Raw genomic sequence first — 1,153,433 nt, forward strand, 5'->3', positions numbered from 1 at the left:
ACCACTGTGCATAACCAATAATATAATTCTACTATACTTTGTACATAGAATACTACAATCCCCAACATGACTCGCTCTGGATATAATATACCCTATACCTGGCACACTACAATTCCCAGGATGACCTACTGTGAAGGCCACAGTAGACTAATGTCAGCTGAACCAGCTTATATAGATGGGTTCAGACGACTTTCCGATGTGTATGGGGGTGCTGGCTGACTGATTGTCGGGTAGAGGTAGGTTGGGTATGTCCAATTTTGGATTGTTGTCCTGAAGATAAGCTGCCGACTGAAATGTCAGTTGGTGCCTTTCTCATAGAGAACACAGGAGTCCTCAGCAGAACGAGTGCTCCTGCATACGGGACAGATGGCTGTTGGAAGCATCGTTCAGCCAACAGCTATCTAATGTGTCTGGCCGGCTTTAGTATAACCCTAATATGAGAAGTATGACTAAGACCATATCTAAATGCAAAAGTAAACAACTTTATTGAAAAATAGATAAAAACATGTAAAAAGTACAGTACAAGAATTCCATACAAGGTTAAATGGCAAACAAAAGGTAAAATGGGCAGGGCAGTTAGAGCCCCCAAGGGGTGGCACAATGCAGGTGGGCCTACTTGAAGGAATGATGAGTAAGTAAATGATAGAAGCACTCCTCTCATCAAAGTTTTTATTCTCTTAATATATTGCAATCATCATATTATATGGCACTATGGACTTACAATTGCTCATTTTGCCTTTCTACCCAGTTAATTCTTCTTTTCTGTTCTCTATGTAGAAACATGAAGTCTATATTCCCTGAAAAATCATTCCTTTCTAACTCCTGACCCAGCTACTCCGCTCCTTCCCCCTGCCAGGGACTATTGCAGTGACTTATGACTCTTACAGGGAAAATTTACCTTCTGTTTCTACATAGAGCTTAGAAGGATTCAGCTGGTCAGTTTTTAATCACATCATATCATAGACCTAATGGAAAAGCGAAGAATTAACTGGGTAGAAAGGCAAAATGAGCAACTCCAATTAGACAGTGCCATGTAAGTGGCTAACATTAACCCCCAGTCCCTATTTATTTGCCTTATCCCCATCCATATTTATTTGCCTTATCCCCATCCATATTTAATTAACCCCCTGTCCATAATTGATTGATTCCCCAGTCCACAATTAATTATTTCCCCAGTCCATATTTATTGATCCCCAGTCCATAGTTAATTGACACACCGTCCATACTTAATTAATCCACCTGACCTACTTAGCTGATTCCCCCGTCCATACTTGATACTTAATTGATCCCCCGTCCATACTTAACTGATCCCCCGCCGATATCTAATTGATACACTTGCACATCCCTAATTGATCCCCATCCATACACCTATATATAAATAATTGTGTTTTGTACTTGTATATATATATACTGACTGTATCCCCATATTTAGAATGACGTCCATGTTGGCCGGAGCCGTGCAGTGTACATCTTGCGCAATGTATGCATTCCGTGAGCAACCGCTCGAGGATCCATACTGCTGCGAGAGATGTGAGCATATCGTGCACTTGGAAGCCCAAATTCTGGATCTAAGTGCTCAGATAGCGATACTGAGGAGCATCGACAACATGGAACGGAGTTTGCTGCTCACCGAGCAGACACTCAATGGGTCAATACTGGGGGTGGAGTATAGAGGGGAAGTGCAGGCTGAACAGGCAGGGAGCTGGATAACAGTTAGGAGGGATAGAGGGAAGAAGTATAGGAAGGCTGGTTCAGAACCGGCATTATTGGAGCACGACAGATCCTCTGACCGCCGGGGGAGTGTATGCTCCAGTAATGAGGGGGAGGGGGGGAAGTGTAGGGCAGGCAAGACAGGTCCTGGTAGTGGGTGACTATTATTAGGGGGACAGACAGGGCAATCTGTCACAAAGACCGGGATCGCCGAACGGTGTGCTGCCTCCCTGGCGCTCGAGTCCGGCACATCGCGGATCGGGTTGACAGGTTACTGGGTGGGGCTGGCGAAGACCCAGCGGTCATGGTCCACATCGGCACCAATGACAAAGTGAGTGGTAGATGGAGGGTCATTAAAAATTATTTCAGGGACCTAGGTAGGAAGCTTAGGGCAAGGACCTCCAAGGTAGTTTTCTCAGAAATACTACCAATCCCGCGAGCCACACAGGAGCGCCAACGGGAAGTTAGGGAGGTGAATAAGTGGCTAAAGAGTTGGTGCAAGGCAGAAAGGTTTGGGTTCATGGAGAACTGGGCCGACTTCGCGGTCGGCTACAGTCTCTACCGTAGGGACGGGCTGCACCTCAATGGGGAGGGTGCAGCGGTGCTGGGGAAGAAGATGGCTAATAGGTTGGAGGAGTTTTTAAACTAGAGACGGGGGGGGGGAACCAAGGAAATAGGTGGGATGTGAGGCAAGTAAGGGGGAAGGGGAGAAGTGAATATAATGAGGGTGGAGAGGGGGGTGGGGATAGTACAGTTAGATCGTTAGAGAAGAATAGGATGCTAAATAACCCCAAAGTTTTATCTTGCATGCTGACCAACGCAAGAAGCCTGACCAATAAGGCGGATGAGCTGCGGGCGCTTATATCGGAGGAGAGGTATGACATCGTAGGTATAACAGAGACTTGGCTAGACGATAGCTACGACTGGGCGGTAAATTTATTAGATTATAGTTTATTTAGAAGGGACCGGAAACAGGGGAAAGGCGGAGGAGTCTGCTTATATGTAAAGTCATGTCTAAAGCCCAGACTAAGGGAAGATATAGGAGAGGGAGAAGAGGGGGTCGAGTCCATGTGGGTAGAGATATAGGGGGCAAAAAATAATAATAAAATATTACTGGGGGTCTGCTATAAGCCACCAAATATAACAGAGGAGAATGAGATTCTGCTATTAGGACAAATAGACAAAGTAGCAAAACATAATGAAGTGATTGTAATCAGGGATTTCAACTACCCGGATACTGACTGGGAAACAGAAACCTGTAGATCTCAGAAAGGAAAAAGGTTCTTGACAAATATTAAGGATAATTATCTCTCCCAACTAGTGCAGGAACCAACGAGAGGGAAGGCCGTGTTGGACTTAATATTGACTAATAGGCCTGATAGAATAACTGAGGTACAGATAGGGGGGCACCTAGGTAATAGCGATCATAATATTATCGACTTCAAAATGCCCTTCAGTAGGGTTATCAATAAGGGAACAACAAAAACATTAAACTTTAGGAGGGCGAAGTTTGATCAGCTGATAGAAAACCTTCAACTTATTGACTGGGACTAAGTTCTTAATCAAAGGAATACGAATAGTAAATGGGAAACTTTCAAAAGAATTCTGAATACTCAGTGCGAGAGGTATATACCGTATGGGAATAAAAGGGCCAGAAATAAGAGGAAACCAATATGGTTGAACAAGAACGTAAAAGGGGCGTTAAATAGCAAAAAAGAGGCATTCAAGAGATTAAAACAGGAAAACAGTAAGGAGGCACTAATGTGTTACAAGGAAAAAACGAGAACCTGTAAAAAACAAATAAAAATAGCGAAGGAGGAAATAGAGAAACGTATTGCTAGGGAACGTAGATCAAATCCCAAACTGTTCTTTACGTATATAAATAGTAAAAGAATTAAATCGGATAATATTGGACCGATAAAAAGTGAGGAAGGCAAAATCATAGAGAAAGATGAGGATAAAGCTAATCTATTAAATAATTTTTTTTCGACAACTTTCACAAAGGAAATAGAACTAACAGGAGAAATGAGAAGTGACAAGCTTAATCCTCCACTAAGTATGACTAATCTAACCCAAGCTGGGGTACAGAAACGCCTCAGTAACATTAAAATAAACAAATCACCAGGACCTGATGGCATACACCCACGGGTACTAAGGGAACTAAGTAATGTGATAGACAGACCGTTATATCTTGTATTTAAGGACTCTGTTGAGACTGGGTCTGTACCACTTGATTGGCGACAGGCGAATGTAGTGCCAATATTCAAAAAGGGAGCGAAAAGTGACGCCGGAAACTATCGGCCGGTGAGTCTGACGTCCGTTGTGGGCAAAATTTTTGAAAGCTTCATTAAAGAGGCAATTACGGAGCATCTTGATGCTAATAATCTTTTAATCCCAAACCAACATGGATTCATGAGGAATCGCTCCTGCCAAACAAACCTGATTGACTTCTACGAGGAGGTTAGCTCTCGAGTAGATCAGGGGGAACCAGTGGATGTCGTGTATCTCAACTTCTCAAAAGCGTTCGATAGCGTGCCACATAATAGGTTGGTATACAAAATGAGAATGATGGGGCTGGGGGAAAATGTTTGCAAGTGGGTAGCAAACTGGCTAAGGGATAGAAGGCAGAGGGTGGTTATAAATGGAATATACTCAGATTGGGTAAGCGTCACTAGTGGGGTACCACAGGGGTCTGTACTAGAGATGAGCGTTGTTCTACTCGAACTGTTCGCCAATCTCAAATTCGAGCTGTTTTGGGCGGTGTTCGAGCCGGTCGGCGAACACGAACAATTTGAGAAAAATTCGGCTGTTCGAGGTTATGTTCGATAACTGTTCGTGCACCAAAATCATAACTGGATTTTTTCTCAGTAATGATGAAAATTAATGTTAATACGCAGTTTGAGTGTACAGCGGGGCGGGGGGAGGGGCAGGGGATGGATCTCTGCAGGAACAATGAAGATCTCCATTTTTTTTTCTCTTTCCCGCATTTGCAGTGGGGAGGTGCAATCTGTCAGCCTATCAGCAGCGCACACACGGAGCGAAGTGCTTTTTTTCACACAAGCAAGGGCATGTGTGATTGGCAGTGTATGTCACATGTCCTTGCCCTATAAGACCAAGCCATTTTCCCCGTCGCCACCATTTTCTCACTGCTGCAGCTGCGTGTTAGACGGCACCGCTGTTGCTGTGTGCGCTATACCTTGTTAATTTCAAGCCAATTTTCGCACAAATATACAGATAGCTTGGGAGTAGGGAATAGTTGTGATTGCAGTCCTTTTAAGGACTAGGTTACAGCATTTCCTACGACTTTTATCAGGCAGGTCTGTGCTCTTAAATAGATAGATTGTGGGAGTAAAGACTAATTGTAATTGGAGTCCTTTTCAGGACTAGGTTACATGAGTTCCTATCAGTTTTTGCCAGGCAGGTCTGTGCCAGTGCTGTGCAAGTTTTTTTCACAGCATTTGGCTGAATCTAGCAAAGCTAATCCTTTTTGGCCTATTGCAGAGTGTGTTAGTCAGTGGAGTAGCCTATCTGTGTTGCAAGATATACCACCTGTGTATAGAATACCAATTTTTTTACTGCACCTAGTGAAGTAAAATCTTTTGGGCATAGCATCATTCTATTAGTCCATCTATACTGACCTCCATCAGGTTGCAAACTGAATATAATTTTTTTCTGCATCTAGCTCTGAAAAAATATTTGGGCTTCTAGCAGTGTGTGGGACTTGGTCTATTAGTCCATCTATACTGACCTCCATCAGGTTGCAAATTAAAAATATTTTTTTTCTTCATTTAGCTCTGAAAAAATATTTGGGCTTCTAGCAGTGTGTGGGACTTGTTCTATTAGTCCTTCTATACTGACCTCCAGCAGGTTGCAAATTGAATATAATTTTTTTCTGCATCTAGCTCTGAAAAAATATTTGGGCTTCTAGCGGTGTGTGGGACTTGGTCTATTAGTCCATCTATACTGACCTCCATCAGGTTGCAAATTAAAAATATTTTTTTTCTGCATCTAGCTCTGAAAAAATATTTGGGCTTCTAGCAGTGTGTGGGACTTGGTCTATTAGTCCATCTATACTGACCTCCATCAGGTTGCAAATTAAAAATATTTTTTTTCTTCATTTATCTCTGAAAAAATATTTGGGCTTCTAGCAGCGTGTGGGACTTGTTCTATTAGTCCATCTATACTGACCTCCATCAGGTTGCAAATTAAAAATAATTTTTTTCTGCATCTAGCTCTGAAAAAATATTTGGGCTTCTAGCAGTGTGTGGGACTTGGTCTATTAGTCCATCTATACTGACCTCCATCAGGTTGCAAATTAAAAATAATTTTTTTCTGCATCTAGCTCTGAAAAAATATTTGGGCTTCTAGCAGTGTGTGGGACTTGGTCTATTAGTCCATCTATACTGACCTCCATCAGGTTGCAAATTGAATAAAAAAATTTTCTGCATCTAGCTCTGAAAAAATATTTGGGCTTCTAGCGGTGTGTGGGACTTGGTCTATTAGTCCATCTATACTGACCTCCATCAGGTTGCAAATTAAAAATAATTTTTTTCTGCATCTAACCCAGCCAATAGTTTTGGCCTAATACCACAGTTTGGCCACTCAGCTCTGCTCGGTTACCATCCATTGTTTTTTTGTGCAAACAACTCCAGAGTTGTGAATTAGTTAACCACCAAAATGAGTGGAAAAAGGCCTGCTGCTGGTGGAAAGGGGAATAGGCGTGTTGGGAAGGGGAAAAAAGGTTGTGTCCGTGGGGTAGGTGCAGAAGAAAGACCATCTTCCAGCCAAACTAAAATGTCTACTTCTTTTAGCGGACAATGTGATAAGATCCCTTTCTTACGGCCACGCCAATCGCTACAAATTCCAGATGAGGCACAAAAACAGCAGGTGCTTCAACGGATATCAAGTGCTCCTTTAAGTGGGCTCTCCTCCACATCAACTTCAACATCACAAATACTCCAGTCCTCAAAGGTGTCACCCAAATCGCACTTGCTTCCTCACAGCTCCCAAATCTCCAGCTGCCCGTCTGAGTATGAGGTAGAACAGATGGTTGAGTCTGCAGAGCTGTTTACTCATACTATAGCCTGGGAATCAGAGGTCGACTCCAGCGCTTCTGTGAATCCAGACGAGGAAATGATCTGCACTGATGCCCAGAATCTTTATGAGTCGGATCCAGGACCAGACGCAGAAGGTTCTGACCATAATGTAGACCCTCATTCCCAAACTGTAACTCCTGTTGGTGGAGACAATGAGGAAGACGATGATAAGACTCAAATACCTGATTGGAGCGACAACTTTAGTTTTTTGTCAGGGCAGGAACAGGTTGGCTCTGAGGACGACGGGTGTGATAACGCACAGGGTGATGATGATGAGGTCGGAGATCCCACTTACTGTCAACCCACAGTCAGCCAAGAGATGAGGTCAGCAGAGGAGGTGGAGGAAGATGCTAGTGACGACGAGGTCAGGTTGCGCCTTCCTGGACAGAGACGTAGTACTGGAAGCACGTCAACAACTGCATCCTCAAACACAACTCTGCCTCTCACCACAAGTCGTGGTGGCTCTTCAGGTCGCATGGGTGCTAAGCCTTGCATAGCCTGGGCATTTTTTCAGATCGATAAAGATGACCCAACTCGTGTTATCTGTAACATTTGTCAGCAAAAGCTAAGTAGAGGCCAAAAAATACATAGTTTGAGTACTTCATGCATGAACCGGCACATGGACATGAAGCATAAGTTGCAGTGGGAAGCTCAGTGTGCTACAATGCGGTCTAGCCGGCCGGGCCAACCACCGTCTGCCATATCTTGTGCATCCGCGGCCTCTTCATCCTCTGTGACTGGGGGGACAGCAGTCACACCTGTTTTGGGGCGCAGACCTGCCACCTCTTTACCCGCAACAGCCAGCGTGATTGGCAGGTCATCATTTTCTTTGGAGGTGGTAACACCAGCTGGTCTTGAGCGCTGTCCGACATCGATAGCACCACCTTTGGATCAAGGCAACCTAACATGTCCGCCTGCATCTTCCTCACAGACCGGCAGTTTGCCGGGGACACCCTTATCAACCCCGTCTAAGCACAATAGCCAGCCCTCGGTCCCTCAGATGTGGACAAGTAAAAGACCATTTCCTCCTAGCCATGAGAAAGCTAAGAGGTTGAATTTCACCATCTGCAAGCTCTTGGCTACAGAAATGCTGCCTTTCCGCCTGGTGGACACAGAGGATTTTCGAGACCTTATGTCCGTCGCAGTGCCCCAGTACCAGATGCCCAGTCGGCACTACTTCTCAAAGAAAGGTGTGCCTGCGCTCCACCAGCATGTCGCACACAACATCACCGCTTCTTTGAGAAACTCTGTGTGTGACAGGGTGCATTTCACCACAGACACTTGGACGAGTAGGCATGGACAGGGGCGTTACATGTCGCTGACTGGGCACTGGGTAACTATGGTGACAGCAGGACAAGGGGCTGCTGTCCAAGTCTTGCCGTCACTACGAGTTGTACGTCAATCCTCTTTATGTCATTTTTCCTCCACTGCTTCTGCCTCCTCAACCTCCTCTCGGTCTTCCACCTGCACCCAAAGCCTGTCTGGTCATGCCACAAGCTTTCTAACTGCGCAGAAGGGATCCTGCACACCTCCTTACTATGCTGGCAGTAGGGCTCAACGTCATCAGGCGGTTTTTACATTGAAATGTCTGGGAAATGTGAGTCACACAGCTGAGGAGTTGTGGTCAGCTCTGGAGAACCAATTTCATGAATGGTTGTCTCCACTGGACCTGAAACCAGGGAAGGCCGTGTGCGACAATGCTGCAAACCTGGGTGCGGCCCTTCGCCGGGGCAATGTCACACACGTGCCTTGTATGGCTCACGTGTTGAACCTGGTTGTCCAGCAATTTTTAGCCCACTATCCCAGACTAGATGGCCTTCTGCAGAGGGCACGGTCGCTGTGTGCTCACTTCCGCCGTTCGCATCCCGCAGCTCAGCGACTTACATCTCTACAGAAGTCGTTGGGCCTGCCACTTCACCGGCTAAAATGCGATGTGCCTACCCGGTGGAATTCAACTCTGCACATGTTGCAGCGACTGTGGCAGCACCGACAAGCCCTGGTGCAATACGTTCTGACGTATAGCCTGGGCCAACGAGATTCAGAGGTGGGGCAAATCACGCTGGAGGAGTGGTCTCAGATCAGGGACCTATGCACCCTTCTGCACAGTTTTGAAATGGCGACGAAGATGTTTAGTGCTGACGATGCCATTATCAGCATGACTATTCCGGTGATTTACATGCTGGAGCACATGTTAAACAGAATTCGGAGTCAGGTGGTGGCACAAGAGGAGGTGGAGGAAGTAGAGGAGGAGGAGTTGTATGCGGAAGGGCTAACATCTGCAAGGTCCAGACGGTCGGCAGCACCAGGGCGGCAGGCATGTGAGGGTGGGGGAGATGATTTTACCAGGGCGCATGGTAGCAGCCAAACTAGTGAGGAAGGTGCAGGAGCCCAGGAAGAAGTGGAGGACGAACTGATGGAAGACTCATCAGATGAGGGAGACCTTGATCACATTTCTGTTGTGCGAGGTTGGGGGGAGAGGACAGAGGAAGGAAGCATGATTGTTACCTCGCCACCAACACAACAGGGACTTGGTGCTCCTGGATGCGCAACACACATGAGTGCCTTCTTGCTGCACTACCTGCAACATGACCCTCGAATTGTGAGAATTAGAAATAATCCTGACTACTGGGTTGCCACACTGTTAGATCCCCGGTACAAAAGTAAATTTGCAGAAATTATTCCTGCCATAGAAAGGGATGCACGCATGCAGGAGTATCAGCAGAGACTGTTGCAGAATCTTACATGTGCTTTTCCACAAAATACCAGTGGTGCACGTAGTGAATCTCACAGTTCCAACTTGCCAACCGTGGTCTGTATGGAATTGTTCAATAAAGGGCCCAAAATTAAGATAACATAGATGGGAGAGGTCTCTATGAATAGGAATTCCTAAGTATTTGATACCCTGTGAGGGCCAGGCAAAGGGAAAGTTGGACTGGATGGAATCCTATATGGATTTAGGGAGGGAGACATCGAGGGCCTCAGACTTCGCTGCATTGATTTTAAAATTTTACCATGTAACAAAGTGATCTATTTCAGCCATAACAGCAGGGATGGATATATGTGATTGAGTGATATATACTAGGACATCATCAGCAAATAGAGAGCACTTGTACTCGGTGCCTCCCACCTCAATCCACCTAATATTGGGGTTATGGCGAATTGATGAGAGCAGGTGCTCCGTCACTAGGATGTATAAGAGAGGGGACAGAGGACATCCCTGCCTTGTCCCATTGGTGATTGTGAAAGGTGATGAAAATGTTCTGACGCACCCCCTGGGCCTTGGGACACCCGGAGCCGGACCCTTTTTGGTGGATGCTGGTGGTTGTAGTCTTCGTGGCGGCGATCCGGTTCCGTGGCTCAGGGCGGTCAAACCAGTGGCGGAACTATTTATGTGGTTTTGATGTTTAAATGTCCGACTACGCCACCCGTGGATTGCGGTCAGAGTGAACCGCCGCTACAGGGCAGACCGCTAAGGCTGGTGTTGTGGGTGCAGCAGAGCGTAGCATAACTCCCCACGGGAGGAGTATAGCCTCAGGGCAGTGTATGCGGAGGATGGGGGTGATGGTGCAGGGCAGCAGCAGTAACGACACGGAGTCAGTGATGCAGTTCAGGGCCTTTACTCACAGTTCTTATTATCCAGACCACGTCTGCAGGTAACGGCTGCCCACGTCGTACTGTGCTCACCAGGTGAGGGGCTCAGACAACTCCCAGATAACTTTGGAGCGCTTCACAGGACCCCCTTTGTGTGTCCTTTGTCTGGCCTTTCTTACCAACACTTCTGTCCGGCTGCCTCGGGCCTCCTCTTGGTAAACTTGGCGCCAGTTTCCCTGACCCTATGTGGTGCCTTCCTAGCGGGTGGAGCAAGGGGCTGCGCCACATAAAATGTCAGAGCCTCCGGTGTCTAGCTGAGGGTCGTTTCCTGCCTCCACTAGTTCGGGGACCGGTCTCCCCCTTTGGCCTGACCCCTCCACGCAGGTGGATTCGGGCGTGCGGTGGCGACTCGCCCGTCCGCACCCCTGGGATCCCTTCATTCCTCGTTCCTGGAGCCTTCTCCGCTCCTCTTCCTTCCTTCTCCCTCTTGCAGGCCTGGGCCTCTGTTACTAGGCCCGCCTCCGGAGCAGAGCTCATGCAGAGCCCCTGCTCCCTGCCACTTCTGCTCAGACTTCTCTGCACTGAACTAAGATGGTGCCCACCTTTTATACTCCCTTCTCAATGCACCCAGGAACTGCTTCCTCCCTGCTCCTGCACTGCAGGGTTCCCCTTCCTCAGTGTTCCCTCCCCCCACTCCAGCCAGGGACAGGGACTGTCGTGCCCATCTCAGGGGCATATTGGTCGCCCTGCCCCACGGCAATGTGGTGTAATGCATGCAGGTTTCGGGTCCTGATCCACACTCCATCCTTATCTGAGAGTGAGATATCACACCTCTGGGTGAGGTGCAATACGTCTGTAGCAACCGAGCCCTCGGTGCTACAGTTCCATTTATCTTCAGCCTAGGTGACGTATTGTGATACAGGGCCGTGATTTTGGCTATAAAAGGGTCCCCTAGACCCCTACCCCAAGCTTTTTAAGAGAATCATATATGGCGTGCCAGGAGACTCTATGGAATGCTTTCTCAGCATCCAACGAGAGTATCTACTTACAAATTTTTAACTGCATCTAGCCCAGGAAATACTTTGTGCCTAGTAGCAGTGTCTGCTAGTCAGCGGATTATCCCGGCTGTTAAGCAAGCTACACCACCTGTAGTTTGGACACTTAATTTTTTCAAAGGAAATGCTTCGGGACCACGGGATACTTAGTGAAGAGCATCAGGAGGCACCCCAAGGCATAGGGGCTGGGACTGGCACTAGGATGCCTTGCGGTGGACAGCCGAGCTCGATCCTTATAAAAGCTTTTTAACTGCAGCAGCTTTAGTGGACGCTACTGGAGCTGGAATTACCGCGGCTGCTGGCATGAGACTTGCCCTCCAATAGATCCTTGTAAATGGATTTAAAGTGTATTCATTCAAATTAGAGGGACAATTTAAATTAAAAAGCTTAGAGCTGCCTCCACCACAGGGGGGCTCTCTCGACCCACCAGCGGACAGGCACCAGTATTGGGAGAGGGGGGCTGGCCGTCAGGGTTCACCGCGGCTCTGGCACAAACCCGGCGACACGGAGGTGGCACGGGCAGGAGCGGACTGGCCGTCTCGGCTTCTCACTTTTTGGATTTTAGAAGGGCATGACATGCCTATATCTGTGTCTCCCCCTCCTTTTACTCCTCCACCTCTTTTCTTTTCGCATGACTATATGTACTTGTCACTTTTCCATGTGTTAGTTGTGTCTTCTGAGCAGTTTTTCAGCTTTTGGACACCTTTGAAGGTGTTTTCTATGTGTTTCTATGTGTTTTTGTTTGCCTGCCATTGGTTTTAACGGTGTTCGAAGGTGTTCGACGAACAGTTCGACGAACAGTTCGGCGAACACACGGGTGTTCGACGAACCGAACCGAACTCGAACACTACGGGGGTGGCTCAACACTAGTCTGTACTAGGCCCAATGTTATTTAATATCTTTATTAACAACATAGTCAACGGGATAAATAGTAAAATATCAATATTTGCAGATGACACAAAGTTATGTAAAACAATTAATACAAAAGAGGACAGTGCAGACCTACAGAGGGATTTGGATAAGCTGGGTAGGTGGAGCATTAAATGGCAAATGAGGTTTAACGAGGAGAAATGTAAGGTCATACATATGGGAAGGAAAAATGGAAGTCACCAGTACTCACTGAATGGGAAATCATTGGGGAATTCAGAGATGGAGAAGGACTTGGGCATCTTGATTGATAGCAAACTAAATTGGAGTGCCCAAAGTCAGGCCGCTGCTGTAAGGGCAAACAGGGTAATGGGATGTATCAGAAGAGGTATAGCTGCAAAGGATGAGAACATTGTTCTTCCACTGTACAAAGCACTGGTCAGACTACACTTGGAATACTGTGCTCAGTTATGGGCCCCAATATATAGAAAGGATATAAATGAGCTTGAAAAGGTACAAAGGAGGGCAACAAAATTAATAAAGGGAATGGAGGGACTGCAATACCCAGAGAGGTTGGCAAAACTAGGACTATTCAGCCTGGAAAAGAGAAGGTTGAGGGGGGACATAATAAATGTGTACAAATATGTTAGGGGACAGTATAGAGATCTTGCCTGGGATTTGTTCAAAAGGAGGGATATTACGGTAACAAGAGGGCATTCACTAAGACTGGAAGAGAAAAGGTTTCAGCACCAGCATAGGAAGGGGTTCTTTACGGTAAGAGCAGTGAGAATATGGAATTCACTGAGTGAGGAGACGGTAATGTCGGATTCACTAAACCAGTTCAAGCGGGGACTGGATGCATTTCTAGATACCAGGCAGATTTCAGCGTATACTTAAAAATAAAATAAAATAGTAGGTTGATACAGGGATTTATTCTGACTGCTGGTTTCAGAGTCGGGAGGGAATTTTTCCTCAGGTAAAGATTGGCTAAATCATTTGGGGTTTTTGCCCTCCTCTGGATCAACTTTAGCAATTACAGAACTAACAGGTCGAACTTGATGGACGCAAGTCTTTATTCGGCTTTACAAACTATGTTACTATGTTACCCCCAAGGGTGGTTTGCACATTAATGACCAGGCCAATTTTTACAATTCTGACCACTGTCACTTTATGAGGTAATTACTCTGGAACGCTTCAATGGATCCCCCTGATTCTGAGATTTTTTCGGACATATTGTACTTCATGATTGTGGTAAAATTTCTTCGATATCACTTGCGTTTATTTGTGAAAAAAGCGGAAATTTGGAGAAAATTTAGAAAATTTTGCAATTTTCAAAATTTTAATTTTTATGCCCTTAAATCAGAGAGATATGTCACCCAAAATAGTTAATAAATATCATTTCCCACATGTCTACTTTACATCAGCACAATTTTGGAGCCAAATTTTTTTATTTTTATTGGGGAGCTATAAGGGTTAAAAGTTGACCAGCGATTTCTCATTTTTCCAACGAAACTTACAAAACCATTTTTTTAGGGACCACATCACATTTGAAGTCACTTTGAGGGGTCTTTATGACAGAAAATACCCAAAAGTGACACCATTCTAAAAACTGCACCCCTCAAGGTGCTCAAAACCACATTCAAGAACTTTATTAACCCTTCAGGTGCTTCACAGGAATTTTTGAAATATGGAAGAAAAAAATTAACATTTAACGTTTTTAACAAAAATGTTACTTTAGACCCAATTTTTTTTTTTTTTTCGCAGGGGTAACAGGAAAAAATGGACCCCAAAATTTGTTGTGCAATTTCCTCTGAGCACGCAGATACCCCATATGTGGGGTAAAAGCACTGTTTGGGTGCACGGTAGAGATGAGCGTTGTTCTACTCGAACTGTTCGCCAATCTCAAATTCGAGCTGTTTTGGGCGGTGTTCGAGCCGGTCGGCGAACACGAACAATTTGAGAAAACTTCGGCTGTTCGAGGTTATGTTCGATAACTGTTCGTGCACCAAAATCATAACTGGATTTTTTCTCAGTAATGATGAAAATTAATGTTAATACGCAGTTTGAGTGTACAGCGGGGCGGGGGGAGGGGCAGGGGATGGATCTCTGCAGGAACAATGAAGATCTCCATTTTTTTTTCTCTTTCCCGCATTTGCAGTGGGGAGGTGCAATCTGTCAGCCTATCAGCAGCGCACACACGGAGCGAAGTGCTTTTTTTCACACAAGCAAGGGCATGTGTGATTGGCAGTGTATGTTACATGTCCTTGCCCTATAAGACCAAGCCATTTTCCCCGTCGCCACCATTTTCTCACTGCTGCAGCTGCGTGTTAGACGGCACCGCTGTTGCTGTGTGTGCTATACCTTGTTAATTTCAAGCCAATTTTCGCACAAATATACAGATAGCTTGGGAGTAGGGAATAGTTGTGATTGCAGTCCTTTTAAGGACTAGGTTACAGCATTTCCTACGACTTTTATCAGGGAGGTCTGTGCTCTTAAATAGATAGGTTGTGGGAGTAAAGACTAATTGTAATTGGAGTCCTTTTCAGGACTAGGTTACATCAGTTCCTATCAGTTTTTGCCAGGCAGGTCTGTGCCAGTGCTGTGCAAGTTTTTTTCACAGCATTTGGCTGAATCTAGCAAAGCTAATCCTTTTTGGCCTATTGCAGAGTGTGTTAGTCAGTGGAGTAGCCTATCTGTGTTGCAAGATATAACACCTGTGTATAGAATACCAATTTTTTTACTGCACCTAGTGAAGTAAAATCTTTTGGGCATAGCATCATTCTATTAGTCCATCTATACTGACCTCCATCAGGTTGCAAACTGAATATAATTTTTTTCTGCATCTAGCTCTGAAAAAATATTTGGGCTTCTAGCGGTGTGTGGGACTTGGTCTATTAGTCCATCTATACTGACCTCCATCAGGTTGCAAATTAAAATAATTTTTTTCTGCATCTAGCTCTGAAAAAATATTTGGGCTTCTAGCAGTGTGTGGGACTTGGTCTATTAGTCCATCTATACTGACCTCCATCAGGTTGCAAATTAAAAATAATTTTTTTCTGCATCTAGCTCTGAAAAAATATTTGGGCTTCTAGCGGTGTGTGGGACTTGGTCTATTAGTCCATCTATACTGACCTCCATCAGGTTGCAAATTAAAAATAATTTTTTTCTGCATCTAGCTCTGAAAAAATATTTGGGCTTCTAGCAGTGTGTGGGACTTGGTCTATTAGTCCATCTATACTGACCTACATCAGGTTGCAAATTAAAAATAATTTTTTTCTGCATCTAGCTCTGAAAAAATATTTGGGCTTCTAGCGGTGTGTGGGACTTGGTCTATTAGTCCATCTATACTGACCTCCATCAGGTTGCAAATTAAAAATAATTTTTTCTGCATCTAGCTCTGAAAAAATATTTGGGCTTCTAGCAGTGTGTGGGACTTGGTCTATTAGTCCATCTATACTGACCTACATCAGGTTGCAAATTAAAAATAATTTTTTTCTGCATCTAGCTCTGAAAAAATATTTGGGCTTCTAGCGGTGTGTGGGACTTGGTCTATTAGTCCATCTATACTGACCTCCATCAGGTTGCAAATTAAAAATAATTTTTTCTGCATCTAGCTCTGAAAAAATATTTGGGCTTCTAGCGGTGTGTGGGACTTGGTCTATTAGTCCATCTATACTGACCTCCATCAGGTTGCAAATTAAAAATAATTTTTTCTGCATCTAGCTCTGAAAAAATATTTGGGCTTCTAGCAGTGTGTGGGACTTGGTCTATTAGTCCATCTATACTGACCTCCATCAGGTTGCAAATTAAAAATAATTTTTTTCTGCATCTAGCTCTGAAAAAATATTTGGGCTTCTAGCGGTGTGTGGGACTTGGTCTATTAGTCCATCTATACTGACCTCCATCAGGTTGCAAATTAAAAATAATTTTTTTCTGCATCTAGCTCTGAAAAAATATTTGGGCTTCTAGCAGTGTGTGGGACTTGGTCTATTAGTCCATCTATACTGACCTCCATCAGGTTGCAAATTAAAAATAATTTTTTTCTGCATCTAGCTCTGAAAAAATATTTGGGCTTCTAGCAGTGTGTGGGACTTGGTCTATTAGTCCATCTATACTGACCTCCATCAGGTTGCAAATTAAAAATAATTTTTTTCTGCATCTAGCTCTGAAAAAATATTTGGGCTTCTAGCAGTGTGTGGGACTTGGTCTATTAGTCCATCTATACTGACCTCCATCAGGTTGCAAATTGAATAAAAAAAATTTCTGCATCTAGCTCTGAAAAAATATTTGGGCTTCTAGCGGTGTGTGGGACTTGGTCTATTAGTCCATCTATACTGACCTCCATCAGGTTGCAAATTAAAACTAATTTTTTTCTGCATCTAGCTCTAAAAAAATATTTGGGCTTCTAGCAGTGTGTGGGACTTGGTCTATTAGTCCATCTATACTGACCTCCATCAGGTTGCAAATTAAAAATAATTTTTTTCTTCATTTATCTCTGAAAAAATATTTGGGCTTCTAGCAGCGTGTGGGACTTGTTCTATTAGTCCATCTATACTGACCTCCATCAGGTTGCAAATTAAAAATAATTTTTTTCTGCATCTAGCTCTGAAAAAATATTTGGGCTTCTAGCAGTGTGTGGGACTTGGTCTATTAGTCCATCTATACTGACCTCCATCAGGTTGCAAATTAAAAATAATTTTTTTCTGCATCTAGCTCTGAAAAAATATTTGGGCTTCTAGCAGTGTGTGGGACTTGGTCTATTAGTCCATCTATACTGACCTCCATCAGGTTGCAAATTGAATAAAAAAATTTTCTGCATCTAGCTCTGAAAAAATATTTGGGCTTCTAGCGGTGTGTGGGACTTGGTCTATTAGTCCATCTATACTGACCTCCATCAGGTTGCAAATTAAAAATAATTTTTTTCTGCATCTAACCCAGCCAATAGTTTTGGCCTAATACCACAGTTTGGCCACTCAGCTCTGCTCGGTTACCATCCATTGTTTTTTTGTGCAAACAACTCCAGAGTTGTGAATTAGTTAACCACCAAAATGAGTGGAAAAAGGCCTGCTGCTGGTGGAAAGGGGAATAGGCGTGTTGGGAAGGGGAAAAAAGGTTGTGTCCGTGGGGTAGGTGCAGAAGAAAGACCATCTTCCAGCCAAACTAAAATGTCTACTTCTTTTAGCGGACAATGTGATAAGATCCCTTTCTTACGGCCACGCCAATCGCTACAAATTCCAGATGAGGCACAAAAACAGCAGGTGCTTCAACGGATATCAAGTGCTCCTTTAAGTGGGCTCTCCTCCACATCAACTTCAACATCACAAATACTCCAGTCCTCAAAGGTGTCACCCAAATCGCACTTGCTTCCTCACAGCTCCCAAATCTCCAGCTGCCCGTCTGAGTGTGAGGTAGAACAGATGGTTGAGTCTGCAGAGCTGTTTACTCATACTATAGCCTGGGAATCAGAGGTCGACTCCAGCGCTTCTGTGAATCCAGACGAGGAAATGATCTGCACTGATGCCCAGAATCTTTATGAGTCGGATCCAGGACCAGACGCAGAAGGTTCTGACCATAATGTAGACCCTCATTCCCAAACTGTAACTCCTGTTGGTGGAGACAATGAGGAAGACGATGATAAGACTCAAATACCTGATTGGAGCGACAACTTTAGTTTTTTGTCAGGGCAGGAACAGGTTGGCTCTGAGGACGACGGGTGTGATAACGCACAGGGTGATGATGATGAGGTCGGAGATCCCACTTACTGTCAACCCACAGTCAGCCAAGAGATGAGGTCAGCAGAGGAGGTGGAGGAAGATGCTAGTGACGACGAGGTCAGGTTGCGCCTTCCTGGACAGAGACGTAGTACTGGAAGCACGTCAACAACTGCATCCTCAAACACAACTCTGCCTCTCACCACAAGTCGTGGTGGCTCTTCAGGTCGCATGGGTGCTAAGCCTTGCATAGCCTGGGCATTTTTTCAGATCGATAAAGATGACCCAACTCGTGTTATCTGTAACATTTGTCAGCAAAAGCTAAGTAGAGGCCAAAAAATATATAGTTTGAGTACTTCATGCATGAACCGGCACATGGACATGAAGCATAAGTTGCAGTGGGAAGCTCAGTGTGCTACAATGCGGCCTAGCCGGCCGGGCCAATCACCGTCTGCCATATCTTGTGCATCCGCGGCCTCTTCATCCTCTGTGACTGGGGGGACAGCAGTCACACCTGTTTTGGGGCGCAGACCTGCCACCTCTTTACCCGCAACAGCCAGCGTGATTGGCAGGTCATCATTTTCTTTGGAGGTGGTAACACCAGCTGGTGTTGAGCGCTGTCCGACATCGATAGCACCACCTTTGGATCAAGGCAACCTAACATGTCCGCCTGCATCTTCCTCACAGACCGGCAGTTTGCCGGGGACACCCTTATCAACCCCGTCTAAGCACAATAGCCAGCCCTCGGTCCCTCAGATGTGGACAAGTAAAAGACCATTTCCTCCTAGCCATGAGAAAGCTAAGAGGTTGAATTTCACCATCTGCAAGCTCTTGGCTACAGAAATGCTGCCTTTCCGCCTGGTGGACACAGAGGATTTTCGAGACCTTATGTCCGTCGCAGTGCCCCAGTACCAGATGCCCAGTCGGCACTACTTCTCAAAGAAAGGTGTGCCTGCGCTCCACCAGCATGTCGCACACAACATCACCGCTTCTTTGAGAAACTCTGTGTGTGACAGGGTGCATTTCACCACAGACACTTGGACGAGTAGGCATGGACAGGGGCGTTACATGTCGCTGACTGGGCACTGGGTAACTATGGTGACAGCAGGACAAGGGGCTGCTGTCCAAGTCTTGCCGTCCCCACGAGTTGTGCGTCAATCCTCTTTATGTCAAAGTTCCTCCACTGCTTCTGCCTCCTCAACCTCCTCTCGGTCTTCCACCTGCACCCAAAGCCTGTCTGGTCATGCCACAAGCTTTCTAACTGCGCAGAAGGGATCCTGCACACCTCCTTACTATGCTGGCAGTAGGGCTCAACGTCATCAGGCGGTTTTTACATTGAAATGTCTGGGAAATGTGAGTCACACAGCTGAGGAGTTGTGGTCAGCTCTGGAGAACCAATTTCATGAATGGTTGTCTCCACTGGACCTGAAACCAGGGAAGGCCGTGTGCGACAATGCTGCAAACCTGGGTGCGGCCCTTCGCCGGGGCAATGTCACACACGTGCCTTGTATGGCTCACGTGTTGAACCTGGTTGTCCAGCAATTTTTAGCCCACTATCCCAGACTAGATGGCCTTCTGCAGAGGGCACGGTCGCTGTGTGCTCACTTCCGCCGTTCGCATCCCGCAGCTCAGCGACTTACATCTCTACAGAAGTCGTTGGGCCTGCCACTTCACCGGCTAAAATGCGATGTGCCTACCCGGTGGAATTCAACTCTGCACATGTTGCAGCGACTGTGGCAGCACCGACAAGCCCTGGTGCAATACGTTCTGACGTATAGCCTGGGCCAACGAGATTCAGAGGTGGGGCAAATCACGCTGGAGGAGTGGTCTCAGATCAGGGACCTATGCACCCTTCTGCACAGTTTTGAAATGGCGACGAAGATGTTTAGTGCTGACGATGCCATTATCAGCATGACTATTCCGGTGATTTACATGCTGGAGCACATGTTAAACAGAATTCGGAGTCAGGTGGTGGCACAAGAGGAGGTGGAGGAAGTAGAGGAGGAGGAGTTGTATGCGGAAGGGCTAACATCTGCAAGGTCCAGACGGTCGGCAGCACCAAGGCGGCAGGCATGTGAGGGTGGGGGAGATGGTTTTACCAGGGCGCATGGTAGCAGCCAAACTAGTGAGGAAGGTGCAGGAGCCCAGGAAGAAGTGGAGGACGAACTGATGGAAGACTCATCAGATGAGGGAGACCTTGATCACATTTCTGTTGTGCGAGGTTGGGGGGAGAGGACAGAGGAAGGAAGCATGATTGTTACCTCGCCACCAACACAACAGGGACTTGGTGCTCCTGGATGCGCAACACACATGAGTGCCTTCTTGCTGCACTACCTGCAACATGACCCTCGAATTGTGAGAATTAGAAATAATCCTGACTACTGGGTTGCCACACTGTTAGATCCCCGGTACAAAAGTAAATTTGCAGAAATTATTCCTGCCATAGAAAGGGATGCACGCATGCAGGAGTATCAGCAGAGACTGTTGCAGAATCTTACATGTGCTTTTCCACAAAATACCAGTGGTGCACGTAGTGAATCTCACAGTTCCAACTTGCCAACCGTGGGACCGTCAAGTGTTCAGCACTCAAACCGTAACAGAACCACAGTATCTGCTGGTAACATCAATTTTGCGGAATCATTTCACCACTTTTTTAGCCCATCCTTTGCAAGGCCACAGGAGACAAGAAGTCTGACACATAGTCAACGCCTAGAGACGATGGTACAGGAGTATCTCCAAGTAAACATTGAAGCCACGACTGTGTCACTGGACCCTTGCTCTTTTTGGGCTTCCAATCTGGATAAATGGCCGGAGCTAGCCACTTACGCCTTGGAAATCTTGTCATGCCCCGCAGCCAGCGTTCTGTCTGAACGTGTGTTCAGCGCTGCTGGTGGTGTGCTGACAGATAAGCGCACGCGGCTCTCCACTGATAATGTAGACAGACTCACGTTCATAAAGATGAACAAATCATGGATCCGAAACGACTTTTCTACCCCTGTGTCATCCTGGGGAGAGTAAAAGCTTGATGATTGGTTAAAATCACCCTACCAACCGTTTTAAGCTTTCAAATTACTAATCATGTTTATCTGTATCTTGACTGGAAAATAATTTGGGCTTTGTAGCAGTGTGCAGCACTGATCCTATTAGGCCATCTATACTAAAGCTTCACCAGATTTAAAAATTAAAAATAATTTTTAGCTGCATCTAGCCCGGAAAATAATTTTGGGGCTCCGAGATGCGCAAGGCACATAAGTGCCTTCTTGCTGCACTACCTGCAGCATGACCCTCATATTGTCAGAATTCGAAGTAATCATGACTACTGGGTTGCCACACTCTTAGATCCCCCAAACTTTTCGATCAACCTTTTCATTTTAATAAAGACCAAAAAAATGGTCATTTTTGAAATTATAAGCATTAGCAGGTTGTTAGAAACTGAAATCAAACAGTTTTCAACTCAAAACTTTATTCTAGGTGATGTTACATTTTCACATAGGACCCCTTGTTCGAAAGGAGCTTCTGAACTCTCTCGTCCATTGAATTTGTCAGGTTTTGGATGGTTTCTGCTTCAATTGTTTTGCATGAGGACAGAATACCCTCCCAGAGCTGTTGCTTAGATGTGAACTGCCTCCCGCCATCATAGACACTCCTTTTAATGATGCTCCAAAGGTTCTGAATGGGGTAGAGGTCAGGGGAGCATGGGGGTCACACCATAAGTTTGTCCCCTTTTATGCCCATATCAGCCAGAGATGCAGATGTTTTATGTGCAGCATGAGATGGTGCATTATCATGCAGAAAAATGATCTTGCTGTGAAATACACGGTTCTTCTTCTTGAACCATGGCAGGAAGTGCTGTTTGAGAAAATCCACATACATTATGGAGTTCATCTTTAGCGCCTTCAGGGATCCTAAAGGGGCCGACAATCTCTCTCCCCCATGATTCCAGCCCAAAACATTACTCCACCTCCTCCTTGTTGGCGCTGTAGCCGTGTTTGCGTGGGGTGTCCATCAACCAGCCATCCTCCACTCCATCCATCTGGACCATCGAGCGCTGCACGGCACTCATCCGTGAACAAAACAGTTTTGAAATCAGTCTTCATGTAATGTTTGGCCCACTGGAGCCATTTCTGCTTGTGTGAAGTGGATAGAGGAGGTCGACAGGATGGCGCATGCACAGCTGCAAACCTCTGAAGGACCCTGCATCTTGTTGTTCGGGGGACGTTGGAGGCACAAGCAGCTTCAAAAACTTGTCTGCTGCTATGACAAGGCTTTTTTTCCGCTGCTCTTTCAACCTGACGTAATTGCCTGTAGGAAAGAGTCCTCAATTTGCCCTTATCAGCACGCACACGTGTGTACTGTGAATCAGCTACATACTTCTTGATTGCCAGGACACTTCATCCTGATCATCGCACAATGTTGATTGTAGTCATGCCTTGACCTAAACACTCCACAATTTGTTGCTTCTCAGCAGCCGACACATCCTTTTTCTTTCCCATTTTGGCAGAAAATGTAGGCTGCTTAATAATGTGAGAGAGCCTTCTTAAGTAGTCTTGCCTTTCATTGGACACACCTGCCAAACTAATTAGCACAGGTGTCTGCAATTGCTTACAGTGATATAAAGAGCCCTGACACACATCACCATCAATGAGTTTAACTGACAAACAAACAAATTCTTCCCTTATCACTCCTAAACACTTTTTGTATAATAATTTGGAACACAGTGTACATGTGCTTTTCCACAAAACACCAGTGGTTCACGTAGTGAATCTTACAGTTCTAACTTGCCAACCGTGGTCTGTATGGAGTTGTTCAATAAAGGGCCCAAAATTAAGATAACATAGATGGGAGAGGTCTCTATGAATAGGAATTCCTAAGTATTTGATACCCTGTGAGGGCCAGGCAAAGGGAAAGTTGGACTGGATGGAATCCTATATGGATTTGGGGAGGGAGACATCGAGGGCCTGAGACTTCGCTGCATTGATTTTAAAATTTTACCATGTAACAAAGTGATCTATTTCAGCCATAACAGCATGGATGGATATATGTGATTGAGTGATATATACTAGGACATCATCAGCAAATAGAGAGCACTTGTACTCGGTGCCTCCCACCTCAATCCACCTAATATTGGGGTTATGGCGAATTGATGAGAGCAGGTGCTCCGTCACTAGGATGTATAAGAGAGGGGACAGAGGACATCACTGCCTTGTCCCATTGGTGATTGTGAAAGGTGATGAAAATGTTCTGACGCACCCCCTGGGCCTTGGGACACCCGGAGCCGGACCCTTTTTGGTGGATGCTGGTGGTTGTAGTCTTCGTGGCGGCGACCCAGTTCCGTGGCTCAGGGCGGTCAAACCAGTGGCGGAACTATTTATGTGGTTTTCATGTTTAAATGTCCGACTACGCCACCCGTGGATTGCGGTCAGAGTGAACCGCCGCTACAGGGCAGACCACTGAGGCTGGTGTTGTGGGTGCAGCAGAGCGTAGCATAACTCCCCACGGGAGGAGTATAGCCTCAGGGCAGTGTATGCGGAGGATGGGGGTGATGGTGCAGGGCAGCAGCAGTAACGACACGGAGTCAGTGATGCAGTTCAGGGCCTTTACTCACAGTTCTTATTATCCAGACCACGTCTGCAGGTAACGGCTGCCCACGTCGTACTGTGCTCACCAGGTGAGGGGCTCAGACAACTCCCAGATAACTTTGGAGCACTTCACAGGACCCCCTTTGTGTGTCCTTTGTCTGGCCTTTCTTACCAACACTTCTGTCCGGCTGCCTCGGGCCTCCTCTTGGTAAACTTGGCGCCAGTTTCCCTGACCCTATGTGGTGCCTTCCTAGCGGGTGTAGCGAGGGGCTGCGCCACATAAAATGTCAGAGCCTCCGGTTTCTAGCTGAGGGTCGTTTCCTGCCTCCACTAGTTCGGGGACCGGTCTCCCCCTTTGGCCTGACCCCTCCACGCAGGTGGATTCGGGCGTGCGGTGGCGACTCGCCCGTCCGCACCCCTGGGATCCCTTCATTCCTCGTTCCTGGAGCCTTCTCCGCTCCTCTTCCTTCCTTCTCCCTCTTCCAGGCCTGGGCCTCTGTTACTAGGCCCGCCTCCGGAGCAGAGCTCATGCAGAGCCCCTGCTCCCTGCCACTTCTGCTCAGACTTCTCTGCACTGAACTAAGATGGTGCCCACCTTTTATACTCCCTTCTCAATGCACCCAGGAACTGCTTCCTCCCTGCTCCTGCACTACAGGGTTCCCCTTCCTCAGTGTTCCCTCCCCCCACTCCAGCCAGGGACAGGGACTGTCGTGCCCATCTCAGGGGCATATTGGTCGCCCTGCCCCACGGCAATGTGGTGTAATGCATGCAGGTGTCGGGTCCTGATCCACACTCCATCCTTACCTGAGAGTGAGATATCACACCTCTGGGTGAGGTGCAATACGTCTTTAGCAACCGAGCCCTCAGGGTGCTACAGTTCCATTTATCTTCAGCCTAGGTGACGTATTGCGATACAGGGTCGTGATTTTGGCTATAAAAGGGTCCCCTAGACCCCTACCCCAAGCTTTTTAAGAGAATCATATATGGCGTGCCAGGAGACTCTATGGAATGCTTTCTCAGCATCCAACGAGAGTATCTAATTACAAATTTTTAACTGCATCTAGCCCAGGAAATACTTTGTGCCTAGTAGCAGTGTCTGCTAGTAAGCGGATTATCCCGGCTGTTAAGCAAGCTGCACCACCTGTAGTTTAGACACTTAATTTTTTCAAAGGAAATGCTTCGGGACCATGGGATACTTAGTGAAGAGCATCAGGAGGCACCCCAAGGCATAGGGGCTGGGACTGGCAGTAGGATGCCTTGCGGTGGACAGCCGAGCTCGATCCTTATAAAAGCTTTTTAACTGCAGCAGCTTTAGTGGACGCTACTGGAGCTGGAATTACCGCGGCTGCTGGCATGAGACTTGCCCACCAATAGATCCTTGTAAATGGATTTAAAGTGTATTCATTCAAATTAGAGAGACAATTTAAATTAAAAAGCTTAGAGCTGCCTCCACCACAGGGGGGCTCGCTCGACCCACCAGCGGACAGGCACCAGTATTGGGAGAGGGGGGCTGGCCGTCAGGGTTCACCGCGGCTCTGGCACAAACCCGGCGACACGGAGGTGGCACGGGCAGGAGCGGACTGGCCGTGTCGGCTTCTCACTTTTTGGATTTTAGAAGGGCATGACATGCCTATATCTGTGTCTCCCCCTCCTTTTACTCCTCCACCTCTTTTATTTTCGCATGACTATATGTACTTGTCACTTTTCCATGTGTTAGTTATGTCTTCTGAGCAGTTTGTCAGCTTTTGGACACCTTTGAAGGTGTTTTCTATGTGTTTCTATGTGTTTTTGTTTGCCTGCCATTGGTTTTAACGGTGTTCGAAGGTGTTCGACGAACAGTTCGACGAACAGTTCGGCGAACACACGGGTGTTCGACGAACCGAACCGAACTCGAACACTACGGGGGTGGCTCAACACTAGTGCACGGCAGGGTTCGGAAGGGAAGGAGCGCCATTTGACTTTTTGAATGTAAAATTTGCTTGAATAATTAGCAGACGCCATGTTGCGTTTGGAGAGCCCCTGATATGCCTAAACAGTGGAAACCCCCCACAAGTGACCCCATTTTGGAAACTACACCCCTCAGGAACTTATCTAGCACTTTACAGAAGTTTATAACATGGAGCCGTGAAAATAAAAACATAAAACTTTTTCCACAAAAATTATGCTTTAGCCCCAATTTTTTTTATTTTCACAAGGGTAAGAGGAGAAAATGGACCCCAAAAACTGTTGTGCAATTTCTCCTAGTACGCCAATACCCCATATGTGGGGAAAATACACTGTTTGGGCACACAGCAGAGTTCAGAAGGGAAGGAGCACTGTGTGACTTTTTGAACGCAAAATTGGCTGGAATTGAGAGCGGACACCATGTCGTGTTTGGAGAGCCCCTGATGTGCCTAAATAGTGGAAACCCCCCACAAGTGACCCCATTTTGGAAACTACACACCTCAAGGATTTTATCAAGGGGTATAGTGAACATTTTGAACCCAGAGGTACAACACAGAATTTGAAAACATTAGGTCATCATATTGAATAAGTTGTCATTAGTCTTGAGCGCAAGTGCTTGCTACATCGGGTACTCGGGTATGCACCATGTATCGCACGTGCTCGAGTGACATGCTTGAGTCCCCTCTCGCATGTTTCACAGTTATTAGACACCCCAAAAAAACATGCGGGGATCGCTCGTGCATGGCAGACAATCCCCGCGAGTTTTTTTTGGGCATGAAGCATAAGGGGTGGAGACTCGAGCATGTCACTCGAACACCCGCGATACTCAGTGCATACCCGAGCACCCGATGCAAACTCAAGTAGCAAGCGCTTGCGCTCAACACTACACTCAACATATCGTCATCTTTTTTTTTTTTTTTTACTTTTGAAAAAAATCCCAACCCTAATATAACCCCAACCCTATGTTAGGCAGGTACGCAGTAGAAGGGCTTTCTCGCAGCGTCCGGCCAGGCCCTTTCCTGCTGGTCAGTAATTGTCAGCATTTAGGTTCGTTCTAGGGATTCTAAGTGTGGTTTCTGCTCATGTGCCGCCCCGGTGCCTAGTCTATCTCTTTCTAACCTGGGGTGAGGTCTCTGGCAGTAAATGCAGTGTGTGCAAGTCGTTGTCAAGGGTTCCTGCTGTGTGCTCCCTAGTCATCCTAGCCATCAATTAGGGCTAGGGGAATGCTGTGAGCAGCACGCTCTACCGTGTCGGTTCACCGGTTGGTGCCCACGCCACGGAGGCGTCCTCGCTACCGATCCAGCATTCCAAGTCTCCGCCATTGTATGTGTGGTCACACTGCCGCTTTTATACCCATGTGTTGGGTGCTGCAGAGATCCTCCTCTTTAGGAACTTAGGTTCCAGGCCTTTCCTGGCCTGCAGCTATCTGCAGCTCTATACGCTGCCATCTATTGCTCGGGCGTTTCATGCTGCCAAATCCTTCCTGTTCTGCACAGCGGTGTCTTGCAGTGCAGAAGTTTATTAGTTTTGTTTCTGGAGTGCTGCTAACTCCCAGCATTGTACCTTGTTTAGTTACTACTTGTGTTTGCACTTAACACACTAGTTCATTTCTTTCTCTGTGCTTAGCTGAACTTTCCTCTGGGACTCAGCTGCTGCAGCTCTTCTGCAGTCCGGTGGACCCCGACGTGTCCTTTAAGTTTTATTTTATTTTATTAAAGGACACGCCAGCATAACACCCTAACCCCAACCCCAACCCTAGCCCAACCCTGAACCTAACTCCAACCCCAACCGTAGCCCAACCCTAACCCTAGAGATTATTTTTTACGCCGTTCCTCGTGCGGTATAAGTGATTAGACGACTTTATTCTTCGGGTCGGTGCGATTACAGCGATACCAGAATCATATTGGGTTTTTATGATTGACAGTTGTCACACACTAAAAGACGCATTTTTTTGTAAAATCTAGTTTTTGCATAGCCATATTTTGAGAGCTATAATTTTTCCATATTTTGGCCAACAGAGTCGTGTGATGGTTTGTTTTTTTGCGGGATGAGTTGACGTTTTTATTGGTACTATTTTCAGGCACTTGACATTTTTTGATGGCTTTCTATTCCGATTTTTAGGAGGCAGACTAACCAAAACCAACAATTCCGGAATTGTTTTTATGTTTGTTTTTTTATGCTGTTCCGCGTGTGGTAAAATTGATAAGGCAGCTTTATTCTTCGGGTCAGTACATTTACAGCGGTACCACATTTATATCGTTTTTCTATATTTTGGGGCTTTTACACAATAAAAGCTATTTTATAGAAAAAAATACCAAATATGTGTACTTTTATTGTTTTTTTTTTTTCATAATATTTATTGATGGGTACATTATATTTTTATTTTTGGTGGATTATTTTTACACTTATTTATTTTTTCATTTTTTAACACTTTTTGGACTTTAAATCTGTGTCCCACTATGGGACTGTCACTTTTTATATTCTGATCGCCTGTATAGCATAGGGATGGAGCACCATCCCTGTGCTATACAGGCTGTCATCGCTGCAGATGCAGAAGATACTTTGGTCATGCACTGCGCATGACCAAAATATCTTCCTGCTGTCTGGTGACCAGGATGTTGTCATGACGACATCGGGTCGTCATGGCAACATCCAGGAAGCCGCAGCAGACAGCGTATAGGCCGGGAGAGGAGGTGAGTATTGCAATCACCTCCCCTTGCCCCCGCAGTGCTGAGATTGACTTCGATCGCAGCATTGAGGAGGTTAATGTGCCGGGAGCAGTGCGGGACCGCTCCCTGCACATAGCACTGGGTGTCAGCTGTGACAATCAGCTGACACCCGGCGGTGATCGCCCTGCACCGCTTGTGTGCGGACGCGATCGCCATATGACCTAATAGTACGTCATTGGTCCAATCGGCCCAGTTCACCATGACGTACTATTAGGTCACACGTCAGAAAGGGGTTAAACAGCTGAGCCCATCAAAACTGGAAAGCTCCAGAAGCTCACAACTGAACAGCTTAACCCCTGTACTGCTAACAGAAAACTGTACCGCTTAATATGATAGTGAAGTGCTTCTAATCAGTACAGGAGTATGTGAAATCAGATGCTGCTGTCTTCTGGCCCCTCTCTGTAAACCCGTGACACCGAGATCTCAGCAGACGGGATCTCAATCTGCGCATACGCCGCCTCCGGCGGCCATTTTCCCAGAGTCTGCTGCGTTGCAAAGCATAGAAAGTGAGGGGGCTCTGGGCTTTCACAAAATATTGACGGAGCACCTGAACCGCTGGACATCCCCTTCTACCAGCCTAGGACCCCCAGCATCGCCCCACTCCTGCCACCGGCAGAAGCTTCCTGCAACATGACCCTGGGACCCCGGTCCACCGCAGCCGGTAAGCTACATTCGGATTATAAGATGCACTCTCATTTTCCCTCAAATTGGGGGGGGGGGGAGCATCTTATATTCTGAAAAATACGGTACTTTATGCATGGTGGAGCCAACAAATCCAAGGCCGTGACAAAGTTTCTCAACGACCACAACATTAACATTTTAGAGTGGCCAAGTAATTCTCCTGACCTTAACCCCATAGAAAATGCCTGGAATTGAATAAAAAACAAGGTTGAAGAGACACGACCCGGCAACATCAACGATCTAAAGGAGGCACTGAACACACTGTGGGTTACCATGGACTCCACGTGCTTCACCAGCCTTGCTGAATTCATGCTTAAACGATTGCAGATGGTGATAAAATGTAAGGGTGACATGACGAAATGCAAATTGTAACAAAATATCTACAATAAAACACTTAAATGTTAAGATTTTGTGGTTTCGTTGAACTTATAAACATTTTTTTTTTACAGGCACTGTAGTGATGCCAGCTATAATCAATAAGCATAAATGAAGATAGTAATGCTTGACACCCAACATATAAAGTATAAATCAGTGACTTGAATCACACACAGCAGAGAAAAGCATCCAAAATATAATTTAATTTAAAGGGGTTTTCCCATGAACAAAGTTAATTTTAATCAACATTTTACGCAATACAGATTTGAATAATAATAAGTTCCACAATTGGATGTGTTTAAAAAAAACGTTCCTGTGCTGAGATAATCTTATAAATGTGCCCCTGCGACGTGTTGTGTAATAGCTGTGTCTGACCGTACAGGAACATGGTCTGATCATACCACAGCTCCTGGGCATGGGGGTAAGCAAAAGAGTATACAAATAGCACAGAATGGGATCACAGCTGATTCTTTGTTTGAGGTAAAACATTGCTTAAAAACAGGCAGGGAAATGTTTTACCTCACAATCAGAATCAGCTGTGATCCCCCTGCTGTAATGTCTGTATACTCTTTTGCATCTCCCCCTGCCCAGGAGATGTGCAATGATCAGACCGTTCTCTTGTGCGGTCAGACATGGACAGTACACAGCAGGGGCACATTTATAAGATTATCTCAGCACAGGAACATTTTATTTTACCCATCCAATTGTGGAAATTATTTTTATTCCAAGATCTATTGATTAAAATTTACTTTGTTCGTGGGAAAACCCCTTTAAACAATGTTAGAGCATGGTCAAATGCAGGGTACCAACCAAAATAAAGAGGAAGTCCTAGTGCCCGGCAAACCCATATTCTTGATGAGATGGTGGGGAAGGAATGACTTAACATGCAAAAGTGTAGTGGCAGATGTCACTTTTTGGTATAAGTCTGTTTTTTCGAAAACCCTGTGGGTCAACAGAAATCTTGAGATCTAGGAAATCAATATCAATTCAACTCACATGGTATGTGAGTATGATGTTGCAATGGGTTAACATTTAGTTATCACATGAAGAAATCCAGTTCATGTCTGATGTCCTGCCAAAAGAAGATGATGGTCGTCGATATAGCGTCCCCAATGGAGGACTTGATTGATACATTGAATAGGGTCAATGGGAAAGATTCCCCTTTTCCAGTGTTGTAAGAACAAGTTGGCATTTGAAGGCGAGTAGTCTGCCCCCATAGCCGTGCCCTGGAGCTGTAACTAAAAGGTCTCTCTAAAGAAAAAAAAATTAAGAGACAGAGCAAACATAAGAGCTTTGAGATAAAAGTCACAAAGACCAGAATCATAGTTGCTCATAGATAGAAATTAATGCACTGCTGTAAGTCTATCGTGATGTTGAATGGAGGTGTAAAGTGACTCAACATCACAAGTGATAACAGCCATATTCTCATCCAGTGGATTCCAACCAGTTTACGTCACAAGGTATCTTTAAGGTAAGATTGCATAACCTCAACCACTGGTTTCAAAATATGGTCAATCCATTTACATAGGGGTTAACAAAGACTGTTGGGCCCAGACACAATCAGTCACCCAGTGAGATTTAATATGTTTTATGCAGTTTAGGTGGTAAGTATATGGTGGCTACCATTGGATCATACACTAGGAGACTGTCCATTTCATTCTTGGAAAAAATCCCATTCTCAAAAGCTCCACACACAATAACCTGTAGTTCGCTCTTAAATTTAGAGATGGGGTTAAAGGTCAGTCTTTTATAACACACCTCATTGTGTAGTTGTCATATGAATCTCTTCCATACATTTTAGCCGGCCATAGTACAACATTAACCCCTTTTTCAGACGGCTTAATCAAATATCTTTCAAATTTTGAAGTTAATAGAAGGCTCGTCATTGGTGTGGAGTGAGGTTGTACCTCCTTACATGTTCAGAGATGTTTTTAAGTTCAGCTGATACTATATGAACAAACATATAAATTTCTCTGAATTGTGTCATGGTAGGGCATTTGGTTGATTTATATAGCAGAAAGCTAGAGGACCTCACTGTTGTAGGCATCCACCATCGCATAAGTTTCGGAGATCCAGCAAGCCCCTTGGCATAGGCAAATAAATCAAATATAACAAAAAAGGCCAGCATCTCCGATAAAATCTTGGCATCTTTACATTTTCATTAAAATCAGGTCAGAAACAGGACAGTGTTCTGGTGTTGACGCATTTTGACTTGAACAGTCTTAATCGTAACACCTTTTTAAAGGCCAATCTTCTTACAAAGATGAGCAGGTCCTATACTCCAAGAAAATAGTCAAATTTAATTGTAGGTGAAAAAGAAAGGATGAGGCTGAGTGCCTCAAGTTGGTCAGTAAAAAGTATGTGTTGAGATACAGTAGATTAATCATCTTGTGCGATGATTCCACATTGTCCCTGTGTTTGGAAGGCCGTTGTGGTTTCTTATTATTTGATCTTCTCCCAGTGTCATCGATACTTACATGAAGCCCCCTTCAGACTGTTTGAGACACCTGAAACCATGACTGTCAAGAGAAGAAAAGGTGAGAGCAACTAGGAGTCCTGGGTCATGCCAGCAGTAAAGCATCCTGAGACTATTCATGTGTGGGGGCTTTTCATCCATGGAGGGGGCTCACTCACAATTATACCTAAGAACACTGTCATGAATAAAGAATGGGATCTAAACATCCTCCAAGAGCAACTTCTCCCAACGATCCAGGAGCAATTTGGTGAAGAACAATGCTTTCTCCAGCATGAAGGCGAAAGTAATAATTAAGTGGCTCGGTGAATAAAACATTAAAATTTTGGCTCCATGGCAGGGAAACTCTCCAGATCCCATCCCCATTGGGAACCTGTGGTCAATCATGAAAAAGCAGATGGACGAACAAAATCACAGAAATTGTGATGAACTCCAAGCACTGATTAGACATGAATGGGTGGTGTGAGGCAGTGAGAGGTAGCATATGCGAGGGATGGTATGTATCCCCCAGGATGCGTATAGAAGCATTTTGAACCAGCTGGAGTGCATTGCTATCACAGACACAGGTGTGATTTCAGTAGTAGAGTAAAAGTAAAGTTTGAACTTAGTCAAGCTATTTGTCTAAGTTGGATTCAAGAAAACCCAGCATGGGCTTTTATTCTTGGAGTGGACTACAGGACGGCAGTGGGCCAGTCCACTCCCTCCAGCCCGGGTCTTACAAGTGGCTCATGGCCATAGATTCCTTTTAAAAATCTGAAGTAAAGATTTGGGTGTGTCAGTGGTGGGACTGCTAGGAGCATAGCAGGAAGCTCTGCAAGTTTCTGTGAAGCTGAACACAGGCCTGTGAAGGCAACATATCTGATGCACCCTAAGTGACACGGCGCGGAAGTCTCCCATGGCAACAGGTTTACATGGACTGTGTGGATATCCTGGCTGCGATTCGGAGGACAGCCTTTGCTTTTGAGTTGTGAGTTTTGCCAAATAAAGCCGTTTAACTTGGACTTTCCTTGGGTCACTGCCTCATTACTGCACAGTGTGAACACCGCTGCACTACAGCGGTCATCAGTCAGGATTTGGCTCAGAAGCCGATGTCCATCGGCCAGGGCAAAGGGCAGAAGTATTGAAAAATATAAATCAACTGGGTCTCAAAGCTTTTGGCCATGACTATACACAGCGTAGTCGTGTGCAAAGCAGCAAAACCACATACTGTTTACAGAGATTTTTCACAGATCAATAGCAAGTACACATCATTTCCCTGTGATTTACCTATACTTGGCACAGAACCGTGGTAAATCATGTGCGTTTTGCCACGCTGTTCTACGTCGCTGTCGCTATATGTGTTAGATCAGTTATCTGTGAACTGGGATTTTAGTGGGCTTAGGCCGAGTTACAGGAGGAAATTTGTAGGTGAACTGGGCATGAGGAGTGCTTATAGCGCCTTAATACATGGGGTGTAGCACTTCATTTGTGTGGGCTTGCATGGAGATAGGGTGTAGGGTGGGCTGAATACTGATAGTACTAGATAAACATGGAGCTGGGACTAAATCTAATCATCTCAAAGAGGTCATGCAGCAGTTGCGGCTGAAGTCTGTATTTTAAAACTTTGAGATGCTGCAGAACCTCTTTGAGAAGGATGAAGCTTTATGCAATCAGAGAGAAGTTCTGCAGCAGCTGAGCTATGTAGGATACAGGATATTTCCCCATCAGTAAATACAGCTGTGTAGTTACAAATCAGCCTCTCACTGGGGAACTTGTGGGGGTTATTGCATATGTATTGGTACCATAGTTAGCATGTGCTGGAAGAACCAGTTTTGTTTTCGGGAGGAACTTCACCTGTGACTCCAGTGCGGCCCCACGTTTAGTCTCTGGGATAGTGCATCTTCACTGTCCTCTGTATGTCACCTTGTTTGAACTGGGTCTTATAGAAAACGTGTTTAGTGAGTTCTACCTGCATCCTGTAGCTGCAGGCGGGGGCGCACAGACCGTGTCCACAGAAGCCAGGGTATTACTTTTTAGAGAAACTGCATTAATACAATAGAGAAATGCATAAATACAATTTCCATAATATATTTGTATTATTGAAACTGTTTATAGCTGGGAGTGACATGTTGATGGCACCATAAGCTCTACGGACTGGAGAAAGTTGGGGTGGCGGTGGTTGAATAGCAATATATTTTTGTGCAAATTGAACAGAAAAGCATCCTATATGTGTGTACCTCAGTGATGACCAACTGGTGGTTCTAATGTGATTCAGGGGACAGCTGCCATATCCATGAGAATGATCAGGTATTAGTGAATAGGCCATGTATGGGAAATAATGAAGAACCCCATTAAGCTTGGCCACAAAATTCTTTATTGTTTGTAATGTGTGGCATCAGATTAAAGCCAAAGATGGCAAACTGTGAGACTCTGAAATGTGCCAATTTCTCCGCTTTTCCTAAAAATCTGGTTTCGCAGTGTACAGTGATTGCGAGGTTGTTCATGATGTCCATTGGTCTTTTTCCTGGGTTCAGTGATTTTGTGCCTTACTCACTTGAGTACAGTGTGTATATACCTGATGTTCAGTGGCATGGTCCATCAGTCCTTGATGTTTAGCGGCATGGTGCACCAGTCCCCTGTACAAGCGGTTTGGCATCTCCGTTCCTCAGGTATAGTGATATGTTACATAGGTCTCTAGTGTGCAGCACTTTGGTGTCCCAGTCCCTGGTGTGCGGTGGTATATTGCATAGGTCTCTAGCTGACAGCAATTTGGTGTCCCAGTCCCTGGTGTGTGGTGGTATGTTGCATAGGTCCCTAGCTGGCAGCGATTTGGTGTCGCAGTCCATGGTGTGCGGTGGTATGGTATATTGCATAGGTCTCTAGCTTGCAGCGGTTTGGTGCCGCAGTCCCTGGTGTGCGGTGGTATGGTGAATAGGTCTCTAGCTGGCAGAGGTTTGGTGTTCCAGTCCCTGGTGTGCGGTGGTATGGTGCATAGGTCTCTAGCTGGAAGAGGTTAGGTGTCCCAGTCCCTGGTGTGCGGTGGTATATTGCATAGGTCTCTAGCTGGCAGCAATTTGGTGTCACAGTCCCTGGTGTGCGGTGGTATGTTGCATAGATCTCTAGCTGGCAGCGGTTTGGTGTCGCAGTCCCTGGTGTATGGTGGTATGTTGCATAAGTCTCTATATGGCAGCGGCTTGGTGTTGCAGTCTCTGGTGTATGGTGGTATGTTGCATAGGTCTCTAGCTGGCAACGGTTTGGTGTTGCAGTCTCTGGTGTGCAGTGTCATGGTGTATACAGTACAGACCAAAAGTTTGGACACACCTTCTCATTTAAAGATTTTTTCTGTATTTTCATGACTTTGAAAATTGTACATTCACACTGAAGGCATCAAAACTATGAATTAACACATGTGGAATTATATACTTACCAAAAAAGTGTGACAACAGAAAATATGTCTTATATTCTAGGTTCTTCAAAGTAGCTACCTTTTGCTTTGATGACTGCTTTGCACACTCTTGGCATTCTCTTGATGCGCTTCAAGAGGTAGTCACTGGAAATGGTTTTCACTTCACAGGTGTGCCCTGTCAGGTTTAATAAGTGGGATTTCTTGCCTTATAAATGGGGTTGGGACCATCAGTTGTGTTGTGCAGAATTCTGGTGGATACACAGCTGATAGTCCTACTGAATAGACTGTTAGAATTTGTATTATGGCAAGAAAAAAGCAGCTAAGTAAAGAAAAACGAGTGGCCATCATTACTTTAAGAAATGAAGGTCAGTCAGTCCGAAAAATTGGGCAAACTTTGAAAGTGTCCCCAAGTGCAGTTGCAAAAACCATCAAGCACTACAAAGAAACTGGCTCACATGAGGACCGCCCCAGAGTCACCTCTGCTTCTGAGGATAAGTTTATCCGAGTCACCAGCCTCAGAAATCACAGGTTAACAGCAGCTCAGATTAGAGACCAGGTCAATGTCACACAGAGTTCTAGCAGCAGACACATCTCTTCAACAACTGTTAAGAGGAGACTTTGTGCAGCAGGCCTTCATGGTAAAATAGCTGCTAGGAAACCACTGCTAAGGACAGGCAACAAGCAGAAGAGAATTGTTTGGGCTAAAGAACACAAGGAATGGACATTAGACCAGTGGAAATCTGTGTTTTGGTCTGGAGTCCAAATTTGAGATCTTTGGTTCCAACCACCGTGTCTTTGTGTGACGCAGAAAAGGTGAACGGATGGACTCTACATGCCTGGTTCCCACCGTGAAGCATGGAGGAGGAGGTGTGATGGTGTGGGGGTGCTTTGCTAGTGACACTGTTGGGGATTTATTCAAAATTGAAGGCATACTGAACCAGCATGGCTACCACAGCATCTTGCAGCGGCATGCTATTCCATCCGGTTTGCGTTTAGTTGGACCATCATTTATTTATCAACAGGACAATGACCCCAAAAACACCTCCAGGCTGTGTAAGGGCTATTTGACCAAGAGGGAGAGTGATGGGGGGCTACGCCAGATGACCTGGCCTCCACAGTCACCAGACCTGAACCCAATCGAGATGGTTTGGGGTGAGCTGGACCGCAGAGTGAAGGCAAAAGGGCCAACAAGTGCTAAGCATCTCTGGGAACTCCTTCAAGATTTTTGGAAGACCATTTCCGGTGACTACCTCTTGAAGCTCATCAAGAGAAGGCAAAGAGAGTGCAAAGCAGTCATCAAAGCAAAAGGTGGCTACTTTGAAGAACCTAGAATATAAGACATATTTTCAGTTGTTTCACACTTTTTTGTTAAGTATATAATTCCACATGTGTTAATTCATAGTTTTGATGCCTTCAGTGTGAATGTACAATTTTCATAGTCATGAAAATACATAAAAATCTTTAAATGAGGTGTGTCCAAACATTTGGTCTGTACTGTAGGTCTCTAGCTGGCAGAGGTTTGGTGTTGCAGTCTCTGGTGTGTGGTGGTATGTTGTATAGGTCTCTATCTGGTAGCAGTTTGATGTTCCAGTCCCTGGTGTGCGATGGTATGTTGCATAGGTCTCTAGCTGGCAGCGGTTTGGTGTTGCAGTCCCTGGTGTGCAGTGGTATGGTGCATAGGTCTCTAGCTGGCAGCGGTTTGCTGTCGCAGTCCCTGGTGTATGGTGGTATGTTGCATAGGTCTCTAGATGGCAATGGTTTGTTGTTGCAGTTTCTGGTGTATGGTGGTATATTGCATAGGTCTCTAGATGGCAACGGTTTGGTGTTGCAGTCTTTGGTGTGCAGTGTTATTGTGTATAGGTCTCTAGATGGCAACGGTTTGGTGTTGCAGTCTCTGGTGTGCAGTGTCATGGTGTATAGGTCTCTAGCTGGCAGAGGTTTGGTGTTGCAGTCCCTGGTGTGTGGTGCTATGTTGTATAGGTGTCTATCTGGTAGCAGTTTGATGTTCCAGTCCCTGGTGTGCGGTGGTTACATAGTTACATAGTTTATAAGGCCGAAAAAAGACAAGCGTCCATCCAGTTCAGCCTATTTCTTGTGCACTGCAGCTATTCCGCAGCGTTGATCCAGGGGAAGGCAAAAAAAAAAACCATGCGGTATAGGCCAATTTACATCATTGAGGAAAAATTCACTTCCCGACACCAATCTGGCAGTCAGATTAAATCCCTGGATTAATTAACTAAGCATAAGATGTAATTTTATTGTTCTCAAGAAAGGCGTCCAGGCCTCTCTTGAACTCATTAAGTGAGTTGGACATCACCACTTCCTCTCCCAGAGAGTTCCAGAGTCTCACGGCTCTGACCGTAAAGAATCCCCTTCTATGCTGGTGCAGGACCCTCCTTTCCTCCAGACGCATAGTGTGGCCCCTCGTCTTTGTCACCATCCTTGGTATAAAACAGGTCATGGGAGAGATCTCTGTACTGCCCCCTGATGTATTTATACATGTTTATGAGGTCTCCCCTAAGCCTTCTCTTTTCCAACGTAAATAGGCCTAATTTTGACAACCTCTCTGGGTATTCTAGTCCCTCCATTCCCTTTATTACCTTAGTCGCCCTCCTTTGTACCCACTCTAGCTCCAATATGTCTTTCCTGAGCACCGGAGCCCAGAACTGTGCACAATATTCTAAGTGCGGCCTTACCAGCGCTTTATACAGGGGAAGAACAATGTTCTCATCATATGCCCCTATTCCTCTTCTGATGCATGCCATGACTCTATTTGCCTTCGCAGCTGCGGCCTGACACTGGGCACTCCAATTTAATTTGCTATTAACCAAGACGCCCAGGTCCTTCTCCATGTCAGATTTCCCCAACGGTTTCCCATTTAATATGTATGGGTGACTGCTGTTTTTCTTTCCCATGTGCATGACCTTACATTTATCGGCATTGAACCCCATTTGCCATTTTTTGGCCCAACTCCCCAATTTATCTAAATCCTCCTGTAGCTGTGCCCTATCCTCATCTGTATTAACTACTTTACAAAGTTTAGTATCATCTGCAAATATTGCTATTTTACTATGCAACCCTTCCACTAGATCATTAATAAATATATTAAATAATATAGGGCCCAAGACAGACCCTTGAGGCCCCCCGCTAGTAACCCTGACACCCCCTGAGCTTACTCCATTGATAACCACCCTCTGCTTTCTATCACTCAGCCAGCTATTTACCCACTTGCACACATTATCCCCCAGACCAAGCATTCTCATTTTATATACCAACCTTTTGTGTGGCACGGTATCAAACGCTTTGGAGAAGTCAAGGTATACAACATCCACTGACTCTCCCCGGTCCAGCTGTGAGCTCACCTCCTCGTAGAAGGCGATCAGGTTTGTTTGGCAGGAGCGATCCCTCATGAATCCATGTTGATATGGAGTTAGACAGTTATTATCATTAAGATATTCTACAATAGCATCTCTAAGAAATCCTTCAAACAATTTACCCACAACAGACGTTAAGCTGACTGGTCTATAGTTCCCAGGGTCACTTTTAGACCCCTTCTTGAATATTGGTACCACATTTGCTTGGCGCCAGTCTAGTGGGACAGTCCCTGTCCATAAAGAGTGCTTGAATATAAGATACAGCGGCCTGTCTATCACATTACTTAATTCTTTTAGTACCCGGGGGTGTATGCCATCTGGGCCTGGTGACTTGTCTATTTTGATATTATTTAGGCGTTTCTGAACTTCCTCCTGGGTTAGGTGGGTGATATTTAGCGGAGGGTTTACTTTATCACTCTGCATTTCCTCCGATAAATTGTTTTCTTTTGTGAAAACAGTGGAGAAGAAGCTATTGAGTAGGTTTGCTTTACCCTCATCGTCCTCTATGATTTTACCCAGGTTATTTTTCAATGGGCCAACTCCATCAGTTTTAATCCTTTTACTGTTTATATAGTTAAAGAACAGTTTGGGATTCGTTTTACTTTCCTTGGCAATTAGTCTCTCTGTCTCCTCTTTTGCTATTCTTATTTGTTTCTTACAGATTTTGTTTTTTTCCCTATAAGATATTAGCGCTTCCTCGCTGCCTTCTTGTTTAAGTTTACCGAAAGCCCTTTTTTTGTTTTTCATTGCCCTCTTGACTTCCTTATTTAGCCACATTGGCTTCCTCCTATTCCTAGCCCTTTTATTCCCATAAGGTATGTACCTTCTACAGTGACTATGTAGGACTGTTGTGAAAATTTCCCATTTTCTATCCGTGCTCCTATTACTAAAGATACTATCCCAGTCTATAAGGTGAAGGGCATCTCTTAGCTGATCAAACTTTGCCCTCCTGAAGTTCAGTGTTTTTGTGACTCCCTTGCTGGGCACCTACTGAAGCACATGTGGAATTGTATAATGTTGTGGTCACTATTTCCCAGGTGCCCCCCGACCTGCACCTCAGTTATTCTGTCTGGCCTGTTAGTTAATATTAAGTCTAAAAGGGCCGTCCCTCTAGTTGGTTCCTGCACAAGTTGTGACAAATAATTGTCTTTGATAATTGACAGAAACCTGTTTCCTTTCTGAGATCTACAGCTTTCGGTTTCCCAGTCTATATCGGGGTAGTTGAAGTCCCCCATAATAATCACCTCGTTATTTTTTGCTACTTCGTCTATTTGTCTCATTAATAGACTTTCCGTGGCTTCTGCTATATTTGGTGGTTTATAACAGACTCCTATGATAATTTTATTATTGTTTTTTGCCCCATGTATCTCCACCCATAAGGACTCGACCTCCTCATTTCCCTCCCATACATCCTCCCGTATTGTAGGCTTTAGACACGTCTTTACATATAGACAGACTCCACCCCCTTTCCGACTTATTCGATCCCTTCTAAACAGACTGTAACCCTGTAAGTTAACTGCACAGTCATAGCTTTCATCTAACCAAGTCTCGGTTATTCCCACTATGTCATAGTTACCTGTAGATATTTCTGCTTCCAGTTCATCCATCTTGTTTGTCAGGCTCCTGGCATTTGCTAGCACGCAGTTTACACAATTTTGTTTTGTTCCAATCTTCTCCCTGTTGATTGTATTAGAAATTTTCTTACCTCCCTTCCAAGTATCTTGTCTTGGACCTTCTTTGTGGCACTTCATATCTTTCATTAGTATGTTCTCTGGTTTCATGTTCGTGTCCGGCGTTTTTCTTCCCATCCCCTCTTCTTCTAGTTTAACGCCCTCCTGATGAGTGTTGCGAGTCTCCTGGCGAATGTGTGTTTCCCGGGTTTGTTGAGGTGTAGTCCGTCTCTGACAAGGAGTCCGTCATAGAGGTAATTCACACCGTGGTCCAGGAATCCAAATCCTTGTTGTCTGCACCATCGTCTCAGCCAGTTGTTCACATCAAGGATCCTGTTCCATCTCCTGACGCCATGCCCGTCTACTGGAAGGATAGAAGAAAAAACTACCTGGTATGTTGCATAGGTCTCGAGTGTGCAGTAATCTGGTGTTCCCGTCCCTGGGGTCCAGTGGTCTATTGCACCATTCTCTAGTGTGCAGAGGTTTGGTGTTCCAGTCCATGGTGTTTAGTGATATGCTGCTTCTGTCCCTGGTGCCTAATGGTTTTGTGTAACTTTCACTCAGGTTCAGAGATTTGCTGCCAAACTTCGTGGTGTCCTTTGTTATGTTGCTTTAATCCATGCTGTCCCCTAATTTAGTGCCCAGTGTCCTGGTATCCAGTGGTCTGGTGGTACTGGTTGTTTCAAGGCACTTTAACCAGAAAAATTTAGGCCTTCTGCACTCATATCATTTCAAACGAACGACAAATTTAATAATTGAGAGAAATATATTTGTGTACATTTCCGACTTCTCGTTTCCACCCCAGGTGCTTTGCAGATTAGGCACAGGTAAAACAGTCTACAGGTAGATAGTAATCTATATACCAGAGAATTTACTCACCAGGTTCCACAAAAGCTGAATCCACGAGGAGACATGAATGGCTGGCAATAAAACTGTTTTTCTGTTGTATGGCCTCTGGTAAAAGGTCTTTGGTTACTTTCATATGTAATGTAATATTGCGTCCACATGTTGGCTTATCATATACAGATAGGCGTAAATCCTCCCTTAAAGTATTTTTTCTACAATAATAATTGCTATTGCTGTACTTTAATAGCCAGATCATATTGAGGACATGACTGGAACCTGATTTCATTATGCCACCCCCTAGAACCTATATGCTGAATTTTCAGACTATTTCCAAGGATATGTAAACTTTTACAATCATTTTTAATTACACCAATGCATCTAAAATAACAACAATTTTGCAAATTCTCCGAAAAAACAACAATCTTAATGGAGTTTTCTATAATTAGATACATTTACTATAGAGAAGTAAAGCGCAGAGCGTGTAGCTTGTGACCCATCTGAAAATCGACACTGCTCATTTTCTTATTTTTTGAGCAAATATCCACTCCAGATTTATAGTGACAGAGACCAGTTTTGACAGCTGGTGTGAAGGACAGGAAGGTCACAGCCGGGTGAAGTGCTATGTTTTTCAAAGGAACAGATACAAAATTCCCACTGCTCAGCTAATCCCGCACTGCTTCATGTGGAGTCTTTCCGTGTTCCCGTATTGTGGCAGAGGCTGCAAGACAGGTAGTGTGGTATGATGGGTGTGTGTCTGTGGAGGTGTACCCTGTCCTTATTCCACCTCTGTGTATGAGAGAACGTGGGTGTAATGGGCCCTGTACAACACACAGCTCCTGTGAATCATCGCCAGAATGAAATGTTTCATCACACTGCACAACTATTACACAAATTATAGTAGTTATATTCTTGTACATAGGAGCAGTATTATAGTATAGTCTTATACATAGAGGGCAGTACTGTATTATAGTAGTTATATTTTTGTAGATAGGGGGCAGTATTATAGTAGTTATATTCTTGTATATAGGGACAGTATTATAGTATTATAGTAGCTCAATGAGGTTACAAAACCAAAAAAAGTGCTTTAGTAAGTCAGTAAAAAGTAGGTAGGAGTATTTAAAAACAAGAAAATGATAAGGGTGCCCATACTTATGCACCTGTCAAATTTTGTTTGAATGCAGATTGCACATTTTCTGTTAGTACAATAAACCTCATTTCAAGGCAGAAACATTACTGTGTCCAACAGTTATTACATATATCAAACTGAAATAGCTGTTGCAAAAACACCAATTTTTTATAAAACATTAAGCTTAAGATTAATAGGGGTGCCCAAACTTTTTCATATAACTGTATTCTTGTGCATAGGGGCAGTATTATAGTAGTTATATTCTTGTACATAGGAGCAGTATTATAGTAGTTATATTCTTGTACATAGGGGCAGTATTATAGTAGTTATAGTCTTGTACATATGGGGCAGTATTATAGTAATTATATTCTTGTACATAGGGGGTAGTATTATAGTAGTTATATTCTTGTACATAGGAGCAGTATTATAGTAGTTATATTCTTGTACATGGGGGCAGTATTATAGTAGTTATATACTTGTACATGGGGGCAGTATTATAGTAGTTATATACTTGTACATAGGAGCAGTATTATAGTCGCTATATTCTTGTACATAGGGGGCAGTATTATAGTAGTTATATTTTTGTATATAGGGCCAGTATTATAGTAGTTATATTCTTGTACATAGGGGGTAGTATTATAGTAGTTATATTCTTGTATATAGAGGCAGTATTATAGTAGTTATATTCTTGTACATAGGAGCAATATTATAGTAGTTATATTCTTGTACATAGGGAGCAGTATTATAGTAGTTATATTCTTGTACATAAGGGGCAGTATTATAGTAGTTATATTCTTGTACATAGGGAGCAGTATTATAGTAGTTATATTCTTGTACATAGGGGGCAGTATTATAGTAGTTATATTCTTGTACATAGGGGCAGTATTATAGTAGTTATATTCTTGTACATAGGAGCAGTATTATAGCAGTTATATTACTGTTCACAGAGGGCAGTATTATAGTAGTTATATTCCTGGGCATAGGGACCAGTATTATAATAGTTTCATTCTTGTACATAGGGGACAATATTATAATAGCAACTGCTAACCAGCCTGTTAAGTGTATAAAATACAATAATTATTCTTATTATATAGGTACCCGATTTCCGCTTTTGAATACCAGCAGGTAAACTATATAGATCACCTACATCTCTCTGTTTATTCTGACTTCAGCTATTTTGTCAGAATGGTTCTTTAATATAGTTGATACTCTGAGGATAAAAACATGAAGCTGTAAGTAGGAAGAGCAAGAACATTATTACTGTCAGGAGACTTTACAGATCTGAGTTCACACAGGAAATTTGTGTAAGTCAACAAACCACAATTTACACCATGCTCTTAGCGCTTGAAAGTTGTGCTTACACAAAAGATGAAGAGCAACAGGTTGGAGACAATTGGTAAGACTAATACACTGTGTTATGTCTAGTCCAAGCCCTAAAGAGGAAAGAGCATGACACAAGGATTTTAATTTTTGGCCTTTCTGAATCAGTGTCGTGCTCCACCTCACGGGCCTGGAATAACAAAAACTGTTTTACCTGGAGTGCTCCTTTAAATTCAGTATACCAGAAAGTCAGGTACATTAGCCAGATTTTCCCTGCAAGAGGATAGTAAAGCTGGCTGTCATCCCATATGGGAGTGGAGATGCACTGCAATGCCCCAGATAACCAGTAGAAACATGTGGTGCGGATTTTGGTGGAAAGTAGCCATGGTTTTCGAATCTTGGACAACCTCATTAAATGTACAGGGAAAAAATAAATAAAAACACCAGGCCGGGTTAACAGGTAACATTTATTAACACGCCATACAAAACAGCTTGAGTCTCTTCTATAAGAAGAAAATAACGAGACACTTAATTACACAGACTGTGCGCTCATGACAGCAATATCATTTAACAACAGAAATATCCAGTCTCAAGGATACAGCAGGTTACAGTGTTAGATAAGTCCGACACGGCAAAGTCATGACCTTTTAATACAAGAGTTGTAATGTCACGGGCTCGAAAATAGAAATTTTCTGTGAAGTGCAACTCGGCAAAGGATGCTCTGTGCAAGAAAAATACTATGAATTGACAGAAATAATGCTGGGCTGTCACAAAACCCAGACTCCACCACTGTAGACTCTAAGTAGCTATGACTAAGGGGCAAAAAGACCTAGAAAACTGAACCCGTGATTTGTCCTTTTTTATATGTATTTTGGGGAAAGCTGGACGACAGTTAATAGAAGTACTATGACTCTCACTGGGACGATAACCAGCATCTCCAACCTCCTAAACAGAACATCTGCAAAGTAATGCACAAATAAATCCGCAGCTCATGTGTAACTGGGCAGGTTAGGGGGCAATCACACCACATTTTCAGTCTATTTGTGTGATATACCCACAGATTATTTGCTTTTTCTTTTCTTTGACGGGTACCTTATACAATGTGCCACTTTAGAAGTATAGGTTCCAATTAAAAAAACAAATCACATAGACTCAAACATTGTTTTTTTTTTTTTAGAATATTATATATGTATGTATAAATAATTATTCCACACATACATATGAAAAAAAAACATGGGGGCTGCACTCCGAAAATAAAGTGCAAAGTTATAGGACTTTATTGGCCCATTTGGTGATGTTTCGTTTCATAGTCTGAGCTGAAACATTACATGGGCCAGTAAAGTCCTATAACTTTGCACTCTATTTTGCGGTGCAGCTTCCATTATTTTCTTGTAACAAAAACATTTGGTAACTGCCTAGAAGGCTTGGCACCCAAATATAGATTTAGCTAGTGCAGCTTATTATATATATATATATATATATATATATATATATATATATATACATATACACATCTTTTCTACTAGATGCCTCTCTATAGAATAGATGATACTATTGTATAAAGCAAAGTTTAAAAAAAAAATATGCAAAGATATGCCATCCAAACGGAAGCTGAAAAGACATGCTTTTAAGCCTCCGTTGTGTGAATGGGGAGTTTGTCTGGCACATACTATTTTTCAGACTATAAGACACACTTTTTCCCCTCAAATTTGGGGGGAAAACAGGGGTGCGTCTTATAGACCAAATATAGCTTACTGGGGAGTGGCGGCGGCAGGAGTCGGGCTGGGAGGAGGGCGTGTTCGCAGGTGCGGAGCTGTGGGGCTATGCTGCGATTCCCATCCCAGGCTGGTAGAATGGGGTATTCAGCGGTGCGGGGACTTCGCCAACATTTTCTGAAAGCCCGGAACCCCCGCACTCACATGGTTTCAATGCGGCGGTCTCCGGGAAAATGGCACCGAGATCTCAATCTGCACATGCGCTGCATCCAGCGGCCATTTTCCCAGAGACCGCCGCATTGAAACCATGTAAGTGCGCGCAGAATCGAGCACCAGCCTGGGATGGGACTCGCAGCATAGCTCCGCATTATCGCACCTCCTGTGACACTGCTTCACCATGGCCGCTGCCCCCCCCTGCCAGTAAACTGAATTCAGACTGTAAGACGGACCCCTCATTTGACACATTAAATGTTTTTCCCTATTTTCCTCCTGAAAATTTGGGGTGCGTCTTATGGTCCAAAAAATACGGTATACACTGCAAAGATTTCTAGGAAACCCAGCTTTTCCCATATAAATAAAAAAAAAAACTAAATTTTAACGACTTGCAATATATATAGTTTTTCTGTTTTTTCTCTTGCTCCTTCAGATGCCACTCACTAGTTATCTCAAGGTCTGTCAACATAAAGGAACATTAGGTAAAGCATTAATGTGTTTAACAGCTGTAATCCACCAGGTAACTTGTGTTTCAGGCTTAGTTGTTGACGTGCGTTCAATAAATAGCAAGAAATGTCCGAACATTACCAGTCGTGTTATATAACACTGAGTCACTGGGCGGCTTGGCCTCATCAGTCATGGCTGCTCTGCTATGAACCAATACCATAAAGATGGCTACAGACATTATTCTACTGATGGCAGAGATGCATCACTAATGAAAGGCTGCTGTCTCCTTCCTACCAGAAATGTTTGGTCAGTGCCTATCCTTCACTGAATTTTTTTTTTTAATCTAAATCTAAGCTCTATAATCGTCTAAAAGGGGTTCTTCACCTTTGGAGACTTTTTTTCCCCCATTACTTAAATGCACATATTTTTGTGCTAAAATCATTTTTGTAATTGGGCTTCATTAAAAATTTTGCATAGTTTATCTTCTATAGCCTCTGTGTTGCACTGTCTACTGCTGGCTGCAGAAGGGGTTAACTGAGAATCTGTCAGTGAGCTTATTCCGACAGTCCAATAGGAGAGATTCTAACTCTAATCTGTCTTTTTCTTAGCTCCTCTCAGCTGATGTATGACCACATAAAAGTTCACCGTGTGGGGAAAGTAAGAGCCTGTAAAAGCAAAACAATGCAAGATTTTTAATGAAGCTGAATAGCAAAAATTATTTTTTTTGCACCAAATACATGCAAGTAAAAAAAAAAAAGTCCTCAGGGGTGGATGGCACCTTTAAGACTTAGACCACATATGTAACACCTATAGTGGCCCATAGATTGTTAGGTAGCAAAATTTTATTAATTACTGACCTCACCTTTAAAGGGGTACTCTAGGATTCCATGAAAAATATCAAGAGTCAGAACTGTAAGGGAATAGAAAATAAAAGTCACACACCAACGGCACAGTGAAATTGTGAATGGCTCATTCGCCCCGCAGCGTGTCAACATGGCAGCCTCGGGTCATGTAACAGCCTTCTCCATTAGCTGCATATGTGCACAGGCGCAGGTTGTACAGTTTGTACACCCCTATACAATTTTTATGCTATTTTTTATGATGAGGCCGGATCTGGCAGGTGGAGGCTTAGGAATATTATCAAGGACAGTGTCGCATTGTTCAAGAGCTGAAGGAGTTTGCTTCTATTAGAGAAGGAAAAATGCAAAAACTATGAAGTAGTAAACAATATGCTTATTAACACAAAACTAATGCTTCCATATAGGCTACATACAATGATGACGCTACCAGATATGTCAGGCCTGCAAAACATAAGTACATATGAACTTAATATTATTAATATTAAAAGACTTTCTTGTCGTTATGTAAACAGGTTAGAGCTAAGCCGAAAAAGGGCTCAGCCAGCTGTGCAAATATCAATTATAGTAATATTGGTGGAAATTCTAGAACAGATCAGGCTCTAAAGAATTCTTACTTTCTGTAATTACATCTTTGCCCACTAGAGAGCCAACAGGTCTGTATCTGAGGGCAGCGCAGGATAGAGGAGGAGGCACTGGGCTCGGGGATGGAGCGTTTTCTAGGATTTGAATTGGTATTCTAATGTAAGGATTTGGCAGGATCAATAGAGAACGCCTACAAGTTCTGCTCCTTCCCTCCACAACTCATAAAGGAAGCCTGTGAGTCCTGCTTCCCCACACTACCGCTCATAGAGGAAGCCTGTGAGTCCTTCTTCCCCACACTACCGCTCATAGAGGAAGCCTGTGAGTCCTGCTTCCCCACACTACCGCTCATAGAGGAAGCCTGTGAGTCCTTCTTCCCCACACTACCGCTCATAAAGGAAGCCTGTGAGTCCTGCTTCCCCACACTACCGCTCAGAGGAAGCCTGTGAGTCCTGCTTCCCCACACTACCGCTCATAGAGGAAGCCTGTGAGTCCTGCTTCCCCACACTAAAGCTCATAGAGGAAGCCTGTGAGTCCTGCTTCCCCACACTACCGCTCATAGACGAAGCCTGTGAGTCCTGCTTCCCCACACTACCGCTCATAGAGGAAGCCTGTGAGTCCTGCTTCCCCACACTACCGCTCATAGAGGAAGCCTGTGAGTCCTGCTTCCCCACACTACCGCTCATAGAGGAAGCCTGTGAGTCCTGCTTCCCCACACTACCGCTCATAGAGGAAGCCTGTGAGTCCTGCTTCCCCACACTACCGCTCATAGAGGAAGCCTGTGAGTCCTGCTTCCCCACACTACCGCTCATAGAGGAAGCCTGTGAGTCCTGCTTCCCCACACCACCACTCAGAGGAAGCCTGTGAGTCCTGCTTCCCCAAACCACCACTCAGAGGAAGACTGTGAGTCCTGCTTACCGTCCCACTCACAATGAAAATTCTATGAGTCCTGCTTCCCCCACCACGCAAAAAAAGCCTGTGAATCCTGCTTGTGATTTCTCTGTGTGGTATGTAAAGTCATAAAAGAAACGCTGTCAATCACTAGTGTCTAGGTAGGATAAGCAGCACTTGCAGGCTTTCTCTCGGTGTAGCCAGGAAGGTGCAGGACTCACATGCTTTTTCTATTAGTGGGCGGGGTAAGCAGGTCTCACAAGCTCTCTTTATTAGTGGTCGGGACACGCAGGACTCACATGCTCTATATAGTGAGTGGGGTATCCAGGACTCCCAAGCTCTATTATTGGGTGGGGTATCCAGGACTCACAAGCTCTATTAGTGGGTGGGGTATGCAGGACTGACCAGCTCTTTCTTAGTGGGCAGGGTCAGCAGGACTCACAAGCTCTATTAGTGGGTGGGGTACCCAGGACTCACAAGCTCGATCTATTAATGGATGGAGTATGCAGGAGTCACAGGCTCTCTTTTAATGGGCAGGGTATGTATGACTCCTAGATTCTGTATTATTGGGCTAGGAATGCAGGACTCACGATTAGTGGGAGGGGGCTGCAGGAATCACAAGCTCTCTGTATTAGTGAGCGGGGATTCAGGACTCACAGATTTCCTCTAGAAGTAGCCAGAGATACAAGACTCACAGGCTCTCTATTAGTGGGCAGGGATGCAGGACTCACAGGATCTCTATTAGTGGGCAGGGATGAAGGACTCACAGGCTCTCTATTAATGGGCAGGGATGAAGGACTCACAGGCTCTCTATTAGTGGTCAGGGATGCAGGTCTCTGAAAAGCCAGATATACAAGACTCACAGGCTTTCTCCAGAGACCTAACAACTTACATGATATTAACTACAAGAAATCTATTTAAAAACGTTATCATGAGCTCAGTGCACCCAGTATACTGTGCTGCCCTTTTATACAATCCTGACAGATTAGCTTTAACTACACTTCTGAAACAAAAAAAACCCATTGCATTGTGGACCAACAAGACTACAACCAAGTCAAGACGAGATTATAATCTGATATTTAGATACTGATCTAGCACTACACCATTTCTTATCCTCGTTAAATCCAACGCTAAATTTCCAATTCTGCAATCTCCTTCTAGCCCAGAAATGACAGCGCACGTTCTTCTGAGAGCTACAATTTAAACCAAGCGCCAAACAGTTGTTTCAAGTAATAAGTGGTGTCTGACAAGACTCTATAGGTGAATTACATGTGATAGAAATCAGCAGAATTCAGGATGCAGCTTTAGAAGTGATTGGAGTAGACTTAGAAGTAAAGCAGTATATAATGTATACATATGTATATCTAGATAATAGCTGCAAAATAATTTTTAAAAGCGACACCCCTCTTTACAGTGTGCTAGCTTACACCACACGTGACTACATCATCATGGCACCAGTTAAAACAGAGTTACGCTACATTATTTTTTATCTTCGAGACCTGCTCCAATAGCAAAAAATTTGGAAACAATTCTTAAGTTTGACAATGTTTCAAACACCTTTAATCAACCATCATAACGAACATATATATATGTATACTATTCAAGTAAGTGCTATCGATTTCAGCTTATGTCCAGAAAAATAGGAGACAATAAGAAGTCATCTGTCACATAAGAACTAATGTACAATTGTCAGATTGCAGATCACTCATCCATAGGGACCACTAAGGAGACAATTTGCACGATAGCGAATCTGTGGACTACTAAACAGCTATAACCAGTGATGGAAGGGGCTTACATAGACTGGGAAAGCACCAAACCAGTTTAGAAAGGGTGGTCCTATAACATTAGGGCCTGTAGGGATACAAGGGGTATACACCTTGGTGTAGGAACAAGCAAGATGCTACTTGCCTACTAACTGGTATGACGATTGGCAAATACCAGCTCTGGGTCTTTAAAAAGTGTTAAAAAAAGAGCTGTGACACCCCAAAACTTACACCATCAAACTTAACCCTAAATTTTCTCACCTACACAGTCCTTCCCCTAAATTCTCACCTTAGTAACCCCAGTCAATCAAATGGGTGTCTTCTAGCAGGCCACCATTCTGCAGCTGCCATGACCTGCCCGGGAAGCGGCATTGTATGCATATGTGCAGTGAGTCATTTCTTATACATGTTCCCAGACAGGTCATGACAACCACTAACTGGATCCAGTATGTGCAGGAACAAACCACAAATTGATCATTGGGAAGTACATAACTGGGAAATTTTTATCTCCCAGACAAAAGCTGGATTTTTTTTTTCTTTTTGCTGTTGCCCAATGCTTTAATTTTACATGGTCACACAATCTTGTAATGCATTTGGAAAGTGCTAAAATGAAATTCTTTGTGAAAGAACTAAGAAAAAAAAACTAGAGTCCGACCTGGATCCGGATCCAGTAATATTATTACATACACGTCGTCCGAGTATTGCGATTAAAAAAAGGTTCATATGGTGCATTGTAGATTACAGTGCCCACAAATTAAAGGTGCAACTAGTTCTCTTATAAATAAAAATAATAATAAAAACCTAAAAGTCACAGATGTTCTGTGTTAGAAACTGGGAATTATTACCAGTTAAGTAGCAAAGTGATACACGTCTCTGTGGTCAAGTATAGGTTACGTTTTTCATCGTTTCAGACAGGATTGAACAAATGGGACCCAATGGTCGAACCAGGTTAGAACATGAGAGGAAGCTCCGGCTCTGAATTTGGTACTTGCTATTGTGACTTTTTGATTATTTTAAAAAATTATCCAAAAAACTAAAGCTTTTTTTTCTTTGTCGTTCTCATGGCATATAAAAGCAGAAAATTCTTGTACCAATAATATAATGCAAAGGCAGGGAATCTTAAAACAATACCACTAATTCAATATTCAGGAAAAAAAAATTTGAATAAATATTTTGGATTTGTTTCGGATTTTTCTGGAATTCAACATTAAAAAATAATAATAATTTAACATTTTTGGCCCGATTCATCATTTGCAATTTTTCTAAGTCACTTTTCATATTTTGTTTTATGGTATTCGCTGATGTTTTTTTTTTTGCACCAAATTCATCTAAATGGTGCTGAAATCAAAAATGCTTTTTATTTCTGCATTTAACCTGTTTAGAGACTTTTTAGAGCAAAAGAGGTGCATGCCCCACTAAAATGTCTCAAAATTGCCCCCAAAGGGAAATGAAATGGTGGGGTGAGAGGTTGGTATCCTACAGAACATTTGTGCCAAATTTTGCACCTTTTCAAAAAGTCGCAAATGATGAATCAGGCGAAAACATCTGAAAACTGTAAACTTTGCCCATAGTGGCGAACTTAAAAAAGGCAAACACATTAAAGAGTGACTTTCAAAAAAAGGCACAATAGAAAGATGAATGGGGCGCAATAAAAAAAAAAAAAAAAAGGGAGCAAGACACTAAAAACTTGAGAAAAAGCAGGTGCAAACGCAATACTGAATTGGGCCCTTCATATGTATTGTAGCATTTAATACTAGATTTAAGCAACGGCTACATGATGACTAAGAGGGTGTCAGTAATTTTCAAACAAGTCGTGTGACCGAAAACATCCGTACGCAACTTACATTCAAGTCAGTCGGATCAAAGTTGTGTACAGTACCCCAAAATAGTTTTATTTGTGTTGTCGAAATGTGACACTACAGTCTGCATAACACATGATCGGGGTCACTTTGTGACCCCTTTTCCATATACCTTATTATCACATCATTATCATGACTTCTATGAACCATACAAGAGGGGCGCTAACAGAGCTTGGTCTGGCTGACCCTAATTGTGTATATGTATTTGGCTAGCATGTAATACTACATTTTTCCAGCTGTGGCCGCTGCAGGAAAACTACATAGCTGGGTGCCATGTCCCCCAATCAGCTGATTTCAGAAATGGTTTCTTTAAAAAAAAAAAAAAAAAAAAAAGGTGTTGTCTGCATGAAACCACCCCTTTAATTGGATTTTTGCTACAGCAGTGTTCTGAATTTTTTTTTTTATAGAATATGTAACATATTCCTATAATTTTTCTCCTAGTAATATGCCATCGGTTTTGGATATGAAATCTTGTTCCAATAGCAGGCACCAAATTGAAATTACTATTGCAGACTCTAATTTGCTTATTGCTTGAACATATTTTTATAGTGTTTGCCGAGCCAAGTGCGTATGGAGAGCTGCTTCTCAACGTACAGGAGTATAAAAAAAAAAACATAGGAAGATTCAGCTTTCGGCCTGGGGCTGTTCTCCTTTCGAAGCATGGTAGGACTTGGTACAAGAAGTTACATGTCGGTGAAAACTGTCCCGCCACATAAAACGCTTGCCACATATATTACACTCATAAGGCTTTATCCCAGTGTGTATCTTCATGTGGCCTACCAAGTGATGCTTCATTTTGAACTTCTTACCGCAGACCCCACATCCATAAGGTCGCAGGCCGAGGTGCATGCTCATGTGTCTATCCCGCTGGCTCTTGTGTGTAAAGCTTTTACCGCACTGGCAAGGATACAGTTTATAGACTACTGCAGTAAAGCCAGAGGATGAAGTTTCTTCTTTAATACCTGTAGAAACGTCTAAGCCTTCCCCAAAACCTCCTGAGGTGTTTTCTGTGCCATGTCCCTCAAGATGTTCCTCACGTTCTCCTGAAAACTCTTCCATAGAAGCCCCGTAAAAATCAACATGGTCGTCATAACGGTTGTTGTTGCTGCCACCACCATGTCCTTCCGGCTCTGCTACCTTCTTATTACAGAAGTCAAAATTGTCTACAACTCCTGAAGACTGGATTGGAGCTTCAACCTGAGCTAGGCTGACAGACTCAGAAACATGGTCTTCAAAGGGTGTGTGGACTTCAACACCTTCACATTCCTGCTCAAACCTTTCGGGTTTTATTTGAACCCATCGTTTGTGAGACATGATGCTTGGCTTGATGTACAGAGGACGAGAGTAGTGATAGTCAGCGCTGTCGCTGGCACCTTCTTCACCATCTTGACTGGTCATCTCCGTACTCAGCTGATCGTGTTCTGTGGAGGAGTTACTGGGCAGGTACTCGTGTTCAGTGAGTTGAGAAGACAGCTCATCATCCTTTGGACTCTCTTCTTCATTCTCACCATCTCGTATGTCTTCACCCTTCCTGAATTCTGGCTGGGCACACAATCCAAGCTCAAAGTTTTCACTGAGACCATTGTAGTTGCTGCTGCTGGGGGACTGGTGGTCATTGCTGAGATTGGACTTCTGACACAGAAGCGTTGGGTTACTTTCCAGGAGCTCTGTGCACTTGTCTACGACGTGCCACATCTGAAGGAAACTTGCTGCTGTTAGATAACTCACAATCTCCTGAGGGGGTAAAGCCAGCCTTCCAGTGTATGAGGACAAGAGGATGTTCTCAAAGACCCTTGGATTCATGACGTCAGGAAGTACCACTCTCCTGCTGTTCTTAAGCAAAACCTGGTCGCAGAAGTATGGGGAGCTGGCTGCCAAGACGGCTTTGTGGGCTCGGAAGAGGTGGCCTTGTACCACAATGGATATGTCACATAACTGACCCAACTGACGCTGCTGATTCAGTTTCTGAAGGATGGTATTTGAGAAATCGGGAAACTCGACGCGGAAAGAGTTCATTCCAGGCTCCATTTCATCACAAGTGCTTTGAAATTCTGCAAGGAAAATAACACAGAGCTAGTGAACACACTTAACAGGTACAGAGTTAAAGGGGATATCCAACAGACATTATTTATCCCCCTCTGCACTAAATAAATAACTGTATAAATCGCTGGGGGTCTTGCCACCAATCATGAGGAAATTCAATGAGCATATGCAACCACCAGTCAATTTGTTGTCTTTGGGCGTGAGAAGAGATATCCAAGCGATGCACCCCATTCACATTGGGGACTAGAAATTAGCACTAGATATTGGATGTTTAGGATTTGTTCATACAGTGGTGGCCAAAAGTATTGGCACCCCTGCAATTCTGTCAGATAATACTCAGTTTCTTCCTGAAAATGATTGCAATTACAAATTCTTTGGCAAACTGCTCCAGGTCCCTGATATTTGAAGGGTGCCTTCTCCAAACTGCCATTTTGAGATCTCTCCACAGGTGTTCTATGGGATTCAGGTCTGGACTCATTGCTGGCCACCTTAGAAGTCTCCAGTGCTTTCTCTCAAACCATTTTATAGTGCTTTTGGAAGTGTGTTTTGGGTCATTGTCCTTCTGGAAGACCCATGACCTCTGAGGGAGACCCAGCTTTCTCACACTGGGCCCTACATTATGCTGCAAAATTTGTTGGTAGTCTTCAGACTTCATAATGCCATGCACACGGTCAAGCAGTCCAGTGCCAGAGACAGCAAAGCAACCCCAAAACATCAGGGAACCTCCGCCATGTTTGACTGTAGGGACCGTGTTCTTTTCTTTGAATGCCTCTTTTTTTTCCTGTACACTCTATGTTGATGCTTTTTCCCAAAAAGCTCTACTTTTGTCTCATCTGACCAGAGAACATTCTTCCAAAACGTTTTAGGCTTTCTCAGGTAAGTTTTGGCAAACTCCAGCCTGGCTTTTTTATGTCGCGGGGTAAGAAGTGGGGTCTTCCTGGGTATCCTACCATACAGTCCCTTTTCATTCAGACGCCAACGGATAGTACGGGTTGACACTGTTGTACCCTCGGACTGCAGGGCAGCTTGAACTTGTTTGGATGTTAGTCGCGGTTCTTTTCCGTCCACATCTAGGGAGGTTAGCCACAGTGCCATGGGCTTTAAACTTCTTGATGACACTGCGCACGGAAGACACAGGAACATTCAGGTTTTTGGAGATGGACTTGTAGCCTTGAGATTGCTCATGCTTCCTCACAATTTGGTTTCTCAAGTCCTCAGACAGTTCTTTGGTCTTCTTTCTTTTCTCCATGCTCAATGTGGTACACACAAGGACACAGGACAGAGATTGAGTCAACTTTAATCCATGTTAACTGGCTGCAAGTGTGATTTAGTTATTGCCAACACCTGTTAGGTGCCACAGGTAAGTTACAGGTGCTGTTAATTACACGAATTAGAGAAGCATCACATTATTTTTCATACAGTGCCAATACTTTTGTCCACCCCCTTTTTTAGGTTTGGTGTGGAATTATATCCAATTTGGCTTTAGGACAATTCTTTCTGTGTTTTTTTCTTTGAAGACAAATTAAATGAAGATAATAATACCAAAGAATTTGTGATTGCAATCATTTTCAGGAAGAAACTGAGTATTATCTTACAGAATTGCAGGGGTGCCAATACTTTTGGCCACCACTGTACATAGGCGATAGCTGCAATCCATATGTTCTATTTGTACAGATGGCTCGAAGAGCCAAGAACGAACAGTCTTAGGATGACCCGATTTAGCCCAATGAGTTAATAGTGACTTACTTTAGGGTCCCCTGATAATCCCACTTGTGAGGGGTCACTATTCCAAAGAAGTGACTGGGGCACAAACCAGTTGTACACTATATTCATTCCTTAGCTAATCAGTAAAAATCCCCATCATGCAGTTCTGGTGACACGCCGTCCCTGTTTTGGGAGATGGCACAAAAGCTATTGTCCTATAGCAGTGGAACAATGTGACCACGGTATTACTGGCAATGACTGACCTACTTTGCAGACATGAATTAGCCGTGTACTTCCTGCGGGCCAACTTGCACTCACATTTTCCAACCCAATCCACCTCCACAAGTGCAATTTCTGCAAAACTAGAAGTGGAAAATAATAACAAAGAAAAAACAGTTAGTAATCAAGCAAATGTATAATTCGATTAAAAGGTTATTCTCCCCCTCCAACCCCCCCCCCCCCAAAAAAAAAACAATTTATCCCCTCTTCACATGATAGAGGTAACCAGCTGATGGCTGGTGGTCCAATCACTGGGATCCACAGCCCTGTCCTGAATGGTGCGCATGCTCGACCTCCACTCCAATCATTGTTTATGTTACTGTGGGAAATAGCTGAGTTTTGTACTCAGCAGTCCTATAGACAATGAATGGAGCGGATGTGGAGTATCTGCACCTCTCTTCCATTCAAGAAGGGGATGGGATCCCAGAGACCAGCAAATTAGCGCTTAATCCTGTGGGAAGGGCATAACTTGATTTGTTGGGAATAACATGTTTGAAACGTCTGGAGATTTTTCTTTTTGACTGTGTATACAGCTCCTATGCAGTCTTATGTATTTCCACGGTTACAGAGTACAAATACACCCTAAGTAATCTACTCCTGCAGGCATGTATAACTCCCTCCTGCCTCTTCTCTACTTATTGCCAACATACATTCAGTAGATTAGTAGGGATTGCAGAAAGTGACCACACTGGATTGGTTTGTAGTCTGTAACCATAGAAACACATAGGACAACATAAGAACTGTATACACAAAACAAGAGATTTTTATTTAGGATTACTTGCACAGTTGCTTCATTTCTAATAAAGAAATAAAATGCTTGTCAAAGTAGATATAAGGTTTTATTAATACTTTACTGCTAGGAATAGCCTCCTCTAACAAAAACCTATAATATAAAGTGTGCTGCAAAGTCGCACTCACATCATTTCCTCCACCTATGAAAATAATCATGATAGCGGTGGCTTCTGGGCCTCATTCACACATTAGGCTTATGGGTGCACGCACCAACTTTACCCATTGACAAGGGAATTCTGGATAGAAACATATGAACTTTATAAACTTTTACACAAGAGATTAAAGGGAACAAGTCATGTTGAAAATGGTCTCTGATCTGCAGGCGGGATGTTATAGAGCCGGAGGAGCAGAGCCGATTGATAGACATTCCTGTGAGAAAAGTTCTGGTAAACTTGTATTATAGTCATTGAAGCAGGGCTGTGGAGTCGGAGTCGTGGAGTCGGAGTTAGTTTTGGTTGGAGTCGGTAGAAATGTACCGACTCCGACTCCAGCTTTAAAAAAAATGTATTAATATTTCATAATTGAACTTTCATATGAATTTTATAAATGTTACTCAAATATATATGTTCTATCAAACTATGAACAACAGTGATAAGCAGTTCTGCTGGAGATAGAGACATTTCTTACTTCTTGTGTGTCACTGTTCTCCACTGCCCTTATCTAATCTTATACTTGGTTAAGCTTATGTTGCCCCAACCCCCCTACTTACAATGTATGAAACTGAAAGTGAAAATGTGTTGCAAATTCTTAGTAGTAAAGCTCCTCCTCTAGACTAGATGTTTACTAGGTGTGCGTCTTCCAAGCATCTCAGCTGCTACTCAGAAGAGGAAGACTGTAAGAAGTATTATCCTTTCAACAAACTTTGCATCAGTTAACTGTGAGTACATGAGGAATAACAGTATTACTGACCACTATATCAGTTGTACGACCTGGCAATAATTTTGTACAATTGTTTTTAGGAATTGTTATTTGGATTGTGAATGCAGAATTAAAAATCTGAGAATGTCAAAGAAGCGTCACATTAAATCAGCTGTATTTGAACATTTCACCATCACTCAAGATAGAAAACATTATGTCTGTCAGTGTATGACAAATGATCCAGACGAAAACAAATGCTGTGAAGCCAAGATCAGTGCATATTCAGGCAAAGATAAAAATGCTCCTACCAGAGCTTCTAATCTAAAGAGACATTTACAGCGCTTTCATCCAGAAGTACTGAAAGCAGTGGATGAGAAAGACTGCATCCAAACCAATGAACCAGTGCCCAGCTCTTCCACCCAAACAAAGGAGCAGAGAACTTTGCAGCCATCAGTTGCAAGATATTTTGTCAGTGACAAAGTTACTGTGACAATGACAGTAGAAACATTTAAAAAACAGATCATAGAGCTTGTTGTAAAGGATAGTGTGCCTATTTCATTATTTTCACAACCAGCTTTTATGTGTCTGAATGGGGAAATGGCCCGCAAGCTTGGTGTTTCTCTGGAGAGAGAGAGTATTAGAAAATTAGTAATCGAAGAAGCTTTTAAACAAAAGGAAGAACTTAAAAAAACTCTCAAGGGACGCTTTCTGTTTCTTAAAATGGATGCCTGCACACGTCACAGAGTGAACTATTTTGCCATGAATGTCCGATTTGTTTGTGACAAAAATGAAATAGTTACCAAGACATTGGCAGTAAAAGACACCAAAGCTCATCACACCAGTGAGTTTCTCCAGGTCTTGGTGGAAAGGGTTCTGCAAGACTATGAACTTAAAAAAGAGCAAGTTCTTTCTGTCGTAACGGACAATGCTTCAAATATGATAAGTACTATTAAGCTAATGAATGAGAGTAATGATGGTGACCAGCAGCTAGAAGAACATTCTGGGTCCACAGACACAGAAATGTTTGAAATAGAGGAACACAGTATTGTAATTGAGGACCAAACTGAAGTTGCTTCAGATGAACAGCAACATGATAGTTTAGATGATCTTGTTGAAACTGTGTCAATACGTTCTTTCATTCATCACATGCGCTGTGTTGTGCATACGCTACAGCTGGCTATAAGAGACAGTCTGCAAGAAGGACATGCTGCTGCACTGATTGGCAAGGTGAGAAAATTGGCTACTGTTGCGAGAACCCCTAAAGTTGACTCAATATTGAAGAGACGTGCTGGAAAAGGGGCAATTATTGATCAAGCCACACGATGGGGCAGTACTTACTTAATGATTCAGCGCTTGGTTGAACTGAAAACCTTTCTTGTAGACATGGCTAACCCTCAACTGACGCTAAATGAAAGTCAGTGGAATCAGGTGACTGAGCTGGAAAAATTGCTAGAGCACCCATTTACAGTGACTAAAACATTACAAGCAGAGGACTTAACTCCAGGTATTTTCTTAAAGGAGTGGAAGAACCTGATGTTTCGCCTGTCCCAAAGAGGAGGGTTAATTGCAAGTGGCATTGCTACATCAATGAAACGGAGAGAGGAGCTACTATTACAAAATAACATTCTTTTGGCAGCTGTTTATGTAGACCCAATGCATCGGATTCTTCTAGATGATCAACAGCTAACTAAAGTAATAGAAGCTCTGTTTGAAATAGCAGTAAGGATGAAAGGGAGAACAGTCAGGAGGAACAAGAAAAATTTGGTCGTCCTGCCACATCTTCACCCTCATCATCAACTGATGAAGAATTTAATTTAGAAAAATATTTGGATCACAAGGACCGCGCAAAGCGTTCCCGCATAGAAGAAGAGTCATCCCCATCAAAGAACACAGCCAGTACATTTCAGCAGAATTTTTCATGTGCACTAAAAGAAATTGAGAAATTTGACCGTTCATCAAAAATAACAGTGCAACAAGCGATTCCTCTGTATCATGACATTGTCAGAGATGTTACCCGAGTGGTTACTGCTTTGCCACCAACCCAAGTTAGTGTAGAGAGGTTGTTCTCTGCTCTCAAAATAATTAGATCAGATTTGAGGACATCCATGAAGGAGGATCTGACAGAGGCAATACTTTTTCTGAGGACAAATTTATAGATTTCTTTTTATTAACTGCATAACAGTGTTTATTGCATATTTACTTACAAGAGTTTATAAAAGTTTATAAAAGGTATTAGCTATATTCTAATTGTATTCTAATAAATATAATTTTTGCTCTAAGTGGTCTGATTACTTATATGATGGTGAGAAACTGAATAAGCATGATGTTAATATTTTACAACAGTAAATTTATTGTTACGAATTGGCCATTTATGAAGGAGTCGGAGTCGGAGTCAGAACCTGATAAAATCCAGGAGTCGGAGTCGGGAGTCGAAACTGTGGCTTACCGACTCCACAGCCCTGCATTGAAGTCCCTGGTGCTTGTGCGGATGAGTCCAGTGGGCGGTCCTATCAGTGATTGGCAGTCTTCGTTGTATGACTGTGCATAGAGATAGCAGTCAATCACTGATAGGACCACCCAGTGGACTCATCTGCACAAACACCAGGGACTTCAATGAATAAAATACACGTTATACTGGAATCTTTATCATTCTGCTCAGCTTTTCCTTTTTTGCGCCATGCTGTCCACAGATCAGACACATATCCAAGGCAACAGGTTCCCTTTAAGTATGACGTATGCTCCTATAGGACACACAATGTAAACCAACAGCATGATGTGAACATATCCCAAGGTTATGCTCATGTTATGTGTTCGGAGCCTCCATGGGCAGTCCTGTAACGCTGTAACACCAAGCAGCTCTATTCATCCCGTGAAAACAATGGAAAGTGTTGTCAGTTGGGTACTACTTGGATGTGTCCTCCGCTGGCTTGGGCTCAGTACTTACGTAAACAGATCTATGTTTGATACACATGGCATTAAATACCGATGGTTCATATGCCAAAAGTATCCATTCACCCAACAGTGAATAAAAGTGCACTCACGGCCTCTTTTCGGACCTCCATACCTTTTTTGTTGTTTCTGTATAAGAAGGTGTCGCTGGTGTTTTTCCCAGGTGTTATATGTCTTATCAGCATAGGAGTGAATGGGTGATGTGCGCAGGTCCTGAAGCTATACACTGGGTAATACTCCCAATATATACATCTGACGGACAGCTCTAATATGATGTGAACAGATTGAATGTGTTGGTGCAGCCACGGCAACCCCAGAGCGAGCACAATATTGACGATGCACATTAACTAATTTACACATCTGTACCCTCCAATAAGTGTGTACAGACGACCACCGTGGTCAATATCACACAGAACAGGACAGATCCACTGACGTACGTAACATATGTGTATGAGCAGGTATGTAATACATTCAGCCATGCAGTACAGTTATACCACAGGTATGAGATTGTCTGACATATAATGTACATTCTATTACAAGTGTAACCCCGGCCTAATATCCCTATGCTTGAGCATTATCTATATTTCGATGCGTATCAGGCGCCATAATGACACTACCTGTCCCGGCAGCGGCCCCTCCTCACATCTCAGCCCGGGGTACGGACACCTCCAGCCGCCGGAAGTGCTCACATCGCTCTCAGGCCGCGACTGACTGGAGCACTTCCGCATCTGCCGCGCAGAGCTCCGCCCCTTCCGGCACACGTGTAACCCCTTCACGGCTGGCAGTAGGAGAGGCTGGTTCTATGAACAGAGGATGGACAGGGCTCCACCTGATGGGAAACTGCAACTCTGGGGCGTCAACACAAGCGGGAGCTGTAGTTATAGGATTGGAGGGTAGAAGGAGATGGAAAGTATTGCACTGAGGGCCGAGTGATACATTAGGAACTATCAGGACTGAATAACAAGGTTTGTTTTGTGCTACAACTGATTAATGGGGCTGTATAGGAACAGAGAAATGCGACCAAGAGAAATGTTACATTGAAATTGCATGATTTCCCCAGTCTATAGTGTCCAGACCAGAACTTACAGTAGCCCCAGTCTATGGTGTGTGTATCTCATCGTACCCCCAGCTTGGGTGTCCCCAGACTATAGTGTCCAGTCCTCATGATACCCTCCAGTCTATAGTCTTCAGACCTCATGGTGCCCCCAGTCTATATGGTATCATGAGGTCTGGACACTACAGACTGAGGGCTCCATGAGGTCTGGACACTACAGACTGGGGGCTCCATGAGGTCTGGACGCTACAGACTGGGGGCTCCATGAGGTCTGGACGCTACAGACTGGGGGCACCATGTGGTCTGGACGCTACAGACTGGGGGCTCCATGAGGTCTGGACGCTACAGACTGAGGGCTCCATGAGGTCTGGACGCTACAGACTGAGGGCTCCATGAGGTCTGGACGCTACAGACTGAGGGCTCCATGAGGTCTGGACGCTACAGACTGAGGGCTCCATGAGGTCTGGACGCTACAGACTGAGGGCTCCATGAGGTCTGGACGCTACAGACTGAAGGCTCCATGAGGTCTGGACGCTACAGACTGAGGGCTCCATGAGGTCTGGACGCTACAGACTGAGGGCTCCATGAGGTCTGGACGCTACAGACTGAGGGCTCCATGAGGTCTGGACGCTACAGACTGAGGGCTCCATGAGGTCTGGACGCTACAGACTGAGGGCTCCATGAGGTCTGGACGCTACAGACTGAGGGCTCCATGAGGTCTGGACGCTACAGACTGAGGGCTCCATGAGGTCTGGACGCTACAGACTGAGGGCTCCATGAGGTCTGGACGCTACAGACTGAGGGCTCCATGAGGTCTGGACGCTACAGACTGAGGGCTCCATGAGGTCTGGACGCTACAGACTGAGGGCTCCATGAGGTCTGGACGCTACAGACTGAGGGCTCCATGAGGTCTGGACGCTACAGACTGAGGGCTCCATGAGGTCTGGACGCTACAGACTGGGGGCTCCATGAGGTCTGGACGCTACAGACTGGGGGCTCCATGAGGTCTGGACGCTACAGACTGGGGGCTCCATGAGGTCTGGACGCTACAGACTGGGGGCTCCATGAGGTCTGGACGCTACAGACTGGGGGCTCCATGAGGTCTGGACGCTACAGACTGGGGGCTCCATGAGGTCTGGACGCTACAGACTGGGGGCTCCATGAGGTCTGGACGCTACAGACTGGGGGCTCCATGAGGTCTGGACGCTACAGACTGGGGGCTCCATGAGGTCTGGACGCTACAGACTGGGGGCTCCATGAGGTCTGGACGCTACAGACTGGGGGCTCCATGAGGTCTGGACGCTACAGACTGGGGGCTCCATGAGGTCTGGACGCTACAGACTGGGGGCTCCATGAGGTCTGGACGCTACAGACTGGGGGCTCCATGAGGTCTGGACGCTACAGACTGGGGGCTCCATGAGGTCTGGACGCTACAGACTGGGGGCTCCATGAGGTCTGGACGCTACAGACTGGGGGCTCCATGAGGTCTGGACGCTACAGACTGGGGGCTCCATGAGGTCTGGACGCTACAGACTGGGGGCTCCATGAGGTCTGGACGCTACAGACTGGGGGCACCATAGGTTGGGGTTACGATAAGATATAGACATCATAGACTGGGGCTATTGTAATATGTCGTCTGGACACTACAGACTGGGGGCACCATGAGGTCTGGACACTACAGACTGGGGGCACCATGAGGTCTGGACACTACAGACTGGGGGTACCATGAGGTCTGGACACTACAGACTGGGGGTACCATGAGGTCTGGACACTACAGACTGGGGGCACCATAGGTTGGGGTTACGATAAGATATAGACATCATAGACTGGGGCTATTGTAAGATGTCGTCTGGACACTACAGACTGGGGGGCACCATGAGCTCTGGACACTATCTAATGGAGGGTGTCATGAGGTCTGGACACTACAGATACAGAGTGTTCAGACCTCATGATACCCCCCTATCTATAGTGTCCAGACCTCATGATACCCTTCAGTGTATAGTGTTCAGACCTCATAATACTGTCCAGACCTCATGGTACCCCTTGTCTATAATGTCCAGATATCCTGAAACCCGTTTACTCCCAGTCTATGATCTCCAGATCTCATGATACCCCCAGTTTATGGTCTCCAGATCTCATGATACCCCCAGTTTATGGTCTCCAGATCTCATGATACCCCCAGTTTATGGTCTCCAGTTCTCATGATACCCCCAGTTTATGGTCTCCAGTTCTCATGATACCCCCAGTTTATGGTCTCCAGTTCTCATGATACCCCCAGTTTATGGTCTCCAGTTGTCATGATACCCCCAGTTTATGGTCTCCAGATCTCATGATACCCCCAGTTTATGGTCTCCAGATCTCATGATACCCCCAGTTTATGGTCTCCAGATCTCATGATACCCCCAGTTTATGGTCTCCAGATCTCATGATACCCCCAGTTTATGGTCTCCAGATCTCATGATACCCCCAGTTTATGGTCTCCAGATCTCATGATACCCCCAGTTTATGGTCTCCAGATCTCATGATACCCCCAGTTTATGGTCTCCAGATCTCATGATACCCCCAGTTTATGGTCTCCAGATCTCATGATACCCCCAGTTTATGGTCTCCAGATCTCATGATACCCCCAGTTTATGGTCTCCAGATCTCATGATACCCCCAGTTTATGGTCTCCAGTTCTCATGATACCCCCAGTTTATGGTCTCTAGATCTCATGATACCCCCAGTCTATAGTGTACAGACCTTATGGTACTCCCAGTCTATAAGATCTAGCCATTATGAAAACCCTACTCTTTATGTTGGTACCTTCTGCCAGTGGTGGCTGATTTTCTTCATCAGACAATATTGACAGTATGCCTGCCTTATTGTCTTTGAAAATATCCAATTGAAAGCAGGGCTGTGGAGTCAGTAAGCCAAATCTGCGACTCCGACTCCTCAATTTCCCTTACACCGACTCAGACTCCCACATATATTGCTTATATTTAAGTGAAAAATTTATTGAAGTACAATGTGAACATCAGACATTTAATCATTTTTGATACAATAATCAAGATATTTAGATAGCTGTCATCTGTCTATCCCTCCATCCATCCAGCTACAGACAGCAAATAGTACATCGCACATATACACACACATTGTACAGAGAGCACATAATAATCACCTACAATATTAGCATTAGTTACCTTCCTGTGACAGAGATGAGCAGTAGTACTTTCACTTTCTCCAGCTCGGGGCCCAGGAATCAGATCCTGTGCAGGGCAGGCACCCCTCCCCCTCCTCTCTCTGGTGAAGACGGCAGAAGACAGGACAGAGGAGGGTAGATTGCCCCTGCAGTCTGGAGCCAGTGCAGGACGGGAGCACTGTAGCATACAAGTGAGTTTTGATAGGTGCGTGCCCCTGCTTCTGGGGGGGGGCAGCTGCCCCCCCTCGCTGGCTACGGCCATGATTCACACACAGCGTTTTTGCGGATCCGTTTTTTGCAGTAAAATGCAGTGTCTCTGGGCATCCCAGCAAAGTCAATGTGTTTCAAGATATGACATTCAGACACATCGTTTTGTGAGGATCCGTTTTTGGGCTCAAAAATGGATCCTCACAAAGAATGAGCATGTCAGTTTGTTCGGCGTTTTTCTAATCTGCTTTTGCTATTGAAAACATTATCTATGAGCTCAAAAACCTTTCAGGTGATGCGGTTTTTTAAAAAGTTGATCTGCTTTTGCAGCTGAAAAACGTATCCTCAAAAAACGCAGCGAAAACGCTGTGTGTGAATATAGCCTTAGATCAGGAATAGAACAGCCATTTATAGGACATTTCATAACATTCCCAAATTCCTATGAAAAAATATTCCCCACAAACTGCATGGATCTACTGCACCCAATTTATTATATATTTTAGGAGTCGGAGTCGGTCGATTTTATACCGACTCCACCAAAATGAGCTCCGACTCCACAGCCCTGATTGAAAGTACCTCATAGTGTATGCTGCCTATCTCAAAAAATACGCACCAGCCTGTGCCACACAGCTGCAGCAGCATCCAGTAACCCCAAGGGCAGGCGCCTTAGCTAACCCGCGTTACCTTATGTAACTTGTCAGCAAACATTGCTTTTACGGTTCAGCTGGCACAGGACACAACTTTCGTAACCTTTCTTCGGGCACTAACTTATCTGTATTTGTTCCTTGTCTGCAGATGTGTCTGCCGCGCTCTGCACTTACTCTGCTTTGTCAGGTCTAGAGTCTAACCGGTTATTTGGCAAGTCTGACTGGGCCTTAGGGTATTTCCATGTTTCTTCGCTTGGATATTTCTATATTTTTGCCAAGATTCCTTTTTCAGGTTTTCTTGGACACTTGCCTCGCTTCCTGCCACTCTACAAGAAGGTTTTGGAGAATGTCGAGACTTTGCATCTGGCACCTGTAGTGGAATGTATGTTATTTTTCGCAGGTGAATACCCATACGGGTTGATCCTCTTGTACTAGAGTGTATCATACAGATACTATTTTTGTACATTTCACAAATTTCAGCCAACTTCACATACCCCGACCATAGACATTGTATTATAAATATACACTCGTTAGGCTTTTGTTCAAACATTTGGTTTCATAAACTTCAGTTTACAGAAGCTTAGAAATCAAACGTGAAAGATTGGTGCCAGACCTTAGTATGGAACCTAATGGACATGACCACTGACCAAGAATTAACTAATGTACTGTACATGGCTCCACATAGGTCTTGGAAATACTTGGACATTTTTTCTGTTTTTACGCCACAGGATATAGTATTAGAAAACAACTTTGAAAAGTTTTGAAAACACCCATTAAAGTTTGCCACAGTGAAGAAATTCTTCTAAAATAAGGAAAGAAATGTTACTTACCTGCTGCTATAGTGGACTCCACCAGGGCCGGAAATTATGATTTCCACATTTTACACACCTGACTGCTGAGGCCAGTATTGGCTGCAGTGGTCCAGTGACATTCGAATAGACCAGAAGTGATGATGTCACATCCATCAGAGACCTGACATGCAACCAGTTACTAGCCTCAGCGATCAGTTGTCTAATGGATGGACATCACTTTCAGTCCAAACAAAAAACACTTTAAAAAATAAAATAAAACTGTGCTTTACTCACCCTCCTCAGGTTCGGCGCAGAGTCACTGCTTCCTTTAGTAGTCGGTAAAAGCCGCTCAGAGAGGCTAAGCCCAGTGATTGGCTGCACCGCTGTCTACGTGACGTTAGCGCTGTAGACAGTAACAGACACCAGGAGCGACGACTGAGACTCCGTGCTGGACTCGGGGAGGATGAGTAAAACACAGTGTTTTTTTTTTTTTTTATAAAACAAACTGATGCTGGGGAATAAGTGTTTTTTGTTTGTTTTTTTTTAACTTGGAAAGCCCCTTTAAAAGCAGGGCTTTTATTTTAGAACAATCCCTTCAAGATATCACATTTTGAAAAATTCTAGAAAATCCCTTTAAGGGGTATGTGCCCATGATGTATTTTTCAGGTTGATAATGCTCAAACGGTAGAAAGAATGAACATGTGCATTTCTATGTAAAAACTACTTACTGTTAATACAGTATGTTCAGTCTTTAAGCGCTGCAGGTTTCCAAAGACACCAGGCGTTTAAAAGAAATGTCCCGACCATTCTTCAGGCATTTTGTTCTCTGAAGACGCTCTGTACCAATATAAGTCATTGGGAAGGCTTAAAAGAATCCTGGGCATCGCATATTAGCTTGATAAAATGCTAGCGGTTTCTTAATTATTGAACAAAGAAAAGAAAACAAACAGAAAATGGCAGTAAAAAAAAAATCCTGGAAAACCCTAAAAAAACCTGCTGGTAGTCAAAATGTCAAAACAGTAAAAAAATCTGCTAAATAGACGCTTCAGGGGAAAAAAAGTTTATTGAATAAAGCTTCTTCCTCTTTAAAAACTTGCCCAAAAAAATGTTGTGTGCACATATCTAAGGCTTTTCCAATGAAAAAAAATACCATTGAGATCCTGATTACATAGGGTCACTTGTCTTAATCAGTTCCATTCACGTGAATTGGGTTGCTTTGAAGGCAAACACATAAAATTGTTGTAGAAATTTCTGCTATTTAATCTTTCTAGTTTTCCTACCTGCCAGACTGCTTCTAATCCCTGAACTCTCTCTCAACAAAATATTCACATATTCCTGGCGATCCGATACTGTAAAACAAACATGGTACAGCTTCTGGGTTAGACCATAGGCAACTGGTATATTTTATACAAATCTTACAATTGCTTATAGATCATAAAAACTATATTTCGTGTAAACGTTGTGCATATTATCTAAATATACAGCTATATGGTCACATTGGTATTTAAAGAAAAGAACGATACCTACAAACACACTTCCAGGATTCATCAGATGTATATGGGCCGTACATGAAGTTCTTTCTCTATACACTTTTTTTTTGCAGGAGCTAATGTTTTAAAACAATTTGGTAGAAAAGGCAGAGCCATGCATTGAAGAGCCCCCATATAGAAATGCAGGAACCAGTCAGCTTTCTAAATCATTTTCGGTCCTGAAGTTGGTGGGTTAAGATTTAAAGACCCTTGGGCTGGTTCCCCCTTTTCTTTTATAACCATACAGTGCTGTGCTGGTTCATATCACCCATGGGACGAGGAGGGACCAAACAGATCTGGGCTACTGTCCCTGGTCCAGTGACCACGCCAGTAGTCCGTGGCCGCCGCAGGAGAGCCCTGCGATCCAGCTCCTACCTGCTGGGATCCCCAGTGCTTCTGATTTTTAGGCTAAGAGGAGCTGGGAATTCCTGCAGATAGAACTCCCCTCCAGCAGCCGCTGTCTGCTCATGTAGTTCCTGCAGATTTATTTGCTTATCTCTAGCATTCACCAATAATGAATATACTGTATATGAGGACTGTCTGAGTGTAGATCGTACCAGGCACGAATTGAAGTAATTCGGCCACTTAATGTTTCCGTATAGATCATCAGTTATTACAAAGAATATCGCAACATGCACCACTTTAGTCCAATTCTTAGATGAGCCTCCTCCATTCAAAGGGTCTGTACTCGCTCACGGAAACAAAACTGATTCAGTTCAGATGGAAAATCTTCTGTTTTTTTCATCAAGTTTTAGATCATTTCTTTGAATGCAAGTTTTGCATCAGTCATTGTTCACATTGCACCCTTTTACGGCCCCGCTCATAAAAATGCCAGAAAAAAACACTCACAAGAAGCTTCTTATTTAGTTCTATGGAAAAAACAACTTGCTTTTTTAGTGTCTTCTAAGCTTTCAAAAATGCTTGGTTGGAGAAAAGAAAATGGAAAACACACCAAACTAAGTACTATCCAATCGAACAGCTGCAAAAAAAACACTTCAGGACAAAACTCCCCTGAAGTAGGTCCCACTAAACTAAAAAACCTGTGGTTTTTGACTGCTGGAAAAAAAACTCAGTGTGAACGTACCCTTAGAAATATTTTTATTCATCTCATTTGTAGACATTTAGGTACATGATCCTACACAGGCCATCAATGTCCTATAATGTGCATTGTAATGTAGAAATATATGACCCTGAATACTTGATTTACCCAACTGCTTCATTGCAGGAATTACCTAGGGCAGTAATGGAAGACCATGAGTTGTCAAGACTTGATTTGTTAATGACAGCAGGTGAACCGGAACAATTCAATCACTAGTCTATATACATGTCCTTCTACAAATTAGAATTCTGTAAAAAATAAAAAAAGACACATGTAAAGCACCAATTCTCCTTGTGGTGGTCCACAGGGCACCAAATAAAGTTGATAAAATAGTGCATTAAAAAGTAGATCTTTGCCCCTGAGAACATTAGTCTTGGTCTGTTCGGTGAGGGGGAAGCCTTGAGGTGTGTGTGTGGTTCTCGCCAGGAGATTCGGGTGAAGCATTAAGCTTCAGAGCACCAAGAGTCCCATTGTAAACAAGTTTCAGTCTCCCTTCCTGAGAGAGGGGTTAGAGGCCCATCTAATATCGTCCTGTATAAATAACGTGGGGCTTCCACCCTCAACCTGGGGGTGGGTTGTCAAAGTTCATAAAGGAGAAAAACTTATCCTCATCTGAAGCACACAGGGCCAACAATGAAGCCATAAATGTGGTCTGCCTCCCCATCATGAAAGAGGGCTAAGTCCCGAACAGGAAGCAGAGAAAGGTCCATGGGCTCAAAATGGAGGAGAGTCTCTGTTCTGTTAAATGATTCTCCACCCTGGAAAGTGACACAGAAAAAAAAAGCTTTAAGTTACATAAAAGTGATTCTTCAGCCCTTCAAAAAACATAAAAAAAAGGTTTAAATAGCAATTTGTATAGCTTAAAAACATACATAGAGTTCGACAGTTGCCCTTATCCTCTGGTAGCCATTAGGGTTCTGTCTGTCCTTCTGTTTTTGCATTGTCTGTGACCGGAAGACTTTTAAAGACCCCCATACACTTTGGATAAAAGTAGTCTAAACCCTCCGATTTCTGTGGGTTTGGCAGACCGCCTAATCTGTATATGGGGGCCTCCTGACTCTCCTCTGACAGATGATGTCAGGGGTGTGAAGGATCCGGCCTGTTGGGATTTACAGCTTCCAATCTTTTTTTTTTTTGGGTGGTGAAAAAGGTGTCTGGCAGCAGCTCCCTCATAGAGAACAGAGGAGTGCTGGGTCATTAGTGTTTTTTGTGTGTGGAGGAGTTGGGAAATATAGTTATTGACCAAACGATGGTTCGGCTGACGGCGATCTAACGTGCATGGCCAGCTTAACTGCTTTGGTCATGCGCTGTCCAATATCGGACTGCCAGGACTACAGCGACTACCATTGGGTCGGGTCACCTGGAGGAATTGATCTATATTAGTAAGTTATATAACTTACTTTTAAGCTCATTTATGTAGTGGTGTTTTTTTTTTTTTTTTGGGGGGGGGGGATGCGGGGGGTGACTGCAGAAACCCATTAGTTTTTGCATACTATTATTATTACTACTGGATCAGATTCCAATCAGTAGCCTGTAGTTGTTAAATTCTTACAGGATTCATATTTAGATGTTAGATACTGAGGTATGATGCCACAATGTAACATTTGTAACAGGATCCCACCTATAATTTGCTGTTTTTAATACTGGTGTCTTCCTATTTAGCAATGGATCCCTAGGGCCCCCCTCAGGCACCTGGGAATGGCTGCTATCTTCCTATCCCCTGGCTATTCCCTTGTTCTGGGATGAATCACTGGTTGCCTAAACCTATATTTATAAAAGTGGTATAGTTTCTACAGTGACATGTACAAAGTATGGTATCCCTTTTTACCACTATACATATATATCATCAGTAGTTGTCACCTGTATCTGCTGTCCCTTACCTCACATCCTTGTAATGTCACCAAGAAGCTCTGGTCCCTTGTGTCAGCCAGAAATTTGACATCCTTGTCTGTGGCCGCCCGTCCCGGCTGCGCTACACATACGTATCTCAATTGCTGACGTACTTGCAGACTCTGCAGCCTGAGGAAGCGCAGCTGAACCACACTGAGCTCGCTGTATGTAAACTAGGATGACAAATACAGCATTGCATGGCTGACAATAATCAGGCGCAGAAAAACTTTTTATCCCACAATGAACAAATGCACAATAAAATACTTGTACTTACAGAAACACCCCCGGGAAGGGTGCTAAACCACTGGAATCCGTGCTGTACCTGGTAGCTTTGGAGCCACGATTTCACCGGGATCTACAAACGGTAATTACAGCATCACAATGACTAAGACTCAACTCAGCTCCGGTGTCCCTCTATTGGAGACAGAGTCCCTACTTTTTGATCTAGAAATGGACAAATTTAGTCCACATTGCATATTTAAACAGATCCTATGCATTATCTCCATAATGTACTGCTGTTTTAACAGTTTAGCAAGAAGATGTAAAATGTTGTCTGCCAAAAAACGGCAGCTTTTCATCTGCTAAAGAATGTGCTGGAAATCTAAATATATCAAATTCCTATGATAATCTGTGTTATGATGAATCTGTTTTACGCATTGTTCTGATAATGACACATGTGCCTCATGGCAAAAGTTAAATAGCCCCATAGACGCCTTTTATAGTTGCAGGGTTATGCCACCTGGAATAGAAGGACCTAGTTTTTTATTCCCCCTCTATGACCCTAACGCCCAAAACACATTAGGTAAAAGTTGGCCAAACCCATCGATTTCTGCAAATCGTCCAACAGTATAATGTGTATGAGGGCATCCCGACTCTTCGCCGACAGGTGATGTCAAAAAAGAAAAGGATCTGGCCTATTGAATTTCAATGGCTGACCCTTTCATTCGTCAGAGTAATCCACTGGCAGGGGAGAACACAGGAGCTCTCGGCCCATCTGAGTGTTCCTATGTATTGAGGAGTCAGGAGAAATAGCCATCAGCCAAGCAATCATCCTGCTGATAATGATATATAAGACCTTGAGACCACAGTCACACTATCAGTATTTTACATCAGTATTTGTAAGCCAAAATCAGGAGTGGAACAATCAGAGGAAATGTATAATAGTAACACGTCAACACTTCTGCATTTATCACCCACTCCTGGTTTTGGCTTCCAAATACTGATGTAAAATACTGATGAAATACTGAACGTGTGAACGTGGCCTTAGCCCGATTCTCCACTCTGTTGCTGCCAAATCAGTTCCTCAGCTACTCAGTCCTGTATAGATTCTCACTAATGTATGAGCTGCTACTTGATATTGCCTTGTATTACATTACTCTCCTAGCTGAAGGCAGCATTTACAGGGGTATTTTTGTATATATTCCAATCTAAGTTTTTACATCAGGCCAATAAGAGAATATTTAACCATTGTATGTTATTTGCTTACCTGGCTCTGCTGGGCGGGCACACAGGTTTCTCCTTCTGCTGTAAAGTTGCAGAATACAAGAAAAGAGTCCTGTGCACTTCCTTGATTTGGGTCAATGTAGTAATAACCTAAAAAGATATAACAGAATATTAATTGTTTACAAAATAAAGCTATTAATATTGTAACAGCACATCACGAGGGCGGATTTACATGCCTTGCACCACATTTATTACATGTTTTATGTGGGGTGGGAAAAAGCCTTTTTGGGAAAACCGGTGGGACCTAAAAGCAACACATTGCACCAAAATTTGGAGCAAATTATTGTGTAGAAATACGGCAATAGGTGGTGAAAACTTTACACTATACAGTGAAACACTTGACTTGTGATGCACTTTAAAAGGAGTTATCCACTACATGCAGCTTTATATGAAAATCCCTATTTATTATAATTGCTAGATCTGAAATAACAAGCACTTTTCACCTATTGTGTCCCCCCATTGCCTTCTAGATTGTAAGCTTGCGAGCAGGGACCTCACTCCTAATGTAACTGTTTAAACTGTCTCACCTTGTATTGAATTTGTCTGTTTATGTCACCGCTTAATTGTAAAGCGCTGCGGAATATGTTGGCGCTATATAAATAAAAATGATTATAATTCTTATTATTAACCCCTTTAAATCTGAATGCGGCTCACTACCTCTTGATTACTAAAACGTCTGAAGGCGGGGACAGTGACGCCAGCGCTGATTGGGCACAGGGCTCATGTGTCATAACAACCGCGCATGAGCCCCGGGAACGCGATTGCTGACACCACAGGAAGGAAGCCAGCATGGGAGGCAAGTAGAAGTGTTTTTATTTTCGCAGGGAAAACATTCAGATCGAGAAGGGGTTGTCCTACTAACCCCTTTAAGAGTCTCTATTCTAACTTTGCACTGTCTAAAAATTAATAGATTTCCCTTGATACATTTTGCAGATTGTAAGATAAATGGCTGGTTTTCTATGAGCCACTAAAAATAAGAGGAACCTCTTACAATTTGGACCTTGGTTTTGTATTTTGCAGCTGTAGCCAATTGTTACATAGTCATTAATGGAACTCCCAAAAATTCTACTCCCACCAGGGTTTTTAAAGGCGTGCACAATTTTTGTTAAATCCAAAACTTGACCGATCCCTTACTTCTGATGTTTATTCCCTACTGGCCACAATTATGTTTTTTATACTCTGTATTATTATGCCATTTTCTATTAAAGCAATTCTAGGAATTTTGCTTCTGTCAATGTATTTGTCTTTTGCAGGGTTATAGGGATGTGCCCAAAAATCCACCCACCGTCTGGCAGTTGAGGATGGACGAGCTGCAGCTCTTTACATGTGCTTGCAGGATTTTCCCTGGTCCCATTTGGTGGAGCAGACAAGAGCTTCAAGTCTTCTTCCAAACGATGAATAAGATCCCATGGGACTAAGTCGTTCGATATCCTAGTGTTGGGAAGCAGACGCTAGGGAAAATTAGAAACAAAGCAAGGCTTTATTATAGTGTATGACAAACTTCATACATATAGAAATGCAAAATAGAGACTTAGTCGTGAATGACCATTTGCATGTCTGTGAAAATCTGCAGAACTTTGGTGCTCCTGTATGCAAACGGGATTACCAGTCAAACAAGTACATTTTACGGTGAGCACGTCACCATGTTTGGACACATGTGACATGTTCAATGGAGCGTCACAGTTCATAGAAAACTCTGTAGTGATACAAATTACTACAAATGCACAAGACAAATCGTGCTCAGATCAAGATAAAACCCGCCATATGTTACTTACTTTTAGACTCTGAGCACTTATGCTAAGAGAAGGTCCTGGAGGTCCTGACGCACCGGGAGGACCCTATTGAATATAACCATAGCGCATTTTTACGTTTAATCAAAAATTACAATTTCTGTTTCTTAAGTGGATCAAATTTTCAATACTTACTGGTGGTCCTGGAGGGCCTGGTGGTCCTTCTGCTCCTTGGAAGCCTTTTGGACCCTATAATTATATATAGATATGTTAAATAAATATTATTACAAATAAGAACAAATTGTAAAATAGTGAATTTAATTGTTACTTTTACCTGCATCCCCTCAGATCCCTAGAAATACAACACGAAAAAAATGTTAGCATAAACAATAGGATATGCACTGTAAAGTTTCCAAAACTGATGATTTGTGCACTTACCGGAGGACCTTGAGGCCCAGAAACACCTTGAGGCCCAGGTGGCCCAGTGACTCCCTAGTGGAAAACATAAATACGAACTTTGATCAAATTGCCAAAAGTTCATCACTGCTGATTTCTGAACTTCAGTTTGACTGAAATAAAGTGAGGTCACTCATGCACATTAGACCAATGTTGGGGGAATCAATTACCTAAAGGGGTTGTCTCATCTTGTTAAGTGGTTAAAATTGCAAAGTGCTTGTAAAAACGATCAGCAATGAAATGTATCTTCTATTACAAATTCTCTCTGTTCCTTAGAACAGAGAGAGTCTCTGTTAATCTCTTCTGTTTTAACCACAGAGAGGTAATGACTTGAGAATATTCAATAAAGAGATAATATATACGTGATAAATCTTCATGCACCAAACTGTTAGAGCAACCCTAACTCCAACTTTGAAGTTTCTGGGATTCAGCTTTCAGTAGATGAGAACAGAGGAAATACACATACAGTACATGTGATTCCCAACAATCTCCAAGGCTTGTTGGAGTGTTTGTTTATTTTATACCCTTCAAGAATATAGGCGTTCCATGCATAAATTTAGGCGGTTCATACATAATAGCAAATAGCAGAATTCATACCTGCATAATAAGTAAAAAAGATACTTGTTGTGTCTACCCAGCTTGGTGACACAACAGTTCTTTGTTTCAGTGTGTTCTCATGAGAGCCATGAAGCCTGAAGACATTTACCCCTTCCTTATTCTAGCAATACTAAAAAATCTCTTTCTTGGAGCCTTCATTGGGGGACACAGGACCATGCGTGTATGCTGCTGTCGCTAGGAGGTTGACACTAGGCAAAAAAAGAAATAGCTCCTCCTCCGCAGTATGCACCCGCCTACAGGCACCAAGCTCACCAGTTAGTGGCTAAAGCAGTAGGAGAAACATAAAATAACCAACTATGCAATGCCCAACGGGGCACAACCGTGAAAACTAAATGAGATGCCCAAAAGCAGGGAGGGTGCTGTGTCCCCCAATGAAGGCTCCAAGAAAGAGATTTTACGGTGAGTACCAAAAATCCCTCTTTCTTTATCGCTTCATTGGGGGACAAAGGACCGTGGGACGTCCTAAAGCAGTCCCTTGGGTGGGAGAACACAAGATATTCACAGACTAGGTCAGACTGCGGGCAACCGTCCAAGACTGGCATCAGCCAAGGAATAAGTGTGAACCTTGTAAAACCTTGAAAAGGTGTGGAGTGATGACCACGTTGCGGCTTTACAGATTTGAGAAGCCGAAGCCTGATGGCGAACCGCCCAAGAGGCCCCCACCGCCAGGGTGGAGTGAGCCCTTACCCCCGGAGGGGGAGATTTGTCTGAGACACGATATGCCTCCAAAATGGTCGAACGTATCCAACGGGCGATGGTTGACTTGGAAGCAGGAAGATCCTTGCGACACCCCTCAGGGATGACAAACAGGGTATCCGAACGCCGAAGGGAAGCCGTTCTAGAAAGGTACACACGTAGGGCTCTGACCAGATCCAGTTTATGCAGGGATTTCTCCTGTGGATGCACTGGAGCCGGGCAGAAAGAAGGCAAAACAATGTCCTCATTGATGTGGAAAGAGGAGACTACTTTCGGCAAAAAGGAAGGCACTGGCCTGAGCACTACCTTGTCTTCATGGAAGACCAGAAAGGGCGACCGACATGAGAGGGCTGCGAGCTCTGCAACCCACCTAATTGAGATAACAGCCACCAAAAAAGCCACCTTCCAGGAGAGAAGAGAGGCTGAGATGTCCTGAATGTGTTCAAACGGGGGCTGTTGGAGAACACTTAGGACCATATTAAGGTCCCATGGGTCCACTGGAGGGCGATAAGGCTGCGCCAGGTGAGCCACCCCTTGTAGAAACGTCTTGACCTGAGGACGGCCGGCCAAGTTACGTTGGAATAGAATGGACAAGGCCGAAACTTGGCCTTTGAGAGTGCTTAGAGTCCCTCCTCCAGGCCAGACTGAAGAAAGGCCTAAATGACCGGTAACGAAAAAGACATGGGAGCTAGCTGATCTTGCTCGCAGTGACGAAAAAAGTCTCTCCAGGTTCTGTGGTATATGTGCGAGGTAGCGGGTTTTCTGGTGTTAATTAGGGTCTGAACGACGTTCGTTGTCAGCAAAACCCGCCTTCCTCAACACTGCGGCCTCAACAGCCATGCCATTAAATTCAGAGAACGAGAACTCTGATGAAGAATAGGTCCTAGAGAGAGGAGATCCGGACGGTCTGGTAGTCTCCAGGGAGAGTCGACGAGCAGGTTTACTAGATCTGCGTGCCAAACACGTCTGGGCCAATCCCCGGGGCTACTAGAATTACCGGTACTCCTTCTGTCTTGATCTTTTTGACGACTAGAGGGATCAAAGGTAGAGGGGGAAAGAGATAGGGCAGCTGGAACTGAGACCATGATATGACTAGCGCGTCTTGAGCGATCGCTAGCGGATCGCGGGACCGAGCTACAAAGGATGGGACCTTGTGGTTTAACAGAGACGCCATGAGGTCGACGTCCGGCGCGCCCCACTGTAAGCAAATCTGACGAAACACCTCGGGATGGAGAGACCATTCTCCTGAGGCAAGGCCCTGCCGACTGAGGAAGTCGGCCGCCCAATTGTCGACCCCCGGAATGTGGACTGCTGAGATTGCCGGAACTGTCTTCTCAGCCAAAACTAGCACTCTTGCCACCTCTTTCAAGATGGGCTTGCTGCGCATTCCTCCCTGATGGTTTATGTATGCCACGGCATTGTCCGATTGTACGCGGACTGGGAACCCTGCTAGAATCTCCTGCCAGTGACGCAACGCCAGGTAAATTGCCCTTATCTCCAAGATGTTGATCGGTAGGGAGACTTCGTGGGGACTTCACCGGCCCTGCACCGTGTGGTGAAGGAAGACAGCCCCCCAACCGATGAGGCTGGCATCTGTGGTGACCACCTGCCAGCGAAGTGGTAGGAATGACCTCCCGGGTTTGAAGGAAGAGGGGCGGGTCCACGAGGTTAGTGACCTTCTCACTTGAAGAGGTAACCTGATGCATCGATCTAGAGACGACGGGTTCTTGTCCCAAGCCGACAAAGGCCAGTTGAAGAGGCCGGGTATGGAACTGGGCAAACGGCACTGCTTCCATGGCTGCCACCATTTTTACCAGGACACTCATGCATAGGCTAAGGGAGTGTGGACTTGGGTCGGAGAGAAGGTGGATCCCCCGACGGAGAGAGTTTCTTTTCCTTCGGAAGAAGGACCCGGGCACGGGTCGTGTCGAACTGCATCCCTAGAAAGGTTACACGTTGAGATGGGACCAGGGAGGATTTGTGTGTGTTGATCAGCCAGCCTAACCGAGAGAGTGTGTTCAAGGTGATATGGAGGCTGTGGAGACAGTCCCTGAACGTGGGGCCTTTGATTAACAGGCCGTTGAGGTAGGGGATAATTACAATCCTCCTGGCTCGTAGAATGGCCATGACCGTCGCCATTACCTTCGTGAAAACCCTCGGGGCGGAGGCGAGGCCGAAGGGGAGTGAAGTGAACTGGTAATGTGCGTTCTGGAAGGAAAAGCGAAGGAACTTCTGATGTGATGCGCAGATTGGGATGTGAAGATACGCGTCCTAAATGTCCACTGAACATAGATATTCCTCGGCTTCCATCAAGGCAATTACCGACCTGAGGGACTCCATTCTGAAGTGCCGGGTGCGTACTTGTCGGTTTAGCTGTTTGTGATCCAGGATCGGACGTAGTGAGCCGTCCTTTTTTGGAACAACGAAAAGATTGGAGTAAAAAACAGAAAACCTTTCCTGAAAGGGGACGCGAACTGTGACTCCTGAGCGCAGAAGGGAGGCAATGGCCTGAAAGAAGCTGGGAAGCAGAGACTGTTGTGGGGGGCGGGACCTGCGAAATCGTGTTCCTGGCCTGGCGTTGAATTAGATTTTGTAGCCGGAGGTCACAATCTCCTTGACCCAGGCATCTTCTATTGCCGAGACCCAAGAGTCTCGGAACAGAAGCAGACGGCCGCCCACCCTGGGTTAAGTCCCAGGTGGGAGTGACCCGTCATGCTGAGGAAAATCTGTTGGATCGGGATCCAGAGGACTTGGAAGAGCGACCCTTTGCGCGCAAGTTGGGAGTGGGCCTAAAGGAAGGCTTACGTCTCTCTCGCTGTGCTGGGGTACGGTCCTGTTGAGAGGAGGGGCCCGGTTGAGCGAACTGACGAAAGGACCGGAACTGAAGGGAATGTCTCCTAGGAAAGGGGCATTTAGGTCTGGGCTGGGGAAGGGAGGTGCTCTTGCCCCCAGTGGCATCAGAAATGATTTGGTCTAACTTAGACCCAAAAAGCCTGGAGCCTTAAAAAGGAAGATTTGTTAGAGATTTTTTTGAAGATTGCTAGAGACACGGGCTGAGCAGGCAGCGGCGTCGAGGGACGCCGTGAGCCGATATTTCCCTGCGTGGGCTATCTGATCCGCTAGGTCAGCCAGATCGTCCCGGGAAGCCCCCATTAAAATGCCCTGCCTAAGCTGTTTGGCCCATGCGGACACTGCTTTTGATACCCAAGTTGAGGCAAAGGAAGGAAAAATGGAGGCGCCAGCAGCCTCGAAGGCTGACTTAGCCAAGGCCTCAACTTGTCTATCCGTAGTGTCCTTAAGGGAGGAACCGTCTGGAAGAGACAGCACCGTTTTGGCCGAGAGACGAGAGACAGGATGATCCACTGATGGGGACTCCGTCCATTTGCTGACAAGGTCATGGTTAAACGGGTATAGCATGTTTAACTGTTTCTTTCCTGTGAAGCGCTTTTCTGGATGCTCCCACTGTTTCTGAAAGACATCATCAAATTCTGTATGGTTAGAAAATGTGCGTGCCGGGCGCTTAATTCTCTTGAAGTAAATGGAGTAGTCCTGAGAAGGGCTCTCGTCCTCTTTAACGTGCAGAGTCTGATTGACGGCCGATATAAGGCTGTCAACCATGTCCTGGATCTTGGAATATTGGTCCGTGTCGGATCCAGAGTCTGAATCTGATGCCGAGTTAGATCCCAGGGCGACCTCCGGGGAAGAGGTGTGAGATGCAGGGAGCATCTTGGAGTCTGGAGAGCTGGAGGATGAGCTTGTGTGAGTCTGTTTCTGAGAACATGCTCTCAGTCTGCCCTTGGAAGGAGGGGGCAGGAGTGCCTGCGAAGCGTCCGTGGGAACGTTCGGAGCACTGGTGGCCGTGGATAACAAAGGCAAGCGTTCTAGAACCTGCTCCAGAGATTGAGATACCTTGATGAGGTCAGAGACAGACTGGGACATAGCAACAGCCCACTCCGGAGGAGAGGGAGTTCCTTCGTCCTGGGTAGCAGCTGGATCTTGGGGTGCCAGCATGGCGGGAGGTTTGCAGGTCAAGCAGAAAGCTGTTGTGAGACCCGCGAGCCACTTAGTACCACAGAGAGCACAGGCGTAGTATGAGACTATGTGAGAGGGACGGACAGAGAGCTCCCTGGGTTTGGGCATATGTGCCTGACCAGGGATACTGTAGGAGGAGGGAGCCTGTGGGCAGGAAAGGGTGTGGGTCGGCGCCAGGGCAGAGGCTACCCGGTCCTGAAGTAACCACGTTCCCGTGTCCCCCCTCGGAACTCCGGAGCTGAGGCTGCAGCGGGAGTCAGGAGCAGAGCTGCGGTGATGAAGCAGCCAGGCAGAGTGATGGCGTCGGCCTAGAGGGGCGGGGCAGGAGCAGAGCGCGCTGCCCTGATGACAAGGGGCGCCAAGACTCTGATAGGCGGAAGGAAAGGGGGCGGGCCTAAAGGACCCGGCCGCTGATAGATCCGCGGGAGGGCTTGTGGGCGTGGCGGAAGCGTCACAATGCTCCTCGGCCCTGATTGGTCGATTGCCGGAGGGGGCGTATACCCGTCGGTAAGAGGAACGGCCCACCAGAGACGCCCCCCGACGGAGAAAACACGGGCAGTTTTGCCGCGCATAATGAGGAAGAAGGAGGTGGGAGGGACGCTGAAGATGCGAGGAGAGGGGATGTGGCCCGGGAAGCGCTGCTGAAGTAAGCGCCATGTTTGATGAGAGTGGGGAGGGGGAGAGGAGGGGGCATGGCAGGCAGCGCAGGGGGCCTGGACCTGCGGTTGTGAGACAGCAGGAGATGTACCTTTCTGTCCTTTTTTAGGGTCCCGATACCTCTTCTTTTTCTTCCCTTCTGAGGATGTTAACAGGAGGTCCTCCGTGGATAGGGGGGGATCCTGGCTCTTCCTCCTTCCCGCACTTACCTTACTGGACAGTGCAGGAGACTGTGTCGACCCCAGGTCTGGAGGAAGGTCACCGCAGGGACCACAGTCTCCCTCCCAGGCCGCTCCGAGGAGGGGGTTGGGGTGGGGAATAGGCAAGGACTGGCCACCGAGAATCACCCTGAGACACCGTAAGGTGACAGGGGATAGGTCCAGCCCAGCGGGTCCGAGAGTGGGCGATGTGGGGGTTGCCACACTGCTCTCTCGGTCGCTTGTGAAATGGGTTAACAGGAGACGCAGTGTTACCTGTTAACCCTGAAGAGCTGTATCTGAAAAATAAAGAAAAAGTATTAATAAAACACAACAAGGTTGGATCTGTTAGGATCCAGTCTACCTCCTACAGACACTAAGCTTAAATGGTGAGCTTGGTGCCTGTAGGCGGGTGCATACTGCGGAGGAGGAGCTATTTCTTTTTTTTGCCTAGTGTCAACCTCCTAGCGACAGCAGCATACACGCATGGTCCTGTGTCCCCCAATGAAGCGATAAAGAAAAAACCTAATTACATGACCAGATGGAGTTAGGAAATGCAGCACATGATTATTAATATATATAAGGGTAAGTGATAGGTCTGTACCTCATCTCCTTTCTCCCCCGGAGGTCCATCATTCCCAATAGGACCTTGTTTTCCCTGATAAAGAAAGACTGATAATATGAGGTTTTGGAGAAGGAGATTGACCGAGATTTGCAGTCTGTTTTGGTGAACAATTTCCTAACCTTCAGTCCATCTTCTCCTTTTGGTCCAAATGGTCCATCCATGCCCTCTTCACCCTGTAAGAGAAAAAAAAAACACGTCCCTAGCACATTTGGATGATGTACGTGTGGCAAATATACAATCCCTACGCCATTGATTTTACAGTTTTCCCATATAAAATGTTCCTAAACAGCCTAATGCTTAGGACTGGAAATCAGATGGAGCAGTGGAAAGTGTATGGTGAACGGTTTAATGCTCCTTGCAACTTGTTGCAAAATTGCCTATAATTTTGCAATATTTCTTTGCTAGTAGTAATACTGCTCGGTTTGGTGTATGTAAGATTACATTATTGTTATTTTTTTATTTTTTTTTTACCTTCAGTCCTTTGGAACCTGGAGCTCCTTTTTGCCCCCTGAGTCCGGGAATACCCTGGTTATAAGCACAGATATAACTAAGAATTAGGAACTTTCTACACTATGATAGTGATGATCATCTTTTCATTACTTACATATGGTCCTCTTGGCCCTTGGGGGCCCATGGATCCTTGTGGTCCCTTTGCCCCCTGCAATATTTATGCAAATGTGTTACAATGGAAAACAAATGGGGGGGGGAATAATAGCAGTACGCAGCAAAGGTCAATTAACTCAAGACAAAACTTTCTGGTGTTGGAATAATGCACAGACTATTAGCCAACTGTTCTGTAGAATATAGGACATGATGCAGATGGTAAGTTGATGCCGGCATAAAAGTTGGAATTTTAATTGTTATTGGAATCGCATTGATTTGTGTAAATGGCGTATGTACTGCTGACAAGATATGGAGAGAGAACAATTGTTCTGTTCCCATCGGTTTTCATTGATCCAGGTAGATGGGCCACTAAACGAGCACCGATTGGATTATATATGATTGACTGCCGCTAAGATCGGCCCTTTTAAGTGTGCCTTTACTCAAACTGTAACGTAAACTTTATGTATCTTTCATAACTAGACTGTATACATTCTCTGAATTTAATCATGTAGGTATTAGGCAATTCATTGCTGGATACCAGGGAATGCTATGAATTTGGAAGCCACTTTCAATTCCTTTTCCTTACCTTGACACCATGGGGACCTCGTTGTGGTCTTTGACCTGCTTTTCCCCTTTTACCCTAGAAGTATTAGGATAAAATCAAAATATTACTAATGATTATTTTTTATTAGATACACATTTTAATATTTGCTCAGGCGTTAAGGCAAAAATCTGATTCTGCATGTATTGAAGATGTTGCTTAGCTGCATATTGCATGGCCTTATACAGACCATGCGATAAATGCAGCAGAATTCTGGTGCAATATGTGCCAAATAAAGGCTTTCATGCCTTGCACCACATTTGATATGCGTTTAAAGACACTTTTAGCCTTGGTCGACAAAGAGGCTTTTTTTATGGAAAGGGGGGTGGGTTCAGGTTCGACATCATGTACCGAGGTTGCACCAAAAATGTTGGCTCAAATTTCTCTCACAAAGTGAGACTCCTCGGTATAAAGATGCAACAAATTTATCATCCAGCATGAGATACTATGATAAACTTGGCACATTTAAGATTCAATTTACATTGTTTTACTAACTTTGCCCTTTTGTGTTTCCTTCTAGACAAGTAGGAATGAATTACAAGAGTTAAAGGTTTTAGACAAACATGGATACTTTCTTTTAAAATCAGCACCATCTCTGTCCTTTGGTTCTCTCTGATATTGCAGGTCATTTCCAATGAAGTGAATGGAGTAGAGCTGCAATACAATACAAAACCTGTGGACAGAGGTGGTGCCATGTTTTTATAATCTTGGACAAAACCCTTTCACTAGGAAATCTCATACTAGAAGAAGGTATCTTCCTGCTAAGCATAGGCACTTATTTTGCTTTTTCTTAAGAGACCTTTCTGCCAGGACTTCCAGGAGTTCCAGAACGACCATCTTTTCCATTGTCACCCTGCAAAAAATGACAACAGTTAACCAGTACTTCATGATCAATAAAATGAGCAGAAAATTATCATGTGATTTCACTGTGTGTTTGCAAAGGCAAAAAAAAAAAAAAAACAGCAACAGAAAAATAGGGCTGATACACAAAAAGAGAAAATGAATTTGGTAAAATGGCTTTCATGCACAGGAAGACGTGAACTGGTCTAATCTCTCACAAGAGTATCAATGTCTGTTCTTAATATTTGTAGGGAAGACAAATTTAGGGAGAAGACAAAAATGTTATTATAGTTCTAGAAGAATTTGGGACAAAGACCCTCACATGGCGCCATATTTGGCCGGGAAGCCTACCATGCACAAGTGCTGAGGTCAGAATTTGTATGGAATATAAAAACACGGTGCACTGTAGACGGGAGAAGATTTGGTGCTGATGAAGAAAGACCTTGGAACAAGCTAGCGGTGCAGAAGAACAAGAGACAGAATCATTTGAAATATGGAACCACCCTATGTTTATTTCTTAAAGTTTATAGACACAATGTGTTTTTTGCTTTTCAGGGGGTCCAGTGTTGTTAACAGCAAGAACAGCTACTGTAACCCTAATGAGAAGCTGACGGACAGCTATCAGTTGCTATTAGTAATGCTGTCATGGCTTCATTATGAATAGAATCCAGGATGGTAGCATTAACAAAGCTTAAAAAGATGGGAAGTAGTTTAACCATTAGGAGTGTATGGATTCTGCTCAGTGTACATAAAGCCACATAGTCAATACCTTCTCTCCCTTCTGTCCAGGTCTTCCCTCTTGGCCAGGATTCCCAGGGGGTCCCTAAGATAAGATAAAAATACAGAGAAAAACAATTATAAATTTCCTTTGAGATTATTTTTCATTAAATGATAAACATTATAGATTCATCATGTAAAATTATCATATTTCTCCTTTTAAAATCAGCGCTGATGGGTGTTGGATTCCTAATTTAGTGATGATAGTGACGTCCGATTCACACAGACTAAACTGACTTGTCTGCTGCTTACATACTCAAGATTGCTCAGGTACGGGTCTTGTAATATGCACCTGGACTCTCATGTAAATGGAAACATTACGGCACCATCCAAACCTCTAATAGAGGCACCATAGTTCCCAATTGGATCTCTATATACCTCTGCTTTAATAAAAATAAAATTGCAGCATACTCCAACTAAACTTAAAGTAAATAACTCAGACACCAGTTACTTACTGACAATTTTTATACCTACCATTTGTCCAAGTTCCCCTGATTTCCCAGGTTTGCCTTTATTGCCTGGTATACCCTGAAAAAGTACATAAGGTGTCTGTCATACGTTTTTCATAGTATCTGTATGTTTTTGCAAGATTTCTTCATAAAGCTTCAATAGCAAAGGGTAATACTGCTTCCTTGTAGTGTATACATACCTCTCTGCCAGGGACCCCTGCTGCTCCAGTCTCACCACTGGCTCCTGGTGGTCCCTTTAAAAGTATAAAACATTTTAATTGACATTAATATCAGGTAATGACATGATTAAACCCACTTATAATAAGCATTAGCTATCTCTTACCTGAACTCCTGGAATGCCCTCCGTTCCTGAGTCCCCTTTTTGTCCTTCAGGTCCTATGATCCCTCCCGGACCTTGTGCACCTATATTTCCAGGTGGACCTGCAGGACCCTATGGGACATAACAAATAGTTAGAAAAATGACCTACAATTTCGTGTCAAATCACTGGTTTGATCCCTTAGACTTACACCTACTCACCAGGTTTCCATTGTGGCCCTGCTCACCCTTTTCTCCCTGTGCTCCACGGGGCCCCTATTACACAGAATATCATTAAAAAGCAGCAATTTTTATTTGTAGGAGAGAATGTATGACGACGCTTCAATAGAGGATAAATTAGTGACTGAAACAAACAGTCATTTTTAGTAAATTGTTACTTATTAAGTCATGATCGCATAAGATGATTGTTTTACAATATTTGTAAAAGCAATGTAAGCAAAGTGAAATTAAAGGGAACTTGTCAGCCGTTTCATGCAGCCAGAACCACAGACAAGATGAAATTCAGACAGGCTCCTTCATTAAGGAAAACTATATTTTACTCTAAAATGCTGCAGTATTTCAGAGAGAACATAACTTGGGGAAAAGAGTCCACTGGGTGGTTCCCTCCGTCTTCTCTGCCCAACTCTTTCCTTGCCCAGATAATTTTTCAAGCAATGTTTTCTCTAAAACACCATAGCATTGAAGAGTAACATGTAGCTTTTGTAATTACCGATGCAGCTATTGGGTGTTAGATATAAACCCATGTATTCTGCCACATGAAAAGATATGCAAAACCATAATATTACACCAATAACCTTCGCGCTCTCTATACATCTACCGAAACAAATAAACAGGCCTCGAAATTTGAAGGATACACCAGAACCAGGATAACAATCGCACCTTAAACCACTGCGTCACTAAACTTGGCCGCTAATCCACCATAACAAGTCCCCCTAGGCCTAGATGGTGTTAAGGCCCCCATACACAATAGACAATACTGATGGGTTTGGACGACTGTCTAATGGGGGCGCTGGCCGACTGATGATCGGGGGAGATGTCGATCACACATGTCCATTTTCAAACTGCTGATCACATTGTTCTCCTGGAGATAAGCCGCCAACTGACGAGTTAGTCAGTGGCTTTCTCATAGAGCACACAGGAGTGCTCGGCTGAGAGAGCGTTCCCGTGTATAGGAGTGTCGGCCATATGTACAGCCGAAGCATCGTTTGGCTAACATCCATCTAATGTGTATGCTTACCTTAAGACTGACCTATTGTATATAACTAATATGTTAGCAAATGGCTCAAAAAGGAGGTAAGATGCTGCAATAAATAGATAAATGTGGTATATGTATGTAATGATCCCACGCGTGGAACTGTGCCGATAAGAGATCCTTTTGCGAGGTTATACTGCCATGGCTGGTACTGCAGATCGTGTGCACTGATAGCTGGTAATCATTTGAGCATAGGCTGTATTATTCATATACATCTGGACTATACTCTTATGATTTCCTGATATTGGTAGACAGGATTCGCAGCACCAGCTGTGGCAGTATAAAATCGCAAAATTAGCTATTGTTGGCACAATTTGGCAGGCGGGATCATTATATACAATGCATACACTGCATTATATTCATACACCACATTTATCTATTTATTGCAGCATCTAGCCTCCTTATTGAGACATTTTTTAGTTTATAGTTGATATACAGTAGGTTAGTCTAACACCATCTAGTAGGACTAGTGTTCCAGGTTAGTGGGTTAATTTAGTATGGTGCGATTGTTAGCCTGGTGGATGCATAGCAAGTGCGGAGGTTATCGGAGTATTATTATTGGTTTGATTAATGAAATGGAAACATATCAGAAGTGCAATAGCTTTAGCATATGAACTCTACATACCAGTCCTCCTTGTGGTCCAGAATGACCAGACACGCCTGGATAACCTAAATCGCCCTGCAGAGAAGACCAGAAGCAGATAATTTATTGAGTGGCATTTCGACACCACCTATTTGGAAACTACAACTTCCAGTATAAGGCTGTTACGACATGCTGAGGGTTGGATTTTTCCCATAGCTTGAGAAACACAGATTGGAGACCAGTAATTCACACGTTGGCACCAGAAGTTATGTACGAGAACATTACCTTCATCCCTGGTGGCCCATCTTGTCCCAGACGTCCCATTTTTCCAGGGGGGCCCTGCAATGGATAATTTAATATACTGTATATTAATATGAAAATTACTTTTTATATCGTTTTTTTTTTTATTATTTTGCACATGCCATATCTCCAATAGGCCCATGCGGTCCCGGTACACCCATCAATCCTGGTTGACCCTGAAAAACAACATCAACCACATTAATCTACGGCATATAACAAGAACATAATGATGATACCGCTAACAGTTTGAGTGAAGCAAATATTATTGGATTCATTGGTGGAGTCTCCCATAAAATAAGGGCTGAAACTCTTTAAACTGAAATCACCAGAATAATATATATTTTTTTCTTCTTATAGGGTCTGCTGAAAAATTAGCTAAAAAGCTTGTCATTGATGTACATGATCATTCTCACCTGATGTCCATTCAGTCCCTTCTCGCCCTTTGGGCCTCTAGTGCCTCTGTCTCCCATAATGCCACTCGGCCCAGGATTTCCACTACTACCAAATGGTCCCAATTCTCCCTGACATAACATACATCATTTTAAAGGTAATAACCAAGCGAAATGCGAATATGTTTCTCTATAGAATAAATTGAATTTGGACAAACCTTGTCTCCAGGAACGCCTGCATCTCCGATATCTCCAATTTCCCCCACATCTCCCTAAAAAGAGAAAATAACGTAGTCTTCAGAGATAAGAGACAAGACAAGTGCTGTGTTTATATTTGTTTTCTGATGCTGTGAGCCATACCTCCTTCCCTGACCTTCCTGGAGGACCTGCCAGACCTGGATGACCTCTTTCTCCTGGTTCGCCAATAGATCCGACTGGTCCTAGGCTTCCTGGAAGACCAGTGTCACCCTAGAGAACAGGAATAAATAAATAAAAGCATACTTATTAAAGTTTTTAAATATCAGATCCCATATCTTATTCTTTTTCTTAGGCCATTAGTCTACATGGTAAATAATCAATGACGATCAGGTTTGCTACTTGCTTTTCTATATACCCTGAAGTTAAGGTTAGATGCCAGAGGTGACTAGAAGCTCCTAGGCCTATATTAAGATCTATTCCAAGGCCCCACCTGCTATGTGCCATTGATAATGCTGGTTCCTTCTTCTTTGACAGGGTGGTCGTGGGGGCCTCTCAATCACCAGGGTATGAATGTGAATGTTACCTCTGGATCTGCTATAGCTCTGCCCCCATGCCATATACACAGAAAATGACCCAACTGCGTATCCATATTATATACATCACTGTCAACATATTTATTCATTGTGCTCACTTATATAGTGTCATTAATTCCACAGTGCTTTACATACATCATCATCACTGTTCCCATTTGGGCTAAATTCCCTATCAGTATGTCTTTAGCGTATGGGAAGAAACCAGAGAACCCGGAGGAAACTCACACAAAGACGGTGAGAACATACAAACTCCTTGCAAATGTTGTCCTTGGTGGGATCTGAACCCATGACTCCAGGGCTGCAAAGCAACAGTGCTAACCACTGAGCCACCAATTATGTATTATACCTTATGTATTAGACTTACAATCAACCCTTCCATATTGATTTTACATACTGACCTGATCGCCTTTTTTTCCAACAGGGCCTTCAGTTCCAGAAGAACCTGGTGCACCCTTGAGCCCATAAGGGTAAAAAATAGACATAAGAGATCACAATGTAAGAAACTTTGTCAAAGCGGCAGGCGCTGCTGCATTGCTTTTCTCCATGCCCTCAATATTGAAATTGCAGGAACATTGCAAACCAAGCTCTATTTGCAGTTAAAGTGAACCTGTGACTTAAGTTCCGTGGTCCGTAACAAATTCAGGCATCTTTGAGATCCTCCTAGTTTCTTATTTTCAGAGCCCATGGGCTGCGCTCCCCTGTTGCAAATTAGTGATAAAGTCAATTGGCTTTTGTAACAATTTCCCAAAGATGATGCAGATTTCACGCAATTTTTCAATGTGTGATTACAGCTTTACACAATATTGCTTGTACATCTCTAATCAGGTGAGAGCTGAAAGGGCCTAGAGACCACAAGGTAGAATTATTGTTTGCATGGTTTTGCAGAAACTGCATAGCTATTAAAGGTTCATTTACACTGAAAGGTTATTGTGTCTGCTCGTTTCCGATAATTTTGCAGTGTAAACAGGCTGCTGATCACCTGATAAACTAGCACAATGATCGTTCGTTGTGTGAAATGATCTTTTGTGCTGCACAAAACATCGTCATTCTCGCCAGCGCATCATCCTGTGTAAACAGGACAAGTGCTGCCGAGAACAATGGCAACCTATGCGCCCTGAACGATCTATTGCATTAAGTGCGTTTGCCTGTCTAAATAGGCTAGTAAATGACCGTTGATCAGCAGTTCATGTAAACCCACCTTGACAATCAGCAAGACATTTGTAATGATCTTATAATGATATGCTGCGACTTTTGTAAAGAATTGCTTGACAGCCGGAACACTGAATTGTTCTCTGTTTAATCTGGAAACATTTTCCATAGTTATCTGAAATGCACGTATACCCAGGGTAGCTGCTCTTAACTAATCATATTACCATACTTTTGAAATCGGCACTAGGCCCTATAAGGTGGCTAATGGTCATGTAGTCGATGGGAGGTATGTATCACAGAGATGGCTGGTCTCTGATGTAGTCCGGAGTGTTTCTCTAGTGCACATAAGCACTAAGAGGATCGTTTGGTGCACCTGGGAGCCGGGGTACGGGTTGCTAGGAGAGAATGGGCGGGTCCAGCAACCCACATACCTCACCTCTGGGTGTGGTTAACAGCCTATAAAATGGAGGCTGTTGTTTGGCACATGGTCTGTGTGTCTGGAGGGAGAAGGCCTCCCGTGTATGTTTTGTTTCCAGACCAAGCCAGGACACTGGACGCTACACCAGCCTGTGTGACCACAGTGCTGGCTAACCAGAGACTTTGTTAAAAGGACCGTTTTCTTTGGGTTTTTGCCTGAACTAAAGGCTGTTTGTTTGCATTTTGCTTTTGACCGGTTTATGAAGGCAATAAACCGTGATGGACATTTAAAGGAACATGCCTCCTATTTTGCCTCTCATCGCAGCTGAGTGAGTACAAACCCTATAATTGGTGCTAGAAGTGTGGGCAGGATTCCAGGAAAATGTGTACCTGCCACAGACATCAGTGGATGTCCTGGGTAAAGGCCGCCAGCCAGCGATGTCCAGCAGCATGGAGGAGCTCCTCAAACACCTGCTGCAAAGCCAACAGCAGCAACATCAACAGCACTTTCAGAGCCAGCAGAGCCTGCAACAGCAGCACTGGGAGCAGCAACAGATGCATCAAGAGACTAATAAACTCCTCATGCAGCAGATTCAGCAGCAACAACGGCAGATGAAACTTCTAGCGGGGGAAGTTTGCAGCAGAGAGGCAGTCCCAACCCCAAGTCCAGGTGATGATTCACGCTTCAGGAAGACCGTAAGGAGAGCATTACAGAAAATGACCTTGGGGGGTGACATAGAGGCCTTCCTGACTGTGTTTGAAAGGGTCCCCGAGAGGGAGAAACTTCCGCCAGAGGAGTGGGCCGAGGTGCTGGCATCATTCTTGACGGGGGAGCCCCAGAAGGCTTACTATGACTTGGCTCTGCAGGACGCCAAGGAGTATGGTAAACTCAAGACTGAGATTCTGGCGCGCTTGGGGGTGACGATGACTGTCAGGGCACCGTGGATCCATCACTCGGCGTATTACCGGGACAAACCCCCTCATTCCCAAATGTTTGACCTTTTGCACCTGGTCCAAAAAATGGCTACAACCGGAGTACGATACAGCTGCGCTGATGGTAGTGCACGTAGTAATGGACCAGTTTGTGCATTCCCTGCCAAGGCCAATACTGACCTGGGTTGCCCAGGGTGATTCCCGGGATGCCGATGAACTGATTGAACTGGTCGAGAGATACCAGGGCGTCGAGGGTTCTTCCTTGGGAAGGCAGCCCACTCCATACTGGGGGTCTCAACAGGGGGTGGAGGCCCAAAAGGGGGTGGGGCGTCCAAGGTCCAAAGGGGTAGGGGAGGTGGTGCCCAAGGTCCCTACGGGAGATGTCATTTGCTGGAGGTGCCACGGCGAAGGCTACATAACTGCCCTTTGCCCCCTAACCCCCAAGCAGATGGACTGCAGCATAGGACGCTGCTGTTCATATTACGGGTATCCGGCCTGCAGTGTGAACTGTCCACCCAGCGAGGAGCCACAAGCGTGTCCCGTAAAAGTGAATGGGCGGCAGGTAACGGCACTGCTAGACTCCGGTAGTCTGGTGACCCTTGTGAGGGCCACTCTTCCTTTCCAATTGATCCCGGGGAAAAAAGTTGGCGTACGGTGCATTCATGTCGATGCTAAGGACTATCCAATAGCCAGAGTGGACATTGAAACGGCCCACGGTACTGAGTCCCACGAGGTTGGCGTCGTCCAGGACTTATTGCACCCCATTATTATAGGCCGGGACTTTTGTTTATTTTGGGATCTGTGGGGCAAGGGCTCCAGGTTCGCTGGCTTGGATAAGAAACCAGCTAACCCTGAAAAGGTATCACCACACCCAGAGCCAGATGGGTTTCCCTTTTGTGTTTTTGTGGGGGATGAGGAGGTAGTGTCCCCTGAGTCTGACATTCCTGAGTTAGGGGTGACCAGCGAGAATTTTGGGTCTGCCCAACATAGGGACCTAACTCTGAAGGAAGCCTTTAATAATGATACTGTCATAAATGGGGTTGCACAGGAGCCGGGGGCTGACACAAGGTTTCCCCATTTTATGATGAGTGCGGACTTGTTGTACCGGGTCACGAAAGTGAGGGGGGAGTGTGTGTAGCAGTTAATAGTGCCGGGGCCCTATAGATGGAAGGTGTTGGACATGGCCCATTCATATGTCTTGAGGAAACATCTGGGAGTGGAAAAAACACAAGAACGGATCGTGCAAAGGTTCTATTGGCCCGGATGTCACTGGTAAATATTGAAGTATTGCAGGTCTTGGTCTTGCTCTACGTACCAGTTAATCGCCCCCATCTCTCACTTTCGAAGTCCCCTCGTGCCATTGCCCATTATTGAAGTGCCGTTTGAGAGAATAGCTATGGAATTGGTTGGTCCCCTGGTTAAATCTGCTTGTGGACATCATTATATATTGGTTATCCTGGACTATGCCACACGCTATCCTGAAGCGATTCCACTGAGAAACTCCTCCGCAAAGAGTATAGCCCGTAAGTTGGTCCACGTTTTTTCACGAACAGGCTTACCAAAGGAGATCCTGACTGACCAGGGAACTCCCTTTATGCGTAAGGTGATGAGGGAGTTATGCAAAGTCCTGCAAATCTCCCAACTGAGGACTTCAGTATACCATCCTCAGACAGATGGCCTGGTGGAAAGGTTTAATAAGACTGAAGAGTATTCTGAGGAAAGCCATAGAAAAGGACGGTAGAGACTGGGACTGTCTCTTACCGTATCTCTTGTTCTCCATCCGAGAGGTTCCTCAGGCCTCTACGGGATTCTCGCCATTTGAACTCCTGTATGGCTGGCATCCGCGGGTCTCTTGGATGTCGCAAAGGAAACCTGGGAAGCCGAGGTCACACCCCACAGGAGCGTCATTGAGCATGTTGCTCTGATGCAAAAGAGGATTGCGAAGGTGATGCCCATCGTAAAAGAACATCTCCTCCAGGCACAAGAAGCTCAGGCCAGAGTCTACAACCGGCCAGCCAGAGTGAGGCAATCCAATCCGGGAGACCGAGTCCTCATGCTAATTCCTATGGTGGAGAGTAAGTTCTTGGCCAAATGGCAAGGGCCGTATGAGATGGTGGAAAAAATTGGTGAAGTGAACTACAAGGTTCATCAACCGGGGCGAAGTAAGCCGTACCAGATATACCACGTCAACCTTATCAAGCCGTGGCAAGACAGAGGGGCTGTGGAAGCTCCATGCTTTCTGGGCAAGCCAGAAGGTGACGTTGGAGGAGTCGCAATAGCAGAGACGCTAACAAAGGGCGAGAAACAGCAGTGTTGGGAGTTGCTGCAGAAAAACCGGGATCTGTTCTCTGATTTGCCAGGCTGCACAAGGGTCATAGAACACAAGGTTCTGACGGAGCCACATGTGTGGGTGAACTTGAAGCCCTATCGGATACCTGAGGCCCGACGAGAGTTGATCTCCAAAGAGGTGGCTCGTATGCTGAAACTCAGTGTCATTGAAGAATCCAAGAACAGTTGGTAGAGCCCCATTGTCTTGGGCTCAAAGCCCGATGGGGAGTGGAGATTCTGCAACAACTATCAGAAATTGAATGATGTCTCCAAGTTCGACGCATATCCCATGCCACGCGTCGATGAGCTGATCGAGAGGCTTGGGCCAGCAAGGTACATAACCACCTTGACCGAGACCTATGTCAAAAAAGCAAGTTAGAGCCTTCCTGGGAATAGTGGGATACTACAGGAGGTTCATCCCAAACTTTGCCATGGTGGCCACACCCCTGACTGACCTCCTTAAGGGGATGTAATCAGCCATGGCCAAGTGGACTGCAGAGGCAGAGACGGCCTTTCAAGAGATGAAAGTGGCAGATGACTCAGATGTCGGTTTAGGAGCAGTCCTTTCCCAGGAGATACACGGGGAGGAGCACCCTATCCTCTACCTGAGTAGGAAGCTGTCCTCCTGAGAGAAAAATTATTCGGTCATAGAGAAGGAGTGCTTGGCCATAAAGTGGGCGGTGGACACCTTATGGTACTATCTGTTAGGTCGAAAATTTAGATTCGTATCCGACCATGCCCCACTCAGGTGGATGAGGGAAACAAAGGGAAAAAATGCCAGGGTCACCCGCTGGTTTTTAGCCCTACAGGACTTTAACTTCCATGTAGAACATAGAGCAGGAAAGCTATATGGTAATGCCAATGCCCTCTCGAAAATCCCCTGTCTGGTACTAGAAGGGGCCAAGCCTCAAGGCTTTAGGCAGAGGGGGGAGGTATGTAAGGTGGCTAATGGTCGTGTAGTCGATGGGAGGTATGTATCACAGAGATGGCTGGTCTCTGTGATGCAGTGTAAACAGGACAAGTGCTGCCGAGAACAGTGGCAACCTATGCGTCCTGAATGATCTATTGCATTAAGTGCGGTCTGCCTGTCTAAAGAGGCTAGTAAATGACCGTTGATCAGCAGTTCATGTAAACCCAGGTCTGTGTGTCTGGAGAGAGAATACCTCTCTTGTATGTTTAGTCTCCAGACCAAGCCAGGACAATGTACGCTACACCAGCCTGTGTGACCACAGTGCTGGCTAACCAGAGACTTTGCTAAAAGGACCGTTTTCTTTGTGTTTTTGCCTGAACTAAAGGCTGTTTGTTTGCATTTTGCTTTTGACCTGTTTATGAAGCAAATAAACCGTGATGGACATATAAAGGAACATGCCTCCTATTTTGCCTCTCATCGCAGCTGAGTGAGTACAAACCCTACAGCCCCTATATGTGGAGGCCTGTATTGTCGTGCAATGTACCGCAGCTAAGCAAAGCAGGAGAATTTATTTTTAGGAGCCTAAAATATTAACAGGGAAAAATAAATAAATGGAGAAGCTGTATTAACGCACTAACCCATACAAAAAACAGCAATGGCAACAACTTCCTGATGGTTTCCATGTAGCACAACAATGAATGAAAGGAGTAAAAAAATGCAGTAAATAAAAACTGAAGATCAATAATTTGTTAATGATTTATTAAGTGTTATGTAGTCAAGTCACAAAATACAGGGTAATGACTAGTTTAATTAACTCTGTGACTACACCTTAATAAAACCATACATACACCTAGCAACCATACATACATCAACACACACATGCAAATTAAAAGCTCTGTGTGCCATGACTGAGAATGACCTAACTCCATGCAGGGAGCAGTTACTTCTCTGCTGTGGGTTTTTCTCTGTATATCATAAGTCAATGCTTTTCTATACTGTCTCCATGTACGCTTTCCTGTCAGGCCCTCCAACCAGACTGCAAGCCACGTTGAGACTGTTCCCCCTATATCAGGGGTCTCAAACACGCGGCCAGCGGGCCGCATGCGGCCCCTGAGGCTGCTTTATGCGGCCCGCAGGCACAGACCACTTGACGATCCCGACCTGGTCCAGGAGGAGCCGCCGACAGCAGCGCTGAATTGCCACACAGAGACTGTTTCCCAGCACTGCATTTCCAATGCCAGCTGCTGGCCAATCAGAGGCCAGCAGCTGATATCTGCGTGTCGGCGCAGCGAGTATGACGTCATTGCCATATGCAGATGTCAGCTGCTGGCCTCTGATTGGCTGGCGGCTGACATTGAAAATGCTGTGCTGGGAGACGGTCTCTGTGCGGCAATGCAGCGCTGCTGTCGGCGGCTCCTCCTGGACCAGGTCGGGATCGTCAAGGGGTCGGACTCTGTGGTGCCTGCGGGCCACATCTGCAGGAAGGCCGCCGAGGGAACGGAGGACAGGCGAGAATCATCTTTTTTTTTTTCTATTTTATGTGTGTGAAGAACAGCACAGGGGGCACATAGCCACAAGACGGGACCTGGATGGGGCACATAGCCACAAGAGGGGACCTGGATGGGGCACATAGCCACAAGAGGGGACCTGGATGGGGCACATAGCCACAAGAGGGGACCTGGATGGGGCACATAGCCACAAGAGGGGACCTGGATGGGGCACATAGCCACAAGAGGGGACCTGGATGGGGCACATAGCCTCAAGATGTGGACCTGGATGGGGCACATAGCCACAAGAGGGGACCTGGATGGGGCACATAGCCACAAGAGGGGACCTGGATGGGGCACATAGCCACAGGATGGGGACCTGGATGGGGCACAGAGCCTCAAGATGTGGACCTGGATGGGGCACATAGCCTCAAGATGTGGACCTGGATGGGGCACATAGCCACAAGATGGGGACCTGGATGGGGCACAGAGCCACAAGATGGGGACCAGAGCCACAACATGGGGACCTGGATGGGGCACATAGCCACAAGATGGGGACCTGGATGGGGCACATAGCCACAAGATGGGGACCTGGATGGGGCACATAGCCACAAGATGGGGACCTGGATGGGGCACATAGCCACAAGATGGGGACCTGGATGGGGAACATTGCCACAGGATGGGGACCTGGATGGGGCACATAGCCCCAAGATGGGGACCTGGATGAGGCACATTAGTACAAGATGGGCGCCAGGATGGGGAACGTTGCCACAGGATGGGGACCTGGATGGGGCACATAGCCACAAGATGGGGACCTGGATGGGGCACAGAGCCACAAGATGGGGACCTGGATGGGGCACAGAGCCGCAAGATGGGGACCAGAGCCACAAGATGGGGACCTGGATGGGGAACATTGCCACAGGATGGGGACCTGGATGGGGCACATAGCCCCAAGATGGGGACCTGGATGAGGCACATTAGTACAAGATGGGCGCCAGGATGGGGAACGTTGCCACAGGATGGGGACCTGGATGGGGCACATAGCCACAAGATGGGGACCTGGATGGGGCACAGAGCCACAAGATGGGGACCTGGATGGGGCACAGAGCCACAAGATGGGGACCAGAGCCACAAGATGGGGACCTGGATGGGGAACATTGCCACAGGATGGGGACCTGGATGGGGCACATAGCCCCAAGATGGGGACCTGGATGAGGCACATTAGTACAAGATGGGCGCCAGGATGGGGAACGTTGCCACAGGATGGGGACCTGGATGGGGCACATAGCCACAGGATGGGGACCTGGATGGGGCACATTAGTACAAGATGGGGACTTGGATGGGGAACATTACTACAAGATGTTTTCCATTATTACTATATGATGCTAATTGTAAGACAATATTACTGTATGTGGCCAATTGGGGGAAATAAAATTGTAAAAAAAATAAAATAAAGCATGAAAAAATATTGGGCACTAAAAATGCTGTTTTATATGTAAACTAAAGTAAACACAAAAAAGTGCACGTTTATTATCGCCACATCCATAACGACCCAAGCCATAAAAAAATAAACACGGCAAAAATGTTCAAAAGGTGTATACAAAAAAAATGGTATCACTAAAAATGTCACATTGAACAAAGAATGCGGCCCCCCAAATTCAAATTTTTTCCATGTGCGGCCCATATACCCAGCCGAGTTTGAGACCCCTGCCCTATATCCTCCCTAGCTACACCACTAACACTTGTACTCATTTTCTATTGAAATGATAAACTTACCTGCTCCCCATCCAGCCCGCTGACCCCCTGGTCTCCAATTGCTCCAAACATGCCCTAAATTATAAAGAAGATTCTGTAAGTAAATATATTTATTTTCATATCAAAAATGTTTGTTGCAATTGCGCCCCTGGGCAGTGGAGGCCAAGTTGTGGTTGACCCCATTACCTGCTGTCCAAGAACCTATGAAGGACTCCATTCCTAATAGGCACAGCAATGTCAGCAAACGAGGGAGAGGTCATTGGCACCAAAGGTAAGGCAAACATTCTGGGGTTAAGAATTGCTTCTTTTATTGTTTTCTCAGTATGGCTTTCTACCGGTACATTTTGGAAAAAGTCTTTAAGTAATCCATCAGTGAGATTTTTCCAAAAGGCAGTATGTAATTCTTTTATCTATCTTTTTCTGAAGTCCTGATTTATGAAACCACATCAAGGTTGAGCTGAGATTTGATGTAGTCATAAATTAGCCGAGAGGAGCTCAGAGAGTTATTAACTCTCCTGTTAGAGCAAGCTCACCGATGGATCTCAATTAATTCATTCTACAGCCAGAGAGGTGGAAGGAAACAGAGACAAAGAGCCTTTAAAAAAAACAATAGTTGCAAAATTTTGAATGAAATCCAATTGCAAAAATTACTAATAGCCCCAAATACATGCATTTAAGTAAACAAATATTGCCCCAATAGGTGTCGATATCTTTTAAGACTGGTCATACACATTAGACTAATGTCCGCCGAACCCTCCAATATTGATGGGTTTGACTGACAGTCTAATGTGTATGGGGACCATTGACTCTTCCCCAACAGATGACAAGAGATAAGGATCCAGCATGTTTGATTTCAGACTGCCAATTCTTTTGTTCTTTAAAAGATAAGCCACTAGAAGAGATGTCTGGCAGCGGCTCTTTCAGGGAGAACTCAGGATCACTCGGCAGAGTGAGTTCTCCTGTATATGGTAGAGTCGAGCAAGGCAGCTGCCAGATGAATTAGCGGCTGAACCATTGTGGGGCTAACAGCTATCTAAAGTCTATGAGAGTCTTTAATAAGTTTGGCTAATAGTGAAGTTCAGATGCCCATCCTATCCTCCCCTGACAATTGCCATCAGGAGGCCTCATTACACATTAAATAGCAGTCAGTTCTGTTGAAATCAGCAGATTTGGTCAATATACATCCAGTGTGTATAGCCAGTATTAGACTCTTCCACAGACTCACCTTCTCTCCTTTCTCACCAGGAGGCCCCTCAATCCCAGCAGGTCCTTCCCGACCCTAACACAAATGCAAACAGCAGCTGAGTAATTATAGTAAGGCTATGTGCCCACGTAGCAGATTTGATGCAGAGCGTTTTTGCCTCTCTCTGGCAGAAAAAAACGCATGCAGATTTACATGCGTTTTTTCTGCCAGAGAGAAGCGTTTTTTCAGCTTTTTTACATGCGTTTTTTCAAGCAGTTTTCCAAGCGATTTTGAGCATCACTTGGAAAAGTGCTTGACAAGTTGGTCACACAATATAAATCCATGCAACCGGCATGGATTTATAATGTGTGAACAACTGATGCTTTAAATGCAGCATCTATAGTAAAAAAAAAGAGAATTAAAACGTTAAAAATAAAAAAAAACCTGTATACTCACCTCTCCGGTTTCCTCCAGTCTCCTCCCGGCCACGTCCTCTCTCCTTGGCGTCCCGCAGTGTACTGTCAGGACCTGCGGTGACGTTATTTAGTCAGCTGATGGTCACGCGACCATCACCTGACCTCCGACGTCAGTGGTCGCGTGACCATCAGGTGACTAAATGACATCACCGCAGGTCCTGACAGTACACCGCGGGACGCCAAGGAGAGAGGACGTGGCCGGGAGCAGACCGGGGGCCGCCGGAGAGGTGAATATACAGGTTTTGTTTATTTTTAACTTTTTTATTTTTTTTTTCACCACGTGGTAGCCGGGATGAAGAGGAGTTGTAGCCTCCTCTTCATCCCTGGTACCACACGCACCGCAATTACGCTGCAAATTCGCGGCCATTGAATTGAATTGAAACGCAGCAAATCCACATATACCTGCGGGTTTGCTGCGTTTCAATGTTCCTCAATGGCCGCGAATTTGCAGCGTAATCGCAGTAGAAATGGTCATGCTGCGTTTTGCAACGCAATGCGAATTCGGCGCGCAAATTAGCGCATCATGTGCACAGCACATCCGAATTCACATTGCTTTGCATGGCAGAATGATTTACAAGCGTTTTCGCGGCGTTTTCGCAGCTGTAAAAACGCTACAAAAACACTACGTGGGCCCGTAACCTAACAGTAAACAGGTGATTTCCAAACTACACAAAACTTAGATCTGCAAGTTCTTTGTAGTTCTGACTGACTCACATATTCAGCACCGGCATATTCTCCTAAATATATTGATATATTGAACCTAAATTATTGCTGTGAACAACAGATGCTAATCAAATTGTACCATACAAATTTCTAGTGGAACAAAATTTACTCACTGTATATCCTATAGGTCCGATAGAGCCTTCAGTTCCAGGGGGGCCAGGATCTCCTGGAGGTCCAGTTTTTCCAGGTTCCCCATCAGATCCAGGATTACCAGGAGAACCCTAGAAAAGAAGGTTTATTACTTCTAATTACAACCTAAAAAATGCTACATTTTAAAGAGGCCATGGCTTTCGTTTCTTCTTTACCAAGCATAAGCCTAAGCTTCATACCAGTAAGTCATTGAATGTCATGTATTTGTGTTTTAATCGTTTTCATTGAGTTTGTTTGGATAAAGAAACAAGAAAAATAAGGAAAAACGATTACTAGAACTTGTCAAAAAGGAAACTGAGAATCCTAGCAATAATATCCTACTTTTATGAGAAGGAATAGCAAAAATAAAGTTCAGGCTGAAGCAATATAATGAATATAATGGTGTAATGTGAAACGAAAGACAGAGCTATGATAATAAAATAATTACAGTAATGAGATAAAAGAAAAAACATGAATCATCAAGGAAAAGGGGTAAAATAGAAAGAAAGATCCACCAGTGTCCCCAGCCCTGGCACCAGCGACACTTTCTACATTATGATATTTTACACACAGATTATCAAGACTTTGTGGACTTACTGGAGATCCAGGCAGGCCTTTGTCACCCGCCTCACCCATACGACCCTGAAAACCATAAAGGGAGCCGATAAGGAAATTAGGTATCACAGCTATATCTACAAAAAATGATACGTAAAGGGTTGTCCACTGCGATAGGAATTAAACTTAATGGGCCAAGAGCATTGTAAGTAAAAAATATACACTTACTTACTTATCAGACACATGCCACTCCTTACCACTCTGTATTGTGTCCCCTGCTGGTCTCTGGCATAGACATATGGTGGGAAGCCTTAGTTGACTACTGTAGCTAATCAGTGGCTAATGATCGGCTGCAGCCTTCACATCTCATCGTAACAGTGTCTTCTTGTTTAGACAGAATACGATGTCTGCAGCCAATCAGCGACCACTGACTGATTGCAGTGGTCACATGACACCATCTATTGAATGTTGATTCTAGGAGACCAGTGGGGAACACAGTATGGAGTGTAGAAAAGATGCGTGGGTCTGGTAGCTGAGAATGAGGTTTTTTTTTCCTGCTCTGGGCCTTTTATGTTTAACATATATACTAGTGGAGAAGCCCTATAAGTAGTTGTGATGGCATTTATCTGTATAAAACTTTATATCATTATCATGTTGTTATTACCGGTGGTCCAGGGGGTCCTCTTTCTCCTTGAGAACCAGCTGGCCCCTAAATAAGAGTAACCAGATTAAATGAAAATAAACTTTTCCAAAGTACAGAAACTAAGACGTACCATACTGCATTAAAAAGAAACAGGTGGTTAATATACTACAGAGACTCCAGGCAGCCTGGTTTATCATTTTACCTAACATTGGACAATACAATGCAAACAGTGTATAATGTGGACTGTAATAATAATATATTGTATTAGGCATATACCTTAGAACCAACTTTTCCTGGAGGTCCTGGCATTCCAGGAGGACCAATCTCCCCCTGAAAAAGTAAAAATAATCAGTGATATACAGTACAGACCAAAAGTTTGGACACACCTTCTCATTTAAAGATTTTCCTGTATTTTCATGACTATGAAAATTGTACATTCACACTGAAGGCATCAAAACTATGAATTAACACATGTGGAATTATATACTTAACAAAAAAGTGTGAAACAACTGAAAATAGGTCTTATATTCTAGGTTCTTCAAAGTAGCCACCTTTTGCTTTGATGACTGCTTTGCACACTCTTGGCATTCTCTTGATGAGCTTCAAGAGGTAGTCACCGGAAATGGTTTTCACTTCACAGGTGTGCCCTGTCAGGTTTAATAAATGGGATTTCTTGCCTTATAAATGGGGTTGGGACCATCAGTTGTGTTGTGCAGAAGTCTGGTGGATACACAGCTGATAGTCCTACTGAATAGACTGTTAGAATTTGTATTATGGCAAGAAAAAAGCAGCTAAGTAAAGAAAAACGAGTGGCCATCATTACTTTAAGAAATGAAGGTCAGTCAGTCCGAAAAATTGGGCAAACTTTGAAAGTGTCCCCAAGTGCAGTTGCAAAAACCATCAAGCGCTACAAAGAAACTGGCTCACATGAGGACCGCCCCAGGAAAGGAAGACCAAGAGTCACCTCTACTTCTGAGGATAAGTTTATCCGAGTTACCAGCCTCAGAAATCGCAGGTTAACAGCAGCTGAGTGTAACGGGTCTGGGAGGTGGAACCTCTGAGCAACTATACAAGGGGGCAGTCCTTGTAAGGAAGCGGGTGGCTCCCAGGGAAGGCGGGCAGGTAGTCACGGCTAGTGACAGGGACAGTCTCTGGGTAGAAGGGCAGGAGGACACGGCAGGTGACGGGGACAGTCTCTGGGTAGAAGGGCAGGAGGTCACGGCAAGTGACAGGGACAGTCTCTGGGTAGAAGGGCAGGAGGTCACGGCAAGTGACAGGGACAGTCTCTTGACAGGCGGGTGGTCACGGCAAGTGATGGCAGAGCCTCCAGGTAGGCTAGCAGGCAGGTAGCAGGTGGACGCTCCCAGGTGAGCGGGCAAGAGTCTCTGGACAAGCCGGTGGTCACAGCAAGTGACGGCTCCAGATAGGCTAGCAGGCAGGTAGCAGAGGAGAGCTCCCAGGTGAGCGGGCAAGAGTCTCTGAACAGGCAGGTGCTCACAGCAGGTGACAGCAGAGCCTCCAGGTAGGCTAACAGGCAGGTAGCAGGTGAGCGGGCAAGAGTCTCTGGACGGGCAGATGGTCACAGCACGTGACGGCGGAGCCTCCAGGTAGGCTAACAGGCTGGTAGCAGGTGAGCGCTCCCAGGTGAGCTGGCAAGAGTCTCTGGACAAGCAGGTGGTCACAGCACGTGATGGCGGAGCCTCCAGGTAGGCTAGCAGACAGGTAGTAGGTGAGCGCTCCCAGGTGAGCGGGCAGACTGATCCATAGACAGACTGGCAGGGCTGGTAGGCAGACTGTCGGACCGCAGATAGATAAGTAACAGGCAGGAATCTAGCAGGTGAATGGCAGGTGACTGGCAGGTAACTGGTAACGGGACCTGAGGGCTGAAGCAGAGTTGAAAGGCTTTGCAACAACATTGCTCGGGCACCTCCATTTTGGAGGAGGTGCCTTATATATGGTGAGGTCCTCCGGCCATTGGCCGGGGACTCCTTAGGACGGCTGCGCGCGGCCCCTTTAAGAGAGGGGGAGAGCGCGCGCGCCCTAAGCACAGAGGCCGGGAAGCAGCGCGCGCTGCCAGCAGAGCGGGAGGAAGCCGCCGGGCACGGAGCGGAGAGGTGAGGGGAACGGCGTCCCTGCCTAGCAGGAGGCAGGGACGCCGACGCTACACTCAGATTAGAGACCAGGTCAATGCCACACAGAGTTCTAGCAGCAGACACATCTCTTCAACAACTGTTAAGAGGAGACTTTGTGCAGCAGGCCTTCATGGTAAAATAGCTGCTAGGAAACCACTGCTAAGGACAGGCTACAAGCAGAAGAGACTTGTTTGGGCTAAAGAACACAAGGAATGGACATTAGACCAGTGGAAATCTGTGCTTTGGTCTGATGAGTCCAAATTTGAGATCTTTGGTTCCAACCACCGTGTCTTTGTGCAACGCAGAAAAGGTGAACGGATGGACTCTACATGCCAGATTCCCACCGTGAAGCATGGAGGAGGAGGTGTGCTGGTGTGGGGGTGCTTTGCTGGTGACACTGTTGGGGATTTATTCAAAATTGAAGGCATACTGAACCAGCATGGCTACCACAGCATCTTGCAGCGGCATGCTATTCCATCCGGTTTGCGTTTAGTTGGACCATCATTTATTTTTCAACAGGACAATGACCCCAAAACACACCTCCAGGCTGTGTAAGGGCTATTTGACCAAGAAGGAGAGTGATGGGGTGCTACGCCAGATGACCTGTCCTCCACAGTCACCAGACCTGAACCCAATCGAGATGGTTTGGGGTGAGCTGGACCGCAGAGTGAAGACAAAAGGGCCAACAAGTGCTAAGCATCTCTGGGAACTCCTTCAAGATTGTTGGAAGACCATTTCTGGTGACTAAAGGCCCCGTCACACATAACGAGATCGCTAGCGAGATCGCTGATGAGTCACGGTTTGGTGACGCAATAGCGATCTCGCTAGCAATCTCGTTATGTCTGACAGGTAGCAACGATCAGGCCCCTGCTGTGAGATCGCTGATCGTTACATAGCTTCCTGGACCATTCCTGGGTCGTTGCGCTCCCGCTGGGCAGTGTGCATTGCTGTATTTGACACCTTGTCAACGACCTCGCTAGCGATTCAGAACTGAGACACGTAGAGGTGCATAAATTGGACTTTTCTGCGTTCATCGTCCCCGATTGGTGGTCGCTACTGCGTCCTTGTTTTTTCAGATCCCACCAGCGTTCTCCGGCTGTGACTCCACTTTGAACAAATCAGACATCTTTGGCGAAGTAGGTATTGTTTGGGGTCTCAAATGAGTTTCCATTTTTAATTCATTTATAGGACATCTACCAATTATCTGCTATCATTGCTCTTCAGGGAGTGAGGGCTTGGCTTCAATAGCGATCTCGTTAGCGATCTCGTTATGTGTGACGGGGCACCAGGACCGTTAAAATACTGGCAGCAGTTGTCGCGGCAGGTCTTCGCATCATGGGTGTTTCTGCCATGTCCCACTGGTTGAAGGCCTGCAATTGCAGGATTGTTTGCACGCTATTCACCGAGCTCCACTTCCCCATTGGCTCGGTCCACAGAGTCCACAAAGCCAGGCGGACAGTGCGTAATTGCATCACGTCGACGAAGAAAGTTTTGAAGCGTGCAACAGGCCAAACGAACAGAGTCTATTGATTTAAGCTTCATGTTAATTGGCGTATGAAAAACTCTGAAGCGGTTGGCCACGACAGCGTGTCAGAAAACGTGCTGTGTGGGTGTGTGTGCACGAGACCCCTAAAATATCTGCCCATGCAAAAGCATATATATACAGATAGAAGCCAAGCCCTCCCTCCCTGAAGAGCAATGATAGCAGATAATTGGTAGATGTCCTATAAATGAATTAAAAATGGAAACTCATTTGAGACCCCAAACAATACCTACTTCGCTAAAGATGTCTGATTTGTGCAAAGTGGAGTCACAGCCGGAGAACGCTGGTGGGATCTGAAAAACAAGGATGCAGTAGCGACCACCAATCGGGGACGATGAACGCAGAAAAGTCCAATTTATGCACCTCTACGTGTCTCAGCTCTGAATCGCTAGCGAGGTCGTTGACAAGGTGTCAAATACAGCGATGCACACTGCCCAGCGGGAGCGCAACGACCCAGGAATGGTCCAGGAAGCTTTGTAACGATCAGCGATCTCACAGCAGGGGCCTGATCGTTGCTACCTGTCAGACATAACAAGATCGCTAGCGAGATCGCTATTGCGTCACCAAAACTTGACTCATCAGCGATCTCGCTAGCGATCTCGTTATGTGTGACGGGGCCTTTACACATGAGATTTATAGGAGACAGTCATCTTCCCTATACACTGCAATACCACATAAAAATTATCACAAGTTCAAGTTCCCTATGGGGAATAAAAAATAAATGAAAAATAGCCTAAAAAAGGTTTAAAATATTTAAAAAGCAAAACAAAAGTAATAATTCAAATCCCTCCCTTTTCTTAAAATTAAAGTATAAAGCGTCTGTAAAAGTCCAATCTATCAATATATAAAATTATTAAACCCATACAGTAACAGTAAAAAAAAAAAAAAATCAATGCTCCAGAATGGCGGATTTTCAGCGGCTGCACCTCCCCTAAAGAATACAATAAAAAGCGATAAAAACATTATATGTACTCTGAGATGATACTAATAAACACTACAGCTCACCATGCAAAAATAAAAATAAAAAAAGCCCTCGCTCAGCTCCAGCGAAAAAATAAACGTTACGTATCTCAGAAAATGGCGACACAAAGAGCGTTTTTGTTTTATTTTACAAATTACAATTTTTGGAAAAATAAAAAAAAAGTGATTGTTCTTGGAAGAAAAAAATGACAGCGCAAAAAAGAAAATTGGGGTTAAAACTAGAGTTGGTGTAAATCAGTTTGCATGACTCGGTTTATCGGCCAAATTAGTAATCTCTGACCGCCGGATGGAAGCCATTTTGATTAGCCAGCCTGGAGTAACGCCATCTTTGCAGTCTGAGGCCGGCTAATCAAAAGAAGAGCCGCGAATGTTGACAGGCAAGAGGCGGTTCTCATTACTATTATGGCTGATAGACAGGTCATGTGAATCGATTTGCACCAACTCCATTTAAGACACTTTGGTTTTCATTCACTAATAGGAAGTAGAGATCTTAAAGATGGTGGTGAATTGCAACAAGTATAATAGAGAGGATGCTGAAATGTTATGTATGACTGTGGTTACGGCAACAACTACATGGCAGTGTACATGACTGTCCGCCATGACATGCTGTTAATAAAGTTTGGTGTAAAAAAAAAATTACCTCAGAAAATTACTGACAGAAGGTTCACAGGGCAGAGATGCTCCTGTACACTGACTGACAGACACGTTGTGATAAAATACTGAGAGAAATACTATTCTGCACCAGCATGAGCAGCCATAGATGCGGCCGCACTATGTCCGGACTAATCCGCTGCCGACAGGACATGGTTACCAGAGGAACACTGATTTTAGAAGAAGCAAAGATGGCTGCCAGCACTAATCCTGTCAGACTGCAGCGATAACTTTTTTTATTTTTTCTTGCAACATATCCGTATGACGGCGGGTTTTTTTGCTGGATGACTTGTAGTTTTAAATGACACCATTCATTTTACCGTATAATATAAGAACAGGAAAAAATAAAATCACAATTCTTCCATTATTTTTGGGGAGCTTTGTTTTTACGGCTTCATGTGGATGTTGTATACGTTGACTTCTCCAAAGCGTTTGATACCGTGCCACACAAAAGGTTGGTATATAAAATGAGAATGCTTGGTCTGGGGGATAATGTGTGCAAGTGGGTAAATAGCTGGCTGAGTGATAGAAAGCAGAGGGTGGTTATCAATGGAGTAAGCTCAGGGTGTGTCAGGGTTACTAGCGAGGTGCCTCAAGGGTCTGTCTTGGGCCCTATATTATTTAATATATTTATTAATGATCTAGTGGAAGGGTTGCATAGTAAAATAGCAATATTTGCAGATGATACTAAACTTTGTAAAGTAGTTAATACAGATGAGGATAGAGCACAGCTACAGGAGGATTTAGATAAATTGGGGAGTTGGGCCAAAAAATGGCAGATGGGGTTCAATGCCGATAAATGTAAGGTCATGCACATGGGAAAGAAAAACAGCAGTCACCCATACATATTAAATGGGAAACCGTTGGGGAAATCGGACATGGAGAAGGACCTGGGCGTCTTGGTTAATAGCAAATTAAATTGGAGTGCCCAGTGTCAGGCAGCAGCTGCGAAGGCAAATAGAGTCATGGCATGCATCAGAAGAGGAATAGGGGCATATGATGAGAACATTGTTCTTCCTCTGTATAAAGCGCTGGTAAGGCCGCACTTAGAATATTGTGCACAGTTCTGGGCTCCGGTGCTCAGGAAAGACATATTGGAGCTAGAGAGGGTACAAAGGAGGGCGACTAAGGTAATAAAGGGAATGGAGGGACTAGAATACCCAGAGAGGTTGTCAAAATTAGGCCTATTTACATTGGAAAAGAGAAGGCTTAGGGGAGACCTCATAAACATGTATAAATACATCAGGGGGCAGTACAGAGATCTCTCCCATGACCTGTTTATACCAAGGATGGTGACAAAGACGAGGGGGCACACTATGCGTCTGGAGGAAAGGAGGTTCCTGCACCAGCATAGAAGGGGATTCTTTACGGTCAGAGCCGTGAGACTCTGGAACTCTCTGGGAGAGGAAGTGGTGATGTCCAACTCACTTAATGAGTTCAAGAGAGGCCTGGACGCCTTTCTTGAGAACAATAAAATTACATCTTATGCTTAGTTAATTAATCCAGGGATTTAATCTGACTGCCAGATTGGTGTCGGGAAGTGAATTTTTCCTCAATGATGTAAATTGGCCTATACCGCATGTTTGTTTTTTTTGCCTTCCCCTGGATCAACGCTGCGGAATAGCTGCAGTGCACAAGAAATAGGCTGAACTGGATGGACGCTTGTCTTTTTTCGGCCTTATAAACTATGTAACTATGTGCAATAAGAAATTACCTGGAAACATGGTTCTTCAGCTCAGTACGATTACGGCTACACAAAACTTGTATAGCTTTTTCATTTATTATTATTTTAGTGTATAAAGAAAATTCTGAACTTTATAAGAAATAAAACTGATTTGTGTTGCCATTTTCTGAGACCCGTCATATTATTATTATTAGTATTATTTATTATTATTTTTTCATTTAATAGTGCTGTGTGAAAGCTTTTGTTTTTAATGTTTTTTTTGCGTTTTTACAGCTTGTTTTTTTAAGGAAGTCCAAAACCAAAAAAAGCATATTTGGCTCTGTCATATCTGTTAAAATCTGATCTATGAAATAAAATTATTTAACCCATATGTCATAAAGCAACAAAAATCGAAATGACAAAATTTGCTGTGTTTTTTTTGTTTTTTTTTTGTCTCCAGATCTCTTCTCAAAAATATCCAATAAAGAGTGATAAAAATGTCGTATGGACCCCCAAAAACATGTTTAACCCCTTAAGTGCCTGGCGATTTTTCATTTTTGCGCTTTCGTTTTTTTTCCTCTCCTTAAGGCCCCGTCACACATAACGAGATCGCTAGCGAGATCGCTGATGAGTCAAGTTTTGGTGACGCAATAGCGATCTTGCTAGCGATCTCGTTATGTCTGACAGGTAGCAACGATCAGGCCCCTGCTGTGAGATCGCTGATCGTTACAAAGCTTCCTGGACCATTCCTGGGTCGTTGCGCTCCCGCTGGGCAGTGTGCATCGCTGTATTTGACACCTTGTCAACGACCTCGCTAGCGATTCAGAGCTGAGACACGTAGAGGTGCATAAATTGGACTTTTCTGCGTTCATCGTCCCTGATTGGTGGTCGCTACTGCATCCTTGTTTTTCAGATCCCACCAGCGTTCTCCGGCTGTGACTCCACTTTGCACAAATCAGACATCTTTAGCGAAGTAGGTATTGTTTGGGGTCTCAAATGAGTTTCCATTTTTAATTCATTTATAGGACATCTACCAATTATCTGCTATCATTGCTCTTCAGGGAGGGAGGGCTTGGCTTCTATCTGTATATATATGCTTTTGCATGGGCAGATATTTTAGGGGTCTCGTGCACACACACCCACACAGCACGTTTTCTGACACGCTGTCGTGGCCAACCGCTTCAGAGTTTTTCATACGCCAATTAACATGAAGCTTAAATCAATAGACTCTGTTCTTTTGGCCTGTTGCACGCTTCAAAACTTTCTTCGTCGACGTGATGCAATTACGCACTGTCCGCCTGGCTTTGTGGACTCTGTGGACCGAGCCAATGGGGAAGTGGAGCTCGGTGAATAGCGTGCAAACAATCCTGCAATTGCAGGCCTTCAACCAGTGGGACATGGCAGAAACACCCATGATGCGAAGACCTGCCGCGACAACTGCTGCCAGTATTTTAACGGTCCTGGTGCCCCGTCACACATAACGAGATCGCTAACGAGATCGCTATTGAAGCCAAGCCCTCACTCCCTGAAGAGCAATGATAGCAGATAATTGGTAGATGTCCTATAAATGAATTAAAAATGGAAACTCATTTGAGACCCCAAACAATACCTACTTCGCCAAAGATGTCTGATTTGTTCAAAGTGGAGTCACAGCCGGAGAACGCTGGTGGGATCTGAAAAAACAAGGACGCAGTAGCGACCACCAATCGGGGACGATGAACGCAGAAAAGTCCAATTTATGCACCTCTACGTGTCTCAGTTCTGAATCGCTAGCGAGGTCGTTGACAAGGTGTCAAATACAGCAATGCACACTGCCCAGCGGGAGCGCAACGACCCAGGAATGGTCCAGGAAGCTATGTAACGATCAGCGATCTCACAGCAGGGGCCTGATCGTTGCTACCTGTCAGACATAACGAGATCGCTAGCGAGATCGCTATTGCGTCACCAAACCGTGACTCATCAGCGATCTCGCTAGCGATCTCGTTATGTGTGACGGGGCCTTAACTCTTGAAGCTCATCAAGAGAATGCCAAGAGTGTGCAAAGCAGTCATCAAAGCAAAAGGTGGCTACTTTGAAGAACCTACAATACAAGACATATTTTCAGTTGTTTCACACTTTTTTGTTAAGTATATAATTACGCATGTGTTAATTCATAGTTTTGATGCCTTCAGTGTGAATGTACAATTTTCATAGTCAAGAAAATACAGAAACATCTTTAAATGAGAAGGTGTGTCCAAACTTTTGGTCTGTACTGTATAAATTCACAATCCCATGTACATACACGAGATCTCAGTGTGTCAATCATTCCTTATAATTTCATTATTAGATTGAGAGTTTTTATAGATAAAGGTTAGTTTAATGAATACGGACAGGACTGATGCATTAAGGTAGCGACCGACCAAACCATTTCTGACCCCGCAGTTAAAAAGAAAGGGGCCAAGTGGAATGAATGTGCATCGGATTAAAACATTGGAGTTCCCGTGGCCATATCAACTAAGTCTAATTTAGTGTACTCCCTTGTATGACCTAAATGTGCTCTAATGGGAAATATAAGTGGGCATTTAAATCAGTTGAGCTGTTTTGTATCTTTCACAGCTAGTGACCTATTCGATGTGTATGTTTTTTAAGAAACATGAGATTTGCATGTACTTAACTCCTTGCAGACTGTAACATGCCTTTTGGGGATTTATTAGGTCACACTAAAAAGTAAAATATTTTTTTTGTGCTGCAAAAAAAGTATATGGATTGAACAGTCATTTATATCTACGTACAATACAAAATAATTTTTTTTACAACATCTATTAAGGCCTCAAAAAACATAGTTAATGAAAAAAAGTTATAGGCTGATAAAATGTAGAAGCAATAAGTAAAAATTAAGCAGTTTGTTAAGGCCCAAAGAGACCCCACCACTAAGGGATCAATGGTGCATTCACACAGTGGAATGACAGTGCGGCAAATGCCGGTTTGGTACAGTATTATCAATTGTGAGGAAAACTTAACAAAAACACGCATATTTATGGCCCATGTAAAGGTACATTAAATTATATCAAATATGCTAAACCTAAGTCAGATATCTTTTTTAGAAGTTGGAGCACCCAAAGCATTGCTACTGTCAAATGTGTCACTGCGGATGGGAGATTTAAAGGTAACCTGTCACATTGTACATGTCTGATTTAAAGGTAACCTGTCACACTGTAAATGTCTGATCTGTGGAGAGCATGGTATGGAGAAGGGGGAGCAGAGCACAATGATATATATGTTTGATGTGGAAAATAAGGCATTCGAGAAAAGAAAATGAAAGAGCCAGTGTTAAAGAGAGTGGAAAAGGGATAAGTCTAAATTGATAAAAAATCACTAGAGTAAGCGTTTGGGATCCAAGGAGTGGGAAGCAGCCATGTTACCCCAATGTCAGATGACAATCGCCTGATGTGCCTGGGGAGTTGATTCCCTACAGGGGAATGTTAGGGCTAAATAGCCGCTGGAACCACTATTAGGAAAGGAAGATTTAATGGATAGAATTGCCTATAAACAAAATAATATTAAAAACTAATGGCAGCACAATAATAATGTTATAAACTCTTGGCAGCAATGCATTTCAGGGACGCAGGGCCCCCTTTATCGAGGAAGCTGGAAAAGGGGACTTGCTTCCCAGGAACACGTTGCTACCTAGTGTTTCTACTGTTGCTTTTGAGCTGCCTTTAGTTTTTAACATTATTTTACTTACATGTAATTTCAACCATTATTTCTTACTATCCTAATAGTGGTTCCAGTGCCTGTTAAGCCCTAACATTCTCTGTAAGGAATTTTCTAGCTCCATATATATTTGATGGCAAAGATTTGGTATAACTTGTTTTTTAATCATTGAAATTCATGTTTTTTGTATGTATATGAGTATGTAGGTGGGCCTACTAAGTGACTGACAGCTATCTCAGCATGTAGTCATACAGAGAAGAGTGTCAGTCACTGATAGGACTGCCCTCTGGACTCGTATGCAAACAAACACCAAGTTTTATGGAAACTATTCCCACAAAAATGTATAGCAATCTGATCAGCTCCAATGGCTCGATAACATCCTGCCTGCAGATCAGATACCGTCTTCAACATGACAGGTTCCCTTTAATGCATACCTTCTCACCGGAGTAGCCTGTTCGACCTCTTTGACCAGAAGGGCCTGGGAAACCCTGCAAAATAAAAAAAAAATCCAAATAATATTCCAACTCTCCACAGTTTAAAGCGGTATATATTATAGAGTCCTGACGTCTGAACTATAGGTGCATATCATATTTGCTTATGTTATTATATTTTTTCCCTTTTGCTGTAACTTTTGAGGTGTCAGGTCAACAAAGACCATCCCCGCACATTGTAAAATCCTCTGCGAGTCAAACAGCCTGGACTGATACATTATTGCATATCCTAGAATAGGATAAATTTGTGTTTCTGATGTATTTAGCTCATAGAGCATTCCTTTGATACTGTACAGTGATAATTTTCTTGATACAGTGCAGTAAACTCTCAGCCTTGAGAAGCGTTGGGTCTGATGAAATATAGATATCTGCAAATTGGTGAGGTATTGAAATTCAAAGGTAGCTAATATTTCAGGATTTTTCTTTACACAATAATTAAGCTTTATTTCCGTAAGACTGGAGGACCCTTTAGTCACATCTCTTCGTCCCTAATAAAAAATATATGCACTGAACGGTAACACCCTATACACTTACATACATGCCCACAGGTCCTTGGGGTCCTTCAATGCCATGCTTTCCTGTGAAGCCCTATAAGATAGTGAATAGCAGATCAGATATTAATAGTTTTCACTAGTTATGCACTTTCCCAAAGAGCATAAACAACATGAGCATTAAAGAGGAATACCAACTTCAAAGGATGGGTCGAAAATGTGTTGGAGATGCAGGTCCCACCACTGGGACCTATTTAGCGAATGTGGGTCTCCTGATACGCCTGGAGAGTTGACTTTTAGCTGCTACATCCAGGCGAAGAATACATGGAGAAGTCGTGTGTGGTTCTCTACATTGACAGGCAACAGTTGAGTGCACTTGCACATATGCGGCCATCTCTCCGTTCATTGTCACTGGCGGATGCCTTATTAGACATGTTCTCCACACATGTTGGTCTTAGAGGTGGGACCTACATCTATTATGCATTTATGGGAAAGGTTACAAGGGATATAGGGTTGGGGGGAAAAAAAGTCTCTTTTTGCACTTTTACAAATATCCTGTATTTGTATCTGCTCACCCTTTCTCCCAAGGGCCCAGGCTCCCCATCTGGACCCAGTCTACCAAGAAGACCCTAGAATAAAAAAGAAAAAATATCCATGTGTTAATTGACAGAAAACTGTATGTAAAGCCTGAAAGTTAAAGGGATATTGTCAAGATAAGGATAGGTGATAACTTACAGATTGTTGGGGGTCTCAGCGGTCCTTAGAATAGGGCATTGGAACCCGTGATCTGTGCTCTGCAGCCCTGGCTTGAATGAAGAGGACATGCGTCAACTTCAGCTCTATTCATTGTTTATGGGACTGGCAAAAGAAGCAGAGGAAAGTGGTTGGCTTTTCTAGCAGTCCCATAGACTATGAATAGAGGAGAGGTCATGTACAGTATGTGCACATCTGATCCATTCAACATGGGGCTGCAAATCCTGGTTACTGGGTTCCAGTGTCCTGTTTTTGACATCGGTGATGGTGTTAGTCATCAGACCCTCAGCGATTAGTAAGTTACCACCTATACTGGAAATACTTCTCATTTGAGAATAAAGTCTTTTTTTTCCCACCTAAAAATAGCACCACTCCTGTTCATAAGTTGTTTATGGCATTGCAGGTCAGTCATGCTCAAAAGAATGAGGCTGAGCTGCAATACAGTCTATAGACAAAGGGGTGTTTTTTATGGAAAAAGAAGACATTTTTTCTCTAACCTAAACAACCCCTTTTAGGCATTAACTCACTGGTGGGCCTGAAGGTCCATCTCTGCCTGTCTCCCCACGAGGTCCAGCCACACCCTGCAGATAAAGAGGAAACATAGTGCTTTATAAATGCTATAAAAGCCATTCTGTAGTGTAATAACCATATCAACTCTAGACATAAGTCTACTCCTTTTTACCAAAAATGATTTCCTATAACCATGTGGTAGACAAGTCATTAGGAGATGAAGGGGACATATATATACTTGCCATCACATTGGCAACCCAATTCTCAATACTTACTGGAGGCCCTCGACTCCCGGGAGACCCTGCTGCACCAGTTGATCCCTGGAATAGTTAAACACAGTTTTTTTATATATACAGATCATTCCGGTCACTGTATTATATACTAAGCTATGATGCCATGCTGCTGATGAAAATGGCCAAAGCAAGTGAATCTGCAACAAAGAGCAAAGACGATCATAAAAGTGAAGATGCTATGTACCAGCTAATCTAGACATCCAACGTCAGCCTTATGTATTAACTCTCTCCTATATGAACCTCTGTCGCCCCTGACTGAATATATATATGTGTGTGTGCGCGTGCTTATTATATACAGTACAGACCAAAAGTTTGGACACACCTTCTCATTTAAAGATTTTTCTGTATTTTCATGACTTTGAAAATTGTACATTCACACTGAAGGCATCAAAGCTATGAATTAACACATGTGGAATTATATACTTAACAAAAAAGTGTGAAACATATTTTCAGTTGTTTCACACTTTTTTGTTAAGTATATAATTCCACATGTGTTAATTCATAGCTTTGATGCCTTCAGTGTGAATGTACAATTTTCAAAGTCATGAAAATACAGAAAAATCTTTAAATGAGAAGGTGTGTCTAAACTTTTGGTCTGTACTGTATATACACACACACACACACACACACACACACACACACACACACACACACACACACTGGTGTGAAAAAGTGTTTGCCCTCTTCCTGATTTCTTATTCTTTTGCATGTTTGTCACACTTAAATATTTCAGATCACAAAACAAATTTAAATACTAGACAAAGATAACACAAATAAACACATAATGCAGTTTTTAAATGAAGGTCTTTATTATTAAGGGAAAAAGAAATCCAAACCTACAGGGCCCTGTGTGAAAAAGTGATTGCCCCCCCCCCCAACTTGAAACATAAATTAACTGTGGTTTATCACATCTTTGCTGAGTTCAATTTCCCTAGCCACACACAGGTCTGATTACTGCCACATCTGTTCTCAATCAAGAAATCACTTAAATAGGACTTGCCTGACAAAGTGAAGTAGACCAAAAGATCCTCAAAAGCTAGACATCATGCTGCAATTAAAGAAATTCAGGAACAAATGAGAAACAAAGTAATTGAGTTCAATCAGTCTGGAAAACGTTATAAAGCCATTTCGAAAGCTTTGGGACTCCAATGAACCACAGTGAGAGCCATTATCCACACATGGCGAAAACATGAAACAGTGGTGAACCTTCCCAGGAGTGGCCGGCAGACCAAAATTACCCCAAGACAGCAGCGACTCATCCGAGAGGTCACAAAAGACCCCACAACAACATCCAAAGAACTGCAGGCCTCACTTGCCTCAGTTAAAGTCAGTGTTCATGACTCCACCATAAGAAAGAAACTGAGCAAAAATGGCCTGCATGGTGTAACATACCTGGTGGCGGGCTTGCATAGTGCACCATCTCTCACTGTGCAAGATCGCAAACTTGTTCTTCAGTCCAGTCTGCTAGCCTGGCTTCTTTCCATGCTGTCTGTTTGTTTCTGTTCTGACTGCTTAGGGCGGCGGCCCAGTTACTTCCTGATTCTTGTAGCTGCTGTGGGCACACCCCTAATGCGTCCTCAGCCTATTGCTGTCTGTCACTGGATATTTAAACCAGCTTCACCTGGAAACTGATGCCTGAGCAACTTTATCATTCAGTGTGCTCCTTGACTCTGAATGTGCCAGGTCCTGTTTCTCTTGCCTGTCTGTTGGCCTTCCTGGAGGCTGTATTTCCAGGCCAGTCTGAACACGCTCCTAGCCTGTTCATTTCTGCCTCTGGGGGCCGTATACCCAGGCTCATTCCTGTATTTCGCTGCAGTAACAGTTCCTGTCTGAACTGTCTCCTAACCTGTTACTTGTTTTGTTTCTATGTCCGTTTCCTCCCTTTTGCTGCAGCGTCTGAACCAGCACTTGGCTATACCCAGGCTCGTTCCTGTATTTCGTTGCAGTACAGTTCCTGTCTGAACTGTCTCCTAACCTGTTACTTGTTTTGTTTCTATGTAATTTTCCTTCCTTTTGCTGCAGTGTCTGAACCAGCTCTTGGCTATACCCAGGCTCGTTCCTGTATTTCGTTGCAGTACAGTTTCTGTCTGAACTGTCTCCTAACCTGTTACCTGTTTTGTCCCTATGTCCGTTTCCTTCCTTTTGCTGCAGTGTCTGAACCAGCACTTGGCTATACCTAGGCTCGTTCCTGTATTTCGTTGCAGTACAGTTCCTGTCTGAACTGTCTCCTAACCTGTTACCTCATTTGTCTCTTTGACCGTTTCCTCTCTTTTTCTGCAGAGTCTGTACCTGCACCTAACTCCTACTCGTTGTCGCTGTACTTCTGTTTGTGAGTTTTGAGTCCACTCGCTACTTCTTTGCAAGTACCTTGTGTGTATCTGGTTCTGCCTCTCCCTTCCAGTCTGTTCCGTGTGAACAGAGCCCTGTCCCTTCTGCTCTGTCTTCGCTCACTGCCTTGGCGGTTTATCTCTGTTCTGCCTTACTTACCGCTCTGGCGGTTTCTGCCCGCTCTGCTCTGCCTTGTCCACCGCACTTGCGGTCTCGCTCTGCTCTGCCTTGTCCACTGCGCCTGCGGTTTCGCTCTGCTCTGCCTTGTCCACCGCATCTGCGGTTTCGCTCTGCTCAGCCTTGTCCACCGCACCTGCGGTTTCACTCTGCTCAGCCCTGTCCACCGCATCTGCGGTTTCGCTCTGCTCTGCCTTGTCCACCGCATCTGCGGTTTCGCTTTACTCTGCTTGATTACCGTATCGGCGGCTCTGAACCAGTCTCCTAGTCTGTACTGGACCCTACCCAGCCTGTGCTCTAACCTGCCTGTTCCTGTATTCCCCGGTGTGGGTCAACAGCCGTGTCCGGGGTCTGACCTGGAGTCGCACCTGGTCCCTCTGCTCGGTTCCTCCCTGGTGCACTGGCGTCGTTAGCCATCGTGCGACCTTGGTCGGATCGGGTAGATACTTAGTTATGCCCCTCCAGGCACTCTCCGGTTCATGGTCCAGTGGGATCACTAAACACGCACACGCCAGTCAGTCCGGGCGTGTGCATAACACATGGCAGAGTTCCAAGACTAAAACCACTGCTGAGCAAAAACAAAAAGGCTCATCTCAGTTTTGCCAAAAAACATCTAGATGATCACCAAGACTTTGGTAGAATACTTTGTGGACTGACAAGACAAAAGTTAAACTTTTTGGAAGGTGTATGTCCTATTATATCTGGCGTAGAAGTAACACAGCATTTCAGAAAAGGAACATCATACCAACAGTAAAATATGGTGGTGGTAGTGTGATGGTCTGGAGCGGTTTTGTCGCTTCAGGACCTGAAAGATTTTCTGTGGTAAATGGAACCATGAATTCTGTTATCTACCAAAAAATCCTGAAGGAGAATATCCAGCCATCTGTTCGTGACCTCAAGCTGTAGCGCACTTGGGTTATGCAGTAGGACAATGACTCAAAACACACCAGCAAGTCCACCTCTGAATGGCTTAAGAAAAACAAAATTAAGACTTTGGAGTTGCCTAGTCAAAGTCCTGACCTTAATCCGATTGCGATGCAGTGGCATGACCTTAAAAAGGCAGTTCATGCTCGGAAACCCTCCAATGTGGCTGAATTACAACAATTTTGCAAAGATGAGTGGGCCAAAATTCCTCCAGAGCATTGTAAAAGACTCATTGCCAGTTATCGCAAACGCTTGATTGCAGTTGTTGCTGCTAAGGGAGGCCCAACCAGTTATTAGGTTTAGGGGTAATCACTTTCACACAGGGCCCTGTAGGTTTAGATTTCTTTTTCCTTTTATAATAAAGAACTTAATTGAAAAACTGTATTTTGTGTTAACTTTGTCTAATATTTAAATTTGTTTTTTGATCTGAAACATTTAAGTGTGACAAACATGCAAAAGAATAAGAAATCAGGAAGGGGGCAAACACTTTTTCACAACATTGTATATATGTAATACCCAACTTCTGAAATGGCAATGTAAGCTCAGCTAAAGAATATATTATAGAAGAGGAGAAATAGTAGAATATAAAATACCATCAAGCATCAGAGATGACTAAGAATAAGGAGACTAGATAAGAGCGGGCCTGTGAAGCGCCTGGTGCAAGGCCAAGCACCATGCCGTATAATGGGTATATATATAGTGCATAGTGGGAACCTGTATACCAGGCAGTCCTCCTGCGCCGTCTGGACCTGGAACACCCCGATGACCCTGAAAGGGAAATAAAAGAAAAAGGCATTTAATTTTTTTAAACATACATAAAAATCTAATATACATATCTATCGATCTATCTATCTATCTATCTATCTATCTATCTATCTATCTATCGTGAGGCAGTGACTGGGATCGTATACGAGGGACGTTATATATCCCCAGAATGTGTACAGAGACCTATTAAACCCGTTGGAGTGCATTGCAGTCATAGACACACCTGCGGCTACAATGCAGGAATGAAGGTGAGCATTGACCTGGTCAGGCTATCTGGCTAAGGCAGAATAGTAAAACCCGGCAGGGCCTTCATTTCTTGGAGGAGGCTACAGGAAGGCAGTGGGGCGGCCTCCTCCCTCCAACCCGGGTTTTCCAGTGGCTCTTGCCACAGGTCCTTTAAAAACCCTGCATTAAGGAGTAGTGTGGTTCAGTGTTGGGACCTGCTAGGAGGATAGCAGGAAAGCTCAGCAGGATTGAGTGTGGCTGAACCACCGCCTGGGAAGGCTCTGCACCCGTCAGGCTCTGAGCGGCCCGGCGCGGCCATTGCCCACGGCAACCGTTGTTTATGGACTCATGTTAACCCGGCTGCGAACCCGGAGGACTTTCTGTTTACCCGTGAGTTGCTGAATAAAAGCTGTTTATGTTGGACTTGCTTGGGTCACTGCCTCAGTTACTGTACAGTGTGAACACCGCCGCCTTACACTATATATCTATCTCTATAAGACTATAATATTTTCTGAAACTACAGCAAGGCTTTTTATTCCATACTTGGCAACAATATTGTTCAAAGGTTATGACAGGTACTATATGTACTATTCACATGAATAATCCAGAACTCTTTCTGTTAGCAGTTTCTCCCAGCAAAGGAAATATCAGAGACAATGTGGGTGGAAGAGTCATATTTGTCAGCTCAGGGGGTACTGAGAATGAGCTGGTGCAACAAGTCTTACAAGCAAATGGAAAAATGCAAATGATCTCTCCACCAGAAGAAAAATGTCAATCCAGAGCCATTGATAGATATCTACCCTGTGGCTTAGTGCCCACGATGCAGAAATGAAGCAGAAATTTTCCTGAGCATTTCTGCATCTCCTTGGCAGAAAAATGCATGCGGTTTTTACATGCGTATTTGATGCGCATTTGCATGTGTATTTGCCATGCGTTTTTCCAATGCATTGTATAGGCAAATACGCATGCAGAAACGCACAAGAATTGGTCATGTCCGTATTTTTTCTGCGAGTAAAATCTGCGCAGAAAAAATACGGACCATGTGCATAGAACTTGCAGAATGTCATAGGAAGTCATGGGATAAGGTATGCAATGCGTTTCTGGAGCGTTTACGCGCTGCAAATATGCACCAAATACGCATCGTGGGCACACAGCCTGTAAGTCAATGTCTGGCCCACAAAAATTCTGCACAAACTGCTGATGCTAGAGCCGAAGTTTGGACCACAACCTACGCATACTTCGAGGTCACTGTCAAAGTACTGAGATTACATGTTAGGTGTCTTCTTGCAGTGTACGAATGGCTGATAATTTACTGCCAAAATCACGTAGCCAGTGGCTACTATGGCCGGGCATTAATTTGGCTGAGTTCATTCAGCTGCATCAATAGTTTCACCCTTAGGCCTTTTTCTGAGGACTGAATTTCAGGTTTAAAAAGGAAATGACCAAGTGTCAACTTACCGAAGGTCCTGGTGATCCGACAAGACCTCTCTGCCCCATACGTCCCTGGAATTAACAAGAAATGTAAATTACATGGAATAAGGCTGGCACAAATGTGAGGCACACGACACATCAACACTAATGGTTACAGTGATACTTTCTGTCCTTAATATAACATCACAAGCCGAAGGTTTTCATGGATCCACCTGTAACAGATCCAGGAGGTCTATGAAGTTCCTGATAGCTTCAGCTGTCCAGGTAGCCCACCACAAATAGGCTCAGTGTTAATCACCTTACAAAATTTGTGATAGGTGAAAGGCGTAAACTTGATAACAGAATCTTGAAGAATGGACTTGTTTTTATTGTGTTTGAGGCTTCCATGGAAATTAGCGGAGCCTTGTGAGCCAAGTGCTTTGGGGTGCATGTGTATGATTTGAGCACTTTTGTTACCCTGTTTCCTCTTGGTCCAGTCATTCCCTTTGGTCCATCTGGTCCACGACTTCCCTAAATTACAAGGGGCAAAGAAGAGAAACTTATAATAATAGAAATACTTGTTCATTAATATCAACAGTAAAAAGTTATGAATGGAAGGAAGTTCTAAATTCACCCTGTCACACATCCTGCCTGGTTACATCTCAGGAACTATTTAATCAGAGCCCGAAATCTATTTGATTGCTTTACTTTACATTTTTATTTCATAAATCAATAGTTCACGTGAAAATCACTAACTTTGTCATATATCTTATCAGAGAAATCTGCTTCTCTGCCAGAATTGATCAAAATTCTCAATTCTGAGGTAAAATCTGTATTCAGTGAAGAAAGACTTTACCATTACTGAGGTAGAATATAATCAACAGCAGCTGCCATCTCCTATGTAGATAATAATAATCTTATAATAAACCTTTATTTTTATATAGCGCTAACATATTCTGCAGCGCTTTACAAACATTATCGTTGCTGTCCCCATCGGGGCTCACAATCTAGATTCCCTATCAGTATGTCTTTGGAGTGTGGGAGGAAACTGGAGAACCTGGAGGAAACCCACGCAAACACGGGGAGAACATACAAACTCCTTGCAGATGTTGTCCTTGGTGGGATTTGAACCCAGGACCCCAGCGCTGCAAGGCTGCAGTGCTGACCACTGAGCCACCGTGTCGCCCCATAGGAGGGGGAGGAGGAAGGAGCTGTGCCTATAGCTCCTCCCTTCTTCCATCTACATAGAATCTCATCAGTAGCAGCTGCCATCTTCTATCTCAGTAACGGGAAAATAGGAATTATTCCTACTATTAATTACGTTTCCAGGAGTCCATCATGACAGCACGACAGGAGGTAGTTCTTCTGATCCTCTAGGGGCAGGAAACACATGAGAGGTTAAAAGCTCCCCCTCCCCCCCCCCCCTCACCTCACCCTCAGTGTTTGTACTGATCACCACCCCAGGATGGATGCAACTCTATTTTATTACACCTACACCAATGTTACATTCACATTAGTATCAAGAGTAGGGTAGGGAATATAACGGTGCTGTCATGATGGACTGGAAACGTAATTAACGGTAGGAATAATTCCTATTTTACCAGTTAGTCCATCATGACAGCACGACAGGAGAAATACCAAATCAACCAGCTATTAGGGCGGGACTACTGCTTGAAGGATTTTACTATCATAAGCTAGCCTTTGGCTGGTCAGTACATCCAACTTATAGTGTTTACTAAAAGTAGATATATTAGACCAAGTTGCTGCTTGGGAGATTTGGTCCACCGATGCTCCTGCCTTCTCCGCCCAGTATGCAGAAATTGCGCTAGTGGAATGAGCCCTTATGGTAATTACCATATCTTTTCCCTCTGACTCGTATGCGAGGGCGATAGTCATAGTTATCTATTTTGTCAAAGTCGGTTTAGAGGCTTTTTTGCCTTTGTTTGCTCCTGAGTACTGTAGAAACAAATTTGAGTCCTGCCTCCAGGGAGCTGTTACTTCCACGTAGCGAACAACCGACCTCTTAGCGTCCAGGGTATGAAATAACTTTTCCTTGTCGTTTTTTGGAGACTGGCAAAAAGATGGTAGAATTATCTCCTGATTTAAGTTCGTATCTGATACCACTTTGGGGAGAAAGGAGGGATCTAGTTTGAAAATTAACCTGTCGTCTAAGATCTTTAGATAAGGGTCCAGTACTGAGAGCGCTTGGATCTCACCCACTCGTTTTGCTGTGGTGACCGCTACCAAAAAAGCAGATTTAATAGAGAATAGATCCACCACTATCTGTTCCAAGGGCTCAGATGGAGGTTTACATAAGGCCGTTAACACTAGGTTCATATCCCATGGCGGTACCAGATTTCTAACTGTAGGTCTCAGGCGAGAAATAGCTCTAGTAAACCTCGATATCCATGGGTGTGTCACTAGTGTGTCAGAGGTGACAGACAGTCGCCCTGCAGTTGGTTGCAGGAGATCTCTAAGTTTGGCATTACAGACATCTTCTTAGAGGCTGTCTGTCTGTAGGACCCAGCGGCTACCTCCCTCTGGCTAATTAGCTCCCTGGCCTGGGTGTATAAATACCTGGTGTGTCTGAGAGGGAGGTGCCGGCGATATTCTTTACTACTTGTGAGGCATTAGCAAGAACAGTACTTTGTCCTCTCTGGAGCTTGAGGCCGTGTTGCGCATTTGTCTGGAGTCATCTAAAGCTAAGCAATCCCCCCCTGTCTACCATTGTTGTCTATAGAGTTTAGTGGAGATTGACTAGTGCTCATCTCCTCCCTTTCCTAGCCTTAGCCATTATCCAGGGAAAGTCAGGGTGAGGCACGCATGTGGCGATTGGTGAAGAGCCAATATACGGATGGTAGTTGAGACAGGATGACACTAGAACATACTAGGAGATCTCCACTCCCCACTTTCCCTAGTGTCTGGGCTCCTTTTCCCTCTTCCCTCTGTGTTGCACTAAGTCTTTCCCACACCCTGCATGACAGGTGGTCTACCAAGGGGTAGTCCAGAAATGCACTTAGGGCAGAGATGTGTACTTTTAAAGTATTTGGCCTAAAGCCTTTATCAAATCCCTTTTGTATGAATTCTAGGATTTTAGGGATGTCTGGATGAAAGGAATCTGTGACTGATTCTCCTGCAAAAGACAAAACTGTTTCCATATTCTGGAATATATGGTTGATGTTACCGGTATCCTACTAGACTGCAGAGTTGTAATTACTCGGTCTGAGAGGCCTTTAGAGGCTAGGATCCGCCTTTCAGGATCCAAGCTGTTAACTGGAGAAGGTGGATATTCTGATGAAACAAGGGCCCTTGAGACATAAGGTCCTCTCTGTACGGGAGTCTGAATGGATAATCCACCGATATTCGGTGCAACAGCGGGAGCCAGTTCTTTTTGGGCCAGTAAGGTGCTATCAGTATTAGAGTCGCCTGTTCCTGCCGGACTTTCCTCAATACTCTTGATATGAGTGGAATTGGTGGAAAAGCGTACAGAAGACCTACTCCCCATGGCTCAGAGAGCGGGTCCACGCCTTCCGGATCGTCGTTCGGGTCCATGGAGAAAAACCGCTGAAGTTTCCCATTTCTCCTGGTTGCAAACAAGTCTATGGAGGGAGTACCCCATCTTTGGACTATTTGATGGAAGATGTCTGGGTTCAATTCCCATTTGGAAGACCAGATTTTCTCTCTGCTGAGTGTTACGGGTCCGGGTGGTGGAACCTCTGTGCCGCGGTGCAAGGAGGGACCCAGAGGGGCGTAACTAAGTATCAACCCGAACCGACCCTGGTCGTACGGCGGCTAACGACTCCATGACCAGGGAGGATCCGGGCAGAGGGACCAGGTGCTACTCTGGGAACAACCTTGTAAGAGAGCAGGTGGCTCCCATGGGTCAGATGGCTGGGACTGACCGGTATGGCGGATGGACACAGCAAGCAGGCAGAAGTCTCTGGTTAGCTGACAGGTGGTCATGGTACGTGACAGCAGAGCAAGTAGTAGTCTCTAGGTTTACCAGGCAGGTGGTCACAACAAGTGACAGCAGGAGCCTCCAGGTAGGCTATCAGGTGGTCACGGCAAGTGACGGCCAAGCAGGCTGAAGTCTCTAGGCTAGCAGGCAGGTGGTCACAGCAAGTGACGGCAGAGCCTCCAGGTAGGCTAGCAGGTAACAGACGGGTAGCAGGCGAGCGCTCCAAGGTGAGCGGGTTAGCAGGCACGGCAGGTAGCAGGCAGGTAACTGGCAGGTGCTTCCTGGTAAGCAGGTGGACTTACCCATAGACAGACTGGTGGATGACCGGAGACAGACTGTCGGGCTGCAGAGTAGACAAGCTGGCAGACAGGACTGGTAGTCAGGCTGGCAACGGGACCTGAGGGCTGAAGCAGAGGTAAGTATACTTGTGCAACAACTTTTGCTCGGGCACCTCCATTTTGGAGAAGGTGCCTTAAATATGGGAGGTCCTCCGGCTATTGGCCGGGGACTCCTTAGGACTGCGCGCGCGGCCCCTTTAAGAGAGAGGGAGTCCGCGCCCTAAGCACGGTGCCCGGGAAAGAGCGCGCGCCGGCCGCTGCAGGAAGAGGAGCGCTGGATGACGCCGCGCGGGGAACGGGGAGGTGAGAGGGACGGCGTCTCTCCCTGGCAGGAGGCAGAGACGCCGATGCTACACTGAGGAAGTCTGCTACCGTGTTTTCGGATCCTCTGAGATAGACTGCCGATACTGAAAGGACGTTCGCCTCTGCCCATCGGAAGATCTGTGCTGCTAGAAGTATTAACCTTAACAACTTTTGGCCCTCCCTGCCGGCGAAGGATGGAGACGGTGGTATTGTTGTCCGAGGAAATTTTTATGTGATTTCCCCTGACCAGATCCTGGCATTGTTGGAAGGTTTCGCAGACTGCCCTTAGCTCTTTAAAGTTTGAAGATTTTCCTTGTACTTCTAAAGACTATAAGCCTTTAAAGTATCTGCCTTCTACGTTCGCACCCCAGCCTCTTTGACTGGCATCTGTAGAGATCTGAATTGAGGGAAGGAGGATTAAATCTACTGCCTTTCTTAGGTTTGAAGGATCTGTCCACCAGGAAAGGTAAAGTTTTAGCTCTATTGGCAATTTCATGCTTTTGTCTAGTCCTGATGACCGTGTGTTCTACGTAGACAGGATTGATCTTTGTAGGGGCCTCGAGTGAGCTTTGGCCCATTTTACGCTGGAAATACATGACGTCCTTTTGTATTAATGGAATGCTGGATCTGATCGTCTTCATTTTGAATCTTTTGTATTCTACCCACTGATTTAAGGGTTTGAGATATATAACCGTACGGCGTTTGCCCAACAGTTTCAGTATCGAGAAGAGGGAGGAATAGTGTCCCGATCCTAATTCTGAGGAAGGTACTTGTTTGACCGTGCCTAGAGCTTTTAGGGTTATGTCCTGCCAGAGGCTTTTTGAGGCCGAGAAAAAGTGCGGATGAGTAATTTGAAAGCGATGTGGGGGAGGATGGGAGAAGTCTATTTTGTATCCCTCTATAATGATCCATAAGAGCCAATGTTTTTTTGTTATGGACTGCCATTTTTCTAGAAAAAAAACGGAGCCTCCCCCCACCCCCCTGGCGTCAGGGTCTACTCGACGGACCAGATAAAAACTGGTTTGCTCTATCCTTACCTCCTTTTTTGCAGGACCATCTACCCGATTTACCCTTGCCCCTATAGTCTCGTCTAGGGGACCAACGGGATTTACGAAAAGGCTTGAATTTTTTTATTTTCTCCTCAGGGAAACATTTTTTCTTATCCGATGCCCTTTCAAGGATTTCATCGAGAACCAGGCCAAAGAGCTGGGAACCGGAGAATGGGAGGGAGCAAAGTTTGTTTTTGGAATTGCTGTTTCCTGACCAAGTTTTAAGCCAAATTGCACATCTTGCTGAGTTAGAGAGCACACTACCCCTAGACGCGAACCTGACTGACTCTTTTGATGCGTCAGCTAAAAATTGTGTTGTCAGTTTTAACATAGGCAGGGAGCCTGACAATATTTCTCAGGGGGTCTTGGATGTAATTTGATCTGAAAGGTCATCTATCCATAGAGACATGGATCTAGCCACCGAGATAGCCTCAATATTAGTTTTTATGACTGCTGCAGATGTTTCCCAGCATCTTTCTAGCATATTCCCTGCTTTGCTGTCCATTGCATCTTTTAGACAAGAGGTGTCCTCAAAGGGGATGGAAATCTTCCTAGCGACTTTTGCAGTAGGGATATCTACTTTGGGAATTTGTTCCCATAGCTTAATGTCCTCCGGGTTAAACTGAAGCCGGGCTTTGAAGTCTCTTGGTATAATGAGTTTTTTCTCCGTGTCTTCCCATTCTTCAAGAATCATAGTGTAGCATCGGCGTCTCTGCCCCGTACTAGGCAGAGACGCCATCCCTCTCACCTCCCCGCTCCAGGCGTGGCGTCCTCCAGCGCTTCTCTCCCCGCTGCTTCCGGCACGCGCTCCTTCCCCGGCAGTGTTCTTAGGGCGCGCGCGCGCGTGCTCCCCCTCTCTTAAAGGGACCGCGCGCGCCGTCCTAAGGAGTCCCCGGCCAATTGCCGGAGGACCTCCCATATATAAGGCACCTCCTCCAAAATGGAGGTGCCCGAGCAATGTTGTTGCAAAGCCTTCACTCTGCTTCAGCCCTCAGGTCCCGTTACCAGTTACCTGCCAGTCACCTGCCAGATTCCTGCTTGTTACCTGCCAGTCACCTGCCAGATTCCTGCTTGTTACCTGCCAGATTCCTGCTTGATACCTGCCTGATATCCGCTTACCTGCTTGCAAGTGTAGTGCCGGCGTCCCTGCCCTCTGCTAGGCAGGGACGCTGTTCCCCTCACCTCTCTGCTCCGTGCCCAGCGTCCTCCTCCCGCTCTGCTGGCAGCGCGCGCTCCTTCCCGGCCACTGTGCTTAGGGCGCGCGCGCTCTCCCTCCCTCTTAAAGGGGCCGCGCGCGCCGTCCTAAGGAGTCCCCGGCCAATGGCCGGAGGACTTCACCATATATAAGGCACCTCCTCCAAAATGGAGGTGCCCGAGCAATGTTGTTGCACTGTTCACTACTCTGCTTCAGCCCTCAGGTCCCGTTGCCAGTTACCTGCCAGATACCTGCCAGATTCCTGCCAGCTTGCTGTCTTATTCCTGCCTGATATTCTGCTACCTGCCTGCTAGCCTGAGGTTCGACGGTCTGCCTTACAACTCCTGTCAGTCTGTCTAAGGACCAGCTTGCCCGCTCACCTGGGAGCGCACATCAGCTACCTGCCTGCTTGCCTGAGGTCCGACGGTCTGCCTTCCAACTCCTGACAGTCTGTCTATGGACCAGCTTGCCCGCTCACCTGGGAGCGCACATCTGCTACCTGCCTGCTAGCCTACCTGGAGGCTCCGCCGTCACGTGCAGTGACCACCTGCCTGTCCAGTGACTCCTGCCCGCTCACCTGGGAGCGCTCATCTGCTGCCTGTCTGCTAGCCTACCTGGAGGCTCTGCCGTCACGTGCTGTGACCACCCGCCTGTCCAGTGACTTCTGCCCGCTCACCTGGGAGCGCTCATCTGCCGCCTGTCTGTTGGTCTTCCTGGAGGCTCCGCCGTCACATGCTGTGACCACCCGTTTATCCAGAGACTCTCGCCTGCTCACCTGGGAGCTCACGTCTACCATCAGCCGCCACGGGTTGTACCAACCCTTTACCCAGAGACTGCCCCGGTCACTTGCCGTGACCTCCTGCCCGTTCATCCAGAGAATGCCCCGGTCACTTGCCGTGACCTCCTGCCCGTTCATCCAGAGACTGCCCCGGTCACTTGCCGTGACCTCCAGCCCGTTCACTCAGAGACTGTCCCGGTCACCTGCTGTGACTGCCTGCCCGTCTTCCCTGGTCGCCACCCGCTCCCTTACAAGGACCGCCCCCTTGTATAGTAGCTCAGAGGTTCCGCCTCCCAGACCCGTTACAGTTTGCTCGGGCCATGGAACCCGGTGGCACCCAAGCTCCCTCGCTCTCGGACCTGTGTCATGAACTGTCCCGTCAGAGGTCCCAACAGGAGTCCATCCTGGGTCACCTGCGGAATGTCAATTCTCGCCTGGACACTCTGACTGCTCCGCCAGCAACCTCCGCCAGTGCCATGACTCGCAATCCGGCAGCTCCGCTGCCCACTAATACCATGGTATCCTACCCCGGACCCCGGCTTTCTGCACCTCCTCGCTTCGGAGGCGACTCCGCCCAGGCTCGGGGCTTCATAAATCAGTGCACCCTGCACTTTGAACTCCTGTCCCACCAGTTTAACTCCGACCGGGCCAAAATTGCCTTCATCATGTCCCATCTCACCGGGGAGGCCCTGGCCTGGCTAAATCCTCTATGGGAGAGAGGAGACCCCCTGGTGTCCGACTTGCCTGCCTTTCTCACGGCTTTCCGGAAAGTCTTCGATGAACCCGGACGGAAGACCTCTTCCGCATCATCACTGCTACGCCTCCGTCAGGGAAGTCTCACCGTGGGCCAATATGCCATACGGTTCCGTACCCTTGCCTCGGAGCTGGCCTGGGATAACGACGCTCTGGTATCCGTCTTCTGGGAGGGTCTGTCCGGCCGTATTAAAGATGAACTTGCCGGTCGGGACATTCCTACCACTCTCGATGACCTAATAACTCTTGCCACCCGGATTGACCTACGGTTCGAGGAGCGTGCCAAAGAGGTCACCCGTGAGAGGAGGTTTCCACGTCTAGCTCCTACTTTTCAGAAACCCGTCACTCCCTCCGTCTCTCCCCAGGTACACTCTCCTGAGCCTATGCAGGTCGACCAGACCAAGATGGTCAAAACCCGTCAGGACTTACGCCGTGCTGAGGGGAGCTGCTTCTACTGTGGCAGTAAGGAGCACCGGATCCGTGCCTGCCCGGAGAGGTCGGGAAACGCCTGTGTCTAGGTTCGCTCAGAGAGGTCGACCTAGACAAGAATAAATCCTCTCCATCTCTGCTGCTGTCAGTCTCAATCGTCTGCGGGGAGAACCGTTATTTCGAACTAGCCCAACTTGACTCTGGAGCAGCCGGGAATCTTATTTCACAGTCCCTGGTAGAGAAATACCGCATCCCCACCAAACCTCTGGCTGTACCCTTGTCTGTTGCTGCCGTGGATGGGGGCCTCTTACCACGCCCCATCCAACTCATCACCGAATCCATTACTCTGCAGGTGGGAATGCTGCATTCTGAGAGTATCTCCTTTCATGTTCTGCCTGGACTTTCTCACGCCCTCTTGCTAGGTCTACCTTGGCTCCAGAGACATGCACCCGTCCTTGACTGGCAGACCGGAGAAGTCCTTCGCTGGGGACAGGACTGCCATAAGACCTGTCTGGTTCCCGTCCATCCCGTCCATCCTTCTCCTACCCCAGCTAATCTACCTGGACTTCCGATTCCTTATTGGTCTTATGCTGATGTCTTTAATAAAAAGGAGGCAGAGACACTACCCCCTCATAGACCATACGACTGCCCTATCAACCTGTTACCTGGTACTACTCCTCCCCGTGGGCGTATTTATCCATTATCCGCTGCTGAGACCCGGTCGATGTCCGAATATATTGAGGAGAATCTGGCCAGGGGATTCATCCGGAAATCTACCTCCCCGGCGGGAGCAGGCTTCTTTTTCGTCAAAAAGAAGGACGGCTCTCTCCGTCCCTGTATAGACTATAGAGGCCTTAACCAGATCACGGTGAAGAATAAGTACCCCCTTCCGCTCATTCCGGAGTTATTTGATCGTCTGGGGGGGGCTAGAATCTTCACCAAACTGGACCTCCGTGGGGCGTACAACCTGGTTCGTATCCGTCAGGGGGATGAATGGAAGATGGCATTCAACACCCGGGACGGCCACTATGAATATCTGGTAATGCCCTTTGGTCTCTGTAACGCTCCTGCCGTCTTTCAAGAGTTGGTCAATGACATCTTCCGGGACCTTCTCTACTCCTGCGTAGTGGTGTACCTGGACGACATCTTGGTCTTCTCTCCGGATCTCCAGACGCACCGGAGGGACGTTCGTCAGGTCCTGCTCAGGCTCAGGCAGAATCACCTCTTCGCTAAATATGAGAAGTGCCTCTTTGAGCAGACCTCGCTTCCGTTTTTGGGCTACATTATTTCTCAGACCGGCCTACGAATGGATCCGGAGAAACTGTCTGCCATCGAGAAATGGCCTCGACCGGAGGGGTTGAAGGCCATTCAGCGGTTCCTGGGCTTCGCCAACTACTACCGCCTCTTCATACCACACTTCTCTTCCCGGACTGCCCCAATTTCCGCGCTCACCCGTAAGGGTACTAATCCCAAAGAGTGGCCGCCCGAAGCAGAGGAGGCCTTTCTTTCCTTAAAACAGGCCTTCTCTTCCGCCCCGGTGCTGCATCGCCCGGACGGCAACAAGCAGTTCTTCCTGGAAGTTGACGCCTCCTCCTCTGGAGCCGGAGCGGTACTTACTCAAAAATCATCTTCCGGGAGGATGGTAACTTGCGGCTTCTTCTCTAAACTCTTCTCCTCCTCTGAGCGCAATTATTCCATAGGAGACCGAGAGTTATTGGCCATCAAACTGGCATTGGAGGAGTGGCGTTACCTGCTCGAGGGGGCTCTTCACCCGGTAATAATTTACACTGACCACAAGAACTTGGCTTACCTCCAGCATGCCCAGAGACTTAACCCGCGCCAAGCCCGGTGGTCCTTGTTTTTTGCTCGCTTTGATTTTGTTCTTCATTTTCGCCCGGCTGACAAAAACGTCAAGGCGGACGCCTTGTCTCGATCCTTTCTGGTATCTGATCTCGAGGAAGATCCGAAACACATCATCGATCCCGCCAGAGTAATGCAGGTGGCTCCCGTGAGTCTAAATCGTCTCCCTCCCGGAAAGACGTTCGTATCAGTACCTGATCGGGAGAAGATCCTTCACTGGGGTCACTCGTCTAAACTGGCTGGCCACGCCGGTCAGAAAAAGACCCTCCAGCTTATTACCCGGCACTCCTGGTGGCCTACCCTGCACAAGGACGTAATAGACTTTGTTTCTGCCTGTGTGTCCTGCGCCCGCAACAAGGTTCCGAGACATCTGCCAGCCGGTCGCCTCCTTCCGCTTTCTGTACCTGCTGCCCCCTGGCAGCATATAGCAATGGACTTTATAACTGACCTCCCAGTCTCTGCCGGTTGTACGGTCATTTGGGTGGTCGCTGACCGCTTCTCCAAGATGGCTCATTTCGTTCCCCTGCCAGGCCTCCCGTCTGCACCCGAGCTAGCTAAAGACTTTATTCGTCACATCTTTCGTCTTCATGGCCTGCCCCTCCACATCGTGTCGGATCGTGGGGTACAGTTCACCTCACGCTTCTGGAGAGCCACTTGTAAACTGCTAGACGTCACCCTGGACTTCTCTTCCGCTTACCACCCACAGTCCAATGGTCAAGTGGAGCGGATTAATCAGAACCTGACCAGTTACCTCCGGCACTTCGTTAATGCCCATCATTCAGACTGGGTGGATCTCCTACCATGGGCCGAGTTCTCTTATAACAATCACGAGAGCGAATCCTCCTCCAAATCCCCGTTTTTTGTAGTCTTCGGTCAGCATCCTCGGATTCCTTTTCCTGTCTCCACCTCTGTGGACAACCCGGCTGCGGAATCTCTCGTTAGCAAATTTTCCTCCATTTGGGAGAGTACCCGATCCGCACTCCTTCAGTCGTCCGAACGGATGAAAAGACACGCTGACAAAAAACGCCTGGATCCTCCACAATTTCGTCCTGGAGATAAAGTCTGGCTCTCATCTAAATATGTCCGACTCAAGATACCTTCTTACAAGTTAGGGCCTCGGTTCATCGGTCCTCTGGAGGTCATCAGTCAGATCAACCCGGTGGCCTATAAATTGAAACTCCCGGCCAACTTACGGATCCCTAACTCCTTCCATGTATCTCTCCTCAAACCTGTGGTACTTAACTCTTTTTCCAAGTCTACAGGTACGCCTCCTGCTCCGGTTTCTGCTGAGGACGAGTTTGAGGTAGAGAACATTCTTGCCACCAAAAGGGTAAGAGGAAAGACCTTTTTTCTAGTAGATTGGAAGGGGTTTGGTCCTGAGGAGAGAACGTGGGAGCCCCGGGAGAACATCCATGCCCCTCTTATCCTAGCTAAATTTCTGTCTGGCCTAAAAAAGGGGGGGCCTAAAGGGGGGGGTACTGTAGCGCCGGCGTCCCTGCCCTCTGCTAGGCAGGGACGCTGTTCCCCTCACCTCTCTGCTACGTCCCCGGCGTCCTCCTCCCGCTCTGCTGGCAGCACGCGCTCCTTCCCGGCCACTGTGCTTAGGGCGCGCGCGCGCGCTCTCCCTCCCTCTTAAAGGGGCCGCGCGCGCCGTCCTAAGGAGTCCCCGGCCAATGGCCGGAGGACTTCACCATATATAAGGCACCTCCTCCAAAATGGAGGTGCCCGAGCAATGTTGTTGCACTGTTCACTACTCTGCTTCAGCCCTCAGGTCCCGTTGCCAGTTACCTGCCAGATACCTGCCAGATTCCTGCCAGCTTGCTGTCTTATTCCTGCCTGATATTCTGCTACCTGCCTGCTAGCCTGAGGTCCGACGGTCTGCCTTACAACTCCTGTCAGTCTGTCTAAGGACCAGCTTGCCCGCTCACCTGGGAGCGCACATCAGCTACCTGCTTGCTTGCCTGAGGTCCGACGGTCTGCCTTCCAACTCCTGACAGTCTGTCTATGGACCAGCTTGCCCGCTCACCTGGGAGCGCACATCTGCTACCTGCCTGCTAGCCTACCTGGAGGCTCCGCCGTCACATGCAGTGACCACCTGCCTGTCCAGTGACTCCTGCCCGCTCACCTGGGAGCGCTCATCTGCTGCCTGTCTGCTAGCCTACCTGGAGGCTCTGCCGTCACGTGCTGTGACCACCCGCCTGTCCAGTGACTTCTGCCCGCTCACCTGGGAGCGCTCATCTGCCGCCTGTCTGTTGGTCTTCCTGGAGGCTCCGCCGTCACATGCTGTGACCACCCGTTTATCCAGAGACTCTCGCCTGCTCACCTGGGAGCTCACGTCTACCATCAGCCGCCACAGGTCGTACCAACCCTTTACCCAGAGACTGCCCCGGTCACTTGCCGTGACCTCCTGCCCGTTCATCCAGAGACTGCCCCGGTCACTTGCCGTGACCTCCTGCCCGTTCATCCAGAGACTGCCCCGGTCACTTGCCGTGACCTCCAGCCCGTTCACTCAGAGACTGTCCCGGTCACCTGCTGTGACTGCCTGCCCGTCTTCCCTGGTCGCCACCCGCTCCCTTACAAGGACCGCCCCCTTGTATAGTAGCTCAGAGGTTCCGCCTCCCAGACCCGTTACAGCAAGCCTGCGGTCCGACGGTCTGCCTTCCGACACCTGTCAGTCTGTCTATGGACCAGCCTGCCCGCTCACCTGGGAGCGCTCACCTACTACCTGTCTGCTAGCCTACCTGGAGGCTCCGCAGTCACGTGCTGTGACCACCTGCCTGCCCAGAGACTCTTGCCCGCTCACCTGGGAGCGCTCACCTGCTACCTGCCTGCTATCCTACCTGGAGGCTCCGCCGTCACGTGCTGTGACCACCTGCCTGTCCAGAGACTCTTGCCCGCTCACCTGGGAGCGCTCACCTGCTACCTGCCTGCTAGCCTACCTGGAGGCTCTGCCGTCACTTGCCGTGACCACCCGCCTGTCTAGAGACTGTCCCCGTCACTTGCCGTGACCTCCTGCCCTTCTACCCAGAGACTGTCCCCGTCACTAGCCGTGACTACCTGCCCGCCTTCCCTGGGAGCCACCCGCTTCCTTACAAAGACTGCCCTCTTGTATAGTTGCTCAGAGGTTCCACCTCCCAGACCCGTTACAGTTTGCTCGGGCCATGGAACCCGGTGGTCCCCAGATCTCCGATCTGCACCAGGAAGTCTTACGTCAGAAAACTCAGCAGGAGGTGGTACTGTCCTATCTACGGTCCGTTAACTCTCGTCTAGGCGCATTGTGTGACTCGTCTTTGTCTACCTCTGGTCCAGCCGTGCCTATTCCTGCGGTACCGCAATCCAGTCCCTTCATGGTACCCGACTATGGACCTCGGCTTCTGGCACCTCCACGCTTTGCCGGCGAACCTACTTTAGCTCGGGGTTTCATAAACCAGTGCACCCTGCACTTTGAGCTATTGGCATACCAGTTCATCTCCGACCGGGCCAAGGTGGCCTTCATCATGTCCCATCTCACTGGGGAGGCACTGGCATGGCTAAATCCCCTGTGGGAGAGAGGGGATCCCCTGGTGTCCGACCTGCCGTCTTTCCTCGCTGCTTTCCGGAAAGTCTTCGATGAACCTGGACGGAAAACCTCTTCTGCCTCTTCTCTGCTACGTCTCCGCCAAGGGAGTCTCACCGTGGGCCAATATGCCATACGGTTCCGCACCCTCGCTTCTGAGCTTACCTGGGAAAATGAGGCTCTGGTGTCCGTCTTCTGGGAGGGTCTTTCCAGTTGGATTAAGGACGAGTTAGCTGGTCGGGACATTCCTACCACTCTGGATGACCTGGTGTCACTAGCTACCCGGATTGGCATCCGGTTCCAAGAACGTGCCAAAGAGACTGCCTGGGAGAAAGACTTTTCTTGCTCTGCTCCTACTTCCCTGAGACCTGCCTCTCAACTAGTCACTCCGCGGGCGCCCTCGCCTGAACCTATGCAGATCGACCAGACCAAGATGGTCAGATCTTGCCAAGAATCTCGCCGAGCCGAGGGAAGCTGTTTCTATTGTGGCAGTATGGAGCACTTCATCCGTTCCTGCCCGGAAAAGCCGGGAAACGCCAGTGTCTAGGACCGCTCGGAGAGGTCGTCCTAGACAAAAGTAAGCCCTCTCCGTCTCTGACTTTACCGGTCTCTATTGCTTGGGGAGAAAACCGTCACTTTGAACTCGCCCACCTGGATTCTGGAGCTGCTGGAAACCTCATTTCCCAGTCTCTGGTAGAGAGATACCGTATTCCCACCAAGCCCCTGGCTGAACCATTGTCAGTCGCCTCCGTGGATAGAAGACTTCTCTCGGAGACCATCCTGCTCATCACTGAACCCATAACCCTGCAGGTGGGAATGCTGCACTCTGAGGAAATCTCATTCCATGTGCTGTCCGGACTTTCTCACTCCCTGTTGCTAGGTTTACCTTGGCTCCAGACACACGAACCCGTATTGAACTGGCGATCCGGTGAAGTACTCCGATGGGGTCCAGACTGCCATAGGACCTGCCTGGTTCCGGTCCGCCCAGCTCGCCCTCCGCCTACTCCAGCTAATTTACCAGGTCTTCCGGCTCCTTACTGGCCCTATGCGGACGTCTTCGGTAAGAAGGAAACAGAGACGTTGCCACCCCATAGGCCATATGACTGCCCGATCGACCTGGTACCTGGCACCACTCCTCCCCGTGGGCGTCTCTACCCATTGTCTGCAGCCGAGACCCGGTCCATGTCTGAGTACATTGAAGAGAATCTGGCTAGGGGATTTATCCGAAAATCTACCTCCCCGGCTGGAGCCGGATTCTTCTTTGTCAAAAAGAAAGACGGCTCGCTACGTCCCTGTATTGACTACAGAGGACTCAATCTCATCACAGTAAAAAACAAATACCCCCTGCCGCTCATCTCCGAATTGTTTGACCGTCTCAAGGGCGCCAGGATCTTCTCCAAGCTGGATCTACGAGGAGCATATAACCTGGTCCGTATTCGTCAAGGAGACGAGTGGAAGACGGCATTCAATACCCGGGACGGTCACTATGAGTACCTTGTGATGCCCTTCGGTCTCTGTAATGCTCCCGCTGTCTTTCAAGAACTAGTCAACGACATCTTCCGTGACCTCCTGTACTCCTGCGTAGTGGTATACCTGGACGATATCTTGGTCTTCTCTCCGGATCTCCCCACACACCGAAGGGATGTTCATCAGGTCCTGCTTAGGCTTCGGCAGAACCACCTCTATGCCAAATACGAGAAGTGCCTCTTCGACCAGACCTCCCTACCGTTCTTGGGCTATGTCATCTCCCAGACAGGTCTGCAAATGGATCCCGAGAAGCTCTCTTCCGTTCTAAAATGGCCTCGTCCTGAAGGTTTGAAGGCGATACAGCGATTCCTGGGCTTCGCTAATTACTATCGTCTTTTCATCCCACACTTCTCGTCTCGGACTGCTCCCATATCTGCACTCACCCGTAAGGGGGCTAATCCCAGGACATGGTCGCCTGAAGCCGAGGAGGCCTTCCTTTCCTTAAAGAAAGCCTTCGCCTCTGCTCCCGTCCTGCACCGTCTGGACTGTAATAAACAATTCTACCTGGAGGTTGATGCCTCCTCCTCCGGAGCCGGAGCGGTACTCACCCAAAAATCTTCTACCGGGAGAATGGTAACCTGCGGCTTCTTCTCCAAAATCTTCTCCTCGTCTGAGCGCAACTACTCCATAGGAGACCGTGAATTGCTAGCCATCAAATTGGCACTGGGGGAGTGGCGCTATCTGCTTGAAGGGGCTCTCTACCCGGTAATTATCTACACGGATCACAAAAACCTGGCATATCTCCAAAATGCCCAGAGACTCAATCCTCGCCAGGCCCGGTGGTCGTTGTTTTTTGCCCGCTTCGACTTCATTCTTCATTTCCGTCCGGCGGACAAGAACGTCAAAGCTGATGCCTTGTCCCGGTCCTTCCTGTCCTCCGTTCAAGAGGAGGAGCCTACGCACATCATCGACTCCTCCAAGGTGATGAATGTGGCCCCCTTGGATCTGAGTCGTCTCCCACCCGGTAAGACGTTTGTAGCTGTACCAGATCGGGAGAGGGTTCTTCGCTGGGGACATTCTTCTAAACTAGCTGGCCATGCTAGCCAAAAGAAGACCTTCCAACTCATTACCCGGCATTACTGGTGGCCTACCCTGCGTAAGGACGTGGTAGACTTCGTCGCGGCCTGCTCATCCTGTGCCCATAACAAAGTTCCCAGACATCTTCCAGCCGGCCATCTCCTGCCCCTTCCCGTACCTGCTGCTCCTTGGCAGCACATTGCTATGGACTTTATCACCGATCTTCCTATTTCTGCCGGTTGTACAGTCATTTGGGTTGTCGCTGACCGCTTTTCTAAGATGGCCCACTTCATTTCCCTGCCTGGTCTCCCATCTGCACCTGAGCTGGCTAAAGACTTTATCCGCCACATCTTCCGTCTCCATGGCCTGCCCCTCCACATCGTGTTGGATCGTGGGGTTCAGTTCACCTCACGCTTCTGGAGAGCCACATGTAAGCTGCTTGACATCACTCTGGACTTCTCCGCTTACCACCCACAGTCCAATGGTCAAGTGGAGCGGATCAATCAGATCTTGACCAGTTACCTCCGGCACTTCGTTAATGCACACCATTCGGACTGGGTGGATCTCCTACCATGGGCCGAGTTCTCTTACAATAACCATGAGAGCGAATCCTCTTCCAAATCCCCGTTCTTTATAGTCGGTGGCCAACATCCCCGGATTCCACTTCCTGTCTCCGTTTCTGTGGACAAACCTGCTGCGGAGTCTCTTGTCAGCGAATTTTCTACTATTTGGGAGAGTACCAGGTCCGCTCTTCTTCTGTCCTGTGAGCGGATGAAGAGATATGCTGATAAGAGACGTCTGGATCCGCCTCAATTCCGTCCGGGAGACAAGGTTTGGCTCTCGTCCAAACATGTGCGGCTCAAAGTACCCTCCTTCAAGTTGGGCCCTCGATTCATCGGTCCCTTCGAAGTCCTCAGGCAAATTAACCCTGTGGCCTACAAATTAAAACTCCCGGCCACCCTACGGATTCCCAACTCCTTCCACGTATCTCTCCTCAAACCCGTTGTCTTTAACTCTTTTTCCAATAATCCAGGTGCCCCTCCTGCTCCGGTTTCCGCTGATGACGTCTTTGAGGTAGAGAGTATTCTGGCCTCCAAGAGGGTAAGAGGAAAAACCTTTTTTCTGGTGGATTGGAGGGGGTTTGGTCCTGAGGAGAGAACTTGGGAACCCAGGGAAAACATCAACGCCCCGCTTCTCCTTGAAAAATTTCTTTCTGGCCAAAAAAAAGAGGGGGCCTAAAGGGGAGGGTACTGTAGCATCGGCGTCTCTGCCCCATACTAGGCAGAGACGCCGTCCCTCTCACCTCCCCGCTCCAGGCGCGGCGTCCTCCAGCGCTTCTCTCCCCGCTGCTTCCGGCACGCGCTCCTTCCCCGGCAGTGTGCTTAGGGCGCGCGCGCGTGCGCTCCCCCTCTCTTAAAGGGACCGCGCGCGCCGTCCTAAGGAGTCCCCGGCCAATTGCCGGAGGACCTCCCATATGTAAGGCACCTCCTCCAAAATGGAGGTGCCCGAGCAATGTTGTTGCAAAGCCTTCACTCTGCTTCAGCCCTCAGGTCCCATTACCAGTTACCTGCCAGTCACCTGCCAGATTCCTGCTTGTTACCTGCCAGTCACCTGCCAGATTCCTGCTTGTTACCTGCCAGTCACCTGCCAGATTCCTGCTTGATACCTGCCTGATATCCGCTTACCTGCTTGCAAGCCTGCGGTCCGACGGTCTGCCTTCCGACACCTGTCAGTCTGTCTATGGACCAGCCTGCCCGCTCACCTGGGAGCGCTCACCTACTACCTGTCTGCTAGCCTACCTGGAGGCTCCGCAGTCACGTGCTGTGACCACCTGCCTGCCCAGAGACTCTTGCCCGCTCACCTGGGAGCGCTCACCTGCTACCTGCCTGCTATCCTACCTGGAGGCTCCGCCGTCACGTGCTGTGACCACCTGCCTGTCCAGAGACTCTTGCCCGCTCACCTGGGAGCGCTCACCTGCTACCTGCCTGCTAGCCTACCTGGAGGCTCCGCCGTCACGTGCTGTGACCACCTGCCTGTCCAGAGACTCTTGCCCGCTCACCTGGGAGCGCTCACCTGCTACCTGCCTGCTAGCCTACCTGGAGGCTCTGCCGTAACTTGCCGTGACCACCCGCCTGTCTAGAGACTGTCCCCGTCACTTGCCGTGACCTCCTGCCCTTCTACTCAGAGACTGTCCCCGTCACTAGCCGTGACTACCTGCCCGCCTTCCCTGGGAGCCACCCGCTTCCTTACAAAGACTGCCCCCTTGTATAGTTGCTCAGAGGTTCCACCTCCCAGACCCGTTACACATAGCTTTTACGTGCTCATTTACGGGAAACATCCTGTTCCTTTGCATTCTTAGACCTGAGAACATTTCATCCTGTCTAGAATAGAATACTTGTGTGTCCTCTAGATTCATGGTGTTTAAGCAAATCATCTGTATGTTCTGCCGAGAACATATATTTTTTCCTTTCTTCTGAAGGTATGTGGGAGAAAGTTTCCACCTCCCCTTCCAGACTCTGTTCCGAAGCTGAATCCAGATACTCTCCTTCCTCAGATGACTCCTCCATTTCCCACCTAGGTGTCTTGGGAGAGTATGAGTTCGGAAACTGTATTCCTAACTTCCTCTTGGATCATGGACCGCATGTCTGTTAGGAATGATGCTTTTTCTTTCCTGAGAACCTTGGCAATGCATTCCTTGCATAATTGTTTTTTATATGAATCCTGCAGTTTAGAGTTACAGGATATACATCTCCAGGATTTCTTAGTGGAGGATCCGGATGTTTGGGTTCCTCTAGTCTATCCTATTTTAAAGGAGACATGGGAATTTTTTATTTAGTACCCATTCTTACTAAAATTTAGGGGACTGATGGCTATCAGTATACTCACACTACCCAGGGACTCTGCTGGAGCTTCTGACCTTACAGGATTAGAATCCATTGTGTCAGGAAATGTGTCTGTAAGGGTACCCCTTTAAGGGGTCTTGCCTGGTTCAAGTGGTGTGAGGCACATCCTCATTAACAACCACTGCCATTTCCTTGCAGGGATGTATCTTCTGCTGCCCTGTATGATGCCATGCAGAATCCGGCGTGTGCTCCACCTTGGAATGCACGTGTCCTCATAGAGTGTCCTGCTTGCTTCCTTTTTGCCAGCAGCGGGCCCTGCACGTTTCACCCCAGAGCGTACACCTCCGACATTGCATGCGTTCCACCCTGGAACGCATGCGTCATTATGGTGTGCCCCGGAAGAAGACACCACCCCAGGGCACCTGCGAAGGCCCGGTTTCCGGCATTCTGTTACCTCGCGCACTCCCTGCAGCGCGTGTACCGTAAGTTTGGCCGGCTGACCTCGCGCTTTCCAGCTCCAGAGCGCACCCCTCATCCGGAAGCACGGCCTGGAGGCATGGCGTGCGCTCCACCCTGGAACACACGCTCCTAAACAGGAAGTCCACCGGCGGGCAGTAGCATGCAGCCGTGAGCCCTCTGTACGAGGGATGCGGCGCAGTCTGGAGTCCCCTCCACCGACCTGGCTGAGGGAACCCGCCCAGTGGGGTGTCAGCATGGAGCCTCTTGACCGGGGGAAGGGGAGAGATAGATTTCCCCCGATCCACCCTGGCTCACAAGTACCTTCTCTTCTTTATTCTCTGCTACACCTCTTCTAACGGTGTCCTGTCCTGCTAGTGACAGGAAAAACACTGAGGGTGAGGTGAGGGGGGGGGGGCTTTTAACCTCTCATGTGTTTCCTGTCCCTAGAGGATCAGAGGAACTACCTCCTGTCGTTCTGTCATGATGGACGAACTGGTAAAGTGTCTTCACTGAATACAGATTTTACCTCAGAATTGAGAATTTTGATAATGACTGATCAATTCTGTCAAAGAAAGAAGCAGATTTCCCTGATAAGATATATGACAAAGTTGCACACGAAAGGGTTAATGACACTTCAACTGTCCCGATAGAAGATACATATTAATTAGCAGTTCATTAGAATTAAGCCAATTATCCAAACATATCCCCTAGAAATATTCTACCAAAGTGAGGGTGAGACATTTTTTTATCTTCTTAAGCCGGATAGTTGTTGACTCGTATATGGAACTCTATCCCTCTACATGACTCCAGCCCTCTACACCGGAGTTTCTCCTGTCCCTGAGGCTGTGTCCCTGACTACAGTGGCCGTATACTCAGAGTTTTCTCGGTCCTTCAGCCACTACGATGTCATCAAGTTGGCAGTACACTAGGAGTTCACTCAGTCCCTCAGCCACTACTACATCACCTGTGACGCCTGGATCCAGTCTTGTTAAAGCTCGTGTCAGGGGAGCAGCATCGCATCACTCCATGGTTCCACTGAGGTGAACCAAGATGGCTGCTGCAGATGGTTTCTTTTTAGTCAGCTATCTGACACCTCCCAGAAATGTAAAGGCTCCTGGTCTACTAGAAAAAGAAAGAGCCTCGTCCCCACAGTCCTCCCAGTCTTTCTCTGATGTAATGCTGATGTCAGATGGTGAAATGAGTTTTGATAGCTCAGATGATGATACTCCAGAGGATTATTATTTATTTAATAAGGACAAAGTTCCTAAGTTAATTAAAGCAGTTAAAAGCACTGTGGAGACAGGGGAAGACATAAGTCATAAACCCATCAAGGAGCTATTGTACTATTTCCCTATTCTTAAAGAAAAAGTGTTTCCTTCTCATCCATTAATGAAGGACTGGTTTCAAAAAGACTGGAATAAGCCTGAGAGGGAAATGGATCAGGATGAAAAAATGAAACATACTTAGAAATTAGACCCTGATTGCTCTTCTGCCTGGGAGTCCCCTCCCAAAGTTAATCTGATTGTAACAAAATTGGCGAAGGCTTCAATTTTTTCCATCTGAAGAAACGTCCCTGTTAAGGGATCCTTATGGATCGCAGGTCTGATAGTCCGCTATTCCTGTAGCCACAGCCTTATGAGTCTGGCTTAGCCAGCTTACACATGCTGGAAAATGGGGTCTCCAGGGACGAAATTCTAAAGATCATGCCGCCCATAAAACCTGCAGCAAGGTATTTATGTGACGAGCCTCTGGACAGTGCTGAAATTTTCCTCAAGGTCACTAGCATTGTCCACTGTGGCACTCAGAGCCTAGTGTATCAAACAATGGTCAGGTGACATACAATCCAAAAATCATTTTTGTTCCCTGCTGTTTCATCTGTCATCACTGTTTGGTCCTCAACTTGTAAGTATCCTAAAGTCAATTAATGATGACAAAAGTGCTACTTTCCTGCATTCCCTGAGAAAGTCTACTTTTAAATTTTCTCACATTCGTTTTAAAGGGTCTCCTAGATTCCAGGGCAAAATCTGCACAGGGAAACGGAGGAGGTTCAGGCCTAAACAAGGTCCAAATTCTGCTTAGAAGAAGATGTCTTAGTCTCAGAAAGATCCGAATCTTTGACACCAACCTCAGTAAAACCCCAGTAGGAGGAAGGCTAAGGGGTTTCGCCTCTCAATAGCGGAAGACTGCCTCCTACGAGTGGGTAACCTCCACCATCCTTCACGGCTAAACCCTACAATTGAGCTCCATTCCAAAAGACCGTTTTATGATAAATAGTCTAAAAAATTAAGCAACTCTTCATTTAGCCCAAGAAGCCCCCCCCCCCTTTCAAGGGAAAGGGGTACTGACATATTTTTCCTGTTTCCAAACCAGGAGGGAAATGGCGCTTAGTCATAAATCTTACTTAACCAAATCAATTTCTTGTGAAGAAAATATCTTTGCATAGCCTTACGCCTCCAGCATCATGTAATCCATCTTCATTTCACCTGCCTTTCGTTCTGAATCTCATCAGCATCTGGAGTTTTTACTAAGGTAGCAGTAGTTCTAGTGGCAGCCTTGAGGATGAAGGAAATTTTTGTCTGGCCCTACCTGGACGACCGTTCGAGGAAATCCTTCTGAGTCACCTAGAGTTAGCCCTGAAATTTCTCCACAACCATGGCTTCCTGCTCAATCATGAGAAATCACAATGGATTCCTGTCCCCAGGATAAAATATCTAGGTTTTCACCTGGATTTGGTTCAAATGATGCCAACACTGATAAAAGAACAGAAGTAGAATCTCTACCACAATGTGTTGCTTCCGTTATCCGTAAAGGAAACTTCAATTCACCAAGCGATGACAATACCAAAGCACATACCAGAATTCTTCAGAACAATATTCTGAAGTATTGGAACAGAGATTATACTCACCTGGACACCACTATGCCAGTAACGTCATTTCTCAAGCAAGATCTGCAATGGTAGTTGAACCATTTTCATCTGACTCAGGCCAAAAGTTCTCACTATGGATGCATCAGGATCAGGCTGGGGTGCACACGCAGAAGCCATGTGAGTTCAGAAGGTATGAGAGAACTCAGGGCCATAAAGTTAGCCCCACTCCATTTCCAACCTCTCCTGCGTGGTCATCATGTTAAGATTTAGTCAGACAACCTTGTTTCGGTTTTCTACATCAACAAGTGGGGGGGCACCAAAAGTTTTCCAGTGGAGAGGGAATGCCATCAGATCATGTCGTGGGCCGAAAACAACCTTCCATCTATGTCGGTGATACACATCAGGGGTACTCTCAACCAGAAAGTAGATTGAGCAGACAGTTAGTCCATCCAGGGAATGGGGCGTGAACCCAGAAATCTATTGGCAGATCACCAGTCATTTCGGGAATCCGATACTGGATGTGATGGTAACAACCCAGAATACCAAGGTCAAATACTTTTGCTCTCTGAAGAGGACAGATTGTCCGTTTGCAATCAGCCATTCAGTCAGTTGGTGAAAAATTTTCATCTACATATTTCCCCAAATTCTCATAATTCCTCTGGTATTAAAGAAGATAAAAGAAGACCAGGCAGAAGCCATTACAATACTCCCCTTCTGGCCTCAAAGGGCATGGTTTCCGCTCACGCTGATTGTATCGTATGGAAGATACTGGAAACTTCCCTGCCGAAGGACCTTCTTTGTTAGAAAGGAATCTACCACCCCAACCTAGAGTATTTACATCTCATGGCATGGAAACTGAGTGGCAAGTTCTGATGAGTAAAAGTCTCTTTGAGGAAGTAATAGAAACACTCCTGGCCTCTAGAAGACCTTGCCCTCTCAAAGTCTATTCTTAAGTATGGCATAATTTTAGAGAGTGGTGCTCCCCAAATTATCGAGATAAAGTTGATGTCACCACAGTTCTACAATTTTTTCAGGAAGGATATCACGAAGGTTCTTTAGAGCTATAAGGAAGTTGAGGCATTCGTTCCATAATCCTCTGCCTTCCTGGGATTTGTTGGTTGTACTTTCTCACATCTGTCTGTCTCTGTTTGAACCGCTGGAAGATGCCACTCTTAAGCTTTTATCCTATAAAACCCAGTTTCTACTAGGTATCGCATCTACAAAGAGAGTTGGAGAACTACAAGCTCTTTCTTGCAAAGAAGCATATCTAAGTTTCTTACCCGATTGTATAGTTCTACACACAATGCTGGGGTTTCTACCAAAAGTGCCTTCCTACACAATTTTGAATTAGGAATTCTCCCTACCAGTTCTTCCTTCAGACTTAGATCCAGAAAATAACTTGTGTCTCTTGGGCATTAATAGATGTCTCCTAGAATATCTTAATAGAACAAGTGCATTTAGAAAAACAGAAGCTCATTTTCTACACTTTCAAGGTCATGTTAATGGAAAAAGAGCCAGTAAGGCCTCTTTGGCCAGCTGGTTAAAAGAGATTGTTAAAGACTTTTATAGTGATGAGCGAGCATGTTCTGTTTACACTTTAGCGTAAATCTCGAGTAACGAGCATGCTGGCTCATCACTTACTTTTACCTTTTGCAAGATTTGGACCTTCCATTAAAACTTTCGCGCTCACTCTACTCCATTCCACAACTACCTCTTGATAAAATACAAAGAGAGAGAGAGCGCAAAGCCCAATAGGGATACACCTGTAGACATAGGGAATATAGTAAAAAGGTGGTTCTCACCTGGTTAGGTTGTGTGAGGACAACTACCATAACATATAAAAGGCAGCTGCAGCGGATCTCCAACAAGTGTCCCACAGGACCAGAATAAATCCAAAGGCGGTGAAGGTAGAGATATACGTCCGCGCCGCTGAAAAATCCTCAAATCAGGAACATATAATAAAATCCTTGTTTATTGATAAATGCCTACACGTTTCTGGGTGTTCCACACCCCTTCATCAGGGCACCAACAGATATATCAATGCATGCACTGAAACACTCCATTTATATACAGACAAAGTGAAAAAAATAAAATAAAATTGTGTTCAAAAAGGAAGAGCAGAAAAAAAACAAGACAAAACAAAACAACATAACCTTTGCACCTGAGGCCATGTGCAAAAACCTTCAACAAAACTTTATCAATGAGTGTCACCAATATAAAAAGTGAGAATAAAAAACATGTATTAAGACACGTATTACAAATAATGTAGTGTAGAGATGTATAAATAATCAATATACAGAATAGTCAAATGTATCAGTCAAATGGAGTAAATACATGAAAGGAATATTACTTACTAATAAGTAAGCATTCACATTAGGTAAGAACAATATAAATATATAACATTAAAATCTCTAATGAGAATACACCCATCAGCTGTCGTTCCATAAAGGGAGATGGAAAACGAAGGAACAAAATAAAAATAAAAAGTACCCCCATGTAGAAAATAGCCCGTAATGACCTCTATCAACGGAGGAATGGTACAAGGAACAGGTTATCTGACATATATCATGTAGTGACATAGAGACTTAATGTGTAGTAATAGAACTCAAAGAAAACGCTGCAGTGTAGTGCAAAGGCTGTGGCACAGATAAATATTTATTGATCTCAAAGATCTCCATATTAGTCTTTGATTGAAAGTGAGTAAGACCATGAGTAATACTTTTACAACATAGACAATTTTTGTTGCCACATTTAAAGACCCCTTTACAGGATGTTATAGGAGTCATACAGTTGTTCTTTGTAGTATTCCTTATCCTACTCGGAGCTATGATATTTCTTAGTGTGGGGGCACTAAGAAATATCTCACCTGCAATTCTACTTTTGTTATCTATCTAATAGAATGCAGTTGTAATAAACAATATGTGGGGAGAACGATACAGCCTCTCCACCTACGCCTCAACTCCCATAGGCATAATGTTCTTAAAGGGTTTCTTAAACAAGGTCTTTCTAGACATTGCACAATGGTGCATAAATAAAGATTTTTTAAGTCTAAAAATCAGCCCTATTGATCAAATTCCCGAGAATTATCCTAATAGACTTCAAGAACTAAACAGAGAGGAAATTTATTGGATTTACAGACTGAGTACTCTTAAGCCCTTTGGTCTGAATGATGTCTCTGAAGGTTTTTTATATATACACACATAAAGCTGTGTTTTTACATTCATCATAGTTTTTACTGACACACATATTGTGTTCCTCTAAAATCCTGCACGCTATTATAAATATTCCCTCTTTTATAGTTTCCTTTTTGGACCAGTACAACTCAAACCCACATCGTAGCGCTCTGCTGGTTGCTACAATCACACACCTCTCTCCTTCTACGCCACCGCACGTCAGGTGATTCACTACCTGTTTGTGTATCTCCTTTATCTGTGCCACAGCCTTTGCACTACATCGCGGCGTTTTCTTTGAGTTCTATTACTACACATTAAGTCTCTATGTCACTACATGATATATGTCAGATAACCTGTTCCTTGTACTATTCCTCCATTGATAGAGGTTATTATGGGCTATTTTCTACATGGGGGTACTTTTTATTTTTATTTTGTTCCTTCGTTTTCCATCTCCCTTTATGGAACGACAGCTGATGGGTGTATTCTCATTAGAGATTTTAATGTTATATATTTATATTGTTCTTACCTAATGTGAATGCTTACTTATTAGTAAGTAATATTCCTTTCATGTATTTACTCCATTTGACTGATACATTTGACTATTCTGTATATTGATTATTTATACATCTCTACACTACATTATTTGTAATACGTGTCTTAATACATGTTTTTTATACTCACTTTTTATATTGGTGACACTCATTGATAAAGTTTTGTTGAAGGTTTTTGCACATGGCCTCAGGTGCAAAGGTTAAGTTGTTGTTTTTGTTTTTTTCTGCTCTTCCTTTTTGAACACCATTTTGTTTTTGTTTTTTCACTTTATGTCTGTATATAAATGGAGTGTTTCAGTGCATGCATTGATATATCTGTTGGTGCCCTGATGAAGGGGTGTGGAACACCCATAAACGCGTAGGCATTTACCAACAAAAAAATATTTTATTATATGTTCCTGATTTGAGGATTTTTCAGCGGCGCGGACGTATATCTCTACCTTCACCGCCTTTGGATTTACAACTACCTCTTGGGCAGAGAAATGTTATGCTCCTTTACTTCAAATATGCAAAGCATCTACTTGGTCATCTGCGTCCACCTTTGAGACACTACAGGCTCGATGTCTTAGCCTCTGAGGATTCACCCTTTGGCAAAAGAGTGTTAATGGGGGCTAATAACCACTAGTCCTGACCTTTTTTCTTTCTACTGCTTTCTAAGTCCCTTTGTGTGCTGTCTGAGGACAATGAGGAAGTGGAAAATTTACCTCAATTTTCATTTCCTTGAGTGCTCAGACAGCACAACATCCCTCTCATGATTTACTTACTGCTACACATCATACGTCTCACCCTCGCTTTGGTGGTATATTTGTAAGGGGGTATGATTGATTAATTGGCTTAATTCTAATGAACTGCTAAGTAATATGTCTCTTCTATCTGGGCAGATGAAGTGTTATTAACCGTTTCGTGTACTGCCTGAGGACTCAAGGAAACGAAAATTTCAGATAAATTTTCCACATACATTAGACTGAATGTGCCATATTGGTTGGATAGTCTGATAGTCTAATGTATATGGGGGCCAACTGACTCTTCGCTGACAGGTAATGTCTTGGATGAGAAGGATCCGTCCTGTTCACTTTCAACAGTCCATGCCTTTAATCTGTGTGAATATAAGGCTGTGCCCTGCCAGCAGCTCTATCATACAAAACACAGGAGTGCTTGGCTGGGCTGAGGGTTCCTATGTATGGGGGACTTGTGAGCGATAACTGACAGCTGAAAGATTGTTTGACTGACAGCTATATAATTGGCATATATACGACCAGCTTGAAGGGGTATTCCTATCTCAAGGAAACAGCGTAGCACAGGAGTCTTGGCTGTTTTTGTACGTCTATCTACCACTGGCGGCTACATATAGACAAGTATACCTATATTACAAGGATGTTGTTAATATATTGGGTAAACGCTCTCAGGTGATAACTAGCCCCTTTTTACAATGGATAATTTGCATTAAACATAGATTTTGATAAAATGTAAACCTTTTGAGCAAATAACAAGAATTAACCTTTGGTCCATCGCTACCATTTGCACCAAGAGGTCCTACTTGTCCTTCATCACCCTAAAATAAAGAGAAATAGAATATTAAGTGTTTACATGTAATGAGTATGTATGGGAAGAAAGGTTCCATGTCATGTACTTTCCTTCTTGGAAATGTATGAATAATTACATGACTTGTTTAGTGAATGCTTGAGTATTCCCCATGAAAATATTAATTCTGGAGCAACACTCTGCAATGTGCAGCTCCTCTGTTACTCTTCTTGGAAACGTGTGAATAAGATGGCATCTGGGCAGTACTATTCCTCTTCTCAACGGGGAGTGTCGATAGATATCTCTGACAGTGTCAGGCTGATAAGACAGTACCAGTGTGTACGCTACATTATCAAGTTGTCAAATCATCATACATTTCCAGAAGGAATAACTGAGGAATGGCAAAACACAAAGTGATATTTCTAAGGTGTTATTTAATGGAGAATACCAAAATGTTCACTAAATCCGTCATGTCAGAAAAGGTGACAGGTCTGCAATTATAGAAGTATTGTTATTTAATTCGTCCCCTATACCTGTAGTCTACTGTCACTGGGGGAAATATTAAAACTTACCAAAGCTCCTGTTGTGCCCATGAGTCCCTTTGGTCCTGGGAACCCTGTAAATCCAGGTTGACCTTGTTCTCCGGGAGGACCTTTTGGGCCGGGGATTCCACAAGATCCCTAAATTAAACACAATTGTTGTTAATGAAGCCGATTTTAGGAATGAATTACTTGGAACCGTGCAATGGACAGTAATGGAGGATAATCCAAAGGTGAGATGGTAGAAATATCCCTATAAATGTTGAGGGCAAAGGTGATTTTCTGTACCTTGTCTCCTTTGACTCCTAGATCTCCTTTTTCTCCTTCAGCAGCAGGCCGACCCTATGATAAAGATGTGGTGTAAGTGACTTATATCTAACTTTCACTACAATATCATAACCTTATTAATTTAGAGTTAAAAATTTGAATCATTATGTTCCCAGAGGAGATAGTGGGGACACTATCTGGCAGCAGCTTATCTCCCCTCTTCATGGAGTAGAGTACACATGACTAATCCCAACATACTTGTATATGTTGAGGGGGTCACAGACAGCTGCCAGTTATTGTTGAGTAAAACTATTCACAGGCCCCTGGTGCAGCAGTCATAGCGAGGCTCTGCAATTTACAGACCAAACAAAGCCCTGAGAACTTCTTTCAACTTGCGGGCATCCTGCGCGCCTCTCCTGAATTGTAGGCCCCCACGACGTCTTCACTACGTCTAGACAGTAAACCTACTATTCAAAAGAGGGATGTGCAGGATGCCGGCGAGTAGCAGGAAGTTTGCAAGGCTCTGGACTGGCTGCCCCAGAGCACTGACATGACGGCTGGAGCATATGGCCGACAGCAATATAGTGCGTATATCCAGATTAAGCTATAAAATTCTTATGTTGTATTAGAGCTTTCTCATTTTTCATATTTTATCAGCAATAATTTCTTTTTACATTTTTTTTAAAGTTTGGAAAAGTCAGAAGCCTCAGAAATAAATATAGGGGATGAAGTAACTCTTGAACATATTTTTATTGGGCTGATAAAATGACTTTGTTCTTTTATTTCCAGCTCTACTCTCAATAATGACTTGCACATTTTTTCTTACTTAATAACCATCAATATCAAGACAGCTGCACAGTACCTTGTCTCCCGGCAGCCCAGTCATTCCAGACCATCCAATTAATCCCTGAGTAAGAAAATATATATATTCCAACATATAAAAGTCTTACAGAGAAGCACATTGCTGAGAACACTAATGACTATGCGGCTTTCATCCCTGTTATATGCCGCTAGTGATTTTGACTACTTATACCACCTAGTGGCCAAAAATCACAATTACACTTAGACTCAGGATCTTGAGGGACTGCATATTGCTAGTAACCCTACCAATCCTCACAATGAACGCAGCAGTGCCACTTTTACAATTTTACATGCACTGCGGGCATCTGGAAGCGTTATTGTGCAGGGAATAAACCAAAGGGAGTCTGTTTTGACACAGATGCCAGACACCCACTGACCGGTGTATCTAACAAAAAAAGAGAGAATCAACATGCTATGCACAGCCCCCTAAAACATAACCCAGTGTATCTGTTTTGTTTGGAGTGTTACTAAATTATATTCCTGGTTCTGATGTTAGATGAACCTTTGAATTTACCATTGGTCCTTCTGATCCTCGTTCCCCTCGCAAACCTGGAGGACCAGCTTCTCCCTGTCAAAAAGCAATCATTACTTGACTACTGAAGGATCAGAAAAAAAAAAAGTTCTACTGACATTATAAGCTCAAAAAAACAAGAAATAATAATAAAAAAAGGGTACAAATTCATACCGGGTGTCCTTTATGACCCAACGGCCCCTCAGCTCCTCTTGTGCCCTGGAACAAGTAATAATATAATCACATGTACATGGCCAGGTGCATTGGGTCTTGGCATCTGCTGAAGTTTGCCTGCAGCTGGTGCCAATGCAGATTTTGTTGATGGTATTCAATGCTGAAATGACAATGGTACCTGTGGTCCTCTTCGGCCTGGCGGTCCGCACAGTCCTTCTATCCCGGGAGCGCCCTGTGTACAGATGTTAGAATAGTAAGGACACTTAGTGAAGTCATATATTTATCAAAATCTGTAAGATATATATTCTTGACTTTTCAGTTGGTATACTGGATTTTTAGCAAAGATTTAGCTTATATTAAAATCTAGTTACTTCTGTGTACCTGTGGTCCTGGGCGGCCACCGACTCCTGCAGGTCCTTGATCTCCCTAATATTGGGAAGACAAGAAGACATTTATAAAATAATAAAATATTCACAATGTAGAATACTGTAATTAAAAATGCTGAATTTTCTGTGTTTTCATGTGAGTCTTAACCTGGGCATGAAATGTTGGCTTAGCCAAGCGAATATATTACTCCAGTAGCAAGAGGGAGATAAGCGTCTGCTTATCTTCAGACAAAAAAAAGGCTCTGAATGTAAAAAAGAAATCACGTTTCTGCACATTATTTACTTCACCTAATCCTGGGCATGCTGTGTCCACTGAAATGTGATCATAATTAGAATTTATAGAAAACTAATCCATCTAATATTTTACAATTATTACAGTAAGGAGATTAACTACTTACCTGTGACCCATTTACCCCTTGGGCACCTGGGCATCCTGGCTGACCCTCTTCACCCTACAAAAAGCAGAGAGGTATTGAAATTAAATTATTAGTATTACCAAAAAGGATTTCAAGACTGAAACTGAGAATAGCCAGAAAATTAATAAAATGTGCCTCCTATTTCAGAAAACTTTTTTGATAGATGAGGATCAGGGTGCTGAGACCCGGGTGGAAGTGTTGTGCCCCTTCAGCTGCGTTCATTACTCCTGAGAGATGTGAGCAACCTAGTTTATGACCTTATACGTTCTATAAGCCCTTACACTGCTAACCTTACCTATCCAAGCTTAGGCAATATTCACACTGAGTTTTTTCAGGAGTTTTTGGAGCAAAAACTCTCCAAAATCCTCCTCTAAAACTGCTTCAAAAACTCTTGGAAAACTCTTCCAATTAATTTTTATGGGAAATTGCATGTCACTTCTTTGAAGTGGATCCTGAAGAAAATCTCTCCATACTAGGTGCTATCCAATCAAAATGTTGCAAAGAATGTTTTGGGAAAAAAAAATTCTACCAAAACTCTTCAACACCGCTTCAGGAAACAGATCAGGAAACCTCCCACCCCCAACAAAAAATTCCTCAAATCTGTGTGCACATGGAGTCTTTGTTGAGTTTTAGGATCAGAAACTGAATACATATGTACACACAGAGTTTTGAGTTTTTGAAGAGTATTCTCAGAGTTTCCGCTCCAAAAAGACTTCATATGCACATAGCCGCTGAGCGGAAACTCAAAAAGTTTGAGGAGTTTTTATATTCAGTAGATATACAATAACCTGCTGGAAGAAAGAGCCTCTGCAATCTGATTTTTTTCTGGTTAATCAATAAAGATATCATTCCTATAATACTTTTGTCTTTTTTGGGTATAAAAGTATTACATTAATATTTGGAGGAAGATTTAGAGAGTTTTGGTTCTAATAACTCCTAAAAAAACCTCAGTGTGCACATACCCATAAAAATAAGAGTTTATGTAAGCAGTTTCTGCTTGAAAAATCATGGTTTTTGAACTCCTGAAAAAAACTCAGTATGATCAAATCCTTAGCTTGATGTTTCCAGTCAATTATGACATTAGGCTGGCTCCACCACTAAAAGTCATAGCTTTTCCATCCTGTGTGAACCTATCTACATTGCCTGACTCTGTTTTTGGATAGTTCGTAAGACTTCATTGGTTTATCGATTAGTAATCAGTCTATGAAAATAATCAGGGGTCACATACCTCTGGACCAGGGGGACCCCGGGTTCCAGGAGCACCACTTTCTCCCTACCAAAATAAAACTGTAGTTAAATAGGATAATAAAAAAAATTGCAAAAGCATTTCAAAAAAGGTTAAAAAGTCCAAATATGACTTCCATCTATGAAAGATAAAACAATAAATATATATATATTTTTTTTAAAAAAGTAATTTAAGAGTCAATATTTGCTAATCAAACAACTAGGAACCTTGCAATTTTACTAGGTGCAGTTCCCCTAACCCGGCTATGGGAATGATGGTATTATAAAAATGCAGTAATCAACATCATCTAGAGTCCTGGTTGAACCGAACGAAAACATGTTTGTATATTTCATGCATGTGCTAATATCCAATGCATATCAGCCTGTAGCCAATGTCTCACCATTATTCCTGGAATTCCTTGAAGACCTTGGGGTCCTTTTTGTCCCATGGGGCCCTGAAAAAAAAATGATCCAATTAAGATTCACAATGTAAGAACTTTAATTATTTTTAATTATGAACTTGTTGGTTTTTCATTGTAGCTTTTAGTCCCTTTAAAAAATGTAAAGAATAATGAAGGAAGATCAGCACTTACCTGCACTCCTATCAGCCCAAAGGGTCCGGGTTCTCCTTTAGTTCCCTATGATAAAATAAATTGTAGTGTTTATGAGATAAACTACCCTTATGAAACAAATAAAAGTCCAGCTCACCGTTGAAGACATTGTATGGTGTTCGGAGCATGGGAAACGCTGTGTAAGAGCATAGGGCAATCACATAAACAGGAGAAAATCCAGGCGATTAAGAGTGCGCAGTCACCTGAAACGCGTCGATGTCGCATATCATGAAACTCGCATTGCTGATTCTGTTTTATCCTCTACTGAGCACTTTGGTGAATAAAGAAAAGTGTGTTCACAAGTCCGTTGAGCTGGATGTTCTCCTGTTTATGTGAAACCACCCTTATCCCTATACTATTATGCTACTTTCTTTATAAGATATTTATGGACACACACATGTCTTCTGATTGGAATGTTGAATTGAATAATAGTTTTTTAGCAAATCTTTGGAAATCATTTGCCCTGGTCAAAACACTTGCAATGTAATTAAACTCTTAAAGGAGATCTGTCATATTACCACCAAAACTGTCACCATACCTTAATAGCAACCTGATAATCATTCCAAACATGTCCCCGTTTTTCATTTTTGTTTTCCCCACACACTACATGATAATGATCTGTGAAGAGTCAAGTGGGTGTTCACACAGAATGGAGGAGTCATATGTGTGTGGTCCGGTGTCTAACCCCACTTCTTCAGTCTTGATTGACACAGAGCATGAGCTGTTCCCTTACACTACACTGACATACCCAGCACATGAGATTTTCAGGAATCTTGGGGTGATCAACACAGCAGAGACAGGGATGGACATCAGACAGTATAAATCTCCTGTATAATGTGAACACCAACTTACAACATTTAAAAAAAAAAGTTATGTTCTCGTCTTTGCTGCATCATAAAATATAAACAGGGATATTTGGAAAGATCGATAGATAATTTATTCTGGTATAGTGTCCATGGTTTGTCTGACAGTCTTATCTTTACTTTATAACACTTTTTGTAAGATGTGTAGAATAGCGCTACTGTAGGCCAAACTATGACATTGCACTGCAAGCTAAGGAAAGACAATACCCTGCACCGTACCACTTAAACATTGGGGCACAACATACCCGTCTATGATGCCTATATACAATGCACATTGTATTTGTGCAATTAATGGAAATGACATGAATTTCTCTTGTATAAATACAAAGTGATGATGGAAAGGTGAACGATATTATGTGTTTTGTTACCTTTATTCCTTCAATACCCTTTTCCCCACAGGATCCAGAAGCTCCAAGAAAACCCTATGAGTAGATAAGACCAGAGGCTGCTTTCAACACAACACTGACAAACACTTAGAGGCGGCATTCATCTTCACAACCAAATCTGTATTTTATTGCTCAAATGCATCTAAAAATAAAAGAGAAGCAACTTTGCAAATAGTCTTCATTAAATGCTCTTTGCATTTTCAGACAACTTGACCTCTTTGGATGATATAATGTGATAAATGGGCAATCTGCAAATTACTTTATATACAAATATATGTTGTCTTACCACTGAAAAATTCTTCCAAAGTGCCAGACACTAAGCATTTTCCTTCTACTTAACTTGCTGTCCACTGCCTGTTGTCAAGTGTAATCAATCTTCAGCAGCTTTATCTCTCCACAGGAAGTGGTGTCGGTCTTTGTCTCTCTACAGGAAGTGGGCTCGGTCTTTGTCACTATAGCAAGTTGGGTCAGTCTTTGTCTTTTCATGAAGTGGATGTTTGTCTGTCCCTCTACAGGAAGTACAGGCAGATCTTTGTCTCTCTGCTCCTGCTCTCCTGTCTGTCAAACTGCATGCATACAGTTGTGCTCAAAAGTTTACATACCCCAGCAGAATTTTTCCTCTCTTGGCCTTGTTTCAGAGAATATGAATGATAACAAAAAACTTTTCTCCACTCATGGTTATTGGTTGGGTGAAGCCATTTATTGTCAAACTACTGTGTTTTCTCTTTTTACATCTTAATGACAACCAAAAATATCCAAATGACCCTGATCAAAAGTTCACATACCCCAGTTCTTAATACTGTGTATTACCCCCTCTAACATCAATAACAGCTTGAAGTATTTTGTGGTAGTTGTGGATGAGGTTCTTTATTTTCTCAGATGGTAAAGCGGCCCATTCTTCTTGGCAAAAAGCCTCCAGTTCCTGTAAATTCCTGGGCTGTCTGGCATGAACTGCGCGCTTGAGATCTCCCCAGAGTGGCTCAATGATATTGAGGTCAGGAGACTGAGATGGCCACTCCAGAACCTTCACTTTGTTCTGCTGTAGCCAATGACAGGTCGACTTGGCCTTGTGTTTTGGGTCATTGTCATGTTGGAACGTCCAAGTACGTCCCATGCGCAGCTTCCGGGCTGATGAGTGCAAATTTGCCTCCACATCTTTCCTTCATCTTTTACCAAGTTTCCTGTGCCTTTGTAGCTCACACATCCCCAAAACATCAGCGATCCACCTCCGTGCTTTAGTATAGGAATGGTGTTCCTTTCATCATAAGCCTTGTTGACCTCTGTCCAAATGTAACGTTTATGGTTGTGGCCAAAAAGTTAACTTTTGGCCTCATCACTCCAAATTACCTTGTTCCAGAAGTTTTGAGGCTTGTCTCTGTGCTGTTTGGCGTATTGTAGGCGAGATACTTTGTGCCATTTGCGCAGTAATGTCTTTCTTCTGGCGACTCAACCATGCAGCCAGTTTTCTTCAAGTTCCTCCTTATTGTGCATCTTGAAACAGATACACCGCTAGTTTTCAGAGAGTCCTGAAGTTCAGCTGATATTATTTGTGGGTTTTTCTTTGCATCCTGAACAATTTTCCTGGCAGTTGTGGTCAAAATTTTTGTTGGTCTACCTAACCGTGGTTTGGTTTTTACAGAACCCCTGATTTTCCATTTGTTAATCAGAGTTTGAATGCTGCTGACTAGCATTATCAATTCCTTGGATATTTTTTTTGTATCCCTTTCCTGTGTTATACAGTTCAACTACCTTTTCCCGTAGATCTGTTGACAATTCTTTTGCTTTTCCCATGACTCAAAATCCAAAAAAGTCAGTGGCTGGATGAAAGATGCAAGAGTCTGTCTGGATCCCAGAAACTCACTCAGCTTTTATGCAAACACACTGATTACAAGCAAACAGGTCACAGGTGAGGATGTTACCTTTAGTAGCCATTCAAACCCATTTGTGTCAATTTCTGTGCATGTTATCAGGCCAGGGTATGTGAACTTTTGATCAGGGTCATTTGGATGTTTTTGGTTGTCATTAAGATTTAAAAAGAGAAAACGCAGTAGTTTGACAATAAATGTCTTCACTCATCCAATAATCATGAGTGGAGAAAAAGTTTTTTGTTATCATTCATATTCTTTGAAACAAGGCCAAGAAAGAAAAAATTCTGCCGGGGTATGTAAACTTTTGAGCACAACTGTAGATAACAAATAAGGACCATGGCCGGAGAAATACATGATGTGAAGTGAGGGACTGGGAGTTCCACCACTTATAATACTGACAGAATGCTCAACAAGAAAGGTTGAGAAGTTACAGCAGATGAGACATATCAGACTAGTATGTACGCCAAAAGCAGTTTTATCTTGTTTAGGATGAAGGGAGCAAGACAATACTTTTCTACAGGTTTTGTAACCTGATCGTCTAATCATACTCCCTTCCATCTGTCCCCTACTCCCTAAAGACCCTGATACATATTAGACTAAAGTCATCCAAACTGGTGGGATCGGGCGACAGTTTAATGCATATAAGACCCCCTGACTGACCTACGTCAGACGATGTTAGGGAAGAGAAGGATCTGGCAGTTGGAATTTCAACGGTCGATTCGCTCATATATATGGGGAAGGTGAGAGAAAGCCGTCAGCCAAGTGATTGTTCATTGTAGATGCATTTAAGAAATGTGGTTGCAAAAAAGAACGTAGTTTTACAATTTTAATAAAACTAAATTGATACCAAAACATTTAACATATTTTTACAAGGCCCTGAATAATAGAGGCCCATTAATTACGAGGGGATTAACAATCAATCTAGTGTGCTAAGTTATATTAGAAGCTCCGCCATGAGTATCACATGAATGATCCACCTTGAGAACTTTTCATGAAAGAACTTCTGGGTACTGGGATTATACATGGGACCCATCCTTCTAAGAGGCTCATGAAAGGGACAGATATAGCAGTGATACCCATCTTACAGGCCAGGACGTTAATGCCAAGAAACCTAAAGAAGTACACCTGGGCAAAGTCTTCACCTGGTCTCACAGGAGTCCTGTCCTTTGTCCTTGTCTTCTCATGGCATAGTACACCTTCTCCTACTCAGGGATCATACAGCTCCATCCTTTCTATGACCACAGAGAACCTACTTTGGTACAACAACAACCCCTGTCTTAATGTGCTACTAGAGCAGATAGGAGGGTCCTTCTAGGAGCCAGAACAGGGTGTAGCTGTGTATTAGTTTCTATAGTGCTTGCAGTTTCTAGCCGTCCTTGTATTACATGGTCTGATATTCACCTGAATGTCTGCCAGGTAATAATACATTACCCCTGCAGCCACTGCTTTTTGGAAAATTTCTTTCTAGTTGCAACCTGACCTGGCAAAATCAGCTATTTACGGGTGATGCCACAAACAAAATCCGGGGTGATAAACTATTGGCTCAGGTGCTGCATCTGGAAAGTCATTGTCTCTAAAATTATGTCCTATATATAATTCAGGACTTACTTCTTCGCCTCTGTCTCCTGGAAGACCCTGATCTCCTTTAAAGCCTTGAGGCCCCTTTGAAGAAAAAAAATACACATTTCAGAGTACAGTGTTACTATGATACAATGAAAACAGCAGCACAGTCATTTTCCATACTATATACATCTACTATATGTCATTATTTACCCTGGTAACATTTCTAGGACCTTTTACAGATGAAGACAAAAATCCTCAGGATAATTTGGCCGGCATAAAATGTACCTTTAAAGTCTAGTATCCTATATATATTAAATACAAAAGTAAGGCCACATTCTCTCGGTCAGTATTTGGTCAGTATTTTACATCAGTATCTGTAAGCCAAAACCAGGAGTGGGTGATAAATACAGAAGTGGTGACATGTTTCTATTATACTTTTCTCTGATTGTTCCACTCCTGATTTTGGCTTATAAATACTGATGTAAAATACTGACGAAATACTGAACGCGTGAACATGGCCTCAATCTCCTTCTCCACTAAAAAATAGGAAGGTGCGTAATAAAATGGACCAGCTAATAATACATTCAGTGGCCACACATCTTAAATAGCTATTGGCCAAGTGTTCATTCAGCCCTCAGCTTTCCTCTTTATGGCCCATGTCTGCTTGCCTTGGCTCAGCAAATGAATTTGTAAAAGAAAATATTCATCAATAATGAAAAGAAAAGCCCTCCTGGTCTGGAAAGTAGGGACACTTATTAATTTGTACTATATAGTTCATGTTAATATCAAGTCAATGGAAATGCAATTTAAACCTTAACCCTGTAAAGAAGGCCTTTCAACGTCTACTTGTTTTCATTGTAGAAGTGGTGAAGTTCACCTTTGGTCCTGGTATTCCTGGAGATCCTGGTTTCCCATCTAGTCCAAAATCCCCATCCCTTCCAGAAGTGCCAGATATGCCTTGTATTCCCAGAGGGCCTGGCAACCCCTGTAATATAGAAAAACATAGTGAATGAGGTATAACAGCAGCCAATACAGAAAGCATTACTGGATGTGAACGGCTAAGCCACCTAAGCTGCACTTACGCAGGTAGATTTCCTGCATGAATGAGCTCCGATCACTGATATAAGAAGGCCCAAAGCAAAGTGTATAGGGATGGACAAGGGTTAAGACGATCGTTCAGCCCCCCTGTACCATTTGCATATTGTTGGCAGCACATCCCACTTACATAGTGAGACAAGGAAGATTTTTAAATCCGCATATAAGATGCGTTTAGCTCGTGACAGATTCATAGCATTCAGGGAAACACACCCAACTGGAAACGCCCAGTTGTCAATTTATTTAAGAGGAGGAACAGCAAAACGTAGAGGTAGGATTGTTATATTACGTGGAACAGTAATGTCAAACTCAAAACACACAGAGGGCCAAAATGAAAAACTTGGACAAAGCCGCGGGCCAACCAGTATACAGTATAATGGGCCCCACATAGTCCTCCATACAGAATAATGGGGCCGCACATAGTCCTTCAAACAGTATCATGGACCCACATAGCTTTCCATACAGTATAATGGGCCCCACGTAGTCCTCCATACAGACTAATGGGCCCCGAAAAGTCCTCCATACAGAATAATGGCCCCATATAGGTGTGGTTGTTCTGGTGTTGTGGGCCAAATATAATCACCCTGCAGACCAGATTTGACCCACGGGCCAGAGTTTGACACGTGTGATGTAGAACATCATTATTTAATACATCATTTTAGAAGAACTGGCAGGAACACTCTATAAGGGATGTCCCTTCTAGACAACTTCTTTTCTAAATTAACCCCTTCACGACATGGCCATTTACCGTTTTCATTTTTTCCTTCCCTTCTTCCAAGAGCCATATCTTTTTATTTTAACTTCAATATAGACGTATGAGAGCTTGTTTTTTTGCGGTACAAGTTGTACTTCAGGAAAAGAAATCCAAGTGCGGTGAAATTGAAAAAAAAGTGCAATTCCACAACTGTTTTTTTTATATTTTTTATTTACCATGTTCACTATATGGTAAAACTGATATGACAATATGATTTCCCAGGTCAGTACGAGTACACAGATAACAAATATGTATAATTAATTTTTTATTTAAGTGGTGAAAAAAAATCCGAAATTTGTATGAAAAAAAGTTTTTGCGTTTGTCACCATTTTCCAAGACTCGTAGCGTTTTCATTTTTTGGGATCTGGGGCTGGGTGAGGGCTTATCTTTGTGCTCTGAGCTGATGATTTTACGGATACCATTTTGGGGTAGATACAATGTTTTGATCACCTCTTATTGCATTTTATTGCAGTGTTGCGGTGACCAAAAAACACATAATTCTGGTGTTTTTTTTCTCGTTACGCTGTTCTGATTAATTTACTTTTTGTTTTGATAGATCGGATATTTCTGAATGCAATGATACCAAATATGTGGGTTTTTTTTAATTGTTTTATTTTTAATGGGGCAAAAGGGGGGAGATTTGAACTTTTGTGTTTCTTTATTTTTTTCAGATTTTATAAAACTTTGTTTTTTACTTTATTTAATAGTCTCCTTAGGAGACCTGAAGCTGCGATCATCCAATCGCCTGTGCTACACATAGCAGGGCTTCAGCACTACTATGTATAGCAGAAATCACAATCTCCTATGAACGTCAGCCACGAGCCAGCGTTCATAGGAGATTCACAATGACAGGCAAGGGGGTCTTCTGCAGATCCCTGGTTGTCATGATAATCCATCGGGGCCCCCAATCACATGACAGGGGTTCCAATGGGCGGGATGTGGCGTGTGTTAAATCCTGCTGTCAGAGGTTAACAGTGGGATTTAACTGGTTAACGGCCGTGGGTGGGCCTCCAATCCATCTGCGGCTGTTAAAGGCAAATGACAGCTGATTTAATCAGCTGTCATGTGCGGGGAAGGATGCGGGCACAGTGCCGGGGCCCGCATCAAAGTCAGGGACACGACATATGACGTTAATAAGGTTATACACTTATTCGATTGGAACTAAATGAACAATCTGATTTCAGTAGACAATATTCTTGTCCATATGGTGTATCTGTAGCCAACATTAAGTGACAACAGGTGGCAGACTGATCACAGAAAAATACGTACCACGTGACCACAATGTCCCTTCACTCCTGATCGACCTGCGGGTCCAGTCATACCCTGCATAAAATATATATAAAAAAATAACATTAACTCCATAAAATCCACTATCGGGTAACATCCCAGGGTGCGGCTGATGTGTGCAGCCAGCAGACATGCCCATCTGTAGGGGTGAATGAGCCCACAAGTATATGGTAACACTGAGGAGTTAAACGTGTGCTTATTATAATTTTATTAATATTATTTATTTTATTATTACTAGTGATAATTGAGCGTGCAAACCCTGCATGTGTCACAGCTGTCAAACAGCTGTGACACTTACAGGCACGGTGGCATTAAAAAAAATGCCGAGCCCGCCAAAATACTCGGCGAGCACCCGAGCGTGCTCGCCGAAGGGGTTAATAGAACACGCTCGATCATCAGTAATTATTAGTATTATTATTATTACATGCATCATTTATTGATAAATTAATAGATACACACGTAGTCAAAATTGTTGGTACCCCTTGTTTAATGAAAGGAAAGCCCACAGTGGTCACAGAAATAACTTGAATCTGACAAAAGTAATTATAAATTGAAAATCTATGAAAATGAGCAAATGAAAGTCAGACATTGCTTTTCAACCCTGCTTACACAGAATTTAAAAAAAAAATTAAACTCATGAAATAGGTCTGGACAGAAATGATGGTACCCCTGAAAATAATGTGACAAAAGGGACATGTTTAATGAAGTTGTGACATGGTGTGTACCACACTCAACATGGACCAGAGAAAGCAAAGGAAAGAGTTGTCTTAGGAGATTAGAAAGAAAATTATAGACAAGCATGTTAAAGGTAAAAGTTATAAGACCATCTCCTAGCAGCTTGATGTTACTGTGACTACAGTTGCACATATTATTCAGAAATTTAAGATCCATGGGACTGTAGCCAACCTCCCTGGACGTGGCCGCAGGAGGAAAATTGATGACAAATCAAAGAGACGGATAATACGAATGGTAACAAAAGAGCCCAGGATAACTTCTAAAGAGATTAAAGGTGAACTTCAAGCTCAAGGAACATCAGTGTCAGATCGCACCATCCGTCGTTGTTTGATCCAAAGTGGACTTCATGGGAGACGACCAAGGAGAACATCATTGTTGAAAAAAATCATAAAAAAGCCAGACTGGAATTTACCAAACTACATGTTGACAAGCCACAAAGCTTCTGAGAGAATGTCCTATGGACAGATGAGACAAAAATAGAAGTTTTTGGCAAGGCACATCAGCTCTATGTTCACAGACGGAAAAATGAAGCATATCAAGAAAAGAACACTGTCCCTACTGTGAAACATGGAGGAGGCTCTGTTATGTTCTGGGGCTGGTCTGCTGCATCTGGCACAGGGTGTCTTGAATCTGTGCAGGGTACAATGAAATCTCAAGACTATCAAGGGATTCTAGAGAGAAATGTGCTGCCCAGTGTCAGAAAGCTTGGTCTCAGTCGCAGGTCATGGATCTTGCAACAGGATAATGACCCAAAACACACAGCTAAAAACACCCAAGAATGGCTAAGAGGAAAACATTGGACTATTATGAAGTGGCCTTCTATGAGCCCTGACCTAAATCATATTGAGCATCTTTGGAAAGAGCTGAAACATGCCGTCTGGAAAAGACCACCTTCAAACACGAGACAACTGGAGCAGTTTGCTCATGAGGAGTGGGCCAAAATACCTGTTGAGAGGTGCAGAAGTCTCATTGACAGTTACAGAAATCGTTTGATTGCAGTGATTGCCTCAAAAGGTTGTTCAACAAAATATTAAGTTAAGAAGAACCATCATTTCTGTCCAGGCCTATTTCATGAGTTTAATTTTTTTTTAAACTCTGTGGAAGCAGGGTTGAAAAGCAATGTCTGACTTTCATTTGTTCATTTTCATAGATTTTTAATTTATTATTACTTTTGTCATATTCAAGTTATTTCTGTGACCATTGTGGGTTTTTCTTTCATTAAACGAGAGGTACCAACAATTTTGACCACGTGTGTATGTGGATTACCATTCTGAATAACAGTATGGTAATCATCTCACCGAACGTATGGTAATTGCTTCATCAATCAAGACCAATTATTGTAATTACTGAATTTGCTACAAGTCAAGTGCTTGGAATAAACAGCAACAGTGACACCTGCAGGATGGAAGGTAGTATTGCGTTTTTTTTAAAAAAAAACAATTTAGGCTGTGTTCACACACTCAATACCGCAGCACGCAGATATTTTTTGTCTGGTAACATGACAATGATGGAAACCCGATGGACCCTATTATAGTAAGGAGGGTCCGGCGGTCCATCACTGCGGCTATGACTGAGAATGACAATGGAAATTAACAACGACCGCACGAACAGAACTTTTCAAATTATATGATTTAATGATAAAGAGTCATCAACGATTGTGTGCTTAATTACAGGGGTTCTCTGGTGCCTGTCACTTCTGCATCTGAAGGTGAGAGGTGCTGAGACATGGCATCAATAGATGCCTGCTAAGATCAGCTCAGGATTAATGCCTCCAATGCAGAAGTGTGACCGGAGACCCCTTTAAGGTTATAAATAAATTAATAAATAATAAATGAATATAAACAATAATCCAAAGGAGAGAAGTGTATTGGATTTCTCACCAGATTTCCTGTCCTCCCATGTAGACCAGGAAGACCTGTTGGTCCACGGCTTCTCTATAAGAAAGGCAAAAAGGTCAATATCAATACAGAATAGTCCAAATAAAACAATAAACGAGACAACATGAAATAAATATTAATATATAGTTTGTTATATGGTATAATTGTTTGACTGGTGGCTTGTGCCTAAACAGGTTGGAATTCGCTAATGATATATCATCACTATATGAATACAATGTATACAAGAAGGTATGTAAATGTAGAATTTCTAAGGAAAATTAAAGTGACCACAAGAATTTTCCGTCCTGCACAAGCCCTGCGGTGTTAGCTTGTATGGACACGTGAGGCTTAGTAAATAGCTATACACAGGTATATAGTAGTTGTATATGAGTAACTCTACTATTCGTGCTGACTAAGACTGGTTTTACAGAAGTGAAATAGGACAGGTGGCATGTGGGTGTCTGGAGGGCAATCTACAGCTCCTTTGGGGTTCCTTTAAGGGCAATAAGGCAATAAATATATATATAGTTGGTACGGAAAGTATTCAGATCCCTTTAAATTTTTCACTCTTTGTTTAATTGCAGTCATTTGGTAAATTCTAAAAAGTTCACTTTTTCTCATTAACCCCTTTACCCCCGAGGGTGGTTTGCACGTTAATGACCAGGCCAATTTTTACAATTCTGACCACTGTCACTTTATGAGGTAATTACTCTGGAACGCTTCAACGGATCCCACTGATTCTGAGATTGTTTTTTCGTGACATATTGTACTTCATGATTGTGGTAAACTTTCTTCGATATCACTTGCGTTTATTTGTGAAAAAATTGGAAATTTGGCGAAAATTTTGGAAATTTCACAATTTTCAAAATTTGAATTTTTATTCCGTTAAATCAGAGAGTTATGTCACACAAAATAGTTAATAAATAACATTTCCCACATGTCTACTTTACATCAGCACAATTTTGGAACCAATTTTTTTTTATTAGTGTGCTATAAGGGTTAAAAGTTGATCAGCGATTTCTCATTTTTCCAACAAAATACACAAAACCATTTTTTTAGGGACCACATCACATTTGAAGTGACTTTGAGAGGCCTTTATGACAGAAAATACCCCAAAGTGACACCATTCTAAAAACTGCACCCCTCAAGGTGCTCAAAACCACATTCAAGTAGTTTATTAACCCTTCCGTGCTTCACAGGAATTTTTGGAATGGGGAAGAAAAAAATGAATATTTAACTTTTTTCACAAAAATGTTACTTTAGACCCCAATTTTTTTTATTTTTGCAGGGGTAACAGGAAAAAATGGACCCCAAAATTTGTTGTGCAATTTCCCCTGAGTATGCAGATACCCCATACGTTGGGAAAAAACACTGTTTGGGTGCACAGCAGGGCTCAGAAGGGAAGGAGCGCCATTTGACTTTTTGAATGTAAAATTTGCTTGAATAATTAGCGGATGTGCCTAAACAGTGGAAAACCCCCACAAGTGACACGATTTTGGAAACTAGACCCCTGAGGGAACTTATCTAGATGTGTGGTGAGCACCCTTAACCCTCAGGTGCTTCACAGAAGTTTAGAACATGAAGCCGTGAAAATAAAAAAATCTAACTTTTTCCACAAAAATGATCTTTTTGCCCCAATTTTTTTAGTTTCACAAGGGTAAGAGGAGAAAATGGAACCTAAAAACTGTTGTGCAATTTCTCCTGAGTACGCCAATACCCCATATGTGGGGAAAATACACTGTTTGGGTGCACACAGCAGGGTTCAGAAGGGAAGGAGCACTGTGTGACTTTTTTAATGCAAAATTGCCTGGAATCAAGAGCGGACGCCATGTCACATTTCAGGAGCCCCTGATGTGCCGAAATAGTGGAAACCCCCCACAAGTGACTCCATTTTGGAAACTAGACCCCTCAAGAATTTTATGAAGGAGTATAGTGTACATTTTGAACCCAAAGGTACGACAGAATTTGATAACATTAGGTCATCATATTGAATAAGTTGTCATTAGTCTTGAGCGCAAGTGCTCGCTACTTGAGTTTGCATCGGGTACTAGGGTTTGCACCAAGTATCGCGGGTGCTCGAATGACATGCTCGAGTCCCCGCCCCGCATGTTTCACGGTTGTTAGACACCCCCGAAAAAACATGCGGGGATCGCTCGTGCATGGCAGGCGATCCCAGCAACGTTTTTTTTTGGCCGCGAAGCATATGGGGCAGAGACTCGAGCACCCACAATACTCAGTGCATACCCGAGTACCCGATGCAAACTCAAGTAGCTCAACACTGGTCGCCATATTGTCATAATTTTTTTTTTCTGTACTTTTGAAAAAAAAAACAACCCTAGCCCCAACCCTAACCCTAGCCCAACCCTAACCCTAGCCCAACCCTAACCCTAGAGTTTATTTTTTATGCCGTTCCTTGTGCGGTATAAGTGATTAGACTACTTTATTCTTCGGGTCGGTGCGATTACAGCGATACCAGATTCATATCGGGTTTTTATGACTGACAGCTGTCACACACTAAAAGAAGCTTTTTTTTGCAAAGACTAGTGTTTGCATCACCATATTTTGAGAGCTATAATTTTTCCATATTTTGGCCGACAGAGTCATGTAATGGCTTGTTTTTTGCGGGACAAGTTGACGTTTTTATTGGTACCATTTTCGGGCACGTGACATTTTATGATCGCTTTCTATTCTGATTTTTGGGAGGCAGAATAAACAAAAACCAACAATTCAGGAATTGTTTTTTTGAGTTTTTTTTATGCCGTTCCGCGTGTGGTAAAATTGATAATGCAGCGTTATTCTTCGGGTCAGTGCATTTACAGCAGTACCGCATTTATATAGTTTTTTTATGTTTTGCCACTTTTACACAATAAAAACGATTTTCTAGAAAAAATATTTTTTTTATATCGCTTTATTCTGAGAGCTATAACTTTTTTTTTTTTCGGACAATGGAGCATTGTGGTGGCTTGTTTTTTGCGGGACAAGATGACGTTTTTAGCGGTACCATTTTTATTTACATTCATCTTTTTGATCGCGTGTTATTCCATTTGTTTGGCGGTATGATGATAAAGCATTGTTTTTTGCTTCGTTTTTTATTTAATTTTTTTTACCGTGTTCACTAAAGGGGTTAACTAGTGGGACAGTTTTATAGGTCAGGTCGTTCCGGACGCGGCGATACCAAATATGTGTACTTTTATTGGTTTATTTTTTATTTTTTCATAATAAATAAATATTATGGGTTCAATATAGTTTTAATTTTTGGAGATTATTTTTTTCTTTTTTTTTTTAGATTTTTACAATTTTTTTTTTTTTTTTTTTTCACTTTTCTACTTTTTTTTTTTTAACTTTTACACATTGTCCCACTATGGGACTTTCACTTTTTGCATCCTGATTGGCTGCATGGCATAGAGAGCAGGTGCTCCCTTTGTCATGCAGCCTGTCAGCCTGCACACCGGGGAGACATTACTTTGGTCGCGCACTGCGCATGACCAAACTAACGTCCTGCCTCCTGGTGACCCGGATGTTGTCATGACGACATTGGGTCGTCATGGCAACATCCGGAAGCCGCCGTAGACATCGCTGGACGCCGTACGCCAGTAGGAGAGGTGAGTATACCGATCACCTCCCCCCTTGCCACCGCAATGCTGCTTCCGGCGACTACCTCTTGAACCTCATCAAGAAAATGCCAAGAGTGTGCAAAGCAGTCATCAAAGCAAAAGGTGGCTACTTTGAAGAACCTAGATTATAAGACATATTTTCAGTTGTTTCACACTTTTTTGTTAAGTATATAATTCCACATGTGTTAATTCATAGTTTTGATGCCTTCAGTGTGAATGTACAATTTTCACAGTCATGAAAATACAGAAAAAATCTTTAGATGAGAAGGTGTGTCCAAACTTTTGGTCTGTACTGTATATACATACATACATACATACACATATCTACAGTTGTGCTCAAAAGTTTACATACCGCGGCAGAATTTCTTAGCCTTGTTTCAGAGAATATGAATGATAGCAAAAAAACTTTTTCTCCACTCATGGTTATTGGTTGGGTGAAGCCATTTATTGTCAAATTACTGTGTTTTCTCTTTTTAAATCTTAATGACAACCAAAAACATCCAAATGACCCTGATCAAAAGTTCACATACCCCAGTTCTTAATACCGTGTATTGCCCCCTCTAACATCAATAACAGCTTGAAGTCTTTTGTGGTAGTTGTGGATGAGGTTCTTTTATTTCTCAGATGGTAAAGCTGCTCATTCTTCTTGGCAAAAAGCCTCCAGTTCCTGTAAAATCCTGGGCTGTCTAGCATGAACTGCGCGCTTTAGATTTCCCCAGAGTGGCTCAATGATATTGAGGTCAGGAGACTGAGATGGCCACTCCAGAACCTTCACTTTGTTCTGCTGTAGCCAATGACAGGTCGACTTGGCCTTGTGTTTTGGATCGTTGTTATGTTGGAATGCCCAAGTACGTCTCATGCGCAGCTTCCGGGCTGATGAGTGCATATTTGCCTCCAGTATTTGCTGATAACGTGCTGCATTCATCTTTCCTTCAACTTTTACCAAGTTTCCTCTGCCTTTGTAGCTCACACATCCCCAAAACATCAGCCATCCACCTCCATGCTTTACTGTAGGAATGGTGTTCCTTTCATCATAGGCCTCGTTGACCTCTCTCCAAATGTAACGTTTATGGTTGTGGCCAAAAAGTTAAATTTTGGTCTCATCACTCCAAATTACCTTGTTCCAGAAGTTTTGAGGCTTCTCTCTATGCTGTTTGGCGTATATTGTAGGCGAGATACTTTGTGCCATTTGCGCGGTAACGGCTTTCTTCTGGCGACTCGACCATGCAGCCCATTTTTCTTCAAGTGCCTCCTTATTGTGCATCTTGAAACAGATACACCGCTAGTTTTCAGAGAGTCCTGAATTTCAGCTGATGTTATTTGTGGGTTTTTCTTTGCATCCCGAACAATTTTCCTGGCAGTTGTGGTCGAAATCTTTGTTGGTCTACCTGACCGTGGTTTGGTTTTTACAGAGCCTCTGATTTTCCATTTGTTAAGCACAGTTTAACGCTGCTGACTGATATTATCAATTCCTTGGATATTTTTTTGTATCCCTTTCTTGTGTTATATAGTTCAACTACCTTTTCCCGTAGATCCGTTGACAATTCTTTTGCTTTCCCCATGACTCACAATCCAGAAACGTCAGTGGCTGGATGAAAGATGCAAGAGTCTGTCTGTATCCCAGAAAATTACTCAGCTTTTATGCACACACACTGATTACAAGCAAACAGGTCACAGTTGAGGATGTTACCTTTAGTAGCCATTCAAACCCATTTGTGTCAAATTCTGTGCATGTTATCAGGCCCAAATCACCAGGGTATGTGAACCTTTGATAAGGGTCATTTGGATGTTTTTGGTTGTCATTAACCCTTTTGGGCCAGAGCCGGTTTTCGCCTTCGTGACCAGGTCAATTTGTTCAATTCTGACCACTGTCACTTTATGAGGTAATAGCTCTGGAACGCTTCAACGGATACCACTGATTCTGAGATTGTTTTTTCGTGACATTTTGTACTTCATGACAGTGGTAAAATTTCCTCGATATGACTTGCATTTATTTGTGAAAAAACCAAAAATTTGGCAAAAATTTTGCAATTTTTTTCAAATTTTGAATTTTCATGCCCTTAAATCAGAGAGATATGTCACACAAAATAGGTAATAAATAACAACATTTCCCACATGTCTACTTTACATCAGCACAATTTTGGAACCAAAATTTTTTTTGTTAAGAAGTTATAGGGGTTAAAAGTTGGCCAACAATTTCTTATTTTTCCAACAAAATTTACAAAACCATTTTTTTAGGGACCACATCTTATTTGAAGTGACTTTGAGGGGCCTTTATGACAGAAAATACCCAAAAGTGACACCATTCTAAAAACTTCACCCCTCAAGGTGCTCAAAGAAGTTTATTAACTCTTTAGGTGCTTCACGAGAATTTTTAGAATGTGGAAGAAAACAATGAACATTTAACTTTTTTTCACAAAAGTGTTACTTTAGACCCCAATTTTTTATTTTCACAAGGGTAACAGGAAAAATTGGACTACACAATTTGTAGTGCAATTTTTCTTGAGCACGCTGATACCCCATATGTAAGGGAAAACCACTGTTTGGGCGCACGGCAGGATTCGGAAGGAAATTAGCGCCATTTGACTTTTTGAATGTAAAATTTGTTTGAATAATTAGCGGATTCCATGTCGCATTTGGGGAGCCCCTGATGTGCCTAAAGAGTGGAAACCCCCCACAAGTGACACCATTTTGGAAACTAGACCCTTTAAGGAACTTATCTAGATGTGTGGTGAGCACCTTGAACCTACAGGTGCTTCACAGAAGTTTATAATATTGAGCCATAAAAATAAAATTTTCACATTTTTCCCACAAAAATGTTTTTCATCCCCTAATTTTGCATTATCATCAGGGTAACAGGAGAAATTGCACCATGAAATTTGCAATTTCTCTTGAGTATGCCGATACCCCATATGTGGGGGACAACCACCGTTTGGGCGCACGGCAGGGTCCGGAAAGTAAGGAGCGCCATTTGACTTTTTGATTGTAAAATTTTTGTGGTGGAAAACTACTGCTTTGGCACACAGCAGGGCTTGGAAGAGAAAGGAGCACTATGTTGGCTGGGATAGGTTGCAGACACCATGTCATATTTGGAGAGTCGCTGACATGCTGAAACAGCAGAAACCCCCACAAGTGACCCCATTTTGTAAACTGCACCTCTCAAGGACATCTAGGGAAGTAGTGAATATTTTTACATTTTTAAATTTATACCATTGGGCAGTGAAGAAAAAATAATTATATTTTTACCACAAAAAAATGTTTTAGCCTCAGATTTTACATTTTTACACAGGGCAATGGGTAAAAATGGTGCCGAAATGTGTCACACAATTTCTTCTAAACGTGGCAATACCCCATATGTGGCAGTATAGTACCACTTAGCCATACGGCGAGACCTGGGAGGGACGGAGCGCTATTTCACTCTTGGAGAACAAATTATTGTAGAAATATACACAGCCCCTAAGTGCTAGAAGAGCAGAATCCCCCCTCAAGTGACCCCATTTTAGAAATGATACCCCTTTGGGAATTTACCTACAGGTGTAGTGATGATTTTGACTCCATGGGTCTTTTCCAGAAACAAGCAGCAGTGGATGTTGCTGAGTGAAAATTTCAAACTGCCGTTGAAGTGACCAGTGCGCTGAAGTGACCAGTACGTTGTGCCCAGCTCATGCTTCTGGAGACATGCACCTGTAAATTAGGCAAGCTCTCATCGCTACAGGAATGCCAAACATGTGAACCCTATTTGCGGGACAAGATGACGTTTTCAGCGGTACCATTTTTATTTCCATTTGGCTTTTTGATTGCATTTTATTCCACTTTTTGTTTGGCGATATGATGAAAAAGCATAGTTTTTTGATCCGTTTTTTATTTTATTTTTTTACGGTGTGCACAGAAGGGGTTAATTAGTGTGACAGTTTTATAGATCGGGTTGTTCCAGACGTGGCGATACCAAATATGTGTATTTTTTTTATTTTTGCATAAATATATGGATTTATTGGTTTAATATTTTTTTTATTTTATTTTTTTTTTGTGATTTTTTTTTACAGTTTGAAAACATTTTTAGAATTTTTTTTTACATTTTTACTTAGTCCCTGTCTGGGACTTCAATTTTTATTTTTCTAATCACTGTTCTCATGCAATGCAATAGACATGTATTGAATTGCATGAGAGCTTTGCTGACAGTTTCACAGTCAGTGTCTCCTGCTAGACTTCAGCTGCAGGCTGAGCCTAGCAGGACACCTGGCAGACCCGGAGGGGGTCATGTGACCTCCAGCTGCCATGACAACGGCAGGTCCTCTCAGGCATCACGGGGACCGTCGGAAATGTAAGTGGATGACACCCTCTCCTCTCACTATCTCCTAAATGCCGCGATCGCTAAGGATCGCGGCATCTAGAAGATAGCAAAGGGTTAACATCATTGGGACCTGTTCCAATCAGGTCCCGATGATGTCCCCTGTCAGAGCTATCGTTCTGCATCGCACCTGCAGCGATTGCAGGACCCTCGGGGTCCTGAGCGCTGCGGGACCACCGACCGTTTATAAACGCCGGCGCTGCACAGAGACCAGGCAGCACTGACGTTTATATACAGTGGGCAGTCGGGAAGCAGTTAAGATTTAAAAAGAGAAAACACAGTAGTTTAACAATAAATGGCTTCACCCAACCAATAACTGTGAGTGGAGAAAAAGTTTTATTGTTATCATTCATACTCTCTGAAACAAGGCCAAGAAAGGAAAAATTCTGCCGGGGTATGTAAACTTTTGAGCACAACTATGTGTATATATATATATATATGGAAAAATTCAGCATGCTAATAAATCTATTATTTATAAAATATACATTAATCAGTTACAGTTTATATCATATGCCGGTTGGCAAATTTTCTTCTGTTCTACCTTGGGTTTCATCATTTATTGAAAGCCCAATGACAATACTATAAAGAAGGGAGGTGACAACTTACTACAGAAAGAGTTGTCAGAGGGAGAAGTGAGAAGTACATTGAACCTAGCGTAGCCTTATACTAGTGGGTTTAGTAATTTCCCCATAAAGAAAACTAGAGGACAGAAGAGGGTCCATTGTACCAAGAGGTCAGGTCACTTGTCATAACGAAGGGCACACTCACAGGCCAGCCGGCATGCAGCAGCTGATAAAATGATGTTTGCTGCAAGAGAAGAAAGAATAATCATTAGTCAGACAGAAGAGCTTCATAATACTAGATTATATTCACTTATATGATCTGAGACAAGACGGCCCTTGGTCTGCTTCTGTTTCCCTCCCAGAGTTATCATAGGCACATTGCATGGATCCAGATCCAATACACATCATTGGCCACACATAAATGCTTTTATTGCAGCCAGTTAGTTGTTAACATTGACGTGGGTGATGATTTGGATCCATATGCTGCACAGATAATAACAGTGAACCATCACAACACAGAACAGGAAGAATTGTCATAAGGACAAATTATGCCTGACAACTCAAGCAGTGATAACACAGATAAGTGGTGACTTGTCCTTAGAAGCCTATAGGCATTGATCCACAGACAGTAGATCTATTAGACTAAATTTGGCTGAACCCAACAATATCGTCTGACAGTCTAAAATATAATGGAGTCTCCCAACTCTCCCCCGCAGATGATTTTGGCTGAACAGCTATCTAATGTGTATGGGGGTCCTAAAGATGGCCATACACATGTGAAGAATGTTGTGTGATGCTGTTGATTTCGGATGAATCATCGGACAATCTAATGTGTATGGTGGTGTCTGGCGAGAACACATGCATTTTGAGCCGAATCGAGCTTGAAAAATCAGGAGTTACAACTGTTGGCTGAAGCAATGTCCAGCTGACAGATATCTATGGTTTATGGCCATCTTATAGGATAACCAGGGACTTTTTCCCTATAGATTTTAGTATATTCTTGGTGTAATGTTTTGGCAATGTCTAAAAATGAACTGATGCACAGACTTACATAGAAAGCTTCCCAGTCCTCGTGGGAGTTGCTCCATATCATTACAGTGGGTAGTCCTGGTGGTCCTCTGGGCCCTGGATTCCCTGTCATCCCCATACGCCCCATAAAGCCAGGATCACCCTGTAATAAAATCAGAGAGTTTTAGTGATTCTAAATCAGACAATAGCATTTAGTAAAACTAATGCAAAATTCATTCATTCATAGACCACAAATCCTGGCATGTCTTCCCATGTTGCATAAGATGATCTGCATGCTGATTTTCACTTACCTTATCTCCCTTAGGACCAGAAAACCCAGGCCGACCAGGACAGCCCTGGAAAATACACAACATATATTACATATTTAGATTCACTATATATTGAAAATGACAGTGTATTTCTATAGTATCTGTTCCTCTAATACTATGAAACTAGGGTAAATGAACAGGTGGGGTAGGTAGGAGATAGAAAGTCACCTACCAGTTATTACATTGACTGCATTCTCTACTCTGTCCTCTAGAGGTCAGTGTTTACACTGTATCATCCAATACTGCAGATGCTTTTTATTGGGAATTGCATTGGATAATGAATGAGTGAAATGAGGTCACATCCACAAGACACTGATTCTCCTGGACTTCCACTGATCTGATAATAATGACCTATCCTTAGGGAGAAATCAATATTATATGATTGGAAAACCCCTTTAATTCGAGACCTCCATTAATAATGTGTGTCCCCTTTTCTGGAGGACTCATGTCTATGCGTTACACGGGCAGCCTATGCTAATGCTGCAGGAGGATTGAACATTTGCTGCTGGGTTACCTTGCATATTTCAGAACATTACAGGTACACCCTGGTATTCGTATACTTAGGCCACAGCCCCACTATCAGTATTTGGTCAGTATTCGGTCAGTATTTTTTCTCAGGAGTGGGAGACAAAACCAGGAGTGGGTGATAAATGCAGAATTGGTGACTTGTTTCTATTATACCTTTACTCTGATTGCTCCTCACCTGGTTTTGGCTCCCACTCCTGAGAAAAAATACTGACCGAATACTGACCAAATACTGATAGTGGGGCCGTGACCTTACAGAGAAAATTTCTAACAAAAATGGAACATCCAAAGTACAATTCCTTTAATGGAAGTGAACACCTTCTAGGGTATTTTTTTTACTTCTATACATGTATTTCAAGCCAAAAATATTGCATTGTTTGCTTTCTGTACCCTCTGTGTTGCACAGTTTATTGCCCAGTGCAGAATGAGTTAACTGAGAATCTGTTAGTGAGTTTTGCTTGAGTTTTTAAGTGGACCCAATTTAAAAAAAATGATTTTTTTAAGTAAAAAAAAATGTCATGGAAGGTGTTCATGTCCTTTAAAAAAGTGAAACTTGTGAGCCCATTTCAACCAAACAGCAACTTGGAGTACACATTGGGGAGCAATAATAAACATGTACCATATACAAACAGGACACTGCCGAGGTGAGTCCACATGAGTCAGATTTGCTGTAGATAATTTTAGCATTAAATCCGCAAACAATTTTTAGGGAAGTCTGACAAATTTACTCAACAAATATCATGCCGATTGTGGTGCAGATTTTCTACTGCAAAATTTCCTTTTGATTATACAAAAAGGATGGTGTTGATTTCTGCCATTGTGGATATTGCTGACGATCTCTGGGTAATCCTTGGCAGTATCCACAATGTATTCTATCTCTTAAAGTGTCCCACCTGAAGACGAAGCACCATGTACACGGCATTACTTACAGGAGGACCACGTGGTCCTGGATACCCCCGGACAGGTGTCTTCTTTGTCTTTCCACTTGTAGAAGTTACCAGTATAACTCCAGAGTCTCCTGATCCCCCTATTGGATAGTCATCTTTGGATGAGGTAGGTTGCATTGTGGGACTTGTCTCTAATCTTTGTATTTCCGGTGCTGCAGTACGTGTTAGTGGGTTGAGGGTCACGTTCATCATGGGCACTGAGCTTGGTTTGGCAATGGTGAGGTTTTTGGTAAGGTCTACAATGTGGCCATTGAATTTGTCATCGGGAAGCTGCCCCGTCTCTACAGAACTTTTCTCCTTTTTCTCAGTTGTGATGTTTTCCTCAGTAGGGTCCCCTTTCTTGTACAGTACGTCTTTCTTTATTACTTTCCCGATAGAACCAGGGACAAGAAGTGAATTCTGACCAGAAGCCGGTATGAACCCTTCTTCTTTCAGAGCTGCCAAGTCCAGCTCATTCAGGTATTTGTGGGATGTGGCATCCATGGTCTGCTCTGCTGCGGCCCCATTTCCCCTCAAGTCCTTCTGTGATGTGTTAGACTGAAGACCCTGGAAAAAAATGTCACAATTAGGTGAAACAATCGTAAAATGACATATAGAGACACTGTAACCGCAGCCTACAGGTATATGCCTGATGTCTTTTTTTCTCAGTGAAAAGCCAATATATATTCTAGATAGTCTATATGTTATGCAGGAAGTCATCCTAAATGACCAATCTAGATGATTTATGGTTGATTATCATTTTAGAATGTTTTCACTAATGATTGTAATTACCAGCAACCACTGGATGACTGCAAATAAAAAAAAAAGATTTTGGTCATGTCAGATTTTTTGGCATGTTGTTTGCTGGAATTATGTATATACATGGCGCCACAACAGCTGTCCATGAGCAAAAATGTTTAGGATCTGTTAGTTATGTCTGCCATATTGATCGTTTTTACAAAGGACCCACTGTAATATTAATCAAACACATGGTGGCCGATTGTAACCTAATATGTGTGAGTACCTAACGATATAACATAAGCTTTATATATACAGTATAATAGTCAAATCCACTGGGTCATTTGTGGATTGTAAGGCAGCTAAAGCTGCTCATATACTTACAAAAGCCAATTCTGAACCAATGTGCAACACAGTCACAAATGAAACAGAAATGGCATCTCACTCTTATCAGCAGAGGCACAAAACGGAAAGTCTCTCATAGGTGAGACATTTGACAGTTCTAACATGCAGGGTAATAATCAATAATTTGAGGAGCCCTATCTCACTTTTCATCATCAAAAGTGCCTCCCTGATACAAGGGCATTATTAGGCTGTATGCCAGGCGGCAGCTCAGTTATTCAACAATTACAAACTTGGGCTGTTAGCTCAATTACAGAACATAGCTTTTTAGTGCCAGGAGATTGTATCTAGGACTGTCTAAAGCGAGAGTGTGCCACCTTTCAGAACATCCCATATGTCCATGAGAGTGGTGGAACCACACCACTCTTGATGGCTGTAGTCGAGGAAAAGAGACAGCCCTCCATTTATGAAGCTTGGGGCAATTATTGGACTAGACATGGGAATACGCCACCACCAGGTAAACTTGGCCTGTGCCTTACCTCTTGTGAGTACAAGGGGATTGGTTATCATGAAAACCAAAATTCCCAACTCTTCTTTCCTTCAAAATCTGCCATCAAGTTAACCACTCCATACACATTAAATAATTGGCCCACTTAATACCCATTGATGAATTTCTCTAAATCTACTACCTAAAATTGGACTTCATGTGGACTTCACTTGAAGTGCCTGATATCCCCCATTATCTTGGGACAATTATATTATTGTCAGGTTTACAGATTTGGTCCCATGTTAGTCTTTACAAGGGAACATAAGAGCAAAGGAAGTAACACATCAGAGCAAAGGACCAGATAAACAATATAATGTCTACTCTCTATGTGGGAAAAGTGTGTCCACACCAGGTTCCTGGGAAGAAAATGACAACATTTCTGGCACTCATCAAAGGGGTTTCCCTGTGTAAACTAATCAATACTGTTTCAATTATACTGCGGCATTGTATCAGTCTGTATTATTGGGGTTCGCGGAGCAGTCTCACTCTTACGTCTCTTGGTGAATTTTTGAGGTTTTGTAAAGTCGCTTGTAATTTTTCAGATTACTTTGATGAGGTGTGTTTTACTACCGGTGGCTTATGGGTTGCATCTGGTCCTACTGTGTTCACACTGTTGTGATGGAGCTAGAGGATGATGAGCAGACACAATGGTAAACCTGTGTGTTGATGATTACTATAAGAGTTAGAATCTTCACTCATGCGTAGTTTATGGTTTTACGATTCCGATGACTGATGAAATTGCAAAAAATTTGTATCCCCTACTTTAGTCTGTGATCCCTGTGCTACCTGTCCATCACTCAGAAACTCCAAGATGCCAAGGTGACATGCCACTGATAATACTCCAACTGATAAATTACTAACAATCTACTCAATGGCTACCTTTGTACACGGTGGATATCTTGCAGATATTTTTGCTCAGATCTGTAGACAATTTAGCAGTTTATTACTGTAGCAGCAAAGTGGAAAATTTAATCCACCAGCTGCTGGAAAAATCTGCAGCGGAATTTGACCTGTGGCTCAAAAAGTTTGTGTGAAACCATCCTGATAAATGTATTATCACGAAGTGTATATTAGTCTTCAATCATCACTTCTGGCTGTGACAATATAAAGCTATCATTTTAAGGGCTTATTCAGACAAGCGTAGTTTACGTCAGTGTGCATAATGGATGCCACACAGACAGCACTCTGACCATTCACAAGTCAATGTTCACAGAAGCGTTTTTACACACAGACCAGTTGTTAATGGTTAAAAAATATTGCAGCATGCAATACTCTGATCTGTTTTTTTGGATTAGACTTGCGTATTAAACTAAAAGGATGCATAAAAAAACAAGTCCTATATTACACCGCTTATATGGCATCAATTTTTTACAGCTACAATGCATTTATTAACATAGGAAACTGGATTTCGCTTTTTATTTTAATTGTTGATGCATAAAAAGGATACATTACAGATGTAAAAAATGAACATATGGAATTACATGGATGGATGGAAAATGGCCAAGTTTACATACACTTATTACCTGAACCCAGCTTTATTATGTCTGGTGGTGGCCATGATCGAGCTAGCATGGGCAGCACGGTGGCTCAGTGGTTAGTGCTGTTGCTTTACAGCACTGGGGTCCTGGGTTCAGATCCCACCAGGAACAACATCTGCAGAGAGTTTTTGCTTGTGTGGATTTCCTCTGTGTTCTCCAGTTTCCTCCCACACTCCAAAGACATACTGATAGGGAATTTAGATTGTGAGACCCAATGGGGACAGTGATGATAATATCTGTAAAGTGCTTTGGAATATGATGCCACTATATAAGCGAGTATAACAAATAATACGTCTGGTCATCAGTTTCGATCCACTTAGTGATAAAAAGTTATCATCATGGTCATCTATCACTTATGACTATGCCCCTGAGTATATCACCATCTCATATGCCAACAATCCAGCCAAAATAATCACCATGAGAAGATTATTACCACCTCACTGGGAAATATACCAGCACATAATTCTCCTGACCTGATAAACTTTCCAATTTGTTTTCATTTTTGGATTGTTTCTAATTACAAAACTGTTCAACCAGCAGAGAAACATATCGACCCACGTGACAATGACAAAGGTCGTAGGTTACGTCAGAAATCTGACATTTGGTTGTATACTTTTTAATACAGGGGCAAAAGTGGTGATAACTTTATTTTTTAATACTAGGTCACTAGGCAGTTTACACGGACATACACTTGTATATGCCAAACATAATGCTTAGTCTGAACGTAGTCTGAACAGAGACTAAATGTCCGTATCATGTCCTACTCTCACTCTTATCTAAATACTTTGCCCAGGGAAAGTGGTTTGTCGGTGCCCCCACTGACATGCAGCACAAATGCCCTAGTTATGCCCCCGATCTACACTTCTTACACTTCTGTGACAATGACAATATATAGTAAGAGGTTCTTACCTGTGTAGACGAGGGTTCCCAGTAAGCAATGACTAGGAGAATGTGGATAACACCCAGTATAGAAGCACCCACCATTGCCCTGAGCAGAATGGTCACTAGCAGTTCTACCAGTCACCCCTTGCTGGTACTTTTCCCATTTGCTTTCAATAAAGATGGTCACAGCCCAAAAAGCAGGTGTGACCTGGCTCACCAAACAAACCGCTGTTTATTGCCTCCCTGCCCCTCACACACAGATGCCCAGTAAAATGAAAAGAGCATTTGAGGGGAGGGTTTATTTTGTTAGGATACCTTTACACTGTGTCTGAATGATGTCAGACGTAAAGTGTTGGGGTTACATTTTTTTTTTTTAAATGACAACGGGGTTCAATCCGGGACCCCTGGCAAAACGGCGAGTTAAACAAAACAGACCTTCGCAGCCTTGGGCTATTGTCATCTTTCCATTTTGACGTTTTGCTATTTTTCATCACAGCAAAACTTCAAAGAAAGTCTGGTTAGCTTACTTGAATTTATAGCACCCCCCCCTCTTCTCTCCTGTCAGCGCAGAAAATGAATCGGACCTGATCTGCTTCATTGAGGGACATAATGCCGAGGGCTGGGTACTTAAGAGGAGATTTATGGTAATCAACAGATTCTCAGGGAGTTGATGGGTTGGATGGGTTGGAGTATCAGCTCTGCGGTTCATAATCTGAGTGTTGTGCATTCCTTGCATTTCTGTATTTGTAATGTATCCTCTACTGAAAAAAGACGGCACCCATATTTTATGGTAACAATACCTGGTATTTGTATAGAATAAGGCAATATAACTATATTGTTTTTATATTATACCTGGGATTAGCTTTTATAGTAAAAATTTTAGTTTTTTTTTTATAAAGCCATTTTAAGGTCCAGCATTGCTTTCTGAGTAATTTCTTCACAGGGATGGAGCTCTGTTACCTGATACAAAGCTCCAAATCCCCTGTATAGATTTAAAGGATTATTCCCATCTTCATAGATGGTTATTATTGGATAGCACTTGTAAAACAAGCACTTTCTGTATTTTAATGCTTAATAAAGTTTGCAGTCGTTTTTGATTTATCAACACTTTTCTTTTGTTTACAGCTTGTTTCCTAGGAGACCGACCACCTCTGCTATCTAGCTTGTAAGCACTGCGAGATTAGTTGGTAACAACACGCTTTGGCGATCCTGGCCATCTTCAAAACGGTGCTTACAAGTTCAAAAGAGAAGAGCTTGTAAGCACAATGCATGTTCTGAGGTCTAGCAGTGGTGCTCGGTCTCCAAGGCAACAAGCTGTAAACTAAAAGAAAATTGTTAATATTTCAAGAACCGCTGAAAAATTTTAATAAGCAGTAAATTGCAAAACTACTTACTACTGCCTACTTACCCATTTACACTGACAAGCAAAAGGGTAACAATGTTTTGAACTTTTGACTTTCAGGCTTCATATCTCACCATCCACTACTGCTTCGAACGTGAGACTACGATCATTTTATAGACAATTATCTTGGTTATCTCATGCCTAAATTTGACTTGCAGCTATTTAGCATATGATTAGTTATGCAGATTACTGTCATGTCCCTGCATTGTTACTGTTTTCCTTCTAAAAATCAAAATTAAATTTTTTATTATTTTGTTAGTATTTTGTAAAGCCATCTTTGGCTTTCAACACTGCCTGAATCCTTCTGGGCATGCTCTCGATCAGATTCAAGCATGTCTTGACCGAAATCTGATCCCATGTCTCTTCTACACTTTCCCAAAGTTGGTGCATAGTGGTCGACTCACTAGTGTCTGTATACAGCTTTTTCTTCAACTCTCTACCCCCAAGTGTTCGATTGGGTTGAGGTCTAGGGATGGTAAGTGCCAGTCCAGCACCTCTACTTCATTGTCATTGAACCAGTTCTTCGTCAATCTTGACATATGCCTCGGGACGTTGTCCTGCTGAAACACTTTGTAGTAATTTTTATACCCATAGTACTCAAGTGTGTGAAGTAACTCATCTTGTAGGATACTAACATATAGCTCATAATTGAGACTACCATCGATCCTGGACAAGTATCCAATGCCTCTGGTTGTGAAATAACCCCATATCATCAGGCTTCCTCCATCGGACTTGACAATTCCTTAAATTTCTCGATCCATTAGCCCCTTTTTCCCTTGTTTCTTCCAGACCTATTTGCACCCATCAGAGTCTAGACTATTGACTTTGGTCTCATCGCACCAAATCAACCGTTTCCAATTTTCAACTGTCCACTTTTCGTCCTTTTTTGCAAACTCGAGCTGACGCTTCTTATTATGATATTGAAGTCGACGATTCTTCGCCTTTTTTCGGGCCACCATTCCAGACTTTTGTAACATGCGTCGCACTGTGCTTGCATGGACGTCTGTGATTTCACTATAAAGAAGCATACGAGCAATCTCCACTGCCGTGTTTGTCGTGCCAGAACTGACAGACCTTGTGATGAGCTGACTTGTTGAATCCAATATTTTTCCTGGACGTCCCCCGCTTGGCTTTTGAATGGATAGACGGATTTTATTTTGTATTCTTCCAACTGTCATGGCTCTCACATGATGCATTTTGGCAATTTTCATGGCCGAGAGACCGCTATTGCTGAGTTGGATAATGCTGTTTCTCTTTTCTTTTTCATGGCTGCTCCTCAAATCAAACCAGTAACCTCTCGCTTGGGGATCAACCCGATAACACACTCAGCTATTTGGGAATGTGAGAACAGGTTGTATTTTGTATCATACAGGAAGAAATAGATTTTTCTACCACCAGCAGAAAAACAGTAACAATGCAGTGACATGACAAGAATCTGCATAACTAATCATATGCTAAATAGTTGCAAGTCACATTTGAGTATGAGATAGCCAAGAAGATTGTCTATAAAGTGATGGTAGTCTCACGTTCGAAGCAGTAGTGGATGGTGAGATATGGAGCCTGAAAGTTAAGAGCTCAAAACATTGTTACCCTTTTGCTCATCAGTGTATAATGTATAAACCTTTGAAATGGGGGAGCTCATTATTATTACTATACTTAATATTATGGTGCATTGGAAGAAAGTGGTCAATCAGAGGTGGGAGGCTGAGGAAGCCTGCATATCATAAATACACATATGGTCAAAATTGTTGGCACCCCCAATTTAATGAAAGAAAAACCCACAATGGTCACAGAAATAACTTGAATCTGACAAAAGTAATAATAAATTAAAAATCTATGAAAATGAACAAATGAAAGTCAGACATTGCTTTTCAACCCTGCTTCCACAGAATTTAAAAAAAAAATAAACTCATGAAATAGGCCTGGACAGAAATGATGGTACTCTTCTTAACTTAATATTTTGTTGAACAACCTTTTGAGGCAATCACTGCAATCAAACGATTCCTGTAACTGTCAATGAGACTTCTGCACCTCTCGACAAATATTTTGGCCCACTCCTCATGAGCAAACTGCTCCAGTTGTCTCGTGTTTGAAGGTTGCCTTTTCCAGACGGCATGTTTCCGCTCTTTCCAAAGATGCTCAATAGGATTTAGGTCAGGGCTCATAGAAGGCCACTTCAGAATAGTCCAATGTTTTCCTCTTAGCCATTCTTGGGTGTTTTTAGCTGTGTTTTTGAGTCATTATCCTGTTGCAAGACCCATGACCTGCAACTGAGACCAAGCGTTCTGACAATGGGCAGCACATTTCTCTCTAGAATCCCTTGATCGTCTTGAGATTTCATTGGACCCTGAACAGATTCAAGACACCCTGTGCCAGATGCAGCAAAGCAGCCCCAGAACATAACAGAGCCTCCTCCATGTTTCACAGTAGGGACAGTGTTCTTTTCTTGATTGGTGCTTTATTTTTCCATCTGTGAACATAGAGCTGACGTGCCTTGCCAAAAACTTCCATTTTTGTCTCATCTATCCATAGGACATTCTCCCAGAAGCTTTGTGGCTTGTCAACATGTAGTTTGGCAAATTCCAGTCTGGCTTTTATATGATTTTTTTTCAACAATGGTGTTCTCCTTGGTTGTCTCCCATGAAGTCCACTTTGGATCAAACAATGACGGATGGCTCGATATGACACTGATGTTCCTTGAGCTTGAAGTTCACCTTTAATCTCTTTAGAAGTTATCCTAGGCTCTTTTGTCACCATTCGTATTATCCATCTCTTTGATTTGTCATCAATTTTCCTCCTGCGGCCACTACAGTCCCATGGATCTTAAATTTCTGAATAATATGTACAACTGTAGTCACAGGAACATCAAGCTTCTTGGAGATGGTCTTATAACCTTTACCTTTAACATGCTTGTCTATAATTTTCTTTCTGATCTCCTGAGACAACTCTTTCCTTTGCTTCCTTTGGTCCATGTTGAGTGTGGTACACACCATGTCACCAAACAGCATAGTGAGTATCTGTAGCCCCATATACAGGCCCACTGACTGATTACAAGATTGTAGACACCTGTGATGCTAATTAGCGGACACAACTTGATTTAACGTGTCCCTTTTGTCACATTATTTTCAGGGGTAGCATCATTTCAGTCCAGGCCTATTTCATGAGTTTAATTTTTTTTTAAATTCTGTGGAAGCAGGGTTGAAAAGCAATGTCTGTCTTTCATTTGTTCATTTTCATAGATTTTTAATTTATAATTACTTTTGTCAGATTCAAGTTATTTCTGTGACCATTGTGGGTTTTTCTTTAATTAAATGAGGGGTACCAACAATTTTGACCACGTGTGTACATGAGATAATTCCTTTACAGTTCTGACCGTGCTCTGCAAAAAATAAAATGTGAGTTTGACCAATTGACACCATAAACACTGTCACTACTTCTGTAGCAGCTTAAGACAGCTGACACACTCCCTTTAAAGGGAATCTGTCACCACTTTGGAGCTATGAGACCTCTACTACGGGCATACAGGTTATAGAAAAGTAAATCTATACATACCTGTATGGCCCATAGTAGAGATTTTATTGCAGAGAAAAGCGCTTTAATCAATTCTATTTTGTACAGGCTTGGCGTCTGTGGGACACCAAGCAATCCCCGCCTATATGCTTATTATTCCCCAAATCCCTGACTACACTGTGTTCCAAATTATTATGCAAATAATATTTTCTCAGATTTTCCCAAATTACCTATATGAATTGCAGTCATTGTAATTTTCCAGTCAAATAACTATTAGAGTACAATTGAAAGGTTTTTGTACAAACTGCCTATGATAACAGTATATTTTTAAAAAAATAAAAAACTCAAACTGCACTCAAAATCTCAAAATACATGTTCCAAATTATTATGCACAGCAGAGTTTTCAACCTTTTCATTTTAATAAAGAACAAAAAAATGGTCATTTTTGAAATTATAAGCATTAGCAGGTTATTACAAACTGAAATCAAACAGTTTTCAACTCAAAACTTTATTCTAGGTGATGTTACATTTGCACATAGGACCCCTTGTTCGAAAGGAGCTTCTGAACTCTCCCGTCCATTGAATTTGTCAGGTTTTGGATGGTTTCTGCTTCAATTGTTTTGCATGAGGACAGAATACCCTCCCAGAGCTGTTGCTTAGATGTGAACTGCCTCCCGCCATCATAGACACTCCTTTTGATGATGCTCCAGAGGTTCTCAATGGGGTTGAGGTCAGGGGAGCATGGGTGCCACACCATAAGTTTGTCCCCTTTTATGCCCATAGCAGCCAGAGATGCAGATGTGTTATGTGCAGCATGAGACGGAGCATTATCATGCATGAAAATGATCTTGCTGCGGAATACATGGTTCTTCTTCTTGAACCATGGAAGGAAGTGCTGTTTGAAAAACTCAACATACATTATGGAGTTCATCTTTACCCCTTCAGGGATCCTAAAAGGGCCGACAATCTCTCTCCCCATGATTCCAGCCCAAAACATTACTCCACCTCCTCCTTGTTAACGCCGTAGCCGTGTTTGCATGGGGTGTCCATCAACCAGCCATCCTCCACTCCATCCATCTGGACCATCGAGATCATTTCATGCATGATAATGCCCCGTCTCATGCTGCACATAACACATCTGCATCTCTGGCTGCTATGGGCATAAAAGGGGACAAACTTATGGTGTGGCACCCATGCTCCCCTGACCTCAACCCCATTGAGAACCTCTGGAGCATCATCAAAAGGAGTGTCTATGATGGCGGGAGGCAGTTCACATCTAAGCAACAGCTGTGGGAGGGTATTCTGTCCTCATGCAAAACAATTAAAGCAGAAACCATCCAAAACCTGACAAATTCAATGGACGAGAGAGTTCAGAAGCTCCTTTGGAACAAGGGGTCCTATGTGCAAATGTAACATCACCTAGAATAAAGTTTTGAGTTAAAAACTGTTTGATTTCAGTTTGTAATAACCTGCTAATGCTTATAATTTCAAAAATGACCATTTTTTTGTTCTTTATTAAAATGAAAAGGTTGAAAACTCTGCTGTGCATAATAATTTGAAACATGCATTTTGAGTGCAGTTTGAGTTTTTTATTTTTTTAAAAGTATACAGTTATAGGTAGTTTGTACAAAAACCTTTCAATTGTACTCTAATAGTTATTTGACTGGAAAATTACAATGACTGCAATTCATATAGGCAATTTGGGAAAATCTGAGAAAATATTATTTGCATAATAATTTGGAACACAGTGTATATGCTTAATTATAATATCCCCCCCCTCCCCTGCACGTCACAGGGCCCTTTGACAAGCCCTGTGACGTGCCCTGTGCTCCCTGACTTCCCAGGCATGCGCAAAGCGCCGCTCACATAGAGCGCGCTTGGCTTCATCCCGGCCCCGTCTGCCTGTGTTCTGCGTCGCAGGGTTCTATTGCGCAGGCGCCGGGAAGTGACAATGACTCCCCAGCTCCTGCACAATAGAAACCTATGGCGCATAGCACGGAGAGACGGGGCCGGGATGAAGCAAAGTGCGCTCCATGTGAGCGGCGCTTTGCGCATGCCCGGCAAGTCAGGGAGCACAGTGCACGTTACAGGGCCCTGTGACATGCAGGGGAGGGGAGAAATATTGTAACTAAGCATATAGGCGGGGATTTGGGGGAATAATAAGCACATAGGCGGGGATTGCTTGGCGTCCCCCGGACGCCAAGCCTGTACAAAATAGAACTGATTAAAGCGCTTTTCTCAGCAATCAAACCTCTACTGTGGGCCATACAGGTATGTATAAATTTACTTTTCTATACCCTGTATGGCCATAGTAGAGGTCTGATAGCTCCAAAGTGGTGACAGATTCCCTTTAACACTAGCGCTGTATAAATCATATTGTTACGGATCCGGGTGGTGGAACCTCTGTGCTGAGATGCAAGGAGGGACCAGAGTGGCGTAACTAAGTGGCTACCCAGACCGACCCTGGCCACACGGCGGCTTAGTCGACTCCGTGAGCCAAGGAGGGACCGGGAAGGTGAACCAGGTGCCACTCTGGGACAGACCTTGTGTGAGAGCTGGTGACTCCCACGGGACTGATGGCCGAAGCCGACAGGCACAGCAGATGATCACGGCTGGTAGACAGGCAGGTGATGTGGGAAGACAAGCAGGCGGGCACGGCAGATAGACAGGCAGGCACGGCTGATAGAAAGGCAGGCGGGCACGGCTGATAGACCGGCAGGCGGGCACGGCTGATAGACAGGCTGGCGGGCACTGTCACCTGAGGGCTGAGGAGAGTGTTAGCACACAAACAACAACCTTGCACAGGCACCTCCATTTTGGAGGAGGTGCCTTATATAGGAGCAGTCCCCCGGCCATTGGTTGGGAACTCTTTAGGACGGCGCACGCGGCCCCTTTAAGAGGGAGGGAGCGATTGCGCGCGCCCTAAGTACAGAGCCCGGGGAACTGCGCGTGGTGCGCGCACCCCGGTCAGATGCAGCCGGGGAGCCCGAGGACACCGGACCGGGACCGCGGCGGTGAGGGGATCGGCGTCTCTTCCCGGCAGGAGGCAGAGACGCCGATGCTACAGTACCCCCCCTTTACGCCCCCTCTTCTTTAGGCCCCCAAGAAATTTTTCTAGAAGACGAGGAGCATGAATGTTCTCCCTGGGCTCCCAAGACCGCTCCTCAGGACCAAACCCCTTCTAATCCACAAGAAAGAAAGTCTTTCCTCTTACCTTCTTGATGGCCAAAATATTCTCTACCTCAAAGACGTCCTCAGCGGAGACTGGAGCTGGAGTGGTACCTGGATCGTCAGAGAAAGGATTAAGGACAACAGGCTTGAGGAGAGACACATGAAAGGAACTGGGAATTTGCAAAGAGGCAGGGAGTTTCAGCTTGTACGCCACTGGATTTGTTTGGTTCAGAATCTCGAAAGGACCGATGAACCGCGGGCCCAACTTGTATGATGGTATCTTGAGACGGACATATTTGGAGGAAAGCGAGTGTTAGAACCCTCCTGTTAGTTTTTGCTATCTTGTGTTTTGCGGTCACGTGACCAGCTGCCTATATATTCCAGCTCCGCCCTTCTGGCTTTGCTGGACTTCAGTGTTGTTTTGACTGTCTCTCTAGCCTGGTGCTTTTGTGCCTATCTCTCTCTAGTTTGCTTGGTCCTCTGGGACCTCTAGTACCTTTTGTCAGTTTATCTTTTGCTCTGCAACAACTTCTGTTAGGAGGTGTTCCATTTTTGTCCCAGTCCTTAGTTCCTTTAGGGACCCCTCTCTTTCTCTATAGGTCTCCGTTCAAACTAGCCGAGGACGAAGGCGGGTCTGTTCCCAAGGAACAGGTAGCCCGCTACAACGTAGGGGCTCAGCTTAGTCTTACTGTAGGGACAGCTCTCCCCATCTTTCCTTAGCCTATGTGGCAGATCATAACAGTAAGTCCAGCCCAAACGAAAACTTTAAGGAAAGAAATCCTGGGATCAGTATGGTTTCTGTTCAAGATTTGGCTCAACGCCTGCAGAGATTGTCTCTGGAGGTGTCCGAGCTCCGGCAACACGTGAGTAGCTGCTCTGGAGCGCATTTTGTGGAACCAAAGGTAGGACTGCCTGATATTTTTTATGGTAAACAACAAGATTTTTTTTCCTTTAAAAATGCTTGTTTATTATATTTTGTTTGAGACCAAGGTCCTCTGGGAATGAATCACAGCGCATTGGGTTTATCATGTCACTTTTGCGCAAGGAACCACAGGGGTGGGCCTTTTCTCTCCAACCTAATGATCCGTGTTTTAGGTCAGTGGAGGATTTTTTTTCTGCTATGAGGCTAATGTATGACGATCCTGATCGAGTCTCATCTGCTGAGACAGAACTGAGACGTTTGAAGCAGGGGTCAGGTGATGTTGAAAATTATTGTACACGCTTCAGAAGGTGGTCCAGAGAAGTGAAATGGAATGATTCGGCGTTAAAATGTTTTTTTTCTTGCTGGTCTAAGTGAAAGGGTTAAGGATCTGCTGATTGCATTTCCAGCACCTGAGACTTTGCAGGAAGCCATGCAATTAGCTATACGTGTGGACAGGAGACTGCGTGCCAGGGTTAATGATGAAAAAATTCCTGCAATGGCAGCTCCTAGTCCCCAGAGGGTCTGCTCGGACGGCGGAGAACTGATGGAGGTTGGGGCGATGTCACTCCACTCTCAGGAAAGAGACCGCAGGTTTTCCAAGGGATTGTGTTTTTATTGTGGTAAAACTGACCATTTGATTAAGAACTGTGAGCTTCGTTTAAGTAAAGAAAAAAAAAAGGTCAGTTACGCCCGTATTGCTTGTTTGAGCTCTAAGGGAGTATTTCTTTCAGGGAGTACCTCATTGCAGGAAGATTTGATTGAATTTCAGGTATTTGTGGATTGTGGTTCAACACTTAATGTGATTGATAAGGGGTTTTTGGAAAAACTTAAATTGGAATCCAAACCTTTGTCATCACCTATTTCTGTGATTGCAATTGATAACACTCCTTTGAAATGTATTACTCACAAGGTTGCGGCATTTCCCCTCACTATCAATGGTATTCACCAAGAAATTTTGGACTTGATGGTATTAAATAATTTACCCTCTCCAGTCGTTTTAGGTTTGCCTTGGTTAAAACTGCACAATCCTTTACTGGACTGGTCTACTAATGAGATTAAGTCTTGGAGTCCTAAGTGCTATGATAAGTGTTGTAATGGTCGCATTACGGCTGTGGAAAAAGGGGAATTACCTGTTCCTATTCAGGATTTTTGGAAGGTTTTTTCAGAGGAGGAATCAAAGTTTTACCTCCTCATAGGGATTATGATTGCACCATTGAGTTTCTTCCTGGAGCTACTCTTCCCAAGAGTCGCTTATTTAATCTGACTATCCCTGAGAGAAAGGCCTTGGAGGAATACATACAGACGAGCTTGGCTGCTGGTCACATTAGACCTTCTAAGTCGCCTGTGGCCGTTGGATTTTTCTTTGTTAAAAAAAAAAGGGCGGGGGTTTACGTCCATGTCTGGACTTTCGTGAAATGAATAAGATTACCGTACGCAATTCTTACCCATTGCCATTAATTCCTGACTTGTTTAACCAGTTAGTGGGGGCCAAGTGGTTCTCTAAAATTGATCTCCGGGGGGCATACAATTTGTTACGTATGAAGGAGGGTGATGAATGGAAAACTGCTTTTAACACTCCGGTAGGTCATTTTGAGAATCTGGTGATGCCTTTTGGTCTTACCAATGCACCCGCGTTTTTTCAGAACCTTATTAATGACATCTTGAGACCTTTGATTGGTAAGAATGTGGTTGTGTATTTGGATGACATTCTGATTTATTCACCAGATCTGGAGTCCCATTGGCAGAGTGTACGTGAAGTGTTGCAGTTATTGAGTGATAATTCACTTTTTGCTAAGCTGGAGAAATGTGAGTTCGCTGTGCAGAGAATTAGTTTTTTGGGCTACATTATCTCCAGTGAGGGCTTTGAGATGGACCCGGTGAAGGTTCAGGCTGTGCAGGAATGGCCTAGGCCTATTGGTTTGAAATCGATACAGAGATTTTTGGGTTTCGCCAATTATTACGGGAAATTCATTAAGAGTTTTTCTATAATTGTTAAGCCGCTGACCGATCTCACCAGGAAAGGTGCGAATACGGTCCAGTGGACTACTGAGGCCATTGAAGCTTTTGTGTATCTCAAGGAGAGGTTCAGTTCTGCCCCTATCCTTATGCAGCCTGATGAGACAAAGCCTTTTTAAGTCGAGGTTGATGCTTCTTCGGTGGGGGTCGGTGCAGTTTTGTCTCAGGAGAACAAGGATGGATTACATCCCTGTGCCTTTTTTTTAAAAAAAATTTTCAGAAACCGAACTTAATTACGATGTTGGTAATCGGGAATTGCTGGCTATTAAACTCGCGTTTGAACATTGGCGTCATTTCTTGGAAGGTGCTAAATTTCCTATTCAGGTTTTCACAGATCATAAGAATTTGATCTATCTGGATGCTGCCAAGCGCTTGAATGCCCGTCAAGCTAGGTGGGCACTTTTTTTTTCTCGGTTTAATTTTTCTGTTACTTACATCCCTGGTACTAAGAATGTTAAAGCCGATGCTTTATCTTGCAGCTTTTCTCCCATGGTTGGTACCGAGGAGGAGGAGAGCATTTTAAAGGAAGGAGTTGTGGTAGCAGCATTGGACTCCGTTTTGGAAGATGGGATTCTGAAAGCCCAAGAGGATGCCCCATCTAACACTCCCCATGGGAGGTTGTTTGTGCCTAGAACCTTTAGGAGAGATTTGTTTGTGGAGTATCATGAGTCTAGGTTGGCAGGTCATCCAGGAATTTCTGAGACTAAGAGACTTATCAGTCGCAGTTTTTGGTGGCCTGGGTGGTAGAAGGAAGTCATCAAGTGGGTGCATCAATGTACGGTGTGTGCTAGGTCAAAGGCTTCACATACCCCTGCTGCGGGGTTGCTTTGCCCTCTGGAGGTTCCTAGTGCGCCATGGACGCATCTGGCAATGGATTTTATTACTGACCTTCCTGTGTCCGAGGGTTTCACTGTCATCTGGGTGGTTGTGGACCGTTTTAGCAAGATGTGTCATTTGGTTCCATTCATTAAGCTACCCTGCGCTAAGACACTCGCTAAGGCGTTTGTTAAGGAAATTGTCAGGCTCCATGGCGTTCCCACCGACATTGTTTCTGATAGGGGACCTCAGTTTGTGGCTCGCTTTTGGCGTGCTTTTTGTGACAGGTTGGGAGTCCATTTGTCATTTTCGTCTGGGTATCATCTTGAGTCTAATGGACAGACAGAAAGAAAGAACCAGGATGTTGAACAGTTTTTGCGTTGTTTTGTGGCAGACAATCAAGAGGGGTGGTCTGAGTTTCTGCCACTCGCAGAATTTTCTCTTAACAACCATACATCCTCCTCTGCTGAGTGTTCTCCTTTTTTTTGTTGTACTGGGAGACATCCGTCTTTTGGTCCGTTCTCCAAATTGGGGTCGGTGGTGCCGGAGGAGAATTTTTCCGGTGATTTGGAGAGAGCTTGGACTAATGTACGTTGTAACCTTCAAGAGGCTAACAAAAAGTCCAAGAAGTATTTTAACAGGAAACGTAAAGAGGTTTTGTTTACTGTGGGTGACATGGTTTGGTTGTCCTCAAAGAATCTGCGGTTGAGGATTCCCTCTAAAAAATTGGGTCCGAAGTTTGTGGGGCCATTTAAGGTGCTTCAGGTGGTTAACCCGTCTGCTGTTAGGTTGGAGGTCCCCACCTCCTGGAAGATTAATCCTGTGTTTCATGTTTTCTTGTTGAAAAAGGCTGATGTATCGGATAGGGATGCCACTGTCACAGTTCCTCCGGTGGTGGAAGACGGCGAATATGAAATTTCTCGTATCCTGAATTCCAGAGGGCATAGAGGGAGATTGCAGTATCTCGTCGCTTGGAAAGGTTTCGGTCCCGAGGATAACTCCTGGGTAAGGGTGGATGATGTCTCTGCCCCTAGACTTGTCAGAGCTTTCCACAGGAGGTTTCCTGATAGGCCTGGGCCTGGAGGATCCTCATAGAAGAGGGGGTACTGTTAGAACCCTCCTGTTAGTTTTTGCTATCTTGTGTTTTGCGGTCACGTGACCAGCTGCCTATATATTCCAGCTCCGCCCTTCTGGCTTTGCTGGACTTCAGTGTTGTTTTGACTGTCTCTCTAGCCTGGTGCTTTTGTGCCTATCTCTCTCTAGTTTGCTTGGTCCTCTGGGACCTCTAGTACCTTTTGTCAGTTTATCTTTTGCTCTTCAACAACTTCTGTTAGGAGGTGTCCCATTTTTGTCCCAGTCCTTAGTTCCTTTAGGGACCCCTCCCTTTCTCTATAGGTCTCCGTTCAGACTAGCCGAGGACGAAGGCGGGTCTGTTCACAAGGAACAGGTAGCCCGCTACAACTTAGGGGCTCAGCTTAGTCTTACTGTAGGGACAGCTCTCCCCATCTTTCCTTAGCCTATGTTGCAGATCATAACAGTGAGACCTTGTCTCCAGGACGAAATAGAGGCGGATCCAGACGTCTCTTATCAGCATGCTTCTTCATCTGCTCGGAGGACTGAAGAAGCGCAGATCTAGTGTCTTCCCAAATCACTGAAAAGTCACTGACGAGAGACTCCGCGGCAGGATTGTCCACTGAAGAAGAGACGGGAAACGGAATTCGGGGGTGTCGACCATAAACCACAAAAAACGGAGACTTAGCAGAGGAGTCATTCACATGGTTGTTATAAGAAAACTCGGCCCAAGGCAGAAGTTCTATCCAATCGCTATGGTGAGCATTGACAAAGTGCCGAAGAAAACAGGTAAGGATCTGATTAATACGTTCCACTTGACCATTGGACTGAGGATGATAGGCCGAAGAAGAGTCCAAAGAGACATCCAACAGCTTGTACGTGGCTCTCCAGAAGCGAGAAGTGAACTGAACTCCTCTGTCCGAGACAATGTGGAGGGGTAAGCTGTGGAGACGAAAGATGTGACGGATGAAGTCCTTAGCCAGCACAGGTCCGGACGGAATACTAGGCAAAGGAATGAAGTGAGCCATCTTGGAGAAGCGGTCAGCGACCACCCATATGACGGTAGAACCGGCAGATACCGGAAGATCAGTGATAAAGTCCATAGCAATGTGTTGCCAAGGAGCAGAAGGCACGGGGAGAGGAAGAAGACGACCAGCTGGGAGGTGCCTAGGTATCTTGTTATGGGCACAGGAGGAACAAGCCGCGACAAAATCTGCAACATCCTTGCGCAGGGTGGGTCACCAATAATGTCGGGCAATGAGCAGAAGCGTCTTCCTCTGGCCGGCATGACCAGCCAGTTTGGATGAATGACCCCAGAGTAAGACCCTCTTCCGATCCTGAGCCACTACAAAGGTCTTACCAGGAGGTAGATGAGACAGGTCAAACGGAGCAACAGTCATTATTCTGGAGGGGTCATTGATGTATAGAGGCTCCTCCTCTTGGTCGGTAGACAGAAAAGAGCGGGATAGAGCATTAGCTTTAATATTCTTGTCTGCCGGGCGGTAATGGAGAGTGAAGCTGAAACGAGCAAAGAACCAAGACCATCTGGCCTGACGCGGATTTAGTCTTTGGGCGGTCTGCAAGTAAGCAAGGTTTTTATGGTCAGTGTAGATGTCCACCGAATGCAGAGCCCCCTCAAGCAAGTAGCGCCACTCCTCCAGCGCTAATTTGATGGCCAGCAGTTCTTGATCTCCTATGAAGTAATTGCGCTCGGACGAAGAAAAGAGTTTGGAGAAGAAGCCGCAGGTCACCATTCGCCCGGACGAGGAAGAGGCATCAACCTCCAGGAAGAACTGTTTATTGCAATCTGGACGATGTAGCACTGGAGCGGAGGAGAAGGCTTGCTTAAGAGAGACAAAGGCACTTTCCGCCTCAGAAGTCCATTCCCTGGGATTTGCTCCTTTATGCGTGAGATCATATATGGGAGCAGTCCGGGAGGAGAAATGAGGAATGAAGAGGCGGTAATAGTTAGCGAATCCCAGAAACTGCTGAATAGCCTTCAACCCCTCAGGTCGGGGCCACTTTAAGACGGCAGACACCTTCTCGGGATCCATCCGCAGTCCGGTCTCAGAGATAATACACCCCAAAAATGGTAGGGAAGTCTGCTCAAAGAGGCATTTCTCGTACTTAGCATACAGGCGATTCTTCCGGAGCCTCAGCAGTACCTGACGAACATCCCTCCGATGAGAGGGCAGATCAGGGGAGAACACCAAGATATCGTCCAGGTACACCACCACGCAGGAATACAGGAGATCTCGGAAGATGTCGCTCACTAACTCCTGGAAGACAGCTGGAGCATTACAGAGACCGAAGGGCATCACGCGGTACTTGTAGTGACCATCCCGAGTGTTGAATGCCGTCTTCCACTCGTGTCCCTGGCGAATCCGGACCAGATTGTACGCCCCACGAAGATCGAGCCTAATTAAGATCTTCGCGCCTTTTAGGCGGTCAAACAGCTCCAAGATGAGAGGCAGGGGGTACTTATTTTTAATGGTAATCTGGTTTAGTCCCCTATAGTAGATACATGGACGAAGAGAGCCATGTTTCTATTTGACGAAGAAGAATCCTCCTCCAGCCAGAAAGGTGGATTTCTGGATAAATCCCCTAGCAAGATTCTTTTCTATGTACTCAGACATAGCACGGGTCTCGGCCAGCGACAAGGGGTAGATTCGCCAGCGAGGAGGTGAAGCACCAGGTATTAGGTCGATGGGGCAATCATACGGCCTATGAGGTGGTAGTGTCTCTGCCTCCTTTTTATCAAAGACGTTCGCATATGACCAGTAGGGTGCCGGCAGGCCAGGTAGGTTAGCTGGAGTAGACGGAGGTCGAGCAGGATGAACCGGAACCAGACAGGACTTATGACATTCCTGACCCCAACGGAGCACCTCACCCGAGCTCCAATTCAGGACGGGCTCATGTCTCTGTAACCAAGGCAAGCCAAGCAAGAGGGGATGAGAGAGACCGGACAGCACGTAAAAGGAGATCCTCTCTGAATGTAGCATTCCCACCTGAAGAGTTACAGGCTCGGTGACAAACAAGATGGTCTCAGAGAGAAGCTTTCCATCCACAGAGGAAACCGCTAAAGGATCAGCCAGACGTATGGTAGGAATCTGATATCGCTCCACGGCCTGTTGAATGAGGTTCCCAGCGGCTCCGGAATCCAGATAGGCAGAATCGAAGAAGCGGGAATCATCCGGGGTAACTGAAACAGACAGAGTCAAGGGCGGAGAGGAAGAACTTTTGCCTAGGACGACCTCTCCGAGCGGTCCTAGACACTGGAGTTTCCCGGTCTCACCGGACAGGAGCGGATTAGATGCTCTATACTGCCACAGTAGAAGCAACTCCCCTCGGCGCGGCGGATCTCCTGACGAGACTTGACCATGTTAACTGGGTCTATTTGCATAGACTCTGGAGAAGACACTGGAGGGGATACTGGTTGCGAGACTGGCCTTTGGAAGGTTGGTGCTAGGCGCAGGGGCCTTCTCTCACGGCTCGCCTCCTTAGAACGCTCCTGAAAACGGATGTCGATCAGTGTAGCTAATGACACCAGGTCGTCCAGAGAGGGAGGTATGTTACGACTGGCTAGCTCATCCTTGATCCGTCGGCAAAGGCCCTCCCAAAAGGTGGACACCAGAGCCTCATTGTTCCAGGCAAGTTCAGATTCGAGGGTGCGGAAACACACGGCATTCTGTCCCACAGAGAGACTCCCTTGGCGGAGTCAGAGAAGAGAGGATGCAGTCGAAGATTTTCATCCGGGCTCATCGAACACCTTTCGGAAAGCAGCGAGAAAAGCTTGGAGGTCGGACACCAGAGGCTTAAGCTTGGCCAACGGAGGCGAACTGGTGTGCCATGAGCTCAAAGTGCAGCGTGCACTGATTAATGAAGCCCCGACATAGGTCAGGGTCACCACCGAAACGTGGAGGAGCAGAAAGTCGAGGTCCTAAGCTGGATGCCACATCGCCACTGGGTTGAGGTGCCGCCGGAGCGGGTGCCGCTTGGATAGAGGCGGACACAGTCGGGGTGGACAGCGAGTCCAAGTGGGAGTTGACTGTCCACAGATAGGACAGGATAGTATCCTGTTGGGATCTCTGGCGAGAGACCTCTTTGTACAAGTCTGAGAGCAAAGGAGCCTGGGAGCCACCGGATTCCATGGCCTGTGCAAACTTTTACGGATCCGGGTGGTGGAACCTCTGGGCTGAGATGCAAGGAGGGACCAGAGGGGCGTAACTAAGTGCCTACAAGGACCAACCCTGGCCACAAGGCGGCTTAGTCGACTCTGTGAGCCAAGGAGGGACCGGGAAGGTGAACCAGGTGCCACTCTGGGACCGACCTTGTGTGAGAGCAGGCGACTCCCACGGGACTGATGGCCGAAGCCGACAGGCACAGCAGATGAGCATGACTGGTAGACAGGCAGGTGATGCGGGTAGACAGGCAGACGGGCACTAGAACCAGAGGGCTGAGGAGAGTGTTAGCACACAAACAACAACCTTGCACAGGCACCTCCATTTTGGAGGTGGTGCCTTATATAGGAGCAGTCCTCCGGCCATTGGCTGGGGACGCTTTAGGACAGTGCACGCTGCCCCTTTAAGAGGGAGGGAGCGTGCGCGCCCTAAGTACAGTGCCCGGGAAACTGCGCGTGGTGTGCGCACCCCGGGCAGATGCAGCAGGGGAGCCGGAGGACGCCGGCAAGGGACCGCAGCGGCGAGGGGATCGGCGTCTCTACGCCGACGCTACTCATATATAGTTAGTTCCCCCTAGTGGTGGCAGGAGCTGCTCTTGCTCCACACACAAGGCATGTGTCGGCTGTGTTATACAGCCAGCACCTGCCTCTAACATCACTGACAGGAGCTAGCTCCATTCGCTGATGTTTAGCCACTCATAAGTCACTGTCAGTCTTTGATAACAGTATTTGCGATCAAATGCAGTTTCAATTTCCCTAGGGGGACTAAAAAATAAAGTGAAAATAAGAAAGAAAAGGAAATGTAAAAAAAAATACATGAAAGTTTCAGTCACACCACTTTTCTCAATTAAAAAAATAAAAATAAAGTCCAAAAATACAAAATTATTTAACCCATGAAGTAAATGCCATAATGAAAAAAAGGGCAGAATCATGTTTTTTTTATTGTCACGTCGTCCGCAAAAATGCAATATACAGCGATCAAAACATTGTATCCATAGGCGGATTATAATGAGGGCAATCTGGGCTACCGCCCGGGGGCCCCGACGCTCCAGGGGGCCCGGGGCTCCGGGGTGTCTATGGCCAGATTGCCCTCATTATATGTGCGGCGCCGCGGCACATACCGGCAGACAGTGGCGGGGGCCCCCGGACCGCTCCCCCAGCAGCGGCGCACGGCCGCTACTTCTTCTTCGGCCGGGCCAGCACTGCAGCAGTTAACTTCCCTGTGCTGGACCGGCCGCGTCACAGCTAGGAGACACGGCCCTGTGCGCGGCCGTGTGTAACATACCTGGCGGTGTCCTTGCATAGTGGTCCGTCTCCCACTGTGCAAGAGCGCGCACTTGATCTCCAGTCCAGTCTGTTAGCTTGGCTTCCCTCCATGCTGTCTGCTTGCCTCTGTGTCTGCTGCTTAAGGGCGGTGCCCGATCACTTCCTGCTTTTTGTACCTGCTGCAGGCACACCCCTTGTGCGTCCTCAGCCTATTGCTGTCTGTCATCTGGTATTTAACCCAGCTGCTCCAATGAATCCCTGCCTGAGCATTGTGTTTCATTCAGTGTGGTCTTTCACTCTGAATGTGCCAGGTCCCCTTCTGTGTTCTCTTGTCTGCCTATCCTGGAGGCTGTATTTCCAGGCCTGTCTGAACACGCTCCTTGTCTGTTCGTCTCGCCTTCCAGGGGCGGCATACCTAGACCCGCTCCTGTATCTTGTCTGTCCTGTCTGAACACGCTCCTAGCCTGTTCCTCCCGCCTTCTAGGGGCTGCATTCCTAGACCTGCTCCTGTATCTAGTCTGTCCTGTCTGAACACGCTCCTGGCCTGTTCCTCCCGCCTTCTAGGAGCTGCATTCCTAGACCCGCTCCTGTATCTTGCTACTGTGTCTGTTCTTGTCTGTATACTCTTCTAGCCTGTTTTCCCGTGTTTCTCTATGTCAGTACCTTTCCTTTTTCTGCAGAGTCTGAACTCGTACCTTACTCCTGCTCGTTGTCACTGTACTACCGTTTGTGAGTTTGTGGTCCACTCGCTACTTCACTGCAAGTACCCTGTGGGTATCTGGTTCTGCCTTTCCCTTCCTGTCTGTTCCGTGTGAACAGAGCCCTGTTCCCCCCTGCTCTGCCTTGCTCACCGCTCCGGCGGTTCTAGCCTGCTCTGCCTTTGCTCACCGCTCCGGCGGTTCTAGCCTGCTCTGCCTTTGCTCACCGCTCCGGCGGTTCTAGCCTGCTCTGCCTTTGCTCACCGCTCCGGCGGTTCTATCCTGCTCTGCCTTTGCTCACCGCTCCGGCGGTTCTAGCCTGCTCTGCCTTTGCTCACCGCTCCGGCGGTTCTAGCCTGCTCTGCCTTTGCTCACCGCTCCGGCGGTTCTAGCCTGCTCTGCCTTTGCTCACCGCTCCGGCGGTTCTAGCCTGCTCTGCCTTTGCTCACCGCTCCGGCGGTTCTAGCCTGCTCTGCCTTTGCTCACCGCTCCGGCGGTTCTAGCCTGCTCTGCCTTTGCTCACCGCACCGGCGGTTCTAGCCTGCTCTGCCTTTGCTCACCGCACCGGCGGTTCTAGCCTGCTCTCCTCTTGCTCACCGCTCCAGGCGGCCTCGTCCTGCTCTCCTCTTGCTCACCGCTCCAGGCGGCCTCGTCCTGCTCTCCTCTTGCTCACCGCTCCAGGCGGCCTCGTCCTGCTCTCCTCTTGCTCACCGCTCCAGCCGGCCTCGTCCTGCTCTACTCTTGCTCACCGCTCCAGCCGGCCTCGTCCTGCTCTACTCTTGCTCACCGCTCCAGCCGGCCTCGTCCTGCTCTACTCTTGCTCACCGCTCCAGCCGGCCTCGTCCTGCTCTACTCTTGCTCACCGCTCCAGCCGGCCTCGTCCTGCTCTACTCTTGCTCACCGCTCCAGGCGGCCTCGCCCTGCTCTACTCTTGCTCACCGCTCCAGGCGGCCTCGTCCTGCTCTACTCTTGCTCACCGCTCCAGGCGGCCTCGTCCTGCTCTACTCTTGCTCACCGCTCCAGGCGGCCTCGTCCTGCTCTACTCTTGCTCACCGCTCCAGGCGGCCTCGTCCTGCTCTACTCTTGCTCACCGCTCCAGGCGGCCTCGTCCTGCTCTACTCTTGCTCACCGCTCCAGACGGCCTCGTCCTGCTCTACTCTTGCTCACCGCTCCAGGCGGCCTCGTCCTGCTCTACTCTTGCTCACCGCTCCAGGCGGCCTCGTCCTGCTCTACTCTTGCTCACCGCTCCAGGCGGCCTCGTCCTGCTCTACTCTTGCTCACCGCTCCAGGCGGCCTCGTCCTGCTCTACTCTTGCTCACCGCTCCAGGCGGCCTCGTCCTGCTCTACTCTTGCTCACCGCTCCAGGCGGCCTCGTCCTGCTCTACCCTTGCTCACCGCTCCAGGCGGCCTCGTCCTGCTCTACTCTCGCTCACCGCCCCTGGCGGCCTCGTCTTGCCCTGCTCTCGCTCACCTCTCTGGGTGGCCTCACTCTGCTGTGTTTGTCCGCCACATCTGTGGTTCTGTTCCTGAGTCCCAGTGTGTACTGGGTCCTATCCCGCTTGTGTTCCAACCTGCTAGTGCCTCCCTGTCTGCACTCTAGCCGTGCTTGCCTGTAACCCCCTGCCTGCATACCCGCCTGCCTGCATACCAGTCGTGCCTGCCTACACCCACCAGTCTGTGTGCCAGCCTAACCTGTCTGTTCCTGTATTCCCCTGTGTGGGTCAACAGCCGTGTTCGGGGTCTGTCCTGGAGTAGCACCTGGTCCCTCTGCTCGGTTCCTCCTTGGTGCACTGGCGTCGCATGCCGTCGTGCGACCCTGGTCGGATCGGGTGAATACCTAGTTACGCCCCTCCAGGCATTCACTCTCCGGCACGGTCCAGTGGAATCACACGCACACGCCGCTCAGCCCGGGCGTGTGCATTACACCGTGTCTCCTAGCTGTGACGTCACGCAGTGCGCGCCCGGCCTGCAGTGCTGCACCGAAGAGCAGGAGGACTGGAGCCGGGGGATGGTGAGTCTGTGTGTGAGTGAGTGAGTGAGTGAGTGAGTGTGTGTGAGAGTGAGTGTGTGAGAGTGTGAGTATGTGTGTGTGTGTGTGTGTGTGTGTGTGTGCAGGCAGATATCATTGTGTGATGTCTGTTTACATGTATTTTTGTTTTTCAAATGTGTTTATGCATGTATGTATATGTTTGTGTGTGTGCGTGATTGCGTGCGGCCCCGTGCTGTGTATAGATGGCGCCGTGCGGCCCCCTGCTGTGTATAAATGGCGCCGTGCGGCCCCCTGCTGTGTATAGATGGCTACGTGCGGCCCCCTGCTGTGTATAGATGGCTACGTGCGGCCTCCCGCTGTGTATAGATGGCTACATGCGGCCTCCCGCTGTGTATAGATGGCTACATGCGGCCTCCCACTGTGTATAGATGGCTACGTGCGGCCTCCAGCTGTGTATAGATGGCTACGTGCGGCCTCCCGCTGTGTATAGATGGCTACGTGCGGCCCTCTGCTGTGTATAGATGGCTACGTGCGGCCCTCTGCTGTGTATAGATGGCGCCGTGCGGCCTCCCGCTGTGTATAGATGGCTACGTGCGGCCTCCCGCTGTGTATAGATGGCTACGTGCGGCCTCCTGCTGTGTATAGATGGCACCGTGCGGCCTCCAGCTGTGTATAGATCGCTACGTGCAGCCTCCTGCTGTGTATAGATGGCACCGTGCGGCCTCCCGCTGTGTATAGATGGCTACGTGTGCTCAATATTGAGTCATACAATTAATTTAAGGCTATGTGCCCACGATGCAGAAATGCTCCGGATTTTTTTTGAGCGTTTCTGCATCTCCCTGGTAGAAAAAACGCATGCGGATTGTACATGCAGATTTTACATGCGTTTTTCCTGCCAGGGACAAGCGGAAGTGAAGCGTTCTTCACATGCATTTCCACATGCGGGTTGACAAGCGCTTTCCAAGCGATTTTAGCATCACTTGGAAAGTGCTTGACAACTTGGTCACACTATATAAATCCATGCAACCAGCATGGATTTATATAGTGTGACCGTAAAAAAATGGTAAAAAATAAAAAATAAATATATAATTACCTTCTGATGGCCTGCCGACGTCAGCGGTTGCGTGACCCGTCACATGATTAAATGACGTCACGGCAGGTCCTTTTCAGACCATCGCGAGCTGCCTGCAAGCCAGGATGCATCGGATACAGACACCGGGGGCCATCAGAAGGTAAGTATAATATTTATTTTATTCTTTTTTTTACAGGTTCTATGGTACCCGGGTCCGGAGGAGAGTTTCCTCTTCTCCAAACCCGGGTACCATCCGCACATTGAAACGCATGGATTCCGCATCTACAGATGCAGTGATGCGGATTCCATGTGTTCCAATGCAAGTCAATGGTGGCGAAAACGCCGCGCTTCCGCAAAGTAATTGGTAGTGCTGCGGATTTTTCCGCAATGATAATCCGCAGCGGAAATTTCCGCAGCATGTGCAAAGCACATGCGGATTATCATTGGGGAACATGGCAGGCCTTCTACCATGCGTTTTTTAAGCGTTTCTGCAGCGGAATTGCCGCTGCGGAGACGCTTAAAAACGCATAGTGGCCACACAGCCTAAAAAAAAATATTATAATTAATATTGTGCCAAATTAATTTCACGTGAACTATCACATGATCTATCACAGGGGATCATGTGACATGTCACGTGATACATCAGGTGTTTGTGTGTGTGGGAGGGGGGGGCGCGCCTTCTAAACTGCCCGGGGCTCTTGCTACTCTTAATCCACCCCTGATTGTATCTACCGCAAAATAATATCAATAAGAACGTCAGCTCGGCCCTCACACAGCTCCATCGACAAAAAAATATAAAAATATACATGCGGTCACGTGCCGACTAGATCCTCCTGTGCTTTACTCAGTACTCTAAAAATTGCACACTGTCACAACTTTTCATTTCAGTGTAGACTTTTCATTTTAGCTCGTAAAACTACTTAATTAATTAATATTTCCTACCCCCTAGACTACTTTCTCTAGCATACTTCTCCAAAATATTCAAAATTTACAAAGTAAAATGAAATTACAAGGAATGATCTATTTATACAATACTAAAAAAGAACAACCAAAAGGGCAAGTTAAAATGTAATTATATCCTGCTATGAAATTAGAAGTCGGGGCACTGTTGCATTGATGTCTATGGAAAATATATGCTCTTGGCAGTGGTGGAAAAAAGTACTGCAAATTACAATAAAATGTAATCTGTTCCAAAATGTTTTTATATCTAGGGGTAATATTTCTCCTTGCGGAGAGTGACGTGTTAATCACGTCAGGTGAGGAGACTTTTAAAGCCGCAATGCTCCTCTGGGAAATATGCAAATTGTCTCTTCAGAGAGGAAGAGGACTAGAACTCTAGTGCCACCCACAGTGCGGCTTTAAAAGTCTCCTCACCTGACGTGTGTAGCGCCGGCGTCCCTGCCCTCTGCTAGGCAGGGACGCTGTTCCCCTCACCCCTCTGCTCCGAGCCCGGCGTCCTCCTCCCGCTCTGCTGGCAGCGCGCGCTCCTTCCCGGCCACTGTGCTTAGGGCGCGCGCGCTCCCTCCCTCTTAAAGGGGCCGCGCGCGCCGTCCTAAGGAGTCCCCGGCCAATGGCCGGAGGACTTCACCATATATAAGGCACCTCCTCCAAAATGGAGGTGCCCGAGCAATGTTGTTGCACTGTTCACTACTCTGCTTCAGCCCTCAGGTCCCGTTGCCAGTTACCTGCCAGATTCCTGCCAGTTTGCTGTCTAATTCCTGCCTGATATTCCGCTTACCTGCCTGCTAGCCTGAGGTCCGACGGTCTGCCTACCGACTTCTGTCAGTCTGTCTAAGGACCAGCTTGCCCACTCACCTGGGAGCGCTCTTCTGCTACCTGCCTGCTAGCCTGAGGTCCGACGGTCTGCCTTCCAACTCCTGTCAGTCTGTCTATGGACCAGCTTGCCCGCTCACCTGGGAGCGCACATCTGCTACCTGCCAGCTAGCCTACCTGGAGGCTCCGCCGTCACGTGCTGTGACCACCTGCCATTCCAGAGACTCCTGCCCGCTCACCTGGGAGCGCACACCTGCTACCTGCCTGCTAGCCTACCTGGAGGCTCCACCGTCACGTGCTGTGACCACCTGCCATTCCAGAGACTCTCGCTTGCTCACCTGGGAGCACACATCTACCATCTGCCTGCTAGCCTACCTGGAGGCTCTGCCATCACAGGTCGTACCTACCCTTTACCCAGAGACTGCCCCGGTCACTTGCCGTGACCTCCTGCCCGTTCATCCAGAGACTGCCCCGGTCACTTGCCGTGACCTCCTGCCCGTTCATCCAGAGACTGCCCCGGTCACTTGCCGTGACCTCCTGCCCGTTCATCCAGAGACTGCCCCGGTCACTTGCCGTGACCTCCAGCCCGTTCACTCAGAGACTGTCCCGGTCACCTGCTGTGACTGCCTGCCCGTCTTCCCTGGTCGCCACCCGCTCCCTTACAAGGACCGCCCCCTTGTATAGTAGCTCAGAGGTTCCGCCTCCCAGACCCGTTACAGTTTGCTCGGGCCATGGAACCCGGTGGCACCCAAGCTCCCTCACTCTCGGACCTGTGTCATGAACTGTCCCGTCAGAGGTCCCAACAGGAGTCCATCCTGGGTCACCTGCGGAATGTCAATTCTCGCCTGGACACTCTGACTGCTCCACCAGCAACCACCGCCAGTGCCATGACTCGCAATCCGGCAGCTCCGCTGCCCACCAATACTATGGCATCCTACCCCGGACCCCGGCTTTCTGCACCTCCTCGCTTCGGAGGCGACTCCGCTCAGGCTCAGGGCTTTATAAATCAGTGCACCCTGCACTTTGAACTCCTGTCCCACCAGTTTAACTCCGACCGTGCCAAAATTGCCTTCATCATGTCCCATCTCACCGGGGAGGCCCTGGCCTGGCTAAATCCTCTATGGGAGAGAGGAGACCCCCTGGTGTCCGACTTGCCTGCCTTTCTCACGGCTTTCCGGAAAGTCTTCGACGAACCTGGACGGAAGACCTCATCCGCATCATCTCTGCTACGCCTCCATCAGGGAAGTCTCACCGTGGGCCAATATGCCATACGGTTCCGTACCCTTGCCTCGGAGCTGGCCTGGGATAACGACGCTCTGGTATCTGTCTTCTGGGAGGGTCTGTCCGGCCGTATTAAAGATGAACTTGCCGGTCGAGACATTCCTACCACTCTCTATGACCTAATAACTCTTGCCACCCGGATTGACCTACGGTTCCAAGAGCATGCCAAAGAAGTCACCCGTGAGAGGAGGTTTCCACGTCTAGCTTCTACTTTTCAGAAATCCGTCACTCCCTCCGTCTCTCCCCAGGTACACTCTCCTGAGCCTATGCAGGTCGACCAGACCAAGATGGTCAAAACCCGTCAGGACTTACGCCGTGCCGAGGGGAGCTGCTTCTACTGTGGCAGTAAGGAGCACCGGATCCGTACCTGCCCGGAGAGGTCGGGAAACGCCTGTGTCTAGGTTCGCTCAGAGAGGTCGACCTAGACAAGAATAAATCCTCTCCATCTCTGCTGCTGTCAGTCTCAATTATCTGCGGGGAGAATCGTTTTTTCGAACTAGCCCAACTTGACTCTGGAGCGGCCGGGAATCTTATTTCACAGGCCCTGGTAGAAAAATACCGCATTCCCACCAAACCTCTGGCTATACCATTATCTGTCGCTGCTGTGGATGGGGGCCTCTTACCACGTCCCATCCAACTCATCACCGAATCCGTAACTCTGCAGATGGGAATGCTGCATTCTGAGAGCATCTCTTTTCATGTTCTGCCTGGACTCTCTCACGCCCTCTTACTAGGTCTACCTTGGCTCCAGAGACATGCACCCATGCTTGACTGGCAGACCGGAGAAGTCCTTCGCTGGGGACAGGACTGTCATAAGACTTGTTTGGTTCCTGTTCATCCCGCCCGTCCTTCTCCTACCCCAACTAATCTACCTGGACTTCCGATTCCTTATTGGTCATTTGCTGATGTCTTTAATAAAAAGGAGGCAGAGACATTACCCCCTCATAGACCATACGACTGTCCTATCGACCTGTTACCCGGTGCTACGCCTCCCCGTGAGCGTATTTACCCATTGTCCGCTGCTGAGACCCGGTCGATGTCCGAATATATTGAGGAGAATTTGGCCAGGGGATTCATCCGGAAATCTACCTCCCCGGCGGGAGCAGGCTTCTTTTTCGTAAAAAAGAAGGACGGCTCTCTCCGTCCCTGTATAGACTATAGAGGCCTTAACCAGATCACGGTGAAGAATAAGTACCCCCTTCCGCTCATTCCAGAATTATTTGATCGTCTGAGGGGGGCTAGAATCTTCACCAAACTGGACCTCCGTGGGGCGTACAACCTGGTCCGTATCCGTCAAGGGGATGAATGGAAGACTGCATTCAACACCCGGGACGGCCACTATGAATATCTGGTAATGCCCTTTGGTCTCTGTAACGCTCCTGCCGTCTTTCAAGAGTTGGTCAATGACATCTTCCGGGACCTTCTCTACTCCTGCGTAGTGGTGTACCTGGACGACATCTTGGTCTTCTCTCCGGATCTCCAGACTCACCGGAGAGACGTTCGTCAGGTCCTGCTCAGGCTCAGGCAGAATCACCTCTTCGCTAAATATGAGAAGTGCCTCTTTGAGCAGACCTCGCTTCCGTTTTTGGGCTACATTATTTCTCAGACCGGCCTACGAATGGATCCAGAGAAACTGTCTGCCATCGAGAAATGGCCCCGACCGGAGGGGTTGAAGGCCATTCAGCGGTTCCTGGGCTTCGCCAACTACTACCGCCTCTTCATACCGCACTTCTCTTCCCGGACTGCCCCAATTTCCGCGCTCACCCGTAAGGGCACTAATCCCAGAGAGTGGCCGCCCGAAGCAGAGGAGGCCTTTCTTTCCTTAAAACAGGCCTTCTCTTCCGCCCCGGTGCTGCATCGCCCAGATGGCAACAAGCAGTTCTTCCTGGAGGTTGACGCCTCCTCCTCTGGAGCCGGAGCGGTACTTACCCAAAAATCATCTTCCGGGAGAATGGTAACTTGTGGCTTCTTCTCCAAACTCTTCTCCTCTTCTGAGCGCAACTATTCCATTGGAGATCGAGAGTTATTGGCCATCAAGCTGGCATTGGAGGAGTGGCGTTACCTGCTCGAAGGGGCTCTTCACCCGGTAATAATTTACACTGACCACAAGAACTTGGCTTACCTCCAGCATGCCCAGAGACTTAACCCGCGCCAAGCTCGGTGGTCCTTGTTTTTTGCTCGCTTTGATTTTATTCTTCATTTTCGCCCGGCTGACAAAAACATCAAGGCGGACGCCTTGTCCCGATCCTTTCTGGTGTCTGATCTCGAGGAAGAACCGAAACACATCATCGATCACGCCAGAGTAATGCAGGTGGCTCCCGTGAGTCTAAATCGTCTCCCTCCCGGTAAGACGTTCGTATCAGTACCTGATCGGGAGAAGATCCTACACTGGGGTCACTCGTCTAAACTAGCTGGCCACGCCGGTCAGAAAAAGACCCTCCAGCTTATTACCCGGCACTACTGGTGGCCTACCCTGCACAAGGACGTAATAGACTTTGTTTCTGCCTGTGTGTCCTGCGCCCGCAACAAGGTTCCGAGACATCTGCCAGCCGGTCGCCTCCTTCCGCTCCCAGTACCTGCTGCCCCCTGGCAGCATATAGCAATGGACTTTATAACTGATCTCCCCGTCTCTGCCGGTTGTACGGTCATTTGGGTGGTCGCTGACCGCTTTTCCAAGATGGCTCATTTCGTTCCCCTGCCAGGCCTCCCGTCTGCACCCGAGCTGGCTAAAGACTTTATCCGCCACATCTTCCGTCTTCATGGCCTGCCCCTCCACATCGTGTCGGATCGTGGGGTACAGTTCACCTCACGCTTCTGGAGATCCACTTGTAAACTGCTAGACGTCACCCTGGACTTCTCCGCTTACCACCCACAGTCTAATGGTCAAGTGGAGCGGATCAATCAGAACCTGACCAGTTACCTCCGGCACTTCGTTAATGCCCACCATTCAGACTGGGTGGATCTCCTGCCATGGGCCGAATTTTCTTACAACAATCACGAGAGCGAATCTTCCTCCAAATCCCCGTTTTTTGTTGTCTTCGGTCAGCATCCTCGGATCCCATTTCCCGTCTCCACCTCGGTGGACAATCCGGCTGCGGAATCTCTTGTTAACAAATTTTCCTCCATATGGGAGAGTACCCGATCCGCACTCCTTCTGTCATCCGAGCGTATGAAAAGACATGCTGACAAAAAACGTCTGGATCCTCCTCAATTCCGTCCAGGGGATAAGGTCTGGCTCTCGTCCAAGTATGTCCGGCTCAAGATTCCTTCCTATAAGTTAGGGCCTCAGTTCATCGGTCCTCTGGAGGTCATCAGTCAGATCAACCCGGTGGCCTATAAATTGAAACTCCCGGCCAACTTGCGGATCCCTAACTCCTTCCATGTATCTCTCCTCAAACCTGTGGTACTTAACTCTTTTTCCAAGTCTACAGGTACGCCTCCTGCTCCGGTTTCCGCTGAAAACGAATTTGAGGTAGAGAACATTCTGGCCACCAAAAGGGTAAGAGGGAAGACCTTTTTTCTAGTAGATTGGAAGGGGTTTGGTCCTGAAGAGAGAACGTGGGAGCCCCGGGAGAACATCCATGCCCCTCTCATCCTAGCTAAATTTCTCTCTGGCCTAAAAAAGGGGGGGCCTAAAGGGGGGGGTACTGTAGTGCCGGCGTCCCTGCCCTCTGCTAGGCAGGGACGCTGTTCCCCTCACCCCTCTGCTCCGAGCCCGGCGTCCTCCTCCCGCTCTGCTGGCAGCGCGCGCTCCTTCCCGGCCACTGTGCTTAGGGCGCGCGCGCGCTCCCTCCCTCTTAAAGGGGCCGCGCGCGCCGTCCTAAGGAGTCCCCGGCCAATGGCCGGAGGACTTCACCATATATAAGGCACCTCCTCCAAAATGGAGGTGCCCGAGCAATGTTGTTGCACTGTTCACTACTCTGCTTCAGCCCTCAGGTCCCGTTGCCAGTTACCTGCCAGATTCCTGCCAGTTTGATGTCTGATTCCTGCCTGATATTCCGCTTACCTGCCTGCTAGCCTGAGGTCCGACGGTCTGCCTACCGACTTCTGTCAGTCTGTCTAAGGACCAGCTTGCCCGCTCACCTGGGAGCGCTCTTCTGCTACCTGCCTGCTAGCCTGAGGTCCGACGGTCTGCCCTCCAACTCCTGTTAGTCTGTCTATGGACCAGCTTGCCCGCTCACCTGGGAGCGCACATCTGCTACCTGCCTGCTAGCCTACCTGGAGGCTCCGCCGTCACGTGCTGTGACCACCTGCCATTCCAGAGACTCCTGCCCGCTCACCTGGGAGCGCACACCTGCTACCTGCCTGCTAGCCTACCTGGAGGCTCCGCCGTCACGTGCTGTGACCACCTGCCATTCCAGAGACTCCTGCCCGCTCACCTGGGAGCGCACACCTGTTACCAGCCTGCTAGCCTACCTGGAGGCTCCGCCGTCACGTGCTGTGACCACCTGCCATTCCAGAGACTCTAGCTTGCTCACCTGGGAGCACACATCTACCATCTGCCTGCTAGCCTACCTGGAGGCTCTGCCATCACAGGTCGTACCTACCCTTTACCCAGAGACTGCCCCGGTCACTTGCCGTGACCTCCTGCCCGTTCATCCAGAGACTGCCCCGGTCACTTGCCGTGACCTCCTGCCCGTTCATCCAGAGACTGCCCCGGTCACTTGCCGTCACCTCCAGCCCGTTCACTCAGAGACTGTCCCGGTCACCTGCTGTGACTGCCTGCCCGTCTTCCCTGGTCGCCACCCGCTCCCTTACAAGGACCGCCCCCTTGTATAGTAGCTCAGAGGTTACGCCTCCCAGACCCGTTACAACGTGATTAGCACGACACTCTCCGCAAGGAGAAATATTACCCCTAGATACCAGTCTGACGCCTCTCATCTAGCCAAACCAGAACTCACACTTTGCACTGCGCTGACGAGGGGCGGTACCCCAAAACACAGTGTCTGCAAATTGAGTTTCTGGTCTTGGCTTTTAGCCTAAGTCATTTGATAAGGCTCATTTAAAGGGTCACTATTGACTTTTAGGATTGCTACTTCCTGTAGGTGGCACTAGAGTTCTAGTCCTCTTCCTCTCTGAAGAGACAATTTTTAAAATGTTTTTAGTCACCTTCTTTTTTGCAAATTTTCACAGTAAACCAATCTGCCCTTCGTCTAACCTTTTTGTTGAATTTCGTTGCTGTTGGACCTATGCAGAGGACTGGGGGACATTCCATCCGTCCTGTTATTACACCAATATGTCAAGCCAGGTGACATTTTTATATCCTGTAAGTGTACAGTACTTGTTTGTCTTCTTATTGTATACCTTGTGGCAAAATACTTTCCATGTTAAGAGGTCTTTACCCAAGGCATCTTAAATTACCATTCCTGTCACCACTGATAATAACACCAATGATGCACAGACCTCCCTACATCAATTAGACAGAACATTATGAAAACATATACATCTACATGGAGCACACATTACATATTCAGTGACTGTGTGCAAGGCTTTATTCTGCCCCACATTAATCAGATAATAATGGCATATCTCGTGGAGTAGTATTGCCCATTGCAAGTAATAAGTAATAATAATCTGTTGGTGGCTCTTGAGGACCGGAGTTGGGGAACACTGCTCTAGATTGTCATGAAAAGCAAAATAATTGTTTTTGTGTCGTATGATGTTATTTCAAGGCAAGGAAACAATTCCTTCTGGCTGAGTCATGTACTTCATATACTGCTAATAGAGACTAATTAAATGTTTAGATTGCTTATCGTGTGCCCTCCGGGGTGGTAGGCAGAGACCTGCACAGTCAATCCACTTTGCTGACAACACAATAAAGACTGGAAATGCATTTTACTCTATAGTGGTGCCAAATGCCAATACAGATGCCAGGAGACTAGAATAATATCACAGCATGCATGCCCCAAAATACCACAGACGCCTAAAAGATCATTGTCAACAATGATGATAAAGGCGGTTAGCTGATGACTGAGGTTCACCATTTTCCTCTGTGCATTAATTACGTGTGATATTATAGGGCAACTCCAAGTAAGTGGAGGGTGCACTACAAATGCCAGACACAGTCCACGGACAACCCTTTTGAATGTACTATGCGTACAATAAAAAATTATATTGTGGTACCGTGTTAGCCAGAAAAATCTATGTAAATACTTTTTATGCACAAAGATGACAAAAGTATTCTCGGAGTGATACCTTTATTGGCTAACCAGAACAAAATATATATTTGCAATCTTTCAGAGAACAGAGACAGAGGATCCTTCTTCAGGTGTGATTACATTAATTAATTTGTAATACTGCCTGAAGAAGGAGCCTCTGTGCTCTGAAAGCAAGCAAATATATATTTTATTCTGGTTGGCCAATAAGTGTATCACTCAGAGAATACTTTTGTCATCTTTGGGCATAGGATCTATTTACATCGAATGTACTATATGTAATTTATTGGTGCTTAAAATGAATGTGTAAGGGAGAGGGAGACGTGGGTAACTGAATGTACAGTGAAGTTGAAGTAAGTGAACACTGCCATCTAGTGGCCAGAAATTATAAGCAGAGGAATGAAAGAAAGCAATCAGGAACTGGGAAGTGAATGTGTGTTGCAGGTAGGATGAAGAAGCAAGGGGGACAAGGTAATGTGACAAGCTGTGTAATATAAAAGCCACTGAGGCCAGGGCAGAGGATCATGGATGAGTCATGATCCCTTGTCAGGTCAGATGTGCAGTGCTAGCTGAACTGGCTTACAGCCATATCCAAGCAGAACTGTAGCATCGGCGTCTCTGCCCCCTGACAGGCAAAGACGCCATCCCCCTTACCGCTGTGCTTCCGGCCCGGCGTCTTCCGGCTCTCCTGCTGCTGCTGCCGGCGCGCGCAGCTTCCCGGGCACTGTGCTTAGGGCGCGCACGCTCCCTCCCTCTTAAAGGGGCCGCGTGCGCCATCCTAAAGAGTCCTGGCCAATGGCCGGAGGACTTCTCATATAAAAGGCACCTCCTCCAAAATGGAGGTGCCCGTGCAAGGTTGTAGCTTTGTGTTCTAAACTCTGCTTCAGCCCTCAGGTCCCGCTGCTAGTCTGACTATCAGTCCAGTCTGCCAGCCTGACGTCCAGTCCAGTCCGCCAGCCTGACGTCCAGTCCAGTCCGCCAGCCTGACTACCAGTCCAGTCCGCCAGCCTGACTACCTGTCTCCGCCAGCTAAGTGCACTCTCCAGCCCGACGGTCTGCATACGGTCCAAACCCACCAGTCTGTCTATGGGCCAGGCTTGCCTGCCTACCCGGAGAACGTACCAGTTACCTGCCGTGCCTACTAGCCCGCCTACCTGGAGGCTCCTACCAGTTACCTGCCGTGCCTACTAGCCAGCCTACCTGTAGGCTCCTGCCAGTTACCCGTGGGAGTCATCTGCTCTCATACAAGGACTGGCCCAAAGCACCTGGTCCCTCTGCTCGGTCCTTCCCTGGTTCACGGAGTCGATTGAGCCGCCATGCGACCTTGGTCAGTCCGAGTTGATACCTAGTTACGCCCCTCTGGTCCCTCCTTGCACCGCAGCACAGAGGTTCCACCCCCCGGATCCGTAACAAGAACGAGATCTTTGGCCTAGATTAAGAAGAAGCCCAATTAAAGGCAGGAAGCCTACTTAAAGGAACAGACGATCTTGTGACCGTTTAAAGGCAGAAAGCCTTTTTAAAGGTACAGACGGTCGTGTGAGCGGGAAATGAAGGAAGTCTTCTTAAAAGAATGGTTGTGTGAGCGAGAAGTATAGGAAGCCTTCTTAAAGGGACGGTCGTACGAGTAGAAAAATACAGGAAGCCTTCTTAAAGGGAAACGGATAATCCAGTGAGCGCCTAAAGGGATACAGACAATTGAGGAAGCGGTTGAAGATTTGGATGACTCGGTGAGATGAAACCTGGAGACCTAGGTTATGATACAGAGAGGACCAACGCTGCTCTCTAGGAGACGGAGGATACCGGAACGACACGTGGTGAAGAGACTCATCAGTATACTAAGACAATAGACTTGTGGCCCAGCGGATTAATAGAGCTGACTCCCATTGAGGCCTGTTACAGTAACTACCACGACAGACTTGGTGTTTAGGTGACGACAACCACACGGACGTTGACATACCACGGACTAAGGTACCAGTAGAAATATAGTTTGCTATATTAGTTAGTTAACTTTGTGATTCAAAACTGTGTTGTGAAATAAAGATACTGTTTATATACCTAGAATAATAACCCCCAGTATTGTGAACTAGTTTAACGTTTCTGGTAAATCGCTAAAACTATAGAAACTTAATTTCTGTTAATTTAAATTGTTTATTTTAAATAAATAATCATTTGGTTCAAGTTACCACTGAGTCTTCATCTTCTGTGCCATTGCATTTGCGTACCTGTTAACACATGCTGCACAAACCACCGGCGGCATGAAACAGAGTATGGATGTGTAATACTCCAAAGCTGTGCAGTATGTGCCTTTAAGATGTAGCAGAGCTGGCAGCTACCTTATTATGTTTGCACTCTGTTAACATTTTCCTTTGCAGAAAATGTAAAGGAGAAGTCAGTACATAAAAGTGGTTTATATATGCACAAAATTATGTACTTACTATGTGCTGCCCTTAGGAGGTTGTTAAGGGTTAATTAAGCAGCCTTGCTTTCCATACATGGCCATAGGGTCACATGGTGAAACCACATGACCTAGTTTTGGACCTAGCAGTGAAGGGATGGAGACATTTTAGTGAGTGTGAGTCATCCTGGAGAAGCTGAGGGAGCGGGTAGGGGAGCGGCCATAGCTCCCGTACATGAGGGAGCAGATAGGAGAGCAGCCATAGCTCCGGTACATGAGGGAGCGGGTAGGAGAGCAGCCATAGCTCCCGTACATGAGGGAGCGGGTAGGAGAGCGGCTATAGCTCCCGTACATGAGGGAGCAGATAGGAGAGCAGCCATAGCTCCCGTACATGAGGGAGCGGGTAGGAGAGCGGCTATAGCTCCCGTACATGAGGGAGCGGGTAGGGGAGCGGCCATAGCTCCCGTACATGATGGAGCAGATAGGAGAGCAGCCATAGCTCCGGTACATGAGGGAGCGGGTAGGAGAGCAGTCATAGCTCCCGTACATGAGGGAGCGGGTAGGAGAGCGGCTATAGCTCCCGTACATGAGGGAGCAGATAGGAGAGCAGCCATAGCTCCGGTACATGAGGGAGCGGGTAGGAGAGCAGTCATAGCTCCCGTACATGAGGGAGCGGGTAGGAGAGCGGCTATAGCTCCCGTACATGAGGGAGCAGATAGGAGAGCAGTCATAGCTCCCGTACATGAGGGAGCGGGTAGGAGAGCGGCTATAGCTCCCGTACATGAGGGAGCGGGTAGGAGAGCGGCTATAGCTCCCGTACATGAGGGAGCAGATAGGAGAGCAGCCATAGCTCCCGTACATGAGGGAGCGGGTAGGAGAGCGGCTATAGCTCCCGTACATACAGGGAGCGGGTAGGAGAGCGGCCATAGCTCCAGTACATGAGGGAGCGGGTAGAAGAGCGGCCATAGCTCCCGTACATGAGGGAGCGGGTAGGAGAGAGCCCATAGCTCCCGTACATGAGGGAGCGAATAGGAGAGCAGATATAGCTCCCGTACATGAGGGAGCGAATAGGAGAGAAGCCATAGCTCCCTACATGAGGGAGCGGGTAGGGGAGCTGCCATAGCTCCCGTACATGAGGGAGCGTGTAGGAGAGCGGCTATAGCTCCCGTACATACAGGGAGCGGGTAGGAGAGCGGCCATAGCTCCAGTACATGAGGGAGCGGGTAGAAGAGCGGCCATAGCTCCCGTACATGAGGGAGCGGGTAGGAGAGAGCCCATAGCTCCCGTACATGAGGGAGCGAATAGGAGAGCAGATATAGCTCCCGTACATGAGGGAGCGAATAGGAGAGAAGCCATAGCTCCCTACATGAGGGAGCGGGTAGGGGAGCTGCCATAGCTCCCGTACATGAGGGAGCGTGTAGGAGAGAAGCCATAGCTCCCTACATGAGGGAGCGGGTAGGGGAGCTGCCATAGCTCCCGTACATGAGGGAGCGTGTAGGGGAGCGGCCATAGCTCCCGTACATGAGGGCGCATGTAGGAGAGCAGCCATAGCTCCGGTACATGAGGGAGCGGGTAGGAAAGCAGCCATAGCTCCCGTACATGAGGGAGCGGGTAGGAGAGCGGCTATAGCTCCCGTACATGAGGGAGCGTGTAGGATAGAGGCCATAGCTCCAGTACATGAGGGAGCGAATAGGAGAGCAGCCATAGCTCCCGTACATGAGGGAGCGAATAGGAGAAAAGCCATAGCTCCCATACATGAGGGAGCGAATAGGAGAGAAGCCATAGTTCCCGTACATGAGGGAGCGAATAGGAGAGAAGCCATAGCTCCCGTACATGAGGGAGCGGGTAGGGGAGCGGCCATAGCTCCCGTACATGAAGGAGCGTGTAGGAGAGCGGCCATAGCTCCCATACATGAGTGACCACAGCCTCAGCTGCAGGCAGTGGTGTGATAAGGACTGTGCAGACAAGCAGAAAGTGAAGATCAGGAATCACTGCACCTGAGCTATAACTGCATTACCACACTCGAAAGTGACTGTTGCATAAGAATTGAATCTTTGTTCAAGAATCATTTAGGCTATGTTCACATGTCCAGTGACCATCCATTAGAATGGATCCAGCTGCAATCTGTTGATTATAAAAAAGCTTTGCACACACAACTTTTTTGTTTGCCTGAAAAAAACCCTGATTTCTACTGGATCCGTGTTTTTGTTTTTATTACCTTAAAGTCTATGGAAAACAGATCCGTTAATTTGTAATCTGTATTTTTCCCATTTGAAAAGGATATGTTTTTTTGCTCACTGGATCCGTTTCAAATAAAAGTTCACATCTCCAGTAGTAGATGTTAAATATTTATTTATCCACTTCCAGTAAGCAAAACGGATCCGAATCAAATGGGAGAAAAATGGAAGTGGCTATTTAATGGATCCATTTTCCATAGACTTCAATGTTAAAAAAACAGATCCAGTTGAAATCACTTTTTTTTTCAGGAGGACAACAAAGTTGTGCCTGAACAACAGTTTTGTCAATGGATTGCTGCTGAATTCATTGTAATGGATGATTACTGGACATGTGAATTTAGCCTATTCTGGATGTACCTGTGTAATCTTGCAACAAGTAGATGTTATCAACTGCCCCTCTGACCTCTCTGTTTTCTGGACTATTTGTAATATACCACATTACATCACACTACCAAGAAGCAGAGGATAATTAAGTGCACCCTGGCATCACAAGCTTTCTTTTTTTTTTTTGACAGTCGGCCCTAATGCCGTAAGTCAGTGACGTGGGGTGCAGTTACAGCCACCGCTCTCTATACACTGAGTGGTGGACTGAAGCCATGCCGGTGCCACCCCCAGTGACTGAATGCTGAACACTGCTGTGAGGAATAATGTTAATTTCTTCCCCTGGAAGTGGAGCTCTAAGTGTGGGCGTCGCATGGTGTAAGAATGCCATTATTCTGCAGATGAACCCCATATCTGCAGGCTAATAGCGTTTTTTCACATTAGAGGTTACTTTTAAGCTATATTTTCTCTGTACCACCAGAGCCTTTCAGACACATTGCTGCAATTGTGCACCCAGGCTTCCATCTATGTTGCCTGGGGTTTTGACAGCATGAATGGGCTAACAGGTTCCTTTTAATTTATTACTGCAAAACAATACACTTGGAAAAGTTTTCTTATTCGTGATTGCCTCTAAATACCAGATCAAGCTATATTGGGCCACAATGCAAAATCTAAGTCAGTGTTTCCCTAATACCATGTTCTACATATAAACCTGGTGTCCTGTTATGTGATGCAGGGGGCATCAATATACATCAGTGTCCAGATACAAACGCTAATTGATTATTGACACTGGTGTCAATAAGGAGATAAAGAAAAGTGGATTACAGTGCATTGGTGGACTCTGACATCCATGGAGAGTCTGTTCGTAAAATATGTGAGAGTAAACTAATCTCTGGCTTTTACACATCCACCTTGTATAACAATAGAATTTACTGATCTATTATATACTGTATATCCAAGATTAAAGACTACATAAAGAAGATATCCACACAAAGACAAAAAGAAAAAAAAAACAAGAAATATAATAAAATGATCAAAATGTAAAATACTAAATTGATTCAAGTGTAGGACTTGCTGTTAATATGCATCACTAGGTTATTATTGTAAGTAACATATGGTGAGAACTCTTTACATCCAAACAGGAGTTTGTGCAAACACAATAGTCCCTTATAGCTTAGATTGAGGATAATATTAAGACAGAGACCAGGGAGATTTCGAAACATGTCTAGTGAAGTGTTGGACGTCGTATGTCTCGAAGATACTATATGGATGTTACACTTTTAATGAATATACAGTACAGACCAAAACCATTTCCGGTGACTACCTCTTGAAGCTCATCAAGAGAATGCCAAGAGTGTGCAAAGCAGTCAAAGCAAAAGGTGGCTACTTTGAAGAACCTAGAATATAAGACATATTTTCAGTTGTTTCACACTTTTTTTGTTAAGTATATAATTCCACATGTGTTAATTCATAGTTTTGATGCCTTCAGTGTGAATGTACAATTTTCATAGTCATGAAAATACAGAAAAATCTTTAAAGGAGAAGGTGTGTCCAAACTTTTTGTGTACTGTATGCTGCTGATTTTCATGATCCAAAGTCCAATAGAGTATAATTTTTCTTGCTTCAAAACATTTCCATATGTGGTTTTCTAATCTTGGATATATGATATATCAATAAATTCTATTGTCATACAAGGTGGATGTATAGGTGCTGGTGGTTAGCTTATTCTCAGGTACAAATGCTTCCTCCGCACCCCTTATATTTATGCTTTTGCTGCACTTATATTCTCAGTCATTCACATTAATGGTGCTTTGTGCTCATTCTACAGCATAGGGCAGTAATCTCTTTTGAGAGGCTACTAGCTGGCACAGGTTGTTTTATAAACTAGGTAATGTATCCAGGGAAAAAGGGTAATTCAAATTAGCTTTCCTTAAATGATATGGACATCTAAAGGGACATTGTTTTATACTTAAATGCATACATTTTGTGTTGGGCATCATTAAAAAATTTACATTATTCGATTTTGATTTTTTAAAGGCTCCTTGTCTCCCTGCACATTACTGGCTGCAGAATGAGTTAACTAACAATCCATTCATGAGCTCTTTCTGATGGAGTTTATAACTATTTTATGTTTTTCCTGAGCTCATCTGTGCTGCTTTATAACTACAAAGTTGAGCCGAGCTTTGATGTGTGAATGTATCAGCTCAGAGGAGCTCAGTAAAAGACAGATAAAAGAGTTACAAATAGAATTAGCTCACTAATAGAATCTTAGTTAATTCATTCTGCAGCCAGCAAAGTGCAAGGAAACAAACTAAAAGGTGCAAAATTTTTAATGAAACTCAATTACAAAAATTATTTATAGCCCAATATACATGCATTAACTGTAAGTAGCAAAGGTATCCACATCCTTTAAGAAGAAGGAAAGCTGTCTCTAATGCTAGAGGCAGCACTGCTGATGGGCAAGAAACCTGAAACAGCTGTCTGTGGATGGGTGTTTTGGAAGAGACTCTAGCTTGATTTATAGCCTTTGTCATGTTTTAAAACTCGTTAAAGGGTCAGACAGTGACTCATAGTATTGCTGCTTCTATCAGGGGACATGAAGGAGACAGCTTTCTTTCTTCTAGATGAGAGCTAATTTGCATCCTAGGGTACACCCCACCTTAAAGAGGTTATCCGGTCTAAGGCCGGGTTCCCACTAGCATATGGCATCCGATGCGAGAGCATCGGATGCGATATGCTAATGACATTCGTCTCCTGCTCTGCTGCGAGCGGGAGCCGAATGTCAGTGCTCCGTGCTCCGATCCTCTCCCACAGAGAGGATTGCGGCACAGCAGCGGAGGGGACAGAGAAATCAATTTCTCCATCTCCACTGTTGCTGGCATCGGTGGGAATCGCACTGCAGTTGGGTGATATCCCACCAATTCTGACAATATATTTGCAGCATATAATCAGCAGCCATGATTTGTGATCCTCTGGCGTAATTGCAAAGCTCTTTGATAAATTGGAATGACCTCATACTGTCTGCCTATCCCATAAACATAGGGGCAGACAGTCCATATGTGCGACTCGTGTTGCTCCACAGTGGCCCAGTAGGTAAGGAGGCCGACAACCCCCCCTACTAGGAGTCAACGGCTTCTTACTTAGTTTTAGATTGTAAAGAATAGAGTTAAAAGTGTATTCCCATGTCTGTAAGTGATCACCTATCACTAGAATATGCCATCACATAACGATTTCTGGTGATTTGACCTATGGGACACCCACCAATTCTGATAATGATAGGTTTTCATCTGCCCGGTCACATTTCCGGCTACTCGCTGCTGCGTGGCTCCATTCAAATACATGGGTCCGATTGTAGTTTTCTGCACAGCGGCAATCTGGAGACACAGGAAAACCGAAGGGAATGCATTGCGGAAGCAGCACTGAGGTCCTTCATTCACAGAATTGCTGGGGGCCCAAGAAATCAAACCCTCAGCGATCATTGAGTGATGACATATACTAGAAATATGCTATCCCTTACTAAGACTGGAATACTACTGCAATGAATTGGTGGTGGATTGTTAGCTCTATGATGCTTCTTGATGTCTTTCTAGCAGAGAACAAGGGGTCCATATACTGTTTTTTTTTTATTTTTCTAGGGGTGCATAATATAAACAGAGAATATGGGGATTTAGAAATCAGTACATGGAGTCGGAGATTCTGATCTGCTACAGGAAAGGTAGCAGCAATATATGGGGATTTAATAGACCGAAAGAGTCCATAGATTGTTAGTCTCCAGTAGCAGATGGGATACATTTCTTCCCCCTGAAACTAGAGAACGACATGGGATTTGCATACAGAACCTTACCTGTGGCCTTTGTGTATAGCAAAAAAGCCTCCTACACGTTAGATAAATGTTGTCTGAACCTGACTATTTTGTGTGGGATCTAATGTATATGGGGGATGCAGGTGATGTCGGGGGAGTCAAAAGTTGGGCAGTCTAACTTTGAACACCTGACTCTTTTGTTCTCTGCTTTCCCTATTGAAAACACAAGAATACCTGGCCCAATGTTCATATGTATGGGGGGTGACAGGAAAGAAAGCTGTGTGGGAGCCTTATTTAGGCCTCCGGCAGCGCCATAGTGCTATCATCTGCCATTACAGTGATAATGAGATGACTCTGCTGACCCTGTCCAAGTCTACACAGCAAAGATAAAAAATGAGCTGCAGGAAATTGTCTCCCAGAGCATGCCATGTTATTTCAGAACTTTTTTTCATATGGATAGTGCCATAAAATAACAACTACACAAAAAAATATTATTATAATCTGATAAAAATATTATAATTTAATTTTCTGATGAAACATTCACTATAACATATTTTCACCTTGTTTTTTTTTACATTTTATCAGGTTATAGTTGTATAAAGATCATATCCTTATAACCTGCAATGAACCTTAGTTAAAGCCAAATGTTCCCTGAAAAGCAAAGACGGGCTGAAATATTTTACTGTCTGGTCCTATAGACAATAAATATTGCTAACTGGCCTTGCAGATAAAAGAGAGATAGTGTACATTAACCATACAGGCACCGTGGCATTCATGTTGCACAGAAGTCATGTAGGCTCTTCCCCGGGGAGATCCCTAATGGTGAACAGGCTCGGAGAATTAAGAGATTAAAGAAGGCCGCTGCAGGCTTTTAAAACTGTAGAGTAGTGAACGTCGACTGAATTCCAGAACCACATGATCACAGCCCAGCCACCCCAGGAAGATAAGATTATAGAGCGCTTAATAATGTGCCTTTGATTATTATCTATGGTAATGCTGAGATTTATGGAACGTACAGTTCTCTATTAATGAAGACAGCTAGGTGATATATTGGTAAAGTGGAAATTTAGTATCATTGTCCTCTATGCAACTGTAGATATTGCAAATGATAACTGGTGCATTTGTGAAACAAAAATGACCAAACTAGAGGATAGCGCCACTCCTGTCTATAGGCATTGCCTGGTATTGCAACTCAACCTCATTGTATGAAAATAATGTATATGCTATCTTTCAAAATGAATCTGTCAATAATGAAATATTTCTGTGACCAGAATTAGATGCATTGGGTACCTGCCTGCTATACAATCAATCGCCATACAGTCATTTGTAGGAAAACAAATTATTTTAGGCACTATTTTAGCACGGTGGCTCAGTGGTTAGCACTTGCAATGCTGGGGCTCTGGGTACAAATCCCACCAAGGACAACATCTGCAAGGAGTTTGTATGTTCTCCCAGTGTTTGTGTGGGTTTCATACCGGGTTCCCAGGTTTCCTCCTACACTCCAAAGACATACTGATAGGGAATGTAGATTGTGAGCCCCAATGGGGACAGTGCCCATAATGTCTGTAAAATTGTCTGAAATGTAAAGCGCTGTGGAATATGTTGGCGCTATATAAATAAAAAGATTATTATTAAGTAGGTGGATGATTTAGATTGTAAGTGGATGCTGTATTCAGAGTAGTGTCTGGCAGTCTGGTTTGTAAACATAAAATCTAAGAGCCACTGACTAAAAGGGGTGTATCTCTCTAAACCAAGTGCCCTTACACGTTATAGGAATGTAGGCCAAAATCATTGATTTATTGGAATCAGTCGACTAATGTGTATGAGAGGTACTGACTCTTTCATGGAGGCACATATCAGAGGAAGAAGGACTGGGCATGTTGAATTTTTATCTGCATAATCCTTTGTTCCTGCGGGAGATAGAGGTGTCTAGCGATATGGTGCCAACAAATAATGATTTTAATACCCACATAAATGATGATAAAATAATTGAATGGTGTTCAAGGGTAGACAGTTTTTTTATGTACGTTACTTTTTCCTTTCTTTCAATTCTACCCCATCTGATAATCCAGATTGATTGTCACTTGTAGGTTTCCATGGGACCTTGAATAAAGAAATTTCTCTCGTTTTTTTTGTGTTTTGCTACATTTTATCTTTTGGCATACAGTTCCCAATTATACCCTGCAAGAGATACCTCGGCTTACTAATTTGATGTTTACTTTGGGTATCATGAAGTAGCTCTGTCACCAAGGCGTCAATATTTTTCACCTTCCCTGGGTTTAGAAATAAACGGTGATGACATAGCAGTGCAGACAGATGCAAAGAGAGAGAAATGTGTTTTTGCTGTCCAGGTTCCATTCCTGGCCAGGGAACAAGTTTTATTCTTTGGATCAAAGCCCGTCTGAAAGATTCTTAATGAGGTATCATGCTGAAACTACTGCACGAAACAGCAATTCTGAATTGTGTTATTATTCACTCCCAATGTGTCTCTTTGTCTTCCTCTTCACATCATAACTTTCTTGGGGCTAAGAAAATATTTTTTACATAGGTTCTTACATATATTCCGTTATCTGAAAATCCTTCTGTGCTATTTTTAGAGCGGTATGTACAGTAGGAGCTGACCTAAGTGCTCGTCTGTAATGCACAGTAATTAAAGGGTTATTTCCAAAATAGGAAATAACTTATTGATCACTGGGAGTCCCCCTAAAGATCCCAAGAAATCGGGCTCTGGAACCCAGTAAAGGGCTCTGCAGAACTCTGTCTTGACAGGATGGGAGGTTGGTATGCTTGATTTTCGCTGCATTATTTCTCTATGGGACTGCTGGAAATCGCTGAGCTTTGTACTTGGCTTTCTCCCGCAGTCCTACAGACCATGAATGGAGCGGTGATTGCCGATGCACAACTCCCCTTCATTCAAGATGGTGGGCTTTGCAGAGTCCTTTTTTGACTTCCAGAGCCCCCTTCTTGAGAATGATGGGGACCCTTAGAGATAAAGAACTTATCACCTATAATAACGATATGGGATACCTTATCTTGGCCATAACCCTTTAAGATAATGTCCCATCAAACCCTTTAAGATAATGTCCCCTCATATGAAAGGCGCACTATCCAAATTGCCTTTTTTTAATCTAGAAATTTAAGGTTTCTTCCGCACAACAAAATAACTATTAAATAGGAAATAAGTGAGTAAATGTAACAAAAACTTTTTTTTCCTACTAAATATACATTTCTATTTGATATTAAGTGTCTCCAATATTTTTGTCCATAAATGGGCAAATAGATATATTTGTGGGCAGCAGGTGGGGAAAATAAGCAAGTATAAAATGTATTAATAAATAAATACTAATGAATATCAATACAATTAAAGTAACATTGGCATTTAGTGAAACATTTTGACTCTCTTTTACAGCATTTGCTGTACATTTTAATATCATCATTGACTGGAACTTGTGTGTGACCTTGAAGTCGGGAATGGAAGGTCGTTTTCGGAGCTCTATAAGAATGCATTATGTGTCTTTCTATCTGTCTTTTCTATCACATACCTCTTGTACAGTTGAGTGAGAACTTGAGTTGTCTACCATCAAGGTTGGATTCTCTCCCACATTGAACTCCTCAAAAGAAAGTAAAAAAAAAAATTGCAATGTGAAGAAAGTATGCCATCTCCAGACAGGCAGAGACTGTAAAAGACTAAGACTTTTTAGAGGCATCCATATGTGAAGACAACATGATGTTAGCAGGTATGCAGGTGTGTGGCGGAATTTGAGTGGTGAGGAATGTAGGATGAGTGAAAGTTTCACGGTCATTGATACTCAGTCATTCCTAGTAATTCTGAAAAGTAATATTCCCATTGAAATACAAAACAGAAGACAGTAAATTGTCACAAATTGTTATTTTAGGAAATGTAAATGGTTTCATTTGTAATAGAAGCATCATATATAAATATACATACAGTACATTAATAATTCCATAATGTGCATGTCCACTACTCAACACCATTTTTTAATCTAAAATAGTCCACAAAGCTTCAAATATCCAGCAAGGCCATTGAGTTAAATAATAAAAATCAGTTTGGTTGAATTTGGCACTAATGGGAGCCTAAAGGGGTATTTCAATGTTATAAATTGATGGCGTCCTGAGGATGATAGGAAGAATGGTGATATAGCGATGCCTCCTTTTTTAAGTTTTCTCTGCACATAAGTGCACTCTGCTGTGTAGGGCATTGTAGTCAGCCTCACTCGCTTCAAGTTCCCTGCACAGCAAGTAGCCAGAAAAAAGTGAAGAGGATACAGCACTACTCCAGCATTGTGATCCCTACATTCTCAGGGGGTGTTGAAGATGTGAGATGTTGAACTCATTGATTATAAAATCATGGCAGAATTTTACTGTATACCCGCTGCCAAGGCAAATAGAATAATGGGATGAATTAAAAGAGGCATAGATGCTCATGAAGAGAACATAATTTTGCTTCTAAATAAGTCACTAGTGTGGCCACACTCTCCGGTGTTTAAGAAGGACATAGCTGAACTAGAGCGGGTGCAGAGAAGAGCGACCGAGGTTGTTAAGGGAATGGGTGGACTGCAATACCAAGACAGGTTATTAAACTTGGGGTTATTCAGTTTGGAAAAACGAAGGCTTAGGGGCGATCTTATTACAATGTACAAATATATGAGGCGACAGTACAGAGATCTTTCTAATGAACTTTGTACCCCTAGGCCTGCAACTGTTAGAATTCCATTTGTCCTTCTACAGTTTGACCACTAGTGGCTGCTATTCCTCAACTTAATAATTGTGCTGCAATCCCACTCCTTACCACTAGAGGCTGCTGTTGTGTTCTGCAATTGACCTTTATTAAGATGGCAGATTCTAAACCCGTGGGATCCATCTTGTTTCCTGTTTGGGCCTATTTAAAGCCGCATGGATCTCTCACTCATTGCTTGAGTATTGTGTCTAGCTCTCCAAGCTTCTGAACATTCTTATCTAGATTGTTCTCACCTATCTACGGATTGTTTCCTACAACTCATTTTGCTAACTAAAAGAACTTCTACTACCGCTTGCTGCTCCTGCTCGTGCTCCTTCGGCCACTGGTTTCCAGCAGTACTACGCCAGTATCATAACAGTGACAAGGACAAGGGGGCATTCTCTACGTCTAGAGGAAAGAAGTTTTAATCATTATCACAGATGCAGATTCTATACTGTAAGAGCAGTGAGACTATGGAACGCTCTGCCACATGATGTTGTAATGTTTGATACACTACAAAAGTACAAGAAGGGCCTGGATGCCTTTCTTGAAAAATATAATATTATAGGTTATGGGCACTAGATTCTGTGATGGGGCGTTGATCCAGGGAACTAGTCTGATTGCCATATGTGGAGTCAGGAAGGAATTTTTCCTCTAATATGGAACTGTTAGTGTCTGCCCCATGAGGTTTTTTCCTTACTCTGGATCAACATGTTAGGCTATAAGGTTGAACTCGATGGACTTAAGTCTAACTTCAACCTTAACAACTATGAAACTATTACAAAAATACATCTTTATTAGCTTAATGCAAAAATTTACCTACTGAATATTACAGTAAAAAGTCAGCTCAACCTTCTTCGTGGCTAGCACATGATTACAGAAGGATTCTAAAAATATCCTTTATTTTATATTTCTCTTCAATAAAAAATAAGCCACATCTAAGGTGTGAGTGAAGTATTGCATTTATATAATGACCTCAATGATAAAACAATATACAGTGAGTTCCTCCAGGTTGCGATTGCAGGTAGGTAAGAATTTGGATACTTTAAAAAAAAGCTCTAGGTCACTTCACCATCAGTCCCACAGCAGGCTTTTAAACCATAACCATTAGGAATAGCCCTAATTGGAAGTAGAATAGTACAAATACTTAGCGTCATCTTGCTACCTTAGAAACTGGAGTATGGTGGGTACCGAGTCCCCTTCGGGATGCACTGAAAGGCTGTTCTGTTGGGAAACTGCTTAGACAGGTCTGGTTGTAATTCCTGCAGTAGAACTGGGCAGCCCCTGGTTCCCCCATCACAAAGACCAGCTGCTGTAAGGATCCCTGTAACGGCAATAATCACAAAACAATATCACATCTCCACATTCCAATTTTTCTTTCACATAAGGCAAGCCAGTGAAAAGTATCATAAGCCTATGGATAACCCTAAAAATAATGGTGCTATTCTTAGCTAACCTTAAATTTTGGGTTGAATGCAAGCTTTTGTTAATTTTCGTGGACAAGTCCATCTGTTCTTAGGGCTTATGCATATCGCAAAGTCATGTGCATAAGCCATGCATGCCATATACAGTGGGTGAAATAAGTATTGAACACGTCACCAATTTTCTAAGTAAATATATTTCTAAAGGTGCTATTGACATGAAATTCTCACCAGCTGTTGGTAACAACCCATCCAATCCACATAGGCAAAGAAATCAAGCAATAGATGTCCATAAATTAAGTTATGTGTAATAATGAGAAATGACACAGGGAAAAAGTATTGAACACATGAAGAAAGAGGTGCAAAAAGTCATGGAAAGTCATGATACCAGCTGAAATCTACCAGTAATTAGAAAGAAATCCTGCCACTTAGTGAAAAATAATATCAGCTGGTTCATCTTTTGGCCTATCAAAAGGTGTCTCATTACCAAGGTGCCACACAAGAAACATCTCATGATGTATAACCAGTGAGCTGTCTCAAGACCTACACAACCTTATTGTTGCAAAACATACTGATGGCAATGGTTACAGAAGAATTTCTAAACTACTGAAGGTTCCAGTAAGAATTGTTGGGGCCATAATCCAGAAGAACATCATTTCACCATAAACTGGCCACGACCAAGTGCTCCTTGCAAGATTTCAGGCAAATTTGTGAAAGGATTTATCAGAAGAGTTGTCCAAGAGCACAGGACCACCTGTGGAGAGCTACAGAAAGACCTGAAATCAGCAGATACAATTGTTTCAGAGAAAACAATAAGTAATGCACTCACCCTCCATGGCCTGTGTGCACGCTCACCACGCAGGATTCCATTGCTGAACAAAACGCATGTTCATGCACGTTTAAAGTTTGCTTAACAACATTTAGACAAGCCTGTGAAATACTGGGAGAATATAGTCTGGTCAGATGAGACCTAAATTGAACACTTTGAATGCCATAATACACACTATGTTTGGAGACCAAAAGGCACTGAATATCACCCCAAAAACACCTTACCAACACTGAAGATTAGAGGTGAGAACATCATGGTTTGGGGCTGATTTTCAGCATACATCACTGGAAAACTTCATATAATTGAAGGAAGGATGAATGAACAAATGTACCAAAACATTCTTGATAAAAAATCTGTTGCCATCTACCAGGATGATGAAAATGAAAGGATGGTGGAGATTTCAGCAAGACAATGATCTCAAACACACAGCCAAGGAAACTCTCAATTGGTTTCCGAGAAAGAAAATAAAGCTGCTAGATTGGCCAATACAATCACCTGACCTGAATCCAAAAGAAAATTTATGGAAGGAACTAAAACTCAGTTCAGAGAAAGAGCCCAGGATATGAAGAGAGTTTGTGTGGAAGAATGAGCCAAAATCACACCTAAGCAATGCCTGCGACTAGTTTCTCCATGAAGCTATCATCACCAACAAAGGCTTTTGTTCAAAATATTAAATACATTTCAGTAAGTATGTTCAATACTTTTTCCCTGTGCCATTTCTCATTATTACACATAAGTTAATTCATGGACATCTATGGTTTGATTTCTTTGCTTGTGTGGATTGGATGGGTTGTTACCGACATCTGGTGAGAATGTAATGTCAATAGTACCTTTAGAAATAAATGTACTTAGAAAACTGGTGTCATGTTCAATACTTATTTCACCCCCTGAATAGCATTAATACTTGTATTATGGACCAGTAGGCCCTTTCTGTGTCACTGAGAAGAAATGGCACTAATTCAAGACTAATTCCTGGATGCTACAATACTTGCAGCCATGGAGTCTCTTGGCTGCATCTGCAAAGTATCTACTGGTGCAGTGAGCTGGGGGATCAAATCTAACAAGCTTCATTGGAACCAGTGAGACATGGACAAGGACTAAATTGGATCTAAATGCATGCTAAGAGTGTTTAATCAAAATGAATAGTCAGAGGTTCAGCAATGCAAAAAAAAAATTATTGGGCTGGATGAGCGCTACCAATGAGGGAGGTTCCAAGTAGATGAAAGAAAAAATCTTTATTGGGACTATGAGTTTTGGAGCCGATCCAGCTCCTTCCTCAGGGGGTGACATCGGCTTTGAAATACGTAGTCCCAATAAAAAAAATTTATTTCATCTACTTGGAACCTACCTAATTGGCAACGTTCATCCAGCCCAGGAAATTTTTTTTGCATTGCTGTTACACCAGTTGCGGAGCTCACCAGTCCGAGATCCAGCGGGCATAGCTGCAGCCGATAGAGAGATCCTAGGATGCGTGTTGCTTTTTCAATCAAATTAGTTTTTATCTGCACAGGACTAGTTGTGTTGTGCCTCCTAGTCAACTGCTCTATGTAACCATGCCCCCCATCACTGGTTAGCAGCTTTCGGTCAATGCTGATAGATTCCCTTTAAGTCGAAGACTGGATCTGTTGCCATGTGTATATGTGAAGAGACATGCAACATTTCTATCAATGGGCCATTGTTATAAATAGATACATTTATGAGTATATACATATATACATTTTGAATAAAGCGACCGTCCCCAGCATTCCTCAGACATGCTTGCACTCTTAAGGACTGTGGGGAATGTAAATATGACTATTTTGATAGGAAGTCGTAATGTGTGAGGATGGCGTCTACCGGTGTTGTGTTGTTTCTAAGAATGTGTGTAACTTTTAGGATTGCCCTCACAAGACATGACAAGACCATCCGAAGACTGAACAATGAATAGGTATTTGTGCAATGTTCCTCTGTATTGTCACCCTGTACACCACAATGTGACACCCTGTCATGTCTTTTCTCATCACAAGACCCATTGAAATATAGACTTTTTTCCTCAGTTAATAGGGAACGTGAGGAGACACTAACTTGAATGTAAGACTTGGTATTTTTACTTGTGTTATGGAGCTGTTTTGGTGTCATGGATGCAGTAATCACTACATATGCTGCAAGTGAGCAGATTTTTTTGATTAAGTTATTATATGAGGTTTTTTTAAATGACAAAAGCATATTCGGTGGAGTTGGGGGATTTCTTTTCATGAGAAAATCATAGAATAGGAAATTTTGAAGGGGTATTCTAAATCTTTGAAAAGTTAAATGATGAACTATTAGCTGGACAATGACCAATCAATTAAAGAGATTTAGAAAATCCAATTTAATATGTAGCCAAAATAAATTGACCAGAGAACATAATTAGAGGGTACATGTCTTAGACAGCTAGGGGAACTGTACTCAAAATTGGAGTTTTTGCAATGTTTTTCATTTTAAGGAAGTCTATTATAGTACTTAAAGGGGTTGTGCGGACTTAGGCTACAAGTCTGCTCTATGAGACTGCAGACTTGTGAATCATCACATTGCACGCACAGTGCATGCTGTCAGGATTCTCCGGGGTAGGGAGCAGCAGGCACGTGACTCCAAGTATGTGATTTGCATAATGCACTCACGAGCTGACTAACTACTTGCATTGAAGCGAGGCTGGATATGTCTAGTCGAATGTGGGCGGAGGTATGCAAATTGCATACTTGTCACATGACTGGCCGCTCCCGGCATCGGACAATCCTGACAGCATGCGCTCAATGTGAGGATTCACAAGTCTGCAGTCACATAGAGTGACTGCAGACATGTAGCCTATGGCCAGTCAACCCTGCTGTTTGCTAATCAAAGGCCTCAATATGACCAGACTTTTGCTTAGCCTTTAAGACAGCCTCATGTGGGGGGATGTCAAAACTTTTTTTTTTTTTTAATTATTCTTACCTTAAAAGGCACATCATATGTCTCAATAAGTCCTCCAAGCATTAATATTCCATCAGTTTTGATCCCTAGTCCAAAAAAGTTAGTCCAGGGGAGCTTCTCCACAAGTTTGCAGTCCACATATAGCAGCACGCCTTTGGAGGAGATAGCAAGAGCCACCCGATGCCAGTTTCCATCAGTCAGAGAAGAGAACGGGAATCTATTGAGGTTCAGACAATGTGAAGAAAAAGATATTCATATACCACAGAGGAAATCCGAAAGCCACAGAAGCAGAAAATGTGGCTCTAGTACAGTGATCTTCAAGCTGCGGCTTTCCATAATGGAGGTTGTAGTTTTGCACCACTGGGAAAGCCATAGGTTGGAGATCACTGCTGATGTTTTACATTTGATTAGCCTCATTCATCCTATAAATTATTGATCACTTCCATTGAAACAATGACAAGATCCATTCTTTTTCTCAAAGACATTACAAGGATTTGTTTCCTTCTACAACACTGTAGCTGTCTTAGTAGTTTATCCCTTTGACATGAATGACTTTGACAAATTATCTATAACATGGGGATGAGGGCACTCACTCATAATGTCCACGTCGGCTGGAGATAAATATAAGTGCGTTGGGGTTAATGCGGATCTGAAATAGCACCTGACCGAGGAGACTTAATATAGTGACGAGACCTGTGTCCTCCCGAAGGGTTGAACGTAACTTGATCAGTACAGCCAGCTCATCTGCAAAACTAAAGACATGCAATAAGTACAAGGGCAAAACTGCTGTATACCTACTGTAGGAAATTTTGCCATTAAACGAGTGGAACAAATATTCAATATACCGAAGCAATCTACGGATAATATCGATGGCATTTACCTGTCTCCGAACGTGGCCCTGGTGGAGATACTGAGAGTAGAGTATTGTCCCATATCTAATGAGAGACAGGAGTGTTCAGAGCTGAGAGAGATGTTCACGAGCTCCGCCGAGTGTAGGGTCAGGTGTTCCAGGACGTTCACCTCTTCTGGAAGGAAAGAAGAGATGAACATGAGTCCTTTGTAAAGAAAAGTAATAGTTACGTGAAACTGGGGGGTAAAATCACAATATTGTATACCAAAAATAGTAATACTACCCACGATAAACTCCAATACTATAGCAAATACTAAATATTTCAGAATATTACAATTTCAGCATTTATAAGGGTCATGTACTGTAAGTAATTCTTTATAATGATTATTTATATTAATAAAGGAGACTAGACACATTAAGAGGTTGTCCACCACTGAGATATTAAAGGGGGTCTGGTCCCAAGATCCGGATAGCCTATCCCCAATATAGGTAATTAATATCAGTATCAGATCACGGCACCCCCACGGATCAGCAGTTAGCAGCTTCAGCAGTGGCTTGAGGTAAATAGCAGGGTTTTGCAGCACAGCTCCTATTCACGAGGTTACCAATATCAGATGAGTGAAAGAATATTTAAAAAATAAATAAATACTAACCTCCATTAGAATGCTAAAAATGCATGCTGATTTGTGAAGGATTCTGTGTGAAGATGCCCATGAATATACAGTGAGGAAAAAAAAGTATTTAGTCAGCCACCAATTGTGCTAGTTTTCCCACTTAAAAAAGATGACAGAGGCCTGTAATTGACATCATAGGTAGACCTCAACTTTGAGAGACAAAATGAGAAAACAAATCCTGAAAATCACATTGACTGATTTGGAAAGACATTTTTTTTACATTTTGGTGGAAACAAGTATTTGGTCAATTACAAACAAGCAAGATTTCTGGCTCTCACAGACCTGTAACAACTTCTTTAAGAGGCTCCTCTGTCCTCCACTCATTACCTGTAGTACTGGCACCTGATTGAGCTTGTTATCAATATAAAAGACATCTGTACGCAACCTCAAACAGTCACACTCCAAACTCCACTATGGTGAAGACCAAAGAGCTGTCGAAGGACACCAGAAACAAAATTGTACCCCTGCAACAAGTTGGGAAGACTTAATCTGCAATAGGCAAGCAGCTTGGTGTGAAGAAATCAACTATGGGAGCAAAAATCCCAGAACCACACGAAGGGGACCTAGTGAATGACCTGCAGAGAGCTGGGACCAACGTTACACAGGCTACCATCAGTAACACACTACGCCCACAGGGACTCAGATCCTGCAGTGGCAGACGTGTCCCCCTGCTTAAGCCATTACATGTCCGCCCATCTGAAGTTTGCTAGAGAGCATTTGGATGAACCAGAAGAGTATTAGGAGAATGTCATATGGTCAGATGAAACCAAAGTAGAACTGTTTGGTAGAAACACAACTTGTCGTGTTTGGAGGAGAAAGAATGCTGAGTTGCATCCAAAGAACACCATACCTACTGTGAAGCATGAGGGTGGCAACATCATGCTTTGGGGCTGTATCTCTGCCAAGGGACCAGGACGACTGATCCGTGTACATGAAAGAATGAATGGGGTCAAACCTCCTTCCATCAGCAAGGGCATTCAAGATGAAACGTGGCTGGGTCTTTCAGCATGACAATAATCCCAAGCACACCACCAGGGCAACGAAGGAGTGGCTTCGTAAGAAGCATTTCAAGGTCGTGGAGTGGCCTAGCCAGTCTCCAGATCTAAACCCTATAGAAAATCTTTGGAGGGAGTTGAAAGTCCATGTTGCTCAGCGACAGCCCCAAAACATCACTGCTCTAGAGGAGATCTGTGTTACGCTCACACCCGGAATGTTTGGCGTGAGCGTGGTTAGTGGTCCCACTGGGCCACGAACCGAGGAGTGCCTGGAGGGGAGTGACAAGGGGCCTCACCAGATCCGACCACGGATGCACGGCGGCTTAATCGACTCCGTGGTCCGAGGAGGGACGTGGGAGGTGGCCCAGGTGCTGCTCCAGGTCAGACCCCGGTCACACAGCTGTTGACCCACACCGGGGAATGCAGAAATGGGCAGGTTTGGCTGGTATGCAGACAGGCGGGTACTGGCAGGCATGGCTGGTATACAGACAGACGGGTACTGGCAGGCACGGCTGGCATGCAGACAGGCGGGTTCTGGCAGGCAAGGCTGGTATGCAGACAGGCGGGTACTGACAGGCAGGTAAACAGGCTGGATAGGGACCAGTACAGACTGGGATACAGGAACAGAGCCGCAGGTGCGGAGGGGAAGCGGAACAGGGCAGAGCAGAGCCGCAGGAGAGGAGGGAAAGCGGAGCAGGGCAGAGCAGAGCCGCAGGTGCGGAGGGGAAGCGGAGCAGGGCAGAGCAGAGCCGCAGGTGTGGAGGGGAAGCAGAGCAGGGCAGAGCAGAGCTGCAGGTGTGGAGGGGAAGCGGAGCAGGGCAGAGCAGAGCCGCAGGTGCGGACGGGAAGCGGAGCAGGGCAGAGCAGAGCCGCAGGTGCGGACGGGAAGCGGAGCAGGGCAGAGCAGAGCAGAGCCGCAGGTGCGGACGGGAAGCGGAGCAGGGCAGAGCAGAGCAGAGCCGCAGGTGCGGACGGGAAGCAGAGCAGAGCAGTGCGGCAGAAGCGGACAGACAGGACAGGGCTCTGTACACATGGAACAGACAGGGACAGGGAAACAGGAAGATAACTAGAACACAGGAGGTAGATACAGAGGCAGGGAAACGGGACAAGCAGAACCAGATACACACAAGGTACTGGCTATGAAGTAGTGGACACAAAACTCACAAACAGAAGTACAGAGACAAAGAGTAGGAGTTAGGTAATGGTTCAGACACTGCAGGAAAAGGGAAGGATCGGACATAGAGACAAACAGGTAGTGGGCTCGGACACAGTTCAGACAGGAACTGACACAGGAACATGATACAGGAGCGAGCCTGGGCATTCAGCCCCCAGGGTGGCGGAATAGACTAGAAGTCACAGATACAGGTAACGGGCCTGGGTACTCAGCCTCCAGGGTGGCGGAAACAGGCAAGATTCAGGACAGGACCTGGCAACTCACAGTTGCACAGAACACACTGTAAGAAAGTGTTGCTCAGGCACCTCCTACTGGGTGGAGCAGGTTTAAGTATCCAGTGACTCATAGCAATAGGCTGGGGATGCATTAGGACTGCGCGCACTGTAACTTTAAGAATCAGGAAGTTCCAGCGCCGCCGCCCTAAGCCAGCACACAAGAGACATGCACACAGCAAGTAGAGGAGCATAGTGCACAGCCCGGACTGGTAGGTAAGTTGTCGGTCTTGCATGGTGGGATATGGTAAGCCATGCCAGCACGCCGCCAGGGATGTTACAATCTGCATGGAGGAATGGACCAACATACCAGAAACAGTGTGTGCCAACTTTGTGAAGACTTACAGAAAACATTTGACCCCTGTCATTGCCAACAAAGGATATATAACAAAGTATTGAGATGAACTTTTGTAATTGACCAAATACTTATTTTCCACCAAAATTTGAAAAAAATTTCTTTCCAAATCAGACAATGGGATTTTCAGGATTTGTTTTCTCATTTTGTCTCTCATAGTTGAGGTCTACCTATGATGTCAATTACATGCCTCTCTCATCTTTTTAAGTGGGAGAACTTGCACAATTGGTGGCTGACTAAATACTTTTTTTCCCCACTGGAAATGGTAAGAGGGATGGTGGTAAAAATTGCCTTACCAGTATACAGAATAATGGGCCCCACATAGTCCTCCATACAGAATAATGGGCCCCACATTGTCCTTCATACAAAATAATGGGTCCCACATAGTCCTCCATACAGAATAATACAGATAGAAATGGTAAGAGGGATGTTGGTAAAAATTGCCTTACCACCATCCCTCTTACCATTTCTATCTGCAGTGCTCCAGGACCCTCCATTTCTTTGGCCTGACTTGGGTAACACTTCAGGGGCATATGGTTTGACTATTTATTCCACTTGGATGCATTCTTATACTTCGGTGTCTAACATGTGACCCGTGTTTACATTCCATATGCACTGATTGCCATCATGGCGTACAAAATTTCAGGCCAATGTGTCCTGTTGCATTGCAGACCCTGGTCTTTTCACTTCCTTTGTCTGTATTTATGATGTTATTTAAAGATTTGTGAATGTTATTCCAATTATTAATAAAATTGTTTTCATACGCCAGTTATACTCTTGTTCTCCCTTGTTCTCATAGCTTCCTTATGAGAAGGGGTTGTATGTTGGAGTACAACCCCTTTAACCCAAATCAAATTTATCATGGTGGACATATGACCTTTAATGTTGGAGGTAGTTGCAGAGTTTATTCCTGTGAGCACGTATGCATAGCTATATATAGTTTTGATACAAATATAATTGATATTGTAAAAGACATTGTACATTGGAAACAGAGGTTGCCTGTGAAGCCTAATTCTGCCCTTGGGATTTCCATCTGTCAAGGCAAAAATTAAGGATTACCCTCCATAGCGATGTACCATCAGCAGGGATAATTTGTGTGTAGCTGGCATTTCCAATCTGTGCCTGTGATGCTGACAGCCTAAAAATCTACAATTATTTTCTGTCCTACACTCATATTCGTCCTGACAATATAGAGGCCAGAGGCGTGATGTTCCCAACAAGTCAAGGAATGCCTGAAGTAGCCGTCAATCACCCTGAAAGATGTTTAGTCTCAGCCCAGCTGTGTAGTGCAGACACCTGTGTGGATGCAATACAGGGGGACACGGGAAGGTCAGTGGCAGCAAAGACCAGCCACAAAAATCCACAACAAGTAGTAAAGTAGTAAATATCATAGTGGATTGGGGCTATATTGCAGAATGTTACTACTACATTCCTGAAATATGACATGATATTTGTAAAAGTTTTCTAGACAGTTAATTTTGACCAAAGATGGACACTCAATTTAATGGGACTGGGCTGCAACACCAGACAGCCCAAGGACAAGAGTGGTGCTGTTTCTAGAGGCAAAGTCAATTCTTTTTATTTCTAATGACAAAATAAGCATATGTTCAGGTAGGACTGATGTGCAGAAGATTTTGCTCTGTGGATCTTGTGCTCAATTAAATCTGCAGCGTTTTTTGCATCTGGATATAGATATAACAGAAAAGCCAAACCCGTTGCAATCAGCGAATTGCTGTTCTGACTAATTTTTAAGAAAGGGGTTCTTCGCTTTGGACAAATGTCTAGGAAAATGACCCTATTGTGTATGAGTGTAAAATACCAAAATTAGAGAATTACTAGGAAAAATATAAAAATTTGTGAGTCCTCATTGATAACCTCTTTTCAGTTAGCCATTAAAAGGTAACAAATTGCAAGCTTTCCAGACTACTCAGGTCTCTTCATCAGGCATAGAATAAACACAAAATCTGAAAAGACACATATTTATACACAACAGGACACAGGAATAATGCAATAGATAAAACAAGTGACGTGAAGCTGAACTATTATTATGGGAGAGGGAGAAACAGTTGTGGCCGTAAATATTGGAGCACTTCATAGATAATGAGTGTGAAAGTTTTATTGTCCTTTGATTGAGATCTGATCCAGGGTTGTGATGCCTCCACGTGGTCTGAGGAGCACATTCCTTAGTTGATTTAGAAAGACATAAATCCATGCAACACATTCATTCCTGCTATGAGTGTGTCATAAGTAGTCATAAGTTTGTACTCCCAAATTTTTCTTGCTCTCTGAGATTTGAAGTTACTTTGTAATACCAGTAAATTCATGTCCAACCATGTCACAACCCTGGACCAGACCTCAATCACAGGACAATAAAACCTTCACAGTCCTTATCTATGAATTGTTCCAATATTTACAGCCAAAACAGTTTATCTCCCTCCCATAATGATAGTTCTGCTTCACGTCACTTGTCTCATCTATTACATTATTTTTGTGCCCTGTTGTGTATAAATATGTGTCTATTCAGATTTTGTGTTAGGCCGCTATCAGTATTTGGTCAGTATTCGTTCAGTATTTTTCTCAGGAGTGGGAGTCAAAACCAGGAGTGGGTGATAAATGCAGAATTGGTGACTTGTTCCTATTATACCTTTTCTCTGATTGTTCCTCACCTGATTTTGGCTCCCACTCCTGTGAAAAAATACTGACCGAATACTGACAAAATACTCATAGTGGGGCCGTGGCCTTATACTGAGCCTGATAAAGAAACTGCAGGAGTCTGGAAAGCTTGCAATTTGTTACCATCTTTTCAGTTAGCCATTAAAAGGTTATCAACCTCTGAGGAATCTCAAATTTTAATATTTTTCTATCTACTAGCTAACACGATACAAAGATATATATTTTTCTGTATCATAATTACTAGGGACATTATGGTCTGTGCAGCATCGGGCAATATGTTAGCATTATAGGAATAATGAGTGATGAATACCACTAGAGCAGGGATGTCAAACTCAAAACACAGAGGGCCAAAATGAAAAACTTGGACAAAGTCGCAGGCCAACCAGTATACAGTATAATGGGCCCCACATAGTCCTCCATACAGAATAATGGGCCCCACATAGTCCTCCATACAGAATAATGGGCCCCACATAGTTCTTCATACAAAATAATGGGCCCCACATAGTCCTCCATACAGAATAATGGGCCCCACATAGTCCTCCATACAGAATAATGGGCTCCATATAGTCCTCCATACAGAATAATGGGCCCCACATAGGGGTGGTGGTTCTGGGGTCGTGGGCCAAATATAATCACCCTGTGGGCCAGAGTTTGACATCTGTGCACTAGAGCTATGGTGTCGGATTGCGGCATTCGACCTACTGAGACAAAGAGTCCAGTAGAACTCCAGTAGTAGGTAATATGTTTCCAAATGTGTTGGATTTCCTGGTGCTGGTCTAAAATAGCCACATGATAGAAAGATGCAGACAAATCACTCAGATGTTTTTTGGTCATGCAACTTGTCTGAAAATTGCTGTTGCACTACACCATGTCTCTGTGTAGCCCCAGCCTAAAGATAAGGGTATGTGCTCATACAGATTTTTGAGAAGCTAAAATTATCAAAAACTGCTTCAGAAACTTTTAGAAAACTCTTCCATTTAATTCATATGGGAAATTCATTTTGTTGTTCATATAAGGGTATGTACACATGACATATTGAAGATGTCAGCGCACCCACCGTGGTTTTCCTAGGCAAAGCCGCTTCAGGAAAAGGCTGGAGGTCTGGCGGTTTTACCATCGTTTAAAAAACTGAATATGTGCACATCAATGTAAAAAAAAAAAATTAAAAAAAAAATTAAATAACATTTTTACATTGCTGTGCACTATAGTCATTTTTTTGTGGCAGTTTTGTGGCGCTTTCTTTTGTGGCGCTTTTCTGGCAGAATCCGCCAGAAAAAAAAGTCATGTTCACATATGCAGAGGAGTTTTTTTTTAGCTTTTTTTATCCTGAATAGGTTTTGAAAAGTTTATGGTGGATAAAGAAAGTGATGTCACTTCTTTGAAGCGGATCCTGAATAATCTGCAAAAGGATGCAAATAACACTTCAGGAAAAAAAAAACGCTAACAAAACCTATTCAGTAAACCATAAACTCCTCTCTTCTTGAAAAACTTCAAGGTTTTTGAATGCCACAACTCTGTGTGAACATGGCCTAAAAGTTACCATACATAGACATGGTATTTTCACAAGTGTCCAACAGATGGCGATGCATCACCCAGACATTGGAATATTGAGGTGTTAGCCCGATGTAACCTGTGACTTACAGATGTGGTACTTATAGATATACACTGCTCAAAAAAATAAAGGGAACACTCAAATAACACATCCTAGATCTGAATGAATGAAATATTCTCATTGTTCAGTACAAAGTTGAATGTGCTGACAACAAAATCACACAAAAATCATCAATGGAAATCAAATTTATTAACCAATGGAGGCCTGGATTTGGAGTCACCCCCAAAATTAAAATGAAAAAACACACTACAGGCTGATCCAACTTTGATGTAATGTCCTTAAAACAAGTCAAAATGCTGCTCAGTATTGTGTGTGGCCTCCACGTGCCTGTATGACCTCCCTACAACGCCTGGGCATGCTCCTGATGAGATTGCGGATGGTCTCCTGTGGGATCTCCTCCCAGACCTGGACTAAAGCATCCGCCAACTCCTGGACAGTCTGTGGTGCAACGTGACGTTTGTGGATGGAGCGAGACATGATGTCCCAGATGTGCTCAATCGGATTCAGGTCTGGGGAACGGGCGGGCCAGTCCATAGCTTCAATGCCTTCATCTTACAGGCACTGCTGACACACTCCAGCCACATGAGGTCTGGCATTGTCCTGCATTAGGAGGAACCCAGGGCCAACCGCACCAGCATATGGTCTCACAAGGGGTCTGAGGATCTCATCTCGGTACCTAATGGCAGTCAGGCTACCTCTGGCGAGCACATGGAGGGCTGTGCGACCCTCCAAACAAATGCCACCCCACACCATTACTGACCCACTGCCAAACCGGTCATGCTGAAGGATGTTGCAGGCAGCAGATCGCTATCCACGGCGTATCCAGACTCTGTCACGTCTGTCACATGTGCTTAGTGTGAACCTGCTTTGATCTGTGAAGAGCACAGGGCACCAGTGGCGACTTTGCCAATCCTGGTGTTCTGTGGCAAATGCCAAGCGTCCTGCATGGTGTTGGGCTGTGAGCACAACCCCCATCTGTGGACGTCGGGCCCTCATACCACCCTCATGGAGTCGGTTCCTAATCGTTTGTGCAGACACATGCACATTTGTGGCGTGCTGGAGGTAATTTTGCAGGGCTCTGGCAGTGCTCCTCCTGTTCCTCCTTGCACAAAGGCGGAGGTAGCGGTCCTGCTGCTGGGTTGTTGCCCTCCTACGGCCCCCTCCACGTCTCCTGGTGTAATGGCCTGTCTCCTGGTAGCACCTCCAGCCTCTGGACACTACACTGACAGACACAGCAAACCTTCTTGCCACAGCTCGCATTGATGTGCCATCCTGGATGAGCTGCACTACCTGAACAACTTCTGTGGGTTGTAGAGTCCGTCTCATGCTACCACGAGTGTGAAAGCACAACCAACATTCAAAAGTGACCAAAACATCAGCCAGAAAGCATTGGTACTGAGATGTGGTCTGTGGTCCCCATCTGCAGAAGCACTCCTTTATTGAGGGTGTCTTGATAATTGCCAATAATTTCCATCTATTGTCTATTCCATTTGCACAACAGCATGTGAAATTGATTGTCAATCAGTGTTGCTTCCTAAGTGGACAGTTTGATTTCACAGAAGTCTGATTTACTTGGAGTTATATTCTGTTGTTTAAGTGTTCCTTTTATTTTTTTGAGCAGTGTATTTCATCAATCAGTTTTTTATTTCCTGATTCCTTACTACATTTGCCTGAGGGAATGAAAACAAAGACGTCAGATGAGGAGAGCGGAAGAACATTACTGGTGATTTACACTAGCAATGTGCATTGGAGTGATTTGCTCCACAAAGTAATTCAGGATGTATCTATATTAAATTTTTAATTTGTTTCCTAAAAGATATTAATTTAAACACTACTTTAAAATATCCTGATGTTTTTATGGAAGAGCAGAGTGAGGAGTGGTATATGGTATACGGAACCCTTGCATTGAGCGAGACCGCGCATGTCTAGTCGGCACGTGACCGCATGCATGCATGCAAATCACATATTTGTGGTCACGCGCCTTCCCCTCCTGGCGCCGGCACCAGAGAATCCTCACAGCAGACTTGTAGCCTAAGGCTAAGTGCCCACGATGCAGAAATGCTGCAGATTTTTTCCGCATCTCCCTGCAGGAAAAACGCATGCAGATTTTACATGCGATTTTCAGGCCAGGTAGAAGCGTTTGTCAAGCGTTCTTCACATGCATTTCTGCATGAGGGTTATCAAGCGCTTTTCCAAGCGATTTTATCATCACTTGGAAAGTGCTTGACAACTTGGTCACACTATATAAATCCATGCAACTGGCATGGATTTTATATAGTGTGACCAAGTTAGTTAAAAGAAAGAATAAAAATGGTAAAAAATAAAAAAAAACCATTATACTTACCTACTGATGGCCCCCGGTCTCCTTCTCCGGTCTCCCCGGCGGCTCGCGATGGTCTAAAAGGACCTTCCACGACGTCAGCGGTCGTGTGACCCGTCACATGACTAAATGACGTCATGGAAGGTCCTTTTAGACCATCGCGAGCCGCCGGGTAGCCAGGACGCATCACTAAGGAGACCGGGGGCTATCAGAAGGTGAGTATAATGTTTTTTTTTTTATTTTAAATTCTTTTTTTTACAGGTACTATGGTACCAGGGTGTGGAGGAGAGTCTCCTCTTCTCCAGACCCGGGTACCATCCGCACATTGAATCGCTTAATATCCGCATGTGAACATGTGCTCATGCGGATATTAAGCGATTCAATGCAAGTCAATGGCAGCAATTACGCTGCGTATCTGCAAAATTAATGGACATGCTGAGTATTTTTCCGCAATGATAATCCGCAGCGGAAATTTCTGCAGCATGTGCACAGCACATGTGGATTATCATTGAGGAACATGGGGCACGTATTACCAAGCGTTTTTTAAGTGTTTTCGCTGCAGAAATTCCGCGGCAAAAACGCTTGAAAAACGCTTAGTGGGCACGCAGCCTAAGGTCGGACAACCCCTTTAACATATATGCCAGAAGCTTTGATGGTGCATACAACAAAAAAGCTGCAAAGACAATGTAGCTTTATTTACTATATAGAGCATGTCCATCTCCATTTTTGGGAGGTTAAAATTATTTTAGTTAATGGTCAAAGGAAGTAGTAATTAAGGGATTGTCCAGGACTGACTTAGTAATGACATCCATAGCATAGATCACCAATATTAGATTGGTGGGATCCGACACCTGGCAGCCATATTGATTGGCTATTATTAGCTCTGGTGGTGATTGGATGTAAACAGTATTTGGAGGAACAACACAACCACTCCGTAACACTGTTTAGTGGCTGCAGCTAAGCCCCATATACTTGAATAGGAGCTGAGCTGCAGTGCCAGAGAACGGCCACTACACAGTGTATGGAGCTGTGGTGTCCCGCCTCAGTCACTATTCACATCCAGTCAGGGCCAGTCACAGAGTTATGATTTATAACCTATCCACCGGAGAGCTGATCAATGTAGCATTCCTGGGATCCCCACTGTTCCCACAAAATGGTGGTCCCAAAGTCTCTTGTGTGAACTGAGTGACCATGACCTTGCTTGATTACCTATAAACATGTCACAGAATGTTAGAGTTGGAGGGGACCTCCAGGGTCGTCGTGTCCAACCCCCTGTTCAATGCAGGATTCACTAAATCATCTCAGACAGATGTCTGTCCAGCCTCTGTTTGAAGACTTCTATTGAAGCAGAACTCACCACCTCTCGGGGCAGCCTGTTCCACTCACTGATCACCCTATCAAAATTTTTTTTCTAATATCTAATCTGTCGTAAGTATGTAAGAGTGGTGGACTGCACTGTCGCGTTCCTACCCCTGAGGACACTAATCGCGTAATGTAGATAATGTCATGCTTTATGAGTTTTATACATATATTGTTATGTGAAATGTGAACTAGGTATTGCGGTTTTAGTGTATATTGTGAATAGACTCTGATGTGACAGTGTACAGTATAGGGTAGAGATATTAATAAGATAAGGGCAATAGGCTTAGTACATACTGTTATAGGATAGTAACTGTAGTTAGCTAGGGCATTGGATAAAATACAGTTAAAGTTTGGGATTAGCCCATAGGGGAAGGGGTGAGTCCTAGTAAAAGAGGATTACTTCTTGATAATGAGTCAGATAGGGAAGTACCGTAACCAAGGGCAAGTTCACGTTGCAGTGGGCAGTCAGCTATTGTTCATGTCAGTGGGAGGCCTTACTAGAATCCCTCACGGACACTCCTGCAATGTCTGGAGCTCAGGACTTGGTATAGGTACTATGGAGAGTGCCTTATCCTCTGGCATACAGGTGACTATGAACGTGGAACCGCTAGAAGGGAAGCTAAAGGATCCCAGGTGGACTGTGGGACTGGTCAGGAAGTCCTTGGGGCGGAGCCAGTGAATGTAGAAATAGTCCAGGAGGGACGGATAGCGATGCTGAGAGTGTACTGTATTAAGGAAACAAGGAACGGGAAGTGTGGTGCTCAATGCTGCGTGGTTCAATCTGATGATCTTGAACTGTCCAGTAAACTTTATGTTGTTGAAATGAACCAGGTGTCACTTAATCTATATCCGGCAGTTAATGAAGATGGAGGCCTGGAGACGACAAAGGTTTGCTTCCTACAAGTGAGTGTGATTCACCCCACACCTGACAGCACATTGGGACACGATTTTCCTGTAAAGTGCCGGAGCGATATAGAGCAGTAGCTCAGTTACGGCTACTCCTTTCGGTCACTTTACAAGTACATCACAAATGTCACTTGTGATTTGCAATAAAAATCCATCAGGTTTGGACTTTTCACTACGTCACGTGTAATAGCGACACTACAGTCAAAATCATTACTTGTGATGTCGCAGTGCAACCTTGCAATTTTAATGTCACTCAACCAAAGTTGCCATGTAAGCCTAGCCAAATTAGCCCAATATCATACAAAGCTATTTAACTTTGCAGTATATTTTTGGCAAATAGAAGGAAGTCGCCACAAGCTCCATGAAGATGTTTCCCCTGGTTAAGTCTAAACCAGATACCGTACGCTTGCAAGCAAGTCAAGAGTCCTAACCTGAGAGCCACCATGCTGCCCGCTGGCTGCAGTGCCTGCTCTATACCACTCCAGAATTCGCAAAAACCCTAGATAAACAGCAAAACAACACTGTCATCCAAGCCATGTACCGGTGATAAAAATCAAATAAAAAGTGATCCGTGCATGAGCCAAACCTCCCTTGTATTTTATTGCGGTCGGCGTCCCCATTTTCTTTCTTAGCTTATATTGATATGCTCATGTTCCAGCCTTAATAAAGAGACTTTCTTTGTCTTACAAATGTGCTGATATTTTTACGAAAAGGAACGTAACAAAAATCCTGGGACTGGATTCCTCAGATACCAGGCCAGAGCATGCGAATAATTCAAGGCAAAAAAAAAAAAAGAAGTCAAATAAATATAGTATTTGGCTGGGAATCTATGTGAGAGAAGAGTAAATCACACTCCCACGTTCATGTAGTTACATGCTTCTGTAACGGCATAGAGTAGCAAAAGACATGCCCAATATTCTCATCTCCTGACTTACTATTCCTTAGAACATTACTATTGTGATCCTCTGGTCAAAATCCAGGTCTTTAGTGGAGAAGAGCAGTAGGGGGTATCATCTGAGTGGCAGGGGAAGTGACTAGGGATAAGGTTGTCATGCCTAAAAGTTCCCAACCACATTCCCACCACTTTTGGCAGGACTAATATTGGTGTATGGAGTCTTCTGACTCTCCCCTTGACAGATGATGTCAGGAAAGAGGAGGATTGGGCATGTTGAATTTTCAGCGATTTACTCCACTCTCCCTACCAAGCGTGCATGTGATCTGGAGAGAAATAGCAGTCAGCCAAATGAGCGCTCAGCTAACCACTATCTTAGGTGCACAGCCACCTTGACTTGCTCCATTTCTAAACCTGACCTGCAGAATGTTACACTGTGTGGATCCAGCATCTACAGCTGCTATAGCTGAGGCTATTACACATCCCCTGGGTCTTTTGCCTGGTAACCCTGTGTTCTTCATGCTACCATTTGCCACATTCAATTGCCTGTGTTATGCCCTGTACCATGTTGCTCCAAGTATCTATTAACATCCCTGATAGCTGCCTTACTGTCTGAGAAGAGGGGTGGCCTAACGTACTATGGCCCCATCCAGGGTTGAATTGGAACACCAGATCATCAGGCTCCAGAAAAAGACAACAATATTTAGAGCAAACCATTTGTCACTAGAATCACTCAATTTTGGGATGCCATCTCCTCTTGCATGGTGTGTGCTGAACTAGTAATGGGTTACCATCCCACCAAAAAGCAAACCACAGCTAGAAAACAAGGGGACGAAAGGACTCACTAACCCCAGCAACTTTTACTCTTTCGAGGGATGGGAGTGTGTGGCCGCTTGCCCCGGCTTTACTAACTACACTCCAGGCAAATATGGCTACCAAAGAGAACTGACAGGAACACCCTCTGAGCGAGGCCTCACGTTGATAATATTTAGGGGTAGAACAGTAAAAAATTAAACATTAAAAACAATATTAGGTTTCTGCCATAAAGTTTTTTTTTGTAATTAGACATATTAAATAACACTTAAAGAGTCCCATGCATTAGATTTATTGGGAGAAACACAAAAGTTCCAAAAACTGAAACAATAAGATAGAGGCAATGATGAATGTATCATACCAACACACATGGATAATCACATATCTAACTCTCCTCTGCTGCACTTTTGTCAGCGACCATTCATCCTAACTCCTGTGGTCTGGTCAGCCTTGACCATGAAATTCCTAGAGCCTGGAATAAGACACAGCTGGCGGGGAGACAGACAGACAGACAGACAAGACCTGAGAAACAGCTGTCTGCCATGAAATACGACTTTAGACCCACTGGTCGCAGAGCTGATGAACAATAGACATACAATGTAAAGTGTGTGCCTGAGAAATATTATTTTGCATGAATGTCTCTATTAACCCCGGTCACTTAGGACCAGTGGCGTCACTTTCAGTGGAAGCACAGAGGTGGTTGCAAAATTTCAAAAGAAAAGAGTAGCAGTGCCGTCGTTAGCATTTAAGATCTACTTCATAGGGCAGCACGGTGGCTCAGTGGTTAGCACTGCAGCCTTGCAGCACTGGGGTCCTGGGTTCAAATCCCACCAAGGTATTTAGATTGCGAGCTCCAATGGGGATAGTGCTGATAATATCTGCAAAGCGTTATGGAATTAATGATGCTATATAACTGAGTAAAATAAATAAATATAGAGAAATCCAGTAAAAATATAAACCACATGGTATATTTATATCACTTTTTAACATGGGAGTTTGTGGGCGACATGAAAACTATGGGTCAATCCATCAAGACTGGCATTTTGTATACTAGTTTTTATGAAGAGTGCTCTGGAACAAGATTCACAAAATTCATACATGATTTAAAATAGGAAGCAGGAGCGTAACGATCGTGGTTGCAGAGGGTGCGACCGTGACCGGGCCTGTGTGGGAGGTGGGCCTGCCAGCGCCAATTTCACCTGGATGTGACGTATATTCAGCTGAAATATATTGCAGTGCATAGACCCGCTGGATCCCTTCTCTGCAGTACATGCTACCGGCCAATCAGAGGCCAGCAGCAGACGTCAACTTGCTCGTGATGGGCAACACGTGGCAGTGACATCATGCGCTGTCTGTGCCAGCACACCGGAGTCAGCTGCCTGCTTCTGCTCTGGCTATAGAAGAGGATGCTGCTCGTCGTGGTATGGAGAAAGGTAACAATAATTGTTTATTCCTTTTTAAAATGTGCTGGAGAAGAAGGGAAGGGGCAAAGGATGGAAAATATTGTTATAGGATGGGGTCCAGGATGGGGTCCAGGATGGGGTGTATTATTACTGGAAGAGGCCAGAATTGGGATATTATTCCTGTAAGGGGCCTAGGATGGGGGACATTATTAAAGAAAGAGGCCAGGAAGGAGCCAGAACAGGGGACATTATTACATGGGGGCGAACGCGCATGTCATTATTGGATCTAGAATGCTACAAGGATTCATGCATGTAACTAACATGCAGGTGGGGCCCAGGTCCAAATTTTGCACCAGGGCCCATCGGATTCTACAGGGTGGGCCATTTATATGGATACACCTAAAATAAATGGGAATGGTTGGTGATATCAACTTCCTGTTTGTGGCACATTAGTATATGGGAGGGGAAAAACTTTTCCTGATGGGTGGTGACCATGGCGGCCATTTTGAAGTCAGCCATTTTGGATACAACTTTATTTTTTTTCAATGGGAAGAGGGTCATGTGACACATCAAAGTTATTGAGAATTTCATAAGAAGAAACTATGGTGTGCTTGGTTTTAATGTAACTTTATTCTTTCATGAGTTTTTACAAGTTTATGACCACTTATAAAATGTGCTCAAAGTTCTGCTCATTGTGTTGGATTATCAATGCAACCCTCTACTCCCACTCTTGACACACTGATAGCAACACCGCAGAAGAAATAAGTCTAAGGGGGTCAGATCAGGAGACCTTGGTGGCCATTCAACTGGCCCACGATGACCTATCCATTTTCCAGGAAACTGTTCATGTAGGAATGCTCAGACCTGACACCCATAATGTAGTGGTGCACCATCTTGTTGGAAAAACTCAGGGAACGTGCCATCTTCAGTGCATAAAGAGGGCAACACATCATCATGTAGCAATTTCAGATATCCAGTGGCATTGAGGTTTCCACTGATGAAGAATGGCCCCACTATCTTTGTACCCCATATACCATACCATACCATCAAGATATGAGATGTGCAGCAGATCTGCAGATGTGGTCATAAACTTGTAAAAAAAATCATGAAAGAATAAAGTTACGTTAAAACCAAGCACACCATTGTTTTTTTTATAAAATTCTCAATAAGTTTGATGTGTCACATGACCCTCTTCCCATTGAAAAAAATAAAGTTGGATCCAAAATGGCCAACTTCAAAATGGCCGCCATCATCACCACCCATCTGGAAAAGTTTTCCCCCTCCCATATACTAATGTGCCACAAACAGGAAGTTGATATCACCAACCATTCCCATTTAATTTAGGCGTATCCATATAGATGGCCCACCCAGTAATTACCCCACTGATAGGGAGAGTGGTGTTCACAATTCACTTATAGTTGTTGATGTGACCTCCTCCAGTTGCATATGGCAGCTACCAATAATTTTAAGGTAGGCAGTTGCCAGCGAGACATCTGTCCACATGTGGCCTGTCTAATCCAAATACAAAAGGTCCCTTATTTCATGTTTCTGCCTTTGCCGTTCTCTGTCAGAGTTCCCAAGAATGTCATGCACCATTATAATCCCATACGCTATTGTTATCAATAAACCTGGTGCCAACATGTTCCATTCAAACAAAAGGTGATGCCAGAAAAAAAAGCAAGAAAACAAAGTATTCATGATTTTCCACCATTTGGTGCTGACCCATAGAGCTGTGTTGACGTGGGGCTCGGTGACCCCCATCCCTGCAGGACTTTCTGAGCAGTTTGTTCACGTCATGTTCCATTTCAAACACCTTGTAAGCAAATTCTTGCTCCACTCTGACTAATTTCTCCCATGAAGGAGCCAAAAATGATCTGTTAACCAAAACACAAGTACAGACATATGGAGCAGCTTTACACATAAGAAGGACCAGGGTGGGGTGAGAGCAGAGTGTTGGTCAAACGTTCCGGGATACAATTAGCAGATATCTTAGAACTGCTGTGTTTGCACGTGGCATTCACAAACACTCCTCTTTGTAAATCGTTTCAACCAAATGCTGGAGATTTGACGTAAGGCACAGAGTATTGGAGTATTGCCAATCATGGACCGAAGCCTTAATACACAAAAAATGGATGCCCTTTGATGCAGAAAGTCAGACTTTTGCATCACAGCTTCTCTGTAGTGGCTATAAAACTTTATTGCATTATTAATAAGGCATTAAATTGCTCTATTATTTGGACAATACATGGCGGTAATATTTATATATTGTCTAACAAACATAATATAGTTTATGTACAGTACTATATAGTACTATTATTTGGGCACTGTATAGTGTTATTATCTCTGTACTGTCATATGGTAATAATATTGCTTATGTACTACATAGCATTATTATTTGTGCACTGTATGTGGTATTATCTATGTACTATCAAATATAGTAATAATATACTGAAGCTTAGGTACTATAAAAGCACTGTTAGTAAACTACATGGTGGTATTATTTATGTAGTGTCTTATATAGTTCGATATAATGTATGTACTATATAGCACTCTTATTTGTACACTGTGTGGTGGTAATATCTATGTATTGTCATATATAGTTACACTATAGCTTATGCATTATAGAAAACTATCATTTGTGTCCTGTATGGTGGTTATAATGTACATTATAGCACTGTTATTTTCAGAACGTATGGTGGTATTATTCATGTACTAAATGACACTGTGTTATAGTATTGTTAGATAACACATGTTATAGTGTAGCACTGTAAATGGCACATTAGTACTGTTTATGTATTATATAAAACACATTGTAAGGTGGTATTATTAATTTACTGGTTCAGAAAACATACAGTATATTGGTTCCTCCAACATCTAAAAAGGGTTAAACACATTTATTTATTATTTGAAGCTTCTTAAAAACAACTATGGGTGTGCACATCCAAATGTACAGGTTTCAAACCTAAAAGATGGTTCTTTTTGTTCACACTATTAATGTATTATTACCATACTACATAGTACTGAATAACACACTGTAGTGTGTGATGATTTTATTAATGTAGTACTTAGCACCATAAACTGCATCCACATTGTTTATGTATTATACAGCACACTGTATTGAGGCATTATTTATTAATGTACAATTTAGCACTGTAAATGACGTAATATGTTGGTATATAAGTTAGTCCGTTGTATGGTGGGTTTATTAATTTACGAGTACGGTCAATTACATATTAGCATTTTTTTATATATAGTATATTGTATGGTGCTGTTTTTAGGCTGTGTATAATGTTATGTTAAGTAAAAACTGTGACATGGTGCCAGAAAAGTTACACATTGGGCACCTGGAGTATTTGATGAACACTAATAACTTATTATGGGGTCCATTGGATTTCTCTGATTATTCGTCTGTAATTTTGATGTAAAAAATAGTACTGGATGCAGAAATGACTGAATCTGTAATGGAGGATTATAATTGACCTAGCCTTAGGGTCTTTGCAGACGAGCGCGTGAGAAATTGTCTGAGTTTCATCCAGAAAACTGAACTGAATTTATTTCTAATTTGCATTCGATTTTCATCCGCGTGTTTGTGTTTTACATGCGTAGGCGATCCATTTTCATACATCTACACTAAAATATGTACATGATCTAATACAGTTTCCTAGGTTTATAATAGAAATGGATCTATAAAAATCAGATGCCACTCGGATGTTTTGTGCGGGATCTAATTTTTTTTTTACGGATTGTAGTAGTGCCAGTAAGGCTAGGGTTAAATCCTAGCTCTGCAGGGTTTGATTAGATGCACCTGCCTAGGTTTTTAGTAGAGCCAGGGGCTGTGCTCACTAGGTGTGTCAGTCTACTGGATAAAGCAGATTTGAGTGTGCTGCTGGTGAGTGACCAGACAAAAATAGTGAGCTGTACCTGGGAGACAGACGAGCCAGGGTTTCTCTGTGAATCGGGACTGCACAGGTCAACTAAGAGAGCTGTTTGGCGTTGGAAGCTGCTGGAGCTCAGGCTGAAGGGGACACCGATACATGGTAGAACTGAACCTCTTCTGTGTATAAAGATTGCTCCGGGAGAAAGGACTGTAATCTGTTTTGGGCCAGTCCATGCTGACATATACTGTATGTGCCCTACTAAATGAACTTTTTATTTGCTGTGATACCTTTGTGCCTAGAAGAGGCTGTATTGGGTTTTGAATCCCTTGGAGTTTTGTGAAAGCAATAAAACTGCACCTGTTTGGAGCAAACGACATTGCCGGTGTGAACGCTACCTAATGCCTACCTGAGAGCGTGAATCCTTATAGAACGCATAGACTTGAATGAGTGAGTTTCATCCAAGACTTGGAAGTAAGTAGTGCATGCTGCAATTTATTTCTCCCAGACAGTCAGACAGAGAGTATTGAATAACATAGGTCAGTGTGCTGTCTGTGTGCTATCTGATTAAAAACTGGGCGGCACACGTCCGATTTACATGCTCGTCTGCATGAGCCTTATATGGACAATCCATGTTGCTTCAAAGTTATTTATGCACTACCTGTTGATTTTTTTAAGGCCCTTTTTTTTTTTTACAGAGCTTCTTTCTCTTTTCCATCCATAAAATGCTTTGTTCAGATGGAATTACCTGTTGTCTGATATACACAACCTGTCAAGCACAAGGTAAATGTCAGAGCTGCGTTACCTCAAGTTTCATGTTACTTATTTCTTCCTGCTATAATAACTTTCCAACGAGAAGTTAATGCTTGTTCTCGCTGGTCTGGCCTGCTGTAGAAATATCACATGAAGATCAAAATGACTCCATGAAGAGGAGGACAGTTCTCAAATGTCAAAATGAGCTCGGCTCAGAAGTTCCGTCAAGACCGTCATTGTTGTGCTGGAGGATAAGGTGTGCGTATGACTCTTCATGAATCAGGAGCATTGGATGATTGTTCTGCACCTCTGCGTGCACTTGGCCACAAATCCTACTCCAGTCCCTGCTAGCGAACGCCACAGATCGTCATGAATTTGATGAGAGGCGATCACAGTGCCGCACCAGCTCTGCCCACTTTGTCAGAGCTAGGTGAAAAAGCCTTGAGAGTGCCATATGTCAGCTTTGAGGTGTGCCAAAATTTTGTGATATTTCTAAGCTTTTACATCAGAATAGTGGCTTAAAAGCTTTGATGAACCGGGCCCATTGTGTTTGAGCCCTAAATTTAGGGTATATGCCAGGAACAGTTCCCAAACATATCCATAGGGCTCTATTCACCTGATAAAGGCCGAAAGAGTGTCAATGGACCAGTTGGATAGTTAGAAACATGTGGAAACCAATGTGCAATCCACAACGGGGTCCCAACTATAATGGGTCTTTTATAGTATTGGTCTTCTCATACGGTCCAAAGGGATGTTTTAGAGCCTCAGAACCTTGATTTACTGCAACGTGTGCACCCACTATGCACTGTAATGCAGCGGCTTGCTGCATTGCTAAAATGTCCAGGGGGTGTGTTCTGGCTGACCACGTACCTCCCATTCAGGTGACTGATCACATGACTGTGACATCATCACAGGTCCTGTGCACACAGAGGTATACATATATCCGGGTGGTTTTAAAACACAGGGGGAGGCAAGAGGCCTGATCCCTGTGTCTGGGACACCATTAGCCCTGGAAGGCAAGAGGCCTGATCCCTGTGTCTGGGACACCATTAGCCCTGGAAGGCACGTGGCCCGGAGACCACGTCTGGTGAGCCTTAAACCACAGCTTTGGCAGAACAGAGCTTATCGAAGCAGCTAAGACCCGGCAAAGGTAAAAATGGTGCTGATATGGACATTGATGTTGTTACTTTCAGGAGGACAGTATCTGAAGCCAAGCAGGCGTAGCTGCCACTGAAAGGCTCTAGGATATTATGTGTGTAACATTCCTGCGAGCCACTGAAATGGACTATGTTATAAGCAGTTTATGATGTGTAATAAACTGTTGGACTTCAGCATGTGTGCTTTAATTGACCCGGTGAAGTGAGTGCCCCTCCACATGATCAATAGCGCTACCGTACAGCACCCATCCCTGCCAAGGTGCTATACATTGACATTCCTTTTTTTGTTACCTGTATAGGAAAGCACAGCAGACACCATTATCTATAGCATAGAGTCCAAATGCTCACAGATGATTTCCTTAACTGATGCATTGTAACAGATGCATGGATGCAGATAGGAGAGGGCTTCTGTGTTAATTTTAGTATAGTGACTTCCTCCACTGGAAGTAATGTGTTTGTGGTCATGGGCATACAGGTGCTTCTCACAAAATTAGAATATCATCAAAAAGGTAATTTATTTCAGTTCTTCAATACAAAAAGTGAAATTCATATATTATGTAGAGTCATTACAAACAGAGCGATCTATTTCAATTGTTTATTTCTGTTAATGTTGATGATTATGGCTTACAGCCAATGAAAACACAAAAGTCATTATCTCAGTAAATTACAATACTTTATAACAGCTTGAAAAATGTATTTAAAATCCGCAATGTTGTCCTGCTGAAATGTCTGTTCAGTAAATGCACTCAATACTTGGTCGGGCTCCTTTTGCATCAATTACTGCATCAATGCGGCAATGTGGCATGGAGGCGATCAGACTGTGGCACTGCTGAGGTGCTATGGAAGCCCAGGTGGCTTTGATAGCAGCCTTCAGCTCGTCTGCATTGTTGGGTCTGGGGTCTCTCATCTTCCTCTTGACAATACCCCATAGATTCTCTATAATAGATTCTCTATGGGGTTAAGGTCAGGCGAGTTTGCTGCCAATCAAGCACAGTGATACTGTTGTGTGTAATCCAGGTATTGTTACTTTTGGCAGTGTGGACAGGTGCCAAGTCCTGCTGGAGAATGAAATTTCCATCTCCAAAAAGCTTGTTGGCAGAGGGAAGCATGAAGTGCTCTAAAATGTCCTGGTAGACGGCTGGGCTGACTTTGGTCTTGATAAAACACAGTGGACCTCCACCAGCAGATGACATGGCTCCCCAAACCATCACTGATTGTGGAAACTTCACACTAGACCTCCAGCAGCTTGGATTGTGGCCTCTCCACTCTTCCTCCAGACTCTGGGACCTTGATTTCTAAATGAAATGCAAAATTTACTTTCATCTGAAAACAACACCTTGGACCACTGAGCAACAGTCCAGGTCTTTTTCTCCTTGGCCCAGGTAAGATGCTTCTGGCGTTGTCTATTGGTCATGAGTGGCTTGACACAAGGAATGCAACACTTGTAGCCCATGTCCTGGATACGTCTGTGTGTGGTGGCTCTTGAAGCAATGACTCCAGCAGCAGTCCTCTCCTTGTGAATCTCCTCCAAATGTTTGAATGGCCTTTTCTTGACAATCCTTTCAAGGCTGCGGTTATCCCGGTTGCTTGTGTACCTTTTTCTACCACACTTTTTCCTTCCACTCAACTTTCCATTAATATGCTTGGATACAGCACTCTGTGAACAGCCAGCTTCTTTAGGAATGGCCTTTTGTGGCTTACCCTCCTTGTGGTGTGTGTTAATGACTGCCTTCTGGACATCTGTCAAGTCAGCAGTCTTCCCCATGATTGTGGAGCCTACTGAAGCAAACTAAGGGACCTTTTTCAATGCATAGGAAGCCTTTGTGTAACGGGTCCGGGAGGCGGACTGTAACGGGTCCGGGAGGCGGAACCTCTGAGCTACTATACAAGGGGGCGGCCCTTGTAAGGGAGCGGGTGGCAGTCTCTGGGTGAACGGACAGGGAGTTACGGCAAGTGATCAGGGCAGTCTCTGGGTAAGGGGTAGGTACGACCTGTGATGGCAGAGCCTCCGGGTAGGCTAGCAGGCAGGTGGTAGATGTGTGCTCCCAGGTGAGCAAGCGAGAGTCTCTGGAATAGCAGGTGGTCACGGCACGTGACGGCGGAACTTCCGGGCTGGCAGGCAGGTAGGTAACGGAGAAGCGCTCCCAGGTGAGCGGGCAAGAGTCTCTGGAATAGCTGATGGTCACCGCACGTGACAACGGGACCTCCGGGCTGGCAAGCAGGCAGGTAACGGAGATGCGCTCCCAGGTGAGCGGGCAAGAGTCTCTGAGATAGCTGGTGGTCACAGCACGTGACAACGGAGCCTCCGGGCTGGCAAGCAGGCAGATAACGGAGAAGCGCTCCCAGGTGAGCGGGCAAGCTGGTCCATAGACAGACTGACCGGAGTAGTAAGGCAGACCGTCGGACCTCAGGCAAGCAGGCAGGTAGCTGATATGCGCTCCCAGGTGAGCGGGCAGGCTGGTCCTTTAGACAGACTGACAGGAGTAGTAAGGCAGACCGTCGGACCTCAGACTGGCAGACAGGTAACAAGTATTCAGGCAGGAATCAGGCAGGTAACTGGCAGGTACTGGCAGGTAACTAGCAGGAAACTGGCAGGAAACTGGCAGGTAACTGGCAACGGGACCTGAGGGCTGAAGCACAGGTGAGACACAGGTGCAAACAACATTGCTCGGGCACCTCCATTTTGGAGGAGGTGCCTTATATATGATGAAGTCCTCCGGCCATTGGCCGGGGACTCTTTAGGGCGGCGCGCGCGGCCCCTTTAAGAGGAGGGGAGCGCGCGCGCGCGCGCCCTAAGCACAGGGGCCGGGAAGGAGCGCGCGCTGAGAGCAGAGCAGGAGGAGGACGCCGGGACGGAGCGCGCGCTGACAGCAGAGCGGGGGGAGGAAGCCGGGCACGGAGCAGAGCGGTGAGAGGAGCAGCGTCCCTGCCTAGCAGAGGGCAGGGACGCCGGCACTACAGTACCCCCCCCTTTAGGCCCCCCCTTTTTTAGGCCAGACAGAAATTTAGCTAGGATGAGAGGGGCATGGATGTTCTCCCGGGGCTCCCACGTTCTCTCCTCAGGACCAAACCCCTTCCAATCTACCAGGAAAAAGGTCTTTCCTCTTACCCTTTTGGTGGCAAGAATGTTCTCTACCTCAAACTCGTCCTCAGCAGAAACCGGAGCAGGAGGCGTACCTGTAGACTTGGAAAAAGAGTTAAGTACCACAGGTTTGAGGAGAGACACATGGAAGGAGTTAGGGATCCGTAAGTTGGCCGGGAGTTTCAATTTATAGGCCACCGGGTTGATCTGACTGATGACCTCCAGTGGGCCGATGAACCGAGGCCCTAACTTATAGGAAGGGATCTTGAGCCGGACATATTTGGACGAGAGCCAGACTTTATCCCCAGGGCGGAATTGAGGAGGGTCCAGACGTTTTTTGTCAGCGTGTCTTTTCATACGCTCGGATGACAGAAGGAGTGCGGACCGGGTACTCTCCCATATGGAGGAAAATTTGTTAACAAGAGATTCCGCAGCCGGATTGTCCGCCGAGGTGGAGACGGGAAACGGGATCCGAGGATGCTGACCGTAGACTACAAAAAACGGGGATTTGGAGGAAGACTCGCTCTCGTGATTGTTGTACGAGAATTCGGCCCATGGCAGAAGATCCACCCAGTCAGAATGGTGGGCATTAACGAAGTGCCGAAGGTAACTGGTCAGGTTCTGATTGATCCGCTCCACTTGACCATTAGACTGTGGGTGGTAAGCGGAGGAGAAGTCCAGGGTGACGTCCAGCAATTTACAAGTGGCTCTCCAGAAACGGGAAGTGAACTGTACCCCACGATCCGACACGATGTGACGGGGCAGGCCATGAAGACGGAAGATGTGGCGGATAAAGTCTTTAGCCAGCTCGGGTGCAGACGGAAGACCTGGCAGTGGAATGAAGTGAGCCATCTTGGAGAAGCGGTCAGCGACCACCCAAATGACCGTACAACCGGCAGAGACGGGCAGATCAGTAATGAAGTCCATCGCTATATGCTGCCAGGGGGCAGCAGGTACTGGCAGAGGTAGGAGGCGGCCGGCCGGCAGGTGTCTCGGAACTTTGTTGCGGGCGCAGGACACACAGGCAGAAACAAAGTCTATTACATCCTTGTGCAGGTTAGGCCACCAGTAGTGCCGGGTAATAAGCTGGAGGGTCTTTTTCTGACCGGCGTGGCCAGCTAGTTTAGACGAATGACCCCAGTGTAGAATCTTCTCCCGATCAGGTACTGGTACGAACGTCTTACCAGGAGGAAGACGATTTAGACTCACGGGAGCCACCTGCATTACTCTGGCGGGATCGATGATATGTTTCGGATCCTCCTCGAGATCAGACACCAGAAAGGATCGAGACAAGGCATCCGCCTTGACGTTTTTGTCAGCCGGGCGAAAATGAAGGACAAAATCAAAACGAGCAAAAAACAAGGACCACCGGGCTTGGCGCGGGTTAAGTCTCTGGGCATGCTGGAGGTAAGCCAAGTTCTTGTGGTCAGTGTAAATTATTACCGGGTGAAGAGCCCCCTCGAGCAGGTAACGCCACTCCTCCAATGCCAGTTTGATGGCCAATAACTCTCGGTCTCCTATGGAATAGTTGCACTCAGAGGAGGAGAAGAGTTTAGAGAAGAAGCCACAAGTTACCATCCTCCCGGAAGATGATTTTTGAGTAAGTACCGCTCCGGCTCCAGAGGAGGAGGCGTCAACTTCCAGGAAGAACTGCTTGTTGCCATCTGGGCGATGCAGCACCGGGGCGGAAGAGAAGGCCTGTTTAAGGGAAAGAAAGGCCTCCTCTGCTTCGGGTGGCCACTCTTTGGGATTAGTACCTTTACGGGTGAGCGCAGAAATTGGGGCCGTCCGGGAAGAGAAGTGTGGTATGAAGAGGCGGTAGTAGTTGGCGAAGCCCAGGAAACGCTGAATGGCCTTCAACCCCTCCGGTCGGGGCCATTTCTCGATGGCAGACAGTTTCTCAGGATCCATTTGAAGGCCGGTCTGAGAGATAATGTAGCCCAGAAACGGAAGCGAGGTCTGCTCAAAGAGGCACTTCTCAAATTTAGCGTAGAGATGGTTCTGCCTTAGCCTGAGCAGGACCTGACGAACGTCCCTCCGGTGAGTCTGGAGATCCGGAGAGAAGACCAAGATGTCGTCCAGGTACACCACTACGCAGGAGTAGAGAAGGTCCCGGAAGATGTCATTGACCAACTCTTGAAAGACGGCAGGAGCGTTACAGAGACCAAAGGGCATTACCAGGTATTCATAGTGGCCGTCCCGGGTGTTGAATGCCGTCTTCCATTCATCCCCCTGACGAATACGAACCAGGTTGTACGCCCCACGAAGGTCCAGTTTGGTGAAGATCCTAGCCCCCCTCAGACGATCAAATAATTCTGGAATGAGCGGAAGGGGGTACTTATTCTTCACCGTGATCAGGTTTAGGCCTCTATAGTCTATACAGGGACGGAGAGAGCCGTCCTTCTTTTTGACGAAAAAGAAGCCTGCTCCCGCCGGGGAGGTAGATTTCCGGATGAATCCTCTGGCCAGATTCTCCTCAATATATTCGGACATTGACCGGGTCTCAGCAGCGGATAAAGGATAGATACGCCCATGGGGAGGAGTAGTACCGGGTAGCAGATCGATGGGACAGTCGTATGGTCTATGTGGTGGTAATGTCTCTGCCTCCTTTTTATTAAAGACATCTGCATAAGACCAATAAGGAATCGGAAGTCCAGGTAGATTAGCTGGGGTAGGAGAGGGACGGACGGGATGGACGGGAACCAGGCAGGTTTTATGACAGTCTTGTCCCCAGCGAAGGACCTCTCCGGTTTGCCAGTCTAGCACGGGTGCATGTCTCTGGAGCCAGGGCAGACCTAGCAAGAGGGCGTGAGAGAGTCCAGGCAGAACATGAAAGGAGATACTTTCAGAATGCAGCATTCCCACCTGCAGGGTAATGGATTCGGTGATGAGTTGAATGGGGTGAGGTAAGAGGCCCCCATCCACGGCAGCGACAGACAAGGGTACAGCCAGAGGTTTGGTGGGGATGCGGTATTTCTCAACCAGGGACTGTGAAATAAGGTTCCCGGCTGCTCCAGAGTCAAGTTGGGCTAGTTCGAAATAACGGTTCTCCCCGTAGATGATCGAAACAGACAACAGCAGGGATGGAGAGGATTTATTCTTGTCTAGGTGGACCTCTCTGAGCGAACCTAGACACAGGCGTTTCCCGACCTCTCCGGGCAGGCACGGATCCGGTGCTCCTTACTGCCACAGTAGAAGCAGCTCCCCTCGGCACGGCGTGAGTCCTGACGGGTTTTGACCATCTTGGTCTGGTCGACCTGCATAGGCTCAGGAGAGTGTACCTGGGGAGAGATGGAGGGAATGACGGGTTTCTGGAAAGTAGGAGCTAAACGTGGAATCCTTCTCTCACGGGTGACCTCTTTGGCACGCTCCTGAAACCGTAGGTCAATTCGGGTGGCAAGAGTTATTAAGTCATCGAGAGTGGTAGGAATGTCCCGACCGGCAAGTTCATCTTTAATACGGCCGGACAGACCCTCCCAGAAGACGGAAACCAGAGCGTCGTTATCCCAGGCCAGCTCCGAGGCAAGGGTACGGAACCGTATGGCATATTGGCCCACGGTGAGACTCCCCTGACGGAGGCGTAGCAACGATGATGCAGATGAGGTCTTCCGTCCGGGTTCGTCGAAGACTTTCCGGAAAGCCGTGAGAAAAGCAGGCAAGTTGGACACCAGGGGGTCTCCTCTCTCCCATAGAGGATTCAGCCAGGCCAGGGCCTCCCCGGTGAGATGGGACATGATGAAGGCAATTTTGGCCCGGTCGGAGTTAAACTGGTAGGACAAAAGTTCAAAATGCAGGGTGCACTGATTCAAGAAGCCCCGAGCCTGGACGGGGTCGCCTCCGAAGCGAGGAGGTGCAGAAAGCCGGGGTCCGGGGTAGGATACCATAGTATTAGTGAGCAGCGGAGCCGCCGGATTGCAAGATATGGCACTGGCGGAGGTTGTTGGTGGATCAGACAGAGTGTTCAGGCGAGTATTAACATTCCGCAGGTGACCCAGGATGGCCTCCTGTTGGGACCTCTGACGGGACAGTTCAAGACCGAGGTCCGAGAGCGAGGGAGCTTGGGTGCCACCGGGTTCCATGGCCCGAGCAAACTGTAACGGGTCCGGGAGGCGGACTGTAACGGGTCCGGGAGGCGGAACCTCTGAGCTACTATACAAGGGGGCGGCCCTTGTAAGGGAGCGGGTGGCAGTCTCTGGGTGAACGGACAGGGAGTTACGGCAAGTGATCAGGGCAGTCTCTGGGTAAGGGGTAGGTACGACCTGTGATGGCAGAGCCTCCGGGTAGGCTAGCAGGCAGGTGGTAGATGTGTGCTCCCAGGTGAGCAAGCGAGAGTCTCTGGAATAGCAGGTGGTCACGGCACGTGACAGCGGAACCTCCGGGCTGGCAGGCAGGTAGGTAACGGAGAAGCGCTCCCAGGTGAGCGGGCAAGAGTCTCTGGAATAGCTGATGGTCACCGCACGTGACAACGGGACCTCCGGGCTGGCAAGCAGGCAGGTAACGGAGATGCGCTCCCAGGTAAGCGGGCAAGAGTCTCTGAGATAGCTGGTGGTCACAGCACGTGACAACGGAGCCTCCGGGCTGGCAAGCAGGCAGATAACGGAGAAGCGCTCCCAGGTGAGCGGGCAAGCTGGTCCATAGACAGACTGACCGGAGTAGTAAGGCAGACCGTCGGACCTCAGGCAAGCAGGCAGGTAGCTGATATGCGCTCCCAGGTGAGCGGGCAGGCTGGTCCTTTAGACAGACTGACAGGAGTAGTAAGGCAGACCGTCGGACCTCAGACTGGCAGACAGGTAACAAGTATTCAGGCAGGAATCAGGCAGGTAACTGGCAGGTACTGGCAGGTAACTAGCAGGAAACTGGCAGGAAACTGGCAGGTAACTGGCAACGGGACCTGAGGGCTGAAGCACAGGTGAGACACAGGTGCAAACAACATTGCTCGGGCACCTCCATTTTGGAGGAGGTGCCTTATATATGATGAAGTCCTCCGGCCATTGGCCGGGGACTCTTTAGGGCGGCGCGCGCGGCCCCTTTAAGAGGAGGGGAGCGCGCGCGCGCGCGCCCTAAGCACAGGGGCCGGGAAGGAGCGCGCGCTGAGAGCAGAGCAGGAGGAGGACGCCGGGACGGAGCGCGCGCTGACAGCAGAGCGGGGGGAGGAAGCCGGGCACGGAGCAGAGCGGTGAGAGGAGCAGCGTCCCTGCCTAGCAGAGGGCAGGGACGCCGGCACTACACTTTGTAGGTGTTTTGTGTTAATTATTCTAATTTACTGAGATAATGACTTTTGTGTTTTCATTGGCTGTAAGCCATAATCATCAACATTAGCAGAAATAAACGCTTGAAATAGATCACTCTGTTTGTAATGACTCTATATGAGTTTCACTTTTTGGATTGAAGAACTGAAATAAATTAACTTTTTGATGATATTCTAATTTTGTGAGAAGCACCTGTAGGTGAAGTTACTTTATATTTGTGTTTGTGCTAGAATCAGCTGTGGATAAAGGTGAAAATGCAGCATATTATTGTCTTATCTTTGGAAAGGGTTTTATTATGGGAAAGCCCTGCGTTCATGGTCTGCTGACTGCAGTCTGATTAGAATTGTGTCTCTGCTTCCTCATAAATAGGCTCTTTAGGGAAATTATCTCCATCTTGCCAAGTTACACTTAGACCATAAGAGCCCCCCCCAATGAAGCAACAGAGCCCTCATATATAGGGACTGATTGGCAAATGAGTAATTTCTGTAGTTCTCTGGGTAAATGGACTTATCTTATCCAATATAGTTCCTGATTAACATATCTATACAGCTATGCATTGAATGAGAAAATCTATTCACACGTTCAATTGTAGATTTGCTCCTTTGACTTATTTTTGGCCACCATCAGGTTTCACACCTTTTTTTCTGTACTTTCATTAATTGAGAAGCCATTGCAAAAAACATTACACTGTGTGGCATATATTATTTTATAATATAACTCTATGGGCGACATATACCATTGTATACTTTGAAGTCTCCTATCTGAAGTACACGTCAGGAGCCTATACCTCCAGTGCAAGGCTATAAACTGTGTGCACAAAGCCTTCTGGCACTGCCTATGTTGAGGAACAACATACCCGAGAGAGACTGAGGAACAGTTGGGCTGTCGCCATATGCATTAGTTGGATATGATAACGGAAACATCATCTTTACCTAAAGGGAAACTCTAGTATAGCTTTGGTAGTGATCAATAAGTGGCAACCACCCTCACGAGGACAGTGCCACGAATCGACAGATGGCAACCAGAAACCAGCACTGGATTACTAAGCCTCATTCAGACGTCAATTGTTTTTTTTTCACGTACGAGAAAACCGGACTGAGTTTCATCAATGATTTTAATCAGAGTTAGGTCAGTTTCATCAGTGGATTTTCACTTATGAGAAGAAACATAAAGTTTCTCCACCTTCTCTTATCTTACAGTTAGTGAAAAACGGATAACACCTGGATGGGATCTGAATGCTGTCAGATTTTTCATTGACCCATAGACTTGAATTGCTGATTTTTATCCAACAATTGGCTCCGTATCGGACATGTGTCAGCGATTTTGCACGGACCACTCAGTCCGAGGAAAAAATCTGACATGTGAACAGCCCAATAGACCGTCATAGATATGAATGCTATCCGTGTGAAAATAATGGATAACGCTCATACATCAAGAACTGATGTATGAATGAGGCCTTAGTTGTGGTTTTGGAGGGGCCTGGATGCAGCACGGCCTGTGTGCATTCAATACTGTAAATGGTGGCAGGTAAGTCTGAAGCAACTCTAGATCATGCAGATCTCTGTATAATTTTTGCATGACTTGAGACCGTTTTGTATGACCATGGACTATTAATGTCTGACTGACATTCTGACTATAGTAAACTTTGGCATTTCAGCTGTTCACCATTGACATTTTCCCTAACGGCCAATTCCCCAAAAATGTTGCTTGGCTTCCAAAATCTTTCTCCATTTCTGTGGAATGTGATCTGCATTTTGTTTTGTGTTTTTCCTGAGAAAATGTACAAGGATGGGGTGGACATCAGGGGAATGAAGGATTTGGCAGAGTGCAAGTTGATGACAAATATGAAGATGCTGTTATGCTACAGTTTAAAATAGATAAATCAGAGATAAAACACAAGAAAGCTACTCTGCAGCAAAGTAAAAAATCAGCCATAAAAAGAAAACTATGCTAACATGACTTCAGTTCAGGACAGTGGGGCTGTCCCCATACACATTAGACAGAGGTGTATCTAGGTTTTCCGGCACCCGGGGCAAGAATTCAGTTTGGCTCCCCCCCCACCCCAAGCACATATGCAATTTGCACACTTACAGTCAGGTGCCGACGAGCTGCTCTTCCTAATTCTCTCAATGTTCTGTGAAAAACTCAGATAAGCAGAAGAGAAGCTCGTTGTCACGTGACCATAAGTATGAAAATCGCATATGAGTGAAGTGGCCATGTGATGACTGCTGGAACCAGCAATCAGAGCTGAATCCTGACAGTGAGTATATTACACGCTGTTAGAATTGCCATGCTACAGGGCTTCATTTTATAATTAAAGAGCTTGTCCAGGTTTGAGATGAAAGTCTGCAGTCACTCTACGTGACTGCAGGCCTCTGAATTCTCAAAGCGAATGTACTGCGCATTTTTAGGATGCTCCCTTGCCTGTGGCAAGAGTGAATGATCATGTGAGCACAAGTATACGATTTGTATACTTCTGGCCACATTTCGACTAGACGTTTCATTTTCATTGAGTGAGGCGATGCATGTCTAATCGGTACGTGACCACATGTATGCAAATCACATACTTAAGGCTTCGTGACCTCCCACTATCACTGCTGGCACCAGAGAATCCTGATAGCGTGCGGTGTGGTGCGCTGTGAGAATTCAGAAGTCTGCAGTCACATAGAATGACTGCAGATTCTTCACAAACTTGGGCAACCACTTTAATGCTCCTAACATAAATAAAAAAAAAAGTAACCCTAATTTTTCAGACGGCACAACACTTTATGAACATAGCCATATATCACGTAATCTTACAAGTTATGGATTGTTACATGTGTACAGGGTCAGAACCAAAAACAGCACAAGAATCCATCACCAGAACCATCAGCAGTAAAGAAATACATCACTAGAACCCCCCATCAGTACACAAAATCAGCATCACAACCCTCATCAGTACAAAAATACATCACCAGAACCACCAACACTACAGAAGTTCATCATCAGAACCACTAGCAGTACAGAAATTCATCATCGAAACCACCAGCAGTACAGAAATACATCTGTATATTTCCCATTAGTACCGAAACACCGCATCAAAACCCTCATCAGTACAGGAATACATCACTAGGACCACCATAAGTACATGAATATATCACTAGGGCCACCATGAGTACATGAATACATCACTAGGACCACCATCAGTACATGAATTTAGCATCAGAACCACCATCAGTACATGGTACATCAATTGTATTGTCAGGTCAGATCTACATACATTTGTATTGAACCTACAACTTCCAGTACGTCCTTAACAATTGTAAGGAGATACTGGGAGTTGTTGCTATCAGTCCTCATCAGACTGCGGACCATACAGAAACCACAGTACTGTTGAGAATTAGTCAGTATCACAAAATGTTTTTTACATTCAGATATCTTATAGATGCCGTTGTCTCTGATTGGAGTCATTCTCTTTCTTTTCTTCATGTTGTACAGATGCCATGATGACTTTTCACAGCCACAACTCATCTCTGCACACTTCCATCTTCTCCGGTCTTGTGAAGGACATCCCCACACTATACCCTTAAAAATAGCAATGTCATCATAATGCTCCTGAATAAAAATATCTGTCCTATGCTGTGCCCCTGAATGAATGATTGCCCCTCACTATATTCCCTGCAAAAAATATGACCCACACACTGTCTCTCTTATGGTACATGCCCTCCACATTGCCCTCTCCTTTTCATACTGGACCCCCTCTTCACACTCCCCCCTCCTTGGCTTACTGTCCCCTCCTGGCTGTGCCCTTAAACTGTCCCCTCATGCTACCCCCCACACTACTTAGTCTCTATACTGTGCCCACTCACACTTTTCTCACCCCATACTGTCTCCTCACACTATTCCCCTCAATAGTCTCCTCACACATTTTCCCCTCCCTCACACTGTCTCCTCTCACATTTCCCCTGCTAGCCATACTGTCTCCTCACATATTTACTTCCTTGTTCTCCATACTGCCTCCTCACACATCCCCCATCTCCCCATACTGTGCCTGCACCCTTCCAATCACCCTCACTCCCCATACTGTGTCCGCATACATTCTTCCCTTTGCTCCTCATACTGTGTCCGCACCCATCCCCCACTCACCATAATGTGTCTGCACCCATCCCCTCCCTCGCTCCCTATACTGTCTTCACCCATCCCATCCCTTGCTCCCCATACTGTGTCTTCACCCATCCCCTCCCTTGCTCCCCATACTGTGTCCGTACCCATCCCCCTCATATGTTTCCTCATACATGCCCCCCATCTCCCCACTTGCTCCTCCTACTGTGTCCTCAAATTTTTACTGCTCCCCATATTGTGTCTGCACCCGTCCCTTCCTCGCTCCCCAAACTGTGTCCTCAAATCTTCCCCACACCCGTTATAATAAATCTTTGGTGTATTCAGCTGCACTGGAACACTTACCACCAGTGTTGTTTGTGCCTCTGCAGTGCCGGCGAGAGACATCAGCAACGTGATCACATGACCTGATCACGCTCCCGGCGGTCAGGGCTTCAATTGCGGCACTTTGCACTTTCTCTGAGCCAACTGTCACCTTGGGGGGGGGGGGGGGAATGCAGCAGCCAGGTAGACACCTCGGATCGCAGCATCAGGTGGCCAAATGGCGCCCAACTGCAGCCTGCGCCAGGGGAAATGCCCTGCCTGCGCCTTCTCCCCCTGGATACACCTCTGCATTGTATTATATTAAGTCCTGCTGACATCAGTGGGATCTGCCAACAGTTATATACTTGAGCAAGTGAAAAATCCACACATTGTATGACACTGCTACTGATGGTTGGACCCCAGCGCAGGGGTTTCCACCACTTTTATCTGCCCCTGCCTACAAATTATAGTGAATACACGAGATTATTGATGCTGCTGTTACTCCGATCATTACCTTTGGAAAATAAAACTGAAAGCAACCATTGCAAAGATTCCATCCAAGACATTAATCTGTGCATGCGAGCACATGAATTAAGCCATAGCATGTAAAAACATTAGCACTTGGTCAAGTTCACATGAGCAGGTTTTCTGTCCGAGTGCTGTCCACATGCAAAACAGACCACACAGGAACCAGTATTAACCAGGAGGCCAGTGAGGACAGTCAGTCTGTGTTGAAAAAAATTGCAGCATGTGCTAGTCTTATCCGTTTTTCAGATGAGACTCGCACATAAAAGTCAATGGCTGTGGAAAAAAAATGGATTTTAGGCCCCATGCACACATCCATGTTTAAACACGTAAGGCCACGTTTACACATTCATTATTTGGTCAGTATTTCACTTCAGTATTTGTAAGCCAAAACCAGGAGTGGGTGATAAATGCAGAAGTGGTGACGTGTTTCTATTATACTTTTTCTCTGATTGTTTCACTCCTTATTTTGGCTTACAAATACGGATATAAAATACTGACGAAATACTGAATGGCCCCTAAGGATTTTTGTAATTAGCTTACGTTGCAGATACTGCCTGTGAGCGTCGCTATCACTGGCCGCTCACAGGCATCATGTGACCCCCGGCTGCAGCCGGCTCCGACATCCGCTGACGTCACGACAAGTGCTGGCAGCAGCCGGGGGTCTCTGTCTTCTGCATTCCACGGTGGAGGCCAGGCTGTAGGCAGGGTTATTCCCCTGCGTCACACCCGGCATCCACCGCGCGCTCTGCCTCTCCCCATTCATTGGAAAAGCGCGCGGTGGATGCTGAGTGTTGCACGGGGGGTAACCCCGCCCACAACCCAGCAGCCACCGCGGGGATCCCAGCGCTGAGTCACGCTTCACTTATCTTGACATCAGCGCGGGATCACGTGATACCTGTGAGCGACTAAGGATAGCGCCGATCACAGGCAGTATCTGCAGCGTAAGCTAATTCCAAAAATCCTTAGGGGCCCCAGGGGGATACATTGGGGGGGTAATATAAAGTACTGGACAACTTCTTTAACTATAACATACAATGTTATGTGTATTGCGGAAATCATCCAGCCCTTTTTTAAAAGTTGTTATAGTGTCTGCCATTACTACCTCTTATGGTCGGCATTCCACAGTCTTACTGTTCTGACTGTAAAGAATCCTTTCTTGTTTAGCTGCCAGAATTGCCTTTCTTAAACCCGTAATGAGAGCCCCCTAGTCCTTAGTATAGTCTTTCGCAGGAATAAGTCATGTGCCAGTCCTTTGTACTGACCACACATATATTTGTACATGTAAATGAGATCTTGTCAGGCAAAATGTATTTTTGGTCCTAGCTTTAAAAAAATGAGAGCTGTCTCAAATTTCCACCCCCCCCTGTCCATTTGTAAGACATAGAACTGCAGTGCTTGCCCCCACCCTAAGAATTTTTATTACCGTCGTAAACCCTCAGCACAGAGCAGCTTCTAGTTCAAAATAGTTATTCCCTCCAAAATTCCCATTGTTTAAAAGCTTGTACAGTTAATGTAGAATTTAAAAACGCACATGACGGTCACAAACACAGGGACCACATTTTTTGAATGCTCACCTTTTCCCCATTATAATAGTATATCTTGCATAACTGAGAAACGACCGGGAACTGGGATAATGGATTCTGAGCGTCACAGCGATTTCATATTTGATATCAATCTTCATGAATAGTGGTGACGGCCAACATGATGTCTCCATCTTGGATGTGGGACCCCCCCACACCAAGATATGAAATCTGAAGGTTTTTATGTTCTATGCAGCTGGGTGGTTTCACAAAACCGAGCCCCCGTGTGAGGTAAACAATATGGGTGGTTCCTAATCGTTTGGCCCCTTTAGTAAAAACCGGAACGGCCATTTTCCAAGTCATTCCAACCAGGGACGTCAGACGCATGCCCTACACGCTGCGTGAAGGAATCACATCTACTTTCCGGGGAGCCGTCCCCCCCACAGAATCTGAGACCATCACCACGTGGCGCAGGTTTTGCTATCACTTATCCCTTTTATTTTAATAACTGTTTATGCATATATGTAAATTGTCTCTTTTGTAATATCTTGTATATCTTTTGTAAACACTGCCCACTTTCGGGAGTAAATCATTATTATTTACCAGTTTCGTTCTTGTCCTATGTCGAGTAAACACGTTCCTCACCCGCTAATTCACGTTACCTAACGGGTACCCGATCCACCTGTTAAGCGATCGGTGGTGGCAGTATACCAGTATTTATGTGATATTGTGGTTTGAGGGTGGCTGGTCGGAGGTATATATACGTTCCTGGAAGGAACTGGGGGTATATATACGTCCTGTCACATCACGTGCCACAATAGTCGACATAAAATAGAGCAGCTGCGCCTGTGCTTATCCTCGGTCAATACCGTGTTTGACCAGCAGGATGAGGGGGCGCCAGAGGGCTGCAAAGTCTGACCCAAAAGTGGGTGTTGTTTCGTGACAGATCTCCTCTGAGGCATCTTTTTTCTAAGCTAAACAAGTCCAACTTTTCCAACCTCTCATAATATGAGAGGCCTCCATCCCTTGTAATAATCTAGTTGCCCACCTTGAACTAGCTCTAACTTCTGAATATTGTTTTTAATATGTGGAGCCCAAAACTGCGTCCCATATTCTAGATGTGGCCCCATCAGTGATTTATAAACAGGTAACAATACACTGGGATCGCGGGATTTTATCTCTCTTTTTATACATCCTAAAATCTTGTTTGCTTGTGCGGTCGCTGCTTGACATTGAGTGTCAAGTTGAGTGACTGACATTGGCTCCCACTCCTGAGAAAAAATACTGACAGAATACTAACCAAATACTGATAGTTTGGCCGTGGCCTTAAAGTAGTTATATTAGATGGTGAACTTTGATTTTTGCTTTGTTGAAAGATCCCTGGAACTCAGTTCATTGGTGAATATGGATGAAAAGTGCCTGTTTAATATCTCAGCCTTTTCTTTGTCCTCCATAATTATCTTGGTACTGGCGCCATCAGTGCGTCATCCTTGTGTCCCTTGTGTACCACCAGTGTTTTTCCGGTAAGAATAAAGAAATAAATAAATTACAAAGCTTCTACTATACTTTGCAATGTTAGACATAAACTGCATATGGATTATACACAGATGCCATCCATGAGCTGTACGTGTTTTTCATGGACCCACAGACTTGTATTTTTATCTTTGTTGATGGAAAAAAACGGACATGTCTCAATGTGTTTTGCACAGACACACGATGTAAAAACACGGACATGTGTATTGCACCATAGATTATAAAGGGTACGTGTGGTATCCGTGAAAAAAACGGATACCACACATATGTGTGAATGAGGCCTAATATGGACCCCATCGGATTGATTGCGAAGATTGCATTAGAAAATAAATTAGGCCTTGCACATTGTAATGAATCAGCATGGCACCTGTCCACGATAGGGACTCAATGCAAAAAGAAAAAGTGTTTTTTTTTTGCTGTGGCCCTCAGTTTAGGATAGCAAAGAATAGTCTACAGAGCTCTTTCTTATGGAGAAATAAAATCGGCGTGTAGACGCTTAACGAACTGACAGAGGCCAGAAAAACACTCCTTGGATCTTTGTCTTGTAAATGGGGGCCTATGGTAACATTAAAGTACATGCTGGTGTTAAAAGGCTCGGATGCCGCACACAGCACTATGGCACTATAGCACAGTATGGCAGAGGTTTAATTCAAGATTTGGTTTCTCCACGCATTGAGTGTAAATTTAAGTAACGCAACAATAAAACAGTAAAATAGGACAATAAACGATTGTGGTTTAACTATAACACGGAAAGGATGAACAATACGGCGCAGTCCCAAAAGGCTGAATAAGAGAAGGTAGATTACTGGAGGCTTGCACTTATCTGTCCTTTAGCGATAACTACGTCCGTCTTCAGACACTCACTCCGGAGGTTGTCCGTCTTCTGGCGGCAGTGGGCGGTCTTGGGTCTCATCCACTGGGCCCCCAGTCTTTTTGACCACACGACAGCGGTCACGACTCCTTTAAGAGCCGTAGCAAGCTCATCCGGCGTACAACAAACTGCGTTAGGATCACTAATCCCGGGTGCGTCCTCACCTGTAGGTAACCGTCAGATGTCTGGAAAACTGTGGTGATGCAGGTAACTAAACTATCACTTTCTGTAGGCCCGGTACAGACCGCACGCCCCTTGTTTTGCGGTCATGGTGTTCATCCGTCACCGCAGACAGGTCAGCTTGTCTCATTTTCAACGAGGACAGGGCAGCACATCTCTCTCTCTCTCGTTGTCGGCAGGTCAGACTGTTTCTCCCCAACTGCCGGTCTGCTCTCCACAACCAACTGTCTCTTTCGCGCGAGCCCAGACACGTGACTTCCTCTCTTCCGTCTCTCTCCTCTGTCCCCCAGCACTGTCCAGGAAGTCCCCCGTGCACTTTTAATCCCATCCCCTGGTAACACTGGGCAGGACCCTGACAGTTCCGGCGCCGGAGCTCCGCACCTGTCCCTAGGCAAGTCTTCCTTCTTACACTGGAAACGTTTAGAGCTTGAACACAGTGTGCACTTTTCACAGATCGATAGTGTGCAACACAGTGGAAATCTGTAAGGCAAAGTGTGGTTGGTTTCAAAAACATAATTTTTAGTAATAACACCACTTTTTTTATTTTTTTTCTGCTGAAATTTTTCCACATATTGCAGCAAAAAAAGAAAAAAGAAAAGTTGCAGCCAGATGCTAGATTTGAGTCAATAGGAATATATGAAAAGCTGCAAAAAAAAAAACCCGTGAAGTAGTGCAGCAGATTTCCTCCCCAATCACATGCACCTGGAGTCTCACCTAGCAGGAGATCCCATCATACTCATCCAGCTCTGTTCCCATCGAGCATAGACTCCCGAGAACACTAATGTTACACCACCCTCCTTACAAGCTGAGATTTCACAGAGGTAATAACCACTTAAACCTTCTTCCGTTACTAGCTGCAATCGCCAGAATGTAAACTGGGCAGAATAACACCTCGCAGAATGATTTATGATATTATTCTATAGGGTGAGTCATAACTCAGTCATCACCAGGACCCTGCATATAATAGTTTTAACTTCCCAAACTATCCTTAATCTGTTTTGTGGCTGGGAGAGGGGAACAAGGCTGAATCCATTGCAGAAATATTCTGGATAAACCTTGGCAAAAACAATAATGGGGTGTCTGGGAATTAAATAAACTCCGGAGCTGTGTGTAATACAGTGCAAATGGCTGCAGTCCAAGATTTCTGTCATTAGTTATATCCCAGGACCCTCACTGTAACTTTTTCTAGAGTCGATATGGAGGTTGTACAATTCTTATATTTGTATACAGTCACCTGAAGCACAAAAACCAATGCCCCAGACTGCATTATATACCCAGAAATTGTATATAAAATATAAGGGTTTATTAGCATGTCATGGTCATGTCTGTGCTGGTTTAACTGCAGTTTCCAAAAACTAAGCAAACTGCTGTGGTTTTGGTGCAATTTCTGAAAAATCATGGCAAGAGCTGCAATTGATCAATGTAAATAAGCCCTATTATTTTATTTTTCCATGCTATTAACTGCTATTATCCATAGTTAAATTAAAAGACTTTCCATACCCTGGACCTGTAGCCACCAGACCAGAACTTTGCGAACCTCTTACCACCCGCGGCATCCCCGTCGACTCTTCTCCTTGCAAAGTCATGCATGCCTACCAATAAGAAGATCATTCGGGGGCGCTGCAGGCAGAAGTAGGTTTGCAATGTATTAGCTGTTAGTCCAAGGTCCTGCTAAAAAAAAAAATTCTCATCTCTACAGTCATGGCCAAAAGTTTTGAGAATGACACCAAAATTATATTTTCACATGAACTGCTGGCCTCTGGTTTTTATTAGTGTTTGTCTGATGTTTATATCACATACAGAAATATAATTGCAATCATATTATGAGTACCAATAGGTTATATTGACAGTTAGAATGAGTTAATGCAGCAAGTCAATATTTGCAATGTTGCCCCTTCTTCTTCAAGACCTCTGTAATTCTCCCTGGCATGCTCTCAATCAACTTTTGGACCAAATCCTGACTGATAGCAGTCCATTCTTGCATAATCAATGCTTGCATTTTGCCAGAATTTGTTGGTTTTTGTTTGTCCACCCGTCTCTTGATGATTGACCACAAGTTCTCAATGGGATTAAGATCTGGGGAGTTTCCAGGCCATGGACCCAAAATCTCTGTTTTGTTCCATGAGCCATTTTGCTATCACCTTTGCTTTATGGCAAGGTGCTCCATCATGCTGGAAAAGGCATTTTTGGGCGCCAAACTGCTCTTGGACGGTTGGGAAAAGTTGCTCTTGGAGGACATTCTGGTACTATTCTTTATTCATGGCTGTGTTTTAGGCAAGACTGTGAGTGAGCCGATTCCCTTGGCTGAGAAGCAACCCCACACATGAATGGTTTCAGGATGCTTTACAGTTGGCATGAGACAAGACTGGTGGTAGCGCTCACCTCTTCTTCTCCGAATAAGCTGTTTTCCAGATGTCTCAAACAATCGAAAAGGGGATTCATCAGAGAAAATGACTTTGCCCCAGTCCTCAGCAGTCCACTCCCTGTACCTTTTGCAGAATATCAGTCGGTCCCTGATGTTTTTTCTGGAGAGAAGTGGCTTCTTTGCTGCCCTCCTTGAAACCAGCCCTTGCTCAAAGAGTCTCCGCCTCACAGTGCGTGCAGAAGCACTCACACCAGCCTGCTGCCATTCCTGAGCAAGCTCGGCACTGCTGGTAGTCCGATCCCGCAGCTGAAACAGTTTTAAGATACGGTCTTGGTGCTTGCTGGTCTTTCTTGGGCGCCCTGGAGCCTTTTTGACAACAATGGAAGCTCTCTCCTTGAAGTTCTTGATGATGCGATAGATTGTTGACTGAGGTGCAATCTTTGTAGCTGCGATACTCTTCCCTGTTAGGCCATTTTTGTGCAGTGCAATGATGGCTGCACGTGTTTCTTTAGAGATAACCATGGTTTACTGAAGAGAAACAATGATACCTAAAACCAGCCTCCTTTTAAAGTGTCCAGTGATGTCATTCTTACTTAATCATGACTGATTGATCGCCAGCCCTGTCCTCATCAACACCCACACCTGTGTTAATGGATCACTCACTAAAACGATGTTAGCTGCTCCTTTTAAGGCAGGACTGCAATGATGTTGAAATGTGTTTTGGGGGTTAAAGTTCATTTTCTGGGCAAATATTGACTTTGCAAGTACAGTAATTGCTGTTAAGCTGATCACTCTTTGACATTCAGGAGTATATGCAAATTGCCATTGCAAAAAATGAAGCAGTAAACTTTGGAAAAATTACTATTTGTCTCATTCTCAATACTTTTGGCCATGACTGTAGTACCTACAATATTTTACTAACAGGTGACAGGCAGGTCTAAAATTCCCTGCAAAGTTGTGGGGTCCGAGCCCTTAGACTTTCTATTGGGCTTAGACCACTCTGTGTGTGTGCTCATGCAGGAGCTGAGCATTTCAGGCCTTGTCACATACTAGAACAATAAAAAGTGTAGGTATGCTTTAAGGTCAAGTAGTCTGATTTATTTTTCCTACATGTCACAATGACTTTCTAGTGGATTTTTCCTTTAATTAAAAAGATCTGCATGTCTAATAATCCCATCTGTCCTGAGTCAGCTGCAGATCTGCAGACACGTAACAGTTTACATTGTACATTGGAGAAGAGAAAATACAATTTATCTGGTGGATGCAGTCCAACATCAAACATGTAAACCTACAAATCTATGTATACAAATGCCTCATCGTTTTAATAGAAAGTTATATACAAATAAAATATGTTTTTCTTTTGCAAACATGTGAGGATGGAAATGTATCAGGAGTGACTCATCGCACTGCTGGAGCCGGTGAACAATTCCCACAGGGACCACCAGCAAAATCACACACTAATGGATTTACCTGACTCACTGACTTGGCTGAACAACACTGCGAGTACAGAAATAAAACTCCATCTAAACTCAAAACATAAACATCTTACATTTTTATCCTAAAATCAGGTCTCCAAACTTCCCGAAAGGGAACCTGACACATTATACAAGCATTGAGATTATATACTGTAGGTTTCTATAAAAATTTTCAGTACAATTTGTAATTTACTGATCATGGTTTATTCTGAGCTTAGAAGTCCAGTGAGTGATCCAATTCAGTGGTTGACTGCCTTTAAGGGGTTGTCCAGAACTAAGATATTGATGACCTATCCATGTTAGATCAGTGGGATTCTGACACCTGACACCCTCCCCAATTGTCTCTTTGGTGAGGCCAGTTGCTCAGTCTATGGAGTCAGGACACCACAGCTCCGTACATCGCATAATGGCTTTTCTTAGGTGCTGCCACTTGGTCCCTATTGAAGCGACTGGGATCTGAGTGGCAGTGCATGAGAATGGCCACTACACGGTAAAGAGCGCTGTTGTGTTCTGGCTCTGTACACTTTGTACTTCCGGGGGCCACGGGACCTGGTAACTACTTATTGTTGGGAGTCAGAACCTGATCTGATATCAATGACCTAGCCTACTGAAAGGTCATCAATATCCCTGGACAAACTCATTAATTTTACGAGTGTACCTACAAAGACTACTGTCCATCACTGGTTAGGACCACACACTGGACTCAGTTACTACTCCTCACTTTACTGCTTGCAGATTGACCTGCATTTTCAATGTGGTAGGTACCCTTAAAGAGGACCGGTTACTTGCTCAAAAAATGTAGTTAAATACACTGTGGACAGTCTTTTTGTTAAGTGTCCCCCTAAAATAAGCCACATTACACAAGATACCTCTGCTGGGAAAGCCATTGTATCTTGGAGTGTCATTTAGAGATCACTCATACGAGCATATACATCGGACGAATGCTATCCAATATTTTATCAGATAGCACTCAGACCAATGTTATTCTATGGGGCAATAATGATCAGCGCTTTTTTTTCTCATACCGATTCGGCAACAGAAAAAAAAAATCACAGCATTCTGCGATTTGCAGCGCAAATCGAATCACACTCGGCTATTCAAGTCCGTGTGAGTGGAAAACATTGGACTGCACTCGGATGACATCGGAGTGTCATTAACATAATCAATCAAATTCTCTCATATGAGAGAATTTACGCTCGCGTGACTGTAACCTAATAGGAAGATTAAACATGGAGAGCTCACAAAAAAATAGAATTAATCTTAATTAATTAATTCGATTTGTAGGAACCCTCCACGACAGCACCATAGGAGGATACTCCCCATACCCTAATAGGGACAGGAAACACATGAAGAGGTTAAATGCCCCCCCCCCCCTTCCTGTCTCCAGTGTTTTTAAAAAGGACCACACCGGTAGGACTGCTTCAACTTTTCATTTACAGGAAAGAACAAATAAAAAAGTAGGGTGGGATTACCCATGTTGTCGTGGATGGTTCCTAGAAACAGAATTAACGGTAAGACTAATTCTATTTTCTCTAGTCACCCTCCACAACAGCACCATAGGAGGAATGCCAAAGAACCATTCCTAGGGGAGGGGGGACAATGGCCTGGAGCACCTTCCTTCCAAAGGCCAAATCAGTATTGGACATTAAATCAAGTCTGTAATGTTTTTGAAACGCATGAGCTGAGGACCACGTGGCAGCTTTGCAGATCTGCTCTATTGACGCGCTAGCTCTTTTAGGCCATGAAACCGACACTGCTCTAGTGGAATGTGCCTTAAGTTAATCTGGAGGAACCATATTTTGTTTTTCATAAGTTCCAACAATCGTCTTTTTGATCCAGTTTGTAATTGTGTTTTTTGTCGCCTTTTTCCCCTTGTTCTGACTATAGTATTGTATAAACAAGTTCTGTTTTTTTTCTCCAAGGACTTGTTCTTTAAAGATACTTAAGTACTGATCTATGTAAATCCAGAATATGGAATTCTTTTCTTTATTATTGGATGGATTTTGACAGAAGGTAATATTATGTCCTCTGACATGTGAAACTTAGAGGTTACTTTGGGTATAAAGGTTGGATCAAGGCAAAATACAAGCCTGTCATCTAAAGTTCTCGTGTAGGGTTCTCTAATTGAGATGACTTGAAGATCACTCACTCTCCTAGCTGTTGTAATGGCCACTAGGAAGGCCGTTTTCTAAGATAGCTTATCAATGTCTATATTTTCTATAGGCTCAAAGGGAGGCAACGTGAGACCTTTGAGAACTATATTGAGATCTCAAGCTGGGACCAAGTTAAGGACCCTGGGCTGAAGGCAAGAAGCTGCGACCATAAACCTTTTCGCCCAGCGGTGGCCTGCTAGGTTTTCATCGAAGTATGAACTAGGTGCCGCTACCTGGACTTTCAAAGTACTAGTTTTCAGGCCTTTCTCTAGTCCACTCTGTAAGAAATTGAGAATTTGTGCTATATTTGGATGCCAAGGATCTGGCGGGATAGAGCCTCACCATGACGTGAAGACTTTCCATATTTTGCTATAGATGGAGTTGGTCACTGGTTTTCTGCCCCTTTGAAGTGTTTTTATCACTTCATCCGAAAGGCCTTTTGATTTTAGGATACTGGATTCAGAAGCCAGGCCGCCAGCTGTAAAGACTGAGGATGTGGGTGAAAAATTGTCCCTTGATGTAGAAGGTTGCTGGTCAGTAGAAGAGTTAGAGGACCATCTACTTTTAGATTGTTTACGGTCCCGAACCAGCTCCTTCTGGGCCAATGTGGAGCTATTAGTATTGTTTTTGTTTTGTCTCTTCTGACTTTCGGCAAGGTTTTTGGTAAGAGAGGAATCGGGGGAAAGGTGTACGCCAATTTTAAGTCCCACCGGCATGAAAATGCATTCACCGCCAAGCCAAGCTCGTTTGGGTTGAGAGAAAAAAAGTTTTTTACTTTCGTGTTCTGACGAGTGGCGAATACCCCATCCTTTTTGTTAGCCGGAGGAACGTTTCATTGTGTAAGCTCCATTCCCCTGGATGTAATGTCTTACTGCTGAGAAAGTCTGCTTGGATATTGCCGGGCCCCTTCAGATGGAATGCTGACAGGGAAAGAACACGTCGTTCCGCCCATGCAAAGATCCTGCTTTAGACCGTTTTTAGACTCTCGTGCTCCCTTGGTGTCGTAGATGAGCCATTGTGGTTATGTTGTCTGAGTATACCTTTATGTGGGTACTAGTGATGAGCGAGTATGTTCGAGCGAGTGCCGAGTATCTTCAGCGTACTCGGTGATATGTTTGAATCACTCCCGTGTGCATGATTTGCGACTGTTTGACAGCTTTAATGCATGTGAGGAATGCGTAAGCATTCTTAAGCATTCCTCACAGTCACAAATCATGCACACAGGAGTGATTTAAACATATCACTGAGTACGCTGAAGATACTCGGTACTCGCCTGAGCATACGCTCCGAAAGGGTTAACCGAACATACTCGCTCATCACTAGTGGGTACCTTTTATTAGGTCTACTGCTGCTTTCAGTGCCTCTTCCACCGCCTTTAGCGCTCTGAAGTTGGAAGAGTGACCGCCGATGTTTTGGGCCCATGTATCCTGAAATGTGGTGTGGGAGATTACGGGTCCCCACCCTATTTTGCTGTCGTCTGTTGTGACTGACGATAGGAGAGTCTGATTCCAGGCTACCCCCCTGCGCAGATTTTTGGGGTGAGCCACCAGGAGAGTGAGTCTTTTACTTGTTCTGGCAAGTGAATAGTTTTGTTTAGGGATCCCGGAGCCCCCTCTCAGCACTTTAGAATGTGGGATTGCAGAGTTCTTGTGTGGGCCTGAGGCAAGGCTACTGCCTGGAGACAAGACGTCATCGACCCCAACACCGACATGGCAAATCGTAAAAGATATTTTCCTCTGATCTTCCAGGGTTGTTACTTTGGACCTTATGAGCTTCTGTTCGTCTTTTGGCAATAGGGACATTTGTTGCTGTGAGTCCAATAGTATTAGGAAAGGGTCAGATTGGATTTTTTGTAATTTATTAGCCACCCCAAGGATGTAAGAAGATCCAGGACTTCCTGTATTTGTCTTTTGAGGATTAACTCTGATTGGCCGATCAGTAACAGGTCGTCGAGGTAAGGCATTATACAAATGTTTTTGTGTCTGATGGATGCTATTACCTCTGCCATTATTTTGGTAAAAATCCGAGGAGCGGGAGAGATGCCGAAAGGTAGGGCGTTGAATTGATAATGCAAAACTCGACTTTCCTGGGTTACTGCAAACCTTAGATACCTTCAATTTGTTGGATGGATAAGAATATGATAGTAGGCATCCTGAAGGTCTATAGATGCCATCATGAAGGTCTTGCCTATCAATGGAATGGTCGTCTTTATTGACTCCATTTTGAATATTTTGTATTATATGTGTATATTGAGGGGTTTTAGATTTATTATCATCTGGTGTGTTTCGTTGTTTTTTTTTTATAAGGAACACACAGGAATAGTGTCCCGTTCACCGCTCTGTTTTTGGAACTGGGGACACTACCCATGCAGCGAGAAGGTTCTGGAGATTTGATGATAAGACGTTTCTTAACTCTTGAGATGGTAGAGTAGTAACCCTCAGGATATGTGGCGGTCTGAAGGAGAATTCTATCTTCACCCCATTCTGGACAGATTGCAGCACCCATTGATTTGTTGTAATATTCTGCCACTGGGAGAGAAAGCTGGAAATTCGACCTCCTACTGACCTGACGTCATTGTTTTCCTTGCCGTTGCCCCTGGGAGAGGAAGATGTTCCTGCCTCAGCCTCCTTTAGGGTAGCTCCAGCATCCAGTTTTCCCTCTTCCCCTATATGAAGGGGCTTGATCTTGAGGGGGGATGAAAGGACCGCTTTTGGTTGTCTTTGGTGGTTCTGGCAATGATTTTTTCTTATCTGTTGCCTTTTCTAACAACTCGTCCAGAGCTGGTCCGAACATATATTCCCCTTTGAAGGGGATAGAGCAGAGCTTGATCTTGGAAGCAATATCTCCACTCCACAATTTCAGCCATAGTGCACTCCTTGCTGAGTTCGACAGTACGGAAGATCTGGCTGCCATTCTCACCGATTCCGCGGAAGAATCTCCTAGGAATCCAGTAGCACTTTGTAAAAGAGGTATGGATTCCAGGATCCGTTCTTTTGAGGTACCTGCACTAATATGTTCCTCCAGCTGTTGAAGCCACTTGAACATTGATCTTGCTACGTAGGTAGACACCACATTTGCGTGGAAGTTTCTTAGGATTTTTTTAGCAGACTTTCCGTTTTGCGATCCATTGGATCTCGTAACTGGGGAAGAGTCCTCGAAAGGTAGGGTAGTCTTTTTAGCTACCTTTGCTACCTGGATATCCACTTTGGGAACCTCTGTCCAACATTTGGATATTTTCTCCTGCAGAGGGAATCTATCCTTCAACTCCACCCGTGTTGATAGGCGTTTTTCCGGAAGCTCCCACTCGTCGAGTATTAGCTTATGTATGTTTTCATGGACTGGAAAAACTAATTTCCTTTGTGATTTAAGACCACCGAAAAGTTAATTTTGAACAGTGGACTGAGCAGCCTCTTCATCTTAAACATCCATGGTGGTTCTTACCGCTGCAAGAAGTTATTCCATGTTTTCTGATGAGAACAGATATTTTTACTGCCTTGGGACTGGTCAGCCTCCAAGACTGATCCGCCTTCTTCTCCCCTCTCATTGGGTAAGGATTCCCGATCCTCCTGGGAGTCCGACAGACTTTTCCTCCAACTGCAACTTCCTCTATTTTGCTCCCGAAGAAGTTTTAGCAAGAGATTTGGAGAAAGCGGCCATAGAAAATTGGACCTTCTACTAGACTAATCCCTTCAACTCTTCTATCAGGGAGGGTTGTTCCTGTCTGACAACTTTATCCGTTCATTTTTGGCATAGATGTTTTTTTATATGAATAAGACAGTTTCTTAAGACAAATGGCTCATTTATGGGACCCTTTGTCTTTAGTTTTTGGAGCAGGTACCTTGTCTCCTTAAAATAAATGGAGAGAAGGCTAATAAATATGGATTCAATAGTAAACCTTGCTCCAAAGATAAAGAGACTCCCCCCAAAGCCAGGTACTTACTGGGTCTGGGACAGCGTCGGATTCTGCAGTAGCAGAGAACAAAGTACGATCACCCTCCATCATGGCAAGGTCCTACCTTGTAATGTCTTCCATCTGGCTCCTATATAGGAAGCGAGATCCCAGCTCTGCATCCTGATAGGATGCCCTTCCCCCTCCTGGTCTCAGGACTGCCTCATAGACGGCGTCCTCAGGTGCTTTTGATTACCGGTGCGCTGATTCCCTAAGCGCCACCGGAAACTGGGCCTCGGCAATGCGCATGCAGAGCTCGCCAGTGCAATGAGAATCTTCTTTACAACGCACTCCGGCGGTGCGTTCCACTGTGGAACGCAAACGGAAGTGACGTCATAACTTTGCGCCTCGCGTCCGACGTCACTTCCGGTTACCACCCCTGGCCCAGCGCGTGGAGGAGAGGGAAGGAAGATGCCGGGGAGCTGCGGGAGGCCCCCGGCCCATGCCGCCCTGCTTTGCCTGGAGGCGCAGGGAGGGCGGACCGTCCTGAGTCCATTGGAGACAAGAGCAGCAACATGGAGGGGAAGGCCGCAGCAATCGTCCTCAGCTGCCTGGTTATAAGGTGGGTGAAGCACAGTGTCTGTCACCGGCCACAGAGCACCACAAGAGGACCTCCTCAGGCCCCCAACCTCCTGTCTCCTGTGTTTTTTTCCTGTCCCCACAGGGCATATTTAACCTCTTCATGTGTTTCCTGTCTCTATTGTTAGAATCTGTTTCTTTGGGACCATCCACCATTTTGTTGTGGTTTTCTGGCTGTTGGTCTTTTTCCCCTGGTGTTGGTTTTGACTAAGGTCAGGTGATTGTATCACCCTTTATTACCCAGCACCTGCCTTCTAGTCCTTGCCGGACAACAGTGTAAATCCGTGAGAGTTCTGGCTAAGAGGTTTGGTAGTAGTACTTTCTGTGTTTAGTTTTGTGCAGTTTTTGGATCCTCTAGTTCTGCCTGCTGAAGATTCCTTTACTCCCTTTTTCGTTTCTGCAGCCTCCTCTAGTTTCCTGTTAGGAGGTCACCTGTTTGTTTTTTTCCCAGTCCTTAGTTCTTTCAGGGTCCCCTTCCCCTCTTCCTTTAGGTCTTCTTTTGAGTTTAGTCTAGGAAACGTCGGTGGGTCTATTCGCTAGGAATAGGTTGCCCACCCCACCGTAGGGCTTCAGTCTAGACCTAGTGCAGGGACAGCTTTTCCCTCTTCTGCCCTAGTGTGGAGTTGCAGTTTTGTAATCTATTAGGGTATAGGGAGTATCCTCCTATGGTGCTGTCGTGGAGGGTGACTAGAGAAAAATAAAAAAAAACATGTACTTCCTTCCTATAAGGAAACCTGTCACGTTGTATATACAGTCAGATCTGTGGGCAACATGATATAGGGAAGGACAAGCTGAACAGAATGATATATAGTTTTGTTGTAAAAGATTTAATATAATTTGTATATTCATTGAAATTCCTGGTGTTTTGTATGCATAGGAGTCCAGTGGGTGGACAGTTATCTCTGTATGGACAGTTATACAGACTGTCAATCACTAAATAGGACCACCCACTGGACTCGTGCATACAAACACCAGGGATTTCAATGAATAAATTACAAGTTTTACTAAAACTTTTCCGACCAAAAATGTATATCAATCTGATCAATTCCTCCGACCTTATAAATCCTGCCTGCAGATTAGAGACCATTATCAACATGATAGATTCCCTTTAATCTCCTCTCATTTGATATTATTTTGTTTGATGTAGCAATTAGTACTGAGAAATATATCAAATAAATCTGTGTCCCAGGAGCTCAGCCATGTCCCTGCTTCTCCTCCTTACTGTCTTGTGTCTGGCCGTAACATAACTTACTGCAGCAGGATCCTCCCTTCTTGCCTTGCCAGCAATAGGACCATAAAACTGTTTGTGTGTCACCCTGGCCTGGATGCCACAAATATAATAAAGCTGTGTCTGAGAGCAAGGGGGAGGTTCTCTGGTCAGTGGAACATTAGCATGCAATACCTCCTGTCTCAGGCTAGTAGGGGGAGCAGGCTGCCCCTATAAAAGCTGGAACTGGGGGCAGGGTTAGGGAGAACTGGACGACCTGTCTCTGGATTGAGAAGTGTCCCGGAGCAGTGAGGGACAGTTGTATTGCACCCTAAGAGGACGTGTGGCAGTAGGAGAGCCACAAGCCAGGGACAAGAGGTGAAGTGCGCCTGTCCTGGCAGACAAAGAACCCAATTTACCAGACTTTGGCATCTGAGGCTGTGAGGATTCCACGTCCTACAGCAGATAACCAGTCCGCAGGGGACTGTATGTTCCTTGGCCTAAGAAGCCCGGAGGCTCTGCCATACCAGAAGGGACCAGCAAAGCCGTACCAGGCCGGGAATAGAAAGGGACCCAAGTTGCAGGCCATACGGGCGAGAAGACACGGTAAGCTCGGGAACGTGGGCTGTTACCCTATAAGGAGGAAATAGCCAGAAGGAGCGCAGAGAGCAAGGTAGGCCTACACCCTCACCCTGACCAGGGCCAATTTCCCGTTTGCTCTCAGACGTCCAGGGACCCCCCCCTCCTAGCTGGGCCTGTTTACTAGAACAGGTGAACTGACCCACAAAGACCCTGGACTGCAACCTGTTGTCTGTGTGCTCCTTGCTCCTCCAGCACTAACGGCGCTGGGACGCCCTACACCATCACCCCCATCTTCTACTATTCTTCCCTGGGGCCGCACTCTTCCCGTGGGGAGTCCCACTACCCCAGCTGCATACACCATCAGCCCCAGCGGTCTGCCTTGCAGCGGCGGTTCGCACTGACCGCAATCCACGGGTGGCGTAGTCGGACATTACCAACAGCGCATGGCAGACTACCAATGGTCTGACCACCCTGAGCCACGGAACCGGGTTGCCACTACTACCCCCATCGTTTCCCGATTGCCCGGCTCCGAGTGCCCCACGGCCCAGGGGGCGAGTCATAAGTATAGCAATGTTTTTGGAAGCAAGAAATCTAATTTTTTTTCAATCCTGAAAAACCCAATTGAAGAACCATGCAGTTAATACATTTATTTTTTTATGGTACACCGTACATTGGGGGCATTTGAAAGTAATGGAGTGGACAAATCCTTTGTTACTGGTGGTATAAATAAGTTTTATGAAATAAATTCTCCACAATCTCAAGTAAACATGTGGCCTGCAAACTGCCCTATTATCTAGGAGTCTTTCTTTTCCTGTGCCTCCCCTTCATCTGGGAAGGTTTCCTGTGTCTCTGTGCCAACAACACCATTTCTTTCATCTAATTTTATTACAAGAACTAAAACCAGTATATTAACAATGTAAAACTAATGGTCCCAATATGCTGCAAAGTCAAGAAGCGTAAACAAAACAATTCAGATCAAGCTCAGTGCAGCACACCATCAAAGAGAAAGCAAGGCTAACATTATATTAATTTAGCTTTTGTACTTAACATTACATAGTATGTATCCATTTGTACGTTGGAAAGAAAGTATAAAATATTCCCTTCATCACTGATACACATGGAAATTTATGTCAGCAATAGGAAATAAAGGTGGCACCAAAAAGGTACCTGAAAACTCAGGTATAGCTAAATCTTTTTTCCATCTCCTTGTAACAGGTCGTCAGAAGCTTTTGGCTGGTGTGGAAAAGATGGTGCAAAGTAAGAATACTTTTAAAATAGAAGTGATCATAGTTTATTTTTATAAATTAACAAAATGCAAAGTGAAAGAACAAAGGGGAAACCTAAATTTAACCAATATTTGGCTCGACCGCCCTTTGCCTTCAAGACCGCATCAATTCTTCTAGGTACACCTGGCCATAGTTTTTGAAGGCACTCAGCAGGAAGGTTGCTCCAAACATCTCTGAGAGCTAACCACAGATCTTCCGAGGATGTCGGCTGGTGCAGATCCTTCCGTGTCTTCATATGACCTCAGATAGACTGGATGATGTGAGATCAGGTCATTGTGGGACCAGATCATCACTTCCAGGACTCCTTGTTCTCCTTTATACTGAAGATATTTCTTAATGACATTGATTGTTTGTTTGGGTTCGATCTCCTGCTGCAGATTACATTTTGAGCTAATCAGACGCTTCCCTGATAATACAGTATTTCATGATGGGTAAGGATCTGCCTGTATTTCGCAGCATTGAAGACACCAAAAAATGGGTAATGTTGAGAAATTAAACATCATGCTTACTTCCTTTCAAAATCATTGGCGGTTCCTTGCAAGTTTGGGACTGTGTTTCAACAAATGAAGTTGGGCATCTGGTCAAGATTAATGGTGTCCTGAGAAATAGTGCACACATCTTGAGTATTTTCAGCAGTTTAGGTTCATTTTGAATGGAAAACAAGTTTAAAAAAAATAAGCAAATTACTGGATGTCTAACTGTATGGACCCAAAGAGATCATCTGTGATCTGCAAAAACCCCAGCAGTAAGTGCCATGCTGTTTCAGAGCAATAAAGCATTACATCCATAAGGCCACGTGCACACATTGAGTATTTGGTCAGTTTTTTTTACCTCCGTATTTGTAAGCCAAAATCAGGAGAGGAGAAAAAATGCAGAAGTGGTGACGTGTTTCTATTATACTTTTCCTCTGACTGTTCCTCTCATGATTTTGGCTTACAAATACTGAGGTAAAAAGCTCTCCAAATACTCAACGTGTGCATGTGACCTTAAACTCCTTCAGGCTTCCCCTCACTGTTTTTGCTAATGTGCGCAAGAACCTTGCTTGATGACTGTGCTGATCGACCCGGTATTGCTAAGTAAGGCCTTTTTTTCTGTGATGTTGTTTTTTAGGAATTCAGAAGACTACATTAACAATACATCAGGGAATGAATTTCTAACATATAGACTTAAAGTGAACTCAAAGCCAATCTTAACATATTAATTCCTGAAAGAAGTTATTTTCTTGCCGTTATATAATATACTAAGTGCTGACTGAAGTCGCTGCAGTGCTGATATGTGACTTGCAATAATAATCAGCTGTACATACAAGCCGTATGCAGACCACACACATCCTCCTACACACTCAGCACAATACATTGGACCTTCACTCCAAATTATATTTCATATTTCTGTCAGTAAAGTGGAAAACTCCAAAGGTCGACCCGATCCTCCCACTCTCTCACAAACATGGAATTCACACGCTCTGTCTTTCCAGAAGATGATAAATATAACAGTAACATCTCGTTTGTGGTACAATAGCAACCAAAGACTTTCTGTAAATTCTGCAGATAGCTTAAGGAAAGTCTCCTCTAGTCCCCCCTCCCCCTCCAAACCCAACTCTGGTCTAGGTAATGGCTTCTATCTTTCTTTACTTGCCAGCTCAGACTTGAAGCAGAGCATATTTTTAATGTCGCCATTTCTATTACTGAGATACAGTTTAGATCCACAGTGGACAACGAGGATCATGTTATCCATCTGTAAGACTGTGATCCATTGTGCGTGTGCATATTTAAACCCTAAGGGGGCACATTTGCACTTTTTGGAATTGTAAATGGCAGACACGTATATTACTACAACTGTGGTAGAGAATTAAGGCTTACACTTCGATTTTCTGCTGCGGGTGTGGTGTAGGTGTGGAGCAGATCAACAAAATGGATAGCCCCATTGTCATCCATTTTCCACACAAAATAAGGAGCAGGCTACTTATTTTTTTTAATTGATTTTTTTTCCTTTAGCACAAAAAATCCACCCAGAAATTTTAGATTTTTACATGCTTAAGATGCAGACTATCATCGGATTTGACACAGATTCCGTGTCCATTGTATGATGTGTCACCAGATACTTAAGGGAAGGCCTCACATGGAGATTTGTAGCAAAGTTGGTGTCAGATCTGTAGCAAAATCCGAAGTATGAATTGTACTTCAGCTTTGCTACGGATTTCCCCCTTTCTACATTGAACGTGGTGAAATCTGCTATGACACCATGAGGCATTTCCCCTTCAGATAAGTGCAAAATGTGCACAACAGATTTGTAAAATTTTTCCCACATGCCTTGTACTCCAATCCCCTGCAAATTTTACCTGTGCAGGTAAAATCTGCAGTGAATCTTCCATATGCGAATGCACCCTAAATAAACTGACACTCAGTTGACAGACTTTTGAAAGATCATACATGAAGTTTCAGCGCTCATTCAGACGTCAGTTTTACAGATATGAATTCTATCCGTGTTTTTTACGGATAGAACTTGTACCTATTATAGTCTATGGGGCTGTTCACATGTCTATGTAATTTTGCAGATCGAGTAGTCTGCACCAAAACATGGAAACTTGTCTGATTTTTAATCCGAGTCACAGGTCAAACTCACCAATTAGAGTCTGCGTCTATTGTGCCAGATTTGATTTTTTTTACAATGTCTCATCTCCTTTACACTGTGTTCCAAATTATTATGCAAATAATATTTTCTCAGATTTTCCCAAATTACCTATATGAATTGCAGTCATTGTAATTTTCCAGTCAAATAACTATTAGAGTACAATTGAAAGGTTTTTGTACAAACTGCCTATGATAACAGTATATTTTTAAAAAAATTAAAAACTCAAACTGCACTCAAAATGCATGTTCCAAATTATTATGCACAGCAGAGTTTTCAACCTTTTCATTTTAATAAAGAACAAAAAAATGGTCATTTTTGAAATTATAAGCATTAGCAGGTTATTACAAACTGAAATCAAACAGTTTTCAACTCAAAACTTTATTCTAGGTGATGTAACATTTGCACTTAGGACCCCTTGTTCGAAAGGAGCTTCTGAACTCTCTCGTCCATTGAATTTGTCAGGTTTTGGATGGTTTCTGCTTCAATTGTTTTGCATGAGGACAGAATACCCTCCCAGAGCTGTTGCTTAGTTGTGAACTGCCTCCCGCCATCATAGACACTCCTTTTGATGATGCTCCAGAGGTTCTCAATGGGGTTGAGGTCAGGGGAGCATGGGTGCCACACCATAAGTTTGTCCCCTTTTATGCCCATAGCAGCCAGAGATGCAGATGTGTTATGTGCAGCATGAGACGGGGCATTATCATGCATGAAAATGATCTTGCTGCGGAATGCACGGTTCTTCTTCTTGAACCATGGAAGGAAGTGCTGTTTGAGAAACTCAACATACATTATGGAGTTCATCTTTACCCCTTCAGGGATCCTAAAAGGGCCGACAATCTCTCTCCCCATGATTCCAGCCCAAAACATTACTCCACCTCCTCCTTGTTAGCGCCGTAGCCATGTTTGCATGGGGTGTCCATCAACCAGCCATCCTCCACTCCATCCATCTGGACCATCGAGATCATTTCATGCATGATAATGCCCCGTCTCATGCTGCACATAACACATCTGCATCTCTGGCTGCTATGGGCATAAAAGTTGACAAACTTATGCTGTGGCCCCCATGCTCCCCTGACCTCAACCCCATTGAGAACCTCTGGAGCATCATCAAAAGGAGTGTCTATGATGGCGGGAGGCAGTTCACATCTAAGGAACAGCTCTGGGAGGGTATTATGTCCTTATGCAAAACAATTGAAGCAGAAACCATCCAAAACCTGACAAATTCAATGAATGAGAGAGTTCAGAAGCTCCTTTCGAACAAGGGGTCCTATGTGCAAATGTTACATCACCTAGAATAAAGTTTTGAGTTGAAAACTGTTTGATTTCAGTTTGTAATAACCTGCTAATGCTTATAATTTCAAAAATGACCATTTTTTTGTTCTTTATTAAAATGAAAAGGTTGAAAACTCTGCTGTGCATAATAATTTGGAACATGCATTTTGAGTGCAGTTTGAGTTTTTTATTTTTTTAAAAATATACTGTTATCATAGGCAGTTTGTACAAAAACCTTTCAATTGTACTCTAATAGTTATTTGACTGGAAAATTACAATGACTGCAATTCATATAGGTAATTTGGGAAAATCTGAGAAAATATTATTTGCATAATAATTTGGAACACAGTGTAGTTGTGTAAAGTAAGTAATATATTTGACATGAGAAAAGCCCCTGTGTGTGGCGTACCCTCTCCTGGCTGCACATGAATATTGGAGCTCCATCTGTGTTCTGATATATAGCTGTAGTATTTAATTAGCCGTCCTCATCCCCAGCTGGTAGTGTATCTGATACTTTACAATGTGAATCTATTACATCACGGCCCAGCTATGTTGGGGAAATATGCTGCCCTCTGCCAGCTCCGAGCTGTTTTATACATTAGATTATATAAGTGAATTAAACGGACTGTTCACTATTATTAGGTTTGCTATAATGGAGTGCAGACATGGCGTGCACTGATCCTTATATAGTCTCTCCAAAGTTTTACTCCATCCAATATAAATAATTCCACTGTTGATTTATTAACTTATTCTTAGATTTTTATTTTGTTCATTCCTACTTTGGATTATGATTGCGGTAAAATTGTGGGTTACTGCAACCATGGATAAGAAAATATGACCCATATGGCAATACTCCAACCACTGTATGGCCAAAACTTGCCATAAAGCCCTTTGCCTTACAGTATGATCTTCTAGCAGTCTCAAAAAATGAGGGAAGATATGGCCATAGACTAAGGTAATGTATTATAGACATCCTTAAAAGTATAAGGTTTTGAGTCACACTTGAGGTTAAGGCTACATGGTGACTTTTGGGCAAGCTACTTAAGATTGCGTTGTCCTGCTGCCACAATGACACATGACTATAGTAAATGAGGTCATTGGATGTAACATGTGGGCTGGTAGATGGTGATCTGACCCCAGATAGGATGGTGCTAGAAGATTTTTTTTCCATTTAAAACAAAAAAACTAGCAGTGTGTCTCGGCCAATCAGGCTTATAGGACACTTAACTTGCATACACCATGTGTTTTTCAGAGGGTGCAAAAGAATCTAATAGGTACTAGCTGAAGTAGACCTATGGAAAAAGAAATCTTTATTGTGGTTCCCCTGAGAAAGAGGTCCGTTCGACCTAGAAACGCGTTGGAAAGAAACTACAATCTAGATCCGTTCATCTGAATCCTGTGAATTCCTTACCCGCAGCACAGCACACCTGCATCGCTCCCTTTGGTGCATAGCAATGTTGGTCTATCCATCCAGTGGAGCAGCAGCAGCTGGGGTGCTGCCATCTAAGGCTATTCAATTGCTCTGGTTCCACATCATCACAGGTGAGTGCAAAAAAACGTAAAAAAAATCATGCTATTTGGTTAATGTCCGATGTGTGCTTTTTGTCAATCACTAGTCTAATGGAAAAATAAATGGTATTACTGGATAAAACCAATAAGTTATTAAGACATATGATCATAAGGATCACTGATCTTTTTATCAGCTTTAGTTTGTCATTGCACAATGAAAGGAAAAAGCACAAAGTACAACAACCCTGGACCACATGGCGCACACATTGTATTTTTACAGATGGCTGGAGGCACTGACACTTTTGCAGTATACCTTGCAGGAGCCAGCATAGCCTTTGTAGTTAGGCTATATTATAAATCATGTCTTATCTCGGGTTGTCTTAGGTAGATGTTGTCAAGTGTAAGTCCTCTAGGGGGCCAAATACAGTATCTATTACAGTACGAGACACCATCTGACATGTGCGAGCAACTCAGAATCAGGTTACTGACAGGTGAGCGTAAGACACGTGAGAAAATGGTCAGAAAGGGAAAGTAACATGAAAGTCCTCTGCACAGAGAGTAACTTTGATCCAAGGCCTACCACGGGGCACCTAACCTCTGAAACAGGAGACCCCCTCCAGGAGGCCTAGGTCTTCTGGACAGCAATATATCCACACAGCATTACAGATGAGACCCTCCAGTGCTTTCTATTAGTGGGACTGATATGTAGGCATCTCCAAAGTCAGGGTGAAGGTTGCTCATCATTCTTTAGAGACAACCAAACAGTCTTTTATTAGATTGGAAATGGTTTCCAAACAAAACTTTAGTAACCTGTCCAACGTGATGTATAGGACATTTCACCCTTCAATATGGAAATTAGATCACTCTCAACTGAGGTTTTAATCACGTAAAACTATGCTGGGAATGCAGACAATGCTCACAGCATCCTAAAGGTGGCTATACATTTGAAAACTGTCAGCTAACACTAGTTTCATAGATGGCTATTTGTCCCACCTTCACTGGCCAAGTATGTTTATTTCAACGGAAAGTAGGAGATAATTTACTGAAAACCCCTGTCAGTGTCTTATATCCATCAGGATTGGCCATGTTAAAACTCAGAATGTGCAATTCTTCTTTCCCCATCATCTGCTTGCCAAGGAGAATCAAGAGGCCTCCCGAACCATCCACATTAGATCATCAGCATTCCCATAGAAAGGTCTAATGTCTTGATGATACAGATAAACCATTGTATGTGTCATTTTCTATAACATCCAACCTTTACATGCATGGTGGCTTCTGTGGTTAGTGTTGAAGCCTGGCAGCCCTGTGGTTTTGGGTTTAAACCCAACTAAGCCAACATTGGTACCTTCTTCACATGGCACTCCAGCTTCTTCAAACATAGGGTGCGACTGGTCCACCAGTGGATCCACATGCTGACTTGGTAATTGAAAAGCTCACCAGGTGAGGTGGATCCTCTAAGCCTTAGATCAGGGTGGGCACATGGACCCCGGGTATTGATGCAGCAAGCAGGAAGGAATGTGAAAGGCGAGGAGTTGGAATATACTAGGAATCCAAGGAGCAGCAGGACTGAAGAAATGGAACCCAGCAGGGATGAATGCAAGCATAAACATAAAAAGCACAGATAGTGGAGCAAACCAAACCTAGGACTAGAGTCTCAATCCCAAGACACAGGTGTGTATCTAAATGGGCCTTAAAATGTCTGGGAAAATGATGTCATTGTTCCACTCTAGCAAATTTCCAAAACCTGATCTGGAGCACAGCAGAAGGCAGCTGACCCAGGGGATGGAAAGAGAGCCTGGGATTCCTGGGACAAGTATGTAACAGTAATCAGCCAAATAGCATGAACAGACCATCATACTTGCAATAATTACTGATACAGATCTAATTAAAAGGGCACTTTTTAGGAATATGAAATTGACGGTGGGTTCTCAAAATCTATACCAAGCCCACTCTCTAAATATTGACTACCAATGAAACTGAACCCAATATGGGTGTAAGCTTTAGATGCAATTATAATGGATAACCCACCTTGGCACTGTGACTGGTATATCGGCATTATTGTTACACAATTCCATGGAGATCCTTTACCTATGAAGATTACTTGAATACATACAATGCCTAATTCTCATTCTTTAGTCTTCGTGGTGTGGACATCACCTCCAAACTAGACAGATTTGGGGGTAGATAAGCAGATGGTCCACCTCTTAATCCTCATGTCTATAACATTTCAGCCTGTTTTAATCCTTTATCTACCCTGGTCTTTGTCATCCCTTATGTAATGTTTAACTTATGTGTCTTGTCAGCTACCAAAACATGGCTGTAAATTTTCTGTGTAATCAGTCTACATGTGTGTTTACAGTACATGGAAGCCCCTTGTATACACCAGCTTTATACATCATGCTTCTGTATGTTTTCCATGGCAAACTGGGAGGAAGCTGCCTGGAACATCAAACCAATATGTCATCAGCGCTGATTCCATAGAGAGACTGCTTAACGAAAACAGTCTCCTCCGCTCAGATCAATTAGGCAGGGATTACACAGCAAAAAGAAAATCAAGATGTCACATTGAGTCTAATCATAGTCAGTGGTCTTTTGCAAGACATAACATAACGAGACCATGACGTGGCTGTCACAAAAACTGAACAACTTTAATAGCGCAACCAAATTCCCCATGTATCCCTAGCTCATTCTTGACAGCTCATAGGGGACATTTTATGCTTTTGGGTGATTGTGGCATAAGCCCTTCAGCTATTGCGGTGATCTCCAACTTTCTCTGATACTCAGGGAGTTGCAGTTTTACAAGAGCGAGCCACATCACTGATTTTTGGTAGCAAAAAAAAAATCCTAATATCTAAAACTTGATGTGAAAATGGTTTTCACTACAGGCGATTCTTATCATGACCTTGAGTTAAATGGTCATAGAAAGGGAGACTGCATGCGAGGAAAATTAGGAACATATGTAAAATGGGGCAATAAAATAGCATTAATGACCATAGAGGCTATGGCTCTTACATAGGACTGCATGAAGGCTGTATGGTATATCCTTAGACCTGAATATCCATCCAGATGTAGAGTGGCTCTTGGTGACGTATTACAGTTACTACATTACAAAGGTTTTATGGAGTCAAAAGACACCTATGGGTAAGAGCCCCAAGAGCCTTCACTTTGGTTATCTACTTTTGATTGGGAATTTCTGAAAAGACAATTGCTACTTATAATGTGACATGTTGATAAGTGTCTACATCTGTTCTTTGTAATGTTCATCTAGGAGAAATCCAAAACGAATTCCAATATCTTTAGAATCCATTTACACATTAGGGTGAGTGTTTGTGGTGTGATTTGATTTCATGATTCATTTCTTCTTTGATTCTTCTGGGAATGAGTCAGAAATAGTCTCAGAGCAGCAGATATATAAGAGGACGGGTTTGCACACATCCAGAATATTTTATCTACGGGCCAGATGGACATGGTAATCATTTCAGTTTCTTAGTGCCTCAAATCTACTGATACTGTTTAAAATAATGTCTAGTGATTAGATAGAGAAGATGCCCATTACAAAAAAATAGCTGGCACTAAACCTCCATATCAAAACCATCAAACTGGTGGCTTTTCTGCTCAAATAAAGTAGCACCTTTCCACCGGAAAGATGATTGAGATTGGTCCGACTGCTTGGTCCCTGCCTGATCTGCAGAACTGGGGTTTTGTATCCCAGTTGCAAGAATTTGACCCAGAAAAGTTGTTAGGTTATCAACGCTTGGGCATCTTTGTCTGTGCCTTGAGCTCTGAAGGTAGCACAGGGCGCATGTGCAGCCAGTCCTACATTCAACTCCTCCTGGCAGCAGTTTGCAGCTTGGAGATGAAGTGACCAGAGGACAATCAGTCAGGGTCCAAGTGGTCAGACCCATGCAGATTAAAGCTGGCCACCCACATAAGATGGCTGTTGGACGAACAATGCTTTGGCCTCTCATTTGGCCAAGATGACTCTTCATTCTCCCATACACATGAGAGCTTGTTTGGCCAAATGCCCCAGTGTTCTCTATGAGAGAGTCGCCCCCAGACTTGTCTAGCGGTGGCTTATCTCAGAGAACAAAAGGATCAACAGTCTAAAAATTGGACATGCCAGTGACTTAACTCCCCTTACAGTTGGCCTGGGAACTCATCGATTTTTGGCGGCTTCAGCTGACATTAATCTAATTTGTATGAGGGGGCTTTAGTTTTACCTACAGTATGGGGTTTATCTTATGGTCATTCCCAATGTGTTATGGTAGTTTCCAGGTTGCAGACAGATACATATCATATATTGTGTAGGCATCTTTACTTGATCTAATGTAATGGTCCTCAACTTTTCTTAACTTGAGAGCCACATTAAGCTCTAAGAAGTGGTTGTGAGCCAAATTCAGTGTCACCCACAGACCCCCATTACCAGTATAACAGCCAAAACTTCCCCCACAGAAGGTACACAGAGATCGTGTCCCCTCTCCCATATAGGCAGTGTACTTACATTCAAGGGTTCTCACTTTACCCCTATTTAGTATTCTGGCATCTAGCACTCCAAGTTATCACATGCAGCTTCAAGCATCCCTTTAACTGGAAGAATCATCCTATGACCAGCTTACCAAATTTATGGGCTACTTACAAAAGTGCCCATATGGATACCTGCTCTTCAAAGCTGTTTGCTAGACATGGTGATTATACACGAAGCTAGCAGAGAGCAGTGAGCCACACGTGATAGGTCTACGAGCCGCAGGTTCGGGACACCTGGTCTAATGGATTGCTATCAGAGAGATGTGTTTTCTATGAGAAAATCATAGCCTGACAATGGCTTATCTCCGGGAGAGTTGAGTGACTCGCCCTCCCTGAGCAGTGGGGTACTCGGAGCCGGGTCAGTGTAGGTGTTGCGGTGGATGCAGTTGTGGCCCCGACCCGTTGCGTGCCCAGGGCTGTCACATAAAAAAGATGGGCTTTTGAGGATGAGTGGTTATTCGACTACGCCACCTGTGGTTCCCGGTGATGGCCACCAGCGCTGCGGCAGTCCTCTGAGGCCGGTGTTCTGGCAGCACAGTTGGTACTACTCCCCACAGGCGGAGTAGGCCTCAGGGCAGTGGGTGGGAGGACTATGTGGAAGTATGGTGGGTGCAGTGCCGCGCAGGAATAAACAAGCGGAGGCGGTGTATGAAGTCATCCAAGTCTTTACTCACTTTAGATGAACTTTCAGCCGCAAAGCTTCTCTCTGCTACTCATGACGTACTGCGGCCACCGGGCAGGGGGTTCAGCACGTTCCAGGTAGATCAGGAGCACCTGTCGAGACCCTGCTGGTGTGTTCCTCTCCTTAGTAAGTTCTCCCACTGAGTCTCCTCCTGACTGTGTGTGGTATGAACGTGGTGTAAGGCCGGGTTCCACTGGATAAACGCAGTGTGAGAGATACAGGTGGCGACTCCGCTCCGTCCGTATCCCCCTGGGATCCACTAAGCCTCCGGGCTTTTCTGACTGAGACTTGAAGCGACAAAGTCAGATATCGGGGGCCGGTCACCCCTCTTGCAGCAGGAATCCCTCTGGCTAGGCCAAAATGAAGAATACAGGTGGCGACTCCGCTCCGTCCGTATCCCCCTGGGATCCTTTTGCCTGTGGAGCCTATCTCCTCTGCTCCCCTCCAAGGCCTTCTTAGAACAGGACCCTGACTGGGCAGAGACACGGGTCAACTCTGACCAGCTCCTCATCTCAAGGCCAGAGAACGAGGAGCGTGTATCTTCATCCAGCTGCAGACTCTTGCTGGACCCTGACAGAAGACCACAATCAAAAGACCTTGAACTTAAGATGGCCGTGAATTATATAGATTCTATTTGTGCTTCCTGTAAGTGTGTCCTCACCCACTACCAGGTTCCCCCTATCTTTGGTTCCCCCCCATCTCCTCTAACCCGAGACGGGGCAGCACACTGGTGCATTTAGGCCCCCTACAGGACAGGAGTGGTGTAGGGTTGGGTGGTGAAGTGGGGTCCTGTGAGATGCTCCATCCTTACCTGAAAGAGGAGATACCACACCTCTCTCTGAGGTTTAGTACACCCGTGGCTACTGAACCCTCAGGGGCGCCACAGAGACATGCCTCATTGACATCTACTCCGACGATCAGTTGTCCAAGGACCCAATACACATTAGGCTGTTGTCAAACATCATCGATTATCAGCGGGTTCATTCTACATTAGTCTAATGCGTATTGCGTCTTATCACCTATTCAATAGATTACTGGTAATTGGATAGACTGGGAGCACTTTGTTTACACTGTTCGTGTAACATAGCGTGGAGCTGATTCTTCATTCTCCTCAGCTATAAGGGGTTGCTCCTGAGATGAATATGTATTTCGATGGAACCATCACAGTACCTAGGAGGAGGGCAGGGAAGCAATTTCCCTCCGACCAAACCTGTAATTTCAAATTAGGAGGTTGTCATGGACACCTTCAGGGCCATAGGCACTTTTGGACTGGAGTTACCTGGACCCACGAGAGAGAAGCTATTCTAAGTCCAACTTCTATCTAGACCGAACATATACATGTTCACGTTTAAAGCACCACTCCAGCGTTTGTTTTTTATTTTCACTGCTGGAGTGGCGCTTAAAATCCAAGTCCCCTGTCCCCTGTCTGATACTCCCCTTCTGGTGTTTTCATCTGTTTTCTCAGAACTAAGTTACTAAGAACCCTTTTATTTAAATGCACTTGCTTTTTATTTATTTATAGCAGGGTTTCTGTTCATTTTGCTTCTTGTAGGTTTTTCTGATTCATGGCCATTGTGAAACATGCATTTATGAGCTGCATGTATACCAACTTAAACCAAGCTCAAATTTTGTGTTTTTTCATTGTATATTTTGCATGCTGTGCAAACCTGGGTATGGCCTCCCTTCCTAGAGCTGGATAATAAAATTTGAAAAGCTCCCTTGGCTGGTGTCCATAGTTCGGGACTCTGTCCTTTGTCTGCCCTTATTCACACAGAGGTCAACTTTGACACATGGTGAGGTTTTTAATATTAGACAGAGTAGGACTATCCCGAACGGGTTCACCTTGTCGATGGTGGGATAGCTTATATACTATTTTTGATCAAAAACAGTGTTACTAAAACCCCTATTTTATTTAAATGCACTTGCTTTGTATTTATTTATTGCAGGGTTTCTGTTCATTTTGCTTCTTGTATGTTTTTTTTTACCTAGGAGGAGGGCAGGGAAGCAATTTCCCTCTGACCAAACCTGTAATTTCAAATTAGAAGGCTGTCATGGACACCTTCAGGGCCATAGGCACTTTTGGACTTGAGTTACCTGGACCTACTAGAGAGAAGCTGTTTTAAGTCCAACTTCTATCTAGACCGAACATATACATGTTCATGTTTAAAGCACTACTCCAGTGTTTGTTTTTTTATTTCACTGCTGGAGTGGCGCTTAAAATCCAAGTCCCCTGCCCCCTGTCTGATACTCCCTTTCTGGCATTTTTAATCTGTTTTCTCCACCGCTCCAGTCCTTCTCCTGCAGTTTGTGACCTGCCGGCTGCTCAAGTGTTTCATGGAGCGAGCCGGAAGTCACTAATCAATGTAAGTCTATGGGAGCCTCGTTTTGGCCTCGTTCTGGTCTCATAGGCTTGCATTGAGAGCTTATGATGTAGCTTTTGAGTTCTGGCCAGTCAGAAGCTGCGCTTACAAGATGGCGCCGCGGGACCGGACAAGGTATGAGTATAGGATTGGGGGCAGGGGACTTAAAGAACCACTGCAGTGGTGAAAAGACCCACCTGGAGTGGTTCTTTAATTTAATACTAAAGTTTGCTCTAATTGTATATGCCAATTATTAGTAAATCAAGAAACACACCCTAGTGCACAGTGACTTGCTTCAAAATCATTTCTAAATGGACTGCAAGTTGTGTGCCCCAGCCTTAGAGAGTGTAATTAATAGGACATGGTGGGGAGAAAATACTACCAGCCCGTCTGTCATGGGTGACTTTATCTGCATCTATAATGTTAGGACTCATTTTAATCAATGCTGTGAGTTTTCATTTACAGTATATGTTAACCTTGGTCCACCATCTCTTCTCCTGGTAATAATTTATGGCACATTGACGCTGCTGTAGATTCAACTGTACTGTTACGAAGAAACCTCAAATACAATCCAGCTGGAAGGGCCCATCACTGGTCAGTCCTAAAATTCATTGCAGCAATATATATATATATATATATATCTTTGAGCTGAATTTATCAAAATTACTATCCATGATCAGCAGTGGAATACAGCTGCAGGGACATAGGATTATTATTTTGACAGCTTGGCCATACTTTACACATCTGGCTAAACATTTGGTCTAGAACGGGAACACTGTAAACACAGAAAATAGGCACAAAGACCAATGTTATCCTACTCCCTAGTGTGCAGAACGCACAAAAGTGACTATTTTTCTTTTGCAATATAAGACAAGATGAAACAACCACCAATAAAATGTATTTAAAATAATTGTAATAAGGTGCTTAATAAAATCAAAGAACAAAAAAAAATTAAAAGTAAATAAATAGATATATTCAGTTTCTCTGCTTTCCTCTAAACTATACGACTTACATAACATTTGACTTTCTGCCAACACTCATCTGCAGCCATCAACATTTGACTTTCTGCCAACACTCATCTGCAGCCATCACTGCATACAAACTTAGAATTCAATGCCAGGTATATACATCCAAATGCAATCAGTTCCTCCCAGTGGTGGCGACCAGCCACCAAAATTGTATAATTTATTACATCACAAAACAGAGCTCCCCTCCAGATATATTAGGAAAATCAGCACAAAATTTTTAACGTAAACAAAATGATTATATTTTGAATTTTAAGGTGAATTTCTCACTTTGCTAGGCCAGAGGCAAGATCTGTGAGTGAATTGGCATGTGGGATTGTAATAGATTCTTTACTGATATGCCATGGATGGTCTGTGTCTGGACTCAGCCTTATAAATTAGATTATAAGCAATTCCTGTTAAAATAATTAGCTTAAAGGGGTTGTCCAATACTTAGATACTTATCGTCAAGATAATCATCAATAGCGACCAGATGTTTGCAGCTCCATTGAGTCAGATATAAACAGTGTATCGAGACGAAACAGTACAGCTCCATACACAGTGTAGTGACCATTCTCAAATACTACAGCTCAGCTCCTATTGAAGTGAATATGGGCTGAGATGCAGTACCTGAGAAAGACCAATACATAGTGTACAGACCTGTGGCGTCCCAGGCAAGAGACCTACAGTTGATTGATTGGGGCCCAACACCAACAACTTTACCAATCTGATATTGATGATCTATCCAAAGGAAATGCCATTAATATATAAGTCCTGGGCAACCTCTTTTAATAAGGCATTAGAGTTTCTTAATTTCTGGGCCCTTGTGCAGCTGCATAGGTTTTACATATGGTATGTGCTGTACATACACATATACTGTTCGTCCATGTACATACACATTTACTGTACTATATATACTGTATAGTCTCACCTTTTTAGTTCTGGCCAACGTGTCGCCACCTGCCCTATACATACAATAATGTGAGATAGTGTTACTTAGGGTATGGAGAGGGAATCCCTCTAGCATAAGACAAAGGATTTATTGCTCGCCATCTCTCACTGTAAATCAATGCTGAGAGCTCGAAGCTGCAGGCGCCCATTTTCCAAACATCCATCCCACCCCTCTCCCTGATTACCTCTCGCATAACCTCTCACTGAAAAGCTGCAGGGCTCATGGCTTGTCTTCCTGAAAACATGAAATGACCTTAAAAAAATGCATTCTTCTCGTCAGGGTTTTCTTTGTAAATTCTTTAAAACGTCATAAGAAAATAATTCCAGCAGGTAATGCAGAGCCGTGGACAGCACATGGCGCCCAAAGCGGCAACAGGCGATGTTTAAGAGTCATGTTGAAAGGCGTTCCATAAAATGAGGGCCCGGAGCATTAACATAACAGGATTATATTCTGGGTAATAGTACAAGTTGGTATGAGAAAGTGATGTAATAAGGCGCCAGATATATCTATGTGGAGAAATAGATGAAATACTTCATTCACCAAGTCAGCCAGGTATTATAAATATATACTGTGTTTTCCTGAAAATAAGCTCTAGGATGACTTTACAGGATTTTTGGATTATGCTTGAAATGCCCTACTCCAAAAATAAGCCTTAGTTACAGTCAGGGCCAGCGTTGGGGGGCAGGGAGGCAAATTGGGCAATTGCTCAGAGCCCCCACTCTCTTAAGGGTCCCCAGGATTTCTGTTCAGAGGATAAGACTGTTTAAGGACATTTGGAGACATCACAGTCATGTGAACATGTCACTAAAGGTCCTTTAACTGCTGGAGTTTAGAGGAACTGAAGAAGATGCTGGCTGATATGTGCAGTATGTTTATGTATGTGCAGTGTATGTATATTCTGGTATATTGGCTCACTTGGCTGCATATAGAGGTAGACACAGAAACACTGTCTCTTTAAGTCTTCTGATGGTTTATTAAGAGTACTGCATAAACCACGGAAATGTTAGCAAAATAAACTCTGCCTTCCCGGCCTAACAGGAAAAACAAAACATACTGTATGACACAGTCCTTGTTGCTATGGAAAACCGCCCGCTTCAGGAACAAACAACACAAGGTTTAGCTGTCACGCAAGACAGCTCCAAAATAGTACGAAGATGGGGGCCTTCGGTGGTAGACCTCTTTGCCACGAGACTAAATCGAAAGACAGAGCTCTTTTGTTCCCTAAATCCCAGAGAAAATCCCCTCGCAGTAGACGCCCTCCAAGTAACTTGGGATTTCAGCCTGGCCTATGCCTTTCCCCCATTGAATCTTCTTCCCATGGTCCTAAGAAAGATCAGAGAGGACAAGGCGAGGGTCCTTCTGGTTGCACCCGTTTGTCCCAGGAGGCCCTGGTTCTTATACCTGAGGAACATGTCCATCTCCGATCCTTGGGTCCAGTCCAAGATTCTGGATCTCCTCGTCCAGGGTCCAATAGTCCATCCTCAAGCTCCTGGCCTCCACTTGACAGTGTGGAACTTGAGAGGTCACTGTTAGAACTTAAAGGGTTCTCTCGGGACCTAGTAGCTACACTAATGTGTCTCATCCAGGGGGAATATAGGGGACTCGGTACCCGGGCCTTTTGCCTTGTTTAGGAGGTCACGGCAGTCGGCTCCCAGGCCCGTACTCTGGGTCTCTCTTTAAAAAAGGGTTTTAGTGTACAGTTTGTCTCATGACGCCACCTGTGGTTTCCGGTAATGGTTACTGGCGCTGCTGCAGACCTCCGGGGGTGATGGGATGGCAGCTGGGATGTTCCTGCTCCTCACAGGCGGAGTGGGCCCTCGAGGCAGTGTAGGTGCAGATGGTGGTGATGCTGGGGCTTGTAGTGCAGGAGAGATGGTGCAGCAGGAGTAACTGACAGAGACAGGGGATTCACCTCAGTACCTTTACTGGTGCGGATGTCAGGTACGGTCCAGGGTACTCGGTAGGAAGGGTGCACTTCAGGACTTCTCCCCAGTGAGCGGGTATAAGGCCTCCTGGTCCATGTCTCCCTCTCTCTAAGCTCCTGGCCAGCCTGCAACTGGGCCTAGTTTCTGTGTCGTGCTGTTCCTTCACCTGTCGCTTGGTAGTAGGACCTTTTTCTGGCAACCACTATCCCTGGACACCGGGGCCTTCGTGGTTCCTAGTCCTGTCAAGGGTTTAGCTTCAGGTCGACCAGGGACTTGTAGTCCTCCTGGTATGCCGGTGATCCCTACTGTGTATAAAGGACCCTGTAGGCGCTGACCCGGTGTCCGGTTTGTGTCTTGGGGTGAGCCTATGATGCTCCTCTGCCCCCTCAACTCCTCTCTCATCTCCTCTTTGCCTCCGGCCACACTCGGGGCCCTCAACTCAGCAGCAGACGTGCTGCGTCTTCACTGCTCTCAGTGGCAGTACACTCTCTCTCAGACTGAGACTGACTGAACTGCCTGGCACCACCCTCTATATATATATATATATATATATATATATATATATATATAATATATATATATATATACGGGCTCCCTCTGGTGGTATGAGGTGGAAGGGTGGAGGTGTTTGTTTGTAATGAGAGCCTCTTGTGGAGAAGTCCATCCATGCACCCTTTTGGGTCCTGTGGTACCTGTGAACAGCAGGGTGCCACAAATGCGTAGTAGAAAACCTATCACTACTAAAATTTACGCTAGAACATGGAAGAAATTTTTGTATTTTTCCAGTTCTACAGTTGGTGAGGGGGCACCAATAGGTAAAATTTTAGAGTTTTTACAAAAGGGCCTTGAGTTGGGGTTGGCGACAAGTACCCTAAAAGCCCAAGTCTCTGCCTTAGGTTCCCTATATAACTGTGACTTAGCAGCAATTACTGGGTTTCTCGCTTTATCAAAGCCGTGTTTACATCCAGGCCTGTCATCAAAAGCACATTAGTACCCTGGCATTTAAATTTAGCTCTAAAGGCACTAACTAGCTCACCCTTTGAACCAATAGATTTAGCAACCCTTAAGTCCATCTCCCTTAAAACAGCACTTCTAATAGCTCTAACATAAGCTAGGAGGATCAGTGATATCCAGGCTCTATCTTTGGCTTCACCTTTCACTCAGATCTTGGATGATAGAATAATTCTTAGACCTGACCCAGCGTATCTCCCTAAAGTAGCTTCCCGTTTCCATAGACTCAAAGAAATAATCCTACCCTCTTTCTGCCCTAATCCAAGTAACCAAAAAGAATCAGAATTTCATAAAATGAGATGAGATGTGTGATTAGGTACCTCTCGGTCACCCAGGCTTTCAGGAGAGCTAGTTCTTTGTTTATCTCCTACCAAAGGGTTAGAAAGGGGTTTAAGGTTGCTAAGTCCACCATAGCTAGGTGGATCAGGGAGGCTATTACTCTAGCTTATGCTTCCAGCGGTGAGGAAGTGCCACAGGGGTTGAAGGCTCACTCTACCGGGCAGTGGCGACCTCGTGGGCGGAGAAGATGGTTGTCTCGATGGAAGACATATGTAAGGCTGCTACCTGGTCTTCTCCGTCGACTTTCTATAGACACTATAGACTGGATTTCACCAGACCTCACATTTGGGAGAAGGGTGCTCCAGGCTGTGGTCCCTCCCTAGACTTCTTCATCTCTGCAATTCTCTCGTGGTGCTGTCATGGTCGACCGATAAAGTCATAAGTTACTTACTGGTAACTGGATTTTTCGAAGACCATGACAGCACCCTTATATTCCCTCCCTTCACATTGTGGGAGCACTCCTTGTTTATTAATTAGAGATTTCACACTTAGTTGGTGCTGTATAAAAATATTGTTTTATGGTTGTTTGCTATGTCTACTAACCTGGTGGTCCTCTCAATGCTCTGTATTCCAAACTGAGGCGAGAGAGAGGGCCGCCCCTTTTAAGCCTGTAGGTTTCCTGTCCTTGGTGGGCGGATCCCCTCTCTCGTGGTGCTGTCATGGTCGACTGATAATACAGGGCTTATGTTTGTGTGCGGCGATTGGTGAGGAACCAATTTAGGGACGTTAGTGGAGACAGGGTGATATCAAATCAGCCTAGAAGGTCTCCACTCCCCCCTTTCCCTAAAGTCTGGGCTCCCTTTCCCCCCTCCCTTTGTGTTGCACTTAGTCTTTCATACACCTGCGTGACAGCTAAACCTTGTGTTGTTTGTTCCTGAAGCGGGCGGTTTTCCATAGCAACAAGGACTGTGTCATACAGTATGTTTTGTTTTTCCTGTTAGGCCGGGAAGGCAGAGTTTAATTTGCTAACATTTCCGTGGTTTATGCAGTACTCTTAATAAACCATCAGAAGACTTAAAGAGACAGTGTTTCTGTGCCTACCTCTATATGCAGCCGAGTGAGCCGATATACCAGAATATACAGTACAGACCAAAAGTTTGGACACACCTTCTCATTTAAAGATTTTTCTGTATTTTCATGACTATGAAAAATGTACATTCGCACCGAAGGCATCAAAACTATGAATTAACACATGTGGAATTATATACTTAACAAAAAAGTGTGAAACAACTGAAAATATGTCTTATATTCTAGGTTCTAGCCACCTTTTGCTTTGATGACTGCTTTGCACACTCTTGGCATTCTCTTGATGAGCTTCACATAGTACCGGGTGTCAGCTGTGACAATCAGCTGACACCCGGCGGCGATCGCGCCCGCACAGCCTGTGTGCGCGCGCGATCGCGATGACGTACTAATACGGGTCTGGCTCTTAAGTCCCAGGGCACAGACGCGTATTAGTACGTCAGATGTTATTAAGGGGTTAAGAAACACTAAAAGAAATCAAAATAAAAAATGTGGTACTCAGTAAGGGTAATTTTTTTCAGACCAAGCAGAGGGAAAAAATATGGAATCACTCAATTCTGAGGGAAAAATTATGGAATCATGAAACACAAACACACAAAAGAACACTCCAATACATCACTAGTATTTTGCTGCTCCACCTCTGGCTTTAATAACAATTTGCAGTCTCTGAGGCATGGACTTAATGAGTGACAAACAGTACTCTTCATCTATCTGGCTCCAACTTTCTCTGATTGCTGTTGCCAGATCAGCTTTGCAGGTTGGAGCCTTGTCATGGACCATTTTCTTCAACTTCCACCAAAGATTTTCAATTCGATTGAGATCCGGACTATTTGCAGGCCATGACATTCACCTTATGTGTCTTCTTTCAAGGAATGTTTTCACAGTTTTTGCTCTATGGCAGGATGCATTATCATCTTGAAAAATGGTGTCATCATCCCCAAACATCCTTTCAATTGATGGGATAAGAAAACTGTCCAAAATATCAATGTAAACTTGGGCATTTATTGAAGATGTAATAACAGCCATCTCCCCAGTGCCTTTACCTGGCATGCAGCCCCATATCATCAATGACTGTGGAAATTTGCATGTTCTCTTCATGCAGTCATCTTTATAAATCTGATTGGAACAGCCCCAAACAAAATTTCCAGCAACATCATCTTGCCCAATGCAGATTCGCGATTCATCACTGAATATGACTTTCATCCAGTCATCCACAGTCCACGATTGCTTTTCCTTAGGCCATTGTAACCTTGTTTTTTTCTGTTTAGGTGTTAATGATAACTTTTGTTTAGCTTTTCTGTATGTATATCCCATTTCCTTTAGGCGGTTTCTTACAGTTCAGTCACAGACATTGACTCCAGTTTCCTCCCATTCGTTCCTCATTTGTTTTGTTGTGCATTTCCTGTTTTGGTGACATATTGCTTTAAGTTTCCGGTCTTGACGCTTTGATGTCTTCCTTAGTCTACCAGTATGTTTGCCTTTAACAACCTTCCCATGTTGTTTGTATTTGGTCCAGATTTTAGACACAGCTGACTGTGAACAACCAACATCTTTTGCAACATTGCGTGATGATTTACCTTCTTTTAAGAGTTTGATAATCCTTTCCTTTGTTTCAATTGACATCTCTCGTGTTGTAGCCATGATTCATGTCAGTCCACTTGGTGCAATAGCTCTCCAAGGTGTGATCACTCCTTTTTAGATGCAGACTAATGAGCAGATCTAATTTGATGCAGGTGTTAGTTTTGGAAATGAAAATTTACAAGATGATTCCATAATTTTTTCCTCAGAATTGAGTGATTCCATAATTTTTTCCATCTGCTTGGTCTGAAAAAAATTACCCTTACTGAGTACCACATTTTTTATTTTGATTTCTTTCAGTGTTTCTTAAAGCCCTAAAGTTGCCATTTGAAATTACTTTAGTTTTGTGCCATGTCTGTGATCTGCTTTTTTCAACAACATTAAACAACTGAATGAACATCCTCCGAGCCCGTTTATTCCATCATTTTTGCCAGGGGTAGTATATAATAATAATAATAATCATTATTTATATAGCGCCAACATATTCCGCAGCGCTTAACAATTCACAGGTTCATGTACAACAGTCATAAGTAACATAGCTAAAGATAATACAATAATTACAGCAAAAATAATGACGACCCTGCTCCTAAGAGCTTACAATCTACAATGAGGTGGGGGTGACACAAAGTACAATGGCTTATTTACAAGGATGGTCCAGTCATCTTGAGGGGATGAGGGATAGATAGAGGCTGCATGAGCTTATCACCAGCCAGTATCTGTAGTGCTTTTTGGTTAGGTGGAGACTTATGTTTGGAGAAATAAGGAATGGGCTATAAGAATATAAAAGGACTTTGATTAGGGAACGTGATAGGCCACCCTAAACAGATGTGTTTTTAGGGAGCACCTAAAACTGTGTAAATTGTGGTTCATCCTAATTTCTTGGGGTAGAGCATTCCAAAGAATAGGTGCAGCTCGGGAGAAGTCTTGAAGCCGCGAGTGGGAGGTACGGATTAGTGCGGATGTTAGTCGAAAGTCGCTTGCAGAGCGTAGAAAACGGGTAGGCCGATAAACAGAGATGAGGGAAGAGATGTAGGGGGGTGCCACACTGTGGAGAGCTTTGTGGGTGAGAACAAGCAATTTAAATCGGATCCTATAATTCATGGGCAGCCAGTGCAATGACTGGCACAGAGCGGAAGCGTCTGAGTAACGATTAGCCAAATAGATGACCCTGGCTGCAGCATTAAGGATGGACTGGAGGGGGGAAAGTCGAGTGAGGGGGAGGCCAATTAAGAGAGAGTTACAGTAGTCAAGGCGGGAGTGGTTCAGGGCAACAGTGAGGGTTTTTGTTGTTTCCAAGGTGAGAAAGGGGCGGATTCTAGAGATGTTCTTCAGGTGCAAGCGACAAGAGCAGGCAAGAGATTGTATGTGGAGGGTGAAGGAGAGATTGGTGTCAAACACAACGCCCAAGCAACGCGCCTGCTTGCTCGGCATTATTGTGGTGCCACACACTGAGAGAGAGATGTCAGATTTAGAGAGGTGAGTAGACGGCGGGAACAGAAGAAGTTCAGTTTTTGAGAGGTTGAGTTTCAGATAGAGAGCGGACATGATTTTAGAAACAGCGGCCAGACAGTCACTGGTGTTCTGTAGTACAGCGGGGGTAAGGTCAGGGGATGAGGTGTATAGTTGTGTGTCATCAGAATAAAGATGATACTGCAAACCAAATTTGCTGATTGTCTGTCCAATTGGGGCTGTGTAGAGAGAGAAGAGAAGAGGGCCAAGGACTGAACCCTGAGGAACCCCAATAGTGAGAGGAAGAGGGGAAGAAGTGGAGACAGCGAACGATACACTGAAAGAGCGGTCAGATAGGTAGGAGGAGAACCAGGAGAGAGCAGTGTCCTTTATGCCGATTGAGTGAAGCATAAAGAGTAGGAGGTGGTGGTCAACGGTGTCAAAGGCTGCAGAGAGGTCAAGAAGAATGAGCAAAGCGTGGTCACCATTACGTTTTGCTGTCAGAAGGTCATTGGTTACTTTGATGTGTGCAGTTTCTGTAGAATGTAGAGGGTGGAAGCCGGACTGTGATGGGTCTAGAAGAGAGTGAGTGGAGAGGTAGCTGGTAAGGCGGGAGTAGACCAGGCGCTCCAAGAGTTTAGAGATGAAGGGAAGATTGGAGACTGGTCTGTAGTTGTTTGTGCAGGAAGGGTCAAGAGAGGGCTTTTTTAATAATGGAGTGATGATGGAGTGTTTGAAGGAGGAGGGGAAGATACCAGAAGAGAGGGAGAGGTTGAAGATTTTAGTTAGGTGAGTAGTGACGACTGAAGAAAGAGACTGGAGTAGATGTGAGGGGATGGGGTCAGTGGTGCATGTGGTGGGATGAGAAGAAGCGAGGAGCCTGGAGACTTCGTCTTCTGTGACTGGGTCAAATGTGGAGAGGGATCCAGAGGGGATGTGGGGGGGGGGTGGGAGTCACGGCACTTTGTGGCTGGGAGCTGATTTCCTGACGGATGGTGTCTATTTTCTCTGTGAAGTAGGAGGCCAGGTCCTCAGCACAAATGTCCGTGGTGGGGGCCTGCGCTTTAGGACTGAGGAGGGAGTGAAAGGTATCGAAGAGTTTTTTGGGGTTGTTGGATAGTGAGGAGATCAGGGTGGTGAAGTAGGTCTGTTTGGCGAGGTGAAGGGCAGAGTTATTTGTTTTTAACATAAATTTGTAGCGGATAAAGTTTTCTGGTGTCCGAGTTTTCCTCCATAGCCGTTCGGCACTTCTAGAGCATCGCTGGAGAAATCGGGTTTGCGGTGTGAGCCAGGGCTGTTTTACTCTGTGTTTAGAGGTTCTGAGGGTGAGGGGCGCCAATTGGTCCAGCATGCTTCTGAGAGTGTCATTGTAGTGGTTTACAGCCAGATTAGGACAGGAAGAAGAGGAGATTGGGGACAGTGATGAGTGAAGGGAGTCTGTAAGTGTATGAGGGTTAATGGCTTGTAGATTTCTGAATGTGTGATAGGTAGGAGTGTGCTGGGGCAGGCGAGGATTTGTGAGCGTGAAGGAGAGAATGTTATGATCAGAGAGGGGAAGAGCGGAGTTATTTACGTGGGGGATTGAACTAAGCCGGACAAAGACCAGATCAAGGGTGTTTCCATCTTTGTATGTCTCAGAGGTTGAAAGCTGTGAGAGGCCGAGAGAAGTGGTTAAAGATAGAAGCTGGGATGCGGATGAGGAGGTGGGGCTGTTTATGGGGATGTTGAAGTCTCCCAGGATAAGGGTTGGTAAATCTGAGGACATGAAGTGTGGCAGCCAGGCAGAAAAATGGTCAAGGAACTGGGTGGGTGAGCCTGGGGGACGGTATACGACCGCTACTCTGAGGGAGAGGGGATGGAAGAGCCTGATGGTGTGTACCTCAAAAGAAGGGAATGAGAGTGATGGTACTGGCGGGATGACCTGGAAGGTGCATTGTGGGGACAGGAGTAAGCCGACTCCACCACCAAGTCTGTTCGCAGGTCTCGGGGAATGGGAAAAATGCAAGCCGCCATGAGAAATAGCAGCAGGGGAAACAGTGTCAGAGTCCTGGATCCAGGTTTCAGTGAGGGCCAGCAGATTGAGAGAGTTGGACAGAAAGTAATTGTGCAGGAAAGGAAGCTTGTTGTATACAGACCGTGGATTCCACAGTGCGCAGTTGAAGGAGGGAGATGAAGGAGTACAGCTGATGTTAATTAGGTTAGTAGGGTTTCGATGTGAGGTGGGGGAGAGGTTGAGGTTGGTGGAGGGTGGTCCGGGGTTAGGAGAGATGTCCCCTGAAATGAGTAGTAGCAGTAAAAAGAGAAAGAGCAGATAGTTTTTGGATTTGTGACATGGTTTCTTGTGCAGTACCTTTGGATGGGACAGAGTGAGATTTTTCAGGAAGTTCAAAAGAGCATGGGAGCGGTACATGGGAGAGGGAAGGAGTGAGGGGCAGATATGGATGTGTGGTGCTGGAGGGGGGATGGGGCGGTGAGTGTGGATGAAAAAAGCGCATAGAAATAAGGACACAGGAATAAAATACATAGATAGCAAAGAGTACAAAGTGTGGGTTACCTGACTCCTGCCCTGAATGACTGCCATTGAAATGACTGTCAGAGACACTTGTCGAATAGGACACTTTGCAGAAGAGGACACGTGCATGCATATATATATATATATATATATATATATATATTATAATATAATTTCTCTGCGGAATCTGTGCATCGTGAATTGTGGTATGTGTTAAAGGGGCCCACTGAGACTTTTTCGCCCTGGGCCCAGAAAAGCCTGGAGCCGGCCCTGACCCAAACAGTTTTCTGTTGTCAGCTTCAAGGTCTGTCAACAGGCTTAACGTCTTTAATACTATCAGAGAATTAACATTGGAAAGTCAGGCCCGGCCATGAAATAATGTTTTGTAGCACAACATACTTAACAGTTTGTTTTTCATTGGGTTGAGAATTTATGAGTATCTTGTAAAGTAAGTAACTCAATATTGTAAGTCCAGCAATTTTACAGATCAGTGGCATGTAGCCTGCTGAGAGACAACCCATCATGTGCTATAAGCCATTCATTGGGAACTGAAACCATCAAGCTCTACAGGTCATCTTGGTCTGAAAATAGATGGATATTCCGATTATCCATGAAGGACAGGAAAGGGAAATTAATGTCTTCCTTAAACACTTATTACCCTTCATTTCCTAAATTTCTCCAGTATATGAATGACTGTCCTCTTGAAGTCAGCCATCCTTCAAGGTCTTGTTCAACTGAGTGGACATCTTTTATCCGTAGCCCAACTCTCCAGACACTGCTTACTTGTGAGGTCTTGTGCACAGAAGACTTTGCTAATATGTTCATGCATTCAACTATATGGTTCAGTACAGTCCCCAAGAGTCCATATCACTCTGCAGCTTCATGTCTCACAGGGGAAATACTAGTAGCACAGTCAGGCTTATAATGGATAATACCCTGAGCTTTACCCCCATATAGTGTACAGTCCTATCGTACACAAATGTAGTGTAGGACACTACATTATATGGGTGTACTAGTAAATACAATTCATGGAAAAAAATGGTAGTATATGTACCCAATGGGGAACATATATTAAACTATATTATAACCTGTCTATGTATATATAATTAATTCTCAACTACCATAGTATGGACCAAGTCAGGGCCAAATCGTCAGTAACACAGAAAAGCAAACAAAAGATACGAAAAATAGGCCACTAAATTTATGCAAGAGAGTCAAAGTTTATTAAGAGGTAATAACAAGCACAAGAGGAGGGTAAAGTGCAAAGTGCAGACGGTAAAAAACATAAAGATAGCACCACGCGGCCGCTGCAATAAATAATATATATAATTATACCCAATTTGCAAGCATGCTCAATGGGTGGTACAAATAGCAGATTTATAATCAAGAGTGTGTACCAATTAATACATATTGTCCAACTCGATGTACCAGATAGTATTACCTATGAAGCCCTGTACAAGTGCCTAAATGGTTGAAGACATGATATATTGTAAAACTAGCCCTAAATACTTGATTTTATATAATACCATCCACACACATGTATCAAATAGTAGAGGGGTCACCATAGCCCTGTATATACATACCAGGGGATAAAGCATGGAAAGGCAAGGCAGGTACAAGGACATATGATGTATGCTGCACACGTGGAGCTATCGCCCCGACGCGCGTTTCGTTTTCCCTTCGTCAGGACTCGTCAGGCCCCTGTGTTATCTGCTATATATAGAGGTGTTAGCAATCATTGTACAGGAGGGGGAGAGCTGGGAAATCACCACCTATTGTGTATGGTGGATCCTGTGTTCTTGACTGTAAATGATAAGGAGGTGACTCCTGAGAAGTAAGAAGTGACCTCTACAGAACGGACAGTATTAGCCTATTATAAGGCTCAGTGGCCGGAGTGAAAACTGCAAGGTTTCATGATTATTTTTATTTTTTTAAGATAGTTGTGACTATTTCATTTCCCAATGACCCATTCCATTTAAAGAACAGTGCCATACATTAGCCAAATAACACTTGCAGACAGCTGCATAAATAACAATGCTATGCAATGCCACCAGTATTGCACATTTCAAAAATAATTTTCTGTACAATATTTAAATAGTCATGCAACACAATATAATACCCCCATAAAAAGACTAAATATCATATTCATGAAGTAATCTTGTAGCAGTGCTAGAAAAGGCATGGTCGCTGCAAACCTTACAAGCCAGGCTATCTGCAGCACCTTCTACAGAAGATCCTAACCAGATAACGTCCATTACTTTTTTTTAATTAATTCAGAGTACATATTGTTTTCATAACTTCTTCCCAGATGACAATAAATAATTCCAACCATAATAATAAAAGAAGCCTTCAGGTAATGAAGAGACAATCCCTTGAATCAGATTGCCACATTCCAGATCTAACAATGTAAAAGTTTTGCAAAAGGAAGATGGGGTAAGCAGCTGCCAAGCAAATCTGCCTCCAAAGATTTAGCATATTCATCCTCATTCACCTCAACAGCAGACATCGGGGGTCCACTAGAATATCATTCAATTTTCTAATTTTGCTTGGAACAAGGGCATACATATCATTGGTGCAACCTGTGCAGCCACCCAGGGGCCCAATAGGTAAGGGGCCCTTTTCCACCTCCAAAGCATGAAAAATTGTGCATTATAATGAGCTGTTGAACTGCAAAGGGCCTATATACTGTTCTTGCACAGTGGCCCTTTTCAGCCTGTGTTCGCCAGTGGCTTGGAATATCTCTTAATATACTAAGAATATTCAGTATTTGAAATTGGAAAGGATATCTCACTCCTTTACATGTCATATTGTGAAATGACATGGTAGACTGAATGATCCATGGCAGATTTCTCCCCTCCCAAAATATTCATTTTCTTAAAAATACTGAAGTTAACTAGAAAAACAGCCGTTTGCCAGATGGCAGAAGTGACCTGAAATACCCCCTCCCCCTACGCTAAAGTTAACATTCCCCTATAGGACCCTAGCACATGCACAGGAAACATCATTAAACACACGAGTCCCCCCTGTGCCGTGGAGGTGAGCTGGACACTTAGGATTCACTCATCTGTTTCTGTCTCTAGAATTGTCAAATTTTAGAAAACCTTGAAAAGTGGGTCACTTGTAGTAAACTGTATCAAATGACAAACCCAAAAAAATGATACAGTGGCATGTAAAAGCTTGGGCACCCCTGATCAAAATTACTGTTATTGTGAACCATTAAGCAAGTTGAAGATGAAATGATCTCTACAAGGCATAAAGTTGAAGATAACACATTTTGTTATATATATACAGTACAGACCAAAAGTTTGGACACACCTTCTCATTTAAAGATTTTTCTGTATTTTCATGACTATGAAAATTGTACATTCACACTGAAGGCATTAAAACTATGAATTAACACATGTGGAATTATATACTTAACAAAAAAGTGTGAAACAACTGAAAATATGTCTTATATTGTAGGTTCTTCAAAGTAGCCACCTTTTGCTTTGATAACTGCTTTGCACACTCTTGGCATTCTCTTGATGAGCTTCAAGAGGTAGTCACCGGAAATGGTCTTCCAACAATCTTGAAGGAGTTCCCAGAGATGCTTATCACTTGTTGGCCCTTTTGCCTTCACTCTGGGGTCCAGCTCACCCCAAACCACCTCGATTAGGTTCAGGTCTGGTGACTGTGGAGGCCAGGTCATCTGGCGTAGCACCCCATCACTCTCCTTCTTGGTCAAATAGCCCTTACACAGCCTGGAGGTGTGTTTGGGGTCATTGTCCTGTTGAAAAATAAATTATGGTCCAACTAAAAGCAAACCGGATGGAATAGCATGCCGCTGCAAGATGCTGTGGTAGCCATGCTGGTTCAGTATGCCTTCAATTTTGAATAAATCCACAACAGTGTCACCAGCAAAGCACCCCCACACCATCACACCTCCTCCTCCATGCTTCACGGTGGGAACCAGGCATGTAGAGTCCATACGTTCACCTATTCTGCGTCGCACAAAGACGCGGTGGTTGGAACCAAAGATCTCAAATTTGGACTCATCAGACCAAAGCACAGATTTCCACTGGTCTAATGTCCATTCCTTGTGTTCTTTAGCCCAAACAAGTCTCTTCTGCTTGTTGCCTGTCCCTAGCAGTGGTTTCCTAGCAGCTATTTTACTATGAAGGCCTGCTGCACAAAGTCTCCTCTTAACAGTTGTTGTAGAGATGTGTCTGCTGCTAGAACTCTGTGTGGCATTGACCTGGTCTCTAATCTGAGCTGCTGTTAACCTGCGATTTCTGAGGCTGGTGACTCGGATAAACTTATCCTCAGAAGCAGAGGTGACTCTTGGTCTTCCTTTCCTGGGGTTGTCCTCATGTGAGCCAGTTTCTTTGTAGCGCTTGATGGTTTTTGCAACTGCACTTGGGGACACTTTCAAAGTTTTCCCAATTTTTTCAGACAGACTGACCTTCATTTCTTAAAGTAATGATGGCCACTCATTTTTCTTTACTTAGCTGCTTTTTTCTTGCCATAATACAAATTCTAACAGTCTATTCAGTAGGACTATCAGCTGTGTATCCACCAGACTTCTGCACAACACAACTGATGGTCCCAACCCCATTTATAAGGCAAGAAATCCCACTTATTAAACCTGACAGGGCACACCTGTGAAGTGAAAACCATTTCCGGTGACTACCTCTTGAAGCTCATCAAGAGAATGCCAAGAGTGTGCAAAGCAGTCTTCAAAGGAAAAGGTGGCTACTTTGAAGAACCTAGAATATAAGACATATTTTCAGTTGTTTCACACTTTTTTGTTAAGTATATAATTCCACATGTGTTAATTCATAGTTTTGATGCCTTCAGTGTGAATGTACAATTTTCATATTCATGAAAATACAGAAAAATCTTTAAATGAGAAGGTGTGTCCAAACTTTTGGTCTGTACTGTATATGTATATATATATATATATATATATATATATATATATATATATATATATATATATATATATAGCACCCCGAGGGCTCGGCTGCTACAGGGGTATTGCACCTCAAACCAGAGGTGTGATATTCCACTCCCGGGTAAGGATGGAGTGTGGACCAGGACTCGTTTAACTGCATGCACCACACACACCCCATTTCCGTGGGACAGGTCAACGGTGCTCCCACAGAAGTGCAGGCACGACAGCATCTGTCCGTGGCTGGAGTGGGGAGGGGCAGGAAAACCCAGTGGTGTAGGAGCAGATAGGGGTGGGTCTCTGGGCATAGGTAGGAGCCCATTGGTTGCTAGTCACCTGGGCTCACACATAGAGGGAGGTATTTAAGGTGGGCACCATCTTAGGACAGTGTTCAGTTCAGTCAGGAGTTCAGCCAGAGAGGGCTGACAGGGAGCTGTGGCTCAGTCTGGGCCCAGCTCCAGAAGCAGGCCTGGAGTGGAGGCCAGAAACAGCAGAAAGAGAGAGGAGAAGTAACGGAAAGGAAAGTAAGAAAGGAACTGGAACAGAGGAGAAAGGAAGCAAGGAACACAGAGAAAGGCCCAGAGACGCGAGTAAAGAAGGAACCCCATATGCCCAGGAGATACAGGGTGAAGGGTTGGCAGAGCAGGGTACCGGAACCCAAATTGGTGGAGGCAACAGATTCCTCAGCCAAAGACCGGAGGTCGTCACCACATCTTGGTGCGACCCCCCCCCCACTACATCCACCAGGAAAGCATACCGCATAGGGTCAGGGAAACCGGAGATAGGTTTCGCCAACAGAAGGCCCGAGGAAGCTGGACAAAGGTGGGTCACTGGTGGGGACGGCCAGAGAAAGGTAGATAAGGGAGCCCTGAGCCACACTCTGGAATTGCCTGGGAGTTGACCGAGTCCCTCACCTGGTGGACGCAGCACGGCTTGGGCCGTCATCGCCTGCAGGATTGACCGAATAACAACTGTGAGTAAAGCATTGGAAACTGCAATTACAAGTCTCTGTGTTTCATCGCCACACCAGCACCATTAGGACTGGGACGCTCACACCATTACTCCCATCATCCACTCTAGCTGCCCTGAGGCAATACTTCTCCCGTGGGGAGTTATTCCATACTCGGCTGCACAAATTACATCAGCCTCAGCGGTCTGCAGCGCAGCGGCGGTCCCCACTGACCGCAATCCACGGGTGGCGTAGTCGGACATTGTTATTACCTAAGACTGCCACTGGTTTGACCACCCTGGGCACGGACCGGGTCAGCGCCACGGAGACTACAACCCCCAGCGATCCGGCTCCGGGTATCCCCTGCACAGCACAGGCCCAGGGGGCGCTTCAACTTTTGGCGTAGTCGGCAGGATCTTTACCAACCCGCCACAAGCGGGTATTGCGTGCCTGAAGAAGATTGTACATGTACCTTGAAAAGAAGTTTCCCGCCATTTCCAAAAGTTTCCCGCCGTCCGGAGTCGTTTCCCGCCATCCGGAGCTGATTCCCGCCATTAGACGCCATCTTGGACCGTTTCCCGCCATCTTCATCAGTTTTTCCCGCCCTGGCAGAGCGGACGCCATTATGTGCGCACCAAAAGACAGCAGGAAGTCGCCTCCCATCGTGGGCCAAGTCCCAGAATGGCGCCAAAGAAGGAGCCCGCCCCCACCAGCCATGAATGCAGCAGTGGAGATGGACATCAGCGTGGGGGGGCTGCCCCTAAGGGTGATTGTCAGCAGATGCCCCCAAGACCACCCCCCATGGGGGCGGATAGGAAAGAAAACTGTGGGGCCGGGCGCGGCCTGGATCAGTCTGGACCTGCTGCACCCGGAGATGGAGGGAGCAGCGAACCCCACCAGCACCCTGGCCCGCAGCCTGCTGCAAGCTGAGCCACCCTGCAGCCTGACAGAGTTGCTAGCCCAGCAGGCCAGGGACCCGGACTGTGCGTGCGCAGCGCTGGAAGATTTGAACAGACGGATGGTCCGGGCGCAGCGGGATGTGTTTGCCGGGTGGAGAGAGGAGATGGCCCGGCAGCACGAAGGCAGCCAGCGGAGGACCCCGCCGGGACCGGGCAGCGCGCTTACCGCTGGGCACGGAGAAGAGGGACCGGCAGCTGCAGACGACGCCGCGGAGGAGGCCACGGAGACCGAGGCAGGTAATGGGGACACCATCACCCCAAGCCCTGGGATCACCAGCCTGCCTCCACCCTCCGTTGCGGGACCCGAAGCCCCGGGGACCGTACCTGACACCACGCCTCCACCGCCGCCAGCTAGGCCTCAGGCTGCAGGCGTCGCTGACACGCCCCGCCCCGCGCTGTGCCCTCTGAACCCGGGCGCCGTAAAGCAGGAGACGTCACAGGCCGGGACGCAGGGCCTAGTATACCCGGGCGCCGCTGCCCCACCAGCGCCCCCTACCGTGACTGTGCCATCCCCGGGCGCGACCATCAGACGACCACCGGCCTGGTCACAAGGCCGAGTGCCCCCGGGCGCTGCTCCCCAAAGGGGGTCCCGTGCCATACCACCCCTGGGCGGGGATCTCTTCGCCCAGCACACGGGCCCAGATGGGATGCCCCTGGAGTGGCCGGCCGAACTGACCAGCGGTCAGCCCTGGAGAGTTCCACCTCCGCGTGAGCCTCTGATACCGGCTCCGGAGCCCGCGGAAGTCGCCCAGCCCGCACTACAAGAAACACAGGCGGACGCAGATCGTCACCTGGATTGCTGCCGTCAACAGCTGGCCACCTATGAAAGGGAGCGGCGGCAGAGGCGCATCAGGGAGGAGCGACTCCAAGCCCGGAGCGCAGAGCAGAAGAGGAGAGCCCGTCAGGACTCCCAAGCCATCCGCGGTCCCCGAGCCACCGGGACCGTAGTAAAGTTCCAGCTGGAGCACGGCTGGGGCTTCATCAGAGACCCGGAGGCTGACACCGACGTCTTCGTCACCAGGAGAGACGTGGAAAGCCACCTGCCGGAGGGACATCACTGACGTGACCTGTACCCCGGTGACGTGGTCACCTACACCCGGCACAAGGGCGCAAAGGGACTGTATGCCCTCCATGTCCACCGTCTAACAGAGGAGGAGCTGCGGTACCGCCCAGACAAGGACTACCCTGAGGGCCCGGACGGACCTGAAGACTACCCAGAAGAGCGAGGAGGACACCGTTACCAGTAAACGGTAAAATGGAACTGTTCCCGTTTGTGAAAGTGTGGTCCCCGTTGGGACAAATAGTGAACTGTTGACTGTTTAAAAATTGCCCCTTCCTAAGTTACCAGGCTGAGGACTGTGAGCAGCCATTCCCCTATCCCCACTGGCCGAGGACTGAGAGCGGCCAACCCCTTGTAAATAGTTGCGCTTCTTAAAGCGCCCCCTACTGGTTTTATACAAAAACCGCAACGTCTACCTTAAGATTAATTGGACTGTTGCACCTTTACCTGGTCGCAAGTTGCACAGCGGCCAGAACTCAAGAATCTGTTTGAAAATGTTTCACTTGAAAAAGTTTTATATGTGAAGAAGTTTAAAATGCTGCTAAAATAGTAATGCAAAAGTTTTATATAGTATTTTATAAAAGAGTTCCAGTGGCCTTAGCAAGATGTTTGAAAATGTAATCAGTAACGTTAAAAGGAAAAAGAGTACCTCAAATAAAGGGATGAGTTTTTGGTTAAATGTCTTATATGCGAATGCATTCTAAAAATTTTGTATGTTGAAAATTGTTTTATTCTATTCCAGCCCGAGGACGTGCTGTGATTTACCAGGGGGGGAATGTAGCACCCCGAGGGCTCGGCTGCTACAGGGGTATTGCACCTCAAACCAGAGGTGTGATATTCCACTCCCAGGTAAGGATGGAGTGTGGACCAGGACTCGTTTAGCTGCATGCACCACACACATCCCATTTCTGAGGGACAGGTCAACGGTGCTCCCACAGAAGTGCAGGCACGACAGCATCTGTCCGTGGCTGGAGTGGGGAGGGGCAGGAAAACCCAGTGGTGTAGGAGCAGATAGGGGTGGGTCTCTGGGCATAGGTAGGAGCCCATTGGTTGCTAGTCACCTGGGCTCACACATAGAGGGAGGTATTTAAGGTGGGTCACTGGTGGGGACGGCCAGAGAAAGGTAGAGAAGGGAGCCCTGAGCCACGCTCTGGAATTGCCTGGGAGTTGACCGAGTCCCTCACCTGGTGGACGCAGCACGGCTTGGGCCGTCATCGCCTGCAGGATTGACCGAATAACAACTGTGAGTAAAGCATTGGAAACTGCAATTACAAGTCTCTGTGTTTCATCGCCACACCAGCACCATTAGGACTGGGACGCTCACACCATTACTCCCATCATCCACTCTAGCTGCCCTGAGGCAATACTTCTCCCGTGGGGAGTTATTCCATACTCGGCTGCGCAAATTACATCAGCCTCAGCGGTCTGCAGCGCAGCGGCGGTCCCCACTGACCGCAATCCACGGGTGGCGTAGTCGGACATTGTTATTACCTAAGACTGCCACTGGTTTGACCACCCTGGGCACGGACCGGGTCAGCGCCACGGAGACTACAACCCCCAGCGATCCGGCTCCGGGTATCCCCTGCACAGCACAGGCCCAGGGGGGGCGTCATATATATATATATATATATATATATATATAGTGTGTGTATGTATGTATGTGTATATGTATATGTATATGTATATATATATATATATATATATATATATATATATATATATATATATATATATATATATATATAGTGTGTGTGTATGTATGCATGTGTATATATATATATATATATATATATATATATATATATATATATATATACTTTTTTTTCTTTTCATGTTATACATTTAAAAAATTACAAAAAGGAAAATGGCCCGTTGCAAAAGTTTTGCCACTCTGCATGGTTAGTACCTAATAGCACCCCTTTTCAAAGTATCACAGCTTCTAAACACTTTTTGTAGCCGGACAAGAGTCTTTCAATTCTTGTTTGAGGGATTTTCATCCATTCTTCCTTGGAAATTCTTCCAGTTCTGTGAGATTACTGGGTCGTCTTGCATGCACTGCTATTTTGAGGTATAGCCACAGATTTTCAATGATGTTAAGATCAGGAGACTGTGAGGGCCATTGTAAAACCTTCAGCTTGCACCTTTTGAGGTAGTCTATTGTGGATTTTGACGTGTGTTTAGGATCATTATCCACCTGTAAAAGCCATCCTCTTTTCAACTTCAGCTTTTTTACAGATCGTGTTTTATGATTGCATCAAGAATTTGTTGAAATTTCATTGAATCCATTCTTCCCTCTACCCGTGAAATATTCTCCGTGCCATTGGCTGCAACACAACCCCAAAACATGATTGATCCACTCCCATGCTTAATAGTTGGCGAGATGTTCTTTACCTGAAATTCTGTGCCCTTTTTTTTCCACACATACCTTTGATCATTGTGGCCAAAGAGGTCTATTTTAACCTCACTGGTCCACAGGACTCATTTCCGAAATGCATCAGGTTTGTTTAGAAGTTCTTTTCCATACTTCTGACGCTGAAATTTATGGTGAGGACGTAGGATAGGTTTTCTTCTGATGACTCTTCCATGAAGGCCATATTTGTGTAGCTGTCTATGAACAGGAGAACAATGTACGACAACTCTAGAGTATGTTCAAATCTTTCTGAAGGTCTTTTGCAGTCAAGCGTGTCTGATTTGCCTCTCTAGCAATCCTACGACTAGCTCTCACTAAAATTTAGCTTTGTCTTTCAGACCTTATCTTGACCTCCACTGTTCCATGTTAACTGCCATTTCTTAACATTTCATTTACATTTTGAACTGAGGAAAGGGCAAATTGAAGACGCTTTGCTATTTTATTTAAAGTTGTCTCCTGCTTTGTGGGCCTCCATCATTTTAATTTTTAGAGTGCTAGGAAGCTGCTTAGAAGAACCCATGGCTGCTGTTTTTTGGCACAAGGTTAGAGAAGGCTGGGTTTTTATAAAGCTGTGAAATTTGCATCACCTGGCCTTTAACAACGATAATGGTTAACAAGCCCAAACTTTTGCATTAGCCGGTTTTCCTTTTTGCAATTTTTTAAAATTTTAAAGATGAAAACATATATATTTTTTGCCTAAATTGCAAAGGAAATGTGTAATCTTTAACTTTAGGCCATTTAGAGATCATCTCATCTTCAACTTGCTTAACTGTTCACAGTAACAGTAATTTTGACCAGGGGTGCCCAAACTTTTATATGCCATTGTACTGTATACTACATCACAATAAAATAGTAGTTTTATTAGATATACCCTCAAAAAATATATATAAAACAAACCCGTATAAGGGGGGAAAACCTCACAAACAGAAAACAGAGGATCGGGAGTCAGACTGTATGGAATACAGATATGTCACAGAAATGGCTCTACATTGATTATATTTAATGCCTCGCCAGAAGTTTTATTCCAGTCGGGAACTGTTGTACTTCTGTCATAAGTTGTTCCACTAAAATGGCTTAACCTTTGAACAATTTGTTAGCCAGGCTTTGCCATGCCCCGTCCCATCCATGCCCTGCTCAATTTAGTGGATCCTGCCCGGACTTGTGTGGAGACATCAAAAGTCTGGCAAAAACACTATGATGAATCGTGGCCACAGAATAGAGAACCAACAAAGTACTAAACAACAAAGTGACAAGAGCATTTACCAATAAATATGCAGAATCCACCAAGCAGGCTCTCTGCTCCCTGATGCAAGTTTTACTTGCACGTCTTCCATGGGGATTAAATTCTCAATTTTTAGTGGCAGTCAAAAATCTGTATTACATACGCGAGGATTGCGTTGCAATCCTCGGACTGGCCAGCATCTCTCCTGACCTGTCCGTGTCAGCAGCACAGAAATACATGCCATCACACCCAGGTCAGGAGAGCCGACGTCCAGTCCAAGGATTGCGATGCGATCCTTGTGCGAGTAATACGGCTGCCTGACTACAACCTTAGGCTTAACTTGAGGCAAATAACTAGATCCTTCGTATATTCATACATGGATGCCAACACAACCTATGTAATAATAAACCATTGGTGCAAATGCCCTTGATTACAAATTAAACCAACTCTTCTAGAAAGTTGACTCTTAAGTAAAACCAGTGATTCACCCAGCATTAACTGAACCACCTTATCTATGAAAATTTAAAATTTGTTCTTAAAAACATAAATAGCTCAAAATCAAATGTTACAAAATTGCAAATACACATATCTTGTGCTCAGGGGCTTACATTAGTGTCCACTGTTCTCCCTTTCAATCTTTTATGGGGGTGTTTACCTATCTGACACCCAAAAATTGTCCAGTAGGGCCTTAATTGTATATTGTAAAATGCAATTCTTGTTGGAATTGGTCTTCTATTTTAAATTGGCTATAAAATATGAAAAGTCTGATGGTCTAAGGTGAAAAAAATTGTATCTTTCTAATTAAATAAATGTTTCACCTATCCTGTATAAAGGTGAATGATCACTGCAAGCTAATCATAAGAAGGGGGTCCCAAAATCCCATATGTGAATATAGCTATAGTGAGCATGCGTTACTGCTCCATTCACTTCTATGAGGCTAGTTGATCTGTCAGTCCCATAGAAGTGAATAGGGCAGTGGTCACGCTTGCTCACTACTGCTTCATTCACACAGAGAGCTTTAAGATTCCCTTCTCATGACTGATTTGGTTCCAGCATTCCTGCCTGCTTTGATCATACATTTATCAGTTATCCTGTGAAAAGATAAGTGTATTTAGCAAGTTCTTGGAAATCCTGGATACACTGGTGGTCAAATAGCAGTTTTTTTTACTCAGTTTGCACACAAAAAATACAATAAAACTACATAGTATTTCTGGGATTTAAACAAAGGTGCTGCACAAAAATAACCATTAAAGTGATAATGAGGGTTTGCACCAGTCAAATGATTTGGAAACCTAAACCAGCAGTTGCCAATGCCTGTAGATTTTACTGTACTAGCTTTCTAGAGATGGAGGAGCCAATACAAACGTATAAAAACATGGCGGCCAAATAAAGAAGTTGTCTTGGTCAGATTCCAGCCCATGGCCACAGCAATGCAAAGTTTTTCACTGAGGTATCTTTTTTTTAAATTTTCTTTGAAAACCTGATATTTAATATCTATTCAGTGAAACAATGAAAATTAGAGTGGAGCATGTGAAAGTTGTACAGGCATAGTAAGGGTTAACCACCACAGGTCCCCACATTCCAACCATGGAAAGCCCTCTAGTCAATGACATCTTCCTAATCTGATCTGAAGACTGGAGGTTTTACTAAATTGCTGAGAGACAACACGCAGTTACACATACAAAGAAAACGCCACAGGAGTTGTGTAACCATCTGATAATCCTACATGTCAAAGCTACATGAGGGAAATTTTCTCCTTGTTTCCTGCGAATTAGTTAGGTGTAAGTAAATCAATTGCTGAAAGGACGTGTAGATACTAATTGTGAGAATACGGTGGGGTTTAGTGGTGAGGTAATAGAAGTTGCAGAGGATGCAATTGGAACCAGACCATTTTGCCCGGGGGGGTACCCACCAGCATGGGTGCAATGGTGTCATTACTGGGGAGGAGTGAGGGTGCCATAACAAAGCTTTCTCATCCGGCTATAACAAGCCTTTAATGGGGTTTTCCAAGTATATACCTTTATGGCATATCATTAGGATACGCTATAAATTTTTAGTCTGTGGGAGTCTGACTTCCTGGTCCCCAACTGTACGAGCCAGCACATAGAGCTTCCAGTTTTGATAAGCGCACACTTGGCTTAACCTAAGGGCTATTTCACACGCCAGTGTGTCCGGTACGTGTGGTGACAGTTTCCACACGTACTGGAGACACTGACACACGCAGACCCATTCAAATCTATGGGTCTGCGCACATGTCAGTGTGTTTTCCACGGACCATGTGTCTGTGGGCAAAACACACTGATATGTCAGTTTTTTACACGCTACACGGTCCGCAAAATGTCTCACGCTGAACACACACAGATCACATTCGTGTGACACGTACCGGCGCCTGAGAATCAGAGTTACAACTAGCTCTGTTCCCAAGCGCCGGGTGCTGAATGCTGTCCTCATCATTGTCCCTTGCTCACTTTGTGATCAGCACGAGCAAAGGACAATGTTGGGAGTAGTAGTCTGCTCCCGCAGTGTCCGTGTGTAAAAGTAAGAATAAAATAATAAAGTCCTTGTACTCACCTGTCTGGAGATGTCTCCCGCTGTAATCCTCTGACTGCTGACGCCGAGGAGCCGGAGAGATTGAGCTGGAGCGGGGCCCTGCACTGAGCGGATCATTCTCCCCGGCTCCTCGGCTTCAGCGGTCGCATGGATTACAGCGGGGGACACTTAGGACAGGTGAGTATAAGGATTTTATTTCAAATGGGAGACTTTAGAATTATACTGGCAACAATCCCACAAGCTCAAGTGATATTCTCAATATCAGCAGTTACTTACAATCTTTTACGGTGGTGCATGAGCTATAGTTCAAGACAGACATCGATATGAAGAAATGTGGAAAGCAGCACTTACCAGATCTTTCTTGGCTTAAAAGTCCTTTATTCCATCATGTGTGGACAATCTAGGAAAACATGCGGCAAGCAGGTAAAAACAGCGAGTGGATGCAGGGGAGGGAGAGAGGACGACGGCCATTTAGCGTCCGGCTGACGCTTCTACGGGTCCTATACCCGTAGAAGCATCTGCCGGACGTGAAACGGCCGTCGTCCTCTCTCCCTCCCCTGCATGCTTGCCACATGTTTTCCTAGATTGTGCACACATGATGGAATAAAGGACTTTTAAGCCAAGAAAGATCTGGTGAGTGCTGCTTTCCACATTTTTTCATATTGATAAGGATTTTATTATTTTATTCTTAATTTTACACATGGACGCTGCGGGAGCAGACTACTACTCCCAACATTGTCCCTTGCTCGCGCTGATCACAGCATGAGCAAGGGGCAATGATGAGGGCAGCGTTCAGCACCCGGCGCTTGGGAACAGCACTAACTGTACCGCTGATTCCTAAACACAGGTACGTGTGCTCCTAAGCGGCACATGGGAGGCACACGGACAAGGATATCTCCGGTACGGGTTTTTCCGGTACCGGAAATATCCGGACATGTGAAACCGCCCTAAGAGATATGCGGTTGTCCGATGGTAGTCAATGTGACTTTGGTGTTTTGGGTCAATGTTTTTTTTTTGTCTGATGTAACAATTTTAGTGTAAGATAAATAGGTATGGTAATACATGATGCTATTGGTGACTGGGTGATAGGCTACGGGATATATTTTTTACTCTAGAAAGTCATACTCCTTAGATACTGTAACTATCAGCCAAGCTCTCATTCGGCTGACAGCTATTCATACCGTGTCCTCCATACATCGGAACACTAAGCTTGGCCAAGAGATCTTTTGTTCTCTGAGGGAGCGGCTTCTCTCTGCCCTGAAAGAAAAAAATTGGGCGATTGAATTCTGAACACCCAATCCTTATGTCCCCCCAACATAACCTGTCTGGGGGACAGTTGGCAGGCCCTGATGCACATTAGGAGGGTTGCCGAATTTAGTGGGTTTAGACGACTTTTATCTAACGTTTATGGGGATCCTTTTGAAGCTTTAAAAAAAAATGATGCAAGCAAGGCCAGGTGTCGCCTACATTGGCAGGATGGAGTGGATAATAAGAATTCATGTTCCCACTATAGCAGTCCTGATGTAGTCTTAGGTGTGAACTGCTGAGCAGGGGCGGACATACCATTGGTGCAACCTGTGCAGCCACACTGGGACCCAAGAGATAAGGGGGCCACTACCACCTCCAAAGCAGGTGGAATTGTGCATTATGATAAGACATTAGACTGCAAAGGGCCCATATGTTGTTCTTGAACAGGGGTCCTCTCCTGTCTGTCCTCCCCTGCTGTTGAGGACACTTGTTAGAAGCTGATACTTTTGCGGACACTTGTTAGAATCTGATACCTATTGTACTGAAAGGAAACTACGTGACGTGCTGACTTAGAGTGTACCCATTACAGAAGGGCACAATTTATGTTGTCTGTAAACAGTGAAACTGAGCTGGCTGAGTTGCTTCAAACCTTACTGAAGTGCCAAAAACTGTATCCATGTGAACGGTTACATGATTGCACCTCCCTGCACTCTATTACTTCACAAGAAACCATTAATATTACTAAAAGATCAGGAAAATTTAGAAACCAGTGACATCACTGAAGTTGTTACTGTGATGTCACTGCTTCTTAGTTACCTGATTGGATGCTGCTGTTTGTTAAATATTTTAAAAAAAGGTTATTTGAAGCATCTCTGTGTAAAAACTTTGGTAGCAGAGGGAAATAATTCCAGTCAAAAAGTGAATGTAGAGGTTTTTCTGTACATAGATATTTTAAAATTGCTTGGGAAATATATTGTATAAGTTTTTATAATAAATTCTTTGTTTGAATTAGCTTATTATTCTTCTACTGTATTTTTTTTTCTATAGTGCTGTCAAGGTCCAATAATGAAAGACAATGGCCGGGTTCTTGGCCCCCATCTGTGGAATCCCTAGATTTCAGGTAGTAATCAGCTGGGCTTATCTGGCTCATACAGGTGTAAATCTGTCATCGTTGTCGGTGTGAAGAGCGAGGAGAGAATGTGACATATCAGGCACAATTACAGCACTGCAGATGACAGAGCTGGTATGTGATGACTGAGGGGATCTGACAGCAGATGGTCGGTGGAGAGGGAGAAGCCATTTTGAGGCATGTTACAGCAAAGACTGCTACCTGGAGAAACATGTCTAAAAACTGAGATCAAGATCTGTCAATTGCGCGTAACACTTGCAAGCCATTGATCATAAACTGCGCTCTCTATTTACCACCATTTATTTTGCTTTATCTTAACCTATTCAACCTCTTCTTATATAGAAGGATGTTTTTTATACAGTAAGACATAAGTCATGAACTCTTATGAGACCTTCTTGTGCTATTTGGGCATATTCTGCTTCAAAATCTATGAGATATTTGTGAAATGCACTGTCCATTGATTTCAATGGAAAATCTGTGTCACTGTTGTGACAGAGTTACTGGTGAAGTATGTGAGGGGAGGTATGTTTCTCTACGGCTGTTAGCCCTAGTGAACTGAACTACAACTTGTCTCCAGTAGGTTATATGTTGGAGGGTTTAATCACCATTTTGATGGGAGTGGTTTTGTGTGAATGACATTGAGATGGGAGAGAAGTCATTCACTCTACCTCCCCTCAGGGTGTGGCTGGGCAAGGTTAAATGCTCAGTCACTATTATTTTTTTCTCTGGTGTGGTCTGGAGAGTGAAGTATCCAGGCTGTGTGTGGTGAAGCAAGAGAGCTCCACCGAAGGACTTGTGTTTGGTGGGACTTCACTGTGTTACCCGAAGCGGGCGAAACCCCACTTACTTATGGGCTGTGCTATACTTTAGCTTTTGTTTTCCCGTTATCCCAGAGAGGACTTGTTTATTTTTGTGGAACCTTGCTGGAGTTTATGCCATATAATAAACCAGCAGGAAGTTAACCTGAGGCGTGTGTCCTGTGTCTGCCTCTGTGAGAGCCGAGCAAGTCGCTTTACCACAGTTGGTGTGAGAGCGCTGGCAAGATTCCAGGAACACGTGTACCTGCCACAGAGAAGGGTGGATGTCCTGGGTGAAAGCTGTCAGCCAGCCAGAGATGTCCGGCAGCATGGAGGAGCTTATCGAGCATTTAGTCCAGAGCCAGCAGCAGCAACATCAGCAGCACCTGCAGAAATTACAGCAGCACCGGGAGCTACAGCAGCAGCAGCAAGCTCAGCAGGAAACAACCAAACTGTTGTTACAACAGTTCCAGTTACAGCAGAAAGTGCAGCAGCAGATACAGCTTCTGGCGGACGGCATCCAGGGCAGAGCGACCACCCCACCCCCAGGGCTGACTGATGACTCCCACGTCAGGAAGGCGGTAAGACGGGCCATGCAGATGACCCCAGGGGATGATATAGAAGCCTTTCTGACAGTCTTTGAGAGGGTGGCTGATCGGGAGAGACTTCCACCAGAACAGTGGGCAGAGGTTCTGGAGCCATATTTGTCGGGTGAACCCCAAAAGGCATATTATGACTTAGCACTGCAGGATGCCAAGGATTATGCCAAACTAAAGACAGAGATCTTGGCGCGCCTGGGAGTGCATATGACGGTGAGAGCCCAACGAGTCTGTAGCGCCCCGAGGGTTCGGCCGCTACAGGGGTATTGCACCTCAGACCGGAGGTGTGATATTCCACTCCCAGGTAAGGATGGAGTGTGGACCAGGGCTCAGTTAGCTGCATGCAGCACACACACCCCATTTCCGAGGGACAGCTCAACGGTGCTCCCACTAGACATAAGTGCAGGCACGACCGACCATGTCCCTGCTGGAGTGGGGAGGGAGGGGTGGAACACCCAGTGCTGTAGGGGCAGATAGGGGGCGGTTCCTGAGTGTAGGAAGGAGCCCATTGGTTGCTGGTCACCTGGGCTCATGGCTAGAGGGAGGTATAAAAGGTGGGCACCATCTTAGATCTAGGTTCGTTCGTTCTGTGGAGAGGAGAAGACAGGGAGCAGCAGCTCAGGCTGAGTGCTGCTCCAGAGGCAGGCCTAGGGAAGAGGCCGGGGCCTGAGAGGAGAAGGAGAAGTGGGCCTGGAGAAGAGGCCGAGGAGGAGGTGAAGGGGAGCTGAGATTCTGGCTCATCTCAGCTCCAAGAGAAAGGAACAGAAACAGAAAGGAACTGCAAAGAAGGAGAGACAGAGAAACAGAAGGGCTCAGGAACAAGAAGGTGGAAGGGACCTAAGAACCCACGAGAATCCAGGGTGCAGGGTCAGGCAGATTAAGGGTACCGGATCCCAAGTTGGTGGAGGAGAAACAGCCCTCAGCCAAAGACCGGTCGTCGTGATCATATATTGGTGCGACACCTCATCAAACCTGCTAGGAAGGCACCATATAGGACAGCGGAGGACGGGTCCCACGTTTAACCGCACAGGTCCGCGGCAGCTGGACAAAAGTGGGTCACTGGTGAGGCAGGCCAGAGAAAGGATAAAAGGGGGTCCTGTGCCATGCTCCTGAACTGCCTGGGAGTTGACCGAGCCCCTCACCTGGTGGACGCAGCACGGCTCGGGCGGTCACTGCTGGCCGAAGTGACCTGGAACAAACGAACTGTGAGTAAAGACCCTGGACTGTAACTTGTTGTCTGTGTGCTCCTTCGCGCCTCCAGCACTATCAGCACCGGGACTCGCACTACCATCACTCCCAACATCCACTACACTGCCCTGGGGCTGCACTCTTCCCGTGGGGAGTCACATCACCTCAGCTGCACCCATCATCAGCCCCAGCGGACTGCCTTGCAGCGGCGGTTCCTAATAACCGCAATCCACGGGTGGCGTAGTCGGACATTATTTGGAGCGCATAGCAGACTACCATTGGCCTGACCACCCTGAGCCGCGGGACCGGGCCGCCACTACTACTACCCCCATCGTTCCCCTATCGCCCGGATCCGCGTGCCCCACGACCCAGGGGGCGAGTCAAGTCCACCACTGGGCGTATGCCGGTGACAAACCGCCTCACTGACAGATGTTTGACCTACTTCATCTCGTTCAGAAGTGGTTGCAGCCAGAGTCCTCTACTCCTGCCCAGAGGGTCGAGCGTGTGGTGATTAATAGATTCATACACACTCTTCCCAGGTCGGTACAGACTCGGGTTGCCCAGGGCAACCCCCAGAATGCGGACGACCTCGTCGGCCTATTAGAGAGGTACCAGGTGGCCGAGAAATGCCTGGGCAAACCAGATATAGTCACTTCCCAGTACTGGAATACCAAAAAGGGGGCGAGTTCACCACAGAAGAGGTTTAGAGACACAACTGAGGTGCGTCCCACTTCCACTGAAGGTGCGGCAAAGACTGTCGTTGAGGATGTGGTTTGTTGGCGGTGTCACCACCCTGGACACATAGCCGCCTGGTGTCATATGTCCCCTGAGCCAATGAACTGCAGCCTAGGTAGACGGTGTTCCTATTATGCTTATCCAGCCTGCAGTATGGACTGTCAACCCAGCGAGGGTCCACAGGCGTGTGCAGTGTCCATTAATGGAGTAAAGGTGCTTGGACTGTTAGATTCTGGGAGTCTGGTGACCCTAATCAGAGCCACCCTTCCCTACCAGTTGGTCCCTACCAAAACCGTGGGCGTTCGTTGCATCCATGGGGATGCCAAGGACAACCCCGTGGCTACAGTGACAGTGGGAACAGACTGTGGTGCCCAGTCTCACAAGGTCGGGGTGGGTAAGGACCTGATACATCCCGTCATATTGGGCCGCGATTTTTCATTGTTTTGGGACTTGTGGGGGTAGGGAACCAGGCTAAGTAGCGTGGACAAAAACCAGATCCCTAAGGAAGAACCCCCATCCAAATCTCAAGCAGATGAGTTCCCACTGTGTGTCCTTGCCGGCGATGAGGGTGAGACGGTGACCAAGGAGGCCGACCTTACTGAGTTAGATGTGTCCGGAGTGAACTTTGGGACTGCTCAAGTTCGGGACCTGACCTTAAAAGGGGTGTTTGATCAGGTTACTGTATGTAATGGGGTTGCTCAAGAGCCGGGGGCCGACACCAGATTCCCCCACTTTGCAGTTCAGGGGGAGTTGTAATATCAGGTGACTAAACTAAGGGGCGGTGAGATAGTGGAACAGCTGTTAGTTCCGGGGCCATACCAACGGAGGGTATTAGATATGGCCCATTCACATGTTCTGGGGGGACACCTAGGGGTCGAGAAAACTCAGGAAAGGATATTGAGGTTTTATTGGCCAGGATGTTGCCAGGAGATCCTAAACTATTGCAGGTCCTGCCCCACCTGCCAGATAACGGCTCCCTCTTCCGTAGTCCTCTAATCCCCCTAACGGTGATAGAAATCCCCTTTGAGAGGATTGCCATGGACCTAGTTTAACTTAGTTAAATCAGCACAGGGCCACCAATACATTTTGGTGGTCATGGACTATGCGACCCCGTACCCAGAAGTGGTACCACTTAGGAACTCTTCAAGTAGGAGCATAGCCCGGGAACTTGCCCATATATTTGCCAGGACCCGTCTGCCGAAGGAGATACTAACCGATCAAGGAACCCCATTCATGAGCAAGGTAATGAAGGAGTTGTGTAAGGTTCTCCAGATTGCCCAGCTGCAAACCTCCGTTTACCATTCGCAAACAGATGGCCTAGTGGAGCGCTTTAATAAAACCTTAAAAGCGATGCTCAAGAAAGTCGTAGAGAAGGATGGTCGTGACTGGGACTACCTGCTACCATTCCTGCTCTTCTCGGTAAGGGAGGTTCCACAAGCCTCTACTGGTTTCTCCCCATTTGAGCTACTGTATGGACGACATCCGCTAGGGCTCCTGGATATTGCCAAGGAAACCTGGGAAGCCGTGGTTACGCTACACCAGAGCATAATTGAACATGTTGCCAGATACAAGAGAGAATGGCAAAAGTGATGCCTATTGTGAAGTTGCATCTCCTCCAGGCACAGGAGTCCCAGGCAAGGGTCTATAACCAATCAGCGAGGCTGAGGCAGTTCCAGCCTGGGGACTGTGTTCTGGTTCTAATCCGCATAGTCGAGAGCAAGTTTCTGGCCAAGTGGCAAGGCCCATATGAGGTGGTGGAGAAACTCAGCGAAGTTAATCATAAAGTCCACCAGCCAGCCCGAAGAAAGCGGCATCAGATATATCATGTAAACCTGCTCAAGCCGTGGCGAGATCAGGAACCCTTGGGAGCTCCTTGCCTGGGAGCCGCTCCCGAAGGCAAGGTGGAAGATGTCACAATATCAGAGACTCTTATCGCCGGCCCAGAAGCACCAGTGTCAAGAACTGCTACAGCGGAATCGTGATCTGTTCTCAGAGTTCCCGGCATACACAGGTGGTAGAGCATGACGTGTTAACAGAGCATATAACGGTGAACCTGAAGCCCTACAGAATTTCTGAAGCACGCCGGGAGGTGATCTCAATCAAGGTGAAAAGGATGTGATAGAGGAGTCAAAGAGTGGATGGTCGAGTCACCATTGTCCTCATGCCAAAACCCAATGGGGAGTGGAGGTTTTGTAACGACTACCGTCGGCTGAATGAGGTGTCCAAGTGTGACACACACCCGATGCCCCGCATTGACGAACTCATCGAGAGACTTGGACCGGCGAGGTATATTACCACCCTCGACCTGACGAAGGGCTGCTGGCAGATACCCATGTCCCAGACGGCCAAGAAGACGGCTTTTTCGACACCTGATGGGTGTTTACAATACACTCGGATGCCGTTCGGACTGCAGGGGGTCCCAGCTACCTTCCAGAGGGCTATGGATCGGATCCTAGCCCCACATAAGAAGTATGCTGCAGCCTACCTTGACGACATTGTGGTCTTTAGCCCAGACTGGGCTAGTCATCTACCTAAGGTACAGGCGATTCTGGATGCTCTGAGGAAGGCGGGATTTACTATAAATCCAAAAAAAGGTGCCGTTGGAAAGTTGGAGGCCAAGTACTTGGGCTATGTTGTTGGGAGAGGAAATAAAGTCACAAGTCAATAAAGTGGAGGCAATCCAGAACTGGCTGCAACTGCTCTCCAAGAAGCAAGTGAGAGCGTTCCTGGAAATTGTGGGATATTACCAGTGCTTTATCCCAAATTTTGCCATGATGGCCACACCACTTACGGATCTCCTAAAAAGCACCAGATCAACGATGGTGAAATGGACGGAGGAAACAGAAGCGGCGTTCCAACAGTTGAAGTTAGCACTGTGTAAGCTGCCAGTCCTGGTCGCACCAGATTTTAAGAAAAAAATTGTGGTCCAGACAGACACTTCAGAATTTGGCCTAGGAGTTGTACTCTCTCAAGAGATAAATGGGGAAGAACATCCCATTCTCTATGTGACATGCAGAAGTAGTGCTGTGCTTCAGAAGCATCCAGCAACTAGAGTGGTTAACACAGTCACAGGAGACAGGGAGTGTTTAGCAGAGCCCCAGGGGGATTGTGGGGAACTTGTTTATTAGTCTGGCTGGAGCCTAAGAGAAAGGTGGTGTGTGATCTGTATCTCACAGAAGGCAAGTGAACAAAATTCAGGTCAGAAGGGAAGCTAAACACAGGTCAGATAGACTCCCTTAACTAACAGTGCAGAGTATTATCAGGCAGAGAGATGAGGACTGGAAGGAATTGTGTCACAGGGATCATCTCCCTCATCAAACCCTACCCCCCCCTTCATCTCCATGCAGGATAAAGAATGCTGTGCATTATTCTGTCCTTGTGAAGGAAAAACATGTGGTTGTGTATGCATAGAAGTGTGCTGCAAAGAGATCTAATCTGTGCTGAAGAGACTGACATTACTGTGCCTGCTTTAATAGACTGTACTGTGGTAAAGCCTGTTGCTTCAAAGAGTTAAATGGTACTGGCCGTACTTGATTAAACTCCACTGTTCAACTGTTTATGAAGACTACAAAGCAAGGTAACAATGAAGAATAGAACCTCATAAGTAACAAGAGGCATACCACTTAACATCAATTGAGCAAAAGAGACCATAGTGTTTAAAAAAAAAAACACATAAGCGTAATTAAACACCATGTGTTGACTAAAAAAGATATATACTTTATTTGAATATTTAAAAAGAGATATGGGTATAAGTTACATGTATAAACATAACATGGGCATATGAGGCAACAGAGGGTAGATAGAGACACAGCTGGTATCACATTTCCATTGGACCTATAATAGGTCACATAGTCCAACCCATACAATCCATTGATCACAAGAAATATGTATGCAGAAAAGGTTATAGTAACATAGGTTATATGATCTATATCGAATCAAAATATATAAACAATCATCAAAAAAGATCCTGCAACACATAGAAAATACAAGTTTCACATGGATAAGGTTAAATAAGACATACTTAATGGAGAAAGAAAGATAACCAGCAGTGCCAGGGGAAGCCCTGACACGTGTTTCCGTACTTCCTCAGGGGGCAGTGGTCACCACTACAATGGAGTATCTTTCTATCTCCATTAAGTATGTCTTATTTAACCTTATCCATGTGATACCTGTATTTTCTATGTGTTGCAGGATCTTTTTTGATGATTGTCTATATTTTGATTCGATATAGATAATATAACCTATGTTACTATAACCTTTTCTGCATACACATTTCTTGTGATCAATGGATTGTATCGGTTGGACTATGTGACCTATTATAGGTCCAATGGAAATGTGATACCAGCTGTGTCTCTATCTACCCTCTGTTGCCTCATATGCCCATGTTATGTTTATACATGTAACTTATACCCATATGTCTTTTTAAATATTCAAATAAAGTATATATCTTTTTTAGTCAACATATGGTGTTTAATTACGCTTATGTGGGGTTTTTTGAAACACTATGGTCTGTTTATGAAGACTCTTGTCAGATGTGTCTGGTCAGCAATTGAATCGATCGTGTGCCTGAGAGAAGCTGCAGCCTATGGTCGCCCTGAGTAATGGCTCCCCCAGGATTCCAAAGAATTCATGAAACCCGTCTTGCCCTATCTGAACCTAGCGGCATTTGCGTAACATCTATCTGAGCCAGAAGCTCTTTCCTGTGAGAAGAACTAAGCTAAAGTAGAAAAGAGTGCTTAGCCTAAAATGGGCCATAGATACACTGAGATATTACCTACTAGGCTGGAAGTTTAAACTGGTGTCAGACCATGCCCCTTTGAGATGGTTGAGGGAAAAGAGGGGTAAAAATGCCCGGGTAACTAGATGGTTCTTAGGTCTCCAGCACTTTAATTTCCACGTAGAGCATAGGCCGGGAAGTTACACGGGAATGCTGATGCCCTCTCTAGAATTCCCTGTCTGGTGTCTGAAGGTGTCCAAACCCCTGGCTTTGGTGTGGTTTTGTGTGAATGACATAGAGAAGGGAGGGAAGTTATTCACCCTATCTCCCCTCAGGGTGTAGCTGAGCAAGGATACATGCTCAGTCACTATTTTTTTTTACACTGATGTGGTCTGGAGAGTGAAGTCCGTTATCCCAGAGAGGACTTGTTTATTTTTGTGGAACCCTGCTGGAGTTTATGCCGTATAATAAACCAGCAGGAAGTTTACCCGAGGCGTGTGTCCTGTGTCTGCCTCTGTGAGAGCCGAGAAAGTCGCTTTACCACACTTTAAAAAGTTTGAAATCCAATTTGCTTAAAAAAAAAAAAGAAGCAAATCCCATGCAGAAACCACCACCAGGCACAGTGGCCCATTATGTGGGACTAAGCATTGTGCGGTTACTATGCAAAAGTCAGCTTTTCTTGCAAATCTGCATCAATTGTTTCCACATCTGTCATGTGATCAGAGCCTTAGGCTGTTTTTGTCTCTCTGTTTGCACTTCTGGCTTTCTGTTCCATTATAGGAGCAAAAAAAATAATGGACAACAAGATCTGTCACATGCAGCCAATAAACTCTGATTAATAAAAGGCCATGATGGTGTTCACCATTTTTTTTCAATATATATAATAGCACTACATGACAGAATCTGCTACGGCGTTTTCTAACGCAGATATGCACAGAGAGAATATGAACAAATCAGCAACACATGAGGGGGATAGTTATCATACCTAGGGACCATTAGATACCCTGCACAAACAAGACCGACTCCCTTTTTTTGTTGAAACCTAGAGGGAAGTTGAGAGGAGTCCAAAGTTCAGTCAAACTAAGAAGCTTCCACAATTCTTTGCTGTATAATACAAGTGAATGGGATGCCATTGTGGTACCATGACATGCAAGGTGCAAAAAAGCCAGAACCAATTGGACTTTTTACAACTTTCTTGTTGCAATTGCACTAATTTATGTAATCCAACAGGACCACATTAATTGTGTGCAATGTAGCGGCAGCTTACAGTGTACTCTCGTGTAGCCCCAACCTAAAGAGATATTTCCATTTTGGACATTCAAGACATATCCACTGCATATACCATAAATATCTGATTGTTATGGGTCTCACCTATTTTAGAACAGATGCACATTTAACGCTGTGAAGAATAAGAATGTGGCCATGCATGTGCATCTCTCTTATGTAGAAGTTAATTGGAGATATCCATGCATGCACAACTTCCTCTCTCCTCCAAGTTGTGCAAGATGGAGCCCAGTTCTAGAGATAAATGGGACCCTCATCTGTCAGAAATTTATGGCATATTTTATAGATATGCTATAAACATCGGAGAAAGGAATGCCTCTTTAAGATGTGAATGGGCAACAAATGTAACTAAAAACTTTCTGTTAAAAATCCAAATGCGAATCCAGGTCGGCACCTGCAGAGACGATGATATCTTGGAGTCATTACACAGGCAGCCAGAGAGCCTTGGTTGCTACAGAGACGCAGTATGATATACTCAAACATTAACTATATGACAATTTATGGAAAGTTTTACATCTGTGCTCAGGAGCATTGTGAAGTGCTTTTACATATTGCGTTTTAGGAATCCATTTCTCTGGTTGAGTTATTGAAGAACCAGATGCGGGGATACTGTAACGGGATTTAATCATACAACGTAAAGTCGTGTTCCCTTTTTCCGAAGACACTAAATTAGAAAGAACTATTTCTATATTGTCACAAATTGTATTTTGTCTGTTTCCACCGGAGTAGGAGACCAGTGGCCTGGATCATACGCGCTGTAATAATTACAGCATTCCAGGCAGCACAAATGTCCCTTGTTGGTTTCCCATTTTGATAAAACTGTTTGGCTTAACGTCAAGATGAAAATTATCCAAGTGATAAAGTGAGGCCGCAGGGTTCATTTTCAAAGAGCAAGAGATGATGATGGTTTCTGGGTAGGATTTCAGAGATGACATTGAGGATTTAGACAGAGATTGTTGTGACAGTGACAATAACATCTGGAAAGGTAATGAAACCTTTTTTTTTCTGTAGTGCGAATTCAGAAAATGAATAAAAGTGAAAGTCTGCAGCATTGGGGTTCATGCGCACAGCTGTATAACAGGCCATATAAGATCTCAGTTCTACCAAATCCTAGGGATTGGGGACTTGTAAGTGACACACCGACCTCTGCCCATTCCTCCTGGTAATGAACTTGGTCCACCCTGGAATGCCCAATTTTGGGTGGGGTTGACATAAACCATGCCCTTTTTTGGTTACGGTGTCACTGGAAATCTGGGACAGTTGGCAACAACGTATATGGTGGCGTACAGTTGCATGTTCCCTTGCATGGCATATTATGCAGATCATTTTTCCTACAAGTACTTCCATTATACAGTTAAATGTAAAGGTGCTCTCCTGGAATTAAAGGATACCCTTTCACTAACGCCACCTAGGAGCTAGCTACCCTGTAAGTCAATGTCAGTAGAGATGAGCAAATCGTTTCATAGGACCCTGGTTCAGCGGTCACATTAGTAGTTCATCGCTGCCGAACCCTATTCCTACCTGCCAGTATCACCAACTCCTCTTTTGGTTAGCCGGCCAGACACAGTGCCGTGTTTGAACACAATGATGACATCGCACCAGGTCACATAAAAGAGGAGCCGGGGATGCTGACAGTTTGCAGTGCTCCGGTTTGTGGCCAGGGAAAACCAATGTGGCCGTTGCCCAATAACCCACTAATTTATATGCTTATCTCTAAATATCAGACCATTTAACAAGCCTTGCAACATGACTAGGAATGTTAACCAAGCCATACAGCAATTTTGGGGTGCTTGCCCCCTCCCAGAGAGAGTTTTATTTCCTAATTTTCATATTTTCCCATAATGCATTGCCAGTGAGACTCCAAGCTAAAAAGGTATCCTTAAGAAGAGGAAGAAACCGTAAATGTAAAAATTTAGAAATAAAGTTTGAAAGACATTTCTTTGTTCTCACAAGAGATAAGCCACTGCTTTGCCAACTGCTTACATTTCTGCCCTGATCCCCTCTATGCATGTATGTTGTATTTCAGTACTATAGTTACACCTACAGGATAGACTCGGACACAGTATGTCTGATTTGTATAGGGCGAGAGGCTAGGCTGATCCTGTGAACATAGGCCAGATTAGCTAACATTACTTACCACAAGGGATCAATTCTGACATCACTGACTGAAATATTGGCCTCTGTTCGTTCTAACTATGCCTCATTTACCATTATGGCCAATATCACTCATGCTGGCAAATACAGTTAAGTGATAACACATCTGTAGTGTGACCAATTACTTGTTTACCTAAATTATATATGTCACTTAAAGGGTTATTAATTTATTTCATGGTTAAATTAGAAAAATGTTTGTAAACATATGGAACTTTGTAATTTACTTGTTTTTAAACATCCTCACTGTACTCAATGGCAGAACATTTAATTTTATTTACTGCTTGTTGCCTAGGTTACTGAACACCCCTGCAGTGTATCAACGGTGGCCAAAAATGTGCAGTTCATAAACACTCCAAGCTCGGTCCGAGGAAAAATTTGCAGCATGCCCGCGTTGGATCATATTATCTGATCGTATTCGGCCGTGCAAGTCAATGAGTCCATGGAAAACAATGGACTGCACCCGGATGTCATCTGAATGCAGTCCAATTTTCACAGACTGACAGCATGGAGCATATGGAGACATTTTTTTTCCATCTTCTCCTCATGCATGAAAATCGGATCACGCTCAGAGCACACTTGAGTGTGATTAGCATAATCAGCCCGATTCTCTTGAATCAGAGAAAATATAGTCATCTTACCCTAGTATTATGGAGTGAAATAGATGCATAGATGTGCAATGAATATGAGATACGGTAGTTGTGAGATTAATATATTCCTTTGGTCCAGTTATACTTTCCACCATATTCTTTCCATCATGTGTTCCATAAAAGAGCATGATCAGGTAGAGAAAGTGCACTCTTAGATTACGAGCTACAGGTCACTAACCATGCGAGCTCCACACATGTTAATACTCTGTGTCTCAGAAAAACAGCAAATTAATATTCTTTATAAGAAATGTGCATCTAATTACCCAGCAGAAGAAAAGTGGATGTATCTTGTGTTTATAAGAAGAGCACCCCTCCCATCAGATAACGGAGAATCCAGCCAAAGCTCCTAAGAAAAATTAAAACCATCTTCAAAGTGAAGATTATTGTCATGTCCATAAGCACTGATAGAGTATAATAACTAGATTGATCAATTTATTGTAGAAATGTGTTGTAGTTGCAAAATTGGCCTTTGCTGTATGTTTGTTAGTAATCCATCAAACTGTGCATACGACTTATTCAATTGATTTACATTACTACTGAAATGTCCTGTGTATCAGTAGCACTTTAATTGATCAAGCATTATAGTTCCAATCATGAAAAGAAAAGTTAGCCCCAACCCTAGAAAAAAGTTACACGTAGGATTTGTTTAGTCTGTAACCATGGAAACACAGTTTGGCGTAGGAGCTGTAGACACAAAATATTAGAATATTTTTTCTTAAAGCGACTTGTGCTGTAGATATTTTGTTGTTAGTTCTTAATGATACTTACATACTATATGATATGGCTTCCTGCAGTATGCAGGCATGGAGAGGGGCAGCAAAGTACATATTTGGACAGGGTGCGATTCAAGGACACCTGGATATGGCTCGACAATATGTATTGCTGTGGTTTACAGACAGTATATGATATTACTTACATGAGGTCATATCATTCCTTGTCATTTTCCCACAAAGAGTAAAATCCTATTCCTCGCCCTTCTTATATCCTCCCAGGAGAATGTAATCCCTCTAGTAATATAATCACTACACTAGTGGTTATATCATGACAAAAGGCATGCTGGGGATTTCCCATTGCAATTTCTCAAAGCGATTAGCAATGGACATCTGTGAATGACGAAACATAAATGTTGTAAGCTTTTATTATTTTATTCTTTTATGTTTCTTATTATTTTCATATATTATTGTAACATGTTTTCTATTTTTATTTTTTTTATATTCAGCCTGTGGCATTCCATATAACCTCAAGGTTCTGAGGTCTGGGATCTCTGCAGTAGCTCATGACTAATCCGCAGATTAAGGGCTCCGGTACGAGTGGTGACAGTTTCCACACGTACTGGAGACACTGACACACGCAGACCCATTCAAATCAATGGATCTGAGCACATGTCAGCGTGTTTCCACGGACCGTGTGTCCATGGGCAAAAAACGCTGACATGTCCATTTTTACCCGCTACATGGGCCGCAAAACCTCCCACACTCATCTATCATCTGTGTGTCATCCGTGTGACACGTATTGGCGCCTGGGAATCAGTGGTACAGTTAGCGCTGTTCCCAATCACCTGGTGCTGAACGCTGCCCTCATCATTGTCCCCTGCCGGCACTGTCATCAGTACCAGCAGAGGACCATGATGAGAGTAGTAGTCTGGTCCCGCTGTGTCCAACTGTAAAAATAAGAATAAAGTAAAAAAATCCTTACACTCACCTGTCCGAAGATGTCCCCCGCTGTAATCCACCTGACTGCTCACGACGAGGAGTTGGGGAGAATGACTCACTCCAGCAAGCGGGCCCCTGACCTGCGCTGAGCTCAGTGAGTGACAGGACACCGCTCGCTGAGCGCAGCTCCGGGGCCCACTCACTGGAGCAAGTCATTCTCCCCGGCTCCTCGGCGTCAGACTACTACTACTCTCATCATGGTCCCCTGCTGGTGCTGATCGCAGCACTGGCAGGGGACAATGATGGGGGCAGCGTTCAGCACCCGGCGCTTGGGAACAGCGCTAACTGTAGCGTTGATTCCCAAGCCCCGGTACGTGTGATCCTGATGCGGCACACGGTTGCCACATGTGTGCCACGCAGGTGCACACGGATACATATCTCCGGTACTGTTTTTTCCAGTACCAGAAATATCCGGACGTGTCAAAGAGGCCTAAGGCTGCGTGCCCACTATGCGTTTTTAAAGCATTTTTTCTGCGGAATTTCCGCAGCGAAAACGCTTAAAAAACGCTTGGTAATACGTGCCCCATGGTCCCCAATGATAATCCACTTGTGCTGTGCACATGCTGCAGAAATTTCCGCTGCGGATTATCATTGCGGAAAAATACGCAGCATGTCCATTAAGGCTATGTGCCCACGATGCAGAAATGCTGCATATTTTTTCCGCTTCTCCCTGGCAGGAAAAACGCATGCTGTTTTTACATGTGTTTTTCCCGCCAGGTAGAAGCGTTTGTCATGCGTTTTTGCATGCACTTCTGCATGCGGGTTATCAAGCACTTTTCCAAGCGATTTTAGCATCACTTGGAAAGTGCTTGACAACTTGTTCACACTATATAAATCCATGCAACCGGCATGGATTTATAGTAGTGTGACCAAGTTAGTTAAAAAAAAAGAATAAGAATGGTAAAAAATAGAAAAAAAAGATTATACTTACCTTCCGATGTCCTCCCGGTGTTTTCTCTGCTGCGTCCGGTGTCTTGGGCGGCTCGCGGTGGTGTGAAGGACCTGCGGTGACGTCATTGAGTCATGTGACCTGACACATGACTCAATGACGTCATGGCAGGTCCTTCACAACACCGCGACCCATACAGCAGACCAGACAGAGGGGAGAAAACACCGGGAGGACATCGGAAGGTAGGTATAATCATTTTTTTTTATTTTAAATTCTTTTTTTAACAGGTTCTATGGTACCCAGGTCTGGATGAGGATCTCCTCTCCTCCAGACCTGGGTACCATCCGCACATTGAACCGTGTGATATCCGCATGTGCAGATGCAGTGATGCGGATGTCACGCGGTCCAATGCAAGTCAATGGCGGCGATTACGCTGCGTGTCTGCAAAATTAATGGACATGCTGCGTATTTTTCCGCAATGATAATCCGCAGCGTAAATTTCCGCAGCATGTGCACAGCACATGCGGACTATCATTGGGGACCATGGGGCACGTATTACAAGCGTTTTTTAAGAATTTTCGCTGCGGAAATTCCACGGCAAAAACGCTTGAAAAACGCATAGTGGGTATGCAGCCTAATTTTGTGGACACGCAGCGTAATCGTCGCCATTGACTTGCATTGGACCGTGTGACATCCGCATGACTACATCTATACATGCGGATATCACACGGTTCAATGTGCGGATGGTACCCAGGTCTGGAGGAGAGGAGACTCTCCTCCGGACCCGGGTACCATAGAAACTGTTAAAAAAAGAATTTAAAATAAAAAAAAAGTTTATACTTACCTTCCGATCTCCTCCCGGTGTTTACTCCACTCCGTCTGGTCTGCTGTATGGGTCGCGTTGTTGTGAAGGACCTGCCATGACGTCATTGAGTCGTGACCTGCCACGTGACTCAATGACGTCACCGCAGGTCCTTCACACCACAGCAAGCCGCCCAAGACACTGGACACAGCAGAGAAAAGAGCGGGAGGACATCGGAAGGTAAGTATAATCTTTTTTTTTTTTTACCATTCTTATTCTTTTTTTTTAACTAACTTGGTCACACTACTATAAATCCATGCCGGTTGCATGGATTTATATAGTGTGAACAAGTTGTCAAGCACTTTTCCAAGTGATGCTAAAATCGCTTGGAAAAGTGCTTGATAACCCGCATGCAGAAATGCATGCAAAAACGCTTGACAAACGCTTCTACCTGGCGGGAAAAACGCATGTAAAAACCGCATGTGTTTTTCCTGCTAGGGAGAAGCGGAAAAAATATGCAGCATTTCTGCATCGTGGGCACTTAGCCACACACAATTCTATGTAATTCTTATTGGCTATTATAACTGATACTGCTGCTAACCTATAGAAAAACAAAAGGAGGAACCTACTGAACCAGAGGTCCAAAAAATTAAATAACACGTGTAATAGAATACGTAAAAAACCTTTATTACATGATTGATTTGGTGGCGATACAAGCAGAAGAGTGCTCGCACTACAAAAATGACATAAAACATATATACAAATAGGACCATAAAAAACATGATTGACTATACCCTATAATGAAACATGATTAGAGACTACAGAGTGTATGGAGAAACAAAAATATATCCCATCTAATATATATAATTGTCTTATCCCATCTGTCTGTCTGTGTGTCTGTCTGTCCAGGAAATCCCACGTCGCTGATTGGTCAGGCCGCGGCCAATCAGCGATGCGGGATTTGAGAACAAGATGTCGGCCGTTAGCGGCTTACCCTCACCCGCTCAACCTCACACCCTCAGACGCTCACCCTCAGACGCTCACGCTCTGACGCTCACGCTCGGGCGCTCACGCTCGGACGCTCACGCTCGGACGCTCAAGCTCTGACGCTCTCATGCTCTGACGCTCACGCTATGATGCTCACGCTCCGACGCTTACGCTCACGCTCTGACGCTCACGCTCGGACGCTCACGCTCTGATGCTCACGCTCACACACTGACGCTCACGCTCTGACGCTCACGTTCACGCTCTGACGCTCACGCTCTGAAGCTCACGCTCTAACGCTCACGCTCTGACGCTCACGCTCTGACGCTCACACTCACGCTCTGACGCTCACACTCACGCTCGGACGCTCACACTCACGCTCTGACGCTCACGCTCTGACGCTCACACTCACGCTCTGACGCTCACGCTCGGACGCTCATGCTCACGCTCTGACGCTCACGCTCTGACGCTCACACTCACGCTCTGACGCTCACGCTCTGACGCTCCCGCTCGGACGCTCACGCTCTCACGCTCGGACGCTCACGTTCACGCTCTCACACTCACGATCTAACGCTCACGCTCTGACGCTCACGCTCTGAAGCTCACGCTCTGACGCTCACGCTCTGACGCTCACACTCACGCTCTGACGCTCACACTCACGCTCGGACGCTCACACTCACGCTCTGACGCTCACGCTCTGACGCTCACACTCACGCTCTGACGCTCACGCTCTGACGCTCGGACGCTCATGCTCACGCTCTGACGCTCACGCTCTGACGCTCACACTCACGCTCTGACGCTCACGCTCTGACGCTCCCGCTCGGACGCTCACGCTCTCACGCTCGGACGCTCACGTTCACGCTCTCACACTCACGATCTAACGCTCACGCTCTGACACTCACACTCACGCTCTGACGCTCACGCTCTGACGCTCGGACGCTCATGCTCACGCTCTGACGCTCACGCTCTGACGCTCACACTCACGCTCTGACGCTCACGCTCTGACGCTCCCGCTCGGACGCTCACGCTCTCACGCTCGGACGCTCACGTTCACGCTCTCACACTCACGATCTAACGCTCACGCTCTGACGCTCACGCTCTGACGCTCCCGCTCGGACGCTCACGCTCGGACGCTCACGTTCACGCTCTCACACTCACGATCTAACGCTCACGCTCTGACGCTTACGCTCTGACGCTCACGCTCTGACGCTCACGCTCTGACTCTCACGCTCTGACGCTCACACTCACGCTCTGACGCTCACGCTCTGACGCTCCCGCTCGGACGCTCACGCTCTCACGCTCGGACGCTCACGTTCACGCTCTCACACTCACGATCTAACGCTCACGCTCTGACGCTCACGCTCTGACGCTCCCGCTCGGACGCTCACGCTCGGACGCTCACGTTCACGCTCTCACACTCACGATCTAACGCTCACGCTCTGACGCTCACGCTCTGACGCTTACGCTCTGACGCTCACGCTCTGAAGCTCACGCTCTGACGCTCACACTCTGACGCTCACGCTCTGACACTCACGCTCTGACGCTCACACTCACGCTCTGACGCTCACACTCTGACGCTCACGCTCTGACGCTCTGACTCTCATGCTCACGCTAGGATGCTCACGCTCTGACGCTCACGCTCAGACTCTGACGCTCACTCTGACGCTCACTCTGACGCTCACACGCTCACGCTCACGCTAGAATGCTCACGCTCGGACGCTCACTCTGACGCTCACGCTCTGACGCTCACACTCGGACGCTCACACTCGGACGCTCACGCTCTGACGCTCACGCTCTGGCGCTCACGCTCACGCTCTGACGCTTACACTCTGACGCTCACGCTCTGACACTCACGCTCTGACGCTCACGCTCTGACACTCACGCTCTGACACTCACGCTCTGACACTCACGCTCAGACTCTGACGCTCACACTCTGACGCTCACGCTCGGATGCTCATGCTCTGACGCTCACGCTCGGACGCTCACGCTGACGCTCACACGCTCACGTTCAAGCTCTGACGCTCACACGCTCACGCTCTGACGCTCTGACGCTCACGCTCTGACGCTCACGCTATGACGCTCACGCTCGGACACTCACGCTCGGACGCTCACGTTCACGCTCTGACGCTCACGCTCTGACGCTCACGCTCTGTCGCTCACATGCTCACGCTCTGACGCTCACGCTCTGTCGCTCACATGCTCACGCTCTGATGCTCACACGCTCATGCTCGGACGCTCACGCTCACACACTGACGCTCACGCTCTGACGCTCACGTTCACGCTCTGACACTCACGCTCTGACGCTCACGCTCTGACGCTCACGCTCGGACGCTCACGCTCTGACGCTCACACTCACGCTTGGACGCTCACGCTCTGACGCTCACACTCACGCTCGGACGCTCACGCTCTGACGCTCACGCTCGGACGCTCACACTCACGCTCTGACGCTCACGCTGACGCTCACACTCACGCTCTGACGCTCACGCTCTGACGCTCCCGCTCGGACGCTCACGCTCTCACGCTCGGACGCTCACGTTCACGCTCTCACGCTCACGATCTAACGCTCACGCTCTGACGCTCACGCTCTGAAGCTCACGCTCTGACACTCACGCTCTGACACACACGCTCACGCTCTGGCGCTCACGCTCTGACTCTCACACTCTGACGCTCACGCTCTGACACTCACGCTCTGACGCTCACGCTCTGACGCTCACGCTCTGACGCTCTGACTCTCATGCTCACGCTAGGATGCTCACGCTCTGACGCTCACGCTCAGACTCTGACGCTCACTCTGACGCTCACTCTGACGCTCACTCTGACGCTCACACGCTCACGCTCTGACGCTCACGCTAGAATGCTCACGCTCGGACGCTCACTCTGACGCTCACACGCTCACGCTCGGACGCTCACGCTGACGCTCACACGCTCACGTTCAAGCTCTGACGCTCACGCTCACACGCTCACGCTCGGACACTCACGCTCGGACGCTCACGTTCACGCTCTGACGCTCACGCTCTGACGCTCACGCTCTGTCGCTCACATGCTCACGCTCTGACGCTCACGCTCTGTCGCTCACATGCTCACGCTCTGATGCTCACACGCTCATGCTCGGACGCTCACGCTCACACACTGACGCTCACGTTCACGCTCTGACACTCACGCTCTGACGCTCACGCTCTGACGCTCACGCTCGGACGCTCACGCTCTGACGCTCACACTCACGCTCGGACGCTCACGCTCTGACGCTCACACTCACGCTCGGACGCTCACGCTCGGACGCTCACACTCACGCTCTGACGCTCACGCTGACGCTCACACTCACGCTCTGACGCTCACGCTCTGACGCTCACGCTCTGACGCTCCCGCTCGGACGCTCACGCTCTCACGCTCGGACGCTCACGTTCACGCTCTCACGCTCACGATCTAACGCTCACGCTCTGACGCTCACGCTCTGACACTCACGCTCTGACACACACGCTCACGCTCTGACTCTCACACTCTGACGCTCACGCTCTGACGCTCACGCTCTGACGCTCTGACTCTCATGCTCACGCTAGGATGCTCACGCTCTGACGCTCACGCTCAGACTCTGACGCTCACTCTGACGCTCACTCTGACGCTCACACGCTCACGCTCTGACGCTCACGCTAGAATGCTCACGCTCGGACGCTCACTCTGACGCTCACACGCTCACGCTCTGACGCTCACGCTCTGACGCTCACGCTCGGACGCTCACTCTGACGCTCACACGCTCACGCTCTGACGCTCACGCTCTGACGCTCACGCTCTGGCGCTCACGCTCACGCTCTGACGCTCACGCTCTGACGCTCACACTCACACTCTGACGCTCACGCTCTGGCGCTCACGCTCTGACGCTCACGCTCTGACGCTCACACTCACACTCTGACGCTCACGCTCTGACACTCACACTCTGACGCTCACGCTCTGACACTCACGCTCTGACGCTCGGACGCTCTGACACTCACGCTCAGACTCTGACGCTCACACTCTGACGCTCACGCTCGGATGCTCATGCTCTGACGCTCACACGCTCACGTTCAAGCTCTGACGCTCACGCTCACACGCTCACGCTCTGACGCTCACGCTATGACACTCACGCTCGGATGCTCACGCTATGACGCTCACGTTCACGCTCTGACGCTCACGCTATGACGCTCACGCTCACGCTCTGACGCTCACGCTCTGTCGCTCACATGCTCACGCTCTGACGCTCACGCTCTGACGCTCACGCTCTGACGCTCACGCTCGGACGCTCACGCTCTGATGCTCACGCTCTGACGCTCACGCTCGGACGCTCACGCTCTGATGCTCACGCTCTGATGCTCACGCTCACACACTGACGCTCACGCTCTGACGCTCACGTTCACGCTCTGACACTCACGCTCTGACGCTCACGCTCTGACGCTCACGCTCTGAAGCTCACGCTCTGACGCTCACACTCACGCTCTGACGCTCACACTCACGCTCGGACGCTCACGCTCTGACGCTCACGCTCGGACGCTCACACTCACGCTCTGACGCTCACGCTCTGACGCTCACACTCACGCTCTGACGCTCACGCTCTGACGCTCATGCTCACGCTCTGACGCTCACGCTCTGATGCTCACACTCACGCTCTGACGCTCACGCTCTGACGCTCCCGCTCGGACGCTCACGCTCTCACGCTCTCACGCTCACGTTCACGCTCTCACGCTCACGCTCTGACGCTCACGCTCTGAAGCTCACGCTCTGACACTCACGCTCTGACGCTCACGCTCACGCTCTGGCGCTCACGCTCTGACGCTCACGCTCTGAAGCTCACGCTCTGACGCTCACGCTCTGACGCTCACACTCGCGCTCTGACGCTCACACTCTGACGCTCACGCTCTGACGCTCACGCTCTGACACTCACACTCACGCTCTGACGCTCACGCTAGAATGCTCACGCTCGGACGCTCACGCTGACGCTCACACGCTCACGCTCTGACGCTCATACTCGGACGCTCATGCTCTGGCGCTCACGCTCTGATGCTCACGCTCTGAAGCTCACGCTCTGACGCTCACGCTCTGACGCTCACACTCACGCTCTGACGCTCACACTCTGACGCTCACGCTCTGACGCTCACGCTCTGACGCTCATGCTCTGACGCTCACGTTCACGCTCTGACGCTCACGCTCTGACGCTCACGCTCTGACGCTCGCTCTCTGACGCTCACACGCTCTGACGCTCTGACGCTCGCTCTCTGACGCTCACACACTGACGCTCACGCTCTGACGCTCACGTTCACGCTCTGACGCTCACGCTCTGACGCTCACGCTCTGAAGCTCACGCTCTAACGCTCACGCTCTGACGCTCACGCTCTGACGCTCACACTCACGCTCTGACGCTCACACTCACGCTCGGACGCTCACACTCACGCTCTGACGCTCACGCTCTGACGCTCACACTCACGCTCTGACGCTCACGCTCGGACGCTCATGCTCACGCTCTGACGCTCACGCTCTGACGCTCACACTCACGCTCTGACGCTCACGCTCTGACGCTCCCGCTCGGACGCTCACGCTCTCACGCTCGGACGCTCACGTTCACGCTCTCACACTCACGATCTAACGCTCACGCTCTGACGCTCACGCTCTGAAGCTCACGCTCTGACGCTCACGCTCTGACGCTCACACTCACGCTCTGACGCTCACACTCACGCTCGGACGCTCACACTCACGCTCTGACGCTCACGCTCTGACGCTCACACTCACGCTCTGACGCTCACGCTCTGACGCTCGGACGCTCATGCTCACGCTCTGACGCTCACGCTCTGACGCTCACACTCACGCTCTGACGCTCACGCTCTGACGCTCCCGCTCGGACGCTCACGCTCTCACGCTCGGACGCTCACGTTCACGCTCTCACACTCACGATCTAACGCTCACGCTCTGACACTCACACTCACGCTCTGACGCTCACGCTCTGACGCTCGGACGCTCATGCTCACGCTCTGACGCTCACGCTCTGACGCTCACACTCACGCTCTGACGCTCACGCTCTGACGCTCCCGCTCGGACGCTCACGCTCTCACGCTCGGACGCTCACGTTCACGCTCTCACACTCACGATCTAACGCTCACGCTCTGACGCTCACGCTCTGACGCTCCCGCTCGGACGCTCACGCTCGGACGCTCACGTTCACGCTCTCACACTCACGATCTAACGCTCACGCTCTGACGCTCACGCTCTGACGCTTACGCTCTGACGCTCACGCTCTGAAGCTCACGCTCTGACGCTCACGCTCTGACTCTCACACTCTGACGCTCACGCTCTGACACTCACGCTCTGACGCTCACACTCACGCTCTGACGCTCACACTCTGACGCTCACGCTCTGACGCTCTGACTCTCATGCTCACGCTAGGATGCTCACGCTCTGACGCTCACGCTCAGACTCTGACGCTCACTCTGACGCTCACTCTGACGCTCACACGCTCACGCTCACGCTAGAATGCTCACGCTCGGACGCTCACTCTGACGCTCACGCTCTGACGCTCACACTCGGACGCTCACACTCGGACGCTCACGCTCTGACGCTCACGCTCTGGCGCTCACGCTCACGCTCTGACGCTTACACTCTGACGCTCACGCTCTGACACTCACGCTCTGACGCTCACGCTCTGACACTCACGCTCTGACACTCACGCTCTGACACTCACGCTCAGACTCTGACGCTCACACTCTGACGCTCACGCTCGGATGCTCATGCTCTGACGCTCACGCTCGGACGCTCACGCTGACGCTCACACGCTCACGTTCAAGCTCTGACGCTCACACGCTCACGCTCTGACGCTCTGACGCTCACGCTCTGACGCTCACGCTATGACGCTCACGCTCGGACACTCACGCTCGGACGCTCACGTTCACGCTCTGACGCTCACGCTCTGACGCTCACGCTCTGTCGCTCACATGCTCACGCTCTGACGCTCACGCTCTGTCGCTCACATGCTCACGCTCTGATGCTCACACGCTCATGCTCGGACGCTCACGCTCACACACTGACGCTCACGCTCTGACGCTCACGTTCACGCTCTGACACTCACGCTCTGACGCTCACGCTCTGACGCTCACGCTCGGACGCTCACGCTCTGACGCTCACACTCACGCTTGGACGCTCACGCTCTGACGCTCACACTCACGCTTGGACGCTCACGCTCTGACGCTCACACTCACGCTCGGACGCTCACGCTCTGACGCTCACGCTCGGACGCTCACACTCACGCTCTGACGCTCACGCTGACGCTCACACTCACGCTCTGACGCTCACGCTCTGACGCTCCCGCTCGGACGCTCACGCTCTCACGCTCGGACGCTCACGTTCACGCTCTCACGCTCACGATCTAACGCTCACGCTCTGACGCTCACGCTCTGAAGCTCACGCTCTGACACTCACGCTCTGACACACACGCTCACGCTCTGGCGCTCACGCTCTGACTCTCACACTCTGACGCTCACGCTCTGACACTCACGCTCTGACGCTCACGCTCTGACGCTCACGCTCTGACGCTCTGACTCTCATGCTCACGCTAGGATGCTCACGCTCTGACGCTCACGCTCAGACTCTGACGCTCACTCTGACGCTCACTCTGACGCTCACACGCTCACGCTCTGACGCTCACGCTAGAATGCTCACGCTCGGACGCTCACTCTGACGCTCACACGCTCACGCTCGGACGCTCACGCTGACGCTCACACGCTCACGTTCAAGCTCTGACGCTCACGCTCACACGCTCACGCTCGGACACTCACGCTCGGACGCTCACGTTCACGCTCTGACGCTCACGCTCTGACGCTCACGCTCTGTCGCTCACATGCTCACGCTCTGACGCTCACGCTCTGTCGCTCACATGCTCACGCTCTGATGCTCACACGCTCATGCTCGGACGCTCACGCTCACACACTGACGCTCACGTTCACGCTCTGACACTCACGCTCTGACGCTCACGCTCTGACGCTCACGCTCGGACGCTCACGCTCTGACGCTCACACTCACGCTCGGACGCTCACGCTCTGACGCTCACACTCACGCTCGGACGCTCACGCTCGGACGCTCACGCTCGGACGCTCACACTCACGCTCTGACGCTCACGCTGACGCTCACACTCACGCTCTGACGCTCACGCTCTGACGCTCACGCTCTGACGCTCCCGCTCGGACGCTCACGCTCTCACGCTCGGACGCTCACGTTCACGCTCTCACGCTCACGATCTAACGCTCACGCTCTGACGCTCACGCTCTGACACTCACGCTCTGACTCTCACACTCTGACGCTCACGCTCTGACGCTCACGCTCTGACGCTCTGACTCTCATGCTCACGCTAGGATGCTCACGCTCTGACGCTCACGCTCAGACTCTGACGCTCACTCTGACGCTCACTCTGACGCTCACACGCTCACGCTCTGACGCTCACGCTAGAATGCTCACGCTCGGACGCTCACTCTGACGCTCACACGCTCACGCTCTGACGCTCACGCTCTGACGCTCACGCTCGGACGCTCACTCTGACGCTCACACGCTCACGCTCTGACGCTCACGCTCTGACGCTCACGCTCTGGCGCTCACGCTCACGCTCTGACGCTCACGCTCTGACGCTCACACTCACACTCTGACGCTCACGCTCTGGCGCTCACGCTCTGACGCTCACGCTCTGACGCTCACACTCACACTCTGACGCTCACGCTCTGACACTCACACTCTGACGCTCACGCTCTGACACTCACGCTCTGACGCTCGGACGCTCTGACACTCACGCTCAGACTCTGACGCTCACACTCTGACGCTCACGCTCGGATGCTCATGCTCTGACGCTCACACGCTCACGTTCAAGCTCTGACGCTCACGCTCACACGCTCACGCTCTGACGCTCACGCTATGACACTCACGCTCGGATGCTCACGCTATGACGCTCACGCTCACGCTCTGACGCTCACGCTATGACGCTCACGCTCACGCTCTGACGCTCACGCTCTGTCGCTCACATGCTCACGCTCTGACGCTCACGCTCTGTCGCTCACATGCTCACGCTCTGACGCTCACGCTCGGACGCTCACGCTCTGATGCTCACGCTCTGACGCTCACGCTCGGACGCTCACGCTCTGATGCTCACGCTCTGATGCTCACGCTCACACACTGACGCTCACGCTCTGACGCTCACGTTCACGCTCTGACACTCACGCTCTGACGCTCACGCTCTGACGCTCACGCTCTGAAGCTCACGCTCTGACGCTCACACTCACGCTCTGACGCTCACACTCACGCTCGGACGCTCACGCTCTGACGCTCACGCTCGGACGCTCACACTCACGCTCTGACGCTCACGCTCTGACGCTCACACTCACGCTCTGACGCTCACGCTCTGACGCTCATGCTCACGCTCTGACGCTCACGCTCTGATGCTCACACTCACGCTCTGACGCTCACGCTCTGACGCTCCCGCTCGGACGCTCACGCTCTCACGCTCTCACGCTCACGTTCACGCTCTCACGCTCACGCTCTGACGCTCACGCTCTGAAGCTCACGCTCTGACACTCACGCTCTGACGCTCACGCTCACGCTCTGGCGCTCACGCTCTGACGCTCACGCTCTGAAGCTCACGCTCTGACGCTCACGCTCTGACGCTCACACTCGCGCTCTGACGCTCACACTCTGACGCTCACGCTCTGACGCTCACGCTCTGACACTCACACTCACGCTCTGACGCTCACGCTAGAATGCTCACGCTCGGACGCTCACGCTGACGCTCACACGCTCACGCTCTGACGCTCATACTCGGACGCTCATGCTCTGGCGCTCACGCTCTGATGCTCACGCTCTGAAGCTCACGCTCTGACGCTCACGCTCTGACGCTCACACTCACGCTCTGACGCTCACACTCTGACGCTCACGCTCTGACGCTCACGCTCTGACGCTCATGCTCTGACGCTCACGTTCACGCTCTGACGCTCACGCTCTGACGCTCACGCTCTGACGCTCGCTCTCTGACGCTCACACGCTCTGACGCTCTGACGCTCGCTCTCTGACGCTCACACACTGACGCTCACGCTCGGACGCTCACGCTCGGACGCTCACGCTCGGACGCTCACACGCTCTGACGCTCACGCTCACGCTCTGACGCTCATGCTCTGACGCTCACGCTATGACGCTCACGCTCGGACGCTCACGTTCACGCTCTGACGCTCACGCTCACACGCTCACGCTCTGTCGCTCACATACTCACGCTCTGACGCTCACGCTCTGACGCTCACACGCTCGCGCTCGGACGCTCACGCTCTGACGCTCACGCTCTGACGCTCACGCTCGGACGCTCACGCTCGGACGCTCACACTCACGTTCTGACGCTCACGCTCTGACGCTCACACGCTCACGCTCTGACGCTCACGTTCACGCTCTGACGCTCACGTTCACGCTCTGACGCTCACGCTTTGACGCTCACGCTTTGACGCTCACGCTCTAACGCTCACGCTCTGACGCTCACGCTCTGACGCTCACGCTCTGACGCTCGCTCTCTGAAGCTCACGCTCTGACGCTCGCTCTCTGACGCTCGCTCTCTGACGCTCACACGCTCTGACGCTCGCGCTCTGACGCTCGCTCTCTGACGCTCACACACTGACGCTCACGCTCAGACGCTCACGCTCGGACGCTCACACGCTCGGACGCTCACACGCTCTGAAGCTCACGCTCTGACGCTCTGATGCTCTGACGCTCACGCTCGGACGCTCAAGCTCACGCTCGGACGCTCACACGCTCACGCTCGGACGCTCACGTTCACGCTCTGACGCTCACGCTTTGACACTCACACTCTGACGCTCACGCTCTGACGCTCATGCTCACGCTTTTACGCTCACGTTCGGACGCTCACACTCTGACGCTCACGCTCGGATGCTCACGTTCACGCTCTGACGCTCATGCTCACACGCTCTCGCTCTGACGCTCACGCTCTGACTCTCATGCTCTGACGCTCATGCTCTGACGCTCAAGCTCTGACGCTCACGCTCTGATGCTCACGCTCTGATGCTCGCACTCTGACGCTCGCGCTCGGATGCTCACGCTCTGACGCTCGCGCTCTGACGCTCACACGCTCACGCTCTGACGCTCACGCTGACGCTCACACTCACGCTCTGACGCTCACGCTCTGACGCTCCCGCTCGGACGCTCACGTTCACGCTCTCACGCTCACGATCTAACGCTCACGCTCTGACGCTCACGCTCTGAAGCTCACGCTCTGACACTCACGCTCTGACACACACGCTCACGCTCTGGCGCTCACGCTCTGACTCTCACACTCTGACGCTCACGCTCTGACACTCACGCTCTGACGCTCACGCTCTGACGCTCACGCTCTGACGCTCTGACTCTCATGCTCACGCTAGGATGCTCACGCTCTGACGCTCACGCTCAGACTCTGACGCTCACTCTGACGCTCACTCTGACGCTCACACGCTCACGCTCTGACGCTCACGCTAGAATGCTCATGCTCGGACGCTCACACGCTCACGCTCACACGCTCACGCTCTGACGCTCACGCTCTGACGCTCACGCTCTGGCGCTCACGCTCACGCTCTGACGCTCACGCTCTGACGCTCACACTCACGCTCTGACGCTCACACTCTTGACGCTCACGCTCTGACACTCACACTCTGACGCTCACGCTCTGACACTCACGCTCTGACGCTCGGACGCTCTGACACTCACGCTCAGACTCTGACGCTCACACTCTGACGCTCACGCTCGGATGCTCATGCTCTGACGCTCACGCTCGGACGCTCACGCTGACGCTCACACGCTCACGTTCAAGCTCTGACGCTCACGCTCACACGCTCACGCTCTGACGCTCACGCTATGACGCTCACGCTCGGACGCTCACGCTATGACGCTCACGCTCGGACGCTCACGCTATGACGCTCACGTTCACGCTCTGACGCTCACGCTATGACGCTCACGCTCACGCTCTGACGCTCACGCTCTGAAGCTCACGCTCTGAAGCTCACGCTCTGACGCTCACGCTCTGACGCTCACACTCACGCTCTGACGCTCACACTCTGACGCTCACACTCTGACGCTCACGCTCTGACGCTCACGCTCTGACGCTCACACTCACGCTCTGACGCTCACACTCTGACGCTCACGCTCTGACGCTCACGCTCACGCTCTGACGCTCACGCTAGAATGCTCACGCTCGGACGCTCACGCTGACGCTCACACGCTCACGCTCTGACGCTCATACTCGGACGCTCATGCTCTGGCGCTCACGCTCTGATGCTCACGCTCTGAAGCTCACGCTCTGACGCTCACACTCACGCTCTGACGCTCACACTCTGACGCTCACACTCTGACGCTCACGCTCTGACACTCACGCTCAGACTCTGACGCTCACACTCTGACGCTCACGCTCGGATGCTCATGCTCTGACGCTCACGCTCGGACGCTCACGCTGACGCTCACACGCTCACGTTCAAGCTCTGACGCTCACGCTCACACGCTCACGCTCTGACGCTCACGCTATGACGCTCACGCTCGGACGCTCACGCTATGACGCTCACGCTCGGACGCTCACGCTATGACGCTCACGCTCGGACGCTCACGCTATGACGCTCACGTTCACGCTCTGACGCTCACGCTATGACGCTCACGCTCACGCTCTGACGCTCACGCTCTGAAGCTCACGCTCTGAAGCTCACGCTCTGAAGCTCACGCTCTGACGCTCACGCTCTGACGCTCACACTCACGCTCTGACGCTCACACTCTGACGCTCACACTCTGACGCTCACGCTCTGACGCTCACGCTCTGACACTCACACTCACGCTCTGACGCTCACACTCTGACGCTCACGCTCTGACACTCACGCTCACGCTCTGACGCTCACGCTAGAATGCTCACGCTGACGCTCACACGCTCACGCTCTGACGCTCATACTCGGACGCTCATGCTCTGGCGCTCACGCTCTGATGCTCACGCTCTGAAGCTCACGCTCTGACGCTCACACTCACGCTCTGACGCTCACACTCTGACGCTCACGCTCTGACACTCACGCTCTGACGCTCACGCTCTGACGCTCATGCTCTGACGCTCACGTTCACGCTCTGACGCTCACGCTCACGCTCTGACGCTCGCTCTCTGACGCTCACACGCTCTGACGCTCACGCTCTGACGCTCGCTCTCTGACGCTCACACACTGACGCTCACGCTCGGACGCTCACGCTCGGACGCTCACACGCTCTGACGCTCACGCTCTGACGCTCACGCTATGACGCTCACGCTCGGACGCTCACGCTCTGACGCTCACGCTCACACGCTCACGCTCTGTCGCTCACATGCTCACGCTCTGACGCTCACGCTCTGACGCTCATACGCTCGCGCTCGGACGCTCACGCTCGGACGCTCACACTCACGTTCTGACGCTCACGCTCTGACGCTCACACGCTCACGCTCTGACGCTCACGTTCACGCTCTGACGCTCACGCTTTGACGCTCACGCTTTGACGCTCACGCTCTGACGCTCACGCTCTGAAGCTCACGCTCTGACGCTCGCTCTCTGACGCTCACGCTCTGACGCTCGCTCTCTGACGCTCACGCTCTGACGCTCGCTCTCTGACGCTCACACGCTCTGACGCTCACGCTCTGACGCTCACGCTCTGACGCTCGCTCTCTGACGCTCACACGCTCTGACGCTCGCGCTCTGACGCTCGCTCTCTGACGCTCACACACTGACGCTCACGCTCAGACGCTCACGCTCGGACGCTCACACGCTCGGACGCTCACACGCTCTGAAGCTCACGCTCTGACGCTCTGATGCTCTGACGCTCACGCTCGGACGCTCAAGCTCACGCTCGGACGCTCACACGCTCACGCTCGGACGCTCACGTTCACGCTCTGACGCTCACGCTTTGACACTCACACTCTGACGCTCACGCTCTGACGCTCATGCTCACGCTTTTACGCTCACGTTCGGACGCTCACACTCTGACGCTCACGCTCGGATGCTCACGTTCACGCTCTGACGCTCATGCTCACACGCTCTCGCTCTGACGCTCACGCTCTGACTCTCATGCTCTGACGCTCAAGCTCTGACGCTCACGCTCTGATGCTCTGACGCTCACGCTCTGATGCTCGCACTCTGACGCTCGCGCTCGGATGCTCACGCTCTGACGCTCGCGCTCTGACGCTCACACGCTCACGCTCTGACGCTCACGCTCTGATGCTCTGACGCTCACGCTCTGATGCTCTGACGCTCACGCTCTGACGCTCACGCTCTGATGCTCTGACGCTCACGCTCTGACTCTCTGACGCTCACGCTCTGACGCTCACGCTCAGAAGCTCACGCTCTGATGCTCTGACGCTCACGTTCTGATGCTCTGACGCTCACGCTCTGAAGCTCACGCTCTGACGCTCACGCTCTGACTCTCTGACGCTCACGCTCTGACGCTCACGCTCAGACGCTCTTGCTCTGACGCTCACGCTCTGACTCTGACGCTCACACTCTGACGCTCACGCTCGGACGCTCACGTTCACGCTCGGACGCTTACACTCACGCTCTGACGCTCACGCTCTGACGCCCACGCTCATGCTCTGACGCTCTGATGCTCTGACGCTCATGCTCTGACGCTCTGATGCTCTGACGCTCACGCTCTGACGCTCACGCTCGGACGCTCATGCTCGGACGCTCACACTCACGCTCTGACGCTCACGCTCTGATGCTCACGCTCGGACGTTCACACTCTGACGCTCCCACGCTCACCCTCACACGCTTCCACGCTCACCCTCACACGCTCACACCCTCACATTCTCACCCTCCCATGCTCACCCGCTCCCACGCTCACCCTCCCACGCTCACCCGCTCCCACGCTCACCCACTCCCATGCTCACCCTGTGCTAGCCGGTCATCTCCCGGCTGCTCGCAGCAGAAGTACCCAGACCGGCGGCCTCGCTCCCCGGTCCTCCAAAATTCATTAGGGGCCCCAGGAGGATACATTGGGAGGTTAATTTAAAGTAGTGCGCAACCCATTTAAACACTGCTTTGCTGATTAGTTGCGCCCGGTCGGCCGCATACATATTCTAGAATACCCGATGCGTTAGAATCGGGCCACCATCTAGTATGTCATAATGGGCCAATGGCATAACACAGAGAAATGTGTATAATGTGTATAAGCACCTGCATGTAGTGATCGCAGAGCGACAAAGATGGAAATTAACTCTCATCAAAAATGATGCACACATATGATAAAAAATGAAGGTGGTATGGAATAAATAAATAATTAATCAGACAGATATCCACAATCAAATAGATATCTGTAATGGTATAAAATAATTGAATGCATACATGCGTCCACAAAAGGTATTATGTGTCAGAGGAAAATGCATATACTCATGTATGGACAATGTGCAATATGCTATAAAGAACAGTAAAGAGTTTGCAGTGTTTAGGGATATATCCAAAATTGTATATACCTCAGGTGTCACACAGTTATATCATGCATGTAGTATCTCACTGGAAGAACCATGTGCATAATATATCCAAAACATTGCTTACAGTATGCAATGTATGTGAAAAGGTGAATCCTGCATATAGTGAAGGTTATTGTTCCACATGATGTACCAAGTATAGCTCCTGTATGCCTCACATAAGGTTACATGTCAATATACTGAACAACAATGCTAAAGTCCAGAAGTTGCTCTGTTTACCTGGGTGGTCCACAAAAGAGTGTGATGCCCACCCCTACTATATCCCTATAGGGATGGTTCCTTGATCTCATAAAGTCATGCAGAAAAAAGGTATAATAAATTATAGCTAGCAAGGTGTTTCTGCAGATAAATCATAGTTATATCATTGCAAATGTCTATCAATGTTATACCTTTTCAGGCTTGGCTCTACAACATAGATGAAGGCAAAGCAAATCTTTATAGGCTATTGTGTAGTGCCCAAAAGGTAAAATATTTTTTTTCTTTTTTGCTGACCCTCTTAACACCTGACATACTTCTGCCAATCAGAATTAAGACGACAAAAGATCCTATAAAAGATAACAATACAAATGTTAAGAAAAAGGAAGAAATAAACCCCCAAAAATGCGATGACCAATAAATGCACAAACAAATACCGATGACATAAACCAGAAGGTAAATATGACACAACATGATGTTACATATAATGGTATGTGAGGTTATGCTTCACATTCATGCCCTGAGGGGTGCTCGTTTTGAGGAGATAAATCCACTAGGATTTCATATTAAGCAATTTCCTATGGTGGTATCCTCCCCTATGAGTTTTCTGAACTTTTTCTATTACATTACAACTAGAAGTAACCCCATTATGTAACAATGAAAAATGTTTTGAAGCCGCTGAACATTTAAAAATTAATTTATTTGCGGTATCAGATAAGTGCCTCTTTATCCTAATCTTCAAAGCTCCTGTCGTGCCTCCAACATACTGTAGCCTGCATATTGTGCAGGTTGGGCTAGAGCGGAGTTCAGATACAAACTTGGGGATAAATTGTTCCCAAGAGAAGGTGCTCTTGTGGCTTTAAAACAAATAGGTTCAGAAAGAATAGTTTTTAATTTATTGTTCTGCTCCAACATACTGTAGGTAAATGTCTGTTAATGATCTTCTTTACCTCATTAAAGTGAGGACTATATTGAGATGTGAATGTAATGGGCTGTTTAGCAGGATATACCTTCGCTTTGTCCCCAATGATATCTAATCTATCCATCGAGTCTACTCTTGCTCTAGCCCTATTAATAGTCCAATTGGGATACCGCCGACCTCTGAGTCTACCCTGCACCTTTTGGGCCTCCACCACATAGTCAGAGGGAGAAGTGGTGTTTCTTTTAGTGAGAACAAGTTCCCCCAAAGGTATATTTTTAATGTCATTTTTTGAATGGCATGAAGTAGCCAATAAAGTAGAATTGGTCCCTGTACTCTTTCTGTATGGTGTAACAAGTACTCCCTCTGTTGTGAAAGTGAGTGAAATATCCAAAAAAATAAATTTTATGATTTTGTAAGGTAGAGATAAATGTAAGATTCATGTCGTTATTATTAAGATGATAAATGAATTTATCGGCCATCTTTGTCCCACCCACCACTCTCCATATCAGGAGGAGGTCGTCAATATAATGACCATACCACCCGATACGGGTGATTGATTGCTTTTCTTGTGGCTCAGCTGGCTTTCCATGCTCGGGGACTTCCAAAGGTGAGCTGACTTCTTATCTGCTTATTTTTATTTGAGTTAATTTTTAAGGGACTTTTTTAATAAAAGGGAATACTGACAACCCTTATACATTTTATGCACTGAGCATGTCAATTAAGTGGACTCAGGATTACACAAATTTCAATATAGCTGTGCAAAAAGCTTGTAAGTGTATGACAGCATCACTGTTTTCACAATTTAATTTCCATCACTACATTTCCTTCTGCAGCCAAATATATTATTATTATGGTATAAAGCTTTGACAATGCGTGTCTTCAGTGGCTGCCTCAAGGCAAAGTAGAAATACAAGTTTCCTTGTCTGCTATAAACATTCAGAAAAGACATTTATCTAAATCTTCCCTAACATTCCTATAAAACCTATGACCAGTTGAAGGGCTTTATAGATGTACGAGATGTAATTAGCTGACAGATATTAACAGTCACTTTATCATAGTGGCACAGCAGTAACAATGAAACTCATCCCTGTGATCGTAGCATGTGAAGTCCACATGTGTACATGAAATTCATGGCATGCAATGGTACACAAACCACAATGCACATTGGTGAGGGGAAAGAAAGGCGGAGGTGAGGACTGAACACGGGACTGCTGGAAAAGGTTCTGACCCCAATAAAGTGAACTGTAGGTCATGGGGGCGAAGTAAGAGTTTCACTTAAACAAAATAAATCAAGAAGCTGCTCCTGCGAGGAATACACACAGACTGGTTTGTCTGTTTTGGGAGAGGAAATTGGAAAATGTGAAGTTACAAATGTTCTAATTTAATCAGCTAATAGCGTATAATATATGATACTTTTACTGGGGAGGAAAATAAAATTATGACTCCTAAGCAGATCAATGATGACTTATGTGCGCCTACAAGCAAAGGTTTAAGGAAACCCTTAAAAATGAGAAAAGAGTTTGTCAAAGATGATGAAAAAAAGATTCTGCTTTGTTTCCTTAAACAGTGCCATTCTCATTAATAGGCTGAACCTGGTATTGCATCTAGATCCCTACTTTGAAATATAGTAGTAAATTGATAGCAGTGAGATTGTTTTAAAAAAAATCAAAATAAAATCTCAGACAATCCTTTTAAGGAGGGCCTATTTCCTCTCGTAACAAGTTTGTTTGAGTAAATAATTGTATTCCTCAATTGTGTAGCATCTCTTCTTGCAGCTCTGGGTTGTACCATTCCTCAGTTAATCACCCTAAAAACATTGTTAGACACCTGTCCCGGTATTCCGGGCTCTGCTTCCTTCCTTTGGGTCCGCTGTTCTGTCGTGCTCCACGTCAGATTTTGCAAGTTGCCTGGCATGGCTCATTGACATCATCTCTCTAGACCTTTTTAAGGCCCATTAAGACACACACCTCTGTCTTGAGATTGTGACTCTAGACTTTTCTGTTTGGCGTGCTCCACCTTTTGTGAATACTGCACTTTAACTTGCTTTCATCCCTTTTGAGTTTCACTTCATCTGTCCTGCTGCTCCAGGGATTCCTGAGTGTGCCAAGTCCTCGCTTCCCACTTGCCTTCCAGCTTGCTGCATCAACGCCGTGATCCATGTGCCCACCTGGACCTGAGGCTTAGAGGATCCACCTCAACAGGTGAGCCTAACAAACATGAATAAATTGACAACTGATTGTTACCAATAGCAACTTGTCCGTATACACTCAGACATTGTCATAGAATCATAGAATGGTAGAGTTGGAAGGGACCTCCTGGGTCATCTGGTCCAACCCCCTGCTCAAAGCAGGATTCACTAAATCATCTCAGACAGATGTCTGTCCAGCCTCTGTTTGAAGATGTCCATTGAAGGGGAACTCACCACCTCTCGTGGCAGCCTGTTCCACTCATTAATCACGCTAACTGTCAAAAAGTTTTTTCTAATATCTAATCTGTGTCTCCTCCCATTTAGTTTTATCCCATTGCTTCTAGTCTTTCCTTGTGAAAATGAGAATAAAGATGATCCTTCTACAATGTGACAGCCCTTGACATATTTGTAGACAGCTATTAAGTCTCCTCTCAGTCTTCTTTTTTGCAAGCTAAACATTCCCAAATCCTGCAACCGTTCCTCATAGGACATGGTTTGCAGACCAGTCACCATTCTGGTCGCTCTTCTCTGAACTTGCTCCAGTTTGTCGATGTCTTTTTTAAAATGTGGTGCCCAAAACTGTACACAGTATTCCAGATGAGGTCTGACCAAAGAGGAGTAAAGACCGATAATGACTTCACGTGATCTAGACTGTATGCTTCTGTTAATACATCCCAGAATTGTATTTGCCTTTTTTGCTGCTGCATCACACTGTTGACTCATGTTCAGTCTATGATCTATTAGTATACCTAAGTCTTTTTCACATGTACTGTTGCTTAGCTCTATTCCTCCCATTCTGTATATGCTTTTTTCATTTTTATTGCCCAGATGTAGTACTTTGCATTTTTCCCTGTTAAAAAACATTCTGTTGGTTGCTGCCCACTGCTCCAGTTTATTTAGGTCTTTTTGAATCCTCTGTCTCTCTTCTCTAGTATTAGCTATCCCTCCTAGCTTTGTGTCATCAGCAAATTTAATCAGTTTACCCTCAATTCCTTCATCTAAATCATTGATGAAGATGTTGAACAATACAGGTCCCAGGACAGAGCCCTGTGGTACCCCACTTGAGACATTCATCCAGCTGGATGTGAAGCCATTTACAACCACCCTTTGAGTCCAATCACTAAGCCAGTTATGAATCCACCTAACAGTTGCCTGGTCCATTGCATACTTGGTCATTTTTTCAATAAGGATGGTGTGAGATACTTTGTCAAATGCTTTGCTGAAGTCAAGATATACTATATCTACAGCATTTCCCTGATCCACCCAGTCAGTGATTCTGTCATAGAAGGAAATTAAGTTAGTCTGACATGACTTGTTAGTTACAAACCCATGCTGACTCTGGTTAATCACTTCATTCTTATCCAGGTACTTACATACATGTTGTTTAATAATTTGTTCAAAGATCTTTCCTGGTATAGAAGTCAGACTCACCGGCCTATAGTTCCCTGGGTCCACCTTCTTCCCCTTTCTGAAGATAGGAACAACATTTGCTCTTCTCCAGTCTTCTGGGACTTCTCCTGTTCTCCAAGAATTTTCAAAGATTATGGAGAGTGGTTCTAAAATTTCTTCTACGATCTCCTTCAGTACTCTGGGGTGTAATTCATCTGGACCTGGAGACTTGAACTCATTTATTTTAGCTAAATATTCCGTCACAATCTTTCTGTTTACAGATAACTTGGATTCTTCTATTCCTTTAAAAGGACAGTGAAGATCAGTTGATGTTACATTTTCTTTCTGAGAGAAAACAGATGCAAAATAGGAATTAAAAAGTTCGGCCTTCTCAACATCCTCTCTTACCATTTCTCCATTTTCATCCTGTAAAAATCCTATAGCATCTTTGACTTTTCTTTTACTTTTGACATACCCCCAAAATCCTTTTTTATTGCTTTTGACATCTCTTGCAAGCCTTAATTCATTGTCAGCTTTAGCTAACCTGATACGTGCCCTACAGGATCTGCAGACTGCATTATAATCTTCTTTAGATATGCCTCCCTCTTTCCATTTAATAAACATTTCTTTCTTTCTTTTTAGCATGTGTTTAAGTTCTGTGTTCATCCATCCTGGTTTCCTTAAATACTTCCCATTCTTCCTACTTTTCGGGATTGTTAACGATTGTGCTTTGAGAATCTCATTTTTAAAAATTTCCCATCCTTCCTGGACATTTTTGTCCTTAAGGACATCCAGCCATTGGATCCCTCCTATTCTCTTTCTGAGTCTCTTAAAATCTGCCTTTCTAAAATCTAACCTTGAAGTTTGAGTCTTCACATGTCTTCCTCCTCTAGTTATCCAAAATTCTATAATAGCATGATCGCTGCCTCCTAGGGTCCCAGCCACCTTTACCTCCTCAACCATTTCCTCCCTGTTTATAAGGATTAGATCCAAAGTAGCAGATCCCCTTGTTTTCTCCCCTACCTTTTGGAAGATAAAGTTGTCAGCAAGAGAGGATAAGAATTTGCTTGACCTGTTAGTTTTACTTGAGAGAGATTCCCAACAAATGTCTGGATAGTTGAAATCTCCCATGACCACTACGTCATATTTTTTGGAGAACTTGGTCATTTGATACATAAAGAGTTCATCCATATCTTCAGCTTGCCCAGGTGGCCTGTAGTAAATGCCTACAATGGTGTCCTTTCCGTTGTTCTCTCCTTGTATTCTTACCCAAACAGTTTCCACAGAACTCCCAGTCTCTGAAGCTTCAATCTCTGTGCAGATATACGCTTTTCTAACATACAATGCGACACCTCCTCCTCGTTTATCAATTCTGTTTCTTGCAAATAAGTTGTATCCTTTTAGCCTTTTATTCCAATCATGTGTATCGTCCCACCAAGTTTCAGTGATTCCAATGACATCATATTTCTTTTCCTGCATTAGTAGTTCCAATTCTCCTTGTTTGTTGCCCATGCTTTGTGCATTTGTATAAAAACATTTTAGTTTGTGATTGGTTTCTCCTTCTCCCATATTTTTATTATTTAAATTGTTTTGTCTTTGTTCTTCCTTTCCACTTCCAGTAGCAGAGATCTCAATAGTATTTGTCAGCTGTATGGCTTTTTCTGGCCTTTTGCTTCCCTTCCCACATTGTTCTAGTTTAAAGCTCTCCTGATGAGTGTAGCAAGGCGACTTCCAAATACATGTTTTCCAGTCTTCGTAAGGTGCACCCCATCTCTAGCAAGTAGTCCATCGTATAGGTAATTCATTCCGTGATCCAGAAATCCAAATCCTTGTTGACGGCACCATCGACGTAGCCAGTTGTTCACCTGTAGAATCTTATTCCACCTCATTGTTCCATGGCCATCCACTGGGAGGATGGATGAGAAGACCACCTGCGCTCCCAATTCTTTCACTTTCTTGCCTAAGTCTTCAAAGTCACTGCAGAAGGTTTCCAGGTCCTTTCTTGCGGTGTCATTTGTCCCCACATGTATTAGCAGGAATGGGTAGTGATCTGTAGGTCTGAAGAGTCTTGATATCCTGTCAGACACATCTTTAATTTTTGCTCCAGGAAGACAGCACATTTCTCTTGAGGTTATGTCTGGTCTGCAGATAGCGGCCTCTGTTCCTCTTAACAGGGAATCCCCCATGACCACCACTCTCCGTTTTTTCTTCACAACATTCTTCTTTCTCCATCCAGGAGGATTCTGAGGGCTTACAAGGTTATTCATTGCTGGCAAAGTCTTATCTTGCTGTATTTCTTCATGGTTCTCCTGCGAGAGAGCCTGGTACTGGTTCAATCAGTGCTGACTGTTACGCACACGCCCGGACTGACTGGCGTGAGCATGATTAGTGATACCACTGGACCATGAACCGAGGAGTGCCTGGAGGGGCGTAACTAAGTATCAACTTGGTCCGACCAAGGTCACATGGCGGCTCAGTCGACTCCGTGAACCAGGGAGAAACCGAGCAGAGGGACCAGGTGCTACTCCAGGTCAGATCCCGGTCACAGCTGTTGACCCACACCGGGGAATGCAGGAACAGGCAGGTTAGGCTGGCATACCGACAGGTGGATACTGGCAGGCACGGCTGGTATGCAGACAGGTGGATATTGGCAGGCACGGCTGGTATGCAGACAGGTGGGCACTGGCAGGCACGGCTGGCATGCAGACAGGTGGACACTGGCAGGTATGGCTGGCATGCAGACAGGCGGGTACAGGCAGGTAGGAACGCAGGCAGGATATGGACCAGTACAGACTGGGACACAGGAATGGAGCTGCAGGTGCGTAGACAAGCAGAGCAGAGCAAAACCCGCAGATGCGGTAGACAAGCAGAACAGAGCAAAACCCGCAGATGCGGTAGACGAGCAGAGCAGAGCAAAACCCGCAGATGCGGTATACGAGCAGAGCAGAGCAAAACCCGCAGATGCGGTAGACAAGCAGAGCGAGCAAAACCCGAAGATGCGGTAGACAAGCGGAGCAGAGCAAAACCCGCAGATGCAGTGAACAAGCTGAGCAGAGCAGAGCAAAACCACCGGTGCGGTGGACAAGGAGAGCGGAAAGAAACCGCAGGTGCGGTGGACAAGCAGAGCAGAGCAAAACCGCAGGTGCGGTGAACAAGCAGAGCAGTGCGAAACCGCAGGTGCGGTGGACAAGCAGAGCAGAACGAAACCGCAGGTGCGGTGAACAAACAGGGCAGAGCGAAACCGCAGGTGTGGTGAACAAGCAGAACCAGATACACACAAGGTACTTACAATGAAGTAGCGAGTGTACACAAAACTCACAAACAGAAGTTCAGAGACAACGAGTCGGAGTTAGGTGCAGGTTCAGACACTGCAGGAAAAGGGAAGGTTCAGACATAGAGAGAAACAGGTAACGGGCTAGGACACAGTTCAGACAAGAACTGAACCAGGAATAAGATACAGGAACGAGCCTGGGAACTCAGCCCCCAGGGTGGCGGAGACAGACTAGAAGTCACAGATACAGGTAGCAGGCCTGGGTATACAGCCCCCAGGGGCGGAAACAGACCAGATACAGGACAGGACCTGGCAACTCAGTTGCACAGAATAAACTGAATGAAAGTGATGCTCAGGAACCTCATACTGGGTGGAGGGGGTTTAAGTATCCAGTGACTCACAGCAATAGGCTGGGGACGCATTAGGACTGCGCACACTGTAGCTTTAAGAATCAGGAAGTAACAGCGCCGCTGCCCTAAGCCAGCAGACAAGAGACATACAAACAGCAGGTACTGGAGCATAGTGTGCAGCCTGGCCTGATAGGTAAGATTGCGGTCTTGCATGGTGGGAGGTGGTAAGCCATGCAAGCACGCCCCCAGGGATGTTACACTGACAGGGTAAGGACACACCCTTTCAACAAGTAAATGGTAATACCCAGTTGTGAGTTTATTTATACATTTCTAGGAAGAATAAGAAAAGAACAGTGCAAATGTAGAATTGTAATAATCATAATCTAGAATTGTGTTTTCATATGGAATGCAAGTAATTTCTGAAACAGTCAAGTCAGGAGGGGAGATACATCCTCTTTTAAAATGTATAACTTTCATTGAAAATAATAAAACATTCACTGAAATTGGTAAAATAACTGGACTGTACTATACTACTATTGGAGGATAAAGAGAGCCCTTCATGGCTTCTTGCCTGACTCTCTATTCTTGCTGTCATCCCCTAAGCCAGGTACGTGGAACCTCAGTCCCGTGAGCCGTTTACGTCCCACAGTGACCTTTTCTCTGGCCCCTGGACAGATTCTTCTTGCTCTGTGAGCATGCACACACAGCATTGACGACTACATGCGGAGGCGCATGCTATGAAAGATTATATCCTGACATCAGTGCCATCGTCAGGACGCACTTTATGGATGGAGTTAGTCACGATTTGTATGGCCCCTGAAGGATCGTATAAATATCCAAAAAGTCCTTGGCAGAAAAAAGGTTCCCCACCCCTGCCCTAAGCTATGCTGAGTGACTAAGAGGGGGACATAAAAAAAGAGTCATCTTCTATGCTAATTAGTATTTAATTGCCTTTCATTCTCTTAGTGGATGCCATTGCACTTGCTGACTTGACAGGGATCTGGGCCTATCCTGGTTCAACTGTACCAATGGATTACTCACTAAATACTTCTAAAGGAGAATTTCACAAAGGTGTTGGTGGTGATTGCTAATGCATATGAACTCCTTTTGATTGTGTTGAAACTCAGATTGTGTAATGGAAAGCGACTTATTTGTTAGATGTGCTTTAGGGGCAACCTTGTCCTGCATGATTCTGGTCGAGCAGCAGTGATATCTGATTTTATTAATGATTTTTTTTAACAGCCTTCAGGTCAGTCTTGAGTCATGGCGACTTGATGGATGAATGCTCTGTAGGAATATCGATCTTGTGAAAGCATAGATAACTGCAGAGAAGACCCTGGTGGAGCTATCTCGATAGTATCAAGCCATCAGGTTGCTGGTCTTCTTCTTCGCCTTGTTCCTTCTATTCTTCCAACCATGATGTCCTTCTCCAGTGATTGCTGTCTTCGTATGATGTGTCCAAAGTAGTCAAGTTGTAGCTTGGGGATCCTAGCTTCGAGTGACATATCTGGCTTGATTTGTTCAAAAGTTGATTTATTTGTTGCTCTTGCCATTCATGGTATTGATTTAATTTATTAATGATATGCTACAAAATCAAATCCTCTGTAATACCACCATGATAATAGCTGTATAAAGAAAAATAAGATACATTTTTGCATTCATTCAATAATTTGGTAGACAAAATATTAAAAGCTGAAAAATATGTAATTGATTACTTATTTTAGGACAAGTTTTTTTTTGTTAGAATGAATATTTAAATACTAGCAGCCCGAGTTCTGAAACAAATAAGTTTCGGAAGCTAGAAAAGTGTGCTCTACATAATGAAAACTAACTCAAATTACCCATGTCTATTTACTTTCAGCCTTTTTACAGAATAAACAACAAAGTTGTCATAATTAATAGATTAGTAAATGGCATTACGCAAAACAAAAATAAAATTTACATTACAGAGACGTTCGTCAATTCAAAAAGTGAATTGCCCATGGCAGATCACGTGGAAATCTCTGTGTGCTGCTCCTCTGGCACCCCTCATCCCCACACTTGGTATGCATGGCCCCCTCATCCCCAATCCTGTTATGTATGGCACCCCTCATCCCCAATCCTGGTATGCATGGCCCCCTCATCCCCAATCCTGGTATGCATGCTCCCCATCCTAGTAAGAATGGCCCCCATTCTTGTATACATGGCCGCACATCCTCAATCCTTGTATGCATGGCCCTCATCCTCAATCCTGGTATGCATGGCCCCTCATCCCCAATCCTGGTATGCATGCTCCCCATGCAGGTAAGAATGGCCCCCATCCTTCTATGCGTGGCCCCCTCATCCTGGTATGCATGGCTCCTCATCCCCAATCCTGGTATGCATGCTCCCCATCCAGGTAAGAATGGCCCCCATCCTTCTATGCGTGGCCCCCTCATCCTGGTATGCATGGCTCCTCATCCCCAATCCTGGTATGTATGGCACCCTTCATCCCCAATCCTGGTATGTATGCCCCCCCCCACCCCCATCACTGCACACATGAAAAAAAATATACACTAGTGTGGCGCCCCTGAGGGTTCAGTCACCACAGAGGTACTGCACCATACCCAGAGGTGTGGTATCTCCTTCTCTCAGGTAAGGAGGGAGTGCTGCCCGGAACCCCAACACCCACATTCAACACTACACTACTCCAGGCTGGCTGGAAGGGCAATATGCACTGTGTCTCCAGCTGAGCCCTGTCCCTGGCTGGAGTAAGGTAGGGGGAACCAGTAGTGGGTGTGTGTGGAGGATGTAGAGTAGGGGAGCACCATAGTAGGAGGTATATAAAGGGGAGCCATCTTAGGGTGGCAAGAGAGAGTTCAGTAAGTGAGTGAGCAGTAAGGAGGGGAGCAGAGTCTCATTAGGAGCTCTGCTCCACAAGTGGGGCCTAGTGATAGAGGCCCAGGAGGAGAGCAGAGGAGAAAGGCTCCGTTCTACAGAAGGGATCCCAGGGGGTACGGTGAGTGCAGGACGGCATCCGTACACCCCGAATCTGCTAGGTGTCAGAGGGATCAGGCCGCAAGAAGGGGACCGGCCCCTGGACCAGCCGTGTTACTCCAGGTCTCGGCTTTAAAAACCGGAGGCTTCTGCACTTCCATGGTGCAGTCGCCACAGTCTCATCCTAGTCACCGTGAGGGTCAAGTAGGTCCGGGAACTCCAGGTTGCCCAGAGGGAGTTCAGAGCACCCGATCGGGACTGTGTGTGGGAAGCGCAGGGCAGGGGGGAGAAGACCCAGCGCGGGAAGTCGGTCTAGTTAGGAACATAAAGAAAGCGGGGTTCCGTCAAGCGCTCCTGACATATCTGAGGAAGAGCTGAACCCCTGTTCTGGTGGAAGCAGTGCGACGCGGGAGGCTGACACCCGTACAGTGTACCTGAGAACCTTGAGCAAGAACTGTGAGTAAAACTCGGATGACTGCACTGCACTGCCTATGTCCGTTATTTCCTGCTGCGCCATCTCTCCGCACTACAAGCCCCAGCATCACCACCCACCATCAAATTCTACACTGCCTTGAGGCCCACTCCACCTGTGGGGAGCCGTTCCATCCCAGCTGCCCTATCAACTGCATCAGAGGTCTGCAGCAGCGCTGGTACAAATTACCAGAAAACACAGGTGGCGTCACGATCAAACAACAAAACCCATATAAACTAAGCCCCTTTTTGGTTGACCGCCCTGGGCCATGGACCGGGCAAGCCACTGTGACATATCCCCCACCAGCATCCATAGGCCCGGCTGCCGAGTACCCCATTGCCCTGGGGGCGCGTCACTTATACTCACTTTCCTTCCTCAGCTCCTCCTTCTTCCTCATCTTCCTTCTTCTCACAGCGCTGCGTCCTTACTGCCAGCAGCACATGTCAGCATCTGAGCAGCGCATGACATCACTGCCATGTGCCTTCAGACGCCGAGGTGAGCTGTGGGGATATTGACTCCTCTCCACGCCGGGACTATGTGCGTGGGGAGGAGTGAATATGCATTTTCTTTAATAGCGGGCACTGTCAATCACAGCCGCAACTCAGCGCTCCTGTGTCCACTATTGGCCTATGTACCCATGATGCAGAAATGCTCTGGATTTTCCTGAGCGTTTCTGCATCTCCCCTGGCAGAAAAAACGCATGCGGATTGTACATGCGTTCTTCCTGCCAGGGACATGCGGATGTGAAGCGTTCTTCACATGCATTTCCGCATGTGGGTTGACAAGCACTTTCCAAGCGATTTTAGCATCACTTGGAAAGTGCTTGTCAACTTGATCACACTATATAAATCCATGCAAACGGCATGGATTTATATTGTGTGACCTTAAAGAATGTTTAAAAATAAAAAATAAATCTATACTTACCTTCCGATGGTCCCCGGAGTCTTGCTTCACTCCGTCCTGGCTGCCGGCAGATCGCGGTACACTGAAGGACCTGCCGACGTCAGCATCGCGTGACCCGTCACACGACTATGATGTCAGCGCAGGTCCTTCAGTCAACCGCGATCTGCCGGCATGGAAGGATGAGCGCAGCGGGGGTCGTCAGAAGGTAAATATAACATTTATTTTTTATTTTATTCTTTTTTTCACAGGTTCTATGGTACCCGGGTCCGGAGGAGAGTACCATCCGCACATTGGAACGCATGGAATGCGCATCTACATATACAGTGATGCGGAATCCATGCCGTCCAATGAAAGTCAATGGCGGCGAAAACGCAGCGCTTCCGCAAAATAATTGGTAGTGCTGCATTTTTTTCCGCAATGATAATCCACAGCGGAAATTTCCGCAGCATGTGCACAGCACATGTGGATTATCATTGGGGAACATGTCAGGCCTTCTACCATGCGTTTTTTAAGCGTTTCTGCAGCGTTTTTGCCGCTGCGGAAATGCTTAAAAAACACATCGTGGGCACACAGCCTTAAACGAGATGCATATTCACCACGCCGGGACTATAGGCGTGGAGAAGAGTGAATATTTATTCACCTTTAGCAGCGGGCACACGTGGTAGCTGCAGCAGCGGATACTGCCTGTGCCCCGTTCCTCCGCCGCCACAATCCCCTCACCACTATCCACCACCGGGTATATATCTGAGTATAAGCTAAGGGGGACTTTTTCAGCACAAAAATTGTTTGCTTTTCGGACTCACCTCAACATTAAGCTCTTTATATAGTAAGATTTGCAATTGCAGATGGGGAACCTAGCAGAACAAAATGATCTGCAGTCTGAAATCAGGCATATTAGATCTTTATCCCTCCCGACATCATCTGTCAGAGTCCCCCCCCCCATACACATTAGACTGTTGGCCGAAGCCTTCAATATCGGTAGGTTCAGTCGATGTTACTTTAAAGTGTAAGGGGGCTTTAAGTGCAGACAACTCCTTGAATGCACAACAGTGAAAATCTGTTTTAATTGATCTCAGTCTATTCTCTATGAATGCTTTACTGCAAGGTAACAAAATAAAATCTAGTACGTGAAAATTGGCTCCATGTTATTAAATACATTTGTAAAAATTCAGGCTACATCTGATTTATTCCCAGAATTCCCATTAGTCTGCAACTGGTAACGTGCCCAGTGCGGTTGGACCGTCATTCTAACTAGGGGAATATATACTAGCAAATATCCATTTCACTTGCCAAATATGATTTCTAGTGTCTCATAATAATAAATTAATGTATCTGACCAGAGAAACCATGGTTCAGTCTGGTCGAGGGATCTTAAAAAAACATAAGGGGGGCTTTGAACATTTTTTATGAGCGTGATGAGACGGTTTTCATGAATATTCCAGATGCAGTGAATGGTATTAGATGGCGCAAGGCTCAGAAAGACGGCATTAATAACTTAGTGCCAGTGGTTGTATGCCAGGAACGTCTGCCCTGTGCATGTGGTATGGTACAGAAAGGTGCAGGTGGCTGTGCTGCTCCTAGACAAACGGTTATGGCTCGGTGGTTAAGAGTTATTTTTCCTACAGATAAAATCAGACGTCTGGTGATATTCCCTGGTAAAGTGATCTCTTGTTATTTTGCTGGAGCAGGACAAACCACCTGCTTCCAGCTCGCGCTGATTTACCCTGTTATACGCTCAGCACAAACTTATTAAAATGGCATTTCGCCTACTGTTACAGCATAATTGCCTTATAATTGCCTACTCAAAGGTATAGGGCAAGTCCCCATAATGCTAAATAAAGCACCAACATTAACTGCGCCAGCCAGTTTATTGAGGGTCTCATACCGGCATCTTTGCTTCCAGCCTGAAACATTTATGACTTTTCCATGAGATGGGTAATAAAATGCTAGATTTGTAGGGTACAATTAAGGCGGCAAAGACCCCAACTGACCACCTGAACAGGGTACCTGTGTCCCTCCACCTACAAGATCAAGGCTAGGAATTGTGTGGATTCACTGTGGCCCTCCATTTTGTCAAGGGAACTGACAAAAACAGCAAAGCATGCTCAGCCACCACCCCATCAAAACTACTCCTTGCTGTTGTCATGTGGTTGGCGAACACAATGGACTAAGGTTTCCCCAATAAAGTGATGGGTCGGGGTCCCTGTGTTTAAACTGCCACCTATCTAGCACTACAAAGCTATGGATGTGTGATAAATATTTCTGTTACAGGTCAGTAATAGTCAACACACAAAAAGAAAATAATATTCACATGCTATGTGTCTGCCCAGTTACCATATATACCTACAAATGTGACACATAGTCAAAATACTTAAAATGTAATATTTATTTCATCATCTAAAATATACAACAGGTTAAAATGGAAAAGGAATTCTCAAAAGAACGAGCGTTAAGGAGTCAGCATGTGCTATGTCATAATTGAATGGTTACAAAATACTATAGTATGGAAATGGTGTATCAAAAACACATACAAGAAATATAAATGTATATCTAGATATTGGTACCACTCATGTTACATGCCATATATATTACTATATATAAAGTGCCTAGTCCGCGCGTGCGCAATAGCTAGGCGCCGCAGCGCTTGGCTACTGCGCACTTGTAGACGCTTAGCTACTGCGCATGCACGGACACCCTTTTGCTACAAGAAAAAGAAATCTGCCTGCAGGAATATGACCCCCGCGCTTGCGCAGTAACATTTCTCAGCTGCCGAGAGATGCTACCTCGCATGCGCGGCGCCGTATTGCTACACCCAAATTCTTTTTTCAAAAGCAAAATGGCGCCCGCACGTGCGCAGTGGCATCTCTCAGAAAATGAGAGATACTACTGCGCATGCGCTGACCGCAGCCATTTTGGGGGGAATGTAAATTTCAGTTTGTGACTCAAATTACCCAGTCAGTATGTAAAATAGTAGGCAGGTCACTGAAATCACAGTGACCTGTCACAAGGCAGAGATAGGCATACATGAATACATAATAAGAGCACCAGAGCACATGCATATCATTATGTCAGAACTGAAAGTAAAGATTGTAAAAGAACCACTGGACTGATTTCATCATCACTGTTATCATAGTACTCACTATAACGGCACCCACCTGACAGTGTATGTAGTTTACTAAGCACAATCCTGCTGACAGGTGCGCTTTAAAGAAGCACTACCACTAACTTTTTTATTCATTAAATGGGTATGTATATGCATGTAATGTAGTGTGAGTGTATTAATATACTGACCTTCCTTCCGCTGCTCTTTCCGGTGTCCGGAGGATTCTCCTGTGGGCCAGTCCAAGCCTGAATGCAGCACTTGAAGAAATGACTTCTAGGCTAACCACTGATAATTTAGGGATGACTGTTGATTTCAGCCCCTTAGCCCAATTTATTGGTCCGAGCTTATCCAATAATTGATATGGTAATTTAGAGCTTTGAATGAGATGACTGCTGTGAATAGGAAGGGGTAACATTTTGGAGGAAAGGGGTACTTGCATGATATTCCATCCTATGTCCCTACCAATGGAGGTGGAACATCACCAGTGGAGAACAATTTTTTTTCTATGGTATTATATAATATTACAGTATTTATAAAGGTAACCTATATTTTTGCTTTTTATGGCAGCTTTTCTTTAGTACTGTGCCAATAGGTTTCTTTCTCCAAGTCTTTGAACCTGTTAAACCATATGATAAATGCTTTTATGTCTCTGTGCTTATTTTATTACGCCCATATGTCAAATTTAGGGTGTTGGCCTGTGTTATATTACAGGTTTTATTTTTTCCAGCTCTTCTCATAACCAGATCCACATACTGCAGGGCTACAATAAGGTCAAAGTAAGTTTGCACTTGATAATATAAGTGTCCTGAATTTACAATGCTGCAAAAGCTCACAAATGTTTAGCTCTACTTCTATGTTCTGTTTTAATTTAATGACCTTGGACTGTACTAATATTGATTAATATTTACTAATAATAACACTTCACTAAATCTTTAGTGCAGTTAAATACTTTAAAAGACCACCCTGATTTGGAAACTTGTCTCAATACTTTTAAAACCATGTTGCTTTTAGCTCCAAAATTATGTTTTAGGTTCTGATATATCTATGGTAGTGACTCGCCCCCTGGGCCGTGGGGTACTCAGGGCCGGGCCTCTGGATGCGAATAGGGAGTAGTAGTGGCGACCCGGTCCCGTGCTCAGGGTGTCAGGCTTAAAGGGGAACCGTCTTTTGATATATGTATGGGAAGTTCCGACTACGCCACCCGTGGATTGCGGTCAGGGATAACCGCCGTTGCAGTGCAGACCGCTGGGGCAGATGTAAGTGTGCAGCACTGAGTAGTATAACTCCCCACGGGAGGAGTGTAGCCCCAGGGCAGTGTAAGTGGATGATGGAGGGGATGATTCCGATCGCAATAGCCAGGAAGCGGAGGCCTCTTGAACAGTTCAGGGTCTTTATTGGAACAGGTGAGACGACCCAAAAACAGTCCCGGCTAGGAGGGGGCCTGGATGTCTGAGAACAAGTGGGAAGCCCTCTTGGTCAGGGTGAGGGTGTAGGCCTACCGTGCTCTCTGCGCTTTTTCTGGCTATTTCCCTCCTCGTGGTGTAACAGCCCACGTTCCTGAGCTCGCCGTGTCTTCTCGCCCGTATGGCTTGCAACTTGGGTCCCTTTCTACTCTTGGCCTGGTGCAGCTTTGCTGGTCCCTTCTGCTGTGGCGGAACCTCCGGGCTTCTTAGGCCAAGGGACATACAATCCCCTTCGGGCTGGTTATTTGCTGTAGGACTTGGAATCCTAACAGCCTCGGACACCAAGGTCCGGTAGATCAGTTTCTCTCTCAGCCAGGACAGGCTCACCTTGCCTTCCGTCCCTGGCTCGTGGCTCCTCTACTGCCGCACGACCTCCTCAGCTACATCTGAACTGACTCTCCCTTCTCTGGGACGCCTCTCACTTCAGAGACAGGTCGTCCAGTTCTCTCTAACCCTGCCCCCAGTTCCAGCTTTTATAGGGGCAGCCTGCTCCCCCTACTGGCCTGGGACAGGAGGTGCTGCATGCTAATGGTCCTTAACCAGGGAACCTCCCCCTTGCTCTCAGACACAGCTTTACTAAACATTTGTGGCATCCAGGCCAGGGTGACACAGTAGCTCAGTTGTCTGACACAAAGTTCCAAATCCACTGCTTTGACAAAAATGAATAAATCCTGTCTTCTGCTACCAGCAGGGGGAGCTCATTGTATACAGTTTTATAAATGACATCAACAGTATGCCACCTAGTGGCAGCTGCATACACAACAATTATATAATTTAACGCTACATCTATAATCTAAAGGCTTAGTCTCTGATTCATTAAGACTGGCGATTTGTGTGGTGCGTGCAAGAATAAGATGTGACAAATTCATTAAGAAGTGCGCCTCGCCAAAAATGTTACTCCAGTAAAAGACTCTGTACTGTGACACTTTTGATGAATTTGTCTGGCGGTATTGCGTACAGCTTCTCTCCCGATCCGCCCACTTTGGTGGAGCTGGATGAAAATGGAGTGATAACTGCAAAAGTCGCAAATTGTTTGCACAACTTCGCATTACCCACCAATGTTGTGACTTTTCAAAGTTATTTTTATGACTTCTGGCGTAAAAACTTTGATGAATCGGGGCCTACGAGCTCTATAGTACAAAAATAGTAAATATAAAGATATATTGCCAAAGCTGCTGAATAAGAAAAATGAATATTAGGGGTTCACATACACTTAAAACTAGCCATAGAATATTCCTGATATGTTGGGTATCCTGAACTGACATCGTTTAGATCAGGGGTCCTCAAACTTTTTAAACAGGGGGCCAGTTCACGGTCCCTCAGACCATTGGAAGGCCGGAATATAGTTTTTAAAAAAAACTATGAACAAATTCCTATGCACACTGCACATATCTTATTTTGTAGTAAAAAAAACAATACAGGAACAAATACAAAATTTAAAATGAAGAACAAGTAAAGTTAAATCAACCGGTATTTCAATAGGTAGGTAACTGTACCCAATAGGCAGCATAGGTCCTCAATAGGCAGGTAAATGTCCCCAATAGGCAGTATAGGTCCTCAATAGACAGGTAAATATCCCCAATAGGCAGGTAAATATCCCCAATAGGCAGCATAGGTACCCAATAGGCAGCATAGGTCCCCAATAGGCAGGTAAATGTCCCCAACAGGCAGGTAAATGTCCCCAATAGGCAGGTAAATATCCCCAATAGGCAGGTAAATATCCCCAATAGGCAGCATAGGTCCTCAATGGGCAGGTAAATGTTCCCAATAGGCAGGTTGTTTCCCCCTTATAATGCCATATGCAGGCTGTTCCACCCCTTATAATGCCCCATGCTGGCTGTTCCCCCCTAATAATGCCCCATGCTGGATGCCACCCCCCATATAATGCCCCATGCAGCATGTCACCCCCCCATATAATGCCACATGCAGCATGTCACCCCCCCATATAATGCCACATGCAGCATGTCACCCCCCCATATAATGCCCCATGCAGGATGTCACCCCCCATATCATGCCCCATGCAGGCTGTCACCCCCCCATATTATACGCCTTGCAGGATGTCACCCCCCCATATAATGACCTATGCCTCCATACATTAAACAAAAAAAAAATCCAATACTCACCTCACTTCCTGCCGCTGCTCTACTCTGGTCTGGACTCCAGCGTCGCGTCGTCGTCGTCCCGCTCTGCGCTGCCTGTGACGGCACTCGGGAGGGCGCGGTGTAAAGACGTCACCGCACCCTCTGACCTGAGACGTCACAGGAAGCGCAGAGCAGGAAGACAGCGGATCTGCAGAGGCACGAGGAGAGGTAAGTATCCGCCTGCCGGGGCCCTGAGCAAGCGGGGGGAAGGGCGGGCAATGGCACCGCTCTCCTCTGCTCCGCCCATAGCCCGGCGGGCCGGATAAAAGTCCTCCGCGGGCCGCATGTGGCCCGCGGGCCGTAGTTTGAGGACTCCTGGTTTAGATGATTGCCTACTACAATGCTGTATTTTAGCAATGGGCCAATAGAAGTCTAAAAAGAAAAATATATATATCTGTACTGCTATCATACCTTCACACACTCCTCTTGTCTTCCGCCGGTCTCCATGGTGCTTCTTCTGGCAGGAAACATCACGTGACCTCTACAGCCAATCAGCCATATCTTTGAGGTTCTGGCCGATCTGGAAGAAAAGACTAGGAAACTGTTCTTCTGGATCAGACAGAAATTCACAGCGCAGCAAGTCAGTGACCGATACTTCAGAAACGTGATATACCCTGCTGAAATGGGAAGACAGGAGCAGACTGGGGACATGGCCAGCAGTACAGAAGAATGGCAGAGGTCCGGGAAGTTCAGGATATGATTGCAGAAAAACGCGTGTTTTGCTGCCATTTTGGCGCATTTTTTACACGTTTTTAATGCGTTTTTTGATGCGTTTTTGGAGCTAAATAAAGATATTTGAAAATAGAAAGGTGTGACATTGCTTTAACCCTTGGATTACTGTCAGACCTGGGGTGAGTATATTGGTTAATTTAAATGATTAAAGAATGAGTCTGTTGTATTTCAAATAAAGCGTTTTACTCTGTGTGTGTTTAACTTTTTACTTTAATTAGGTTTAGTAATGAAAGGGTCTGATTGACACCTTGTCATTACTAAACAAAAGGGCTAGGTGTCAGCTAATGTAACACAGGTACTTTAGATGAAGTGACACAGAAACACAGAGCAGCCAGTACAGGGTTAATAAACAAGGGGGATTTACTGTAACAGGGTCAATCTCCACTCAGGGAGTAACAGGGAAAATATGGGGACAACAAGGGAAGTAGCAGGTAATATGCTATAACTGACAATCCACAGTTGGGCAAGATGTAGCAGAGTCGACACGGTTGTAATCGGCAGTTTTTACACTTAGCTGACTCTTGCTCCTCACAAGGCAGTTGTCGGCTGGTGCCGGTGTTGCTTTCTTCCGGCTTCCCCGCCTAAACAATGCTCTGTCTTCTGGCGGCAGCGGGCGGTCTCCGGTTTGACCCGCTGAGCCCCTAGTCCATAACAGTGCACCTCACTTGCTCGGCTCCAGGGATCCTGCGTCTCTTCTCCCTCTAGTCGGGCTTGACTCCCACTGTCCATTGCCGCTTTTCCCGTGCAAAAACTCCTTTTCCACCCTCTTCCTAGACACCACCTCAGCTCCCCGGTCACCTGACTCCTCAGCTCTCTCCCTGGACACACCCCCAGCTTCCCGGTCACCTGACTACTGTCTTGCAGTCTGTCTTCCCTCTGCAACAAGAGGCACGGCCCCGGCAGTTTCGGATCCCTTGTTCTGAAAGTACTTACACTCCGGTCTTCCCCCTTACACTAAACCCATGCTCATTAGCATTCCCATTCATGTAATTTCTGGGGCAGCTGAGAGCTGCTATTTTTAGCCTAGGAAGGTGCCATTAGGCAAACATGTTCCCAGGCTATTAATAACAGCTCACAGCTGTTTGTTTAGCCGCTACTTCCCCACGATCAGCAGCCAGCAGCGCTTTGGACGCAGCATATTTTAGCTGCGTCCAAAACGCTGTGTTCTAATGCCGCACTTTTGTTATCAATACATGCGGATCCACTGCATGTAATGATACTTCAATTGGTAAAAATCTGCAGCAGGAGACTGGCGTCTCCACTACAGAAATGGATATGCTGCGGGTGAGTTTGGGTACGTTGCAATGATCAGGAGCTGCTGCAGGTTTGAAGCTGCGTGTTTATGCAGCGTCAAACCTGCAGCATCCATGTTACAGCATAGTGAATAGTATTTCTAGAAATACCATGTCCACTATGCGGACATCTGAGGCTGGGGATCACCCGTAGACACTGACATGTGGCGCATATTTCAGGACCAAAGCATTTCAATTTCTCTTGCAGAGTCGCTAGTCTCCGCAACAGAAATTTGACCACTAGAATGTATTGAATGCGGTAAATTCACATGGTTCAGTGAACACATGTGGATTTACCTGCTTTCAATAGAATGCAGAGTTTTGGAAGTAGCAAAAATATGCTGCGCCCAAAGGGCTGCTACGTCTGGATCGTGGGCACATAGCCTAAAGTAAAATAAAAATGGCGTGGGCTCCCACGTCATTTTCATAACCAGCTGAGGGAAAGTCAACCGCTGAGAGCTGCTATTTTTAGCCTAGGAAGGTGCCATTAGGCAAACATGTTCCCTGGCTATTAATATCAGCGGAAGCGGCGGTTGGATGATGGGAGTAGTAGTCTTTTTCCCCGGCCCGTGTGCCATTCTTTGTGCGCTTTTACGCTGTAAAAACGCTACAAAGAATGGACATGCTGCGGATTTAAACGCAATGGTAATCCTGAGCGGAAAATTCTGGATCATGTGCACAGCGCATCAGGATTGTCATTGCATTAGCTGGCAGACGGATTACCTAGCATTTCTGGTGCATTTCCATGCGGAAAAAACGCAGCGAAAACGCATCAAAAACGCACAGTATGCACATAGCCTAAGGTTGTTTTTTTTTATTATTTCTTTTAAGATTGCCTTGAGCCTAATTGTAAAATACAATATTGCAGTGGACAACCCTTTTAGAGAATAAACTTTTGAATATTTTCTTATATGTTGGAGGCGCCCTTTAATTTTTTGCAGATTAATGGGGGTCCGGGTTGGGAAACCCCCCACTGATCACTTAAAATGTGCATGCACAGAGCAGAGAAAGCTTAACTCTCTATTGAATGCGTACACTCTTCTCAGAGGTATTTTGCGCGATCATTGTGGGTCTCAGGGCTTGAACCATTGATGATCTATACTGAATTAAAGGGCCTACAAAATATAATGCAAAAGTTTAGTTTCTATTTAATTATAATTAATGGCCAGCAGATTTCGTTCGGATATCAGCCATGTTAATAATTGAACAATGAGGTTATTAAAGTGTGGAGATTTTGTTAATGTCCTGTTTCCCTTACTGTATACTGTATTCTTATTGAGTTCCTTGTATCAGAAGTCTGCATAAAGCTCTGGAGCACCCCCTAGTGATGGTATCAGGCAGTCTGAGCTATATTATTAAGCTCTGTATGATATCTATGTATCAGATTTGAAGCTTTGGCTAAGATAAAGACATTAAAGGGGTATTCCCATCTCCAAGATCCTATCCCAATATGTAGTAGGTGTAATAATAATAATAATATTAGCAAATATCTACAATTAGAAATGTAGTATAGTATTTTTGATTCGCTATGCCACTTCCCTCAAGTGAAGGCAATACAGGACCTTAGGTATCCACGGTTACGACCACTAGCAGCTAGCTAACTAACTGTCACTTTATCAGTGGACGTAACCATGGATACCTAAGGTCCTGTATTGCCTGCACATGAGGTAAGTGGCATAGTGAATCAAAAATACTATACTACATTTTTAATTGGACGTATTTGCTAATATTATTATTATTACACCTGCTACATATTGGAATAGGATCTTGGAGATGGGAATACCCCTTTAATGTTAAATAATGATGGACCTAAAAACAACTTGGTGCTAAAATAGATAAAAAAAATCACATTGAAGTCTTGTAAATAAAATGGAAAAAGAAGCAAGAGCTGTATACTTAGTAAATGTGGAAGAAAGATATTTAGAAAAAATATTTAAAAGGGAAGATGTACATTTGTTGTCACTTTCTGCTTGAAACAGTTTAAATTGACCTGAAAATTTGGTTTCATTCCTATTCAGGGCTGGCTCCAGGTTTTTCTGGGCCCCGGGCGAAAGAGTCTCAGTGGGCCCCTTTAACACATACCACGATTCATGATGCAGAGATACGGCGGAGAAATATATATATAGTACAATGCAAAGATTTCACTTCTTACATTACATGAGTGATATCTATTGTAAATTCTACAATAGCTCAGAAACCGGTGAATCGCTCCATACAGAATACTGGCCGCCATATAAGGCTCCATACGGAATACTGGCCCCCATATAACGCTTCATACGGAATACTGGCCCCCATATAAGGCTCCATACGGAATACTGGCCCCCATATAAGGCTCCATACGGAATACTGGCCCCCATATAAGGCCCCATACGGAATACTGGCCCCCATATAAGGCCCCATACGGAATACTGGCCCCCATATAAGGCCCCATACGGAATACTGGCCCCTATATAAGGCTCCATACGGAATACTGGCCCCCATATAAGGCTCCATACAGAATACTGGCCCCCATATAAGGATCCATACGGAATACTGGCCCCCATATAAGGCTCCATACGGAACACTGGCCCCCATATAAGGCTCCATATGGAATACTGGCCTCCATAAAAGGCTCCATACGGAAAACTGGCCCCCATATAAGGCTCCATACAGAATACTGGCCCCCATATAACACTCCATACAGGATACTGGTCCCCTTATAAAGCTCCATACAGGATACTGGCCCCCATATAACGCTCCATACAGGATACTGGTCCCCTTATAAAACTCCATACAGGATACTGGCCCCCATATAACGCTCCATACAGGATACCGGTCCCCTTATAACGCTCCATACAGGATACCGGTCCCCTTATAATGCTCCATACAGGATACTGGCCCCCATATAATGCTGCATGCAGGCTGTTACCCCCCACATAATGCCCCATACAGGCTGTCCCCCCCCTTATAATGCTCCATGCAGGCTGTTACCCCCCACATAATGCCCCATACAGCCCCCCCCCTTTTAATGCTCCATGCAGGCTGTCCCCCCCCACATAATGCACTATGCAGGCTGCCCCCCCCCCCTTTAAGCTGTTCCCCACCTTAAAATGCCCCATGCAGGATGTCACCCCCCCCTCTTTATAATGCCCCATGCAGGATGTCCCCCCCTCTCTTTATAATGCCCCATGCAGGATGCCCCCCCCTCTTTATAATGCCCCATGCAGGATGTCCCCCCCTCTCTTTATAATGCCCCATGCAGGATGTCCCCCCTCAGTTTATAATGCCCCATGCAGGATGTCCCCACCTCTCTTTATAATGCCCCATGCAGGATGTCACCATCCCCCTCTTTATAATGCCCCATGCAGGATGCCCCCCCCCTCTTTATAATGCCCCATGCAGGATGCCCCCCCCCTCTCTTTATAATGCCCCATGCAGGATGTCCCCCCCTCTCTTTATAATGCCCCATGCAGGATGTCACCCCCCCTCTTTATAATGCCCCATGCAGGACGTCACCCCCCCCTCTTTATAATACCCCATGGAGGATGTCCCCCCCTCTCTTTATAATGCCCCATGCAGGATGTCACCCCCCCTCTTTATAATGCTCCATGGAGGATGCCCCCCCCCTCTTTATGCTGCCCTATGCCTCCATACATTAAAAAAAAAAAATCAAATACTCACCTCCCTTCTCCTCACCTGCTGCCCGCTGCTCGGGTCCGAACTCCAGCGTTGTCGGCGTTGTCCCGCTCAGCGCTCCCTGTGACGGCTCAGGGGAGGGCGCGGTGTAAAGACGTCACCGCGCCCTCTGACCTGAGACGTCACAGGGAGCGCAGAGCAGGAAGACAGCGGATCTGCGGAGGCACGGGGAGAGGTAAGTATCCGGCTGCCGGGGCCCTGAGCAAGCGGCGGAGAAGGGCGGGCGCTGACACCACTCTCCTCCGCCCATAGCCCAGCGGGGTGCGCGACCGCTAGTGGGCCCCTCTACCTGCTCAGGGCCCCGGCATTTGCCCGGGTGCGCCGGGTGCTGACGCCGGCCCTGTTCCTATTCAATGCTGGATTAATTTTGGATAGCGATATTGAGGTACGGAAGGTAACCTGCTGAGCTGTGCATAACTATGTTATGTTAAACTTCTGTTTTCTGTTCATACAAAAAAAAACAGTAACCCATTGGGCTTTGCAAACAGGTTTAACATATGTTAGATGTATATATATACATATATGTTATGGCAGGATTGTGTCTCTGTATGGAAAACATATGATGGGGAGGAAGGGATAGCCATAACCTTTATTACATCTATGCATTTGGGACATCTCCGTACATTCACTAATCTGGTTCTGGAGCAGAGATCTGCTGGCATTGATCTGCATCCTGCATATGTAGTAGTCATGATGCAGAAGGGTTCATAAAACAGTAAATGAAAAGATATCTTAATTTCAATTCAAGAGACAGGAATATAGTTGCCTGGAATTGTACTGGAACACAAATTTACCGCTAAAGCTGGCTATGTAATGGGTTACCCTCTGAGATTTCTGGTGCCAGATGTTTTTGGCAGCCATGTCCACCTTTGCACATGAAACATTTCCACTATAAACTAGGGGTATATATGTTGGTTTGTTTTTGTATATATGTATATGTGTGTGTATATAATACACTCATGTCAGAAAGTGTTGGCACCCTTGAAATTGTTCCAGAAAATAAGTATTTCTCTCAGAAAATGATTGCAATTAAGCATGTTTTGTTATACATATGTTTATTTCCTTTGTGTGTATTGGAACAACACAAAAAAACAGAGAAAAAAAGGCAAAGGTAAATTGGACATAATTTCACACAAAACCCCAAAAATGGGCCTGACAAAATCGTTTATTATTTCCATAAACTTCCAGATAAAGTCCAAACAAAACAGACTCTTCTGGGCACGAAAGGTATAACAGAACCAAAACAGAAAATAAACAGTGCATATATCACCTGTTTAGATGCCAGTCCTTCACTCAGTCTCTGGCAGAGTCTGAGCCACATAGACAAGGTCTTTCACCCTCCACACACACACACATCTGAAACAGCTTAGCTGCTTTTTAAATAGGTGTCAAACCTTAATATGGAGATATGGGAGCAGCCAGTCCCATCCAACTCTTCCATATGCTCCTAAAACCAGGACCCAAAATCCAGGCCCATTAAAAAAAAAACTCTCAGTACAAATGGTGCCAAAGCCTGCTTTTCTGGGCTTCACATCACCTAAGCTAACCACCTAGATGATGCATACATATATACAGGGTGGGCCATTTATATGGATACACCTAAATTAAATGGGAATGGTTCGTGATATCAACTTCCTGTTTGTGGCACATTAGTATATGGGAGGGGAAAAACTTTTCCAGATGGGTGGTGACCATGGCGGCCATTTTGAAGTTGGCCATTTTGGATCCAACTTTATTTTTTTCAATGGGATGAGGATCATGTGACACATCAAACTCATTGAGAATTTCATAAGAAAAACAATGGTGTGCTTGGTTTTAACAGAACTGTATTCTTTCATGAGTTTTTTTTACAAGTTTATGACCACTTATAAAATGTGTTCAAAGTGCTGCCCATTTTGTTGGATTGTCAATGCAACCCTCTTCTCCCACTCTTGACACACTGATAGCAACACCGCAGAAGAAATTCTAGCGCAGGCTTCCAGTATCCGTTGTTTCAGATGCTGCAAATCTCATATCTTCACAGCATAGACAATTGCCTTCAGATGACCCCAAAGATAAAAGTCTAAGGGGGTCAGATTGGGAGACCGTTGTGGCCATTCAACTGGCCCATGACGACCAATCCACTTTCCAGGAAACTGTTCATGTAGGAATGCTCGGACCTGACAACCATAATGTGGTGGTACACCATCTTGTTGGAAAAACTCAGGGAACGTGCCATCTTCAGTGCATAAAGAGGGCAACACATCATCATGTAGCAATTTCAGATATCCAGTGGCATTGAGGTTTCCATTGATGAAGAATGGCCCCACTATCTTTGTACCCCATATACCACACCATACCATCAAGATACGAGATGTACAGTGTAGCATCGGCGTCTCTGCCCCGTACTAGGCAGAGACGCCGTCCCTCTCACCTCCCCGCTCCTGGCGCGGCGTCCTCCAGCGCTTCTCTCCCCGCTGCTTCCGGCACGCGCTCCTTCCCCGGCAGTGTGCTTAGGGCGCGCGCGCTCCCCCTCTCTTAAAGGGACCGCGCGCGCCGTCCTAAGGAGTCCCCGGCCAATTGCCGGAGGACCTCCCATATATAAGGCACCTCCTCCAAAATGGAGGTGCCCGAGCAATGTTGTTGCAAAGCCTTCACTCTGCTTCAGCCCTCAGGTCCCGTTGCCAGTGACCTGCCAGTCACCTGCCTGATTCCTGCCTGTTACCTGCCAGTCATCTGCCAGATTCCTGCTTGATACCTGCCTGATATCCGCTTACCAGCTTGCAAGCCTGCGGTCCGACGGTCTGCTCTCCGACACCTGTCAGTCTGTCTATGGACCAGCCTGCACGCCCACCTGGGAGCGCTCACCTGTTACTTGCCTGCTAGCCTACCTGGAGGCTCTGCCGTCACTTGCCGTGACCACCTGCCTGTCCAGAGACTCTTGCCCGCTCACCTGGGAGCGCTCACCTGCTACCTGCCTGCTAGCCTACCTGGAGGCTCTGCCGTCACTTGCCGTGACCACCTGCCTGTCCAGAGACTCTTGCCCGCTCACCTGGGAGCGCTCACCTGCTACCTGCCTGCTAGTCTACCTGGAGGTTCTGCCGTCCCTTGCCGTGACCACCTGCCTGTCCAGAGACTCTCGCCCGCTCACCTGGGAGCGCTCACCAGCCACCAGCCCGCTGCCCTTCTACCCAGAGACTGTCCCTGTCACTTGCCGTGACTACCTGCCCTTCTACCCAGAGACTGTCCCTGTCACTTGCCGTGACTACCTGCCCGTCTTCCCTGGGAGCCACCCGCTTCCTTACAAGGACTGCCCCCTTGTAGAGTTGCACAGAGGTTACACCTCCCAGACCCGTAGCAGTTTGCTCGGGCCATGGAACCCGGTGGCCCCCAGATCTCCGATCTGCACCAGGAAGTCTTACGTCAGAAAACTCAGCAGGAGGTGGTACTGTCCTATCTACGGTCCGTTAACTCTCGTCTAGGCGCATTGTGTGACTTGTCTATGTCTACCTCTGGTCCAGCCGTGCCCATTCCTGCGGTACCGCAATCCAGTCCCTTCATGGTACCCGACTATGGACCTCGGCTTCTGGCAACTCCACGCTTTGCCGGCGAACCTACTTTAGCTCGGGGTTTCATAAACCAGTGCACCCTGCACTTTGAGCTATTGGCATACCAGTTCATCTCCGACCGGGCCAAGGTGGCCTTCATCATGTCCCATCTCACTGGGGAGGCACTGGCATGGCTAAATCCCCTGTGGGAGAGAGGGGATCCCCTGGTGTCCGACCTGCTGTCTTTCCTCGCTGCTTTCCGGAAAGTCTTCGATGAACCTGGACGGAAAACCTCTTCTGCCTCCTCTCTGCTACGTCTCCGCCAAGGGAGTCTCACCGTGGGCCAATATGCCATACGGTTCCGCACCCTCGCTTCTGAGCTTGCCTGGGAAAATCAGGCTCTGGTGTCCGTCTTCTGGGAGGGTCTTTCCGGTCGGATTAAGGACGAGTTAGCTGGTCGGGACATTCCTACCACTCTGGATGACCTGGTGTCACTAGCTACCCGGATTGGCATTCGGTTCCAAGAACGTGCCAAAGAGACAACCTGGGAGAAAGACTTTTCTTGCTCTGCTCCTACTTCCCTGAGACCTGCCTCTCAATCAGTCACTCCGCGGGCGCTCTTGCCTGAACCTATGCAGATCGACCAGACCAAGATGGTCAGATCTCGCCAAGAATCTCGCCGAGCCGAGGGAAGCTGTTTCTATTGTGGCAGTATGGAGCACTTCATCCGTTCCTGCCCGGAGAAGCCGGGAAACGCCAGTGTCTAGGACCGCTCGGAGAGGTCGTCCTAGACAAAAGTAAGCCCTCTCCGTCTCTGACTTTACCGGTCTCTATTGCTTGGGGAGAAAACCGTCACTTTGAACTCGCCCACCTGGATTCTGGAGCTGCTGGAAACCTCATCTCCCAGTCTCTGGTAGAGAGATACCGTATTCCCACCAAGTCCCTGGCTGAACCATTATCAGTCGCCTCTGTGGATAGAAGACTTCTCTCGGAGACCATCCTGCTCGTCACTGAACCCATAACCCTGCAGGTGGGAATGCTGCACTCTGAGGAAATCTCATTCCATGTGTTGTCCGGACTTTCTCACTCCCTGTTGCTAGGTCTACCTTGGCTCCAGACACACGAACCCGTATTGAACTGGCGATCCGGTGAAGTACTCCGATGAGGTCCAGACTGCCATAGGACCTGCCTGGTTCCGGTCCGCCCAGCTCGCCCTCCGCCAACTCCAGCTAATTTACCAGGTCTCCCGGCTCCTTACTGGCCCTATGCGGACGTCTTCGGTAAGAAGGAAGCAAAGACGTTGCCACCCCATAGGCCATATGACTGCCCGATCGACCTGGTACCTGGCACCACTCCTCCCCGTGGGCGTATCTACCTGTTGTCTGCAGCCGAGACCCCGGCCATGTCTGAGTACATTGAAGAGAATCTGGCTAGGGGATTTATCCGGAAATCTACCTCCCCGGCTGGAGCCGGAATCTTCTTTGTCAAAAAGAAAGACGGCTCGCTACGCCCCTGTATTGACTATAGAGGACTCAATCAGATCACGGTTAAAAATAAATACCCCCTTCCGCTCATCTCTGAGTTATTTGATCGTCTTAAAGGCGCCAGGATCTTCTCCAAGCTGGATCTACGTGGAGCGTATAACCTGGTCCGTATCCGTCAGGGAGACGAGTGGAAAACAGCATTTAATACCCGGGACGGACACTATGAGTACCGTGTGATGCCCTTCGGTCTCTGCAATGCTCCCGCTGTCTTCCAAGAACTGGTCAACGACATGTTCCGTGACCTTCTTTACTCCTGCGTGGTGGTATACCTGGACGACATCTTGGTCTTCTCTCCGGATCTTCCCACACATCGGAGGGATGTTCGTCAGGTCCTGCTTAGGCTCAGGCAGAACCACCTCTATGCTAAATACGAGAAGTGCCTTTTTGAGCAGACCTCTCTTCCTTTCCTGGGCTATGTTATCTCCCAGACAGGCTTGCGAATGGATCCCGAGAAGCTCTCTGCTGTCCTAAAGTGGCCCCGTCCGGAGGGCTTGAAGGCGATACAGCGATTCCTGGGCTTCGCTAATTACTATAGTCTCTTCATTCCTCACTTCTCGTCACGGACTGCGCCCATATCTGCGCTCACCCGTAAGGGAGCAAATCCCAAGGTATGGTCATCCGAAGCTGAGGAGGCCTTCCTTTCCCTGAAACAAGCCTTCTCCTCTGCCCCTGTGCTGCACCGTCCGGACTGCAACAAACAGTTCTACGTGGAGGTTGATGCCTCCTCCTCTGGAGCCGGAGCGGTGCTCACCCAGAAGTCTTCCTCCGGGAGAATGGTAACCTGCGGCTTTTTCTCTAAAATCTTCTCCTCCTCTGAGCGCAATTACTCCATAGGAGACCGAGAACTGCTTGCCGTTAAATTGGCGCTGGAGGAGTGGCGTTACCTGCTTGAAGGGGCTCTATACCCAGTGATCATCTATACGGATCACAAGAACCTGGCATATCTCCAAAATGCCCAGAGACTTAATCCACGTCAGGCCCGGTGGTCTTTGTTCTTTGCCCGCTTCGATTTCATCCTTCATTTCCGCCCGGCGGACAAAAATGTCAAAGCTGATGCCTTGTCCCGATCCTTCCTGTTCTCCGACCAAGAGGAGGAGCCTATGCACATTATCGACCCCTCCAAGGTGATGAATGTGGCCCCCTTGGATTTGACTCGTCTTCCACCCGGCAAGACGTTCGTGGCGCCTCCAGACCGTGAGAGGGTTCTTCGCTAGGGTCATTCTTCTAAACTAGCTGGCCATGCCGGCCAAAAGAAGACCTTTCTACTCATTTCCCGGCATTACTGGTGGTCTACCCTGCGTAAGGATGTGGTAGACTTCGTCTCTGCCTGTTCATCTTGTGGCCGCAACAAAATTCCCAGACACTTACCAGCTGGTCATCTCCTGCCGCTTCCCATACCTGTTGCCCCGTGGCAACACATCGCTATGGACTTCATTACCGATCTTCCTGTCTCTGCCGGGTGTACTGTCATTTGGGTGGTCGCGGACCGCTTCTCTAAAATGGCCCACTTCATTCCCCTGCCTGGTCTTCATTCTGCACCTGAGCTGGCTAAGGACTTTATTCGCCATATCTTCCGTCTCCATGGCCTACCCCTCCACATCGTGTCGGATCGAGGGGTTCAGTTTACCTCACGCTTCTGGAGAGCCACATGTAAACTGCTGGACGTCACCCTGGACTTCTCCTCCGCTTACCACCCTCAGTCCAATGGTCAAGTGGAGCGGATCAATCAGATCCTTACCAGCTATCTCCGGCACTTTGATAATGCCCACCATTCTGATTGGGTGGACCTCCTTCCTTGGGCCGAGTTCTCTTATAATAACCATGAGAGCGAATCCTCTTCCAAGTCCCCGTTCTTTATTGTCTATGGCCAGCACCCCCGGATTCTGCTTCCTGTCTCCGTTTCTGTGGACAACCCTGCTGCGGAGTCTCTTGTCAGCGAATTTTCTACTATTTGGGAGAGTACCAGGTCCGCTCTTCTTCTGTCCTCTGAGCGGATGAAGAGATATGCTGATAAGAGACGTCTGGATCCGCCTCAATTCCGTCCGGGAGACAAGGTTTGGCTCTCGTCCAAACATGTGCGGCTCAAAGTACCCTCCTTCAAGTTGGGCCCTCGATTCATCGATCCCTTCGAAGTCCTCAGGCAAATTAACCCTGTGGCCTACAAATTAAAACTCCCGGCCACCCTACGGATTCCCAACTCCTTCCACGTATCTCTCCTCAAACCCGTTGTCTTTAACTCTTTTTCCAATAATCCAGGTGCCCCTCCTGCTCCGGTTTCCGCTGATGACGTCTTTGAGGTAGAGAGTATTCTGGCCTCCAAGACGGTAAGAGGAAAGACCTTTTTTCTGGTAGATTGGAGGGGGTTTGGTCCTGAAGAGAGAACTTGGGAACCCAGGGAGAACATCAACGCCCCGCTTCTCCTTGAAAAATTTCTTTCTGGTCAAAAAAAGAGGGGGCCTAAAGGGGGGGGGGTACTGTAGCATCGGCGTCTCTGCCCCGTACTAGGCAGAGACGCCGTCCCTCTCACCTCCCCGCTCCTGGCGCGGCGTACTCCAGCGCTTCTCTCCCCGCTGCTTCCGGCACGCGCTCCTTCCCCGGCAGTGTGCTTAGGGCGCGCGCGCGCGCTCCCCCTCTCTTAAAGGTACCGCGCGCGCCGTCCTAAGGAGTCCCCGGCCAATTGCCGGAGGACCTCCCATATATAAGGCACCTCCTCCAAAATGGAGGTGCCCGAGCAATGTTGTTGCAAAGCCTTCACTCTACTTCAGCCCTCAGGTCCCGTTGCCAGTGACCTGTCAGTCACCTGCCTGATTCCTGCCTGTTACCTGCCAGTCATCTGCCAGATTCCTGCTTGATACCTGCCTGATATCCGCTTACCAGCTTGCAAGCCTGCGGTCCGACGGTCTGCTCTCCGACACCTGTCAGTCTGTCTATGGACCAGCCTGCACGCTCACCTGGGAGCGCTCACCTGTTACTTGCCTACTAGCCTACCTGGAGGCTCTGCCGTCACTTGCCATGACCACCTGCCTGTCCAGAGACTCTTGCCCGCTCACCTGGGAGCGCTCACCTGCTACCTGCCTGCTAGCCTACCTGGAGGCTCTGCCGTCACTTGCCGTGACCACCTGCCTGTCCAGAGACTCTTGCCCGCTCACCTGGGAGCGCTCACCTGCTACCTGCCTGCTAGTCTACCTGGAGGTTCTGCCGTCCCTTGCCGTGACCACCTGCCTGTCCAGAGACTCTCGCCCGCTCACCTGGGAGCGCTCACCAGCCACCAGCCCTTCTACCCAGAGACTGTCACTGTCACTTGCCGTGACTACCTGCCCTTCTACCCAGAGACTGTCCCTGTCACTTGCCGTGACTACCTGCCCGTCTTCCCTGGGAGCCACCCGCCTCCTTACAAGGACTGCCCCCTTGTATAGTTGCACAGAGGTTCCACCTCCCAGACCCGTTACATACAGCATCTGAAACAACGGATACTGGAAGCTTGTGCTAGCATTTCTTCTGCGGTGTTGCTATCAGTGTGTCAAGAGTGGGAGAAGAGGGTTGCATTGACAATCCAACACAATGGGCAGCACTTTGAACACATTTAATAAGTGGTCATAAACTTGTAAAAAAAACTCATGAAAGAATACAGTTCTGTTAAAACCAAGCACACCATTGTTTTCTTATGAAATTCTCAATAAGTTTGATGTGTCACATGACCCTCTTCCCATTGAAAAAAATAAAGTTGGATCCAAAATGGCCGACTTCAAAATGGCCACCATGGTCACCACCCATCTGGAAAAGTTTTCCCCCTCCCATATACTAATGTGCCAACCATTCCCATTTAATTTAGGTGTATCCATATAAATGGCCCACCCTGTAGATATAGCCATCTTTATCTCTTTGCTTGTGTGTATATATAGAGAATTGTTTGCCTTTTTAGTAGTAGTAGCACTATGGGATGCATTATGGCATTACAATAAGTTCCAGTCTCTGAAAACTCCAGTCACCCTGCTTTAGTTTTTTAACCCCTTAGCAACCCTGGGATTTTCCGTTTTTGCATTTTCATTTTTTGCTCCCCTTGTTCCCAGAGACATAGTGTTTTTATTTTTTGGTCAATATGGCCGTGTGAGGGCTTATTTTTTGCGGAACGAGTTGTACTTTTGAACTACATTACTGGTTTTACCATATCTTGTACGGGAAAACAGGAAAAAAATTCCAAGTGCGGTGAAATTGCAAAAAAAGTGCAATACCACAGATATGGGGGTTTTTTTTGTTTTTTTTTACCACGTTCACTGAATGCTAAAACTGACCTGCCTTTATTATTCTCCAGGTCATTACAAGTTCGTAGATACCAAACATGTATAGGTTCTTTTTTATTTAAGTGGTGAAAAAAAATTCCAAAGTTTGCTAAAGTTTGGGTGAGGGCTTATTTTTTGTGCGCCGAGCTGAAGTTTTTATTAATACCATTATGGGGTAGATCCGATGTTTTGATCGCCCGTTATTGCATTTTATTGCAATGTTGCGGCAACCAAAAAACTTAATTCTGGCGTTTAGAATTTTTTTATCGTTACGCCGTTTACCGATTGGATTAATTCTTTTTTTATATTGATAGATCGGGCGATTCTAAACGCGGCGAATCCAAATATGTGTATGTGTTTTTTTTTTATTATTTTATTTTGAATGGGGCGAAAGGGGGGTGATTTAAACTTTTTATATTTTTTTAAAAACATTTTTTTTCACTTTTTGCATGCTTCTATAGTCTCCATAGGACACTAGAAGCAGCACTTGTCTGATCGCCTCTGCTACATAGAGGTGATGAGCAGATCACCTCTATGTAGCAGAAATGCTCCTGTGCTATGAGCGCCGACCACTAGGTGGCGCTCATAGCGATCAGCACATGACAACCACTGGGGTCTGCTGCAGAACCAGGGTTGTCATGCCCACCCATCAGTGACCCGCGATCACGGGTCACCGATGGGCAGGGTAAGTGACACGCTTCAGGCGCGGCGATGTTAAATGCCGCTGTCAGAGACTGACAGCGGCATTTAACATGTTAACAGCCTCGGGTGGATCGCGATTCCACCCGCGGCTGTTGCGGGCACATGTCAGCTGTAATAATCAGCTGACATGTGCCCGGTTCAGTGTGGGCTCAGCGCCGGAGCCAGCGCTGAACAGGGGGTGACAGCCTGGTGCGTACTAATACGCCACAGGCTGTAAAGGGGTTAAAAAACAAACTCTGCTTTACTTACACTATTGAGTCCAGCACTGAGTCATTACTAGTTCTCTCAGTATCCCAGTATCTGTTATTGTTTGCAGTTTTGACATCACATCAACTGCACTGCAGCCAGTCAGTGGACTTAGCGACTTTGAGAAGCTTATGCCGTGAACAACCTCTGAGCTCAGTTATTGCCATGATGTCAACATTGCAGACAATAACAGACACCAGGAGCAGAAATGGAGACTCAGTGCGGGACTCAGGGAGAGTGAGTAAATCACAGGTTTGTTTGTTTTTTTTAAGACAAACTGCAGCGAGGGACAGGGGTTTTCCAAAACTGGAAAACTCCTTTTAAAAGGGTTGTCCATCATCTCTCACTTCCAATGCATACTGTAAATGTGTTGGGTCCTCCAGAGTTTTGGCTGCTTATTCTACTATCAGTATCTAGAATAAGAGACCAAACTCCGTAATGGGCTATCTGAAAATTATTTTTCTCCTTCTCCTTTAGTGATCGTTATTCTTAATTTTTAATGCATGTTTGCTGTTTAATAACTTCTTGAACGAGTTTCCTTAAAGTAGTATTCCCATCTCCAAGATCCTATCACAATATGTAGTAGGTGGAATAATAATAATATTAGCAAATACCTCCAATTAGATATCTCATACAGTTTTTTTGATTCGCTATGCCACTTACCTCATGTGCAGGCAATACAGGACCTTAGGTATCCATGGTTACGTCCACTGATAAAGTGACAGTATATAGCTGCTTGTGGTCGTAACCATGGATACCTAAGGTCCTGCAATACCTGCTCATGAGGTAACTGGCATAGCGAATCAAAAATACTATATTACATTTCTAATTGGAGGTATTTGCTAATATTATTATTATTACACCTACTACATATTGGGATAGGATCTTGGAAATGGGAATACCCCTTTAAGTTTTTGCAGGTTTGTTAAGTCCATATATGCTTCAGAGAAACTAGCCGAAGTTGCCACCATAGCTGCAAGTAGAAACACGCGGACCGTTATATATAACTACCTGACTAAACAGGGAGATTCAAGCAATTATGGAGCTTTAAAAAACATAGAATCAGCACCTGCAATTATAAGAAGTAAAGACTGACAGTAATTGAAAAGACTGCATCAAACTGGGGGAACGTTTAACATCTGGAATTTGCTGTGCGATCACAGCTGGATGAAGTCTGACACAGGAGGCTTCTCATGTCAAATACACAGGCTGTAGTGAGGTCATCTCTCTGTGCCGAGGACATGAGGCTCCACCGTCACCTTCAGTCAATGATCCAGGTTGCCCTTAATGAAGCATCAAGGCCAGAGCGACAGTTAATAGATTAATCCGTTCAGGCCGTGATTGCATTGTACCTGCAACTGGCTGGGGAACAACAGGAAATTGGAAAAGTAGACGAAGGAAACTTCAAGCACTTAAGAGTTATTAAAAGTTCTCTATTTCCATATGTCAAGAAATATTATCTTCAAGTGGGTTATTTAAACCATCACTCCTGATTTTCCCAAGTGGAGGGTTGGTACTGAAAAGAAAGCATCTTCTATGAGTAGCTATCAGGGTGGTCTCATCATACATCACACCACCCAATTCAATTAACTATATCCACAAGCATCCCAAAGCCAAACATGAGAATAAGAACTTGACCATAGAGCAAAGAAAGAGGGCAGCCTGGTCTGATGAATCACATTTTCCATCACATGGACAGCCGTATTTGTTTCGCCTACGTGGGGAAGAGAGAGCAACAGGATACACTAAGGAATGAAGATAAGCTGGCAGAGGCAGTGTGATGGGCAGTATTCTGCTGCAAAACCTTGGGTCCTGGCATAATGTGGATGTGACTCATACTACCCACTTCATTAAACATTGTACAAACTTCTTCCCCTCTTCATGGCAATGGGATTCCCTAATGGCATTGCATATCTCAGCAGGTTGATGGTCAGTAAGGAATGGTATGAAGAACATAACATAGAGACCAAGGTTATGACTTGTCTCCAGATTCTGCAGATCTCAATCCAATTTATCATATGTGGCATGTGGAAGAAAACACATCCAATCCGTGGAGCCAACACCGAGCAACCTACAAGACTTTGTGTCCCTGTAGCTTCAGGTCACTTTCCAGAATATGCTGTCATATTTGTAGATGAGGAATAACACTACTTCTGGTCATTATGTGACTTGTATCCTATCCTGCATTGTTCACCAATGCAGGCATTATCTGTAAATACTAGTTGTCTCTAAGCTAGTGTGTGGAGAATAGCGCTTATGATGGCTGCTGTACGGAGCACACACAGACATGATGGATTCCTGCTATCCTATCTCTTTGTAGCACATGTTCAAAAGCAGCAGCAGCATAGAGGACATTAGACACCAATACTGAGCAGTATACATGTGAATCCATCCTGGAAGTGAGATAAATCACTTGCTAGAGAGCAGCAGGGGTCTATGTGTCTACCTGTGCTTCTTTCTCTAACTCTGTTCTTCCCTCCTCTCTTACTCCCCACTCCATAGATGTCAACATGCAGCAGGAATCTGATCCCTCAGTATGAAGTCTATCTTATTTTGACCCAGTCAGTTTACATTTTTACTATTTATGTTTTTTTTCAGAGTGTTGAGCTCAGAAGGCAGGGGATTAGAAAAGGGTCTTAAACACAATATGCATGGATGGCAATGAAGGGCACTGCACAAGTTATTGAGAGTGCCCTAGACTTGGGAGCTGTTCCTCCTCCTGTTCTGTTCATGTTCATTGCACCTACCCCTCCCCTCAACTTGTAATTACTTATCAGCCCACTTTAGGGCATTATGTGGGCACTAGTGCTCTTCATTTTCCTTTTCCACCAGCGTTATGGGTCATGGTAGCTTGTCCCTCCCCATTTCCCCTTTTTGATTTAACCCCTAAGTAACTCAGCCAATTTTGACCTAAATGACCAAGCCAAATTTTACAATTCTGACCAGTGTCACTTTATGTGGTAATAACTCTGGAACGCTTCAACGGATCCCACTGATTCTGAGATTGTATTTTCGTGACATATTGTACTTCATGAAAGTGGTAAAATTTTATTTGTGAAAATTTTGCAATTTTCAAACTTTTAATTTTTCTGCCCTTAAATCAGAGAGTTATGTCACACAAAATAGTTCATAAATAACATTTCCCACATGTCTACTTTACATCAGCACAATTTTTTTTTTTTCCAAAAATTTTGTGTTAGGAAGTTAAGGGTTAAAAGTTGACCAGCAATTTCTCATCTTTCCAACAAAATTTACAAAACCATTTTTTTTAGGGACATCACATTTGAAGTGACTTTGAGGGGTCTATGTGACAGAAAATGCCCAAAAGTAACACCATTCTAAAAACTGCACCCTCAAGCTGCTCAAAACCACATTGAAGAAGTTTATTAACCCTTCAAATGCTTCAGAGGAACTGAAGCAACGTGGAAGGAAAAAATGAACATTTAGCTTTTTTCACAAAAATTTTACATCAGACCCAATTTTTTTCCCAAGGGTAACAAGAGAAAATGGACCACAAAATTTGTTGTGCAATTTCTCCTGAGTACGCCGATACCCCATATGTGGGGGAAAACCACTGTTTGGGTGCATGGCAGGGCTCGGAAGGGAAGGAGCGCCGTTTCACTTGTTGAACGCAACATTGGCTGGAATCTCGAGCGGACGCCATGTTGCGTTTGGAGAGCCCCTGATGCGCCTAAAAAGTGGAAACCCCCACAAGTGACCCCATTTTGGAAACTGCACCCCTCAAGGATTTTATCAAGGAGTATGGTGAGCATTTTGAGCCCAGAGGTACAACACAGAATTTGATAACATAAGGTAGTCATATTGAGTATGTTGTCATTAGAGTTGAGCACAAGTACTCGCTACTCAAGTTTGCATCAGGTACTCTGGTATGCACCAAGTATTGCGGGTGCTCGAGTGACATGCTTGAGTCTCCGCCTGCATGTTTCGCAGCTGTTAGAAACCCAAAAAAAACACATGCGGGGATCGCCCATTTATGGCAGGCAATTCCCGCATGTTTTTTTTTTTTTATAAGAGCCGCAAAACATGTGGGGCAGGGACTCGAGCATGTCACTCGAGCACCCGCTCAACGCTAGTCGTCATATCGTCATCAATTTTTTTTCTTTTCTTTTGAAAAAAAATGCCAATCCTAACTCCAACCTTAACCCTAACACAACCCTAACCCAAACCCTAACACAACCCCAACCTTAACTGCAAAAAATGGGGAAAAAAAAGAAAACATTTTTTTTTATAATTTTTATCTAACTAAGGAGGTAACAAAGGTGGATTTAAATCCCTTTTTTTTTGCTTTTGATCACTGTGATAGGATCTATCACAGTGATCAAAAGGAACCAATAGGAAAAATTCCTTATTGTTGCCGGGTACCGGCCGGCAGATCTCGGCGTACGCACTCTGCATGCACTCGGCATTTTTGTTTACAGGAGATGATGCCGGGGGATGGATCAGAAGGTCCCGGGAACGGCGAAGGTATCGGGGGGGGGGGGTGTCAGGAAGCATCATCTCTCACTCCTCTGACATGTATATCATATCAGAGGACAGAGAAATCATTATAACCACGGACACCCTTTTTTTTGTGTGTGTTTTCGTGTTCGCAGTTATTCACTGAATAACAGCGAACCCGTCATCGGAGACCGGAAATTCCGGCCCTGATCATGTTCTCCAGGGTCTCAGCTACCCCCGGTAGCTGAGACCCCAGAGAAATTCTGACTCTGGAGGGCGCTACAGCCTTCTTCCCTATCACCGTTTTAAAGCGGCAATGAGGGAATAATTTCCCTTAATGGCCGCCATTTTAATGCGCATTGGCGGTCATTAAGGGGTTAAGATTTAATCTGCAGTTGTTTTATACTCTCTCTATTTTACAATTTACACTTGTATGCGCATTATAGTCACAGTGGTGAATTTTGGAGAAGTTTAGTTTCAACAACGGACTTGCAATGTGAGCAGTGATGGCATAATGTTTCGGACTGTGTCTACTTTTTTGCTATGGTTTAATGGAAGTTAATATTTTATAAGTAAAGCTGTGTCCAATTCCTACTCAACAAGGTCTCTGTGTTTTTTATTGTTCAAAAATTGAAAAGGGTGGGTCATTTATGTTTACTTGTCTTGGCAATCTAAGGCTGCGTGCCCACTATGCATTTTTCAAGCGGTTCTGCCGCGGAATTTCCGCAGCGAAAACGCTTAAAAAACGCTTGGTAATACGTGCCCCATGGTCCCCAATGATAATCCGCATGGGCTGCGCACATGCTGCGGTACTTTTCGCTGCGGATTATCATTGCAGAACAATCCGCAGCATGTCCATTAATTTTGCGGACACGCAGTGTAATCGCCACCAGTGACTTGCATTGGACCGCGTGACATCTGCATCACTGCATCTGCACATGCGGATATCACACGGTTCAATATGCAGATGGTACCCAGGTCTGGAGGAGAGGAGACTCTCCTCCGGGCCCGGGTACCATAGTACCTGTAAAAAAAAAGAATTTAAAATAAAAAATAAAAGATTATACTTACCTTCCGATGTCCCCCATCCTCCACAGCGATGCGTGCGGTGTGTTGGGCGGCTCTTGGTGGTGTGAGGACCTGACATGACGTCATTGAGTCATGTGACAGGTCACGCGACCGCTGACGTTGGCGGTCACGTGACCTGTCACACGACTCAATGACGTCATCGCAGGTCCTTCATACCACCGCGAGACACCGGGGAGACCGAACGGAGCGAAGAAGGAGACCAGGGACCATCGGAAGGTAAGTATAATCTTTATTTTTTACCATTCTTATTCTTTTTTTTAAACTATTACTTGGTCACACTATATAAATCCATGCCGGTTGCATGGATTTATATAGTGTGACCAAGTTGTCAAGCACTTTTCCAAGTGATGCTAAAAGCGCTTGGAAAAGCGCTTGATGACCCGCATGCAAAAACGCTTGACAAATGCTTCTACCTGGCGGGAAAAACACAAGTAAAATCTGCATGCGTTTTTCCTGCCAGGGAGAAGCATAAAAAATATGCAGCATTTCTGCATCGTGGGCACATAGCCTAAAGAGTGTTTAGGACCACTGTTTCCATGCTGTAGCTTTGTGTGTCATGACTGCATATCCTTTATTAGACCACTTATCTTGATCCATTAAATACTGTCTCGGCTCTTTTAACTGTGCACACAGATGGTAAATACATTCAGGGCTAACAGAATTCTCAGCCATTGTCCTATTTTTATATACTCTGGTTGCAGGTGTCTGATTTACACAGTACAGCGGCCAACGGCCTTCTCTCCAAATGTTTACATCATATCTTCCCAAAAACCCTCTGGTATTTGGCCCACATCAACTCTCTTGCCCATTCACTTTTGTGGTCAGCTGTCTGATCTTGGGTCCTGGAAAATGCTAATGGTTCCTGGCACAGATGCTGCCAATAGGCATTTACTCATCACCAATCCAGATGAAGTAAAATCCAATTTCTGTCAGTTTATATCCCTTCCATTATCGGCATTATTGCATTGTAAGGCGGTGCAGTTAGCATGGTATAGTGACTGCTCACTATATAGTGACACTGGCAACAATCTGTGCATAGCTAGGCAGGAAAGTTAATATGTGCCCGATGTACATAGGAGCATTGGAAACTAGTTTAGATGAGTAGCAGTCAATGAAGATTATGGTACACTTTGCACAGTGAGGTGGCTCATATCATGGTACCTAATGGTCTGGAGCTAACAATACAGTGTAAGTCTTCTGATGTGCCCACCAATAAGTCGGGGGCCCAAATGTGTTGAGGCTAATGATGCAAAAGAATACATTCATAAAGGAATATTATGCTAGTTTAATCTACAATTATGAGCTATATATCAAGACAATCTATTAGTCATCACTGATACAAGGTAGGTAAAATGGAGCAGTAAAAATGTGGATTAACTGTGCTGATGTGTGATTTGTCCTGATGAAGAAGTCGGATGGTTTTGAAATGCATTGACAAACTAATTTGAGCAGCAGCTGACATTTCGCGCTTTTACAGTGGTTGTGTCTCACACAACCCCATCAGGTGATCACATTAATTGTTCTTATCTATCCTCGGATAAGACCCTATAGCGCTTTTCGTTGTATCTCCAGCTTTTTTCAACTTAAGCTTATGCTAGCAGAAGCTTAAAATCAAACTGGAGACAATCAAGTTAGCTGAAGTGAGGTTATATACCAGTGATGGCGAACCTTTAACAGACCGAGTGCCCAAACTGCAACCCAAAACCCCCTCATTTATCGCCAAGTGCCAGCACGGCAAATTAACCTGAATACTGAGGTTTTAGTTTAGAAAAAACAACTCCTACAAAGAGCGGGCGGGCGCAGCATAGAGCAGCCACAGACAGGAGCAGGGGTATGAGACTGCAGAAATAAAGAATGTCATATGAAAGATTATAGCGTGCACTCCCCGGTAAATAAAAATTAGTTCTTTATTTCATCACTTTAAAACAGCAAGGCAGGGAGTCAGTGGAATACTTAACAGACGATGGCCGTTTCGTGCAGTGACCTGTTGAAGCACTTATACGCGCGAAACGGCCGTTGTCTATTAAGTGTTCCACTGACTCCCAGCCTTGCTGTTTTAAAGTGATGAAATAAAGAAGAAATTTTTATTTACCGGTGAGTGCACGTGTAGCACCCTGAGGATTCGGCTGCTACAGGGGTATTACACCTCAAGCCAGAGGTGTGGTATTCCACTCCCGGGTAAGGATGGAGTGTGGAACTGAGCTCAGTTAGCTGCATGCACTACACACATCCCATTTCCGAGGAACAGACCGACGGTACTCCCACTAGAGAAATGTGCAGGTACGACAGTGTCTGTTCCTGGCTGGAGTGGGAGGGGGGTGGAACATCCCAGTAGTGTAGGGGCAGATAGGGGGAGCAGTCTGGGTAAAGCTAGGAGCTCATTGGGTGCTGGTCACCTGAGCTCACACATAGAGGGAGTATATAAGGTGGGCACCATCTTAGATCAGGGTCAGTCTGTCAGTCTTTTGTCAGAGCAGAGCAGAGGAAGAGAGCAGAGGAGAAGAGCAGCTCCAAGGCCAAGAGAGAGAGAGAGGAGAAAGAAAGACCCAGAGGGGGAGAAAGAAGGAACTCCAAGAGCCCAAATTAGACCAGAGGGTGAAGAGTTGGCAACAGGGTACCGGATCCCAAGCTGGCAGAGGCTACAGCACACCTTAGCCAGGAACCGGAGGTCGTGGGCAGGACTGATCTGCCACGATCACCCACTAAATCCACCCGGAAGGCAGACCAAGAATAGGGTCAGGGAACCCAGAGACAAGGGTTTACCACCAAGAGGCCCGAGGGAGCCGGACATAGGTGGATCCCTGGTGGGGAAGGCCAGAGAAGAGGACAGGACAGAAAGGGAGCTCAGGACCACGCTCCAGAATCACCTGGGGGTTGGCCGAGTCCAGGACCTGGTGGACGCAGCACGGCTCGGGTGGTCACTTAAGGCCGGAGTGACCAGAACAACTGCAGTAAGTAAACAAACCCTGAACTGCACAGCCCGACTCTGAGTCTCATTTCCATCCCCGCTGCACCACCACAACCCCCATCCTCTGCAACTGACCCCCTGAGGCTATACCCCTCCCGTTGGGGGTTATACTACCTGAGCTGCACATACAACACCAGCCTCAGCGGACCCTGCTGCAGCGGCGGCCGTACTGACCGCAATTCAACGGGTGGCGTAGTCGACACAAAAGAACATCTAGTAACATCATAAGGACTGCCACACACTGAGCTTGACACCCTGGGCACGGACCGGGTCACAGCCACTCGGAGACTACAACCCCCATCTGATCCGGCTCCGGGTATCCCTAACAACACTGGCCCAGGGGGCGCGTCAACTTTGGCGTAGTCGGCAGGATAACGTGCCCGCAACAACCGGGTACTGCGTGCCTGAAGAAAAGTTCATCGTTACCTTAAAAAGAAGTCTCCTGCCGGTTCCGGAGGGTCCCCGCCATCGGGCCCCATCACAGGTCGTTTCCCGCCGGTTGTCCGCCATTTGCAGCTTTTTCCCGCCATCCATGGAGTTTCCCGCCACTGGGAGACGATTCCCGCCATTTCCGAAGATTTCCCGCCTTGGAAGAGCGGACGCCATTATGGGCGTGCCAGAGGGTGGCAAAAGGCCACCTCCCATCGTGGGCCAGGTCGAAGAATGGCGCCAAAAGCGGAAACCGCGCCCACCAACAGAGACTGTGATGCTGGAAGTGTCCATCAGCGTAAGAGAACTGCCCCTGGAACTGAAGTTGCCCCGGGACCACCCTCGATGTGGGCGGAGACAGAACAAGAGAACAAAGATGGGTGTCGCCTGGAGGAGTCTGGAGAGAGCGCACCCGGAGACAAGACGTCTGGAAGAGAGTCCAGAGAGAGCCTACCCGGAGATGGAGGGAGAGCCAGGCAGCACCGACCCAGCGGTCAGGAGCCTGATGCGGGCCGCCACTCCAGGCAGCACCGACCCAGTGGTCAGGAGCCTGTTGCAGGTCGCCACTCCAGAAGGCCTGCTGGAGATCCTAACACAGCTCCCCCGAGACCGGGAGTGTGCACAGACCGCGCTGGAGGGCCTTGCACAGAGGTTGGCCCGGGTGCAACCAGAGACGTTGGCGGAGTGGAGCCGAGAGATGGCCCAGCAGACCGAGACTCGTCAGCGGAGCACGCCACCCGAGACGAGGAGACAGACCGCCTCTGAGGATGGCGCAGGAGGACTGAAGGCCGGAGACGGCGCCGAGAAGGGAGCCGAACGAATGGAGGCAGGTAAAGGGGACGTCACTACCCCGAGCCGGGAAACCGCGTGCCTGCCCCAGCTCCTCGTCGCAGAGCCCGAAGTACCCCCTGCCGTGCCCGTCGCTGCAACGTCACCGCCGCAGACTAGGCCTCAAACGGAAGCCGCGACCCCTGTGACGTCACACGCCTCGACCCCGAGCGTGGCCAAGCAGGAAGTACCATCGGCCTGGTCGCAAGGCCTAGTACCCCCGGGCGCCGCAATACCAACAGCGCCCCCTACCTCCGCGGAGCCCCCGGCCTGGTCGCAGGGCCAAGTAACACAGGGCGCCGCCGTTCTTACGGTGCCCTTTACTTTCAAGGTGCCCCAGGCCTGGTCGCAAGGCCTGGTTAACCCGGGCGCCGCTACCACCACGGCGCCCATAACACCTAAAGTACTGCACCTGGGTGAGGACCTGTTCGCCCAGCATACGTGCCCGGATGGGCAGCCCTTCGTATGGCCCCAGGAATACATCCAGCTGGAGCTGCAAAAAGCAAGGGCCATGTGCGAACCCCTGATCCCGGCTCCAAAGCCCATGAGGAGGATCTCGCCCCCGCTAGAAGAGACCCAGTTTGAGTGGGATCCCACCGGAGAAGACCTCATGGGGTTCACTCAGGAGACTCGGGCAGCCGCAGCGGAGCGTGCAGAGTGCTGCCGCCAGCAGCTCGAGGTCTTTGAGAGGGAGCGGAGAGAGAGGCGGGTCCGGGAACAACAAGCCCAAATAAGGAGCGCGGAGCAGAAGAGCCGGACCAGGAGAAACCCCCGTGCAGCGCATGGTCCCCGTACCATCGGGACTGTGATAAAGTTCAATCTGCAGCATGGGTGGGGTTTCATCAGGGATCACCGCACCCCAGGCGACGTCTTCGTGACCAGGAGAGACGTTGAGTCCCACCTACCGGAGGGACACAGAGGTCGTGACCTGTACGTAGGGGACGAGGTCACCTTCACCCGGCACAAGTGTGCCAAAGGACCCTACGCCCTCCATGTGCATCGCCTGACGGAGGAGGAGCTGCGGTGTGAGGAGGAGCAAGAGGATCCGGACGGGTCTGAAACTGAAACCAACCAACAAGAAAGAGCAGGAGGACGCCATCGTTGAAGTACGGTAGAGGGAGACTGTATAAAGTTACCCGTCAGGGTATAAGAACTGTTCTAGTTAAAATATAGTCCCCGTTGGGACCAGCCAAGAGTGAACTGTTAATCCCGTGTGTCCCTATTCCCACTGACCGAGGACTGAGAGCGGTCATTCCTTTCCTAATACCTGGCCGAGGACTGAGAGCGGCCATATCCCCTTGTATATAGTTGCGCTTCCTAAAGCGCCCCCTACCGGTTTTATAGGAAACCGTGTTTCTTCAGGAGACTGTCGCACTTTACCCGGTCACAAGTTGCACCGTGACCGGAGGAACCAGAAACAAGAATGTTATATATGAAAAGTTTATTGCTGCTGATCATGTTTTATATGTTTTATATGTTTATGTTTATGAAAAAAATGTATGTTTGTGGATGTTTATATCTTACAGCCCGAGGACGTGCTGTGATTTACCAGGGGGGAATGTAGCACCCTGAGGATTCGGCTGCTACAGGGGTATTACACCTCAAGCCAGAGGTGTGGTATTCCACTCCCGGGTAAGGATGGAGTGTGGAACTGAGCTCAGTTAGCTGCATGCACTACACACATCCCATTTCCGAGGAACAGACCGACGGTACTCCCACTAGAGAAATGTGCAGGTACGACAGTGTCTGTTCCTGGCTGGAGTGGGAGGGGGGTGGAACATCCCAGTAGTGTAGGGGCAGATAGGGGGAGCAGTCTGGGTAAAGCTAGGAGCTCATTGGGTGCTGGTCACCTGAGCTCACACATAGAGGGAGTATATAAGGTGGGCACCATCTTAGATCAGGGTCAGTCTGTCAGTCTTTTGTCAGAGCAGAGCAGAGGAAGAGAGCAGAGGAGAAGAGCAGCTCCAAGGCCAAGAGAGAGAGAGAGGAGAAAGAAAGACCCAGAGGGGGAGAAAGAAGGAACTCCAAGAGCCCAAATTAGACCAGAGGGTGAAGAGTTGGCAACAGGGTACCGGATCCCAAGCTGGCAGAGGCTACAGCACACCTTAGCCAGGAACCGGAGGTCGTGGGCAGGACTGATCTGCCACGATCACCCACTAAATCCACCCGGAAGGCAGACCAGGAATAGGGTCAGGGAACCCAGAGACAAGGGTTTACCACCAAGAGGCCCGAGGGAGCCGGACATAGGTGGATCCCTGGTGGGGAAGGCCAGAGAAGAGGACAGGACAGAAAGGGAGCTCAGGACCACGCTCCAGAATCACCTGGGGGTTGGCCGAGTCCAGGACCTGGTGGACGCAGCACGGCTCGGGTGGTCACTTAAGGCCGGAGTGACCAGAACAACTGCAGTAAGTAAACAAACCCTGAACTGCACAGCCCGACTCTGAGTTTCATTTCCATCCCCGCTGCACCACCACAACCCCCATCCTCTGCAACTGACCCCCTGAGGCTATACCCCTCCCGTTGGGGGTTATACTACCTGAGCTGCACATACAACACCAGCCTCAGCGGACCCTGCTGCAGCGGCGGCCGTACTGACCGCAATTCAACGGGTGGCGTAGTCGACACAAAAGAACATCTAGTAACATCATAAGGACTGCCACACACTGAGCTTGACACCCTGGGCACGGACCGGGTCACAGCCACTCGGAGACTACAACCCCCATCTGATCCGGCTCCGGGTATCCCTAACAACACTGGCCCAGGGGGCGCGTCACACGCTGTATTCTTTCATATGATGTGCCTGGACTCTGTTTTCAAGCAAAGCACCCGGTTCACAAGGGAGAGGTGTTTGTGTTGCTGAATCAGAGATTGTGTAGGTGCAACGGTGCCAGTGTTTGTTTTTTCTATGAACAGAAATAAAGAATGTGCTCACCCCCATCCTTGTATATATGCAGCCCCCAATCCTTGTATGTATGCTACCCTCCCTCAATCCATGTATATATGTGCTGCCCTCCCCTAATCCTTGTATATATGCTGCCCCCAATCCATGTATGTATGGTGCCCTCAATTCTTGTATGTATGCTGCCCCCAATCCTTGTATGTATGCTGCCCCCAATCCATGTATATGCTCCCCCCACCTCCCCTCCAGGCACCGCTGTTCATCACATATAGAAAAAAAAAATACTCATCTTCCTTCCTCTCCCACGCTGCGTCCTCTCCTGTAGCCAGCAGCTGATTACAGCATCCTAGCAACGGGGGCGCATGATGTCACTGCCATGCGCCCAGTCGCGTGTACGCTGACATTGGCTGCTGGCCTCTGATTGGCCAGCAGCGTGTATTGCGGCGAACGGGCCTGGCCAATTTGTGCACTGCAGTACACTTCAGCTAGATGTGTGTCAGAAAACGCACATCTTGCTGAAGTAGGAGTTGGCGTCGGCACTCGGTGGGCTCAGAGTCCTCACCCGCTGGGCTGATCCAGGCGGCGATGGCGCGTGTGCCCTTAGGGAGGGCTCTGCGTGCACCCTGTGGCACGCGTGCCATAAGTTCGCCAGCACTGTTATATACGATCCCTCCTACATGCAGCCTGTACTTTATCATTGCAACATTGTTTACTTAGAGCCAGGGGCATACACAGAAATCATGGAGCACAATAGCACAGTTCTAATTGGGCTCCCACCCGCCCCTCCCAAAAACGAAAACATATTCGGCAGTGTCACAGAATAACATATCTCACATAATTGCAACCTTTACAAAGTAACTTTCCTCCTACTGAAGGCCTAGATTCCCATTTCCCTCCATATGCACAGTATGATGACCCTACTGTACCCCACCTTAACTCCCATTGCAAAGTATGGTGACCCCAACTGTGACCCACACACAGCCTTCCATGCACTCCTCATAGTCCTCCATACAGTATACTGCCCTCCCCATAGTCCTCCATACAGTATACTGCACTCCCCATAGTCCTCCATACAGTATAATGTACCCCCCATAGTCCTCCATGCAGTATACTGCACCCCCATAGTCCTCCATACAGTATACTGCACACCCCATGGTCTTCCATACAGTATACAGCACTCCCCATGTTCTTCATACAGTACACTGCACTCCCCATGGTCCTCTATAAAGTACACTGCACTCCCCATGGTCCTCCCTACAGTACACTGCACTCCCCATGGTCTTCCACAGTATGCTGTACTCCCCATGGTCCTCCATACAGTATAATGCACTGCCCATAGTCCTCCACACAGTATACTGCACTCCCCATAGTCACCCATACAGTATAATGCACTCCCCATTGTCCTCCATATAGTATAATGCACCCACCATAGTCCTCCATACAGTATAATGCACTACCCATAGTCCTCCATACAGTATAATACACCTCTATAGTCCTCCATACAGTATACTGCACCCCCCATAGTCCTCCATATAGTATAATGCACCCCCCATAGTCCTCCATACAGTATACTGCACTCCCCATAGTCCTCCATATAGTATTATGCACTCCTAATAGTCCTCCATACAGTATTATAGTCACCACAATTTAAAAAACGAAATACAATACTCACCTCTCCTCCTCATTTCCCCGCTGCTAAGGTTGCTAAGGTCTCTGCAGCAAGCGTTCTGAAGTGCCGCATATCTCAGTGCAGCGGGCGCCATGTACTGACGTCATCGCACGCTGCACTGAGAGGTCAGAAGCCGAGGAAGAATGATGGAGGAGGGAGTGTCAGCTGAGACACCCTCTTCCATCATTACTTTCTACTGTATCAGCATCCATGATGCTGATACAGTTGAACGTATGATGATGGTGGGGGGGACCCGTTGCTTGACTCACAGGCCCCATAGTGGCGGCGTGGCCTGCCGCCATTGGCAGTACGCCACTTCTTAGAGCAGAGTAAAAGGATAGTAAAAACACTCTGACAATTGTTGCAAAATCTTGATGTAGGGATTTTTGAAGTTACTATTGCTGCTAATAATATGTCAAATAATGAAAAGATTTCTTTTAGAGAATATTTTTGAGAGATTGATCACTTATCTCTCAGGCCAGTGGGTAGTGGTTATGGATTAATGGTGGGTAATGGTTATTGCAGATATTGGAAATTGTTTCTCTTAAACTATTCTAGTGACAGTGCTGCCATCTGTCAATTAGAAATTTAGCTGGGTATTGGTGAAAGTATTAATTAAAATCACTAATTCAAATATTAACCATCCCCACGGTATCAGCTTAGGTTTTGTATTAATATTCAATAGGCAATACTGTGCCTTCTGAAGTCAGATTAGCTGTTGAATAGACTTGCTCACAGCACAATGGAATTGAATATATCTTATTTTAATATTGTAAATAAAGGTTACTTTTTATCTCAATAGGGCAGGGATGTCAAACTCAAAACACAGAGGGCCAAAATGAAAAACTTGGACAAAGTCGCAGGCCAACCAGTATACAGTATAATGGGTCCCACATAGACCTCCATACAGTATAATGGGCCCCACATAGTCCTCCATACAGGATGATGGGCCTCACATAGTCCTCCATACAGAATAATGGGCCCCACATAGTTCTCCATACAGTATTAATGGCCCCACATAGTGCTCCATACAGAATAATGGCCTCACATAGTCCTCCATACAGAATAATGGCACCAAATAGTTCTCCATACAGTATAATGGGCCCCACATAGTCTTCCATACAGGATAATGGCCCCATATAGGTGTGGCGGTTCTGGTGTCAGGGGCCAAATATAACCACTCTGCGGGCCAGATTTGGCCCACAGGCTGGCGTCTGACATGTGTGGCATAAGGGCTGAGGAGCTTTCAGTTATGCCTCTCATCCAAAAATGCACTTTTACTAAACGAACGAATGAAAACTGATACGTTAGAGTCCAATCACATATTTGATATAAATAAGAATCCATGCGTAGATCCTGAACAGCAACACAGGGAGCCATTATGGATCTTCACTACAGACCCATAGGCAATGTAAGATACTGTATTCTCCCTTAGAAGAGATTCCACCAAGGAGGTAGACTGCAAGTGAATGACAGGCTACAGGCATTGGAAAATGCATTCATCCAACACATCCGTAATATTTGAGTGCATGTGCATTCAATTTCAATAGATTGGCAGCATGGATGTTCGACCACTGACTCATTTACAAGGGGTACCCCTGTTCTTGTTATTGGCCCCCCAGTGATTAGACACTTATCACTTATACTATGCATAGATGATGAGTTGCCATCTTTTGAAATGAACAGATGTATGGGATAGTACAGAGGATGGATAATTGCACAGATAATTGACTACTATATGATAGGGGTTGTATTGCCTTCCTCTGGATCCACACTGCCGCAGGCTCTCGGGGCATGCTGGGAGGTGTATTTTGCAACAGCTGGAGAGGCACAAGTTGGAAACCACTTGAAAAGATAGACGTATGACTACATACAACCTAGCATATATATATTTTCACACTGGTGAAAAGTCTGGCTTCAAAGCTACCTCATCAGCCAGGAATGCGGTCGCCGTAAGCGGCGTCTGGTCTATGCTCAATCCAAAAGGAGACATAATAGCCTTATGTATTAAAAAAAAAGATCAAATCAGTTTAGTTTAGTTTCCTATTACAACCAATATGATTTAATCTTATGTTTCGCACCTGTATGTGAAACCTTATAAGGAAGTGTCTGGTTGTTTGGCATCGATGGTACCATTGTTTCCATTTTCTTCCAGATTTACACAGTACATGATAGAAATATCGATCAAGTGAAGTTCAAAATGTTTATGTAACTGGTGAATATTTGTAGTTGGTAAACTATCCTTCCCATGTACGCTGCACCCGAATAAATATAATATATCAGTCCATATAGCTATAGGTAAAAATAAATACGAGGAATGGGGCTAATTTTAAGGAAAGAATACATGCACTTCTGCCAGGTTTTATAGGTCATGGCCTGAGGTGTTTTCCACATTAGATACTATTCTAGTCCCTCAATCCAAGTAAAACACTGGTAATTGCAGGCAAGAAGCAGAATACATGTCTATGGGGTCTTATTTAAGATATACACAACATAATAAACCTTATTGTTTAAAACGTATGGGCTTTATCGGTGTAGGGCGCAATAGTATAGAAAGTGCGGGATATTCCAGTTGTCGTATTTGGCGTATTGCCCCCCTCCAGCCCCCACACTATAGATTATAAGAATTTTAGCAGTCACTGAGTTCGGTCAACATAAAAAGCATCAGACCCAGGGCAACTTCTAATACTCTTATAATGCTCTGTAATTAGAACATTTCCTTATAACACATATCTCGGCTGCTGCAGAATCTCTGTGTACAGAGTACGTCAACCATTAATTGTCATAAAATGCTATCATACTTTATAAAAAGCAGGTCAGCAGCAACTAAAATGTGTATTATGATGTTCTGCAGCAGCTGAAGTGGGTATTATGTTCTGCAGCAGCTGAGGTGTATTATGATGTGCCACAGCAGATGTCATGTGCGTTATGATGTTTTGCAGCAGCTGAGGTGTGTATGATAACGTTCTACAACTGCTAAGATGTGCATTATGATGTTCTGCAGCAGCTTATGTGTGTATTATAAGGTTCCACTGCAGCTGAGATGAGCATAATAATGTTCTGCAGCAGCTGAGGTATATATTATGAGGTTCTACTGCAGCAGATGAATATGTTACAATGTAATGCAGCAGCTGGGGTGTGTATTTGCATTTACTGCAGCAGGCAAGGTGACTTGTTATGATGTACTGTAGTAGCTAGGGTATGTATTTTGAGGTTCTGCAGCAGATGATGTGTCCATTATGACATAATACTGTATAATACAGCCACACTACAGAGAGGCCACACTTCATGGCAGTCAATGGTTGGCACAGGAGAAGTAACTTGTTCTGCTGTATGGCAGGTTTCAGGCACCCTGATCTTGCCTTAGGACGCCTACACATTATGGTTTGACAGGTATACAGCCTGCTTCTGCAGAAAGAGATGAGCAGCGTTCATGTATCACAGCTAATCCCTTAATAACAATCAGATTCTGACATCAGCATGTGAGAAATATAAATAATACAAAGAAAGCAGGATGAGGACTACATGTGCTGAAATGTGAGCTGCTCTGTATCTGCAGGTTACAAAGGTGATTGCATGTGTGATCATAAAAGCGGAGGGCCTTTTTACATGTGTCGATGATCAGGCAAACCCATAAGAATACTTGTTTTGATCATTAGCCTTTGTTAACATCATCTGCCAACGAAAGTGCAAAACAATAATTTGTTTGATCAGATCATTTATTCAGACTTAAAAATTATATTTGTAGTATCAACCCTAAAACGAGCACACTAACTTTTATTTCCTAATTACAGAATGACGATTGAAATCTGGTTGATCTCCATAAGTATCAATACTCATCTTATTTTCACTATTGGAGCAGTTGCTTATTGGACACATCATAGTATACGTATAAACTCAGGTATGCATATTATAAATGGAATGGTGGCACAGTTCAATCTCATCAGTCATGTCTTCTCTTCAACTCCTGGTGAATCTTCTTCCATACATGATTCCACTGTAGCGATCTTCAAACTGAGACTCTCTAGCTACTGTAAAACTACAACTCTCAGCATGTCCTGAAAACAATTTTGGTTTTTGGCTGTCAAGCCATGCTGGGCTTTTCAGTTTTGCAACTGTTAGAGGGCTGCAGGTTGAAGATCACTTCTCTATTGCAAATACCTAAAGTGTTTAGAGTCATAAACATGGTCTGGATTTCAGCCTAGTGTCTGAAAGTATTCTATGCCGAAGACTTAGTGCCACATTGCACTGTCAGTAGGATGTCAATGCCTCTGTGGCTTAAAGTGAGTTCTAGTGCACATGATCTCCAGTCCTCCAAGAAGCGGATTCATGTCCAATAACTGAACATAGTCTATGGGTATGCCTACACAAGTAGGATGCGAGGATTGGAAATCACATTAGAATAATCCAATGTTTATTTGTACCAGTATACTTGCCAGTACCTCAAATTTGCAGTTTGAAGTTGCCCCATTTAATGGGGCTGAGCAGCATGGTGCTACCCGCTAATGTTTTCAGGCGGAAGGTGCCCAGAAACAGATTCAGTGTGAAGACACAGGGTCTTCCATGGGTGTAACACTACTCCGACAAAACAGTGTGACAATATTTTATTGAATCACAAAACAGGCAGTAAACACATAGTATAGTCCCAGCAAATTCCCAAGATGGTACAACATTACACAGTCTCACCCTTCCGCTGACATGTCTGGGATAGAACACCTGCGACTTTGGGACTTCCAGGGCCAACTACCTCAACAAGTGGCCCCCCGCTTCTGGCGGGTCTCCACAGAGAGATGGTGGTGGCAAGTTTAGGAAGCTAGCAGTCCATCAAGGTACAAGGCCAGGATACCCAAGGGTGCCACCCTGGCCTCCCCGAGAGTTTCCATGGGGCCATATGACTGGCTGGTCCCAATCTGGCTTCTCCGAATGTCTCCATGGGTTCCAGGCAACCGGAGGGTCCCACCTGGCAACCCCAAACAACATATTCATGGGGCCAGGTGACTTGATTGTCCCAACATGGTCTCCCCAAATGTATCCATGGGCTCTCTGATGGTCAATGGAGCAGATCCGTATCTTTCCAGTTAGGGCCATATACCCTTAGGCTGGAATCATGTAGAATCCTCATAGATTGTAAGCTTTCAAGTTGGGTCCTCACTCCTGGTATCTGTTGATTTATGTGATTATTGTTATTCTGTAATGTATTTTATTGTCTGTACAAGTCCCCTCTAAAATGTAAAGTGCTGTGGAATATGTTGGCGCTATAGAAATAAAAATTATTATTATTAATCCGAATCTGTGTCTCTTTGGTTAAAGCCATGCTTCCAAGCTGATGGTCTAAGAGATTCTGATCTTTGATTCTCTGTTTCAAATCTCTTTGCAGCAAGATAGAAAACCCTTTCTTTATATTTACATATGTGGCTAAGGTCATCAGTCACAGGTAAGAGGTAAAGGTGCAGGGCTCATTCGGGTTTCATTGTTTGAGCTAATCAATTTACATAGTTGGTATAGCAGGGGGCTCTTTAAATCAACATTCAGCTGGCTTTAGTATAACATGCAATTAGCATAGTAACAAACATCATTGTTTCACAACCTAGAGAAGACAACAATCAGGGTTATACAAATACTGGTCTGTCCTTCTTGACCAGCCATAGAAATACACATACATTTACAAGTCAACATAAAGTTAATAGTGTATTTCTCATGGCTTAACAAATCTAATCATCTGGCTGATTAAGATCAGAAGCTGTTCCGTCACAATAAGTGCTTTCGGAAAATGAATCAGATTAAAAAGAGCCATATGAAAAAAAGGTTTTCCCGTTGGGATGTAATTTTATAGGCGTTTTCAAGTGGATTTCTGTGTAGAATATGCACCATGTAGTGCATGAAATCTTTGCTGATTCCATTCTTGAAAATTGCACAGTTTGATGGACATTTTATTACTGTAGAGTTTCTGCTGTTGACTAGTCTTGTGTAGAATACCCTACAGAGCAAAAGAAAGCAGATGGCGCCTTATAAAAAAAAGTAGTAGTTGGGAGCTATACATGTAATACAAATGTGGTATACCAATATTTATTTTATTCAGCCTAAAAAGCATATCATAGATTTTATGTACAAACCCCCTTTTCTTATTTCTGTAAGAAAACAGTCCTTATGTAACTTTCATAAACACCCTTACTGATATTCTAAAACAAAATTAACATCATTATTGCTCCTTCCCAATCTCACGCTCACAAAGTTTAAAGAAGCTGTGATTTGAGGAGCTGTTTGCTGTGCACCTCATAATACAGGCAGGTCTATGGGTTAACTGCAGCAGTATCTGAATTAGTGGTGCAACTTGAAGCTTGTGGGCCCCAGTGTAAAATCGTCATCATTGCCTTCAACTACCATTGATAAAAAAGTTTTTGGTCTTTTCATATGTGCCATGAGATATCTGGGGCCCCCATGCTCTAGGGCCCAGGGGCAATTGTAATCCTTATACCCACTTAAGTTACCCCCCTGACCTGAATGTTAACAATTGTAATCCTTATATCCACTCAAGTTACCCCCCTGACCTGAATGTTTAGGCTTTAAGTAGTAGGCCTAGGAGTTATAATTTTGCACTATTCAAGAAACAGCGTTTTTGCTCTTTAAGAATGTTACAAGTTGTTGAGAAATTGTATCTGTGGTGCAGGAAACAAGATAGTGAGACCCATCTGGTCCGACTGTGAACCACGCTCTAATTTCACCTCGCACGTGTCTACTTTCCATATCCGATAAAACGCTTAAGAGTTTCCACTAGGAAATGAGGCTTCCTGGTGCAGAACATTCCCGTCTGACATTGAACAGATGGATTTTAAAACGCTGATGTTTCTAAGAGACTTCATAAACTGTATCAAAACGACTCCAAAAATGTGACATTAAATCCAAGACTGCTCTAAAAATACAGCAGGATTCTACTCAACGGCGCTGGTCATAATCATGTCATCATTTCCTACCAGTTTTGGCCTCATTGATTCCTATAAAATATAACCCTTATAAAAGTGTTAAGTGCTGTGTGAAAATATGATTTATGCTAAACTGTAAGACACTTCATGATATGTCTCAGGCAGAACCTGACATTGCAGCTGAGAGCTGTGGGAGGGTGTCGTGGGCACAGATTATATCCTGGGTTAAAGCCTATGACATAGAATATGTGATCATAATGGTCAAACCCAATCACATATCTCTAAATATTAAAGTGGCTTTTTGATATAGAAAACTCCTCATCTATTAGAGAAGACGGCAACTACAAAGAGCATTTCTCATTCTGGAGGACCCCGCTATAGACAGCCCAATAATTATTATTCATCAGAAACTATATAATGCTAAATTTTCCCTTTCGTGGCACTGCAGGTAAATAGATTGCAACTTATCACTTGGGGTTTCTGCAGTGGGACAACCTTAACATTAAATGGGTTGTCCAGGATTATAAAAACTTGGCAACTTTATTTTGAAAACAGTACCATCATTGATCATGTGTTGTGGGTGATATTGGAACTTTGCTTCATAGACTTTAATGAGGCAGAGTTGCAATTCTAAGCACATCTCATGGTCAGTGGTGGCACTGTTTCTGAAAGATAGCAGCCATGTTTTTGTAATCCTGGACAACACCTTTAATTAGCTTCCTTTGAATATAACAAATGTATGATTAATGAGGTTGTCTCACGACCGACATTAATGGGATGTCCACAAGATATACCATAGGAGTCTAATAGATGTGGATTCAAAATCTACATTCAGAACAGTGGGTCGCCTCATCTCCCATTCCTGCCTGGCCACAGTGACATTAGAGCTGCCATACATGCTCGGCTCCCTCCATTCATTGCTGTGAGAGTTCTGATTTGAGACTGACAGCAATTATAGTTTTCACAAAGTTTGCTGCTTCAGTGGTTTTTGATCTTTCAGTCAGATGTTTCTATGGTAACTGGAATACAATTATCAGCATTTAATAGGTTTTTTTTTTTAACTTTTATTACCAAATACATTAGGTTTATGCAAAGACTCAACATTTACAGTGTTGGCTCTTAAGTTTCAAGACTTCTGCAATTTGCCCTGGTTACTGGGTATCACCTTCTTGTCAGTGCTTGGAGTTTATCACAATTTCTGTGTTTTTGATTGATTGTCCAACCGTTTATTGAGGATTGATCACAGGTTCTCAACAGGATTTAGATCTGGAGACTTTCCCGTAGACCCAAAATGTCAATGTTTGTTCACCAAGCCACTTAGTTATTACTTTGGCCTTGTGACACGGTCTTCATTATGCTGGGAAAAGCACTGTTCACCGAATTGAGAAGTTGCTCTTGGAGGATGTTAAGATCCCATTTTTTATTAATGGCAGTGCTCTTAGACAAAATTGTAAGTGAACTCTTAGGCAAAATTGTAAGTGAACCCCCTTCCCCTAGATGAAAAGCCCACACACATGATCGGTCTCAGGATGCTTTACTGTTGGCATGACATAGGAAACATGGTAGCGCTCACCTTTTCATCTCCAGAAGTTTATTCTTCCAGATGTCACAAATAATTTGAAGGGGGTTTCATCAGGGAAAATAACTCTAAAAGCCCCTTGTCCTTGTTAACACTTCCTCCTGAACTAATATGAAGATCACTAAAATTATGTAAGCAGATTATTTTGTGACAGGGTTGAAATTCAGTATAATGTTATTTTTCATGGCAATGAATGACTTTTAAAATTAATCTGATCCCTCTTCATAATAATCTAGAGATAAAGGGAACCTGTCACGTCCTAGTTGCTATGTACACTGCCCCTATTGCTTTGTTAGTGATGCAGTGTGCAGCAGTTGTTTTCATGAAAATTGGTGGTACTATAATGATTTTCTAACGTTGTATATACTTTGTCCTACCCGCTCGTATTCAGTCATAGGGATGTGATTCTCATGTGCATTTGCACACGTCGGGCCGCTGGTCCGGCGCGTGTGCACTGAGGCTGTGTGATTACCAGCTTCAGTATGCACGCGCTGTGACCTGTGGCTCCTGGTGCGTGCGCGGTCAATGTATCTTGCGGTCACCGCATGCGCAGTGACACTGCAGCGGTGACCGCAAGATACATTGACTGCGCACACGCCGGGAGCCACAGGTCACAGCGCGTGCGCACTGAAGCTGGTAATCACACAGCCTCAGTGCACACGCGCCAGACCAGCGGCCCGACATGTGCAAATGCGCATGCGCCCCACAAACATAGCGCTTGCCAGGAGCAGTATTCAAATGTCATGGGCGGTGCCAGCACTAACTGAACGCGGCGACCGCCCATGACTGAATGTGAGAATCACACCCCTATGACTGAATACGAGCAGGTATGATAAAGTATATAAAATGTTATAAAATCATTATACTACCACCAATTTTCATGAAAACAGCTTGTTAGTGATGCACATTGCATCATTAACAAACCAGTGGGGGCAGTAATGATAGTAACTAGGACGTGACAGCTTCCCTTTAATGCAAATTGCCACTATAAAAACTGAAGCTGCAAACTTTATGAAAATCAAAATTTGTGTCGGTCTCAAAACTTTTGACCATGACTGTATATATAGGTGTTACCTGTCATTGTAATCCTGCCTTGTGATGATGAGATGACTGAGGAGAAGTAATCTCTACAAAACAGGAAAGGTGTTTGTCTAGTATGAGTGAAAACGGCAAGACTTTAAGATATTTTAAATGTGAAATCGCCAAAATTCTCCCCCAAAAATATGCTTGACATAAAGAAGAGTTGTCTTAAACAATTATTTTCTGTTGACACATTTTCTGTCGGATGACCTCAGACACACAAAATCTGTACACAGACCAGTTGTCTCTCCTTGGAACACAAATTCATATTAATTCTTCTTTCTGTTCTCAAAACCACAGAAAGCAACAGCGTACAGCTGCATGCCAGAGGCCTTGTCTGCGTGGACATGTCTATATTGTTTGGGGTTTCCCCTCTGGCCGTCTTTGTTTCTTCTGGCTGAAGAGCATTCGGCAATGGTGAGATACTCCCTGCCATGACGTGCCAAGATATTGCCTCAAACTAAAATCTGGCAGCTGTGGCAACGAGCCACACAAATGTCAACTTCTAATGTAAAACAAGGGGTATAGAAATATGGTTACAGTATGGAAATATAGAATTATGATGTGGCTGTGATATGCTAAACAATCATGTGTCATCAAGAAACCCCCATCAACCTACATACACAAAACTAGATATTTTCACCTCATGACTAGCTCCATATGACCATATTAAGGAAAAATATATCAATATTCTAGTTTCACACAACTAGAACACAGGTGTGTTTCAGGCTGGGGCTATATGGCGCAATTTGCAAACTGTAGTTAAAAATACAACAGAGTTAGATTTTTTTGCAATGGGTGCATCACAATAGATCACAACATGACTTCATTTAACAACCATTAAATGCAATGTTGCAATGCCATAACACAATTTTGATGCTGAATGACCACATTCGCTTTGCAGCTTTATCCTAAGGGTTTGTATTATGTTCTCAACTCCAAGACCCGCTGCATTTCATTTGTACCAAACTTTTGTGGCTACATAACCCTATAATGATCTAATATCTGTTATGAGGGCCGAATGTAGCTGCCATAATGTGGAGGTTAACATGCAGCAATATTGTGGCTTTAACAGGATTTTTAACCATTTTAATATAGATGAGATTTAATCTTGTCTGCCTTCCTGATCATTATATACTGCATATTCATTAAGTGGCACCACTTTCTTGCCGGCACCACAATGGTTAATGACGGTGCCAGGGACTGCGAGGGCTAATAAAGTGGTGTTGAGGATTATATGTTTTGAAATTTGGTAGCCTGGGAAGTTAATTGGTTTATGGGGAAAGAGGGAGGGTCATGAAGGGGTATATAGGATGAGGGTGGGAAGAGACTCCCCCTCTTTCCTATCTCTGTCCTAAAGGAAACAGTCGACATTAGGAGCTGAGTTGGTACCATGATGAGTGACGCCAAACAAGAAAAGACTGCAAAGACAGCCGTCAGGAGTCACATGATACGCAAGACAACATTCGACCAAGAGCAATTCCAGGACCCACTGGGATAATCCAGGAAGGACCCATGTTACCACCTCAGCCCGGGGCAGGAGCTGGACCATCTGAGACGCCCGCTGGGGATGAGTCGATCTACAGTGGGACATGGCTCACGGCAGTTGATTATAGTCAATTAAATAAAGGCGATAATTTTGTCGATATGTTAAAATATTTTTTAGCAAAATTGGAACAAAGGGATGGCTATCCATTGAGTATGGGTCCAACAGGGGAGTACTTGATTCCGCCTGGGCAGCCAGATGTTAGCGCCAATTTTGCATTTAGGGTTACAATGTTTTGCGGGATTGCTCTTTTAGGGATTCACATGTCCGCGGAGGTGACAAAAACTTTTGGTAATTGGATCCAGAGGTTTTCCAATATGGCCTATATTCTTGCTCAGCGCTTTCCTATGAAAGGGGCCTGGATTGCAGTTTGGATGATCGTTACTTCGTGGATATATGTTTGCCCATATCTCATGCTACTACTTTGAAGTGTTCTCGTCATTTCTGGAATGGATGGTACGGTTTGAGTCGGGCATCCCATCAGTCATACACTATTTGGACGATTTCCTCTTCATAGGCCTGGCAAACGATAATACATGTGCTTACATGTTGCACGTTTTCCGCCGTTTAATGGATAGGATAGGGGTACCGATTGGTGAAGAAAAGACAGAAGGTCCGGTTACAAAGCTTTTCTTTTTAGGTATTGAGCTAGATAGAGAATCAATGGTTTTTCGTTTGCCAGAAGAAAAGTTAGTGAAGTTGACATCTCTCATTGATCAGTTTGTAGTGGCTAGGAAAGTCAAGCTAAAACAGGTTCAATCCCTTTTAGGTCTGCTGTTTTTTGCCTGTAGGATAATTCCTATTGGGCGCGTTTTTTTCAGACGTCTGTCATTGGCAACGAGAGGCATAGAGAGACCCAATCATTTTTTGTGAGAATTTCTTGAGCGATCAAGGAAGATCTGTTAGCATGGCAACATTTTTTACACACGTTTGATGGGAAACTAATGTGTGTAAGAAGCTGAAGTTACGAATGTTGACTTGCAATTATTCACAGACACGTCAGGTCATTTCAGTTTTGGTGCAGTTCTCGGTTCGCAGTGGTGTAGGTCGGACTGGACACTTGCGTGGCATGATTTACCTTTCATAAATAATTTGACTTTGCAAGAGTTGTTTTTCATTATCGTGGCAATTGAGATTTGGGGTAACACCTTAGTGAATAGACAAATTTGTTTTTGGTCTGATAATTTATCAGTTGTCAATGCAGGTAATTCATTATCATCTTCTTCACTGCCGGTGTTAGCTCTGCTTCAGCATTTAGTGCTTTGGTGCCTCCAGCTGAATGTCTAGTTTATAGCTCAACATGTGCTGGGAGTAGACAAATAAAGTTGCGGATGCTTTGTCTCGTTCGCAGATGGATCGTTTCAGGGAACTACATCCATGGGCGGAGGAACAGGTCTTATCTGCCCGGACCACTTGTGGATCATTGTAGAGTAGAGCTGGCGCAATTAGTTGAGACATCGGTAGCTAGATCTACTTGGCCGAGTCACATGACAGCATGGAACTATTAGTTGATGTCGGCTTGGGACAGCTTTCCTGCAAGTGATCTGGTTCATTTAGAAGTTACACTATCATTGATGGATGTTTGGAGAAAAAGAGGACTGTCGGGAGCTAGTGTACATAAAAGATTGACGGGCATAGCTTTTATGTTAAAAATGCGGGGTTTCAGAGATGTAACAAAGGAATTTATTGTTAGGCAGATTTTGAAAGGTTGGAAGAAAGAGAAGCAATCGCAAGACAAGAGGCATCCGGTGTCTTTTGTTTTATTGACATGGCTCATTAGTAGTCTAGGAGTTGTTCGCTTGAGTCGTGCCTTTTTTCAGCGGCCTTTTTTGCGGCTTTGCGCTTTGGCGAGCTGGTAACCCCGAGTGCAAGGGGTATTGTTGTTTTGACAATAGCCAATGTTATTAGTGATGATTGAGTATGCTTCATTAACCCTATCGGCGAGCACGCTCGGGTGCTCGCCGGGTATTTTGGCGTGCTCGGCGTTCCATTCATTGTCGCTGCGCCTGCAAGTGTCACAGCTGTTAAACTGCTGTGACACATGCAAAGATAGCCTGGTGAAACGCTGAGCACGCCAAAATACTCAGCGAGCACCCGAGTGTGCTCGCCGAAAGGGTTAATAAGGCATACTCGATCATCACTAGATGTTATCATACGACAAGGGTGTTTGAACATCTGCGTATGCAGGTAAAAGATAGATCAAGAAAGAAAAGGGTTCTGGCTCACAATAAAAGCTTTAGGCGGCTCATTTTGCCCGGTACAAGTCGTTATCAGTCATATCAGTTTAAAGCCATTTTCAAGTCATGCTTGAGACAGGTGGGCATGGATGCATCACAGTTTGGGACACACTCCTTTCAGATTGGTGCAGCCATGGAAGCTAATGCTTTAGGGATAGGCGAGCAGGTGATAAAGAAGTTGGGCAGGTGGAAGTCCTCATGCTTCCTTACATATGTGAGACCAGATTTGTTGTAAATCGGATGTTTTTTAAAAATAGTTATGTGATTGTTCTGGTTTTATCATATCAGACACAACAACTCCTCTTATCTGGATCATTGGACACTCCTATATATATATTGGGCAGAGAGACGAGCGAGCATGTGTCTTTCAGGACAAAATAGATATTGTTTTTCATTGGGAAGGTCATAGAGGTTTGCGGTGGTCTCAAATGCCACACGCCAATGGTAATAATTTGGAAAAAATAAAATTGGCAGAATTTATCAGTTTGATAAAATCAGATTGTACCAGGTTTAGAAAGCTGTTTATGCAGAAATGCATTTTAGTGTGGTTCAAGGTAGGCAGTTCCTCGGCGGGTTTGGAGAGGAGCCCAGGATCTAGCAGGCCTGGAGAGGGCTCGGACATAACTTAACATGAGGGTGTCCCGTGTTGTGTGTTCGACAGGAGGTGTGCAGATTCAATGTTGCATGCTAGAAGGCGACAATAAAGACCTTTTGCTGGCCGACTGCGTTAAATTGAATGCTATCGGAAATGACATTTTGTTATCCGGCTTAAAAGAGGGAGTTGAAAAATCTTTGTCCTTGTTGGGCGGCGGTGGTCGGAGGGTCTAAGAGGTTTTTCGACCTCCTCCCTTGGCCGAAAATTTTGGCCCTTGAGATCACATGCTCACTGTAGTACAGTGACTGGCATGTTGGATTTTCGAATAAAAGTTGGGTCAAATAATTGTGGTATGGTTTAAAATAAATAAATAATAAAGCTGTGGCCATCTTTCCACCCAACAAGAAGTTGTTCTGTGTTTTATTGTTCAGGTTGTACTAGATCATCCAGGTTAAGAAATATAGAAGCAGTCTATAAAATTTCCTGCAAACAGTATCAGTGCTGCAGTGCATAAAAATGTGCAATAACACTGGTAGTTTACACATTGGCCATAATATGGCCGCATCTTAGCTACGGTATTACGACTACAAGTCCCAGCCCAACTTTGGATCTGACCTAGAGTAACTAAAAATAATTTTGCAATGAGTAGTATAGTCCTCCCTTCTCTTTACTTCCTATAGACACAAATATAGTGCGTTCCCCTGAGTGATGAGGAGTATTACAATACATCATAAGTGAAAGTGTAAAAAAAAAAATAAGAAAAATGTTTTTCCACAAAAATTGCAGGATAATTTAAGGGAATCAAATCCTTTTTTTTAATATAGAGAACATTCTGTAAAAAAATTCCAATTTTAAATTGATCCAACACACAGGCTGTTTCCAGCTCTGACATGCTGGTTTTTGTGCCCCCCATTGGAGCCATATAACGTGCAGTAATAATAAATGGTGCAGACCTTCCTTTCTCAGGAGAACTTAACATTTGAGAAAATTTCCATAGCATTTTCAGTACAATATTAGCCGAACTTAATATTAGCTGAAGTGTGTGCTCATACTCCACCCGACTATCCAGTGCTGCACTGATGAATGTTGTGCTATGTCCCAAGTGTGGTGCTGAGTAGGTGGAGCAGGGGAACAGCTATAAAAGGTGCTGTCACACCCAGCCCTCGGAGACTTTTGGGCACCTCAGCTATAAAATAAAACACTAGTTTTATAAAGTTATGTTAAGGTATTAGTATTGGTAATTGGAGTTCCCAATTACAGCGTTTTATACTCCAGTATTACAACGCAGTGGAGAAAGATGTGCCAAATATATTACTAGGAGCATGTTTTGTACAAAATTTGATGCATCTTTGGCATTCCATTAACCATAAAATTATGGTACATATATGCCGATTTTGAGTAGGCATACAGTAGCACTCAAATTTATTTTGATTTTTGTGGAGTAACCATAGCGCCACCCTCTTCTACCTAATCCTAACCAGACCACTTTTTTTCATGACTAACAACTAAAAAGAGCAAATGTTACTACAAATACGGTTTGTGCTAAAATTTGTGACCTTTTATGCCAGAAAACTAGAATGAATAGTTTTAAAAAAAATACCCACCCCAAAGTTCAACTGCCTGCAGCCACCACTAGGGGGAGCTATCTGCATACTATTCATACACTGAGCAGAATAATAACACAATATGCAGTAAGCTCATGGGCTCCCTCTAGTGGTGGTTGTAGGCAAATAGAAATTTACCTTCTAACTTGTGGGATTTAGACCCTCTGTATCCAGTAAGTAGAGCTCTGATCGCCATAAAGATGTGTTAGATTGGTTAGAGTTCTGTTAAGTAGCGTTAAAAGATGGGTGTTCACTTAACTTTTATCAGTCGAAAATAAGTTCCTAAATTTATCTGCCATCGGACAGTTATTAGACTGGAGGAGACTGAGACATATGGAACGAGACTGACGTCAATCTGTGGAGAAATGATGATGGTAAGTCATTGTTAACAATTCCACCCAGAGTAGCCCCAGAAATGGAATAAACGTAAGTCTTGGACTTGGTGCCAATGCAAAGGAATTAGGTTGGAAGTATAAACGGTATGCTTTGCTTCATTCACAAATGTTCTGTGACTCAAATATATATTTAGGAGCTTTGGACTCTAGGCGTGCAATGTTTAAAATAACATCTGCATTTTGGACAGGCTTTCATTCTTTAATGAGACACCCACTAATATTTTATACATTCAGATTATAATAGTTAATGCATTCAGATTACACTGCTAAGTATTTATTTGTTTTAATTTTGTTTCTTATACTTTTCATCTTTTAATAAACACATGCTTTTCAATAGGTCTACATAATTGGTCCCTAGGTTAAAGCTCTCCACTATTGAAAAACTAGAGCTCTCAGCAAAACCTACCCTGTAAGGCTCCCAACACTTAATCAAATCTACCAACTTTTATCTATCAGTCATCAGGCTGGTCATTTTTTACTTTGAGTGAAAGGTAAAGCTTAATCTGGTTCACTAATATACAGTACCAAGAAGACTGACTGATACGAGACTTGCCCATACACATGGTTAACTATTCAAGTATGATTGCAATAGGTTTTTTTTGTTGTTGTTGCAATCATTAATTTCATGTAGATTTACTGAATCTAAAGCAAAAATGAAGCAACTTTAATCTGTATACAGCTCCTGTGTAGGCTTTCTGTATCTCCATGGTTACAGACTACAAACATACCTGTGTCGTCTGATCATTTATGTGTTACTCCCATCAAGAACTTGCTTCTTGTTGATGTATGGCAAAAAGTAGGAGCCATGTGAAAGAAAGGGAAGGGAGTATAACTACAGGGTCAGACTATACTAAAGGGTATCATTATAGTCTGTAACTATGGTGACATTTAAGTCTGCACAGGAGCTGCAGGCATGAAATGGTAGATTTTTTTCATGACTGTTTGCAAAGTTACATTTAATTTTATTTCAGATACATTGTAGCAAACTATCAAAAAATTACACACTCCAATAAGGCCAAATAATGATACTAAACTATCATCTTATGTGAAATATCTAACTCTCCTCCAGATAAATTAGACTATTCCATTACACATTGCCACCAGTACCTCTGAACACAGGATGAAGTCATCTCATGCCTATTCCAGCCCTTCCTGTAGATTTATTACACCCATATATTAGGAGATAATATAGAAGTTTGTTGGGTTGTTGGATAGTTTCCCCCCTCAGCTGTCATAACACCAGCCCCTCCCTGCTAGGCATTAGCACAGTCTTTTCCATATCTGCCGCTTCCAATCTACTCCATTGCTGAATAAGGGCTCATTAAGGTGGGAGGGGGCTCTGGTGTTTAATGATGGCAGCTGGCAGCTCGCCGTCTCTTCCCCTGTCCTCTGACACAACCAGGGCACAGTTTCCATCACCTATCTCATCCACTAAGCGCTGCACATGCTGAATGAATCAGCTTTAACACAATATTGGTTTTGGTCTGGTTCAACCTGCATTTAGTTAGTGTTTTATATCTAAGTCACCCTAAAATGAGGTGTATGCAATCCCCAAGGATCTCAGCAACACAGCATACGGCTATGTAAAATGATAATATCTCCAATTACAAGATTCATCACAGAGGATGTTGGTCATTTCTGAATGAAAACTTAGGTCTTATGCAAACATGAGTTTGGTGGCACGGGTAATGAGCACTACGTTTGCATTGGTTTCCATTGGTGCATAATATATCCAGGGAAACAACCCCATATAACATTGGAGGAACATCTAAGTAAAGTTCACGGATCTTTGAGTGCAATATGACTGTAAAAAAAGAAAAAAGTATACTGATTTATGCTGGCCCAATGTCAGGTATCTGGGAAGCCGATAGATGCATCGCATGTGTGTGCTGGGTGCATCTGCAGTGGACAAGGTAATCAGACCAGGGGCGCATATACCAGTGGTGCAGCCGCACAAGGGCCCAAGAGGTAAGGGGGCCCATTTCCACCTCCAAAACAGGTGGAATTGTGCATTATGATGAGCTACAAAGTGCCCATATATTGTTCTTGCACAGGGGCCCTTTTCTATCTGTCGGCCAGTGAATCAGACACTGCAAAAAGCATTGTGAATGTAGACTAACTGGAAAATCCTATACAAAATCTTCTTTAAAGAAGCACTCAATATATTGCAGTCATTGTATTATATAGCACTGTGCACTTACAGTTGCTCATTTTGCCTTTCTACTCAGATAATTCTTTTGTTTTCCATTAGGTCTATGATATCAAGTGATTAAAAACTGACAGCTGAATCCGTCTAAGCTCTATGTAGAAAGAGAAAGTCAATTTTCCTTGTATGAGGCAGTGTTGAAACTACAATTCTACATCAGGGCAAAAGAGAGCAGCTGGGCCATGAGTTGAGGAGGGGAATGATTTTTTGCAGGGAAAAGAGACTTCCTGTTTCTACATACAGCAGAGAAAAGAGAAGAATTAGCTGAGTAGAAAGGCAAAATGAGCAACTGTAAGTGCACAGTGCTATATAATGTGATGACTGCAATATATTAAGAAGAAAACAACTTTTATGGGAGGAGGAGTGCTTCTTTAAGCTAAAATGATGTTTTCCAGCACGAATACATTGTGTTACGAATGTATCAGGAAAGGAAAGAAATTGTAGTAAACTATGTAACTTGAAAAGTATTGACTTGTACAGTTTCCTTTATCTATATTCAAGCAAGAAACATTACTAGTCGCTGACTGAAAACAGAAATAAGAAAAAAAATTAGACTGCGGCATAACTATCTACAAGGAGTGCTAAGAAGTCACTACACGAGATTTGAGATATTCAGATGTAACAGTGTGCTGTAGGGGTTAGCACTAATTCAGCATTTTTGCAATTTGCAGTGAAAATGTGATCTTCTTTTGGCTATAGACGTAGATTCAGGCAGAAGGTTGAATATACGTGTCAGGAGAATGAACACCAGATCCGCCTGGTAGCAGTCGTGGTCTATGGGCCCCAGCTGCTTTCCACTGCTGAGCATGTTGATTTTACATACTACCAATCAGGCTTTTTTACCATTTTCATTTTTTTCATACATAATGAAATATTAAACGGAGACTATGGGGGGTCTACATGGATGCAAGGGAGCCTCCAATTCCCAGTTTAGTTAAAATTAACTAATGCAAAGAAGCGAATTACAGTTTAATTTATTGCCGTGAAAGTCAATACACACAATGGGCCTTGCGTCAATACGAATCTATTAATCTCTGTTTCACTTGGCTCTTTTACAGTATTTTGCCACTTGCTAATTGCTTTAAATAGATCCCATTAAATTCTAAATGTGAAATGTCTGCACTGAGCTGGCGATGATGAGGATTACACCGATCTCCGACATGCTCCACTTTTACACCACGTCAATTATAAGCTCTCTTCCAAAAAAATTTTCTGTTGCCTCATAAACTCATTTCCTGTCAAACCTGTTGACATAAGCGGGGGAGGAAATTATCATGACTGGGGCTTATTAAGAAAGACACGCTCTTCATTATGTGAAAGCGGACTTTTTGGCACACGACAGGGTAGTTTAAGATGGATAAAGGAAATTGCGTTGTCAAAGAAGGAAATTCCAAGATGTTTCTAATGAGAAATCACTAATTGGTAATAGTGATAGAGCTATATGGCAGGAGAGGAATAAAGTGTATTTATAATTTCACTTTATTCAAAATAAGCCCAAATTTATGTGTATGATATATCAATATAGTAGCCATAAAAATAAATTAGAAACTATTTCCGCCTGCTGTCACCACTAGGAGGCGCCCTTTATATCACAAATTCATACAAGTCCCACTGAACTCAATCCTAGTTGTCTAAATCCTTATGTAAGAAGCTCCGTCTAACTGGAGACTTTTCCAAAGAGGTGCCGAGGTAGCTATTAAATGATTCAATGCAACTCTTTCACTGGACGTTACAAACCTTATTTAGTGTATTATCAACTGTTCTCTTTTATCAGACAGTTCTTGTTGGATAAAGTGATAGGAGGAGATTGGAAGAAATTATCATCAGCCAAAGGATCGGATAGTTAATTTCTAGACTGCAGGGAGCCCTACCTATTGCCAAAACGAGGCACTTTAAGAAGGAGCGCAGACTTTCCCGCAACTCCATGTATTCTCTACCGTAAAGAATAGAGTGGAGGTGAATTGTGCACACTGCAGCTCCATTATTAGCAGGGTGCCATATTCTGGGGATCGCGGGAGGTCTCAGCATTTAGAACCCACCAATCTAGAAGTTATCATCTATCCTATGGATAGGTGATAAATTTTTCCAACAGGAATACTTCTCTAAAGTAGAAAGTAATTTCATTTTATGTGTTTATTACATTTTTTAATACAGTTATCACAATTCTTGCCAAACCCAAGTAACACTATATCTTTAGTAACTGTCTTATTTCTGTCCAGTCGCTTTACCGATGCCGCCACCTTGTGCCAGTCATTGCCTATCCGCTACATAGTCCAATATAAAGTTATCTCTCTCACCCACAAAGCGCTCCACAGTTCTGCACCACCCTACATCTCTTTCCTCGCCTCTATCACCCTACCTGTTCTCTTCGGTCTGCAGCTAATCTAAGACTAACATCCTTCATAATCTGAACCTCCCACTTCCATTTCCAAGACTTCTTTCGTGCTGCGCCAGTTTTCTGGAATGCACTACCCTGGATGATCCGACTAATACCGAGCTCCCACATTTTTAAGCATGCTTTAAAAACACATCTCTGTAGACAGGCCGATCACCTCACTAATCTAACTCTTACCTGTTCTCTCTTTCTACATTTTCCTCAGACTCTGCTCCTCCTACTCACCTGTCTCCACGTCCTCCATGCCCCCCAATAGCACATGGTAACTGCACTTGGTGTAGCTGTAGCTGGTGACCGGATCATGCAGCTTTATATGAATTGCCCTATTTATTATACTGCTGGCCGGACCGCACATGACGAGCGCATTCTACCTATTGCGTCCCCCCTATTTCCTTATAGATTGTGAGCAGGACCCTCACTCCTCCTGTAACTGCTGAGCTGCGTGTTACTCTGTAATGTCCTCGCTTATTGTACAGTGCTGCCGAATATGTTGGCGCTAAAGAAATAAAATGATTATTATTGTTAGTAACATAATGACAAAGGCCCCATAACAAGCCCCTGGTGCGCAGTAGCCCCCTACAAAGTCCTCTCATAGTGCCCTATAGTAATCATAGTAGCTAATTCATCAAGACTGGGTCCGCAGGAGTAAGGACCCCCATACACATTAGATAAAAGCCACAGTGGCCCGATTTTATTTTGACTAATGTAGTAACAGGAAATGACTAATGTAATGTTACATAACTGACTATAGTAGAATACAGCATATTCAGCATATAGCTATTTATACATATATTATTATATATTTGTGGATATAGGGGCCCTGTTTTGTGGTTCCTTATCTCCTCTCATTTTCGGACATTTTTTACCTCAGAATTGCTCCAGTTTTGTGTCACTTCTTCTCATGTCATGGCCGCGCTCCTGTTTTACCTCAGGACGTCGTCTCCTCACCGCTTACTGAAGCCCCGCCCCCTCCACTGATGTCACCCAATCATATACTCTTATTGCTTCACAACAGCCAATCAGAGCCCACTTTTCTGTTTCTCACCGCTGTCTTGTATTTCTGGTTGCTAGGGGAAAGGGAAACAAGGGCAGATTTGATAGTTTTGCTTATTTTGACCAGGTCGGCGTTGTCCCATGAAATGTAAGAAAAGGAAATCACAACATTGAAAATTTGGTTCTGTTCACTTCTGTGTTGTGGCTTATCTTTGCTGTGCCACAGATCCAAATGGCGAACTATGTGCTCCATCGCCTTATAACTGAGATTTTGGGGGTATTGCTAATGCCATCATTACAAGAATAGGTCTGCACACTCCGCTAATCTGGGAATCCCCCAAAGTCAATGGTAAGATATCATTAGATCTGTTAGGTGGGGGTCCCACCTCTTCCTCGCCTGTTTATATAACTTCCATGCACTTTGATCATAGTTGTGAGCGGTGCCAGATTTCCCAGGACTCCTAGGCCAAAAGGTGGTCCAAAAAAGGGGATGTTTTGGGACGTTACTATGCTAAATTGTTAATATTGTGTCGTTATAGTTGAGTCTGTGTCATAACTCTCCTATTTGGAGATTTTTTACAAAGTTGGCTGCGACTTGGTTATCTGTGAGTCAAGGGAATGCACCAATTTTACCAACGACTCCTTGTTACTTTGGGGTCTTAGCCTCATGGCCACCTCTCCATTCAGCATCCACCTGGATGCAGCCGGCACCGGCCACCTCAGCCTACAGAATAGTGGTCAGGGGACCCCAGATCTCCAACAAGGTTCCCAACTATTGTGGGTCTTCTCTTATGGGCCCCTCTAGGCTTCAGTAATCTTCAGGGCTCATGTGTGTTTGAGACCCCTGCACCCACTATAGTTACCCCCTGGGTATCATTATCTATAACATACTGTATGTGAATACATGTCAAATGCTGGACTCTTTGGGAGATAACCAATTTTTTTTCGATTGACCACCCTCCTTTTAAAGCCATGCGCTATTGAAAGTACAATTGGACACCGTGGCTCTGTTTAACGATGGAGCATTCCAGCGACAGAAAAACCTTGCAGAGATGCTCATTTCTGTGAGGTTTTACTGGAGGCTAAGTTAGCATGTGGGATATTTGCCAATTCCTCTTCAAGGTCTTCCCTTTTACTGTGAGCCTCCCATATGATATGGGAGTTTTGGCAAGTATGAGTGCATCAGTGGCGTAGTGTGGATTGCCAGTGCCCAAAGGTGAGGCAAGTATTTTTCCCCCCAAAACAGTAATAATGACCCCTGAATGCTCCTTTAAAACAAATAATGACCTCCAAATGCCCCCTTAAAGCAAATGCCCTCAGCGACACCTTAAAATAAGAATGCCCCCCTGAGGGACACCTTAAAACAAATAATGCCCTCTGAGCGCCACCTTAAAACAAACAATGCCCAGTGGGCCCCCTCAAAACAATCAATGCCTTGACTGCTCCTTCAAAAGTAATAGTGCCACTCCTCACAAAAAAATGTTTATACTTGCCTGATTTGAGTGTTTTCCCAAGTGCAAAGAGCAGACCGGCCACTGCATTGACATAATTTCCCTGTCTATGCCAGGACTTGGATGTCTTGTGGGCTGTAGGCCTACAGCAGCCTGCAGACCAAGCTGTGCTGGAGACTTGTTGGACAGGAGGGTCACAGTGCCTTCTCCATGCATGTGGCCCTTGTGTGACTGGTCTATCCCTATACACACACATAGGCAGAGACCTATCCATCTAGGGCAGCAAGCAAGGAGAAGACACCTGTCACAGTTATACAGCGACAGAGAGGAGCCTGAAGACCACAGCCTCTGATTCATCCCACTCCTGCACGCATTAGAAGCGGTAAACGGTACATGTTTCTTTTAGTAGTGCAGGGGTTAATCTGCTCAGTTGTGAGCTCCTGAAAGCTTACCTTCTTTTAGGATCTCAGCTGTCCAGTATTAGCCACTCCCCACTCCAATATATAATGGGCTTTGGCAGGCTATCATTGCCAGAGCTAGTTTATGCTCCATGGTTCTAGGAGTGTGGTAGAGAGTGGTTATTTGAGAAGGCGTTTGGTGGATTTCAGCTTAGACTGTTGTGTGGTTTAGGTTGCGTGTTAATCCTATTCTCCTATTTTGGTTTGTTTCCCATCCTCCACTTCCCGGTGTTAACCTCTGTTGTTTGTGTGCAAAAATTTGTATGATTGGTATTTTCCTTTAGCCCGGTTTGTATTACCTTGCTAGTCTGGTTTGTGTACTGCTATACACTACTACTTCCCTGAGTGAGGGCGGGGAAGTGAACAGACTGAGGGAGGATTGAGGAGCTCATACAAGGTACGTGGCCCAGGCGTTTTCACCTTCAGAAGTAATCCGGGGAACAGGGCCAGCTAGGGCGCCCCTAGCATTTGGGACAGGTTAGGAGCCTCTGGCTCCGGGATACCCGACAATAGAGTTGTGACAACACCTGGGACCCAGCTGACTAGTCTCAAGCATGGCTTGGTTTACGGCGGCTTCTAAAGTATTCTCTTGTCTGAAATGTCTCAGTGTTTCAGAATCAAATGCCCGATACATGCTGCCCATGGATCGGCAGCATGTATCACCTGTCAGGTTCACGTTATTAAAAAATGTGTCCACTTTCTGAGTAAAGATTTTTAAAATTGCATCCAGGACCTGTGTTCCGCCTATTGTCCTCGGTGCGATGTCTCATTATTAATGTGCATAGACCTCTACAAGAACATGTGCATTAATGTAAATAGACCTTGTTGACCGGGGATGGTGGGGGAAGAGGGAGTCTTTTTCATCTATCTTCTTTGGAAACCAAACAAGCCAATGAAAGCCAACAGGGAATGAAATATCACACATGGTCTGAATAAATAAACCTCAGACAGAACGTTACAAAATTCAGCTTTATCCCAACACGGGTAATTGTTAAAGTGAAGACAAGTCCTGGCAGGAGGGACCCAAAAATAAACATACTGAATCAATCCGCAATGTCCTCTAGTGGGTCTTGTATTCGCCTTATTTCACATTTAGGATAGAGACGATCAATGATGACATTTTATCTAAACTTTCATAGATGCCCTTAAAGGGAGAGTTAACCTTTGACATTAAATCTATTGGAGAGAACCTCCCAAAATAGATCTTCCTTTACCCTTTTAAGAATTAATCCAGGAAAATTGCGATCGTTGGTACTATTAAACAGCCCATCAACTATCTCGAGTAGTATCAAAGGTTTAACAGGCTGTTTTAGTTACTATGGTCTGTATTTTTTACATGCAGGGAAGGAGGAGTCAAATCTCTGGAATGGAGAGGCTCAGAAAAAAAAAAAAAATATTGCCAGATTCCGGAGAACAGCGGCATTTACACCAGGTAAAAAGAGTACATATTTATGTTGTGACAATTCTTCTTTAATGAGATTGCGTTGGACTAATTATATTTCTTAGAAGGGTCTTCTAATTGTACTCTGATGACAGGGAGTGTCAATGCTTGAAGCCATCCCATGAAAATCTTAATATATTGCAGCCATCACATTATATAGCACTGTCTACTTACAATTGCTCGTTTTGCCTTTCTACCCAGATAATTCTTCTGTTTTCCATTAGGTCTATGACTTCACGTGATTAAAAACTGACTATCTGAATCCTCCTATGTAGAAACAGGAGGTCAATTTTCCCTGTATGAGTCATCAGTCACTGCAGAAGTCAGTGGCAGGGGTGGGGGAGCGGCTGGGTCAGGAGTTGAAGAGGGGAATGATAAATGCAGGGACAAGACTTCCTGTTTCTACAAAGAGCAGAGAAAAGAGAAGAATTTACTGGGTAGAAAGGCAAAATGAGCAATTGTAAGTACACAGTGCTATATAATCAGATTTTTGTAATATACTAAGAGGATACAAATTTTCATGGGAGGAGGAGTGCTTCTTTAACAGTGATCTGAGATACTGACAGCAAATGTTCAATTTCCATGCAGTGTCCCCATCAGGAGAAATGAGGCATTGCAAAGTTAATATTAAAATAATATGACTGTTGATGTAATGTACAGACATTCTGGGTCCCCCAGAGTAGGCAATCTTCATTGTAGATTGGTACATTAGTATCACAAATACATTTGGTACCACATAATAGAAAATATTTGGTGTATGCATTTCATCATGTGTGTGTCTATAGAGCATATAATTGGTCTGTGTGCTGCCCATTTGTGACCGCACAGGGACCCATTATAGCCAGTATTCCAGTGCACACGGCTGATTTTCTATGCAAACCGATGGTCATGCGTGAAAAAAAATTGCAGTATGCACTACTTTGGTTCGTTTTCTGTCTATAAAATATGCATGCAATGAACGGCTGCTGTGGTACTTGTCTGTGATGCAGACGAGCACGCAGAGCCAATCAAGTGCACAAGCTGCGGCCGTCTGAACCTGGTCTTATGGGAGGAAGGTACCGGAGACTGCACATCTCTCCTGTAGCGGCCACTAGAGGGGAAGTTTGGTATTACAGTGTCCGTTTACAGTGTATGTCATTAGTTTTTGTAGTTGCTCTACCCTGGCTAATAGATGGGCGACACTATCCATGAATTCCTTATAGTCTAATAGTACATATAATCCATAGTAATTACTCATTAGGGAATTTTCAATAGTCGGGTTCTTGTATAACATACTTCTTAGGTTTGCTGTCCACAGCAGCGTCCCAGCAACTAGCTGAGCAGGGCACCTGTCCATTTAAGTGTATAGGGCCTAGTTGCAGGTCCCTGCACAGCTAGCCCCATTCCTAGAAGTCAATCCTCTACTAATCAGAAATTAGCGGCATACCCTAGAAATACGCATTCCCTTTTCTAGAAGTGAACACCGCTCTTAAAGTGTTGTCCTTTTTAGAAAACCAATTTCATTCACATTAGGAATTTAATATAGAAGGATCATCATCTTTTATTCTGAGTGCAGAGCAGCCGCAAAGAGTGCCTCTTGCTCTGGAGGACCTGTCCTGCAGTGCACTGATTTCAATGTGTAATGCTTATTTTCCCCTATGGGGGTGCTGTAGCTAAAAGAGTAAAAATGAATGGCAAGTTTTTCTACAGATAATAGCTGATCACTGGGGATCCCAGAGGAGGGACACTTCTTGCGATCTGCTTTTTGGCAAAAGACCCTAAATTTTCTAAAGCGGAGAACCTCCACTGTTTAGCTAAACATGGCATTAAATTCTCATTAGTGTCTTCCAGCTCCCCATATTTCATTGTGTATAGTCTTTTGTCTTCCTGCTGAGTTCACAAGCTCTTCCATAACGACGAGAGATAAAACAGACACCCCCATCGCCAGATATTTATGTTTTGGAAGGTGTTCGTATGAAATCAGTCAAACATTATCCATGAATCCAGGTTTTGTTACAGCCTGACAGATATTTTTGGTTGGTTCCCAAGATCGCAGCTTGACGGCCTTTACCTGTTGACTCAATCTTGGAAATCGGCACCCAGTTGTGAGACTGTTGCGACGTTTCCAAGCAACCTGGCGGGCCCAGTCTCATAATTCAGTCCTCCCGATGCAGCGCAGGGATCCCCTGGGCCTATGGATTTACATGTCATTTGTTTTACTTTGATTGCAAACCAAAACACTTCATGCTTACCCAAGCAAGCAGCGCTGGGCACCGGCCCAAATCAGTGCAAGCCTGTAGCTAAAAATATATGTCTGGAGGGGAATGTGCACATTTAACCCCATAAAATAAGAACTGTCCATTTTTTTTTTTTTAATAACGAAGTGCTACATTATATTATTATATCAGCTGACCAGATGTAAAAGAGGATTTTCAGAATTGCATTGTCCTGATCTTATGCTTTTAACCAAGCTTCTGTAAAACTAGTCATAGTAGTTTATGTAGGTTGCTCTGTATTTCTGCAATACTTAAAGGAAATCTGTCAGCAGGTTTTTGCTATTTATTCTGAGAGCAGCATAATATAGGGGCAGAGATCCTGATTCCAGCAATGTCACTTGCTAGCCTGTGTTATTGTGTCAATACAATCAATGTTTTAGCCTCAGGAGATTATCACTACAGGACTAGGTGTCTCATGCCTCCTAGTCAACTACTGTGTGTAACCCCGCCTACACCACTGACAGAAAGCTACCAATCAGTGGTATGGGCGGGGTTATACAGGGCTCAACATTCCGAGCTCTGCTAGATCTGCGGCAGAGAAAACTATGACTGTATCAAAATGACAGCAAGGAGCCCAGTTTGTTACACATCGCTGGAATCAGGGTTTCTGCCCCTACATTATGCTGCTCTCAGATAACAGCAAAAACCTGCTGACATTCCTTTTAAGATGCAGAGAATTGTTGAGGGTGGTAACAATGTAACCAAATAAAAAGCTTTGCCTTTTCATAGTAATGGCTGAAAAGCTCAGAAAAGTGCATTTAATCAAGAACGTACACAGGAATCATATGAGTCCCACTACGGTTAATGTCCACCGTGCTTTATAGAGGTTGCAACTGCATCTTTCATACATAGCTGTTTCCCTTCAAACTTGGGACCCCCACCAATCACAAAAAAAGGGGGACCCAAAGTCTCCTGTTTGAATAGAGTCAATCATGCACACTAATTCTCCATTGAAAGTCTACTGGACTGACAGTCGTAGCATGCATGTTTGTACAGGAGCAACTGGATGCCCATTCTCAAGATCAATGGGGGTCCAGCAGTGAGACCCCAATGATCAGATACTTATCTATTCTGTGGATAAGGGGTAAGTGATATGAAAACCCATTTTAATGCTAAAATTCAGACTGCCTGCAGCCACCACTAGGGGGAGCTCACTAGATTTACCAGATACAACTATGTAAAAAATATGTTTTAAGTTGGCTCCCCCTAGTGGTATTTGCCAGCAAGCACCATTACTGTGTTAAGGGAAGGATTTTAGCTTAGGAGCCCCTCCATTCAAAAGCGACAGAAATAAATTCCCCAATCACGTTGTGTCCTTATTCCCACAATTTGAACAGAGATGAGTTGCAATATTAGACACAGCCTATACTCAAGAGTGGCGCTATTTCTGAAAGTAAGCAGTTATGTTTTTCTGTCCTTTTACAATGAACACATTCTCTTCTTTGTGCTGTAAGGACCGCGCAGTCTGCTCTGCATCCATCTGACCAAACCAAAAACTCTGCGAGAAAAAGAATGAAGTCACCACTTGGCCTAATCTTACCTTAAATCTATAAATAAGGAAATTAAATCCGTAGATTGCGTATCTGAGCCCAGGGACATGTTATGGTTTATTTTATAGACTAAAGAAATAAGAAATCCTTAAACTGGTTCCAGGGTCCCCTGACACTAGGCTGCTAATCACAGTAGAAGGCACCACCCTTGCATTGTGTACATGTGAAGTAGCGCACAATTTATATAAGACATATCTCTTAATTTTTTAGACATAAACTAGAACACAGTGTTGATTTTTTAATGTAAAACATGTGTATTTTTCACCCAGGTTACAACCGGCATTGTCCTGAAATGTTGTGGATCTGGCTTTGCCTTCAAAGAGATAACGCCATCTGCAGGTCTTAATTAAGTACTACATTGTTTTGTATTGAAAAGGGATCTTTGCGAAAACATGAAAAAAAATTGGAAATTTGCCATCCAACCCACTGAATGGTGAATTTGGGAAAACGGTTAACAATGCCTCTTCTATTACTAAGAGGTCTACTATGTTGCTGCATGGCCTAAATGTTTAATTTGCCGTTACTAATTTATAGGCATCAGGACAGGACTAGGCAGAATAGGGTAGATATGGGTACGCTGGAGTGGGGTGATAAATGTTGCACCTCAGTCCAATTCTGAGTGTTAAAGCCAAGTATATTAATATTCTGATTGTCTTCAGTTCAGTGAATGGCACCTTTGGGTGGCTGTGGTCACTTGGGCAATGACAAGTGTAGCAAATATTTACCCATACTGCCATTGGTGCCCTAGCCTAGTAAACCTAGCATCTGCCGAGGTTTTCCTTGGTGACCCTATCTGTTTCACCAAAGTACTTGCTAGAATTGTTTTACAACTTTTGTATGGATAGAAGAACTGTTCCCTCCCCCCCTTAATGACCAATCTGGACAAATTCCCCTTTGAACTTTTTAGCTCTAAAGCGGTATCGTGCCCATCATATGTTACTTGCTGTAGTTTAAACTGCAGCACATTAAACTATTGCTCTGTAAATATTATTATTATCCTTGAGGAAATGTTTGCAAGAAATGATCAAATGGGAACTGATTTATAAATCCATCAGTTTTTCTTCGGATGTGTCGCTAAAGTTCTTATTAGGAACTGTCCTATATTTGATGCTCAAGTCCCTTTAAACAAATGCTCTGTTCATTATGTCGTAGATGGTATCTGGAACCCTCATGTACAGGGAGAAGAAATGTGATATGATGCTGAGCAGAACATGTCATGACATTAGCATGGGGGAGTAGAAATTGAGGACACAATTCACTGATCACAACACAGAAAATTGTATCATTAGATATTGTAAGGCAAAAAAACTAACAATATTTTTAGGATGTTTATATTTTGAGATTATAAAACAATGACACATGTATACGTGGGGTGGAGGATAATGATGCTGACACTTGGGGTACAGGATAATGACGCTGACACTTGGGGTACAGGATAATGACACTGACAGTTGGGGTACAGGTTAATGACACTGACACTCAGGGTACAGGATAATGACACTGACACTCAGGGTACAGGATAATGACAATTGGGGTACAGGATAATGGCACTCGGAATACAGGATAATGACACTGACACTCGGGGTACAGGATAATGACACTGGCACTCGGGGTACAGGATAATGACACTGACACTCGGGGTACAGGATAATGACACTGGCACTCGGGGTACAGGATAATGACACTGGCACTTGGGGTACAAGATAATGACACTGGCACTCAGGGTACAGGATAATGACACTGGCACTCAGGGTACAGGATAATGACACTTGGGGTACAGGATAATGATGCTGACACTTGGGGTACAAGATATTGACACTGGCACTCGGGGTACAGGATAATGATGCTGACACTTGGGGTACAGGATGATGATGCTGACACTTGGGGTACAGGATAATGATACTGACACGTGGGGTACAGGATGATGCTGACACTTGGGGTACAGTATAATGATACTGCCACTTGGGGTACAGGATGATGCTGACACTTGGGGTACAGGATAATGACACTGACACTTGGGGTGCAGGAGGATGACACTTGGGGTACAGGAGGATGACACTTGGGGTACAGGATAATGACACTAACACTTGGGGTACAGGAGGATGACGCTGACACTTGGGCTACAGGAGGATGACGCTGACACTTGGGCTACAGGAGGATGGCGCTGACACTTGGGGTACAAGATAATGACACTGACACTTGGGGTATAGGGTAATGACACTGACAATTGGGGTAGAATATAATGGCGATGACACTTGTGGTACAGGAAAATGATGCTGAAACTGACACTTGAGGTACAGGACAAATGACTGACACTTGGGGTTCAAGATAAAAACGCACTGACACTTGGGGTACAGGACAACAAAGCACTGACACTTGGGGTACAAGATAAGGATGCACTGACACTTGGGGTACAGGATAAGGACGCACTGACACTTGGGGTACAGGATAAGGACACACTGACACTTGGGGTACAGGATAAGGACGCAATGACACTTGGGATACAGGACAAAAACGCACTGACATTTGGGGTACAGGACCAGAACGCACTGATACTTGGGGTGCAGGATAAGGACGCACTGACACTTGGGGTATAGTGACACTTGAAACCTGATCGGCATAGTCCATAATAATCTTTTAAAAAATTTGTACCTTTAGAATCCTGAGCCATTTACAATAGCTATTTGGGATTTTTTGCATGTAGACTTTCACAATGTTTTGGGATAACCTTTCTTTATGATTTTCAATGGATGATTGTAACCTGAAATCCTTACCTGCCCCTCACAGCATACGGTATGTCTTGGATCTGTCTGTGTGTGGGAATGTCATCAGTCAGGGTGACTATTCTTTCCCAGAAGATATTACATTAGTTCAACACTTTGCAAAGGTTAATAAAAATAATGCTTAATACGCCCAATATGCCATCGCCCTCCAGCAAATAACATCACGACCTCTAGAAAAGTCACCACATAGAACATGTTTCTGATCCTTATTATAATTTCTTACCTGCCATTTGCCCAGATCCTGCATCCCAAGTGTCTTCGGGCTCCAAGGAAGCAACGCAGCCCAGCACAATAAGGAATAGCAGTGGTGCCAGCTGGCAGTGCCCCCTGGCCATGTCCATAGTCTTTATTCCTTGTGGTAAAATGCATTCAACTTCTGCCCTTCTTCACTGGTCAAGCATCAGGTTCATGTAATATCCACAGCTATATGGTCCTTTCTATAGTATTCTCTGACTTTGCTCTATTCTCCATTCCAGATGTATCTGTTTTTCTATACCCCTTATTATGCAGCACCTCAAAAAAGCATAGGGTTCAGTACCCCCTCGATTGCAATTTTGTACATCTAGCTAACCCTTTCATAAGGATGTATCTCAAAAGTCTAGTGGTCCTTATACTTTAATATAGTGGTAATGGGGGTACAGTCCTTACATTTTCTGTGGTGAGAAGCAGAGACCCCAAGTCCAGCATCACATCCTTCTCTGCAGAGCAATTCTGGGACTCTGCAGTCCATTCTCAGCTGCATAGATTTAGATACACCCACAGAGGGGCTTAGCTATCCAGAAGGGGGCTGGAGACAACCCCCTTCCTCAAATTGCTAATGTGCAGGTGGAGGGGAGGTGGGAGCCACCTGTACAGTAGTGGCCGAGTGGATACATTTAGGAAGGGGGTATAATGTCTAATAGGGTCCAGCTGTGTAATAGGGGGGCATGCAGTAAAGGACAATAGTGGATTCTTCAGGAATTTTGGATATTTTGTAGACATTGTGCAGTATATCGGGATCTTACTTCCTGTGAGTGGCAGGTTTGTGTAACGGAGAAATGTGAAAACTGATGTATGGTTAGTAACGGCATACCCAGCCGACTATGCGACACCAGAGATGCTGACACCGTAGATCATGTTACATCCAACATTTCAGAAAACACTGTATACCCCCTAAACGAAGCAAAATCACTAGCAAATTCTAAATCATTGAGTCGTCTTCTAATTCCAGTAGGAGCTCTGTTTGTAGATATAATAGAATTGTAAACTTTTGCCACAGCTGCGCTGCTATTACAGCTTGCAATGCTTGATTTCAACACAAGATGTAATGCTTCATTACTCCTCTGGAGGCGCTGCAAGAGAACTGAGCATTTGCTGCTGTGTTCCCCCTCAGGTTACTCATAATCAGTGGGGTCCAAGCAGCAAATAATTTTCTGGGGACCTTTTGCAGCCCCTGTCCTAGCTAGGGACAGTTTCTTTTGTACGGATAGCAAGGATGAAACCTGGGGTATATTACCTCAGCAGTTCGGTCATTTTAGTGGGAATTATGTAATGCTAAGGAAGTTTAAACACTTACTTCTGGGTTCCCTCATAGATAATATTTGACCTTCCATGGACCCAGGAAAAAAAGCAGCAAAAGAAGATAATCACGTTCAAATTCAATCTCATCCACAAATGACTAAAAGCATAATATCTAATATCGTTAGTTGTTAACGTTGCATGTCAAAATATCAGGTTTACTTTTTCAATTCTCCCTCAGGTTAGATCACTGGATATATATTTTGGGGTATTTTTCCATTGTCCGGATGCAAATAGGAGTGTCATTGCAGCACCTATTAGCTTTAGACCTATGTGAGGTCGGGCAGTGGTGTCCATTATCAGGGTGAAATGTCCATCCTGGTTGGGGCCCTGACAAGAACAGAGGCCAGGAAACCATACAGGTAAGGCATCCTGGAGAAAGTTTGGGTATATGTTGCAGATTGCATATGGTGGACTCTTTGGTTATATCAAGAAGTGTTTCTTGTTTGTGCATATTGCAACCTTTTATAGGAGAAGAATAGTTACTGGAAAGTATAATTGCTGGAAAGGAGTTACTGATGATGCGCAATGCTGTGCCCCAAAGCGCTCCATAAGTTTAGCATGGGTGCTGGAATGGCGCTTTGATGGTGCCCAATGCTGTGCCCCAAATGTTCCATAAGTTTAGCATGGGTGCTGGAGTGGCGCTCTGATGGTGCCCAATGCTGTGCCTAAAATGTTCTATAAGTTTAGCATGGGTGCTGGAGTGGCACTCCTGATGATGCCCAATGCTGTGCCCCAAAGCGTTCCATAAGTTTAGCATGGGTGCTGGAATGGCGCTTTGATGGTGCCCAATGCTGTGCCCCAAATGTTCCATAAGTTTAGCATGGGTGCTGGAGTGGCGCTCTGATGGTGCCCAATGCTGTGCCCCAAATGTTCCATAAGTTTAGCATGGGTGCTGGAGTGGTGCTCTGATGGTGCCCAATGCTGTGCCCCAAATATTCCATAAGCTTAGCATGGGTGCTGGAGTGGAGCTCTGATGGTGCCCAATGCTGTGCCCCAAATGTTCCATAAGTTTAGCTTGGGTGCTGGAGTGGCACTCCTGATGATGCCCAATGCTGTGCCCCAAAGCGTTCCATAAGTTTAGCATGGGTGCTGGAATGGCGCTCTGATGGTGCCCAATGCTGTGCCCCAAATGTTCCATAAGTTTAGCATGGGTGCTGGAGTGGCGCTCTGGTGGTGCCCAATGCTGTGCCCCAAATGTTCCATAAGTTTAGCATGAGTGCTGGAGTGGCGCTCTGGTGGTGCCCAATGCTGTGCCCCAAATGTTCCATAGGTTTAGTATGGGTGCTGGAGTGGCGCTCACAGTGGTGATGACAATAATGAAATTATTTTTGTTTTACTGCCCGAGGAAGATACTAGTCACTATCACCCCCTGCTGAGTAATGTGCTTTATATGAGCTCCTAAGAGGGGTGGAGGAATGGAAGTGACTCATTTCTGAGCAAAAGTAGTGAAACTTTCAAGCCCTTTCATGCAAAAGGCGAGAAAAACTAAAGATATGCCCTACATCAGAACTGCTTTCTATAAATCTTTCCAATGTGGAGAAGAACGCACCCAACACTGCCACCACTCCACCATGGAGAAAAATGTAAGTCTGAACAGGAAGGAGAATTTTCATGCCTGAGTGGATTTCCATCAAATCGAACATGGACAATTTGTAAACCCAAATGTACAAAGAACAGACAAAACCATGAATAAAACAAGATGCCACACTTCTTATTTATTTGCCAAGTTTTATTTAAGTTCAAGGACTTTTTTGTTTCTTACAAAATTGGTAATTGTAGAATCAATCTCACAATCCGGTGTCTGGGCTGATTAGTTATGATTCAGACAACAGACTATTCAACTTCTAGATGTGTTGAAGGGAAAAAAAAGTTGTGTCCAATTTTCAAAACGTTTGTTTTTTTTGTTTTTTTCTTTCATAGAAATTTTTTTTGAAACAAACCCCCAATTATTATCAAATATAAATAAAAATAAACAACAGTTGAGTACATCGTATCAAAAAGAGTACGAAGAGATGTTTAGCATTTTCCATGCAAGTAATGTTTTTTTGTTTTTTTTTCCCGTTGCTTTTTTTTTTATATATAATTTAATATGTATATAGTTTACATGCAAACATTAATTTATGCAAGGTACGGCCAGTTCAGTCTGGTTTGGGATGCAAACAATTAAAGTGGAGGATATTTTTATTATTTTGTTTTTATATAAGTGGCAACAGCTCACAAAGTTAGTCCTGTTTGGAGTGAGGTGCATTGTCTAATATGGCTGACGTCATGCCAAAGTCAACAAAAAGACAACAGCGCCAGCCATTTCCAGCAGCAAGGGGGTCATTGCCCACCCAGATGCTGGTTTATCCCACTACAAATTAGTCTAACTTACATACAAACACCATAACAGTACAATATCTGATCATCTGTAGGGCAATAGAGGAATCAGTGCAAGCCTGTCTCCAACACTCCCGTCCTTTTAAAAAAAAAAATGTTTTTAAAAAATCTTACAGCGAGTTCGGCAAACTTTACAGCAAACAGGAGATGCTGAACGACGTAAACTCAAATTAGATGGCCTCAAAGATCTCCTAAAACTGTGGACCCCAGAGCCTTTTGCCCGCTGATGACGTTGCCAACAGCTCCATGAGATCTAAAGGAGAAGACTGATCAAAAATAAATTTCCTTGCCCTGGAGGTTCCTACATCTTTTCCTCCACGTAGACATATACATTCAGTCAAAGATATCAGAGACCATAGAAGCCGCTACTACACAAAAGGGCAATAAATTTAGGCTACAAATTTTTTTTTTTGCAAAATATACCCCTTGATCTGCAACTCAATGCTTTGCCACTACTGGATGTATTCTTGTCAATGTGCTTCCATACATAGCTGCCAGCTTAAATTGAAATTTTAAAGACCTCCAAGCAAGCGTAAAATAATTTTGGATGCAAAGATAAGAAAAGGGAGGTTGGTGAAATATGCCGGCAATTTTTTTTTTTTTTAAAAAAAAGCTCTGCATAGCGTATCATATAGGTCACCAAATAGTATGTCAATTCGTTTCGAGTCGGATGTGATATTAAAAAAGAGGTTTTGCAACAAATAGGCTTTTACTAAAGTGCGTGCATTGTGAGATATAACTGTGCTTCCACCCAAGGGGTGAGTCACCTGAATTACCCATTATCAACCACTGATTTCCTCGAACCCTGCCCCCCCACCCCAACAAAGTCCTTCGCCTTCATATCTCAGGCCAAGTTGACAGCTATGTCTAAGCACACAGCCTAAACAAGAGTCATATTAACCCCCATCATGCTCAATGCCTCACATACAGCTATGAAAAAAAAACACATTTTACAGCCCAACAAGGAAAGTATGGACCAGGTGTCTGAGTATATGGATGAGGACAAAGGCCGTATATTCCAGCATATAAAACAACAACGTCCCAATTCCTTGCAGGTTGAGTGACATTTTCATGCTGCAAGCACAAAATGCTTTTTTTTTTTTGTTCATGTCAAGTCTTTTTTTTTTTTTTTTCATTATTATTTATATATATTTTTTTGAAAATGTGAAAGTTGTGCCTGTTTAATCTTCGTCGTAGGGAACAAAAAGAAGAAAAAAAATCATACAAAAGATTTGGTCGCATTTATCCATAAGCCTTGAAATGGTAAAGTCCAACAAACAAAGCTTATAGCGTTGGATGAAAAGGTGAATTTCTTGGCATCTGCTGATTCGATTCTTGCATAGCCCAGCGGGGAGAAATACCCTTTCTTTTTTTCGCATGCAGAGGCACCATCTTCTATAATGGGAGCTTTGGATCTGTCAGTAGTACAGGGTTGGCTACCACCAACCCCCTGTCGTAAAATTGAAACTGACACCTAACAAAACTCTATATGTGTATGTACGACTGGTGAAATTGGTGTTTTTATTGTATTTTCTGTCCTGCGTTGATCAACATTGTATTTTGGTCAAATAACCCAACCCCTAAAAGTTTGCCCAACCAATGGTTTATGCACCATGTAACCAGCCCATATACCTACTATGGGGCCCTTGGAGAGAGGCGGTCCAGCCCTGGCTGTACCATCCCCCTTGCTGCTGGGTTGCAAGAACCCATGCAGGACTCCCCTGTATAAGGGAACCACATTGTAAGCATGCAAGAAGGTGGGAAATTTGGCCAAGGAAATAAACCCCAGGCCCTCCTGTTCCAGATGGCATCATATTAGGGGTGACATATGCTATTGGACTGAGCAGTGGGGGAGGGTTGGGGTTGACGCAGGTGAAAACAGCATGGTCTCTAGTATATATATTTATATATACATCTATCCTCATCTTTATATTACAAAAATAATCCTTCATCCTAATATCTAGCACTGCAAATATTAATCCCGTATAATAGACAACAATATGCAATTTTTGCAATTGATGCCACAAGCCCTTTCCAGGTTAAATGAGTTTTTACAGTCATGCAGATATGTTGAGAATGAAATGCTGGGGTAATTTTCCGAAACACCATTACATCTGAGCTTTTCCAAAAAGAGACAAGGTGACATGTTGCTGATGTGTTTCTGCTGTCCACCCCCCCATAATATAGATAAAATACAAATATACGTTTATAGAAATATCTGATCTCCAGCGCTGAAAAAAAAACAGCTGCAAGAGAAAAAAGATGGAAGTCCTGCGACCCCCGTAAAACTCGTTACAGTGAAAAAAAGTTATACTAATGTGTAGTTTATAGGACCAGATACATATATGAGTCTATAAGTGACGCAACGTGAAGGAGAGAACCCACTCCAGGCTTCATGCCTGGACAATTAACAAAGGTCTTTTGGGGCCACAGCTCATTTTCTTGTCTGTACATGATTCCTTTGATGTGTGCTAGTTTTTGATGAATCTGTATCTTAAATGGGTTGTCTGGTTTAGAAAACCTAGGATGCTACAGTTCATTCAAGAACTTTTTGGCCAGAAAATGGCCGTAAAAAGCAGCTCTGGTTTGGAGGACATGCCCATGTGTAACATTGACAGCCCATTGATCTAAATCCTTAATGCAGAATGCCTAACTTAACCTCTGGGGTGCTACAGGAAAGTAAACACTTCCCTTACAGTTCTAGGCAGTGGAACAACCTATCAACATATAATCTGGGGGCCTGTTGCATCATAAAGGGTTTGTCCAAATCAGCAAACTCTTTATTAGGTGTAACCACAATAGATGGAGTCACTAAACATCTAAAGCAGTATTTTCCAACCTGTGGTTCTTCAGCTGCTACCAAACTACAACTCTTATTACATATCTGTGTAATGCTTCATTGCGCCTCTGGGGGTGCTGCAAGAAAATTAAACACTTGTTGCCAGGTTCCCAGACAATCACAATTGATCGTTAGGTTTTCCCGCTGCTGGGAAGCCCATCATGCTTACGGTTGAAGTTTAGCAACAGCTAAAGACCACCAAATTAGAGAGTGATCATTGGAATAGATACTGTACAAGTCTTTAAGGTACTAGGCTATCTGACAAAACGATGGGGAGATGAGAGGACGTGCTTATACAATGAGATGGAATAAAAAAATGTCGCCCTTTTCACAAGACAAATATCTGTAAAATGCAGGCACTTAGCAGTGAAATGACGTACAGTGCGACTTTTGCAAATATCGCATGGTAAATGGTGATCGGCCCTTTACATCTGCTCTATAGCGTATGATCGCTCTAGCTAACCCGTCTGACTTCTGTAGTATATATTGTGCTAGACATGTAATCTAGTATATGTAAATCTAGTATATAATCTTCTCACGAGGTGACATAAATATAACGTCCAAAAAAAACAATCTAGAAAAAACCTTCAAAAATATATTGTAGAACTTGCTGGGGAACCTGTAAGTCTGAGGGGCCTCTACGTCAGCGTCTCTTTAAAACTTGATGCAGTAAAGCAAGACTTCCTGCATTCCCCTTGCAGTAAAGCAAGACTTCCTGTGGTCCCCTTATCTCCGTTCTGCCAGGTATGAAATCCTAAAGTCCCTCTCGCTGACGTTGATTTCATGCCTGGAAATGTCTTTGGAAAATCAGCTTTGCCCTTTAAAATAGATTACTATTGTGATATATTATATGCACAGAATAGATACAATGTAACCCCCATGTCGCGCCCTCTGTATATCTCATATCGTGTTGTGCTTTCCATTTGGATTATATGCTACATGTGAATATAAAAAGGCCACATAGCGCTATCAGCATCTGCCCTGGACTCACAGAGTGCCTTATTGCCATAGGACAAGCTCGATGATTGTGGTACACTGGGCACGGAATGATTGGCACAGTGTTGCCTGCAGTTCTACGCAATGCAATGCATTTGGCACTAGGACGAAGAACACGTTGCCTTTTAAGATTGTATGGCACAGGAAAAAAAAGATTAAAAAAATGCCCAGCCGACATGGCTACGCTTCTTCTGCAGACAAGTCATACAATCATCTGTAGCACTGGGTGCTATGAAGATAGAAAATGGTAAAGAAATGGAGACTCCTGCGTGAGAGGGGTTTGCTCAGTGCAAAACGTGACCATTATCACAGACGGTATATGATATAGACAGATATGAAGACTTTGGGAACAAGCGTGTCTCAATTGGTTCCCTGTTACATGTTTTTAAATACATTTTTAAAAAAAGAAAAGGGAATAAAATTGTTAAGAACACACATTAGTGCAACTTCGTTGACCAAATCATGTGCAAAGTAACACACACTAACCAATAACATGCATACTCAGACCTGTGCATTACCATAATCTAGGCTATGCTGAGGATAGGAAAGGCTTACTGGTGAGATTCAGGACAGTGAACAGATAGGTGCCAATGGAATTCCCAAACTTGTTAGTGTAATGCGATGGGGAGGCCACTTGCACTCATAAAAAAAAATACATTTCATCGGCAGCGTACACACAGACATACGAAAACACAAACTTCTCAAAAACGGGTTTCTGAATGTTCGTTTTCCAGCAGTCAAGGTAAACGGTCACTCCGACATCACAAAATTCCGGTAAAATTGGCAGGTTCCTCGTTATATTTGGCATGCCATTGAGCCAGGGTATGGCGTTACAGCGTTATCATCTTGAGTGGACTCCTCGACCAACGAACGACGCTTTTTTTTCTGCTACACATGTCATGCTTGAAATTACCAATTCTTACAAAAAAAGTCTACTGTGGGATCACCACTGGTGTAGAGAGCAAGAAAAAGTAATGTTTACAAAGAACAAAACCGTACACTGTATTGGGTCATGGCTATCGATGGAAATGGAAATTTGGGAGTAGCTCATGTGTCCTCCACTCAAGTGGAGCAGTAAACTCGTGAGAACGGGGAAAAAAGTTGGAGGATGAGATGTTGAGCGAGTGAGCTGTAATTTCCCATGAACTCTTGGAGGATGACGCAGGAAGATGAATGGGCTCGACAATCACTCCCCTGTCTCCTTTTAAGTCTATATAAATAATAAAAAAGCAACCTCAATACTCTGTGGTCCTACTCCTCATTTATCTCTATATCCTTCATTCTTTCCCATTTCCTCATACTTTTCATCTTCCGATTTACTAAGAAATAGGTATCTTAACGCTCCCCAAAAGGAAGACTCAAAATTACAGTGCCAGAACACGTTTTAACGGAGACCTGCTCTGGAGTTCCTGTCCGTTCCTCGTTTCTTCCTTAAATTTGTTCCTGTGTATCCATGTTTTTTTTTTTTTTTGTTTATTTTCTTAAGGTTCCCTAAGATGGCTGCCTCTGCTCTCCCGTGACGTGCTCTGATGTCACGGCGATCCGCCATCTGATGATAAAACTCATCAGTAGTTACTCAAACCATTGGACCAACTCCAGCCCCCGGGCTTCGCTCACTTCGGCTTTCCTTGGAAGCGGGGATGGGAGTGGGAACGTGTCTTGGGTCCCTTTGCTAGCACCAGTCATCCTCGTCTGCTTCGTGGTAGTAGCTTCGTACTCTTGGAGCTGAACCAGACCCTGTACTGAGCCCTAAGGCATAGTGATAGCCATTGGGAACCCTGCAGAGCTGGTGGGAATGGGAGGTAAGGGAGGACACGTAGGAAGTCCGAGAGGAACGTCCAGAGTTGCTAGCCAATGCCTCCTCAAAGGTTAATGTGTCCTCTGGCATCGGACAGTAGCTGTCTGAATCTGGTCTTGGCCCTAGGTAAGGGTCAGAACCGATACGCGTGACTGTGCAAGCAGAGGGGCTTGGAGAGTCGCTGTACAGCAAGGTGTTGTGCTCTGATAAGCCCCGGCTGAGTCTGCCGGGAGAGTAACTTGGTCCTCCAAAGTGCACAGGGGAGGAATGAGCTGTCCGGTAGGTTACACTGGGCCGGGGAGTAAGAGGAGTCTGGGGTAGCTGTCTCCGGACTGCCCGGCATGGGGTGCTAGCACCGGAGCTGGTCAAACGTGGACTCCCATTGGCCGAACCGCTGCCCTAGAGTGAAAGGGTGAGAAAGCACATCAAAACAGCACAGGAACACGTGATGACAGCACAACACAAAAAAGGACAAGTCAAGAAAATGCCACATAAACAATGGACGTGGACATTGATTGAGATTAACCGTCATATAGATACATGGAGCAAATGGCAGTAGAAGGGAAATACATTGGAAAAACAAAGGCATTGAGCCATGATGGACCACACAAAGCACAAGGAGGCCAAAGGGTGGACGGAGACGCCAAATTGGAAAAGTAAAGAAGTAATGGTGTGAAAAAAAGAGAAAAAGTAGAATTTAGTGAAGCAAAAGACATAACTCTGAGCCAACAGCTTTAGAAAATGGCGTGCATCACAGGTCATACCTACACTGTGAGCGAACCTTGGTTCTCTATAACCTTCTCTCTTACTACATCCAGATTAATCATCTGTCCTACACTTCCTTGTGAATAGTGGTAATCCTCAGGTGAGGTCATGAATCCTGCATCCATAAGGTGACACGTGTTATCCATATGGCCAGATATTAAATTCGTATTTTAGTGGGAGATGAGACCGTAACTCCCCAATGAAGGGTGATAAGTTCAGAAGTGTGAAGACTGGTGTACAAGCCACCCCTTATGCTACACCATATATACAGTGCGCATGATGTACAGTACATGGCTGTTTTGATTAGACATTTGCAATTACTGTATTACATTTGAGCAGGGCAATATCCTGTGAGTTTGCACCAGTTATTGGCATGGATAGGCCAATTTACTGATCTAAGGGTATCACTACAAGCACCAATAAAGTTAAGTGGTGTGGTTGAAAGGCAAGAGCAAGGGTCACAGCTGTCTGTCATCTGTGACTGCTTTATGATCTCTCCTGCCCTACTGATAAATGGCCAGGGTCCGACAGGCCCAATAAAGTACCAGAGGGTCCAATCCTAGTTGTAGAGGAGAAAGTTAGGCTCCCAGTTTAGTAACTCCCAGCTTGAATGTTAAAGGGGTTATCCGGCGCCTCTTACTTCAGCAGTTGGAGTTGCTGATGTAGCATCGACCACCACTTTCCAGGTATTGTCAGGTATCATGCATGTGTCCTACTATTTAGAACAGGATGTATGCACAATATCTCTCATTAGCGACCAGGACCTGCAAAGTGACTGTTGACGCAATATAAGCAGCAGCTGTTATCTTCTGATTCAGTAGTGAGGGGTGCCACATAACTCTCTTAAAGGAGTTTTCTGGGCCAGGCATAAATTCATGCTGAATCCTAACAATTTCAGAAGTGGGAAGTGAAAGTGATTGGCACCTAACGAACTGGAAAGAGAGTTAGAATCCTAACAGTGCGCATATTACACTCTTTTAGGATTTGGCATGATACAGACCCTGATTAAATTTATGTCTGATGCTTTAAATGTATGCATAGTAGTTTCAGTTCTGCATACTATAAGTCCTTTTGGTCTCTGCCACACAGGTATGTGTTTTTTATTTTTAACTCTTATTGAAATTGCAGGATACTACATTCTTCTATACAAAGGGCTACTGCAATAAAAATGTATTTATTTATTTTACAATGGGACTGTATGAGCCATGTAGGTTTGTATAGGTCAGTATATCATACCCCCGATGGACAGCTCAGATGCTGTGTGCAGAGCGTTGGGGTGAGTGCAGAATGATTTAGTGAGCCATTGTTGATATATTTCGGACTTAATACTACCAAAGCCATCATATAATAACAACACAGACATATGTGCACACATGCAGTGACATAAACCTGTGCATAGACACATTTGGATAACACATGCCCCATAAACACATGTGGCCAGCACAAGCACATAAAACACAGAGGCCTTATAGTCAAAGGCACTCATGAGACACAGCTTTGCCCTGGGATAACTTTTAATGCTGCGCCTCCGAGTAAAACATGGATGCCCACAATGTGGGAGCCTGTCTCTGATTAATGCAGCTTGTGGTGTGGGCAGCATGAATCGCCTGGCAGATTATTTTTAAAGGGGTTGTCCAGTGGAGAAAAGTCATCACCTATTGATTGGTGGGGGTCCGACTGACGGATCTCACAATGATCGGTAGCTCCTGACAATCCGTCTCTCCATTCATTCCCTTCCATTTCTTTAGATCAGTGTGGGTACGAGATAAGTACTGGTGTGGAATGGATAGGCTGTAACTTATTTTCACAGAACAACCCCTTTTCAGTCCAGGTGTATGCATATGGCTCCTTGCTGCCTGCCATATAGTCTTGACAAGGCTCTCGGCTGTTTGATCTCACCTGTCTGTGCGTTGAGTGTTCTTGTCCAGAACTGGGCGATTGGGCTCTACTGTGATCCGAATGACGTGGGTGACCTGAATCACGGCTGCCGTATCTGTCACAGGAGTAAAAGCGCTGTTTCTCCGATGAAGATGGAGGCTGCTGCTTTCGTTCCTGGGACCGTCCCCTTTCTTGCCTTCTTTCTCGAGGTGCAGATTCTGTATTCAAAAACCGCATGATGGTGTTAGTGTGGAAGTTACACATACACACTTACAGAAAACAAAGAACATCCTATTTTTTGTGCCATAACTTTTAGATTATTTCACCCACCCACACTAGGATGATGGACAGTGTCATCAGTGTGTAGTCAAGAGAAGCAGGACTCACAGGCTCTCTATTAGTGGTAGGGGGTGCAGGACTCGCAGGGTCTCTCTTAGTGGTAGGGGGTGCAGGACTCACAGGGTCTATTAGTGGTAGGGGGTGCAGGACTCACAGGGTCTATTAGTGGTAGGGGGTGCAGGACTCACAGGGTCTCTCTATTACTGGTAGTGGGTGCAGGACTCACGGGATCTCTCTCTTAGTGGTAGGGGGTGCATGATTCACAGGGTCTGTATTAGTGGCAGCAGAGGCAGGACTCATAGGCTGCATTTATTAGTGGTAGGGGATGCAGGACTCACAGGGTCTCTCTATTAGTGGTAGGGGGTGCATGACTCACAGGGTCTGTATTAGTGGTAGCAGATGCAGGACTCACAAGCTGCATTTATTAGTGGTAGGGGATACAGGACTCACAGGGTCTCTCTATTAGTGGTAGGGGGTGCATGACTCACAACATCTGTCTATTAGTGGTAGGGGATTCAGGGTCTGTCTATTAGTGGTAGGAGATGCAGGACTCACAGACTGCATTTATTAGTGGTAGGGGAAGCAGGACTCACAGGCTGTATGTATTAGTGGTAGGTGATGCAGGACTCACAGGGCCTCTCTGTTAGTGGTAGGGGTGCAGGACTCAAGGGCTCTCTCTTAGTGGTAGGGGGTGCAGAACTCACAGGGTCTGTCTATTAGTGGTAGGGAATTCAGGACTCACAGGGTCTGTCTATTAGTGGTAGGGGATGCAGGACTCACAGGCTGCATTTATTAGTGGCAGGGGATGCAGGACTCACAGGGTCTCTCCTATTAGTGGTAGGGGGTGCATGACTCACAGGGTCTGTCTATTAGTGGTAGGGGATTCAGGACTCACAGGGTCTGTCTAGTAGTGGTAGGAGATGCAGGACTCACAGGCTGTATTTATTAGTGGCAGGGGATGCAGGACTGACAGGATCTATTCATTAGTGGTTGTGAATGCAGGACTCACAGGCTCTCTCTATTAGTGGTAGGGGATGCAGGACTCAGGCTGTATGTATTAGTGGTAAGGGGGTACAGGACTCACACGCTCTCTCTATTAGTGGTAGGGGATGCAGGACTCACAGGGTCTCTCTATTAGTGGTAGGGGGTGCAGGACTCACGGGCTCTCTCTTAGTGGTAGGGGGTGCAGAACTCACAGGGTCTGTCTATCAGTGGTAGGGAATTCAGGACTCACAGAGTCTGTATTAGTGGTAGGAGATGCAGGACTCACAGGCTGCATTTATTAGTGGTTGGGGATGCAGGACTCACAGGCTGCATTTATTAGTGGTAGGCGATGCAGGACTCACAGGCTGCATTTATTAGTGGTAGGGAATGCAGGACTCACAGGCTGTATGTATTAGTGGTAGGGGGTGCAGGACTCACAGGCTCTCTATTAGTGGTAGAGAGTGCAAGAATCCCAGGGTCGTAGGGGTGCAGGACTCACGGGCTCTCTCTCTTAGTGGTAGGGGGTGCAGAACTCACAGGGTTTGTCTATTAGAGGTAGGGGATGCAGGACTCACATGGTCTCTCTATTAGTGATAGGGGATGCAGAACTCACAGGCTGTATGTATTAGTGGTAGGAGGTGCAGGACTCACAGGCTCTCTGTATTATTGATGGGGGCTGCAGGACTCACAAGCTCTCTGTATTATTGGTGGGAGCTTCAGGACTCACAGGCTCTGTATTATTTGTGTGGATGCAGGACTCACAGGCTCTCTGTATTATTGGTGGAGGATGAAGGACTCACATGCTCTCTGTATTATTGGTGGAGGGTGCAGGACTCGAATGCTCTCTGTAATACTGTGGAGGATGCAGGACTCACAGTCTCTCTGTATTATTGGTGGAGGATGCAGGACTCACAGGTTCTCTGTATTATTGGTGGGGGATGCAGGACTCACAGGTTCTCTGTATTATTGGTGGGGGATGCAGGACTCACATGCTCTCTGTATTATTGTGGAGGATGCAGGACTCACAGGCTCTCTGTATTATTGGTGGAGTGTGCAGGACTCACATGCTCTCTGTATTAATGTGGAGGATGCAGGACTCAGTCTCTCTGTATTATTGGTGGGGGATGTAGGACTCACAGGCTGTATGTATTATTGATGGGGGCTGCAGGACTCACAGGCTCTCTGTATTATTGGTGGGGATGCAGGACTCACAGGCTCTCTGTATTATTGGTGGGGGATGTAGGACTCACAGGCTGTATGTATTATTGGTAGGGGTGCAGGACTCACAGGGTCTCTCTATTAGTGGTAGGGGGTGCAGGACTCACGGGCTGTATGTATTAGTGGTAGGGGGTGCAGGACTCACAGGTTGTATGTATTAGTGGTAGGGGGTGCAGGACTGACAGAATTTGTGTATGTCTCCTGGCAGCAGTTATGTGACAATACTAATACTACCCTATGCTGCCTTCATATACAGGACCTGACATGCCACCTTTAATTGCAATGACATGTACATTAAACCAGTGGCGGGCACAGACAGAAAAGTGCCCCTGTGCAAGAACACTATATTGGCGCTTTGCAGTCTGCTCTGACATAAGTTCCTTGTTGATTTGGAGGTGGAATTGGTCCCTCTTACCTCTTGGCCCCCTGTGCGGCTGCACCAATGATATGTCCACCCCTGCATTAACCCTATTCATCACTCTATCATTTATGTATTGTGGATGACATTTCTGAAGACAAACACTCATACATTACCTATGTCTTCATTTTGTGGTGACCTCTCCATTGATTTCTGCTTTTTCTCCTTACGGCGGTGGCAACGATGGTGGTGCTGGTGGCTGCGCTCATGTGGCACCCTCTCTAAGGAATATTCATACATCTGAGGACGTTGCGTGGGAGCCAGGGTGGAAACTGAACGTTTCATGGGGCTACTATCGGTAATAGGCTGGAATAAGAAAGCCGACAACATTAGTAACTTCATATGCTCCTTATAAATCACTTACAAACTATAGCCGGCCACAAAGAATCTGCCGACAGAGCGCTGTCTGCCATTGCATATGATTTCAAGTACATTAATTGTTAATAACACAAACTGCATTGACGCGCACATGCTGCTTTTGTCTGGTTTACAATACTTATGAGCTCTATGTGAAAATCTGCCCAAAATCCTAAAATGCAATATTTCGGGATGCCAAACTAGCGCTCTTCTGGCATCTAGTGGGCAAAAGTGGTGATGCAGTGGTTAATAAATCTGCATGTTCACCTGGGAAAGTGAAAATTCTAAGGTGAAATCTGAAGCACCTACATCCGCACCTAATTGTATGGATATCCTTGCAGAAAAGCTGCTGATTTGCCACAAATTTCATACGAGGGGTAAAATCCGCATTATAAATTTATTTTAAAATTTGCATTGTAGCTCAATTTTCACTGTGGATTGTGAATGCGACATATGAAGGAGGTTTGATAAAATCTCATCCACAATGGGGGTCCTGTAATATCCAACAGATTTTCCGTCTAGAATATCCCTTGCTTGTCTAGTCCATGCCATAACAATGCCACAAAATTATTGTTTAGCTCCATCATTACTATTGATTACAAAGTATCAATGCCAGGAGGCTGCATTTAAAGCTGGCAGGAATGCTGATTTTCCAGAAACTAGAGGTAAGCTAGCACTCCCTGATATGGCATGTGATGGTGATACTAGGCTCACACAACAAATACGATTATTCTGATCATACTTTGATCAGAGTGGCATTGGTTTTATCGGATGTGTGGAGGCAAAAAAAAAAAGTTTCTCCACCTTCTCCATTCTGCCAGTCCATGAAAATCGGATTGCACTTGGATGTCATCCAAGTGTGGTCCGATTTCTTTCACGGACCCATAGACTTGCATTACTGACCAGTCTGCGGAATTTCAGAGAAAAAAATACATTTTAAAAGTCAGCTGGATGACTAGTCCAAGAGGAAGAAGAGGCAGGTCTCTGGTGGCATCTTCCCCACCCCAGCTCCCTTTGAGTGACAGGTCTGTCCCTATACACACACGGGGGAGAGACCTATCAGTCTAGGGGAGCAATGAGAGCAGATGCTGGCCTCTTGGGCTAGTCACCCGAGCCACCTAGTCCCCAGCAGGCTTTTAATTGTATGTTTTCTCTGCAGCATTTCAGAGTAAAACATACCTGGCTGAAATGATGAAGTCAGGGTCTGCCTCATGTAGGCAGCCTGCTCGTGGTTCGGGCAGCACAAATAATCTGTCCAGTTCCCTGATTTCGGTTGGTATCAGTGAACACATTGTGTAACTGTATTTATCTTTAGAATAAGTCATTGCATGAATACGGTAAAGAGATTTCGGTAATTGCATATTTGTAACGGATCTTAATATTCACTTCATATTAATGGAATTTGCCTGGTTTATTAAAAAAATTGATTCTTGCTAAACCTAAAGCCATTGTTGTTTTAATATATTTGTATACTAGATCCTTCTGAGAAAATAGTAAAACAGTAAGAATTGTAGAGAAGATCTCAGATTAGTGACGCCTACCTAAACCCAGGTACAATACTTATGTACATGGAGAATTTACAAACGAAAGCCTGTCCTTAGTGTATCTTGGGAGAAGATATTTCTGACTTTACACTACGGGCAGACATTTTTTACCATCATCTGTACTTTTAAGGCCCTGTGCACATGATTTTATTGTGGATTCATGTTTTCGGATCTATTACTTGGACTGTGATGATTTTCCTTGCGCCATGTCCGTGGCATGCCAATCGGAGAGTACATTGCTGCATGGATGCATTATACAACTGGACACATAGTACTCCAGTACTCAAGTGGTGAACTGCGGTCTGAATCTCTACTTAGGACACTAACCGTATGGACCCTACAGACCTGTCCTCATAGATGCACTCGATGGTGTATTAGTCTTCGATGGAGTGGAAACTATTGCGGAGTGATTGACACACAAGGTCTTGGCACTTGCCAGTGTACGGATGCTCTATGAAGCGGCCTTTGGAAATGTAGAGGACCTAGGGGTGGTAGTTAAATTTTGTTTCTTTTTTTTTTTGGTCTGTGATCTGAACCGATTTTAGGAGTTTGGTCTGTGGTCAGGTTACAGGTTAAAAGTTATTCTCTATCCATAAGATATGAGATAACTGACAGATGGCTGGTGGTTCGACCGCTCGGACCCTCCAGCAATCTCGAGAACAGGGCTCTGAATACAGTGGAGGTTAGGCATGCACGCCTGATGCAATCCATTCATAGTTTATAGCATTGCTGGAAAAAGTTGAGTGTTGTAGTCAGTTATCTAAGGCAGAGCAGAGATGTTCACGCTCTGCGGAGCCCCGTTCTCTGGATTGCTTAGTTTTCCCTCTCCAATAGATGGATATAAAAAAAAACATATTTTTTCCATCCTATTGATAGTGAATACATTTCTAATTTGGTGAAATGTAATGGTGATAATAATAAGAATATTAAGAGACAGCCCTGAACAGATCCACCAAGAGGATACTCCTTCTTGCTCACGGTCCCCTAAGGGATCTACGAGGCGAGGAGACAAAGGAGGCCAGAGCTATAACAACCGTTGATTCAGTAAGTTTCTCCTTTCATACACCTGGAGCCTCCGGAGTAAAGGTATTATGGAGGCAATTGCTTCCGACTGTCTCCCCTCTCAGACTTTTAAAACTTTGACTAAAGTTATTATTTTCCATAAGTGTGGTGGGAGGGGAAAATGGAATCAATAAGGGATCAAAATGGAAGAAAAATGTTGATGAAAAACAACATAGTAAAAGGGGGTAAATTGTAATTTGTAATGTTACACACATGGTCGGGCAGAAGTGAAGCCCAGGGGAAAAAGTTTTTTCCTAGCGAGCAGATACAAAGTGTCTACGCTCTTGCTATGTCAGTTTTCTAAAATTTTGGTTTGTTACTTAAATTTGTTACACATGTTTGAGTATTGTTCCTTATTGTACAATCCAGTTACATGTCATCATTGTCTTGTATGCATTTCACCAGTCATGTTTATTCTTACAGTCCCTGAATATGTTTATCGTGTCATGGAATGTTAAAGGTTTGCGATCTCCCCAAAAACGAATGAAAATCCTTACATATTTAAAATGTTTAAAGCCCGACATAGCCCTCCTACAGGAAACACATTTACCGGAGGTAGATTTCCCCCAGATGAAAAAATTATGGGTGGGTGGTGTCTATGGCTCATCGTCCGTGGATAGAAAAGCTGGGGTCTTAATCCTTATCAATAAACAATTTATACACCAGATCATAAGCCAACAACAGGATGGAGAGGGAAGATTGGTACAATTAACATTAACCACATCTTGTGGAACCTTTAAATAAAACACTTTGGTCCCAAAAACAGTCTGATTTCAAACAATACGCAGATATGAGAGAAAAGTTCCACTTATCCCAAATAGAAGCATATTTTTATAGGTTTGGCAACAAAAAAGGGAGGATGATGGCCAATTTAGCAAGAGGACTGGGGGTAATTCACACGAATTCTAAATCAATTAATGAGATCCTAGGCTCATTTTATAAGGACTTATATAAAAATCCAAAACAAGCCTTACCACTTTCCGATACACTCTTAGATAGGGTCAAATTACCTTTATTTTCAGAAGAACACAAATCAATATTAAATCTATTTCATTGGAAGAGATTACTAATACAATTAGAAATTTGAAACCAAACAAAGCCCCTGGACCTGATGGATACACTTCTGATTTCTTTAAATCCTTAAGGGAAGAGGTTGCCCCGTTATTAGTTTAGATCTTTAACAAAATAACTAATGGCGATCCCACTTTCCCTTCCGCAAATATGGCTTACGTCAAATTATTACTAAAACCAATCAAAGACCAATTATCCCCCAATTCATACAGACCAATTTCCCTCATAAATATCGACATTAAGCTATTGTCTAAAATAATGGCTGACAGACTGGCCTCTATTTTACCTCACCTCATATCTCCTGTACAAGCAGGTTTTGTCAAAAGTCGCTCAGCCACTCTAAATATTAGGAAAGTACTTTTGGCGCTAAATAAAATCCACTCTACACCTAATTTAACCGCTTCCCGACCGCCCACTGTACATAAACGTCGGCGCTTGCTGGGCTCTGTGCAGCGCCGACGTTTATAAACGGTCGGTGGTCCCGCAGCCCTCAGGACCCCCAGGGTCCTGCAAGCGCTACGGGTGCAGTGCAGAGCGACAGCTCTGACAGGGGACATCATCGGGACCTGATTGGATCAGGTCCCAATGATGTTAACCCTTTGCTATCTTCTATGTGCCGTGATCTATAGTGATCGCGGCATTTAGAAGATAGTGAGAGGAGAGGGGGTCATCCACTTACCTCTCTGACGGCCCCCTGATGTCTGACAGGACCTGCCGTTGTCATGGCAGCCGGAGGTCACATGACCGCCTCCGGGTCTGCCATGTACGGTGTCCTGCTAGACTCAGCCTGCAGCTGAAGTCTAGCAGGAGACACTGACTGTGAAACTGTCAGCAAAGCTCTCATGCAATGCAATACATGTCTATTGCATTGCATGAGAACAGTGATTAGAAAAATAAAAATGAATGTCCCATACAGGACTAAGTATAAATGTAAACAAAAAAGTCTAAAAAATGTTTTCAAACTGTATAAAAAAAATCACAAAATAAATAAATAAAATATTAAACCAATAAATCCGTATATTTATGCAAAAACAAAAAAAGTACACCTATTTGGTATCAGCGCGTCCGAAACAACCCGTTCTATAAAACTGTAACACTAATTAACTTCGTCTGTGCACACCGTAAAAAAAAAAAAAAAAAACAGAGCAAAAAACTATGCTTTTTCATCATATCGCCAAACAAAAAGTGGAATAAAATGCGATCAAAAAGCAAAATGTAAATAAAAATGGTACCGCTGAAAACGTCATCTTGTTCTGCAAAAAAAAAGACGCCATACAGCTCCATCAGCCGAAAAATAAAAAAGTTATAGCTCTCAGAATAAAGCGATGTAAAAAAAATATTTTTTCTATAAAATTGTTTTGTGTAAAAGCGCCAAAACATAAAAAAAAAATATACGGTAAGTGTAGTATCGCTGTAAACGTACTGACCCGAAGAATAACGCTGCCTTATCACTTTTACCAAACGCAGAATGGCATAAAAAAAACCTCAAAAAACAATTCCTGAATTGTTGTTTTTTGTTCATTTTACCTCCCAAAAAACGGAATAGAAAGCGATCAAAAAATGTCATGTGACGCTCTAGCCCTCCCTGAGCTGCGGGGTTACTCGGAGCCGGGTCAGTGTAGGTGTCGCGGGGATGCAGTCGTGGCCTAGACCCGTTCCGTGCCCAGGGCTGTCACATAAAAAAATTGGGCTTGTTTAGGATGAGTGGTATTTAGACTACGCCACCTGTGGTTTCCGGTGATGGACACCAGCGCTGCAACAGTCCACTGAGGCTGGTGTTATGGGCAGCTGAGATGGGACGGCTCCCCACAGGCGGAACAGGCCTCAGAGCAGTGTGTGAAGGTATGGTGGGTGCAGTGCCGCGCAGGAAATAACAGGCTGAGGCGGTGTGTGAAGTCATCTGGGTCTTTACTCACTTTCAGATGAACTTTCAGCCTCTGCTACACACGGCGTACTGCGGCCACCGGGAAGGGGGTCCAGCACTTCTGGTGCATTTAGGCCCCCTGCAGGACAGGAGTGGTGTAGTGTTGAGTGAAGTGGGGTCCCGAGAAATGCTCCATCCTTACCTGGAAGAGGAGATACCACACCTCAAGCTGAGGTGCAGTACCCCCTGTGGCGACTGAACCCTCAGGGGCGCCACAGTCACATACCCAAAAATGGTACAAATAAAAACGTCTACTCGTCCCACAAAAAACAAGCCCTCGCATGACTCTGTCGGCCGAAATATGGAAAAATTATAGCTCTCAAAATATGGCGATGCAAAAACTAGATTTTGCAAAAAAAAGCGTCTTTTAGTGTGTGACAGCTGTCAATCATAAAAACCCGATATAAATCTGGTATCGCTGTAATTGCACTGATCCGAAGAATAAAGTAATCTTATCAGTTATACCGCATGAGGAACAGCGTAAAAAATAAAATAAATAAAACTAATTCTTCACCTGCTAATGATTTGTTTATTATTTCTCCCAAAGATCGCAGTATGGCTCTGTGCTGAGCACTTACACCAGAGTTTCCGTGTAAATCTCTGAAATACGTGATTCAGACGGAACCCAATGACGGAAGATTCCCTGTAATGAGAAATTGCACAACAAATTTCATGGTGCAATTTCTCCTGTTACCCTTATGATAATGCAAAATTAGGGGATGAAAAACATTTTTTGTGGGAAAAATGTGAAAATTGTATTTTTACGGCTCAATATTATAAACTTCTGTGAAGCACCTGGGGATGCAAGGTGCTCACCACACATCTAGATAAGTTCCCTAAAGGGTCTGGTTTCCAAAATGGTGTCACTTGTGGGGGGTTTCCACTGTTTAGGCACATCAGGGGCTCCCCAAATGCAACATGGCGTCCGCTAATTATTCAAGCAAATTTTACATTCAAAAAGTCAAATGGCGCTCCTTCCCTTCTGAACTCTGCCGTGCGCCCAAACAGTGGTTTTCCTCCACATATGGGGTATCGGCGTGTTCAGGAGAAATTGCACAACAAATTTCATGGTGCAATTTCTCCTGTTACCCTTATGATAATGCAAAATTAAGGGATGAAAAACGTTTTTTGTGGAAAAAATTTGAAAATTTTATTTTTACAGCTCAATATTATAAACTTCTGTGAAGCACCTGGGGGTTCAAGGTGCTCACCATACATCTAGATAAGTTCCCTAAGGGGTCTAGTTTCCAAAATGGTGTCACTTGTGGGGGGTTTACACTGTTTAGGCACATCAGGAGCTCTCCAAATGCAACATGGTGTCCGCTAATTATTCAAACAAATTTTACATTCAAAAAGTCTAATGGCGCTCCTTCCCTTCCGAACCCTGCAGTGCGCCCAAACAGTGGTTTTCCCTCACATATGGGGTATCAGCGTGCTCAGGAGAAATTGCACTACAAATTTTGTATTCCATTTTTTCCTGTTACCCTTGTGAAAATAAAAATTTGTGTCTAAAGTAACATTTTTGTGAAAAAAAGTTAAATGTTCATTGTTTTCTTCCACATTCCATAAATTCCCGTGAAGTACCTGAAGGGTTGATAAACTTCTTAAATGTGGTTTTGAGCACCTTGGGGGGTGCAGTTTTTAGAATGGTGTCAGTTTTGCGTATTTTCTGTCATAAAGGCCCCTCAAAGTCACTTCAAATAAGATGTGGTCCCTAAAAAAAGTTTTTGGAAATTTTGTTGGAAAAATGAGAAATCGCTGGTCAACTTTTAACCCTTAGAACTTCCTAACAAAAAAAAATGTTGGTTCCAAAATTATGCTGATATAAAGTAGACATGTGGGAAATGTTATTTATTAACTATTTTGTGTGATATATCTCTCTGATTTAAGGGCATGAAAATTCAAAGTTTGAAAATTGCAAAATTTGCAAAATTTTCGCCAAATTTCTGATTTTTTCACAAATAAACGCAAGTGATATCGAAGAAATTTTACCACTATCATGAAGTACAATATGTCACGAAAAAACATTCTCAGAATCAGGGGAATCCGTTGAAGTGTTCCAGAGTAATTACTTCATAAAGTGACAGTGGTCAGAATTGAAAAAATTGGCCTGATCATGAAGGCGAAAACAGGCTCTGGTGCGAAGTGGTTAAAAGGTTCCCCGGCGATTGTCTCTCTAGACGCCGAAACGGCCTTTGATAACATTAGTTGTGATTGGTTGTATAAGGTCTTAACTAAGATGTCATTGTCAGGCCCCTTCTTTAATTATATACGCAATTTATATATGTTTCCAAAAGCTCAGGTGTATACCCCGGGTTTTCTATCCACTCCCTTCCCTCTTGAGAAGGGAACAAGACAAGGGTGTCCTTTGTCCCCCCTAGTTTTTAACCTAGCACTAGAACCCTTAGTTCGTATTCTATCGGACTCTAAAACTTTCTCAGGCATCCAATTTAATAAGAAATCAGTTCAGGAGGCATTTTTTGCAGACGATATCATTCTGTTTATGTCTGATCCCATCCTGCATTTACCTCTAGTATTGGATTTACTTAAAAACTTTGGTACTTACTCTGGGTTTAAAATAAATGCTAAAAAATTTGAATTATTACCATTAACTGAAAAAGAAATAAAACTTTACCCAAAAGGATCTTTTAACAATATTACTATAGCTCCCTCTCATATCACCTATTTGGGCATCAAAATAGGTCGCTTGCCATCCTCTTTGTACACGTTAAATTATCCCCCCCTAATCAAAAAAAATCACTAATCAATTGAAGTCATGCCAAGGATTTGCCCTTGTCTTTTTTTTAGGCAGGGCCCATTTGGTCAAGATGATCAGTACTTCTAAAATTATGTATCAACTCCAAACTCTACCATTGCTACTGAAACACTCTGACGTAACTGCACTCAACAGGGCCATCAGTCATTTTATCTGGAAGGGAAAACGTCCTAGGATTAATCTAGACAAACTCATGTCATCCAAAGACGATGGTGGCATCAATTTTCCAAGCATCAGGAGCTATAACCTTGCCTGCTTCTTTCGCTACATAATAGACTGGCTCCACAAAAGACATACATACTCTGATTACTCTTTGGAATCAAATTATGCTTACCCCTTCAATTTGACTGCACTTCTACACTCTCGTTACACTTCCCTACCCCCAGCAATCAAAAAATCTGTAACTTTTAAAGACACAATTTCCACTTCGAAAGCGGTTAGGAAGAAATATGGCCTTTCTTTCAGAATTTCTAAGCACCTGCCGCTATGGCGGAATCCGGAATTTCCTCAGGGCATTGAGAACAAATTATTTTTCAAATGGCAGCAAGCGGGTATAGATAACATATCTCATCTCCTCCACCCAACCGGTCAGAGATGGTTGACATACCCAGAGTGTATGGATAAGTATGGTCTACCTCTCCATCATGGCTTTCAATATGAACAAATCAGACTTTCCGTTATGTCAAACTTAACCCTAGAACGCATACCTGGGGCCTCGCAGGCCCGCCCTGTTAATTGTTTTCTATTTTCTGCAAGATTACTTTAGTTAGAATTTTGAAACTCTAGGTATTCCTCAGGTATATAGTTGTTTGTCATTTCCAGTTGTTCATTTATTTTTATGTTACAGGCATTTTCGGTATAACAACTCTTTTTTGAAAATACCCATTTTTATGGTCATGCGTTCTGGGGTTAAGGGATGTTACTTTCGAGACCTCCCAAAATGAATTGGACGTCATTCTACTATCCCCAACGGGCACCCCCCCAATATCTAGTCTTTATTCGGTTATGAAATCTAATTTGTTAAAGATACACCCTGACATTTTCTTTAAATATTGGAAGCAACAATTGGAAGACGTTGAAATTCCCACTAAGATCAGATTAGGCTGCAAGGTATTTAGAAAATACATTATAAATGAAACATGGAGAGAAACTCAATATAAAATAATACATGGGGCCATATACGCCTTTAATATACCGAAAAAAGATCCATTATCAAATAGACTAATTGCATGCCCTAAGTGTCATCATCCATACTCTGACCTTATGCACGCCCTATGGTCCTGCACCTATTCAACAGTATATTGTGATCAGGTTTCAGATTTGATGAATACTATATGGGGTCCAGAGTACACCCTCTCTCCATACTTAGCCCTACTACATTATTGGAGTAACCCAGAGAACCCCTACAAAATAACAAAAAAAACAACTGCTCTACACTCTACTCTTCCTGGCAAAAAAACAGATACTCAAACATTAGCTAGACCCTAAGATTCCCCCCATAGCAGAGCTGATAATCCAACTGTAACACTTTATGGGAGTAGAACAACTAGATGCCCTCAGTAACAAGGAACAACAGGCTGGCAAATAAAATTTTTATCAAAATGGAGACAGTTTATTATAACATGTTGCTCTCTGACTGAAAAAAACAAAATTGTTGAACCATTTACTTCTACAGAATGGTATATTCTAGAGCAGGGGTCCTCAAACTACGGCCCGCGGGCCACATGCGACCCGCGGAGGATTTTTATCCGGCCCGCCGGGCTGTGGGCAGAGGAGGGCAGTGCCAGGGCCCGCACCCCCCCCCCCCCCGCTTGCTCAGGGCCCCGGCAGCCGGATACTTACCTCTCCCCGTGCCTCCGCAGATCCGCTGTCTTCCTGCTCTGGTGCTCCCTGTGACGTCTCCGGTCAGAGGGTGCGGTGACGTCTTTACACCGCGCCCTCCCCTGAGCCGTCACAGGCAGTGCAGAGCGGGAAGACGCCGGCAAACCTGGAGTCCAGACCAGAGCAGCGACAGCAGGTGAGGAGGAGTGGGGTAAGTATTTCATTTTTTTATTTTTTTTATGTATGGAGGCATGGGACATAATATTAGGGGTGACATCCTGCATGGGGCATAATATGGGGGGGGTGACATCCTGCATGGGGCATTATATGGGGGAGTGACGTGCTGCATGGGGCATTATATGGGGGGGGTAACAGCCTGCATGGGGCATAATATGGGGGGTGACATGCTGCATGGGGCATTATATGGGGGAGTGACATGCTGCATGGGGCATTATATAGGGGAGTGACATGCTGCATGGGGCATTATATGGGGGGGTAACATCCTGAATGGGGCATTATAATGACAGGGGAGTGATATCCTGCATGGGGCATTATATGGGGGGGTGACATCCTGAATGGGGCATTATATGGGGGGGTGACATGCTGAATGGAGCATTATAAAGACAGGGGAGTGATATCCTGCATGGGGCATTATATGGGGGGGGTGACATCCTGAATGGGGCATTATATGGGGGGTGACATCCAGCATGGGGCATTATATGGGGGGTGGCATCCAGCATGGGGCATTATATGGGGGGTGACATCCTGAATGGGGCATTATAAAAACAGGGGAGTGATATCCTGCATGGGGCATTATATGGGGGGTGACATCCTGCATGGGGCATTATAAAGACAGGGGGGTGATATCTTGCATGGGGCATTATATGGTGGGAGAAAGGGACATCCTGCATGGGGCATTATATGGGGGGTGACATCCTGCATGGGGCATTATATGGTGGGAGAAAGGGACATCCTGCATGGGGCATTATATGGGGGGTGACATCCTGCATGGGGCATTATATGGGGGGTGACATCCTGCATGGGGCATTATAAGGGGGGAACAGCCTGCATGGTGCATTATAATGGGGGAACAGCCTGTATTGGGCATTATAAGGGGGGGAACAGCCTGCATAGGGCATTATAAGGGAGAAACAGCCTGCTTATTGAGGACCTATGCTGCCTATTGGGGACATTTACCTGCCCATTGAGGACCTATGCTGCCTATTGGGGACATTTACCTCCCCATTGAGGACCTATGCTGCCTATTGGGGACATTTACCTGCCTATTGGGGACCTATGCTGCCTATTGGGGACATTTACCTGCCCACTGAGGACCTAGGCTGCATATTGGGGACATTTACCTGCCTATTGGGGACCTATGCTGCCTATTGAGGACCTATGCTGCCTATTGGGGACATTTACCTGCCTATTGGGGACCTATGCTACCTATTGGGGATATTTACCTGCCTATTGGGGACCTATGATGCCTATTGGGGACATTTACCTGCCTATTGAGGACCTATGCTGCCTATTGGGGACATTTACCTGCCTATTGAGGACATATGCTGCCTATTGGGGATATTTACCTGCCTATTGGGGACCTATGCTGCCTATTGGGGATATTTACCTGCCTATTGGGAACCTATGCTGCCTATTGGGGACATTTACCTGCCTATTGGGGACATTTACCTGCCTATTGAGGACCTATGCTGCCTATTGGGGATATTTACCTGCCTATTGGGGACCTATGCTGCCTATTGGGGATATTTACCTGCCTATTGGGAACCTATGCTGCCTATTGGGGACATTTACCTGCCTATTGGGGACCTATGCTGCCTATTAGGGACATTTACCTGCCTATTGAGGACCTATGCTGCCTATTGGGGATATTTACCTGCCTATTGGGGACCTATGCTGCCTATTGGGGATATTTACCTGCCTATTGGGAGCCTATGCTGCCTATTGGGGACATTTACCTGCCTATTGGGAACCTATGCTGCCTATTGGGGACATTTACCTGCCTATTGGGGACCTATGCTGCCTATTAGGGACATTTACCTGCCTATTGAGGACCTATGCTGCCTATTGGGGATATTTACCTGCCTATTGGGGACCTATGCTGCCTATTGGGGATATTTACCTGCCTATTGAGGACCTATGCTGCCTATTGGGGACATTTACCTGCTTATTGAAATACCGGTTGATTTAACTTCACTTGTTCTTCATTTTAAATATTGCATTTGTTCCTGTATTGTTTTTTACTTCATAATATGTGCAGTGTGCATAGGAATTTGTTCATAGTTTTTTTTAAAAAACTATATTCCGGCCCTCCAATGGTCTGAGGGACCGTGACCTGGCCCCCTGTTTAAAAAGTTTGAGGACCCCTGTTCTAGAGGATCTAAATAACAACTTAGGACTATTATGCGTAAACTAAAACATGGGAGATAATCAGTACGAATTAATTATATTTATTTAATTCCTTTTGTTGACAATGATGGCTGTAAGTTGTTAATATTTAATCTTTGTTTATTTGTTGCGCCAGCTAATCACAATTTATTGATTATACATTGTGCCTGATCTGCGTATGGGCTCCTGATTAATGTTCATTTTGGCATTGTTCATATGTCTTTATATGCTTTTTTTTTCTGAAAATCCTAATAAACATAATGTTTGAAAAAAAAAAAAAAAAAAAAAGAATATTAGGCATTTAGTGAGGGGTCTAACTAAGTTATATCAGTCTGTATGAGCTTAAGATCTGGTCCGGGTGTGAGTAATTTTGGCGTCTGGTTTACTCACTCACAATAATAAATTTTGATGTAATTATTACGGTAGTAGTGTTGTAGATGAGACTTTAGGAAATCTCAACGTGCTGCAGAAACAATCATCAACAGAAATTGACTTGTTCTGCGGATATTTACTGTGGGGCAAATCTGCAACCAATCTGCAGCAAATCCACACATTTCGGTGCAGATATTGCCACTGCAGATATCACAGCAGTCCAATGTGGATGTACCAATGTTCTGTATTAATACACCAGAGTCAAGTACATACACATCCAAAATGATTTTCTTATATCTTACACGCTGCCTTATTAAAGTGAAGGTAGTCCTCGATGGGAATTCCTCTCTCCTCTGCTTGGTGGGCAATGGCCACAATGTTGGATTGTGGGATAACTCAAGAAGAGGAGAGAGGATCTCCTGCCTGGACCAGCGAGTGCTGGGAAGATTCTCCTGGTATTTTGTGTGTCACAATTGGCTATAACCAATCAGTAAAATGAGAGGGATCGTCATTGAGACACTTATTCGGTACAGTCAGGCTTGGACTGGCCCAAGAGAGAACAGGGAATCCTCCGGGGGCCCCTGTGCAGGAGTGGACCACCACCCACTGGTATGAGCAGTACTTGGCGCAATGTATTTGAATCACTATGTACAGACAAAGGCAGCATCTTATTCATGTAACAATCTATCCAGTTCATTGTTATATAAATTTGTGATTGAGGATAACATCACATTTGCATGTAGCTGAAAAGTGGGGCCCTGAAGTTAGTTACTAGTGGGCCCTTGGCACCCCAGTCCGACACTGGCTACAGTCACTATGACACTGCAATGATAGATGCTGAATAAATGCACCACACATCGGACAGCGATGCCAAATGGAACGAACTGATCAGACAATGGCTCTATATAAATTACGCTGAGATACCAGCAAAGCAATACACACACAGGTCATGTGAAATAAGAAGGCTACATACGGGCAGGTAACCGTTCCTGGGGGAAGGAGCGCGGCTCCTCGGCTGATGACAGACAAACAGGTGAAGCGGTTCAAACGGCATCACGGAGACCAGCGGCAGACAGCATGGTGGGAGGAAGGGCAGACCGGGAAGGGCGGGAGAAAGGAGGAAAGTTAGGAAGTAAAGGAGGAATAGAGGAGGATTGGAAGGCGAGACAGAACCACAGAAGCAATACAAAGACCAGGTCAGAGCAGAGACGAAACACAGGTGAGGTGAGAATGGGATGGCAATGGGGACAGGGAATGGTACAAAGAGGAAAAGATTAAATTAATACATGTAACAACCATTATTAAACAGGACATCATAAGGAGACCACATGTGATCCTCATATCGCCTTATCGCCGGACCTTAAAGTGAACCTGTCATGTTGAAAATGGTATCTAATCTGCAGGCAGGTTGTTATAGAGCTGGAGGAGCTGAGCCGATTGATAAACATATTTGTGGGAAAAATGTTAGTAAAACTTGCATTTTATTCACTGAAATCCCTGGTATTTGGAGTCCAATGGGTGGTCCCATAAGTGATTGACAGTCTTCACTGTATGACTCTGCATACAGAGAAATAGCTGTCAATCACTAATAGGACCATTCACTGGACTCATACATACAAACTCCAGGGATTTCAATGAATATAATACACTGACTTTTTTTTTTTTTTCCAACCAACCCATATATCATTCTGCTCGGCTCCTCCTTCTCTGTACTGTGCTGACCACAGGTCGGACTGCATATACAATGTGACTAGTTCCCTTTAAAGGCCCATTTACATTGCCAAAATTCCTGCTTTAATTATGTGCTGATATAATATTTGTGCTGTTGGGGCTCATTTAAGGGCCCTTTTGCACAAGGACGGATGATTTTAATACCATCATTCGGTCTGCATAGTTTGTATATTGTCAGCAGCACATCCCATATTTGCACGAGGAGATGTGCTGCTATCAACAATGATTTTTGTCCCCTGATGGCTACCATGTTTACACTGGCCAGTGGTGAGGGGCATGAGTTCTTACAGGCCTTAAGGTGACCATACACATTAGACTGTCCAAGCATCTAATGTCAATAGCGGAGTACTGTCAGATTTTGAAGAAAAAAAAGAGACGGGCATGTTGGGTGTCAACCAGCCTGATCCTTTTGCCCTTAGGGAGACTTACGGTACTTAGTGACTTACTCTGTTCACACCACTGAGAACACATGCACGCTTAGCCAAGCCGAGCGTGCATGTGTATGGGGGGTGGGTCATGACAAATGGTTGTCAGCTGACAGCTGACAAAGGTGTAGAACCCCCCTAAAAATTTAGTGTTACCTCTGAGCTTTTACCCTCTAATTATTAGTCTATTTAGAACTGTTTACTGATTCTTTGCTCATTTTGTTCCCGTTACAAAAAAATATTAACAGTAAACTATAAAAACTGCCAAATGTCTTTCCAACAAATCTATAGAGATATTGTGCTCCAATGATCAGCTGTAATCCATAGAGGAACCCAGCAATGGGTGTTCAGGTACCCTAGGGCGCCACCAATGGGGACAAGGAAGCATTACACAGTTTATGACAAATCAATAGACCATTCCTGTTCTGGACATGTAAGGGTGCAGTCTTTTATGTAGAAATTTTCCTGGATTAACTCACAATACCCTTTTTTTTTTTACTTGAAAAGAAGTTTTATAAACCAAAGATAAACACTTTGAGTTTTTAAAACCATCAGAATAACAAAGATATAAGTCACATAGATGTATGCACACACAGTGCTTGGCTTACATGAGCGTCCGCAGCTAGACGGGGCATGGACACTGCTCGTCCTTGGGTCTCCAGTCCAGTGGGATGATCACCATTGGTAAGATTTTGACTGATTTCTTTCATCTCTACAGACTGTGAAAATGACCTGTGTCAGTATTGGAAGCTCTTTACATATGTCAGCGTGACATGCAATGAAATACTTGCCTGTTTGCCTTGCTGCTGGGGTGGAATCTCCTCCGAGTGGCCTCTCTGAAAAGCAATACTCCGAGGGGTGGAGAAGGGATCCGACACCGGCTGCGTTACCCATGATATTGACTCCCGAATCCCACTGTCCTGATTCACCCTGTATAACAAAATCAGTGAAAACAACATAATGTCTGTAACCACACAAGCTTGCCAGCAAGAAGAAATATGTATTCACTAAGCAGGTAGGAAGGAGCTATTTATCTAAAACTGGACATCTTCTTAAAAATTAAAGAAGCGCTCCAGGGTAAACCAATACATAGTATTTCCAAGTGTTGGGCCAGAGCTACCATGCATGGATTTTCTGATTGAGTGTTCCTTTATACGAACTAGATTTTGTTTTCTTGCCAACGACGTCTTGTTTTACACAAGCAGTAAAGTTCCTTATTATGCAAAAAGTTAAGTAAAGGCATTTAATAAAGTGATGCATATTGGAAAAGAAAAAAAGAGATGCTCAAGAAGGAGGTGGTTCAATGGTCAAAACATGACAGTAAATGACTACGATTGATTGCACTTATATCTACAACCCTGTACCCCAGGGTCAGGATAGTTTGCCATTAAAGGGTACATATTGTGGCTCATTTAGAGGTCTTTGTTTCATCACTGTTTTTGTTTTGTCAGTTTTTACCATCAGAGTTTGGTCAGATTTTCACCAGTTTTTCTCAGATTAAAAAAAGGATGCAGGTTTCTCGACATTCTCTTATCAAACACACGGACTGCATCTGAGTTTTTTCACAGACCCATAGACTTGTATTGGTGAGATTGATCCAAGATTCTGATCAAAGTCAGACAAGTCTGATTTTGCTCAGTCCGCAAAAATACATGGACATGTGAACAGCCCCATAGTTACGAGTGCTATTCATGAAAATCACGGATAAAAGTCATACAAGAGAACTGAGTATGAATGACCCTAACAAAGAGACAGCTCATGAAAGCAGAATTGGGGTGGGAAGGAGCCCCAAAACAGTTTTTTTTTGCTCATTGGTGGTGCAAAGTATAACTGTCTCCTTTTCCATAGGCACGGCTGCATAATGGCCATGTTCACATGGAGTAAACACACATCAGAAAAATCTGACATGTTTCTATTCACCATGTACAGCTTGAAATGCTGCGAGTCTCCATGTGGATTAGTCCCTTTGAATTAGGCCACCATTTTGGAAACAATTTCCAAATGAAAACTATGGGTTTGCGTTTTGAAGATCTTTTTTCATGTGGATTTTGGCACAAGCGTAGTGTGAACAAACCCTAGCAAGTCTAAGAGATGTTTCTGTTTCTTCATAATTGTAGCAGTAGAAAATTAATTGATGGCTTTGAATGTGTCAGCTTCTGCAGAAAGCTGCTAAATTCGGTATCGTCATGAATGTTCAAGAGCAATCATTCTGATTTAGGCTACGTTCCCACCATGAGTTTTTTTACGCTGCTTATTTTCAAAAAAATGCAAGTAACCTATTTTACTTGATGGCTGCAGAAATGGTGCAGAAAATCTGCACCATCAAAAACTCACAAAAGCTCATTGCGGGAACGTAGCCTTTGCCAGATGAAATTCAGGAGGATCACAGCGTTCTACATAGACACTTACCACCTCAGGGTACGGAATAAGGCTCCATTCACATATCTGTTTCCATTTTCATATCCAGACTGTTTGGCTCATGTATCATCCATTCTGCATCCAATTTCTATTTTCTCATATGATTGTAAAAAGTGGAGCAGGTGGACTGTCTGAATTTATTCTATTCAGTTACTCTTTGCAATGGATCAGTTAAAAAAGGATTAAACGGGTCGTTTTTAAAACTGATGTGTGTATGGATGAATGAAACTCTATGGGTGCCATCTGGATGTGTATAAAGGATAGGTGAAAGCCCGATACAATTTTTGTAGAATTTTGGTGACGCTCAGCAAAATAGAGTGTGTCTCTTTTAAGTTAGAAGAAATGCGCTACTTACACGACTCCTCCATTGTTCAGAGATGCGGAGCTCTTCTGCTTTTGGATCGTGGTGTCACCGAGGTGACTTAGAATATTCTGGTCCATAGTTTGTTTCAGGGGCTGGAAAAGGGAGACGGGTCCTGTCTGTAACATACGATATTGTGAGTATGAATTGACCATGCAAAGGATAAAATGTTAGGGTGAGTCTTGTTGTAGGTTGATCGGGGAATTTTTGGCACCATTAATTAATACTACATTACAAGGCACCATGATGCCCTGTAATGAATCAGAAGTTGTTTCCTGATGCAAAGTGACCATGTCCTATGTAGCTGCCTGAGGACCGAGCGCATCCCATATTTTAGACCACATATCGGTGGCCTCCATTAAGTTCTACTGGAATTCTTCTCCCTAGATATAAAGACGGGTCAGCTTCAGCACCAGACCTCAGGTACACATATTTCCTAGATGGACTACAAGAAAAAAAAATCATAGAACTGTCAACCCAATTGTGGCGGGTGACAGCATTTATGGCACAGTTTATCTCCTACCTGGGATAAGACCCCAGGTTGCTGGTGAGATTGGTCTCGGTTGTTCTTGTTTTGCTTGTAGAAGTCAAAGATCATGAGAGCAGCATAAACCTTCCCGACAGTTATTTCATCAGCTGTAAAACATGAAATGAACATTAAGGAGGGTCTTTGGTTTAAGAAACCAATTTTCAAAACATTATTAGGGAATCCTAAATTCATAGAGAGTGGTCCCCCATTTAGGACTTTTATCTATTACCGGCATTACTATCCCTTCCCGGGTCCGGCGTTGAGTCTTTGTTGCCCGTCCCGGTGTATGTTATTGTCTGCAGCGCTGACATCACTGCAGCCAATCATTAAGCTTCGTGGCTCTGCTGGAATAGATGACACAAACGGCTCAGAGCAGCCGAGTTCATTGATTGGATGCAGCAGCTCAGACTCAGCGCTGGAGTGATTAAAGATTGTATCTTTTTATTTTTTAAACAAACTGCGCCTAGGGACAAGATTTTACTGAAATGGGAAATCCCATTTAATGCCAGTTTCTATCATGGATTTCAGGTGATTGCTGATGTTCCCAGCAGAGGAACGTCAAGTGATTGGTTCCCAGCAGAGGAACGTCAAGTGATCGGTTCCCAGCAGAGGAACGTCAAGTGATCGGTTCCCAGCAGAGGAACGTCAAGTGATCGGTTCCCAGCAGAGGAACGTCAAGTGATCGGTTCCCAGCAGAGGAACGTCAAGTGATCGGTTCCCAGCAGTGGAACGTCAAGTGATCAGTTCCCAGCAGAGGAATGCTATGTGATCGGTTCCCAGCAGTGGAACGTCAAGTGATCGGTTCCCAGCAGAGGAACGTCAAGTGATCAGTTCCCAGCAGAGGAACGTCAAGTGATCAGTTCCCAGCAGAGGAACGTCAAGTGATCGGTTCCCAGCAGAGGAATGCTATGTGATTGGTTCCCAGCAGTGGAACGTCAAGTGATTGGTTCCCAGCAGAAGAAAGCCAAGTGCTCGGTTCCCAGCAGAGGAACGCGATGTGATCGGTTCCCAGCAGTGGAATGCCAAGTGATCGGTTCCCAGCAGAGGAACGTCAAGTGATCGGTTCCCAGCAGAGGAACGTCAAGTGATCAGTTCCCAGCAGAGGAACGTCAAGTGATCAGTTCCCAGCAGAGGAACGTCAAGTGATCAGTTCCCAGCAGAGGAATGCTATGTGATTGGTTCCCAGCAGTGGAACGTCAAGTGATTGGTTCCCAGCAGAAGAAAGCCAAGTGCTCGGTTCCCAGCAGAGGAACGCGATGTGATCGGTTCCCAGCAGTGGAATGCCAAGTGATCGGTTCCCAGCAGAGGAACGTCAAGTGATCGGTTCCCAGCAGAGGAACGTCAAGTGATCGGTTCCCAGCAGAGGAACGTCAAGTGATCGGTTCCCAGCAGTGGAACGTCAAGTGATCAGTTCCCAGCAGAGGAATGCTATGTGATCGGTTCCCAGCAGTGGAACGTCAAGTGATCGGTTCCCAGCAGAGGAACGTCAAGTGATCAGTTCCCAGCAGAGGAACGTCAAGTGATCAGTTCTCAGCAGTGAAATGTCAAGTGATCAGTTCCCAGCAGAGGAATGCTATGTGATTGGTTCCCAGCAGTGGAACGTCAAGTGATTGGTTCCCAGCAGAAGAAAGCCAAGTGCTCGGTTCCCAGCAGAGGAACGCGATGTGATCGGTTCCCAGCAGTGGAATGCCAAGTGATCAGTTCCCAGCAGAGGAACGTCAAGTGATCGGTTCCCAGCAGAGGAACGTCAAGTGATCGGTTCCCAGCAGTGGAACGTCAAGTGATCAGTTCCCAGCAGAGGAATGCTATGTGATCGGTTCCCAGCAGTGGAACGTCAAGTGATCGGTTCCCAGCAGAGGAACGTCAAGTGATCAGTTCCCAGCAGAGGAACGTCAAGTGATCGGTTCCCAGCAGTGAAATGTCAAGTGATCAGTTCCCAGCAGAGGAATGCTATGTGATTGGTTCCCAGCAGTGGAACGTCAAGTGATTGGTTCCCAGCAGAAGAAAGCCAAGTGCTCGGTTCCCAGCAGAGGAACGCGATGTGATCGGTTCCCAGCAGTGGAATGCCAAGTGATCAGTTCCCAGCAGAGGAACGTCAAGTGATCGGTTCCCAGCAGAGGAACGTCAAGTGATCGGTTCCCAGCAGTGGAACGTCAAGTGATCAGTTCCCAGCAGAGGAATGCTATGTGATCGGTTCCCAGCAGTGGAACGTCAAGTGATCGGTTCCCAGCAGAGGAACGTCAAGTGATCAGTTCCCAGCAGAGGAACGTCAAGTGATCGGTTCTCAGCAGTGAAATGTCAAGTGATCAGTTCCCAGCAGAGGAATGCTATGTGATTGGTTCCCAGCAGTGGAACGTCAAGTGATTGGTTCCCAGCAGAAGAAAGCCAAGTGCTCGGTTCCCAGCAGAGGAACGCGATGTGATCGGTTCCCAGCAGTGGAATGCCAAGTGATCAGTTCCCAGCAGAGGAACGTCAAGTGATCGGTTCCCAGCAGAGGAATGCTATGTGATCGGTTCCCAGCAGAGACACTGTTAGAACCTTGCTGTTAGGTTTTTTTCTCCTTTGCTGGTCACATGACCTTGTTGGCCTATTTAATCCTGCTCCGCCCTTCTGGCTTTGCTGGACTTCATTGTATATCTACTTTCTAGCTAGCCTGTGCTCTGTATCTAACTTTGTTAGTTTGCTTGGTCTACGGACCTCTATGTTCTATCTATTTTGTTTGTTCGTCTGTCTGCTACTATTTCTGTTAGGAGGTGTCCCATATTCCTCCCAGTCCTTAGTACTTGTAGGGATTACCTCCCCACATCTATAGGTCTCCCTACAGACTAGATTAGGACTTTAGCAGGTCTGATCGCAGGATCAGGTTCCCTGTTACATCGTAGGGATTCAGCTGAGTCCTATAGTAGGGACAGATCTCCTCTCTTTCCTTAGCTTTGGTAGCAGAACATAACAGTAAGTCCAGCCAGCAAATTCTCTAAGGAAAGATTTTTCTGTTCCATCATGGTGTCGGTTCAGGATTTGGCTCATCGCCTGCAGGGACTCTCTCTGGAGGTGGCCGAGCTCCGTCAGCACGTGAGTAACTGTCCTGGAGCACATTTCTTGGAGCCTAAGGTATGTTTGCCGGATTTATTTTTTGGTGAACACCGAGAATTTTTTTCATTTAAAAATGCTTGCTTATTGTATTTTCGTTTGAGACCTAAGTCCTCTGGGGATGAATCCCAGCGCGTAGGGTTCATAATGTCACTTTTGCGCAAAGAGCCTCAGGAGTGGGCCTTTTCTTTGCAACCTAGTGATTCATGCTTCAGATCAGTGGATAGTTTTTTTTCTGCTTTGGGACTATTATATGATGATCCTGACCGTGTCGCATCAGCTGAGACTGAGTTGAGACGTTTAAAACAAGGATCAGGTAATGTGGAAAAATATTGTACACATTTTCGTCGTTGGTCCACTCAAACAGGGTGGAACGATTCTGCTCTGAAAAGTCTATTTCTTGCTGGGCTCAGTGAAAGGGTTAAAGACCTGCTAATTGCTTATCCTACACCTGAGGATTTGCAACAGGCTATGCAATTAGCTATACGGGTGGATAGAAGACTGCGTGCTAGGGTTAATGAGAGCAAATCCTCTGCTATGTCAGTTTCTGGTTATGATAATGTGTGTACTAACAGTGGTGAACCGATGGAGATTGGATCGGTGGCACCTCGCTCTCAAGAAAAAGACCGTCGTTTTTCGGAAGGCTTGTGTTTCTATTGCGGAAAATCTGGTCATTTGATTAAAGGCTGTGAGCTTCGTATGAAGAAAGAAAAAAAATGGTCAGTCACGCCCGTATTGCCTGTTTAAATTCCAAGGGTATATTTTTAGCTGCTTCCACGATTGCTCAGGAAAAATTAATGGAATTTCGGGTGTTTGTTGATTGCGGGTCTACACTGAATGTAATTGATGGGGGATTCGTGGAAAAACTCAATTTAAAACCTGAATCTTTATCTTCCCCCATTGCTGTGGTTTCTGTGGATGGTTCCCCTTTGAAGAATATTACTCTCAAGGTCAGTGAATTTCCTCTCACTATTAATGGTGTTCACCATGAGAAATTGGATTTGGTAGTGTTGAATAACTTGCCTTCTCCAGTAATATTGGGTTTGCCCTGGTTAAAATTTCACAATCCTGTACTGGATTGGTCTACCAGTGAAATTAAATCCTGGAGCCATAAATGTTATGACAAGTGTTGTAACGGGCGTATTGCAGCTTTGGATAGGGGAGAATTGCCTGTTCCTATTCAGGATTTTTGGAGAGTTTTTTCTGAGAAAGAATCGCAGGTTTTGCCTCCCCATAGAGACTATGATTGTTCTATTGAATTTGTCCCTGGAGCGACTCTTCCTAAGAGTCGTTTATTTAACCTTACTATTCCTGAGAGGAAGGCTTTGGAGGAATACATACAGACAAGCTTGGCCGCCGGTCACATTAGGCCCTCTAAGTCTCCTGTGGCGGTTGGATTTTTTTTTGTAAAAAAAAAGGACGGCGGTTTACGTCCTTGTCTGGATTTTCGTGAGATTAACAAAATTACGGTACGCAATCCTTACCCACTGCCATTGATTCCTGATCTGTTTAACCAGTTATTGGGGGCCAAGTGGTTCTCTAAAATTGACCTTAAGGGGGCATACAATCTGTTGCGCATGAAGGAGGGTGATGAATGGAAGACTGCTTTTAACACTCCTGTGGGTCATTTTGAGAATCTGGTTATGCCTTTTGGTCTTACTAATGCTCCTGCATTTTTTCAGAATCTGATTAATGACATCCTTAGACCTTTGATCGGTAAAAATGTGGTTGTGTATTTGGATGACATTTTGATTTATTCGCCAGATCTGGAGTCTCATTGGCGGAGCGTGCGTGAGGTATTACAGTTATTAATGGACAATTCACTTTTTGCTAAGCTGGAGAAATGTGAGTTCGCTGTACAGAGAATTAGTTTTTTGGGCTACATTATCTCCAGCAAAGGTTTTGAGATGGATCCGGTTAAGGTTCAGGCTGTGCAGGAATGGCCTAGGCCTATTGGTTTGAAATCGATACAGAGGTTTTTGGGTTTCGCCAATTACTATAGAAAATTCATAAAAAATTTTTCTAGTATTGTCAAACCTCTGACTGATCTCACCAGGAAAGGTGCTGATGCGGTTCAGTGGTCTTCTGAGGCCATTGAAGCTTTTGTGTATCTCAAAGAGAGGTTCACCTCTGCTCCCATCCTTATGCAGCCTGATGTTACTAGGCCGTTTTTGGTTGGGGTTGATGCTTCCTCTGTGGGGGTTGGCGCAGTATTGTCTCAGGATAACGGGGATGGATTACATCCCTGTGCCTTTTTTTCAAAAAAATTTTCGGAGACTGAATTGAATTACGATATTGGTAATCGGGAATTATTGGCTATTAAACTCGCATTTGAACACTGGCGCCACTTCTTGGAAGGTGCGGAATTTCCCGTTCAGGTTCTTACGGATCATAAAAATCTGATATATCTTGATGCTGCCAAGCGCCTGAATGCCCGTCAGGCTAGGTGGGCACTGTTTTTTTCGCGGTTTAATTTCTCCGTTACTTACATCCCTGGTACTAAGAATGTTAAGGCGGATGCCTTGTCTCGCAGTTTTTCTCCCATAGTCGGTGCTGAGAAAGAGGAAAACATTTTACAAGAAGGTGTTGTGATAGCTGCTTTAGACTCCGTTTTGGAAGATGAGATTCTTAAAGCTCAGGAGAATGCCCCATCTAACACTCCTCATGGGAGGTTGTTTGTGCCTGGGACCTTTAGGAGAGATTTGTTTGTTGAGTGTCACGAATCTCGGTTGGCAGGTCATCCCGGAATCTCTGAGACCAAGAGACTGGTGGGTCGCAGTTTTTGGTGGCCTGGATGGCAGAAGGAAGTCATTAAGTGGGTGCGCCAATGTACTATATGTGCTAGATCTAAGTCCTCACATACTCCTGCTGCGGGGTTGCTTTGTCCTTTGGAGGTCCCCAGTGCTCCTTGGACACATTTGGCTATGGACTTTATAACTGACCTTCCCCCCTCTGAGGGTTTTACTGTCATCTGGGTGGTCGTGGACCATTTTAGCAAGATGTGTCACTTGGTTCCCTTCGTCAAACTGCCCTGCGCTAAAACTCTCGCTAAGGCCTTTGTCAAGGAAATTGTCAGACTTCATGGCGTTCCTACTGACATTGTTTCTGATAGGGGTCCTCAGTTCGTGGCTCGTTTTTGGCGTGCCTTTTGTGACAGGTTGGGAATTCATTTGTCGTTTTCGTCCGGATATCATCCTGAATCTAATGGCCAGACAGAAAGGAAAAACCAGGATGTTGAGCAGTTCTTGCGTTGTTTTGTGGCAGACAATCAAGAGGGGTGGTCTGAGTTTCTGCCACTTGCCGAATTTGCTCTGAACAATCATACATCTTCTTCTGCTGGTTGTTCGCCTTTTTTTTTGTTGTTCTGGGAGACATCCGTCGTTTGGGTCGTTCTCCAAGTTGGGATCTGCCGTGCCTGAGGAGGAGAATTTTTCCGGTGATTTGGAAAGAGTTTGGACGGATGTGCGTGGTAATCTTCAGGAGGCCAACAGAAAATCTAAAGACTACTTTGATAGGAAACGACAGGAGGTTTTGTTCGCTGTTGGTGACATGGTTTGGTTGTCCTCTAGGAATCTGCGGTTGAGGATTCCTTCTAAGAAATTGGGTCCCAAGTTTGTAGGGCCCTTTAAGGTGCTTCAGGTTGTCAACCAATCTGCTGTTAGGTTGGAGGTTCCTACCTCCTGGAGAATTAATCCGGTCTTTCATGTCTCTCTGTTAAAAAAAGCTGTTGTGTCGGATGGTGACGCCTCTGCCTCTGTTCCTCCGGTGGTGGAGGACGGGGAATATGAAATTTCTCGCATCCTTGACTCTAGACGGTATAGAGGTAGTTTGCAGTATCTTGTGGCTTGGAAAGGTTTCGGACCCGAGGATAACTCTTGGGTGAGGTCAGATGATGTTTCCGCGTCCAGACTTATCAGAGCGTTTCACAGGAGATTTCCTGATAAGCCTGGTCCTAGGGGATCCGGAGGATCCTCTTAGAAGGGGGGGTACTGTTAGAACCTTGCTGTTAGGTTTTTTTTTTCCTTTGCTGGTCACATGACCTTGTTGGCCTATTTAATCCTGCTCCGCCCTTCTGGCTTTGCTGGACTTCATTGTATATCTACTTTCTAGCTAGCCTGTGCTCTGTATCTAACTCTGTTAGTTTGCTTGGTCTACGGACCTCTATGTTCTATCTATTTTGTTTGTTCGTCTGTCTGCTACTATTTCTGTTAGGAGGTGTCCCATATTCCTCCCAGTCCTTAGTACTTGTAGGGATTCCCTCCCCACATCTATAGGTCTCCGTACAGACTAGATTAGGACTTTAGCAGGTCTGATCGCAGGATCAGGTTCCCTGTTACATCGTAGGGATTCAGCTGAGTCCTATAGTAGGGACAGATCTCCTCTCTTTCCTTAGCTTTGGTAGCAGAACATAACAGACACCCCATGTGATCGGTTCCCAGCAGAGGAAAGCCATGTGATTGGTTCCCAGCAGAGGAACGCCATGTGATTGGTTCCCAGCAGAGGAATGCTATGTGATCGGTTCCCAGCAGTGGAACGTCAAGTGATTGGTTCCCAGCAGAGGAACGTCAAGTGATCGGTTCCCAGCAGTGAAATGTCAAGTGATCAGTTCCCAGCAGAGGAATGTTATGTGATCGGTTCCCAGCAGTGGAACGTCAAGTGATCGGTTCCCAGCAGTGGAACGCCAAGTGATTGGTTCCCAGCAGAAGAAAGCCAAGTGCTCGGTTCCCAGAAGAGGAACGCGATGTGATCGGTTCCCAGCAGTGGAATGCCAAGTGATCAGTTCCCAGCAGAGGAACGTCAAGTGATCGGTTCCCAGCAGAGGAATGCTATGTGATCGGTTCCCAGCAGAGACACCCCATGTGATCAGTTCCCAGCAGAGGAAAGCCATGTGATTGATTCCCAGCAGAGGAACGCCATGTGATTGGTTCCCAGCAGAGGAATGCTATGTGATCGGTTCCCAGCAGTGGAACGTCAAGTGATCGGTTCCCAGCAGAGGAACGTCAAGTGATCAGTTCCCAGCAGAGGAACGTCAAGTGATCGGTTCCCAGCAGTGAAATGTCAAGTGATCAGTTCCCAGCAGAGGAATGCTATGTGATTGGTTCCCAGCAGTTGAACGTCAAGTGATCGGTTCCCAGCAGTGGAATGCCAAGTGATTGGTTCCCAGCAGAAGAAAGCCAAGTGCTCGGCTCCCAGCAGAGGAACGCGATGTGATCGGTTCCCAGCAGTGGAATGCCAAGTGATCAGTTCCCAGCAGAGGAACGTCAAGTGATCGGTTCCCAGCAGAGGAATGCTATGTGATCGGTTCCCAGCAGAGACACCCCATGTGATCGGTTCCCAGCAGAGGAAAGCCATGTGATTGGTTCCCAGCAGAGGAACGCCATGTGATTGGTTCCCAGCAGAGGAATGCAATGTGATCGGTTCCCAGCAGTGGAACGTCAAGTGATCGGTTCCCAGCAGAGGAACGTCAAGTGATCGGTTCCCAGCAGTGAAATGTCAAGTGATCAGTTCCCAGCAGAGGAATGCTATGTGATCGGTTCCCAGCAGTGGAACGTCAAGTGATCGGTTCCCAGCAGTGGAACGCCAAGTGATTGGTTCCCAGCAGAAGAAAGCCAAGTGCTCGGTTCCCAGCAGAGGAACGCGATGTGATCGGTTCCCAGCAGTGGAATGCCAAGTGATCAGTTCCCAGCAGAGGAACGTCAAGTGATCGGTTCCCAGCAGAGGAATGCTATGTGATCGGTTCCTAGCAGAGACACCCCATGTGATCGGTTCCCAGCAGAGGAAAGCCATGTGATTGGTTCCCAGCAGAGGAACGCCATGTGATTGGTTCCCAGCAGAGGAACGCCATGTGATAGGTTCCCAGCAGAGGAACGCCATGTGATCGGCTCCGAGCAGAGGAACGTCAAGTGATCGGTTCTGAGCAGAGGAATGCCATGTGATCAGTTTATAGTTGGGGGGACCTTTCTTACAAAAGCAATTAATTAATTATGCATTATTGACTAATTACTGATTACAATATGAAAATGAGAGCCTATTGCATTTTTAAAACAATTGAAGATCTAGAAGAGCAAGAGAAGCTTCTTACGCTTATGAGGAGGTACTAGTAAATCTAGGGTTTTCTGTGAGAGGTTGGGCCACACGGATGTTATTTCCTTCCGGAGCTCGGCATCACTTTCATGTTGTTTCAGGCCTCCTAAAAAGAAAATCATTCAACTGAAGTCAACAGCTTATTTTTTATTCATCCTGAACTGGAAACTTTCAAATAGACTTTTATGTGATTTAAGAAACGGTCCCTTTGACGGCATCTAACGGAGATGGGGGATCGCATCTCTCAAAATGCAAAAAAAAATGTGTACAAAATCTTATATAATTAAAGGGTAGGTCCACTTTTAATCAATTATTTTAATTCAACAATTTTTGCTACAAGGTAAAAAAAAGTTATTGTTTTATGTACACAGACCTACAGTGGGGGAAAAAAGTATTTAGTCAGCCAACAATTGTGCAAGTTCTGCCACTTAAAAAGATGAGAGGCCTGTAATTGACATCATAGGTAGAACTCGACTATGAGAGACAAAATGAGAAAACAAATCCTGAAAATCACATTGTCTGATTTGGAAAGAATTTTTTTTCAAATTTTGGTGGAAAATAAGCATTTGGTCAATTACGAAAGTTCATCTCAATACTATGTTATATATCCTTTGTTGGCAATGACAGGTCAAGGTTTTCTGTAAGTCTTCACAAGGTTGGCACACACTGTTGCTGGTATGTTGGCCCATTCCTCCGTGCAGATCTCCTCTAGAGCAGTGATGTTTTGGGGCTGTCGTTGGGCAACACAGACTTTCAACTCCCTCCAAAGGTTTTCTATAGGGTTTAGATCTGGAGACCGGCTAGGCCACTCCAGGACCTTGAAATGCTTTTTACGGAGCCACTCCTTTGTTGCCCTGGCAGTGTGCTTGGGATCATTGTCATGCTGAAAGACCCAGCCACGTTTCATCTTCAATACCCTTGCTGAAGGAAGGAGGTTTGCACTCAAAATCTCACGATACATGGCCCCATTCATTCTTTCATGTACACGGATCAGTCGTCCTGGTCCCTTCGCAGAGAAACAGCCCCAAAGCATGATGTTGCCACCCCATGCTTCACAGTAGGTTTGGTGTTCATTGGATGCAACTCAGCATTCTTTCTCCTCCAAACACGCCGAGTTGTGTTTCTACCAAACAGTTCTACTTTGATTTCATCTGACCATATGACATTCTCCCAATACTCTTCTGGATCATCCAAATGCTCTCTAGCAAACTTTAGACAGGCCCGGACATGTAATGTCTTAAGCATGGGGACACGTCTGGCACTGCAGGATCTGAGTCCCTGGCAGCGTAGTCTGTTACTGATGGTAGCCTGTGTAGCATTGGCCCCAGCTCTCTGCAGGTCATTCACTAGGTCCCCCCGTGTGGTACTGGGATTTTTGCTCACCATTCCTGAGATAATTTTGACCCCATGGGGTGAGATCTTGTGTGGAGCCCCAGATCGAGGGAGATTATCAGTGGTCTTGTATGTCTTCCATTTTCTAATTATTGCTCCCACAGTTGATTTCTTCACACCAAGCTGCGTGCCTATTTCAGATTCAGTCTTCCCAGCCTGGTGCAGGGCTACAATTTCGTTTCTGGTGTCCTTCGACAGCTCTTTGGTCTTCACCATAGTGGAGTTTGGAGTGTGACTGTTTGAGGTTGCGGACAGGTGTCTTTTATACTGATAACAAGTTCAAACAGGTGCCAGTACTACAGGTAATGAGTGGAGGACAGAGGAGCCTCTTAAAGAAGAAGTTACAGGTTTGTGAGAGCCTGAAATCTTACTTGTTTGTAATTGACCAAATACTTATTTTCCACCAAAATGTAAAAAAAATTTCTTTCCAAATCAGACAATGTGATTTTCAGGGTTTGTTTTCTCATTTTGTCTCTCATAGTTGAGGTCTACCTATGATGTCAATTACAGGTCTCTCTCATCTTTTTAAGTGGGAGAACTTGCACAATTGGTGGCTGACTAAATACTTTTTTTCCCCACTGTATGTATCTCCATGGTTACAGACTACAAACCAACCCTGTGTAGTCTGATCAAGCAGTTGTGTTACTCCATCCCCTCTCTTTTCTTTTAACCCTCAGGATTGACAGATGGAAGAAAAACATTGACTAAAGGTTTGCTTGTAGTCTGCAGCTATTCAGACAAATAAGTTTGCATATGTGCTGTATACACAAAATGGTGGGATTTTTTTCCTTCAAAATGAAGAATATCAGAAAAATTGCTTTAGCTTTACTACAAGCCCCAGTTACAAGCCATGCGATATGGATAGCAGCAAAAACAAACTGTTCCCAAATTAAATTTTCCATACTGTTCAGCAATAACTCACCTGATGCTAGTTTTATGTCCAGCGCCGTTCGGATTAAAGCCATCAAAGTGGATGTAAAGTGCACAGTGAGGTCTGTATCAGAGATGGGCATATTCATCCGGACAAGCCGCTGTGGAAAAACTCAAACTCTCATTATGACCGCCACCGCTACCAAATTGTCCAGCCATGGTGCAAAGTCAGCGCTTCTCAACCACTCACATATATTAACTTGCTCTCACCAATCAACAAGTTATCACCTATGCACAGGATACGTTACCTATCCAGTGCATAGGTGATAATTTGTTGATTGGTGGGTTTCGCACCGATAAGCAGAATGGGCACTTTTATCCCCAGTGCACATGCACGATTACAGCTCCATTCATTCCCTATGAGATTGCGATCGGCTTTTTCCACCAGCTCCGTGGCGAATGAATGAAGCCGCAGTTGGGCGATTGACCTGCCACTTCATTTTGTAACTGAATAAAAGTTTGCAGTCAAGGATATTAATTCCCCATTCAGTCGATGGGTACAAGTCTCAGTGGTCAGACATCCACTGATCGGCAAGTTATCACCTATCCTGTACGTAGGTGATAGCTTTTCACTGGACGATCCCATACAATTGTAGCTGTTTTCAATTAATTAAGGGCAAAATTAGTGAAAAGTAGAGTTTTCACTTGCAGGTAGAAAGCGCGAGTGGTTGAGAGGCACTAACTTCACAGTAATTGTAGTCATCCTGGCATGCACCTTGAAAGGATAAACCGTAAAAGAAAGATCAGTAAAGCAAGCAGCCATCCAAAACTTGACGGTTCCCATCGGTTCTATCCTTGGCTTTTGCCTTTTCATTAGTCTGATAAACACCATTCTACCATGAAGAACCAAGTCTATCTTGGTGAGTGGTAGAACACATGAGAGCCTTTCAAGAGAACAATCAAGTTCTAGATGGAAAGATTGACATTTAGGCCCAGCTTACTGACATCAGATGAAATGGTTGGTAAATTAGTCCTGTAGCTTTTTAATTTTACTTCCGTCATCCATTTCGTAATTTCCAATTTATGACAATGCTGTAAAAGATCTTGAAAAAAAAAAATTGCCAACCCTGCAGCTACTTATAATGTATACAGTACAGACCAAAAATTTGGACACACCTTCTCATTTAAAGATTTTTCTGTATTTTCATGACTATGAAAATTGTACATGCACACTGAAGGCATCAAAACTATGAACTAACACATGTGGAATTATATACTTAACAAAAAAGTGTGAAACAACTGAAAATATGTCTCATATTCTAGGTTCTTCAAAGTAGTCACCTTTTGCTTTGATGACTGCTTTGCACACTCTTGGCATTCTCTTGATGAGCTTCAAGAGGTAGTCACCGGAAATGGTCTCCCAACAATCTTGAAGGAGTTCCCAGAGATGCTTAGCACTTGTTGGCCCTTTTGCCTTCACTCTGCGGTCCAGCTCACCCCAAACCATCTCGATTGGGTTCAGGTATGGTGACTGTGGAGGCCAGGTCATCTGGCGTAGCACCCCATCACTCTCCTTCTTGGTCAAATAGCCCTTACACAGCCTGGAGGTGTGTTTGGGGTCATTGTCCTGTTGAAAAATAAATGATGGTCCAACTAAACGCAAACCGGATGGAATAGCATGCCTCTGCAAGATGCTGTGGTAGCCATGCTGGTTCAGTATGCCTTCAATTTTGAATAAATCCCCAACAGTGTCACCAACAAAGCACCCCCACACCATCACACCTCCTCCTCCATGCTTCACGGTGGGAACCAGGCATGTAGAGTCCATCCGTTCACTTTTTCTGCGTCGTACAAAGACATGGTGGTTGGATCTCAAATTTGGACTCATCAGACCAAAGCACAGATGGTAGCGCTTGATGGTTTTTGCAACTGCACTTGGGGACACATTCAAAGTTTGCCCAATTTTTCAGACTGACTGACCTTCATTTCTTAAAGTAATGATGGCCACTCGTTTTTCTTTACTTAGCTGCTTTTTTCTTGCCATAATACAAATTCTAACAGTCTATTCAGTAGGACTATCAGCTGTGTATCCACCTGACTTCTGTATAACACAACTGATGGTCCCAACCCCATTTATAAGGCAAGAAATCCCACTTATTAAACCTGACAGGGCACACCTGTGAAGGGAAAACCATTTCCGGTGACTACCTCTTGAAGCTCATCAAGAGAATGCCAAGAGTGTGCAAAGCAGTCATCAAAGCTAAAGGTGGCTACTTTGAAGAACCTAGAATATAAGACATATTTTCAGTTGTTTCACACTTTTTTGTTAAGTATATAATTCCACATGTGTTAATTCATAGTTTTGATGCCTTCAGTGTGAATGTACAATTTTCAAAGTCATGAAAATACAGAAAAATCTTTAAATGAGAAGGTGTGTCCAAACTTTTGGTCTGTACTGTATGTGACCATCATACAAAAATTTTGATAGTATTCCTGTTTCTTTATCTTAGCGACTGTCTATCCTGGGCTAGAGAGAGTAAAAGTGATTTATCTGAATTTTTTTGTACTGAAGGGGAAGACCTAAATTAATTATTTTGCTTTTTTTTATAGAGCACATCTTGTTGTCCTTTCCAGTGTATTAAAACCTTAAACTTTAATAAGGGGAACCCGACAGCAGGATTTACCCCTACTAACTAATTACAGCTCTCGTTTCTAGCAACCTCATTGTTTAGTTAAAGTTAACGGCATAACCGATCATCTTTTTTAATATTGTGGGGCCGCATATTATAATTAGCTAGACTAGTCCGAGAGGTGTGCTCCTAGTGCAGACCAGTCCATCCCAGCAAACCGATATTATGCCCATAGAGGTGTGATTGACATGTCTGCAATGCCCCTCCTCCTTAAAATTCTGAATATGTGCAGTTACAGCCTTGACTTCGGGCATGCACTGTGAACTTCTGCTTATGTGCCACTGCCTTGGCATCAGACTGTGGATGCCCGAAGTCTGACAGACTGAGTGCTTTCCTCTGCGAACCCACAGCAGGCGTGCTCCGCTGCGTTGTTATAGTACTGAGACAACAAAAGTAAAACTGTGCGTTTTTACTGATCATTGCAGAAAAAAACACAGCATGTGAACACAGCCTTAATATAACTATTGTTAAGCTGGCCAACAATTTATCTTCTATACAGCCAAAGCGCACTCCTGAGCGAGCGGCGCTGCTTCACGCGAAGTGATGGCAGACTGCGTGATGCAGACAGCACAGGATGGAGGACCTGCCCAGCTATCTTAGGGAGAAGGAGGACAGTATAACTAGGGAGGTTAAAGGTAATAATAAGAGTCAGATAGTAGAAATTCATTTAAAACTTTTTTTTATCCTTTGGAGTCCAGTGGGTGGTTTTATTCATTGATTGATAAATCTAGAGATCTGTCAATCACCGAGTAAGACCGCCCACTGGACTCCTAAACCCTGAAAGAGCAGATGTTTATAACAATAAATAGTTGTATTGAATCTCTACCCATAAAATTATATAGAATTGCTCCGCTCCCCCTGCTGATTGTACTGCATTAATAAATTTCCACATACTGAATTTTACAAAACGTTTTAGTTAGCAATAAACTGATCGCTTCTTGAAACCACAGTCCATAGTCCAGATCAGTGTTTTCTGGCCGTGGACAGGAGTTACACGAATTTTCTCTGCTTCTGAGTTTCCAGACACAGCGTGTGATTCGCTGGCCTGGCATGACTTCATCTGTGCGGCGCACAGGTGACATTTCACCAGCGTGGCTAATCATGAGCCGAGCCTGGGATACCAGAGATTAAGGAAATTCGTGCAGCTCCTGTCCACAGCCAGAGGGCACTGACCTGGACCATGGATCTGGTTGGCATGAAGCGATCCGCTCATCTCTCTTTAGTCTTTATTTGTAAATCCACCAAGCATTTAATTGTACCCAATTTCTATCCTATGTGTCTATGCGATAATATAGTTTTCCTAAATGCTTTATGATGTCTATTGCTCAATTGACCTACATTTGGCTCTCGTATCGATAAATTTTGCACTAAGGTTATTTAGGAAGATACTCATTTTACCTTTGCGTAAGCTGAGGCTAAGGAGTCAGAGAGGCATATCTAGTACATGCAAGTATTACATAGTTCCATGGAAAATATAACACATGCACCAAAATGCAAAAAGTCATGCATAGAAAAGTCTTTTCGAGTCACAGAATGTGTAAGAGGTCTACTACTTGTAGAAAGAGAATTTGGGTGTGATGGAGAGTAGATAGGGTAGTCTTAGATTTGGGGATAGAGGATGTGGATACAGCCCTTTATAAGAGCTGGGATTGGGTTCTTAGTGGATTGCATTAATGCTCAGATGCTTGGAGCACATGAATCGGGAAGGTCGTAGAGAAACTCTTTAGGTTGTAGCATAGAGACCACTGGTTACATAGTTCTGGAGAGAGTGGGTATTTTACATAGAAAGGAATTCACAAGGGAAAGATACACAGCACGGTACGGGCACAGTACAGAGACAGGAGAAAAGGCTGGAGGCCAAGGAGATACTGGTGGAGGTCGACACATCTCTTCTACCTTATATGCCACACGTGCAGGGCATTTCTTTCCCAAGCCAAGGGGAGGGGGCATGTGTCGTAGCATCTCGTACATGTCAGTGTAACCAATGCGCCCACTGCAGCAACGGGAAGGGGGAAGCACAGATGTAGCAGCAAGAACAGAAGGACAAAACGAGGAGAGAGATGGACACAAGACAAATATGGAAGCCACCAGAGGTGGGCAAAGTAAAGACAGTGGGTGACACAAGAAAAGCCCACAAAGATAGGCATTAGAAATGAAAATGGAGTACAAAAAGAGTACATGGGGAAAAAAAAGATAAGATATAAGATGAGGAGGGGGAAGGTCAGGGGAGAGCAGATATTCATTGTTGAAAAGCCGGAATGACAGCCATAGGTTAAGGACAAGGGATGGGGCACAGAGGACACGAAAGAGAAGGAGACAAAGAGTAAGAGAAGAGGAATATTTAACATCCGGGGACAAATATTGCATGAAGACATACAGATTACATAACCCAAAAAGGGTCAAGATGAAAGATGGGAAGGAATAGTACAGACAGAGATGGGGCCGAGCAAGAAGGGTTGAGAATGGGAAGGAAACAGACAAAAAAAACATATCTGATTAGCTTGAAACTGTACACTCCTATCACCGAAGCACAGGTATGTTTTTTTGCATCATTAAGGTGAGCAAAGGTTAGTCGGGAGGGAAGGGGATGTTGCTTTCTTTCTGTTCAAACCCTTTTTTCGCTGATACAGGCGTTCAGGAGTTGGTCTTGAGCAGAGAGAGCACAAGGTGACATTTCAATGCCCCTTGTCTGTACCATAGGGTGCACCAGTATAAACCCTTCAATGACAAGTGCATCACATTCCCCTGCAGCATTGAAGGGGATAAAAATATTCTGATCATCATGCTTGGAAGAGGCACCAGGCAGCAACACTAATGAGAAGACTAATCCCATTGATGTAATTGCACCCTTACACCCCAACCCATCCCAGAATATGGTGGATAATCTCTCTAGTGAAGCTACCTGGCAGCCAGGTTGGCAGGGGATAAAGCATGATGAAGGGGCAGGGCGAGCCTCGCATTCCCATGCAGGCGCAGCCCCTCAGAATTTTATCAGACTGCTTCCATCCCCAATTGGTATAGATGCAAATTGGCTTTTTTGGCTGCAAACCTTGTAAGCCACCCGCGATGGGCAGCGTTTCCCCAGCCCCAGTGGAGGGGCAATAACACGCAATAAATTGTACATATCCTTATAGTGAATACGGCAACTAGAAAAAGAACAATACGGTATATCATGGAAAGAATAAGAAAGATAAAAAGAGTAAGAAAGAAAAACAGCTTTTAAACCTTCTTCAGGGAAAACAATATGTGAGGGTATAATAGACAAATGCAGAACTCATTTAGGACAGAGGTGTAGATGATGGGGGGTCCCATAGCCACATTAAAATGGGTTTGTTGCTTCTTCTATTGTTACTTTGATTCTTAGGCCTCTCATGTCTCTAGCAGGAGTCATGAAGAGATGGTCAATTGGAGCTTGGTCTACCCTCCATGAGCCCCATAGCCATCAGCATGCCCTATATCTATGGTTGGCACACTACCGATATGGTGCCCAGGTAACAGTTTGCTGTCATAGCACTCATTTACTATTACGCCTTCCTTGCTTTTATTAACTTATGTATTAAGTAAAACATCATAAATTATTCCCATCTCCCCTATACTATTTCAATCTGATGATATCATTAGTAATACTATTAGCAATAACAGTTAAAGTATGTTAGCTCATTCTTATATCTAATAATATGTAGTGACTGGATGTGATATTACATCGTGCATGTAGCCTAATGTAGCTAATGAAGTATTTAACAACTACAGACTGTAACGTTTGGCTCCATGACACATTCTGTACAATTATCAGAAGAAAACATTCACATACCAAGCAGCGGGGTCATACTCGGCCCAGACACGTATGAACTCATCCAAATGATGAGGACCCAAAATGGAGGAGTCCCGTGTTAGGTATTCAAAATTGTCCATGATGACGGCCACAAAAAGATTGAGCATCTACTCAGGAACACAGAAGATAGAAGGAAAATACAGAATGAGATCAGACATAACCATATCACAAGAGCCTCGCAATGATATTAACAGCGATGTGTCCCACTATATGATGGCAGCCCACCATAAGAAAGCAACTACTGAATATTGACTCTTCCATTGCATTTGCTTCATGCCATTCTTTAACTATAGCTTTGTTACAAGTGTCCCTTTTTGTCTTTTTTTTTAGCAGAAGACATATTGTAAAGGTTGCTGTTAAAGGCACATTCCCCAAATCAAAAGCTACGGATAGTTGGGGGGTTCAACAGAGAGTAAATGCAGTGGAGGTCGAGCATGAGCAACTCTGCCTTATTCAAAACTGGGATCTGCAAAGCTCAGGTCTCAGGATCAGAGCCCCATTCTTTGGATCGCTAGTGATCTCACCAGTCGGACTCACAGCGATCAGTAAATTATCCCTTATCTCATAGATAACTTACTGATTGCAGGGGTTTTGACTCCTCGGCCCCCAGTGAACCTGAGAACAGGGTTTTGGATTCCAAGAGCCGAGTTCTACAGAGCCCCAACTTGAAAGTGGAGGTGCGCATGCTTGACCTCCGCTCCATCAATTGTCTTAAAGTCGAGAACAGCACTCAGCTATTTTATATGGTGTCATAACAATGAATGGAATAGAGGTGGAGCATGTGCACCACCGCTTCGTTCACGATGGACTCTGTAGAGCAAAGTTCTCAGGATCCAAAGCTCTATTCTTGGGATTGTTGTGGGTCAGTAAGTTATGCCCTATCTTGCAGAGCCCATAAGAATAATTTTAGATTCTAGAAATACCATTTTAATCATTCCACATTCATTGCCAATAAGGTCCATCATCTGAAACAGACCCCAGGGGAAGTTGGTTGCAATTGGGGTTGCTGTCTGTTGTATTCCTGAGTCCATGACGATGTCCAAGCCAATACCCGGCAGAGGACCACAATGACACTGAATGCTTTATATGATCTCACGAGCTCTCGAGTGCTTGGTCCTAAGCTGCCATGTGAAAAATAACATTAGCTATTATGGAGCCTCACCAGGAAAGAGCAGAGGAAGATGAAGGAGACAAAATAGAAATAGGCAAAGTCACTTCCACATTCATCTTTGGGGTTGCCCGAACGAGGGTCACATGGACTGTTGCTGAGACAAGAGAGCATAATTTCATGCCAGCCTTCCCCAGTGGCGCTCCTACAAGAAGAGACAAAACAGAGTGTTACTTCATTAACGTTCTGTGGGTCATACCATGTACAGTAATGCCCCAATGTGCTGTAAAAGCACCACCTAGACATTCAGGGACGGTACAACTTCCAACCTACACACCAATGTAGGAAAAAGGAGTTGGGGCATTTTGGAGTGTCCCTTTGTGAATTGTAGGTAGTTCACTACTGATAATTATTGGGAACCTATCATCTACTTTTTACATATGAAACTAGTATTATGACCATGTAGGCGCTTTTCCCATTATAAAAATGATACCTTTTAGAATCTAAAGGAGTATATGGATTGTATAAATCTCACGATCCTCGGAGACGAGATTGCTGTGGTCCTAGAGACTCCTGTTATTGAAGAAGAGATAATGGAAACGGCTAGCAGTATGGCGTGAGAGAAGTCTCCGGGTCCAGATGGACTCCCTCTGAAAGTTTATCTAATTTATTTAGATCAACTGGCCCCTCATCTTCTTAAAGTATATAATTCCTCACTGGAAGAAGGCTTTCTACCCGAATCTTTCTACTATGCCAATATTGTGGTAATACTAAAACCGGATAAGCCTCCCGAAGATTGTGCATCATATAGACCCATATCCTTATTAAATTTAGATTATAAAATATTAACTAAAATTCTAGTGAATAGACTAAATAAAGTACAGTGCTGTGCAAATTAATTGAGACAAAGAATTTTTTAAGTAAAATTGTAAGTTGGTTACCAGTCAGTGATTCAAACCAGTTTTAACTGCTTTGAACAGGTGTGAGTGTACAACCTTGAGTAACAAACTGTGGTTTGATGAATTCATCCAAATACATAGTCGTTTTAAAACGTTTTATTGTGCCATTCATGCGTAAATTTGAAGGGACATTCCAACAAGATTTGGCTCCATGCTACAATTCCAAGTGTGTGAAGAAATTCCTGGAAGAAAATAAAGTAAAAGTGCTGGACTGGCCTGGCAATTCACCAGACTTAAATCCTATAGAAAATTTGTGGAGCATTGTGGAGAGACGTCTTGGCAAAATGGACTGTACAGTCAAAGAACGCATGATAAACAGTGCCATACAAGTGTCGTTCCATTATGAAGAATTGAAGAATTTATGCAAAAACTTGGTAGAATCAATGCCAAAATCTCATATCTGCTAAAGGAGGACATATTTGTTACTAAAATTAGTATGTAACAGTGCATTAAAACATTTTATTATTAAATATTCAAAAATATGTGTTTTTTTGCTTTGTCCCAATTAATTTGCACAGCACTGTAAGTCATGAAATTATTCACCCAGACCAGTGTGGATTTATTCCTAGGTCGGTCTACATCCGATAATATAAGGAGAGCGCAGGTAATTGCACAGTTGGGTTGGAAAGGACAGGAAGATTGAGACTTGGCATCTTTGGTTGCTGCTAAGGCATTTGATTTAGTTGAGGTGGGCCTACCATGAAAAGACCCTTCCACAACCTGGCTTTGGACCAGGCTTCAGAAGATGGATTGCAGTCTGTATCGATCTTCGAAAGCCAAGGCCCTGATTAATGGTTTTATTTCCTCATCGATTCCCTTGGGGGAGAGGGACCAGACAGGGGTGCCCTTTTGTTTGCCATTGCCATGGAACCACTAGCTGTTAGGATCCGTCAGACTGCAGAGTATCAAGGGACTTAAATGGCTTCCTGTGAGGTTCCCAACAATTTAATCCCGTTTATGGCCAGTCCAAGAGTTATACTGCCTTTGGTAATGTATCTGATTGATAAATTTGGCCGGTTCTCTGGTCTAAAAATAAACTGGCAGAAATCCATGTTGTTACCTCTAAGCATATGGGATGGAAAGTAGGGGATGAATTCTGCAGGCTGCGAATAGTATCTCACTTTAAATATCTAGGTATTAACATACCAAGAAATCACACGCAACTCTGTGATTTAAATATATCCCCTCATTATTCATACCAGCGGGAAAAAATTAGAATATAGGGAGCCCTCCGTCTGTCAGTAGCTGGGGAATCAATGTCAACAAAATTATAGTCCTCTGTAAATTTCTGTATGTTTTGGAACATTCATTGTCCATAGTCCTCCAAAAAGGTCTTTGCCATGATCAACTCCCATTTATCATCCTTCATATGGGGCTCAAACAGGCACAAACTGAAACTGACCACTCTTCATTTGCTTAATTCTGAACACCAGCTTGCGCACTGTTTGAGCCTTCATAGTCTATGGGGGGTTTTGGAGGCAGCAGAGCAATATTCACGCTCCTTCTTGCTAATTCACAGACTTGCAGTTCAAGTGTGGAGAGCCATCAAAAAGATTTTTCAATTCAAGGACATAGCAGCTGAGTCCTCCTTATGGAATAACAGTGCTCTTCCCAAATTGCTACATTCACAAGATGCTCAGTTTTGGTTGAGTTTAGGGATCAAGACTCTGGCACAGGTATATATCCAGGTATATATCCAGGGTGTTCTTGTTTCCTTTGATCAATGTCAACAGCTCTATCAAGTCCCCAGACATGCTTTCTTTAGGTATCTGCAACTAAGTCATGCCCTAAATACACAGTTCCCAGACATTGGAAATTCTCTCATATCCTCATTCCCCCTTATAGGGATTCTAAGGAGCCAGGTATCCAAGGGGTTGATCTCCTTTTTATACATCTAGTTACTAAGCAGGAGATGTTCCTCATTGCCATTGTTGGTTGAGGCCAAATGGAAGACAATAATACCCTCCCTATCAGAGGATTGTAGCTCGGCCTTGACCTCCCCATAATATGCTTCACCAGCAATTAATAACAAGCTAGTCCAAATGTTCATTAATGCTACCTGACACCTAGCAGGTTGTGAAGATAGAAGCACTTTTACCTAAACAGGAGCATTAAGGCTTGAAAAAAGGTGCAGAAGTTATTGTGTCTGTTGATTGCGCTGTCATCAACCAATGCGATGTTCCCAAAGACCTGAAAACGTGAAAATAACAACAATCATGGTATCTACTGTTCATGTGGAATATCAATATCTACCATCCTGAGTCCTCAAAAATGTGATTCAGTTGCTTTAGAAATGTTCGGATATAACCCAATCATTTACCTGTTGAAAACTGCATTGGGACACACCTGCCACAGAATCAAGCTATCCGTCTACTATAGGGACTGAACTTTACTCTTGGACAGAAAATAGTTTTAGGATTTTCTGAAATGATCCTAAATCTATTTAGAAGGCTCACAAGCCTGCTTCCATGAAAACTAATATATACAGTATATAGTGGGGAATAAAAGTATTTAGTCAGTCACCAATTGTGCAAGTTCTCCCACTTAAAGAGATGAGAGAGGCCTGTAATTGACATCATAGGTAGACCTCAACTATGAGATACAAAATGAGAAAACAAATCCTGAAAATCACATTGTCTGATTTGGAAAGAAATTTTTTTCAAATTTTGGTGGAACATAAGTATTTGGTCAATTACAAACAAGCAAGATTTCAGGCTCTCACAAACCTGTAACTTCTTCTTTAAGAGGCTCCTCTGTCCTCCACTCATTACCTGTATTACTGGCACCTGTTTGAACTTGTTATCAGTATAAAAGACACCTGTCCGCAACCTCAAACAGTCACACTCCCAACTCCACTATGGTGAAGACCAAAGAGCTGTTGAAGGACACCAGAAACAAAATTGTAGCCCTGCACCAGGCTGGGAAGACTGAATCTGCAATAGGCAAGCAGCTTGGTGTGAAGAAATCAACTGGTGGGAGCAATAATTAGAAAATGGAAGACATTCAAGACCACTGATAATCTTCCTCGATCTGGGGCTCCACACAAGATCTCACCCCGTGGGGTCAAAATGATCTCAAGAACGGTGAGCAAAAATCCCAGAACCACACAGGGGGGCCTAGTGAATGACCTGCAGAGAACTGGGATCAACGTTACACAGGCTACCATCGGTATCACACTACACCACCAGGGACTCAGATCCTGCAGTACCAGACGTGTCCCCCTGTGTAAGCCATTACATGTCCAGGCCCGTCTGAAGTTTGCTAGAGAGCATTTGGATGATCCAGATGAGTATTGGGAGAATGTCATATGGTCAGATGAAACCAAAGTAGAACTGTTTGGTAGAAACACAACTCGTCATGTTTGGAGGAGAAAGAATGCTGAGTTGCATCCAAAGAACACCATACCTATTTTGAAGCATGGGGGTGGCAACATCATGCATTGGGGCTGTTTCTCTGCCAAGGGACCAGGACGACTGATCCGTGTACATGAAAGAATGAATGGGGCCATGTATAGTGAGATTTTGAGTGCAAACCTCCTTCCATCAGCAAGGGCATTGAAGATGAAACGCGGCTGGGTCTGGAGTGCCCTAGCCAGTCTCCAAATCTAAACCCTATAGAAAACCTTTGGAGGAAGTTGTAAGTCCGTGTTGCTCAGCGACAGCCCCAAAACATCACTGCTCTAGAGGAGATATGCATGGAGGAATGGGCCAACATACCAGCAACAGTGTGTGCCAACCTTGTGAAGACTTACAGAAAACGTTTGACCTCTGTCATTGCCAAAAAAGGATATATAACAAAGTATTGAGATGAACTTTTGTAATTGACCAAATACTTATTTTGCACCAAAATTTGAAAAAAAATTCTTTCCAAATCAGACAATGTGATTTTCAGGATTTGTTTTCTTATTTTGTATCTCATAGTTGAGGTCTATCTATGATGTCAATTACAGGCCTCTCTCATCTTTTTAAGTGGGAGAACTTGCACAATTGGTGGCTGACTAAATACTTTTTTTCCCCACTGTATATATGTTTGGCCACAGGAAAACTGTAGTCAAATGACACATTGTGGTATGCCTATGCAGAGCCTGAGCGGTGGAGCAAGACACAAGGATGAGTCTCCTGCTTTTTGACTCCTTGTCTATTGTGATTCTTTAATGGGAAGATGACTATCAGGTGAAACAACATTACAGAAATGGTAAACAAGAGATGTGGGACAATAAGGCCACACACTTGCGGAGATCACTTACCTGCATGCCAATAATGGCGTAGATGAAAAATAGCATGGCAATAAGGAGGCAGACATATGGTAGGGCCTGCAGACAGAACAATGGGTAAAGTTAACATCAAGCATATCATATATATATGATATGTGCAAATTTCTGCCTTTTTATCCATCCACAGAATAGGTGATAAATGCATGATCGCTAAGGACAGTCATTGATCACGAGAACGGGGGTCCTAAAGTCTTCTAATGAGGACATAGTGAGCATATGCAACCACTGCTGTATTGATTGTCTTTAGCACATGCTTACTATGCACAGAGAACTTTGGGTATCCTATTTTAGGACCGACAATGATAATAAATATGTACAGTGGTACGTAAATGGTTGGACACCATTGTTCAAAATTACTGTTATTGTGAACAGTTAAACAAGTTGAAGGTGAAATGATCTCTAAAAGGCCTAAAGTTAAAGATGACACATTTCCTTTTGTATTTTAGTAAAAAAAATAAAAATATATTGACAAAGGGGCAGCAGGGTGGCTCAGTGGTTAGCACTGCAGCCTTGCAGCACTATAGTCCTAGGTTCAAATCCAATTAAGGACAACATCTGCAAGAAGTTTGTATGTTCTCCCTGTGTTTCATTGTTTTTCTTCCCACACCCCAAAGACATACTGATAGGGAATATAGATTGTGAGCCCCAATGGGGATAGTGCCCATAATGTCTGTAAAGCGCTGTGGAATTAATGGCGCTATATAAGTGAGTAAAATAAATAAATCTTTTACATTTTAAAAATTACACCATGGAAAATTGGCTGATGCAAACGTTTGGGCACCCTGCATGATTAGTAACTAATATATCCACATATAATCCCTCGCAACATAACCTATGCTGCCAGATGAAAAGAGACTCTAGCTGAGTTAAAATCATATATTTTATTAAATACAATAAGCATAAAAAAGATAACAAAAAAAAAGGATGGGATGAAAAACCTCCAATGAAGAGCGGTGGTAAGTATAGCTAGGTTACATCAGATTCATACTAAATAAGTTACAAATTCACAATGCTACTGAATGAAATACAGGGGTATAGCCTGACAAACATATATCTCAGGGTTCTGACTGGTGAGGCTGTTCACATGGGCACATCATGATCTCCATATATTGAAAACTTAAGGTAATGTACCGATATATGTATGTCGCCATAGTCGCATGCTGCTAGGATAACGGGCTGTGCTGTACACATTGGACTATATGTCTGTATGACAAAATAGGCACTTGGCACTTTATACTATACCTATATTGACTGCTATGATCAGGTAGATGTGTGTGCATTGCTTTAGCACATCTCCATTTACATTGCACTTGGCACTTTATTTATGGTTTGTTTAGGTGTGCTGTCGCTACTGGCATACACAACCTATTTGAATATCGTCTGTTATTTCTACCTGTCTCCTCGTTGTTTTGGAGAAGGGTATTTTCAAGTATATTGTTACAATACATAGGCACCGTGTCATTATTACCTCTAGATATATATTTTTGTCAGGCTATACCCCTATATTTCATTCAGTAGCATTGTGCATTTGTAACTTATTTAGTATGAATCTGATGTAACCTAGCTATACTTACCATCTCTCTTCATTGGAGGTTTTTTGTCCCACCCTGTTTTTTTGTTCTCTTTTTTATGCTTATAGTATTTAATAAAATCTATGATTTTAACTCAGCTAGAGTCTCTCTTCATCCGGCAGCATAGGTTATGTTGCGAGGGATTATATGTGGATATATTAGTCACTGAAGTGTCCAGCGTATTTGCTGAATTTTTTGGACATTGATAATTAATGGTTAGTACCTAGTAGCACCCCCTTTAGAAAGTATAAATGCTTTTTGTAGCCAACCAAGAGTCTTTCAATTCTAGTTTGATGGATTTCCATTAGTGATGAGCGAGCGTGCTCGTTTAAAGATTTAAACGAGCATACTCGGGTGCTCGCCGAGTATTTGCGGCATGCTCGGCATCTAGGTTTCATCCACTGCGGCTGCATGTGTCACGGCTGTTAGACAGCTGCGACACATGCAGGGATTGCCTAACAAACAGGCAATCCCTGCATGTGTCGCAGCTGTCTAACAGCTGCAACACATGCAGCCACGGCAGATCAAACCTAGATACTGAGCACGCCGCACATACTCAGCGAGCACCAGAGCATACTCGTTTAAAGGGTTAAACGAGCACGCTTGCTCATCACTAATTTCCATCCATTCTTCCTTAGAAAATTCTTCCAGTTCCAGTTCTGGGTCGTCTTGCATGCACTGCTATTTTGAGGTCTAGCCACAGATTTTCAATGATGTTCAGATCAGAGGACTGTAAGGGCCACTGAAAAACCTTCAGCTTGCATCTTTTGCGGTAGTCTATTGGGGATTTTAACATGTGTTTAGGATCATTATCCATTTGTAAAAGCCATCCTCTTTTCAACTTCAGCTTTTTTACAGGTGGTGTTATGTTCGCATCAAGAATTTGTTGAAATTATGTTGAATCCATTCTTCCCTCTACCCGTAAAATGTTCCCCATGCCATTGGCTGCAACACAACCCCAAAGCATGATTGATCCACCCCCATGCTTAATGGTTGGCGAGATGTTCTTTTCCTGAAATTCTGTGCCCTTTTTTATCCACACATTGATCATTGGGGCCAAAGAGTTCTATTTTAACTTCATTGGTCCACAGGACTTGTTTCCAAAATGCATCATGCTTGTTTAGATGCTCTTTTCCATACTTCTGATGCTGAATTTTATGGTGAGGACGCATTAGAGGTTTTCTTCTGATGACTCTTCCATTAAGGCCATATGTATGCAGGTGTTTCTGAACAGTAGAACAATGTACCACAACTCCAGAGTCTGCTAAATCTTTCTGAACGTCTTTTGCAGTCAAGCGAGGGTTCTGATTTGCCTCTCTAACAATCTTACGAGCAGCTGTCACTGAAATTTTGCTTGGTCTTCCAGACCGTATCTTGACCTCCACTGCACCTGTTAACTGCCATTTCTTAATTAGATTTTGAAGTGAGGAAAGGCAACTTGAAAACGTTTTTCTAGTTTCTTATAGCCTTCTCCTGCTTTGTGGGCCTCCACCATTTTCATTTTCAGAGTGCTAGGCAGCTGCTTAGAAGAACCCGTGGCTGCTGTTTTTTGGCACAAGGTTAGAGGAGGCTGGGCTTTTATAAAGCTGGGAAATTTGCATCACCTGGCCTTTCCTAACGATAATAGTGACCAAGCCATAACCCTAACAGGCTAATTAAGCTCTGAAACCTTGGTCACAAGGACACAAGCACACAAATCTCCAAGGGTGCCCAAACTTTGCATAGGCCCATTTTCCTTTTTGTAGTTTTTTAAATGAGGAACATTACAATATATCTATATATTTTATTTAACCTAAAATACAAAGGAAATGTGTCATCTTTAACTTTAGGCCTTTTAGAGATCATTTAATCTTCAACTTGCTTAACTGTTCACAATAACAGTAATTTTGACCAGGGGAGCCCAAACTTTTACATGCCAATGTAACCTAATAAATTAGCTGTTGCAGTGCATTGTGGGAATTGAAAGTTAAGGCTGGGGCTACACATTGACTTTTTCCACGACACCAGCCTCATGGCCAAAGATTGCTGCGTGTTGCTGCTAGATTTCAGGGCAATAGTAAATGGGGCAGCATTGCGCTACCAAGGGTACTAAGACCACGAGAAGCAAGTCGCAAAAATCGTACCTGGTTGGATTTTCTGTGTCTTGCTTGTCACATTTGCATTACTCTCGGGGTTGCAATTCAATCCATTTTACCTGTATTATGCTGCGATGTAGAAGCGACACCTAGCAATGTTTGAACGTGTGATTTGTATTGTGGCCAAAGTGGAAGTGTAGCCCCAGCCTAAGACTGGAGTGGATTAGAAATTGTGCACTACCGGAGACCCTAGTAGGTTTCCTTCATCCCATTATGACAAGGTTCATCAGTGATCTGTATCCTAGTGGTCAGTGTAACAGATATAATTTCTGCCTCCGTTAGAATAAGTCAATCTCTTAAATTCCCTAAGAATCCGGTGTGACATGCAGAAGTAGTGCTGTTGCTTCAAAAGCATTCAGCAACTAGAGGGGTTTACACAGTCACAGGAGACAGGGAGTGTTTTAGCAGAGCCTCAGGGGGATTGTGGGGGAAGTTGTTTACTGTCTGGCTGTAATATCCCTGAATTGCACTGGCCATGCTTCAGATTAAATTCCACTGTTAAACTGTTGAAAAATACTCAGATGTCAGATGTGTCTGGTCAGCAGCTGAATCTATTGTGTGCCTGAAAGAAGCTGCAGCCTATGGTCGCCCTGAGTAACGGTTCCCCCAGAATTCCAACGAATTCATGAAACCCTTATCGCCCTATCTGAACCTAGCGGTGTGCGTGTAACATTGGTGGCCCATACAGGGAGTCCTGAGCGGGAATTAGCGTGTAGAGGGAGAAGAGGAAAAGTGTCTGGAAAAACACAGCAGCACAGCACCTCAACTCAACTCTGCTACACCTGTTAAAGGGGACTGGCCCTAAATAAAAACTCACTAGCAGCAATGGATGTGGAAATACAAATGGACAGAATTAGTGAGCTGTTTCTTCAGTTAACCTGTGAAGAATTGAGAACAGTAGCAGAACATATAAAGATGCCAGAAGAACAGATTTCTAAAGCACACAACCCCATCCAATTGTTAGCTGCCATTAATGCAAAAATGGATGAGCTGGGGGTGAAAGAAGCTGAAGACGTCATGGGGAAGTTCCTCCAGGAGCTAACACAGTTTCCAGCCAGGTTGAAGTTGGAGGATAGAGGGGCAGCACCAATTACCAAAAGCGGGAATCTCCGTTCGCAGACTGAACTACAGGAATTGAAAGAACAATTCAAAGCCCTAACAACAGCCATGCAGGAATCGACCAAAACCTCTGAATGGGTGATAGACTCAGACAGAAGCTTTAACCTGCTCGGGTTAGATAAATCTTCCTGATTTCCTGACAGTCCTCTCTAACACCACAAATCACCATAAGGAAAGAATTCAAGATCCTGGGACAGATTGGAGAGTGTGAACAGAAAGAGAAACTGTCTTATATGAACTTGTTGCACCAAATCGATGCAGGCTTACAGACAGGCTGCCAGCCAGATGAGATCGTTGAGGGGTGGTGAAAGCGATCAGCCCAGGATTGAACCTCCGTAGTATGCTAGAAATGAAGAGTCAATTGACCTTGTAACAGCTGAACATGATTTTAAAAGGGCACTATAAAGAAGAGAGCACTTCAGAATTGTTCCACCGACTCATTAACCTCTCACAGAAAAATAATGAATCACCTCAATGTTTCTTGTTTAGAGCAATTGACCTGATGGATAGACTGTTTTTTGCATCCAGAGATGTAGAAGCGGAAGAGAGGTTTGATGCTGGACTAGTACAGAAGAAGTTCTTGAGATCATTGGGAACGGGGTTAATCAGCAAAGACATCAAGTTGCAGCTGAAACAGTACCTAGAAGACGTTCTGGATGAAGTCCTAATTGAAAAAATGAATGAGGCAACTAGTTTGGAGTCACAGAGCAAAAAAAAGTTAAAGAAAGGCTCTGCTCCTAAAATCACCAAAATGAGTCAGCTGAAGTTGGAGATCCCCGGTGGCCAGTCCGAAGATAATCATTGAGACCCTCCTGTGCCACCTCCGAGAGGGAACCTTTAAGCACCAACAAAAGAGAGGACCGCCAGCGCTGACAGGAAGGAAGTAATAGGAGAAGTGCACGCCGAGTTGATTGAGGTGAAAAAGTTGATTCGTTCCAGGCCAGAACCTGCATCCCTCAGACCAGGGAGTTGGTTTCAGAACAGAAGATACTCGGCTTGTGAAGCGTGCCGTTCATCAAATCAGAGTACGGTGTGTGTCCACTGTCTAAGATGTGGTGAGGAAGGACATTATGTCAAGGAATGCCAATGGTCACGGTCGTTTGGGGTTAAAAGACAGGAGGTTGCCAGTGTGGGGCGACTGGTAACCGCGACACGGAGGAGGCCCCAGAAGCAAATCTAAATCTCACCAAACCCCAGAACGGCGCATGAGGTAAAATGGCTGCGCCAGTACTATCCCCAAGTGTGTTCCCGTCTACAATAGCTGCAAGAGAGACAGGGGCATCACTTACTTACTGCCCAGTGCAGAGGTCAAATTATGTACTCCTGGGAGGAGGATTCCTCGGTCAGTAAAGATAGCCTCATCAGCCTAATCGGTGAAAGATGCTTTATACAGTGCCAGCTAGATGGACTCTTGGCAAAAGCACTGTGGGACACAGGATCCCAAGCAAGCCTTTTAAATGAAGAATGGTGAAGGCGCTACCTGCCACATACCTGCCTTCGGTCACTAAAAGAACTCTTAGTACCAGTGGAACTCCACAGCAAAGCCATCAACCAGACCGAGATCCCTTTCATAGGCTGGGTGGAAGTGACTTTCCAACTGAGGGCCACGAAGAACAACAACACCATCGAGCTTTTGGTACCTTTTCTCATGACCAGTGATCAGAACATGGGAGAGGATCCAACCTTGGGTTATAATGTAATCAGTGAGGTCATCACGAAACACAAGTCAGGGACGCTGGTGGTGAATGCAATTGCCACATCACATGCCATACCCAACGCCGTGGCGGAAAATGTGATTCATAGAGTAAAGAAAGCACAGAATACAATGGACCTAAAAGAAGTCAAGGTAGGCTGGCGCCCAACCATCATTCCTGCAAATCAAGTGGTGGGGGTGAGGTGTGGTGTCCGGGTAGAACCGGGAAGAAAAGTCCAGAAAAGACTGTTTGTGCCAAAAGACTCCTCAGAACTTCCGGAAGGCCTAGTTCAAGGTGAGACTGTGTTTACAATCCCTACTGGTGGGTTTGCTCGAGTGACAGTACCGGTTATGAATACTATGAAACACAAAATTAGACTGGATCCAAAGACTGTGTTAGGTTACATCGAAACTGATAAAACTGTATATCCAGCCAGTGTGAGACCCGCCCAGGGGTCACTCTCCCCACCAAGGAACAGGAGTTGCCCAGGGGAGGAACTTGCATGACCCACCTCGGGGTCCGGGGATTCCTCAGTTCCTCTGGAACACTTGTGTGCTGAAGATAGATCGGTAGCAAAACAGATGCTGAGAGAAGAGTGTCATGAATTCTCCAAAGATGACTCTGATATAGGCTGTATCCCGTCGTTGCAGTTGAAAATTAATTTGAAAGACACGACCCCAGTAACCAGAAGTTACATGTCTGTGCCGAAACCATTACACCGTGAAGTGAAAGAAAATTTACAAGATCTCATCAACAGAGGTTGGGTCCAAAAGTCAAAGTCGTCTTATTCGTCTCCTGTGTTAGGAAGAAGGACAGTACGTTGAGTTGAGACTCTGCTGTGATTACCGAGAATTAAACCAAAAGTCAATACCTGATCGACACCCGATACTAAAGATTCAAGATATGCTGGATAGCCTATCAGGAAGTACCTGGTGCTCTGTCCTCAATCAGGGTAAAGCATACCATCAAGGGTTTGTTGAAGAATCCAGTAGACCTTTGACAACATTCATCACACCGTGGGGATTATATGAGTGGATCCGCATACCGTTTGGGCTCAGTTCAGCTCCAGCAGAATTTCAGAGGAGCATGGAGACATGTTTAGAAGGATTGAGGGACGATATCTGCCAGCCGTACTTGGATGACAATGTGGTACACAGCAAAACCTTCCGGGAGCATGTTGAACACCTGAGGACCATATTACAGCCATATCAACCACACAGAGTTAAGTTGACCCCAAAGAAGTGTGAACTGTTCAAAAGGCAAGACTGATTTCTAGGGAAAATTGTGTACGGAGAAGAATATACCATAGACCCAGCAGAAATCGCTCCGGTACTGGCCTTAAAAGACAAGCGGCCCTCTACTGTCGGGGAGTTGAGGCAGATATTAGGATTCTTCTCCTACTATCGTACTTATGTTTGGAACTTCTCCAGGATTGCCGCCCCACTATACCTCCTCTTGGAGAGGACGACAGAGTCAACAACACCCACGGAGAAAAAGAAGAACGTGGGTAGGACCAGCCTTAAAAGAAACAACGTCATTTCGTCCCAACAGCCCATTCTCTAGACAGCAGACCACCAGGAGGTATTGGAAGAACTAGTAGACTACCTGGTAAAACCACCCATCTTGGGATATCCTGATTTCAACTTACCGTTTGTTCTTCATTGTGACACTTCTCAAGTTGGACTGGCAGCTGCCCTGTATCAGCATCAAGATGGAAAATTGAGAGTCATCGGTTATGGTTCTAGAACGTCGACAGACGCCGAGAAGAATAACCATCTACATTCTGGAAAATTGGAGTTCCTGGCATTGAAATGGGCTAGCTGTGAACGATTTAGAGATTATCTCTACTACAGCAAAGAGTTTGAGGTATACATTGCCAACAACCCTTTGACCTATGTCCTCACTACAGCCAAACTGAATGTAACAGGTCAGAGATGGGTCGCTGAACTAGCTGACTTAAATTTCAGCATCAAGTACAGGCCAGGGAAATGCAATGCAGATGCTGACAGATTGTCGAGAATGCCACTAGAGCCTGAGGAGTTCATGCAAGAATGCTCGGAGGAAGTCAGTCTGGAAGCAATTGAGAGCAGTACTCAAGCAGTACGAGCTTACCAAGAGGAAGACACACATATTCTGGTGTCCGTTGACAATGGAAACCACCATAAAAGCGAGAGAACAAGATGGCCCCCTGTCTATTCAACAACTACCAAAAGGAAAAATCCATAGAGCACAACGGGAAGATGAGATAATTGGTAGAATACTACTTTATGTGGACCAAAATCGGTTTCCAAGTAAACGGGAAAGAGATAATGAGTCATCAGCAGTATCTGTTTTAGTTAAAGAATGGACGAAGCTCTACCTCAGTGAAGACAGTATTCTGTATCGTAAAGGAGGTCAAAACTGGCAGATGGTACTATCCAGAGTATTCCGTAGGTTGGTCTTCAAAGAACTCCATGAAAACATGGGACACCAGGGAGTGGTAAGGACAACAAACTTTATCCGTGAACGTTTCTTCTGGCCATACATGCAGAGAGATATTGAGAGGTACGTGACCAGGGAGTGTGGATGTCTGAAAGATAAACGTCCCAACACATCAACCCAGGCACCTATCGGCAACATACAAACTACGTATCCATTTGAGATGGTCTCAATAGACTTTCTACATCTCGAGATATGCAAGGGTGGTTACACATACATCTTGGTGATGATGGACCATTTTACTCGATTTGCTTAAGCATATGCCACCACCAATAAAGCAGGTCGAACAGCAGCAGAGAAGATCTACAATGATTTTGCTTTGAGGTTTGGGTTCCCTACGAGGTTACACCACGACCAAGGAAGAGAATTTGAGAACCAGCTCTTTGCCAATCTAGGAAAGTACTGTAGGATTCAGAGATCCCACACAACGCCCTATCACCCAGAGGGTAATGGACAAGTGGAACGTTTTAACCGGACATTATTGTCAATGTTGCACACTTTAACAGCTGATGAGAAGAAAGACTGGAAGAGTTCTCTGTCAAAAGTGTTACATGCCTATAACTGTACATAGAGCGATGCAACGGGTTACTCACCCTTCTTTCTATTGTATGGACGATCGCCAAGCCTGCCAGTCGACATCATTTTCGATACTCCGGTGTCAGAGACTTAAAGAGCGTATCCAGAGTACGTTTGGAAATGGATGGAACGGATGGCAGAGGCATACAACATAGCGACCAAAGTGGTTACGCAAGGACAGAGCAAGAGCAAGGAGTACTATGATTGAAAATGTTATGGAGCTGAATTGGCATCGGGAAGCCGGGTGCTAGTCAAGAACGTACGTGAGAAAGGCGGTTCAGGAAAACTTTGTTCGTACTTGGAAGACAAGGTGTATGTGGTCATAAGGAGGAAAGCCGATGACAGCCCAGTGTATGAAATCCGATTGGAAATGGGAGACAAGAAAACCAGAATAGTCCATTGGAATTTACTACTACCCTGTGATTATCTCCCACCACAACAAGACTTCCCAGAAGCAGACAGACATCGTCCGAGATCGACTAAAGGACCACCACAGACTGAAGCTCTGAAGGTGGATAGTGACCTTGAAAGCTCAGATGTAGAAGAACACATCGTTGTATTTCTCGGACCGGCAAGAGGAGAGTGAACGAAGTCCCGAGGATCCAGAGTTTGTACCAAGGAGTACAGATGAAGTCCAATTCAGATCTGATGATCGAACATCGGTCACTGAAGAGACCGATCGACACTTAGGAGTAGCAGAATTACCAGACCAGGTGGAAACGGACAATTCAAGAGAAGTACAGGAACTTACAGAGGCAGTTCCAAGATCATCTGAGGAAGTACAAGAAATGAGTGCGGAAGAAGAAACTCCTGCAACCGAGGAACCCGTGGTATCTGAGGAACAACCTACCAGGAGAATGTCGACTCGAGAAGTGAGGAGGTCTGTGATGCTGACGTATGAGACACTTGGTGAACCGAGCCAAGTGCCAAGGACTGTCGATTGGAAACGAGTATCTCTGCCTACGGACCAGGTAAGTTTAAGGGGGAAGACTGGGGTGCAAGTACTTTCAGAACAAAGGATCCGGAACTGCCGGGGCCGTGCCTCTGGTTGCAGGGGGAAAACAGACTGCGAGCACAGGAGTCAGGTGACTGGAAGCTGGGGGCGTGTCTAGGCAGAGGAAGAAAAAGGAGTTTTGCGTGGGAAAGCAGGGAGCTGACAGTTGGAGTCAAGCCCGACTAGAGGGAGAAGAGACGCAGGGTCTGTGGAGCCGAGCAAATGAGGTGCAGTGTTATGGACTAGGGGCTCAGCGGGTCAAACTGGAGACCGCCCGCTACCGCCAGAAGACGGAGCATTGTTTAGGCGGGGAAGCCAGAAGAAAACAACACCCGTGCAACATACCTGGTGGCGGGCTTGCATAGTGCACCATCTCTCACTATGCAAGATCGCTAACTTGATCTTCAGTCCAGTCTGCTAGCCTGGCTTCTATTCATGCTGTCTGTTTGTCTCTGTTCTGACTGCTTAGGGCGGCGGCCCGGTTACTTCCTGATTCTTGTAACTGCTGTGGGCACACCCTTAATGCGTCCTCAGCCTATTGCTGTCTGTCACTGGATATTTAAACCAGCTTCACCTGGAAGCTGATGCCTGAGAAACTTTAACATTCAGTGTGCTCCTTGACTCTGAATGTGCCAGGTCCTGTTCTGTTTTTCCCTGCCTGTCCTCCTTCCTGGAGGCTGTATTTCCAGGCCTGTCTGAACACGCTCCTAGCCTGTTCGTTTCTGCCTCTGGGGGCCGTATACCCAGGCTCGTTCCTGTATTTCGCTGCAGTAACAGTTCCAGTCTGAACTGTCTCCTAACCTGTTACTTGTTTTGTCTCTATGTCCGTTTCCTCCCTTTTGCTGCAGTGTCTGAACCAGCTCTTGGTTATACCTAGGCTCGTTCCTGTATTTCGCTGCAGTAACAGTTCCTGTCTGAACTGTCTCCTAACCTGTTACTTGTTTTGTCTCTATGTCCGTTTCCTCACTTTTGCTGCAGTGTCTGAACCAGCTCTTGGCTATACCTAGGCTCGTTCCTGTATTTCGTTGCAGTACAGTTCCTGTCTGAACTGTCTCCTAACCTGTTACCTGTTTTGTCCCTATGTCCGTTTCCTCCCTTTTGCTGCAGTGTCTGAACCAGCTCTTGGCTATACCTAGGCTCGTTCCTGTATTTCGTTGCAGTACAGTTCCTGTCTGAACTGTCTCCTAACCTGTTACCTGTTTTGTCCCTATGTCCGTTTCCTCCCTTTTGCTGCAGTGTCTGAACCTGCACTTGGCTATACCTAGGCTCGTTCCTGTATTTCGTTGCAGTACAGTTCCTGTCTGAACTGTCTCCTAACCTGTTACCTGTTTTTTCTCTTTGTCCGTTTCCTCTCTTTTTCTGCAGAGTCTGAACCTGCACCTAACTCCTACTCGTTGTCGCTGTACTTCTGTTTGTGAGTTTGCAGTCCACTCGTTACTTCTTTGCAAGTAACTTGTGTGTATCTGATTCTGCCTTTCCCTTCCAGTCTGTTCTGTGTGAACAGAGCCCTGTCTCCTCTGCTCTGTCTTTGCTCACCGCTTTGGCGGTTTATCTCTGTTCTGCCTTACTTACCGCTCTGGCGGTTTCTGCCCGCTCTGCTTTGTCTACCGCACTTGCGGTTTCGTTCTGCTCAGCCTTGTCCACCGCACCTGCGGTTTCGCTCTGCTCAGCCTTGTCCACCGCATCTGCAGTTTCGCTCTGCTTTGCCTTGTCCACCGCATCTGCAGTTTCGCTCTGCTCTGCCTTGTCCACCGCATCTGCGGTTTCGCTCTGCTCTGCCTTGTCCACCGCATCTGCAGTTTCGCTCTGCTCTGCCTTGTCCACCGCATCTGCAGTTTCGCTCTGCTCTGCCTTGTCCACCGCATCTGCGGTTTCGCTCTGCTCTGCCTTGTCCACCGCATCTGCGGTTTCGCTCTGCTCTGCTTTGTCCACCGCATCTGCGGTTTCGCTCTGCTCTGCTTTGTCCACCGCATCTGCGGTTTCGCTCTGCTCAGCCCTGTCCACCGCACTTGCGGTTTCGCTCTGCTCAGCCTTGTCCACCGCATCTGCGGTTTCGCTCTGCTCAGCCTTGTCCACCGCATCTGCGGTTTCGCTCTGCTCAGCCTTGTCCACCTCACTTGCGGTTTCACTCTGCTCAGCCTTGTCCACCGCACCTGCGGTTTCGCTCTGCTCAGCCTTGTCCACCGCACCTGCGGTTTCGCTCTGCTCAGCCTTGTCCACCGCACCTGCGGTTTCGCTCTGCTCAGCCTTGTCCACCGCACCTGCGGTTTCGCTCTGCTCAGCCTTGTCCACCGCACCTGCGGTTTCGCTCTGCTCAGCCTTGTCCACCGCACCTGCGGTTTCGCTTTACTCTGCTTGATTACTGCATCTGCGGCTCTAAACCCGTCTTCTAGTCTGTACTGGACCCTACCCAGCCTGTGCTCTAACCTGCCTGTTCCTGTATTCCCCAGTGTGGGTCAACAGCCGTGTCCAGGGTCTGACCTGGAGTCGCACCTGGTCCCTCTGCTCGGTTCCTCCCTGGTGCACAGGCGTCGTTAGCCGTCGTGCGACCTTGGTCGGATCGGGTAGATACTTAGTTACGTCCCTCCAGGTACTCTCCGGTTCATGGTCCAGTGGGATCACTAAGCACGCACACGCCAGTCAGTCAGGGCGTGTGCATAACAGTTTGCTCAGGCCATGGTTCCCGTTGAGCCCCACGGCCCTTCGCTCTCTGAGACATTTTGAATCCGTTTCCAGCGAATACGTGCATTAAAAATAAATAAATACTTTTTTTTTTTTTTTCCCTACCTATGGCCCAGGCGATGTACGCACCAGTTCAAATGGAGCTTTCTGCACTCGTTCCTGCAGATCCGCCACGGTACTATGGGAATCCTAAACAAAGCCGTGCGTTTGTGGAGCAATGCATGCTGCATTTCAAGTTCTACCCTCTCTATTTTCCTACCGATTGGTCTAAAGTGGCATTTATGTTATCCTACCTAGCGGGTGATGCCTTGAAATGGGTCACCCCCCTATGGGAAGCATGGGATCCTATCGTCCTTGACCTGCAGGCCTTCCTCGTGGCCTTTCTAATGGTCTTCGGTGACCACAATCCTGAAGCCTCTGCTAATGCTTCACTTCCCAGTATCCCGGAGCAGTCCCGATGGGTAATGTGTGTGGGTAGCTCACCAGTTCTCCAGTCCGAAGAGACTGATGCCCACCCAGAATCCACACAGGATGACTACAATCCGCAGAATACTTCTCTTCCCAACCTCAAGAGGCAGTCCAGACGTGCAAGGCGTAGAGGCAAACCATCACGCCAGGTTCTGTCCTCCCAAAGACCTCTTCTTCCCCAGCCTGCAGAAGCAGCTACCAGCACTGAATCCATGAAGGTTGACCATGTTCGGCAGGCAAAGCAGAGGCCGGAACTCAGTCACGAAATCGGATTGCAGTCCCACTGCGGTTGTTTGGGTCCCCCTGACGGTCTTTGTCCAGTGAAGGTTGGAGAATCCCAAGACATTAGGCCTGTAGGAGAGGCTGCCCTGGGCATTGGTGTTTCCTCTCCACAGATGACCATGACTGTCTCCGTGGCAAGTGAAAGCCTCGGATTAACCGGAAGTTTCGGGCTTAAAGCCTTGAAGAGTCAGTGTCTGATTCCTGTCCGAAAACTCCAGAAGCCGGTTTGGGCATTGTCTGCAGAAGGACGAGCCCTACTCAGAAACAGTCAAAAGATGTCTGTACAAATTAAGCGCCAGATTGGAGCATTACACTTGAAGCTTTCCTTTCAGGTGCTCGTCCAGAGCCGAGAAATCTAGTGCCCGCTCAGGTCTGGAGACCTTGCATGGTGTATCGTGGGGGACTGTTAAGGTACAAGGGGTGTCCAGTCCCCATATCTTCAGGACAGTCGGCAATGTCTTCTTCTTCTTCACCAGATCTGCTAGTCGCTGACTCGCTGTGCGCTGAAGTCTCCGAAGGAAGAGAAGCGGAGGCAATGTCCCCACACAGTCTCGACGATTGTACCAATGATCTGGCTTCAGGTACCGTCCCGCCTCACAGACATGTCATCTCTGAAACCAGTTTGAGGATGGTCCCAAAGCATGAACCCTCCATCTTTAATAAATCTGGCCTTGCGTCCATCGAGGCGGTGGATACCCCCAAGTCTCTGCACCCCTCCAACCAGGCGGAGGACCTCCAGTTGCCTCCTGAATCCTCCGGGGTGCTACCTGATAACAAATGGAGAGAGACTTTCCTACACCCTGTACCTGATACCTCGCTCACTTCATCCAGTGAGCTTGACCAAGTGTACCCCAAAGCAGTGGTTACCCCCGAGTCTCTGCACCCCTTCAACCAGGCGGAGGACCTCCAGTTGTCTCCTGAACCCTCCGGGGTGCTACCTGATAACAAATGGACAGAGACTTTCCTACACCCTGTACCTGATACCTCGCTCACTTCATCCAGTGAGCTTGACCAAGTGTACCCCGAAGCAGTGGTTACCCCCGAGTCTCTGCACCCCTCCAACCAGGCGGAGGACCTCCAGTTGTCTCCTGAACCCTCTGGGGTGCTACCTGATAATAAATGGACAGAGACTTTCTTACACCCTGTACCTGGTACTTCACCCACTTCATCCGTTGCTGAGGATGGCTTGATGGGAGGAAGCATCCTAGTTACCAAGATGATGAGACCAGTTTCGTTTCCTCTAGTGGACAGAAGAAGCAATCCTCTTGAAGAGAAGGACTGGCCTCCCAATTCTCTGCGGAACACACTTGCAGGCTTGAAAAAGAGGGGGCGTAAGAGGGGGGGGTACTGTAACATACCTGGTGGCGGGCTTGCATAGTGCACCATCTCTCACTATGCAAGATCGCAAACTTGATCTTCAGTCCTGTCTGCTAGCCTGGCTTCTATTCATGCTGTCTGTTTGTCTCTGTTCTGACTGCTTAGGGCGGCGGCCCGGTTACTTCCTGATTCTTGTAGCTGCTGTGGGCACACTCCTAATGCGTCCTCAGCCTATTGCTGTCTGTCACTGGATATTTAAACCAGCTTCACCTGGAAGCTGATGCCTGAGCAACTTTAACATTCAGTGTGCTCCTTTACTCTGAATATGCCAGGTCCTGTTCTGTTTTTCCCTGCCTGTCCGCCTTCCTGGAGGCTGTATTTCCAGGCCTGTCTGAACACGCTCCTAGCCTGTTCGTTTCTGTCTCTGGGGGCCGTATACCCAGGCTCGTTCCTGTATTTCGCTGCAGTAACAGTTCCTGTCTGAACTGTCTCCTAACCTGTTACTTGTTTTGTTTCTATGTCCGTTTCCTCCCTTTTGCTGCAGTGTCTGAACCAGCTCTTGGCTATACCTAGGCTCGTTCCTGTATTTCGCTGCAGTAACAGTTCCTGTCTGAACTGTCTCCTAACCTGTTACTTATTTTGTCTCTTTGTCCCTTTCCTCTCTTTTTCTGCAGAGTCTGAACCTGCACCTAACTCCTACTCGTTGTCACTGTACTTCTGTTTGTGAGTTTGGAGTCCACTCGCTACTTCTTTGCAAGTACCTTGTGTGTATCTGATTCTGCCTTTCCCTTCCAGTCTGTTCCGTGTGAACAGAGCCCTGTCCCCTCTGCTCTGTCTTTGCTCACCGCTTTGGCGGTTTATCTCTGCTCTGCCTTACTTACCGCTCTGGCGGTTTCTGCCCACTCTGCTTTGTCTACCGCACTTGCGGTTTCACTCTGCTCAGCCTTGACCACCGCGCCTGCGGTTTCGCTCTGATCAGCCTTGTCCACCGCATCTGCGGTTTCGCTCTGCTCTGCCTTGTCCACCGCATCTGCGGTTTCGCTCTGCTCGGCCTTGTCCACCGCATCTGCGGTTTCGCTCTGCTCTGCCTTTTCCACCGCATCTGCGGTTTCTCTCTGCTCTGCCTTGTCCACCGCATCTGTGGTTTCGCTCTGCTCAGCCTTGTCCACCGCACCTGCGGTTTCACTCTGCTCAGCCTTGTCCACCGCACCTGCGGTTTCGCTCTGCTCAGCCTTGTCCACCGCATCTGCTGTTTCGCTCTGCTCTGCCTTGTCCACCGCATCTGCGGTTTCGCTCTGCTCAGCCTTGTCCACCGCATCTGCGGTTTCGCTCTGCTCAGCCTTGTCCACCGCACCTGCGGTTTCGCTCTGCTCAGCCTTGTCCACCGCACCTGCGGTTTCGCTCTGCTCAGCCTTGTCCACCGCACCTACGGTTTCGCTCTGCTCAGCCTTGTCCACCGCACCTGCGGTTTCGCTCTGCTCAGCCTTGTCCCCCGCACCTGCGGTTTCGCTCTGCTCAGCCTTGTCCACCGCACCTGCGGTTTCGCTCTGCTCAGCCTTGTCCCCCGCACCTGCGGTTTCGCTCTGCTCAGCCTTGTCCACCGCTTCTGCGGTTTCGCTCTGCTCAGCCTTGTCCACTGCACCTGCGGTTTCGCTTTACTCTGCTTGATTACCACATCTGCGGCTCTGAACCCGTCTCCTAGTCTGTACTGGACCCTACCCAGCCTGTGCTCTAACCTGCCTGTTCCTGTATTCCCCGGTGTGGGTCAACAGCCGTGTCCGGGGTCTGACCTGGAGTCGCACCTGGTCCCTCTGCTCGGTTCCTCCCTGGTGCACAGGCGTCGTTAGCCGTCGTGCGACCTTGGTCGGATCAGGTAGATACTTAGTTACGCCCCTCCAGGCACTCTCCGGTTCATGGTCCAGTGGGATCACTAAACACGCACACGCCAGTCAGTCTGGGCGTGTGCATAACAACCCGCATCAGCCGGCAACGGCCTTGTGGGAGACAAGAGTCAGCTAAATGTAAAACTGCCGATTACAAGCGTTTCGACTCTGCTACATCTAGCCAAACTGTGGATTGTCAGTTATAGCCTGTTATCTGCTACTTCCCTTGTTGTCCCCATATTTCCCCTGTTACTCCCTGCGTGGAGATTGACCCTGTTATAATAAATCCCCCCCCTGTTTATTAACCCTGTACTGGCTGCTCTGTGTTTCTGTGTCACTGCATCTAAAGTACCTGTGTCACATTTGGCGTAGTCGGCAGGATGCAGTCTTTAGACGCAGACACTGCAGATCAGTCCATCCCGTGAGCCCCTAGATCTAGCTTGCTGCTAGGGGGCCATGCTCAGCTATCTCGAAGTTCACCGGGGACAATATGATGCTGTGGGACTGGGTTGAGAGAGTTAGGAGTATGTTACGTATGCATCCGATGACCCCAGCTATGCAAGCTGAAATAGCCATACTGGCCCTGGACAGCGAGGCCCGGCACTCCGTGATGTACTGCCTTCCTCATGACCGGTATACTGTAGAAAAAGTGGTGCGGATATTGGAGGAGATGCATGGGGACCCCACCAATGTAGGAGAGCTGGGGATGCGGCTGTTTCACCAAGTGCAGCAGGAGGGGGAGACTGTGACGCAGTATGTTAATGCATTACAGAGGGTGCATGCCTATATCACTAGAAAAGACGACATGGGGAATTTGGGAATGGGCCCCCCTGACGTGATCTTAAGGGACCAATTTTTAGCAGGCCTCAGGGATGTGCAGCTGAAGCAGGCCTTGCGGGAGTGCTAACCCACGTATGACTTTTATAGAAGTGGGGGCGGAGGCACGTGTGAGAAAAGGAGATGGGGATGACGGCCCTGGCAGGGATGGTCTGGAGTAACGAGGTACCCACCCCGCCAGCAGCTGAACCGGAATGGGCTCGAGAGATGCGAAAGGAGATACAGGAGATGCGGGATGAATGGTCCAGTCTCAAGAAGACCCCTGCACCGACACCAGAGATACCCGGATCGATCGCCCCAGTTAGGGAAAGAATTGAATTCAGGCCCCGCCTTGCAGGAGAGTTCCGTAGAGAAGTGAAGCAGCCCTACACAGACAGAGACACGACCTGCTGGAAGTGTGGAGGCGCAGGACATTACGCCAGGGGCTGTGCTAGCTGAGGGCGGCCCCTGTCGCGGCAGCCGTTAAACTAACGGGCTCCGTGTTTGGGGGACACAGCCCGGAGCCTAAGGAAGGGGAAAGAAAAAGAGGAAGTCCCAAGGACCTAGTTTCCACCAGCCCGACTGTCTGGGCCGAAATAAGCGGTCAGGCTGTTCACTGCCTGATTGACACGGGATCCCAGGTGACTACGGTGACAGAAGCCTACTTTCAACAACGATTTCCAGAGATAATGCGGCCTGAATGGGGACCAGTAGTTAGACTCACGGCAGCTAATCAATTACCCATCCTGGTCGCAGGGGTGATATGGATGAAGATCCGAGTGTGTGGAAAAGATGTGGGAAAAAAAGGGTCGTCTTGGTTGCAGAGGGAACCGGAATTGGACCCCCGGTGACCCTCGGAATGAAAGTGCTGAAAGAGATCGGGCAAATCCTGATTAGTGAGCCGAAGGAGATTCCTCTAGACCGGTGGGACCCACGAACCCCCCAAAGGAGGGTTTTTCAACAATTAATTCGAGCCGCCCAGTCTCGGGAGACGTCGAGTGAAGGGAAGGTCCTGGGGAAAATAATAGTACCAGCAGCTACGGCGCTCACCTTACCGCCAGGACAAACTGTACTCACGTTATCCGCACGGGCCTGCACACCTCTTGAGGGGGTCAAAGTTCAAATAGAACCGACATCGATGGACAAAGTACCCCCCGGACTTCGGGTGGCTCGGACACTGGCCACCGTCCAGAGTGGCAATGTTATACTGCTGTGCGTTAATCTGGGCGAAGGTGATCTCACACTCCCTCCCAGGGCAGAAATAGCCCAGATTCTGGGAATGCCAGAGAAGTTGGTGCGACCTGATGTGGTACAGCTGTCCGCTGTAAGAGGAGACCCCTGGACTCTGGCGGTCACTATGCCGCCAGAATCTCACCGTGCTAGTGCGAAGGGGGAACGAAGAATCCTAGAACAAATGCGGGCTGAATTGACGGGACTTTCACCTTGACAGGTGCAGCAGGTTGAGGAGGTACTGGAGCGGTACCAGGAAGTCTTTGCTCGCCATGAGTATGATTTTGGTTGCACCGAAGCCATTACCCACGAGATTCCCACAGGAAGCTCTGCCCCAGTGCGGGAGAGATACCGGCAGATACTTCCCAAGATGTGTAAAGAGGTTAAGGAGATGCTAGCCCATATGTTACAGAATGGTGTGATATGGTCAGAAAGAAAGATGGGACCCTGCGGTTTTGTGTGGACTATAGACGATTGAATGCCTGTACAGAACGAGACTCTTACCCACTACCCTGAATCGAAGAGTCCTTGTCGGCCTTAGGGAAGGCAAGATACTTCTCCTCCTTGGATCTGGCCAGCGGGTATTGGCAAGTGCCCGTGGCCGAACATGACCGTGCGAAGACGGCGTTCATATTACCCATGGGACTGTTCGAGTTCAATCGGATGCCCTTCGGCCTGACTAATGCCCCCGGGATGTTCCAACGTCTGATGGAGAGGTGCTTGGGCGATTTGAACTTCAAGGCAACACGGATTTATCTTGACGACATAATTGTCTATGCCGCCACCTTCGAGGAGCACCTCCAGCGACTGGAGCAAGTACTGAGTCGCTTACAGGATCATGGCCTAAGGGTAATGCCCCAGAAGTGCCACCTGTTCCGCAAACAGATCAAATATCTCGGTCAAACTGTGTCCGGTGAAGGAGTCAGACCCACCCGGGAAAAGGTGGCCGCCATACAGGAGTGGTCTACCCCGAAGACAGTGAAGGACGTTCGGGCCTTCCTGGGACTTGCTGGGTACTACCGAAGATTCGTGAAGAACTTCACCCGCATAGCCAACCCATTGCTGGAGCTACTTAAGGGAATGCCGGCGGGCTCCAAGAATCGGGCGATTCGGTGGGGAAGCAGCCAGGAAGAGGCCTTCCGTGCAGTAAAAATGGCCCTGACCGAGGCCCAATACTTGCCTATGTGGATTTCTCCCAACCATTCATACTCCACAATCATGGGAGCCTACATGGTCTGGGAGCCGTGTTATCCCAAGCACAGGAGGAGAAAGAGCGAGTGATTGCGTACACCAGTCGCTCCCTTCACGACTCTGAGAGGAACCCAGATAATTATAGCTCTTTCAAATTAGAGTTGCTAGCTCTGGTTTGGGCAATGACTGAAAAGTTTGCAGAGTATTTGTCCAGGTCCGAAGTACTGGTGATAACAGATAACAACCCTCTGGCTCACCTGGAGAATGCGAAATTGGGGGCCTTGGAGCAGTGGTGGGTGGCCCGCATGGCCAGGTACCGGTATAAGATCGCCTACCGGTCTAAGGCAGAGAATACTCACGCCGACGCCCTCTCCAGAGTGACATATGAACGGCCTGATCATGACCGCGTGAATATTTGGAGGCGGATGAGGTCCCTAGCTTCCGAAGTTTCGTGGGACCGCTGGTCGCGGCGCAGGGACAGATCGGAGAGACGTCGGAAGAACAAGTGCTAGGGCAGCCAAGAGATGACTGGGTCCGACTTCAACAGACTGACAAAGAAGTTACCCAATTAAGTCAATGGGTGGCTTTGAGACAGGTCCCCAGTCGAGAGGAGAGGAGTACCCTGTCCCCGGGGGCGCTGAAAATGCTGGGACAATGGGAGAGACTTTGTTTGGGAGATGGGCTGCTGTACCGATGGGTACAGCTACCGCGAAAGTTCGGGATCACCTGGCAAGTGGTGATCCCAGAGAAGTTGGTCGGAGTAGTGGCTAAGGAGGCTCATGAACGAGGGGCTCACTTCGGACCAGAGAAGACATTTCAGACATTTCAGTGGTTGCAGAGGCTGGTGTATCACCCCTGACTGCGAGCAACAATAGAAGACACTTGTCGAAGACACTGTCACAGTTGCCCCAAGCCACGATGTGGATGAAGAAGAATTGTTTATTCTACCTCCGTTCTCCAGCGCTCGATTACCTGCAGTCCCCAGTGCAGGCGGCGAGGGAACACCATCGGTTAAAGCCACCGGGCAGGCGGAAATTGGGAAGTGACCCTGCACCCCCCATCGGTCAAACTGAGTTACGCCGGTCAGAACGGACAACAGCAAGAGTACCTCCTCACTATTACGAACAAGATCAGTGGCAACGTATCGTCCAGGAAGTAAAAGAATGTGAACATTTGGTGAACGAACTCTTGCCCGTGGAATGGCGAGTTAAAGGAGAGCGGGAGTGTAAGGGGGCAGACCGGGGTGTAAGTACTTTCAGAACAAGAGATCCGGAACTGCCGGAGCCGTGCCTCTGGTTGCAGGGAGAAGACAGACTGCGAGCACAGGAGTCAGGTGACCGGGAAGCTGGGGGCGTGTCCAGAGCCAGAGCTCAAGGGTCAGGTGACAGGGGAGCTGGAGGCGTGTCTAGGAAGAGGGAGAAAAAGGAGTTTTGCGCGGGAAAGCAGGGAGTTGACAGTTGGAGTGAAGCCCAACTAGAGGGAGAAGAGACGCAGGGTCCGTGGAGCCGAGCAAGTGAGGTGCAGTGTTATGGACTAGGGGCTCAGCGGGTCAAACCGGAGTCCGCCCGCTGCCGCCAGAAGACGGAGCATTGTTTAGGCGTCGAAACCAGAAGAAAACAACACCGGCATCAGCCGGCAACGGCCTTGTGGGGAACTAGAGTCAGCTAAGTGTAAAACTGCCGATTACAACCGTTTCGGCTACATCTAGCCCAACTGTGGATTGTCAGTTATAGCATATTACCTGCTACTTCCCTTGTTGTTCCCATATTTTCCCTGTTACTCCCTGCGTGGAGGTTGACCTTGTTACAATAAATTCCCCCCCGTTTATTAACCCTGTACTGGCTGCTCTGTGTTTCTGTGTCACTGCATCTAAAGTACCTGTGTCATATAAGCTCATTTGAGTGGTATTCACCACCAAGAGACAGTATGGACAATGTTACCTGGTGGAAAGACTTGTTTTGGCCTAGTGAGAGAGAGAGAGAGAGCAGGTTGAAGACGTACGAAAAGCTCCAGTGGAGGAGATGCTGATTGTTTTAATTGTGTATTTCTTACAGGAGTTCTACAAGCAAAAGGTAGTAAGAATAGGTTGTTATGGATGTTTATTAATGTTATGCCAATTTGACAATGCCAATTTGTATATAAAGTTATTCAACTTTTACCACTGTCTTAGAATTGGTCAGATTGACCAATTAAAACAAATGTCGAGGACGACAATCAAAAAGGAGGGAAGAGTATGACATGCAGATGTAGTGCTGTTGCTTCAAAAGCATCCAGCAACTAGAGGGGTTAACACAGTCACAGGAGACAGGGAGTGTTTTAGCAGCGCCCCAGGGGGATTGTGGGGAAGTTTACTGTCTGGCTGGAGCCGTAGAGAAAGCTGGTGTGTGATCTGTATCTCACAGAAGACAAAGGAGCACAATTCAGGTCAGGAGGGAAGCTAAACACAGGTCAGATAGACTCCCTGAGCTAACAATGTGGAGTATTATCAGGCAGAAAGATAAGGACTGGAAGGAATCATGTCATAGGGATCTTCTCCCTCATCAAATCCTCCCCCCCCTCCATCTCCCTGCAGGATAAAGAATGATGTGTACTAGTGAGTCCTTGTGAAGGAAAAGCCTGCTGTTTATGTATAGAAGTATGCTGCCAAGAGATCGAATCTGTGCTGAATTATGCTACTGAAAAGACTGATGTTACTGTGCCTGCTTTATGAGACTGTACTGTAATAAAGATTGTTGTTGTAATATCCCTGAATTGCACTGACCATGCTTCAGATTAAATTCCACTGTTAAACTGTTGAAAAAGACTCTTATCAGATGTGTCTGGTCAGCAACTGAATCTATCGTGTGCCTGAGAGAAGTTGCAGCCTATGGTCGCCCTGAGTAACGGTTCCCCCAGGATTCCAAAGAATTCATGTAACCTGTCTCGCCCTATCTGAACCTAGCGGAGTGCGTGTAACACCGGTATTAGTAATGTGGTGATATAGGCAAGAAATCACTAGACATGTGTTTTTGCATACAACTAGTCTCAATGTATCCCAATTCAGAACATACTCTATACCGATCGTGTCCTTACACTGCACTGCACACAGATATATACGATTGTGCATCAATGAAGCTTATGGAAAATTTCAAGTTAACCATTGCTATCTGAGCAAACCTTAAAAGACTGCACAAAAGTCCAGAGAAGTATGCGGATGGTGTAACCTTGACGCAACAGTTTAATCAACCGAGCTGCTCGAAAGAGTCGCAGGAAACTCAGATTGATGAAATTTTCCTGCAACAGATAAAAGATTTAGTAACTTTTTTTTTAGTTTTTGATTTGTTTGTATTAATATTGTTTTGTCCTTTTCCAACATGCTCCACCCAGCAAAATAAGCCAAGCCGACTTCACTTCATTCCATTATCAAGCACAGAACTTGCAGCTTGCTGAACACTTCAAAAACAAGGAGGGAAAATTTAGATACAATCACATGCAATCTGTCACCCTGCAAACGTATTAGTCGGTCATCTCAGACATCCACAAAGGCTTCCAAAGGCAGGTTGTTATTGTGGTTAGTTATGAGAAGGCTGATAATGTAGGACCAGAACAGGGATAAGAATAGAAGAGAGCAGGCTAAGGAGCAAAATGTGTGACATCACATTAGGATGATGTCCTACCCAAACTAGTGCCAATTCTTCTATGCTAGTTTTCAAGGATGAGTTGTTGCCATGTGTAAATTCTCACTTCCCACAATGAAGGTCAATGGATTCCATCGTAGCTAGTCTGAGGGGATTGCTCAAGCGTACGTATACTTGGGGATTAAGATTTAGGAAAGGTAAAAGTTAATGCTTCCACACACAAGAGTTATAAATTGGTCAAACACTCCTATTTCGGCAGGATCGGATGACCATTAATGGGTATGGTTGGCTCTTGACTATCCCCCATCAGATTATGTCAGGGGACAAACGGAATGTGCTGTTGGAATTCAATTGCCCAATCTTTTTGTTTGGGGAGATAAGCCACCGCCAGATGTTTCTGGCAGCGACTCTATCAAAGAGAATACAGAAGCGCTCAGCACAGCCTGTCATACACATTAGATGGCTGTTGGCCAAGAGATGGTTCAGCTTCAGCCGGTAGTGATCTCGGACAGCTCTTCTATACACAAGAACTTGTTCAGCCAAGCGCTCCTGTGTTCTCTAAGAGTGAGCAGTTGCAGACCTGTCTGGCGGCGGCTTATCTCCAGAAGACCATACGATCATCAGTCCAAAATCTGATATACTGGATAGATATTTCCCCTGAAAATTTGTTGGCTAAAGTCGTCTATGTTGGTGTGTTTGGCAGACTTTAAATTAATGTGTATGAGGAGCTTTAGTCTAAACTATATTTTTTATAAAGAGTCTTCATTAGATAAAGTCTTCATTAGACTGAAACTATCAACTTGGTACCATGAATGCCCTCCAACCAGACTCATAAAGTTATCATCTTGTCTGTGACAATTCAACTAAAATTTGTAAAGTTGTTTTTTCGTCTATGATAACTCAACCAACCAGGGCAGGTAAAATCATATTATTGTCGATGATCATCTTAAGTTTATATCTTTAAAGCCGGCCATATACATTCAATAGCTATGTCTCCTTACTTCTTCCATCATACACATGAACATTCGGCTTGGCCAAACATTTATGTGTTTCCAATATTGAAAGGGAAGAAAGCCGCTGCCAGACAGTGACAATCGGAGAACAAAAGGGTTGGGTGTTTGCATTAAAACTGCACAACACTAAAGACATCATCTGTTGGGGGAGAAGCGAGTGGCCTCCATACAAATTAGACTGTTGTCCTATCACACCACTATTGTATGGTTAAGATGACTTTAATGTACATAAGGGCCTTGAGTTTTTCTTTGGATACCAATCTTTTCTATCATTCCACGGGTGCATTGAAGTCTTAAAAATACTCGTTTTTCACCAAATATTACGGGAGATTAGGAAAGCGAGGATTGGGGAGTCTAAAAATTAAGCTATAAGGGCAGGACATGTTCACCGATTAAGCCACTAGTTGGGGAGTCTTGTTTGTCTGTTATCATTTCATGCTTTTCTCAATAACATCCCCCCACCCGACCACAGCTTAATGCGCCTCTCAGCCCCCAAGCCTATGCATGCTTCTCATACAAATCCCCTTCCCACGAGGTCACATAAGCTGAGTATTAAAAGCAGAAGCAGAGCGCACCCGCAAGCTACAATCTGACAAAAAAGCAAAAAGGAAAAGTGATTTGGATGGAGGATAGAACTGAGGACAATGGAGAATAAATGAAAGGTGAAACCAAAATGAATATGCAGCAGATTGAGGAGAAAGTCTACAGATTTTATAGAATGGCCCGAATGAATAATACTGTACTTTCCTTCTACATCTATTAGAAACAATTATAGCAATTAGATATCATATATTTATAATGAAGCTTAATTAATGAAATGTTTGTTACCATTTTTCATCATGGAAACCAGATGTTTTTGGAGCTCAAACCGAAAATCTACATGGCCAAATGAAGATAAAAAGCCAAAAAAACAAAGACAATTTTGATTGGCCTCCAACCAGTAGCCAGACTACTGTTGCAAACCACCGGACCTGTGGCTATCCGGATATGCTGGGCGCTGTAATTTTGCAACCAGTGGAGAACCACCGACCGGAGACCACAGTTACAGTACAGACCAAAAGTTTTAACACACCTTCTCATTTAAAAAATTTTCTGTATTTTCATGACTATGAAAAGTGTACATTCACACTGAAGGCATCAAAACTATGAATTAACATATGTGGAATTATATACTTAACAAAAAAGTGTGAAACAACTGAAAATATGTCTTATATTCTAGGTTCTTCAAAGTAGCCACCTTTTGCTTTGATGACTGCTTTGCACACTCTTGGCATTCTCTTGACGAGCTTCAAGAGGTAGTCACCGGAAATGGTCTTCCAACAATCTTGAAGGAGCTTCACTCTGCGGTCCAGCTCACCCCAAACCATCTCGATTGGGTTCAGATCTGGTGACTGTGGCGGCCAGGTCATCTGGCGTAGCACCCCATCACTCTCCTTCTTGATCAAATAGCCCTTACACAGCCTGGAGGTGTGTTTGGGGTCATTGTCCTGTTGAAAAATAAATGATGGTCCAACTAAACGCAAACTGGATGGAATAGCAGCTGCAAGATGCTGTGGTAGCCATGCTGGTTCAGTATGCCTTCAATTTTGAATAAATCCCCAACAGTGTCACCAGGAAAGCACCCCCACACCATCACACCTCCTCGTCCATGCTTCACGGTGGGAACCAGGCATGTAGAGTCCATCCGTTCACTTTTTTAGCGTCGCACAAAGACACGGTGGTTGGAACCAAAGATCTCAAATTTGGACTCATCAGACCAAAGCACAGATTTCCACTGATCTAATGTCCATTCCTTGTGTTCTTTAGCCCAAACAAGTCTCTTCTGCTTGTTGCCTGTCCTTAGCAGTGGTTTCCTAGCAGCTATTTTACCATGAAGGCCTGCTGCACAAAGTCTCCTCTTAACAGTTGTTGAAGAGATGTGTCTGCTACTAGAACTCTGTGTGGCATTGACCTTGTCTCTAATCTGAGCTGCTGTTAACCTGCGATTTCTGGGGCTGGTGACTCGGATAAACTTATCCTCAGACGCAGAGGTGACTCTTGGTCTTCCTTTCCTGGGGCGGTCCTCATGTGAGCCAGTTTCTTTGTAGCGCTTGATGGTTTTTGGGGACACTTGGGGACACTTTCAAAGTTTTCCCAATTTTTCGCACTGACTAACCTTCATTTCTTAAAGTAATGATGGCCACTCGTTTTTCTTTACTTAGCTGCTTTTTTTCTTGCCATAATACAAATTCTAACAGTCTATTCAGTAGGACTATCAGCTGTGTATCCACCAGAGTTCTGCACAACACAACTGATGGTCCCAACCCCATTTATAAGGCAAGAAATCCCACTTATTAAACCTGACAGGGCACACCTGTGAAGTGAAAACCATTTCCGATGACTACCACTTGAAGCTCATCAACAGAATGCCAAGAGTGTGCAAAGCAGTTATCAAAGCAAAAGGTGGCTACTTTGAAGAACCTAGAATATAAGACATATTTTCAGTTGTTTCACACTTTTTTGTTAAGTATATAATTCCACATGTGTTAATTCATAGTTTTGATGCCTTCAGTGTGAATGTACAATTTTCATAGTCATGAAAATACAGAAAAATCTTTAAATGAGAAGGTGTGTCCAAACATTTGGTCTGTACTGTATATATCATAAAATGCCTTTGTTTTTCTTTCCCTTTAAGTCTGGGAAAAAAATTGCCCTAATGCGGAGCTTCACTTTTAATTTCTGGTGGCTAAGATAACTAATGTTTTGATAACTCTTCCAAAAGATCTTACTTCCACTCTGTAATCACTAAATGGTCTTCTTTTATCTTTGGTGGTCAATGATATACAGTGGTTCAAGGGTTTAAAACGTCCAAATATTGACCTCTTTCTTTGGTTCACATTTGCCCTTGCAGAAAGCAGTGGATGGTAAAAAGAATATAGTACAAAGGTGGGACTAGATTTTACTTTTAGTGACTATACAGCTTATAATTGTTTAGGTAGAAGCCTGACTTTTTACATTGTTGATTCTGCCAACCAAAACTATGATGGCCTGTTCTCTCTTGATGGCAGCATTGCAGGCCTTATGTGTAGGGCTTTGGTGTCATGTAGCTCCTGCCTGCCAACACATATCAAGGGGTTAAGAGGTGGTATGGTGGCATTAGGAGGTGAAACAACAGAAGACATTAAAGTTGTAAAGTTATAACAAGATTTAACTTCCAGGAGCAGGTCTAAAAACCAATCTACAAGCCATTTAGGTTTACGGAAAATAATAGAAGGTATCGTTTTTACGAATATTATGCTAAAGTCTTGTTAAGTTTGACTAATATCTTGCATGCATTTATGATTTTGAGGGGGTTACTATCATAACCAAGTGTAACAGTCCTTTACGCAAAGTCAAGTCAACGCTTCTACTGCCACGCCGGGCCTGAAGGACTTTTCTTTTTTCTTCTTTAACATCATGGCCTAATGAATGCTCATCACTTGTCCTTATATTGCTGGTAAAAAGATGATTATTTTGTTGGCTTCAACCAATCAGATGGAAATACAGATCCACAGACCATGCTTCCCTTGTGGTCCCTCAATGATCCATCCACTTACAAGTTACATTCGCTGGATTTGCACCATGCAATGGCTGAGGTCACATGCAGAGGAACAGAGGTCACTATTACTAGGACGCTGCAGTATAAAAAAAACCCAGACTAAGAGATGATTCATTCCTCTTATATAGTCTGTCCCTTATTTATCTTTCCCATGTGAGCCCAATACTAGTTGACCGAAACCTTTCCACAGTGACCGCTGTCCCTCTTCCTCCTTGGGAATTACATTCAGGCTTTTGTAGTGTTTAAAGAGAAGGCAAGTGCTGAGCAACTGAAAAGTGAAAATAATGTAACCTCCTTTGTATCTTTCTAGCAGCAAAAATATTAAACTTTTTGGGCTATCAGGTTCTTTGCTTCGGACATGCCTTAATTATTAGAAGGGTCCCGTCATAACAAGCTGATCAAAAAAGTGTCCACCTGCTGGATCTCCCTAAATTAGCTATAATCTGTTAGGAAATCGGTGTTTAATTTCCGTGCAGCACCCACAGAGGTGAAAATAATTATTAGCACCTATTCAAATCAATGGGTAGTAAGTGCAATACAGGGAAGGTCCTCCATAGCAAGAGACACTTTTTGTAACTGTTGCCCATCCCAGTAAATGAGGCTCCATAAAACGGTACCTCCCTCTATTAACTTAGGCTTTCCTATTTTGTAAAATGGATAACGATGCTGGTCTAGCCGCATTTTTGTATAAAGTAGAACAATACGTAGTACTTAAAAGGTACCTATTATTTAAAATATTGTTTGATATGCTATGCCTTTAGGCCATTTTTACGCATTGCGAAAAATTTCCTTGGCAGATTTTGTCAGAAATCCGCAGCAAATCGGCAGACAGAATTTACAGGTGGTATTTAGTGATTTTGTTGTAGTTTACACCCTAATTTACTACTAAGCAGTGAATAGGGTAAAGTCCGCAAAAAAAACACAAGAACGAGCATCCTGCAGATTTGAAATCCGCTGCATGCTTTCATATTCATACTAATCTTTTTCCGCAATGTGTAAATGGGATTTTAAAGAAAAAAATGTTTATTTATATCATTTTTCTTTTTCATATGTACTGTACTTTAAAATTGCTGCGGATCTGTGGTGTGGATACTTTGCCTAAATGTGTTGCAGATCGGTGGGAATCTGGGTCCTGAGATCCCTGCTGGACTCCTAAAAGACACAGGCACTTCAGTAAGTAGCAGTGCACAGTTCCTGAATGAGAGCACCGACAGAGCAGTCTACGGCCTGTGTAAGTCTGCTGGATATTTAGCACAGTGGAGTGCGTCGAAGCTGGTAAGTGACCAGCCAAAATGTGAGCTGTAGCTGGGAGAGAGACCAGCCCGAGTCTCCCTCTTAATGGAGACTGCACGGGTCAGCTAAGAATGCTGTGCAGTCTGTGTGTTGGAGATTCAGAGTAACATGTGGAAGCTTCAGCCTGTTCAGGTTGAACACTTCTGTATGGCACTTCAAGCTGCTGGAGCTCAGGCTGAAGGGGATACTAAGACTGGTAGAACCAGACCTCTTCTGTATGTAAAGTCTGCTCCAGGAGAAAGTACTGGAATCTGTTGAAGGGATCCTGAACTGACATATGTGCCCTGCTAAATGAAACTGTTTATTTGCTGTGATACCTTTGTGCTCAGAAGAGGCTATATTTGAATCCCCTGGAGTTTTATGAAAACAATAAAACTGTACATGTTTGGACCAAACTGCATTGCCAGTGTCAACGCTACCTAATGCCTAGCTTGAGATCCCTATATCCCTATAGGCCCCATAGGCTTACTCTGAGCCTATACACTTCAGAATGCCCATGTGCTCATGCCGGAGCAGAATACTGCTGGTTGCCGATGTGAGCTCTTGGGAGCAATCTTGGATTGATTGGTGGGAATCTCAGGACCCGGACCCCCATCAATCTGCAAACATTTTTAGGGATAATATCATATAAAAAAATATAAAATAATAGTAAGATAGAGAATTTCCTTTTATATGTTTCCCTGCTTACAACCCCATACTTCCCGTATATGGCAGGACAAGACTTCCTAATAGTAAAAATAGCTGATCGTTGGGGTTTCCAGAGTTTCAAAGATAATTTATATCACTATTATACAGTGCTTTGAAAAAGTATTCATACCCTGTGAACGTTTCCACATTTTTTTGACGTTACACCTTTCGCTGCAATTGCTGCTGCAAGTCTTTTGGGGATGTCTTTACCAGCTTTGCACATCTAGAGGTGACATTTTTGCCCCTTCTTTGCACACTCACTCTACATCAGTGAGATTGGATGGAGATGTCTGTGAACAGAAATGTTCATATCTTGCCACAGATTGTCAATAGGATTTCAGTCTGGACTGTGACTGGACCATTCACACACATGAATATACTTTGATCTAAACCATCCATTATAGCTCTGGCAGTATGTTTAGGGTCGTTGTCCTGTTCTAAGGTGAACCTACTTCCCAGTCTCAAGTCTTTTGTAGCCTCTAACAGGTTTTCCTCCAGGATTGCCATGCATTTAGCTTCAACCATCTTCCCATCAACTCTGACTAGCTTCCCTGTCGAAGAAAAGCCTCCCAACAGCATGATGCTGCCATCACCATGTGTGACGTTGGGGATGGTGTTTTCAGGGTGATGTGCAGTGTTACTTTTTCACCACACATAGTGTTTTGCATTTAGCCGAAAATGTTCTAAGTTGGTGTCATCTGACCAGAGCACCTTCTTCCATACGTTAGCTGTGTCCCCCACATGACTTTTTGCAGACTGCAAACAGGACTTATCGCTTGATTTCAAAAATGTCTTTCATCTTGCCACTCTTCCATAAAGACCAGAATTGTGGAGTATACGACCTATAGTCGTCCTGTGGACAGATTCTACCACCTGAGTTGTGGATCTCTGCAGCTCCTCCAGAGAGACCATGGGCCTCTTGGCTGCTTCTCTAAATAGTTCTCTCCTTGTTAGGGATGTCAGTTTAGGTGGACGGCAATGTAGATTTGCAGTTGTGCCATATTCCTTCCATTTTTGGATGATGGATTGAACCGTGCTCCGTTAATGTTCAGAGCTTGGGCTATTTTCTTACAGCCTAACCCTGCATTACTCTTCTTCACAACTTTATCCCTGACCTGCCTGGTGTGTTCCTTGGTTTTCATAATGCAGTTTGATCATTAATGTTCTCAAACAAACCTCTGAGGCCTTCACAGATTAGCTTTAGTTATACTGAGGATAAATTATACAAAGGTGGACTCAATTTACTAATTATGTGACTTCTGGAGGCAACTGGTCACTCAGGATTATATTTAGGGGTATCAGACTACAAGGGGCTGAATACAAATGCATGTCACAATTTTCATATTTATATCTTTTAAATAATTAGATAATTTCTTTTACAGTTCACAAATACTTGCTACTTTGTGTTGGTATAGCACATAAAATCCCAATAAAATACATTTAGGTTTGTGGGTGTCATGTGGAAAAGTTCATGTGATATGAATCCTTTTTCAAGACACTGTATCTCTATTTTCTATTACTTCATGGACTTTTTGTGTGTTTGCGTATTGAATTCATGTCACTAAGCAGAAGAAATCCAATGTAAATTCCTCACCTTCTCTAAGATAAGCCTAAGTGTCAACCGTTACTAAATCCTAGTGATGGAAAGCACATGTAATAATCACCTTATTGGAGAGTTCTACATGTTCTCTCGTAATCTTTGGTGCTTTTAGGAATTTTTATTGTCTTTTAGCATTTTGCTGCTGAAAGATTTGCAGGTGAAAAGAAACCTATAAATTTGTTTTCTAAGAAAGCCACTAAAGGCATATGGTTAGGATGGTCTAAGCTTACGCCTCCTAGAATTAAAAAGGTTTCTCATCCAGATCCCCTATCCTATAAATTGAATTGCTCAGCGCTTTAACCACCTTCTCCGTCAAATCTGTAGCTCGATGCCCCATTCAAAAACCAAGCAAAGAAATAATAGAAAAGGGCAAGTTGCAAAAATATAAATCAGAAGGAAGATTGCAAAAATTCTAAAACGGAACCAACCGTATTCTAGGTATGATGTTGTCATGGGTGATTTTGGTGGTACACAGTACACAGGTGTTGAGAGTAATACAACATACAAAGACAGAGGGTGTTTTTTTGTTTTTTTTTAGGGGGGAGGGTTGAGATTTTCCGCAGTGTATGTTGATTGCGTTGCATGAGTCGGCAGGCCGTGAAACAAACGAAAAGGGAAAATAAATAAAGGACACGAACACGGAGAGATGAACACACACACAAAAAAGATGAGTCAAATTAAACAGAGCATAAGACAAATTAAATTTGAGAATATGTTGATTTGATTCACATGAATTACAAGTGGAAAAATGTATAGCTTTTATTTCCAAAACCAGATTCTGAACCCAGTTTACAATTTTTTTTTATAAAGAATTGCAGGTTACTAATTAGACATTGCTGCGGAAAAACATGAGGTTAATAGATCGAGGAGCTCCGCTCAAAATCGACACTTGATGTTCTGGCAGGAAAATTAGCTTAATATCTACTAATTTATAGATCTGCCTAATCTTATGATTGCAGTGTAACTCTAGTCAAGAAAAAAAAAGGTTTTTGCTTTCATCCTTGAACTCCATGAAGACACATGGATTCCCTTTACTAGGTCACTATGTCGTCATGGGTTTCTCAGAGGTTCTCCAACTTTCTTTGGACCTGCCTTTAAAATGAATCTGTCAGCAGGTTTTTGCTATGTAATCTGAGAGCGGCCTAATGTAGGGGCAGAGAGGCTGATTCCAGTGATGTATCACTTATTGGACTGCTTGGTGCAGTTTTGATAGCAATGCTACATCTACAGCAGCAGGATTCTACGAGGCTCAGCTGTGTATAACCCTGCCGACAGCCTTGATTGGCAGCTTCCTGTGTACAATGTCAGCAAGCTGCCAGTCAGTCCTGGGGGTAGGTTACACAGATTAGCTGGACTGCTGTGCACCTGAGACTAAAGGCCCCGTCACACATAACGAGATCGCTAGCGAGATCGTTATTACGTCACGGTTTTGGGATCGCTAGAGAGTCGTTTCGTGATCGCTGGGGAGCTGTCAAACATGCAGAACTTCCCAATGATTTTGGCCGCCCCAGCGATCTAATTAACGATCTCGGCGGTCGTTGGGACGCTTTCACACAGCAGCTATTTCAACGATCCACACCTTGATAGGGACTGTACTGTGACTCAGTCGAATGAACGGATATCAACAGCCCGGAGAATTCTGCTAGGATCTGCAATCCAGCACGAGGTCAGAAACAAAGGATGGAATCGCTATTCTGTTGCCTTCTTTATGCACGGCGGAAAATGAGAACGCTGTAGCGACCACCAATCGGGGACGAGGGGCGCGGAAAAGGCCAATTTATGAACACCTATGTGTCTCAGTTCTGAATCGCTAACGAGGTCGTTGATAAGGTGTCAAATACAGCGATGCACACTGCCCAGCGGGAGCGCAACGACCCAGGAATGGTCCAGGAAGCTTTGTAATGATCAGCGATCTCACAGCTGGGGCCTGATCGTTGCTACCTGTCAGACATAACGAGATCGCTAGCGAGATCGCTATTGCGTCACAAAAACCGTGACGTATCAACGATCTCGCTAGCGATCTCGTTATGTGTAACGGGGCCTTTAGTCGTGCAGTGATAATCTTCTGCTGATAAAACACTGATTATATTGAAATTACAACACACAGCCTAATAAGTGACATATCCCTAGAAGCAAGCTCACTTTCTCCATATTATGCTGCTATCATATTAAATAGCAAAAACCTTCTGACAGATTCCCTTTAAAGGACTCTAAACTTAAAAAAATGCATGAAAAAATTCCCACCACTTACTCCCTTCATTTCCTAATTTCCTTGGGTTCTCTTTTGTTTCATTACAATTAAAGCTTAGAAATATAAGGAGATGTTCTCTGTGTGGCCTAGGAAATCGGCATCTTTCTACTTTGTCTGATCTGTGCTTGATTGCTAGACAACTGGTTGCAGCAGGAGCCTCCCTCTTCTCCTTTGTTTGTAACAGGACAAAAATTGATTAAAGGGGTTTTCCACTTTTAGTCAAGTGGACCTCAAATGTTTACAGTCATATAAAATCAGGCGATATGGGGAGCATGTGAGGTACCTAATGTTTAATGTTGTTCCAATGAATCCAGTGATAATGGTCTTTCCTTTGTGAATTTTGTAACTCATACTAGTCATGAATCTATTGTATGCATCTTGTGTGAAATACACACGTACTATTTGTATATTTAGGTAATTGATGTATGACCAGAATGGGGCAGGTGTATGACGGGTTGTTAATTTTGTTTTATCTGTACTTATTTAAAAATGAATAAAAAAACTATCTAAATAAAATCAGATAGTACTTCTTGTCTTCGAGTTCAGCACCGGCCCTCTGCCTTTGCTCTGGTCTCTAACTTTTGGCTGTAGTGATGACATCATGCCTGGTCTACCTCAGTCGATTGGTGAGCTCTGTGATTGGCTGCAGCGGTCATGTTAGCTGTTGATATCATGTCACCGATAAAGCCAAATAACTAAGACCGGAGCAGTAGCTGAAAGTCAGTGCTGGATCTGAGTACTGTCTGAGTTTGTTATTCTACATGATGGGAAACATTTGGGGTTCACTTTTATAAAAGTGAAAAATTCCTTTAAGCCACATCCCTCATCTATTCGTAATATTAAACTGGAACAAATTCACCCATACAGTGGGTCCGGAAAGTATTCCGAGCCTTTTAAATTTTTCACTCTTTGTTTCATTCTAAAAAGTTCTTTTTTTTCTCATTAAAGTACACTCTGCACCCCATCTTGACTGAAAAAAAACAGAAATATAGAAATTTTTGCAAATTTACTAAAAAAGAAAAACTGAAATATCACATGGTCATAAGTATTCAGACCCTTTGCTCAGTATTGATTAGAAGCACCCTTTTGAGCTAGTATAGCCATAAGTCTTCTTGGGAATGATGCAACAAGTTTTTCACACCTGGATTTTGGGATCCTCTGTCATTCTTCCTTGCAGATCCTCTCCAGTTCCGTGAGGTTGGATGGTGAACGTTAGTGGACAGCCATTTTTAGGTCTCTCCAGAGATGCTCAATTGGGTTTAGGTCAGGGCTCTGGCTGGGCCAGTCAAGAATGGTCACAGAGTTGTTCTAAAGCCACTCCTTTGTTATTTTAGCTGTGTGCTTAGGGTCATTGTCTTGTTGGAAGGTGAACCTTTGGCCAAGTCTGAGGTCCAAAGCACTCCGGAAGAGGTTTTCATCCAGGATATCTCTGTACTTGGCCGCATTCATGTTTCCTTCAATTGCAACCAGTCGTCCTGTCCCTGCAGCTGAAAAACACCTCCATAGCATGATGCGGTCACCACCATGTTTCACTGTTCGGATTGTATTGGGCAGGTGACGAGCAGCGCCTGATTTTCTCCACACATACCACTTAGAATTATCACCAAAAAGTTCTATCTTCGTCTCATCTGACCAGAGAATCTTATTTCTCATAGACTGGGAGTCCTTCATGTGCTTTTGAGCAAACTCTATGCGGGCTTTCATATATCTTGAACTGAGGAGAGGCTTCGGTCGGGCCACTCTGCCAAAAAGGCCCTACTGGTGGAGGGTTGCAGTGATAGTTGACTTTGTGGAACTTTCTCCCATCTCCCTACTGCATCTCTGGAGCTCAGCCACAGTGATCTTGAGGTTCTTCTTTGGCTCTTCTCCCACGATTGCTCAGTTTGGCTGGACGGCCAGGTTTAGGAAGACTTCTGGTGGTCCCAAACTTCTTCCATTTAAAGATTATGGAGACCACTGTGCTGTTAGGAACCTTGAGTAATGCAGAAATTCTTTTGTAACCTTGGCCAGATCTGTACTTTGCCACAATTCTGTCTCTGAGCTCCTTGGGCAGTTCCTTTGAGCTCATGATTTTCATTTGGTCTGAGATGCACTGTGAGCTGTGAGGTCTTATATAGATAGGTGTGTGCCTTTCCAAATCAAGTCCTATCAGTTTAATTAAACACAGCTGGACTCCAATGAAGGAGTAGAACAATCTCAAGGAGGATCGCAAGGAAATGGACAGCATGTGACTTAAATATGAGTGTCTGAGCAAAGGGTCTGAATACTTATGACCATGTGATATTTCAGTTTTTCTTTTTAAATAAATTTGCAAAAATTTCTACATTTCTGGTTTTTTTTTTTAGTCAAGATGGGGTGCAGAGTGTACTTTAATGAGGAAAAAAATGAACTTTTTAGAATTTACCAAATGGCTGCAATGAAACAAAGAGTGAAAAATTGAAAGTGGTCTGAATACTTTCCGTACCCATTGTATACAGGATCTATTTAAGATACTCCATTATCCCTTTTTACATTTCTAGGTTGTCTGTTCTTTCCCAGGATGTCAGTAGCCTCCATCTGTACAAAATGGACCATCTGAATTGATGTCAGAGGAAACATTATTAAAGAAACCAGGGGAGACTTTGACATCACTCCATGCAGACCCATCAAGTTGTCATGTTCCAAGTAAAAGAGGTCAGGAGAACATTTCGAAATACAAGTAAGTTTTTGAAAGTATTTTTTTTTGGTCAGAGGTACATAGAATGAAGGATAAAAGCTGTAGGGTGTGAACCTACACTTTATATATTTCAGAATGAGTCTTTTACTATAGTTCCTACATATTCTGAAATTGTACACCTTTAGAAATACCTGTCCAAATGTTATCAATTGCTGAGGTGTGATGTAACACAAGCAGGGTAGATATACAGCCTGCAGCTTTGGTTAACACATTTTTGGGGTTTTATGTCAAAATTCATTTTTATTAAGTTATTTTTGGAATATACTTTGAAGAAATGTCGTTGCTGATTAGACTGAGTCGTACTGACAGATCCGAGTCGTCTCAGTGACGTCAGAAACAAATGAGTCACTTAAAATTCCCATATCACAGTATTGCCAATTATACTTTTTCCGTCTATGACCAATTAAATATTATTTTTCTTTCTAATTAGTATGCGGTGGATTGAGAAGTATATAAAATTAAAATGAAAGGGATTTTGCATGTGTCCACATTGGAAAGTGATATCACTCCACATTGTTGCTTTTTTTTAATTTGTTTAATGGGTTTATTCATTGGCAAATGTGAAGCTTTACAATCCGGAGTGAATACAGTTTCCTAGAATACATGACGTTTTTGATGAAGATGCCAAGACACAGCCCTTAAATTCTTGCATTGCCATCTAACAATGCAATTTATAAGGCAGTTAGTAATCGTGAAGGGGGATAACAGCAATGTTAGCAAAAATTCCATTTGTTTCAAGCAAACAAACCTTACTAAATATACATATATATAGATTTTTTTAGACCCCTACTTTATAGACATAAATAAGTAGTATTCTGTTGCAACCAATCACATATGTGCGTTCATGAAAAGTTCATTTACCAAAAAAGTGTACATCGCAAGTGTGGCTCACACAAAGAAGTCTGTGGGAAAAATGCTTTGTAAATAATAGTCCTTCTAATATTCGGTCAGTATTAAAATTATTCACATGAAAGTTGTATCTGTCTTGAATGAAAATAATGGGCACGGGTGTCACAGGGGGATTTTATGGACTGTGCCCCTCTGTGGCACCTGTGCCCGTTTCCTCTTAAGAGTCATCAAGGATGGCAGCCGAGGGTGGAACAGGTTTTACCTTCAGTCTACATTGAATCAGGAGAAGAGCATAACCTCCAATCTTTCCATGCAGAGACTAATCATTGTAAATGGAGGAATTTCACTTCTTATTTTACAATGACTTAAAATAATGTGGAAGCTTTAGCAAAACGGAAAATCTTTTAAGGACCATTCTTCCATGTGGCAGCTGGAATCTAATTGCTAGATTTTAATATATCTCTCCCTATGCCCATACACATTAGATTAACCTGCCCCTTTTGGCAGGACTGGAAGACCATCTGATATGTATGGAGGGATCCTGTGTTTCCCTTCAACAGAAGGACAAAACATAATAGACTTCATATATCTCATGGGAGGTAAGTGGCCGACAGAGGTATCTGGCAGCATCCTATATTGCTCCTCTATTGAGGACACATGGATGTTCAGCCAAGGGGTTGTCTGGTTAAAACAAGTTATTACCGATCCACAGGATAGGTATAAACTTGCTCATCAGTAAGTGTCCCGCCGCCGGGACCTACACCGATCAGCAGAAAGGGTAACTTTTATCCCCTATGTTGCAAGAGGGCACAGCAGGTTGGACACTCGACTGCCGCTTCAATCATTCCCTATGGCGTTGCTGGAAAAAGCCAAGCACATAGATTGGTGGCCCCATAGCGGAGTTCAGGTCGCAGAGGCGCGCTGCCGCTCCAATCTTGTGGGGATAAAAGTTCCCCGTTCTGCCGTTTGGTGCAGACCCCCACTTATCAACAAGTTCTCACCTATCCTGTGGATAAACAATAACTTGTTTTAACCGGACAACCCCTTTAAGGTCAACCATCTGCCATTATGTAAATAAGTTTGAACCCAAAATATGAAGAATAAGGTATACTGCACTGCAGATAAAAAAGGAAAACAATTGTCCATAACAACTAATGAGATTCCAGCTATTTTGTGCATATAGGAACATTGTGCACTGATGATCCTCCAGGACTATAAAATTGATGGCATAAAGTATCCTTATGATGGACCATCAATATCCAGCTTTTAGCACCATCAATGATCAGCTGGTCGGCTCCAGTGAGCACCACGCCCTCTTTAACTAGGCACAGCTCTGTAATTTTAGGAGTGGCATTAACTTAAATAGGACTGAACTACAAACTATGAGATTTGGGGGAATAAACTATTGGCCTCTTTTACCCATCATCATTTCTTGAAGGGGCCCACAATAAAAGTCACCTCTATTGTGCATAGTTGATGGATTTATCTGAAAGCCACAAACCATTTACATGCATTTTGTAGTAAACTATACAGCGTCTGTCACATAATACTTTGGATGAACAGGACAGGAATCACATCTTGTGTCTGTATCTCTTTTTGGTGTTAAATAAAATCTACTTACCGCTATCTCCGTTACTAAAATATCAGTAATACTTCCCAAAACCGTGACAAAGTCAAAGATATTCCAAGCGTCCCGTAAATAATTCTGTATGGAAAAACAGGAGATCATTTTACAAGATGATTACATTTTAAGATAGGGCACCACATGGATACAAAAAATGGCAAAAAACAGAGCCCAAACAATTGGATTCCAATGTAGGGTTGATCTGTAAACAACATTGGATGGAAAAAAAAAATACAATCAAAAAGGGAGGAAAAAGGTTTCCTAAATACCCTTGTGTGAGTTAGTACACATGCGTGACCACCGCTCCATTAAAGGGGTTATCCGAGACTTTGCTTATGAGGCGAAGATCTTACAGGCAGGTAGTTACTAACTATCTGCCTGACATTGATCTCTGCCATGTCAGAGCAGTCACAGACTGTTCCTCTGGCGATTCTGGGACTTGCGGTGATGTCACGTCGAAAGAGCAACTTCGTGTTTTCCATTCTGCTCTGTTGATGTTATGCTGATTGACAGTTGGCTCCCCGCTGCCTAACTGCAGGGAGTCAACTGTCAATCAGAATGACATAGTCACGCCCCATCGACAGAGCAGAGCAGAAAAGGAAGAGCTACTCTGTTGATATGAGGTCAAATGAAATGGCAAAATAGCTGGCAGGAGCGGTCAGTGACCGCTCTGAATCGGCAGAGATCGGCGCCGGGCAGAACAGGCAGGGAGCTGGTAACTAAATGTCTGTAAAATCTTAACCCCATAGAAGAAAATGAGCAAAGTTCTGGATAACCCCTTTAACTATTAAACCGAGAGTGCGCAAACATGCCTCACAGGGATAGTAAACAGAGTGATGGTCATAAATGTGCACTACTGCTCCATTCATACAGGCGATGTTAGAACCTCCTTTTTTGTGTGAGTGAGTTTGGGGTCGTAGTGGTGAAACCACCAGTAATTACACATGTACAGTTATATGCAAAATAATAGCAGTGTGTTTAAAACAACTGAAAAAAAGCTCAATCCTCATATTGGCATCTATTTCCATACACAAAGGCACTGGGAGCTGCACATTCAATTCCAAATGAAAATAAAATAAACATTTTTAAACTGAAAATGAAGAAAAAGGCATAATATGCTGCTCAAAAATATAGCAGTGTCTGCATTTTCATTTACAAACTGGAATATTTACAATATAACTTGACAATTGCTTACAGACTTAGCTTTTTTGTTAGTCACTGAATTAATTTTTAGTTGTATAACCTTTATTTTGAATAACTGCTTTATATCTGTGCGGCCTGGAATCAACTAACATCTGACACCTACGAACAGATATTCCAGCCCAAGCTGACTGGGCTACATTCCACAGTTCTTTTGCATTATTAGGTTTTGTATCAAAAACAACATTTTTGATGTCACTCAACAAATTCTCAATCGGATTGAGGCCTGGGGATTGGGCTGGCAACTTCATAACATCAATCTTGTTACTAGGATTTTGCCTGCTTGCTGGTGTGTGTGGGGCTGTTGTCCTGCTGAAACATCCATTTCAAGGGCATTTCTTCTTCAGCATAAAGCAACATGACCTCTTCCAGTATTTTGATATATTCAAACTGGTCCATGGTGTCTGATATGCGATAAATGGGCCCAACTACATAGTATGAGAACATCTCCAAACCACTACGCTTACACCTCCATGTTCTGCAGTCTTCAGAGTGTACTGTGGCTTGAATTCAGTGTTTATGGGTCATCTCACAAACTGTCTACGGTCTTTTGACCCAATAAGAACAATATTGCTCTCATCTGTCCATAAAATGTTCGCCACTTCTCTTTAGGCCAGTCACTGTGTTCTTTGGAAAACTGTAACCTTTTGTAATTGTTTTCTGCACGTCTTTATGTTTTCGCCCCTCCAATCAACCTTTTCATCAAAGTTCTTTCTCCTTCGGTACAATGTCTGGAACGACCCATTTTACTCACTGAACAATGGCTAAAACCAGCAGATACAACATTTGCTGCCCTCCTTCTTTAAATAAGGCCCATATTTGGTTTCTTCATAGAATGAATGCCCTCACTAATTGAACTCCGCACTGCTATTAATTTGAACACATCCCCTTTTATTAAATGAGTCAATTACACCCAATTAGAAGTATGCATGTCATGACTGTTGATTCTCTATTACTTGCCTACACCTAGTCATGAATTTTTTCCCATGTTGTATGATCTTTAATGCCAAAAACGGTAATTAAACACATCATGTTAGACTGCTATTATTTTGCACATATCTGTTTAACATATCTTATGGATAAGGGGATAAATGTTTGTTGGACAAACCCTAGCTCTTTTGTCTGCGTCAACTCAGTAAGTATAAATTTTTGTAGTGGCAACTTGATATGTCACCTAGCCAGACATGTGACTTTGTAAGCCCTGGTATAGGGCTGTTGTGCAATCCGGATACAATACGTGCATACATTATTCTACGCAGTGCAGTCAAACTTTCATGGCTCTTCTGGCAAGTCAACATCATCGAGCCTTAACTTTATTTTGCAGGTCAACAAAGACCCTATGTGTCTGGTGATTTTTCTGAAAAAAATTATATACATTTTTGAAGCAGATAAGTTGTCCTGGCCTATAGTCGATGAAGGATTATTAGGAATTGATTATTGTATAGGTAATGCCTACTAGTATTAAGTGAGATTATAACTGGATGGATCAACAAATTTATCATTGAATAATGAAAAGAGAAAAGTAATCCTAAAAAAAGAATTGATTCTCAGATTTCAGCTACCAAATCATTTGCAGTCTGTACAGCCGACATGCTCTGTCTACAAAGCAGATGTACTATAGACAAAAACAACATACATGAAATTTTTTAAGTGCTTCTGTATATTTTATTGCCTCGTTGTTCAACATCTGCGCAATACAAGATGGTAACTGAAATATAGTTTTCTTTTTCCATCAAAAAGTACAAAACTCTTATGCAGAACATGTGCACGTCAAATTTTGATTGCATCACCATCTGTTACATCACGCATAACACATATAGTCAATAATATCTATTTTTTGTGGATAATTCCTAGAAAAGGTTATTGACTCTTTGTGGCCAGTTCGGCAAGGTAGACATACTGTACATCAGACTTGACGCGGAGTCCACTAGAACAAGATGGATAGGAGAGGGGGGTTTCGGAGCTCACCACGCTGTGCGGTAAATCAGATGAGGTTGGAAATCTTCTGATGGTTGCCGATCCCGCTGGTGAGTACAGCCAATGTGAAAGGAGGGAGGATTCGGTCTGGTACATCCATTCAGGCAATATAAAACTACATTTTATTGAGTGCACATTAAAAATAAAAAAAATTAAACATTTTTTAATGTTCACTCAATATGTAATTTTATATTGCCTGGATGGATGTGCCAGACAAAATCCTCCTTGCTTTCCCATTAGATTAAGATGGGTAAATTCAACAAGAAACGCACGCCTCTTAATGAATTTGGTGCCTCCTTTAGCTGCTGTGCTCCAGAGACAGAAATGTACTCCAGTCTTTGACTGGAATACATTTTTCCTGTAATTTATGACACTTCTGTGCCGTAAGATATAGTGAGTTTATTCGGGCAGCACTAGGTTTCACCCTCCCGGGATAGAAATATGAATAGACTCAAATATTTTGCAAGTTTCAAGTCAATTTTTTGAAACAAAATGTTTCATGAATTGGGCCCTTGGTCTTTTGCTGGAGATCTTTGCAGTATAATATTTGGTCTGAGTTCTTCAGAGTATCCACTGGAGATCTGGCTGCCTATGTCAAAAAATGATTTTTTGGGAGGCATCATTATTTTATGCTTGATCAGTTATAGCCTTAGGCGCAAAAGTAATTAAAAAAAAAACTTGACATTTTACCGACCTAAAAAGTTTTGATCAGTAGGCACCCAGGTGGCGAGACCCCCACAAATCTTTAAAATGAAGCAGCAGAAGTGATCAGTCAAGCTTTTCTATCCTCCCACATCGAAGATGGAGCAAATATTCATTGTCATTGTAGCTAAATACTACTGCTTCTTTGATTTACCCATCAGTGGAGACCCAGACCCCCAAAGATCAAAACTTTTCACCTGTCTCTATTTCATTTATAAAAAGTTGTTTTTTTCAAAACATGGACAATATAGCATTATAACCTGGGATCTATCTACCAATAATTGTGATTTCCTAATCAGGTTCTTACCAGAACACCAAAGGCGACAATCTTCAAAATACACTCCAGTGAGAACATTGATGTGAAGATGATATTCAGACATTTTAGCATTTCTTCGTATGTATCAGATGCTCCATAGAACTAATAGAAAACAAGGACACAAAATTATTTCATACTGCTTACGTAATCCTTATTTAGGTTGTGAAAGTTCCTCCCATAAACTTCACAATACGGGCTTTGGTTCAGGTCTTTTCATTGGTTATGTTACATCTCAAACTATAACTTGGAGGAGGTCTTACCTTCATCATGAGGACGATGGTATTCAAAGCAATCATAACCATAATGAAGTACTCAAATGGAGGAGAAACCACAAATCGCCACATTTTGTACTGAAATGACTGCCGATTTTGAGGCATGTATCGTGTTAGGGGCTTGGCGCTTATTACAAAGTCTATGCAGGCCCTCTGTGAAAATTGAGAAAAAAAGACAATTTTGGAAAGATGGCATGTCTACCAGGATCAAACTGGTCATAGAGAAGTTCTGACAATCACACAATGTTAAGGACTTTTTCTTTTTCTCAGGCAATTCCCTATCATTTTAGGTATCATCGTTGATGACTCCAATAATGATGCGAAGCTGCTTCTCCTGGTGGAAGTTGAAAGTGATGGCAGGCCATATCAGACAACCTATTTTCCCATCAGTGAAATTCCCACATCCTTTGTGACATTTTGGCCAATACGATAGATTAGCATAATACACAGTTGGTTACTTTATATGGTTTTATCAGTATCCAGAGCACATGCTTTAGAAGAAAAAATACATATCTATAAGTATGCGTGTCTGGTTTGCTCAGCTCTTAAAGCCAGAAATATTTCAGCAGGGATTGACCTGCTATCTTGGAAAGTCTAGTTCCAAGGCAGATGGAAAGATGTACCTTGCATATCTCGGAGTTACACAAGAGGACACGTTTGATGTGTTGGAATGTAATGACATAACAGAGAGGACTATTCTGGCTTTGGCATTTCTATTCTCCTATCTCCATCTTGCTCTCACCTCATTCTTCTCCAGACTGCACTCTGACATGACTTTATCGCCTTGCTCTTGGAATGTAATGATAATCAAAGCTACAAAAATGTTTACAAAGAAGAAAGGAAAGACCACAAAATAAACCACATAGAAGATGGACATCTCCATTCGGAAGCCGGGTGTTGGACCTTGCTCTTCGTAGGTGGCATCCACAGAGTGTTTGAGGACACTGAAAAACAAGAACATCATTCTACCTTTAGACTTGTTTTGTCATTTTCGTTATTATCGTCCTATAAATGATATCTTACTGTTGACCCACTAAACCATTCCTTACATGTTTTCTGTTCCCTCCCTATAATGGACCTTCTATTCTCTATCTACAATTTACTCCTCTCTCATCAGTCTTTTCTTGATGTCTATTATCAACCATTTATAATTTCCTTACGTCCACCACAGTCCTGTTCACACCATACTCTCTCTTTAAACAAATTTTATTTTAAAGTTCATCACAGATAGCTGTCAGCCAAATGCTCAATGACTATTCTTTCCAACTCTCTGCCTTACACATGCGGCCAAGCTTGCATGTGTTCTCAATAACGGGAGGAGAGTGAGAAATTTCCCTGAAGAAAAAAAGGATTGGGCTTTTGAAAATCCACATGCCTGACCCTTCTTTTTCCTGACATCTGACATTGGGGAAGTCAAAAGAACTCTGCATGCATTACATGATCTCATTAGTATAACACCTTTGGTTTGACCGATTTGGAAAGGACATAAAACCAATATTCAGTTTCTAGGAATCAGATACTCACTTGGGCCACCCTTCTCCGGTGGAGACAGTAAAAAGGGTCAAAAGAGCCCAAAGCACGTTGTCATAATGAAACTCATATTTCTTCCATTGCCTGGCCTGAGCGCGCACATCGTCATTTTCATAGTTCAAGTATTCTCCCCTGAACAAAGAAAAAACCATGAGGACATTGAATCGAATACAATTCATCAGGTCGTATCCATGGAGCAGCCAACACGTACCTGCAGTCTTTTTCTAGATCTTTTGACTCATCTGTACAGTAGAAGAATCTGCCCTTGAAGAGCTGAACTGCGATGACTGCAAAGATGAACATGAAAAGCATGTACACGATGAGGATGTTCAACACGTTCTTCAGAGAGTTTACCACACAGTCAAAGACGGCCTGGCAAAAGAAGAAGATGGCAATGTCAGTATGTGCTGTTATTTAAAAAAAAAAAAATATATATATATATAGTGGCCTGAGATCCTTGACTTCACTAATATAATGGTTGTGGAAAGATCAATAACGTGTGAAAGGATTATTTTTATTTCCCTTTTTCTCATTTCTTGACAAATTTCATCCATTTCCTGGTTTGAATTTGTTAAATTTTAGGGCTTTTGTTGTGTGTTAGGTGCCTATACACGGTAGATGAACAATGGCTATACCTGATGATTTTGGCCTGATTCGCCAACCATCTGATGTGTCCTTACTCTACAACTAATGTCAGATGTCGGAAAAAAGAAGGATCGGGCATGTTGTAACTCGACGTGTCCCATTCTTCGCTCTCTCAGGAGATGGGCTGCCACCAGAGAGGTTTTGCAATGGTATATTTCTCTTTCCCCATTAAGAACAAATGAATGTACTTCATAAACACACATGTGCCGGACTCAGCTGGATCAAGCGTACATATGTGAATTATCTCCCTGAAGAGCAAAGTGTAGCGCTATTGCCGGTGCCCCTGCATGGTGTCCCTTTCTCCCTCCATGCAGGGACGCCGGCTTACTCACTGCCCCGATCCTCAACACCGGTCCCGTTGTGCTCTTGCCTCCTGCTTCCTGCTGCTGAGCACGCCACACTGTGTCTTGGCGGCGTGCCTAGTGCACGCGTTCCCTTGTTTTTAAAGGGATAGTGCGTGCACATGGTAAATGCCCCCAGCTAACAGCTGGGTGGCATTTAGTAATGTGTTTACCAGCACGTTGTCTCCCAGCCAATAGCAGGGAGACCTTTTCTATAAAAGACACCCTCCCCAATAGGGAGGTGCCTGAGCAACCCGTATAGTTAATGTTAGGTGGTTTAGTGAGTACAACTGCATGTTGACAGGTTTCCCATCCCTAGTCTGTCATAGATATTCCCACATCCTGTGTCCCATTAGTCCTGTATTATTAGTCCTTGTTTCCTGTGACCGCTTCGGCGATATCCGTATCCTGAAACCACGTCTGCGGTATCTGTACCACGTGGCCGCATTGGCGGTACCAGAACTGTTACCCAAGACCTGTGGGTCTGAACCTGTCCCGTGGCCATCCTATCTGCATTGTCTGCACAGTCTGAACCTGTCCCATTGGCCGTCCTGTCTGCATAGTCTGAACCTGTTCTATTGGCCGTCCTGTCTGCACAGTCTGAACCTATCCCAGTGGCCGTCCTGTCTGCATAGTCTGAACCTGTCCCAGTGGCCGTCCTGTGTGCACAGTCTGAATCTGTCCCAGTGGCCGTCCTGTCTGCACAGTCTGAACTTGTCCCAGTGGCCGGCCTGTCTGCACAGTCTGAACCTGTCCCAGTGGCCGTCCTGTCTGAACCTGTCCCAGTGGCTGTCCTGTCTGCACAGTCTGAACCTATCCCACTGGCCATCCTGTCTGCACAGTCTGAACCTGTCCCATTGGCCGTCCTGTCTGCACAGTCTGAACCTGTCCCATTGGCCGTCCTGTCTGCACAATCTGAACCTGTCCCATTGGCCGACCTGTCTGCACAGTCTAAACCTATCCCAGTGGCCGTCCTGTCTGCACAGTCTGAACCTGTCCCAGTGGCCGTCCTGTCTGCACAGTCTGAACCTGTCCCAGTGGCCGTCCTGTCTGCACAGTCTGAACCTGTCCCAGTGGCCGTCCTGTCTGCACAGTCTGAACCTGTCCCAGCGGCCGTCCTGTCTGCACAGTCTGAACCTGTCCCATTGGCTGTCCTGTCTGCACAGTCTGAACCTGTCCCATTGGCTGTCCTGTCTGCACAGTCTGAACCTGTCCCAATGGTCGTACTGTCTGAACCAGTCCTAGTGGCCTTCCTGTCTGAACCTGTCCTAGTGGCCGTCCTGTCTGAACCTGTCCCAGTTAAAAAAATCCACAATGGTTCCTTAACATGGGTTTATATCAGATGCTAGAAAAATATGATGTAAAGACAAAGCCAACCTTTAACTTGGGAAGCCTCTTGATGGTCTTCAGAGGACGCAAAACACGAAGGACCCTCAGGGATTTGATAGTGTTCAGATCTTTTCCTTTGTTCCCTCTACAGAGCACACACACAAAGGTATAGTCAGCATCCGAAAGACGGGAACGGGCGCTAAAACGAGCGACGTCCCAAAGGAGATGTGTTCCTCGCTCTCTTCTTTTGAAGAGACCTCGTTTCAGTTTATGAATGAATTATGCATCAGGGTTGTCATACTTTGCCAGCCACCGTTACTTATAATACAGAGAACCATGGTAGAAAACGGAAGATCTATGTCGCCCGCATTGTGGTATTCTTGATAAAGTTATTTGGCCAAAGTTGGTTTCATAATTTTTAGATTAGTTGAGTCAAAATTCAAATCCCATCCATAGACATAAATGGAAAGGGCAAACCAGCTTTAGTGCTGTAAACTCTTATTAGGCTCAATTTGAAGCTCCTCAATTCAAAAATACAAATTAATTCTGTCCTTTGTGCCATGGCAATATGGGACATGTCTCCATTATTATTAATAGCCTGCATAGCCAACATCTGCCCAGTTCCAGAAATAATTGAGGGTTTGGTTGTGGAACTCTATGCAGGTTGCAGTTTTTAATTCTCGGAAAGAAGATCCAATGGATCCCACAAAGCCTTGTTAGTATAGCCCACAATCTAAGTTTGCTTAAATGTATTGTCCAGGACTACATTATTGATGACCTTGTCATAGGATAGGTGACCAATATCAGGTGGGGGTCTGACAAACCGCATCCCCATCAATCAACTGTTAACAGGTCCCATGTTGGCCAGATATATACAATGTATGCAGCCAGATCAGAAAAGCTCCATACAATGTGTACTTGGGTACTGCAGCTCAGCTCCCATTAGCTGCAGTACCCAGGAATGGCCATCTACCCACTACACATTGTAAGGAGCTGTGCTGTCCTGGCTCCATATATGGTATACTTTCTGTATCCTTGTGACTTTTAGTCCAGGACAACTCCTTTAAGTCTAATTGCAAGTGGCCCAGAGTATTGAAAGTATGGTACAGCCACTAAACTTAACCCACATAATGGTTGTCTAATCTTGACCCAAAGCAGGCCATACATTGAGGATTTCAAATGGCTGTTTCCTGTAGGACTTGTTGTCCATGGTTGGTCAGTGAAGGTTGTCGTGTTGGACAACAATTAGGACAAAATGATCAACTAATCTGAGCCGTGATCTGTGGCCCGGTTTGGGCTTCCATTGACAGGATGAAGATCTATTGCTCACCCCTGTTTGACAAGATGTCTCGTATAACAAAAAGGAACCAATGTCTGGCAGAAAATGGCCTAAACTGGCCATTTTTGGTTGACTAAAATCTCTAGTGTTTGGCCACCCTAAGATAGAGACGTGGACTAGCAATGGTGACAATGGATTGAAGGTTGTTAGCATTTAGGTCCATTGCCAAAGTGCCAGGGCAATGAAGCTGGTCAGATCCATAAATCTGGTCAGCTTCAGAGCATTGCTTACAAGTTCTATAGAAAAGAGAATGCATGCGCTGTGCTCCATGCCTAGATGACCGGCCACTACTAATAGACTGCAGAGGTGGTCGGTAACCTAGGCAATGAGCATTACGCAATAAAATGGAAACTCCAACCATTCTTGAGAACGTACAGGATTATTAATTAGAGGTAGAATTGCAAAGTTTTTTTTTATTAAGAATAACCCTTTAATTTTGTATTAATATTATTGATGATAAAACACAAAAGAAAATAATTGATGGTCTGGAAGCACTAACAAGAATTCAGGATTTGTATAGGTTGCTATTTCTAGAAAATAATGCAAATTTCTCTAGTTATTTCACAAAGGGCACATACTCGTCATTCGGTGTCACGCTGTATGGATAATATAAAATATTGATATTTTTACATGTTTCGTTCCTCTGTATTATAAGCACACATGCTGTTGACTAGACAGATATGCAAGAGCAGTGGCAAGAAGGGAGCCAGCAGGCCAGGATTGAAGGATTTCTCTATTTGCTGATACACACTGCAAACAGTATAGTGATCATGGATAACATTCAGTCCTGGCGCTGTTGACTTGTTCAAGGTTAATTCGGATGTATATTCTTGTTAAATATTAACCAAAACCTGATTCCCAAGATTACCAATGCTGGTCCACAGCCTACTGGGGCCTTCCCCTAATGCAGAACATGCGGTACACATGCGTATCCTGGTTATTCATGCAGACCTGTTGTGAGTAATACCATGTGCCGGATTAGACCAAAAAAAACATTGACAGGTCCACTTCCAAATACCACAATCGTGTGATATAAAACTATTTAAAGGAACCTGTTAGGATGACTTAACTAGTGAAACTAGTGGTACGGCTGTATAGGTCATAAAACAACAATAAAAATGATACCTGTCTTGTAGTAATCCGATGTGACAGCGCTGAGAAATCAAGCCTTGAAGCAATGTGTATATTAGTCTGGAAGTGCGATGGGGGCGCGTCAATGTACTTGGAGGGCACTGACACGCCCCCAATGCAATCTAATTTGCATGTGGCTTCAAAGCATGATTTCGCAGCGCTGGAAAATCGGATTTCAACATGACCGGCATCATTTTAATTGCTGTAATAGGACCTATACAGCCGTACCACTAGTTTCAGTAGTTAAATTGTCCTGAAAAATTAGCTTCAATGGTAAAAAAAACAACAACAACAAAAAACTGTAACCCATGTGGGAATTATGTTCATCACAACACAGGTATAACAGGTCATCAGAGTGGAATGGCGGAGAGGGTGCGGTTCACGGTTGCCCCTCTTATAATACAATTATATTGTATTCCTGAGGTTAGTCAGGGTTGAATGAGGTAAGTGGATGGGTGGATTACTAAATGCAGAGAACATGCCTTGAGCCCTGTTATATCATAATGAGAGGTGCATTGGCACTCGACATTCATGGACGCTTATGAAAAATTGGTGTAGGAAAGGAAAAGTAACAGAGCAACCAATCAGATTTTTTTTAAAGGACTATATTGGTCACTGCAGGTTACAGCAGCGTTAATGCTCAAGTTACAGGTTAGTCTCATGATTGCTATTCTGCCTCTCTTGTGTCAGTGGTGTGTGATTAAATGGGGATTTCATTTCCTCCAGACGTTTTGCAGATTGCAGTATGGCCATGCTACATTGCAGAATAATAAAAGTAAATTGTGGACAGATTGCAGTCCGCAAGTGTCAAGACATCTAAACCTGGTGGATTTTTTGTCACTAGAATGCCTCCAATGTGCCACTTTCCTTGCTTGATGAGGACCTGGGTCATCCATGTTCTTGATGGCAAACCCAATGACTTCAGTGGGGACTGTGTAATGCTTCATTTTTTCCTGTGAAGGCGCTGCAGGAAAATTTGACATTTTCTGCTTACTGTAATATTTATATTGTAGTGTATTTTGTGCCCCCACAAACAGGAGTCAGTGATTCTGCTTTTTGGTTAAGGACCTAGTAGCCCATAATGCCCGTATGGCATCTACCTCTACTGTGTGTTACAAAGGGACTCTTAAAGGGCTACTTCTATTTTCTACACTAACGATATGTCATTACTTTGTGGTGAGTGAGGGTCTGACCTCTGGGACCTCCCCCCACCAATCCTGAGAATGAAGGGGTCCAGGGGTTTTTCAACCGGCTGTGCAGGGGAACTGCAGCTGTTCCTTGGACAGTTGGTGTCAGGTGGGCAGCTATGCAGAGAAAGACACGTGAAGGGCCGCAGTGCTGAATTAGCCCTGCAGCTCCTTCATTCTCAGGATTGGTGGGAGTCCTAGCTGTGGCATACTCTAGCGATGCGCCATCATTTTATGAGATGGGAATACCCCTTTAATGAGTCGTGATTGCGACTGATTTTAGGAAGATTGAAATGGTGGAGAGAGGATCAGATGGGATCATTCCAATGACGCTAGGTTATAAGTGAAGACATACAGGAATTCCTGTATGTGCCAAAAAAAGAAAGTGAATTTACCCAACAAAACTCCTATAGAAGAAAAGAGAGAATCCAGCAACAAGGAGACAAAGAGAGAGCTTATAATCAGTGACATACACGCAAAATTCCCACAATACAAAGAAAAATGACTCAACAGCAGCACAGAGCACTTACAGCGCAGACAAATACATACATGATTATATTTTATTAGATGACAAACCTGGCCTAGTTATACAATGATGATCACTCCATGCAAACCTAACTGATATACTATGTTAATACGGAAGTGCTTGCTTTTGCAGCTATACTCCTACAGGGGGCAGCAGGTCTCCAATGATAATATCTGAATTTTGTAGCTTTTGACTCTGCTTGATTCATACACCGCACATTGTGATATTGTGTTTTGTTTCCAATACTATTGTAATACCATTTATATTGTATTCGGTGCTGGATTTTTACATGTGTGTCATGCGTTCTGATGGTCAGACCCATCGTTATTGTCTCTACATTATCGGATAGTGCTTGTAAAAACAAGCACTTTTACAATTTACTGTTTATTAAAATTTGCATCCATTCTGGAGAATTTAACACTTTTCTGTTCTGTTGTTTACAGCCCGTTGCTTAGGAGACCGACCACCTCTGCTCCTTGCTTGTAAGCACTGCACTGAAGCTGGCTGTGAGTAGAAGGTAACCACAATCACGGCCAGCTTAAAAACAGCTTATAAGTTGAAAAGAAAAGAGTTTGTATACATTGCACATGCTCTGCTGTCTATCAGTGGTGGTCGGTTTCCTAAGCAACAAGATACAAAAAAAAGAAAAGTGTTTAATATTTCAACAACAGCCGAAAATTTTAATAAACAGTAAATTTCCAAATTGCTTGTATTTATAAGCATTATAAGACAATAACCATTTATGAAGATAGGAAAAACCCTTTAAAGTGTACCTGAAGGTATGTTCCCAAGGCTGATTTTATAAGACAGATTGTGATGACTTTTCCATGTCAAAATCAGAGTAAAATCAGCTTGAACAAAACTTTCAATTTTTGAGACCGTTTTTATGCAGAAACCATGCAAAAAATAAGCCACACACCAACATATGGTAAACTGTAAGTAAGAGCAAATAAGATGCATTGCTTTTTATCTACATATTATGGTACAATAAAAAAAACACTTTGCTAATAATTGCAAACAGCAGTTAGATACCATAAGAGAATTCATGCAATTGATGACTTTTCTCAGACAGGTTATTTTCCTTTATTATGAAGCTGTAATTTAAAGGGGACCTGTCATCAGGACAAACTTGTTGATGTTTTTTTCTCTTATTTTATTCCGGCTGCTCCCCTGAGTACTTTATTCTTTTTTTCTGTTCCAGGCCTTTTTATTTGATGCAAATATTTATGGTCTTTACTAAGGAGGCGTGTCTCACAGGATCCTCTGGGGCGTGTCTTTAGGCAGCACTGCATAATTATCCTGTGAGCCACGCCCTCTTGTAAAGACCACAAAAATTGGCACCAAAGAAAGAAAAACAACAACCCCAGAATACTTAAGGGAACAGCGGGAATAAAACAAGAGCAAAAATTGGTCACTTACAACTTGGTAACAGGTCCTCTTTAAAGTCTATTATCTTACATGCAGCAAGTATGCCTCCATAATAGAAAACTCATTTGCTAGCAAGTTGTCACAGATCGCTCCCCTGACTTGCTGTGATACGTCATTTTCTTTTATTATAAATATTGTCTGTGATGTTTACAAATTTTGAGACCGGGCATAAAATACTTACGAGAAGACGACATTTTACATGCAGCAAATATTACTCCATAATAGGAAACTAATTTGCCAGCAAGTTGTCACAGATTCGCTCCTCCCGACTTGCTGCAATACGTCATTTCCTTTTATTATATAGAATGTCTGTGATCTTTGCAAATATTGAGATGGCGCACAAAATACTTACGAGAAGGCGAAAGCCACAAGTGCGCCGCTGACAACGATAAAATCTAGAATGTTCCACAGATCCCGAAAATATGAGCCAGAGTGAAGAAGCAGTCCCAAGTCAATCATCTGCGGAAGAAGGAAAGACACTGATTACGGTACATCGTGGTCATCATCAGGGATGTGGAGTCGGAGTCCATTTTAGTGGAGTCGGTATAAAATGGACCGACTCCGACTCTTAAAATATATAATAAATTGTGTACAGTAGTTCAATGCAGTTTGGGGGGAATAGTTTTTCATAAGAATTTGGGAAAGTTATGAAATGTCCTATAAATGTCTGTCCTATTACTGATCTAAGGGTCTAGACTTTTAGCTGAGATGAATATGTGCTGCAGTTTATGTACATGATAAGTAGTGAAGCTCCTCCTCTACAGATAAGGGGAAAAAAAAAAAAAACACACAGGGGAGGAATGCCTGCACTCATCTCAGAACTGCTGGAGTGAACAGGAAAGCAGGATTAAGAACAAAAAAGAACAGGTTCTTGCTATTATAACTGATAATGCTTCAAACATGATAAGTACAATTAAACTGATGAATGAGAATAATGAAGGTGAACAGCAGCTAAAAGAACATTTCAGATTCAGTATGTTGGAGATGGAAAGCCACAGTCCTGTTCCCATAACGGAGGAACAAATAGATATCACTACAGAAGAAAAGCAAAATGATTCTTTACAATTAGATGATCTTGTGGAAGCTGCTTCACACCTCTCTCCTATTTTTCACATGCACTGTGTTGTGCACATGCTGCAGCTGTCAATAAGAGATAGTCTGCAAGAGGGACATTCTGCAGCTCTGGTTAGCAAAGTGAGGAATTTGGCTATTGCTGCCAGAACCCCTAAAATTGATTCCATCTTGAAGAGACATGCTGGAAAGGGGCAATTGTGGAATTACAAATTTTTTCACTTTGTCTCAAAGAAGTAGAAGAGTTCAATCGTTCATCAAAACTGACTGTGCACGAGGCAATTCCTTTATACCCTGAAATTGTTAGAGATGTTGCCCATGTGGTTACTGCTTTGCCACCAACCCAACTTAGTGTAGAGAGGTTGCTCTCTAGCCTTAAAATAATTAGGTCAGATTTGAGGTCATTTATGAAGGAGGATCTGACAGAGGCGATACTATTTCTCAGAACAAATTCATAGACTGCACAAATGTTATTCAGTACGTTTTTGCTGAAAACGGTTTTTCATAGTGTATAATAAATTGTAAATATGCAAAAGTTTTTTTGTTCTAAAGTAATATTCCAATAAATATATTTTATGTTCTATCTAAATAGCTTGATTCTTGTATCATAATAATGATTAAATGCCTGATGTTACCATTTTACTACAGTAAATGTATCACTTAAACTTAAACATGAGCCATGTATGAGGGAGTCGGCGACATGGAAATTGAGGAGTCGGATTTGGAGTCGGAGGTTTGGCTTACCGATTCCACAGCCCTGGTCATTATATCGACTGTGTATATGTAAGTTCTCATAAGGATGATTATATTAATGGGCGTCACTATTCTGATGAAACTGCTAGCCATTTCAATGTGTGACATCTTTGTTAATTTGATGGAGACTAATAAAATCACTTATGCGCTTGTGAATAATTAATGAGACACTGTAATTAGTGTTGACAAAGATTACATTTTTACATTTGGAAAAAAATAAAATAAAATTGGCCATCACTATTATAAATAGATGGCGCATACATTCTCCAGTCCATGAAGAAATTGTAATGCACACATAATTATTTTACACAAGGAGAATAAGTCGCCATCATGAGCAATGTTTTGTAGCTGGGAGTTTAGAAATGTCCAAACACTGAGTAATATTTGAAGACGTTTCTGTATTTTAATTAGCAAATGTGTGGAGTACAGGGCTCCCAGAAATGCTGAGGTTTTAATTAGTCGGTGACATCGCCGTATAATGTTAATTAAATTATGTGGCGGCAGTCTGATGAAAACACTGTGGTGGCGGATCAGCGTCACTTCACTACAAATGGTTGGCAGAGGTTCTCGGCTGGCACGGAAGCATTATAGGAGTGTTATATTTCGTCATAACTAAGGTTTGTGACTTCTTACCTTGATCACCATCTCGAAGGTAAAAACTCCTGTGAAGATGTAATCCATGTATTTCAGCACCTGAAATCAGAATGATATTAAATGAGGAAAGGTATCTGTTATATTTTGCACATACAGAGTAGAGCAGTATTGTAGCAGTTATATTCTTGTACATAGGAGCAGTATTATAGTAGTTATATTCTTGTACATAGGGGGCAGTATTATAGTAGTTATATTCTTGTACATGGGGCAGGATTATAGTAGTTATATTCTTGTACATAGGGGGCAGTATTATAGTAGTTATATTCTTGTACATAGGAGCAGTATTATAGTAGTTATATTCTTGTACATAGGGGGCAGTATTATAGTAGTTATATTCTTGTACATGGGGCAGGATTATAGTAGTTATATTCTTGTACATAGGAGCAGTATTATAGTAGTTATATTCTTGTACATAGGGGCAGTATTATAGTAGTTATATTCTTGTACATAGGAGCAGTATTATAGTAGTTATATTCTTGTACATAGGGGGCAGTATTATAGTAGTTATATTCTTGTACATGGGGCAGGATTATAGTAGTTACAGTGCCTACAAGTAGTATTCAACCCCCTGCAGATTTAGCTGGTTTGATAAGATGCAAATAAGTTAGAGCCTTCAAACTGCAAACGAGAGTAGGTTTTATGAACAGAAGCATAAATCTTACAAACCAAAAAGTTATGTTGCTCAGTTGAATTTTATTAAATTTTAAACATAAAAGTGTGGGTCAATTATTATACAACCCCTATGTTTAATATTTTGTGGAATAACCCTTGTTTGCAATTACAGCTAATAATCGTCTTTTATAAGACCTGATCAGGCCGGCACAGGTCTGTGGAGTTATCTTGGCCCACTCCTCCATGCAGATCTTCTCCAAGTTATCTAGGTTCTTTGGGTGTCTCATGTGGACTTCATTCTTGAGCTCCTTCCACAAGTTTTCAATTGGGTTAAGGTCAGGAGACTGACTAGGCCACTCCAACACCTTGACTTTTTCCCTATTGAACCAGGCCTTGGTTTTCTTGGCTGTGTGCTTTGGGTCGTTGTCTTGTTGGAAGATGAAATTACGACCCATCTTAAGATCCTTGATGGAGGAGCGGAGGTTCTTGGCCAAAATCTCCAGGTAGGCCGTGCTATCCATCTTCCCATGGATGCGGACCAGATGGCCAGGCCCCTTGGCAGAGAAACAGCCCCACAGCATGATGCTGCCACCACCATGCTTGACTGTAGGGATGGTATTCTTGGGGTCGTATGCAGTGCCATCCAGTCTCCAAACATCACGTGTGTGGTTGGCACCAAAGATCTCGATCTTGGTCTCATCAGACCATAGAACCTTGAACCAGTCTGTCTCAGAGTCCTCCAAGTGATCATGAGCAAACTGTAGACGAGCCTTGACATGACGCTTTAAAAGTAAAGGTACCTTACGGGCTCGTCTGGAACGGAGACCATTGAGGTGGAGTACGTTACTTATGGTATTGACTGAAACCAATGTCCCCACTCCCATGAGATCTTCCCGGAGCTCCTTCCTTGTTGTCCTTGGGTTAGCCTTGACTCTTCGGACAAGCCTGGCCTCGGCACGGGAGGACACTTTCAAAGGCTGTCCTGGCCGTGGAAGGCTAACAGTAGTTCCATAAGCCTTCCACTTACGGATGATGCTCCCAACAGTGGAGACAGGTAGGCCCAACTCCTTGGAAAGGGATTTGTACCCCTTGCCAGCCTTGTGACCCTCCACGATCTTGTCTCTGATGGCCTTGGAATGCTCCTTTGTCTTTCCCATGTTGACCATGTCTGAGTGCTGTTCACAAGTTTGGGGAGGGTCTTAAATAGTCAGAAAAGGCTGGCAAAAGAGATCTTTAATCCACACATGTGAAGCTCATTATTCTTGGTGCCTGAACTACTTCTTAATACTTTAGGGGGACCAAACAGAATTCTTGTGGTTTGAGGGGTGGAATAATAAATGACACTCTGAATTAACTTTTTACGTTTTAAAAAAAAAAAAAATTTGCTGCAGTGCATTTCCCACTTCCAGGCTGATCTACAGTACAAATGTCACAATGCCAAGTTAATTCCGCATGTGTCAACCAGCTAAATCTGCAGGGGGTTGAATACTACTTGTAGGCACTGTATATTCTTGTACATAGGAGCAGTATTATAGTAGTTATATTCTTGTACATAGGGGCAGTATTATAGTAGCTATATTCTTGTACATAGGGGGCAGTATTATAGTAGTTATATTCTTGGACATAGGAGCAGTATTATAGTAGTTATATTCTTGTACATAGGGGCAGTATTATAGTACTTATATTCTTGTACATAAAGGGCGGTATTATAGTAGTCATATTCTTGTACATGGGGCAGGATTATAGCAGTTATATTCTTGTACATAGGTGCAGTATTATAGTAGTTATATTATTGTACATAGGGGGCAGTATTATAGTAGTTATATTCTTGTATATAGGGGCAGTATTATAGTAGTTATATTCTTGCACATAGAAGCAGTATTGTAGTAGTTATATTTTTGTATATAGGGGGCAGTATTATAGTAGTTATATTCTTGTATATAGGGGCAGTATTATAGAAGTTATATTTTTGTACATAGGGGCAGTATTATAGCAGTTGTATTCTTGTACATAGGTGCAGTATTATAGTAGTTATATTCATTTACATAGGGACAGCATTCTAGCCGTTATATTTGTGTACATAGGAGCAGTATTATAGTAGTTATATTCTTGTACATAGGGGGCATTATTACAGTAGTTATATACTTGTACAGCGGGGTAGTATTATAGTAGTTATATTCTTGTATATAGGGGCTGTATTATAATAGTTATATTCTTGTACATAGGGGGCAGTATTATAGTAGTTATATTCTTGTACAGAGGGGCAGTATTATAGTAGTTATATTTTTGTATATAGGAGCAGTATTATAGTAGTTATATTCTTGTGCATAGGGGCAGTATTATAGTAGTTATATTCTTGTACAGAGGGGCAGTATTATAGTAGTTATATTCTTGTATATAGGAGCAGTATTATAGTAGTTATATTCTTGTGCATAGGGGCAGTATTATAGTAGTTATATTCTTGTACATAGGGGGCGGTATTATAGTAGTTATATTTTTGTACCTAGGAGCAGTAGTATAGTAGCTATTTTCTTCTAAATAGCGGGACATATTATAGTAGTTATACTGGCTCTTATGTAAAAGAATATAGCTTCAATAATTCTGGTTGCTATGAACAAAAGTATTATAGCAGTTCTATTCTTGTACATAGAGACAGTCTTCCCTCATGTTTTAGAAGGGTACCTACATCATTACGAGGGGCATCAGCTTGGACAGGATCCTCTGCAGCCAGTGCAATGCTGCTCAGTGCAATCACCAGCAGTATGACCATTTCAAAGTAGCGCATATTGACAATGTAATGACACAAGCGTCGGACTCTGCCAGAATAAAAAAAATAAAAGTAAATTCCTTAAAACAAACAAACTGACACTCAGGATAACTTTGTGTGGCTTATTGCTAGAAAAAATGCGAACAAAAATGATTTGTCAAGATATTTTGAGAAAATGTTCATCAGAATAGCTCTCAGTAGCCTACAGGACATTCCTCCTCAAAACGTAAAGCAAAAAATCTGCCATCCAAAGCACACATGTACTATACACATCTGGGTTCCTAGAAAACAATGACACATGGGGATCTTTGGGGTACAATGACAGAATGGGAGATTTAGTAAGATAACCAAATTTTTACAATAAGATAATGGAGAAAATAAGTTGATAAAATCCACTGACTGACTCTTTGGGTCCAAGAACAATATTATGCTTGAGGCCCAATGAAAATGAATACATTGATACCTATCCTAGTAAAACCCGGGGTTCCTAGTACTCACGGGTTGGTGGAACTGAAGATGAACATGGAACTGTATGGTAAGATCTGCTTTGGTCCATTTTTGGTTAAGTCATCCACTTCCATCTCCTTTTTCTCTTCAGATTTGACCTCGAACTCCACATTATTTACTAAAGTAAAAAACAAGTGATGTGAAAGGGACAATAATAATAGAAATAAGCAAGAAAAAAAGGCCAAATCAGAACAGAAACTAATCACTTAAACGACTGTCTCCAGGTTTTTAAAATAAAGACTATGGGGGAGGTGTGGCATTACAAACTGGGTGCCACCTCCATTTTCAACAGGGAACAAGACTTAGACCAAAAAGGTTTGGCTTGAAGGGAACAGATCAGGGAAAAAAATGCTGTTACCTGTAGATTTTGGGTTATTCTGCAGGTTAATTGCATTCTAATGCCGCCAGGCGCTGGCACTGAGAGTCCTGATGTCGGGAGGAAATTAACTTTATTCCTCCCGGGAGCCTCGGACTTTCAGTCATAGGGCTCATGCACACAACAGATTATGCTGGGTGAGTGCTATTCGTTGTTTTCATGGATAGCTCTCATACCCATGTTATTCTCTGGGGTTGTACAAATGTCCAATTTTTTCCTTTGACTGAGTGGTCTAAGGAAAAAATCGGTGACGTTTCCGAATTTGATCCAAGTGCCAGATCAAAACTGGCATTGCAAGTGAATGGGTCCATGGAAAACATCGAACCACACTCGGATGACATCCAAGCGCATTTCCATTTTCATGGACTGAGAGAATGGAGAAGGAGAAGAAACTTATTTTTTCTTTCCACCTCAGAGAAAAACTGATGCCACTCTGATCAAACTCCGATCAGCACAATCGGACCATTTTCTTGGATGGAGAGAGAACAGTCGTATGCACTATGCACCGCTCAGCGCATAGTGAGCGGCAGCTGTAACCATGCCCTTGCACTGATTGACTATACACTGAGCATTGACGGAAGCTGTGTCGGCTCACCCCTATAACTAAAAACCTGAGGCTGCCGGGAAGAATACAGTTCATTTCCTCCCGGCATTGGGGCTCTCAGTATGGGTGCCAGGCAGAATCAGAATGCTATTAACCTTCAGATTAACCTCATATCTGCAAGTTAATAGCATTTTTTTTTATATGCCAGGTTCCCTTTAAGTCTCCTAATTTTTTTTTTATTAGAGATTGAAGACCGTGGGGAGGTTTCTGTCTTGATCTTATAATAGGTTTTGCCAAAGCAATGTGTTTTTTAAGGGAAAGTCCCTGTGGCCCTATAAATTTTTTTGGGACTTTTGCTGCTTCTTGCAGTCAATCCCGGTGCCACCAGCAAGCACTGATTTGTGTACATGTGGCCCTTATGGCAATGGGAGTTTCCATCTTTCTGACTACAAGTTCTATCATACCTGACCAACTCCTGACTAGTTTCTCAATGGCCCATTCCCTACTCTATGTTCTCCTTGGGCATAACCATCTTGGCATGTGTTTGCCATTAGTTATGATGTTCATTAAGTCGCTGAGACGAGTGGAGAATTTGGGACATCAGCAAAACTTTGAAAAAGTAGAAGTCAAAGGTGGATTTGTGATTAGTTGTGGAAAACCCCTGGATAGATTTCTATACATGTGTCGGGATATAGCCGCTTTGATTTCATACTGTATGGGTGACTTTGACGGCTGGGTCTTGTAGGAGATTGCCTTTAATGGATTATCAGTTTTATTTTATTGTCACTTAGACTTGGAAACAAACATTCTTTGTGCCAAGAGGAGCCGGTACATTTATGTAGACTAACATGACCACATCAGAAATCACTTGACGCCAGAAGCTCTTTAGTCTCGAAATCACTCAATAAAATTTCACCTTTTTACGACCAGTGCGAGTATAAATCCTAAAAGAGCAACCTTAAAAAGAAACCTTCAAGCATTGGAAGGTAGTGTTCCTGTAGTGTTCCTGGGATTGGGTCCAAATGTAGTGAACATATGGGAATACTCTGCATTTATGAGAATGTAGACTATCAATTAAAGTAGCACTCCAGCATTTTTTTTTTTTTAGTTTTTGGAAATATTACCTTTTTCTAGCATTGTACTTCTTTAACCCAGCGCAGTTTAAACTTTACAATATAGACATCTGTGTCATGTGATCTCCATTGTGACCACCGGCCCAGTACCTACTCTTATGTGTAGACAGGAAGTCAGTTTCTGACTTCCTGTGAACTACAGGACAACATCATCACCTTTTCAAATCATTGTGGCAGTTCTCAGACCCCTCCCCAATCAAACTCCACCCACTTGGTTCCTTCATATGTGCCTCCATGCAGCTAATGAAATTATTTGTTTTTCCTATATGTATATGAAGAGAATCTATACAATAATTACCTGTAGCATTAAACAACATCACTGTTTATACCATCTGTGAGTGCTGTGTCCCTAGTCTCTAGTGAATCCTATGAGAAGCAGCTTCAATCCATCTTCCCTAACTCATACTTGAAAAGGCTGACTGTGAGAAACCTGTTAAAAGCAGGAGGCAGGTTGAATCTATTTAACAAGTGACACACTGAGATTCTGCAACGTAAGGATGCATCACATATGATACACTGATACCCAGCAATAGCACTAATAAAAGTATACACAATGTCTAGACCATATCCTCTACATTGTTCTTTAATAATGGACTATGCTGCACTATCTAGGTAAAAAAATGGAGTGCTGCTTTAATTACAGACTGTACGAAAAGTTGCATTGGAAAACAAACCTACTTAAGACTTGAGTTGATACTAGTTTTAATGAGGCCTATTTATGGTTTTGTCTTGTGGGCTAAGGTTTTAAACTCTTATGAGCACTTTATCTAATTACTAGTTTATTCAGGCACAGTAGCTTATCCATGTAGGCAGATGTGTCTGGTACTGCAGACCATACCACTTACTTAATAATAAGTCTGAATGGTCCAATGTTACGAGCTGCACTACAAGGTACATTGATTGCTTTTACTAAAGGGGTCCTACTAGCTGGACAAAACCAATTTATAATTCAATGTTAATCTACCAGTTAGTGATGAGCGAGTATGTTTTGTTAACCCTTTCACCGAGTATGCTCGGGCGAGCACCGAGTATTTACAGTTGCTTGGTGTTATGTTTGAATCGCTCCCGTGTGCATGATTTGCGACTGTTTGACAACTTTAATACATGTGAGGATTGTCTATTTCTTACACATTCCTCACATGTATTAAAGCTGTCAAACAGTTACAAATCATGCACACGGGAGTGATTCAAACATAACACCAAGCAGCTGTGAATACTCGGTGCTCGCCCGAGCATACTCGGCGAAAGGGTTAACAAAACATACTCGCTCATCACTACTACCAGTGAATCCCTTGAAGAGGAGATCCGATCATCGTATAATTGGAATATAAGTGTTGCCCGTGTAATGTGTTCCCGTTTAGTTATGATAACCATCTGCTACTCATGTTATGTTTATGTTTTTCTACTGCGCCTTCGATATTGTACTATATGAACTTTTAGTGTTATAATACCATGATGGCGGCTGCACGAGGCAAAGGGTAATTATATGAAACGTGCAGACTCCTGGGAATATGATAGAAAAGGCGCCCTTTTGTGCCATACTGGTTAGCGCATGTTGTAGAAAAAGTGTAGAGTCAGTGCAGAGCCAACCAGAGAGTGTGAGAAGATGAGTAGCTGAAGGTAGAAATCGGGAGGGAGTTTTTTCAGTGAGGTGAGAAGTGATGACTCTGTGGCTGCAGAGGGAAGCAAGATGTGCCGAATACAGGTCTGAGACTGCCAGAGAGGGAACACCAGCGCCAGACTGGGACACCAAGGGCCCAACAGTAACATTGATTCTGGCGCCCACTGTTCTGCTTCATGCAAAAATGACCTGACTGTAGTACTTAAGTGTACTTTTGCTTTCATATAATAATAATTAATAATAATAACAATAACAACACAACTGGGTAGTTGGTTTAATGAATGATTAGATGCTGCCTTTGTCTGTAAGGAAAGTGTATTAGCACTGCAAATGTAGGTGTGTGGGTCGCTCACTCCTTCAGAGGGGCCCACCGGGGGATTCACCTGTTCCCCTATGGACCAGTCTGGCATTGGGGAACCCTGCAAATGAGCTGAAACTGTGTTGATTTACTACCACAGCTGCCCCTCTGCAGGTGGGTGAACCATTCTCTACAACACCCAAGGGCCAATAGTACAATCACCATTACTGCAATTCACTTTGTCATTGCTGTACCTTGTGAGCACGGCTTAATGCCTCGTGGTTGTAGATGCCTTCTTGAGAGACTAACTGTTATGCTCCTGCCAGCAACTACAACCACCAAGTGTTGTACAAAAGAAATGTAGCCATCACGATTTATACCTCCACCTGGGTAAAGGCATGAGTGTCGTCTTTGATGGAATCTAATTTCCATCGCCTACTGCTTCCTGCCATTACAGTAGGACATTAAGATGGTGGATATAATAGGTCCATTGGCCGAAAATTTCTATTTGGCTTTTTCTTCCAAGTTATAATCTCGTGACGATAACAGAGGCATAAACAATGCACAAATAATCTCTTGTAACACTAATTAAAAATATTAAATTCCTTTTGACGACATGGTATAAATAAATACGTGTGTAAATAAACGTTTTAGAGCTTGGCGAGCGCACTTTATGCATTAATCTTCAAATCTTTACTGATGTGAGTGTTGTTAAAGATGAACATAAATTAAAGACTTGGCACACCGGCGATGCTGGTGCCAGTGCTTGCCAGGAACCAGAGCGCTAAACAAGGACCCGTCCTTACTTGGTATGACGGCGCTCTCGGCAGGCGGTGCGGTGATGGTTACCGGTATATTAACCATGCTGGACCGCTCTGGATGTGGCTGGAACATTCTGTTCACGTTCTTCTCATTATCGGCATCTTCTGGCTGCTCCGGCAACTGTTGAAGCCCCCCGACAGGAATGTCGGCCTCATTACGGTGGTCCCTGCAGTGAAATATCTGTTATTACCAGTGTATGAATATTGAAGAGCGTACAAGAAAGCATTGCAGAGTGAGGTACTCAGGTGATATTAGCTTAAAAAGTTGAACACATGCTGAGAAGAAGACTCTGAACATGTGACAGCAATGGATATAGACTGAAGTAAGCCAATTTATAATGCTCAATCAGGCAACTTCAAACAGCAACATGTGGGTTAGCACTCCTAGTCATCCTCACGCTGGTCGCCGGATGTGTGATGGCTTTGGGCCCAGGCCTCCTACAGAGATAAGTGCTCCTTATCCTCACAGTCTAATGTCTATGGCAACTGAAAGTGAACCTGTCAGGCAACTATAGGGGGTATGGGTGCAGATTTCTTTATAGCAATATGCTTTTTGACGTTCCATATTGATGCTGCTAACTTTGAATAATGAACTTTTAATCTGCAGTGTCGAAAATGCAAATGATGCAGGATTGTCTGGCCGGACATTTGTTTCCTCAGACTAGTCCTGCCTCGGATTTTCTAATTACATCTCCCTGGGCATGATTGACCACCTGCATTCAGTCACTCTTTTGGCAGGACAATTATGCCCAGGGAGGCGTGCTTAGAAATCAGATCCGAGGAAGGACTAGTCCCGGGAAAGAAATGCCCCATCGGACTAGTCCTGCCTCATTTGCGCATGCAATGCTGCAGACTAAAAGTTCATTGCAATGTTCAAAGATTGCAGTGTTAGTAAGGAACTTCCAACACATTAGAATAAAGAAATCTGTCTGGGAAACTTAAAGGGACTTTAATTCACGGACTCTATCCAATTGTAAATCTCTGTAATCAGTATCTATAATTACTGAACAATTGGACTTAAAGATCGCTGGGCACCTCTCTGTTTTAGTAAATACTTGTATTCCCAATAAAAATAGACTTCTAGAGAAACTCTTTTTAAAGCTCTGCGTTGTGCTCTTTTTCCACTATTCTTTCTGTAATTCTACAAATATGTTCACAATTGTGTGTTACCATTGCTCCTGTCAAAGAGGGCGTCCCTACTCAGCCTGATACTACCACCATTGACTGGACAGTGTCGCATTGTGCAGGGACACCCCCCAAATAGTAACACACTTTTATTCATACACTTCTAGGAGGAACAAAAGAGGAACAGCAAACACAGAGGTATGAGAAAAGATGAAGAGTTACGGCATTTCTTTGAGAATCAATTTTTTTTTTACAAAAACAAAAATGACAGGTGCAGTGACAGGACCTCTCAAAAGTGTGGTGTACTTATACTGCTTACACATCCTCTGCCTTAATCCTTCTTTGCTCCCAGTGACTTCAGTATTCACCTCTGTATCCTGTGTGCACCACTGTCCTATATCATCCACTTCAGTTTGTGGTGCATGGACAGCCCAAGGGGCACAGGTGCATGGATAGCCCAAGGGGCACTGGTGCATGGCTAGCCCAAGGGGCACTGGTGCATGGCTAGCCCAAAGGGCACTGGTGCATGGCTAGCCCAAGGGGCATCGGTGCATGGCTAGCCCAAGGGGCATCGGTGCATGGCTAGCCCAAGGGGTACAGGTGCATGGATAGCCCAAGGGGCACTGGTGCATGGCTAGCCCAAGGGGCACTGGTGCATGGCTAGCCCAAGGGGCATCGGTGCATGGCTAGCCCAAGGGGCACCAGTGCATGGCTAGCCCAAGGGGCACCTGTGAATGCACAGTCCAAGGGGCACCGGTGCGTGGACAGCCCAATGGGCACCGGCGCGTGGACAGCCCAAGAGACACCACATTTCTAAGGTTAATACATTTAGTTCACCTTACTCTAGTATAGAAAATGCCAGACTTATAAATTCTCCCCATTGTCTCTGCTCTTTAGCTTTGCTATTACAATTTATCATACAATCCAAAGATACAAAAAAAGTGCTTGAAAAGCCGAAAAAAGACAGTATTACCTCAACCGGTGGTTACGATGCTCTCTGTCTCCTGATTCTCCCTCTTTGTTTTCCTTTTTCTCGTCTGCATCATATGTAGAAAGTGCTTTGTGCCTGTTCCGATGTCGTGACCGTGGAATCTCCTCGCCGTTTTCTCCTACATGAGTTGTACCATCACCATCCCTGTTGCCTGATCTGGAACCTCCTCCTCTATGTCGTGACTTTCTTTCTCCTTTACTACCAGATGGAGGTTGCCCGTTGCCTTCTTTACCTTGTCTCTCAGCAGAATGGCGGTGTGTGCGGTGTCGTCGATGTTCTCTCTCTGCGCCCTCTTCTGGAGAAGCCCTTCTATGGTGTCTTTTTCCTCTTTCCTGACTACGGTTCCGCTCTCCTCTTCCACCTTCTTTCCCACCTTCCCCTTCTTTGCTACAACTTCTGTGCTGTCGATGGCGTTCTTCTCTATCATTGCTGCCAGAATCGCCATTGTGATTTCCATTTTCTCGACCACCGCCATTAGTTTCAGTAGTACCCCTGTCTCTATGCCGATGTTTTCGTGGTACTTGTTCTGCAGTCACCTCAGTACCTGCATCTGTTTCATTCGGAGGTAGTGGGTCTGGGCTGCCATCTTTAGTCTCCGTGGAATCCTGGGACTCAACCAACAATGGCCGATCCATATGACTCTTCATATCAGGCCTAAGGTGTAGCGTGGTTGCATACCTCACTCGATCCTCAGGTTCCAATTCGCTGTAGAGGGCTTCACAACTAGCACGAAAGTTATGCATCCGGATTTGGGTGGTTCGTTGCTCCCACACTGACCGACATTTGGTTGAGTTCTGCTGTTTACTAAAAGGAGGAAAGGAAGTTATGCATCGAAACACCGGAAATGCATACTGTTAAGGCAAAAGGCGGATTGGGTGAGGATGAATGCGAAACAAGTGCAGAAAAAAAAGGATGAAAGTAGAAAATGTTGAAGAATTGTGACGATAATTGCATTATAAATAATTAATGATGATAAAAATTAAAGTGGCAGCGGAGAATGAATGCAGGATGACCGTATTGTGGATTGAAACGGAGTAGAAAATAGAAAAAAAATGGTCATTTGTGTGGGCAAGAAGGGATAAAAAGTAAGAGTAGGGTAGTGATCTCCTATATCCTTCACTATAGGACAAACGGACACAGAAAACAACCAGACCAAGAAACACATAGCAAAACAGATCACAGTCTATGGGACCAAAGGAGCACATACAACAAAGAAGGCTTGGAAAAGTTTGGAACTGACTGGCAAAGACACACAAAACTTATGATGTTTTCTTTAGATCAGAATAGCAATTTTCTTGCGGCAGGTAGGTCCATTTTTCATGAGAGGAATGGATATAGGTTGCAAATTCCCCCCTGGACCTATTTGCCTGGGAACATTTATATAATCTCTTGTCGTTATAATCGAAAACTTTCAATATCTAAATTCCTACCCACTGCCCATTCTTTGTTAGTTTGAAGTTTTATACTGTAGTTACAGTTTGGTGCCACAATTAAAATCAGTAAAGTGCACTCCATCACTTCACCGGCTAATCTTTTGCCGCAGAATTCCCCCAGCTGATTCTTAAAAGTAAATCTTAAACCTTTAACATCACATAAAATAAAAATAAAAACATGTTGTGCAGGTTAATTCTGTAATAGATCTTTGTAGTGGTCTGAGCTTCTCATTTCTTATACATGATTTCCAAAAATTCTGTCTGCCTTCAGCCACCACCCAGGGGGAGCTTGTAAGCTTGCAGCATACTTTCGATATATATTGAACTCCATGATAAAACAGTATGCAGTGAGCACCCCCTTGTGGTGACTGCAGGCGGATAGAATTTTTTCTTCTAACTAAAGCACAGCAGAGGATTCGGAGCTCCTTATCATAAAAATGGAGCTCCTGTCACATGTTTTCATATATTATACATTACAAACTTAAAGGTTTTTTGTCTGCAGTGCTGCTATCACTTTAACTAAGCTCAGCAGCTCTGCCTGACTTGATGGCACTAGTGGCTCAGAGCTGCTCAGCTCACTGATTGACTGCAACAGACACCAGGAGCAGCAGTGGAAACTCAGTGTTGGACCCAGGGAGGGTGCATTAAGCACTTTTTTTTTAAAACAAACTGTAATCGGGGGACAGAGATTTTCCAAAGCCGGAAACCCCTTTAATCAATTCAGAATATTGAATTTGATTGGAAATGATCAAGAGTTAGAATGTAAACATTCACTTTATAGGATTGGACGTGGCCATGCCCAATACTGAAACCTTAGTTTTGGGTGGTTTAACCTTTTTAAGATTTTTTTTTCGGCAGTACATGAATAGGAACTCATAATGAAAACCTTATATTCTAAAGCATGGATATTTTTAATTTTTTCCTCGCCCTGCTGCCCTACTATTCTAGCGGACTTTAGAACTACTCGAGTATTTCATTTTAGGCTATACACCATGTCTGTAGCCATTTTTTATTACAGTTTATAGGGTCACAAAACTGTACAGTACATAATGCTTGACGTGTCGCCCCACAAGTGACCTGGCATATTACCTTTTCTGTTACCTTACCTATTTGCCTTGGCACTGATTTACTATACTGTTTAGTAACCTTCCTGCCATTAAAAATGATAATTTCCACCCCAACGCTGTGGATAGTAAATTAACTTTCATACTAGGTGATGTTTGCCGAGTCCTATGTACAATATTTTATGGGTGAATGTATTAAATTTAATATAGCACACTATGGCAACGTATTCCTAAATAACTGCTTACTTGTCATCGGTCCCCAGGCGGTGAAGATTGACAGTGGGCTATGTAACTATATGAAAAAACGAAATGACTGCCTGGAAGGGGAGATATTTCTCCTGATAATTAGCGCGTGATAAAAAATCTGCTATCATTTCAAATAACCATTCGTCAACGCGCCTGATGAGGGGCTGGTGGCCGCAGAAACGAGCTTGGCTATTTTAGGTAGCAGGGGATGTATTATTTAAATTCAGTTCTGTCTATTTCATGTGCTTCCAGACCTAGGTCTGAATTCATTTATATGGAAGAGGGAAAAAAAATCTCTAAGGGAGCTGGTAAATTCTTTTAAAATTCTGGAAATGGCAAGATTGCAAAATATGTCAGTGCTTATAGAGTGCCTACAAGAAGAGTCCCAATGCAAAATCTGTAACAGGGCAGGTTGTGGAAGCAATGGAAAAGTAAACCAGCACCAAAGAGGCACCCTATGCACAATTTGGATACGGTCGTACTCTTGACATACAGCTGTAGTAAAAGATATAGGCCGATTTTGACTCTGCATAATCGTTAAGAACAAAAACTGATCGCTGGGGGTCTCACAGTGGTCAAGCATGGTCCAACGCTCGGCTATTGTTATCAGTCTTAAGGATGTAGAATCGATGTGAGATCTTTGTTCCAATCAACAAGGGGCTTTTTATACCCCTTTTCTTAGAATTGGTGTTGTGAAAATGAGCAATTAGACATTTATCACCCATCTTGTGGATAGCTGATATATATTCTGGGAATACCTAAACATATTTGGTGCTGTAAGAAATCACAGGGGAGAAGTCACAGTTAAGGTGCCAGTCCCCCACCCGGCTTGATTGACATCCCATAGGCTATGTACGTCATCACAAACCACCTCCACCAGGACATGTGCTGTGCCGTTAAGGGTGGTGTACTGGTGTAGGCTTCATCTGTACATTACATATACTTTGAATGCTGCTGGACATGGCTCATGATGGTATACCTTGCCTATGGGATATTAATTAAGATTGGTGCAGGGCCAGCCATCATGACTTTTAAGATAGTGGCTCCACCTCTGTGACTCTTTATATACGTTGAAATAAAGAGATCATAGTTATCTTTCTTAGAAGATCAGTAATGTGAACTTGCTACTGTCCTAGATAACAGGTTGGGGACTGTTTAGGGTCTAAAAACCCTACTGACAGGTTCCTTTTAAATGCACATTGTGTCCAGTTTTAACAGAAAACTACAAAACGAGTGTATTTTCCCTAAAAACTTTAATTTGGGCGATTTTTGGTCTGCAAATTATTTTTAACCAACTGCACTATCCTGTTTATATATATATATATATATATATATATATATATATATGGTCTTCACATAGGGCTCATGTGCTCTGTGCTGGTAACCCACAGAGTGATGAGTGGCTCTAGCGACGTACCATTTTCACACTGAGCGCAGAGTTCAGGGGATTCGTACTATGCAGGAGATGGCAAGAACAGTAATTTACATAGTGATGAGGTCTATTTTTGAGATCTTGGCTTCTTTAACAAGGACAGTGTAATTAGCCGCTCAGAGGCACCTCCGAGGCACAACTAGTACAGGAGCTATGGTTTGTAGATGCGGCCTGCAGGGTCAATGTGCAGTTTGAAAATTCATCCAGAGTAACATCTGTATGGCAAACCAAGAACACTACATAGAAACCTTTTACAGCTCAAAAAAAATGTTGTAATACAACGCCTTTCCATGTGTCCCAAATCAACTTAATAAGAGGGTCTTCACAGCTCAGGACTACTGTCATGGCTCGGTTTGGGGATTCAATCCAGTGACCTGTTTGTGGTTGGTTCTTCTGTCTGTTGACCTATCGCTCTTTTCCTTCCCTGTCCAAATGCTGATAGTTCCTATTGTCTTTATTCTCCATTCTTGGTTTGCTCCTTTCCAGGTGTTTTCCATTTTTTCATTTTGGTTTGCCCCATCATTTCTAGGTGGGTGTTAGGGGGAGCGGTTGCAGACAACTTTATTTAATGGAACACAACCAACCCCGGGGTCCGCGATGCAGCCTAGAGGACTGCTGCCGAACACTTCTCGGGTGGAAAGGCAAACGATAACTAAAAGATAAACCCTTCCGTGTTAACTACACACCGGACAGGGTATAGCGGTACGCTCTATCTCCGTTTACTGCACGGAGGAGAGAGCGACCGGCGAAGCACCTAACAAATATCTTAGCCCTTCGTGTTAACGCACACGGAAGGGTAAGACGGTACGCACAATCTCCAAGAACCGCAGGGAGACGTGCGTCCGTGGGAACAGCAGTAGCCCTGTCTTTGATACAGGCACTATGCTATGGGGATTGGCGCTAAAGCGGTTTACACAATCTCCAAGAACCGCAGGGAGACATGTGACCGGACTATGAGCAGTAGCCCTGTCTTCGGTACAGGCGCTACACTATAGGAGACGGCGCTAGTGTGCGGGTGATTCCCGCCGGGTAATCGAGCACTCAGCCGGCGTGCTACCGGACTGAGCAAACCCGCTCTATTTAGCTCACAGGCGGCTCGGGGTGTAAGGCGAACCCCCTGGTTAGAGCCAGTCAGTGAGGCGAAGCTACCTGCCTACTAAAGCTATGGCTCTTTGAGCCCGGCCTGCCTAACTAAAGCTATGGCTCTTTGAGCCCAGAGTAAGCGTGTACACCAAACAGCTAGCTCAAATGATCTGAGCGTGCCGCCATGTTTGTGGGCGGGCCTTTTAAAGACTAAGCCCTGCCCAGCGACGCGCTATTGGTGACGTTACCCGTGAACCAATCAGGGAGTGCCAGGTCACCGAGTCAGGTGGGTGCCAACCCACCAATCCTGATCCGCCAGGTCACGGACATGCTCAGTGCGGCGAATCCTGGACTTAGACTCCACGAGCCCTGTCTCCCTCTGCAGCCTATGCTTAACACTGCTGGGCACAAATGCCTGGGAGACAATCTGCAGGGCTCGTGGAACAGCTAGGCGTTGGGACTGACAACAATGCTGAGCAGTATCAGCCCCAGCTGGCCTGGAATGGGAAACCACAGAAGGTCCTGGACCCATTTCATATCCAGCCCCAGACCGACGCCTAACAGTGGGGCTTCATATATTATCCCTTCACTGCACTTCCTTGCTGGCTATACTTCAAGGTGGATTTATGCTAAGGAGTCCCAGCCCTTTCGCGGAGGGATTTACCCTGCTAGACTTATGCCGCCTATATTCTTACTGTGTGTCTGTTTGTCTACCTTTCCAGCACCTTTTTCTTTTATCACTTTTAGGTTTCCCAGAGGTTATTCTAGTTTCATTTATCTTTTGGTTCTCCTTACTATTCTCTCTCTCCCCCTTTATGAACATGCTTTAAGTTTCTCACCCTTGGTCTTCGTGTCCACCTTTACATTCTCCTCTCCCCTGGTTGGCATTGTTTGGTGGTCTCCCCTCAGGTTCCTCAGGAGGCACGAGAAACCCCTTGATGGCCTTTTAGGGAGTCAGGTCCGAGATGATGTTTTTAGTTGTGCGGCTAGGAATTGACTAATCTGTACAGGGACCAGTTGGGTGTAGATGCAGCTTCACTCTATAGTAAGTCTTCCTTACTCCCTGTGTGAGTGTGGTACGTGCATAAAAACTTTTCTATGTGCCAGAGTAGAAAGCCACTTGTACACATTAGCGCTCACTCTGGTTGACCAGTCCCGTTTGATTACATGTTTGTCCATTCATTCAATTGACCAACTATATTTGGTAGGCCAACTTCCTTGCATTGGGATGTACAAATGTTGATGTAATGTTTTTTTTTGCATGGCTATTTATTAAACTAATTGGCTTGTGTAGCTTTTTGAACCACCATCATGCATTAAGAAGTGGTTCTCTAGAAGTTGGTTTTCTCAAAGAAGATGGCAGGTACAATGAAACTACTCCAAATGACTACCACTTTCAGAAGACAATCCGTAGGCTAGTTTCTCATTAATACCGTGCTCTTAGCCGAGCACTATATCGGGGGTTTTCGTCAGATTCCCTGAAGAGCAGTATTCCAACTGGAATCCCGATAGAGCCATTCACTTGAATGAAGCCGATAGTCACTGTGGACACCGTATGGCCTCTTTTTCAGAAATGCACAAAAACATAGTTAACCACGGTGGTTTCAGAGGCCTTAGAGGGTCCAGGGTGACTGTCAGCTTCATTTAAGTAAATGGCTCCATTGGGGTTCCCATCCGAAAACAGTTTTTCAGGAATTCCGACAGAAACCCTGATGTATTGTTTGGTATAGAGCGCTGTATATTTATGCATCTAGCCTTTTCCAGCCCAGATTTCATAAGGTTTTGTTCCACCATATAATATGCATACTTGTCATCTACTTTGCGCAAACAAATCCCCTAGAAAATTATCTCTCAAAGGAAATTTGGGTGGGTGCATTACCTCACACATGGTTTGTCTGATAAATACTAGAACTGAAAATCAGGTTTTCTCCCCAAGACATAGGCTTTTGCAGAGGTTTTACAAGACTTTTTGGATTCCCAGAAGCTAGGAATGAGAAGTCCTTACATGCCATCATTAGCATTTTTTAGATTGGTTTCACTAGCTTTGGATATGGCACAAGTCTGTATTGTTTGTCTCCAACCTGTGCCATGCCATCTTTTGCAAAACTACAACTCCTAGCATGCCCTAATGGCCATAGGAAGAGAACATGGAGCTATTTCAGAGTTTGAGACGGCATAAGGGAAACTGTCAGCAGGTTTTTTTCCTATGTAATGCAGTGGCTGAGACCCTGATTTCAGTGATGTGTCACTTACTAGGCTGTGTGTTGATGTTTCAATAAAATCAGTGTTTTATCAGCAGGAGATTAATTATCACTACAGGACTAGGTGTCTCATGTCTCCTAGTCCTCCTGCTCTGTGTAAACCCGGCATCACTGCTGATTAGCAGTTTTTTGTCACAGTGGTGTGGGCAGGATTACACAGGGCTCAGCATTCTGAGCACTGATAGATCTGCAGCAGAGAAAACTGTGATTGTATCAAAATATCTGCATGTAGCCCAGTAAGTGACACATTGCTGGAATCAGGGTCTCTGCCTCAATGTCATGCTGCTCTCAAACTGCATAGTAAAAAACTGCTGGCAAATTCCCTTTAAGACCAAAATGAGGCCTACAATTGCCATCAAAAACCCAGAATGGCTCACCTTGGTAATAATCATACTAATGTTGAGCGAGCATGCTCGACACTGCTCGGTACTCGCCCGAGCATCACGCTACTCGGGATGTTCGGCGAGCACCGAGCATTTCCGGGTTACTCGGGCGGGAGCTCGGGTCTCCGTCCTGCATGTTTGGCGCTCTTTACAGAGTCAATGAACATGCAGGGATTGCCAGCCAGTCACTGTAATGCCGTAGCCATGTTGGTTGTGGGCATTACAGTGATTGGCTGGCCGCACAGCGTCACCTCGAGTATTTAAAACCGTGCGCCGCCATCTTGAACACAGTCGCTCCGGATCAGACAGTGTAGGGAGAGTGCTGCTGAGCTAGGGAGAGATTTATACTGCGAAATAGGTAGTGTAGGGTCTCTAAAGTCTGCAAAATCAAACAAATAGTCCTTCTGAGAACTAATATCCATCCCAGATATCAGGCAGGCAGGCAGGCTGTATAGGAGATGCAGTGGTTATACCAACAAACACTGCATTACAGTCCTGTGTGCTGCTGCTGCTCAAATTGCTAGATTTAGCCCCAGGTCTCAGGGGCCAGGAAAAATCCTTTTTTTTTTCATCTAAATCCTCTTCTTTTTTTTTTTTTCCTCAGTCAGACTGTACAAATACCCGTCTTATTAATCTTTTGGTATCCCCCCCCCAAAAAAAAAAAATTGAGTGTGTCTGTGAGTGTTCAGACACAAATATATTTGTTTAAAAGAGTCTGGTTTTGGCCAGATAACTAGAACTGTGGTTTTGCAGTTCCACGGTTCAAATCTCTGTATTATCCACTTTTTTGCCTTTTTTCCATAAAAAAAAACAGTTTGAGTGTCTCGCTGACTGTTCAGACACAAATATATCTATTTAGAAAAGTCTGGTATACGCCAGGAAATTAGAACTGTGGTTTTCCTCTTCCACGGTTCAAATCTGGGTGTTATCCACCTTTTTGCCTTTTTTCCATTAAAAAAAACAGTTTGAGTGTCTCGGTGACTGTTCAGACACAAATATATCTATTTAAAAAAGTCTGGTATACGCCAGGAAATTAGAACTGTGGTTTTCCTCTTCCAAGGTTCAAATCTGGGTGTTATCCACCTTCTTGCCCTTTTTCCATAAAAAAAAAAACAGTTTGAGTGTCTCGCCAGGGGTGGATTAAGAGTAGCAAGGGCCCCGTGCAGGTTAGAAGGCGCGCCCCCCCCCCACACACCTGATTTATCACGTGACATGTCACATGATCCCCTGTGATAGATCATGTGATAGTTCACGTGAAATTAATTTGGCACAATATTAATTATAATATTTTTTTTTAGGCTGTGTGCCCACTATGCGTTTTTTAAGCGTTTCCGCAGAAGGTCTGCCATGTTCCCCAATGATAATCCGCATGTGCTGTGTACATGCTGCGGAAATTTCCGCTGCGGAAAAATCCACAGCATTACCAATTATTTTGCGGAAGTGCAGCGTTTTCGCCGCCATTGACTTGCATTAGAACGCATGGAATCCGCATCCCTGCATCTGTAGATGCGGAATCCATGCGTTTCAATGTGCGGATGGTACCCGGGTGTGGAGGACAGGAGACTCTCCTCCGGACCCGGGTACCATAGAACCAGTAAAAAAAGAATAAAATAAAAAATATACATTATACTTACCTTCTGATGGCCCCCGGTGTCTTTATCCGATGCGTCCTGGCTTGCCGGCAGCTCGCGATGGTCTGAAAAGGACCTGCCGTGATGTCAATTAGTCATGTGATGGGTCACACGACCGCTGACGTCGGCAGGCCATCAGAAGGTAAGTATATATTTTTTATTTTTTACCATTCTTTTACGGTCACACTATATAAATCCATGCCAGTTGCATGGATTTATATAGTGTAACCAAGTTGTCAAGCACTTTCCAAGTGATGCTAAAATCGCTTGTCAACCCGCATGCGGAAATGCAAGTGAAGAACGCTTCACATTCGCATGTCCCTGGCAGGAAAACGCATGTAAAATCCGCATGTGCAATCCGCATGTAAAATCCACATGCATTTTTTCTGCCAGGGAGATGCAGAAACGCTCAAAAAAAATCCGGAACATTTCTGTATCGTGGGCACATAGCCTTACATTAATTGTATGACTCAATTAATTGTATTGTATTAATTGTATGACTCAATATTGAGCACACGTAGCCATCTATACACAGCGTGAGGCTGCACGGTGCCATCTATACACAGCGGGAGGCTGCACGTAGCCATCTATACACAGCGGGAGGCCGCACGTAGCCATCAATACACAACGGGAGGCCGCACGTAGCCATCTATACACAGCGGGAGGCCGCACGGTGCCATCTATACACAGCAGGAGGCCGCACGGCGCCATCTATACACAGCGGGAGGCCGCAGGGCGCCCCCCCCAGAGTCAGCAGGAGGCCGCACAGTGCCATCTATACTCAGCAGGAGGCCACACGTAGCCATCTATACACAGCAGGAGGCCGCACGGCGCCATCTATACACAGCGGGAGGCCGCACGGCGCCCCCCCAGAGACAGCAGGAGGCCGCACGGCGCAAACTATACTCAGCAGGAGGCCGCACACAGTCACGCATGCAGTCACGCACACACACAAACATATACAGACATATACATACATGCATAAACACATTTGAAACACAAAAATACATATAAACAGACATCACACAATGATATCTGCCTGCACACACACACACACACACATATACACATACATACATACACACACATACATACACACACACACACACACACACACATACACACACATATACACACATATACACACATACACACACATATACACACATATACACACACAGACTCACCATCCCCCGGCTCCATTCTTCCTGCCTGCTCTCTCTTCTCCGTTGCAACAGTGCAGGCCGGGCGCGCACTGCGTGACGTCACAGCTAGGAGACACGGCCGCGCACAGGGCCGTGTCTCCTAGCAGTGACGCGGCCGGGCCAGCACAGGGAAGTTAACTGCTGCAGTGCTGGCCCGGCCGATGAAGAAGTAGCGGCGGCCGCTGCTGGGTGAGCGGTCCGGGGCCCCCCCTCCCGCCACTGCTACCGGTATGTGCCGCGGCAGCCCGCACATATAATGAGGGCAATCCGGCATTAGACACCCCGCCCGGAGCCGCGGGCCCCCTGCAGGCTCGGGGCCCCGGGCGGTAGCCCGGATTGCCCTCATTATAATTCTCCTATGTGTCTCGCTGACTGTTCAGACACAAATATATCTGTTTAAAAGATTCTGGTGTAGGCCAGAGAACTAGAACTGAGGTTTTCCTCTTCCACAGTTCTAATCTTCTTTATATTACCCTTTTGCCATTGATAGTGCGAGTGTAAACTATTTTACTTCATTTACAATGGGCAAGGCGCGTGGCAAGGGACGTGAAACTGGACGTTCTGGTGATGGTGCGTGCAGAGGACGGGGCCGTGGCCAAGGTGAAAATGTGCCACAACCAACAGCCACATCTTCTCGCTTCCAGTTCTTGACCGAATTACTATGGAAGCACACAACAACACCACTATTGCGAACTGATCAGTGTGAACAGGTTATTAATTGGATAGCAGATAATACTTCCAGTCACCTGGGTACCACCACCTCCGGTCTGTCTTCCACACGGTCAAGTGTTAGTTGCCGTGAGTCTCGACCGCATACTCCTCCTCACCCTGATGCTCCTTCCTCCCACCATGCCGAGTGTCGTCAGACAGCAACTGATCCCACAGTTGGACACTCTGAAGAGCTGTTCACTGGTCCATTTCCATATTTGGGCCCCTCGCCTGCTCCGCTTGAAGTGGTGGAAGGGGAGATCCCATGTAGCAATGGCCAAATATTTGAACAGCCACGGCCACAGGAAGGCGACACTGGCAATTTGTCACAAGAGGTGAATGATGACAAGACACAATTGCCACGAAGTGAGGAGGACCGTGGTGCGGAAGTGGAAGAGGAGGAGGTGGTGGATGATCTAGTAACTGACCCAACGTGGCAGGAGGACACGCAGAGCGAGGCCAGCAGCCCACAGGGGGAGGGAGGCAGAGTACCCCAACAGGCAGGAAGAAGCAGTGTTGTGGCCGCAGACAGAAGGCGGGCGACCGTTCCCCGTAACACCAACACGAGGGACGTTGCCAGTACAACCGGTAGGTCTTCCAGAGTCTGGAATTTTTTTAAAGACTCTGCTGATAACCCCAAAAAGGCCATTTGTACCACCTGCCAGGCCAGCCTCAGCAGGGGTGACAAAACTACCAGCCTGACCACCACCAGCATGTTCAGGCACATGTCAGCAAAGCACTCGACTTTGTGGGGCGAACCCCAGGGTCCACGACCAGTGTCAGCGGGTGTCACCACTGCTTCTTCCGCTGTTGTGCGTGTAAGAGAACCCCCTGTTGAGCGTGCAAGGCAATCACTTGTCCATACTGCATGCAAAGATGCCCCCTCCTCTCAGTATTCACTTGTTATGGCAGTTTCTCAAGAAACAGCATCAACGTCCACGTCCCACCGCAGCGTTCAATTGTCCATATCCCAGACCTTTGAACGAAAGCGCAAATTCGCAGCCAACGCCCCACAGGCCACAGTCCTAAATTCGCACATTTCACGACTGCTTGTGTTGGAAATGCTGCCTTTTAGGCTGGTGGAGACGGAATCCTTCCGCAACCTTATGGCGGTGGTCTCTTCCAAGGGTCATTGATATTGTCTTTTTATTCCACTGGGACCTCCACCACTCTTCCAAGGGGCATTGATATTGTCTTTTTATTCCACTGTGACCTCCACCACTCTTCCAAGGGGCATTGATATTGTCTTTTTATTCCACTGGGACCTCCACGTCTCTTCCAAGGGGCATTAAAACCGTCTTGTTAAACCACTCTGAACTCCACGTCTCTTCCAAGGGGCATTAAAACCGTCTTGTTAAGCTACTGTGATCTCCACGTCTCTTCCAAGGGGCATTAAAACCGTCTTGTTAAACCACTCTGAACTCCACAGCTCTTCCAAGGGGAATTGAAATGTTGTTTTTAATTACCTCTAACCTCCACGACTCTTCCAACGGGCATTGCATTTCCTCCTAATTTTAGTCAGCTTTTCCTTTTCAATGCATAAGCGAACACTAAGGGAGACCCACTCCCCAATAATGGGTAGAAGGTTTTTTAGTACGCCGTAATCCACGTCTGTTTCAAGGGGCATTGCAGTTCCTCATAATTTTTGGAAAGCCTTCCTTTCACTGCTTAGGCCAACAGTGTACAGGAGAACCAGTTGCTATAAATGGAAAAAACGGTTTAGTTAAGGCCCTCTGACCTCCTTGTCACTTCCAAGGGGCATTGGAGTGCCTCAAAATTTTTGGTAGGCATTGCACTCACTGTATGCCCTATAACTGTGTAGTCAAACCGCTCCTTTTGGTACAGAAATATATCCTACAAGACATGTGTGGTTGACTGGCCTGATATTGATGTGAATGGTCCCTGTTCCTCCTGCTCTTTCTCCTTTGCCACCACCTCATCCATCATTCATCACCTGAAGCTTTGTTTTAACGGGAGTCATAGAACTGGGATAGTAGCAGGAAAACATCCAGCAATCCTTGGAGGAGGTAGGATATACGCCAAAACGCTGACCACCTCAGGCCTAGCCGCTACAACATACATGCGCTTGCATTCCAAGGAACAGAAAGCTAAGGAGATGGATGGCCTCATGATCATGAATAATTTACTCGTTGTGTAGGAGGCCGACCATTGCTGCTGTCTACCTTCTGAACTTTGTGTTGAAGCCTGATTGACCCAGGACCCGCAATCCTCTATGTCTGGAGGACATGTTGCATCCCAGTGTCCAACTGTGTCCCGGTTTCCACAATATTAACCCAGTGTGAAGGCGTCAGTGAGATGGACCATCCCTGGCCACATTCACTTGTCCACGTGTTTGTGGTTAGGCTGTCCTTCCCACTAAATGCACTGGGGAGGGCACAGGTAATGTTTTGGTATGCGCGCTTGTGTATAAGGAGCACCGGGACAAATAGGGGCGACTGGGGACCGAGTATGGACACCCGGCCGCCCCATGGCAGCTGGGGACCGAGTGTGGACACCCGGCCGCTGGGCGGCTGGGGACTGAGTATGGATACCAGGCCGCCGACGCAGCCATGACATGGTGGCCGGCGTCTGCCTCCACAAGCCTAAAAGGCCTCATTTCAAGTGCAAGCAAGCTAGCAGTATGGTATTGCAGCCTGGGGGTGGGTGGGTGGCAGGCTGCATACTTACGCTTGCATTCCAAGAAAACAAAACAGATGCTAACTTCTATCATCATCATCATGCTCCTCACCTTGGCACTCTCAACTCCCCTGATGGAGAAGTCAGGGCCCACCGGAGGAGTCTCTGGTTGTCTGGTGGGCTCGTCCAATGCTGCCCTAAAGCAGGCCAGGCTAAGAAAAGTGTGGGGAAGGTTCCCGGGACAAATAATGGTGGCTGGGGATTGAGTATGGAGACCTCGCCGCTGACGCAGCCATGAGGTAGTGGCCAGCTTCGGCCTCCTCCAAACTAAAAGGCCCCATTTCAAGTGCAAGCTAGCAGTATAGTATTGCAGCCTGCGGGTGGGTGGGTGGTTGGCTGCATATTTTCGCTTGCATTGCAAGGAATGGGGGAGGTACAACTGAACACTGCTCTGGGACAAGGACTTGCACAGGGATAGTTGCAAGTCTGCATATTCTGATGCGGCAAGGATCACTTCTGATGGGCACACTTTTAGGCAGTGACCTGGGTGTCAGAGATGCTTCCAGGGGTTTTCCTCATGTTGTTCCCATGTCTTTTCAGCATTGTATGCATGTGTCACACAGCACATGGCCAGATAAGGTTGTAAAATGTTAAAATGACATTTCCCGGTGAATGCATTTGGCACGGTTGAAAGCATTACAAAAGTGCAAAAACGCAGAAAAAATGCTACTTGTGAATATAGCCCAAGGTGTGGAGGAGTATTTTTGTTTTTGGTTATATATTTTACCTTATACACAAGTCTTTACCCTGGAAAGGATGTTCCTTAACATATTTCACAGGAAAACAGTTTCAGTTTTGTTTTTGAACGTTTTATTGTGAGCCAGTAAAAGTAGCTTAATACCTCTGACCACGTTGTTGACAGCAGTGACCTGGGGGTCAGAAATGCTTCCAGGGGCGATCCCCATGCTGTCCCCATGTCATTTGAGCACTGTCACTATCGTTTTGGGCACTTTTTAGGCTTTCTACAGGCTGCCGGGGGTGCCGCCGCAAAAATGCTCAGGTCTCCCATAGACTAACATTGGACTCGTTGCTCGGGTCGAGCACCCAAGTATCACGGTGAGCTCGGCCCGAGCTTCGAGCACCCGAGCATTTTAGTGCTCGCTCATCTCTAAATCATACCCATCTACTGTAGATGGGAATTACAGTATTGGATAAATGGATTGTTTTTTTTTGCGGTAATCACAAGTCACATAACAATATACAGATGCATGACATATCCAAAGACATAGAAAATAAACATTTAACAGTCGTGGAGTATAATTACATGGCGATATTGCACAGGAGGAATCAGTAGACATAAAACAGTTAACAAAGTCAAAACTGCAGGAGAATAACTTCAATCCAAAAAATATAAAGTCGTCTGAAGGTGAAAATTTCTATATCCACTATCCAGATAGGATGTTCCAGAATTGATGCCATTATCTAATGTTTTTCCTATTTACTTTATAGCGAGACAGGCAATTTGGCACCCCTCGAGCTACCGAGCATACCACCTCAGCGTGCCAGGCCTTCGTCCTGCCAGCTACCATTCTCTCTGCATCACAGGACCGCTTTCTGAGGTGTTTTGCCATTCTTGCCAACAACCTTGGAAACACAAATCTGCACTCGCAATACAATCTGTTCAGCGCATATTACAATGACAGGTTTAAGACACTTCGGCTTCTGACGCGTGTGCTACCTTGTACCGCACTTCAGGGTTCTCCGGCTGACAAAATGTCAGCTTTGTAGCTCCTGACAAGCGTTTATTTAAACCGGTGTTTAATTATCGTCTCATGCCCCTGGCGGTGGTAGGAAACGCACTCAGAGGGTAAAGTAAATGAGATGACATCCGTTTCCATAGATGATCGCCTTCAAGTTGCAGCAGACATTCAGTTTTAATTGGCAGATTCCCTTGATTTTGACGAGATGAGCTGACAGCCCGCTAACACTAGCCGGCAGGGGAAACGAGGATGAGATGGGTTGGATTGTACCAGCTAGAAGAAGTCCAAGCAGTTGGTCTGGGCACCTAGTTTCTAACGGCTGATATGCTATGTACACAATATTAGAAAATAAGTGTGTGTGGGGGGTGGGGGGGACGTAATTCTGTCCTATCCAGAAAAGGAGAGGAGGGCAAACATGCACCATTGCTGGTGAAAGTGTAATCCAGAACCTCGGAGAGGACGATGCCCCATGGTGGGGCCACTCTACTGTATGTTCTTCATTGCTACTGGTAGCAATTCCCAACCGGGGTTGGACCCTCAAGGAATGTTGTGACATCTTGGTAAAATAAAAACTTGATGTATGGCAGGAAGCCGCCCATAAGCCTAATGGGGGACATATAAGCCACTTATCTCCTGACATTCTGCCTAATGCATGTAAATATGGGAACTGATGGTTGGACGCCAATGTTTCTCCTACCAATAGCTCCTCTAATGTCAACTTAAAGGGAATATGTCAGCATGTTTTCCTATGTAATCTAAGAGCAGCATGAAGTAGGGGATGAGACCCTGATTCCAGTAATGTGTCACTTACTAGGCTGTGTGTTGTTGTTTCAATAAAATCAGTGTTTTATGAGCAGAAAATTATCACTACAGGACTAGGTGTCTCTTGCCTCCTGGTCCAACCACACCCCTGCTACTGATTAGCAGCTCATTGTTAATACAGCAAGCTGCCAATCAGTGGTGTGGGTGGAGTTAGACACAGCTCAGCATTCAGAGCTCTGCTAGATCTGCTTTAGAGAAAACAGAGATTCTATCACAGCTGCTGCACCCAATAAATTAAGCGATACATTGCTAGAATCAGGGTATCTGTCCTTACATCATGCAGCTGTTAGACTACATAAAAAAAAACTGTACAACTCAAAATCACAAGCGTACCCATTGAACTTAATGTAAAATAACAACCCTCAGTGATTACTACTGAGCATAGGACAGGCTGCTGTAAAAGATGGTGAGGAACGTGCTGCCAACTATGACCACCACTGAAGATGGTGGGGCTGCCTGTCAGGTAAGGGTCTCTTTTAGCAAGACCAGTGAGACAACCTATGTCTCTTTTCATAGGTTCCATTTGCATTTTGCTTTCCAACATGAACAGAGCTATATCCAGTATGCGATAAACCTGAGGTATTATTGACTAATAATGGATTCCAACGGGTTCCACCGCGATGGCCATCATATTGACAGAGTCCATGATGGAGCCTCCAATGCAGGTGTGAGCAGCAACAAATTAAAAAAAAATAGTAAAAAATGAGAATAAATTTCTAATGAAAGAAAAACAAAATTGTGTTAAATAAATAAGTGGCAGAAAGGGAGGTGTCACGGGTTTACCGTGACAGAGAGGGGCCAGAAGACCGCGCTTTCTGATTTCACGTACTCTTGCACTGATTAGAAGCACTTCCCTATCATATTAAACAGGCAGGGGTTAATCTGTTCAGTTGAGAGCTTCTGGAGCTTTCCTGCTTTGATGGTCTCAGCTGTTTAGTGTTGGCCACTCCCCTGCTATATATACTCATCTCTGGCAATCAGGGATTGCCAGTGTTAGTTCATACTGCCTGATTCTGGAGTTGGAGGTGTTGGTTGTTTGAGTAGGCGTTTGGAGTGTTGTTCTAAAGACTGTTGCTTAGTGATAGGGCGCCCCTAGCTTTAGGGATAGGATAGGAACGCCTAGCCCGGGATAACCGGCAACAGTGCCATGACAAGGGGTGAATGCTTAATTTATATTTACAATGGTGTATATGCCGAAACTGTGTATATATTCTGTAAAATATATGAAATAAAAATTAAACATAGATTTTTATAATTTTCTATCTGTCTATCCGGGAAGACAATAGTTCTTCTATGTCTATTAGGGCAAACAGTAGCCACGTGCCCCACACTCCTACGCCAGGGCCACCGGCAGCTTCCATAGGGGCCATTGCCCTTGTTCTTTTGACGTAACGAAAGAAAGGTATTTATGTCAAGTTATCTGCCCCTAAGGTGGTAAAAGAACATTGGGATTGTGAGCACATAAAGCAGGACTGACAGAGGCACAGACCCCGGGCGCTATTAGAGAGCAGAATCCTGACAGACAGCGCACAATGAGACTGACAAGCAAGCCAGAGGAGCAAGACAAGTTGAAGGAGACAGACACACATGGATCGGCATTGATAGACACAGCAAGATCTCTCCGGCTATGCATCGTGAACCCACGACAGAAATAAAAGCAGCTGTTGATTCCCCGCAAAAAAAAAAACATGTTTATATGCAGAGACCTTTCTATCAACCGAGACGGATTTCATCATTTAAAGGAAAGCAGGAGGAAAAAAAGGCATTGCCCCAGACGGGGCATGTGATGAGATGTGGACTGACACCTCTTAATATTCATAGGGGATTACTACAGAATCATGACACTAAAGGGTTTGACGTGATATAATGCAATGGTAAAAAGTTTGTCTCTGGCAGCGCAGGGTTAATGATTGGGGATATTTTGGGGAGAAACCCCAAATTTCAAATTAGTCATTTAGGACCAAAATCTACTATTGCCCACAGCAAAACCTGGGTACTCAGAGTGTCCCTCAATCTGGAGGACCTGTCCTGTCCTGCATTGCATGGACAGTGCACTGATATCAATGGGACCAATGCAATACGTCATAACACCTGCAAAGGCGCTGCAGGGAAATTATATACTTGCCGCCAGCATTCCCCACTGATTACAGCTGATCTCTGAGGATCCCAGTATGGGAAATGTTGTGTTGTCTGTCTTATAACAAAAATGGAGAAGCCCTCTGTCCCCTTTCAGACATGTGACGTACATGTACATCATACTCCTGGTGTGGAGTGTATAGCGCAGGCTCAGGAGCTGAATCCGCACCATGGCAGATGCCGGCTGTGTTATGCTTTGATCGCTGCTGTTAAATCCGTCACTTATTGCAGCATATAGAACAAGTGATCAGATGATCGCCGATTCAAGTCCCATAGGGGGACAAAAATAAATAAAAAAAATGACATAAAAATGTATTTTCCCTCTCCAATTTTCACCTATTAAAAATAGATATTAAGAAATAAAATAAAAAAAGACATATTCAGCATTCAGCAGTCACGTCCATTAAAATCCTATCTAAAATATTTAACCCACACATTAAAAGCCAAAAAGCAAAAAAAATTTAACAATGCCACAACAGCTGTTTTTTTTGTTGTGAAGGCACCTCCCCACTAAAAATGCAATACAAAGTGATCCAAATATTGCATGTGCCCCAAAATGGTATCCATAAAAACATCAGCTCGAGAAGCAAAAAACTAGCCATCATACAGCTCGATGAAAAAAAATAAAAGTCACGCATCTCTGAAAATGACGACACAAACAGAATATTTTATATTATATTATATTATATTTATATTTTATATTTTTAACCACTAAAATAAAAAAATAAATGTTTGGTATCGGTGTAATCGTACTGACCTGAAGAATCATGGTGTCTGGTCACTTTTACTGCACAATGAACTCTGTAAAAGCAAAACCCAAAAAACAAAGGCGGAATTGCATTTTTTGGCCATTTTACCATACTTGAATTTTTTTTCCTCATTTTCCAGTACATAATATGATAAAATTAATGGTGCCATTCAAAACTACAACTCGGCCCACAAAAAACATGTGGATAAAAAAAAAAAAGTTATGACTTAAGGAAAAAACACAAGTTTAAAAGCTAAAATTGACCAAAGCGGAAAAGGGCTAGAGAGTACGTGAATTACTACAGTAAGACCCCTTCATATCTGCCCCAGTGATAGCCAGGAAGGTTTGGTAACACGGCATTAGACGGGCGATCTGCTCATGTAAATAGCGCATCTGACATATAAATGTTCTGCATAAACCAAATTGGATATTAGCTATTTCAGTAAATTATGTAATTAAAAGCCACATTTGCTATTGGTTGCTAGCGGCCTGAGGCCTACATTTTTTAAACTCTGTCATTTCATTCCTGTCTGAAGGGGAGACAAGAATTACAACCATTAATATTAATTACATATAATCATTTTTAATAAATCTGAAGCTTCCCATTTGCCCTACATATCTCATTTTAATTTAGATTTGTACATATACATCAGTACTGTGTTGCAGTTTTGGCAAGGAATGGAAGAAATGCTGCAAAGTGAGAATGCTTTAAAAAAAATAGATGTGTTAATAGTTACATTTCTTGTCAATTAACAAAATGCAAAGTGAATGAACAAAAGAAAAACCTAAATCATATAAATATTTGGTGATCGCCCTTTGCCATCAAAACAGCATCAATTTTTCTAGGTACACTTGTCACAGTTTTTGAAGGAACTCGGCCGGGAGGTTGTTACAAACATCATGAAGAACTGATCCCAGATCCATCATGTAATACCATCAGGGTGGTGTCTGATTGGTTGGATGTTTGGGGTTGTTGTCCGGCAGCAGAATAAATTTGGAGCCAATGTCATTAATAACGAGGAGTTCCTGGAAGTCATTATCCGGACCCACAGAGCCCTGATCTTACATCATCCAGTCTGTCTGGGGTCACATGAAGACACAAAAGGATTCGCACAAGTGACATCCATAGAAGATCTGGGGTTGGTTCTCCAAGATTTTTTCAAAACTGTGTGTAAGTACAACTGATCAATGTAAAAGGTGGTCACACCAAATATTGAAGGGATTTATATTCGACCTTTGCTCAATCACTTTGCAATTTTGCTAATTGATAAAAGTAAAATATAAATACCTCTATTTTTTAAATCTAACCTTGTGCCAAAAAAACAGCAGCCATGGGTTCTTCTAAGCAGCTGCCTAGCACTCTGAAGATGAAAATGGTCATAGAATCATAGAATCATAGAATGTTAGAGTTGGAGGGGACCTCCTGGGTCATCTGGTCCAACCCCCTGCTCAAAGCAGGATTCACTAAATCATCTCAGACAGATGTCTGTCCAGCCTCTGTTTGAAGACGTCCATTGAAGGGGAACTCACCACCTCTCGTGGCAGCCTGTTCCACTCATTGATCACCCTAACTGTCAAAAAGTTTTTTCTAATATCTAATCTGTGTCGTGGAGGCTCACAAACCAGGATAAGGCTACAAGAAGATAGCAAAGAGTTTTCAAGTTGCCCTTTCCTCATTTGGAAAAGTAATTAAGAAATGGCAGTTACTAGGAACAGTGGAGGTCAAGATAAGGACTGGAATACCAAGCAAAATTTCAGTGAGAGCTGCTCGTAGGATTGCTAGAGAGGCAAATCAGAACCCCCGCTTGACTGCAAAAGACCTTCAGAAAGATTTAGCAAACTCTGGAGTTGTGGTACATTGTTCTACTGTTCAGAGACACCTGCACCAATATGGCCTTCATGAAAGAGTCATCAGAAGAAAACCTCTCCTGCACCCTTCTAATAAAATTCAGCATCAGAAGTATGGAAGAGAACATCTAAACAAGCCTGATGCATTCTGGAAACCAGTTCTGTGGACCGATGAGGTTAGAATAGAACTCTTTGGCCACAATTAGCAAAGGTATGTGTGGAGAAAAAAAGGGCACAGAATTTCAGGAAAAGAATATCTCACCAACCATTAAGCATTAACCATTAAGAAATTTCAATAAATTCTTGATGCAAACATAACACCAGCTGTAAAAAAGCTGACGTTGAAAAATGGATGGCTTCTACAAATGGATAATGATCCTAAACACGCGTCAAAATCCACAATAGACTACCTAAATGATATGAGATGCAAGCTGAAGGTTTTACAATGGCCCTCACAGTCCCCTGATCTGAACATCATTGAAAATCTGTGGCTAGACCTCAAAATAGCAGTGCATGCAAGATGACCCAGGAATATCACAGAACTGGAAGAATTTTTCAAGGAAGAATGGATGAAAATCCCTCAAACAAGAATTGAAAGATTCTTGGCTACAAAAAGTGTTTACAAGCTGTGACACTTTCAAAATGAGGTGCTACCTGGTACTAACCATGCAGGGTGCCCAAACTTTTAAATTGGCACATCTTCCTTTTTTGCAATTTTTTAAATGTAAAAAATGACAATATATATTATTTTGCCTAAAATACAAAGGAAATGTGTCATCTGTAACTTTAGGCCTTCTAGAGATCATTTCATCTTCAACTTGCTTAACTGTTCACGATAACAGTAATGCATGATTTGACCCGTAGAAGCGCCTTGACAGCATAAAACGGCCGTCATCCTACACATTTTCCCTGCTCACTCTCTTCTTGCCGGCATGTTTGTATTTCTAATGGATTAAAGAACACGTATTTTGCAGAAAGTGGTGAGTGCCATTTTTTCATTTTTTACTTGAATGACATTGATTTATCACTAAGGTGTGCACTTGGCTGATTTACTCCATATATAGGAAAATAATTTTGCTAGGAAAATAAGAGCTGGTGCCTGCTAACTTCCACTGCAATTTTTTATAAATTTTACACTTGTATTTCAGTATATAGCACAAGATATCAGATGATCGCCGGCTCAAGTCCCCTAGGGAGAGTAAAGTAAAGTAAAGCAAAAAGGCAAAATACATTTTTTTAAGAATAAAAACAAAAATTTAATCCCCCTCCTTCCTTTTTTCCCATATTAAAAATAAAGATATTACCAAAAATAAACATATTCAGTATCATTGAATTGTAAAGTGCTGCAGAATATGTTGGTGCTATAGAAATAAAAATGATTATTATGTTTATAAAAGTTTGATCTGTCGGAGTATATAATTATTTTTACCCTTATAGTAAATTCTAAAAGGCAAACAAAAAAAATTTGGAATGCCAGAATTGCCATTTTTGGGGTCAACACACCTCCTCCCCCAAATATGTGTTTATAACTCCAAGTAAATCAAACTTCTGTGAAATCAAACTGTCACTTAGGAAGCAACACTGATTGACAATCAATTTCACATGCTGTTGTGCAAATGGAATAGACAATAGATGGAAATTATTGGCAATTATCAAGACACCCTCAATAAAGGAGTGGTGCTGCAGGTAGGGACCACAGACCACATCTCAGTACCAATGCTTTCTGGCTGATGTTTTGGTCACTTTTGAATGTTGGTTGTGCTTTCACACGCGCGGTAGCATGAGACGGACTCTACAACCCACAGAAGTTGCTCAGGTAGAGCAACTCATCTAGGATGGCACATCAATGCAAGCTGTGTGTCTGTCAGCGTAGTGTCCAGAGGCTGGAGGCGCTACCAGGAGACAGGACAGTACACCAGGAGACGTGGAGGGGGCCGTAGGAGGACAACAACCCATTTGCACCCAACCCAGCAGCCAGAAAGCATTGGTACTGAGATGTGGTCTGTGGTCCCCACCTGCAGAACCACTCCTTTATTGAGTGTGTCTTGATAATTGCCAATAATTTCCGTCTATTCCATTTGCACCCAACCCAGCAGCAGGACCGCTACCTCTGCCTTTGTGCAAGGAGGAACAGGAGGAGCACTGCCAGAGCCCTGCAAAATGACCTGCAGCAGGCCACAAATGTGCATGTGTCTGCACAAACGGTTAGAAACCGACTCCATGAGGGTGGTATGAGGGCCCGACGTCCACAGATGGGGGTTGTGCTCACAGCCCAACACCGTGCAGGACGCTTGGCATTTGCCACAGAACACCAGGATTGGCAAAGTCGCCACTGGCGCTCTGTGCTCTTCATAGATGAAAGCAGGTTTACACTGAGCACAAGTGACAGACATGACAGAGTCTGGAGACGCCGTGGAGAGTGATCTGCTGCCTGCAACATCCTTCAGCATGACCGGTTTGGCAGTGGGGTGGCATTTCTTTGGAGGGCCGCACAGCCCTCCATGTGCTCACCAGAGGTAGCCTGACTGCCATTAGGTACCGAGATGAGATCCTCAGACCCCTTGTGAGACCATATGCTGGTGCGGTTGGCCCTGGGTTCCTCCTAATGCAGGACAATGCCAGACCTCATGTGGCTGGAGTGTGTCAGCAGTTCCTGCAAGATGAAGGCATTGAAGCTATGGACTGGCTCGCCCGTTCCCCAGACCTGAATCCGATTGAGCACATCTGGGACATCATGTCTCGCTCCATCCACCAATGTCACGTTGCACCACAGACTGTCCAGGAGTTGGCGGATGCTTTAGTCCAGGTCTGGGAGGAGATCCCACAGGAGACCATCCGCAACCTCATCAGGAGCATGCCCAGGCGTTGCAGGGAGGTCATACAGGCACGTGGAGGCCACACACAATACTGAGACTCATTTTGACTTGTTTTAAGGACATTACATCAAAGTTGGATCAGCCTGTAGTGTGTTGTTCCACTTTAATTTTGGGGGTGACTCCAAATCCAGGCCTCCATTGGTTAATAAATGTGATTTCCATTGATGATTTTTGTGTGATTTTGTTCTCAGCACATTCAACTTTGTACAGAACAAAGTATTCAATGAGAATATTTCATTCATTCAGATCTAGGATGTGTTATTTCAGTGTTCCCTTTATTTTTTTGAGCAGTGTATATATAGATCCATATATCTCTATATATACCTATATATGTGTGTATATGTGTGTGTATATGTGACACCCCAGGGGTCTGGTTGCCACAGTGATAGAGATGTTATGTCTGAGAGCAGGTGGGAGGTCCTTTGGTCAGGGATCCTGTGCATGCCACACCTCCTGCCCAGTCTTGGGAGGGGAAGAACTTCCCCTATATAAACCCGGGGCTGACGCAGGGTTAGGAGTCAAGGAGAGTAGAGACAAGAGACAGTCATAGGAAGAAACAGCTGGAGCTCAGTGGGAGCAATACTACTACGAGTCAGGGGCTGGCAGCTGCAGAGCTCGCCCTGACTGAGAAGCTTTCTTACCGGACCCAGCGTCCGAGGCTGTGGGGACTAACTCTTACCCAGCAGCAGAAGCCGACCGGCAGGGGATTTCAGGTCCTCAGGCCCAGAAACCCGAAGGCACGGTCACACGTGTGGGACCAGCACCGCCATCGTGGAGCGGAAGCCAATAGAAGGCCCCGAGTCACCGGCCATACGGGTGAGCACCACACGGTACACTCAGGGACGTGGGCTACTTATATCCGCTTCTAGCAAGGTAGCCAGAAGAGTACAGTCAGTTTGGGAGGCCTACAACTCCGCCTGGCCAGGGGAGATCCCATCTGCTCAAGGACTGACCAGGCCCCGTTCGCTAGCAAGTACTCCGGGAGGGTCTATCGTTGTTACCAGTAAAGACCCTGAATTACACCGCACCGTCTCTGAGTGGTTCCTGCTACCCCCATCTTCCACGTCGGCTGCCCTGAGGCCATACCCCTCCCGTTGGGGGTTATACTATCACGCTGCACAATTCTACACCGGCCTCAGCGGTCTGCCCTGCAGCGGCAGCTCCATAGCTGCAAATCAACGGGTGGCGTAGTCGACACTCAAATAACATCTATCAAGACTGCCACACACTGAGTTTGACTCCCTGGGCACGGACCGGGTCCCCGCCACTCGGAGACTACAACCCTCATCTGATCCGGTTCCGGGTAAGCCCCCGTGCGCGAGACGCTGCGCGACACAGCAGGCCCAGGGGCGCGTCATATATATATATATATATATATATATATATATATATATATATATATATATATATACTGTATATATACACATATATACAATAGAGACCAAAAGTTTGGACACACCTTCTCATTTAAAGATTTTTCTGTATTTTCATGACTTTGAAAATTGTACATTTACACTGAAGGCATCAAAACTATGAATTAACACATGTGGAATTATATACTTAACAAAAAAGTGTGAAACAACTGAAAATATGTCTTATATTCTAGGTTCTTCAAAGTAGCCACCTTTTGCTTTGATGACTGCTTTGCACACTCTTGGCATTCTCTTAATGAGCTTCAAGAGGTAGTCACCGGAAATGGTTTTCACTTCACAGGTGTGCCCTGTGAGGTTTAATAAGTGGGATTTCTTGCCTTATAAATGGGGTTGGGACCATCAGTTGTGTTGTGCAGAAGTCACACAGCTGATAGTCCTACTGAATAGACTGTTAGCTGCTTTTTTCTTGCCATAATACAAATTCTAAGTAAAGAAAAACGAGTGGCCATCATTACTTTAAGAAATGAAGGTCAGTCAGTCCGAAAAATTGGGAAAACTTTGAAAGTGTCCCCAAGTGCAGTTGCAAAAACCATCAAGCGCTACAAAGAAACTGGCTCACATGAGGACCGCCCCAGGAAAGGAAGACCAAGAGTCACCTCTGCTTCTGAGGTTAAGTTTATCCGAGACACCAGCCTCAGAAATCGCAGGTTAACAGCAGCTCAGATTAGAGACCAGGTCAATGCCACACAACAAGGCAACAAGCAGAAGAGACTTGTTTGGGCTAAAGAACACAAGGAATGGACATTAGACCAGTGGAAATTTGTGCTTTGGTCTGATGAGTCCAAATTTGAGATCTTTGGTTCCAACCACCGTGTCTTTGTGCGACGCAGAAAAGGTGAACGGATGGACTCTACAGGCCTGGTTCCCACTGTGAAGCATGGAGGAGGAGGTGTGATGGTGTGGGGGTGCTTTGCTGGTGACACTGTTGGGGATTTATTCAAAATTGAAGGCATACTGAACCAGCATGGCTACCACAGCATCTTGCAGCGGCATGCTATTCCATCCGGTTTGCGTTTAGTTGGACCATCATTTATTTTTCAACAGGACAATGACCCCAAACACACCTCCAGGCTGTGTAAGGGCTATTTGACCAAAAAGGAGAGTGATGGGGTGCTACGCCAGATGACCTGGCCTCCACAGTCACCAGACCTGAGCCCAATCGAGATGGTTTGGGGTGAGCTGGACCGCAGAGTGAAGGCAAAAGGGCCAACAAGTGCTAAGCATCTCTGGGAACTCCTTCGAGATTGTTGGAAGACCATTTCCGGTGACTACCTCTTGAAGCTCATCAAGAGAATGCCAAGAGTGTGCAAAGCAGTCATCAAAGCAAAAGGTGGCTACTTTGAAGAACCTAGAATATGAGACATATTTTCAGTTGCTTCACACTTTTTTGTTAAGTATATAATTCCACATGTGTTAATTCATAGTTTTGATGCCTTCAGTGTGAATGTCCAATTTTCATAGTCATGAAAATACAGAAAAATCTTTAAATGAGAAGGTGTGTCCAAACTTTTGGTCTGTACTTTGTATATATATACATATATATATATGTATATATATATATATATATATATATATATACATACACACACACATGTTCTTGTTTTTTTGTACTATGACATTTTAGGTTAAAAAGTTTGAAATAAATTTAAATTGTGCAAATTTCCATTTTTTCATAAATTTTCCCCTTTACCATTGCAGTTTCTTCATTATTCAGGAAATTTCCTTTACAATACAATAGACTGTTGTAATATTCCCTTCATCATAACATATATTAGATGGCATCTATGCCAGTAAAAGGCTGTTACATTCACTAAAAAGGCTTGTGTATAGATACACAATAGAGCCAGATAGAAGTGGAGAGTATGTAAGGGGTTAATCCATCGTCACAATTCCCCTTCTCTAAATAAGGACCTTATGGTGATCAGTCATGAGCACTGGAGAAAGCTGCAAGCAGCTGCATGTTTGTTCAACAGTGGCCACTGCAGGACAAATGTGGTATTACAATGCGACCATAAATGAACAGGTGATCATGTTATACTTGGTCAAGCTAAGTCCTCCAGAGCTGGAGCTGAAGAAGTTTTTATAAAGGGGGTCCCAAACAACAACAATGACCATGTACCCTAAGAGGACATATAAACAGAGGTTGTCATGGTTGGATAACCCTTTTGAGCTTTTCGATGTAAACAATGAAGGTTCGTATCAACTTAGAAGCAAAGATCTTGAAAATGGAAATGAATTGAAACAGAAATTTTAGAGCAAAATTGCAGAACATTTCATTATACATTATGTATCATTACTTATTAAAGGGGTTTTCCGGTATTTCAAAACTGATGACTTATCCTTAGGCTAGATTAGTGGGGTCTGACCCACGGCACTTCTGCAGATCAGCTGTTTAAGGGGGCTATGTGTCTTCCTTACTATTTGCCAGGCATAGCATCTTATGTTTAGTAGTGGCTGTACCTGGTATTACAACTCAGTCCCATTCAAGTGAACAAGACTGAGCTGTAATAGTAGGCATGGCTACTGAAATTAAGGAGCTCAGCTGGTGAAAAAGTGAAAAAGACGAGTAGATCCTTAAAAAAAATAGATTGATGAGGGTACCAAAAGTCTGGCCTCCACTGATCTCATACTCATGGTGTATCTGTAGAAGATATCATGAGTTTTGAAGTACCGAATAAACCCTTTGATCATGCAGCCCTACAGACAAACATAAAACCAGACATAAAGACATACAAAAACCTGTCTAATGGAAACACCTCAAGAAAACAGACATAATAACATTCATATAAAAGAACTAAGAAATCTGAGCAATTAATCTGCTATGTTAGTGGGTAGAAAGGGAGATACTGGAGGGAAAGCATTATCTGTAGAAGAAACATTAATGAGGAGATGATAAAGATGAGAGAAAAGGAACGAAAAAAGGAGAAATGGACGGAAATTAAATTGCAGAAGCCGAGGTGTCAGCAATGCAGCAGGTGTGCAGAAACTTTATAGAGAAGCAATGAAGCACCATCTTGGTTCTCAGCCCGGCGTACAACAGCTGGTGCCCACAAGGAGGATGGATGTTTAAAGAAGGGGAAGAATTATATATATATATGCTCAGTATATATATATATATTGTTGTTATATATATTGATATATCAGAAGTCCACACAGTGAATATCATAACATAGGGCAACTCACGGTGAATTAACGTTGGAGACAGACGGGCTGCGAGATATTGCACCTTGAGTTTGCTTTACAAAACTGCACATGCAAGAAAAAATAGTGAGAAACAAAATATATCAAACCATAGCGGACATGTGGAAGGCGGGAAGGTTCCAGCGTTTTACTCCAGGCGGGAACAGTCAAATCATATTAGGGATATTGGAAATAGGAAGGAGTAAAACGTTGGTTCTCTCCTGCTTCATGACGAGAAAAAACTACAAAAAAATAATCAAATGAAATCATTAAATAAACAGAATTCAGGAGGGAGAGAACGGAAGGTGAACGGATGGACAGGTGGTGTAAGAAGAAGGAGAAGACGGATGAGGGAAAGTGTGGAAGAAACATGGAGAATGGGGACTACTCTGGAGGAGGAAATGGCCAGAGAGAAACAGAGAGGAACCTTGTGGAAGGAGGCAGAACGTGAGGACGGAGGAAGATGGTCCTGGTCCTAATCCTACTGAGAATAAGGACTAGGACTACTGATAGAGTAGTGTCTGTGTGATAATTATCTATCATAGAACTATCTCATATCTATCTATCTATCTATCAATCTATCTATCTCCTATCCTCCTATATCACATCTATGTATCTGTCATATCTATTATCTATCTATTTATCCATCTATTTATCTATCCTATATCTATATATATATTATCTATCTATCTCATATATATCTATTCTGTTCTATCTATTACATAGCTATATATTCTAATTATGTATTCTATCTATCTATCATCTATCTCCTATCTAGCTATATCACATCTATGTATCTATTTCATATCTATCTATCTATCTATATCTATATATTATCTATCTTTCACATATCCATCCATTCGATCTATCTATATATCATCTATCTCATATTTATCTATCTATCTATTCTATATCTATATATTATCTATCTTTCACATATCTATCCATTCTATCTATATATCATCTATCACATATTTATCTATTCTAATTATCTATCTATCTCATATCTGGCTTTATCACAACTATCACTTATCTATCTATCTATCTATCTATCTATCTATCTATCTATCTATCTATCTATCTATCTATCTATCTATCTATCTCATTCTTTGCAGAACTTTACCATGTTAACCTATATTCTACATTTATCCATCACACAGGTTGGGAGAAATGATTCACAACACAATGACCACAGTAGGAAAAAAAAAGACAAAAATAATTAAAAGACCAAAAAACTTAAAAAAAAAAAAAAAAACCTAAGGCAACTCACAGAGTGTCAGCTTCTAGGATGCAGCCTCTATCTATAGCTGTGTTTTGTCTCTACTGGGAGGAGCAATCAGTGTCAGCTGATCTCAGGTCAGGCCCTGGCATTGCGATGGTTAATTTGGCACGGCGTTGGTAATTGATGTATAGATATATTGATTGGTAAGATCATACAGCAGTGAGTCAGGGAGGACTGCCCGTACCTCCAGAGCGGGATATGCCACCGTCGCCGGACAGTAATTTGTCACCGAATAGCTTGTTAGATCCTCTGACAGTGAATCTTCATCACTCTGACGTGCACACGTACATGGTGTCTGTGAGCTCAGGACTTTACTGTCAGTCTGACTCACGGGACGGACAAATAAACCAGAAAGTCTTATATTTATCGAATGACCTGCGTTACCTCACAGAAAATCGCGTCATTCGAGACCTGTGGGTTTAAGCGCTACGATCCGGACACATCTGTAAATAATCATCTTCACATTCTGATGTTGGAACCTTAGGACTATGTTATGATCAGCGGCGCTTCACAGGCGCCTCTCATCTCGATCTTTAGAAACAGTCGTAGGCCCCTTTCTGCATGAAAGGCTGTAACTTACAGATTGTTGGGGGTTTGACCGGTGGGATCCCCAGCAATCCGGAGAATGGGGTCCTGGATCCCGGGACCAGGCCACTGCAGAGCCCCAATGGAGCAGCAGGACGCATCCTCGACCTCCGCGCCATTCATTGTCTATGGGACTGCTGGATACAGTCACTTGCTGTACTCTGTTTATGGGGCTGTGGGAGATGGCAATGAATGGAGTGGGGGTATGCAAGCATTATCGTGGTACTAACTAAACAGGGGGCCACTAGAGACCTGTTGTCTGGATCGATGGAGTTCCCAGCAGTTATACACTCAGGAATCAGCAGTTTATCACCTATTTGCGGAAGCTGTTCTGGTGGCCCAACCATGTCTTGTTAGAAAATGACCTATTGTTTAAATCAGTTTTTTATGCCAAATTTATTTTTTTTGTTTTTTCCTTAATTTGTTTATTTCACTATCCATATTAAAGGGAAAGAACTTGTAATTTTCAGACTGGCCCAAAGGCTTAATACTAGACTCCTACTTCCTGCTGGGCAGATGGACTTTACCAGTAAAAGACTGACTCCGATTCTGTGTAAAAGCATCATCTGAGCATGCTCCAAACTGGACAAAGGTCATTGTACAGGAGGAGGAGGAGGTGAGCTGTAAAATCCCCCATTGTGAATGGTGGCTCCTGTGTTATCTACTGTATACAGAAGTGTTATCAGTCATTGTACAGAAGGAGGTGAGCTGTAATATCACCTATTGTGAATGGTGGATCCTGTGTTATCTACTGTATATAGAGGTGTTATCAGTCATTGTACAGGAGGAGGTGAGCTGTGACATCACATATTGTGAATGGTGGATCCTGTGTTATCTACTGTATATAGAGATGTTATCAGTCATTGTACAGAAGGAGGTGAGCTGTGACATCACATATTGTGAATGGTGGATCCTGTGTTATCTACTGCATATAGAGATGTTATCAGTCATTGTACAGAAGGAGGTGAGCTGTGACATCACATATTGTGAATGGTGGATCCTGTGTTATCTACTGTATATAGAGGTGTTATCAGTCATTGTACAGGAGGAGGTGAGCTGTGACGTTACATATTGTGAATGGTGGATCCTGTGTTATCTACTGCATATAGAGATGTTATCAGTCATTGTACAGAAGGAGGTGAGCTGTGATATCACCTATTGTGAATGGTGGATCCTGTGTTATCTACTGCATACAGAGGTGTTATCAGTCATTGTACAGAAGGAGGTGAGCTGTAATATCACCTATTGTGAATGGTGGATCCTGTGTTATCTACTGTATATAGAGGTGTTATCAGTCATTGTACAGGAGGAGGAGGTGAGCTGTGATACCACCTATTGTGAATGGTGGATCCTGTGTTATCTACTGTATACAGAGGTGTTATCAGTCATTGTACAGAAGGAGGTGAGCTGTGACATCACCTATTGTGAATGGTGGATCCTGTGTTATCTACTGTATATAGAGGTGTTATCAGTCATTGTACAGGAGGAGGAGGTGAGCTGTGATATCACATATTGTGAATGGTGGATCCTGTGTTATCTACTGTATATAGAGGTGTTATCAGTCATTGTACAGGAGGAGGTGAGCTGTGACGTCACATATTGTGAATGGTGGATCCTGTGTTATCTACTGTATATAGAGGTGTTATCAGTCATTGTACAGGAGGAGGAGGTGAGCTGTGATATCACATATTGTGAATGGTGGATCCTGTGTTATCAACTGTATATAGAGGTGTTATCAGTCATTGTACAGGAGGAGGAGGTGAGCTGTGATATCACATATTGTGAATGGTGGATCCTGTGTTATCTACTGTATATAGAGATGTTATCAGTCATTGTACAGGAGGAGGTGAGCTGTGACATCACATATTGTGAATGGTGGATCCTGTGTTATCTACTGCATATAGAGATGTTATCAGTCATTGTACAGGAGGAGGTGAGCTGTGACATCACATATTGTGAATGGTGGATCCTGTGTTATCTACTGCATATAGAGATGTTATCAGTCATTGTACAGAAGGAGGTGAGCTGTAACATCACATATTGTGAATGGTGGATCCTGTGTTATCTACTGTATATAGAGGTGTTATCAGTCATTGTACAGGAGGAGGTGAGCTGTGACATCACATATTGTGAATGGTGGATCCTGTGTTATCTACTGTATATAGAGGTGTTATCAGTCATTGTACAGGAGGAGGTGAGCTGTGCCATCACCTATTGTGAATGGTGGATCCTGTGTTATCTACTGTATATATAAGTGTTATCAGTCATTGTACAGGAGGAGGTGAGCTGTGACATCACATATTGTGAATGGTGGATCCTGTGTTATCTACTGTATATAGAGATGTTATCAGTCATTGTACAGAAGGAGGTGAGCTGTGACATCACATATTGTGAATGGTGGATCCAGTGTTATCTACTGTATATAGAGGTGTTATCAGTCATTGCACAGGAGGAGGTGAGCTGTGACATCACCTATTGTGAATGGTGGATCCTGTGTTATCTACTGTATATAGAGGTGTTATCAGTCATTGTACAGGAGGAGGTGAGCTGTGACATCACATATTGTGAATGGTGGATCCTGTGTTATCTACTGTATATAGAGGTGTTATCAGTTATTGTACAGGAGGAGGAGGTGAGCTGTGATATCACATATTGTGAATGGTGGATCCTGTGTTATCTACTGTATATAGAGGTGTTATCAGTCATTGTACAGGAGGAGGAGGTGAGCTGTGATATCACATATTGTGAATGGTGGATCCTGTGTTATCTACTGTATATAGAGGTGTTATCAGTCATTGTACAGGAGGAGGTGAGCTGTGACATCACATATTGTGAATGGTGGATCCTGTGTTATCTACTGTATATAGAGGTGTTATCAGTCATTGTACAGGAGGAGGAGGTGAGCTGTGATATCACATATTGTGAATGGTGGATCCTGTGTTATCTACTGTATATAGAGGTGTTATCAGTCATTGTACAGAAGGAGGTGAGCTGTGACATCACATATTGTGAATGGTGGATCCAGTGTTATCTACTGTATATAGAGGTGTTATCAGTCATTGCACAGGAGGAGGTGAGCTGTGACATCACCTATTGTGAATGGTGGATCCTGTGTTATCTACTGTATATAGAGGTGTTATCAGTCATTGTACAGGAGGAGGAGGTGAGCTGTGATATCACATATTGTGAATGGTGGATCCTGTGTTATCTACTGTATATAGAGGTGTTATCAGTCATTGTACAGGAGGAGGTGAGCTATGACGTCACATATTGTGAATGGTGGATACTGTGTTATCTACTGCATATAGAGATGTTATCAGTCATTGTACAGAAGGAGGTGAGCTGTGATATCACCTATTGTGAATGGTGGATCCTGTGTTATCTACTGTATACAGAGGTGTTATCAGTCATTGTACAGAAGGAGGTGAGCTGTAATATCACCTATTGTGAATGGTGGATCCTATGTTATCTACTGTATATAGAGGTGTTATCAGTCATTGTACAGGAGGAGGAGGTGAGCTGTGATACCACCTATTGTGAATGGTGGATCCTGTGTTATCTACTGTATACAGAGGTGTTATCAGTCATTGTACAGAAGGAGGTGAGCTGTGACATCACCTATTGTGAATGGTGGATCCTGTGTTATCTACTGTATATAGAGGTGTTATCAGTCATTGTACAGGAGGAGGAGGTGAGCTGTGATATCACATATTGTGAATGGTGGATCCTGTGTTATCTACTGTATATAGAGGTGTTATCAGTCATTGTACAGGAGGAGGTGAGCTGTGACGTCACATATTGTGAATGGTGGATCCTGTGTTATCTACTGTATATAGAGGTGTTATCAGTCATTGTACAGGAGGAGGAGGTGAGCTGTGATATCACATATTGTGAATGGTGGATCCTGTGTTATCTACTGTATATAGAGGTGTTATCAGTCATTGTACAGGAGGAGGTGAGCTGTGACATCACATATTGTGAATGGTGGATCCTGTGTTATCTACTGCATATAGAGATGTTATCAGTCATTGTACAGGAGGAGGTGAGCTGTGACATCACATATTGTGAATGGTGGATCCTGTGTTATATACTGCATATAGAGATGTTATCAGTCATTGTACAGAAGGAGGTGAGCTGTGACATCACATATTGTGAATGGTGGATCCTGTGTTATCTACTGTATATAGAGGTGTTATCAGTCATTGTACAGGAGGAGGTGAGCTGTGACATCACATATTGTGAATGGTGGATCCTGTGTTATCTACTGTATATAGAGATGTTATCAGTCATTGTACAGAAGGAGGTGAGCTGTGACATCACATATTGTGAATGGTGGATCCAGTGTTATCTACTGTATATAGAGGTGTTATCAGTCATTGCACAGGAGGAGGTGAGCTGTGACATCACCTATTGTGAATGGTGGATCCTGTGTTATCTACTGTATACAGAGGTGTTATCAGTCATTGTACAGGAGGAGGAGGTGAGCTGTGATATCACATATTGTAAATGGTGGATCCTGTGTTATCTACTGTATATAGAGGTGTTATCAGTCATTGTACAGGAGGAGGTGAGCTGTGACGTCACATATTGTGAATGGTGGATCCTGTGTTATCTACTGCATATAGAGATGTTATCAGTCATTGTACAGAAGGAGGTGAGCTGTGATATCACATATTGTGAATGGTGGATCCTGTGTTATCTACTGTATATAGAGATGTTATCAGTCATTGTACAGGAGGAGGTGAGCTGTGACATCACATATTGTGAATGGTGGATCCTGTGTTATCTACTGCATATAGAGATGTTATCAGTCATTGTACAGAAGGAGGTGAGCTGTGACATCACATATTGTGAATGGTGGATCCTGTGTTATCTACTGTATATAGAGGTGTTATCAGTCATTGTACAGAAGGAGGTGAGCTGTAATATCACCTATTGTGAATGGTGGATCCTGTGTTATCTACTGTATATAGAGGTGTTATCAGTCATTGTACAGGAGGAGGAGGTGAGCTGTGATACCAACTATTGTGAATGGTGGATCCTGTGTTATCTACTGTATACAGAGGTGTTATCAGTCATTGTACAGAAGGAGGTGAGCTGTGATATCACCTATTGTGAATGGTGGATCCTGTGTTATCTACTGTATACAGAGGTGTTATCAGTCATTTTACAGAAGGAGGTGAGCTGTGACATCACCTATTGTGAATGGTGGATCCTGTGTTATCTACTGTATATAGAGGTGTTATCAGTCATTGTACAGGAGGAGGAGGTGAGCTGTGATATCACATATTGTGAATGGTGGATTCTGTGTTATCTACTGTATATAGAGGTGTTATCAGTCATTGTACAGGAGGAGGTGAGCTGTGACGTCACATATTGTGAATGGTGGATCCTGTGTTATCTACTGTATATAGAGGTGTTATCAGTCATTGTACAGGAGGAGGAGGTGAGCTGTGATATCACATATTGTGAATGGTGGATCCTGTGTTATCTACTGTATATAGAGGTGTTATCAGTCATTGTACAGGAGGAGGTGAGCTGTGACATCACATATTGTGAATGGTGGGTCCTGTGTTATCTACTGTATATAGAGATGTTATCAGTCATTGTACAGGAGGAGGTGAGCTGTGCCATCACCTATTGTGAATGGTGGATCCTGTGTTATTTACTGTATATAGAGGTGTTATCAGTCATTGTACAGGAGGAGGTGAGCTGTGCCATCACCTATTGTGAATGGTGGATCCTGTGTTATTTACTGTATATAGAGGTGTTATCAGTCATTGTACAGGAGGAGGTGAGCTGTGCCATCACCTATTGTGAATGGTGGATCCTGTGTTATTTACTGTATATAGAGGTGTTATCAGTCATTGTACAGGAGGAGGTGAGCTGTGCCATCACCTATTGTGAATGGTGGATCCTGTGTTATCTACTGTATATAGAGGTGTTATCAGTCATTGTACAGGAGGAGGTGAGCTGTGACATCACATATTGTGAATGGTGGATCCTGTGTTATCTACTGTATATAGAGGTGTTATCAGTCATTGCACAGGAGGAGGTGAGCTGTGACATCACATATTGTGAATGGTGGATCCTGTGTTATCTATTGTATATAGAGGTGTTATCAGTCATTGTACAGGAGGAGGAGGAGGTGAGCTGTGATATCACCTATTGTGAATGGTGGATCCTGTGTTATCTACTGTATACAGAGGTGTTATCAGTCATTGTACAGAAGGAGGTGAGCTGTAATATCACCTATTGTGAATGGTGGATCCTGTGTTATCTACTGTATATAGAGGTGTTATCAGTCATTGTACAGGAGGAGGAGGTGAGCTGTGATACCACCTATTGTGAATGGTGGATCCTGTGTTATCTACTGTATACAGAGGTGTTATCAGTCATTGTACAGAAGGAGGTGAGCTGTGACATCACCTATTGTGAATGGTGGATCCTGTGTTATCTACTGTATATAGAGGTGTTATCAGTCATTATACAGGAGGAGGAGGTGAGCTGTAATATCACATATTGTGAATGGTGGATCCTGTGTTATCTACTGTATATAGAGGTGTTATCAGTCATTGTACAGGAGGAGGAGGTGAGCTGTGATATCACATATTGTGAATGGTGGATTCTGTGTTATCTACTGTATATAGAGGTGTTATCAGTCATTGTACAGGAGGAGGTGAGCTGTGACGTCACATATTGTGAATGGTGGATCCTGTGTTATCTACTGTATATAGAGGTGTTATCAGTCATTGTACAGGAGGAGGAGGTGAGCTGTGATATCACATATTGTGAATGGTGGATCCTGTGTTATCTACTGTATATAGAGGTGTTATCAGTCATTGTACAGGAGGAGGTGAGCTGTGACATCACATATTGTGAATGGTGGGTCCTGTGTTATCTACTGTATATAGAGATGTTATCAGTCATTGTACAGGAGGAGGTGAGCTGTGCCATCACCTATTGTGAATGGTGGATCCTGTGTTATTTACTGTATATAGAGGTGTTATCAGTCATTGTACAGGAGGAGGTGAGCTGTGCCATCACCTATTGTGAATGGTGGATCCTGTGTTATTTACTGTATATAGAGGTGTTATCAGTCATTGTACAGGAGGAGGTGAGCTGTGCCATCACCTATTGTGAATGGTGGATCCTGTGTTATTTACTGTATATAGAGGTGTTATCAGTCATTGTACAGGAGGAGGTGAGCTGTGCCATCACCTATTGTGAATGGTGGATCCTGTGTTATCTACTGTATATAGAGGTGTTATCAGTCATTGTACAGGAGGAGGTGAGCTGTGACATCACATATTGTGAATGGTGGATCCTGTGTTATCTACTGTATATAGAGGTGTTATCAGTCATTGCACAGGAGGAGGTGAGCTGTGACATCACATATTGTGAATGGTGGATCCTGTGTTATCTATTGTATATAGAGGTGTTATCAGTCATTGTACAGGAGGAGGAGGAGGTGAGCTGTGATATCACCTATTGTGAATGGTGGATCCTGTGTTATCTACTGTATACAGAGGTGTTATCAGTCATTGTACAGAAGGAGGTGAGCTGTAATATCACCTATTGTGAATGGTGGATCCTGTGTTATCTACTGTATATAGAGGTGTTATCAGTCATTGTACAGGAGGAGGAGGTGAGCTGTGATACCACCTATTGTGAATGGTGGATCCTGTGTTATCTACTGTATACAGAGGTGTTATCAGTCATTGTACAGAAGGAGGTGAGCTGTGACATCACCTATTGTGAATGGTGGATCCTGTGTTATCTACTGTATATAGAGGTGTTATCAGTCATTATACAGGAGGAGGAGGTGAGCTGTAATATCACATATTGTGAATGGTGGATCCTGTGTTATCTACTGTATATAGAGGTGTTATCAGTCATTGTACAGGAGGAGGTGAGCTGTGACGTCACATATTGTGAATGGTGGATCCTGTGTTATCTACTGTATATAGAGGTGTTATCAGTCATTGTACAGGAGGAGGAGGTGAGCTGTTATATCACATATTGTGAATGGTGGATCCTGTGTTATCTACTGTATATAGAGGTGTTATCAGTCATTGTACAGGAGGAGGTGAGCTGTGACATCACATATTGTGAATGGTGGATCCTGTGTTATCTACTGCATATAGAGATGTTCTCAGTCATTGTACAGGAGGAGGTGAGCTGTGACATCACATATTGTGAATGGTGGATCCTGTGTTATCTACTGCATATAGAGATGTTATCAGTCATTGTACAGAAGGAAGTGAGCTGTGACATCACATATTGTGAATGGTGGATCCTGTGTTATCTACTGTATATAGAGGTGTTATCAGTCATTGTACAGGAGGAGGTGAGCTGTGACATCACATATTGTGAATGGTGGATCCTGTGTTATCTACTGTATATAGAGGTGTTATCAGTCATTGTACAGGAGGAGGTGAGCTGTGCCATCACCTATTGTGAATGGTGGATCCTGTGTTATCTACTGTATATAGAAGTGTTATCAGTCATTGTACAGGAGGAGGTGAGCTGTGACATCACATATTGTGAATGGTGGATCCTGTGTTATCTACTGTATATAGAGATGTTATCAGTCATTGTACAGAAGGAGGTGAGCTGTGACATCACATATTGTGAATGGTGGATCCAGTGTTATCTACTGTATATAGAGGTGTTATCAGTCATTGCACAGGAGGAGGTGAGCTGTGACATCACCTATTGTGAATGGTGGATCCTGTGTTATCTACTGTATATAGAGGTGTTATCAGTCATTGTACAGGAGGAGGAGGTGAGCTGTGATATCACATATTGTGAATGGTGGATCCTGTGTTATCTACTGTATATAGAGGTGTTATCAGTCATTGTACAGGAGGAGGTGAGCTGTGACGTCACATATTGTGAATGGTGGATCCTGTGTTATCTACTGTATATAGAGGTGTTATCAGTCATTGTACAGGAGGAGGAGGTGAGCTGTGATATCACATATTGTGAATGGTGGATCCTGTGTTATCTACTGTATATAGAGGTGTTATCAGTCATTGTACAGGAGGAGGTGAGATGTCACATCACATATTGTGAATGGTGGATCCTGTGTTATCTACTGCATATAGAGATGTTATCAGTCATTGTACAGGAGGTGAGCTGTGACATCACATATTGTGAATGGTGGATCCTGTGTTATCTACTGCATATAGAGATGTTATCAGTCATTGTACAGAAGGAGGCGAGCTGTGACATCACATATTGTGAATGGTGGATCCTGTGTTATCTACTGTATACAGAGGTGTTATCAGTCATTGTACAGGAGGAGGAGGTGAGCTGTAATATCAACTATTGTGAATGGTGGATCCTGTGTTATCTACTGTATATAGAGATGTTATCAGTCATTGTACAGGAGGAGGTGAGCTGTGACATCACATATTGTGAATGGTGGATCCTGTGTTATCTACTGCATATAGAGATGTTATCAGTCATTGTACAGGAGGAGGTGAGCTGTGACATCACATATTGTGAATGGTGGATTCTGTGTTATCTACTGTATATAGAGATGTTATCAGTCATTGTACAGGAGGAGGTGAGCTGTGACATCACATATTGTGAGTGGTGGATCCTGTGTTATCTACTGCATATAGAGATGTTATCAGTCATTGTACAGAAGGAGGTGAGCTGTGACATCACATATTGTGAATGGTGGATCCTGTGTTATCTACTGTATATAGAGGTGTTATCAGTCATTGTACTGGAGGAGGTGAGCTGTGCCATCACCTATTGTGAATGGTGGATCCTGTGTTATTTACTGTATATAGAGGTGTTATCAGTCATTGTACAGGAGGAGGTGAGCTGTGCCATCACCTATTGTGAATGGTGGATCCTGTGTTATCTACTGTATATAGAGGTGTTATCAGTCATTGTACAGGAGGAGGTGAGCTGTGACATCACATATTGTGAATGGTGGATCCTGTGTTATCTACTGTATATAGAGATGTTATCAGTCATTGTACAGAAGGAGGTGAGCTGTGACATCACATATTGTGAATGGTGGATCCTGTGTTATCTACTGTATATAGAGGTGTTATCAGTCATTGTACAGAAGGAGGTGAGCTGTGACATCACCTATTGTGAATGGTGGATCCTGTGTTATCTACTGTATATAGAGGTGTTATCAGTCATTATACAGGAGGAGGAGGTGAGCTGTAATATCACATATTGTGAATGGTGGATCCTGTGTTATCTACTGTATATAGAGGTGTTATCAGTCATTGTACAGGAGGAGGTGAGCTGTGACGTCACATATTGTGAATGGTGGATCCTGTGTTATCTACTGTATATAGAGGTGTTATCAGTCATTGCACAGGGGGAGGTGAGCTGTGACATCACATATTGTGAATGGTGGATCCTGTGTTATCTATTGTATATAGAGGTGTTATCAGTCATTGTACAGGAGGAGGAGGAGGTGAGCTGTGATATCACCTATTGTGAATGGTGGATCCTGTGTTATCTACTGTATACAGAGGTGTTATCAGTCATTGTACAGAAGGAGGTGAGCTGTAATATCACCTATTGTGAATGGTGGATCCTGTGTTATCTACTGTATATAGAGATGTTATCAGTCATTGTACAGAAGGAGGTGAGCTGTGACATCACATATTGTGAATGGTGGATCCTGTGTTATCTATTGTATATAGAGGTGTTATCAGTCATTGTACAGGAGGAGGAGGAGGTGAGCTGTGATATCACCTATTGTGAATGGTGGATCCTGTGTTATCTACTGTATACAGAGGTGTTATCAGTCATTGTACAGAAGGAGGTGAGCTGTAATATCACCTATTGTGAATGGTGGATCCTGTGTTATCTACTGTATATAGAGGTGTTATCAGTCATTGTACAGGAGGAGGAGGTGAGCTGTGATACCACCTATTGTGAATGGTGGATCCTGTGTTATCTACTGTATACAGAGGTGTTATCAGTCATTGTACAGAAGGAGGTGAGCTGTGACATCACCTATTGTGAATGGTGGATCCTGTGTTATCTACTGTATATAGAGGTGTTATCAGTCATTATACAGGAGGAGGAGGTGAGCTGTAATATCACATATTGTGAATGGTGGATCCTGTGTTATCTACTGTATATAGAGGTGTTATCAGTCATTGTACAGGAGGAGGTGAGCTGTGACGTCACATATTGTGAATGGTGGATCCTGTGTTATCTACTGTATATAGAGGTGTTATCAGTCATTGTACAGGAGGAGGAGGTGAGCTGTTATATCACATATTGTGAATGGTGGATCCTGTGTTATCTACTGTATATAGAGGTGTTATCAGTCATTGTACAGGAGGAGGTGAGCTGTGACATCACATATTGTGAATGGTGGATCCTGTGTTATCTACTGCATATAGAGATGTTCTCAGTCATTGTACAGGAGGAGGTGAGCTGTGACATCACATATTGTGAATGGTGGATCCTGTGTTATCTACTGCATATAGAGATGTTATCAGTCATTGTACAGAAGGAAGTGAGCTGTGACATCACATATTGTGAATGGTGGATCCTGTGTTATCTACTGTATATAGAGGTGTTATCAGTCATTGTACAGGAGGAGGTGAGCTGTGACATCACATATTGTGAATGGTGGATCCTGTGTTATCTACTGTATATAGAGGTGTTATCAGTCATTGTACAGGAGGAGGTGAGCTGTGCCATCACCTATTGTGAATGGTGGATCCTGTGTTATCTACTGTATATAGAAGTGTTATCAGTCATTGTACAGGAGGAGGTGAGCTGTGACATCACATATTGTGAATGGTGGATCCTGTGTTATCTACTGTATATAGAGATGTTATCAGTCATTGTACAGAAGGAGGTGAGCTGTGACATCACATATTGTGAATGGTGGATCCAGTGTTATCTACTGTATATAGAGGTGTTATCAGTCATTGCACAGGAGGAGGTGAGCTGTGACATCACCTATTGTGAATGGTGGATCCTGTGTTATCTACTGTATATAGAGGTGTTATCAGTCATTGTACAGGAGGAGGAGGTGAGCTGTGATATCACATATTGTGAATGGTGGATCCTGTGTTATCTACTGTATATAGAGGTGTTATCAGTCATTGTACAGGAGGAGGTGAGCTGTGACGTCACATATTGTGAATGGTGGATCCTGTGTTATCTACTGTATATAGAGGTGTTATCAGTCATTGTACAGGAGGAGGAGGTGAGCTGTGATATCACATATTGTGAATGGTGGATCCTGTGTTATCTACTGTATATAGAGGTGTTATCAGTCATTGTACAGGAGGAGGTGAGATGTCACATCACATATTGTGAATGGTGGATCCTGTGTTATCTACTGCATATAGAGATGTTATCAGTCATTGTACAGGAGGTGAGCTGTGACATCACATATTGTGAATGGTGGATCCTGTGTTATCTACTGCATATAGAGATGTTATCAGTCATTGTACAGAAGGAGGCGAGCTGTGACATCACATATTGTGAATGGTGGATCCTGTGTTATCTACTGTATACAGAGGTGTTATCAGTCATTGTACAGGAGGAGGAGGTGAGCTGTAATATCAACTATTGTGAATGGTGGATCCTGTGTTATCTACTGTATATAGAGATGTTATCAGTCATTGTACAGGAGGAGGTGAGCTGTGACATCACATATTGTGAATGGTGGATCCTGTGTTATCTACTGCATATAGAGATGTTATCAGTCATTGTACAGGAGGAGGTGAGCTGTGACATCACATATTGTGAATGGTGGATTCTGTGTTATCTACTGTATATAGAGATGTTATCAGTCATTGCACAGGAGGAGGTGAGCTGTGACATCACATATTGTGAGTGGTGGATCCTGTGTTATCTACTGCATATAGAGATGTTATCAGTCATTGTACAGAAGGAGGTGAGCTGTGACATCACATATTGTGAATGGTGGATCCTGTGTTATCTACTGTATATAGAGGTGTTATCAGTCATTGTACTGGAGGAGGTGAGCTGTGCCATCACCTATTGTGAATGGTGGATCCTGTGTTATTTACTGTATATAGAGGTGTTATCAGTCATTGTACAGGAGGAGGTGAGCTGTGCCATCACCTATTGTGAATGGTGGATCCTGTGTTATCTACTGTATATAGAGGTGTTATCAGTCATTGTACAGGAGGAGGTGAGCTGTGACATCACATATTGTGAATGGTGGATCCTGTGTTATCTACTGTATATAGAGATGTTATCAGTCATTGTACAGAAGGAGGTGAGCTGTGACATCACATATTGTGAATGGTGGATCCTGTGTTATCTACTGTATATAGAGGTGTTATCAGTCATTGTACAGAAGGAGGTGAGCTGTGACATCACCTATTGTGAATGGTGGATCCTGTGTTATCTACTGTATATAGAGGTGTTATCAGTCATTATACAGGAGGAGGAGGTGAGCTGTAATATCACATATTGTGAATGGTGGATCCTGTGTTATCTACTGTATATAGAGGTGTTATCAGTCATTGTACAGGAGGAGGTGAGCTGTGACGTCACATATTGTGAATGGTGGATCCTGTGTTATCTACTGTATATAGAGGTGTTATCAGTCATTGCACAGGAGGAGGTGAGCTGTGACATCACATATTGTGAATGGTGGATCCTGTGTTATCTATTGTATATAGAGGTGTTATCAGTCATTGTACAGGAGGAGGAGGAGGTGAGCTGTGATATCACCTATTGTGAATGGTGGATCCTGTGTTATCTACTGTATACAGAGGTGTTATCAGTCATTGTACAGAAGGAGGTGAGCTGTAATATCACCTATTGTGAATGGTGGATCCTGTGTTATCTACTGTATATAGAGATGTTATCAGTCATTGTACAGAAGGAGGTGAGCTGTGACATCACATATTGTGAATGGTGGATCCAGTGTTATCTACTGTATATAGAGGTGTTATCAGTCATTGCACAGGAGGAGGTGAGCTGTGACATCACCTATTGTGAATGGTGGATCCTGTGTTATCTACTGTATATAGAGGTGTTATCAGTCATGGTACAGGAGGAGGAGGTGAGCTGTGATATCACATATTGTAAATGGTGGATCCTGTGTTATCTACTGTATATAGAGGTGTTATCAGTCATTGTACAGGAGGAGGTGAGCTGTGACGTCACATATTGTGAATGGTGGATCCTGTGTTATCTACTGCATATAGAGATGTTATCAGTCATTGTACAGAAGGAGGTGAGCTGTGATATCACATATTGTGAATGGTGGATCCTGTGTTATCTACTGTATATAGAGATGTTATCAGTCATTGTACAGGAGGAGGTGAGCTGTGACATCACATATTGTGAATGGTGGATCCTGTGTTATCTACTGCATATAGAGATGTTATCAGTCATTGTACAGAAGGAGGTGAGCTGTGACATCACATATTGTGAATGGTGGATCCTGTGTTATCTACTGTATATAGAGGTGTTATCAGTCATTGTACAGAAGGAGGTGACCTGTAATATCACCTATTGTGAATGGTGGATCCTGTGTTATCTACTGTATGTAGAGGTGTTATCAGTCATTGTACAAGAGGAGGAGGTGAGCTGTGATACCAACTATTGTGAATGGTGGATCCTGTGTTATCTACTGTATACAGAGGTGTTATCAGTCATTGTACAGAAGGAGGTGAGCTGTGATATCACCTATTGTGAATGGTGGATCCTGTGTTATCTACTGTATACAGAGGTGTTATCAGTCATTGTACAGAAGGAGGTGAGCTGTGACATCACCTATTGTGAATGGTGGATCCTGTGTTATCTACTGTATATAGAGGTGTTATCAGTCATTGTACAGGAGGAGGAGGTGAGCTGTGATATCACATATTGTGAATGGTGGATCCTGTGTTATCTACTGTATATAGAGGTGTTATCAGTCATTGTACAGGAGGAGGTGAGCTGTGTCGTCACATATTGTGAATGGTGGATCCTGTGTTATCTACTGTATATAGAGGTGTTATCAGTCATTGTACAGGAGGAGGAGGTGAGCTGTGATATCACATATTGTGAATGGTGGATCCTGTGTTATCTACTGTATATAGAGATGTTATCAGTCATTGTACAGAAGGAGGTGAGCTGTGACATCACATATTGTGAATGGTGGATCCTGTGTTATCTACTGTATATAGAGGTGTTATCAGTCATTGTACAGGAGGAGGTGAGCTGTGACATCACATATTGTGAGTGGTGGATCCTGTGTTATCTACTGCATATAGAGATGTTATCAGTCATTGTACAGAAGGAGGTGAGCTGTGACATCACATATTGTGAATGGTGGATCCTGTGTTATCTACTGTATATAGAGGTGTTATCAGTCATTGTACTGGAGGAGGTGAGCTGTGCCATCACCTATTGTGAATGGTGGATCCTGTGTTATTTACTGTATATAGAGGTGTTATCAGTCATTGTACAGGAGGAGGTGAGCTGTGCCATCACCTATTGTGAATGGTGGATCCTGTGTTATCTACTGTATATAGAGGTGTTATCAGTCATTGTACAGGAGGAGGTGAGCTGTGACATCACATATTGTGAATGGTGGATCCTGTGTTATCTACTGTATATAGAGATGTTATCAGTCATTGTACAGAAGGAGGTGAGCTGTGACATCACATATTGTGAATGGTGGATCCTGTGTTATCTACTGTATATAGAGGTGTTATCAGTCATTGTACAGAAGGAGGTGAGCTGTGACATCACCTATTGTGAATGGTGGATCCTGTGTTATCTACTGTATATAGAGGTGTTATCAGTCATTATACAGGAGGAGGAGGTGAGCTGTAATATCACATATTGTGAATGGTGGATCCTGTGTTATCTACTGTATATAGAGGTGTTATCAGTCATTGTACAGGAGGAGGTGAGCTGTGACGTCACATATTGTGAATGGTGGATCCTGTGTTATCTACTGTATATAGAGGTGTTATCAGTCATTGCACAGGAGGAGGTGAGCTGTGACATCACAAATTGTGAATGGTGGATCCTGTGTTATCTATTGTATATAGAGGTGTTATCAGTCATTGTACAGGAGGAGGAGGAGGTGAGCTGTGATATCACCTATTGTGAATGGTGGATCCTGTGTTATCTACTGTATACAGAGGTGTTATCAGTCATTGTACAGAAGGAGGTGAGCTGTAATATCACCTATTGTGAATGGTGGATCCTGTGTTATCTACTGTATATAGAGGTGTTATCAGTCACTGTACAGGAGGAGGAGGTGAGCTGTGATACCACCTATTGTGAATGGTGGATCCTGTGTTATCTACTGTATACAGAGGTGTTATCAGTCATTGTACAGAAGGAGGTGAGCTGTGACATCACCTATTGTGAATGGTGGATCCTGTGTTATCTACTGTATATAGAGGTGTTATCAGTCATTATACAGGAGGAGGAGGTGAGCTGTAATATCACATATTGTGAATGGTGGATCCTGTGTTATCTACTGTATATAGAGGTGTTATCAGTCATTGTACAGGAGGAGGTGAGCTGTGACGTCACATATTGTGAATGGTGGATCCTGTGTTATCTACTGTATATAGAGGTGTTATCAGTCATTGTACAGGAGGAGGAGGTGAGCTGTTATATCACATATTGTGAATGGTGGATCCTGTGTTATCTACTGTATATAGAGGTGTTATCAGTCATTGTACAGGAGGAGGTGAGCTGTGACATCACATATTGTGAATGGTGGATCCTGTGTTATCTACTGCATATAGAGATGTTATCAGTCATTGTACAGGAGGAGGTGAGCTGTGACATCACATATTGTGAATGGTGGATCCTGTGTTATCTACTGCATATAGAGATGTTATCAGTCATTGTACAGAAGGAGGTGAGCTGTGACATCACATATTGTGAATGGTGGATCCTGTGTTATCTACTGTATATAGAGGTGTTATCAGTCATTGTACCGGAGGAGGTGAGCTGTGACATCACATATTGTGAATGGTGGATCCTGTGTTATCTACTGTATATAGAGGTGTTATCAGTCATTGTACAGGAGGAGGAGGTGAGCTGTGATATCACATATTGTGAATGGTGGATCCTGTGTTATCTACTGTATATAGAGGTGTTATCAGTCATTGTACAGGAGGAGGAGGTGAGCTGTGATATCACATATTGTGAATGGTGGATCCTGTGTTATCTACTGTATATAGAGGTGTTATCAGTCATTGTACAGGAGGAGGAGGTGAGCTGTGATATCACATATTGTGAATGGTGGATCCTGTGTTATCTACTGTATATAGAGGTGTTATCAGTCATTGTACAGGAGGAGGAGGTGAGCTGTGATATCACATATTGTGAATGGTGGATCCTGTGTTATCTACTGTATATAGAGGTGTTATCACTCATTGTACAGGAGGAGGTGAGCTGTGACATCACCTATTGTGAATGGTGGATCCTGTGTTATCTACTGTATATAGAGGTGTTATCAGTCATTGTACAGGAGGAGGAGGTGAGCTGTGATATCACATATTGTGAATGGTGGATTCTGTGTTATCTACTGTATATAGAGGTGTTATCAGTCATTGTACAGGAGGAGGTGAGCTGTGACGTCACATATTGTGAATGGTGGATCCTGTGTTATCTACTGTATATAGAGGTGTTATCAGTCATTGTACAGGAGGAGGAGGTGAGCTGTGATATCACATATTGTGAATGGTGGATCCTGTGTTATCTACTGTATATAGAGGTGTTATCAGTCATTGTACAGGAGGAGGTGAGCTGTGACATCACATATTGTGAATGGTGGATCCTGTGTTATCTACTGTATATAGAGATGTTATCAGTCATTGTACAGGAGGAGGTGAGCTGTGCCATCACCTATTGTGAATGGTGGATCCTGTGTTATTTACTGTATATAGAGGTGTTATCAGTCATTGTACAGGAGGAGGTGAGCTGTGCCATCACCTATTGTGAATGGTGGATCCTGTGTTATTTACTGTATATAGAGGTGTTATCAGTCATTGTACAGGAGGAGGTGAGCTGTGCCATCACCTATTGTGAATGGTGGATCCTGTGTTATTTACTGTATATAGAGGTGTTATCAGTCATTGTACAGGAGGAGGTGAGCTGTGCCATCACCTATTGTGAATGGTGGATCCTGTGTTATCTACTGTATATAGAGGTGTTATCAGTCATTGTACAGGAGGAGGTGAGCTGTGACATCACATATTGTGAATGGTGGATCCTGTGTTATCTACTGTATATAGAGGTGTTATCAGTCATTGCACAGGAGGAGGTGAGCTGTGACATCACATATTGTGAATGGTGGATCCTGTGTTATCTATTGTATATAGAGGTGTTATCAGTCATTGTACAGGAGGAGGAGGAGGTGAGCTGTGATATCACCTATTGTGAATGGTGGATCCTGTGTTATCTACTGTATACAGAGGTGTTATCAGTCATTGTACAGAAGGAGGTGAGCTGTAATATCACCTATTGTGAATGGTGGATCCTGTGTTATCTACTGTATATAGAGGTGTTATCAGTCATTGTACAGGAGGAGGAGGTGAGCTGTGATACCACCTATTGTGAATGGTGGATCCTGTGTTATCTACTGTATAGAGAGGTGTTATCAGTCATTGTACAGAAGGAGGTGAGCTGTGACATCACCTATTGTGAATGGTGGATCCTGTGTTATCTACTGTATATAGAGGTGTTATCAGTCATTATACAGGAGGAGGAGGTGAGCTGTAATATCACATATTGTGAATGGTGGATCCTGTGTTATCTACTGTATATAGAGGTGTTATCAGTCATTGTACAGGAGGAGGTGAGCTGTGACGTCACATATTGTGAATGGTGGATCCTGTGTTATCTACTGTATATAGAGGTGTTATCAGTCATTGTACAGGAGGAGGAGGTGAGCTGTTATATCACATATTGTGAATGGTGGATCCTGTGTTATCTACTGTATATAGAGGTGTTATCAGTCATTGTACAGGAGGAGGTGAGCTGTGACATCACATATTGTGAATGGTGGATCCTGTGTTATCTACTGCATATAGAGATGTTCTCAGTCATTGTACAGGAGGAGGTGAGCTGTGACATCACATATTGTGAATGGTGGATCCTGTGTTATCTACTGCATATAGAGATGTTATCAGTCATTGTACAGAAGGAAGTGAGCTGTGACATCACATATTGTGAATGGTGGATCCTGTGTTATCTACTGTATATAGAGGTGTTATCAGTCATTGTACAGGAGGAGGTGAGCTGTGACATCACATATTGTGAATGGTGGATCCTGTGTTATCTACTGTATATAGAGGTGTTATCAGTCATTGTACAGGAGGAGGTGAGCTGTGCCATCACCTATTGTGAATGGTGGATCCTGTGTTATCTACTGTATATAGAAGTGTTATCAGTCATTGTACAGGAGGAGGTGAGCTGTGACATCACATATTGTGAATGGTGGATCCTGTGTTATCTACTGTATATAGAGATGTTATCAGTCATTGTACAGAAGGAGGTGAGCTGTGACATCACATATTGTGAATGGTGGATCCAGTGTTATCTACTGTATATAGAGGTGTTATCAGTCATTGTACAGGAGGAGGTGAGCTGTGACATCACATATTGTGAATGGTGGATCCTGTGTTATCTACTGTATATAGAGGTGTTATCAGTCATTGCACAGGAGGAGGTGAGCTGTGACATCACATATTGTGAATGGTGGATCCTGTGTTATCTATTGTATATAGAGGTGTTATCAGTCATTGTACAGGAGGAGGAGGAGGTGAGCTGTGATATCACCTATTGTGAATGGTGGATCCTGTGTTATCTACTGTATACAGAGGTGTTATCAGTCATTGTACAGAAGGAGGTGAGCTGTAATATCACCTATTGTGAATGGTGGATCCTGTGTTATCTACTGTATATAGAGGTGTTATCAGTCATTGTACAGGAGGAGGAGGTGAGCTGTGATACCACCTATTGTGAATGGTGGATCCTGTGTTATCTACTGTATAGAGAGGTGTTATCAGTCATTGTACAGAAGGAGGTGAGCTGTGACATCACCTATTGTGAATGGTGGATCCTGTGTTATCTACTGTATATAGAGGTGTTATCAGTCATTATACAGGAGGAGGAGGTGAGCTGTAATATCACATATTGTGAATGGTGGATCCTGTGTTATCTACTGTATATAGAGGTGTTATCAGTCATTGTACAGGAGGAGGTGAGCTGTGACGTCACATATTGTGAATGGTGGATCCTGTGTTATCTACTGTATATAGAGGTGTTATCAGTCATTGTACAGGAGGAGGAGGTGAGCTGTTATATCACATATTGTGAATGGTGGATCCTGTGTTATCTACTGTATATAGAGGTGTTATCAGTCATTGTACAGGAGGAGGTGAGCTGTGACATCACATATTGTGAATGGTGGATCCTGTGTTATCTACTGCATATAGAGATGTTCTCAGTCATTGTACAGGAGGAGGTGAGCTGTGACATCACATATTGTGAATGGTGGATCCTGTGTTATCTACTGCATATAGAGATGTTATCAGTCATTGTACAGAAGGAAGTGAGCTGTGACATCACATATTGTGAATGGTGGATCCTGTGTTATCTACTGTATATAGAGGTATTATCAGTCATTGTACAGGAGGAGGTGAGCTGTGACATCACATATTGTGAATGGTGGATCCTGTGTTATCTACTGTATATAGAGGTGTTATCAGTCATTGTACAGGAGGAGGTGAGCTGTGCCATCACCTATTGTGAATGGTGGATCCTGTGTTATCTACTGTATATAGAAGTGTTATCAGTCATTGTACAGGAGGAGGTGAGCTGTGACATCACATATTGTGAATGGTGGATCCTGTGTTATCTACTGTATATAGAGATGTTATCAGTCATTGTACAGAAGGAGGTGAGCTGTGACATCACATATTGTGAATGGTGGATCCAGTGTTATCTACTGTATATAGAGGTGTTATCAGTCATTGCACAGGAGGAGGTGAGCTGTGACATCACCTATTGTGAATGGTGGATCCTGTGTTATCTACTGTATATAGAGGTGTTATCAGTCATTGTACAGGAGGAGGAGGTGAGCTGTGATACCACCTATTGTGAATGGTGGATCCTGTGTTATCTACTGTATAGAGAGGTGTTATCAGTCATTGTACAGAAGGAGGTGAGCTGTGACATCACCTATTGTGAATGGTGGATCCTGTGTTATCTACTGTATATAGAGGTGTTATCAGTCATTATACAGGAGGAGGAGGTGAGCTGTAATATCACATATTGTGAATGGTGGATCCTGTGTTATCTACTGTATATAGAGGTGTTATCAGTCATTGTACAGGAGGAGGTGAGCTGTGACGTCACATATTGTGAATGGTGGATCCTGTGTTATCTACTGTATATAGAGGTGTTATCAGTCATTGTACAGGAGGAGGAGGTGAGCTGTTATATCACATATTGTGAATGGTGGATCCTGTGTTATCTACTGTATATAGAGGTGTTATCAGTCATTGTACAGGAGGAGGTGAGCTGTGACATCACATATTGTGAATGGTGGATCCTGTGTTATCTACTGCATATAGAGATGTTCTCAGTCATTGTACAGGAGGAGGTGAGCTGTGACATCACATATTGTGAATGGTGGATCCTGTGTTATCTACTGCATATAGAGATGTTATCAGTCATTGTACAGAAGGAAGTGAGCTGTGACATCACATATTGTGAATGGTGGATCCTGTGTTATCTACTGTATATAGAGGTGTTATCAGTCATTGTACAGGAGGAGGTGAGCTGTGACATCACATATTGTGAATGGTGGATCCTGTGTTATCTACTGTATATAGAGGTGTTATCAGTCATTGTACAGGAGGAGGTGAGCTGTGCCATCACCTATTGTGAATGGTGGATCCTGTGTTATCTACTGTATATAGAAGTGTTATCAGTCATTGTACAGGAGGAGGTGAGCTGTGACATCACATATTGTGAATGGTGGATCCTGTGTTATCTACTGTATATAGAGATGTTATCAGTCATTGTACAGAAGGAGGTGAGCTGTGACATCACATATTGTGAATGGTGGATCCAGTGTTATCTACTGTATATAGAGGTGTTATCAGTCATTGTACAGGAGGAGGTGAGCTGTGACATCACATATTGTAAATGGTGGATCCTGTGTTATCTACTGTATATAGAGGTGTTATCAGTCATTGCACAGGAGGAGGTGAGCTGTGACATCACATATTGTGAATGGTGGATCCTGTGTTATCTATTGTATATAGAGGTGTTATCAGTCATTGTACAGGAGGAGGAGGAGGTGAGCTGTGATATCACCTATTGTGAATGGTGGATCCTGTGTTATCTACTGTATACAGAGGTGTTATCAGTCATTGTACAGAAGGAGGTGAGCTGTAATATCACCTATTGTGAATGGTGGATCCTGTGTTATCTACTGTATATAGAGGTGTTATCAGTCATTGTACAGGAGGAGGAGGTGAGCTGTGATACCACCTATTGTGAATGGTGGATCCTGTGTTATCTACTGTATAGAGAGGTGTTATCAGTCATTGTACAGAAGGAGGTGAGCTGTGACATCACCTATTGTGAATGGTGGATCCTGTGTTATCTACTGTATATAGAGGTGTTATCAGTCATTATACAGGAGGAGGAGGTGAGCTGTAATATCACATATTGTGAATGGTGGATCCTGTGTTATCTACTGTATATAGAGGTGTTATCAGTCATTGTACAGGAGGAGGTGAGCTGTGACGTCACATATTGTGAATGGTGGATCCTGTGTTATCTACTGTATATAGAGGTGTTATCAGTCATTGTACAGGAGGAGGAGGTGAGCTGTTATATCACATATTGTGAATGGTGGATCCTGTGTTATCTACTGTATATAGAGGTGTTATCAGTCATTGTACAGGAGGAGGTGAGCTGTGACATCACATATTGTGAATGGTGGATCCTGTGTTATCTACTGCATATAGAGATGTTCTCAGTCATTGTACAGGAGGAGGTGAGCTGTGACATCACATATTGTGAATGGTGGATCCTGTGTTATCTACTGCATATAGAGATGTTATCAGTCATTGTACAGAAGGAAGTGAGCTGTGACATCACATATTGTGAATGGTGGATCCTGTGTTATCTACTGTATATAGAGGTGTTATCAGTCATTGTACAGGAGGAGGTGAGCTGTGACATCACATATTGTGAATGGTGGATCCTGTGTTATCTACTGTATATAGAGGTGTTATCAGTCATTGTACAGGAGGAGGTGAGCTGTGCCATCACCTATTGTGAATGGTGGATCCTGTGTTATCTACTGTATATAGAAGTGTTATCAGTCATTGTACAGGAGGAGGTGAGCTGTGACATCACATATTGTGAATGGTGGATCCTGTGTTATCTACTGTATATAGAGATGTTATCAGTCATTGTACAGAAGGAGGTGAGCTGTGACATCACATATTGTGAATGGTGGATCCAGTGTTATCTACTGTATATAGAGGTGTTATCAGTCATTGCACAGGAGGAGGTGAGCTGTGACATCACCTATTGTGAATGGTGGATCCTGTGTTATCTACTGTATATAGAGGTGTTATCAGTCATTGTACAGGAGGAGGAGGTGAGCTGTGATATCACATATTGTGAATGGTGGATTCTGTGTTATCTACTGTATATAGAGGTGTTATCAGTCATTGTACAGGAGGAGGTGAGCTGTGACGTCACATATTGTGAATGGTGGATCCTGTGTTATCTACTGTATATAGAGGTGTTATCAGTCATTGTACAGGAGGAGGAGGTGAGCTGTGATATCACATATTGTGAATGGTGGATCCTGTGTTATCTACTGTATATAGAGGTGTTATCAGTCATTGTACAGGAGGAGGTGAGCTGTGACATCACATATTGTGAATGGTGGATCCTGTGTTATCTACTGTATATAGAGATGTTATCAGTCATTGTACAGGAGGAGGTGAGCTGTGCCATCACCTATTGTGAATGGTGGATCCTGTGTTATTTACTGTATATAGAGGTGTTATCAGTCATTGTACAGGAGGAGGTGAGCTGTGCCATCACCTATTGTGAATGGTGGATCCTGTGTTATTTACTGTATATAGAGGTGTTATCAGTCATTGTACAGGAGGAGGTGAGCTGTGCCATCACCTATTGTGAATGGTGGATCCTGTGTTATCTACTGTATATAGAGGTGTTATCAGTCATTGTACAGGAGGAGGTGAGCTGTGACATCACATATTGTGAATGGTGGATCCTGTGTTATCTACTGTATATAGAGATGTTATCAGTCATTGTACAGAAGGAGGTGAGCTGTGACATCACATATTGTGAATGGTGGATCCTGTGTTATCTACTGTATATAGAGGTGTTATCAGTCATTGTACAGAAGGAGGTGAGCTGTGACATCACCTATTGTGAATGGTGGATCCTGTGTTATCTACTGTATATAGAGGTGTTATCAGTCATTATACAGGAGGAGGAGGTGAGCTGTAATATCACATATTGTGAATGGTGGATCCTGTGTTATCTACTGTATATAGAGGTGTTATCAGTCATTGTACAGGAGGAGGTGAGCTGTGACGTCACATATTGTGAATGGTGGATCCTGTGTTATCTACTGTATATAGAGGTGTTATCAGTCATTGCACAGGAGGAGGTGAGCTGTGACATCACATATTGTGAATGGTGGATCCTGTGTTATCTATTGTATATAGAGGTGTTATCAGTCATTGTACAGGAGGAGGAGGAGGTGAGCTGTGATATCACCTATTGTGAATGGTGGATCCTGTGTTATCTACTGTATACAGAGGTGTTATCAGTCATTGTACAGAAGGAGGTGAGCTGTAATATCACCTATTGTGAATGGTGGATCCTGTGTTATCTACTGTATATAGAGATGTTATCAGTCATTGTACAGAAGGAGGTGAGCTGTGACATCACATATTGTGAATGGTGGATCCAGTGTTATCTACTGTATATAGAGGTGTTATCAGTCATTGCACAGGAGGAGGTGAGCTGTGACATCACCTATTGTGAATGGTGGATCCTGTGTTATCTACTGTATATAGAGGTGTTATCAGTCATTGTACAGGAGGAGGAGGTGAGCTGTGATATCACATATTGTGAATGGTGGATTCTGTGTTATCTACTGTATATAGAGGTGTTATCAGTCATTGTACAGGAGGAGGTGAGCTGTGACGTCACATATTGTGAATGGTGGATCCTGTGTTATCTACTGTATATAGAGGTGTTATCAGTCATTGTACAGGAGGAGGAGTTGAGCTGTGATATCACATATTGTGAATGGTGGATTCTGTGTTATCTACTGTATATAGAGGTGTTATCAGTCATTGTACAGGAGGAGGTGAGCTGTGACGTCACATATTGTGAATGGTGTATCCTGTGTTATCTACTGTATATAGAGGTGTTATCAGTCATTGCACAGGAGGAGGTGAGCTGTGACATCACCTATTGTGAATGGTGGATCCTGTGTTATCTACTGTATATAGAGGTGTTATCAGTCATTGTACAGGAGGAGGAGGTGAGCTGTGATATCACATATTGTGAATGGTGGATTCTGTGTTATCTACTGTATATAGAGGTGTTATCAGTCATTGTACAGGAGGAGGTGAGCTGTGACGTCACATATTGTGAATGGTGGATCCTGTGTTATCTACTGTATATAGAGGTGTTATCAGTCATTGTACAGGAGGAGGAGGTGAGCTGTGATATCACATATTGTGAATGGTGGATCCTGTGTTATCTACTGTATATAGAGGTGTTATCAGTCATTGTACAGGAGGAGGTGAGCTGTGACATCACATATTGTGAATGGTGGATCCTGTGTTATCTACTGTATATAGAGATGTTATCAGTCATTGTACAGGAGGAGGTGAGCTGTGCCATCACCTATTGTGAATGGTGGATCCTGTGTTATTTACTGTATATAGAGGTGTTATCAGTCATTGTACAGGAGGAGGTGAGCTGTGCCATCACCTATTGTGAATGGTGGATCCTGTGTTATTTACTGTATATAGAGGTGTTATCAGTCATTGTACAGGAGGAGGTGAGCTGTGCCATCACCTATTGTGAATGGTGGATCCTGTGTTATCTACTGTATATAGAGGTGTTATCAGTCATTGTACAGGAGGAGGTGAGCTGTGACATCACATATTGTGAATGGTGGATCCTGTGTTATCTACTGTATATAGAGATGTTATCAGTCATTGTACAGAAGGAGGTGAGCTGTGACATCACATATTGTGAATGGTGGATCCTGTGTTATCTACTGTATATAGAGGTGTTATCAGTCATTGTACAGAAGGAGGTGAGCTGTGACATCACCTATTGTGAATGGTGGATCCTGTGTTATCTACTGTATATAGAGGTGTTATCAGTCATTATACAGGAGGAGGAGGTGAGCTGTAATATCACATATTGTGAATGGTGGATCCTGTGTTATCTACTGTATATAGAGGTGTTATCAGTCATTGTACAGGAGGAGGTGAGCTGTGACGTCACATATTGTGAATGGTGGATCCTGTGTTATCTACTGTATATAGAGGTGTTATCAGTCATTGCACAGGAGGAGGTGAGCTGTGACATCACATATTGTGAATGGTGGATCCTGTGTTATCTATTGTATATAGAGGTGTTATCAGTCATTGTACAGGAGGAGGAGGAGGTGAGCTGTGATATCACCTATTGTGAATGGTGGATCCTGTGTTATCTACTGTATACAGAGGTGTTATCAGTCATTGTACAGAAGGAGGTGAGCTGTAATATCACCTATTGTGAATGGTGGATCCTGTGTTATCTACTGTATATAGAGATGTTATCAGTCATTGTACAGAAGGAGGTGAGCTGTGACATCACATATTGTGAATGGTGGATCCAGTGTTATCTACTGTATATAGAGGTGTTATCAGTCATTGCACAGGAGGAGGTGAGCTGTGACATCACCTATTGTGAATGGTGGATCCTGTGTTATCTACTGTATATAGAGGTGTTATCAGTCATGGTACAGGAGGAGGAGGTGAGCTGTGATATCACATATTGTAAATGGTGGATCCTGTGTTATCTACTGTATATAGAGGTGTTATCAGTCATTGTACAGGAGGAGGTGAGCTGTGACGTCACATATTGTGAATGGTGGATCCTGTGTTATCTACTGCATATAGAGATGTTATCAGTCATTGTACAGAAGGAGGTGAGCTGTGATATCACATATTGTGAATGGTGGATCCTGTGTTATCTACTGTATATAGAGATGTTATCAGTCATTGTACAGGAGGAGGTGAGCTGTGACATCACATATTGTGAATGGTGGATCCTGTGTTATCTACTGCATATAGAGATGTTATCAGTCATTGTACAGAAGGAGGTGAGCTGTGACATCACATATTGTGAATGGTGGATTCTGTGTTATCTACTGTATATAGAGGTGTTATCAGTCATTGTACAGAAGGAGGTGACCTGTAATATCACCTATTGTGAATGGTGGATCCTGTGTTATCTACTGTATGTAGAGGTGTTATCAGTCATTGTACAGGAGGAGGAGGTGAGCTGTGATACCAACTATTGTGAATGGTGGATCCTGTGTTATCTACTGTATACAGAGGTGTTATCAGTCATTGTACAGAAGGAGGTGAGCTGTGATATCACCTATTGTGAATGGTGGATCCTGTGTTATCTACTGTATACAGAGGTGTTATCAGTCATTGTCCAGAAGGAGGTGAGCTGTGACATCACCTATTGTGAATGGTGGATCCTGTGTTATCTACTGTATATAGAGGTGTTATCAGTCATTGTACAGGAGGAGGAGGTGAGCTGTGATATCACATATTGTGAATGGTGGATCCTGTGTTATCTACTGTATATAGAGGTGTTATCAGTCATTGTACAGGAGGAGGTGAGCTGTGTCGTCACATATTGTGAATGGTGGATCCTGTGTTATCTACTGTATATAGAGGTGTTATCAGTCATTGTACAGGAGGAGGAGGTGAGCTGTGATATCACATATTGTGAATGGTGGATCCTGTGTTATCTACTGTATATAGAGATGTTATCAGTCATTGTACAGGAGGAGGTGAGCTGTGACATCACATATTGTGAGTGGTGGATCCTGTGTTATCTACTGCATATAGAGATGTTATCAGTCATTGTACAGAAGGAGGTGAGCTGTGACATCACATATTGTGAATGGTGGATCCTGTGTTATCTACTGTATATAGAGGTGTTATCAGTCATTGTACTGGAGGAGGTGAGCTGTGCCATCACCTATTGTGAATGGTGGATCCTGTGTTATTTACTGTATATAGAGGTGTTATCAGTCATTGTACAGGAGGAGGTGAGCTGTGCCATCACCTATTGTGAATGGTGGATCCTGTGTTATCTACTGTATATAGAGGTGTTATCAGTCATTGTACAGGAGGAGGTGAGCTGTGACATCACATATTGTGAATGGTGGATCCTGTGTTATCTACTGTATATAGAGATGTTATCAGTCATTGTACAGAAGGAGGTGAGCTGTGACATCACATATTGTGAATGGTGGATCCTGTGTTATCTACTGTATATAGAGGTGTTATCAGTCATTGTACAGAAGGAGGTGAGCTGTGACATCACCTATTGTGAATGGTGGATCCTGTGTTATCTACTGTATATAGAGGTGTTATCAGTCATTATACAGGAGGAGGAGGTGAGCTGTAATATCACATATTGTGAATGGTGGATCCTGTGTTATCTACTGTATATAGAGGTGTTATCAGTCATTGTACAGGAGGAGGTGAGCTGTGACGTCACATATTGTGAATGGTGGATCCTGTGTTATCTACTGTATATAGAGGTGTTATCAGTCATTGCACAGGAGGAGGTGAGCTGTGACATCACAAATTGTGAATGGTGGATCCTGTGTTATCTTTTGTATATAGAGGTGTTATCAGTCATTGTACAGGAGGAGGAGGAGGTGAGCTGTGATATCACCTATTGTGAATGGTGGATCCTGTGTTATCTACTGTATACAGAGGTGTTATCAGTCATTGTACAGAAGGAGGTGAGCTGTAATATCACCTATTGTGAATGGTGGATCCTGTGTTATCTACTGTATATAGAGGTGTTATCAGTCACTGTACAGGAGGAGGAGGTGAGCTGTGATACCACCTATTGTGAATGGTGGATCCTGTGTTATCTACTGTATACAGAGGTGTTATCAGTCATTGTACAGAAGGAGGTGAGCTGTGACATCACCTATTGTGAATGGTGGATCCTGTGTTATCTACTGTATATAGAGGTGTTATCAGTCATTATACAGGAGGAGGAGGTGAGCTGTAATATCACATATTGTGAATGGTGGATCCTGTGTTATCTACTGTATATAGAGGTGTTATCAGTCATTGTACAGGAGGAGGTGAGCTGTGACGTCACATATTGTGAATGGTGGATCCTGTGTTATCTACTGTATATAGAGGTGTTATCAGTCATTGTACAGGAGGAGGAGGTGAGCTGTTATATCACATATTGTGAATGGTGGATCCTGTGTTATCTACTGTATATAGAGGTGTTATCAGTCATTGTACAGGAGGAGGTGAGCTGTGACATCACATATTGTGAATGGTGGATCCTGTGTTATCTACTGCATATAGAGATGTTATCAGTCATTGTACAGGAGGAGGTGAGCTGTGACATCACATATTGTGAATGGTGGATCCTGTGTTATCTACTGCATATAGAGATGTTATCAGTCATTGTACAGAAGGAGGTGAGCTGTGACATCACATATTGTGAATGGTGGATCCTGTGTTATCTACTGTATATAGAGGTGTTATCAGTCATTGTACCGGAGGAGGTGAGCTGTGACATCACATATTGTGAATGGTGGATCCTGTGTTATCTACTGTATATAGAGGTGTTATCAGTCATTGTACAGGAGGAGGAGGTGAGCTGTGATATCACATATTGTGAATGGTGGATCCTGTGTTATCTACTGTATATAGAGGTGTTATCAGTCATTGTACAGGAGGAGGAGGTGAGCTGTGATATCACATATTGTGAATGGTGGATCCTGTGTTATCTACTGTATATAGAGGTGTTATCAGTCATTGTACAGGAGGAGGAGGTGAGCTGTGATATCACATATTGTGAATGGTGGATCCTGTGTTATCTACTGTATATAGAGGTGTTATCAGTCATTGTACAGGAGGAGGAGGTGAGCTGTGATATCACATATTGTGAATGGTGGATCCTGTGTTATCCACTGTATATAGAGGTGTTATCAGTCATTGTACAGGAGGCGGTGAGCTGTGACATCACCTATTGTGAATGGTGGATCCTGTGTTATCTACTGTATATAGAGGTGTTATCAGTCATTGTACAGGAGGAGGAGGTGAGCTGTGATATCACATATTGTGAATGGTGGATTCTGTGTTATCTACTGTATATAGAGGTGTTATCAGTCATTGTACAGGAGGAGGTGAGCTGTGACGTCACATATTGTGAATGGTGGATCCTGTGTTATCTACTGTATATAGAGGTGTTATCAGTCATTGTACAGGAGGAGGAGGTGAGCTGTGATATCACATATTGTGAATGGTGGATCCTGTGTTATCTACTGTATATAGAGGTGTTATCAGTCATTGTACAGGAGGAGGTGAGCTGTGACATCACATATTGTGAATGGTGGATCCTGTGTTATCTACTGTATATAGAGATGTTATCAGTCATTGTACAGGAGGAGGTGAGCTGTGCCATCACCTATTGTGAATGGTGGATCCTGTGTTATTTACTGTATATAGAGGTGTTATCAGTCATTGTACAGGAGGAGGTGAGCTGTGCCATCACCTATTGTGAATGGTGGATCCTGTGTTATTTACTGTATATAGAGGTGTTATCAGTCATTGTACAGGAGGAGGTGAGCTGTGCCATCACCTATTGTGAATGGTGGATCCTGTGTTATCTACTGTATATAGAGGTGTTATCAGTCATTGTACAGGAGGAGGTGAGCTGTGACATCACATATTGTGAATGGTGGATCCTGTGTTATCTACTGTATATAGAGGTGTTATCAGTCATTGCACAGGAGGAGGTGAGCTGTGACATCACATATTGTGAATGGTGGATCCTGTGTTATCTATTGTATATAGAGGTGTTATCAGTCATTGTACAGGAGGAGGAGGAGGTGAGCTGTGATATCACCTATTGTGAATGGTGGATCCTGTGTTATCTACTGTATACAGAGGTGTTATCAGTCATTGTACAGAAGGAGGTGAGCTGTAATATCACCTATTGTGAATGGTGGATCCTGTGTTATCTACTGTATATAGAGGTGTTATCAGTCATTGTACAGGAGGAGGAGGTGAGCTGTGATACCACCTATTGTGAATGGTGGATCCTGTGTTATCTACTGTATAGAGAGGTGTTATCAGTCATTGTACAGAAGGAGGTGAGCTGTGACATCACCTATTGTGAATGGTGGATCCTGTGTTATCTACTGTATATAGAGGTGTTATCAGTCATTATACAGGAGGAGGAGGTGAGCTGTAATATCACATATTGTGAATGGTGGATCCTGTGTTATCTACTGTATATAGAGGTGTTATCAGTCATTGTACAGGAGGGGGTGAGCTGTGACGTCACATATTGTGAATGGTGGATCCTGTGTTATCTACTGTATATAGAGGTGTTATCAGTCATTGTACAGGAGGAGGAGGTGAGCTGTTATATCACATATTGTGAATGGTGGATCCTGTGTTATCTACTGTATATAGAGGTGTTATCAGTCATTGTACAGGAGGAGGTGAGCTGTGACATCACATATTGTGAATGGTGGATCCTGTGTTATCTACTGCATATAGAGATGTTCTCAGTCATTGTACAGGAGGAGGTGAGCTGTGACATCACATATTGTGAATGGTGGATCCTGTGTTATCTACTGCATATAGAGATGTTATCAGTCATTGTACAGAAGGAAGTGAGCTGTGACATCACATATTGTGAATGGTGGATCCTGTGTTATCTACTGTATATAGAGGTGTTATCAGTCATTGTACAGGAGGAGGTGAGCTGTGACATCACATATTGTGAATGGTGGATCCTGTGTTATCTACTGTATATAGAGGTGTTATCAGTCATTGTACAGGAGGAGGTGAGCTGTGCCATCACCTATTGTGAATGGTGGATCCTGTGTTATCTACTGTATATAGAAGTGTTATCAGTCATTGTACAGGAGGAGGTGAGCTGTGACATCACATATTGTGAATGGTGGATCCTGTGTTATCTACTGTATATAGAGATGTTATCAGTCATTGTACAGAAGGAGGTGAGCTGTGACATCACATATTGTGAATGGTGGATCCAGTGTTATCTACTGTATATAGAGGTGTTATCAGTCATTGCACAGGAGGAGGTGAGCTGTGACATCACCTATTGTGAATGGTGGATCCTGTGTTATCTACTGTATATAGAGGTGTTATCAGTCATTGTACAGGAGGAGGAGGTGAGCTGTGATATCACATATTGTGAATGGTGGATTCTGTGTTATCTACTGTATATAGAGGTGTTATCAGTCATTGTACAGGAGGAGGTGAGCTGTGACGTCACATATTGTGAATGGTGGATCCTGTGTTATCTACTGTATATAGAGGTGTTATCAGTCATTGTACAGGAGGAGGAGGTGAGCTGTGATATCACATATTGTGAATGGTGGATCCTGTGTTATCTACTGTATATAGAGGTGTTATCAGTCATTGTACAGGAGGAGGTGAGCTGTGACATCACATATTGTGAATGGTGGATCCTGTGTTATCTACTGTATATAGAGATGTTATCAGTCATTGTACAGGAGGAGGTGAGCTGTGCCATCACCTATTGTGAATGGTGGATCCTGTGTTATTTACTGTATATAGAGGTGTTATCAGTCATTGTACAGGAGGAGGTGAGCTGTGCCATCACCTATTGTGAATGGTGGATCCTGTGTTATTTACTGTATATAGAGGTGTTATCAGTCATTGTACAGGAGGAGGTGAGCTGTGCCATCACCTATTGTGAATGGTGGATCCTGTGTTATTTACTGTATATAGAGGTGTTATCAGTCATTGTACAGGAGGAGGTGAGCTGTGCCATCACCTATTGTGAATGGTGGATCCTGTGTTATCTACTGTATATAGAGGTGTTATCAGTCATTGTACAGGAGGAGGTGAGCTGTGACATCACATATTGTGAATGGTGGATCCTGTGTTATCTACTGTATATAGAGGTGTTATCAGTCATTGCACAGGAGGAGGTGAGCTGTGACATCACATATTGTGAATGGTGGATCCTGTGTTATCTATTGTATATAGAGGTGTTATCAGTCATTGTACAGGAGGAGGAGGAGGTGAGCTGTGATATCACCTATTGTGAATGGTGGATCCTGTGTTATCTACTGTATACAGAGGTGTTATCAGTCATTGTACAGAAGGAGGTGAGCTGTAATATCACCTATTGTGAATGGTGGATCCTGTGTTATCTACTGTATATAGAGGTGTTATCAGTCATTGTACAGGAGGAGGAGGTGAGCTGTGATACCACCTATTGTGAATGGTGGATCCTGTGTTATCTACTGTATAGAGAGGTGTTATCAGTCATTGTACAGAAGGAGGTGAGCTGTGACATCACCTATTGTGAATGGTGGATCCTGTGTTATCTACTGTATATAGAGGTGTTATCAGTCATTATACAGGAGGAGGAGGTGAGCTGTAATATCACATATTGTGAATGGTGGATCCTGTGTTATCTACTGTATATAGAGGTGTTATCAGTCATTGTACAGGAGGAGGTGAGCTGTGACGTCACATATTGTGAATGGTGGATCCTGTGTTATCTACTGTATATAGAGGTGTTATCAGTCATTGTACAGGAGGAGGAGGTGAGCTGTTATATCACATATTGTGAATGGTGGATCCTGTGTTATCTACTGTATATAGAGGTGTTATCAGTCATTGTACAGGAGGAGGTGAGCTGTGACATCACATATTGTGAATGGTGGATCCTGTGTTATCTACTGCATATAGAGATGTTCTCAGTCATTGTACAGGAGGAGGTGAGCTGTGACATCACATATTGTGAATGGTGGATCCTGTGTTATCTACTGCATATAGAGATGTTATCAGTCATTGTACAGAAGGAAGTGAGCTGTGACATCACATATTGTGAATGGTGGATCCTGTGTTATCTACTGTATATAGAGGTGTTATCAGTCATTGTACAGGAGGAGGTGAGCTGTGACATCACATATTGTGAATGGTGGATCCTGTGTTATCTACTGTATATAGAGGTGTTATCAGTCATTGTACAGGAGGAGGTGAGCTGTGCCATCACCTATTGTGAATGGTGGATCCTGTGTTATCTACTGTATATAGAAGTGTTATCAGTCATTGTACAGGAGGAGGTGAGCTGTGACATCACATATTGTGAATGGTGGATCCTGTGTTATCTACTGTATATAGAGATGTTATCAGTCATTGTACAGAAGGAGGTGAGCTGTGACATCACATATTGTGAATGGTGGATCCAGTGTTATCTACTGTTTATAGAGGTGTTATCAGTCATTGCACAGGAGGAGGTGAGCTGTGACATCACCTATTGTGAATGGTGGATCCTGTGTTATCTACTGTATATAGAGGTGTTATCAGTCATTGTACAGGAGGAGGAGGTGAGCTGTGATATCACATATTGTGAATGGTGGATCCTGTGTTATCTACTGTATATAGAGGTGTTATCAGTCATTGTACAGGAGGAGGTGAGCTGTGACGTCACATATTGTGAATGGTGGATCCTGTGTTATCTACTGTATATAGAGGTGTTATCAGTCATTGTACAGGAGGAGGAGGTGAGCTGTGATATCACATATTGTGAATGGTGGATCCTGTGTTATCTACTGTATATAGAGGTGTTATCAGTCATTGTACAGGAGGAGGTGAGATGTCACATCACATATTGTGAATGGTGGATCCTGTGTTATCTACTGCATATAGAGATGTTATCAGTCATTGTACAGGAGGTGAGCTGTGACATCACATATTGTGAATGGTGGATCCTGTGTTATCTACTGCATATAGAGATGTTATCAGTCATTGTACAGAAGGAGGCGAGCTGTGACATCACATATTGTGAATGGTGGATCCTGTGTTATCTACTGTATACAGAGGTGTTATCAGTCATTGTACAGGAGGAGGAGGTGAGCTGTAATATCAACTATTGTGAATGGTGGATCCTGTGTTATCTACTGTATATAGAGATGTTATCAGTCATTGTACAGGAGGAGGTGAGCTGTGACATCACATATTGTGAATGGTGGATCCTGTGTTATCTACTGCATATAGAGATGTTATCAGTCATTGTACAGGAGGAGGTGAGCTGTGACATCACATATTGTGAATGGTGGATTCTGTGTTATCTACTGTATATAGAGATGTTATCAGTCATTGTACAGGAGGAGGTGAGCTGTGACATCACATATTGTGAGTGGTGGATCCTGTGTTATCTACTGCATATAGAGATGTTATCAGTCATTGTACAGAAGGAGGTGAGCTGTGACATCACATATTGTGAATGGTGGATCCTGTGTTATCTACTGTATATAGAGGTGTTATCAGTCATTGTACTGGAGGAGGTGAGCTGTGCCATCACCTATTGTGAAGGTGGATCCTGTGTTATTTACTGTATATAGAGGTGTTATCAGTCATTGTACAGGAGGAGGTGAGCTGTGCCATCACCTATTGTGAATGGTGGATCCTGTGTTATCTACTGTATATAGAGGTGTTATCAGTCATTGTACAGGAGGAGGTGAGCTGTGACATCACATATTGTGAATGGTGGATCCTGTGTTATCTACTGTATATAGAGATGTTATCAGTCATTGTACAGAAGGAGGTGAGCTGTGACATCACATATTGTGAATGGTGGATCCTGTGTTATCTACTGTATATAGAGGTGTTATCAGTCATTGTACAGAAGGAGGTGAGCTGTGACATCACCTATTGTGAATGGTGGATCCTGTGTTATCTACTGTATATAGAGGTGTTATCAGTCATTATACAGGAGGAGGAGGTGAGCTGTAATATCACATATTGTGAATGGTGGATCCTGTATCTACTGTATATAGAGGTGTTATCAGTCATTGTACAGGAGGAGGTGAGCTGTGACGTCACATATTGTGAATGGTGGATCCTGTGTTATCTACTGTATATAGAGGTGTTATCAGTCATTGCACAGGAGGAGGTGAGCTGTGACATCACATATTGTGAATGGTGGATCCTGTGTTATCTATTGTATATAGAGGTGTTATCAGTCATTGTACAGGAGGAGGAGGAGGTGAGCTGTGATATCACCTATTGTGAATGGTGGATCCTGTGTTATCTACTGTATACAGAGGTGTTATCAGTCATTGTACAGAAGGAGGTGAGCTGTAATATCACCTATTGTGAATGGTGGATCCTGTGTTATCTACTGTATATAGAGATGTTATCAGTCATTGTACAGAAGGAGGTGAGCTGTGACATCACATATTGTGAATGGTGGATCCAGTGTTATCTACTGTATATAGAGGTGTTATCAGTCATTGCACAGGAGGAGGTGAGCTGTGACATCACCTATTGTGAATGGTGGATCCTGTGTTATCTACTGTATATAGAGGTGTTATCAGTCATGGTACAGGAGGAGGAGGTGAGCTGTGATATCACATATTGTAAATGGTGGATCCTGTGTTATCTACTGTATATAGAGGTGTTATCAGTCATTGTACAGGAGGAGGTGAGCTGTGACGTCACATATTGTGAATGGTGGATCCTGTGTTATCTACTGCATATAGAGATGTTATCAGTCATTGTACAGAAGGAGGTGAGCTGTGATATCACATATTGTGAATGGTGGATCCTGTGTTATCTACTGTATATAGAGATGTTATCAGTCATTGTACAGGAGGAGGTGAGCTGTGACATCACATATTGTGAATGGTGGATCCTGTGTTATCTACTGCATATAGAGATGTTATCAGTCATTGTACAGAAGGAGGTGAGCTGTGACATCACATATTGTGAATGGTGGATCCTGTGTTATCTACTGTATATAGAGGTGTTATCAGTCATTGTACAGAAGGAGGTGACCTGTAATATCACCTATTGTGAATGGTGGATCCTGTGTTATCTACTGTATGTAGAGGTGTTATCAGTCATTGTACAGGAGGAGGAGGTGAGCTGTGATACCAACTATTGTGAATGGTGGATCCTGTGTTATCTACTGTATACAGAGGTGTTATCAGTCATTGTACAGAAGGAGGTGAGCTGTGATATCACCTATTGTGAATGGTGGATCCTGTGTTATCTACTGTATACAGAGGTGTTATCAGTCATTGTACAGAAGGAGGTGAGCTGTGACATCACCTATTGTGAATGGTGGATCCTGTGTTATCTACTGTATATAGAGGTGTTATCAGTCATTGTACAGGAGGAGGAGGTGAGCTGTGATATCACATATTGTGAATGGTGGATCCTGTGTTATCTACTGTATATAGAGGTGTTATCAGTCATTGTACAGGAGGAGGTGAGCTGTGTCGTCACATATTGTGAATGGTGGATCCTGTGTTATCTACTGTATATAGAGGTGTTATCAGTCATTGTACAGGAGGAGGAGGTGAGCTGTGATATCACATATTGTGAATGGTGGATCCTGTGTTATCTACTGTATATAGAGATGTTATCAGTCATTGTACAGGAGGAGGTGAGCTGTGACATCACATATTGTGAGTGGTGGATCCTGTGTTATCTACTGCATATAGAGATGTTATCAGTCATTGTACAGAAGGAGGTGAGCTGTGACATCACATATTGTGAATGGTGGATCCTGTGTTATCTACTGTATATAGAGGTGTTATCAGTCATTGTACTGGAGGAGGTGAGCTGTGCCATCACCTATTGTGAATGGTGGATCCTGTGTTATTTACTGTATATAGAGGTGTTATCAGTCATTGTACAGGAGGAGGTGAGCTGTGCCATCACCTATTGTGAATGGTGGATCCTGTGTTATCTACTGTATATAGAGGTGTTATCAGTCATTGTACAGGAGGAGGTGAGCTGTGACATCACATATTGTGAATGGTGGATCCTGTGTTATCTACTGTATATAGAGATGTTATCAGTCATTGTACAGAAGGAGGTGAGCTGTGACATCACATATTGTGAATGGTGGATCCTGTGTTATCTACTGTATATAGAGGTGTTATCAGTCATTGTACAGAAGGAGGTGAGCTGTGACATCACCTATTGTGAATGGTGGATCCTGTGTTATCTACTGTATATAGAGGTGTTATCAGTCATTATACAGGAGGAGGAGGTGAGCTGTAATATCACATATTGTGAATGGTGGATCCTGTGTTATCTACTGTATATAGAGGTGTTATCAGTCATTGTACAGGAGGAGGTGAGCTGTGACGTCACATATTGTGAATGGTGGATCCTGTGTTATCTACTGTATATAGAGGTGTTATCAGTCATTGCACAGGAGGAGGTGAGCTGTGACATCACATATTGTGAATGGTGGATCCTGTGTTATCTATTGTATATAGAGGTGTTATCAGTCATTGTACAGGAGGAGGAGGAGGTGAGCTGTGATATCACCTATTGTGAATGGTGGATCCTGTGTTATCTACTGTATAGAGAGGTGTTATCAGTCATTGTACAGAAGGAGGTGAGCTGTAATATCACCTATTGTGAATGGTGGATCCTGTGTTATCTACTGTATATAGAGGTGTTATCAGTCACTGTACAGGAGGAGGAGGTGAGCTGTGATACCACCTATTGTGAATGGTGGATCCTGTGTTATCTACTGTATACAGAGGTGTTATCAGTCATTGTACAGAAGGAGGTGAGCTGTGACATCACCTATTGTGAATGGTGGATCCTGTGTTATCTACTGTATATAGAGGTGTTATCAGTCATTATACAGGAGGAGGAGGTGAGCTGTAATATCACATATTGTGAATGGTGGATCCTGTGTTATCTACTGTATATAGAGGTGTTATCAGTCATTGTACAGGAGGAGGTGAGCTGTGACGTCACATATTGTGAATGGTGGATCCTGTGTTATCTACTGTATATAGAGGTGTTATCAGTCATTGTACAGGAGGAGGAGGTGAGCTGTTATATCACATATTGTGAATGGTGGATCCTGTGTTATCTACTGTATATAGAGGTGTTATCAGTCATTGTACAGGAGGAGGTGAGCTGTGACATCACATATTGTGAATGGTGGATCCTGTGTTATCTACTGCATATAGAGATGTTATCAGTCATTGTACAGGAGGAGGTGAGCTGTGACATCACATATTGTGAATGGTGGATCCTGTGTTATCTACTGCATATAGAGATGTTATCAGTCATTGTACAGAAGGAGGTGAGCTGTGACATCACATATTGTGAATGGTGGATCCTGTGTTATCTACTGTATATAGAGGTGTTATCAGTCATTGTACCGGAGGAGGTGAGCTGTGACATCACATATTGTGAATGGTGGATCCTGTGTTATCTACTGTATATAGAGGTGTTATCAGTCATTGTACAGGAGGAGGAGGTGAGCTGTGATATCACATATTGTGAATGGTGGATCCTGTGTTATCTACTGTATATAGAGGTGTTATCAGTCATTGTACAGGAGGAGGAGGTGAGCTGTGATATCACATATTGTGAATGGTGGATCCTGTGTTATCTACTGTATATAGAGGTGTTATCAGTCATTGTACAGGAGGAGGAGGTGAGCTGTGATATCACATATTGTGAATGGTGGATCCTGTGTTATCTACTGTATATAGAGGTGTTATCAGTCATTGTACAGGAGGAGGAGGTTAGCTGTGATATCACATATTGTGAATGGTGGATCCTGTGTTATCTACTGCATATAGAGATGTTATCAGTCATTGTACAGAAGGAGGTGAGCTGTGACATCACATATTGTGAATGGTGGATCCTGTGTTATCTACTGTATATAGAGGTGTTATCAGTCATTGTACAGAAGGAGGTGACCTGTAATATCACCTATTGTGAATGGTGGATCCTGTGTTATCTACTGTATGTAGAGGTGTTATCAGTCATTGTACAGGAGGAGGAGGTGAGCTGTGATACCAACTATTGTGAATGGTGGATCCTGTGTTATCTACTGTATACAGAGGTGTTATCAGTCATTGTACAGAAGGAGGTGAGCTGTGATATCACCTATTGTGAATGGTGGATCCTGTGTTATCTACTGTATACAGAGGTGTTATCAGTCATTGTACAGAAGGAGGTGAGCTGTGACATCACCTATTGTGAATGGTGGATCCTGTGTTATCTACTGTATATAGAGGTGTTATCAGTCATTGTACAGGAGGAGGAGGTGAGCTGTGATATCACATATTGTGAATGGTGGATCCTGTGTTATCTACTGTATATAGAGGTGTTATCAGTCATTGTACAGGAGGAGGTGAGCTGTGTCGTCACATATTGTGAATGGTGGATCCTGTGTTATCTACTGTATATAGAGGTGTTATCAGTCATTGTACAGGAGGAGGAGGTGAGCTGTGATATCACATATTGTGAATGGTGGATCCTGTGTTATCTACTGTATATAGAGATGTTATCAGTCATTGTACAGGAGGAGGTGAGCTGTGACATCACATATTGTGAGTGGTGGATCCTGTGTTATCTACTGCATATAGAGATGTTATCAGTCATTGTACAGAAGGAGGTGAGCTGTGACATCACATATTGTGAATGGTGGATCCTGTGTTATCTACTGTATATAGAGGTGTTATCAGTCATTGTACTGGAGGAGGTGAGCTGTGCCATCACCTATTGTGAATGGTGGATCCTGTGTTATTTACTGTATATAGAGGTGTTATCAGTCATTGTACAGGAGGAGGTGAGCTGTGCCATCACCTATTGTGAATGGTGGATCCTGTGTTATCTACTGTATATAGAGGTGTTATCAGTCATTGTACAGGAGGAGGTGAGCTGTGACATCACATATTGTGAATGGTGGATCCTGTGTTATCTACTGTATATAGAGATGTTATCAGTCATTGTACAGAAGGAGGTGAGCTGTGACATCACATATTGTGAATGGTGGATCCTGTGTTATCTACTGTATATAGAGGTGTTATCAGTCATTGTACAGAAGGAGGTGAGCTGTGACATCACCTATTGTGAATGGTGGATCCTGTGTTATCTACTGTATATAGAGGTGTTATCAGTCATTATACAGGAGGAGGAGGTGAGCTGTAATATCACATATTGTGAATGGTGGATCCTGTGTTATCTACTGTATATAGAGGTGTTATCAGTCATTGTACAGGAGGAGGTGAGCTGTGACGTCACATATTGTGAATGGTGGATCCTGTGTTATCTACTGTATATAGAGGTGTTATCAGTCATTGCACAGGAGGAGGTGAGCTGTGACATCACATATTGTGAATGGTGGATCCTGTGTTATCTATTGTATATAGAGGTGTTATCAGTCATTGTACAGGAGGAGGAGGAGGTGAGCTGTGATATCACCTATTGTGAATGGTGGATCCTGTGTTATCTACTGTATAGAGAGGTGTTATCAGTCATTGTACAGAAGGAGGTGAGCTGTAATATCACCTATTGTGAATGGTGGATCCTGTGTTATCTACTGTATATAGAGGTGTTATCAGTCACTGTACAGGAGGAGGAGGTGAGCTGTGATACCACCTATTGTGAATGGTGGATCCTGTGTTATCTACTGTATACAGAGGCGTTATCAGTCATTGTACAGAAGGAGGTGAGCTGTGACATCACCTATTGTGAATGGTGGATCCTGTGTTATCTACTGTATATAGAGGTGTTATCAGTCATTATACAGGAGGAGGAGGTGAGCTGTAATATCACATATTGTGAATGGTGGATCCTGTGTTATCTACTGTATATAGAGGTGTTATCAGTCATTGTACAGGAGGAGGTGAGCTGTGACGTCACATATTGTGAATGGTGGATCCTGTGTTATCTACTGTATATAGAGGTGTTATCAGTCATTGTACAGGAGGAGGAGGTGAGCTGTTATATCACATATTGTGAATGGTGGATCCTGTGTTATCTACTGTATATAGAGGTGTTATCAGTCATTGTACAGGAGGAGGTGAGCTGTGACATCACATATTGTGAATGGTGGATCCTGTGTTATCTACTGCATATAGAGATGTTATCAGTCATTGTACAGGAGGAGGTGAGCTGTGACATCACATATTGTGAATGGTGGATCCTGTGTTATCTACTGCATATAGAGATGTTATCAGTCATTGTACAGAAGGAGGTGAGCTGTGACATCACATATTGTGAATGGTGGATCCTGTGTTATCTACTGTATATAGAGGTGTTATCAGTCATTGTACCGGAGGAGGTGAGCTGTGACATCACATATTGTGAATGGTGGATCCTGTGTTATCTACTGTATATAGAGGTGTTATCAGTCATTGTACAGGAGGAGGAGGTGAGCTGTGATATCACATATTGTGAATGGTGGATCCTGTGTTATCTACTGTATATAGAGGTGTTATCAGTCATTGTACAGGAGGAGGAGGTGAGCTGTGATATCACATATTGTGAATGGTGGATCCTGTGTTATCTACTGTATATAGAGGTGTTATCAGTCATTGTACAGGAGGAGGAGGTGAGCTGTGATATCACATATTGTGAATGGTGGATCCTGTGTTATCTACTGTATATAGAGGTGTTATCAGTCATTGTACAGGAGGAGGAGGTGAGCTGTGATATCACATATTGTGAATGGTGGATCCTGTGTTATCTACTGTATATAGAGGTGTTATCAGTCATTGTACAGGAGGAGGTGAGCTGTGACATCACATATTGTGAATGGTGGATCCTGTGTTATCTACTGTATATAGAGCTGTTATCAGTCATTGTACAGGAGGAGGAGGTGAGCTGTGATATGACATAATGTGAATGGTGGATCCTGTGTTATCTACTGTATATAGAGGTGTTATCAGTCATTGTACAGGAGGAGGTGAGCTGTGACATCACATATTGTGAATGGTGGATCCTGTGTTATCTACTGCATATAGAGATGTTATCAGTCATTGTACAGGAGGAGGTGAGCTGTGACATCACATATTGTGAATGGTGGATCCTGTGTTATCTACTGTATATAGAGGTGTTATCAGTCATTGTACAGGAGGAGGTGAGCTGTGCGATCACCTTTTGTGAATGGTGGATCCTGTGTTATCTACTGTATATAGAAGTGTTATCAGTCATTGTACAGGAGGAGGTGAGCTGTGACATCACATATTGTGAATGGTGGATCCTGTGTTATCTACTGTATATAGAGATGTTATCAGTCATTGTACAGAAGGAGGTGAGCTGTGACATCACATATTGTGAATGGTGGATCCAGTGTTATCTACTGTATATAGAGGTGTTCTCAGTCATTGCACAGGAGGAGGTGAGCTGTGACCTCACCTATTGTGAATGGTGGATCCTGTGTTATCTACTGTATATAGAGGTGTTATCAGTCATTGTACAGGAGGAGGAGGTGAGCTGTGATATCACATATTGTGAATGGTGGATCCTGTGTTATCTACTGTATATAGAGGTGTTATCAGTCATTGTACAGGAGGAGGTGAGCTGTGACGTCACATATTGTGAATGGTGGATCCTGTGTTATCTACTGTATATAGAGGTGTTATCAGTCATTGTACAGGAGGAGGAGGTGAGCTGTGATATCACATATTGTGAATGGTGGATCCTGTGTTATCTACTGTATATAGAGGTGTTATCAGTCATTGTACAGGAGGAGGTGAGCAGTGACATCACATATTGTGAATGGTGGATCCTGTGTTATCTACTGCATATAGAGATGTTATCAGTCATTGTACATTAGGTGAGCTGTGACATCACATATTGTGAATGGTGGATCCTGTGTTATCTACTGCATATAGAGATGTTATCAGTCATTGTACAGAAGGAGGTGAGCTGTGACATCACATATTGTGAATGGTGGATCCTGTGTTATCTACTGTATACAGAGGTGTTATCAGTCATTGTACAGGAGGAGGAGGTGAGCTGTAATATCACCTATTGTGAATGGTGGATCCTGTGTTATCTACTGTATATAGAGGTGTTATCAGTCATTGTACCGGAGGAGGTGAGCTGTGACATCACATATTGTGAATGGTGGATCCTGTGTTATCTACTGTATATAGAGGTGTTATCAGTCATTGTACAGGAGGAGGAGGTGAGCTGTGATATCACATATTGTGAATGGTGGATCCTGTGTTATCTACTGTATATAGAGGTGTTATCAGTCATTGTACAGGAGGAGGAGGTGAGCTGTGATATCACATATTGTGAATGGTGGATCCTGTGTTATCTACTGTATATAGAGGTGTTATCAGTCATTGTACAGGAGGAGGTGAGCTGTGACATCACATATTGTGAATGGTGGATCCTGTGTTATCTACTGTATATAGAGGTGTTATCAGTCATTGTACAGGAGGAGGAGGTGAGCTGTGATATGACATAATGTGAATGGTGGATCCTGTGTTATCTACTGTATATAGAGGTGTTATCAGTCATTGTACAGGAGGAGGTGAGCTGTGACATCACATATTGTGAATGGTGGATCCTGTGTTATCTACTGCATATAGAGATGTTATCAGTCATTGTACAGGAGCAGGTGAGCTGTGACATCACATATTGTGAATGGTGGATCCTGTGTTATCTACTGTATATAGAGATGTTATCAGTCATTGTACAGGAGGAGGTGAGCTGTGACATCACATATTGTGAATGGTGGATCCTGTGTTATCTACTGCATATAGAGATGTTATCAGTCATTGTACAGGAGGAGGTGAGCTGTGACATCACATATTGTGAATGGTGGATCCTGTGTTATCTACTGCATATAGAGATGTTATCAGTCATTGTACAGAAGGAGGTGAGCTGTGACATCACATATTGTGAATGGTGGATCCTGTGTTATCTACTGTATATAGAGGTGTTATCAGTCATTGTACAGGAGGAGGTGAGCTGTGACATCACATATTGTGAATGGTGGATCCTGTGTTATCTAGTGTATATAGAGGTGCTATCAGTCATTGTACAGGAGGAGGTGAGCTGTGACGTCACATCTTGTGAATGGTGGATCCTGTGTTATCTACTGCATATAGAGATGTTATCAGTCATTGTACAGAAGGAGGTGAGCTGTGATATCACCTATTGTGAATGGTGGATCCTGTGTTATCTATTGTATACAGAGGTGTTATCAGTCATTGTACAGAAGGAGGTGAGCTGTAATATCACCTATTGTGAATGGTGGATCCTGTGTTATCTACAGTATATAGAGGTGTTATTAGTCATTGTACAGGAGGAGGAGGTGAGCTGTGATACCACCTATTGTGAATGGTGGATCCTGTGTTATCTACTGTATGCAGAGGTGTTATCAGTCATTGTACAGAAGGAGGTGAGCTGTGACATCACCTATTGTGAATGGTGGATCCTGTGTTATCTACTGTATATAGAGGTGTTATCAGTCATTGTACAGGAGGAGGAGGTGAGCTGTGATATCACATATTGTGAATGGTGGATCCTGTGTTATCTACTGTATATAGAGGTGTTATCAGTCATTGTACAGGAGGAGGTGAGCTGTGACGTCACATATTGTGAATGGTGGATCCTGTGTTATCTACTGTATATAGAGGTGTTATCAGTCATTGTACAGGAGGAGGAGGTGAGCTGTGATATCACATATTGTGAATGGTGGATCCTGTGTTATCTACTGTATATAGAGGTGTTATCAGTCATTGTACAGGAGGAGGTGAGCTGTGACATCACATATTGTGAATGGTGGACCCTGTGTTATCTACTGCATATAGAGATGTTATCAGTCATTGTACAGGAGGAGGTGAGCTGTGACATCACATATTGTGAATGGTGGATCCTGTGTTATCTACTGCATATAGAGATGTTATCAGTCATTGTACAGAAGGAGGTGAGCTGTGACATCACATATTGTGAATGGTGGATCCTGTGTTATCTACTGCATATAGAGATGTTATCAGTCATTGTACAGGAGGAGGTGAGCTGTGACATCACATATTGTGAATGGTGGATCCTGTGTTGTCTACTGTATATAGAGGTGTTATCAGTCATTGTACAGGAGAAGGTGAGCTGTGACGTCACATATTGTGAATGGTGGATCCTGTGTTATCTACTGCATATAGAGATGTTATCAGTCATTGTACAGAAGGAGGTGAGCTGTGATATCACCTATTGTGAATGGTGGATCCTGTGTTATCTACTGTATAAAGAGGTGTTATCAGTCATTGTACAGAAGGAGGTGAGCTGTAATATCACCTATTGTGAATGGTGGATCCTGTGTTATCTACTGTATATAGAGGTGTTATTAGTCATTGTACAGGAGGAGGAGGTGAGCTGTGATACCACCTATTGTGAATGGTGGATCCTGTGTTATCTACTGTATACAGAGGTGTTATCAGTCATTGAACAGAAGGAGGTGAGCTGTGACATCACCTATTGTGAATGGTGGATCCTGTGTTATCTACTGTATATAGAGGTGTTATCAGTCATTGTACAGGAGGAGGAGGTGAGCTGTGATATCACATATTGTGAATGGTGGATCCTGTGTTATCTACTGTATATAGAGGTGTTATCAGTCATTGTACAGGAGGAGGTGAGCTGTGACGTCACATATTGTGAATGGTGGATCCTGTGTTATCTACTGTATATAGAGGTGTTATCAGTCATTGTACAGGAGGAGGAGGTGAGCTGTGATATCACATATTGTGAATGGTGGATCCTGTGTTATCTACTGTATATAGAGGTGTTATCAGTCATTGTACAGGAGGAGGTGAGCTGTGACATCACATATTGTGAATGGTGGATCCTGTGTTATCTACTGCATATAGAGATGTTATCAGTCATTGTACAGGAAGAGGTGAGCTGTGACATCACATATTGTGAATGGTGGATCCTGTGTTATCTACTGCATATAGAGATGTTATCAGTCATTGTACAGAAGGAGGTGAGCTGTGACATCACATATTGTGAATGGTGGATCCTGTGTTATCTACTGTATATAGAGGTGTTATCAGTCATTGTACAGGAGGAGGTGAGCTGTGACATCACATATTGTGAATGGTGGATCCTGTGTTATCTACTGTATATAGAGGTGTTATCAGTCATTGTACAGGAGGAGGTGAGCTGTGCCATCACCTATTGTGAATGGTGGATCCTGTGTTATCTACTGTATATAGAAGTGTTATCAGTCATTGTACAGGAGGAGGTGAGCTGTGACATCACATATTGTGAATGGTGGATCCTGTGTTATCTACTGTATATAGAGATGTTATCAGTCATTGTACAGAAGGAGGTGAGCTGTGACATCACATATTGTGAATGGTGGATCCAGTGTTATCTACTGTATATAGAGGTGTTATCAGTCATTGCACAGGAGGAGGTGAGCTGTGACATCACCTATTGTGAATGGTGGATCCTGTGTTATCTACTGTATATAGAGGTGTTATCAGTCATTGTATAGGAGGAGGAGGTGAGCTGTGATATCACATATTGTGAATGGTGGATCCTGTGTTATCTACTGTATATAGAGGTGTTATCAGTCATTGTACAGGAGGAGGTGAGCTGTGACGTCACATATTGTGAATGGTGGATCCTGTGTTATCTACTGCATATAGAGATGTTATCAGTCATTGTACAGAAGGAGGTGAGCTGTGATATCACATATTGTGAATGGTGGATCCTGTGTTATCTACTGTATATAGAGATGTTATCAGTCATTGTACAGGAGGAGGTGAGCTGTGACATTACATATTGTGAATGGTGGATCCTGTGTTATCTACTGCATATAGAGATGTTATCAGTCATTTTACAGAAGGAGGTGAGCTGTGACATCACATATTGTGAATGGTGGATCCTGTGTTATCTACTGCATATAGAGATGTTATCAGTCATTGTACAGGAGGAGGTGAGCTGTGACATCACATATTGTGAATGGTGGATCCTGTGTTATCTACTGTATATAGAGGTGTTATCAGTCATTGTACAGGAGGAGGTGAGCTGTGACGTCACATATTGTGAATGGTGGATCCTGTGTTATCTACTGCATATAGAGATGTTATCAGTCATTGTACAGAAGGAGGTGAGCTGTGATATCACCTATTGTGAATGGTGGATCCTGTGTTATCTACTGTATACAGAGGTGTTATCAGTCATTGTACAGAAGGAGGTGAGCTGTAATATCACCTATTGTGAATGGTGGATCCTGTGTTATCTACTGTATATAGAGGTGTTATCAGTCATTGTACAGGAGGAGGAGGTGAGCTGTGATACCACCTATTGTGAATGGTGGATCCTGTGTTATCTACTGTATACAGAGGTGTTATCAGTCATTGTACAGAAGGAGGTGAGCTGTGATATCACCTATTGTGAATGGTGGATCCTGTGTTATCTACTGTATACAGAGGTGTTATCAGTCATTGTACAGAAGGAGGTGAGCTGTGACATCACCTATTGTGAATGGTGGATCCTGTGTTATGTACTGTATATAGAGGTGTTATCAGTCATTGTACAGGAGGAGGAGGTGAGCTGTGATATCACATATTGTGAATGGTGGATCCTGTGTTATCTACTGTATATAGAGGTGTTATCAGTCATTGTACAGGAGGAGGTGAGCTGTGACGTCACATATTGTGAATGGTGGATCCTGTGTTATCTACTGTATATAGAGGTGTTATCAGTCATTGTACAGGAGGAGGAGGTGAGCTGTGATATCACATATTGTGAATGGTGGATCCTGTGTTATCTACTGTATATAGAGGTGTTATCAGTCATTGTACAGGAGGAGGTGAGCTGTGACATCACATATTGTGAATGGTGGATCCTGTGTTATCTACTGCATATAGAGATGTTATCAGTCATTGTACAGGAGGAGGTGAGCTGTGACATCACATATTGTGAATGGTGGATCCTGTGTTATCTACTGTATATAGAGATGTTATCAGTCATTGTACAGGAGGAGGTGAGCTGTGACATCACATATTGTGAGTGGTGGATCCTGTGTTATCTACTGCATATAGAGATGTTATCAGTCATTGTACAGAAGGAGGTGAGCTGTGACATCACATATTGTGAATGGTGGATCCTGTGTTATCTACTGTATATAGAGGTGTTATCAGTCATTGTACTGGAGGAGGTGAGCTGTGCCATCACCTATTGTGAATGGTGGATCCTGTGTTATTTACTGTATATAGAGGTGTTATCAGTCATTGTACAGGAGGAGGTGAGCTGTGCCATCACCTATTGTGAATGGTGGATCCTGTGTTATCTACTGTATATAGAGGTGTTATCAGTCATTGTACAGGAGGAGGTGAGCTGTGACATCACATATTGTGAATGGTGGATCCTGTGTTATCTACTGTATATAGAGATGTTATCAGTCATTGTACAGAAGGAGGTGAGCTGTGACATCACATATTGTGAATGGTGGATCAAGTGTTATCTACTGTATATAGAGGTGTTATCAGTCATTGTACAGGAGGAGGAGGTGAGCTGTGATATCACATATTGTGAATGGTGGATCCTGTGTTATCTACTGTATATAGAGGTGTTATCAGTCATTGTACAGGAGGAGGTGAGCTGTGACATCACATATTGTGAATGGTGGATCCTGTGTTATCTACTGCATATAGAGATGTTATCAGTCATTGTACAGGAGGAGGTGAGCTGTGACATCACATATTGTGAATGGTGGATCCTGTGTTATCTACTGCATATAGAGATGTTATCAGTCATTGTACAGAAGGAGGTGAGCAGTGACATCACATATTGTGAATGGTGGATCCTGTGTTATCTACTGTATATAGAGGTGTTATCAGTCATTGTACAGGAGGAGGTGAGCTGTGACATCACATATTGTGAATGGTGGATCCTGTGTTATCTACTGTATATAGAGGTGTTATCAGTCATTGTACAGGAGGAGGTGAGCTGTGCCATCACCTATTGTGAATGGTGGATCCTGTGTTATCTACTGTATATAGAAGTGTTATCAGTCATTGTACAGGAGGAGGTAAGCTGTGACATCACATATTGTGAATGGTGGATCCTGTGTTATCTACTGTGTGTCCCCCGTCCACTCGTGCCAGCAGGATCAGCTCAATGGGAGCAGTAGTTCCCATCAGACTGATCCTGCTATTTAAATTGCCCTACTGTGTCCCCAATAAATGTTAAATACATGTCATTGGTGGCCAGTGGTTACCTAAAAGAAATTAGTTCATACATTACCTGTCCCCGCCGATCGCCACCTAAAATAAAGTAAAAAATAAAAAACTACACCTATACTCACCAAGACACCTAATTCCCCGAAGCCATCGATCTCCTGTAATAAAATATAAAATAATAAACCACAACCTTATCCTTACCCCTCCGTAGTAGTCCACGAGTGTCCCACGAAGATCTCCAGTTCAGAGCAGCCACATAGAATGTGACCGCTCTGAACCGCTGCCGCCGCTAGAATGACAGCATAAGCGGGTTCACCGGAGTTCAGGCAGCGCTGCTCCGGTTAGCTGCTTTACGGCCCTGCTGTATAGTGAGAAATTCCCACGGTACAGCAGTGCCGTAAAGGAGGTCTCCGGAGCTGCGCTGACTGAATGCACTCCGGTGACCTCAGTCAGTGGCTCCCGCTGCCGGGAGCGGACGTGTTCCCGGCAGCGTGAGCTTACAGCAGCCATGCACAGCTGTCATCATCTCCAGATGTGACAGCTGTGCATGGGAGATCAGCGCAGGAACGTGGACAGGTAACTATTATTTTTAGTAAACTAAGAATTAAATAAAATTGTGTGTTTTATTTCAAATAAATTATTTTTTTCTGGGTGTAGTGTGTGTTTTTTCTTTTTAACACTTTGTAGGTTAGTAATGGGGGTGTCTTATAGACGCCCATCATTACTAACCTGGGCTTCATGGCAGCTGGCGCTGACATGAACCCCACCACTATTACCCCCTGCCACCGCACCAGGGCAGCGTGGAAGAGCGAGGCTAAGTGCCAGAGTTGGCGCATCCTATGGATGCGCCATTTCTGGGGCGGCTGACGACTGGTGTTTCTAGCCTGGGAGGGGGCCAATATTCATGGCACCCTTCCTGGGCTATTAATATCAGCCCCCAGCTGTCTGCCTAGCCTTTGCTAGCTATTAAAATAGGGGGGACCCCACGTCATTTTTTTTGGGGGGGTCCCCCATTTTAATAGCTAGTAAAGGCTAGGTATTCAGCTGGGGGCTGATATTAGTAGCCTGGGAAGCTCCGTGGGTTTTACCCCCTTCCCAGGCTTCAAACATCTGCCCCAGCCGTCTGCTTAACCTCCGCTAGAGACTAAAATTATGGGGGATCCCACGCCATTTTTTTTTTAAATAAATCCATTATTTTAACACTAAATGACATTTGAGGAGTTAATAAAGATGCAGTCCCTAAATTATTATTTATTTTTTAATTAATTTTTCCCAAAACTTTTGACGTGGGCTTCGCCATATTTTTGTATGCCAGCCAGGTACAGCATCCAGCTTCTATGAACGCGCCATTTTCCGGGGCGGCTGCGGACTGCAATTTTCAGCGGGGGGCAGAAAGCTTGGGCCTCCCTGCGCTGCAGATTCCATCCCCCAGCTGCCTAGTTGTACCTGGCTGGACACAAAAATAGGGAGAAGCTCCACGTTTTTTTTTTTTTAATTATTTCATGAAATTCATGGAATAATTAAGAAAAAAAGGGCTTCCCTATATTGTTGTGTCCGGCTAGGTACAAATAGGCAGCTGGTGGTTGGGGGCAGCCCGTTCCTGCCTGCTGTACCTGACTGGACACAAATATATGAATTTCATGAAATAATTAAAAAAAAAAATACTTGAAGCTTCTCCCTATTTTTGTGTCCAGCCAGGTACAACTAGGCAGCTGGGGGATGGAATCTGCAGCGCAGGGAGGCCCAAGCTTTCTGCCCCCCCCCCCCGCTGAAAATTGCAGTCCGCAGCCACCCCGGAAAATGGCGCGTTCATAGAAGCTGGATGCTGTACCTGGCTGGCATACAAAAATATGGCGAAGCCCACGTCAAAAGTTTTGGGAAAAATTAATTAAAAAATAAATAATAATTTAGGGACTGCATCTTTATTAACTCCTCAAATGTCATTTAGTGTTAAAATAAAGGATTTATTTTAAAAAAAATTGACGTGGGGCTTCGCCCTATATTTGTGTCCAGCCAGGTACAGCAGGCAGGAACAGGCTGCCCCCAACCACCAGCTGCCTATTTGTACCTGGCCGGACACAACAATATAGGGAAGCCCTTTTTTAAAAAAATTATTTCATGAAATAATTTAAAAAAAATTGACGTGGGGCTTCGCACTATATTTGTGTCCAGCCAGGTACAGCAGGCAGGAATGGGCTGCCCCCAACCACCAGCTGCCTATTTGTACCTGGTTGGACACAACAATATAGGGAAGCCCTTTTTTTCTTAATTATTCCATGAATTTCATGAAATAATTTAAAAAAAAAATGCGTGGGGCTTCGCCCTGTTTTTGTGTCCAGCCAGGTACAACTAGGCAGCTGGGGGCTGGAATCCGCAGCGCAGGGAGACCCAAGCTTTCTGGGCCACCCCCGCTGCAAATTACAGTCCGCAGCCGCCCCAGAAAATGGCGCGTTCATAGAAGCGCCATCTTCTGGCGCTGTACCCAACTCATCCAGGGCCCTGGTGCGGTGGCTCACTGGGTAATAAAGGGGTTAAGGCCAGCTTGGCATTATCAGCTGGCCCTAAGCCCGAAATTCATGGGGTCACGCCAATATTAGACATGACCACCATGAATTTCTAGTAAAGTATTTAAAAAAACACAACACCCAGAAAAAAGTCCTTTAATTGAAATAAAGACACAATTCTTTATTGTTCTAAATTAAACCATACTTACCATCACGCCCATTCCAGCTGAAGCCAACGATCTCCTGCAATAAAAGTAAAATAATAAAGCAACATCATCCTTACCTTTCCATGGCTCCCACGACAGCTTCAGCTCTGCTACATTGAGATGACAGGCTGGACCGCAGCAGAACGCTGCCATCCATCCTGTCATCCCGCAGACACTGAGAAGCGCAGGCATACTTCCACTCCTCAGTGTCTGGCTGTGACGGCATCCAGATGAGCCGAGGTCATGTCCAATGAACTCAGCTCACCTCATGTACGTCACTGACAGCGTGGGAAAATTCTCCTGCACTCAGCACTTCAGCATGAGAATTTTCCCACGCTGTCAGTGACGTGCATGAGGTGAGCTGAGTTCATTGGACATGAACTCGTCTCATCTTTATGCCGTCACAGCCAGACACTGCAGAGCGCAAGCATGCCTGCGCTTCTCAGTGTCTGCGGGATGACAGGCTGGATGGCAGCGTTCTGCTGCGGTCCAGCCTGTCATCTCGATGTAGCAGAGCTGAAGCTGTCGTGGGAACCATGGAAAGGTAAGGATGAGGTTGCTTTATTATTTTACTTTTATTGCAGGAGATCGTTGGCTTCAGCTGGAATGGGCGTGATGGTAAGTATGGTTTAATTTAGAACAATAAAGGATTGTGTCTTTATTTCAATTAAAGGACTTTATTCTGGGTGTTGTGTTTTCTTTTAACTTTGACTATGGGGTTAGTAATGGGGGTGTCTTATAGACGCCTCTCCATTAGTAACCTGGGCTTGATGTCAGCTGGCATTATAAGCTGACATCAACCCCAGCCCTATTACCCCCTGCCACCGCACCAGGGCAGCGTGGAAGAGCGAGGCTAAGTGCCAGAATTGGCGCATCCTATGGATGCGCCATTTCTGGGGCGGCTGACGGCTGGTGTTTCTAGCCTGGGAGGGGGCCAATATTCATGGCACCCTTCCTGGGCTATTAATATCAGCCCCCAGCTGTCTGCCTAGCCTGTGCTAGCTATTAAATTAGGGGGGACCCCACGTTATTTTTTTTGGGGGGTTCCCCCATTTTAATAGCTAGTAAAGGCTAGGTATTCAGCTGGGGACTGATATTAGTAGCCTGGGAAGCTCCGTGGGTATTACCCCCTTCCCAGGCTTCAAACATTTGCCCCAGCTGTCTGCTTAACCTCCGCTAGAGCCTAAAATTAAGGGGAACCCCACGCCAATTTTTTTTTAAATAAATCCTTTATTTTAACACTAAATGACAAGTACAGTAATCAACACTATCACTGTACTTCATATATATGTGACTGACATGTTTCTATCTATCTAATCTATGTGTGATTCTCTATTCTTTCTATTCTAAATTGTCGGGTACAGATGCTGAATTGCCGGCCGGCTTTCTTAAAGAGACGGTGCATGAAAACACTATTATTTTTTTAAATAAATCCTTTACACTAAATGACAAGTACAGTAAGCAACACTGTCACTGTACTTCTTATATATGTGGCTGACATGTTTCTATCTATCTAATCTATGTGTGAAGCTATATTCTGTCTGTTATAAATTGTCGGGTACCGCTGCTGAATTGCCGGCCGGCTTTTTTAAAGAGACGGTGCACGAAAACACTAATATTTTTTTTAATAAATCCTTTACACTAAATGACAAGTACAGTAAGCAACACTATCACAGTACTTCATATATATGTGACTGACATGTTTCTATCTATCTAATCTATGTGTGATGCTCTATTCTTTCTGTTGTAAATTGTCGGGTACCGGTGTATGCCGCTGATGAATTGCCGGCTTTTCATGTCATTCTACATTATTCTTAGTTGTTTTACTTCATGTAGAATTAACCTACAAGGAAAGAAAGGGTTTATTTTCATTCCGATATTTGTGTCCCATTGACTTGCATTGGTTTCCGGTATCGGAATCGGCGATATCCGATACTTTTTGGGTATCGGCCCGATCCAATCCGATACGACATTTCCTGATATCGGAAGGTATCGCTCAACACTAGTTATCAGTCATTGTACAGGAGGAGGAGGTGAGCTGTGATATCACATATTGTGAATGGTGGATCCTGTGTTATCTACTGTATATAGAGGTGTTATCAGTCATTGTACAGGAGGAGGTGAGCTGTGACATCACATATTGTGAATGGTGGATCCTGTGTTATCTACTGTATATAGAGGTGTTATCAGTCATTGTACAGGAGGAGGTGAGCTGTGCCATCACCTATTGTGAATGGTGGATCCTGTGTTATCTACTGTATATAGAAGTGTTATCAGTCATTGTACAGGAGGAGGTGAGCTGTGACATCACATATTGTGAATGGTGGATCCTGTGTTATCTACTGTATATAGAGATGTTATCAGTCATTGTACAGAAGGAGGTGAGCTGTGACATCACATATTGTGAATGGTGGATCCAGTGTTATCTACTGTATATAGAGGTGTTATCAGTCATTGCACAGGAGGAGGTGAGCTGTGACATCACCTATTGTGAATGGTGGATCCTGTGTTATCTACTGTATATAGAGGTGTTATCAGTCATTGTACAGGAGGAGGAGGTGAGCTGTGATATCACATATTGTGAATGGTGGATCCTGTGTTATCTACTGTATATAGAGGTGTTATCAGTCATTGTACAGGAGGAGGTGAGCTGTGACGTCACATATTGTGAATGGTGGATCCTGTGTTATCTACTGCATATAGAGATGTTATCAGTCATTGTACAGAAGGAGGTGAGCTGTGATATCACATATTGTGAATGGTGGATCCTGTGTTATCTACTGTATATAGAGATGTTATCAGTCATTGTACAGGAGGAGGTGAGCTGTGACATTACATATTGTGAATGGTGGATCCTGTGTTATCTACTGCATATAGAGATGTTATCAGTCATTTTACAGAAGGAGGTGAGCTGTGACATCACATATTGTGAATGGTGGATCCTGTGTTATCTACTGCATATAGAGATGTTATCAGTCATTGTACAGGAGGAGGTGAGCTGTGACATCACATATTGTGAGTGGTGGATCCTGTGTTATCTACTGTATATAGAGGTGTTATCAGTCATTGTACAGGAGGAGGTGAGCTGTGACGTCACATATTGTGAATGGTGGATCCTGTGTTATCTACTGCATATAGAGATGTTATCAGTCATTGTACAGAAGGAGGTGAGCTGTGATATCACCTATTGTGAATGGTGGATCCTGTGTTATCTACTGTATACAGAGGTGTTATCAGTCATTGTACAGAAGGAGGTGAGCTGTAATATCACCTATTGTGAATGGTGGATCCTGTGTTATCTACTGTATATAGAGGTGTTATCAGTCATTGTACAGGAGGAGGAGGTGAGCTGTGATACCACCTATTGTGAATGGTGGATCCTGTGTTATCTACTGTATACAGAGGTGTTATCAGTCATTGTACAGAAGGAGGTGAGCTGTGATATCACCTATTGTGAATGGTGGATCCTGTGTTATCTACTGTATACAGAGGTGTTATCAGTCATTGTACAGAAGGAGGTGAGCTGTGACATCACCTATTGTGAATGGTGGATCCTGTGTTATGTACTGTATATAGAGGTGTTATCAGTCATTGTACAGGAGGAGGAGGTGAGCTGTGATATCACATATTGTGAATGGTGGATCCTGTGTTATCTACTGTATATAGAGGTGTTATCAGTCATTGTACAGGAGGAGGTGAGCTGTGACGTCACATATTGTGAATGGTGGATCCTGTGTTATCTACTGTATATAGAGGTGTTATCAGTCATTGTACAGGAGGAGGAGGTGAGCTGTGATATCACATATTGTGAATGGTGGATCCTGTGTTATCTACTGTATATAGAGGTGTTATCAGTCATTGTACAGGAGGAGGTGAGCTGTGACATCACATATTGTGAATGGTGGATCCTGTGTTATCTACTGCATATAGAGATGTTATCAGTCATTGTACAGGAGGAGGTGAGCTGTGACATCACATATTGTGAATGGTGGATCCTGTGTTATCTACTGTATATAGAGATGTTATCAGTCATTGTACAGGAGGAGGTGAGCTGTGACATCACATATTGTGAGTGGTGGATCCTGTGTTATCTACTGCATATAGAGATGTTATCAGTCATTGTACAGAAGGAGGTGAGCTGTGACATCACATATTGTGAATGGTGGATCCTGTGTTATCTACTGTATATAGAGGTGTTATCAGTCATTGTACTGGAGGAGGTGAGCTGTGCCATCACCTATTGTGAATGGTGGATCCTGTGTTATTTACTGTATATAGAGGTGTTATCAGTCATTGTACAGGAGGAGGTGAGCTGTGCCATCACCTATTGTGAATGGTGGATCCTGTGTTATCTACTGTATATAGAGGTGTTATCAGTCATTGTACAGGAGGAGGTGAGCTGTGACATCACATATTGTGAATGGTGGATCCTGTGTTATCTACTGTATATAGAGATGTTATCAGTCATTGTACAGAAGGAGGTGAGCTGTGACATCACATATTGTGAATGGTGGATCAAGTGTTATCTACTGTATATAGAGGTGTTATCAGTCATTGTACAGGAGGAGGAGGTGAGCTGTGATATCACATATTGTGAATGGTGGATCCTGTGTTATCTACTGTATATAGAGGTGTTATCAGTCATTGTACAGGAGGAGGTGAGCTGTGACATCACATATTGTGAATGGTGGATCCTGTGTTATCTACTGCATATAGAGATGTTATCAGTCATTGTACAGGAGGAGGTGAGCTGTGACATCACATATTGTGAATGGTGGATCCTGTGTTATCTACTGCATATAGAGATGTTATCAGTCATTGTACAGAAGGAGGTGAGCAGTGACATCACATATTGTGAATGGTGGATCCTGTGTTATCTACTGTATATAGAGGTGTTATCAGTCATTGTACAGGAGGAGGTGAGCTGTGACATCACATATTGTGAATGGTGGATCCTGTGTTATCTACTGTATATAGAGGTGTTATCAGTCATTGTACAGGAGGAGGTGAGCTGTGCCATCACCTATTGTGAATGGTGGATCCTGTGTTATCTACTGTATATAGAAGTGTTATCAGTCATTGTACAGGAGGAGGTGAGCTGTGACATCACATATTGTGAATGGTGGATCCTGTGTTATCTACTGTATATAGAGATGTTATCAGTCATTGTACAGGAGGAGGTGAGCTGTGACATCACATATTGTGAATGGTGGATCCAGTGTTATCTACTGTATATAGAGGTGTTATCAGTCATTGCACAGGAGGAGGTGAGCTGTGACATCACCTATTGTGAATGGTGGATCCTGTGTTATCTACTGTATATAGAGGTGTTATCAGTCATTGTACAGGAGGAGGAGGTGAGCTGTGATATCACATATTGTGAATGGTGGATCCTGTGTTATCTACTGTATATAGAGATGTTATCAGTCATTGTACAGAAGGAGGTGAGCTGTGACATCACATATTGTGAATGGTGGATCAAGTGTTATCTACTGTATATAGAGATGTTATCAGTCATTGTACAGAAGGAGGTGAGCTGTGACATCACATATTGTGAATGGTGGATCAAGTGTTATCTACTGTATATAGAGGTGTTATCAGTCATTGTACAGGAGGAGGAGGTGAGCTGTGATATCACATATTGTGAATGGTGGATCCTGTGTTATCTACTGTATATAGAGGTGTTATCAGTCATTGTACAGGAGGAGGTGAGCTGTGACGTCACATATTGTGAATGGTGGATCCTGTGTTATCTACTGTATATAGAGGTGTTATCAGTCATTGTACAGGAGGAGGAGGTGAGCTGTGATATCACATATTGTGAATGGTGGATCCTGTGTTATCTACTGTATATAGAGGTGTTATCAGTCATTGTACAGGAGGAGGTGAGCTGTGACATCACATATTGTGAATGGTGGATCCTGTGTTATCTACTGCATATAGAGATGTTATCAGTCATTGTACAGGAGGAGGTGAGCTGTGACATCACATATTGTGAATGGTGGATCCTGTGTTATCTACTGTATATAGAGATGTTATCAGTCATTGTACAGGAGGAGGTGAGCTGTGACATCACATATTGTGAGTGGTGGATCCTGTGTTATCTACTGCATATAGAGATGTTATCAGTCATTGTACAGAAGGAGGTGAGCTGTGACATCACATATTGTGAATGGTGGATCCTGTGTTATCTACTGTATATAGAGGTGTTATCAGTCATTGTACTGGAGGAGGTGAGCTGTGCCATCACCTATTGTGAATGGTGGATCCTGTGTTATTTACTGTATATAGAGGTGTTATCAGTCATTGTACAGGAGGAGGTGAGCTGTGCCATCACCTATTGTGAATGGTGGATCCTGTGTTATCTACTGTATATAGAGGTGTTATCAGTCATTGTACAGGAGGAGGTGAGCTGTGACATCACATATTGTGAATGGTGGATCCTGTGTTATCTACTGTATATAGAGATGTTATCAGTCATTGTACAGAAGGAGGTGAGCTGTGACATCACATATTGTGAATGGTGGATCAAGTGTTATCTACTGTATATAGAGGTGTTATCAGTCATTGTACAGGAGGAGGAGGTGAGCTGTGATATCACATATTGTGAATGGTGGATCCTGTGTTATCTACTGTATATAGAGGTGTTATCAGTCATTGTACAGGAGGAGGTGAGCTGTGACATCACATATTGTGAATGGTGGATCCTGTGTTATCTACTGCATATAGAGATGTTATCAGTCATTGTACAGGAGGAGGTGAGCTGTGACATCACATATTGTGAATGGTGGATCCTGTGTTATCTACTGCATATAGAGATGTTATCAGTCATTGTACAGAAGGAGGTGAGCAGTGACATCACATATTGTGAATGGTGGATCCTGTGTTATCTACTGTATATAGAGGTGTTATCAGTCATTGTACAGGAGGAGGTGAGCTGTGACATCACATATTGTGAATGGTGGATCCTGTGTTATCTACTGTATATAGAGGTGTTATCAGTCATTGTACAGGAGGAGGTGAGCTGTGCCATCACCTATTGTGAATGGTGGATCCTGTGTTATCTACTGTATATAGAAGTGTTATCAGTCATTGTACAGGAGGAGGTGAGCTGTGACATCACATATTGTGAATGGTGGATCCTGTGTTATCTACTGTATATAGAGATGTTATCAGTCATTGTACAGGAGGAGGTGAGCTGTGACATCACATATTGTGAATGGTGGATCCAGTGTTATCTACTGTATATAGAGGTGTTATCAGTCATTGCACAGGAGGAGGTGAGCTGTGACATCACCTATTGTGAATGGTGGATCCTGTGTTATCTACTGTATATAGAGGTGTTATCAGTCATTGTACAGGAGGAGGAGGTGAGCTGTGATATCACATATTGTGAATGGTGGATCCTGTGTTATCTACTGTATATAGAGATGTTATCAGTCATTGTACAGAAGGAGGTGAGCTGTGACATCACATATTGTGAATGGTGGATCAAGTGTTATCTACTGTATATAGAGGTGTTATCAGTCATTGTACAGGAGGAGGAGGTGAGCTGTGATATCACATATTGTGAATGGTGGATCCTGTGTTATCTACTGTATATAGAGGTGTTATCAGTCATTGTACAGGAGGAGGTGAGCTGTGACATCACATATTGTGAATGGTGGATCCTGTGTTATCTACTGCATATAGAGATGTTATCAGTCATTGTACAGGAGGAGGTGAGCTGTGACATCACATATTGTGAATGGTGGATCCTGTGTTATCTACTGCATATAGAGATGTTATCAGTCATTGTACAGAAGGAGGTGAGCAGTGACATCACATATTGTGAATGGTGGATCCTGTGTTATCTACTGTATATAGAGGTGTTATCAGTCATTGTACAGGAGGAGGTGAGCTGTGACATCACATATTGTGAATGGTGGATCCTGTGTTATCTACTGTATATAGAGGTGTTATCAGTCATTGTACAGGAGGAGGAGGTGAGCTGTGATACCACCTATTGTGAATGGTGGATCCTGTGTTATCTACTGTATACAGAGGTGTTATCAGTCATTGTACAGAAGGAGGTGAGCTGTGATATCACCTATTGTGAATGGTGGATCCTGTGTTATCTACTGTATACAGAGGTGTTATCAGTCATTGTACAGAAGGAGGTGAGCTGTGACATCACCTATTGTGAATGGTGGATCCTGTGTTATGTACTGTATATAGAGGTGTTATCAGTCATTGTACAGGAGGAGGAGGTGAGCTGTGATATCACATATTGTGAATGGTGGATCCTGTGTTATCTACTGTATATAGAGGTGTTATCAGTCATTGTACAGGAGGAGGTGAGCTGTGACATCACATATTGTGAATGGTGGATCCTGTGTTATCTACTGCATATAGAGATGTTATCAGTCATTGTACAGGAGGAGGTGAGCTGTGACATCACATATTGTGAATGGTGGATCCTGTGTTATCTACTGTATATAGAGATGTTATCAGTCATTGTACAGGAGGAGGTGAGCTGTGACATCACATATTGTGAGTGGTGGATCCTGTGTTATCTACTGCATATAGAGATGTTATCAGTCATTGTACAGAAGGAGGTGAGCTGTGACATCACATATTGTGAATGGTGGATCCTGTGTTATCTACTGTATATAGAGGTGTTATCAGTCATTGTACTGGAGGAGGTGAGCTGTGCCATCACCTATTGTGAATGGTGGATCCTGTGTTATTTACTGTATATAGAGGTGTTATCAGTCATTGTACAGGAGGAGGTGAGCTGTGCCATCACCTATTGTGAATGGTGGATCCTGTGTTATCTACTGTATATAGAGGTGTTATCAGTCATTGTACAGGAGGAGGTGAGCTGTGACATCACATATTGTGAATGGTGGATCCTGTGTTATCTACTGTATATAGAGATGTTATCAGTCATTGTACAGAAGGAGGTGAGCTGTGACATCACATATTGTGAATGGTGGATCAAGTGTTATCTACTGTATATAGAGGTGTTATCAGTCATTGTACAGGAGGAGGAGGTGAGCTGTGATATCACATATTGTGAATGGTGGATCCTGTGTTATCTACTGTATATAGAGGTGTTATCAGTCATTGTACAGGAGGAGGTGAGCTGTGACATCACATATTGTGAATGGTGGATCCTGTGTTATCTACTGCATATAGAGATGTTATCAGTCATTGTACAGGAGGAGGTGAGCTGTGACATCACATATTGTGAATGGTGGATCCTGTGTTATCTACTGCATATAGAGATGTTATCAGTCATTGTACAGAAGGAGGTGAGCAGTGACATCACATATTGTGAATGGTGGATCAAGTGTTATCTACTGTATATAGAGGTGTTATCAGTCATTGTACAGGAGGAGGAGGTGAGCTGTGATATCACATATTGTGAATGGTGGATCCTGTGTTATCTACTGTATATAGAGGTGTTATCAGTCATTGTACAGGAGGAGGTGAGCTGTGACATCACATATTGTGAATGGTGGATCCTGTGTTATCTACTGTATATAGAGGTGTTATCAGTCATTGTACAGGAGGAGGTGAGCTGTGCCATCACCTATTGTGAATGGTGGATCCTGTGTTATCTACTGTATATAGAAGTGTTATCAGTCATTGTACAGGAGGAGGTGAGCTGTGACATCACATATTGTGAATGGTGGATCCTGTGTTATCTACTGTATATAGAGATGTTATCAGTCATTGTACAGAAGGAGGTGAGCTGTGACATCACATATTGTGAATGGTGGATCCAGTGTTATCTACTGTATATAGAGGTGTTATCAGTCATTGCACAGGAGGAGGTGAGCTGTGACATCACCTATTGTGAATGGTGGATCCTGTGTTATCTACTGTATATAGAGGTGTTATCAGTCATTGTACAGGAGGAGGAGGTGAGCTGTGATATCACATATTGTGAATGGTGGATCCTGTGTTATCTACTGTATATAGAGGTGTTATCAGTCATTGTACAGGAGGAGGTGAGCTGTGACGTCACATATTGTGAATGGTGGATCCTGTGTTATCTACTGCATATAGAGATGTTATCAGTCATTGTACAGAAGGAGGTGAGCTGTGATATCACATATTGTGAATGGTGGATCCTGTGTTATCTACTGTATATAGAGATGTTATCAGTCATTGTACAGGAGGAGGTGAGCTGTGACATTACATATTGTGAATGGTGGATCCTGTGTTATCTACTGCATATAGAGATGTTATCAGTCATTTTACAGAAGGAGGTGAGCTGTGACATCACATATTGTGAATGGTGGATCCTGTGTTATCTACTGCATATAGAGATGTTATCAGTCATTGTACAGGAGGAGGTGAGCTGTGACATCACATATTGTGAATGGTGGATCCTGTGTTATCTACTGTATATAGAGGTGTTATCAGTCATTGTACAGGAGGAGGTGAGCTGTGACGTCACATATTGTGAATGGTGGATCCTGTGTTATCTACTGCATATAGAGATATTATCAGTCATTGTACAGAAGGAGGTGAGCTGTGATATCACCTATTGTGAATGGTGGATCCTGTGTTATCTACTGTATACAGAGGTGTTATCAGTCATTGTACAGAAGGAGGTGAGCTGTAATATCACCTATTGTGAATGGTGGATCCTGTGTTATCTACTGTATATAGAGGTGTTATCAGTCATTGTACAGGAGGAGGAGGTGAGCTGTGATACCACCTATTGTGAATGGTGGATCCTGTGTTATCTACTGTATACAGAGGTGTTATCAGTCATTGTACAGAAGGAGGTGAGCTGTGATATCACCTATTGTGAATGGTGGATCCTGTGTTATCTACTGTATACAGAGGTGTTATCAGTCATTGTACAGAAGGAGGTGAGCTGTGACATCACCTATTGTGAATGGTGGATCCTGTGTTATGTACTGTATATAGAGGTGTTATCAGTCATTGTACAGGAGGAGGAGGTGAGCTGTGATATCACATATTGTGAATGGTGGATCCTGTGTTATCTACTGTATATAGAGGTGTTATCAGTCATTGTACAGGAGGAGGTGAGCTGTGACGTCACATATTGTGAATGGTGGATCCTGTGTTATCTACTGTATATAGAGGTGTTATCAGTCATTGTACAGGAGGAGGAGGTGAGCTGTGATATCACATATTGTGAATGGTGGATCCTGTGTTATCTACTGTATATAGAGGTGTTATCAGTCATTGTACAGGAGGAGGTGAGCTGTGACATCACATATTGTGAATGGTGGATCCTGTGTTATCTACTGCATATAGAGATGTTATCAGTCATTGTACAGGAGGAGGTGAGCTGTGACATCACATATTGTGAATGGTGGATCCTGTGTTATCTACTGTATATAGAGATGTTATCAGTCATTGTACAGGAGGAGGTGAGCTGTGACATCACATATTGTGAGTGGTGGATCCTGTGTTATCTACTGCATATAGAGATGTTATCAGTCATTGTACAGAAGGAGGTGAGCTGTGACATCACATATTGTGAATGGTGGATCCTGTGTTATCTACTGTATATAGAGGTGTTATCAGTCATTGTACTGGAGGAGGTGAGCTGTGCCATCACCTATTGTGAATGGTGGATCCTGTGTTATTTACTGTATATAGAGGTGTTATCAGTCATTGTACAGGAGGAGGTGAGCTGTGCCATCACCTATTGTGAATGGTGGATCCTGTGTTATCTACTGTATATAGAGGTGTTATCAGTCATTGTACAGGAGGAGGTGAGCTGTGACATCACATATTGTGAATGGTGGATCCTGTGTTATCTACTGTATATAGAGATGTTATCAGTCATTGTACAGAAGGAGGTGAGCTGTGACATCACATATTGTGAATGGTGGATCAAGTGTTATCTACTGTATATAGAGGTGTTATCAGTCATTGTACAGGAGGAGGAGGTGAGCTGTGATATCACATATTGTGAATGGTGGATCCTGTGTTATCTACTGTATATAGAGGTGTTATCAGTCATTGTACAGGAGGAGGTGAGCTGTGACATCACATATTGTGAATGGTGGATCCTGTGTTATCTACTGCATATAGAGATGTTATCAGTCATTGTACAGGAGGAGGTGAGCTGTGACATCACATATTGTGAATGGTGGATCCTGTGTTATCTACTGCATATAGAGATGTTATCAGTCATTGTACAGAAGGAGGTGAGCAGTGACATCACATATTGTGAATGGTGGATCCTGTGTTATCTACTGTATATAGAGGTGTTATCAGTCATTGTACAGGAGGAGGTGAGCTGTGACATCACATATTGTGAATGGTGGATCCAGTGTTATCTACTGTATATAGAGGTGTTATCAGTCATTGCACAGGAGGAGGTGAGCTGTGACATCACCTATTGTGAATGGTGGATCCTGTGTTATCTACTGTATATAGAGGTGTTATCAGTCATTGTACAGGAGGAGGAGGTGAGCTGTGATATCACATATTGTGAATGGTGGATCCTGTGTTATCTACTGTATATAGAGATGTTATCAGTCATTGTACAGAAGGAGGTGAGCTGTGACATCACATATTGTGAATGGTGGATCAAGTGTTATCTACTGTATATAGAGGTGTTATCAGTCATTGTACAGGAGGAGGAGGTGAGCTGTGATATCACATATTGTGAATGGTGGATCCTGTGTTATCTACTGTATATAGAGGTGTTATCAGTCATTGTACAGGAGGAGGTGAGCTGTGACATCACATATTGTGAATGGTGGATCCTGTGTTATCTACTGCATATAGAGATGTTATCAGTCATTGTACAGGAGGAGGTGAGCTGTGACATCACATATTGTGAATGGTGGATCCTGTGTTATCTACTGCATATAGAGATGTTATCAGTCATTGTACAGAAGGAGGTGAGCAGTGACATCACATATTGTGAATGGTGGATCCTGTGTTATCTACTGTATATAGAGGTGTTATCAGTCATTGTACAGGAGGAGGTGAGCTGTGACATCACATATTGTGAATGGTGGATCCTGTGTTATCTACTGTATATAGAGGTGTTATCAGTCATTGTACAGGAGGAGGAGGTGAGCTGTGATACCACCTATTGTGAATGGTGGATCCTGTGTTATCTACTGTATACAGAGGTGTTATCAGTCATTGTACAGAAGGAGGTGAGCTGTGATATCACCTATTGTGAATGGTGGATCCTGTGTTATCTACTGTATACAGAGGTGTTATCAGTCATTGTACAGAAGGAGGTGAGCTGTGACATCACCTATTGTGAATGGTGGATCCTGTGTTATGTACTGTATATAGAGGTGTTATCAGTCATTGTACAGGAGGAGGAGGTGAGCTGTGATATCACATATTGTGAATGGTGGATCCTGTGTTATCTACTGTATATAGAGGTGTTATCAGTCATTGTACAGGAGGAGGTGAGCTGTGACATCACATATTGTGAATGGTGGATCCTGTGTTATCTACTGCATATAGAGATGTTATCAGTCATTGTACAGGAGGAGGTGAGCTGTGACATCACATATTGTGAATGGTGGATCCTGTGTTATCTACTGTATATAGAGATGTTATCAGTCATTGTACAGGAGGAGGTGAGCTGTGACATCACATATTGTGAGTGGTGGATCCTGTGTTATCTACTGCATATAGAGATGTTATCAGTCATTGTACAGAAGGAGGTGAGCTGTGACATCACATATTGTGAATGGTGGATCCTGTGTTATCTACTGTATATAGAGGTGTTATCAGTCATTGTACTGGAGGAGGTGAGCTGTGCCATCACCTATTGTGAATGGTGGATCCTGTGTTATTTACTGTATATAGAGGTGTTATCAGTCATTGTACAGGAGGAGGTGAGCTGTGCCATCACCTATTGTGAATGGTGGATCCTGTGTTATCTACTGTATATAGAGGTGTTATCAGTCATTGTACAGGAGGAGGTGAGCTGTGACATCACATATTGTGAATGGTGGATCCTGTGTTATCTACTGTATATAGAGATGTTATCAGTCATTGTACAGAAGGAGGTGAGCTGTGACATCACATATTGTGAATGGTGGATCAAGTGTTATCTACTGTATATAGAGGTGTTATCAGTCATTGTACAGGAGGAGGAGGTGAGCTGTGATATCACATATTGTGAATGGTGGATCCTGTGTTATCTACTGTATATAGAGGTGTTATCAGTCATTGTACAGGAGGAGGTGAGCTGTGACATCACATATTGTGAATGGTGGATCCTGTGTTATCTACTGCATATAGAGATGTTATCAGTCATTGTACAGGAGGAGGTGAGCTGTGACATCACATATTGTGAATGGTGGATCCTGTGTTATCTACTGCATATAGAGATGTTATCAGTCATTGTACAGAAGGAGGTGAGCAGTGACATCACATATTGTGAATGGTGGATCCTGTGTTATCTACTGTATATAGAGGTGTTATCAGTCATTGTACAGGAGGAGGTGAGCTGTGACATCACATATTGTGAATGGTGGATCCTGTGTTATCTACTGTATATAGAGGTGTTATCAGTCATTGTACAGGAGGAGGTGAGCTGTGCCATCACCTATTGTGAATGGTGGATCCTGTGTTATCTACTGTATATAGAAGTGTTATCAGTCATTGTACAGGAGGAGGTGAGCTGTGACATCACATATTGTGAATGGTGGATCCTGTGTTATATACTGTATATAGAGATGTTATCAGTCATTGTACAGGAGGAGGTGAGCTGTGACATCACATATTGTGAATGGTGGATCCAGTGTTATCTACTGTATATAGAGGTGTTATCAGTCATTGCACAGGAGGAGGTGAGCTATGACATCACTTATTGTGAATGGTGGATCCTGTGTTATCTACTGTATATAGAGGTGTTATCAGTCATTGTACAGGAGGAGGAGGTGAGCTGTGATATCACATATTGTGAATGGTGGATCCTGTGTTATCTACTGTATATAGAGATGTTATCAGTCATTGTACAGAAGGAGGTGAGCTGTGACATCACATATTGTGAATGGTGGATAAAGTGTTATCTACTGTATATAGAGGTGTTATCAGTCATTGTACAGGAGGAGGAGGTGAGCTGTGATATCACATATTGTGAATGGTGGATCCTGTGTTATCTACTGTATATAGAGGTGTTATCAGTCATTGTACAGGAGGAGGTGAGCTGTGACATCACATATTGTGAATGGTGGATCCTGTGTTATCTACTGCATATAGAGATGTTATCAGTCATTGTACAGGAGGAGGTGAGCTGTGACATCACATATTGTGAATGGTGGATCCTGTGTTATCTACTGCATATAGAGATGTTATCAGTCATTGTACAGAAGGAGGTGAGCAGTGACATCACATATTGTGAATGGTAGATCCTGTGTTATCTACTGTATATAGAGGTGTTATCAGTCATTGTACAGGAGGAGGTGAGCTGTGACATCACATATTGTGAATGGTGGATCCTGTGTTATCTACTGTATATAGAGGTGTTATCAGTCATTGTACAGGAGGAGGTGAGCTGTGCCATCACCTATTGTTAATGGTGGATCCTGTGTTATCTACTGTATATAGAAGTGTTATCAGTCATTGTACAGGAGGAGGTGAGCTGTGACATCACATATTGTGAATGGTGGATCCTGTGTTATCTACTGTATATAGAGATGTTATCAGTCATTGTACAGGAGGAGGTGAGCTGTGACATCACATATTGTGAATGGTGGATCCAGTGTTATCTACTGTATATAGAGGTGTTATCAGTCATTGCACAGGAGGAGGTGAGCTGTGACATCACCTATTGTGAATGGTGGATCCTGTGTTATCTACTGTATATAGAGGTGTTATCAGTCATTGTACAGGAGGAGGAGGTGAGATGTGATATCACATATTGTGAATGGTGGATCCTGTGTTATCTACTGTATATAGAGGTGTTATCAGTCATTGTACAGGAGGAGGTGAGCTGTGACGTCACATATTGTGAATGGTGGATCCTGTGTTATCTACTGCATATAGAGATGTTATCAGTCATTGTACAGAAGGAGGTGAGCTGTGATATCACCTATTGTGAATGGTGGATCCTGTGTTATCTACTGTATACAGAGGTGTTATCAGTCATTGTACAGAAGGAGGTGAGCTGTAATATCACCTATTGTGAATGGTGGATCCTGTGTTATCTACTGTATATAGAGGTGTTATCAGTCATTGTACAGGAGGAGGAGGTGAGCTGTGATACCACCTATTGTGAATGGTGGATGGTGTGTTATCTACTGTATACAGAGGTGTTATCAGTCATTGTACAGAAGGAGGTGAGCTGTGATATCACCTATTGTGAATGGTGGATCCTGTGTTATCTACTGTATACAGAGGTGTTATCAGTCATTGTACAGAAGGAGGTGAGCTGTGACATCACCTATTGTGAATGGTGGATCCTGTGTTATGTACTGTATATAGAGGTGTTATCAGTCATTGTACAGGAGGAGGAGGTGAGCTGTGATATCACATATTGTGAATGGTGGATCCTGTGTTATCTACTGTATATAGAGGTGTTATCAGTCATTGTACAGGAGGAGGTGAGCTGTGACGTCACATATTGTGAATGGTGGATCCTGTGTTATCTACTGTATATAGAGGTGTTATCAGTCATTGTACAGGAGGAGGAGGTGAGCTGTGATATCACATATTGTGAATGGTGGATCCTGTGTTATCTACTGCATATAGAGATGTTATCAGTCATTGTACAGGAGGAGGTGAGCTGTGACATCACATATTGTGAATGGTGGATCCTGTGTTATCTACTGTATATAGAGATGTTATCAGTCATTGTACAGGAGGAGGTGAGCTGTGACATCACATATTGTGAGTGGTGGATCCTGTGTTATCTACTGCATATAGAGATGTTATCAGTCATTGTACAGAAGGAGGTGAGCTGTGACATCACATATTGTGAATGGTGGATCCTGTGTTATCTACTGTATATAGAGGTGTTATCAGTCATTGTACTGGAGGAGGTGAGCTGTGCCATCACCTATTGTGAATGGTGGATCCTGTGTTATTTACTGTATATAGAGGTGTTATCAGTCATTGTACAGGAGGAGGTGAGCTGTGCCATCACCTATTGTGAATGGTGGATCCTGTGTTATCTACTGTATATAGAGGTGTTATCAGTCATTGTACAGGAGGAGGTGAGCTGTGACATCACATATTGTGAATGGTGGATCCTGTGTTATCTACTGTATATAGAGATGTTATCAGTCATTGTACAGAAGGAGGTGAGCTGTGACATCACATATTGTGAATGGTGGATCAAGTGTTATCTACTGTATATAGAGGTGTTATCAGTCATTGTACAGGAGGAGGAGGTGAGCTGTGATATCACATATTGTGAATGGTGGATCCTGTGTTATCTACTGTATATAGAGGTGTTATCAGTCATTGTACAGGAGGAGGTGAGCTGTGACATCACATATTGTGAATGGTGGATCCTGTGTTATCTACTGCATATAGAGATGTTATCAGTCATTGTACAGGAGGAGGTGAGCTGTGACATCACATATTGTGAATGGTGGATCCTGTGTTATCTACTGCATATAGAGATGTTATCAGTCATTGTACAGAAGGAGGTGAGCAGTGACATCACATATTGTGAATGGTGGATCCTGTGTTATCTACTGTATATAGAGGTGTTATCAGTCATTGTACAGGAGGAGGTGAGCTGTGACATCACATATTGTGAATGGTGGATCCTGTGTTATCTACTGTATATAGAGGTGTTATCAGTCATTGTACAGGAGGAGGTGAGCTGTGCCATCACCTATTGTGAATGGTGGATCCTGTGTTATCTACTGTATATAGAAGTGTTATCAGTCATTGTACAGGAGGAGGTGAGCTGTGACATCACATATTGTGAATGGTGGATCCTGTGTTATCTACTGTATATAGAGATGTTATCAGTCATTGTACAGGAGGAGGTGAGCTGTGACATCACATATTGTGAATGGTGGATCCAGTGTTATCTACTGTATATAGAGGTGTTATCAGTCATTGCACAGGAGGAGGTGAGCTATGACATCACCTATTGTGAATGGTGGATCCTGTGTTATCTACTGTATATAGAGGTGTTATCAGTCATTGTACAGGAGGAGGAGGTGAGCTGTGATATCACATATTGTGAATGGTGGATCCTGTGTTATCTACTGTATATAGAGATGTTATCAGTCATTGTACAGAAGGAGGTGAGCTGTGACATCACATATTGTGAATGGTGGATCAAGTGTTATCTACTGTATATAGAGGTGTTATCAGTCATTGTACAGGAGGAGGAGGTGAGCTGTGATATCACATATTGTGAATGGTGGATCCTGTGTTATCTACTGTATATAGAGGTGTTATCAGTCATTGTACAGGAGGAGGTGAGCTGTGACATCACATATTGTGAATGGTGGATCCTGTGTTATCTACTGCATATAGAGATGTTATCAGTCATTGTACAGGAGGAGGTGAGCTGTGACATCACATATTGTGAATGGTGGATCCTGTGTTATCTACTGCATATAGAGATGTTATCAGTCATTGTACAGAAGGAGGTGAGCAGTGACATCACATATTGTGAATGGTAGATCCTGTGTTATCTACTGTATATAGAGGTGTTATCAGTCATTGTACAGGAGGAGGTGAGCTGTGACATCACATATTGTGAATGGTGGATCCTGTGTTATCTACTGTATATAGAGGTGTTATCAGTCATTGTACAGGAGGAGGTGAGCTGTGCCATCACCTATTGTTAATGGTGGATCCTGTGTTATCTACTGTATATAGAAGTGTTATCAGTCATTTTACAGGAGGAGGTGAGCTGTGACATCACATATTGTGAATGGTGGATCCTGTGTTATCTACTGTATATAGAGATGTTATCAGTCATTGTACAGGAGGAGGTGAGCTGTGACATCACATATTGTGAATGGTGGATCCAGTGTTATCTACTGTATATAGAGGTGTTATCAGTCATTGCACAGGAGGAGGTGAGCTGTGACATCACCTATTGTGAATGGTGGATCCTGTGTTATCTACTGTATATAGAGGTGTTATCAGTCATTGTACAGGAGGAGGAGGTGAGATGTGATATCACATATTGTGAATGGTGGATCCTGTGTTATCTACTGTATATAGAGGTGTTATCAGTCATTGTACAGGAGGAGGTGAGCTGTGACGTCACATATTGTGAATGGTGGATCCTGTGTTATCTACTGCATATAGAGATGTTATCAGTCATTGTACAGAAGGAGGTGAGCTGTGATATCACCTATTGTGAATGGTGGATCCTGTGTTATCTACTGTATACAGAGGTGTTATCAGTCATTGTACAGAAGGAGGTGAGCTGTAATATCACCTATTGTGAATGGTGGATCCTGTGTTATCTACTGTATATAGAGGTGTTATCAGTCATTGTACAGGAGGAGGAGGTGAGCTGTGATACCACCTATTGTGAATGGTGGATGGTGTGTTATCTACTGTATACAGAGGTGTTATCAGTCATTGTACAGAAGGAGGTGAGCTGTGATATCACCTATTGTGAATGGTGGATCCTGTGTTATCTACTGTATACAGAGGTGTTATCAGTCATTGTACAGAAGGAGGTGAGCTGTGACATCACCTATTGTGAATGGTGGATCCTGTGTTATGTACTGTATATAGAGGTGTTATCAGTCATTGTACAGGAGGAGGAGGTGAGCTGTGATATCACATATTGTGAATGGTGGATCCTGTGTTATCTACTGTATATAGAGGTGTTATCAGTCATTGTACAGGAGGAGGTGAGCTGTGACGTCACATATTGTGAATGGTGGATCCTGTGTTATCTACTGTATATAGAGGTGTTATCAGTCATTGTACAGGAGGAGGAGGTGAGCTGTGATATCACATATTGTGAATGGTGGATCCTGTGTTATCTACTGTATATAGAGGTGTTATCAGTCATTGTACAGGAGGAGGTGAGCTGTGACATCACATATTGTGAATGGTGGATCCTGTGTTATCTACTGCATATAGAGATGTTATCAGTCATTGTACAGGAGGAGGTGAGCTGTGACATCACATATTGTGAATGGTGGATCCTGTGTTATCTACTGTATATAGAGATGTTATCAGTCATTGTACAGGAGGAGGTGAGCTGTGACATCACATATTGTGAGTGGTGGGTCCTGTGTTATCTACTGCATATAGAGATGTTATCAGTCATTGTACAGAAGGAGGTGAGCTGTGACATCACATATTGTGAATGGTGGATCCTGTGTTATCTACTGTATATAGAGGTGTTATCAGTCATTGTACTGGAGGAGGTGAGCTGTGCCATCACCTATTGTGAATGGTGGATCCTGTGTTATTTACTGTATATAGAGGTGTTATCAGTCATTGTACAGGAGGAGGTGAGCTGTGCCATCACCTATTGTGAATGGTGGATCCTGTGTTATCTACTGTATATAGAGGTGTTATCAGTCATTGTACAGGAGGAGGTGAGCTGTGACATCACATATTGTGAATGGTGGATCCTGTGTTATCTACTGTATATAGAGATGTTATCAGTCATTGTACAGAAGGAGGTGAGCTGTGACATCACATATTGTGAATGGTCGATCAAGTGTTATCTACTGTATATAGAGGTGTTATCAGTCATTGCACAGGAGGAGGTGAGCTGTGACATCACATATTGTGAATGGTGGATCCTGTGTTATCTATTGTATATAGAGGTGTTATCAGTCATTGTACAGGAGGAGGAGGAGGTGAGCTGGAAAATCCCCCATTGTGAATGGTGGATCCTGTGTTATCTACTGCATATAGAGATGTTATCAGTCATTGTACAGGAGGAGGTGAGCTGTGACATCACATATTGTGAATGGTGGATCCTGTGTTATGTACTGTATATAGAGGTGTTATCAGTCATTGTACAGGAGGAGGTGAGCTGTGACGTCACATATTGTGAATGGTGGATCCTGTGTTATCTACTGTATATAGAGGTGTTATCACTCATTGTACAGGAGGAGGAGGTGAGCTGTGATATCACATATTGTAAATGGTGGATCCTGTGTTATCTACTGTATATAGAGGTGTTATCAGTCATTGTACAGGAGGAGGTGAGCTGTGACATCACATATTGTGAATGGTGGATCCTGTGTTATCTACTGCATATAGAGATGTTATCAGTCATTGTACAGGAGGAGGTGAGCTGTGACATCACATATTGTGAATGGTGGATCCTCTGTTATCTACTGTATATAGAGATGTTATCAGTCCTTGTACAGGAGGAGGTGAGCTGTGCCATCACCTATTGTGAATGGTGGATCCTGTGTTATCTACTGTATATAGAGGTGTTATCAGTCATTGTACAGGAGGAGGTGAGCTGTGACATCACATATTGTGAATGGTGGATCCTGTGTTATCTACTGTATATAGAGATGTTATCAGTCATTGTACAGAAGGAGGTGAGCTGTGACATCACATATTGTGCATGGTCGATCAAGTGTTATCTACTGTATATAGAGGTGTTATCAGTCATTGCACAGGAGGAGGTGAGCTGTGACATCACATATTGTGAATGGTGGATCCTGTGTTATCTATTGTATATAGAGGTGTTATCAGTCATTGTACAGGAGGAGGAGGAGGTGAGCTGGAAAATCCCCCATTGTGAATGGTGGATCCTGTGTTATCTACTGCATATAGAGATGTTATCAGTCATTGTACAGGAGGAGGTGAGCTGTGACATCACATATTGTGAATGGTGGATCCTGTGTTATGTACTGTATATAGAGGTGTTATCAGTCATTGTACAGGAGGAGGTGAGCTGTGACGTCACATATTGTGAATGGTGGATCCTGTGTTATCTACTGTATATAGAGGTGTTATCACTCATTGTACAGGAGGAGGAGGTGAGCTGTGATATCACATATTGTAAATGGTGGATCCTGTGTTATCTACTGTATATAGAGGTGTTATCAGTCATTGTACAGGAGGAGGTGAGCTGTGACATCACATATTGTGAATGGTGGATCCTGTGTTATCTACTGCATATAGAGATGTTATCAGTCATTGTACAGGAGGAGGTGAGCTGTGACATCACATATTGTGAATGGTGGATCCTCTGTTATCTACTGTATATAGAGATGTTATCAGTCATTGTACAGCAGGAGGTGAGCTGTGACATCACATATTGTGAATGGTGGATCCTGTGTTATCTACTGTATATAGAGGTGTTATCAGTCATTGTACAGGAGGAGGTGAGCTGTGACATCACATATTGTGAATGGTGGATCCTGTGTTATCTACTGTATATAGAGGTGTTATCAGTCATTGTACAGGAGGAGGAGGTGAGCTGTGATATCACCTATTGTGAATGGTGGCTCCTGTGTTATTTACTGTATATAGAGGTGTTATCAGTCATTGTACAGGAGGAGGAGGAGGTGAGCTGTGACATCACCTATTGTGAATGGTGGATCCTGTGTTATCTACTGTATATAGAGATGTTATCAGTCATTGTACAGGAGGAGGTGAGCTGTGACATCACATATTGTGAATGGTGGATCCTGTGTTATCTACTGCATATAGAGATGTTATCAGTCATTGTACAGAAGGAGGTGAGCTGTGACATCACATATTGTGAATGGTGGATCCTGTGTTATCTACTGTATATAGAGGTGTTATCAGTCATTGTACAGGAGGAGGTGAGCTGTGACATCACATATTGTGAATGGTGTATCCTGTGTTATCTACTGTATATAGAGGTGTTATCAGTCATTGTACAGGAGGAGGTGAGCTGTGCCATCACCTATTGTGAATGGTGGATCCTGTGTTATCTACTGTATATAGAAGTGTTATCAGTCATTGTACAGGAGGAGGTGAGCTGTGACATCACATATTGTGAATGGTGGATCCTGTGTTATCTACTGTATATAGAGATGTTATCAGTCATTGTACAGAAGGAGGTGAGCTGTGACATCACATATTGTGAATGGTGGATCCAGTGTTATCTACTGTATATAGAGGTGTTATCAGTCATTGCACAGGAGGAGGTGAGCTGTGACATCACCTATTGTGAATGGTGGATCCTGTGTTATCTACTGTATATAGAGGTGTTATCAGTCATTGTACAGGAGGAGGAGGTGAGCTGTGACGTCACATATTGTGAATGGTGGATCCTGTGTTATCTACTGTATATAGAGGTGTTATCAGTCATTGCACAGGAGGAGGTGAGCTGTGACATCACATATTGTGAATGGTGGATCCTGTGTTATCTACTGTATATAGAGGTGTTATCAGTCATTGTACAGGAGGAGGTGAGCTGTGACGTCACATATTGTGAATGGTGGATCCTGTGTTATCTACTGCATATAGAGATGTTATCAGTCATTGTACAGAAGGAGGTGAGCTGTGATATCACCTATTGTGAATGGTGGATCCTGTGTTATCTACTGTATACAGAGGTGTTATCAGTCATTGTACAGAAGGAGGTGAGCTGTAATATCACCTATTGTGAATGGTGGATCCTGTGTTATCTACTGTATATAGAGGTGTTATCAGTCATTGTACAGGAGGAGGAGGTGAGCTGTGATACCACCTATTGTGAATGGTGGATCCTGTGTTATCTACTGTATACAGAGGTGTTATCAGTCATTGTACAGAAGGAGGTGAGCTGTGATATCACCTATTGTGAATGGTGGATCCTGTGTTATCTACTGTATACAGAGGTGTTATCAGTCATTGTACAGAAGGAGGTGAGCTGTGACATCACCTATTGTGAATGGTGGATCCTGTGTTATCTACTGTATATAGAGGTGTTATCAGTCATTGTACAGGAGGAGGAGGTGAGCTGTGATATCACATATTGTGAATGGTGGATCCTGTGTTATCTACTGTATATAGAGGTGTTATCAGTCATTGTACAGGAGGAGGTGAGCTGTGACGTCACATATTGTGAATGGTGGATCCTGTGTTATCTACTGTATATAGAGGTGTTATCAGTCATTGTACAGGAGGAGGAGGTGAGCTGTGATATCACATATTGTGAATGGTGGATCCTGTGTTATCTACTGTATATAGAGGTGTTATCAGTCATTGTACAGGAGGAGGTGAGCTGTGACATCACATATTGTGAATGGTGGATCCTGTGTTATCTAGTGCATATAGAGATGTTATCAGTCATTGTACAGGAGGAGGTGAGCTGTGACATCACATATTGTGAATGGTGGATCCTGTGTTATCTACTGTTTATAGAGATGTTATCAGTCATTGTACAGGAGGAGGTGAGCTGTGACATCACATATTGTGAGTGGTGGATCCTGTGTTATCTACTGCATATAGAGATGTTATCAGTCATTGTACAGAAGGAGGTGAGCTGTGACATCACATATTGTGAATGGTGGATCCTGTGTTATCTACTGTATATAGAGGTGTTATCAGTCATTGTACTGGAGGAGGTGAGCTGTGCCATCACCTATTGTGAATGGTGGATCCTGTGTTATTTACTGTATATAGAGGTGTTATCAGTCATTGTACAGGAGGAGGTGAGCTGTGCCATCACCTATTGTGAATGGTGGATCCTGTGTTATCTACTGTATATAGAGGTGTTATCAGTCATTGTACAGGAGGAGGTGAGCTGTGACATCACATATTGTGAATGGTGGATCCTGTGTTATCTACTGTATATAGAGATGTTATCAGTCATTGTACAGAAGGAGGTGAGCTGTGACATCACATATTGTGAATGGTCGATCAAGTGTTATCTACTGTATATAGAGGTGTTATCAGTCATTGCACAGGAGGAGGTGAGCTGTGACATCACATATTGTGAATGGTGGATCCTGTGTTATCTATTGTATATAGAGGTGTTATCAGTCATTGTACAGGAGGAGGAGGAGGTGCGCTGGAAAATCCCCCATTGTGAATGGTGGATCCTGTGTTATCTACTGCATATAGAGATGTTATCAGTCATTGTACAGGAGGAGGTGAGCTGTGACATCACATATTGTGAATGGTGGATCCTGTGTTATGTACTGTATATAGAGGTGTTATCAGTCATTGTACAGGAGGAGGTGAGCTGTGACGTCACATATTGTGAATGGTGGATCCTGTGTTATCTACTGTATATAGAGGTGTTATCACTCATTGTACAGGAGGAGGAGGTGAGCTGTGATATCACATATTGTAAATGGTGGATCCTGTGTTATCTACTGTATATAGAGGTGTTATCAGTCATTGTACAGGAGGAGGTGAGCTGTGACATCACATATTGTGAATGGTGGATCCTGTGTTATCTACTGCATATAGAGATGTTATCAGTCATTGTACAGGAGGAGGTGAGCTGTGACATCACATATTGTGAATGGTGGATCCTCTGTTATCTACTGTATATAGAGATGTTATCAGTCATTGTACAGCAGGAGGTGAGCTGTGACATCACATATTGTGAATGGTGGATCCTGTGTTATCTACTGTATATAGAGGTGTTATCAGTCATTGTACAGGAGGAGGTGAGCTGTGACATCACATATTGTGAATGGTGGATCCTGTGTTATCTACTGTATATAGAGGTGTTATCAGTCATTGTACAGGAGGAGGAGGTGAGCTGTGATATCACCTATTGTGAATGGTGGCTCCTGTGTTATCTACTGTATATAGAGGTGTTATCAGTCATTGTACAGGAGGAGGAGGAGGTGAGCTGTGACATCACCTATTGTGAATGGTGGATCCTGTGTTATCTACTGTATATAGAGGTGTTATCAGTCATTGTACAGGAGGAGGTGAGCTGTGACATCACATATTGTGAATGGTGGATCCTGTGTTATCTACTGCATATAGAGATGTTATCAGTCATTGTACAGGAGGAGGTGAGCTGTGACATCACATATTGTGAATGGTGGATCCTGTGTTATCTACTGCATATAGAGATGTTATCAGTCATTGTACAGAAGGAGGTGAGCTGTGACATCACATATTGTGAATGGTGGATCCTGTGTTATCTACTGTATATAGAGGTGTTATCAGTCATTGTACAGGAGGAGGTGAGCTGTGACATCACATATTGTGAATGGTGTATCCTGTGTTATCTACTGTATATAGAGGTGTTATCAGTCATTGTACAGGAGGAGGTGAGCTGTGCCATCACCTATTGTGAATGGTGGATCCTGTGTTATCTACTGTATATAGAAGTGTTATCAGTCATTGTACAGGAGGAGGTGAGCTGTGACATCACATATTGTGAATGGTGGATCCTGTGTTATCTACTGTATATAGAGATGTTATCAGTCATTGTACAGAAGGAGGTGAGCTGTGACATCACATATTGTGAATGGTGGATCCAGTGTTATCTACTGTATATAGAGGTGTTATCAGTCATTGCACAGGAGGAGGTGAGCTGTGACATCACCTATTGTGAATGGTGGATCCTGTGTTATCTACTGTATATAGAGGTGTTATCAGTCATTGTACAGGAGGAGGAGGTGAGCTGTGACGTCACATATTGTGAATGGTGGATCCTGTGTTATCTACTGTATATAGAGGTGTTATCAGTCATTGCACAGGAGGAGGTGAGCTGTGACATCACATATTGTGAATGGTGGATCCTGTGTTATCTACTGTATATAGAGGTGTTATCAGTCATTGTACAGGAGGAGGTGAGCTGTGACGTCACATATTGTGAATGGTGGATCCTGTGTTATCTACTGCATATAGAGATGTTATCAGTCATTGTACAGAAGGAGGTGAGCTGTGATATCACCTATTGTGAATGGTGGATCCTGTGTTATCTACTGTATACAGAGGTGTTATCAGTCATTGTACAGAAGGAGGTGAGCTGTAATATCACCTATTGTGAATGGTGGATCCTGTGTTATCTACTGTATATAGAGGTGTTATCAGTCATTGTACAGGAGGAGGAGGTGAGCTGTGATACCACCTATTGTGAATGGTGGATCCTGTGTTATCTACTGTATACAGAGGTGTTATCAGTCATTGTACAGAAGGAGGTGAGCTGTGATATCACCTATTGTGAATGGTGGATCCTGTGTTATCTACTATATACAGAGGTGTTATCAGTCATTGTACAGAAGGAGGTGAGCTGTGACATCACCTATTGTGAATGGTGGATCCTGTGTTATGTACTGTATATAGAGGTGTTATCAGTCATTGTACAGGAGGAGGAGGTGAGCTGTGATATCACATATTGTGAATGGTGGATCCTGTGTTATCTACTGTATATAGAGGTGTTATCAGTCATTGTACAGGAGGAGGTGAGCTGTGACGTCACATATTGTGAATGGTGGATCCTGTGTTATCTACTGTATATAGAGGTGTTATCAGTCATTGTACAGGAGGAGGAGGTGAGCTGTGATATCACATATTGTGAATGGTGGATCCTGTGTTATCTACTGTATATAGAGGTGTTATCAGTCATTGTACAGGAGGAGGTGAGCTGTGACATCACATATTGTGAATGGTGGATCCTGTGTTATCTACTGCATATAGAGATGTTATCAGTCATTGTACAGGAGGAGGTGAGCTGTGACATCACATATTGTGAATGGTGGATCCTGTGTTATCTACTGTATATAGAGATGTTATCAGTCATTGTACAGGAGGAGGTGAGCTGTGACATCACATATTGTGAGTGGTGGATCCTGTGTTATCTACTGCATATAGAGATGTTATCAGTCATTGTACAGAAGGAGGTGAGCTGTGACATCACATATTGTGAATGGTGGATCCTGTGTTATCTACTGTATATAGAGGTGTTATCAGTCATTGTACTGGAGGAGGTGAGCTGTGCCATCACCTATTGTGAATGGTGGATCCTGTGTTATTTACTGTATATAGAGGTGTTATCAGTCATTGTACAGGAGGAGGTGAGCTGTGCCATCACCTATTGTGAATGGTGGATCCTGTGTTATCTACTGTATATAGAGGTGTTATCAGTCATTGTACAGGAGGAGGTGAGCTGTGACATCACATATTGTGAATGGTGGATCCTGTGTTATCTACTGTATATAGAGATGTTATCAGTCATTGTACAGAAGGAGGTGAGCTGTGACATCACATATTGTGAATGGTGGATCCAGTGTTATCTACTGTATATAGAGGTGTTATCAGTCATTGCACAGGAGGAGGTGAGCTGTGACATCACATATTGTGAATGGTGGATCCTGTGTTATCTATTGTATATAGAGGTGTTATCAGTCATTGTACAGGAGGAGGAGGAGGTGAGCTGGAAAATCCCCCATTGTGAATGGTGGATCCTGTGTTATCTACTGCATATAGAGATGTTATCAGTCATTGTACAGGAGGAGGTGAGCTGTGACATCACATATTGTGAATGGTGGATCCTGTGTTATGTACTGTATATAGAGGTGTTATCAGTCATTGTACAGGAGGAGGTGAGCTGTGACGTCACATATTGTGAATGGTGGATCCTGTGTTATCTACTGTATATAGAGGTGTTATCAGTCATTGTACAGGAGGAGGAGGTGAGCTGTGATATCACATATTGTAAATGGTGGATCCTGTGTTATCTACTGTATATAGAGGTGTTATCAGTCATTGTACAGGAGGAGGTGAGCTGTGACATCACATATTGTGAATGGTGGATCCTGTGTTATCTACTGCATATAGAGATGTTATCAGTCATTGTACAGGAGGAGGTGAGCTGTGACATCACATATTGTGAATGGTGGATCCTCTGTTATCTACTGTATATAGAGATGTTATCAGTCATTGTACAGGAGGAGGTGAGCTGTGACATCACATATTGTGAATGGTGGATCCTGTGTTATCCACTGTATATAGAGATGTTATCAATCATTGTACAGAAGGAGGTGAGCTGTGACATCACATATTGTGAATGGTGGATCCTGTGTTATCTACTGTATATAGAGGTGTTATCAGTCATTGTACAGGAGGAGGTGAGCTGTGACATCACATATTGTGAATGGTGGATCCTGTGTTATCTACTGTATATAGAGGTGTTATCAGTCATTGTACAGGAGGAGGAGGTGAGCTGTGATATCACCTATTGTGAATGGTGGCTCCTGTGTTATCTACTGTATATAGAGGTGTTATCAGTCATTGTACAGGAGGAGGAGGAGGTGAGCTGTGACATCACCTATTGTGAATGGTGGATCCTGTGTTATCTACTGTATATAGAGGTGTTATCAGTAGTGTTGAGCATTCCGATACTGTAATATCGGGTATCGGCCGATATTCGCGGTATCGGAATTCCGATACTTAATTCCAATACTTTTACAATATCGAATACCGGAATCGGAAGTTCCCATAATGCCTGCGCTCTGCAGTGTCTGTGAAGGATGACAAGTTGGATGGCAGCGCGATCCAGCCTGTCATCAGAATGCCATCCCAGCGTGGGAGAATTCTCCTGATTGTTTAAAAGCCGGCGGGCGGTAAAAAGCCGCCGGCTTTTAAACAATCACACAGCCCCATACTGCTTCCCCGCAGCCTCCCACCCCGATCCTCCGCTCCCCTCGCCACCTCCAATCCCAATCGTAAATTAGGACCGGGCGGGGAGCGCAGCACCAAGGAGCGAAGGACCCGGGCGGGGAAGCCGGCAGTGAAAAGACTTCGCCGCCGGCTTTCCCGCCGGTTATTTCAAATGAACAGCTGAGGTATCAGGTGATGCCGATCAACTGTTCATTTGAAGTCGCCGCGGTGCCCTCAGAGGGTTCATGTGAGTTCATGCTTGACTGCATGAACTCACATGAACTTTCCCACGGCCGCACAGGTCAGCCTCACCTCCCAGACCCGTCATGATTAGTGTGTGTGCGGGGTGTGTGTGCGGGGTGTCTGTGCGATGTTTGTGCGGGTGTGCGCGGTGTCTGTGCGATGTGTGCGGGTGTGTGCGTGCAGGCAGACATAGGCCGATGTGACACTACTACTCCCATCGGCCTATGTCTGTCCCCCGTCCACTCGTGCCAGCAGGATCAGCTCGATGGGAGCAGTAGTTCCCATCAGCCTGATCCTGCTATTTAAACTGCCCTACTGTGTCCCCAATAAATGTTAGATACATGTCATTGGTGGCCAGTGGTTACCTACAATAAATTAGTTCATACATTACCTGTCCCCGCCGATCGCCACCTAAAATAAAGTAAAAAATAAAAAACTACACCTATACTCACCTAGACACCTAATTCCCCGAAGCCATCGATCTCCTGTAATAAAATATAAAATAATAAACCACAACCTTATCCTTACCCCTCCGTAGCAGTCCACGAGTGTCCCACGATGATCTCCAGTTCAGAGCAGCCACATAGAATGTGACCGCTCTGAACCGCTGCTGCCGCTAGAATGACGGGGCCGTAAGGGTTCACCGGAGTTCAGGCAGCGCTGCTCCGGTTAGCTGCTTTACGGCCCTGCTGTATCGTGAGAAATTCCCACGGTACAGCAGTGCCGTAAAGGAGGTCTCCGGAGCTGCGCTGCCTGATTGCACTCCGGTGACCTCAGTCAGTGGCTCCCGCTGCCGGGAGCGGACGTGTTCCCGGCAGCGTGAGCTTACAGCAGCCATGACAGCTGTCACCATCTCCAGATGTGACAGCTGTGCATGGGAGATCAGCGCAGGAACGTGGAAAGGTAACTATTATTTTTAGTAAACTAAGAATTAAATAAAATTGTGTGTTTTATTTCAAATAAATTATTTTTTTCTGGGTGTAGTGTGTGTTTTTTCTTTTTAACACTTTGTAGGTTAGTAATGGGGGTGTCTTATAGACGCCCATCATTACTAACCTGGGCTTCATGGCAGCTGGCGCTGACATGAACCCCACCACTATTACCCCCTGCCACCGCACCAGGGCAGCGTGGAAGAGCGAGGCTAAGTGCCAGAATTGGCGCATCCTATGGATGCGCCATTTCTGGGGCGGCTGACGGCTGGTGTTTCTAGCCTGGGAGGGAGCCATTATTCATGGCACCCTTCCTGGGCTATTAATATCAGCCCCCAGCTGTCTGCCTAGTCTTTGCTAGCTATTAAAATAGGGGGGACCCCACGTCATTTTTTTGGGGGGGGTCCCCCATTTTAATAGCTAGTAAAGGCTAGGTATTCAGCTGGGGGCTGATATTAGTAGCCTGGGAAGCTCCGTGGGTTTTACCCCCTTCCCAGGCTTCAAACATCTGCCCCAGCCGTCTGCTTAACCTCCGCTAGAGACTAAAATTATGGGGGATCCCACGCCATTTTTTTTTTAAATAAATCCTTTATTTTAACACTAAATGACATTTGAGGAGTTAATAAAGATGCAGTCCCTAAATTATTATTTATTTTTTAATTAATTTTTCCCAAAACTTTTGACGTGGGCTTTGCTATATTTTTGTATGCCAGCCAGGTACAGCATCCAGCTTCTATGAACGCGCCATTTTCCGGGGCGGCTGCAGACTGCAATTTTCAGCGGGGGGGCAGAAAGCTTGGGCCTCCCTGCGCTGCAGATTCCATCCCCCAGCTGTCTAGTTGTACCTGGCTGGACACAAAAATAGGGCGAAGCCCCACGTTTTTTTTTTTTAATTATTTCATGAAATTCATGGAATAATTAAGAAAAAAAGGGCTTCCCTATATTGTTGTGTCCGGCCAGGTACAAATAGGCAGCTGGTGGGTGGGGGCAGCCCGTTCCTGCCTGCTGTACCTGGCTGGACACAAATATAGTGCAAAGCCCCACGTCAATTTTTTTTTAATTATTTCAGGAAATTCATGAAATAATTAAAAAAAAATTGACGTGGGGCTTCGCCCTATATTTGTGTCCAGCCAGGTACAGCAGGCAGGAACGGGCTGCCCCCACCCACCAGCTGCCTATTTGTACCTGGCCGGACACCACAATATAGGGAAGACCTTTTTTAAAAAAATTATTTCATGAAATAATTAAAAAAAAATTGACGTGGGGCTTCGCACTATATTTGTGTCCAGCCAGGTACAGCAGGCAGGAACGGGCTGCCCCCAACCACCAGCTGCCTATTTGTACCTGATTGGACACAACAATATAGGGAAGCCCTTTTTTTCTTAATTATTCCATGAATTTCATGAAATAATTAAAAAAAAAAATGCGTGGGGCTTCGCCCTATTTTTGTGCCCAGCCAGATACAACTAGGCAGCTGGGGGCTGGAATCCGCAGCGCAGGGAGACCCAAGCTTTCTGGGCCACCCCCGCTGCAAATTGCAGTCCGCAGCCGCCCCAGAAAATGGCGCGTTCATAGAAGCGCCATCTTCTGGCGCTGTACCCAACTCATCCAGGGCCCTGGTGCGGTGGCTCACTGGGTAATAAAGGGGTTAAGGCCAGCTTGGCATTATCAGCTGGCCCTAAGCCCGAAATTCATGGGGTCACGCCAATATTAGACATGACCACCATGAATTTCTAGTAAAGTATTTAAAAAAACACAACACCCAGAATAAAGTCCTTTAATTGAAATAAACACACAATTCTTTATTGTTCTAAATTAAACCATACTTACCGTCTCGCCCATTCCAGCTGAAGCCAACGATCTCCTGCAATAAAAGTAAAATAATAAAGCAACCTCATCCTTACCTTTCCATGGCTCCCACGACAGCTTCAGCTCTGCTACATCGAGATGACAGGCTGGACCGCAGCAGAACGCTGCCATCCAGCCTGTCATCCCGCAGACACTGAGAAGCGCAGGCATACTTCCACTCCTCAGTGTCTGGCTGTGACGGCATCCAGATGAGCCGAGGTCATGTCCAATGAACTCAGCTCACCTCATGTACGTCACTGACAGCGTGGGAAAATTCTCCTGCACTCAGCACTTCAGCGTGAGAATTTTCCCACGCTGTCAGTGACGTGCATGAGGTGAGCTGAGTTCATTGGACATGACCTCACCTCATGTATGTCACTGACAGCGTGGGAGAATTCTCACGCTGAAGCGCTGAGTGCAGGAGAATTTTCCCACGCTGTCAGTGACGTGCATGAGGTGAGCTGAGTTCATTGGACATGAACTCGGCTCATCTGGATGACGTCACAGAGAGACACTGAGGAGCGCAAGCATGCCTGCGCTTCTCAGTGTCTGCGGGATGACAGGCTGGATGGCAGCGTTCTGCTGCGGTCCAGCCTGTCATCTCGATGTAGCAGAGCTGGAGCTGTCCTGGGAACCATTGAAAGGTAAGGATGATGTTGCTTTATTATTTTTCTTTTATTGCAGGAGATCGTTGGCTTCAGCTGGAATGGGCGTGATGGTAAGTATGGTTTAATTTAGAACAATAAAGAATTGTGTGTTTATTTCAATTAAAGGACTTTATTCTGGGTGTTTGTGTTTTTCTTTAACTTTGACTATGGGGTTAGTAATGGGGGTGTCTTATAGACGCCTCTCCATTACTAACCTGGGCTTGATGTCATCTGGCATTATAAGCTGACATCAACCCCAACCCCATTACCCCACTGCCACCGCTACAGGGCAGTGGGAAGAGCGAGGCTAAGTGCCAGAATTGGCGCATCCTATGGATGCGCCATTTCTGGGGCGGCTGACGGCTGGTGTTTCTAGCCTGGGAGGGGGCCAATATTCATGGCACCCTTCCTGGGCTATTAATATCAGCCCCCAGCTGTCTGCCTAGCCTGTGCTAGCTATTAAATTAGGGGGGACCTCACGTTATTTTTTTGGGGGGGTTCCCCCATTTTAATAGCTAGTAAAGGCTAGGTATTCAGCTGGGGGCTGATATTAGTAGCCTGGGAAGCTCCGTGGGTATTACCCCCTTCCCAGGCTTCAAACATTTGCCCCAGCTGTCTGCTTAACCTCCGCTAGAGCCTAAAATTAAGGGGAACCCCACGCCATTTTTTTTTTAAATAAATCCTTTATTTTAACACTAAATGACAAGTACAGTAATCAACACTGTCACTGTACTTCATATATATGTGACTGACATGTTTCTATCTATCTAATCTATGTGTGATTCTCTATTCCTTCTATTCTAAATTGTCGGGTACAGATGCTGAATTGCCGGCCGGCTTTTTTAAAGAGACGGTGCACGAAAACACTAATATTTTTTTAAATAAATCCTTTACACTAAATGACAAGTACAGTAAGCAACACTGTCACAGTACTTCATATATATGTGACTGACATGTTTCTATCTATCTAATCTATGTGTGAAGCTCTATTCTGTCTATTATAAATTGTCGGGTACCGCTGCTGAATTGCCGGCCGGCTTTCTTAAAGAGACGGTGCACGAAAACACTAATATTTTTTAAAATAAATCCTTTACACTAAATGACAAGTACAGTAAGCAACACTATCACAGTACTTCATATATATGTGACTGACATGTTTCTATCTATCTAATCTATGTGTGAAGCTCTATTCTTTCTGTTGTAAATTGTCGGGTAGCGGTGTATGCCGCTGATGAATTGCCGGCTTTTCATGTCATTCTACATTATTCTTAGTTGTTTTACTTCATGTAGAATTAACCTACAAGGAAAGAAAGGGTTTATTTTCATTCCGATATTTGTGTCCCATTGACTTGCATTGGTTTCCGGTATCGGAATCGGCGATATCCGATACTTTTTGGGTATCGGCCCGATCCAATCCGATACGATATTTCCTGATATCGGAAGGTATCGCTCAACACTAGTTATCAGTCATTGTACAGGAGGAGGAGGAGGTGAGCTGTGACATCACCTATTGTGAATGGTGGATCCTGTGTTATCTACTGTATATAGAGGTGTTATCAGTCGTTGTAGTCCTGTCTGTGATGATAATCAGTCTGCTGAACATAACATCAAGTATGAGTCTAGTGAGGCCTAATGATATCCATGTATGTGTGTGGGTATGTGTGTGTGGGTATATATATATATATATATATATATATATATATATACACACATATACACATATACACACACAAACATTTATACACACATGAGGGAGATATCAAAAATTGGAAAGAGAAAACGTTATAAAGCTTTTTGTTTCATTTAAACAATTTGTACTGTTAAGATCTCCGGATAGGTGGGTTCCTTTCCGGGACCAGATATGACTAAGGAAATGACTGAATGGATTTACTGAAAGGGTTAGAACTACTTGTACTTCTTTTTTTATTATTTTGAGTGGCTCTTTTTCAGTCACCAGCAGTTTTGGACACTTTTAAGCATGGAGATTTCTTGCTGATTTCACGTCAGCACCGCCGCATCATCGCCAGCAGACATATAGGCTGGATTGTGAATGTAGGCAGCCATCTCACTGCATCCATCGTGAGCAAAACCCACATCCATCTGCTCAGAAAAACTCGTCCATCTGACTTACACATCTGCTTTTTCATCTTTTTATGTGCTGGAGGGAACTGTGGCAGATTGTCCTGTTGCCTGCCTCTTATCGTGGTGTGAGGCATCCACTAGGAATAGGTATGTACGTGCACTCTAGAAGTAATGTCTAGTGTTCAACTGGGTCTGTCTGTGCACTTTGAACCTTTGAAAACATGACCTGCAAAAAAGGGGTCCCCAATTGAGACTCTAACACATAGCAGACAACTCCCGCAAATAAGTGTGCATGTTTTCCCTCAGTGAGCTGCCCGTGTATATGACAGACCACACGTGGACCAATTGTAGCCAATGTAATAGTGCAGATGGGCAATTTCACTATTCGGCTCCATTTTTGCAGCATATATGCTCCGTCTGATTAGGAACTTATACAGTCACTGTGCATTGCACAAAGAAATGCATGAAGGCTGTATGGATTCCTAGCATGGAGCTACAAGTCTCTGTTGCAGTCATAAAGGCTCCGTCAGGTGCTGTGTGCACGGCGCTACTCCATGTAGAAAAGGAGAATACCATATATTTTGGGGGGGATTTGTGTGGATGGGAGAAATAACCTTTTTATTGCTGGATATGAAATCCAAAGCACACAGAGGAACAGTGCGTGTCCATATGATTATATGGAGCAGTATTAGGCTATGTTCACACACATCATTTTAGCAGTATTTTTTTTCCTGCAGCCAAAACCTGCTCTCTTGACAGTAAAAAAAGTTTTTGCTGCTTTTTTCATTGCATTTTTGTTGTTTTTTTTGGAGTGCATGTGTGATTTGTCTACAGTACATGCTTAATAAAGTTACTTTTAGTCATTAGAAAAATGCAACAAAACCCGTTTGCTATTTTTTTTTTTTCACTTTCTCATTGCTTTCTATAGGTGAAAAAACACTGCAAAAATGCTGAAAGAATTGACACGCTGTAGATTTCAAATCAGAACCAACATCTCCCCTGACCCAACCATCAGTCGGCCAGCGCCACAATGCACATTAGACCGGCGGCTGAACCCATCGATATCAGCGGCTTCAGCCAACATTAGTCTAATGTGTATGGGGGCCTTGGGGGCCTTAAGGGGCAAAGTTATTTTGCTAGAGGTGGACGGGGGCTAGACTGGGCATTCCTTCAGAACTGGGAATTGGGTAACTGATAGATAAGAGGGGGCACAATCTACACAATTGATCCTTACGTGGTAATTGAAAGATTTGCCGCTGACATAGGACTGACTTCCGCCACTTCCTTGGCTTTTTGCAGCGCTAGTTTCTGATTGGTTGCTTCTTCCATCTCCTCCTCATCCTATAACAGGAAACACTAATTTTGTGATCCAAACACAGTAACAAATTCACACATGTAGTTTACAAATAGAAAAAAGGGCAGTTGCACAGGAAAGAGCATCAGCAGTACAATAAAACCTTGTTATTATAGCTCCTGAGATGCCATTATTCCTTGTGGAAACTGAAAAGTGGCGTTGGGTGACTTAGAATCCAGACAAAGCTGCCGGGGGAAAAGTATGCAAATGAGCTCTCATCAAAAGGGAAGAAAGCTGGCTCTCTAGTGCCACCTATTGGATGTAGCTATCCTATATTATTACATGTCTGACAAGTCTTCCAAAAAGAAAAGGCAGCTGTTTTATGGTTTTTGCCCCACATCAGTGCTTTTTTCCTCTTGGAGGAGAGCGGTTTTGCATGCTTGCTTATCTACAGACTGCTATTAAGAATACTAGATATTTTGCAGGTTGCCCCTTTTCTTCAGCAGTTCTTACAAATACTAGAAAGTTACTGGAGAGGAAAATGTCCCCATCAGACAAAATAAGGCCTGTCTTGAAGGGCTGCTCCAGCGCTGGTCACTTCGGCATCAGGAGGTGAGCAATGAAGATGATGTTGTGTCGACAGGCGCCTGCTGCCCACACACAGCCGGCAGGTATTGTGCACCTTCATCAGAATAGGATGCATGAAATCTGCCGGCTGCACGCGTCCTGGCAGGCGCCTGATGACGGGATGTTATTATGGCCACTGACCACCAGATGCAGAAGTTACCAGCACTGGAACAACCCTATTCAGAATAGATCTGTTCGTTAGGATGGCTACTCTTTGTCCGCTTGCAGGATCTACTATGGACTTAAAGGGGTTTTCTGGTTTAGAAAACCACTGTCAAATGCTAGGAATTAATATAAAGGGTCCCCCCTTCAGGTCCCCTCATTTATTTGCAGAGTAAGGATACAAAGAGCGTCTCTCTCTGGGGGAGCAGCACATCTGTACACCACATGGACCACGGACTTCAATGGAGAGGTTATGGAGGCAGTACAGGAGAAATAAACCCTTGCAACTCCGATCACAGCTGATGGCTGGGAATAGTTTTGTTTATTTTCGATGTATAGAAGAATAGCAGATATATAAAAATGTAACCAGTGCTGCGTATGTACGGGAGATAAGGTGTGTGTCCCCGGTCCAATGTTATCACTTATGTAAGGGCTGAACGAGCAGCAGAAGACTTGCGTTGTATGAGATCTATTTCGGATATACTCCAGTCATATCAGGCCACAGCCAAGCACAAGCGGAGCGAGAAATTATTTATAGCGGAGGTTCCCAGCGAGATAATCACATACCTTGGTCAATTCCTGTGCGTTAGCCAGATTGTCAACAGCAATAGCTAAGAATACATTCAAAAGGGTATCTTACATGGACGGGAGTTAAGGACAGGACGTCAGGATGTAAATCTGTTCGCTGATCTTATCCTATACTAATGTACGCCAGTTTGGACACAGTTTATTGCCCGTAAGGCTATAGGGATGGACCTTAAAGTGAAATTCTAGCTTTAATAAAATACTACGTTGCACTCAGTAATTTTTGTCAGCGCTATAGATGGTAGAGCACATGGACGACCAGTGCTCCATTCAATTCCTCCTGGATGTGGTCCTGCGGCTGGGACGGGGGACTGGGAACACAGGATCATCGGCCCTGGTGATTTCCATAAAGAAAAGAGAAGTCATAGGTGGGGATAAGGACTATTTAAGTGCCTGATCTGGGGTCTGAATTAATTTAGGGTCTGATCTAAGATCTGAATTAAGTTAGGGATCTGGTCTGAATTAGGCTGTAGTCCTGCAGCTGGGAAGGGGAACAGGGAAAACTGAATCCCACCCATTCTGGTGGCTGCCATAAAGAGAATTGAATCCATGGGTGGCGATATGAATTATTTAGGTGCCTGATCTGGGGTCTGAATTCATTTTGTAGTCTGGTCTGTGGTCTGAATTATATTTCAAGGGTCTGATCTGGAGTCTGAATTAATTTAGGGGTTTGGTTTAGTATCTGAATTAATTCATGCACCTGAATGCATGTAGAGTTTTATCTGAGGTCTGAATAAATTTAGGGGTCTGAATTAATTTAAGGCTCTGGTCCAGGGTGTAAATTAATTTAGGGGTCTGCTCTGGGATCTGAATTAATTTAGGGGTCTTTGGTCCTCATTGAACCCAGGAGTATGGTCAGGTGTCTGAATTTATTTAGAGGTCTGCCCTGGGGTCTGATTTAAATGGTTATTCCCATCTTCATAGATAATTACTATTGGATAATGCTTGAAAATCCAAGCACTTTTGCCATTTACTGCTTCTTAAAATTGTCAGCCATTCTTGAGATATTAACACCTTTCTTTTGTTTACAACTCATTGCCTAGGACACCGACCACCGGTGCTGTCTAGCTTGTAAGCACTGTGCTGAAGCTGGCTGGGATTAAGAGGCAACAGCACGATCCAGCGATCTTGGCCAGCTTCAAAATAGCTCAACAGAAAAGAGCTTGTGAGCACTGCGCATGTTCTGTGGTCTAGCAGCAGTGGTCAGTCTCCAAGATAAAGAGAGGTAAACAAAAGAAAAGTGTTACTATCTCAAGAACAGTTGAAAATTTTAATAAGCAGTAAGTTGCAAAATTACTTGTATGTACAAGCACTATCTGATAATACCCATTTATTAAGATGGGGATTAATGGACAGTTATAAGAAGTTTGTTTGAAGCATGAAAGGATACAGTTTCCAAACAATGTAAGAATGATGAAATAAACACAGGAGTACATTCCTTTGCTGACGCCTCCTTGTGACTCGATGCCAAAGTACATGACCGTGTTCCAATCCTCTCCTGTCAGGATCTACCATAGGAAACATAGAAAAAGACAGTAAGATTTGAGACATAGTCATTTTGCCATTATAGCAGAAGTGAAAGCTGTAGTGACGAGCTCGAGCAACCAAAAAGCGATAGTTGCCCTGACGCTCGTCATAATAACTCACCTGAAACACAGTTAGTATGGCTGTAGGGAAGGTGTCAAAATTTGTATTTCTTGTCTCTTCTTCAAAGTAAAATCTGAAAAAAAAAATCATATTAAAATATAAAAAAAATATCAATAATAGTTCTATAAAAGTACGTACCATTGCCTTCTTAGACAGGAAAAGAAAATTATTGACTTAAAATTGTGGAAAATGTGATATTTTGTTAAAAATTTGGTCATTCAGGACTTGTCCTTGTGACGTGGACAAAGCTATGTTCTACCAATATGATCTGTGGATACTCACTGTCCCCCAAAAAGTTGCATCCCCAGAAGAGCAAACACTACAATGAAGAGGAAAAGCAGGAACAACAGGCTGACGATTGACTTCATGGAGTTCAATAATGAAACCACCAAGTTTCTGAGAGAGTTCCAGTACCTGGAAACAAAAAAGTTCAAATGATATCGAAAGAGTTTTTAAGAAAATTTTGGCAAGAGAATTTGAGTAAATTTGGCAAATTTTAATTTTGCAAAAAAACAAATTCCAAGACAAGCTTAGGAAAGATAATCTTCTTACTTTGTGACCTTAAAGATACGGAGAAGACGTAAAGCTCGGAGGACGCTGATCCCGAATGATGCTCCTGGTTTTACTGACGCCCAGATGACCTCAAAAATACTTCCGACTATCACCTGCAACATATTAAGGTGCTTATTGAATGGATTCATAAAACACATTGCAATGTTAACCATGCGATATGGCCCGCTCATTTCCAACCAGTACTAATCGCTGACAACAGCCTGCTTGCCACGTCTACATTAGCTTTGCCGGGGCAAAAGCAATTCTGCTACATTATGCCCAGGCAGCTGAATGGAGCCAACTAGATGGATGTAAGGTAAGGAGAGATTGATCAATCCTCCCCTTCTTCTATTGCAAACCACTTTTATTCTCTACTATTAGTCTCCAACCTGCGGACCTTCAACTTTTGCAAAACGACAACAACCAGATTGGGCGTGCGGGAATTGGGACAATCGATCTACTGAAATGTGACTGTCTTCCAAATCTTTCTGTTCCTTTTAATTTACTGTTGCTATACAAAAGTGTATTTTGTACAAGTGGATGAATATACAGACTTGGAAGCAATGTATTATAGTGCAAAACATATAGAATTACCTACCCCAAAATCAAAGCAGTTGAAGGATGAGTGGAAATAATTCCGAGGTCCCAGACCATACATCTTCATTGACATTTCCGTCAGAAAAAGACCCAGGAAAACAAACTCTGCAAAATCTGAAGGAGGATGTACATTTTTTTAATCAAAATATGCATCTTATTGGAACTAAAGGAGGCAACCATACTGGGAACTGAGAATCAATGATGTCATCTGCCAACTATACTCCATCTGAGAATCCGTGATGTCATCTACCAATCACACTCCATTTGAGAATCTGTGATGTCATCTACCAATAAAACTCCATCTGAGAATCCGTGATGTCATCTATCATTCACACCCCATCTGAGAATCCATGATGTCATCTACCGATCACACTCCATCTGAGAATCCGTGATGTCATCTATCATTCACACCCCATCTGAGAATCCGTGATGTCATCTACCAATCAAACTCCATCTGAGAATCCGTGATGTCATCTATCATTCACACCCCATCTGAGAATCCATGATATTGTGGCGCCCCTGAGGGTTCAGTCGCCACAGGGGTACTGCACCTCAGTTCGAGGTGTGTATCTCCTCTTCCAGGTGAGGATGGAGCATCACCCAGGACCCCACTTCACCATTCAACACTACACCACTCCTGTCCTGAAGGGGGCCTAAATGCACCAGGGTGCTGCCCTGGCCCGGGATAGAGGAGATGGTGGGAACCAAAGATAGGGGGAACAATGTAGTGGGTGAGGGTGCTTGTGGTCTTCTGCCAGAGTCCAGCAAAAGGCTGCAGCTGACCGAAGATACACGGTCCTCGTACTCTGGCCTTGAGACGAGGAGCGGGTCAGAGTTAACCACTGTCTCTACCCGGTCAAGGTCCTGACCTAAGAAGGCCTTGGAGGGGAGCGGAGGAGATAGGCTCCACAGGCTAAAGGATCCCAGGGGGATACGGACGGAGAGGAGTAGCCACCTGTATTCTTTACTCTGGCCTAGCCAGAGGGATTCCTGCTGCAAAAGGGATGACCGGCCCCCGACATCTGACTTTGTTACTTCACGTCTCAGTCAGAAAAGCCCGGAGGCTTAGTGGATCCCAGAGGGATACGGACAGAGCGGCCTACGCCACCTGTATCTCTTACACTGCGTTTATCCAGTGGGACCCGGCCTTACAACACGTTCGTACCACACACAGTCAGAAGACTCAGTGGGAGAACCTACCAAGGAGAGGAACACACACCAGCGGGGTCTCGACAGGTGCTCCTGATCTACCTGGAAAGTGCTGAACCCCCTTCCCGGTGGCCGCAGTGCACTGTGAGTAGCAGAGAGAAGCTTTGCGGCTGAAAGTTCATCCCCAAGTGAGTAAAGTCCCGGATGACTTCATACACCGTCTCAGCTCATTGTTTCCTGCGCAGCACTGCACCCACCATTCCTCCTCACACTGCCCTGAGGCCTGCTCCGCCTGTGGGGAGCCGTCCCATCTTAGCTGCCCGTAACACCGTCCTGAGTGGACTGAAGCAGCGCTGGTGCCCATCACCGGAAACCGCAGGTGGCGTAGTCGAAATACCACTCTTACTTGAAAGCCCATTATATCTTTTATGTGACTGCCCTGGGCACGGACCGGGTCTAGGCCACGACTGCATCCCTCCCGCCACCCCTACTCTGACCCGGCTCCGAGTACCCCAAAGCTCAGGGAGGGCGAGAGGTGTCACAATATCATCTACTGATCACACTCCATCTGAGAATCCGTGATGTCATCTACCATTCACACCCCATCTGAGAATCCGTGATGTCATCTACCAATCACCCTCCATCTAAGAATCTGTGATGTCATCTACCAATCACACTCCATCTGAGAATCAGTGGTATTATCTACCAATCACACTCCATCTAAGAATCTGTGGTATCATTTACCAATCATACTCCATCTGAGAATCTGTGATGTCATCTATCATTGACACCCCATCAGAGAATCCATTATGTCATCTGCCAATTACACTCCAGAGAATCAGTGATGTCATCTGCCAACTATATATACTCTGTATGATAATTAGTGATGTCATCTACCAATCACATCCTATCTGAGAATCAGTGGTCACCTACCAACTACACCATATTTGAAAATGCGTGATGTCATCTGACAACTATACTCCATATAATAATGTCATCTACCAATCCCACCCCAACTGAGAATCCGTGATGTCATCTACACATTACACTCCATATGAGAATGAGTGATGTCATCTCTTAGACATGAGCAAATAAATTCATAGCACTCTGGTCCAGCAGCCACATCAGTATTGTGTGACCACTGAATGGTAGCCCTGAATGGTAGCCCTCCTCCTACCTACCCTGGCATTTCCAGCTTTATTTCTGATAAACCGGCTTGGAGCGATGTTGTGTGTCAAACTGCAAAGATAACATTGCACCAGGTTGGCTAATCAAAAGAGGAGCCGGGTATGCCGTCAGGTGTGAGCAGCCTTCATATTCATTATTTATAGGTGCACCATTTCCACATCTGCTCAGTCCTGTTGCTACATTGGACATATGACCTGTTACGTCTTTCCTGATACAAACGATACTTTTATATATACCAACTAAAGTAGGTTACACGTCATTGGTGATATAAATAGTAACCTCGTGTTCGAATGGGGTCTGTGATAAGGTGTCTTAAGAAATGTTATGTGCTTACACTGCATAGCATCTGCTCGATAACAGACGAAGGGTCAGCATGATTGTTATATATATACAGGGTGGTCCAAAAGTAGGTGGACAGAAAATAATAACATTTATTTTGATTTATATATAAAATTATATTTACTAACATAAGCATAACATTGACAATTACATTTTATTCTGAACAATAATACAAAAGCCCTTAAATTTTATCAACGCAGGTGCTCAAACTGTTTTCCATTATGTAGTGCCGGCGTCCCTGCCCTCTGCTAGGCAGGGACGCTGTTCCCCTCACCGCTCTGCTCCGTGCCCGGCGTCCCTCTCCCGCTCTGCTGGCAGCGCGCGCTCCTTCCCGGCCACTGTGCTTAGGGCGCGCGCGCGCTCTCCATCCCTCTTAAAGGGGCCGCGCGCGCCGTCCTAAGGAGTGCCCGGCCAATGGCCGGAGGACTTTACCATATATAAGGCACCTCCTCCAAAATGGAGGTGCCCGAGCAATGTTGTTTGCACCTGTGTCTCACCTGTGCTTCAGCCCTCAGGTCCTGTTGCCAGTTACCTGCCAGTTACCTGCCAGATTCCTGCCTGATTACTTGCTACCTGCCTGCTAGTCTGAGGTCCGACGGTCTGCCTTACTAATCCTGTCAGTCTGTCTAAGGACCAGCCTGCCCGCTCACCTGGGAGCGCACATCAGCTACCTGCCTGCTTGCCTGTGGTCCGACGGTCTGCCTTCCAACTCCTGTCAGTCTGTCTATGGACCAGCTTGCCCGCTCACCTGGGAGCGCACATCTGCTACCTGCCTGCTAGCCTACCTGGAGGCTCCGTCGTCACGTGCTGTGACCACCTGTCTGTCCAGTGACTCCTGCCCGCTCACCTGGGAGCGCTCATCTGCTACCTGTCTGCTTGCCTACCCGGAGGCTCTGCCGTCACGTGCTGTGACCACCCGCCTGTCCAGAGACTTCTGCCCGCTCACCTGGGAGCGCTCATCTGTCGCCTGTCCGCTGGTCTTCCTGGAGGCTCCGCCGTCACATGCTGTGACCACCCGTTCATCCAGAGACTCTCGCCTGCTCACCTGGGAGCTCACATCTATCTTCAGCCGCCACAGGTCGTACCAACCCTATACCTAGAGACTGCCCCGGTCACTTGCCGTGACCTCCAGCCCGTTCACTCAGAGACTGTCCCGTTCACTCAGAGACTGTCCCGTTCACCTGCTGAGACTTCCAGCCCGTCTTCCCTGGTCGCCACCCGCTCCCTTACAAGGACCGCCCCCTTGTATAGTAGCTCAGAGGTTCCGCCTCCCAGACCCGTTACAGTTTGCTCGGGCCATGGAACCCGGTGGCACCCAAGCTCCCTCGCTCTCGGACCTGTGTCATGAACTGTCCCGTCAAAGGTCCCAACAGGAGTCCATTCTGGGTCACCTGCGGAATGTCAATACTCGCCTGGACACTCTGACTGCTCCACCAGCAACCTCCGCCAGTGCCATGTCTCGCAATCCGGCAGCTCCACTGCCCACTAATACCATGGTATCTTACCCCGGACCCCGGCTTTCTGCACCTCCTCGCTTCGGAGGCGACTCCGCCCAGGCTCGGGGCTTCATAAATCAGTGCACCCTGCACTTTGAACTATTATCTCACCAGTTTAACTCCGACGGGCCAAAATTGCATTCATCATGTCCCATCTCACCGGGGAGGCCCTGGCCTGGCTAAATCCTCTATGGGAGAGAGGAGACCCCCTGGTATCCAACTTGCCTGCTTTTCTCACGGCTTTCCGGAAAGTCTTCGACGAACCCGGACGGAAGACCTCATCCGCATCATCTCTGCTACGCCTCCGTCAGGAAAGTCTCACCGTGGGCCAATATGCCATACGGTTCCGTACCCTTGCCTCGGAGCTGGCCTGGGATAACGACGCTCTGGTTTCCGTCTTCTGGGAGGGTCTGTCCGGCCGTATTAAAGATGAGCTTGCCGGTCGGGACATTCCTACCACTCTCGATGATTTAATAACTCTTGCCACCCGGATTGACCTACGGTTCCAGGAGCGTGCCAGAGAGGTCACCCGTGAGAGGAGATTACCACGTCTAGCTCCTACTTTTCAGAAACCCGTCACTCCTTCTGTCTCTTACCAGGTACACTCTCCTGAGCCTATGCAGGTCGACCAGACCAAGATGGTCAAGACCCGTCAGGACTTACGCCGTGCCGAGGGGACCTGCTTCTACTGTGGCAGTAAGGAGCACCGGATCCGTGCCTGCCCGGAGAGGTCGGGAAACACCTGTGTCTAGGTTCGCTCAGAGAGGTCCACCTAGACAAGAATAAATCCTCTCCATCCCTGCTGTTGTCAGTTTCAATCGTCTACGGGGAGAACCGTTATTTCGAACTAGCCCAACTTGACTCTGGAGCAGCCGGGAATCTTATCTCACAGTCCCTGGTAGAGAAATACCGCATCCCCACCAAACCTCTGGCTGTACCCTTGTCTGTTGCTGCCGTGGATGGGGGGCTCTTACCACGCCCCATCCAACTCATCACCGAATCCATTACTCTGCAGGTGGGAATGCTGCATTCTGAAAGTATCTCCTTCCATGTTCTGCCTGGACTCTCTCACGCCCTCCTGCTAGGTCTACCTTGGCTCCAGAGACATGCACCCGTTCTTGACTGGCAGACCGGTGAAGTCCTTCGCTGGGGACAGGGCTGCCATAAGACCTGTCTGGTTCCCGTCCATCCCGTCCGTCCTTCTCCTACCCCAGCTAATCTACCTGGACTTCCGATCCCTTATTGGTCTTATGCTGATGTCTTTAATAAAAAGGAAGCAGAGACACTACCCCCTCATAGACCATACGACTGCCCTATCGACTTGTTACCTGGTACTTCTCCTCCCCGTGGGCGTATTTATCCATTATCCGCTGCTGAGACCCGCTCGATGTCCGAATATATTGAGGAGAATCTGGCCAGGGGATTCATCCGGAAATCTACCTCCCCGGCGGGAGCAGGCTTCTTTTTCGTCAAAAAGAAGGACGGCTCTCTCCGTCCCTGTATAGACTATAGAGGCCTTAACCAGATCACGGTGAAGAATAAGTACCCCCTTCCGCTCATTCCGGAGTTATTTGATCGTCTGAGGGGGGATAGAATCTTCACCAAACTAGACCTCCGTGGGGCGTACAACCTGGTTCGTATCCGTCAGGGGGATGAATGGAAGACGGCATTCAACACCCGGGACGGCCACTATGAATATCTGGTAATGCCCTTTGGCCTCTGTAACGCTCCTGCCGTCTTTCAAGAGTTGGTCAATGACATCTTCCGGGACCTTCTCTACTCCTGCGTAGTGGTGTACCTGGACGACATCTTGGTCTTCTCTCCGGATCTCCAGACTCACCGGAGGGACGTTCGTCAAGTCCTGCTCAGGCTCAGGCAGAACCATCTCTACGCTAAATACGAGAAGTGCCTCTTTGAGCAGACCTCGCTTCCGTTTCTGGGCTACATTATCTCTCAGACCGGCCTACAAATGGATCCTGAGAAACTGTCTGCCATCGAGAAATGGCCCCGACCGGAGGGGTTGAAGGCCATTCAGCGATTCCTGGGCTTCGCCAACTACTACCGCCTCTTCATACCACACTTCTCTTCCCGGACTGCCCCAATTTCCGCGCTCACCCGTAAGGGTACTAATCCCAAAGAGTGGCCGCCCGAAGCAGAGGAGGCCTTTCTTTCCCTAAAACAGGCCTTCTCTTCCGCCCCGGTGCTGCATCGCCCGGACGGCAACAAGCAGTTCTTCCTGGAAGTTGACGCCTCCTCCTCTGGAGCCGGAGCGGTACTTACTCAAAAATCATCTTCCGGGAGAATGGTAACTTGTGGCTTCTTCTCCAAACTCTTCTCCTCTTCTGAGCGCAACTATTCCATAGGAGACCGAGAGTTATTGGCCATCAAGCTGGTGTTGGAGGAGTGGCGTTACCTACTCGAGGGGGCTCTTCATCCGGTAATAATTTACACTGACCACAAGAATTTGGCTTACCTCCAGCATGCCCAGAGACTTAACCCGCGCCAAGCCCGGTGGTCCTTGTTTTTTGCTCGCTTTGATTTTGTTCTTCATTTTCGCCCGGCTGACAAAAACGTCAAAGCAGACGCCTTGTCCCGATCCTTTCTGGTGTCCGATCTCGAGGAAGAACCTAAACATATCATCGATCCCGCCAGAGTAATGCAGGTGGCTCCCGTGAGTCTAAATCGTCTCCCTCCCGGTAAGACGTTTGTTTCAGTACCTGATCGGGAGAAGATCCTACACTGGGGCCATTCGTCTAAGCTAGCTGGCCACGCCGGTCAGAAAAAGACCCTCCAGCTTATTGCCCGGCACTATTGGTGGCCTACCCTGCACAAGGACGTAATAGACTTTGTTTCTGCCTGTGTGTCCTGCGCCCGCAACAAAGTCCCGAGACATCTGCCAGCTGGACGCCTCCTTCCGCTTCCTGTGCCTGCTGCCCCCTGGCAGCATATTGCTATGGACTTCATAACTGATCTCCCCGTCTCTGTCGGTTGTACGGTCATTTGGGTGGTCGCTGACCGCTTTTCCAAGATGGCTCACTTTATTCCCCTGCCAGGCCTCCCGTCTGCACCCGAGCTGGCTAAAGACTTTATCCGCCATATCTTCCGTCTTCATGGCCTGCCCCTCCACATCGTGTCGGATCGTGGGGTACAGTTCACCTCACGTTTCTGGAGAGCCACTTGTAAACTACTAGACGTCACCCTGGACTTCTCCTCCGCTTACCACCCACAGTCCAATGGTCAAGTGGAGCGGATCAATCAGAACCTGACCAGTTACCTCCGGCACTTCGTTAATGCCCACCATTCTGACTGGGTGGATCTCCTACCATGGGCCGAGTTCTCTTATAATAATCACGAGAGCGAATCCTCCTCCAAATCCCCGTTTTTTGTAGTTTTCGGTCAGCATCCTCGGATTCCTTTTCCTGTCTCCACCTCTGTGGACAACCCGGCTGCGGAATCTCTCGTTAGCAAATTTTCCTCCATATGGGAGAGTACCCGGTCCGCACTCCTTCTGTCATCCGAGCGTATGAAAAGACACGCTGACAAAAAACGCCTGGATCCTCCACAATTTTGTCCAGGAGATAAGGTCTGGCTCTCATCTAAATATGTTCGACTCAAGATACCTTCTTACAAGTTAGGGCCTCGGTTCATCGGTCCTCTGGAGGTCATCAGTCAGATCAACCCGGTGGCCTATAAATTGAAACTCCCGGCCAACTTACGGATCCCTAACTCCTTCCATGTATCTCTCCTCAAACCCGTGGTGCTTAACTCTTTTTCCAAGTCTACAGGTACGCCTCCTGCTCCGGTTTCCGCTGAGGACGAGTTTGAGGTAGAGAACATTCTTGCTACCAAAAGGGTAAGAGGAAAGACCTTTTTTCTAGTAGATTGGAAGGGGTTTGGTCCTGAGGAGAGAACGTGGGAGCCCCGGGAGAACATCCATGCCCCTCTCATCCTTGCTAAATTTCTGTCTGGCCTAAAAAAGGGGGGGCCTAAAGGGGGGGGTACTGTAGTGCCGGCGTCCCTGCCCTCTGCTAGGCAGGGACGCTGTTCCCCTCACCGCTCTGCTCCGTGCCCGGCGTCCCTCTCCCGCTCTGCTGGCAGCGCGCGCTCCTTCCCGGCCACTGTGCTTAGGGCGCGCGCGCGCGCTCTCCCTCCCTCTTAAAGGGGCCGCGCGCGCCGTCCTAAGGAGTCCCCGGCCAATGGCCGGAGGACTTTACCATATATAAGGCACCTCCTCCAAAATGGAGGTGCCCGAGCAATGTTGTTTGCACCTGTGTCTCACCTGTGCTTCAGCCCTCAGGTCCCGTTGCCAGTTACCTGCCAGTTACCTGCCAGATTCCTGCCTGATTACTTGCTACCTGCCTGCTAGTCTGAGGTCCGACGGTCTGCCTTACTAATCCTGTCAGTCTGTCTAAGGACCAGCCTGCCCGCTCACCTGGGAGCGCACATCAGCTACCTGCCTGCTTGCCTGTGGTCCGACGGTCTGCCTTCCAACTCCTGTCAGTCTGTCTATGGACCAGCTTGCCCGCTCACCTGGGAGCGCACATCTGCTACCTGCCTGCTAGCCTACCTGGAGGCTCCGTCGTCACGTGCTGTGACCACCTGTCTGTCCAGTGACTCCTGCCCGCTCACCTGGGAGCGCTCATCTGCTACCTGTCTGCTTGCCTACCCGGAGGCTCTGCCGTCACGTGCTGTGACCACCCGCCTGTCCAGAGACTTCTGCCCGCTCACCTGGGAGCGCTCATCTGTCGCCTGTCCGCTGGTCTTCCTGGAGGCTCCGCCGTCACATGCTGTGACCACCCGTTCATCCAGAGACTCTCGCCTGCTCACCTGGGAGCTCACGTCTATCTTCAGCCGCCACAGGTCGTACCAACCCTATACCTAGAGACTGCCCCGGTCACTTGCCGTGACCTCCAGCCCGTTCACTCAGAGACTGTCCCGTTCACTCAGAGACTGTCCCGTTCACCTGCTGAGACTTCCAGCCCGTCTTCCCTGGTCGCCACCCGCTCCCTTACAAGGACCGCCCCCTTGTATAGTAGCTCAGAGGTTCCGCCTCCCAGACCCGTTACACATTATAATTTGCACAGCTTTGAAGTCGCCTCTTACGCTTCAACAAACTTTTTTGCACAAGTCTCATTGGGTATTAATTTCTTGAAATGCATCTCTTATGTCATTTTTCAAATCACTGACACTTTTTGGTTTTCGACTATAAACCTTGTCCTTGAGTACTCCCCAAAAGAAAAAATATTGGGGTCAAGTCTGGTGAACGTGCCGGCCAATCAAGTGGGCCTCTTCGGCCAATCCATTTATTAGGAAATGTTTCATCAAGATACTTGCGGACCACTCTTGAATAATGTGGAGGGGCCCCATCTTGTTGGAAATAAAGGTCATGTGAATTAAGCTGTTGCTGTAACTGGGGAACAACTTGATTCATTAGAATTTCGAGATACTTATCTCCTGTGACTGCTCCATCAAAAAATATTGGTCCTAAAACACCAAAACTTGAAACACCGCCCCAAACATTGACACCAGGCTCATTTAGTTGTTGCTCTAATGTTAAATGCATGTTCTCATTATAGCAGTAAATACAATTATGTCTGTTAATATGGCCGGATAATTTGAAAGAAGCTTCATCACTCCACATAATCACTTTACACCATGTTTGATAAATCTCCCCCTTCATAACCTTGTTACAGTTTCAGTCCACCTACTTTTGGACCACCCTGTTTATATATATTAAATAAACCAGTACATTTTTATATTCTTTTAAACAGTAAAACATTTTTTTTCTCCTCAGAACAGCACTATACCTGTTCTCACGTTGCGTGGTGCTTTGCCCTATTCGCTTTATTAGGGTTGAGCTGCAATAACATGCATGATCTATGGGCAGGTGTGGTGCTGTTTTGAAAAGAAGGTAGTCATGATTTTCACAGCCTGGACAATCACTTCATTGCAGAGATATTCATTTTTTTTTTTTTCTGGAGCGCAGTATGTGAAATTTTTGCTTTGCAGCACCACTGGGCGTTTCCTCTGAGCCTTCTCTGGGGCATGCGCCTTCAGCCCTCCTTCCTAGAAGCTGCCAATTGCACTGGCAATATCTGGCAGGGATGGGTGAAAGCACACGCCCCCAGAGAAGACTGTAAAGAATCATCCATTTTGACTACAAGCAGAGATTTCACATGCTGAGCTCCAAAAAAAGAAAATACGAATATCTCAGCAATGGAGGGATACAGAGCAAAATGGATGTAAGTGGCAGAATCAGGGCAGCTCAGGAATTTTTACAAGGTATTTAATTCAATTTTTAAGCATATGACAGTCTCTGTAAAGTGCCTGAGCACTTTGAAATCATTTCATTGTGCTTCAATGCACCGATAATTTTTTAAAAAACATGCAACTTTGGTTATAGTCTAGGGTAAAAATGTCCAGTAGTTTTTTTATGTACTTCATTCCTGTACAGACCAGTGAGTCTCCATAGCGTCAGACTGCAATCAAATCCAGTGTGTAGTCTGACTAAAGTTTTGCATTAGCAGCTTCTTGCTAATCTATAAACCGTAGGTGAAAGGAAATAACTCACAACTGCAAGTCTGGGCTACACAAAGGGCTTGTTGGCAGCTGTCTACACAGTTCAGAAGATTTTTAATCAACACTACTTACAACCTTGCTTCACTTTTCGATTTGGATCAGTTGGAGCAGCAGAAAAAAAATCATTGCAAAGTCTGCATACTCTCCAATGATGATCTGATATTGTTGGGTGTGTTGGCCAGAAATACATTTGCTACAAGATTGCCAAAAAGAAATATATATATTTTTTAAAATGAAATTGTTCAGATGAATGGAAGGAGGCATGACTGCCCTGGGTTTGTGAGTTTTATCTTCTAATGCACATATTTTCCAAAACTGCTCTAAAAGCATTCTGGGATACACGTTGGGTACTTACATAGGGCTTTGGTGAGCCAATCAGGCTGGTTGTAGTGTACGATGGCAACGCAAAGAGTGTTCAATGCCACCACACACAGTACAAACCAATAGAAGCTCTGTGCTTTCACCATGCGGCGGATAAAGAAACGGAACATTTTCTCCTTGCGTCGAAGGTAAGATGAGCTCTCGTTTTTTCCACTTTTCAAGCTGGAACGGGCAAAGGGAGAACCTGTATAAAGGGAAATTAAAATCATCATTAAGTTTGAACGCCCCCTGCCCTTGGCATAATTCTGTGTATTGGTATTGCACGGAGGATTCCTTTAAACGGCTTTTTCCTTTTCTCAGTTACTCGTCATTTTCAAGATTTTTGCTACGAATGAATGGAAAGATTCTTGAGGCAGAAAACTAATTTATAACTAATACTTTTCACAGCTATTTGTTACAATCGTATTCTTGCTAAATAACCAGACTAAAATATTTCTTCTTGGACTGATACATTGTTGCAAAATTATCTGGACTTGAAACTCGCCTGTTGTATGCCCTTCACCAAATGGGACCCATTTAACTAGGCAATGGTGTGCAAACTGGATTCCCAATGTGGTCTTTGATTCCTATATACAGTGGTGTGAAAAAGTGTTTGCCCCCTTCCTAATTTCTTATTCTTTTGCATGTTTGTCACACTTAAATGTTTCAGATCACAAAACAAATTTAAATATTAGACAAAGATAACACAAGTAAACACAAAATGCAGTTTTAAAATTAAGGTCTTTATTATTAAGGGAAAAGAAATCCAAACCTACAAGGCCCTGTGTGAAAAAGTGATTGCCCCCCTCCTTAAAAAATAAATTAACTGTGGTTTGTCACATCTTTGGGAACTCAAGTTCAATTTCCATAGCCACACACAGGCCTGATTACTGCCACACCTGTTCTCAATCAAGAAATCACTTAAATTGGAGCTGCCTTGATAAGTTGAAGTAGACCAAAAGATCCTCAAAAGCTAGATATCATGCTGAAATCCAAAGAAATTCAGGAACAAATGAGAAACAAAGTAATTGAGATCTATCAGTCTGGAAAAGGTTTTAAAGCCATTGGGACTCCAGCGAATTACAGTGAGAGCCATTATCTACAAATGGCGAAAACATAGAACAGTGGTGAACCTCCCCAGGAGTGGCCGGCCGCTCAAAATTACCCCAAGAGTGCAGCGACAACTCATCCAAGAGGTCATAAAAGACCCCACAACAACATCCAAACAACTGCAGGCCTCACTTGCCTCAGTTAAGGTCAGTGTTCATGACTCAACTATAAGAAAGAGACTGGGCAAAAATGGCATGTGTGGCCATAAAGGCTCATCTCAGTTTTGCCAGAAAACATCTTGATGATCGCCAACACTTTTGGGAGAATACTCTGTGGACAGAAAAGACAAAAGTTTAACTTTTTGGAAGGTGTATGTTCCATTACATCTGGCGTAGAAGTAACACATCATTTCAGAAAAAGAACATCATACCAACAGTAAAATATGGTGGTGGTAGTGTGTAGATCTAGGGCTGTTTTGCCGCTTCAGGACCTGGAAGATTTGCTGTGATAGATGGAACCATAAATTCTACTGTATACCAAAAAATCCTGAAGGAGAATGTGCAGCCATCTGTTCGTGACCTAAAGCTGAAGCGTACTTAGCTTATGCAGTAGGACAATGATCCAAAACACACCAGCAAGTCCAGCTCTAAATAGCTTAAGAAAAACAAAATTAAGACTTTGGAGTGGCCTAGTCAAAGTAGTATGACCTTAAAAAGGCGGTTCATGCATGGAAACCCTCCAGTGTGGCTGAATTACAACAATTTTGCAAAGATGAGTAACCAAAATTCCTTCAGAGCATTGTAAAGACTCATTGCCAGTTATCGCAAACGCTTGATTGCAGCTGTTGCTGCTAAGGGTGACCCAACCAGTTATTAGGTTTAGGGGGCAATCACTTTTCACACAGGGTCCTGTAGGTTTGGATTTCTTTTTCCCTTAATAATAAAGACCTTCATTTAAAAACTGCATTTTGTGTTTACTTCTGGTATCTTTGTCAAATATTGAAATTTGTTTTGTGATCTGAAACATTTAAGTGTGACAAAGATGCAAAAGAATAAGAAATCAGGAAGGGGGCAAACACTTTTTCACACCACTGTATGTGACTTTGCCAGCCCCAAAATAGCTTTTTGGCATCTTTTACCCCATGAACCCACTAAGGCTGCATAAAAATCATAATATTCCTCTGTGTTTCATAATTTTTGGGTCACTGTGCTTGGGCAGAAGTAAATTAGCCTCAATCACATGCCTCAAAAATGTATGCAACAGGGTTCAAGATAGACGTAGATGGACATAATCAGCATTTGCACATTAATTATGGATGGCAGCCCAGCCTGAATAGGTTTTAATTGTAGCAAATGACAAGATCTAAGAAGTGCTAGGTCCAAACAGAGATGTTCCCTTTCTGAGATCTTAAAAATGGCAAGAGATTGAAACCCAAAGTATATAAGACTCTCTGCTATGAGACAATTATACTATATATTCTTCGTCATTACCATAGAAGACCCAAGCTGCAAGAATATACAACTGCAAGCCTAAAAGTGGTTGACCGTAATTAGGAAGACATGACTGCATTCTTCCATAAACACTGCCACACCTGTCTACAGGTTGTGTATGGTATTGCAGCTTAGATCCATTCACTTCAATGAAGCAAAGCTGCAATACAGAACAGAATGCCACAATGTTTTTGTAATTCTGGACAACCCCTTTAAGCTGCATGCTCTTAGGCTTGTGCCCATTTTGCTATAGGATAGCTACAGCAATGATGATAATAAGACTTTAAATACATTATAAAACCAATGGTTCAAAGCCCAGATGTCTCCATAGGAAGTTATGTATCACATAGTGTGAACGGATCAGTTACAACTAAAAAGACTTTATAATGGAAATGCCTCCTCTTATCACATTAGCACTGGCTACATAATCCACAATCAGTCAGTAATTGGCTTGAAGGATTTTTGGTAATGATGTTAACCACAGACCCAATCGAAGGTGTTCAGAGATGTCCTTAAATCCAGGGAGACGTTTCCAACCTTAATTATACATTGCTTGTCCAGAATTTATTATTTATAAGATTGGCCACTGAAGCAGAAACTCACGTACACATTGAGGTTACAGCAAAAGAGGACGGGGAACTTAACATTGCTCAAATTTAAGATATGACTCATCTAGCACAGCCTGTGAAACGTCGACCCTGGACAATACCGCTCTGTACAGAGAACTCTATTTCTAGAGGGGTTTAAAAAAAAGCTCTGAACAATCCAGCAAGGGTCAGAAACACTTAAAAAGAAAACAATTCCTCTTTGACTCTACAAGGCAAGTTCATTTTTTTGCAAGATATCAAGGTGCAATACATCCAATATTGTCAAGGAGCAATTATTCTATGTGCTATGAACAGGTTCTATATACAGTAATAGATGTAGTAAAACACTGTTGCAGGGTAAGAGACTTTTTTTGTAACAGTTTCAATAATGTACTGATCCTATGTTACATCCTGAATTATACTCCAGAGCTGCACTCACTATTCTGCTGGTGCAGTCACTGTGTACATACGTTACATTACTTATCCTGTACTGATCCTGAGTTACATCCTGTATTATACCCCAGAGCTGCACTCACTATTCTGCTGGTGCAGTTGACGAGCCCCCTGGGACATATTCCTTTTTGAGGGGAATACCCGGCACCGGATCAGATGGGGGGTTGTAGTCTCCGAGCGGCTGTGACCCGGCCCCGTGCCCAGGGCGTCAAGCTCAGTGTTATGTGGCAGCTTTACAGATGTTACTAAAGTTCTTTTGTGTCGACTACGCCACCCGTTGGGATGCGGTCACTGTGGCCGCCGCTGCAGCAGGGTCCGCTGAGGCTGATGGTGGGTGCGCAGCTTGGTGGGATAACCCCCAACGGGAGGGGTATAGCCTCAGGGGGTCAGGTGCAGAGGATGGGGGTTGTGGTGGTGCGGTGCAGCCGGCAATGAAGACAGACTCGGGTTGTGCAGTTAAGGGTGTTTACTTACTGCAGATGTTGTACTGGTCACTCCAGCTGCTAGTGACCACCCGAGCCGTGCTGCGTCCACCAGGTCCTGGATCCAGCCAACCCCCAAACAAGTCCGGAACGTGGCCCTGAGCTCTCCCTCTGTCCTTTCTTCAGCCGTCCCCACCAGGGATTCACCTAGGTCCAGCTCCCTCGGGCCTTCTTTTGGGACACCCTTGGCCCTGGGTTCCCTGACCCTTCATGTGGTGTGCCTTCGGGGTGAATGTAGTGGGTGACCGTGACAGACACTGCCCACGGTCTCCGGTCTCTGGCTGGGGAATGTCTTTACCCCCACCAGCTTGGGTTCCGGTACCCTGATGCTGACTCCTCACCCGGTGTTCTAATTTGGGTTCTTGGGTCCCTTCAGTCTTCCCCCTCTGGGTCTTTCTCTTTCTTCCTCCTCTCTCTCTCTCTAGGGCTCTGCTCTGCTCCTCTTCCTGATTCTGACAGACTGACCCTGATCTCAGTTGGTGCCCACCTTATATACACCCTCTATGTGTGAGCTCAGGTGACCAGCACCCAATGAGCTCCTAACACTACCCAGACTGCTCCCCCTATCTGCCCCTACACTACATGGGATGTACCACCCCCCCTCCCACTCCAGCCAGGAACAGGCTCGGTTGTACCTGCACATTTCTAAGTGGGAGTACCGTCGGCCTGCTCCTCTGAAATGGGATGTATGTAGTGCATGCAGTCTATCTGAGCTCAGTTCCACACTCCATCCTTACCCGGGAGTGGAATATCACACCTCTGGGTTGAGGTGCAATACCCCTGTAGCAGCCGAATCCTCAGGGTGCTACATTCCCCCCTGGTAAACCACAGCACGTCCTCGGGCTGTAAAGACATAAAACACCAAAACATACAATTTTTTTTTTTTTTTTTTTTTCCATATAAACATATAAAACATATAAAACATTATATATATATAAAACTTTTTATATAAACATTCTCGTAGACTTCTCTTGTCTCTGGTTCCTCCTCCGGACACTGTGCAACGTGTGTCCGGGAAAAGTGCGACAGTCTCTTAGAAAAACTCTGGTTTTCTTATAAAACCGGTAGGGGGCGCTTTAGGACGCGCAACTATATACAGGGGAAGTTGGCCGCTCTCAGTCCTCGGCCAGGTAGAGGGAAGGGAATGGCTGCTCACAGTCCTCAGCCTGTAGGATGAAGGGGTTAACGGGTAAACAGTTCACTGGTCCCAACGGGGACTATTTTAGCAGCAACAGTTTCAGTTTCTTTATACCCCGATTGGGTAACTTATTTACAGCACCTGCTCTGCCGCACTCAACGGCGTCTTCCTCCTGTTCTTTCTTGATATGATGTTTCTTCAGACCCGTCCGGGTCCTCTGGCTCCTCCTCTCCGTACCGCAACTCCTCCTCCGTCAAGCGGTGTACGTGGAGGGCGTAAGGTCCTTTGGCACACTTGTGCCGGGTGAAGGTGACCTCGTCTCCGATGTAGAGGTCACGACCTCTGTGCCCCTCCGGCAGATGGGACTCCACGTCTCTGCGCGTGACAAAGACGTCGCCGAGGGTGTTGTTGTCTCTGATAAAGCCCCACCCGTGCTGCTGGTTAAACTTGATTACAGTCCCGGTGGTACGGGGACTGTGCGCTGCACGGGGGTCCCTCCTAGTCCGGCTCTTCTGCTCCGCGCTCCGGATTTGGGCCTGTTGTTCTCTGACCCGCCTCTCCTCCCGTTCTCTCGCAAACTCTGCTAGCTGCTGACGACAACACTCAGTACGCTCAGCGGCGACTGCCCGAGTTTCCTGAATGAACCCCATTAGATCTTCTCCGGTGGGGTCCCACTCAAACTGTGCTTCCGCTAGCGGGGGCGAGATCCGTGCCACGGGCTTCGGAGCCGGAATCAGGGGTTCATCCAGGGGTCTTAGTCTCTGCTGCCGTTCCAGCTCATGGTATCCTTCGGGCCAGATGAAGGGCCGCCCGTCCGGCCATGTGAGCTGGCTGAACAAGTCCTCCCCCAGGTGTGGCACCCTTGGTTTTACGGGCGCGGGCGCGGTGGTGGTGGCGCCCGCGTTGCCCAGGCCTTGCGGCCAGGCCTGGGGCACCTGGAAGGTGAAGGGCACCGTTAGGACGGCGGCGCCCTGGGCTACCTGGCCTTGCGGCCAGGCCGGAGGCTCCGCGGAGGTAGGGGGCGCTGTTGGTGATGCGGCGCCCGGGGGTACTAGGCCTTGCGACCAGGCTGGTGGTATTTCCTGCTTTGTCACGCTCCGGGTCGAGGCGCGTGACGTCACAGGGGTCGCGGCGGCGGCTTCCGGTCGGGGCCTAGTCCATAGCGGTGACATGGCGGCTACGGGCACAGCAGGGGGACTTTCGGGCTCTGCGACGGGGAGCTGGGGCAGGTAAGCGGTGTCACGGCTTGGGGTATAGGCGTCCCCTTTACCTGCCTCCATGCGTTCGGCTCCCTTCTCGGCGCCGTCTCCGGCCTTTGGTCCTCCCGCGCCATCCTCAGAGGCGGTCTGCTTCCTCTTCCAGGGTAGCGTGCTCCGTTGACTGGTCTCAGCTTGCTGGGTCATCTCCCGGCTCCACTCCGCCAGTATCTCGCGCTGTACCCGGGCCATCCTCCGTGCGAGGCCCTCCAGGGCTGTCTGTGCACACTCCCGGTCTCGGGGGAGCTGCGCTAATATCTCCACTAGACCTAGCGGGGTTGTGGACTCTAGCAGGCTCCTGACCATCGGGTCGGTGCTGCTCTGCTCTTCTTCCGGCAGGCTCCTGGCCAGCGGGCCGGTGCTGCTCTGCCCTCCTTCCTCGGTCTCTAGCAGACTCCTGGCCAGCGGGCCGGTGCTGTTCTGCTTTCTCTCCATCTCCGGGTGAGCTCCTCCGCTACTCCTCGTTAGACCTCTTGCCTCCGGGTGCGCTCGCTCCAGACCGCTCCAAGCGACACCCATCTTTGTTCTCTCCTTTCGTCTCCTCCCACTTCGAGGGCGGTCCCGGGGCAACTCGGTGACTGTCAGCTCCAGGGGTAGTTCTTTCACGCTGACAGACACCTCCAGCATCACAGTCTCTGTTGGTGGGGGCGGTTTCCACTTTTGGCGCCATTTTCTGTCCTGGCCCACGATGGGAGGTGGCCTCTTGCCCTCCTTTGGCACGCCCATAATGGCGTCCGCTGCTCTTCCAAGGCGGGAAATCTGCGGTTTTGGCGGGAATCGCTTCCCAGTGGCGGGAAACTCTGCAGATGGCGGGAACAAGTTGGAAATGGCGGACAATCGGCGGGAAACGACTGGTGATGGAGTCCGATGGCGTGGACCCTCCGGAACCGGCGGGAGACTTCTTTCTGAGGTAAACTTGCACTTTTCTTCAGGCACGCAGTACCCGGGTGTTGCGGGCACGTAATCCTGCCGACTACGCCAAAGTTGACGCGCCCCCTGGGACATATTCCTTTTTGAGGGGAATACCCGGCACCGGATCAGATGGGGGGTTGTAGTCTCCGAGCGGCTGTGACCCGGCCCCGTGCCCAGGGCGTCAAGCTCAGTGTTATGTGGCAGCTTTACAGATGTTACTAAAGTTCTTTTGTGTCGACTACGCCACCCGTTGGGATGCGGTCACTGTGGCCGCCGCTGCAGCAGGGTCCGCTGAGGCTGATGGTGGGTGCGCAGCTTGGTGGGATAACCCCCAACGGGAGGGGTATAGCCTCAGGGGGTCAGGTGCAGAGGATGGGGGTTGTGGTGGTGCGGTGCAGCCGGCAATGAAGACAGACTCGGGTTGTGCAGTTAAGGGTGTTTACTTACTGCAGATGTTGTACTGGTCACTCCAGCTGCTAGTGACCACCCGAGCCGTGCTGCGTCCACCAGGTCCTGGATCCAGCCAACCCCCAAACAAGTCCGGAGCGTGGCCCTGAGCTCTCCCTCTGTCCTTTCTTCAGCCGTCCCCACCAGGGATTCACCTAGGTCCAGCTCCCTCGGGCCTTCTTTTGGGACACCCTTGGCCCTGGGTTCCCTGACCCTTCATGTGGTGTGCCTTCGGGGTGAATGTAGTGGGTGACCGTGACAGACACTGCCCACGGTCTCCGGTCTCTGGCTGGGGAATGTCTTTACCCCCACCAGCTTGGGTTCCGGTACCCTGATGCTGACTCCTCACCCGGTGTTCTAATTTGGGTTCTTGGGTCCCTTCAGTCTTCCCCCTCTGGGTCTTTCTCTTTCTTCCTCCTCTCTCTCTCTCTAGGGCTCTGCTCTGCTCCTCTTCCTGATTCTGACAGACTGACCCTGATCTCAGTTGGTGCCCACCTTATATACACCCTCTATGTGTGAGCTCAGGTGACCAGCACCCAATGAGCTCCTAACACTACCCAGACTGCTCCCCCTATCTGCCCCTACACTACATGGGATGTACCACCCCCCCTCCCACTCCAGCCAGGAACAGGCTCGGTTGTACCTGCACATTTCTAAGTGGGAGTACCGTCGGCCTGCTCCTCTGAAATGGGATGTATGTAGTGCATGCAGTCTATCTGAGCTCAGTTCCACACTCCATCCTTACCCGGGAGTGGAATATCACACCTCTGGGTTGAGGTGCAATACCCCTGTAGCAGCCGAATCCTCAGGGTGCTACACAGTCACTGTGTACATACATTACATTACTTATCCTGTACTGATCCTGAGTTACCTCCTGTATTATACTCCAGAGCGGCAGTCACTATTCTGCTGGCGCAGTCACTGTGTACATACATTACATTACTTATCCTGTACTGATCCTGAGTTACATCCTGTATTATACTCCAGAGCTGCACTCACTATTCTGCTGGTACAGTCACTGTATACATACGTTACATTACTTATCCTGTACTGATCCTATGTTACAGCCTGAATTATACTCCAGAGCGGCACTCACTATTCTGCTGGTGCAGTCACTGTATACATAGATTACATTACTGATCCTGTACTGATCCTGAGTTACATCCTGTATTATACTCCAGAGCTTCACTCACTATTCGGCTGGTGCAGTCACTGTGTACATACATTACATTACTTATCCTGTACTGATCCTGAGTTATATCCTGGATTATACCCCAGAGCTGCACTCACTATTCTGCTGGTGCAGTCACTGTGTACATACATTACATTACATATCCTGTACTGATCCTAAGTTACATTCTGTATTACTGTATACGCCAGAGCTGCACTCACTATTCTACTGGTGCAGTCACTGTGTACATACATTACATTACTTATTGTGTACTGATCCTGAGTTACATCCTGTATTATACTCCAGAGCTGCACTCACTATTCGGCTGGTGCAGTCACTGTGTACATACATTACATTACTTATCCTGTACTGATCCTGAGTTATATCCTGGATTATACCCCAGAGCTGCACTCACTATTCTGCTGGTGCAGTCACTGTGTACATACATTACATTACTTATCCTGTACTGATCCTGAGTTACATCCTGTATTATACTCCAGAGCTGCACTCACTATTTTGCTGGTACAGTCACTGTATACATACATTACATTACTTATCCTGTACTGATCCTATGTTACAGCCTGAATTATACTCCAGAGCGGCACTCACTATTCTGCTGGTGCAGTCACTGTGTACATACATTACATTACTTATCCTGTACTGATCCTAAGTTACATTCTGAATTACTGTATACGCCAGAGCTGCACTCACTATTCTGCTGGTGCAGTCACTGTGTACATACATTACATTACTTATTCTGTACTGATCCTGAGTTACATCCTGTATTATACTCCAGAGCTGCACTCACTATTCTGCTGGTGCAGTCACTGTATACATACATTACATTACTTATCCTGTACTGATCCAGAGTTACATCCTGTATTATACCCCAGAGCTGCACTCACTATTCTGCTGGTGCAGTCACTGTATACATACATTACATTACTTATCCTGTACTGATCCTGAGTTACATTCTGTATTATACCCCAGAGCTGCACTCACTATTCTGCTAGTGCAGTCACTGTGTACAGATATTACATTACTTATCCTGTACTGATCCTAAGTTACATTCTGTATTACTGTATACGCCAGAGCTGCACTCACAATTCTGCTGGTGCAGTCACTGTGTACATACATTACATTACTGATCCTGAGTTACATTCTGTATTATACTCCAGAACTGCACTCACTATTCTGCTGGTGCAGTCACTGTGTACATACATTACATTACTTATCCTGTACTGATCCTGAGTTACCTCCTGTATTATACCACAGAGCTGCACTCACTATTCTGCTGGTGCAGTCACTGTGTACATACATTACATTACTGATCCTGAGTTACATCCTGTATTATACCCCAGAGCTGCACTCACTATTCTGCTGGTGCAGTCACTGTGTACATACATTACATTACTGATCCTGAGTTACATCCTGTATTATACCCCAGAGCTGCACTCACTATTCTGCTGGTGCAGTCACTGTGTACATACATTACATTACTTATCCTGTACTGATCCTGAGTTACATCCTGTATTATACTCCAGAGCTGCACTCACTATTCTGCTGGTACAGTCACTGTGTACACACATTACATTACTAATCCTGTATTGATCCTGAGTTACATCCTGTATTATACTCCAGAGCTGCACTCACTATTCTGCTGGTGCAGTCACTGTGTACATACATTACGTTACTTATCCTGTACTGATCCTGAGTTACATCCTGTATTATACTCCAGAGCTGCACTCACTATTCGGCTGGTGCAGTCACTGTGTACATACATTACATTACTTATCCTGTACTGATCCTGAGTTACATCCTGTATTATACTCAAGAGCTGCACTCACTATTCTGCTGGTGCAGTCACTGTGTACATACATTACATTACTTATCCTGTACTGATCCTGAGTTAAAACCTGTATTATACTCCAGAGCTGCACTCACTATTCTGCTGGTGCAGTCACTGTGTACATACATAACATTAATTATCCTGCATTGATTCTGAGTTACATCCTGTATCATATTCCAGAGCTGCACTCACTATTCTGCTGTTGCAGTCACTGTGTACATACATTACAATACTGATCCTGAGTTACATCCTGTATTATACTCCAGAGCTGCACTCACTATTCTGCTGGTGCAGTCACTGTGTACATACATTACATTACTGATCCTGAGTTACATCCTGTATTATACCCCAGAGCTGCACTCACTATTCTGCTGGTGCAGTCACTGTGTACATACATTACATTACTTATCCTGTACTGATCCTGAGTTACATCCTGTATTATACTCCAGAGCTGCACTCACTATTCTGCTGGTACAGTCACTGTGTACACACATTACATTACTGATCCTGTATTGATCCTGAGTTACATCCTGTATTATACTCCAGAGCTGCACTCACTATTCTGCTGGTGCAGTCACTGTGTACATACATTACGTTACTTATCCTGTACTGATCCTGAGTTACATCCTGTATTATACTCCAGAGCTGCACTCACTATTCGGCTGGTGCAGTCACTGTGTACATACATTACATTACTTATCCTGTACTGATCCTGAGTTACATCCTGTATTATACTCAAGAGCTGCACTCACTATTCTGCTGGTGCAGTCACTGTGTACATACATTACATTACTTATCCTGTACTGATCCTGAGTTAAAACCTGTATTATACTCCAGAGCTGCACTCACTATTCTGCTGGTGCAGTCACTGTGTACATACATAACATTAATTATCCTGCATTGATTCTGAGTTACATCCTGTATCATATTCCAGAGCTGCACTCACTATTCTGCTGTTGCAGTCACTGTGTACATACATTACAATACTGATCCTGAGTTACATCCTGTATTATACTCCAGAGCTGCACTCACTATTCTGCTCGTGCAGTCACTGTGTACATACATTACATTACTTATCCTGTACTGATCCTGAGTTACATCCTGTATTATACCCCAGAGCTGCACTCACTATTCTGCTGATTCAGGTACTGTGTACATTCATTACATTACTGATCCTGTACTGATCCTGAGTTACATCCTGTATTATACTCCAGAGCTGCACTCACTATTCTGCTCGTGCAGTCACTGCGTACATACATTACATTACTAATCCTGTACTGATCCTGAGTTACATGCTGTATTATTCCCCAGAGCTGCACTCACTATTCTGCTGCTCCAGTCACTGTGTACATACATTATATTACTTATCCTGTACTGATCCTGAGTTATATCCTGTATTATACTCCAGAGCTGCACTCGCTATTCTGCTGGTGCAGTCACTGTATACATACATTAGATTACTGATCCTGTCCTGATCCTGAGTTACATCCTGTATTATACTGCAGAGCTGCACTCACTATTCTGCTGGTGCAGTCACTGTGTACATACATTACATTACTGATCCTGTCCTGATCCTGAGTTACATCCTGTATTATACTCCAGAGCTGCACTCACTATTCTGCTGGTGCAGTCACTGTGTACATACATTACATTACTGATCCTGTCCTGATCCCGAGTTACATCCTGTGTTATACTCCAGAGCTGCACTCACTATTCTGCTGGTGCAGTCACTGTGTACATACATTACATTACTGATCCTGTCCTGATCCTGAGTTACATCCTGTATTATACCCCAGAGCTGCACTCATTTTTCTGCTGGTGCAGTTACTGTGTACATACATTACATTACTTATCCTGTACTGATCCTGAGTTACATCCTGTATTATATTCCAGAGCTGCACTCACTATTCTGCTGGTGCAGTTACTGTGTACATACATTACATTACTGATCCCGCACTGATCCTGAGTTACATTCTGTATTATACTCCAGAGCTGCACTCACTATTCTGCTGGTGCAGTCACTGTGTACATACATTATATTACTGACCCTGTACTGATCCTGAGTTACCTCCTGTATTATACTCCAGAGCTGCACTCACTATTCTGCTGGTGCAGTCACTGTGTACATGCATTACATTACTTATCCTGTACTGATCCTGAGTTACATCCTGTATTATACTCCAGAGCTGCACTCATTATTCTGCTGGTGCAGTCACTGTGTACATACATTGCATTACTTATCCTGTACTGATCCTGAGTTACATCCTGTATTATATTCCAGAGCTGCACTCACTATTCTGCTGGTGCAGTCACTGTGTACATACATTACATTACTGATCCTGTACTGATCCTGAGTTACTTCCTGTATTATACTCCAGAGCTGCACTCACTATTCTGCTGGTGCAGTCACTGTGTGCATACATTACATTACTGATCCTGTACTGATCCTGAGTTACATCCAGTATTATACTCCTGAGCTGCACTCATTATTCTGCTGGTGCAGTCACTGTGTACATACATTACATTACTGATCCTGTACAGATCCTGAGTTACCTCCTGCATTATACCCCAGAGCTGCACTCCCTATTCTGCTGGTGCAGTCACTGCGTACATACATTACATTACTGATCCTGTACTGATCCTGAGTTACTTCCTGTATTATACTCCAGAGCTGCACTCACTATTCTGCTGGTGCAGTCACTGTGTACATACATTACATTACTGATCCTGTACTGATCCTGAGTTACTTCCTGTATTATACTCCAGAGCTGCACTCACTATTCTGCTGGTGCAGTCACTGTGTGCATACATTACATTACTTATCCTGTACTGATCCTGAGTTACTTCCTGTATTATACTCCAGAGCTGCACTCACTATTCTGCTGGTGCAGTCACTGTGTACATACATTACATTACTTATCCTGTACTGAGCCTGAGTTACATCCTGTATTATACTCCAGAGTTGCACTCACTATTCTGCTGGTGCAGTCACTGTGTACATACATTACATTACTGATCCTGTACTGATCCCGAGTTACATCCTGTATTATACCCCAGAGCTGCACTCACTATTCTGCTGGTGCAGTCACTGTGTACATACATTACATTACTTATCCTGTACTGATCCTGAGTTACATCCTGTATTATACTCCAGAGCTGCACTCACTATTCTGCTGATGCAGTCACTGTGTACATACATTACATTACTTATCCTGTACTGATCCCGAGTTACATCCTGTATTATACTCCAGAGCTGCACTCACTATTCTGCTGGTGCAGTCACTGTGTACATACATTACATTACTTATCCTGTACTGAGCCTGAGTTACATCCTGTATTATACTCCAGAGTTGCACTCACTATTCTGCTGGTGCAGTCACTGTGTACATACATTACATTACTGATCCTGAGTTACATCCTGTATTATACTCCAGAGCTGCACTCACTAATCTGCTGGTGCAGTCACTGTGTACATACATTACATTACTTATCCGGTACTGCTCCTGAGTTACATCCTGTATTATACTCCAGAGCTGCACTCACTATTCTGCTGGTGCAGTCACTGTGTACATACATTACATTACTGATCCTGTACTGATCCCGAGTTACATCCTGTATTATACTCCAGAGCTGCACTCACTATTCTGCTGGTGCAGTCACTGTGTACATACATTACATTACTCATCCTGTACTGATCCTGAGTTACATCCTGTATTATACTCCAGAGCTCCACTCACTATTCTGCTGGTGCAGTCACTGTGTACATACATTACATTACTTATCCTGTACTGATCCCGAGTTACATCCTGTATTATACTCCAGAGCTGCACTCACTATTCTGCTTGTGCAGTCACTGTGTACATACATTACATTACAGATCCTGTACTGATCCTGAGTTACATCCTGTATTATACCCCAGAGCTGCACTCACTATTCTGCTGCTGCAGTCACTGTGTACATACATTACATTACTTATCCTGTACAGATCCTGAGTTACATCCTGTATTATACCCCAGAGCTGCACTCACTATTCTGCTGGTGCAGTCACTGTGTACATACATTACATTACTCATCCTGTACAGATCCTGAGTTACATCCTGTATTATACTCCAGAGCTGCACTCACTATTCTGCTGGTGCAGTCACTGTGAACATACATTACATTACTGATCCTGTACTGATCCCGAGTTACATCCTGTATTATACTCCAGAGCTGCACTCACTATTCTGCTTGTGCAGTCACTGTGTACATACATTACATTACAGATCCTGTACTGATCCTGAGTTACATCCTGTATTATACCCCAGAGCTGCACTCACTATTCTGCTGGTGCAGTCACTGTGTACATACATTATATTACTTATCCTGTACAGATCCTGAGTTACATCCTGTATTATACCCCAGAGCTGCACTCACTATTCTGCTGGTGCAGTCACTGTGTACATACATTACATTACTCATCCTGTACAGATCCTGAGTTACATCCTGTATTATACTCCAGAGCTGCACTCACTATTCTGCTGGTGCAGTCACTGTGTACATACATTACATTACTTATCCTGTACTGATCCTGAGTTACATCCTGTATTATACTCCAGAGCTGCACTCACTATTCTGCTGGTACAGTCACTGTGTACACACATTACATTACTGATCCTGTATTGATCCTGAGTTACATCCTCTATTATACTCCAGAGCTGCACTCACTATTCTGCTGGTGCAGTCACTGTGTACATACATTACGTTACTTATCCTGTACTGATCCTGAGTTACATCCTGTATTATACTCCAGAGCTGCACTCACTATTCGGCTGGTGCAGTCACTGTGTACATACATTACATTACTTATCCTGTACTGATCCTGAGTTACATCCTGTATTATACTCAAGAGCTGCACTCACTATTCTGCTGGTGCAGTCACTGTGTACATACATTACATTACTTATCCTGTACTGATCCTGAGTTAAAACCTGTATTATACTCCAGAGCTGCACTCACTATTCTGCTGGTGCAGTCACTGTGTACATACATAACATTAATTATCCTGCATTGATTCTGAGTTACATCCTGTATCATATTCCAGAGCTGCACTCACTATTCTGCTGTTGCAGTCACTGTGTACATACATTACAATACTGATCCTGAGTTACATCCTGTATTATACTCCAGAGCTGCACTCACTATTCTGCTCGTGCAGTCACTGTGTACATACATTACATTACTTATCCTGTACTGATCCTGAGTTACATCCTGTATTATACCCCAGAGCTGCACTCACTATTCTGCTGATTCAGGTACTGTGTACATTCATTACATTACTGATCCTGTACTGATCCTGAGTTACATCCTGTATTATACTCCAGAGCTGCACTCACTATTCTGCTCGTGCAGTCACTGCGTACATACATTACATTACTAATCCTGTACTGATCCTGAGTTACATGCTGTATTATTCCCCAGAGCTGCACTCACTATTCTGCTGCTCCAGTCACTGTGTACATACATTATATTACTTATCCTGTACTGATCCTGAGTTATATCCTGTATTATACTCCAGAGCTGCACTCGCTATTCTGCTGGTGCAGTCACTGTATACATACATTAGATTACTGATCCTGTCCTGATCCTGAGTTACATCCTGTATTATACTGCAGAGCTGCACTCACTATTCTGCTGGTGCAGTCACTGTGTACATACATTACATTACTGATCCTGTCCTGATCCTGAGTTACATCCTGTATTATACTCCAGAGCTGCACTCACTATTCTGCTGGTGCAGTCACTGTGTACATACATTACATTACTGATCCTGTCCTGATCCCGAGTTACATCCTGTGCTATACTCCAGAGCTGCACTCACTATTCTGCTGGTGCAGTCACTGTGTACATACATTACATTACTGATCCTGTCCTGATCCTGAGTTACATCCTGTATTATACCCCAGAGCTGCACTCATTTTTCTGCTGGTGCAGTTACTGTGTACATACATTACATTACTTATCCTGTACTAATCCTGAGTTACATCCTGTATTATATTCCAGAGCTGCACTCACTATTCTGCTGGTGCAGTTACTGTGTACATACATTACATTACTGATCCCGCACTGATCCTGAGTTACATTCTGTATTATACTCCAGAGCTGCACTCACTATTCTGCTGGTGCAGTCACTGTGTACATACATTATATTACTGACCCTGTACTGATCCTGAGTTACCTCCTGTATTATACTCCAGAGCTGCACTCACTATTCTGCTGGTGCAGTCACTGTGTACATGCATTACATTACTTATCCTGTACTGATCCTGAGTTACATCCTGTATTATACTCCAGAGCTGCACTCATTATTCTGCTGGTGCAGTCACTGTGTACATACATTGCATTACTTATCCTGTACTGATCCTGAGTTACATCCTGTATTATATTCCAGAGCTGCACTCACTATTCTGCTGGTGCAGTCACTGTGTACATACATTACATTACTGATCCTGTACTGATCCTGAGTTACTTCCTGTATTATACTCCAGAGCTGCACTCACTATTCTGCTGGTGCAGTCACTGTGTGCATACATTACATTACTGATCCTGTACTGATCCTGAGTTACATCCAGTATTATACTCCTGAGCTGCACTCACTATTCTGCTGGTGCAGTCACTGTGTACATACATTACATTACTGATCCTGTACAGATCCTGAGTTACCTCCTGCATTATACCCCAGAGCTGCACTCCCTATTCTGCTGGTGCAGTCACTGCGTACATACATTACATTACTGATCCTGTACTGATCCTGAGTTACTTCCTGTATTATACTCCAGAGCTGCACTCACTATTCTGCTGGTGCAGTCACTGTGTACATACATTACATTACTGATCCTGTACTGATCCTGAGTTACTTCCTGTATTATACTCCAGAGCTGCACTCACTATTCTGCTGGTGCAGTCACTGTGTGCATACATTACATTACTTATCCTGTACTGATCCTGAGTTACTTCCTGTATTATACTCCAGAGCTGCACTCACTATTCTGCTGGTGCAGTCACTGTGTACATACATTACATTACTTATCCTGTACTGAGCCTGAGTTACATCCTGTATTATACTCCAGAGTTGCACTCACTATTCTGCTGGTGCAGTCACTGTGTACATACATTACATTACTGATCCTGTACTGATCCCGAGTTACATCCTGTATTATACCCCAGAGCTGCACTCACTATTCTGCTGGTGCAGTCACTGTGTACATACATTACATTACTTATCCTGTACTGATCCTGAGTTACATCCTGTATTATACTCCAGAGCTGCACTCACTATTCTGCTGATGCAGTCAATGTGTACATACATTACATTACTTATCCTGTACTGATCCAGAGTTACATCCTGTATTATACTCCAGAGCTGCACTCACTATTCTGCTGGTGCAGTCACTGTGTACATACATTACATTACTTATCCTGTACTGAGCCTGAGTTACATCCTGTATTATACTCCAGAGTTGCACTCACTATTCTGCTGGTGCAGTCACTGTGTACATACATTACATTACTGATCCTGAGTTACATCCTGTATTATACTCCAGAGCTGCACTCACTAATCTGCTGGTGCAGTCACTGTGTACATACATTACATTACTTATCCGGTACTGCTCCTGAGTTACATCCTGTATTATACTCCAGAGCTGCACTCACTATTCTGCTGGTGCAGTCACTCTGTACATACATTACATTACTGATCCTGTACTGATCCCGAGTTACATCCTGTATTATACTCCAGAGCTGCACTCACTATTCTGCTGGTGCAGTCACTGTGTACATACATTACATTACTCATCCTGTACTGATCCTGAGTTACATCCTGTATTATACTCCAGAGCTCCATTCACTATTCTGCTGGTGCAGTCACTGTGTACATACATTACATTACTTATCCTGTACTGATCCCGAGTTACATCCTGTATTATACTCCAGAGCTGCACTCACTATTCTGCTTGTGCAGTCACTGTGTACATACATTACATTACAGATCCTGTACTGATCCTGAGTTACATCCTGTATTATACCCCAGAGCTGCACTCACTATTCTGCTGGTGCAGTCACTGTGTACATACATTACATTACTTATCCTGTACAGATCCTGAGTTACATCCTGTATTATACCCCAGAGCTGCACTCACTATTCTGCTCGTGCAGTCACTGTGTACATACATTACATTACTCATCCTGTACAGATCCTGAGTTACATCCTGTATTATACTCCAGAGCTGCACTCACTATTCTGCTGGTGCAGTCACTGTGAACATACATTACATTACTGATCCTGTACTGATCCCGAGTTACATCCTGTATTATACTCCAGAGCTGCACTCACTATTCTGCTGGTGCAGTCACTGTGTACATACATTACATTACTTATCCTGTACTGATCCTGAGTTACATCCTGTATTATACTCCAGAGCTCCACTCACTATTCTGCTGGTGCAGTCACTGTGTACATACATTACATTACTTATCCTGTACTGATCCCGAGTTACATCCTGTATTATACTCCAGAGCTGCACTCACTATTCTGCTTGTGCAGTCACTGTGTACATACATTACATTACAGATCCTGTACTGATCCTGAGTTACATCCTGTATTATACCCCAGAGCTGCACTCACTATTCTGCTGGTGCAGTCACTGTGTACATACATTACATTACTTATCCTGTACAGATCCTGAGTTACATCCTGTATTATACCCCAGAGCTGCACTCACTATTCTGCTGGTGCAGTCACTGTGTACATACATTACATTACTCATCCTGTACAGATCCTGAGTTACATCCTGTATTATACTCCAGAGTTGCACTCACTATTCTGCTGGTGCAGTCACTGTGTACATACATTACATTACTTATCCTGTACTGATCCCGAGTTACATCCTGTATTATACTCCAGAGCAGCACTCACTATTCTGCTGGAGCAGTCACTGTGTACATACATTACATTACTGATCCTGTACTGATCCCGAGTTACATCCTGTATTATACTCCAGAGCTGCACTCACTATTCTGCTTGTGCAGTCACTGTGTACATACATTACATTACAGATCCTGTACTGATGCTGAGTTACATCCTGTATTATACCCCAGAGCTGCACTCACTATTCTGCTGGTGCAGTCACTGTGTACATACATTACATTACTTATCCTGTACAGATCCTGAGTTACATCCTGTATTATACCCCAGAGCTGCACTCACTATTCTGCTGGTGCAGTCACTGTGTACATACATTACATTACTTATCCTGTACAGATCCTGAGTTACATCCTGTATTATACCCCAGAGCTGCACTCACTATTCTGCTGGTGCAGTCACTGTGTACATACATTACATTACAGATCCTGTACTGATGCTGAGTTACATCCTGTATTATACTCCAGAGCTGCACTCACTATTCTGCTGGTGCAGTCACTGTGTACATACATTACATTACTTATCCTGTACTGATCCTGAGTTACATCCTGTATTATACTCCAGAGCTGCACTCACTATTCTGCTGGTACAGTCACTGTGTACACACATTACATTACTGATCCTGTATTGATCCTGAGTTACATCCTCTATTATACTCCAGAGCTGCACTCACTATTCTGCTGGTGCAGTCACTGTGTACATACATTACGTTACTTATCCTGTACTGATCCTGAGTTACATCCTGTATTATACTCCAGAGCTGCACTCACTATTCGGCTGGTGCAGTCACTGTGTACATACATTACATTACTAATCCTGTACTGATCCTGAGTTACATCCTGTATTATACTCAAGAGCTGCACTCACTATTCTGCTGGTGCAGTCACTGTGTACATACATTACATTACTTATCCTGTACTGATCCTGAGTTAAAACCTGTATTATACTCCAGAGCTGCACTCACTATTCTGCTGGTGCAGTCACTGTGTACATACATAACATTAATTATCCTGCATTGATTCTGAGTTACATCCTGTATCATATTCCAGAGCTGCACTCACTATTCTGCTGTTGCAGTCACTGTGTACATACATTACAATACTGATCCTGAGTTACATCCTGTATTATACTCCAGAGCTGCACTCACTATTCTGCTCGTGCAGTCACTGTGTACATACATTACATTACTTATCCTGTACTGATCCTGAGTTACATCCTGTATTATACCCCAGAGCTGCACTCACTATTCTGCTGATTCAGGTACTGTGTACATTCATTACATTACTGATCCTGTACTGATCCTGAGTTACATCCTGTATTATACTCCAGAGCTGCACTCACTATTCTGCTCGTGCAGTCACTGCGTACATACATTACATTACTAATCCTGTACTGATCCTGAGTTACATGCTGTATTATTCCCCAGAGCTGCACTCACTATTCTGCTGCTCCAGTCACTGTGTACATACATTATATTACTTATCCTGTACTGATCCTGAGTTATATCCTGTATTATACTCCAGAGCTGCACTCGCTATTCTGCTGGTGCAGTCACTGTATACATACATTAGATTACTGATCCTGTCCTGATCCTGAGTTACATCCTGTATTATACTGCAGAGCTGCACTCACTATTCTGCTGGTGCAGTCACTGTGTACATACATTACATTACTGATCCTGTCCTGATCCTGAGTTACATCCTGTATTATACTCCAGAGCTGCACTCACTATTCTGCTGGTGCAGTCACTGTGTACATACATTACATTACTGATCCTGTCCTGATCCCGAGTTACATCCTGTGTTATACTCCAGAGCTGCACTCACTATTCTGCTGGTGCAGTCACTGTGTACATACATTACATTACTGATCCTGTCCTGATCCTGAGTTACATCCTGTATTATACCACAGAGCTGCACTCATTTTTCTGCTGGTGCAGTTACTGTGTACATACATTACATTACTTATCCTGTACTGATCCTGAGTTACATCCTGTATTATATTCCAGAGCTGCACTCACTATTCTGCTGGTGCAGTTACTGTGTACATACATTACATTACTGATCCCGCACTGATCCTGAGTTACATTCTGTATTATACTCCAGAGCTGCACTCACTATTCTGCTGGTGCAGTCACTGTGTACATACATTATATTACTGACCCTGTACTGATCCTGAGTTACCTCCTGTATTATACTCCAGAGCTGCACTCACTATTCTGCTGGTGCAGTCACTGTGTACATGCATTACATTACTTATCCTGTACTGATCCTGAGTTACATCCTGTATTATACTCCAGAGCTGCACTCATTATTCTGCTGGTGCAGTCACTGTGTACATACATTGCATTACTTATCCTGTACTGATCCTGAGTTACATCCTGTATTATATTCCAGAGCTGCACTCACTATTCTGCTGGTGCAGTCACTGTGTACATACATTACATTACTGATCCTGTACTGATCCTGAGTTACTTCCTGTATTATACTCCAGAGCTGCACTCACTATTCTGCTGGTGCAGTCACTGTGTGCATACATTACATTACTGATCCTGTACTGATCCTGAGTTACATCCAGTATTATACTCCTGAGCTGCACTCACTATTCTGCTGGTGCAGTCACTGTGTACATACATTACATTACTGATCCTGTACAGATCCTGAGTTACCTCCTGCATTATACCCCAGAGCTGCACTCCCTATTCTGCTGGTGCAGTCACTGCGTACATACATTACATTACTGATCCTGTACTGATCCTGAGTTACTTCCTGTATTATACTCCAGAGCTGCACTCACTATTCTGCTGGTGCAGTCACTGTGTACATACATTACATTACTGATCCTGTACTGATCCTGAGTTACTTCCTGTATTATACTCCAGAGCTGCACTCACTATTCTGCTGGTGCAGTCACTGTGTGCATACATTACATTACTTATCCTGTACTGATCCTGAGTTACTTCCTGTATTATACTCCAGAGCTGCACTCACTATTCTGCTGGTGCAGTCACTGTGTACATACATTACATTACTTATCCTGTACTGAGCCTGAGTTACATCCTGTATTATACTCCAGAGTTGCACTCACTATTCTGCTGGTGCAGTCACTGTGTACATACATTACATTACTGATCCTGTACTGATCCCGAGTTACATCCTGTATTATACCCCAGAGCTGCACTCACTATTCTGCTGGTGCAGTCACTGTGTACATACATTACATTACTTATCCTGTACTGATCCTGAGTTACATCCTGTATTATACTCCAGAGCTGCACTCACTATTCTGCTGATGCAGTCAATGTGTACATACATTACATTACTTATCCTGTACTGATCCCGAGTTACATCCTGTATTATACTCCAGAGCTGCACTCACTATTCTGCTGGTGCAGTCACTGTGTACATACATTACATTACTTATCCTGTACTGAGCCTGAGTTACATCCTGTATTATACTCCAGAGTTGCACTCACTATTCTGCTGGTGCAGTCACTGTGTACATACATTACATTACTGATCCTGAGTTACATCCTGTATTATACTCCAGAGCTGCACTCACTAATCTGCTGGTGCAGTCACTGTGTACATACATTACATTACTTATCCGGTACTGCTCCTGAGTTACATCCTGTATTATACTCCAGAGCTGCACTCACTATTCTGCTGGTGCAGTCACTGTGTACATACATTACATTACTGATCCTGTACTGATCCCGAGTTACATCCTGTATTATACTCCAGAGCTGCACTCACTATTCTGCTGGTGCAGTCACTGTGTACATACATTACATTACTCATCCTGTACTGATCCTGAGTTACATCCTGTATTATACTCCAGAGCTCCACTCACTATTCTGCTGGTGCAGTCACTGTGTACATACATTACATTACTTATCCTGTACTGATCCCGAGTTACATCCTGTATTATACTCCAGAGCTGCACTCACTATTCTGCTTGTGCAGTCACTGTGTACATACATTACATTACAGATCCTGTACTGATCCTGAGTTACATCCTGTATTATACCCCAGAGCTGCACTCACTATTCTGCTGGTGCAGTCACTGTGTACATACATTACATTACTTATCCTGTACAGATCCTGAGTTACATCCTGTATTATACCCCAGAGCTGCACTCACTATTCTGCTGGTGCAGTCACTGTGTACATACATTACATTACTCATCCTGTACAGATCCTGAGTTACATCCTGTATTATACTCCAGAGCTGCACTCACTATTCTGCTGGTGCAGTCACTGTGAACATACATTACATTACTGATCCTGTACTGATCCCGAGTTACATCCTGTATTATACTCCAGAGCTGCACTCACTATTCTGCTGGTGCAGTCACTGTGTACATACATTACATTACTTATCCTGTACTGATCCTGAGTTACATCCTGTATTATACTCCAGAGCTCCACTCACTATTCTGCTGGTGCAGTCACTGTGTACATACATTACATTACTTATCCTGTACTGATCCCGAGTTACATCCTGTATTATACTCCAGAGCTGCACTCACTATTCTGCTTGTGCAGTCACTGTGTACATACATTACATTACAGATCCTGTACTGATCCTGAGTTACATCCTGTATTATACCCCAGAGCTGCACTCACTATTCTGCTGGTGCAGTCACTGTGTACATACATTACATTACTTATCCTGTACAGATCCTGAGTTACATCCTGTATTATACCCCAGAGCTGCACTCACTATTCTGCTGGTGCAGTCACTGTGTACATACATTACATTACTCATCCTGTACAGATCCTGAGTTACATCCTGTATTATACTCCAGAGTTGCACTCACTATTCTGCTGGTGCAGTCACTGTGTACATACATTACATTACTTATCCTGTACTGATCCCGAGTTACATCCTGTATTATACTCCAGAGCAGCACTCACTATTCTGCTGGAGCAGTCACTGTGTACATACATTACATTACTGATCCTGTACTGATCCCGAGTTACATCCTGTATTATACTCCAGAGCTGCACTCACTATTCTGCTTGTGCAGTCACTGTGTACATACATTACATTACAGATCCTGTACTGATGCTGAGTTACATCCTGTATTATACCCCAGAGCTGCACTCACTATTCTGCTGGTGCAGTCACTGTGTACATACATTACATTACTTATCCTGTACAGATCCTGAGTTACATCCTGTATTATACCCCAGAGCTGCACTCACTATTCTGCTGGTGCAGTCACTGTGTACATACATTACATTACTTATCCTGTACAGATCCTGAGTTACATCCTGTATTATACCCCAGAGCTGCACTCACTATTCTGCTGGTGCAGTCACTGTGTACATACATTACATTACAGATCCTGTACTGATGCTGAGTTACATCCTGTATTATACTCCAGAGCTGCACTCACTATTCTGCTGGTGCAGTCACTGTGTACATACATTACATTACTTATCCTGTACTGATCCTGAGTTACATCCTGTATTATACTCCAGAGCTGCACTCACTATTCTGCTGGTACAGTCACTGTGTACACACATTACATTACTGATCCTGTATTGATCCTGAGTTACATCCTCTATTATACTCCAGAGCTGCACTCACTATTCTGCTGGTGCAGTCACTGTGTACATACATTACGTTACTTATCCTGTACTGATCCTGAGTTACATCCTGTATTATACTCCAGAGCTGCACTCACTATTCGGCTGGTGCAGTCACTGTGTACATACATTACATTACTTATCCTGTACTGATCCTGAGTTACATCCTGTATTATACTCAAGAGCTGCACTCACTATTCTGCTGGTGCAGTCACTGTGTACATACATTACATTACTTATCCTGTACTGATCCTGAGTTAAAACCTGTATTATACTCCAGAGCTGCACTCACTATTCTGCTGGTGCAGTCACTGTGTACATACATAACATTAATTATCCTGCATTGATTCTGAGTTACATCCTGTATCATATTCCAGAGCTGCACTCACTATTCTGCTGTTGCAGTCACTGTGTACATACATTACAATACTGATCCTGAGTTACATCCTGTATTATACTCCAGAGCTGCACTCACTATTCTGCTCGTGCAGTCACTGTGTACATACATTACATTACTTATCCTGTACTGATCCTGAGTTACATCCTGTATTATACCCCAGAGCTGCACTCACTATTCTGCTGATTCAGGTACTGTGTACATTCATTACATTACTGATCCTGTACTGATCCTGAGTTACATCCTGTATTATACTCCAGAGCTGCACTCACTATTCTGCTCGTGCAGTCACTGCGTACATACATTACATTACTAATCCTGTACTGATCCTGAGTTACATGCTGTATTATTCCCCAGAGCTGCACTCACTATTCTGCTGCTCCAGTCACTGTGTACATACATTATATTACTTATCCTGTACTGATCCTGAGTTATATCCTGTATTATACTCCAGAGCTGCACTCGCTATTCTGCTGGTGCAGTCACTGTATACATACATTAGATTACTGATCCTGTCCTGATCCTGAGTTACATCCTGTATTATACTGCAGAGCTGCACTCACTATTCTGCTGGTGCAGTCACTGTGTACATACATTACATTACTGATCCTGTCCTGATCCTGAGTTACATCCTGTATTATACTCCAGAGCTGCACTCACTATTCTGCTGGTGCAGTCACTGTGTACATACATTACATTACTGATCCTGTCCTGATCCCGAGTTACATCCTGTGTTATACTCCAGAGCTGCACTCACTATTCTGCTGGTGCAGTCACTGTGTACATACATTACATTACTGATCCTGTCCTGATCCTGAGTTACATCCTGTATTATACCACAGAGCTGCACTCATTTTTCTGCTGGTGCAGTTACTGTGTACATACATTACATTACTTATCCTGTACTGATCCTGAGTTACATCCTGTATTATATTCCAGAGCTGCACTCACTATTCTGCTGGTGCAGTTACTGTGTACATACATTACATTACTGATCCCGCACTGATCCTGAGTTACATTCTGTATTATACTCCAGAGCTGCACTCACTATTCTGCTGGTGCAGTCACTGTGTACATACATTATATTACTGACCCTGTACTGATCCTGAGTTACCTCCTGTATTATACTCCAGAGCTGCACTCACTATTCTGCTGGTGCAGTCACTGTGTACATGCATTACATTACTTATCCTGTACTGATCCTGAGTTACATCCTGTATTATACTCCAGAGCTGCACTCATTATTCTGCTGGTGCAGTCACTGTGTACATACATTGCATTACTTATCCTGTACTGATCCTGAGTTACATCCTGTATTATATTCCAGAGCTGCACTCACTATTCTGCTGGTGCAGTCACTGTGTACATACATTACATTACTGATCCTGTACTGATCCTGAGTTACTTCCTGTATTATACTCCAGAGCTGCACTCACTATTCTGCTGGTGCAGTCACTGTGTGCATACATTACATTACTGATCCTGTACTGATCCTGAGTTACATCCAGTATTATACTCCTGAGCTGCACTCACTATTCTGCTGGTGCAGTCACTGTGTACATACATTACATTACTGATCCTGTACAGATCCTGAGTTACCTCCTGCATTATACCCCAGAGCTGCACTCCCTATTCTGCTGGTGCAGTCACTGCGTACATACATTACATTACTGATCCTGTACTGATCCTGAGTTACTTCCTGTATTATACTCCAGAGCTGCACTCACTATTCTGCTGGTGCAGTCACTGTGTACATACATTACATTACTGATCCTGTACTGATCCTGAGTTACTTCCTGTATTATACTCCAGAGCTGCACTCACTATTCTGCTGGTGCAGTCACTGTGTGCATACATTACATTACTTATCCTGTACTGATCCTGAGTTACTTCCTGTATTATACTCCAGAGCTGCACTCACTATTCTGCTGGTGCAGTCACTGTGTACATACATTACATTACTTATCCTGTACTGAGCCTGAGTTACATCCTGTATTATACTCCAGAGTTGCACTCACTATTCTGCTGGTGCAGTCACTGTGTACATACATTACATTACTGATCCTGTACTGATCCCGAGTTACATCCTGTATTATACCCCAGAGCTGCACTCACTATTCTGCTGGTGCAGTCACTGTGTACATACATTACATTACTTATCCTGTACTGATCCTGAGTTACATCCTGTATTATACTCCAGAGCTGCACTCACTATTCTGCTGATGCAGTCAATGTGTACATACATTACATTACTTATCCTGTACTGATCCCGAGTTACATCCTGTATTATACTCCAGAGCTGCACTCACTATTCTGCTGGTGCAGTCACTGTGTACATACATTACATTACTTATCCTGTACTGAGCCTGAGTTACATCCTGTATTATACTCCAGAGTTGCACTCACTATTCTGCTGGTGCAGTCACTGTGTACATACATTACATTACTGATCCTGAGTTACATCCTGTATTATACTCCAGAGCTGCACTCACTAATCTGCTGGTGCAGTCACTGTGTACATACATTACATTACTTATCCGGTACTGCTCCTGAGTTACATCCTGTATTATACTCCAGAGCTGCACTCACTATTCTGCTGGTGCAGTCACTGTGTACATACATTACATTACTGATCCTGTACTGATCCCGAGTTACATCCTGTATTATACTCCAGAGCTGCACTCACTATTCTGCTGGTGCAGTCACTGTGTACATACATTACATTACTCATCCTGTACTGATCCTGAGTTACATCCTGTATTATACTCCAGAGCTCCACTCACTATTCTGCTGGTGCAGTCACTGTGTACATACATTACATTACTTATCCTGTACTGATCCCGAGTTACATCCTGTATTATACTCCAGAGCTGCACTCACTATTCTGCTTGTGCAGTCACTGTGTACATACATTACATTACAGATCCTGTACTGATCCTGAGTTACATCCTGTATTATACCCCAGAGCTGCACTCACTATTCTGCTGGTGCAGTCACTGTGTACATACATTACATTACTTATCCTGTACAGATCCTGAGTTACATCCTGTATTATACCCCAGAGCTGCACTCACTATTCTGCTGGTGCAGTCACTGTGTACATACATTACATTACTGATCCTGAGTTACATCCTGTATTATACTCCAGAGCTGCACTCACTAATCTGCTGGTGCAGTCACTGTGTACATACATTACATTACTTATCCGGTACTGCTCCTGAGTTACATCCTGTATTATACTCCAGAGCTGCACTCACTATTCTGCTGGTGCAGTCACTGTGTACATACATTACATTACTGATCCTGTACTGATCCCGAGTTACATCCTGTATTATACTCCAGAGCTGCACTCACTATTCTGCTGGTGCAGTCACTGTGTACATACATTACATTACTCATCCTGTACTGATCCTGAGTTACATCCTGTATTATACTCCAGAGCTCCACTCACTATTCTGCTGGTGCAGTCACTGTGTACATACATTACATTACTTATCCTGTACTGATCCCGAGTTACATCCTGTATTATACTCCAGAGCTGCACTCACTATTCTGCTTGTGCAGTCACTGTGTACATACATTACATTACAGATCCTGTACTGATCCTGAGTTACATCCTGTATTATACCCCAGAGCTGCACTCACTATTCTGCTGGTGCAGTCACTGTGTACATACATTACATTACTTATCCTGTACAGATCCTGAGTTACATCCTGTATTATACCCCAGAGCTGCACTCACTATTCTGCTGGTGCAGTCACTGTGTACATACATTACATTACTCATCCTGTACAGATCCTGAGTTACATCCTGTATTATACTCCAGAGCTGCACTCACTATTCTGCTGGTGCAGTCACTGTGAACATACATTACATTACTGATCCTGTACTGATCCCGAGTTACATCCTGTATTATACTCCAGAGCTGCACTCACTATTCTGCTGGTGCAGTCACTGTGTACATACATTACATTACTGATCCTGTACTGATCCTGAGTTACATCCTGTATTATACTCCAGAGCTCCACTCACTATTCTGCTGGTGCAGTCACTGTGTACATACATTACATTACTTATCCTGTACTGATCCCGAGTTACATCCTGTATTATACTCCAGAGCTGCACTCACTATTCTGCTTGTGCAGTCACTGTGTACATACATTACATTACAGATCCTGTACTGATCCTGAGTTACATCCTGTATTATACCCCAGAGCTGCACTCACTATTCTGCTGGTGCAGTCACTGTGTACATACATTACATTACTTATCCTGTACAGATCCTGAGTTACATCCTGTATTATACCCCAGAGCTGCACTCACTATTCTGCTGGTGCAGTCACTGTGTACATACATTACATTACTCATCCTGTACAGATCCTGAGTTACATCCTGTATTATACTCCAGAGTTGCACTCACTATTCTGCTGGTGCAGTCACTGTGTACATACATTACATTACTTATCCTGTACTGATCCCGAGTTACATCCTGTATTATACTCCAGAGCAGCACTCACTATTCTGCTGGAGCAGTCACTGTGTACATACATTACATTACTGATCCTGTACTGATCCCGAGTTACATCCTGTATTATACTCCAGAGCTGCACTCACTATTCTGCTTGTGCAGTCACTGTGTACATACATTACATTACAGATCCTGTACTGATGCTGAGTTACATCCTGTATTATACCCCAGAGCTGCACTCACTATTCTGCTGGTGCAGTCACTGTGTACATACATTACATTACTTATCCTGTACAGATCCTGAGTTACATCCTGTATTATACCCCAGAGCTGCACTCACTATTCTGCTGGTGCAGTCACTGTGTACATACATTACATTACTTATCCTGTACAGATCCTGAGTTACATCCTGTATTATACCCCAGAGCTGCACTCACTATTCTGCTGGTGCAGTCACTGTGTACATACATTACATTACTTATCCTGTACAGATCCTGAGTTACATCCTGTATTATACCCCAGAGCTGCACTCACTATTCTGCTGGTGCAGTCACTGTGTACATACATTACATTACAGATCCTGTACTGATGCTGAGTTACATCCTGTATTATACTCCAGAGCTGCACTCACTATTCTGCTGGTGCAGTCACTGTGTACATACATTACATTACTTATCCTGTACTGATCCTGAGTTACATCCTGTATTATACTCCAGAGCTGCACTCACTATTCTGCTGGTACAGTCACTGTGTACACACATTACATTACTGATCCTGTATTGATCCTGAGTTACATCCTCTATTATACTCCAGAGCTGCACTCACTATTCTGCTGGTGCAGTCACTGTGTACATACATTACGTTACTTATCCTGTACTGATCCTGAGTTACATCCTGTATTATACTCCAGAGCTGCACTCACTATTCGGCTGGTGCAGTCACTGTGTACATACATTACATTACTTATCCTGTACTGATCCTGAGTTACATCCTGTATTATACTCAAGAGCTGCACTCACTATTCTGCTGGTGCAGTCACTGTGTACATACATTACATTACTTATCCTGTACTGATCCTGAGTTAAAACCTGTATTATACTCCAGAGCTGCACTCACTATTCTGCTGGTGCAGTCACTGTGTACATACATAACATTAATTATCCTGCATTGATTCTGAGTTACATCCTGTATCATATTCCAGAGCTGCACTCACTATTCTGCTGTTGCAGTCACTGTGTACATACATTACAATACTGATCCTGAGTTACATCCTGTATTATACTCCAGAGCTGCACTCACTATTCTGCTCGTGCAGTCACTGTGTACATACATTACATTACTTATCCTGTACTGATCCTGAGTTACATACTGTATTATACCCCAGAGCTGCACTCACTATTCTGCTGATTCAGGTACTGTGTACATTCATTACATTACTGATCCTGTACTGATCCTGAGTTACATCCTGTATTATACTCCAGAGCTGCACTCACTATTCTGCTCGTGCAGTCACTGCATACATACATTACATTACTAATCCTGTACTGATCCTGAGTTACATGCTGTATTATTCCCCAGAGCTGCACTCACTATTCTGCTGCTCCAGTCACTGTGTACATACATTATATTACTTATCCTGTACTGATCCTGAGTTATATCCTGTATTATACTCCAGAGCTGCACTCGCTATTCTGCTGGTGCAGTCACTGTATACATACATTAGATTACTGATCCTGTCCTGATCCTGAGTTACATCCTGTATTATACTGCAGAGCTGCACTCACTATTCTGCTGGTGCAGTCACTGTGTACATACATTACATTACTGATCCTGTCCTGATCCTGAGTTACATCCTGTATTATACTCCAGAGCTGCACTCACTATTCTGCTGGTGCAGTCACTGTGTACATACATTACATTACTGATCCTGTCCTGATCCCGAGTTACATCCTGTGTTATACTCCAGAGCTGCACTCACTATTCTGCTGGTGCAGTCACTGTGTACATACATTACATTACTGATCCTGTCCTGATCCTGAGTTACATCCTGTATTATACCCCAGAGCTGCACTCATTTTTCTGCTGGTGCAGTTACTGTGTACATACATTACATTACTTATCCTGTACTGATCCTGAGTTACATCCTGTATTATATTCCAGAGCTGCACTCACTATTCTGCTGGTGCAGTTACTGTGTACATACATTACATTACTGATCCCGCACTGATCCTGAGTTACATTCTGTATTATACTCCAGAGCTGCACTCACTATTCTGCTGGTGCAGTCACTGTGTACATACATTATATTACTGACCCTGTACTGATCCTGAGTTACCTCCTGTATTATACTCCAGAGCTGCACTCACTATTCTGCTGGTGCAGTCACTGTGTACATGCATTACATTACTTATCCTGTACTGATCCTGAGTTACATCCTGTATTATACTCCAGAGCTGCACTCATTATTCTGCTGGTGCAGTCACTGTGTACATACATTGCATTACTTATCCTGTACTGATCCTGAGTTACATCCTGTATTATATTCCAGAGCTGCACTCACTATTCTGCTGGTGCAGTCACTGTGTGCATACATTACATTACTCATCCTGTACAGATCCTGAGTTACATCCTGTATTATACTCCAGAGCTGCACTCACTATTCTGCTGGTGCAGTCACTGTGTACATACATTACATTACTGATCCTGTACAGATCCTGAGTTACCTCCTGCATTATACCCCAGAGCTGCACTCCCTATTCTGCTGGTGCAGTCACTGCGTACATACATTACATTACTGATCCTGTACTGATCCTGAGTTACTTCCTGTATTATACTCCAGAGCTGCACTCACCATTCTGCTGGTGCAGTCACTGTGTACATACATTACATTACTGATCCTGTACTGATCCTGAGTTACTTCCTGTATTATACTCCAGAGCTGCACTCACTATTCTGCTGGTGCAGTCACTGTGTGCATACATTACATTACTTATCCTGTACTGATCCTGAGTTACTTCCTGTATTATACTCCAGAGCTGCACTCACTATTCTGCTGGTGCAGTCACTGTGTACATACATTACATTACTTATCCTGTACTGAGCCTGAGTTACATCCTGTATTATACTCCAGAGCTGCACTCACTATTCTGCTGGTGCAGTCACTGTGTACATACATTACATTACTGATCCTGTCCTGATCCCGAGTTACATCCTGTGTTATACTCCAGAGCTGCACTCACTATTCTGCTGGTGCAGTCACTGTGTACATACATTACATTACTGATCCTGTCCTGATCCTGAGTTACATCCTGTATTATACCCCAGAGCTGCACTCATTTTTCTGCTGGTGCAGTTACTGTGTACATACATTACATTACTTATCCTGTACTGATCCTGAGTTACATCCTGTATTATATTCCAGAGCTGCACTCACTATTCTGCTGGTGCAGTTACTGTGTACATACATTACATTACTGATCCCGCACTGATCCTGAGTTACATTCTGTATTATACTCCAGAGCTGCACTCACTATTCTGCTGGTGCAGTCACTGTGTACATACATTATATTACTGACCCTGTACTGATCCTGAGTTACCTCCTGTATTATACTCCAGAGCTGCACTCACTATTCTGCTGGTGCAGTCACTGTGTACATGCATTACATTACTTATCCTGTACTGATCCTGAGTTACATCCTGTATTATACTCCAGAGCTGCACTCATTATTCTGCTGGTGCAGTCACTGTGTACATACATTGCATTACTTATCCTGTACTGATCCTGAGTTACATCCTGTATTATATTCCAGAGCTGCACTCACTATTCTGCTGGTGCAGTCACTGTGTGCATACATTACATTACTCATCCTGTACAGATCCTGAGTTACATCCTGTATTATACTCCAGAGCTGCACTCACTATTCTGCTGGTGCAGTCACTGTGTACATACATTACATTACTGATCCTGTACAGATCCTGAGTTACCTCCTGCATTATACCCCAGAGCTGCACTCCCTATTCTGCTGGTGCAGTCACTGCGTACATACATTACATTACTGATCCTGTACTGATCCTGAGTTACTTCCTGTATTATACTCCAGAGCTGCACTCACTATTCTGCTGGTGCAGTCACTGTGTACATACATTACATTACTGATCCTGTACTGATCCTGAGTTACTTCCTGTATTATACTCCAGAGCTGCACTCACTATTCTGCTGGTGCAGTCACTGTGTGCATACATTACATTACTTATCCTGTACTGATCCTGAGTTACTTCCTGTATTATACTCCAGAGCTGCACTCACTATTCTGCTGGTGCAGTCACTGTGTACATACATTACATTACTTATCCTGTACTGAGCCTGAGTTACATCCTGTATTATACTCCAGAGTTGCACTCACTATTCTGCTGGTGCAGTCACTGTGTACATACATTACATTACTGATCCTGTACTGATCCCGAGTTACATCCTGTATTATACCCCAGAGCTGCACTCACTATTCTGCTGGTGCAGTCACTGTGTACATACATTACATTACTTATCCTGTACTGATCCTGAGTTACATCCTGTATTATACTCCAGAGCTGCACTCACTATTCTGCTGATGCAGTCACTGTGTACATACATTACATTACTTATCCTGTACTGATCCCGAGTTACATCCTGTATTATACTCCAGAGCTGCACTCACTATTCTGCTGGTGCAGTCACTGTGTACATACATTACATTACTTATCCTGTACTGAGCCTGAGTTACATCCTGTATTATACTCCAGAGTTGCACTCACTATTCTGCTGGTGCAGTCACTGTGTACATACATTACATTACTGATCCTGAGTTACATCCTGTATTATACTCCAGAGCTGCACTCACTAATCTGCTGGTGCAGTCACTGTGTACATACATTACATTACTTATCCGGTACTGCTCCTGAGTTACATCCTGTATTATACTCCAGAGCTGCACTCACTATTCTGCTGGTGTAGTCACTGTGTACATACATTACATTACTGATCCTGTACTGATCCCGAGTTACATCCTGTATTATACTCCAGAGCTGCACTCACTATTCTGCTGGTGCAGTCACTGTGTACATACATTACATTACTCATCCTGTACTGATCCTGAGTTACATCCTGTATTATACTCCAGAGCTCCACTCACTATTCTGCTGGTGCAGTCACTGTGTACATACATTACATTACTTATCCTGTACTGATCCCGAGTTACATCCTGTATTATACTCCAGAGCTGCACTCAATATTCTGCTTGTGCAGTCACTGTGTACATACATTACATTACAGATCCTGTACTGATCCTGAGTTACATCCTGTATTATACCCCAGAGCTGCACTCACTATTCTGCTGGTGCAGTCACTGTGTACATACATTACATTACTTATCCTGTACAGATCCTGAGTTACATCCTGTATTATACCCCAGAGCTGCACTCACTATTCTGCTGGTGCAGTCACTGTGTACATACATTACATTACTCATCCTGTACAGATCCTGAGTTACATCCTGTATTATATTCCAGAGCTGCACTCACTATTCTGCTGGTGCAGTCACTGTGAACATACATTACATTACTGATCCTGTACTGATCCCGAGTTACATCCTGTATTATACTCCAGAGCTGCACTCACTATTCTGCTGGTGCAGTCACTGTGTACATACATTACATTACTTATCCTGTACTGATCCTGAGTTACATCCTGTATTATACTCCAGAGCTCCACTCACTATTCTGCTGGTGCAGTCACTGTGTACATACATTACATTACTTATCCTGTACTGATCCCGAGTTACATCCTGTATTATACTCCAGAGCTGCACTCACTATTCTGCTTGTGCAGTCACTGTGTACATACATTACATTACAGATCCTGTACTGATCCTGAGTTACATCCTGTATTATACCCCAGAGCTGCACTCACTATTCTGCTGGTGCAGTCACTGTGTACATACATTACATTACTTATCCTGTACAGATCCTGAGTTACATCCTGTATTATACCCCAGAGCTGCACTCACTATTCTGCTGGTGCAGTCACTGTGTACATACATTACATTACTCATCCTGTACAGATACTGAGTTACATCCTGTATTATACTCTAGAGTTGCACTCACTATTCTGCTGGTGCAGTCACTGTGTACATACATTACATTACTTATCCTGTACTGATCCCGAGTTACATCCTGTATTATACTCCAGAGCAGCACTCACTATTCTGCTGGAGCAGTCACTGTGTACATACATTACATTACTGATCCTGTACTGATCCCGAGTTACATCCTGTATTATACTCCAGAGCTGCACTCACTATTCTGCTTGTGCAGTCACTGTGTACATACATTACATTACAGATCCTGTACTGATGCTGAGTTACATCCTGTATTATACCCCAGAGCTGCACTCACTATTCTGCTGGTGCAGTCACTGTGTACATACATTACATTACTTATCCTGTACAGATCCTGAGTTACATCCTGTATTATACCCCAGAGCTGCACTCACTATTCTGCTGGTGCAGTCACTGTGTACATACATTACATTACTTATCCTGTACAGATCCTGAGTTACATCCTGTATTATACCCCAGAGCTGCACTCACTATTCTGCTGGTGCAGTCACTGTGTACATACATTACATTACAGATCCTGTACTGATGCTGAGTTACATCCTGTATTATACTCCAGAGCTGCACTCACTATTCTGCTGGTGCAGTCACTGTGTACATACATTACATTACTTATCCTGTACTGATCCTGAGTTACATCCTGTATTATACTCCAGAGCTGCACTCACTATTCTGCTGGTACAGTCACTGTGTACACACATTACATTACTGATCCTGTATTGATCCTGAGTTACATCCTCTATTATACTCCAGAGCTGCACTCATTTTTCTGCTGGTGCAGTTACTGTGTACATACATTACATTACTTATCCTGTACTGATCCTGAGTTACATCCTGTATTATATTCCAGAGCTGCACTCACTATTCTGCTGGTGCAGTTACTGTGTACATACATTACATTACTGATCCCGCACTGACCCTGAGTTACATTCTGTATTATACTCCAGAGCTGCACTCACTATTCTGCTGGTGCAGTCACTGTGTACATACATTATATTACTGACCCTGTACTGATCCTGAGTTACCTCCTGTATTATACTCCAGAGCTGCACTCACTATTCTGCTGGTGCAGTCACTGTGTACATGCATTACATTACTTATCCTGTACTGATCCTGAGTTACATCCTGTATTATACTCCAGAGCTGCACTCATTATTCTGCTGGTGCAGTCACTGTGTACATACATTGCATTACTTATCCTGTACTGATCCTGAGTTACATCCTGTATTATATTCCAGAGCTGCACTCACTATTCTGCTGGTGCAGTCACTGTGTGCATACATTACATTACTCATCCTGTACAGATCCTGAGTTACATCCTGTATTATACTCCAGAGCTGCACTCACTATTCTGCTGGTGCAGTCACTGTGTACATACATTACATTACTGATCCTGTACAGATCCTGAGTTACCTCCTGCATTATACCCCAGAGCTGCACTTCCTATTCTGCTGGTGCAGTCACTGCGTACATACATTACATTACTGATCCTGTACTGATCCTGAGTTACTTCCTGTATTATACTCCAGAGCTGCACTCACTATTCTGCTGGTGCAGTCACTGTGTACATACATTACATTACTGATCCTGTACTGATCCTGAGTTACTTCCTGTATTATACTCCAGAGCTGCACTCACTATTCTGCTGGTGCAGTCACTGTGTGCATACATTACATTACTTATCCTGTACTGATCCTGAGTTACTTCCTGTATTATACTCCAGAGCTGCACTCACTATTCTGCTGGTGCAGTCACTGTGTACATACATTACATTACTTATCCTGTACTGAGCCTGAGTTACATCCTGTATTATACTCCAGAGCTGCACTCACTATTCTGCTGGTGCAGTCACTGTGTACATACATTACATTACTGATCCTGTCCTTATCCCGAGTTACATCCTGTGTTATACTCCAGAGCTGCACTCACTATTCTGCTGGTGCAGTCACTGTGTACATACATTACATTACTGATCCTGTCCTGATCCTGAGTTACATCCTGTATTATACCCCAGAGCTGCACTCATTTTTCTGCTGGTGCAGTTACTGTGTACATACATTACATTACTTATCCTGTACTGATCCTGAGTTACATCCTGTATTATATTCCAGAGCTGCACTCACTATTCTGCTGGTGCAGTTACTGTGTACATACATTACATTACTGATCCCGCACTGATCCTGAGTTACATTCTGTATTATACTCCAGAGCTGCACTCACTATTCTGCTGGTGCAGTCACTGTGTACATACATTATATTACTGACCCTGTACTGATCCTGAGTTACCTCCTGTATTATACTCCAGAGCTGCACTCACTATTCTGCTGGTGCAGTCACTGTGTACATGCATTACATTACTTATCCTGTACTGATCCTGAGTTACATCCTGTATTATACTCCAGAGCTGCACTCATTATTCTGCTGGTGCAGTCACTGTGTACATACATTGCATTACTTATCCTGTACTGATCCTGAGTTACATCCTGTATTATATTCCAGAGCTGCACTCACTATTCTGCTGGTGCAGTCACTGTGTGCATACATTACATTACTCATCCTGTACAGATCCTGAGTTACATCCTGTATTATACTCCAGAGCTGCACTCACTATTCTGCTGGTGCAGTCACTGTGTACATACATTACATTACTGATCCTGTACAGATCCTGAGTTACCTCCTGCATTATACCCCAGAGCTGCACTCCCTATTCTGCTGGTGCAGTCACTGCGTACATACATTACATTACTGATCCTGTACTGATCCTGAGTTACTTCCTGTATTATACTCCAGAGCTGCACTCACTATTCTGCTGGTGCAGTCACTGTGTACATACATTACATTACTGATCCTGTACTGATCCTGAGTTACTTCCTGTATTATACTCCAGAGCTGCACTCACTATTCTGCTGATGCAGTCACTGTGTACATACATTACATTACTTATCCTGTACTGATCCCGAGTTACATCCTGTATTATACTCCAGAGCTGCACTCACTATTCTGCTGGTGCAGTCACTGTGTACATACATTACATTACTTATCCTGTACTGAGCCTGAGTTACATCCTGTATTATACTCCAGAGTTGCACTCACTATTCTGCTGGTGCAGTCACTGTGTACATACATTACATTACTGATCCTGAGTTACATCCTGTATTATACTCCAGAGCTGCACTCACTAATCTGCTGGTGCAGTCACTGTGTACATACATTACATTACTTATCCGGTACTGCTCCTGAGTTACATCCTGTATTATACTCCAGAGCTGCACTCACTATTCTGCTGGTGCAGTCACTGTGTACATACATTACATTACTGATCCTGTACTGATCCCGAGTTACATCCTGTATTATACTCCAGAGCTGCACTCACTATTCTGCTGGTGCAGTCACTGTGTACATACATTACATTACTCATCCTGTACTGATCCTGAGTTACATCCTGTATTATACTCCAGAGCTCCACTCACTATTCTGCTGGTGCAGTCACTGTGTACATACATTACATTACTTATCCTGTACTGATCCCGAGTTACATCCTGTATTATACTCCAGAGCTGCACTCACTATTCTGCTTGTGCAGTCACTGTGTACATACATTACATTACAGATCCTGTACTGATCCTGAGTTACATCCTGTATTATACCCCAGAGCTGCACTCACTATTCTGCTGGTGCAGTCACTGTGTACATACATTACATTACTTATCCTGTACAGATCCTGAGTTACATCCTGTATTATACCCCAGAGCTGCACTCACTATTCTGCTGGTGCAGTCACTGTGTACATACATTACATTACTCATCCTGTACAGATCCTGAGTTACATCCTGTATTATACTCCAGAGCTGCACTCACTATTCTGCTGGTGCAGTCACTGTGAACATACATTACATTACTGATCCTGTACTGATCCCGAGTTACATCCTGTATTATACTCCAGAGCTGCACTCACTATTCTGCTGGTGCAGTCACTGTGTACATACATTACATTACTTATCCTGTACTGATCCTGAGTTACATCCTGTATTATACTCCAGAGCTGCCCTCACTATTCTGCTGGTGGAGTCACTGTGTACATACATTACATTACTTATCCTGTACTGATCCTGAGTTACATCCTGTATTATACTCCAGAGCTGCACTCACTATTCTGCTGGTGCAGTCACTGTGTACATACATTACATTACTTATCCTGTACTGATCCCGAGTTACATCCTGTATTATACTCCAGAGCTGCACTCACTATTCTGCTTGTGCAGTCACTGTGTACATACATTACATTACAGATCCTGTACTGATCCTGAGTTACATCCTGTATTATACCCCAGAGCTGCACTCACTATTCTGCTGGTGCAGTCACTGTGTACATACATTACATTACTTATCCTGTACAGATCCTGAGTTACATCCTGTATTATACCCCAGAGCTGCACTCACTATTCTGCTGGTGCAGTCACTGTGTACATACATTACATTACTCATCCTGTACAGATCCTGAGTTACATCCTGTATTATACTCCAGAGTTGCACTCACTATTCTGCTGGTGCAGTCACTGTGTACATACATTACATTACTTATCCTGTACTGATCCCGAGTTACATCCTGTATTATACTCCAGAGCAGCACTCACTATTCTGCTGGAGCAGTCACTGTGTACATACATTACATTACTGATCCTGTACTGATCCCGAGTTACATCCTGTATTATACTCCAGAGCTGCACTCACTATTCTGCTTGTGCAGTCACTGTGTACATACATTACATTACAGATCCTGTACTGATGCTGAGTTACATCCTGTATTATACCCCAGAGCTGCACTCACTATTCTGCTGGTGCAGTCACTGTGTACATACATTACATTACTTATCCTGTACAGATCCTGAGTTACATCCTGTATTATACCCCAGAGCTGCACTCACTATTCTGCTGGTGCAGTCACTGTGTACATACATTACATTACTTATCCTGTACAGATCCTGAGTTACATCCTGTATTATACCCCAGAGCTGCACTCACTATTCTGCTGGTGCAGTCACTGTGTACATACATTACATTACAGATCCTGTACTGATGCTGAGTTACATCCTGTATTATACTCCAGAGCTGCACTCACTATTCTGCTGGTGCAGTCACTGTGTACATACATTACATTACTTATCCTGTACTGATCCTGAGTTACATCCTGTATTATACTCCAGAGCTGCACTCACTATTCTGCTGGTACAGTCACTGTGTACACACATTACATTACTGATCCTGTATTGATCCTGAGTTACATCCTCTATTATACTCCAGAGCTGCACTCACTATTCTGCTGGTGCAGTCACTGTGTACATACATTACGTTACTTATCCTGTACTGATCCTGAGTTACATCCTGTATTATACCCCAGAGCTGCACTCACTATTCTGCTGGTGCAGTCACTGTGTACATACATTACATTACTTATCCTGTACTGATCCTGAGTTACATCCTGTATTATACTCAAGAGCTGCACTCACTATTCTGCTGGTGCAGTCACTGTGTACATACATTACATTACTTATCCTGTACTGATCCTGAGTTAAAACCTGTATTATACTCCAGAGCTGCACTCACTATTCTGCTGGTGCAGTCACTGTGTACATACATAACATTAATTATCCTGCATTGATTCTGAGTTACATCCTGTATTATACCCCAGAGCTGCACTCACTATTCTGCTGTTGCAGTCACTGTGTACATACATTACAATACTGATCCTGAGTTACATCCTGTATTATACTCCAGAGCTGCACTCACTATTCTGCTCGTGCAGTCACTGTGTACATACATTACATTACTTATCCTGTACTGATCCTGAGTTACATCCTGTATTATACCCCAGAGCTGCACTCACTATTCTGCTGATTCAGGTACTGTGTACATTCATTACATTACTGATCCTGTACTGATCCTGAGTTACATCCTGTATTATACTCCAGAGCTGCACTCACTATTCTGCTCGTGCAGTCACTGCGTACATACATTACATTACTAATCCTGTACTGATCCTGAGTTACATGCTGTATTATTCCCCAGAGCTGCACTCACTATTCTGCTGCTCCAGTCACTGTGTACATACATTATATTACTTATCCTGTACTGATCCTGAGTTATATCCTGTATTATACTCCAGAGCTGCACTCGCTATTCTGCTGGTGCAGTCACTGTATACATACATTAGATTACTGATCCTGTCCTGATCCTGAGTTACATCCTGTATTATACTGCAGAGCTGCACTCACTATTCTGCTGGTGCAGTCACTGTGTACATACATTACATTACTGATCCTGTCCTGATCCTGAGTTACATCCTGTATTATACTCCAGAGCTGCACTCACTATTCTGCTGGTGCAGTCACTGTGTACATACATTACATTACTGATCCTGTCCTGATCCCGAGTTACATCCTGTGTTATACTCCAGAGCTGCACTCACTATTCTGCTGGTGCAGTCACTGTGTACATACATTACATTACTGATCCTGTCCTGATCCTGAGTTACATCCTGTATTATACCCCAGAGCTGCACTCATTTTTCTGCTGGTGCAGTTACTGTGTACATACATTACATTACTTATCCTGTACTGATCCTGAGTTACATCCTGTATTATATTCCAGAGCTGCACTCACTATTCTGCTGGTGCAGTTACTGTGTACATACATTACATTACTGATCCCGCACTGATCCTGAGTTACATTCTGTATTATACTCCAGAGCTGCACTCACTATTCTGCTGGTGCAGTCACTGTGTACATACATTATATTACTGACCCTGTACTGATCCTGAGTTACCTCCTGTATTATACTCCAGAGCTGCACTCACTATTCTGCTGGTGCAGTCACTGTGTACATGCATTACATTACTTATCCTGTACTGATCCTGAGTTACATCCTGTATTATACTCCAGAGCTGCACTCATTATTCTGCTGGTGCAGTCACTGTGTACATACATTGCATTACTTATCCTGTACTGATCCTGAGTTACATCCTGTATTATATTCCAGAGCTGCACTCACTATTCTGCTGGTGCAGTCACTGTGTACATACATTACATTACTGATCCTGTACTGATCCTGAGTTACTTCCTGTATTATACTCCAGAGCTGCACTCACTATTCTGCTGGTGCAGTCACTGTGTGCATACATTACATTACTGATCCTGTACTGATCCTGAGTTACATCCAGTATTATACTCCTGAGCTGCACTCACTATTCTGCTGGTGCAGTCACTGTGTACATACATTACATTACTGATCCTGTACAGATCCTGAGTTACCTCCTGCATTATACCCCAGAGCTGCACTCCCTATTCTGCTGGTGCAGTCACTGCGTACATACATTACATTACTGATCCTGTACTGATCCTGAGTTACTTCCTGTATTATACTCCAGAGCTGCACTCACTATTCTGCTGGTGCAGTCACTGTGTACATACATTACATTACTGATCCTGTACTGATCCTGAGTTACTTCCTGTATTATACTCCAGAGCTGCACTCACTATTCTGCTGGTGCAGTCACTGTGTGCATACATTACATTACTTATCCTGTACTGATCCTGAGTTACATCCTGTATTATATTCCAGAGCTGCACTCACTATTCTGCTGGTGCAGTTACTGTGTACATACATTACATTACTGATCCCGCACTGATCCTGAGTTACATTCTGTATTATACTCCAGAGCTGCACTCACTATTCTGCTGGTGCAGTCACTGTGTACATACATTATATTACTGACCCTGTACTGATCCTGAGTTACCTCCTGTATTATACTCCAGAGCTGCACTCACTATTCTGCTGGTGCAGTCACTGTGTACATGCATTACATTACTTATCCTGTACTGATCCTGAGTTACATCCTGTATTATACTCCAGAGCTGCACTCATTATTCTGCTGGTGCAGTCACTGTGTACATACATTGCATTACTTATCCTGTACTGATCCTGAGTTACATCCTGTATTATATTCCAGAGCTGCACTCACTATTCTGCTGGTGCAGTCACTGTGTACATACATTACATTACTGATCCTGTACTGATCCTGAGTTACTTCCTGTATTATACTCCAGAGCTGCACTCACTATTCTGCTGGTGCAGTCACTGTGTGCATACATTACATTACTGATCCTGTACTGATCCTGAGTTACATCCAGTATTATACTCCTGAGCTGCACTCACTATTCTGCTGGTGCAGTCACTGTGTACATACATTACATTACTGATCCTGTACAGATCCTGAGTTACCTCCTGCATTATACCCCAGAGCTGCACTCCCTATTCTGCTGGTGCAGTCACTGCGTACATACATTACATTACTGATCCTGTACTGATCCTGAGTTACTTCCTGTATTATACTCCAGAGCTGCACTCACTATTCTGCTGGTGCAGTCACTGTGTACATACATTACATTACTGATCCTGTACTGATCCTGAGTTACTTCCTGTATTATACTCCAGAGCTGCACTCACTATTCTGCTGGTGCAGTCACTGTGTGCATACATTACATTACTTATCCTGTACTGATCCTGAGTTACTTCCTGTATTATACTCCAGAGCTGCACTCACTATTCTGCTGGTGCAGTCACTGTGTACATACATTACATTACTTATCCTGTACTGAGCCTGAGTTACATCCTGTATTATACTCCAGAGTTGCACTCACTATTCTGCTGGTGCAGTCACTGTGTACATACATTACATTACTGATCCTGTACTGATCCCGAGTTACATCCTGTATTATACCCCAGAGCTGCACTCACTATTCTGCTGGTGCAGTCACTGTGTACATACATTACATTACTTATCCTGTACTGATCCTGAGTTACATCCTGTATTATACTCCAGAGCTGCACTCACTATTCTGCTGATGCAGTCACTGTGTACATACATTACATTACTTATCCTGTACTGATCCCGAGTTACATCCTGTATTATACTCCAGAGCTGCACTCACTATTCTGCTGGTGCAGTCACTGTGTACATACATTACATTACTTATCCTGTACTGAGCCTGAGTTACATCCTGTATTATACTCCAGAGTTGCACTCACTATTCTGCTGGTGCAGTCACTGTGTACATACATTACATTACTGATCCTGAGTTACATCCTGTATTATACTCCAGAGCTGCACTCACTAATCTGCTGGTGCAGTCACTGTGTACATACATTACATTACTTATCCGGTACTGCTCCTGAGTTACATCCTGTATTATACTCCAGAGCTGCACTCACTATTCTGCTGGTGCAGTCACTGTGTACATACATTACATTACTGATCCTGTACTGATCCCGAGTTACATCCTGTATTATACTCCAGAGCTGCACTCACTATTCTGCTGGTGCAGTCACTGTGTACATACATTACATTACTCATCCTGTACTGATCCTGAGTTACATCCTGTATTATACTCCAGAGCTCCACTCACTATTCTGCTGGTGCAGTCACTGTGTACATACATTACATTACTTATCCTGTACTGATCCCGAGTTACATCCTGTATTATACTCCAGAGCTGCACTCACTATTCTGCTTGTGCAGTCACTGTGTACATACAGTACATTACAGATCCTGTACTGATCCTGAGTTACATCCTGTATTATACCCCAGAGCTGCACTCACTATTCTGCTGGTGCAGTCACTGTGTACATACATTACATTACTTATCCTGTACAGATCCTGAGTTACATCCTGTATTATACCCCAGAGCTGCACTCACTATTCTGCTGGTGCAGTCACTGTGTACATACATTACATTACTCATCCTGTACAGATCCTGAGTTACATCCTGTATTATACTCCAGAGCTGCACTCACTATTCTGCTGGTGCAGTCACTGTGAACATACATTACATTACTGATCCTGTACTGATCCCGAGTTACATCCTGTATTATACTCCAGAGCTGCACTCACTATTCTGCTGGTGCAGTCACTGTGTACATACATTACATTACTTATCCTGTACTGATCCTGAGTTACATCCTGTATTATACTCCAGAGCTCCACTCACTATTCTGCTGGTGCAGTCACTGTGTACATACATTACATTACTTATCCTGTACTGATCCCGAGTTACATCCTGTATTATACTCCAGAGCTGCACTCACTATTCTGCTTGTGCAGTCACTGTGTACATACATTACATTACAGATCCTGTACTGATCCTGAGTTACATCCTGTATTATACCCCAGAGCTGCACTCACTATTCTGCTGGTGCAGTCACTGTGTACATACATTACATTACTTATCCTGTACAGATCCTGAGTTACATCCTGTATTATACCCCAGAGCTGCACTCACTATTCTGCTGGTGCAGTCACTGTGTACATACATTACATTACTCATCCTGTACAGATCCTGAGTTACAACCTGTATTATACTCCAGAGTTGCACTCACTATTCTGCTGGAGCAGTCACTGTGTACATACATTACATTACTGATCCTGTACTGATCCCGAGTTACATCCTGTATTATACTCCAGAGCTGCACTCACTATTCTGCTGGAGCAGTCACTGTGTACATACATTACATTACTTATCCTGTACTGATCCCGAGTTACATCCTGTATTATACTCCAGAGCAGCACTCACTATTCTGCTGGAGCAGTCACTGTGTACATACATTACATTACTTATCCTGTACAGATCCTGAGTTACATCCTGTATTATACTCCAGAGCTGCACTCACTATTCTGCTTGTGCAGTCACTGTGTACATACATTACATTACAGATCCTGTACTGATGCTGAGTTACATCCTGTATTATACCCCAGAGCTGCACTCACTATTCTGCTGGTGCAGTCACTGTGTACATACATTACATTACTTATCCTGTACAGATCCTGAGTTACATCCTGTATTATACCCCAGAGCTGCACTCACTATTCTGCTGGTGCAGTCACTGTGTACATACATTACATTACTGATCCTGTACTGATCCTGAGTTACATCCTGTATTATACTCCAGAGCTGCACTCACTATTCTGCTGGTGCAGTCACTGTGTACATACATTACATTACTTATCCTGTACTGAGCCTGAGTTACATCCTGTATTATACTCCAGAGTTGCACTCACTATTCTGCTGGTGCAGTCACTGTGTACATACATTACATTACTGATCCTGTACTGATCCCGAGTTACATCCTGTATTATACCCCAGAGCTGCACTCACTATTCTGCTGGTGCAGTCACTGTGTACATACATTACATTACTTATCCTGTACTGATCCTGAGTTACATCCTGTATTATACTCCAGAGCTGCACTCACTATTCTGCTGATGCAGTCACTGTGTACATACATTACATTACTTATCCTGTACTGATCCCGAGTTACATCCTGTATTATACTCCAGAGCTGCACTCACTATTCTGCTGGTGCAGTCACTGTGTACATACATTACATTACTTATCCTGTACTGAGCCTGAGTTACATCCTGTATTATACTCCAGAGTTGCACTCACTATTCTGCTGGTGCAGTCACTGTGTACATACATTACATTACTGATCCTGAGTTACATCCTGTATTATACTCCAGAGCTGCACTCACTAATCTGCTGGTGCAGTCACTGTGTACATACATTACATTACTTATCCGGTACTGCTCCTGAGTTACATCCTGTATTATACTCCAGAGCTGCACTCACTATTCTGCTGGTGCAGTCACTGTGTACATACATTACATTACTGATCCTGTACTGATCCCGAGTTACATCCTGTATTATACTCCAGAGCTGCACTCACTATTCTGCTGGTGCAGTCACTGTGTACATACATTACATTACTCATCCTGTACTGATCCTGAGTTACATCCTGTATTATACTCCAGAGCTCCACTCACTATTCTGCTGGTGCAGTCACTGTGTACATACATTACATTACTTATCCTGTACTGATCCCGAGTTACATCCTGTATTATACTCCAGAGCTGCACTCACTATTCTGCTTGTGCAGTCACTGTGTACATACATTACATTACAGATCCTGTACTGATCCTGAGTTACATCCTGTATTATACCCCAGAGCTGCACTCACTATTCTGCTGGTGCAGTCACTGTGTACATACATTACATTACTTATCCTGTACAGATCCTGAGTTACATCCTGTATTATACCCCAGAGCTGCACTCACTATTCTGCTGGTGCAGTCACTGTGTACATACATTACATTACTCATCCTGTACAGATCCTGAGTTACATCCTGTATTATACTCCAGAGCTGCACTCACTATTCTGCTGGTGCAGTCACTGTGAACATACATTACATTACTGATCCTGTACTGATCCCGAGTTACATCCTGTATTATACTCCAGAGCTGCACTCACTATTCTGCTGGTGCAGTCACTGTGTACATACATTACATTACTTATCCTGTACTGATCCTGAGTTACATCCTGTATTATACTCCAGAGCTCCACTCACTATTCTGCTGGTGCAGTCACTGTGTACATACATTACATTACTTATCCTGTACTGATCCCGAGTTACATCCTGTATTATACTCCAGAGCTGCACTCACTATTCTGCTTGTGCAGTCACTGTGTACATACATTACATTACAGATCCTGTACTGATCCTGAGTTACATCCTGTATTATACCCCAGAGCTGCACTCACTATTCTGCTGGTGCAGTCACTGTGTACATACATTACATTACTTATCCTGTACAGATCCTGAGTTACATCCTGTATTATACCCCAGAGCTGCACTCACTATTCTGCTGGTGCAGTCACTGTGTACATACATTACATTACTCATCCTGTACAGATCCTGAGTTACAACCTGTATTATACTCCAGAGTTGCACTCACTATTCTGCTGGAGCAGTCACTGTGTACATACATTACATTACTGATCCTGTACTGATCCCGAGTTACATCCTGTATTATACTCCAGAGCTGCACTCACTATTCTGCTGGAGCAGTCACTGTGTACATACATTACATTACTTATCCTGTACTGATCCCGAGTTACATCCTGTATTATACTCCAGAGCAGCACTCACTATTCTGCTGGAGCAGTCACTGTGTACATACATTACATTACTGATCCTGTACTGATCCCGAGTTACATCCTGTATTATACTCCAGAGCTGCACTCACTATTCTGCTTGTGCAGTCACTGTGTACATACATTACATTACAGATCCTGTACTGATGCTGAGTTACATCCTGTATTATACCCCAGAGCTGCACTCACTATTCTGCTGGTGCAGTCACTGTGTACATACATTACATTACTTATCCTGTACAGATCCTGAGTTACATCCTGTATTATACCCCAGAGCTGCACTCACTATTCTGCTGGTGCAGTCACTGTGTACATACATTACATTACTGATCCTGTACTGATCCTGAGTTACATCCTGTATTATACTCCAGAGCTGCACTCACTATTCTGCTGGTGCAGTCACTGTGTACATACATTACATTACTGACCCTGTATTGATCTTGATCCATTATTATACTGCACACTTCTGAACATGCCCGTTCACACATAGCTTTGGGGAAGACATGTTAACACCTTACGGTCATCATTTCACAGCTCATGGACGATGTTATCTTGTGTTTATGGCCACTTATACTGTCTCTTTCAATCTGCTGTAATTAAGCCAGCATTATTCTATAAAACGCTCACTTGGATGATCATTTACTTGCAGAATTGTTTCTGAATTATTGTTATAATGTTTTTCCTGCTTTGGGCAGCAGGTGGCACTGTCTTAATTAAACACGGTTCCCTGTGCCAGCCCAGGGCTAATATGTGGATCGCAGGCGCTAGTTTGTCAGCTAATCAATTTTTCGAGGATCCAGTGGTGAAGAGTAAATATTAAACCTTCTTTTAAGATGCAGGGTTTTTTCTTACTTGTACCATCTGCACCTGAAGGGAGAAAGCTCATTCCACAAAAGCTGTGTTGTCCGTGTTATTACAGTCCCTACCTTGGGACTCACAATGGTTATGTTGTGTATGGACATAAATATTAGGAGACTAAATGAATCTCAAGGTTCCCAAAGCTTCAGCCGGGGGCTTGCATGTAATCCAAAAGGCTTGGACTGCTCGAAGCAATTTCTGCTCCGCTGTAACCTGGTCTCATGCTTTTTACATCCTATTGTCATTCAGAGAATCAGTCGACCATGATACCTGTCAACTTACACTACATATGATATCATGATACAGTGCAAGGGGGTGTGAGAACCAGCGGCTACAGGTGGGGGAGCTAACAAGCCACTATGCCTTGGCAGGTTATGCTAGATTAAGGATACATTGAGGAGATCCCAAGAAACCAAAAGGAAATCCTACCAGGGGCACAGCAGTGGTGAGAGCAGCTGGGGTACTTTCCCTCTGTCAGTTGGAGATGCAGGATGTTGGTTTCTAGAATGCCAGTATTTCACCTCCTGTCTGGGCTACAAAAAGGTACAACAGCCAGAGCTTCTTATTGGCTGTTGTAACTTGATCAATAAAGCAGGAGATGGGGAGAGATTGCTGAGAACAGCTCAGAAAGTTGCTTGCTCCTCACAGCTGTAGAGAAGTATACTATATGGACAGGATTATTGGGACACCTCCACATTACACCTACAGGAGCTTTTATGACTTCCCATATTACATCCATAGACATTTACAGTTACAACAGCTTCCTCTCTTCTGGGAAGGCTTTCTACAAGATTTTGGAAGTGTCTGTGGGAATTTTTGCCCATTCGTCCAGATAGGCATTTGTGAACAGGACCGCGCTGGTATCAGTGAGCTCTGCACCACCAGCCATTTAGTCACATGTTAGTAGAGGTAGAGGTAGATGGCATGGGGAAAGCTGGAGGTTATAAATCGGGGGGCAAGGGGTCAGAGGTTATACACCAGGTGGGGGGTGAGGTGCCAGATGTTATACACTGGGGGGTCAGATGTTATACACCGGGGGGGGGGGGGCAGATGTTATACACCGGGGACCAGATGTTATACACTGGGGACAGAGGGACAGATGTCATAAATCAGGGTTGAGGGGCCAAATGTTATACACTAGGGGTGAGTGGCTAAATGTTAGACACCGGAGGCGAGGGGCCTGATGTTATACACTGGGCATGAGGGGCCGCATGTTATACACTGGGGGTGAGGGGCTTGATGTTATACACCGGGGAAGAGGGGCTGGATGTTATACAGCAGGGTCGTAGGGCCAGATGTTCTATTCCAGGGTTGAGGGGCCGGATGTTATACACCAGGGGTGAGGGGCCGGATATTATACACCGGGGTTGAGGGCCCGGATGTTATACACCGGGGTTGAGGGGCCTGATGTTATACACTGGGGGGTACAGAGCCGGATGTTATACACCAGGGTGGTGGTGGTGAAAGGGCCAGATGTTATACACAGGGGGCAATGAGACTGAATGAGAGACCTGAATTCAACAATTTAAGATGTGTGTGCTCAAAGTTAACTCCATATAGTGTAAGTATGTGATGTGTGTGTGATGTATGTGTACATCTGTGTAATGTGTGATTAATGTTCATGTATGTGTGAATTTGGTATATGTGTGTGCAATGCATGTATGTAAGTATATTTGTGTGTGTACAGCTCTGATCCTAGTGCTACTGTACCCCACCATCCTAGGACAGTCGGCCATAGTGCTTGTTCCCATCCATTTTTACCCCTTGTTGTGTGTCCCTAATTGGTTCGTCTGGTCACAGTGTCCTTATTTTGGGAGAAGCCTAGCAAAAATTAGGATGGTTCCATCCTGAGCTGGATTCACTTTATTGCTTCCTTCTTGCATAAATGAACATAAACTACTTTTATTTGCAGTGAAGGTTTTGCTTCAGTTGGCTGAATGCCTTTAAAAATAGTGCGAAGGGTTAATCCCGAAATCTCCACCCGCCTCCAGGAACTGAAGGATCGATAAGCTATTGATTAGTGAGCAAGGGGGAAAGTGGCTGGCACAGGCAATTGTAATCCATCTGTAATGGACCTGCCTTGTGTGTCAGTATGACCAGGATATGGCCCCGATGTGGTAGGACACCGATGTGGTCGGACACCGTGCAGGCTTCTGTGAGAGTTGGCTGAGGCCTGGAAATCAGCTGCTCCTGACATTCCTGCACTGGGGGAAATCCTCCGAAGCGTCTGCGAGCACAAATTCAGTGGGTGTTTCGTAAATGAGTAAACGGCCGCTTTATATCTGCAGCCGCCGCGCTCGTGACTGACTCAGGAGCCGCAGCCGTTCTCTACTTCTCTTGCAAAGTGAGTCATGTATCGGATCTGATGGTGAACACGATTATTCAATAACGTGGCCACTTTTATGTCCAATATCCCAGTCAGGTCTGCTCATATCAGAAGAAACCCATCACTACACCGTGATATATGCTGAGGTTTAACCACTAAATTCCTAAAGATTTAGGAGCTGTTGACCCCAATTTCCCAAATAAGCAGAGACACGAGGAGATGACTGAAGTGATCCTCACACTGAAGAACTTGCTTGTAACACAGGAGGGGATGCAAACCACTGATGACTATATGTGAATGCAGAACTGGTGGGCTTCAATGCAAAATCACTAAAAAGACCCCCAACTATAGTACTGATTTTCCCATATGGACCAAAGAGAAATTTTGGTCTTCCTTAGTCTTCAAAGTCCAAATGTGAGTGCAACCCATGCACCCACTATAGTTATGTGTATGAAAACCTCAAAAACTGCTCCCTATGGCCCAGCACCCTGGACCCCACATGAGTGAATGCGTAATTTGTCATTAAAAACAATTCTCCTTAAAGGGGTTGTCCGGTGAAAATATGTTATCACTTATCCTTAGAATAGTTGATAACTAGTGATGAGCGAGCACTAAAATGCTCGGGTGCTCGTTGCTCGGGTCGAGCAAATTGTAATGCTTGGGTGCTTCAACCGAGTAACAAGCCCAATGTAAGTCAATGGAAACTTGAGCATTTTTCTGGCACCCCCCCCCCCACACCCTGGAGGTCTGGAGGGGGCCTAAAAATTGGTCAAATCGATGGAAGCAGTGCTCAAATGACATGGAGACAGCATGGGGAAGACCCCTGGAAGCATCTCTGACTCCCAGATCACTGCTGTGAATAATGCTGTCAGAGTATTACGCCACTTTTACAGACTGACAATAAAACATACAAAAAGGAAGCAATAATGGATTTTCCCGGAAAAAAATGTTAAGAAACATTCTTTCCAGGGTAATGACTTATATATAAGGCAAAATAAATAACCAAAAACAAAAATGCTCCTCCACACCTAGGGCTATGTTCACACTTAGTGTTTTTGATGCGTTTTTGCACTTTTGCATTTTCTTCAAAGGTGAAAAATACATTCACTAGTAAATGTAATTTTAACATTTTACTACGGCCATGTGGTGTGTGAGACACGACACATCCAGAATGAACACTCAGTTCCAGCTGATAATACTATCTAGCACCTGTCCCTATTTTAAAAGCAGCTAACAGCGTTATCAATAGGGAATACATTTTTTTTTCAGCACGGAGTATAATACAATAATCCCTGACTAGATGCCTGTAAGACACCATCCCTACTGCTATAGGTCACCAGTACACGAATCTCAGATAAGAGAGGTAATATTGTCCAATAAAAAACAAATTTTAACCGTCCCTAAAAAGTTTTTCTGGACGTGGCAGCAACAAACTGTGAAGGAACGCAAGCAACCCTGCCTGCTTTTATGAATTTTTGAGTAAAGATCACAGTTAAAAAATATGAATCTGTCAACAAGTGCATGGAAAATATCAATCAAGTAATGCACTGTGGAAGAGATGTATTCGACGACAATGAACCTTGCACCTGTCCCTATTGTAAATGTAGCTAACAGTGGTATCAATAGAGAATAGAATAGATTTTTAATTTTTTTTTGCAGCAGTACGCAGTATAAGGCAATAATACCTGGCTGGATTGGTGTAATAGGCTATCCATACTGCAATAGGTCACCTGTAAACAAATTTCAGATAAGAGAGGTAGTATTGTAGAATATAGAATCGGTTTGAATTGGCCTTCCCATTATTAAGGAGTGGGTCTCCTATAGTGTTATTGCGTGTATGTTATAGTATCCCCGGTGGCACTAAAAATCATCTCTGACAAAACTCTAGCAGCCAGGACCTCCAAGGCATAGAGAGACAGTTCATGCTACGTGTCCAGCTTGGATACCCAATAGTTGTAAGGCACAGAGGAATCACGTAGGACTCTGGTTCAGTTACCAAGGTACTCCTTAAGCATCTTCCAAAACGTTTCCCTCCTTGTCAGAGTAACCTGCGCATCAGGGCCTGGGGGCTGGGAGGGTCTGAGAAAACTGTCCCAGACCTTTGACATCGTTCCCCTGCCTCTGCTGCATCGTATTTGTGTCTCCCTCGCCTGTACTCCTTGGTTGTCCAACAAACTGTGACCTTTTTTTTTTTTGAGAAACCACTGAACCACTAGGTTGAGCTCATGGGTCAGGCATGGTACGTGTGCGAGGTTGCCAAGCCTCAGAGCCGCCACCAGGTTCCGGCCATTGTCACACACGACCATGCCTGGCTGTAGGTTCAGCGGTGACAGGCACAGATCTGCCTGCTCTATTACAGCTTTCAACAACTCTGCAGCCATGTGTGGTTTGTCACCTAAGCATATTAGCTTCAGCACAGCCTGTTGCCGCTTGACCGAGGCAGTGCTGCAGTGCTTCCAGCTTCCGACTGATGTGGTCATTTCGGAGATGGAGGCTGAAGAGGAGGAGGAGGTGCTGGAGCTGTAGAATGTGGGGGCAACCCTGATTGACCCAGGGACCACAATCCTCGGCGTCTGGAGGACGTGTTCCATCCCAGGCTCCAACTGGGTCCCGGCTTCCACAATATTAACTCAGTGTGCCGTCAGTGAGATGTACCGTCCCTGGCCACAAGCACTTGTCCACGTGTCTGTGGTTAGGTGGACCTTCACAGTAACTGCGTTGGTGAGGGCACGGCTAATGTTCTGGGACACGTGCTTGTATAAGGCGGGAACGGCACATGGGGAGAAATGGTGGCGGCTGGGAACCGAGTACAGAAAAGCTTCCGTCTCCACGAGCCTAAAAGACAACATTTCCAGTGCAAGCAGTCGAGAAACGTGGGTGGCTGGCTGCATATTTGCGCTTGCATTCAAAGGACTGGGGTAGGGACAACTGAACGCTGCGCTGGGACAAGGACGTGGTTGCTAATGGTGGAGTTGCAAGCGTGCAATGACAGGTGCAGGGTGGGAGGCATCTTCGTCTGTGCCATGGAATTGGCGTGCATGCACAACAGCGGAACAGGCAGTGGTGTCACCCGCAGACACTGTTTCTGGACCCTGGCCTTCGGCCCAACTAGTTGGGTGCTTTGCTGTCATGTGCCTGAGCATGCTGGTGGTGGTCAGGCTGCTAGTTTTGCTGCACCTGTTGATGTTGGCATGGCAGATGTTGCATGGCAGATGTTGAAAATGGCATTTTTGGGGATAACTGCACAGTCTATAAAAAAGAGCCAGACTCTGGAAGACCTAACAGTTGGATTAGCAAATTCCCTTGTGTTGGTGTTCTGGGAAACAGATGCCCGCCTTGTGCTTGTGGCCACCCCACTGCTTGTTCCTGCCTGTTGTGGTGCTACGCCTGCGCTGCTGTCCTCGCTATGTACGTCACCTTGCCAGGTTGGGTCAGTGACTTCATTGTCCACTACCTCGTCTTCCACGTACGCACCCTGGGCCTCTTTCAGACTTGCTGGCAATTGTGTATTATTATCATCATCATCCACCTCTTGCGACAGTAATTGCACTTTCGCACCATCGCCTTAATGTGACCGTGGCTGCTCAAATATTTGGGCATCGCTACATGCGATCTCTTCTTGCCCCGCTTGAAGTGGACCAAGCGAGAGATCAGAATCTATAAATGGAAATGTGAACAGCTCTTTGGAGTGTCCAAGTGTGGGATCACTTGTCTCCGGGCACTCGGCATTGTGGGAGGAAGGAGGATCAGGGTGAGGAATATGTGGTCCAGACTCACAGCTACTGAGACTGGGCTGTGTGGAAGACAGGGTGGTGGTGGCAAACTGACTGGAAGCATTATCTGCTATCCAACCAAAAACCTTTTCACACTGCTCTGACTTCAAGAGTGGTGTTCCGCTGCCCCCTAGAAAATGGGACAGGAAGGTAGGGCAACATGATGTGGGTGCTTGTTGTGCTCCCTCAGCAGGCACAATTTCAGCACAAGTGTGAATAGGTTTAAACACACAACTGGCAGACTTTAAATGGAGTAGAATATTTGTCACGTTCCCAAAAAACGGCAGGATTATTACGCAGTAATATTTGACCACCTGAGATGATGGACAAGTTCCTCTGCTTCCACAATACAGCAATGCTATTAAAAAAATCAACCAAATCTGGCAGAGGAAGTACGGAAACACGTGTTGGGGCCTCCCCTGGCACTGCTAGTCACCTGTTTACTTTCACTAAGTATGTCTTACTTAACCCTTTCCATGTGATGTTTGTACTTTTTCTGCACACATTGTCTGTGACTTATGGATTGTATGGGTTGGACTATGTGACCTATTATAGGTCCAATGTGAAATGTGATACCAGCTGTGTCTCTATCTACCCCCTGCTGCCTCACATGCCCATGTTATGTCTTTTCACACGTTATTTATACCTATGTGTTATTTCTTAAAAAATACATAAATAAAGCATTTATCTCTTTTAGTCAACATATGGTGTTTTAATTATGTTATTTTGGGGTTTTGAAAATACCTATATTCCCTCTGGTTTATATAATGTTTAGTGGTATGCCCCCTATTACATCCAAGGTCCTATCTGTCATTGTTATTTTGTTGTCCCAAATCTGGCTGTATGCTGCTAACAAGCAAACGGAGCAGTAAAAATGGTGTATTATAATGCTTTTCAACAAAATAATCAGGAGTAAGAGAAAAAATATTATTAGTCCAGATATCTAGGGCTATGGATATGAGTAACAGCAGCAGAAAGAACGTGCAATGGACCCTATTGTTATGCACACGCCCGGGCTGAGCGGCGTGTGCGTGTGATTGTAGTGATTCCACTGGACCATGAACCGGAGAGTGCCTGGAGGGGCGTGACTAAGTATCTGGCCGATCCGACCAAGATGGCACGACGGCATACGACGCCAGTGCACCAGGGAGAAACCGGGCAGAGGGACCAGGTGCTACTCCAGGTCAAACTCCGGACACGGGGGTTGACCCACACAGGGATTACTGGATCAGGCTGGTTAGGCTGGCGCACAGACTGGAGGGTATAGGCAGGCACGACTGGTATGCAGGCAGGCGGGTAAAGGCAAGCGCAGCTAGAGTGCAGACAGGGAGGCACTAGCAGGTAGGAACACAGGCGGGATAGGACCCAGTACACACTGGGACTCAGGAACAATACAGGTAGAGGGGTACAGGCAAGCACAGCTAGAGTGCAGACAGGGAGGCACTAGCAGGTAGGAACACAGGCAGGATAGGACCCAGTACACACTGGGACTCAGGAACAGGCAGGTTAGGCTGGCACAGACTGGTGGATATAAGCAAACACGGCAGGTATGCAGATGGGTGGATACAGGCGAGTATGCAGGCAGGGAGGTACTGGCCGAAAGGACGGGCTGGAGCACAGAAAGGTTAAGACCCAGTACAGACTGGGTCACAGAACCGCAGATGCGGTAGACAACCACAGCAGAGAGGGAACGCCCGAAGCGGTGGGCAAGAACAGAGCAGGACGGGGCTGCAGGAGCAGCGAGCACAAGCAGGGCAGGACAGGACTGCCGGAGCAGCGGGCAGAAGCAGGGCAGGACAGGACTGCCGGAGCAGCGGGCAGAAGCAGGGCAGGACAGGACTGCCGGAGCAGCGGGCAGAAGCAGGGCAGGACAGGACTGCCGGAGCAGCGGGCAGAAGCAGGGCAGGACAGGACTGCCGGAGCAGCGGGCAGAAGCAGGGCAGGACAGGACTGCCGGAGCAGCGGGCAGAGGAGTCAGAGCAGGACAGGACTGCCGGAGCAGCGGGCAGAGGAGTCAGAGCAGGCTAGGCTGAGTAGGGGGGACAGGGCTCTGTTCACACGGAACAGACAGGAAGGGAAAGGCAGAGCCAGACACCCACAGGGTACTTGCAGTGAAGTAGCGAGTGGACCACAAACTCACAAACGGGAGTACAGAGACAACAAGCAGGAGTTAGGTACGAGTTCAGACTCTGCAGAAAAAGGAAGGGAACGGACATAGAGGAAAAACAGGTAAAGGATAGGAGAGAGTTCAGACTGGAACTGAGTGTACGGAGGAGACCGACACTGCAGCGGGATACAGGAGCGGGTCTGGGAATACGGCCCCCAGAGAGGCAGGATGAACAGGCAAGGAGCGTGTACAGACAGGACAGACAAGATACAGGAGCGGGTCTAGGGAATCGGCCCCTAGAAGGCAGGAGGAACAGGCTAGGAGCGTGTTCAGACAGGTCAGACAAGATACAGGAACAGGTCTAGGTAATCGGCCCCTAGAAGGCAGGAGGAACAGGCTAGGAGCGTGTTCAGACAGGCCTGGAAATACAGCCTCCAGGATAGGCAGACAAGAGAACACAGAACAGGACCTGGCACCTTCAGAGTGCAAGCACACACTGAAAGAAACACTATGCTCAGGCAGGGATAGATGGCGCAGCTGAGCTATATACCAGGTGACAGACAGCAATAGGCTGAGGACGCACAAGAGGTGTGACCCACAGCAGGTACAAAAAGCAGGAAGTGATCGGGCGCCGCCCTTAAGCAGCAGAAACAGACACAAACAGACAGCATGGAGGGAAGCCAGAGAGACATTCTGGACAGGAGATCAAGTGCGCGCTCTTGCACAGTGGGAGATGGACCACTATGCAAGGACGCCGCCAGGTATGTTACACCTATTCTGTTGTATACGCTCTCCACAAACTCTGCCTGCCTAACTACTGCTATCACCAGGGTTAATATGCATCAGAATTAGTCCTTAGAAGGACTGTTAGTGTAGATTTGTAATGCTGTGGAATACCTCACTAAAAAATGCCAATTCTCTCCCTCACTCAGCTGCAGCTCTCCCTACTCCGCCTGCTTGACGTTAGACTGTGACGAGCATAGGGCCCGGTGTTATATAAACACGATGCCGCTATGCAGCCAGCCAATCACTGCAATGCCACAACCAACATGGCTGCAGCATTACAGTGAGTGGCAGGCGATCCCTGCATGTTAATTCGCTGTCTAAACAGTGCCAAACATGTGGGGTGGGGACTCAAGCTCCCGCCCGAGCATTTCAAAATTACTCGCTGAGCACCGAGAATTTCGAGCACTGAGATGCTTGGGCGACTACTGAATAGTGGCGAGCACACTCGCTCATTACTAGTGATACCTTAATCAGTGGCTGGGACCTGCACTGATCGGCAGAATGGGGAACTTGGATTGGAGCAGTAGCGCTCAATTGCCACATCTCCTTCCTAATGCTGTGCTTGACTTTTCCCGCCAGCACAATAGAGAATGAAAGAATTTTGTAACGGTGATAAATCAACCTCATTCTGCTGATCGGTGATGGTCCCAGTGGTCAGAAGCCCCACCAATCAGCTAGTTATCTGGGGATATGTAATCACTTGCTTTCACCGGACAATCACTTTAATTTTGTATAGATAAAGTGTAGTTGCACTTTCCAAAAACCTAGAAAACATGGCAGCCGATCAGTGAGGGTTCAGGCGCTGAGACCCTTACCGATCACTAACATGATGGAGCAGTGTGGCTCTTCTTATTTTCTGAAGAAAGTTCACAAACTTTGAGTCCGTGTTCAGTGTCAGGAGACAGCAGCACTCAGCTGTGGGCTTCTGCCCTTTGTTTCAGTGATTGTGGGGGTCTCTGCACCCAAACCCCCATGGCTGGCTATCTCACACTTCTGACATATTTCTCAGGATCATAAATCCATTATCAGAGCTGGTATTTTACCAGGGGATGGTGGTATTATTTGAGTATTTTTTGCCATAGTGTGTAGGAATTATATAGAAGTAGTATACCAAGTATTAGCTTAATACTATATATTATAGTATATAGCATATCCTGCTACATGTTCACAGACTTGCCAGTGGAAAAGCCAAACTTCACATGCCAGAAATGCAAGCTTGTGTCCCTGTTGGAGGAAAAGTTGCGAAGAGAGGTTAACTACCTTGAAAATCATTAAGGAAGGTGAAGAGTTCTTAGACAGAGCAGAATTATCTCTTCATGATTCAGAAAGAGAAGAAATTCGAACTGCACCTGACGAAACAGAGGAATGGAAGCATGTGACCCACAGAAGCCGGAGGATCGAGAGGCAGTCAGCACCCATACTGCTCAGGAACCAGTACCAGGCTCTCACGCAGGAGAACCATGAAGAAATACAGCAAAATAAGACTTTGCCAGCAATGAATAACCTTGTAAGCCCTCAGAATCCTCCTAGATGGAGAAAGAAGAATGATGTGAAGAAAAAACGGAGAGTGGTGGTCATGGGGGATTCCCTGTTAAGAGGAACAGAGGCCGCTATCTGCAGACCAGACATAACCTCAAGAGAAATGTGCTGTCTTCCAGGAGCAAAAATTAAAGATGTGTCTGACAGGATATCAAGACTCTTCAGACCTACAGATCACTACCCATTCCTGCTAATACATGTGGGGACAAATGACACCGCAAGAAAGGACCTGGAAACCATCTGCAGTGACTTTGAAGACTTAGGCAAGAAAGTGAAAGAATTGGGAGCGCAGGTGGTCTTCTCATCCATCCTCCCAGTGGATGGCCATGGAACAATGAGGTGGAATAAGATTCTACAGGTGAACAACTGGCTACGTCGATGGTGCCGTCAACAAGGATTTGGATTTCTGGATCACGGAATGAATTACCTATACGATGGACTACTTGCTAGAGATGGGGTGCACCTTACGAAGACTGGAAAACATGTATTTGGAAGTCGCCTTGCTACACTCATCAGAAGAGCTTTAAACTAGAACAATGTGGGAAGGGAAGCAAAAGGCCAGAAAAAGACATACAGCTGACAAATACTATTGAGATCTCTGCTACTGGAAGTGGAAAGGAAGAACAAAGACAAAACAATTTAAATAATAAAAATATGGGAGGAAGAGAAACCAATCACAAACTAAAATGTTTTTATACAAATGCACAAAGCATGGGCAACAAACAAGGAGAATTGGAACTACTAATGCAGGAAAAGGAATATGATGTCATTGGAATCACTGAAACTTGGTGGGACGATACACATGATTGGAATAAAAGGCTAAAAGGATACAACTTATTTGCAAGAAACAGACTTGATAAACGAGGAGGAGGTGTTGCATTGTATGTTAGAAAAGCGTATATCTGCACAGAGATTGAAGCTTCAGAGACTGGGAGTTCTGTGGAAACTGTTTGGGTAAGAATACAAGGAGAGAACAACGGAAAGGACACCATTGTAGGCATTTACTACAGGCCACCTGGGCAAGCTGAAGATATGGATGAACTCTTTATGTATCAAATGACCAAGTTCTCCAAAAAATATGACGTAGTGGTCATGGGAGATTTCAACTATCCAGACATTTGTTGGGAATCTCTCTCAAGTAAAACTAACAGGTCAAGCAAATTCTTATCCTCTCTTGCTGACAACTTTATCTTCCAAAAGGTAGGGGAGAAAACAAGGGGATCTGCTACTTTGGATCTAATCCTTATAAACAGGGAGGAAATGGTTGAGGAGGTAAAGGTGGCTGGGACCCTAGGAGGCAGTGATCATGCTATTATAGAATTTTGGATAACGAGAGGAGGAAGACATGTGAAGACTCAAACTTCAAGGTTAGATTTTAGAAAGGCAGATTTTAAGAGACTCAGAAAGAGAATAGGAGGGATCCAATGGCTGGATGTCCTTAAGGACAAAAATGTCCACGAAGGATGGGAAATTTTTAAAAATGAGATTCTCAAAGCACAATCGTTAACAATCCCGAAAAGTAGGAAGAATGGGAAGCATTTAAGGAAACCAGGATGGATGAACACAGAACTTAAACACATGCTAAAAAGAAAGAAAGAAATGTTTATTAAATGGAAAGAGGGAGGCATATCTAAAGAAGATTATAATGCAGTCTGCAGATCCTGTAGGGCACGTATCAGGTTAGCTAAAGCTGACAATGAATTAAGGCTTGCAAGAGATGTCAAAAGCAATAAAAAAGGATTTTGGGGGTATGTCAAAAGTAAAAGAAAAGTCAAAGATGCTATAGGATTTTTACAGGATGAAAATGGAGAAATGGTAAGAGAGGATGTTGAGAAGGCCGAACTTTTTAATTCCTATTTTGCATCTGTTTTCTCTCAGAAAGAAAATGTAACATCAACTGATCTTCACTGTCCTTTTAAAGGAATAGATGAATCAAAGTTATCTGTAAACAGAAAGATTGTGAGGGAATATTTAGCTAACATAAATGAGTTCAAGTCTCCAGGTCCAGATGAATTACACCCCAGAGTACTGAAGGAGATCGTAGAAGAAATTTTAGAACCACTCTCCATAATCTTTGAAAATTCTTGGAGAACAGGAGAAGTCCCAGAAGACTGGAGAAGAGCAAATGTTGTTCCTATCTTCAAAAAGGGGAAGAAGGTGGACCCAGGGAACTATAGGCCGGTGAGTCTGACTTCTATACCAGGAAAGATCTTTGAACAAATTATTAAACAACATGTATGTAAGTACATGGATAAGAATGAAGTGATTAACCAGAGTCAGCATGGGTTTGTAACTAACAAGTCATGTCAGACTAACTTAATTTCCTTCTATGACAGAATCACTGACTGGGTGGATCAGGGAAATGCTGTAGATATAGTATATCTTGACTTCAGCAAAGCATTTGACAAAGTATCTAACACCATCCTTATTGAAAAAATGACCAAGTATGCAATGGACCAGGCAACTGTTAGGTGGATTCATAACTGGCTTAGTGATCGGACTCAAAGGGTGGTTGTAAATGGCTTCACATCCAGCTGGATGAATGTCTCAAGTGGGGTACCACAGGGCTCCGTCCTGGGACCTGTATTGTTCAACATCTTTATCAATGATTTAGATGAAGGAATTGAGGGTAAACTGATTAAATTTGCTGATGACACAAAGCTAGGAGGGATAGCTAATACTAGAGAAGAGAGAGAGAGGATTCAAAAAGACCTAAATAAACTGGAGCAGTGGGCAGCAACCAACAGAATGGTTTTTAACAGGGAAAAATGCAAAGTACTACATCTGGGCAATAAAAATGAAAAAAGCATATACAGAATGGGAGGAATAGAGCTAAGCAACAGTACATGTGAAAAAGACTTAGGTATACTAATAGATCATAGACTAAACATGAGTCAACAGTGTGATGCAGCAGCAAAAAAGGCAAATACAATTCTGGGATGTATTAACAGAAGCATACAGTCTAGATCACGTGAAGTCATTATCGGTCTTTACTCCTCTTTGGTCAGACCTCATCTGGAATACTGTGTACAGTTTTGGGCACCACATTTTAAAAAAGACATAGACAAACTGGAGCAAGTTCAGAGAAGAGCGACCAGAATGGTGACTGGTCTGCAAACCATGTCCTATGAGGAACGGTTGCAGGATTTGGGAATGTTTAGCTTGCAAAAAAGAAGACTGAGAGGAGACTTAATAGCTGTCTACAAATATGTCAAGGGCTGTCACATTGTAGAAGGATCATCTTTATTCTCATTTGCACAAGGAAAGACTAGAAGCAATGGGATGAAACTAAATGGGAGGAGACACAGATTAGATATTAGAAAAAACTTTTTGACAGTTAGGGTGATTAATGAGTGGAACAGGCTGCCACGAGAGGTGGTGAGTTCCCCTTCAATGGACGTCTTCAAACAGAGGCTGGACAGACATCTGTCTGAGATGATCTAGTGAATCCTGCTTTGAGCAGGGGGTTGGACCAGATGACCCAGGAGGTCCCTTCCAACTCAACCATTCTATGCTATGATTTGGGCACTATATGTCAAGGTCATGTGGGCTGTACATAGAGTTGGCACTATATGATGGTATGGAGAAGGAGCGATAAAATAAATTTTTGACAACTTAACCAAATTGAATTACTGACAAAAATCTCTGTCTAATGACATTATAATAGAGCAGAAAAATGCTAATACAAGGAGTACACACGTCGACTGGTTAAATATACCACAAAGTTCAATTCTATTTAATACAACGTAGTGAAAAATTGAATCCTGGTAATAGTTTTCCTGTAATGGTATGCAGTTAGTCAAATCCTCGCTGTAATTATTCTGGTATTAATCTAGGTTCTCAGCATGAGGATTCTGCAGAACTGAACAGAGATATAGATTACAAGGGATTAAATGGTGATATGGATTGATTAGAATTAATGTGCAGAAGTTCCGCGCCACATTGACAATGTTTTTTCCAAGTTGCGTGATGTTGAAATAGTTGTCGATATTCTAAAAGAAAAATGGCGGAAGGTTCCTAGAGTCTTCTACGTCGTCCTGTTGGCAGCCCACCATGGTCTTCTTCAACTCTATATATGGCTGCTGGATGGTGTCTGCTATCATAACGGGAAGAAGAAGAGCGCTAATCTTCCCAACAAATCTTAGGAAATTAGCAATGGAGCCACTAACACAAACGTGAACGTGTGTAAGGGAAATTCTATAATGATACGTCTATGTCAACAGATCTCATATTACTACTTCGTGATGTCTGTATAAGGCGGGGGCTTTGACAACTGCGCAGGAGCAGGCTACCGGCTCTGATGATGCAGGAAGCAATTTGGCTTCTAAGGCCACGGCCCCACTATCAGTATTTGGTCAGTAGTCGTCAGTATTTTTCTCAGTAGTGGGAGCCAAAACCAGGAGTGGGTGATAAATGCAGAATTGGTGACTTGTTTCTATTATACCTTTTCTCTGATTGTTCCTCACCTGGTTTTGGCTCCCACTCCTGAGAAAAAATACTGACCGAATACTGATAGTGGGGCATTGGCCTTAGACTAAAGTCTAAAGTCACAAGCAATTCCTAAGCATTTAGGGGTCATGTAGAACTAAACAATTATATATTTCCTTTTATTTTTGTCAATTTATTTTTATATTTTTGATTGTAGATTTTTTTATTCTGTTATCTGTACATGATTATGAAGTCGGCCATCTTGCCTGAGCATCAGTTTTGTATAATGCTTTACAGCATTCAAAAGAGCCATTGGAAACTGTAATCTGGAGCTGACTCCTTGACTTCTATGGGAGAGTGTTGTGGGCATGCTTTGTGACCTGCGCAGAGTTCACTATGCAGGGAGTTGGAGGAAGTGAGCTGTGACATTGCCTTTTGTGAATGGTGGAATCCGGTGTCATCTACTGTACCTATGTTATCTTTCATTGTAATCCTGCATGTGATGATAATGAGATGACCGCTGAGAAGTGATCTCTACAGAACAGGAGGTGTCAGACTACTATGAGATTCAGAGTGAAAACTGCAAGATTTCAGGATTGATCATCTAGAATGAAAAACTGAAAAAGACATTAGCAAAAATGCATGAAAAGTATGTTATTAATACATTCCTTTTAGGATAGCAAGCATTGCCTCATATCCCGGCAGCTGAGGGCCCACCATAAACCCATGGCTGGACCCTTATGTGGTCAGTTAGGCCAATGTATTGTTAGAGCATCTAGTGACATCAGGTGTCCCTGTGCTGATATCATCTATCCTGGCCCAGAAGCCCAGGCTATTGTCGCTCGATCCTTACCATCCATCTGCAAGTTTGATAACTTTGGATAGTTCAAAAAGAAGTAGGCCAAATCCATAATTCTCTGGCCAAAGGGGCTGTACATTATTAGAGGAAACAATTTTTAGAAACAGTGCCACTTGTCCATTAGGCGAGCCTGGGGTTGCAGCTTAGTGTGATTAACTTTAATGTGGTCAAGCTGCAATAATGCACACAGTCTATGGAAAAGCGTGCCGCTGTTCCTGGAAAAAAAATGAAAGGCAGACCTTTTTTTTCTAAAATATTCAAACGTTTAACATTTTTTTTTATTTTTCTGCTTAAATGTAGTTTAAGACGGCCCCTGAACTTGATGACGGCTCACTTTTTTAGGCGAAATTCAGATGTTTGTGTATCATGGTCCAACGGTTGCAGGAATTGGGAATGTTTAGCTTGCAAAAAAGAAGACTGAGAGGAGACTTAATAGCTGTCTACAAATATGTCAAGGGCTGTCACATTGTAGAAGGATCATCTTTATTCTCATTTGCACAAGGAAAGACTAGAAGCAATGGGATGAAACTAAATGGGAGGAGACACAGATTAGATATTAGAAAAAACTTTTTGACAGTTAGGGTGATTAATGAGTGGAACAGGCTGCCACGAGAGGTGGTGAGTTCCCCTTCAATGGACGTCTTCAAACAGAGGCTGGACAGACATCTGTCTGAGATGATCTAGTGAATCCTGCTTTGAGCAGGGGGTTGGACCAGATGACCCAGGAGGTCCCTTCCAACTCTACCATTCTATGATTCTATGATTCTATGATAAGTTTGCACAGCGATGCACGGACTGGTTCCGGGTCTCCTTAACTGAACTTATTGAGTCCGGGTCAAGAGACCCGCGGCCGGTCCGTGCATCACTGTCCGCGCACAGACGTCTGAATTTTGCCTCAGAGAACCTCCATAAACGGGAATCTGGGATGAATTTTTAACCAATGTCTGACTCACCAACAGAGCAGATATCCGTGAAGTGATCCTCGCCCTCTTCGGCGTGTATGAGGTCGTTTTTACTCTTCTTAATGGTTGCTCTTTTCAGTACTGGAAGGCAGAAGAGCAGATATATTATTTATTGGATTGCACTATGTTAGAAAATAATCGCTTCTTGATGGAAGCGTGTGCTTGGCAGCCCTTGTAGTTGATGAAGTAACGAGCAGATCTCGCACTGAGCATATTCTGTCTCTAGACAGAAAATTAAAAGTGACTTGTGAAATTAAAACACCTCGTGTGACGAGGACGTGATCAGGAGAGCTGTCAGTCACTGACTAGTACAGGTTGACTGACAGCGCTGTCGGCCACTAGATACCCAGAGGTTACAAAGGTAGTCATAGCATGGGTGACTGAGCAATAATTGCAGTCATTTTTAAAGGGGGGTTATCTCATCTTGATAAATTGGTAAAATTGTTAAAAACAAGTGACTTTGCAATTAGTTCTTATTAAAAAAAATCCTCCCTGTTTTTAAGAACTGAGGGATTTTTAATTCTATTGTGTACTAGGTTGCCTAGGTTACCAGCCACCTTTGCAGTCTCAGTGGTGGCCGGTTTCCTAGGCAGGGAGAGCACTTTTGTAGCCATTGTTCTTCCGATGTTGCAGTGGAAAATCTGCCTCTTGTAGCAGCATGGAAGAGAGTATAGTTTGGGCCACTGGTACAAAATGTGGACATCAGTAGCGCCCCGCCCGCAGGGAGTCGGAAGGCAGGGGAGCAGTGCGCTCCTGAAGGAAGAACATGAGACAACCCCTTTAATATACTAAAGTGGATTCCAGGTTATTGATATGGGCAATGGTTATCGGTTACATTGGCCAAATTATTTTCCACACTATAAATAGCTTAAAGGGGTAGGCCTACTAAAAACACATTTTATTTCAATATACTGTATTTAGCCATGGGGACCCCTATTGATAAGGCCTATAGACATTGAATGAAGCGTTAGTATGTTCGGGTGACCACTGCTCTATTCAAGAGAGAGGATAGGATCCTAGTTCTTATGATTTCTGAGGACCCCAAGTGATACATTTACTATGTGCATAGGTGATACCATTTTTCAGTGGGCCCACCCCTTTAAGTGTGATGCCTGGTTTACAAAACTCATTTTCAAATAACTTGATAGGAAATTATGTGTAAGTAGAGAGAGGAGAGCGGCTACATGGACCCGGAGCCCCGGAGGACCATGGAGAGCCTACTGATTAGATTGGAACTGTGTCATGTCTCATTTTAACCAGTGGTGGAGCTGCAGGCCAATTGAACCCTTTCTGAAAAACCCAACACTTTGGTCCATGTGGCCGGGCCACTTATCTGGTTCTGAAAATGTCTACTATACTGTGTGCATGCAATAAAGGTTTTCTGCAATGAATGCATAGGATTTACTCACCATCTAAAGGAGACTTTTCTTCTGCGTTTTTGTCTTCTTCTGCGAGCATGACTTCCTCTGTGGAGCAAATGTACGACAGAATCAAACCTTTTATTCCCAATAAACAATTGATAGAACCATTTCTCCAATCAAAGCTATTATGCAACATCAATAATATAAATACAACAAAGTTCACTGAAGTTTAAAGTATGGGGGACAGAGCAAAAGCCTTAAGCCTTTGATGAGACAGGAGGTGGATTTCAGGCTGCTTTTCATTTCATTAAATCATAGTTGTGCACTAGTGTAGCAGATACTCAGTGCTGTGTGTGAAGGGGGCTGGCTGAGTGTTCAGATTAATAGCTAAGCCAGCCCACTTCTCTTTCACAGGTGAAGTATAGACCGAAAAGTGGGCTGACTGCTCATTTTAATAGCTAAACCATCCCCCACTTCTATTACAGATTATGTATAGACAGAAAAGGGGTCTGGGTGCTCAAATCAATAGCTTAACCGGTACTCTCCGCTATCACAGATGATGTATAGACCGATAATGGGACTGGCTGCTCATATCAATAGCTTATCCAGCCCCCTCTTTTACAGATGATGTATAGACCGATAATGGGATTGGCTGCTCATATAGCTTATCCAGCCCCCTCCTCTGTCACAGATGATGTATAGACAGATAATGGGACTGGCTGCTTATTTTAATAGATAAGCCAGCCCCCTCCTCTGTCATAGATGATGTATAGCTAACAAATAAAGTAGCACTCTGTAGCGCTATAGTATACAAACATGAAATATATGAACTCTGATTTGCATTACTGCTCTACATAATAGGAATAATTGAGAATACTTAGCGCATAAACTGGCCAATTCATGTGTAGCCGGCAGTAACGGTAAGGCGATTCTCGTTGCTGGGAACCTATCTAATGTGAATCCTCTCTTAGACTCAAGTCTACATTTATATGGGAAGGTAGGATCCTGCTGTAACTAAAACTGTCTGAGGCTCAGGGGTGGAGTGCTCAGTCTGAAAGCCTATGTATACAGATATCAAAAGACTGACCATCATTTCCTTTTTTTGGAAGTGACGGTCAGTCTTTTGATATTTGTATAGATGATATATAGACAGATAATGGGACTGGCTGAATATTTTAATAGCTAAGCCAACCCTCTTCTGTTAAAGATAATGTATAGACAGAAAAGAGGGCTGGGTGCTCATATCAATAGCTTAGCCAGCCCCCTCCTCTGTCACATCTATTATAAAAATAGAATAGGGGGCTTACTTGGCTAAATAAATGAGCAGTCAGCAAAGACGTTATACATTGATCTAGTCATGTACCAACAAAAAAACACTGTCCTGTGTCAGAAGCAAACTGGTGGGAGACCTTCTAGAAGCAGGACCTTCAGGTGGAGATGGGCACCTTTTTACAGCAGTGGCACTTTGTTTTCAGCATATGCTGTGGTCCACAACGATGATCCTATTGTGCTTACAGCAATGTATCTCACCTGCTTTGAATATCCACTCCAGATAGCCGTTCAGCTCACGCTCAATTTGCTGCTGTCGTCTCAACTTGAGAAACGCCCGACGATTCTCCACCCTCTCACGCTCCTTAGCAAATTCCCTGCAAGACAGTAAAAAAATTCCAATATCCTTGTAAAGTAAAACTGACAACGGAGGGAGGATCTCATCCGATGCACCACCAAGCTGTACCAACTATTTTTAGTCCTTCTAATGTGAGAAATTTCATAGAAAGTGTTTAATTGACAATGGTCTGGTGAAAAAAAGAGATGCAGACAAAGCGCCCTGGGGGAGGGCATCATCCTATAGCTGATAACTGAGGTCTCGGTGGGATTTATATCATTATGATGGCACCAAAACAGTAAAATAATCCCAACGCACTAACAAAATAATGAGTTTTATGTTTTACTGTCCATGAAGGGCAACTGTAAAAAGAAAAGTTTAGCTTCATAGGTCAAAGTCTGGAGATATAATTAATAAGCATCAAGCTTTTTGCACAAAAACTGGTATTTTTTAAAATTTACCGAAAACAATATATGAGTCCCAATCACTGGAGCTAAATATTGGTGTATGATGCAACTCTCTGGTAAAGGAACCTAACAACTTCATAAATTACATTTATTCAACTCTATTAGCTATCATGGTCCTCCCCTGGGTTTGTCCAAAAACCAGAGCAACTATGTCCAACCATGTCTGGTGGATTAGTAGGACATCATGATGCACCACAATGATCCCTCCGACACCTCATCTTCATACTAACGATGAGGATTTGATGGTATCATGCTAGGAGAACTGCAGAATCAAAGTTTCCTACTCCGATGTGGAAACCTAGAAGTTCAATCCTACTACACTTGTCCATTCGTTCTACATGGACAAGAGGGACAACATGATGGACCTAAATGAGTAATCCTGCCAACACATTAGAGAATGAATCCTTCCTTATCTTCCATTGTACTGAACAGATGGACCCCAAAAAGGCAGACAACATGATGGACCGCAGTGATCCTGTCAATATATTGGTGAATAATTCCTCAGCAGCCATTGTACTGAAGATGAGTATTTTGGTGATATCCCAATAGACCCTCAAAAGTAAAGTCTTCTATTCTGATGTGGACACATATGAGTCATTCTTACTATACTTGTCCATTCGCTATTACGTAGACCAGAGGGACAACATGATGGATCTAAAGGCCCCGTCACACTAAGTGAGATCGCTAGCGAGATTGCTGCTGGGTCACAAGTTTTGTGAAGCAACAGTGACCTCAGCAGCGATCTCGCTACGTTTGACACGTAGCAGCTACCAGGCCCCTGCTGTGAGATCGCTGGTCGTGTCGAAATGGCCTGGACCATTTTTTGATCGTTGAGGTCCCGCTGGGTAGCATGCATCGGTGTGTTTGACACCTTACCAACGACCTCGTTGGCGACTGAGAACTGAGACACATAGGCGTGCATCGTTATACAGGTCGCTACGGGTCGCCGTATCATTGCTGCATCATTGGGAAGATCTGACTGTTTGACATCTCACCAGCGACCACATAGCGACGCAGCAACGATCCCTGCCAGGTCGTATCATTGTCGGGATCGCTGTAGCATCGCTAAATGTGACGGTACCTTAAGTAATCCTGTCAACACATTAGTGATTGAGTCTTTATCTACCATTGTACTGTAGATATGGACCCTGAAAAGGGGAACAAAATCATGAACCGCAATGATCTTGTCAATATATTGGTGAATGAGTCCTCATCAGCCATTGTACTGAGGATGATGAGTATTTTGGTGATATCATCCCAAGACACCCATAGATTTAAAGTTTCCTACTCCAATATGGAAACCTAAAAGTCCAATCCATCTACACTTTTCCATTCTTTTCCATATGGACCCAAGGGACAACATGATGGACCGCGGTGATCATGTCAACACGTAAGTGAATGAGTCCTTATCTACCATTGTACTGAAGGTTTTGATGATATCATCCCAGGAAACCTTCAAAAGTAAAGTTTCCTACTCCAATGTGGAAACATATGAGTTCACTTCTACAACAATTGTCCATTTGTTCCAACATGGATCACGAAAAGGGGGACAACATGATGGATTATAATAATCCTATCAACACAGCGGTCAGTGAGTAGTTATTGACCATGGTACTGGCGATGAGGAATTTGATGGCCTCATCCCAGGAGACCTTTAGAATCAAAGTTTCCTGCTCTCATGCAGGAATATATGAGTCCAATCCTGCTAAACTTTTCTCCTTCTCGGGTCCACATTGGAATGAATGGACAACATGATGGACCGTAGGAACCCTGTCAATACATTGCTGAATAAGTCCTCATTGGTCATTGTACTGAGGATGAGGATTTTGATGGTATCATACCAGGAGACTCTCAGAATTATATTCTCATGCTTCGATGCAGAAAAGTATGAGTCCTATTCCTGCTACATTTTCCAATTGCTCTGATATGAGCCCCATTTGGTAGTTTGCTCAAACCTATATCCAGGCTGCTATAGTTCAGGTATTTCCGTGCATTGCCTTTGGTAGGTCATACCCCATATTTTAGTAGTTCTGAATTACATCTCTATACTTGACTTCATTCTCAGTAGGTGTTGGACTTTTTTGGAGCGTACAGACACAAACCGGTGACAATTAGGTCGGTGAAGGGATTTTTTTATTGGGGGACCGCAGTACTATAAATGGTGTGTGGTGGTCTTAGGTGTTTTTTGCATTGGGGTCTGGCTTTGCTTATGGAGGAGAGAGTTAAACAAGTACCCACCTTTATACGAGTCTTCTGTAAGAGATATGAGGGTTAATAGTTGATGCATTATATACAATGTATGGTGTAGAACAAAGCGTTTGTTCTAAGAGACAGTGATTCATCTAATATATTTTACATAAAGGTCAATAAGAAGAAATATTTGCTTTAATATACCACGCAGTCAAAAGAGAACGATTCCCAGGAATGGAGAGAAATGAAAGCGAAGATAAAAATAAGGAAGGTAGCCGTGAAGTGAGATAGAGATAAAAGGATAACGACCCTTGGACGTATGTCATGTTCTGCTTTCTCTGATGAATAATTTAGTCTGGGAGCTCAGGCAGCCAGAGAAATCCTGTGCTTTTCTGTTTACCCCCTGGAGCGCTCACTGATAGGTCATTCCTAGACTTGCCAGAAAACAAGTCGCCCTTGTGGGGGGCATCTAACACAATGGGTGCAAACGCAGATGATTTCTTGGAAGGAGGTGTATGTTAGTCAGAAAAGAAGCCTGTCTGCAAGACCCCACAGGTAGCTGCTCAAATTTCTCGACCACTGGTGGACACAGACAGGAGAGGGCTCTGTGCAAGAACAATACATAGGCCCACTGCAACCCAAGAGCTCCTGAGCTCCTCATACTGCTTTGGAAGTGGTAGAGGCCTTTGTACACCTTGGGCCCCAGGTTGTATTATTATTATTATTATTTATATAGCCATTGATTCCATGGTACTGTACATGAGAAGGGGTTATATACCAAATAAAGATATCACTTACAGTAACAAATAAACAATGATAGACTGGTACAGAGGGAAGAGGACCCAGCCCCTGCGGGCTTACATTCTACAGGATGATGGGGAAGGATGTAGGGTGGGGTGTTGCAGCAGCTCCGGTGTTGGTGAGGCGCAGGTCTGGTGTTGGTAAGGCAGAAGCTCCAGTGGTGTTGAGGAGGCAAGCGGGGTCATGGCAGGCTATAGGCTTGTTTGAAGAGATGGATTTTCATGTTCCATCTGAAGGATCCGAGTGTGGTGAATAGTCGGACGTGTTGGGGCACAGAATTCCATAGGATGGGGGATATTCGGGAGAAGTCTTGGAGGCAACTGGGTGAAGAACAAATAAGTGTGGAGGAGAGAAGGAGGTCTTGGGAGGACCGGAGATTACGTGAGGGAATATGTCGAGAGATTAGTTCAGAGATGCACGGAGGAGAAAGGTTATGGATGGCTTTGTAGGTCAGTGTTAGTAGTTTGAACTGGATACGCTGGGCAATCGGGAGCCAGTGAAGGGATTTGCAAATGGGGGAAGCAGAGCAGTAGCGAGGCGAGAGATGAACTAGTCGCGCAGCAGAGTTAAGGATTGACTGGAGGGGTGCGACAATGTTAGCAGGTAGGCCACAGAGGAGGATGTTGCAGTAGTCGAGGCGGGAGATCATGAGGGCATGCACAAGCAGTTAGTAGATTGAGGTTGTATAAATGGTATGTCCGCCCCTGCTCTTGACTACACTATATGGCCCATTTTTTGCTTAGATCTGTATTTTGCCATGACTAATTAATGCCCACACAATATTGCCGGGATTTATGGGTACAGTATAGCCTGACAGTGGTCACAATATGGAATTAATAAAAGAATAGCTGAGTTTCTAACTATGGTGGTTGAGGGATAAAAGTTTTAATGCACCATCTCATTTATATTCCTGTAAAACAGATGTCAGGAAGATTCTTATGGCCACTCCAATAAATATACAATAAAATATAGATGGTAAATGTATGATCGCTGGGGGGTCTGGCAGCTAAGACCCCCACCAATCCTGCAAAGAGGGTCCAAGAGTCCCAGTAGTGGACATGTGCTACAACCACTCTTTTAGACATTGAATGCCGTGGTAGTTGCGTATGCTCACTATCATTCCATTTATACAGGGGGCATAGGGACCCTTGATTTTGTGAATGATGGGGGTCCCAGTGGGTTGATTCCCATAGATCAAACATTATATACCTCCCATAAGGGGACCATGACATTGATGTAACCAATGTATTATGATTAACTATTGGACTGTAAAGGGCCCATATATTGTTCTTGCACAGGGGCCCCATTCTGTCTCTCCTTCAATAGATGGCTGCAACAGAACTCACTGTTTAGATATACATCAAAATAGATGGCTAAAAGGCTTCCATCAAGGAAAAACCTTGTCCCGCCCGGTATACATTTTTTACTGTATACTTTTGTACCAAATAGCACAGTCAGCTTCACTTTTTCATGATGCAAAAAAAAAAAAGTTTATGGATGTATATGGACAAACAGAGGTCAAAGCGGCAGTCTTTTGGCTTCTGTCAGGTGAAAAAAGCCCCATGGATATATTTTGGTACATAAAACAAGAGCTTTTCCCAGCACATATGCCAACTGCAGGCTCCAAATCATATGTGAACATGGCCTAAGAGTACATGAAGAATACAAAGACAACGACAGCTCCCAAAACCAGTATTGACACGATCATGTTAGAAACTCACCCTGAGAGGACACCCAGAACCAGGTTCAACATGAAGAAGGACCCAACGATGATGAGAGGGATGAAATAAAGCCAGTTCCACATTGCTCCAACAGCATCATTGGTCTGTAAATACAAAGGTAATTGGTATTTAATAAGGATTTCATTCATCATTGGACCTCTAGTGGGTCTAACAGAAGACATGCCCATTGGAAACCAACAGTGGAGTTGACCACTAAGGTATTTATTTAGTTAATTCACTCATGGATGATGTGACCTGTGTGTGTGATGATATATTCTTATAAGGTCTGATACCAACTACCATCTTCTCAAATGGACCCAAGGTACATGTAACACACACTACTTGCTGTCAATTACATTGGTACAGGAAGCCTCAAAGGACTTTCCGGATGGTATAAAACTACCATTGCTGGGATACTGTATGCAATGTAACAAAAAAGTGTTGAGATTATTTACAGTGAAAAATATATCTTTCCATCTGTAGAATAAGACTGTAGTGGTGTTTTACTCACTGAAAATGTAATGACTAGGTGGTATTGCGGTAATACGGTGCAGGATCACCTGGTAACACCAAATCATCAGTGCTCACAAATTGCGGTGTTGTTTTTGCCAAAGTTTTCCAAATTTATAGCAAAACTTTGCAGTCACAGATTTTTAGACTCTCACCATATCTAAGAGTATAGGGTTACAATGCGAAGAGTAAATCTTCTAGAAGGGAGAGTAAGGTCGGAGAAGCAGAACCAGCCCCTTAGCATTTATCGCTGCCTGTATCTGTACACGTGCAGTGGGGCTGGGGGAGGGGTAGACTCCTTTCTTGTAATTGTACATACTGAAGCAAATTTCTTTTTGCTTCCATAACTGATTCATATTTAATCGATGCCTCCAGACATTTCCTGCAGATAACAGGAAATGACTGAGAAACCCCTGGACTGGAAACCAGTGCCTCAGTCCCAGAAGGGATAATCGTGCAATAAGGATTGGGTGCTGATTACACCCGGGCGGAGGAATTTAACTTATGCAAAGCAGGCATGAACTGAAAAATATATGCCGGAATATGGAAGGACATCTTTAGTACAGAGGCTGAAATAATTTGGGCAAAATTACCAAAAAGTCATGTATTGCCCTGATGTATCTTGAAAATGTATTAATATTTTCATGAGGAGTTATAATATTGACAATTGACAACTTAAACGAGGTTGTCCGGGATTAGGAAAAACATGGCTGCTTTCTTCCAAAACCAGCACCACACCTGTCCATAGGTTGTATGTAGTATTGCATCTCAGCCCCATTGACTTTATTGGAGCTGAGCGTCAATGCCAAACACAATTTGTGGAAGTATGTAGTGCTGTTCTTGGAATAAAGCAGCCATCATTTTTTTACTCTTTAAAATCCCTTTAGAGAGGTTATCCGGTAATATCAAGACCCGATCACTTTGGCAACGGAAGTGAGCGGTGCCGATGATATGGCGACTTACAACTTACCGATCGGTGGGTATTGTGCACATGCTTTATTCACTACACTACTACATTCACAAAACTCAATATGCCTTCCGATTCTGCACATGTGTTGGCAGGTACATAGACATTGCTCGGTAACCCTTTTAGGGCGTATGCACAATGAGTCTTTACGCAGAATTTTTGGAACAAAAGTTTTTGTGGAGTTTTGAATTTTTAAGCAAGATTGGAAGATTTTTTGTCAGTTTTTCATAAAAAAAATTCCTAACAAACCTCTGCCCACATACTCTTAGCATCACTGGCAGACCCAGACCAAAAAGGGCCCTAATGCAAGAACAGTATATAGGCCCTTTACAATCCAATAGCTCATCATAATGCAAAATTTCACCTGCTTTAGAAATTGAAATGGGCCCCCTTACCTCTTCGGGCCCAGGTTGCACCAATGATATGTCCTCCCCTGCTTAGCATCCTGTAACAATGGTCTGATAGCTGACCTATGGAGGCATACTTTTTGGATAAATGTACAAGGGCGTAGATATTGCTGAGTTAGAAGAGAGAGGCCCAGCCCATGTTGGCTACATCCCTTATTTTTATGAATGGTGAAAACCTTAGCGCTGATCCCCTCTTCATAGACCCAATAAACAAGAGTGTGATGAATTATACCAAGGATCCTGAAAGGAAGCAAAAATGAATGCTGGTCTCTCAGAAGGTGGCAGCGCCCTCTCCCCCCACTGCATTCACACCATTTTAACACCTTATGGCGACATTATATTCTTGTTTTTTCTCGTTGCCCAATACCGTAATAAACACCATTCCTAAAATCCAATGCAAAAAAAAGAGCCAGTGCCGTAAATGTGAGTCAGGTCGTTCTCCCAGAAGACTCCTTCAGCCTCCCATCTCCACTCCCTGCTAATGTGATTTAACATCCGCCTCACCAACCAAAAGCATTAATAATTAACCCGCTCGCCCTGCCCAGCTCTTGTGTACGGCGGAGTACATTCTGTGTAGTCTACACAACGCAGACTCAATCGTTTCCATGGCTCTTGTTAATAAAACCTTTCCTGCTCTACAGAGGAGAACAGGAACCGACCCCAACAAGTAGTTGTCAATTATCCCAATTTTAAAGAAAAAAAATGTCCTAAATATGAAGCTCATGCTAATCTATGCTTGTCAAGCCACAGAGGCCGGCTGTGACAATGAGGGCCATCATACACCTGGAGCAGGGGCGGACATATCACTGGTGACACCTGTGCAGACGATCACAAGGGCCCAAGAGGTGAGGGGGCCACTACCACCTTCAAAGCAGCAAGCAGCTAATGTCGTAGACAGAACTATTGGACTGCAAGGGGCCCATATTCTTATCTTGCACAGGGCTCCTTTCTGTCTGTGTCTGGTACTGACCCAGAGCCAGTCCTGGCTACTTACACACCACATTTTACCTTTTGTGTCTTCATCAGACTGGTATACAGTAATGCATTTAGGCAGCATAGAAAAAATGCAAAAAAAATGAATAAAATGCAAAATAAATGAACAAAACAGAAGTGTAAATCCCATCAATATTTGGTGACCGCCCTTTACCTTAAAAACAGCATCAATTATATTTTATTATCCCCTTTCAGGATTCCCCATCCATTGTATTTCATTGACGAGACAGACAACGCTAGGATCCTCAGCCGCCACGGGGTGGATTTCTTGTGACTGAACATTTCCACGTATTTAGCTTTCACGATTTCAAAGGCCTCATGCACTAACAATGGGGTTATATATTTCTATACAGTTAGTCATATCCTTTCGGTTTATCATGGAATCCTCGTTTTAGCGACGTTAATCATGGAGCATCACAGCAGACGTCGGAGCACTGGGAAATGTCTCCAATACCCAGGACTGCTGATAAATTATTGTGTTACAGTGTGCGGCTGACACGTCCATTACTCAGTGGGATAAATGCATCCACATATTACGTAGAAGAGTCCGTGTAGCCGTTGTTAGAAATGTCATGGCTGCTTTGTAAACAGCCATTTGTGGACATGTCTACAGTCAATATATATATAGTCTGATTTAGTAATTTTTACCTTTTTTAAGATATTTTTAGATGGCCTCCACCCTATGTATTTTTTGTTTTTACTCCAAGTGACCCTCCAGCTGGAGGGATGGTTGCCATGAGCATGCTCATTAAAAGGAAATGGCTTTGGGGCCACTAAACCATAATCGAGTCTGCACACAGCTAGGGTTGGGCTTTCCAGACATGGCCATATCATATTTGGCATAAAAAGGATTTATGCATTTTCCGGTAGAATATTCCATCGGTAGCGGGCGCATGCGCATTGCATGAATAAGGCCGAGGTCTGAAAAGGAAGGTTTCATTGTGACATTGCAAGCAATAAGGGTATGTTCACACATGGTGTGTAACTGGGTGGATTATTCTGCACCAATAGACAGTATTTAATTAGGAAAAACATTGTGTTTTTACTGTTTTTTTTTTACTTGCAGGTTTTTTTTCCATTCATGTGAATGCGTGAAAAATGTTGCAAAAAATGCTAAAAGAATTAATCTTTTGCAGATTTGATGGTTGTAATACACAAGGAAAAGAAGAAGCAGCGTGTGTACGTGATTTCAGAAATCTCATTCATTTTCTGGTACTGTAAAATGCTACGTATTTTGCGCACCAAATACGCTGTGTAAAACACACATCAAAAGCGCTGCAGTTATGCCAGGTGTGAACATACCATAATGGTGATTCTGGTTGAATGTGGCATAACACGAGTGGAACTGGGATTCAATTGTGACAAGTTTGTCCGATGGGGGTCATAAATCCTACATTAACATGCTACTTCCAGCCTAAAAACAGTCGCATGACAATGCCACAGCTAAGAACTTCAGATTTACCAGCATAAACCTTAATGTTAAAGCAAGCTAATGAAATAAATTATTACCTTTTAGCAAAGTGCAATAAATGTACAGGAGGCTTAGACTGTGATGCAGCAGAATATAGACAGGTGCAACCGTATTCTGAGCATGCTAGCATTAAAAGGGTTGTCCAGGCTTGGGGCTCAAGTTTGCAATCACTCTGTGACTGCAGACTTGTGAATCCTCACAGTGTGCACCGTGCGCGCTGTCAGGATACTCCGGTGCCATGTGATCACAAGTTTGTAATTTGCATACTCGCGGCCACATTCCGACTAGATGTACTCGGCCTCTCTCAAATCACTTGTATTGAGTGAGACTGCGCACATCTAGTCAGCATGTGACCGCATGTATGCAAATTGCATAATTCCTGTCACCCTCCTTGCACCGGAGAACCCTGACAGCGTGAAAACTGCACATAGCGTGATTATAGACTTGAACCTTAAACCAGGACAACCCCTTTAAATATATGAATTTTGCATTTTATTACTAACATACAGACTAAACAAATAAGTTTGAGGTTTCTAGTGCACATTTTGATCAATGCGTGTTAGCCTGTGTGCCAACAACAAGGCAACCTCTTTTGATGGGGCCCTACAGTACCAGCCTTTCCCCTCCCAAAATCGGGAGAGCTAAAAGTCTGTAAAAGACCACTTTATAAGATTTGTAAAAGATGGCTTTATAAAATTGCTTCCTTTTCTTTTGCATTCCGATAAATTCTCCAGTGTCTCGGCACTAAATATACAGGAATCTCTCATGTATTGTCAATGAGGGATTAGCTCGTGTCCACGATATCATTGCCTCAGAGTCTGATACTATTAACAATTCAGATATCATTTTCATCTCCCTCATTCAACACGGAGGAAAAATGAAAAGCAAATGTAAACGATCCGGCGCTTTACTAATTAACATATATTTGCATAACCTTTCTGTGGCTACTCGATTGGAACCAAAAGCTCAATACAATAATTCAGTAGATTGGCATTATTGTTCTCTGAGGAGCATCAACGATGAGAGATACAAATAGATAAAAGTCATGAAGGGCTAGGAGTTCTACAGTTCAAGAGCAATTTGGGAGTATGGGTCCTGCCTGTGAAACAAGGGAACGTACGGACAGGAACATCACCCTCGATGGAGCTCGATTTGCAGCAGTTGACACTGGGAATGTGCTTCTCTAAAATGCGTTGTTGTTACGGGCGTATTCCAGATTCAAAATATCGATGGCCCATTCTTCGGGTAATATCCAGTTGGTGGTGGGCAGCCCTTCTGATAAGCTATTTGAAGGATCTCTGACACTCAGTGGTGCTGCAGCCTTTTCTGCTCTGCTCTGTCTGCATGTTACCGGTTGTGCTTGATACAGAAGCTTTGTAGTATTAAGGGGAATGGGACAGCCTCTGATATGTAGACGAGAACTGTGGCAGCAAGAGTGCAGACAGTCGGACCCAAATTAATCTGAAATAGACATCCTATAGATAGATCATAGGCATAATGAAAAAGAAAAGCCCTTTAAAAGGGTTATCCGGCATCATCCTAACTTCTATTGTATATACACTCCTCAACATTGAAATTGCAACACCAAGGAGAAGTTGCAGATTTATGGAAATCAAAGGATGGATAGACAGGTTACTGATCTGTAAATGACAAAAATATGGAAACAAGATTTTGAAAACGTCTCAATTTATACAGTCTAGAGTATGAGCCATGTGCAGAAATTCCTGCACTTAGAGCTTTGGCTACTATCAATGAGGTTATTAATGGTCATCTGAGGAAGGTTCTGCACTTTGGCAGCAAATCATCAAGATCCGCTGCTGGCAGCTCTCGTTGCAGATGTGTTGAATGGAAGACAAGTCTGAAGCCGCTGCAGGCCATGGTAGCACATTTAGGCCATGCAGGCAGCTCCTAGGAGCACCAGCAACATCCAGCCTGGTGTTGTCGGGTTGAAATATGGCTCCTAGGACACTTTGGAAAAATGGCTGCACCACTGGTTCCATGATTGACCCATTCAGTACTGCAAATGAAATTAGGCGTCACATGCCATGTATATTTGTATATAACAACAATATTATTTCTTGGGCAAATATTTAAAATATTCAAATTTTAAAGTATTTTTAATTTGATATTAAATATTGAGATTTTTCTGGTACATTACAACTGCACGTGAGGGACCTGAAAACACTTTTTTCCCCTTTTTTATATAACATAATTGCATGCAATTTTTTTACTGCAAGAATTACTATTCCTGTATACAAAAAACGACAGTTCATTGACAAGATGCTGATTAAAAAATCCAGATCTGTCAGGAAGCAGCGCCCTGTGTGTGACTGACATTGTGCATTCTAGCACTGGGAATGTAGTCTCTGTTGGTAAAGTATAATAAGTGCGTGTGACGGCAGCCTGCAGCCTGTTCTAGATCACTATATATAATAGATGTGAGTTTCATTCCCGCTCGGCTGGCTCCAGCTTCTAAGCTCTCTTTCTGCCCAGAGAAACAAATCCTTGCTCCTGCCTCATACGGTGGGGAAAATAAGTATTTGATACACTGCCGATTTTCAACCGAGTTTTTCAACCTACAAAGAATGGAGAGGTCTGTCATTTTTATCGTAGGTATGTGGCGCTCCTGAGAGTTCGATGGCCACAGGGATCCTGCACTTCTCTAATGGAGTGTAGTGTTCCTCCTCTGAGGTAAGAACAGTGTGATAGTCGTGACCCAACCTTTGCATCCAACACCACATTTCTCCACCAGAGGGGGCTAGTATGCACTAGGTGCTGCTCCCCTGGTTACAGGGAGACTGGGGAACCAAGAGTTAGGGGAACCAGTTAGTGGGTGAGGGTGGAAGACTTACAAGTTAGTTACACTTTAAATTTCTTATTTAATAAAAAAAGGCATCTTGGTTCTTGGTTCTTGTAGTTTAGTTCTTTGACGGTCCTGGTTAGTTAACTTGCTTGGCTGTCATGCACTGTGATCTCCTACCCTGAAAGTGGATCCTGTGTGGACCTGCAGCGGATGGGGACACAGCCCTCGTACCCTGGCCTTGGGACGAGGGGCAGGTTGCAGACAAGGAATGTCTCAACCTGGTCAAGGACCACGACCAAGAAGGCCCGGAGCTTAAGAGTGTGGCTCCACAGCAAATGGATCCCAGGCAGGATGCAGACGGAGCGGTATACGCCACCTGTCCTCGCCATGCTGATATATTCAGAGGGAGTCCGGCTGCAAGAGGGGTACCGGCCCCCGACACCCGACCTTGCTACTCCATGTCCGGGTCGGGAAAGCCCGGTAGGCCCTGAGGATCCCACCGGGTATCGGATGGAGCGGAGCTGCCACCCGAGCCCTTGTTCTGAGAGGAGCTCAGAGGGAGTCACGGCCTATTTGCACACACACGGACAGGAAAGGATTCGGTCTGTAGTTCAGGAACACTCTGGTGTAGGGTCCCGACTGAATGCTGGACTTACTCGGAGTTTGTCGGACCCCCGTCCCTGGTGACCGCAGGACTACACGGGGAGCAGGGAGTCGCCTTCCTTCTGCCATCTCTAAGGTGAGTAAAGCCTTGGAAGTTCAGAAGTTCACCCCTATGGCCTCCGGACTGTTTATTCTGCGCTACACCGCACGATGCGGCGCCCGTTCTCCTCTACTACTACCCCCTCCATCCTGTCGCTCTGCCCTGAGGCCTTGCTCCGCCTGTGGGGAGTAGTAATAACTTTGGCCGCCATGACACCATGCCTCAGCGGACTGAAGCGGCGCTGGTGGCCTTTACCAGGTGCCACAGGTAGCGTAGTCGTAAATCAGCCACTCAACCCGGATAAGCCCACAGCATACTTTTTAATGTGACGGCCCTGAGCACGGGTCGGGTCCGGGCCACGGCTGCACCCCATCTCTCCATCACAGGACCCGACTCAGAGTCCCCCATCTCCCAGGGTAAACAAAAGGGCTTCAGAGGAAGAGGCGTCACAGGTACACTTCACCTGTGAGAGACAGAATTTAAAAATAATAACCAGAAAATCACATTGTATGATTTTTAAAAATTAAATTGCATTTTATTGCATGAAATATGTATTTGATCACCTTCGAACCAGCAAGAATTCTGGCTCTCACAGACCTGTTAGTTTTTCTTTAAGAAGCCCTCCTAGTCTGCACTCAAAACCTGTATAAATTACACCTGTTTTAATTCATTACCGGTATAAAAGACACCTGTCCACACACTCAATCAATCACATTCCAATCTCCCCACCATGGCCAAAACCAAAGAGCTGTCTAAGGACACCAGGGACAAAACTGAACACCTGCACAAGGCTGGGATGGGCTACAGGACAATAGGAAAGCAGCTTGGTGAGAAGGCAACAACTGTTGGCGCAATTATTAGAAAATGGAAGAAACACAAGATGATTGTCAATCTTCCACAGTCTGAGGCTCCATGAAAGATCTCACCTCGTGGGGTAACAAAGATTATGAGAAAGGTCAGGTGGACTTGGTAGCCAATGTTTCTTGAGAGCAGTCCTTAAGAGTTAGCTATTAGTTGGCACTAGGAACACCCTTTGAATTTGGGGGACACCACCATTGTAAATAGCTCAACATAACTAATATAACAAATGGTTTTCCAAACCCACCACAAAATGTCACTTTTACTTACTACCGCAGTCTCGGAATTACTCACCCTTTCATGGCAAGCCCCTTTAGTAGTAAAGCTCCCATGGCTATTATGACCTGCTGCAAGTGTGATGCATAGCCAAACATCGGATTTAGTGATGAGCTAGTATGTTCGGTTAACCCTTTCGGCGAGTATGCTCGGGCGAGTACCGAGTATCTTCAGCGTACTCGGTGATATGTTTGAATCACTCCCGTGTGCATGATATGCGACTGTTTGACAGCTTTAATACATGTGAGGAATGCTTAAACATACTCGCTGAAAGGGTTAACGGAACATACTCGCTCATCACTAATCGGCTTCTAGCAAAGGTCCTGGGGAATCTTAACCCATTCCTCATGGGCAATGGCCTTCAGGACACTAATATTATTGGGTTTGCTGCTACAACCACCTTATTAAAAACTCACCAAAGCTCTTCTAAGGGATGGACATATGAATGTGATGACCTCTACACAATCTTCCAGAACTTTTTCTGAAACCAAGCCTTGGTGAGGTATGCATTTGTCTCAATGGAAAGTCCAATGATGCCCAAACTTCATCTTAATCATAGAAGACAGGATGTTTTCTTTTAGGATTTCTTGATACTTGATGGAATCCAACTTGTCCTCCACACGCTGAAGGATTCCTGTGCCAGGAAGCAAAGCAGCCCAAGCCATGCTTCACTTTAGGCATCACCGAGCTCCCTCTGTTTCACTGTAGTCATCAACAAGCCACCATAATGCTTCACTTTGGGCATCACAGAGACACCGTCATGCTTCACTGTTGGCATCACTGAGCTACCTTTATGCTTCACTATAAGCTTCACCGAGCAACAGCCATGCTTCACCATAGGCATCACCGAGCCACCGTCATGCTCTACTGTTGGCATCAGTGAGCCACCTCTATGCTTCACTTTTTGCATCACTTAACCACCGCTGTGCTTCACTATTGGCATCATCGAGCCACCACCATGCTTCACTTTTGGCATCACCGAGCCACCACCATGCTTTAGTGTAGGCATGACTGAGCAACCACCATGCTTTACTGTTGGTATCACCGAGCAACCATCATGCTTCCCTGTTGGCATCACTGAGCCACCACCATGCTACACTGTAGTCATCACCGAGCTACTTCCCTTCATTGTAGGCATCACCAACCCACCGTCATGCTTCACTGTTGGCATCACCAAGCTTCCGCCATGGTTCAATGTAGTCATCACCGAGCCACTTCCCTTCATTGTAGGCATCATCAAGCCACTATCTTGTTTCACTGTTGACTGGGCCTCCACCATGCTTCACTGTTGGCTTCACTGAGCCACCACCATGCTTCACTGTAGGCATCACTGACCCTCCATCATGCTTCATTATTGGCATCACTGAGCCACCATGCTTCACTGTATGCAAGGTGTCCAGTTTTATTTCATTGCTCCACAGAACAGAATCTCAAAATTTCTGTGGCTTATTTATATGGTTTGTGTATACTGGAGCCGACTCTTCCTGTGCGTTTCAGTCAGTAGAGGTGACGTCTAGGAGTTTAGACATGGAAACCATTAACATGTAGTATGTGTCTTACTGTACAAATGGAAACCCCAATGTCTGCTGCCACCAGATCTTGCTACAGAGCTTTGCAGTCACTCCAGGGTTTTTAACCCCTTGCCTCTTCAGGAATCTGGTGGCAGCTGCTAACAGCTTTCTCTGTCTGCCACATCCAAATAATGTAGCCAGTGTTCCTCTTGAAAACTCTGTCAGTAGGAACATTTAATGTCTTTGTATCTTTATGTATCTATTTTGTGCAAGGCAATCTTTGTTTAACTTATGGACTGTTCTCCTGACTTGGCAATAATTCTAAAATGCAATCAAACATCACAGTCACGAATGCCTAGGTATTACATTTGTTGCATCTCCAGCATGTCTGATGCAACTAAAGAAGCCCTTGATTATTGCATTGGGTGCTGGAGACTAGTGTGTGCTCCTATGAGGGATTCTATTCAGGGGGTTGAATAATCATGAGACTGCAGGAGTCAGTAAAAGTGGCACTTTGCACTGAATGTAGAGAAACCACTTGTTATATTAGTTGTGATTGATCTATAACAAACAGCAGAAAGCTTTGTTAATTTTGCTAATAATTTGCACTGGGGGTGAATAATTTTAATTGCAACTGTATATCTCAATGATCAAGATACATAATTTCTAACAGAAAATCATCAAATGAATTGCATCCATGGTGGCAGACAGGTACAGTGAAAGAAATAAGTGTTTGATCCCTTGCTGTTTTTGTAAGTTTGCCCACTGACAAAGACATGAACAGTCTATAATTTTAAGGGAAGGTTAATTTTAACATTGAGAGATAGAATATCCCAAAAAAATCAAGAAAATCACATTGTTTAAATTAGATACATTTTTTTTGCGTTAGAAATAAGTATTTAATCCCTCTGGCAAACAACACTTAATACTGGGTGGCAAAACTCTTGTTGGCAAGCACAGCAGTCAGACGGTTTTTGTAGTTGATGATGAGGGTTGCGCACATGTCAGGAGGAGTTTTGGTCCACTCCTCTTTGCAGATCATCTCTAAATCATTCAGATTTTGAGGCTGTCGCTTGGCATAAGTTTTCTATGGGATTAAGGTCTGAAGACTAGCTAGGCCACTCCATGACCTTACTGTGCTTCTTTTTGAGACACTCCTTTGTTACCTTGGCTGTATGTTTTGGGTCATTGTCTTGCTGGAAGACCCAGCCATGACCCATCTTCAATGCTCTTACCGACGGAAGGAGGTTGTTGGCCAAAATCTCGCAATACATGACCCCATCCATCTTCCCTTCAGTACGGTGCAGTCGTCATGTCCCCTTTGCAGAAAAGCACCCCCAAAGTATAATGTTTCCCTCACTATGCTTCACAGTTGGGATGATGTTCTTAGGGTTGTACTCATCCTTCTTCTTCCTCCAAACACGGCGAGTTGAGTTAATGCCAAAGAGCTCAATTTTTTTCTCATCTGACCACAGCACCTTCTCCCAATAACTCACAGAATCATCCAGTATTCATTGGCAAACTTCAGATGGGCCTGCACATGTGCCTTCTTGAGCAGGAGGACCTTGCAGGCACTGCAGGTTTTAAACCTTTAAGGCGTAATGTGTTACCAATGGTTTTCTTGGTGACTGTGGTCCCGGCTGTCTTGAGATCATTAACAAGTTCCCCCCGTGTAGTTTTAGGGTGATCTCTCACCTTCTTCATGATCAAGGATACCCCACAAGGTGAAATTTTGCATGGTGCATGTTCCATTTTCTTACTATTGCACCAACAGTTTTCTCCTTCTCACCCAGCGTCTTACTTATGGTTTTGTAGCCCTCTCCAGCTTTGTGCAGGTCTATGATCTTGTCCCTGACCTCCTTAGAAAGCTCTTTGGTCTTGCCCATGTTGTAGAGGTTAGAGTCTGACTGATTAATTGAGTCTGTGGACAGGAGTCTTTTGTACAGGTGACTATGTAAAACAGCTGTCTTTAATGCAGGTAACGAGATGATTAGGAGCGTCTAACTGGTCTATAGGAGCCAGAATTCATAATGGTTTGTAGGGGATCAAATACTTTTGTCTCACTGCAAATTGAAAAAAAAAATATTTAATTTATACAATGTGATTTTCTTGATTTTTTTGGGATATTCTATCTTTCAATGTTAAAATTAACCTACCCTTAAAATTATAGACTGTTCATGTCTTTGTCAGTTACAACAGCAAGGGATCAAATACTTATTTCCTTCACTGTAATTATCACATGCACCATGCTATGAATAAACACCGTATGGTGAAGATGACGGCCACAAGTTATTACAATGGAGAATCCATACTGTAGAAGGAGCAGAAAGCTCTGGGGAGTGTTCACTCCATGCCAAGTGCTGAAGAGTTTACAATCTATCAGATCCCAAATCTCACATTGCTGAATCTAACATCTCTCCACGATGGATGCATCCAGTTATTGCATTGTGCCTTTGGTTCCTCATGAGTAGCTATAGAAAGGTTATGGAAACATAATGTGATGAACAATATTCTGGTTTACTGATGTGTTTAAATAGATTTAATTTCCCCTTAGTTTCTGTGAGAGATTAAATTATTAATTGCATTATTAACAGCATCATATCTGTCTACTACGCATCAACTCTCCTAGAACATCTGGAAGCCTCCTAGAAAAAGGCGAGATCTCCCTTATGAGAGCGGACTAATATCTCCGGCTCCCATGTTCTCACCTCTCGCCGTTCCTCCTCTTCCCTACGCGTCTTGGGCAGCAGTACAAACCAATTCAAGTGAAACAAAGGGACTTTATTAGTTCCCCAGCCGGTCTCTTTGCTTCCACTTCCAGCAGGGATTGGTGCTGCAAGTCAGATGTCACAATGGTGACCAATGTGTCACCGATGTGGTCAGCGCTTGGCTGCAGCGATCCTGTGCCATTCCCACAGGAAGAGGAGCTTGGTGGGGGACCTATTTAGCGGTACGGAGGAGAAGTGGGGGATCAGTAGGTCAGTGTATATATATTTTTGAAATGTTTTTCCCACGCTGGGCCTGGTTTTAAACTAAAAATGGGAGGGGACAAGCCCATTAAATATTGAGCTTTTCTGTGGAAACCTTAATGGGAATCTGTCACCTGTTTTTTTCTATTTAATCTGAGAGCAACATAATGTAGAGACCTTGATTCCAGTGATGTCTCATTTGCTCTGTAGTTTTAATACAATCAGTGTTTTATCAGCAAGAGATTATCAATACAGACCAGTCAGGCTAATCTGTGTAACCCCGCCCCCACCACTGATTGGCAGCTTCCTGACAATGTACACAGAAAGTTGCCAATCAGTGGTGTGGGAGGGGTTATACACCACTCAGCATTAGCAGCACTGCTACATCTATAGCAGAAAAAACAGGAATTCTAGCAAAACTGCACCAGGATGCCCAGTAAGTTGTTAGACGCAGGTTCAGATAGGGCAAGACGGGTTTCATGAATTCTTTGGACTCCTGCGGGAACCGTTACTGAGGGCAACCATAGGCTGCAGCTTCTCTCAGGCACACAATAGATTCAGTTGCTGACCAGACACATCTGACAAGAGTCTTTTTCAACAGTTTAACAGTGGAATTTAATCTGAAGCATGGCCAGTGCAATTCAGGGATATTAAAGCAACAATCTTCATTACAGTACAGTCTGAGTTTCTTGCACAACTGGCTCCAGTAACAATACAGTAGTTTCTTCACAAGGCACAGCCGTACAGTCTATTCAGTAGCAAAATTCAGCATACACAATCACAGGCTTTTCCTTCACAAGGACACAATAGTACATAGCATTCTTTATCCCGCAAGGAGATGGAGGGGGGAGCGTTTGATGAAGGAAATGATCCCTGTGACACAATTCCTTCCAGTCCTTATCTTCCTGCCCGATAATACTCTGTACTGTTAGTTCAGGGAGTTTATCTGACCTGTGTTTAGTTTCTCTCCTGATCTGAATCCTGTTCAGTTGCCTTCTGTCAGATCCAGATAAAACACCATCTTTCTCTTCAGCTTCAGCCAGACTACAATAACAAGTACCCCACAATCACCCTGGGGCTCTGCTAAAACACTCCCTGTCTCCTGTGACTGTGTTAACCCCTCTAGTTGCTGGATGCTTCTCAAGCACAACACTTCCTGTCTCCTGTGCATGTGTTATTTGTAACAGTTGCTGGATGCTTTTGAAGTAACAGCACTACTTCTGCATGTCACAAAGTGATACATAGCCAGAATCAGGGTCTCTGCCCTACGTCATGCTGCTATCAGATTAGATAGCAAAAACCTGCTGATAGATTCCTTTTAAAGATTGTGTGCTTCAATTTTAACCATTACCCCTGTGTGCCTCTTCGGAGAAACAGAAAAGTTTGCATAGGACAGTGCAGCCGCGTCCACCTTCTTGCCTTTTCTTACTCTGTAAAGCTGTCACAACCTCACCCGTAACCTATATGTGCTCTCCTGTCCTGGTATCACTGCTTTCATTCCTGAAAACAATCAATCTTTCATTCGACTGCAAACCATCACTCAATAATCTGCTAGGAACACCACACATAACTCCGTCCTCATGAATGATAAATGAAGCAGCAGAAGTAAGCTTTCCCTGTTCGGCCGTGAATCCAGCCAGTAAGCGGCAAGCAATTACTGGGATTTACCATCACCCTCCTGAAAAAAATCTGTGTCCTCATTTAACAGGACCTAAAAATCTCACTGATTGCAACTCAATCAATGGCACTGATGAATTTTCCTATACATAACAAGGCAAATAAAAGGCCGGGTTCACATATTTTCATGGCAGTGCCAGCGTTTCTGATGATTTTACCATCACTTCCAGATGTGCAATGTTACTGAATTCACACAGTGATGCTTTTTACCACTGGGGTTAGAGAACGCTGCTGGAGACGTGAAGTTTTGGACATTTGTTCCTTTGACATCAACAAGAGAATAACATAATTTAAAGAACGTCAAAGAGTCCAATGATTAATATGTTTTCTGAGAGATATTCAAGATGTTTCTTTGACTCCTAAATCTTTCCCCATCACCTATGAGTGATATTATTGAGAAGTTGAAGGAGCTGCAGCAGCTCAGCCACAAGGGGAGACCCCGTAACGTTAAAGAGCGGGGGGGCGATCGCTGAGGAGCAGAGGGAAGAAAAGTCACCATCGCTCTGCTGACTCCATAACTGCAGAGTCCAGACCTCCTCTGGTGTTAACATCAGCACAAACACTGCGCCCCCGCCAGGAGGTTCATGGTCGAGCAGCTGCATGCAGCCGTACATCACCAAGCACAATGCCGAGCGTCAGATGGAGTGGTGTAAAGCCGCCACCACTGGACTCTGGAGGAGACGTGTTCTGTGCAGGGACGGACCGCACTTCTCTATCATTCATTTGATGGAGGAGTCTGGGTTTGGTGATTCCAGGCGAACGTTACACCCTGACTGCATTGTGCCGCTGTACAGATGGTGGAGGAGGATAATGCTATGGGCTGTTATCAGGGGTCGGCCTCGGCCTCTGGATCCTAGGGAAGGGAAAAATTTAATATTCAGCACAAGACATTGTGGGCAATTGTAGCCTTCAGCTTTGTGGGAACAGTTTGGGGAAGACCCTTTTCTGTTCCCCATTACTGTGCCCAGTGCACAAGGACCATACAGACATGGAGGGGAGAACATGAGCGGCTGCACAGAGCCCGAACCTCAGCCCCATCCCATAACAGAGAACGTGAGCCCGGCCTCCCCACAACATCAGGGTCTGACCCCAAAAATTGTCTTCTGGTTGAAGGGGCAAAAATTCCCACAGACACCTCCAAAATCTTGTAGAAATCTCTCCCAGAAGAGCGGGAGCCGTTATATCTGCAAAGGGCAGACTCCATATTATGTCTATGGATGTAGGATGGGAGGTCAGTATATACAATGTAATGTATATAATCTATAAAGCCAATGAATATGCCATCACTATATAAATAATGGATAAAACAAAATACTCTTTTGGTGAGAACATTGATGCAGATAACTACTTGGTTTCCGCCGCTATTTCTAGCCGTTATCAGAAAGACATCGCGATGTTGCTTTGTGTTCCTTGCACCCCTCTCCGAGACATCTTTGTTGTCTTCACTTTCCTTATATGCGAGCTGCTCAGTAAGACAGCCCATTAATCATAGAAAAGCATAAGGCCATAAAATGGGATCTTATATAGGTGCAGACGTAATAACATCTTACGCTTCCCCTTGCACACTAAGTGGAGGTACAGATGGAGCGGAGAGGTTTGTTATTTGGCAAAATCAATGATGGTATCACAATGGGTTATCTGTGGATTTCCATGGGACTGCTGTAAAAATTGGTCTTGGCTGTGCACGAAAAATAGTACTATGCAGTGCATGAATGATACTGCTGGCAGGTACCCATAGTGTTATACTGTGCATCAAGAGTACCACCAAATGCAGCCCAAAAGACACCACTGTATTATGCAGGACCCGCGGCTCCCATTGGTAAGGTAGCAGCCACTAGTAGGTCACGCCTGTGGTAGAATCCTTACATGTTGGATTTTCACCCTTCTATAGACCGCATTTCACATTTCTCAGAAAAAGGTTGATTAAAATTCTTAATACGTGTAATTATTTCATGTAAATTACCGCTCTCCTGGAAGGAGAGAAAACTGTCTGATTAGTGCCAACTCCTAAAGGTAACGAATCTATAGCTTACTGTCCAACCCTTTAATGAGCCACACCACCAGGGATATTGGTCACTCCCAACCATCTACAAGCAGCTGTTTCAGGGTACTTGCCCCTCATAAGTGCACAGCAGGGTTGGGCTGGCAGGTGAATAACATGCCCTTACAAAGGGTTTCCCCTTTCAACTTTGTTTTTTTTGTCTTTTTACAAATTTGTCATGGCTGTAATAAAATCAGCTGGTACTCATCCACCCCACGTTCAGTGATGCATCTCTGCTGCTGCGCCCATCATTGTGTACAGGCTGCAATGGGGAAGTTGCGTCATCAGTGGTGCAGCCTATCACTAGATTTACAGGCAGACGTCACAAACCGCTGAGCCCAGTGATTGGCAGCAGCGCTGTTGACATGACGTCACTACTGTAGCCTGTACACAATCATGTCCTTCCTTAGGCTAAAATTCTGCAGTTGCTCTATGTGGCTGCAAACTTGTGTATCCTCGTATCCCATGCACTGCGAGCTGTGAGGATTCTCCGGGGCTGGCACTACGAGTGGCTGATGCCACTGCAACGCCACTGTGATTTGCATACATACGGTCACATGCCGACTATATGTGTGCAGTCTTGCTCAATACAAGTGATGTGAGCGAAGCAGGACAAGTCTAGTCAGAATGTGGCCCGAGAGTATGCAAATCACATACTTGCAGTCACATGACCGCCAGCTTCCGGCACCAGCATGGAGAATCCTGACAGCTCGCAGTTTGTGCGATGTGAGAATGACCACAGACTTGTAGCCTAGGGCCAAACCCCTTTAAGTGGAACAGTTGACAATGGAGTCTTATTGGTAATGGTAAAGTAGCTCCATTCTGGAAGGAAAGTAAAAAATCTCACATTGGGGTTGGCAACCTGCGACATTGCCGCTGTTGTGAGACTCTGTCTGCCAGCATATCCTGATTGCAGCAAGCCAGGACGAAGCATGATGGGCATTGTAGATTTACAACAGTGGATCTAATTTTACTACAACTGTATTCACATACGCAGCTATGACTGTATACACACACACAGAGCTACAACTTTATACACAAATGGTATGCACACACATAGAGCTGCAAAATAAAGACATGCTGCACTTATACTGCGTATGCCCCGGGTTGTAGTCTTGTTGACATATGATCTACAGCGCTAGAAATAGTCATATGCTATGACAATAAAACATTAGAGATAGGCGCAGTATGACAGGAGTATGTTGCGCAGATAGACACAATGGCGACAGAGAGAGAATAAGCAGGAAGATATATGCCGGAGATGACGAGATGGGCTGAAAGCAATGACAGACTGCAGGATGCTCATAGACTTAAAGGGGCACTAGACCTACAGTCTGTCTCATCTAAATTTACTGCTCAGATGAATTCATTCAGTATCTCCGTGTTAGCAGCCATTTCAGGGACAACCTAAAGCTACAGCAGACCACATCCAGTTGGTGGTTTATCACATTTCTGGACTATTTCACAAAAAGTCATTAGTCCATACAGATGATATGACCTGAATTTATAAGGCTACTTGCGTATTATACACCCCCAGTGTGGGCCCTCAAAACCATTGCCTCTTATAGGCCTGTAAGAGACGGAACTGGCCGGTGGTTATGACGCGCCCCCTGGGACATATTCCTTTTTGAGGGGAATACCCGGCACCGGATCAGATGGGGGGGGTTTGTAGTCTCCGAGCGGCTGTGACCCGGTCCCGTGCCCAGGGCGTCAAGCTCAGTGTGTGGCAGTCCTTACTGATGTTACTAAAGTTCTTTATGTCGACTACGCCACCCGTTGTGATGCGGTCACTGTGGCCGCCGCTGCAGCAGGGTCCGCTGAGGCTGATGGTGGATGCGCAGCTTGGTAGGATAACCCCCAACGGGAGGGGTATAGCCTCAGAGGGGACAGGCGCAGAGGATGGGGGTTGTGGTGGTGCGGTGCAGCCGGCAATGAAGACAGACTCGGGTTGTGCAGTTAAGGGTGTTTACTTACTGCAGATGTTGTACTGGTCACTCCAGCTGCTAGTGACCACCCGAGCCGTGCTGCGTCCACCAAGTCCTGGATCCAGCCAACCCCCAAACAAGTCCGGAGCGTGGCCCTGAGCTCTCCCTCTGTCCTTTCTTCAGCCGTCCCCACCAGTGATTCACCTAGGTCCAGCTCCCTCGGGCCTTCTGTTGGGACACCCTTGGCCCTGGGTTCCCTGACCCTTCATGTGGTGTGCCTTCGGGGTGAATGTGGTGGGTGACCGTGGCAAACGCTGCCCACGATCTCCGGTCTCTGGCTGGGGATTGTTTTTGCCCCCACCAGCTTGGGTTCCGGTACCCTGATGCTGACTCCTCACCCGGTGCTCTAATTTGGGTTCTTGGGTCCCTTCAGTCTTCCCCCTCTGGGTCTTTCTCTGCTCCACTCTCTCTCTCTCCAGGGCTGTTGTTTCCTTCTCTCTCCTCTGCAGCTGACTCTCTGCGTCTGACTTGTCCTCTGCATCTGACCCTGATCTAAGTTGGTGCCCTCCTTATATATCCCTCTATGTGTGAGCTCAGGTGACCAGCACCCAATGAGCTCCTATCACTACCCAGACTGCTCCCCCTATCTGCCCCTACACTACATGGGATGTACCACCCCCCTCCCACTCCAGCCAGGAACAGGCTCGGTTGTACCTGCACATTTCTAAGTGGGAGTACCGTCGGCCTGCTCCTCTGAAATGGGATGTATGTAGTGCATGCAGTCTAACTGAGCTCAGTTCCACACTCCATCCTTACCCGGGAGTGGAATATCACACCTCTGGGTTGAGGTGCAATACCCCTGTAGCAGCCGAATCCTCAGGGTGCTACATTCCCCCCTGGTAAACCACAGCACGTCCTCGGGCTGTAAGACATAAAACACCAAAAACATACATATTTTTATAAACATAAACATATAAAACATCATATAAAACTTTTCATATAAAACATTCTCGTAGACTTCTCTGGTCTCTGGTTTCAGGTTCCTCCTCCGGACACTGTGTAACGTGTGTCCGGGAAAAGTACGACAGTCTCTCAGAAAAACTGGTTTTCCTATAAAACCGGTAGGGGGCGCTTTAGGACGCGCAACTATTTACAGGGGAAGTTGGCCGCTCTCAGTCCTCGGCCAGGTATTGGGGAGGAATGACCGCTCTCAGTCCTCGGTCAGTGGGATTTAGGGGTTAACGGGTAACAGTTCACTGGTCCCAACGGGGACTATTTTAGCAGCAACAGTTTCAGTTTCTTTATACCCCCATGGGGTAACTTATTTACAGCACCTGCTCTGCCGCACTCAACGGCGTCTTCCTCCTGCTCTTTGAACTTCAGACCCGTCCGGGTCCTCTTGCTCCTCCTCCCCGTACCGCAACTCCTCCTCCGTCAGGCGGTGTACGTGGAGGGCGTAAGGTCCTTTGGCACACTTGTGCCGGGTAAAGGTGACCTCATCTCCGATGTAGAGGTCACGACCTCTGTGCCCCTCCGGCAGATGGGACTCCACGTCTCTGCGCGTGACAAAGACGTCGCCGTGGGTGTTGTTGTCTCGAATGAAGCCCCACCCGTGCTGCTGGTTGAACTTTATTACAGTCCCGGTGGTACGGGGACTGTGCGCTGCACGGGGGTCCCTCCTGGTCCGGCTCTTCTGCTCGGCACTCCGTACTTGGGCCTGCTGTTCCCGGACCCGCCTCTCTCTCCGCTCCCTCGCAAACTCCTCGAGCTGTTGGCGGCAGCACTCCGCACGTTCTGCTGCAGCTGCCCTAGTTTCCTGAGTGAACCCCATTAGATCTTCTCCGGTGGGGTCCCACTCAAACTGTGCTTCCGCTAGCGGGGGCGAGATCCGTGCCACGGGCTTCGGAGCCGGAATCAGGGGTGCATCCAGGGGTCTTAGTCTCTGCTGCCGTTCCAGGTCATGGTATCCTTCGGGCCAGATGAAGGGCCGCCCGTCCGGCCATGTGAGCTGGCTGAACAGGTCCTCCCCCAGGTGTGGCACCCTTGGTATTGCGGGCGCGGGCGCGGTGGTGGTGGCGCCCGGGTTGCCCAGGCCTTGCGGCCAGGCCGGAGGCTCCGCGGAGGTAGGGGGCGCTGTTGGTGATGCGGCGCCCGGGGGTACTAGGCCTTGCGACCAGGCTGGTGGTAATTCCTGCTTTGTCACGCTCCGGGTCGGTGCGTGTGACGTCACAGGGGTCGCGGCGGCTTCCGGTTGGGGCCTAGTCCATAGCGGTGACGTGGCGGCTACGGGCACAGCAGGGGGACTTTCGGGCTCTGCGACGGGGAGCTGGGGCAGGTGAGCGGTGTCACGGCTTGGGGTATAGGCGTCCCCTTTACCTGCCTCCATGCGTTCGGCTCCCTCTTCGGCGCCGTCTCCGGCCTTGGGTCCTCCCGCGCCATCCTCAGAGGCGGTCTGCTTCCTCTTCCAGGGTAGCGTGCTCCGCTGACTGGTCTCTGCGTGCTGGGTCATCTCCCGGCTCCACTCCGCCAGTATCTCCCGCTGTACCCGGGCCATCCTCCGTGCGAGGCCCTCCAGGGCAGTTTGTGCACACTCCCGGTCTCGGGGGAGCTGCGCTAGGATCTCCGCTAGACCTAGCGGGGTTGTGGTGTCCAGCAGGCTCCTGACCAACGGGTCGGTGCTGCTCTGCTCTTCTTCCAGCAGGCTCCTGGCCAGCGGGCCGGTGCTGCTCTGCTCTCTGGACATCTCCGGGTGAGCTTTTCTGCTGCTCCTCTCCAGGCTTCCTGCCTCCGGGTGCGCTCGCTCTAGACTGCTCCAAGCGACACCCATCTTTTCTCTTCTCTTTCGTCTCCTCCCACTTAGAGGGCGGTCCCGGGGCAACTCGGTGACTGTCAGCTCCAGGGGGAGTTCTTTCACGCTGACAGACACCTCCAGCATCACAGTCTCTGTTGGTGGGGGCGGTTTCCACTTTTGGCGCCATTTTCTGTCCTGGCCCACGATGGGAGGTGGCCTCTTGCCCTCCTTTGGCACGCCCATAATGGCGTCCGCTGCTCTTCCAAGGCGGGAAATCTGCGGTTTTGGCGGGAAGCGTCGCCCAGTGGCGGGAAACTCTGCAGATGGCGGGAACAAGTTGGAAATGGCGGACAACCGGCGGGAAACGACTGGTGATGGAGTCCGATGGCGTGGACCCTCCGGAACCGGCGGGAGACTTCTTTCTGAGGTAAACTTGCACTTTTCTTCAGGCACGCAGTACCCGGGTGTTGCGGGCACGTAATCCTGCCGACTACGCCAAAGTTGACGCGCCCCCTGGGACATATTCCTTTTTGAGGGGAATACCCGGCACCGGATCAGATGGGGGGGGTTTGTAGTCTCCGAGCGGCTGTGACCCGGTCCCGTGCCCAGGGCGTCAAGCTCAGTGTGTGGCAGTCCTTACTGATGTTACTAAAGTTCTTTATGTCGACTACGCCACCCGTTGTGATGCGGTCACTGTGGCCGCCGCTGCAGCAGGGTCCGCTGAGGCTGATGGTGGATGCGCAGCTTGGTAGGATAACCCCCAACGGGAGGGGTATAGCCTCAGAGGGGACAGGCGCAGAGGATGGGGGTTGTGGTGGTGCGGTGCAGCCGGCAATGAAGACAGACTCGGGTTGTGCAGTTAAGGGTGTTTACTTACTGCAGATGTTGTACTGGTCACTCCAGCTGCTAGTGACCACCCGAGCCGTGCTGCGTCCACCAAGTCCTGGATCCAGCCAACCCCCAAACAAGTCCGGAGCGTGGCCCTGAGCTCTCCCTCTGTCCTTTCTTCAGCCGTCCCCACCAGTGATTCACCTAGGTCCAGCTCCCTCGGGCCTTCTGTTGGGACACCCTTGGCCCTGGGTTCCCTGACCCTTCATGTGGTGTGCCTTCGGGGTGAATGTGGTGGGTGACCGTGGCAAACGCTGCCCATGATCTCCGGTCTCTGGCTGGGGATTGTTTTTGCCCCCACCAGCTTGGGTTCCGGTACCCTGATGCTGACTCCTCACCCGGTGCTCTAATTTGGGTTCTTGGGTCCCTTCAGTCTTCCCCCTCTGGGTCTTTCTCTGCTCCACTCTCTCTCTCTCCAGGGCTGTTGTTTCCTTCTCTCTCCTCTGCAGCTGACTCTCTGCGTCTGACTTGTCCTCTGCATCTGACCCTGATCTAAGTTGGTGCCCTCCTTATATATCCCTCTATGTGTGAGCTCAGGTGACCAGCACCCAATGAGCTCCTATCACTACCCAGACTGCTCCCCCTATCTGCCCCTACACTACATGGGATGTACCACCCCCCTCCCACTCCAGCCAGGAACAGGCTCGGTTGTACCTGCACATTTCTAAGTGGGAGTACCGTCGGCCTGCTCCTCTGAAATGGGATGTATGTAGTGCATGCAGTCTAACTGAGCTCAGTTCCACACTCCATCCTTACCCGGGAGTGGAATATCACACCTCTGGGTTGAGGTGCAATACCCCTGTAGCAGCCGAATCCTCAGGGTGCTACAGTTACTTCTGTGTTCCTATACACACTGCTACGGTACCCCTGAGTGTGCGCGTACTTTGCGGGGACATTTTGCTTACCCCTTTTCGGGGCCACAAGTGGAATGATGTTATGGAGATCTTAACTTCATGTGACGACATGCATTTCTTGTAACATCTCTTCCGAATAAGGCAGAGGCTCATACTTTAGTTCCTTTACATATGGCATAACAAGGATGTACAGTACAGTCGCAGAATAACAGAGTATTTACTGCTATTATACCACACCATGGTGCAGTACCCCGTGCTCCTTCATCTATATATATGATTGTCTTTTCCCGTCTGTCTGTCTGTCTGTCTTTCTGTCTGTCTGTCCTGGAAATCCCGCGTCGCTCATTGGTCCGGCAGCGGCCAATCAGCGCCGCGGGATTTCTGAAAAAAGATGGCGGCCGTTAGCGGCTCATCTGCGGGACGGAGCTCAGCGGCGATGCAGCCGGGAGATGACCGGCGCTGTGCTGATTGGTCGCCGACGCCGGGCGCGACCAATCACCAATTTTGGCGCCACATTAAAATAACGTCCGCGACCAATCAGCACAGCGATGTTTAAATGTGGAGCCAAGATCGGTGATTGGTTGCGGACGATATTTAAATTTGGTGCCCAAATCGGTGATTGGTCGTGGGCAGCGTCCGCGACCAATCAGCACAGTAGTGTTTAACTTTTGCGGCAAGATCAGTGATTGGTCGCAAAAGACCGTGACCAATCACCGATTTGTGCGGCACATTTAAATAGCGGCCGCGACCAATTGGATGTCAGCGCCGCTCCGCGGTCCTCCCTTCACGCCCTAGCCGCATGGAGGTCAGCGGCGCGGCCTGTGCGGATACTTCCGCTGCGAGAACCCGGGACATGAGCGGGCGCTCGCAGCAGAAGTATCCCGACCCGCAGCGCCGCTCCCCGGTCCTCCCTTGACACGCTATCTGCTGATGTCCCCACAGTATCAGCATGGTGTTACAAAGGTCCAGACATTTGTGTTAAAAATCGCTGATTGGTCGCTGGCGCTGCCCGCAACCAATCACCGATTTGGCCGCCACATTTAAATATCGGCCGCGACCAATCACTGATCTTGGCGCCACATTTAAACACCGCTGTGCTGATTGGTCATGGACGCTATTTAAATGTTGCGCCCAAATCGGTGATTGGTCGCGGTCTTGGCCGGCGACCAATCACTGATCTTGCCGCAAAAGTTAAACACTACTGTGCTGATTGGTCGCGGACGCTGCCCGCGACCAGTCACCGAATTGGGCGCCAAATTTAAATATCGGCCGCGACCAATCACCGATCTTGGCTCCACATTTAAACACCGCTGTACTGATTGGTCGCGGACGCTATTTAAATGTGGCGCCAAAATCGGTGATTGGTCGCGGCCGATATTTAAATTTGGCGCCCAAATCGGTGATTGGTCGCGGGCAGCGCCAGCGACCAATCAGCGATTTTTAACACAAATGTCCGGACCTTTGTAACACCATGCGGATACTGTGGGGACATCAGCGGCTAGCGTGTCAAGGGAGGACCGGGGAGCGGCGCTGCGGGTCGGGATACTTCTGCTGCGAGCAGTCGCTCATGTCCCGGCTTCTCGCAGCGGAAGTATCTGCACAGGCAGCGGCGCTCCCCGGTCCTCACCAATACGATTCGCGACCAATCAGTGATCTTGGCGCTAAAGTTAAACACCGCTCTGCTGATTGGTCGCGGCCGCTGCCCGCTGCCCGCGACCAATCACCGATTTGGGCGCCACATTTAAATAGCGGCCGCGACCAATCACCAATCTTGCCGCCACATTTAAACACTGCTGTGCTGATTGGTCGCGGACGCCAGCCGCGACCAATCAGCGAGCTTGGCGCCAAATTTAAACAGCGCTCTGCTGATTGGTCGCGGTTGCCAGCCGCGACCAATCAGCGAGATTGGCGCAAAATTTACACAACGCTCTGCTGATTGGTCGCGGACGCCAGACGCGACCAATCAGCGAGATTGACGCCAAATTTAAACAACGCTCTGCTGATTGGTCGCGGATGACAGCCGACCGCGAGCAATCAGTGAGATTAGCGCAAAATTTAAACAACGCTCTATTGATTAGTCACGGCCGCCAGTCGCGACCAATCAGCGAGATTGGCGCCAAATTTAAACAACGCTCTGCTGATTGGTTGCGGCCGCCAGCCGACCGCGACCAATCAGCGAGATTGGCGCCTAATTTAAACAGCGCTATGATCTCCCGACGGCAAGTGTGAACGGAGGACCGAGGAGCGGCGCCACCGGACGGGATGCTTCTGCTGCGAGCAGCCGCTCATCTCCCAGCTGCTTGCAGCGGAAGTACCCGCACAGGCAGTGCCGCTCCCCGGTCCTCACTAATACGACGCTAATTGGTTGCGGCCGCCGGCCCCGACCAATCATCGAAATGGGCGGCAAATTTAAACCCCGCTCTGCTGATTGGTCGCGGTGGCCGGCCCCGACCAATCAGCGATTTTGGTGGCAAATTGAAACACCGCTCTGCTGATTGGTCGCTACCGCCAGCCGCGACCAATCAGCGATTTTGGCGCAAAATTTAAACAACGCTCTGCTGATTGGTCGCGGACGCCAGCTGCGACCAATCAGCGAGATTGGCGCACAATTTACACAACGCTCTGCTGATTGGTCGCGGATGGCAGACGCGACCAATCAGCGAGATTGGCGCCAAATTTAAACAATGCTCTGCTAATTGGTCGCGGTCGCCGGCCGCGAACAATCAGCAGTATTGGCGCAAAATTTAAACCCCGCTCTGCTGATTGGTCGCGACCGCCGGGCGTGACCAATCAGCGATTTTGGCGCCAAATGTAAACCCCGCTCTGCTGATTGGTATCGGTGGCCGGCCGCGACCAATCAGCAATTTTGGTGTCATATTTAAACAACGCTCTGCTGATTAGTCGCAACCACCGGCCGTGACCAATCAGCGATATTGGCGCCAAATTTAAACACCGCTTCGCTGATTGGTCGCGGTTGGCCGCATACCTATTCTAGAATACCCGATGCGGTCAAATAAAGATTCAACTTAGTCCTCCAGAACCGGTTTGACATGTTGTCAGTAGCCCACTCCTCGCTAGCTGCCCACAGGAATCACACCTTCTTTAGCTCTATTTATGCTATTACAGGTACTCACTGAAAGTGAAGAATCTGTCTTGGTATGATAGTAACATGGGTCAATGTGTGTCACTGTGATTTCCTTTCCTGTCTCTGCACTCTGGCCGTGTAGATGGTAAGCTGGCTTCTGTAACACACTTCTGCACTTAAACCCTTTGATTCCTAATTGCAGCACACTTCCCACTTGTGGCCTGTAGCTCAGATGATGCTTCTTGCTACTTCAACAGCTCAACCAAAAACCCACTTAGAGGAACTAGCTTCCTGCACAAATGCCCCAGAAACTCCTCCCCACCTGGGCTAGCATAACATGTTAACGCTATCCTAAGCTAACAAGCTGCTGCAGGCTAGTGAATGTAAAATCACATAACTATGTCACATAAAACAGCAGGTCCATACAGTAACATTAGAGATGTCTTCAGAGAGGGTGTTTGGACGACTTCTCCACCTTTACAGACCCAAAGCCAACACTGGCCAAGGAACAAGATGGCAGGGCTAGCATAGTCTGAACCATGATGGAAATATAATAGACACAATATTTAGCCAATGGGATCCATCAAGACGTGCTGAAAATTAGGGAGGTCATAAAGTAATTCCCCCCAGAGCCAGATTTTATTTAATAAAAGGTTGTCATTGTAGACAATCTTTTCATGAACAGAAGCCATGACGGTCAAAGAAGAGGGTCCCTTGCACAGATGATCACCAGTCCATCTTCAAATTAAAAAGAGTGTATCTTAGTTTTTTTTTAAGAACAGAAGCAATGATGGTAGTCCAAACCAAGCCATCTTGTAGCACAAGCATTGACATGGTAACATGGTAGGACTTTTATTTCAGAAAGTTTTTTAAATGGGTATCTCCTGTTTTTTTTGAGTCTTCTTTTTCAGCAGGTTCTAAAAGACTGTATCTGTGCACAACATGTTGTATTAGTCCTGACATCTCTTTTTAAATATATACTAGCTATTGAACCCGTTCTAAACCCGGGTGGCGAGCATTTTTATTGGTACATTTTAAATTTTATTAATGGCGCCGGAGTCAGCACGTGCGCATACAGCGCTATCCTGTACCAGTTTTTAAAGACACTGTCTGCGAATTCGCACATACAGTGTCTTCAATAAAATGGCACTGTAGTGCGGTTTGCACACATGCTGACTCCGGTGCCTCACTGCGCAGAAGCCACCCATCCCAGCTTCGGATAGAAGGACGCATCCAGCATATATAAGATGTACTGAGGATTCAGGGGAGTGTACTCACTTACACTGAGCGTTGTATATATAAACGTACTGAGAATACAGGGGGGTGTACTCACGCTGAGCGCTGTATATATAAAGTACTGAGAATACATGGGGGTGTACTCATTTACACTGAGCACTGTATATATAGCATACAGAGAATACAGGGGTGTACTCACGCTGAGTGCTGTATGTAGAACGTACTGAGAATACAGGGGTGTGTGCTCACTTACGTTAAGTGCTGTATGTATAACATACTGAGAATACAGGGGGGTGTACTCACTTACGCTGAGCACTGTATGTATAATGTACTGAGAATACAGGGGGGTGTACTCACTAATGCTGTGCACTGTATATATAACGTACTGATAATACAGGGGGGTGTACTCACTTACGCTGAGTGCTGTATGTGTAACGTGCTGAGAATACAGGGGGGTGTACTCACTTATGCTGAGCGCTGTATATATAACGTACTGAGAATACAGGGGGGTGTACTCACACTGAGCGCTGTATATATAATGTACTGAGAATACAGGGGGGTGTACGCACTTATGCTAAGCGCTATACAGTTGTGCTCAAAAGTTTACATACCCCGGCAGAATTTTTGCTTTCTTGGCCTTGTTTCAGAGAATATGAATGATAACAAAAAAACTTTTTCTCCTCTCATGGTTATTGGTTGGGTGAAGCCATTTATTGTCAAACTACTGTGTTTTCTCTTTTTAAATCTTAATGACAACCAAAAACATTCAAATGATGTTTCTGGATTGTGAGTCACGGGGAAAGCAAAAGAATTGTCAACGGATCTATGGGAAAAGGTAGATGAACTGTATAACACAGGAAAGGGTTACAAAAAAATATCCAAGGAATTGATAATGCTAGTCAGCAGCGTTCAAACTGTGATTAACAAATGGAAAATCAGGGGCTCTGTAAAAACGAAACCACAGTCAGGTAGACCAACAACATTTCGGCCACAACTGCCAGCAAAATTGTTCGGGATGCAAAGAAAGACCCACAAATAACATCAGGTGAAATCCAGGACTCACTGAAAACTAGCGGTGTGGCTGTTTCAAGATGCACAACAAGGAGACTGTTATGCACACGCCCGGGCTAAGCGGCGTGTGCGTGTGATTGGTAGTGATTCCACTGGACCGTGCCGGAGAGTGAATGCCTGGAGGGGCGTGACTAAGTATTCACCCGATCCGACCAGGGTCGCACGACGGCATACGACGCCAGTGCACCAAGGAGGAACCGAGCAGAGGGACCAGGTGCTACTCCAGGACAGACCCCGGACACGGCTGTTGACCCACACAGGGGAATACAGGAACAGGCTGGTAGGCTGGCACACAGACTGGTGGGTATAGGCAGGCACGACTGGTATGCAGGCAGGCGGGTATGCAGGCAGGGGGGTAAAGACAAGCACAGCTAGAGTGCAGACAGGGAGGCACTAGCAGGTAGGAACACAGGCGGGATAGGACCCAGTACACACCGGGACTCAGGAACAATACAGGCAGAGGGTTACAGGCAGAGGGTTACAGGCAAGCACAGCTAGAGTGCAGACAAGGCTGAGCAGGGAGGACAGGGCTCTGTTCACACGGAACAGACAGGAAGGGAAAGACAGAGCCAGATACTCACACAGTACTTGCAGAGACAACAAGCAGGAGTTAGGTACGAGTTCAGACTCTGCAGAAAAAGGAAGGGAACGGACATAGAGGCAAAACAGGTAAAGGATAGGAGAGAGTTCAGACTGGAACTGAGTGTACGGAGGAGACCGACACTGCAGCGGGATACAGGAGCGGGTCTGGGAATACTGCCCCCAGAGAGGCGGGACGAACAGGCAAGGAGCGTGTTCAGACAGGACAGACAAGATACAGGAGCGGGTCTAGGTAAACGGCCCCTAGAAGGCGGGAGGAACAGGCTAGGAGCGTGTTCAGACAGGTCAGACAAGATACAGGAACGGGTCTAGGTAATCGGCCCCTAGAAGGCAGGAGGAACAGGCTAGGAGCGTGTTCAGACAGGACAGACAAGAGAACACAGAAAGGACTCAGTTCAGACACGGGAACTAATACCGAAAAGCAGGAGACATACAGGACTCAGTTCAGACACGGGAGCTGATACCGCAAAGCAGGAGACATACAGGACTCAGTTCAGACACGGGAACTGATACCGAAAAGCAGGAGACATACAGGACTCAGTTCAGACACGGGAACTGATACAAAAAGCAGGAGACAAGAGACGGGACCTGGCACCTTCAGAGTGCAAGCACACACTGAAGGAAACACTATGCTCAGGCAGGGATAGAAGGGAGCTGCTGAGCTATATACCAAGTGACAGACAGCAATAGGCTGAGGACGCACAAGGGGTGTGACCCACAGCAGGTACAAAAGGCAGGAAGTGATCGGGCGCCGCCCTTAAGCAGCAGAAACAGACACAAACAGACAGCATGGAGGGAAGCCAGAGAGACATTCTGGACAGGAGATCAAGTGCGCCCTCTTGCACAGTGGGAGATGGACCACCATGCAAGGACGCCGCCAGGTATGTTACAGTACCTCCCCCCTTACGCCCCCTCTTCTTCAGGCCTGCCAGAATCTTCCGCAGGGAATTCGAGGGCCAGTCGTTCACTGGGTTGGAGGGGGACAGAGACTTAAGGGTAATCTCTGCTTCGAGGTACATCTTGTCAAGCTCACAGGAAGAAATAGACGGGTTATCACGTACATAATGAGGAAAAGTCACTGTCTCTTTGTTATCTGGTGGTATCCCGGAGGATTCAGGAAACAACTGGAGGTCCTCCGCCGGGTCAGAAGAGTGCAGAGGCTCAGAGAAAACAACTGCTTCAGAGTACACTAGGTCGGACTCACTGGAGGAAGCAGGCGAGGTATCGGGTACCGAGTATAGGAAAGTCTCTGTCCATTCACCACCAGGTGGCACCCCGAAGGGTTCTGGAGACAGCTGGCGGTCCTCCGCCTGGTCAGAGGGGTGTAGAGACTCACGGGTAACCTCTGCTTCAGAGTACACTAGGTCGGACTCACTGGAGGAAGCAGGCGAGGTATCGGGTACCGAGTATAGGAAAGTCTCTGTCCATTCACCACCAGGTGGCACCCCGAAGGGTTCTGAACACAACTGGAGGTCCTCCGCCTGGTCGGAGGGGTGTAGAGACTCAGGAGTAACCTCTGCTTCGGAGTACACTAGGTTGGACTTACTGGACGAAGCGAGCGAGGTATCAGGTACCGAGTATAGGAAAGTCTCTGTCCATTCACCACCAGGTGGCACCCCGAAGGGTTCTGAACACAACTGGAGGTCCTCCGCCTGGTCGGAGGGGTGTAGAGACTCAGGAGTAACCTCTGCTTCGGAGTACACTAGGTTGGACTCACTGGACGAAGCGAGCGAGGTATCAGGTACAGAGTATAGGAGAGTCTCTGTCCTTTCGCTACCAGGTAGCACCCCGAAGGGTTCAGGAGACAACTGGAGATCCTCCGCCTGGTCGGAGGGGTGTAGAGACTCGGAGGTAACTACCACTTTGGGGTACCCATTGTCAGGCTCACAGGACGAAGCGGACAAAGTATTGAGTACCGGGTGTAGAGAAGTCTCTCTCCATTTGTCATCGAGTGGTATCCCGGAGGGTTCAGGAGGCAACAGGGGATCCTCCGCCAGGTAGTAGAGGTGCACAGACTCTGAGGTAACCACAGCTTTGGAGCATCCTTGGACATGCACACCGGTTAAAGAGAAAGAAGCATCTGATGCCGGGTGCAGGAAGTTCTCCTGTGTGGAGTCTGGATGGGCAGAAGTCTCTTCGGCCAGGAGAACTGGTGCACTACCCACGCACATTACCCATTGGGGTTTCTCCGGGATACAGGGAGATGAAGCTTCAGTAGGGACTTCAAGGTTGGGGTCAGGAGGTCTCAGGGAGGACAGACCCTGGCGTGACGGCTTGCCTCTAAGTCTAGCACGTCTGGACTGCCTCTTGAGGTTGAGAGAAGTATTCCGGAAAGCGTAGTCACCCTGTGAGGATTCTGGGTGGGCAGTAGTCTCATTGGGCTGGAGGACTATTGCGCTACCCACACACATTACCCGTCGGGGCTGCTCCGGGATATTGGGAAGTGAAGCTTCAGCAGGGGCTTCAGAGTTAGGGTCCTCGAAGACCATACGAAAGGCCACCAGGAAGGCCATTAGGTCCAGGAGGATCGGATCCTGTGTTTCCCATAGGGGGGTGACCCATTTCAAGGCATCACCCGCTAGGTAGTCAATCATAAAGGCCACTTTAGCCCAATCGGAAGGAAAATAGAGAGGGTAGGCCTTAAAGTGTAGTATGCATTGCTCCACAAATGCACGACACTGTCTTGGATCCCCATAGTAACGTGGCGGATCCGCAGGAACGAGGGCTGATAGATCCATCTGGACGGTGCGTAATTTCGCCTGGAACTCAGCTAAGAGAAAAAAATTTTATTTATTTATTTTAATGCATATATTCACTGGAAAACTTCTCAGAGAGCGAAGGCCGTGGGGCTCAACGGGAACCATGGCCTGAGCATGCTGTTATGCACACGCCCGGGCTAAGCGGCGTGTGCGTGTGATTGGTAGTGATTCCACTGGACCGTGCCGGAGAGTGAATGCCTGGAGGGGCGTGACTAAGTATTCACCCGATCCGACCAGGGTCGCACGACGGCATACGACGCCAGTGCACCAAGGAGGAACCGAGCAGAGGGACCAGGTGCTACTCCAGGACAGACCCCGGACACGGCTGTTGACCCACACAGGGGAATACAGGAACAGGCTGGTAGGCTGGCACACAGACTGGTGGGTATAGGCAGGCACGACTGGTATGCAGGCAGGCGGGTATGCAGGCAGGGGGGTAAAGACAAGCACAGCTAGAGTGCAGACAGGGAGGCACTAGCAGGTAGGAACACAGGCGGGATAGGACCCAGTACACACCGGGACTCAGGAACAATACAGGCAGAGGGTTACAGGCAAGCACAGCTAGAGTGCAGACAAGGCTGAGCAGGGAGGACAGGGCTCTGTTCACACGGAACAGACAGGAAGGGAAAGACAGAGCCAGATACTCACACAGTACTTGCAGAGACAACAAGCAGGAGTTAGGTACGAGTTCAGACTCTGCAGAAAAAGGAAGGGAACGGACATAGAGGCAAAACAGGTAAAGGATAGGAGAGAGTTCAGACTGGAACTGAGTGTACGGAGGAGACCGACACTGCAGCGGGATACAGGAGCGGGTCTGGGAATACTGCCCCCAGAGAGGCGGGACGAACAGGCAAGGAGCGTGTTCAGACAGGACAGACAAGATACAGGAGCGGGTCTAGGTAAACGGCCCCTAGAAGGCGGGAGGAACAGGCTAGGAGCGTGTTCAGACAGGTCAGACAAGATACAGGAACGGGTCTAGGTAATCGGCCCCTAGAAGGCAGGAGGAACAGGCTAGGAGCGTGTTCAGACAGGACAGACAAGAGAACACAGAAAGGACTCAGTTCAGACACGGGAACTAATACCGAAAAGCAGGAGACATACAGGACTCAGTTCAGACACGGGAGCTGATACCGCAAAGCAGGAGACATACAGGACTCAGTTCAGACACGGGAACTGATACCGAAAAGCAGAAGACATACAGGACTCAGTTCAGACACGGGAACTGATACAAAAAGCAGGAGACAAGAGACGGGACCTGGCACCTTCAGAGTGCAAGCACACACTGAAGGAAACACTATGCTCAGGCAGGGATAGAAGGGAGCTGCTGAGCTATATACCAAGTGACAGACAGCAATAGGCTGAGGACGCACAAGGGGTGTGACCCACAGCAGGTACAAAAGGCAGGAAGTGATCGGGCACCGCCCTTAAGCAGCAGAAACAGACACAAACAGACAGCATGGAGGGAAGCCAGAGAGACATTCTGGACAGGAGATCAAGTGCGCCCTCTTGCACAGTGGGAGATGGACCACCATGCAAGGACGCCGCCAGGTATGTTACAGAGACACTTGAAGGAAAATGGGCTGCATGGTCGAGTCGCCAGAAGAAAGCCATTACTGCGCAAATGCCACAAAGTATCTCGCCTACAATACGCCAAACAGCACATAGACAAGCCTCAAAACTTTTGGAACGAGGTAATTTGGAGTGATGAGACTAAAATTGAACTTTTTGGCCACAACCATAAACATTACATTTGGAGAGAGGTCAAAAGGCCTATGATGAAAGGAACACCATTCCTACAGTAAAGCACAGAGGTGGTTCGCTGATGTTTTGGGGATGTGTGAGCTACAAAGGCACAGGAAACTTGGTAAAAGATGAAAGAAAGATGAATGCAGCACGTTATCAGCAAATACTAATAAATTTGCACTCATCAGCCCGAAAGCTGCGCATGGGACGTACTTGGACGTTCCAACATGACAACGATCCAAAACACAAGGCCAAGTCGACCTGTCATTGGCTACAGCAGAACAAAGTGAAGGTTCTGGAGTGGCCATCTCAGTCTCCTGACCTCAATATCATTCAGCCACTCTGGGGAGATCTCACGAAGTTCATTCTAGACAGTCCAGGAATTTACAGGAACTGGAGGCTTTTTGCCAAGAAGAATGGGCAGCTTTACCATCTGAGAAATAAAAGAACCTCATCCACAACTACCACAAAAGACTTCAAGCTGTCATTGATGTTAGAGGGGGCAATACACTGTATTAAGAACTGGGGTATGTGAACTTTTGATCAGGGTTATTTGGATGTTTTTAGTTGTCATTAAGATTTAAAAAAGAGAAAACACAGTAGTTTGACAATAAATGGCTTCACCCAGCCAATAACCATGAGTGGAGAAAAAGTTTTTTTGTTATCATTCATATTCTCTGAAACAAGGCCAAGAAAGGAAAAATTCTGCTGTGGTATGTAAACTTTTGAGCACAACTGTATGTATAACGTGCTGAGCATACATGGGGGTGTGCTCACTTCTTATGCTGAGCGCTGTATATACAGTGTACTAAGAATATGGGGGTGTACTCACGAATTTGTCTTTCTCTTTCTTTCTCTCTGTCTGTTGTGCTGGACATATTGTCGTCATGGCGCCACACTGAGCATGCTCAGTCTATAGAGGCTTCGGATAGAAGGACACATCCCCGGTTATATTATAGATATTATATATTTATATACAGGGTGGTCCAAAAGTAGGTGGACAGAAAGTGTAATAAGGTTATGAAGAGGGAGATTTATCAAACATGGTGTAAAGTGAAACTGGCTCAGTTGCCCTTAGCAACCAATCAGATTCCACTTTTCATTCCTCACAGACTCTTTGGAAAATGAAAGGTGGAATCTCATTGGTTGCTAAGGGAAACTGAGCCAGTTTCACAGATCTAGTTTTCACAGATAGATCTCCCCCAAATCTGTTTTCTTTTCAGATAATTCAGATAACACATAATGGCAAATAATTTAAATACCAATCAAAGAAAATGGATTTTAACAGAGTATTGGAAATCTCAAAATGCTGAAACCGTTAGAGCAAATTGGGTTGAAACATTTGGTACTCAAGCCCCAAAGAGACAAACCATTTACCACATTCGTGACAAATTCAATGCCACTGGCTCAATCCTTAATGCTCCAAAAACTGGTCGACCCAAAAAGGTCTGTACAGAAGATAATAAACAACTTGTTGCTGAAACATTTGTTCAGAGTCCAAAAAAGTCCACAGAAGAGCCTCTTTTGAATTGGGAATTTCACGAGCTTCTATCATGCGAATCCTGAAATCTATTGGGTGGAAAGCTTATCGTCCACGTCTAATTCATGGTTTATTGGAGGATGATCCAGACAGGCAGCTGCAATTTAGTGTTTGATAAATCTCCCCCTTCATAACCTTATTACACTTTCTGTCCACCTACTTTTGGACCACCCTGTATATTTACATGTGTTTTTTTCTAGAAACTTTGCAGAGAAGATTTTATAAGAAGAAATTCAGATTTGTCCATTTTTAAATCCAGACATTTCCAGACACGGCAATTTCCAGAGGGTTCGCCTACGCACGAGGTCTCATCACACAGCGAGCTAGCATTAGTAAATGAGATACAGTACTAGTAAATAAAACCACTGGATGAGGTTACATGCACCTTCAAACTAAGCGAGTCATGCAAAGTGCTTGCTTCTAGGGGTCAATGGAGTGTTGCTGTGTCTGCACCCAGGGGGGTTTATTGATATGCCTCCTCCCTCCCCCTGCTAAAACAGTGGGGAACATTGCAGGGTTTTAAGTGACAGTCAGTCCATTTGGTCAGTGATGAAAGTCATACATTTTCCTCTGGTTTCTCATCTTTTCGTTTTGCCGGCATTTAGTGATATATTAAATAAGAATCAATGAGATAACAAATGATCGCTGACTGCATTCGGAAGCAGAAACGCTCTGAAGACACGGATACATCGATCACCTGGTCTACCAGATGGAATGGGAGTTTACAGCTTGACAGAAGCAAAAGGTCTGACTCAGGCAAATCTGGGTGTTTGACTATGAATCCGAAGGAAAAGACGATTTATTATAAAACAGAAATCATTTATCAGACTCCAGACTGGTGAAAAAAAGACACTGGATGAGACAAGCCATGACAAAGAGACAATGAAAATCAAGATGCAAAGAAGACAAGAAACCAAAAAAGGGACTTGTGGGTCTTGGATTAGCCATCATCAGTACTCCCAAAACAATTGACCCCTTGCACGTTGGCATTGCCAACATATTCTCTCTCGATCCTTGCCAAAACCATGGTCCTACAGAAGAAGAAAGATGTGGACTAGAAGCCTATAAAGCTGTGGGGACAATTAAGCCATATAGTGTACAGACCAGCGACTGACACGTGCAGTCCTACTTTATAAAGGATCACTCATCACCTCTATGTCCCTCTGCAGGGTTGGACTGGGCTGGCGGGATACCGGGGAAATCCCCAGTGGGCCCTTGGTGCAGAGGAGAAGGGGAAGAAAAGAAGGAAAAAAAAAACCTGCGGTTTTAAGACCATTTAAAAGCGCAGGCAGCGTATAAGCAGGGACGCGCACACCTGGTGTTCATTACCTGAACCACTGCGCACACGTCCCGATGATGCTGAAGCTGTGCATCCGACGTCGCTAGCGCATCTGCGAACGCAAGTCAGCTGCCGGTCTCTGCTACAAGCGCTCTGGATCTAAGCAGAGGAGGACAGCGCACAGCGCCGGGAGCGCAGGTAGGTAAGCGGAATCTTTTTTTGTGTGTGTGTGTGTGTGTGAATGCAGAATGGGATGGGGGCCTGGATGGATACATGGGGGCAGGCTGAACACTGTGGGGCAGGCTGGACACATGGGGGGGGCCTGGATGGACACACAACAGGACCTGGATGGACATATAAGGGGGGGCCTGGATGGGTATATCGGGGGGGCCTGGATGGACACATGGGGGCAGCTGGATGGACACATACGGGGGGGCCTGGATGGACACATGGGGGCAGACTGGATACATGGGGGGGGAGCCTGGATGGACACACAAGGGGGCCTGGATGGACACACAAGGGGGAGCCTGGATGGGTATATTGGGGGGCTGGATGGGCACATGGGGGCAGGCTGGACACATAAGGGGGCCTGGATGGACACATAAGGGGGGGCCTGGAAGGGTATATGGGGGGCCTAGATGGACATATGGGGGCAGGCTGGACACATGGGGGGGCTGGATGGACACATAAGGGGTCCTGGAGGGACACATAAGGGAGGGCCTCGATGGATATATGGAGTGGGACAGGTTAGACACATGGGGGCCTGCATGGATATATGGGGGGGCAGGCTGGACATATGGGGGCTAGGATAGATATATGGGGGGCAGGCTGGACACATGGGGGCTAGAATGGATATATGGGGGGGCAGGCAGGACACATGGAGGCCAGGATACATATACGGGGGGGCAGGCTGGACACATGGAGGCCAGGATGGATACATGGGGGCAGAATGGACACATGGGGGGCATGATGGACACATGGATGGCAGGATGGATATATGGCGGGGGGCGGGCTGGACACATGGGGGCCAGGATGGATATATGGGGGGGCAGGCTGGACACATGGGGGCTAGGATTGATATACGGGGGGGGGGCAGACTGGACACATGGAGGCCAGGATGGATACATGGGGGGCAGGCTGGACACATGTGAGCCAGGATAAATATATAAAGGGGCCAGGATGGACATATGGGGGCCATAAGGGATATATGGGTGGCAGGATGGATATATTTGGGTGGAGCAGGATGGATATATGGGGGGCCAGGCTGGACAAGGGACTTAATTACTGTTTGGGTGCCAGATTGAGGAACATACATTATTAGTTTATGATGGCAAGTGGGAAACATTATTACTTCTGTAATATCATTTACTTTTGAGGAAACTTTTTTTCCATGGAGGGGATGGGGGGGCAAAAGGGGGGATCCTTTTACTGTGCAGGGCAGCACTAAGTTGCTTTTTTTCTTCAACTGGTGTAGTGTAGAAGTCGGAGGAAAAGTGTGGAATGTGCTCTAGAAGAGATCAGTTATTGATAACTGTTTGCTATTTTCTGTAGAGACAAGACCTGGCTGGAAGAAGTGATGGCGGTCTGTGCCAGATGAAGAGGAAAAGCGAAGATGAAGGACTTCACCTAGAGATGTCACTGATGAGTCAGTGTATTACATGTACACTTACACTATACACTATATACAGAGCTCCTGTGTATGTCACTGGTGATCACTGTATTACCTGTACACTACTGTATATACAGAGCTCCTGTGTATAATGTCTTTGGTGATCCCTGTATAACCTGTACACTCACACTAACTACATACAGAGCTCCTGTGTATAATGTCGCTGGTGGTATTAACAGTGTTATTAGTATTGTGGTTTGTATTCATGATCAGTATTGTAGTATTTGGTCACTATGTGGTGGTAACATGTGGTCTGGTCATGGTGTGGTGGTATTTGTTCCTTGTGTGTGGTATTATTTGGTTATTATGAGGTGGTAATATGTGGACTGGTCATGGTGTGGTGGTATTTGTTCCTTGTACGTGGTATTATTCGGTCACTATGTGGTGGTAATATGTGGTCTGGTCATGGTGTGGCAATATTTGTCCCTTTTGTATGTGGTATTATTGGTGTTGGTATAGTGAATTGTGTTGTGTATGGAAGTCATTTGTTCTCTCTGATATTAACTAGGAGAAGATTTTTTCCTTTAGGCCACGGCCCCACTATCAGTATTTGGTCAGTATTCGGTCAGTATTTTTTCTCACGAGTGGGAGCCAAAATCAGGAGTGGGTGATAAATGCAGAATTGGTTCACAAGTTTGTATTAAACCTTTTCTCTGATTGTTCCTCACCTGGTTTTGGCTCCCACTTCTGAGACAAAATACTGACCGAATACTGACCAAATACTGATAGTGGGGCCGCGGCCTTAGAGATTAAATACGTGGACCAGAGCGGCAGAGATGCACTTACAAGGGTTCTCCGGTGAAAACAAGTAATCATCTCTCCACAGGATAAGTGATAAGTTTATTGATTGGTGGGTGCCTGACTGCTGGCACACAATTGGCAGAATGTGGAGCTTTTCTCCCCATTAGACTGGAGCTCATGTGCGACTCAACCACTGATCCGTTCATTCCCTCAGTGGCTGTGAGCGCTGCTCTTTTTTGGAAGCCCCCAAGAGAATGAATGAGGCTGTGGTCAGACGTCCCATCTGCTGCTGCATTTTACAATGGGGATAAGTGTCCCAACAGGGATAAAACTTCCCCATTCTTCCAATAGCTGCATTTTCCAATGTTCGGACCCAAACGATCAATAAGTCATCACCTATACTGTGGGGCTCATGGATCGGTGATAACTTGTTTTAACCAAAGAACCCCTTTAAAGGGGTTGTCCACTACTATTGAAAATAGGCCAATGTATTTTTATGATGAAAATAAGTTTCTTTGTAAATACCTTGTGCTGCTGTTACTGCCTGTGAGCGGCGCTATCTCTGGCCGCTCACAGGCATCACATGACACCCAGCTGATGTCACGTCAAGTTCCGGCTGCAGCCGGGCATGACTCAGCGCTGTGCTCCGCGGTGATGCTAGGCTGTGGGCGGGGTTACCCAGCGGGTCATACCCAGCATCCACCATGCGCTCTCCCATAACAGGGATAGCGGAAAACAGATATTTGCATATTGCTGTAGGTGGGCCCCTAGAGTTAATTCCCCCTGTGGGCCCCAGACACCCCAGTCTGACCCTGTCCCTCTGGTTTTAGATGGTGGTGCACACAGGTTCATTGCCTCCTAATCCGTATGAAACCAGGAAAAGAAAAATTGTGGCATGCTCCATTGCAAAATTTCATTGGTTTCCCCATTGCTACCAGGAGATACAGGATCACAGGGTGACACTGGTCCCACAGGGTCCATGCCTGATCCCCTGTGTTGGCGCTTAGTAAACATTGCATATGGCAGCTTACAGGGTGCCGCTGCATCTTTTGTCTTTGCTTGTGCATTACACCGTGCTCCTGCACATTTATTTCAATGCAGTTTTTTGCATCGTACATTTGGAGTGAACCTATTTTGTGTGGCCTATGAGGTTTGACTTGTCCTGGCAGGTGGGCTCCCACAATTTGATCAAATTGGACATGCATTGTTTGCTAAGAACCAGACAGAAATGCAAGTTCCATTAATCCATATATTTAATGCTTACATATATCTATGCATTCGCAGAGGGAATCATCTTTCGTTTTTGCTTTTTCATTGCCTATAAACAGTATTGATTTTGAAAACCTGCCTTCCAAAAGTGGGTAGATTGGGGAGTTCTAAATGTTGAGAAGTAGGCATTTCAGTCACAAGTTTGCCCCAAAGCTTTTATTTTTTTGCTAGGAGGTGCCGACTGTCTTTTTTTACGCGTATGGCTGCTCTGCAACATTTCCTTGACGTTCAACAGCAAGTAATGATAATGATCTACATCTCGGTCCCCTTCTTCATCCAACAAGTAGCCCCATGTAAATAGGTGAGACATCATCATCAGCAAGCACGTTCAAGGGCCCCGGTGTGCTTCAACATAACGGTCCCCACGATTACTAAAAATCTAAACCCATAAAATAAAATCTATAACTGTGTATTCGCGGTTTGTCGGGTTTTATTTCTCCATCATCCGTCACTGTGCAGACAGAAAATGACACCAAGCCTTAGTAAGGAGATTATAACCTCGGGATAAGGTCTGGACTGGAGATCTTCACATGTAACACCCTTTGTTTTTTTTTGTTTTTTTAATAAACGCGCAGTAATTCTGACAATGAGAAACACGGATATCTGTTTTCCCGCTCTCGTGGCTACATCGGGTGCTTCCACTTTACAGCTAATTGGCACATTTCTATTCACATCTCCATGTCAGCTCCTTGAGCCACTGAACAAGCGATGTTATCCTACGCAGGACAGAATGTCCTAGTTATCCCGTATGCCTCGAAAATTATAATCTCCATAAGAAACCTTGTATTTATCGCAAAAAAAAATAGGGATGCACCATATCCTGCATCTGGTATTAAATTTGTACAAAATTAGATTTTCCATAGAAAATAAGTTTAAAAATAATAATAATAATATTATCAAAAAAAGCACTCAACTATCCAAACCTGGTCCACATCCACCAAGACCACCCCATGGCAAAGTAAGTCAGGACTCTTTCCCAAAGTCCCATACTTGTCTCTATAACACGGTCATCACTGCTATCATTGAAGGCTCGTTGTCACTTACGTTATACAGGATGTCCGTCCATCCTTCCATGGTAATGCACTGGAAAACCGTTAAGACCGCAAACAGAATATTGTCAAAGTTGGTGATGCCAAAGTTAGGTCCTTTCCAATACAATCTGCACTCCGATGTTTTATTATCACAGATTTTAGCCGGCAGTTCTTCTCCACAAGGGAAATCAGCGACTGTTTCACCTGTTTACAAAGGATAGAGTTTTGACTGGTTAAGATATTACAATCTTTTCCTCCAATCCTATATACATACCGTTTTTGTATATGAGCCTTGATCACCAATCAAAAAAGATTTTGAAGTCATTATACGTAACTTTAATATATATCCTACCCTAACTGGATATTACTTTTACCATAGCTGTGCTTTATTATTCTTGCAGACTATGGTCCTAACCTTCCCTCTGTAGTGGTCCCAGACCATTTCTTATAACAGGAAAATCAGTGTCCACTGTAGTTGGTGCAAATCGATTGGTAAGACCAGGTCCAATATAAACAACATTAATCTCTGACCGGTGGATGGGAGCCATGAGAACCGCCCTTGGCCAGACGGCATCCATGATTCTCCTTTTGATCAGCCGGCCTGGCGTGCTGTCACATCTGCGTGATGCTGCAACAATGACGTCCAATCAAAAGAAGAGCAACAGATGCCATCAGAAAAAGGGTAGTTCTCAAGAATCCTGTCCAGCAGCCAGAGATCACTGTTGTAGCCGATGGACCTGATCGATTCACACCAACTCTAGTGTCCACCATTTGTGAACTAGTGAAATAGTATCCACTCCCTGGTGGCCTCATATATATGTCTTAGTGGAATAGTAGCTGCTCTCTGGGACCTAATGTAATAGCATATACAATCCTCAACACTGATATTGCAATGTCAAGAAGGAAAAGCCATGGAATGATGGAAATCACAGGATGGATAGACGTGTTACTGATCTATAAGTGCTGAAAAAATGGAATCAAAATATTCAAAACATCTCAATTTATTCAGTCTGGAGTATGAGTCACGTTCAGACATCCCGGCACATACAGGCTTGGCTGCTATCACTGAGGTCATTAATCTGGTACTACTCCTGGGGTCATATTGTGGGGTGGAATAATGTACAGTAGTCTTCATCCCAGGTGCACTAACAGCTCGGCGTTACATTGATTTGTGGGTGGAACCAGTGGAGCAGCCATTTATCCAAAGTGTCCCAGGAGCAGTTTTTCAACACGACAACCCCAGATCGCATGTTGCTAGTGCTCCTGTGAGCAGCCTGCGTGGCCCAAACATGCTCCCATAGCTGCAACATTTCCGGATTTGTCTCTCATGGAGCACATTTGGGACGTCATTTGTCGGTAATTACACAGGAGCTGCCAGTAGTGGATCCTGATGATTTGCCCAAGTGCATTTGTAAGGAGATGGACATACTGCCCACGTTCCCCCTTGAAGAACAAGCGTATTGATTTACTGTATGATGTAAACTGTGATATGCGTTAATAGTGTTGGCATTGTGTTCTGGCCAACAGTAGAGAGAGTTAGAATTAATGACTGGGACTAGCCCAGAGTGGGAGGGGATAAGGACTGAAACAGTTTCATGTCAGGACGTCAGGGCCAAGTGTGCGTCTGAAGCAGACCTACGGTCTGGAGAGTAAACAGTGCCGCATGGCTTAGGTGTCCCAAAGTGAGGCGAGACCAAGACTGTGGTTAGCGTGAATCGGAGTAAAGAGAAAAGGAAAATGGATAGAAGGATGGAGTGAACAATCAGAGACGGGTCCTGGGGGAGGAAGCCTAGCAGTATGGCCCCAAGTTTATAACTCAGAGAGGTAACGGGCCAAAACAGGAAAGCGAATGTGAGATGAAGAGAATGGACCGGCAGGAGTTCCAAGGCATCAGTAGCAGAAAAGCTAAGGACCAGCCATACTAGCAACATATTTCTTTTGAGGGGAAAGAAGATGCGGAACCGCGGGTTGAGAATAGGCCTCTAGCTCACTGGACTGTAGTACTGAACTGGGCTGTGGTGAAGGAAAATGAAATAGGGAAGATAGAGACCAAATGACTAACAAGAAAGGGATTGAGACCGTGTGTGAAAATGCTCCGTATTGTGAAGGAAACGTTCATAAAGTTGTGTACCCACTACCTACTGTGCATAATCCCCACAAAGTTATTGTTCAGTAAAAAGTTTATTTTTGACTGGTGGTCTCCCTCATTGAAGTCCTCCATATCTGGTCCTGGCCAACCAAACTCATTGGTAACATGCGGCCTGCAAAGGCGTAGCGCCCCCATAGCACAAATCCACACACCCAGCCAGGACCCACACATTCATGTAACGTGCCAGGGAGTAAAAGGGTGCACCTCGTCCACGGCTAACGCACAGCACTGCGATACACTTTCAGTGCATCCGAACAATCCTCAGACAACAATTAATAACCTCACTGATAGCAGCCAAGGCTGTAAGTGGCTGTATTTTTGCACGTGGAGCACTCAATAAAAAATGTAGATATTTTTAAAATGTTGTTTCCATTTTTTCAACATTTGTAGGTCAGTAACATATATATCCATCCTGGGATTTCCAGAATTCCATGACTTTGCCTTCTTGGTGTTGCAATTTTTAATGTTCAGGAGTGTAATTTCTAGTGGCCTAGTAGAATAGCAGTGGCTCCTTGGGGATTTAATGGTATATCATCCACTTTCTGATAGCTTAGTGGGATAGTAGGCATGAAAATATTCGCTACAATGTAATGTTGTGTATGTTAGGGGCCCTGTGGAAGTCCATTCACATCCTGGTGGTCTAGTGCAATAAGAAGTGCATCCAATGGGCATGGTGTTAAAAGCATTCACTCCCTTGAGGCCTAGTGGATTGGCGTATAGTTCCTAGTAGCCAAGTGTAATAACAATCTCTCTGTGAGGACCTATTGGAATATCACTCACCTTCTGGTGGCAAATTGTAATAACAGCCACATCCTGGTGGCCTAGTGGAATATCATTCGCTCCCTGGTGGAATAGTGTAATATCATTCTCTCCCTGGTGGCCTAGTTGTATAGCAGTTTCTCCATAGGGCCTAGTGAAATAGCATCCACTCCCTAGAGGCCAAGTGATACAGCATTTACTCTGTAACAGCCTAGTGGAATAGCAGTTGTTCCCTGAGGACCTAATGAAGTATCAAGATTCATTTTCTGGTGGCCTAGTGGAATAACATCCACAGCCTGATGGCCTAGAAAAATAGCAGACACTTCCTAGTGGGTAAGGGGAATACTATCCACTCCTCAGTGGCCTAGTAGAACAGTATCCTCTCCCTTGTGGCCTAATGGATATAGCGTCTACTTCCTGGTGGCTTAGTTGTCAGGTTTCCATGCCCTGGTGTTCAATGGTCAATAATTTGCTCCCTGTTGACAGCAGGATCGGGTCCTCTCCTTTTATTTTCAAGAAGAATGAAAGCTGCCAATTGGTGATCCTCAAAACACCAATTTAGGAAAAGCAGATGTAATGGGTCACGCTGGTTCCTGAAGTTTTCTAGATGGTGGTGGTATGTGGCACGGTGGAATTTGTAGAAGGGTGATTTGAAACCCTATGAAACTATTGCCTCTATGAAAATGATTGGAAATATATGTCCTTGAGTATATTAAAAATGACCATACTTTTGCTAGTGCAAGGGGTTTATTTAAAAAAAAAAAGTATTGTTTCTGGTGGAGAGGAATTGGAGCAGCTTGGACTGTCTAGCTTTCTGATAATCCGTTTTAAGGCCTGGCACTTTCTCTACCCGCCACATAAGAGGAATCAGAGGGAAAGCACATCTTTGGATTATCTCAAATTATTCTAATTTCCAGAGGTAAAACCAGAGAGTCTGCATATGTGAGACAGCAGAAAGTTATTAACACTGCCTGACATCGGTCTCTAAGCTTCCTTGATCTCCAAAAACCCTCTCTAGATAGTGACGGGTGAGCTTCTCAGAGAGGCACACTGACAGATCTCTCATTTCCTGGAGGTCATTTTTTTCCAGTCTCAAAGCTGGAAAAGTTAGACAAAAGAACAATTAATGAAGCTGCAAAACATTCACAACCAGACTCTTATGGAGATTTCCATCTGTTTGATAGAAATATATTAGCGAATTCAAGATACTGCAACCCTGAGTTGGTAATATCAGACATTTGCAAGTTCTGTGCTAAATTGGCTTTATAGGGCTTGTCGAGATTGGACAACCTTGTCTCCTTGGGTTTTCACTAAACAAGGTATTTACAGATGATCTTGATTCTGGTTCTTCTTATGGAGCAGGATAATCCGATGATAAATGTCCATGGTGTCCACTGTTTTACCATCAAATACATTTATCACCTATCTACGGGAAGGCTGCTGGGATCTCCACCGATCTCGAAAACGAGGCTCCTGATGCCCCATTCTTCATCACTTCTTCTGATAAGGAATGGAGCAGCATAGTGGAGCATTCGGCATGCCGTTTGAATTCATTGCTTGTGGGATTGATGGGTACAATGCTTGCCTATCCCCATCAGTCCCAGATGAGCGGCATACTTAATGCCCAACCAGTCAATGCTATGTCAGCTTTATCATATAGTAGATGCTTGTTTCTCCTGGAAGACGGAATTGGCTTATTGGTGTCAAATCTTATCGAATTTGCAAATGTGAACAGATGCACACTGACTTTTTGGTATTTCATAGTGCACTACTCAGCAAGGGGGCAATACCAAGCTCAAGAGACATCTCCTCCTAATTAAAATAAAGTATGATTCTGAGCACCAACCTGCGGGATGATGAGAAGGAATATCTAAATGCACTTCATTAGATGTTCTTACCGTTTTACATCCCTTTACTCTGAGTCTCAGCAAGGGTTGCTCTTTTTTTTCAATTTCAGTTCTGCATTACATTTTCAGTTGGTTCCATAATTATCTGATTCTTACCTGTTTCATAAGAGAAGCAAGTTTTGTGAAACTTTCCCATATAAAACTCCAGCCCTATAATAGCAAACATGACGATTGCAAAGAAAAGGAGCAAGCCAATCTGAAGCAGAGGGACCATGGCCTTCATGATGGACTTTAGTACCACCTGTAGACCTGAAATGTAGAAGAAAAGGATAGGAGCCAATCATTAACACACAAAATTGAGATATTATCACAAGCCATACAGGAACCATGGAGGGGAGGGGGGATTTAGTGGTATAACTACAAGAAGTCCTAATACTGTCTTTGACTGATTATGTCCACCCCCTAATACATTCAACTTTACCCCTTACATATCAGGACAAGACTCTTATTTGCCCATGTAGCTATGTAACTATGAAGACCTATCCATTAGGCTTGTTCACAAGTTGCATTTTTACCTTGGAAAAAAACATAGTGTTTTATAGTACCAGCAAAGTGAATGAGATTTCTGAAAATTTTTCCATGCAAATTTGAACCATCATTTTTTCAAATCTGCATCAGGTTAATTCTTTTGGCATTTTTGCAACATTTTCGCCCATTCAAATGAATGTGAAAAACTGCACATAAAAAGCATCAAAAACGCATGTAATAACTTGGCAAAAACGTACTTATTTTACACAGCGTTTTTCCTGCCAAAACATTGGTTTTTGGTGCAGAGAAATCTGCTGCAAAGCCTCCCAGAACTCCTTTTGGGTGTAGTTTTGCTAAACTCCACCACTTTTAAGGTCCCGTTTGTGGGATTCTCCTGGAAAAATCAGGCCTGTTAGCAAGAATGTTGATGATCCAGAGAAAGACCAAAGTCAGCCCCCTTGGTGATTATAGCTACTTTTGCTTCACAGAAGGGGAAAAAAATTCTTCCTTTACTCATCCTGAACTGAAGCAGTAGATTTACTTTCCTGTATCATTCTATCAACATCGGCCTCCCTTGTAAACACTCTGAATGTGAGTAGACCTTCGCTCAATGCTGCAGCCTTTTTTTTAGCATGGTATTTGTTATAGTGTAAGAAAGACTTCGCACTCGCTTGTTCACATAGACTGAAATATTTTATTGTTCATAGAAATTCCAGATTCAAGAGGTTTCGGTCAGTAAGAGCTTCATCAGTCATCTGGAAGTTGATTACACTGCAGCAGGCAGCACTGGAAAAGTGTCTGTGTTACGGGTCCGGGTGGTGGAACATCTGTGCTGAGATGCAAGGAGGGGCCAGAGGGGTGTAACTAAGTGCCAACTCGGACCAACCCTGGCCACACGGCGGCTTAATCGACTCCGCGAACCAGGGAGGGACCGGGCAGGTGGACCAGGTGCCACTCTGGGACCGACCTTTTGTGAGAGCAGGCGACTCCCACGGGTCAGATGGCTGAAGCTGACCGGTACAGCGAATGAGCACGGCAGGTAGCTTGACGGGTGGTCCGGGTAGACAGGCAGGCGGACACGGCAGATGGCCTGACAGGTGATCCGGGTAGACAGGCAGGCGGACACGGCAGGTGGCCTGATAGGTGGTCCGGGTAGACAGGCTGCTGGGCACGGCTGACAGACAGGCTTGGCGGGCACGGCGGATAGACAGGCTGAGGGGCATGGCTGATAGACAGGCTGGCGGGCACGGTTAACAGGCTGGCAGGTACTGGAACCTGAGCGCTGAGGAGAGTGTTAGCACACAAACAACAACCTTGCACAGGCACCTCCATTTTGGAGGAGGTGCTTTATATAGGAGTGGTCCTCTGGCCATTGGCTGGGGACTCTTTAGGGCGGCGCGCGCGGCCCCTTTAAGAGGGAGGGAGTGCGCGCTCTAAGCACAGTGCCCGGGAAGCTGGGCGCGGTGCACGCCACAGCAGCAGCAGGGGAGCTGGAGGACGCCGGACCGGGACCGCGGTGGTGACGGGAACGGCGTCTTCGCCTGGCAGGAGGCAGAGACGCCGACGCTACAGTACCCCCCCCCCCCATACGCCCCCTCTTATTAAGGCCCGCAAGAAATTTTTCAAGAAGACGAGGGGCATGAATGTTCTCCCTGGGCTCCCAAGATCTCTCCTCAGGACCAAACCCCTTCCAATTCACAAGAAAGAAAGTCTTTCCTCTTACCCTCTTGATGGCCAAAATCTCTACCTCAAAGGCGTCCTCAGTGGAGACTGGAGCTGGAGCGGTACCTGGATCATCAGAGAAAGAATTAAGGACAACACGCTTGAGGAGAGACACGTGAAAGGAGTTAGGGATCCGTAAGGAGGCCGGGAGTTTCAGCTTGTAAGCCACTGGATTTATCGGATTCAGAATCTCGAACGGACCGATGAACCGCGGACCCAACTTATATGATGGTATCTTGAGACGGACATATTTGGAGGAAAGTCAGACCTAGTCTCCCGGACGGAATTGAGGCGGATCCAGACGTCTCTTATCAGCATGCTTCTTCATCCGCTCGGAGGACTGAAGAAGCGCAGATCTAGTGTCCTCCCAAATTGCAGAAAATTCACTGACGAAAGACTCCGTGGCAGGATTGTCCATTGAAGTGGAGACGGGAAATGGAATCCAGGGGTGTTGACCGTAGACCACGAAAAACGGAGACTTAGCAGAGGACTCACTCACATGGTTGTTATAGGAAAACTCGGCCCAGGGCAGGAGCTCAACCCAAATGTTATGGTGAGCGTTGACAAAATGCCGAAGAAAGCTGGTAAGGATCTGATTGATATGTTCCACTTGACCATTGGACTGAGGATGGTAGGCAGAAGAGACATCCAGCAGCTTGCACGTGGCTCTCCAAAAGCGAGAAGTGAACTGAACTCCTCGGTCCGAGACAATGAGGAGGGGTAAGCCGTGGAGACATAAGATGTGACAGATAAAGTCCTTAGCCAGCACAGGTGCAGACGGAAGACCAGGCAGAGGAATGAACTGAGCCATCTTGGAGAAGCGGTCGGCGACCACCCAAATGACAGTACAACCAGCCGTTACAGGAAGATCCGTGATGAAATCCATTGCAATATGTTGCCACAGAGTGGAAGGCACGGGAAGAGGAAGAAGACGACCGGCTGGAAGGTGCCTGGGTATCTTGTCAAGGGCACAAGAGGAACAAGCTGCGACAAAATCAGCAACATCCTTGCACAGGGTAGGCCACCAATAATGCCGGGTAAAGAGCAGAAGTGTCTTCCTCTGGCCGGCATGGCCAGCCAGTTTGGACGAATGGCCCCAGAGTAAGACCCTCTTCCGATCCTGAACAGCTACAAAGGTCTTACCAGGGGGAAGATGAGACAGGTCAAACGGAGCAACAGTCATTATTCTGGAGGGATCAATGATGTGCAGAGGCTCCTCCTCCAGGTCGGAAGACAGAAAAGAGTGGGATAGAGCATCGGCTTTAATGTTCTTGTCTGCTGGGCGGTAATGGAGGAGGAAGCAGAATTGAGAAAAGAACGAACAAAGACCATCTGGCCTGACGCTTGTTTAGTCTCTGGGCGGTCTGCAAATACGCAAGGTTTTTATGGTCAGTGTAGATGACCACCGGATGCAGAGCCCCCTCGAGCAAGTAGCGCCACTCCTCCAGCGCTAATTTGATGGCCAGCAGTTCATGATCTCCTATGGAGTAATTACACTCGGCCGGAGAGAAGAGTTTGGAGAAGAAGAAGCAGGTCACCATTCGCCCGGACAAGGATTTCTGGGTGAGCACTGCTCCGGCTCCGGAGGAAGAGGCATCAACCTCCAGGAAGAATTGTTTATTGCCATAAGGACGGTGTAGCACAGGAGCAGAGGAGAAGGCTTGTTTAAGAGAGATAAAGGCCTTCTCTGCCTCAGGAAACCACTCCCTGGGATTTGCTCCCTTACGGGTAAGAGCAGAGATGGGAGCTGTCCGAGAGGAGAAATGAGGATTGAAGAGGCGGTAATAGTTAGCGAATCCCGGAAATCGCTGAATGGCCTTCAACCCTTCAGGTCGGGGCCACTTTAAGACGGCAGACACCTTCTCGGGATCCATCCGCAGTCCGGTCTCCGAGATGATATACCCCAGAAACGGCAGGGAGGTCTGCTCAAAGAGGCATTTCTCATACTTACCATATAGGCGATTTCTCCGGAGCCTCAGCAGTACCTGACGAACATCCCTCCGGTGAGAGGGCAGATCAGGGGAGAACACCAAGATATCGTCCAGGTACACCACCACGCAGGAATACAGGAGATCTCGAAAGATATCGTTTACCAACTCCTTGAAGACGACTGGAGCATTGCAGAGACCAAAGGGCATCACGCAGTACTCGTAGTGACCATTCCGGGTGTTGAATGCCGTCTTCTATTCGTCTCCCTGGCGGATCCGGACCAGATTGTACGCCCCACGCAGGTCGAGCTTAGTGAAGACCTTGGCGCCCTTTAGTCGGTCAAACAGCTCGGAGATGAGTGGCAGGGGGTACTTATTCTTGATGGTAATCTGGTTTAGACCCCTATAGTCGATACAAGGGCGAAGAGAGCCGTCCTTCTTCTTGACGAAGAAGAATCCTGCACCACCTGGAGAGGTGGATTTCTGGATAAATCCTCTAGCAAGATTTTCTTCAATGTATTCAGACATGGCACGGGTTTCGGCCAGCGACAATGGGTAGATTCGCCCGCGAGGAGGTGAAGCACCAGGTATTAGGTCGATGGGGCAATCATACGGCCTATGAGGTGATAGTGTCTCTGCCTCCTTTTTATCAAAAACGTCCACATAGGACCAGTGGGGTGCAGGCAAGCCAGGTAGGTTAGCCGGAGTAGACGGGGGTCGAGCAGGACGAACTGGAACCAGACAGGTCTTATGGCATTCCTGCCCCCAACAGATCACCTCTCCCGAGCTCCAATTCAGGACAGGCTCATGTCTCTGTAACCAAGGCAGGCCAAGCAAGATGGGATGAGAGAGACTGGACAGTACATAAAAGGAGATCTTCTCCGAGTGCAGCATTCCCACTTGAAAAGTTACTGGCTCAGTGACCAACAAGATGGTTTCAGGGAGAAGTTTTCCATCCACAGAGGAAACTGCTAAAGGATTTGCCAGACGTATGGTAGGAATATGAAAACGCTCCACAATGGCCTGTTGCATGAGATTCCCAGCGGCTCCGGAATCCAGATGGGCAGTCTCGAAGAAGCGGGTCTCACCACTGGTAACGGAAACGGACAGAGTCAAGGGCGGAGAGGAAGAACTCTTGTCTAGGACGACCTCTCCGAGCGGTCCTAGACACTGGAGTTTCCTGGTCTCACCGGGCAAGAGCGGATCTGATGCTCTATATTGCCACAATAGAAGCAACTCCCCACAGCAAGATGGGTCTCCTGGCGAGACTTGACCATCTTGGCTTGGTCAATTTGCATCGGTTCTGGAGAAGACACCTGGGGGAGTGCAGGTTGCGAGACTGGACTTTGGAAGACGGTGGCGAGACGTGGAGGTTTCCTCTCACGGGTCATCTCCTTAGAGCGTTCCAGGAAACGGATGTCAATCCAGGTAGCTAATGACACCAGGTCGTCCAGGGAGGGTGGTATGATCCGTCCGGAAAGTGCTCCCAAAAGGTGTACACCAGGGCCTCATTGTTCCAAGCAAGTTCAGATGTGAGGGTTCAGAAACGCACGGCATACTGGCCCACAGTGAGACTCCCTTGGCGGAGACGGAGAAGTGAGGAGGCAGTAGAAGATTTTCGTCTGGGCTCATCGAACACCTTCCAGAAGGCAGCAAGGAAAGCCTGAGGATTGAACACCAGGGGATCTCCTCTCTCCCACAGAGGGTTAAGCCACACCAACGCCTCTCCGGTGAGGTGAGACATGATGAACGCCACCTTGGCCCGATCGGAGGTGAACTGGTGTGCCAGGAATTCAAAGTGCAGCGTGCACTGATTTAAGAAGCCCCGACATAGAAAGGGGTCACCACCAAAACGTGGAGGCGCAGAGAGCCGGGGTCCAAAGCCGTGTGCCATAGCACCACTGGGTTGAGGTGCCGACAGAGCGGGTGCCGCTCGGTTAGAGACGGACACAGTCGGGGTGGACAGCGCGTACAGCCGGGAGTTGACTGTCCGCAGATAGGACAGGATAGTATCCTGTTGGGATCTCTTGCGAGAGACCTCTTGGTAAAGGTCTGAGAGCTAAGGAGCCTGGGAGCCACCGGGTTCCATGGCCTGTGCAAACTGTTACGGGTCCGGGTGGTGGAACCTCTGTGCTGAGATACAAGGAAGGGCCAGAGGGGCGTAACTAAGTGCCAACTCGGACCGACCCTGGCCACACGGCGGCTTAATCGACTCCGCGAACCAGGGAGGGACCGGGCAGGTGGACCAGGTGCCACTCTGGGACCGACCTTGTGTGAGAGCAGGCGACTCCCACGGGTCAGATGGCTGAAGCTGACTGGTACAGCGAATGAGCACGGCAGGTAGCTTGACAGGTGGTCCGGTTAGGGAAGCTGCGCGCTCCCTAAGCACAGTGCCCGGGAAGCTGCGCGCGGTGCTCGCCACAGCAGCAGGGGAGCTGGAGGACGCCGGACCGGGACAGCGGCGGTGAGGGGAACGGCGTCTCTGCCCGGAAGGAAGCAGAGACGCAGACACTACAGTCTGCAGTATCCACTACTCAGACAAGTGGCTGGTATTTGTTATTGACATTACTTCCTCTTGAGGTCAACCACTCTTAAGGCCCCGTCACACTTAGCGACGCTGCAACGATCCCGACAACGATACGACCTGTCAGGGATCGTTGCTGCGTCGTTATGTGGTCGCTGGTGAGCTGTCAAACAGGCAGGCTCACCAGCGATCAGGGGAGCAGCGACATCGTGGAAAGAATCTTTCCACGATGTCCTGCTCCTGGTTACGAGCCTGCTGAAGCAGGAGCAGGCTGGTAACTATGGTAAACATCGGGTTACTGGGGGCACACGCACCCCTAGTAACCCGCTGTTTATCATGGTTACCACTCTGCTACAGTGAGCGGGAGGTTACCGCTCACTTTAGCAGGCTCGTAACCATGATAAACAACGGGTTACTAGGAGCGCGTGTGCCCCTAGTAACCCGATGTTTACCATAGTTACCAGTCTGATCGCTGCTCCCGCTGGTCACACACAGTGATGTGTGCTGACCAGCGGGAGAGCAACGACCATAAAATGGTCCAGGACACTTTGCAGCGATCAGCGACCTCACAGCAGGGGTCTGATCGTTGCAAAGTGTCACACATAGCGACATCGCTGGTGAGGTCGCTGTTGCGACACCAAAACCGTGACACAGCAGCGATCTCGCTAGCGATCTCGCTATGTGAGACGGGGGCTTTACTGGAAAGAACCCTTTCCTATATTAGTGACGGAACTACTTTCCTCTCCACACATAAAGATGCATGCGTCTTTGAAAAACATTTTCAGTAAAGGGGACCTTTCAACCTTTTCATGCTGAACCACTGCCAGCATAATTACAGATAGCCCCTCAATACAGAAAGTTATGTGCCACTCTGAAATATTGTGCTGTAACAGAGAAAACAGAGCTATAATAATGACCTGGGCACAGGGAGAGGAGTCCACTATACCGATCCCTCTAGATTACCTACTGGCTGGGTTGTCAGCTCTCTCTTGACTCATTATTCAAGCTACGTCCTATGAAATGGCAGAACCAGCAAAGGATCCAATGTGTTAGGAAATGTGGTGGTCTTGGCGGGGAAGAAATATTGGGCAAGTCCGATTTCAACATGCCTGACTCTCTGCTCGTATCGGAGATAAATCAGAGGTTTCTTGCAGGGACTTGTTTCCTTCTGTCTTCTGTGGGCTATAACTTCTATCCTATATCTATGGCCGCCTTTACACTAAGGATTTAAATCGCTAAACCCTTTTTTTGACTCAAGTTGAGGTCAGGTTTGACTTAAGGCAAAGTTATGTCAAACCTGAGACATTTGTGGATAATTACTGATGACCATCATCATATTTCAAAAATTTGCCAAATTAAAAGACCGATTGACACAGTTCTTTTGTAGTCATTTCATTAATATTCGTTTGTTCTACCAAGCCATGGACCCATGGCGTCATAATTGACATGGTCGTCCTGCAACTCAATCAACCAGAAGGACAAAAAAAGCTGGGCACCAATAAAAAAAAAACAATAACTGGTCTCCCCCAACCAGGCATTAATTATACTGATCACTTCAAGTGGCGCACAGACCATTTAGACCCACTAGGACACCAGGGCTTTGATGAGTCCATAACCTCTATAGTAAAGCCACTGGTACCAGAAGCAACCGAGGTGTGTAAAGGGGGCACCAAGAAGCCACTTTTCCTTGGCCAGGTTATTTTACATTCAGGACTAGAGTAGCAAATTGGACCTTTGTCCCAAGTGATGAAAAGCCTGGTCTAAGTTCAAATAATTAAATTCATGAGACCAATCTATCAAATTTGACAAAAAATTGGACGTGCTTTTTTGACTAAAAAATTATATTTACAGCGCTGATATTCAATATTTGGAAATGACCCTCCACCAGTAACAGGAGGATGAGGGTACTTACTGGGGATCCCCGAAACTAGCTTCAGCGGCCTCAATACTCTGACCGCTCTCAATGTCCGCAGGTCAAAATCTGTGCCGACCGTCGACAGTATCCTGTGCAAAAAAAAAAAAAGAGAAAAACTTTTTTGAACAAGAATCATTGCAAAGTCACAACAGCATTTAATACGTCTCTTCCATTCATTTCCTACTTGTAAAATTGATAGAAGCAACAAACCGAGAAAGTGTTTGTAAAAACTCCAATGGAATGAATACATCAAAGGATATGTACACATGAATAATTAATCTCCGCTCCTTCCAATAACCATCAATATTAGATTATTATCATTTATTCATTCAGTGCCCAGAAAGATCATACGAGTCCAGTACTAAGAGCCTGATCACACACATCGGCTCATTCTACAATGCAGAGTGTATTGGGGTAAAAACTCCTTGTGCCCCCCTCCCAAAAAATCCAGCCCTTGAGTCATCCTCTGCTGCAAAGATTTTTTTCTGTTCATCATATCTGTTTTTGGATTGAGGGGACAACCAATAAGCCTCTCCATTAAAACTCCCATTGGCAGGGTGTCGGAGTTCCGATTAGAGTTCTTAATAGCAAATTGGCATTTATTGAATTAGGATTTGGCCCCTCTAACTTGTCATTAAAGGGGTTGTTCAGGGTTTGGTTAACAAAAAAAAGGACAAACATGTTGCCACCCCGTTCAACAGGTTGTGAGCCATATTGCAGCTCTGCACTATTCACTTCAATAAAGTTAAGCTGCAATACCAGACACAGCCTGTAGTCAGTGGTGACACTGTTGTTGTAAAATAAAAAAAAATAAAAAAAGATTTTGCAACCTCTTTAAGAGCTCCGGGACAGTTTGGTGACCCCTGATGACCCCATGTAAAAGCAGTCATATTGGTTATACACAGTATTTTATATAATGGGGTTGGTTTAACAGTGCTACTTCTGTGATTGAAGGCTACGTACCACTTTCTACCATTCTTGCAATTTCCCATATGCCTAAAATGTCAACAAAACCCGCAACATAAGTTGTCAGCCACTGAAAGAAAGAGCTCTTGACAAAATGTGCATCACATGGAGGTCTCCCCAACAAAGAAGATGTTGCTGCTGAGATCTGAAGCCGTGCAGTTTTCAGGTACAATGCTTCAATCTGAGAGTATATGTAACATAGCAATGGCCGTAAGGAAAGACTTTTGTGGCGAAATGTTTCAGCAAGAGGAGACACAAAGTAACAATGTTTCCTTCCGGGGTGATCTCTGCTGCAGTTCAGTGAGAAGATTTAGATAAAATGTGGAGAAATCTGTACTGAACACTCAATCCACGTGATCACTCCTTCGAGAAAACGTGAAGAAAAGCGTTTTAGTTTGGCTACAACATAACTCCTGACATATTGGATGATTACATATAGTCACATCAGCTCTTCAGCTCCTATTTGGATGTCCCTTCTTCTTCGTCATGGCATTCAGGAGTAGTGCACAATGGTGCTTGTATTGTCCTAAAATGCAGCCTAAAGTTTTCAGCCCTTGGGTCAAAAACAATAAATGGAGGACGCTTTCTCATAGCTGAGCCACACGTTTATGAGGGAGTTAGGAGAGAGAACTTTTGTTGGCTGACGTCTTCAAGTTACACAATATCATGGCAAACACTACAGTAGAAAATTGGTGTAGTGAGGCAATTCTGAAGACAACTGTTTGAGTAGTACATACAGTACAGACCAAAAGTTTGGACACACCTTCTCATTTAAAGATTTTTCTGTATTTTCATGACTATGAAAATTGTACATTCACACTGAAGGCATCAAAACTATGAATTAACACATGTGGAATTATATACTTAACAAAAAAGTGTGAAACAACTGAAAATATGTCTTATATTCTAGGTTCTTCAAAGTAGCCACCTTTTGCTTTGATGACTGCTTTGCACACTCTTGGCATTCTCTTGATGAGCTTCAAGTGGTAGTCACCGGAAATGGTTTTCACTTCACAGGTGTGCCCTGTCAGGTTTAATAAGTGGGATTTCTTGCCTTATAAATGGGGTTGGGATCATCAGTTGTGTTGTGCAAAAGTCTGGTGGATACACAGCTGATAGTCCTACTGAATAGACTGTTAGAATTTGTATTATTGCAAGAAAAAAGCAGCTAAGTAAAGAAAAACGAGTGGCCATCATTACTTTGAAGGTCAGTCAGTCCGAAAAATTGGGCAAACTTTGAAAGTGTCCCCAAGTGCAGTTGCAAAAACCATCAAGCGCTACAAAGAAACTGGCTCACATGAGGACCGCCCCAGGAAAGGAAGACCAAGAGTCACCTCTGCTTCTGAGGATAAGTTTATCCGAGTCACCAGCCTCAGAAATCGCAGGTTAACAGCAGCTCAGATTAGAGACCAGGTCAATGCCACACAGAGTTCTAGCAGCAGACACATCTCTACAACAACTGTTAAGAGGAGACTTTGTGCAGCAGGCCTTCATGGTAAAATAGCTGCTAGGAAACCACTGCTGAGGACAGGCAACAAGCAGAAGAGACTTGTTTGGGCTAAAGAACACAAGGAATGGACATTAGACCAGTGGAAATCTGTGCTTTGGTCTGATGAGTCCAAATTTGAGATCTTTGGTTCCAACCACCGTGTCTTTGTGCGACGCAGAAAAGGTGAACGTATGGACTCTACATGCCTGGTTCCCACCATGAAGCATGGAGGAGGAGGTGTGATGGTGTGGGGGTGCTTTGCTGGTGACATTGTTGGGGATTTATTCAAAATTGAAGGCATACTGAACCAGCATGGCTACCACAGCATCTTGCAGCGGCATGCTATTCCATCCGGTTTGCGTTTAGTTGGACCATCATTTATTTTTCAACAGGACAATGACCCCAAACACACCTCCAGGCTGTGTAAGGGCTATTTGACCAAGAAAGAGAGTGATGGGGTGCTACGCCAGATGACCTGGCCTCCACAGTCACCAGACCTGAAACCAATCGAGATGGTTTGGGGTGAGCTGGACCACTGAGTGAAGGCAAAAGGGCCAACAAGTGCTAAGCATCTCTGGGAACTCCTTCAAGATTGTTGGAAGACCATTTCCGGTGACTACCTCTTGAAGCTCATCAAGAGAATGCCAAGAGTGTGCAAAGCAGTCATCAAAGCAAAAGGTGGCTACTTTGAAGAACCTAGAATATAAGACATATTTTCAGTTGTTTCACACTTTTTTGTTAAGTATATAATTCCACATGTGTTAATTCATAGTTTTGATGCCTTCAGTGTGAATGTACAATTTTCATAGTCAAGAAAATACAGAAAAATCTTTAAATGAGAAGGTGTGTCCAAACTTTTGGTCTGTACTGTAAGTCTTACACACCTGTCCTGCGTATCCCATGCTCTGCTTCCTTTTCTTGGGCCTGCTGCCCTCTGTTGTGCTCCACGTTGGGTTTTGCAAGTTGCCTGGCATGGCTCAATAACATCCCTAGGCCTATTCAAGACCCACTAAAACACACACACCTGTGTCTTAGAATTGAGGCTCTAGACTAGAGTCCTATGTTTGGTGTTCTCTACCATCTGTGCATATTGTGCTTCAACTTGCATTCATCAGCTGGTTTCCACTTCATCTGTCCTACTGCTCCTCAGATTCCTGATTGTCCAAGTCCTCGCGGTCCACATGTCCTCTAGGGAGCTGCACCAGTGTCCGGGGTCCGTGTGCCCACTTGGACCGGCGGTTTAGTGGATCCACCTCACCAGGTGAGCCTATCAACAAGACGCTATAGCTTTTCCTCTTGACTCCCCCATCTACATGCACTCTAAGCTTGGCCAAGCATTCATTGTTGACGGAGAAAGAGAAACAGGCTGCTGCCAGACTTCTCTGGTAGTATTTCGTCCCCCATAAGAACAGAAGATTGGACATTTTGAGATCCAACATGCCTAAATCCTTCTTTTTTCTGGGGGCACCCCACACTCTTTAGACAGTCAACCAGCCCTGCTGACGTTGACAGGTTTGGCTAACTTTCATCCACTGTGTGTGGGCACCTTACATAATGAATATTTTACAACTCAGATGGACCATGCCACTTCAATGTAAGACGAATAAATCTAAAACTGGAAAAACAACAATCAAAACCCAAAGAAATCTTGTCATTGCCTTCACACATCTTTAGTAAAGTGCTGAAATGATTGTCCCCTTTCCCTCCACCACCTTTGTGAAATGTTTACGTTCTGGCTTCTATTGATTTGGCTACTAAAACCCAATGGTATGAATCATGACACGTCACATTTTACTATATCTAAGACTGTGCGCACACTGAGTATTTTTGTTGAATTTTTGGAGTAGAAACTGATTGGAAAGTCTACGTTTTTGAGGAGGATTTGGAGAATTTCTGCTCCAAAAAAATTCTCAAAAAACTCAGTGTACTGTAATAAAAGCTGATTCCTAGATCTAATCCAAGATACATTTTGGGGTTTTTCATTTTGGTTGCCCTGGTTTGAACAGGTAGCCCTATGATTTATGCTTTCCTCAGAAGCGTTTGGCCTCATCAACTATTCGGGACCCAATACGCCAGTTTTGAAAATGAAAACTGTGCCGCAATAGGACGACCAGAAACCAAATATTTTCTATAAAGTATCTCCCATTTGGAGAATTTAAAAAAAAAAACTTGGACTGAGAAATTAGTAAGTTCTTCCCTATCTCATGTGCCTGCACATTCACCATAATTCCAGTGAACCACTTTTCAGAGAGACCCATCGATCGAGCAATTAATGAGATTAACTCTGCAGGAATTAATACACCACTGAGTAATGTTCTCAAAAGATAATGTAAAGGGTATTTTTTTTTTAATATTGTTATGTCGTCCAATCTGTACTCGTCTGAGTTTATTGATGCCGAGCTGTGACAATGCACATTGATCTGGAAGCTATATTGGGTCTAGGGAATTAATATACGAAAATGACACAGAAGCTTTCCATCTCCATCCCAGTGCACGGTGGAATCGCCATGAGATAGACTAGTGGTGGACTATCGTCATATAGCCACTTAGGGTTGTGGCCCATTGTCATAAGGAAGCCAAAACTTGGTAGTACATGACCAGAATTCATGGCCCTTTGCTCCTCATGAACAATTAATCTTTCGGAAACCACATGTGGCTTGTGGAACACTATTTGTTAAAGGATATGGACAGCTTCTGGTTCAATTATACTGTATATATATTTTTTTACTTGCATGTATTTTGGACTAAAAATAATTTGTGCAATTGGGTTTTATTAAACATTTTGCACCATTTAGTTTTTAAGGCTTTTTGTTTCTCTGTGCAATGTTGGCTGCAGAATGACTTAACTGAGAATCGTCGGCAAGCTCGTTCCGAGGCCAGGTTCCAGCGACCATATGAAAAAAGGTTTCATACAGAAAACTTGGATGATTTTTTTTCTCCTTTGTCATCAGTGTAAAATCCGTTTTTTTTTACAGCAGCAGCTTTTAAGCATTTACAAGACCATTTACAGTTTCCTATGTTACCGAATTGCAATGTATCCGTAAAAAATTGGATGCTATACTGAGGCTCCGTATGGCACCCAATTTTTTGCACACCCATAGACTTGAATGGGCGAGTTTCATCTAATTAACGGAAGAAACTAGTGCATGCTGCAAATTTTTGACACGCTGATTCAGACTGTGAAAAAACATGGACCGTCTGCGCTGCCTCGTTGAAAAAAACTTGTCCAAGTAGAGTCCTTTTTTTTACGAACATAAAAAAATATGGTCGTGTGAATGTACCCTTATTGTGAGTTTGTAACTTTTTTCCAAACTTCTATGTGCTGATTTATGACCACATACCGCATCCAAGTTGAGATCAACTTTGATTTAGTCATAAATCAGCTGAAAGGAGCTCCGACAAGACAGAAAAAGAAAACGGTTTCAAACTCTCCATCAGGGAAAGCTCACTGACTATTCTCAACTTAAACTATTCTCAACTTAATCTATTCTGCAAACAGCAATGTGCAGGGAAACAAAGAGCCTGAGAAAGCTAAATGATACAAACCTAATTGCCAACATAGTTTTTAGCTCAAAATCTACGCATTTACGGTAAGTAAAAAAAAAGTTTCCCCCAAAATTGTCCATATAACATGACCTTTTATAGTAATAAGGTTGTCCCAAAAATGTGTAATGGTCAAGCAGAAAGAGACCCCACAAATCTTCGGTCTCCATTCCATTGAGATTTACAGGAGTTTAGGAAAACCAATGGAATCAGACGGCGGAGTACATTGTAGCCAACAGTCCTAAAATTTTCTGTGATTGTCCCAAATTTTCAGAAACAACCTCAGCAAAGTCAGGCATGCCCAGGTCCAAAAAAGGAAGGTGGCTTCCTCAAGCCCTGCCCCAAAAGTGGGTGTTACCAATCAGTTTAACCCGTTCCTGGGGTTACCAAGATGTTTGAAAATGGGGGAATATTTCACGCTATTTACATGAAGGCAGTGATTTACTCCCAGGTATTATTTTAACATTTTCTCCTTGGCAGGCATATTTGTCATGCAGGTGTTCGGAAAAGTTAGGTGACAGCCTATGAGGAGCTCTAATGGTGGCCATATTGCTAGTCACCTGGTAGAATAGAAGAATAAAGGACTGGAAGAAAACTTGAGGGTTTATATCACTTTTCTTTTTATTCTATGGAGGAACTGCTCTTTGGGGGTTAAATTTGATAGTAGAGGGAGTGAAGCCCTTTAAGACAATGAGGGGTTAATGCAATTTTTCCTGGCCACAGAAGGGGCTAAAGGGTTTCTGTCTGAGAAATATGGGGGAGCTGATGTTATGAAGAGACAACTGTGTCTGGGATTCCCATCGCTTGCCTGTCTCGCGGGGCATGCCTTGTGATAGGTCCCAGCTGCAGCGCATCATATGCGCAAGCCGTCAGACACACATACACAATATACACACGTCCCCAAGGGACTTGTGGCAGCTTCGGTTACATCACACACTGTCTCGATTGCAAAACTGCAGCAGAATCATCAGCGACCTGCCTGTAATAAACAACCGGGCTTATCGACCAAGGGCGATCGTGTTCTCAAATATGGCTGATACCCGACCCTCCAAATCAATATTAAGTAATGTCAGTATTTAAAAGTTACAAAAACAAAAATGATGAATTGGAAAATGATTATCTATGCGACATACAGTGGTGTAATGTCAATCTCCGGCGCGCTGTAGGGATTCACACTCTCAGGTAGGCATTAGGTAGCGTTCACACAGGCAATGCAGTTTGGTCCAAACAGGTGCAGTTTTATTGCTTTCATAAAACTCCAAGGAATTCAAAACCAAAAACAGCCACTTCTGGGCACAAAGGTATCACAGCAAATAAACAGTTCATTCAGCAGGTACATATGTCAGTGCGGGCTCACCCGAACATATTACAGTCCTTTCTCCCAGAGCAAACTTCATACATAGAACGGGCATGATCCCACCAATCTCTGTATCCCCTTCAGCCTGAGATCCAACAGCTTCCAACGCCAAACAAAAGTATTCAACTCTGTGCACAGTTCACACTGAACAGACTACAGCTTCCACACATTTCTCTGCAGCTCAAACACACAGACTGCTCAGCTTTTCTAGCTGACCCATGCAGTCTCCATTCAGAGAAAGACCCTGGCTTGTCTCTCTCCTAGCTTCAGCTCACATTTTGACTGGTCACTCACCAGCAGCACCCTCGACTCTGTTCAATATCCAGTAGACTGACGGCCCTAGTGAACACTAGGCAGGTGCATCTAATCAAGACCTGCAGTGCTAGGATTTAACCCTGTCCTATCTGGCTTTGCTACAGTCCCCATAGAAAATCTGTAACAGCACTCCCCACCTTATTATACTTGTATTTGTTGAGCTGACGTAAGTGCCGGTGTCCATTTTCTTCCTATGCATCCTATGTACCTACTCCCCTGATGTTCAAAAATTAGCCCTGGAACTGCATCAGAGTTGTAGCCATCAGGGGTGCAAAGGTAGCAGTCAGACCTATGGTCTTGCGTCTAAGTAGGGGTCTATGGGCCTCCCCTACAACATAGAAAGCCAGTATTATAAATGGTAAATGGGGAGGTAGGAACCTTTACCCATTTTTGTGATTTCAATCAGGTTGTGCCTCTGTTTTGTATTGGATTCATCAAGCTGATACAGCCAAGAAAAGTTTTCAAAAACTTTGCAATAGCATTATTTCGACATGTATCAATTGTATGGTGAACAGAAATGGAACAATGGATCTACTCAACTCGTTACACCAACCAATTTACTGTGTCTCAGTGTACATGCTACTGAAACTTTGATCCCTGCACCAGTTTTTGGCAGTTTTGGGAGGAACTGGCTCTCCTTAAAGGGTTATTCCACTTATTTAAAGTTAGCACCTATATACAGGAGAGGAGATAAATTGCTGATTGGTTTGAGTCTAACCACTCGGATCCCCAAAGATCCAGAGAATGGAGGTCTGAAATGCTCCTTCAAAAAGGAGTGGTAGCCACGCATCCCACCACTCTAGGAGAATGAATGGACAGTGAGGCGCATGCATGGCCACCAATCCATTCTGATGCAGCATTTCAGAGCGTGGCTTCCAGCGGCCAGACTCCTACCAACAAACACGTTATCACCCTGAGGACAGGTGATAAATATAAATGTTGGGAACAACCCTTTGGGAGACAAGGTGGTGTCTTTATTGGCAATGCTCCATGGGTAAAAAAACATGCAAAATGGAAGGAAAATTTTATGGCAAATAAAAGCTATGTAAAAAGGTTTTTCAATCCAGCAAAGTGAATTAAAATAAAAAAAAATCTTGATTGTGACTTCATTAAAATAGTATCTTGGGCATAGAAAAATACTGACGCGTTTTGAGTCTAGCTGAGTCTTAATCGTATATAAACAGATGACGTTGCACCAGCACTAACAAATCAGATGCTTTGCTGGGGACAACAGAAGGTAAGAGATTTACGGGCCTCCTGTAAATCCCGGACGCTGAAACGGAGTCCCACAAATCGAATCAACTCATCTCTAGTAGCCATAGTTGTGTATGGCCATTTTATCTCTATCGTCCCTAGACTCATAAAGCTATATAGACTCCTGTTATATAAGGCGTCTAATGATTTTTCTCAAAACTACTTGAGTACCAAATGGTTGAATCCCCAGATAGCTACTGTCCACCAGTGGATACGAGAAGCGAGTACAATCTACCGCACATATAGAACAAAAAAACTCTAGTGCATATCGACCCAGGCATTGAATTTGAAAGGAATGAGGAACTGAATTTTGCATTGAAAAGGTCTAGATCCCTCCAGTGGGCAGTTCATTGCTGTATTGTGAGCTAAAAGCACTTGTTCTGTGCCAAGAAGGCATCTCACGGTCAGTGGCCCCTTAGGGGAAGTTGAAGGAAATAGTTTCTGTGTACCAAGATGGGAACATTTGCTCCATAAAACGGGCGACATGGGAGAAATAACAGACTGGCTATTTATGAGGACCACAGACGCAGTATTGCTTCCCCCAGTGGCTTGTATTCCCATCGTGACAATGATACCATGACTTGCAGGATAAAAAGTTGTTAAATTCCTAGTGCCTTGTTGAGATTCACAACCATGAAATATAATTTTCAATTAAAATGACCAAATCTTGCAGAAAACATTTGTTTTAATGTTGGGTGAAAATGTTGGAAAAAGAATAGACCTAGATTAGTTGTTTGCTCAATGTTTCTTTTTCCTAAAGGGTGAGTTCCACTTCTAATGTTAAAGTAACATGAATGCAGAATTTTACTTTCTGGACCACTAATTCCTCTAATATTAGAAATAAATACTTTTAAGAATCCACTGGACGCCCTAGAAAGGAGGTTCACCCGACGGTGAGACTTGGGGTCACACCGCTCAGCTCAAACTAACGTATGAATAGGAATGATGAGTTATGTATATAGAAAGTATGTATACACACTGACGTACACAAAAATCTTTCTACTTCTTGCTCATTTGTTGTTTTTTTTTATATCGGGCTGTCTGTTTTTTGAGTGTAGGTCAAATCAAGCCCGTGTAACTGCTGTGCTGGCTATTGCAGCGTCGTCCCATTTCCCAAAAAGGGACAACACCGTACTGAGTGATGTTCGCATGGCCGACTCAGGACAGCTCTGCCAGTGACAGTATGGCTATATTTTTTTACCTGGAATTTCGGTATTTTAACTTACCTCATTGTGTTTTAAAATGATACAATAAATAATCAGAAAGTTTTCTTTTTTATCCAGAAGATAAGCGTCGGAGCTGCTCGGAATTAGAATGCTACACTCATTTGATGGCGGGAATATTTTACATTGCATTGTTTGAGGATAGTGATACTAAATTAATCATTTTTGAGGACTATACTGAGTAGGTGAGCAAAGAAAAATAGTTTTTCCATTCCATCCAAATAAGGAACACATTTTGTGACAACACAGAATTTAATCTTAATTATCCAGATGTCTATTTTCAGTAGGTCAGGAGACTTTGACATATTGTCTGAATGTTGACACTTGAGTTGATGTTTGTTGTAACTTATTGTCTGTTATCTCTGGAAGACATATATGCAGGGTCTTTGAACAATGGATATTTGCTAAATATGTTGATTGCCATTTTATAAGTCCACCTGCAGTGCTATGAAGGACAAACTATGCAAATTGATTAAATGCTCAAACAATGAGACATGAGCCTCTGCCATCTTCCCCCCTGACCTGTGGATAATGACCTGAGCCACAGATGTAAATATAAAAAGGAATCTGAGTGAATTTCCAGAGCAACAGCTAGCGCAACATGGTTCCATCAAGAGGGACACAGATTTGGATTCTACAGGATGCCAGCTTAAGGGACCACGGCCCTGGCTGGAGGAATACAGATCTGCTCCATTAACTATCACTGGAACCCATAGATACATTTGTGGAAGCCAGGATTGTGACCCTCTGGACACCTGGCTAATGGATACGTTTGGGGAAACCAGGTTGGGACCCTCCGAACACCTGGTCCAATGGAGATGTTTTGGATAGCCAGGTTAGGACCCTCCGGTCACCTGGAACCCATGGAGACGTTCAGAGAAGCCAGGCTGGGACCCTCCAGTCACCTGGTCATGTACCTCAATGGACTGTCAGCTTCCTAAGCTTGTTGTTACCTCCTCTTTGTGGGTGCCCGACAAAAGCAAGGTGCCACTGGTGTGAGGTAGTCGATCCTGGAAGCCCCGAAGTCACAGCGGCTTTAATCCCGGTGAGTCAGCGGAAGGGTGAGACTCTGTAATTTTGCACCATCTTGGGTATTTGCTGGGACTGTTCTATATGTGTGTTGTTTGATTGGTGGTTCAATAAAGTATTGCCACACTGTTTTACCCTCACCCTGTGTTGTCTGAGTAGTATTCTGCCCACGGGAGACCCCCGTGTCTTCTGAGCTGTAGTGAAAACCAGGTAGTCGCTTAGCCACTCCCCTCCTAGGTAAGCCCGCCCCATGGCATAGTGGGTTCATGAACCATGTGCGCCACCTGCAGGCATGACATACACACATGGAGAGAAAAACAGCTCAAAAATGTATTTAGCAGCCCAATAAAAAAAATAGATAGGTAAGGTATGCGCACAAAATCATTCAAAAGTGTCTGGTAATGATGAACCAAAGCACTCTGTTGCCAAGGGGTTAATAAAAAGTTTAGCATTATACATAAAGCTTCTTATATCATTCACATATATGTCTGAAATCATTTCTCAGCATTCTGTCAGATTAGGTAGTGGCCGTCGTGGTGGCTGATATTTTTCTGGTCGCTATCTTCTTAAAGAAACCATACAACCCCTCCGGAGAGGATAGGCTTGTGCCACAGTGAAAAATCATCTATCTGAGCCTATCTGGCACAGCAGGGTGTTAGTACTTTTCTATGCATAATGGGCAAACATATCAAATTCCTAAATATAGGGGGACATTCCATTTACTACCTTGTAGCCTAAACCATTGTTTCCGAACCCTCGCTCATTGGTTATTTGGTACTTGGTTGGCTGAAAACACCAGAAAATGGCCAAAGAGAGACATATAGCAGCTGAAAACGTCTGGTTCTTCTTATCTTTTTGGAAACAATAGAACTAGACAAAAAAAAAGCCAATTTGTCAAACCTATTATTTTTAAGGCATGTCACCCCGAAAAATGGAACCTGGCAAAATTGCAAAATTGTATGGGACCAATCAAAAAACACTAGGCACTGTATCCCATATTTAGAGAAGGATCACTGTCCTTTCTTTGCTCATTGGTAGTCTGGGTGGTCTATGCTTCTTGATAAGCTGTCCACAGACAGACAGGGAGAAGAAGAAGTTGTAAATTGTGAAGAAAATGGTGCGAGCGGGAACAGCAACACAGGTAAGAAATATCACCTATTAAGAAAAGTGAAAAGAAATATAGCACCTTGCTCGACCTCTCATCTAGATAGTTACATTACGTCTGTTACTCATCCGCGGGACTCACAGATGGGCAGCATAGCCCTAGGATAGCCAATTCTACAGCTCCACACTCGACAACTGTATAAATGAAGGACGACCCTTGTGACACATCGGCTCTGCAGAGTGCAATAATACCACTGTCGTCATTTCTAAATGACCTCTTCTTGTCGAGGCTCGCAGAAAATGTTACCCTCGAAGCGTTATTCTGCTTTATGATATCAAAATACTTGGATTACATGGCGATTTATTATGATATTTGAGAATATGATGGTGAAATAAGTGGAGAAAGGATAAACTCACAAACTCTCATAAGTATGACTCTATTGGTCTGTAGACGAAAAAATTCAGCAAAAGTGGAAAAACAATGCAAAAAAGTACTGATTGTAGTGTGTTTTCTTTTGATGCACTGCAGAAAGAAAACAGCAGGATAAAAACAGCCTGCATAAACAATATTTTTGCTAAAAAACAAAACATATAAATCTTAAAGGGATTTTCCAGTCTCCTCAACTGCAATTTGTTGTAAAAACAAACTCTGCTTTACTCTTCCTCCTCAGGTCCAGGGCTCAGTCTCCACTGCAGCTCCAGGAGTGCCTGTTATTGTCGTCAGCGCTCACATCACATCGATAACGCTGCAGCCAATCAGTGAGCTTAGCAGCTCTGCTCAAGTAGATGGCATGAGCCCCTGTGCTCACTGATTGGCTGCAGGTCTGTCGATGTGATATCAATGGGAGCAGCGGCAGAGACTCAGTGATGGACCCAATGTGTGTGCGTAAAGCACAGTTATTGCTTTTTTGTTGTTGTGTTTCTAAAAAAACCTACAGCTGCATTTGATTAAAGGTTTTGAACATGTCCAATAGTGATGGTGATATTGTTAAGATAGGCACACTTACGATTCTCACAGATCTCAAGCCAAGCAGATCCTCAGACGTGACAAGGCCATGTCAACCAGAAGACCATTGGAGCTTAACGTGTTGTCATGGAAGACTGGTAATTCAGATGATACCTCTAGAACACACGTGTCAACCTCTGGCCCGCGGACCAAATTTGGCCCGCAGTGTAATTATATTTGGCCCGCAAAGCTGGCACAGCCCCCTACCCCACCTCCTCCGGGACTGTATTTTCAACTGTATCGGCAACCTTACTGGAGCAGCGGTGGACCGGGGTAGATGTATTTCAATTTTTTTTTATGTGGGGTCCATTATTCTGTATGGAGGACTATGTGGGGCCCATTATACTGTATGGAGCACTACGTGGGATCCATTATTCTGTATGGAGGACTATGTGGGACCATTATTCTGTAAGGGATGATGAGGCAAAACTTCCTCAACTGTAGACATGTTTTTAATAAATATCAAGGTTGACCCGCGACTCTGTCCAATTTTTTTATTTTGGCCCTCTGTTTATTTGAGTTTGACATCCCTGCTCTAGAACATAACTTATATACTGTACTGGCGTAAATGTGAATAGTTGAACTAGTTGACCATAAGATCTTTAAGTATTTAGATGAAAAGGTTGGTCTGTCAACTTCTGCCTTTAATTTGACATCTCCCAGTATATATCATGGCATTAAACATTGGCCATCAACTCCAAAAACTTCCAAAAGCAGATAATGTTGCATATTTTCCTAAAGATCATTCATTAGTTCTTGAAAAAAAAATTCTACAGTCACAACCTTTAAGAAACAAGCAACAAACTTTCATTTCATACCTATGACCAAAAACATTAAAAAAGTCACCGTATCTTCTTTATGGTGTTACAGATTCCTAAATAATTATTCTCGTTTCTCAAAAATCTTGGCCAATTTTGACAACATCCTTATTTTGATTTTTAGCCCCCCCAATATTGTTTATCTCGCAACCACAGCACTGTACCCTGGATGGGTTATTTCTTCATGTTGCTCTTCTACATGTGTCCTTTTTAGCCCGTCATTATCCATCTCATATTAGCTAATATGAGACATTTATCTATGTTAGGTTATTGGGACACTGAGTTTTTTAAAAGTTTTTGGAGCAGAAACTGCCCAAATTCTCCTCAAAAACTCAAAACTCCTAAAAAAACAGGCTTGAAGGTCCTACACCAAAAACTCATCAAAAAGACTCGATACGCACATACTTTTAGACACATATGCCCTAAAGAGTGTCCCAAATAGAGTACTACTTTAATAATATGCTTTGGATAAAAATACAAAATGGCTATGCACAGTAGATTTAAAGGGATTGCCTGGTGCCACTTAAAGGGAATCTGTCAGCAGGATTTAATCTCAGAATTATTTATACACGCATGTTGCTGTTTTAAAGACAAGTCCAGCAATACCTTTACATTGCCAGTCCCTGCCTTCGTTACTGAGAAATTTAATAGATATGTAAATAAGACTGAAGAGCTATGGTAGATCTGAAGCCTCTGTCATTCCAGCTCTATACTCCTCCCAAAGCCATGCCCTCCTGCTTAACTGAAAAACCTCTATGATGTGTGACTTCAGCCCTGGGCGGAGTACAGAGCTGGAGTGACAGAGGCTTTGGGGGGGTCATTAGTATAGCTGCTGGCTGAAAAAGTCTTCAGAGTGTATGGCACACTTTAACATTTTTATTTATTATTATTATTTATTTATTTATATAGCGCCATTGATTCCATGGTGCTGTACATGAGAAGGGGTAACATACCAGATACAGATCACTTACAATAAACAAACTAACAATGATAGACTGGTACAGAGGGAAGAGGACCCTGCCCTTGCGGGCTTACATTCTACAGAATGCTGGGGAAGGAGACAGTAGGTTTCAGCAAAAGTGGAAAAACAATGCAGTAGCTCCGATGTTGTTGAGGTGGCAGCAAGCAAGGTCATGGCAGGCTATAAGCTTGTTTGAAGAGATGGGTTTTCAGGTTCCGTCTGAAGGATTCAAATGTGGCGGATAATCAGATGTGTTGAGCCACAGAATTCCATAGGATGGGGGATATTCGGGAGAAATCTTGGAGGCGATTGGGTGAGGAATGAATAAGTGTGTAGGAGAGGAGGTCTTGGGAGGACCGGAGATTACGTAAGGGAATGTATCGGGAGATTAGTTCAGGGATGTACGGAGGAGAGAGGTTATGGATGGCTTTGTAGGTCAGTGTTACTAGTTTGAACTGGATACGCTGGCCAATTGGGAGCCAGTGAAGGGATTTGCAAACAGGGGTAGCAGGGGAGTAGCGAGGCGACAGATGAACCAGTCGCGCAGCAGAGTTAAGGATGGACTGGAGGGGTGTGAGAGTGTTAGCAGGTAGGCCACAGAGGAGGATGTTGCAGTAGTCGAGGCGGGAGATGATGAGGGCATGCACAAGCAGTTTAGTAGATTGAGGGTTGAGGAAAGGACGGATTCTGGAAATATTTTTGACCTGGAGGCGACAGGACGTGGCGAGAGCTTCGATGTGGGGTTTGAAGGACAGGGCAGAGTCAAGGGTTACTCCGAGGCAGCGGATTGTCGGTACAAGGGAAAGTGTGATCTCATTTATTGTGATAGAAAGATCAGGTGGGGAAGATATGTGAGATGGGGGAAAGATGATGAGTTCAGTTTTGTCCACATTGAGCTTGAGGAAGCAGGAGGAGAAGGAGGATATGGCTGCTAGTCATGCTGGGATTCTGGACAGGAGAGAGGTGTCGTCTGGGCCAGAGAGGTAGATCTGGGTGTCATCAGCGTACAGATGGTACTGGGAGCCATGGGATTTTATGAGTTCTCCCAGGCCAAGGGTATAGATTGAGAAGAGTAGGGGTCGTAGGACAGAGCCTTGAGGGACTCCAACAGAGAGGGGGCGGGGTGAGGAGGTAGCGTGGGAGTGGGAAACGCTAAATGTGCGGTTAGAAAGGTATGAGGAGATCCAAGATAGGGCAAGGTTTTTGACGCCAAAGGAAGAGAGGATCTGTAGTTGGAGGCAGTGGTCAACTGTGTCGAAAGCAGAGGACAGGTCAAGAAGAAGGAGTACAGAGAATTGTCTGTTAGCTTTTGCTGTAAGTAAGTCATTGGTGATTTTGGTAAGGGCAGTTTCGGAGGAATGGTGGGGGCGGAAGCAGGATTGTCGGTTGTCGAAGAGAGAGTTAGATAAGAAGTGAGAGGAAAGTTCAGCGTGAACGTGTTGCTCAAGGAGTTTGGAGGCAAATGGGAGCAGCGATATGGGGTGGTTGATGGACAAGGCGGTTTGGTCAAGGGATGGCTTTTTGAGGATGGGCGTGATTGTGGCATGTTTGAAGGCAGCGGGGAAGGTACCAAAAGTTAGTGATAGGTTGAAAATATGGGTTAGGGATGGGATGAGTGTGGGGGTGAGGTTGGGGAGGAGGTGCGATGGGATGGGGTCGAGTGCACAAGTGGTGAGGTGTGATTTGAAGAGGAGACGAGTAAGGTCTCTTTCCGTGATGTTGGGAAGGGAGGTTATGGGGGAAGGGCAATGGTCTGGAAAACAAAGGGGTTGTGGTGGTTGGACAGTAAAGACTTGCCTTGTTTAGTCAATCTTGTCTTTGAAGTGTGTGGCAAACTCCTCAGCAGAGATGACGGACGTCGGAGGGGGCAGTGGAGGGTGGAGGGGAGAGTTAAAAGTGTTGAATAGCTGTTTGGGGTTGTAGGATAGGGAAGATATGAGGGTTGTGAAGTAGGTCTGTTGCAGAGGTGAGGGCTGATTTGACTGTGAGTGTTGCTTGTTTGAATGCAGCGAAGTCATCTTGAGAATGTGTTTTCTTCTAACGCCGCTCCGCAACCCTGGACGCTTGTTGAAGCTGTTTAGTGAGATTGTTGTGCCAGGGTTGCCTATTGACTCGTCACACTCTGCCATGCACAAGTGGGGCGCCCGAATCAATAGCTGATGTGAGAGTGGCATTGTAGAAAGAAGGTGGTGCTGTCTGTGTCATGGAGTGAAGATATAGATGTCAGTGGTAGAACAGAGTCAGAGAGTGTGTGGGTGTCTAGATGTGCCAGGTTTCTGCGGGGGTGTGCTAGTTGCTAGACATGGGTGACAGGTGAGGAGGACAGGGATGAGAAGGTAAGTAGATTGTGGTCAGATAGAGTAGGGGGGAGGTTGTGAGGTTAGATAGGGAGCAGAGTTGGGTGAACATGAGGTCTAGTGTGTGTCCATCTGTGTGGGTGGCTGAGGAGGACCACTGAGTAAGTCCAACGTATGAAGTAAGCGACAGGAGTTTGGATGCTGTTGACTGGCGAGTGTCAGTGGGGATGTTGAAATCGCCCATGATGATTGTGGGAATGTCAGCAGAGAGAAAGTAAAGAAGCCAGGTGGAGAATTGGTCAATAAAGGCTGTGACCGGGCCTGGAGGTCGGTATATGACAGTCACTTGGAGGTTGGAGGGAGAGTAGATGCGGACAGAGTGGACTTCAAAAGAAAGGAGAATAAGGGAGGGTAGAGGTGGGGTAGGGCTAAAAGTGCAGTTGTTAGAAAGGAGAAGACCTACTCCTCCACCATGTCTGTGACCAGGGCGAGAAGTGTGGGTGAAGTGCAAGCCACCGTTACACAACGCAGCAGGGGAGGCAGTGTCAGAGGGTGTCAGCCATGTCTCTGTGATGCCCAGGAAGGAGAGATTGAGAGAGGTAAAGAGGTCGTGAACAAAATGAAGCTTGTTGCAGACATAGTGGGCATTCCAGAGTGCTCCAGAGAGAGGGAGCAGGGGGGTGGGCATCCGGGGAACGGGTTTTACGTAGCAGAGGTTGTGTAGTTTGCAGTTGATTTGAAGCGATAGGTGGGGAAATTGGTGGAAGGTGCAAGCTATGGGGGTCCAGGATTGGGAGATATGTCGCCAGCAGTGAGAAGAAGCAGAGAGAGGGAGAGCAGGTGGGAGAAGGAGAGTGTCGGGCTTGTGTTATATTTTGGTAGGATAGATCTAAGGTTGAGGAGCAGGTCTGCAGATGAGGTCAAGTGGGGAGGTAAGAGGAAAGGAGAGATGATGATTTGGTTAGAGGGTGCTGGGGTTTGGGGATAGCGAAGGAGAGTGAAGATTAGTGGGGCAAAAAACAGTAAGGGCATATGTAAGCATAATGAAAGTTAAGTGTGAATGAGAAAGAGAATCTAAGTACAATTAGTATATAATTACTTGTACCTTCTGGTCACTTCTGGTCCATTTCTGACATATTTAATTTTTAGACCCTTAAAAGCAACCCTTCATAGCCAGACCTGGCTCGCTTGATTTATGGAGCTCTGAACAGCACATGAGATGGGTCATGTGTGTGCAGGAGGGGAGGAGCCACAGGAAGACTGCTCACAAAAGCATGGGTGGAGGGGGGAGTAATTAGGACACAGAGGCTAAATGTATTCAGGAAACAGACAGATAGGGACCAGTGTGTATTGGGATCAAAGGATTGAGGTGATAAACGTGCAGATGGGATCAAACATACCCAGGACAAATAGAATGAAATTAGCAGGGATCAGTGGATACACAGCAGATACTGGATGCAGGAAACATACCGGGAGACAGATAGATACAGTTTGGAAAAGACGGTCAGATCACCTTAAAGTTTACTTCCCTGGTAAATTGTGATTTTAAGAGATTAAATTGAAGAGGTTAAGGTGTAACATCTGCAGAGCTTATTAACCCTTACAGCTCACAATAGACGCCAACAACAGCAACACTAATGAAAATCACAAATCACTGTACAATATTCCTTGAATACATTGTGGCACTCTCCTAGTGAGGTCACAGTGACCGGCTTCTCTCTACTGCATCATTAATGGCCCAGCGCTGGAGGTGGCAGAACCGAAGACAGTTCACCAGCGACAGGCGATTATTCTCCACAGCTGTAGCTGCGAGGATCTGCCATGCCTAGTTATTTTCTTCACAGCAGACCTGACTTTTTACCAAAGGAAATAATGAATATAAGGTTATTTGCGGACAGATTATAATTTTTGTGAGGCGGTCAAAAAATATACGTTTTTCAAGTGCTTCCAGAAATGCTCCTGTTTGGGGGAGGTTTTGAAAGAGCTTTTCTTTTCCTGAACCAGTTTTGAAGACTTATGGTTTTTTTTTAACGTTTCTGGTTTTACCTAAAGCTTTTTTTTCAAGTCTTTTGATTGGACAGTGCATAGTTTTCCACCAGAATCCGCTGCAAAGAAGGAATATGCACACTCTTTTTCCAGCAGGTGTTTTTTAAAACCTGAATTGGATTTTTTTTTTTTTTTTTTTTAAACTTGACATACTGTATAAACTACAAAGAGGATTTATATTGAAAGGAATAGGAAGGGTCTTTAATGTGTTTTTTTTTTTGGAGCTCATCCGCTCAAAAAAATCTCCTCAAAAACACACCATGTGCACACAGCCAAAGACCTCATTCAGACATCCCTTTTTTTCACATATGAGAAAAACAAATCTAGTTTCATCAGTGTTTTACAGCAGTGGAATCAGAGTTTGATCCAAGTTTCATCAATTTTTCTCCAGCTTCTATCAGTCCTTGAAAAATGGACAGCACTCAGATGGCATCCGAGTGCTGTCCAATTTTTTCACAGACCCATATTCACAATTTTGTTCTGTCAAAATGTATTTATTTATTTTACTCACTTATATAGTGCCATTAATTCCACAGCGCTCTACAGACATTATGGGCACTGCCACCATCAGGGCTCACAGTCTACATTCCTTATCAGTATGTCTTTAGAGTGTGGGAGGAAACTGGAGAACCCGGAGGAAACCCACGCAAACATGGGGAGAACATACAAACTCCTTGCAGATGTTGTCCTTGGTGGAATTTGAACCTAGGACACCAGTGTGGCAAGGCTGCAATGCTGACCACAGAGCCATCATCGTGCCCACGAAAGTCAGATCAATGTTGAACACATCTCCATGATTTTGATCAATCTGACAAAAGATCGGATATGTGAAAAGCCATAGACTGCCATGAGTACGAGTGTGAAAATCACGGCTAGAACTTGCACGTGAAAAACGGATGTCTGAATGGTGAAGCTTGCAATAGTTGGCAGATTTTTTTTTAACATTTTGACAAGCAAAAAAAAAAAACCTTCTCATCAGTCTCATCAGTCAGGCACTTGGTATATGATCTCAGGATCAGGCCCACCTCAATCCTTACTGGAGCCATGGTAATGGAGGTTGTAATGACAAACTAATGGGTATCCCCAGTGGCAAGATGGTGCATGTGGCCGTCTGTGCCGATAGAGAATTGTAAATTAGTCTTGTAGATATAGCAGGTGAGCACAGCTGAGGGTACAGCAGCTGCAGGCTTATGCTGTGAAGACTGTGTTGAGCAGGCAGCAGATGTCACTGTATTATTTGTCCTCTAGAGTCTAGACTGCATTGCATGATCTCTTAAGTGTATGTATATCACTTTTGTCTAGTATCCTCCATATTGTAGATGGTGAAGATAATTGGTGCTATAGGTGTCTTATAAAACAGTTCATTCTCCCACAATGCCTGAATGCTGATGATACTGCTGACGTCAGTCACCAGTGCTTGCCTGTCCAGGCCGTCAGTCATCAAGAAGAGGCACGAAAGCTAAAAGAGAATTCACTTATCATTCTATAAAGATGACTGGACACCTCTCCTGACATGTCTGTTTTAGTAAATACTTCTATTTTCCCCCGGAATACGAATTTTGGAACATTTTCATGTACCTCTGTTTTGTGCAGTTCCTTTGTTATTCTTCCAGGAAATTTATGAAAAAAAAAAAATATTACTGGGTGTTACCTGTTGGGGGGTGTTCTTAAACATACTGACAATGCCGAATCAGTGCCAGACAGTGTAAGGACACACCCCTTTGCCAAAGGCAATGGTAACACCTAGTTGTCAATGTATTTAGAAATATTTCAGAAGAAATAATAGAGGAACGACACAAAATAGAGCTGTAAGAAAAAGTTCTCCAGCCTTGGCATTTCACAGGAACTGAATTTTTTTTTAATACATTTGACATTTTCAGGAGAGAAAATCCTTTTTAAAGAGTAAACTTTCACCGTGGTCTTTTTTTTTTCTTGAATCTGTACTCTCCTCTGTGCACTCCTATCTCCTGATCTGCGCACATCTTGGTGGGTCTGTTGAGTGATCAGTGGGGGTCTCAGGACCTGGACATTAACGTGGATTTTGCTGTGATTCAGAGGTATCTTACAGTGTCACATAAGAAACTCCAAGGAAAGTGAATACTTTTTAGATGTCCTAGATTTTTTTACTTGCTTCTCATCAACAAATCACATTACTAGAAACTGCAAAAGCCCTTTACTAAAATAGTGTCAGATAAAACATGCACCCCACAACCAATACAAGGTGGAGCACTGGTCTGGTGCAGCCTGGAGAGCAGACATTTATGCGCCGGCTGCTACTGTTACAGTGGATTCACAGGTTATCAGCGATAATTCCTGAGAGTGCTCGGCTCCAACTGAGTTGGCAGAGGAGACTTAATTAAAGGAGTTTCGTTAGGGAACGTCCCGAGCATCCCCAGCTAATCAACAAGTCCAAAAGCTCGGGATTAGAATAATTACAACCGGAGACCCTCGGAGATTCCGCTCAATCACACTCCGGAGAAGATGCTCAGAATCCGAGATCAGCACAGGTTTGGTGTGTAATGAACCGAAAAGAAATGTGTCCACGTTTTTCATAGAAGATGGTGCCAGATCGCTTTTTTTTTTATTAAAATGTGCAATTTGTGTGAGTTCAAACAGGAAATAGTAATTCAAAGCCAAAGTGGAAAAGAAATGTGCATAATTGCTTAGATTGCAACTCCCCATGCCATGGAAGCCCCTGGCAAAATGCAAAGTCTGTAACATGCTCTCCCATCTATTAGGCATCATTGATAGCACTGACTCCTCATATAAGGGACTTTGTAGGGTCTCTTGGGCTCAGAAGCCCCCCACAGTCCATTAGCCTAGTTGTAAGACACTCCATGACTGCTGTAGCATAAGGCAATACACAGTGGCCTACTGTAATTTTCAGTTAATCACTTGAGTGCCATAGGTCCCATGCAGATTACAGCATCTGTATACCTCGAAGTCTGAATGCCGCCCCCTCTTTAGTCACCCAGTACTCAGCACCCATGGCACTTCAAGAAATTAGTTATGCCATACTAAATACAGTTTCACCATTACTATGCCAGTGTATGAACCGGTATGTGTTTTTGGACTTTTGTAAAGCCCGAATGAAGCCCTCCCAATCAGCAAGCGCATCAATTCCATGTAGATTGACAGCAGCCGTTGTCACCACTGAATCTCCCTGCCGTCTTGTTATATTATTCCGAATCGGATTCAGTATCATTCTTGGCACAGAGGGCTCCATATCTTTTTAATGTTCGGGTATCTGAAGCCAACAGCAGAAAATAAGGCCGTCTCTGCATGACGTGATTTTAGGCCGGCGCTGTCTAGTGCATAGATTACACAGCTCTGCACAGTATGTGACTCCAGCTCCGGAGCGGAGAGGTGATTGACAATTACAGGGGGGAGATAGCATGGGTCCTAGTTCAAATAAAATTGACATTTGCTTGTTAGCGGGAGAAACTTTTTGAAGATAGCGGATGTAGAAGAAACTGGGGTTTCATTTATTTATAGAAAAAAATCCCCAAAAAATGTAATGCAAAGTCTGTACAGGTAGGACAAGTACCCGTACTATACTAGACAGTAGGCAGATGCTAGCTTTGGTACCCAAAATTGATAGAGCTGTGTCTTAATAGGGGAAAAGTCCAAAGGTAAAAATGAGGCCTTTATAGAAAAATAAAAGATTATTTTGGATACCCTGGATTGGCTCCACCAAAACCTGTGAACACCATCTCCAAACTCCCCTTCCCCATAAGATCCACAGGCTTTCAAAGTGTTGCCTGAACAGTTATCTCTAAATATATCTGTGTTTATTTTGGGAATGGAAGGGTTACAATGTTGGAAGGACCATTCTGATTTTTAAGGTCTGTCATAAAGGGATACAATTAATGTTAGCAACATTTAATAGCAAAAACAAACAATAGAGCAATTTTGCCAAATCTGTAGTTCTCCAGTTGTGGCAATACAAAAGTTTGCAACATTCACATGAGCTAACATGTTGTAGGAAGACGGCCTCCAAGCTGTGGTTCTAAGAAGTCATCTCTGGAGATGACCTGATGGCCTCCACCTGTGAGGGCATATTGAGGGTTGTGATTGTTTAGTAGCTAAAGGCTGACATCAGAACATGGCAAAATCAGAGACCTTAGAGGGGGGAGGCACTACTACACTTCTCATTCTCTTGTTGTTTTCTTACTCCCTTCTAATGTCCCCTTTGCATCAGGATATTGAAGGAATTCTTGGCACTTTGACAATACTTGGATGATACCTATATATTTAACCATTCTGCAATTGTACCTCATCCCTGGTGTGACACAAACTCAGGAACTGCAATATGAGAGGCAGAAACACTAATAGTAAGCCATAGTAAGTACCATACTAGTGTATTTACTTATTTGATGACATATTTGGTAAATGTCATAAATAAAAACAGCACAATAGTTTATTCTTCTCAATTTCACCTACCCTACAATTAAAGGGCATCTATCAGTTAGATCAACCCTCCTAAGCCATCTATATTGGCATGTTGGTCATAGGAAGCTGAATAAAATGATATTTGCGATCTGATGTCTTATTCCCATGAAATCCACATTTTTCTTGAGCGGTTAAGATCTATGAGCCACACATAGATCTCCTTGAGAATCTGCAACCAGAATGTATTTTCAATGAATGGGGGCGTTACCATTGTGAGACATGTAGATCAGGAAAGCAGATTGTCAGTCATTGCATGTCTCACATTGGTAACGCGCCCTTTCATTTAAAATACACTCTGGAGGTGGAGTCACGGGGAGATCTATGTCTGGCCTATAGGTCTTAACAGCTCATTTACATATAAAGAAAACTGTGGATTTCTCTGGAATAAGACATCGGATTGCAGATATCAAGGTATCATTTTATTCAGCTTCTTATGACCTACATGTCCACATAGACTGCTTAGGAAAGTTGATCAAATTCAGTTTAAACTGAAAATACATGAAACACTTACTCATGAATATTCCAAAAAGTTACTTAGAAAAACTGCAGCTCATCCCACAACAAACAAAACCGTATATTGAAGAAAGAAAAAAGATGTGACTGTTAAGACTATGAATGTATGAATGCAAAACCACTAAATATTCTCCTGGCTATCTGAATGAGTACAGCTCCAAAATTTTCAAAATGTTTTAAATTGCAAACCTTCACAGCATACATGTTCTTCTATTATTTTTAGGGTATGTTTACATTTGACAAGAGGGTTTTTTATGCTTTTTGATATTTTTTACAAAAAAAATTACAAAGTGTTGGTGTATTGAATTCAGGGAAGAAGAAAGAAGTTGAGGCTCAAGAGCTCATATAAACCTAGAACCAGCCTTGAACTGGAGAGCCGCAGATTGGAAACCAATCCTATAGTGCCTAAATTGAGGAGAACCATGTTCAGGCGAATCCAATATCTCTTTATTATGGGCAGTACCCAAGGAGAGCGGGAAACCATCCGGAGGATCACACCTTCTTACTCTCATACAATGGATGGCCCTGGGAGAAGAAAAATTAGCCATTTTGCCCCCCAAAAATAGATGGAATATGTTTACATGAACCAGAACCCGGATGAAGGGGGTCAATATAGATTGCCCTCTTTATTTGATTTCCTAAACTGCAGTACTTTTATATGTTGCTACGTACAACGCCTCCTTTTTTGCTACGTGACTGTATTTTTTTTACAAGCATAACCTTTGTATAGCGCTTCAAAGACTCTACAATTCAACCCGCTTTGACAAAGCTTCTTCTGTTCACCTTTTTTCCGTGCATTGAGCCTGACGAACAAACAGCACCCACCGCTCAAAAAGGAAGAAAGAGATTTTTGCTCAATAAACAGTGACGTTCATTATTTCTAACTATAATGTTTCCACGTCTCCGGCATAATGTTCCGATACCTCTCCGCGTCGCTGGTGCCAGCCCCTGCTGGCAGCTCTCATTTTTATGCAAATGCATATAAAGCCTCCATATTTCTTTTAATCATTGATTTTACAACTGGTAATGTTTTTGAACACGGTTACGATGGCAGATGCTTGGCCGACTTTCTACTTTTGTGAATTCAATGCGGTGAGTAAGACTTACATAAAAAGAGAAATTATCTATTGCGCCAACATGGTAATTTAGGGTTTGAGTTACAAAGGTCGAGTTGGACCAGTCACTCACTGACAAAGGGAATTGGCTAATGTAAAATCAAGGTGTACAAAGGAGAAGGATCATCTAGACAGAGCAAACAAGAGCAGCAGAATGGCTCCCCGATGCCGTCCGCTGCTGCCCGCCTACTCCCGAGGAAATGCTATAATCAGAGGGGGTGAGCACAGAGTACAACTCGGCAAACACATCGACAAGGATAAAACAGCAATTTGTGCTTTTTGCAGCCTGTTATTACAACAACCAACTTCTGGGATTCATCCCCATGTGAGTTATATCTGAATGCACAAACGCAATACTAGAAAAGCAAGCAACAAGGCGATAGTAAAACATGACATGTCCTCTTATGTCTGCAGTGATGTACTAAAGGCCGATTCCTGGCCTGCGATGACATTCCTCAACTCATTCAGCTTCATATTATCATCTGTAGGGGGCAGTATTGTTATGACTATATTTTTGCACATGGGGGAAGTATTATAGTAGTTACATTCTTATACATAAGGGGGGCGGTATTAAAGTAGTTATATTCTTATACATAAGGGGGGTGGTATTATAGTAGTTATATTCTTGTACGTAGGAACAATATTATAGTAGTTATATTCTTGTACATAGGGGGCAGTATTATAGTAGTTATATTCTTGTACATAGGGGGCAGTATTATAGTAGCTATATTCTTGTACATAGGAGCAGTATTATAGTAGTTATATTCTTGTACATAGGGGCAGTATTATAGTAGTTATATTCTTGTACATAGGGGCAGTATTATAGTAGTTATATTCTTGTACATAGGGGCAGTATTATAGTAGTTATATTCTTGTACATAGGGGCAGTATTATAGTAGTTATATTCTTGTACATAGGGGCAGTATTATAGTAGTTATATTCTTGTACATAGGGGCAGTATTATAGTAGTTATATTCTTGTACATAGGAGCAGTATTATAGTAGTTATATTACTGTACATAGGAGCAGTATTATAGTAGTTATATTCTTGTACATAGGGGTAGTAATATAGTAGTTATATTCTTGTACATAAGGGCAGTATTGTAGTAGTTACCGTATATGCTGCAATAGACTGAAATGATAGCTTGAATTCCTCCAAACCAGGATAGCACTGGCTATAGACTATCACAGATGGAAAGGATGGCACTGTTCTTCAGTATATTCTGATTCATACAGACTGCTGTAGATATTATTATTGAATATTTCCATACAGACCTTTGTACATACTGTATCTAGTCCTGTGGTGGCGACAGATACTGTATAACACATGGCTCCTCTTTTATACCCTTCATTGTGTTTGAACAGTAATTGTCTCCAAGGTCCCATGATCATAATTAAACACTGTATATACGAAGAATTTGCAGTCTGGTGAATATACAATGTATTAAGCCCCTTTATTAACCGTATAATATGACTGCACACCTAGAGTCTGTAGTAAGAGTATCATCCCTTGTCTGACATCACTTGCATTTCTAGAGATACTTTCATCTTCTTCTTTCCCATCTCCACATTAGCTTGCTCCATCATCCTAGGTTCCTTCTCCGAGCCTTGCAATGGTCTCCTGTCCATCTTGCATGCTCTGGTCCCCGAAGCTTTGTGACTCTATTCAGCGAGCTCTTCTGTCCCCTAGCATCCCTGCCTCTCCCTCCCCTGCTGTGATTACCCCTCAGCTGGTACAATAGTTCCCGTCTTGACGTCATCTGCAGAATGTATTATCTATATTTGTCAATGTCACACAATCCTGAAATATCCAGGATATAATGAGACGCAGAGGGGGCAGTCAAAACAACAGACATCCTTTATCTGTCGTACGCTTATTAACCGCCTCTTTGCTGGAATCAGTTATGTCAGACCCTATGGGATATAACTGAGAAAAAAAAATCCTATGTCATATCCCCGTCTGCAGTTTAATAGTAAGCTTCACAGTAGGGTCAGGTTACAGCTCAATCAATATAAGCAAGCTATAGATAACCAAAACAACAAGTCCAAGCAAGGCTAAAGCTAAGGGCACCCTACTAAACTACCAAAAGCACTATAAGGCGTTTTAATTTGGGAAAAGTGCTGTCTCTCCCCCATGACAAAACTTCCTGCCTCTATATCCTGACAGCTCAGGGTTGTCTTATTGAACCTCATCACAACCCATCCGAAACCGGCTCTAGTTTTCCTAACGCCAGTAGGGGAGGAATTAAAGCAGATCTGTCACCAGATTTCACAATGCAAACTGCATGCATTAATAAATAGGTATAGACCTGGTGAGGTTGGTGTGTTTACTTTGACAATAAGTGTTTGTATGACTGTATAATCCCTGCTTAAAAAAAAAACCTTCTGAGTCTTCCTCCATCCCAACATCAGGAGGATATTAACTTTTAAAAAAAAAGGATCACTCTTGAATTTTCAACGTAAGTACACTAGCTGGTCTAAAAATCTATTCAATAATGTATGCAGTTTGCACAACGTTCCTGTGCTTAAAGACATTTCCAGTGATGTTTCCAGCATTTAGGTCCATCTTACTGATCCAATTTTTTTGTATAGCTTTGAGGCCACATAATCACTAGAGAAAATGAGCTTTATTCCAATTTATTCCAATATGCTGGTGAGGCGCATGTGCTCAGGCTCTGGTGTAAACTGCACCTAACGCCATCCCCATGGCCTTGATAGACAGCAGTATTGATTAGTGATTTTCTAACCCACCTGAAACCATAATTGCTATATTGGTTGTAAAGCTGTATACAGTGAGCAGCTAAGCTCCCCCTAGTGGTTGTAGCAGGCAGACAGAATTTTAACATTTTACTCTATGCCTATGCCGGGAAATTGGGAAGAAAATAAATGGATGCCTCATTTTTGGAACAAATCAGACTTAAAGGAGTAATGTCTAAAGGTGGATAATGACTGACGTATCTACAAGTAACAGAACGAAACTCATCTGGGTACCAATTCTGCAACTTGCATAATGGCTGCATATGATCTTGCAGGTAAAAATTTGCTTAAAGGGATACACCACTTCCTAAATTTATACAGTTCATATAAGTTTTATATGTATTTCTTCAGAATTATCATAGTTAATGTCTAGATTTCAGCAGAAAAATAAGCACATATATTTATTATGCAAATTCTGATTTTTCTCAATTATAACAAACATTTTCAATCAAAAGTGTCACAGTGATGAATTTCTCTTCTGACTTTTATATGATTACTTCTCATGGTAATTATGCACCTGTTCTGCTGATTATAACCCCTATTTTCTGGTGTTTTATGCAGTACAATGTATATATCGGCACCTGTCAGGGAGGAAATTTAGGTGGAGCGTAGCCTGCAGGTCAAATCCACGACATCTTGGCTTATGAAATATTGTCTGGTATGGAGTAAGAAAAAGGCAAGAAAAATAGTGGACAATCTGTAAAAAACACCACCCATGTAGTGGTTAAAGCCATATAGGGGCTAAAGGGGTATTTTCATCTCATATATCACTTTATGATCGACTTGTGCAACATTGTGCAGAGAGACTGTAAAGGGGCACTGCACCTTCATTCTTAGAATCGTTAGGGGACCCCACTCACCATAAAGTGATACCATATCCTAGTGATGGGAATACCCCTTTAAAAGCTCTCCAAGTATCTGAGTATAGTAACAAGAGTAATAAATGCAGACTATCCATCTTCACTTGTGTCCGAGGAGTCTACATATCATAAGTCACTGAACTGTGTATATTTTGCAAACTTATTTCGGTAACTTGTGCTGCCTGTCATCCTATGTATACTGGCGTCTGAGGAACACCTAAACAACTGTTAGAGTGGATGGAAGGAAGACAGACAGGCAGAAATTGGAATGATGGATTTGGGTGGAGTTGTCCCTCCAGTTCCTGGAGAATTCGCCGGCTGATCATAAATGAGCCGCTTTTATTGCAGAGCTTGTGACACCATTACTTCTGGGGTGTCACTGACTGGAGGGTTGTGTCTGGTGTAACACTGTTTGTTAAATACAGGACAATTTATGATCTGATCAATACCTATCATTACTTCTGCACTGAGAAGACACAGAGGACCGGGCTGATTTATCCTCATACCCAGAATCCACAGTTAGCTGGCTACGATGGCCGCCTCGGCTGTAGTCAAGCAGAAAACTCACTAGTTACTTGTACGGCTAAATCCCCATGCTGAAGCTGAGTATCCATGTAAAGAAAGGCTTAAAGGGAAATGTTCACATCTGCCTGTGAGAAGATCGAATTAGTGATGGTCGGTGAGCAAAGACCCCGTTAATCATCAAAATAAAGAGGCCCCGGTGTTTTAGGGTTCAGTCTGTGGCTTCCGTAGGCTGCGCTTAAAATGTTGCCACTGAAATCAATAGGATCGCAAATCCTCATTAGGTTCAACTACGGAAATATAACACAATGACTAGAACACCACCGCCCTTCTCCTCTAAAAAATGGTGCGCATCTCAGGTCCTGGACTTCTAGACTATTGAAATGTTCACACTGGCCACTGGGGCTATACAAGAACGTGTCCTTTTTAGGAACTCTGCTTCTACATTAGCAGTAATAGGCTGACTCAGGCCATTCATTTTGTATTGAAGCATCTAATGAGCATGCACAAAGGTCATACGGAAGGGAGGGGGAGCAGGTGAGCTGTGACATCACCTATTGTGAATGGTGATCTTGTGTTATCTACTGTATATAGAGGTGTTATCTGTCATTGTACAGGAGGAGGTGAGCTGTGACATCACCTATTGTGAATGGTGATCCTGTGTTATCTACGGTATATAGAAGTATTATCAGTCATTGGACAGGAGGAGGTGAGCTGTGACATCGCCCATTGTGAATGGTGGATTCTGTGTTATCTACTGTATCTATACACAGTGACTGCTAACACCTCTATATACAGTAGCTAACACAGGATCCACTAATCACAATAGATGATATCACAGCTCACCTCCTCCCCCTCCTGATCACTGACTGATAACACCCCTATACATAGCTGACAGCACAGGGTCCACCAATCACAATAGGTGATGTCACATCTCACCTCCTCCTCCTGTACAATGACTGATTCATCTGTTGTGAATGGAGGATCCTGAGTTATCTAGTATGTATAGAGGTGTAATCAGTCATTGTACAGGAGGAGGAGGCGAGTTGTGGTAATACCTATAGTGAATGGGTGATCCTGTGTTATCTACTGTACATAGAGGTGCTATCAGTCATTGTACAGGAGGAGGAGGTGAGCTGTGACATCACCTATTGTGAAAGGTGGATCTAGTGTTATCTACTGTTGTGTTATCTACTGCTGCAACCGGGCCCGGTGGGTGAGGGGCCCCTTGATGCCAGCAAATACTTCAGCTAAATGTGTGTCCTGGGATGCATCGGGTCTGTGCACGGCAATATACGCTGCCAGCCAATCAGAGGCCAGTAGCTGATGTCAGCGGGGGCGCATGGCAGTGACATCAAGCTCTCATGTTGCTTGCACGCTGAAGTCAGCTGCCGGCTTAAGATGAAGGCCGTGCGCCAGGGGAGCGGAGGGAAGGTGAGTATTTATTTTTTTAAAACAAGCGAGTACATGTTGGCTATACTACTACATGGATGATTATGGGCTGTGCATTATACTACATGGATGATTATGGCCTGTGCATTATACTACATGGATGACTATGGGCTGTGCATTATACTGCATGGATGACTATGGGCTGTGCATTATACTGCATGGATGACTATGGGCTGTGCATTATACTGCATGGATGACTATGGGCTGTGCATTATACTGCATGGATGACTATGGGCTGTGCATTATACTGCATGGATGACTATGGGCTGTGCATTATACTGCATGGATGACTATGGGCTGTGCATTATATTACATGGATGACAATAGGCTGTGCATTATACTACATGGTTAACTATGGCCTGTGCATTATACTACATGGATGGCTATGGGCTGTGCATTATACTACATGGAATGACTATGGGCTGTGCATTATACTACATGGATGACTATGGGCTGTGCATTATACTACATGGTTGATTATGGGCTGTGCATTATACTACATGGATGACTATGGGCTGTGCATTATACTACATGGATGACTATGGGGTGTGCATTATACTACATGGATGACTATGGGCTGTGCATCATACTACATGGATGACTATGGGCTGTGCATTATACTACGTGGATGACTGTGGGCTGTGCATTATACTACATGGATGACTATGGGCTGTGCATTATATCACATGGAATGACTATGGGCTGTGCATTATACTACATGGAATGACTATGGGCTGTGCATTATACTACATGGAATGACTATGGGCTGTGCATTATACTACATGGAATGACTATGGGCTGTGCATTATACTACATGGATGACTATGGGCTGTGCATTATACTACATGGATGGCTATGGGCAGTGCATTATACTACATGGAATGACTATGGGCTGTGCATTATACTACATGGAATGACTATGGGCTGTGCATTATACTACATGGTTGATTATGGGCTGTGCATTATATTACATGGATGACTATGGGCTGTGCATTATACTACATGGATGGCTATGGGCAGTGCATTATACTACATGGAATGACTATGGGCTGTGCATTATACTACATGGAATGACTATGGGCTGTGCATTATACTACATGGAATGACTATGGGCTGTGCATTATACTACATGGTTGATTATGGGCTGTGCATTATACTACATGGAATGACTATGGGCTGTGCATTATACTACATGGATGGCTATGGGCAGTGCATTATACTACATGGAATGACTATGGGCTGTGCATTATACTACATGGATGGCTATGGGCAGTGCATTATACTACATGGAATGACTATGGGCTGTGCATTATACTACTATGTATGACTATGGGCTGTGCATTATACTACATGGTTGATTATGGGCTGTGCATTATATTACATGGATGACTATAGGCTGTGCATTATACTACATGGAATGACTATGGGCTGTGCATTATACTACATGGATGACTATGGGCTGTGCATTATATTACATGGATGACTATGGGCTGTGCATTATACTACATGGATGACTATGGGCTGTGCATTATACTACATGGATGACTATGGGCTGTGCATTATACTACATGGATGACTATGGGCTGTGCATTATACTACATGGATGACTATGGGCTGTGCATTATACTACATGGAATGACTATGGGCTGTGCATTATACTACATGGAATGACTATGGGCTGTGCATTATACTACATGGATGACTATGGGCTGTGCATTATACTACATGGATGACTATGGGCTGTGCATTATACTACATGGATGACTATGGGCTGTGCATTATACTACATGGAATGACTATGGGCTGTGCATTATACTAAGTGGATGACTATGGGCTGTGCATTATACTACATGGATGACTATGGGCTGTGCATTATACTACATGGATGACTATGGGCTGTGCATTATACTACATGGATGACTATGGGCTGTGCATTATACTACATGGAATGACTATGGGCAGTGCATTATACTACATGGAATGACTATGGGCTGTGCATTATACTACATGGAATGACTATGGGCTGTGCATTATACTACATGGTTGATTATGGGCTGTGCATTATACTGCATGGATGACTATGGGCTGTGCATTATATTACATGGATGACAATAGGCTGTGCATTATACTACATGGATGGCAATGGGCAGTGCATTATACTACATGGAATGACTATGGGCTGTGCATTATACTACATGGAATGACTATGGGCTGTGCATTATACTGCATGGTTGATTATGGGCTGTGCATTATACTACATGGATGACTATGGGCTGTGCATTATACTACATGGATGACTATGGGGTGTGCATTATACTACATGGATGACTATGGGGTGTGCATTATACTACATGGATGACAATGGGCTGTGCATTATACTACATGGATGACTATGGGCTGTGCATTATATTACATGGATGACTGATGACTATGGGCTGTGCATTATACTACATGGTTAACTATGGCCTGTGCATTATACTACATGGTTGATTATGGGATGTGCATTATACTACATGGATGACTATGGGATGTGCATTATACTACATGGTTGATTATGGGCTGTGCATTATACTACATGGTTGATTATGGGCTGTGCATTATATTACATGGATGACTGTGGGCTGTGCATTATACTACATGGATGACTATGGGCTGTGCATTATACTACATGGATGACAATGGGCTATGCATTATACTACATGGACGACTATGGGCTGTGCATTATATTACATGGATGACTATGGGCTGTGCATTATACTACATGGATGACTATGGGCTGTGCATTATACTACATGGATGACTATGGGCTGTGCATTATACTACATGGATGACTATGGGCTGTGCATTATACTACATGGTTGACTATGGCCTGTGCATTATACTACATGGTTGACTATGGCCTGTGCATTATATTACATGGATGACTGATGACTATGGGCTGTGCATTATACTACATGGAAGATTATGGGCTGTGCATCATATTACATGGATGACTATGGGCTGTGCATTATACTACATGGTTAACTATGGCCTGTGCATTATACTACATGGTTGATTATGGGATGTGCATTATACTACATGGATGACTATGGGATGTGCATTATACTACATGGTTGATTATGGGCTGTGCATTATACTACATGGTTGATTATGGGCTGTGCATTATACTACATGGATGACTATAGGCTGTGCATTATACTACATGGATGACTATAGGCTGTGCATTATACTTCATGGATGACTATGGGCTGTGAATTATACTACATGGTTGACTATGGCCTGTGCATCCTACTACATGGTTGACTATGGGCTGTGCATTATACTACATGGGTGACTATGGGCTGTGCATTATACTACATGGATGACTATGGGCTGTGCATCATATTACATGGATGGCTATGGGCTGTGCATTATACTACATGGTTAACTATGGCCTGTGCATTATACTACATGGTTGATTATGGGCTGTGCATTATATTACATGGATGACTGTGGGCTGTGCATTATACTACATGGATGACTATGGGCTGTGCATTATACTACATGGATGACAATGGGCTATGCATTATACTACATGGACGACTATGGGCTGTGCATTATATTACATGGATGACTATGGGCTGTGCATTATACTACATGGATCACTATGGGCTGTGCATTATACTACATGGAAGACTATGGGCTGTGCATTATACTGCATGGTTGACTATGGGCTGTGCATTATACTACATGGTTGGCTATGGGCTGTGCATTATATTACATGGATGACTATAGGCTGTACATCATATTATATGGATGACTATGGGATGTGCATTATACTACATGGATGACTATGGGCAGTGCATTATAATACATGGATGACTATGGGCTGTGCATTATATTACATGGATGACTGATGACTATGGGGTGTGCATTATACTACATGGATGACTATGGGCTGTGCATTATCCTATATGAAGGACTATGGGCTGTACATTATATTATATGAATAATATGGACTGTGCATTATACTACATGGATGACTATGGGCTGTGCATTATACTACATGGATGACTATGGGCTGTGCATTATACTACATGGTTGACTATGGCCTGTGCATTACACTACATGGTTGACTATGGGCTGTGCATTATATTACATGGATGACTGATGACTATGGGCTGTGCATTATACTACATGGATAACCATGGGCTGTGCATTATACTATATGAAGGACTATGGGCTGTACATTATATTATACGAATAATATGGGCTGTGCATTATACTACATGGATGACTATAGGCTGTGCATTATATTATATGAGGAATATGGGCTGTGCATTATACTACATGGATGACTATGGGCTGTGCATTATATTATATGAAGGATATGGGCTGTGCATTATACTACATGGATGACGATGGGCTGTGCATTATACTACATGGATGACTATGGGCTATGCATTATACTACATGGAGGACTATGGCCTGTGCATTATACTACATGGAGGACTATGGCCTGTGCATTATACTACATGGTTGACTATGGCCTGTGCATTACACTACATGGTTGACTATGGGCTGTGCATTATATCACATGGATGACTGATGACTATGGGCTGTGCATTATACTACATGTATGACTATGGACTGTGCATCGTATTACATGGATGGCTATGGGCTGTGCAATATATTACATGGTTAATTATGGCCTGTGCATTATACTACATGGTTGATTATGGGCTGTGCATTATATTACATGGATGACTATGGGCTGTGCATTATACTACATGGATGACTATGGGCTGTGCATCATATTATATGGATGACTATGGTCTGTGCATTATACTACATAGATGACTATGGGCTGTGCATTATACTACATGGATAACTATGGGCTGTGCATTACACTATATGAAGGACTATGGGCTGTACATTATATTATATGAATAATATGGGCTGTGCATTATACTACATGGATGACTATGGGCTGTGCATTATACTACATGGATGACTATGGGCTGTGCATTATATTATATGAAGAATATGGGCTGTGCATTATACTACATGGATGACTATGGGCTGTGCATTATACTACATGGATGATGACTATGGGCTGTGCATTATACTACATGGATGACTATGGGCTGTGCATTATATTATATGAAGGATATGGGCTGTGCATTATACTACGTGGATGACTGTGGGCTGTGCATTATACTATATGGAGGACTATGGGCTGTGCATTATATTATATGGAGCACTATGGGCTGTGCATTATACTATATGAAGGACTAAGGGCTGTGCATTATATTATATGAAGTATTTGGCCTGTGCCTTATACTAAATGGTTGACTATGGGCTGTGCATTATACTATATGAAGGACTATGAGTTGTGGATTATACTGAATGGAGGACTATGGGCTGTGCATTATAATATATGAAAGATATGGGCTGTGTATTATACTAATATGGAGGACAATGGGCTGTGCATTATATTATATAAAGGATATGGGCTGTGTATTATATTAATATGAAGGACTATGGTCTGTGTATTATACTAATATGAAGGACTGTGCGCTGTGTATTAAACTAATATGGAGGTGCATTATACTATATGGAGGACTATGGGATGCATTATGCTATATGGAGGATTATGGAGGAGCATTATATTATATGGAGGATTATGTGTGAGCATTATACTATATGGAGGACTATGAGATGCATTATACTATATGGAGGACTATGGGCTGTGTATTATACTATAGGGAGGACTTGGGGCTGTGCATTATACTATATGGAGGACTATGGAGAGTGGATTATACTTCTGCTATGGGACCCCATGACTTCAATGTACACACCTGGTGAGTATAATGGTTTATTTCTTTCTATACATTAAAGAACAGCGGCAGAATGGGAACATATACCAGGATGGGGGATATACAGTATATACCAGGATGGGGCCCAGGATAAGGGACATATACCAGGATGGCGGATATATATAACATGATGGGGCCCAGGATATGGGACATATACCAGGATGGGGGATATATATACCAGGATGGGGTCCAGGATAAGGGACATATACCAGGATGGGGGATATACAGTATATTCCAGGATGGGGCCCAGGATAAAGGAAATATACCAGGATGGGGGATATACAGTATATACCAGGATGGGGCCAGTATGAGGGACATAAATACCAGGATGAAGTGCATATATATATATATATATATATATATATACACACCAAGATGAGGGACATATATACCAGGATGGAGGACATATATATAATCAGGATGGGGGGCCCGGTCCAAATCTTGCATCAGGGCCCATCAGACTCTAGTTATGCCACTGGCGATGGGACTCGCATTGTTTATACTTTTATCACTTGTCTTTAATTTAACCCATTTCTCACTTATTAAAAGCTTAATCTGCTTGTTAAAATCCTATTTGTTAGTTAGTTCCCAAAAAGAAGGTGATCTCCTGCTGTTAAGACCTCACCCGATCAGCTGAGACTCCAGCAAAAAGTGTTCATTTCTCCTGCAGCTCCACCACAGGAGAAATGAAGAATTGCAGGCTTCCCACTAAAATCAATGAGCTGTCTATATAATACATGGATTGTTAGGTCCCCCAGGGGGAAGAGACAAAATGTATATACATATTTGGTCCTCCAGTGTAAGAGAGACAAAATGCATGGATATGTTAGGTTCTCCTGAGGGAAGAGACAAAATGCATGGACATATTAGGCCATCCAGGGGGAAGAGAGAAAAAATGCATGAATATGTTAGATCTTTCAGGGAAAGAGAGACAAAATGCATGGATATGTTAGGTCATGGGGGAAGAGAGACAAAATGCATGCACATGTTAGATCCTCCAGGGAGAGAAAGACAAAATGCATGGACATGTTAGTTCCTCCAGGGCAAAAGAGACAAAATGCATGGACATGTTATGTCCTCCAGGTGGACGAGAGACAAAATGAATGGATATGTTAGGTCCTCCAGTGCGAGAGAGACAAAATGCATGGATATGTTGGGTCATCCAGGGCGAGAGAGACAAAATGCATGGACATGTTAGGTCCTCCAGGGTGAGAGAGACAAAATGCAATGCATGGGTATGTTACGTCCTCCAGGGCGAAAGAGACAAAATGCATGGACATGTTAGGTCCTCCAGGTGGACGAGAGACAAAATGAATGGATATGTTAGGTCCTCCAGTGCGAGAGAGACAAAATGCATGGATATGTTGGGTCATCCAGGGTGAGAGAGACAAAATGCATGGGTATGTTAGGTCATCTAGGGTGAGAGAGACAAAATGCATGGATATGTTAGGTCCTCCAGGGGAAGAGAGACTCTTTGTAGTTGATCTTTGCTCCAGGTAAAAAAAATCATAAAGAGCTCCCCTCCCCCACACTATTTACTCCAGGGAGAATATATTAAATACATATATCTTATATAATGTCTGGCTGTGGTGACTTGCAGGCAGCAGTGTTTCCTAAAATCAAACCAAGGTGTAATGAGACACTATATATCATCCTACTGGCTGTCAGCCCTTAATCTTAGGGTTTTTTAATTGAACCCTTTCCACTCTGGATTTTTCCCCTTTGAGGGAAAATAGGCAAAAGTAGTAGAACAGATGGCACGCAACAATAGAAATATCCCACCTTTCTACGGACTCAAAACCAAATTTGTAGGATGCACTGAGAATGGTTTATGGTAATTTATAGCTTTTTTAAGGGTATAATGATGCAATTTCTATCTAATTATGGACATAAGGATAAACTTGTAAATACCTAAATACTTTATACCTAATGGCCTTCTCGTAAAAGGTTTGCATAGGAAAGATGTCATGGCCTTTCTATAGATTAGGGGATACAACTGCAGTAACATCTATTAACACTAGGTGGTGATGATTAGACTTTTTTTTTCTCTTTCGAACCATAGAGTTTAAAAAGCAAATATGTAAATTACTCTAGGGTAGAAATGTTGCATACCTCATCACATAGTTGTATATATTTGATTTTTTTGGAGGTGGGGATTTGTTTCTTTTTATTGTTTACTTTTTCCTAATTTAGATGTTCTGCCCCAAAAAATTGGCAACATTTTTTTTTTTATATAAAGGTGACAGTAAAAATAATATCAAACATTGGTGACCCTGATTTAATGTCCATCAATAAACCCTAGGTATTTAGCTCTGCTTTTAACTGTTTAGACTTGGCACAGAACTGTGCTCGATGGATTTTTGCGATTCATATTACATGGCTCCTCATAGGTTTAAGTGTACAGCATGTTTTTCCATTTCTGATATAGGAATTGATCCACTGGCAACATCAGATTAGACCCCCGTGAGAACATTTTTAAAGAGACGGCGTGCAAATTACGGGAAAATGCATGTCATCAATTCAAGGGATGTAAATTCAATAATGGTTCAATGCACAAAAAAATGCTGCTTATGTCCATTACAGGTGCAATTTAAATGGGGTTTCAGGGCAGCATACAAATATGGAGGGTCAACCACTTCTAATGTGCTGTCAAATTGTATGTTTCTGCTGCCTGGATAGGAGATACCATGCACCCCGCACATCCCATCCACTCATCTGCATCTGCAGCCCCCACAAGCTGTATTCGCTGTGTGTTAACCCTTCTCTGCTGAGACCCCTTTTAGAGGATCGGCTAGTCAAGGCTTGGAAATTAGATATAGAAATGAGTTTGAAAAAAAATCAGTAAGGGATGTGACGTTATTTTCCAGACAGGGCTCCTCGTTCTGACAGTGTAAAGCAGAGGGGAAACGTTTGTAATGTTAAAGATAGGCAGTCGCATCTAGAGGGAAATAATGTGAATAGGTACTACAGATCACCATAGAAACCAGGCCAAGGCTCAGCGCGTCTGCTCAGCTAATCAAAATATAACCCAGAACTGAACAGGCCCTGTCCTTAACCATTCACGTGCTGGGGAGAGATGCACAGGCCCTGCTTTAGCCATGCTACTAACAAGTGCTCAAGTCCCATCATTAGCCATTGCTGAGACAGAAGAAGATGCACAGGCCCTGCCCTTAACCATTGCTGTTCTGAATAAAAATAATGCACAGGCCCTGCCCTTAACCATTGCTGTTCTGAATAAAAATAATGCACAGGCCCTGCCCTTAACCATTGCTGTTCTGAATAAAAATAATGCACAGGCCCTGCCCTTAGCCATTGTCCTGGTGGATGGAGATGCACAGGCCCTGGCCTTAACCATTGTCCTGGTGGATGGAGATGCACAGGCCCTGCCCTTAGCCATTGTCCTGGTGGATGGAGATGCACAGGCCCTGCCCTTAGCCATTGTCCTGGTGGATGGAGATGCACAGGCCCTGGCCTTAACCATTGTCCTGGTGGATGGAGATGCACAGGCCCTGGCCTTAACCATTGTCCTGGTGGATGGAGATGCACAGGCCCTGGCCTTAGCCATTGTCCTGCTGGATGGAGATGCACAGGCCCTGGCCTTAACCATTGTCCTGGTGGATGGAGATGCACAGGCCCTGCCCTTAGCCATTGTCCTGGTGGATGGAGATGCACAGGCCCTGGCCTTAACCATTGTCCTGGTGGATGGAGATGCACAGGCCCTGGCCTTAACCATGGTCCTGGTGGATGGAGATGCACAGGCCCTGGCCTTAACCATTATCCTGGTCGATGGAGATGCACAGGCCCTGGCCTTAACCATTGTCCTGGTGGATGGAGATGCACAGGCCCTGCCCTTAGCCATTGTCCTGGTGGATGGAGATGCACAGGCCCTGCCCTTAGCCATTGTCCTGGTGGATGGAGATGCACAGGCCCTGGCCTTAACCATTGTCCTGGTGGATGGAGATGCACAGGCCCTGGCCTTAACCATTGTCCTGGTGGATGGAGATGAACAGGCCCTACCCTTAACCATTGTTGTGGTGGAATGAGATACATAGGTCTTGCCCTTATGCATTGCTGTCCTAGATAATGATGTAAAGTAACAGCTATTAACCACCACTTGATTACAAGACTGGATAGAGATGCACAGGCCATGCCATTAACATTGTTATGGTGGATGTAGATGTACAGGCCACGCCCTAAACTATCATAGTGCTATGGAAACATTGCACAGGTCCTGCCCTAACTATTTTATGGCTTTAAAACGTACCTGTCAGAAGGATTGTGCTCAGTAAACCACATACACTGTCAGGTGGGCGACATTACACTGATTAAAACGATACCTTTTTGAAGAAATCCGTGCTGTGGTTCTTGTGTAATCTTCACTTTCAGTTTGGAGATAATGATATGCTCGTGCTTCGGGGCGGCCTCTTAGATATTATGCTCTTATGACAAGTCACTGATCATTCACTGACCTGCCTCCTATTATGCCTAGCCCTGCACTACTAGATGCATTATGTAAAATAGGAGGCAGGTCAGTGAAGGCACAGTGAGCTCTCATAAGAGCATACAGATGAATATGTAAGCAGAGCACCAGATAGAGCGCCCCCCACAGGCCGACCCGAAGCATATCATTATCTCCAAACTGAAAGTAAAGATTACACAAGAACCACAGGACGGATTACATCAACCAAGGTATGTTAATCAGTGTAATGTCGCCCATCTGACAGTGTATGTAGATTACTGAGCACAATCCTGCTGACAGCTGAACTTTAATACCATGAACAGGTCCTGCCCTTAACCATTGCCGTTCAGGATAGAGATGCACAGGCCCTATCCTTAACCATTATTGTGGTGGATGAACATGCACAGCTCTTGCCCATATGCATTGTTGTTGTGGATAGATAGTGATGTAAAGGAATAGCCATTAACCAGACCAGATTACAAGACTGGATAGAGATACACAGGCCATGCCCTTAACCTTTGCTGTGTTGGATAGAGATGCAGAGGCTCTGCCCTTATCTATCACAGGGCTATAAAACAATGAGGTCCTGTCCTTCAACCATCACTGTATTGCAAAACCAAGTACAGCTCCCGACCTTACCCATTTTTGTGCTGAAAAGTACCTCCAGATCCATTAAGCCACACTGGAGGACAAAATTATCCACAAGTCCTGTTGGTAATCACTGCTGTACTGGAAAGATAAAAGCTGGCCCTGTCCTTTCTCATGAAAAGAACAAATCTTAAAGCTAAGACTTTAAAGGTGAAATGCACCTAACCATGATAGGGTTACAGAGGCATCCACAGGCTGTACAGGCCCAACCCTTCACCGTTGCAGCACAGGACATACAGCGTTGATCCTGCCCTTAACCAATGTAGGTGGGTTACTTTAGCACCTAATTCATAGCCAGCTGCTGTTTACAAATGGATAAGACCCACCTATTGCTATTTATAACCCCCATCACTAGTGTAGTAGATAGAGTGGGTTAACGGAAAAACCTACAAAAGTATAGAAAAGTGTATATATATTATAAAAAAAACTAAAAATCTTCTACATTTTGAGATTCCAGACTGTTTGCAATTCTGTGATTGCAGTCCATGGCCAGATAATAAGGATTTCTGGACTATTGGCTGCAAATGGGGACTTTGGAGGGAGGATGCTCTGACCTGGTTGGCCTACTTTGCTAAAGATGCACATACTTTGTGTAAGGCTAAATGGGGGATTTTGAGAGAGGGGGCTCCATCCTGGTTGGCTTACCCTGCTAAATATGGAAATACTTTGTGTAAAGCTAAATGGGGGCTTTAGCGAGAAGGGACTCTGTCCTGGTTGGCCTACTTTGCTAAAGGTGGAAGTACTTTGTGTAAGGCTAAATAGGGGCTTTGGAGAGAGGGGTCTCTGTCCTGTTTGACCTACTTTCCTAAAGGTGGAAATATTTTGATTAAAGCTAAATGGGGGTTTTGGAAATAGGGGGCTCTTTCCTGGTTGGCCAAATTTTCTAAAATGTTCTAATTTTCTAGTACTTTGTATAAGGCTCTCCTCTTCAGAGGAATTGCATTATCAGCAATAAATTTATGGAATGGCCCGAAGTGTCAAGGAAATCGGTAGATGGGAAACAAATACTAGGCCATTTTAGCCTGTGTGTTAAAATCAAGCACCATAATGGGGTCACAGTTTTCCCTTTGCTTTGCCATTGTATGTCATATACCTTGTTCCAGTTCTTTTTTTAATACTTTGTAGCAAAGCAAGTACTTGTATGTATCAAGTGTCCATAAATGCTTGAAATTACTAATGAGATAGCACTCTAACCAGCGTCCCATAATGAGGTACTTTAAAATTGAGATTATTGTTTGTTGTAACTCACTTCAATGCTACGGCTCAGAGCCGGATGAAAAAAATACACATGAAAATTGCTTTGCCATTTCCGAAATGTCTGGGTCTATGAGTTCGCTTGTCATCTGGATGCAATGATAACATATATACTCAAACAGGGCTCTACCATGCACCACAGGTTAAACATAAATAAGTAAGTCCCACCATCTCAAAAAGAGTGAAAGAATAGGTTGTGGGCACTTCCTAATGTCTTATGGTGCCCCCCAACTATTCTCTCATTACAGGAATCCACATTCTAAAAATAAGATTCATGTTGAGATCTTTTGAAGAAGAAATAAAAAAACAACTTTCTTTTCTCTATGTTAAAATCCCATTTATGTAACATTTCATGTTTCTGCAGATGTATTTGCTGACTAATATTGGTGATTCTGAACAATCAGCTAGAAAAAGAATACACAAGCAGCATTGGACATGAACGGAAGAACATTCCCAGCACAGCAGATATCTATGGCCCTTTCATGGTCACAACAGGGAAGGTGTCAACGCCAGTTAATCTGGGGCCGAAGTCAGGGCCCAACAGTCTGAGTGGCCCTTGCCAAGTCAAGCAGAATGTTGACGATACGATTCTGATGCCAATAGGGCCCTATATATCTGGAGCTAACCCAGAATCAGTGTCATGATTAAAGTAACACCTAGTACTGTAATAGCATAGGAAACTATAGATATCCTATTGCAAAATACTAAGTTCCAAAGTCAATGTGTCAGAAATTTGCTCACGTCCATCACTGTACATGAAAAATTTAAAAGAGAAAATTACCAAAAATTCCTAGAGTGGCCAACCTGGCTACTAAAGCCTACAGTATTTTTTTCTAAGCATGGATAATCATTTATTGCATAACAGTATAGTTTAACACAATGGAATAGACTATCAAAGAAGATAAAGGCTCTTTGCAAGGGGGAAGGAAATGCCCCATTTTCACGTTACACTCCATTGACAAGTTACTTTCGACCTCTACTTTTCTATCCTTCTGTCTTTTCTCAATATTATGAGATTTTCATGTCAAGCTGGCCAGACTGCCCAATCTCTCTGCCAAGTACTGGCCCGTGTATGCAAACAATGATGAAATTACATTGGAAAACCTCCATGCGATCTAAGAAATCCTTGCCTTGTCTCACTGATAGGGGAAGAATGGTGTTTACCACTCGGTCATAGTTGGAGGACCGTATGAGATCTTTGTGGTAGCACACAGGTGGTTCTTCAGGTTTGAGATGTGTTCTGCTTAATAGATGTGGACCCAGTTGTCCTTTACTGGTATACAAATGATCATACCTTGTTGGTTTGTGTAACGGGTCTGGGAGGTGGAACCTCTGAGCTACTATACAAAGGGGCAGTCCTTGTACGGAAGCGGGTGGCTCCCAGGGAAAGCAGGCAGGCAGTCACGTCAAGTGACAGGGACAGTCTCTGGGTAGAAGGGCAGGAGGTCACGGCAAGTGACGGGGACAGTCTCTTGACAGGCGAGGGGTCACGGCAAGTGACAGCAGGATAAGAGTCTCTAGACAGGCGGGTGGTCACGGCAAGTGACAGCAGGGTAAGAGTCTCCCGACAGGCAGGTGGTCACGGCAAGTGACAGCAGGATAAGAGTCTCTGGACAGGCAGGTGGTCACAGCAAGTGACAGCAGGGTAAGAGTCTCTGGACAGGCAGGTGGTCACAGCAAGTGACGGCTAAGCCTCCAGGTAGGCTAGCAGGCAGATAGCGAGTAAGAGTCTCTGGACAGGCTGGCAGGCAGGCAGGTATCAGGCAGGTATCTGGTAGGTGCTTCCTGGTCCGCGGGCGGACTGATCCATAGACAGACTGGCAGATGCTGGAAGGCAGACTGTCGGACCGCAGGATTGCAAGCAGGTAGACAGGTATCAGGCAGGTATCAGGCAGGTACTTCCTGGTCCGCAGGCGGACTGATCCATAGACAGACTGGCAGATGCTGGTAGGCAGACTGTCGGACCGCAGGATTGCAAGCAGGTAGACAGCACTGGAAAACAAGCTGGCAACGGGACCTGAGGGCTGAAGCAGAGTTGAAAGGCTTTGCAACAACATTGCTCGGGCACCTCCATTTTGGAGGAGGTGCCTTATATATGGTGAGATCCTCCGGCCATTGGCCGGGGACTCCTTAGGACGACGCGCGCGTCCCCTTTAAGAGAGAGGGAGCGCGCGCGCCCTAAGCACAGTGACCGGGAAGCAGCGCGCGCTGCCAGCAGAGCGGGAGGAGGACGCCGGGCACGGAGCGGAGAGGTGAGCGGAACGGCGTCCCTGCCTAGCAGGAGGCAGGGACGCCGACGCTACAGTTTGTAAGTAGAGCGCTCTCTTGACTGACTGCCTCAACAGAGAACAAATTAGTTCATGTCTTCCATCCACCAAAAAAATGTCTACCCAAGGTTTAGGAGCAGTAATCTTGGTTGTCTGGATATCTCGATATGGAGATAACCCTAAACGTAATTTTGAGTGACAGCAGTGTGGCACCATGTGCTATCTCCCATATCTTGGGATAACTTCTGCTTACAGCCTTTACAATATGAGCTTATTTGGCTTTTTGGCAATAATATTATCGCTGCCTGAGCTGTGTACTCCTCACATAAAGGTCTTTGGCCTAATATCAGGATTCTGAGCCTGTGGCGACATATTTCCGAATTCAAAGTGATCCCCCTTTTCATTTCCGCCAGCTATTCATTCCTCCCAAAGCCTTCGACACGCCAGTGACAATTATAGAATGACATTTTCTATTCTTCCAGATAAAAACTGATGCGGGAACAGCAGAAGGAGACAGAGAAAAAAAAAAACTGAGGAAATGAGAAGAGAATACTGCAGAGACGACAGAGGCCGCGTGGAAATTAGCATTTTCACCAGATAGACTAATATGATGACAACTTTACTCTTTCACTGCTGGAGTTTAATAATTCAGCAAATGGTGTATTCTGTATGTTTTGTAGAATACAGGAATTGTTTAAGTGGAAAACTTTCTCACAGGTATTGTCTATGGCGCCACTTTTTGGTAGACATTGTTTATGGTTCCACTTTTTGATCTGGTAGATATTGTTAATGGGAGCACTTTCTGGAATTTTTTTATAGAGACACTTTCTGATAGGAATTGTTCACAGGGACATATTTGGTAGACATTGATTATGGGGGTACTCCCTGACAGACACTGTTTATGTGGTCACTTTTTGGTAGACATCGTTTATGGGGCACTATTTATGGTGGCACTTTAATAAGCACTGTGTGTTAGATCACTTTCAAACAGACACTGTTTTGGGGGATAATCTCTGTATGGCACTGTTTATAAGGGCACTCAGTTACACTTCTTGGGGCAATTTCTGCTAGGCAGTGTTTATGTAATTACTCTCTGACCAGCTGTGTTTAGACAGGACCCACTGTCAGGATCTGTTTAGGGTGGGATTATCTGAGAATGTTTTGGAAAGTCTGTGGGCAGCACTGTTTTGTTATGTGTGCCAACAGGCAACAAATTCAAATTTGCCAGGTCCAGCTAATTTTTCCCATAAATTTAATTTGTAGTAAATCGTTGCACAATGAGTAGCAATACTCTGAAGCCTCCAAATGCCCTGAAAACTGTGAGGTCTCCTGTATTCAACCCCTTCAAGCTCTTTATCAGTCAAAAAGACTTCACCATAGAAACAGATGGTAACCCAGTAGTAACCTAAAGTCCATATTAAAACAGTGCACTGACAGAATTTTAATGTTTTTAAATTAAAATATGGTCCAAAAATTATCCATCTTAGTCATTTGTGATCATGCAGACCGAGCAGAACACTCAATCAAACTGACAGTGTCACTGTCAGAGATAACATCATTCTGCTGTGATAGAAACAATTAGTGATGTGCCATATATTCCATAAAACCTTAATTTAATCCTTAATAATACTCTGGTTGGAGACAAAGGAGGACCAATAGTGACCTACGTTTGATAGTACTACTGCCCGAACGGCTGTTGTCTGTTTTGGTGCTTCTGCAGCTGTTAGTGGCTTCTACATTTTTACCCGTGGTATGGGTAATTTTTTTCTTTTACACTACCCCATCAATTGCCACTATTTATTTTACTAAACAGTTTGTACAACACTATAATTAACTTTTGAAAATGTAATCAACCTTAGTTATTCAACCCTTTTAAAAAGGGAAATAAAAAATGCTAGGTAGGTACATAGCAAAATGTGACAGCAGGCTGCAGTATAGATGTGGCAAGTATTGTTGTCAAATTGAAGTGTGCAAAAACAGACATGCACAATTAAATGTCTACACTTTTTAACATTTTTATTTCTATTTAAAAAACTTCAACACCCTTCCCAAAAATGACAGAATAAGAAATGCTAGGTAGTTACATGTCTAAAAAGACAACACCTGCAACAGGGCACTTGCTTTTTGTATTGGTGTACTGATGTAAAATTTGACTAGTAAAACAGATATGCAAAAATAAAATAGTTTCTGACACGCACACTTTGTGAAAAAGACAGTCGCAGATAAATTACTGGATTTTGGATAATTTTATTTTGTATTTCTCCCTTTAACAGAAAGGATTACACAAGAGATACACATGCAGAGAGAGAGAAAGAGGACTTCAACTCTATAACGCCACCTATTGGAAGCAGCGATCCAACAAGTCACAATCGACCCTTTAACGAGTCTTGCATTATGATTTAGGATTATAGCCAGATCAGAATGTCAATTTGCAGACACAGTGTATCGGGCTATTGGCCCTCGTCAGTGCAAAGTATGAGAACTGATTTGGCTAGGTGAGGGGCTCTGGAGTAACACTGGTTTCAGATTTTTTTTTTTACTGTAAAAACATATTGTACTGGCTTGCTGCTGATTTCTAGTGCATTACGAATGAAGAAAAAAATGTGTAATTGTAATTCATATGTGCAGGACAGATGCAGCTCCAGCATATCAATGATCAATTACACAAAGTCTGCTCACCTATCCTATATCTCTCACTATTAATTGAATCTCGAAGAATACTACATTCATCTTCTTCAGTGATGTAGTTGTACAACACATTTCTGTCTGGAGTATTTATCTAATGTTTTAGGACTTTATTTTTATTGTTGGGCTGGGAGCTTTGACATTCTTTCAATATCTTAAATTGCCTTAAAAATGGCTGCTTCATTCCCTGCCATTTGACTTTTATACAGGCTAAAATAGTCCCAACTAATTGGCTGCGTTATACCACGTGATGTGATAGCCGACCCTTACCTGCATCATTAGGTACACTTACAAAAAGTCAGGAATTTTGTAGGATTTTAATCAGGTGTATGAGTACCACTTCTACCAAACATTCTACCAAATGATCATCATTTTTATGTAGGTTGAAACATGGTCATTAATTAAAAAAAAAAAAAGCAATGTAGGAGGCATAAAACTGAGTGAGCAACAGCCAATCTCTAATAATGATGAGGTTGTGGAAGACGGTTTCATGTTATAGATCATACACCATGGCAAGACTGAGCACAGCAACAAGTCACGAGGTAGTTATACTGCATCAGCAAGGCCTCTCCCAAGCAAAGAATTCAAAGCAGACTGGTGTCTCAAGAAGGTGCTGTTCAAGTTGTTCACATTGTAATTGAATTGCTAAAAATAAACTATTAACACTTCTAACTTTAAATGTATTCTTACTTTGCACTATTTTTCAATTTTGTAAATCTGCTGCAAATACTGATGTGTTGGCAGGAAAAACGCAGCATAAAATACATGCGTTTTTGACTTGATCTTGACTCATTTTTTGCATGTAGAGGCAAGAAGAAATCCTTGTGTATCCTATCCATGGATCAGGAAAATAGAGTTGATGCTGGAATAGTCACAGAGGACTCTGATTATTGAATTATATGTGGCCCAAGATTTTCTAACTTCTGCCCTGTGCACTACTTATGGGGGCCTAATATTTTCTTTGACCATGCGTGTCAAAAATACCAATAACGCAATAAAATCTAAGCAGAAGTTGAGGATGGTTTCTTTACTTTGAGCAAATTCATCCCCTAAATAGCAACATGAAGTCGATCCCATTAGTCCTACAATATACCAGCGTGCCCAACTATGAAGATTCCTGAGCCATTCCTTGCAACACAACCACCGGCTGACTCACAGTTACAAGAAATCCTCCTGCCTCTTACCAAGAACCACACCCCGCTGCTCATTCCCAGCCATCTCTGGTCAGTGGCAGCGCATGACGGATAAGCTAGCAATAAATAGATCAAGCCACATAATCACAGGGGTTTTTTTGTCCTCTTTTTTAACATTCTAATTTTTCACTCCTGACGTCTGATCCAAATGAAGGATGTTCGCTTATTTTGTTTTACAAAAAGAAATTGAAAAGTAATGAGTCACTGCTTTAGATTGCTAGTAAAACTCGTGTGTTTTATCTTAACCCATAAACGAATCAGTGGTAATTTTCTTTTGAAGGAAGTGATGGCAGGAAGCTGTTAAAAGGGCGAGCTCTTAATTTATGTGTTTGTCTCAAGGGTAACAGAACATATTATATACGAGGTCCTGGTGTGTAAGAGAGAACGTGCATGGGCTGGCGCATTTCGCAGCTGAAACGCTAATACTTGGAAAGATTATTAGACTCGCCAGTGTAGACATAATGATACAGGAATATTACATTGCCTGGATAAAAAGGGGCGTACATGCCAAACAGAGAAAAACAGCACAAAGCTGCCAAGGGGGTCTAATAATGTCCTGCTTTTTTACTGGGCTGACTGTACTCTACTGTGTCCGACAGTCCCATTCACTGCGAACGCTCATGCTCAAACGGCACTTTATTCATATGGGGGACCTGTTCTTTTGATCATGGGGGTCCTAGCGTTTTGATCAGCAAGTTATTAGCTATCCTGCAGATTCTTGTAATCTTGGCATAACCCTTTTAGTACATGTATTTGAAGTAGTTTTCTTTTACAATAAGTATCTTAGGATAGGAGCAAGAAAAACAAAATAAGCCCCCCATTTGTGCTTGTTATTCACAAACCAGGATATATAAGGGCCTCATTCTCACTATTCTTTACAGAACATTGGCTAGTTCATAAATAGTTTGGGGTCCAATACCCAGCACTCCAACTATGGTGGCAGCCAGATGGAAATAGTGAACCGAGCGGAGCAGCAGTGTCCTGTTAAATGTGTAGTGGTCGTTCCAGGGTGCTAATAAAGGTCTGGCGTATTGCTAGGATTTGCCACTACTATTGTGGCACCCTGCTACCCACAGGTACCACAAGACCCAAAAGGGTGCATGGACGGACTTCTCCACAAGAGGCCCTTAGTACACACAGACACCTCCACCCTTCCACCTCATACCACCAGAGGGAGCCCTGTTAGGGATATATATACTGGAGGGTGGAGTTAGGTAGGCAGAGTGTGCTGGCACTTGAGATCAGTGAAGAGGCAGCACCTGTTGAGCTGCTGTGCTGAGGGCAGGCCAAGGCCTAAAGCACGTGCTGAAGCCTGAGGGCCTAGAGCGTGACCGGAGGCAAGGAGAGGAGAGAGGAGTTAAGGGGGCAGAGGAGCATCTTAAGCTCACCCCAGAACACAAGCCGGACACACACCGGGTCCGCGCCTACAGGGTCCTCCACGCCCAGTAGGAATATCCGGTATACCAGGAGGATTCCAGACCCCTGGTCAACCTGAAGCTACAATCATCTACAGAACAAGGAACCACGAAGGCCCCAGCGTCCAGGGATAGTGGTAGCCAGAGAAAAGTTCTTACTACCAAGCAGGCAGGTGAGAGAGTGAAACAGTACGGAAGCTAGGCCTAGTTCCAGGCTGGTCAGGAGCTTCAGAGAGAGAGAGAGGAAGAAACGGATCAGGAGGCCTACTACCCGCTCACTGGGGAGAGTCCAGAAGTGCACCCTTCCTACTAAGTACCCTGGACCATACCTGCCGTCTACACCAGTAAAGGTACTGAAGCGAATCCCCTGTGTGCGGGCCTGTTATTCTCCCCTGACCCGGCCGGGCCACCTCTCACCTGCATCCCTTCCATTAACCCTGCCCCGGGGCCCGCTCCACCTGTGGGGAGCAGAGACATCTCTGCTGCCATCCCATCACCCCCGGAGGTCTCCAGCAGCGCTGGTACCCATTACCAGGAACCACAGGTGGCGTCACGAGACAAAACCGTTTATCATCCCTTCAAGCAACAACCCCTTTTAAGAGTGACCCCAGGGTACGGGCCCGGGAGCCGACCGCCGTGACATCCCAAAAAGGTAAAGGCCCGGGTACCGAGTCCCCCATATCCCCCTGGGCGAGTCACTATATCTTGCATAACCTAATTGCAAGGTGCATAACCTAATTTAGCACTGCATCCCCTTTTATTTTTCCAGCATACTTTTACTTCTGGCCACTTGGCCAAGCAGGGAACTGCAGCAAACTACATTCACCTAGGTTTGGCCGGTGGCACTTACCCCACAAAGCAGGCAATTGGGCCATCACTGTGTGGGGAAAAACAGTGAGCGGGACACGGCTAAATCAGTCATGTGTGTGGCCCCTTCATTCTTAGGTAGATAAAGCGATGGCATATCCCAGCAATACACCGTCAGTTTATAGGGTGGGAATATGCCTGATAGCCCATATATGAGTGAAGAAAAATAGCACCAAATGAAGAACAAGTGCCAATGCTTTCCGGTGCCACCCCAGATCTGTGTTGGAATACTAATCAGACCAATGATGGGGATTCTACTCCTTCAATGCGCTGCAAATCAATATCGTATGAATGGCAGAATTTGATTCCATGAATCACAATAAACTTGTATGTGAAACCCTTTCTTTCACACACCTTAAAGGCTTGTTCACACACTGTGTTTTTACCAGCAAGAAGAAGGGACATCTCAGGCATAAGCTGTTTATTTTTCCCTTGCAGATTTGAACCACCAAAACGTTTTTTTTTTTTTTTCAAATCTGCAGCATGTCAATTCTTACAGTGTTTTTTTGCAGTATGAATAGGAGAAAACCACGTGTAAAAATTTGCCAAAAACACATGTATTGTAAGCAATACCAGCACTGGTTTTTTTTGGTGCAGAAAAATCTGCTGCAAATACTCAATATGTTCACATGCCCTAAAGGTATGTTCACACGTGGTGCTTTTGCAGCAGTTTTTTTCCCCACACCTTTTTTGTGCAGAAAAAAACGCTGCATTTACAGTACCAACAAAGTAAATGAGATTTCAAAAATTTCATTCACGCACTGCGTTTTCTTCCCTTGCGTTTATTGAGCTGCTGGGCGTTTTGTTTTTATTTAAATTGGCAGAATGTCAATTCTTTCAGCATTTTTGCAGCATTTTTCACCCATTCCATTGAGTGGGAAAAAAATATATAAGTAAAAACACTGCAAAAACGCGGGTCTGGGTGGCAGGTCAGATAATGGAAGGGCCTATACAACCTTCAAGGCTCTAAGGACTCTGGGGATTCAGGCTGTAGGTGACACTATTTACTGTTAGATTACTAAGAGGTTCTGCAGCAGCTGCTATTGTGTTGGGCTTGATTGTACAATGATAGACTGTTCCCAGCTATTAGGCTGTATTGCTGTAATGTATTATTGCTTATTCGAAGAGATTCAGAGGGCGTCTGCTCACGGATAAGAAGTGTGGATGTTCCTATTAGCCTGCTAACACTGGAACGCTGCTACAAATCAGTCACAATCCTCTGCTGCTCCCGATGTGTGCGGATCACTGGAGAAGAGACGATCTCCATTACCACAAAGGGAAACGAGGCGCCCTGCTTAGCGCTGATTAACTGCAATTAAAAGGTTCTGCCGGCGTCTGTCACATGATAAGAAACCGTTCACCTGTGCAGAGCATCCTCATACTGGTACGGGCGCTGCCGGGAGAAGCTGACCTGTGCCGTAAGTTTAACGGAAGATAAAAACAGAAGTCTCTTCTTCATCTGTCAATCATAATGTTAGGCGTAGGGCAATATTTCCAGCAGTGGATTATCCTAACTTATATTGGAGGCTCCATGGTAAGCCTCTTTGTAGGCTATAGTTGTGTACTTCACCCATAGGGTCTCATTGTAAAAAAAACAACTATGGCCCAGTATACCTCCAATGGATGACTGGAGTCCTATGCATATGTTTAGTGTATACTCCAGGAGCTCATACTGCGAGGTATACAGATTTTTACAATGGGTCCCTAGAGCAACGTATCACACTACAGTGGCATGTAAGAGTTTGGGCACCCCTGGTCAAAATTACTGTTATTGTGAACAGTTAAGCAAGTTGAAGATGAAATGATCTCTAAAAGGCCTAAAGTTATAGATGACACATTTCCTTTGTATTTTAGGCAAAAAATATGTATATTGTCATTTTTTACATTTTAAAAATTACAAAAAGGGAAATGGGCTGATGCAAAAGTTTGGACACCCTTTGAGATTTGTGTGCTCAGATAACTTTGACCAAGGTTTCAGACCAGGTCTGGAAGACCAAGCAAAATTTCAGTGATAGCTGCTTGTAGGATAGCTAGAGGCAAATCAGACAAGCTTGACTACAAAAGACCTTCAGAAAGATTTAGCAGACCCTGGAGTTGTGCTACATTGTTCTACTGTTCAGAGAGCAACCTGCACAAATATGGCCTTCATTACAGAGTCAGAAGTATGCAAAAGAACATCTAAACAAGCCTGATGCATTTTGGAAACAAGTCCTGTGGACTAATGAGGTTGAAATAGAATTCTTTGGAAACAATGATCAAAGGTATATGTGGAGAAAAAAGGGCACAGAATTTCAGGAAAAGAACATCTCGCCAACCATTAAGCATGGGGATGGATCAATCATGCTTTGGGATTGTGCTGCAGCCAATGGCACGGAGAACATTTCACAGGTAGAGGGAAGAATGGATTCAATGAAATTTCAACAAATTCTTGATGTAAACATAACACCACCTGTAAAAAATCTGAAGTTGAAAAGAGGATGGCTTCTACAAATGGATAATGATCCTAAACACACGTCAAAATCCACAATAGACTACATCAAAAGGCGCAGGCTGAAGGTTTTACAGTGGCCCTCACAGTCCCCTGATCTGAACATCATTGAAAATCTGTGGCTAGACCTCAAAATAGCATGCAATACGACCCAGGAATCTCACAGAACTGAAATAATTTTCCAATTAAGAATGGATGAAAATCCCTCAAACAAGAATTGAAAGACTCTTGTCTGGCTACAAAAAGCGTTTACAAGCTGTGATACTTTCTAAAGAGTTGTACTAGGTACTAACCATGCAAGGTGCCCAAACTTTTGCCTCCACCCATTTTCCTTTTTGTAATTTTTAAAATGTAAAAAATGAAAATATATATATTTTTTGGCCTAAAATACAAAGGAAATTTGTCATCTTTAACTTTAGACCTTTAAGAGATCATTTTCATCTTCAACTTACTTAACTGTTCACAATAACAGTAGTTTTGACCAGGGGTGCCCAAACTTTTACATGTCACTATATACGTTGGAATATGTTTGAGGTTTAAGATGGGAGCTTTTCCTGACCAAACGGGACTTGAATAGAGCATTAGACATAGGACTAAACACTCCCAAATCTTACGAGAGGCTCCTGAAAAATATGCAGACCTCCATAAAGTCTTTGGAAATCATGGCTTCCTTGTACGTGATGATAGTGTCAGAGACTAAGCATCCAATCGCACATTTAGGGATGTGGTAAAGGAGGCATAGATTGGGGACATGGTCATGTGTAAAATTTTGGGTGGCTCCCTTTGCACAGTAGAAGTTGGCACGTATGGGGTAATACAGCCGCGGACTCTTTGCTTTGGGTGAAGGAAAGCCCATTATATCATCTACAGTATATCTATGAATATAAACCATCATGAAGAATAACAGACTGAACTTTCTCTCGCAACCCATACAGCGAGGTGGGCACAGCTTGAGAACCCTCTGCCGGTGAGTAGTTTGGGAAACAAACGCCTTCTTCATTTTACTAGTTCTAATCATGTAAAGTTGAGTGTGACAGAGATGAGAAGGGACAGACGCAAAGAGGCAGACTGGCTTCTATATCCTGAGAAATGTGTCTCATAACTGGCCTATTATGCCCTAATCCTACACGAGTCCTGAGCTGTGTCTTGATCGCAGCACACTGTTCTGCCACACAGAATTACCTTCCGCCAATGCCTGTGGATACAGCCTGCCTGAAACACTGGAGTCAGGAGAGGTGAGCCCGGGCTCGATTATGTGTGACTGGATAGCGGTGCGCGGGGATTCGGCTGCTGCCATAGGGCAGTTACGGATAATAAGAGTGCCGCATCAATGGGCTTGTCCATGGCAGAAGCAAGGTCTGATCTTCATTTCTTTACAGGCCTACAGCTCTATCAGTTCACATAACCACAATATGCGCTACGTCTTGGTGCTTAGATGTATCTGGAACTGACTGGCTCTTTCCATAGAATGATAATTAAAGGAATTAATCCATCCCAGTAGTCCACTACTGGAGGAAAGTTGTAAAAATTAACCTATTTGAAAGCCACTTAACCTAGACCCATAGACATAATAAGTAATCGACTGGGAACCCTCACCACTAACACTTTTTTATTTTTGCCCAATGGTCTGCTATTCCGAAATTAAAACATAATCCCTTCCTTATATGTGATGTACATATAGCCTGCATGGCTATCTTCTAAACTCACTCTATTTGTAGTCGGCACCAGCTGTGGTATTTGAAGAGGACTCAAATCTCCATTAAACCCCTTTGATGCTACAGTCAACAGCGACTGCAGCATCTAAGCAGTTAACCTCACTATGTTATTGTCACGGGTGTATCAGGTTTGACAGACAGCTGTTCTGGATCCGGCTGTAGAAGGTCTCTGCGCTTAGCTTTGCAGACACCTTCTTGATCCTCTCATCTCTGGAGTATAGTGGTATCCTTCTTTCCCTAGGATCCAGCAGTGATCTCTACCTTCTGCTGCTAATTGACACACCCTTGCTTGATATATAAAAACTCTCAGTGTCTCCAGAGAGTCGCTGGTGATAAAACTATTTTCCCCTGCTCAGGCCTGGAATACTAACAGTTGGCTAGCTTCTTCTTGGCGTTTCTTGGTGGATTATTGTCGTCTTCTGTCTGGTGTCTACTCAAGCTAAGTGTATCCCCTTGTCTGTTTTCCTTGTTTGTCTTTAGATGCAGTGGGGGCTGACTAGTGCTCGCCCCTTCCCCTCCCTATCTAGGGCCAAGCTCTAGGGACAGTTAGGGATTAGGTATCCTGCTCAGCGATAGATGCGGAACCTATTTAGGGACGGTAGGGGAGTCAGGGTGTTGTAAGATCTGCCTAGGGGTCTCCACTCTCCCTTTCCCTAGATGTTGAGCTTTCCCCCTTTTTCCATTGTCATACACTTGGTCCTTCCCTCACATAGCATGACAGTTATCCATTTGGCCCTTTGTAACATGATCGTGGGATGCAAATGGGTTATCATGGCCGCCAAGCACCTAACAATAGCCCCCAGGTTATAGAACTTAGTAGGTGAATTCTTAAAATTAATCGTGTCATTTTGTGATCCTTTTTTAATCATTTGTGATATATTTCTATAAAGGTTGGTTTCCAATTAATTAACTCATATCTTGAGCAAGAGATTTACATGTTTTGCACTAGATCGTGAATTAGTTTCCTTTATCTGTGAATTCCGACTGCAATACGTAAGTAGCGGTGAATTCTACAAGTAATAAAGTGACTGCGTTAAAATTTTCAAAAACATTTGTAAAAAACCCACAAAAGTTAAAAGTTAATAGCTAGTATGTAAAAAAATCTAAACAGTAAAAAGATAAAGATAATTGGTTTCAAGACATCACATAAATTGGGGCTATAAGAATATCATTTTAATCCATAAAAAAGGTAAAAAAAAAGTCAGAATTGCTGTTTTCATGCTATCTCACCTCCTAAATAAATGGAATAAAATGTGATCAAAAAGTAATTTGTATCAATTAGAACCACTACTTGCCTCACAAAAACAGCACTTACTAGGCTCTATTGCACCTAGTCCACGACTCCTTTCAATGACTACCATTCCCTTGGACCCATAGAAGTGAATGGAGCAGTGGTCACAAATATATACTACTGCTCCATCTTTTGGACCCTGTGTTTGTGATCAGTGGGGATCCCAGCAGTTGGACACCTAGTGATCATACAATTTTCCTCTATCTGGTGCATAATTGTTGTTTACGAGCCATCCCATTTAATAGTTAGCTGGGAACACGCATTAAATAAGTCCATAATTAGAAAGAGTCAGTTTTTTTTATTTCTCCAGCAGCAGCGCCACTCTTGTCCATAGGCGGTCTCTGGTATTGCATCTCAGTCCAGTTCAAATGAATGGTGCTGACCTGCAATACCAGACCTCGCCCCATGTGTTAAAATGGTGCTTTTCCAGAAGAAAAAAAAAGTAGACCTTTTTCTTATCCCGTACAACATAGCTAGCGATAAGAATGGAGTCTGGTGACAAAGGTCATTAAAGTGACCCAGAAATAAATAGGGGTATGTCATTGTGGGTCCTCTCCTTTCGGTACCTTCAGCAGCAGATCTGATATGTTGGGTGGTACGTATAGTATACAAGTGTTTCCAGCCTTTTAATATTTTGTTTGGAAAGCCCTTTGCAGAATGAAGTAACTGTAATAGGTGTCTGGATCAATGGAGCAGAACGAGACTTTAATATATTGCGCCTGCTCTCTGCACCTTGCGGTGTGTTGCATGGGGCTGCTGCGCGGTACAGTATTATGATACAAACTTTGAAATCAGGGCTGAAATGATTAAGAGACTCTCGTTCTGGCATCCACTTTAATGCGCTATAAATTATCTCTCCAGATCTAATGGACTTTTCTGCAGAGCATTGCAAAGGGAGTGGGAAGAGTGATCCTGCAGCCTCGCAAACAGATGCAACGCAATAACCAGCCTGCTTCTCCCATGTCACGCTCTTCGTCTGTTATCTGAAATTAGCATATATCAAGAATCATGCATCACCCGGCTCCATAATATTCATGAAATACTGGGGTACTTACACTTAAAGGGGCGCTAAATCTATAGTCTGCACCACTAGAAGCCAGATGCTAAGATCATTCACACATGGAATTGCCTCTCCGGGCTCCTAGGATATGTGACATTATGGAGTGAAAAGTGGAGAAGTAATTATTTCTGGAATTGAGCAATATATTCAGTTCACCCCAGGTTGAAATGACTGATAACAGGGAACAACAGATTAAACATTACTGAACAATGCATTTGGATAAGACTTTATTTCTTTATTGTGCCTATGTGCCCTGGTATTAAAGGAGTTGTCCCACAGATAGCAATAATCACCTAGCCACAGAATAGATGACCAAAGAGTGAGTGCTGGGGGTCTGGCTGCTGGAAACGTCACCAATCAGGGCCATGGGGGTCCAAACGTCCCCTGTGTGAAGGAAGCATTAGTGAGCATGTGCGACCACTGCCCCACTAACTGACGGTAAGTCATAGCGACAGTTAATAAACAATGGAGCAGTGGTCACACGTGCTCATTAAGGCTTCATTCACACAGAAGAATTTGAGACCCCTGTTCTAGTGATCAGTGGGCAATCCAGACGCGGACCCCAGTGGTTATGCATTTATGATCTATCCCGTGACCATGATTTTTCTGTGTTCTGTCATTGATTTTGCACATTTCACCCTAACCACTGGAAAGAGTGCGGTCCGCAGCATGGATTCTGGCTGATTTTATCTGTAATACGTCTTTGGGTCTTCTTAAAGAATTCCTTAATAATTGGAGTTCCTAACAACAAACTGTTTTGCGCTGTGATCCGGCACGGTGCCATTATGTGCTCTGCTGGCATCTTGTCACTGACGGTGTCCTCTGGTGACAGCATTTTCTCCAGCTACACACAACATCATGATGCAACACAATGCCAACTTTTCATGGTTATTGTTTTAACGCTGCCAAGTGCCAACTTCTAGATGAACACACATTACTATTTGCTTATTCCAAAATGCAAACCTGGCAAAAATTATGTGCGCCCTCTGTAACATAATGGGTTGGCCATACAGTGGGCTAACAGTCAGGGGAAATACTGCGCCAAGCTCCATAGCCATAGACTGGGGGTATAGCCAGATGCACAGAGGTGAATGAGCCCTAAAGAAAACATTAAAATGGATCCCCAGAAAGATGTGGTGCTTTTCTGCTTTGTTGTCTTTTCATATTTCTTGTTACTTCCCCACACTCTTATTACACTTTAGGCTATGTTCACACATCATGTTTTTTTCAGCATTTTTTGCTGCAGTTTTTTATGCAAATTTTCAGCTGTCTTTTGCAGTACCAGCAAAGTCTATGATAAACCAGAATTCTCTGTTCACACATCATGTTTTTTTTTTAGTTCAGGATTTTGTGTCTTGCAATCTTTTTTTGGAAAATAGAGCATATCACTTCTTTCAGCATTTTTTCAGCGTTTTTTCACCCCTAGAAAGTAATGGGTGGTGAAAAAAGCGCTGAAAAAACGCATCAAAATGTGCATCAGTGTTTTTTCAGCGTTATTGGTGTAAAAATAGAATGGGGTTCTTTTTTTTCACAGAACTTTATGTACATTCATAAAAAGAGACAGAAGGACAGTGAAGAAAACGCTGAAAAAACACATCAAAAACGCATAAAAAAAGTACCAAAACTGCAAGAAAAATCCTGAACAAAATGGCCTTGAAGATCAGGTTTTGCTGCAGAAAAAATTGACACAAAAAAAAAGCATGATATGTGAACATAGTCTTAGAGTCACCCACCCATTAGAATCAGGGATGATGACAACCTACAGTGGTGGCCAAAAGTATTGGCACCCCTGCAATTCTATCAGATAATACTCAGTTTCTTCCTGAAAATGATTGCAATCACAAATTCTTTGGTATTATTATCTTCATTTAATTTGTCTTCAATGAAAAAGCACAAAAAGAATTGTCCTAAAGCCAAATTGGATATAATTACACACCAAACCTAAAAAAGGGGGTGGACAAAAGTATTGGCACTGTTTGAAAAATCATGTGATGCTTCTCTAATTCGTGTAATTAACAGCACCTGTAACTTATCTGTGGCACCTAACAGGTGTTGGCAATAACTAAATCACACTTGCAGCCAGTTAACATGGATTAAAGTTGACTCAACCTCTGTCCTGTGTCCTTGTGTGTACCACATTGAGCATGGAGAAAAGAAAGAAGACCAAAGAACTGACTGAGGACTTGAGAAACCAAATTGTGAGGAAGCATGAGCAATCTCAAGGCTACAAGTCCATCTCCAAAGACCTGAATGTGCGCAGTGTCATCAAGAAGTGTAAAGCCCATGGCACTGTGGCTAACCTCCCTAGATGTGGACGGAAAAGAAAAATTGACGAGAGATTTCAACGCAAGATTGTGCGGATGGTGGATAAAGAACCTCGACTAACATACAAACAAGTTCAAGCTGTCCTGCAGTCCGAGGGTACAACAGTGTCAACCCGTACTATCCGTCGGCATCTGAATGAAAAGGGACTGTATGGTAGGATACCCAGGAAGACCCCACTTCTTACCCCGAGACATAAAAAAGCCAGGCTGGAGTTTGCCAAAACTTATCTGAGAAAGCCTAAAACGTTTTGGAAGAATGTTCTCTGGTCAGATGAGACAAAAGTAGAGCTTTTTGGGAAAAAGCATCAACATAGAGTGTACAGGAAAAAAAATAGGCATTCAAAGAAAAGAACACGGTCCCTACAGTCAAACATGGCGGAGGTTCCCTGATGTTTTGGGGTTGCTTTGATGCCTCTGGCACTGGACTGCTGGACCGTGTGCATGGCTTTATGAAGTCTGAAGACTACCAACAAATTTTGCAGCATAATGTAGGGTCCAGTGTGAGAAAGCTGGGTCTCCCTCAGAGGTCATGGGTCTTCCAGAAGGACAATGACCCAAAACACTTCCAAAAGCACTATAAAATGGTTTGAGAGAAAGCACTGGAGACTTCTAAGGTGGCCAGCAATGAGTCCAGACCTGAATCCCATAGAACACCTGTGGAGAGATCTCAAAATGGCAGTTTGGAGAAGGCACCCTTCAAATATCAGGGACCTGGAGCAGTTTGCCAAAGAAGAATGGTCTACAATTCCAGCAGAGCATTGTAAGAAACTCATTGATGGTTACCGGAAGCTGTTGTTCGCAGTTATTTTGGCTAAAGGTTGTGCAACCAAGTATTAGGCTGAGGGTGCCAATACTTTTGTCTGGCCCATTTTTGGAGTTTTGTGTGAAATGATCAATGATTTGATTTTTGCTTCATTCTCTTTTGTGTTTTTTCCTTGCAAGCAAATTAAATGAAGATAATAAGACCGAAGAATTTGTGATTGCAATCATTTTCAGGAAAAAACTGACTATTATCTGACAGAATTGCAGGGGTGCTAATACTTTTGGCCACCACTGTAGGAATCGCCAACCATTCACTAAGCTACCTAAGAGGTATGTACACCCTTGGACATTGCACCTAAAAATGCACTTTATACCGAAATCTAAATCAACTCTGGAAAAGGCAGCATGTGAATTTGATGCCCCACATGTTGATTTCCTAGGTCACACGCAAACCTTAGATCACCATATGCAACACCCAGAGGTTGCAAAAAGATGGCTCAAGCAGAACCCAGTCCAAAACCTGTAAGGTTGATAAGGCCGTATCACCCAAACTGTGCATTAACTGTGCATATGGATGTAACGTTCCGGGGATCCACATCTACACGTATCCCTCCTGCTCCTCGTCTCTCCCTGTAATTTTGGGTGTATTTGTGTTTGTTGTGGGTGCATTCTGTCACTTCACATAAGGAGTGATAACATTTCCAGGTGCCATAACACCAAACAATGTCTGTTGTGTCTGGGAGGGATCCCTCCTCTGCTATGTGCCGGACCCGGAGAAGTCTAGAGTTCCTAAAAACAGACATTTGCAGCAGATGGGAAGCCTGGATGTGTGGGCACGAGGTTCTGAACAAGTTCTCACTTTGGTCATGAGCTGAGCTGCTTATCTTGTTACTTTTTTGTTTCACCTATTTCATGGCTTATGAAGTGTAGCTTGTACAAATTACAACTAAGTCTCCATATCCAAGATACCGGTCATCACTTCTGGAAACATTGTCACCCTGCTGCACGTACAGTAGTGTTCAAAATACTAGCAGTCCAATATGACTAACTAGATTAATCACGGTTTTTGGTATAAATATTACCACATGTGAAACAATTTACCAGTTGGAGCAGTAGATTATAAGAAAACCACTAGACTCAGCATTCATTATCTGCATGTTTTTGAGTCTGTGTATTTGAGTAATTAAATGAAAGGGGATGTGTTCAAAATAATAGCAGTGTGGAGCTCAATTAGTGAGGTCAATCATTCTGTGAGGAAACACGTGTGAATCAGGTGGACCTTATTTAAGGTTGAAGCCAGCACATGTTGTACATGCATTTCTCCTTGAAAGCCTGAGAAATATGGGTCATTCGAGACATTGTTCAGAAGAACAGCATACTTTGATTAAAAAGTTGAGGGTAAAACTTATAAAGAAGTGCAGACTATGGTAGGCTGTTACACTAAAATGATCTCCAATGCTTTAAAATGGAAAGCAAAACCAGAGAGACGTAGAGAAACGTGAAAGAAAACGGAAGACTATCATTCAGATGGATTGAAGAATAGCCAGAATGGCAAAGGCTCAGCCAATGATCAGCTCCAGGATGATCAAAGACAGTTTCAAGTTACCTGTGAGGACTGTGACAGTTAGAAGATGCCTGTGTGAAGCTAATCTCTTAGCAAGAACTCCCCGCAAAGTCCCACTGTTAAAAAAACAGACGTGTACTGAAGCGGATACAATTTGCCAAAGAACACATCAACAGGCCTAAAGAGAAATGGAGAAACATTTTGTGGACTGATGAAAGTAAAATTGTTCTTTTTGGGTTAAAGGGCTGCAGACAGTTCATCAGACGACCCCCAAACTCTGAATTCAAGCCACAGTATATTCTGAATACTGTGAAGAATGGTGGTGCAAGCATCATGATATGGGAATGTTTCTCTTACTATGGTGCCGGACCTATTTACTGCATACCAAGGTCATTTTGCTGAAGAGGATATGCCCTTGAAATGGGTGTTTCAACAAGACAACGACCCTAAACACACCCGTAAATAAGCAAAATCTTTGTTCCAGTCCAACAAAATTGAAGTTATGGAGTGGCCAGCCCAATCCCCGGACCTTAATCTGATAGAACACTTGTGGGGTGACATTAAAAATGCCGTTTCTGAGGCAAAGCCAACAAATGGCAAAAAATTGTGGGATGTAGTCAAAGCATCCTGGGCTGGAATAACAGGTGACAGGTGCCAGAAGTTGGATGACTCTATGCTACAAAGATGTGAAGCAGTTCTAAAAAACTGTGGGTATACAACTAAATATTAGGGTAGTGATTCACTGGAATGCTACATCCTCAAAAAAGTACATATTGTGAGTTTGTAATGACAAATGCAGACACTGCTATTTTTTAGAACAGCCCAATGTTCATTTGCGTTATTTTCTGTAAAGTAGTTAAAAATTATATACATTTCTCTTCATGTTTTGAATTAGAAAACAGTGTGCAATGTTCCCAATGCTGGAAATAAAAACTAGTAGAAAGATTTTGTGCTTAACTCATGTTTTTGAGCACACTGCTATTATTTTGAATACTACTGCAGCTCTACCAGCAGTATAACACCAGTGGTTTTGAGGGTTTGTGATGCCACTAAAACTATGGTATGGCCCTTAATGGTCTCCTTAAACCCTCCAAGATAGCACTAATGTCAGGGAAGGACCTGGGTAACTGAGCAGATGGGCCGCGCATTGCTTGATGCTTTGTACGCTCAGCGCGACATCTCCAATTAACTGATATCATTTTGCAGGCAGAACAATGTCACTAGTCCTCAGACGTGAGGTCCATGATTCCTTCAGTCTACCCTTGTCTTACATTTCAGCTGAGAAAGCAATAGAGGGTAGTGACAAAAGTTGGTTCTTAAAGGGAAATTGCCACATTGAACATCCAGTTCGATCTGCAGGCTACATGGTATAGAGCAAGAGGAGCTGAGTTGGATGATGTATAGTTTTATGGGGAAAGATTTAGGAGAACTTACTTTATTCAGTCCAGTAGGTGGTCTTCATGGTAGTCAGTGATTACAGCTGTCAATCATTGATTAGGGCCACCCATTGGACCCAAGGGCAAGAATGAGCAGATCTATGGCTCTACTAAATCTTTCCCCACAAACTGTATAACAATCTTATCTGCGCCTCTTCCTCTATCACAAGTTGCCCAGAGATCGAACAGCAGGTGACAGGTTCCCATTAAGTTGAATGAAGAAGAAGAGCTTGATGATATTCCTGCTACAGCAGGGAGTGCATTCCACAACTTGAGGTTCTCGATTAAAGGGGTCTGTGTAAACTAAGATGACAAAAAAAGAGAAACCTCCCATACTCCTGGAAGAGGTGACACATCTTTTTTACTTTGGTGACGTTATCGCCCATTTACCATCCCATAGTCAATTTTGGATCTGTGATGGAGACCTTGCTTTATTTCTCTAGGACGTGCAACTGTAAAGTCTTTTGCATCTTCCTAATTTATGTCTGTCTGGAGAGAATTCCCTGGGAGGCACAAATCACACATTATATGACGTTATGACGTGGCGGAGTCTTCATCATGGTCAGCTCTTGTCTTTAATATTCGTAGATTTGTGGAGCTGCAGTCTCCATACGCAGGACCTATCTGTGTCAGACTTTGGAAACTCGAGAGGGGCTCAGTAAATGATGGCCAGTATGGCCTTTGATTAGTGATGAGCGAGTATGTCTTGTTAACACTTTCGCCGAGTATGCTCGGGCGAGCACCGAGTATTTACAGCTGCTCGGTGTTATGGTTGAATCGCTCCCGTGTGCATGATTTGCGACTGTTTGACAACTTTAATACATGTGAGGAATGTGTAAGAAATAGACATTCCTCCCATGTATTAAAGCTGTCAAACAGTCGCAAATCATGCACACGGGAGCAATTCAAGCATATCTCTGAGCAGCTGTAACTACTCGGGGCTCGCCCGAGCATACTCGGCGAAAGGGTTAACAGAACATACTCGCTCATCACTACCTATGATGCGTTTGACGTATGTGCTGGGAGGAGGGTGAACACACCCTTACCTTGACCTCCCCCACTAAAATTACTTTGTGAGTTTTTCCTCCAATTTTCCAGCGCAGCTACTTGAAAAATTTTAATTTTCTATTGATTTATATACAGTGAAGGAAATAAGTATTTGATCCCTTGCTGTTTTTGTAAGTTTGCCCACTGAAAGACATGAACAGTCTATAATTTTAAGAGTAGGTTAATTTTAACATTGAGGCTGAGTTCACACGATGCGTATTTCATGCGTTTCCGCGGCGTTTTTGCAGTTGCGTAAACGCCGCGGAAACGCATGAAAAACGCATGGTAGAAGGGAAGCAATGTTCCCCAATGGAAATCCGCATGTGCTGTGCCCATGATGCGGATTTTTCCGCAGCGTTAACGCTGCGGTCAAAAATCCGCAGCATGTCAATTAATTTTGCGGAAACGCGGCGATTTCGCCGCCATTGACTTGCATTAGAACGCGCCAATTCCGCAAGACAGCATTTGTACTTGCGTTATTGGCGCGTTCTAATATGCGGATGGTACCCGGGTGTGGAGGAGAGGAGAGTCTCATCCACACCCAGGTACCATTAAAAAAAGCTGTAAAAAAAGAATAAAATAAAAAATAAATGTATTCTTACCTTCTGTCGGCCCGCGCAGCGCTCCCGCTTGGTTCCCGGCACTTGCAGTGAGTTGTAGGACCTGCGGTGACGTCAGAGTCATGTGACGGGTCACGTGACGCTGACGTCGGCAGGTCTTTCAATTCAAAGTTGCCGGCAGCCGGGAACTTTGTAAAGCAGGACAGCGCGGGCCATTGGAGGTAAGTATATACACTCTCTCGGGTCACACTATATAAATCCATGCTGTTTGCATGGATTTATATAGTGTGACCTAGTTGTCAAGCACTTTCCAGGTGATGCTAAAATCGCCTGGAAAGCGCTTGTCAATCTGCATGCGGAAACGCATGTCAATCTGCATGTGGATCCGCATGTATTCTGCAGGAAAAATGCATGCACAATCTGCATGCGTTTTTTCTGCCAGGGAGATGCAGAAATGATGCAGAAATTTTCTGCTTCATTTCTGCATCGTGTGCACATACCCTGAGAGATAGAATATCCCCCCCAAAAAAATTAAGAAAATCACATTGTATAAATTAGATAAATTTATTTGCATTTTGCAGTGAGAAATAAGTATTTGATCCCTCTGGCAAACAACACTTAATACTTGGTGGCAAAACCCTTGTTGGCAAGCACAGCAGTCAGACAGCTTTTGTAGTTGATGATGAGGGTTGAGCACATGTTGGGAGGAATTTTGGTCCACTCCTCTTTTCAGATCATCTCTAAATCATTAAGATTTTGAGGCTGTCGCTTAGCAACTCGGAGCTTCAACTCCCTCCATAAGTTTTCTATGGGATTAAGGTCTGAAGACTGGCTAGGCCACTCCATGACCTTACTGTGCTTCTTTTTGAGCCACTCCTTTGTTGCCTTGGCTGTATGTTTTGGGTCATTGTCTTGCTGGAAGACCCAACCACGACCCATTTTTAATGTCCTGGCGGAGGGAAGGAGGTTGTCACTCAGGAATTTACGATACATGGCTCCATCCATTCTCCCATTGATGCGGTGAAGTAGTCCTGTGCCCTTAGCAGAAAAACACCCCCAAAACATAATGTTTCTACCTCCATACTTGACAGTGGCGACGGTGTTCTTTGGGTCATAGGCAGCATTTCTCTTCCTCCAAACACGGCGAGTTGAATTAATGCAAAAGAGCTCAATTTTTGTCTCATCTGACCACATCACCTTCTCCCAATAACTCACAGAATCATCCAGTGTTCATTGGCAAACTTCAGACGGGCCTGCACATGTGCCTTCTTGAGCAGGGGAACCTTGCGGGCACAGCAGGATTTTAAACTTTTAAGGCGTAATGTGTTACCAATTGTTTTCTTGGTGACTGTGGTCCCAGCTGCCTTGAGATCATTAACAAGCCCCCCCCGGTAGTTTTAGGCTGATTTCTCACCTTCCTCATGATCAAGGATTTTTTTGGATATTCTATCTCTCAATGTTAAAATTAACCTACCCTTAAAATTATAGACTGTTCATGTCTTTGTTAGTGGGCAAACTTACAAAAACAGCAAGGGATCAAATAATTATTCCCTTCACGGTATCATTGTGCAAAAACTTGGAAACAACCCAAGGGGCAAATCCCAGAAGTAAGAGAGATCAGCGCCTGCTGATGGACCTCATAGGCTATATTGGAAGAATAGATAACACTGGCTCTATTCACAATATGTTATTTCACAGCTCACCTCCTCCTCCTGTACAATGACTGATAACACCTCTATATACAGTAGAAAATACAGAATCCACTATTAAAAATAGATGTCACAGCTCACCACCTCCTCCAGGTGCCAGCTCTATATAGAGTAGATAACACAGAATCCACCATTCACAATAGATGATATCACAGCTCACCTCTTCCTCCTGTACAATGACTGATAACACCTCTATGTACAGTAGAAAATACAGAATCCACTATTAAAAATAGATGTCACAGCTCACCTCCTCCTCCTGTACAATGACTGATACCCCCTCTACATACAGTCGATAACACAGGATCCACCATTCACAATAGGTGATATCACAGCTCACCTCCTCCTCCTGTACAATGACTGATAACACCTCTATATACTTAAACATAGTAACATGGTTTTTAAGGTTGAAGGAAGACTAAGTCCATCTAGTACAACCCATAGCCTAACATGTTGATCCAGAGGAAGGCAAAAAAAAAACATGTGGCAAACACTAAGCTCCACATTGGGGGAAAAAATTCCTTCCTGACTCCATACGACAATCAGACTAGTTCCCTGGATCAACGCCCTATCAAGGAATCTAGTATGTATAACCTGTAATATTATACTTTTCAAGAAAGGCATCCATGCCCTTCTTAAATGTTAGTAGTGAATCACTCATTACAACATCATGCGGCAGAGAGCTCCATAGTCTCACTGCTCTTACAGTAAAGAATCCGCGTCTGTGATTATGATTAAACCTTCTTTCCTCCAGACGTAGAAGATGCCCCCTTGTCCCCGTCTCAGGCCTCAGAGTCAAAAGATCAGTAGAAAGGTCTTTGTACTGTCCCCTCATATACTTGTACATAGTAATAAGATCAACTTCTAAGCCTTCGTTTCTCCAACGTAAATAACCCCAAGTGTAATAACCTGTCTTGGTATTGCAGACCCCCCAGTACTCTAATAACCTTGGTCGCTCTTCTCTGCACCCGCTCTAGTTCATGTCTTTCTTATACACCGGAGACCAGAACTGTACACAGTATTCTAAGTGTGGTCGCACTAGTGACTTGTATAAAGGTAAAATTATGTTCTCCTCATGAGCATCTATGCCTTTTTTAATGTATCCCATTATTTTATTTGCCTTTGCAGCAGCTGCCTGACACTGGCCACCAAACGTGAGCTTGTCGTCCACCAATACACCCAGGTCTTTTTCAGTTCCATTTTTGCCCAGTGTTTTACAATTCAGCATATAATTATACATTTTGTTTCCTCTGCCCAAGTGCATTACCTTACATTTATCCCCATTAAAGCTCATTTGCCATTTATCAGCCCAAGCTTCTAGTTTACATAGATCCTCCTGTAGTATAAAATTGTCCTCCTCTGTATTGATTACTCTGCAGAGTTTAGTGTCATCTGCAAATATTGAAATACTACTCTGTATGCCCCCTACAAGGTCATTAATAAATATGTTAAAAAAAAGGGGGCCCAATACTGACCCCTGTGGTACCCCACTGTTAACTGAGACCCAGTCTGAGTGTTTTCCATTAATAACCACCCTTTGTTTCCTATCACTGAGCTAATTCTTAACCCACATACATATATTTTCCCCTATCCCCATTGTTCTCATTTCATGTATCAACCTTTTGTGTGGAACCGTATCAAAAGCTTTTGAAAAGTCCATGTACACAACATCCACTGCATTTCCTTGGTCCAGTCCAGAACTTGCCTAATCATAAAAGCTGATAAGATTAGTTTGACAGGAACAGTCCCTCGTAAACCCATGTTGATATTGGGTCATGAGGTTATTCTTCTTCAGATACTCTATTATAGCATCTCTTAGGAAACCCTCCAGGATTTTACCCACAGTAGAGGTTAAGCTTACTGGCCTATAATTTCCAAGTTCGGTTTTTGTCCCCTTTTTGAATATTGGCACCACATTTGCTATACGCCAGTCCTGTGGTACAGACCCTGTTATTATGGAATCTTTAAAGATTAAAAATAATGGTCTGTCTATGAAGTAACCTGCAGTACTCGCGGGTGTATCCCATCCGGGCCCGGGGATTTGTCAACTTTAGTGATTTTTAGACGCCGCCGTACTTCCTGCTGGGTTAAGCAAGTGACATTTAATGGAGAATTTTTGTTATCACTAATCATGTTTTCTGTCATGCGATTTTCTTGTGTAAATACGGTTGAAAAAAAAATCATTTAGCATATTGGCTTTTTCCTCATCCTTATCCACCATTTCACCCAGACTATTTTTAAGGGGGCCAACACTATAATTTTTTTAGTTTTTTACTATTTATGTAGTTAAAGAATATTTTGGGGTTATTTTTACTTTCTCTGGCAATGAATCTCTCTGCCTCAATCTTTGCTGCCTTGATTTGTTTTTTACATAATTTATTTAATTTTCTATATTTATTTAATGCCTCATCACTACCTACTTGCTTTAGTTCTCTAAATGCTTTCTTTTTGTCACTTATTGCGCCCCTTACAACTCTATTTAGCCATAGTGGTTTCCTCCTATTTCTAGCATGTTTATTCCCAAGGGGTATATATTGTGCACATGTCCTATTCAGGATGTTAATAAATGTCTCCCATTTGCTTTGTGTAGCTTTATGTCTCAGGATATCGTCCCAGTTTATTGCACTAAGATCATCTCTCAACCGTTGGAAATTTGCCTTCCTGAAGTTTAGTGTCCTTGTAACCCCTCTACTACACATCTTATTAAAGGTTACATGAAAACTTATTATTTTGTGATCACTATTACCCAAGTGACCCCCAACTCGTATATTTGATATGCGGTCTGGCCTGTGGGTTAATATTAGGTCTAGCAGTGCCCCCCTTCTTGTTGGGTCCTGAACCAGTTGTGAAAGGTAATTGTCTCTCATAGTTGTTAAAAACCTATTACCTTTGCTGGAACTACAGGTTTCTGTTTCCCAATGTAGTAGTAGTTGAAGTCCCCCATAATAATGACTTCTCCTTGAGTTGTTGCTTCATCTATTTGCTTTATGAGGATATTCTCCGCTGCTTCCATTATTTTTGGAGACTTATAACAAACCCCTATCAGTAATTTATTATTTTTTCCCCCTCCCTTTATCTCCACCCACAGGGACTCTACATTTCCATTAGATTCACATATATTCTCACACAAGATGGGTTTTAAGGATGATTTTAAATATAAACACACCACCCCCCCTCGCTTGTTTAAACGGTCATTTCTGAAAAGACTATAGCCCTGGAAATTTAATGGAGCTCATTTCCTAAAGGGGATTGCACTAGACAGAATGTTAAGTAAAAAGAAATGTAAATGTAGCGCCCCGAGGGTTCGGCCGCTACAGGGGTATTGCACCTCAACCCAGAGGTGTGATATTCCACTCCCAGGTAAGGATGGAGTATGGACCAGGGCTCAGTTAGCTGCATACAGCACACACACCCCATTTCCGAGGGACAGCTCAACGGTGCTCCCACTAGACAGAAGTACAGGCACGACAGCATCTGTCCCTGGCTGGAGTGGGGAGGGGGGGGTGGAACACCCAGTGCTATAGGGGCAGATAGGGGTTGGTTCCTGAGCGTAGGAAGGAGCCCATTGGTTGCTGGTCACCTGGGCTCATGGTCAGAGGGAGGTATAAAAGGTGGGCACCATCTTAGATCTAGGTTAGTTAGTTAGTTCGTTCAGTCAGAGGAGAAGACCGGGAGTGGAGGCTCTGTAGGAGCTCCACTCAGGAGCGGGCCTAGAGAGAGGCCGGAGAAGAGAGAGAGAGGAGGTGAAAGGGAGCTGTGATTAAGTCTCATCCCAGCTCCACGAGAAAGGAACAGAAAGGAACAGAGAAAGAGAAGGAGAGACAGAGAAACAGAAGGGCTCAAGAACAAGAAGATGGAAGGGACCCTAAGAACCCACGAGAATCCAGGGTGAAGGGTCAGGCAGATTAAGGGTACCGGATCCCAAGTTGGTGGAGGAGAAACTACCCTCAGCCAAAGACCGGTCGTCGTGATCATCTATTGGTGCGACACCTCATCAAACCTGCTAGGAAGGCGCCATATAGGACAGCGGAGGACGGGGCCCACGTTTAACCACACAAGTCCGCGGCAGCTGGACAAAAGTGGGTCACTGGTGAGGCAGGCCAGAGAAAGAATTAAAGGGGGTCCTGTGCCATGCTCCTGAACTGCCTGGGAGTTGACCGAGCCCCACACCTGGTGGACGCAGCACGGCTCGGGCGGTCACTGCTGACAGAAGTGACCCGGAACAAATGAACTGTGAGTAAAGACCCTGGACTGTAACTTGTTGTCTGTGTGCTCCTTCGCGCCTCCAGCACTACCGGTACTGGGACTCTCACCACCATCACTCCCAACATCCACTCCACTGCCCTGGGGCCGCACTCTTCCCGTGGGGAGTCACACCATTCCAGCTGCATTCATCATCAGCCCCAGCGGACTGCCTTGCAGCGGCGGTTCCTAATAACCACAATCCACGGGTGGCGTAGTCGGACATTATCTAAAGTACAGTAGCAGACTACCATTGGTCTGACCACCCTGAGCCGCGGGACCGGGCCGCCACTACTACCCCCATCGTTCCCCTATCGCCCGGATCCGCGTGCCCCACGGCCCAGGGGGCGAGTCATAAACAATTAATAAAATACAGACAGCAATTCAGTCCAAATTCCTCCCTTCCAAACTCCCTGAATCCAAAGTCACTGAATCAAAAGTCACACACTTACTTCCGTTCACACCTACGCTCCAGTCATACTCAGCTGATTTAAAGAGTTTTTTTTTTCCCCCTTTAGCAGCAATCCAACCTACAGCTCAATGCACTTCCAAAAGGCAAGTAAATAACACAGGATCCACCATTCAGAATAGGTGATGTCACAGCTCACTTCCTCCCCCTCCTGTACAATGATTGATAACACCTCTGTGTACAGTAGATAGCAGTATATCTGTTACAGCTCACCTCCTCCCGTTCCCTTACAATTGCCCAGATTGGGGTATGACCAGTTTATACTTCTGTAGTAATAAATTCTGAGTAAGTTTATTGTTGCTCATGTGAATAACAAGGAGTCTAATATTAGATCTAGAGACCAGTGTGAAAATTGCAAGATTTTTATTTATTTTTTAAATAAGTAGTGATATGAAAAATAAAAAACGCTTCAACATTTAAAAAAAATATACTTTTATCATAAAAACCTGACTTAAACAACAGGTTATTTTCAAAGGGTTTCAGATAAGGTAGAGGTTGCTCTTAAATTGCACAAGGTTTGGCTCACATATAACATCCAGGACACAGAACTACAAGTACAAGTGGTTATTTACTGAGCAGCAGAATAAACAATAATCCACCGCTGCTTTGACTTGGTGCATTTGAGAATCTCACTCTCGGGCAGATCAGAGTGTTGGAGGGAGACTGTCATGTCGGATTTGCTGCATGCACGCTGTGAGATGCCACCTGCTGCCTATAGGCATTTGCCTACAGTGACTCAGGACTCCTAAATATCTGATGCTATGTATCATGAGCGCCTGCAGCTAATCAAGGTGAAGAGGTCACCTCTCTGTAGGTTGTCAGCGTTTGGCCAAAGACAGTCAGCAATGCAACAATAATCCAGCAACTCCGGCCATCTGTCCTTACCTGCTGTAATCTGGTAGACAGATCCGGACAATGTACAGAGAGCAGCACTAGATTATAGGATGATTACATTGAGTATCAGTGATTATATATGTATGGTTGCGCATCAATGCCAAGGCTTGGTCCCATAGAATTATTACTATATTTACATTGCGCCAACATTATTCTGCATCTTGAACAGATTGTCACCCATCAGCGCAAGTCCCCGTTGGGGCTCAAAATCAAATTACCAACTAAAATGTTTTTTTTGGAGTGAGGTAGGTAACGGCCTGTCACAAGGATCCATAATGAATGCAGATCACGTAATAAACTGATTAGCGCTCCGTTACATATATGCATGTTGGGGTAAGGGGTTGGTAAGGACCATCATTTAATAGGTCCTCACTGGACAATGTTTAAAAATGAACTTTTGATCATTACTCCTAAAAGAAAAAAGGGGATAGCATACAAGCTTTATGCAAATGTTGCCCATGGTCAGATTCAAACCCATGACCCCAGTGCTCTAAGGCAAAAATTCTAATTACTGAGTGGCTGAACCAAGTGTGGGCTGGGTCACTGGTGACATCACTAGCGCAATGACATTATCTCATGCAAGAGCTTTTGTGGCAAAGCATCAAAATCTACTATGCAGAAGAAGGAAAAGAATTACCTGACCACTAAACTTTACCCCTGGGCTGCATTTGGCACCCTGGTGGATATTAATGGAGCAAAGGAGCCATGCTCAAACTATGTCAATTAATAGCATCCATGCGCCCAGTACAGCTGAAAATATATCCATTTTTCAGGGTATCTAAATGACCCTCGAGGCATAGACAAAAGAAGAACTTAGTGATCATCAACTTGGGACAGGTTTAGGGTGTAAAAAACTGGGCAACTGGCCAGGACCTCCAAGAGAAATCTAACAATGTAAATCTTCAGTGTTCACTCCACCCTGGGACTGAAGAGTGACTATATATTTCACATGAATACTCATCCTATTTGGTGCACTCCGTTGGCCTCCTCTGCTCAGGTAGGGTGACTGCACATGAGAAATGGTTTAGTCACTTTTCCGTCCCAGAGTGGAGAGCCACTTTAAGCCACTTAGTATTTAGCATTGTATGGCAGTATGCTTTATTTGAGCAAAATTGTGTTATTTGGGAATTATATGGATTTTGTATGAAGGTATTTTTTTGGAATTACATGGAAGTATAAATTCAAAGAATTATTCAGGAATAAACATTCAGGTAAAACGTGTTGTGGTAAGACGAATCGCTCGGCCGCTTCCGGAAGTAGACTCAGGAACCGGGTTTTCTCTCCAGGCTTTATTATATGGCATGAAGCCCTGCATCTCCAGCAAAAATAAACACTGCCTTACTGGCAAAAAGACAAAACAAAAGATAAACGATATTACAGTCCATATGTATATGGAATTCGCCCACAAAGGGTGTAATCCCAGCCTTCAGCTCCATCCTGAGCTGAAGCTTTCCCAGTCTGGAGACCTTGCCTCTCCAGACCACAACACAGAACAAAAAACAGGACTGAACATTTAAACCATGCTCAGCCACACCCTGAGGTGGAGGTATGGGGAATGACATCCCTCCCATCATTATGCCATTCACATAAAACCACACCCTTTAAAAGAGTTAGCCCCCAGCATATAACATGCTGGCCGAATTTCAGTAATTCTCAGTTCACACAGGAGAGCAACCTGAGTGACACATACGTCCCCTCATATATCACACCAGTGACTTTGTCACAGTGTAAATGAATGAATCTGGATATCTTGAAATTACCAGAACATTTTAAATATGACAGATGGGGGCCCTATTTTGCTTTGTGCCAAGGGTCCGATTTTCTATAAAACCAGCCCTGCCATTAGCCGTGTTCCCTAATGGTATGCATTGTGTGTCCTCTCCCATCCACTAAGGATCCTATTTCCTAATTTTGTAGAAGTTTATATTTGCCTGTGATTCCATACGCCACTTTTTGTGAGCCTAAGTTGTCCATGATTCACACCATTTCCACCAAAGTCTGCCCATTGTCATTTCTAGAGGATATTAGGTGGTTTCATAAAGTATAAAAAAAAAGGCTGAATTTGGTGAATGCTCCTAATCTACCCCAAAGTACTGTGCATTAAAGAGATTACAGGGGGCACGGTGCCAGAGAAGAAATGTCAATAACTGTATTTCACTTTAATTGTTAGAAAATCGCAGGGAAGGCAATCAGAGAGAAATCTGCTTTAATCGCTCAATACTTTGAGAGTCACTTTGGGATAAGATATCTGCCTCCACTCCTTCCTAACATGGGTGTCCGATTTGGCTAATATCTATAGTCATGTGGCAAGGCTCGTTAAATCATTAAACATTGACATATAGTGTAGCTACTGCCAATAAGTCGCACTAGGGAGAGTTTTCTTCCTCCAGAGAGAGATAATTTTTATACACTGCTCAAAAAAATAAAGGGAACACTTAAACAACAGAATATAACTACAAGTGAATCAAACTTCTGTGAAATCAAACTGATCACTTAGGAAGCAACACTGATTGACAATCAATTTCACATGCTGTTGTGCAAATGGAATAGACAATAGATGGAAATTATTGGCGATTATCAAGACACCCTCAATAAAGCAGTGGTTCTGCAGGTGGGGACCACAGACCACATCTCAGTACCAATGCTTTCTGGCTGATGTTTTGGTCACTTTAGAATGTTGGTTGTGCTTTCACACTTGTGGTAGCATGAGACGGACTCTACAACCCACAGAAGTTGCTCAGGTAGTGCAGCTCATCCAGGATGGCACATCAATGCGAGCTGTGGCAAGAAGGTTTGCTGTGTCTGTCAGCGTAGTGTCCAGAGGCTGGAGGCGCTACCAGGAGACAGGCCAGTACACCAGGAGACATGGAGGGGGCTGTAGGAGGGCAACAACCCAGCAGCAGGACCGCTACCTCCGCCTTTCTGAAAGGAGGAACAGGAGGAGCACTGCCAGAGCCCTGCAAAATGACCTCCAGCAGGCCACAAATGTGCATGTGTCTGCACAAACGATTAGGAACCGACTCCATGAGGGTGGTATGAGGGCCCAATCCACAGATGGGGGTTGTGCTCACAGCCCAACACCGTGCAGAACGCTTGGCATTTGCCACAGAACACCAGAATTGGCAAAGTCGCCACTGGCGCACTGTGCTCTTCACAGATGAAAGCAGGTTCACGCTGAGCACATGTGACAGACGTGACAGAGTCTGGAGACGCCGTGGAGAGTGATCTTCTGCCTGCAACATCATTCAGCATGACCGGTTTGGCAGTGGGTCAGTAATGGTGTGGGGTGGCATTTCTTTGGAGGGACACACAGCCCTCCATGAGCTTGCCAGAGGTAGCCTGACTGTCATTAGGTACCGAGATGAGATCCTCAGACCCCTTGTGAGACCATATGCTGGTGCGGTTGGCCCTGGGTTCCTCCTAATGCAGGACAATGTCAGACCTCATGTGGCTGGAGTTTGTCAGCAGTTCCTGCAACATGAAGACACTGAAGCTATGGACTGGCCCGCCCGTTCCCCAGACCTGAATCCGATTGAGCACATCTGGGACATCATGTCTCGCTCCATCCACCAACGTCACGTTGCACCACAGACTGTCCAGGAGTTGGCGGATGCTTTAGTCCAGGTCTGGGAGGAGATCCCACAGGAGACCATCCGCAACCTCATGAGGAGCATGCCCAGGAGTTGTAGGGAGGTCATACAGGCACGTGGAGGCCACACACAATACTCAGCCTCATTTTGACTTGTTTTAAGGACATTACATCAAAGTTGGATCAGCCTGTAGTGTGTTTTTCCACTTTAATTTTGGGGGTGACTCCAAATCCAGGCCTCTATTGGTTAATAAATTTGATTTCCATTGATGATTTTTGTGTGATTTTGTTGTCAGTACATTCAACTTTGTACAGAACAAAGTATTCAATGAGAATATTTCATTCATTCAGATCTAGGATGTTTTATTTGAGTGTCCCCTTTATTTTTTTGAGCAGTGTACTTTTTCCCCAAACTTACAATTGGTCTTCGTAACAAAAGCCAGCAGTCCGCCACAGGTTTTCACTTCCAAGATTTCTATCACATGGTTGACCCCTGCTAAATATGTATCTGTCAGAGTCCGATTAAAGGAAAATCATCATCAGATATAACGTCACCAAATGATACAGTTTTTTTCACATAAGGGTAGGCTTTGTGTGATCGGGTGATGCAGCCTGCTAGCTATAGATGTAAAAATCCCTTCTGGATCTGAAGAATATTCTCTCAACTATCATCCATTATAGGGACATATGTAGAAGCTGTGATATTATCACATGACTGACCACTGCTAAAAATATATTTACATTGAACGGTCAGAGTCCGATTAAGAAAAATAATCATCAGATATAATGTCACCAACATAACTATCATCCGTTATATAGAGACATATGCCCAAGCTGTGATACTATTGTTAAAGAGGTTTTCCCCATAATGGACCTTTATCACTTATCCAAAGGAAATATGTGATGTCTGGGGGTCCGATTATTGGTAACCCAACCAATCCCAAAAATTGGGCTCTGGAGTCTCATGTTTGAATAGACTGATGGTCATGTATGGACGCTATCACTTCGGGGGAAAAAAGGTAAGCATTGTACTCAGCCCCATAGACTGATTGAAAGCAAATACTTGACCACCACTCCATTCTTTGTCTAAGGGGCATGTTGTTATTTTTTTTAACTCTGTCAGCCCCACAGGCTTTGGATTGAGAGGCATGGCGCATGCTTGAACACCGCTCTGTTTTAAGTTCTTCACGTTGCGCTGGGGAATTGCCACCCAGTGTACACCTGCTCAAGTCACTTGGGATTCTGACCTTCACACTGGACTATATTGGGTGTTGGATATGTCAGCTGTGAAGTGTATTTGCATGATACCATTTTGCAGGCTCTCTCCTACTACATCCAATTAATTCTCTCGGACCAGTTACAACTTTAAAGAAGGAAGCAGATGAATTAAATGATGATGGCTTTTATGAATAGGAACGCTTTAATCATTGTTTCGTAGTATATCCAGTGGAGGATGACTCACCGGCATTTGGATGTCCCATATGTATGGCTTGTTACATGGAAACATTTGGAAGCCGTCTTTATTCAGTGTAAATATTGTTAAATGAGTTTCGTCAGGGCTTACAATTAACTCAAACACGAAATCAGTAACGAGGAACGTGGTCGGCTCTTGTATAAATACATTTTATATTATGGATTTAGCCGATAGTCTTTATCCAAGATGTGCGTCTGCTAGTTGTAGTAGAAATGGTTCTACATTTTATATTATGGATTTAGCCGATAGTCTTTATCCAAGATGTGCGTCTGCTAGTTGTAGTAGAAATGGTTCCATTGTAGTCTTTTAAGACATGAAAATCAGATATCTGAAATGTTTTTTTCACCTAGTTACAAAAAATTAAAGAGGTTGTCCAAGATCAACCAAAAAGTGGATGAGCTCCGACACTCAGTCTTACTTGCTCCAGCACTGACATCACATCAGCACAAACGTGACTGCGGTAGTCAAACATTTGAGTGAGCGGAGTGTGGTTGCATTGGTTACGTTTGGCCATGCCGGTGACAGATGCCTACTAGTGACATCTATCACCTACTATAATGGTTTCTGTTTAATGGATACTTTTATTTTAGAGGATCATGTATATAAAACAGCATATGGATATAGAACCCTCTAATGCAGCCCTGAGCAAACTGCAACCTGAGGGCCACATCTGGCCCTCTGGCTGTTCCAATCCAGCCCACAGACCGAGACAGCCATAGGGCTAAAATTGTGGCCCACGGGCCTCACCATACCCACACAAGCTGTCCATTCGCTGCTATCCGCTGTCACTGTTATCTGCATCCTCAGGATGCAGACATTAATACATTGGTGCGGTGAAAGATGGAGCCGCCAGCTCCTTCTTCAACCAATCAGCGTGGGTGAGTGAGACAGCAGATGTGATGACATCACTTCATCATGTTTAGTGAATGGGAGTCAGTGCAAGGGAGACAGGAGCAGGGTTAGTATGTGTTTTTTCTCATATGTGTATGGGATGTTTACATGTGCATAGAGCGCTATGTGGGGGCTCACACTGTACATAGGAGGCTATGTGGGGGGCTCACACAGTATTTAGGAGGCTATGTTGGGGGCTCCCACTTTATTTAGGAGGCTATGTGCAGGGCTCATACTTTATATAGAGAGTTGATGTGGGACTCATACTGCATATAGTAGACTATGTGGGGGCTCATTCTGTATATAGGGTGACTATGTATTGGCTCATACTGTATATTGGTGGCTTTGTGGGGGCTTGCACTATATATAGGAGGCTACTCATACTGTATATAGGAGGCTATGTGGGTGCTCATACTGTATTTAGGAAGCTATGTGAGGGCTCATAGTGTATATAGGAGGCTATGTGGGGGCTCACAATGTATACAGGAGGCTATGTGGGGGCTCACACTGTATATAGGAGGCTATGTTGGGGCTCACACTGTATATAGGAGGCTACTCATACAGTATATAGGAGGCTATGTGGGGGCTCACAGTGCATATAGGAGGCTATGTTGGAGCTCACAGTGTATATAGGAGGCTATGTGGGGGCTTGTGTATATAGGGGGCTATGTGGGAGCTCACAATGTATATAGGAGGCTATGTGGGGGCTCACACTGTATATAGAAGGCTATGTGGGGGCTCACACTGTATATAGGAGGCTACTCATACTGTATATAGGAGGCTATGTGGGGACTCATACTGTATTTAGGAGGTTATGTGAGGGCTCAGACAGTATATAGAGAGGTTATGTGGGGGATCATACTGTATACAGGGTGGCTATGTATCGAATCATACTGTATATTGGAGGCTTTGTGGGGGCTTATACTATATATAGAAGGCTACTCATACTGTATATAGGAGGTTATGTGGGGGCACATACTGTATTTAGGAAGCTATGTGAGGGCTCAGTGTATATAGGAGGCTATTTGCGGTATCACACTGTATATAGTAGGCTACTCATACAGTATATAGGAGGCTAAGTGAGGGCTCACAGTGTATATAGGAGGCTATGTGGGGGCTGACACGGTATATAGGAGGCTATGTGCGGGCTCACACTGTATATAGGAGGCTACTCATACTGTATTTAGGAGGCTATGTGGGGGATAATACTGTATATAGGGTTGCTATGGTGGCTATGTGGGGGCTCATACTATATATAGTTGGCTATGTGGGGGTTCATACTGTATCTAGGAGGCTATGTGAGGGCTCACACTGTATATAGGAGGCTACCCATACTGTATATAGGAAGCTATGTGGGGGCTCACACTATATATAGAAGGCTATGTGGGGCTCATACTGTATATAGGAGGCTATGTGTGGGTTCATACTGTATATAGGAGGATATGTGGGGGCTTATACTGTATATAGGAGGCTATTCATACTGTGTATAGGAAGCTATATGGAGGCTCACAATGTATAAAGAAGGCTATGTGGAGGCTCACATTGTATATAGAGAGGCTATGAGGTAGCTCATACTGTATATAGGAGGTTATGTGGGGGTTCACACTGTATATAGGAGGCTACTCATACTGGATATAGGAGGCTATGTGGGGCTCATACTGTATTTAGGAGGCTATGTGAAGGCTCTTAGTGTATATAGGAGGCTATATGGGGGTTCACAGTGTATATAAGAGGCTATGTGGGGGCTCACAGTGTATATAGGAGGCTATGTGGTGGCTCGCACTGTATATAGAGAGGTTATGTGGGGGCTCGCACTTTATATAGAAGGCTATGTGGGGGCTCACACTGTATATAGGAGGCTATATGGGGGCTCACACTGTATTTAGGAGGCTATGTGGGGACTCCCACTGTATTTAGGAGGCTATGTGGGGACTCACAATATATAGGAGGCTATGTGGGCTCACACTGTATATAGGAGGCTACTCATACTGTATATAGGAGGCTATATGGGGCTTATATTGTATTTAGGAGGCTATATGAGGGCTCATAATATATATAGGAGGCTATGTGGGGGCTCACAGTGTATATAGGAGGCTATGTGGGGGTTCATACTGTATATAAAGAGACTATGTGGTGGCTCACACTGTATATAGGAGCCTATATGGGGGCTCACACTGTATATAGGTGTTTATGTGGGGGCTCACATTGTATATAGGAGGCTACTCACACTGTATATAGGAGGCGATATGGGGCTCATATTGTATTTATGAGGCTATGTGAGGGCTCATAATATATAGGAGGCTATGTGGGGACTCAAACTGTATATACAGTGGAGGAAATAAGTATTTGATCCCTTGCTGTTTTTGTAAATTTGCCCACTGACAAAGACATGAACAGTCTATAATTTTAAGGGTAGGTTAATTTTAACATTGAGAGATAGAATATCCCCAAAAAAATCAAGAAAATCACATTGTATAAATTAGATAAATGTATTTGCATTTTGCAGTTTCTTCCCCTACAAACCATTATGAGTTCTGGCTACTACAGACCAGTTAGACGCTCCTAATCAACCTAATCAACTCGTTACCTGCATTAAAGACAGCTGTTTTACATAGTCACCTGTATAAAAGACTCCTGTCCACAGACTGAATTAATTAGTCAGACTCTAACTTCTACAACATGGGCAAGACCAAAGAGCTTTCTAAGGATGTCAGGGACAAGATCATAGACCTGCACAAAGCTGGAATGGGCTACAAAACCAAGAGTGCAAGAGTAAGAAAATGGAAGAAATACAAAATGACTGTCAATCGACATCGATCTGGGGCACCATGCAAAATCTCACCTCATAGGGTATCCTTGATCATGAGGAAAGTGAGAGATCAGCCTAAAACTACACGGGGGAACTTGTTAATGATCTCCAGGCAGCTACGACCACAGTCATCAAGAAAATCAATGTTAACACATTATGCCTTAAAGGTTTAAAATCCTGCAGTGCCCGCAAGGTCCCCCTGCTCAAGGCACATGTGCAGGCCCTTCTGAAGTTTGCCAATGAAAACCTGGATGATTCTGTAAGTTATTGGGAGAACGTGCTGTGGTCAGATGAGAAAAAAATTAGCTCTTTGGCATTAACTCAACTCGCCGTGCTTTTTAGGAAGAAGAAGGATGAGTACAACCCTAAGAACATCATCCCAACTGTGAAGCATAGTGGGGGAAACATTATACTTTGGGGATGCTTTTCAGCAAAGGGGATATGGCGACTGCACCCTACTGAAAGGAAGATGGATGGGGTCATGTATCGCGAGATTTTGGCCAACAACCTCCTTCTCTCAGTAAGAGCATTGAAGATGGGTCGTGGCTGGGTCTTCCAGCACGACAATGATACCAAAACATACAGCCAAGGCAACAAAGGAGTGGCTCAAAAAGAACCACAGTAAGGTCATGGAGTGGCCTAGCCAGTCTCCAAACATTAATCCCACAGAAAACTTATGGAGGGAGTTGAAGTTCCGAGTTGCCAAGCGACAGCCTCAAAATCTTAATAATTTAGAGATGATCTGCAAAGAGGAGTGGACCAAAATTCCTCCCGACACGTGCGCAAACCTCATCATCAACTACAAAAAAAGTCTGACTGCTGTGCTTGCCAACAAGGGTTTTGCCACCAAGTATTAAGTGTTATTTGCCAGAGGGATCAAATACTTATTTCTCACTGCAAAATGCAAAAAAAATTATCTAATTTATACAATGTGATTTTCTTGATTTTTTTTTTTGGATAATTAACCTACCCTTAAAATTATAGACTGTTCATGTCTTTGTCAGTCGGCAAACTTACAAAAACAGCAAGGTATGAAATACTTATTTCCCCCACTGTAGGAGGCTATGTGGGGGCTCACACAGTATATATGAGGCTATATAGAGGCTCACACTGTATATAGGATGCTATGTGGAGGCTCACACTGCAAATAGGATGCTACTCATACTGTGTATAGGAGGCTATGTGGGGGCTCATACTGTATACAGGGTGGCTATGTGGGGGCTCATACTGTATATAGGAGGCTACTAATACAGCTATAGTGGATGCTATGTGTGGGCCCACACTGTATATAGGAGGCTATGTGGGGGCTCACACTGTATATAGAGAGGCTATGTGGGGGCTCGCACTTTATATAGAAGGCTATGTGGGGGCTCACACTGTATATAGGAGGCTATATGGGGGCTCACACTGTATATAGGAGGCTATATGGGGACTCACACTGTATATAGGAGGCTACTCATACTGTATATAGAAGGCTATATGTGGCTCATATTGTATTTAGGAGGCTATGTGAGGGCTCATAATATATATAGTAGGCTATGTGGGGGCCCACAGTGTATATAGGAGGCTATGTGGGGGCTCACAGTGTATATAGGAGGCTATGTGGGGGCTCATATTGTATATAGGAGGCTATGTGATGGCTCACAGTGTATATAGTAGGCTATGTGGGGGCTCATACTGTATATAAAGAGGCTATGTGGTGGCTCACCCTGTATATAGGAGGCTATGTGGGGACTCACACTGTATATAGGTGGTTATGTGGGGGCTCACACTGTATATAGGAGTCTATGTGGGGGCTCACAATGTATATAGGAGGCTACTCATATTGTATATAGGAGGCGATATGGGGCTCATATTGTATTTAGGAGGCTATGTGAGGGCTCATAATATATAGGAGGCTATGTGGGGACTCAAACTGTATATAGGAGACTATGTGGGGGCTCACACTGTAAATAGGAAGCTACTCATACTCTCATACTGTGTATAGGAGGCTATGTGGGGGCTCATACTGTATTTAGGAGTTTATGTGAGGAGGCTATGTGGGGGCTCATACTGTATATAGAAGGCTTTGTGGGGGTTCATACTGTATTTAGGATGCTTTGTGAGGGCTCACTGTGTATATAAGAGGCTATGTGGGGGCTCACACTGTATATAGGAGGCTACTAATACAGTTATAGTGGAGGCTATGTGTGGGCCCACACTGTATATAGAGAGGCTATGTGGGGGGCTCACACTATATATAGGGGCTGTGTGGGGGCTCAAAAGGCAAATAGGGTGGTTTTGTGCGGAATCATACTGTATATATGGGGTGTCAGCATACTTAGTTCTGCTCAATATTAAGAGATACAATTAATATTAATATAAAATAATTATAATTAATATTAATATTGAGCATAGCACCATAATACCACAGCACTTTACGGACATTATCATCGCTGTCCCCATTGGGGCTCACAATCTAAATTCCCTATCAGTATGTCTTTGGTATGTGGGAGGAAACCGGAGAACCCAGAAGAAACCCACGCAAACATGAGGAAAACATACAAACTCCTTGCAGATATTGTCCTTGGTGGGATTTGAATCCAGGACCCCAGCACTGTAAAGCAACAGTGCTAACCACTGAGCCACCATGCTGCCCATTATAGGTTGAACTGCATCTTATTTTTTCAACCTTGTGAACTATGTAATTTTAGAAAAGTTTCAAGGCTCAATTTCGATTGCAAAAGGAAAATATTTGGCTGCAACCCAGAAATAAATTGTAGCGAGGTTTCTATGGAACTCAATCATTTCCTCATTCAAAAGATGTTTCTGTGCAAAGTGTTTTTAGAAACCAAATATATTGCACCTTGAGATACTTTTACAAAATGAGCCAAGTATCTGTAACTTCTGTGTCATTCAGTGTAGTGCACAGAAAAGAGCGGACCTGAGATTAGGAGGGCAGCCGAAACAGTGACTGACTGTTACTTACCTTTCCCGATACGGCTCTGTTGTCTCCCACGCACTGTTAATGCACGATGATGGGTATCGGATTAATGTTCCCCTACCTTCCTTCTTCATCATGTCATGAGATGCCCAGTGTCATGCTTTCGATCTGACATCTTGATTGATTCTTGATCCTTGCCCTGAATCTCACCATCCAGGCTCGCACAGTTGTCTATGTTGGTCTTGGTTTTTGGTCGGTTTTGGCATCAGTTGAGTTTCCTGTTCTCTCCACTTTGCTGCAACTGATAACCTGAAGTCCTAGACATCTGGTTGTCACAGTGTCAAGCCCAAAGGAGATCCTATTGAAGAGGAGCTATCCCTAGAGCTGCAGGGGAACATATGCCAAAAAAGTAGCATCCCTTCTTCAGGTGCTGAATTATTAATATGGGATGGAGTTATGCTAAAAATTTTTGTGATACAACTCCAAACTATGAAGTTTTTCTGATGAAAGAGTTTTTTCCATGATTTTTCCTTGGACTAGAATGTAACACTCGGTTGCTATGAATGCATAAAGGGGTTTTACAGAGTAAAAAAAAATAATAATAATAATAATAATATTAATAATAATAAAAAAAACAAGTAATAAAAAAAAACAAATGCTAAAAAATAATGTTTTTTTACTACTGTCGTTATGGCTCAGCGCTGAGTGATACGGCCCATAAAGTGCAGCATGGGACAAGTTATCTGGATTTTTTTGAATTGTCATGATTGGAATAAGGAAAACATTTTTTCCCCCTATTATGGAGTATTTGGTTATCATACAGGGTTTTTCGCCATTCTGTGGATCAAGTGAGATAAATAATCCTACTGTTTTGAGCCACAGAATGGCAAAAATATTGAGCAGAATTAATTTAAACCTATTGGTCTCTCATGTGGCCCCTCTGGAAAATTAATTGCCCACCCCTACTCTAATGGAGTTTTTTGGGCTCTGTCAAATCAATGTACCCCTATAGCCTTGTTTCGCCATCCATCCCAGGAGCTTTCCTGCCAAACACAGAAAATATAGGGAAAGATGTGATGTGAATGAGACCTGTTAGGCTTTGTGCCCACGATGCAGAAATGAAGCAGAAAATTTCTGCTTCATTTCTGCAAGTAAAAACGCATGCGGAATTCCGCACGCGTTTATCGCGCGATTTCCACATGCGGAATTGCCTTGCGTTTATTAATGCATTGAAAAAGGCAATTCCGCTTGCGGAAACGCAAAATTAATGAACATGCTGCGGATTTTTGAACGCAGCATAAACGCTGTGGAAAAATCCGCAGCATGGGCATAGAACTTGCGGAATCCCCTTGGGGACCATGGGGAGCGGATTACCTAGCATTTAACAAGCGTTTACGCTGCGGAAATTCCGCAGCATAAACGCTTGAAAAACGCTACGTGGGCACGCAGCCTTACTGATTTTTCGTATTAAAATCTGGACTCAATGTAAGGCTATGTGCCCACGATGCAGAAATGAAGCAGAAAATTTCTGCAGCATTTCTGCATCTCCCTGGCAGAAAAAACGCATGCGGATTGACAAGCGCTTTCAAAGCGATTTTAGCATCACTTTGAAAGTGCTTGACAAGTAGGTCACACTGTATAAATCCATGCAAACAGCATATGGATTTATATAGTGTGACCTTTAGAATGGTTAAAAATAAAAAAATAAACCTTGATACTTACCTTCCAATGGCCCGGGGTGTGCTGCTGCGCTCGTTCCTGGCTGCCGGGATATCGCGATGCCCTGTACTGAAGGACCTACCGTCACATGACTGTGACGTCACCGCAGGTCCTACAGTCACGGCCAAAAGTTTTGAGAATGACACCAAAATTATATTTTCACATGATCTGCTGGCCTCTGGTTTTTATTAGTGTTAGTCTGATGTTTATATCACATACAGAAATATAATTGCAATCATATTATGAGTACCAATAGGTTATATTGACAGTTAGAATGAGTTAATGCAGCAAGTCAATATTTGCAGTGTTGCCCCTTCTTCTTCAAGGCCTCTGTAATTCTCCCTGGCATGCTCTCAATCAACATTTGGACCAAATCCTGACTGATAGCAGTCCATTCTTGCATAATCAATGCTTGCATTTTGCCAGAATTTGTAGGTTTTTGTTTGTCCACCCGTCTCTTGATGATTGACCACAAGTTCTCAATGGGATTAAGATCTGGCGAGTTTCCAGGCCATGGACCCAAAATCTCTATGTTTTGTTCCATGAGCCATTTAGTTATCACCTTTGCTTTATGGCAAGGTGCTCCATCATGCTGGAAAAGGCATTGTTGGGCGCCAAACTGCTCTTGGACGGTTGGGAGAAGTTGCTCTTGGAGGACATTCTGGTACCATTCTTTATTCATGGCTGTGTTTTTAGGCAAGACTGTGAGTGAGCCGATTCCCTTGGCTGAGAAGCAACCCCACACATGAATGGTTTCAGGATGCTTTAAAGTTGGCATGAGACAAGACTGGTGGTAGCGCTCACCTCTTCTTCTCTGAATAAGCTGTTTTCCAGATGTCCCAAACAATAGAAAAGGGGATTCATCAGAGAAAATGACTTTGCCCCAGTCCTCAGCAGTCCACTCCCTGTACCTTCTGCAGAATATCAGTCGGTCCCTGATGTTTTTTCTGGAGAGAAGTGGCTTCTTTGCTGCCCTCCTTGAAACCAGCCCTTGCTCAAAGAGTATCCGCCTCACAGTGCGTGCAGAAGCACTCACACCAGCCTGCTGCCATTCCTGAGCAAGCTCGGCACTGCTGGGAGTCCGATCCCGCAGCTGAAACAGTTTTAAGATACGGTCCTGGCGCTTGCTGGTCTTTCTTGGGGACCCTGGAGCCTTTTTGACAACAATGGAAGCTCTCTCCTTGAAGTTCTTGATGATGCGATAGATTGTTGACTGAGGTGCAATCTTTGTAGCTGCGATACTCTTCCCTGTTAGGCCATTTTTGTGCAGTGCAATGATGGCTGCACGTGTTTCTTTAGAGATAACCATGGTTAACTGAAGAGAAACAATGATACCAAGAACCAGCCTCCTTTTAAAGTGTCCAGTGATGTCATTCTTACTTAATCATGACTGATTGATCGCCAGCCCTGTCCTCATCAACACCCACACCTGTGTTAATGGATCAATCACTAAAACAATGTTAGCTGCTCCTTTTAAGGCAGGACTGCAATGATGTTGAAATGTGTTTTGGGGGTTAAAGTTCATTTTCTGGGCAAATATTGACTTTGCAAGTACAGTACTTGCTGTTAAGCTGATCACTCTTTGACATTCAGGAGTATATGCAAATTGCCATTACAAAAAATGAAGCAGTAAACTTTGGAAAAATTACTATTTGTCTCATTCTCAATACTTTTGGCCATGACTGTACAATCCAACGCGATGTGCCGGCAAAGGAGAAGGAGCGCAGCGCGGGCCGCCAGAAGGTGAATATAATCTTTATTTTTTATTTTATTCTTTTTTTTTATGGTACCTGGGTGTGGAGGAGACTCTCCTCTCCTCTACACCCGGGTACCATCCGCACATTAGAACGCGCCAATTACGCAAGTACAGATGCAGTCTTGCGGAATTGGCGCGTTCTAATGCAAGTCAATGGGGACGAAAACGCAGCACTTCCCCAAAATTAATGGACATGCTGCGGATTTTTGAGCGCAGCATAAACGCTGCGGAAAAATCCGCAACATGGGCATTGAAAGTGCGGAATTGCATAGGGGACCATGGCAGAAGGCTTACCATGCGTTTATCATGCGTTTGCGCTGCGGATATTTCCGCACCAAAAACGCATGAAATACGCATCGTGGGCACACAGCCGTACAGTACTAAATCACATGAAGCACAAAAAAAATCCCAATACGTCCTCTCCTAACCTCCTCTCCTTTATTCCCATTTGTTTAATCTAACAGAAAATATATAATGACATTTCTATGTGTCTCAGGATCCGATGCCGGGTCCCCCCACCTTGGAACGACAACTGGTTACAGCAGGAGCCTCTCCCCTCTGCCCTGATTGATTGCAGCAGGAGCCTCTCCCCTCTGTCCTGTCTGCAGCAGGAGCCTTTCCCCTCTGCCCTGTGTGCAGCAGGAGCCTCTCCCCTCTGCCCTGATTGATTGCAGCAGGAGCCTCTCCCCTCTGTCCTGTATGCAGCAGGAGCCACTCCTCTCTACTCTGTATGCAGCAGGAGCCTTTCCCCTCTGCCCTATATACAACAGGAGCCACTCCCCTCTGCCCTGTATGCAACAGAAGCCACTCCCCTCTGCCCTGATTCATTGCAGCAGGAGCCTCTCCCCTCTGCCCTGATTCATTGCAGCAGGAGCCTCTCCCCTCTGCCCTGATTCATTGCAGGAGGAGCCTCTCCCCTCTGCCCTGATTCATTGCAGGAGGAGCTTCTCCCCTCTGCCCTGATTCATTGCAGCAGGAGCCTCTCCCCTCTGCCCTGATTCACTGCAGCAGGAGCCTCTCCCCTCTGCCCTGATTCATTGCAGCAGGAGCCTCTCCCCTCTGCCCTGATTCATTGCAGCAGGAGCCTCTCCCCTCTGCCCTGATTCATTGCAGCAGGAGCCTCTCCCCTCTGCCCTGATTCATTGCAGCAGGAGCCTCTCCCCTCTGCCCTGTATGCAGTAGGAGCCTCTCCCCTCTGCCCTGATTCATTGCAGCAGGAGCCTCTCCCCTCTGCCCTATATGCAGTAGGAGTCTCTCCCCTCTGCCCTGATTGATTGCAGCAGGAGCCTCTCCCCTCTGCCCTGTATGCAGTAGGAGCCTCTCCCCTCTGCCCTGATTCATTGCAGCAGGAGCCTCTCCCCTCTGCCCTGTATGCAGTAGGAGCCTCTCCCCTCTGCCCTGATTCATTGTAGCAGGAGCCTCTCCCCTCTGCCCTGTATGCAGTAGGAGCCTCTCCCCTCTGCCCGGATTGATTGCAGCAGGAGCCTCTCCCCTCTGCCCTGTATGCTGTAGGAGCCTCTCCCCTCTGCCTTGATTGATTGCAGCAGGAGCCTCTCCCCTCTGCCCTGATTCATTGCAGCAGGAGCCTCTGCCCTGTATGCAGTAGGAGCCTCTCCCCTCTGCCCTGTATGCAGTAGGAGCCTCTCCCCTCTGCCCTGATTCATTGCAGCAGGAGCCTCTCCCCTCTGCCCTGATTCATTGCAGCAGGAGCCTCTCCCCTCTGCCCTGATTCATTGCAGCAGGAGCCTCTCCCCTCATTGATTGCAGCAGGAGTCTCTCCCCTCTGCCCTGATTCATTGCAGCAGGAGCCTCTCCCCTCTGCCCTGTATGCAGCAGGAGCCTCTCCCCTCTGCCCTGTATGCAGTAGGAGCCTCTCCCCTCTGCCCTGTATGCAGTAGGAGCCTCTCCCCTCTGCCCTGATTCATTGCAGCAGGAGCCTCTCCCCTCTGCCCTGATTCATTGCAGCAGGAGCCTCTCCCCTCTGCCCTGATTGATTGCAGCAGGAGCCTCTCCCCTCTGCCCTGATTCATTGCAGCAGGAGTCTCTCCCCTCTGCCCTGTATGCAGCAGGAGCCTCTCCCCTCTGCCCTGTATGCAGTAGGAGCCTCTCCCCTCTGCCTTGATTGGTTGCAGCAGGAGCCTCTCCCCTCTGCCCTGTATGCAGTAGGAGCCTCTCCCCTCTGCCTTGATTGGTTGCAGCAGGAGCCTCTCCCCTCTGCCTTGATTGGTTGCAGCAGGAGCCTCTCCCCTCTGTCCTGTTTACATCAGAACAATAACATAGTTAAAATCAGTCCCCTGGGATAAGCTGCACCCCCAGTTATTTTTCAGACAAAAATGACACAAATTAGGGGAAGATTTTTTACAAGACTGTCAGAATTTCTAAGTGTTGCTTAATAATCGGCCTTCATGACTATAAGTCAGCATTTTTTCTCAGGAGTGGGAGCCAAAACCAGGAGTGGGTGATACATGCAGAATTAGTGACTTGTTTCTATTATACCTTTTCTCTGATTGTTCCTCACCTGGTTTTGGCTCCCACTCCTGAGAAAAAATACTGACAGAATACTCATAGTGGGGCCGTGGCCTTAGATGGATATCAGCCTACGGATCTCAGTAAGAATGGAAGACCTTCTAATGTCTGTAGGTGAGGGAGGGTCCTGACTCAACAGATGGCAGACGTCGAATGAAGAAAAAGTGAATTCCAGTATGCCCAAGCATTTGGTCTTAAAAGAGATAAGCCTTGACCAATGGTTTCTGGCATCAGATTATTTCTGTCTCCCATGCATATGTATGGGGGTCAAGAGACATAGTTGTCAGTCGAACAAGTGTTTATGACCAGCTTTATTCATGCAAATGGCCCAATACCTAACTGCCACGACTCTGTTGTTGGGTATCCCGGGCCCAGGGGCCCCTTCCCTGTCCCTAATGCTAGGGGCGCCCTAACTGGTCCTGTTCCCCAGATTACTTCTGAAGGTGAAAACGCCGGGACCACGTACTTTGTCTGAGCTCCTCAATCCGCCCTCAGTCTGTTCCCTTCCCCTACCCAGGAAAGAGGGGAGTAGTAGTGTATGGCAGTACAACAACCAGGCTAACAAGGTAATACAAACAGGGCTAAAGGAAAATACTAGTGTTGAGCGAGTATGTTCTGTTAACCCTTTCGGCGAGTATGTTCGGGCCGAGCACCGAGTAGTTACAGCTGCTTGGTGATATGGTTGAATCTCTCCCGTGTGCATGATTTGCGACTGTTTGACAACTTTAATACATGTGAGGAATGTGTAAGAAATAGACATTCCTCACATGTACTAAAGCTATCAAACAGTCGCAAATCATGCACACGGGAGTGATTCAAACATAACACCGAGCAGCTGTAACTACTCGGTGCTCGGCCCGAGCATACTCGCCAAAAGGGTTAACAGAACATACTCGCTCATCACTAGAAAATTGCAATCATACAAATATATTGCCACAAACAACAGAGGTAAACACGGGGGAGTGGAGGATGGGGAACAAGCCAAAATAGGAGAAGATGAGGATTACACACAACCTTAACCACTCAACAGTCTTAGCTTAAATTCTCCAAACGCCTTCTCAAATAGCCATCCTCCACCACACTCCTAGAACCATGCAGTGTAAGCTAGCTCTGGCAATGACTCCAAGCCAAAGTCCAGAATACATAGGAGCGGGGAGTGGCTAACACTGGACAGCTGAGAGCCTTAACGCAAGTAAGCTTCCAGGAGCTCACAACTGAGCAGATTAACCCCTGCACTGCTGAAAGAAACCTGCACCATTTAATATGAAGGTGAAAGACTTCTAGTGAGTGTAGGAGTGGGAGGAATCAGATGCTGCGGTCTTCTGGCTCCTCTCTGTCATGGTAAACCCATGACAATAACTGATTTTAAATGACCCCTGTTGATAAAACTTAGAGACATTTAGTGCAGTTACTACACCGCTACTCCGACTAAATTGTCACCAAAATCTGCAAACAGTTTGGTAGTAAGCAATTAATAACCACACAAATAGCAAGATAGGGAGAGCCATTAATGAGAGGGAGCTTGGATTATTAAAGGGTTATTCCCTACATTTAAATTATTCCTTATCCATAAGAAAGGGGATAATTTACTAATCTATGGGGGTCCGATCGCTGGGAATTCCAGCAATCCTAAGAAAGAGGCTTTGGAATGGAGCACAGGTGCACATGCTCGACCTCTGCTCCTTTAATTGTCTATGGGACTGTCAGAGAAAGCCAAGTACAGAGATCGGCTATTTCTGGCAGTCCCGTAGACAATGAATGGAGTGAAGGTAAGGATGCGCACCTCTGCTCTATTCAAGACAGGGTTCCAGAGCGCCGTTCTGGGGATTGCAGGTGGTCCCACTTGTTAGACCCCACATGCAGACCTCTTTCAAGATGGGGCTCTACAGATCCTGGTTTACAGAGCCCCATTCTTAGAATCGCTATCCTATGGCTAGGTGATAACTTGTAATTTGGGGAATAAACCTTTAAGTATCTCTGAGTATAACTCATTCTTAAGCTTAAAGGGGTATAGCACAGGATAGATGATAACTCCCAGATCATGGGTCTTGTGTCACCCATTAACATGGATAAAGTCTATTGGGCTGGCAGCATCCAGTTATTCCCCCTCAATGCCATAGACATAGAATGGAATAGCAGAGCTCAAGATCCACAGGGAGGGAGCACACAGGACCTCTATGCTGGCTATAGCTGAGGATCCCTGTGGGCGGACCCCCACCAACTTGTTATACCTAGAGTGTCCCTTTAACAAACCCAATCCTTCTTCTCTGGGTTTACTCTGCTGATCGACAAGCTGACAAAAATAACAACACAACACAAAACAGTCACCGCTGGAATAAAACTAAAAATATCTTCTTGGCCGAAAGAAAAGGACAATTTGATAGAAATTGCTCTGCAGTAAAAAATGTGTTTGCTCTGCCTTTTTTATATATTTTTTTACACCCCCGCCCCAATCAGATTTTATTACAAAGGGACAAAATCTGCAGTGAGAGATCCCCAGATGAATGGGGAGGAGGCGGGAAAACTTGATAAAACAACGCGCAAACCAATGCAGAAAATGAAAGACAAAAACTTGCTGTTTAATAGAGACGACTTAATACAGCTGTCAAGTTAGTTCTTCCCACAGAATGAATAGCGGCATGCTGTTGGTTGAGGGGTATCAGGCTCATCAATTCTACTTGTTTTGTTCCCAATCTCAATAACACTATAATTGCTGCATTCAGTACATGAGCGTTCGCAGCTGCCAGAATCCCAATACCAGAATTCATTATTGGCCATTTCCCCCCCTTGCAAACTCGTTCCCAGTTAAAAAATGTGATCAAAATAGCTTTCAAAGCATCTCTGCCTCTCGCGGAGCAAAGGGAGCGCATGTACAGGTGGAAATATTCTGCTTAAAGTTTTATAGGCTCGATACACTTCACAGGAGAGCAGAAGATCAGAGCTGCTGCCAACCTAGGAAAATAATGCACAGGACCAGGCCGAAATTCGTTCTGGGTCCTTTTTGTCTAAAACTTGAAAGGGGGGAGGGTACCATTTTAGAAATCAGACTCAAAAATCATCTTGGAACCTAGATTAGGAAACAAGAATCTCACCATAGCCATCTTGCGGGGGCATATGTACCATTGAGACAGCTATGCGGTCCCTGGGAGAGATCAGACCCATTCCGAGTGGGTTATAGTTTCCACGGCCGGTGAGAATCCACAAAGATGTGATCTCCGCAGACACAAAGATAAGATGGAGGCACCAGGACCTCCTGCCTCCTGTTGTGAGTGATATAAGTGTGATGGTGTCAAGTAGCACCTGAAAAGGTGTGTAATTTTTATCATTGCCACAAAGCCCCCTATTTTCCACGCATGCGACTATCCCTGTGACCCCCCATAGATCCTAGAGTCTTGAACAAGTGCTTTACAGTTAATCCAGCAGTGAGTAAAAGCACACACCGCTGGATGCATGCATATTTTATGCTGCCATTTCCAGCAAGCATGCAGTGTTGTCAGCGGGAAAAGTGTCACATGAAAGGGTCCGTCTGAGACCCCGATCTCCTCAAGGACCTCCATTGTTTCACTGGTAAGACTGCCTGTTCTAATAATGGTGTAACGTCTTATTACTTACTATGTAGTAGTGACAGCACGCCTGCCCTTCCATCTGAGTGTATAAAGAACGCCACCTCCTAACTACCTCCTACTTGTATACCCCTGCACCTTTAATCAGAACTCTGTTACTCTAACTGTCAATTTATGAGCAAGTTATCAACTGGGTGTGATCAGTACATACTCTGTTGTCACTGACTGGATACTGTCGATTTGTATGGGGACGCTCCCAGCCCGCCCAACTGGTAACACCCAGTCATGCTTTCAATGGTAAATTTCTAGGAAGAGGAACAGAGGAACAGAACAATGCAGTCAATTTTCCAGAATTCTTAATTCAGGGGGTATACAAGTATTTATTAAAATAGACATGTCAGGACAAGTGACGGGTGACTTTATCTGATTAACTCCCATTCATGCTCAATGGAACAGATTTCTGCCTCAATTTACACCTGAAAAACTCGTATACTTTTCTGGCACCACATTTATGATGCCTTTTAGATACTTTTTGCGCCTCATTTGGCTAGAGGCATGGTATAGGAGAAAAGGGAGTGTGGGTCAGCAGGAAGGGAATGACAAAAAAAGCAAAGAGGTGCAAGAAAATTGTGCCAAAATATGTGGTCAATACAAATAGGAATAAAGGGAATAGCTCTGAACTGTGACAATACATAAAGTCTGTGTGCAGGGTCCAAAATAAAGCTGTTATTTAACAGATAGCAAAAAAAGCGACACTATCAGCTACGATAGTATCTTCTTATACAAGGCACATGGATTGGTCATGAACAACTCTGTGTTTTTTGCCATTTTACAACTTATGGGAAGGTGCAACTCCCAATGGTGCAATGTCTAGTTACGGTGCACCGATTATAATGACCTGAGCAACGTGGCCACATGCCAAGTCGACTGGCAAACCATCTGTTTACTTAGATTATTGGGTTATTCATGGCCATAATATCACAGGTTGTAAATGGATAAGATGCAACATCCTGATGGGCCATATAGGGCAATACAGATCCTGGCCAGCTGATCTTTATCCATCTGTATCATCACCGAATAACATCATAGAGTCAAAATCTACACAAAGGGCTTCCTAATCCATAGACATAGACATTGCATAGTTATGCCCCCATATGCACTTACCCTGTGAGTACAACTACAAAGTCCATGACGTTCCAGCCGTTCCGCAGGTACGAGCCTTTATGAAATACAAAGCCTAAGGCGATGATCTTGATGCCGGCTTCAAAACAGAATATGCCAATAAAATATGGTTCGGTATCATCCTGCGAAGAGAAAAGGCGAGTTGGATTACAGTCCTTAAAGGACCCAGTGTGATTTGTAAGGCAGTAATAGTAACCTGATGTGCATTACATAGCCATAATATTAAACAATGACATAAAGACAGTAAAATCAGAAATGAAAGGGGGGAATGGCCTATCGGAAGACCAGTGGACTCCAGAGGACAATGGTTCTGATACGCCAATAGCGCCAGGAGCATAAATATAGTGGGTGCAGGGGATGCAGTCGCACCCTGACCCATGGAGCTTAGGGGGCCCAAAAGTCCCTTAGGCCTAACAGAAGACCAATACTATTAAAAGGGGGCCCTAGTGGAGATTTTGTATTAGGGCCCACAAGCTTCAACATATGCCACTGAATAGTGCCCAACAATAATAGAGTCCATGGTACAAGGGTGTAGTAGCAAGTATTTTATGACTAGCAAGGCATGTGATCCAGGTGCTACACCTTTGCCATGAGGTCCTAATCAAGTTTATTACTTATCCATTACTTCACTACAAACCTATTCTCTCTTTCAGTGCAATTCAAACATCAGGACTATACAATGTATTGTGTATGTACCCCACCCCAGTACCAGAGTGGACCCTTACAATTATTTCCTTTTAGTTACCCCAGTTCACGCCCCCTGAAGAAGAAGGGTGAAAAGCTCGTTGGGGCAGCAGAGACACGGGGAAATCAATCACATCGCATGTAAGTATTTAAATAGCTATGTATATATTTTATTCTGGACAGTTTATTACTTTGTATGGGATTATTAATATAGCCCTACTTGATTCTATTTCTTACTGTCTTGTTACCTATGCTAGTTTAATTACATCTTTATGACGCGCCCCCTGGGCCATATTCTTTAGGGGGAATATCCGGAGCCGGATCAGATGGGAGTTGTAGTCTTCCGAGTGGCTGTGACCCGGTCCGTGCCCAGGGTGTCAAACTCAGTTGTATGTGGCAGTCCTACAGATGTTAATAAGTTCTTAATGTCGACTACGCCACCCGTTGTATTGCGGTCACTACGGCCGCCGCTGCAGCAGGGTCCGCTGAGGCTGATGGTGTAGGTGCAGCTTTGGTGATATAACCCCCAACGGGTGGGGTATAGCCTCAGGGGGATCAGGTGCAGAGGATGGGGGTTGTGGTGATGCAGTGTAGACGGCAATCAGAGACAGAGTCGGGTTATGCAGTTTAGGATGTTTACTCACTGCTGATGTTCCGGTCACTCCAGCTTCGAGTGACCTCCCGAGCCGTGCTGCGTCCACCAGGTTCTGGATCCAGCCAACCCCCAAATAAGTCCGGAGCGTGACCCTGAGCTCTCCTTCTGTCCTTTCTCTGGCCGTCCCCACTATTGATCCACCCAGGTCCAGCTCCCTCGGGCCTTCTGTTGGGAGACCCTTGGCCTTGGGTTCCCTGACCCTCCACGTGGTATGCCTTCGTGGTGGATGTGGTGGGTGGCCATGGCAAACGCTGCCCACGGCCTCCGGTCTCTGGCTGGGGTGTGTTTTTGCCCCCACCAGCTTGGGTTCCGGTACCCTGATGCCGACTCTTCACCCGTGGATTGGATTTGGGTTCTTAGAGTCCTCTCTTCTGTTTCCCCCTCTGGGTCTCTCTTTCTCCTCTCTCACTCTGGGTCTCTCTTCTCCTCTGCTCGCTGACTTTCTCTCTGCAACTGACCCTGTTCTTAGTTGGTGCCCACCTTATATACACCCTCTATGTGTGAGCTCAGGTGACCAGCACCCAATGAGCTCCTATCTTTACCCAGGCTGCTCCCCCTATCTGCCCCTACACTACTTGGGATGTACCACCCCCCTACCACTCCAGCCAGGAACAGACTCGGTCGTACCTGCACATTTCTAAGTGGGAGTACCGTCGGCCTGTTCCTCGGAAATGGGATGTGTGTAGTGCATGCAGCCTACCGAGCTCAGTTTCACACTCCTTCCTTACCCGGGAGTGGAATATCACACCTCTGGGTTGAGGTGCAATACCCCTGTAGCAGCCGAATCCTCAGGGTGCTACATTCCCCCCTGGTAAATCACAGCACGTCCTCGGGCTGTAAGACATAACACCAAAAACATACAAATTTCTGCATAACCATATAAAACATATAAAACAACATATAAATTAGCAGCATCAGTAAAACTTTTTATCATAAACATTCTCGTCGTCTCTTGCTCCTCCTCCGGTCACTGGGCAACTGTTGACCGGGCAAAGTGCGACAGTTCCTTCTGGAAAACTGGTTTTCCTATAAAACCGGTAGGGGCGCCTTAGGACGCGCAACTATTTACAGGGAATATGGCCGCTCTCAGTCCTCGGCCAGGTATTGGGGAGGAATGACCGTTCTCAGTCCTCGGTCAGTGGGATTAAGGGAAAAACGGGTGAACAGTTCACATCAGCTGGTCCCAACGGGGACTATATTTGCAGTAACAGTTTCTTTGTACCCCGGTCGGGTAACTATTTACAGCACCTGCTCCGCTGTACTTAACGACGTCTTCCTCCTGCTCCCTCTTTGGGGATCTTAGCTTCAGACCCGTCCGGGTCCTCTTGCTCTTCCTCCTCACATCGCAGCTCCTCCTCTGTCAGGCGATGCACATGGAGGGCGTAAGGTCCTTTGGCACACTTGTGCCGGGTAAAGGTGACCTCGTCCCCGATGTAAAGGTCACGACCTCTGTGCCCCTCCGGCAGATGGGACTCCACGTCTCTGCGCGTGACAAAGACGTCGCCGGTGGTGTTGTGGTCTCGGATGAAGCCCCACCCGTGCTGCATGTTGAACTTGATTACAGTCCCGGTGGTGCGGGGACTGTGCGCTGCACGGGGGTCCCTCCTGGTCCGGCTCTTCTGCTCGGCGCTCCTTATTTGGGCCTGTTGTTCCCGGACCCGCCTCTCTCTCCGCTCCCTCGCAAACTCCTCGAGCTGCTGTCGGCAGCACTCAGCACGCTCCGCTGCAGCTGCCCGGGTTTCTTGAGTGAATCCCATAAGATCTTCTCCGGTGGGGTCCCACTCAAACTGCGCTTCCGCTAGCGGGGGCGAGATCCTCTTTACGGGCTTTGGAGCCGGGATCAGGGGTTCATCCAGGGGTCTCTCTCTCCGGAGTCGGGGATGGTGAAACTCCGGTGGCCATATAAATGGCTGCCCATCCGGGCACGTATGCTGGGCGTACAGGTCCTCTCCCAGATGCGGCACTCTTGGTCTTATGGGCGCGGTGGTGTTAGCGCCCGGGTTGCCCGGGCCTTGCGGCCAGGCCTGGGGTATCTGGAAGGTAAAGGGCACCGTAAGGACGGCGGCGCCCTGGGCTACTTGGCCCTGCGACCAGGCCGGGGGCTCCGCGGAGGTAGGGGGCGCTGTTGGTATTGCGGCGCCCGGGGGTACTAGGCCTTGCTACCAGGCTGGTGGTACTTCCTGCTTGGTCACGCTCGGGGTCGAGGCGTGTGACGTCACAGGGGTCGCGGCTCCCGTTTGAGGCCTAGTCTGCGGCGGTGACGTTGTAGCGACGGGCACGGCAGGATAGACTTCGGGCTCTGCGACGGGGAGCTGGGGCAGGTACGCGGTTTCCCGGTTTGGGGTATAGACGTCCCCTTTACCTGCCTCCACTCGTTCGGCTCCCTTCTCGGCGCCGTCTCCGGCCTTCAGTCCTCCCGCGCCATCCTCAGAGGCGGTCTGTCTCCTCGTCTCGGGTGGCGTGCTCCGCTCACAGGTCTCGGTCTGCTGGGCCATCTTACGGCTCCACTCCGCCAACGTCTCTCGCTGCACCCGGGCCATCCTCCTTGCGAGGCCCTCCAGAGCGGTCTGTGCACACTCCCGGTCTCGGGGGAGCTGTGCTAGGACCTCCACTAGGCCTAGTGGGGTCGTTGTTTCCAGCAGGCTCCTGACCAACGGGTCGGTGCTGCTCTGCTCTCCTACAGTCGTCTCCAGCAGGCTCCTGGCCAGCGGGCCGGTGCTGCTCTGCTTTCTCGCCATCTCCGGGTAAGCTCCTCCGATACTCTTCTCCAGGCTTCTTGCCTCCGGGTGCGCTCGCTCTAGACTGCTCCAGGCGGCACCCATCTTTGTTCTCTCCTTTCGTCTCCTCCCACCTCGAGGGCGGTCCCGGGGCCACTTGGTGATTGTCAGCTCCAGGGGCAGTTCTTTCACGCTGACAGACACCTCTAGCATCACAGTCTCTGTTGGTGGGGGCGGTTTCCACTTTTGGCGCCATTTTCGGTCCTGGCCCACGATGGGAGGTGGCCTCTCACCACCCTCTGGCACGCCCATAATGGCGTCCGCTCTGACAAGGCGGGAAACCTTTGGAAATGGCGGGAATCGTCTCCCAGTGGCGGGAAACTCTGCAGATGGCGGGAAAAAGCTGTTAATGGCGGACAACCGGCGGGAATCGACTGGTGATGGGGTCCGATGGCGGGGACCCTCCGGAACCGGCAGGAGACTTCTTTTTGAGGTAAACTCATTCTTTTCTTCAGGCACGCAGTACCCGGGTGTTGCGGGCACGTAATCCTGCCGACTACGCCAAAGTTGACGCGCCCCCTGGGCCATATTCTTTAGGGGGAATATCCGGAGCCGGATCAGATGGGAGTTGTAGTCTTCCGAGTGGCTGTGACCCGGTCCGTGCCCAGGGTGTCAAACTCAGTTGTATGTGGCAGTCCTACAGATGTTAATAAGTTCTTAATGTCGACTACGCCACCCGTTGTATTGCGGTCACTACGGCCGCCGCTGCAGCAGGGTCCGCTGAGGCTGATGGTGTAGGTGCAGCTTTGGTGATATAACCCCCAACGGGTGGGGTATAGCCTCAGGGGGATCAGGTGCAGAGGATGGGGGTTGTGGTGATGCAGTGTAGACGGCAATCAGAGACAGAGTCGGGTTATGCAGTTTAGGATGTTTACTCACTGCTGATGTTCCGGTCACTCCAGCTTCGAGTGACCTCCCGAGCCGTGCTGCGTCCACCAGGTTCTGGATCCAGCCAACCCCCAAATAAGTCCGGAGCGTGACCCTGAGCTCTCCTTCTGTCCTTTCTCTGGCCGTCCCCACTATTGATCCACCCAGGTCCAGCTCCCTCGGGCCTTCTGTTGGGAGACCCTTGGCCTTGGGTTCCCTGACCCTCCACGTGGTATGCCTTCGTGGTGGATGTGGTGGGTGGCCGTGGCAAACGCTGCCCACGGCCTCCGGTCTCTGGCTGGGGTGTGTTTTTGCCCCCACCAGCTTGGGTTCCGGTACCCTGATGCCGACTCTTCACCCGTGGATTGGATTTGGGTTCTTAGAGTCCTCTCTTCTGTTTCCCCCTCTGGGTCTCTCTTTCTCCTCTCTCACTCTGGGTCTCTCTTCTCCTCTGCTCGCTGACTTTCTCTCTGCAACTGACCCTGTTCTTAGTTGGTGCCCACCTTATATACACCCTCTATGTGTGAGCTCAGGTGACCAGCACCCAATGAGCTCCTATCTTTACCCAGGCTGCTCCCCCTATCTGCCCCTACACTACTTGGGATGTACCACCCCCCTCCCACTCCAGCCAGGAACAGACTCGGTCGTACCTGCACATTTCTAAGTGGGAGTACCGTCGGCCTGTTCCTCGGAAATGGGATGTGTGTAGTGCATGCAGCCTACCGAGCTCAGTTTCACACTCCTTCCTTACCCGGGAGTGGAATATCACACCTCTGGGTTGAGGTGCAATACCCCTGTAGCAGCCGAATCCTCAGGGTGCTACATTTATATATTGGATTCATTTATTTATGTGTACACTTCCATCATGTGTAGCATTTTGTTATAATTAATACTAGTAGTTATAGCTAAGGATTTTCTATTTTTTGTAGTATGGAATAAAATATTTATGAGCACATTATACTCTTTTGTCTGGGCTTTTCTTTATTCTCTTTGTTATTTGGTGTTATTGATTCTTTTTGAGTTCAAGCCCTGGCTACGTATATAGTGTATGTGAATTGGGAAGTTTTGTTGTGTTTTATACAAACCAATAAATGTCTGATTATTGCAATTTAACACTTTTAGGTGTTTTTATTCCCCTCTGATCCCACGTGTAAGTTTTACTTGCAGTACCACACTTCACCACATGGTTTGCTGTTAAGGAGAATCATTTCTATTAGTGAAGGAACACAAAGCTCCTTCAATTAAAAATGATATAGTGCAAAAACTGTACAGCACCGCCTAGTGGTAGAAATGTTTAGTGTATTATTGTGTCACTGCCCAGGAAATAAATGATAATTCCCGGCATATGATGCATGTTGCACCTCCTCTTTTACATGGATGTGCTGCCTTTAAAACAATAAAACCTGTAAAAGGTATCTGATCACTAGTATAAAATCTGCGGTTATGGGCAGTTTTACAAACAAAGTAAAATGATCCCAGCTAGCAATAAATATTTGATATGCTACAGTATTGATTATATGTCTCATTTAATTCACATCCATCAGAAAAGCCTCTATGCCAATCTGACTTTCCTAAGTACTGATACCATGATGCAGGTGCAGGGTAGCAATAGTGATTGTTTAGCAGAAGTTCACGCCACTAAACTAGGTATATAAAGCATATATAAATATATACATATATTACCCATCACATCATTTTTTTCAAGTAGAGCAGAAGAACACTGAAAGCTTCAGTCACTTTTAGAAAATATGCAAGGTCATAATTGAAGGGTTTTGATGATATTAACCCTGCTAATGAACGTGTTTGCATCTCGGCCATAATGCCAAGCGTCCCCTGAAATTATCCGCGCTGACTCACAGGATCTGAGCGGTCGCCTCCCCTTCATTCCAAAAGATATTTATAGATTTTCATTTTTAAGAATGGAACTAAAGGAGGAAATTTTCAATGGATTAATGGTATAAAAATAAGACTATTGGTTTAGAGCAGGGATGTCAAACCCAAACACACAGAGGGCCAAAATGAAAAACTTGGACAAAGACGAGGGCCAACCAGTATACAGTATAATGGCCCCACATAGTCCTCCATACAGAATAATGGGCCCCACATAGTCCTCCATACAGTATAATGGCCCCACATAGTCCTCCATACAGAATAATCGGCCCACATAGTCCTCCATACAGAATAATGGGCCCACACAGTCCTCCATACAGAATAATGGGCCCACATAGTCCTCCATACAGGATAATGGCCCCACATAGTCCTCCATACAGGATAATGGCCCCATATAGTCCTCCATACAGTATAATGGCCCTACATAGTCCTCCATACAGTATAATGGGCTCCACATAGTCCTCCAAACAGTATAATGGCCCCACATAGTCCTCCATACAGTATAATGGCCCCACATAGTGCTCCATACAGTATAATGGGCCCCACATAGTCCTCCCTACAGAATAATGGCCCCACATAGTCCTCCATACAGAATAATGGCCCCACATAATCCTCCATACAGAATAAAGGCCCCACATAGTCCTCCATACACAATAATGGCCCCACATAATCCTCCATACAGAATAAAGGCCCCACATAATCCTCCATACAGAATAATGGCCCCACATAGGGGTGGTGGTTCTGGTGTCGCGGCCCAAATAAAACCATCCTGCGGGACAGTTTTGGCCTACGGGCCAGAGTTTGACATGTATGGTTTAGAGGGTCAGAGACATTACATTTCTTCTTTTCCATGGAAGATCAGGCAGGTTGGTCTCCAATCCCATTTCGTCCAGGAGATAAGCAGTGTCAGAGGGACTGAAGCTTATCTATCCCACTGACAGTGATTTATACTGCTGAGCCAATATGCCAATAACCAATGATTCCTTGGGCGTGTTTGGTTAAAATAACATTGTGCAGGCAATATGGGATTATGAATTTAGTGGGCTCCATAATAAAACTTGGCTAAGAATGGGCGGGAAGGAGGGTGGTAATTTAAACTAGCAAAGTGCTAGCCTTGTTACAGGGGTTATCCTGGACTATTTTTTTTTTCTTATTGGCCTAAGAACTTACCTACCTGCCTGTTCTGCCCGGCACCGATTTCGGCGGTCTCAGAGTGGTCAAAGATCGCTCCTGCCAGCATTTTTGCAGCTTCCGATGATGTCACGTCCACAGAGCAGCTTCTTCTCCTCCACACTGCTCTGTTGACGGGGAGTCACTGCTGATGTCATTCTAATTGACAACTGGCTCTCTGCTGCATATCTGCGGGGAGCCAGATGACAATCAGCTTGACGCCAGCCATCATGCCTCTTTGACAGAGCAGCCGGGTAGAGGAAGAGCTGCTCTGTTGACATGAAGCAGTAGAATCGCCGGCAGGAGCAGTCCGTGGGCAGAACAGACAGTTGGTTAGCAACTACCTGCCTGTCAGTTCTTAGCTACATAAGCAAAAAATTAAACAGTCCTGGATAATCCATTTTAGGGCTTATATATTATCAAGGTAATCGTTGCCGCTCATAATTGGGTTCATGAAAAATCAGTCTCATCTGAACCCCTCCACTATTGGTTATATGAACTGGCACAAGTGTCCACTATGCACAATCCCATAAGGTCAGCAAACAAGGGGGGAATGGCTAGAGCGTCATGTCACTGCTACAAGATATAGGGGCAGATTGGGGAGGACATCCCTTGTACATATGTTGGGATGCAACAACAGAGGGTCCTAATTGCCAGGAGCCAGTGGAGAATAGCTCAGATACACTAGCTCACAACTAGGTACAGCTGGAAGCGAGCAGGTTAAGGATTTCATTACTTACAGATCTCAAGTTTATTAATCATGTTATTGCTTTCCTCTGCCCTGACTGTTCGCCCCGCAGGGAAAGGGTTAATGCAATTTGCGGCTCCGCTGAAATGAAAGCCTCTGTAAGAGGTTCAGGCGTGATGGGAAGGAGCTGTTTTCTTCTAGAGGAACTTTATATCAGAAGGTAATTTGTGACTGTTTTAAGTGGCTGTGGCAGGGATGAAACCCACAAGCTATTAGCGAAAGAAGAAAAACGAAAAAAAAAAAAAGTAAAAGAAAAGATAGCTTTTATGTTCAGTGCGAAACCTCACGTGCTCCAACAAAAGAAGGGAGTCTCCAAATGTGTGTCACTGTATGAGAGATGATAACATGCACAATTCCTTTAATCTGGTTAATTCTGATGGTCTGGATGTTCCAGTGGGAAAGTATCTAACAAAAGCCCCAAACTGAGCTGGAATCAGGGCGGCCACTAAGCAAATCTTGGCGGATACAACAGCCCAGAGATCTCGTGTGAGAGGAGGCGTCCATGGTAATCTGTGTGGACATGTTTTGGGCTTGTAAGGAAATGTTTATGACGCGCCCCCTGGGCCAGTGCTGTTAGGGATACCCGGAGCCGGATCAGATGGGGGTTGTAGTCTCCGAGTGGCTGTGACCCGGTCCATGCCCAGGGTGTCAAACTCAGTGTGTGGCAGTCCTTATAGATGTTACTAGATGTTCTTTTATGTCGACTACGCCACCCGTTGAATTGCGGTCAATACGGCCGCCGCTGCAGCAGGGTCCACTGAGGCTGGTGATGTGTGTGCAGCTTAGGTAGTATAACCCCCAACGGGAGGGGTATAGCCTCAGGGGGTCAGCCGTGGAGGATGGTGGTTGTGAAGGTGCAGCAAGGAGACTCAGAGGCATAAAATGCAGTTCCAGGGTTTTACTTACTGGTGTTGCTCGGGTCACTGTGTACAGCAGTGACCACCCAAGCCGTGCTGCGTCCACCAGGTCCTGGACTCGGTCAACTCCCAGGCAACTCCGGAGTGTGGTCCTGAGCTCCTTTCTGTCTCTCCCTTCTTCTGGCCGTTCCCACCAGGGATCCACCTAAGTCCGGCTCCCTCGGGCCTCTTGTTGGTCAAGCCTCCTCTGGGCTCCCTGACCCTATTCTTGGTCTGCCTTCCGGGTGGATTTAGTGGGTGATCGTGGCAGATCCTGCCCACGACCTCCGGTTCCTGGCTAAGGTGTGCTGTAGCCTCTGCCAGCTTGGGATCCGGTACCCTGTTGCCGACCCTTCACCCTATTAGCTCTCTTATGGGCTCTTGGGGTCCCCTCTGCGCCTCTGGGTCTCTCTCTCTTCTCCTCTGCTCTGCTTCTCAGGCTCTCAGACAGACTGTCTGACTGACTGACTGTGGCTGACTGACTGACGTCTCACAGACTGACCCTGATCTAAGATGGTGCCCACCTTAAATACTCCCTCTATGTGTGAGCTCAGGTGACCAGCACCCAATGAGCTCCTAGCTTTACCCAGGCTGCTCCCCCTATCTGCCCCTACACTACTGGGATGTTCCACCCCCCTCCCACTCCAGCCAGGAACAGACACTGTCGTACCTGCACATTTCTCTAGTGGGAGTACCATCGGTCTGTTCCCCGGAAATGGGATGTGTGTAGTGCATGCAGCCTACTAGCTCAGTTCCACACTCCATCCTTACCCGGGAGTGGAATATCACACCTCTGGGTTGAGGTGCAATACCCCTGTAGCAGCCGAATCCTCAGGGTGCTACATTACCCCCTGGTAAATCACAGCACGTCCTCGGGCTGTAAAATATAAACATCCAAAACATACAATTTTTTTCATAAACATAAACATAGAAAACATCATATATATATATCAGCAATAAACTTTTCATATAAATAACATTCTTGTTTCTGGTTCCTCCGGTCACTGTGCAACTTGTGACCGGGTAAAGTGCGACAGTCTCTCTTGGAATAAAACAGTTTCCTATAAAACCGGTAGGGGGCGCTTTAGGAAGCGCAACTATATACAAGGGGAATATGGCCGCTCTCAGTCCTCGGCCAGGTATTAGGAAAGGAATGACCGCTCTCAGTCCTCGGTCAGTGGGAATAGGGACACACGGGTTTCAGTTCAATTGGCTGGTCCCAACGGGGACTATATTTTAACTAGAACAGTTCTTATACCCTGACGGGTAACTTTATACAGTCTCTCTCTACCGTACTTCAACGACGGCGTCCTCCTGCTCCTTCTTTAGATTCTTCAGACCCGTCCGGGTCCTCTTGCTCCTCCTCACACCGCAGCTCCTCCTCCGTCAGGCGATGCACATGGAGGGCGTAGGGTCCTTTGGCACACTTGTGCCAGGTGAAGGTGACCTCGTCCCCTACATACAGGTCACGACCTCTGTGTCCCTCCGGCAGATGGCTTTCTACGTCTCTGCGGGTCACAAAGACGTCGCCGGGGGTATGATGGTCTCTAATGAAGCCCCACCCATGCTGCAGGTTGAATTTTATCACAGTCCCGGTGGAAGGGGGACCATGAGCTGCACGGGGATTCCTCCTGGTCCGGCTCTTCTGCTCCGCGCTCCTTATCTGTGCTTGCTGTTCCCGGACCCGCCTCTCTCTCCGCTCCCTCTCGAAGACCTCGAGCTGCTGGCGGCAGCACTCTGCACGCTCCGCTGCGGCCGCCCGAGTCTCCTGAGTGAACCCCATGAGGTCTCCTCCGGTGGGGTCCCACTCAAACTGTGCCTCCTCCAGCGGAGGTGAGGTCCTCTTTACAGGCTTCGGAGCCGGAATCAGGGGCTCGCACATGGGCCTTGCTCTCTGGAGTTCCAGCTGAATGTACTCCTGGGGCCATACAAAGGGCTGCCCATCCGGGCACGTATGCTGGGCGAACAGATCTTCACCCAGGTGCGGCACTCTAGATGTTGAGGGCGCGTTGATGGTAGCTGCGCCCGGGTCGACCAGGCCTTGCGACCAGGCTTGGGGCACGCTAAAGGAAAAGGGCACCGTAAGAACGGCGGCGCCCTGGGTTACTCGGCCCTGCGACCAGGCCGGTGGCTCCGCGGAGGTAGGGGGCGCTGTTGGTATTGCGGCGCCCGGAGGTACTAGGCCTTGCGACCAGGCCGGTGGTATTTCCTGCTTGGCCACGCTCGAGGTCGAGGCGTGTGACGTCACAGGGGTCGCGGCCGCGGTTTCCGGTTGAGGCCTAGTCGGCGGCGGTGACGATGCAGCGACGGGCACGGCAGGGGGAATTTCGGGCTCTGCGACGGGGAGCTGGGGCAGGCACGCGGTTTCCCGGCTCGGGGTAGAGACGTCCCCTTTACCTGCCTCCGTCCGTTCAGCTCCCTTCTCGGCGCCGTCTCCTGCCTTCATTCCTCCTGCGCCATCCTCAGAGGCGGTCTGTATCCTCATCTCAGGTGGCGTGCTCCGCTGACGGGTGCCGGTCTGCTGGGCCATCTCTCGGCTCCACTCCGCCAACGTCTCTCGCTGCACCCGGGCCATCCTCCGTGCGAGGCCCTCCAGCGCGGTCTGTGCACACTCCCGGTCTCGGGGAAGCTGTGCTAGGATCTCCAGCAGGCCTTCTGGAGTGGCGACCTGCAACAGGCTCCTGACCACTGGGTCGGTGCTGCCTGACTCTCCCTCCATCTCCGGGTACGCTCTCTCTGGACTCTCCTCCAGACGTCTTGTCTCCGGGTGCGCTCTCTCCAGACTGCTCCAGGCGACACCCATCTTTGTTCTCTTCTTCTGTCTCCGCCCACATCGAGGGTGGTCCCGGGGCAACTTTGTGATTGTCAGTTCCAGGGGCAGTTCTCTTACGCTGATGGACACTTCCAGCATCACAGTCTCTGTTGGTGGGCGCGGTTTCCGCTTTTGGCGCCATTCTTCGACCTGGCCCACGATGGGAGGTGGCCTCTTGCCACCCTCTGGCACGCCCATAATGGCGTCCGCTCTTCCAAGGCGGAAAATCTTTGGAAATGGCGGGAATCGTCTCCCAGTGGCGGGAAACTCCATGGATGGCGGGAAAAAGCTGCAAATGGCGGACAACCGGCGGGAAACGACCTGTGATGGGGTCCGTTGGCGGGGACCCTCCGGAACCGGCGGGAGACTTCTTTTTGAGGTAACGGTGAACTTTTCTTCAGGCACGCAGTACCCGGTTGTTGCGGGCACGTAATCCTGCCGACTACGCCAAAGTTGACGCGCCCCCTGGGCCAGTGCTGTTAGGGATACCCGGAGCCGGATCAGATGGGGGTTGTAGTCTCCGAGTGGCTGTGACCCGGTCCGTGCCCAGGGTGTCAAACTCAGTGTGTGGCAGTCCTTATAGATGTTACTAGATGTTCTTTTATGTCGACTACGCCACCCGTTGAATTGCGGTCAATACGGCCGCCGCTGCAGCAGGGTCCACTGAGGCTGGTGATGTGTGTGCAGCTTAGGTAGTATAACCCCCAACGGGAGGGGTATAGCCTCAGGGGGTCAGCCGTGGAGGATGGTGGTTGTGAAGGTGCAGCAAGGAGAATCAGAGGCATAAAATGCAGTTCCAGGGTTTTACTTACTGGTGTTGCTCGGGTCACTGTGTACAGCAGTGACCACCCAAGCCGTGCTGCGTCCACCAGGTCCTGGACTCGGTCAACTCCCAGGCAACTCCGGAGTGTGGTCCTGAGCTCCTTTCTGTCTCTCCCTTCTTCTGGCCGTTCCCACCAGGGATCCACCTAAGTCCGGCTCCCTCGGGCCTCTTGTTGGTCAAGCCTCCTCTGGGCTCCCTGACCCTATTCTTGGTCTGCCTTCCGGGTGGATTTAGTGGGTGATCGTGGCAGATCCTGCCCACGACCTCCGGTTCCTGGCTAAGGTGTGCTGTAGCCTCTGCCAGCTTGGGATCCGGTACCCTGTTGCCGACCCTTCACCCTATTAGCTCTCTTATGGGCTCTTGGGGTCCCCTCTGCGCCTCTGGGTCTCTCTCTCTTCTCCTCTGCTCTGCTTCTCAGGCTCTCAGACAGACTGTCTGACTGACTGACTGACTGTGGCTGACTGACTGACGTCTCACAGACTGACCCTGATCTAAGATGGTGCCCACCTTAAATACTCCCTCTATGTGTGAGCTCAGGTGACCAGCACCCAATGAGCTCCTAGCTTTACCCAGGCTGCTCCCCCTATCTGCCCCTACACTACTGGGATGTTCCACCCCCCTCCCACTCCAGCCAGGAACAGACACTGTCGTACCTGCACATTTCTCTAGTGGGAGTACCATCGGTCTGTTCCCCGGAAATGGGATGTGTGTAGTGCATGCAGCCTACTAGCTCAGTTCCACACTCCATCCTTACCCGGGAGTGGAATATCACACCTCTGGGTTGAGGTGCAATACCCCTGTAGCAGCCGAATCCTCAGGGTGCTACATTTACATGTTGCATTTTTGCCACATTTTTCCAGCGCGGTTTTGCTGTTAAAAAATACAGTGTTTTACAGTACCAGCAAAGCGAATGAGATCTCTAAAACCTCATGCACATGTTGCTTATTTTTTCCTTGAAGCAGTTTCAAATCTGTAGCACATATCAATTTTTTCAAGATTTTTGTAATGAATGGAAAAACATGCATCAAAAAACTGATCAAAAACGCATGCAAAAAAGCGGCAAAACGCAAGTATTTTACACAGCATTTTTCCTTCCAAAAAGTATTGCAGTTTTAGTTTGTGAAAAATTATACAAAGTTTCAATAAACTTTCTCTATTAGTTTCTCAGGATTCAGCTCAGTTTTCAAGGACCCTGCTCTCAGTCAGTAAATAGTAACAAACATGTCAAATTGGCTTCAAATCCACAGAAAAGTCCACACTGAATTGTGTGGATCTTGGTGCCAATTTAGTTGCAGATTTACATTTCACTGTGAATTTTGCAGCAGATTTCACTTTGAAGCTGAAAAAAGTGAAGTGAAAATTATTCTATTAATCTTTTTATAACAAAGTCACATATTTGGATTTTGCTGTGAATCAGTGCATCAAAAATTGCCAACATTGAATTGCTTGTGGTATTCATTCATTGCAGATATGTTCTTCCAAAGGGACTCAGCTGGAAAAATCTGCATCAAATCTGCAAATGATCTGTAACAGATTTGACGTGCTGCGGATTTTAAATTTACGTCACAGCTCAAATTCTATGCTGAAAATTTCTGCAGCGTGTGAATGAGATTTTGTAAAATGTCAATCACTTTCCTTGTTCAGCAACCTGCGCAAATTAGCAGCTAGAATCTTCAACAGTTTCTGTTCTCTTGTGAATTCTCCCTTATTGTTTACTTCCATGGGATCTGACCTGGTAACGTGATGGTTAGACAACAGCACAGCTCCTTACAGAATAGTAAGGGTGTGGCCACATGGTCAAGACTCTGCCCACCCATGGCACAGTCGCCTCGTTTCATGGCTTGTTTCAGATGTGCAGCTCGCCACACCAAAAACCACTGCACTTGTGTGTTCCTAAAATGACCAGTACAAATTTAAAGGGTAAATATTTCTGGCTGTTATATGACTTGCATCCTGCATTTTTTAAGATTTTTCCTCTCTGAGAGCTTTATCTCTAATTTGAAATCAACTGTGAGCTGAAGTTTAGCACGATCTATCTGTGTCTCCCTCTGCTTGTTTCCTAACTCTGCTCCTCTCTCCTCCTCCCCCTCCCCTCTCCATAGAGTATAATGGGCTGCCATAGTGAGCTGTCTGTCTGATCTGAGCTGCTTTTAAGGGAGGATGGTGCGTTTAGAAGACAGGGGAAGAGGAAGGAGTGTATTATAAGTGGGAAGTAAGAAAATTTCTTATTGATGTATGCAAAGTTGGTTGAAACGACAGTTCCCATTTAAGGTTTCTACTAAATGACTACAGGCAATATATATATATTATATATATATATATATATATATATATATATATATATATATATATATACAGTACAGACCAAAAGTTTGGACACACCTTCTCCTTTAAAGATTTTTCTGTATTTTCAGGACTATGAAAATTGTACATTCACACTGAAGGCATCAAAACTATGAATTAACACATGTGGAATTATATACTTAACAAAAAAGTGTGAAACAACTGAAAATATGTCTTATATTCTAGGTTCTTCAAAGGAGCCACCTTTTGCTTTGATGACTGCTTTGCACACTCTTGGCATTCTCTTGATGAGCTTCAAGAGGTAGTCACCGGAAATGGTCTTCCAACAATCTTGAAGGAGTTCCCAGAGATGCTTAGCACTTGTTGGCCCTTTTGCCTTCACTCTGCGGTCCAGCTAACCTCAAAACATCTCGATTGGGTTCAGGTCTGGTGACTGTGGAGGCCAGGTCATCTGGCGTAGCACCCCATCACTCTCCTTCTTGGTCAAATAGCCCTTACACAGCCTGGAGGTGTGTTTGGGGTCATTGTCCTGTTGAAAAATAAATGATGGTCCATCTAAATGCAAACCGGATGGAATAGCATGCCGCTGCAAGATGCTGTGGTAGCCATGCTGGTTCAGTATGCCTTCAATTTTGAATAAATCCCCAACAGTGTGACCAGCAAAGCACCCCCACACCATCACACCTCCTCCTCCGTGCTTCACAGTGGGAACCAGGCATGTAGAGTCCATCCGTTCACCTTTTCTGCGTCGCACAAAGACACGGTGGTTGGAACCAAAGATCTCAAATTTGGACTCATCAGACTAAAGCACAGATTTCCACTGGTCTAATGTCCATTCCTTGTGTTCTTTAGCCCAAACAAGTCTCTTCTGCTTGTTGCCTGTCCTTAGCAGTGGTTTCCTAACAGCTATTTTACCATGAAGGCCTGCTGCACAAAGTCTCCTCTTAACAGTTGTTGTAGAGATGTGTCTGCTGCTAGAACTCTGTGTGGCATTGACCTGGTCTCTAATCTGAGCTGCTGTTAACCTGCGATTTCTGAGGCTGGTGACTCGGATAAACTTATCCTCAGAAGCAGAGGTGACTCTTGGTCTTCCTTTCCTGGGGCGGTCCTTATGTGAGCCAGTTTCTTTGTAGCGCTTGATGGTTTTTGCAACTGCACTTGGGGACACTTTCAAAGTTTGCCCAATTTTTCGAACTGACTGACTTTAATTTCTTAAAGTAATGATGGTCACTCGTTTTTCTTTACTTAGCTGCTTTTTTCTTGCCATAATACAAATTCTAACAGTCTATTCAGTAGGACTATCAGCTGTGTGTAGCGCCGGCGTCCCTGCCCTCTGCTAGGCAGGGACGCTGTTCCCCTCACCTCTCTGCTCCGTGCCCGGCGTCCTCCTCCCGCTCTGCTGGCAGCGCGCGCTCCTTCCCGGCCACTGTGCTTAGGGCGCGCGTGCGCGCTCTCCCTCCCTCTTAAAGGGGCCGCGCGCGCCGTCCTAAGGAGTCCCCGGCCAATGGCCGGAGGACTTCACCATATATAAGGCACCTCCTCCAAAATGGAGGTGCCCGAGCAATGTTGTTGCACTGTTCACTACTCTGCTTCAGCCCTCAGGTCCCGTTGCCAGTTACCTGCCAGATACCTGCCAGATTCCTGCCAGCTTGCTGTCTTATTCCTGCCTGATTATCTGCTACCTGCCTGCTAGTCTGAGGTCCGACGGTCTGCCTTACTACTCCTGTCAGTCTGTCTAAGGACCAGCCTGTCCGCTCACCTGGGAGCGCACTTCAGCCACCTGCCTGCTTGCCTGAGGTCCGACGGTCTGCCTTCCAACTCCTGTCAGTCTGTCTATGGACCAGCTTGCCTGCTCACCTGGGAGCGCTCATCTGCTGCCTGTCTGCTAGCCTACCTGGAGGCTCTGCCGTCACGTGCTGTGACCACCCGCCTGTCCAGAGACTTCTGCCCGCTCACCTGGGAGCGCTCATCTGCCGCCTGTCTGTTGGTCTTCCTGGAGGCTCCGCCGTCACATGCTGTGACCACCCGTTCATCCAGAGACTCTCGCCTGCTCACCTGGGAGCTCACGTCTATCATCAGCCGCCACAGGTCGTACCAACCCTTTACCCAGAGACTGCCCCGGTCACTTGCCGTGACCATCTGCCCGTTCATCCAGAGACTGCCCCGGTCACTTGCCGTGACCATCTGCCCGTTCATTCAGAGACTGCCCCGGTCACTTGCCGTGACCATCTGCCCGTTCATTCAGAGACTGCCCCGGTCACTTGCCGTGACCATCTGCCCGTTCATCCAGAGACTGCCCCGGTCACTTGCCGTGACCTCCAGCCCGTTCACTCAGAGACTGTCCCGGTCACCTGCTGTGACTTCCTGCCCGTCTTCCCTGGTCGCCACCAGCTCCCTTACAAGGACCGCCCCCTTGTATAGTAGCTCAGAGGTTCCGCCTCCCAGACCCGTTACACTGTGTACCCACCAGACTTCTGCACAACACAACTGATGGTCCCAACCCCATTTATAAGGCAAGAAATCCCACTTATTAAACCTGACAGGGCACACCTGTGAAGTGAAAACCATTTCCGGCGACTACCTCTTGAAGCTCATCAAGAGAATGCCAAGAGTGTGCAAAGCAGTCATCAAAGCAAAAGGTGGCTACTTTGAAGAACCTAGAATATAAGACATATTTTCAGTTGTTTCACACTTTTTTGTTAAGTATATAATTCCACATGTGTTAATTCATAGTTTTGATGCCTTCAGTGTGAATGTACAATTTTCAAAGCCATGAAAATACAGAAAAATCTTTAAATGAGAAGGTGTGTCCAAACTTTTGGTCTGTACTGTATATATATTAGGAAAAAATATATGGAAAATTTGTACAAATTAATTAGAATTGAAAAAGCTTTATTCTATAAATGCCAAATCCATACATGCTGGAAGTTTTCCATGTGGATCCTGTCCTAAATTCAAAGTGATTTCACATGAAAATTAGCGAATTTCACTGCTAATTTACCATAGATTTCACCTATAGATATTAAAAGGGGGCAAAAACCGTGGTAAAATTACGTAAAATTTCAACATCATGGTGAAAATCTGCAGCGTGCCCTTTTCTCTGTGCAGATTTTTTCCGTATTGTGGTGTAATTTATTGTAGATTTGCAGTGCAGCAAATACGCAGCGTCTGAACTCAGAGCTTAATACCCTTTGATTTAAAGGTCTATGTCATGGTGACTTTGTTGCAACAATTGCTTCATCCCTTAGTTGTGCAAATACGTCAGATTTATTATTTGCTATCAATGAAATATGAATATCAATGGAATTTTTGCAAGCCATAAATGTGAACGCAAATCCAAAAAGTGCAAATATATTTCTTTTGAGCATCAGATCCCCGGTCAACGGTCACACTGTGGCCTGGCAGATCTAAAAGCAGCATGCTATTCTGTACTGCGCTTAATGATTAACCTGAGTTCCTAGCCAAAGTACCACCTGCTGTTGCGGGAGGAATATTTTGGTGCGTGTAAGAAAAACAGGGCAGCAATAACACAGTACATTTCAATGCAGATATTTTCGTTCCAAGAAATGAGTCAGGAGATGACGTCCTATCAGAAGCTCTCTTGTCGATCCTCTCAGTGCCATTCATAGCATGGCACAGCGGGGGTTCAAGTGCTAATCCAATTAATGGCGAATCGCTCTCTTTTCGTAACAAGCTACAGCTTTGGGGTTTTCCTCTTGCCTTGTCTGTGAGCCCATAAAACAGATTGTTCTGTGTAATAACCGAGCTGACAATGCTAATCAAACAGCAGAAATTATTCCTTTTTTTTTCTTTGTCAGAAATTTAAAAGTGGGATCCCCATGTGGCTCGTGAACCCTATTAAAATTAACTTCTTGCTCCATGATGAATATTGCTTAGCAGTAGAGAAAACTTGCTGCCATTTATCTAATACGGATATACATAATACAAGGCGGGGTTGCACACAGACATTCTGGACTAATATTTTGAGCACGATAATGGGCACTGCCATTGCTCCTTCCTATTTCGCTAGTGCAACCATCGTCATCGATCACTGATATCTCAGATGCCTGGCACTGGTCTCTCTGCCACACAGACTCTTATTTATCAACTGAACTACAGACCTAGTAGTTCAAAGGATTCTTCTACCAGGGACTTTCTTATCAGTGGGGCTCAGATTCCTCTTGACTTCAATCTCACTTTTGGATTCTCGAGGACTGCAAAACTGATAATTGATCCTTAGTATAGAACATTGGTTTCAAAGCGGTGCTCGTCTGATTTTCAGCACCCCCCCTCCCCCGCCCGATGATCTGATTGATGGAGCAGTGGCTCCTTAGCATCCCCTTTATTATTTACCAGACACTGCTCCATACTTTTGGTAGTCGCTGTAGCAAAATGAGACTTAGCAGTAATATCAAGCTCTACCAAAAAAATATGGATCTGCAGAGCGCCTGGTAAACAATAAATGGGATGTCCAAGGCTCCATCAGATGAAAGGCTGAGGTGCTAAGAGTCGAACCCAACCGATCTGAAATTAATGGTGCTCGCTTGTGTAGTCCTTGAGAACCTCTAACTGTTTCCATGCAAGTGAAACTATGACTCAACTATGAAAAGGGATCAGAAACCGATAGTTATACCTAATAGTGCACAAAAAATAGAGGGGGGCATAAGGCAAAAAAGCTAAAACTTTACCTCCTCCATCATGTTCTCTGCAGGCTGGTGTCTACGTTTTGGGCAGATCTTGACCCCTTGTCTGTAGCTCCTCTTGAAAGAAGAGTCCTGCATATGTCACCACCTCCTAACATCAAAAACGATTACTGGGCCTCCTCTCTCCAAGGTCCATGTAGGATCTCTTTGGCCTGCCTCTCTGGTGAATCTTCCCCTAGTTGGACTGTCTCCAATGTAAAGGTACCTTCACAGTTTCAATAGCTGTTAGCCGACTGCTTGTTTGTCCAATATCTAGTCCTCCAGCCTCTCTCAGATGAACAATGACAGACATCTCTGGTGGTTGCTTATTTCCCCAAAGAATAAAAAGTTTGGCCATTAAAAATTCACCATATCCTATCCTTTCCCCAGGCATCATCTTATGGGGGAGAGTCAGGAGGCCTCCATACACCTCTGTAAGTCAGTCAGCTGGTCCCACAAAACTGGTAGATTTGGACAACTTTGCTGTAGTGTTTTTGCTGACACCTTAAAATATATGGACACCTCATTTTTTTTTTTACTTAAATGCAAGATATTTTGAGCTAAAAATAAGCTTTGTAATAGAGTTTCATTAAAAATTTTGTACGTTTTGCCAACTTTTTTTTCCCTGCACATTTATGTCTGCTGAATGGGTTAACTGAGAATGACTTAGGACACTCATTCTGACAACAATCTGTAACTCTTATCTGTCTCATTTGTGTTGATTCAGGATCACAGACCACATCAAAGTTTAGCTAAGCATATATCAGCTGCAAGGAGCTCAGAAAAGACAGATAAAAGAGTTACAAACTCTCTGTCAGAACGGGCACACTGACGGATTCTCAATTAACATTTGGCAGCCGGTAATTTGCATGGAAACTATCAGCAGTTAGAAACCAAATGGTTCAAAAATTTTGATGAATCCCAATATCAAAAATTAGTTTTAACTTAAAATGCTACAACGGTGATCATATCATTTAACAATATGTCTGTGGGTTAAAAGTGACCATTTTTTTGTCTTATTTTATTCCCACTGCTCCCCTGAGTTTTCAGGTTTTTTTGTGCTTTTTAAATCCTCCATACGGTCCCAGAGATATTTATTATTTAGTGCTAATTTTTATAGTCTTTACCAACGGGGCGTGCCTCACAGGATCCTCTGGGGCGTGTCTTTAGGCTGCTCGGCATTATTACCCTGTGAGCCACACCCTCTTGGTAAAGACCATAAAAATCTGTACTAAATAAAAAGATCCATATCTCTGGAACCATATGGAGGATTTTAAAAGAAAAAAAAACTGAATAGAATAAGCAGCGGGAGTAAAATAAGAGAAAAAAATGCCCACTTTTCACCTTTTCTTCTATAATTGCTTCTGTAACAGAAGTGCATAGTATTGTATGGAACATCTCTCTATAAATGGACTGAGCTCTATCTTTTGTCTATGGCCAGCAGGATGTTTGCACCATGTTACCACGTTCATTCTGTCACCTCTATCCAGATGAGACTTTATGGGGTCACAGTTACTGAATTTTGGTTCTAGATATTTAACAAAATCACAGCATCTCTCTCTCTGTCTCTCTCCGTCTCTGTGGCCTCTTCTTTATCTGAAGGCAGCCTGTTTTTTTCTGCAGACATTACTCTTTGCTCTTTTACAAGTCTGTCATTTTTCAGACAGGTGACTTGTTGTGACAACAGGATGACACCGGGCGGATGCAAGAAGAGGAGGAAAAGTGCCGTCGAAAGCTTAAACGAGAAATTCTACCCTATAAGCTGAATCACATCACATGTAGCGCTGGTAACAATTCACTATATATTAACCCACGTAACAGAGTGCAAAGATCAAAGTGTGTGAGAACCACCATGGGTGCAATGTTGGGGCCATAAAGGGATATTTCCAAGATAGAAAGCTAGGGATCCCAAAACTTGGGCTCTGGAATCTTGTATTGTAGGTATCCGTCCAGTTATGTGGTTTTTACACTGGGGCCAAATTACCCCTCTCAACTAAAAAACATAGTCCTGTATCTTATACCTACAGCAGATCTCCTTGTTAGCAGCACCTCTGGCATATGCCAGGACAGCAAATCCCTCAGATTAGACTTGATTGGGCACAAAATTGTCGTTTTTTTGTGCATATCCACCAGTTTAGCCTTGATTGGACACAGAATTGTTGTTTGTTTGTTTTCTTTTTTTGTGGGAGGGCGATTTGCCACTCCTTTAAAAAAAATGCATTAAAAAGTGATCAAAATGTTTTATATACCCCACAATAGCATCAATACAAATGTCAGCTCGGTACCCAAAATGCTAGCCGGAACACAGCTCCACTGATGAAAAAAATACGTTAATAACCAATTTTTTTTTACAAAGTTAGGAATTTTTTCATTGCTAAAATGTAAAAAAAATTCATTGTAAGTCTGGTGTGGCTGTAATAGTACTGACCTGGAGAGTTATGTTGCCAGATCATTTTCCATAAAACAAACCCACAAAACAATGGTGTAATTGAGGGTTTTTTTCTCATTATTTCACACCGCTTGGATTTCTTTTCTGCATTTTTCAGTACGTTATATGGTAATATGACTTGCCATTCATATGACAATATGTTTTGTCAATAAAAACTACAACTCGTCTCACAAAAAAACAAGCCCTCATACAGTGATGTCTGCAGTAAGATAAAAAAGTTATGAGTCTTGGAAGAAGGAAAAAAAAAACAAAAAAGCGCAAAGGCAAAAATTGGCCACAGCGGGAAGAGGTTAAAGAGCTATTCCCATCAATAGGGTATATCATCACTTTATGATCAGTGGGGGCCAAACCTTTGAGACCCCCACCAATCCTGAGAACGACCTGTTCGCAGTGCTGTTTTTCGTGCACAGTGGCCCCCCGACTGTGCAAGCTGCTGCACTGACTCCATTTTCTTGAGTGGAACTTTGGTTAAAGGGCTATTCCCATCTCCAAGATCCTATCCCACTAAGTAGTAGGTATAATAATAATAATAATAATATTGGCGAATACCTTCAATAATAAATGTAGTATAGTTCTCCTGATAACCTACAGTTAGGTCCATATATATTTGGACAGAGACAACATTTTTCTAATTTTGGTTCTAGACATTACCACAATGAATTTTAAACAAAACAATTCAGATGCAGTTAAAGTTCAGACTTTCAGCTTTCATTTGAGGGTATCCACATTAAAATTGGATGAAGGGTTTTGGAGTTTCAGCTCCTTAACATGTGCCACCCTGTTTTTAAAGGGACCAAAAGTAATTGGACAGATTAAATAATTGTAAATAAAATGTTCATTTCTAGTACTTGGTTGAAAACCCTTTGTTGGCAATGACTGCCAGAAGTCTTGAACTCATGGACATCACCAGACGCTGTGTTTCCTCCTTTTTGATGCTCTGCCAAGCCTTCACTGCGGTGGTTTTCAGTTGCTGTTTGTTTGTGGGCCTTTCTGTCTGAAGTTTAGTCTTTAACAAGTGAAATGCATGCTCAATTGGGCTGAGATCAGGTGACTGACTTGGCCATTGAAGAATATTCCACTTCTTAGCTTTAATAAACTCCTGGGTTGCTTTGGCTTTATGTTTTGGGTCATTGTCCATCTGTAGTATGAAACAACGACCAATCAGTTTGGCTGAAGTTGGCTGGATCTGAGCACACAGTATGGCTCTGAATACATCAGAATTCATTCTGCTGCTTCTGTCCTGTGTCACATCATCAATAAACACTAGTGACCCAGTGCCACTGGCAGCCATGCATGCCCAAGCCATCACACTGCCTCCGCCGTGTTTTACAAATGATGTGGTATGCTTTGGATCATGAGCTATACCACGCCTTCACCATACTTTTCTCTTTCCATCATTCTGGTAGAGGTTGATCTTGGTTTCATCTGTCCAAAGAATGTTCTTCCAGAACTGTGCTGGCTTTTTTAGATGTTTTTTTAGCAAAGTCCAGTCTAGCCTTTTTATTCTTGATGCTTATGAGTGGCTTGCACCGTGCAGTGAACCCTCTGTATTTACTTTCATGCAGTCTTCTCTTTATGGTAGATTTGGATATTGATACGCCTACCTCCTGGAGAGTGTTGTTCACTTGGTTGGCTGTTGTAAAGGAGTTTCTCTTCACCATGGAGATTATTCTGTGATCATCCACCACTGTTGTCTTCCGTGGGCGCCCAGGTCTTTTTGCATTGATGAGTTCACCAGTGCTTTCTTTCTTTCTCAGGATGTACCAAACTGTAGATTTTGCCACTCCTAATATTGTAGCAATTTCTCGGATGTTTTTTTTCTGTTTTTGCAGCTTAAGGATGGCTTGTTTCACCTGCATGGAGAACTCCTTTGACCGCATGTTTACTTCACAGCAAATCCTTCCAAATGCAAGCACCACACCTCAAATCAACTCCAGGCCTTTTATCTGCTTAATTGAGAATAAGGAAGGGATTGCCCACACCTGTCCATGAAATAGCCTTGGAGTTTTACTTTTGGTCCCTTTAAAAACAGGGTGGCACATGTTAACGAGCTGAAACTCCTAAACACTTCACTCAATTTTAATGTGGATACCCTCAAATGAAAGCTGAAAGTCTGAACTTCAACTGCATCTGAATTGTTTTATTTAAAATTCATTCTGGTAATGTCTAGAACCAAAATTAGAGAAATGTTGTCTCTGTCCAAATATATATGGACCTAACTGTATGTCACTTACCCCAAGTGCAGGCCATTGCAATAGCTTAGGTATCCATGGTGACGGCCACTAGCAAGTAACCGTCACTATACAAGTGGTCGTTACCATGGATACCAAAGCTGTTGCAATGACCTGCACATGACATGAGGTAAGCGACATACAGTCATATGAAAAAGTTTGGGCACCCCTATTAATCTTAAGCTTAATGTTTTATAAAAATTGGTGTTTTTGCAACAGCTATTTCAGTTTGATATATGTAATAACTGTTGGACACAGTAATGTTTCTGCCTTGAAATGAGGTTTATTGTGCTAACAGAAAATGTGCAATCTGCATTCAAACAAAATTTGACCGGTGCATAAGTATGGGCACCCTTATCATTTTCTTGTTTTAAATACTCCTGCCTACTTTTTACTGACTTACTAAAGCACTTTTTTTGGTTTTGTAACCTCATTGAGCTTTGAACTTTATAGCCAGGTGTATGCAATCATGAGAAAAGCTACTTAAAGTGGCCACTTGCAAGTTGTTCTCCTGTTTGAATCTCCTCTGAAGAGTGGCATCATGGGCTCCTCAAAACAACTGTCAAATGATCTGAAAACAAAGATTATTCAACATAGTTGTTCAGGGGAAGGATACAAAAAGCTGTCTCAGAGATTTAACCTGTCAGTTTCCACTGTGAGGAACATAGTAAGGAAATGGAAGAACATAGGGACAGTTCTTGTTAAGGCCAGAAGTGTCAGGACAAGAAAAACATCAGAAAGACAGAGAAGAAGAATGGTGAGATCAGTCAAGGACAATCCTCAGACCACCTCCAGAGAGCTGCAGCATCAACTTGCTGCAGATGGTGTCACTGTGCATCGGTCAACTATACAACGCACTTTGCACAAGGAGAAGCTGTATGGGAGAGTGATGCGAAAGAAGCCGTTTCTGCAAGTACGCACAAACAGAGTCGGCTGAGGTATGCAAAAGCACATTTGAAGAAGCCTATTTCTTTTTGGAAGAAGGTCCTGTGGACTGATGAAACCAAGATTGAGTTGTTTGGTCATACAAAAAGGCGTTATGCATTGTGGCAAAAAAACACAGCATTCCAAGAAAAACACTTGCTACCCACAGTAAAATTTGGTGGAGGTTCCATCATGCTTTGGGGCTGTGTGGTCAATGCCGGCACTGGGAATCTTGTTAAAGTTGAGGGACGCATGGATTCCACTCAGTATCAGCAGATTCTTGGCAATAGTGTTCAAGAATCAGTGATAAAGTTGAAGTTACGCAGTGGATGGATCTTTCAGCAAGACAATGATCCAAAACACCGCTCCAAATCTACTCAGGCATTCATGCAGAGGAACAATTACAATGTTCTGGAATGGCCATCCCAGTCCCCAGACCTGAATATCATTGAACATCTGTGGGATCATTTGAAGAGGCTGTCCATGCTCGGCGACCATCAAACTTAACTGAACTGGAATTGTTTTGTAAAGAGGAATGGTCAAAAATACCTTCATCCAGGATCCAGGAACTCATTAAAAGCTACAGGAAGCGACTAGAGGCTGTTATTTTTGCAAAAGGAGGATCTACTAAATATTAATGTCACTTTTCTGGTGAGGTGCCCATACTTATGCACCTGTCAAATTTTGTTTGAATGCAGATTGCACATTTTCTGTTAGTACAATAAACCTCATTTCAAGGCAGAAACATTACTGTGTCCAACAGTTATTACATATATCAAACTGAAATAGCTGTTGCAAAAACACCAATTTTTATAAAACATTAAGCTTAAGATTAATAGGGGTGCCCAAACTTTTTCATATGACTGTAAGTTATCAAGAAAACTAAACTACATTTCTAATTGGAAGTATTTGCTAATATTATTATTATGACACTTACTACATATAGGGTTAGGATCTTCAAGATGGGAATACCCCTTTAAGTTCTGCAGGACGCCCATGTGCAGGAAAAAAAACAGGAAGTGGGCACAGCACATTATCCCCTTCATTTTTAGAATCTATGGGGATCCCAGAAGTTGGACTGACAGTGTCCACTAAATTATTACATATTTGATGGAAAGTCCCTTTAAGTGGAAGAGTTGCCCCTAGCAACGAACCACATGAGCGCTTCAGTGCAATAAGAACAGGAATCTAATTGGCTGTTAATCACCAAATTGACTCTTTTGGGACAAATTATTGGGTGCAATTGCTCCTGCCTGTTCCAATACATAACCCTTTAATCGCCATGGAATTTTTTATTTTTTGGCACTTTCATTTTGTAGTTTTTTGCACCTGAGCTGATGTTTTTTTTTATATCACTATAGAATATATATATAGTGTTTGATTGCACTTTATTTTGGGGGAGGAGAGAGCGCAACGATCTAAAAATGGCAATTCTGATGTTTTTTTTCTTTTAGGTGACTAATGTACAGCATAAATAATTTTATACTTCGATAAATGTGACTTTTGCAGACAGGACGATACCAAATCTGTTTATTTCTTTCATTTTGAATGGGGTAGAGTGGGGTGATTCATCTTTTATATTTTTATTTATATATATTTTTAAAACTCTTTTTTACTTTATTTGTTTAGGCCCCTGAGGATTCTTGAACCTGCGATTGGTCAATCGCTTATACAATATACTAATTTTGCACCATTTTACAAGTATACATTGTGTCTCCTTAGAAACCTTTTCATTTCAAATTGGCAAGTGAGGAGAAAAGTTCCGAATTTTTTTTTATCAAATTTGATATTTTGGCAACCAATCAGACTCCAGGTTTCATTTTCCTGGAAATGAATGAAGTGATTTGATTGGTTGCTATGGGCAATTGCTAGGGTTTTAGAAATGAGAAACATGAGATGATTGGTCACATCACTGCATAGGAAGTGGAGTTGAGAATAGCAACCAATCATAATCTAGGTTTCACATTCCCATTGCAGATTAGAAAATGACAGCCAGGATCTGATTGGTTGCTATAGGCAACTACTCGGGTTTAATAGAGATAATTATCATAAAATGGAGATAATAGGACACAATGAGGTGGATTTATCAAAACTGTCTAACTTGCAATAATGATGGTTTTAATGTTAGACAGATTTGGTAAATCTGCTCCAATATGTAAGAGAAGAGATGCTTGTGTACTGTGAGGCAATATGGAATATGTTTAGCATTTCACGACCCCCGCCACTGAATAAAAGGGCCACCATGGCCAACATGGCACAAGTGCACACTAGCTTAGCAGTGCACCAGTGCCCTCTTGTCTCAAGCCCATTTACCAGTAGTCAGACATGAATAGAACAAGATGTATACAAGAGCGTTCCATTCATTCACAGCAAGCAGAGGTCTAGTAAATAGCAAAATAAGTGATAATATCAGTACTATTAAGCACCTGTGACAGTCGGGGGCTCAGTTGGAGATTTTGCACTCCGCTGCCGGTATGCTGACATCATTATATTATTGATGAGAGGGTGGCATGTGACGAGGGCAGTCTTAAAGGGATTGTCCACTACTTGGACAGCCCCTATTTAAATGCTCGAGTCCCTTGAGTAAAATAAGAAAAGCTTATACTCCCCTCCTGCCATCCCAGCGATATCTCCCAGCACTCATATGACATTTTTATACCGTAAGTGGCCACCAACGTCACACTCCGGCAATAGCAGCTCCGACATAGCTGGAAAGGCGCCATTGTTTTTATTTCATGTGGGGTTCTAAATTGATGGGGTTATCCAGTAACAGACAATCCCTTTAAGAAGATGAATGTAGAGCCAAACAAATAAAGCAGCAAACGACACGCCACTGAGCGAACTTTCTATAAATTTATGCCGGGTTCGATTTGTGACAAATAGAAAGTGCCTGAAATAAAACATAAAATATATGGAGGGAAGGGGTTAAAAAATAAAATATTCCACTCACCTGACTTTTCACCGCAGCTCCCTGCCTAGTCCTCCTGTCTTCACTTTGGATCATCTCCTTTTGACCTCTGATATTCGGTCTTCTCTTTGGGTCTTCCATGGCGGTCACATGGAGCACGGCAGAGGTCATTACCGTGCAGCGCATATGACTGTGCGAGGCCTAACCAGCACTGCAAGACCCAAAGAGAAGACCAAAAAACGGAAGAAGATCCAAAGCGAAGACAGCAGGACAAGGCGGGGAGCTGCAGCAGTAGGACGGGTAAATATAATTTATATAATAATATGAATTAATATAAAAAAAGAAAAATAATTTGTCCACCATTTTGATGTTTTCACATCCCAAAATGTGTGAATTTTAGTTTTTTTGTGAAATTCATGATGAATAACGTGCACATGGCCTTATGGTGTAAAGATACAACCTACTTAATATGGCAGTATTAGGTGCTTCAGCAGCACAGAGCATTTAAGGTTAGTAGTGTTCTGGGCTTTAGTGAAGCCGTATCCACATAATTATGTTATAGAGGGCAAGGTGGCATGTGATGGGGGACAGTGGTTTCATGTCAAGATGAGTTTGGAGAAGACATAGGAGACCGCATCCTGTCACAGGAAGCAGCAGCTGACACAGAGCAGCACAGAGCACTTCAGCAGAGCAGCGTCCTGATCATGTGGAAGTCAGTACCCCATCTCATGATTATGTTTAAGAGATCAGGATGGTAAATGATATGAAGATGAGAATGGAGGTGCATCACGGGTCATTATGGATGATAATAAAAATCAGAGGCCACACAGCAGCACAGAGCACTTCAGCAGAGCAGTTGTCTGAACATGTGGGAATCAGTACCCTATCTCATAATTATGTTCAAAAGAGCTGGATGACACATGATATGAAGATGAGAATTGAGACACATCAGAGACCGCACATTGGGAAGATAAGAAGCAGGTGCCCCAGCAGTACAGAGGACTTCAGGAGAGAAATGGTCAGATCTTTGTAAAGCAGTCTCTTGACTACACACATGATTAGTTATAAAGAGGTGCGTGGCAAATGATGTGGGCAGAAACACACAGGAGGACACAAATGTGGAATGAAAGTAGATGGTGTCTCAGCAGCACAGAGCACTTCAGGGGAGCAGTGTCAGAGCCATAGACCTGCACATGCATGAAATCAGGACTAATTCATGCAATCTATGAGAAGGTATAATGAATTGGGTTAAAAGTGTCATGGAATAAAAGGGACTATAATAATGAATAACGATAATAATAATATGCATTTGTAGCACCCTGAGGATTCGGCTGCTACAGGGGTATTGCACCTCAACCCAGAGGTGTGATATTCCACTCCCGGGTAAGGATGGAGTGTGGAACTGAGCTCAGAAAGCTGCATGCACTACACACATCCCATTTCCGAGGAGCAGACCAACGGTACTCCCACTTAGAAATGTGCAGGTACGACCGAGTCTGTTCCTGGCTGGAGTGGGAGGGGGGTGGTACATCCCAGTAGTGTAGGGGCAGATAGGGGGAGCAGCCTGGGTAAAGATAGGAGCTCATTGGGTGCTGGTCACCTGAGCTCACACATAGAGGGAGTATATAAGGTGGGAACCATCTAAGATCAGGGTCAGTCAGTCAGTCTGTCAGAGTGTAACCTGAAGAGAGCAGAGGAGAAGAGCAGCTCCAAGGCCCAGAGAGAGAGAGGAGAACAGAAAGAAAGACCCAGAGGGGGAGACAGAAGGAGCTCTGAGAACCCAAGTACAACCCTAGGGTGAAGAGTTGGCAACAGGGTACCGGATCCCAAACTGGTGGGGGCTAAAGCATACCTCAGCCAGAGACCGGAGGCCGTGGGCAGGATCTGCCACGGCCACCCACCACATCCACCCTGAAGGCAAACCACGTGTAGGGTCAGGGAACCCAAGGCCAAGGGTCTCCCAACAGAAGGCCCGAGGGAGCTGGACCTAGGTGGATCCCTAGTGGGGACGGCCAGAAGAAAGGGCAAGAAGGAGGGCTCAGGGACACGCTCCGGACTTGCTTGGGGGTTGGCTGAATCCAGGACCTGGTGGACGCAGCACGGCTCGGGTGGTCACTCAAGGCCGGAGTGACCGGAATATCTGCAGTAAGTAAACACCCTGAACTGCACAACCCGACTCTGTCTTTAATTATCATCTACGCTGCACCACCACAACCCCCATCCTCTGCACCTGACCCCCTGAGGCCATACCCCTCCCGTTGGGGGTTATACTATCTAAAGCTGCACCAACACCACCAGCCTCAGCGGACCCTGCTGCAGCGGCGGCCGTAGTGACCGCAATCCAACGGGTGGCGTAGTCGACATAACGAACTTTGTAACATCTGTAGGACTGCCACATACTCTGAGCTTGACACCCTGGGCACGGACCGGGTCACAGCCACTCGGAGACTACAACCCCCATCTGATCCGGCTCCGGGTATTCCCCTAAAGAATATGGCCCAGGGGGCGCGTCACATTCATCTTGTATTCGGAAATAGGTACTCTGACACCTGCAGAACTACAAGCCCCACAAGCCTTCACTTCCTAGAGAGCCAGAATATATAACAATACTGTGACATTTCATAGGAGCCAATAAAATCAGTAGGTAAACAGCTGGTGCTCATATCCTCCCCATAAGATTGTGAATCGAGACAGAAAATCCTAAAGGTAAATGCCATACCATAAGTCCCAGTAAAGCCACAAATTGTCAATAATTGCCGCTCCCCAACAACCTCAGGGCCTGGGCCTGATTTTTGTCTCCCTCCACACTCTTTCATTCCACATCCCATTTTTGTCAACAATGCAATTCCCCTCTATAAGGGAGTACCATACAAAATTTTGGGGATAGAACAACCAGGTCCCTTAGTAGCCATATGGGCTTCCTCTATATGCTAGAATGGAGCATGCACAGTGCTTGCAAGCACTTTTCCATTGGGCTTGTAAGCACTGATTTGAAACTGTCCAGGTTTGCTGGAACATGGTGTCTCCACCTAATTCTTGCCAGCTTCAGCGCAGCGCTCACAAGATAGACAACAATGATGGTCAGTCTTCAAGGAAACAAGCAGTAACAAAAGAAAAGGTTAATATCTCAAGAACGGCTGAAAATTTTAAAAAGCAGTAAAATTCAAAAGTGTTTGTTTTCACAACCACTATCAAACAATATCCATTTATGAGGATGAGATTAAAGGGTTATTCTCCAATTCTTTAATGGATAAAATTGCAAATTGCATGGAAAAACAATTTACTACATATTACAAATCTTCTTCATTCTCAAGAAAGGAGGGATTTTTGTTGTTTACTGCTCATTGGCAACTGCTGCAGTCTATCAGTGGCACCTGGTTTCATAGGCAAGAAAAGCAGTGCTTACAAGCTCTTTCCAATAGAGCTTATAAGCACTTCTCTGACGCTTGCCAGAACTCTGGAGTGCAATGTTACCTCCGAGCCAGGCCAGCTCTTCCGATGCTGTAGTGGCAAAGCTACCTGTGCTTGCGGCATTGGAGAGTGCACAGTTCTGACCAGCGGCGTGACATTGTCAAAGCCTGAACTGTCAATCAGGTGCGCGCCATTCCTTGGCAAGCAGGAGGCTGGGGATCAGTGCGCTCCTGAAATGCAATCATGGAACAACCCCTCCAATCATTGTTTTAATGAAAAGTTCTGCAGCTTTCTAATTTACTTTGCTTTTTCATCCTGCTTATTTTATGTCAATAAATGGAAAACTTCTTTTTTTTACATTCAGATCCGGCCTGGCTCAGGAAGCTGATGGGTTTGTTGTAAATGTTTCCAGTCTGGAAAATCCTCTGTGAACAGATAGTTTTCCCTTTTCTGATACATTATTGTTGCTTGTTATTACCAAAACATCCAAGAGATTTGAGCTGCTGATTTTGCAAGGAGTATTTATCTCTCAGGATTGTCTACACTAGTTACAATTGTATCCACCCTTCAGCTGGGAGCATTACTAAGTTTTAGTCCTCTGGGCCAACAACTCACAGAAAGCAAGCAGGGACTTTAAAAATGGATATCGAGAAATTGAAGCACAAAACAGGAAAACCGATTCACACAAAGGCACTATTTCACGACAATGCAATTTTCTAATGAACATATTATAGAGCTGATAAAATGAAAATATATAGGTGAGGCAATACCCAGCTGCTGTGGAACTACAAATCCAAGCATGCAATGCAAATGCAGAGTATACTGGGGCTTGTAGTTTCATACCAACAGCAGAGTGCTGTATAGGAACAACATATTTATCTGCATTTACTAATGACATCATATGACCAGTAAGACTCTCTAATGTCTGAGGTCAGATCTCTAAAATCTGATATAGTAATAGAACATAACATATTTTTATTCATGACATCATATCCGTATTGATGAAGAAGGGTTAATGATTTACAACATTGTTGCCACAAAGTATGTATGTATATATGAAGAAAATGGATGTGGAAGCCCCCTTTAAGTTAGTCTCTCCCATTTAAGCCAGGAGTTCCCCTTTATATAGCTGTGTATGTCTTATATTGTCATAATGCCATGCACCCACAATAATTCTCTTATAACAGGGGGTATAAGACGATGTGGCGTATATGTTGCATATGCCCCCTCTTGTAAACTTTCAGACAAGTCACATTCTGAATGTGCTCCATGAACCTATCTATAGAAAAATTGTAGACTCATACCTTCCCTATAACATACCTGTTCTAGAACGTGGCATACGCCAGCCGCATCTATGCCCACTTATGTTGCTGCACATACCCCATGGCCTTTCACTCTCGCAACAACATCCGAAACCCCACTGACTACCAAGCAAAAAAAACAGTGACCAGTCACATTTTTACTTACCAGTCTCTCTGACATATCGGTTTTATCGTGCTCCGGCAAATGCTGCTCCAGTGCCAACACAATGCAATTGGCAATGATGGTGGCTAAAATCATATATTCAAATGGAGTAAGCATAAGTTAAGGAAATTAAATGACATCTCATTAATCACATAAACATCAAGACATTGTATGTACAGGACAAACTGATGGACCAGTGGCCATTAATGGGCCCAATGTATGTGTATGCCATTAGGATATCAGACCGAGAAGGGAAATGGCAGAAGGCGAGGTTAGGGGTCCGCAATTTCAGAATAGCTATAAATCCAATTGTTGCACATGTGCAAACTTGGACTCGTACTGCTTCCAGAAGTAAAGGGGCCGCAGTGTTGAGAGAAGGGGCCAAAGCCCATCAGAGCACATTGGAGATAAGAGTATAGTGCACTTTGTAGAGTATAGTGCACTTTGTAGGGTCTTGGGTGCACCCTAAAGTGCAAACATCCTATATGTTTAAGGTCTAAAGGGGATCCAAGTTCATGAACCTAAACATTCTCTTACATGTCTCTTTACAAAGTCAAAAGGATTTTAGATTGATGTCCCCTTTAAAAGTATTAATAGCCCCATTTATTAATATAATTGGACTTCAGCACCATTGTCAATATTTCCTCATGTACATTACCTCACGTGGTTAATTGTCACATTGAGGTAAATGGACTTTATCCTATCTAATGATGGAAAATATTCATGATACATAGCAACGGCGGCAGCAGATATTGTCCCACAGAATCACCACTTTCCTTCACTTTGTAGGTTCTTTTCACTCTATGTAATGATGGGAGTCAGAAGAGGCGGTGATGGGTAACTCTTGTATATATCTTTACTGCCGCCCTTACAAATAAAAATTCAACTTATCTGATGTTAATCATAAAATGATGACCAATATTTCCCTTTACTATGCAATAATATATTGTAGAGCATTATAATATATACTATAAAGCCTCATAACTTTACACATACTAAGTACTCCAGGCCATACTATACCACAATATACTATTCTGTTATGCCATTATTGCATTATATATTCAATATCATTTTCTGCTACATATTATAAAGCACTATACTATGAAATATAATGGCATATATTATTATACATTGCCGTGCTATCTATGCTAAACCAATCTATACCACATTATACTACAGTATATTACATTATATTATTTATTATAGTTCACTCAAGGGCGCACATACCATTGGTGCAACCTGTGCGGTCGCACAGGGGCTCAAGAGGTAAGGGAGCCCACATCTTCCTCCAAAGTAGGTGTAATTTAGCATTTTTAGGAGCTCTTCGGCTGCAAAGGGCCCATATATTGTTCTTGCACAGGGGCCTTTTCTGTCTGTGTCCGCCAGTGAGTTCACTATATACTATAACGCCATATGGTGCTATACTATGCAATAAAATAGATATGCTATATCACGTTATTACTTTATATTATAATACACTATGCTATATTATTTTATAGAGTGCTATATTTTACAAGATAATACTATGCTATGCCATGTTATGCAATAATTTGCTATGTTAACCCATATTGTGTTATGCTGGAATGTATATTGCTGTTAAGATATATTCAATTATCTTATGCTTTATACCTTATATAATGCATAGGATAATTATAAAGCATTATATCATATTGTTATGTTAATCTGAAGCATTATATTACACATAGAATGGCATATATTACTGTACTTTGCCCTATGCTAAATCAAACAATACGTATGTTATAGTATATTACATTATATATATTATAGATCACTATATAATATAATGCCATATTATACTATAATAAACTATGCCATACAATTTACATTTCTATTTTAAAATATTATATTACACAATATTACTGTCATATATTACTATATCTTACAGCTAGGTAAATTAATTTATACCATAATATACAATAGTATGATATAGTATATTACATGATGTACTATTATATAATAGTCTAAATCACTATATAATATGATGCCATATAGTATTATGCCATGCAATAAAATAGATATGCTATATTGCTTTATATTATAATACATGATGCCCTGTTATAATATAGAGCGCCATATTTCACAATATAATTCCTTATAATACTATGCCATACTAAACTATACCATACAATAATATGTTATGGTAACCCATATTATGCTGTGTTGGGAATATATATGCTGTTCTGATGTATATATATATATATATATATATATATATATATATATATATATATATATTACTGTATGAGACACATTGTGGGTGAGTAGCTATCCCCTTTGCCTGTGGAGCTGCTTCTTGCATCTGGAGCCTTTCAGCACCATGGACAGCAGCAGCAGCAGCAGCAGGGTCCATAAAGTGCATTCACACCCATTGCACAGACAGGCAACACCCCACCCCCAGCACTCCACACTGGCACATTACACACAGGGTTTTCATCTGTGATTGTCTCCATAATGGACATGACTGATGAATTAACACATGAGACAAAATGAATACCTGGGTGGATCTATGCTGGGTCTGAACAGGCCTGTATAGCAGTGTGCTATATAGTGTGCTCTCATCTCAATCTCACACTGACTTGTCCTAAACCCTGTGAAGTCAGTGACTAATTATTTGGCAATATTTGACCCCTTTGGGGCATCCTTTACATGATGTTCCTCCAAGCCCATGATCATCATCATCATCATCACCCCACAGCATGGGGTTTAGTGATTCCCAGATATATTGGGAAGGATCCACCTAATGACATCTGCAGGTTTGGAGATGAAAAATAAAAATAAAATCACTAGTTGTATCTGGGCAATGGCTTGTTAATGTAAACGCATTACAGAAAGGGGGTGTAGACAGGAGCGTACGAATGGTAAGGGATTGGGTTGCTAGGTTTCTATGAGGAGGCCCTGATGGCTCATACTAAGGAATCAATAGGTGTGTTATTTCATAACCATGGACGCCCAGGGTTAATCTCAGCATAGTAGCCACTACACACCCAAAGACTTCCTAGGGACAGGCTGAATGGGCAGCTAAATCCATGATCAATGACAAATCCTATAGAACCTTCCATACACCTCCTCCCCTACACACACATATCCCTTCCCCAATACTGTGATCTGCACCCAGTATGGGGTACCACTGCTGGCCCATGCAGGTCACTGGCATCAGTCTGCTAATTTAGCACTTCTCTTGCCAACACTGATGCCCACCCATATGCTTCATTTCAGGCCTGGCAAGCAAACAGTTAAATTCAGCTCCCCCCCTTCCTCCCAACCATCAATCACCCACAGTGAGGGGCTACAGTGATAGACCCTCTGAAACATGACACCTGCATATTGACCTGTATCACTCCTTTCTAACTCTTTAGCTGCCAGAAGAAAAAAAATCAACCTGGATTATGCGTTTTACGTATTTTCATACAATAAATATGAATTTAGCATTTTTCGAAAATATGGATTATGTGTTTATTTCTATATTTTAATAGAAATAAATGTATAAATGGTAATGAAGATTTTTTTTTTCTTACCAGGATTGTGTGTTTATTTAATATAATAACTAATAAATAAGAATTGAAGTAATTTTCTACCAGGAGGGATTAACATACGTGTTTATATCGTTTAATATAAATATATATAAATATTTTTCTACCAGGATTATGTGTTTTATTTTAGATATTTTAATATAATAATAATAATAATATATCATATATATATATATATATATATATATATATATATATATATATATATAAATATTTTTCTACTAGGATTACGTGTTATATTGAATATATTTTTATATAATAATAATAATATATAAATATTTTTCTACTAGAATTATGTCTTTATTTAATAGAATATACAAATATAAATGGAAATATTTTTCCTACCAAGAGGGATATACATGGATGCATGCGTGCTCCACTCCAGGCCTTGCATGGCAATACAAGAGTTAAATTCAACCCTACAAGCCCCCCTTCTTTCCACTACTACCACCAATGCAATGCAACCCAGTCCCAGTTGAAAAGCTCCAAGGAATGCGCTTGGCACCACGCTGCAGGTGCATTGCCCTACATGCCTACTTGCCCATACAATGCAACACCCAGGTGAAGGATATGGCCACTCAGTGATCCTTTTGGCATATTTCCTGATGACATTGTCTTCACTGAAGATGAACAAGGACCTGTTAACGGTGAAGCAGTTCTGTTTGACAGGGATGGGGTTATACAGAGCCATGGTCCTCGCCCTCTGAGCCATGGACTGCTTGTACATCCTTTGGCCAGCTGGAGGTCCACCTTGCCGGCTGCTCCCTCTTCCAGTCCCCCCAGGCACCCCAGTTCCATAGCGGGTGGGTAGATCATCTCCAAACCGGGCCATTCTAGAATTGCACAGGAGCAAGTGTTAGAATCCAAACTGGCAGCCAAGGTTGGGGGCTGTAGACTCATCCCCATGCACTGAGCTCCTCACACTTTGCTTCCTTTCATGAGAAGAGAATCTCTGCTGAGCAGACAAGGCTTCCCACTGAATGCAACACCCTCAAGCTGCAATCCTAGAGCAGAAACCCTGGAGCAGATCAGGCTTCTCCTCCTCCTCCTCCTCTGAAATGATCCTTAAAAGAGTAAGACACAATGTAAAAAAAAATCTTAAAAATCAATCTCAGCCTTAGATGGTGGAGACAGTGTCCTTGGCAGCTTCCTGTACTGCTGCTCATGTGCTGGATGCTGCTTTCTCCAGTGGGAATGCCCTCCCTGCTCCAATGATTGCTTCCAGCGCAGGGAAAGGAGCTGGTCCCTGCACAGACACTTAGTTACCAGATGAACACAGTAAAGCAGTTTGTGAACCTCAGCCCCTATAAGAGGCAAGACATGTGATATGCACCAGCCAATAAGCTGGGGACTCCACCTAAACCAACAACCCCTGGAATAAGCAAAATAGTCTTCTCCAGGCATATACTCTGCAGCCCTCCCCCATTTTTCAAGAAAGACCCCAAATCAAGGGAGAATACATATATCCATTGCAAGCAACTCAATGCAAATTGCTCATAGGGCTGGCCTTTTTTTAAGGGAAAACACTGCCCAGGGATTGCAAGGGTTAAATGCACACTCCCTCCCTTCCTCCTCCTCCTCCTTTTTGCCTGTAGACACAGAAATCTCAAACACTAGGTTGCTGGTCATGGAGGAAGCTAATTCACTTGATGGGCTTACAGATTAATCAGTGCCACTCCTGTGTCCCCCACCCACCCCCATCCTAAAACTCCTTAGCCCTGCACCCAAGGGTTCTATCAAAGGATGGGTGGGTGCACTGGGTGGGCATGGGTTGAGAATGTGCCAGGGCTGGAACCCTACAGAGATACCAGGGTGGAGCCTGCACACTTCTGGGAGCTGTCCAGCTGCTGGAAGCTGTCAACGACACCCCAGTAAGAAGTGGTCATTAATGTCAGAGCAATGGGAGACGCTTGGGGTGGGCTTCTTATTCATAATGGCTAAGCCATGCCGGATCTGCAATTAGCAGAGGATCTCATAGACTGGAGATAGCAATTTGTGACTCTGTTGTGACACATCGGAATTAAGGGGTGAGGAGATAGTTGGATGGTAAATTGGTTTTGCTACACAATGGGTGACACAGAATAAGCCGTTATGTTCACTATATTAAAATCAGCCTGGGAATAGGGCGAATACCTGAAATCTGACTGATATAACATCGCCTTAGCATCAACTCATCAGCAAACTCATTGCAAGTTCAGTCTTTTATGTTTTACAAATGCTGTAATACAGTTGGTGTTTTTAAAATTCTATGGAGGAGGGAGAACTAGAGGCCGACGCAGACATTGTGATGAAACAACAGTTCCATTTCTCCATAGAACTTTATAAGCACCAACTGCCATCTCCTATCTCAGTAATGGGAAAGTCTGTATTCACTGAATATAAATTTTACTTGTGAATTGAGAATTTTGAGAATTAATGAACAGTGTGGCAGGAGAAAGAAGATCTCTCTGATTAGATATATTACAAACATTCTTATTTTCATATTTTCTATTGATTTATGAAATAAAAACTAAAACTACAGTTTCTCTAAGTTTTTCAAACTGGCCATAAATATTAATTTTTCTGTTGGCAGATAGTGTCAATTTTTATAGAATCCACTGACATTATATTGACTATTGAGCCATCTGATGTGTCTGTCCTCCAATATCTCCTGTGAAATGGACATGGATCTGACAGCTTAGATTTTAACCTTTTTGATCCTTTGTTTTTGCAACCGATAAGCGGTGCCTGGGTTGGGTTGCAACGCTTATCATTTTTCCCTTACTGCAATAACATGCACAATAAGCCAAACCTAGTTACATGCTTTATGAGGTTAATTAAGACTCGGATACAATTTATTCCCTAAATCCTGAGCCTGGGGTTTACAAATAGAATCTCATTTTAAATCTTCCCCGTTCTGAAGGATTGCATAATGGTATAGATTATAGTAAACAGAACTCCACTGATGTCAATATTATTAAATACTTCCGTTCCCCTCCCTCCCCTCCAAAAAAAGAACAATTAAGGCATTCTGGATTGTTGTTGCTCTCTTACTCCTCCTGTAAATGTATGAATAAACTTACAACTGGGTTTTGCAATTTTTCTTGCCCATAGAGTGTTTCCTTACACAATCTGACACTGCCCAATCAATGCCAGCAGTGTCAGGACATGCCCTACTGCCTGAGAGAGTGGTAATATATAGTCATTTATTTAATGCGAATTATTCATACATTTCCAGGAGGAAGTACAGAGGTATGACACAATAAAGAGACATGTTATATGAAAGGGTTTCCCAATCTGTGCAACCTGCTTTGGGCTTCTCAACAACATTAGGGATGCATGCCAAATAAAGTTTGTTTTTGCTTTTCTTTGGGGGGTGGTGATTTTAGGGGTCGCCTACCTTAACTAGGTCGAAAACCCCTTCTATATGATATCAATGTGCATTACCAACCCAAGCCAAGGGGTATAACAAAACATGCAGCACCAATCCTTTCTGGGCTGTCTACATACAATAACCTGTAGTATTTATACATGATCCATCTACAGCCTCTCGGCCAACACTCACCCCAATTTTCCAAACTCATTCCTGAATTTGCCTCTTTCTCTGTACACTCCAATTATATCTGGAACTGCCTATAGATGTAAAGAGTAAAATGTTCCTACTTTATGCATTATTGTACATCCTGACCAGGGATGTAACAATAGTGGATGCAGCGGCTGCTGTTGCACCCGTGCCCTGAAGCCTAAAGGGGCCTCAAATGATCCTTTTGGTTAATATGAGAAGACCAATACTATTAAACACCCATGATAGTTGGGGACCCTGTTAGAGAGTCTGCTTTGGTGCCCACCAGCATCAAGTTACTCCAATGATCCTGTCTATGCTCTTACCTTACCCTTTGGGACCTCGGACCCCGCATGATACAAGCAATACATACATTACCCATTGGAGATTGGAGCAGCTTTCTTATGTGATTCATATCACTTAATCCTCTATGTGACGTGACACCTTGGAACCCTCAATTTTTTTTTTTCTTGCAGTACAACCACAAAATTATTAGAAATATATGAGTATATTTGTATTTCTCTATTTACATGGAGCTATTTGTATAGGGGGGAGCAGCTTGAGAGAAGTGAAATTCCCAGCTCCTGCATCCTGTCAGTAGATAGGCTGTTGTAATGTGCTACTGACCATCACAACAGCTCTTCTCTAAAGGAATGCAAGCAATGTAAGTCATGACTGTATTTTGGTAAAACTGAGCTCCAAAGATTATTTTTAATAAAAGGGTGTGAGATTTGTAATGACTAACACTTTGCTCTCAAAATCACGCACAGCTCTGCAGTGAGATCAGAACTAATACAGTACAGCAGAGTTGAACCTTGTCAAACAAACACAACAAACACATTTCCAGTTGTCCTCTCACAGTGCTTCAGCTTTCATCTCACAGGCAGCCACACAAGTCTGTGTGTGTGGAGGAAGGGGGAGAAGCAGGCGGGACAACAGAGCTGACAGCACTGTGTGGGAACAATTGCAAATGTGTTTGTTATGAGACAAAGTTCAGTTCTGCTGTACTATGCTAGTTCTGATCTCACTGCAGAGCTGTATGTGATTATGAGAGAAAAATGTCAGCCATTACATGTCTCACACTTGTAACGCCCCCTTTCATTTAAAATAAGCTCTGGAGGCAGATTCTCAGGGAGATCTATCTCTGGTCCATAGATCTAAACAGATAATTTACATTTTAAGAAAAATTTGGATTTCTCTGGAATAAGACAATCAGATTGCAGATATCAAAATGTTATTTTATTCAGCATCTTTTAACTTACATGTCCATTTAGACGGCTTAGGCTTAGGTTGATCCTACAAAAGGTGTCACTCCTATGTCAATACATCTAGATTGTGTGGTTGATATAGATAGATAGATAGATAGATAGATAGATAGATAGATAGATAGATAGATAGATAGATAGAAAAAGGAAAGTACAGGCAGCACACACATACCTGTCCACATGGGCCAATAAATTTCTTCCCTTAAATTGAGTGCTGTCCATTTTCCCAATAGATAGATTGATGGATGTAGGGCCGGGACAAGGTATTTTAGTGCCCTAGGCAGATGAAGCCGATGCCCCCCCTCCACCTAATGAATCCTTAGTCTCCAAGTAAAGGAATGGGTCGAAAGACTAAAGTAAAAGGAGCCATAACGCACCTCTCTCCCCCTCTGATGGATCAGGTAAAAAGCTTTGACTACCACTTCAACTACAATTGTTCCCATTTTCACCAAATAACACAATCAAAAGTAAAAAAGTGGTGTACTTTAGGGGTGAACCAATCATTATTTGGGAACCATTTACACAATATTGGGGAAAAATAGTGCTAGTTATTCTAAATTTTAAATGTCAGACACAAGGACAGTTATTGAAACTAATATAACTTAAAGGAAACCTGTCATGTCCTATTCACTATCTACACTGCTCCCATTGCTTTGTTAGTAGATAAATAAAACATCAGTACATGTATACGTCACCAGAACCACTATTAGTACTTGAATACCTCACCCGATCCACCATCAGTACATTAATGCATCATCAGAACCTCAATCAGTACATGAATAAATCCCGAGAACCATGGTTAGTGAATAAAAAAACACCAGTACCACCATCAGTACACGTATACATCACCAGAGCCACCATCACTACATGAATACATCACCAAGCTTAGTACAGCAATCAATTGTAATGTCAAGTCAGGCCCATATATATTTGTATCTCATGAACCTTCAACTCCCAGTATGTCCTTAATAATGGTAAGGAGAGTTGTTGTTATTAGTCTTTATCAGACTGCGAACCATACAGGAACTACAGTACTGATGAGACGTAGTTAGTGTCAACAAGAAAACATTTACATCCAGGTACCTTATAGGTGACATCTTCTCTGAGTAAGTTGTTTCTTTCTTTTCGTCTCCATCTTATCCTGACGACATGATGACTTTTCACATCCACAGCTCTTCCCTTCGGATTCACACTTCTGCAGCACATGCCGAAACAGTGCCCTTAAAAATAAGGGTGTCATTATAATGCCCTCTGCATAAAAATATCTGTCCATACTATGCCCTAAATAAGCCTTCAATGGTATAAGGCCTTCACACTGTCTACCATTATCAGCTAAAACCACCCCAATGTCTGGCATTATTAGATATAACCGCCACACCGTCCACCCTTATGAACCACAGCCTATACCAGTGATGGTGAACCTTTTAGAGACAGAGTGCCCAAACTGCAATCTAAAACCCACTTATTTATCTCCAAGTGCCAACACGGCAATTTAACCTAAATATTGAGGTTTTAGCTTACAAAAAACAACTGATACAAATAGCAGGTGAGTGCAGTATAGAGCAGCCACAGTAAGGAGCAGGGGTCTGTGACTGCAGAAATAAAGAATGTGCTCACCCCCATCTTGGTATATGCCCATATCCTTGTAAATATGCTGGCCTCCCCCCATCCTTGTATATATGCTGCCCTCCCCCATCCATGTATATATGCTGCCCGCCACCCATCCTTGTATATATGCTGCCCTCCCCTCATCCTTGTATATATGCTGCCCCCCCATCCTTGTCTATATGCTGCCCCCCATCCTTGTATATATGCTGCCCCCCATCCTTGTATATATGCTGCCCCCCCATCCTTGTATATATGCTGCCCTACCCTCATCCTTGTATATATGCTGCCCTACCCTCATCCTTGTATATATGCTGCCCTACCCTCATCCTTGTATATATGCTGCCCTCCCCTCATTCTTGTATATATGCCCCCCCAATCCATGTATATATGCTGCCCTCCCCCAATCCATGTATATATGCTCCCCCCAGTCCATGTATATATGCTCCCTCCACAAGTCCATGTATATATGCTCCCTTCCCCAGTCCATGTATGTGATACACCCCTGGGCCGGTGTCGCGCTGCGGAGGCGAGGGCTTACCCGGAGCCGGATCTGGTGAGGGTTGTAGTCTCGTGGCGGTGACCCGGTCCGTGCCCAGGGAGTCAAACTGGACGGCAGTCTATTGGTAGAAAATGGTTGATGACTACGCCACCCGTTGAGTGCAGCCAGGGGGGCTGCTGCTGCAGGGCAGACCGCTGAGGCCGGTGGAAGGATGGTGCAGCGTGTTAGTATAACCCCCAACGGGAGGGGTATGGCCTCAGGGCAGCCGACGTGGATGATGGGGGTAGCAGGAACCACTCAGAGACGGTGCGGTGTAATTCAGGGTCTTTACTGGTAACAACGATAGACCCTCCCGGAGTACTTGCTAGCGAACGGGGCCTGGTCAGTCCTTGAGCAGATGGGATCTCCCCTGGCCAGGCGTAGTTGTAGGCCTCCCAAGCTGACTGTACTCTTCTGGCTACCTTGCTAGAAGCTGATGTAAGTAGCCCACGTCCCTGAGTGTACCGTGTGGTGCTCACCCGTATGGCCGGTGACTCGGGGCCTTCTAATGGCTTCCGCTCCACGATGGCGGTGCTGGTCCCACGCGTGTGACCGGGCCTTCGGGCTTCTGGGCCAGGGGACCTGAAATCCCCTGCCTGACGGATTCTGCTGCTGGGTAGAAGTTAGTCCCCACAGCCTCGGACTCCGGGTCCGGTAAAGAAACTTCTAAGTCAGGGCGAGCTCTGTAGCTGCCAGCCCCTGACTCCTTGTGACTCTGCTGCTTCCTATGCTGCTCTTGTCTCTCCTCTTCCTGGACTCACTAACCCTGCCTCAGCCCCGGGTTTATACAGGGGAAGTTCTTCCCCTCCCAAGGCTGGGCAGGAGGTGTGGCATGCACAGGATCCCTGACCAAAGGACCTCCCACCTGCTCTCAGACATAACATTACGTTACTGTGGCAACCAGACCCCTGGGGTGTCACATTCCCCCCTAGTAAAATTTAGTACTCCGGGACTAAACACATTTAGAAAAATATAACAAGGTAAAAACATTAATAGTTCAATAAGGAAACATATCAAGATGGTTACGGCGTGTCCGCAACCGGGTGCAGTCTCTGAAGAAAGTAAGGTGTCCATTTCACCAACACAGGGAGACGTAACCAGGTAGGGGTCTGTTCTACCCCGAGTCCTTGACAGTCTTTAGTCCATCCTGGGTTACGCTCCAACTATATACACGGATCCCCAGTAAATCCACCAAGGATTCCTAAAAACAACTGAAACACAAAATTATACACAAGCAACAATACACAGATAAACATTATAAAACAACTTAAACATTTAGATCCTCCAACGTGCGGGTAACTGGCCTCTAGTGGCCCTAGTGGACCTACGGAGCTGACTGTCTGGCCCTGAACTACAGGGTGTAGGAGCTGTCAAGGGTAAACTGGGCAGCTGTCTACCGGCTCTTTGTCTCACTAGGGGTACGGCAGGCTCACTATAAGCAGAGGGTTGATTCTCCTGTTCCGCTTGGGTGGAGTCTTCTGCCTCCTGGACCGGCTGCTCTTCCAGCTCTACCCGTTGCTCCGTAGGTTCTTGGGATGATGGTTGGAGGAAGGTGAGTACGGGTACCACAACTGCACCATTGACTTGAGTCCAAGACCGAGGGAAGTCCCCGAGCACGGTACTAACCATATCTTCCCTTTCTTCCACGGGTCGATGGTCTTCCTGTTCCTCCTCAGGGTTCCTCAGTTGTTCGGGACACTTCTTCAGGTGGTCCCGGGATACAATGGCTGTGGTTTCCCCTCCGTCTTTACTGATGGTACAGACCTTCGGGTTCTCGTGGCTTGAGAGCAGTATGGTGTACGGGTCCTTCTCCCACTGGTCGTCCAACTTGTGGAGCCGTCTCTTCCTCTTCAAGACCTGCTCTCCGGGTACCAGGGGAACAGCGGGAGCATACTGGTTGTAAGTCTTCTCTTGTCTTTCCCTAGCCTGACAGAGACTTCGCTCCACGCTCTCCTGTACCTTCCGGTACTGCTGCTGCCTCTCTGTGTCCCAGTCTGTTTCTGGTGAAGTGTCCTCGGGCGTCAGGACTCCCATTTCCAGGTCAACAGGTAACTTACCAGGTCTTGCCCTCATTAGGTAAGCCGGGGTACAGTTGGTGGAACCTACCGGGATGTGGTTGTATAGGTCCACCAGATCGGGCAACTTCTCAGGCCACAGACTGCGTTCTTCCAGGGGCAACGTTTTTAGAAGATCCATTACCACCTGGTTCATTTTCTCACAAAGTCCATTAGTTTGCGGATGGTAGGGTGTCGTCCTTATCTTCCGGCAGCCATACAGATTGCAGAATTCCTGGAAGACCTCCGCTTCAAAGGCAGGTCCCTGGTCCGTCAACACTTGGTCCGGGTACCCGTGTGGACGGCAAAAGTGCTGCTGGAAGGCTCTAGCTGCTGTTTGAGCCGTTAAGTCCTTGACGGGGACGACAACCAGAAACCGGGAGTAATGATCCACGATGGTTAACGCGTAGACGTAGCCACTTCTGCTGGGGGTCAGTTTTACATGATCCAAGGCTACCAGTTCCAACGGTTGCCGGGTGACGATGGACTGCAGGGGAGTCTTCTGGCTGGCCCGGTCCTTCCTTCTCAGATTGCACGGGCCACAGTCTCTGCACCACTTCTCGATGGTTCCCCTCATGCCTACCCAGTGGAACCGCTCGCGCAGCAGGAACTCCAGCTTTTTCCACCCGAAGTGTCCAGCTCCGTCGTGGTATGCCTCCATCACCATGGCTGCGTCTCTTCGTGGCACCACTACTTGCCAGAGTAGTTCATGCGTCCTGGAGTTAACCATTCTGCGGCACAACTTCCCCTTGTAAAGGAACAGTCGACTCTTCTCTGCCCATAGTTGTTTGGCTTCCTCTGGAGCGTCTGATTCCAGGCTAGCCTCCGGGCGAGTCAGCATCTCCTTCACCAGTCGGACGGCAGGGTCGCTGTCTTGCGTTTCCGCCCAGTTGTAGTGAGGTAAGGGGTTCAACGTAGCAGCCTGCTTACTCTTTACCCGGTGGGAATACTGGATAGTCCCATGACGGTGGAACGCAGGGAGTTCAACTTCTTCCAGTCCCTCCAGATCTTCTCCTCCGTCCGGCAGGTTGGGCATCCTGGACAGGGCGTCCGCGTTGGTATTGGAGCGCCCTGCCCGGTATTTAATTGTGAACTCGTAGTTGGACAGACGGGCCATCCACCTCTGCTCCAGGGCACCGAGTCTTGCCGTGTCCAGGTGTGTCAACGGGTTGTTATCCGTGTATACGGTGAACCGGGAAGAAGCGAGGTAATGCCTAAAGCGCTCGGTGACTGCCCATACCACGGCCAGGAACTCTAGCTTAAATGAGCTGTAATTTTCGGGGTTCCTTTCGGTGGGTCGCAGTTTTCGGCTGGCATAGGAGATTACTCGTTCTCTCCCCTGCTGAATCTGGGACAGTACGGCTCCTAGCCCGATGTTACTGGCGTCGGTGTAGAGGATGAAGGGCTGGCTATAGTCCGGGTACGCCAAGATTTCATCCCCCGTGAGGGCCATCTTCAGCTGGCGGAAGGACTCTTCTTCTAGCTTTTCCCATTTGAAGGGCGGCTTCTGGTTCTTGGCCTTCCGGGACTGGCCTATCAGGAGGTCCTGCATAGGTGCTGCCTTTTTGGTGAAACCGGGAATAAACCTTCGGTAGTAGCCTACCAACCCTAGGAACTGCCGCACTTCTTTTACGCTGGAGGGGCTTGGCCATCCCTTAATTGCGGTGATCTTATCGGGGTCGGGAGCCACTCCGTCAGCGCTCACCACGTGTCCCAGGTATTGCACCTTTGGTTTCAGGAGGTGACACTTGGAGGGTTTCACCTTTAGGCCGTAACTCGCCAGAGCTTCGAACACCTCCGCCAGGTGTTTCAGGTGGTCCTCATAAGTTTTGGAGTATACGATGACATCGTCCAGGTACAACAGGACCGTCTCGAAGTTTCTGTGGCCCAGACAGCACTCCATTAATCGTTGGAAGGTTCCTGGGGCGTTGCAGAGTCCGAACGGCATGCAGGTGAACTCGCTAAGTCCCATCGGGGTGGTGAATGCGGTCTTCTCCCGGTCCGCCTCTGCTACAGGAACCTGCCAGTACCCGCTAGTGAGATCCAAGGTAGAGAAGAAGTTAGCAGATCTTAAAGCAGCCAATGACTCCTCTATCCTTGGTAAGGGGTACGCATCCTTGTGTGTGATACGGTTGATTTTCCGGTAATCTACACACATCCTCATGGTGTTGTCTTTCTTTTTGACTAAAACTAGTGGGGCTGCCCAGGGGCTACAGCTATCCCGGATTACCCCAGCCTCCTTCATGTCTCTAAGCATCCCCTTGGCGTGTTGGTAATGTGCAGGGGGTACGGGTCGATACCTCTCTTTTATGGGAGGATGATCTCCCGTGGGGATGCGGTGTTCTACCCCCTTGACTCGCCCGAAGTCTAACGGGTGTTTACTAAACACTCTCTCATACTCTTGAACCACCCGATAGACTCCTTGTTTCTGGTGTGAGGGAGTGGAGTCAGTACCCAGATGTAGTTGCTGACACCAGTCCTCCATGTCTTTCTTAGAGCCGTTACCTTCCTCCGGGTGAGATGGAGGCAAGGGTTCCACAGATTGTATAGAATTTTGATTAGTGGTATATAATTTGGCTAGCGTGGCATACCGGGGCAGGTACACTTCCCTCTCCCCGATATTTATTATGCGAACGGGCACCCTCCCATGGCGTACATTGACCACCCCCCGTGCTGTCAAAATGGTGGGCCTACTGTCTGAGTAAACTGGTTCTACCATTGCCTGGTAATCTCTACCTCTCAGACCAATAGCTGCCCGGCACCAAATCATCATTTCACTTTTTGGGGGCATGGCAATAGGAAAAGGGTCACACATTCTTACGCTACCAATCTCACCGCCGGAGAGTTCCACTTGTTGCCGTTGCATCAGTGCCCGGATCTCTTTCTGGAGCACCCGCTGCTCGCCGGAGCTGGCATTCTTGGCAACCTGCTGTAAAAGGAAAATCACCTCTGCAAGACAATTTTCAATTACATTAGTTCCTAGAGTTATTTTTGGGTGACTCTCATGTTTGTCAATATCTACAATGATCAGTCCCTGTGCGGCCAGTTCGACTCTACCAATTTTGATGGTCACCTCCTTAAATCCGATCTGTGGCACGGGCTGACCATTGCTGGCGATGATACTCAAGTCGTCGTCAGGGTAGCGGGTAATATCCGAGTCATTCCAGTACTGCTTGAAGAGCACGTACGGGATGGTGGTGACCTGTGACCCGGTGTCCAGTAGGGCACTCATGGGAATGCCATCCAGTACCACAGGCAAGACTGGACGTCCTCCCACATATCTGTCGCGCCAGTTCGATGGGCCTGGTGATCTTTTTCCTGGGGGTTGGCCCTCTACCCCAGGTTGTGCCCGTTTAAAGAACAGTACCTTTCCATATGTCCGGGTTGATTGCAGCGGCGGCAGATGGGTCGTCCGTCCTCGCTGTATCGGTCACTGGATCTTCCTCTGGCCGGTGGGGTCCTCCTTGGTCGACGCCACGGGATGTCCTCCGGTCCGGATGCCAGCTGGATCTTCCCTGGAGTGGAAACCTGTAAAGACTGCACAGTTCGGGTTAGCGCAGCAACGCTTTTAGCTAGCTCTTGGACCTGATGGTGTAGGTCTGGAGCCGGGTCATTGTCCAAAGCCTGCGCATCAGCTCCCACAGGCCCTGCTGACAAGGGCGCCGCCTCCTGGTAGTAAGTGGTAGTGGGGCGTCTGTGGGTCACAACGCCACCTGGTGCCGGTTCTCGGAGCACCCGGATGGCTCTGTCCTTGAACTGTGCAAATTCTAGATGAGGGTCCTGTAAGGCCATTGCCCGCAACTGGGTTCGGTGGGCATTGCAATATAAACCCTCTATAAATTGTTCGGTCAACAGCCTGTCCTCGTTTCCCACTCCATTAGGGTCGGTCTGCTTAATGGCCCTCAGGGCCTCTTGTAGGTTTAGTGCATAGTCCCTTATACTCTCATGCGCTCGCTGCTTGCACCCGTAGAATCTAAGTTTAATCTCGGCTGAGGTGCGGGTATCAAAGGTGTCCTTCAGCCGGGTTAGTATCCCTGCGACAGTCTTCCTCCCAGGTGGCCAGGATTTTACTTCCCTTTTGGCTGCCCCGGTTAGTTGGGCCACCAGGATGCTCACTTTTTGCTCTTCTGTGAGGGGGTACACCTGGAAGAGGCTATCCAGCTTTTCTCTAAAGTCATGCAGGGTATGTGACTCCCCTGAGTACTGGGGTAGCCAAGCTGCTCCCGGGATATAGGGCATGGTGAAGGGCATAACTGCAACAGCGGTAGCGCTGGCGGGGGTTGAGGCAGTGGAGCTCTCCTCCGTATCCGACATCTTCCTCCCCCCTAGTGGACCGTGGCCTACCTTGCGATGATCCTGTTCCGTAGGCCGCGGCTCCGCAGTGGATCGTCAGGGTTGAGGACCTTCCGTCGCGCTCCGGTGACGTCGGCGTCTGCTGGGCTCCTTCCAGGACCTTACGCAACGTCCGGACGTGAGGCGGGGCTTCAGTTCTCGCGCGCTTTCGGAGTCCACGCCCCTCTTCTTCCCGCGCGGCGTCCTCAAGATGGCGTCCAATGGCGGGAAAACTCCACGGATGGCGGGAAGAAGGCAGAAGATGGCGCCGGATGGCGGGAAACTTCACCGATGGCGGGAAGAAGGCTGAAGGTGGCGCCGGATGGCGGGAATCTTCACCGATGGCGGGAATCTTCACCACTGGTAAGTTTGAAAAGTCTCTTTTTCAGGCACGCAGTACCCGGTGGTTGCGGGCACGAGATCCTGCCGACTACGCCAAAGTTGATACACCCCTGGGCCGGTGTCGCGCTGCGGAGGCGAGGGCTTACCCGGAGCCGGATCTGGTGAGGGTTGTAGTCTCGTGGCGGTGACCCGGTCCGTGCCCAGGGAGTCAAACTGGACGGCAGTCTATTGGTAGAAAATGGTTGATGACTACGCCACCCGTTGAGTGCAGCCAGGGGGGCTGCTGCTGCAGGGCAGACCGCTGAGGCCGGTGGAAGGATGGTGCAGCGTGTTAGTATAACCCCCAACGGGAGGGGTATGGCCTCAGGGCAGCCGACGTGGATGATGGGGGTAGCAGGAACCACTCAGAGACGGTGCGGTGTAATTCAGGGTCTTTACTGGTAACAACGATAGACCCTCCCGGAGTACTTGCTAGCGAACGGGGCCTGGTCAGTCCTTGAGCAGATGGGATCTCCCCTGGCCAGGCGTAGTTGTAGGCCTCCCAAGCTGACTGTACTCTTCTGGCTACCTTGCTAGAAGCTGATGTAAGTAGCCCACGTCCCTGAGTGTACCGTGTGGTGCTCACCCGTATGGCCGGTGACTCGGGGCCTTCTAATGGCTTCCGCTCCACGATGGCGGTGCTGGTCCCACGCGTGTGACCGGGCCTTCGGGCTTCTGGGCCAGGGGACCTGAAATCCCCTGCCTGACGGATTCTGCTGCTGGGTAGAAGTTAGTCCCCACAGCCTCGGACTCCGGGTCCGGTAAAGAAACTTCTAAGTCAGGGCGAGCTCTGTAGCTGCCAGCCCCTGACTCCTTGTGACTCTGCTGCTTCCTATGCTGCTCTTGTCTCTCCTCTTCCTGGACTCACTAACCCTGCCTCAGCCCCGGGTTTATACAGGGGAAGTTCTTCCCCTCCCAAGGCTGGGCAGGAGGTGTGGCATGCACAGGATCCCTGACCAAAGGACCTCCCACCTGCTCTCAGACATAACATTACGTTACTGTGGCAACCAGACCCCTGGGGTGTCACATATGTATTCTCCCTCCCCCAGTACATGTATATATTCTCCCTCCCCCAGTACATTTATATATTCTCCCCCCCAGTCCATGTATATATGCTCCCCCCAGTCCATGTATATATGCTCCCTCCCCCAGTCCATGTATATATTCTCCCTCCCCCAGTCCATGCATATATTCCCCCCCAGACCATGTTTATATGCCCCCCCAGTCCATTTATATATACTCCCTCCCCCAGTACATGTATATATTCTCCCTCCCCCAGTCTATGTTTATATGCTCCCCCCAGTCCATGTATATATGCTCCCTCCCAGTCCATGTATATATTCTCCCTCCTCCAGTCCATGTATATATTCTCCCTCCCCCAGTCCATGTATATATGCTCCCCCCCCAGTCCATTTATATATACTTCCTCCCCCAGTCCATTTATATATACTCCCTCCCCCAGTCTATGTTTATATACTCCCCCCCAGTCCATGTATATATGCTCCCCCCCAGTCCATGTATATATGCTCCCTCCCAGTCCATGTATATATGCTCCCACCCCCAGTCATGTATACAGTGCCTACAAGTAGTATTCAACCCCCTGCAGATTTAGCTGGTTGACACATGCGGAATTAACTTGGCATTGTGACATTTGTACTGTAGATCAGCCTGGAAGTGGGAAATGCACTGCAGCAAATTTTGTTTTTGTTTTTTTGTTTAAAAACGTTAAAAGTTAATTCAGAGTGTCATTTATTATTCAACCCCTCAAACCACAAGAATTCTGTTTGGTCCCCCTAAAGTATTAAGAAGTAGTTCAGGCACCAAGAATAATGAGCTTCACATGTGTGGATTAAAGATCTCTTTTGCCAGCCTTTTCTGACTATTTAAGACCCTCCCCAAACTTGTGAACAGCACTCAGACATGGTCAACATGGGAAAGACAAAGGAGCATTCCAAGGCCATCAGAGACAAGATCGTGGAGGGTCACAAGGCTGGCAAGGGGTACAAAACCCTTTCCAAGGAGTTGGGCCTACCTGTCTCCACTGTTGGGAGCATCATCCGTAAGTGGAAGGCTTATGGAACTACTGTTAGCCTTCCACGGCCTGGACAGCCTTTGAAAGTGTCGTCCCGTGCCGAGGCCAGGCTTGTCCGAAGAGTCAAGGCTAACCCAAGGACAACAAGGAAGGAGCTCCGGGAAGATCTCATGGCAGTGGGGACATTGGTTTCAGTCAATACCATAAGTAACGTACTCCACCGCAATGGTCTCCGTTCCAGACGAGCCTGTATGGTACCTTTACTTTCAAAGCGTCTTGTCAAGGCTCGTCTACAGTTTGCTCATGATCACTTGGAGGACTCTGAGACAGACTGGTTCAAGGTTCTATGGTCTGATGAGACCAAGATCGAGATCTTTGGTGCCAACCTCCGCTCCTCCATCAAGGATCTTAAGATGGGTCATAATTTCATCTTCCAACAAGACAACGACCCAAAGCACACAGCCAAGAAAACCAAGGCCTGGTTCAAGAGGGAAAAAGTCAAGGTGTTGGAGTGGCCTAGTCAGTCTCCTGACCTTAACCCAATTGAAAACTTGTGGAAGGAGCTCAAGAATAAAGTCCACATGAGACACCCAAAGAACCTAGATAACTTGGAGAAGATCTGCATGGAGGAGTGGGCCAAGATAACTCCACAGACCTGTGCCGGCCTGATCAGGTCTTATAAAAGACGATTATTAGCTGTAATTGCAAACAAGGGTTATTCCACAAAATATTAAACATAGGGGTTGAATAATAATTGACCCACACTTTTATGTTTAAAATTTAATAAAATTCAACTGAGCAACATAACTTTTTGGTTTGTAAGATTTATGCTTCTGTTCATAAAACCTACTCTCGAATGCAGTTTGAAGGCTCTAACTTATTTGCATCTTATCAAACCAGCTAAATCTGCAGGGGGTTGAATACTACTTGTAGGCACTGTATATGCTCCCTCCCCCAGTCCATGTATATATGCTCCCTCCCCCAGTCCATGTATATATGCTCCCACAGTCCATGTATATATGTTCTCCCTCAGTCCATGTATATATGCTCCCTCCCCCAGTCCATGTATATATTCTCCCTCCCCCAGTCCATGTATATATGCTCCCTCCCCCAGTCCATGTATATATGCTCTCTCCCCCCAGTCCATGTACATATGCCCCCCCAGTCCATGTATATATACTCCCCCCTTAGTCCATGCATATATGCTCCCCCCCAGTCAATGTATATATGCTCTCCCCTTAGTCTATGCATATATGATCCCCCCACTCCATGTTTATATGCTCTCCCCTTAGTCCATGCATATATTGTTATGTTCTGCAACAAGAACTAAGGAAAGATAGGGGAAAGCTGTCCCTACAGTAAGACTAAGCTGAATCCCTACGATGTAGCGGGCTGCCTGTTCCTTGTGAACAGACCCGCCTTAGTCCTCGGCTAATCTGAACGAAGACCTATAGAAATAAGGGAGGGGTCCCTAAAAGAACTAAGGACTGGGACAAAAATGGGACACCTCCTAAACAGAAATTGTTGTAGAACACAAAAGACAAACTGACAAAAAGTACTAGAGGTCCCAGAGGACCAAGCAAACTGACAGAGATAAGCACCGAAGCACCAGGCTAGCAAAACAGTCAAACAACACTGAAGTCCAGCAAAGCCGGAAGGGCCGAGCTGGAATATATAGGCAGATGGTCACGTGACCGCAAAACACAAGATAGAAAAAACTAACAAGAGGGTTCTAACATATATGCTCCCCCCCCAGTCCATGTATATATGCTCCCCCCTTAGTCCATGCATATATGCTCCCCCGCAAGTCCATGTATGTATGCTCCCCCTCGTTCATGTATATATGCTCCCTCCCCCAGTCCATGTATATATGCTCCCTCCCCCAGTCCATGTACATATGCCCCCCCAGTCCATGTATATATGCTCCCTCCTTAGTCCATGCATATATGCTCCCCCCCAGTCCATGTATATATGCTCCCCCCAGCCTGCTAGCGCCCCTGTTCGTCGCATATTAAAAAAAAAGAAAAATAAAAAATAATAAACACTCCTACTCACCTTCGTTCCTTTTCCTGCGCAGCTTCCTCTCCTGTAGCCGACAGCTGACTCCAGCGTCCTAGCGACAGGGGCGCATGACGTCACTGCCATGCGCCCAGTCGCTAGTATGCTGACATCAGCTGCTAGCTGCTGGCCTCTGATTTACCAGCAGTGTGTATTGTGGCGCACGGGCCTGGCAAGTTCTTGCGTTGCAATACACTTCAGCTAGATGTGCGTCCGAGAACGCACATCTAGCTGAAGTAGCGGGGCTGGCGTCGGCACTCGGCGGGCTCAGAGTTCGCACCCGCTGGGCCTGATCCAGTAGCGCAAGTGCTGCGGCGATGGCGCGCGTGCCCACCGGGAGGGCTCTGCGTGCCTCCTCTGGCACGCGTGCTATAGGTTCGCCAGCACTGGCCTATACCATGGCTGTCCCCTCTCCAATGTTTTCTCTTACACTCTCTAGATCCCCGCACTGTCTCCCCGCCATGCTATCCTCTCTCCATACAGTGCCCCCATGTCATGATGCCCCCTCTCCACCTCCATTCTGTGTTCCCTTTTCACACTATGCCCTCATACTGCTCACCACTTTGTCCTCTTCAAACTGTGCCACCTCCTCATACTGTCCCCCTACACGGTATGATGGTCACCGCAGCAGCTTGAACAGCATGATATCCACAACAGCCCCCCCCAATATACACTGTGATGTACACCACAGCCCTCCATGCAATACAATGACCAACACAGCCCCCCAATATACAATATATCAACCACAGCCCCCTATACATTGTGGTCACCTCAGCCCCCTACACTGTAATGTCCGAAACAGCCCCCTATACAGTATGGTCACAACAGCCCCCTTTACAGTATGATCAAAAATAGTTCACTAAGTACCCTATATTTATTATGCAATTTTGCTTTACATTTATATATAATTATGGTAGGGTATGAGATATATTTTTGTCTTGCTTCTTTTTTGCTAGTGTGAACATGCCTCTGTTTCTTGTATGTCTGCCATCTTAGACCTCAGTTCACATTGTCTGGTTTTTTGACTTGTTTGCATTCTGTGCAATTTAAGGGTGTGGCATGCCCTTTGTTGAGCTGATTGGTATGTATGTAGCTTACCACGGGCCTGGGTGGTCTGGAGTTGGGACCCGGTCCTATTTGTCTACCCTTTTATATGCATTACTTCAACTTTGATATACAGTAAGGTTTTTAATATAGGCAGTATAGGTACCGTCCCAATTTAGGGTCACCTTGCCGCTGGTGGGACGGCTTGTATACTTTTTTTGATCAAAAATAGTTCACTAAGTACCCTATATTTATTATGCAATTTTGCTTTACATTTATATATAATTATGGTAGGGTATGAGATATATTTTTGTCTTGCTTCTTTTTTGCTAGTGTGAACATGCCTCTGTTTCTTGTATGTCTGCCATCTTAGACCTCAGTTCACATTGTCTGGTTCAGTATGATGTCTTTGCAGACTCCAATATAATGTCCCCCACAATCCCCTATACATTTATGATGTCCCGCACAGCCCCTTATACAGTATAATGCCCCCCATATATCGTATATAGTATAATGTCCCCCACAGTTCCCAGTATAATCACCACCCATATTATATTATGTCCCTCACAGCCCCTCTGATTATGTCCTCCACAGCCCCTCTTGTTATGTCCACACAGCCAGCCCCTCTTGTTATGTCCTCCACAGCCCCTCTTATGTCCCCACTGCCAGCCCCTGTTGTTCTGTCCCTACAGCCAGCCCCTCTTATTTCCCAACAGCCAGCCCCTTGTATGTCACCACAGCCAGCCCCACGTGTGTCCCCACAGCCAGCCCCACGTATGTCCCCACAGCTAGCCCCACGTATGTCCCCACAGCCAGCCCCACGTATGTCCCCACAGCCAGCCCCATGTAGGTCCCCACAGCCAGCCTCACGTATTTCCCCACAGTCCGCCCCACGTATTTCCCCACAGCCAGTCCCATGTATGTTCTCACAGCCAGCCCCATGTATTTTCCCACAGCCAGTCCCTCGTATGCCCCCATAGCCAGCCCCTCGTATGTCCCCACAGCCAACCCCACATATGTTCCTACTACAGCCAGCCCAACAGCCAGTCCCACGTTTGTCTCCAACACCAGCCCACGTATGTCTCCACCACCAGCCCACGTATGTCTCCACCACCAGCCCCACGTATGTCTCCACAGCCAGCCCATTTAAGAGAAATAAAAAAATCTTATACTCACCCAAATCCAAGCTCCTTGTCCAGCGCATACTCCTCTTCTTCTGTACAACAGTGGAAGCTGGATGGCGCAATGATGTTAGTGCATCGCGCCATGCGACGTCCCCTGCGTGCGCAGTTTCTAACAAGGCGCAGGCCAGAAGTGGCCTGCGTTCTGCTGGAGTTCCCGGTGGAGCAGGGAGCTAATTACAGCACCTTTGCTCCTGTCCCAGCTGTGCTCACAGCAATTGTATTCGTGTCTGACAGAATGCATCACTGTGCTGAATCCATGCAAACAATAAACTGATCTCAGCAAAATATATAGTCCAACACCACAAGTTACTGTCATGCAGTTATTCCTCCAAAACTGCTTAAATACACTCGATTCTCGATTTGAAAAAGACACAATGCACAGAACTTGTTTTTCATAATTTCATTATTCAACTTAATCCATATTGTCATACATTCAAAAACTTGGATATCTGTAAATAATTGTAATAATCACCATTTGTGAATAATACTTCCAACCAGAAATACAGGCTGAAAATTAGCCTCCAGACTGCAGGTGTCGGTGTGGACGATCCAAACGCATAGGAGCGTGATGCTTCAAACGGCAAACAGGCCTGAGATAGGGGGAGGACCCGAAAAGTCGCTGCAGGTGGGCTTCCCGTCAGTCGTCAAAGAGCGTCTCTGCCTGTTTTTTGTGTGAAGCATCGCGCTCCTATGCACGTGGAGCATATTTACTGATATCCAAGTTTTTGAATGTATGACAATATGGATTAAGCTGAATAATGAAATTATGAGAAACAAGAAACAACAACTGTGCTGAATGCCTACGGCCGGAGGAAGATGAAATGTGGCCGCAGGCATTCAGCAATGTCATTTTGTCCCCCAAAGTGAAGTGCCTACCCCTCTTCCCGGCCCTGGATGGATAGATACAAAAACAGACAGGACACCAAGTCCAGATGCAAAGTGAGACAGACTTTTTTCAGCACATGTGACAACGTTTCGGAAAAGTACTTAAGTACTTTTTTTGAGTTTATTTTTAGAGAAGAACATATGAAGAGATCCTTGGTTGAATCCCGGAGGACCTTGCACTCATTCATTATAATTTTGATTGCTTGGTGGTACTGCTTCACGTTTTTTTACATAGATAGATATGAGATATTTCTTGGGGAAAGAAGGATCAGACATGTTGAATTTTTTGCTGCCGATTCTTTTGTTCTCTGGAGATAAGCCACCACGAGAAGTGTTTGGTGGTGGGTTACTCTTCTCTCCCCATAGAAAACACGTCTTTACTTGGCCGAGCATTCATGTATATTGGGGAATGTAATGCCGCCTTTAGTCTACCCTCCTATCCCGCCTGACAACTTTTACAGGCTCCTTTCTCTGGACCTTTCATTTTATAGTTTTAATATTTGCAATAACTTGTTACAATGTTCCAGGGAGTGAAATAACGGCTAGCCCCACACAGCCTCATCATTCTGTGGACCAGAGAAGCTTTTAACTCCCTGGCATGTGTCTACCTCTGCATTCCTTCCTACAATTAGGTGTTAATGTATTGGAAATGGTGCCGCTCTGCTATTTGTCACTTATGGGTTTTTGTCTTTACCACCAAGGAATTAAATTCCAGCGGCGTCTTGTCCAAAACCATTCACGTATCTATCAATTAAGATTGTATGCATGCTACTGCTTAATATAACTAATAGATATAGCTGTGCTGAGTTTGCTAGATGTAGCAGAGCTCAGTTTGTCAAATGGAAAAAGACTTGTTTTATCTGTTATTTTACAGAAGCATTAGCATATGCCGCCCCTTGTTGTACATTGGGGTCTGTATTATTATGTATGTGCCGCTATATGGTGCCTACATAGCGGTGTATTCCCAGCATCTCTAACTATTAAAGTCTACTTGCCTTTTTATATTGTAACTAATCCTGCACACCATTCTTCCCTCCCCCCAACCAAATATCTTAAACTCATTAAGTGCCCCCAAGGATTTTGACTCATAACACAAGAAGCATTGGATGCCATTAACATCCTTATTGTCTTTACGAAGGCGGTACAGAAATGATGTAGCCTTCCCCGGCTCAGGGATGACTGTCTTATGATTATATCACTTTCTGAGCTGTATCTCAGTGCTGCTTGTGTTAGACACATGTGGATTTGCTGCTTATTTCACCCCATGAATTGCGGAGGGTAAAATCTGCAGGTATATTGGCAATCATCCACTTCATAGGGGAGAAATCCCAATTAGGACGGAAAATCTGCAGCATGTTACTACTGTATATCCTAATGGGGTGAAGCTTATAGGGGTCATCCCAGTATGACAAACCCTTTCCATGTGGGAGTTTCTCCGCACAAGTCCAATAAAAAATGAATGAACCCTGTCCCTACATACATTCATTAGAGAAGTGTCATGGCCGGATCAGCCGCCCTTCTTATGTGCACAGGAATGTCAAGATTTTAGGAGACACATAGATCGGGCATGTTAAATTTCAGCATGCCTGATCCTTTTGCTATCACAATAGATAAGCAGATGACAGAAGGCTTGCTGCTCGGCCTCCTTTACATCACTGTTCATTTATTTCATTACCATTGCAGGGGACATTTATTGCTGGCCACCGGTTCCCCAGGGCATTAAGTAGCCTATGGCCAGGGGTTTCTGAGGCCGGATCTGTGTGAGTCATTTGATCCTCGGGGAACTTATTTAATTGTGTTTGTCATCTTGTCAAAATGTACCCCTTATTCAAAATCCTATCCGTTAATTTTATAGTTTACTGGTGGCTGCCTAGGTTGACGGTGGCCTCTGTAGTTTATCAGAGGTGGCTAGTGTCCTGGGCAAGAGTGCGCTTTGCTTTAGAGCTAGTAAGTTCTGGAAAGTTGGCTGAATGTGGCCAGCCTCAGGGCTCCTGCGCTCCTCCGATGTTGCACAGGCAAAGCTCTCTCCGCTAGCAGCAGCCATGCCGCAGGTCTGAGCTGTCAATCATCAGGAGTGCACCGCGCCCCAGCAAGCAGAGAGCCTGGAGACAGAGGAGCGGTGCGCTCCTGACCAGCAGAGAAGCGGTGCGCTCCTGACCAGCAGAGAAGCGGTGCGCTCCTGACCAGCAGAGAAGCGGTAAGCTCCTGGACAGCAGACGATTGTTTTGCTCCTGGCCAGCAGATGAGTGGTTCGCTCCTGGCCAGCAGACGAGCGGTGCGCCCCTGACCAGCAGAGGAGCGGTGTGCTCCTGGCCAGCAGACGAGCGGTGCGCTCCTGACCAGCAGAGGAGCGGTGCGCTCCTGGCCAGCAGACGAGCGGTGCGCTCCTGGCCAGCAGACGAGCGGTGCCCTCCTGGCCAGCAGACGAGCGGTGTGCTCCTGGCCTGCAGATGAGCGCTGCGCCCCTGACCAGCAGACGAGCGGTGCGCTCCTGGCCAGCAGACGAGCGGTGCGCTCCTGGCCAGCAGACGAGCGGTGCGCTCCTGGCCAGCAGACGAGCGGTGTGCTCCTGACCAGCAGAGGAGCGGTGCGCTCCTGGCCAGCAGACGAGCGGTGCGCTCCTGGCCAGCAGACGAGCGGTGCGCTCCTGACCAGCAGACGAGCGGTGCGCTCCTGGCCAGCAGACGAGCGGTGCGCTCCTGACCAGCAGAGGAGCGGTGCGCTCCTGACCAGCAGACGAGCGGTGAGCTCCTGACCAGCAGAGGAGCGGTGCGCTCCTGACCAGCAGACGAGCGGTGAGCTCCTGACCAGCAGAGGAGCGGTGCGCTCCTGACCAGCAGACGAGCGGTGCGCTCCTGACCAGCAGACATCAGGAGACCTCCTAATGTATAATGCAATATACTTCACACTTTAATTCCTAGCAGATCTCTGCTTGCTGACACTAAATGGAAACATTCAAATTGTACAGATCTAGTCGTTTTGCAATTGTGTGGTGGAGACAATTTTTGGGTGAAAATCTGGGATCTACTTTTTATCTGCACTTATACCATGCAGCAATCTATCAGGAGAGGGAATAGGTGTCTGGTTTGCCTGAAATCCTTAGTCATGTTTCAAGGCCCCATAGTGGATCAGACTTTAATTTACAGCATAGCCACCTATAGGTGGAACCAGAGAGGCATCTTTCTTTCTAGCTGATTTGCATATTTTTTCCCAGGGATCATTGCCAGTAAGATTCCTTACACTTTCTGGATCTCCTCATGCAAAACCAGTTAACAGTACAGATGTCTATCTAATCTATGGGACTATATATATAATATCTGTATGTTTTGCTACTCTTGCTTCCACCTTGTCGGCATCTTTGGTACTTCTATTGCTAGAAGGCATCTTGGAGAAGATTATTGTGTCGCGGTGGGGGCAGGGATTGGGAATGTGCACTGGTCGTACATAAGAGACGTCAAAGTGTCCGGATGTACAGTCCCTCTAGACCGGCAGAGCTGCATGCGCTGTACATACAAAATCATACTGTTAATTGATAAGCTCAATCGTCCGATTATTCCTATTATTGTGACATCTAGGAGCTGAATTATCAGCAAGAAATGGCGGCACAGCGCCTGGGAAATACCCTGCAATAATTTCAGATCAAAAGACCCCCAGTGATAGGAGTACCTCCCAGCTTGTATATGAAGCTCACTGATAAGATCCTGCGATTATAATACCAGTATGTGACTGACTATCACTATTCAATCTTTTCTTTCTGTAATGGAAATCATCAGTGATCTAAAAAATAAGGTTATGGCGGGCTTCTGCTCATGAACATCAGCCAATCTGAAAAAGCTGAGCCGCGCTGGCTATAGATGCAAGACAGCTCACTGTGCACATTTATTTCAGAAACTAGGATTGGGCTTGTTTAATGTCAACATGCCCGATCCTATTGATGTCACAGGGGATAAGCAGCTATTGTTAGCAGCTACTTATCTCTCAATACTGGAAATGATCATCCATGGAGAGAGAAAATCTGTAGGCTCCATACATGCTAGATTATGGGTAGCATAAAATATGGGAATGTTGGGTCCGCTGAATATAAAATGATCACAGGGAGTCCTTGCTGAGACAATTACAGATTATCTATGTGGGACTCTAGCAGAGAGTGTTACATTTTCCTACAGCGCCACCACAGGAGAACTAAAATATTACATGATACTCATTGAAATCAGTGGTCTGTCTGTGTGGTGCGGGGTCCTCCAGAGCGATAGACGCTCTTTACTGTGACTCTACACGCCAGCTAAGTTCCAACCAAGAGATCCCCCCACACACATCTCAATCAGACAAGCCTTTTAAGGTCTACCCTTATCCTAACAAGCTTTCTGTTTTACCAGCAATATTAAATAATATTAAAGAAAAAATGCATATGGTGTGGCAGACCACATAACAAATCTGCGCCTAACTGAAAGATCTATACATTTTATCTAAAATAACTCATTGCTCAGCTCATTTTAATCTATTCTCACGCGGTAAAACTGAAAATAACCGCCGCCCGTACATCCCCTTAAAATGTCAACTCGGCTGTGGCAGCGTTCGGAGGTATTTTAGGAATCCCAAGTGAAATATTCATTCGGTATTAGACAAGATGTTTCAGTCTAAGCGTTAATGGAGATATATTGCTCTTTTTTTTTTTTAACGCATCACCCAGAATCAGAGCTACTATTTCCAAATTAGATCCTGCCCCCACCGCCTCCTTCCCTGTTCATGTCAGGAAGAAATCAGATGAGATGACAAAAGGAAGACAAGATCAGCAACCAACTCCTGCTATTCACAATGTGACATCAGGCAGCAGCAACCTGTCCCCTCCCCTTTAAACTCTGCAGATTAACCCCATCCTCTCCAGAGGCACAGGCCGCCGTTGCGTCCAATGGTTGCCTATCAGCAAATAGGGGAAATTTCCATCATCTGTGATAATTGCACATCTGGGATCTGACCGGCTTGTGCAATGCACACTCACACTAGTGATCTGGCAAGTGGCCCCCACTTCTTTCACATTAATTATTGATTTATATCAGAGGTGTAAATTATTTACTGTAAAGCAGGTCCTTGACTCTGGAACAATGGATAGGAAGAGATCATTATCTAGCCGGTGACCCCGAGCCATGTATGTGGAGCAGCCGTCTCCAACCTGCTGTAAAAGTGCCAATGCCAGCAGATGACCTGGTCCATGTATGAAGAGTGGTGGTCTCCAACCTGGAGCCCTTCTGATCTGGTGAAAACAAGTTATATCACGTATCTACAATTGAAACCAGAAGTTTACATACACGATATAAAAAGACACATTTGCATTTTTTTCTCAATATCTGACATGAAATCAGAACAAACCTTTCCCGTTTTAGGACAGTTAGGATTACCATAATTTATAATATTATATATTTAATATTTGCTTAATGCCAGAATAATGAGAGAGAGAGAATGTTTTAAGGCATTTTTATTACTTACTGGAAAGTCAAAAGTTTACATACATTTCATTAGTATTTGGTACCATTGCCCTTAAACTGAATGACTTGGGTCAAACGTTTAGGATATCCTTCCACAAGCTTCTCACAATAGTTGGTCGGAATTTTGGCCCATTCCTCCTGACAAAACTGGTGCAACTGATCCAGGTTTGTAGGTCGCCTTGGTCGCACCTGCCTTTTCAGCTTTGCCCATAAATTTTCAATAGGATTGAGATCAGGGCTTTCTGATGCCCACTAGTGATGAGTGAGCATGGTCGCTACTGCTCGAGATGCTCGGCGCTCGGTGAGTATTTCCGGGTTGCTCGGCGGGAGCTCGGGTCCCATCCCTGCATGTTTGGCGCTCTTTAGAGAGCCAATGAGCATGCAGGGATTATCTGCCACACACTGTAATGCCGCAGCCATATTGGTTGTGGCATTACAGTGATTGGCTGGCCGCACAGCGTAATCAGGTCTATATCAGACCTGGCGCAGCCATGCTCGTCACAGTGACTCCGGAATCAGGCAGTGTAGGGAGAGGTGCTGCTGAGCTAGGGAGAGATTTGCTTGTTTCTTTGTTAGTGTAAGTATACCACAATATATTATACACATATCCATCTCAACTAACAGTCCTTCTGAGGACTAATCTAGCTGCATAGATATCAGTGCAGGTAGTGTATGCGGCAGACTGCAGTGCACATAGCAAAAGGGTCCATTACAGTTCTGTTTGCTGCTGGTGCTTTTACAGATATTTCTAGAAATAGCTCCAGGTATCAGGGGCCAGGAATAATTTTTTTTGGATCCTAATCCTGATTATTTGCTTAAAAAGCAATCCAGAGAACACCGTTTTTCTGCTCCATTTGCTTGTTGGCACTGCAGAATACAGCCAGATCTTTCCATATTACAGCGCTAAAAATCCATCTATTTAAAACTGTGGTTTGTCCATCACATGGATCACATATAAGTGCGCTCAAAATTCTGCCATTTCTGGCCTCCATTTAAATTTTGTTGCAATGTGTCAGCGAAGTTATTGACACCAGTTCGCTGTTAAAAATAGTTACCTACAGGTTATTTATATAAAACTGTGGTTTTCCATCACACGTATCACATATCACTGCGGTTCAAATCCAGCCATTTGTAGTGAATGTAGAAAATATTGTCCTCCATTTAAAATGGGCAAGACGCTTGGAAGGGACGGGGAAGTGGACGTGATGGTCATGATGGTGCATGCAGAGGATGAGGCCAAGGCCGTGGGTCTAGCTGAAATTGTGCCAGAACAAACACCCACATCTTCTCGCTCAACCTTCCTGTCCCAATTAATAGGGGACCACAGAACACCACTATTGAACACAGAGCAGTGTGAAAAGGTTATTGGTTGGATAGCAGACAATGCTTCCAGTCACTTAGACACCACCACCACCACCCTGTCTTCCACACGGTCAAGTCTCAGTAGCCGTGAATCTGGACTGCATATTCCTCACTCTGATCCTCCTTCCTCCCACCATGCAGAGTGCCCAGAGACAACTGATCCCACACTTGGACACTCCGAAGAGCTGTTCACTTTTCCATTTATAGATTCGGGCCTCTCGCCCGCTCCACTTGAAGCGGGGCAAGAGGAGATCGCATGTAGCGATGCCCAAATATATGAGCAGCCACGGTCACATGAAGGTGACGGTGGGAAGCTGTCACAAGAGGTGGGCGATGATGAGAAACAATTGCCAGAAAGTCAGGAGGAGGACCAGGGTGCGGAAGTGGAAGACGAGGTGGTGGAAGATATAGTAACTGACCCAACCTGGCAGGGGGACATACAGAGCAAGGACAGCAGCACACAGGGGGAGGGAGGCGTGGCATCACAACAGGCAGGAAGAAGCAGTGTGGTGGCCGCAGACAGAAGGTGGGCAACCGTTCCCAGTAACACCAACACGGCGGAAGTTGCCAGTACAACTGTTAGGTCTTCCCGAGTCTGGTTGTTTTTTAAAGACTTTTACGATAACCCCAAAAAGGCCATTTGCACCACCTGCCAGGCCAGCATCAGCAGGGGTAGCAAAACTAGCAGCCTGACCACCACCAGCAGGATCAGGCACATGGCAGCAAAGCACCCGACTAAGTGGGCCGAACCCCAGGGTCCAGGAACAGTGTCTGCGGGTAGCACTACTACTTCTTCCGCTGTTTTGCGTGCAAGCCAATCCCCTGTCCATGGCGCATGCGAAGATGCCTCCTGCCCTGCACCTGTCATTGCACACTCTCAACTAGCACCATCAGCAAGCACGTCCAAATCCTTGTCCCAGCACAGCGTTCAGTTGTCCCTACCCCAGTCCTAGGAACGCAAGCGCAAATAAGCAGCCAATGCCCCACAGGCCACACTACTAAATTCACACATTACGCGACTTCTTGCGCTCAAAATGTTGCCTTTTAGGCTCGTGGAGACGGAAGCTTTCTGCAACCTGATGCCAGCGGCCGTCCCTCGGTACTCGGTTACCAGCCGCCACTATTTCTCCCGGTGTGACGTCCCAGCATTACACAAGCATGAGTCCCACAACATTAGCCGTGCCCTCAACAATGCAGTTACTGGGAAAGTCCACCTAACCACGGACACGTGGATAAGTGCTTGTGGGCAGGGACGGTACATCTTGTCGACGGCACACTGGGTTAACCTAGTGGAAGCCAGGACCCAGTCAGACCTTGGGACGGAACACGTCCTCCCGACGCTGAGGATTGCGGGCCCGAGGTCAATCAGGGTTGCCCCCACAGTCTACAGCTCCTGCACCTCCTCCTCCTCTTCAGCCTCCATCTCTGAAATGACCACATCAGTCACAAGCTGGAAGCACTGCAGCACTGCCAAACGGCAACAGGCTGTGCTGAAGCTAATATGTTTAGCTGGCAAACCGCACAATGCTGAAGAGTTGTGGACAGCTCTGAAAGAGCAGGCAGATCTGTGGCTGACACCGCTGAACCTACAGCCAGGCATGGTTGTGTGTGACAATGGCCGGAACCTGATGGCGGCTCTGAGGCGAGGCAAGCTCACACACGTACCATGCCTGGCCCATGTGCTTAACCTCGTGGTTCAGCGGTTTCTCAAACCTACCCAAAGTACGCCGCATGTGTGCCCATTTTAGAAAGTCACAGCTTCCGCCGCTCTTGCCGTGTTTCAGCAGCGTTTGCAGCTTCCGGCTCACCGACTGGTGTGTGATGTCCCCACGCGTTGGAACTCTACATTGCAGATGTTGGGAAGGATTTGTGAGCAGCAGAGGGCAGTTGTTGAGTACCAGCATCAACAAGGTCGTCGGTATTCAGTTCAGACTCCACACATAAGACCTCAGTGGACATGGATGTCAGACATATGTATCATCCTCCAAAACTTTGAGGACTCCACAAAAGATGGTGAGCGGTGATAACGCCATAATTAGCGTCACCATCCCGCTTCTCTGTCTTCTGAAACGCTCTCTGCTCACAATCAAAGAGGATGCATTGCAGGCGGAGCACGATGAGTTGGAGCAGGGAACCATACAGGGTTATTACACACAGCCCAGCCTCATCTCATCCCAACGTGGATTGGGTGACAATGAGGAAGAGGAGGAGGAAGAACAGGAGCTAGTTTCATGCGCTATAGACGGTATTACCTGCACAACTGTCATACCGTCTGTTCAGCGTGGATGGCCTGAGGACAGGGAGGAGGAGGAGAGCATGGTCAGTCGTCCTCTTGGTTAGGACACGGAAGTCGTGGCTGTTAGCAGTCTGGCACGCATGGCTGAGTTTATGTTACGCTGCCTTTCCTGTGACTCTCGCGTTCTCAAAATTTTGGGTGACAGTCATTACTGGTTGGTGACACTTCTAGACCCACGCTACAAGGAGAACTTTCTATCTCTTATTCCCAAGGCGGACAGGTCTACTAAAATAGGGCAGTGCCAGAAGGCCCTTGTTGCAGAATTATTAAAAAAAATCCCATCTGAAAACGCTGGCGGCAGAGATTACAGTTCATTGGACAACCAAGGAGTACTGATGAGAGAGACACAACTCCAATCCAGCAGAGGCAGGGGAACACTGTCAAAGTTCTGGGACAGTTTTCTCAGACCCTCCCATCTTACAGGCCCTGAGGCACGGGGTACTCTCACAAGGAGTGCAAAGTTTGGGAAGATGGTGAGGGAGTACCTTGCTGACCGTACCAACGTCCTCCGTGATTCCTCTGTGCCTTATAATTATTGGGTATCCAAACTGGACACGTGGCATGAACTGGCTCTCTACACCTTGGAGGTCCTGGCCTGCCCTGTCGCTAGAGTTTTGTCAGAGTGGGTTTTTCCTGCCGCTGGTGGAATTATAACTGATAAGCACATCCGCCTGTCAATTGAAAATGCTGACAGGCTGACTCTTATAAAAATGAATAAGGGCTGGATTGGACCAGACTTCTCAACACCACCGAATGATAGCAGCGTAACATAAACTCAAATCCAGTGTCTTTTTTGGGAGGTCTATTTCCATGCACCTCTGTCTTCACACCCAGACATGGGTATATGCTTCCTGATTTTGTCAATTTGCTCTTGTCCTCTTCCTTCTCCTCATCCTCCATCACCATATCATTCACCACCATATCTACCATATCACCTCCTCTACGTGTCTTGCAAGGGGCATTGGAGTTCCTCCAAATTTTTGGCAGCCGTTGCTTCACTGCATAGGCAAACACTATGGGAGACCCACTTCCTAATAATGGGAACATTTTTTCATGAGGCCCTCTACGTCTCTTCCAAGGGGCATTGGAGTGCCTCCAAATTTTTGGCAGTCGTTGTGCTCACTGCATACCCTATAACTGTATAGCAGAACCGCTCCTTTGTAATGGGAACATGTCGTCACTGTGGCCCTGCTCTATGTGTCTTTAAATTGGTAGTGGGGTTTTTCCCAAATCTTGTCAGGCCTTGCAGTCACAGCATTGGCATTACCACTATAGGAGACCCGCTCCTTTATAATGGGAACATTTTTTTACTGAGACCCTCCTCTATGTCTCTTCAAAGGGGTATTGGGTCCAAATTTTTGGCAGCCCTTGCAGTCACTGCATATGCAATAATAGTATAGGAGACCCACTCATTAATAATGGGAACAACAAAGCATAGCCGGCTGATGGCTCTCTAACAATAGCGAGGGCCGACTGCTGGCCCTTTAAGAATAGTAAGGGCCACCTGTTTCCCCTATAAAAATAGGCTTTGTGAGACTTTCAGAGTTCCTCCATCATAAATGAAACAGGATGTGTCTGATGATGTGTCACACACCACATGGCCAGATAAGGTTGCAAAATGTTAAAATGACATTTCCCAGTGAATGCATTTGTCTTGTTTGAAAGCAATGCAAAAGTGCAAAAACACATCAAAAACACTATGTGTGAACATAGCCCAATGTGTGGAGGAGCATTTTTTTGGTGGGTTATTTATTTTGCCTTATATACAAGTCATTACCCTGGAAAGGATGTTCCTTAACATATTTCCCAGGAAAATACATTTTGGTTTCGTTTTTGTATGTATTATTGTGAGTCCGTAAAAGTGGAGTAATACCTCTGACATCCTGACATTGTCGTTGACAGCAGTGACCTGGGAGTCAGAGATTCTTCCAGGGGTCTTCCCCATGCTGTTTCCATATCATTTGAGCACTGTTCCCATCGATTTCCGCAATTTCTAGTCCCTCTGCAGACCGCCTGGGGGGCCGCCGGAAAAATGCTCGAGTTTCCCATAGACTTACATTGGGCTGATTGCTCGGGTCGAGCACCCGAGCATTCCAATTTGCTTGACTCCAGCAATCAGCACCCGAGCATTTTAGTGCTCGCCCATCACTAATGGCCACTCCAAAACATTGACTTTGTTATCCTTAAGCCACTTTGTTACCATTTTGGCAGTATGCTTTGGGTCATTGTCCATTTGGAAGACCCATTTCCACCCAAGCTTTAACTTCCTGGCTGATGTCTTGAGATGTTGCTTCAGTATTGCCACATAATCTTCTTTTCTCATGATGCTATCTATTTTGTGAAGTGCACCAGTCCCTCCTGCAGCAAAACAACCCCACAACATGATGCTGCCATCCCCGTGTTTCACATTTGGGATGGTGTTCTTAGGCTTCCAAGCTTCTCCGTTTTTCCTCCAAACGTAACGTTGGTCATTATGCCCAAAAAGTTCAATTTTAGTTTCATCAGACCACAGGACATGTCTCCAAAAATTAAGGTCTTTGTTCCTGTGTGCATTTGCAAACATTAATCTGGCTTTATTATGTTTCTTTTGGAGTAATGGCTTCTTCCTGGCAGAGTGGCCTTTCAGCCCATGCGGCTACAGTACTGGTTTCACTGTGGATATTGACACAATCTTACCAGCTTCCGCCATCATCTTCACAAGGTCTTTTGCTTTTGTCCTTGATAAGCACATGTCGGATCAATGCACTTTCATCTCTGGGACACAGAACCCGTCTCCTTCCTGAGCGCTTTGAGGGCTGGACATTCCCATCTTGCTTGTACTTGCGTATAATTGTTTGTACAGATGAACGAGGCACCTTCAGGTATCCTGAAATTGCACCCAAGGATGAGCCAGACTTGTGTAAGTCCACAATTCTCTTCCTGATATATTGGCTGATTTCTTTAGACTTTCCCATGTTGCTGCACAAAGAACCAGTGTGTTTCAGATGTGCATTAAAATACATCCACAGGTGTGTCTCTAATTAACTCAGATGTTGCCAAAAAAAACTATCAGAAGCTTCCAAACACATGACATCAAATGGGCAGTCCAGGATTGTTTAAAGGAATAGTAATCTTAGTGTATGTAAACTTCTGACTTTGCAGTAAGTAATAAAAATGCCTTAAAACATTCTCTCTCTCTCATTATTCTGGCATTTGGCAAATATTGAAAATTATGATAATCCTAATTGACCTAAAATGGGAAAGATTTATTCTGATTTCATGTCAGATATTGAGAAAAACATGCATATGTGTCTTTTTTATATAGTGTATGAAAACTTCTGGTTTCAACTGAATATACATATTGATCGTGGGCGTCCGGACCAAAATCAGTAATTTATCATCTTGCACACAAATAGGTGATAAAAGGGTTATCAAATTCAACCAAGTTAAGTAACTACAACTCCCAGCAGAAAATATGTATTTAGAGTGCTAGGTTCCTGACTGTGGCTTTCTGGCTGTAATGAAATGACAACTTGTGGTGATCTAATTGATTTATGTATAGAATTGGTCTCCAATCTGTTGTTCTCAGGCTGTTATGGAACTACAACTTCCAGCAGGTGACCTAGTCAATTTATGTACAGAATTCATCTCCAAGCTATGACCCTTTAGCGGTTAAGAAACTAAAATTCCCAGCAGGTGATCAGAAAACATGTATTTAAAGTAGTGATTTCCTACCTGTGGCTCTCTAGCAGGGGACCTAATCAATTTATGTACAGCTTTGTTCTCCAATCTGTTGTTCTCAGGCTGTTATGGAACTACAACTCTCAGCAGATGACCTGGACCCTTGTGTGTCAAAGTAGTCATTGCAAACATGTGGCTCCCCAATTGTTATAAAACTACTACTCCCAACAGGCGTCCTTGGGTAATATATGTAGATCATTGGCCTTTAATTTGTATCTTTCCGAGTGTCTTGACCTAGTAGGGCATGCTGGAACTTGTAGTTTCATATAAGCTATAGTCTTACAAGTCGAAGACCACATATAGATCTATAGGTGATCACCTGATAGGGGAGTATTTCTATAAGAGAGGTTGTAGAGGATTAGAAAAATACGCCTATAGTAACCTCACACTTTCGCCATGTAGCACCACACCTGACCATGGTTTGTGCCTGGTGTTGCAGTTCAGCCCCATTGAAGTTGAGCTGCAATACCACACATGACCTGTGCAAAAGAGTGGCGGTGTTTTTGGAAGAAAGCAGACGTGTTTCTAGGTTTTGGACAACCTCTTTATAAACTATAAATAATTAACTTGTTTTAGATATTTTCTTTAATAGTAATCTTATGCTCAAAGCGGTCGTTGAAACCTTGATTTGACCTGGTAACGGCAGCTGCTCCAAGCCTTTGATGTTATGATTTTACTAGCAGCTAATTTATTTTCAACTCTAAAATATTTCAATCATTGAAATCCCATGCATAAAAATAAAGAGGCAAAATAGTTTTTCTTTTATAATTTTCCACTTGAAATATAATTTAGTTGCCAATACCTGCCCGTGGCTTAAAGGGACAATCCCAGGATCTGAGATGTTTGACTTCTTTAATGTATCCAGGTGGGCAGAGTCGAAGTATAGAAGAGTTGTGAAATATGAGCTAAATCCGGCAACAGTGACGTACGCAACATAAAGGGATCCCAAAAGATCCACACAACATGCAGAGGTCCCAAAAGATCCACACAACTTGCAGAGGTCTCAAAAGATCCATACAACTTGCAGAGGTCTCAAAAGACCCATACAACTTGCAGAGGTCTCAAAAGACCCATGCAACTTGCAGAGGTCCCAAAAGATCCACACAACATGCAGAGGTCCCAAAAGATCCACACAACATGCAAAGGTCCCAAAAGATCCACAAAACATGCAAAGGTCCCAAAAGATCCATGCAACTTACAGAGGTCCCAAAAGATCCACACAACATGCAGAGGTCCCAAAAGATCCACGCAATTTACAGAGGTCCCAAAAGATCCTCGCAACATGCAGAGGTCCCAAAAGATCCACGCACCTTACAGAGGTCCCAAAAGATCCACGCAACATGCAGAGGTTCCAAAAGATCCACGCAACATGCAGAGGTTCCAAAAGATCCACGCAACATGCAGAGGTCCGAAAAGATCCACACAACTTACAGAGGTCCCAAAAGATCCACGCAACATGCAGAGGTCCCAAAAGATCCACGCAACTTACAGAGGTCCCAAAAGAACCACGCAACATGCAGAGGTTCCAAAAGATCCACGCAACATGCAGAGGTTCCAAAAGATCCACGCAACATGCAGAGGTCCCAAAAGATCCACACAACTTACAGAGGTCCCAAAAGATCCACGCAACATGCAGAGGTCCCAAAAGATCCACCTAACTTTCATGGGTCTCAAAAGATCCACCTAACTTTCAGGGGTCCCAAAAGATCCCTGCAAAATAAAGAGATCCCAAAAGATCCAAGCAACACACAGGAGTCCCAATAGACCAACACAACACACAGGGGTCCCAAAATATCCACGCAGCTTACAGAGGTTCCAAAAGATCCACGCAACATGCAGAGGTCCCAAAAGATCCACACAACTTACAGAGGTCCCAAAAGATCCACACAACTTATAGAGGTCCCAAAAGATCCACGCAACATGCAGAGGTCCCAAAAGATCCACGCAATTTACAGAGGTCCCAAAAGATCAACACAACATGCAGAGGTCCAAAAAGATCCACGCAACTTAGAGGTCCCAAAAGATCCACGCAACATGCAGAGGTCCCAAAAGATCCATGCAACATGCAGAGGTCCCAAAAGATCCATGCAACATGCTGAGGTCCTAAAAGATCCACACAACTTACAGAGGTCCCAAAAGATCCATGCAACAAGCAGAGGTCCCAGAAGATCCACACAACTTACAGAGGTTTCAAAAGATCCATGCAACATGCAGAGGTCCCAAAATATCCATGCAACTTACAGAGGTCCCAAAAGATCCACACAATTTACAGAGGTCCCAAAAGATCCATGCAACAAGCAGAGGTCCCAAAAGATCCACACAACTTACAGAGGTCCCAAAAGATCCATGCAACATGCAGAGGTCCCAAAAGCTCCACACAACATGCAGAGGTCCCAAAAGATTCACACAACTTATAGAGGTCCCAAAAGATCCATGCAACATGCAGAGATCCCAAAAGATCCACACAACATGCAGAGGTCCCAAAAGATCCATGCAACATGCAGAGTTCCCAAAAGATCCATGCAACTTATAGAGGTCCCAAAAGATCCATGCAACATGCAGAGGACCCATAAGATCCATGCAACATGCAGAGGTCCCAAAAGATTCACACAACTTTCAGGGGTCCCAAAAGATCCATCTAACTTTCAGGGGTCCCAAAAGATCCCTGCAACATAAAGAGGTCCCAAAAGGTCCAAGCAACACATAGAGGTCCCAAAAGACCAACACAACACACAGAGGTCCCAAAATATCCATGCTGCTTACAGAGGTCCCAAAAGATCCACGCAACATGCAGAGGTCCCAAAAGATCCACACAACTTACAGAGGTCCCAAAAGATTCACACAATTTACAGAGGTCCCAAAAGATCCACACAACATGCAGAGGTGCAGAAAGATCCATGCAACATGCAGAGGTCCCAAAAGCTCCATGCAACATGCAGAGGTCCCAAAAGATCCACACAACTTATAGAGGTCCCAAAAGATCCATGCAACATGCAGAGGTCCCAAAAGATCCACACAACATGCAGAGGTCCCAAAAGATCCATGCAACATGCAGAGGTCCCAAAAGATCCATGTAACTTATAGAGGACCCAAAAGATCCACATAACTTACAGAGGTCCCAAAAAATCCATGCAACATGCAGAGGTCCCATAAGATCCACGCAACATGCAGAGGTCCCAAAAGATTCACACAACTTTCAGGGGTCCCAAAAGATCCACCTAACTTTCTGGGGTCCCAAAAGATCCCTGCAACATAAAGAGGACCCAAAAGATCCAAGCAACACACAGGGGTCCCAAAAGACCAACACAACACACAGGGGTCCCAAAATATCCACGCTGCTTACAGAGGTCTCAAAAGATCCACGCAACATGCAGAGGTCCCAAAAGATCCACACAACTTACAGAGGTCCCAAAAGATTCACGCAACATGCAGAGGTCCCATAAGATCCACGCAACATGCAGAGGTCCCAAAAGCTCCATGCAACATGCAGAGGTCCCAAAAGATCCACACAACTTACAGAGGTCCCAAAAGATCCACGCAACATGCAGAGGTCCCAAAAGATCCACACAACTTACAGAGGTCCCAAAAGATCCATGCAACAAGCAGAGGTCCCAAAAGATCCAAGCAACATACAGAAGTTCCAAAAGACCAATAGAACACACAGGGGTCCCAAAAGAGCCACACAACTTACAGTGGTCCCAAAAGATCCATTCAACGTACAGGGGTCCCAAAAGATCCACCCCTAGTTGGTGTCTCCCCCTACACCCTTCAATGACCCACAGGGCTTCCCCACCCCTCGTTTGCTAATAACACACTTTCTAAATAAAAGGTGGTTCTCAACACCTTATAGGTCCGTCCGTCCGTCCCGTCCCCCCGATCTTCAAAGGCTCTATAGTAACTACACAGCTTCTATGATATGTACCCCCTGGCTTGGAAGTGATTGCAAATTTATTTGACTATATATATATATATACAGGGTGGTCCAAAAGTAGGTGGACAGAAAGTGTAATAAGGTTATGAAGGGGGAGATTTATCAAACATGGTGTAAAGTGAAACTGGCTCAGTTGCCCTTAGCAACCAATCAGATTCCACTTTTCATTCCTCACAGACTGATCCAATATTACATAAGAGATGCATTTCAAGAAATTAATACCCAAAGAGACTTGTGCAAAAAAGTTTATCGAAGAGTAAGAGGCTTCAAAGCTGTGCAAATTATAATGGAAAACAGTTTGAGCACCTGCGTTGATAACATTTAAGGGCTTTTGTATTATTGTTCAGAATAAAATGTAATTGTCAATGTTATGCTTGTGTTAGTAAATATAATTTTATATATAAATCAAAATAAATGTTATTATTTTCTGTCCACCTACTTTTGGACCACCCTGTATATATAAAATATATTCAAAATATATTGAGGCAGCACTCCAGATAGATTCAATTCTTAGAAAAGATGGACTTTATTGAGCCCAAATGGCAACGTTTTGGTTCACAGAACCTTTCTCAAGCCTTTCTCAAGGCTTGAGAAAGGTTCTGTGAACTGAAACGTTGCCATTTGGGCTCAATAAAGTCCATCTTTTCTAAGAATTGAATCTATCTGGAGTGCTGCCTCAATATATTTTTCTATTAGGCTGCGTGCACACAATGCGTTTTTCATGCGTTTATGCTGCGGAATTTCCGCAGCGGAAACGCATCAAAAACGCATGGTAATCCGCACCCCATGGTCCCCAATGGCATTCCGCAATGTCAATGCACATGCTGCGGATTTTTCCGCAGCGTTTCTGCAGCGCAAATAAATCCGCAGCATGTTCATTAATTTTGCGGAAGCGCCGCCATTGACTTGCATTGAGACGCATAGAATCCGTGTCTGTACATTTGTACAAGCGGATTTTATGTGTCTCAATGTGCGGATGGTACCCAGTTATGGAGGAGAGAAGACTCTCATCCTGACCTGGGCACCATTGTACCTGTGAAAAAAAGAATAAAATAATAAATAAAGTTTATATTCACCTGTCCGGCGGCCCCTGCAGCGCTTCTCCTTCGAGGACCTGAGATGACGTCGCAGTGACCGCAGGCTGTCTCGCGAGATGCCGGCAACCCGGAAGAAGCCAGGACGAGCGCGACAGCTCACGCGGCGGGGGATCGGGGGTAAGTATAGCTTTATTTTTTTATTTTTACGGTCACACTATATAAATCCATGCCGTTTGCATGGATTTATACAGTGTGACCTAGTTGTCAAGCACTTTCCAAGTGATGCTATCGCCTGGAAAGTGCTTGTCAGTCCACATGCGGAAACACATGCGTTAACGCATGTGGGTACGCATGTGAATCCGCATGTATTCCGCATGTATTCTGCAGGAAAAACGCATGCACAATCTGCATGCGTTTTTTCTGCCAGGGAGATGCAGAAATGCTGCAGAAATTTTCTGCTTCATTTCTACATCGTGGGCACATAGCCTTAAGATGTAATTTGGACAGGTTGCTTGGAGGCCTGGCACCCACTGTGAGTATGTGTGAAATGGTGCTGTTCCAACATATCTTTTCTCTCTCTCTATATATATATATATACATACAGTGGGTACGGAAAGTATTCTAACCCCCTTAAATTTTTCACTCTTTGTTTCATTGCAGCCATTTGGTAAATTCTAAAAAGTTAATTTTTTTTCTCATTAAAGTACACTCTGCACCCCATCTTGACTGAAAAAAAAACAGAAATGTAGAAATTTTTGCAAATTTATTAAAAAAGAAAAACTGAAATATCACATGGTAATAAGTATTCAGACCCTTTGCTCAGTATTGAGTAGAAGCAGCCTTTTGAGCTAGTACAGCCATGAGTCTTCTTGGGAATGATGCAACAAGTTTTTCACACCTGGATTTGGGGATCCTCTGCCATTCTTCCTTGCAGATCCTCTCCAGTTCCGTCAGGAAGGTGAACCTTCGGCCAAGTCTGAGGTCCAGAGCTCTCTGGAAGAGGTTTTCATCCATGATATCTCTGTACTTGACCACATTTATGTTTCCTTCAATTGCAACCAGTCGTCCTGTCCCTTCAGCTGAAAAACACCCCATAGCATGATGCTGCCACCACCATGTTTCACTGTTGGGATTGTATTGGGCAGGTGATGAGCAGTGCCTGGTCTTTTCCACCCATACCGCTTAGAATTATCACCAAAAAGTTCTATCTTCGTCTCATCAGACCAGAGAATCTTATTTCTCATAGTCTGGGAGTCCTTCATGTGTTTTTGAGCAAACTCTATGCAGGCTTTCATACGTCTTGCACTGAGGAGAGCCTTCCGTCGGGCCACTCTGCCATGAAGGCCCAACTGGTGGAGGGCTGCAGTGATAGTTGACTAAGTGGTACTTTCTTCCATCTCCCTACTGCATCTCTGGAGCTCAGCCACATTGATCTTGGGGTTCTTCTTTACCTCTCTCACCAAGGTTCTTCTCCCACCACTGCTCAGTTTGACTGGACAGCCAGGTCTAGGAAGACTTCTGGTGGTCCCAAACTTCTTCCATTTAAGGATTATGGAGGCCACTGTGCTCTTAGGAATCTTGAGTAATGCAGGAATTCTTTTGTAACCTTGACCAGATCTGTGCCTTGCCACAATTCTGTCTCTGAGCTCCTTGGGCAGTTCCTTTGAGTTCATGATTCTCATTTGGTCTGACATGCACTGTGAGCTGTGAGGTCTTATATAGGCAGGAGTGGGCCTTTCCAAATCAAGTCAGTTTAATTAAACACAGCTGGACTCCAATGAAGGAGTAGAACCTTCTCAAGGAGGATCACAAGGAAATGGACAGCATGTGACTTAAATATGTGTCTGAGCAAAGAGTCGGAATACTTATACCATGTGATATTTCAGTTTTTCTTTTTTAATAAATTTGCAAAAAATTCTTCATTTCTGTTTTTTTTTCAGTCAAGATGGGGCGCAGAGTGTACATTAATGAGAAAAAAATGAACTTTTTAGAATTTACCAAATGGCTGCAATGAAACAAAGAGTGATAAATTTAAAGGGGTCTTAATACTTTCCGTACCCACTGTGTATATACAGTATATATATATATATATATATATATATATGTATATATATATAATGCAAAAATTACCATATATACATTATATATATAAAATATATCTAAATATAAAAATAGCTATATATGTATATATATATATATATATATATACACTGCTCAAAAAATAAAGGGAACACTTAAACAACAGAATATAACTCCAAGTAAATCAAACTTCTGTGAAATCAAACTGTCCACTTAGGAAGCAACACTGATTGGCAATCAATTTCACATGCTGTTGTGCAAATGGAATAGACAATAGATGGAAATTTTTGGCAATTATCAAGACACCCTCAATAAAGGAGTGGTTCTGCAGATGGGGACCACAGACCACATCTCAGTACTAATGCTTTCTGGCTGATGTTTTGGTCACTTTTGAATGTTGGTTGTGCTTTCACACTCGTGGTAGCATGAGACGGACTCTACAACCCACAGAAGTTGCTCGGGTAGTGCAGCTCATCCAGGATGGCACATCAATGCGAGCTGTGGCAAGAAGGTTTGCGTTTGCTGTGTCTGTCAGCGTAGTGTCCAGAGGCTGGAGGCGCTACCAGGAGACAGGTCAGTACACCAGGAGACATGGAGGGGTCGTAGGAGGGTAACAACCCAGCAGCAAGACCGCTACGTCTGCCTTTGTGCAAGGAGGAACAGGAGGAGCACTGCCAGAGTCCTGCAAAATGACCTCCAGCAGGCCACAAATGTGCATGCGTCTGCACAAACGGTTAGAAACTGACTCCATGAGGGTGGTATGAGTGCCTGACGTCCACTGATGGGGGTTGTGCTCACAGCCCAACACCGTGCAGGACGCTTGGCATTTGCCACAGAACACCAGAATTGGCAAAGTCGCCACTGGCGCCCTGTGCTCTTCACAGATGAAAGCAGGTTCAAACTGAGCACATGTGACAGACGTGACAGAGTCTGGAGACACCGTGGAGAGTGATCTGCTGCCTGCAACATCCTTCAGCATGACCGGTTTGGCAGTGGGTCAGTAATGGTATGGGGTGGCATTTCTTTGGAGGGCCGCACAGCCCTCCATGTGCTCGCTAGATGTAGCCTGACTGCCATTAGGTACCGAGATGAGAGCCTCAGACCCCTTGTGAGACCATATGCTGGTGCGGTTGGCCCTGGGTTCCTTCTAATGCAGGACAATGCCAGACCTCATGTGGCTGGAGTGTGTCAGCAGTTCCTGCAAGATGAAGGCATTGAAGCTATGGACTGGCCCTCCCTTTCCCCAGACCTGAATCCGATTGAGCACATCTGGGACATCATGTCTCGCTCCATCCACCAACGTCATGTTGCACCACAGACTGTCCAGGAGTTGACGGATGCTTTAGTCCAGGTCTGGGAGGAGATCCCACAGGAGACCATCTGCAACCTCATCAGGAGCATGCCCAGGCGTTGTATGGAGGTCATACAGGCACATGGAGGCCACACACAATACTGAGCCTCATTTTTACTTGTTTTAAGGACATTACATCAAAGTTGGATCAGCCTGTAGTGTGTTTTCCACTTTAATTTTGGGGGTGACTCCAAATCCAGGCCTCCATTGGTTAATAAATTTGATTTCCATTGATGATTTTTGTGTGATTTTGTTGTCAGCACATTCAACTTTGTACAGAACAAAGTATTCAATGAGAATATTTCATTCATTCAGATCTAGGATGTGTTATTTGAGTGTTCCCTTTTTTTTTTTTTGAGCAGTGTATATATATATATACAGTACATACCAAAAGTTTGGACACACCTTCTCATTTAAAGATTTTTCTTTACTTTCATGACTTTGAAAATTGTACATTCACACTGAAGGCATCAAAACTATGAATTAACACATGTGGAATTATATACTTAACAAAAAAGTGTGAAACAACTGAAAATATGTCTTATATTCTAGGTTCTTCAAAGTAGCCACCTTTTGCTTTGATGACTGCTTTGCACACTCTTGGCATTCTCTTGATGAGCTTCAAGAGGTAGTCACCGGAAATGGTCTTCCAACAATCTTGAAGGAGTTCCCAGAGATGCTTAGCACTTGTTGGCCCTTTTGCCTTCACTCTGCGGTCCAGCTCACCCCAAACCATCTCGATTGGGTTCAAGTGTGGTGACTGTGGAGGCCAGGTCATCTGGCGTAGCACCCCATCACTCTCCCTCTTGGTCAAATAGCCCTTACACAGCCTGGAGGTGTGTTTGGGGTCATTGTCCTGTTGAAAAATAAATGATGGTCCAACTAAACGCAAACTGGATGGAATAGCATGCCGCTGCAAGATGCTCTGGTAGCCATGCTGGTTCAGTATGCCTTCAATTTTGAATAAATCCCCAACAGTGTCACCAGCAAAGCACCCCCACACCATCACACCTCCTCCTCCATGCTTCACAGTGGGAACCAGGCATGTAGAGTCCATCCGTTCACCTTTTCTGCGTCGCATAAAGACACGGTGGTTGGAACCAAAGATCTCAAATTTGGACTCATCAGACCAAAGCACAGATTTCCACTGGTCTAATGACCATTCCTTGTGTTCTTTAGCCCAAACAAGTCTTTTCTGCGTGTTGCCTGTCCTTAGCAGTGGTTTCCTAGCAGCTATTTTACCATGAAGGCCTGCTGCACAAAGTCTCCTCTTAACAGTTGTTGTAGAGATGTGTCTGCTGCTAGAACTCTGTGTGGCATTGACCTGGTCTCTAATCTGAGCTGCTGTTAACCTGTGATTTCTGAGGCTGGTGACTCGGATAAACTTATCCTCAGAAGCAGAGGTGACTCTTGGTCTTCTTTTCCTGGGGCGGTCCTCATGTGAGCCAGTTTCTTTGTAGCGCTTGATGGTTTTTGCAACTGCACTTGGGGACACTTTCATAGTTTGCCCAATTTTTCGGACTGACTGACCTTCATTTCTTAAAGTAATGATGGCCACTCGTTTTTCTTTACTTAGCTTCTTTTTTCTTGCCATAATACAAATTCTAACAGTCTATTCAGTAGCACTATCAGCTGTGTATCCACCTGACTTCTGCACAACACAACTGATGGTCCCAACCCCATTTATAAGGCAAGAAATCCCGCTTATTAAACCTGACAGGGCACACCTGTGAAGTGAAAACCATTTCCGGTGACTACCTCTTGAAGCTCCTCAAGAGAATGCCAAGAGTGTGCAAAGCAGTCATCAAAGCAAAAGGGGGCTACTCTGAAGAACCTAGAATATAAGACATATTTTCAGTTGTTTCACACTTTTTTGTTAAGTATATAATTCCACATGTGATAATTCATAGTTTTGATGCCTTCAGTGTGAATCTACAATTTTCAAAGTCATGAAAATACAGAAAAATCTATAAATGAGACGGTGTGTCCAAACTTTTGGTCTGTACTGTATATATACATACAGCAAAGTAATAATATATATATTGTAGCAATGGCAGGTAGGCTATGGTTAAATCCTAGCTCTTCAGGCTTTGGTTAGTACACCTGGTTAACTCTGCATATAAACAGGCTAGGTGTTCATCTAAGTCAGTCTGCTGGAGAGGCTGATCAGACGGGAGGTGTCTGGAAATTGAAGAGAGAAACAAGACAGAAACTCTTTGAGAAGAGTCTGCATTGGCCGTATGGACCAAAACTGCATTATCTGTGTGAACGCTACCTAAGGCGTAATGCCTACCAGATCGCGTGAATCCCTACAATATACTGTGTATATGTATGTATATATTTATATATAAAAATCTGTAATGCTGAAACACCCAAAAAAATGATTATTATTTTATTCTTTAAAGAAGACTTAAAAGCCTGATTCATCATTGCTTTTACACATTATTTCTAGAGTAAAAATGCGCTTTATTCAAGATTTCGTTTTTGACCTTTTTTTAAGTCAACTTTAATTGGTTTTGTCTCTTTTATTTGTTTTTTTTTGCTCGGCATTACCAATATTTTTTTAGTTATCCAGATGCTTTAATCTCATTCATCATTTGTGACTTTTCAAAATGTCAGAAAATGTATGCGCAATTGTACTCCAGTCCCTAGTGCAATGCAAAATCTGTCTGCTTGTTTTTTTGCCCAGTTAAAAGGGTTGTCTACCTCTGGGGACATAGTTTTTGCACTTGATGGATGTATTTGGGGTTAAAAATTATTTTTGCTGTTCATTTTCCTTAATAATTTTGAACTGTTTTGGCTTTTACAGGCTCTTTGTTTTCCTTACTCATTTAACTTTGTTGTGGTCTGTGGTCAGAAATCAGCAGAGAGAAGTTAAAATAAAAAAAAGATAAAGGAGTTAAACTCTCTCAATGGAGTTCAGAAGACGCTCACTTACAGATTCTCAGTTAACTCATTCTGCAGTCAGCAAAAGAAAGTACAAACTTTTTAATGAAATCCAATTACAAAAATGATTTTTGTCCAAAAATACATGTCTTTAAGTAAGAAAAAAACCCAATTGTCCCCAAAATTAAAGGCTAACATGCATAAATGTAATACTTACTGTAAGGATCATGCAACTCTTGACTCTAAAAAGGCAGAAAAAAGCAAAAGATTGAAAAATAAGCATTTTTGAATCCCTGAATCCTTTGTATTCATCAAACACGATGCGCAAATTTTGAAGTATTTGGGACAGAATCTTCCTATACAAAAAGAAAAATAAGAAAAAAATACAAATGATGAATTGGGGTCCTTTGTTAGGGTCGGGAGTTGATGTATGGTCCTGGTCTTGGAGTAGTGGGTATGGAGATTGTCTTTCACTCACAGTTTGGTCTTTTCTCATTTTCTCAGTATCAGTGGTGTAACTTAATGCTTCCGAGCCCCCGTACAAAATCTGTAAAAGGGTCCACCGCTCTCCGCCACCATGTGCCATTTATAATAGTAATGCTTTCTTACATGGCAGAGGAGCCTGAGTGTGACCTGTACCATCGCTATAAAAATCTGCTACCAGGGAGCTCTTAAAACTATTGCTTTCCAATATAGACAGTCAATGGTCAGAACTAAAATCGACATGCAACTCTGGAAACTGCTTATTAGTGCACAATATGGCAGTCATAAATACTGGCAATGAACAAATCTTTTAAAATTCATCAGCTTTTTAAAAAATAAAAAAAATAAAAATTGATTTTCAGTATATCAATTAGTTGTCCTTAACATACTGTATATAGCTATGGGTAAACTGATGGTAACTATTCTTCCCTGCTGTGCTGTCACTTCTGTAGTTTCTTCAGTGTTTTATGGTCTTAGCTTATGACTAAGCTGTGAGCTGTGCCATCCTTTCACTATCCAGAGTCACCACAAACTGGCAGCTGCATTCCCTGCCTCTGCTTTTATACTGGCTATGATAGTTCTTCCTGATTGACTGTGCTATACTAAGTGATGTGATAGCTGCAAAGCATTTGGGGAGCTCTGTGTGAAATGTAGAAAAATGGCTTTTCGTTTAAATTGAATCGCAAATTGTTCAAATTCGCTGGGTCCAGCAAATCTCCTAAACATATGAACACAAATTTGATTCACATTGAATCAATTCGCTCATCTCTGATGAATACCGTAGATGTAAAATCCACATTAATTTTGAAGACTGAATTTGGCTTGGGTCTTAAGGACAAAATGATCAGATATGTACAGTACAGACCAAAAGTTTGGACACACCTTCTCATTTAAATATTTTTCTGTATTTTCATGACTATGAAAATTGTACATTCACACTGAAGGCATCAAAACTATGAATTAACACATGTGGAATTATATACTTAGCAAAAAAGTGTGAAACAACTGAAAATATGTCTTATATTCTAGGTTCTTCAAAGTAGCCACCTTTTGCTTTGCACACTCTTGGCATTCTCTTGATGAGCTTCAAGAGGTAGTAACCAGAAATGGTCTTCCAACAATCTTGAAGGAGTTCCAGAGATGCTTAGCACTTGTTGGCCCTTTTGCCTTCACTCTGCGGTCCAGCTCACCCCAAACCATCTCGATTGGGTTCAGGTCTGGTGACTGTGGAGGCCAGGTCATCTGGCGTAGCACCCCATCACTCTCCCTCTTGGTCAAATAGCCCTTACACAGCCTGGAGGAGTGTTTGGGGCCATTGTCCTGTTGAAAAATAAATGATGGTCCAACTAAACGCAAACCGGATGGAATAGCATGCTGCTGCAAGATGCTGTGGTAGCCATGCTGGTTCAGTATGCCTTCAATTTTGAATAAATCTCCAACAGTGTCACCAGCAAAGCACCCCGACACCATCACACCTCCTCCTCCATGCTTCACGGTGGGAACCAGGCATGTAGAGTCCATCCGTTCACCTTTTCTGCGTCGCACAAAGACACGGTGGTTGGAACCAAAGATATCAAATTTGGACTCATCAGACCAAAGCACAGATTTCCACTGGTCTATTGTCCATTCCTTGTGTTCTTTAGCCCAAGCAAGTCTCTTCTGCTTGTTGCCTGTCCTTAGCAGTGGTTTCCTAGCAGCTATTTTACCATGAAGGCCTGCTGCACAAAGTCTCCCCTTAACAGTTGTTGTAGAGATGTGTCTGCTGCTAGAACTCTGTGTGGCATTGACCTGGTTTCTAATCTGAGCTGCTGTTAACCTGCGATTTCTGAGGCTGGTGACTCGGATAAACTTATCCTCAGAAGCAGAGGTGACTCTTGGTCTTCCTTTCCTGGGGCGGTCCTCATGTGAACCAGTTTCTTTGTAGTGCTTGATGGTTTTTGCAACTGCACTTGGGGACACTTTAAAAGTTTGCCCAATTTTTTGAACAGACTGACCTTCATTTCTTAGAGTAATGATGGCCACTCATTTTTCTTTACTTAGCTGCTTTTTTCTTGCCATAATACAAATTCTAACAGTCTATTCAGTAGGACTATCAGCTGTGTATCCACCAGACTTCTGCACAACACAACTGATGGTCCCAACCCCATTTATAAGGCAAGAAATCCCACTTATTAAACCTGACAGGGCACACCTGTGAAGTGAAAACCATTTCCAGTGACTACCTCTTGAAGCTCATCAAGAGAATGCCAAGAGTGTGCAAAGCAGTCATCAAAGCAAAAGGTGGCTACTTTGAAGAACCTAGAATATAAGACATATTTTCAGTTGTTTCACACTTTTTTGTTAAGTATATAATTCCACATGTGCTAATTCATAGTTTTGATGCCTTCATTGTGAATGTACAATTTTCATAGTCATTAAAATACAGAAAAATCTTTAAATGAGAAGGTGTGTCCAAACTTTTGGTCTGTACTGTATATGGCACAGAATCCAGCATTATCTCTCCATGCATTTAATTTTTGGACCTCGTTTTGACCTGTTGACCTAATAAAGGATCAAGCTCTGATTCTAGAGAGGAAAGCGATGTCATGAGAACCCCGGGAAGCAGATTGCAGACTCTGCACTTTCCTTCATTTATAAAGCTCGGAGCGTCAGCAGCAGCTGCACGGCCTCGGAGGCATGTGAGTGAAACTGGGGCAGTACCCCCTGGGGAGATGGGCACCCAAGAGGAGGAGGAACTTTTACACTCAGAATTAACCAATGGCTTTCCGGCTTATAATAAGTAACGTAAAGACATTCAGGCTAGTCTTACACTTTAAGTGCAATTCTATTACGAATAAATACTGATAAAAGGTAAAAGTAGTGAGGAAATGTTACAAAAAAATATATTAGAATTCTCTATACGTTTGTTGTACCCATTGTGATTGACAATGGAGTAAACATTTTAAATGACTTTTATTAGTAGGAACTGTGCTTGTTGTCGCCCCCTACTGTATAATGCACTAATCTGCCAAGAGGAGTATGGCGTGTACACATTTTTAAGTCAGCCAAAATTAAGAGAGGAGCTAAAAAAAAAACTAATGATAACTGAGAACTTTTTAGTTATCATCTTCCCTTAGAAAATTGAATCATGAATTCAAATGATAAACCAAATGGATTAGGTCAATATAAATTTATTACAATAGCACTAACTATTTAAACATTGCCCAGTCTTAATAATACTTCGATGTACAAGAATATAACTACTATAATACTGCTCCTATGTACAAGAATATAACTACTATAATACTACTCCCTATGTACAAGAATATAACTACTATAATACTGCTCCTATGTACAAGAATATAACTACTGTAATACTTCTGATATGTACAAGAATATAACTACTATAATACTGCTCCTATGTACAAGAATATAACTACTATAATACTGCCCCCTATGTACACGAATATAACTACTATAATACTGCCCCCTATGTACAAGAATATAGCTACTATAATACTGCCCCTATGTACAAGAATATAACTACTATAATACTGCTCCTATGTACAAGAATATAACTGCTATACTACTGTCCCTATGTACAAGAATATAACTACTATAATACTGCTCCTATGTACAAGAATATAACTGCTATACTACTGTCCCTATGTACAAGAATATAACTACTATAATACTGCTCCTATGTACAAGAATATAACTACTATAATACTGCTCCTATGTACAAGAATATAACTACTATAATACTGTCCCTATGTACAAGAATATAACTATTATAATACTGCTCCTATGTACAAGAATATAACTACTATAATACTGCTCCTATGTACAAGAATATAACCACTATAATACTGCCCCCTATGTACAATAATATAACTACTATAATACTGCTCCTTTGTACAAGAATATAACTACTATAATATTGCCCCCTATGTACAAGAATATAACTACTATAATACTGCTCGATATGTACAAGAGTATAACTACTATAATACTGCCCCTATGTAAAAGAATATAACTACTGTAATACTGCTCCTATGTACAAGAATATAACTACTATAATACTTCTCCCTATGTACAAGAATATAGCTACTATAATACTGCTCCTGTGTACAAGAATATAACTACTATAATACTGCCCCCTATGTACAAGAATATAACTACTATAATACTGCTCGATATGTACAAGAGTATAACTACTATAATACTGCCCCTATGTACAAGAATATAACTACTGTAATACTGCTCCTATGTACAAGAATATAACTACTATAATACTTCTCCCTATGTACAAGAATATAGCTACTATAATACTGCTCCTATGTACAATAATATAGCTACTATAATACTGCTCCTATGTACAAGAATATAACTACTATAATACTGCCCCCTATGTACAAGAATATAGCTACTATAATACTGCTCGATATGTACAAGAGTATAACTACTATAATACTGCCCCTATGTACAAGAATATAACTACTATAATACTGACTCCTATATACAAGAATATAGCTACTATAATACTGCCCCCTATGTACAAGAATATAACTACTATAATACTGCCCCTATGTACAAGAATATAGCTACTATAATACTACCCCATATGTACAAGAATATAACTACTATAATACTGCTCCTATGTACAAGAATATAACTGCTATACTACTGTCCCTATGTACAAGAATATAACTACTATAATACTGCTCCTATGTACAAGAATATAACTACTATAATACTGCTCCTATGTACAAGAATATAACTACTATAATACTGTCCCTATGTACAAGAATATAACTATTATAATACTGCTCCTATGTACAAGAATATAACTACTATAATACTGCTCCTATGTACAAGAATATAACCACTATAATACTGCCCCCTATGTACAATAATATAACTACTATAATACTGCTCCTTTGTACAAGAATATAACTACTATAATACTGCTCCTATGTACAAGAATATAACTACTATAATACTGCTCCTATGTACAAGAATATAACTACTATAATACTGCCCCTATGTACAAGAATATAACTGCTATAATACCGCACTCTATGTACAAGAATATAACTACTACAATACTGCCCCTATGTACAAGACTATAACTACTATAATACTGCGCCTATGTACAAGAATATAACTTCTATAATACCGCACTCTATGTACAAGAATATAACTACTATAATACTGCCTCTATGTACAAGAATATAACTACTATAATACTGGTCCTATGTACAAGAATATAGCTACTATAATACTGCCCCTATGTACAAGAATATAACTGCTATAATACCGAACTCTATGTACAAGAATATAACTACTATAATACCGCCCCTATGTACAAGAATATAACTACTATAATACTGCCCCTATGTACAAGACTATAACTACTATAATACTGCGCCTATGTACAAGAATATAACTTCTATAATACCGCACTCTATGTACAAGAATATAACTACTATAATACTGCCTCTATGTACAAGAATATAACTACTATAATACTGCTCCTATGTACAAGAATATAGCTACTATAATACTGCCCCTATGTACAAGAATATAACTGCTATAATACCGCCCCTATGTACAAGAATATAACTACTATAATACTGCCCCTATGTACAAGACTATAACTACTATAATACTGCTCCTATGTACAAGAATATAGCTACTATAATACTGCCCCTATGTACAAGAATATAACTGCTATAATACCGAACTCTATGTACAAGAATATAACTACTATAATACCGCCCCTATGTACAAGAATATAACTACTATAATACTGCCCCTATGTACAAGACTATAACTACTATAATACTGCACCTATGTACAAGAATATAACTTCTATAATACCTCACTCTAAGTACAAGAATATAACTACTATAATACTGCCTCTATGTACAAGAATATAACTACTATAATACTGCCCCAATGTACAAGACTATAACTACTATAATACTGCCCCTATGTACAAGAATATAACTACTATAATACTGCTCCTATGTACAAGATTATAACTACTATAATACTTCTCCCTGTGTACAAGAATATAGCTACTATAAAACGTCTCCTATGTACAAGAATATAGCTACTATAATACTGCTCCTATGTACAAGAATATAACTACTATAGTACTGCCCCCTATGTACAAGAATATAACTACTATAATACTGCTCCCTATGTACAAGACTATAACTACTATAATACTGTCCCTATGTACAAGAATATAACTACTATAATACCGCACTCTATGTACAAGAATATAACTACTATAATACTGCCTCTATGTACAAGAATATAACTACTATAATACTGCCCCTATGTACAAGACTATAACTACTATAATACTGCCCCTATGTACAAGAATATAACTACTATAATACTGCTCCTTTGTACAAGAATATAACTACTATAATACTGCCCCTATGTACAAGACTATAACTACTATAATACTGCCCCTATGTACAAGAATATAACTACTATAATACTGCTCCTATGTACAAGAATATAACTACTATAATACTGCTCCTATGTACAAGACTATAACTACTATAATACTGCCCCAATGTACAAGACTATAACTACTATAATACTGCCCCTATGTACAAGAATATAACTACTATAATACTGCTCCTATGTACAAGATTATAACTACTATAATACTTCTCCCTGTGTACAAGAATATAGCTACTATAAAACGTCTCCTATGTACAAGAATATAGCTACTATAATACTGCTCCTATGTACAAGAATATAACTACTATAGTACTGCCCCCTATGTACAAGAATATAACTACTATAATACTGCTCCCTATGTACAAGACTATAACTACTATAATACTGTCCCTATGTACAAGAATATAACTACTATAATACCGCACTCTATGTACAAGAATATAACTACTATAATACTGCCTCTATGTACAAGAATATAACTACTATAATACTGCCCCTATGTACAAGACTATAACTACTATAATACTGCCCCTATGTACAAGAATATAACTACTATAATACTGCTCCTTTGTACAAGAATATAACTACTATAATACTGCCCCTATGTACAAGACTATAACTACTATAATACTGCCCCTATGTACAAGAATATAACTACTATAATACTGCTCCTGTGTACAAGAATATAACTACTATAATACTTCTCCCTATGTACAAGAATATAGCTACTATAATACTGCTCCTATGTACAAGAATATAACTACTATAGTACTGCCTCCTATGTACAAGAATATAACTACTATAATACTGCTCACTATCTACAAGACTATATCTACTATAATACTGCCCCTATGTACAATAATATAACTACTATAATACTGCTCCTTTGTACAAGAATATAACTATTATAATACTGCTCCTATGTATAAGAATATAACTACTATAATACTACCCCCATGTACAAGAATATAACTACTATAATATTGCTCCTATGCACAAGAATAAAGCTATTGCATATTTATTGATATAAGCGATGGGCATAGTAATGCCGCTTATCCCTCAGAAGAATAGGCATATAGAAACTGAACATGAGTGATCCTCAACAGGGGGACTGTTGTGCCCTTTTAGCTCCCATATACAGTGGGTACGGAAAGTATTCAGACCCCTTTACATTTTTCACTCTTGGTTTCATTGCAGCCATTTGGTAAATTCTAAAAAGTTCATTTTTTTTTTCATTAAAGTACACTCTGCACCCCATCTTGACTGAAAAAAAACAGAAATGTAGAATTTTTGAAAATTTATTGAAAAAGAAAAACTGAAATATCACATGGTCATAAGTATTCAGACCCTTTGCTCAGACACTCATATTTAAGTCACATGCTGTCCATTTCCTTGTGATCCTCCTTGAGATGGTTCTACTCCTTCATTGGAGCCCAGCTGTGTTTAATTAAACTGATAGGACTTGATTTGGAAAGGCACACACCTGCCTATATAAGACCTCACAGCTCACAGTGCATGTCAGACCAAATGAGAATCATGATCTCAAAGGAACTGCCCAAGGAGCTCAGAGACAGAATTGTGGCAAGGCACAGATCTGGCCAAAGTTACAAAAGAATTTCCTAAGAGCACAGTGGCCTCCATAATCCTTAAATGGAAGAAGTTTGGCATCACCAGAAATCTTCCTAGACCTGGCTGTCCAGCCAAACGAAGCAATCGTGGGAGAAGAGCTTTGGTGACAGAGGTAAAGAAGAACCCCAAGATCACTGTGGCTGAGCTCCAGAGATGCAGTAGGATGATGGGAGAAAGTTCCACAAAGTCAACTATCACTGGAGCCCTCCATCAGCCGGGCCTTTATGGCAGAGTGGCCCGACGGAAGCCTCTCCTCAGTGCAAGACATATGAAAGCTCGCATAGAGTTTGCTCGAAAACACATGAAGGACTCCCAGACTATGAGAAATAAGATTCTCTGGTCTGATGAGATCCTTTGGGTGATAATTCTAAGCGGTATGTGTGGAGAAAACCAGGCACTGCTCATCACCTGCCCAATACAATCCCAACAGTGAAACATGGTGGTGGCAGCATCATGCTATGGGGGTGTTTTTCAGCTGCAGGGACAGGACGACTGGTTGCAATTGAAGGAAACATGAATGCAACCAAGTACAGAGATATCCTGGATGAAAACCTCTTCCAGAGTGCTCTGAACCTCAGACTTGGCCAAAGGTTCACCTTCCAACAAGACAATGACCCTAAGCACACAGCTAAAATACCAAAGGAGTGGCTTCAGAACAACTCTGTGACCATTCTTGACTGGCCCAGTCAGAGCCCTGACCTAAACCCAATTGATCATCTCTGGAGAGACCTGAAAATGGCTGTCCACCAACGTTCACCATCCAACCTGACGGAACTGGAGAGGATCTGCAAGGAAGAATGGCAGAGGATCCCCAAATCCAGGTGTGAAAAACTTGTTGCATCATTCCCAAGAAGACTCATGGCTGTACTAGCTCAAAAGGGTTCTTCTACTTAATACTGAGCAAAGGTTCTGAATACTTATGACCATGTGATATTTCAGTTTTTCTTTTTTAATAAATTTGCAAAAATTTCTACATTTCTGTTTTTTTTTCAGTCAAGATGGGGTGCAGAGTGTACTTTAATAAGAAAAAAAATGAACTTTTTAAAATTTACCAAATGGCTGCAATGAAACAAAGAGTGAAAAATTTAAAGGGGTCTGAATACTTTCCGTACCCACTGTAAATGACCTGAATATCCCTTGCCCCACTGCAGCCTGCTCCTTTCAGTTCCCCATGACTGGCAGTAATGCCCTGTCGTTTTGCCAATATTTATTGACTTAACCATTCTGAGTCTGTAACTAAATTACCAGAATTAATCCGCTCTATGATGTCACTGGTGAGAGCCGGAAACAATCTGATCTTCATTATAAGAACTATTCGTCAGGGTGACAACACAGCACTTTCCTTGTGAATTCATAAGAGCTCATTCCAAGCCTCTTACCCATCACCCATGTATTAATCCTCATCATGTATTATGCAGCAGTTCTATCATTCACCCATCAAGATTTCCAGCTGTCCTCTTATGCTAAACTAATTAAACTCTAAAATGCACCAACTTCAACGGCGTCTCCATTAGCCCAACTTTTCAAATACCCAAAATGACTTTTGCACCTCCTTAAATTTCTTCTACTGTTCTGTCTGGTTAAGTGTCAGTCTTCATTGTCATTCTGCCATTCTATTCATGAACCAAGACATTCGGTATGCAAAAAAGCCATAGAATTCTTCTAGATAGAGGACTGTTTCAGTGCAATTTAAATATTGAAGTATAGAAAAAAATGTATATGGTGTCTGCTGCATTGTTGAAGGCCATTATACCTTGATATACTGTCATACAGTGTACGAAAAAAAACCATACAGCGCTGTGTCTAAGTATCAGCTCTATACAGAATGGTGCATAAATAATAACACTTTTTGATTGTTCCGAAACCATATTCTGGAAAAATTATTTACTATGCAGTGCTACACAATGCATAAGTACTGCCATACTGTGCTCAAATAACTATACAACACAGTGTCTAGCTATCAGCTCTGTGCAGCATAGTGCCTAAATAATAATGCCTCCTGGTCCTGGATGATATTCTGCAAGAAATATTAGAGTGTACATTGCTTAACTAGCAGTGCCACACAGTGCATAAATACCATCATATAGCGCTAAATAACTATACAAAACAGAGTCTAATTGTTATATCTATACAGTAGGGAGCCTAAGTGACCATACTATTGAAGCCTTCACCACTATAGTATGAAAAAATAATATAATGTACATTGGCCAAGTAGCAGAGATGTACAATACCTAAATACCGCCATACAGTGCCCAAATAACCATATAACATAGTGTTCAAGTATCAACTCTCTACAGATTGATGCCTACATGACAATGTTTTTGATGTTTCGGTGACCAAATTATGCAAAAAATATTATTTTGTAATTTGCCTAAATAACCGTGCCACATAATGCATAAATACCGCCATATAGTACTCAAATAACCATAAAACACAGCATCTAGTTATTCACTCTATTCAATATAGTTCTTAAATAATAATGCTATTCAATGATTCCAAGACTATATTGTACAAAAAAATTATATTGTACAGTTTCCAAGAAGCAGAGCTACACATTGCATAAATACCGCCCAACAGTGCTCAAATAAATATACAACAGTGTCTAGTGATCAGCTCCATACAGTATGATGCCTAAAGAACGATACTATTTGATTCTTCAGTGACCACATTCAGCAAAAAATAATCTACTGTACGGTCCCAAGAAACAGACACAATACATAAATACCGCCAAACAGTGCTTAAATAATACTAACATTCAGTGACCAATTAACAAAACCATATATAAAGTAACATAATGTCTATTTAAATCTGTTGTACAATAATTTGAAGAGTCAGGCTGGTCATTGGTGTGACCCCTCTCCTGCATGGGTGTATGGGGTACACAGGTCTCACGCCCCTAATACCACGCCAAAAAGTGATTTTTCATCAGTAAGCAATGCTACGCGTGTAGAGCCTTGATAAATAGCATTTTGCAACATAGAGGGTTAAATATTCCCTTAGTCCCCAGCTCATTTTTAACGCTGTCTCACATCTCGGGAAGGAAATCTCAGGGGGTTGCGACAGGACATTTAAAAAAATGTCAGATCGCATCTCTTTCCCATTCTTGTTTTTTTTTTTTTTCTATCATCCAGATTTGCTGTAATTAACCAGAGAAACTAGAGCGTCTCATCTGAGAGTAAGAACAGGTCCGGGCTGTCACTGATCTGTGGAGTCGGATTCTTCTTCTGCCGAATATATGTGCTAATGGTTATCTAAAGGGGGTTCTGCTAAGGTTATGACTGGTGCAGAACGTGGGGGTCTGGCCCTAGCTTTCACTGGTGGCCACTCATGGACAGTTTCTCTGTATTGAAGTCTTTTTTTTTTCTTTTTTGTTTCCATGTGTCTATCTTGATGCTGCTAGGGGAATGCTCAGGACAGAATTAGTCTCCTTCCCCCTCTAGCAGCTGACAATGCAGAATCTGGGGGTCTGGCCCTTGCTTTCACTGGTGGTCAATCGTGGACAGCTTCTCTGTATTGAAGTCTTTTTTTTTTCTTTTTTTGTTTCTATATGTCTATCTTGATGCTGCTGCTAATTTGTACTACTAGGGGCATGCTCAGGGTAAAAGTAGTCTATTTCCCCCTCTGGCAGTTGTCAATGCAGAACCTAAGGGTCTGACCCTTGCTTTCACTGGTGGCCACTCATGGACAGATCCTCTGTATTATTTTTTTTCTATTATGTGTTTATCTTGATGCTGCTGCTAATCTGTGCTGTTATATGCATGCTCTTGATAGGATTAGTCTCCTTCCCCCTCTGGCAGCTGACAATATAGACCCTTCTTATTTATTTTCCCTGCAGATGGAGTCTTTCTGCTATTTTGCCATGCAACTAATGAAACTGCTCCTTTCCTGACCTGCTGGCCGGGTAGCTATCCCTATTGGCTGCTCTGCAATAAACAAGGGGTAGTGACTGAGCTTGTGTGTCCTTCAGCTTGGGCTCCTATGGTGGACGTGCACATTAGTAAACACTGTGAACACTAGGTGGCGCCATACTACGCAACTAAGTGTTGTCTATTCACATGTACATGGCAAATATTCTTCATTTTTTTATGATTTATACAGTAAATCTGGTGGTTAATGGTGGGAGAGCCCCTTTAAGGACCATGTAATCGACTTGGAGCAACCACCAACCCCTTTCTCAGAGGGTTGTAATTCAGACTCAGAAAATCTCACCCGTCTCCCTGGTCACTCATAAACACTTTATGTTTCTCGTGGAAATCCACCAAATCGTGCAATTCCTGGTCAGTGTCTTCTTCTTGACTGTCCTTGACCTTGTTCATGACTCGCAGCTGGTGGACGGAGTGATAGAAGGTCTGGTGATCGGACCCTTCATGAGACTCTTCGACCAGGTGGACCCCTGTCTCCTCTTCCACTGGTTTTCCACTTGGTGTCTCCTTATTGGATTTAGACCAAGAACCTCCATATTCAATTCCCAGAGCCAGAAGATTCCAGCTGTTGTATCCCACGGATCGGAGAGCTGCAAGGCACAAAAGTGAGGGAGAGACTCCATGATTGTACGGCCACACTGGAGGAAGCCGCCATCCAGCGACAGATCAATGAGGGTGGGCAGCTACAAGGGTCTCATGGAGGAAGAGCAAGCTAAAGACTTTTTATATGGCTATGATGGAGCAGTGTATTATAAGGTTCTGCAGCAGCTGAGATGTGAATAGTGAGGTTCTGCAGCAGCTGAAATGTATTTTAAAAAATTAAACTCATGAAATAGGCCTGGACAGAAATGATGGTACCCCTGAAAATAATATGACAAAAGGGACATGTTAAATCAAGTTGTGTCCACTAATTAGCATCACAGGTGTCTACAATCTTGTAATCAGCCAGTGGGCCTGTATATAGGGCTACATATACTCACTGTGCTGTTTGGTGACATGGTGTATACCACACTCAACATGGACCAGAGGAAGTAAAGGAAAGAGTAGTCTCAGGAGATTAGAAAGAAAATTATAGACAAGCATGTTAAAGGTAAAGGTTATAAGACCATCTCCAAGCAGCTTGATGTTCCTGTGACTACAGTTGCACATATTATTCAGAAATTTAAGATCATAGAATCATAGAATCATAGAATGGTAGAGTTGGAAGGGACCTCCTGGGTCATCTGGTCCAACCCCCTGCTCAAAGCAGGATTCACTAAATCATCTCAGACAGATGTCTGTCCAGCCTCTGTTTGAAGACGTCCATTGAAGGGGAACTCACCACCTCTCGTGGCAGCCTGTTCCACTCATTAATCATCCTAACTGTCAAAAAGTTTTTTCTAATATCTAATCTGTGTCTCCTCCCATTTAGTTTCATCCCATTGCTTCTAGTCTTTCCTTGTGCAAATGAGAATAAAGATGATCCTTCTACAATGTGACAGCCCTTGACATATTTGTAGACAGCTATTAAGTCTCCTCTCAGTCTTCTTTTTTGCAAGCTAAACATTCCCAAATCCTGCAACCGTTCCTCATAGGACATGGTTTGCAGACCAGTCACCATTCTGGTCGCTCTTCTCTGAACTTGCTCCAGTTTGTCTATGTCTTTTTTAAAATGTGGTGCCCAAAACTGTACACAGTATTCCAGATGAGGTCTGACCAAAGAGGAGTAAAGACCAATAATGACTTCACGTGATCTAGACTGTATGCTTCTGTTAATACATCCCAGAATTGTATTTGCCTTTTTTGCTGCTGCATCACACTGTTGACTCATGTTCAGTCTATGATCTATTAGTATACCTAAGTCTTTTTCACATGTACTGTTGCTTAGCTCTATTCCTCCCATTCTGTATATGCTTTTTTCATTTTTATTGCCCAGATGTAGTACTTTGCATTTTTCCCTGTTAAAAACCATTCTGTTGGTTGCTGCCCACTGCTCCAGTTTATTTAGGTCTTTTTGAATCCTCTCTCTCTCTTCTCTAGTATTAGCTATCCCTCCTAGCTTTGTGTCATCGGCAAATTTAATCAGTTTACCCTCAATTCCTTCATCTAAATCATTGATAAAGATGTTGAACAATACAGGTCCCAGGACGGAGCCCTGTGGTACCCCACTTGAGACATTCATCCAGCTGGATGTGAAGCCATTTACAATCACCCTTTGAGTCCGATCACTAAGCCAGTTATGAATCCACCTAACAGTTGCCTGGTCCATTGCATACTTGGTCATTTTTTCAATAAGGATGGTGTGAGATACTTTGTCAAATGCTTTGCTGAAGTCAAGATATACTATATCTACAGCATTTCCCTGATCCACCCAGTCAGTGATTCTGTCATAGAAGGAAATTAAGTTAGTCTGACATGACTTGTTAGTTATAAACCCATGCTGACTCTGGTTAATCACTTCATTCTTATCCAGGTACTTACATACATGTTGTTTAATAATTTGTTCAAAGATCTTTCCTGGTATAGAAGTCAGACTCACCGGCCTATAGTTCCCTGGGTCCACCTTCTTCCCCTTTTTGAAGATAGGAACAACATTTTCTCTTCTCCAGTCTTCTGGGACTTCTCCTGTTCTCCAAGAATTTTCAAAGATTATGGAGAGTGGTTCTAAAATTTCTTCTACGATCTCCTTCAGTACTCTGGGGTGTAATTCATCTGGACCTGGAGACTTGAACTCATTTATGTTAGCTAAATATTCCCTCACAATCTTTCTGTTTACAGATAACTTGGATTCTTCTATTCCTTTAAAAGGACAGTGAAGATCAGTTGATGTTACATTTTCTTTCTGAGAGAAAACAGATGCAAAATAGGAATTAAAAAGTTTAGCCTTCTCAACATCCTCTCTTACCATTTCTCCATTTTCATCCTGTAACAATCCTATAGCATCTTTGACTTTTCTTTTACTTTTGACATACCCCCAAAATCCTTTTTTATTGCTTTTGACATCTCTTGCAAGCCTTAATTCATTGTCAACTTTAGCTAACCTGATACATGCCCTACAGGATCTGCAGACTGCATTATAATCTTCTTTAGATATGCCTCCTTCTTTCCATTTAATAAACATTTCTTTCTTTCTTTTTAGCATGTGTTTAAGTTCTGTGTTCATCCATCCTGGTTTCCTTAAATGCTTCCCATTCTTCCTACTTTTCGGGATTGTTAACGATTGTGCTTTGAGAATCTCATTTTTAAAAATTTCCCATCCTTCCTGGACATTTTTGTCCTTAAGGACATCCAGCCATTGGATCCCTCCTATTCTCTTTCTGAGTCTCTTAAAATCTGCCTTTCTAAAATCTAACCTTGAAGTTTGAGTCTTCACATGTCTTCCTCCTCTAGTTATCCAAAATTCTATAATAGCATGATCGCTGCCTCCTAGGGTCCCAGCCACTTTTACCTCCTCAACCATTTCCTCCTTGTTTATAAGGATTAGATCCAAAGTAGCAGATCCCCTTGTTTTCTCCCCTACCTTTTGGAAGATAAAGTTGTCAGCAAGAGAGGATAAGAATTTGCTTGACCTGTTAGTTTTACTTGAGAGAGATTCCCAACAAATGTCTGGATAGTTGAAATCTCCCATGACCACTACGTCATATTTTTTTGAGAACTTGGTCATTTGATACATAAAGAGTTCATCCATATCTTCAGCTTGCCCAGGTGGCCTGTAGTAAATGCCTACAATGGTGTCCTTTCCGTTGTTCTCTCCTTGTATTCTTACCCAAACAGTTTCCACAGAACTCCCAGTCTCTGAAGCTTCAATCTCTGTGCAGATATACGCTTTTCTAACATACAATGCGACACCTCCTCCTCGTTTATCAAGTCTGTTTCTTGCAAATAAGTTGTATCCTTTTAGCCTTTTATTCCAATCATGTGTATCGTCCCACCAAGTTTCAGTGATTCCAATGACATCATATTTCTTTTCCTGCGTTAGTAGTTCTAATTCTCCTTGTTTGTTGCCCATGCTTTGTGCATTTGTATAAAAACATTTTAGTTTGTGATTGGTTTCTCTTCCTCCCATATTTTTATTATTTAAATTGTTTTGTCTTTGTTCTTCCTTTCCACTTCCAGTAGCAGAGATCTCAATAGTATTTGTCAGCTGTATGGCTTTTTCTGGCCTTTTACTTCCCTTCCCACATTGTTCTAGTTTAAAGCTCTCCTGATGAGTGCAGCAAGGCGACTTCCAAATACATGTTTTCCAGTCTTCGTAAGGTGCACCCCATCTCTAGCAAGTAGTCCATCGTATAGGTAATTCATTCCGTGATCCAGAAATCCAAATCCTTGTTGACGGCACCATCGACGTAGCCAGTTGTTCACCTGTAGAATCTTATTCCACCTCATTGTTCCATGGCCATCCACTGGGAGGATGGATGAGAAGACCACCTGCGCTCCCAATTCTTTCACTTTCTTGCCCAAGTCTTCAAAGTCACTGCAGATGGTTTCCAGGTCCTTTCTTGCGGTGTCATTTGTCCCCACATGTATTAGCAGGAATGGGTAGTGATCTGTAGGTCTGAAGAGTCTTGATATCCTGTCAGACACATCTTTAATTTTTGCTCCTGGAAGACAGCACATTTCTCTTGAGGTTATGTCTGGTCTGCAGATAGCGGCCTCTGTTCCTCTTAACAGGGAATCCCCCATGACCACCACTCTCCGTTTTTTCTTCACAACAAGATCCATGGGACTGTAGCCAACCTCCCTGTACGTGGCCGCAGGAGGAAAATTGATGACAAATCAAAGAGATGGATGATGTGATTGGTAACAAAAGAGCCCAGGATAACTTCTAAAGAGATTAAATGTGAACTTCAAGCTCAAGGAACATCAGTGTCAGATCGCACCATCCATCGTTGTTTGATCCAAAGAGGACTTCATGGGAGACAACCAAGGAGAACACAATTGTTGAAAAATATCATAAAAAAGCCAGACTGGAATTTGCCACACTACATGTTGACAAGCCACAAAGCTTCTGGGAAAATGTCTTATGGACAGATGAGATAAAATTGGAAGTTTTTGGCAAGGCACATCAGCTCTATGTTCACAGACAGAAAAATTAAGCATATCAAGAAAAGAACACTGTCCCTACTGTGAAACATGGAGGCGGCTCTGTTATGTTCTGGGGCTGCTTTGCTACATCTGGCACAGGGTGTCTTGAATCTGTGCAGGGTACAATGAAATCTCAAGACTATCAAGGGATTCTAGAGAGAAATGTGCTGCCCAGTGTCAGCTTGGTCTCAGTCGCAGGTCATGGATCTTGCAACAGGATAATGACCCAAAAACACACAGCTAAAAACACCCAAGACTGGCTAAGAGGAAAACATTGGACTATTCTGAAGTGGCCTTCTATGAGCCCTGACCTAAATCCTATTGAGCATCTTTGGAAAGAGCGGAAACATGCCGTCTGGAAAAGGCAACCTTCAAACACGAGACAACTGGAGCAGTTTGCTCATGAGGAGTGGGCCAAAATACCTGTCGAGAGGCGCAGAAGTCTCATTGAGGCTATGTGCCCACGATGTAGAAATGCTCCGGATTTTTCCTGAGCGTTTGTGCATCTCCCTGGCAGAAAAAACGCATGCGGATTATACATGCGGATTGTACATGCAGATTGTACATGCGTTTTCCTGCCAGGGACATGCGGATGTGAAGCGTTCTTCACTTGCATTTCCGCATGCGGGTTGACAAGCGCTTACAAGCGATTTTAGCATCACTTGGAAAGTGCTTGTCAACTTGGTCACACTATATAAATCCATGCAACCGGCTTTATATAGTGTGACCGTAAAGAATGCTTAAAAATGAAAAAATAAATCTATACTTACCTTCCGATGGCCCCTGCAGTCTTGCTTCGCTCCGTTCTCCCTTGTCGGCAGCTCGCGGTACACTGCACTGAAGGACCTGCCATCACATGACTATGACGTCAGTGCAGGTCCTTCAGTCGACCGCGATCTGCCGGCAAGGGAGGACAAGCGCAGCGCGGGCCATCAGAAGGTAAGTATAATATTTATTTTTTATTTTATTCTTTTTTTGCATGTTCTATGGTACCCGGGTCCGGAGGAGAGTCTCCTCTCATCTACACCCGGGTACCATCCGCACATTGAAACGCATGGATTCCGCATGTACAGATCCAGTGATGCGGAATCCATGCGTTTCAATGCAAGTCAATGGCGGCGAAAACGCAGCGCTTCCGCAAAATAATTGGTAGTGCTACGTTTTTTCCGCAATGATAACCCGCAGCGGAAATTCCCGCAGCATGTGCGCAGCACATGCGGATTATCATTGGGGAACATGGCAGGCCTTCTACCAAGCGTTTTGTAAGCGTTTCTGCAGCGTTTTTGCTGCTGCGGAAATGCTTAAAAAACGCATCGTGGGCACACAGCCTGACAGTTACAGGAATCGTTTGATTGCAGTGATTGCCTCAAAAGGTTGTTCAACAAAATATTAAGTTAAGAAGAACCATCATTTCTGTCCAGGCCTATATCATGAGTTTAATTTTTTTTAAAAAACTTTCTGTGTAAGCAGGGTTGAAAAGCAATGTCTGACTATCATTTGTTCATTTTCATAGATTTTTAATTTATTATTACTTTTGTCAGATTCGAGTTATTTCTGTGACCATTGTGGGTTTTTCTTTCATTAAATGAGGGGTACCAACAATTTTGACCATATGTGTATAATGTTCTGCATCTGCTGAGTTGTGAATAAGACCCTATTGCGCTTATTGTCATTCCAGTTTTATCTATACACGAGTTGTGAATTATGAGATTCTGCAGCAGCTGAGTAGTGTACTAGGAGGTTCTGCAGCAGCTGAGCAGTGTATTCTGGAGTTCTACAGCAGCTGAGCAATGTATTAGGAAGTTCTGCTGCAGCTGAGTAGTGTATTCTGGGGTGCTACAGCAGCTGAGCAATGTACTAGGAAGTTCTGCAGCAGCTGAGCAGTGTATTCTGGAGTTCTACAGCAGCTGAGCAATGTACTAGGAGGTTCTGCAGCAGCTGAGCCGTGTATTCTGGAGTTCTACAGCAGCTGAGCAATGTACTAGCAAGTTCTGCAGCAGCTGAGTAGTGTATTCTGGGGTGCTACAGCTGCTGAGCCACTGGTGAACAAAGACAGAAAAGGGCCCCGTGCAAGAACAATATATGGGCCCTTTTCAGCCCCTGCTTTGGAGTACAAATGGCCCCCCTTACCTCTTGGGCCCCTGTGCGGCTGTACAGGTTGCACTAATGATATGTCCGCCCCTGTGCTGAGCAGTGTATTAGGAGGTTCTGCAGCAGCTGAGCAGTGTATTAGGAGGTTCTGCAGCAGCTGAGCAGTGTATTAGGAGGTTCTGCAGCAGCTGAGTAGTGTATTCTGGGGTCCTACAGCAGCTGAGTAATGTATTCTAGGGTCCTGAAGCAGCTGAGCAGTGTATTATGATGTTTCGCAGCAGCTGGGGTGTGAATTAGGATGTTCTGCAGCAGCTGGGACACATCCCTATATAATGCCCTCTGCAGTTGCAGAAGATGCTCTTCTTAAAGAATGCAGGAGCGCTGCTTGTTAGTCGTTTAGTCGTTTGCACAGGAGACAGAACTTTTCTGACAACCTCCTTCAGTTGGGAGAGATAAGCAGCGCCTGTGTCACCGCTCATCTTCCGGTGCCTATAGAAATGAATGCAGCCATGTCGTTGGCTGATCGCACATGTCGACCATGCGTCTACCTGACTACACGTCGGATATTCCTGCCTTTGTTACTTTCCTGCAGTTTTTGGTGAGTTCTCGTTCAAGTCACACATTTCATTTTCTCTTGCAATTAAATCAATTGAATCCGGCATTAATAATCCATCTCTCACAGCAGAAGTAATTAAACCATAAATTCTAATAATTACCTTTATGATGAATGCGACTGTCCCCCGATACAGTCGCTGCCTTCAGACGACTCAATTAGTCATTTAGTCTCAGTCTCATTCATTTTATTATAGATAATTCACGAGTCAATACTTTTTTGTGACAGGTATACAGATTAACCCTTAGTGTATATATTAATGAGCTTTACCTATAAGAACCCAAACGTCAAGTGTCCAGCACCCAAACTCATGTCTATTACTTGATAAGTATAGGAGGTTGCAGTACCACAGATGACCACCAGTGCAATGTAGAGCTTTCTTATTGCAGTGTAATTTGTACTTTACTTATGTCAGGATGAGTATATACCATGACTTATCATTTGTCTCTATGTATTATAGATTTAAAGGCATAAGGAGAAGTCTGCTTAGGTTGTACTTTAAGAGTGTCCGGGTTCACAATATCAATTCAATGGTTTAAAGGCATCATTATTCACATCCCATCAGAAAAATAGTTTGTAAATATCCTAATAGCCAGATTGCAAGCTGAATCTTCATAGAATCTTCATAGAAGAAGCATATACACCCAGATTAATAGTTATCAGTGGTTGGTACACACTTCCATACACCGCCAGCAGAGGGAGCACTTCTTCACATGGACATATGGACAATTCATGATGCCACTCCCTGCAGGAGCTAACGGTGGCGTAAACCACCCAAGGTGGTAGAAAGAAGCTTGGAGATCCCAAGATTGCATTGCTTAGGTGAGCGATATTGATGGGGAACCTGTCACATTTTTACATCATGACTTTTTAGACTCATGCCCCCCGTGCCCCCAATAAAAAATACACCTTTTTTTTTGTAGAAATCTGATGTGCCAGTGAGGAATCAAATGTAAACGCTACATGTAAATCAAGCTGGAAGTGCACTGGGGGGCGTGTCAATGCAGTTCTGATGCACGTACACGCCCCCAGTGCACTTCCAACATGATTTGCATATGGCGTTTACATTAGATTCCTCACTGGCACATAAGATTTCTACAAAAAAAAAGGTGTCATTTTATTAGGAGACAAGCACTAGCACAGAAATACCACTACAGTCATATGTAAAAACGTGCTGACGGGATCCCTTTAAGGGCATGGAAGATTGAATCGACCGCGAGTGAAAACTGAATTTTTTGCAGCAGTCCGGAAATTCACTTTAAATCTTTAATCATTTTGAAAGGCATCAAGAAAGTGAAAGTTTTAGGGATTCCATATGCTTCATTTACTAGGGAAATACTGGATGCGGGCGGCTTCCTGCACCACTTCCTGTTGTTTTGTGGGTAGCAATGTATCAATAAATAATCATTCAACGCATCGACTGATGGCCCCGTATAGGGTCACATACAACACCCCCACAGCAATTCCCCATGTACCGGGAGCATATGTGTGCCTTTTGTCCAGCTGCCACGTAGCACCTACATTTATTTTACAAATTAAAACCAAAGAGTGATACATTTTTTTTTTTATTTCTGATATATATTTTTAATTCTGTTTTCAGTACATGGAGCCTGCAGATTCAAGAGTAAGAGAAGGTGAGCTGTGATATCACCTATTGTGAGTGGTAGATCCTGTGTTATCACCAGTCATTGTACAGGAGGAAGAGGAGGTGAGCTGTGACATCCCCTATTGTGAGTGGTAAATCCTGTGTTATCACTCATTATACAGTAGAAGGAGGAGGTGAGCTGTGATATCACCTATTGTGAATGGTGGATTCTGTGTTATCAGTCATTGTACAGGAGGAAGAGGAGGTGAGCTGTGACATCCCCTATTGTGAGTGGTAAATCCTGTGTTATCAGTCATTATACGGGAGAGGGAGGAAGTGAGCTGTGACATCACCTATTGTGAATGGTGGATTCTGTGTTATCTACTGAATATAGAGGTGTTATAAGTCATTGTACAGGAGGAAGAGGAAGTGAGCTATGACATCACCTATTGCGAATGGTGGATCCCGTGTTATCTACTGTATATAGAGGTGCTATCAGTCATTGTACAGGAGGAGGAGGAGGTGAGCTGTGACATCACCTATTGCGAATGGTGTATTCTGTGTTATCTGCTGTATACTGGACATATTCACACAGACATAATTAAATGATCATATTCTAAGCCTTCTGCCACCACTAGGGGGCGCTTACTGCATACAGATGTTTACAGCTCTTATTGAATGTATGTATGCAGTGAGCTCCACCTAGTGGTGCCTAAGAGAAGTCAGAATTTTGTCATAACTCGAAGTCTGTTTTGCAGTGGCATGAGGAATTAATTTTCCGAACTTTCTTGCTGCTGCTGATCATTATGAGCCATGTACATGTTTGATCCCAGTTTAGCAATCACTGGGTTACTGTGAAGAGCTAGCATCAAGCTCCTGGGCCCCAATGCAAAACCTGTATCATATTTTGTGTTGATTTCTATGGGACCCAATAAATCCCCATCTAGATTGCCCCCCATTACTCTCAGCTGCAGGTAGTAAAGTAAGACCCCCATCATCCCATCTGCCTGGACACTCACCGTACTCCACGGAGCACTTGGTTTCTTTCCAGCGAGAGGGTTGGATCAGTTTTTTCAGCATTTTGGCAGGACGGGGAGAAGTGTCTCCTGATCTGGGCACTGCGGGGAAGCATCTACCAGTCAACAGAGGATGTACAGCAAGCCTCAACCCAAATCCTGTTCCCAGGAGGAAAAGGGAAGCTCTTAACCCTTTCATTCCTCGCTAGGGTCACGCATGGTTGTCTGCTTTGGGTAACCCCCTTTGGAGTATTTAGATTGAATGGCCATTAGGCAGGAACCCCCCAATTTGTGCATCATTTCAAGGATAATTTTAGCCTGGGGTAATGGTGTTCCCCTTAATGGGGTCTTTTCGTGGATTTTGGAGCAGGCTGATGTTAATCGTGACCCCTTCTCACTCTCTGCTATGAGGGGGCATGCAGAAAAGGGGGGTCTATGCTTTTGGAGTAAGGAACACAACTACCCTGGAGAAGATCCACCGAGTACATGCCTCATGGCTGCATGTATGTAACTGCTTATACATGCAATAAAACTGCTACAGGAAATAATAAAATGCCCCTTTAGGCTTGTCTTCTATCACATGAGCCTAAAGAACTCCCATTGCTCCAGTATCTAATTACCCAGGAATTGTGAAGTATTTATAATTTGGCACCTACCAGGTCCCAATGCTTGATTTAAAGGGCTTATTCCCATCTTCACAGATGCATATTATTGGACATTGCTTGTAAAAAACACATTTGCAATTTACTGCTTATTAAAATTTGCAGGCGTTCTTGAGATATTAACACTTTTCTTTTGTTTGCAGCTTGTTACCAAGGAAACCGACCACCTCTGGTTGTAAGCACTGCACTGAAGCCAGCCGGGATTAGGAGGTAACAGTGCACTCCAATGATCCTGGCCAGCTTCAATACAATGCTTACAAGCTCAATAGAAAAGAGCTTGTAAGCACTGTACATGTTCTGCCGTCTAGCGGTGGTGGTCGGTCTCCAAGGAAACAAGCTATAAGCAAAAAAATAAAGTGTTAATATTTCAAGACCTATTGTCTCTCCTCGCTTGCTTGTTATAATAAATACATGCGTTCCCCATGAAATGGCAATTTTGGATCATCTTAGAACAATGTATTGTGCCATTCCTCAGTTACTCATCCTGGTAATTTATAGATAAATTGATGACTAGGTATGACCATTCCTCTTGTCAAGTGGGCGTGTCCAGTCTGATCCTGGCAGCAATGATTGGACACTATCAGGCTGTGTAGTGGTAACACCCAGTTGTGAATTTCCAGGAGGAATAACAGAGGAACTGCATCATTTCATCTTGGAAAACCTTAGAATTGTTATATTAATAGGAATGCAATTATTTACTAAAACAGACCTGTCCGGATAGCAGACAAACCCTCGTTAATCTTTATGTACGACATGATGAAAGATCAGCTCTGTAGCTGTTTCTGCCGATCACCAGATCTACACCATGGACGTTTCATTCCCACTTGGGTGATTTTTCGTCACGTCGTGTTCCAGTCCAGTAATTTTTAGACCTTATCTACATTATTGCCATGTACCTCCAGGCGGGGGGCCGCGCTGTGGAGGGATTATGAAGCCTGGATGATGGCTATTTACACGCCATTTAGTCACGGCCATCTCACAAAATGAAATACAAAAAGGATGAAATACTATAGAAATTGCGCTGTGGTATTGCTGGATAATAGGGGCGCCTGGTCCTATAGATCGGCGTCAGTGTGAAGTCTAGTAGGGGCGAGCAGGGTCTAAGCAAGTCTATGAAGCCCGGGTGACTCTGTGACTAAGTCATGGCTTCCCTGTGCCTATAAATGGCTGATCTACTTCCTAGATTCAACCATGCGGGAAAGAAAGTGGTTACAGGCAGGCTTCTACAGTCATGGCCAAAAGTTTTGAGAATGACACCAAAATTATATTTTCACATGATCTGCTGGCCTCTGGTTTTTATTAGTGTTTGTCTGATGTTTATATCACATACAGAAATATAATTGCAATCATATTATGAGTACCAATAGGTTATATTGACAGTTAGAATGAGTTAATGCAGCAAGTCAATATTTGCAGTGTTGCCCCTTCTTCTTCAAGACCTCTGTAATTCTCCCTGGCATGCTCTCAATCAACTTTTGGACCAAATCCTGACTGATAGCAGTCCATTCTTGCATAATCAATGCTTGCATTTTGCCAGAATTTGTTGGTTTTTGTTTGTCCACCCTTCTCTTGATGATTGACCACAAGTTCTCAATGGGATTAAGATCTGGGGAGTTTCCAGGCCATGGACCCAAAATCTCTATGTTTTGTTCCATGAGCCATTTAGTTATCACCTTTGCTTTATGGCAAGGTGCTCCATCATGCTGGAAAAGGCATTGTTGGGCGCCAAACTGCTCTTGGACGGTTGGGAGAAGTTGCTCTTGGAGGACATTCTGGTACCATTCTTTATTCATGGCTGTGTTTTTAGGCAAGACTGTGAGTGAGCCGATTCCCTTGGCTGAGAAGCAACCCCACACATGAATGGTTTCAGGAGGCTTTACAGTTGGCATGAGACAAGACTGGTGGTAGCGCTCACCTCTTCTTCTCCTAATAAGCTGTTTTCCAGATGTCCCAAACAATCGAAAAGGGGATTCATCAGAGAAAATGACTTTGCCCCAGTCCTCAGCAGTCCACTCCCTGTACCTTTTGCAGAATATCAGTCGGTCCCTGATGTTTTTTCTGGAGAGAAGTGGCTTCTTTGCTGCCCTCCTTGAAACCAGCCCTTGCTCAAAGAGTCTCCGCCTCACAGTGCGTGCAGAAGCACTCACACCAGCCTGCTGCCATTCCTGAGCAAGCTCGGCACTGCTGGTAGTCCGATCCCGCAGCTGAAACAGTTTTAAGATACGGTCCTGGCGCTTGCTGGTCTTTCTTGGGCGCCCTGGAGCCTTTTTGACAACAATGGAAGCTCTCTCCTTGAAGTTCTTGATGATGCGATAGATTGTTGACTGAGGTGCAATCTTTGTAGCTGCGATACTCTTCCCTGTTAGGCCATTTTTGTGCAGTGCAATGATGGCTGCACGTGTTTCTTTAGAGATAACCATGGTTAACTGAAGAGAAACAATGATACCAAGAACCAGCCTCCTTTTAAAGTGTCCAGTGATGTCATTCTTACTTAATCATGACTGATTGATCGCCAGCCCTGTCCTCATCAACACCCACACCTGTGTTAATGGATCAATCACTAAAACGATGTTAGCTGCTCCTTTTAAGGCAGGACTGCAATGATGTTGAAATGTGTTTTGAGGGTTAAAGTTCATTTTCTGGGCAAATATTGACTTTGCAAGTACAGTAATTGCTGTTAAGCTGATCACTCTTTGACATTCAGGAGTATATGCAAATTGCCATTACAAAAAATGAAGCAGTAAACTTTGGAAAAATTACTATTTGTCTCATTCTCAATACTTTTGTCCATGACTGTACATTCTACAACTCAATCTTCATGGCACAGGCAGGGCAGAGTTTGCCTGACAACTGACTGAATCTGCCATGGACCCAACAGCCATGAGTTGTCACTGGCAGGGGCACAACTATAGTGGGCCCTGGAGCCTACGGGTGTGGGGATGGGGGTCCATAGGTCCCTTTGGCTCATATGTGAAGACTAGTACTATTAGGCACTCACTGATAGTTGGGGGCCCTGTTGAAGAATTTGCATTGGGGCCCTCGAGGTTCAAGGTACGCCACTTGCCTCAACCAAAGCATAAAAAGGTGGGGTTAATGCAAAGTCCATCTTATAAAAGGCCATGGACTTTTAAAAGGGGGTCCTGAGAGAGGCATTAAAATGTTGGTGAGTATGGGTTAGAGGAAGTCTAACTCTGCCACCACGTCCATATTGGAAATAAAAAAATAATGAGAATGGCATAATCAAGACCCGTAGCAGTGCCCATAGGGCCAGCATGGCAGCAGCCCTAGGGCGTGAATTGGTAAAGCCCCCAGTGCCATTTGTCACAGAAGGCTTCATGCCCACTAGAAATACCCGACTGCTGAGACAGATGGCACAGCCTCCAGACTGGCGCTCTTGGCAGTGATATATATCTATAAGGGACCCCTCCTGTAAAGGATATTGACAGGGGAACCATCAGGCTCAGGGTAGAGGATGTGAGCAGTGTGAATCGATACCGCTTACATGTCAGATGGTCACATTGCAGTTTTATGTGGTCAGGAAGCCTTCTGCTGCCCGGGCGTCTACGTCGCCATAGACCCTATATGTCCATATGGCCGATCAGTGGATTTCACGGACTTGCGTATTTAATAGGATAATCTTCCCCTCTGTGGCGGCGGGGGCAGTGCACTACATACCTACAGACAATGCCGGATTCCACGCAGACGGCAGGAACAGCGCCCTGGGGACACGTTCTCGCAAATACTTTGGAAAAGCTTTTAGCTGTGCAGCTACTGAAACCTTTTAATGGGTCACAGGAAAGATACAAACAGGACTGAGACGCACAGCGAATCCTCGGTGACTTACAGGCCGATAAAACATCCGCCGCGCATCCTCCACCTCCGCTGCTTCCTTCCACATTATTTGCTGAGATTTTTTTTTTTTGATCATTATTTTCCGCGTCCAAATCAGGGGTCTCTAAAATGTGACATCTACGGGGTTAAACAGACAGGATTACAGTTACTCCGATCCTGGTCGTTCCAGCAGGATGTCAGCTGTATAATACAGAGGGCGCGGGCACAACTCCTGGCCAGAAGAATGCCTTTAGGAGATGATGGCGCCCCTAGTTGTGCTACAGGATTGAAGCAACACTGGTACATTGTATTCTGAATGAACCTTTAAGAGATCCTTATAAGAATCCACACCTATCAGAAGGTTTACAGTCTATACTGCGATATTTCCTCTGCTGCTAGTGATGTGCGGATACTTCCAGCACAGGAGACACCAGCCAGTCTTATATTACACCTTGGGTGATGGATCCCTGGTCCACTCACGGAAAACCTGTAGAAAAGCGTGGCCTGGCTGGCTCCATCCCTGACAAAGTAAAACTGTTTTGGCTCACATATATGTCAAAGTATTGTCCCAATCTCCATACTCTCAACTTACAGTTCTTCATTAGTATCCTGCCAGCACAATAGGTGCAGGAACTTCCTTTCTCTCACTTCCCAGCCTGCATTGCTCTTGCCATTGTCCAGTGGTTAATGTTGTGGCGCCTGTGGTATGTAGTTTGACAGACAGGAGAGCAGGGGGAGAGAAAGCCGCTTCATTTCCTCTAATATGTCTTGGGAGTCTCTGCTCTGAAATGGATTACATATGTTGACAGGCAGAAAGGCGACACCTAATGGCCGGCGCTGTGGAGTGATTTTTCAGGAGTAAGGGAACCCCTAATGGTCTTGTGCAGTATTGCAGCTCAGCCCCTTTCACATTAACAAACCTCAGCTGCAATACCAGATACGACCAATGGGCTAGGGTGGCACTATTTCTGGAAGAAACCAATCACGTTTTTTCTACTCTTGGACAACCCCTTTAAAGGGACTCTGTCAGCACAGAATGACTGTTGAAACCAAGCACAGGTGCTCAGTGCTTCACTGCAGGGCCAATAATTTATATCCACCGTCCCACCTGCTGGGTCTCCATCCATCTCCACCCTTGTCTGGCCCTATGAAGACAGAGCTGTCAACCTAAGAAGGGGGGATCGTGGAGACTGAGGGAAAACTAGCAGGCGAGAAGATGTATTTAAATGATTGGCCGCCATGAAGCGCCAAGTGGTGGGACTTTGCCAGCACTGAATGACTGTTCAAACCGAGTCCCTTGAAGATATCACCCCTCTCTCCATAGCATTAAGGAAAAACCGTCAGATTGCAGATGGTTGTAAAGCTGCCCACACACGATCCGCCACTTTCAGCATCATGGGCTGACCACCTGATGTGTATGGTGGGGGGTGTCCTGCCTTTTACCTGATGGAAGACACTGTTGGATTTCGAAAAGGCACAATGCAATTCTGCATATCTCAATATGCATCTTAGAAGCTTGCAGTACTGCTTTTTCACCACTAAAAAGCACATCATTACCATAGACCTCAATACAACAGCGCCCCCACTGCTGCTCTAATATACGACAGATCCTGTAAAAGTTCATATAAGTAAGGACAGGCCTAAGCAGTCGATTAGTGGCCGCTTCTCTCACAAAGTGCACCACTGCATTGTGCCTAGTACAGAGCCAGACCATGGTGTCATGTTTTTGAATCCCTGCGTCAAGACGCCGTGTCCTGCTCTGCCCCCCTGAGGCCAGTACCGGGTATAACAGTGTATCGGTTTTCTGCCTGCAGTGTTGCTATATTTGCTTGCCGCAAATTGGCATAACTGTCATCTTGTGACTAGAAACTGTGCCTGCACCAACAGCAGCGGGCGCCAGATTTAATATACAGAAAACATCCCACTGCAACTCCTATCCAGTTTGTTTAACCCCCTTAGGCGCTTTGGTCAAGGGGCGACTTTGGAATCTAGGCGGTTAGTTCAATGGATTTTGATTCCCTATATCACAAGACCACAGAAGGCCAACATTTCCCATAGTAGGCCTGCTGTGGCTATGAGACCATTTAAAGGGGCTGTTCAGGATTAGAAAAACATGGCTTCTTACTTTCAGAAAAAATGCCCCTCACATGTTTTTATAATCCTGAACAACTACTTTAACCCTTGCCAAAATGATAATCTATCATTGACCAGCAATAATACTTTTTGGTAAAAAAAAACCCTTTGCTAAATTAAAAAAAATGTTAAAAAATACACATGGTAACAACCTGAATAATAAAGGTAATGTGGTATTTAAAACCACCTTGGATGACAAAAAAAAGTGCAATTTCTTTGGACTATAGCATTTCCATTATGCGGAGAGCCTGCAGTTATCTTGGCATGCTGGGAGTTGTAGTTTCCCAACATCTGGAGTGCCATAGATTGGAGGGAACCTTGGACTGAACTGATAAATGTCTAACATTGCAAAAGAACACAAGCCAACTAAAAATGGTCACTGCACCTTTAAATCCTTATGAGCTGAAAATGGAAAAAAAAAAAAAAAAAATCTCCCTTTCTAACCTGAAAATTACCCACATCCCTTTTAGTGGCCTTAGAAGAGAGAACATCCACGCTCAGATTAAAGCATTTTATTGTTTTACTGAAAACAAAAACAGGAAAACAAAGACTGAATGTTGGCAATGATCGGATGGGAAGGGGGCACTTACAAATCATGATAAAACAGGAGAAAAAAAAACAGGCAGCTGCACTAATGACAATTTAAAAAAATAAATGACCAATTAAAATCCACCATAATCGGCAGGTTTTGTGTTTTTTTTTTTATTTATTTAAAAGGGAAAAACAAAAACACAAAAAAAAAATACAAAAAGAATTGTATTCACACTACGGTTCTGCTAACATTTTTTTTCTTTTTTTTTTCTTTAAAAAAAGGTCTGCTTCTGGTAATTCATCCTAAAATCAGAATTCTGTATGGTACAGTTGATAGGAGGGATCTGTTCAGTATATAAATCGGGACGGGGGTATCAGCACCTTTTTTTTTTTATCTATTTTTTTTAAATTTCTGGAACTTCCAAACTTTTTTTTTTTTTTCCTTCTTCTCGTAAAAAGATATCATGTAGGAATTTATGACATGGAAAACACAAGACGTTCCACTTGCTTCTGGTAGAAATCGGTAATGGAAATGTTCAGTGTCTGTTTTTAGTTTTTTCAGGCGGGTCCGGTAGGTCGGGATTTGCTGCCGCCTTTGGGTGCTGCCGCCACGTTAGGACCTTACAGTCTATGACCAGTACAAGTGGACAAAAAAAAAAAAAAATCATCTCCAAGGCGAGGAGGCGGAGGGAGACTCATCGCCAAAAGACGTAGAAATTTTGAACACTTAACCCTTTAAGAACTGAAGGATGCCACTTTAACACACAGATTAGCATCTATTCCTTGGCATGTGAAACCCTTTCTTGATGGACCTTCCAAAAAAGAGAGAATACTGACTGTGTGCCAGATCCGACAAGCCCTACAACCTCGGAGATGGGGCAGAGTATGGATGATGTCATGTTATAGGCACCCTGGACCAGACAAATGTTTGGGGGACTGTTTAAAGGGACTGTCTGAGATTAGATTTTTTTTTTTAAAGCGCCTTTTAGTATATAGGTCGAGTCTGATATTGCGGCTCAGCCCCGTTCACTTAAAGGGTTCCCAATAAACAACACATATCACCTATTCTCAGAGTAGGTGATGAGTTATTGATCGCTGGGGGTCCAACGCTGGTAAAGGGTCTTCTGTGCAAATTAAGAGGTAGTGTGCACCCACACTACCCGCCCAGTGAATGAGCAGTGATCACACATGTGCACTATGGCTCCATTCACACAGGGAACATTGGGACCCCTGTTCTTATGATCGGTGGGCGGTCCCAGCAGTCAACCTTCCTCTTTTATCCCCAATAACATCCATCACCTTTCATTGACTTGATGATAAATGCTGCTTAGGGTACAACTCTTAAGTAAATGGAGCAGCAATACCAAACGCAACCTGTGAAGCCGAGTGGCGCAATTTCAGGAAAGAAAACCATGTTCCCACAAACGCAAAAACACTGCATTTTTTCCACAAGTATCTGCACCAAAATAATGTTACTAGATTTTTGCTGCGTTTCCCTTTTCTTTTTTTTTTTAAAAGAACAAACGCTGGAATCCTGCAAAAAAAATGCATGTGTTTGTTATGCGCCTTTTTTCCATAAGTCTAGATATGCACTGAAAAACAAGAGTGGGCAGAAGTTTTCATGAAATCGCATCCACTTTTCTTGAGTGGTTAAACACAGTGGATTTTCTGCGCACAAAAAAAAGACACGCAACATTTATGCCAAGTGGGAGCACGGTCTTAAGAAACATAATTATCTCATACAAACCCTCCGACACCTCACGTCTCCGTTGTCCCTGTGCCCTTAAAGTTGCACATTTTAGGGGGTCACAATTTCACTCGATGTTGTCATCTGTCAGTTCAAGGAGCCACTGATCAGCTCCTTACAATCCGTTGTCCTGTCTGACATGTCTTAAAGGGATTGTCCAGGATTTTTTTCTTTCTCCCAGAAGCTGCACCTCTCATTCGTGGGCCGGGTTTAGTATTTACTTATATATGACTTACCTGCAATACCAGACACAGCCTGAAAACATAAGTGGTGCAGTTTCTGAAAAAGGAAAAAAATCGAATCCTAGGCGATCCCCTTAATGGCATTTCAGAGGATAAATTAAATATGCAAGTCCCCTTTGAATACTTGTCCCCTCCTACATGTTTGGGGTCATTGACAACTACCCTGGGTGTGTATATATTTGCACTCTGCTTCGCTTAAGATGAATCTGTATTTTTTTTTCCCACTGGTCGATGTTATGTGGTCCGTGGTGGCACGACATATGCTCAACTTGAGTGACAGAGGGGTAACACAAAAGGTGTGGGGGGGTAAAAATACTTTCCACTTGGTACCCCCTTGTCTGCCGAAGCCACTCTCCGGCACGAAAAGGGTTCACCTTAGTCTGTGAATGCTATAAAACAAGTGAAGGAGTCCATGAGACGTCTCCTCTTCTTCAGCCTGATGGACACGGTCGAAGTAAATTACATCCAGCTTGATTTAGAGAACGGGGAGGGGAGGGGGCATCTGTCTTTAGGGACCACGTCAGGGACTCGGGCTCCTTCTACGGTTTCACACAGAAAAATGATGGTGAAGGAGGGGGAGGGGGGGGGGGGGGGGGCAAAAAAAAAATAAAAAAGGAAAAGTAATGGCGTCCATGTCTTCTCAGCAAAGGCTGTGTGCGGTGGAGGTGTCCGGTAGCCCGTTCTCTTGTGGTGCTTCTGTAGGGGTTGCTGGCTGGCAGTGGGGGGCGACTTTGATCGTAGGGTGCTTGCATTTGGGGGAGCCACAGCGACAGCTGAACAGCTTGCCTTTAATGTCCCAGAAACGATCGCCATAGTCAAAACTGCAAGAGAAAGCATAAAAGGTGAGAGGAGAGAGGATGTCTTGTTGCATGGCGTCAGGTTTTAAAGATGTTTTCTGGCCATCGATGGCCAGTCACCAATTTTTGATGTGGCAACCTCCCCCTTCTTGACCTGAATGACCAGACATTTAGGCTTTCCACCTAGCCGTATCTCCTACTGCAAATTTTACAGACTCTTTGTTTCTTTGCACATTGTTGGCTGAGTTAACTGAGAATCCATCAGTGTGCTTCTTCTGCCATGGAGTTTGTTACTTTTATCTGTCCTTTATGAACTCCCAAGAACTGGTTTATAATGGTAGTTGGCATCCAAGTTGAGCTCAACTTTGATATGGTCATAAATCAGCTCAGAAAAAAAACATAAAAGAGATACACTCTCTCCTATCAGCTCACTGACAGATTCTCAGCTACCTCATTCTGCAGACAGCCATGGACAAAGTAACAAGCAGGCTGTAAAAGCTGAATGGTGTACAATTTTACTGAAGCCCAACTGCACAAATTGTTTTTTATTCCAAAACACATGTATTTAAGTACATTAAAAAAAATAAAAAAAAGCCTTGGAAGTTGTCCGTATCCTTTACATAGGATTTCCTGCTGAAAGAGTTGTACGGGATTAACAGGAAGCAGCACCACACTTGTCAACAGGTTGGGTGCAGTATTGCATCACTTCTGGAGCCGCAATGTCAGACATAACCTGTAGGCAGGGGTGGCGCTCTTTCACTTTCGCTCTAGAAAAAAGCAGAGCAATGTTGTTTGCCTTACTTACCCAATTTGTTCTCCTGCATGGATCTGTCTACTGCTGAATAAAGCAATGCGGGGGAACCGCAGGTCTTGATGGGACATGAACACCCTGACGGGCATCAGGTTGGGCTCGCAGAGGTGGTTGATGAAGCGACTGATGTTGCCGTAGAACCGGGCGTCAATGCAATAAACCTCTCCATCCTGTAACACAAGACACTGTTAGTACAGACAGACGATACAGATGGGCTTCTGCGCGGAGGATGAGGGCTGGTGGAGCACGTGCCTCTCTGACAAGTCGACGAGAGGCAATTTATCTTGTCTGGTGCATTACTCTGTGCCAGCGGCAATCGCAGTTAGCCTGATGCGCCACGTTCTCTAACAAGGCGCAGACTCCGGTACTTGTGGTATTGGCTTGTAACATGAGCAGTGAGATAACAGGACAGATTGTCCAGCGATGCCACTTCTGCATCGGAATAGGACATGTGCCCGATAGCCGCCCATGATGGATATGTGCAGGTGTAACGTCGTCAGCCACACTCGCCATCCAATGCTCGATAGCTGCCCATAATGGATATGTGCAGGTGTAACGTCGTCAGCCACACTCGCCATCCAATGCTCGATAGCTGCCCATAATGGATATGTGCAGGTGTAACGTCGTCAGCCACACTCGCCATCCAATGCTCGATAGCCGCCCATGATGGATATGTGCAGGTGTAACGTCATCAGCCACACTCGCCATCCAATGCTCGATAGCTGCCCATAATGGATATGTGCAGGTGTAACGTCATCAGCCACACTCGCCATCCAATGCTCGATAGCTGCCCATAATGGATATGTGCAGCGCAACATCATCAGCCACACTCGCCATCCAATGCCCAATAGCTGCCCATGATGGATATGTGCAGGTGTAACGTCATCAGCCACACTCGCCATCCAATGCTCGATAGCTGCCCATAATGGATATGTGCAGCGCAACATCATCAGCCACACTCGCCATCCAATGCCCGATAGCTGCCCATAATGGATATGTGCAGGTGTAACGTCATCAGCCACACTCGCCATCCAATGCCCGATAGCTGCCCATAATGGATATGTGCAGGTGTAACGTCGTCAGCCACACTCGCCATCCAATGCTCGATAGCTGCCCATAATGGATATGTGCAGGTGTAACGTCATCAGCCACACTCGCCATCCAATGCTCGATAGCTGCCCATAATGGATATGTGCAGGTGTAACGTCGTCAGCCACACTCGCCATCCAATGCCAGATAGCCGCCCATGATGGATATGTGCAGGTGTAACGTCATCAGCCACACTCGCCATCCAATGCTCGATAGCTGCCCCCATAATGGATATGTGCAGGTGTAACGTCGTCAGCCACACTCGCCATCCAATGCTCGATAGCCGCCCATGATGGATATGTGCAGGTGTAACGTCATCAGCCACACTCGCCATCCAATGCTCGATAGCTGCCCATAATGGATATGTGCAGGTGTAACGTCGTCAGCCACACTCGCCATCCAATGCTCGATAGCCGCCCATGATGGATATGTGCAGGTGTAACGTCATCAGCCACACTCGCCATCCAATGCTCGATAGCTGCCCATAATGGATATGTGCAGGTGTAACGTCATCAGCCACACTCGCCATCCAATGCTCGATAGCTGCCCATAATGGATATGTGCAGCGCAACATCATCAGCCACACTCGCCATCCAATGCCCAATAGCTGCCCATGATGGATATGTGCAGGTGTAACGTCATCAGCCACACTCGCCATCCAATGCTCGATAGCTGCCCATAATGGATATGTGCAGGTGTAACGTCATCAGCCACACTCGCCATCCAATGCCCGATAGCTGCCCATAATGGATATGTGCAGGTGTAACGTCATCAGCCACACTCGCCATCCAATGCTCGATAGCTGCCCATAATGGATATGTGCAGGTGTAACGTCGTCAGCCACACTCGCCATCCAATGCTCGATAGCTGCCCATAATGGATATGTGCAGGTGTAACGTCATCAGCCACACTCGCCATCCAATGCTCGATAGCTGCCCATAATGGATATGTGCAGGTGTAACGTCGTCAGCCACACTCGCCATCCAATGCCAGATAGCTGCCCATAATGGATATGTGCAGGTGTAACGTCGTCAGCCACACTCGCCATCCAATGCTCGATAGCTGCCCATAATGGATATGTGCAGGTGTAACGTCATCAGCCACACTCGCCATCCAATGCTCGATAGCTGCCCATAATGGATATGTGCAGGTGTAACGTCGTCAGCCACACTCGCCATCCAATGCCAGATAGCCGCCCATGATGGATATGTGCAGGTGTAACGTCATCAGCCACACTCGCCATCCAATGCTCGATAGCTGCCCCCATAATGGATATGTGCAGGTGTAACGTCGTCAGCCACACTCGCCATCCAATGCTCGATAGCCGCCCATGATGGATATGTGCAGGTGTAACGTCATCAGCCACACTCGCCATCCAATGCTCGATAGCTGCCCATAATGGATATGTGCAGCGCAACATCATCAGCCACACTCGCCATCCAATGCCCAATAGCTGCCCATGATGGATATGTGCAGGTGTAACGTCATCAGCCACACTCGCCATCCAATGCTCGATAGCTGCCCATAATGGATATGTGCAGCGCAACATCATCAGCCACACTCGCCATCCAATGCCCGATAGCTGCCCATAATGGATATGTGCAGGTGTAACGTCATCAGCCACACTCGCCATCCAATGCCCGATAGCTGCCCATAATGGATATGTGCAGGTGTAACGTCATCAGCCACACTTGCCATCCAATGCTCGATAGCCGCCCATGATGGATATGTGCAGGTGTAACGTCATCAGCCACACTCGCCATCCAATGCTCGATAGCTGCCCATAATGGATATGTGCAGGTGTAACGTCGTCAGCCACACTCGCCATCCAATGCTCGATAGCTGCCCATAATGGATATGTGCAGCGCAACATCATCAGCCACACTCGCCATCCAATGCCCGATAGCTGCCCATAATGGATATGTGCAGGTGTAACGTCATCAGCCACACTCGCCATCCAATGCTCGATAGCTGCCCATAATGGATATGTGCAGGTGTAACGTCGTCAGCCACACTCGCCATCCAATGCTCGATAGCTGCCCATAATGGATATGTGCAGCGCAACATCATCAGCCACACTCGCCATCCAATGCTCGATAGCCGCCCATGATGGATATGTGCAGGTGTAACGTCATCAGCCACACTCGCCATCCAATGCTCGATAGCTGCCCATAATGGATATGTGCAGGTGTAACGTCATTAGCCACACTCGCCATCCAATGCTCGATAGCTGCCCATAATGGATATGTGCAGCGCAACATCATCAGCCACACTCGCCATCCAATGCCCAATAGCTGCCATGATGGATATGTGCAGGTGTAACGTCATCAGCCACACTCGCCATCCAATGCTCGATAGCTGCCCATAATGGATATGTGCAGGTGTAACGTCATCAGCCACACTCGCCATCCAATGCCCGATAGCTGCCCATAATGGATATGTGCAGGTGTAACGTCATCAGCCACACTCGCCATCCAATGCCCGATAGCTGCCCATAATGGATATGTGCAGGTGTAACGTCGTCAGCCACACTCGCCATCCAATGCTCGATAGCTGCCCATAATGGATGTGTGCAGGTGTAACGTCATCAGCCACACTCGCCATCCAATGCTCGATAGCTGCCCATAATGGATATGTGCAGGTGTAACGTCGTCAGCCACACTCGCCATCCAATGCCAGATAGCTGCCCATAATGGATATGTGCAGGTGTAACGTCGTCAGCCACACTCGCCATCCAATGCTCGATAGCTGCCCATAATGGATATGTGCAGGTGTAACGTCATCAGCCACACTCGCCATCCAATGCTCGATAGCTGCCCATAATGGATATGTGCAGGTGTAACGTCGTCAGCCACACTCGCCATCCAATGCCAGATAGCCGCCCATGATGGATATGTGCAGGTGTAACGTCATCAGCCACACTCGCCATCCAATGCTCGATAGCTGCCCCCATAATGGATATGTGCAGGTGTAACGTCGTCAGCCACACTCGCCATCCAATGCTCGATAGCCGCCCATGATGGATATGTGCAGGTGTAACGTCATCAGCCACACTCGCCATCCAATGCTCGATAGCTGCCCATAATGGATATGTGCAGCGCAACATCATCAGCCACACTCGCCATCCAATGCCCAATAGCTGCCCATGATGGATATGTGCAGGTGTAACGTCATCAGCCACACTCGCCATCCAATGCTCGATAGCTGCCCATAATGGATATGTGCAGCGCAACATCATCAGCCACACTCGCCATCCAATGCCCGATAGCTGCCCATAATGGATATGTGCAGGTGTAACGTCATCAGCCACACTCGCCATCCAATGCCCGATAGCTGCCCATAATGGATATGTGCAGGTGTAACGTCATCAGCCACACTCGCCATCCAATGCTCGATAGCCGCCCATGATGGATATGTGCAGGTGTAACGTCATCAGCCACACTCGCCATCCAATGCTCGATAGCTGCCCATAATGGATATGTGCAGCGCAACATCATCAGCCACACTCGCCATCCAATGCCCGATAGCTGCCCATAATGGATATGTGCAGGTGTAACGTCATCAGCCACACTCGCCATCCAATGCTCGATAGCTGCCCATAATGGATATGTGCAGCGCAACATCATCAGCCACACTCGCCATCCAATGCCCGATAGCTGCCCATAATGGATATGTGCAGGTGTAACGTCATCAGCCACACTCGCCATCCAATGCTCGATAGCTGCCCATAATGGATATGTGCAGGTGTAACGTCATCAGCCACACTCGCCATCCAATGCTCGATAGCTGCCCATAATGGATATGTGCAGCGCAACATCATCAGCCACACTCGCCATCCAATGCCAGATAGCCGCCCATGATGGATATGTGCAGGTGTAACGTCATCAGCCACACTCGCCATCCAATGCTCGATAGCTGCCCATAATGGATATGTGCAGCGCAACATCATCAGCCACACTCGCCATCCAATGCCCAATAGCTGCCCATGATGGATATGTGCAGGTGTAACGTCATCAGCCACACTCGCCATCCAATGCTCGATAGCTGCCCATGATGGATATGTGCAGGTGTAACGTCATCAGCCACACTCGCCATCCAATGCCCGATAGCCGCCCATGATGGATATGTGCAGGTGTAACGTCATCAGCCACACTCGCCATCCAATGCCAGATAGCCGCCCATGATGGATATGTGCAGCGCAACATCATCAGCCACACTCGCCATCCAATGCCCGATAGCTGCCCATGATGGATATGTGCAGGTGTAACGTCATCAGCCACACTCGCCATCCAATGCTCGATAGCTGCCCATAATGGATATGTGCAGGTGTAACGTCATCAGCCACACTCGCCATCCAATGCCCGATAGCTGCCCATGATGGATATGTGCAGCGCAAAGTCATCAGCCACACTCGCCATCCAATGCCCGATAGCTGCCCATGATGGATATGTGCAGCGCAAAGTCATCAGCCACACTCGCCATCCAATGCCCGATAGCTGCCCATGATGGATATGTGCAGCGCAAAGTCATCAGCCACACTCACCATCCAATGTGAAAGTTATCAGCGTAACAACACGGAGGCTGCAAGACACTGAAATTTCCTTTTCTACTAAAGAACATAGATAAGTAGCGCCGGGTGGGCACTATAAGTGCTCACGAAAAAGTATTATGAAAAAATGTAGTCAACAAGGATTTTCGGAGAAACCAAGGGTGAGGAAGCAGCCAAACTGTGCCATCAGAAATAAAATAAAAAGTAGAACAAATGAGGCCAGTGCTGTCTGAGGAGGAGCCGTACGCTTTCCTTATGTCCTGGGGAGCAGAGAGACGAGCGGAGGAAGAGGAGGGGGTCTCCTTCTCAGCAGCAAACAACTATACAAGCCAACTTTAATTACCACTGCTAATTTCAGCCACGTCGGGTCCCGGAGCAGAAAGATGCATTAAAGGATCTGGCCGTGCCTTCTGGGCACGTTCATAATGATCTTTAATGGACGGCCGATGCCAATGGCGCACAATTAAAGTGGTTGGTGGAGAGCGGTCAGAGAACATTTGCACAGCACCCGCCGGTCTCCGGCTGCTCGGCCAGCTCCCAGAATGTAGACGCCTATGTGTGAGGCTTTGTGCAAATACCAAAACTTCCTGGAAACGGTTCACTCAATCCTGGCCCGATCAGTAATAATCACTCCCTTCAGGCGTCACTCACAAGAAGCATCACCTGCGACGCCTGAGATGTCGGTCCAACCACAAGGTGCTGTACGCCTCTCATAACTCACCTTATTATCCAGATCAAACAAATAGGTGTCGTCCTCACGTACATCCGCCTCTGTGTCTGAAATGAACTCACCCACGTACCTGGCAAGGAAGATAATCAGAAAGGTAGGAAGTGAAAACACTGATATTACCGGAGAACGCGGACTGAGCATACAGGGTGGCCTCAGCAGGAAGCCGCCCGTCCCACAGGCACGTCCTATTACTGCTCCCCATCTATAGTCTGAGCCGTATACTACCTGCTGATGTCACCCGTCCTATTACTGCTCCCCATCTATAGTCTGAGCCGTATACTACCTGCTGATGTCACCGTCCTATTACTGCTCCCCCATCTATAGTCTGAGCCGTATACTACCTGCTGATGTCACCGTCCTATTACTGCTCCCCATCTATAGTCTGAGCCATATACTACCTGCTGATGTCACCGTCCTATTACTGCTCCCCATCTATAGTCTGAGCCGTATACTATCTGCTGATGTCACCGTCCTATTACTGCTCCCCCATCTATAGTCTGAGCCGTATACTACCTGCTGATGTCACCGTCCTATTACTGCTCCCCATCTATAGTCTGAGCCGTATACTACCTGCTGATGTCACCGTCCTATTACTGCTCTCCCATCTATAGTCTGAGCCGTATACTACCTGCTGATGTCACCGTCCTATTACTGCTCTCCCATCTATAGTCTGAGCCGTATACTACCTGCTGATGTCACCGTCCTATTACTGCTCTCCCATCTATAGTCTGAGCCGTATACTATCTGCTGATGTCACCCGTCCTATTACTGCTCTCCCATCTATAGTCTGAGCCATATACTACCTGCTGATGTCACCGTCCTATTACTGCTCTCCCATCTATAGTCTGAGCCGTATACTACCTGCTGATGTCACCGTCCTATTACTGCTCTCCCATCTATAGTCTGAGCCGTATACTACCTGCTGATGTCACCGTCCTATTACTGCTCTCCCATCTATAGTCTGAGCCGTATACTATCTGCTGATGTCACCCGTCCTATTACTGCTCTCCCATCTATAGTCTGAGCCGTATACTATCTGCTGATGTCACCCGTCCTATTACTGCTCTCCCATCTATAGTCTGAGCCATATACTATCTGCTGATGTCACCGACCTATTACTGCTCTCCCATCTATAGTCTGAGCCGTATACTATCTGCTGATGTCACCGTCCTATTACTGCTCTCCCATCTATAGTCTGAGCCGTATACTATCTGCTGATGTCACCCGACCTATTACTGCTCCCCATCTATAGTCTGAGCCGTATACTACCTGCTGATGTCACCCGACCTATTACTGCTCCCCATCTATAGTCTGAGCCGTATACTACCTGCTGATGTCACCGTCCTATTACTGCTCTCCCATCTATAGTCTGAGCCGTATACTACCTGCTGATGTCACCGTCCTATTACTGCTCCCCATCTATAGTCTGAGCCGTATACTACCTGCTGATGTCACCGTCCTATTACTGCTCCCCATCTATAGTCTGAGCCGTATACTATCTGCTGATGTCACCCGACCTATTACTGCTCCCCATCTATAGTCTGAGCCGTATACTACCTGCTGATGTCACCCGACCTATTACTGCTCCCCATCTATAGTCTGAGCCGTATACTACCTGCTGATATCACCGTCCTATTACTGCTCTCCCATCTATAGTCTGAGCCGTATACTACCTGCTGATGTCACCGTCCTATTACTGCTCCCCATCTATAGTCTGAGCCGTATACTATCTGCTGATGTCACCGTCCTATTACTGCTCCCCATCTATAGTCTGAGCCGTATACTACCTGCTGATGTCACCATCCTATTACTGCTCTCCCATCTATAGTCTGAGCCGTATACTATCTGCTGATGTCACCCGTCCTATTACTGCTCTCCCATCTATAGTCTGAGCCATATACTATCTGCTGATGTCACCGTCCTATTACTGCTCCCCATCTATAGTCTGAGCCATATACTACCTGCTGATGTCACCGACCTATTACTGCTCTCCCATCTATAGTCTGAGCCGTATACTACCTGCTGATGTCACCGACCTATTACTGCCCCCCCATCTATAGTCTGAGCCGTATACCACCTGCTGATGTCACCGACCTATTACTGCTCCCCATCTATAGTCTGAGCCGTATACTACCTGCTGATGTCACCGACCTATTACTGCTCCCCATCTATAGTCTGAGCCGTATACTACCTGCTGATGTCACCGACCTATTACTGCTCCCCCATCTATAGTCTGAGCCGTATACTACCTGCTGATGTCATCCGTCCTATTACTGCTCCCCATCTATAGTCTGAGCCATATACTATCTGCTGATGTCATCCGTCCTATTACTGCTCCCCCATCTATAGTCTGAGCCGTATACTACCTGCTGATGTCACCGACCTATTACTGCCCCCCCATCTATAGTCTGAGCCGTATACTACCTGCTGATGTCATCCGTCCTATTACTGCTCCCCCATCTATAGTCTGAGCCGTATACCACCTGCTGATGTCACCGTCCTATTACTGCTCCCCCATCTATAGTCTGAGCCGTATACTACCTGCTGATGTCATCCGTCCTATTACTGCTCCCCCATCTATAGTCTGAGCCGTATACTACCTGCTGATGTCACCGACCTATTACTGCTCCCCCATCTATAGTCTGAGCCGTATACTACCTGCTGATGTCATCCGTCCTATTACTGCTCCCCCATCTATAGTCTGAGCCGTATACCACCTGCTGATGTCACCGTCCTATTACTGCTCCCCCATCTATAGTCTGAGCCGTATACTACCTGCTGATGTCACCGACCTATTACTGCTCCCCCATCTATAGTCTGAGCCGTATACTACCTGCTGATGTCACCGACCTATTACTGCTCCCCCATCTATAGTCTGAGCCGTATACTACCTGCTGATGTCATCCGTCCTATTACTGCTCCCCCATCTATAGTCTGAGCCGTATACCACCTGCTGATGTCACCGTCCTATTACTGCTCCCCCATCTATAGTCTGAGCCGTATACTACCTGCTGATGTCATCCGTCCTATTACTGCTCCCCATCTATAGTCTGAGCCGTATACCACCTGCTGATGTCACCCGTCCTATTACTGCTCCCCATCTATAGTCTGAGCCGTATACCACCTGCTGATGTCACCGTCCTATTACTGCTCCCCCATCTATAGTCTGAGCCGTATACCACCTGCTGATGTCACCCGTCCTATTACTGCTCCCCCATCTATAGTCTGAGCCGTATACCACCTGCTGATGTCACCGTCCTATTACTGCTCCCCCATCTATAGTCTGAGCCGTATACTACCTGCTGATGTCATCCGTCCTATTACTGCTCCCCATCTATAGTCTGAGCCGTATACCACCTGCTGATGTCACCGTCCTATTACTGCTCCCCATCTATAGTCTGAGCCGTATACTACCTGCTGATGTCACCGTCCTATTACTGCTCCCCATCTATAGTCTGAGCCGTATACTACCTGCTGATGTCACCGTCCTATTACTGCTCCCCATCTATAGTCTGAGCCGTATACTACCTGCTGATGTCATCCGTCCTATTACTGCTCCCCATCTATAGTCTGAGCCGTATACTACCTGCTGATGTCACCGACCTATTACTGCTCCTCATCTATAGTCTGAGCCATATACTATCTGCTGATGTCACCGTCCTATTACTGCTCCCCATCTATAGTCTGAGCCGTATACCACCTGCTGATGTCACCGTCCTATTACTGCTCCCCATCTATAGTCTGAGCCGTATACTACCTGCTGATGTCATCCGTCCTATTACTGCTCCCCATCTATAGTCTGAGCCGTATACCACCTGCTGATGTCACCGTCCTATTACTGCTCCCCATCTATAGTCTGAGCCGTATACTACCTGCTGATGTCACCGACCTATTACTGCTCCTCATCTATAGTCTGAGCCATATACTATCTGCTGATGTCACCGTCCTATTACTGCTCCCCATCTATAGTCTGAGCCGTATACTATCTGCTGATGTCACCGTCCTATTACTGCTCTCCCATCTATAGTCTGAGCCGTATACTACCTGCTGATGTCACCGACCCATTACTGCTCCTCATCTATAGTCTGAGCCATATACTATCTGCTGATGTCACCGTCCTATTACTGCTCCCCATCTATAGTCTGAGCCGTATACCACCTGCTGATGTCACCGTCCTATTACTGCTCCCCATCTATAGTCTGAGCCGTATACCACCTGCTGATGTCACCGTCCTATTACTGCTCCCCATCTATAGTCTGAGCCGTATACTACCTGCTGATGTCACCGTCCTATTACTGCTCCCCATCTATAGTCTGAGCCGTATACCACCTGCTGATGTCACCGTCCTATTACTGCTCTCCCATCTATAGTCTGAGCCATATACTACCTGCTGATGTCACCGACCTATTACTGCTCTCCCATCTATAGTCTGAGCCGTATACTACCTGCTGATGTCACCGACCTATTACTGCTCTCCCATCTATAGTCTGAGCCGTATACTACCTGCTGATGTCACCGTCCTATTACTGCTCTCCCATCTATAGTCTGAGCCATATACTACCTGCTGATGTCACCGACCTATTACTGCTCTCCCATCTATAGTCTGAGCCGTATACTACCTGCTGATGTCACCGACCTATTACTGCTCTCCCATCTATAGTCTGAGCCGTATACTACCTGCTGATGTCACCGACCTATTACTGCTCTCCCATTTATAGTCTGAGCCGTATACTACCTGCTGATGTCACCGACCTATTACTGCTCTCCCATTTATAGTCTGAGCCGTATACTACCTGCTGATGTCACCGACCTATTACTGCTCCCCCATCTATAGTCTGAGCCGTATACTACCTGCTGATGTCACCCGTCCTATTACTGCTCTCCCATCTATAGTCTGAGCCGTATACTATCTGCTGATGTCACCGTCCTATTACTGCTCCCCATCTATAGTCTGAGCCGTATACTATCTGCTGATGTCACCGTCCTATTACTGCTCCCCATCTATAGTCTGAGCCGTATACTACCTGCTGATGTCACCGTCCTATTACTGCTCCCCCATCTATAGTCTGAGCCATATACTACCTGCTGATGTCACCGTCCTATTACTGCTCCCCATCTATAGTCTGAGCCATATACTATCTGCTGATGTCACCGTCCTATTACTGCTCCCCCATCTATAGTCTGAGCCGTATACTACCTGCTGATGTCACCGACCTATTACTGCTCCCCATCTATAGTCTGAGCCGTATACTACCTGCTGATGTCACCGTCCTATTACTGCTCCCCATCTATAGTCTGAGCCATATACTATCTGCTGATGTCACCGTCCTATTACTGCTCCCCCATCTATAGTCTGAGCCGTATACTACCTGCTGATGTCACCGTCCTATTACTGCTCTCCCATCTATAGTCTGAGCCATATACTACCTGCTGATGTCACCGTCCTATTACTGCTCCCCCATCTATAGTCTGAGCCGTATACTACCTGCTGATGTCACCCGTCCTATTACTGCTCCCCATCTATAGTCTGAGCCGTATACTACCTGCTGATGTCACCCGTCCTATTACTGCTCCCCATCTATAGTCTGAGCCGTATACTACCTGCTGATGTCACCGTCCTATTACTGCTCCCCATCTATAGTCTGAGCCGTATACTACCTGCTGATGTCACCCGTCCTATTACTGCTCCCCATCTATAGTCTGAGCCGTATACTACCAGCTGATGTCACCGTCCTATTACTGCTCCCCATCTATAGTCTGAGCCGTATACTACCTGCTGATGTCACCCGTCCTATTACTGCTCCCCATCTATAGTCTGAGCCGTATACTACCTGCTGATGTCACCGTCCTATTACTGCTCCCCATCTATAGTCTGAGCCGTATACTACCTGCTGATGTCACCGTCCTATTACTGCTCCCCCATCTATAGTCTGAGCCGTATACTACTGTCACCCTCTTGCAGTGGTAAAGCGTTACAATCCCTAATAGCTGTGCATTAGGCAACTGCTAGAAATGCAATTCCCATACATGCCATTAAAGGTCCTGTATGCCCCAATTGCCGCTAAGACCACAAGGAACATACAGTCCTGATCCAAAAAGACATATTTGCTAACTCTCTTGAGGAAAAAAAAAATGAGACCTTCCGGAAGAGATGGCAAATCTCCTGGATGCCTTGTTTGCCACGGTTCATATCCTTCAAGGAGGGAATGCATGGAAGTTGGCTGCTTACTTTAAATCTAAGCCTTACAAAGCAGTCGGCAACACGCTAGTTCGGCTAACAGCTATTCCTACTGACAGCACCTAATATATGCATGCTCGGTTGGGCTGAGCATACATGACTTCTCAGCTGTCAGACATCTGAAAAAAAAAATCCAACATGCCGATGCTTCTTTGCACCAACATCAGCCACTTGAGAGAATCAAGCTGCTGAAACACGCATTAGAGGGTCAGCCCAACCTGCTAAAAACAATAGGATAGGGCCAAAGGTGATCTAAAAAACATGGGTCTAAGTCTGTTACCTAACCAAGCCGCCAGCAGTGGTGGCCATACAAAAGTTATATTGATCTGCTTGCATACAATAAATTAGTAGATTAAGAAATTCTATAAAAGCCGGTTCTTAATGATCGGTGAGAGGTAGAGCTGCATGTCGGATCCATTGGTGCTGGTACGATAATGTACCAGGTCATCAATGCTTCCCAGTCTGGCTGCACGTAGTACAAGACTTGTGGCTGCTCCCTCCGAACAGCATTTTCCATCGTGCAGAAAATCCCGTCTGCAGGCAATGAGTGGGATGAACGCTCCGCAAACTCCACCTTGTGGAGAAAGATGGTGGGAGGCAAACCAGAACAGCTGTGCCACACCATCACCGTCAGTACGGTACTACAATGAATGGGACAGACAGACGGCATCTCCGGACAGAGCAGTCCTGGCACACATCCAGTGAAGCTGACTTCACAGTCTAAAGGAGGCAATGTCTTTACAGAGGATAAAGTAAGACAAGGAGTCACTTACTCGCACACAAACGTCCCCATGGGGATGTCCTGCAGCGTCCGCACTCCCCAGCCCAGATTTTTGGTCCGGTACAGCTGTAATCTGACCCTGTGCAAATGAAACAAGTGAAAAGCAATTATAGACATTTTAACATACCTGTACCTCACCCCCAACCTTTTTTTTTTAAATTTTTTTTAGGCACAATCATATCCTGATCAAGGATTCTGAAGATTAATAAAGACTGGAAAAACAGTGGGAGGCTAGACGGTGCCAGCTGTGCCACAGACATCAAAGAGATGAAAGCAAGCTCAGCCTGCCCAATTTCTGCAGGATCCGATATGTCAGGGTGACAGCAGACTGCATAACCTGGGACTACACTTTAGCATTTCTACAGTCCCCCAAAAGTGTGTTCTTTAGGCCAGTATGTGCCAATCTATGGTTTATGTATCTGTAGAAGTAAAAGGCTGCCATCTGCACATTCCCATTAAGAGGGTCACCGTGCAATGTGGAGCTACGGTGAAATGAAGCCACGGCCTCCATCCAGACAACCTCCTAGGTGTGTACGGCTAATGCAGTGCTTAGGGGTACAGACACTTGACGGGTGAAGAAAAATGGAACATGCTCAATTAAACATGGCTGGTCCATTGTTCCCTTGGAGGAAGAACAGCTGCTAGAGGAGTATGGCAGCGGCTTATTGCTCCTCACCCCGGCGAGCGTGCGTGTAATCGGAGGGATGGATGGAGGGATAACGACTATACAGAGACTCACTTCAGGCCGTTCTGCACCACTCTGTTGCGACAGTTTCGCCAGCAGGAGCAGGCATGGTTACATTCAAAGATAAGCGGTGGTTCCACCATGTTGAATTCAGGCAATAGGCGTCCGCTCTAAAAGAAGAGAAGAATTGTTTTAGGGACCACTGACAATGTGAACAGTCACAAACTATCGCTATTCAAGAGCAATGGTCTTATCAATTTATAGGGGCTGCCCAGGACCTTGGTGACTGGAGGGGCCATTGAGCTCCAGCAAATGCCGCTCTTCCTCCATTGCTCACCACACACAGCACCACGTTTGATAGCGGCTGTGCCTGGTAAAGCAGCTCAGGTCAGTTCAAGTCACCTGATTGGTAAATGTGTCCTGAAAGGATGTTAATCACTTCTACTTTAGGAAGTTAAAGGCGCTCCTGACAAGTCGCACATCGCTCGCTCACTAGGTCTAGAGGGTATTGTCCTAATAATTAGAATAGGAGGCATGGATTATACCTGGCAAGCAGCAGTGCCTCTTACCTATCGATGCATAAATGAGAAGTGCTGCCCCTTTAAAAAATTACCACTATACCATAAAGGGTTATTCCCATCTTCATAGATGGATATTGTAGGATAGATCCTGTAAATACAAGCACTTTTGCAATTTACGGCTTATTGAGATTTACAGCCGTTCTTAAGATATTAACATTTTTCTGTTCTTTTGTTTACAGCTTGTTGCCTAGGTGACCGACCATCGCTGCCGTCTAAAGTTCTAAGCACTGCTTGAGAATAGGCAGTAACAGCGATCCAGGCCAGCTACAAAAGAGCGCTTACAGGCTCAATAGGAAACAGCTTGTGAGCACTGTGCATGTTCTGCTAGCTAGCAGTGGTGGTCGGTCTCCAAGGGAACAAACTCTAAACAAAAGAAAAGTGTTAATATCGCAAGAACAGCTGAAAATTTTAATAAGACGTAAATTGCAAAAGTGCTTGTTTTTACAAGCACTATCTGACATTGCCCATATGTGAAGATGGGAAAACCCCTTTTAAAATGCTCGGACCACAAGGGGAAAATTTTCATACCTTTCTGCACAAAACAAACTGTAACCCCCCCCCCCCCCACACTTTATTATATGAGGTAAACAATAATAGCGGTTATAATTGGCAGACACCGGAAATACGTACCTTATCATACCAACACCTCATGCTTAGCTGGCTGCACATACAGTTACTAGAGGAACAGTCGTCTATACACACACAGTACTGAAAAATGAAAAAAAAAAATCATTCTTGGATTGTATTCTGCAGGAGAAAAAAATGTCTTGCACAGCCGGGTTCAGTCTATAGAGGGCGCTGTCTGCAGCGGCCTTACCTGAAGATGGGTAATGTTCCGGTCCACGTTGAGCGGGGAGGTGACGCAGTTCTGGGAGACATATTTGTAATTGATTGGGCAAGGTTCTAAGTCTTCGCCATTGATGCAGGGTATGGGGGTATTCTCGTAGCCCCTGGATATATCCCTTTAAAAAAAATAAATAAATAAAATGAAAATATGCTGACTCCAAACCCCCCCAAAAAATGAAAGAAACCCGATGGAAGCCAAGGAGGACCTGGTGCCACTTACTTACCTGTTCAGTACAATCTCCTCCTGTTTTGGCTTCTCGGATGAGTTACTCCTATTCTTGAGAGCGGTCCAGACTTGGGAGTTGGGGCTACAACACTCCAGAGGGGTTTCGCCTTCCTTGTTTTTCAGACCAACCTCGGCACCGTGAGTTAAGAAGAGCCTGAAGCAAAGGATTGACAGGTAAAGTCTTCCATGTATGCCAACGATGGCCTCAATCAGAAAATAAGGGTTTGTATACAGTAGTGTTCAAAATAATAGCAGTGTGCTCAAAAACATGAGTAAGGCTATGTGCCCACGATGCAGAAATGAAGCAGAAAATTTCTGCATCTCCCTGGCAGAAAAAACGCATGCAGATTGTACATGCGTTTTTCCTGCAGAATACATGCGGATTCACATGTGTTTCCGCATGTGGACTGACAAGCACTTTCCAGGCGATAGCATCACTTGGAAAGTGCTTGACAACTAGGTCACACTGTATAAATCCATGCAAAAGGCATGGATTTATACAGTGTGAACCGTAAAAATAAAAAAATAAAGCTATACTTACCCCCAATCCCCCGCCGCTTGAGCTGTCGCGCTCGTCCTGGCTTCTTCCGGGTTGCCGGCATCTCGCGAGACAGCCTGCGGTCACATGACTGCGAAGTCATCTCAGGTCCTGGAAGGAGAAGCGCTGCAGGGGCCGCCGGACAGGTGAATATAAACTTTATTTATTATTTTATTCTTTTTTTCACAGGTACAATGGTACCCAGGTCTGGATGAGAGTCTTCTCTCCTCCATAACTGGGTACCATCCGCACATTGAGACGCATAAAATCCGCTTGTACAAATGTACAGACACGGATTCTATGCGTCTCAATGCAAGTCAATGGCGGCGCTTCCGCAAAATTAATGAACATGCTGCGGATTTATGAGCGCTGCAGAAACGCTGCGGAATAATCCGCAGCATGTGCATTGACATTGCGGAATGCCATTGGGGACCATGGGGTGCGGATTACCATGCGTTTTTGATGCGTTTCCGCAGCATAAACGCATGAAAAACGCATCGTGTGCACACAGCCTTAAGCACAAAATCTTTATACTAGTTTTTATTTCCATGCATTGGGAACATTGCACACTGTTTTCTAATTCAAAACATCAAGAGAAATGTATATAATTTTTAACTACTTTACAGAAAATAACAAAATATGCCAATGTTCATAAAAATAGCAGTGTCTGCATTTGTCTTCACAAACTCACAATATGTACTGTTTTTGTGGGGGGGGGATTTAGCATTCCTGTGAATCACTAGCCTACTATTTGGTTGTATACCCACAGGTTTTTTTTTAGAACATCTATGTTGCATAGAGTCAGCCAACTTCTGCCACCTGTCACCTGTTATTCCAGCCCAGGATGCTTTGACTACATCCCACAATTTTTTTGCCATTTGTTGGCTTTGCCTCAGAAATTGCATTTTTAATGTCACCCCACAAGTGTTCTATCGGATTAAGGTCCGGGGATTGGGGTGGCCACTCCATAACCTCGATTTTGTTGAACTGGAACCAAGATTTTGCCCGTTTACTGGTGTGTTTAGGGTCGTTGTCTTGTTGAAACACCCATTTGAAGGGCATATCCTCTTCAGCGTCAGGCAACATGACCTCCCTGGTATGCGGTAAATAGGTCCTGCACCATAGTAAGAGAAACATGCCAATATAATGATGCTTGCACCACCATGCTTCACTGTCTTCAGACTATACTGTGGCTTGAATGCAGAGCTTGGGGGTCGTCTGACGAACTGTCTGTGGCTCATGGACCCAAAAAGAACAATTTTACTTTCATCAGTCCACAAAATGTTTCTCCATTTCTCTTTAGGACAGTTGATGTGTTCTTTGGCAAATTGTATCCGCTTCAGCACGTCTTTTTTTTTTTTTTTTTTTTTAACAGTGGGACTTTGTGGGGACTTCTTGCTAAGAGATTAGCTTCACACAGGGTCCTCTAACTCATCCTGGAGCTGACCATCGGCTGAGCCTTTGCCATTCCGGCTATTCTTTGATCTATTCTAATGGTAATCTTCCGTTTTCTTCCACGTCTCTCTGGTTTTGCTTTCCATTTTAAAGCATTGGAGATCATGTTAGCTGAATAGCCTATCATTGTCTGCACTTCTTTATAAGTTTCCCCCTCTCCAATCAACTTTTTAATCAAAGTATGCTGTTCTTCTGAGCAATGTCTCGAACGATCCATATTTCTCAGGCTTTCCAGGAGAAATGCATGTACAACATGTGCTGGCTTCATCCTTAAATAAGGGCCCCCTGAGTCACACCTGTTTCCTCACAGAATGATTGAGCTCCACACTGCTATTATTTTGAACACATCCCCTTTCATTTAATTACTCAAATACACAGACTCAAAAACATGCAGATCATGAATGCTGAGTCTAGTGGTTTTCTTAGAATTTACTGCACCATCTGGTAAACTGTTTGACATGTGGTAATATTTATACCAAAAACCGTGATTAATCTGGTTAGTCATATTGGACTGCTAGTATTTTGAACACTACTGTGCCTATTGCTTTTATAGAAAGTATTTCCCCTTTAAATGTAAAAAATAATAAACAAAAACACCTATAAAAGACGTGTGTGACAGAGCTGGGAGAGCAGCAGTATGGCCGCCATTCCAGCCGCCAGGACTATTCCTGCTATACACAGACTGGCTCTGAGCTGCGACTTACGAGACGCATTCATATCGGTTCTCCCGAGCAGCGATGTGAAGAGGGGAATCTCCATGGATGTTGACAGCTCTCAGGTCACATTTAGACGCCAGAAGTATTTCAGCAATTTCAACGGCTCCCGCAAAAGCCGCCCAGTGCAGACAGATGTTCTCCTCCTGGGATGGGGCAGAGAAGATGGAGAAAGAGTTATAGACGGGTTCACTGTGATATCCACCCTACAACTCCAATGGACAGTTTACATATAGCATTAATCTATGTACACATTATAACTTATCTAATATTGTTCCTGAGTTACATCCTGTATTATACTCCAGAGCTGCACTCACTATTCTGCTGGTGGAATCACTACATACATATATTACATTACTTATCCTGTATCATACTCCAGAGCTGCACTCACTATTCTGCTGGTGCAGTCACTGTGTACATACATTACATTACTGATCCTGTACTGATCCTGAGTTACATCCTGTATTATCCTCCACAGCTGCGCTCACTATTCTGCTGGTGCAGTCACTGTGTACATACATTACATTATTGATCCTGTACTGATCCTGAGTTACATCCTGTATTATACTCCAGAGCTGCACTCACTATTCTGCTGGTGCAGTCACTGTGCACATACATTACTTATCCTGTACTGATCCTGTGTTACATCCTGTATTATACTCCAGAGCTGCACTCACTATTCTGCTGGTGCAGTCACTGTGTACATACATTACATTACTTATCCTGTACTGATCCTGTGTTACATCCTGTATTATACTCCAGAGCAGCACTCACTATTCTGCTGGTGCAGTCACTGTGTACATACATTACATTACTGATCCTGTACTGATCCCGAGTTACATCCTGTATTATACTCCAGAGCTGCACTCACTATTCTGCTGGTGCAGTCACTGTGTACATACATTACATTACTGATCCTGAGTTAAATCATGTGTTATACTCCAGAGCTGCACTCACTATTCTGTCTGGTCACTGCAGGAAATTAAATTTCAATGAAGCAGAGGGGCAGTTGTTTTTTCTTACATCACTATCTGGTGTAATTATGCCACTTTCCAGAAAACAAAATACTTAGAAGAACTTCTGAGAAGATACTGAACAAATAATGCTGGGAGATTTCAGCTCTGAAGCTCACAGAACTCTTAATGCAGCTCTGAAGTCTTATACAAGCTGTAATCCTCACATTGCAGTGTACACTGATACTATATGTAAACTATAGATAGAGATCAGAGGTGGAAAATTCTCAGTGATAGTTAATGAAAGAATTAAAAGAAATCAGATGAAATGAATCAAGCTTTGTGAGAGATATGTGCAGCGCGGGGTGAGGACAGACTACGGGGACATCTGGCCGTGCACGCTGGCGTCTTTACTGGCCATTCCCAGTTCCCTAAACTGGGTGGCACTTATTGGAAACAGCAGTCGGTATAGATAAAAAATGATAAAGCACTCTCATCATCCAGTGCTGCGAAAATCAATAAAACCGCACATGACTCACATTATCCCGGATGTTGAGGTCGGCTTCACTGGAATGTAACAGTTTAACTAGCTCCACGTGCTTGTACTCTGTAGCCCAAATCATTGGGGTCCAGCCTCCATCATCCTAGGGGAGAAGTAAAGATTGAGGCATTGGGAACCCACTCGTCAGAGGATGGGTCTGATCTACAGAGTGTTCTCCAAAGGTATGCCATCAATGTCAATATCTCATAGGCAGGGGTCCTAGGACCCCAGAGAGCCCTAGAATGAAGGAATACAAAACAGCGCCTGATCGGGAACCCTCAGTGGGGGGCCGTAGAGGTTGGACCACCTCCAGTCAGACATGGATGGCACATCCTAGCCAGTTGGTTTAATGATTAATGAATATGGGACCGGCCAATCATCTAATGTGTATGGGGGAGACGTATTATCTACACCGATAGTAGGAAAAAGGAGCATCAGACATGTTGGATTTCAACATGTCCAATCCTTTGAGTAAAGCTCAGGCTGAGCATATGCTTTAGACCCAAATCTCCCCCATCCATGCACGTTCAGCCAGGTTCAAAAAACAATCCCATATGTATGCATGGTCCAGCAGCATTGATCTGTGCTACATCTGACAGCGTACCAGTATAACGGGACCACCACTGAACGCAGCGGCAGACAATGATACGTGGGGGTGGGGGGTCACATAATTACATTGCAAACACGCAAATCAGAAGAAAAGTGGGCGGAGGAGCAATTGTCGCACCGGGGGGGGTGTGATTTTATCTGTCTCTGCAGGCAATCACTTGAATAGAAAATGTCATTCTGCCCTACGACTGATTGCAAGATAATTACAAGAAGACAAAGAAGGTAAAAAAAAGTACAGCTAAAAAACAACAAAACTCAGGAATGGCGGCCGTCTCACTTCAACATGATGCAGTCATGGCTTCCGCTGATACATGCGGTCAGCCCGAGTGGCATCCTACTGGTGGCAGGTGCCCCGAGGACTTACCTGGCAGTTCATATCCATGTGCTCGCTGGTGAGCAGCTGCTTCACCACATCAAAGTGACCTTTCTTTGCAGCCAAATGCAAACAGGAGGAACCTTCAGAGTCCTAGAAGCGGGCATCAAAATGCAGAAAAGTGGCATTAATGGCTATGTACAACGATAAAGGGTGGCAGTGGTAACCAAGCTCCACGGTGGCCAATCTCCCTATATGCTATACTGTGACATTAAAGGGGTTGTCCAGCACCACCACCGATTATGTTAGTATATCCCTTGGTCCTCGGCAGCACATAGTGTACGGAGCTGGAATCTGACAGTACCATTCAGTTCAATAAAAGAGGAGGTAGAACGTGTACGGAGCTGTGCGGCCCTGATTCTGTATACTCATTACTCCCGGACCACACCACCCATCTCATATTGATGACATATAAGGGTCAGTGTCATGGACCAACCCTTTAGTTAAGGTGGCGCACACCATCAGGTAGGGCAGGGGGGGGGGGGGGTCGCTACGTGAGGCCTTAACAGGTCAACAGGTCTTTACCTTTGGCTCCAACAGGGCTCCGGACTTAACCAGATACTTCACAGTCTCCAAGTGATTGTTCTCGGCTGCATCCATCAATGGAGTCCGCTGATCCTCAGAGCAGTTATCCAGGTTTGCGCCAGCCTGAAAGAGAATAAAATCTCCATATCATAAAGCAAAGGACTCTCCGCACCCAAGTGGAGGCAGCCCAACTCTGCAGCCCCATGCACTGCTTCCAGCTGGACTCGACAGCGGCATAGTCAGTCAGTGAGCTCCGTCTGACGGGAGAAATTACAACCATCACCTTCCATCTTCCCAGCTAATTTATGACCACAGGAGACTTGAGCTGAACTTTGTGCTCATAAATCTTCTGATAGGGGTTCAGCTAAAGTAAAATGGGAGTTATAAATTCTCCCCGTCAATTACGCTCGCTGACATGATTCTCAATAAATTCAGCAACAGGCAGTGCAACATAATTTTTTAATGAGAAGTCAACATCTACAATTTTTAAGGAAACCCAATTGTTAGCCAAAAATATGTGCATTTAAGTAGGATTAAAAAAAATTATCCTCAAGGGGCAAAAATCCTTTAAAATATTACATTTTTTGCTACCTGCAGCCACCACTAGAGGGAGCTCACTGAATACTGTGTTCCATGCACAAACCATGTGTAGTGAGCTCCACCTAGTGGCAGCAAATTGATTCTAGCATGGAACCTTTTAACTCCATGCAAGAGATCTAGAGCGCTGTAGAAAAACTGAGCTAGTATAACAAAGTATTTGAGGGGCGGACAATCTGTATTTCAGAAAAAGGCAATCAAAATGACAACCTCGACCAGTCACTCACCTGAACAAGCATGTGGCAAATATCGGTGTGCCCCATCTCTGCTGCAGCGTGCAATGGGGTCCTTTTACCCTGCTGCTCCATCTTGAAATTAGGATCGATCCCATCCACTTCAAAGGAGAAAAGAAACAAAACACATAATTAGAAGACGTTCAGCCAGGACAACCATCTCCCAAACCATGATGACTTGAAATTAATTTTTCTGAAATCTTCAAACATAAAAAAAAATAAATAAATAGAAAAGTTCTCCTCAAATCTTATGGTGAACTTCCCCTCCTTTTAGGTAAAAAAAAAAAATATCAGCAGACTAATTTATTAATATATCTAGGGATACGTTTTTCTGATACACAGCTCCAAATCCTCTGCATGGAGTTAAAGATAATGCGCTAGCTGCTTGCCACCACCAGAGGGAGCTAAAGAATGTATAAACTGGACTGGATAATAAAGTTGCATGCAGTGAGCTCCCCCCGGTGGTGGCTAAGGGTAGCCAGATGATGGTTATGTCTATGCAAGAGTTTTGGAGCTTCGTATCAAGAGAAATATAGCTCTGATTGCTATAAGTATATACATAGCCCAGAATTAAATTAATAAATGGTATAATAGGGCTGACAACCATTACTTGGCATCCATCTCCTACAATGCACTGCCCTAGTTTTCTGCATGCTCGGAGGTTTCTTGCAGAGCTTTGACCTGTCTTTGCAGCATATCACTCCGTCAGGTTAACACATACAAATTGGGATAAATTAAGCCTGGTCAGAACTCAATCTACCCACACTGTGCCAGGAATAGGAGGGCACAGATGAAGGAGTCTGTTCCCCAGCTGGGTTGTTGGGTCAGCCCCTGGCAGTGTTCAGAAGTAAATTCTCCGGCACATCTCAAATTCTCTTTTAATTTGGTGCTGCAGCTACAGAGAGCTCATTAGCGGGCAGGGAATAGTGCATACATCAGCACGTCCCTGTGTACTCGCCGGCCTAGAAATGGCAGCAGCCCACGTCTGTGTGATATTGTCTGCGGCTCTGGGGATTCAGAACTTATTCTGGAGGCTGGCAGAGAAACAAACCCATCGAGAATCCGTGCCAGAGCAGGATTCTCAACATCTCCTACCAATCTGCAGAAACATGGGTGAGGGCCACACACAAGGGGCCTCATAGCCCTTCTCGTCTGGACCTTAGAGTAGGCTGTCCACCCTTGTGAAATCTGTTTGGATCAGTCTCTGCTTGCCAGCTCCAGCGGTCATCACGCGACCACTTATGTGCATAGATAAAACATTATGGTGGGGGGGGGGTGTCATAAAACCGCGCCACTTCAGTCCTGGTCTTGTATTGCAGGTCAACCTTACCTTATACTATATGCGTCTTCCTAAACAATCCCCCTAAAGATGGCCATGCATGTTTGATGTATACAGGATGGACCCATCGATTTCAAGGGGACTAGTTGGCCATCTGATGGTTAAGGGGGTCTCCTGACTCTCACCCGATGACGGATGAAAGGGGAGATAAGGATCGGATAATTAAACTTTGAAAGATAAGTCCAATCCTTGTGATCTCGAGGAGCTAAGCTGCCGTCCAGTTTCTGAAAGCAACACACTTCCATCTTTTTACTTATTACGCATGCATGCTCAGCCGAAATGTGTAGCTACCTGGTGGAGGCTCCTCCGTTCCACTGATCGTCTGCAGCCATCACTGTTAATGTCATGTGTTGAGATTGGAGGACTGGCACCAGTCCGGGGGGTACGTACACACATACTTTATAAAGCACAGTCAGACTGTTTAGTGGACGACCCTTCTAATGTGTATAAGCAGCAGGTTCTGACAAGAGGTTAAAGGGATAGTCTAGGATTAGGAAGAAGGGTTATCTCCATTCCAGGAGCCTTGCCACTCTTGCTCGTACGGTGGGATGACATGGGCCATGGACAGGTGTGGTGCCGGGCGTCCAGTATGACCCTACACCAGGTATGAACTCACCCAGCATCATCAACACTTTCTGCAGCTCTCCTTGTCTTGCAGAGAAATACAGCTGTTTGGGATGGAAGCGGAGTTTCTTAGGCCTAGAAATAGAGGAGACATTGTCTCTATGACAAGTCAAAAGAAATATTTATTATGTGATTGCAATGAGAATGAATTCAGAAATGTATTCATAAAATGAGACAAAATAATCTGCTCACTTCTCTGAGTCCAGGGCGAGTAACGCGCTCTCCAGAGTCTCCTTCACAGGTCCCTGAGACGAGACAGGAGACTTCCCTGCGCTGTGAGCTTCTGAGACCTCGCAGGACGGAGGAGGAGCAGCCACGTCTGTCTTAGAGTCATCCACTGCTTTCTGGGCTGTGAAATCGCTATTGAGAAACACAAGCAAGGAGACAATGCATCAGGGACAGCCGCTGGCTAATCAGGAATATAATATACTGCCAGGGTCGCAGAGACCCCAGGACGTGCAAGCAATATTAGATCACATTCAGGAACGTCACAGGTCCAACCATTGGTATATTTCTGGGTTGGGATCTCCCAAAAGACAAACGTAAGAAAATTCAGGTGTAACTCTGAAGTGTTGTGAGCCACACGTGGCCAACCTTGGTATCTAACAGGGCTTTCTGAAACCAACCTCCGGCACCAATCCATGCAACAAAAAAAGAAGTGTTCCAATTTACTCATGGACCAGAAAATGTACGTATCTCTTAATAACGCTGCAGGACTGGAAATGTTGAGACTGGCGGGAGGGAGGGGGCAGGCAGGCGCGGCTGAGCCTGGCGGGAGGGAGGGGGCAGGCAGGCGCGGCTGAGCCTGGCGGGAGGGAGGGGGCAGGCAGGCGCGGCTGAGCCTGGCGGGAGGGAGGGGGCAGGCAGGCGCGGCTGAGCCTGGCGGGAGGGAGGGGGCAGGCAGGCGCGGCTGAGCCTGGCGGGAGGGAGGGGGCAGGCAGGCGCGGCTCAGCCTGGCGGGAGGGAGGGGGCAGGCAGGCGCGGCTCAGCCTGGCGGGAGGGAGGGGGCAGGCAGGCGCGGCTCAGCCTGGCGGGAGGGAGGGGGCAGGCAGGCGCGGCTCAGCCTGGCGGGAGGGAGGGGGCAGGCAGGCGCGGCTCAGCCTGGCGGGAGGGAGGGGGCAGGCAGGCGCGGCTGAGCCTGGCGGGAGGGAGGGGGCAGGCAGGCGCGGCTGAGCCTGGCGGGAGGGAGGGGGCAGGCAGGCGCGGCTCAGCCTGGCGGGAGGGAGGGGGCAGGCAGGCGCGGCTCAGCCTGGCGGGAGGGAGGGGGCAGGCGCGCGCGGCTCAGCCTGGCGGGAGGGAGGGGGCAGGCGCGCGCGGCTCAGCCTGGCGGGAGGGATGGGGCAGGCACGGCTCACCCCGACGGGAGGGGGTAGGCGCGGCTCAGCCTGGTAGGAGGGAGGGGGCAGGCGCGGCTCAATCACACTCAGCTTCATGTATGCTCAGTGCAATCGGAAATGTAGGGTATAAATCAGTAAACTGACACAGATCAGACATGCAGTATGTAAATAAATCAATGTGGGGCAAAGGGACCTGCATCTTCCTGAAAATGCATCAAATATTTAAAAGGAAAACAAAAAAAAAAAAGGTATCATGGGTCTTTATAGAATATTATATTAGAGGTCAGAGGCTTTTATAAAATGGCTAAAAGTATTAATGGGACTCATATGCCAAACCATAAAATCCACTCTCGTGTCCCATGATGTCAACCCTTTCCTCCATCCATAAGGACACAATAGAGGGGGAGTCTTGTCACAGGAATTACCTCTCTGTTGTAGTGTCTGCTTGACCCTCGGTTGGGACGTCCTCTATGAGGCCATCGGTCACCGCGCACACAGTAGAGGTGGTATCTGCTTTCGCAATGGTGACCTCTTTAGCCTTGGAAATCTCTTCCCCGCAGTGTGGACAGTAACTGGCATTGTTGACTTGAGTGGCGCAGAGCTTATGAAATCTGTGGGAGATGCTGGTTTCGGGTTGGCATTCCATGTACGTGCCCTGAAAATATTCCAAAATGCAAAATCCAATTACAATTATGTTGCAATCATTGGTAGCCACCACGTGCGTTAATGTCGACGTCCCCTTATCCGGGCAAGGCTCCTGACAGTTAGCTGCCGCCAGGCCCTGCTAGCTCCCATACACGTGTAATTATTAAACAAGGTTTGATCACGTTGTGCATTTGCCATTTACAGGTCAGCGGTCCGCTCCATTCACGTGTCTGTAAACTCCACAGGAAAAAAAAACACAACAATGCTGGATCATCTTTACTAGAACTCTGCACTGTGCCCTCACTATGACGGGGGGAATGGTAACACCCAGTTGTCAATGCATACGTTTCCAGGAGGAATAACAGAGGAACGGCATAATGCAAATTTCTAAGAACAGATTATCCAACGTTCTTTCATAGGGAATGCGATCAAATATATTAAAGTTCAACTTGCTTGCGTGGCTATACTCTAGGCAATGATTGGGGACCCCATATATAACACCTCCTCCCATTTATGGTATATAATCTCAATGCTTACAGAGGGAAATAATTGCTAAGAGGTGTTAACACAATCAGAGCTGGAAGTAGATCTCTTTGATGTTACATAGGGGATACATAAATGCAGAAGGGTCCTCTAGGCTAGTAGACATGAGCGTGTCACCGCAACTTACGGCTGTGCAGAAGTATCCACACCCAGGACAACACTGGTGCTTCACCATCTTGCCCCGGTGGTCCTCGCACAGTACCAGATGTTGCACTTTGTTAGACGATCTCATCAGCTCATACTTGATAACCTCGGTCGTGCAGCGGCTCAGCTGCAAAGAGGAGCAAAAACAGGAAAGTCAGCAGCTTCAGAGGGACGACCGTGGGATTTACCCTTTTCACAGCAAATAACTTACAGAGCCATAGTAATACCCTGACATTTAGCAGTAATCACATAGTATGGTCTACGTGTGGACCAGGCATCGCTGCACATGGGACACATCCCGAACTAGGTGGCCTTACACCCTCCACCCAATCAAAACCACAATAAGGGACACATGTCAGAAAGTCACAGGCCATCCCGATTCCAGCCAACGGGGCAGAGTAATATAGTCAGACCCCTATCAATACAAGTGATCACAAAATCACTGCTCAGAGCCCATAGTGACCAAACATCCCAAGGTGATCCATAACTGAGATCATCACGGACAACACATCATCATGCCAAAATCTAAGTAAATTCCCAAAGAGACCTGGGAACGTTTTAGCTTTGGGGGGAAATCTTATCCGCCACCCGCCCCTCCCCCCAAAAAAACAAAAACCCCACAGGTCTGACCTCTTGGTCTGTGCTCTCGACGGCCATGCAACAATCTCTGGAGGTAGCTGTCACTTCGTCCTCTTTGGGGGTCTCCATTCGGCAGCTACAAAGGGGGATTCCTTGAAGGCCGTCAACCTCCATAGATTTGGATCCATTGGAAAGACCTATGGGTGAAATAAAAACAAAACTTATAATTGGATTTTTTTTTTTAGATCTTATCGCGTTCGCTCTCAAGTTTCCATCCGCTCTGTTACATTATATTCCCACGGTAGTGGCCGCTGCATGGGAATTGTAGTATTATGGCTGGTCGCATCAGTGTATCCCGACGGTTGTACCACGGGGAAGGGATCGACCAGCTGATTACCTATGGGGGTGAGTGCTGAAAGGGTTTTCTGTGACTAGGCAACCCCTTTAAGTCAGTCCATGTACACAATAGTGCTGCACAAGGCTATGTTCACACTGTGCTTTACCTTCAGTCAGGGGCTTACGCCTGAAGCCCTGGAAAGTAGGTTTCGGCCGTTTACACCGACAGGGGCCACTGACTGTAATGATGCAGATCACTTTGTGCTCTCCTGGACATCATCAGTATCTGTCTATTTAAGGTGGGTGGTACTGGGAAACCATGTGAAGACAGCCACGCAAAACTGCAATTAAATGTGGTTTTCTGGGGAGGGGGTCTATCAAAAAATGAATCTGTCATTGGAAAACTGGTCTGGATAAAGGGGTCGTCTTTGGAGAAGTTTCACTGCATATTCCCTAAGCTTCAAACTTGCAAATATCCAGAGGACTGAACTTAGGAGGGGAGAGAGGGGTTGGTTAAAAATCTAGAATAACAAAAAAAAAAAAAATTGGATTATTTTTCATCAGTAGACATCAAATATAAATAGGGACTGACAGCGCGACAGGTCATGTCATACTGAGATACAATCTTCAGAGGGGAGGAGAGGTCCGTTCAATGCACACTCCCTGGGAGGGGTTTAGCGGGGGCCAAAATAATAAGCTCCTCCTGAGAGGAGAGGAGAAGGGTCTCCAACAAGAAGTGTGGCGCAAACACCGGTGAATCGAGGCAGAAAGAAATCATTCAGCCAATTATGCTAATTTATTCTCAACGTTACAGCCGGCCACCAGGGGGCGTCACGGGAGATTGCCAAGAAGAGCACAAGGGACAGGAACAAAATGGCATAATGATGAGCGTATGCCAGAAAATATGGGAGCCCCTGCTGGGGTGCAGGCAGCTGAAATTCTTTCCCCCTCAGAACAAATTTAGTCGATAGCAGCATATTAAGAAAGCGGAGGCAGTAAAGTTTATCTTACATGTGCATTAGTGTTGGAGACGGTCGCCAATAAGTTACTCCCAAATCGCAGACTCTGGATATGCAATCAGTGTTCGTGAGTAAATCAACCACTGAAAACTCACACTATCCCAAGGAGGAGGGGTCCTAATCTGTTAAGGGGTTATTCCCAATTGTGCAAGGTATCATATATCCGTCGGACAGAGGATAAATTGCTGATTGTTGGGTGTCCGAGTGCTGAGAGTGAGGCTCTGAAATGCCCCCTTAGAATGGTTCACTGCATGCCACCACACTCGTCATTCTCGTATACAGTGCTCGGCTATCGCTGGCAATCCCATAGGAGGAGCAGGGGCATGCATGCATCTAACGAGGCATTTCAGAGCCCCATTCTGGGTATAGGACCTAGTGATTAGCACAAGCGCTTGTTACTCGAGCACCCGCTATACTCGAGTAACATGTTCAAGTCCCTGCGGCTGCATGTTTCGGGGTTGTTAGTCAAAAAGCATGCGGGGATTGCCCATGTTTGTAAGGCAATCCCTGCATGTTTTGTCGCTGTTTTACAGCCACAAAACATGTGGCATCAGGGACTCGAGCATGTCACTCGAGCACCCGCAATACTCGGTGCATACCCAAGCACCTCGGCAAACTTCAGTAACGAGCACTTGCGCTCATCACTAGTAGGACCCCATCCATAAACAAGTTATCACCTCTCCCCTGAATATGTACTAACTTGCCCAGGTAGGAAAACCCTTTAAAATCTGTACTTCAAGATGCTCACTGGTTAAGGGTCATACAGAAATGGACAACAATGGCGTCACCCTACAACAGATCGTCCATTAGATGCCCTGAGTGCTCACCTTTAGACTGGGGGGACAAGATCTCTTTCACTCGCAGGTCCAGAGAGTCGAGTGACACTTCTGTATACTCTGTGCTGGTGTCCTGGACGTCGCCTTCACCCACTACAAACAGAGGAGGATACAGCGCGATTACAGCGAGTCATGGTCCATCTCACAGTCTCAGACCCAAGAGGAAAAATACACTCGGTGTAAGGCCACTCTTCATGTGTGGTGCCACCACGGAGGACTCATCTGGTGCCCAAATCCGGTGATCTGTCTGCAGCTGTGGCATCAGGTGCCCAAATACCTCTATTATTTTCAGACTTGGATAAAGAAGGTACGATTAATGGAAAGACAGACCACAAAAGACTCAAACATGGAATCTGTAGGTACAACAGCCCAGGGGCGGACATACGATTGGTAGAAGGTAAGGGGGCCATCACCTCTGTCATAGACAGAACTATAGGACTGTTCTTGCACATGCGCCATCTTCTGTCCGTGTCCGCCCCTACAGATACACTACAAAAAGTAGCCCAGGTCTACCGTGGAGGGGACTCTGTGCCTCCTCTGCTGTCAGCACAGCGACCCAGAGACATGACTGACAAGATGCTTGTCCCCAATCTTTTTGATGGGGGTGTCAAAAACCACATCAGTGGTGACTAGTGGATTGCTCTCTGTATGCCGGGCCTATTTGTGAAATGCTCGTTACCTAGAAGCGGGTTTGGCTTTTCTTCACTCTGCCCTTTCCTCTTGGTATTTTTTTTCATCCATGGGCTGTCAGCGTGGCCTTTTTGCTTTTTCTGATTCTTCCTCTGTAAACTGGACTCCGAGCTCTACGAGGACAGAAGCATTAAATATCATGACATATACAGCGGGTGAAATAAGTATTGAACACGTCACCAATTTTCTACGCAAATATATTTCTAAAGGAGCTATTGACATGAAATTCTCACCAGATGTCGGTAACAACCCATCCAATCCACACAGGCAAAGAAATCACCATAGATGTCAATAAATTATGTGTAATAATGAGAAATGACACAGAGAAAAAGTGTTGCACAAACTTACTGAAATATAATTAATACTTTGTATAAAATCCTTTGTTGGTGATGAAGCTTCAAGACACCTCCTGTATGGAGAAACTAGTCGCAGGTATTGCTCAGGTGTGATTTTGGCCCATTCTTCCACACAAACTTCACATCCTGAAGGTCCTGTGGGCTCTTTCTATGAACTCTGAGCCTTAGTTCCTTCCATACATTTTCTGTTGGATTCAAGTCAGGTGATTGTCTTGGCCATTCTAGCAGCTTTATTTTCCTTTCTCTGAAACCAATTGAGAGTTTCTTTGTCTGTGTGTTCAGGATCATGGTCTTGCAGAGATGTCCAGCCTCCTTTCATCTTCATCATCCTGGTACATGGCAGCAGATTTTTATTAAGAATGTCTCAGTACATTTGTCCATTAATCCTTCCTTCAATTATATGAAGTTTGCCAGTGCCGTGTGCTGAAAAACAGCCCCACACCATGATGTTCCCACCGTCAAACGTCACTGTTGGTATGGTGTATTTGGGGTGAGATGCAGTGGCTTTTGGCTTCTAAACATGATGTGTATTATGGCATCCAAAAAGTTACATTTTGGTCTCATCTGACCAGACTATATTCTCCCAGAATTTCACAGGCTTGTCTAAATGTTGTTGAGCAAACTTTCAATGTTTTTTGTTTAGCAATTGAGTCTTACATGGTGTGCGTACATACAGGCCATGGACGTTGATTGCATTGCTTATGGTTTTCTTTACTAAAATTATACCTGATGATTCCAGGTCCTTTGCTCTTGGACAACTCTTCTGATAACTATTTTCACTCCTCTGTCTGAAATCTTGCGGGGAGCATCTGGTCAGGGCAGATTTATGGTGAAATGTTCTTTCTGCTTCCAAATTTTGTCTCTAACAGTGCTCCCTGGAACATTCAGTAGTTTAGCAATTCTTCTGCAACCAATGCCATCAGTATGTTTAGCAACAATAAGGTTGCGAAGGTCTTAAAACAACTCACTGATTTTACCCATCATGAGATGTCTCTTGTGTGGCACCTTGGTAATGAGACACCTTTTTATAGGCCATCAGGTGAACCAGCTGCTATTATTTTTCACTAAGTGGCAGGATTGCTTTCTAAGTACTGATAGATTTCAGCTGGTGTCATGACTTTCCAGGGCTTTTTGCACCTCTCTTTCTTCATGTGTTCAATACTTTTTCCCTGTGTCATTTCTCATTATATATACAGTGAAAGAAATTATGTGTGATATTTACATATATTTTGCTGTATATATACACTCTTAGAAGACTCCTGGGGTAGCACCTAGGCACAGTTACACATGATATGTGTTGATATTAGTGTCCCCTTTAATGTTTCCTTCCGGCCGATCCACATTCACGCTGCATCTTGTTTTAGAAGATACAAGACAACATCTACAAGGGCTTTTCTTCCTAATGAAGTCTCTCTATTACATACATTGGGGCACATAATACAATAATTTCCGGCCCACTTCCTTTCCTCGTTCATTACTTCTCCTTCACCAGTAAATCAACTTAAGCGCGTTCAGCTTATTAATGTCCATATAATGCAATACATTGAGTGCATGTAATTCACAATACCGGGGAAACTAGATCTGACCATTCCTTCTTAACGTTCTACATAAAAAAGGTAAATTAGCATGGAAAGAAAAATATATAGAAATGATCTTAACACATATTATTCATCCTTTCCCCCCAGGACAGTACTCACTAAATCAGAGTCATCATCATCATCATCATCCTCCTCCTCCTCCTCTTGTGACTCCATAGACTCCTCCTCGGCTTCAGATTCCATGTCGTCCACCTGAATGACAGATAATAATTCATTACATAAAAGGCGAGAACCATCAACATTAATGGGTTCCCAACAAGGACTTATACGATGTGAAATTTTAGCATTTTTTGGGGGGGGATGCTGCAGATTTCAGAAATCCACAGCTTCTATTGAAACGCTGCAGAAATTAAACTTCAATTTACTCTCCAGATTTTTTCTGAAGATTTCGTGAAGCCTTATCCACTGTAATATCCAGAAAATACGGAAAGAAATTCTAGCGTGTGTTTATCCTACATGTGACCAGATCACTTCATACACTCAACAGTCTGGCTCAATAGGCCCGTCGCTCAAACATCCAAATCTCGTATTATGCTGTATAATGGCAAAAAAAAATATGGCGTCGTAGGGTGGCACCATATGGCATGCCTGCTGTCCAGCACTACAGAACCAGCATGCCGCCATAGAGGATCTGTGCACGAGACCCTGATGATCCAAAGCCTCATGATGTGCGGCTCACAAAACAGCATCAATCCATCCTGCAGTGTGATCCTGTACAAGTATATGAAAGAATTGTGCTGTATGATTACCGAAAAAAAAAAAAAACCTCATAAAAATACCAATGCATTCATATACAAAGAAAATTATATATAACATTTAACCACAATTATATATGATCTGCAGTCCCTAATCTGGCCTGCAGGTGTCACTGTTGTAATTGTGGTCAATGAAAAACAATAAACAGATCTTTCACTAACAAGTCACACGTGCTCACCCTCCTGAACACAACAAAGGACAGTGTCAAAAGGGGGCAACATCGTAGTCTAACAGCGTCGATTTTCTTGGCAGTGTACGCTAAATCAGAGGGATCTCCCAAGATCCAGCTGAATACCTTCTGCAGGCTGTCGGTCTCTGCGGTGACATCTTTGGAAGCACTGTCCTCCTCCTGGTTTTCAGAGACACTTGGTTCTCCGCTCTGATAATCGTCTTCCTCCGGGTCCTCAGAGTATTCTTCTTCTTCGGAATCCATGTCTATGTTTTCTCCGTTCATGTGAGGAGCCTCGGAGTCCTTATCACTCTACAGTGGGAAGCAAACAAACAATGTAGTGACAGCGATGACCACAAAGAACCTCAGAGCCTGGGATGGTAATACAGGGGCTAATACTAAGGCCGTATCCACATGTGCGTGTACGGACCGCCTGCAGTAGATGGGCGAGTCTGGTTCTGGGGAAAAGAGGCCAATACTGAAATCATCATCTGTACACGGATCCGAAAAATGCCTTTAACAGCCGCGATCCGTGATTGACAGCCACATTTTGTGATCTGACCCTGGCGTTCGCTCGGGTTAACTTGGCATTGTGACATTTGTACTGTAGATCAGCCTGGAAGTGGGAAATGCACTGCAGCAAATTTTGTTTTTGTTTTTTTTTGTTTTGTTTTTTAAAACGTAAAAAGTTAATTCAGAGTGTCATTTATTATTCAACCCCTCAAACCACAAGAATTCTGTTTGGTCCCCCTAAAGTATTAAGAAGTAGTTCAGGCACCAAGAATAATGAGCTTCACATGTGTGGATTAAAGATCTCTTTTGCCAGCCTTTTCTGACTATTTAAGACCCTCCCCAAACTTGTGAACAGCACTCAGACATGGTCAACATGGGAAAGACAAAGGAGCATTCCAAGGCCATCAGAGACAAGATCGTGGAGGGTCACAAGGCTGGCAAGGGGTACAAAACCCTTTCCAAGGAGTTGGGCCTACCTGTCTCCACTGTTGGGAGCATCATCCGTAAGTGGAAGGCTTATGGAACTACTGTTAGCCTTCCACGGCCAGGACAGCCTTTGAAAGTGTCGTCCCGTGCCGAGGCCAGGCTTGTCCGAAGAGTCAAGGCTAACCCAAGGACAACAAGTAAGGAGCTCCGGGAAGATCTCATGGCAGTGGGGACATTGGTTTCAGTCAATACCATAAGTAACGTACTCCACCGCAATGGTCTCCGTTCCAGACGAGCCTGTATGGTACCTTTACTTTCAAAGCGTCATGTCAAGGCTCGTCTACAGTTTGCTCATGATCACTTGGAGGACTCTGAGACAGACTGGTTCAAGGTTCTATGGTCTGATGAGACCAAGATCGAGATCTTTGGTGCCAACCACACACGTGACGTTTGGAGACTGGATGGCACTGCATACGACCCCAAGAATACCATCCCTACAGTCAAGCATGGTGGTGGCAGCATCATGCTGTGGGGCTGTTTCTCAGCCAAGGGGCCTGGCCATCTGGTCCGCATCCATGGGAAGATGGATAGCACGGCCTACCTGGAGATTTTGGCCAAGAACCTCCGCTCCTCCATCAAGGATCTTAAGATGGGTCGTAATTTCATCTTCCAACAAGACAACGACCCAAAGCACACAGCCAAGAAAACCAAGGCCTGGTTCAAGAGGGAAAAAGTCAAGGTGTTGGAGTGGCCTAGTCAGTCTCCTGACCTTAACCCAATTGAAAACTTGTGGAAGGAGCTCAAGAATAAAGTCCACATGAGACACCCAAAGAACCTAGATAACTTGGAGAAGATCTGCATGGAGGAGTGGGCCAAGATAACTCCACAGACCTGTGCCGGCCTGATCAGGTCTTATAAAAGATGATTATTAGCTGTAATTGCAAACAAGGGTTATTCCACAAAATATTAAACATAGGGGTTGTATAATAATTGACCCACACTTTTATGTTTAAAATTTAATAAAATTCAACTGAGCAACATAACTTTTTGGTTTGTAAGATTTATGCTTCTGTTCATAAAACCTACTCTCGTTTGCAGTTTGAAGGCTCTAACTTATTTGCATCTTATCAAACCAGCTAAATCTGCAGGGGGTTGAATACTACTTGTAGGCACTGTATATATATATATAATAACTAAAAACCATTAAAAAAGTAGAATCTCCCTCCTTTTTCTCCAAGAAATGTAAAAACTTAAATCACAGTGACCGAAAAGGTCAGACCTATCAAAATAGAAAATGAATTTACATGATTGGTAAGTGCTGTAAAAAAAATGTGTTTTTGGCTGCCTCAACACCGCCCAAAATGAAAAAGAAATGCAATAAGAAGCGATCACAACATATAATATGTACCCCAAAAATTATATCAATGAAAACAACAGCTTGCCACGCAAAAAAGAACAAGCCCCAACACAGCTACATTGATGGTAATATACAAAAAGTTATGGGTCTCAGAATATTGGTGTTGCAAAGCAATTTTTATAAAAAAGTTTTAAAGCCATTAAATAGTCACTTAAAAAAAACAAAAACAAAACAAACCACTACACAAGTTTGGTATCGCCTTAATCCTACTGACCTGGAGAACCATGTTAGATCATTTTTATTGCAAAATTAAAACAATTGCAGAATTGGTTTTTTTTACCATTTTGCCATAAGATAATGGGCAGAACTGTGCACTACAGTGGTGGCCAAAAGTATTGGCACCCCTGCAATTCTGTCAGATAATACTCAGTTTCTTCCTGAAAATGATTGCAATCACAAATTCTTTGGTCTTATTATCTTCATTTAATTTGCTTGCAAGGAAAAAACACAAAAGAGAATGAAGCAAAAATCAAATCATTGATCATTTCACACAAAACTCCAAAAATGGGCCAGACAAAAGTATTGGCACCCTCAGCCTAATACTTGGTTGCACAACCTTTAGCCAAAATAACTGCGAACAACCGCTTCCAGTAACCATCAATGAGTTTCTTACAATGCTCTGCTGGAATTGTAGACCATTCTTCTTTGGCAAACTGCTCCAGGTCCCTGATATTTGAAGGGTGCCTTCTCCAAACTGCCATTTTGAGATCTCTCCACAGGTGTTCTATGGGATTTTAGGTCTGGACTTATTGCTGGCCACCTTAGAAGTCTCCAGTGCTTTCTCTCAAACCATTTTATAGTGCTTTTGGAAGTGTGTTTTGGGTCATTGTCCTGCTGGAAGACCCATGACCTCTGAGGGAGACCCAGCTTACTCACACTGGGCCCTACATTATGCTGCAAAATTTGTTGGTAGTCTTCAGACTTCATAATGCCATGCACACGGTCAAGCAGTCCAGTGCCAGAGGCAGCAAAGCAACCCCAAAACATCAGGGAACCTCCGCCATGTTTGACTGTAGGGACCATGTTCTTTTCTTTGAATGCCTCTTTTTTTTCCTGTACACTCTATGTTGATGTTTTTTCCCAAAAAGCTCTACTTTTGTCTCATCTGACCAGAGAACATTCTTCCAAAACGTTTTAGGCTTTCTCAGGTAAGTTTTGGCAAACTCCAGCCTGGCTTTTTTATGTCTCGGGGTAAGAAGTGGGGTCTTCCTGGGTATCCTACCATACAGTCCCTTTTCATTCAGACGCCGACGGATAGTACGGGTTGACACTGTTGTACCCTCGGACTGCAGGGCAGCTTGAACTTGTTTGGATGTTAGTCGAGGTTCTTTATCCACCATCCGCACAATCTTGCGTTGAAATCTCTCGTCAATTTTTCTTTTCCGTCCACATCTAGGGAGGTTAGCCACAGTGCCATGGGCTTTACACTTCTTGATGACACTGCGCACGGAAGACACAGGAACATTCAGGTCTTTGGAGATGGACTTGTAGCCTTGAGATTGCTCATGCTTCCTCACAATTTGGTTTCTCAAGTCCTCAGACAGTTCTTTGGTCTTCTTTCTTTTCTCCATGCTCAATGTGGTACACACAAGGACACAGGACAGAGGTTGAGTCAACTTTAATCCATGTTAACTGGCTGCAAGTGTGATTTAGTTATTGCCAACACCTGTTAGGTGCCACAGGTAAGTTACAGGTGCTGTTAATTACACGAATTAGAGAAGCATCACATGATTTTTCAAACAGTGCCAATACTTTTGTCCACCCCCTTTTTTAGGTTTGGTGTGGAATTATATCCAACTTGGCTTTAGGACAATTCTTTTTGTGTTTTTTCATTGAAGACAAATTAAATGAAGAGAATAATACCAAAGAATTTGTGATTGCAATCATTTTCAGGAAGAAACTGAGTATTATCTGACAGAATTGCAGGGGTGCCAATACTTTTGGCCACCACTGTAAATGCTCCAAGAAGCAGGGAGATCAGTGGGTAAGGGCGGCTGCTTCTCGCAGCAGATCCCGGGACCTCACCTTGGGACTGGAGGAGGAATGGGCCATGCTCTTGAACATCTCCAAGACAGTTCTCTGCTTCAATACTTTGGTCTTCTTTCTCGGCACCAGACTGTATGTTCCCATCCGTCGCTTCTTTTTCCGAGAGGCCACAGCTGCTAAAAGGCAACAAGACACAGCGTTATATTAGGCGGGTGGCTCACGAGATATGGAGTGACCGGTCCTTGGTGCGGACCCCGTACCTGACTGAGGCTTTGCTGACGAGGCCCCGCTCTGACCCTGAGGGGGAAGCTCTTGTGTTGTGCTGGGCTGAAGGACGGGCGGCTGTCTCCCACTCTCCAAACCGTTTTTGGCAGCTGAACCTTCCACGCTTTCCATTTGCTCCGACGACTCGCTGGAATCCTTATGTGCAGGCTATAAGAGAAGATGGGCGCCATCATCACAGAGCAGGGGAAGAGGAGGAATAGGGAGTCACCAAAGCTGCCAAGGTGACAGCGAGGTAACAGGACGGGGGCTCCATTATCTCACAAATAAGGGGCAGCATTCAAGTGGACACTTCTGTAAAGACGGACGTCCTAGTATGAAGCAATCAGCCACTCTGCACAAGTATATGTGATCACATGTAATAAAGCAGGAGGTGAGGAAGGTCCGGGAAAGGTCCTGTATACGGGGACAGTTATGTTGTGATATGTCACTTCTATGCGGAGATATATGATCACTAGATAGTATAGGCCCAAAGCCTGAGGCTGCACTACTGAGGACCTGCTCCAGTCCCTTCCAGCAAGATGAGCATGTGACTGCAGCAGCCAATTAGTGGCCGCATAGCTCTGTAACAGTCGGTATATGTAACATCCTGTTGTGATCGTATGGACATGGAATTGCTGCAGCCAATCACTGGCCAATCTGGCTACTGTTTTGTTGCAGCGGTCAGAAAAGGTAACTCGGGCAGTAACGGGAAAGAAGAGTCAGGTATCAGTAAGGAGAGTGCTGTATACTTTACAGGGGCGTAAAAAAAAAAAAAAAAAAAAAAACAAAAAACAACTCAGCATTTGTTGGACAATCACTTTAAGCTTTGTGGTTGTAGCTCTGTCCCCATGAATGTGGAGGGGACTCCTAGCACAGCCTCGCCACCACCGCCTGGGGCCGCAAGCCGGTACAGAAGCCGAGAAGTGCCGAGATCCCATCGGTATTGGGAGTGTGTCGTTCCCTAAACCAGAATACAACATGTAAAGACAGCAAAAAAACTCCAGAAACTAGGAGCCAATCAGCAGTGTTCCTCAGGTGACCCGCAGTGCCCCTCAGGTGACCCGCAGAGTCCCTCAGGGTCTCTCACCGAAATCTGCACTGAGGAGAAACATGGGGCTGCACACGTCATCCCTGCTGCCCTCTTCTGCCAGTTTTCCTTGTGCTTGGGTGCAGTGTTATCAGGGAAGACGGGCTTAAAGGGAAGGTGTCACCGTACAGACCCATATAATAATGCATGGGTACGATTGCACCAGGGAATGGCTCCGAACCACTCCAAAGCCACTTACCCACACTACAGCACAATACTAAGAGCACAAGAGAAGCTGCACATTATGTCTTCGGGCTTCAGAGCAGACATCTCAGAGAACTCAGAGAAGCATCTAGTGATTTCCAATATTGGAAATACCATCTGACGTAAAGTAAAAATAATCAACACCCAGAAATATAGAAGCTTAGCCGATGGGGGCGATGCTAATCGGTTTTACTGTTTCCAATGACAGCAGAACACTGAGTGCAGCTCTGGAGTAAAATACAGGATGTTACTCAGGATCAGTAATGTCATGTATGTACACAGTGACTGCACCAGCAGAATAGTGAGCGCAGCTCTGGAGTATAATACAGGGGGTAACTCAGGATCAGTAATGTAATGTATGTACACAGTGACTGCACCAGCAGAATAGTGAGTGCAGCTCTGGAGTATAATACAGGATGTAGCCCAGGATCAGTACAGGATAAGTAATGTATGTACACAGTGACTGCACCAGCAGAATAGTGAGTGCAGCTCTGGAGTATAATACAGGATGTAGCCCAGGATCAGTACAGGATAAGTAATGCAATGTATGCACACAGTGACTGCACCAGCAGAATAGTGAGTGCAGCTCAGGGGTATAATACAGGATGTAACTCAGGATCAGTACAGGATAAGTAATGTAATGTATGTACACAGTGACTGCACCAGCAGAATAGTGAGGGCAGCTCTGGAGTATAATACTGGATGTAACTTAGGATCAGTACAGGATAAGTAATGTAATGTATGCACACAGTGACTGCACCAGCAGAATAGTGAGTGCAGCTCTGGAGTATAATACAGGATGTAACTCAGGATCAGTACAGGATCAGAAATGTAATGTATGTACACAGTGACTGCACCAGCAGAATAGTGAGTGCAGCTCTGGAGTATAATACAGGATGTAACTCAGGATCAGTACAGGATCAGTAATGTAATGTATGTACACAGTGACTGCACCAGCAGAATAGTGAGTGCAGCTCTGGAGTATAATACAGGATGTAACTCAGGATCAGTACAGGATCAGAAATGTAATGTATGTACACAGTGACTACACCAGCAGAATAGTGAGTGCAGCTCTGGAGTATAATACAGGATGTAACTCAGGATCAGTACAGGATAAGTAATATAATGTATGTACACAGTGACTCCACCAGCAAAATAGTGAGTGCAGCTCTGGAGTATAATACAGGATGTAACTCAGGATCAGTACAGGATCATTAATGTAATGTATGTACACAGTGACTGCACCAGCAGAATAGTGAGTGCAGCTCTGGAGTATAATACAGGATGTAACTCAGGATCAGTACAGGATAAGTAATGTAATGTATGCACACAGTGACTGCACCAGCAGAATAGTGAGTGCAGCTCTAGAGTATAATACAGGATGTAACTCAGGATCAGTACAGGATCAGAAATGTAATGTATGTACACAGTGACTGCACCAGCAGAATAGTGAGTGCAGCTCTGGAGTATAATACAGGATGTAACTCAGGATCAGTACAGGATCAGAAATGTAATGTATGTACACAGTGACTGCACCAGCAGAATAGTGAGTGCAGCTGTGGAGTATAATACAGGATGTAACTCAGGATCAGTACAGGATCAGAAATGTAATGTATGTACACAGTGACTGCACCAGCAGAATAGTGAGTGCAGCTCTGGAGTATAATACAGGATGTAACTCAGGATCAGTACAGGATCAGTAATGTAATGTATGTACACAGTGACTCCACCAGCAGAATAGTGAGTGCAGCTCTGGAGTATAATACAGGATGTAACTCAGGATCAGTACCCGATAAGTAATGTATGTACACAGTGACTGCACAAGCAGAATAGTGAGTGCAGCTCTGGAGTATAATATAGGATGTAACTCAGGATCAGTAATGTAATGTATGTACACCGTGACTCCACCAGCAGAATAGTGAGTGCAGCTCTGGAGTATAATACAGGATGTAACTCAGGATCAGTACAGGATCATTAATGTAATGTATGTACACAGTGACTGCACCAGCAGAATAGTGAGTGCAGCTCTGGAGTATAATACAGGATGTAACTCAGGAGCAGTACAGGATAAGTAATGTATGTACACAGTGACTGCACCAGAATAGTGAGTGCAGCTCTGGAGTATAATACAGGATGTAACTCAGGATCAGTACAGGATAAGTAATGTAATGTATGTACACAGTGACTGCACCAGCAGAATAGTGAGTGCAGCTCTGGAGTATAATACAGGATGTAACTCAGGATCAGTACAGGATAAGTAATGTAATGTATGTACACAGTGACTGCACCAGCAAAATAGTGAGTGCAGCTCTGGAGTATAATACAGGATGTAACTCAGGATCAGTACCGGATAAGTAATATAATGTATGTACACAGTGACTGAATCAGCAGAATAGTGAGAGCAGCTCTGGAGTATAATAGCGGCAGTTGCCTAAACCTCCAGGAATGATGGCAGGAACCCAAGATCTCTACTAGTCACACGCATATTAGTAAATGTATATAGCCAAACCTTCATGGCTCTTCCTCTTACCGAACTGCAGGCAGACCTTGGCAGGGTTTTCCGAGCTCTGTGCATTTTTGAGTCCAATACAGAAGAATCTGTAATCTTTGGGCTCTCGTCTTGATCTCCCGCCTGAGGGGGAGCGGGAGAAGGGGCTGTGGGTACATATACATTGGAGGCTGCTTTAGTCTTGAGAGCAGCTCCAGGAAGAGTCTTTGCAGCATGGCCGCTTAGCGGAGAGGAGCTTGAGGTCCGTAAAGGCTGCTGATGGACAACAGATTTGTTTAATATATATCCATTGCTCCCCACTACAGAAGTTTGCATGGGACTGTTTATTTTCAGTGGGTGCTGTCGGACGTCTGTCGAGTCTCTTTCACAGACACCATTTTCCGCCACCCAACAGGTTTTGTAACTAGGGTCCTGATTATGCAGTTTTGTGCCGTCCTGTCCACCATGTGGAGATACTGTGTGCTCCTTTGAGTCAGTCCTCTCGCAAGAACCATTAGTGTCACCGACCTTTTCGGGCAAATTCTCGTCCCCGGCCATGGCATCGGTCACTGGAAGATAAATCGTGAGCACATTAGTAAAACAAAACCATAATTGCATAAGTAAGTTTTATAAACTTTAAAAGGGACTATCCATAGAAATAAGGACCTGCGACTGTGTATATCCAATGCCTTTTGTAAAGGGGGATCGGGATCTGAGAAACTTGGGGACTGACCAGAACCCAATTCTTACAAAGCAAATAAGTAAAGTCCCCGTCTCACATAGCGAGATCGCTAGCGAGATCGCTGCTGAGTCACGGCTTTGGTGACGCAACAGCGACCTCACCAGCTTTGTCGCTATGTGTGACACTTTGCAGCGATCAGACCCCTGCTGTGAGGTCGCTGCAAAGTGTCCTGGACCATTTTTTGGTCGTTGGCCTCCCGCTGGTCAGCACACATCGTTGTGTGTGACCAGCGGGACCAACGATCAGGCTGGTATCCATGGTAAACATCGGGTTACTAGGGGCACACGCGCACTTAGTAACCCGCTGTTTACCATGGATACCACTCTGCTACGGTGCGCGGGAGGTTACCGTTCACCTTAGCAGAGTTGTATCCATGATAAACATTGGGTTACTAAGTACGCGTATGCCCCTAGTAACCCGCTGTTTATCATGGATACGACTCTGCTAAGGTGAACGGTAACCTCCCGCGCACCGTAGCAGAGTGGTATCCATGGTAAACAGCGGGTTACTAGGGGCACACGCGCACTTAGTAACCCGATGTTTATCATGGTTATCAGCCTGCTCCTGCTTCAGCAGGCTCGTAACCAGGAGCAGGACATTGTGGAAAGATTCTTTCCACGATGTCGCTGCTCCCCTGATCGTTGGTGAGCCTGCCTGTTTGACAGCTCACCAGCGACCACATAGCGACGCAGCAACGATCCCTGACAGGTCATATCGTTGTCGGGATCGCTGCTGCATCGCTTAGTGTGATGGGGCCTTTAGCCTCATTGTTCTCCTTATCGATCATGAATATCTGCAGTGCTCTTAAAGGGGTGGCCAAAAAACAATGGTTTTAGAGGTGCAATCTGCAAGTGTCACACATCCACATGCCTGGACTTTTAGGTCCCCTCTCTGAACTACGACCACTTGAGAATCTGACATGCAATCGGCTAAAAAGTAGTGAACCTCCGAAAGGGCCCATCTAATGGCTATTTGTATTGGCGGGGCAAAATTGGGCCAGTAAATGCCCCTTTACAAGGACTATAAAACACTAGTTTATTCCTGATCATCTGCTATTGAGTAAGATTTATTTGGAGCACATCCAGTCCAAAGTCCTCCAAGAACAAAAACACATCAAAATGCTTCCTATTCATTTCTATGGGAAACCCACTTTGCTGTTCATACAAGGAGCTCTTTGTGTTTTTATTTTCCTAAAGAGTTCAAGCAACTTCTTTGAAGTGGATCCTGCTCCAAACTAGGCAATGTCCAATCAAAAGACTGAAAAAAGAAAACGAATACTTTTAAACTTCTTCAAAAGTCTGCTCCTAAAAAGGAGCAGAAACTTGTCCTCAAAACTCAGTGTGAACAGAGCCTAAATGTTCTTAGGCTCCAGGTCTACAGAGAGAATGATTGTTTCTTGGGAGATCAAATTGGTAAGTAACGGGACAAGCGGACAGAGCGTGGCTGGCGCAGGATTTCCTTACCTTCTTCCTTGCTGTTTGTGATGTCTTTCAGCAGATCCTTTCTGGATTCTACCTTGCTTGCGCCAACCCGCTGCAAGAAATTAAAAGGATATATGTATAATTATTATTTATTTATTTTTACAAAAGATGACGACAGAACTGTGTTTAAGATAAGGATTCTTCATATAATTCAAGTAAAAAATGTAAAAGGGATTGTCCAGCCCAGCGCCGAATCTAAGAAGGCGTCAATCCTAAAGGCTCTGCTAGATGCAGCTCTGGTTCCGCTAATGAGAAGAGGCCCCCTGTACATTAAGTCGGGAGGCCGCCATAGCCGTCATCGTCGGCGATCACCGTAAGGATGTGCTTTTTACTCTCATACTGAGAGCTTTAGTAGGACATTTCACCACCACAGGAGCCAATCTCTGGCTTACTGGTCCCATAATAGAAACAGTCGTAGCCATCAATCAGAAGCCAGGCGATCGGATTTTATGCGGAAAAAAAGATGCAAAAAAAACCAACAAAAAAAAACACTGAATAAACCCTAACAGTTTGGTGCCAGGCTTGGTAGGGTAGTCATGGCCTTACACCGCTCGGCCATCTACAGCAGCCCCATAGAGAATGAATGGCGCGGCGGTCGGCATAGGCCCTCCATTCTGACTATCTGTGCGGCTTTTACCGTCCAGATCTGTAAGTTATCACCTAATTATCAAGGTCAAGATCCGGAATCCGTCTACACCCATAGATACCAGCCTAACCATACACTGATATAGGAGACAAATCAAGGGTTAAAGTCAAAGAAGCAGTGAAAAAAAATGTATAGTAATAAAATGAGATCAGGTCATGAAATACTGAATAATAATAATAATAATAAAAAAAAAAAATAATAAAACAGAAAATAAGGCCAGGCCAGTCTACTGTGTGGTTTTGCTGCAAGGGAAAGGTACAATGGTAGTGAGATATTTCGGGATCTCTAGGAAAGGCATAGGCAGATGAAGAGATAACAGTGCAGCCGGCACATCCTGCTTAATAAAACATGTCTGCAGCCACCGCAAGGAGACCATAAATCATATCCAGACAAGACGCTCCAGCAGAAAAAAATATAGAAAATATTTCCTGTCCTGATTTCATGCCTAAAAAAAGAAAAAAAAAATTGCAAGAATTTTTTAAGTTACATCGAAAAAGGACCTAAAGCCGTCACATAGGGGACATGGGAGAGGAATGGTGGAGCCTGGATACACGGTAACATGGAAGGAGGAACACAAGACCCTAAAAGAAAAGCCAGCCATGGACACCAAGACCCGCCAAAGACGAAACGCTCCCATCTGACGGTGTCCAGACTACTGATTAAAAGTCAGAATTAATAAGTATCTATTGGTTTTTCATTACTCACATAAATACATAATTTCTTTCAGTCCAATTATCATTTACTTGAAAAAAAAAAAATTGGACCCCTTCAAAAATTATTTGAGACATCTTAATGATGAAGGGCCTGCATCCCCCATACATTAACAAAGGATTTAACATTAATTTTAAAAATAATCTAATATCTAATAATAATCTTTTAATTTATATAGCGCCATCATATTCCACAGCGCTTTACAGACATTATCATCACTGTCCCCATTGGGGCTCACAATCTACATTCCCTATCAGTATGTCTTTGGAGTGTGGGAGGAAACCGAAGAACCCGGAGGAAACCCACGCAAACACGGGGAGAACATACAAACTCCTTGCAGATGTTGTCCTTGGTGAACCAGAACCCAGGACCCCAGTGCTGCAGAGCAACAGTGCTAACCACTGAGCCACAGTATATATATATATATTTCATTCGAACGCTGGCCTCGGTGCACAAATTTCTTACTGGAGGCCGGCTGTTCTTTGGTTGTCTAGTTATCAGGCCTCAAAATGGAGTTATTTTTCCTAGGTCTCCAAAATTGAAAAAAAATGTAAGTTAAAATAGAAAAAAATATATACAATCACAAATGACTGCAATGACAAAGTGAATCTTACCCGACGTAGTAGGGGTGTAAAGGCCCAACAGTCGCCTACAGGAGCCAGCACAGATAGGCCTTACAGAGACAAAGCAGCCCTGATAGTAGCCACTTTACATGAGCTGTAGCCCCTGCGGTGTATTCAGGTCCAAAGATCTCTTGAAATGATGAAGGGCATTAGGCTCGTCCCTGCAGTGAATAATGCAGATGGTGGTGTCTAGACCGGTCTACAACCCTCCTCATACACAATGCAAGAACCCAATGTCAACCAGCAGAAGTTCACTCAAAGCCCAAGCCTTGGGGATTTTTCTATACGGTGCCAGTGTTCCCCCAAACTGCTGGATGCAAACCACAGAGCCCCCCTATTTCTGTAAATTGATTAAATGCAAAATGCACTATATAATGCAATTACGCAGATTTGTAAACCCCAAGCTGGTTCACCATCTTGGTAAAAGCTGGAGCCCCCTCCCCTTTAAAAAAATGATATAAATCATGAAAAAAAACAAAACAACTGTCTGTAACTTTGTGCCTCCATGCAATACCTTCAATCACCCCCCAAGAGCAAAGGTTCCCTTCTGTTTTCAATCCAACCAGCACCCATGATTGGCAGGAAGGTGGGGGGAAGGCCCCGCTCCCTCCCAGGGATAATGTCGGCTGATAGATCAGACCCAACAAAAGCCAACTGCACGGCACTGTCTGCCTTCACAATAAAAGTCCTCGCTACCTTCCCCTCTCGCTCTCCTACCACTGATTACCAAGCCCTTCTGGCTGGGCTGGCTCAAAGCTCCAGACATCCACCACGGCTGGAGACAGGACTCAGGGCTTTTCTTAGGATCTTCCAAGGAGAAGTAATAAAAAAAAGCATAAAGATTGCAAACATGGAGCCTTGTCCTCATTGCTGCCTGGTGCTGGAGAGCAGCTCACGTAGAGGAAGTCAAAGCCAGAAGACGATAAGACTGCAAATATGTATCATGGCACAATTTAACCCAGTCAGTCCTACGGCGAACTTGCAGGTCTGCCCCAAATCAGGTGGAGAAAGTCAACGTTATTCATTGTGAAGCCGGCTAGAAAGACTGGTCAATGGCCAGAGACAGAATGGAAGGTTGGGAAACCTCCATCCTGGCAAAGTACGGGGCATTGGCTGCAGCAAGGGGTTTATGGACTTAGGAAAAATAGGAGTTCTAAATCCCAGAAAATACCCTATTAACATCAGTGCATAGAGACGAAACATTGCAACCCAAAGTTTATTCACAAGGCCCCGAGCACCCTCAATACAATCATTAGACACCCTGTGGAGGCCATTCACGGGCGAATACCCGAAGGCCAACCTAGATCTAAGATCGGCTCGTGACTATCTGGGACGAGAGGACAGAAAAATCTAGAAAAATGATTATGGTTGAGATATGAACGATATACAGATGTGCAGTGTAAAACGATCAACAGATAGCTCCAAAATCAGTATTGCACAGGTGATGGAATTATTATTAAGGCGTCACAAATGGCCACAAGTTCTCTCACCTGTGCAATACTAAGGAAATCCTGAGAACAGGACGTGTTGGGGCCGTGAGAACTGATGTTTGAGAATCCCTGCCTTAGATCAAGGCTCAATTTTTGTCGTCTGTTCCCCCAAAACAAAACAAAAAAATAAATAAAATAAGATAGCTCTTAGGTAGGAACCAATCCGAAGAATCCAAAAGCCAAATTTGATTTTTTCTTTTCATGGCCAGAATTACAAATGAGAACCTACAAAAAAAAGTTAGCAAATGTTAAGGTTCATCGCCGACTAGAGTGTGCATAAGTTGCGTATTTGCAGCAGATTTTTGTACACCAAAATCCACAATGTTGGCAGGAAAAATAATCGCTGCGTAAATATATATTTTTTTAATTAATTTCAATTGGTGAAAGACACTGAAAACACCGACTAGCTGCAGATTAAAAAACAAAACAAAACAAAACATTTTGATAGTTCGAATCCGGAAGGAAAAATTAAGAAGCGCGAGTCTAAGATTTCAGAAATCACATTCACTTTGCTGGAACTGTAAAGCGCAGCGGTTTTTACCCTTGTGTGAACAAGCCCTTATACTGGTGGGATCGGCAGAGTAAATCTATGGTCTTCTCTACAAGGAAGATGGTAATAGGTAGGAAGGAGACCAGTGATCAGATGGGACACCCGGGATCTGACGTGTCCTGGATTAAAGCAAGAGAGTCTAAGGATAGACGCTGGTGGACAAGCCACAGGGGGTGCATCAGAAAGGGAGAACGCCAAATTTAAGTATCCAAACTCCCAGCGATCTGAGGCAGACCCCAGTGTTAATATTACGCCTCACCAGCTCTAGTCTAATGAACGTCACCTTCCAGTGGCTGTGAGAAAACCAAGCTTCGTCATACATCTAGCAGGACACGTCAAGGTGAGGCCTTAGAACACAAGCAGCTGCTATCATCCACACATGAGTACTGCGCCTTGAGGCTCTCAGAAGGAGGAGAGATATAGAAGATAATAAAGGGGGAGGAATCCTAAATCAGGAAAAAGCTGATAGCAGAGAACAATAGATGGCATTCATATGCACGGCAGATGATTAGATAAGACTTTAGGTTTAAAAGTGGAATGTAATCTGCAAAGAATATAACACTGGTATCGTCTACTCTTCCTCCTCGCCAGGTCCTCCATGACCATTGGGAATAGCTAAAAAAAAAAAAAAGACATAAACCAGGACGGTTGACAGTCTCGTAGGGAGGCAGGCAGCCGCTCGCTTCTTTCCAGGATGGGACATCGATCTTACAATCACGTGCTCATAGATAAAAGATGTGCATAGAAATTATAGGTAGGTATCAAAAATGGCAGCAGAAAGTCCTTACAAACCAATGGCTCCTTGTAGGATACAGGTGTAAACAGAAGGCCGAGGCCTAGGCCAGGCGAGTCCTTGTAGTCCCGGCTTCTGCTCTGTCATTAAAAATGATGCCTGGTCTTGTTTTGCCGTCAAGGATTGCATGGAATTAGATCATCGTCCTCCTCCGCCACCACCTCCCCCCTCCTCCAGCAAGCATGCTCTCTTAACTTGCTGCCATTTCCCCACTGTACTGTTTACAGAGTAGATGATCCGCCATACTCATAGTCACTGCAACCAGGTGGAAGAGATTATGACGGGCCTCCACCACCGGCAGAGAAAAACAGATGCTTGGCACAATAGCAGGACGGCGGCCAAATGCTCTGTGACCTCCGCTGTGGTGGCTACACATGCACCTCCACGTATACCCCTGCCTAGAAGTCCAAGACAACGACACTGCTGCACCCCTCATTAATAGCAGAGAAAGGCACCTAACCCCACAAGTAAGACAAGTAGATCTGGTTGACGGCCAATGCATGAAGTTCGTCATATAACACAAACTGGTTCGTAGAGCAGAGTTTGTCAAATGCAGAAGAGCAGATCTTCTCACGTGTCATCTATGGGTCTACATGTAAACCCCACCTTACAGGAGAAGCCATATTGTCTGGTGGTGGGTCCAGTGGCCACAATCATCATTATTATGGAGTTTTTGGCTACCAGGAATATTTTTTAGACTATGACCAATAAATCTTTAAAAAAAAAAAAAAAAAACTAAAAAAACAGACTGAGCTAACTGCGGATGACCACTTTTGATCCCCACGCTCTTGCGCAGACCATCGTAGCTACGACTGCTCTGGTGATTGATGTGGGTCCTTCTTCAGAAACTCTAAAACAGCTCGTACCGCCAACCATCACAGTCTAACTGCAAAGAGGGGTTGTCCTGAGCGCCACCAGCTTCTACCAACCATTTATACCATCCATGATGGTTGGCAATATGAGCCGTTTAGGGTTTCTGAAGAAGTAACTGCATCGATCAATCATCTGATCACTGGATCTTTCTGAGTGCCACCAGCTTTACTAAATAATGAAGTAGATCTGGTGATCAGATGATCAATGTGGGTCTTCCTTCGGAGACCCTCAAATAGCTGACATCGCCAACCATAATAAGGATTGTAGGCATCAATATAACTTATTTCAGATACATATACATATATATATATATATATATATATATATATATATATATATATATACAGTACAGACCAAAAGTTTGGACACACCTTCTCATTTAAAGATTTTTCTGTATTTTCATGACTATAAAAATTGTACATTCACGCTGAAGGCATCAAAACTATGAATTAACAAAGGTGGAATTATATACTTAACCAAAAAGTGTGAAACAACTGAAAATATGTCTTATATTCTAGGTTCTTCAAAGTAGCCACCTTTTGCTTTGATGACTGCTTTGCACACTCTTGGCATTCTCTTGATGAGCTTCAAGAGGTAGTCACTGGAAATGGTCTTCCAACAATCTTGAAGGAGTTCCCAGAGATGCTTAGCACTTGTTGTCCCTTTTGCCTTCACTCTGCGGTCCAGCTCACCCCAAACCATCTCGATTGGGTTCAGGTCTGGTGACTGTGGAGGCCAGGTCATCTGGCGTAGCACCCCATCACTCTCCTTCTTGGTCAAATAGCCCATACACAGCCTGGAGGTGTGTTTGGGGTCATTGTCCTGTTGAAAAATAAATGATGGTCCAACTAAACACAAACCGGATGGAATAGCATGCTGCTGCAAGATGCTGTGGCAGCCATGCTGGTTCAGTATGCCTTCAAATTTGAATAAATCCCCAATGGTGTCACCAGCAAAGCCCGACCACACCATCACACCTCCTCCTCCATGCTTCACGGTGGGAACCAGGCATGTAGAGTCCATCCGTTCACCTTTTCTGCGTCGCACAAAGATACGATGGTTGGAACCAAAGATCTCAAATTTGGACTCATCAGACCAAAGCACAGATTTCCACTTGTCTAATGTCCATTCCTTGTGTTCTTTAGCCCAAACAAGTCTCTTCTGCTTGTTGCCTGTCCTTAGCAGTGGTTTCCTAGCAGCTATTTTACCATGAAGGCCTGCTGCACAAAGTCTCCTTTTAACAGTTGTTGAAGAGATGTGTCTGCTGCTAGAACTCTGTGTGGCATTGACCTGGTCTCTAATCTGAGCTGCTGTTAACCTGTGATTTCTGAGGCTGGTGACTCGGATAAACTTATCCTCAGAAGCTGAGGTGACTCTAGGTCTTCCTTTCCTGGGGCGGTCCTCATGTGAGCCAGTTTGTTTGTAGCGCTTAATGGTTTTTGGAAATGCACTTGGGGACACTTTCAAAGTTTTCCCAATTTTTCAGACTGACTACCCTTAATTTCTTAAAGTAATGATGGTCACTCGTTTTTCTTTACTTAGCTGCTTTTTTCTTGCCATAATACAAATTCTAACAGTCTATTCGGTAGGACTATCAGCTGTGTATCCACCTGACTTCTGCACAACACAACTGATGGTCCCAACCCCATTTATAAGGCAAGAAATCCCACTTATTAAACCTGACAGGGCACACCTGTGAAGTGAAAACCATTTCTGGTGACTACCTCTTGAAGCTCATCAAGAGAATGCCAAGAGTGTGCAAAGCAGTCATCAAAGCAAAAGGTGGCTACTTTGAAGAACCTAGAATATAAGACATATTTTCAGTTGTTTCACACTTTTTTGTTGAGTATATAATTCCACATGTGTTAATTCATAGTTTTGATGCCTTCAGTGTGAATGTACAATTTTCATAGTCAGGAAAATACAGAAAAATCTTTAAATGAGAAGGTGTGTCCAAACTTTTGGTCTGTACTTATATATATATATATATAAATAAGAGTCTATTTTTTCCCTTTTCCACACAATATTTTAACATGGAAGCCCAACATATACCACTGTGCACTGATATAGTAGTGAAGGTATATGTCAGTAAATCCTGCCGGACGTACAAGGAAGGCTCGAACGTGAAGTGAACAGAGCCAAAGGCAACAGGTAATCCTCCCTAACTGCAGGCCGGCGACAGGAGAAAAGGACGTATACGGAGCCGAGGAGAAGGAGCCCAAGGAAAATTTCATTATATGCATTAGGACCCATGAGGCCCAATGCCTCGAGCGAAGGGGAAAAATGGAAAGCTCTGCAGAGAATCAGACAAATTGTCGTTACATTTTTAAGAAAAAATAAAAATCATGGAAACGAAATGCATACTGTACGAGATGTGTCAGGAAATAAGGATTTTTTTTTCAACAAGATCAAAGAAAAGAAATAAAAATTAAAAGTGCTTTTTTTCTGTACCTAGATTAATCGCCTTTACATAGAAGACCCCCAGGGCTGCCATTGATCAGTGAGGTGGTGCCCAGTACAGCAGGACACTTGTCAGACCCCGACCGGTCAAACACCAGCTCGACGATGACATAATGATAATCCTTAGCAATCTGACCTATCGGAAGCTTGGCATAGGAAAAACATGGCTGCTGTCTACCCAGAAATGGCGCCACGTAAGTCCATAGGTTGTGTGTGGTATTGCAGCTCCATTCAATACCTTGCATAACCCGCAGACAGGTGGTGCACTAAGCTATGGAGAAACCCACCATGTTTTTCTATTTATGTATGCTAGTGGCACCTGCTATGCTTGTAACCAAGCCATGCTCTCTCCTGGGGAACGCCAGACCTATCCATACAGAAGATTCCTCCCCGATCTTGCAAGTCAGTCTGAAGAGCGATGGCTGGTGCAAGCATTAAGTAGGTGCCGAGCTCAAGGTGGACAATTTGTGACCATTTCCCCTGCAGTCTCCCAAGATCCCGACCTTCTCCTTCCCTGAAGCTCAGGTCTCTTATTGCTCATGATCTGCAGACATGATGCCAACAAGGGCCTGCAACATTGCCAATGCTCAAGCCACATGGTTTCTCTCCTCCTAAAGTGTGACAGTGCAAATAAAATTAAATTTCGACATGCCCTGAAGATTTCACAAGGCCTGGACGGCACAATGCTGTACCTGGAGTGATGCCCCATCCAAGAGCACAGACTGTGCCAAGATGTGAGTGCAGACATGTGCACCGCTCGTGTGTGACGGGGCTCCCTCTACTGGCCAAGTGGGCACATTGGAGACCATTTCAAGTCGGCTCAGATCAGCAGCCATTTCACAAACCTTGCATTGTCTTCTACTGCAAAGCCAAAGATCTCAGGTTTCCTCCATCTGCCGTCTATGAGAATACTTACAGATCAGTCCCTACGTCATGATACCGGGCTCACTTTCCTAGCAAAGCAGACACTGACAAAAATCGAGCTATGCACCCCCAATGCATTATCAATATCAGTGATGACGGCGGCCTCCCCGCTAATATCTCTTAAGCACAAGCTCAATGTGCGGACCCCTAGAGGATCCCATAGGAGGATCCAAGGTGATCGGGATTATCCATACCGACATTGGGGAAGGCAAGATCAAAAGGAGCCCTCGATGAGCGTTTGCCCCAGACAAAGGGACCTCTGCTCGTATTGATCCTCTGCCGGGTGCCAGGTTATCACATCAAATATTAATGCTGCAACTGCACTTCTGTTCAGACACACACACACACACACACACACACAATGTCCGCATCCATCATACACCCAGCAAATCCGGGGGATACCGCCATCGGCCGCTTCAGCAATTCTTCATACAGTGGATATAGATAAAGCGTTGAATGGTTGTAATTATCAGGAAGGTATGGAAAGAAAGAAAGAAAGAAAGAAAAAGGGGGAGGGAAGGGTGCAATGAAACACCATGGAAACTGCTGGAGACTTCTGCCCTACTTTTTGCAAATATAAAATACATAATTAAAGCGAGGAGAAGAATCCGTCGCTGCGCGGCAGTGGGAAAAGTCAGCGTCCTGACTGACGAGATTAGAGGACTGTAACACCAGGTCATATCCTCAAGGACAACCTCCACCACAGGTCACGAATAAGACCAGGCTTTCATTCTGTGGCTGACCCATGCCCACGTCATGAACAATGGCCACACGGTTCTGCAGGCGTGAAAATCCAACCTAAGGGCTAATTCAGACAACCGTATAGCGGGTCGTATTTTCTCATCCCAGCCTGACCTGTCAGTCCGGACATAATATGGACAAGAAAGTACATCACCATATGAATCAGCCTTTAGGTGGTTAATAGAAACAGAATAATTTGTTGGGGGCTGTGACCACTGCTTTGTTCCCATGGGGCATTACAGAGCCCCGTTCTCCAGAAGGGTGGGGTTCCCAACAATCGGACCGCCACCAATCTGCTAATTATTACCTATCGTGTGGAAAGGCGCATTGTGTGCTGACCACCATGACCAAATTATATCAGAAGGTCCTGTACAGCGCTTCTGGCACTTGTCCCGATGGGACCACCACGAGTCCTCTGCTGTAACGTCGCTTCATTATCACGGGGTATATCAATGCCTCGCTCTCAAGATCGGTGCTCAAACTCCCAATGATCGGCAAGTTATCACCTGCCCAGCAGATAAGGTACACCATGCTGCATTTTAGGTGCATGGTCACATACGAACCTCGTGGAAAGTACAACTCTCATAATGCCTTAATACTAGAAGTCCCCCGACTCCCAACAATGGCCAAAATAAGTGTCCTCCATGTCCGTAAACCTATTTTTGCACGCTCCAATACAGAGGCAAACAGTAAAGAAAAGCACATGTTCAGTGAATGATGTCTCTGTACAATGTTATCTATACAGTACCTTCAATGGAAAAAGTGCAAAAAGAGCCTCAACTTCTGCAACATAGGAGCTACAATGCAAGTTCAGAGCAAAAACTAGACAAGACTTTCCCTGATTATATGTCTCCTAGAGGAGCAGAACGCGAGCCAAGGAGGATATGGATCGCATCTAGGAGGGTAGGAACCGATCCAAGCCATAAGCGAGGTCTTCTCCTGGATGAAGACATCTACACATGGTACAGTGTCAAAGCCTATGACAAAAGAAGCTAAGCCTCAGGACTCCTCAGCGACCTTGCAAAGAGAAGATCTGGCTTTTCAGCACCTACCAGACTCCTACGGTCATTAAGTCTGCCCCTGGGCGAGTCATCAGACGTGCAGGCCTGTGAGACACGGCTAACGTGTCCTGCCTTTTTTCCCCTTCTTCCTTGGCCCATGAAGCCTCTACACTGGGTCATGTGACCTAGCTCCCTCTATAGGTAAAACAGAGGCATTAACAATATAAAAAAAAAAAAAAAAAAAAATCATCATGTCTGGAGAACCACTTCACATCAGCAGCCATCTCCGGTGATTACAAGTAAAACCACAAGGATCCCCGCCTGGTGTGCAAAGAGCCGAGGTGCCTGACGAGGACGGGGCAAGAGAGATGGCACAAGCACCAGAAGCTGGAAGTGCAAAATGTCCACAAGAATGGAATAAGAAGACGACGTCATCCAATAATGATATCCATCATTAGCAATGCATCATGAGAAGCTGTAACGTACTGATACCCGGGGGGGGGGGGGGTCACAATGTAGACCCCTATCTGTCAACAATGACCAGGTTGCTCTTGGCACTTGCTCTTCTGGCCTCAGTCTCTAGACCTTGAATAACACGGGAGCCTCATTGGGGACGTATGCGTCCAAATTATACTACAAATACAATGTGAATAGGCCCTGAAATACGGTACTTAAAAGAACCATCCAGCAGCTTTCAACCCGCTAGGGAAAGCGCAGGCGCCCCTTACAATGCATTAGTGGGCGTTGTGCCTGTCCAGCAATTGGGGAATCATGGCGCCTGACGGTGGGGGGCGCAGGATGTATGACAGTGGGGGGCGCACAACGCTTGATGGTGGGGGATGCATGATGCCTGCCTATATCTTCCAAGAGGTATCTCACACCTCAATGCAGAAGGGTTCGGCCGACAGTCTGATGTGTATGTATGGGGGTCCCTGGCAGATGATGTCGGGGGGGAGCTAAGGATTCAGCATGTTCGATTTCAGTCTGCAGATCGTTTTGTTCTCCCAGAGATAAACCAGCGCCAAGGATGTCAGTTGGCGGCTTTGTCATAGAGGACACAGGACTCTCCTGTGTATGGGAGAGACTGCTGAGATGAATCCCCAGGTACAGACCGTATAAAATGTTGCACCATTTGTGCTTTTGTCTGGCATTGCAGCTCAGAATCGGTCACTTGTAGGGGGTCTAAGAGGCCCATTACAAAAGAGCCAGGTGTTGGCCGAAATATGATTCAGCTGATTATTCGGCCGGCAGCCATCTCTCCCGCCTCCACCAAACGAGAGGACCATTAGCAGAACAAAAAGATTGGCACTCCGAAACCAGACCGAATCCTTATCTTCCCCGACATCATCTGTCGGGGAGACACATTAGACCAAAGGTCTCAAACACGCGGCCCAAGGGCCCTGAGGCTGCTTAATGTGGTCTGCAGGCACCGGAACCCCCGTAATGATTGCAGCCTGGTCCTGAGGACCACCAAAGTCAGTGATTCTCTTCAGTTGAATGTTCCACAAGTTAGGAACCAGGATGGGCCCATTACTGCAAGGTGGGAGACCGGGATGGGCCCATTACTGCAAGGTGGGAGACCGGGATGGGCCCATTACTGCAAGGTGGGAGACCGGGATGGGCCCATTACTGCAAGGTGGGAGACCGGGATGGGCCCATTACTGCAAGGTGGGAGACCGGGATGGGCCCATTACTGCAAGGTGGGAGACCGGGATGGGCCCATTACTGCAAGGTGGGAGACCGGGATGGGCCCATTACTGCAAGGTGGGAGACCGGGATGGGCCCATTACTGCAAGGTGGGAGACCGGGATGGGCCCATTACTGCAAGGTGGGAGACCGGGATGGGCCCATTACTGCAAGGTGGGAGACCGGGATGGGCCCATTACTGCAAGGTGGGAGACCGGGATGGGCCCATTACTGCAAGATGGGAGACCGGGATGGGCCCATTACTGCAAGATGGGAGACCGGGATGGGCCCATTACTGCAAGATGGGAGACCGGGATGGGCCCATTACTGCAAGATGGGAGACCGGGATGGGCCCATTACTGCAAGATGGGGGACCGGGATGGGCCCATTACTGCAAGATGGGAGACCGGGATGGGCCCATTACTGCAAGATGGGAGACCGGGATGGGCCCATTACTGCAAGATGGGAGACCGGGATGGGCCCATTACTGCAAGATGGGAGACCGGGATGGGCCCATTACTGCAAGATGGGAGACCGGGATGGGCCCATTACTGCAAGATGGGAGACCGGGATGGGCCCATTACTGCAAGATGGGAGACCGGGATGGGCCCATTACTACAAGATGTGAGACCGGGATGGGCCCATTACTACAAGATGGGAGACCGGGATGGGGCCATTACTACAAGATGGGAGACCAGGATGGGCCCATTACTACAAGATGGGAGACCAGGATGGGCCCATTACTACAAGATGGGAGACCAGGATGGGGCCCATTACTACAAGATGGGAGACCAGGATGGGCCCATTACTGCAAGATGGGAGACCAGGATGGGCCCATTACTACAAGATGGGAGACCAGGATGGGCACATTACTACAAGATGGGGACCAAAATGGGGGACATTACTACAAGATGCGGACAAGGATGGGCACATTACTACAAGATGGGGAAACTACTATAAGAAGTTGGTCAGAATTACTATATGGTGCTAACTGTGAGGGAAAAAAAAATCACTGTATGTGGCCAATTAGGGGACACAAATAGGAAATAAAAATTGTAAAAACTGTAAACTGGTAAAAACTATAAAACTATACCATAGCCCATGAAATGAATGCCGTTTAAAAGAATAAAATAAAGCCAAGAAAGTTAAAAAAAAATATCCAAAAGGTATATGGAAAAAACAATACGGTATCACTAAAAATTTCATATTCTGCAAAGAATGACGCCCTTCAAATTCACATTTTTTCTATGTGCGTCCCGTATACTTAGCAGAGTTTGAGACCACTGCATTAGGCTGTTATACAGCAGACATCTGCCTGTAACAGCAGCGGCAGGAGCTAAGTACTGAAGCATATGGCCCCCTACGAGGAAGATGAAAATAAGTGAAGAGAAATAAAAATACAAAGTTTTAGAAACAAACTTTTGAATCAACTTTTTCCCAAATCTGAAACTAAAAAACAAACTAACAACACTATGTATTGCTGTGTCCATAAAAGATCAATTTATGAAAATAATACTGATTAATCGGAAGCAGCACCGTAACGTTTGGGGCAGTCACTTACGCCATTGAGGAGTTAAAAAGTTGAAAGATTGTAAGATGAAAAAGTCCAACAACCTTTTAATACATTATGGGTCTCCAATCCTCACTATTTTCAAGATCTCCGCTTACTGCCAGTGATTTTATTATTTGCTTAACTTCCATTCACATACCGGATTATGTAGACGACATACAACCGTGGTATACCAGGAGTAAGAGTCTTTGGCGTTCAGAATGCGCAGGTTTCATGGAGGTCTTCCCTACAATTATTTTATTTTTGTAATGTGTACATCTTTTTAATGGATTAACAATAAAATCACAACTGGATTTGGATGCTGGACCTTTTCTCTCAAACTCGACAAACGCTGGCAAGCGCCCAGCGACAAACGCTGGGCAGTGGCGTGGCCTCGTGCCTCCTCATTATTCGAAACAGAAAGAATAAGCACTAGCTCACCCTTTATATCAGAAACGGGCGCAACTCATTATACAGTAGGGGCACATTCCCAGGAGGCACTGCCTTAGGAGAATAACCACAGCCGAAAGCTGCGGAAAAGGTGCAGATTGACCCCAGGGTGAAATCCCATGCATAGGGAGAGATGCACTTCACAGTGGTCCTTGCTAGGAGCCCCCCATGATAGTGCACATGTAAAGAGGAGGTCTACACCAGATGACGCCTTTGACACTCAAAAAATCTCACTACATACAGAGGATAAATGTAACATGACTGGAATTACAATTTTCAATTCAGCGTTCAACAAAGGAACGTTGGGCGAGGTTCACACACAGACGAGGCTCTCCGCTGAGTACGGTGTCTAGATTTCTGTTGGAATTCCCGGTAAACAGAATTCTGACAGAAACCTCAACAAAGCCAATCACATGAACGAAGCCGACAGTCAATGTGGACACCGTCCGGCCTCGGTCCTTGCAGTGGGAAATTTTTTTCAGACATGCACAAAAAACGTGCCACATACCTCAGCAGACAGCACTAGATGGGTGTGAACCTGGCCTTAGTCTTCACTGCTTCATGCCATCTACTTTTTACCAATTCCTACTGTCTTCCCACTATCACAGCACGAACTACGCTCAGTTCATACTGCCTTTCACCTATCACAGCACGCGCTACGCTCAGTCCATACTGTCCTCTCCCTATCGCAGCACACACTATGCGCAGTCCATACTGTCTTCTCCCCATCACAGCATGCTCTACGCTCAGTCCATACTGTCCTCCACCTATCACAGCACGCTCTACGCTTAGTCCATACTGTCTTCACCCTATCGCAGCACGCTCTACGCTTAGTCCATACTGTCTTCTCCCTATCACAGCACGCTCTACGCTCAGTCTCTACTATCTTCCACCTATCACAGCACGCTCTACGCTCAGTCCATACTGTCTTCAACCTATCACAGCACGTTCTACGCTCAGTCCATACTGTCCTCCACCTATCACAGCACGCTCTACGCTTAGTCCATACTGTCTTCACCCTATCGCAGCACGCTCTACGCTTAGTCCATACTGTCTTCTCCCTATCACAGCACGCTCTACGCTTAGTCCATACTGTCTTCACCCTATCGCAGCACGCTCTACGCTTAGTCCATACTGTCTTCCCACTATCACAGCACGCTCTACGCTCAGTCCATACTGTCCTCCACCTATCACAGCACGCTCTACGCTTAGTCCATACTGTCTTCACCCTATCGCAGCACGCTCTACGCTTAGTCCATACTGTCTTCTCCCTATCACAGCACGCTCTACGCTCAGTCTCTACTATCTTCCACCTATCACAGCACGCTCTACGCTCAGTCCATACTGTCTTCAACCTATCACAGCACGTTCTACGCTCAGTCCATACTGTCCTCCACCTATCACAGCACGCTCTACGCTTAGTCCATACTGTCTTCACCCTATCGCAGCACGCTCTACGCTTAGTCCATACTGTCTTCTCCCTATCACAGCACGCTCTACGCTTAGTCCATACTGTCTTCACCCTATCGCAGCACGCTCTACGCTTAGTCCATACTGTCTTCTCCCTATCACAGCACGCTCTACGCTCAGTCTCTACTATCTTCCACCTATCACAGCACGCTCTACGCTCAGTCCATACTGTCTTCAACCTATCACAGCACGCTCTACGCTCAGTCCATACCGTCCTCTCCCTATCGCAGCACACTCTATGCGCAGTTAATACTTTCTTCACCTTATCACAGCACGCTCTACGCTCAGTCCATACTGTCTTCTCCCTATCACAGCACGCTCTAAGCTCAGTCCCTACTGCCTTCTCCCTATCACAACACGCTCTACATTCAGTCCCTACTTCTCCCATCACAGCGCGCTCTATGTTCAGTCTCTACTTCTCCCCATCACAGCACGCTCTACGCTCAGTCCATACTGTCTTCCACTATCAAAGCACTCTCTACGCTCAGTCCATACTGTCTTCTCCTTATCACACAACGCTCTACACTCAGTCCCTCCGACCTTTACCTTATCACAGCACCCTCTACGTTCAGTCCCTTCTTCTCCCTATCACAGCACATTCTATGATCAGTCCAAACTGTCTTCCCCCATCACAGCACGCTCTGCACTCAGTTCCTACTGTCCTCTCCCTATCACACGCTCTACGCTCAGTCCCTACTGTCCTCTCCCTATCGCAGCGCGCTCTACGCTCAGTCCCAACTGTCTTCCCACTATCAACGCACGCTCTACGCTCAGTCCATACTGTCTTCTCACTATCAAAGCACACTCTACGCTCAGTCCCTACTTCTCCCCATCACAGGATGCTCTACGCTCGGTCCATACTGTCTTCCCACTATCAAAGCACACTCTACGCTCAGTCCATACTGTCTTCCCACCATCAAAGTAGGCTCTACGCTCAGTCCATACTATCTTCTCCCTATCACAGCACGCTCTACGCTCAGTCCCTACTGTCTTCTCCCTATCACAGCACGCTCTACGCTCAGTCTCTACTGTCTTCTCCCTATCACAGCAAGCTCTACGTTCAGTCCCTACTTCTCCCCTTCACAGCGAACTCTACGCTCAGTCCCTACCGTCTTCTCCCTATCACAGCACGCTCTACGCTCAGTCCCTACTCTCTTCTCCCTATCACAGCACTCTACGCTCAGTCCCTACTTCTCCCCTTCACAGCATGCTCTACGCTCAGTCCCTACCGCCTTCTCCCTATCACAGCACGCTCTACGCTCAGTCCCTACTGTCCTCTCCCTATCACAACACGCTCTACGCTCAGTCTCTACTGTCTTCTCCCTATCACAGCACGCTCTACGCTCAGTCCCTACTGTCTTCTCCCTATCACAGCACGCTCAACGCTCAGTCCCTACTGTCTTCTCCCTATCACAGCACGCTCTACGCTCAGTCCATACTATCTTCTCCCTATCAAAGCACGCTCTACGCTCAGTCCAAACTGTCTTCCCCCATCACAGCACACTCTACGCTCAGTTCCAACTGTCCTCTCCCTATCACAGCACGCTCTACGCTCAGTCCCTACTGTCCTCTCCCTATCGCAGCACGCTCTACGCTCAGTCCCTACTGTCTTCCCACTATCAACGCACGCTCTACGCCAAGTCCATACTATCTTCTCACTATCACAGCACGCTCTACGCTCAGTCCCTACTGTCCACTCCCTATCACAGCACGTTCTACGCTCAGTCCATTCTGTCTTCTCACTATCACAGTGCGCTCTACGTTCAGTCCCTACTTCTCCCCGTCACAGCACGCTCTACGCTCAGTCCATACAGTCTTCTCACTATCACAGCGCGCTCTAAATTCAGTCCCTACTTCTCCCCATCACTGCACGCTCTACGCTTGGTCCATACTGTCTTCCCACTATCAAAGCACGCTCTACATTCAGTCCATACTGTCTTCCCACCATCAAAGCAGGCTCTACGCTCAGTCCATACTATCTTCTCCCTATCACAGCACGCTCTACGCTCAGTCCCTATTGTCTTCTCCCTATCACAGCACGCTCTACGTTCAGTCCCTACTTCTCCCTATCACAGCGAACTCTACGTTCAGTCCCTACTTCTCCCCTTCACAGCATGCTCTACGCTCAGTCCCTACCGTCTTCTCCCTATCACAGCACGCTCTACGCTCAGTCCCTACTGTCTTCTCCCCATCACAGCACACTCTACGCTCAGTCCCTATTGTCTTCCCACTATTAAAGCACGCTCTACGCTCAGTCCATACTTCTCCCTATCACAGCACACTCTACGTTCAGTCCCTACTTCTCCCCATCACAGCACGCTCTACGCTCGGTCCCTACTGCCTTCTCCCTATCACAACACGCTCTACATTCCGTCCCTACTTCTCCCATCACAGCGCGCTCTATGTTCAGTCTATACTTCTCCCCATCGCAGCACGCTCTACGCTCAGTCCATACTGTCTTCCACTATCAAAGCACGCTCTACGCTCAGTCCATACTGTCTTCTCCCTATCAGAGCACGCTCTACGCTCAGTCCCTACTATCTTCTCCCTATCAGAGCACGCTCTACGATCAGTCCCTACTACCTTTACCTTATCACAGCACCCTCTACGTTTAGTCCCTTCTTCTCCCTATCACAGCACATTCTATGATCAGTCCAAACTGTCTTCCCCCATCACAGCACGCTCTACGCTCAGTTCCTACTGTCCTCTCCCTATCACAGCACTCTCTACGCTCAGTCCCTACTGTCCTCTCCCTATCGCAGCACGCTCTATGCTCAGTCCTTACTGTCTTCCCACTATCAGCGCACGCTCTACGCTCAGTCCCTACTGTCCTCTCCCTATCACAGCACGCTCTACGCTCAGTCCCTACTGTCTACTCCCTATCACAGCACGCTCTACGTTCAGTCCCTACTTCTCCACATCACAGCACGCTCTACGCTCGGTCCATACTGTCTTCTCACTATCACAGCGCGCTCTACGTTCAGTCCCTACTTCTTCCCATCACTGCACGCTCTACGCTCGGTCCATTCTGTCTTCCCACTATCAAAGCACGCTCTACGCTCAGTCCATACTGTCTTCCCACTATCAAAGCAGGCTCTACGCTAAGTCCATACTATCTTCTCCCTATCACAGCACGCTATCCGCTCAGTCCCTACTGTCTTCTCCCTATCACAGCATGCTCTACGCTCAGTCTCTACTGACTTCTCCCTATCACAGCACGCTCTACGCTCAGTCCCTACTGTCTTCTCCCTATCACAGCACACTCTACACTCAGTCCCTACTTCTCCCTATCACAGCACACTCTACGTTCAGTCCCTACTTCTCCCCTTCAAGGCACGCTCTACGCTCAGTCCCTACCATCTTCTCCCTATCAAAGCACGCTCTACGCTCAGTCCATACCGTCATCCCACTATCAAAGCACGCTCTACACTCAGTCCATACTATCTTCTCCCTACCACAGCACGCTCTACGCTCAGTCCCTACTGTCTTCTCCCTATCACAGCACGCTCTACGCTCAGTCCCTACTGTCTTCTCCCTATCACAGCACGCTCTACGCTCAGTCCCTACTTCTCCCCTTCACAGCACGCTCTACGTTCAGTCCATACTGTCCTCTCCCTATCACAGCACGCTCTACGCTCAGTCCCTACTATCCTCTCCCTATAGCAGCACGCTCTACGCTCAGTCCCTACTGTCTTCCCACTATCAAAGCACGCTTTACGCTCAGTCCATACTTCTCCCTATCACAGCACGCTCTACGTTCAGTCCCTACTTCTCCCCATCACAGCACGCTCTACGCTCGGTCCATACTGTCTTCCCACTATCACAGCACGCTCTACGCTCAGTCCATACTGTCTTCTCCCTATCACAGCACGCTCTACGCTCAGTCCCTACTGCCTTCCCCCTATCACAGCACGCTCTACTCTCAGTCCCTACTACAACGCGCTCTACATTCAGTCCCTACTTCTCCCATCACAGCGCGCTCTACGTTCAGTCTCTACCTCTCCCCATCACAGCACGCTCTACGCTCAGTCCCTACTTCTCCCTATCACAGCACGCTCTACGTTCAGTCCCTACTTCTCCCCATCACAGCACGCTCTACGCTCGGTCCCTACTGTCCTCTCCCTATCACAGCACGCTCTATGATCAGTCCAAACTGTCTTCCCCCATCACAGCACGCTCTACGCTCAGTCCATACTGTCCTCTCCCTATCACAGCACGCTCTACGCTCAGTCCCTACTGTCTTCCCACTATCAAAGCACGTTCTAAGCTCAGCCCATACTTCTCCCTATCACAGTGTGCTCTAGGTTCAGTCCCTGTCTTCTCCCTATCACTGCACGCTGAACGCTCAGTTCACTGTCTTCTCCCTATCACTGCACGCTCTATGCTCAGTCCACACTGTCTTCTCCCTATCACTGCACGCTCTACGCTCAGTCCCTACTTCTCCCCATCACAGCACGCTCTACGCTCAGTCCATATTGTCTTCTCACTATCACAGCGCGCTCTACGTTCAGTCCCTACTTCTCCCCATCACTGCACGCTCTAAGCTCGGTCCATACTGTCTTCCCACTATTAAAGTACGCTCTACACTCAGTCCATACTGTCTTCCCACCATCAAAGCAGGCTCTACGCTCAGTCCATACTATCTTCTCCCTATCACAGCACGCTCTACGCTCAGTCCCTACTGTCTTCTCCCTATTACAGCACGCTCTACACTCAGTCTCTACTGTCTTCTCCCTATCACAGCACGCTCTACGTTCAGTCCCTACTTCTCCTCTTCACAGCACGCTCTACGCTCAGTCCCTACCGTCTTCTCCCTTCACAGCATGCTCTACGCTCAGTCCCTACTGTCCTCTCCCTATCGCAGCACGCTCTACACTCAGTCCCTATTGTCTTCCCACTATCAAAGCACGCTCAACGCTCAGTCCATACTTCTCCCTATCACAGCACGCTCTACGTTCAGTCCCTACTTCTCCCCATCACAGCACGCTCTACGCTCGGTCCCTACTGCCTTCTCCCTATCACAACACGCTCTACATTCAGTCCCTACTTCTCCCCATCGCAGCACGCTCTACGCTCAGTCCATACTGTCTTCCACTATCAAAGCACGCTCTACACTCAGTCCATACTATCTTCTCCCTATCAGAGCATGCTCTACGCTCAGTCCCTACTACCTTTACCTTATCACAGCACCCTCTACGTTCAGTCCCTTCTTCTCCCTATCACAGCACATTCTATGATCAGTCCAAACTGTCTTCCCCCATCACAGCACGCTCTACGCTCAGTTCCTACTGTCCTCTCCCTATCACAGCACGCTCTACGCTCAGTCCCTACTGTCCTCTCCCTATTGTAGCACGCTCTAAGCTCAGTCCCTACTGTCTTCCCACTATCACAGCACGCTCTACGCTCAGTCCCTACTGTCTACTCCCTATCACAGCGCGCTCTACGTTCAGTCCCTACTTCTCCCCATCACAGCACGCTCTACGCTCGGTTCATACTGTCTTCTCACTATCACAGCGCGCTCTACGTTCAGTCCCTACTTCTTCCCATCACTGCACGCTCTACGCTCGGTCCATTCTGTCTTCACACTATCAAAGCACGCTCTACGCTCAGTCCATACTGTCTTCCCCCTATCAAAGCAGGCTCTACGCTCAGTCCATACTATCTTCTCCCTATCACAGCACGCTCTCCGCTCAGTCCCTACTGTCTTCTCCCTATCACAGCACGCTCTACGCTCAGTCTCTACTGTCTTCTCCCTATCACAGCACGCTCTACGCTCAGTCCCTACTGTCTTCTCCCTATCACAGCACGCTCTACGCTCAGTCCCTACTGTCTTCTCCCTATCACAGCACGCTCTACGCTCAGTCTCTGTCTTCTCCCTATCACAGCATGCTCTATGCTCAGTCCCTACTGTCTTCTCCCTATCACAGCACACTCTACGCTCAGTCCCTACTTCTCCCCTTCACAGCACGCTCTACGCTCAGTCCCTACCGTCTTCTCCCTATCACAGTACGCTCTACGTTCAGTCCATACTGTCCTCTCCCTATCACAGCACGCTCTACGCTCAGTCCCTACTGTCCTCTACCTATCGCAGCACGCTCTACTCTCAGTCCCTACTACAACGTGCTCTACATTCAGTCCCTACTTCTCCCATCACAGCGCGCTCTACGTTCAGTCTCTACCTCTCCCCATCACAGCACGCTCTACGCTCAGTCCCTACTTCTCCCTATCACAGCACAGTCTACGTTCAGTCCCTACTTCTCCCTATCACAGCACACTCTATGATCAGTCCAAACTGTCTTCCCCCATCACAGCACGCTCTACGCTCAGTCCCTACTGTCTTCCCACTATCAAAGCACGCTCTATGATCAGTCCATACTATCTTCTCCCTATCACAGCACGCTCTACGCTCAGTCCCTACTGTCTACTCCCTATCACAGCACGTTCTACGCTCAGCCCCTACTTCTCCCTATCACAGTGCGCTCTAGGTTCAGTCCCTACTTCTCCCCATCACAGAACGCTCTACGCTCGGTCCATACTGTCTTCCCACTATCAAAGCACGTTCTACACTCAGCCCCTACTTCTCCCTATCACAGTGCGCTCTAGGTTCAGTCCCTGTCTTCTCCCTATCACTGCACGCTCTACGCTCAGTCCATATTGTCTTCTCCCTATCACTGCACGCTCTACGCTCAGTCCATACTGTCTTCTCCCTATCACTGCACGCTCTACGCTCAGTCCATACTGTCTTCTCCCTATCACTGCACGCTCTACGCTCAGCCCATACTGTCTTCTCCCTATCACTGCACGCTCTACGCTCAGTCCCTACTGTCTTCTCCCTATCACTGCAAGCTCTACGCTCAGTCCATACTGTCTTCTCCCTATCACTGCAAGCTCTACGCTCAGTCCATACTGTCTTCTCCCTATCACTGCACGCTCTACGCTCAGTCCATACTGTCTTCTCCCTATCACTGCACGCTCTACGCTCAGCCCATACTGTCTTCTCCCTATCACTGCACGCTCTACGCTCAGTCCCTACTGTCTTCTCCCTATCACTGCACGCTCTACGCTCAGTCCCTACTGTCTTCTCCCTATCACAGCACGCTCTACGGTCAGTCCATACTGTCTTCTCCCTATCACAGCACGCTCTACGCTCAGTTCACTGTCTTCTCCCTATCACAGCACGCTCTATGCTCAGTCCATACTGTCTTCTCCCTATCACAGCACGCTCTACGCTCAGTTCACTGTCTTCTCCCTATCACAGCACGCTCTACGCTCAGTCCATACTGTCTTCTCCCTATCACTGTACGCTCTACGCTCAGTCCCTACTGTCTTCTCCCTATCACTGCACGCTCTACGCTCAGTCCCTACTGTCTTCTCCCTATCACAGCACGCTCTACGCTCAGTCCATACTGTCTTCTCCCTATCACAGCACGCTCTACGCTCAGTCCATACTGTCTTCTCCCTATCACAGCACGCTCTACGCTCAGTCCATACTGTCTTCTCCCTATCACAGCACGCTCTACGCTCAGTCCATACTTCTCCCTATCACAGCACAGTCTACGTTCAGTCCCTACTTCTCCCTATTACAGCACACTCTATGATCAGTCCAAACTGTCTTCCCCCATCACAGCACGCTCTACGTTCAGTCCCTACTTCTTCCCATCACTGCACGCTCTATGCTCGGTCCATTCTGTCTTCCCACTATCAAAGCACGCTCTACGCTCAGTCCCTACTGTCTTCCCACTATCAAAGCACGCTCTATGATCAGTCCATACTATCTTCTCCCTATCACAGCACGCTCTACGCTCAGTCCCTACTGTCTACTCCCTATCACAGCACGTTCTACGCTCAGCCCCTACTTCTCCCTATCACAGTGCGCTCTAGGTTCAGTCCCTACTTCTCCCCATCACAGAACACTCTACGCTCGGTCCATACTGTCTTCCCCCTATCAAAGCACGTTCTACGCTCAGCCCCTCCTTCTCCCTATCACAGTGCGCTCTAGGTTCAGTCCCTGTCTTCTCCCTATCACTGCACGCTCTACGCTCAGTCCATATTGTCTTCTCCCTATCACTGCACGCTCTACGCTCAGTCCATACTGTCTTCTCCCTATCACTGCACGCTCTACGCTCAGTCCATACTGTCTTCTCCCTATCACTGCACGCTCTACGCTCAGTCCATACTGTCTTCTCCCTATCACTGCACGCTCTACGCTCAGCCCATACTGTCTTCTCCCTATCACTGCACGCTCTACGCTCAGTCCATACTGTCTTCCCCCATCACAGCACGCTCTACGCTCAGTCCCTACTGTCCTCTCCCTATCACAGCACGCTCTACGCTCAGTCCATACTGTCTTCTCCCTATCACTGCACGCTCTACGCTCAGCCCATACTGTCTTCTCCCTATCACAGCACGCTCTATGCTCAGTCCATACTGTCTTCTCCCTATCACAGCACGCTCTACGCTCAGTTCACTGTCTTCTCCCTGTCACAGCACGCTCTACGCTCAGTCCCTACTGTCTTCTCCCTATCACTGCACGCTCTACGCTCAGTCCCTACTGTCTTCTCCCTATCACAGCACGCTCTACGCTCAGTCCCTACTGTCTTCTCCCTATCACAGCACGCTCTACGGTCAGTCCATACTGTCTTCTCCCTATCACAGCACGCTCTACGCTCAGTCCATACTGTCTTCTCCCTATCACAGCACGCTCTACGCTCAGTCCATACTGTCTTCTCCCTATCACAGCACGCTCTACGCTCAGTCCATACTGTCTTCTCCCTATCACAGCACGCTCTACGCTCAGTCCATACTGTCTTCTCCCTATCACAGCACGCTCTACGCTCAGTCCATACTGTCTTCTCCCTATCACAGCACGCTCTACGCTCAGGCCATACTGTCTTCTCCCTATCACTGCACGCTCTACGCTCAGGCCATACTGTCTTCTCCCTATCACAGCACGCTCTACGCTCAGTCCATACTGTCTTCTCCCTATCACAGCACGCTCTACGCTCAGTCCATACCATCTTCCACCTATCACAGCATGCTCTACGCTCAGTCCCTACTGTCTTCCCACTATCAAAGCACACTCTACACGCATTCCATACTATCTTCTCCCTATCACAGCACGCTCTACGCTGTCCCTACTGTCTTCTCCCTATCACAGCACGCTCTACGCTAAGTCTGTCTTCTCCCTATCACAGCACGCTCTACTCTCAGTCCCTACTACAATGCGCTCTACATTCAGACCCTACTTCTCCCATCATAGCGCGCTCTACGTTCAGTCTCTACCTCTCCCCATCACAGCACGCTCTACTCTCAGTCCCCACTTCTCCCCTTCACAGCACGTTCTACGCTCAGTCCCTACCGTCTTCTCCCTATCACAGCACGCTCTACGTTCAGTCCATACTGTGCTCTCCCTATCACAGCACGCTCTACGCTCAGTCCCTACTGTCGTCTCCCTATCGCAGCACGCTTTACGCTCAGTCCATACTTCTCCCTATCACAGCACGCTCTACGCTCGGTCCATACCGTCTTCTCCCTATCACAGCACGCTCTACGCTCAGTCCCTACTGCCTTCCCCCTATCACAGCACGCTCTAAGCTCAGTCCCTACTACAACGCGCTCTACATTCAGTCCCTACTTCTCCCATCACAGCGCGCTCTACGTTCAGTCTCTACCTCTCCCCATCACAGCACGCTCTACGTTCAGTCCATACTGTCTTCTCCCTATCACAGCACGTTCTACGCTCAGTCCATACGGTCTTCTCCCTATCACAGCACGTTCTACGCTCAGTCCATACTGTCTTCTCCCTATCACAGCACGTTCTACGCTCAGTCCATACTGTCTTCTCCCTATCACTGCACGCTCTACGCTCAGTCCCTACTTCCCCCTATCACAGCACGCTCTACGCTCAGTCCATACTGTCTTCTCCCTATCACTGCACGCTCTACGCTCAGTCCCTACTTCCCCCTATCACAGCACGCTCTACGCTCAGTCCATACTGTCTTCTCCCTATCACAGCACGCTCTACGCTCAGTCCCTTACTTCCCCCTATCACAGCACGCTCTACGCTCAGTCCCTACTTCCCCCTATCACAGCACGCTCTACGCTCAGTCCCTACTTCCCCCTATCACAGCACGCTCTACGCTCAGTCCATACTGTCTTCTCCCTATCACTGCACGCTCTACGCTCAGTCCCTACTTCCACCTATCACAGCACGCTCTACGCTCAGTCCATACTGTCTTCTCCCTATCACTGCACGCTCTACGCTCAGTCCCTACTTCCCCCTATCACAGCACGCTCTACGCTCAGTCCATACTGTCTTCTCCCTATCACTGCACGCTCTACGCTCAGTCCCTACTTCCCCCTATCACAGCACGCTCTACGCTCAGTCCATACTGTCTTCTCCCTATCACAGCACGCTCTACGCTCAGTCCCTTACTTCCCCCTATCACAGCACGCTCTATATTGAGTCCCTATTGCTTTCTCCATATAACATTCTATTTGATCACTGGTGTTGAGCGAATTTTCCACATCTACCTGGACAGGAAAAACACAAACACACACAACTGTATTTAGCAAATACCTCACTTCCAGCTAAAAAAAAAAAAGAGAGAAATCAAGCACCAAAACAGTGTGCACATCTGTATTCTTCCCCAACCACAGTCACTGCCCATGTGTGAACTTGGCCTTAAACGTCATAGCAGAAAAACATCTGCTCAGTCTAGTGGAGTCATAAAGGCTTCTCAAGCCATTCAATGTCCGAGACTGTCCGCGGGGCCATCTACGTGGAATATAGGGAATGCTACACATCGGCATACAGAAAAAAACGGGTCCAAAGTTGGAGCATTTACCGGTGAGTATTACATAAATCCATTCCCTGCACCTGCTGGAAGGCAGACAGCTGCAGACACCACGGCATTTAATGTCTGGCAGCTTTCCCGACATTGCAAAACATAAAAAGGTGGGATCTGAAGCCATTTCCTTCCTCCTCCAAGTTAGAAGTCACCATGGCCAAGAGCAGACATCTACACACATACCCATGCAAGGCTAGAGTGCCCGCTCTGCCATGCTGCAGCATGCCACCTATTATCTCCTCAAGGGTCTCTGTCCTCCTCACTTTAATGTCCAAAAATTGCTTTGGTTTCCCATCAAAATGCATTGTCCTACCTGGTCCAGGCCTACAAGAAGCTTCACACACGTTCCAGACACACTGTGGGTGCAGCCAGACTTGGGGCATGCTCAGTGCACACAGATTCTCAGCCATTGCACGGCGATCAACAGTAACAAAAAAAAAAAGAAAGAAAGAAAAAGGAGGAAGTGTCAATGCAATGAATATCAGCTAATCCACCAGCTGTATCGTCAACCTACAGACCGGTGGCCTGGCAATCACACCGCCACGTGCTGCTCCCTGGAAGCTTCAGCAATGATTTCCAGGCCCTTCTTACTAAATCCAAGAGTTTCTTGCAGCCGGGAGCCACATTCCAGCAGCCTGCACTACAATCCCACACAATGCCCAGCCGCCCGCCCCGTGCACACACATCCATTGTGTCAGACCTTCTAAACAAAGGCCAACATTTGCAAAAAAAAAGGCTCTAGGATCTTCAATTTGCACAATAAACATGAGTAGTTTGCCACCTGTGGCGTAACCCTCAGTATGCCCTGACCACTTCTAGAATGCTGAGAGTTGTAGTTCCATACCAGGCTATGCCATCCGCAGTCGCCAGGCTCCTAAGTTGTAAACTATATTTTCTTAATGTTACATTTTTGGCAGCCGCAGAAAACGACTGTTTCCTTGACAACAATGGTTAAAATTTTCAGAAATCTTCCAAAGCTTGTGTTTTTTTTTTTTGCCTATTGAATATCTAGGAGGAAACAGGAGTGTTAACAGCGAGGGGCAACGACTTTAGATAGAAGCCTTCTTAGGTGTTGAAAAGCACCCTGAAAAACTTAGAAGGGTTGTCAGTAAGAGTTGGTGCCAATCGATTCAAAGGACCAGGTCAATAATCTGTGGCTGCTCACTGGGAGCCGTGAGGAAGGCGTCTCACCGGACGGCAACTCTTTTGATTAGCTGGACTGGCGCAACGTCATATGTGCGCCACTCCACAACAGTAAGTGGCGGTTCTCATTGCTCCCTTCCATTGGCCACAGATTACTGGTCGTGCTTATTGATTCGTATCAACTCTTTGGTTGTCCGCCATCGTTCACTTTCACATCAGAAGGGTAGCAGCACTAATGACACATGCCACCAGGATGCATGCGTGATCGATAAGTATCAGTCATCTATTCTACTCTAATGGACGTGCGCAGTGCCAGACATCGCTTTCAGCAGTTTTCCATAGGTATCAAGGGAAAGTTGCCCCTTCTCAATCCTACAAAGGCGGGATGAAAGCTTATATCTTTCTGCCATGTCAATACTAAAAATTTTTTATTTTTTTTTTTAGAGCTGTACATTTTTATTGAAGGATTTTCATATTTTATAAAATACAAATAAAAAAAATAAATAAAATAAAAAGGTGGATACATAAACAGATAACAAGACTTCAATGACAACAAGTTAAACCAAATACATAATAGATATGCATTAGGTTATGCTCAAGATATTATTCAGAGATTATAATTTTTTAACAGTCTGAGAAGAGGGAAAGACAGAAGATAAATATAGGTATTGGGAGGAAGAAATGAGGAGATGAATATCCAGAAAGTATCCCAACTAAGGCTGTGTGCCCACTATGCGTTTTTTAAGTGTTTCCGCAGCGGCAATTCTGCAGCAGAAATGCGTAAAAAATGCATGGTAGAAGGCCTGCCATGTTCCCCAATGATAATCCGCATGTGCTGTGCACATGCTGCGGAAATTTACGTTGTGGATTATTATTGCGGAAAAATCTGCAGCACTACCAATTATTTTGCAGAAGCGCTGCGTTTTCGCCGCCATTGACTTGCATTGGAACACATAATATCTGCAGCACATGCGGATATCATGCGGTTCAATGTGTGGATGGTACCCGGGTGTGGAGGACAGGAGACTCTCCTCCGGACCCGGGTACCATAGAACCTGTAAAAAAAGAATAAAATAAAAAATATTCATTATACTTACCTTCTGATGGCCCGCGGTGTCCTTATCCGATCCGTCCTGGCTTGCCGGCAGCTCGCGATGGTCTAAAAGGACTTGCCATGATATCATTTAGTCATATAGACCGCTGATGTCGGCGGTCGCGTGACCCGTCACATGACTAAATGACGTCACGGCAGATCCTTTTACACCATCGCGAGCTGCCGGCAAGCCAGGACGCATCGGATAAGGACACCGGGGGGCATCAGAAGGCAAGTATAATATTTATTTTTTACCATTCTTTTATGGTCACACTATATAAATCCATGCTGGTTGCATGGATTTATATAGTGTGACCAAGTTGTCAAGCGCTTTCCAAGTGATGCTAAAATCGCTTGGAAAGCGCTTGTCAAAGCGATTGTCAACCCGCATGCGGAAATGCATATGAAGAACGCTTCACATCCGCATGTCCCTGGCAGGAAAACGCATGTACAATCCGCATGTACAATCCGCATGCGTTTTTTCGGCCAGAGAGATGCAGAAACGTTCAGGAAAAAATCCGGAGCATTTCTGCATCGAGGGCACATAGCCTAATGCTTCATTTTAATATTGACCCCTATTGTATATACCCCTATTGTGTATACATAATTAGGAAAAAAACGTGGCACCATATTGAAATACACTCCTAGTTTGCAAGTCTTGTGATACAAGTATATAACCAGAATCAAAAACTCACCACATACATAACACTTCTAAAAGTGGATTGGTACTTGGATCACAAATAATTAGTCCTTCAACCCACAGCCCAAGAATATACGTAACCACAGAACAGAAGATTTTATACCATCTGCTTTTTGCCAACCAGATTTGTTAAAAAAATGTAATCTTTCAAATCGGATTTTCTCAGATATCGTTGGACGTTGTTAAAGAGTCACTCCTGCAAAGCTCAAAAACTTCCCCCCTCAACATAGTGGAGATCGATCAGGATAAGCGGTCTTAACCTAAAGTTCTGGTGAAGGCAAAGTTTCTCCTTCAGGAGAGTGCAGAGATGGCGTAAGGAGACTTACAGGTCATGGCCAATAATGAGCTGAGAAAATGTTTTGTTGGCGTATGGAGACTTGTAGGCCATGCATTGTCCTCTGGGAAAATGTATGCAAATATACTCTTGAAAAAGAAGAGGGTCTCTAATTCCACCTATTGGAGGTAGCAATCCTAGAAGTTAATATTGACCCTTGAGAAAAAAATCAATAAAAAACACAAACTTGTGTGTGGACTCCAGCAAAACAAACTTCAACGCTTACCCTACGAGGAAACATGACAATAATGAGCCTTGCCTATTGACAAGATAAAGCCAAGCCAGAATTTTCTCCAAACGGACAGAAAAAATTCTATTTGCAGACAGCTGCTTTTTGGGGGTTTTGCCTCTAAATAGTGCAAAGTAAAGGCTGGTTGGCTGGGTGAGAGGACTTTTATAGAAGTCTGTGGGGGTATATTAAAAAAAAAAAAAAAAAAAAAAACAACATAAAAGAGCTGTCTACAGAGCTGGAGGTCTTTTCCTTTTATAGAAGATTCTGGATTGGCTCTATATTCTAAGTTGCATGGCAAGACTTTTTAAAGGGTTAATAATGACTTCTAGGATTGCTATGTTCAATAAAATGTCACTAGAGACCCAACCTTTTTGAAGAGTCTATCTTAGGTCACCTTTACACATCCGTGTTTCCGATACGAGTGACGTCTTCACACGTACCGGAGACACGTGAAAACCCATTATAATCTAAGGGGCTGCGCACATGTTCGTGTTTTCACATGGATCGCGTGTCCGTGTGAACCACACGTAGGCTTGTCAGGTTTTTTTCCGGCATCGCAGACCACAATAACTACTGCACACAGATGACACGAGTGTGACATCCGTGTGCCGTCCATGTGACATGTCCTGGAATAGAATGCAGAATAGAAATTACAGATTTGTAGGTGTTAAAGATGTACATAGATAGATAAAGGAGACAGCTGCGGGCTGATATTATCAGGCCCTACCCAGCTTAAAGCTACCAGCCGGCAGCCGCCCCAGAAGTGGAGCATCACATTAGATGCGCCAATTCTGGCGCTTTGTTTTCGCTCTTCCCGATTGCCCTGGTGCGGTAGCAATTGGGGTAATGGTAGTTAAGGTTGATGTAAGCTGTGAATTGTCCAAAATCACAGCTGACATCAAGCCCTGGTGTTAGTAATGGAGAGGCATCTATCAGACACCCCCATTACTAACCCAGCAATTTATTTATTAGGTTAATACATGTACAGTAAGCTACACACGCAAGACACCAATATATATCTCACGGATATCTCTCTAACACCTAAAAACCTGTCATTTCTATTCTGTATTCTATTCTGGTACATGTCACACGGACAGTACACACATGGTACACTCGTACACGCGGACAGTACACACATGGTACACTTGTACACGCGGACAGTACACACGGACAGCACACACGTACGGCACACACATGGTACACTCGTACATGCAGACAGTACACACATGGTACACTCGTACACGCAGACAGTACACACGTACGGCACACACATGGTACACTCGTACACGCGGACAGTACACACGTACGGCACACACATGGTACACTCGTACACGTGGACAGTACACACATGGTACACTCGTACACGCAGACAGTACACGTACGGCACACACATGGTACACTCGTACACGTGGACAGTACACACGTACGGCACACACATGGTACACTCGTACACGCGGACAGTACACACATGGTACACTCGTACACGCGGACAGTACACACGTACGGCACACACATGGTACACTCATACACGTGGACAGTACACACGTACGGTACACACATGGTACACGCGGACAGTACACACGGACAGCACACACATGGTACACTCATACACGCGGACAGTACACACGTACGGCACACACATGGTACACTCGTACACGCGGACAGTACACACGTACGGCACACACATGGTACACGCAGACAGTACACAAGTACGGCACACACATGGTACACTCGTACACGCGGACAGTACACACAGACAGCACACACGTACGGCACACACATGGTACACTCGTACATGCAGACAGTACACACGTACGGCACACACATGGTACACTCGTACACGCAGACAGTACACACATGGTACACTCGTACACGCGGACAGTACACACGTACGGCACACACATGGTACACTCGTACACGCAGACAGTACACACATGGTACACTCGTACACGCAGACAGTACACGTACGGCACACACATGGTACACTCGTACACGCGGACAGTACACACGTACGGCACACAGATGGTACACTCGTACACGTGGACAGTACACACGTACGGTACACACATGGTACACTCGTACACGCGGACAGTACACACGTACGGCACACACATGGTACACTCGTACACGCAGACAGTACACACATGGTACACTCGTACACGCGGACAGTACACACGTACGGCACACACATGGTACACTCGTACACGCAGACAGTACACACATGGTACACTCGTACACGCAGACAGTACACGTACGGCACACAGATGGTACACTCGTACACGTGGACAGTACACACGTACGGTACACACATGGTACACGCGGACAGTACACACATGGTACACTCGTACACGCGGACAGTACACACGTACGGCACACACATGGTACACGCGGACAGTACACGTACAGCACACACATGGTACACTAGTACACGCAGACAGTACACGTACGGCACACACATGGTACACTCTTACACGCAGACAGTACACACGTACGGCACACACATGGTACACTCGTACACGCGGACAGTACACGTACAGCACACACATGGTACACTCGTACACATGGTACACTCGTACACGCGGACAGTACACACATGGTACACTCGTACACGCGGACAGTACACACATGGTACACTCGTACAGTACACACATGGTACACTCGTACACGCAGACAGTACACACGTACGGCACACACATGGTACACTCGTACACGCGGACAGTACACTCGTACACGCAGACAGTACACACGTACACGCGGACAGTACACACATGGTACACTCGTACACGCGGACAGTACACGTACAGCACACACATGGTACACTCGTACACATGGTACACTCGTACACGCGGACAGTACACACATGGTACACTCGTACACGCGGACAGTACACACATGGTACACTCGTACACGCGGACGGTACACTCGTACAGTACACACATGGTACACTCGTACACGCAGACAGTACACACGTACGGCACACACATGGTACACTCGTACACGCGGACAGTACACTCGTACACGCAGACAGTACACACGTACACGCGGACAGTACACACATGGTACACTCGTACACGCAGACAGTACACACGTACAGCACACACACATGGTACACTCGTACACGCGGACAGTACACATGGTACACTCGTACACGCGGACAGTACACACATACGGCACACACATGGTACACTCGTACACGCGGACAGTACACACATGGTACACTCGTACACGCGGACAGTACACGTACGGCATACACATGGTACACTCGTACACGCGGACAGTACACACATGGTACACTCGTACACGCGGACAGTACACGTACGGCATACACATGGTACACTCGTACACGTGGACAGTACACACGAACGGCACACACATGGTACGCTCGTACACGCGGACAGTACACACGAATGACACACAGATGGTACACATTAATCGCACACTCGTACACCAAAAGAAAGCCACACAGATAGTAAAAACGGACTGTCTCAAGTGTATGTTTTTTAAGTGGACATGTGAAGGGGGCCTTGAAGATTCATTGCCCAAGAAGACAACCTTCACAGACCAACCATAAAGGACAAGTGGCTATCTACGGTCAAGCTTAAAGATACCTGACATGAGTCCCTCAGATTAAAAACTGTATATGTATATTGTACGTGGATTATAGAACAAAAAAAAATAAATTGTTTGCAAAATTTTCACCTGGTACTTATGTTACTAGAATTTCCATGGGAGAATGATTTTGAAACCGTTTACCGGTAATTGTCTGTGGGGTCAATGTCAAGATTTACAAACTCACAGGGAAAAAAAGCAGCGCTACCTATAGTAAGTAACCTATGGTTATCTCTGTCAAAAGTGATTTCTCTCTTTTTTTTATTATTATTACTGGTGATTTTTATGTAATGCAAGCCCAGGAGTCTTTTTCAAGAACGTTTTAAAAAGTTTGCAAAAAACATTCAGAACGTTTTAGCCCTCTTGTCTAGTCCCTAAACCCAATACTTTTTCTGACCTGACAACCACCTAATAATTGTAAGACCTTTGAGCTATTTTATCTTCTCCAGGACAAAACACAACGACTCCACGTCACAAGCAGTAGAAGAAAACCTCTGAGACTTCCAGGACAAGCCTGGCAAAGGATGCCACGCCAAGAGGAGTTAAAATGAAACAGGTTCATCCAAAGAATTGAGGATTGTAAAATGCAAGAACACAGATGCCTCCAGAACAAGTGGAGAATTAGACGCAAACAGCGGGGCTCAATGTCATCAACTCACCCCAGACCACAAGGCACAAAGTCCTCCCTGTTTGGGTCAAGATCTTCTATAAGGTGCATCCACTGTTTGCTTCTTTTTTTTTTAATCTCTGTTGCCTTTTTAGCAATGCAAATTAAAGAATGACTCTGGGGATGGGTGGAGGCAACTGCAAACTTTCCACTGTCCAACTGCTTCATAAGAAGAAAAACACTGGAGGGAGGAAAAAGGGAAGGAAGGTGCTTTGCTTGATGCTAAGAGAGTAAGCAAAAGGGCGAGGTGACCTACCTCCAGTACAGGTCACTGTGCCATCAGATTGTCCTCCAGCAGCTGCTGAGGCCTACCCTGGTGTCTCCATGAGCATACAGCACTAGGAGTAGCTGAGGAGCATGCTCAGTGAGAGCTCCTTCCCTCCAGCAGGAAATCAGCTCATGGCTGGTCGGCTGCAATGTGGAGAAGTCCCTGTGCTCAGCGAGGGCCACACTGCTTGTCTCAGAGCAAGTGCATGTACTGTACTGTGCATAGAAGTGCAATTATAGCAGAACATGTGCAGCTGGACGCCAGACGGTGACTTACTACTGCAACACGAAGGAGAGTAGCATGGTGTCTATTAGTCTATACTTGGAACTAGAGCTGGAACTATGCTCCCCATATTGGTTGTCATGATCTCCAACCTACGGCTGTACAACGGTTGCAAAACAACTCCCAACAAGCTCTGGCATGCTGGGAGTTGCCGTTTTGCAACCCTTGGAGAGCTTAAAGGGCCACCATCAAAACTGTATTAACTCGGGCAACAAGCAACTAAACTAGCCTCTACGAGCAATGAGCATTGCAAGAATCGGTCATTATGTCAAAATTGTTCATGAAAAACTAAGATTTCCAATAATGCTATACCTATGCCATGCAGCAAATACAATGTCTGGTAATAATAACACAACACGTCCTTCTCCATTATATCCTAAATTAGGACAAAAAAAGTCATGTACAAACTCAATTGCAACACAAAATACAAAAGGAAGTAAAACAAATTACAAAAAAAAATCTCAAAAAGTTACTATTTTCCATGAATACAACCAAAGCCCTCAAATATATATATATATATATATATATTCATATTTCATATTTTGATTTTTCATATATATATAAAAATTAAAATAAATTGAAAAAGTAAAACAAAAAAAAAAAAACTAACACACACACACACACATAAATCCTAAAAATTATATTAAAATATAAATCAATTCTAAATATACAGTCAAAAATAAAATAATTTGGAAAAGAGAAATAAAAAAATTATATCTATATCAAATCCCCAAAATGATATTAAAGTAAATTGAAATTATAAAATAAATCTTTTAAGTAAATGGGAAAGGTAAAATAAAAAAATAATCAAAATAAAAATATAAAAAAGAGAAATAAGTCCCAAAAATGGTATTAACATAAAATTAAAAACCTAAAACAAAAAAAAATACAATAAATCGGAAAAATATAAAAGTATATCTAAATAAAAATCTAAAAGAAAAAAAAAACATTTTAAAAAATAATTTGAAAAAAAAAAAAAAACAAGAGTTATAAAATAAAGTATTGAACTAAGTAATGAAAATAAAAATGATGAAACGTAACTACTTTCTTCTCGTGGTGATTTATTCAGCCAGTCTTCAAGGGTCAACACAAAAATACAAATCCATGGTTTTTTACAAGGTTATAATCCCCTATAGATTTCCAATTGAGACGCTTTGGTCTAAGATGACAGAAAAAAACAAAAGGTGAAGATGGATCCTGTCTAACAAGCTACATACAATATGGAGGCTACTGGGTGCAATCTGGTTTTAATGAAGCCATATAATGTGACAAAAAGTCAGCAAAGGTCTTTCTGCAAGTAGAGCCACAGGTAAATAGGTTAACTGAAGAGTTAAAGACTTCATTCTCTACCCTTAGGAGGCCACCTTTCTAATTTTGCATTTAATATATATTCCAAATGTCGTGTCCATTACCTACAAAGGGTCTGGGGCAATGAGGACGCTTGGATGGTCATCCCGTAGAGCATTACATTGTGCAACACAATGAAAACAAGAGGACAAAACTAGGTCAAGTAACACAAGGTGGGTGCTACCTGTAAACTTTCCAAGTCAAAGAAAAGGAAGAGGGGAAGAGAAGACAAATCTGCATGCAGCAACCCCAAACCCAGCAGGAAGAGCCTTTCACTAAGAGAAGAAACATTAGCCAACACTTGAAATATGTAAATTGTCTCCCAACAGCCTGGAGGAAACAAAGAGAGTCTGACAAGTCAGCAGCTCCAGAAGCAGATCAGTGGAAGATAATATGGAGCAGGAGGGCGAGCTGAGCCCCGATGGGCTGACGTACCTCCACCACAGGCCACTGTGCCATCAGATTGTCCTCCAGCAGCTGCTGAGGCCTACCCTGGAGTCTCCATGAGCCTTCAGCACTAGGAGTAGCTGAGGAGCATGCTCAGTGAGAGCTCCTTCCCTCCAGCAGGAAATCAGCTCATGGCTGGTCGGCTGTACTGTGTCAATAAAGAAAGATTCCCCCTAGCAGAGCAAGGGCCTCCACCAAAGTCCAAGTCAAGGCACTGTGCTCCTTAATGGAGGCTAGGCTAATTCCTCACACTAATCATCCCAGAAACGGCAACCTATCATCAGCAGAAGGTCACATAGTGTCAACTTTAATGATAGATTGCAACTCAGTGCATGCAAAATAGTGGCCAATCTGCACATTTCAGGCTCCGGCTCTTGTAGATCTGCAGCTGTAGCATTAGATGGCTAGCTCTGATGTTTAGCGTTTGGGTCAGAGGCCATCTACATCCGAAATCCTACGTCCTATAAGGTTATAGTCTTCATATATGGCCCCTCTGCTTCCAAAAATTCCTAGATACAGCCCAGTCCAAATGATTCCCCCTCTTTATGTTACAGCCTATGGATGACCAGTTACCATTTTATGCAAAGACCACCAGAAATCAGCGAGTCATGACCCGACACTCAACAATTCCTGACAACCCCTCCACAGATCTCTCGATGGCAAGCTAACCAGGCAGTTTCCACACAGTTTTGATTACACAAAGGATTTTTGGGGGATTTTTTTTTTTATGCAGCACATGGAGTCAACTTTACTGCTACAGTAATAAGCTAAGCAAAAATCCAGATGGAAAAATTGGCAAAGTGCCCATCCTGTGTGAACACACCCCAAGACATTAGAGGGAATTTACTAAGAATGGCATTTCATATATCCGTCTTAACCTAAAGGGCGGTAGAGTACAATGTGCCAAATTCATCAAGAAGAGCACAGCTCTTTATGGGATAGAAAGTTATAGATAGGAGGAAACTTACTGATCGCTTACTATCGTGTAAGGAGGAGAGGTGTGAACACTCGACCTCCGCCCCAGCCATTGTCCATGGGACTGAGCTCCGCCCCAGCCATTGTCCATGGGACTGAGCTCCGCCCCAGCCATTGTCCATGGGACTGAGCTCCGCCCCAGCCATTGTCCATGGGACTGAGCTCCGCCCCAGCCATTGTCCATGGGACTGAGCTCCGCCACAGCCATTGTCCATGGGACTGAGCTCCGCCACAGCCATTGTCCATGGGACTGAGCTCCGCCACAGCCATTGTCCATGGGACTGAGCTCCGCCACAGCTATTGTCCATGGGACTGAGCTCCGCCACAGCTATTGTCCATGGGACTGCTGGAGATCGAGTACTGAGCTCGGCTGTCTCGGCTAGGTCTGGCCGTCCAATAAGTAAGGTTAAGCATGGACACCTCCGCACTGCAGAGACCGATTCTCAGGATCACCAGGGGTCCCAGCAATCAGTGGATTATCTCCTATTTTATGAATGGGATCATAACTTTTGATTCTGGGAATACCTCCATTTTTTAAAAATCAAATGTTTTTTTATTGATTTGTCTAAAGATTTCCACAAAGGTAAAAATAAAAACAACAACAACCAGACAAACATTGGAGAAACACATTTCTCCACCCACCACTGGGAATACCTATTTGGTGCATCTTTTTTGTTAGATAAATAACATAACTTATCGGTGGAAGCCTAAGGAAAGCACAAAACCGAAAAGTCACAAATGTGACTTGTGAAAGACTTACAACATTTTTTTTTTACCAAAAAAATGGCAGCACATCTGATAAATTCCCCCCAATTAGTTTCCAAATCTCTTACGAGAAAAAAAAATCTGTTATTAAAAACTCAACCTCGAACTGTGAGCGGGTGACAACTAAAGCAGGTTATGTAACCTCAGATGGTGGCCGATGGCTTCTTTGGCCGACAGCCGTTCCTCCGGACACCTCCCCCAATACACATGAACGCCTGACTGTATAGGAATGGGGAGATAGGAGAGAGCCGCTGCCAGACACCTCTTATGTGTTTACCTGCAGCCCCAAAAATCTACTAGACTTATAAATACGGAATTTCGGAAATAAATTAAAAAAGCAGTATTTCCACGTAAAATCTTAGCTCCAGTCCCCTTCATAACAGAAACACCAGGGGAAGGCGACAAAGGGGACAGGACTGGGGGAATATACAAAGGTTTACTGCGAAAAATGGGCATCTCACCCTTCACCGAATGACACAAGTTATACATTATAAATGGAGGATTATAATAGAGGCCATGAAATCGCCGTTCACGGTTATCTGCAGAACATCGTGCGAATGATTACGAATCTGGCAATATCCGCCCCGTCCTTACACACGCTTGGGATCATTACAGCACGTGGCCCAAATAATCACCACCATGATTTTAGATGGAGCATGCAGCTTTCCCAGATTAAGGTTGAGTTTTCATCAAATGTCTGATAAATCCCCGTTCAAGTCCATCCGATAAAAAAAATCCGTTATCGAGGACGGGTCGGGCCATCTGCTACTGCAGGGCCAATCCTAAAGGTGGTCACACTTTCTCGCTTGGCTCCCTCTCATGATGGTACCTCACATTTATTAAGTATCCGCTCCCTGCAGGAACTGACCAGTGACTAACCTCATGCATCAATCATGTAAGATGTCAGCGCCCTGCTGTACTCTGGCTGTAGTGGAACTACGACTCTCAGCATGCAGCCGACAGCCGCAGGCATGCTAGGAATTGTAGCTGCTTGAGTGCTGCACATTGCTGACCCCAAGTGTACAGCAGTGGTCACCAAACTGCGGTCACCCACCTACTGTGAGGGCACGTCAGGAGCTGTAGTTTTCCAAAAGTTGGAGAGCCACAGGTTGAAGATGACTGGTCTATAGTAAGAAAGGGCTTTACCCGCCGGAGAAGTGGGATACCCAGATGAGTAATAACTCGTGTATCGACCCCCACATCATCCGATCAGATGAGACAATAGATTTATCGTCAATAAAGGGATGATGGGAGCAGTGGATTTTATGATGCAGCAGCTCAAACTTTGATCAGTAGACATTAGGCAATTGCATAACTAGTATATGACTAATGTTACCCCTTAGATACCTGGTCAGACGCCTCTCACCCAGCCAAACCAGATCTTATACTTTGCACTGATGAGGGGCAACACCCTGAAACAATGTGTCTGCAAATTGACATTCTGGTTTAGCTTTTACCCCAAGTCATGTAGCAAGGGTTGATATTGACTTTTAGGATTGCTGCTTCCAATAGGTGGCGCTAGAGTTCTAGACCCCTTCCTCTCTGAAGAGGCAATTTGCACATAGCAATTGACTAGTTACATAGAAAGTCGCTCCACTCAGGCTGCTGTTCACACTTACATTCAGAGCCTGTCAGCCTTTTCAGGAGTTTTGTTGGCAATTATATTGCAGAGTGTGGCTTTCATTTTGCTACTAAAAATACCAGAATTCTTGCAGACCCCCGTTGGGGGGAAAGAGAAAGAAAATAAAAGCAAATACGTATCAGATAGAAGGACTGTGTATTCTGGAGTAAAGCAAGTCACTATTTTTTTTTTTTGCAATTGGAACATGTCCACTTATGCAAAGTTGAGATGAAAATGTGGGTGAGGTATACATAGTATTTACTATGAGAGGAGAAATAATGTGGGGGGAAAACCACAGATCTGTGCAACAGCGACACCCGCAGGAAGTGCAGTGAAAGTGCAGGACATGAGCTGCAGAATACTCGTGTGCCGTTACTACGTTCACTGTAGAAGAGCGATTCCTTGGTCACAGATCTACAACATATAATCACTGTACAATGATACATACACCGACAATATAAGGCCTCATTCACACGTAGGGATTTTTCCACATAAGAGAAAAACATACCCAGATTCATCAGTGATTTTCATCCACATTTCATCAGTTTTTCTAGTACGTGACAAAATAAAAAGTTTCTCCACCTTCTCGTATGTGACAGTCCCTGAATATGGCATCTGAGTTCTGCCAGATTTTTTCACCGACCCATAGACTTGCATTGCTGGTTGTGACCCGACACGCGGATCAATATCACACGTCTCCGTGATTTTACACAGACCACTCACTACGAAGAAAAAAATCAGACATGTTAACAGCCCCAGGGACTGTCATAGATACGAGCGCTATCCGTACGAGAAAAAACTATGTCTGAATGAGGCCTAAGACGCAGAAAATCCCCTTTACATTTGTGTCATCTGTTCAACAAATTTGGAAATAAAAAAAAAAACTATGCAACTATTTCAAATTAATAATCTTGCTTAACCCTCAGTAAATCTCACCTGTGGGTGGCACTCCGCTTTCTCAGCTTCCTGAAAGGTCAATACGTTATCTGCTCCAAATATTAGGAATTTTCTATCCAAGGGTCTGAGGACAAACACGATAATCCCCCAACAGAAAGTAAACTTTTTTTTTATTAAAAAGTGTCTTTGTATTAATTTATAATTAATGACTTTTGTAGCTTTTCACTAATTATTATGGTTTATAGTTAAGTTTTATAATACTATGTTGCTTTTTATTAATTTCTATATGTATTTTTTTATGTTGTTGCACTTTTTAGCTGAGAATGTAATGCTTTTTAATTGCTCCAAGTAGCTGAGTGCTTGGCACAATACTGATCCCGAACTTGCCTGTTGCTTAGAGTCCCCAACTCCCTCATTTGGACTTGGATCACCTCTGCAAAAAAACAAAAAAAACACAGGCCCAGCTGGGCATCTACTGATATCTATGGACACCTAAGCTCCTCCAGGGTAAAGGTATGGCTCTGTAGAGGCTCCCAAGAGGTGAACCACCCAACCATTAACATAACAAGACCCTCAAGACCTATGATAATGATATAGTGCTCAGGAGGAGGGGGCTCCCAGAAGAACACTACAGAAATGCCCCCTGTGTCCTGGCAGCCAGCCACGGGCCACATCTGAAGCCTCTATACTTGCTCACGTTTCTACAAATGCCGCTTTAGTTCCACATGTGAGGGGTGTACACCGATAAAGGAAGGTGGCACTGCGCTCCGGTGATAGACGGGACCACCCGAGTGCGGCCAATCTCAGTCCCCGCCGCTTATCTCTTCTCCCAGTCATCTCCATCAGGACCAGACGCCTGCAGGATATCTCGACAGGCCCAGATTCCCAGCGAGACGCGCGTCTCCCGGGGGTCGATTAATCTCACCATTACCATCTTATTAGACTCTAATTGTCTGGAGGTTCCCAGGAGATGGGACGACTTTAACCCACTGGTTGCCAGGTATCCATTTCCACACCGGAAACTTTTCATAGGGGGATGTCGATGAAAGGGTTAACCTGTTTTGCTGAAATGGACTGTAATCCAATCCTTACCTATGAGCCAATCCGCAGCTTTCGGCGAGGATTTCTCACACTCCACGCTGTAATGACATCTGTCGTAATGCAACCCGACTGCTAATGAGATCGCAGCCACATAGGCTTTATGGCATCTATGTTCATCTGCATACAAAGGGTTACAGTCAAAAAGCCACAACGGTCGCCCCCAAGTTCACGGCACGCTGTTTAGCCTATTGGGACATCTAAGAGGACACGAGCTTGGCCATAAGAGGCAGACTCTCCTAGCCAAAACATGCAGGCCCTGAATCACAGACCCTCTACCAGGGGTGTCAAACTCAAACTTAGACAAAGTCGGGGGTCAACCGTGATATTTCTTAAAGAGGTTGTCCACTACTTTAGCATTGATGACCTATCCTTAGTATCGGTCATCAATGTCTGATCGGTGGGGTTGTGACACCCGGCACCCCCGCTGATCAGCTGTTTACTGTTCTCAGTGGCGGCGGCTAAAAGTGGTCGCCTCAGGGTACTACACATTCGCCTCCTGTTGATTTGAATAGGACGCGGATGTGTAGTACCAAGCCTTGGCCACTATCAGAAGACAGCCAGCTCCGCATGTGAGTATTTCCGGCAAAACAGGCTTCAGACGTATACGCCGACGGGTCAGACTATAATGGTGCCAACAGAGGGAACACATGCTCTGTTGATGATCATTTTTGGGTGGGTACGCCTGATGATGATGCACAGCAGTGCACATTCGCTCTGTCGGCACCATTATAGTCTATGGCCCGTCGGCATATACGTCTGAAGCACGTTTTGCAGGGGGGGGGGGTGTTTCGGACGTAAGCGCCAACAGGACCGACGAACGGGTGCCTGAACACAATGTGAAAGCACCCTAAAAATGGCAATCCTAATTTGCTATAAATATTTTAGATTATAAACATATCGAATAATCAAATCTATTTACGGCAAATTAGGAGTCATTATGATTCATTACTCCATAAAACAACTATTTTAATAAAGTACAATAAAAGCTAAGTTTTATTGACCTGCTAGAGAGGGGTCATTCCTAATGGGGCTTTGCCCCTTCAGGCCTTTTTGGATTAGATAACATACCCTTCCCAGGTCATTCATGTCCATTTGTGGTTATTTAGTGGGAATCAGTCACCATTCACGTTTACACTATCTAACCTATTAATATGGGCATACAGGTTACTGCTGAGGAGAATGATCACTGAATGCCTCATATCAGATGCCTTGTGGTGGAGAAATCCTCTTATCACTTTATAAAAATGATGTCTTCCAGGCTATGGGGAGGACGCTGCCTGGAAGATACTTCTGCCTCCAGAGATTATTATACATGAAGGGGAGTTACCAGATAGCCAGAATTGGTCCGCGGGTCTGACTTTGACATGCATGCAGTGAGCGCTCCAACATCGCCTCTTCTGACATGAATAACAACTCTCCAGTGAAGGTTACTGGAGACAGGGCAGAGGTCAATCAAGGGAGGAAGCGTGCTAGGTCAATAGATATTTTTGGGGATTCCTATCCGGATGTCCATACCCCAGTAGTACTCACCCATCTTCATTCAACATAATGGTTTCAAAGACCTGCCGTCCAGTGGGCACAGATTACTGACGCACCCGATCGGATGCAGGACCCGGTCTATTTGCACAACATGCCGACCCCATTCTTTTCTTTCACATGAGCAGTAAAAAGTGTGGCTCTCCAGCTGTTACACTACAAGTCCCAGCATTCCTAACCATTTTGCACAATGCGCTGCTGCTGTGCGACTCACAATCCATCCTGCGACTTCAGACCTTGGTTGTGCAGCACAATTGCTCGCAGCTTATGGGTACGGCCGTGATGCAGACTCACCACAGGACAACGTGGTTTTCAAATGATTGTCAACCTCAGAAACACAGCCATTTTGGGCTTTGAAGTCACAACCATTTGCTTTGTCTTCTTTACCAGTGAGTATAGTAAGTTTTGGAATTGTGTGAGTCTCCTTTGTGTTAGGAACAGACAATTGGTGACTAAATCGGATTATTGTGCTCCCTCTGGACTCAGTTATGCCTCCACAGAAGAACGCAGCATGCTGAACTTTTTGTACCCCATTGTAAAAACAAACGCAAAATAATTAATGGGACGCATCTTCCATTTACATCAGCAATGCATATATCCACTTCCGTTCCTAAAACAAAACTAATGGAACTTCCAAACACAGGTGTGAACCCGGCCCTACACATATATGGATTCTGCATGTAACCGAAGGCTACAGGACGCCTCTATGCAGGCACTACATCGCAGTATAATGAACGTGAATGGGCTCAATTTCAACCTGCAAGGTACCTACGACAAAGACAAGTCCTCAAAAGTTGAAACCAGTTTGATTTTATGTGACCTGTTGGCAGTGGTAGCAGTACCTTCTAGTTTCAGTGAAGTGGGGGGGGGGGGGGGGGCAAAATGAGCAATAGTAACTACACAGTGCTGTGTACATAATGATTGCAATATATTAAGAGGATAAAAATTTTGATGGGAGGAGGCGGAGGAGTGCTACTTTAACCCCTTCACCCCCGAGCCTGTTTTCACCTTCCTGACCAGGCCAAATTTTACTACCGGCAGTGATCAGTGTCACTTTCTGAGGTAGTAACGCTTCAACGGATCCCAGTGATTCTGAGAATGTTATTTAGTGACACATTGTACTTTATTGAAGTGGTAAATTTAGGTCGATATTTTTTGCATTTACTGGAACGCTTTAACGGATCCCGCTGATTCTGAGAATGTTTTTTCGTCACATATTGTACTTCATGATAGTGCTAAAATTTCTTGGATATGACTTGTGCTTGTTTGTGAAAAAAACTGAATTTTGACAAAATGTTGAAAATTTAGCAATTTCCAAACTTTTTATTTTTGTGCCCTTAAACCAGATAGTTATATCACACAATATAGTTAATAAGTAACATTTCCCATATGTCTACTTTACATGTGCAGCATTTTTTAAACAATCTTTTTGTTAGGAAGTTAGAAGGGTTAACATTTGATCAGCAATTTTCCAACAATTTTTTTTGTAGGGACTACATCACATTTCGAGTGACTTTGAGGGGACTATTTGACAGAAAATACCCTGGACGAAGCATTTCCTATGCGAAAAGCGCGTCGGGTGTGTGGTGGGGATCTGGACCTTTGATTTCTTCCCGTGGGTAATTATGGTTACTTCTTTAATGATACTGTTAGGGGCTGTTTTTTATTGACACTGTCATCTATGTATGCAGCTCTATGTGTATATATATGCATAATTTGGTGGTGTTATTTTATACCATATATATTTATTTATTCTACTAAGCTATACTTCACTTGCCATTTGTATATATTTATATATTTTGATAAAAAAACATTTTGGTAATTTTCAGTCATCTCTTTATATTTCACATTTTTTGCTGCCTTACATTTTATGCCCTTTAATGTTATATTAGTGGTCACGTGTCTACCTGGGGGAACTATTAGTAGGATATATTACCTCATATACGATTGGGGTCCAGATTCTCCATCCTTTTCCTTCTGTGGTGTGTCTTTGATTTTATTATTGTGTGTATTTACCTTTATATAACTTTATTAAAGTTTTGGCAAATTCTTACCTGGGCTATGTATTCATTTTTTTGCCCTAATTTGGTGTTATTCATTGTCTCTCTTTTTTTGGCCTAATGATTTATCGGTGTTTACAGAAAATACCCAAAAGTGAGACCATTTTAAAAACTGCGGCTCTCAAAGTGCTCACAACCACATTCTAGAAGTTTATTAACCCTTCAGATGCTTAACAGGGATTAAGGCAATGTGGAAGGAAAAAAATTAACATTTTACTTTTTCCCACAAAAATGTTGATGCAGCCCCAAAACAGGAGAAAATGGACTGCACAATTTATTGCGCAATTTCTACTGAGTACACAGATACCCTACATATGGTGGAAAACTACTGTTTTGGCGGATAGCAGGGCTTGGAGAATAAGGCGCACCATTAGATTTTTGGAGTGCAAAAGTGGCTGGAATCTATAGCGGACACCATGTCGTATTTGGAGAGCCCCTGATGTGCCTAAACAGTGGAAACCACCCACAAGTGACCCCATTCTGGAAACTAGACCCCTCAGGGAACTTATCTAGAGGTGTGGTGAGCACCTTGACCCCACAAGTGCTTCACAGAATATTACAACATTGAGCCATGAAAATAAAATAACATTTTCCCTGCAAAAATGTTGCCTTAGACCCACATTAAGGACATTGGCGTACCTGTAATGGACACTAAGGATTTGGGAGGCAGAATTCACTGATTTGTTTTGGGGATCGAGGAATCATAACGCTTTTCCAGAGCCTTTGTACTACCAGTAACGTGGAAGCCCCCTATATTTCCGTTAATAGATGACAGACCTGAGTGGGGACTTGTTTTTTTTGTGGATTGATTTGAAGCCTTTATTGGGAAGGTTTTTACATAACATTTGGGATCACATTTATCCTGTGCTCTACGCTGAGCACTTACATTGGGGTTTCCATCTAAATGTCCAAATAACATGATTAAGATGAAACCCCAGGGGAATCCATTCACTAATGAGGCAGCACAGTTACTCTGGACTCCATCTGGCCTCTAGTCAGGGTTGTCCCTTTCAGGAGTGAACAAAACTGTGGCGGACCGCGCTTTTATGCACACCTTCTGACAGGGGTTTCTGTCTGAATCATGTATTTCAGAGATTTACACGGAAACCCTGGTGTAAGAGCTCAGTGCAGAGCGCAGGATAGATCTGAGTCGAGCCATACTGTGAACTTTGGGAGCCAGAATGAACAAAATCAGCAGCAGGTGAAGAATTGGTTTTATTTATTTTTTTATGCCGTTCACAGTTTTATAGGTCGGGTCATTCCAGACGCATCGATACCAAATAGGTGTATTTTTTTAACATAAATATACCTTTATATTTTTATAATTTATTTAATGATTTTTTATTTTATATTTTTACTTTTTTATTTACTAAGTCCCTATGGGACTTTAACTTTTTTCACTGTGATCGCTAACATAATGCATTGCAGTGCATGATACATGTCAGTGCTACACTGACAGAAGCCTCTTAGACCATGCTCCTGGTATGGTCTAACAGGCTTGAAGTAGTTGGGTGACCCGGATGTTGTCATGACAACCTCAAGTAGCCATGCCAACAATGGGGCCATTGTGGGGGTGCCGTTCGGACGGGAGAGGGAGCCCCCTCCCTACCTTCTAAACAGGGCTGTGGAGTCGGTAAGCCAAACCTCCGACTCCTCAATTTCCACGACTGACTCCCTCATACATGGCTCATGTTTAAGTGATAAATTTACGGTAGCACAGATTCATCTCCGCTAAAAGTCTGGACCCTTAGATCGGGAATAGGACAGACATTTATAGGACTTTTCATAACTTTCCCAAATTCTTATGAAAAAATATTCCCCACAAACTGCATTGAACTACTGTACCTAATTTATTATATATCCATTTTATAGATATAGTCCATTTTATACCGACTCCACGAAAATGGACACCAACTCCGACTCCACAACCCTGCTTTGAAATGCTGCGATCGATATCAATCGCGGCATTTAGGAGGTTAAATGTCCCGGTCGGTGCGAGCACCACTCCAGGCAGTGAAAGCCAAAGCTAGGCTTTCACTTAAGCCAAGCTCCCAACGGTGATCGTGCAGGCACAGCTTCTGTGCCCGTATGACCGCCATGATTTAAATTGACATCATTTTGTGGAAACCCTTTCCTGACCGTGACGCAAACTTGCGTTCAATGTCTATTACTTTAACCTTGATGACCTGTCATTAATGTCTGATCAGTGGGGGTGCGGCACCTGGCACCCCTGCCAATCAGATATTGATGACTACTGTCTTAAAGATAGGTCATCAATGTTAAAGTAGCGGACAACCTCTAATTGTCACGGTACCTTGCAGGTCACAAAGCAAACTTTTTTTTCACCTGCATTATGCTGCGCTCTTTGGCTTTGTGAACTGTGTCGCCCCAACTTAAAAAGGACAGGTAGCCTATTAAGTCATGCCTTTTTCACAGCCATATAGCCACACACAGTCGTTAACACCCTTGATTTCCATGAAACTTGAAGTTTCTGCGACAAACAAGTTGCAAATAATCCAGCTGGTTTATACTTTTAGCGACTTGTCGTGGTACGTTGCAGGGGCGCAATGTGACCGCAGTCCGTTGCACTACGCTGATATTTGGGTAGCAGTATAGTGGGGTCTTCATGGTGTAGTCCCGGCCTCAAGCTGCATTTACAACTCCCGTCAGATACTAAAGGCAGCGACCCCCTGTTCACGCTACTTATGTAATGTGAACAGGACGAGTGACTGAACCATGTGTCAACAGACATTCGTTCATGAAATCGTTTAGCAAAAAAAAAAAATTCCGTCCACTTTAGAAGACTAATGTAAAGGGGAGATTGTTCGCTCGGTCAATGGCAAAAAGGAGGAAAGGAAATTCAAGTCCTAAACATGGCTGATTGTGTTCCAAGGAAATAAACAGTTCAGTAGCAGATGGATTGGATACATAATCAGGATAAGAGGAAATACAAAAATTGCTTCAATCTTCTTTGTATCAACAGAAATGATTGTACAATACGTTACGAATTCATGTATTGGGAGATTAATAGTATCACGTATGGGATCTGAACAATGACTGCAAATACACTTCAGATAATCTGTCTTGTGTGAACACAGTTCAACAATTTCTTTCACGATTCTCGTCCTGTATAAACACTTCTCTGACACCGTTTGCTCGTTGTCATCTAGCATTTAAGCGATAATCTGCTCGAGTGAAAGAACCCTTAGGCTATGTGCCCACGATGCAGAAATGCTCAGGATTTTTCCCGAGCGTTTCTGCATCTCCCCTGGCAGAAAAAACGCATGTGGATTGTACATGCGGATTGTACATGCGTTTTCCTGCCAGGGACACGCGGATGTGAAGCGTTCTTCATATGCATTTCTGCATGCGGGTTGTCAAGCGCTTTCCAAGCGATTTTAGCATCACCTGGAAAGTGCTTGACAACTTGGGTCACACTATATAAATCCATGCAACAGGCATGGATTTATATAGTGTGACCATAAAGAAAGTTTAAAAAAAAAAAAAAAAATCTATACTTACCCTCCAATGGCCCCCGCAGTCTTGCTTCGCTCCGTTCTCCCTTGCCGGCAGATCGCGGTACACTGAAGGACCTGCCGACGTCAGTGTCGCATGACCCGTCACATGACTATGACGTTAGCGCAGGTCCTTCAGTCCATCGCGAGCTGCCGGCAAGTGAAGACAAGGAGACTGGGGGCCATCAGAAGTATCATATTTATTTTTTATTTTACTCTTTTTTTTTTTACAGGTTCTATGGTACCCGGGTCCGGAGGAGAGTCTCCTGTCCTCTAGACCCAGGTACCATCTGCACATTGAAACGCATGGAATGCGCATCTACATATGCAGTGATGCGGATATTATGGGTTCCAATGCAAGTCAATGGCGGCGAAAGCGCAGCACTTCCGCAAAATAATTGGTAGTGCTGCGTTTTTTCCCGCCACGATAATCCGCAGCGGAAATTTCCGCAGCATGTGCACAGCACGTGCGGATTATCATTGGGGGACATGGCGGGCCTTCTACCATGCGTTTTTTTAAGCGTCTCTGCAGCGGTTTTTGCCACTGCGGAAACACTTAAAAAACGCATCGTGGGCACACAGCCTTAGGCCGGTTGCATGGATTTATATAGTGTGACCAAGTTGTCAAGCACTTTGCAAGTGATACTAAAAAAGCGCTTGTCAACCCGCATGCGGAAATGAATGTGAAGAACGCTTCACATCCGCATGTCCCTAGCAGGAAAACGCATGTACAATCCGCATGCGTTTTTTCTGCCAGGGAGATGCAGAAACGCTCAGGAAAAATCCGGAGCATTTCTGCAACGTGGGCACATAGCCTTAGGCTACTTTCACAAGGGAACCCACTATGTGATAAGTCGTACATGAAGAGTTCACATGCAGCCCCCCCAAAAAAACTGAGCGCAATATGTACGGTTCACCCCCCGAGTTACACCCCATTCATTAGAATTTGTGAAAACACTAACATGCTGCGGATTTAAAAAACACCAGATAAAAAAATCAAGCACCTGCATAAGATTTTTGAAATCTTATTCAGTTTGATGGTACTGTAAAAATGCTACGTGTGAACTTACTCTAAGGCCACATTCACACAAATCAGTATTTGGTAAATATTTTACATCAGTATTTGTAAGCTGAAATCAGGAGTGGAACAATCAGAGGAAAAGTATAAGGCTATGTACCCACGATGCAGAAATGCTCCGGATTTTTCCTGAGCGTTTCTGCATCTCCCTGGCAGAAAAAACGCATGCGGATTGTACATGCGTTTTTTTCAGCCAGGGACAAGCGTTTTTCACGCATTTTGCACATGCGATTTTGCATGCGGGTTATCAAGCGCTTTCCAAGCGATTTTTTAGCATCACTTGGAAAGTGCTTGACAACTTGGTCACACTATATAAATCCATGTAAACGGCATGGATTTTATACACTCTGTTCCAAATTATTATTCAAATAATATTTTCTCAGATTTTCCCAAATTATCTATATGAATTGCAGTCATTGTAATTTTCCAGTCAAATAACTATTAGAGTACAATTGAAAGGTTTTTGTACAAACTGCCTATGATAACAGTATATTTTAAAAAAAAATAAAAAACTCAAACTGCATGTTCCAAATTGTTATGCACAGCAGAGTTTTCAACCTTTTCATTTTAATAAAGAACAAAAAAATGGTCATTTTTGAAATTATAAGCATTAGCAGGTTATTACAAACTGAAATCAAACAGTTTTCAACTCAAAACTTTATTCTAGGTGATGTTACATTTGCACATAGGACCGCTTGTTCGAAAGGAGCTTCTGAACTCTCTCTTCCATTGAATTTGTCAGGTTTTGGATGGTTTCTGCTTCAATTGTTTTGCATGAGGACAGAATACCCTCCCAGAGCTGTTGCTTAGATGTGAACTGCCTCCCGCCATCATAGACACTCCTTTTGATGATGCTCCAGAGGTTCTCAATGGGGTTGAGGTCAGGGAAGCATGGGTGCCACACCATAAGTTTGTCCCTTTTTATGCCCATAGCATATACTGTTATCATAGGCAGTTTGTACAAAAACCTTTCAATTGTACTCTAATAGTTATTTGACTGGAAAATTACAATGACTGCAATTCATATAGGTAATTTGGGAAAATCTGAGAAAATATTATTTGCATAATAATTTGGAACACAGTGTATAGTGTGACCAACTTAAGTTAAAAAAAAAGAATAAAAATGGTAAAAAAAAAACAAAAAAACATTATACTCCCCTTCTGATGGCCCCCGGTCTCCTTATCTGATGCATCCGATCTTCCCGGTGGTGTAAAAGGACCTTCCATTACGTCATTTAGTCATGCGACAGGTCACGCGGCCGCCGACGTCAGCGGTCGCGTGACCTGTCGCATGACTAAATGACGTAATGGAAGGTCCTTTTACACCACCGGGGAGCCAAGACGTACCGGATAGAAGACCGGGGGATATCAGAAGGTGAGTATAATGTGTTTTTTTAATTTTAAATTATTATTTTATTTATTTATTTTTTTTACAGGTTCTATGGTACCCGGGTCCGGAGGAGAGTCTCCTCTTCTCCTGACCCGGATAGCATCCGCACATTGAATCGCTTAATATCCGCATGTGCACGTGTAGTCATGCGGATATTATGCAACTCAATGCAAGTCAATGGTGGCGAAAACGCCGCGATTATGCAAAATAATTGGTAGTGCTGCGGATTTTTCCGCAATGATAATCCGCAGCGGAACTTTCCGCAGCTTGTGCACAGCACATGCGGATTATCATTGGGGAACATTTCAGACCTTCTACCAAGCGTTTTTTAAGCGCTTCTGCGGCGGAATTGCCGCTGCGGAAACGCTTAAAAAATGCAGAGGGCACACAGCCTAATGGAAACTCGTCAACACTTCTGCATTTATCACCCACTCCTGGTTTTGGCTCCCACTCCTGAGAAAAAATACTGATAGTGGGCCGTGGCCTTAGCCTTGGGCTACATACAAAATGTCCGCTGATGATTTGCAGCATGAGCGCGTACGGTGCAAGCGAAAAGGAATTTCATGAAATTATCGCATAAAAGTTCTGTGACTTTCTAACCTTCTTGAGGGATTTAACATCTCAACGATTTTCATGATCACAGCTCTGCTTTGCTGTTAGATGCTAGAAAGTCTACGGCCATCCTCACCCATCAGGAAAGATTCATCATTGTGTTTTCACTATTATTTTAGAGTGTACAATTCTCAATAAATGACTAATAAATGCCAAATTCAAAGGATCCGCGCCTTTTTGTTTTGTGTTGTCTTTTGCTGTTTAGTTAACCTTATGACTTGAGTTTTACGTCAATGAGGCTTTTCCAGATGCTTTCCGCTGATTGGTTAAGCACAACTTTAAAAAAAAGTTGCAAAACTTTTGCACAAATGTTCTCCTCCCCCCACCAGGAGTGATTCTTTGTATGCCAGAAATTATTTGGGCAAAATTTGTAACATTTTTGTGCAGCCTATTATTCTTAGACTATTTTGGATTTTGCATAAAAATTGTGCGTCGTTTTGAAGAATTTGGAGCAAAACAAAAAATGTATACGAACACCACTTGACATGAAAGAAGAAAAGGGACATAAAAGAAAAAAATCCCCACAAATAATGAATTGGGGCAATTATGTTTTTCTTTTTCCAGATTCCTGCCGTGGATATGTAGGAGATAAAACCCAACTGGCTTTTCCATGCCAAATCTGTGAGAAATAAGCCACATGCCAGTTATATCCAAGGTAGGGCCTGAAAGCCACACAGACTTTTAATTTAGTTTAAGCAAACCCAATATTTATTGAAAACAGTCCCGATCACATCGATTTTCACAGGAGAGGGCTCGTTACACTGTAACAGAGAGGTTTGGCTAAAATCAGACATCTGTGGAAAATGACCCACGGGTCTCACAACGGCCTTATAGGCATATACCAGGCGGCAGAATTCGACTTATTAAACCCAAGCTTGGACCGTGACGGCCCGACTTGTGAAGAACTAATAACCCAATTGGGTTGGACAAGTTTGGATGTAATTGATGAATGTTTTCTTACACTGACAACAAGCAGAGATCTGGAAAACTGGGAAATTAATACATGAAGGGGACAGATTTAGCAGTTGGGTGCCAGAATTTCAGCGTAAAACTGTTTGACCTGACGCAATATTTTCTGAGCAACTCAAAATTGTGCAAACATTTTGCAACTTTTGAAAAGTGGGGGCCAGCAAATTCATCATCAGTCAGGCTACCCAAGTCCCTGAAAAACGCACAAAATTAATTAAAAAGCGCTCGCTTCCTTGAAGGCCCGGCACATCTTTCTCCAGTGCCGTCTGCAGGGTCAAAATATGTTAGAAAGTTACAAAACTTTTTCAACTGGTGACTACTGCGGGGATTACAAACACTTCCGATCATAGGGGCCTCTCATAATATTGTTACAATGTGTTGGGAAAGTCACCGACGACTCCTAAGGGGCAAAGAGTTACCTGAAGGGAGATCATAAGACTAAACCCCCTTTATAAATAGAGCCGACCCCTCGCCCCTTCAAATGTGAGTAAGCCCTGCTGGCGCCATCTTAGCGCATCACAGCACAACGTATCATTGACTTCTATGGGGCAATAATGACCAAAAATCCGTAAAAAACACATCACGTCAGTCATCCAGAGCAGCGGCGTAGTTACAATGTGTCGGCGCCGGCACCGAAAAGTCACCTACGACCCCAAAAGGGGCGACGCAAGTTACCCAGACGGAAACAATAAGAGTGAACCCCAACTTTACGGCCCATAGACGAGACCCCCGATAAATCCGCTAGGCGACGCTGCCTTGGTAGCCGCCATCCGACGTCTTCCACTGGGCAAGAAAAGAGGTGAAATGCCTGAACAGCGCCGTCACCAGGCGGATTCAGGCAGCGACTTCAACAAAAATGGTGAATGATGGAGGGTCCAATAAGGGAACTAAAAAGTGGGAACTAAAAGGGGGCAGGATGGCAGGGGGAAGGCAATAGGGAGTGCACAGGTATAATAATGGAGCACACATGGAATAACAACAGCCGCTTGTGTCCCCTCCTCTCCGCACCGACCACCACCTACACCCCGCACAAGCCCCAGCAGACATAAGCCCCCCGCACCCTCACGCACGGCGTCCGCGCCCTCCCGCCGCCGCCACCACTGCCGCCATCATCCTCCTCACCTCAGCATCCAGTGTGGCCATGGCTCCGACCCCGAGCGTAGCCCCGCCCCGCAGCCTGTGACGACATCGCCCCGCCCACTCCGTGTTACAAACCCGGGGGAACTGAGGGGAATGTAAGGATCCGGCGCATGCGTGCTACACGTCCTAGGCCGCGATCAATATGGTGGCCCTGTGACCTAACATGGCGGCTCTGTGGCCCCCCTTCCTCTCACCACGGTGCGTTTCCCGCATTTTTTTTTGCACCTGTGGGAAATGGTCGGCTTTTATTCATTCATTGTGGTTCCTCCTGTGTAGTAACGTTGTGTCACCTAATTTACCTCAGAAATGAAGTGTGAACTATAATAAGATCAAATTATTATTATTTTCCCTCCTCAACTGGAAAAAGCTATAAGATATATTTCTCTGGTCAGGTTTATTTTTGAGCGTGAGCCGTCGTTTGCTCCATTTCTCTTTTTGTCGTTTTATTCCCTTTCTGGGAGACAAAGTGGCAAAATAATAATAATAATCTTTTTATTTATATAGCACCAACATATTCTGCAGCGCTTTACAATTCAGACAATTTACAGACATTATCGTCGCTGTCCCCATTGGGGCTCACAATCTACATTCCCTATCAGTATGTCTTTGGAGTATGGGAGGAAACTGGAGAACCCGGAGGAAACCCACGCAAACATGGGGAGAACATACAAACTCCTTGCAGTTGTTGTCCTTGGTGGGATTTGATCCCAGGACCCCAGAGCTGCAAGGCTGCAGTGCGAACCACTGAGCCACCGTGCTGCCCAAAAATAACAATTCGTCCATATTGACTTTTTTTTTCACTTTTCCTCGCTCACCGCACGGGATAAATGTTCTATTATTTTATTGGTTCGGACACATGGCGATATCAATTATTTATTTTCACATTTTATTGACATTTATATGATTGATTATCATTTTAATTTTTTTTACATATTATTGGACCCTTACAGGGTTTTTTTCCTGTCTTCGTACATGGATATTTTCGGATACAGCTTGTTAGTAGAAGTGATGTTGCAGTTTACTTTCAGCCGTTCTTGAGATATTAACACTTTTTCTTTACTGTAATCATTTAATATTAGTGTATTGTAAATTAGCAATTATAGGTGGGTGCACAAACATGGCAGACACAAGATGGTTGGTAGACCCCTCTGCTGCGATGACAATGGTACCTGCACCTCGCAATCATTACGGAGGTCCGATGTGTAAGAATGGATACCGGCCTCCATTTCCAGCCTCTTAATTGCTGCTGTCACGGTAGCCTCTAAAGCAGGGATGTCAGACTCAAATACACAGAGGGCCAAAATGAAATACTTGGACAAAGTCACAGGCCAACCAGTATACAGTATAATGGCCCCACATAGTCCTCCATACAGTAGAATGGGCCACACATAGTCCTCCATACAGTATAATGGGCCCCTCATAGTCCTCCATACAGTATAATGAGCCCCACATAGTTCTCCATACAAAATAATGGGCCCCACGAAGTCCTCCATACAATATAATGGGCCCCACACAGTCCTCCATACAGTATAATGGGCCCCACACAGTCCTCCATACAGTATAATGGGCCCTACATAGTCCTCTATACAGAATAATGGGCCCCACATAGTCCTCCATACAGTATAATGGGCCCCACAGAGTCCTCCATACAGTATAATGGGCCCCACAAAGTCCTCCATACAGTATAATGGCCCCACATAGTCCTCCATACAGAATAATGGCCCCACATAGTCCTCCATACAGAATAATGTGCCTCACATAGTCCTCCATACAGTATAATGGGCCCCACATAGTGCTCCATACAGTATAATGGGCCCCACATAGTGCTCCATACAGAATAATGGACCCCACATAGTCCTCCATACAATATAATGGGCCCCACATAGTCTTCCATATAGAATAATCGGCCCCACATAGTCCTCCATACAGCATAAGGGGCCCCACATAGTCCTCCATACTGTATAAAGATCCCACATAGTCCTCCATACTGTATAAAGCTCCCACATAGTCCTCCATACTGTATAAAGGCCCCACATAGTCCTCCATACTGGGGGGTTGGTGCTGGCATCGCAGGCCAAATATAATCACCCTGCGGGCCAGAGTTTGACGTGTGCTCTAAAGGGTTAAGGTGGCGTGGGTACAGTATAATGGCCCCACATAGTCCTCTATACAGAATAATAGGCCCTACATAGTCCTCCATACAGTATAATGGTCCCACATAGTCCTCCATACAGAATAATGGCCCCACAAAGTCCTCCATACAGTATAATGGCCCCACATAGTCCTCCATACAGTAAAATGGTCCCACATAGTCCTCCATACAGAATAATGGCCCCTCATAGTCCTCCATACAGTATAATGGCCCCACATAGTCCTCCATACAATATAATGGCCCCACATAGTCCTCCATACAGTATAATGGGCCCCACATAGTCCTCCATACAGAATAATGGGCCCTACATAGTCCTCCATACAGAATAATGGGCCCCACATAGTCCTCCATACTGTATAAAGCTCCCACATAGTCCTGAGTCCTAATGGGCCAGAGTTTGACGTGTGCTCTAAAGGGTTAAGGTGGCGTGTGCCCCGGCACGTAGCCGGGTACTGACACCTTCTCTGATTTTCCACACGATCACTGTGCAGCCAACTACATAACTTAACCGCTACACAACTTTCACCAAAAACGCAGACCAGATTTTTGGTGACATTCCCACCCCTCTCTACTAAGGCGCTACAGATAGAAAATAGCTCTATATAAAATAGTTTACGTCCTATGAAAACGCTGTTCCTTTTTCTGTAGCCATTGGCTTTGGTGATGTTATTTTATACTCCTGAGCTGAATTTAAACTACTGCAGATTTCAGAGCTGAAATTTGTCACTTTCTTTGATTGCTCGATGTCTGCACAGATCTCAGCTGATTTGCACTTCAGGAAATGTCACCTTTAGGGCATGTTCACACAGAGTTTTTGCCGTATGTTTAGTTTTTTTTGTTTAAAAATCCACTACCAAAATACACATTAGAAAATTGGGAGTGTTTTTTTTACTTTGCTACAATTTATTGAATAGTCAAATTTAGAATTTTTTTTGCACGCAAAAATGTCAAAAGAATTGACATGTTGCATTTTTTTAGGCTGTGTTCACACAGAGGTTTTTTCTTTGTCTGTGGTGGTCAAATCGACGTGTTTTGGGGAAGTTTTCTTTTCCTGAATCGGTTTTACCAGAGCACTTTGTTGTTGTTTTTTCAAAAATTCTTTTCCACCCTTTTGATTGGACAATACTTAGTTTAGAGCAGATTCCATCAGGATCCGATTAAAAGACGTGACATGTATTTTAGGGGCATCTTCAGGTTTTTTTTGCTGAGGTTTTGGAGCTGAAACTCCCATGTATTTTAGGAGGATTTTGGAGAGATTTCCTTTCTAAAAATCCCTAAAAAAAAACCTATGTGCAGACAGGCGTTCAAAAGCCACATGTTTTTCCAACCGCTGTAGTGAAGGTGCACATGTCTTTTTCAGGTGAATTATGGAGGGTTTTTTAGTAGGTTTTGGAGCAAAAACTGAACGGAAAGTCTCCAAATCCTCCTCAAAAATTCATTTCTGCTCTGAAAACCCTGCAAAAAGACTCGGGACTTGATGCATTATTTGCATTTTTTTGTGATTTTTCTGTTTTGACTTGTGCTTTTCGCTGACATTTGCCACCAAATTCGTCAAAATGGCGCAAAAGATTCATGAATTTTACACAAAACCCTCTGAGTGCACATAGCTTTAGGAAACTGCTCCTCCTTTGAGAAATTTTTAGGGACGCTTTCTTTTCCTGAAGCCGTTTTTTTCTAACCATTTTGGATCATTTTTTTTGTAAAGTGATCTTTGCAGCCTTTTGATTGGACAATGACTACATTTGGAGAAATGTATTTTTACATTTTCTTATTTCCATCAGGTGTTTTTCAAAATTTTCTCGGGGGGGACTCAACTCAAAAGCGAAGGGAAAAAAAACCCAAGAAATTAAATTAAAAGAGTTTTGGAAGCATTGGAGAGGATCTACACCAAGAAAAAGAATCTTAAAAAGCATGTGAGCACAGCCTGGGTATTCTCCCATTGAACTGTATAGGAATCTCTTTTAGAGTATTTGAACAGTTTTTTTTTTCATGTGGATTTTGTAACAGAATTTGCTCCTCAAATCCTGTTAAAAAAAAAAACTCTGACCATACCTATGCCGGCACCGTAAAGGAAACAAACAGTCCCCCTTCCCCTGCATTATTGTAATCCAGCCTAGTTTTCAAATGCTTCTTGGCTAGCTTTCTGTCTCCAGTAACAACTAGTAGAATTGTGAGTTCAGCTCTGGAGTATGATTCTAAATCTACAGAGCTCTGATTTTTGCTGTGTGTAAGTCTGTAGATTTCTTAACACTACTTCATAAAAAAAAAGCATTCTTTGTACCAATCTTGTGCTGTTTTCATGTGACCACAAGGACAACCTTTGCATGCACCTTATTCAGGGGCGCAACTATAAGAGTGCAGAGGCACCAGCATTAGGTGTCTGTGGGGGCCTGGAAGACCCTCTGTTACATAACAGGACACCTGTTTAATAGGACCACTGTTAAAAATGGTATATACAATAGCACGTGGGGGCCATATTACAGAATTTGTACAGGGGCCCAGGAGCTTCTAGTTTCCCTGCCTCTTATATGCTTTTGTACAGTGAGAGTCTAAATTTTATACCAAATTTTATGTCCTTTTATTTTCTTTTGTTTTCCAGAACTCTAGAAGAGCCCTCCAAGACACGACATGCCCCTAGTGCAGGTAAGTGAATAGCAGGGATGTGTTTTAAAAAATATATATATAAAAAAAGTAAAAATAAAACCTAAAAATGTTCCTCATCCAAAAACAAAGAAATGAAGAAAAAAAAAATAGAGAACATATATATATTTTTTTAATTTTAGAATTAATTAACCCAATAGATAAATGGAGTACGGTATATGTAAAATAGAAATCACAACTCCACAATTGCCTCTCCCCCGAAAAAATGCAATAAAAAGTGATTAAAGCATTGTATGTACCGCTAAATTGTTATCAGTACAAACAACTCGCACACAAAAAACACTGCTCTGTCAGCAGAAAATATAAGAAAGATATGGGTTACAGAAGTGGTGACACAATTTATTCTTTTTTTTATATTTTATAAATTACTGACCATTTTTTAACTGCTAAAATATAAAAGAAACTATAGAAGTCTGATATCAAAATTATCCAATCATTATTACTGCGCCGTGACATAAAAAACAAACTTATAAAAACGATGTTGGATTTATTTTTTTCACCCCCTTTGTAATATTTTCCTTTCTTCAGTACGTTATATGGTAAAATGAATGGTGTCATTCAGAACTGCTACTCATCCAGCAAAAATCAAGCCCTCGTAAGGTGATGTGGATGGAAAAATATAAAAGTTACGGAGGAACAAAAAATGAAATGATCTGGATCCTTAAGGAGTTAAAAATGTGTCGCTCCATAAATCCAGTGCTGTTCCCAATCCAAACATTTATTTTCTTCCCGCCTGAAGGTTAATAGGGAAATAAACCAGAGCTGGGGAGGGGAACAATGGATCCGGGACAATAACCCGCACCCCGGGGCTGCCCAGGCGGATGTCTGCAGGTTACCTGAGGACATTACATTTATGCCTTTCAGATTTAACCCGTCGGTCTTATTATCAAGTGACCTATTCTCCAATGTCGGCTTCATGAAGTCAGAAAAGCACTGGCCGTGAACGATAATAAGATCTTGCTCCTAATGTAATTACTGCTGCCAAACGTCTCGCTTTCTGCGGTGAAATCCAGCACAGTGTCCATCTGTACCGATGGAGGAAGAGAGCGACAATCACTGCAGATGGAAAAATGTATATTATCCTGGGAGTTAACCACATGATGACCAGAGGAGATGGATACATAGACAGATAGCTTTGAGATGGATAGTTAGCTATGAGAGAGATACATGTCTAAATACTAGATAGATAAATATGAGATAGATAGATAAACAGATGTAGAAAGGTATTTTTTTTTCTAGCTTTTTCTCCTACCCTCCACTTGTTTATTTTCACCTTTTATATTTGCAGCATATCTCCAACCACCAATGTTTGATACTGGGGCCTCAGCTCTGGGATCCCCACTATCTCCAGAACAGGGCTCCCCGGTGCGCAGATATTTCCATGACTTTTATAGAAGTGAATAGAGAGCCATGTACAATCTCTATTCATTCTCTGCTTGGGTCCGGCCTGATCAGTTCTTTTGAGGAACATCTTCAACAGCAATCACTGTTATACGCCTTGATTTCTCTGCGGGTGCACAAAAATAGTGACATCCCCACTACTGCCTCACTGGACATGACGAATATGCAGTAACCTAAAGGACCCGGCTCCAAGGACACGTTCCCTTTACACAGTACAGATTAATTTCCTTTCATATCACATTCATTCAAAGCAGGGCTGTGGAGTCAGAGTTGTACAATGCAAGATGTGCTGTGAATGTTTTCATAAGAATTTGGGAAAGTTATGAAATGTCCTATAAATGTCTGTTCTGTTCCTGATCTAAGGATCTCGGCGTTTAGTTGAGATGAATCCGTGCTGCACTTTATGTACACGCTCAGTAGTGAGGACTCGGGAGTCAGGAAAATTGAGGAGTCAAAGTCGGCCCTGAATCAAAGACCCCAATGTTTATAATCTTTTCAATCACTTCTGCTATTTTGCCTTCTGGGAGAGCAATTTTTCTATTAGGTTTCTCATCAGATACTTTTTTTTTAAAGGACTGTTAATAAAAGGCATTGTCTGCTGGGTCTCGGGTCAACTGCTGGCTGGACTGTCGTCATACATGATGCTTAGCCCTGCACTTCCATGTCACAGACACCAGTCCTGCCGCACAGCTTAACCCACTAGATACCGCACCTTATATGCTTCTAGTGTCACAATTTAGTCTTTTATATAAATACAATTTGATCACCATACCGAGCGCTGTACCACCTGTTTGTGCTCCAAGGGATAAATCCAAATTTGTCCTGTCTAAATCTAGCCACACTAGCCAAATATTCATTCATTCGGCAGGCAGCTATACCTCTCGACCCACCTCTCAGCCGAGTTTTCATGTGTTTTGAACAAGGTGGCGGAAAGGCACTTCTAATGGCAGCTTATCTCTCCTGAAAACTAAAGGATCTGGTGTTGACATTCCTACTTGCGATTTAATCATCTGTCAGGGCCCTCATGCACATCAGATGGTCAGCATGTACTGACGACTTTAATCACTTATGTGAAGGCTTTAAAAAGAACCTGTCACTGTATCAAAAAAATTGCGTTAAATGCCTTGTAAAAATCCCTGAGCTTCCCTGATTCTTACACTTTTTCCATTTTGCGTTGCATCACTCCATTACAGAAATATTCATATTTGTCTGTTGTGGAGCGCAGTATATAAAATCTCTGCTTATAGTGCAGCTGGGCGTTTCTTCAGAGTCTTCTCTGGGGGTGTGCGCTCTCACCCCTCCCACCCAGACGCTGCCAATCACAGCTCAGCAGCGTCTGAGGCTGATTGACCAGACGTCGAGCTGTGACTGGCAGCATCTGGTAAAAACGCGGTGAAAACTCAGAAGAAACACCCAGTTGAACTGCAAGCAGAGATTTCACATAATATGAATATCTCTGCAGCGGAGTGACGCAGCACAAAACGGAAAGGAGCGGCAGAATCACGGGAACTCGGGGATTTTTGCAAGGTATTTAACAAAATTTTTTTGAGTTAGTCACAGGTCCCCTTAAATCCGGCCAATCAACAATACAGGAAGTCGATTGACGCTCGTCTGCTTCATTTTACAATGTTTCATGATTGGTTCACGTGATCATTTGTAGGAAACACTTCACATCGCTGTTGACAGCACATGGCAGGTTTTCTTTTAGGGCAGCAGAAAAGATCCAATCAGCGATAATTAGGCGGTTCGTCGGCTCGCTGTTCATGTCCACACGGGGCAATGATTGGGAACGGTTATACATCTCGCTTCCACATCAGGAGGTGAAATGTGCTGCGTCCCCTAGGATAGCAGGGGAGAGTGTCAGCAGCACCTCTCTCCTGCAGAGGTGGAAGTGATGGGCGCTGGATAACCCACAATAATGGCCACTGCACAGGGTGCGGAGCTCACAATGGCCGGCTACAGCGCCTTTCCCATCAATTGCAGCTTCTTGGTACAGAAGAGCCGATAACTTGGAACATGAATGGGCATTGTAAGTGCCTAATGGGTGGGAGGACATTGCAATCAGCCAACGTCTCTCGTAGCCATCTTTATCAATCAAGGACCCTTCGTATAAACAAAGGGTGACCATTGGATATAACAGGTACCCCTCGTGATACGCAAAAGCCGATGTGGGGCTTCTGGCAACAGGGCCATCTGCATTCTCCCATTGTTATCCGGGTGCAGAAGTGGGCACCCAGATGGTACATTGCCAGAGGTCTCCGGAGCGTGCAGTCTCTCCAGACCCATCCCCCAGCCAAGGTCTTTCAGCAGAAGACAATATAAAGTTTGGTCCTGTGTTAGACTGCACCTCGCTGGCACACATCAGTGACACGCAGCTCACTGTGACCTGGTACAGAGGGCGAGGAAACAATAGACCTGCCAGCTGCATTGTGACGAGCACTCGTTAGCTGTTGGCAAAATGTGGCGAAGAAACATGATGATGCTTCAGGTCCCAACTGGGAGGAAGGCGGCCCAGAGCTACCATCACATGAGTGATAATGGCAGAGCCCAGCACAGGAGGCTTTCCCATTATACAGGCCCCAAACCAGGGCTGAGCATAACATTACAAGAGGCACGCTGCCATCTGATGGTCACTGTGCAGAATACGCCACAGAGGGAGCATACCAAAATAAAAGTCCCCTGCTGTAGATCCTGAATAGAAGGACTAAGAGGAGGATCCACCAGCATTACTGAAGGACTGAAATCCAAATGTATGTCTTAAGTAGTACAGAATATGCAATGACTTATCAAGGGTGGTTTGGGTTTCAGAAAATTAGGTTATATCACTTATATTGCATGCTCTATCCTTCATGCCTTGGTCTGGGAAGCAGGTTCTTGTGAGTCTTAATTTGTAATGAGTGCTTTGGGTCCGCACCCCTAATAGCAGTGTCATTATCCTGTACCCCGAGTGTCAGTGTCATTATTCTGTACCCCAAGTATCAGTATCATTATCCTGTACCCCGAGTGTCAGTGTCATTATCCTGTACCCCGAGTGTCAGTGTCATTATCCTGTACCCCGAGTATCAGTGTCATTATCCTGTACCCCGGGTATCAGTGTCATTATCCTGTACCCCGGGTATCAGTGTCATTATCCTGTACCCCGAGTGTCAGTGTCATTATCCTGTACCCCGAGTGTCAGTATCATTATCCTGTACCCCAAGTGTCAGTGTCATTATCCTGTACCCCAAGTGTCAGTGTCATTATCCTGTACCCCAAGTGCCAGTGTCATTATCCTGTACCACGAGTGTCAGTGTCATTATCCTGTACCCCGAGTGTCAGTATCATTATCCTGTACCCCGAGTATCAGTGTCATTATCCTGTATGCCAAGTTTTAGCATCATTACAGTGTACCCCAAGTGTCTGTGTAATTACCCTGTCCCCCAAGTGTCATCATCCTTTACCCCGAGTGTCAGCGTAATTATCCTTTACCCCGAGTGTCAGTGTCATTATCCTGCACCCCGAGTGTCAGTGTCATTATCCTGCACCCCGAGTGTCAGTGTCATTATCCTGCACCCCGAGTGTAAGTGTCATTATCCTGCACCCCGCGGGTCAGCATAATTATCAGGCACCAGAATATCAGGGCCTGCTGTGAGTTATGTGAGCGGCTCTGTCTGTATTGTGTATGTAATCTACGTATTATATTAGGGCTTATTCACACTTTGCACTTTTATTTGATAAAAGTAAAAAAAAAACTGAACTGAGGGGCGAGTAATCCTAATAGACTGTATATGATGATAATATTTCCAGCATACAGGGACACACAGTGGGCAGACCCGGCGCTGGCACCGTATAGCGCCCGTGGCATGACTGCATTCACAATGACCTTGTTACTACATCCCCCACCCCCATTTTTCCAGGTTCGATTACAGTCAAGGATTATTATAGGAAGGGTATGAAACAAATAAACCTTGAAGACCTTTCCTCCTTGCCCCGGGGTGGACATGGAGTAATGTGTCCTCTTTCATAACAAGCTGAACAGAAAAACTCCCATCACCAGATAAAGATCACTATTTTTTTCTCAACCTTTTCTCCTAAAAGACGATGCACGGCTAGGCTGTGTGCCCACGATGCGTTTTTTAAGCGTTTCCACAGCCGCAAAAACGCTGCAGAAACGCTTAAAAAACGCATGGTAGAAGGCCTGCCATGTCCCCCAATGATAATCCGCATGTGTTGTGCACATGCTGCGGAAATTTCCGCTGCGGATTATCATTGCGGAAAAATCCGCAGCACAACCAATTATTTGCGGAAGTGCTGCTTTTTTGCCGCCATTGACTTGCATTGTAACGCATGTATTCCGTTTCACTAGATAAGGACATGCGGAATACATGCGTTCTAATGTGCTTATGGTACCCAGGTCTAGAGGAGAGGAGACTCTCCTCTAGACCCGGGTACCATAGAAAACTGTGAAAAAAAGAGTAAAATAAAAAATAAAGATTATATTTACCTTCTGGCGGCCCCCGGTCTCCTTGTCTGTGCTTGCCGGCAGCTCGCGATGGACTGAAGGACCTGCGCTGACGTCATAGTCATGTGATGGGTCACGCCGGCAGGTCCTTCAGTGTACCGCTGCCGGCAGCCAGGACGGAGCGCGAAGCAAGACTGCGGAGGCCATCAGAGGGTAAGTATATATTTATTTTTTTATTTTTTACCATTCCTTCGGTCACAGTATATAAATCCATGCCGGTTGCATGGATTTATATAGTGTGACCAAGTTGACAAGCACTTTCCAAGTGATGCTAAAATCGCTCGGAAAGCGCTTGTCAACCCGCATGCGGAAATGCATGTGAAGAACGCTTCACATCCGCATGTCCCTGGCAGGAAAACGCATGTACAATCCGCATGTACAATCCGCATGCATTTTTTCTGCCAGGGAGATGCAGAAACGCTCAGGAAAAAATCCTGAGCATTTCTGCATCGTGGGCACATAACCTTAGCCGGACTTGCAGGGTATTTTCTAAAGGGGTTGTCTGCTTTGAACAATCCCCTTTTTTGCAAGACGTGTCCCTCAGTGATAAACCAATCACCGGGTCACCAAGTGGTCCACAAAAAAAGTAAAAAACAGAAAAATGTCCGTTTTTTTGTTCCGACTCACGGATTAAAATCATCCATAAAAGTATATGGGTCCATGAAGATCACAGATGCCTTCCTTGCCCTGTCCTTTTATAACATTGTACTGGATAGGAGAAGCTTTGCAATTTTTGGTCACTATAAAGTGTGTTCATACAGTCTTTTTGATGAGTTTTTGGAGAGGAAACTGAGTAGAAACTCCCAAGATTTAGATTTTTTTTTCAGAAGGATTTGGAGAGTTTCCACTCCATTACTCCTCAAAAAACTCCTTTTTTTTTTTTTTTTTTTATTTCAGGAATTTTTGGAGCAGAAATTCTCCAAAAATCACTAGTTTTGATTGGAGAGTTGGGCTATGTGCACATGACATCTTTAGAACTCAGGCGAACACGATGAGTTTTTCAAGCAGAAGACGCTTCAGGAAACTCTGGATGTTTTTTTTTTCCTGAAGCGTCTTGTGTGTATTTTTTTTTCTATAGTTTTCTCAGCATATTTCAGACTTTTTTTTTTTCAGCCAGCTTTTTTTTGGAGGGGTTTTCCCAAGGTTTTTGAGACATCGTTTTTCATGTAGCTTTTTTTATCACTGCATTGAATATTAAAGAAACCGATAACAATTTTTTTTAAGCAAAAATGATGGCAAAACGTTCCAAAAAAATTCCGGGTGTCTTCCGAGCTTCCAGAGCGTCTTCTGGCATTTTACACACAGGAGACGCTTGGCATCTTTAGAAACCTGAAGTGGTTAAAAGACGTTCAAAAGGCTGAACATGTGACCAACAAGTCGTTTTTACGTACAATTGCACATGTTCATTCTTTTGAACATTTCTTGATGGGTTTTTCAGGTGGTTTCTGTTTCTACGGCAGGATGTACCTGACAAAGATGTTGTGTGCACAAATCTTTGGAAAGTTTCCTCACCAAAAACTCAGTATGAAGATACCTTAAGACTACAACACCCAGACCTGGGAGACCTGGGCTTTCTTTGCTCCCCATCTCATCCCATGTATTGTAGAATTTTTTAGGAAAACAGATGTGCAATTTGCCTCTTCAGAGAAGAAAAGGACTAGAATTGTATAGCGCCACCTGTTGGAAGCAGCAATCCTACAAGTCACTATCAACACTTTAACGAGCCTTGCAATATGACTTAGGATAAAAGCCAAATCAGAATCTCAATTTGCAGACACGGTGTTTCGGGATATTGCCCCTCATCAGTGCAAAGTATGACATCTGATTTGGCTAGGTGAAAGGCTCTGGACTGAGGTCTAAGGGCTATTGTTTCTCCTTGTGGAGAGTGACATACTGTCACAGGTGGGTCAGAAGTGACAGACAGTTGCCCTGCAGTTGGTTGCAGGAGATCTCTTTGTTTGGCATTACAAACCCCTTCTTAGAGGCTGTCTCTATAGGACACAGCGGCTACCTTCTTCTTGCTAATTAACACCCTGGCCTGGGTGTATAAATACCTGCTGTGTGCCAGAGGGAGGTGCCGGCGATATTCATTACTCCTTGTGAAGGCTTGGAGCTAGTGCAGTTCTTCTTCCTCTCTGGTGCTAAGAGGACATGTGTTCATCTCTCTGAAGTCGAGTAAAGCTAAGCTATCTTCCCTTGTTTGTTCCCCCTTGTTGTCTTTAGTTGTCAGTGGGGATCGACTAGCGCTCATCCCCTCCATTACCTAGCCAGGGCCAAACGCCAGGGAAAGACAGGGTGAGTGTTACGGATCCGGGTGGTGGAACCTCTGTGCTGCGGTGCAAGGAGGGACCAGAGGGGCTTAACTAGGTATCAACTCAGACTGACCAAGGTCGCACGGCAGCTCAATCGACTCCGTGAACCAGGGAAGGCACCGAGCAGAGGGACCAGGTGCTACTCTGGGCCAGTCCTTGTATGAGAGCAGGTGACTCCCTTGGGTCAGAAGGCAAGGACTGACCGGTACAGCAGATGAGCACGGCAGGCAGGCTGACGGGTGATCCGGGTAGACGGACTGGCAGACACCACAGGTAACTGGCAGGAGCCTCCAGGTAGGCTGGCTGGTAGGCACGGCAGGTAACTGGTACGTTCTCCGGGTAGGCAGGCAAGCCTGGCACATAGACAGACTGGCGGGTTTGGACCGTAGGCAGACCGTCGGGCTGAAGAGTGTACTTGGCTGGCGGACTGGACTGGTAGTCAGGCTGGCGGACTGGACTGGTAGTCAGGCTGGCGGACTGGACTGGTAGTCAGGCTGGCGGATTGGACTGAAGCAGAGTTAGAACACAGAGCTACAACCTTGCACGGGCACCTCCATTTTGGAGGAGGTGCCTTTTATATGAGAAGTCCTCCGGCCATTGGCCGGGGACTCCTTAGGACGGCGCGCGCGGCTCCTTTAAGAGGGAGCGCGCGTGCGCCCTAAGCCCAGTGCCCGGGAAGCTGCGCGCGACGGCAGCAGCAGCAGGAGAGCCGGAAGACGCTGGGCCAGGCCAGGAGCGGGGCGGTAAGGGGGACTGAGTCTCTGCCTGTCAGGGGGCAGAGATGCCGATGCTACAGTGAGGTTCCTGTGCGATTGGTGCGGAACCAATATAGGGACGTTAATAGGTTAGCCTAGGAGGTCTCCACTACCCCCTTTCCCTAGAGTCTGGGCCCCCTTTTCCCCCTTCCCTTCGTTTTTCACTTAGTCTTTCCTACACCTTGCGTGACACATACCGGCCCTGGCATGCCAATGTAAGGAGGCTTATTCGCCGTGCAATCCTCCTCTGGGAAATGTAATATGCAAATTGCCTCTTCAAAGAGGAAGATGACTAGAACTCTATAGAGCCACCTGTTGGAAGTAGCAATCCTACAAGTCACAATCTACCCTTTAACGAACCTTGCAATATGACTTAGGATAAAAGCCAAATCAGATTCTCAATTTCCAGACACGGTGTTTCAGGATATTGCCCCTCGTCAGTACAAAGTGTGAGATCTCGTTTGGGTAGATGAGAGGCTCTGGCCTGAGGTCTAAGGGGTAATGTTTCTCCCTGTGGAGAGTGATATATTAGGAAAATGACTTATTGCACTTGTGGATATGCAGACTATTCATTTTGTTATGCGATGGGACACTGAGCTGCCCCCCCCCCCCTTTCTAATTTTCCAGCTCTTTAGGGACCTCAGAACTCCCTTTTAAGTTGGATATACCTTTTAAAACTGCCTATAGACATTTGGGGGAGTTTCCTGCTCTTGTTTTAAACTAAAGTGACCCCCAACAAATTTATTAAGAGGTTGCAAAAATATTACAATTGGAGAAGGGCCATACAATTTCTGGAAACCAACAAATAAATCATGAAACCTGCTGACTAGGGTGGTGCAATAATCATGATGAACACATCAGACTACATGAAGGAAGCACATAGACAACTGATGGACACACGCTACTTCACAAAATTGGGGTCTGACCCTACACAGGACTATTAAAAGGAAATAAACAAGTTGGTCTCTTGTCTGCCTGACAAATCCATAATACCTGATATAGGGATATTCTACATGCTTCCCAAAATCCACAAATCTGGAAATCAAGGAAGACCAATTATGTCATGTGTGGGCAGTGGGCACCTTACTGATCAAGTTTCTGGATGGGTAGAGGGTGTTCTTAAACCACTGGTAAAGGATAAATCCATCTACATTCAGGATACAACCGGCACACTAAATAAACTGTCAGCAGTAGGTCGTCTACTAGAAGGCACCATTCTGGCCACCATGGATGTGGAATCCTTGCACTCTAATAACCCACACCAGGATGGAGTAAATTCCTGCAAAGTCTTCATGGAAAATACAGGAATTGATTCATCCTCATTACTTTGCATTTGATAACAACATATATTTCCAGGAGACTGGTACAGCAATGGGAAGTAAAATGGCACCACAATATGCAAATCTTTTCATGGCCAAGCTTGGAGGTACATTTCTTTTGTCCCATTAGGCTTCTGGCCTATTACACTTACTTTGACAATACTTCAATCATCTAGACGGAGTCTGATCAACAGTTGAAAATGTTTCATGAACACTTTAATCAGTTTCATCCCACCATCAACTTGAGACTCTACTCCTGAACTGAAATGAACTTTTTGGACACCATCATCTGGTTACAGAACAATAAAATAGAGACATTTCTGTACCAGAAGCCAATTGACCTTCCAACATACCTTTAAAAGGGACAGTTTTCATCCAAAACACATAAAAACTCTAATGTCTACAGTCTGGCCATCAGATACGATCGGATATGTTCCAACCCTACAGATGGAACCAAACACCTTGGTGGCCTCAGAAAGACCTTTGTGAATTGGGGCTGCCATCCAAGAACAATTGAAAACCAGATTGCAAAAGCCACCAGAATATAAAAGGAATCATCTCCTACATTACAAAACTAAAGAAGAAAACAAGGGAGTACCTCTACTAGTCACCTACAATCCAAATCTGTAGGAGCTATGGGGAGCTCCACGGAAACTACAACCTTTTAATACAAAAAGATGGCTGATTAAAATCTATAGTTCCGGACCCCCCACTTCTGTGTTTTAGCCAGCCCCCAAATCTAAGGAGCATCATTGCCAGAAGCTCCCTGTCCTCTCCAACAACAGGAACCTTCCCCTGCAAGCAGAAAAAATGTAAAAAT

At 44.8% G+C, this 1,153,433-nt stretch overlaps 5 protein-coding genes and 1 long non-coding RNA gene across 25 annotated transcripts; 2 read left to right on the forward strand and 4 right to left on the reverse strand.

The window, feature by feature from the left end:
• Window positions 1–44,997: 44,997 nt before the first annotated feature.
• ZBTB43 (zinc finger and BTB domain containing 43) lies at window positions 44,998–61,205 on the reverse strand. Its single transcript, XM_073640288.1, has 3 exons — window positions 61,102–61,205; window positions 55,870–55,968; window positions 44,998–53,910 (listed from the first exon to the last, which is right to left on the reverse strand). Exon 3 carries the CDS (start codon window positions 53,885–53,887, stop codon window positions 52,484–52,486), a length of 1,404 nt encoding a protein of 467 aa, XP_073496389.1. The 5' UTR covers window positions 53,888–53,910; window positions 55,870–55,968; window positions 61,102–61,205; the 3' UTR covers window positions 44,998–52,483.
• Window positions 57,430–59,437, forward strand: LOC141153119 (uncharacterized). The gene is made up of 2 exons (XM_073637803.1): window positions 57,430–57,554; window positions 57,637–59,437. Exon 2 carries the CDS (start codon window positions 57,680–57,682, stop codon window positions 59,351–59,353), a length of 1,674 nt encoding a protein of 557 aa, XP_073493904.1. The 5' UTR covers window positions 57,430–57,554; window positions 57,637–57,679; the 3' UTR covers window positions 59,354–59,437.
• Window positions 61,206–61,253: 48 nt separating the features above from the next.
• On the forward strand, window positions 61,254–73,400 carry LOC141154406 (uncharacterized). Its single transcript, XR_012247433.1, has 3 exons — window positions 61,254–61,449; window positions 71,159–71,246; window positions 73,068–73,400. It is a non-coding gene; the product is annotated as an uncharacterized lncRNA (long non-coding RNA).
• On the reverse strand, window positions 68,989–437,167 carry LOC141154405 (uncharacterized). The gene is made up of 68 exons (XM_073640289.1): window positions 436,669–437,167; window positions 229,864–230,008; window positions 229,577–229,735; window positions 229,005–229,200; window positions 224,971–225,129; window positions 222,610–222,678; window positions 174,946–175,509; window positions 173,474–173,518; window positions 173,206–173,325; window positions 172,360–172,398; window positions 163,633–163,686; window positions 161,000–161,053; window positions 158,759–158,866; window positions 157,927–157,980; window positions 154,433–154,486; window positions 153,184–153,228; window positions 152,992–153,045; window positions 152,595–152,639; window positions 151,349–151,402; window positions 150,946–150,990; window positions 150,743–150,796; window positions 150,565–150,609; window positions 150,394–150,447; window positions 149,881–149,925; window positions 149,040–149,093; window positions 148,785–148,892; window positions 148,190–148,243; window positions 120,514–120,567; window positions 120,085–120,129; window positions 118,351–118,404; window positions 114,190–114,234; window positions 113,932–113,985; window positions 113,227–113,280; window positions 112,695–112,748; window positions 112,104–112,157; window positions 101,283–101,336; window positions 101,028–101,072; window positions 100,406–100,450; window positions 99,793–99,900; window positions 98,523–98,576; window positions 97,319–97,372; window positions 88,717–88,770; window positions 87,888–87,995; window positions 87,746–87,799; window positions 87,552–87,659; window positions 87,261–87,314; window positions 87,124–87,177; window positions 86,881–86,934; window positions 85,205–85,258; window positions 85,010–85,117; window positions 84,867–84,920; window positions 84,692–84,745; window positions 84,210–84,263; window positions 83,400–83,453; window positions 82,586–82,639; window positions 82,001–82,054; window positions 81,868–81,921; window positions 81,516–81,569; window positions 81,376–81,429; window positions 74,554–74,607; window positions 74,450–74,467; window positions 74,311–74,364; window positions 74,161–74,223; window positions 73,671–73,836; window positions 72,369–72,475; window positions 71,157–71,237; window positions 70,873–71,055; window positions 68,989–69,750 (listed from the first exon to the last, which is right to left on the reverse strand). Exons 1-68 carry the CDS (start codon window positions 436,784–436,786, stop codon window positions 69,601–69,603), a joined length of 5,379 nt encoding a protein of 1,792 aa, XP_073496390.1. The 5' UTR covers window positions 436,787–437,167; the 3' UTR covers window positions 68,989–69,600.
• Window positions 437,168–439,713: 2,546 nt separating this feature from the next.
• On the reverse strand, window positions 439,714–956,936 carry CACNA1B (calcium voltage-gated channel subunit alpha1 B). 7 transcript variants are annotated; one of them, XM_073640292.1, is made up of 47 exons: window positions 956,836–956,936; window positions 923,120–923,259; window positions 827,421–827,512; window positions 818,963–819,115; window positions 814,065–814,255; window positions 772,385–772,488; window positions 767,130–767,245; window positions 765,648–765,704; window positions 764,230–764,319; window positions 697,145–697,354; window positions 686,040–686,152; window positions 685,442–685,554; window positions 685,172–685,303; window positions 684,890–684,962; window positions 684,633–684,750; window positions 683,225–683,292; window positions 681,809–681,915; window positions 590,463–590,525; window positions 561,556–562,377; window positions 559,443–559,624; window positions 554,656–554,782; window positions 554,077–554,206; window positions 550,758–550,817; window positions 548,653–548,759; window positions 542,738–542,834; window positions 540,586–540,746; window positions 540,369–540,506; window positions 539,587–539,788; window positions 538,833–538,997; window positions 538,564–538,674; window positions 534,375–534,458; window positions 518,307–518,423; window positions 494,688–494,753; window positions 492,540–492,631; window positions 489,537–489,687; window positions 488,354–488,481; window positions 486,439–486,535; window positions 481,905–482,013; window positions 479,589–479,696; window positions 470,411–470,523; window positions 469,882–469,982; window positions 467,900–468,038; window positions 467,717–467,827; window positions 465,926–465,967; window positions 451,736–451,925; window positions 448,682–448,878; window positions 439,714–446,416 (listed from the first exon to the last, which is right to left on the reverse strand). In XM_073640292.1, exons 1-47 carry the CDS (start codon window positions 956,926–956,928, stop codon window positions 445,892–445,894), a joined length of 6,705 nt encoding a protein of 2,234 aa, XP_073496393.1. In that variant the 5' UTR covers window positions 956,929–956,936; the 3' UTR covers window positions 439,714–445,891. The 7 variants fall into 7 exon arrangements, with proteins under 7 accessions (XP_073496393.1, XP_073496391.1, XP_073496392.1 ...); XM_073640290.1 differs by having other exon boundaries at window positions 469,882–470,006; XM_073640291.1 differs by lacking the exon at window positions 486,439–486,535 and adding an exon at window positions 487,592–487,688 and having other exon boundaries at window positions 469,882–470,006.
• A 78,506-nt stretch (window positions 956,937–1,035,442) lies between these two features.
• EHMT1 (euchromatic histone lysine methyltransferase 1) lies at window positions 1,035,443–1,137,568 on the reverse strand. 14 transcript variants are annotated; one of them, XM_073640309.1, is made up of 28 exons: window positions 1,137,495–1,137,544; window positions 1,123,723–1,123,936; window positions 1,082,897–1,082,966; window positions 1,080,734–1,081,260; window positions 1,076,909–1,077,080; window positions 1,076,688–1,076,824; window positions 1,072,433–1,072,618; window positions 1,071,481–1,071,573; window positions 1,069,417–1,069,540; window positions 1,068,729–1,068,830; window positions 1,066,598–1,066,743; window positions 1,065,951–1,066,094; window positions 1,065,061–1,065,290; window positions 1,063,491–1,063,658; window positions 1,063,291–1,063,397; window positions 1,061,330–1,061,436; window positions 1,060,506–1,060,628; window positions 1,059,972–1,060,073; window positions 1,058,997–1,059,101; window positions 1,057,496–1,057,650; window positions 1,054,797–1,054,952; window positions 1,054,544–1,054,688; window positions 1,054,357–1,054,434; window positions 1,053,200–1,053,315; window positions 1,052,453–1,052,539; window positions 1,045,433–1,045,511; window positions 1,039,068–1,039,243; window positions 1,035,443–1,038,286 (listed from the first exon to the last, which is right to left on the reverse strand). In XM_073640309.1, the coding sequence occupies exons 4-28, from the start codon at window positions 1,081,247–1,081,249 to the stop codon at window positions 1,038,106–1,038,108; spliced, it is 3,735 nt and encodes a 1,244-aa protein (XP_073496410.1). In that variant the 5' UTR covers window positions 1,081,250–1,081,260; window positions 1,082,897–1,082,966; window positions 1,123,723–1,123,936; window positions 1,137,495–1,137,544; the 3' UTR covers window positions 1,035,443–1,038,105. The 14 variants fall into 14 exon arrangements, with proteins under 14 accessions (XP_073496410.1, XP_073496407.1, XP_073496403.1 ...); XM_073640306.1 differs by lacking the exons at window positions 1,123,723–1,123,936; window positions 1,137,495–1,137,544 and adding exons at window positions 1,084,886–1,085,055; window positions 1,085,409–1,085,617; XM_073640302.1 differs by lacking the exon at window positions 1,123,723–1,123,936 and having other exon boundaries at window positions 1,137,495–1,137,568.
• Window positions 1,137,569–1,153,433: the final 15,865 nt, after the last annotated feature.

This window comes from Phyllobates terribilis, unplaced genomic scaffold (genome assembly GCF_046119375.1).
Source record: "Phyllobates terribilis strain yellow unplaced genomic scaffold, ASM4611937v1 Scaffold_7__3_contigs__length_470593459, whole genome shotgun sequence".
NCBI lineage: Eukaryota > Metazoa > Chordata > Amphibia > Anura > Dendrobatidae > Phyllobates > Phyllobates terribilis.

Bases quoted from the DNA above. Each gene is read 5' to 3' on its own strand.
- ZBTB43 (XM_073640288.1), bottom strand. From the start codon at position 53,887: ATGGAGCCTGGAATGAACTCTTTCCGCGTCGAGTTTCCCGATTTCTCA.
- LOC141153119 (XM_073637803.1), top strand. From the start codon at position 57,680: ATGTCAAAGAAGCGTCACATTAAATCAGCTGTATTTGAACATTTCACC.
- LOC141154405 (XM_073640289.1), bottom strand. From the start codon at position 436,786: ATGGACATGGCCAGGGGGCACTGCCAGCTGGCACCACTGCTATTCCTT. The intron at 222,679-224,970 runs GTAGCAAGATGA...CTTTCTTTTGAG, and splicing joins ACCATACTCCAGTTTCTAAG to GAGTTCAATGTGGGAGAGAA. The intron at 73,837-74,160 runs GTAAGTAACATA...AATTTTCCCTAG, and splicing joins TAAGTGCTCAGAGTCTAAAA to CGTCTGCTTCCCAACACTAG.
- CACNA1B (XM_073640290.1), bottom strand. From the start codon at position 956,928: ATGATTTTAGCCACCATCATTGCCAATTGCATTGTGTTGGCACTGGAG. The intron at 685,555-686,039 runs GTAGGTAATTCT...AATATGTTGCAG, and splicing joins TCAACTGCTTTGATTTTGGG to GTGATAGTCGGAAGTATTTT. The intron at 538,998-539,586 runs GTGAGAGCAAGA...CAATTTTCACAG, and splicing joins GCAGTCTGGAGAAGAATGAG to AGGGCCTGCATAGACTTTGT.
- EHMT1 (XM_073640298.1), bottom strand. From the start codon at position 1,093,885: ATGGGCCAAGGAAGAAGGGGAAAAAAGGCAGGACACGTTAGCCGTGTC. The intron at 1,077,081-1,080,733 runs GTAAGAGGAAGA...CTTCTCTTATAG, and splicing joins CAAGGTCTGCCTGCAGTTCG to CCTGCACATAAGGATTCCAG. The intron at 1,039,244-1,045,432 runs GTGAGTTATGAG...CTTGTGTTACAG, and splicing joins TGTTTGATCTGGATAATAAG to GATGGAGAGGTTTATTGCAT.